This window comes from Schistocerca piceifrons, chromosome X, assembly GCF_021461385.2.
Source record: "Schistocerca piceifrons isolate TAMUIC-IGC-003096 chromosome X, iqSchPice1.1, whole genome shotgun sequence".
NCBI lineage: Eukaryota > Metazoa > Arthropoda > Insecta > Orthoptera > Acrididae > Schistocerca > Schistocerca piceifrons.
The window spans coordinates 57929232-59082664 of NC_060149.1; the positions used below are offsets into that span (position 1 = coordinate 57929232).

Here is a 1153433-nt window from a genome sequence, read left to right on the forward strand (position 1 = left end):
TCTGGCCAGCTTTGTTAATTGTTTCCTTACGAGGGCCACCGCCACTACTGGCCACCGCAGCCCAGTTCACCGAGCCTCCTGCATTCCCAAATTAATTATGTGCAGCTGAGAACGCTCAGTAATTACTCGATTGGAAACCTACACGTCGAATAAAAACCAAACAGCAAGTAGCATGATCCAGTCTTCCCACGGACTGAAAGTAGCATGTTAAGGTGAGTTCGGCAGTTAGCTGAATATATCGAAGCAGGTTACGATTGTCGTCTTATTCTTTACCTGTGTAATGGATTACCAGAGATGAAAGCCAAACTAATGTCTTATTCAAAAGCCGTAGCACATATTTGGAAATACCAAAGTGTTGTGTTCTGCCTACTCGTCAAATATGGGGTGCCCAGGAAACCTGCTTTATCGGATCGCTAGACAGCAATTTAAGCAAATTCTATTAATGAAGTTTATTACAAAAGGCAATGATTACAATACTGAACATTCTGTTATACAGATGTGTTGCAAGCAAAAGGCGACAGAGAAAATATGAAGTCTCTTCAGTATAGGCAATGCTACACAGTAGAAGCTAAGTGATGCATGGTGAATCTTTCCCGTCCCTTAAAACCTTACTCGGAACATACTTGTCTAGGGCGTTTGGAGCGATGCTTTTGAATTTTTTCCGTTTGTTCTCCAGATCTTCGTCCTCATCATCGAATATTTGATACTGACTACTGAGATATTATGAAATTTGTATCCTGTCAGCCATGCTGAGCAAATATATCTTCCCACTTTTCTTAACATTCCTGGTAGGACCCGTCGTCATAGATGCTGTCACAGCCTTATGATCACTAATAACTTCCTCTACGTTAACTGATTCGATAAGTTCAGGTCTGTTTGTTGCCAGGAGATCTAAGACGTTAACCTCTCGAGTTGGTTCTCTGACTATCTGCTCAACGTAATTTTCGGACAAGACATCGAGAACAATGCCACACATTTCCCTGTCTTTAGCACCAATTTTGATGGCATAACACTTCATATCTATACCTGGCAAGTTGAAGTCGCCCCCTATTACAACGTCATGACCAGGAAAATTACTAATGATATTCTACAGGTTCTGGCTCCCAGTCCTCTCTGCTCTAACGTTCCCTCCTGGCGTGCCGGCTCTTGTTTTTACGCCGGAACACTGAGTACTTGCCTACCCTTCTTTCGCTAGTGTTCTCCAAGTCAAAAGTTTTATTAGATGTGTGGCTGATTTACCGCATTAGAGACGGTCCTGAGTCACCGTGGATGGGGCAGCTAGACGTCCCCTTGTATCACATGTTCCGACGACCATAGCAATGTAACTACAGATGCAATAAATTCGTGTGATGTGTCATTTAAAGCGACGTAATCTGCTTTAACTGTTCGTAAAAGGTGGACTACGGGATAGTTAAAGTACCAGATATAGACCTACAAACACTTTTATTGAACCATGTTCTTGGTTCTTACACGTATTTTTCCTGAAAGTAGTATGTTTTGAAACAATCAGACACACAAGGAGGTACATAACAATTTGGACACCCACAAGAAGTTTTTTTCGCCATGTTTTCCATTTCTGACTCTTACCGACAGGAACGCAGTATGAACGCAACAGATGGTGGCAACATACATGGTGCTTTATTCAAGTACAGATAGGCGACAATTCGAACCCTACGTGGTAGCACAATACTTCCTTGTGTTGTCCACGTGGTTATCGATAGAGGGACGCAATGGCAGCTACTCAGTTTTACGCACTGCGCGAGCGAGACTCGCTTAATTAACTGCCGTAAGTGGTTGTACTAAACTTCAGCCGCGAGGAGCGGCCGCGCGGTTTGAGGCGCCATGTCACGGACTGTCTGACCGCTCCCGCCGAAGGTTCGACTCCTCCCACGGGTATGTGTGTGTGTGTGTGTGTGTGTGTGTGTGTGTGTGTGTGTGTGTGTGTTGTTCTTAGTTTAAATTAGTTTAAGTGCTGTGTAAGTCTAGGCACCGATGACCTCAACAGTTTGGTCACATAGGAATTCACATTCATTTGAACATTTGAACTAAACTTCAGTTACATATTCCCGACATATTACGTGTGGAACAGCGACCAATACAGTACTGAAAAAGTATATGTTTGAGTCTACAGTCGCAACTTTTTTATTTCGCGTACTAGCTACTGGTTCTCAGTCCATCCCTCGGGCATGGGGTCGTCACGCTTGCTTCCCAAGCAGGTGTGTCAAATACTCATTTCAATTGGTCGGTGTCGGTTGGACCGTAAGCGAAAGAGATCGCCTTCCATTACTGCTGCGGGTAAGGAGAGTACACTGTTGGTTTTCGAATTGTATTTACGAGCTTCAGACAGGAGCGATTTATTTTCAGTTATGTGTAAATACTAGTTGATTTTCTTAATTTGTTGCATGTTTGAGTGCTTACTAAGCACAGTCTTCCATTTTAATAGCACTATAGTGAAAAGTACACACCCCCGTTTCGATGCTCCTACCGAGCCTCTATCATAAAGGCTTTCGTTTGTTTCTTTTGGTTGGATCGGGTCAGTGTCGGGTGGCTCGTAAGCGAGAGTATCCGCCGACCATTGCTGCTGCAGATAAGGCAAGTACATCGTTTGTTACCGAATTTTATTTACGAATTTCAAATAGGGGTTTCTTACTTTCCGTTACCTGTATGGATACTAGTTCGCTTTCCTCATTTCTTGCGTGTTTGTGCGCTAAACCGGCACAGTATTGCTGTCTGCTAAATGTGTAGTGTACAGTTTTGCCGTCTTTGGTATGAACAGCGACTGTGACTGCTATGATCAGATGAGAGCTGAGTTGGTGTCCCTTCGTGCACAGTTGTGAGTGCTGTTGGCTTCGGTCACACAGCTTGAGGCTGTTGCCCATTGGAGTCACTGTAAGCGGCCAAACGTGGGGATGTGGAGGAGTGATGATGTTTGGTTTGTCGGGCGCTCAGCTGCGCGGTTATCAGCGCCTGGACAAATTCCCAACATTAGCTCGGCCCAATCTTGCCGCAGTCGTGAATGAATATGAAATGATGAGGACAACAGAAACACCCAGTCATCTCGAGGCAGGTGAAAATCCCTGACCCCGCCGGGAATCGAACCCAGGACCCCGTGATCCAGAAGCGAGAACGCGACCGCGAGACCATGAGCTGTGGATTTGGGGGACGTACAGCACGACGATTCATCCACTACTGTGGCCAACCCGGGTGCTGTCTCCACTGAAGTTGACCCCTCAACCACGTCTAATGAGAGTTATCTCCAAGGAGAATCAGGCAGGAAAAGTCTTTCTGGCGGCCAATTGGAGGGTCACCCTGGTTTGCCTGACGCTAGCTGTGACTGACGAAGTCCCTGAGCCAGGTGAAATCGCTTGTCCTGTTCCAAAGGAAGCCTCTCGGCCTGCGAGGTCTGTACACTCACAGGGGCGGGGTTTACATGCAGTTGAGCTCCTACGATAGGCGCGTAATGGGGCCCCTCAGGGACATGGCTATCAATGGGGGGAGGGAATACAGTTTGCACTCTGTGTGCACACCACAAGGAGTCATTCCACGTGTTGAAAGGGTGCTTCTGGATGCCATGAAGACGACAGGCCGCAGCCAAGTGCTGGTGGTGGCTCATGTCGGAACTGACGATGTGTGTTGCTTTTGATTGGAAATGATTCACTATGGTGTTGGGCAGCTAGCTGAAGTAGTACACGTACCCAGTCTTGCTTGCAAGATGAAGGCAGAGCTCACAATTTGTAGCATCGTCGACCGAACCGACTGTGGTCGTTTCGTATAGAGCTGAATGGAGGGTCTGAATCAGAGGCTCAGACGGTTCTGCGACCGTGTGGGCTGCAGATTCCTCGATTTGTACCGTAGGCTGGTGGGTCCCTGGGTTCCACTTAATAGGTGATGGGTTCACGATACCCATGAAGAAGCTATACTGGTATTGGGGGCTGCGTAGAGGGGACTGAGCGGTTTTTTCGGTTAGAGAACCTCGGGAAACTACAGAAAGCGAACAGTATAAAAGTGTGCAGGAAAAATGCAGGAAAGCAGACCTAGAAACAATAGGTACTGTAGCTGTAAACTGCCATAGCTGTGTTGAAGAAAAGAACCAGAACGCTAATCGATCGTAGGAAGTTCTGAAGCTGAAATTGTTATAGGTTTAGAAAGCTGATTAAAGACGAAAGAAAGTTCAGCCGAAATTTTGCGAAGGACTTAACCATGTTCAGAAAGGAATGATTAAATGCAGGTGGTGGTAGAGTGTTTATTGCAGTCAGAAGTAGTTTACCTTGTAGTGAAATCGAAGTAAAAACCCTATGCGATCAAAAGTACCCGGACACCGCCAGAAGCATACGTTATTTTTATTATGTGCATTGTGCTGCCACGTACTGACAGGTCCCCGTATCAGCGACCTCACTAGTCGTTGGACATCGTGCGAGAGCAGAATGGGGCGCTCCGCGGAACTCACGGACTTCGAACGTGGTCAGGTGATTGGGTGTCACTTGTGTCATACGTCTGTGTGCGAAATTTTCACGCTCCTAAACATCCTTAGGTCCACTGTTTCCTATGTGATAGTGAAATGAAAACGTGAAGGGACTCGTACAGCACAAAAGCCACAAGCCGACCTCGTATGTTGACAGACAGAGACCGCCAACAGTTGAAAAGGGTCGCAATGTGTAATAGGCAGAAATCTGTCTAGATTATCACACAGTAATTCCAAACTCCATCAGGATCCACTGCAAGTGCAATGAGAGTCAGGAGAGAGGTGAGAAAACTTGGATTTTATGGTCGAGCGACTGCTCATAAGCCACACACCAAGCCGGTAAATGAGAAACGACGCCTCTCTTGATGTAAGGAGCGTAAACATTGGACGATTGAACAGTGGAAAACCGTTAGGTGGAGTGACGAATCACGGTACACAATGTGGCGATCCGAAGGCGGGGTGTGGATATGGCGAATTCCCGGTGAACGTCATGAGCCAGAGTGTAGTGGCTCTGGCTCTGAGCACTATGGGACTTAACATCTATGGTCATCAGTCCCCTAGAACTTAGAACTACTTAAATCTAACTAACCTAAGGACAACACACAACACCCAGCCATCACGAGGCAGAGAAAATCCCTGACCCGCCGGGAATCGAACCCGGGAACCCGGGCGCGGGAAGCGAGAACGCTACCGCACGACCACGAGATGCGGGCAGAGTGTAGTGCCAATAATAAAATTCGAAGGCGCTGGTGTTATGGTGTGGTCGTGTTTTTTATGGAGGGGGCTTGCATCCCTTGTTGTTTTGCGTGGCACTATCACAGCACAGGCCTACATTCAGATTTTAAGCACCTTCTTGGTTCCCACTGTTGAAGAGCAATTCGAGGATGGCGACTGCATCTTTCAACACGATCGAACACCTGTTCATAATGCACTGTCAATGGCGGAGTGGTTACACGACAATAACATCTCTGTAATAGACTGTCCTGCACAGAGTTCTGACCTGAATGCTATAGAACACCTTTGGGATGTTTTGGATCGCCGACTTCGTTCCAGGCCTCACCGATCGACATCGATACCTCTCCTCATTGCAGCACTCCGTGAAGAATGGGCCGCCATTCCCCAAGAAACCTCCCAGCACCTGACTGAACGTATGCCTGCGAGAGTGGAAGCTGTCAACAAGGCTAAGGGTGGGCAAACTCCATATTGAACTCCAGAAATATCGATGGATGGCGCCACGAACTTGTAAATGATTTTCATACAAGTGCCCGGATACTTTTGATCACATAGTGTACTTCCTGTGAGTTAGTACAGGTAGAGGTTATACTTGACAACCGGAGTAAAATTAGTGATTGATTCTTTTTAGCCACCCCCGCCTTAGATGATTCAGTTGCTGAATATTTCAAAGAATACTTGAGTCTTACTTCAAACAGGTACGGCACTCATATAGTTATAGCTGGTGGTAACCTCAACCTACCCTCGATTTGTCGGCGAAAATTCACGTTTTAAAGCATAGGTAGCCATAAGACATTGTGCGAAATCGTTATGAATGTGTGCTCAGAAAATTAACTCGAACAATTAATTCAGGATCCCACCTGAAATGTAAATGATTGCGAAAACATACTTGGCCTTTTGGTAACAAATACTCCTGAGCAAATAGGGAGTATCATGACGGATACAGGGATTAGTGACCACAAGGTTGTTGTAGCAAGACTAAGTACCATAACGTGCAAACACACAAGAGGAAAACGCAAAATACATCTCTTGACAAAAGCAGATAAAAATTCGCTAGAGTTCTTTATAAGTGACAATCTCCACTACATCTAATCTCAATATGTAAGCGTAGACCAGCCGTGGTTTAAATTCAAATAAACAGTGTCAACGACTGTTGAAAGACATATACCAAATAAAAGCATAAGAGATGGTACTGATCCCCACGGCACACAAAACAGATCAGAATATTGTTGCAGAAGCAAAGAATAGAAAATACCAAATTTAAAAATTCAAAACCCTCGAGATTGGCGGAGTTTTACAGAAGCTCGAAATGTAGCGTGAACTTCAGCGCGAGATGCTTTTAATGCTTTCCACAACGAAACTATGTCTAGAAATCTGACAGAAATTCCAAAGTGGTTCTGGTCGTATGTAGAGTGCACCCGCGAAAAGACTCAGTCAATACCTTCCCTGCGCGATAACAATGATGATGATACTGATGACAGTGCCACTAAAGTAGAGTTACCAAATACGGTTTTCGGAATTCCTTCACCGAAGGGGACGAAGTAAATATTCCAGAATTAGAACCAAGAACAGCTGCCAACATGAATAACTTACAAGTAGACATCCTTGGTGTAGCAAAGCAGCTTAAGGCACTTAATAAAGGCAAGACTTCCGGTCCCGATTGTATTCCAGTCAGTTTCGTCTTATAGTATGCTGATACAACAGCTCCATATTTAGCAATTACATACAATCGCTAGTTGGAAGATTCATACCTAAATACTGGAAAGCTGCACAAACCACACCAATACCCAAGAAAGGAAATAAGAGTGATCCGTTCAGTTACAGACCGTTATATCTAACGTCGATTTGCAGAACGATTTTGGAACATGTACTGTGTTCGAACATTATGAGTTGTTGACAAACAATCAAACACGGAATCCCAAAATTTCATTATAATGAAACATAACTAGCTCTTTATTTTCAAGAAGTGATAAGTGGTATGGACAGGGGATGTCAAATTGATTCCATAGTTTTAGTTTTCCAGAAGGGTTTTGACACCTTACTTAAAAAACGGATTCTGATCAAATTCCCTGCTTATGTACTATCGTCTCAGTGGCGCGACTGGATGCGTGATTTCCTGTCAGAGAGATCACAGTTCGTAGTAATCGACGGAAGGTCATCGAATAAAACAAAAGTTATATCTAGCGTTCCGAGGGAGCGTTATAGCCCTCTGCTGTTCCTGATTTACGTGAGTGATTTATGGGACAATCTGAATAGCACTCTTAGATTATTTGCAGATGATGCTGTGATTTAAAGTCTTATAAAATGAGCAGATGATAAAAATATTGCAAAACGATTTGGACAAGGTATCGGTATAGTGCGAAAAGTGGCAATTGACCCTAAATAATGAAAAGTGTGAAATCATCCACGTGAGTACAAAAAGAAATCCGCTAAACTTCGATCGGTTTTGTCCTCGACAAGTGTTCATCAGAGACAAGGTTATCGTCAGAAGCGCCCGAGAGAAATGTGATTAGGTATTGTTGTTCTCTATATGGCCGCGCGGGATTAGACGAGCGGTCTGAGGCGCTGCAGTCGTGGACTGTGCGGCTGGTCCCGGCGGAGGTTCGAGTCCTCCCTCGGGCATGGGAGTGTGTGTTTGACCTTAGGATAATTTAAGTTAAGTAGTGTGTAAGCTTAGGGACTGATGACCTTAGCAGTTAAGTCCCATAAATTTTACACACATTTGAACATTTTTTCTCTATATGCATAATCGATTTTGCGGTCAGTATTGGCAGCAGTATGCGGTTATTTGTTGATTACGCTGTGTTTTCGAAGTTGAATGACTATTGGAGAATACAAGATGACTTAGGTAAAATTTGTAGTTGGTGTGATGAATGGTAGCTACTTTTAAATGTAGAACGATATAAGTAAATGCAAATGCGTAGGAAAAACAAACCCATAAATTCGATACAGCATTAAAAGTGTCGCTTAATTATTTGGGCGTAACGGTGAAAAGCGATATGAAATGGAACAAGAATGTGAGAACTGTGGTAGTTTTATTGGGAGAATTTTAGGAAAGTGTGGAGGCTAGTGCGATCTATTCTTGGGTACTGCTCTAGTGTTTGGGATTGGTAGCAGGTCGGATTAAAGGTAGGCATTGAAGCAATTCAGAGACGAGCTGCTAGATTTGTTATCTGTAGGTTTGAGCAAAACGTAAGTGTTACAGAGATGCTATGGAAACTGAAATGGGAAACCCTGGACGGAAGATGACGTTCTTTCAGAGGAACATTATTCAGAAATCTGGCGTGCTCTGACGAGAACTAAACCGATCAATCAGCAGGGAGAGGGCAGCCATTCGAGATCTGAGAAAGAGGCCTGAGATTGTTGTCTTACCCGCTGACAAAGGCAATGCTACCGTTGTTCTTTCCCATAAGGAAGACACTGAGAAGATGTAGAGCCTGCTAAATGACGAACTTACAGGAAGATCAACGCTGACCCCACAATGAAGGTGGAGAACAAGAGTCGGGCTCTTCTCAAGGACGCGGATTTACCAGAGGGTGTTGCCAAGAAATTAACACCTCAAGGACCTGTACCACCAAGACTTTATGGACTCCCTAATGTCCTCAATGAAGGGGTGTCGTTACGCCTAATTGTCAGCAACATTTTGGGCACCTACATATTTGCTGGCAAAATACCTGGCAGAGTTACTGTGCCCTTATGTGGATAAATGCCTTCATCACGTTTGTAATTCTGTGGATTTGGAAAACGTCTCAACAACTTCAAGCTGAAAGACTCAGATATCCTGGTGAGTTTTGACGTTGTTTCATTATTCACCAAGGTGCTTCTTCGAGAGTCAGTTGAGCTTATTGCACAGAAATTCGACGAGAAGACGACCGATCTTTTCAGGCACGTTGTGACCTCCACGCATTTTCTCTTTAATGGAGAATACTATGAACAAACAGAAGGAGTCGCAATGGGGAGACCACTCTCGCCTGTGATCGTGAATTACTATATGGAATACTTCGAGAAGGAAGCTTTGGCGTCATCCAAATGGAAACCTACTTGTTTTCTCCGTTATGTGGATAAAACGTTAGTGATTTGGCCCGATGGAAGGGGCAAGCTCCTAGACTTCCTTACACACTTGAACTCCATAGATCCGAACGTCAATTTCACTATGGAGACCGAAGCAGAAGGAAGATTACCATTTCTGGACGTCATGGTCAAAAGAAGAGCGGATAGCACCCTGGGTCACGGGGTATACACGAAGAAAACGCACACCGACCTGTATTTGAAAATGAGTTCAAATGATTGTGAATTCCTATGGGACCAAACTGCTGACGTCATCACACTACTTAAACTAACTTATGCTAATAACACACATACACACACACAGACACACACACACACACACACACACACACACACACACATACCCATGCCTGAGGGAGGACTCGAACCTCCAGCCTGAGGGGCCGCGCAATCCGTGACATGGCGCCTCAAACCACGCGGCCACTCCGCGCGACGACCTGTATTTGCTTGCGGATAGCTGCCATCACCCTTCGCAGAGGAATGGGGTGCTAAAAACACTGGTGCACAGGGCGTGCACCATTTCTGACGCAGAGAGTCTGCCTCATGTGCTGGAACACCTCAAACCTGTATTCCGGAAAAACTGGTACTCAGAATGGCAGATTGGACGCGCTCTCTGCCCCACCTCTACCGTACAGCAAGTGGGGACTGAAGAAGTCACGGAGGAAGAGACAGCCACTGCCTATCTACCGTATACTGGCGCACTGTCGGGGAATATTGGACGAATATTGAGGAAACACCGAGTAGGAACTGTCTTTTGCCCACCCAATAACACACGATCATTATTGGGAAGTGTCAAAGACGATCTTGGTTTGAAGAAGGCCGGCATATACCAGATTCCGTGTCAGTGTGGGAAGACTTATGTTGTCACGTAGAAGAAGGTGTAATTAGATGAATGACCAACTCTAACTTCAGTGAACGAAGGTTTATTCAGCACTTGCACATACATGAGCGCCAAGCGAACTGCCTGCAGCCAGAACTCATACTGTATATATACAGTTAAGGAACGTTCCAGTACAATGATTCTTGACATCTGTGGAGAGTCGGTAATAACGAAATAAAGATGAGGACAACGCAACACGGGTAGAGAAAATCTTCAACCCGGGTAGGAATCGAACCCGGGCCCGCTGCATGGTTCACAAGTACGTTATCACTTAGCTAAGTATGCGGACTACGTCTATAGAGAATGCGTACAACACTTGCCTGACTCAGGCCACTTATTCGAACGATCGTGCGGGAGCTAACGTGCGGATCAACTGCAACAGCAGCAAGAGCATTAATTTCCACCTCTTCTGTTGTCACTTGTTTCCTTCTGTTACGTTGCCTAGGTGTTACATTACCACTTTCACGTAACTGGTTGAAGAGGTTAATAAAATACAACTTCTAAAACGGCTGACTTCTGTTGGAATATCTTGCCACATATAGAGTCCAAGGGCGAACCGCATCCTTCCTACACTCTCCATACAACATGAGCATGTCGGCTTTATCTTCATCGGTAAATCCGATCTCCCGCTCACGACCAACTGCATGGTCTGTCACACGCTAACTGACTAACAAGTCGCAGTGCACTTAAAGAACACACAAGCACAATGCAAGCAAACATACCACTATCGTACATTGCGGCAACGGAGATTGAATGGCACAAAAAAGTGTCGGTGAGGAAAGGTTTCAAAATGCGGTGTCACGTAAGCTCTTCACACTAGAATCCTGCAACAATCATCACTGACATTCTAATTTACCCCACTTTTAGTTTTTTACTGTCTATAGACATTGTTCTATTTAAAAATGTGTAACTTTGTACAAAAACTGCACTTTGTAAGTATAATAACGATGTGTTCATTTGTTAATAACAAAAGGCCCTGAATACAAATTCGTTATGTGAAAACTGTACATCAATAGCACTTTCCATTTCCGCAATAGTTACGGAGCAAGTTGTAGGTGATTAACGCTTTATATACGTGTTTGTTGCTGTGCTTTTCAGTCCGAAGACTGGTTTGAAGTAGCTCTCCATACTACTCTATCCTGTGCAAGCCTCATCACCACCTGATAGCTACTGCAACCTAAATCCTTCTGAATCTGCTTACTGTGTTCATCTCTTGGTCTCCCTCGGCCTCCCACTAAGTTTTTTACTCCCATTCGTCCCTCCAGTACTAAACTGGTGATCCCTTGATGTCTGAGAGTGTGTCCTGTCAACTGATCACTTCTTCTAGTGAGGTTGTGCCTCAAATTTCTTTTCTCCTGAATTCTATTCATGCCTCCACATTAGTGACGTGATCTATCCATTTCGTCCTTATCATTCTGTAGCACCACATTTCAAAACCTCTACTCTCTTCTTGTCTAAACTGGTTATCCTCCATGTTTCACTTCCATACACGACTGCACTCCCTATCATTACTTTAAGAAAAGATGTTCTGACACTTAAATCAATATTCAATGTTAACAAACTTCTTTTCTGCATACACGCTAAGGAATGCAAGCCTTCTCACCAAAGGAAAGCTCCGTAGATAGGCTACATCCGTTCCAACTTGATTAGAATGCGTGTATGAAACTGAATTTTGTAACAACGTATCTCATATTACACAACAGTATACAGCATTCCACAGTATCAGTGAGATCCTCTTGCTTCAGATTATTACCTTCAGAACTTTCGACTTCATGTCATTTTAGCCATGTATGTATTTTTACGGTTTGGAATGAAGGAAGAAGGAAGGAAGAACGAGTAGGTTTTAACGTCTCATCGACATCGATGTCATTAGAGACGGAGCACACGCTCCGAATGATTTGAAGACAGGAAAGGAAATCGTCCTTGCCCTTTCAAAGGGGCAATCCTGGCATCTGGCTGGATGGAATTAGAGAAATCGTAGTAAACCTAAATCTGGATTGTAGAACGCGAATGTGATAACTACTGCTAAACATAGCTCGGCAGTTTTGGAAAGACCTAAATTTTTAAAGTGAAGCTTGATATGAAATTGCTATGTTCCACGTGGTGATATATGAATGGATTAAAGAATACGCATGTAGCCTGTAGCTACTTGCGAGTGCGGTCAAGCGACCTGTGAGGGCGGAAAGAACTGTTAAGCTCAAGCAGAATTTCAGAAGCTTTCTACACTTACTTAGAAATATGTGATGAAATCTGAAAAGAAAATTTTTCTTATCTTTATTACTATGGTACGTCGAAGTAGAATCACAGTATTTTCATAAACCTATTGCATGTGCAGGTATGATGGAGAGAACGCCATAGCTTATGAAGATGGAAGCACTACAGGAACATGGAGTAATTTTATAGTTAGTGAGACTATAGAGGGACACATTTCAGCATATGATGGTATTGCATCTGTCGTTACACATGTATGTAGAAAGTCTCGTGTACATGCTGGTTCCAATTTTTCTGCCGTAACACGAAGTGTTAACTTCCTTCAATTGCACACTAACGTATTTTTTTATTGACGGTACGCGTGTTCAAAGATTTGTCTTGCTGTGGAAAGATATTAATATTATTTAATTATGTAGTAATAACTAAGCGATATTCGTAATTGTCGAAAGACTCTTATCTAAGGAAAAGACTTGTGTATCAACAGCCGGTGGCAAAAAATACAGTGAATTTATTAGCAACTTTTACTGTCAAATGTTTTACACCGTTGTGTGGTTTAGATGCGAGTAACCGTTCACGGAAAAGTACTTAACAATTTTGTTATGATATACTAACCACTACGCAGTATTCAGAGTTATTTACGATTTATTGTTCATTCACTGGAACTAAATGTACACATTAACTGATCACTGCAAAAAAACCGCTTGGTGGTTAAATAATTTTAATGTCATGACCTAGGGCCATCTTCAGTCTGATTTTTTACAGGATCTCTTATGTCAACAGTATATATTACATACCAAAGGAACCACTTTTACATTAGAGTAGATTTGGCACGTAGAAGACAGTAACGAGTAGAGAGACAGTAGGCACGCGAGAACAAGGGGCCCATTTCCATCTTATGTATACAAAGTGGCCGCTTGCACCAGCTCCTCTTATATAAAAAACAGCTCGCTAGTGCTCTTAGTTTTGGTTGCTTAGGATTAAATTAATATCCCATAAATGTCATTTTAAGTACCATTGCCGGCCGAAGTGGCCGTGCGGTTAAAGGCGCTGCAGTCTGGAACCGCAAGACCGCTACGGTCGCAGGTTCGAATCCTGCCTCGGGCATGGATGTTTGTGATGTCCTTAGGTTAGTTAGGTTTAACTGGTTCTAAGTTCTAGGGGACTAATGACGTCAGAAGTTGAGTCCCATAGTGCTCAAAGCCATTTGAACCAATTACCATTAGTTATGTCCCAAGACACCTGCGCTCATGTTTACTCAGGTGTTCTAATGCTTTTAGCTTATTCTTAATTACCAAAATTTATGATTCAAATTGTCGATTTCTCCTCCCCCACATTCATATGGCTCCCTCACTGCCAGCCCGCTCCCCACCATCACTGTTTGGGTACCCAGCATTATGAGGTGAGACTTAGCATTGGAGATTACCGCACCCAGTGGTATTTTCTGCAATCTATGATGACTACCATTGCACATGCTCTGAAACCATACCAACATATGAAACTATTTGCGGTTTTGGAGCAGTCCGTTTCTATTTTCTTCTTTTTTCTCTCGAATTTCGAGATGAAACAAGAAAATAAGAGACCTTAAATAATTTATAATTATCATCACGGTGCATACTATGCAATCAAATCAACATATGACGCTGCGTGGTATTAGCTGAGCGGTCTAGGGCGCTGCAGTCATGGACTGTGCGGCTGGTCCCGGCGGAGGTTCGAGTCCTCCCTCGGGCACGGGTGTGTACGTTTGTCCTTAGGATAATTTAGGTTAAGTACTGTGTAAGCTTAGGGACTGATGACCTTAGCAGTTAAGTCCCATAAGATTTCACACACATTTGAACACAACATATGACATTATTTTAAGTTTCTGGGAAGTTCGTTGCAATTTTGCCAATTTTATACCACTTTTCAAGAAGCCAGATGTAAATATAGCACTTTGAAATATGAAACTATTTCCACGATGAATTATTTGTACAAACACACTGATATCCCAATAGTTTAACATCTAAAAATTAGCACAAGGGATCAGGTACACTGTTGCTACATTTTTCCGCTATCAGGAATTTAACCTTGCATTTTTGTCCGTGTGACGGCAGTAGCAGATGGCCTCGGAGGTGTCTAAAACTATAGAATTACTGTGGAATTATAACAGGGGAATATTTCTACAGAAAGTATATACATCGCTAAATGACGCTAATATCCCAGGCACAGGGATAGCTGGGGGAGAAGACAATCGCACCTTTACTTAAAAACATGTAAAATGTCGGATGTCTGCCACAACTTCTCGCGTGGTGCCTAGCACAGCGCTCCACCAGGCCCGCCACGTCTCTGCACTGCACAGCACTGCAGTCTTCGCCGGATAGTGCAAGCTGCCGCCCACAACTCCTGTAGTTGAAATCAACAACCACCGCCTCTCAGATGATTTTTAATAGTGCAATGACAGTGATCCGCAGGGCAACGGGCGCTTCATGTTTACTCACATCCACTAGTAGCAACCCGCGGGCAGCATCACCCCAAGGCAATGCTAGAGAGCTGAGCGCGAATTTGCGACGTGCAACCCATATTATACAAAATCTATCTGATGTAAAATAGGTGGATACCTGATTGAAGTAAAAGTAACACTACCCTATCATCGGAGATGCAGGCTCTCCCTCGTAAGAGCAATACCAGTGTCTGCAAGATCATATGCAGCTAATTGAGGTCTGTAGCGTTCAGTACGGAGCACTGTTCAAATGTGCGCAGGCACAGTATCTCACTTCCTCCCGTCCCCAGACTCCAAAACAGATATTCAGCCTCCCGCCTTACACCACAACACTGAAACAGCCGAGATATCACACAAGCTGGTTACGATATTCGCACTATACACAGCTAGATGCCACCAATCTTACGTTGCAATTTCATAAAATGACCACTTAACTCCCAGGACACTTAACTCCCAGGAATGGTATATTATTCACATTCTAGCATCCGGGCATACTATTCTGGTACGTATAGAGCTACACATACATACCATTGGCATAAACATTAGGAGTTCGAAACCCCTGTAGAGTAACAACGTAAGTAATACAACACTTACTGCGAACGTGATGGCCGCGCGGAGTGGCCGTGTGGTTTGAGGCGTCATGTCACGGACTGCGCGGCCCCTCCCGCCGAAGGTTCGAGTCCTCCCTCGGGCATAGGTGCGTGTGTGTGATATTCTTAGCATACGTTAGTTTAAGTAGTGTGTAAGTCTAGGGAACGATGACCTCAGCAGTTTGGTCCCTTAGGAATTCACACACATTTGAACAGCCAACGTCATGGCTTTGCGATAAAGGTGTTTGCTGGGCTTCCCTTTGCTGACTGAAAATATGTTTTACTACTCCATCTCCCCCCTCCCTATGCCGATTGAAATGATATCTAGTTGTGGAAGTAAACCTTCGTAGCAGCTCCAGTTTCCAGCTGCAGTCACTTCGCGAGTCGGATGTGATTGGAAGTAAAATATTGATCACAACACTTATAAAGAGAAAGTGTTAAGCGTGGCAAACTTCTTCCACATCTACGAAACTGGCAGATTCCTATAGCAACGACAGCAAAGAACTCCTGCAAAGAATTTAATTTCCGCCCCCACCCTACATAACGCCACACACGTCTGAAATCTCTTATAGGGCGCTAGGTTTCCTCTTGTTTCAATTCCAAAACGCTAACACCAATGTATTACGACTGGCAGTCTACACATATTCAATATGAACTGCTCATCATGCCTTTCGTTCGACGCCCAGCGTCAATGCAAAGCGTCTTTTTGTTTTCCTTGAGAATCAAAATTTTTTTAACGTAGACTTTTATGGGCCCATTCGACAGAGTGGTCCAAAATTAGTTTTTAAATATTCGTTTTACCGATATGTGTTAACAGGGACAGAAAAACTTGACGAATAGCCAGTCCTCCAACAGCGAGAGCACGCGCAGACTACTACTACCACGCAGAAGCTTTAGGCTCAGTCGTAGTTAGAGTACTGGTTATTCTTCGTGTTTTATTGTATTTGTTAATACATATCGATAAAACTAATAACGCACTTAGTTAATCTTAGAGCGCTTTGACGAATAGTCACGCAAACTTCTGATTTAAAAATAATTTTGTTTGTAATGGGAAACGAAGTGACGAGGTGATTGTAGAGCTCTTTTCGAAGGTCATTCAGTCCAGAATCGGTATGGCAGTCAGCCAAAATCGCCTTGAGCACTGAGGAAATTATCCTACTCACTCACTTGGGTGCAGAAAGCCATTTGATAAAAACAGTGTCCTGCGGCGTGAAGAAGTCCGTAATTGCCTGCTGAAGATTTTTGTTCGACAGGCCTTTTTAAGGGACCGAAAGGTTTAAAATCTCATGAAGAAAGATAAGGATCGTAGGAAGGGTGCTCGAGTATCTTCTGTTCGAGTTGGCGTAACTTCTGCGCTACGGCATTTGCGATTAGGGGACGTGAATTATCGTGAAGCACCAGCACCCCCTGTGGCAGTCAGTTTTCTGCAGACATGCTGTCCGAGCATGTTGGTCCTGTTTGAACGCGTTTGGTTCTAACGTCGTCATAGTTCACGTTTTCGCATATGCCGCACACATTTCGGAGAGACACGAATGTCACACTAATCCATACCGCTGGCCATTCATATCTCTTCTCCCCTCCGCCGCCCCCCCCCCCCCCCCCACTCACACACATGTACTGATAGAGTAAAAATGGTTGTCTGTATAACTGTGGACGTGCCCTAAATCTCCTTTATCATATAGCTTTTTAATCACGAGAATATAAAGGAATAGTTCTTCAGAGAAATGACCAAAGAAGCCTTGCTGCGCTACACCATTAATAAACGAGGACGGCACTAAGAAATCATGCCCTTAACACATGCAGTGCGCTGCTTTCAAATGACTATATAATTATTTCTCTGTACGAATATTAATCTCTTTTATCGTATTCCTATGCCAGATACGCCACGCCAAGTATAGGATTGGGTGGCATAATGGTATCAGAGTCTTAGCTGAATTCGGTTTACTTTGAATTTACCCAATAACGTTTCGCGAGAAACAAATTTTTTTTATCCAAATGGGATATACCTAGATAATACGATACTGATAGGGTCACAGAACTTCAGGCACAATCCAGTGGAGCATTTACAGTGGTGTTGCTGCTCTGCAGATCAAGCACAACCACTCACACAAAATTCAGAGGTACTGAAAGAGTGCCGGCCAGAGTGGTCGAGCGGTTCTAGGCGCTACAGTCTTGAGCCGCGCGACCGCTGCGGTCGCAGGTTCGAATCCTGCCACGGGCATGGATGTGTGTGATGTCCTTACGTTAGTTAGGTTTAAGTAGTTCTACGTTTTAGGGGACTTACGACCTCAGATGTTAAGTCCCATAGTGCTCAGGGCCATTTGAACCATTTTTTTACTGAAAGAGTACGAAATGATTTAGGGTTCAATCACAGCATTGTTTGTTTTTCCCATGTGCTATTCGAGAGTGGGCTGACCATGATACCGTATTTTAGCCAGAGAAACGTATATATCTTCTCCCACGTGGGCAGTGGTCGTTATTTTTAGGAAGAATCCCAACACTCACACTTCGGTCAGAATTTTAGGGGCAGAGCCCGTATGTGAGGTGGACGCGATTTGCGACTACATGCTTGCTGACCATAGGCCGACCAATCAGTATTTAGTGGGTGGGTTACATTTCCTTGTGGTTCATGGAAATGATTCTGGGCTCGACATATTCTTCAGCTTAATGCATTGTACTTTAGCTCGGTCTAGATGTTTACTCCTACGTATTTTACGATAGTTAAAGTTACCAGCGATAGTGTAGAGGATTTCCAGTCCTATTTACGTGTCATAGCTAGAGTTATTTACGTTCAGGTCAGCTACCACTTCCTGCACCACCAATCATCGATTCTCCATAGATCTTCGTGCAGTTGGCTGCTGTCTTCTTATAGTCAAATGCATCATCTACGCACATCCTACATCCAAAGAACACGCTGCAACCCGAGTTACAGAGCTTGGTGAAGTGTACATCGTACCAGGATTATCGACTTCCCTCCCATCCCACTCTCATGCAGCGACTGAGTCGTACCGCGTTCAGTACATACCAAATTCCACTCTTATGTTTTGGGAAGAATACGTCGCCTTCCACCGAGTGTTTGTTCTGTAACGTCTTCGAATGCCGACCATGACGATGCTCGCATCAATATGATGTGGAGGTTCGTAAATGAGCCACAACCATTTACCGAATGCGATTTTGTCAGTAGTTGTAGTATTTTGTGAACCCTCTTCTCCATCGATGAATTACTTTTCTCCCCCGTGTGGCATCTTCGTCTGTCTTTATATACTTGCTCTATGACATGCTACAAGATCTACACTCCTGGAAATTGAAATAAGAACACCGTGAATTCATTGTCCCAGGAAGGGGAAACTTTATTGACACATTCCTGGGGTCAGATACATCACATGATCACACTGACTGAACCACAGGCACATAGACACAGGCAACAGAGCATGCACAATGTCGGCACTAGTACAGTGTATATCCACCTTTCGCAGCAATGCAGGCTGCTATTCTCCCATGGAGACGATCGTAGAGATGCTGGATGTAGTCCTGTGGAACGGCTTGCCATGCCATTTCCACCTGGCGCCTCAGTTGGACCAGCGTTCGTGCTGGACGTGCAGACCGCGTGAGACGACGCTTCATCCAGTCCCAAACATGCTCAATGGGGGACAGATCCGGAGATCTTGCTGGCCAGGGTAGTTGACTTACACCTTCTAGAGCACGTTGGGTGGCACGGGATACATGCGGACGTGCATTGTCCTGTTGGAACAGCAAGTTCCCTTGTCGGTCTAGGATTGGTAGAACGATGGGTTCGATGACGGTTTGGATGTACCGTGCACTATTCAGTGTCCCCTCGACGATCACCAGTGGTGTACGGCCAGTGTAGGAGATCGCTCCCCACACCATGATGCCGGGTGTTGGCCCTGTGTGCCTCGGTCGTATGCAGTCCTGATTGTGGCGCTCACCTGCACGGCGCCAAACACGCATACGACCATCATTGGCACCAAGGCAGAAGCGACTCTCATCGCTGAAGACGACACGTCTCCATTCGTCCCTCCATTCACGCCTGTCGCGACACCACTGGAGGCGGGCTGCACGATGTTGGGGCGTGAGCGGAAGACGGCCTAACGGTGTGCGGGACTGTAGCCCAGCTTCATGGAGACGGTTGCGAATGGTCCTCGCCGATACCCCAGGAGCAACAGTGTCCCTAATTTGCTGGGAAGTGGCGGTGCGGTCCCCTACGGCACTGCGTAGGATCCTACGGTCTTGGCGTGCATCCGTGCGTCGCTGCGGTCCGGTCCCAGGTCGACGGGCACGTGCACCTTCCGCCGACCACTGGCGACAACATCGATGTACTGTGGAGACCTCACGCCCCACGTGTTGAGCAATTCGGAGGTACGTCCACCCGGCCTCCCGCATGCCCACTATACGCCCTCGCTCAAAGTCCGTCAACTGCACATACGGTTCACGTCCACGCTGTCGCGGCATGCTACCAGTGTTAAAGACTGCGATGGAGCTCCGTATGCCACGGAAAACTGGCTGACACTGACGGCGGCGGTGCACAAATGCTGTGCAGCTAGCGCCATTCGACGGCCAACACCGCGGTTCCTGGTGTGTCCGCTGTGCCGTGCGTGTGATCATTGCTTGTACAGCCCTCTCGCAGTGTCCGGAGCAAGTATGGTGGGTCTGACACACCAGTGTCAATGTGTTCTTTTTTCCATTTCCAGGAGTGTATATCCAGGAAATTCATAATGATACCACTCCCACAACCACTTAAACCTACTTGACATCACTGGACCGACTCGTTTCTACTTGATAACCCCTCCCCCTCCCCCCATCACTCCAGACAGATCTAGACTGTCATGACTGGTAGACAGGAGCTGGTGGAGGGTATATAAAACCCCACAGCCCACACATGTAGTTAACCACCGCGAGGTGTTAACTAGCCGACCAGCCGGCAACGCAGAGAAGCCGTATTGCACACTAAACGCAAACAAATCCAACCAAAACCCTCACACAGTGATCTGCTTATGACTTATCGACCACTTGTATAACAATGTCGGCATATTACAGGTACAGTCGCTGCAGCTGGCCCAGAAAACTTTGCAGATGCCCAACCCAGCAGTACCACTCCTCGAAAGGACTGACACGCTTTATGACGACCTACGCTATGACAACGGTACCGAGCACTGCACGGTACCTAAAACTAACAACCACCCTACGCTTGCATAATCTGTAGCCAGAAACCGCTACTGCTATTACTACCCGACCAGACTATCGCAGACATTTTTTTCCATTGGCGCCTGCGTCGGCACTTTTTTTCCTCCGCCCTTGAAACAGCTACCCTTCGTTCGCTTTTCGTCCACTGTGTCTCCTAGATGTGACCGTCTTAGTGGTTAATCCTACTCAGACGATCGGATAACATCACGGTCCCACATCTCGTGAAGTCCTAGATCAGTAACTAACAAACACGGAGGTGACAGTAGATCTTTTGAAAGGACCAGCACGTAAGTGTGGGCGTGGAGGGGCTCCATCCTTTATAAATAAATTTTGGTTAGCTGTCGAAGCGATGTTACTGCTTGCCAATACGTATCATTTGATAATAATTGTAACGTCGATATGGGATTCGACATTGAGTTCGAACTTACAGTTGAAGCAAAAATATACATAGAGATACGAAAGTGAGGCTCATTCAAATAGACTGGGAGCAGCTGTACAACAATGTGACATATACCGAGTGTCAGTTGACAACCACTTATAATCCACTTCATCTCAACACCCATGCCTTCGGCGGCAGCAGCAACAGTAGCAGTGTCACTGCATAAATAATCCATGTGTTTGGTAGTGGTAAGTTAAAATTAACATCTGAAAAGTCATGGCTAAGAATTTTTTTCAGTCGTTAGAAAGGAGGTTAGGATACGTAAAGACGCATAATCATTTTTATTCGATCAATATGCGCGAGCGGGCGCACGTGTGTGTAATAGGAACAGAAATCAATATTCTGTTATGACGTAGCCCTCACCATGCACTGTACATCTACATATGGAGCAACACGTCACGAGCAAATCGACGGTTTGTGGCGGGGGATACTTCTGGTAACATTAGTTGATCCCCATTTCCTGCTCCACACGTGAATGACTGTTATTTCTCGAATCTTCTCATCGTGGTCATTTCGCGAGATGTATATTGTGGACAATAAGGAAAGTACCCTCTTGAAGTTGCAACAGTAAACCTCTCCGTAATGCACAACCCGTCTCTTGTAGGGCCCGCCATGGCACTTCGCTGAGGATCTCTGTAACGCTCTCGCTACGACTAAACGATCCCGTTAACAAACGCTGCGCTCTCCGTTTCATCTTCTCTATCTTATTACAGTCCTACCTGGTAAGCGTGACAAACTGGTGAACAACATTCAAGAATCGGTCAAACAAGCGCCTTGTAAGCCACTTCCTTCGTAGATGAGTTACAGTACACTGTACAGTGGCTTGGGGAATTTGTTTTTTCAAATGGCTCTGAGCACTATGGGACTTAACTTCTCAGGTCATCAGTCCCCTAGAACTTAGAACTACTTAAACCTAACTGACCTAAGGACATCACACACATCCATGCCCGAGGCAGGATTCGAACCTGCGACCGTAGTGGTCGCCCGGTTCCAGACTGAAGCGCCTAGAACCGCTCGGCCACTCCGGCCGGCGGGGAATTTGTGTGCAGACGTTTATCTATAGGAGGACTGAAGCATCAGTGGCTTGTAGCGACTTGCAGCGGATTGATGATCAGCGGGAAGTGGAGTAGAATGTAAATAAATGTAACTACTGCATCTAAATACGTGGAGAGATGCGCAACCGTCCAGTTATGCTACTGACTAAAATCACTAGAAACAGTGGCAATCATAAAATGTCTCAAAGTAATGCTTCGGAACTATCTGAAGTGCAATGACTGCACATAAGTAGGCAGATGCCATGCTGAGGTTCGTTGGATGAAACCTAAGAACATAAATAAATAAAATAAAAAACAGTGGTTCGACCGATTATATTTTGGTATTAATCCTCAGTCTGGGACCACTGACAGGTCAGATTAATAAAAGATCCAACGAGGAGTGACATTAATGCAGTCGCTTGGTCAGTAAAACTTGTGTAGTATATACTGCAAGAGATGCATTAAGCACCGTGGAGGTTCTTTACTGTAAAAAACACGGGAGAGTATTTTGGGAAATGTCTCGGAAAGCTCCTGCGTGAATCTTATTTAAGTTCCTTCAAAATATATGTAGAATGATTGTCGTATTACAGTAGTGTTAGCGTTTTGGAACTGAAACAAGGGTTACGCTAGCACCGTATCGGAAGTCTCTGATCTTGGTGGTGGTATTGTGTAGGTGGGAATGAATTTTTATATAACAGTTCTTTGCTTTCATTGTCATAGGAACCTGTCAGACTGGAGGGATATTACAACTCTTGTCACTTCTTCTACGTTTAGTGGGCAAAACATATTAATCACATAACTATCGTGAAATAACCTGAACTAGAAGCGGAAGCTACTACGAAGGTTTACTTCCACAGCGAAATAACTTTTGTTTCGACAGTGGTGGATCGTAAAATATATTTTTAATCAGCAGAGATCTTGGTGGTGAGCATTCAAATCCATGTTCCGATACTGTAAAGGAATTTCATATTCTTAAAGCCTGCGACAAAAGTGGGTTTGTATAGCTTTGCGCTGGTCGGAATAGTATGTCGGGATGCCGGAATTTTAACATTAAACCGTTCCTGGCAGTAAAAGGGTCACTTTGTGGAATTTCAATGTAAGACTGGTGGCACCTACCAATGTACAGGGAGAGTTTTGTAGCCAGCCATCTTGCAGGGATGTGTCTCCACTGCTCCAGAATGTGGTGTAGGGCAGGAGTATGCATACCTGTTATGAAGTACGAGGAGGGAGGCTAATCTCTCTGTTCATATGCGTACTCTTGTCGCGCCATGTGCACTACCGATCACAGAGGGCTGTATATGATCACTGAGTCACTAATATTGCTACGGAGGAAAGTGTGTTTATAACATGGCAAATCCTCGCTTTTCTCGAATTAATTCCGTAATTAAACATGGTTTCATTATATCACTCTCTCGGAAAATTCTAGTTAGTTTCAGATTCATGGTTTAGTGTGTTCCTGTGCTTCTTTTTGAAGACCATCGTCTGATCTGGTCACTGCTCACCAGCGTGGAGAGGACAGAGGTTCTTCGTTCTGGGCAGGCACTGCCAGCGAACGTAAACATAAAGCACTTGGCCCTCACCTACCCTCACTGCACTATTAAAAATCATCTCAGAGGGCGGTGGTTGCTGTCTGCTTCTACCACAGTCACGGTGAGCACGGCACAGTGAAAGCTGTCACTCTTCAGTGGAGCCTGCAGTAATGGGCAATGCAGAGGCAGGATGGGCCGGAAGAAGTATACATCCAAGGGTTATACGTATTTTGTCTGTGCATTAAATGCAAGATCATTCCGAAAAAGGCAAGAAAATACGTACAACCTTTGGATGTGTGTTTCTTCCGGGTATAAAATACGTGCAACAAGGATAACAGGACCTTCTGCAGTGACTTTGGGGCTAAATGACGAAACAGAATTTTCATAAAAAATGCATTTTGTTATTCATAACCAGTTGTCCGCTCCAGAGTGTGTGGCTATGCTTCAATATTCCTGGGAAGAGGGTAGGTACAATACCTGCGCAAAAGTCACCGAATTCAAGAATATATTTCAAGTGGCATTTGATTTTGCAGCTCAAGAACGTGTTCTGAGGACTGTCCAGATATTTCTTTCGCCAAATATGCCTATTATGAGTCTGTTCATTGTTTGACTAATTTTCTTAAGGAATCTCATGTTCATTCTTCAAGTCCGATAGAGGGTAAACTAAGAGTAACACAATCAAATGCTTTCACGAACCTGATTACAGTGGTAGGTAAAGCTTCTAAATACAGTTCAAACACTGAGTGGCTACTCGAGCCGTGAGACTATCCTCGTAAGTCTGGAAGCAACATCATACGTTTTTCGAACATTAAACGTCTTTCGTTTTGTTTTTAGTTGCTCATGAGGCAGCCTGTGGGATCAAAACTGCTGCATTTAGTTTTTCCTGAATCATGCCACAGGTATTCTACAGACGTTGTGTCATTATGAGTCTTTGGAGCCATCTCGCCACTTAATTCTACCACGCTCGCTAAAGTAGTGGCTTGTTTTAGGTATAGGCTCGTCTTCTACGCCTTAGTCTGAATGAATCACTTACTATTGTTGTGTCCTTGTGACCACGCTAAGAATCACTAAGTAGTATATATTTCTGGTTATTTACGACACTGTTCTAATAATGTTCAGGAAAAAGGGTCGTAAATGGTCTTCTGACGGTTTCCCACTTGTGCTAACTTCCAAATTTATGTTTGGTAGAAGATTGTCTTGAATAGCCTTCTTAACTTTCGGGGCGAAAGATCTTTGCTGAAGACAAATATACAGTTTCTTTTGTTAGGTTTCCACTCATTGAAAGTCCAATATCTGTTTTATAGCTATGAGTTTTGAGACTATACCAATGCAAGTGTTGGTTTTTCCCCTTTATTAGATAGTGTCACACCTGAAGTTAGTTCATAACTAAATCAACTTGGATCAGTGGTCCAAATGCAGTGTGGTTGTATCTGGAAATTTGTAGTTTTCTGGTTTACTTCTTCCACAAAACGGGCCCCAGACTGGCGAATATAATGGCTGGCTCTGAGCATTATGGGACTTAACATGTATGGTCATCAGTCCCCTAGAACTTAGAACTACTTAAACCTAACTAACCTAAGGACATCACACAACACCCAGCCATCACGAGGCAGAGAAAATCCCTGACCCCGCCGGGAATCGAACCCGGGAACCCGGGCGTGGGAAGCGAGAACGCTACCGCACGACCACGAGATGCGGGCAGACTGGCGAATATCTAGGTGCTTCTGTACACACTAGCTGTCATGAAAGCAGTGATGTGTCTACGGCACATTCTCTGTTCTTTATTGAGACGCGCTATGGAAGCTGCGCAAAATTTAAACTTTGAATGCACGATTCCTCTTGCTTTTTGCATTGCCAGAAATTTCAGGTGCTAGTAATGTACACATTATCATTCATTCTTTGCTGTGTCAGACTGGAATAGAATGAGCTGCTTTGTCTGCAGTTCTTTTAGTTCCTTGTTTCCTCGAAATAGATGTTCATTGCGTCTTTTTTTCTCCAGATAATCAAATATTACTTTGATGTTCACGGTGCTCTTCAGTAACGAGCTGTAAGCCGCAGCTTTACGTAGATGTGTATGATAACCACCATAAATACGTTCAATACATTTCTACGAATTGTTTTTAAATACTAAGAGTAATTGACCTCTTTTCTGGTGATGTTCATAGTCACCAGAACTGTTAGCTTTTCATTGAGGAGTACCATTTCCGCGATTGCCACTAGCACTACAAGCTTGAACACTATTAATCGCGTTACCGTCTGTAAAGCCGTTTTCTTCATCCAATATCCTGTCCAATGTATCTTCAGTTGTGCAATCAAATTATTATTCATGTTTCTGAATAATCGGACCCACGAAAAACATTGCGAAAGTGTCATCATCTGGTCCTACATCGTCTTCAATTGGGCAGCGCCTTCTTAGCTTGGATGCCACAATATTTAAAACGTTTCAAGCATTAGTGGTTTCATTCATTTTTGCTGTATATGTATGACAATACTGACGCACGTATGTCAACTACCTGCTGAAGTAAATGACTGACTGGCATGTTAATCCTCCCCCTCCAGCAATGCAAGCTCTGTTGTGTAAAACCCAAGAGCAACACACCGTCGCAGATATTGTTAGAAATGTGAGAAGGGTCTGTCTAATAATGATTAAACAGATATTCCTGTTCGAGCTGAAAGTCGTCTCATTCTAGTGCATATAGTGTCTACAACAGATAAATTATTTCGAAAAATGAATCTGTTCATAGCGCAGTAATTACACGAGAGCGCCGGCTGGGCTGACCGTGCGGTACTAGGCGCTACAGTCTGGAACCGAGCGACCGCTACTGTCGCAGGTTCGAGTCCTGCCTTGGGCATGGATGTGTGTGACGTCCTTAGGTTAGTTAGGTTTAATTAGTTCTAAGTTCTAGGCGACTGATGACCTCAGAAGTTAAGTCGCATAGTGCTCAGAGCCATTTGAACCATTTTTACACGAGAGCATTACAGTACTAATAAATGGAGAGAAAATATGGATTTATATAAAATACGTGTTAAACGACAGGAAGATAGAAAAGAATACAGAGAGAGATCAATAGTTTAACACCATTAAATACCGTTTTTAGAAGCAGCGATGGAGTATCCTTAAGTCCTCACATTTATATAGAATTTCAACTAACAGTTATTGATTAGTGTATTAGTGTATTACATTAGGATCGTTGTACTCAAATTTTGGACATCGTTAATTTTATGTGAAGCCGTAGAATACGACTAACCAAACAAATTTCTTTTTGGGATGTTGAACGATACCGTCATAAACAGAATGGCAAACGCTGGGAGCTGGCCACCTACTAGCTATATCGGCACACAAGACAGCACTCAATGTTTACCGTCGCTTGCTGTTTTTACTAACTCACGCTCCCTCATGAATATGCAGCTGCCGGTAGCAAATGGAAATGACCGTAGTCGTGGAAAATACAACACCCTCGTTTCTGTGAGAGTCGTCCTGTCAAGTCTTGGTAACTGACGTGTTTCCTGCATCAAAAATATTACTTATCGCTTACTGACTATTCATACTGTAGCCCGCATCTCGTGGTCGTGCGGTAGCGTTCTCGCTTCCCACGCCCGGGTTCCCGGGCTCGATTCCCGGCGGGGTCAGGGATTTTCTCTGCCTCGTGATGGCTGGGTGTTGTGTGCTGTCCTTAGGTTAGTTAGGTTTAAGTAGTTCTAAGTTCTAGGGGACTGATGACCATAGATGTTAAGTCCCATAGTGCTCAGAGCCATTTGAACCATTTTATTCATACTGTACATGTAACATAGGGGCGATGCGACATAATCAGCAAATTGAACGTGTCACCTCTCCTTTCTGTGTCTTACACGTTCGTCACGAACGTGGAGAATAGTACTTATTTTTTAGGCGGAACATATATTATTAGACCGAGGTTATAAGAATACCGCGTGTTTTTTTTTCTTTTGTGTTACCTGCAGAATACGTTGTCTAAACTCCTTGTCGACAACAAGACTGAGATGTTTCCAGAATCTGCCAGGAAGTTTCAGGACTGAGATGATTTTGACAGCAGTGGGAGACAATAGAGTTTGCACTTGAGGGAACCATTCTGGAAACACTTACGCAGATGTATGGACAACGGGCAGGAACCACCCATTGCGTGCCCGAGCAGCAATTTAATCAGAAGACTTCTGTTTTTGTCGCTTTGTACCGAGGAAGTAAAGGATGATCAGTTGAGTGGAACTCTGCAGATCCCATAAGGGGCGATTAAAAAGTTTCCGTCCGAAGGCCATACATTTAAGAATCGGTATGCTTATCAGGCCGCCGTGGGCATTGAGGCAATGATCCCACCGCCGCACCAGGCTGAAGATATCTGTTCGATGAAATACCATACCGTGCTGCGTGATGAAGACCATAAATGTCTGCTGCACGTCCTCCTCGTACAGGAATCGTTGACCCTTCAAGGTCTTTTCTAAGGGACTGAAGACGTGACAAGAGATCAGGACCACAGGAAGAGTGTTCGAGTGTCTGCCGTAACTTCTGCGGTACGACATTTGCGATATGTGGACTTGTTATCATGAAGCAACGCCGCCCCTTGTCGTGGTTGGTTTTCGAGAGACATGCTTCCCCATACACGTTCTTCAATCTCCGACGGATATCTGTCAGTGTTTGCCCTTCTGCACCCAAGAGAAGAATAGCAGCATGCTCCTCCTGTTTGGACACATTTGGTAAGAACGTGGCCATAGTTCTCGTTTCCGTATTTACATCACGCACGTCAGAAAGACACGAATGCCACACTAATCCCTTTCCTACAAGTCGGTGCTTACAAACCTGCATCGGAGTCATGCCATGTTCCATATAAGCTGCATCAATGCTCGGGAACGGTAACTTTTTGATCGCTCTTTTATAATTTTGAGACCATACTCTTCGATGATCAAAGTGCTATGCGTGAACATCAGCGAGATTTTAAGTCACAACAAGTACTTCTAACTCCCGAATTATTTTTGTCAGTAGTCCTCTGACTGATTTATTTCAACTCGCCAAATTTTACGTATCTGTACCACCCGCGTCATCTCAGTCTGTCTGCCTCTTTAGCTGAGTGGTCAGCGTGTCTTAATGTCATGCAACGGGGTCGGGTTTGATTCTTGGTCGGGTCGTTGATTTTCTCCGGTCTGGGACTGGGTGTTGTGTTATCTTCATCATCATTTCATCAGCATCGACAAGCATGTCGTTCAGTGTGACGTCAAGAGAAAAGGCTAGCAACTTGGCGGCCGAACTTCCCAGCCGGGAACTCCCAGGTATCAATGCCATACGATCATTTCATTTCATCTCAGGATGGTACTTACACCCAATATCCTGAAGTATTTGTTGCCTACATTCCACAGTTCGTCTTCTCTTACAGTTTTTGACATTTAGTGTTGAACTACCTGAAACTTATTTCCTGATATCTTAAAACACTCCGTATCATCTTTTCATCGTATTCCTTCGTATTTTTCACTTATTCCTTTACTCGCTGGTACGGCAGAGAATCTCCTCATTGCTTGTTTTAACAGTCCACTTAATTTTCAACGTTCCTCTATAGACCAAATCTGAAATTCTTCGGTTCTCTTCCTTTCCGGTTTTCCCACAGCCCATGGTTCACTTACGTACAATGCAGCGCTCAAGATGTACATTATAAGAAATGTCGTCCTAAACTTAGTGATGACATCTTTGCCTATGCTAAATTGCATCTTGTATCCTCCTAGCTTCATCCGTCACACGTCATTTTTGTTTCTCTGTAGCATAACTCATTCACTACGCCTAGCTCGTAGAACCCAATTTCTATGTAAGTGTTCTCTCTAATATCGTTTCTGCTACTCTCCATTACTATCTCTTTTCTGTGGTTCACACTAAATCCATATTCTGTGTGCATTAGACTGTTGATTCTGTTCGAAAGGTCCTTTTTTGTTCCTCAATTTCCATGAAAACAGCAACCTCATCAACAAATTTTATAACAGACTGCCTTACCGTCTCAATTTTCATCCCTTACCTGAACCTCTCCTTCATTTTCACTATTGCTGTTTCGATTTATAGACGGGGCAGTAGGCGAGTAAATTTACACTCTCTGGTAAAATGTTCACTGTCGACTGTATTTCTTTCACGTAACTTCTATGTTTTCTTGTGCTATTGACAAGGGATTTCAGATCGGTTCCGTATTTCTGGATTTCCGGAAGGCTTTCGATACTGTACCACACAAGCGGCTAGTAGTGAAATTGCGTGCTTATGGAATATCGTCTCAGTTATGTGACTGGATCTGTGATTTCCTGTCAGAGAGGTCATAGTTCGCAGTAATTGACGGAAAGTCATCGAGTAAAACAGAAGAGATTTCTGGCGTTCCCCAAGGTAGTGTTATAGGCCCCTTGCTGTCCATATCTATATAAACGATTTGGGAGACAATCTGAGCAGCGGTCTTCAGTTGTTTGCTGATGACGCTGTCGTTTATCGACTAATAAAGTCATCATAAGATCAAAACAAACTGCAAAACGATTTAAAAGAAATATCGGAATGGTGCGACAAGTGGCAGTTGACCCTAAATAACGAAAAGTGTGAGGTCATCCACATGAGTGCTAAAAGGAACTCGTTAAACTTCGGTTGCACGATAAATCAGTCCAATATAAAAGCCGTAAATTCAACTAAATACCTAGGTATTACAATTGCGAACAACTTAAATTGGAAGGAACACATTGAAAACGTTGTGGAGAAGGCTAACCAAAGACTGGGGTTTATTGGCAGGACACATTGAAAATGTAACAGACCTACTAAGGAGACTGGTTACACTACGCTTGTCCGTCCTGTTTTAGAATACTGCTGCGCGGTGTGGGATCCTTACCGTATAGGACTGACGGAGTACATCGAAAAAGTTCAAAGAAAGGCAGTATGTTTTGTATTATCGCGAAATGTGGGAGAGAGTGTCACAGAAATGATACAGGATTTGGGATGGACATCATTAAAAGGAAGGCGTTTTTCGTTGCGGAATTCCAATCACAAACTTTCTCTTCCGAATGCGAAAATAGTTTGTTGACACCGACTTACATAGGAAGGAACGATCACCAAGATAAAATAAGGGAAATCGTAGCTCGTACAGAAAGATATAGGTGTTCATTCTTTCCGTGCACTATACGAGATTGGAATAATAGAGAATTGTGAAGGTGGTGCGATGAACCCTCTGCCAGTAGCTTAAATGTGATTTGGAGAGTATCCATGTAGATGCTGATGTAGATGTGCAGTTGTAATACTTGTGTTTCAGTTTTGTTAAACTCATCATACATGTACATGGTTGCTGCTACTATATGTAAAGTTATTTAACAAGAAGTAATTCGTAAATATAATTTTCGAATCTTCGAACCTTTATAATGATGATATGTTAAAGTGTTGGGTGTAAAACTGGTTCATGCATAGGTTACGTTGATACAGATGTAAGGCCTGGAGGAAACCCCCCCCCCCCCCACCCGCCCCGCCCACCACCCTGCAACGAAACTCTGTGGGAGCAAAAGGTAAGAGCTGGTTATTTAATCATAACATTTATTGGTTTGTTCTGAATCAATAGTAAATATTTGAGAGACATATATGAACTAGTTAATATAACTGATTGCTTAGTGCAAAGACATACACGCTCTATAAGTAAAGTAATAGTAATCATGCTAGTGAACATAACAGTTTGATGAACATTTCTACACTACTGCCTTTCAAGTGTAAAGTGTTGTAAGTACAGTCACGTACAACAACTAGTATCCCTGATTAGCGTTGTATTTACTGAATATCACATTGCCTCATTACGCTGGCGACAGTCTTTCATTTACTTCAATATAGTGTTACCGTACGACCATAAATACAGTGGTTTGATTCCTGTTAAAATAACTACTATCCCATGATAAAACATAATCATTCTTCAGACGAAAATTAGTCCAATTACTTTACATTAGAACTCATTCACCGTCAAACTTAAATTTCTGTAGTAGGAGTAACACTTTTGTGGATTTGCCGATAATGTTATACCGCGTCTAACATCCTTTTCAGTCCTAGAACGGCTTTCTTGCTTTAACAAAAATTTAGTTCATATAGCTACAAATTATTTATTTCTAATTGAGGTAACCGGTTTCGGTCTATAGGATCATCTTCAAGCCAGAGCCTCTGAAATGGGCCCCGTATTACAGAACTTATTCCCCTTAAAATCTAAACACAGACTGATGTGTTGACTAGATGACGTGAGAAGACGAATCACGAAGCAACTGCTGTGAAGCTGACAAAGTGTGGACGCTATAAAGGGGAAGTTCCACCCACTGTTCCGCGGCTCATTCATCACAAAAACGACAGAAAAATTCACGAACAGCGTGTGTATAAATACAAAAATCATTGCTTAGAACCCACACATACGTGGATTCTAAGTAAACGTTTTTAAATGTGTTTGTCGATTTTAAGCGATTTTGTATTAGATTTTCATGTACTTTGCAATGTTTTTCTGTAAACACACACGCTACAAGGGAATTTTTTCGTATGGATCACAATGGCGATCACAGCTTACTAGTCAGCGATTGGTTGGAAGTACCCTTTAGGACTCAGAGAAGCTCCGTGAACCGAGTACTAGCGTTATTTAGATAACACATCATTTTATTATACAGCTATGTTTCCTTTATGCTTTGAAATAGCGATACGTATTATACTACTCTGAATGTCTTCTCCGAAAATTTCTTCGTGGAGGTGGAGATCTCGTGTAGGTAACGTCGTTAGACGAACTAGCAACAAACAGACCTCAACTTTTCGAAACAGTTAACGTGCTATAATAGCATCTATGACTACGGGTATTGCAAGGAATATTAAGGAAGGTAGAAAAATATTTTTTCTTGGCAAGAGTGACGGTATACAAATTGCTGAGCATCTGAGTAGTCAGCATCACATATTCAGTGCTGAGGACGGAGATTCAGAGCACAATTCTGTTCCGAGAATATCAGATTTGAGACATTACCTCTCACCAAGGACAGAGCAGTTGCCCACGGCCTTCACCTAACGACAGAGAGTTGCTGCGTTTGCTTAGAGTTGTCAGTGATAACAGACGATCATCAGTGCATGAAATAACCGTAGAATGTCGGTCATACGACGAACACATCTGTCAGGACAGTGTAACGAAGTCTGGCGTTAATGGGCTGTGGCAGCAGACGACCGACGTGAGTGGCTTTGTTAGCAGCACGACATCACCTCTCCTGGTCTCGTGACCTTACCGGTTAAACCCTAGACTGGAAAGCCGTGGCTTGATCAGATGAGCTCCGATTTCAGTTGGAAACAGCTGAAAGTAGGGTTCGAGGGTGGCGCAGACCCCACGAAGCCACGGACCCAAGTTGCCAACATGGACGTGTACAACTTGATGGTGGCTCCATAACGGTGTGGGCTGTGTTCACACGGAATGGACTGGGTCCTCCTGTCCAACTGAACCGATCATTGACGGGAAATGGTTTGGTTCGATTACTTGGAGACTATTTTCTGCCATTCATGGACTTCATGTTCCCAAACGACGATGGAATTCTTGAGGATGACAATGCGCCATATCACGGGGCAACAGTTGTTCGCGACCGGTTTGAAGAACATTCTGGATAGTTCGAGCAAATTGCTTGGCCACCCAGATCACCCGACATCATTCCCATCGGACATGGATGAGGCCCAACAGAGAGGTCAGATCGTGCGCAAAATCCTGCACCGACAAAATTGTCGCATATATGGACGGCCATAGAAGCAGCGTTTCTCAGTATTTCTGCAGGGGACATCCAACGTTGAGTCCTTGCCACGTCAAATTGCTGCACTACACCGGGCAAACGGAGTTTCGACACGATATTAGGAGATATCTCATGTCTTTTGTCAACACAGTGTATATCGCAAGAATAGATAAAAGACATTTTGATGACGTTTTTCATGTAATAAAGAAGTCTATAATCCCCTGTGAGTTTACTAAGCTTTTAGGAACATAATCTGTGTGAATTTAATCATCAGATTTAGTCAAATGTCGGGTGGTTTGACAGACCACATACGTCAAAAATTATAATGGCAGAGTGCTTCAAAGAGAACATGAAGAATATGGCAAGCTTCCAGATCACGCTATTCTAAAAGAGGAGGCTAGAGAACGTCAGCTATCGAATGTGAGAGTTACGTGATCAAAACTGGTGCAGCGACCAGGGATGGGTGTTACCTTATATTGACTGCCTTTTTGCGAAAATTTCTAGGTCTTAAGATAAAGTACTGCTAGTAGGGGAGCAAGTTCTTTCCCATATTCTCTGTGGAATCTGACAGGCATATCTCCTGATCCTGATGCCTTTCCGCTACGATTCTAGTTTCTTTTCTATTCCGTGATCACTTATCTCAGTACATGCCATTGCGATGTTCGTACGGTGATTGAAAGGAGGAACTGTATTACGATCTTCCGTGGTGTAACAGTTTTGGAAAACCGAGATCAGTATTTTAACCTTCTCTCTGTTAGCTTTCGTTTCGCTGCCAGTATAGTGCTTGAGTGACTGAATGGATGATTACGGTCTGTTTACTTATACTGCGTAGCAGCAAAACCAAGTAAGATCTTTAGTTATATCGGTTGGCAAAATTTTACTGTCAGAGTCATTAAACACTTCTCTCATTGCTTTCCTAAACCTTATTTTAGCTTCGTTCAGTTTTTGTTTGTCAGACACGTTTTGACTTATCTTGTCTCTGTGATGAAGCTCTCTTTGCTTATGTAACAGTTAAAAAAAAAAAAGTTCAAATGTGTGTGAAATCTTATGGGACTTAACTGCTAAGGTCATCAGCCCCTAAGCTTACACACTATTTAACCTACATTATCCTAAGGACAAACACACACACCCATGCCCGAGGGAGGACTCGAACCTCCGCCGGGACCAGCTGCTCAGTGCAGGACTGCAGCGCCACAGAGCGCTCGGCTAATCCCGCGCGGCAACAGTTTTCAAACAAGTTTATTAAACCACTGTGGGTCTTTCGCATTGCTAAAGACCTTCCTCTTAACGTACATGACTAAGGCAGAATTAACACTGTTATGTAGTCATCACCATGTAACCGAACATTCTCTGACAAGGGGAGGGTCTGACATATGGGTCACGATTTTGAAAAAGTTTTGAAAGGACGTTCTATATCGAAAATAGACACGTGGTTCTGCTAGCTACTAGACTCTCCCTAGTTTTTGAAAAAATCTCGGTCAAAACTGATGACAGAAAATCATATTTTCAATAACACATTGTCTAAAAATAAACAATGTTTGTTAATATAGTGTAATACGAAGGCAACAAACACTGTTCTGGCTGTAGAAAGTTTATTAAAACCGCGGCCGGTTTCACGGCAGTTGTAGACGCATCCTCAGGTGATCAAAGCGGTGATTAGAAAGTATATATTTTACAGTTGTTCTTTTTACACAGCATAAGTAATGTTGTAGAAACAATTATGTAAGCACACTATGTGACCAAAAGTATCCGGACATCCCCAAAAACATACGTTTTTCATACTAGGTGGATTGTACTGCCACCTACTGCCAGGTACTGCATATCACGGACCTCAGTAGTCATTGGACATCGTGAAAGAGCAGAATGGGGCGCTCCGCGGAACTCACGGACTTCTTACGTTGTCAGGTGATTGGGTGTCACTTGTGTCATACATCTGTACGCGAGATTTTCACAACCCTAAACATCCCTTAGGTCCACTGTTTCCGATGTGATAGTGAAGTGGAAACGTGAAGGGACACGTACAGCACAAAATCGTACAGGTTGACCTCGTCTCTTGACGGACAGAGACCACCGACATTTGAAGACGGTTGTAATGTGTAATAGGCAGATATATATCCAGACCATCGCACAGGAATTCCAAACTGCATCGGGATCCACAGAAAGTACTATGCCAGTTAGTCAGGAGGTGGGAAAACTTGGATTTCATTGACGAGCGGCTACTCATAAGCCACACATCACGCCGGTAAATGCCAAACGACGCCTCGCTTGGTGTAAGAGCGTAAACATTGGAGGACTGAACAGTGGAAGTACGTTGTGTGGAGTGACGAATCATGGTACACAATGTGGCGATCCAATGGCAGGGTGTGGGTATGGCGAATGCTCGGTGAACGTCATGTGTCAGAGTGTAGTGCCAACAGCAAAATTCGGAACCGGTGGTGTTATGTTGTGGTCGTGTTTTTCATGGCGGGGTCCTTGCACCCTTTGTTGTTTTGCGTGGCGCTATCACAGCACAGGCCTACATTGATGTTTTAAGCACCTTCTTGCTTCCCACTGTTGAAAAGCAACTCTGGGATGCCGATTACATCTTTCAACACGATCGAGCACCTGTTCATAATCCATGGCCTATGGCGGAGTGGTTACATGACAGTAACATCCCTGTAATGGACTGGCCTTCACAGAGTCCTGACCTGAATGCTATAGAACACCTTTGGAATGTTTTGGATCGCCGACTTCGTGCCAGGCCTCGCCTATCGACATCGATACCTCTCCACAGTACAGCACTCCGTGAAGAATGGGCCGCCATTCCCCAAGAAACCTCGCAGCACCTGACTGAACGTATGCCTGAGAGAGTGGAAGCTGTCATCAAGGCTAAGTGTGGGCCAACACCATACCGAATTCCAGCATTAGCCGGCCGCGGTGCCCGTGCGGTTCTGGCGCTGCAGCCGGGAACCACGGGACTGCTACGGTCGCAGGTTCGAATCCTGCCTCGGGCATGGGTGTGTGTGTGAAGTCCTTAGGTTAGTTAAGTTTAAGTAGTTCTAAGTTCTAGGGGACTTATGACCTAAGATGTTGAGTCCCATAGTGCTCAGAGCCATTTGAACCATTTTTTTTTCCAGCATTACCGATGAAGGGCGCTACGAACTTGTAAGTCATTTTCAGCCAGTTGTTCGGATACTTTTGATAACATAGTGTACCTAATGTGCACAACTAGTCTACTCCATGTAACAGTATTTACTAAGCGTGCGTAAAGAGAAAATTTCTAAAACACTTTCTTTCTAATCCATGTTAATATCACCTGATGATGTAGCTGAAACTGGTGTGAGGCCAGTCATGGTTTAAATAAACATTATACAGCCAGAGCAGGGTCTGTTACCTTCAATAAAAATGTGGATACTTGGCTGTGGTTGTCTGCGATTCGAGATAAAAGATTATGTACAAAGATAAAATTGTTCGAGTTATTAACGTCTTTATGTTTTCATGCTGTAACTTGGGTGCCTGTCGTTAATTGAGTCAAACACAGCGAGGTAAGGTATCGAGCGGTCAAGGTATTAGACCACCAAACTACTGGTTTGTGTACAAATCTTGGTCGTATATTTTCTTCATTCGATACTTTCCTGATACGATTTTGAAGTCATACACCGAAAGTCCTAACCTGTCGCAAAAAGTAGACGTCACACGGTTCACAAGGAGACGTACATTGCAGGGGTATCATTTTGGCAGTGCAGGTCGGTTAACCATCATCATCATCATCATCATCATCACATACCAAAACCCTGTTCAGTGCATCATGTATCACTATAAAGAAGCTGTCAATACGTTATATATTCGTATTTGATTATTAATCACACTGTCCGGTGATTTAATTCTATAAAAGGAAAGAAATAATCAGAATATTATCAGATACACCAAAAAAATATCGAATAAACTAAAAAACTCCAGGAAGATCAGAACGCGAAGCAGCAACTTGGTAGCCTAATGGCCTGCTCACTCGACCGCCGACACTCGCTGTTTAACACACTTGATTGACGGGGACCCAAGATACAGAATGAAAACACACTCGAACACTACTAACGTTGGACCTCATATTATATTAATAAAATTTGCTTGTTTTTAGACGATTTTTCGACATAGACTATTGGAAATACGATTTTCTGTCATCGGCTTTGATTTAGATTTTTCAAAAACTGCGGAAATTCTAGCAAAAGGCCGAAACATTGTCACTTTATTTTCAATACAGAACGTCGTTGATCAAAATCGGTGACCAAAATGTCAGACCCTCCCCTTGTGAGAATAACACCGGTGAGTTTTTCTTTGTTTTCGACGGGAAACTCATCATTGATCCCAAGGGTGGCGAGGAGGGTTTCCTGCAGTTAAAAAAATCATTTGCATGCCACACTTACTCGGCTACCACACTAGCTGCTTCCTCCCTGTAGTATAGGTCTTGACTATTGAGGGGGACCTGCCAATTCTTCACCCAATAGCGGAGATCGAAAAATTCGCATGTGGTTGACTGGGCTCACCTTGTCTCTGCGTTGCTCACCACTGTACACTCCACTGAGGAGGAGTGCCAACTGCAGCTAGATGTACTAAGGGGCTACCGTCAGTGTCAGCTCAACGACCATTGAGAAAACGTTTCTGCTCATGGACCTCTGCAACATGTGACTGGTTCATGTAGCCATGCTGACTGCTTCTCATCGGCGACGAGGGCTGGAAGTTGCACGTCAGTACCACAACTGGGCGGTCACTTAGTGACGACAATTGATCTTTTCAAATGATTTATGTTTTTGCTCCATCTGACTGACAGCCGTTGCATCGTCGGAGGGGTCCAGGCCGTAGGAAAGAGCCTTAGAGACACCCCCTGGGTGATGTCGTCTTTCTGGAGGGCACAATGGATCGACACAAGTATGCATCCATCCTTGGGGACGTGCATGCGTTAGTTTGTTTCTTCTCGACAAGATGGCATCTAGCAGCAGCACAATGCAACGTGCCACACACCTCGTAGTGTACGTGCGTGATTTGAAGAGCACCAGGATGAGTTTACTATACTCACCTGGCCACCGAACTCCACGAATTTAAATCAAATCGAAAGTCTGTGGGACCACTTCGACTAGGCTGTTCGTGCTATAGATCGTCAACTGGGAAACATAGCGCAGCTGGCACTATTGCACTGGAGTGATCATGGCTCCACATCTATATTTATTTCATTAATAGTACAGAGTAACCCACCGCCTTGAAATGTGAGGTTGGTCGGATGCTTCTGAATCAAACAGCAAAGACTTCTCATTGTTACAGTCTTATTGGTAAACGGTTGTTAATGCCTTTTTTAAAATAATATAAAGAACATAATATATAAAGATTTCTCTGAGGTGCCGGCCGAAGTGGCCGTGCGGTTAAAGGCGCTGCAGTCTGGAACCGCAAGACCGCTACGGTCGCAGGTTCGAATCCTGCCTCGGGCATGGATGTTTGTGATGTCCTTAGGTTAGATAGGTTTAACTAGTTCTAAACCGAGCGAGGTGGCGCAGTGGTTAGACACTGGACTCGCATTCGGGAGGACGACGGTTCAATCCCGCGTCCGGCCATCTTGATTTAGGTTTTCCGTGATTTTCCTAAATCACTCCAGGCAAATGCCGGGATGGTTCCTCTGAAAGGGCACGGCCGACTTCCTTCCCTAAACCGATGAGACCGATGACCACGCTGTCTGGTCTCCTTCCCCAAACAACCAAGCAGCCAACCAACCAACCAACTAGTTCTAAGTTCTAGGGGACTAATGACCTCAGCAGTTGAGTCCCACAGTGCTCAGAGCCATTTGACCCATTTGATTTCTCTGAGGTTACAGCGAATTCAGTGCTTAGCAATTGATAAAATGGTTCCAATACTTTGTTACTACCTAGTTGATGAGAATATAATTTATAGAATGCAAATGTCAAAGAAAAACGAAAAAATGTAACACAATAAGCGCGCTTAAGAGTAATTTGTAATATATAGAGGGAAGTGATATGCTATATTTGCATGAGTAATACAGTCTAAGTAACATGTTGGTTGGTAATGGCCTATTTCTATCTATTTCAGATGAAAAGGTCTCGGTACAACCTCGAGCTATTGTCATCTGAAATGGTTTGCGCTAATGGATGTTTCCACAGATTATACCGATTAAATGCTGATAGAGCACTTCATACATGGAACCGATATGAATGTGGAATTCATGTATTCCACATTTATATCGGTTCCTTCGGGAATCTCATTGACTCTCTTCCTGCACGTCTCGCAACGGACCGTGCTGCACAATGTGGTTATTCAGGCTTCTGCCAGGTGGTCACAGTAATGTGGCCGTAAACTCTAATAACCCAGTCACTTGTAGATGGACTCTAAACAAGGTGTTCTGAAAGAAGGAAGGATAAAGTAAGGAATAAGTTGGTGACTAAATTCGAATTTGGAACCTTACTTAAAATATATGCCGGCCACGGTGGCCGTGCGGTTCTGGCGCTGCAGTCCGGAACCGCGGGATTGCTACGGTCGCAGGTTCGAATCCAGCCTCGGGCATGGGTGTGTGTGATGTCCTTAGGTTAGTTAGGTTTAAGTAGTTCTACGTTCTAGGGGACTTATGACCTAAGATGTTGAGTCTCATAGTGCTCAGAGCCATTTGAACCATTTTTTTAAAATATATGTGTAGATTTTTTAACGTGGAGAGTGTACTTGACTAGAACGTCCGAACGAATTAGTGAACCTCGGAAAGACTTCATTAGGCTTAAGCTGACATGAATTAGACTTAGATATATTTTGTGTTGTTAAAAATATAAAACACTATTTTGGCGGTTTTACTACTGTTAATAGCATGAAAGACCATTTATTCTTTCAATATTAACACCGGATTGTGATGATTGGTATCTTGCTTTATTTTACGGTCTGCAACTCTCTCAGTTTTCAGAGGGTCCTGCTTTCGTCCAGTGTGGGAACGTTTGGTGTGTAGTGTGTAGTGAATATGAAACACGAAAGAAGATGGATGGATGGATGGATATGGTGTTATGGGCGCTCAACAGTGTAGTCTTTAGCGCCCGCAACGAAAGAACAGAACAGAGATGGGCTAATATATATCAGGTGACGGATAGTTGACTGTTACCTGTGTACCTCAGGAATGGACGTTCCTTGCAATAGATATGTTTGTATAGTTCGCTTCCAAATTCGGCTGTCTCTGTCTGGTAGTTTCTAAAGAATTATAAAAGTGATGATTCGGTTAACTGACTTCCTCGAGTATCCCACTGACAGTGGATCTGGGCGCATCGAACTGCTGTCACATCTGTCTAAAAAAATGAAATCAAACTCTTCGTTGACTCATTTTGACAGAAAAGGTGATTCGACGCTGGCGCTTTGCGGCAGCTCTTACATACAAATGCACAGACGGTTCGGTAGTGTCTAGAGACTTAGGACCATGAAGTGAGCTCTACCGGCACCTGCCTTGGAAGCAGATGTTACTGTACAACCTGAAGGCGCATGGTTAGAATCCTAGTTTTTAAAGAAGTTTACAAAAATATAATCAGTCATTTCACACGATTATTTAATAATAATAATAATAATGTAAGTACAGTTAGGAACTGAAAGAATGATCGAAGTTCAGAGCCAGCTTTTTAAACCACTGTTGAACAGTTAATGAGCTCCCCTTTAACTTTAATCACACCACCAAGCCCCACACTTTGCTCAGTAATGCATCGCCGCAACGTAATTATTGGCGGCCTTCAACCGACCTTTCGTTCGATGGCTAGTTGTGGCTTCATATTATGGTGTCATTTATGATATATGACATTTATATATACTGTTGAAATAGAAATAATAAATAATATATTTAAGAGGCCACTGACCATTCCGTAAAGAGTTGTTACTAATACTGGTTGGAGCATTCTTTCGAAGACTGGTTACAGAATATGTGTCGCAGGGGATGAAACGTTCTAGCGTTGGATCGTGGTATCTTGCGTGTAGCTATCGAAAAATCCACGGTTCACAATGAACTGTAGAGTTACAGGACAAGTAAGAGTAAAAGATACTGACTAAAGTAACATTAGGAAGTATACCTATGAAGCCTTTATTTGGGTACGGAGGTTCAGTATTGCAGAATATTACCCGATGTCACTCACAACACTCGCCTCGCCTCAACTATGTTTTGCGGAACGGTAGCACATGGTATGAAAAATGCTAGACTCCACTATTAAATGAAACAATATAATAATTTTAGAAACTAGACTGAAAACTGAGTTTAGTATGCGAGCAGCTGGCTGTGCTCCGCCGGCGGGTGAGGGGCGCGCATGTGATAAGCGGTGTGTGAATGTAGCCTCGAGGGCGGCCGATCCAGCGATTAAGCACGCCGCCTGTGCTCGCTGCCGCCGCACCGGGCGCGCATTCACCCAACTTCATGTGCCTGCCTGCTTTCATTCCTCTGTCCATTTAGACGGGGTGTTTCCGTGATGAAGATGTAAACTCTCACGGATGACAGACATGAGCAAATGTATTTATCTGAGATAAGGAACACTGATCTTTAAACGAATAAATCAGTACTTATAAGTTAAAATAATAAATTTTCATCTTTGTGTTTAGTGCACTAACGATAATCAAAATCTAGAGAAATATATTTTCTTCTAATCTTATTGATCAGCTCAAGGTGCAACATCACAACACCTCTTTAGTGTGGCTTCCACCAGCTTCTACATTGGTGTGAAGCAGAGTTCTGACGAATTCCTCCGAGGTGCCTCGATGTTGTGACAGGCAGCGAGAGTCCTATCGAGGCGCGACAGTCTTTCCACATGGTCCCACAAGACATTTAATGGTATATCGTAGGGCTGACCACGAAACATTCCATCTCTCAAGATACGTCAGACGCACATGTTGTCGAAAAAGATGCGCCGAGTGAGCTAGAACGGCACAAGATCGGGTTGCCTATGACACAGTTTTAATTACTACGTACACATTAATTTATTCATCACGTAGTCCTAACAATGATTCCCAGGTTCTACAATTGTTTCGTGTTATCAGCTGTAATTACGGTTTTGGCCGTTGTGATGAAGTGTTCTTCGAGCGTTATACTGGACCAAGGATCAAAGCGTGGATAAGCAAAAGGTCGATGACAACCTAGTTTGTGGTTTCGTGAATATAACCATGAATCTGATGTGGGTATCTAAAGGTACTGTGTCTAGTGGCATGGGTGCATTCGAAAATAGCAAATATAGTTGTGGGAGAAAAGCTAAACATAGGGGTGGGGACGGACGACCTGTAATATCTAATACGACCACTGCCATGACAACTGCTGGGCTTCATGTGTGTCTAAAACCGAAAGCGTCAAAGGCAGTAGCGTCACCGGAAACAGAATTCATAGTAGAGCTACCATTACAAATCGTACTGCAAACCAAAACAACACGAAAATGGGGCTTACGTGACGCAAGGAGAACAAATCAACAACTCGCGCTAAGTACACTGGTATGCAAAATTTGGGAAGAAAGTAACTTTCACATGATGTGTCACTGCCAAGTAACATAGCGCGATGAAACTTGTACCATGCATAGAAAGGACTGCTACAGTGACGTGCCGAATTTAACTGGAAGAAAAACCTAATCACACGAACAGACATGACACTTTCATTCAAAGCCAATAATTACACTGAAGTCATAGCAGTTTATGGTGGCTCCCTGGAAATTACTGAAAGTGGAACCTGGTTGTTAATGGAGTATGTGATCACGACATGCTCTGCGACGAGCTCCCATGCTGGCTACAAGCGTGGTGAGGAGATCTTTGGTACGGCGTTCCATTCCTGCATCAGCGCTGTTGACAACTGTTGGACGGTGGTTGGTACATTTGTAAGTGTTGCAGTACTTACTCGATGGCATTTAAGCCGGGGGAACGGCCAGGTCAGCCTGTTCCGTTCCGAGAGCTCCTCCATCTCCACAATTCGAGGAGGTCACGCACAGTCATACATCCAGGGTCGAATGCACCCTCAAAAAGATGTGCATGGGGAAAGAGTATAGTGTTACAATAACTTTGACCAGTACGTGTACCGTGTTCAAAAAGTTGTAGGTCAGTGCGCCCATTCAACATTGTGCTTCCCCACACCATAACACGTGGACCATCCAAACAATCATATTCGACAGTGATCCTGGATACATCACGTGTTCCCACCTCTCGGCACGTGACGGTACGCCCAGAATCACTTCTCAGACTGAATCTGCTCTCATCGTAGGAGAGCACGCAGTCCTGTTGCTCGTTGTTCCAGTCCCTGTGATCTTGGCTCCACCGCAAACAACCTAGCGTTTGTGCGGGTGTCAACAGAACACAACGGAGTGGTTGTCCTGCAAAGAGAGCCCCATGGAGTCGCCGTGCCATTATGGAGCGTGAGACTGCGCGCTTTGCAGTCCTTCTAAATGTCGTTGCAAATGCATCCGCTATCTGGCGTGGGTCCCTTCTTGCCTGTTGTACAATGCAGCGATCATCTGCGGGTGTGGACGATCACCTCCTCTCCTCCTGGCAGCAGTGCCTGTGGTTTTGAACGTTTCCCAACCGCGTGAAACGATGCTGTGAGCAATACCAAACTCCTGGAAGGGCATCCGGCCTCCGTACTCATTTAAAATTGCCAAATCCAGTAACTAACATGCCGGCCTCATAAAGGAAAAAGGAGGCCAGGAATAAAGTCGCCTACTCTATATTCTGAGGTGGAGATTGGAGACCAGCACAGCGTTTGCCTAAACGGGCGATAGAAAACGCTTAAAAATTACAGTCAAGCTGGCCGGTGACCAACGATCGTTAATGCGTCGAGCGGATTCTATTCGGATATGGCTCAACTGTACGAGCAGGTCTGCAACGAAGCTCATATATATATATATATATATATATATATATATATATATATATATATATATATTAAAACTGCAAGATGTTAATCATAAAATATAAAATATCTCGGTTACAATTGAATATCTTGTCGACGAAGAGATTATTTTTGCCCGAGTACAACTTCAGGGTGGAGAAGAGGACACTAGCAGTTCCCGTTTCATAGAAACCGTCGCGGTATTTTCTGCAACTGATTTTGGAAAATCACAGAAAATATAACGTGGTTTAAAGTCCTGCTATAGATGGCACTTTGATAATAAGTGTGAAACCTTACAGAACTCTGTTACGAAGAGACGTCTGCATAAACCCAAATAATCAGTTTGCTCTATACAACATAAGACACTACGCTGCTGACCAATGGAGCTACTCTAGCGCATCTTCATTCAGAGTTTACTATGAGAGCAGGTGGCTGCGTTCCTCCGGAGGCGGAATGAAGTGGACGGCAGATTTTAGCGAACCTGGAATTACGATCAAATTTTACAAAACTATCTGGAACACTTATTCGTACGGTCTGTTTGCCAACTGAGTCTCAGTGAGACCATCTGGAGGTAAAGAGCTCATCTGTATCGTACTCCATGAAATGACTGGTAACGATCCAGTGTCCTCTCGTGGGGAAATATCTAAGTACTTTGCCAAAGTATAGTGTACGAACATTGTCCAACATAGGTCAAACAACACTGAGTATTCCGTAAACGCCTGTCTCTTCTAGCACCATCTTCTTGATCGGAGTGCAGAACATTACGTTTGACTTTTTTTACACTGCGCCCAATTTCGAAAACTGTTCCTGAAATGAATGAAGATGTCAGTGAATCAAATCTTTCCCTCTTTTTTTCAGTTGGAGCAATGACTGCGGGAGCTACCATCGTATCGCAAGTCGTTTTAACCCTTCCGTCGCATGGTCAGAATGACTGGGCTATTTGCAGTACAGCTCTTATAAGTACTCTGCCTCACTCTACACCTGTTATCGCATGGCAGTGTCGTCATAAAGTGGAAAGTGGAGGCTGTAGTGTACCGAGGCGCTTGCCGCATGGTAATTTTAGATTTGATTTCATTGGCCTGTACGAATGGCTTTGATGCCCTTTCTGGTATGAAAATAGTGCGAGCTCTGTTGGTTCGGAGGCCGGCAGTTGCTGGCAGCCCTGGCATCGGAAGCCTACCTCCCACAATCAACACGGCTCATGATTCCCAATCGCCTAGCTATTTCGGTCACCACATACGTCCTCCTCTTGGTGGTAAGTGGTTGATCAACATGTACAGGGCTTCATGGAAGTAGTAACACAGCCACACCCATTTTGAGTCTCTGCAAGTTGTGATATTTCGTAGTATGTAAATCGTATATGATGCTCGTGTTCCATTCAGCATATGGTAACAGACTGCTCAGTCTCACTGATGTTAACTAATCTGCGTTTTGACTGACCTCGTAAACTCCAGACTTGTGCATCATACCGAGAGTGTTCATGGAGGAGAAAAGAAGATTTTTAAATTTCTGGCCATTCCTCTCCTCGTTAACATGTGTCGTTTGGTTAAATCTCATCTCTGATGGTGAGACCTGCCTTTTTCAATTTCAGCGTCAGGTCTCGTGTGTTATTGAACTGCGCCAACCTGGTTAACTTGTGCAGGACATTGTATTTCGTATTTGATAATGTGGGATGTTGTTGTGTAGGTGTTTATAAGAACAGATTGTTTTCCACTTTTCTGAACGGCCAACAACGTCATTATATCACTTCAAAAAAGTTTTGCATCACCTCGGTTCCGAGAGTTCTGGAACCTGTACAGAAAACTGGAATAGAGATTAACATAAACACAATTTCCGCCCTTTTTATTGCTCATGAAAACCATACATTGCATGTTGTACCACCATAGAGCGAGACCTTCAGAGGTGGTGGTCCAGATTACTGTACATACCGGTACATTTAATACCACTGTAGCACGTCCTCTTGCATTGATGCATGCCTGTATTAGTCGTGACATACTATCCACAAGTTCATCAAGGCACTGTTGGTCCAGATTGTCCAAATCCTCAACGGCGATTGGGTGTAGATCCCTCAGAGTGGTGGGTGGGTCACGTCGACCACAAACAGCCCTTTTCAATCTATCGCAGGCATGTTCGATAGGATTCATGTCTGGAGAACATGTTGGCCACTCTACTCGAACGGTGTCGTTATTTATTCACAAGACGTGCACGATGGGGACACGAATTGTCGTCCATGAAGACGAATGCCTCGCCAATATGCTGCCGATATGTTTGCACTATCGGTCGTAGGATGGCATTCACGAATCGTACAGCCGTTACGGCGCCTTCCATGACCACCAGCAGCGTACGTCGAACCCACATAATGCCACCCCAAAACAGCGGGGAACCTCCACCTAGCTGCACTCGCTGGACTGTTTGTCTTAAGTGCTCAGCCTGACCGGACATCTCCTACGATTGTCTAGTTGAAGGCATATGCAACACTCATCGATGAAGAGAACGTGATGCCAATTCTAAGAGGTCATTCGGCTTGTTGTTTGGCCCATCTGCATGGTGTCGTGGTTGCAAAGATGGACATCGCCATGGACGTCGGTAGTGACGTTGCGCATCATGCAGACTACCGCTCACAGTCTGAGTCGTAACACGACGTCCTGTGGCTACACGTAAAGCATTATTCAACATGGTGGCGCTGCTGTCAGGGTTCCTCCGAGCCATAATCCGTAGGTAGCGGTCATCCACTGCAGTAGTAGTCCTTGGTCGGCCTGAGCAAAGCATGTCATCGACAGTTTCTGTATCTCCTCCATGTACGAACAACATCGCTTTGGTACACTCCGAGACGCCTGGACACTTTCCTAGTTGAGAGCCCTTCCTAACACAAAGTAACAATGGGGACGGGATCGAACCGCGGTATTGACCGTCTAGGCACAGCCGAACTACAGACAACACGACGTGTGTACCTCCTTCCTGGAATGACTGGAACTGATGGGCTGTCGGACCCCCTCCGTCTAATAGGCGCTCCACATGCATGGTTGATTACATTTTCGGGCGGGTTTAGTGACATCTCTGAACAGTCAAAGAGACTGTGTCTGTGATACAATATATACAGTCAACGTCTATCTTCAGGAGTTCTGAGAATCGGGATGGTGCAAAACTTTTTTTGGTGTGTGTATAAAGGCAGCAAGCTGTTCCTCCCCAGGACCACAGTATATTGAATGCTTACGTGCAGCTAACTAAGGCGGGGATCAATGCTGATATACATCTCTTCTTCGTGCTGCCTTATGATGAAAATATCGCCAACTTGCACTTTGTAGTACCGTCTCTTAAAGTGCTGTCACAAAGCATTTTGCACGATTTTGCAAATGTGGTGTCTCACTAAAAATCGTTAGTGTAGCGCGTAGATGTGACATCCAAGTAATTCTCGATAGATCTGAGCCTACTAATTTCTGCCTGATATATGTTCCTATTTAACATTATAAACAAGAAAATCTACGTGGATATTACAAGTATTTCCAGATTCTTGGGATCGCTGTATGATACCATTAGTACAGAAAGGAAGGTGGTAAGGGAGGCGAATTATTCTTCGAAGCATTCACGACAGAAAAATGGGTAACGAACGGAAACATGGAAGATGCTAGTAAAAGAATTAAATAACTGCGACGAGTATTACGAACGTGCCAGAAGTACGAATGTCTATCGTGACATGTGTTTATCAGAGGAGAGCTACTAGAACGAGCCAGCCTATCATTTCACCTTTGACGACGAAGTGGTTTTTAAGTTAAAAGCTCTACCATGTGTAAACAGTCGGATAATAATGATAAAATGCCTTAATATTACGGGGGTAAATGCCCAAATTACTACGCGCTAGCGTGTGAGTGGTAAGGATACAAGGATTCTGACAAAACTCTAACAATCCCTGTCCCTAAACCTCTTCACACTGTTTCGGCTAGTGTGTAATTTGTGTTGTGGATAACAAGAAACGTGTATCTTTTGCTACCCGACTGTAAAATTATGGAAAACAAAGTGTTATTTACTATACCGAATAAATCTGAGGTAACTGAGCGCTGGAAGAATTCAAGCTCATTCACTGTATTATGACAACATTCCAATCCTAGATGCATGCACATCGTTTTGGGACTTGATGAATATGAAAAGATTTGATATACTGCTTTCAGACAATGTAATCAACCGATAAAAAAGCTTCCAGCTACTTAAGTTCCAGGTTAAATTTTATATAATCTTAGCTTTTATCGCCCCCCATGAACCATGTCCCTTGCTGTTGGTGGGGAGGCTTGCGTGCCTCAGCGATACAGATAGCCGTACCGTAGGCGCAGCCACAACAACGAAGGGGTATCTGTTGAGAGGCCAGACAAAAGGAGTTCTGCTATTTGGGGAGCAAAGTAACTGATGATGGTCGAATAGAGAGGATATAAAATGTGGACTGGCAATGGTAAGGAAAGCGTTTCTGAAGAAGAGAAATTTGTTAACATCGAGTATAGATTTAAGTGTCAGGAAGTCGTCTCTGAAAGCATTTGTATGGAGTGTAGCCATGTATGGAAGTGAAACATGGACGATAAATACGAGGGCTGTCCAGAAAGTAAGTTACGATTGATCGCGAAATGGAAACCACAGTGAAAATCAGAAATGTTTTATTTGTAACTGTTAGCTACACCTTCCAGCTACTTCTCTACTTAGTCGCCGTTCTGACTTAGACATCTGTCGTAGCGTTGTACCAACTTTCCATTACCCTCGTTTTAGAAGGCAGCCGCCAGTGCTTTCCGCCAATTCTCTACGCTGCCCTACAACTCGTTGTCTGTGCCAAAATGTTGTCTTCATAGCCAGCGATTCATGTGAGCAGATATGCAACTCAGAGGGAGACAATTACGCGCTGTATTGTGGATAATCAAACATTTCCAATTGAAAACTATGCAGGAGAATCATCATTGCCCCTGCAGAATGCGGCTGAGAATTGTCTTGAAGATGAAACCGCACGACAGTTATGTAATGTTGGCTGCATAGCTTCAGGCGAAATTTCTCGCCAGGCCCTCGTACTTGGCGGGAGACACTGTTTTCTAGACATCTTTACGCATTCGCTGTGAGGTCAGAAATAAGAAGAGCAACGTGATGCTATCTAGGGTCATACTAGAGACACTGGCCAACACACCTGTGCAAAGTTTTATCGGATTTTCATAGTCGTTTCCATTTCACGACCGATCGTAACTTACTTTCTGGACAGCCCTCGTAGTTTGGACAGGAAGAGAATAGAAGCTTTCGAAGTGTGGTGGTATAGATGAATGCTGAAGATTAGATGGGTAGATCACATAACTAATGAGGAGGTATTGAATAGAATTGGGGAGAAGAGAAATTTGTGGCACAACTGGACTAGAAGAAGGGATCGGTTGGTAGGACATGTTCTGAGGCATCAAGGGATCACCAATTCAGAAGTGGAGGGCAGTGTGGATGGTAAAAATCGTAGAGGGAGACCGAGAGATGAATACACTAAGAAGATTCAGAAGGATGCAGGTTGCAGTAGGTACTGGGAGATGAAGCAGCTTGCACAGGATAGAGTAGCATGGAGAGCAGCATCAAACCAGTCTCAGGACTGAAGACCACAACAACAACAACAACAGCTTTTATCGGAGCTCTTGTTCACGGACTTGCATTCCGACACATGGGTAAATTCTGAACAGTGATCTACCTGACTCAAAAACGCTACAGACTTACAGCCACTGTTGAGTGCCTCTGTGCTCCTTCCTGTGTGGTACTTGCTCCAATTCGTCGTTGTTTTAATCTCTGTCAAACCATGAGAAGTTACATGTGCCAAATATGCTCTCTACTTTACAGTATGTCATCTTTGAATGACCTGTGTTAAAATTTGGAGGAATAAATAGCTCTAGTAAATCAGTCACCAACTTGCTGTGACGTTCTCTGCTAAGTGTTTATGCCAGGGACGGTCAAGAACTCTGCTCGCGTCCATTGCTCGCGCATGTGTGCGAATTTCCCTCATCCTCTGCCACGAAACGCAGTCTGAGGGAAAGGGTGGAGAGAGGGAATGTGAAATTGGTGGATGTGGCTCGAGACTTTGGTTCATATTTCATCTCTCTCAACAACTCAGATCACAAACAAAACAATTCTAGTGTTATTTAATTACTTCTGGCGCGCTGAAGACACAATAAAATTTATATCTTGCAATTTATGTCTGGCGTACAGAGAGAAGAACTCAGTTTTGTAGATTTTCGTTACTCAGGTTGCCACATAATCGTGACTTGTTTAGCTTCATATTCGAAAAAAGTCTTTCATGCACATATGTTGATCAAAACATTGATATCAAGTCTCCAGCCTCATAACGTTGATTTGGAACTTTCCTTAGGAAAAAATATAGAACATTAAAGAATTTATTTTTTAAACAGGAATCACACCGTATATCAACGGTTTCGTCTGCAGATGCACACTGACGCTTTCAAGTGAAATTGCAAACGGTCTCAAAAACAGCTCAGAAACATACATGTGGTGTCACCGCCAGACACCACACTTGCTAGGTGGTAGCCTTTAAATCGGCCGCGGTCCGTTAGTATACGTCGGACCCGTGTGACGCCACTATCAGTGATTGCAGACCGAGCGCCGCCATACGGCAGGTCTAGAGAGACTTCCTAGCACACGCCCCAGTTGTACAACCGACTTTGCTAGCGATGATTCACTGACAAAATACGCTCTCATTTGCCGAGACGATAGTTAGCATAGCCTTCAGCTACGTCATTTGCTACGACCTAGCAAGGTGCCATTACCAGTTACTATTGATACTGAGTCATGTACAGTCAAGAGCGACGCTCATCATTAATGGATTAAAGTTAAGTATTCCACCAGCTACGTCCGTTTTTCTAAAGTCTAAATTCCTTGTCCTGTTCCAGACCTCACGCCAGCCTGCGTGAGCTAAAACGCGTGCCTTTCGGCTTCCTCTAGTACCCGGTGTTGGCTCTCCTGTTAACCCACAACAATACACATTATTGGCAGCTTCATGATACATCTAGAAAGCTATTCCTATAACTCTTTCAGCACCACAATGGATTGTTCGAAATTCGGAGTCTATTCAAAGGCATTCACATTAGGAAAATGGATGGAGTTACTTTTTGGAATCTGTCTCTTCTACGATTCGATTTTCTTATCAAATGCACTCACAGCCAGTCAGTTCTGTTTAAAATGCGACGTCTGCATTTCATTTCGGAACATCCAATTTTCGTTCTTGCTTTAATTTTTCCTTCATAATTTCAGCAATAAGGAGTCTTAAACTGAATACTCGTTAACTTGACGTAACAATCGTACTGTTTCGTAATAAGTGACATCTTGCACAGAACAATGAATCCTGTACAGTCAGTCGACTCATAATTTTAGCACTTTAATCGTCATCTGAATCACTAAATTCTTTCTGCATGGTATTTAAATGCCAATTCATAGAAAATTTGCGGTACCTTTCGATTATGTGACTACATAATAGATATTGAGACTTCTGATCTTTCTTCTCCGCGATTACAATTAATCCTTGAAGTATTGCGATGGTAGATCGCCAGACTGCCTCTTGTAGCGTAAACAGCCTCTGAACTTCCTTTATATCACGAACAAATAGCGAAGAGTAAACAGCGCTTACACCACGATTCTGAAGAACTAAAGAAAGTCGTGCCGACCAAAATGAGCCACATCAAATGCTGGAGGGAAGTGTCACATAGCACTGATAAATGAAAGATGCACTATACGGAGAAGGACCGAGCAGATCCGAGGCGTAGCGAGCAGTGGTGGGACGGGCCGAGCCTCAGCCCGCATGCGTGCAGCACGTTGTGCACGCGCGAAGTGTTTCACGCCGTGGCCAATCCTGATATAAGTATGGCGATAAAAGTCAATTATGATCCAGCTGCATATCTGAACTAAGGATGGAGGTTCATTGTTTAACATCCCGACGACACCGAGGAAAGTGGAGGTGGTGCATGTCCGAAAACTATTTTATCAAAATACAATAATTAACGGGTGGTTAACTGAATGGTGCATTCGTGTTTCGTTTCAAGTAACTTACCGTAAGAGAGATATAATAGATCCTGTTGTTTAAAGGCCGTAATTTATCAGGAAATCAACATATTTTACAAAATGCTATTTCAAACTGTGTTCTAGTCAGACACTGATACCCTCTTTGGTACCATTACAGGAAGCAGCACTATCTTGTTGTGAGTGAGCATTTGGAGAAACTGGTGGTTGTTCAAAAGTAAGAGAGTTTCCGCAAGATTATGAGTAGTTCCTACGTACTGGTTTGTTGGGATACGTGAACGATTGACTTTGATGTTTCAATAGGATCTACAAGTGTCTGCAAACATTGGGTATTTTCGTTATGATGCGACTGACATAAATATTTATAAAACCGAAAGAGGTCATCTACTTTTGATATTCCCCAATTTCCATAAATCGATGAATGCGTATTCCTCGAAGGATCATTTGAAGACGACTCAGTCGATTTGCATTAGTACCCTTGTCCTATCTGGTATTGTGGTGCTTTTGTAACGACTTCGTCGTCGACGGAACGTTGATTCGAAATATTCTTTCTCTTTGGCTTTCGAAAATGCTTTTTTGAAAGACCTTTGACCGAAACAAGATTACAAGCCAAATTATAAGTATAAAGATCTATACTCTAATAGCCGGTCGGTGTGGCCGTGCGGTTCCAGGCGCTTCAGTTTGGATCCGCGTGACCGCTACTTTCGCGGTTTTCAATCCTGCCTCGGGCATGGATGTGTGTGATGTCCTTAGGTTAGTTAGGTTTAAGTAGTTCTAAGTTCTAGGGGACTGATGACCACAGATGTTATGTCCTGTAGTGCTCAGAGCTATTTGAACCATACACTCTAATAAACAACGGCGCTAGTGAAGTGCTACGTGAATAATTCACTTACACGAAGCCATATCAAATATAAAAATATTGAGAAGTTGATTCTACTAAGTGTACGAGTTAGGTTGTTGCTCATGGTGAAGAATGCCAACGAGGATATGAGAAAGAATTAATTTTTTCGCAGATAAGATCTCTCAGGAAAACCCTGCTGCGACCGTTCGTGAATACATGGTGGTCTGCGGAAAATAAAAATAGCTAAATCCATTGGTTAGGAGTGGGTTTCTTTATTAAATAACTATTCTGTTATCAGTCAACATTTTCTTATTATTTATATTTTTCACGACACGTTTCGAGAACTAATTCCTATTTTCAATACCCTGCCATTTACTTGTGTTGTTATAGATGTGTGAACTCATGAGTGTTCTGTTGTCTTTAGGTTTTCTTGTGGTCCTCACGCGCAGAAACTCACACATATTAAAAATCGCACACAATTTTCTATTTACAGAAAGCAAATAGCAAACGTACGTTTGCTATGTTCACCAACACTGATGGACATCATGTCGTTTTAATTAATGTATTTAGTTGTACAGGGAAGGCATGTCGACAAACACGATATTAATACTGTCAGAATCCAGAAATCTATTCACAGCTGCGGGTTCTGGAAAAAAAATTTCTTTCTCGCACGTGCCTGTTCTTCCTCCTCTTCTTTCTTTTCTTTCTCCATGTTGTAAAAGTAGTGTCAGCTTACATATGGGGATCCACATTGTGAGAAGATGAAACGGTGAGGATCCCCAGAATATTCAGTGAGGACGAAGGAATATAGAACGTGCTTTTTTGTATACAAATTAAGGAGAGATCTGCCAGCGCCACGTATAGAGGACATGTTCTGTTTTTGGATGTTCACCTACCATTAGAGAAACGAGTAGCTGTAATCTTACTTAATAGGCAGTAGCAGTATCCATTTCTGCTCCGTTAAGTACGTCATGAAAATGTTACTGGCCTCGGATGTCGGCCTCTACATTACCGCACCTGCAAAATAACGCGCCCAGCTCGGCGAGCTTCCTCCACCCGCCTTAACGGCTTGTCCGTTGCCCACGCAAAATTAAAATCTGTACAAATAAGAGATTTAAAAGGTAGACCTAATGAAATTCGTGGTAGCTTAAGGGAGCTTCTACATGTGAAAGTGCCAGCTATTTCGCACGATTAAAAGTTGGCCTCTGGGCACAAAATACACAGAATTCCCGGACTGAAACTGACTGGCGTTTCCGTTCGAATGAGGATATAGGCGCTCGTCGAACTCTATTTGCGTGATGACCTCACAGAGCTAAGCGTAACCACAAATAACTGGCATGAACAGCTCTACCTCGGCTAATTACTCTGAATTACGGTGATAGTTTTGAAATAGGAATCAAATTTGAATGCCTAGCATCGTTAAAGGCCTATTACGCAGATTTACGTGTCGCCTGCAAGGACTACATGTGACAAGTTCACGTTAGGCTACTATTTTATGTGTGGCTGTATGCTTAAGAGGAACGGTGCGTAAACCTCAGGAAAACCGTGTAGATAACGCTTGTAACAGGTCATATCCTTCTATGGAATCGGTATCTAAGTTCCTTCTTAAAGATGACAGTGGAGACCAACAACGATAATCCATTCAGAATTAACACAGCGTAGACCCAGAAAAATTTTAACTCTCAGTTCATCGAGTTGGAAATCATATGAAACATTTATATAATGCACCTCTCTCAGTAGCAACTATAAACACATAAATAATACCTGCAAGTTAGGTATGACTTATCTAGGTACTGAAAGCACACTGGCCATCCAGATTTAGGGTTTTAGTAGTTCCTCTGAATAACTTAGTGAATACCAGGATGGATCGTTCGAGATCGTGAAGATCGACGTTTCTCTTTTTCGTAACCCTGATCGATCCGAGTTTCTACTGCATCCTTAATGACCTTGTCTTCAGCGGAACGCTGAATACTAATATTACTTCATTATTTTCGACAATATGTAAACAGTATTGAGCATTATTTAGCTAAAAAATTTCCGTATCACGTTAGAAAAAAATCTAGTTTAAGATTTTTTCTACTTAGGGAGATATAAAAAAGAGATCTACATAAAGAAGATATGTAGTTTTTCTTGCAACTGCTATGTAACAGGAACGTAGAAAAAGGAAATTAGACATCATGAACAATATTAATAACGTTGTCTATAATTACGTTGATACCGATTCGCCTTTACATTTCAAACTAGGTGGTACATATATCGACTTTGAATAACACTGGAGCAATAACTGAAAAGTTTGCTTTCGGAGAGATAGACGCTGTCTCACAGGTGTTATTTACCTTAACAGCATCAGTCAATCTAACCTGATAAGGGTTCAGTGACAAGAACGTATGATTAAAAATTTGTCTGACGGATGTTCGAAAGGGACCTCTTTCATGCATGAACTATTCACAGGATTATTTCAATATATATGACGCTTGCATTTGCCTCTACCATGTCTTGTATTGTATTGAACTGGGGACCTAAAAACGATGGAGAGGCTTTGTCCCCGCCGTAGCAGCAGTAGTGTACAACCCCACAACAGGCTACAGCAGTCCACTCACCCCACCGCCGCCCCAAATCGAACTCAGGGTTATTGTGAGGTTCGGCCCCCAGTGGACGCCCTCGGGAACGTCTCACACCAGACGAGTGTAACTCCAATGTTTGCGTCGTAGAGTAATTATGGTGTACGCGTACGTGGTGAAAGTGTTTGCGCAGCGATCGCCGACATAGTGTAATTGAGGCGGAATAAGGGGAAACAGCCAATATTCGCCGAGGCAGATGGAAAACCGCCTTAAAAACCGTCCACAGACTGGCCGGCACACCGGACTTCGGCACAAAACCTCCGGGCGGATTCGTGCCTGGGACCGGCACGTCTTCCCGCCCGGAAAGCAGTGCGTTAGACCGCATGGCTAACTGGGCCGGCTTTACCATCTCTTATTTACGTTTATGTTCCGCACTTCGAGGCCGAGATTGATTCCAGCAATTGAAAGCTAATCACTACAGAAACGATGTCTAATGTTATCACCTATTTACGGGTATTAACTTACATTTCTCTATGTTTACTACCAAATGTCAGTCCTTACACGGAGCACCTGCCGCTTGGAACTGTACCCTGCATTTGTGAATAAGTTTCTGACGATATAATCTCAACACAAACAACGGCGTTCTCTGAGTAAAGTTTCTTAAGGCTGCAGATGTCACCAGCTTCGTCGTTTACATAGAGGGTGTTACACAACTGCTGTAATGGGTTACTAAGTGCTGTAAAGGGGAAGTGGCACATACAAGTTTGATGAGAAACCCGTGTCCGGAAATGTACTGTTTGCAGGTGACAAAAGTAATGGGAGACTTCAAAATATCCTGTCGGACTTCCTTTGGCCCAGCGTAGTGTAGTAACTCGATGTGGTGTGGACTTAACAAGTCACTAGAAGTCTTCTACAGAAATATTGAGCCATGCCATCTCTGTAGCTTTACATAATTTCGAAAGTGTTGACGATGAGGATTTTGTGCACGAACTGAACTCTCGATTATATCCCAGCAAAATTAGATGGGGTGTATGTCGGGAAATCTGGGTGGCCAAATAGTTCACTCGAATTTTCCAGAATGTTCTTCAAACCAGTCGCGTACAGTTGTGGCCCGGTGACATGGTGCATCGTTATCTGGGAATATGAAGTCCACGAATGGCTGCAGATGGTCTCCAAGTAGTCGAACATAACAATTCCACGTCAGTGACCGGTTCAATTTCACCAGAGGAGCCAGTTCATTCCACGTAAACACAGCCCACAACATTATGGAGCCACCATCAACTTTCTGAGTGCCTTGTCCACAACTTTAGTCCATGGCTTCGTGGGGTCAGCGCCACACTCTAATACTACCATCAGCGGAGCAGGCGATGTCGTGCTGTGATCAAAGGCACTCGCGTCGTTCAACTGCTGCCATCGCCCATTAACGACAACTTTCGCAGCACTGTCTTAATGGATACGTTCGTCATACGTCTCACATTCATTTCAGGCAGTGTTCCTTGTCTGTTAGTCCTGACAACTCTACGCAAACGCCTCTGCTCACCGTAGTTAAATGAAGTCCATCGGCGATTGCGTTGTCCGTTATGAGAGATAATGATAGTCAGGCAGCAACAGCCGGCCGAGATGGAAGCAGAAACAGGGAAGTAACCGATTTTGTGACACTTTACGAGTTTCTAACCAGGAGCGAACTGTACTGTTTCATCTGTGTGCTATGGCAGTTTAGTTTATTGAGCTTCCGAGTGTTAATTTAATACGTAATGGACACAATTCTTGCGTTTTTGTTTGTGTCGGAATGTAAACTGATTTTATGACTTCTTACAATTTCCTAATCAGAAGTTCCTAATCAGGAACGAATTATTTAGTCTCACCTGAGTGCTTTGGTATTTAAGTTTTTGAATCTCTGCGTATTAATCTAATTTATTAGACATAGTTATTACGTTACCTCCGTGTCTACAGTACAATTCCAAAGCGCGTGTCGATTGTCCATTGTCAGTGTGTGTAGTGTAGTTTTCCACGGTCTTTAGTAAGGATAGGGACTGTGATTGCTGTGTGCGGACGCGAACCGAGTTGGTGACACTTCGCTCTCAGCTCCAGACCGTGATGGCTTCGGGAACACAGCTCGAAGCTGCAGTGGATAGGCATCACTGTTGTGGGTCGACCGTGGGGATTTAACGTCCAGCACGTCCGAGTCCGGCAATCGGTCCGCACGAGTGCCCAGCCCAGTTACTTCTCGCACTGAGGCTGATCCTTCACCCGTGGTAGAGTGGGAGGTCGCCTCGGAGCGTGCCAGGCGGCGAAGACTTCCCAAGGGAGATTATTGTTAGGTGGGAGCCCCAATGTTAGGCACGTTATGAGACCCCTTAGGGACACGGCTGCCAATGAGGGGAAGAAAGAAAATATGCACTCCGTATGCATACCGGCTGCAGTCATTACATAGGTGGAACGGGCCCTTCCGGACACCATGAAGAGAACAGGGTGCTGCCAACTGCACTTGGTGACTGACATCGGTACCAGTGATGTGCGTCGCTTTGGATCGGAAGAGATTCTCTCTGGTTTCGAGCGGCTAACAAAAGTGGTAAAGATCGCCAGTCTTGCTTGCGAGATGAAAGCAGATCTCACAATTTACAGCATAGTCGACAGGACCGATTACAAACCTCTGGTACAGAGCCGAGAGGAAAGTCTGATTAAGAGGCTCAGATGGTTCTGCGAACTTATAGGCTGCAGATACCTCGACTTACGCCATAAGGTGGCTGGGTTTCGGATTCCGCTGAATAGGTCACGAGTCCACTACACGGAGGAGGCGGTTACAGGGTAGCAGGGGCTATGTGGCGAGGACTGGGAAGGTTTTGAAGTTAGAGTGTCTCGGGGAAACAGAAAAAAGGGCTTTAGTCTCAACGGGTGTAGGTCGAACACAGCAGGAATGTAGATCCAGGAACCATCGGTATAACAGTTGTACATTATCGTACCTCCGTTCGGAAAGTACCAGAGCTCCCAGCGCTAATAGCAAGCACAGATGCTCAAACTGTTATAGGCACTAAAAGCTAACTTAAGCCGGAGATAAGTTTCACCGAAATTTTTGCGAAGGACGTAACGGTGTTCAGAAAGGATAGGCTAAACACAGTTGGCGGAGACGTGTTTGTTGCTATTAGAAGTAGTTTATCTTGTAGCGAAATTGAAATAGATAGTTCCTGTGAATTAGTATGAGCAGACTTCACTCTTGGCAACCGAAATAAAATAACAATCGGATCCTTTTATCTGCATCCCAACTCAGATGACACAACTGCTGGAAACTTCGAAGAAAACTTGAGTTTAATTTAGAACACGTACCCGACTCATACAATTATAGTTGGTGGTGACTTCGATTTACCCTCGGTATGTTGGCGAAAGTAAATGTTTAAATCCGGAGGTGAGCATAAAACATCATCCGAAATTGTGCTAAACGCATTCTCTGAAAATTATTTCGAGCAGTTAGTTCATGAACCCACGCGAATGCTTGTGAGAACACACCTGACCTCTTAGCAACAAACAATCCTGAGCTAATAACGAACTTCAAAATAGATACAGAGATTAGTGAACACATGGTTGTCGTAGTGAGACTGCATATTGTAACCCTCAAATCCTCCAAAATAAACGAAAAATTTACCTATCCAAAAAATTTGATAAGAATTCACTTGACACCTTCCTGCGAGACAATCTCCACTTCTTCCAAGTTAACGATGTAAGTGTAGAGCAGATGTGGCTTCAGTTCAAAGAAATAATGTCGACAGCACTTGAGAGATTTATACCAGATGAATTAACACACGACGGAGCTGATCCCTCTTGGTACACAAAACGGGTCAGAACACAGTTGCAGAAACAACGAAAAAGGCATGCCGAATTTAGGCGAACGTAGAATCTCCGAGACTGGTGACCTTTGCAGAAGCTCGAAATTTAGTGTTCAGTTCAGTGCTTCCACAACGAAACTTTGTCTCAAATCCCCGCAGAATATCCAAAGAGATTCTGGTCGTATGTAAGGTATGCTACCTGCAACATACCATCAATGCCTTCTATGCGCGATAGCAATGGAGATACTATAGACGTTAGTGCTGCAAAGGCAGAGCTACTTAACACAGCAGTCCGAAATTCCTTCACTAAAGAACACGAAGTATATGTTTCAGAATTTGAATCAAGAACAGATTCCAACATGAGTAACTTACAAGTAGACATCCTCGGAGTAGTGAGACAACTTGAATCATTTAATAAAAGCAAGTCTTCCGGTCCAGATTGTGTACCAGTTCGGATCCTTTCAGAGTATGCTGAAACAATAGCTGCATACTAAAAAATCACATACAACCGCTCGATAGACGAAAGATCCCTACCCCAAGACTGGAAAGTAACACAGGTCACACCAACATTCAAGAAAGGTAGTAGGTGTAAGCCACTGAATTACATGATCGTATCATTAACGTCGATATGCAGCAGGATTTTGGAACATATATTGTGCTCGAACATTATGAGTTACTTCGAATAGAGTGGTCTATTGACACAGTCAACACGGATTTAGAATACATAGTTCTTGTGAAGCACAACTAGCTCTTTTACTCACACGAAGTGCTGAGTACTATTGACAAGGAATTTAAAATTGATTACGTGTTTCTAGATTTTTGACACTGTACCAAACAAGGAGCTAGTTAGTGAAATTGCGTCCTTATGGAATATCGTCTCAGTAATGTGACTGGATTCCTTATTTCCTGTCAGAGAGTTTACAGTATGCATTAATTAACGGAAAGTCACCAAGGGAGTGATATCAGGCGTTCCAAAAGGTAGTGTTGTAGGTCCTCAGCTGTTCCCTATCCATATAAACGACTTAGGAGACAATCTGAGCAGCCGTCTTAGGTTGTTCCCAGATGATGCTGTCGTTTATAGACTAGTTAAATCATCAGAAGGTCAAAACTAATTGCAAAACGATTTAAAGAAGTATCAGTATGGTGGTAAAATTGCAATTTACCCCAAGTTCATAAAGTGTTAGGTCATCCATAGGAGTACTAAAAGGTATTCATTAAACTTCGGTTACACGATAAATAACTCAAATCCAAAGGCTGTAAGTTCAGCTAAATACCTAGGAATTACAATTATGAACAGTTAAAATTGGAAAGGAAACATAGGGGATGTTGCGGAGAAGGCAAGCCAAATACTGTGTTTTTTTGGCACAACAGTAATAAGGTATCTATAATTTCGAACCTTACAAGCACTCATCTGCATACTTTGCCGTGATTTACAACCAGAATTAGGTATCATTTGAGACATCGTATATATGAATATTTAAAGAAGGCATAAATTGTCACGTAAACCTTGTAATAATTGTTAAAACTTATTGCATGAAAGGTGACGGAGGGTCTTTATTATCAATGATTATGAATGATTACCTATACTACTAGAGGTAGGAACGCCAGTGGAAATGACACGGCAGTCATAACTCAAGCCCTGGGTGGAGAAGCCCGCACAGGTGTGTTGGTCAGGCTTAAGACAGGAAGTAGCCAAGACGAACGGTCGGGGCACCTAAGCGCTGAAGCACAATACAGCGGCGGCCGGCTGGTGTTGTAGCGAGCGGGGCCATAAAGATAACCGAATAATTCTTCAGAAACTCTGTAAATCTTGGATGCAGCAGAGAGGAACGAGGAAGCGTTACCTCAGAAATCATGCAGGCTGGGTTATTTCAGAGGATTTTTACTCTCAGGAGCGTACCATTGTATGTATTCCTAATTAACAGGGATAGGTATTTCCTATGAAACTTTCCGCACTGGACAACAAAAGACTAAAATATGATTGGTCGACGTTAGGAAGAATCTGTAGAGAGGGAGAATATTCCGTGGTTTCGAGGATATGATTCGCTTTCTGCAGTTACGAGGGAGGGAGCCGAGTTTTGCTGGGAAGCCAGTAGTGCAGAGAAAGAAGTCTCCCGTTTTGAGCGCCCGTGTTTGACTGTCGCTCAGTATCAGATTTGTTGGTACAGACGGACTTGCTGTCTTTGCTCTCAGGAGATTTTACAGTTAGAACGCCTAGGTACTGTAGTGTTGCGAACTTATATGATTCTGGACTTCGCCTCCAGGTAGGGAGTCGTCGTTCAGAATGCAACGTTCAGTTATTGATAACACGTCTTCTGCCTATACTCGCGTTTGGACTTTATCTGAACTCCATCCTTGTGGCTGGGAGTTTGCGTTTCTCATTTGTAGAACACAGAGGGGAGAAGACAGTGTTAGATTATTGTGGTGTCACCGCCAGACACCACACTTGATAGGTGGTAGCCTTTTAAATCGGCCGCGGTCCATTAGTATACAACGGACCCGCGTGTCGCCACTGTCAGTAATTGCAGACCGAGCGCCGCCACACGGCAGGTCTAGAGAGACTTACTAGCACTCGCCCCAGTTGTACAGCCGACTTTGCTAGGAAAGGTTCACTGAGAATTACGCTCTCATTTGCCAAGACGATAGTTAGAATAGCCTTCAGCTAAGTCAACTGCTACGACCTAGCAAGGCGCCAGTTATCCTTTGCTATGTATCTAATGAAGCATGTACAGTAACAAGACCAATGTTCACCAATTGTGGATTAAAGTTAAGTATTCCAGCAGCTACGTACTTTTCTTTATAGCATTCATTACGTATCCTGTTTCAGACCTCACGCCAGCCTGCGTGAGTATAAACGCGTGCCTTTCGGTTACCCGTCACTGTGGACTGGCTGTCTTGTCAGTCCACAACAATTATACTAGTCAGAGAACCGTCTTCTGGTGTCCTAGTTTTTTTATATATATTTTGTGGCTGGAGTTCTTCCGTCGTCGCAGACGTACACGAGAACCATCACTCGAATGGACCAGACTCAGTACATATGGTGATAATGCTAACTGCTTCGGCTTATTAGGGCTATAAAGCTAAACAGCTGTGATTACGTAAATTTTATTTCCACTGAGGTTGCACACCACTGTAGATCATCTTTGAAAGTAGTGTCTTCTAGTGCTTGATACGTAGATGATGACAGTCATCTCGCGTTGCTTATTTTAGATTGGGTAGCCATAAAAAGGGGCAGATTTGGGCAACTGATCAGTCACATTAGTTAGGAAATTCATTCTTATCTCTTTATTTCAATTGGACATTGATATATAAACATTTGTTATAAAGGGGTTTTAATATATGATAAATGTATAAGCAGAAACAGCAATTATGATTTTGTAGTCACTAGTTCCCTTAATCATTCATTTATGTGTGTGTTGTAATTTATATGTTAAAGAGCAAGAAGGATGAGATAATATCACTATTAACAGATCCGAATATCTGCTTTACGTGGTAGTCAAACAGGGCCAAATCTTCAGTTTCGCGTTCAGTATTTTCCGTTGTGCACGTTCATTTGATACCCGCCTGGAGTAGCATCTTGAACACTTAGAAAATGTAACAGAGTTACTGAAGAGATTGTCTGCACTACGCTTATGTGTCCCCTTTTGTAGTACTGCTGCGCCGTCTCAGATCCTTACCAGAGAGGATTAACGGAGTATATTGAGTAAGTTTAAAGAAGAGCAGCACATTTAGTATTATCGCGAAAAAGGGAGAGAGTGTGCTGGACATAATTAAAACATAGGTGTTTTTCGTTGCGGCGGAAACTTCTTACGAAATTTCAATCACCAGTTTCCCTCTCTGAATGCGAAAATATTTTGTTGAGCCGACCTACATAGGGAGAAACAATCATCATAATAAAATAAGGGAAATCAGAGCTCTCTCGAAAAGATATAGGGTTCCTTCTTCCAGTGCGCTGTTCGAGGTTGTAGTTATAGAGAATTGTTGTGAAGATGGTTCGATTACCCCCCGGCCAGGCACTTAACTGTGATTTGCAGAGTATCCATGTAGATGTATATATTGGCACCCTCTTGCCACACCCTCGTCGGGCCATCCCGATTTTGGTTTTCCGTGATTTCCCTAAATCGCTTCAGGCAAAGGCCGATATGGTATCTTTGAAAGAGCACGGGCGACTTCCTTCGCCATGCTTCCCTAATCCGATGGGACCGATGACTTCGCTGTTTGTTCCCCATCCACAAATCAACCTACCAACCAACTCTTGCCACTATGGCTCACGGAATATTTCAATTCCCTAACGATTTCCGAAATGGAGTATCCCATGCACCAAGTTGGAACAACTATTCCGCCATCAGAGTCTGATAATCCCCGTGGAGCGGCCATAATCACGTCTCATCTGATCCATCTTACTAGAAATGCCAGTGCACTGCTCCTTTATACGTAGTGTTCGAGATGCTAGAGCCATCTGTATATACGGATATCTCCATCCCACGACTTTTGTCACCTTCCTTTATAATACTTTGAAATTCGGATAACGTTCAAGTCTCCCGGTTCACTGTACGCACTCAGATTGTGAAGAAAGCACCATCGTGCGTCCTTGTTGTATTTGTGACATCACATACCATTTTCGTTCGACTGCAACAACGGCTGGGATAATCTGGTATCTTCATAACTAAGAGGGTTGAGTGCGATACTCTGACTTTGAAGAGGACTCCTTCTTGTGGAGGAGAACTCGACGACAAGTACTGGAAGTCTTGGCCACGCCATTGGGTCCTGCAGAACACACTCGTCAGAGCTCATTGTCTCCACTGTGTGGGTACCGTGAAATGGGAGATTTGAAAGTGATCCGATCAATGTCACATCCAACAGTCACTTTATGTGGGGTTGCATGAAATCAGACGAAATCTTCCGCAGGGACCCATACTTGGCGGGACACACTATTTTCTAGACATCTTTATGCACTCACTGTGCAGCCGGCCCCTGTGCCCGAGCGGTTCTAGTCGCTTCAGCCTGGAACCGTGCGACCGCTACACTCGCAGGTTCGAATCCTGCCTCGGGCCTGGATGTGTGTGATGTCCTTAGGTTAGTTAGGTTTAAGTAGTTCTAAGTTCTAGGGGACTGATGACCTCAAAAGGTAAGTCCCATAGTGCTCAGAGCCATTTGAACCATTTTTTTTTTTTCGCTGACTGTGCGCTCAGAACTGAGAAGAGTGACGTAGATCTACGGGCATACTATGGACATTGCCCAACACAACCGTCCCAAGTTTCATCGGATTTTCACTGTGGTTTCCATTTCGCTACCGATAGTTCCTTGCATCCCGAATAGCCCTCGTATGTTCTTAATCTATGCAAGGAGATCACGTCAGTGAAACAGATATGCAGTTTTGCGCCTCGGGCTTGAGACCCATCCCACAGACTGGAAGATTGTTCACCTTTTCCTATCATATCGCACGCTCCATTCTCCCAGTGACTTAACACGTTAACTGATGTTGGAAGAGCGGCAATATCCTTTTCATACGCAACACAGAATGTAAACTAAGCCACTTCCTCTTCTGTGCCATTTCCTCTGTTGAGTGATTTGAACTATTTTCCAATGCAGTTTGGATGAAGTTGTTTCCGAAGACGAAATTTATCGCTCCCGTGTGATACAACTCTCGATTATCTGTCTCACTTCTCACTTGGATACCATATGACACACATTCTTGGATCGGTTCACTTTAATATAGCCCAACCGCTGAAATTGTTAAATGTTGGTTAAAATAAATACAAATGAACAGTCTGTGTGGGAATAGCCCCTTATTTAAGGAAGTTAACATTTCTGACTTCATTTTATTATCGTCCATTTAGGTGTCATCATGGTGAACGAGCATTTGAACAGACGACTTAGCGCCATCGACTGATTTTGCACAGTACTAAGACATTTTGATAACTTAGCAGGAAAAATTTTGCTTTCGAACTGAACGGACCCTTGTCTCTGTGCAGTCCTTGGCCTCGTTTGGCTTCGCTCAGATTTTGTAAGCCGGTCTCCTACGAAGCTCTCTCTGCTTTCGTAGTAGTTTTCTAATATTACTAGTAAGCCATTCCAGCTTTGCAAGGGTAACATAAAGTATCTACCGCAGAAGAATTTGTCAGGCATAGTGGTAATTTTGTTTATGCACCACTACATAGAGCTGTGAGCAAAATTCAGAGACCAATATTAGGTAACTGGATATCATAATTGTGTGTCTGTTTAATTAAATAAATTGTATTTGTCTTTTCAAATAATAATAATATTAGTAATAATGCATCGCGGTAAAATTTAAAACATTAAGACCATAGGACGGTGATTGGTGCTTGGTGGCTGATGGATAACAATACTGGGTGGGCCTGAGACAGAGCTATGAAGAGACCTCACCACTACATCTGAAGCAGACCTAACCTTCCACACCGTAGCGATGAGAGCTGTCGGCAACAATCGACCTGTGCCTCCCTAGAATGCACTCTCTTTTCACTGTTCAAGCACATGTGGTGCCACACCCTCTTTTATATGTAGTCGCTATGTTAAGGACCTGGGGTCCTATCTACCTCACATTCCCATTACTATATCAGTATAATGCTTTATTATTTCTAGCCGGCCGCTATATCCGAGCGGTTCTAGGCGCTTCAGTCCGGAACCGCGCTGCTGCTACGGTCGCAGGTTCGAATCCTGCCTCGGGCATGGATGTGTGTAACATCCTTAGGTTAGTTAGGTTTAATTAGTTCTAAATCTACGGGCCTGATGGCCTCAGATGTTTAGTCCCATAGTGCTTAGAGCCATTTGAACATTTTTTTGTGCTCTGATTCTAATAGTTCTCCTTCTTGGAGCAAACTTCTAGCTCCCTAGGGAAATATCCAAGATATATACAGACACGTTGATCTAGCTCTTACGCCACAGACTTGCTACTACTTCCTATGTATAAATGACCAAATCGCATCCGGAGTTTACCAAATTTTTGACTTTTTTACTGTTTGCCATATTTTTCTACAATTTTTCCTGTTTTTCCGGTGTTTTCAATATTTTTTTTTCATATTTTCCTGTTTTTCCATATTCTATGTGTAAGTGTATAGGTGTACACATGCTCTTATCACTTACATTGCCAGGCATGGGTTGCTACTTTTGCAATCAAACTGTAGTACAGAGCCCCAAACCAGCCAGAGTCTGCACAAACTACACTCCTGGAAATGGAAAAAAGAACACATTGACACCGGTGTGTCAGACCCACCATACTTGCTCCGGACACTGCGAGAGGGCTGTACAAGCAATGATCACACGCACGGCACAGCGGACACACCAGGAACCGCGGTGTTGGCCGTCGAATGGCGCTAGCTGCGCGGCATTTGTGCACCGCCGCCGTCAGTGTCAGCCAGTTTGCCGTGGCATACGGAGCTCCATCGCAGTCTTTAACAGTGGTAGCATGCCGCGACAGCGTGGACGTGAACCGTATGTGCAGTTGACGGACTTTGAGCGAGGGCGTATAGTGGGCATGCGGGAGGCCGGGTGGACGTACCGCCGAATTGCTCAACACGTGGGGCGTGAGGTCTCCACAGTACATCGATGTTGTCGCCAGTGATCGGCGGAAGGTGCACGTGCCCGTCGACCTGGGACCGGACCGCAGCGACGCACGGATGCACGCCAAGACCGTAGGATCCTACGCAGTGCCGTAGGGGACCGCACCGCCACTTTCCAGCAAATTAGGGACACTGTTGCTCCTGGGGTATCGGCGAGGACCATTCGCAACCGTCTCCATGAAGCTGGGCTACGGTCCTGCACACCGTTAGGCCGTCTTCCGCTCACGCCCCAACATCGTGCAGCCCGCCTCCAGTGGTGTCGCGACAGGCGTGAATGGAGGGACGAATGGAGACGTGTCGTCTTCAGCGATGAGAGTCGCTTCTGCCTTGGTGCCAATGATGGTCGTATGCGTGTTTGGCGCCGTGCAGGTGAGCGCCACAATCAGGACTGCATACGACCGAGGCACACAGGGCCAACACCCGGCATCATGGTGTGGGGAGCGATCTCCTACACTGGCCGTACACCACTGGTGATCGTCGAGGGGACACTGAATAGTGCACGGTACATCCAAACCGTCATCGAACCCATCGTTCTACCATTCCTAGACCGGTAAGGGAACTTGCTGTTCCAACAGGACAATGCACGTCCGCATGTATCCCGTGCCACCCAACGTGCTCTAGAAGGTGTAAGTCAACTACCCTGGCCAGCAAGATCTCCGGATCTGTCCCCCATTGAGCATGTTTGGGACTGGATAAAGCGTCGTCTCACGCGGTCTGCACGTCCAGCACGAACGCTGGTCCAACTGAGGCGCCAGGTGGAAATGGCATGGCAAGCCGTTCCACAGGACTACATCCAGCATCTCTACGATCGTCTCCATGGGAGAATAGCAGCCTGCATTGCTGCGAAAGGTGGATATACACTGTACTAGTGCCGACATTGTGCATGCTCTGTTGCCTGTGTCTATGTGCCTGTGGTTCTGTCAGTGTGATCATGTGATGTATCTGACCCCAGGAATGTGTCAATAAAGTTTCCCCTTCCTGGGACAATGAATTCACGGTGTTCTTATTTCAATTTCCAGGAGTATATACTTCTTTCAAATGACATCCCACTAACTGCCAAGAACAACTCTAAGAACCATGCGTATACACTGACTGCTTTGGAAGAAGAGTGCTGACGTTATTAAGTTTTAAAGTCACACATAGCACAGTTACGCTACTTTGTGTGACAGTTTGCGACGAGGGAGTTCACATTTCAAAATAAATATGGGATACAATACCCTCCCAGACCTTTTTTTCTAGTGTTAAGAATATGGAAAATTGTAGTGACAGTAAATATGAGAACTCAAAGAACAGCTATATGTATCTAGAGGCCTTAGCGTCTTTCTGGCAAATGTATAGATACCTAAAGAAGTCTTTGTGTCGAGCAGACTTAGACCATTAACTATCTAAGATTACGAATATGTAGAATTTTAACAACAGTTCATTTGTGGTGTTAGTCTCTGAAATATGTAATTAAAGTTAATACAGACTGTATTCCGGTGGGTTGCCGTTTATCAAGGCAGGTACGTATTCTCCGTAATGGTTTGTTTGTCTCGCCGTCAGTGTTTGTGTCTTGTTCGCTGCTATGTCGACCATATGTGGTCGAATAGATTATATCATTCTTGCTAGCTCTCTTGTCAGTGCAGCGTAGCTGGAGACAATGACACATGTATACTTCCACATCACAGTTCTTTTTAATATAATGCATTTCCTATACTATACACTTTTTGATGAAACTGTTCGCACTGCGCCTCTTACAAATGTGTTAAGACGTTCCTCCAGTAACAAAAGCTCTCCTTCCAAAAGGGAATGGTCAATTCCTGCTGCCTTAAGATGTAAGATAATTTTATTGTAGTGGAGTTGAAGCTCAAGCAACGTGAAGACGAGCAAGGCTACATATCCTTCTGATACAAACACCACCATGTACTTCGAACTGGAAGTCATGTGTCACCAGATATTTACCCATCTGGCTCAACCTGATCTATGATAAACTAAATCTATAATAAAACTAAAAACTAAACTCCATCCGAACAGGCCCAGGAAAGCCTTGTGGTACCGATCGGCCACCGTGTCATCCTCAGGCCATAGGAGTCAATGGATGCGGATATGAAGGGGCATGTGGTCAGCTCACCGCTCTCAGGGCCGTATGTCAGTTTACGAGACCGGAGCCGCTCCTTCTCAGTCAAGTAGCCTTACTTCCCTCACAAAGGCTGAGTGCATACCACTGGCCAACAGCGCTCGGCAGACCGGATGCTCACTACAGATTAAAAAAAAAAAGTTTAATGTGATCGGTTGGTTCTGTGACCTTTCTGATTTGCGTGTTAGGTGTTGCTCAAATGCTACTACAGATAACATAGTATTTGGAAGTGTGTCACGGTCCTACAACGCTATGCTAATATCAATATAAGGTCGTAAAAAATACCCATGGATACCCGTCATTTTTATCATTTACATACCGTATTATGTATAATATTTTGACACTATTTTCGAAGTGTGTTACATAAAAATACGTCAGGTGATTTTCTCGTTGGCCTGAGACTCTTACCGGGTTGGGTTAATAGATTTGCTATATAATTTTCTTGTACGTATGCCCTCCTCAAAAAAAAAAAAAAAATCCAGCAGATGGCAATCTGTAAGAGGGGAAATCATCACACGCAAGAATTACGAAAGTATTCCAAATGAAGTGTCATATTTACCATCTTGGAGGAGAATGATAAAAGTCCAATCTACAGCCTCACTTTCTCGACAGCGTCAGAGCCTGGACTTGCGTTTTATAGTAGTTGATTTTTATTATTTAATGTTGGTCCCGCTCTAGTTCTCTGTATAATTAGAAGCTAGTCGTGTGACCATGATGCTGCTGCTGCTTAAACTGTTAGAACACGAATTTTAGGTAAAATGTACGTAGTCAGTTGTAAAATTTGAGTTCACATAGTACTCGCGAGTTCATCAAACCATCCTGTAAGAGGTCTATCACTACGTTATTAGTTTTTGGAAAGACTTCTACCAAGTAAATAAAGAGTGTGTTGCATCATTTCCACGCGCAACAAAAGATTTACTGCTATGAAATGTGGTCTGCAGCTTTATAAACCACACGAGTTGCTCATAATTTTTTTATTATTATTTTTACGTTTTTTTTTTCCTTTATAGGAAGTAGTGTGTGGGCCTTTCTTACGATACATCGATCCTAGTTTATCACTGCGTTGATGAACAAAAAGCATATTTAACCACCCCACCATGGTGGTCACGTTACTAACATGACATGACACCGCATAATGAATAACTGTCATCGCCAATGTTTCAGAATGTTTTCTTTCTTTTTGTAGTATAATCGACTTAAAAAAATCTTGATGTACGGGAAAACTCTCCCATCGTTATTAGTCTGCCGTTACTGGACATATTATTGATATTTATAATGTCACGTAATAAAACAGATTTTAGAGTGTCTGAGTACTGAGCACACAGCTCCGATCACAACCGCTTCATGCCACAGCGCTGCAGGTAGCTGCATTCACAAAGAGGGCTATCATCTGAGGCGTGGGTGTTACTGGTAGGCGGAGCCTTTAAGAAGTTGGGGATGCACGTGCGCCTCCCGATGCAGTGTGACGAATCCGACTGGGACTGCGAGTGACACGCAGGGCATGGAATCAGTGACGCATAGCAAGATTTCACGCAGTTACTTGGGACCATGATGGTACTTCCCTGGCTAAACGGCTCATATACGCTCAAAGTACAGATGCATTGCGTTTCTCAGAGTGATGGGGCAACCGAAATGCGGGCCATCACTTCCTCCACACACTGATGTGCTACTGTGGGGTGGTGGCGCCGGCGGGTGAGCACCAGCACTTGGTATACTAATTAGTCACAGTGTGTTTCGAATGTTTATGCCATTGTTTCTTAAATCTATGACGACGCCTATTTATAATGCAGAGATAATATAGCCTCAGTATTTGGAAAGTGGTCGTTTGCTGTTAATTACTGAATTTCAGAAATCGTTTGGCCACATTTCCTTAAAATAATGAGCTACAGGTAATTGTTTATACTGTTGAGTAGAGATGCTCCTACTTGTATTTTCCCAATAGTTACTTAGGAGTCTCATAGTATCCTCACAATCCATTAATATTGCATTGCTTGTTTGTATAAATATCGTGTTGTAGTAAATTAGTAGTAGTGCATTGGCTTTCCACTATTAAAGCATGCATACAGTGTATATACCATATCAATCATTATTAACGCATGGATGAGTTTTTCTTGGCAGTATTTAATTTAAGACTATGCATTGGTCGAAATTACGCTACTGTCAATGGACATATCAAGATTTTTTCTGTTATTAATATATGAGTCTTATAGTAACGTTACATATAATATACTATTTCTAGGTATATCTGTTTGGGTATCATAATTGTAATTACATATCTTCGTTCCACCTTGGCGAGCTGTCGGGCTGAAAATGGGTTCTCCACTCATAATCGCTAATTCTGAAACCAGGATGGCTGGAGGAGCTTGATTCTGATTGGTCCAGAGAGGTAGGGGGGAGAGGATGACGCTTGTCTGCATGACTATTCACACATTTCCGTTGGCATGTTAAGACAGTTTTGGTGTTACTAACGTCAGTGGGATGCTGCTCACTGAATGCTTTTATAATAGTGGATTTCTTTCCCAGCAGACACGTCGGTCACATGGATGACAATTGGAAACGTACATAGTACAATTTTCTCTAACATTGCTGGCGAGTGGACTGACACAATGTTCGTGGTCATGGCCATATTCCACGCATTGGGATTAGGTGTATGCTCTTCCCCACCTAAGACGAAAAGGCGTCATGATCGGTTGCGGGAAAGGCAACTTTAGATACTTAAGAGAAAAACACAAGAAAATGTTCTCAGAATTAGTGTGAGTGCTAAGACAGTTGCGGCTTTTTAAACATTATCACACAGTGTAGACTCTGCATTTGATTATACATGTCAAGAAATTATTGTCTTTCCTAATTCCTTCTGTAGCTTTTTATTTCACTTTCGAAGTAAAGAGTACGTAATGATAAGCTCTACGACTGATGATCATCAGCGCAATATGCAAGCGAACGATGAAAATACATGGTAGCCTAGTTATAGAAATGAAAGTGAACTTACACTGAAGAAATCATCTCAAAGAGCGACACTCCAGGTGGGTCAGGTGATTGACATAATGCAGTAAGGGAGCTTCTTAAAACAAACGTCACGAACGAGACAAAAACCATCAAACACTTGCAACGAGAATAAATGTTGTGCTCGGGGAAGGCGAGTGCTTTAATCTGCGTGCGCGGAGCCGCAGATGCTGGAGAGGCTGTGGCGCTCCGCCCCACAATTTATTGAAAAGCTTATCCCGATCCGTATACAAAGCGCTAACGCGATACTCTACACAGATAATATCGATCGAAGCTTTAGAAAAAGAAAAGTGGCGGGCCTGGACTACAGCCAAGCGAGGCCCGAACAGCGCATAAATACTTCTCCACCGATTGTGGTACCGGGCTCGATCCCGGGCGACGATCGCTTGAATTATTGAGCGCGTCTTTCTCCCTCATTACACACTGCGGCCCGAAAGTACTTATTTTCGTAAGTGCTCGGATATTTACGTCCTACTAAGCATTAGCCTCTAGGACGGAAACAGTTTGCCGACCAACGTCGGAAATTTCCGAAGCGTGTTCCTCTTTCTGCTCCCTCTGTTTTAACGAAGCCATGAACACTAAAAGCTCACCATTACGTTTTACTGGCTACTTCGTTCGGGCTTTAAAACGATATTACAGTCTGGGAATTTTCATTCACACCTCAGAACGGTGACATTAAGGAAAAGGGGTTGCATTCCGCATTCAATTACAAAACTTCTGGGCAGTGACGATTAAGAATTACAAAGTTTTGAGATGGCATATTTTATCTGCAATACGCGATGCTCGCATCTAAAATTAGCCAGAGTCTTCCGAAACAACTTTTTTTGCGTCAGATCATTAGGAACCACTAGATCGATATGCGAGAGAATGATCGGAGTATTACTTCTTTAATAACAAGATTCGCAACTAACTACGTGGAATAGAGCAGTTCCGTATGGTTCAGGACAGTCTGCTTTTTTTCTTTTTATTTTCTCCTATTTTTTGTTTCTAGTAATTGGCTTTGTAGATAAGCGTGTGCTGTTATTAATAGTGGTTTTTGTTGCACAACCGATATTGGGAAAATGTTTACAGGCATAAAACCAAACAGTTTGAGTTATTTAATTGATCTTCTGTTTCAGCCAATGTGGGCATGAATGGAAAAAGTTTTATAATTAGACAGGGAACTTCATTGTGCACTACGAGAGGCCTTTATTAGGGTCGTAATAAAATTGCCACAGAGTACATGATCAAGATCATTCCTGTATGATAAGTCGCATTTTCAATACAGTGCACGTGAGAAGGTACGAATCTCACAGTGCTCTGCGAGTACTAACTGATGTGTCACCCGTAGAGCATTTCTGGAATCCGATGCGTGACTTACACCTTCATACCATCTTGCAGCCAGTAGTCTTGATACACTGACACCGCATTAGTTTGAGGAATTGCAAGAAGTTTCTCAAGGTGGCATTCAGACGCTATGTTATTCCATCCACAATGAATACAAGAGTGCATTAGCACCCATGACGACCACATCTCATATTGACGTTGATGATGGGAATCATCAGTTGAAAATGCAATGAAAGTTTAATAAATTAATATCTTTTATGTTAAGAACATCTCCACAAAGTTTGATAAATGTCGGACAGTTACTTCATACTGTAAGACCTTCCATTTCCGCCAGTGTATCTCAGCGTCTACCATTTCAGCAAACCTTCATGTCAGGAAGGAGAATCTGCATTATCATCTTCCGAAGAAAACCAGTTTCTAAAGATCTAATTTGCATTTCACCTTTATCCGTTTCATGCTGAATTTCGATTCTCGTGCTGTTAATCACTATTAAGGTGATTCCATCCGTCTACTGACTGTATATAAGACCAAAATTTTGCTTTCAGATTCATTCAATATTTTAATGTCTGTCAAAAATATCCCCGAATTCAGTAGAAATTATGACGCGGTATGGCACTGACATCTCTGTGTACTCCCTGATAGCACTTTTTAACCACTTAAAATACACGCTGATTGCGGCGATCCACTGCAGGTCGCAGAAATTCGACTACCACAGTTTATAAGGCTTGTAAAATGAAATAGCTGCACAAAAACATTTATAGGATGAAAACTGACCTGCACTCGCTTATGTGCAGCTTCACCATTGAATTCATATCAGAGAGTTTCGCTGCTGGTGCACACAAATGAACATTAGAATCAGATGTGATTGCTTTAGTCATCAGAATTGTTGCGGCCGTCTGAGGGTGATCGCGTTTCTACGCTTTCACTTTGAAACAGTCACCCGAAGAGGTTGAGCGCTGTACCTTTCACTGTACCGCAGTTCCTTGATTCGAATCACTGTTGGAGTACTACTCAGGACTTTGTTGACAATAACATACAATAATAATAATAATAATAATAATAATAATAATATAAGCAACCGTAGACTATTTGTAGCATCCTTGTCTAGATCTCAAAAAGTCCTACGTTCCTCATTCGATCACAAACTCAACTTACACTCTTAATAAAACTCATCGGTAATGGTGGCTGAAGACTTCCAGTACAAGGAGGCAAACACATTCTACTAACGACCCTGTATAAGAGGACGGATAAGCAAATCAACCTGACTGCCATTGGGATGTGAAACCGCCCTTAAAGATGAAAGAATCAGCAACTATCAGTGGCCTGAGAATGCAGAAGGCAGTGGAAACTATAGTAATAAATACCCACAGGAAAGATAGGAAGGAAGACTGTTGTATAAAGTCCCTTCGACAATGAGTTCGTTAGAGACGGATCACAGACATGGGTTGAGGATGGATGGGGAATGATATCAGGTGCTTCTTTTCAGAGAAACACTCCCGGCATTCGCCTTAATCTATTAAGGGAAATCATGGGCAACTTACATCTGGATGACCAGACCGGGAAAGTATCCACAGCAAATTCTGCTTATAGTTAAAAAGGTAAATGAAAAAGATTAATGATACTTTTACTAGTGTCGGAAGATTCCGTATTTATACCCCATTCGGATATGCGGGAGAAGAAAGCCAAGGGGAAAATGACTGTAAGAAAGCACGTGTTGGAGAGTGAAGCGCGAGAAGCCTAAACGTATTAGGGAAGATACAAAACCTGATAATGGAAATACAAAGGCTCAGTTTAGATTTAGCGAGACTTTGTGACGTGAAGTACAGAGAAAAATTTCTGGGCAGATAAATATAGGGTAATATCAGATATTTTACCTAAATCCCAAATGGTTCAAATGGCTCTGAGCACTATGGGACTCAACATCTTAGGTCATAAGTCCCCTAGAACTTAGAACTACTTAAACCTAACTAACCTAAGGACATCACACACACCCATGCCCGAAGCAGGATTCGAACCTGCGACCGTAGCAGTCCCGCGGTTCCGGACTGCAGCGCCAGAACCGCACGGCCACCACGGCCGGCACCTAAATCCCACACCCCATCACTCCCACGATGAAAGATTGACCTTGCCCAGGTAAGATGGCTTTCGTGTCTCAACGATAGAGTCGGATCCACATCGGTGGGGTATCTGTGTAAGAGGAGAGACAATGATATTGTTCCTGAAGAGTGGCAAAAGCGTTTTCAGTAGTAGCAGAGGCAACAGTCGAGATGATTCTCTGACCTGGGCTTTTAAGATCAGTCAGTATAATCACTGGTACTGCGAATGGCTGAAAGCAAGAGGAAATTACAGCATTCTCTAATGCGTGCAGCTCTCCTGTAGGGTTAAGTGATGATGGCATTCTCTTGCGTAAACTCTCAAGGAGTTAAAATAGTTCCTCATTAGTATCTCCGGGCGGGGATTACTTAGGAGGATGTCGTCATCAGGAGTGACAAAACTTGTATTCTATGAGTCGGATATGGAGTGTTAGATCTGTTAATAGTGTAGGTAGGTTAGAGATTTTTCACAGGAGTAATGGATGAGTTGAAATTAAAGATAGTGGGAATTTATGAAGTGCGGTAACAGGAAGCACATGACTTCTTGTCAGGTGAGTGCAGGTTTGTAAACACTAAACCAAACAGAGGTGACGCAAGGGTAGGTATAATTATGAACAACAAAACAAGGATGTGGGGAGGCTAACGTAACAAACATAGTGAACGCGTTATCAAAGCCAAGACAGACCCGAAGCTAACGCCCATCGCAGTGGTCTACAAGTTTACACGCTGCAGTACTCCACAAATGATGATGAAATTGCAAGAATGTACGATAAGATAAAAGAAATTCTTCAGATAAATAAGGGAGATGAAAATTTAATTACGATGGGGCCTGGAACTCGATAGTGAGAGAAGAAAGAGAAAGAAAGATAGTAAGAGGTAAGAAGGCTGTACACATGGGTAAGACCTGGAGACAGTGGAAGGTTTCAGATTATTGAATGATTTGAAGACGTAGATTCTGGAAACAGATTTTGAAGTGTAAGGCATCTCCACGAGCAGATGTGGATTCTGACCATTATTTATAGGTTATGAACGGTAGATTGAAACCGAATAAATTGCAAAAAGGTAAGTAATTAAGAAAATGTGGCGTAGTTAAACTGAAAGAACCAGAGGTTGTTGAGTGTTTCAGAGGGAGAGTTATGTCACGATTGACCGAAAGAGGGGAAAGGAATACAATTGAAGAAGAATGGGTAGTTCTGAGAGATGAAGTAGTGAAGACAGAAGAGGAAAAAATTTAAAAAATGGATAAAAACCCAAGGCCTAGTAGAAATTCTTGTATAATACAGGAGATACTGAATTTAAATGACAAAAGGAGAAAGTATAACAAGTCAACCAGTGATGTAGACGAAATGGAATACAGATGTATAAAAATGATATTAACAGAAAGCGTGAAATGGTTAAGCAGCAAGTGTTAGATGACAAATAGAAGGCTGTAGAAGGATGTATAATTAGGTGAAAGATAGATGATGCTTGTAGGAAAATTGTATAGACCTATTGAGAAGATAGAGGCAGCTGCATCAAGAACTCAGATGACAAGCCAGTATAAGCAAAGAAGAGAAAACTGAAAGGTGGAAAGAAAATATAGAGGGTCTATACAAGGGGAATGACCTTGAAGCCAATATTATAGAAGGTAAGAGAAAATATATGAAGATGAGATGTGAGATAAGATATTGCGAGGAGAATTTGACAGCGTACTGAAAGACATAATGCGAAATAATACCCCTGGAGCAGATGGAGCTCCCTCTGAATTACTGAGATGCCTTGAACAGACAGCTATACTGGAACTATTCTACCTTTCATATAAGATATATGAGAAAGACAAAATATCCCCAGTTTGCAATAAGAATGTAGTAATTCATAGTTTCACAATACTGTCAATAATATATACAGAAGAATGGAAAAACTACCACAAGCCAATCTTGGGGAAGATCAGTTTAAAGCTCGGAGTAATCACCACCCCCAATCCATGAATTTCCCACCATGGTTTACATTTGGCAAATGGTGAGACGCAGTCCAGGCGTGTTCTGTAAAATGATACCTACTGGTTTACGTAAGTAATTAGGATATCAAACACAATGCTCAAAAGCTTTGACGCCATCGTTCTCAAACTTCGTCGTCCTACAGAGCCTAATCTACCCGTTTGAATATCCGGATTGAAGTTCCCCTTGAAAAATGATCAGCTTGCAACATGCCTATTTGGTTCTGCTAAGGTGTACAAGGAAACAATTCCTCCAAGACCCATAGTTAGTCATACTGGCGCACCTACATAGCAGCTAGCAAAATACCTGAAAACAATTTCAGCGAAAGTGCGGGGATGCGCGAACACCACTTTCGCAAAAAATGGCTCGAAGCACTATGGGACTTAACATCTGAGGTTATCAGTCCCCTAGACTTAGAACTACTTAAACCTAACTTAACCAAAGACACCACACACATCCATGCCCGAGGCAGGATTGGAACCTGCGACCGTAGCAGCAGCGCGGATCCGGACTGAGGCGACTAGAACCGCTCGGTCACAGCGGCCGGCCACATTTGCAACTCCGCTGACTTTTTACACCACCGCAGTCAACTGCAGCTCTGGGGTACGGATATTACGGCCAGTATCGATGTGATTTCTCTGTTTACGAGAGTTCCACTATCTGATTCCTTGCAACTTTTCGCGGAGAAGTTCGTCGATCGCCTCAAAGAACGTTTATGCGCGCTCTGACGTCATCTTAGATTCTGTTTGATGAAACATATTTTGAACAAACCGATAGCTGTGGCGATGAGTAGTCACTACACGTAAAATAATTTCAAACAAGCGCACTAAATCAACCAAGCTGAAACCGACGAATTTCTATCAAATGGTTCAAATGGCTCTGAGCACTATGGGACTTAACTTCTGAGGTCATCAGTCCCCTAGAACTTAGAACTACTTAAACCTAACTAACCTAAGGACATCACACACATCCATGTCCGAGGCAGGATGCGAACCTGCGACTGTAGCGGTCGCGCGGTTACAGACTGTAGTGCCTAGAACCGCTCGGCCACTCCGGCCGGCGAATTTCTATCGGTGCGTGGACAAATTTACGGAGTGGCCACAGGGAACGGAAAAACATGAAGAGATATTGGAGCACTTAAACTCAATGCATCTTAATATAAACTTTTACGATGGAACTGTAAAGAGAAAACGAGCTTCCTTTCCTCGAAGTGTTACTTAAAAGAATAACGGATGGAATCCTGGCTTACAATGTATATATGAAACCCTCGCACACCGATCTTTGTCTCCACGCTTCTGGCTACCAGTCCGTCGCAAAGAAATGCGGCGCCAAGGATTCGGGTCCACAGAGCTCGAAACCTTTACGATAAGGATAGCAGCTTATTAGAATTATAACACCTACGAATCACGCCCCGAAGGAATGGTTACTCATATCATCACACTGAAGGGGCGTTGCTATCAAAATCAAGGACACTTGGGAAAGAGGTTCAGAATGAGACCGAAGAAGAGAAGCCGAAAATTTCTGACGTACCTTTAGATGGCACAATACCCGCAAAGATGGTTCCCTTCATCTAGGATAAAAAGTCCTCTTTGCAGTGTTAAAAACGATGTAGGTTTGTCCACAAAAGTCAGATGTGTATCGCACTCCATGGTAATGTGGCGTTCCTTACTTGGGACAGTCTGTCATAACGGTCGAGCTGAGCTGGAAGGAACATCAGCCACACTCCCGTCTAAAACAGCCAAGAAAATCAGCTGTCATCGATTAGTGCCTCGAAAACAATCACGAAATGATACACAGTAAGACCAGTATCACGGTGCAAACGACAAGTTTCTCGGACAGTGCGATTACGGAATCTGTAGTACTAAAGATGTCGGAAAACATGGTAAACAGGGACGAAGGTTTCAATTTAAAACCGTTTTGAGCCCAGCACTCAATTTATTAACATCTAGCAGGCCACCATAGCCATTATCGCTGCAAAACGCTAAGGGACTGGTGTTCCACGCGATATCACTGCGATCTTTGAAGAACAAACGACCATCGAATGGTGTAGAGGGAGTCGGGTGTCGAATTCAGCTGTGAGTAGCAGAACGAGACCACCAATAGCTCACAGTCTGGTTGACCTCAGGCAGCGAGAACAGCAAAACTCGTAGCATCAGAAGAAGTCAGCTGTGCCGGTAGTCGATACATTTAGCATAAAAAGGAAAGAACAAACCTGCAGAATACCTTGATGCCAACTATTAAATGACTCTTTGTGGTACACCGTCAGCTGAGACTGCCATCCGTGTACGCATTTTTTAGGTCTTTCGGAGATTCTGCACAATCAATCAGGTTTGTGAAGGAGTTTTTGCAACATTAATTTGTAAACCCAACGAAGACGCTGCATTCTGCTCACAGCCATAGTTTAAACGTAGATGACATATTCAGCGTCTAAATAATGAAAGCATAATTGAATCACGCTCATATTCGAAGCAGAAAGTGCTGTTTTCTTATACAAATTGTCAATTCTGGTTTATACGAAAATTTTTACAGTCGTTTATAATTATTCATCATTCGTCTTTCCATTTTTTCTTTTCACGATTAAGCTCAAATTTGGATGGTAATTTCAGTACATAATGAAAATACTGACTGCTCTGTCATGATTCTTTGAGCATGTCAGACATTACCCACTGATTTTAACGAAATTCGTATCCTGCATATTCTTCCAGAACAATAGTTGTGGACAAATGAGTTATGTCGCTGTCTTCTGGGACCCTGTAGCCTGTGTGAGAGAGGAATGTGCAGCACCGACAATAGGTATATTGACAAACGCATTTTCATAAGAAAGGCAAATTATTCAGAGGAAAATATTTATAGTTGTTATGTCACTTAATTACAACTCTGACTGTGCTGATACCAAAGAACGAGGAAGGTCGTGTTCTATTACTGGAAGTATCACCGATAGTTTTACAGAAATTACTGTAGTTTGACAAAAGTGATGTTACAGATTAGGGGACTTGTGGAACTGGAATCATTGTACATAGCCGTTAGTACTTGGTTGCATAACTTTTCACCTCAATTACAGCCACACAGCGTGATGGCATGGAGACAACGAGGGCAGCCAAACGACGCACAAGATTTTCTGCCTTTCTTTAGCCAAAGACTGCAATAACTATTCGCGGCTGGGGAATTTTCGTCGCCTTAGCCTTCTATCGAATTCCTCCAGAGGTGTTCTGTCAGTCTGAGATCTGGGCTTTGGCTAGGCCAGTTAAGCATCCTTACTCGCATCCTTCTAGAAAAGTCTGTGGCCGGCCGAAGTGGCCGAGCGGTTCTAGGCGCTACAATCTTGAGCCGCGGTACTGCTACGGTTGCAGATTCTAATCCTGCCTCGGGCATGGATGTGTGTGATGTCCTTAGGTTAGTTAAGTTTAAGCAGTTCTAAGTTCTAGGGGACTGATGACCATAGCAGTTAAGTCCCATAGTGCTCAGAGCCATTTGAACCAAAAGTCTGTGACGGGAGCAGAGGTATGCTTAGGATCATCGTCGTGCTGGAATTTTTATCTTTGGCATGGGACATCATGCGCATTTTCGAGATTTCATAATACTTGAAACGATACACAATGCCTTCACGAGGCACCAGAGGGCCGACACCTGAACGGAAGAAACATCCTCACAGCACGACGTTCCCACCACCGTGCTTAACAGTTGGTGCTTGCTACCGGACATCGTTTCTTGCATTGTCCGGTCTTCGAACATCTCGAATCCCATCGTAAGAATACAAATTAAACTAACTTTCATTGCTCCAGAGCAAACGCGACCATTGTTGAAGTGTCCAGTTATTATGCGTTCTGGCAGACTCAAGTCGGGCTTTCCTACAATTTGCCAATATGAATGGCTTTTACTTGGGAGCCGGCCATGAAAATCAAACTCTAAGGATCCGTTTTACGCTACTGTTAGATATTTCCACCTTGTGGAACTCACGCAGCTTTTTGTTTATGTCAACAGCCGCCTTCCTAGGGTCGCCCTTCGACATCCTGCTTATGAGATTCTTCGCTGGGAGTGTGACTGCTGTTCTTTGTTCATTACCTATTACTCCTGTTAACCGTTTCTTATTATACCAAACACTCACAATTTGTCTGGATCAGACCAAAATCCGGAGCCACATCTGTCTGAAACTTGCCTCGCTGTAGGTCATCGATTACCGCATTTATGAGGTTTACTTAATACTCTTTGATATTCGATATGTTGCAGAGTGCGTAAAAACAAATCAAAGGCTAACGTAAACCAAAGGTATTCGATGTAATATCTGTGTTTGGATTTATTTTCCGACAATAAACCACAGTGTCCAAATACTTTGGCACCGACCACAACAACATTGTCAGTGGTCTACTCACCGCCACTGCGCTGAATCCTGATGCATGTGTTTACATGGACGCGTGCTGTAGCACACTGAGCCAAGACGGGCTGGCAAGGGAGGGAAGCGCACGATGCACGCCCCAGCAGCGAAAATGTGTTTTTAAAATTGCTTATTGTAGCTATTGTAGATCATGTTAAGCCATCTGGAATTGTCCTCTGTCCTGAGGCGATATTTAACCTACATGTTAACAGTTTATCTCCTGACATGCCAACCGAAAAAATAAACATTGCTCACGAACCAAGTATGTCTGATATCACATAAAACGCTGTTTCTCGGAAGAAATTCGATGTCATCTATCGAATTCTAAATTAGGGTGCGAGACAGGAACCTTTACTTCATATGATGTATGTGTAATCAATACGTCTAGCACGCACTTAAATAATGAAGTTATGATGCATCCACGAGTACTGTCGAGTGAAATTGAAATGTTTGGATCGAATCGAAGCTCTATTAGCAGAAAGAGCACTGAAAAGGCAATTACTTACACGGTGGACGCCTGCTTCTGATTGGCCTAAAGCGTGCCACATAAATTTACAAAAATCAAAACCAGCAGAAATATGACAAATGCTATACAGTAATCAACTGACGTTTCTTCTTAGTTAAATCCAAACCTTTACATTTAACACTAATTATAACATTATAAGACGAGCCTGAACAAATGGAGAAGCATACAACTAGCTTTGTTCTTTCTATGGGAATATGTCAACTAACGGTACAGAGATGAAGCGACAAATGAAGAAAGAATCAATAAGATGAATTTAAAACTAATTCAGGATCAAAAATCTCATAGTGGTCATTCTCGTAGCTATTAATGGTAAATAGTTACAAAATGACCATAATAAGTTCTACTGTAGTGTGGTACTGTTACTCGCCAAGAACATAGCACTATTATCGTTAACCATAGCCAAATAAATCAGTAAGTCAGAGAGGCTGCGGAATTGCAGTCCGAAAAGTGTAGGAATTCATACTCTCAACCAGCTGTCGTGATTTGGATCTATCAAGATTTACCTTAAATCACTTCGGTAAATCATCGTAATTCTGCATTAAACAGGCCACGAATGATTCTTTCTTAAGAAAGTTCTATCTAATGGTACAAAATGGAGCTGTGATGATGTCTTTTAATGCAATTCACTTTTTAACAGTTTCCAACATACACGAATGTTACATCTTGCTGTGCCGCACACACAGGACGATTCCTGCTCAAGTGCTTTCCTCCAGAGCTTTGTAAACGCTGCCCTTATACACACAACAAAAAAAGTTTTGCATCACCCCGGTTCCTAGAACTCCTGAAGATACACGTTGACTGTGGATATTTTATCACAGACACAGTTCCTTTGAGATGTCACTACACCCGCCCATAGATGTAAACAACCATGCATGAGCAGCGCATTTTAGACAGAGGGGGTCCGACAGCCGTTCAGTTCCAGTCATTCCACCAGGAAGGAGGTACATGGATTTTGTTGCCTGTAGTTCAACCATGCCTAGACGATCAACGCGGTTCGATCGCTTGTGCATTGTTACTTTGAGCCAAGAAGGGCTCTCAACAAGGGAAGTGTCCAGATGTCTCGGAGTGAACTAAAGCGATGTTGTTCGGACTTGAAGGAGATACATACGAGACAGGTACTGTCGATGACATGCCTCGCTCAGGCCACCCAAGGGCTACTACTGCAGTGGATGACCGCTACCTACGGATTATGGCTCGGAGGAACAATGACAGCAACGCCACCATGTTGAATAATGCTTTTCGGGCAGCCACAGGACGTAGTGTTACGACTCAAACTGTGCGCAATACGGTGCATGATGCGCAACTTCACTCTCGTCCTCCATGGCGAGGTCCATCTTTGCAACCACGATACCATGCAGATGGGCCCAACAACGTTCTCTTTACCGATGAGTGTTGCATAAGCCTTCAACCAGACAATCGTAGGAGACGTCCGGTCAATGTGGACGCCTTAGATAAACTGTCCAGCGAGTGCAGCAAGGTGGAAGTTCCCCGCTGTTTTGGGGTGGCATTATGTGGGGCCGACGTACGCTGCTGGTGGTCATGGAAGGCGCCGTAACGGCTGTGCAATATGTGAATGCCATCCTCCAACCGATAGTGCAACCATATTGGCAGCATGTTTTCGGGACATTCGTCTTAATGGACGACAATTCTCGCCCCCATCGTGTACATTTTGTGAATGACTTCGCTCGACTAGAGTAGCCAGCATGTTATCCAGAATTTAACGCTATCGAACATTTCTGGGATGGATTGTAAAGAGCTGTTTATGGACGACGTGACCCACCAACCACTCTGAGAGATCTACACCGAATCGCCGTTGAGGAGTGAGACAATCTGGACCAACAGTGCCTTGATGAACTTGTGGATAGTATGCCATGACGAATACAAGCATGCATCAATGCAAGAGAACGTGCTACTCCGAATTAGAGGTACCGGTGTGAACAGCAATTTGGACCACCACCTCTGAAGGTCTCGCTGTATAGTGGCACAACAGGCAATGTCTGGTTTTCATGAGCAATAAAAAGGGTGCAAATGGTGTTTATCTTGATCTCTACTCCAATTTTCTGTACAGGTTCCGTAGCTCTCGGAACTGAGGTGATGCAAATTTTTTTTTGACGTGTGTATTATAGCTACAGTAGTGACTATGGGCACTGTATACAACACAGCAAACAGACTGGCTGCTCTTGGTATCGTTCAGACTGTTCTATTTGTCATATGCGCGTGTTCCATAATAGAGAATGAGATCAAACTCGGTGTGTCTATTATTTGTTTTAACAGATCCGAAAATGTTCAGGTAAGAGTTAAACTGCTGATAAATGTAAAATTAAATGTGAAACAGACTACATTCACAAGTGGAGCCAATGATTCATCTCAGACAGCCTTGGTGTTGACAGGACCTTAATATCTATTCTTCCTTCCCTTTCACAAGGCATATATCTTTCTGTTTGCTATTGCTTTTTAACACATCTTTTTAGTATGCCGCTTTTTTTCTCTCTCTCTCTCTGTTAGGTACAAATTTTGCAATTGCTTTTAAACTAACTTTCTGATGAGCTGCAGACTTGAAAATTTAAACATAGTAACTGGTTGATCGTTCAATATTAATTCGCCCTCTTCTTGGTCTGTTCCACTGGAGTAGCGTGGTGAGTGAAAATGGTAGGTAGCACCTAATATCTCACGCGTAGTGCGGGTAGTATTGGAACGTGTTCCCAGTGGTATGTGAACGTACGGGCAAAACTGAACAGAGGCAACAGAGAAGAGGCGACAGACAGAGAGGTGGGAGGAGGAAGTGTACGCATTACAGCACATATGAATACAGGTACGTGGGTTAAGCCGTGGGCAAAAAGCTAGCATGTGTATAGTTAGCACATATATTTTTAAAATACATTGAGAAAATTCTCACACACAATACTAAAAAGCAGGAAATTATTATTTCAACAAAAATAAATTTTTACTGTAGCACGTATTTACATTGGACTAAAAAATATAAAATAATTTCTCCTAGCACCATACAGATCCCTGAGTCCATGGAAATAGCCTTGAAAATGTTCTTTTGAATTTTTAAAATCTACTGAATGGCGGCAGTCAATCCACCTTTCATATAATTTTTGTAGGTTTAGCATATTCTGCAGAGTGCGCTTTTCTGTCTGGGTTTTCTTATAATTTTACCATGCCAGGGAGGAAGATTATTCTGGGATCCGAATTGAGTGTGTTTTATTTTCCAATTTATTGCGTTTGATATGCAGTTCACTATGTACCATAAATCACCTTCTGTAAACAACGATGACCGCTAGATTTTATGAATACGGGCGTAATTGGAAACGCAAGCCACTTGGGGAATTCAGCGGACTTCCTTGGCTCAGCTTGATAGGAAAGGCCTCAGAAAGAGCACTGCGTTTTCCTTTGGAAGCTGGCTTGAGGCACCACCCTGGCGGGACATTAGTGTATGGATGAGAGACGGGCTGTACTTTTGTACAGAGGTAGTCAGTAGCAGAAGAGTCCTGTATGATGAGTATGATGTGCACTTAGAGGGTGATTTTCGTTGGGAACTAATTCGGATTTTTCGAGTTATCGTAATTTGAAAGTCATTAGTTGGAACGTTTATAGAACTCTCGTGAGTGATAATTTTGCTATCATTTAACTAAATCTTTATCTGGCCATGATTCACTTCGTGCAACGTGATTCCTTTAAGTTCCACGTTTCTTCCTGCTGCGAGTTGCAAGCCAGTTTCGACGATTTAAGTTCTGCTGGAAAATCGTTAATATTACCTTCGGTTATCCTGTGAATCGTTGAGTCCTTGTATGTGAGCACATGAGCGTTCAAGTTGCATCCTTGTGTCAACCTAATCCTCGCTGAATAATAATGACTGATGCAGTTTATACTTACGGATCCATAATGTTGAGATATTTTATCTTTTAGTTGCTCAGTGTAGTTCAGGAGTACGTTCCATTTTGAGCATAAATGTTCCTTAAAGATCAAGTTAGTTCTTTACACTTTTCTTCAATGAGCATACCTTCACGCACCCCCTCCTCCTGTGGTCTCTAACCTCATGTACAACGTAAGATAAAGATACTAAGAAGTACTAAGTAAAGTTCAATCCTTGATCGGTCGATCTGAAGTCTGGTAGCTGTTCGTTGTGATGGAACATAGGTTTATTATTTATTTATTTATTTATTTATTTATTTATTGTTCCGTGGGACCAAATTAAGGAGAAGTCTCCATGGTCATGGAACGAGTCAATACATGAAATTATAGCACGATATTAGAAACAGATCAAATGAAATATAAAAAAACATATTCAGGTGACAAGTCGTAAGTTTAAATAAAGGAAATCAACAATGTAACACTGGAATTTGCTTAATTTTTTAGCCCTTCCAGGAGCTCCTCGACAGAATAGAAGGAGTGAGCCATGGGGAAACTCTTCAATTTAGACTTAAAAGAGTTTGGGCTACTGCTAAGATTTTTGAGTTCTTGTGGTAGCTTATTGAAAATGGATGCAGCAGAATACTGCACTCCTTTCTGCACAAGAGTCAAGGAAGTGCATTCCACATGCAGATTGCATTTCTGCCTAGTATTAACTGAGTGAAAGCTAACTCTTGGGAATAGGCTAATATTGCTAACAACAAACGATATTAAAGAAAATATATACTGTGAGGGCACTGTCAGAATTCCCAGACAATTGAATAGGGGTCGACAAGAGGTTCTCGAACTTACACCACATATAGCTCGAACAGCCCGTTTTTGAGCCAAAAATACCCTTTTTCAATCAGGAGAGTTACCCCAAAAAATAATACCATACGACATAAGCGTATGAAAATATGCGAGGTACACTACTTTTCGTGTTGAAGTGTCACTTATTTCAGAGACTGTTCTAATGGTTAATAAAGCAGCATTTAGTTTCTGAACAAGAACCTGGACATGGGCTTTCCACAACAGCTTACTATCTATCCGAACGCCTAGGAACTTGAACTGTTCCGTTTCGCTTATAATATGCCCATTCTGTCTGATTAAAATATCGGTTCTTGTTGAATTGTGATTTAGAAACCGTAAAAACTGAGTCTTACTGTGATTTAGCATCAAACTGTTTTCCACAAGCCACGAACTTATTTCACGAACTACATTATTTGATACTGTTTCAATATAACACACAAAATCCATCACTACCAAGCTGGAGTCATCAGCAAACAGAAATATTTTTGAATCACCTGTAATACTAGAAGGCATATCATTTATATAAATAAGAAACAGCAGTGGCCCCAGCACCGACCCTTGGGGAACGCCCCACTTAACAATGCCCCATTCGGACTGAACATCACTAGCACTCTCAATATTGCGGAGAATTACCTTCTGCTTTCTGTTCTTAAAGTAAGAGGCGAACCAATTGTAAGCTGCTCCCCTTACTCCATAATGGTCCAACTTCTGCAGTAATATTTTGTGGTCAACACCGTCAAAAGCCTTCGTTAAATCAAAGAAAATACCTAGCGTTCGCAACCTTTTATTTAATCCGTCCAAAACCTCACAGAGAAAAGAGAATATAGCATTTTCAGTTGTTAAACCATTTCTAAAACCAAACTGAACATTTGACAGCAAATCATGTGAATTTAAGTGCTCCAGTAACCTTGTATATACAACCTTCTCGATAACTTTAGCAAACACCTATGGCATAGAAATAGGTCTATAATTGTCAATATTATCCCTGTCTCCCCTTTTATAAAGTGGCTTCACTACCGAGTACTTTAATCGGTCAGGAAACCAACCACTCCTAAAGGAAAAGTTACAGATATGGCTAAGTACTGGGCTAACATACATGGAACAATACTTCATTATTCTGCTAGATACCCCGTCATATCCATGAGAGTTCTTGGTCCTTAGTGATTTAATTATTAACTCAATCTCCCTCTCGTCAGTATCATGGAGGAGCATTTCAGGTAACAGTCTCGGAACACTATTTTCTAAGAGCGCTATATGATTCCCTGTTGGGACTAGGTTTCTATTTAGTTCACCTGATATATTCAGAAAGTGATTATTAAATACTGTACATATATGCGACTTATCAGTAACACGGACATTCCCACTACGCACTGATTCTATATCTTCGACCTGTCTCTGCAGACCAGCCACTTGCTTTACGACTGACCATATGGTTTTAATTTTATCCTGAGACTTAGCTACTCTATCTGCATACCACATAATTTTTGCCTTCCTAATAACTTTTTTAAGCACCTTACAATACTGTTTGTAATGGGATGCTGCATTTAGATTCTGACTGTTTCTAACGTTTTGATATAACTGCCACTTTTTTCTACAGGATATTCTTATCCCTCTAGTCAGCCACCCACACTGCTTGTTTGTGCTAGTACCCTGTTTTGAACGTTCTAACGGAAAGCAACTTTCAAAGAGCACGGAAAAGTCTTGCGAAAAGCATTATATTTAACGTCTTCTGTATCAGCGCTATAAACATCTTGCCACTCTTGTTCCTTGATAAGGTTTACAAAGGTCTCTACAGCAACTGGATCAGCTTTCCTAAACAGCTGGTGACTATATTTAACACGTGTTGCAGCACAAAAATCTTTTAGAGTTAAAATTTGTGCATCATGATCTGAAAGGCCATTCACCTTTTGCTAACAGAATGCCCTTCTAGTAATGAGGAATGAACAAAAATGTTGTCTATGGTTGTTCTACTGTTCCGTTGCACTCTCGTTGGAAAGAATACGGTTTGCATCAGATTATATGAATTAAGGAGGTCTACCAGCATCCTCTTCCTTGCACAATCACTTATACAATTAATATTTAAGTCACCACATATAACTAACTTTTTGTATTTCCTATAAAGTGAACCAACAACTTCCTCTAGCTTTAGCAAAAATGTTGTGAAATCGGAGTCAGGGGATCTATAAATAACAACAGTTAGAAGTTCAGCTCCATTAAATTTAACCACAACTGCACAGCATTCAAACACCTTTTCAGTGCAGTACTTTGAAACATCAGTTGACTCAAATGGGATGCCGTTTTTCACATACATGGCTACTCCCCCACACCGCAAAGAGCTCCTCGAAAAGCTGCCAGCCAACCTGTATCCTGGTAAAGGAAGCCTCTGAATTATCTCCTTATTTAAGAAGTGTTCAGATATATCAATAATTTCAGAGTCAACATCTATAAGCAATTCACTAACTTTATCTCTAATACCTTGTATATTTTGATGAAATATACTAATTCCCTCATTACTCGGATACCTAAGCTTCGTCAAAAGTGGTTCCTTTGTTAGAGAGACTTCCCTTAAGCAGGAATACCTATCAGCTGACTTCAATCTAAAAAAGGTGCAGCTCTAACACCCACTACTGCAGAAATTCTCCCATGAGTGATCCCACCAACCCCACCTATGCTGTCACCTATAAGCTTTGCTACCCTCCCCTTCCCATACCTGTTGAGGTGCAGGCCATGTCTAGTGAAACCCGTCCTGCTGATAGACTCCACCGACACCACTGAAATGTGACCCATGGTTTATGTCATCAGCGCACCCCCAAGTCTCATGTTATTACGCCTGACGGCTGTATAAAGATGAGGCCGATCGTGACGCTGAAACAGTTCCACGAAATGCACATTCGTGTTGCCAGTCTGAGTGGCTATCTTTTCCAGGTCACCATCTACGTCATACTCCTCATCCCTATCAATACTATTACCAGCCCCACCCACTAACACTACCTGTTCCTCTTTAGTAAAATCCCTACATAACCCCCCTATGTTAACAGTTACCTGAGCCAATCCTGCATTAGGCTTCACATTGCTGGTAACCTGGTACTCACTCCCCAGCACTTCCTGCAACTGCTGGCCTACACCTCTGCCGTGAGAACTACCTAACAGCAGAACCTTCTTCTTCGTCTTCGACTTTGCAACTGTTCTAACTACCTTAACTACTGAGGTCTGCTTCATACTTCCTACATCTACAGCTAATAGAGATTTCTCTCCACTAGACTCTGACAGTTGGTGATATCTATTGTAAACACCAATAGTAAAATAATCTGAAAATCTTCTTCTCCTAGCAGATCTCTTGCCAACAGCCAGCTCCCATTCCCCAACCCCCTTCTCCCTCCTCATCCTATCTAGCTCCTCCTGTGCGTTTTTCAACTGCACCTGAAGGGCACAGATCTTACGCTCCTGCTCCTCTATTAACTTACTCTTGCTACATAACCTGCAGTTCCAGGAGAGGATCTCACCAGAATGCCCACTGGCTTCCCCACTTCATTCCCCCCAGTGAAAATACTTCGAACAAGTCTCGCACCGCAATCCACTACTCACGAACCTACGGCAAAGCCCACACTTCTCACTCATGGTAAAATTTTACTTTTTCTAAGTTCCGCTACCACAATAAGAAGATGTTAAAAAACTGACTACAATAATCACAAACTTACTCTACAAGGGAAGTAACTACTATTATTAACAGTATTGATAAACAACAAATGTGAATATAACAAAAGACTAATACAGAAAGAGAATCAAACGTCTAATTACACAGTAAGAAAGCTGAAAAGAGTTCCCAAAAGGTTCTTCTGAAATTATTTCACAGAAAACACAAAAAACACCGGTTGAAGACTACTGAAGTTCCTAAATAAACCACTATACACAAACAATTAATTAGTACTTAGCTTTCGATGCGCCGCTACAGCTGCAACTGGTCAGCGCGGAATGTAAACACAGGTAAGAGGTTACGTTGCTCGATACGAAACACTCACAAATATCAGGTCATCACACAAGAAAGGTAGAGGTGAATGAAGAAACCACTAATAAGTCACTTATATAGTAAATATTATTACAAAAACCGTTAAAATATGTATCTGAAACCTAAAAATATATAAAAACTTAGAGAGCGATCTCACACGCAGTCACTCGCTTATGACGTCACACCAAAGATCTCAAAACTCTAAACTCAATTCACATTTCTGGAGCTTCAAACCACTTAGCATTCAGGGGAAGATAGAGAATGTTAAGGACTGTTTTGTTCAATAGAAAGCTCGCGGCTACCAAAAGTCCTTGTTATACTGGCAAAAGAGGGCCCACAGAACAAGCAATTACTAATATTTAGTCTACTCGTTTTGAGCCACAATGGGTGATCCGTGAGAATAGAGAAGATAAATTTCTTTACAAAGCTTATAATAAGCTTTATTCTCGATTATCGGTTTCGGTAATTAATGTTACCATCTTCAGATCTATCAGACGTGTTAATGCATATTCCTGAAAATAGTAGTAAGAGTATTCTTCCTCAAGACTTGGCAGGTACGTGAGAGACAAGAAGACTGTCAGAATTAAAACAACTATATACACGGTTATTCGCCACATACATCTGTCTTAAGCCACTCACAACAGAGACTGTCAGTCTAGCGGCATCTTGACTGCAATTATGTGCTCTGTTGTGAGTGGCGTAAGACAGATGTATGTGGTGAAAGCAGTGTATATAATTGTTTTCATTTTGACATGGCGATTCATCAGTTTTCTTGTCTGTTACTTACAAGCCAAGGCATGAGAATGAGTCCTATTAAAGCTACTTTGTGAAATATGCAATAATCTGTGTGTCGAGATCTGAAGATGGTAACTCGTTATCGAGAACAAAGGTTTTTTTAGCATCTTGGCAAAGACGTTTACCATCTCTAACATGTTTAGTCGTTTCGGACAGTCGATAATCAGTGGGCATCTTGTACTGAGGACAAAACTTGTACGATTTATGACGAAAACCGTGGTGTACTTGCAATACATAGTTGATGCATAAATAGTTCACCCCCTAACTGTCATCTATTGCATGCGCAATCCGTTTCTCGTTATAAATATTAAAAGTATTGTCACATCGATTAAAAATTAACAAGCAAAAATTTTCAGGAGTATTTGTATGGCGTTACGAATCTGTATTGGGCTAGGAGAAATTAATTTATAATTTTTAGCCCCCATATAAAATGCGTTATATTAAAAACTTATTTTTATTTAAATAATTATTTGGTTTCCAAGTCAAGTATCGTGTACATTGCATTAAATTAACGCGAGACTTACTGGGAACATCTTGAACGTCTAATGATGCAAAATGAAAATCAAGGGAACTGCATATCTCGTACCACCGAAAAATTCATTTTAATTATATGAAAAGTGTATATTTGAGACAACTAAAAATTCCCATGTAAGATAACTTATGTGACTAGTTATCCTAAGTAGTTCAGGGCATCTCGATGTTGTAGTTTTGGGAGAGGTCACGGGAGAGGGTACTAAATGTAAGTTTCAGGGAACACGTGTACCTGCGTGCGTCTGTGTATGTGTGTGTGTGTGTGTGTGTGTGTGTGTGTGTGTGTGTGTGTTTGAAGAGATGAACAGGGGACTGCAGGCAACAATACGGCACCTAAATTTCCTAAACATGTCCTGAAAAGAAGGTAAGAAGAGCGATAATGGACCATCGAACGGACTAGCAATCCATATTCATCTTGGGCGTTACATATTCTGATTAATTAACTGAAAACATGATTGTTCCGTATCCCACAGAGGCAACCACACACCCGAAAACGATTATGCAGGCGGCGATAGTGTTGGTAAAACTGCTGAAGCTGGAAATTACCCCCATCGCTACAACAAACAGTACACTTTGCGTCGTCCTGGAGTCGATTCGCAGTGGAAAACTGGCTGATAATAAGATCACACAGCTGCTCTCGTCGTTTATTTCCGTAACCGGTGAATCCAAAGCGAGGTGCTGCTCTCGTAGCGGTTGCCAGTTACCAGTATCATCAAGGGCAGCGAGATACTCTGAAGGTCCGTAGCGTCTTGTGTGTACTCTCATCTCAGGCACGTAAACAGTGCCTTATATGTAGTTAAAAGTGGCTGCGGCCAGCAACCACGAGACACATACCAGGGCTTTGGTCAAAGTAAATTTGTGGCACGTAAGTATGCAACACCAGGAAGGAGAGCACGAAAATCTGTTTACTGTGCTTGACGGTAGTACGAAAAATACGTGATTAAATTTGTAGGTCGTTTGGGCTGATACAGGGTGCTACAACCTCTGGCTGGGTATCGAAGTGAGATGAACGAGGGTGACAGACATTGGTACGCCAGCCCATGCGGCTTCAACTCTTCGCCAGAGTTCATAAATCGGAGGTGAGTGCCAGTCTCTCGACAACGGCAGATGTTCTCAGTGGCTGAGAGACAGGAACAACGTGCTGGCCAGGGCAACAACCAAACACCCAACTTTGAACAGCGTTGGCAACATGAGGTCGTGTTTCCTACATCTACACCATACTCTGCAAACCACCTCATGGTGTATGGCGGATGGTGCGTCTGGTACTACTAACTGATACCCCTTACCCTGTTCCATTCCCGAATCGGGCATGGGAAGAATGATTGTAGGTAGCCTCTTTATTGGCTCTAATTTCTCGAATTTTCTCGTCGTGGTCATTACGTGAGATGTATGCGGGAGGAAGTAATATGTTTTCCGACTCTTCTCGAAAAGTGCTCTCTAGAAATATTAATAGTAAACCTGTCCGTGAAGCACAACGCACCTCTTGTAACGTTTGCCAGTTGAATTTGTTGAGCGTGTCTGTCGCCTCGACTAAACGATCCTTTAACGAAACAAGCAGTTCTTCGTTGGATCCTCTCTATCTCTTCTGTTAGTTCTACCTGGTAAGGATCCCACGTTGACGGACAATACTCAAGAATCGGTCGAAAAGCTCCTTACTATCAACTTCCCTCGTGGATGAGTTTCATTTCTTTCGCATTCTGCCTATGAATCTCAGTCTGACATCTGCTTTTCGTACTACTTGTTTTACGTGGTCATTCTACTTGGAGTCGCTATGGATTGTAGCTCCTAGATATTTTACGGTAGATACTATTTCCGGCAGTTTCTCACCAATATTGTAGTAACTTTATTTTCCTATGTATGCACAATATGTTACAATCATCTACGTTGAAGATCAACTACCAGAGTCTGCACCGTTAATCAGTCCTCTGCAGGTCATTCTGCAAGCCGATGCCGTACTCTGGCATTGCTGCTTTCTTACAGACAACCGCATCACTTGCAAACAATCTTAAAGATCATCCGACGGTTTCTGCTAAGTTATTTATATAAAATGTAAAAAATTACGGTCCTATCACACTTCCTTGGGGTATTCCGCAAATTAATTTTACTCCATTGAGGGCGACGTTTTGAGTTCTATCTCGGAGGAAGTCTTGAATCAAGTCGCATACCTGGTTAGATTCTCGATAAGCTCGTATTTTCTTCACTAAGCCGCAGTGCGGTTTGGTGAAGATGATGATGGTGTTTGGTTTGTGGGGTGCTCAACTGCGCGGTCATCAGCGCCCGCACAATGTCCCAATCTGTACACAGTCCAGTGTTAGCCAATGTTCACGAATGACGATGATGATGATAATGATGATGCAGTGATGGAGACAACACAAATACCCAGTCTCCGGCCTGAGCGGTTCGGTGTCAAATGCTCCCTGAAGTCAAGGAACACGTCATCAGTCTTAGCGCCATCCCTACAGCGCTATAGCTCTCATGGAGGAACAGAGCGAGTAGTTTCGTAAGATCTCTGTTTGTGGAGTCCGTGTTGATTTTTATAGAGGAGATTTTCGTTCTCTGTAGTTGTTATAATATGTGAGCATAAAACACTTTACATAAATTTACAGCAGGCTGACGTCAACGATATAGGTCTATAACTGTATGCATCTTTCCCAAAACCAGTTCTGAAAACGGGAATAGCCTGTGCTTTATGTGCTTGAAAGATGTCACGGAGACCTCGAAGATGGTACCCAGCTACCGACATTAGTACATTAAAAATGTGACAAGTGTTATGCAAACTATCTGATATGTGTACCAGAGGTGGAGGTGTTGTGTGCCCAGTAGCAATACACACACCGAGCGCAGGCGCTGCGCCCATACGACGGTGGCAATTGTAATCTATCAATGGAAGTTCTGCACGGAGATTCCACACACGTACGCGCTGTGATGATGAACGCGCAATCAGGACTCGTTTGTATGGACGACTTTGTGTGACTCCCGTGTTCCTCCTTGTCGTCGTGAGCATAGCCACTGTCTACAGCCGCAGCAGTAGGATCCGTGCTGAAAGTAGGTGCTACTTCGCTGTCGCACTTCCCGAGTGCTGCAAACGAGCCCATTTCCTGATTAAAGGCGCGTCACGTGGCTACAAAATCTTGCAATGCTGACAAGGGGACCGCACCTACTTGTCATCACCAATTGCGTCTAAATTTATGGTATATGCAGAGATTGACTAGAAGTGAAACTGACAGAAGTGGAAGCTCCAGACGGCTGTGCGTTTAGGAAAACAGCATTTTTGAAGCGGGGCGGGCGAGGCATCAGCCATTTCTTTTAGCTCAGATTTCAGGCAGTGCCTGTAGCAGCAGGAACAGTAGAGATCGATAATCCGAGGGTCGCAGGTTTGAGCCCTCTGGAAAAGCCAATTTTTCTTCTTTTATTTTCTTGTTTTAAGATACGTATATTCCAAATAAACCGAAATAATGCCTAGTATACTGTATTAACACATATTTTCATAAAAGCATGATAAGGGAAGGCAGAGGAAAATATGGCATTGCGGTTAAATTTCTAGGAAGGGATTTTGCAGCGTTCACGAGACCTTCCTGTATAAAATTACTTTTATTATTTTACAATTGATAATTTACTCGTGCTAGTGTGATATTTGCTGTACAAATAGGGCTAGAATTAATTTCATTGGCATCTCGCACACGTTATTTTTTAATTACCAGTTTGTTTTAAAGTTTCTATAGATAAACGAACTTCGAATATATTCATAAAAGTTTCACCCCCATCGCGGAATTTGTCAGAAAGCCATGCAAATATTGGCGAGGGTACCTGATAGCTGTTGATGTACAGTGGAATGAATTTTGATGCTGTTTCCCGGATTATGACGTCCATTTCTCGAGAAAACAAATGCAGTGTTGAACCTTTTTCACCAAATTCTTTACATGACGATAAAAACTGGCATCACAGGGTTCCATTAGCGAAATACATTTGGGAGGAATCAATTCGGTACTGCATGATGGTAATGTTTCTTCATCTCGAGAAATCTCGCCGTATAATAGTCGATTTGTTTGTCTTTTGCATGAGTCAGTTAACAGAAGAACTTTGATCTTCTGCACGTAGAGCTTTGTCATACCAGTCAAAAATGCTATGCAGAAAGATGTACATTTCCCAGTTTTTGATGGAGTAATGACGAAATTCCTATATTTAGCAGAATATTCATCCACGTCTTTTGAATCCTCGGTACGAAAGTGTCTCTGCTCTCTTACAGTCAGTCTACGTAGGGTGTTGGAAATAAGTTGTTTGAAAGGTTTATAGCATACTGCGCTGTATACTAATGGTTGACTTAGTTCATACACTGTCGTTTCAAGATAACTACTTTTGCCTCTCGATGGTCCACCTTGGGTTTTAAGTCGATTGGTACTGGGAACCCGGGACAAGAACGCATGAAAGTAAATATTTTATTATACTTTTCGTGAACAAGAATACTCCGACTGACGTCGACGAATGACAGAAAGAAACAACATCAAAATGCGATTTTTCAACGAACAATCCCATGAATAGTCCTTCCTTATATACGCAACATATATGGTGTCAGTCTACTTACATTGTTCGGGTGCGCTGAAACACTATATACGAAGGTTAGAACTTTGATAATGGCAACTATTTATTTACAGCTCGTACAAAATAGATATGTGTTACAAAGTTTTACTGACCTTCAGAGTAGTTACCAGCATGTCTGTCTCTAAGCTGGTTGTGGGCTGTGTTCCAAAAATGAACAGCATAGAGATAGAAATTATGACACTGACCTGGCCATTATTTTGCGGAACAATGCTCAAGTACGTACAGTGCAAGCTGTTACTGATTTGTTTGACTCATCGGGCTGCTAAGTGATATTCCACCTACTGCACTCCCCTGACTTAAGCCCTCGTAAGTTCAAATCGATTTCTAAACTGATGGAAACATTTCACGGCATTCGCTTCAGAACTGCTTGAAATTCGTCTGTCAATAGACAGTGCCGCTCGTACTGTCAACACAACTGGAACTGCTAAGAGTATCTTACGACTTCTACATCGCTGGCAACGGGTTATACACAATGCTGGTGACTACTCTGAATGTCAGTAAAACTTTGAAACACGTATCAATTTTATACGAGCTGTAAATAAATAGTTGCCACTGTTAAAGTTCGAACCCTCGTATTTGCGTATCTAGGCGTGTTTATTACAAATTAAGTGGCAAGAAGTTGCATCTTCATCGTCGGCTGGGCACGCGTCATCCATCGTTAACCGTTTCTCTTATTAAATGAGAAATACGTTTTATCATTGGAAATTATACTGTTCATATATATCATATCCATTTTGTCATTCTATGATTGTAAGTGGGGAAGTGTTACACCGAAATAGTCAACGCGAAATCTACATCTACACTTTACCAACAATCTTAACCTGTCTTGAGGAGTATACTTTTGGTACCACTGTTATACCAATTTATGAGCAGTACGGTACAGTTATTTTATCAAATGCCATTCCTTGCACCAGTCATCAACCCTCTGCAGATCTTTCTGTATTTCGCTACATTCTCCTTTCTTCGCAGCCTTCCTATAGACAACAGCACTCTCTTTAAACAGCATCATGCACCTTGCGATGTTATCCAGTAGATGATTTATATCTGCTGGAAATATAATGGCCATATAACACTCCCTTGGGCTACTTCCGAAATTACCTTTACAGGCACCCATTTCATCCAGTTAAAAACAACGTGTTGAGTTCTATCTGCTATGCAGTATTGAATCCAGTTATAAACTGCTCCGATACTCGATAAGCTCGAGTTTCGTTCACTAAAAAGCAGTGCCGAACGCTATCGAATTCCTTGCATTAGTCAAGGAACACGTCATCAACTTGGGTGCCAGTGTCAACGCCTCATGGAAAAAAAAGTACGATTTGAGCTTTGTGCGATCTCTGTTAACGTAATCCGTCAGGATTTTCATAGGTGATAATTATTTGAATAAAAATAAATTTTTAATTCATCACGTTTTTAAGTCGGGCAAAAAGTATCAAATGATTTCTCCAACGTCCGTACAGACACTGCTGAAAACTTGTGATCGTGAATTTTTAACAACTGTAAAAATACTTGTAAGATTTAAAACGAAAGATGTGGGTCGCATGCAGAACTTAACTGATTCATGAATAGTTCACATTCTTACTATTGTCTTTCGCGTGCACTCCACGTTTCCCGTATTTTATGTGTACAGGTCATCTGGGTAGAACAGCTCGCACACGTTGTTTTAGGTTTTGGTGCTCCGAGATGTACGGAGGAACTGTGACAGTGCAAACAAATTAGTAGCACACTAATATACACTTCATTGCGCTGCGATAGCTTAAGTTGTACAGAAACTCGTTGGATGTGCTTGCGGACAGATAAAACTAAACAGTGGCCTGTCAAGGTGTGCGTTACTGAGTACAGTGTCAACAAGACTATGTCCATCCTGGGCGCCGTACTGTCAGTCACTGTGGTAAACACATGTCCCTACGCAAAAGCTATAGGTACCTCCTCTTGTACACTCCCGCAGGTTGATCTCCACTATGAACTGTAGCTACGAACAGCAATCCTGGAACTCCATACTAGAACTTTCGTACACCAACGCCGAACATGAACCGTCCACTGCTGCCTGTGGCCGTCGCTTATCACGACGGTGAAGTTCATCGCATGGGCCGCGGTGCGGATGCTGCTGATTGCGCTACGCTTGTGGCTGGCGATGAACTTCAAAGCGCTGCCTATGGCGCCAGTTGGAATCTGTCTCAGAGCGCCAGCTCTGCTTCTGGACGCAGCAGTTTTCAGTCTTACAACTACTTTCATAGCTGTTAAAAATTCATAGTCATAAATATTCAGAACTATCTTAAAAGGGTTAGGAAATTGTATGCACCTAGGAGAAATTATGCCCTTTAGTCTGATATAAAAACTTGCTATATTGAAAATTAATTTTTATTTGTGAATTTACTTTCTGCTTTTAGTCTTGTGTGTCTGTGAATTTTTCAATCGATTTCAAATATTCTGATGAGATTGCAATAGATATGTGCGGTAGGTATCAGGTTTGTTTGAGTTTCTCTTCACCTGCCTCAACCAAAACATTCCTTCTTCATGTGTATACCTCGACTGAGACGATAAAGATTAAAGGTCTCCAAGACTACACGGAGGATTACCAGCACTCACTCTTCCAACAAACTGTTTGTCACTGGATCAAAAAATTGAGAAATGTGGTACACAAATTACCCTCCATCTTATACCAGACAAGAAAGCGAGTTAATATCGCACTGACATCAAGTTCTAGCTACGTTGAAAGGTTCAAATCTCTAGCTAATCAAGAAATGACAGTGGGAAACAAAGTACTCTCCGCCACACACCAGACAAGAAAGTGAGTTAACTTTGGATTGCCTTCCAGTTCTGAGATACGTTTAAAATTTCAAGCCCCTAGCTCATCGGGATGTTAGTTTGAAAACAACTGGAAAAATTTTACTGAGCAGACAGACAAGAAAGCGATATACGCTTCCTTCTCGCCTCTCTCCCTCTGCCCAGCTGTGCCCCTCTACTCGCATGTCTCCTGGGACACATTGTGATACTACCTGCACAATGCACTGGTCTTGCAGGGCAGCTGAGATGTCTGGTGTTACTAAGCTGTTCCACTCCCAGCCCCGTCCCTACCCCCCCCCCCTCCCCCACCCAGGACCGACAAGGAAAAGAGTTAATATTGCATTGTTATTCAGTTGTGAGCTGTGTTAAAAATTTCGAATGAGTAAACGATGTACATTGTTGTATCACTGCCGTCTTCAGTATGGAGATAGTTTATAACAGGTAATATACTGCAGATGCAAAGTTTCATTTTACAAGCTACGCACTACACTTGTTGTTAATTGATTACGGGATATCTGGATCAACATAGGGTAACATTGGTGGAATAGCGTAAAAAATGGAGGAAGAGCGTTGTAGATGCGTTTGGTCTTACACGTCTGATAGCGAAATAATTATGACGACTACTCTGGTCACTATTATCATCATCATAATAATTATCATCATCTCCATCTTTATTATTAATAACAGTGTACTGCTATGAAGTTCAAAACGGTACATCATTCATATACTTTACAGCAACGTATAAATCAATAATAAAATCTTGGTGTTTCTGTTGACAGGTAATAATGCTGTGGAGAGATTTTCGTGGGATATTGGGCAACTTTCTGCTTGTGTCTATCATTTCCGTAGCACCGTTTCCTGGGGCCATTAGTGTTGCCATTCTTTATACACAATACAAGAGAGGTGGTGTACATTACGAAGAGGTTGAGATATTGAGTTGAAATCACAATTTACAAGTCCGCTGTGTGAGACTGGTGAAGCGCAAAAAGCCGATCTCAAGGCACGTTGTTTTAAACCACTGTAGTTCTAGTAGGCTTTCGGATACTGAGGATGGCAGTCACTAAAAGTAACGTTATGTGTCAGTAATGTGAGTATGGTCGCTCTATCTCTTTCATTCCACATGATTGCTTCCCCTCACCCCAAAACAGGGACTTTGAGTTAGTTTTGGCTCAGTGATAGGGGGAATGATAGGGCCCATCACCACTAGAGTACGTCATGGAGATATTCTATCAACTGTAGTTGCATATACTACAAGAGAGGCGTTGTACACTGTGGAGAGGTTGAATTTTGGATTAAAATCACAAGAGTGCAAGTACTAAATATTCGTAAATGTGTTCATGAAAACCTGTTATAGAATTTTCTAAAAAATGTCTCAAGGATTGGTCAGATAAATGTTCCGCAAGTGATATCTTTCCTGGACAGTCTGAAGCCCGCTTTATCATACGAAGAAATGTGTGCTTGCCATTTCCTTCACCATCTGGAAACCCTACGTACTAGTCACATGCTTTTCTATTACACAGTTGGCTTTAATTTTAACAAATCCCTTAGTCACAGACTACAACATTTTTACGTTTTGTGTAACAGTACATTTTAGGAAAGCCAAATACTGAAGTAACATTATCTCCCAAATCATTAACGCACAACGTGAATAATAATGTACTCATCGACTGTTATGCGGATACCAGAAATTATTTTTGTTTTGTGGATGAGGCCCCATCTAAGAGACTGGATGTGTTCTGCCTGGCAAGAAATTCTGAGTCAGTCACTTATTTGGACAAATATATTTCCTACAATAGGTGACTGCACTGTAGCGAATGCTCTTCGTACGAACAGAAACACCAAATGTAAAGGAGGAATTGTAGCTGCTCGGAAAAGAGAAGGTCCGGTAGGTGAAGCTAGATACCGGGTCGTGACATAGACACACAGGGGTTACCAAGTCTCCAGATTCGACACTGCCCTGCAATGAATGGGCTGCTTTCCATGAGAGAGGGTTCAGCAGTTTTGGGGCTTGCGGAATGGCAAGTTGGCAGAAACTGGTTTATCAAATGATTTTTCCTCTACTTTGGGTGACCACGAAACGAATGTCGCATATGTTTCAAAATTCTATTTTGCAACCGACTTCATTTCTATAGATTTTACTGTGTATGCAGAATGGGTGACTTGCTCATCCATTAAGTAAGTGATCAGTCAACCGCAATTTCCTGACAAGCTGTCTCAGAATTTTTTCGTCAGTTAGTATTACTATTTTGGCAATACATTTTAGTATTAAGATTGTATCAGCATTTTCCAATTTTGTATGCTTGACGTTTGTTTTGTGTTTGAATGGTGATGAGTAAGTGGGTTTTAACTGATGTGTATTACGGCAGTTTGTATGAACTCTAATATATAATTTACATTCATATCCTACAGTATTTATACTGGCGCTACGAAGTGCATTTTTTGCGGCCTATCAAAACTAGCAACGAAAATAAATTTAGTGTAAAGCATTTTCATTGATCTTTCCAGTGTCATAAGACAGAACAACGCTGGGAATATCTGTTCGTAATCTCTCAGCGATCTTCATCACGTACACATCCTACGAGACTGACTTCTTACGACAATTCATTCTAGGCGAAGCAATATTCACGAATTTTAGTATCCTTTTTTTACATATGCTTAGTAGATTCGGTTTACATTTCTCCATATATATGCACAACTCATACAGATAACGGATGCAGAATTTTGTGAAATGAATCAAGTCATACGGTTATAGTTATAATAATAATAATAAAAATAATAATATAATAATAATGATAATAATGATAATCATCATCATACACTTAAATATTTGTCCTTTATATCTGTCGTGAACATTAGGTTCCATGTTATTTTGGCCTTTCATTCTTGAATACGCCAATAGGCTGTCAATTGTGCACTAATAATGAGAAAAATGCATCAGTCCATCGTCCAACGTGAGATGCCGATTCAGGTGGTGTTCCGTGATTTCACAATTCAGCCTCTAGATGCTGAATCTTCGTTTCACTTTATAACCTCGGTACACCTATAACTGATCGATGGAACCCCGTTTCCGATCCCTGGAGTTTATTTTATCTTGCTAGTTAGCAATAGTGCCATAGTCTTCTGAATTTTCAGCGATTTTTTCTTCCGTGCCTTACCTTTTTACGATTCTACCTGTTGAGCATGTATTTTCGTAAGTATCGGAATTTTGTGAATATCAACTTCCCCGCAGATTTAAAGTATTCAAACAATGACAGTAAACTTGTCAACCTATTTTATGGGTTTGTAATTAATATTCACCTTACAGCTGACTTACCAATAGTAAGTAAAGGCACTGAGTTCTGTTCTTCACAGTTTATCGAGAGAACATTATGATCAGTCTTGCACATCGCAGTGTCACGTGGCAGAGGGCGTCCGCTACCCTACACTATTTGCCGAATTCACACCACTTCGCTTCTACAAAATTGCTTGAGCAAGTGTGCAGTAGGCTGCAATACAAACAAAGAGAGGATCCAGCTGAGCGCCTCTCTGCTATCCTTTGCGGACGCGCCACTTCCCTCTACTTTCCGCACATCGCCTCATATTTATTTGACAGAACTTCCTCTTTCAGCGCTTCGGTTATCCAGATAAACGCGACAGACCAGGCCAGCGAAAAGGAACATCGAAAGAAACGTATTGTGTCACCCGCGCGAGGTAAGCGCTGCGGAAAAAAAAGGAAAAACCTTTTCATTGTGCACAAAAGCATTGTAGCGGATTGTGCGAGAACGCTGCCCGCGCACCAGTGTCCGGAGACACAAAAGCGCGTTTCTTATCAGCTTTGCGCTACCGACGTTTCATTCCTGTGTTTGTGTGAATGTGTACACGGTAGCCAGGTAATTCCTTATTATGGTCTGGTAGCGTTGCAATAAACACCTTTCTACGCTGGGGATCATAATTGCTGGCTACGGCGATGAGATATTTCATTAGTTGCGAAACATTTCAATGACAATATATTTTGTGATACAGCGCATTAAGTCATAGCTGAAATTAGCGATCGCAGGCGAAGAGGTTTACTTTTTATCATGTAGACATTCAATTCGTAACATAAATGAGCTGAAAATCAGGGAATAATAGTGTCGTAATAACAATTACGGAGTAACAGCATTCTCAGACAGGCACTTCGAGAAGACTAATTTGAAGAATTATAATAGCACTACTGAAAATTTTTGCATTCGAAGAACTGTGAACTCATTAATGTCAGTGGAACTGGAAAGGGATTTCTTACTTCTTGTCACACTGACCAGCTTTTACGGAATCAATGCTATTGTTTTTAATTAAGAAATCATTTCGATTTTATCTTCCATTAAGTAACTGTTTGTAATTTCATTACAAAGTGGCCCCATGCAATCTGCTATTACCTGAAAAATTCATCTTCAGTCTTTACACAGATTTTGTAGTATTACAGCGCTTGAATATTCCCTTTGTCAGTTCTACTTATCATTTATGATACTAAATGTCTATGCCGTGGGTATTCATAATTAGTTCTGTATGATGTACAGTCCTCATGTCGCCTACAAATTAAAAAGTCGTCAAATCGCTTGATTTTGTATAACTGTGTGAACCTGTACAACCCTATAATCTGTTGTGTTGCTTCCAAAATACGAACGACTTTAAATTTGTTTCATTACTGCAACATTTAATTGATAGTTTTCTTGTAATCTCACTATGCTGCTTTTTCACATTATTTATTTATTTTGAGATGGTCTCTCTGATTTATTCCGGCTGGACAATTTGTTTCTCCAAGAGAGAATATGTCTTCGGGGCAGGAAGAAATTCCGAATATATCTAACGATTGGGACTGTGGATCTGTTCGTTCCACAAATGGGCTGCTTTTAATTCACGATTAGAGCATGAAATATCCATTTCTTGCTACAGTCTACTTCATAAAAGTGTGTTTAAGTAAATTCATTACGCAATATAAAATAAAACAATAAAATAAAAAAATACGCAAAAATATGGCACTGGGTTTGTTTCAGGAAAAATCAATAACTGTTTTACAGAACATCATCCGAAACGTCAAATTAAAACATGAAAGTTGCGATGATTTGTCAAAGAGAAACATTAAAGGCCAATAAAGAATATCTTAAGGCCAATCAATATTGTATTAATTCTCCCCTTACGTCTCGAATACAGCTTTCGTACTTTTTTACTTTCTTTTTTATTGTTCTTCATAACCCTAATATAGTGTGAAATTTCTTTTCAGGCTTTGGACGATCTGTCTTGAGATGCTTCATTGACCACCAGAATTTGCTGTTTGCAAATAAATTTACAGTTCACCTCACAATGCAGCCATTGGCCGTCCCAAAATTTATCGAGCGCGCTCCATTTATTTATTATAACTCATTTTGTAAATTCGAGTTCGATTGGTCATATGCTTACAGAATCCTGGAACTAATTCCTCCAAATCAATAACCAACAACAGAAATTACAAACGCGTCTCGTAAGAAGTATATAATGCCTCAGTTATTTCCTGGCCGTGCTTAGCAGTACTGACACACAGCTTTCCTTCTGGTGTCACCGACTGTTGCAGTAGCACAGTCAGCTGCTGTACGAAGTAATAGTGTTTAAAAAACTCCTCCCAATCTTTCAAAAATGGGAAGTTTGCAACTTTTAATGCAACATATACAAATGCCCACAGCTGAATAAGGAATCCCTATCCGTAAGGCACTTACGCTTCGGAAGCATAGAAGTGTTTCTCATCACCTCAGAAAATGAAGAATGATACACCGTTTTCCCTCATCATTCTGCGGAACCAAATCTTACTCTTATGATACCGAAGGTATTGATGGACGATTGGCATCAAGAAATTCGTCCAAGTTTGCTCACCGCACACTAGTAGAGAGATACAGAAAATTTTGATGTAGCGACCCTCAGGCTGTACCCACCTATAGCTGTTCAAGTATTGACCCACTCTGAGAGGACAGACGTTGTTATACTATTCCTCTGCACCTTGTGGCCTACAAGTCTTAATCGATTTTGCTACTACCCATACGTAGATCACATGCCTCCGACACCCGTCGAAGCCACAGTCTGAATGTTAGCTACAACACTTGCAACAAAAAGGCTACCGACGTCGAGAGATACGCACAAAGTTTATCGAGTTTCGCTTCTTACAATAGTGCATTCCTGCCCACAGGTAAACAGCGGTGCGGAACATCTTGTGGAGTTGTAGAAAAAGCAGGTGTCCATGGTCTTTGCCAGCAACACGACAATGGTTGCTTGAGCTAACTTTCAGGAAGATGCAAGGCGTGGCTAGCAAACCTTTGCAGCATCAGCACGGCGGAAGTGCTATAAGGCTGACACACGCGGATGCTGCATTACCTTAAGCAGCAGACACAAAAGCTAGCGACCGAATACCCTCCAGGCCATGTCGAGCTAAGAGTGATCTTTTGAAGGAGTGTTATTGGACCGTCAGTTAATGACATGAAACTCACCAAAAGTACGTCACCAGAGCGCCTCCGCCATTTAACGAACACGTCCTGTCGCTCCTGAACTCCTCATCAGCTGCCGCAGCCTCGGGTCACACCTTCGACAGGCATCACCGCTTCCGACGCTGCAGCCACTATAGTCACCAACATGGCGAAGACGATGTCCCATCCTGAGGTGATCGACTCCTCAGCTGCCGCACGCCCATCTCCCATGCCAAGTTCTCGCTGCGCAGTGACTTTGAAATCTGAAGGTTCCGGCGTCCACAGGCGAGGATAAATCTCGTGTGAGCAGGAAGCAGCACGTGTACCGCGCAGCGTTACCACCGTGGCTGTGGCAGACCATCAAACAGCCCTTACTGCGTATTGTCGCCATTGTGCTTTCCTTGCGTGTGTTCCAGGAACCGCGCTACGACGACGTCTTTGAGTCTGAACCCTGACTCCTACAATGTGGCCTCTGTAAAGGCTTTCAGATTATTTCGTGCTCATGTCGGCCCCTGTGCTTTGAATTATTATCGACTTTGACGAACTTTTCGTTAGCTGTAACTTCTCACTCGAGTATATACATGTTCAAACTACTTTGCGTTCATGTTACCTATTTCGTTAATCTTTTATGAACGAATTACGTCCGTACTAAGTTTAAAAACGTATAAATAACTTACCACATATTCCAGTTACTGTTTGGTTCACTTAGTGAGAAATGAAGCGACACGTATCGTTTTCACATACAATTACTTACTAAGGGAAAAAGGAGGGGATATGGTCCTTTCAAGTTCAAATGGTTCAAATGGCTCTGAGCACTATGGGACTTAACATCTATGGTCATCAGTCCCCTAGAACTTAGAACTACTTAAACCTAACTAACCTAAGGACATCACACACATCCACGCCCGAGGCAGGATTCGAACCTGCGACCGTAGCAGTCGCGCGGCTCCGGACTGAGCGCCTAGAACCGCTAGACCACCGCGGCCGGCTCCTTTCAAGTCTCGTCCGCTCAATTGTCAAACGCTAAAGCCACCTCACAGTCGACGTCACTACATTTATACTAATGCCGCGTCACAGGTGCGGTCACTACTTTAAGCCTGACCTCGACAATACATGAAACACGCATCGGCTTGAGACCTGAGTTTCTGCAAGGGTTTACAACGTTCAAAGAATTTGAATTGAAGTGGTCTCTTTTCACTAAGTCTAAGAATCCCCGAAATGAAGAGATTATGCTTTTGTATCTCATGTGACACTAATAGTTTGTGTAAACGTTAGCAGGGATGTGTAATTAATCGCATACTGCTCTTTGTTCTGTGTGGGCTATATCAGGAATAGAAATTAATTACACTTAGTGATCCATTTCGCGTGAGCCTAATAATATGGGAAGGACGATGGATTAGGCTTTTATATCCCAAGAACAACGAGGTCGTAAGCGAACACGTGCGATCTCTGATATGGTAAACGTTGTGAAAGAAATCGATCGTGTCCAGTACGCGGAGGAATAGACCTATATGCAATTTAGGAAAACGATGGGAAACTTAAATGGTGACCAGCAGAGGGGTATTTGAATCCCACTCCCGCCGACTGTGTGTCCAGTGCACCACACCCACTCACCCACCCATCCACCCACCCACCCACCCAGCTGTATTCTCCCAACTGATACTACAGATAGATAATAATCTGTTTCATTCCCTAGCTGTGTGAGGAAATTACTGGTGCTTTGTCTAGCACTGACGAACGTTTTCTCAGACCTGTTTGACGCATATGTAGGCTACGCTTGATCACCTGAGTCTCTAATTAATTGTTTCAATTGTGCTATGCTGCTGATCTTCGTCTGGCACACTTAGGCTTTGATTACGCCTAATGCTAGCAAATCTAAAGAGTCTGATCAGGAGAGCGAGTGGCCCACGAGTTCCATCACATCCATCTGTCTGAACGAGCTGCATCCAGGTAATTACAGTCACGTAAGTTTAAATGCGTTCAAGTTGCATACAGCTAGAAAACAACTGAGTTCTTAATATCACCGTTTACCTCCAGCATAATGAGGTATGTGTCTTCGGAAATTTTCACCTCTGCCAACATAAAGGGTCGATATTTGGAAGTCCTTGTCATTCCTAAGCACTGATTCACATTTCCACTCTTGCAGTACGTGTTGTTGCTCGTTTTCCTTAAGTCCGAAAAGTGTCTGTTCACATGGCCACAGGCGTGGAATGTTGCTTCATCAGTGAACAACACATGGGCCGTGGAGGTTTTCAGTTCCCATGGCGTGTAACACATATTTAGTAGGGTTGCACAATTCTCGGCTTCAGGCTGTTGCAAAAAGTGGACGTAGGTTTTACGTTTCTTCGGTGAGTGTGGCAGGGTTTTCCAAATTACCAACAGCAGAATACGTACCTCTCTACTCAGTCTCCTGATAGATGCAGAGCGGCTTTCGTGCGATCGCATCCTCTATACATCACATGCTACATCAATTACTGACGGCCTCACAGAAGGCTCTTCGTCCCTACATTTTCCGTGCATTGAATTTGTTGACAAAAATTCTTTATTGCCGACTTTGCGGGAGCTGGGTTTCTAGATCTAGGGGTGAAATATTCCCACATCTACTCGTGTGTCATTCCAGGCAAATAGGCACGAACAACAGCGGTTCGTTCTTCTGTTGTGAGTATTAAGTCATATTACTTGCAACAAAAATTCATTTAGCTATAATATCACAGAAACGTCTAGAGATTTAGCTTTTGCCCTGTACAGTATGGGATTTTGAAAGATGAGTGACATTTGCTGTGGTTAACGAAACTAAATTAGATGCAAATTTTGTGTCCGATGAAACTTTTCTATATTTGAAGAAAGGAAAAAAAAAAAGATTGTGCAGTATCGTTCTCTGAGAGGTTCATTTTGACAGAACACTGTTCGTTCACTGTGTCGCAAAGGAAAAGTGTAAGGACAAGAAATTCTGCAGGAAAAGGCATAAGCAAACACTGCGATAAAACTATTTATTTCTCACGTATACAAGAACATGATCTCTTGTGCAAGACGTAAAAGCGAATCGATGTTGCTTCTTCGGTTCTCTCTATTTGAATTTACATAACCACAAAAATTTTTAGAAGCTGAAAGTTCGGAAATTGAACAATATTTTCTAATTGTTAGGGATACGTTAAGATTTATACACTGCCAAAACCATTGAATTGATCATTGAATATCTATGGATACACTCACAGTAAAATCTGCAGAGCGCTAGGAAAGGGATCCTCTTAACGTAGAACCCTTCTCTGCTAAGCTTACTACTGATTGGAGGTTCGTAAAAATGTTGCTTCTGAGCACATTGTTGCTGTAGCCATGTGCACAGCACCCACACAATGCCAGCCTCCTGGGACATGCTGCCTGCTCACTCCGCTACGCACCCGCATGTGTATGGAAGCTCTCAAGTAAAATTTACCTGTAACGTTCTGTATCAAAGTCCTAACACCTAGGAAAGTTACGCGGAGAGGTACTAGCAAAACAAACATATTTTTATTTTGATTTGCTTTTGGGTGTGACAGTAATACATTAGTTGTGACAGAATAAATTTATTAAGGTAACTGCAGACAATCCAGCCAAAATTACAACCTTTTGCCGAAATATAACAACTGCATTGTAGTCTACACTACTTTGCAAAACTTAAGGACGAACTAGATAAAGTCACGTAACATGTTACCTACTTGGTGGAGATGAATGAAAGTACGTGGTCATTTTGTCAGAAGTCTTTCAGATGTGAAAAAAAAACTTGGGCGTCACATGGTGTGAAGTCCGCGAGACCACAGCGCCAAATTTTGCTGTCTCCACAACATGAGGCAGTTGAGGGAACGGGATAACACTCTCTCTCTCTCTCTCTCTCTCTCTATCTCTCTCTCTCTCTCTCTCTCTCTCTCTCTCTCTCTCTGTGTGTGTGTGTGTGTGTGTGTGTGTGTGTGTGTGTGTGTGTGTGTGTGTGTGTGTGTGTCTGTGTGTGTGTGTGTCTGTGTGTGTGTGTGTGTGTGTGTGTGTGTTCAAATGGTTCAAATGGCTGTGAGCACAATGGGACTTAACTGCCTTGGTCATCAGTCCCCTAGAACTTAGAACTACTTAACCCTAACTAACCTAAGGACATCACAAACACCCATGCTCGAGGCAGGATTCGAACCTACGACCGCATCGGTCGCGCGGTTCGAGAGTGTAGCGTCTAGAACCGCTCGGCCACTCCGGCCGGCTGTTTATGTGTGTCCATAAGCGTGCGGTTATAGTGCACTGCGTTGGTGTTATTCGCTGCACCATGGCCCGAAGACAATATCTAAATGGCTTCGACAGAAATAAATCATCGGGAAACTGGAAAAAAGATGAAGTGTTCCAGGTGTAGCCCAGGAATTTGGTATTGCCCACAGCATTGCTTCACGTGCGTGTGGAGCTTTGGGAACCACATGCACTGCTGCCCGAAGGAGAAGTAGTCGACCATTGTGAACTATAGCAGCAGATGATGGCTACATTGTGCAACAGCCAAAAGAGAGCGACGTCAAACAACAGCTACCATTGCAACCACAGTCATCTATACCGTCAGGCACGCAGTCGTCCCAATGGCACGGCGACTGGATGGGGATGGTCTGTCTGCCCGAAGACCACTATGTTGTGTACAGTTGACACCCGCATAAGGAGGAGGAGGAGCGGCGGTCGCCTGCTCTTCTCGGATGAGGACAGATTCAGTCTGGCGAGTAATTCTTTCCGAACCCTCATGGGGCGACAGGCAGGAACACGTAATGCACCCAAGAGCACTATCGATTTCATCGTTCTTTTTGTCTAAGTCTTCCTGTGCGGGGAGGCATAATGTTGCATAAGCGTAGTGATGTCCAGGTCTTTGAACACGGTACACACGCAAGTCAAGGTTACTGTGACACTATACTCCTTCCCCAAGTGCTACTTTTGTCGGGTGCATACGGCCGTGACTTCATTTCTATGGATGACAACCCACGACCGCATCGAACAGCGCAGGTGGGGGAGGCCTTGGAATGCGAGGATATTCGCCGAACGGACTGAACCTCCTGTTCCGCCGACTTAAATACCATCGAGCACGAGTGCGATGAGTTGGGGAGACGTATTGCGTCACGTCGACATGCACCAGCGAACATTCAGCAGCTATCAGCCGCGCCTGTGACGCCCTACCACAACAACTCCTTCCCAACCTTGTGGTCAGCGTGGGAGCGCGTTGCAATCCCATTAAGAACCGTGTGCCTACTTTGGTAACGTTCACTGGATCATCATACATCGCGGTGACTTGTCTTTAGACAAAAGTGTCATTTCTATTCGTCTCGTTGCGTATTTCCATCAGTCACCTTCTGTACTATCCTGTAGCAGCTCTTTTTATGTATGGTCCGAGGTTCATCGAGGTACGTGGCAGTGACACATCCTGCCAAAGTTACCTCCGTCCTTACGTTTACAGCCACATTGTATTTACATTCCTGTTTCTGGGGCACACTAAACTACAATTTTTATCATGAAAGTACAGTTTTTATAACCAACATTAACTAGTTTCAAAACGTGGGAATTAAATACATTGACATGGCAGCAAAAGTGCGGTCACTTAAAACATAGTGGTTGTTTCTGCGGAGGAAGCAGTGCCGATACAGGATATGCAACCAGTGTCATAGATGTACGGTGCGGTCACATAGTGTAACCACCGCCTATGTTCGACGTCAGCTTGCAATAACCACCCACAGACGGCAGATGGCAGCACTAGCAGTATTACGGTATTAAAAGTGTTGGGCGGGCGAGGGGGGATGCTACGGACAGTGCAACCGTCGTCGTAACGCGGAAACAGAGCGATTTATCTGATGTCCAAAAGGGCATAATCATTGGCTTTGGGGCCAAGGGTGGAAACATTTCCGTAACGGCTAAGTTTGTTAACTGTTAGCGTGCGTCCGTGGATAAGTTTACCGTTTATGGAAAAATAGTGCTATCCAAAACCGGCGGTGAGACAACTGCGCCGTACTACGGGCTGTAGATAATAGGGGTAAACGACAGCTGCGGACACCTGTAGGGCCGAACAGACGTGCAGCTGTTGAGCAACTGACCGCCCAGATGAACGAAGGGGCTACCAACACTGTCTCCTCAACGACCGTTCACGAACGTCGGTACGTATCGACTTCCGAGGTGGGCGCCTGTTTTATACCCCCGTGATGTCTACTGTTTATCGGCGACGGAAACTAAAACTTGAATTCCACTACCGCAACTGGACGTCGACTGTCTGGTGACAGGTGGCCTTTTCAGAGGATTCACGTTTTATGCTCCATCGGAGAGATGGTAGTTGGCAAGTACGGCGCGAAAAGTCTGAAAGCAAGCACTCTGCCTGCGTTATGGTCTGGGGAATGTCTTTGTGGAATTACCGGGGTGATTTCGTCATTCGAGTGGGCACATTGGATCAACACAAGCATGTCTCTCTCCTTGGAGACCATTCCAGCACCCACATGCAGTTTTTTTTTCCTCGGCTTCGTGGCATCTACAAGCAGGACAACGCAACGTGTCACAGAGCTCGCACTATACGTGTTTGGTTCTATTAGCACCAGGATGGGTTTACTGGACACCCGTGGCCACAAGACACTCCGCATTTGAATCCAATCGAGAATGTGGGGACCACCTCGGTAGGACTGTTCGCACTATGGATCCTCAACTCAGCGCAGCTGCCACGGCACTGGAGTCACATCCCTGCCGGTACCTTCCAGAAACTCAGAGAATCTCTTCCTGCACGTCTCGCAGTGGCCCACGCTACACAAGGTGTTTACTCAGGCTGTTCACTGATGGGTACATTAATTTAATGGACAGTGTATTTAGTACCTAGCTGAAATAGGTCTGTGCGACGAATACTGTAAATTACTCCTCGTGAAACAAGTGGGACGACTGCCAGTGCCAACCTCTGTTTCAGGGAAGATAGCAAACGTCTTCACGAACAAAATACGGGAAAGCGTGTATCAGGAAATAGTGCCAGGAAAATACAATCAGACAGAAGAGGCATGACATAGAGACTTTGAGCCAAATCCTGAGGACTGCTTCCGTAATTAATCTCCTACTGTCCAGCGGTTAGCGAGTTGCCCTCCACAGTTTCTGGACACGTAAGAGGAGTCTTGACAGAAAATTGTAAATATACAGATATTAAATTACCGATGTTTCAGTCTAACATGTAGAGTAGGTTCTCGACAGAAACTTTTCAGACACACTTGAACTATTTCTAACTGATAATTAAGGATATCACTTCCATCAACACATTTTTAGAATGTACGGGGTGTTTACACACCCGTGACACGATAAATTCGGGATATAAGCCATTTGAAACTGTTCTGTAAATATGACATCACTGGAAAATGGAGGCACAGAAGGAGGAAGAGCGGAGTGAGTGCATTCTGAAAGGTAGGGGCGTTGCTCGTTATTCGCGAGCAGCGAGCAGCGAGCAGGCGTAATAAGGCGCAGGGCGGCGCGCTCCCACTGGCAGCCTTCCAGCGGCCAATAAATCCGGTGTCGTGTCTCCTTGGCCGCGACATATTGCGGTCACCACTCATAAACAGAGAGGCCCGGGCCGGCACCGCTCCAGTTAATTAAACGCGTTCCGAATTATACTGGCCGTCCGTGCCCGCGATCGGAGCGCTAACCGAATTTGCGGGGCGCACTCCCAAACATTCGCTGGGGTCGGAGTTTGCGTCTGCCGGGAAAGCGAGTGGGCCCTGCTCCACGGCCACCGCCTCTGCCTGCTACCACTGGCAATTCCACCTCCAAGTAATATCACGCCGAATGCCGAACAGCAAAACGCCGACATCAGCACTCGTACATGCAACATACAAGTGTCAAATACAAATTTAAAGAGAGATACGTGGTACCTCGTAACTACTGAAACCCTTAATTTACTTACCAGATAATTAATCTAAAACACGGACGATAATATTTGTATCTACCTATATACACTATGAATCACCATGTAGCCTGGAGTGGACACGAACTTATATGTCTCTATGACAGCCCTGATTATCGGCATTTTATACGAACACTTCTGCGGGAGGGGTCAATATGGGCCTGAGGAATATTCCAAGTTCCTGCCTTGATACCTCCTCTTTTGCAGTTTTCGAAGCAGCTCCTCGTGTGACTTCTGGCGTCTTTCTGCGAGCAACTACCAGTTAAGACTTCCATCATTTCTGTTACAAGCCTTCACCAGTCACTCAACTAAATGTTCGCTTACTCAACCCCAGTTTGTTGACGCTCCAAGTTACTCCTAACTGATACGGCTCCACTACGCATTATCAGTAATCACGTATGTGCAGACTGATTTCCTGTATCTTACGAATAAATCGAAGCCTGATATCAGTTTGACTGCAACACCTCTGAAAAACGGTGATTTCAACTAATACAGTCTGTTAAATAAATAATGTAAATATGAATAACTATCATATTACACTGCCTGCGGTACACCAGATCTTCCACAGTAATTATTGAAGGCTCCACAAATTTTTCTTCTGACAGATGCGCGATTAAATAAATATTTTCTTATATGGGAATGTATGTTTATGTTACTGGCCTCCTGACCAATAGGCGCTGTTTCTTAGGAAGATATTGTTTGTACTATTAGATCAAATGGTACAAATGGCTCTGAGCACTATGGGACTCAACTGCTGTGGTCATAAGTCCCCTAGAACTTAGAACTACTTAAACCTAACTAACCTAAGGACATCACACACATCCATGGCAGAGGCAGGATTCGAACCTGCGACCGTAGCGGTCGTGCGGTTCCAGACTGTAGCGCCTTTAACCGCTCGGCCACTTCGGCCGGCTCGTACTATTAGAGAAAATAGAGATTTATTTGGTTTATTTATCTTGGCATCTAGGCTTGGCTGTCCAATTTTGCTACCACTGTATCGTTATCACTGGTACCAAAATGCGAATTTACTCGAATAAATCGAGTCTGTTTGTCTACTATAGTCCCATCATGGATAGGATTCCGAAGCATATGTTATTATTTATTCTTACAGAAAGTACTTATAACTGCATGCAACACCCACCAATCGCAGTTAAAGCATAAATACACATATATACCAGATCTATACGCAGATGGTATGACTAAGAGTAACAACATTTAATAAACCAGACGGTAAAACTACTGTCTATCGTTATGTGTGTTCACATTCACCGCACACATTCTGAATTCGCTGAAATAACCAAGGGTGAGAGTTTTCCCTCGGAATTATACACATCTACGAGTTACAAGAAAAGGTTAGTTTTCATTAAACAATGTATCAGGAAGTGTTTCTATTCACTTCATGAATTATGCAGTGGAAGAGAGAGAAGGTGGAGATGGTTGCTTGGATTTATGGAAACTGCATCGTAATTAGACCGTTTAATATTTAATATTACGGAAGTTTCTGCAGCAGAACAAATACGAGGGTTGCACAGAAAGTAATTCACCGCCTGTTTTTCTTCAACAATTCACTATTGAACATAATGAGAATTACACACACGAAAGAATGGTGTTTTATCTAAACTTCCTGTTTTTTCCACATAATCTCCATCCTATTATATGGCCTTCCTCCAGTGCGAAACAAGGGCGTCATTGCCCTGTCGGTACCAATCCATGTCCTGGTGACGAGCCAGTGCATCACTGTGTGAATCACCTCCTCATCGGCCTCAAAATGTCTTCCACAAATGGCATCCTTCAATGGCCCAAACATGTGCAAGTCGCTGCAACATGTCAGGTGTGACAGCCGTGGCTGGTCTCCCCGACCCTGCAGATCGGGGAGCTCCGCCGAACCGCCCACTAATGACAGCACTAACAGCGATTAACTGTACTTCTGTCGATAGCAGATGCTCCATAGACATTGCACAAGGGTTTGTGAATATCCCGCACACTTTCTTTCTCTGCAGTGAGAAAGTCAATGACGGCACGTCGCTTGTAACGCACATCACCTACAAACGCTATTTTGAAACTGTCCTGCAGCTACGCCACCTGTCGGAAATGACCGAAACTTGGCCCGTTCACTCATGAGACTCAAATAACACATTCGTAACGTTTCGCATTCGTAGCATTGTTTTCGGCTGAGGAAAAAAATTTGGCACAATTCTTTCTGGGCAACCCTCGTATTTACGCACTACCAGAAATGAGCACAGGCCACTCCTGTTTGTAAAAAGGACAAGAGAACCGATGCTCAGAATTACAGAAAAATGCTGTTAACGTCTGTCTGTTACAGCATCTCTTATCCCCAACATGATTAGGTTCATGGTGAACATTGTACCACATTGTAGATTGGTAAAAAAATGCGATCTTATTGGTCACACTGGCGAATACACGATTGTCTCCAGTGGAATATACCGGAAGACGAATGTTTTACAGACACACGTAGTACAGAGGTTTTTCGCAAGGAAGCATAATTCCTCCTAATAAACTATTCAATAGACAGAGTCAGAATTATTCTTTAAGTTCTTGCCGATATCCACTCGTCTAAACCGAAGTATCGTTAGTAGATGATTACAACGAAATGCAGAAAGTTTCAGACAGTATTTGCACCTACTTAACTATATTTCGGCTTTCATTCAATATGGCTAAATGCAAAATTTTGCCCAAAACAAAGAAGAATTTGACAGAGTTTGATTAAAAAATTAACGGTTCATACACTGACGGAAACAGGAGTGGCAACATCAAGAAAGAGTTATGTAAAATAAACGAAAGTTGGTAGGCGTGTTTCGACATCTGAAAGACGATGTCTCTTCAAACTTCACGCCAGTCGCATAAGAGTTGCGATAGTAGTGCCACTATGTGGATGCAGATCAGGTTTGCCTTAAACACACACTGCAGTTGTGCGTTACTTACCTTTGAAATTGGACGTGGTAATTTGGTGCTGATCAAGAATGCCTTTAAGGCGACAAAGACGCCATTATCAACACCTCACTTAAATTGAACGAGGTCGTGTTGTAGCTCTACTACAAGCTGGATGTTTCATCTGCGACACTGCAGAAAAACTTGGTAGATATGTAGTCACTGTACAGGAATGCTGGCAGCGGTGGTCACGGGAATGTATGGTTGCAAGAATACCGGTCTTCGAACAGCCACGTGACACTACCGAGAGGCAAGACCATAGTGTTCGCCCTAGGGCTCTGGTGTATCGTACTGAATCTGCAGCAGCAATCTGAGCAGCAGTTGGCACCAAAGTGACACAACGAACTGTTAAAAATCGGCTATATCAATGACAGCTCCATGTGAGACGCGTTGTACCGTGCATTCCACTGTCCCGAAACCACCTCCGTCTGCGAGGTCAGTGGTGTCGAGCGAGAGCTCAGTGAAGGAATGAGGTCTGTTATGTTTTCTGATGAAAGCTGGTTCTGTCTCTGTGCCATTGATGGTCGCCTCTTACATACATTGATTCCGGCGGAGGGCCTGCAAGCAACCTGTCTGCGTGTTAGACACACTGGGCCTACAACTATAGTTACGGTCTGCGATGCGATTTCGTATGACAGTAAGAGGACTCTCGTGGTTATCCCTTGTACCAAGACAGGAAGTTTGTGCGTCGGTCTGGTGATTCGACCTGTTGTGCAGCCACTCGTGAACAACATACGTGGAACTATATTTCACAAACTGACATCTGGCACCTGCATGTAAGCCCGCATCTCGTGGTCGTGCGGTAGCGTTCTCGCTTCCCACGCCCGGGTTCCCGGGTTCGATTCCCGGCGGGGTCAGGGATTTTCTCTGCCTCGTGATGGCTGGGTGTTGTGTGTTGTCCTTAGGTTAGTTAGGTTTAAGTAGTTCTAAGTTCTAGGGGACTTATGACCACAGCAGTTGAGTCCCATAGTGCTCAGAGCCATAGTGCTCAGAGCCACCTGCATGTAAGTTCGCATGGTTGCTTTTAACATTCTAGCTGTTACACCAGTTATTAATGTACAAGCGCTTCACATTTTCAATGGCATTCCTCGCGCTTACATTAAAATGTGATCTCGCATTGTTAAGCAGTTATATATGCTATCTAGACTAATGTATTCATGAAACTTGATTACTCTACATAAATTTTTTGGTGCTGTGATTTTGCTTCCACTCTTTCTACACTTTAAAATCCTCCTACATGTCAGAGGCTTTTAAAGTCGGACGTGCTGAAGCAAAATATTTTGCAGTACCACATGAAAATGGCCCTAACGCCAAAATTTCAGTGGTGGAATAAATAATTTCTACAGGTAATGCCAGATGTGATAGCCTTCAAAAAGCTTTACATGACTGTGAAACCTGACCCTAAGAAGTTAATTAGTGATGAGCATTTTCGAGCGCCGATACTATAGAAATTCGGTGGCCTCCATCTCATGCTGTGTGTACAGTTGAGAACAAGATGTATTTCGAGCACATAGCAGGGCATATATTTCTCTCGATCCAAGTAATATGACAGTAAATCGTTAATATTGGTACGGAGAAGTCCGCCACAGTGCTGTTCGGTTACGTACACGGACGGAAATGGAAAAAACTATTCCTTGACAGTGACCTATCAAATTGCTAATGCAGCATTTCCATGTTTGTGACATGTGTTTATCAAAACTGCATACTTATGTTAAGCGTTTCTAACGAAGGTGTATCTTTGCACAGAGAGATCACATCACATGTACAGCATATCACCATGTTTCGGACTCTCAGAAAGATCGAATCATTAGCGCGAGGGACGTGAGCGTATCACGGCGATATACCACACAACAGTTGTCTGTAGTGCAATGAATGCTGCACAGCAGGTGCAGAGATGGACTGACGACAACAGTGGAGCCATTGGTACTTCCAGAGGGATTACTTCCTCTACTGTGGCTCTACAGCTCATAGTGAACCTTTATCTCTTCAAAAATTCTCTGTCAGTTATCACGATTCAACGCTGGAGTTTTCGACGAACTCCAGCATCTGCAGGTTCTTCATCATTCTGTCTACCCATCCGGTTCTCTGTCAGCCCTGTTTTCTCTGATCGCCTGGATTTCCGTCTAATATTGTTTTAAATACTTTTTTATCACTCATACGTGCCACGTGTCCCGTCCATCCCATTCGAACTCATTTCATTATTCTTCTAAGAGGTGGATTTTTATCTATAATACTTACATCTCATGACTGTACCTCCTCCTCTATTTTCCTCTATCACAATTTGGAACAATGATTCTTCTTAGTTCCTTTCTCTCAAAGACATACAGCATTCAAACGTCTTTTGGTGTGAAAGATCAAGTTTCCGGGATACACATAAGCAATGGTCTTGCAAAAATTTCATCAATCGTTAATTAGCCGATCCAACTTGAAAGGTGCAAAGAAAATAGTTTTTTAATGTAAAAAAGTCTCTGTTGGCTGTTGGCAATCTGTTTTTAGTTTCATAAGAAGTATCATGAGGTGTGATTGCCCAATAATATTGAGGGTGGAATGTTTTCCTTGGGTGCTTTCCCAGCAGGAACATATGTTTCTTTTATTGGTCGAGTTCCATATTCTTACAGTCCCTCTCAAGTGCAATGAGTGTCTCTTTCACTGTCTTCCGAATTCGTGCAATTACATCTATGTCATCGACGTAAGTGAATGTGCACTAATTTATAAAAGATCGTGCCGCCGCTCAGCGGTTTTCCGTCCCTCCTGACCTTCTCCAAGGCAACCTTAAAAACGAGACACGGCAGCTCATCTCCTTGCTTTACACGATTTCACCCGTTCTTACAATACTCTATACCTATCTACCTCATTACTGGTCATTCTCAAAAGCCTTAATAATTTTCCAGGATTTACTAGCTCTGTCAAGACACGGTACTTTTGCTCTCTTTCAGTGCAGTTATATACTGATTTGTAGACACTCCAAAGGTGAAGCGTGCCAGTCACGGATTCAAATGTGTTTTCTAAAATTTGCATTAGGTGAAGATCTGATCTGTTCTTGATTTCCGTGGGAGAAATCCACATTGGTATGAGGCAATCTTTCTCTGACCAACTGGGAGGAGAGGGTCAAACAATACGTTGGATAATACTTTTAAAAGACAGGTAATTCTTAGTCAGGATTTTCTGCCCTCAGTCTTTCGGGAGCCAAGCCAACATTTTACAAGGCAGCAGCATCTTCACCGCAGCCCCGTCAGCGGCCACTTTAATGGGCTACTGTTGGATTTTCACAGACATCTAAGGATCCCGGAGCGCACGCAGTCCTCTGTGTAAATCACTCCATACAGCAGCCCACTACTTTGTGCGTTTGTCCTCATCCCACGACGTGGACAAGGGGTTGGATTTATGGGAACCTAGAAGGAGTCCAGGATGAGGAAGTCGTAGGATAGTTTGACTCTAGACGATAATAACAGTGGAAACCTGTGCAGCGTTTGCAGGCAGTGTATCTTCACGAACCATCGGGAACAGAGTACTGGAATCCATGTTAGGATCTCAAGTGGCTATGTGTCATTCAACGCTGACACAACATAAATTTGAGAACGGTAAGCCCCGTTGTCATTTCCTTCTTGACTAGCATACCAATTTGCGTTTGCTAGCAGTATAATCCGTTCAGAGTAATCAGAAATAGAAAATTCGAAGCTTTCGGAAGTCAACAGAAACGCGACGGTCCGTTAGTTCGCTAGTGTGGCAGCTATAGATCCACTCATTCTGACAGCCACCATAAAATCAAAGTTTGAGACCACACAAGCAAAGCTAATCATCATCAAATACGAGGACATAAAAGAGGCAAAAGAAATACAGACACGTCTGAAAGAGCTAACTGACACGTAGAGAGGAAATACAAGAATATATAAAATCAAGATAGCAAACAACTTAGTCATAACTGAAACAGAATCAGAAGAGGAAATCAGAAAGCTGAAAAAAAATTCGGAGCTAAATAAAGGAATGACATGCGAACCACCTAGAAAGCGCAGGCCAAAAGTGATAGAGTATGACGTCCCAGTTGCTATGCCAGAAAATGAATTAATTGAGTCACTGTACGAATACAGCTAGGAGAGAACGACAGATAGGAAATAATTCTTAGAAGAAATAAAAGTTAAGTTCAAAACAGACCCATGGGCGAAGCTTACAGTAAATTATGTACTGGAGGTAAATCCAAAAGTCAGAACAAAATGGGTGAAGCACAAAAGAATCTGCACTGGATTTCGATGAATGACTGAAGGACTAAACTGCACCAAATGCTATAACTGCCGCGACTAGTGCACACTGAAAAGTACTGTAAGGAAACCAAACCGACATGCTCCCACTGAGGAGAATGTGACCATCTAAAAAAGAACTCTAAAAATACCGAGCGAGCTCCAGTGTGCATCCCATGTGCGAAAAGAAAGAAATTATGAAACCAACCGGTAAAGACTGTGCGACGTGCCAAATGTTCTTGGAGCAGGAAATTCAAAGAACCGAATATGAAGTATGAACCGTTGTCTAATCTGCTGGCAGGCATCACGGGAAACCACAGCGTAAATACAAACGCAGCAAATATCACGTCGACAGACGAAGAAAATGAAACACTGTCCACGAAGAAAACAATTAAACCCGACTCCACTGATCAAACGGATTATAAAGTTACTTGTCATCTTTCTAAGAAACGGAAACCTCCATCGAAAATAACGCGAGATGTAGGAAGAGCCAAAATATTATGAACCAATGTGAAGGGCAGAGCAAGAAGAGACATTGCAACACAAAATGAGACCGACAATATAGACAAGGGCGATAACGAGATGGACAATAAAAAGGCCAACAGTAAGAATAAGGGATAGAAGGAGTGGAGTTTCTAGAAGTGTCTAAGCAGGAAAGAAAACAAAGTACGAACAGCACGCCTAGCTCTAGACAAGGAAGACTTAAAAGAAGGACATACTACCAAATTCAGAAAAAGTTGGAAGTGCAATAAATACAAGGTGCGACAGCACGCATCACGTTGCAGTAGCAGAGTGTGATAGCGAGCAACAGGTAATAGAGGAAGGTTATGAAATTAAGAAGATCATAGAACCCACAGATGGCAAAATGAATTACGAAAAGGATAAAAGCAATGATCGACATGACATGAGAAATGGGAGAAGTTTATGTCCGGACCCGCGCCATGTTTACGAAATGTGTGAAAATGCAATGAAACTGTCTAAATGAGAGGATATGCATGTGTTAACCATGAATTTAAGACACCTGGTTAGGCACAGCATCCAAAAGTCTGTACCATAAATATTTCTGTCATGCAGGAAGTTGATTATCTCAGTGTCAACAACTTGCCTACCAATACGAAGGAACTGCGAACTCTACTTGACGTTGTTTTTAAGAGGAGACAGAAGACACTTGATACTGAGCATGTGTACAGGCAATTAGTGACGACACATGGCCGAATTTTATATGATTACATCTTACACTGCACCATAGCTGTATACGCACCCCAGGATCCATATTCCGGAAAGGGGGCATTACCCACATGCCAGTTACAGCACAGATCGAAACATCAGGTCAACGTCCAACTCTGCGCCGAACACGCGGTGACTATAGAAATAATGACTGCCTTAGGAAAATTTTGCATAACCAATCAATATTTTCAATGCAGTCAGAAGATCCGACGGTACTATTACGACAGACTGGGAAACATCAGTTCAGTACCCACTCAGAAGTTCGTTGCTGGACGATTCGACGATGGAAGACACAGAGTTCCATCAGTATCTTCACTCTGAATTACTGGAACCGCATGTGAATAAAAGTGTTGTGATTCCATTTGCCCAGGAGGAAGTGATACTAGCAATAATAAAGAACAAGAAAGCAACAGGACCTGATAGAATACTGGCAGATGTGTTGCATCAGCGAGTGGACCAAATCGTGCCATATATAACAGAGTTATTAAACGAGTGTCTTTTGCAGGGTCGAGTGCCCAGAACCCTGAAAATCTTGAATACCGTCGTACTAAAAATACCGAAGAGACCCGAAATCTTACAGGCCGATTTGCTTGGTAAATACTCTAGTCAAAGTACAGGAAAAGCTTCGTGCCGCTGCCACAAGGTCCACAGACTGTTAGTGGCCACGATCCCCCTGCAGTACGGACTCAGGGAAGAGAAATCCACTGAGGATGCAATAAATCACGCAAGGAATTTTGTGACGACAAGTTTGTGATGAGTGTAGTGATTCATATTGCTGGGGCGTCTGATAATTTGTGGTGGCCGGCCCTTAAGACTGAAGCAGACGGACTGTCCAAAGGGATTCTGTAACAGTCTACGAGATTACAGCCAGGTGCAGTTAGAAAGTCCTGGAAAGAAATTGTGAGAGACATCGCCAAAGGCCGCCCACCGAGCTCTGTTTGTGGCCCAGAGTTCAGAGATTTTCGCGTAGAGCCATTACTGAACCAGCTTCAGAGTGCAATAAATAATAGACGCTGCATTGCCTACGCAGACGATCAGCTAATTACAGTATCTGCTAACACAAGGGCTAATTAGAGGGAAACAGTAGGGTAGTTCTTGAAAGCTGAGCAACTGGTATGAAGAAAACAGACTAACGACAGCAGAACACAAAACAAAGTTATTAAAAGAAACATTATCAAGAACGAGAAATCCCACAGTCACAGCAAATGACCAACCTATGGAAATAAAAGAAGTATATAAGTACCCTGGAATTAACATCGATGAAGAGCAAAACTTTCATTCGCATGTAGAAATCGTCTGCCAGGGAGGCATTAAAATCCTTAATAAAGTGTCAATAATTGGCGAAAGAAGTTTTCAGATGCGACTAAGTGCAATAAGAACGTACCAAAACGCAATCTTACTTGTTACTTTGGGCTACGGATCGAGCGTTTGGGCTCATAGAGCCAGAAAGTGAAGGATAGCACATGCTCTACGGCGAGCTCAGAGTGGTATACTCCCCCGCTCCCCCGTCTGACAGACTCGCATAGAACAACACCGACTGATGCGCTGCTGGTAATATTAAGCTTGCTACCCTTAGACCTAGCAGTAAAAAGAGGAGCGCTCAATATTGGCTCAAAAAGCAGGAATGTGATAAGCTAAAGGTGATACTGGGCACAAGAACCGTATCGAATCAGAGAATAAAAGCATACGTTTATAGAGAATGGCAACAGATCTGGGACACAGCAGAAACAGGGAGCAGAACCTACCAGTTCCTTCCTGGCATAAAAGAAAGAACAACAATCGCATACTTCCTTCCGGCCAAGGGAGCTATACACTACTTGCCGGGATACTTGCACCACAGACACCCGTAAATGCGGAGCGATCGCTACCTCGCATCACATCGTCTGTGAGTGTGCCGTTAGACAAGACGTTACAGACTAGGCCAGGACACATTTGTAAATCAAGAAGTCCATAATATAACAAGGAACGAGGAACTGCGGCAAAAGCTGAACTCACTTGCAGCTAAGATACCAATTTACGAACTGCAAGCGTACATGGCTGAGAAACAACGAAGAAGAGGCCTTACATCATAATAAGGAGATGCGCCACGGCAGAAGACCCATATACAACAACCATCCGAAAGCAATGAGGAGACGAACCTTACGGAGGACCAGGAAGGACTTCTTTAGACGCTGACAGCCGTCTCCTAACCTCTACACCTTGGGTGGCACAGCAGCACAGCCCCTGTGAATCCTAAGTTGCACCTCAGCGTGCCGGGGTCTAACCACCCAGACAAATGAGAGACCCAGCTTGGTTCTAATACCGAGTACAGTAGTGTAATGTAGTGCTGCGTAGTACAGAGCTATGCAGCATATGTGGTAGTAGGGTAGTTCAGAACTGTGAATTACAAAATTTGTGTTCTACCAGTGCCGCATAGTGTAATAGACCTGTTGTGTGTGCCTTGTGATTCCGGATGAACAGAAATCTGTGCAACAGATGGCCGAATGGTAATAGGTAGACGCTTTTTGGTTATTAGTATTATTGGTTTTGTTTTATTGTAGTTATTCTATGTTGATTTTCCTCCCTCAAATACAATACTGGCCATTTAAATTGCTACACCATGAAGATGACGTACTACAGAGGTGAAATTTAACCGACAGGAAGAAGATGCTGTGATATTCAAATGATTAGCTTTTCAGAGCATTCACACACGGTTGACGCCGGTGGTGACACCTACAACGTGCTGGGAGGAAGGTTTCCAACACAAACATCAATTGACCGGCGTTGCCAGGTGAAACGTTGTTGTGATGCCTCGTGCAAGGAGGAGAAATGCGTACCATCACGTTTCCGCCTTTGATAAAGGTCGGATTGTAGCCTATCGCGATTACGGTTTATCGTATCGCGACATTGGTGCTCGCGTTGGTCGAGATCCAATGGCTGTTGGCAGAATATGGAATCGGTGGGTTCAGGAGGATAATACGGAACGCCGTGCTGGATCCCAACGGCCTCGTATCACTAGCAGTCGAGATGACAGGCATCTTATCTGTATGCCTGTAACGGATCGTGCACCCACGTCTCGATCCCTGAGTCAACAGATGGGGACGTTTGCAAGACAACAACCATCTTCACGAACAGTTCAAAAAAATAGTTCATATGGCTCTGAGCACTATGGGACTTAACGTCTGACGTCATCAGTCCCCTAGAACTTAGAAATACTTAAACCTAACTAACCTAAGGACATCACACACATCCATGCCCGAGGCAGTATTCGAACCTGCGACCGTATCGGTCGCGCGGTTCGAGACTGTAGCGCCTAGAACCGCTCGGCCTTCCCGGCTGGCAAGAACAGTTTGACGATGTTTGCAGTAGCATGGACTATCAGCTCGGAGACCATGGCTGCGGTTACTCTTGACGCTGCATCACAGACAGGAGCGCCTGCGATGGCGTACTTAAGGACGAACCTGGGTGCACAATGACAAAAGGTTCCAGCGTGCGCCACCGAAGGTCAGTTTAGGCAAGACATTCAGACTGAAAGTTTATGCTCAGGTTTGTCTTGTATCCCTCATCTACAGTGCACCTGTCGCGCACATGAGACTATGGCTGCCTTGTAAGCAGCTCGCAGCGCGCGTCAGCAGCCTGCTCCTCAAGGCTGTGACCTGGTCCCCGGCACTACTGCGTCATTCCCAACCTCAGGCATATACACGTACTGTACGTGGAGCAACAGCTTCACCTTATTTCGGAGCTGACACTTCTAAGTTAGACCCCTTGATGTTAACAACGCTAGTGCTATGAGCATCGAGTGCACCCACGGGGTCGTTACTTGGTTCAAATGGCTCTAAGCACTATGGGACTTAACATCTGAGGTCATCAGCCCATAGACTTAGAATTACTTTAACCTAATTAATCTAAGGACATCACACACAACCATGCCCGAGGCAGGATTCGATACTGCGACCATAGCAGCAGTGCAGTTCCGGACTGAAGCGCCTAGAACCACTCAGCCACTGCGGCCAGCCTTACGTCGTTATTCTCTTCACAAATTATCTTAGTTTTACCTCTCATGAGACTGGCTCAGCAGTCTTCAAATTTTTGCTTACTCGTCACGGAGTCGACAGGTTTAACACCAACAGCAGTTGGACGTACTGTGGGAGGTGATAGACTAGACATGAGCACGTCCATTTCAACAGTTTTTAATCCTTTCTCATTTCCCTCTCTATCTCCCTCTCTCTCTCCTTCTATCTATCTGTCAACTCTCTCTCCCTTCTTTCCAACCACTCCAAAATGTTCCTGTTCCTCATATCCTGAGCTCCGTTTTCAATCCTCTAGTCGTCAGATCCTCTCTAACTCTCCTTCACAGACTCAGGAGTAGCACACAGTGCTCTTCCTCTCCTACTCCGTCTGATCAATTTTTAATCTCTTAGGTAACTTTGTTTCAACCAGTCGTATTTTATCGACACTGTCTTGTACAATTTTCAATAGATTCTCCACGGTAGCAAGCCGGCCGCGGTGGCCGTGCGGTTCTAGGCGCTCCAGTCCGGAGCCGCGCTGTTGCTACGGTCGCAGGTTCGAATCCTGCCTCGGGCATGGGTGTATGTGATGTCCTTAGGTTAGTTAGGTTTAAGTAGTTCTAAGTTATAGGGGACTGATGACCACAGCAGTTGAGTCCCATAGTGCTCAGAGCCATTTGAACCATTTGAATCCACGGTAGCCCCCTGCGATTTAGAAAATCTCGTTCCATGTCGAACTGACCACGACATGATTACCCCTTGCCAGTTATACAAAAACTCATACGTGATTCTATCACAACACTCGTCACTATTTTACATGCGTGCATACTAAGCTGTACTCCTTGCTCAACGCCACAGCCCGTTTGAAACGGTGGAAACTAACACACATTTCAGTCCGCAACTCGTGGTCGTGCGGTAGCGTTCTCGCTTCCCACGCCCGGGTTCCCGGGTTCGATTCCCGGCAGGGGCAGGGATTTTCTCTACCTCTTGATGACTGGGTGTTGTGTGATGTGATTAGGTTAGTTAGGTTTAAGTAGTTCTAAGTTCTAGGGGACTGATGACCATAGATGATAAGTCCCATAGTGCTCAGAGTCATTTGAACCATTTTTTTAACACACATTTCCTATAATTCTCAGAGCCTGGCGTCGTGAAAACTCTAGTCGACAAGTACAAAAATATAGCAATACCTATGAAATTATGAGGAGGACACCTAGCCGTAACAGTATCATAATACTCCTCGTCAGAACTCAGCTTCAGCTCTCGAATCGCCACACATGTTTAATACCTTATGTAATAGTGAATAATGACCCACACCAACTGCTCGTGATAATACATAGTACAGAAACCAACATTCTTATTTATACGCTGGCAGTACATTGTCTGCGACTACCTGCACATAATGAACTTACCAGTAGAATTGCATATTTGCTAAAAGACCCAATGACTCTTCATGATAACTGTAATCGAACAAAAACATAAACAAAACTCTGAACTCTCACAATCGAATTTAGACGGAACTTCTACCCTGCTGCAGTCGAGTCATCTTCCCCATATTCGGATGGCGGGTGTAGGCGTTGTAGATCCCTCCTCTGGCATCTACTGAAGAGGCCCAGGGTAAAGAGCTATTTCTGCGATGGGCTGTGTTGCGGTGGTGGGTCATGGTGAAAGTGCACGTCATGGGCAGTTCAGAAAACTACATCACAAAGCGAAACCTTTTATCGAATCACGTGCTACTACACTTGTAGCGTCCATACGCCCTTTATGAACGCGACGTGGCTGGCTGGGCGGAGTGCTGCGGCCCAGGAAGCCAGCCGTGTCTAATTCGCCCGGGAGTGCTGACATCGTAAGCACGCTCAGTAATGCGTGATCCAGGTGGGCGAGACGTGGCTGGTCGTGGAAGGCATCTGCGTCGCCAAAGACCGGCAGAAGTCTTGCAGGTGACGGCAGCCTGCGGGTATGGAACTCACCCCTGCGAGCAATGGCACGCGGCGAGAGGACGCCCGCGTCGGCATAGAAGGGCCAGCTGTGTTGCCCCATCTCGCTCTGCTACCCTCCAAGGTAGGAGTCTGGCTGCTGCTGGAGAGAGCCTGGACGGAGCCCAGCAATAGAAAGGTGCCCGGTTCTGGAAGGCGGATTAAGAGCTAGACGTTGGTCCAGTGGTACTGGAGGCCCACCCTAATGGCAGCTGTTTGCTGAAACCTCTCCGACGCCTCTTGTAGTGTACTCGTCATCATAGGCACTACTGGATCGCGAATACTTATGCTAAAATTAGCGGTATTTTATACAGGTTGCTAGCTCAACTATTATGCCGGAGCACTGCTTCCACCTCGAACGGAATAACATATCCGTGGCCCAACGGTGTAGAAACCACCTGCCCTGTCCTGGAAGAACCTCATTTTTCCGCTGTGTTAACAGGACTGCGGTGCTCAGGCTGTATCACCTCACAATGCGTATACACCCCTGCTGCTGCAACCAGCATTCCGACGACGAGGTACCCGCAGGCTACTTATAGCTTCTTCTATTTCTGTGGCTGTGGTGTTATTTTCCACAATAAAGCTCAAAAAATTAGTGACAGCGCTGCAGTTCATAAAGGTGTAACTGCTTCAATTATATTCACAGGTTCGAATGTCCTTTACCTTTTTGAGCAGTACTGTACACGCAGTTATTTTACTGGCTTCTGTGTTGCATGGCAGATAGCCCCATATTTCTAATTCCATCGTTTTTGTTATGTCAAGTGGAAAAAATATATCTGGTTGCTGAACACGACCCAGTCATGATAACTTGTCACTGCCGGTAGTAAATATATAAATCTCACTATCGACGCAATAATTTTACATCAACTCCTTACAACTGCAGTCTTGTCGGTGTATTACCAAGCTCTCTACATCAGGATTCCTTTGAACTAATTTGAGACTGTCAGAACTCATTCTCGTGTTCGATAAATATTATCTTAATTTGTATAAATCGAGAGCCACCTACCTTCATTCATAACAAATACCTTTCGTATGTGCAAAACTATTGGTAATTTGTTTTCGCCTTGAAATAGTTACAAGGGAGTCACAACATATGGTGCAAAGAAATTTTATTTCTATATTACCTGCTGGAACAAAACAACAAATTAATTAGATTTTTTTAAATGTAACTGTGCTATTTCTTGCATTCCGAGCATCAGTTTACGATCACAGAAATTAACATTTTCTGTAGCGATTACGATACGCTGGATAACGCAATATCCGGAAATTTTTTTTACTTTCTGCAGCAAACGTGAATTACTATACAAGTGATTTTTCGTTATAGTCTTTTCCTTTTGAGTATCTGAATGAAGTCAATGGAGCCATTGTATCCGTAGATAAAGTTCGATGGTAAGCATTGCCAGTCAAAGTCGTCATTACATCTTAATTGTATGACTTTCGATCTGCGTTATGAACAAAAGAAAGAAAGCACTATTTTATGTTGCTGTTCAGGTCTGCAGTCTGAAGACCTGCTTAATGCAGCCCATCACGCCAGTCTATCATGTACAACCTCTTTCATCTCTGCATAACTGATCTAACCTACATAATTTGAGTCTGCTTACTGTATTACAGTCTTGGTCTCTCTCTACAATTTCTACCTTCACCACTTCTCCCTATTACCGAACTGACATGTCTTCGATGACTCAGGATATGTTCTGTCAGCCGATCTCTTTCACCTAGTGAAGCTGTGACGCTCATTCCTCCTAGACTGCATTCAGTACCTCTTCTTAAATTATCCGATCTACCCATCTAGTCTGCAACACTCTTACATAGTTGAACATTTCAAAAGCAACTACTCTATTCTACTTTCAGGCAAGGCTACACTCCAAGCAAGTACCTTCAAGGGCAGACTTCCATATACTTACATAGAGATTCAATGTTCATTAATGTTTAATAACATTCAAAGTAGGTACATAGGGTAAACATCAATAAAAACACCCTCGACACACCCTAATTTAATTGTAGGACATTCCGTTACCCTTATTTCGCTTTTGTTGATGTTCGCTTTATATGCTCTTTCCAAGTCACTATCCGTTCCTTGGAACTGCTCTTCTAAGTCCTATGCCGATACCCTTATTTTACTTTTGTTGATGTTCGCCTTATAAGCTCTTTCCAAGCCACTGTCCGTTCGGTGCAACTGCTCTTCCAAGTCCTATGCTGTCTCTAAGAAAACTGCTATGTCATAGGTAAACCTCGGAAGTCATCAGTCCTCTAAAACTTAGAATTACTTAAACCTAACTAACCTAAGGACATCACACACGTCCATGCCCGAGGCAGGATTCTAATCTGCGACCGTAGCGGTCGCTCGGTTCTAGGCCGAAGCGCCTAGAACCGCCTGGCCACACCGGCCGGCTGTCTATGTTTCCCTTACCATTTGTTCATTGTACAGGCCGAATAATACTGGTGATATGCTCACTTCCTTCTCAACAATCGCTCCCAGTTTTCGTCTATTTCGACTGTTTTATATCCCTTTTCTTTTCGAAACTGCTGTTCCAGGACTACGAAGGAGTTGAGAATTACTATTACGGCGCCGAATTACAGAACAGCTTTATTTGAAAAGTATAGGTCATACATTTTCATTGCTGGGTTAATTAGGTAACAGTAACATGTTGACCCTTGTTTTATAAGAGTTTTCACAACCTGCTGAGAGAGAAACGTATCAACAACAAATTTGACGCGTTAAAAGATACACTGACTAAGAAAAAAAAGTAAAGCACCCAGAAGACATAGTGGAATTTCAATGTAACTTCATAGTCTTACTCATCATCTGGCGGTATATAAATAATTAGAGTTGTAAGAATCTGTGACAGGTAGAACGGTCACCAGAGTACACTAACGTTGCTTGGTTCTAGCATTGTCACCAGGGCTGGTGGGGTACGTAAGGGACGTGAACAGCGTCAGATACTGAGTGATGGTTGTGAGGGACACAGAGATGCAGCGTACTGGTGCGAGCCAGCACCTAACGGAATTTGAGAGAGGCCTCATTACGGCTCTCATTAGGTCGACTGGCCGAATCGTGCAATACCTAGATGTGTAGGGCGTTTGAATATGATTGTAGAACTACGTTGGGCTGCATGGGAACGTGAGAGATACTGGTCTTCAAGGACAGATCGACGACGTCTTACTACTGCAAGGTAGGATCGCCAAATGTGCAGCAAGCACGTTTTAGTTCCTTCAAACCAGCGCCTGACATCCGAGAATACGTAATGGAATGCCTGCAACGTTCCGTGCCATCCTGCACAATTTTTTGTTTATTTATTTGGTATTTAGCTATCGCTATATAGCCATCTACCTTCCGTACAATTTGTCGGAGATTAGCAGCAGCCGGACTCACTAATTACCGACCCATCAGTAGGCTGTTGTTAATAACACAAAACGAACGGCTGCCGTGACTGCTGATGAATGGCGTTGCATTACTTTCAGCGAGGAATCGTGGTTGTGCACTACCCCTGTTGACCATTTTCGAGGATTACAATGGCGACCTGGGGAAAGGTCCCATTTCTCCACTGTTTTGGAGAGGCACAGCGTTGTTACTTCCGGCATCACCGTTGGGGAGCCATCGGGTGTGTCTTCAAGTCACATCTGATAGTGATTGACGGGACTCTGACGGCGTAACGGTATGTCACGGTCATCCTGCGACCTCATGTTGTACCTCTCGTGTGACAGTATCCCAATGTCGCTTTGCAACAGGACGATACTCGCCCATACGTTGGACGTGTGTGGCTATGGCCTGTCTGGGGTACGCCCATGGGCAGAAATATCCCCAGATCTGTGCCAGTATGCAACAGCTGTGGGTCAGCTTGCCTCAAGAGTGGAGAGAAACGCTTTATGACATCCTTCTCATCTGAATTAGGCCAAAAGTGGTGCAACTCATGCTGTTAAGTGGGTGCTAAGTTCTTCGTAAATTTTACTCGATTTTACAAGCACTGATATAATATCACATACCCATCAAACAAAGAAGTTTCATTTTATTTTCCTCTACCCCTTCCATGCGCTTCACTCCTCCGTCTCTCCCTCCTCCCCCCCCCCCCCCACCCTCTCTCTCCCCTTCCTTTTCTGCAGGTTTTGTACTTGAGGTGGAAGTTTTGAGTGCCACAAGCTGTGTAACAAACGGTACTACTTTCTAAGCAAATCCTCGCAACAATAATAAAGCTCTGGTTTGCAAGAAACCTTGGAGGAAAAATACAATTTCCTCTCTGTAGAACTACGTTCTTGTCTGTAGAGCTACGTTCCTGTCTGCTGAAGCCAAATGAGGCACTGCAATCACCGCTGCAAGATGGCGGGTAATGATAGATTTTTGTGAAGAGCCGGCTAATTGGGCGGGCATTAAAGCTGTGCTAAGCTCCTTAGGCTTGTAACGGATCAGCCGCTGGTGAAATATGAAAGCCGCGGCTCTTTTGTGCAGCCGGGCGGAACGCAAGCGCCTCTGTTTGCTCCCCTCACATGCCGTACCTCCCTTGGCGCCACACGAGTCTTCTCTCTCGCATGTCGAATTCTACAAGTCGCTGACTTAACCACACTATGTCTTCCGACTTCCTCTCCTGCTTTCTAGATCTATATATTATGAAAAGAGAAATAATTTTTATACATGACAATTGGGTATAGCTATCGGACTAAACTGGAAGAAATTCAAGCGGTGTCGTCACGTGTGAAATGAGAAACGTGGGGAATCCATCGCCGAGAGTGGGTGGTGTCTTTAGTTTATAACTGTATGGTGATTCTTGATGGTATTTTTGTTCTGTCGCTGCAATTACGAAAACGCGTGCTTTTTCATCACCAGACGTGATTCGCTTATTGAGATAAAGCATCATCAGTGGTCTGTAATTAAGTTATTTCCATTTTCATTTGGTGTTGTACTAACTTTTCACCCGTGTAAACTCAGTTTACAAAGCAGACTCTTTTTACCTATCCAAATATAGTTTTATGTACGTAGCCCTGAATTCTAATATACATAGTTACTGAGTTAATGCGTCATTTTAGAACGCTATGACACACACATATGTGGAAACGACTAAAACAAAAGAATATCGAAGATCAGGTAGTGGCGCCCTTTAAATCGATACTAACGAACACAGAGGAAAGATGAGTTTATTAAGATGACAGTTACTGTATTACTAATGTAACTTATCAGAGGAGAACCTGTCACGCTCTCTTACCCCACAAGAACTAGTTGGAAGAAAATCTGTAACTCTACAACACACTCAAATATTTTACTGAAACTATTTTCGTTAATAAGTTCGTACTGCTTATAATAGTGCCCTCGGCAACAAACTCATGTCAAAGCTCTGACGTCTAATGCTAATGAAATAAATACACTTAACGCACCTACGCCGATGTACTATTCAGTACCAGTAAATCTTCTTGTGACAGCGATATTTAGCTTCGCGGGAAACCTACCTGTAACCATCCCATTCTCTCATTTGGGAGAGATATTCTCATCCTATCATTCCGTGACTCATGATCAGTAGGTTCTTCTGTATGCGATCACTGTTGAGTGTTCCACTATTTTGTCACTTTTGTGACACATATCCATTTGCTCTTGAGTAATTAATTCGTAGACAGCTTCAAAGGCAACCCTAGTGGGAACTGTATAAATGATTGATTGTGTTGGCATAATTTTAATGTTCAAACAACATTTATTTTTCTAAAAACAGACATACGTTATGTCAAACAAGTTATTAATTGGTTCCCGGGTTCGATTCCCGGCGGGGTCAGGGATTTTCTCTACCTCGTGATGACTGGGTGTTGTGTGCTGTCCTTAGGTTAGTTAGGTTTAAGTAGTTCTAAGTTCTAGGGGACTGATGACCATAGATGTTAAGTCCCATAGTGCTCAGAGCCATTTGAACCAAGTTATTAATTGAATACCGTAAACAACTAACAGGCGACTTAAGACTATACTGGAGAAGGGTCCTGGGTGGCAGAGAGAGTTTAACTAGTGGAGTGTGTAAGTACTCCGGCCCTGAATTGATCTGGCGCTGAGCAGACTTTGATTGATCAAATCTACTGTAGTTTCTCTACACAGGTGCAGCTGAGAGCAAGTGGCGATTGACACCTGTATGCCCTGACAATGCAGGAGCGGCAGTACGTTACCCTGTTTGCTTCATTCAGCGATGTAGCTTGCAGCTGGCGAGATGTGTGCGGCGGAGGTGAGACTTGGTGGCGGCACCTGTGAATCAATCGCGGCCACGAAGGAAATGCAAAAATCTCACGGTCAAGCGATCAGGCAGACAGATCGCAATTTACTCTCTACCAGAGCCCTGAAATCACAGTAGATTTCAGTGTGTGACACAACCGTTCACTGATCGTGCGAAGGACCAATTTGGCCCACTTATACGACAGAGTGCACAAGGATACCAAATGTCGAGACTGGTGAAACAAAAACGAATAAGTGTGCCCTCGTCAATCGAGTAGTCCAAGACATTTGAAGTCACACTGTCGGTACAGTAAGAACTTCCCACAGGCTCTTCAGTCAAAACTACTCACAAGTGAAGTCAGTCTCAGTACAGGTCCACCAAGTACCAACCAAACATGCCAGAGCTTAAAGTAGAAGTGCTTCCAGACCAGTTCCCCACCCGAGAGCTTCACACCTCTCCAGAAAAAAATTCCGTTTTCCCACAAAGTGCACAAACGACACCGCCTTCACCCTGTCTTCAGCCAATCAAAGGGCTCTAGAGGCGTTAAATCTCCCCTCCCACACGACAGCACCAACTAATGTCGAACCAGGACAAGAGTTACGAAACTTGTGTCTCTGAGAAAAAAAAAAAAAACTGCCAGTTACTGGCTTTTTTAAGTTTTCACAGAGAGGAAGATATTTTATTCCAAAGTCGTATTACTTCCCACAGCAACAAGCAAACGGATAGAATCTTAAAGATCTTTATCTAAATCGCCTGTGCCTTGGAGCTTGTTAGTTCTAGCTATGAGGTGTAATAAGGATTCTATCTCCAAACGTTTCTCAAACGCCGGAGTTTTCTTATACAGCCGAGGCGGCTGATGGAAATGGCTTACAGACCTATTTGCAGTATCAGCGAACACAAAAACAGTTGAATTTTTTATTACGCATGTCTCTGCGCACAATGCCCAGTTAATAACTCCATGGTGTAGATGTATTCTTTTAGACTGTCGCCCCCAGCTGAGGCTTTGGCTGGCGTCACGGCAGGTATCACGGCATTGTTCTGCTGGAGACCTGTCTCAACAAGGGGTTGCCCTGTCTGCCCTGTACGGATGTGGGACTGTCTGGTAATATGTACTATGGAATGGGCTCACCGCCAATTGCTTTCAACTCCCAACATGCCGTTTCTACGAGCTAAGAACCATAAAAATATCTAAAGATTTTAGCGCTGTACCAGGTTCCATCAACATCTGCTTAGGCCATTAACTTTCTAGAGTCGCGCTGAAGGTGTGCAAGGTTGTATCAAAATCTTTAATAATTTTCCGTATACGAAAAATAGGTGAGAGAGTAACTTGTCCTCTCTCAAGCTGCTCTGCTTCACTGAAGGGAGAGCCCTTGTCATCACAGGGTTTGGATACTTCACCATATCATGAGACTGGGAGGTCTTCACACTCTATATGGACGTCCCTGCGATTGTCATCCGAAGGAAAATAAGTGATTAACATTCCAGCTCCAAGAACAAAAATGCTGATAGTTTTCATTGACTTTGAAGGATTAGTTCATCATGAATTCGTACCTCAGGAACAAACTGTTAATCGATGGTACTATAGGGACGTGTCGCGACGCCTGCGAGAACATTTGAGGAGGAAAGGGCCTGGAATGTGGCGAGATAAGTCACGGCACTTGCTTCACGATAACGCAGCCGCCACTCATCACTGTTGGTGTGTGACTATTGTTCAAAAAATGAAATCAGTCTGCTGCTTCATCCTACATAATCACTATACCTAGCCCCTGCGGACATTTTTTGTTTCCAACGTTAATAACCCCATAAAACGACGAATATTTTCAACGATAGACGAGATAAAGGAAAATTCGCATACGGTGCTTCGCGAGATCCAGCAGGTGGTGTACCAATTCTGCTTCCAAAAGTGGAAACGGCATAGGAGCGGTGTATAAATTATGGAGGAGAGTATCTTAAAGGAGACAATGCACAATAAGTAAAAGGTAAACACAGAAAAATTTTGTGGAGAAAGTTCCGGAATTTTTTGAATAGACCACATACATTGAAAAGACCCTAGAATTAATTTCACAAAATAATGTTACAAAATTACAATCACACCCAACAAATATATTCCAAACAAAGTGAAATACACGCTGAAAAGTATTGATATTATGCTGCGTAACACAGATAAAAAAAAGCTGACGCAGATTAATCTCACAGCACCTGTCCTCCAAAGCCAACGAAAGCTCTACAAACCAAACCTTCTTGCGAGGCCAATACTGGATTTCAGAAAATCCCCCACTTACAAGCTTGCAGGATACATGTTAAAATTACTGTCTGAGAATTTCAAAATACAAGAAAACAGATCTATTAAGAACACAACGCAGGCTAATACAACAAATAAAAGATATAAAAAGCCCAGACACAACAACAGTCCTCTCATTTGATATAGAAAGAATGTATTCCAACGTACCAGGACTAGAAACATCAGAAATCATAGATAAGGGGGTAAAAACACACAGTCAACTCCCTGATGAACAGATTAATGAAATTCTCACATTAACGAAGTTGATAACGGAACAAAATTACTTCCGATTCCATAATGAATTTTATTCACAAGATGGATTACCAGTGGGTTCCCAGTGCCAGGAGCTTTAGCAAATTTTTATAAACCACATGGAGCATATCATTTTCACAAAAAAGTAACAAAAGAATATAACATACTATGTTGGTTCAGGTATATGGATGACATCCTTTACTTAACAGACTAACTACAAACAAAAATCGAAAATTTGCAGACTGGCATTAACAAGGTACATAAAAATATGAAGTGCACGATGGGAAGAGAACAGAATAACCAAATTAACTTTCAGCATATAACCATCAAGAAACGAAACAATGACATATGTCTGAAATTTACGTGAATCCAAAGCAACTCACATTATCATTCCCCTATCTTCGAACCATTCATATTCACAAAACCTAGCAGCACTTCCATACAACTCCATAGACTCAACACAGTGCCTCTCAACGAAGAAAACTACCAATAAGAACATGATATAATAATGCAGACAGCTCAAAACAGTGGCTACAACAGTAACATAGTCACAAAGCTAAACAAGAAAATTTAAAGTAAAGTAAAGGCAGAAAGCACAAAACCATAGACAGCATAACAAGAGAATCAAACACAATCACAAATACTCAGTACCATAGCAACTACACAGAATAATCGGGAAAATATAAGAGAAAACACAAGATGATACACAATAACATATAAACACATAATACAGGGTCCGACAGAAAAAGTATGCACTCTTTGTCAGGCTCTATCGAGATATCGATACTATCGTTCGATTTGAGTTATGAAAGTGTTGTAGTATGGTTCAAATGGTTCTGAGCGCAATGGGACTTAACTTACGAGGTCGTTAGTCCCCTAGCACTTAGAACGACTTAAACCTAACTAACCTAAGGATATCACACACATCCATGCCCGAGGCAGGATTCGAACCTGCGACAGTAGCGGTCGATCGGTTCTAGGCTGTAGCGCCTAGAATCGCTCGTCCATCCCGGCCGGCTGTAGTATGGTCTTTGGCTCAACAGGTGTTAGTACTTTCGTCTCGGTATTGAGAAAGCAAGATGGCTGGAGCACGCTTGACATTAGAGCAACGAAAATGTATCGTGAAGTGATTTTTCAAGTTTGATAATGCCGTTGACGTGCAATGTCAGTGGAGGCGGGAGTTTGAAACAGACCCGCCAACTCGCCTAACAATTAAACCAATCATTGGCAAGTTTGAATTGCATGGAACGGTTTGTGATACTCACAAAGGAAGATGAGGAGGGCAGCGTACAGTTACAAGTGCTGCGTCGTCGGGTCTCGTGTTGAAAACGTTTGTTAAGTCTCCACAGAAGTCTGCCACGCGATGTGCACGTCAAGTGGGGGTTAGCAGTACAAGTGTACGAACAATTCTGAAAGCTGCAAAGTGAAAGGTTTACATTCCACGATTACTGCACGTGATTCATGATGACGATCCTGATCGCCAAATGCGATTTTGCGAATGGTATCAGCAAATAGTAACTCATTACGAACAATTTGTGACGAAGGTAGGGAGGAGTGACGAGGCACAATTTAAACTTAATGGAACCGTGAGTCGGCATAACAATGTGTACTGGGCACCGGAAAATCGGCACGTTTATGTGGTCAGTTTACCAGAGGTTCGTGTGTGGTATGGACTATCACCTAGGGGCTTAGTAGAACCCCTTTTCTTTAATGCTACTGTCACTGGAGAAGTGTACCTGGAAATGTTACGCACATCAATTTTGTCAGATATACGTGCCTTCTACTAACAGGATGGGGCGCCACCACCTTACCACCTAGCCGTACAAGCCTTCCTGGATGACTATATCCGGGCCATTGGACTAGACAAGACGGCTCATTGACTTCCGTCCACGGTTGCCATATCTAATACCTATGGACTTTTATTTGTGAGAAACTGAAAGAACGTCTACTGACGGAAGCCACGCACGCTGGAGGAACTTCGCCAGGAGATTACAGCGACATGTGCAGCGACCTCAACTGTAACACTGATGTATTTGCGGCGACCGCTCTTCGTTCTGCTATGTGTATAGCCGCCAAGGGTGAACATTTTGAACATTTGAAGTACCCATGCGCTAAACTGAAGGTTGTACAACATGTGTGACCAATTATTAAATGTAAAATAAACACATAGATAATACTTTTCGTTCTGTAAAATGTGTATACATTTACCTGGCGGACTCTGTATAACCAAAATTTCCAAAAGATAGGGAATAAGCACAGCGCACACAAGAATTCTATCTAAAAATACACCCCAAAACTGACAAGAAATGGAGATCTATACCAGAAAGCAAATATAAATCAATTACAGTGTAACATTTGTGCTGGAAGATACTAGAACTGACAGGCTGAACATTTTATGTCAGATACAAAGAACACATGAGAGCCTGGAAGAAAGGGAAAGACCACCTCACATTTACAGAACACCTACGAGAACACAGTCACAAACCAACCACTAGAGAAGAAGACATGAAAACAGAGTCAACCATGAAGAAGGCCTTCTAATCATGCAAGAAAAGTAAAAGGTGTGGAAAACAAAAGCAGAAAAGAAATCCTTGTTGAAGGATTAAATGCACATGCCAAATAATTCACTGTTTACACTAATAGACAAAATAATAGAGTATCACCACAACAGAGGACTATAATAATAATAATAATAATAATAATAATAATAATTACGATAGCAATAATAATAACACAACCCAACCCTTTTCTATTCGCTTGTCCATAAACAACTCCACAAAACACTGAAATCAAAACTCAAATCTACTGTATACAAAACCATAATCTGGGGGCCACAAAAAAAGAAACCTATAAATCCATTCATAGATTCTCTCTCTCTCTCTCTCTCTCGCTCACAGACACACACACACACACACACACACACACACACACACACACACACACAAACACACACATTACACAGTTACAAACTTAACGGAAAAGAATGGACGTTATTTTTCAACATATAATTTCTTAGGTTCTATGTAAACAAACCAAACACGGTGAGACACATAGTGAACTCACAGTAGTAACATCTTGAAATCACAGTTATCGATCAAATATCTATAATTAGTGGCAGAAGACTGATATTGTATCACAACAGTAAGGGAAAATAAGACGAAAAGTGGGAAGATAAACGTTCCGAACATAAAACATGACTATGTTACGTAAACAGAGCTGCAATGCGACCTCCAGCATGTGAATATATGAGAGGAAACTCAGATGCCAACCAAAAACGGTAAGAACTGTAAGTAATCACTTATTTACATAAAAAACGATACGTCAACTGTTTTAAATTCGGAAATAATACATATAAAAACAATACTGTATCACCGCGTCTGAGAGAAATAAAATGCAGTGCAGCAAGAAATGGCGGTTTTTAGTTACAAAACAAATATTTCTGAGCTTCCTGCGGAGGATAGCCACGCAAACAAACTCGTTTTCTTGGAAGCATTTAATCTATTTTTGTATTCTAGCTGTTGTATCTTTAGATACTTCTGTTACGTTGTTGGTTTCCCGGATGTCAAATGTTTTCTTCTGTGTATGTTGCTCCGTTCATTAAAACCGTTGTACTGCCATTGTCAGCTCTTAAAGTTATTGCCATATTCGTATTTGATTTAATCTTAATGGTACGTGTGAAGGCTTCTTCCCTTTTGTGTTTGCTGGGAATGGTTCTGCAATCTCCTTCCCAACAATTTCGTTGATATTGTGGTAGGCTGCTGGCCTCTCATTTTGCATATTACAAGCCATGGTTAAAAGCTATGTGTCGCTAGTAATGAGATTTCTTTACAAAATGTGACTTTTTACATGTGTGTGTGTGTTACGACAGGGAAAGAAGCCTGCGGCCACTGGAGGTGTTCTGTTTTACTAGTTTTATTTTCATCTTTAGATACACGTTTAGTTTTGGGTCAAAACCTCCATCAAAACCATGTTCTGAAATGGTGTTTTTGTTTCTCCACTAGACAGTGCCACAGGTTACCCAAAAATCGTAACACAACACACTAATATGTAATACTAACCGATGTAAATCCACCTGACGATGGAAGTTTGAACCTTCGAAACGTGTTGTGAATATAAGTAAACAGTGACTGGTCACGGTAAACTTGTCCTTTCATTCAATATCAACGAGAGTTATTTAAAGTTAAAAGTACTTCAGAAAAACTTGCAACGATGAAACAGCACATTCACTTCAATGGAAATTGTCTCGAAACTAAGGTCATTACTAATTATGTCAAGACTAATGTCAGGACAAGCACAACACCTGCAAACAAAACACTGGAAAACGCGCGAAAATTACTGATGACAAACGAACTGAAAGCAATTTATAGCACAACGTGTTCATCAGATAGTTTTATAGTGCAGAGTTACAATTACATAGACTACAAGATTAGTCCAGAAAATACATCGGATTCATTGTACAAAAAACGAAATTCGCATGAAAAAAACAGCTAAGCGTATTCAAAGAGCCGAAAGAAACTCTCCTCAACAACGCCGATATAATATTCACTGCAGAAGAAGAGGCAGTAGTCGGCAAAGGATTCAAACACAACGTTCAAGCTCCACTGGACCAAAAGAACCAAGAGAAGCTCAACAATAGAGTCACAGAGGTTATAACAATAGCCTTTTAAGAGCAAAATTACAGTTTAGCAGCATGACACATAATCAACGAAATTAATGAGAAGAAGATTGCGAAACGATTCCCAGCAAGCCAGAAAGGAGAGGAAACTCTCACATGACCGTTAAGACTACATTAAATACGAATAATGCAATAACTTTAAGAGTAGACAAGGGCAATACAACTGTTGTTATGAGCAGAGAAACATACATAGAAAACGCTTTCGGTATGTTTCTTCCAAGCCAAGAACATTGTAGAAATACCTAAAGGTCTCAGAACCACGGTACAAAAATGAGATTAAACACATCTCAGATGTGATAAACTTAACACTTACTACCCAAGAAACAAGAAATATTGTAGCAATAAGACCTCAAGACCTTACCTTAGACCACAACCAAAGATATACAAAAATTAAACAGTCATTAGGGTAATAGTGAACTGTAGGAGCAGCTCAACATACCAACTCAACAAAAAGATCTTCAGAACTCTGAAACAAACATACACATTCAATAATAACAGAACACTTGAAAACACAGCAGAATTTACACAACGTGTCATAAACGTAAAGATCCTGATCGTGCCACACTTGCCTCAGTTGTCACACAAAACCTTTATTCCTCTATGCCAATAGATCACTGCCTACAAAAGCACAAAAAATACCTTCCACTCACATTAATCAACAAATGGACCTCCTGGAATTCACACTCTCACACAATTATTTCAAATTCAAGAATAAACTCTAACAAACAGATCGCCTAGCAATGGGCTCAAAGCTTTCCAAATAGTTAGTTGAAATATTTATAAACAGTTTAGAAAACGAAGTCCCACATTCAAATCACCATCTCCTCAAAATCGTCATCTACTACTACAGATATGAATATGAGACCATAATTTTAATCAGTGACAAAAACAGTAGTATCAGTGAGCTGAACCAATTATTCAACAGCTCCTACTAAAGTATAAGATTCACAGCTGAACACCAAGCAAGTGACAGTATAAATTTCTCCGACCTGACCATTAGAATAAAGAATAAGAGGCACACGTTTGAAATTTGTCGGAAGCCTACCACAACACATACTACCATCCACAGCTCGTCCTGCACCCCCCCCCCCCCCAAGTCCTCAAAATGGCAGCATTCTGTAAACTGATCAACACAGCAATCCAGCTACACCTCTCTGAAGATAAATATAAACATCTCAAATTGCTATAACAGCTCCACAGTGTACATTCTAAAACACGCAATAGTGGCAAACCAAAACACCACAAAAACCAAAAGAAAATAACACCTTCCATATAATCTCTTTTCTAAGTAATATGTCGTATCAGACTGCCAATGGCTTGAAATTGTTATGCCATAAAGTCAACACCGGCACGCCAGTCAGGAAGAGGACGCTGTGGGAAGAGATCGGCCAATCGCACGCTGACCAACCTTCCTCCAGGACGACAACGCGACAGCAGCGGCGCCTAGGTGAAGACGACATAAGCGCCTCGCCCGACTGGTGGCAGTCCATTTCGATAGCAGCTTCAACGCTAGCCACTTCGGTAGCCGACGCATCGTAGCCTCTTCATTAGCAGTCTCAACGTAGAACAGTTAGAGATCAGCAGTCAATGCAGTTGAGTTGACAGTTTTTTGTTAGAAGCGGTCGCTAGGACCAGAAGTGCAACCTGTGTTTGTCTAGTCTGAAGAAGACATTATTTTGTATGTCGCCCCTTTGCTTGAGACACATTTGTGTAATTGCACTTGTGAATGATCATGTATAAAGGACTACAAGAATTCTCAGATCAAAGTAAGTATTTGTACTTGTCTTGTTGTAATAAAACTCATTAATACAAGTTGTTTGATTGTTTGTCCAGCGAACCGAATATTCAGGATTCCTAGACACAACAGAAACGAAAAGGCGTAAACATATCCTTTACTACTGACAACAAGATTTGGCAGACGTTATCTCGTAACACCAACACAGGGAATCCACTTCATCATATGTGCGTATACAAAATTGAATGTTTGGTCTGTGACTGTTTCTGCATTGGACAGACTGGTAGATCATTTAAGGTTAGATTCAAAGAACACATGGCAGCACTATGGAAAACAAAAAAAAAAAAAAATATTACTTGTCAGAAATAGCCTCCCACCTGCACGAAACAAAACATATTTTCAACAACGAAAGTATCAGCATCCTACACATCCAACCTAAGATCAAAAACTAAACATCCCCGAAACACTCTAAATATATGGAACCCAAGGAAAACAAAGGAAAACAACCAGAATCCATCTTAAATGACAAATCTGACATTTACAATAGTACCATCAGTGTCTTCAGCAACGGTCTACATTATTAATGGGCACACGCACACACACACACACACACACACACACACACACACACACACATACACACACACAGACACCTTCATGTTACCACGAATCCCTCAAGAAAACAATGGAAAGGCCTCATTTACAAATATACCATCACACCAACAGCTTGTACCCCCTGTTAGCTGATGCACATCAACTAACAACATAATTGTATATCTATTGTATTAACCAATGTATTACTCCAATCTTTTCTTAATTACTACATGTAACAGATAGAATCTTAAGAACCCCCTTCTCTGAAGAGTTTGCTCTCCTCCAATAACTCCTTTCACCCTCTCTCTCTCTCTCTCTCTCTCTCTCTCTCTCTCTGTCTTTCTGCACTCATCCTTTCTTCCCTGTCTCTGATCCCAGCCAAAAGTGTACAATTTTACCACTTCTGGCATATAATAATTGTACTTAGAGTAAGCAGAATATCACCTGTATAAGTAAGCGAGTATCAAATTAATGCTTGAGAGAATCGAATTTGAATACTGTTTTAAATATTTATTCCAACGCTTGAATTCAGCAACTCAAACAAAAAATCTCCACATTCCTTTAAAACTTATCCCGAAATAATAAAGTTGTTACGGTATATATTCTTTGTATTTCGAGAAAAATTTCTGTTTTGCTATATGTTCTTTGCACCTACAAGTTTTCAGACACCATATTTGTTACAAAACATGACAGTTTACATGTGATGTGTTGTGACAAACAAGGGGCCTGTGATTACTGGATGTATTCTGTTTTAGTTTAGTCTTTAGATATACATTTAGTATTTAATCAACCTCCCCCCCCCCCAAAAAAAAGCATATAATGAAACACTGTGTTTGTTATTCCACTGGACGGTGCCACTAGTTTCCCAGAAATCGTAGCACAACACACACGTATGTCATAGTAACACATGTAAGTCTACCTAATGAGGGAGGTTTAAAGCTACGAAACGCATTGTGGATATAATTGAACAGTGCCTGGTAACGGCGAACTTGTTGTGTCATTCGATATCAATAAGAGTCAGGGTAAACCGTGATATACAATGTTCGTATTTAAAGCACGTTTTGTATTGTCGCGATATGAGAGAGATATTATGGGGGGTATGATACGCGAGTTGGGTGACATCTTTTAAAATGAAGGCATCAATTGTTACGGCTATATCTTAACACGAAATACAAATTACTAATTTTCTCCTTCTAATGTGAGAATATTTTGTTGAATCCCATCTACAACGGACAAATGACCATCGTAATAAAATAAATCAGAGCTACCACGGAAACACTTTGGTGTTCAGTTTTTCCCCACTGTGCGAAGAAAGTATTTTAAGCATGAGGAGGGATGACGAAATAAAGTGCTTCGTTTTATCCATTTACTTATTTGATTTAGCATTTGGTGCGCTTTGATGGAAAAGTTCTCCGTAATAATAGTGACTGAGCAGGATTATATAAATTAAACCTTTTTCTGTAGTAAACTGCTGTGATTCTGCAACATGGATTACATCAGGTGATAATCTACGAAAAAGAAGCTGATGTATTTTCTCGGTCGTAGAGGAAACCGAAACAATAGCGCTAAGCATTAGACACTGTGTACCTATTAATTCTGGGACATTGTTATAACAGTTAAGCTTTCTATCTGAAGCGGTTAGAGCATTGAAGAGTAATTTATTGGGCTCGGTGCGCTGTCACATGCCGTAAGAGACCCTTTTATTGTGCTCGCCACAGAGCGACTTAACACGCTGAAACAACCTGTTGCCCATTACGACCACAATGACTATTAGGGAGCTGACGAATCCTTCGGCAGCTGACGTCTTATGAAGAATGAAAGATCTCCGTAACAGGCTCGAATTGCTGGTATTCCTGGTGTAAACTGTATTCGTATATTCAATGTTTCGCCATGTAATACATTATAAACTTAAAGTGGTGTGAAACGCAATATTGTCAAACTGCGTCCCGGCATTTTATAACTCAGTTTTCTTTCTATGATAATTCAATTTATTTTACCCTAATTGTTAATTTGGAAACATAAAGGCTTACCAAATTTTATTATTTTGAGAGTATATAAAGTAGTATTAATGTGGTGTCACCGCCAGACACCACACTTGCTAGGTGGTAGCCTTTAAATCGGACGCGGTCCATTAGTATACGTCGGACCCGCGTGTCGCCACTGTCAGTGATTGCAGACCGAGCGCCGCCACACGGCAGGTCTAGAGAGACTTCCTAGCACTCTCCCCAGTTGTACAGCCGACTTTGCTAGCGATGCTACACTGACAAATACGCTCTCATTTGCCGAGACGATAGTTAGCATAGCCTTCAGCTACGTCATTTGCTACGACCTAGCAAGGCGCCATTATCAATAGATATTTAACTTGTGATGCCTGTGCCGTCAGACCGATGTTCATCAATTATGAATTAAAGTTAAGTATTCTACCAGTTACCTCCTGTTTTGCTAGTCTTATTTCTCTGACCTGTTCCAGACCTCACGCAAGCCTGCGTGAGTTTAAACGCGTGCCTTTCGGCTACCGGTCATAGTGGATTGGCTGTCTGGCCAGTCCACTACATTAAGGTTTTTATGAAATCTCTCCATTAAAAGGAATTGTTCTTAACTTACGACTTAACAAGCAGGCCACAATCTTCGTGCGTATTTTATAACGATAACTCCATATAAAAGTAAAATTAATCCATAAAATTATGTGCCACAATTTGTACAGTTTGATTAATTTAATTTGTTATAAATAATAAAGTGAATTTCTGATGAATTTAATACATCATCAATATTCATGCATCCCGCCAAAACTGTTACTGTTTAATGTGCTAGCACCTTGGTTGGAGGAACTGAGTGATCCTTAGCGAGTCGTATTATATCCTACAATGGAAGCTGTCTTCATCTGCACATTTTTGTATTGGATAAGTTGCCAGAATGTTATGATTCAGGTTTTCTTTTATAATGCTGGGACGGTGTGAACCTTAAAAAGAGAACAATGCTTGTCAAGGTGTTGTTTTAGAGAAACTAATGGAAATGTATCAGAAAATATGTGAAATCTATTGTCGAGCGTAGTAGCTGCAAAAATCGCATATCTATTAATCTTATTTATTTTGGATATAAATCTCACATTAACCACAGTTGCACTGTGTTTGAACAAACCTAAAAGTTAAATTGCTCTTCGCAATTAACAGATATGAAAGCAGTTGTTATTTATATGTAAAAAAAAACTGAATGCTACCTTTCCGTTTACCAGTCCATGACGACGACATGGTAGAGGTGCCCCGCGTTTGAAACGTTACCTCTTCAAAACAAGACTCATTTTGACATTTCTTCCTATATGCATTTTACAACGAGTAACATCTTATCGAAGCTCAAGAAGAGAATTCTTAATGAGATGCCAAGAATTAAAAGAAAGCATAACAAAGAATTATATGAATACACTAAAAGTGATATCAACCTGGATTGGATTGGATTGTTTGGGGGAAGAGACCAAACAGCGAGGTCATCGGTCTCATCGGATTAGGGAAGGACGGTGAAGGAAGTCGGCAGTGTCCTTTCAAAGGAACCATCCCGGCATTTGCCTGGAGCGATTTAGGGAAATCACGGAAAACCTAAATCAGGATGGCCGGACGCGGGATTGAACCATCGTCCTCCGAATGCGAGTCCAGTGTGATATCAACCTGACTTGATATCGGGTCTCTCACGCACACTCAGATATGCTCTTATTATACAGCTCTGTTGAGCAATTGCCACTTCGCAAAGAACATAACCCGCTTAAGTATAGTAGGACCTACCACAGTCGTCTTGTGATGGCAGTGTCGTAGAAAACACGATTCATATATTTTTGGATGCACAAACCAGTGCGACCTCGTATTATAATATTTTTGTAATGTTGCGGGAGATATCAAATCATTTAATTCTACTATGTCCCTTCCTTCAGATATGCATGAATGTCTGAAGGAACAGGCTTAGGTGACGATCTACACCTGTGGGTATATTACCAAATTTTGTCGCAACTGCGACTATTTTTGTCATGTGCTCTATTAGGTACGGAAGTAATACCTACTGGAGAGACATGGGAATTTGTGGCGGACCGGGACTCGAACCCGAATTTCCCGCTTATCGCGAGCGGTTGCCTTGTTTATCTCGGTCGTCCGTGCACGCTTCCAGAACCGATCCTTACATCCATGTGGCTCAATGTTTACGCCCCTATTGCCTGCAGCGTGTATCGATTCACGCAGTAGGGTCAATAAGACAAATGAGTTCAACTTTAGTAATATCGTCGTTTGCTGTACAGTCTATATGTTAATCTCCTACGCTCAATGCGACTGCGTTACTTGCTACTCAAATGCATGTTTCACTCAAATGCTTCCTTGAGCAAGGGTATGGCCACAACCTGTGCTATCCTTACAAATATTATACGAGTGTGAGATCAGCCCTGGATGAATGAATGAATGACTGATTAAATAAATAAATAAACTAAGTAAAAGAGAAGCTTGATTCGTAATCTTGGGTTAATCAGCATCTTGGTGTTCCCTTATTAATTCTGAGCGTTTCGTTTTATATACACACAGCACTACAATGATGAAATGACCATCGTCTTTAAAATGAAGTCAAAACAGTAGCACTGAAGACAGCTATGCCTTTGTAAACTCTGATCGACCCACAAATGTTATTATCGGTGTATCACTGAAACCTCCGGACGTTCAATGAGCCACTCGCCCTCAATTTTCGCTCGATCTACTGATCAGAATGCGACCCTAGCACTCTAACGCTGCTACATGGGTACCCGAGATTGGCTGGCTCGCAACAATACATTCAAATAATTCTTAATCACGTTAGTACTCAAAAATGGTTTGAATGGCTCTCAGAACTATGGGACTTTACATCTGAGGTCATCAGTCCCCTAGAACTTGGAACTACTTAAACCTAACTAACCTAAGGACATCACACACATCCATGCCCGAGGCAGGATTCGAACCTGTGACCGTAGCGGTAGCGCGGTTCCAGACTGAAGCGCCTAGAACCGCTCGGCCACAGCGGCCGGCTACGTTAGTACTATTTTATTATTAGCTGCCTTATTGGAATTATTGTTATATTTTAGGTGACAATGATGTAAGAAAGTCTGAAATACATAAAGAGATAAGTATATAATTCTTTTATGTAATTATTTGTTTTACTCTCACAGTATGTAAATAAGTTCTTTTCTTCCCGTAGTGCACGTTGTCGATGGTAAAACTGGTTTTGTCAGCTTATTTAGCCCTTTAAATTATGTGGTCATTACACCCTTCCTCGTCTGGCAAACTAGCCACTTTGGGTATTTCAGGATTAGTGATAGTATGGGAATGGATAACGTGGTCATTTGGTCTACATTTGCGACGTCATGTGACCTAGGTCATTGACGTAAGGATTTCATCATTTTGATCAGTGACGTCATCTGTGATTTCATCACTCCGATGAATGAGATCAGAATAGTTATCAGTGGGAAGCCATGAAATTTTCCCACTCTCCTTCTCTCCATATTGCCAGTCAGACATAACAAAGTAGTAAAATATCCAATACTGCGGAATTACCCCAAACTGTGTTAGTGGAAATTATAAAAGCCTCTCGCCTCCCTTCTATCTCCAACCAATGACAGTGAAATACTCCTGACCTCCACTGTGGTATTTTAAAAATCTAAGATGGCAAATATAGCCCAACTGTGCCAAAGGGAAATGAAAAGTCCCTACCCTATATATTCAGCCAGTCGAAGTTCAGTATTAAAAATCCTAGTTGATGGAAATAGACCAACTATGTGTTCTATACCCCCATGCACCATAGACTTTTCAACCTATCAAAGTATAGTATTTAAATGATGTGTAAAAATTCTGCAAAAATTACGTTATTTCTGACGTAAACTTTCCCATCTACAAGGAAACACAGCAGAGTATTAACAATAGTACTAAATATTCATTCAACTGAAGTCAACGATAGACATTATTTACAAAAGACATTTAGGACTGCTGTAGAAATGGTGTGGAATTATATTATTTACGTGCACATACAGTATATTCCTCTGACGAAATATTTATATGAGAACTAATTGAAAGATAAGCATAGTGCACATAAAATGACGCACACACATTGCATAGTGTTCCACCTACGTCACCTCTCCTGCAATGAGTATACAATTACAGTTAAAAGGTAGCCGCCCCGGGGCTGTTCACAAACGTATCCGAAATATTTATCGAGATATATGTCGAAGTTCTTCGGAATTGCCTACAAAATTATGGCCCATGTTTTCATTACTGACTTCCGAAAGTCGTTTATGTACGGCTCACGACTCACACTCGTAACTTTCTTTCGAAGCTATACATAATTAGCTATGGATTACTAGAACGAGTGTATAACACACCCTCTGCAAATAATTTAAAATCAAGATTGCTTGTAAAATATATGTAACAAGTTATAGAGGTTATATTGTTCCATAAACCCCGAAAATTCGCAATACAGTCAATCGCTCTTTTAAATCGCAGATGCTTACTGTCACCAAAAGATAGCTCCTTTTTCAAGAAACGTCAGATATTCGATCTCTGTCCCACGAGTAGCTCCCACTGTCACCAACATGTGGCCCTTCTGGTAAAAACGTTTAAAATTTTATCTATCGACCCGACTTGGTTTCAGACAGAACAGAACGTTCATTACTTATTTTTCACATCTATGATGTCACAATATCTTAAAATGTATTATACGTCACAAGTTCAAAAAGTGTGATGTTTACATCTATTATCACTGTGGTTTACATGAAATTATTTTCCACACATATCAATATATGAAACATGATTGTGAATTCACAAGTATGTGGTCGGGGATGGGAGGACGAAGACATTGTATCACTAATAAAATACACTCGATAACAATTATTACAAATGATAGAGACCTATTTGTGGTTGAGTAAGAAAGGGCTCTAACGCTCAAATTAATTATTTTACCTCACCCATAATGCTTGTCACAAATGCCACAATATTTTGAAATGCAACAGGAACTGCAATGTTTACGTTGGAGCAGTATCTAATGTGTAAACTGTATTCAGTGTGATATTATGTACTTGATTACGTAAAGTTTTTCTCATCATTATTGTATGACGAGAGCGAAAGTAATATAACAGGAGAAGCAAAATACAATCGACGACAAGTATTACACAAACTGTTGCTGCATTCGGAACTATGGCTCGACTAAAGCTTGTAATCGACATTATCCACACCTAATAAAAGTACCAGCAAGCCGACAACGCGATTTTTAGGGAAGAGAGGAAGGTGTCCTATTGTAGGAAGGATGAATATGTTTAATTATGATACATCAAATAAAGTGCAGAACGATCTAGAATACTTACACTCAAACACTCGTGAGATGCAACCGAAGACGGTGAAGATAAGACTTGTGACCTCCCCAAAGACAATGTCACGGTCAACAACTCGAATATAAATAAAATTATTTATCATTTATTATAGGATTTCATACACTGAGCAAACAAAATAAATATTTCCATAACTCTACATTGTGTGTGTTATTTATTATTATGGACGCAGCTTACATATTAGCACTACTGACCATAACTCTTAGGTAAAGCAGCACTCATTCATGTACCTTTAAACGAACAATTTTTTCCGTTTCCAAAAGTGTCTGTGTAACTTACTAAAGCTCACGCAGCTTGCATTCAGTTTAAGACCCAATAAAACCTAATGCCTAACACCTACTACCTAAAGCATTACACCTCTAGGAAACAACTTTAAAACACGTTACAGAGGGATACAGTTTTCCCCCAACAGCAGCTGACATTGACAAGATTTCGAGACTAGTATGCGACATTGTAACTGCTCATCAACATTCAGCTGAAGACTGCGAACGATGCTTACAATAGTTCCAGTCTAAAGAGTAACTGGCAGTGGTAGGCGTTAGGTACAGGCGTTAGGTATTAGCTGTTAGGCGACATGTGTTAGGCATTCAGCATACCCTCAGTCATGGGGAGAAGCGGGGTATAGATCGAGACATTCTGGCTTCATGTTTCGGTGAGAGTGCATTCCTTGCTATGATGCCACGATTGACCTTGTAGCCTGATGATATCATGTGAAGTCAATGACTTTCATTGTGTAGCTTCATCAAAAATGGTGGATAATTTATTTAAAAAATTTAAGATGGTTGTCGGGGAAATTGTGCTTCAACAAAAGGAAATGTGTCAACGTGGCCCACACATGAGAGGAACACACACGACAGAAACTGTATTATAAACATTTGGTGACATATCACAGAACATATGGCCTATATTTTGGAGCAATAAATTGCATTCCCCACTGTCTTACATGATAGATCACGAAACGTAAGAGAGATAAACACAATTTAGAGCTGAAGAAATATTTAATTAGCCTGCAAAGTGTTTGAAAACCTGTAATATATGATAAATAATTTTATTTATTTTCGGGATGTCCACTCTGACAATGTCTTCGTAGATATCACATCCCTCACTGTTACTGTCTTTTGCCGACCCTAGTGAGTGTGTATAAACATTCTGTGTCAGTCTGCACTGTAAGTGATATAGCGTAACAATCTACTTATTCCTTACCAAAATCGATCATCTTCCTCCCTTCCCTAAAAATAGTGTTTTGGGTGTGCTGTTGATATAGTTGGCTACAGGCTTTTAGCGAGCCATAAACCGAATGCAGGATCAGTTTGTGTAATACTTGTTATCGATTGTATTTCTTCCGGTGTGGTACGTTATCTTTATCCTCTCCTAAACTGGTGATTAAAAAAGGATGTTAGGTGATGAGAGTACACATTGTCAAACTGAATATATATTTAAAAATTGCTGTAAGGTAAACATTAGATTTTCTGACAGATTTTAGAATATTGTGGCTTTTAACACGCATCATAGAGGAGGTACAGAAATTAATTTGAGCCTTACAACTTTTTTTCGTTAACCTCAACGAGGCTCCAATCATTCTCAATAATTGCTATTGATTACATTTTCCTAGTGATACACTATCTTCACTCTCCCCTCCCCTGCCACACTAGCCTACACTTGTTGAATATTTAGAGAAAAAGCATATTTGAACCACCAGCTATACAAATGAGTGTTTATTCTGCACCAGTTTCCGTTATGACAACTATCTTCACTGTACAAACAACCATCTTCACTGTACAAAAACAGTAAAAATCAATGGGTTACACATCCATTTTCGTCAAATATGACCCCACTAATTTTGTCAAGGCACAGCACGTTTATTTGAACTGTGCTCAAACTGACTATTATGACAGTGACGTGTGTTCTGAATTTGGTTGGGTCATATCTGACGAAAATATATTTTTGTTCCATTGATGTACTCTGTTTTTATCCTATGATGAAGGCTGCAATAACCGAAACCAGTAGAGACAAACAAATAATTTTATGATGCCACAAATATACTTTTTCAAAACGTACTTTAGAGTTCACAATCGCGTTTCATAGACACATATGTGGGGAAAATAACATAATGAAAACCACAGTGACAACTATGTGAAGATCATACTTCTTGCATTTCCCACGTTTTTGCAGGTATTTTAGAATATTGTGACATTATAGATGCGGAAAATAAGTAATTTAAGACTTGGTTGCGTCTTAAACCAAGTATGGCCCACAGATGGAATTTTGAATGTGTTTACCCGTACAGGCACCTGTTGTTGACAGCGTGTATAACTCGTGGTATGGAGATCGAACAGGTGACGCTTTGTAACAGTGGCGTCATGCGTTCACGAGAGTAAGCAAGTGGGATATAAACGAGCAGTAGATTTTATGACGAATTTTCAGTTTTTACAGAACAGAATTTAAGGTATAACTCATGTTTGACAATTACGTATTCTTAATTTTTTATTTAAATTTTACAAGCAAACGTTTCTTTTTAATTTTTATAGACAGTATGCTATATACTTGTTCCAATATTCCATAGAGAATTATGTATAGTTTTGAATGAAATTTACAGATGCGACTGGTAAGCCAGTCTAGACACGATTATTTGGGAGTCATTGATGGATACATAATTTGTTATTTTTTAGGTAGTTCAGATACTTTGACATAATTCTTGATAAATATTTCGGTCACTTTTGAGAACAGTCCCGATGAGGCTACATTCTTATAGTAATAGTAGGCTGGTGTTTGGAGAAGAGGAGAGCGTGATGTGTGAGATATCTTTTATAAAGTTCAGGTCGTTTGCATGCTTTCGAGCGCAGTCCAGGTGTGGCTACATTGTAATTGGCTATTCCATTTCACTGCTAGCTGCTGATTGGAGGAGGAGAGAGAAAGAGGTCTTTGATGTATTTTTTCTAAAACACTTATGTCGTTCGGACACTCTTGTGCACAGCCCAGATGGAGCTAAATTGTAATTGGCTCTTGCATTTTAATTCTAGACTCTGACTGGGGGAGAGGAGAGGCAGCTGGAACGCTGTGGAATGTTTGTCTGCCATTTTACGTATAGAATGCATATCTTTGAGCTTGCAATCGTTGTACTATTATATCAAAGGTATATATGTGTGCATAAATAATGCAACTGTACACTATTTTTGCGCTAGTGATAGACGCCTCCCGGAAATAATGAATATTGTTGACTTCAGTACGAGAGTTACGTAATTTTTTACAGCGTATTCAGCACTATTTATAATATTACCCTCTGTTTACTTGGAGATATGGAAGTATATGTCAGGAGCAATGTAATCGGACACAATTTTTGGGTATCATTTAAATACTACTCTCAGTGGTTGGAAAGAGCAGGAGTCATCGTGTACGAAGCACAGAGTTTATTTCCATCGACTTGAACAAAACGGTACGCTCTGAGTGGTTGGAAAGAGCAGGGGGCATGCTTTATAAAGCATACACTTCTGTTTCCATCAACTTGGATTTTTAATACTGCATTATGATGCTGTAGATGTAGGGAACTATTTGACCCATTTCAAAAATCTTGAATTTTTCAAACATTGTACTGGAGATAAGGATCAGGCTCGCTTCACTATAATAGGTTCGAGACAGAAGGGAGGGGAGGTGTTTTTCAATTTTCAGTCACTGCAGACTGTTTCCCGCATCTTGGGTTTTCTAAAACTGTGTTATGGTCGGCTGGAGATAAGGAGGGGAGTGGAGGGACAAAGGGGTGTGGGTTGTCTCTGGTACAGACGATGATTTAATGATCAAAGTGATGACGCACTGATAAGGATGATGTCCTATGTCAGTGACGACGTTAACAAATTTGAACAATGTGTCCCAGGTTGCAAATACCCATACTACTACTGTGTGGTTTTCCTTTGCTCAACGACAGTGAAAATGATCAAGTTAGTAGGAGAATGCTGTGACTGAATACCCTATGATTTTGGAGTTTGTAGACTGAGTGCAATGGAATGCCACGACGTTGGGATCACAGCTTTACTTCAGACTTTGTGCACTTTTAGTAGTCCATTAGAACAACATAATTTCCAAGTAGTAAGGCGTCCTTCTTAGGTGATTTTGGGAAAATCGCAAGAGAAGCTTTACTCGTCAGATGTAGCGGTTCTGGCAACCATGACTGCGAGCTGGTGGTGGACATGTGACTAACGTTCAGATCGCTGTCATGGAGAAGTACAAGTTCGTTTGCATTTTTGTGGTGACGAACACATGGTACGAGTCACAGCTGCGTGCGGCCAGCCGGCACACGGGAAATCGTACAGATTTTGCAGGACCCTGTTGCGCTGATTACAGACGCTTCGCCCAACGACTCAACGTGCTTTTCTTCACTGCCAGAGACCGTAGACGTTCTGCAAGCTCTGTGTTTCCGTTAAAAGAAGCTGAATGGCACCTTTCTTCTTGGAACGCACCTCCAGTACAGACGCCATTTTGAAGGCTACATATAGCGCCACTACCTACCGAAACTTCATGAGAATATAGAGGATGAAACGGGAATATTTCACAACAAATTCATCATTTTTGCAACTGAAATTGGCCTAGAAAAAGTGTGTTGCATTACTTATCGAAAGCCCGTCGTACAATTTCGACAGTACGTCCTTCCTCTGTTTCCATCATAGTGTGAAAGTATTTGAACCTCTCCTTATTCAGATGCGTATATATGCATGAAAAAATGGGTAAATTATACACTTCATTATATGTCCGTTAATCTCTGTTCTTCAAACACATACTATGAAACTTCCCTTATGAAATATCATAGTGTTAAATCTTTCTCCCAGATAATTCAATCTGTAAAATTTGATGAGTAACAGCAAAATAGCATTTTCTACTCTGAAAGAAAGAAAAATATATCAGAAAACTGTCAATATAGCCTCTACGTAGTCACAGACAGACCGGTAGAGGAAACAGCCACAGGCTCAAACGTACATCGTTGAGAAGAGAAGGAAACTTTTGCAGAAGATGAATGTCGTTAGAGCTGTGGGGAAAGTTCAAACACATTAGTAATATCCTTATTATACAAAACAAAGAGGAACGGAACCGAAATTTATCGTGTTACGACATTTACCAAGACAACATCAAAAGTACGTCTGGAATCTTTCGTTGTGCGTCTTACACGTAAAAGTGTATTCCGTATTGTGACAGCTTTTCTTTCTGCGTCGTCTGGACAAACAGCTCGAGAAGCCGTTTAATCTCCGTTTTGGCATTCCTCTTATTGCGCCGAGACCTACTCTTTAAAAATGGTGGAGACGTCCAAGAAAATTACATCATTTGTCCGAAGCTTAATTAAGTTTGTCTCGGGAAAATAATCAGAAGCGGCGTTAATTTTAGCTACAGCTGAAAAAATGACGCTTATGTAAAGAGCGTTAGCGCCGGAGAACAAAATGAAGGCAACAGAAAATGGCGAGGGGCTGGCAAACATATTTATCTTCAAGTTGAGCTCACCTCTGTACGCTCTGTTTCTTTACAGTGGGCGAGGAGCTACTTAAGTGCCGCGTACGTCTTCAGAAACAACAAGGCGCTCTGTGCAACCACTTACCTGAAAACAAACAAATACATTAGACAATGACACTAAAATTACGCCAACATAATAATAATAATAATGCGAATAACGCGAGACTTACGTTAATCTTTGAAATGATAAATGTAAAATGATGACATCATCACGGGCAGCAATGAGTTTAATTGCAAAGACGTATCCCTCTTCTCGTAACGGTGTACACTGGAGGACATGCAACTGCATGCTCCATATGAAGCAACGGCTTTTTTGTACAGCTCAGTTTGTAAGTGCACTGCACAGGGAAAAGAGGCATATAGTTTAAAATCCCTGCCCGGTGTCCTTTGCAGTTTATCACAAAGATTCTTCTCTCACTCTCTAGGGATAAGTGAAGCTACTAATATAGTTGAAAGTCGGGAACTTACGTGCAGTTGTAATTCATTCACATTAATACTACGGCAGAGTATTATTATCCTAGCAGTAATTTGAAGTAGACCAGCGCAAAGTATGCACATACACTGCTGGCCACCGTAAATGCAACACCAAGAAAGACTAGAGGTAGCACAACAAAATTTATTTTGTAGATAACATGTTGACCAAGTATCAAATTATTACGTTTACAGACGTCTGTGACATGTGGTTGCTGCCAGAATCAGTAGCCAGAGTAGCCGCCATTGTTGGAGATCACCGCTGCCACACGTCTCGGCATTGAGTCAAAGAGACGTTGGATGTGTTCCAGGGGTACAGCAGCCCAAGCAGCTTCCACACGTTGCCAAAGATCATCTGGTGTCGCAGCTGGGGATGTAATCTGGGTCATTCGTTGAGCAACCATGGACCACATGTTTTCTATCGGTGAAAGATCCGGAGAGCGAGCCGGCCAGGGAAGCACTTCAATCTCGTTATTGACGAAGAACCTTTGGACAATGCGTGCCACGTGTGGTCGCGCATTATCCTGTTGAAATATGGCTGTGGACGAGCCCTGAAGGTAAGGAAGGACAACTGGCTCCAGCACCTCGGATATGTAGCGCCGGCTATTTAAAGTACCGGCAATGCGTACTAGAGGCGTGCGAGAGTAATATCCAATACCGTCCCATACCATAATACCCGGTGCAAGACCAGTGTGGCGGTGCATAATGCAGCTGTCCAGCTCCGACCATCGTGGTGCTGCAGACAGAAGCGTGCCTCGTCAGTAAAGACAACGTCATTCCTTTCTGCCGTCCACATCCGTCTGTCATCACACCATTGGCGACGGAGACGTCTGTGGTTCTGCGTCAATGGTAGACGAAGTAATGGACGTCTTGCGGACAGACCACTCTGCTGTAAACGGCGTCGAATGGTACGCGCAGACACTGGATGATGCGTTACAGACGCAATGTGCTGTGCTATGGTTTGGGATGTCACTGAGCGATCCGTCACTGCCATGCGCACAATTTGCCTATCAGCACGTGCAGTGGTGCACCGTGGTGAATGCGATCGACCACGTCGGTCCGTCGTACCCTCCTGCATCCAACGGTCACATATCCGCATTGCAGTTGTTTGGTTTCGTCCAACACGACTAGCGATTTCTCTGTATGATAACCCACAATCTCGGTAAGCCACTATCCTTCCTCTGTCGAATTCGGATACTTGATCAAACGATGTTCGCTGTTGTCTACGAGGCATAACTGATCGTCTTGTGAAACAACCACAAGGTAAACACACGTGCCGAACGTACACTCGTCGAAATCGCCAAGCCTTAAATGGCGCTATGAGGTGGCGCCACAGGCGTGCGTGATGTGCGTCTGCGCTGAAATTCTAATCAGTTGCATATCTCATCGCTGCAAACCCATGGTGTAAATTTCACTTGATTCGTATGCTTCCTTCAGGGTGTTGCATTTACGGTGGCCAGCAGTGTACGTTGGGTCCGAGACAGGAAGATTGTTCCGCGGCAGGTACTTAACAGTTCCTTCTCAAGCGCATCGGTCATACTTAGCTTGTATGAATGTTGTTTTACACATCTAGTGTGTCAAATGGTCCACTTTCGAAAAGCAGACACAGACAAAAACTGCCATTGGATTTGACTGTGTATTTGGACCGTAGCAGAACTGATGCAGTTAATACTCGTATCACGTGAGGAAATCGAAGAACTAATATTGCAAAATCCGATACATTTCATGAAATCTTAAACCTTTGTTGTCTTCCCTGTTATCCTATTTCTATTGTGAAGTTGATTTTTGGATGTACTGTGTTGATGTTACTGTGTAGCTCTTCTGTCCTGCTATGTGTTTCTTCCACAAAACAGATTATGTCATCCACATATTGCCAGTTTCACACACATGCTCCACAGGATACACAGAACACCACTTAAACCAGAAAACTACACACATGAACTAAATATAATCAAACAAACCGCTGTTGAAAACGACTACAAAACATACGTCATAAACAAACTCAACAACAAGTTAAAAATGAAACGTAAAAATAGCGGCCAGCCACTCAAGAGCTCAACCAAAGGATCTGATAACCCAGAGGCAGTACACACAGACAACACAGCAGACCACACCACACCACGAAAAGGAGACATATGGTACACACTAACATACAATAACAAAATATCACATAGAACTGGAAACATCTTGAAAAAACAGGGGATCGCAATAACATTCAGAACAAACAATACAGTTCAGAAAAGGCTAAGACCAGTCATAAAAACCTCAGACTAATTCAGCAACGCTGGAATATGTCAACTCACATGCAACTCCTGTCAGGCCCAATACATAGGAAAAACAAGGAGAAACTTCCGAACGAGATACACAGAACACATGAGAGTTCGCCCACACTCAACTTTTGCAGAACATCTAATGAACAAAAACCACAACCGCACTAACATTGAAAACGATCTACACATTCTGAAAAACAGCAACAGTCTATACCGACAACTAACAATAGAAGAAAATTACTACATACAAAAGGCTATAGTGGAAGAGAAAAATGTAATAAACGGAAACACAACAATTTGCAATAACACACTCTTTTCCGCTCTGAGAGAACTAACTAAGGACACACAATTGAAAGCACACACACACACCCAAAGGAACCACTTCCCAATCACACACAGAGACATAAATAAGTAACAGAAGTAGTCGTAATTCCCGCTACTGTAGCCGGCCGGTGTGACCGTGCGGTTCTAGGCGCTTCAGCCTAGAACCGCGTGACCACTACGGTCGCAGGTTCGAATCGTGCCTCGGGCATCGATGTGTGTGATTTCCTTAGGTAAGTTAGTTTTAAGTAGTTCTAAGTTCTAGGGGACTAATGACCACAGATATTAAGTCCCATAGTGCTCAGAGCCATTGAACCAAACACTACTTTCATAGCCTTCTCGCAAAATGCGATACACCTCTCGCGACACACGCGGACAGCAACATGGCGTAATGTTCTGGATCATAAACAAAGTGCGGAAATTTTGTTTTCTGTTTATAGAATTAGTTACATTTCGTCCAACGAACGTGAGTACACGAATAACTAAGTAACTGCCCAGCACACACCAAAAGCTGGATTCCACAGTACTACCACAACCCCAAGTGTATTTTGCTGGCATTATGAGTTCATCTTTTAGTATTTTGTTTACTAACAGTCGCTCACACAGTCGCAGATGACATGATGTTCGCTGAGAAGAAACGGCAACAGAAAAAAGCACAGAATATATGTCGCAGTCAGCGACAATAATTCTCAAAAACATGCCACAACATAGAATAAATAAGGTAGTATGAAAGTATCCACACAAAATTACCTTTAAAAAACGAACAATAAAAATGTAATACTTTGCAACTATGCTATTTTCTAGATTAAAGAAAGAACACACTGATTAAGGTGATACTTGCCGCCGTAGTTAGTTTAGGAATCAAACAAGTAAACAAATAAACAAATGACAAGGTGTTTTGCATCAAGGCTGACTCAATTTCTGATATTGTTGTTTATGTGATTCATTTTGAGGTACTGCCGTGGCCAGATCCGGCCGCGACTTAACACGTGCGGGAACTACACGGCCGACAACTTCGTCCCAGTGGCAGTGTTCAGGGCATCAGTTGTGAGCCAGCAAGCCTCACGAGAGGCTACCACGGCTTTGTGACACCATTCCCAAGTGAATCAGTGCATGCATCCAAGCTGAAACTTCGTACTGGTAAGTGGGTTGGTAATGCCAACTTTTTTTGTAAATTTGATTCGAATTTGTATGCACTAGAATAACATCGCATACCCATTCAACCCGTGAAATTTCATTTCGTTTCCTCCTGCAGTTCTGGGTGCTATTATCTTCTCCGACAGTGTAGTTACGGAAATCTGAGAGGTATTCTATAAAAGTATTGCAAGAAACCTTTAACTAGTAATAATAATCCCGGCCTGGCGCTGGTCTTTCACCACGAAGGCAACATGCGAGTCTCTCAACTGCCCCGTAAACATTCTGGGAAAGGGGCTCAACGTTTAACGTGGAATCATAGCCACGTGTCGTTCCTGGTGAACCTTCACTTTGCTGAGAGGTTAAAGCTACGGGATTCGGTGTCGCTCCCGTTTCAGTTACTAGGCTCGCACTTCGTCACTAGACCACCAGCTCCTGGCTTCGTTTTAGATAGACTGGAAGCTAACATAGCGAGCATAATTCGTTCCAGAATCTTACTCGTAGTGCGAAACACTCGTTAAGCGAAACAATTTATCCCACATAAATTAATGTAAAACACGATAATGCATCCGATGCAGAAAAAGTACTAAGTATTTTATTTTATTCATGCCATTTATTAAAAGGAAATTATACATACAGTATTATGTATTTTATTATTCACGATACATAACTAATTCTTTTTTATCAGGAAGCTGTCTACGGTCATTTCTTTCTGCCGACGTTTCAACACTTGGCGAAAATGCGACACAGCGTTATCGTCAAATAAATTTGGAACGCGCTTAGACACTGCTTTATTGGAGTGATGATTTTTCAATGTACGATGCAACCGATTACCATGCTTTCAGCATTTCTCTTATTGCGTCAGAAAGTTGCTGCTTTGCTGTTTCCGCCTCCTCCTTCTCCTGCTCTGAAGAACTCCTCCCTACAATTTCCTGTCGTGAAACACACTGCAACTCCATTATCTGTTCGGTGCTCATTTCTTGGCGGTGATATTCCACAAGCTCATCGATATCGTTGTTACCCACTTCTAGTCTCATACTCTTGGCCAAAGACACAACTCCTTGACTACATGCTCCACAGGTACTGACTCAAATGCCTCATAGTCACATTTGACAACGCACTGACGCAGGCAACGATGTTGAAGTGATATTTCCAATACTCTATGAGAGTGACATTGGTAGCTTCAGACAACTCAAAACAATGCTCGAAGAGTACTTTATTGTAGAACTTCTTAAGGTTAGAAATAATCTGATGGTCCACAGGCTGGAGTAATGGAGTGGTGTTGGTAGGCAGAAATTGGACGTTCATGAATTAAAATCTTGTGGGCCTGGGGAATGGACAGTAAGGTTGCCCATGACATGGAGTGGCAGATTCATCTCAAGCAAAAATTTTTTCCCCGAAGGACCGAACACTTCATTGATAAAATCACAAAAAAGGTCACATGTCACCCAACCCTTGTTATTGGACCTCCACATCACATTTAACCTACTCTTCTGGACTTCACACTTCTTGAAGGCTCGTGGAGATTCTGAATGGTAAACAAGCAGCAGTTTAATTTTCCAATCGCCACTTGCATTGGTTCGGAATATCAGTGTGAGACGGTCTTTCATTGGCTTGTGACTTAGAATGCATTCTCCTCTGCTGTTATAAAGGTACGTCTTGCATCGTTTTGCAGAACAGATAACCGTCAGAATCGGCGAGCATTTTGAAGTTGTTGATGAAGTTCATTGCAGCCTTTGTGTCGGAGCTGGCTGTTCAAAAAAAAAAAAAAAAAAAAGTTAAAATGTGTGTAAAATCTTATGGGACTTGACTGCTAAGGCCACCAGTCTCTAAGCTTACACACTACTTAACCTAAATTATCCTAAGGGCAAACACACACACCCATGCCCGAGGGAGGACTCGAACCTCCGCCGGGACCAGCCGCACAGTCCATGACTGCAGCGTGGTGGCTGTTCCGCAGTGTCTGACAACGCTGTGGGCGCCGGTTCTTCTCGTAAACTTTTAGAACCACCCGTGGCTTACCTTAAACTCTTCTTCGGCAGCCGATGAACCTGGCGTTTCCTTAATCATGTCGGCGAAAATCATTTTCGCCTTTTCACAAATGATGTTCTCGTTAATAGCGCCGCCTTCCTGTTGCTTTTCATTTATCCATATAAGGAGCAAACTTTCGACATCGTCAAGAATACGAAACCGTTGTTTACATACACTTGTCACTCCCTGGCCCGCATCTCGTGGTCGTGCGGTAGCGTTCTCGCTTCCCACGCCCGGGTTCCCGGGTTCGATTCCCGGGGGGGTCAGGGATTTTCTCTGCCTCGTGATGGCTGGGTGTTGTGTGCTGCCCTTAGGTTAGTTAGGTTTAAGTAGTTCTAAGTTCTAGGGGACTGATGACCATAGATGTTAAGTCCCATAGTGCTCAGAGCCATTTGAACCATTTTTTTTTCACTCCCTGTGAAGCATATATCTCCTTAATCTCGTACTTATTCTTGAGGATAGTGCAAATAGTTGATGTAGACCGATTGTATGTGTTTGCTAAATCAGCAACGCTCATCTGACGTTCGAATTTTTCAGCAATTTTACGTTTCATTTCTAACGTCATTTTTTTTCGCTTGTGGTCGTCTTCTTGCTTCTTTATCACTGGGGACACTTCTACGAATGTTATTAAAATTTACACACGAAGGAACAGTGTTTGAACACAAGTTTGGAAAAATATGTGATCACAAGTTGCACTTAGATGGTAGCAGAAAGAGCGCTAAGCCCACACTGCAGTACGTACTAAAGACATTGTTCATACGCACAGCTAACAGCGAAAGGTGTCCATATCTTTGAACGTTTTCTCCGGCACGCGCGAACGGCTGCTGACGTCACACTAAATCGTCGTCATTCGCTGTGCTGAACATAGCTTGATAAGCGAGTCAAATTATTAAAATTTATTTGCTCGTTAAACAAACTACGCGTTATGGGAGGTGCTAGTTAAGCGAGGTTCCATTGTCATTGATGGTACCAGCCGTACAGAAAAAAAATTGTCTCGTTAAAAAAATTGAACTTTGTTGCAAAAGGTGAGTTTAAGTATGGGATGGTCGTAATTAAAGTTTCGCTACTTGAGCCAGTGTAGACGATAAAATATTTATATAAATAAATAGCTGACGGTGTACAGCAAACAGCCACAAAGTTGTTTGGGGTTATTTTGTTGAAAAAGTACAGTTACTGGCTTCGAATTTTTCGCGATTCATCATTGCACGGTTTTTTCCATGCTTACGTTATACATTGGTTTGGAGGGAAGAGATTAGTGTTTGAGCGAGATCGCTAGAGACGGAGCACAAGCTCGGATTAGGGAAGGATGGAGCAGGAAAGCGGCCGTGCCCTTTCGAAGGAACCGTGTACGAATTTGCCTTAAGCGATTTAAGGAAGTCACGGAAAACGTAATTCAGGATGGCCTTACGTGGGTTTGAACCGTCGTCCTTCCGAATGCGAGTCCAGTGCGCTAAGCACTGCGCTACCCCGCTCGGTACATGCATCGGTTTCCTGTGAGTTACTGTAAAATGCCCGTCTGGCGCATTTAGTTTTGTAATTTCTTAAAGTGAAATACGTTCTCAAGGATGTTTGTATTTTCACGAAAATGTTTTTTATCGGAAAACGTTTTACTGTCTGGGCACCCAGCTTAATACTAGTGATGTTCTGACCGTGCGCTGTGGGATTTGCGTTGTTAGTAATGTTAGTTTTATGACCTGACATTAGGCGCCGATACTAGTACGACGACCTAGGGTTGAAACACAAGCAACAGTGTGTAATACAGTTGCAGACAGTCACCATGGATCTGGAAAAGGTGTGCAGTGCTTTACTCGTAATTCTGTTCTGTCAAAACAGCAGGAACAATGTAACTGCTCTTCGCGAATATCGACGTGTTAAAGGAATATGTAGAGGTCGTCTTTCCGCACCTGGATTGAATAAAATGATTCTGAAGTTCGAAATAACTGGCGGTATGGGTATTGCTCCTGAGGGAAATCGACGGCCAATTGCGCCACAAATTGTAGAAGAAGTTACTGTTGCCATAGATGAGAAAACTAGAATGCTGGTCATTGCGCTCTTGAAGCACTGCACAAGTTGTGTCACGACAGGTGAACGTTGCATGGTCCACCACTCGAAAAGTGTTGCGGACAATTGTGAAACGGTTCCAAGCTATCGCGGATGCAGATGGTCGTCATACTGAGCAACGTTTGTTACCTGCAACGCAAACGTGATGCGTAATTAACAAATGCTACACTCTCGTGTGGAAATTAAAAGGTATTTCTTCAAGTGGTTTATTCGTTATTTCTCTTCCACATGTCATTACACACTCTTGCTCAAAATTTCATCGTCCTACGATCATTTGTTTTGCATGGGGGCCCTGTCAAGTGGGTAAAGTTTAATTATAACCACACTGCATTTGCACTCCAAGAAAAATGGTTTCACACAATAGCACATTTACAGTATCTGTCAATTTCGTGTTCATACTATATAACCAGTAAAAATAAAAGAAAGGTTAAAATGTCAATAAATAGAAAATTATCTTTTAAATTTGTGAAAAACGTTCGAATGGACCGTCACGGCATACCTTCGACTGAGAATTGATTTGAGGCACTACAAAAAGCAAATCGCAACTACGAGAGGTTTTATACCGCCAAATAAAGGTGAATAATTTAATTCTAGGAAAGGAAACCGATGTGAGGGGGTAGAGACGAGAGGCTATATGCGTGTAAGCCCGCGGTCGTAGGAAAGCGCAGGTGTGCCAGACAAGGATTACAAATGCGGCGCCGCTGATGGATACGGGCAGGCGGCGGCAGCCGCGCATGCGCTGCACGGCCCGAGGCAAACACTCCGGCGGAGGGGCAACGCTCACTTGTTGGGAGATTCTGGCGCTGCCTCTCGCTAAGTGACCTTGCGAGGCTCTAAGCTTCTCTGGATCACTTTTCGTTGCGTCTTCCTGCCTAGACGTAACGTATACCATTAATATTGCTTCCAGCTGTGTTTAATCCAAAAGGATGGAAGATTGCGCTTCAACGTCACGTTGACGACGACGTCATTGCAGACGGAGTAGTGGTTAAAGCTGTAATTTCTTCGGCGTCCCAAAGTTCCAAGTCAAATACGAGGTACGTCCACAAAGTAAGTTCCGTTTGGTTATATAAAACAAAAGTGTACAGATACAGGAGTACAAAAAACTACAACTGTTTAACTACTTTTCTACGTTGCTTCCGTAATTTTGTTGGTACTTGTCATAGCGTGGCACAATTTTTTGTATGCCTTCTTCATAGAAGGTTGCCGTCTGTGTATTCAACCGTGTGGTAACATGTTCTTTCAGCTCGTCATCATCGTTGAGTAACAATTTCACGAATCAGTGAGCGTGAGATTGGCGGAACTTTCGTAGTAAGGGCACTAAGTGTAACGGTTGTGCTTTATCTTCTCTTCAATTGTGTGAACCAGTTCGACAGTAACCACAGACGGACGTCTATTTCGTTCTTCATCGTGCAGTAGATCACGTCCTCCATTGAACAGTCAGACCCATCTTCTATCCATTGAAGCACTCATAGCATTTTGTCCGTAATCCTCGCAGATTTCCCGATGAATTTCCTTTGGTTTAATTTTCTTTGCATTTAGAAAACGAATCACAGATCTGATTTCACTCGCGGTGGCATTTTCAATTACAGCTGACATCATAAAGAAGCACTCCCAAGCACACGTCGGCAGCAGCGATCTGAAAATGGCGTACATGTCTTCTCCTTGAGTCAGTGGTCGGAATTGCGATCGTAGCGCTGCCGCGGATAGAAATAGAAACGGAACTTACTTTGTGGACGGCCCTCGTATATACACAAATATATTTGTTATATTCCAACGTATTAACAGATTCAGTGTCACGCAAGATACTCCGTCAAGAAAATCAAAGCGGTTGATCGTTACAATGTGGTATAAATTTACTATGAATTTTCCCAGTCTTTGTCATTATGTTTAATGCATTTTTGGGCATATAGGAGAAAGTGGTGCGTCGTTTCTTTGAGTCCAAAGTTTTCAAAGTTGCTAGGATCATTGATGACAAACCTGATGACGTTTCTCCCCTAGAGGAGAGAGAGGGGACAAAGACAGTGCCATATTAGCATATCTACAAAACGATTGAAGGAATTTCTACCGAACTTGGCACAAGCGTCACTTCCTGTCTGGAAAAAATTACTGTGACAGTAAGACACCCTTAAGGGCGAGGGTTGGGGTAGAAAACGCTGGTATAAATGCATAATTCAGAAACGCCTGGAGCAAAAAATGGTTCAACTGGCTCTGAGCACTATGGGACTTAACATCTATGGTCATCAGTCCCCTAGAACTTAGAACTACTTAAACCTAACTTACCTAAGGACATCACACACATCCATGCCCGAGGTAGGATTCGAACCTGCGACCGTAGCAGTCCCCCGGTTCCGGACTGAGCGCCTAGAACCGCTAGACCACCGCGGCCGGCGCCTGGAGCAATTTCAACGAAATTTGTTGTGTGCCTGAATCACTATTTCTATAAACATACTTTGGGAGTACGATAGTTTTACTATCGCTAGCGATGGGGGAAAAGATCAGTGGCGTTGATATGTAGAAAATACAGGAAATAGCCTGTCGGTATTTCTTTCCTGTATTTAGCTCACTGGGAATACTTTAAAAGTATGAAGCGGCATCTCTTTCTTAGATGTGTTGTTCACTGCGTGAACCAGGCCGCAAGAATGAGCAGTGCAGCAAGCTGTTACCTTTGTCGGCGAGTATAGGTCCAATGATCATACCATACGGCTGAATACCTCAGGTGCATTTAATGTCGTCTCTGGAGTAGCATGGAGTAAAACAGCGAAGAATTTTTAGACAGTTGCCAGAGTGAAATACGTACACTGTACAACACACAAAAAACATAAGAAACGGTGCACCCCGAATGAATTCTCCGAATGGCTCGGAAATCGGTAAATGTGATGTACACGTACAGACAAACAAATGATTGTAATTTCAGAATAAAGGTTGATTTATTCAAGAGAAAAAGCTTCACAAATCAGTAACGCGTTGGTCAGGCTCTGGCCCTTATGCAAGCAGTAATTCGGCCTGGAATCTCACTGACTGCAGTAAAACTATCGCCAGTGATGAGTCCCCCTTCGGGCAGCTAAGACGTGACTGGAGACATCCCGAACAGCGGTGGGATACTACACTACCAGCCATTAAAATTGCCACACCAAGAAGAAATGCAGATGATAAACGGGTATTCATCGGACAAACATATTATACTAGAACTGAAATGTGATTACATTTTCAAGGAATTTGGGTGCATAGATCCTGAGAAATCAGTACCCAGAACAACCACCTCTGGCCGTAATAACGGCCTTGATACGCCTGGGCACTGAGTCAAACAGAGCTTGGATGGCGTGTACAGGTACAGCTGCCCATGCTGCTTCAACACGATACCACAGTTCATCAAGAGTAGTGACGGGCGTATTGTGACGAGCCAGTTGCTCGGCCACCATTGACCAGACGTTTTCAATTGGTGAGAGATCTCGAGAATGTGTTGGGCAGGGCAGCAGTCGAATATTTTCTGTATCCAGTAAGGCCCGTACAGGACCTGCAACATGCGGTCGTGCATTATACTGCTGAAATGTAGGGTTTCGCAGGGGTCGAATGAAGGGTAGAGCCACGGGTTGTAACACATCTGAAATGTAACGTCCACTGTTCAAAGTGCCGTCAATGCGAACAAGAGCTGACCGAGACGTGTAACCAATGGCACTCCATACCATCAGGCCGGGTGATACGCCAGTATGACGATGACGAATACACGCATCCAATGTGCGTTCACCGCGATGGCGCCAAACACGGATGCGACCATCATGATGCTGTAAACAGAACCTGGATTCATCCGAAAAAATGACGTTTTGCCATTCGTGCACCCAGGGTCGTCGCTGAGTACACCATCGCAGGCGCTCCTGTCTGTGATGCAGCGTCAAGGGTTACCGCAGCCATCGTCTCCAAAATGATAGTCCATGCTGTCGCAAACGTCGTGGAACTGTTCGTGCTGATGGTTGTTGCCTTGCAAACGTCCCCATCTGTTGATTCAGGGATCGAGACGTGGCTGCACGATCCGTTACAGCCATGCGGATAAGATGCCTCTCGACTGCTAGTGATACGAGGCCGTTGGGATCCAACATGGCGTTCCGTATTTTCCTCCTGAACCCACCGATTCCATATTCGGCTAACAGTCATTGGATCCCGACCAACGCGAGCACCAATGTCGCGATACGATAAACCGCCATCGCGATAGGCTACAATCCGACCTTTATCAAAGTCGGAAACGTGATGGTACGCATTTCTCCTCCTTACACGAGGCATCACAACAACGTTTCACCAGGCAACGCTGGTCAACTGTTGTTTGTGTATGAGAAATCGGTTGGAAACTTACCTCATGTAAGCACGTTGTAGGTGTCGCCACCGGCGCCCACCTTGTGTGAATGCTCTGAAAAGCTAATCATTTGCATATCACAGCATCTTCTTCCTGTCGGTTAAATTTCGCGTCGGTAGCACGTCATCTTCGTGGTGTAACAATTTCATTATCGCTCGCCATGCTGCCCGACAAGCAGCAGTGATGACGTGGGGTGCCATTTAGTTTGATAGCAGGAGCCTCTTCGTTGTCATCCGCGGCACTCATCAGCACAGCAGTACGTCGACTGTATTGTACGTCATGTTTTGTTACCCTTCATAGCAAGCCATCGCGGGCTTGCATTTCGGCAATTATGGTGAGAGTTTCTGCTACTTGTCTTCGTGCTTGACAAACACTACCTTGGCCAGGAAGGTCACCGGATATCTCCGCAGTTGAGAAAGGTTGGGGCATTATGGGCAGAGACCTCCAACTATCTCGAGAGTTTGACGATCTAACGCGGGATTTCGACAATTTATGGCACAATATCCCCCAAGAGAACACTCAACAACTGTATCAATCGATGCCAAACCGAATAATTGCTTGCATTAGGGTCAGGGGTAGACCATCACTTTTTTGACTCGGGTAATTTGTGAAGCTTTTCTCTCGAATAAATAATCTAATTTTTCTACAATTATAATTATTTGTTTGTCTGTAGATGTACTTCAGATCTACAATTTCCGTCACATTCGTATAATTCCTTCGACGTGTGATTTTTCTTTTTCTTCTTTTTTGGTGTTTGTGTCACATTGTCACATGCGTATGCGGCAGTAGCCGCGAGCAAGATGCTGGTTCTTGTGATATGGAGTGCTTAACTGACACTCTTTCATTTATTTTATGCCCAGTAACATGTGCTAGTCCCTATTTTTTTTTAAAAAAAACGTTACAAACAGCAAGAATGCCAAGAGCCTTCCTTAATGACGAATTTTTTGGACACATCATGCAAAGGCAATCTTGGATTCCTCGTAAGTCAGACGCAAATAGCAAAAAATAGTCTACCATCGAATCGAGAAATTGTGTACTAAGTTTGCCATGTAGGCTCTGAAATACTTCATCTTTTTTTTCTTCTTTCCTGTACTCCCGTTTAGGAGACGTGAATAAATATGTATGGCTAGATTTAAAAATCACAGGCTCAAGAAGATTTGTATCCCATAGGAAGCAATCTATGAGTATAAATAACGCTAGATCTAATGACGTCACTCGACATAATTCACACGATCGATGCGAAAATTTCAACTTCTCCCTTTATCCTGCTTACCATCTGCGTATAAGATGAAAACACTCATGGCCGTGTGATGCTTCGTTCCTGGCTGGAGCAACCTTCACATGTACACACAACATTATATCTTAGAGATGCACGCCTCCATACTCTGGTGGTGAATATCGATGGCTATTGCCCCGGATGTCTGGATTGGGTTCCCTGTGACAATCGCAGATGTTCTTCTGAGCGGCAGGAACCAAAGCAGCAGGTGCGTTTATAAACAAGCAACAGTACTGATACAAAAGCCGCCAAAGTGACTTCAGAACGAGAGTACCTTTGTAGCCACATACACACTCGTCGAATTTGGAGGGAGTTCTTTAATTATAAAACAGATGCTCTGCTTAATTTCATATGTAACTGTTATACTTATGTATGTCTGATGAGGTTACAATTGGAGGGCAGTACAGTGGTAGTTTTGAGCGTTTAAGAGAGGGCAGGTGGCATGTTTTCGGGCGAGTGGTGGAATCACCAACTTGAACGAACAACTGTTACCACGAACGGTGGGAAAAGCATGTACTAAGATGCGCAGTTTTGGCAGCTGATAAAACCGCATGGTTACCGGACAAGTATTCTTCGTTATTTTGACAACTAATGAAAGTCTGCTATTAAATAAGTAAGGCAGCATAGTATTGCTGGGTGATGCATACACAACGAGAGCACACGGGCACGGAGATAGCAATAAGCTCTGTAAGATTTGAATTCATAGTTTTATGTCTTGTTCAGTAAAATCACAGTGAGTAAAAGACTATCTAATAATCGCAATCTGTATTAGTCAGATGGTGATCGTAACGATTACCATAATTGTCATGTAACGGCGAGAATTTGACCAGAGAGAGGTCTTTGCATCAGCAAATGTCAGCCAAGCAGCATTTATTTATTCGTCTTTCTTTGATTCTTTATATGAAACAAAATGAACTCAGATCCAAGAGAGAGACTTTGAAAAAATAAATGCAGGATTTTACAACTACATCTATGTGATCACTCTGTTATTCACAAGTAAGTGTTTGACAGAAGGGTCATCGAACCGCGATTAAGCTATTTCTCTACCATTCTACTCTCGAACAGCGCGCGGGATAAACGAACACTTAAACCTTTCCGCGCGAGCTCTGATTTCTCTTATTTTATTATGATCATCATTTGTCCTTATATCCGTGGCACACTCTCCCCTATTTCGCGACAGCATAAAACGAGCTGCCTTGTTTGAACTTTCTCGATGTCCCCCGTCAGTCCTATCTGACGCAGACCCCTGGACATGCGTAGTGCAGGCAGTCTCCCTTGAAGACAAGCTGAATTTTCTAAGGGCTCTGCCCATAAATGTCAGTCTTTGATTCGCTTTTCCCATCGACGTTATCTTTGCGTTCGTTCCAGTTTAAGTTTTTCGTACTTATGATCCCTAAGTATTTAGCTGAATACATAGCCTATCCGTTTTTGTGATTTATCGTGTAACGGAAATTTAGAGGGGTTCTTTTGGTACTCATGTTGATGACTTCAGTCATTTCATTATTTGGAGTCAACTGCCACTTTTTGTACCAAACACATATCTTGTAAATGATTTTGCAATTGGTTTTGATGATCTAATGACAGCATCACCTGCTAACGATCTAAGAGGACTGCTGAAACTGTCTCCTAAATAGTTTACATAGATCAGAAACAGCACAGGACTGCAACACTTCCTTCGGGAACGTGAGATATTACTACAGTTTTACTCGATGACATTCCGTCAGTTACTCAGAGCTGTGACCTTCCTGACAAGTCACGAATTCTGTCGTATTTTATTAGAAATCACTTGTGAGGAACTGTGTCAAAAGCCTTCTGGAATCAGTTTGTCATCCCCTGTCGAAAGCACTCATGACTTTGTGAGATAAAAGAGGTAGTTGTGTTTAACAATAAAGATGTTCTCTCAATCCCTGTTGACATATGTCAATAAATTGTTTTCCTCGAGGTAAATCGTAACGAACATCGTAACACTATGTATGTTTCATAATTCTACTGCAAATCAGTGTTGGTGACATGGGTATGTAATTCAGCGGATTACTCTTATTTCCTTTCTTGAGTTTTGGCGTGACCTCTGCAACTTCCCAGTCTTTATATGGATCCTTCAACAAGCGGTTAAATATGATTGCTAACTATGGAGCTATTGCATCAGCACACTCTGGAAGGAACCTAACTGGCGTACAATCTGGACTGGAAGCCATGCCTTTGTTAAGTGATTTAAGCTGCTTCGCTTCACCGAGGGTATCTACGTTTAAGTTACTCATATTGACCGCAGTTCTTGTTTCGTCTTCTTTGGTGAAGGAATTTCGATAACCCCTGTTTAGTAACTCCGCTTCAGTGGCAATGTCATCAGTAACATTACTATTCCTGTTACGCCGTAAAGGTATTGATTGCGTCTTTCCGCTGGTGTACTTTGCATGCGACCAAAATCTCTTTGGGTTTTCGACCGGATTTGGGGACAGGTTATTTGCGGAAATTATTAAAAGCATCTCACGTTGAAGATTTTACTAAATTTCTAGCTTCTGTAAGACTTCACCAATCTTGGAGATCTTGCGTTTTTTTTTTAAATTTCTCATTTTGCTTCTACAACAACGTTCTGTTGTATTCTGTGTACCATGGGGGATCATTACCTATTAATTTACTTTGTATATACCTCTTAGTGGTCATGGGTACTATTTATTTGAATTTACGCCACACATGGTCCGCCACGCGGTTAGAGGAGCCATGTCACGGATTGCGCGGCCCCTCCTACCGTAGGGTCGAGTCCTCCCTCGTGTATTGTTCTTAGCGCAAGTTAGTTTAAGTAGTGTGTAAGTCTAGGGACCGATGACCCCAGCAGTTTGGTCCCTTAGGAATTCACACACATTTTTTTAACACACCTTGTCCACTTACATAGTCACACTGGAAACAGTGGACACTGTCTCTTAGGATACCGTGAAGCGAATTTTGATCTGCCTTTAAAAAAATAGATTTTGCGCTTATTTCTGGTGGATTTGGATGTTATGGTATTCAGTTTTGCCACAACGACTTTGTAATCACTAATCCCTGTGTTCGTCATGATGCTCCCTATTTGTTCAGGATGATTTGTTACTGAGAGGTCAAGTATGCTTTCGCAACCATTTACACTTCTATATGCCTCCTGAACTAATTGTCCTTTTAACAACGAGGTAATTAGAGACGGATCATATGCCCTGATTGAGAACGTATGTCGACCATGTCGTTTTCAAAGGAACTATCAGCGCGTTTTCATTAAGGGATTTAGAAAAACAATGGAAGAACTAAATCTGGATTGAATCACCGGGCGGGACTTTGAGAGGTGATCACCTGTAGCAATCCTTTTATCTTGATATGTTCCTCGGACCGCGATAGATTCTTTATAATGTTCTAAGATATTTATGTCCCTTCACAGAAGTGGTTCACAATCTAGAAGGCCATAAGCCCACAATTTTGTAGAGTGACACATCGTGGACTCCCCCACAGTTTTAGCATCGACGGACATGTTATGCGATCAAATTTTCGAACAGTTACTGCAAGGGTACTGCTGTTAACTAATCGATTGGTGTCTTTCTTCTTGTAATTTATTACTCCTCGTATATCAAGGAATAAGGCTGATTTGAATAAATAATTATTAAAAAACTCGATAATGCTACATTGCACACTACTGGTTTCTTCAAAGGACTTAGCCGGCCGCGGTGGCTGTGCGGTTCTAGGCGCTCCAGTCCGGAGCCGCGCTGCTGCTACGGTCGCAGGTTCGAATCCTGCCTCGGGCATGGGTGTGTGTGATGTTCTTAGATTACTTAGGTTTAATTAGTTCTAAGTTCTAGGGGACTGATGACCACAGCAGTTGAGTCCCATAGTACTCAGAGCCATTTCAAAGACTTAGCAAAGATACTTCTATACTGGTCAGCACAGTTTGACATAGCCTGTGTTATGGTAATCAGGGAAACAATGATAAAGGTTACCGTCCCCAGTTAACCGGATTTTGAGAACGTCAAGACCTTATTTACATATCCGTGGTGTAACAGATAGCGCCCAATGAGTGAACGAGAAAGCGTCCTATGTTCAAACGGAAGAAGAATTTTTATTCGTACATTATAGGAAGAGTCATACTATGGAACAATGTCTTCAGGTAAGCATCAGCAGAGAACGTTTATTTCGATCTCAAATTTTCATTCATATACATAGGATTCTCAGAGTGCCGAAGCAAAGGGACTTTAAAAGGAGACAGACGGTCATAAAACAAAGAACTGACGGCAGTACGTGCGCACGAACACTCGATCCATTTTTCTTTATTAGAGGCTACGCCCGACCCTCAGACTTTAATGAGACCAAAAATACAGTTGTGCAAAGTCATTAATTTTGAACAAGCTCAGCACCGTGACAGAGCTTTTAGTTTCCATTAGACCATCAACTTGGAGGGAAGGCGTGCGGCAGGGAGCCTTGCGCTCGCAACCGCCAAGTTGCCGCTCTTTCACTTATTCCTAGCAGCAGCAGCAGAGCCCCATTAAACACTTCCCTCCGGCCGCAAGTTAGCCACAACTATTTTCTCCTCAGCGCCTACTTTTGAGGAATGTCATTACCTCCAGCAAGAACTTACATAGAAATGAGCAGCCCATTAAAAATTTATTCCTTGCGATAAACGAAAATGACATCCAGAATTATTATTTGTGAGACAATTTAAAACATAAAAAACGTTGCAGTTTCCTTACCTGTATGGATCATCATTATTACGTATGTATCCCAGTCTCTTTATACGGAATAAAGCATTATTTTGAAATAAAATAGCCATATTTCAGTTTGCGTTCTTTCTCTATGTAGCAAATTCAGCCATGAAATCTACACACATCATCTTACTAATGTACATATATTTTTGCACGTATAATATTATTTTTACAACCTCATTTCATTATTAAGACATCAGTTTTAAGTAAAAAGCATGTACAAATAGCTATATGCTAACGAAAAGTTTGGGACAAAACAATTCCCAAGTTACTTAGGATATGTGTAAAACTTTTTCGAGTTTTCGTATATGGAACAACATTCTGCAGATAGGTGTGAACACGTAGCAGACGATATTTCTCTGTAAGTCTCACTAAACTCTCTTCCTGTCCCACTCATCAATAAAAACTGGCAATAATAACTGTTTATTTGCTCTGTGTAAGCTGCTGTAAGATTAAATTTCCACAATCACTGCAGTAGCTTTGTGTATGGGGACGTAGAGTATCTGTTGCATCCCTACTTGAAGTAAATTGCTGGAATTTTTTAGGTAGGTTTACGCGAAATGTTGCTTCGACGATCCCGAAGCTTAGATTTTGTATCATTTCTGTTATGCACTTCCACAGGCCAAACAGGCTTGCGATCAGGTTTCGCTGACTTCATTTAAAGCTTTCGGTGGCGACCCGACACGCTTAAGTGATACACCACACAGGCAGACAGGAAGTTCTTATAAGCAGTCTCTCTCATATATAAACTATCTCCCGGCAGTGTAGCCGTGCGGCCCGGGGCGCCTTGTCACGGTTCGCGCGGCTCCCCCGTCGGAGGTTCGAGTCCTCCCTCGGCCATGGGTGTGTGTGTTGTCCTTAGCGTAAGTTACTTTAAGTTAGATTAAGTAGTACGTAAGCCTAGGGACCGATACCTCAGCAGATTGGTCCCATAGTCCTTACCACAAATTTTCCATAAACCATGTTATCAGTCGTACTGACAATAAGTCGAGGCTTTTAGTTTACATTATTCAAAAATTGTTATTATTCTATATTTGTATGAAATGAATCCATTGTGCTCATGAACAGTGCAATCAAAAGCTACTGCATTTTAATGTTTTGTGCAACTGCGTGTTGTACCTTTCTGTAGACTATTGTACTAGCTGTTGTACTGAGTAGGTATTTTGTCAAGATATGAGTGGATATTACAAAAATTATCGGGTAACACTTTCCCACGTCATTTACCTAGAATCTGAGATAGCCACCGATACGTGGTTATTTGCAGACGAGGTCGATGCAGTTGCAGACCTCGCCAGATATTTCGCACCAAGCCTTTCGTTTAGTAGGCACCGGCCAGGTATCAAATTTGAAGCTTCTCGACAAACACCGAATCCATTTGGTTATCTATATCATCGTAGGGCTCTCACGACATCATATTTGAGGAGTACGAGCAGGATTTCACTTGATTGAAGGTACGTGTTTCCGTCATTCTCTTCCGTAATATGTCGAATGCATATTTCACCGTAGGAACCACAGCTACTATAGTGCACTTTTGTTTCATTAGCATAGCAGCTGCACTACGCGAAGCACGAGATGATACGGGGCTGTGCAGCAGATACGGCGCGCGTTCTCTCGTGTGGTGGCCAACCTCATCGCACTCGAAACGCAGTGAATTTTTAACTTTTTTCAGGTTTTGGTATCAGATTTACAATATGCAAATTATTAAACTCATTCAGTTCAAATGGTTCAAATGGCTCTGAGCACTATGGGACTTAACACCTGAGGTCATCAGTCTCTAGACTTAGACCTAATTAAACGTAACTAACCTAAGGACATCACACACATCCATGCCCGGGGTAGGATTAGAACATGCAACCGTAGCAGCCTAATGGTATATTTAGAAAACCGCTCACTGTCTGATGAACAACACTAGACGCGGAAAGCTTATGTACACATATTGCGTCCTGGAGGATAACGAAGGGGACACAGGATGGGTATCAGGCCACCCTAAATTAAGTATGGCAAATCCGTCATGACCATGACGACCTTGCGCTGATACGGGAGAAAGGCACAATAGAAAGTAGATTATAGGCATTTACTATTTCAGCCCACGGTTCAAGTTCGTAATGTTTCAAGTATGATGAGGAACCATCCCAGTATTCGCGCGGAACGATTTAGGTAAATCATGAAAAACCCTAATCAGGACGATCAGACAAGGTTTGAACCGTCTTCCTCCCGAATGCGAGTCCATTGTGGTAACTACTCCACCAACTCGTTCAGTTCTTCACTGTAGAGGCTTGGAATAATTTTCAATTATAATTTTCAGATATTGTGAAGAACTAGTGAAATGCTTTTTAATAAAACTGTGCTATGATTAAGAATTTCATCAGAACTTCTCTCAACAGTAATTTCGTCTCCCATGCCCCATTTATGTGACTGACAGATTAACTTCGTGTTACGAAAATTAATGAATCCAGGAAACGTAACACATCCAAGTCTCTAGAGTAGCTTTGTTTATGTGTAAAATAATATTAATCGTCCTGGCGCTATCACCAACAGTTTCTTATTATCCCGTCCACCGCTTTTTTCGCATTTGATGACGTAATTCGGATGGAAAATTGTAGATTCAGTGGAGTAGTTACACACGACAGCATAGGAAGCTAAAAATATGACATAACACTTGCGACGTGTTGCCTTCTACTAGAAAGGATTCAAAAGAGAAAGGCTATGTATGAAGAGTGTGACTAAGCGGTAAAAATTAAATGTTAAACTGCCTCGCGAGAAAACTACAAAATTCGGTTATATTCGTTTAATTATGCGAGTAAGATAGGTAATACCAGGCGTCACCCAGACATCTGCATTGGGTACTACGCTCTTTTCACTGTATGTCAATGATGTGCCATTACTTTTGTCTAACTGCAAATACCACGCGTACGCTTATGACTGTCAGTTGTATCTAAGTGCAAAACCAATAAACCTGAAGAAAGCTATCTGTAATCTCAATACAGACCGGTTTCCACTATCAATATGGTTGCAGGATATAGGATTAAAGCTCAACGCATTCAAAACCTAAGCCGGCCGAAGTGGCCGTGCGGTTAAAGGCGCTGCAGTCTGGAACCGCAAGACCGCTACGGTCGCAGGTTCGAATCCTGCCTCGGGCATGGATGTTTGTGATGTCCTTAGGTTAGTTAGGTTTAACTAGTTCTAAGTTCTAGGGGACTAATGACCTCAGCAGTTGAATCCCATAGTGCTCAGAGCCATTTGAACCATTTTTTTCCAAAACCTAAGCGGCACTAATTCGTCAGTCTAGGCTCACTAGCCCGAAATGTCAAAAATCCCTACCATCTCTAACACTAAAGGGGCCAAATATCAACTTCTCTCCCTCAGCAAAGAGTCTAGTAGTAATAGTAGTAATAGCCCGCCCGGTTGGCCGTGCGGTCTAACGCACGGCTTTCCGAGCGGGTAGGAGCACCTGGTCCCCGGCACTAATCCGCCCGGCGGACTTGTGTCGAGGTCCGGTGAACCGGCCAGTCTGTGGATGGGTTTTAGGCGGTTTTCCATCTGCCTCGGCGAATGTGGGCTGGTTCCCCTTATTCCGCCTCAGCTACACTATGTCGGCGATTGCTGTGCAAACAAGTTCTCCACGTACGCGTACACCACCGTTACTCTACCACGCAAACATAGGGGTTACACTCGTCTGGTGTGAGACGTTCCCTGGGGGGTCCACCGGGGGCCGCACCGCACAATAACCCTGGGTTCGGTGTAGGGCGGCGGAGGGGTGAAGTGGAATGCGGTAGTCAAAAATGGTTCAAATGGCTCTGAGAACACTATGGGACTTAACTGCTGAGGTCATCAGTCCCCTAGAACTTAGAACTACTTAAACCTAACTAACCTAACGACATCACACACATCCATGCCCGAGGCAGGATTCGAACCTGCGACCGTAGCGGTCGCGCGGTTCCAGATTGTAGCGCCTAGAACCGCTCGTCCACCTCGGCCGGCCTGCGGTAGTCGTTGTGGGGTTGTGAACCACTGCGGCTGCGGCGGGGACGGAGCCTCTCCGTCGTTTCTAGGTCCGGTTAACATACAATACAATACAATAGTAGTAATAACAGATGAAGGCTATATTGTACTGAGCATGTAACTGCAATGTGCAAGACGGCGTCAGCATATCTCCATGTCCCAGAAAAATATAATAAGAAGGTAGAGCCTCTGGAATGGAGAAAGAAATTTGTAGAAACACTTATATTGGTTCAAATGGCTCTGAGCACTATGGGACTCAACTGCTGAGGTCATTAGTCCCCTAGAACTTAGAACTAGTTAAACCTAACTAACCTAAGGACATCACAAATATCCATGCCCGAGGCAGGATTCGAACCTGCGACCGTAGCGGTCTCGCGGTTCCAGACTGCAGCGCCTTTCACCGCACGGCCACTTCGGCCGGCAAACACTTATATTCCAAAGTACTTGTTATGGTGATGTTATCCTGAAAAGTCTTTCTCAGGAAAGGTCACGGAGCTTGATACTGGTTAAGAAATCATCTGTTCATTATATCTGTGATGTCTGACTCTTTGTTCATACTTCAGCATCAGATGTACAGCTATCCTGCCTACGTGCAGACAAGCGCAGAGATTACGATATACTCTGTCTTGTCTACTGTCATATCAACGCACACTGTCCTTCAGATCTCTTCGCTACCTTACCGCTCTTGTCTGAACAACATGGAGAAAACACCCGTTCCCATCACAGCAAAATTCTTTCTGTTCCACTCAATCATTCATCCACTAAGACCTTCTCGGTAGCAGTAAACCAACTCTGGAATAACCTCCCGCATTATATTAGAGAGCTGAATTAACTCTCAAGGTTCAGAAGACAGTTAATTACATCTCTACTATGGCAACAATAATGATTACCATTGTCCCAATATGCACTCGTCACACCTGTACAGCCTTCTTTCCAACCAGATCTTCCTTTCCCAGTATTCTGAGTTCCAGCAGTCTACTTAAATTTTCTTTCGCCAGAACTCGCTATATCAGAAAATATGTATTTTGTACAGGTATAAATTCTTTTTACACCTTCCACCATCATTATTGTTGTTATTTTCATTATTATTATTATTTTATTATTATTAGTGGCAGCCGAAACAGTAGCAGAAGTACTGCCAGTATTTACTTTACTGCCGCGTGGAGTAGCCGCGCGGTCTAGGGCGCCTTGTCACTGTCCGCGCGGCTCCCCCCGTCGGAGGCGGAGGTTCGAGTCCTCCCTCGGGCATGGGTGCGTGTGTCGTCCTTAGCGATGACCTCAGCAGTTAGGTCCCACAAGACCTTATCACAAATTTCCAGTTAGGTCACAGTCAGTATTAATTACTCACATTGTGACTATAGACACTCAAATCATTTTAATACCATTTGTCATGTTAAAACTGTTATTTCTTAAGTAACTATGATGTAAAAATGGTACTGTATGTGTGAAACCCTGGTCATATGTAAGAGATGGCCTGATGACCCTAATCATATCAGATTAAATAAGTAAATAACTTTCTTGTTTCTGTCAATTTATAGTTTGTGATCACTTTTATCTAGCGATTTTCTGACTTTTATAAAAAATGGCGGAGAAGTAGAGTATGAAAGGGATTTGGAGTGTGAAGCAGAGGATTCAGCAAGCAAGCTCATACTTTTGTTTTCTATCGACTTCCGTTAACTCACTGGGTCGAGCTCGGAGTTTACTTCCATGGAATTTCGAATCATCAGTCATACGGTGTAGCACTTAGATCCACCATTCACCATGATGATGAGGAGGTCCGTAGGACTCTTTACTTTAAACCTAGGTACAGATGAACGACAGCACTGAAGAGTAGTCTGAGGGTTGAGCAGTTATATTTATTATGTCAGCTTTACCATTCCAACCACACGACTTAACATGCCACACGGAATGCTGGCGCTACCTCTTCCGCAAAGTGAGAGAACGTGTCATGTCTCCCTAGTATTCTTTCAGGTCTATATCTTTCCCATTCTTCTCCTTAATTCTGTCTTAAAATAAAAAAGTTTCCTATAACATCCCTTATCATCATGACAGCAGTATAAAAGTTTCGACAGTCAACTGACGGTAATATCACCTACCCCTTATCATATCGTTTCAGGTGTACTTAATCACTATGTTAAATATAGCAGTGCGTTAACTTGTTTTTACTTTTGAAGAAATGTTAATATTTACTGGTTTGATTTATATTTTTGTTGACTGACAGCTACATTATATTGAAGACATGCCGATTTTTAAATCTCCTGTAAGTAAAATTTTACTCTTTCCGGAGAGATGTGGGGCCAGATTTTATGATTTTTAAAAGCGCATACTTTTTGATCACAGTGATTGATGTATGATCCTTGTAACACTAAAGCTCATCCCGTTCTCTTTTCCCAGGCTTAGCCGGCCGCAGTGGCCGTGCGGTTAAAGGCGCTGCAGTCTGGAACCGCAAGACCGCTACGGTCGCAGGTTCGAATCCTGCCTCGGGCATGGATGTTTGCGATGTCCTTAGGTTAGTTAGGTTTAACTAGTTCTAAGTACTAGGGGACTAATGACCTCAGCAGTTGAGTCCCATAGTGCTCAGAGCCATTTCTTTTTCCCCAGTCTTCCAAAAGTTTCTTCAGTGGAGATACAGCAATGGAGACTAAAACTTGTGTGGAGAAATGTCCAATTTATTTCTACTATTATTAAAGTATGATAATTAATTACCGTACTAGTTCCAAGTGCTACGTTTACCTAGCACTAAACAAATGTACGTAGTGTTATGGAACATATCGAAGAAGGAATGAAGGCATTGTCAACTAGTGACTATCACACGATCATACGAAGAGTCTTCAGATGTACATGTGCTTTGATTAATTTCTGACTACCGTAATCCAGTATGCCTTGCCAGACGACGGATGCTAAGTAGAAACCACAGTGACACCTCACGTGGTCCAAGGATGCTTAATAGAACCCCATTCGTCTCAACGCACGTAAACGATTTATCAGTTTCGATCAGAAACACCATAAAAGCGTTTGCTGACAAGGTTGCTGTAGTTGTTTCGCCTACGCCTCAGAAGTTTCGCTGGGAAGCCATTACACATTTGCATACAGTGCCGATCTCTCCCCATGCAAGTTTTGGAACAGTGAAGAAGGATATTTGTGACCGTCGATTTGCTTCAGACGAAGAGGTCCACACGTGGGTACAATCATGGTTCCGTAGGTAAGCGCAAACAGTTTTGCATAGACTCAAAGACAATCATGTCTAATAGGGGTAAATGTACTGACAGTTATGACCATTACTTTTGAAATAATAAACCGTTCAGTGCCTTTTTCTCCATCTGTCTCGTTTTCATTTGATTGCCCCTTACAGGTATCTGGAGGGCTCTTTAGCGTAGGCTCCGCAATAAACTTTCCCACATTTTGTCGACTTCATATTCTCTTAAACATTGCCTCGCAAAGCACAATTTTCCTTGGTGACATATGCGTCCTATGTCACTAATTTTTGGTATTGCAAGGGGCCGTTTGAAAGTGCGAACGGGTCTTAATATTGTGCAAGAACAAAATAAAAATATGATCGCTCGACCTTTATTCATGTACGTAACTATAAAGGGTATTTATTTTAATTATAGGCCCTGTCTACAAGAACAGCAGGTCCTTCCCCATGCCTATCACCGAGCTAGGTGCGCAGGAGAGAAACTAAGTTACCTTGAGCTTTGAGAAACGCGGGATTGTCAGTACGAGCGGGCAGGAAGCACGCTGCCTAACAGGTGCTGATGGTCGCTTTATAGAGCCATTAAAGATATGTAAGCGGGAGCAGCATGACTGGCGTCCAGGTTCGCCACCCGACATGCGTTTTATGTATATCCTATGTCCCAGCTTCGCAAAGATTGGAAGTGTAAATTTATTTCCAAAATGGCTGACGTGGTCATTATTCGACACATTATGAAACATTCCAATCCTGCAAAGGACTCATAGAGAATTTAGGGTTGTTCAACGCTGGTTTGTCGGAAATTTAAACACTAGCCTTTGGTATTTGGTTCTAAGGTATTCTACAGCAACGAGACTCAGTACAAAGAATATTCAAGCCAATCCGACACCTGACCTGAATAAAATATACAGTAAGCTGCAAAACAGAGACAATCAAAGCGCGCGCAACTCCAAACTCAGACAAGTTCGCTCAGTTTTCAAAACTGATAGTTATGATGACGACGACGACGACGACGACGATGATGACGACGACGGCGACGATGAATACGACGACGGCGATGATGACGACGACGACGACGAGGACGACGACGATGACAACGACGACGATGATGTCAACGACGACGACGATGACGATGATGACGACGACGACGACGACGACGACGACGACGACGACTACGACGATGACGACGACGACTACGACGATGACGACGACGACTACGACGATGATGACGACGACGACGACGGCGACGACGATGATGACGACGACGATGACGATGATGACGACGACGATGACGATGATGACGACGACGATGACGATGATGACGACAACGACGACGACGACGACGACGGCGACGACGTTGATGACGACGACGGCGACGATGATAACGACGACGACTACGACGATGACGACGACGACTACGACGATGACGACGACGACTACGACGATGACGACGATGACTACGACGATGACGACGACGACTACGACGATGACGACGACTACGACGATGATGACAACTACGACGATGATGACGACGACAATGACGATGACGACGACGACGACGACGATACTTTAAGCGTACTCAACATAAATATCGCCGCCGTTTTCCATACTAAGCTTACAATGGGACTAAGAGAAAAGTTTAAGATCAAAAATTATATTGACAGCAGATGGACTATGAAACTTCCGAGACGTAAGAAAGGACTCAAGTGGCGACCTAAGGAAAGGACTGTGAGTGACTTTAGAGAACGTGGAGGATCGTGACGCTGAAAACAGTAGTCCAAGTGTAATAGTGTTGATGGTCTTTATCCAGCAGTGAGTGTCTAGTGGCTTATGACGGTGATGATGATGATGATGATGATGATGAGCTAGTACTTATTTACTAATCCCAAACCTGCACCCAGTATTAAAGAATTTTTGAAATTGTTCCGGATGGAATAACTGTATTGTTTAGAGTAAATTTACTTCAAGGAGCTAATCAAAGTGACCTACACACAGTCAGTACAGAATGACTCTTATCAAATTGATAGCTATATGTGGAGCGTAATGGCCTTGCTAACAGTTTCTTTTTTTCTCTTGAAAGTTAAAGTATTCAGTAACCAGTAGCCATACATGCCCTGTACAGATGTTTTTATTTTGCTTTTGTATTTTTGTAATTTAGTTTTGCTATAAAATCAATAGTTATTTCCCTAATATCTTATACTTTAGATCATAAAGTCATGACAAATTTTAGTATGGCGTATTTGTTGCCTGATATTTGAAAAACGTCAAAACTGGGGATGAACAGAGGGAGCTAAACAGAGTGAGAGATAGGAAGGCCATTTGAAGAAAGCGAGTTTACATTCCATTACTGGCGATTATAGAGAGAAGTGGGGCGGCATCCTGCCTTTGTGTCCGCTAATGACCCGAATGGCAATCAGGCTGGTGATTAGAAGCGGCCGCGAAGCCGGCCGCTCGCCGCAATCTGTCAATACCTCCCACTGCCTCGCTCTTCGCTAAGCGCGCCCATTAGCTCTGTAATATCAAGCGGCTCCACGCTGCAGTCGTCTCACGTCCCCACGCTCGGGCAGAGCCTTGGTCAGTTTCGTGAAACTACCGAGAAACATCATCTGGAACACGAAATGAGTTTGCTTTGATGGAAACGTGGAGGATGATAATTCGATTTTGTTTACAGTCGTTATAACGCAGAAAGAAAAATTTAATGAGCTAATGGTATATGGGCTTACCCTTCAGTTAATTATCTGAATTGGAACGTCATCAGAACTGACGAATTTGTACGGAACCTACATATAGTCTTGTGCAATAATATTAAAAAAATTACATCCACGTTTATTTCAAATCCACAACGCCAGAGAATTTTTATCGTCCATGCATACTGTGCTGTGTGTCATGGATGATTATGTTTAACTACCGAATGTCGTATTTTCACTGTAATTCACAATAGCAAAATATTTGCGTTAGACCGTAATTCTATGCATATGGTCGAAAGGAAATAGTCATGAATATAATTACAAGATATCGGGAACGAAACTGCTACACTATGTGATCAAAAGTATCGGGACATCCCCAAAAACATACGTTTTTCATATTAGGTACATTGTGCTGCCACCTACTGCCAGGTATTCCATATTACCGCCCTCAGTAGGCATTAGACGTGGTGAGAGAGCAGAATAGGGTGCTCCGCTGAACTCACGGACTCCGAACGTGGTCAGGTGATTGGGTGTCACTTGTGTCATACGTCTGTACGCGAGATTTCCACACTCCTAAACATTCCTAGGTCCACTGTTTCCGATGTAATAGTGAAGTGGAAACGTGAAGGGACACGTACAGCATAAAGGAGTACAGGCAACCTAGTCTGTTGACTGATAGAAATCGCCGACAGTTGAAGAGGCTCAGACATGTAGCCAGACCATCACACAGGAATCCCAGACTGCATCAGGATCTACTGCAAGTACTATGACAGTTAGACGGGAGGTGAAAAACCTTGGGTTTCATGGTCGAACCGCTGCTCACAATTCACACATCACGCCGATAAATGGCAAACGACGCCTCGCTTGGTGTAAGGAGCGTAAACATTGAACGATTGAACAGTGGAAAAACGTTGTATGGAATGACGAATCACGGTACACCATTTGGCGTTCCGATTGCATGGTGATAGTATGGCGAATGCCCGGTGAACGTCATCTGCCAGTGTATGTAGCGCCAACAGTAAAATTCGGAGGCGGTGGTGTTATGGTGTGGTCGTGTTTTTCATGGAGGGGCTTGCACCCCTTTTTGTTTTGCGTGGCACTATCACAGCACAGGCCTACACTGATGTTTTAAGCACCTTCTTGCTTCCCACGGTTGAAGAGCAGTTCGGAGATGGCAACTGCATCATTCAACACGATCGAGCTCCTGTTCATAACACACGGTCTGTGGTGGAGCTGTTATACGACAGTAACATCCCTGTAGTGGACTGGTCTGCACGGAGTCCTGACCTGAATGTTTTGGAACGCTGGCTTCGCACCAGGCCTCACTGACTGACCCTCCTCAGTGCAGCACTCCGTGATGAATGGGCTGCCATTCCCCACGAAACCTTGCATCACCTGCTTGAACGTATGCCTGCCAGAGTTGAAGCTGTCATCAAGGCTAAGGGTGGGCCAACATCATATTGAATTCCAGAGCCGGCCGCGGTGGCGGAGCGGTTCTAGGCGCTACAGTCCGGAACCGCGCGACTGCTACGGTCCCAGGTTCGAATCCTGCCTCGGGCATTGGTGTGTGTGATGTCCTTAGGTTAGTTAGGTTTAAGTAGTTCTAAGTTGTAGGGGACTGATGATCTCAGATGGTAAGTCCCATAGTGCTCAGAGCTATTTGAACCATTTTGATTTCCAAAATTACCGATGGAGGGCGACACGAACTTGTAAGTCATTTTTAGCGAGGTGTCCGGATACTTTTGCCCACATAGTGTAGTACGTGCCCACTGTCGAATCCGATCCCTAGTTATGTTGTAATAGCAATTACCGGGAACTGTTCAGAGCAAGGTAGCTAGTGTGAGGATAACACCCGTCAATAATGACGCTGTTTGCACTTAAATCAGTTTCACTGTAGCCAGTCCTGGCAGGTTCACAGCTGTTTATGAACTTTTTCTATCAATGTGAACATAATGTACTTAGTACAGTTTCCATTCAGTTAACGAGATCATTAGTATTATCTTTTATCGTACGTGAATGTTTGTCACTGTTCCAACTAATTCACTGTCACATTCCCTTTGCGAGTCGTTAACGCATACACGCACGCGCGAACGCAGGCGCAACGCTGCTGCTGTGTCATTCGTTAAAAAAATATGTACGAAATTACAACACTGTTGCTCTGACAGGTTACAGTGTCCTAAGAGGAGTATGTGAACATTTCACAAAGTTTTCCCTGACTTCGGATACAAAACATTCTTCGTTTACAGAATGCTACAGTTTCCTGTTAGCCGCGGTGGGAAGTGGCAATGTCTAACGTCGACATCACGAAAATCAGGTTCCCTTTTTATCAATGTCTACAGATCTTCAGGAGGAATTAAAGTAATCAAACACCAAATTTCAGGTTACACTGTAAACAAACGCTATACAAGATGACATTAAATTGGAATAATTGGACTGTAATAGCAAGTGCAAGTTTCTCAAGTATTTTCTACACCGTTGTAAATGCTGCATTAACCTGACATACTCATTTACGAACATCACCTATCCCTCACCACTCTTAAGGTGGAGCTACAGTGCTGAGAATATTGTTCCTTCTCATAATCTCCTGTCTTGGTATTGTAGCACAGAAGTTATTTGTTATTACATTATTCAATGAATATTATGATCCACTGCTGTGAGTCTTTATTTCTGCGATGGAGATTTACATTGGAATTGATATTTACATATATTACATAAAAATTAACTACTCGGCGTTTATCTATATCACTTACACACATTTTTTAATAATAATAGGAGTATTCAAACAAAGTAGCTTTACTATGTGTCACTAATTTTGCTAATACAAAAAGGAACTGAAATTACAGGCAAAGCTGATCACCTTGGATAGAGAAAATTATGATAAAAAAAGGCAGAAAAGAACTGAATATACTGCTACGTTAGATGTACCCGACAAATCTCCAATTTTTAAATCTTTTGAGTCAGACGTAGAAGGCGAACGCGAATGTGGGGCTGTTAAGGCAGCAGAGGAGCAGGCCTCACATACAGAATGTGGCTTCACGTAATTCCCATAAACCGATTAAGATGAGTGCCAGGATGGTTCCCTTCGAAGCGGCCGATTACCTTCTTCACCCTTGATCTCAAAAATCTTCAAATGTGTGTCAATTCCTAAGGGACCAAACTGCTGAGGTCATCGGTCCTCAGATTTACACACGACTTAAACTAACTTATGCTAAAGACAACACACACACACACACAAACACATACACACACACACACACACACACACAAAACACCATGGAGGACTCGAACCTCCGACGGTATGGGCCGCGCAATTCGTGACATTGCGCCTCCTACCGCGCGGCCACTCCGCGCAGCACCCCTGATCTATTCGATCTCTAATGCCCCAGGCACCGACGGGATGTGACACGATAATCTTCTTTCCTTCTGCTGCATTAGAAGTCGGTACATTATACAGTTCTATGTTTTCCGCTGTCGTCACTCGAAACCCTTGAAAACGTGTGGAAGATGCAAGACCGGGGACTTCCAAAGTGTACCTTTCATTCTCAAATATTGAATATCAGAGGATATTTGATTCATTACCTTATCTTCTTCCTTTTCTTTGCCATTTTCGCAACAACAGGATTCCTAAATTTAAATCCGAACTTAATTATTTGCTCATCGTTACAATATGTCTACAGAGCATCCCGCAGATCTTGTATATAATGAAAAAGCTCTTTTGGCTCTGAGCGCTATGGGACTCAACTGCTGAGGTCATTAGTCCCCTAGAACTTAGAACTAGTTAAACCCAACTAACCTAAGGACATCACAAACATCCATGCCCGAGGCAGGATTACAACCTGCGACCGTAGCGGTCTTGCGGTTCCAGACTGCAGCGCCTTTAACCGCACGGCCACTTCGGCCGGCAAAAAGCTCTTGTGCAGATACAGACAGATGCAGAAGTTCCGGAAACGTTAGAACAAAATAACAGTGTACATGACTTCACAACTCATGTTTTCATTTCTATTCTAATGTCGGGAGCATTTATTGGGACATCAGAATGTTAAGGATGTAATGTATGTGTCTTACCATGTTACATTCAAGAACGTGAGGTTGGCTCAGAAGATAATCATTACAAAATATTTCACCTTAAAGTAATGTGAGAAGAATTCAGTGTATTATTTAAGTGACGTGCTGTTAACCAACTGAATGGAGAAAATAATCTCTTGGAACCAAGTAATGTGTGTCTGAATATTTGCCTAACGTACGAAATAAGTGTTTAAAGCCGGACGGTGTGGCCGAGCGGTTCTAGGCGTTTCAGTCTGGAACCGCGCAACCGCTACGGGAGCAGGTTCGAATCCTGCCTCGGGCATGGATGTGTGTGATGTCCTTCGTTAGGTTTAAGTAGTTCTAAGTTCTAGGGGACTGATGACCTCAGATGTTAAGTCCCATAGTGCCCAGAGCCATTTGAACCATTTTTTAAGTATTTACACCTGAAACAAAAGTAATCTGAGATAGTATTCTGTCTTCAAACGATCTCATCGTAGCTCGTGGGGAGGAGACAACCGTTGATTAAAGCAGCCGACTTAAGTTTGGCCTACGTTGACATGATGAATGAGCTATTTTTCCTGTGTGCTGCTGTGAACTAGCTGATGGAAGTCCTGCCATCCAGACGGCCAGATTTTCCGACCCCGGACTTCAAAACGAACAATGCTGTTTATAAACAAGTATTGCAAATAGTTAGAATATGTTTTGAATAGAAATTTTTTACCTCTTATACTTTAAAGTTTATCCTTTTATTCCAACTTCCACACAATCTCATATCAACTCCCTGACCGAAGCCGAGTACTAATTATTATTTAAGTCTTAATTCTTAATTAATTCATACCAGGGAAGTTTATTTGTACGGAACGCAATGAATATATATGTAGACAATTAGTTTCAGCAAGTTGAACTGTCATCTTCAGATCGCTTGAAGATGATGGGTACGAAACCCTTCGAAACGTTGCGAGAAGACGACGCCTTTACTCGGCTGATCACCCGAGAAGATTTCACGAAGCTTCAGATCATCTACACATATGGACCATTTTCCCATTCTATATGGTGCACGGTCATGTAGTCATGCTCATATTTCCGAAACTGGTTGAAGAAGATGCTCCAGTGTAAAATTATACGTTATACAATAAAACCATGACTGTGCCAAAAAGGCACAAAAATTGCTGATCAAATACATTTGCCTCATAGGATATTGCCTAATGTGTCCGAGTTGACGTCTAACGGTATACTACGCCGTCAGGTGTCAATGAGGACACAGCAGGCAATATTCCACGAATTAAATGTATTCGTAATTGCAAATACAATTAGACTTTAGTATCACAGTGGATTAGTGTCAATGAAAATTTTTTGTCGACCAGGGACTCGAACCCGGATATCGCGTTCATCGCGAACGGTCGCCTTATACACATAGCCTACCAGAGGACGCCTCCAGGACCGACCCAAACTTCCGTATGTGTCTGTGAGTCTACATCTTGCAATCGCAAATTTCTGTGGTTCCCACATAGGGAGACTGGCTCTGAGCACTATGCGACTGAACTTCTGAGGTCAACAGTCGCCTAGAACTTAGAACTAATTAAACCTAACTAACGTAAGGGCATCACACACATCCATGCCAGAGGCAGGATTCGAACCTGCGACCGTAGCGGTCGCTCGGTTCCAGACTGTAGCGCCTAGAACCACACGGCCACTCCGGCCGGCCCACATAGGGAGAGACTTACTTTATTATTGTCACTGCCTGTCTAGACAAGCATGCATGTCTGAAGGACATAGACAGAGCAAGTACTATTTCGTGCCTAGATAAGGCCGCGACAGTAGCAATTAGTGCCTCTCCCTGTACGGAAACCAAAGCAACTGTACGAATGCACGACGTAGACACACAATGACATATAGAAGACAGGCTCGGTCCTAAGGGCGTGCTGGGGTTGCTTAAGTGGCCCAGTTCCATTTTGTGCGCCGAGCGAACAGGTAGTTGTTTACTCATCCGCTCCGCCGCAGCTCCGTAAGTTTAGAACTTGAGTTGTTTCTATGCCTTTGTGTGTGTGTGACATCATCCTTCTTTGGCTATGTGTCCGACAGTGGCCTAGTCCGGTCCAATTGTTTCTACGTAAAGGTAGAGTGAGTTTTCTGTTTGATAAGTCGACGCTAACGTGCAGCTCGGATCATTAGAAACCCATGACTTGTTAGCTGATACTTTCCATGTAACCTCAGACCAAGTGTAAACCGTCTATTTTGACACTGAGATTTATGTGCTCTTTGTGATATTCGTGGATCCCCCGCAAGTAGACAGGTTCCTATTACAGCAAGGTAATTAGGTCCCCTTTCCGGCGTAGAGATGGTTCGATCAGTATGGTGCTCCTAGCGAAAGCTGACACTGAATATACCAGTGTTCGAATATTCAGTCATTCCCTGGAGGTTCCCCGTTCCACCTTCCCGTGAGCCGTGTTTGACTATTACTCCTACAAGTAGTGTGGTACGACACAGCCCTGGCGAGGTGGAGGGCAGTCTGTGGTATTCCTGCAGCTGCAGAGGTGGCTCTTACGGAGCTGCGCCGAGGCGGGTGTGTGTCGCAGTGGCTCCCCTTCGCAGCCTCCACCGAATGTACAATCGGTAACAGAGCAATGCTCTGCTGTTCCTGTGTCTGCTCTCGATGACTGGGATCGTGATTTGCAGCTTATTCAGACTCCCGTTGCGGAAATTGTTATCCAGTGTTGGCTACTGCTGTCTCTGACTGCACATGCCTCGCTGAGTGACGCTCTTTGGGGCGGGCCTCTGACCCAACGATGCCTCAGATAACTGTGGGAGTGGTACGAGAGCCACCTACGCCGACGACTGACGTGGCTGTTATGCCTCGCAGCCGGCTTAAACAGTGTGTATATTCTCACAGCGCAGCGGCGTGGAAAAGAATAAAGGGTAAAGATTCATCTGGGTCCAGTAGTAGCCATCGGCTCTCGGATTTATCGTTGGAATCGGCGATGGACTGTGACTGGCGATTGGTGAAATAGTCATGCTGCTCTGTTACTATTTCTGTGTTTTTCTTTTCATGGCTCAAGCATATACATTTATCACACTGTATGTTAACCGAATGTAATCAAATCGACGCCTAGTTTCGCTGCGTCGGTTTATATATGACACACATGCGGATATTATGTTCCTGAAAGAAGTTCTATTTACCAGTTCCCTTCCCCCTATATTCCGAACTGTTTTTAATGTGGCACCCAAATTTTCGATGGGAACTGCCTTATTCTTCCGGAAAGGCATTCCCACTGCTGAGGTAGAGGTGTTTGAGTCTGGCAGAGGAACAGGCTGTAGAAGTCTTTACCTCACCTTGGTTGTTTTATATGATCCGTCTGGTTCTGGTCGCACAATGAAACATTCACGTTTTCATAAAGACGAGATTATTTATCTTTTACGTAGGAATCCTCAGGGTCTACTGTTGGGTTGTGATCTTAACTGTGTACTACGTCCTATTGAGCAGTCTCCCTATTTTAATTATTGTAGGGAATTATAGGAGTTCACAAGCTCGGTGACCTTGAAAGGTGTTTGGGAGTGTAAGTATCTGACGTCGGTCAAATTTACGCATTTTACTGAGGCTTCTAGTAGCAGGTCTGGCCGATTCTGCTTATCGGATTGGATGCGCGATTGAATTCTTGCAGCTTTCCTGACCACTTCGCCTTGGCAGCTACTCTCCAACCTTATAGGCAATCGGTGAAACTATTCCGTCCCCAGTGGATACACTCACTTGACAGATCATTCTCTCCATGATGCGACACACGATGTGTAGTCTCCGATTCTCTGGAAGGTACTCTGACAATCTGGAGTGGTGGACTGCCCTAGCTAAACTGAAGCCACGTCAATCTTCGATCATTTATTGTGCTGCTATGACAAGGTATTGTCGGAGAATCCACGAAGTTTATAATTCTCTCTTGTGCGACTCGTATGACGGTGCGAATTCACTCCCTCATTCGGATTGCTGATTCACGATTTATTAAAGCAAAGTTGTTACAGTTGAAGCAGCGGAAGAAAGAAGCACTGCGAAACCACGATCAGTAGTGGCGGAGGAATTGACTTCGCCTAGCATCTGCTTTGCATCAAGCTCGGCGTCGCCACTCTTGCCATACTTCTGTTACTGCTGCTGACGGCCGTCAGCTGACGTAACGACTTTCCCTTCGGCCCGGCTGTTGGAACCCTATGCAGGCCGCTCAAGCCCCAGGGAATTGGAAATTTGTGGTAAGGTCTTATGGGACCAAACTGTTGAGGTCATCGGTCCGTAAGTCTACACATTAGTTAATCTGACTTAAACTAACTTACGCTGTGTACAACACACACAGCAATGCCCGAGGGAGGACTCGAAACTCCGAAGCGCGGAGGCGCACGGACCGTGACAAGGCGCCCAAGACCGCGCGGCTACCCCGCGTGGCTGAAGCCCCAGTATAACACCAAATTCTTCTCCGCCTTTCAGCTAGATGAGTTATATGATTTTATTTTTACTTCTCCTTCTGATAAATCAACAGATATGGATGAGCTCTCCGAGGAATTTTATTTGTGTTTTTGGCCCCTCTTGAGCGTCACATTTACGTTTCAGTTGAACGAGGAAATAACGGGGGCGGGGTAAGAGGAAGGCGCCCGTCTTCTGTGTTCGACGCACCATGCTATCACTCAGGAATTATATTTTTACGTCTCGGCTATTGACCTTAGTGCGTCCAGCGAGCTCGTTGACGTTGGTCATCTGAATTTCAAACAGAGACACATTCAAGAGTTCTACCTAGCTATGAGTTGTCTAGGGGACAGCGACCTGCGTTCACGACCAAATTTTTATTGGCCCACTGGGAAGAGATTCCCTGCTGCAAACCTGTTGAACTATAATCACCGCGGTCATCCTGCAAATTGTTAGGACTAACATCAGCGCTCCAGTTCTATCAATAGCAGCGGCCTCTTCCTGGTAGATGTTGGTCAACAATTTGATTTCCAACAACGAGCATCTGTATCGTATCGGGATTAGTGAAACAGATAAATGCCATAGGTGTGAGTCCTTAGTACAGTGAGCACCGGTTTAATTGCCTTCCTGGCAAACTGGTCGTGGATCAGAATGCAACTGGCTTTTCTCAACGGGTCTGTTGAATCTGCATATTCCACTGATGTAATTCTGCGGTCGATACCCAAAACTACTACTATCATATCTTTCATCATTAGTTACTTTGTACATTATATCGTTGCTGTTGAGGGTGATGGCCATTTGGCATTTCGCCAGTCTATGTCTACGGCTTACTGGACCAGCTCCCAACTGCCCCGATTTCGACAACTCTTTGCCAACATGTTGAATCTTACCTTTCAAAGATAGGACCTTGGACAGCTCCGGTAACAGCTACTGCGTTCACTGTGCTTTTGTTTTCTTGTCTCCGGTTTTGTTCTGTATTCGTCCCTTTTCCACTGCTGGAAGTGTTTTTGTGAAAAAAATGTGGACGGGGGGGGGGGGGGGGGCAGTGCAGTGGCCGATGGAAACGGGGTGAGGGTTGGTTGGTAGGGCGGACGGCATCGTGACAAGAAAAAAAAATTTACTAGGGCGATCGCTCACGATAACGCGAAGTCCAGGATCGAGTACCGGACCGGCAGAAATTTTCATCGGCAGGAATCCACTTTGCAGCTGAAGTCTAATCGTATTCTTAATTGCAAATACACTTAATTCATTTCATACGGCTGTCGCTCGCCGAAGTGTCTGTTCTTTCAGACACGCATGCATGAAGGAAACTGCATAGTACATCGTATAACACAGGCACTTTAAATACAATATCCTAAGAACCAAATGTATTTGATGAGAAAGCTTTCATTGTATAACGAATAACGTACCACTGTACCTTCTTCTTCACCGAGTTGCCCTAATATGTCCGTGATTAAATGACAGTGCAATACATGGAAAAGTGCAGTGCTCCATGTATGTAGATGATCTGAAGATGGCACTTGAACGTGCCGAAACTAATTGTCTGCATATATAGTTATTTACTGCGATCCGAACAAATAAACTTCTCTTGTAAGAAGATTACGCTATGTAAATTTAAGTGTTAGGAAGTCTTTTCTGAAGGTATTTGTCTGGAGTGTAGCTTTACACCGAAGTTAAAGGTGGACTATAAGCAATTCAGACAAGAAGAGAATATAAGCTCTTGAAATGTGATGTTATAGAGGAATTGGTAGATTGGGTAGACTGGATGGGTAGATTCCGTAACAAATGAGGAGGTGTTATAGTGAATAGGGGAGAAAAGAGATTTGTGGCATTAATTGACTAAAAGAAAGGACTTCTTCATAGGACACATTTTGAGACATCAACAGATCGTCAGTTTAGTATTAGAGGGAATTTATGGAGTAAAAGATCAAGAAAAGAGTACAGTAAGTGCGTTCAAATGGATGTACGTTGCAGCAGTTACTGTCAGGGGAAGAGGCTTGGGCAGTACGGACTATCGCGAACAGCCACATCAAACCAGTCTTCCGATTGAAGAACACAACAGTAACGAAGAAGACATCTACAGAATGTCCCAGTCTGCAAAGTTTACCAAGTGTTAATCGTAAATCATTTTATGTTTTATTGCGAATGAACATTATGAGCTGAAAATTAAGTACCAAACCATCATTCACGATTATGAGGAAACGCGTAAATACAAATCACAGGCTGAAAAGTCATATGGTACAAAGAGTGGTTCTAAATTCTTTTTACGAACATATTAAATTGTAGGGAGTATTAGGGAAATATAATTTCAAATAATAACCCTTTCTGGTAATGTAATTTAAGTGAAATTAGAAAGAATTTGTGTTCCACCACCCATTATAAAACTACGTTAGTAATTTATGGAAGTTTTTCTTTCCCGTGCGTAAATATACAGGGTGAATCACCTAACATTACCGCTGGATATATTTCGTAAACCACATCAAATACTGACGAATCGATTCCACAGACCGAACGTGAGGAGAGGGGCTAGTGTAATTGGTTAATACAAACCATAAAAAATTGCACGGAAGTATGTTTTTTAACACAAACCTACGTTTTTTTAAATGGAACCCCGTTAGTTTTGTTAGCACATCCGAACATATAAACAAATACGTAAACAGTGCCGTTTGTTGCATTGTAAAATGTTAATTACATCCGGAGATATTGTAACCTAAAGTTGACGCTTGAGTACCACTCCTCCGCTGTTCGATCGTGTGTATCGGAGAGCACCGAATTACGTAGGGATCCAAAGGGAACGGTGATGGACCTTAGGTACAGAAGAGACTTGTACAGCACTTTACGTCCACATGCTAACACCTTTTTATTGGTCTTTTTCACTGACGCACATGTACATTACCATGAGGGGTGAGGTACACGTACACACGTGGTTTCCGTTTTCAATTACGGAGTGGAATAGAGTGTGTCCCGACATGTCAGGCCAATAGATGTTCAATGTGGTGGCCATCAATCTCTGGCGTAATGAATGTCGTACACGCCGCAGTACATCTGGTGTAACGTCGCCGCAGGCTGCCACAATACGTTGTTTCATATCCTCTGGGGTTGTAGGCACATTACGGTACACATTCTCCTTTAAAGTACCCCACAGAAAGAAGTCCAGAGGTGTAAGATCAGGAGAACGGGCTGGCCAATTTATGCGTCCTCCACGTCCTATGAAACGCCTGTCGAACATCCTGTCAAGGGTCAGCCTAGTGTTAATTGCGGAATGTGCAGATGCACCATCATGCTGCAGATCATTCTGTAGAAACACGATGTATGTTGCAGCTGTTTGGGCCCCTGCAATGAAGTGAGGACCAATGAGGTGCTCGCCAATGATTCCGCACCATCCATTTACAGTCCACGGTCGCTGTCACTCTACCTGTCTGAGCCAGCGAGGATTGTCCACGGACCAGTAATGCATGTTCCGTAGATTCACTGCCCGGGGTTTGTGAAACCCGCTTCATCGGTAAACAGGTAGAACTGCAACGCATTCGCTGTTAATGCCCATTGACATAATTGCACTCGATGATTAAAGTCATCACCATGTAATTGCTGATGTAGCGACACATCTACATCTACATCTACATGACTACTCTGCAATTCACATTTTAAGTGCTTAGCAGAGAGTTCGTCGAACCACAATCATACTACCATTCCACTCCCGAACAGCGCGCGGGAAAAACGAACACCTAAACCTTTCTGTTCGAGCTCTGATTTATCTTATTTTGTTTTGATGATCATTCCTACCTGTGTAGGTTGGGCTCAACAAAATATTTTCGCTTTCGGAAGAGAAAGTTGGTGACTGAAATTTCGTAAATAGATCTCGCCGTGACGAAAAACGTCTTTGCTGTAATGACTTCCATCCCAATTCGCGTATCATATCTGCCACGCTCTCTCCCCTACTGCGTGATAATACAAAACAAGCTGCCCTTTTTTGCACCCTTTCGATGTCCTCCGTCAATCCCACCTGGTAAGGATCCCACACCGCGCAGCAATATTCTAACAGAGGGCGAACGAGTGTAGTGTAAGCTGTCTCTCTAGTGGACTTGTTGCATCTTCTAAGAAACGGGTGAAGGCGGTGACGATGCAGTATGCGCATGACACTACTTTGACTCAGTCCACTGGCTCTCGCAATGTCCCGTGTACACATGTGTGGGTTCATGGCAACAGCAGCTAACTCACCAACTGCACCCGCTTCACCTGTGACGGGCCTGTTACGGACCCGTTTGCGTGCTACGACCATAGACCATACCTGTTGCATACAGTTGGCGGTAGATGTTTTGCAATGTGCGGCACGTTGGATGCTCTCTGTCCGGGTACCGTTCTGCATACACCCTGCAGGCTTCAGCTGCATTTCGTCAACACTCGCCATAGATGAGTATCATCTCCGCCTTTTCAGAGTTCGAATACACCATGGTCACGGACACTGCGACAGCTAGACCAAACCACAACAGTGCACTACAGCCACACTCGTAAACACGGTTGTTATCGTAAACATGTCCCTGCAGATGCTGCTCGCCGACCGTGGCCCGTGTTTGTTACAACACGCAACTGAACGTCGGAGGTTTCAAGCGTCGACTTTAGGTTACAATATCTCCGGATGTAATTAACATTTTACAATGAAACAAACGGCACTGATTACATATTTGTTTATATGTTCAGATGTGCTAACAAAAGTAACGTGGTTCCATTTAAAAAAAAGTAGGTTTGTGTTAAAAAACATACTTCCGTGCATTTTTGTATGGTTTGTATTCAACAGTTACACTAGCCCCTCTCCTCACGTTCGGTCTGTGGAATCGGTTCGTCAGTATTTGACGTGGTTTACGAAATATATCCAGCGGTAACGTTAGGTGACTCACCCTGTATAAATTCTTCCTCCACAGGCGTTGTCCATATGCTGCAAAATATTCGTAACGGACGTGATAACATTTGGGAGCAGTGATTTAGCAAAATCCAGGTTATATAGAGTACCGTGACTGTAATGGAATGAAATTATCGTGCGGTATTGTTGGCCGGGAGGGCCCGTCCGGGGAAGTTTGGCCGCCGGGTGCAAGCCTTATTTCAGGTGACGCTACATCGGGCGACTTGCACATCGGTGATGATTAGATGATGATAAGGACAACAGAATACCCAGTCCACGTGCGCAGAAGGTCTCCTACCCGGCCAGGAATCGAGCCCATGCCAGCAGCATGGTAGGGGCGATCAGAAAGTTTCCGTTCGAAAGCGAACTACAGCGTATATGCAACGTATCGCGACTCCGATGTATGTATATAAGCACCGACGTGTTGGCAAGTGATTAGTGTGGCTTTCGTGTCTTTCCGACGTGCGTGCGGTAAATGCAGAAGCGTGAACTACGGCGACATTATTACCAGAGTGTAGGGAAGCAGCGTACTCACGCCATATAAAATTCATATGCTCTCCATTGTGTGTCAGTCTAGTAAGCTGTAACTAGCTATGACGTCACGAATGTTGCGCAATACCTTAAAAATAGAGTAAATAATCTGAAACGTTGATAGCATGTCAGGAATGATGCTAAAACGGTAATGTGTTACGTTTCAGTTTGGTAACTTCAACAGTTTTCTAAATTTGGACGTTTTACGTAAAAATCATCGGCGCAACAGGAACGAGCTAGGAACTTCAAATTAATATTCGGATTCCTATTCCATTGTAATTTAATGGAAACAGCATCTCACAAAGTAATATTTTGGTTGAAATTCATGATTTTCGGTTTTTGTGTCCTAAAAGTTCGGAAGAAAGATAGATTAAGTAAGTGATTAGATAAAGCTAGGATATTTAAATGGCGCCGGCCGCTGGTGGCCGAGCGGTTCTAAGCGCTTCAGTCTGGAACCGCGCGACCGCCACGGTCGCAGGTTCGAATCCTGCCTCGGGCATGGATGTGTGCGATGTCCTTAGGTTAGTTAGGTTTAAGTATTTGTAAGTTCTAGGGGACTGATGACCTGAGATGTTAAGTCCCATAGTGCTCAGAGCCATTTGAACCATTTTTAAATGGCTCCGAGCACTACGCGACTTAACTTTAGAGGTCACCAGTCGCCCAGAACTTAGAACTAATTTAACCTAACTAACCTAAGGACATCACACACATCCATGCCCGAGGCAGGAATCGAACCTGCGACCGTAGCGGTCGCGTGGTTCCAGATTGTAGCGCCTAGAACCTCTCGACCACCCCGGCCGGTGACATTGAGTTCGCATTGGGGTAAAGCGTTAACAGCCGAATGACTCCAGTGATTTATTCTCAGTTTACGTATGTCGTATTTTCACGTGTCGCCGCAGGACAGACTTTCTACCATTACTAGCGTGGCGTTTGATGAGTAGTAATATCAAATTTAACGAGAATTCACTTGGAACATTTACATCGATAACGATTATTGAACAGTTTCGTTATCTACGGATAGTAGGATCTGTGCATAGACTCTGAACAGCTCTGCTAGTACAATAGCTGATATCGGTAATCATTTGTCTGGAATTTTACGCCTTATCGTTTTCAGAATATGGTGAAAATTGTTATAGTAAAGTGCATTTTCTTTGAATCCCAGACATCATCCTAAATCCTCAGAATAATGAACTTCAATAATCAGTAACTTTATTCTCCATCAGAGTGGGCACAGTGAACTTAAATTGCAGGCATCACGATCAAACAAATAATAGAAATAATTCTTTATTTTCCACCCGCCGCCCACAAGATGCGTCCAAACAGGATTAATGTGCTGTTATTCTTTTGTTGGCTGCAGAAGGACAACCACAGGTAGACGTCCATCGAAGAATGAAGAACGTGTATGGGGCAGCATGCCTGTCGAAAACCATCGTTGCGGAATGGTGAGCGACGCTTTGTGCTGGTAGCCATGCGACACAAGACGCCGATCGATATGAAGGCTAGCCTCTTCCATTCGAACCAACTCAAGTGGGAGACATTCGAGCAGCCACCCTATAGTCTCGATCTCTCTCCATGTGACTGTCACACCTTCGGTCCCTTAAAAAGGCCTCGAAGGGTCGAAGATTCCTGTCGACCGAGGATGTGCAGCAGGCAGCTATGGACAATTTCACACAGCAGGAGAAGTTGTTTTATCAAACGGGTATTACCAACCTGGTGCGTAGGCGGTACGATTGCCTCAATGCTTACGGCGCTTTTGCCTCATTGGTATACTCATTCTGGACTCTATGGCCTTCCAACGGAAATTTTTAGGTCGCCGCTTGTATTAGTCTAATTTTATAAACTCTACTCGCTTAACAGTGTCTCAAATTACTAATATTTATATACGATGAAAATTTGTAAAGGAATTAGGAATGTTGTTAATATGTTGTCTCCAATATTTTCTACGAATTTCACAAAAAATCAAGAAAGTAATTGCCTTTGTTTTCTGTCACTGGAAGCCTTACGTTGTTAGATACCCGTTGGATGGCATTGCTGCTACTGCCAAGTTCATCTTAGCTAAAAATACGATGCGACTGCCCACAGCGCTCCGCTGACAGACGGCGGTTTTCTGAATACGCGGAAGAAGCCACCCTTATGGTTTTTGACGCAGCCAATTCGGACGGCTAATTTCGCAGGCTGACCTCGGGGCAGGCAAAAACGGAAACAAAAGAGGATCTACAACTGGCGGGCGATGCGTTAATGTTGAAGCAAGTGGCGCTTGCCGCCTTCATTACGTATCGATTCCGCGGAAGTTTTTTGCTCTCCAGTAAGCCGCCGCGGCTTTAATGCGTGCCGCTGCAGGCCGTGCCAGTAATTACCGGTTCAATTTCACAGCCAGCACACATATCGAATTTATTTTCTACCGCTCATCCCGTTAAACTCGGTTAAATTCTTAACGGCATAATTTATCATTAAATCTTGTTTGTAATTACGGCACCGGGCCGCGTGTGCGAATAAAACTTCAATTTACACTCGAATTTCGAAATCGTTAGTCTCAAGCGGAAGGTAAACTGGGGTGGAAAATACGTGTACAGCGGCACAGGAGTTTAGACTTATGAGAAAGAAAACAGATGTAATGTTTTAGGTATTGCGCACTGGAATGTGACAAGACACGGACGTCGATTTCAATTTATTTGAACCGTATCGAATAATACAACAAGCATATTCCGGAACTATGATATCGATGAAGAAAGATGTAAGGATAGTCTGAAAAATACCCAAATAACTATAGCAAAGTTTACTACAGAGCAACAGTCCACCTGGCCGAATTTGGTTTCAGGCGGAACAGAGAAGCACGTGACCACGGCCGACCACCTGTTCCAGAATCACGACACGGAGAGCAGTGATACATTAAAGCCTACTGCCCTTCGTATCCCAGCTGAGCACTCTACATATAACATTCTTGCTACGGGAATATCTACAAGCGTCGATAAGCGAAACCGATACTAGACAGCAGAACTAAGTCGGACAAGGGCCACATAATCTGTACTTTCCACAACGACTAGTGAATTGACACGAAATAATCCATAAATTCGCAGTAACACAGTGTGTCAACCACTTGAATCTGACACGTCGATCTAACCCAGCCGCAACTCTGTTTTCATTTTACGGATCAGAAGATGATTACGTATTTCTTCTCCTCACACAGGTAATATTTTCCTAGTAGGCGTTAACTGAGAAGTCTAAGAATATATGAGGGCTACCCAGAAAGTATGTTCCGATTGTCCGCGAAATGGGCACTACTGTAAAAATCAAGAATGTTTTATATGCAACAGCTAGCCACAGCTCCCAGCTAATTATCTAAATAATTGCTGCTCCGACTTAGACATCTGTCGTGGCGTTGTACCAATTTTCAATACCCTTGTCACAGAAGACAGCGGCCAGTGCTTTCCGCTAATTCTCTACGCAGGTTCACTTCTCGTTGTCTGTGCCAAAATGTGTTCTTCGTAGTCAGCAGCTCGTGCGAGCAGAGATAAAACTCAGGGGGTCAATCGCGGTCTGTGTTGTGGGTGATGAAACACTTCCCTCTGAAAACGCTGTAGGAGGATCTTCATGGCCCCTGCAGAGTGCAGCTGAGAATTGTCACGAAGAAGGAACGGAGTGACACTTGTGTTACGTGGGCTGCATAGCTTCAAGCGAAATTTCTCGCTAGGCCCTCGTACTTGGCGAGAGACACTATTTTCTAGGTACATTTACGTGCTCACTGTGCGCTCAGAACAGAAAAGAGTGATTTGACGCGGTCGACGGGCTTTCTACAGACACTGCGCAACACATCTGTGCAAAGCTTCATCGGATTTTTACAGTGGTTTCCATTTCGCTACCGATCGGAACTTACTTTCTGGATAGCCCTCGTATGTGCCCGTTAAATGTACTGGGTAGTTATAATAAGAGAATCTACTCACGGGTTTCCAATTTGGACTGTAATTTTCGTTGAGCAGCGAAACTTGGTAGATATGCTAATGCGTTAATGCGGAACCGATTTATGTTGGAAAAAAATTCATTTCTGTTTTGGAGAAGAAGAGCAAATCTGGCACTGTACAGCATCACGTCGACGTCTCCGGTATTCGTACTGAACAAACTGTGCACGGGACAGTTAGTAATAAAATCATCAAAACTATGTCTATCTCATTTTTCTCACTTTTCCTTCCCACGTTCCATTCCTAAACCAACACGTATGGAAACATTTATATTCGTCTTTGTTATATTCACAGAGACAGGTTTCCACCTTGTGGCCAAAATTGGAATTAATTCTTTTCCAGCGTAGGTCTGTTCTGTACTAATGTATTAGAATGTTTACAAAGTTTTACTGTCAAACGATAATCACAACCCACACCGGACCTCTGTGAGAAGCACCCAGTACATCGTTCAAGGAATACGACAGAATATGTTCAGAGTATAACGAACACTTTCTGCAGGCTCAGTTTTCAACTTGAATAGGAAAAAGAAAAAGTTATTTTCTCCGGCGTACACTGTAAAGTTGCTGGTCGGGCGGGAGTGGTACAGTTGTTGAGGAGATAAGTTAACAATACCTGGGGAATCACTGCGATGTAAATGAAAGGGGTGCCGAGAAAATAAGCTAACGCTACCTCAGAAATGAATGGCGTCCACCAGTGGCTCAACGGGGATTACCCGAGTACAGATACAGAGGCGGAATCTTTTTCCGAAATTCCGCGTCTATAGCTAGAAAAACAGCGGCTAATCTGAAGGCAGGCTGCACGGCAGTAACTTTACGGAAGACAAAACATTGATCCGCGAGGGAGGCTCGCAGCTGCGTGTATTATTAAGGAACACTTGTTAAGGACAAAGGGCGCGCTTTCCTTTGTAATGAGTGGAGCGCCCAGCGCCACACACGTAGCCCTCCCCCCCGCTCCGAGCCGGCGCGCTGCAAAAATTGCGAAATCCTTTTTGGTCTGAGCATATTCCGGAGTAACAAAAATGACGCCAACTTTTTTGAAGCCTTAACGCAGCCGAGTTATTCGTAATTATCTTCTTATTTTTACGGAGAAAACACAGGAGAATTAAATAAAGCTCTATGGCCGACAATTGGAGAGATTCCCAGGTTTTGCGTGCCTGTGTATGAAACCGTGCTAATCCCTACCGGAACCCGTTGTACGATTATTGTATGTAAAAAACGCGCGAAGCATCTTGTGAAAAAAAAAGCAAAATGAACACGACGACGTTGCAGGCTAAAGTAAATAGCCGTAATACTTTTAATTTTTAATGAAAAGTATTTTAGTGAAAAGATTTGTGCCAGTGGAAGTAATAATTGCTTCTGCAGCGAAGTCCTGGAATGCAGGCGAAGAAGAGTCTTTATCGGAAATACCAGTCGTAGTCAGCACATATCTAAATTGTAGTTATACATTCTCTATCTTTAAATGTACATATAACACTCTTTTAATGAGTTAAATGATAAATTATACAAATTACGTGTTATGTAAGTTCATCAGTATCTTCATCCACATAAGAAATACTTAAAGTTGCCACCAGACTCTTACCTTCTGAACGCTGAATTAATATGTTTGTTGATAGCAGTTTAGTAATGAAAAAATACTCGGAAAACCCTCACATTTACAGTAAGTGCCCCTGGTGGAGCTTAATTAGTCCTCTGATTTAGAAAAAACTAACTGAATGTCATACCTGTCAAATAGTCTATCGTTTACTTAACTTTGTTTGTTAGATTAGGAAATAAGTCGTAGGGAAGCCTGCTTTAAGCCTCCTCCAGGAGAGTTAGATTATGGATGGTCGATGGATATCTTCTGAACCCACACTGACAGGGAATAAGGAGACCTCTGAATTCTAAAATCTGGACAAGACCTTGGCTCATCATCCACTACTCGGTCTTCGCACGCAGCTACGACGCTTCTTCCGATTTTTCAAGGGGACGAAAAAGATACCTTCTCTCCGTGAGCCGCGAAATTAACCAGATCAAAGCGGCAAGGAAGATTTCTTCCCTGCTACCTGTGAGATGTCATAACATGTATCGTGTCCAGGTTGTGTGAAACGAGCCGCAGAGAACCCCGAATCCAGGTCCCACAGGAGACGAAGTTTCGTTCGGCATTTATGGAACTGAAGTGCAAAGTGTCATTTCTATGGCCCTGGAAAGCCGCGGGTGGCAATTATGATGTTGAAACATTCTGCCATTGTCTGGACTATGTTCCTCGAGCTGGTTTGGAGACTTCCAATTCGCTTAGCTGGCGTAACACAGCTCCTCTCGCCTCTCCTTGAATTCCTCTTAACATTCTCCAATACAACAGTAAGTTTGTTGGAACGGTTTATACTCTTCAGAAAATGTTGGCATGATCTTCGTCTGGCTGGACGTTCAAGCCAGCTACTGGGACAGTGTCATTAAGGAAGCTGTTGAAATGAAACTATCAAGCAACCTTATAAACAGAGATGGTGGATCTTGTCTAAATGCTGCTTGGAATCCGGCTCTGTCTCTCATCAAAAAACAGAGGGACATAATTAGGGCTACCTCACCTGTTGATTAATAGTCACTATCGATATTTCTGATGTTGGTTATCTTTGGTTGTGTGTTGACTTTGCGGTTACTTGTTATGTGTGTGGTATCTTCCTTTTTTCTCCTCTGTGAAGCGAGGTATTAAACTCCCTTGCACATTGCTTCCTCCTAGCAGCTATGCCTTGAGAATGGCAGGGTGTGCTCCTGCCGAAATATCGGCGGTGGTCGACGACGTCACCCGCCAGAAAACCCGTAAATTATTTGAACATTCAGTTCGCCGAGAAAAGTTAAGGTCTCACATCGTCTACTCTTCTTCACTATTCGGCTGCATATGTCACTCGATATCGGACATACTATGAGGTTACTTGCTGCTGGTCGACATCTGAACCTAGGCACGAACGCCCGCCTGTACCTGGCATCAGGTCAGCACTGAGCACCTCACCAGACAACTCGCTGCCTCCGAAGCTGGCCTCAACACTGTCATATGGATGCTTCAGCAGTGTGATGGATTGTCTTTGAGACATGATCCCCCATTACCGGACGCTGTCATGGAGTTCAAATAGTGAGTCTGTTGTACAGCATACCGCTCGCCCTACTGACGAGGGACATCATTGATCTCGATCGAAACCTTGCGTACGATAACACCCGATAGTAAAAGAGAGTGGTCTGTGTCATTTCCATGCAAAACGTTACATTCTACCACAAACAAAGTAACAAGATATCAATACCACAGGAACGAATTTATACGTAGTTAGATAACGTCTGTGTATCATTACATTTTCAATCAACAGTGCCGAAAACCCTCTGCTTAAAGTAATTATATTAGGGCAAAACAAACATATCCTAAACGCCTGACACCGTTTATGATAATTCTTGTAGTGCAGATGCTGGATTCCGACGAAGTGGTTGAAACAAGGTGGAAGAGAAGAATGTGCACACCTCACTAAAGCCACGTTTTTACATTCAAAATCACTTTCGCATTCAACCAGCTCAATGTCAAGAGCCATACTAATTACATTTTCAAATGACGATATGGGTATGTTAGTGTCATAACCTACCTTTCGCCAAGCATATTGCAACATAGGCGCATACTTTGGTACAGAAAATCGATTTTAAATCACAGAGTGACTTGGGGTGATGAAATAACGATCATTTACCTTCACTTGTGGCTTGGCACATTGTTTTGTAATCTTACAAAATCAGCAATCCTTCTGATATAGAGCTGATACTGCCGGAAGAAGTACACATCAAGGGGTTGGAAATATTTTTTTTTGTTTTCGGTGGCAATATGTTCAGTATAAAATCTTTGTATGAAGAACATGCATCCATAAAGTTACGATCTGTATGACCTGATCAGGAATCACTTAGCAGTAGGCTCTTTTCACTTGTAACATGTTCGCCAAACACTGAAGTTAGAAAACGTTTCATGCGTTCTTTAGTAATTTTTCCGTTTTAGCTTGCTTCCACATGAATCTTTCGTGGAAAGGCTGTTTCAAGTTTCTCTTGAAAACACTTGTTTGGAATTTTACCTGTCATTGATAAAGTCACATCAGTTGCGTAGCTGTGGGTAGAGCTACGTGCAAACTGCAACACACTAGCTAATGTTTTCTCTCCTCCGTGAGACAGTTTTGATAATGGAGACATTTCATGCTAAAATATATTTTGGTCGCTGTACCTAACATTTCCTTTCTCCACACCCTGCTCTGTCATAAACATGTTCATTTCCTCCACAAACTCTTGTGCCCTCTGGTGTATATTATTACCGTCTTCTATATCCTTTGCAGATGTATTATAATGCCAGGATGAAATGCCATATTCGGCCTTCACGTTGTCAATAAAAGAAATCGAAACTTTGAAATTGTCCAAGACAACCATTTTAGACGCTTCCAGTGCCCACATTTGAAGATTCCAATAGTGAACTGTGATCCATTCCACCTTTTCTATCAAACTGCGTATTACATGCTCTTTTATATTTTGTAATTGCGATAGTCTGTTTCCTTTGAAACGAGCTCCTGCTCCCCTGTTGGTAGGGACATAATTTAGACTTAATCTGCAATTTATTTACATTTAATGCACTTATAGTGCCTCATTAGTTTGGTATAGGAATTGAGGCCACGATCGTAATATTTTCATGAACGTTATGTAGTAAGCCGTCATCAGTATCTTCTAATACAGTGGCCTCGACTGTTTTGGTGGAAATAGTCCGTACTCACTCTGACAGGACTGTTTCTGAACGTAGTGTACTGCTTGAGAGCCACCTGCAGCTTCAGGCTCTTCCTGTCCTTCAGAAGTAGTATACCTATCCAGCGTAACGTCATGTACTTTTGTGTCATCCTCATTACATTTCTGAATTATTTTGTTATATAATATATCCAGAAACCCATTTCAATATACAGCACGTCGCAACGTTGTCCCTAATATTTGTACCACATTCGTAGGATAAATTCTCTTCATAATATCGCTGCACACAGTTCACACATGCGAAGACTCCAAGACACACACTCGTACTGCAGCTACACCATTCACGCAACTAGAGCACTTGTTAGTGCAACTACGGCATACCACCGTCTAATGGCACTAGCAGACAAGTGCGGAGGTTTGTGTCAAAGTGGCAAAGAACACTGTTGTTTTTAAGAGCGAGTGTTGGTCTATCGAGGGAAACTCCCCACCGCACCCCCGAACAGATTTTGTGGTTAGATGGCACAATGGATAGCCCGTCAAAAACGGGACACAGATAGGGAATGGAAACAGGAAGGTGTACTGAACTGTGAAAAAAAAGCAAAATAGTAACTGATAACGGTCCAAGCTCAAGATGTGCAAGATCGGGCGAGGTTGAATACCCACACAAAAGAAAGCGGTCTGAGTCATTTCTATGCAAAACTTTCCATTCTACCACTAGTGACATTGTAATTGAGAGAAGCAAAGTAACAACATATCAATACCACAGGAAAGGATTTATACGTAACTCAATAATGTCGATGTATCATTACATTTTTAATCTACAGTGCCAAAAACCCTCTGCTTAAAGTAATTATAATAGCGCAATACATAAATATCCTACACACCTGACAGTAGTGCCTACGTTAATTCTCTTAGTGCAGATGCAGGATTTCAATGAAGTGGTTAAAACAAAGTGGCAGACAACAATGTACACACATCATTAAAGCCACGTTTTTACATTCAAAAAGAAAAAAAATGGCTCTGAGTAGTATGGGACGTAACATCTGAGGTCATCAGTCCCCTAGAACTTAGAACTACTTAAACCTAACTAACCTAAGGACATCACACACATCCATGCCCGAGGCAGGATTCGAACCTGCGACCGTAGCGGTCGCGCGGTTCGAGACGGAATTTACATTCAAAATCACTTTCGCATTCAACCAGCCCAACACTATAAACCATACTAACTACATTTTCAAATGACGATATGGCTACATCAGTGTCATAATCTACCTTTCGCCAAGCATATTGCAACATAGGCGCCTACCTTGGTGAAGAAATACGACACACACACACACACACACACACACACACACACACACACACACACACATATGAACTGTTCATCCCCTAATTGAAATATCTGCTCGCTGTATTCAAATTTGTATCGTGGTGATGTAACCTCTGTTTGCAACAGTGAGGTGTAAGGGAGGGACCCCCAGATGTACGTACATCCTATTTGTCTATTTGTTCTACATAAGTACCGTATATTATGACCCTTGCGTTCCGTTTTGGAAGTTTTGACTCTTTAATTCCTTTGTCGTAACAGTGTTTACACTAGTTTATTTGTTGTTTTCATTTATGTGAGAGGTCTATGCGGCATCACACCCGCTTTCACTATTCATCACATTTACTTGCGACGGTAATATGTTTTTATCACACGACTCGTATTCTAAAGCCAATGTATAGTCTGACAATTACCAGGACTACAGAAGGAGAACAGACACGTCAACAACCGGACGGAGAGTTAATAATTTTGTGAAACAAAGGGCACGACAGAGATTTGAACACGGATCTCCTGCTTTGCAGTCAAACACCGTGATCACACAACCATGACGCGGTCGTTCTTGCAAATCACCCGATGTTCCACATATTGAACTTGCACTGTTCACTGTTTATATTTTGCCTCTTTTTTCACAGTTTAGTACACTTTCTTCCAGTTTTCATTCTGATCTGTATTCAGTCTTAGACGAACTATCCACAGCGCCATTTTAAAACTAAATCTGAAGGGGTGCGATGGGGAGTTTCTCTTGTAAGCTTGGTTTTGTGCGGTTCCCAGCGTTAGAGGTCAAAGATGTCCCTTTGAGAGTCAGTTTTTGGTACTGCTCTCTCTCAAGTTGCATCCAGACAGGGAAGTAATCACTGCAATGCATGTCGTTCAGCACTTCTTAATGTGTACTATGTACAACGGCTGGAAAACTTATCGAAAGACCGATGCCAGAGAATCACCCCGTTGCTTTGTATGCTGTGCCCATGTTCGGAAGTCAAAGGTCTTCTGTTAAAACACGTTATCCAAGCCACCGTTTCTGCTGCAGTATAAGATAAATAAAAAGTTGCTATGTGTTCCTTCTACCCGCACCTTCGTCAGTCAGTCCATCAGGAGACTCTCACTAAGCTCATCATATAGATCCCGCTGCCATTCCTAATGCGATATGTGGGAATTTTAATTCACGCAGTGCCACCTGCGGCCGGGGTAGTATACAGGTGGTGGTTCAAATGGCTCTGAGCACTATGGGACTTAACATCTATGGTCATCAGTCCCCTAGAACTTAGAACTACTTAAACCTAACTAACCTAAGGACATCACACAACACCCAGTCATCACGAGGCAGAGAAAATCCCTGACCTCGCCGGGAATCGAACCCGGGAACCCGGGCGTGGGAAGCGAGAACGCTACCGCACGACCACGAGATGCGGGCTATACAGGTGGTAAGGGGGAGAGTGGAGGAGTGATATTTATCATCCAAACCTTTAGCTCCCGCCAATTTAGCTACACCGTTCTGCACTTACAGCGATTTATTCCAAATTTATTGGGTGTGCTGGGCCTGGCCAGAAATGATAGTGGCAAAAGAAAGAGTTCCAGGTGGCCATGGATTTGGAAAAGATAGCATTTTGGCGAGGGTCGGTTGAGGCATGAGCCATTTGGATTAGCATATTTCCCATACTGTGGCTGGCGCAACGGAAAGGGTACAGAACGCTAAGCTGAGGGTCGTAGGGTCGAATCTCTATGCGGAATATTTCTTTCTTTTCAAGTTTTACACTGAAATAATTGTCAGTATATTGTATTTATTAATATTTTCATAAAACTCATTAAAAGGAAAGCCAAGAATAATTGGGGACTGCCAATAAATTTCCATGATGGGATTTCGAGGCGTACAGGAAAAATTCGTATATAAAATTACATACTATTATTGTTTTACAGTTTATGACTTTCATGTTCTGGGATCATATTCATGTAAAAACGAGAAAACCATTAACTTTCTCGGAATCTTCCACGTATTATAAACGTCGCATTTTTATATTTACGCTATAATTACAATTCCTTCTCGGATAGTTATTTACAGAGTCCTCATGGACGCCGTAAATACAATCCTTTTTTGGAAACATAATCGGAGATTCTCCTTTGCGTTTCTTTTTCAAGTCTTTCATGTAAGTATTAATAAACACAATTTATTCAGCATTATTTCGGTTTCTTTGCACTGTAAAAAACGTAAAAACTGAAAATGAAATAAAGGATTTCACGTAAGGACTCGACCTCATGAATCTCGCATTACCGTTATACACTCTATGTGCTACGCGTACCGATACCTGGAAACTACGTTAACATAAATGGATCATGTCTCTCCCGACCTGCACCGAAAATGCTATCTTTTCTAAATGCTTGGCCATCTGGGAAGGTTTACACTCTCCCTCCCCCCACCCCCCTCCGCCTTCCACAACCCTCCTACGCCCCCCCCCCCCAATATCTCTTGGATGGTGTGGGGACACTGCGACAGTTGCAAGTCTATTTTAGAGGCCAAATTATAGCCTTAGGCGGATTTCATACGCCTTAGTCTCCAAAGCGAAACCTTTAAACCACCAGACTGAACTATATATTTGCATAGTCTGGTGGTTTCAAACCTGCGTTTTTCAGTTTTGGCACTTAGTCTAGGCTTTTCTATAGAACACTTCGGAGACAATTTCCTGGCGATGTCCGTGCTTCTCTATTTACCTGAACGTCTGCCTGTGTGCTGCGAACCATTCGATTTGGACGACGGTTCAATCCCGTCTCCGGCCATCCTGATTTAGGTTTTCCGTGATTTCCCTAAATCGCTTCAGGCAAATGCCGGGATGGTTCCTTTGAAAGGGCGCGGCCGATTTCCTTCCCCATCCTTCCCTAACACGAGCTTGCGCTCCGTCTCTAATGACCTCGTTGTCGACGGGACGTTAAACACTAATATCCTCCTCCTCCATACGATTTTGGCAACACTAGTCCTTTCTTATAGTTTAGACGGAGCTAGCAGTTTCGAGGTTATAGTTCCCTTGTAATTGCACGTACAATGCACGTCTTTGGCAAATGAGCTTTCTAGTGAGTTCCAAATGCATGTGCGAGTTCAATTTTCATGTGAACCTCCAGTTGTATTAGTCACATGCTGCCGCTGCTGTGAAATAGATAATGCTAGAGAAAACAATAAACCGTGTAACAGAATGCAGAATGACGTTTTAAGTATTTAGGAGATTGTAAGGGATAAAATTTTGAACGTTTTAATATAAGAAACCTACAGGCAGAAATGTGAAATAAAGTTTCTACGCCACCAGTGTGCTGTTGAAAATCAACGAACTAACTGTGGAAGATTTACCAGGTGAGATTCTCCGTGAATATTTCCGCTGGAATTCTTGGAGGTCAACTTACTGGACCACACATATCGCTAGATCGTTAGAGTTGTTGTTATACTTGAACTTTCGTGACAATGCCGTGTCTGAACTCCTGAGGAAGTTCTGTTGAAGCTGCACACTAGTTTGCGGTTTCAGAACGGTGGTGCTCCAGACCACTTTGACTGTCGGACTAGGACACACTTCACAGACAACTTCAGACGGAGAGTAATTGGAAGCGGAAGCTCAGTCCCTCGGCCTGCGCGCGATCCTGACCTCAGTCATCTTCACATTTTTCTCTCGGATTTTGTAAAGTCTGTTGTGTACTAGAAACCAGCAGGAGTAGTAGCGTATCTTTACAGCAGTTGATAACATTGGAGTGGAGCATGGAATGTTAAAGAGAATCATACAAAACATGGTTCGTCGTAGCACATTATCTAAAGAAGCCTCTGGACATCATATTGAACATTTATTCTACAGCAGTGCAGCCCCTGATTCGATTTACAGTGTGTGATTATACTCTACTGTTTTGTCAGTAAACATTTTTCAAACTACAGTGTTCCGGTTTTCACTTAGCCTACCGAGTGCACGGAAAGTGAATAGGGCTGTGCTGACTATTTCACATTTCCAGCTATCGGTTCCTCATCTCAAAACGTTTCGAGTTTCATCCTCTACAACCTCCCAAATTTTAAAACGTCATTCTGTTGCAGATTGTATAACTATAAAAAAAATCCGACAAGTGCGCGTAGTACTCGCATCCTGAGGGTTCGGTATAAACTTAGTTATGTACATAGATGATAATAATAATTTCGTGTGGCTCATTGGTCTGGTGCAAGTTCTTCTATTGGACGCCACTTCGGCTGCTGCGTGTTCATAGCCTACCCCATTTATACAACTGGGGAAATGTGGTCTACAGTTTGACGTGGAATCCGAAACACGTGTTGTTCCTGGGGACTCCTGACATCGTTGAGAGGTGAAGACTAAATTCGAATGTGGCTGAAAACTCTATGGTCTGATCGAGATTTGATCCCATGACATATAAATTTCTTGGCACGCGCTTTACCGCGAGGTCACCAGCACCAAAACGTATGTAGATACATCATCTATAGGTTTTTATGAGTGAGTTTGCGAGTACCAAAATACGTGATTATGACCGTATGTTTGGGATTCATTGATTTAGAAGCTTAAATTATTTACACCACCAAGAGACCGTAGACCTTAGTATTCCATATATATTTCAATTTCAAACCTGTACCCATTCCTGAGGAAAAGGCGTCTTAACAATCAGACAGACAGGCGGACAGTTAACAAATCGGGGAAAAATGTTTTTATATGATTTATTACAAATTAACAAACTTTATTTGTATTGTGAGACCTTCCTTCTTCAGAGTGAAATTTTCACTCTGCAGCGGAGTGTGCGCTGATATGAAACTTCCTGGCAGATTAAAACTGTGTGCCGGATCGAGATCGAACTCGCGACCTTTGCCTTCCACGGGCAAGTGTTCTACCAACTGAGCTACCCACTCACGACTCACGGCCCGTCATCACAATTTTACTCCCGCCAGTACCTCATGTCCTGCTTCCCAAACTTCACAGAAGTTCTCTTGAGGACTAGCACTACTGGAAGAAAGGATACTGCGGGGACATGGCTTAGCCACAGCCTGCTTCTTGTCAGATTTCATGATTCTACGAGAGGCATTCAATAACTAAAGTAACACATTTTTTTCTTAGCCAGTTCCTGTTGGAAAGTGCGGAATGTTTAGTGGGACATCGCGGAATATTAACGCTTTAGCCTCTATAGTTTAATGAAATTCCGATAGGTGGCGGCGCTATACGTAGATTTCGAAATGGCCTCTGTAACGGAGTTGCATTCCACGCAGAGAAATTTTATTGCGTTTACTTTTGACGGAAAATAAGAGCATCGCAGTTATTCATAGGTGCTGCAGAATGTGTACGGAGATCTGACAGCGAACTAAAGCACGGTCAGTCACTGGGCGGGGCGTCTGTCATCATCGGAGCAAGGTCGTGCAAACCTGTCTGATCTAGGCATGCCGGCTGGCCGCACACAGCTGTGACTCCTGCAGTGTTGGAAGGTGCGGACACTCCCATTCGAGGGGATCGACGAATCACAATCAAACACCCTGCTGCATCATCTGCACGTCTCTGTTGGTAGTGTGGACACACTCGTCCACCAATTGAAGTACTCAAAACTGTGTGCCCCGTGGTTTCCTCGCCGACTAAGAAAGGACCAGAAAGAGGAACGAAGGACTATCTGTGCGGAACTGCTTACGTAGTTACGAGGCTGATCGTGCCATTTTTCTGTCGAACATCGTCACAGTTGATTAAGCATGGGTTCATTACTTACAAGCGGAAACGAAACGGCAATCCATGGAGTGGCACCACACCATCTCTCCTCTGAAGAAACAGTTCAAAACCACACCCTCCCCGGAAAGTCTTGGCGACGGTCTCCTGGGACTCTGTATCATTTCCTGCCTCTCGGTGGAAAGAACAACTTGGAAGCGTACTGTGCTGCCTCAAGGAATTGAAAACATGGCTTCAGCGAGGTTTGTCTCCACAAAAGTGCTAACAAACGTCTCCTTCTACATGACAACGCAAGGCCTCACACAAGTCTGGGAGCCCACAAGACTTCATTGGATTCCTCGTCCTAACTGACCCCTCAACCCGGCTCTCCCAGCTTCCGACGTCCATCTGTTGGCCGAGGATGCACTCCGATGGAAGCAGAACGTGGATGATGGGGAGGTTATTGAGGCTGCAACACGTGGGCTCCGACGCCGACTAGTACAGTGATACCTTGCGGTCATAGAGGACCTCTCCGTAAGGTAGCGTCAGGCCGTCGCATTGAACGGATTGTGTGTTAAAAAACAGGCTTTAGTAACCAAAAGAGCCGGGGAATAATGTGGTGGATCGGAATTCTGAATGAAACCTATCTGCTTTTCGAGAAAAATGTTGTGTTGCTTATTGAAGGCATGTCATAGGTCAATGGGACTTCCCTATAGGTATTGTTGAGTCAGTTGGCGAGTATCATAATATGTGGCATAAATGGCCGTATCTTTTGATTTCCTTGACTTAGAAGCTCAAATTAGTCACACAGGCAAGGGGCTATACTCCTCGTTATGTGATATAAATTTCACCTTGATATTTATATCCATTCCTGAGAAAAATGGGTCTTAACAATAGGACAGACGGACACAAAGACAACCGACAACAAAATGATAGTATAATAGTTTCATTTTTCCCGAGCGAGGTACGGAATCCCAAAAGTGATATTTTCTTAACGCTTCCGTTCTACCAAGAATGCCACTCTGCAACTTAAGATGTAATTCACACGTCAAGATTTAAATTGTTACTCATGGAAGCGAATAAATGCTGAAACCAGTTAGAGTGACTTAAGAGAGGAAATAATGTTTTATAATAGGCGAATTTATATAAAATAATAATTCTATAGTAAGTTAAAAGTGTTGTAATACACTCACTATATTTCGCGTTAATGCTTCGAAACTGTAATTTAGAATTCGATTCTACACGCAACATGTGAACATGAATTAACCGTCCTCCTGAAAGAAACGCAGGGCCAGTTGAAGAGGGCTAATAGACGACTCGGACTATAACACGTTACTACCTCCGAAATTTAGGGTACGTATAAAGATAGTAACCAAACTTGATCTGAACTATAGTCTGGCCACTTCATTAGATCTGGAATAATAGTTCTCTGAGTTTTTTTTATTTTTTTATTTTGTGAAGGATAGATATTCACTGCTCACAGGATCATTAGTAATGTAACTTTGTATTAGTACGTCATACGTAAGGGATTGTCTTTTAAACGGCTACAAAGGCTTAAAAAACTGCCGAAAAGCACAATCAATATTGACAAACGGAAATTTAAATCCAGCTTCTACAGAATACGAGTTATACACATCTGCGTGGTGTCGCACAGCCGAATGCTGGATGTTCCAGTCGCCGTCTGGCCGTCACGATTTTGGTTTTCGTTTGTTTCAACAGAAGAGTTACATAAAATACTGGAGGGTTACTTTGAAAAGAATGCGCCCGATTTGCCTGTCCATCGTTCCCAAATCGGTCTCCAACGATCTCGTCGCCGGCGGGAGGTCTAGTCTTACTCTTCCTTTCCATCTCCCTTACTAGGTGGCTTACGTCACAATCTCAACTATTGATAGACGTTATATGCAGGCCATCGTTACGCTTTCCTCTAGCGTATATACGACATTGAGGTTCAGTTGCGGAAATCAGCAAACCACTGTTTCGCTGTTATTGGTATATTCTTGTACTTCAAACTGTGTCCGTATGTGCAAGAGACGCATGCCCCTAAAAAAGCAAGTGTCTCAGAATATTAACTGTTGCCCCTACTACTGCTCTCAGAAGTTGATGGTATGTCTGGAAATGAGAGGCGGTAATCAGAAAACGTAACGCGGATAAAGGAAAGCTACATTATCAAGTCATAGTGCGATGATAATTTTCAAATGGCTTAATTTAGTTTCAGACATTTTTATAGATTCTCCTTCTTTCTGATTTAAGATTGTGTTACTAAAATCAATTTAATTGATGGAGAAACTTAAATATCATTCATTTGTATAAAATTTGAATACCAATTTTCGTGAGGTGCCAAAACAGTTTTATTTAACGGTACTTTCATTCGTGGATTTATGATTCTTATTTTTACCCGATAGCTAGTTTTCCTTTTACCACTTATGAATTTTATGCTTTGTGAATGTAAGAACTTGAAATCGTAGAAACGAGACGGTTGAACCTCAACTTGTAGGTTCTGCAGTAGCTGTTTGGGTGAACCCTTTCGTTTGTATGAGCCTAGTAATACACTAGAGTGTTCAAACCATCTTTCACAGTAATCGCTAACTGATTTATTTTCTGGCAGCTGATGTTCGGCATATGTCAGTTAATACTTTGATACTGGCACCATATACGGAAAGGGTCGCGATCAAATCCCAATCCGGATGTTTCAAGTTATTTTTATATCATTGTCACCAACTACTACTGAAAATAATTCCTGAATGAGCCCTCGTCGATTTCTTGCTCGTTACCATAAACACTGAGCCTCTAACGGCTTCAAGACGGCATGCTGTGACAGATAAATACTTAATGTGTCCTTCAGTATGTGTCCTTCAGCTGCAAATTAAATCATGGAAAACAGGTCCTTTTTCGTAGCTTCAAACGGGAAAGTTATGAAAGACCCAATGCTAAGCTGTTGAAAAACTACTTTCCGTGAGCAGAATTAGTAATAACTGCTCGATTCAATGTTACAGGGGCCTAGCAGGAGCCTTTTTTTTTTTTTTTTAGCAATTCCAAGACCTTGTAGGTGAATGGCATGATAGTTTCTAAAATTAACAGTTGGATGTGAGTTAGAGTAAGGGGAGAGGGTGAAGACAGTCTGAATCTCTCATTCTCTCTCTCTCTCTCTCTCTCTCTCTCTCTCTCTCTCACTCTCTCTCTCTCTCTCTCTCTCTGTGTGTGTCTCCCTCTCTGAAACTGAATCAGTGCATAAACTTCGAGCACAAAAATATTTCGTTAAAGTTGCAAGCTGCCGCATCGGGCAGTTATGGTGCATTTTAGTCGTTTAGCAAGCGATATGAAAACTATAGCTTTATTTGAAATAATTTTACAAATGCGACATCTTACACAAGAGAATATCAAACATAAGTTTCTAATTGCTTCTCTGTCGTACCCTCCGCAACCGAGACAGACAGATGAATGATAGCAACCACCGTAGCCAAGCCCAGTGTCATCAGATAACCAGCGCTGTAGAAGACAAGAATTCCGAAGAGCGTGTGTATTTTCTTCAGAGGTAAGAGCAGATTTCAGACGCGACACTAAGTAAAAATCTTTGAATCTAGAAAACAGGGAATAACGGTGGCGTGTTTGTGGTCTGCTAATTACCATTTTTGGAAAAGCTTTTATTATTAGTAATACGCTAATTGGAATGGGAGTTCGATACAGGAGCTCGTCTAGACTGAGGCGCTTTGAGGTTTCTCCTTTGTAGGCGGACTGAAAGGCGCCGCAATATTTGGTATGCAGCCAAAGGCAGTCAAAGCCGCTCACACTAGCCGCTGCTTTGCATCTGCTTTGCACTCCATACAGACTCTCCACCTGGCGCGCCACCAGCAGCCCGGCTTCATTAGCAGAATACAGGATACTCTCAAATTAAGTGCGAGAAACGACCTTCCTTGGCACAGCATTATCGATATTGCAAACTGCAGCCTCCAGTTGATTAACGTCTCCTCATTAGTAATTGGTTGGAGATTACATAATGTTCCGTATTCGATTGAGTGTACGTTGTATAAGTATCTGTTTAGGGTAGCAACAGTATTGTTAGTTACGTTGACGGTTACTGGAACTGATTTACATTACGGCAAAGTCTAACGTGTTGGGTCCTGCAGAAAACTATTTCAGCTAATGTATAAGCCGAAAAAAGGTGGACTTACATGGAAAGCAGGACGATACAATTTTCTAGTTCACGATGAAGGACAAAAACGAAAAATAATTTAAGATATCGCTGAAACTTGTCGTAGGAAATGGATGGAAATACAAGCACTTCTGATTTAATGGTTCAAATGGCTCCGAGCACTATGGGACTTAACATCTATGGTCATCAGTCCCCTAGAATTTAGAACTCCTTAAACCTAACTAACCTAAGGACATCACACAACACCCAGTCATCACGAGGCAGAGAAAATCCCTGACCCCGCCGGGAATCGAACCCGGGAACCCGGACTTCTGATTTAGCCCTAATAATTAATTGACACGAAGACATTTCTTGTTTTCTTTTTGCTGTAAGGCTCTCTGAATGTTGAACCATTTTTTAAAGTCTTACATATCCTAAGCTTGTTTGGCCCGATTTTATCTTATGTAGACGTTACAGAAACATACAGGTTGCTCTAAAGATATTGGGTCAAAATTCTGCACAAGGTCGGTGGTCTTAAACCGATTATTTTGATACGAGAAAGCTATGGACGGTGATGAATATTTCAGATGGGACAAGGTCTTGAATGAACAGTGCAACTGCTTTTAGCTTCATGGAAATCACCCCCTTCTAATTGTTTGTGAGATAATTACGGTGGACTTTACTACTGTTTAAGATCATGACAGTTTGGCGAGAATACGGCACGAGGAACTTCCAGGCACACATTTAATACACAGTACTACAGAGTATAATGACCGGAATACGAACAAATGAATAGAGAAAAGTGTCACTACTGACATCATCCCACATGAAAAAAAAAATCAACATCGACAGAAGCTTTCTAGAAACAGGGCGGTTCAAGGCACAAAATGTTGGCCAAGGTTCCCCGAAAGGTATTGTTTCTACAAAATACACAGAGTAGATTCTGTTGGCCCCAGTGGGTGAACATTCATCAGTACACGGCCGTCATCTTGCCCGAGAAATGTACACTTCCCTGGAAAATAGTGGTTGGGCAGCTAATGTGGTGTCACCGCCAGACACCACACTTGTCGCCACTGTCAGTGATTGCAGACCGAGCGCCGCCACACGGCAGGTCTAGAGAGACTTCCTAGCACTCGCCCCAGTTGTACAGCCGACTTTGCTAGCGATGGTTCACTGACAAATTACGCTCTCATTTGCCGAGACGATAGTTAGCATAGCCTTCAGCTACGTCATTTGCTACGACCTAGCAAGGCGCCATTATCAATTGCTATTTATGTACCGTCAGACCAATGTTCACCAATTATGGATTAAAGTTAAGTATTCCAACAGCTACGTACTTTATTTGCTAGACTCAAATCCTTTAACTGTTCCAGACCTCACGCCAGCCTGCGTGAGCTTAAACGCGTGCCTGTCGGCTTCACCTCCTAGTGGCTTGACTGTCTTGCCAAGTTACAACAGCTAAATCTTTGAAAATCTTTTGCAACCAGTAGGTCAGCTGACGGCCCTGTAATCCATTGTCGTCATTCTGAACACTTCTGCGTTGTTACACACGCGGGCGGGCAGTTAGGCCCCTATATCATAGCACTCACATTAGGACCATAAAACTATTTTCTGTTAGCATTTGTTGTACATAACACGTAACCTGCACATCTTTAGAAGTACGTCTTATGATTGCAACCATTTTAAATTAGTATGTGGTGGACTGGTAAAGAAACATAACACATCGTGTTAACGGGCATCAAATATAATTCTTCAGATTACTGTAGAAACTCTAATGATTAGTGAAACCCTTAGTGCAGACTTATAAAAAAAAAAAAGGTTCAAATGCCTCTGAGCACTATGGGACTTAACATCTGAGGTCATTAGTCCCCGAGAACTTAGAACTACTTAAACGTAACTAACCTAAGGACATCACACACATCCATGCCCGAGGCAGGATTCGAACCTGCGACCGTAGCGGTCACGCGGTAGTGTGGTATTACTTTGTCTTGTATGCTAGGATGTACATTAGGTCACATCTGATTTTGAAATCACCACTTGCATAGTTTGAGTGCCTCACTGAATATACAAGATTTTCCTTTAGTGCTAACAGCAGGTTTAGCATACGTTCTGATGCAATCCCTGTCGTCAGTACAGTGTAATATTATGGCCGTAAATGGCTTTCCTACGTTATAACATATTTATTTCCATCCATTTACCTTACGTTGATTAATACCGTGTTTGTCGGACCTTAAACGGATAAATCCTCCGTTTCCTTGTAGCAAATGAGCAGCAGTACTGTAGACGAACTGCACTCTGGGACTTCACTGATTACCCATGGAGGTAATACTCCATAGGAGGTAAAAGCAAACAAATCATTTGTACTGGAACGCTCATCAAATGATGAAAACATGCTTTCAACAAAAATATATTTCCTATTTACCATTCATGAACTTATTTTTTTTAATAGATACTATTATGAATCACCTAAGGTATACAACTGTTGCTTTTTGAAGGCCTCGTTTTCCGACTCATTTTCTCGTGACCGCTCTTTCAATCGTGCTGACATGAAAGTCTTGAAGTTACAGAAGAAGTAATCGACTAAGGCCGCGTGTGTGTACGCACTAAATGAAAATGATTCGGGTTGATAAAACAATCATGCACATCACTGGGTATGGATATTTCTTGTTGCATTTATTTTTGTTAGGCTAATTATGACTTTTAATAATTAAAAGAAAAGGAAACGCATACTACCGTGGTAAAACGTTTGTTAGTTCTTTAGTGTCTTGCTGCTAAGCAGAAAACTGCGCTTCTTTCTAAAATTTTGGTCTTGTTTAACACTAAGGGTTAAATTTTAGGGAAAATTATTTTGAAGACGATGCAATTTATAGATTTTAAATATTTAAAAATATCGTAACTATGCACAATTCCTGCAGGGTACATTATTAATATTAGCAGTTTCAGTAAAGCAGTAGACCATCCTCGAGTATAAAAAAGCGACGTTAATACCAGGATATGCGTGTAACTGTGATCTTTTTTTTCTATATGAACATTACGCATTAACCGCCCCATAATTATAGAATGCATGAAAGTACTAGATTTTTTCACTAGACAGTACATTATCAGGGCGAAACCCAAGGCTAGTCTCTTGTGAATGTCAGTTAATGGCGCCTGGTTTGGATCATTCACTACAGAAAACAGTGGAGGAAATGCAGTTCCGGCCATACTAGAGGCACAATCTGAATCGCTCTGGGAGTTGATGTTACCGCATAGTATCAGTACCTGTAACGTCTTTCGCTAGTCGGTGTTGTGTGAGACTTCTACATCTACATCTACATTTATACTCCGCAAGCCACCCAACGGTGTGTGGCGGAGGGCACTTTACGTGCCACTGTCATTACGTCCCTTTCCTGTTCCAGTCGCGTATGGTTCGCGGGAAGAACGACTGTCTGAAAGCCTCCGTTCGCGCTCTAATCTCTCTAATTTTACATTCGTGATCTCCTCGGGAGGTATAAGTAGGGGGAAGCAATATATTCGATACCTCATCCAGAAACGCACCCTCTCGAAACCTGGCGAGCAAGCTACACCGCGATGCAGAGCCCCTCTCTTGCAGAGTCTGCCACTTGAGTTTGTTTAAACATCTCCGTAACACTATCACGGTTACCAAATAACCCTGTGACGAAACGCGCCGCTCTTCCTTGGATCTTCTCTATCTCCTCCGTCAACCCGATCTGGTACGGATCCCACACTGATGAGCCATACTCAAGTACAGTGTGCAGTACTCAAGTATAGTGCGCTCCCTGCCGCCGTTGGATAAGCAGCTGCAGCAGCAAGTCGTATACTCCTAGCTCACTCATTTCTTACATAGTTTAATTCTTAATTTCTTCACACTTCACACGACCTGGCGTATCACAGAACTTCCAAATTTTGCAGGAAATTGTGCGCTCGTCTTCGGATTTCGAATATCTTATGGAGGCTGGACCATATAGTGCGCCACTTCGCCTTGTTTGTGCTGTTTATGGTGAACGAATTTGTTTCACGTTTAGATGATGCTTAACTAACTGAGATTTTTATTACCAGTATTTATGCTCTTCAAATGAAGTTTCCCAGGCATCACAAATCAGTGGTTTTGAGGTGTTTCACGTGAGTGCATAACTTACTTACTCCATTTTTGAGACGTGGCTACATCATTTGCAGTTCTTTGTACCCATACTTACCTGACAAGGATTATATTGATTTAACAGCTTAACGCTAAAAGTTTAACACTTTAAATGACGAACTGTTTTGGTTGAATGATCTAAGAAAATAAAGGAAACATGAGTTACAAACGAAATACCTTTACTAGTCTTCAAATTAGTCACCATTAGCTACAACACACTTCTGACATGGGTTGTGAAGCTGTTGGCAACTGTAAGCAAACGCTTCTCGTGTAATCGCTCGACGCACCGTGGTCACGCGTTGTTCGATATCTGAATCATTACAGGACGTGAGACCTGGTGCTACCAATACCACCCGGTGACCAAGCGACAGTCAATGGTATTGTGTTCACCGTCTTCCCCACCTCCCAAAAAAAATAAGTCGGTCGACTAAATCCAAAAATAAGACGATGCTTATCGCCTATAACGAAAGAAGGGCTTGGCCCTTCACGAATTTCCTTCCAATTGATGTCAACCTCACAATGGAGGAAAGCAAAAAGCGAACACTTTTCATCTTCGAACGTCATAGTTCTGGCGCATAGTTCACTGAAACTTCCAGATGTCGACAGTATAGCAAAAACCGTGGCCAGTCTATTAACCACGGATGGAGAAACGTTGAACCACGTAGGAACCTGAAACTCAGGTTGACGTGCCGCCAATGTATCAGTGCGTTTCCACAATGGTTCATCCAGTAAATTTGCGTTGTGAGGTGTTCAACTCAGCTAATTCCTCTTCCGTCATCTCTTACTCTCACAGCACTGAATACTCTCAAATATCCTGTTTTCTGCAACATACAGATGGAGCAAAATTTTGATAGAGCCGCTTGTTAGCTTGTTGAGGGGTTGCAAAATGCTAGCCTGGGGACAAAATTTTAGGCTTTAAATTTTCTTCCGATTTAATTTTATGTTCGTTATTCTTTTTCATAACTTACGAAAACCTGTTGGGCCTATGTCGCAGCTGTATTGTAAACTTGGTGCGTCATGTAACGCAAGATGTTGAGAGCCCCGCTATTCGTCGGTTGCAACTAATCCAGAAGATAGGGGAGAAGTGAGCGCCTGGGTTTGTGTCTGCGGTTCGGCGTCGCGCTGTTGTGCCGCGCGCGGCGCCAAGTTTGGACGGAATCGGACCGCCGAGCCAAGTTGCTAACTTACTGCGCCGGCCACATGCTGTTCTCGGCTTACACGATAAGCCTCCTGTATACTTCACTTCCGTGACTCAGAGTAACGAAGCAGTTTAGGAGTAAGTTTGCTTCACATTGCGGTACCGATCACGATACATGTTTATTTAAATAGTGTTCCGTAAACTTTCGCCACGTAATGTTGTCATTATTACTATTTCATTAGTTTTGTCTAATCGTGTTGTTATAATACTAAGTAGAGTCACTTCATAATTGAGAAATCTGTAATTCGTACACCTTTATCACAAAAGTAGCCTTTTTTAGGGCCGTTTCATATTAGTATTCTTGATAAAGCCATTGCAACCTTACGTTTGCGTTGATGTCATCTAATTTTATGCTCACAAAATCATTTAGAAGGTAATGCAATATTGCGATGGCGACACCTTGGGGCGTTGTTTCTGTTCAAATGGTTCAAATGGCTCTGAGCACTATGGGACTTAACATCTGTGGTCATCAGTCCCCTAGAACTTAGAACTACTTAAACCTAACTAACCTAAGGACATCACACACGTCCATGCCCGAGGCAGGATTCGAACCTGCGACCGTAGCGGTCACGCGGTTCCAGACTGAAGCGCCTAGAACCGCACGGCCACACCGGCCGGTGTTGTTTCTGTGTTCGCCGTTGAGGCAGGCGTGCGGTACTGCATGTTATTATGTTTCACATCTTTGTTAGACTCGACTATACATCACTATTGCTCTAATATGTTGTTCTTGTTGGGCAGTCAAAACTCGTGACTCATTTCTCATACAGTTTTGATTGGACATCAACCGTGTTAGGAGGTAACCAAATTTCCGGTTGTATTAACTGAAAGCTTTTTGACTGTTAAGTATATCTTGTTCTATGCTTGCCTTTTATTTTTAATTTTAATAATGATATTGACTTTTTACTATGACAACCATGAGAAGATCGCGTCGCAACGAAAGACGCCTTTGTTTCAATGACTGCCACTCCACGGATCATGTCTGTGACACTATCTCCCCTATTTCACGATAAAACAAAACGAGCTGCCCTTCTTTGAACTTTTTCGATGTCATTCGTCAGTCCCACCGGATAGAGATCCCGCACCGTACGGCAGTACTCAAGGATAGCGCGGACAAGCGAAGTTTAAGCAGTCTCTTTAGTAGACCTGTCGCACCTTCATTGTGTTCTGCCAATGAATCGCAGTCTTTGGTTTCCTCTACCCACAACATTATCTATGTGATAGTTCCAATTTAGGTTATTTGTGATTGTAATCCCTAAGTATTTAGCAGAATTTACAGCCTTCAGATTTGTCTGACTTACCGCGTAATCGAAATTTAGCAGATTTCTTATAGTACTCATGTGAATAACTTCACACTTTTCTTTATTCAGGGTCAATTGCCACTTTTCGCACCATTCAGGTATCTTATCTAAATCATTTTGCTATTCGTTTGTGTCGTCTGATGACTTTACAAGCCGGTAAACAACAGCATCATCTGAAAACAATTCAAGAGGACTACTCAGATTGTCTCCTATATAGATCAGGAACAATAGAGGGCCTATAAGACTTCCTTTGGGAACGCCGGATATTACGTCTATTTTACTTGATGAATTTCCGTTTATAACTACGAACTGTGACATTTCTGACAGGAAATCACGAATCCAGTCGCACAACTAAAGCGATATTACATAGGCACGCAGTTTGGTTTGAAGTTGCTTGTGAGTAACGGGGCCGAAAGCCTTCTGGAAATCTAAAATTATGGAATCAATTTGACATACCCTGTAGTTGGTACTCATTAATCATGAGTATAAAGAGCTAGCTGTGTTTCACAAGAACGATATTCTTTGAATCCGTGTATGTGTCAGTAAATCGTTTTCTTCGAGGTACTTCACAATGTTCGAACACAGTATATGTTCCAAAACACTACTGCAAATTGATGTTAGTGATATGGGTCAGTAGTTCAGCGGATTACTCCTATTTCCCTTTGTGGGTGTTGGTGTAACTTGAGCAGTTTTCCAGTCTTTAGATACGGATATTTCTATGAGCGAGCGGTTGTATATAATTGCTAAATATGGAGCTATGGTATCAGCATACTGTGAAAGGAACCTGACTGGTATACAATCTCGACCGGAGGCCTTGCCTTTATTAAGTGATTTAAGCTGCTTTGCTACACCGAGGATATCTACTTTTATGTTTCTTATCTTGGCAGATGTTCTTGATTGGAATTCTTTCGTGAAGGAGTTTTGGAAAACAGTGTTTAATAAATCCGCTTTAGTGGCACTGTCATCAGTGACTTAACCCTGTTATTGCGCAGTGAAGGTATTGAGTGCGTGTTGCCACTAGTGTGCTTTGTTTACGACCAGAATTTTTTTGGGTTTTGCGCCAGGTTCCGAGACAGAGTTTCATCATTAAAAGCATCTCGTACTGAAGCACGTGCTACATTTCGAACGTCTGCAAAACTTCACCAATATTGGCGATTTTCCGATTTTTTTTAAATTTGGCATGCTTTTTTCATTGCTTCTGCAACAGCTATCTGACGCGTTTTGTGTACCACGGGGGGTCAGTATCATCCCTTATTAATTTGTGTGCTATATATCTCTCAACTGCCGTCGATACTATCTGTTTGAAATCATTCCACATCTTCTATACGCTTAGATGATCAGATCGGAGGGAGTAGGGATTGTCTCTTAAAAAGGCGCTAAGATCATTTATATTAGCTTTTTTAAGCAGATATACTTTGCGATTCTTTTTTATGGTTGTGGGTGTTACGGTATTCAGCCTAGTAATCACTGCCTTGTGGTCGCTAATCCCTGTATCCGTCATAATACTCTCTATGTGTCCAAAATAATTTGTTGCTAAGAACCATTTACGCTTCGAGTGGGCTCATGAACAAACTGTTCAAAGTAATTTTCTGAGAAAGCATTCAGAACAATTTCGGATGACTTTATATGCCTGCCGCTGGCCTTAAACGTACAATTTTTCCAGGATATTTAAAGTAGATTGAAGTCACCGCGGACTATAATTGTATGACTTGGGTACCTATTTGAAATGGGACGAAAGTTTCCTTTGAGCTGTTCGGCAACTATATCTTGAGAGTCAGGGGTCGGTAAAACGATCCAGTTAATAGTTTAGTCCGAGTGTCAAGTATAACCTCTACCCACACTATTTCGCAGGAACTATCTACCTCACTTTCACTACAAGGTAAACTACTTCTGACAGCAAAAAATACTCCACCACCAACTGTATTTCATCTATTCTTTCTGAAACTGTTAGGTCGTTTGAAAAAATTTCGGCTGAACATACTCCCGACTTTAGCCAGCTTCCCGTATCTATAGCTATTTGAGCTTCAGTGCTTTCTGTTGTGGCTTGGAGCTCTCGTTCTTTCCCAGCACAGCTACGATAATTTACAAATACAACACTAGTTGATGCTACAACTACCTTACTGTGTTTTACCTGCCCCATTTTGGACGGACGTCCCTTCTGTGGTTTCCTGAGACCCTCTAACCTAAAAAAAACGGCCAGTCCCTTCCACTCAGCCTTCGCTACCCGTGTAGCCGCTTCCTGTGTGTAGTGGACTCCTGACCTATTAAGCGCAACCCAGGAAGCCACCACCCGATGGCGCAAGTCAAGGAATCTGCAGCCTACATGGTCACAGAACCATCTGAGCCTCTAATTGAGACCCTCCACTCGGCTCTGCACCACTGTCAGTTCTATCGACGATGATCCGCCTTAATCTCGCATGCAAGACTGGCGGTCTTTACCATTTCCGCTAGCCGCCCGATGCCAGAGAGAATATCCTCCGATCCAAAGCGGCACACATCACTGGTACCGACATGAGCGACCACCTGCAGCTGACTGCACCCTGTACTCTTCATGATATCCGAAAGCACCCTTTTCACATCCCGAATGACTCCTCCTGGTATGAACACGGAGTGCACACTGGCTTCATTCCCCTCCTAGCAGCCGTTTTCCTTAGGGGCCTCGTTATGGGCCTATCGTTGGAGCTCTAAATTACCAGCAAACCAGAAAACTCACACTCTGTGAATGACCAGACCTAGTGGGCCGAGGAGCTTCCTCTGGAACAGGGTGGACGACTGCATCCAGCTTAGAGACTTCGTCAGCCACAGATAATACCGAAATCTTGTTCGTCCTATGAACTGGGTAGGCACTACTATAGAACCCTCAGAAAGTCTTTGGCTGCCTGCCAGATTTTGGAATGATCTCCGCCTCGACCACGGGTGAGGGGTCAGTCTCGGTGCAGGCAGTACCTGGGACGGCCACAGCAGTGGACCGATCGGGGAACGTGCTCGACGTTCCTCGCATCCCAGCGTCCGACCCCCCACAATGATGCCCCTTGACAACAGGCTCAAGCTGTGTAACAGAACCCAACGCAGCCTGGAGCTGTGAGCGAAGAGTTACCAACTCAGCTTGCATCTGTTCACAGGAATCACAGTTCCTATCCATTACTGAAGTCGCTCCTGTTTGAAGGTCGTAAAAATATGTAACAAACGAACGGTGTACTCGGCTTATTAGCTTCAGGAAATCGAGGTACTCTGTCATTGACGGTCTAACCGACTCTGATCTACACTAACCAAAACAAACCAAAGCCTGTACGTTATGAGGGTCGATACAGGCGTCGATAACAAGGGCGGTACTGTACGCCAAACTGTTATTAAAATAAAAGGTTGTATCTAGTAAGCACTCAAACACGCAAGAAATTACAAAAATGAACTGGTAACTACACAGTTAAGTGAAAAAAAGTCGCTCCAGTTTGAAGCTTTTGTTATAAGCGAACGGTGTACTCGCCTTATTAGCAGTAGAAACTCGAGGTGCTCTCTCACTGATGGTCTAACTTAAAAGATTTGAACAGGTAATTATGATATGAGTGGAGAGCAAGGCACTGGACTACAAATTTTAATGGACTAAAAAATGTATTCTAACTGTTGAAACTAGACAGAGAACAGCATTCAATTGGAATTTAGCTTTCCTACGTGCAGTGTCCTTCGTTAGCAACGGTACACAGCTATACTTACAGAGGGCGCCACAAGTGAGGCAATCTCCAAGGGTGCCGCCACACGGCTGCATAGATAGCGTACATAACAGGAACCTATCTATGTTTTCACTGCAAGGCTTACAAGTAGTCCACTACATCCGCCAATAGCTATGACTGACTCAACTACATTCTGAATCCGTCAACTAGACCGCTGAAGACGTTTCTTCCACCACGGATAAATGCAGACTCACACCTTCATTCGACCAATTGTCCCAGACCAGCAGTTGGCCAACACTTATCTACAATCGCCGCAGCTATAGGCCAACACCTTTGGGCGAGTAATAATAAGACAAAGAATTCTGACAAGGGGCTCACGCGGCAATCAGATTTTTGTAATCTTTTATGTTTATGGTATGTAAAGTTTAGAATTCAAGTACATCCGTCCCAGAGTAGTTCAATGTAACTCTAAAAATTTTTCGACAAAATCGGCTTGGAAGTTTGCCACCTATGTTTAATATGCTAAAATAAGGTGCATAAACCTCGTCGGGTAGTGTGACTCTGCGGCATACTGAACACCAGCTGTGTGGGGAGCATGGATTCGATTCAAAGTGCAACAAAATTTTTAAACAAAGGTGCATGTTCTGCGAACATTTCCGTCAAGCTCACGAGAGCAGTAATCACTAGTGTCGTTTCGGTCGCTTTTTAAGTGTTTCTTTCCTTTCAGTTCGAATACCTACACTGTTTAAACACAACACAGGATTCGAAACCATGCCCCACACATCAAGCGACCCCTCTACCGCATAGCGACATTCCTTCTGGAAAGAACACAACCTCCGTTTTGCATATTAAAAATTGTTGGAAAACTTCGGAGTCGATTTTCTCAAGCATTTTTGAGAGTTCCATCGAAGACTTCAGAAGTTCACGTATAATAAATATAAGAAATAGCAAAAATCCGATTGCCGGGTGTTCCCCTTGTGAGCGTCCGTGTTCGTCATTATCCGAGCCTGAACTGTAAACTGACTGGCAACAGTCGGGACTGAACGACTGCTAAAGATGAGTATTTGTGTATGCAATTTTAATAAATGATTTTTACCTGTTACTTATAGTGTTGCCCACATTTTCAATGTCTCAGCTTACTGTCGCCCTGTGACGAGTCTAGCTGCAAGCGTGCAAGTATACTACCTAAATACAGAAAATGAATTAAACATGGTAGGCGTAACAGTCAACAACCATTCAAGGAATATAGTGCGAATTCAAAAATACTGATAATTTTATAAGACTGTTGCTCTCATATGAAAACGCTACGGAAATGAGTCATCGATTTTAACTACAAAACATGGTAGACCGAGGAAAAACACACAGAAGAAATGTTTAAAATCTGGTAAAGGTTGTAATAATATAGAATCAGATATCTCCAGAAAATAAATAATAAATTAAAAATAAAAAATAAAAGTTGGCCGTGCCTAGTTAGCTTGCATTGGGGTTTACCTTCAAGCTGAGTAAGAGCTGGACATAACCCTGCGTGAGACACTGGGATGGGGGTCCTCAGCCCCGACAAGGCGCGTCCAAATGGCTGATAGGGGAATCTCCTGTAGATATACAGGAGAGGGGTGAATAAGGTCTAGCCAAATAAGCACCCGCGGATCAATTGAGGTGAATAGAAAATGGTCGACGGCTTCAATGGCAGAAGAGGACATACGTGTCAGTGGCAGAGATGGCGGAAGAACCGAGTTGCAAATCCACTTTGCGTCGGACTGAGTGGCCGAGTGGTCAGCGTCTGTTTACCTAGTAGGTACGGCTGCACACCTTACGTTCCAGGAACTGGCAATCCCTGGTCCTCAACTCCCAGTGGGAACACTGAACAAATCTTCGATTACAAGTAATTATGATTCGTGAGAGTAACAACAGAATTACCCCAGGCGGTAACCAATCCAGGCGTCTACGGACGGCAACTGACTCTTAGAATTCTGGGTGACATGGGCTACCACGACCACAGAGAAAGTCGGAGTTCTCTGGCAAACTACCATGAAAGAGACCCACTTACATAGCGACCTTCAACATCAACACCTTACGACAACCAGGTAAAAAATGGTTCAAATGTCTCCGAGCACTATGGGACTTAACATCTTAGGTCAACAGTCCCCTAGAACTTAGAACTACTTAAACCTAACTGACCTAAGGCCATCACACACATCCATGCCCGCGGCAGGATTCGAACCTGCGACCGTAGCAGCACCGCGGTTCCGGACTGCAGCGCCTAGAACCGCACGGCCACCGCGGCCGGCTGACAACCAGGTAAACTACACATCTTAGCATCAGAATTAGATCGACAAAAGGTATAGATATTGGCTCTTCAGGAAACACGCTTTACAGATGCAAAAACCTCTAAAATATGGCACTGACCGTATCTTCGAAAGTAAAACAGACAAATGAATAGGAAGAGGTGGCAGCCCACTCCTGGGTATGACATTTGTCGTTCACAAGAGCATAGTACATTCGATTAAAGAAGTCACCCCCATAAGTGATAGATTAATGACAAGGCGCATACAGTGTGCAAACAAAAAATACGCACTTAATTAATGTACATGCACCCACTAAGACTGAAAGTAAGAGAGATCTGCAGAAGGTAGAGCATTGCTGATGTAAACACGAGAAGATTATGGCATTAGTCCCCAAAGAAGACACAAAGATATTACTAGGCAACTTCAGTGCACAGATTGACAGAGAAAAGGAATACCAAAAGACCGTAGGCAAATTCCCAGCCCATAAATTCACCAACAAGAATAGCATGAGACTCACTGAACTGTGCCAACAGAACAGTCTGAAAATAATGTCCTCCTCCCTGAGGAAACATCCTCGAAAACAGAAGACTTGGAGATCTCCCACACAGTTTCTCGGAGAATATCAGGTCGACCATGTAGCCATCACACATCCCTCACAGAAGGAAATTCATGAGATGCAAGTCCGAAGAGAAGCCAACATTAACTCTGACCACTATCTAGTGCAGATCAAAGTGGAATTTACTCCGAAAAGAATCAAACACAAGAAAACTCATCTTCAAAAATTCGACACCAAAGAGAACAAAGAAAGCAACATAAAAGAAGAATGGGAAAAGGAAAAGGCAGGCACCTGGCATCAATTTGGCAACAAGATAACCAAGAGAGCCAAAGACACAGTACCAATGAAGAAGAACACGAAACACCCGTGGTGGGTCTCCGCATGTAAAGAAGTCTGGAGGAACGAAAGAGTGCTTCCCAGAAATATAACTCCAAGAAGTCACAGGAGACTCAAAATTATCTTCAGAACAGAAAGGAAGCCTCAAAAATTATCACACAAACAAAGAAGAGGCACATGAAGGACCAGTTGTACTCGATAGAAAAAAGACTTCCGAGATCATAACACTCGAGACTTTTAGAGGACGTTCGCAGTGAGGATTCGAGGATACACCATTCAGAACTTATGATTCCGAAAACCAGATGGCAAACTGGAGCTGACCAACCGAGATAACTGTAAAGAATTGGCTCGATATTTTTCAGAGCTACTCAACTACGAGGAGCCCACATAAAGATGGCTCAAAGAGACTCCCGCACAAGTTAACCCAGAATCTCGACCACCTACCAAAGAAGAAATCCGTAGATACATCTTCAGACCCAAGGATAACAGGGCATCTGGAGAAGATTGTATAGCTGCAGAACTATTCAAGAACATAGGCATAAATACACTTGAGGAGCTCACACAAATCGACATAGACATCTGGAAAACGTAAAAGGAACCGAAAGAATGGAAATGTGTACTCATCCTTCCGTTACACAAGAAAGGTGGCAACAGATGTCAATAACTACAGAGGGATTTCTCTCCTTTAAGTCACCTACAAAATGCTATCTGTGTACCTTCTAAAAACACACAAGAACAACTTGAAAACAAAATTGGTGACTGCCAAGCCGGTTTACGACCGGGGCGTACTTGTGTTGAACAAATTTCAGTTTGAAGATACTACTGAAATATAGAGCAATCGGTAGCTCTCCGATCATCTGTTTGTTGGTCGACTTCAAGAAGGTATATGATTCGGTCGATCGGCAGTCCCTCTTTAACATCTCAGAAGAACAAGAACTCGATCTGAAGACGTTAAGACTCATCAAGGAATCACTCACGGGCACGAAGTCAAAAGTGAAATTCATAGGCGAATTGTCATAGCCCTTTGAGATAGAGACCGGTGTGCGACAAGGTGATGGATTGTCACCACTGCTCTTCAACCTTGTTCTGGATGAAGTCATCCGAGAATGGGAGAAAGAACTGAAAACCCAGGACCACTGGAAACCCATTCAACTTGGATGAAGGAATGTTGACGTCAAGGTCAGTTGTTTAGCTTTCGCAGATGACCTAGCGATGCTAGCAGCGTGCGAAAGTACAACGATCAAACAGATTGAAGTCCTCAAAGAATGCGCTGAGAAAACTGGAATACAAATTTCATTCGATAATACCAAGTTCATTTGCACTGAATTCGATATTCAGGAATTGAAAACAAAATACGGACAGATCAAACGAGTTCCACACTTCAGATATGTCGGTAAAATCATAGAACCAGCAGGGTTGGAAAAGGAAGCACAGAAAATTCAGTTACAAAAGCTCAAATGGGCATATGGGAGAAAGCGTGAAACCTGCAACAGGAAATGTATGCCCATTTATACAATGATCAAACATTGTAATACAGTGAATAAACTTGAAGTGCTGCACACTAGAGAAACCTTGGTACTTAACAGAAAAGGCGATCTGCAGAAAATCTTGAAGGAGGAAAGAAAGATCATGAGGAAAATGCTGGGACCAGATAAAAGAGAAGAGGGGTATAGACACAAATCGCGCAAAACAACACAAGAAATGTCCAACCTTGCCGGAGATATCAGGAAACGAAGGGTGAAATTCTATGGACACGTTCATAGACTCCCATCTTCAAGGCTAACTCACAATATTTTGACACGCTGCAAAACTGAAGAACATTCTATGGATAGACGAGGTCAAATATGACTTGGAAAAGTCACGGATATGAATATCGGACATACTAGCCAGGAGACTTTACCGTCAGAAGATAAAGAGATCGGTAGTAAAGCCAGATAATGAAGTACCTAAAACAGCAGGGAGCAAGTGGTCAGAAGAAAGGAAGAAAGCACATAGCGAAAGAATGGAAGCTATATGGGCTATTAGAAAGGCGAATCATAAATGTAATGCGTGATCCAACAGGGTCCATATGCACATAATAATAATAATAATAATAAAAAAAGTGGAAGTAGACAAGAGGAAATGGATCCAAAAAATGGCTCTGAGCACTATGGGACTTAACATCTCAGGTCATGAGTCCCCTAGAACTTAGAACTACCTAAACCTAACTAACCTATGGACATCACACACATCCATGCCCGAGGCAGGATTCGAACCTGCGACCGTAGCGGTCGTGCGGTTCCAGACTGAAGCGCCTAGAACCGTTCGGCCACCTACGGGCGGGGATATAGATCCAAATCGACTACTACCGTCTTTAATGACCTGGATGTCGACAGGCACGTGAAACCCAATCTTCCTTCCTTCCAAAGAGACTGCTAGTGGAACTACTATGATTTTACTAAAACAGAAAATGGATCATCCACTATGTTTTTAACTAAACAGAAATTGGATCATGGCATGTTTTAGGTTGTTAAGTGTAGCATGGATTGGTTTATATTGGCTTCAGATGACACGCAACTTGGTGCAGAGGGAGTGGATGATTGTTTGTTGTTGTTTTATGTATTTAAAATTGTTCAGATTTCTTATTTGAGCTGTGACACTATGATAGGTGTTTGACTAGTGTTAGATACTGAACGAAATGCAAGCTGAGTCAGTGGTGAATGTTGTTCCAATCTATTTGGGAAACGAGGCGTTGTCAGAATGACAGAAGAATGGATACATTGTTACTTAGTCATATGGGAGTTTTCTCTACTCGCACCCTTTGAGACCCAGAAGAAACAGGAAAATCTAACAAGCAATGATTGTTACAGGAATATACGTAGAATGACACTAGTTTCACAGAATTCTCGCTGTGGATAGGTGTTCACAACTTGTTCTGGGTGCGTCGTCTCCATGATAGTCAGTCGATGAACTCGAATGTCTTCGAGCTGCTAGCACGTTTTGCTCAGTCTACTTACCTTAGTGATCAAACAGCACTGTAATGCAAAAGTAAATATTGATGAAAGCCGTTTCGTTTCGGTTAGACATTCTCAGATCGAACTGTTTGGCCTGAAAAGACAAACAATATCTCTGAGCACTATGGGACTTAACTGCTGCGGCCAACAGTCCCCTAGAACTTAGAACTACTTAAACCTAACTAACACACATCCATGCCCGAGGCAGGATTCGAACCTGCGACCGTAGCGGTCGCGCTGTTCCAGACTGTAGCGCCTAGAACGGCTCGGCCACCCCGGCCGGCCCTGAAAAGACAAATGAAGCTGTTTTTCTTCCATCTACGTCCACATGATTACTGTGGAGTTCACAATTTAGTTCCTGGCAGATATGCATGCATGTTCGAAGGAACATTACAATGTGCATATTAATAACACAGGCACTGCTGTTTCTTGTTCCCCTAAGTAATTAGTTACACTGACAGCCTTTAGATTTCTATGACTTATCTTGTAACTGAAATTGTCTACATAATTTTTCAGCTGAGTCTTCACAAGACGGTAAATGACAGCATTACTGCAAACAATCTAATAGGGATGGTCAGATTCTTTGCTAAATTGTTTATGTAGATCAGGAACAGCAGACAGCCTATAAAACTCCTTTGGTGAACGTCAAGTATTACTTCTGTTTTACATGACGTGCTTACCGTTCATAAAGGGGTTGGTACAGCAACCAGCATATATGATATGAAGAAACAATCAATCTTGGTTGCAGTGTAGTTTTTTTTATCTCCCAACGACGTGTTTCTCCGTTGTTCAGGCATCTTCAGACTGACTGAAATTTAGTTCAAAAAATGGTTCAAATGGCTCTGAGCACTATGGGACTTAACATCTGTGGTCATCAGTCCCCTAGAACTTAGAACTACTTAAACATAACTAACCTAAGGACATCACAAACATCCATGCCCGAGGCAGGATTCGAACCTGCGACCGTAGCAGTCGTGCGGTTCCGGACTGAGCGCCTAGAACCGCTAGACCACCGCGGCCGGCGACTGATATTTAGTAGCGATGAGTACACGGGATACTGAGCACAAAATATCCAGATATACTAGTACGTCCCTTGTCAAAGCTTCAGAAACACTGTGCGGTTTCCCACTACGGCGTTAGGCGTAGTCCCATGCACACCAAAGGGCATCAGGCCTGCAGTAAAGCCTAACATGATAAACATGCCGGAGGTATAGTGCATGTTCTGTTGCACACATCACAAGCTATAACAAGGACACCGTGCAGTGTTTTAAAGCTCTGAGAAGTCGCCTTTACCTGCTGGGATATTTTATGCGTGGTACCCCGTGTACCTATAGGCATCAAATATCAGCCAATCCGACGATGCCTAAGTGAAGCTGAAACGCGTCGTTGGGAAATAATAAAAAAAATTTAACACTGCGAACCAAGACTGTTTGCTTTTCCATATTCCGTCATTTACTATGAACTGTGGCATTTCTGACAGGAAGTCACGAATCCAGTCGCACAGTTGAATCGATACACCATAGTAACGCAATATGATTATAAGTCGCTTGTGAAGGACGATATCAAAAACCTTTCTGGAAATCGAAAAATATGGTATCAATTTGACACCCCCTGTCGATGGCACTCAGAACTTCGTGAAAATAAAGAGCTAGTTGTGTTTCACAAGAACGATATTTTTTCAATTCGTGTTGGCTGTTTGTCAATAAAACGCTTTCTTCGAGGTAATTCATAAAGTTCGAACACAGTATATGTTCCAAAGCCCTACTGCAAATCTACATTAGTAATATGGGTTGCTAGTTCAGCGGATCACTCCTATTTCCTTTCTTGACTTTTTGCAACTTTCCATTCTTTTGGTGCGGATTTTTGACGAGGGAACGGTTGTGCATGATTGTTAAGTATGGGGCACTCTGAAAGGAACCTGACTGGTACACAATCTGGACTAGAGGCCTCGCCTTCATTAAGTGATTTAAGCTGTTTCACTACCCAGAGTATCTCTAACTCTAAGCTGTTGTTAGATGCCAGCCTTCTACAAGGAGTAAGCAGTTCAAATTTTTTAAGTCCCAGAGCGAAGCTAACTCGCTTACATAACAGCGGCGTCGACGCGAAGAATATTTCTCCACAGAGACTGGTCAGGGAAAATCACAGCACCAGCGCACCGTCGTCGCAAGATGAAAGAAATGCTACTGCTAATGCAAAGACGCTTCCGAGAGCTTTTAGGAACCAGATCCATACTGTAACAAACAGATTACTTGACCACAGCAGAATGAGAACCGCGGACACCTTCGTAATAGCGAGACCTAGGCAGTCATGACAAGTGACGTCAGGTACACATTAGCCACTACTACATCGCCCCCTAAATACCCCAGCATTTTAGCTCGCAAGGCAGTCGGTCAGACTGATCGATGGCGTACATAACGTCCGTAATCGATTCCCTGATTACAGAAAGTGACATTGGTGCAAGTCTGTTGTAGATTTCCTGCACGCTACTGAGCAACTACTACCGCTGCGGGGACAATGGCCACCTCGCCAGAGAGTTAAACAGCTCAGTCGGCTGTTGGCGCACATCAGTGGATCCGAGGGCCTTCCTTATCATACTGGTTTAGGACACAAGCGTTCCTGTTACTTCAGCGGTCGGGCCAGGGCCCACGTAATCTGCAAACCAGGATTACTACACTGCTACTCGATAGCTGTCAAGGTGGTTCAACAGATGAAAAGCGTGAGTAGTGGTGGTGGGGTGGGGGAGGGGGGGTTTTGGGGGAGCAGAGGGGGATAGAGCACCTACCTACTCGGGATGTGTAGTTCCAATAACCGCGCCGCCTTCACTCACTGCCGCGGCACCGCGGTACGGCGAGCGCCGAAGCCATCGTGCGCGGCAACCGCCTTAGCTGCAGCCGGCGAAAAAACGGAGTGCACAGTCATCTACCTTCAGCGGACTGAAGGCCGCTGACGACGCAATTCCTCGACTTACGTCGACAGCCGATAGCAACAGCGAGTGAAAAGATTGCTTGTAGCTAATGGAAATGAATGAATAATTCAAAATCTTCTTTCAATTGTCCTACCGGCGACAATAAATCACCACCATCCTCCTGAGGAAAACTGCCAAAGAGCGAACTGGGAGAGTGCCTCCTGACACAGAACCATCTCTACTCCCGACCTCCCAACAATCGCCTCTCGCATTACTAATGCTGGCAGCTGTTCTTGATTCGAACTCTGGAATATTTATTTCGTCGTCTCGTCTTTGGTGAAGTAATTCCAGAAAACCATGTTTACTAACTCTGCATTAGTGGGATTGTCATCAGTAACATCACTACTGTTATCGTGCAGTGAGGTATTCATTGTGTCTTCCCGCTGGAGTACTTTACACCGACCAGGAGTTATTTAGTTTTCTACCAGATTTCGAAACAGTGCTTCGTTGTGGAAACTATTAGAAGCATCTCGCACTGAAGTTCATGCTAAATTTCAAACTTGTGTAAAACTTCGCCATTTTAGGGGTTTTCCGTTCTTTAAATTTTGCTTCTGCGACAGTGTTGGTTCAAATGGCTCTGAGCACTATGGGACTTAACATCTTAGGTCATCAGTCCCCTAGAACGTAGAACTACTTAAACCTAACTAACCTAAGGACATCACACACATCCATGCCCGAGGAAGGATTCGAACCTGCGACGGTAGCAGCCCCGCGGTTCCGGACTGCAGCGCCTAGAACCGCACGGCCACCGCGGCCGGCTGCAACAGTGTTCTGACATGTTTTGTGTACCTTGGGGATCAGCACTATCTCTTATTAATTTATTTGGTGTACACCTCTCAATTATCGGCGATACTATTTCTTTGAATTTAAGTCACCACCAACTGTATTTGTGTGAATGGGGAAACTATCTGAAGTCAGACTCAAGTTCTCTTTTCACATTTCAGCAACTGTATCATCTGAGTCGGGACGTCGATAAAAAGAACCAATCACAAATTTATTCCGATACTAACCCACAGGAACTATCTGATTCATTTTCACTGCAAGGTAAATTACTTCTGACAATAGTAAACACTCCACCACCAACTGTATTTAATGTATCCTTTCTGAACATGGATAAGTCCTTTTTAAAAAGTTTGGGTTGAACTTATTAACGGCTTCAGCCAGCTTTCTGTACCTGTAACGATTTGAGCTTCAGTGCATTCTATTAGCGCGTGGACTTTGGATATTTTCCAAACATCTACGACAATTCAAAATTACAAACCTGATTATTCCCTAGGCGTGTCTCCCTGAATTTGGCATGCACCCTCTTATACTGAAGCGCTTTCTGTATATACCCGAGGCCCTCTAACCTAACGAACATCCAGTCCCCATCACACAGACCCCACTACCCGTGCAGCAGCTTCCTGTGTACAGTGGACTCCTGACCTGTTAAGTGAAACCCAGAAACCCACCACCCTATGTCGAAAGTCGAGGAATCTGCAGCTTACACGGCCGCAGAGCCGGCTGAGACTCTAATTAAGACTTCCCAATCGGCAGCGTATCAGAGGGCCACAGTCGGTTCTGTCGACAGTACTACAGATGGTGAGTTTGAGACTGGCAGTCCTTACCATTTCAGATTGCCGCTCGAAACTAGGATCTTCCGATCCAATGTGACACACATCGTAAGTGCCGATGTGGTACACCACCTGCAGTTTCCTGCACCCTGTGCTCTTCATGGCATCCGGGAGCAGCCTTTACACGTCTGGAATGATTCCTCCTGGTACACACTGTATTCCTGCCCCTTGTTAGCAGCTATATCTCTGAGGGCGTCCATCATGCACCAAACGTTGGAGCTCCCAAGTAACGTCGCCCTCTGTAAATGCCCACAAAGTGTGGGCAGAGACACCTCCTCTGGAACAGGGCGAGTGACCAAATTCATCTCAGGGGTTTTGTCTGCCACAGACGGCACCCGAAACCTGTCTGTCAGTCTAACTGGGGAGGCTCTCCTATCGGACCGCTAGAAAGTTTTTCGCTGCCTGCACCACCTTGGAACGACTTCACACTCGACTACAGGTGAAGGGTTGATCCCAGTGCGGCAATACCTGGGGCGGCCACTTTAGTGGACCGATCGGGGGTATCGTGAGACGTGATGGACGTCTCTCTGATCCGCACATCTGGCTCCAACAGTGACGCCCATTGGCAATGGCCTTAAGCTATGTGACCCAAGCCAACACCACCTGGAGCTGTGAGCAAAATGTCACGAACTCAGCTCGCATCTGAGTACAGCAATCACAATTCCCATCCATACCAAAGGCGGCGAAAATAAAATACACATTAGCCACTATTCACACAGACAACTAAAGCTCGTAAAAATAATTCACAAACGAACGGTGTATTCGCTTTATCTACTGCAGGAACGGAAAGAGCTACAGCACTGGCGGTCTTACCGACAGTGGCAGTCTTAGTATAGGGCGGACCGTCGTTGCATCCCCACAAAACAGGCGCGTGAATAGAGGCGTAGTCTGGGTAGTATATTGCTGGACTGTAGACAGTGCACGTCACTAATATACAAGGAGCAGTTCAGAGGCAAATGACTCCATTTTGGTTCACTAGATGTAGAAGTGACGCTACAGGAACATACATTAACTTTACTATATGCTGAGAGTGACGGCACGTAGCTTTCATTTGTTTGAAAACGGGTACCTCTCGCTCTCGCTGTCCTGGAACGGACACAGTTTGCAGAAGCTCTGCCGTGATTGCACAGCCCGCGCGATGAATTCTGCATCAACGAAACGTTGTTTCGCTTTTTTCCGTTTTTGTTGTTGTCGAAAGCGCAGAAACAAAGGGAAGGGAAGGGAAGGCCGCGGGCGGCGCGCCGCTCACGTCGATCCGCAGCCGCCGCTGCTAAATAATTCCCCAGCCGCAGTGTCAGCGCAGTCAAGCCCCTAACTAATGCCTCTCCTGCGCCTTTCTTCAGAAGCTGTCCGCATTAAAAAGCACATAGGCGTACGCGTAACAGTGGCTGCCAGCTCATAATAGAACACGAATGTGGAAACTATTAACCGCTTTTAAAAATTGTTTACTAGTATTTTGGTAGCTGAGTGGTCAGAGCGACGGAATGTTATTCCTAACGGCCCGGGTTAGATTCCCGGCTGGGTCGGTGATTTTCTCCTCTCAGGTACTGGGTGTTGTGTTGTCCTTATCATCATCATTTCATCCCCATCGACACGCAAGTCGCCGAAGTGGCGTCAACTCGAAAGACTTGCACCAGGCGAACGGTCTACCCGACGGGAGGCCCTAGCCACACGGAATTTACATTTATTTACTAGTATTTTATCGCACCATTACATGCAGTTCATCCGAATACCGAACAAAGGAAGTACAGAACACACAGACACAGATACTGGAAACAAAGAAAAGTAAGAATGGCTCATGCGCCTAACTGGAAACTTTTCTTCGCACACACCTCTCCTTAGCGAACTGTGGGACATCTGGTGCCAGATAGTAACCTACTCCCCTCAAACAGCGCCAAGGTGGCCGGCGGGCTTACATCCCCATCTACGGACGGATCACCACCATCAGTGTTAAGCGCCCTCGCTCCATGACTCCATGGAAACGTTTGGAATTTAAACCACTAGTTAAAGAGGAAATCTGGTGACGAGGAACTTGTCGCCAGCATATCTCCTCGCCTTGCCGGCCATATGTTGGTCACTATCACTATTCGAATCAGCAACCCCGAGTCGAGTGTCACCGTTCAGGAGTGTGTTACTGAAACAAACCATGGCTACAGAGAAGAAATGTTCTAGAACATGATATCTTAGAAGGCAGTGTGTTTATAAGAGAGAGCCGTCTTGTAATGGTAGCTGCTTTTAGCTAAGTCACGGACGACCAAGAATCTGTATGCATGCGATACTCTCTTGCCTGACTACATACTTCCCCCTCTACATCACCATACTCTCTGAGAGGGAAGACCGGAAAACTGCGAAGGCGCCCCATTAGACGGCAATGCACTCACGCAAGGAACATAAAACGGCTTGCGTGCAGGTTGATTTCATATTTCATATTTCTCGACAACATAGATCACAAGTAAAACAGATTTTCAGTATTATTTTATTATTTTTGGCTCGCTAAATACATAACAAAATTTTATCTGGCACTAAGTGTCAGCATAAGACAGACGCAGACAAATAAATGGCTCTGAGCGTTATGGGACTTAATATCTATAGTCATCAGTGCCCTAGCACTTAGAACTACTTAAACCTAACTAACCTAAGGACATCACACACATCCATGCCCGAGGCAGGATTCGAACCTGAGACCGTAGCGGTCACGCGGTTCCAGACTGAAGCGCCTAGAACCGCACGGCCACACCGGCCGGCAGACGCAGACAGTTTCGCAGATTTTCATCACTCAGTTTCCTACGAATCCGTGACTTACTTAGTTTCGTAGTCGATAAAAACTGTTCACACAGATATGCTTATCGAAATATTGACAGCAAAATCATTACAGACACGTGGATACTCTTCCCGAAGAAACTTTCGTGGAAATCATTGACAGTTTTTGTATAAACGAATTTGTCTTTTAAACAGAAATTACACTGCAAATGAATCAGTTCCATCAGCACATTCACAAGGCGGTCTCAACTGAAATGAAAAACTGTCTCGAAAACAGGAAAGAAACAAATCTGAGATAGGTAGTGTCCTGAAAACGTGTAGAAAACTGTTTCTGTAGTTGGTTCATTACCGTAATGACTTCTGGAAAACTCGCATTTTTTTAATTCCAGTCAGCTAAGAGAAAGGGGCCATATTCTTGTCAGAAGTTGTCCCTTACACAGTGCATCCACTTTCTCCTTCATATCAGAAAGAAGTTGCTACTCACTTTGCGACGCCTTACTGAGGGCAGTGTGCTGTTAATTCCACTTAAACTCTAACATCTGCAATCAACTGAGGGTTTTGTAATTTTGGTTCCGTACATTTTTCCTTCATCAATTCTACAATAACTGGTCTGAAATTAAAAACTGCTTCAGCCATTCCGTTTGACTTGAGCAGCGTATGTCGCAATAATGTATAATGTCTCCATATTCTTCGTTCAGTTTCGTCAAAAACTGTTGAAACTGACAGCGTAAAACTAATGAAAACTTCATAAATTTGGCAAGAATTTCATCATGTGCTCCATACCTGCTAATTTAGTAAGTAGTGCTTCTTCATGTATAGAACAGCGAATCCCGTACAAATCGACTGCCGATCGATGTAACTTTTTGCTATTTCATGGATAGTCAAATCTTTAAAGTTTATGTAATGTCATTACGTAGCAAATGTGCGGTACCCGTCCTTTATACGATAGAATAATAGTTATTGATGATTCTCACCCCTTTCTTAGAAAATGAACTTCGATTCACATTCATTTTTAAAGGTTTCTGAACACAGATCACTTCACTGATTCGCTTGTGCGAACGCACACATGACGAGAGACTTTTCTTTATACCAAGAGCAAATAGCGAGAGATAAACAACGCTGACACCACGATTCTGTGGAACTGAAGAAAGTCGTGCTGACCGAAAGATGGCGCACTAACTGCCGGAAGAAAGAATGTCGCCTGGCACTGCGACAGTCCCACTCCTGAATGAGCCGTCGCGCTGTGCCGAGTAGCTCAGGAGGTACGAGCCAAGCCGAGCCGAGACAGCACAAACCCAGACCACACGCTTGTAGCACATTGTGCACGTGCCCAGGTTTGTACTTCATGGCCGTCCGTGCTCATTGTCAACTCATAGTAAAGAGGCATGAGTTTTATAGAGGCACTCATTTCGTTCCTACATTATTCGAGGCCTATCGACAGCATAGATAGAAGATAACTACCTGAAATAATGAAAATAAATCGTATCTCACTTCATTTTTTAATATATTTGAGCATAGATACAGAGATCGCCAACATGCTTGCAGAAAATATACGAGTCTTCGTCACCGGGAAAAACAACTAATATTGTACCACAATGAAAATTCAGTTTATAACTCTTATTTAATTCACATATTGACAGTGGTACTCATGAAGAGTAAATGGAAGAAAAACTTTCTCTTTTAACATAGCAGATGTCACAATTGCTTTTATTGTGGCTTCTATATTTGCAGACGTCCGAGTCATCACATTAGACCAGGAAACGATTGTAAAATACGGACATAATGAATTAAATAAACATTATAGAAACATGACTCAGTATATATGTATGTACGGTACCAGAAAGCCAAGTATCTCTGTTTTAACACATCCAAATATCTGAGTTGCTGGATACCATACATCCAAGAAATATACACTGAATGTAAACTGGAAAATGTCAGCTGTATACGTTGAGCCCTGTGAGGTAAGGGGAAATGTTATATGTTCGGAGTTGGGGCGGTCGCACGGGTCGCTCGGCCAGCGGGGATCCGGCAGCGAACACGTGGTGACGAACGTTAGCCGGACGAGAGGGGTAGCCCCAGTGCATGGTCCAGCCGCGTGGCTGGGAATTCCGCTGTGACGAGGACGGTGCTTTATGTCGATGAAAGAGACGTCAAGATGTCGGACTTTGTGAAACCATCATGGCAGACATTTCACAGTTCGTACAGAAATTAATAGTAGCCAGATGAAGCATGATACCTCAAAAAGAAACACGTCCATTACTGTTATTTGCACGACGATTCTAATGATGTAATCAGATTTTCAATATCTATATTACCATAAAATTTAATATCTGACTAAATTAGACAAGTAAAAGCCAGCAACGAATTTCCAAAATTTAAACGCTTCATCCGATTTCGTCGATCGACGTGTCCAAGGAAAGCTATTAGTGTAAACCTAAATTGGTATAAATTATAAGCATGTAACTTGAATATTGGAGGTCAAAGTGATCGATTACTATCGATCGCGTCAGGCCAGAAGTACTCCACAGTTACTCGAAAAACCGGTAGCAGCATGCTTATAAGTATATTTATTCAAAAAAAAAAAAAAAAGGTTCAAATGGCTCTGAGCACTATGGGACTTAACTTCTGTGGTCATCAGTCCCCTATAACTTAGAACTACTTAAACCTAACTAACCTAAGGACATCACACACATCCATGCCCGAGGCAGGATTCGAACCTGCGACCGTAGCAGTCGCGCGGTTCCGGACTGAGCGCCTTAACCAAGAGACCACCGCGGCCGGCTATATTTATTCATCTGTGCCTTTGTTTATATCCGATATATGCTGTTATTGAAGAAATTGGTTAAATATTTACTGTGTTATAGAAAGCACAGATACATTATGCTACTGTCCTACGTTTTGTTGCTATTCCTGTGATACATGTTTATTTAATTTGTTTATGTATTTAATAATGTGTGATAGAGCGTGTTTATGGTCCAGCCGTAGGAATATTTATTTAATTTGAAGTTATTTAAATGTAAATCCAGTATTTGGTATGTGTTTCAATATGTTTGTGAGTGCACGTTGGCTTAGAGACATGGACGAATAGCTCTAGCCAATCACAGCGCTCGTTACTAAGAGAGACGTATGGAGGCTGGGGAAAAGCATCATCTCCGGAGAGGACACGAGCTTGTTCTGGCAGTGCGGCAGTGCTGGACAGTTCGGGACAGGACAGCACAGGATGGGGAGTGCTGGACGTGATGGCACGACGGACGCTCGGTTGCGGCAGAGACTTGGAGAGCGTGGAGCGGTTTGCGCGTTGTCGCGGCAGATAGAAATACTTTGAAGTGCCGACTTGTGCACTTGTGAGATTTCCGGGGATTCTACACTGAAGACGTAGTGTGCGTTTACAAGTGAATATCTTGCGAGCTGTGTTGTTGTTCATAACTAATTGCGTGCTGTAGGAATCTATTGTTTCCCTGTTATTCAACTTATACTTTGTTTAACTGCTGGACCATCGACACCAATAAGATTGTGCACAAATATACCGCGTTCTCAAAAGTAATTCTACTATCGTACTAATCATTTAAATTCGCTAAAATAGTACCTGCAGATTTTATTTAGTTGCAGTCTTTCATTAATAAACTTCTATATTAATTCGCCATGCCAAGTGACGGGAAACTTCGACCATTCCATTCATGTGTGTATTTATATTGTATACTGTAAGCTCAGCAAGACCGCTACGGTCGCAGGTTCGAATCCTGCCTCGGGCATGGATGTGTGTGATGTCCTTAGGTTAGTTAGGTTTAAGTAGTTCTAAGTTCTAGGGGACTGATAACCACAGCAGTTAAGTCCCATAGTGCTCAGAGCCATTTGAACCTGTAAGCTCAGCAGTATTTGGCTTGTATTGCGGCAACTACATATCCCAGCCCCTAGACAAAGAAACCAGCCAAAACTTTTAATATTTCAACTCTGAGTCGAAGGGTACGTAATTGAGGGTCACCACTGATTCATTTTATTTATTAGAATGCCCGCAATACTTTGATCGAAGTTTGGCAAAATGTCTCAAACATTTTACAAAGTATTCGGATTCTATACGGAAATGAACGATAGCATTACAACAGATGGCCAAAAACACAATACAGGCTCCAGCTGGTGTGGCCGAGCGGTTCTAGGCGCTGCAGTCTGGAACCGCGCGACTGCTATGGTCGCAGGTTCGAATCCTACCTCGGGCATGGATGTGTGTGATATCCTTAGATTACTAAGGTGTAAGTAGTTCTAAGTTCTACGGTACTGATGACCTCAGATGTTAAGTCCCATAGTGCTCAGAGCCATTTGAACGACAATACAGGCAGCATAAGGGAGCCTTTTTCGTGATCATTTTTAGGTGTCATAAGAAGAGAGAGCATAGGAGGCGTGGGGAGTCGGTATCGGTTGAACACCAACAGTTTCGAATAAAACGTTGTAGATTGTATAAAAGAATGGTTGGACTAAATCTAGAATACCCACCGAAAGTTTAGAGGAATGAAGCTCAACTACTTCTTAGTTGAACATAATTTTCAAAGGTCCTTCAGCAGTTCTTTTAACGCCTTGTCTAAAAGCAAGCCCCTTCCTTCATTATCATTCCAAGTGCGGAGGAACAGTAGTTAAGGCGCTGAAATCGCGTTGGAAAGGATTTCCTGCTTCGCAGTTGTCTTTTCTGATGTTGTTCTCCATCTCTGTTGATCTCGATGTTGACAAAACGTTAGACCCAGATCTTGCTTTCTTTCCAGAAACCTGTGTGAGTCACCAAATATTCGTTTTCATAACAGATTTATGTTGGTACATTCTGTATAATTTCGAACACTCTTCACGTGAAATGGTGTGATTCATAAACAGTACGTAGTTAGTACTAGCTCTTGAGAAATATCCCATAAATATTGCCTCCCATCTGAAGTTTCCATTCCATATAGTATAATTAAATTTAATTTGACATTGCAGTATAGTGAGATCTAATAAACTTTCAAGATAGGAAATGAGGCGACGATTGGCTGCTACACTTGAATTTCGTAGATGAAAAAGCAGCTCATAAATAGCGAAAAAATATTGTCACAACATCAACTTTCCCCAAGATAAATATAGGTGAATAAAATAAACATCACATATATTTATACAGTTCACACGTACTACTACAAGAGACATTTTAACACTCAACAGAAATAAATTGCTTTGTAGCGCGATTTTCGTTATAGCGTGTTTTGACTGAAATTATGATTTCGTCTGCTGTTGCTTTATAATGTTACCGACATTTAAAAAAAAGACGATTATTTCGATCAAAATAGAAAATGTGCGGTAAAATCATATTATAGTTCTTCTCCACACGCAGTAAATCCGAGATGTTTTCCTGTAAAATACATTACCTACTGTGAAGTTAATCAACACAGGTGAAAAAAGAATAAAATTACGTTGCAAGATTAGCAATATTTGGTCAGCGATATCCAAAGGATATACGGCACACCGGTATGCGTGAAGCTATCAGAATCGTCACTGTATGAAAGAGCGTCAGTCGTAAGACAATTACCGTAGAGCACAAATAGCGAGACTGAAACAGTATTCACACGCAAATAATAAGACGCAGGAGAGAGTACGTTAGAACAGTTTGTCAAAAACTATTCTCTAACATGAATCGTTAGATTATCCGTGTCACATGTCGACACGTTACTGTTTAAATTAAGTCAAACGGGTTTCGGCTACAAAATAGTTCATGAGACGACACAGGAAGAAAATATTCCGTTTCAGGCCAAACTTCACGTAAGAGGGCCGTGAGATGAAGCACAGTGTTGAAGGCACTGGACCTTCACATCTTTCTTTCACATTGTATTAAAACGAAGGAATGGAGGGAGTCCTAACAGAATCGACAGACGGAAACTCCAGAAGTTCCAAATTTACTGGCTATTCTGGCTATAGTATCAAAGGGATCTGCCAGTCTCCCTGCTTTGTAAATGATCTATTTTAAACATGAACAAAAAAATGGTCCAAATGGCTCTGAGCACTATGGGACTTAACTGCTGAGATCATCAGTCCCCTAGAACTTAGAACTACTTAAACCTAACTAACCTAAGGACATCACACACATCCATGCCCGAGGCAGGATTCGAGGCTCGGCTCTGAGCACTATGGGACTTAACATCTGTGGTCATCAGTCCCCTAGAACTTACAACTAATTAAACATAACTAACCTAAGGACATCACACACATCCATGCCCGAGGCAGGATTCGAACCTGCGACCGTAGCGATCGCGCGGTTCCAAACTGTAGCCCCTAGAACCGCTCAGCCACCCAAGCCGGCTTAAACATGAACACTATTGTACTGTGATTAGGTATTCAAATCACTGCAGCAACGTCGCCATAACACGGGATCGATCACAGACTGATTGAAACCTCATATTGAGTAGTAAATGCAACAATGACTACTGTATGCCCCGCCGTCATAGTACAAATACGAAATTCACTTTTTCCATACGGGCTTGGACGTTTCCCGAATTCTGCCAAACTGCAGTTGAGATAGGCATATTTAATTACGAATTTGAAGACAGAACCACATGTTACGCTCTTCCTGACCATCAGTCTGAACAACTGCTCACTTTTTTTCTATTTGGGCAAATTTTTACTACAGCTGGATGCGTTAGCTTTCAGCGTAATCAGCTCAACAGAAAGGCAACGCTCTCCTGAAATCTGCCTCCATGCCATAAATAATGACCGAGTCAAAGAGATGGTACAATTTTGCTGCTTCGGCGCTGCCCTATACGCGAGTGAATCCGTAAACGGTTCGTTAGCGGCATTAAGTCTCCAGGGCGGAGTCACTCCAGTTGAGTTTGTAATTCGCAGCATTCTAATATTCATCCGCACAGTTTTCGATTGCCGCACTGGCAGTGTTCCGAATACACAATTTGTGGGGCGCTGGAAGTCGCGCGCAGCGGGCGTTAGTAATACAAGTCTAACGAGCCACTCCAGTATACGAGACTTTTCTTACCAGCAGCCTTGTTCCCAAGGTGATACATACAGAGAACTCGAGGCACTCGTCCGTTAAATTAATCTTGTACTTGGAATTCCTTTTGCACAACAATGTCGTTTCGATTTCCCTCTTATTATATTCTCTCTTTTATTATGAAGCTGATATTTTCGTGTGCTACGTAGCTGTTCTCAGTCGAAAAAACGAAAGAAGATAAAATCGTGGAACCTAAGAAACAAGTTAAATCACGTCCAATTATCCATAAACTGTCGTAAACGCTGTTTTAAGAATAATTTATTGCCTGTACCATGGCTGGATTACTGAATTAATGGAATTTAGACAATACAGAACCATAAAAATCATAAAACACTCGATCCTTGCCACATGTTACCTCTACATCTGCATCTACAGTTACACAGCTACTCCACAAGCGACCACACGATGCGTGACAGATGATACCCTATACCACTGCAATTCTTTTCCATTGCTATTCCACTAGCAAATAGATCGAGGGAAAAACGACTGCCTATATGCCTCCGTATGAGCTCTAATTTCTCTTACCTTATCTTCATGGTCCTTACGCGCAATGTATGTTGACGACAGTAGAATCATTCGTAGTCAGCTTAACATGCCGGTTCTCTAAATTTAGAAAGGGAGGAGCTGTCAACTTTTAGATGGTTGTCATAAATGGACTACGTCACTGGCGAGACAAATGGCGACAGAAAGTAGCAAGAAAAAATATAGTGGTCAAAACTACTTGAACCAACTTATGTTTCAACGTGTAATTATGCCCATTAATTATGAAACAGTTATTACCAGAGAAAGGACAAGGCGCAGACAGAGAGAATGTAGGTATGTGATACAGACACCAAATTTTAGTTCGAACGTGACTGATAACAGATATGGAGCTAAATTCCACGAGAAACCACTAAGTCGAGTTAGTGTGTCACGGGTGTTCTGTGTGTACAATAATCGCATCGTGTCAGTCAAGTAGTTAATGTCTGGTAGAACACGTACATGTTTCTGCATTATAATGCGAGAAGGGATCATGTCGGAGGAGAGTAACTCATTATGGTTGCATTGCTGACATAATGAAACAATACAGCAATAAATATCACCGCAAATAAAGAACCATACTCTGACGTTTTCTCTTAATTGAAAAATCGAATGTAAGGGACGTAGAAAAATAGTCCAATGTAACTACTTCGAAGATTGAGATAGGAGCTCGAGAAGAAAATTCACCGTGAAATATTCCATGAGGATTCAATCACTACGCGGTTAGTGCAAGTCTTTCTTATGCAAATCGAAGTAACTACGTATAGGGATCGTGGACGTGCGTACAGAATTAATCGTGATTTCTACGAGGCTGGGGCCCTGGTCAGAATACAGACACCTTTTTGAATTACTATTATCGTTCTGCAGACTTTGGACAATTGTTGAAAGTGGCGTGCGACTTGCAGTTTGTTGCAACCACAACATCGTCACATAAAGTTTAGCATTCCGTTGAATTCGAGCTTAAAAGCGCATCTTTCTCCAAAGGTAAGGCCTGATGGCATTCCTTGGCTGTGAGTTTACGGTCCGCGACATAATGTCTGCCAATGGGTGACTATTCCACACACATTGCACATCTTCGATTGCCCGTCATCAGTGATCAACGTGCGTAATCCCTGACTGTATGATTCTATATATTGCCTCAGGTCTATTTTTATTGTACGAAAGCCATTGGCCATATTGAAGTGTGAAGTGTGAGGCGACAGTTGATGAAATACGGTGTGCACAGTTCTGAATCTTGCCGAAGCTCGACAGTTTCAAACGGCAACTTGTGAACCCTTATCGATCTCAAAATTACATTCATGGGAAACCGTACCTTAAGTACTCGTGCCGTATGGGACACGTATTGCACCTCTTGGTGTGACGAAATCATTATTTGGTGGCATATAAGTATGTTCATTATAACGTTCACCTCATTAACAACTTATCGCAAGGCCAAGTATTAACGTCCACAGTTCAAGACCGGTCAAGTACATACGTAGAGCCAAAGCTAATGATGAGTCTTCTGATGTTCTTCATCATGTTGTAACAGCAGAAGAACCTCTTCGCTTTGAAGCGAGTGTGGAGACGACTCACATAAGCTACAGCTGCGGTAAACGGAAGCAGGTGACCTGTTCTACATAGGCTATGACTTTCTGACAATACGCCAACAATTTCCAGAGCGTTTAGTTTTATTACAACGCACTTCCACTTGGATTCTCTAACGTTTCTTACCCGTAGATGCTACGTAATTTCATAATCCCACACAAGAGACGTAGCTCCAATTGAAACAGTGGAGACAATAGCTAAAAGTGCACAAATGGAAGCAGAAACGGTTTCATCATTAGCAAAATTAGTGGCCATAATTGTTTCATGACGTGGTGCCCACGGACCACACAAAGCATATTTTCAGAACTGAAGGAAACATTTCCTGATATGAACTTATGAAATACGACGCAAAGGCTCAACGTTTATCTATACATCGTTAAGTAAAGTCAAAATGACGTTGGTAGACCTGTATTAAATAGGGACGACGTTCTAGCCTTAGCAAAACAGAATTCATAAAGTAATTGGTTCAAGAAATTTGCCGAAAAAAATGAAAAAGGTTCAAATGGTTCAAATGGCTCTAAGCACTATGGGACTTAACATCTGAGGTCATCAGTCACCTAGACTTAGAACTACTTAAACCTAACTAACCTAAGGACATCACACACATCCATGCCCGAGGCAGGATTCGAACCTGTGATCGTAGCAGCAGCGCGGTTCCGGACTGAAGTGCCTAGAGCCGCTCGGTCACAACTGCCGGCAAAGTAAAAGGAAGAGAACGTAACAATGCTAGGAAACTGGGAAGAAGTTGGGTTACCAGAGAAGAAATAGGTTTTTCACTACGTGCTAACTGGGTTTACACACCAAATCAAAATCTATTCCTTCGAGAACTTGTTTTTCTTCGATTACACGTTTGTTGATAAATTACTTGAAATTCACTGGTGTTCAAAATTAGAGCAACAAACGAAACTTTTGCAAGGTTGCGTTTATTTTGCCACAAAACAGTATAAACAGGTGATAGTAAGGAAGAAGCAATCTAAAGAATACAGAACGTAAGCAACTGTAACGTGCATAAGGGTAGACAAAAATTTCTTCGTTTCTTTCAACTTAACGGATTTGCACTCATATTTCGACAACTGGGTAATGTGCTCAGTATGAGACGTAGCCACCTCTGACATGAAAACAGGCCTGGAAACGACGGCGCATGCAGCGGCATGTAGCGGCAGTACGCCCATTCTATCCGCAGAGCTGCTCGCGAGGCTTTGAGAGTGGTTGGTGGATGCGGACGTGATGCAACCCCTCTTCCTACCGCATCCCAGGCATGCTCTATGAGAATCAAATTGAGAGAGCAAGCAGGCCAAGCTACACCATGCGTGCGGTATCTTCCGTTACCAACATATAATCAACCTCCCGTGCTCTTGAGGCAGAGCATTATCGTCCATGAATACAAAGTCTGGGTCCACGGCACCTTGCAACAGCGTCACATGAGTCCCAAGATCTCGTCATGATAACTGATGTCAATTCAGCCGTACAATTTCATGAAGAGGTTTTCGAGTGCTCAGCATAATCTCTACTTATACCATTAGGGTTCCTCCTCGATATTGGTCCCTTCCCACAATGTCTGGGTCCCGGAACGGTGTTCCAGGTTCTCTCCAGATGCGAACCCGTCGTGAATCACTCTCCAGGCCAAATCGGGACACACCTGTGAAAAGAACATTGATCCACTCGTTGACAATCCAGGTGGCGTGTTGACGACTCCACTATAGATGTTCCGTTCTGTGAAGACGCACCAGAGGTACTCATACAGCAGGTGTCCGACAATAAAGGCCAGTCTGCCGAAGATACAACACATCCAGGTGGCCGAGCGGTTCTAGGCGCTACAGTCTGGAACCGCGAGACCGTTACGGTCGCAGGTTCGAATCCTGCCTCGGGCATGGATGTGTGTGAAGTCCTTAGGTTAGTTAGGTTTAAGTAGTTCTAAGTTCTAGGGGACTGATGGCCTCAGAAGGTGAGGCCCATAGTGCTCAGAGCCATTTGAACCAAGCAAACACATCCAGTGGATGGCGGGAGATCAGATTCAGTTGCCGTGTGGTACTAAGGCCGTACCGTCGTGCCCTTGCAGCCAAATAAAGGTCCTCTCTTTCTGATGTCACACGCAGCCGACCCTGCCCTGGTCTTCGGGATAAAGTTTCGGTGTCTATAGACTGGTGCCACATCCGAGAAACAATGGAACGATTCACAGTAAGCCATCGGGCCACATCAGTTTGTAAATGTCCTGCTTCCAAACGTCCTATGGCCCTCCACCGCAGAGAGTCTGGTAGGCGTCTTCTCTGTACCGTACTGCACCTTCTGTGACTGTATACGGCGATTATGGATGTGGAACTGCGCAGCAAACACTATTCTATTCGATAGGTGCGCCGACGTCATCGTTGACTCGGTTCTCCGTTGACTGGAAAGCCATTTTCTGTGCACAAGACGATTGTACCGACATCTGTTGACAGTTTGTAAGATTATATCGTGAATCATACATAGGACGGGAAAACAGCGGTTTGTTGCTTTAATTCTGGATACCAGTGTAGTAACATCCATAAAATATTTAACAATATCAGTCCGGAGTGGCCTATAGCGGAACGACAACTTAAATCCAGCATATTATGTATGCATCACACTTGGGTTAGTACAAGTAAAGCTAGGCTGCGATGCATCTGAAGAACTGAAAAAATATATATACTGCTCCGCAAAACTTAAGGACGTGACAGGTAAAAAACATAACATTTCAACTATTCGGTGGGAATGGATGAAAGTGTGGAAGCATGTTTCCAGAGATCTCCCAGTCGTGCTCAGAAAACTGGATGTGACACGACGTACAGTTAGCCTGAATATACCATCAGATGAGACTCGCCACGCAGCACGAGGCAGTGGAAGGAACGGGGAAAAAAACTGTGTGTGTGTGTGTGTGTGTGTGTGTGTGTGTGTGTGTGTGTGTGTGTGTGAGTCCGTGAACAATTACGATGCCCTGTAGTGATGTTCTTCATTACAACATGGCTCGGTGACAATATTTGGATAACTTCGCACGGGGAAGAATGATCGGAAAACCGGAAGGAGTGTAACGAATGTAGTTGAAGAGTTTGATATTGGTTACAAGAATGTTTCAGGTGGATGGAAAGCGTTCCGAGCCACAAGCACTGCCGCCTGAAGGAGAGGAGTTGGTCGACCTCGGTCAACTACGTCATCTGATGACTGCTACATCGTACCACATTCAAGAAGGGACCGACGTCAAATTGGGGATTCCATTGTAACCACATTCAACATGACTGTAAAGCACTTAATCTCTTGTTTCACAGTGGCACGGAGAAGGCATGGGGGTGGTAACCATTTGTTACGTTGATACCCGCAATTCGATGGCAACGTTTGAGATGGTGTCAAGAGCATAGGAACTGTACCTAAGTGGAGTGGGTTCGCATGCTCTTCTCGGTCGAGAACAGATTCTGTCTGGGTAGTGATTCAGGACGTACCCTTATATGGCGGGAGGTGGGAACACGTGATGCACCCAGAAACGTCATCGGACATGATCGAGTGGGAAGCGTTGGGGAGATGCATTACAGCACGCAGACGGCCGTCCAGCTGTTGTCAGGAATGGAGCGTCCCAACACAGCAACTCCTTAGCAACCTTGTGGCATGCATGGGAGCACGTTGCAGAGCATGCATCGCTGTCTGTGATGATTATACATCCTACTATGATCCATGTCCAGCCTTTTTAAATGGCCAGGTGCCCAGAGAGCATCGTGAATAGCACTCACGTTCGTGTGACTATTATCTTTGAGTAAGTGTCATTTCTGTTCGTCGAACTGCGTATTTATTTCAATTACCTTCTGTACAACACTGTAGCAATTCTTTCTATGTGTGGTCGAAGTTTAATCGAGCTGTGTTACTTGGCACTGACACATCAGTGCCAGGTGGGCGTACGGTTCTAGGCGCTACAGTCTGGAACCGCGTGACCGCTACGGTCGCAGGTTCGAATCCTGCCTCGGGCATGGATGTATGTGATGTCCTTAGGTTAGTTAGGTTTAAGTTGTTCTAATTTCAAGGGGACTGATGACCTTAGAAGTTAAGTCCCATAGTGCTCAGAGCCATTTCAATCATTGTTAAGTTTTACACACCATTATAGTTACTTAACTTTGATATAACCGAATTACAGTATTTCTCAGCTGTGTACGATTGTTAGCAGGAAATATTAATAGAGTAGACAGACGAGATCATATGAAGTGTGGCCCGCTTCCTCACGGGTTCGTTCAATAATCGCGAGAGCAACACAGAGAAGTTTGTCAGGTCCCAGTAGCAAATGCAACAAGAGAGGCGTTAGAATCGCGATGACGTCCACTTCTCAAATTCGGAGAGTAGAGATATTATTTTCTCCCACATGCATCTTACGAAATGACCGTGAGGGGAAGAGTTAGAGAAATACGGAGGCATACTGACAGCCATTAATCGCGCACACCGCTCCGTATTGAACAGGATCTACCACAAGAGCCCTTTGCCACACACCATAAAGTGGTTTGTGAAGTGTAAAAGTAGATGTAGATATATTGAAACACGAGCGCTTCATATTCTAGTTACGTATTTCCCGGCCATTGTGCCGTGAAACGTGACGAAATATTTCACTGTCCGATTGATATAGAATACAATTCTGCAATCTATTCGGACTACAGCAGGTGAACCCTAAATTGGTTCAAAAATGGTTAAAATGGCTCTGAGCACTATGGGACTTAACTTCTGAGGTCATCAGTCCCCTAGAACTTAGAACTACTTAAACCTAACTAACCTAAGGACATAACACACATCCATGCCCGAGGCAGGATTCGAAACTGCGACCGTGGCGGTCTCGCGGTTCCAGACTGTAGCGCCTAGAACCAGTCGGCCACCTCGGCCGGCGAACCCTAAATTGGAAATTTGTGGTAAGTACCTATGGGACCAAACTGCAAACGTCATCGGTCCCTAGGCTTACACACTACTTAATCTAACCTAAACTAACCTATGTTAAGGACAACACACACATCCTTGCCCGAGGGAGGACTCGAACCTCCGACGGGGTTAGCCGCGCGAACCGTAGCAAGGCGGCCTTGATCGCACGGCTACCCCGCGCGGCGTGAACCCTAAAGCCTGCGGCTTACGGCCCAGTAATTTTCTACCCGTACATGATTGCAGGCTTCGGGTGTACCACTCCGGTCGCCATCATAAGCTACTGAGTATTTGCAGCGCTGTGTTTATGAGGAGCAGTCAAATGAAACCCGAACACTCGCCACAACACAACCACGGAAAGGCTCCATTCAAAATTAATCGCCACACGCGTTACGACATTTATCCCACTGGGAGACGAGACGATCAGTTCCTGTGTCGTAGAACGCGGTCGGGCGCAATCGGATCCACAACCGCACTAACTCTTGCGCTTCTCGCCCAGACGCGCGGGGTAGCCGAGCGGTCTCAGGCGCCTTGTCACAGTCCGCGCGGCTCCCCCCGTCAGAGGTTCGAATTCTCCCTCGGGAAAGGGTATGTGTGTTGTCCTTAACACAGGTTAATTTAAGTTAGATTAAGTAGTGTATAAGCTTAAGGACGATGACCTCAGCAGTTTGGCCCCATAAGGCCTTACCACAAATTTCCAATTTACTTTTCGCCCGTGTGAAACCGACAGCCACACACGTCTTCGTTTATGTCTCGAAAAATGTGAAAATCCCACGGTGAAAGATCTGGGCTGCACAGCGTATGTTGTAGTGTTTCACAACCAAAGCACTGAAGCATAGTCAGTGTCCAATTGATGTTCCGCACCTGAGTAACGTGTTTCCACGTGATCGCCGGAGGCCGCGTAACGAACGCGTGAGGAATACGATGACGTCTGCACACAGCTGTCTGAAGGGTAGTCGAATCGTAGACGTTAGACTTACCATACTATTGACAGCCGGACGACCACACTAGACCAGTCGGTCAACAACCAAAGTCGTAACCCAACAACTGCGCACCTATGATGTGGCGTTATGCCGTTCCCTTACCACAGTGGTAACAGCAATGAAACGTAACAACGATGGGGCCGCCTGTAGCGCGGACTGTGAGTTATAGCAGGTATTTCATTTGATTGCACCTTACACTTCTGTGAATGCTCAGTACCTCAATACATGCATAACATATTTCAAAAATGTTCAAGATTGTGTGAATTCCAAAGGGACCAAACTACTGAGGTCATCGGTCTCGAAACATACACACTACTTAAACCAACTTACGCTAAGAACAACACACACACCTATCCATGCCCGAACCTCCGGTGGGAGCGGCCGCGCAGTCCGTGACATGGCGCCTCAAACTGCGCGGCCGCTCCTCGAGGCTATAACATGTTTAATATACACATTAGTGTTTCGCAATATGAAAAGGATTAAAGGGAGAATACCCGGAGGTTCGCACACCATAATACTGCGAATAGCTTTTCATACTGAGATGTGAATTCAGATACTAACTAGGCAGCACGCACGTATTTCACGTTATTAAGCTCTTCCTTTGTCATATATACTCTCATTAACCTTGGAGAATTAGCAGGAATTTTGGGGGAAAAACATTGTTACGTGGTTGAAATGATACGTACATACAACCCCCCTCACATATATACAGAGGTTGAGTCAAGTAAGACGTAACAACCCTTTTATTTCGTGAGCGGTTACACATATCGAAACGCGGTTTTCGGCAAATGTTAGAGCATCAAAAGGCACACATTTGTTTCTTTGGTTAATGATTTTGGCGCTGGTATCAACGGAGATGTTGAAGCGAGTAATTTTTTAGAATGGAACCGTATACTTTTTATAACAGATTTCCACAGTAATAATGCATTTGTTAATGTAGAAGTCGAAACCTCTCGTTAAAAAAATCTAGAAATTTCCCAGAATGTGAGAGCATGGTGGCCGGAATCGGCATTAGCAGCGCAAACACCGCCAGGCTGAGCTATCATGCTCCGCTATTTCAGAATGCCTACAAATTTGTCTGTTTACTTGTCTGCGCTGCAGGCCGCTAATTTCTGTTTCAACATTCGTCACGTGCACACGAGTACACCAATGAGGAGAAGTTAAATATACTACTTTCATATGGTGGCTACAAAAGAATTGCCGTAAAAACAGTACGGTGGTATAGGGCTGTCTACCCGGATCGCCAATGTTGGACGCGCCAGGGAAATGTACAAATTATCAAGGCGCTAGTGCGGACAAACTGCTTGAACGTCAAGAAAGAACACTACAACTGTCAAAGAACACGAAGAAGCTGTTCTGGCTACGACGCTAATAATCCGCACAGTCATATTGCCAAGGAATTTGGAATCAGCAGACGAGTGTCATTCACATCCTGCACCGACAGAATTTGCATCCCTACCATCTGCCACTGCATCAGGCACTCGATGACCCTGATATCGAACTTCGTACAAAATTCTGTCGATTTGCACTTCAGCAGCTGAGAGACGACCCTACGTTTCTCCAACGTGTGCTCTTTACCGATGAAGTAACGTTTACTAACCACTCTAACGAAAATTTGCGTAATATGCACTACTGGGCAGCCGAAAGTCCAAACTGGCTTCGTCAGGTGCAGCGTCAACGGCCGTGGAGCGTAAACGTACGGTGCAGCCTCATAGGAAATTACGTTGTGGGGTATTATTTCATCTCAGGGGTTCTAAATGGACATTCGTAGATACGCTTTCTGACGACCATTCTGCCGGTTCTTCTAGAAGAGGTACCACTGATATCGATAGTGTATGCGGCTGCCACACGATGGTTGCCCAGCTCTTTCACCCCGTCTTGCAACGCAGGTACTAAATGAGAATTTTCCTGCCCGTTGGATAGGACGAAATTCTGCTGCCCAATGGCTTGCAAGGTCCTTCGGTTTGACTTCTTGATTCCTACCTTTGGGGATCACTCAGAGATGCAGTCTCATGACGAAGCCCCAACTACGCCAGACGATATGTGTGGTCGAATCGCCAGTGCATGCATTGCCATGTCATCCACTGTAATTGAATCTATTCATCGTTCTATCGAATGGCGATTGCAAAAGTGCCTGTCAGCCAATGGTCAACAGTTTGAACACACGTTTAAATAAAGCATAAATTTATTATTTTGGAATACAAAATTTATTTTATTTGGTTTGGGTCGTTGCCAAATCATTGTTAGTGAATTGTTTATTTCATTTACGTGAGTACGAAATCCTACAGCAATGTTGAATAAGTCGACAGCGTATATTGCTTTTTTAAGCATTAAAGACGCTCTCATTTTAGAAGAATAATCCGTTGGTTTCTTTGTTTCATCTCACGTAATCTGGGAGGATGCACAAATGTCAAATAGTGTTACTAAGCCTTTTGTCATACGCTATATTCTAACCTATGTCGTATTTCCATATTTAACATTCGTATGTGAACCTGCATTTAGGTCGGAAGTTAGTTCGAGAGGAGCTAAAGCTTTGTTCTGGTAGCGAAAGCCTACCTTACGGTATAAAACTTCGCAGAGATTCGGATTGCCGGCCGCGGTGGTCTAGCGGTTCTAGGCGCTCAGTCCGGAACCGCGGGACTGCTACGGTCGCAGGTTCGAATCCTGCCTCGGGCATGGTTGTGTGTGATGTCCTTAGGTTAGTTAGGTTTAAGTAGTTCTAAGTTCTAGGGGACTGATGACCACAGATGTTAAGTCCCATAGTGCTCAGAGCCATTTGCACCATTTTTTAGATTCGGATTCATTTATTTTACGATGATTCCTGGTCCTCAGAACGAACGGCATTGACGGCAGGTAATATGATTTACCCATGTCTCTACTGTAGGCTTCTGCGATGTGGAATGTCCGACAAGCGATGACGTCCCGGCTGTTAAAACTTTCTAGCCCTGGAACTTTGTCATCTTTTGGTCCACGGACGAGGGCCACGGTTACCCATCCGTTACCTTGTTGCAGGGTATCATTGTTGGTAATGGTAAAGTTAAGAACTCCACCACAGAACACTGATGGACCATGCAGGACGACTTGCGCACCTAGTTAGAGGTATTAATAGCAATATTGTCTATTGCTTTATAAACTGTAAGGCGAGTACGCGTTCTTCTCCTATAAGATTGTGAGATCTTCTGCGTGAGCGGTCAATTGCTGTTGCTCGAGCGGCTGCACGAAGACTGACGCCTACTTACGAGATTGATATACTTATATAGACAAAACTGCTGCATCCTTGAGCCCCTGGTTCTCGATCTACAAGATGGCGGGCAGTAACTAGTTACTGCCCGTCACCCATGTGGAGCACGTGTTGGTCTCACCGCGGACTTCTAGACTGAACCACACACAAATGATTTCATCAAAGTGTACGGGCCTGAAGATAGCGTTGATGCTACGCCAAATCTGGTAGTAAAGTAAATATAAAATCTTAAGTACAGTTGAAGGAATTTCATTTTTAATATAAATAAGTTATGCATCAACCCGGTTCCCAGACCTCCTGAAGATATACGTTGACTATGGATATTGTATCACAGACACAGTCCCTTTGACTGTTCAGAGATGTCACTAAACCCTCCCAAAGATGTAACAACCATGCATGAGCAGCGCCTATTAGACGGAGGGGGTCCGACAACCGATCAATTCCAGCCATTCAACCAGGAAGGATCGTGTTTCTGTAGTTCAACAGTGACTAGACGGTCAATACCGTGGTTCCATTGCGTCCGCATTGTTACTTTGCACCAGGAAAGGCTCTCAACAAGGGAAGTGTCCAGGCGTCTCGGAATGAACCAAAGAAATGTTGTTCGAACATGGAGGAGATTCAGAGAGACAGAAACTGTCGATGAAATGCCCCGCTCAGGCCGCCCAAGAGCTACTACTGCAGTGGATGACCGCTACCTACATATTATGGCTCGAGGGAACACTGACAGCAACGCCACCATCTTGAATAATACATTTCGTGCAGCCACAGGACGTCGTGTTACGACTCAAACTGTGCGCAATAGGCAGCATGATGCGCAACTTCACTCCCGACGTCCATAGCGAGGTCCATTTTTGCAACCACGACACCATGCAGCGCGGTACAGATCGGCCCAACAACGTGCCGAATGGACCGCTCAGGATTGCATCACGTTCTCTGTAACGATGAGTGTCGCATATGCCTTCAAACAGACAATCGTCGGGGACGTGTTTGGAGTCAACAAGGTCGGACTGAACGCCTTAGACACGCTGTCCAGCGAGTGCAGCATGGTGGAGGTTCCCTGCTGTTTTCGGGTGGCATTATATGGGGCCGACGTACGCCGCTGGTGGTCATGGAAGGCGCCGTAGCGGCTGTACGATACGTGAAAGCCATCCTCCGACCGATAGTTCAACCATATCGGCAGCATATTTGCGGGGCATTCGTCTTCATGGACGACATTTCGCGACCCCATTGTGTACATCTTGTGAATGACTTCCTTCAGGATAACGACATCGTTCCATTGGAGTGGCCAGGGTGTTCTCCAGACATGAACACTATAGAAAATCCATGGAACTGGTTGAACAGGGCTGTTCATGGACGACGTGATCTACCCATCACTCTGAGGGATCTGCGCCGAATCGCCGTTGAGGAGTGGGACAATATGGACCAACAGGGCCTTGATAAACTTGTGGAAGTATGCCACGACGAATACGTGCATGGATTAGTGCAAGAGGACGTGCTACTGGGTATTAGAGTTTCCGGTGTGTACAGCAATCTGGACCACCACCTCTGAAGTCTTCGCTGTATGGTGGTAAAACATGCAATGTGTGATTTTCGTGAGCAATAAGAAGGGTAAAAAAAGGTCTATGTTGATACCTGTTCTAATTTTCTGTACGGGTTCCGGAACTCTCTGAACCGAGGTGCTGCAAAACTTTTTTTGATATATACACATCTGGCCATTAAAATTGCTACACCACGAAGATGACGTGCTACAGACGCGAAATTTAACCGACAGGAAGAAGATGCTGTGATATGCAAACGATTAGCTTTCCAGAGCTTTCAGACAAGGTTGGCACCGGTGGCGACACCAAAAACGTGCTGACATGAGGAGAGTTTCCAACCGATCTCCCATACACAAACAGCAGATGACCGGCGTTGCTTGGTGAAACGTTGTAATGCCTGGTGTAAGGAGGAGAAATGCATACCATCACGTTTCCGATGTTGATAAAGGTCTGATTGTAGCCTATCGCGATTGCGGTTTACCGTATCGCGACATTGCTGTTCGCGATGGTCGAGATACAATGACTGTTAGCAGAATATGGAATCGGTGGGTTTAGGAGGGCAATACGGAACGCCGTGCTGGATCCTAACGGCCTCGTATCACTAGCAGTCAAGATGACAGGCATCTTTTCCGCATGGCTGTAACGGAACGTGCATCACGTCTCGATCCCTGAGTCAACAGATGGGGACGTTTGCAAGACAACAACCATCTGCACGAACACTTCGACGACGTTTGCAGCAGCATGGCTGCGGTTACCCTTGACGCTGCATCACAGACAGGATCGCCTGTGATGGTGTACTTAATGACGAACCTGGGTGCACGAATGGCAAAACGTCATTTTTTCCGATGAATCCAGATTCTCTTTATAGCATCATGATGGTCGCATCCGTGTTTGTCGACATCGCGGTGGACACACATTGGAAGCGTGTATTCGTCATCGCCATACTGGCGTATCACCCGGCGTGATGGTATGGGGTGCCTTTGGTTACATTTGTCGGTCACCTGTTGTTCGCACTGACGGCACTTTGAACTGTGGACCTTACATTTCAGATGTGTTACGACTCGTGGCCCTACCCTTCATTCGATGCCTGCGAAACCCTACATTTCAGCAGGATAATGCACGACCGCATGTTGCAGGTCCTGTACGGACCTTTCTGGATACAGAAAATGTTCGAATGCTGCCCTGGCCAGCACATTCTCCTATCTCTCACCAACTGGAAACGTCTGGTCAATGGTGGCCGAACAACTGGCTCGTCACAGTACGCCAGTCTCTACTCTTGATGAACTGTGGTATTGTGTTGAAGCTGCATGGGCAGGTGTACCTGTACACACCATCCAAGCTCTGTTTGACTCAATGCCCAGGCTTATCAAGGCCGTTACTACGGCCAGAGGTGGTTGTCCTGGGTACTCAGGATCTATGCACCCAAATTGCGTGAAAATATAATCACGTGTCACTTCTAGTATAATATATTTGTCCAATGAATACCCGTTTATCATCTGCATTTGTTCTTGGTGTAGCAATTTTAATGGCCGATAGTGTATATATATATATATATATATATATATATATATATATACGGAGAGAGAGAGAGAGAGAGAAGGACTTCCGACACGTGCCTGCAGAGCAGAGAGCGCCGCTATGACACAGTCGGCGGCACATAGCCAGCTGGCTGAGACGTAAGTGATAGCTGGGGATATCCATTACAAGCAGAATGCAGCGCGAGACGCAATTAGCGGAGCAGCGGGGTGCAGGCTCATTAGCCGCGCTGCGCTTTGTGCCGCTGCCCGCTGCCCGCTGCCCGCTGCCCGCTGTCCGAGTCGCAGCCGCGGGCCGCCCGACACACTTAGCGCTGCCTGCTGCCTGCTGCTGCTGCCTACTGCCTCCTGCTCTTTGTTACACATATGCGGGTGCACCCTCCCCTCTATTTGAACGGCACTAACTCAGCTGATGATGAGGAAGGCAGCAGGCCGCTTTCAGGGCGTTTGTGTAATTCTTAGGTGACAGTCAAGGTCGCGGGTTCTATTTTCGAACGGAATATATATACATCAAATCACGAATAGAATGAGAGGTATGAAGAGGACCGAGGACTACCTCCTCGATTTAAGCTTTCTTATTTGGAATCACAATATCGACGGGACGCACATCAGTCGGAAATATGCAACATGCTCTTCTTAATTCTGGAAGAGCACCTTTTTCACTGAGAGATGTCCAACCGAAAAAAAAAACCTTTCCAAGTGAGCGTATGTTATGGTAGTTTTCCCCGTACCCAGTAAGGACAGATACCAGAAACGGGTTGGGTTGCGAGAGCCGGAGTGGAAAATTTAGTATTTTAGGTATGTTGCATGTATTATTTGACTCGTAAAAAGTCAAAGTTTTGGACCGTATCCACCTTCCGCGTTATCCGAGGTCTTGAAATAACAGCTAAGAAATGACGCAATTTTTAGTTTTCCCTCAGTAACTCGCTCCTAGTGCATTCTAAGCAAAAATATGACTGTATTAGTTTTACATAGCGTTAAATTTCCTACAAATTCCGTAAATAGCACGTTTGGGAAGTGCGGAAATCTACTGACATACTGGGCTGTAGAAATCTGCAAAAAATATGAAGAAATCGCAAGAAGATATGTCAGTGCTTCCGAATTAATAACTATTTTTAGTTCAGTTTTATGCACAATGTATAACAACCGGTGTTGTAGAGAATTTTTTACGTGTAATAGAGGGCTGTAGTTGTAAAAAGAAAAAAAAAAAATACAAATTCATCACTTAGCGCTAGACAACCCAACTCCCTCAAAAAAACGTAAGAATTTGAAAATTACAAAACAAAAAAACATCAAACATCGCTTCTGTACTTCGTCGAGCTTATTCAACACTTGTTTCTGTTTACGCTAAACGACTTTCGCACATACCAGTATTAATATGATATTCTTGCCTTTGATTCTGATGAAGAACATTCTGTTGAGTACAAAATGGCCACAATAATTATATAGATTTTCTTTGTGTTTTTGCATGTAAACTGTACTTGCATTAAAAGTAATTGTTTTGGTTACATAAAAGCGCAGAACTTACACGAGCAGGTAATCTGTTTACTTATAAAACGTAATTTACATTTTTAAGGATATAAAATCCACAGTGGACTAACACCGAACGATGTACGTTTCTAATTGAGTACTAAGGAAACAAACAAAACTTACAGAAGTCGTCGGCTCCCAGTTCCTCTATCACACATTCATTTATGTTTCTTTCCTTACCAATTCTACCAAGACTATCGGTAATCCTACCATCTACAACGTCATTTATGTAGTACACCAAAACCAGAGAGCCATTGTTCTGGCAGTGTGCAGCTCTAGCTGTAAAACAAGGGCAGTCGTTTTTCCCTACGTACGAGGGTAATCCCAAAAGGAAAGTCTCCTATTTTTTTAGAAGTTCAGAACTCTGTTGGTGTGGCTGTTGGTCAAATGGTTCAAATGGCTCTGAGCACTATTGGACTTAACACCTATGGTCATCAGTCCCCTAGAACATAGAACTACTTAAACGTAACTAACCTAAGGACACCACACAACACCTAGTCATCACGAGGCAGAGAAAACCCCTGACCCCGCCAGGAATCGAACCCGGGAACCCGGGCGTGGGAAGCGAGAACGCTACCACGCGACTATGCGCTACGGACGGGTGTTGATCGCACTGTTATGAAGAGTGCTTCACGCGCTGTGTGTAAACATGCGCACGCCGCGCTGGGGCGCTCAGTCTTGGTTTGGCAGCCGTTGAGAAGGGAGCTCCGGTTGGGCGTTACCGCCGAGTGCGAATTGCGCACAGTTATTCGGTTTTTGAACGCAAAGGGCACTGCGCCGATTGAATTCCATCTCCGATTGACGAAAGTGTATGGTGAGTATTGCATGGATGTCAAAAATGTTCGTAAGTGGTGTAGAGAGTTTGCAGCTGGTAGGACCAAAATTCACGACGAACGAAGGATCGGGAGACCGTCAATTTCTGAGGAGACAGTGTTGAAGGTTGAGCAAAGCATGCGTGAAGGTCGGTGGATCACCCTGGATTATCTCTGCACGTTGGTTCCTGAGGTTTCCCGAAGCTCCGCTCACAGAACTTTAACGGAAACATTGAACTACCGGAAGCTGTGCGCAAGATGGGTGCCACCCATGCTGACTGAGGATCACATACGGCAACGATCTGATGCTTACCGCGCATTTCTCCACCGCCTTGCAGCCGAACAGGACAACTTTCTGGACTCAGTTGTCACGGGCGACGAAACCTGGACATACCACTTTACACCTGAGACCAAGCAACAATCACGCCAGTTCATAACATTCTAAACAGCATGGCGGCGAGCTGATAAGACATGGGCATACAAAATCTGCCACAGCGTCTACAAAAAGGCATCGATGGAAATGATGATTATGTCGAAAAATAGCTAAATGTTCAAGATGTAAACTGATGTAAACCATTGTAGAAATAAACAGGTCTATGTACTTATAAAAAAAATAGAAGACCTTACTTTTGGGATTACTCTCGTATCTGAAGAAAAAGATACGCTGTAGTGTGTATAACATGCGTGTATGGCACTCAAGAAGGGAAAACAGTGTTATTTTCAATCCAAAGACAGATTTCACTGTGAAAAATCTATAATTTAATACGCAAAGTTAAAAGGACACACCAAACCGTAATTAATTTATTCCAATATAAACAAGGTAGATAACCGCAAAAATGTTGACTTTCTAGACTTGTGGAAGGTATAGCTGTCGTAAGCTATAAAGCTGTTTTGAACACTGCAGTGCTTTACTTGTCTCCATCTCACAGGAGATGGTCTGCCCCGTTTCCCTACCACCTTACAACTGACTATCTCAGCCAGTTGTAAATGGACAGACGGCCGCGGTGGCCGTGCGCTTCTAGGCGCTCAGTCCGGAACCGCGTGGCCGCTGCGGTCGCAGGTTCGAATCCTGCCTCGGGCATGGCTGTGTGTGATGTCCTTAGGTTAGTTAGGTTTAAGTAGTTCTAAGTTCTAGGGGACTGATTACCACAGATGTTAAGTCCCATAGTGCTCAGAGCCATTTGAACCATTTTTTTGTAAACGGACATTCAATTTGTTTTCTCAGAATCACGGTGAAATATTGCATCGTCCACATTAACGGAGATTGCCACAAGGGAAACAAGTGATAAGTTGCATAAAAATGTTGGTACTGACGGGGGTCGCACCCCAGATGTTTCAATCCTTCTCTGGTACTTAAACATTTTGGTTTCGAATGTTCCTTTAAACACTGGCGTCCATCCTCCTGTTATAATCGTTGTTACCTTTTCCACTTTTTACTTCTTCAGCTGTGCGTTATACACCATTTCTTTCCGACCGATTTTCTAAAAAAAATGTTCAAATGTGTGTGAAATCTTATGGGACTTAACTGCTAAGGTCATCAGTCTCTAAGCTTACACACTACTTAACCTAAATTATCCTAAGGACAAACACACACATCCATGCCCGAGGGAGGACTCGAACCTCCTCCCGGATCAGCCGCACAGAGATTTTCTCATCATTTTACACTCCCTGCGAAAAAAGTGGAGCACCCAAACTTCATAACGTACATAGCATCGGCGGTATGTAAATGATAGGAGTTGGAATACTCTGTGACAGGTACGACGGCCATCGCACTGCATTCAGAGTCGTTCAAATGTCTCTAAGCACTATGGGACTTAACATCTGAGGCCATCAGTCCCCTAGACTTAGAAATACTTAAACCTGACTAACCTAAGGACATCACACATATCCATTCCCGAGGCAGGATTCGAACCTGCGACCGTAGAAGCAGTGCGGTTCTGGACTGAAGCGCCTAGAACCGCATGTCCACAGCGGCCGGCCGGGAGGGCATTATCGTTTTTGGTGTTCAGTATTGTTACCAGGCCTGGTAGGGTACATAAGGGGCGTAAAAAGGGAAGTGGTCACTGCGAAAAACGCGGAGATACCACGTACACGTGAGAGACAATATTATCAGCACCTGACAAAGCTTGTAGGTTTCGTTATTGTTTATCTCCATTTGGCCGGCTGGTGCAATATTTGTGAGGCATTCGGTGCTCTCAGTAGCCTGATGTTGGACTGCATGGGAACCTGAGGACAGGCATCATTATCGTCAAACTCCAGCTCGGCCATGTTTGACAACCACAAGGAACCAACGGCATATTGCGGACCAGAAGCGTTTTGATCCTTTTATATCTCTGCGTACCATCCAAGAACAGGTAATGATAGCCCTGAAACATTTTGAGTCATCCCAAACAACTGGTTGTAGATTAGCAGCAGCCGGGCTAGGAAATTACCGTCTCATGCGTAGGTTGCCTCAAATACAACACAAACGACAGCGTCTAGAGTAGTTGCCGTGGCCAAGATACTGAAGACTGGTGTTGCATCTTTTCATCAATGATTAGTGGTTCTGCACTATCCCAGATGACCACCGCTGGCGAGTATGTCGGTGCACTTGGGAGGAGTCCCATTCTTTCAAGGTTTAGGAGAGGGACAGCGGCGTTATTCCTGATGTCATGGTGTGAGGAACCATCGGGTATGGCTTCCGGTCGCAGCTGGTAGTGAAAGCATCCATGTGATGTATCTCACTTAATAGTATATTGGTGCCATTTTCAGCTGCACAAAACTCTTCTGCAGATTGCACGTGTCTCTGTGGACTATCTGCATAGTGCTGAAATACTTCCAGAAAGATTCTCAGATCTATCCCCAACAGAACATATTTGGTGTCAGCTCCATCCCAGTACAAATATCTAGAACACCAAGGACAGTCACAACAGTTGTGGGCCAGGTTACCTCAGAAGACGATACAACAGCTTAATGACACTCTTCTTAACCGAATCAGTGCATGCAGTCAGGACAGACCTCAACCAATTAAGTTTTATTTCGTTCCTCCTCCCGTTTCTGGGTACCTCACCTTTTTTGTCAGATACTTATTCTTCTTCCTGCTCTTCTATAAAAAGTTTTGGTTCTGTCAATGGCATGCTGGGGCCAATGAGAGGCCTGACTGGTGCTTCGCATCACCCGAACTGCTGCTGCAGCAAGCTGAGCAAATAAATAAGTTAATACATAAACTGATCAAACAAGTAATTGAATATATTATTTTTCTCCTTCTTTGGTAGCAGAAACCTTTATTTTCTTATTCAGGATATATGATTAAATGAAATTAAGGTTAGTCCAGCCTTTTTAAATGTTGAACTCAAGCCAGCTACAGGCATCCTCTGCTAGATCTATGATTTAAGACAGAAGGTAGGGTTCACTGGAAAAGACTTTCAGCTCAAGTTTCTGTTCCTTTGCTTTAGGCGTTAGGCTTTTGTTTATGAGCCTAGTTCTCTAAATTGTATCGGTTTTTCTCCATTAGTCCCCACTACTCCACTACCCCACTACTCCACTTTTGTCGCGCCATACATCTTATTCAGTGCTATAGCTTTCGGCGGACAAGCATTGAAAGTAGCTCCTAACGTGGGAACCTTGTCTGACTTGTTTGTTGGATAGTTCCACTCTGCTCCAAATATACTTTCCTCGCTATATTACGAGCAGTTTTTTCATTAAAATCCGCCATTAAAATCGCTACGCCAGCGGTGCTTTCGTTGAACAGTGTACGTTATGGGTAGATAATAAGCAGTCTTAACAGTTTGTTTCCTGGATTTATAGGAAATTACGCGTTTTCACACCCCACATTTGACGATGAAAATGAATTTTTCAATTACCTATCGCTGTCGATCACGTAAATTATGAGTGATGAACTTAAGGGGTGGTTTTCTGAAAAACGGGGGAGAGGGGGGCGGGGTGGGGAGGGAAGCGGGAATCTTGAGCCAAAATGCAAAATATCTTAGAATATTCCAGTTTAGAATGTACACAAGTGACCTATCAAATCTGAGATGAACACACTAGCTGTGTATGAGGCCTTCCCCTTGTCAATACAGTGGAATGTAGTCATGGGACTCATCATCCAAAATGACGTATCAGCATCCTCTCCACGGGAGCGGAGTCCGCGTCAGTACGGTTGTTTCGAAACCTGGTAGTTGAAGAAACTTTCGCTGCCAAGATTTGGATGGCGCGATAAAGAAAGCGTCTTATCCTTGACCTAGTCATTAGAGATTGAGCTCAAGTATAAGACGTGAGAGCAGAAGGATGGCGATGGAAAAGGATAGTGTCCGTTTGAAGCATGTTTTATACGAGCGATTCTCTTGTCTAAAACGACAGTTTGTGGTGAATAGGCGTCACAGTCCAGAATGTTTTCTTTTATCTTCTTACGTAACTGAAAATTTCTTCCATCTCTCCTTGTCAAACTTACGTTGTGCTCCGTCAGTTCGTTGTACCTGGTGACACGTGATTCAGATTTTCCACAGTTAATAAATGGATCTGAAGCCGGGATCTTGCTTCTTGATGATTTCAGCGGGAAGCCGCCGCCTGGCGGCAGGACGCCGGAGACTGCGATTTGTATTCCGAAACGAGTGCGCCGCCGCCACCTCATCGCATTATTCACGCCGCTTCTGTTTCCACAGAAACAGTCGTCCAGGACAGTCCCGCCAGTCGGGAGAGCTGTCCCACCCAACACGGCCCCGTTCTCGCTTCCCCGTAGTCTAATTCAATAATTTTGTTCTAAAGGTGCTTAAGCGAGTGTAGACCTATAAACGTCTGTGGGGCGAAGTGTTCCACGTAACAGGATTGAGGAATTGGTTTTTTCGAAAACATAACTGATAATAAAATCAGATTGTACATCCGGTGCCTTACTTTACGGAACCAGTACCATAAAATCATAGCCCCAGTATCGGAAATTCTGAGCCCCAAGAAACATGTTTGAGTCTCTTAATGCTTACAGTAGTGAGAATTAGTTACTGCTACATTCCTGTTCGCAGACAAAAATTATGTAAAACTACTGACGATAATGCAGTCGCTAATTACGTCGAACTATTTTGGCATCGCGTGTTTTCTTCACCAGTATACATAACCTACAAGACACCACAGGAGATCCCCGTGAAACTATGTAACTAGAATCTCACAGGCACGAAGACCACTGGCATTTTTCGTTGGCGGTTGACAACTTTAAATTTATTTTACTCACTAATTTCTTACGAATGCAGATCTAACCTACAGGAAGGAGATGGTCCTGGAAGTAGAGGAGCGAAATTTCAGTCCTGTATCTCCTTTCTGTTATAGTTTTCACTTCTATGTAGCTCATTTTGAATGTGGGTCAGCAACTAGTGTTAACTACAGAGTCCTCTTTTTGAAATTTTGAATAAAAGTGCATATACCTCTGTCGAGTTACAATTCAGCACAGTTATTTTATGACTTAATGTTCCTACCGAACTTCTTAGTTGTAATAAATACATCACCTGATCACACGTATCCGGACATTAATACGGATTACATCTACCATTCACTTTATGACGGCCTGAGGTCTGCTGGGACAATTTCAGTTATGTGTGTAAATGTCTGTGTTGGGATAGCAGCCTATTTTTCCATAAAATCTGAAGCCAGAGAAGGTGGTGATATTAGACCATGGAGCCTGGAGCGAAGTTGGCATTCTAACTTGTCTACCGCTCGGTTCACAGACTCTGGGCAGGCCAGCTTATTTAAGGAATGTTATAGTATGCTGCCTAAGCGGGTAGGAGTCCAGTGACTTATGACATATCTTCCATGTCTCTCAGTTATCAGTAACTTATATCTCCACCCTATATCTACCCTCCTCCACCTCACAGGCCAGATGCCTCATGGCTGTTATCCTATTGATTGGAGAATAGATAATGGGGATTTTTAGAAACCCTGTCCTTATTACCGATATTTATTACCCAGTTTGTATAATTTATGACCTTTATCCTTATCGCTGGCTTAATTAGTACATTTTATGACCCTTACCCTTATCGCTGATATTTATTACGCAGTTACTATAATTTATAACACTTGCCAGTATCATTGGCTTAATTGGGATAATTTAAACCGTCATATTTATTTCTGTCTCAATTACGATAATTTATGACCCAGTATGGTGGTCCGAGATGATTGCCACAGTGGCGTAAAAATCCAAGATTGTCCACACATGCTAGATATAGAATGCCAAGAAATTCAAAAAAGGAAGAAAGTTCGCTTGTTTGAATAGATTCTGTCGCACTATACTGCATTATTTAGAACTATAACTTCGATCATTGTTATATATGAAGTAGACAATTTTCTGATTACATCAAAACACGGTCGACAGCCACTAAACGAGCCCACCAGTCCCTTGTGGTTGCATCATATGTGTAGGTGTGGGTAACATTTTCAGAACTTGGAGAGGCGTAGTGATGCTTTATCAAACGTTAAACAGTAAACTGCACTTTAGTACTGAGTTGCACATTCTCAATTTTCATTACTGCTTCGCAGTCACTATCTGCTGCTATGCCCACATTTACACGTTTCCATCATCTGCAGGTCAATTCATAAGAAGTGGTGAACCGCAGCATACTGAAATTCGTTAATTGTAGCTCTTCGAGTGATGTAGATTTAGGAGGTAGTGGAAATTCCACGTCTGGACATAACTGTTTGTACTGCTCGTATACAGGGTAGTCAGACACTGCCTGAAATGCTTGTAAGAGTGTTGTAGTGCTGAGAAATAACTATTAAAAATGTTCAACATGTTGTGTCGCTTCTGAGCTATTTAGCACTTAAGTTAGCCAATCAGATCGCTGCGCACGCAAATTCAAGCACCTGTGTGCGCTAAAATGCAGTAACACACACACGTCGGTGGGTCTTTGGGTTATCACTCGTTCAGATGCTTATTTCAGGTTAAAATATGCCTTTTTTGGAAGTAATAAATTTAAGCTAGGTGAGGAAAATCTATGTTTGTTGGGTTTGAGAAAACCAAACGAAGAACGAGTTTGGCGACACTGTCTCTGTCAGGCTGCTTGAACTTGTGCGTGCGACGACTTTACTGACTAACTTTAATGCTAAGTAACTCGGAAACAGCGCAAAGTATCGAATTCTTTGCACTCACAATTATTTCGCAGCACAACCACCCCTACAACGCACTTATAAGCTTTTCAGTCTGTTTCTGACCACCCTGCATGTCTGGTAGTAGGTCTGGTGATTTCTGCTCCAATGCATCAGGAAACCATTGTGATGAGGGAGAAATAATAACAAATGAAAACATATACACAGTTATAATAATGAACAATGAGAGAGGGGAAAGGGTTAATACCAAAGTCAGCTGTGCAGCTCGGATTTTTAAATGTGGAAGTAGCAGAACTCTGGTGAGACTTTCATGATCAGACTCTCCGTATGGTGTAGAAGGCGTGAGCGATGAGTCCATCTAATGACTAAAAGCTCGGATTCTTGGGATGGGTGGTGGAGGGAGGTGACTGGAATGCTGTGGAAATTGGAACACTTGTTCTAGGTGGGGTATTGGGGGAAAAACTCCTTGAATGAGAACTTATACGTCACTTTCCATTTCCACTATCTTGGTAACCCTTTGACTTAATGTTATCTTGGACTGCTGTGATGAACTGTGATGTCATAGTGGCAAACGCCTTAGACCATCATATTGGATCATGAATAATCCTAATTAAGCCAGCGATAAGAATAAGAGCTATAAATTAAAGAATTTGGTAATAAATATGTGCTAGGGGATAAGGTTCACAAATTACACTAATACACACACACACACACACACACACACACTCCATTGATCATAACCGGGCCAAATATCTCATGAAATAAGCGTCAAACGAGAAAACTACAGAGAACGAAACATGTCTAGCTTGAAGGGGGAAGCCAGATGGCACTATGGTTGGCCCGCTAGGTGGCGCTGCCGTAGGTCAAACGGATATCAACTGTGTTTTTTTAAATATGAACCTCCATTTTTATTACATATTTGTGTAGTACGTAAAGAAATTTGAATGTTTTAGTTGGAGCACATTTTTCGCTTTGTGATAGATGGTGCTGTAATAGTTACAAACATATGGCTCACAATTTTAGACGAACTGTTGGTAACAGGTAGGTTTTTTAAATTAAAATACAGAACGTAGGTACGTTTGAACGTTTTATTTCGGTTGTTTCAATGTGATACATGTACCTTTGTGAACTTATCATTTCTGAGAACGCATGCTGTTACAGCGTAATGATGTCCGTCAACCTCTATGCATTTGCAATACGTGTAAGGACATTCCTCTCAACAGCGAGTAGTTCGCCTTCCGTAATGTTCGCACATGCATTGACAATGCGCTGACGCATGTTGTCAGGCGTTGTCGGTGGATCACGATAGCAAATATCCTTCAACTTTCCCTACAGAAAGGAATCGGGGACGTCAGATCTGGTGAACGTGCGGACCATGGTATGGTGCTTCGACGACCAATCCACCTGTAAGGAAATATACTGTTCAGTACATCTTCAACCGCACGCGAGCTATGTGCCGGACATCCATCCTGTTGGAAGTATATCGCCATTATGTCATGCAGTGAAACATCTTGTAGAAACATCGGTACAACATTACGTAGGAAATCAGCATACATTGCACCATCTAGAGTGCCATCGATAAAATGGAGGCCAATTATCCTTCCTCCCATAATGCCGCACCATACATTAACTCGCCAAAGTCGCTGATGTTCCACTTGTCGCAGCCATCGTGGATTTTCCAATAGTGCATATTATGCCGGTTTACGTTACCGCTGTTGGTGAATGACGCTTCGTCGCTAAATAGAACGCGTGCAAAAAATCTGTCATCGACTCGTAATTTATTTTGTGCCCAGTGGCAGAACTGTACACGACATTGAAAGTTGTCGCCCTGCAATCCCTGGTGCGTAGAAATATGGTACGGGCGGAATCGATGTTGATGTAGCATTATGAACACCAAGGTTTTTGAGATTCCCGATTCTCGGGCAATTTGTCTGCTACTGATGTGCGGATTAGCCGTGACAGCAGCTAGAACACCTACGTGGGTATCATCGTTTGTTGCAGGTCGTGGTTGACGTTTCACATGTGGCTGAACACTTCCTGTTTCCTTAAATAACGTAACTGTATGGCGAACGGTCCGGACACTTCGATGATGTCATCCAGGATAGCGAGCAGTATACATAGCACACGCCCGTTGTGCATTTTGATCACAATAGCCATTCATCAACACGATATCGACCTTTTCCGCAATGGGTAAACGGTCCATTTTAACACGAGTAATGTATCACGAAGCAAATACCGTCCGCACTGGCGGAATGTTACGTGATACCACGCACTTATATGTTTGTGACTATTACAGCGCCATCTATCACAAAGCGAAAAATGTGGTCCTATTAAAACATTCATATTTCTTTACGTACTACACGAATATGTAATAAAAAATGGGGGTTCCTATTTAAAAAAAACGCAGTTCATATTCGTTTGTCCTATGGCAGCGCGATCTAGCGGGCCAACCATAGCGCCATCCGGTTTCCCCCTTCAAGCTAGACGAGTTTCGTTCTTTGTAGTTTTTTCGCTTGACGCTTATTTCGTGACATATTTGACCCAGTCACTGTCAATGGACCACCCTGTATATACAGCAATAAGGATGCATGTCTTAATTAAAACCCCTTTATCTATCCCCCAGCCAGTGGGATATAGCTCACAATTTATATATGTGGCAGTTGGCCTAGAGGGGAGAGGGAGAAGGTTTGGGGGGGGGGGAGGGGGAGGGGTTGAGGGAAGTTGGAGTCGTAAATGGTTGTTAAGGGGTATGTACGGACGACAGCTCATAAATCACTGGGATTGTACTCGCTTAGTTCCTCTACCATTGTCCATAATGAAGTGCCTCACAGATGCTGCTTCATGAAAGGGTCATCCTGACACAATTAGTCATCGCCTCTGAAGTGTTCCTCCACTGTACGAAGTACATTTTGCTGTAAACCGTCTTTATATCTTTGCACTTTTATCATTTCCTGTGGTGCGATAAGGGGACATTTCTCTAATTACCAAAAGCAGCCCACCGAGCGAGGTGGCGCAGTGGTTAGCACACTGGACTCGCATTCGGGAGGACGACGGTTCCATCCCGCGTCCGGCCTTCCTGATTTAGGTTTTCCGTGATTTCCCTAAATCGCTCCAGGCAAATGCCGGGATGGTTCCTTAGAAAGGGCACGGCCGAATTCCTTCCCCGTCCTTCCCTAATCCGATGAGACCGATGACCTCGCTGTTTGGTCACTTCCCCCAAAACAATCCAATCCAAAAAAGCAGCCGCGTACCGTAACACCGCCCCCTCTGTACTTTACAGTTGATATTACACGTGATTGCAGGTAACGTGCACGAGGCTGTCACCATAGCCAAACCCTTCCACCAGGTTTCCACAGGGAATAGCGTGATTCATCACTCGAAATCATTTGTTTCCAGTCAGCCATTGTCCAGTGGCGTCGTTCCTCAAATCATTTCAAGTGTCACTTAGGACTGACTGCACAAAGGTGTGGCTTATGCGGAGATCCTCACTCACGAGGATTCCTTCCGCTGATTTCAAGCGAGTTTTTACAACCACCCTCCACGTTGTTCGACGGTCCCTGTCCATCAGTACGTGAGGTCTGCCTGATTTTGATTTCGCTGCTGTTGTTCCTTCAAGTTTACTTTACACATAACAGTCGACTTAGGTATCTGAGCTCTCCTGAATAACCCATTCAGCTTTTTCTGTTTCTGTGTTGACAACTCTCCGTTTATAGTGCCGTGTCTGCCTCTTATGAGTGGCCGCGGTGGCCGAGCGGTTCGAGGCACTTCAGTCCAGAACCGCACGACTGCTACGGTCGCAGGTTCGAATCCTGCCTCGGGCATGGATGTGTGTGATGTCCTTAGGTTAGTTAGGTTTAAGTAGTTCTAAGTTCTAGGTGACTGATGACCTCAGATGTTGAGTCCCATAGTGCTCAGAACCCTTCTGCCTCTTATGACATTTGATATTACTAGTACCAATTGCGTATTACCTATCGGTGTCTGGATACTTATGGCCAGCTAATGCAGTATTTTAAAATTTTACTCCATAACGAAATAATATGACAGTAGTGTTAACTCAAATCGTTGAGGCCTATGAACTATAAGTAACCCCTCCACTCCTCTTCCTCCCCTACATGTAGTTTCTTTTCCTATGAAATCAAAGAACGTTAGTAAATTTTCCTTTGACTCTCATGCACTAGGAGACAGCTAAGGAACCAACGACAACGTCGAATGACCAGAGTGTATTTTTCTTGTGTTTTGATCTATTTACTGTCAACTCCACGAAGTGTATGAGTTACTTGCGCTATTGCAGGAGACTCATAGTTTTGAGTTACGTTTTTAATAACGCCATGCTTACGTGAATGGTACACTGTAGTAAGTTTTTTAATAAGTCTTCAGGGAAAAAAGTGGGTTACAAAATTAAAAATATAAGGTGCTGTTTAAAAAGATGTACTGCTGTTGTTGTGACTAACGAAGTTACAAGAAAGAGTCACGCTAGTAAGAAGGCCAGTAACTCTGGATAAATGCCCCTGGTAGCTAAACAACATGTATCTGATATATTTTTTGTATTGGTTCTGGACACAAAGATATCTACGGTGGTCAAAGTAAATGGGAGACCAGGTGCCTGTTGAAACTCCATGTCCTATCATGTGACTCTCGTAGAGCCCTGCGTGCTGTTTGTTTATCTTATTAAACTGAGGTTTGCTGGAACAGACAAGTTTTATTGATGGTACAATGTCATTATTTTTTTTGTACCTGGTCCGTTCCAGAGAAAGACTTCCGTCCATAAAGATGACGCATAGGTATCTAAAATTTCTGTAGAAAGAGTACCGTAACACAATAAATAGGAACTCTGGAGACAGAAAATACTGATTAAGGTACGGAGATGAAATTATACAGCTGATCCATCTACATCTACATCTATACTCTGCAAATCACATTTATATACCTGTCAGAGGGTCCATCGAACCACCTTTACAATTTTGCATTATTCGAATATCGTATAGCGCGCTGAAAGAACGAATAGCTATATCTTTCTGTAAGAGCTCTGATTTCCCTTATTTTATCGTGGTGGTCGTTCCTTCCTATGTAGGTAGGTGTCAAAAAATATTTTCGCATTCGGAGGAGAAAGTTGGTGATTGGAGTTTCGTGAGAAGATTCCGTCGCAACGAAAAACGCCTTTCTTTTAATAATATCCAGCCAAATACTACCTCATTTCAGTGACACTCTCTCTTATAATACGCACTAATACAAAACTTGCTGCCCTTCTCTGAACTTTTCCGATGTACTCCGTCAGTCCTACCCGGTGAGGATCCCACACCGCGCAGCAGTATTCTAAAAGAGGACGGACAATCGTGCTGTAGGCAGTCTCCTTAGTAGGTCTGTTACATTTTCTAAGTGTCTTGCCAATAAAACGTAGTCTCTGGTTAGCCTTCCCCACAACATTTTCTATGTGTTCCTTCCACTTTAATTTGTTCGTAATTGTAAATACTAGGTATTTAGTTGAATTTACGGCCTTTAGATCTGACTGATTGGTCGGGTAACCGAAGTTTAACGAATTCCTTTTATCACTCATGTGGATGACTTCACACTTTTTGTTATTTGGGGTCAACTGCCAATTTTAGCACCATTCAGATATCTTTTATAAATCGTTTTGCAATTTGTTTTGATCTTCTGATGATTTTATTCATCGATAAACGACAGTGCCATCTGTAAGCAACCTAAGACGGCTGCTCAAATTGTCTCCCAAATCGTTTATATAGATAGGGAACGGCAAAGGGTCTACAACACTGCCTTGGGGAACGTCAGAAATCACTTCTGTTTCACTCGATGGCTTTCCGTCAATTACTACGAACCGTGACCTCTCTGATAGGAAATCAGAAACACTATTGCATAACTGAGACGGTATTCCATAAGCACGCAATTTCACTACAAGCTGCTTGTGTGATACAGTGTCAAAATCCTTCCGAAAATCCAGAAATACGGAATCAATCTGAAATCCCTTGTCAGTAGCACTCAACGCTTTATGCGAATAAAGAGCTAGTTGTGTTTCACAAGAATGATGTTTTCTAAACCCATGTTGACTGTGTGTCAATAGACCATTTTCTTCAACGTAATTCATAATGTTAGAACACAACTTTTTGAAACGAAGTGGTTTTCACATAAACAGGTCTTAATAGATACATTCGAAATAGCAGGATGTCACACTACAGCAAACAAAAATGTAGTCAGCATTGTGCTGACGTGGTTAATACTTTATAGTGGCTCCTTTAACATGGATTTCACCGGTGACGTATAAAGTAGATACTACGATCATGAATATTGGCTGGCCGCGTGTAGTCGATCTGAGTCGAAGTTCGCAGTAGTTGCCTTAGTTTGAGGCACGAGACCGGGTGAGGCTCTGTTCACGGGAGCGTTCTTTGGCATGGCGACAAGAGCAACTGAGTTGCTACTTCCTTTAACACTTAATGCAAACGTTTGTTGTACTTCTAGGACTTTGCAACTACCCACCGACCAAGTGAAAGTATAGAAGAAAAACCTGTGCCTAAATGTATAATTAACAAGTGGTTGCGTCCTCCTTGGTACACAAAGTCAAGATCATGATACTGCTTAAGAAGCAGCCCCTACAGTGTAATAGGTAAAAAGCAAAGCATCAGTCCGCATATAAGCTGATGTCGCGCGGTTAGCCCAAGGAAATACGTGGTGCCTTCAATAACTACTGTAGAAAAAATATTTTCGCAATACATATCCAGAAAACGCAATTTGGTGGAATATTATAGTTGTCAGTGACACAAAGATCATTGTTTACATACTTTTAGACTACGTCGAGAGAGAACTAAAAGAATTAATGCTAAATTTTTTATTCAATTTTTTAAAATATTGTATTGTATCTGTATAATCCCTTTAACTTCTTTATTCTGTACTGCAACACTCGGTAGTTGTTTAGTGCCACATGAGGTTGCTGTTTTGAAAGTTTAAAGGCCCACATAAACTGGTAGAATCCAGTCTACCCTCTATTCAGTTTCTTCAGATACAAACCCTTAAATAGTGCAATGGACCTTATATTTTATGATTGAAATAATTTAATATTTCCCAGTCGTTAACTTTACATTTATTTGAATCAAATTGAGTCTTCCTTACAATATTTAGTTTTCATTTATTTTCCATCATTGTCCGTCACAGTTGCGATAGTAGTAATTTCTTTGTGGTGACTACTTTACGACCATCTGGTCCATTTTCAAACAATGGCCTCAGACATAAGTGTAATCATATATACTAAGACCGTGTTTTGAAAATGGTAGTAACAGTTGTAAACGAGTTACCACAAACAAATGAAAATTATAGCAACTGTGACAGATACTGAGGGAAAATAAAGATTTGATAGCCCAAGTTGCTGATGTTTCTTTCCATCAGTATGTCGGAGGTTCATAATTTTAGTTTTCTTATAATCCGCTGGACATAGACCCACATTCGTGAATTAGTATATGAATTGGGTATTTTTTGTCATGGTGGGCTTCTAACACCACACTATCACGAAAGATGCAGTCAGAATGTGGTGCAGCTGCCTTCTTGAAATCTCGAGGAGACATACCTTTCGCGATCTGAAAGTAGCTTTAATAACGCAAAAATTGGAATATATCTGAAAATTCGTAATGATAAGAAACGATTCTGACTGTAACATTGATTGAATTAGAGACAAAACAAAATAATTCAATCGTCCAAGACCTTACAGTTGCTAAGATGTGTTACCTCACGGAACATATTCTTCATTTAATTATATTTGTGAAAGATGTGAATCTGAAATAACAGTACACGAGTTGCGCTAAATTAGAAATCGTAATTTTGCCTCAAGAATACACAAGTTTTACAGATACCAAATCGACTGATATTACAAAGAACATGTAGCGCCCTTAGCACACCCATACAAAAACTACTTCTTCAACGCATATTTGAAAACCATATAGGACACAGAAACTACTCGGTGAATGAAATACCGACTTGCTAAACCCGATCGAAAAATAACAGAATGGAAACTGTCCTACTGAACCACATCCATGAGAGTTACGCTGCCACAACATTCAATACTTGAGCTGAACAGATTTCGACAAGCCAACATGGCTAGCCCCGCATTTAGTAATGGAAAATTTTTACCATTTATCCCGAATCGTCAAATGAGTGGAGCTTTATTTTGATAAAATTTCTCTCACACATATTTCACATTTATCAAACTCTCTCTTTTTCTTCCTCGGCATGTATAAATGCGGTTCAATAGAACACCATTTCACAGTGTATGAAAGTACTCGCTTTCCCTATCACACCCACGCACAGAATAGGAAGAAGATACAGCTTTTGTTGTTCTTCGATACTTACAAAGCAAGCCCAACGTTTCTTTGCCCTGATATGCTACCGTACGAGAGCCCGTAGCGAAAGACGATCAGCTGGCACAGAGATACGAGAGAGAGTTGCTCGCGGGTAATCGACACGCAAGAAACAAACTATGGAGTTTGAAAAATATACAAGTATAACAGAAAACTTTCAAGCTCAGTTCGTTAATCAAGATACCATTCAATCGCTAATCAGCAGCGAAGATGAGTGTCATATTAACCAGTACTGATTATACGGGAAAGCAGTCCTGTAAAATTCAATAAGGTCACTAGGGCCGACGCAGGTCCTGATATAATTTATATAGAATTAGCGAGTAGATTAGCTCCAATTTTACGATAATTTACGGCTGATCAAATGAGAAGATATATTTTTCTCGCCTACTTGGAGTAAAGCGGAGGTCACGCCCACCGTAAGAAGGAAGTAGAACTGATCCAAAAACTCTACTAAGAACAACAACAACAACACACACACACACACACACACACACACACACACACACACACACACACATGCCCGAGGGCGGACTCGAACCTCCGGCGGGAGGGGCCGCGCAATCCGTGACATGGCGCCTCAAACAGCGCCGACGCTTCGCGCGGCACTGGCCCACATAACTACTATTCTGTACAGTCTCACCTGATTGTAACACAGTCATAAACCGTATTTTGAGTTGAAAAATAATCACTCAGCTGAAACAAGAAAATCCGCTTGGATCATGGTAACATGGGACGTCTGCAGCTCAACCCGCGCTCCTCATGCTTGACACCGTCCGTGCCATGGCTACACATAACGAGATATCTAAAGTTTCAAAGAGCTTTTGATTCATCACCACACGGACGCGTTCTGAATAAAGTACGCTCTTATGGGATGTCAAAGCAATTTTGATGCTGTATCGACAGTTTATTGACAATTATGGTGCAGCACGTTATCATAAATAGTGTGTCATCTAAAGACATTGAACTAATATCTGGCGTGCAGTAGGAAAGTGTAATAGCGTCATTATCAACTTCTGGTGCTTGACATCCACGGAAAAAACAATTATTTTTAAGGAAATCATTTTACCGTCGTTTTATGTACCCATACACATAGGGCACTCTCAAGTCCCGAAGTCGGAATCGTATATTTAAAAACAAAACGTTACAGTCAATAGGGCAAATATGACGCACTTCAAATAACAGATCTTTATAATTTATGTCAAACATTAATAAATTATCGGGTAGCATTATTTGAAATTTCAAATTATCTTCTGTCGCGTCCCAACACAGTTTTGTAGTGCAATAGGAACGTTGACGGCTGTCTGAGGGTTGTTGGGGTGTCCACCTCTGTTGTCGGAGATAAAAGGGAGAAAGCTCTCTGAGGTACAACTGTGGTTATTGGTTGCAGTGGTAATCTGTTAGGGTTAATAGCAGGATGGGTATGGTGAAGAGATCAGTATTTATTTAAGTAATTCATTTATAATCTCTTTGATAAATTATAAAAGAGGTTCCAGTTCCTAACCCCTTCTTTAATTAATGTCATACTCAACTTTTTCTTATCAACCCATCACTCGCCTAAGCTTACAAGAGACAATTACTATTCCGTAAATTGTTCTTGTTGATTACGAAACTACAAATGCTATCTATTCCTTCAGATAAAGACGGATCGTCTATGTTCAAAGCTATTCCCCAGAATAGATAATGATTACTTATCTTGAGTTGATGTGTGTGTCACCAGATCTGATCACCGACTTCTCGCTGAGAATCCTTCTGCATCCTTCTGCTGCTGCTACTACTGCCTGGAGCAGCTACACGGTGACTCCTCAAAGCGGTCACTCGCTAGTCGATCATACTACGGCCCTCCCTGCATCCTCTCTCAGAATCTCTTGCTTATATATAATTCTAAGTCGCGGCTGACCTTTTATAAGATCCGTTCGGGATATTTCCATTAGCTGGCTCCTTCGACACGAAAAGTCCGTGTCTACAGGAAATTTTTTCTTGTTTCGATCCATACTACCACTTCTCTACGTATGGAATACATTTCCTTAACACCATGTGTATCGTCATGTCACCGTGCCCCATTTACGTTACCTTCTATCTTTGACATGAAACTGTTACAATCCTCTGTAATTAACTGGTAACTGAAGAAACTTTACGTTGGACATTTTGATTCCTTGTATGTATGTTCTGTTCTTGAATTTCGTTGGAACCACATGGAAAATTAATTTCTTCATCTGGTTTTTGCTTGAAAGAAGTATTTATCAACCATAACCAATTCGAAGACCGAAGTAAATCAATTCGAAGACCGAAGTAAACCTTGCACACTTGTTTACAGCTTTGATTAAGGTTCACTTAACCTTATGGTTCGTGAAATACTACATGAAACGCCTCCTTGTAATTGCTTGTGTGGTTTAAAACTAACTTGTGAGGTACAATATGCGGAACAGGATTCTTGCCGTATATGATGTTTTATTTTACTTTCTTTTGTTATTTGTGCCAACGGCCCTGCCGCTGTGGTAACATCGGTTCCTGTCAGATAACCAATGTTAAGCGCTGTCGGGCTGGGCTAGCGCTTGGATGGATGATCATCGCTGGCCGGGGTGGCTGAGCGGTTCTAGGAGCTACAGTCTGGAACCGCGCTGCTGCTACGATCGCAAGTTCGAATCCTTCCTCGGGCATGGATGTGTGTGATGTCCTTAGGTTAGTTAGGTTTAAGTAGTTCTAAGTTCTATGGGACTGATGACTTTAGAAGTTAAGTCTCATAGTGCTCAGAGCCATTTGAACCATTTTTGGGTAACCATCCGGTCTGCCGAGCGCTGTTGGCAAACTGGGTACACTCAGCGCTTGTGAGGCAAACTGAGAGGCTACTTGATCTAAAATTAGTGGCTCCGGTCTCCTAAACTGACATATGGCCAGGAGAGAGGTGTGCTGATCACTTGCCCCTCCATATCGGCATCCAGCGACGCCTGTGGGCTGAGGATGACACGGCGGCCGGTCAGTGCCGTTGGGCCTTCATGACCTGTTCGGCCGGAGTTTACAGCGGTAGTTAATAAAGGCTGAAAACGGAGGCTCGTCTGTGTGGGCGCGAGTAACCGTGTAAGTATAGTGGCTCCAACTTATTCCGTGTCAGAGGAATTTTTAGCTATTTCTTTTTTTGCGTACCTAAATCAAATTAAACCTACAGAAACTACGTATTCACAACTAAAGTATAATCGTTAATGTCTGACAACAAATCCAATTATGTTATTTTTTTCTTTAAACAATGTAAGTTTGAGGTATAGAATAATTTACTACAAGAAAATCGGTGTGTTAGTGTATCTCTGATACAGAAAACTTGCGGCCAAAGCAGTGGTAGTGTTTAACTTGCGCGTAAGCCATTTAAGCAGTTTACAAACAAAATCTTCGACCTCATATTACTAATACGTGGCGCTTCAATAAAGGTCGAAAATACTGATGAAGCAATTTTGCTGTGAGGCTTATCATTTCTTCTTCAAAGGAATTTATAACGTATTGCTTTACTTTAAGAAATACAGTAATTACCTATTCTGTACCTATATTTATTTATACCAATACGCGTTTCGGACTTTCGCCCACCTTCAATTGGTGTAATACATATTTAAAGCTTCATTTTGCACATTGCTGAAAAGATTGACGACAGTTTGGATGCTACGGTTTACTTGTGCAAAATAACAATTCTTTTAACTACCACACTTCGCTTCAGTACTACAGGGTGTTTCAAGATGAATTTACGGGTTTTAAGGCTTTGTAGCATCAATTACATTCAACTCACAATTATAAATAATACATCAAATGAACGAACAGCTCATACATGCTCTCTTACAAGTGTTCAGTGTGAGCAGCAAACGTGGCAAATGGATTCGATAGGCCAGTTCTTCGCAAACCTTTATCAGTGTCCGAAGTAACTGTTGCAACAGAGCTGTTTCCGAAGTCGTGTAGATCAGCTGGTAGTGGAGACACACATACACGATCTTTTATGAACCCCCGAAGGTAAAAATCGCATAGCGTCAGCTCACGTGCGAACGTGGAGGTGATGCAAAACAAGATCTGTCATCCGATTCTCTGCGGCCAATCCATCGGTCGGATGCAACGTCTTCTAACCAATCACGTGGTGAGTTATGGCAGTTAGGTGGTGCACTAACTTGCCGCCAAGTAAAGTTCTGTGGTTCAGCTTCTTCCAACTGACGAAAGGGCCATATATCTAGACCACAGAGGTAAGAAAAACGTGTTACATTTGCTTCACCGAGAAAGAAAAGCCCATAAATTTGCCGCCGGGATATGGCACAGATAACATTCAATTTAGTGGAGTCCCGTTGCAATTATATCATCGGGCGCGGATTTGCACACCCCCAGATGTGTACAGTATGTGTGTTCACATTTCTGCTTGGATCAAATGTCGATTCATCACTGAAGACAACTCAATCCGGAAAAATCTTCATCTTCATGCAACAACATTTTGTTTGCATAGATGGCACATAAGCCATAGTGTATAGGTTTTAGGGATTGGAACAACTGTGAAAGTGAAGGAGAATAACAGGATGTGTTGAATGGAATGAACATTCTTATGAATAGAGAATATGGACTGACAGTAAATCGAAGAAAGACGGAAGTAATGAGAAGTAGCAGAAACGATAACAGCGAGAACGTTAACATCAGAATTAATGATCACGAAGCAGATGAAGTTAAGAAATTCCACTACCTAGGCAGGAAAAAACCTATGATGGACGGAGCAAGGAGGACATAAAAGGCAGACTAGCGCTGTCAAGAAGGCCATTCGTGGCGAAGAGACGTCTACTAGTATCAAACCGAGGCCTTAATTTGAGGAAGAAATTTCTGACAATGTACGTTTGAATCACAGCATTGTGTGGTAGTGAAACGTTGACTGTGGGAAAACCGGAACATAAGTGAATCGAAGCATTTGAGATGTGGTACAGAGTAATGTTGAAAATTAGGTAGACCGATAAGGTAACGAATGAGGAGGCTTTCCACAGAATCGACGAGGAAAGGAATATACGGAAAACACGAGAAGAAATGACAAGACGAAAGGACGTCAGTTAAGAGATTAGAGAATTACTTCCATGTTATTACGGGGAGTTGACGAGTGTAAAAACTGTAGAGGAAGACAAAGACTGGAGGGAATGCATCCAGCAAATAGATGAGGATATAGGATGCAAGTGCTACTCTGAGATGAAAAGGCTGGCTCAGAAGAGGAACTTGTGGCGGGCCGCATAAAAAAAAAGATGCGTAAGGACGTAGCTATAAGCGTCTCCTTAAAAGTCTCCACACAGACGTCACTGGAATTACTAATTTCTTCCGAAATCATTTCTTAAGGCTATGCATGACACACTTTCACTAGTTGAACACGTTCTTAGTCACTCATGGTCGTTCTGTACCTCTCCCACTGCGCGCAGGTATACAAACAAAATTGTTTGAGTTGCTCTTTCATTTGCTGTATTATTTATAATTCTAAGTTGAATCTAGTAAACGGTACAAAGGCTTAATACCTGCATATTCATCTTGTAACAGCCTATACACTGTAAATATACAACTAGCGAACTATTGTACTGAAATGGTTCAAATGGTTCAAATGGCTCTGAGCACCATGGGACTTAACATCTGTGGTCATCAGTCCCCTAGAACTCAGAACGACTTAAACCTAACTAACCTAAGGACATCACACACATCCATGCCCGAGGCAGGATTCGAACCAGCGACCGTAGCAGTGGCGCGGGTCCGGACTGAGCGCCTTAACCTGTACAGAAATAAAATTATTAATTTCCACAGGGCAGCTGCAGCGTCAAAATTTCATTCCTTGTTTTTAACGACGTGTTAACTGAATATTTAAATATATATTATATAAGTGGAGATGGGTGAAGGTCCGAAACACGCGTTGGTGTAAATAAAAAATTGTTGGTTGCAGTATTTCTTGAAGGATTATATTCCACAGCCACGGAGCTCAACAACCAGTAAAATTAATACATTAAACTTTTAGATCATACTACTGTATCCTGACATACTATATGTGCGTCTGATCATCCTGAACCATATTTTGAATGCTTTCCTGAAAGTAACTGTAATAAATGTCGTGATAGGTCCTCTCTAAACGCCACGGAAGATTCCCTCAATCACAGTTTTCCAGTCACAGCTGATACGAAAATCAAACTTTTTTCCTCGCGACCAGGCATTGAGGGCCACACAATGCCTAACGGCCGCCAAGCCATCCTCTGCCATTTGGATCTATTTTGGAGGGAGTAGGGTCAGCACACCACTCTCCCGGGCTTCGGCAGCTGTCCGAACTTTAGTGCCAACACTTCTCATTCAGGTTATTCTGCAGCTGGTCTCACAGAGCTGAGTGCACTCTGATTCAGTCCTCTACCAAGGAAAAAATGTCCACAGTACTAAGAACTAAAATGGGGTTCTCCGAATGGCAGCCAAATACGCTGAGGGTTAAGCTAAGGAGACGAACTGTTCGATATACACCGCAAACACGCAGTTGAGTCATAACTCTTAAATAATACACGCTGCGTAGAAAACGATGATACAAATAATGTAAAGTTCTCTTCAACACAAACGCTGAAGCGCCAAAGAATCTGGTATAGGCATGCGTATTCAAATACAGACATATGTAAGCTGGCAGAATACGGCGCAGCGGTCAGAAACCCCTATATATGACAACTAAGTCTGGTGCAGTTGTTAGAACGGTTACTGCTGCTACAATGGCAGGTCATCAAGATTTAGGTGAGTTTGAACGAATTTTTATAGTCGGTGCACAGAGGATGGGACACAGCATCGCGAGGTACCGATGAAGTGAGGATTTTCCCGTACAACCGTTTCACGAGTGTACCGTGAGTATCAGGAATCCGGGAAAATATCAAGTCTACGACATCACCGCGGCCGGAAAAAGACCCTGCAGGAAAAGAGCCTACGAGAACTGAAGAGAATCGTTCACTGTGACAGAAGTGCAACCCTGCCGCAAATTGCTGCTGATTTCAGTACTGGGCCATCAACAAGTGTCAGCGTGCGAACCATTCAATGAAACAACATCGATATGGGCTTACGGAGCCGAAGGCTCACTCGTGTACCCTTAATGACTGCATGACAGAAAGCTTTACGCCTCACCTGGGCCCTTCAACATCGACAGTGGACTGTTGATGACGGGAAACATGTTGCTTGGTCTGACGAGTATCGTTTTAAATTGTATCGAGCGGATGGACGTGTACGGGTATGGAGACAAGCTCATGAATCCATGGACCCTGCATGTCAGCAGGGGACTGCTCAAGCTGGTGGAGACTCTGTAACGGTGTGGGATGTGTGCAGTTGGAGTTATACGGGACCCTGATGCGTCTAGATAAGACTCTGACAAGTGACACGTACGTAACCATCCTGTCTGATCAGCTGCATCCATTCATGTCCACTGTGCATTCCGACGGAATTGGGCAATTCCAGCAGGACAATGCGACACCCCACACGTCCAGAATTGCCACAGAGTGGCTCCAGGAACATTCTTTTGGGTTTAAACACTGCCGTAGGCAGCCAAACTCCCCAGACATAAACATTATTGAGCCTATCTGAGATGCCTTGCTACGTACTGTTCAGAAGAGATCTCCACCCTCTCGTACTCTTACGGATTTATGGACAGCCCTGCAGGATTCACGGTGTCAATTCCTTCCAGCGCTACTTCAGACATTTGTCGAGTCTATGCCACGTCGTATTGGAGCACTTCTGGGTGCTCGCGGGGGCCCTACACGATATTAGGCAGGTGTAAGTGTTTCTTTGGCTCCTCAGTTTATATTGAGAATACTAGATTATTTTCGTGTTCCTGAGATCAGCTACTTCTTCACTATAGAAGGATGCTGACTTTAAGGAATGAGAAAGCATGTTACTGAAGTAAGAGAAAGCTGTATCGCCATTTTTCTGATGCAAGTTGAGAGAGAGAGTGTGTGTGTGTGTGTGTGTGTGTGTGTGTGTGTAGTAGAAGTGGAATGTAGAGTGCTTGTAGTGTCTACAATGACCCGTGATGAGACAAGATTAGTTTTGTCACTATCAGCTAATGTATGCTCGTAAAACCATTGTACACACTGTAAAATCGTTATAAAATTAGACCTGTAAATAATTATATGCCTGAAAGTATGACCTTGTAAAATTATATTTTATTTTTAACTTCTAATAATTTATTATTTATTGCTGTGTTAACACATGCCTATTTACGCAGTAAAATGATCTGTGGATGACTACACTACTAACAAACTCACAAAGACAACCTGTGCTCACATTGCAATGACCTCGTCGTGAATCCCTTTGTGGCTCTTTAACCAGTCACCAAAAAGCAGCGAAACAGCGTATGAATAATTGTTGTAAACGGCTTCCATATTTAAAGTTGTGCATTTGAGCGCTTATGAGCAAGATTGACCTGTTAATTGTCTGACCGACAGCAATGATTGGTTAAATCTGTCTTATGCCTGATCGTTGAGCAAATTTCTGCTTTGGATTACCGAAGGCAGGAATTTCTGCGGAGCGAATAACTGCCGTCTATTGAGCTATGAAGGAGATGCGTGCATTTGCACCACACACGAGCCCACCCCAGGGAAGCAGCGCTGGCGGCGAGCCAGACAACGGCACGCGCTCTTAAGGTAACTCTCTCAGCACTCCATTCCGCCTGTCTGTCATCGATCCGAATGAATGGAAGACCAATGCCTCCATCTGCGTTCTGTATGGCAGGTGCCGCAACACATTTTTGCAGTCAGCATAAGAACGCCATCAGAATCAACACTGTCGCGACACACTTCACTGCAGGTTCATATACTTCTATTCATTTTTCCTGCGTTTTCTGGCAGGTTTTATCAATTGAGCAAAGAGATACACGTCCTCGTCCACCGACTGAGGTGCCGATGTGGATAGAAAAGAGACCAATTCATCGTCCGGCTGTTCTGATAAGGATTTCCCGTAAATTATCCCAGGCAAACGTTAATAATATAATGACATATTATATAATAGTACATTACATAATAATAATAATAATAATACAATGAACTAACCGATCACTAGGATATATTTCCTTATCTCAGCTGTTGCTCTGTCTACAGTCATCTGAACGTCTACAGGACACTGAATTGTAATTAAATAGTGACAAATACTACGTTCAGCCTCTGCAACTGGCATAGTTCCGACATTCTTTTTATCACTGATGAACCTCGGTTATTTTGGAAAGGTCGAATGGTGACGACAGTTGAAGCCTAAGTTCATTTCTAACCTGTAACGTCCCTCTAACGTTTGTCCCAGACTTGTCGTTATCGGTCGTCGACACAAAGTAATGAAAGGATCAGGTGTGGTTTCATATTACTGTGATTACTTTATAATAGCTCGTATCAAAATGGTTCAAATGGCTCTGAGCACTATGGGACGTAACATCTATGGTCATCAGTCCGCAATTGCTCCTATCCATTACTTATTTATAATATTCTTGAACAGAATTAATTCATTTTTTTCTATCATAAGTGATGTTAATGAAAGTCTTGAGGTGATTAGCATTTAATGAAATGTTGCTGCACCATTAAGAAATTAAAAGGCCAGTGAACAGACCAAGTAATATTACATATTGGTTTGTTCCCAATAACACCCTGATGTCCGTCAATTTTGGATACAGATGCTTGGATAAAATTACTGGATAGCTGCTCTAAATTGCGGAAGAACCCGCATGCGTATGTACATCCAATAAGCTTTCAAAATGGAAGTAAATTACAGACGCAATGGTTATATCTCTATTAACAGATTTTACAGGAAGCAAGATGGGGCAGTACTTAAGAAACTGGACTCGTATTCGGCCAATCGTATCTCTCATTGAACGTCCAGATTTGGGGATAGGTTGCAAACTGTTTTTATTCCATTTTGAACATCCGCTGAGTTTCCTTGTTACTTTGGCTGCGTTACAAGGCACAGCACAAAAATGCCTGTCTTTGCAGTTTAATTTTTAAAATTTGCTCACGGCGTATATGCTTGTGAAAACAGTCCACTGTTACTTAACTACCACTACTCAGAAAGAAATGGGAAGCATGCATGTGAAAAAGAATTTTAAACTATCATTTAAAATGAAAATGCGGAATCCTTCATATTTGTACAGAAACGCCTATTTTTATGGTCGCAAAGCCATTTCTCCGCACGGAATGATGGTGTTCGGTATGCAAGCCATTGTTGTCTCGTAATTTCCTCTATGTAACTTAAGACTGTTTTTCAAATGCTTGTAAGAGGAATTTACGGTGTTTATTCCTTAAAAATAAAAATAAATCATTTTTTCATTAAGAAGAGAACTGACAATACGAATGCTATTTTGCATGGGAGCAATGTGAAGCAGTCATTAAAAGCAGATAACTAGGATATCGGCATACAGCAATATAAGTGCATGATTAGTAGATAACAACCAGTTCAAGAACGGCACTGATATTTCAAATACTCAAACATAAAATCATGATTTTCAAAAAATGGTGCAAATGGCTCTGAGCACTATGGGACTCAACTGCTGTGGTCATCAGTCCCCTAGAACTTAGAACTACTTAAACCTAACTAACCTAAGGACATCACACACATCCATGCCCGAGGCAGAATTCGAACCTGCGACCGTAGCAGTCGCACGGTTCCTGACTGCGCGCCTAGAACCGCGAGACCACCGCGGCCGGCATGATTTTCAGTTTTAAGCAAACTAATGAGCCGTAAACTGCATTGTTGTATCCCTGTAACTGTTTGGAGGAGAATTTTCGTCATTTAGGACCTCACTACAGACAGTCTTAAGGCTGGACGTCCCACCGAATGTTAAAAAGGCCACATATAGGTCAACTGATCAATAGCTATGTCATTCTTGAAGATTGAGATTATCAGGACCCATAAGCACCAAAAATTGGCAAAATCTTTCTAATATGATGGCGCTGCCTTCCGTGGCTAGAATCAGTTGACATAAAAGTTTTCTGAACATGGTCCGCGTCATAGCGTAAAATCTCAACTGTTTACATCATGACGTGGCACCGTAAACAGAAAACGTGTATGTCAAAATATTTCTTGTTTGTCAATATCTTTCGAAGCGAGAAGCGGGAAAGAGTTTCAATTTCGCGTCATCTCTGACAGTAGTTCGCCACTGACGGCATTGCTACTGTGTTTTGAACAGATGAATACAGAGCTATATACCATAATCTTCACCAACTTTCTGTTACGAGAAAGTATCCACCAAAAAGCAGACTATGAAAAAAGAACAAGAAGAAAATGGTGGCTACGAAGAATGAATAATTCAAATGATCATATAACACAAGATATTTGCGAGCAGCAAGCTACAATTCAAATATATAGGCACGCAGTGAGACTGTGGCGTAGTATCGAATTCATTTTATTAATGACTACGTTTGACATTTTGATAATTTGAAACTTACAGTGAAGTGTACACAAAAGAAGAAATTCAAGTTTCTTCTGGCCAAAAACGAATACGTAACGTAATTGAGCGCCGCATGTTTAAATCAAACAGTCTAAATTCTTCAACTGACCTCAGAACTCTAGGAATAGTTACGAAAGATATTAGCAAATCCCACTACACGACGATGAACTAGGAATCCTGTGTGAAAGAAGGACAAAAACTAAAAAACGTTTCTCCAGTGGAAGCTTCGAATATAATAACGAAATCTTCGGGAGCCATACATTATAAAAGAGAAATTTCTGGACCTACGTAAAATCGCCAATCGGGTCGAAGGCTTCCATCACGTCGACGAGTCTAGTGTGGTAATATAACACAGGTAAACGAAAGCTGAAGTGTTGATCTTCGAGTATGAAAACTCGATCACGCAGACAGATTGTACACATACTATCGTGTCACAGTCACACAGACTCCCGTGTGGAAAAGACAGAAATAGATATCTCTGGCGTTGAGAAACAACTGAAAGAGCTGCAAAAAAATATGTGACTAAGTCCGCACGAAATCCCAATTTGGTTTTAAAGAGTGTACTCTACGACATTGCCTCCATAGTTATCTCTCATTTATCGGGAATCGCTCGCCAAGTGCTAAGTCCGAAGTGACTAGGATAAATTTTAGGCTGCTCCTGTACACAAGACGGATTGATGAACGGACCCGCAAAATTAAAGAACCATATCCTCAACTTCGGAATGCTACATGTACTGAGTTCGAATATAGTAAATTTTCTTGCGAAAAAAATCATTCTTTCCCCAGATTAGCACGATTTAGAAAGTACCACTCGTGCGAAACTCAGCTCGAAGATTTCTCACACGGTGTCGTGTGAACCATGGACACGCATACTCCATATTCCTAGATTTCCGGAAAGCATCTTACACCGTGCCCCACTTGAGACAGTAACAAAGATTTTGGCATACTTAATAGTTTCCCAGATATGTGAGTGGCTCGCGGGCTTCTTATGTAACAGGACACATTTCGTTGCCCTCGACGGCAAGTGTTCATCAGGACAAGTGTATCGTCAGGAGTTCCCTAGAGAAGAGTAATATGATCGCTCTTGTTCTCTATACGCGTAAATGATCTGTCGAAAACGGCGAGCAGCAATCTACGACTGTTCGCCGATGACGCTGTGGTATACGGAAAAGTGTCGTGGTTGAGTTGGTGTAAAAGGATACAGGACGCCCCCGCGCTTATTACAGGTTGACAATTAGTGAACTACATGAAATAAAATCGTCGTAACTTCTGAACGATTTACGTTAGTTCGTCCAAACTGCACGGTTGGCCGACGAGCATGATGGGAATTAGTATGATCCGGTTTAGAGACGAAGTCCACTTTCATTACAATGGGTTCGTCAATAAACAGTATTGGTGCATTGGGGATGGGACTGAGAATCCGAATTGCGCGATCGAGAAGTCTCTTCACTCTCAACAGGTGACTGTGTGGTATGCAACGTCCAGTCACGGAATAATCGGTGCGATATTTCTGTTGTCTCATAACATCCGTTATGTTAAATGGTTCAAATGGTTTTCTGAGCACTGTGGGACTTAACATCTGAGGTCATCAGTGCCCTAAAACTTAGAACTACTTAAACCTAACTAACCTAAGGACATCACACTCAACCGTGCCCGAGGCAGGATTCGAACCTGCGACCGTAGCGGTCGCGCAGTTCCAGACTGCAGCACCTAGAACCGCTAGGCCTTAACGACCGGCTCCGTTATGTTTGTTTGTTTTTAAAATACTTGCAGGGCGTTTCACAGTGCTTTGACGATTTGGAATCCAAATAACGTGCGCTTCAAACAAAATACAGTGACTGTAGCGCCATATACTAGTAGCGCGGAATGTCAAGTTTGATCGATTTACACGTCAGTAAACGTGTCGTACTGGTCGAAGGAACATCGTGCTTTCGCGGTGGAGTGCTATTTTCGCTACGCCGAATCCGTTGTGCGCCTGTAACGAGCCTTTCTTAAGCATTTCAAGATTCGGCCGCGATATCCAATTCCTACTCGTTGAACAATATTGAAATGGGTAACAACCTGTGATGTAATTGCTAGTTCATCGAATCGAAAGTCAACCGGCCTCGGAAAACCGTCAGAAATCCCGGAACACCTAACGTGTGCGAAGGAGTTTAGAGGCAAGCCCTCGTCGATTGTTACGAAAACATTTCAATAAAACTGTGCATGCCACACGTCCGACAAGATCTTGCAAGTTCCCTGTGAAGCATTTGTTAATTACGCACATTCAAATGCGCTTGTGTCGAACGGCCGCCTCTCCTGCCTGATGTAACCGTTCCAGACTTTAACCTGTAGAGTTACTTGAAGGCGAGAGTGTACTCCGACAGGCTGAGAATTTTGCGACAGTAATGAGATAGAATTCACGATTAAAATTCCTGAATTACTCCACCAGTTACGAAAGATGTGCTCAAAAACTGCGAGAAACGTCTCAAGTATTGTGTAGCCCTGAATGGTTGTCAATTGTCCGATGTGTTATTCCGTAAGTAAACTCGAATAAGTGTTTCGCCTTGTGTAAAATGTTGAACTATGTTTCGCGATTAGTTTGCATATTATTCAAATCTGAAATTATCAAAATATTGCAAAATACCCTGTATGTATAGTTGATATGCATAGCTGCTACTCATTTTAATATTCTTTTTATTTTCTCTCGTGTGTTCCTAGGCCCTTTGTTGATTTAGCTTCAGCTAACTGAACTTAGTTCGTGGACACCACTTTTTTTCTGTTTGTAACAGATCAGAGGATGGCAATATCCGATACAGAAAAAATGGGTCAAATGGCTCTGAGCACTATGGGACTTAACTTCTAAGGTCATCAGTCCCCTAGAACTTAGAACTACTTCGACCTAACTAACCTAAGGACAACACACACATCCATGCCCGAGGCAGGAGTCGAACCTGCGACCGTAGCGGTCGCGCGGTTCCAGACTGAAGCCGGCCGTTGGTGGCCGAGCGGTTCTAGGCGCTTCAGTTTGGAACCGCGCGACTGCTACGGCCGCAGGTTTGAATCCTGCCTCGGGCATGGATGTGTGTGATGTCCTTAGGTTACTTAGGTTTAAGTAGTTCTAGGGCACTGATGACCTGAGATATTAAGTCCCATAGTGCTCAGAGCCATTTGAACCATTTTGAACCAGACTGAAGCGCCTAGAACTGCTCGGTCACTCCAGGCGGCCGATACAGAAATCTGCAAATTGTACAACCTATGTGTTCAAGACTGACCTTTACAAACAAAATTTCTTACTAGTTTTGCTCTTTTTCAGTAGTGAGAGAGTTTAAGTCTCTGCTGTTAAATATTCGCCGAAGCATCTGATATTTGATGTTTCTCTGTTGTTTGCGTTTCTCTTTCCTTTCCGGACACCGTCTTAGATGGCAGAGAGAACAGTGGTAGTCGGGGCCAGAGTCCACCCCCGCAGTTTGTATTAATTGTTCCGCCGCTTGCCGCTTACTCGAAGCTGTGGGCGGCACCTGCACAAACGCTAGCGGCGGCCTTTCCAAACAATGCAGGCGTGCTTGTGCTGCGTACTGCGGCGCAACTATTGTCCCGCTTAACGAGCGCTGTGCTCTTATCCCTCCGCGGATATAAATAAAATCAAACAAAATTGAAGAGGCATTCTCTTTCTTTTCGACTCTTCCCGGCTGAGCAGCTTTTCATGTACGCGCACACGCCACTGTCAGGCGAAGTAATTAACGTGTCCACTACGGATGGTGGCCTCTTTTATCTGGTTGAGTGACCGCCATGACAACGGCCACCCAGTGATCGGCCTACAATCCGTAACCCCTCGATTCCGTGTAGTCCTTTTATGTGCAGTTCATCGTAGGGGTTGTAAGATTTTTAGCTTGTTTTTGGTATTCAATGAATGTGATGTGAACTCTGTATTTTCATTCGATGTGTCATACTTCATATCTCTACAATGCATGTTTTTCAAAAACGTTCAAGTGTGTGTGAATTCTTAAGGGACCAAACTACTGAGGTCATCGGTTCCTAGAGCTACACACTACTTGAACTAACTTAAACGTAATTATGCTAAGTACAACACACACACCCATGCCCATGGGAGGACTCGAACCCCCGGCGGTAGAGGCCGCGCAATCTGTGACATGACGTGTTTTTCAAACAGAAGTTTTCAGTTGTCGATAAGCTGCGCCACAGAGGTTCTGATTAGAAAGTTCTTAGGTGGACAGTAGCATTGTCATTGCCAGTAACACACTATGGGAAGTTGGTGAGTCGCGTGTTGGTCACGCTACTAAGCGAAATACGATTTGGTAAAGATTTATTTAAGAAGTGTGAAGATTTTCAAGTAATTTTGCTGAATTGATTCCTTGTATGTAATTTATTATGAGTTTGGGAAAGGGAAAATCTTCAGTGGAATTTTTTTCTACTGGTTCGGATCAGTTAGCTTGATTATCGAGACGCAATTAAACAAAAATCATCTGTTCACACAGCTTACACTCAGAGCTAGAAGTTCACCACTCCTTTACCACCCCAGTATGGCAGAATAATGTATTTTTATAGAAGTGGTTCTTGTAGAGATGATGATATTTTCTTAAGGTATCGGAGTTTCAGCATAGTTTCTGAATGCTGGTGTCTTTTACATCATTCAGGAAATGCCATATCCTCCACCGTCTCCTCACCAAAGTTTCATTTTCTAACAATAGTGTCGCCACACTGCACTGAGCGGAAGGAAAACATCTGTAGAAAATTAAAAACTGGAGTTTAATGTGCTCAGAATAGTTGCATGTCCTTTCATCGCACTGCCCAAAAGGCTTTCTTTCCTTTACCTCATTTTCTGCTGCGCTGTATTTTAATGTTCATCACTTTTGAGCAGTACCGAGTTTCCGTAGCCCCAGGTAAGCCTTGAAACTTCGTTAGCGCCAGTTCAACCTTACGGCCAAGACAATAAGACTTCTCATAGTTAGGATTGCATTTCAGAATTAATATCAAGCTCAGTTTAGGTAACGTTGGGTTCAGATTTCATTTCTTATACAGACAATATTCTTGTTACAGTGCTGTGTTACATTTGCGTATGCATCCCTTAATGTTTGAAATTTTATTTAGTCAGTTTGCGTACGTAAAATGACAGGGCATTTTCACGGAAACACTTTGGTTATTTATTCTTTGAAAATTCGACTTATAATTTTATTCAATATTTTTATTCTGTTAGTTTTGTGTACTGGAACTGCATGTTACGTATTGTGACGTCACGCATTGTAGCACTGTTCCTTGGACTGGGCAATGCAGAATTCCACATGACTGTTTGCTTTTTTCTACAGTTTTAGGTTTTCTGATTATATTGGTAAAAGCTTATTCAGATACAATTATTCAATTTCAGATAGTTTTGGTGACTCATTTCAAATGGTTCAAATGGCTCTGAGCACTACGGGACTTAACTTCTGAGGTCATCAGTCCCCTAGAACTTAGTACTACATAAACCTAACTAACCTAAGGATATCACACACATCCATGCCCGAGGCAGGATTCCAACCTATGACCGTAGCGATCGCGCGGATCCAGACTGTAACGCTTAGAACCACTCGGCCACCCCACCCGGCTGGCTCATTTCATGAGATAGCGTTTTCATTAGATAGCGTTTTTGTAGTTACACTACTTGGCGTTGTTCAAGATCACAATGCACACACACACGAAGCTATAAAGAATAGAAAGACAGTTCTTGTTCACATCATCAAAACAAACATTCTTTTTAAACGCGTTAAACTGATCAAACACTTTTGCGCTTCTCGCTAGCTTCCAGAGACAAGAGCACTTTACAAGCAGATTCTCTGATGAAATGATGTTCATGCAGGCCTCATTTCATTCGTACCGTAATTTTTTGTCTGTTGTATAGCCACAAATTAGCTTGAGTTTACTATATAACATTATTTAAACTATACGTTGGGCATGTGACGATAGTGCTTGTAAGTTTGAGTATCAGAAAACCTTACTAGAAAGTATCCGAAGCAACCTACATCTTCCCATGGCAAAGATCAAGGGATCTACAGAAAAATGATTACTCGAGGATTCTGATCCCTATTATATTAGTTGCCTGTCCCTAAATTATTCCGTACAAACGAACATCGGGATGCTTTCAGAATAGGCTAATCTGAGTGCTGAGTCTTCGCCTGCGGTAGCATCAGAGGGCGTCACGTAACAGCCAGTCTCAGCGTGACAACACCAATATTATGTTCAGTCACCTCCCAGATGGCACTCATACTAGGGCATTGAATTAGTACTGCAACACAATTTCTTTCGGCCAATTTCAGTTGAAAAAATGCGGAGTTTGCTGTGAGACATCGTGGAAGATTCCCGTTTCAGCCCCCATAGTTTCATTAAGTTCCGATAGGTGGCAGCTCAATTCGTAGCCTTCAAAATGGCGTCTGTATCGGAGGTGCTTTCCATGCAGAGAGCTGCCATTGAGTTTGTTTTGGCGGAAAACCATAAATTCAGGAAACTGAAGAAACTACTCCACCGGGTTCGTCGCCAGAAAAATGCAAACGATCTTTTCCTTCTCCATGATAACTCAAGGCCTCACTCACGTCTGCGATCGGAGAGGAGCTCACAGAACTTCACTGGACTGTTCTTCCTAATCCATTTTACAGCCTGGATCTCGCCCGTTCCGACTTCCTTCTTTGTGGTCAACGAAGGATTCTCTCCGCGGTAAGCAGTATGTGGACGAAGGGGTATTTATTGATGCAAGAAGACGTTGGCTCCGACGTCGACCAGTAGAGTGGTACCATGCGGGAACACAAGTCCTCCTAGTAAGCCGGCGTAAGGCCGTCGCATTGAACAGAGATTATGTTCAAAAATCGAATTTTATAACTTCAAGCGTTTAGAACAATATGGTGTATTGGAATCCGGAATAAAACCAACATGCTTACAAAAGTAATAAAAAAAGCATTGCATTGCTTATTGAACGCCCCTCGTACCAGGGGCTATATTATGCTTCCGCTCAAGACATTCAAATAACCCATTCCTCTGACAATAGTTACGTCTGCCACCAGAGAGAACGCTGAAATCAGGACCTGTGTGACTCATCCGCCAAATATTTCACAGGATGACATACATACGCCGAGAAGATGATTCAAGCAGCCGCACACCGACACTCGGCAGTGACTGGCAGTTCCAGCAGTCAGCGTCCAGTTCTACATTTGCCTACAAGTTATTTACAGTCTGAAAAGCCTTGTCGTTGGACAATTTACGCCTATTGTCGAACATAAGAAGAAGTGACAGTCAAAGAGTTTGTGAACTGAGAGACTGAACTTAAGTTTTCCAAAAAGAAGTCCTTACTGATCTTCAGTTAGATTAGTTCGTTACCATCTACTATGTTGCATTAGCTTAAGTGAAGAATTTGCCTAACCTTATCTGCTTGCCAAAACTGAGTACAGATTTATGTAGCTATCTTATTACAATAGACGATGTTTATTGTTTCTCATGTTTTGCCTGGAGATTTTGTTTTACAAATTTTGTCCTTCGAAAAGTTCGTAGCTAGAGTGCAAGCAGGCCGATTCCATTTAGCTACAGATGTCGTACAGAAGGTTCGCTTCCTGTTACATTGGACACCTACTTGTGGTGAATACAACACTGTGCTAATGGCTAGATTATTGACGTACACAAAATAGTGGATTCCCGTTATTAACAATTAGTAGGGGATTTAAAAACTGCTAAATAGAATAAATTTTCTGGGTGCTAATTACGTTTGTAGAAATTTTTCACTGAGATTCAGTGCCATCTGCTCACTCTACGAATGCTGCCGGATGCTGGGGCTGCCCCCTCAGGGGCAAGATGTCTTTTCGGCAGAGGATATAACAGTATTGAAATACCAACATGTAAGGTCCATACTGGTTTCGGCGACGTCGAAAATGCCTGAACACTGCTCACTGAAAACATGTATCAAACCAAACAGCAATACGTAAATCAATGCATAACGATTGACATTATCATATTTGAACAAAGTAATAAGTGTAATACCGAGAAAAATAGACTTAGAGGCACATTTTAAACATATGGATATACTGGGAGGATTCTTGGTGAAGAAGGAAGTAATGAGAGTTGGCGGAAATCAGATCCTAACAGTAAAAGAAACAGCGTGCTGTGGCAGAGTAGGGTGAGTAAGGATCTCCTACAAAGGAACATTCTCAAGTGTCAGTAAACGATCGTGATGAAACTTGGCGGGTGTGTAGGGAGGGCAAAATTATCCAAAATGTATTTCTTTGTTTGCGCCCCGATTTCCCTTAAAGCCGTAAAAAACACCCCGGGAGGTAATTTGGCATTTTAGGTTTAGAGGGAATATCTTCGAAACGACGATATATAAAAAAGTTTTTCATATAAAAGTTGATATATAATTAATGTTGTTGAAAACTGTATAACCAGCATTTGTAATAATTTGGAATTTAGCAAATACCCCACCACCATTAACTATTTTTGGAAAATGAAAACTTTTGTGAGAACATAAATTAAAGAAGCTTCCAAGACACATACGTCCCAGTGTAATAGAGCTGGTTTCCGATATACCATTTTTGGAAGCTGTACAAATTGTACTGTCGGAGTGTTTTCAACATACCTCATTAAATTATTCACACATTCCTAATTATTCTAATTATTTATTTTACCTATATTTGTTTCATCTTTTAGTTTATTATTTTACGTTTTACATTCATGTATTTTTTTGTTTTTGAGTTTATACTTCCATATACGTGTATTTTGTTAGCTGAAAATAATTACTAACACATTGTTACGATAGAAAATAATTACAATAACTATAATCAGTAAAAAAATTCTTAAAACGTAACGTTTTATGTACCATGCATATAAAATAACGAAATTTCTTCACGTAATATAAACGGCAGACAATATTAAAAAAAAGTCACCAGGATTTCAAGTTGTCACGAGTGATATTTTAAATTCCTGATTTGTATCGGGCATATTTCATTTCAGTGATAAACCTTGGTGGAAAGAACTGATTAGGCACTAATGATTGATTATATTGTTTCTCAAGTGCAGACTGACATCATAATCATTTAACAGAAACAGATCTGAAAGTTCTTCCAACATCGAAAGCCGTATAGGTCCCACGGCTGTATCTGTGCCGTCGAGACATTGTGCATAGCTTATTTTCCAAAAATAGTATTTTGGAAACCAGATTTATTACACAGGGATGCAGGTGGCGTGAGAGGTTCTTTAATTTATGTTGTAAAAAAACTTTTCATTTTATTTTTAATTAATAGTGGAGAGGTATTGCTAAATTTCAAATTATTGCAAAAGCTGATTATACAGTTTTCAAGGGATTACATACCAACGTTTAAATGGAAAACATTTTTTAAATATCATCGATTAGAAGATATTCCCTTCTAAACGTAAAATGCTAAATCACCTATCAGGGTGAATTTTGCCCCTTAAAAGTGAAATTCAGCACAAAAAAGTATACGTATTGTACTATTTTGACCCTGTACACACTCGCCGAGTTTCATGAAGATCTTTTGTTGACACTTGGGAATATCCCCTTATTAGTAGAGGAAAATCTGAGGAGTAACAGTTTATCATTGCCGTATTCGAAAATAGTGTTCTGTTTCGATAAATGATGAATCTGCTTCCTACTGTTGTGTAATGCGATGGGAAAGTGTTCCCAGGAGAGTCTAACTTGAAAGTATAGACATAAAATACCATATTGAAGATTTGCTCAACCTTCTGAATACTTGGAATCAAACATTAAAACCCGTAACTATTTAGTGAGCAGAGTAGAGCATTTTGATGTTAAATATTCAGAAATAATTCACCTTTGAGTGTCAAGAAAACTAAGGAACTCTCAAAAAAACCAGACCATATGAGAGCGAATCTTCGTACAATATGTGGCGTGTAGTACATCTAGCTACTGCAATGCTTAAATTGGTTGATTTTATAGCTGATATATTTGCGTGGGGAACGAATAAAACATTGAAAGACGGATCTTTAATTTAGGTTATATCGTTGAAATATCATCTTCCATCGTATGGTCCAAGCGCAAGTTGCTTTTTAATTGTTTTTGTGTTTCCAGACAAAAGTGAAATTAGCTCCAAAGTTGCTAAATGAGGTTCTTCAGGGAAAATAAACTCGTCTCAATAGTTATTACTTGCAGGAAAGATTTATTTCGGCAGTAAGAGATATAACGGCAGAGAATCCCGCAGCGAAATGGAAAGAAAACAATAGTTCCGTTCCGTTCAGAAGTACAAATTATATGCAAACATGCAGCTGAAATGCCGCACATGCGCTCTAACTTACGTATCACCGCATCTTAAATATATTTCTTCGAGGAAGCACACAGTACCCGACCTTTCCCGATGGCAAAGAGCAACAACTCCATATATCAGACAGTAATCTGTCCGCAAGTCATACGTAAGCATCTGAAGTTTTGTTTTCAAAGGAGCTGCGTTTAAGACTGAATCAATTGTGTGTGCAGCTATATAATTTTTATCATTGTAATTTATTACTCTAAAATATAGAGATTATAATATTTATTGTTTGACAGTTTTCCCCGTGGGCCATCAAACAACGTCAGATTTGTGACAGGTTAGCCCCGCAATGCATGTTGGTAAATACAACTTAAGAAATGCGGAAACCCTTACAAAACAACTAATCTAACTATGGTAATTTATGATGCGGAACCAGAGTGAATTAAGAATTTTTTTCCTGTGACCAAGTGCTGATTAAAATCCACGGCTACGCTATTATTTCTGAAGGAATCATTGAAAAAGTTATTTTTTTTACTGTCTGAACTTTCCATTTTATTACCATAAAGGTTGATAGCCAGGCTCTGGCGAAAAGAGCAGGAGACTATATAGCCAATACAGGATTTATAAATATTCCTCGTGCTCCTCTCTCTCCACTAAAACCGAAGTTTTGGGTCAAAAACGATAAGGAATTAATTTCACCAATATAATACAATCTTTAACAGAGTTGGCGTCAAGCACTGTATGAAAATATGTCCCTTCCGCGAACTATTATTATATAACTACCAGATAGCTGTCGTTGTATGAAATAGTAATGCAGTGCCTACATTCAACATTTTGTTATATTATGAACAAGAGTGGGTGTTTGGAACGATGGACAAAACTTATTCCATTGTGCTGGCTAAGATATCTTTACGATGTTGGTCGCCCTAATGCGGACCATAAAATTCAATAAGAATCAATTATCTAGGCAAAGATGTAGAATGTTATATTTGAGCTTACTTGAAGTTATTCGATCGTTTCGACTGCTCAAAGCCGCGCGGGATTAGCCAAGCGGCATAATGCGCTGCAGTCATGGACTGTGCGGCTGGTTCCGGCGGAGGTTCGAGTCCTCCCTCGGGCATGAGTGTGTGTGTTTGTCCTTAGGAGAATTTAGGTTAAGTAGTGTGTAAGCTAAGGGACTGATGACCTTAGCAGTTAAGTCCCATAAGATTTCACACACATTTGAACATTTGATTGTTCAAAGCCTATTTGTTAACGTAGGTTATTGCTGTCAAATTTTAGTATAACTGATGATACACTCAAATTACGAACAAGGTAATGAAATTCGGAATTTGCGATACTTGAAGAAACTCAGGAAAGGAAGGAGCGAAATGTGTACGTGTGCACTGTGTTAAGAAATGATGTAGCAGAAACAGTAACAGTTAAGTGAAATTTACAAACAAATATATAAGCAACAAGTTGACTTCAAATTGCATTCTGTTAAAATGGATTAAAATAAAAAAAATTAGACATGCCTTAGCACATGTTTAGTCTAACTATACAAACAATTAGGAGAATCTGCTCTCGTGTTTGCTTTTCTAGCATCTGAAATTTTCAGAAATATATACAAAGGGCCTTCAAAAAGTTTTGCACAATCGTCTCTAATTTTTTATTTTTCGCGGGAGGAGAATGAAATTTTTTGTGAACATACTTGGAACATTTAGCTATACCTTAAACCTACTGAATGTAGCCACCATCACCTGTGATGCATCTGGCCCAACATTCTTTCCATGATGTAAATGCAATTTGGTTAAATTCTGGGGATTGACTTTTACTCCATCGCTTGACACTGGAAGTAAGGTCTTTCTCACTATCAAATGTTTTACTGCGTAGGTGGGCCTTCAGACGACAAAAGAGGTAAAAATCAGACGGAGCCAAGTCCGGACTGAAGAGAGGATGAGGAACAATTTTCCAACCCATTTTCCTGATTTTCTCTTGCGTTATAAGGACTGTATGGGGTTTGGCATTGTCATGGTGTAGTCTGATGAGATGACCCTGGAGCTGTGGTCTGTGAGGCCTGATAGCACGTCGCAGCTTGTCCAGTGACAAACAGTAACTGTCCCTGTTAATTGTGAACCCAGGTTCCAAAAGACAATGAAATTGACACCACACTGATCCCAGAAGAAAGAGGCCATCACCTTTCGGCCTGCTGTTCGTGAAAGTCTTGGTTTCTTCTTCCCAGAGGAACCCGGATGACGCCACTCCATGAATTGGGTTTTTCTCCCATGTTCGAACAAAAACAACCATGTTTCATCCTGGATAAAGACGTCGTCAAAACACTGTTTCCACTCTTCAGTAAAGGTCTTCATGAGACCTCTCTTGCCAATAATCTAGGCACCCAACGTGCACAGATTTTTCTGTACCCTAGTAACTGTACCAGTGATGCCACACTATTCAATGACAAATGAGTCATTTCAGCTAGCTGTCGTGTCGTCACACATCTGCCATTTTGGATGATTTGCTCAGTGGCCTTCTTATTCACATCATCCACTGCCGCCGATGGTCTACCGCATCGTGGATTGTCCAGTAGCGAGAAATCACCATGTTTAAACCTCTGCAACCACCGCTGGATACTGCTGCGATCCACTGTGTCCTCCCGATAAACAGGGAGCAACTTCCTGTGAATCGATGTGGCAGAGTCATCGCCGGTCTTGAAGAGAAACTCTATCACCGACCGTTGTCGCAACCTGAATGTTCAAATGTGTGTGAATTCCTAAGGGACCAAACTACTGAGGTCATCGGTCCTTAGTATTACACACTACTTAAACTGACTTATGCTAAGAACAACACACACACCCCTGCCCGAGGGAGGACTTGAACCTCCGGCAGGAGCGGCCACCCAATCCCTGACACACGGCGCCTAGACCACGCAGCCACTCCGTATAGCTCGCAACCTGACATCTACTTCACGGTCCATTATGTCTCACCTGTAAATAAAAGAAAATGCCTTTATACACCAACTTATAGCTAAATGTCCCAAGAATGTTGACAAAAAATTTCATTCTCTTGCAACAAATAAAAAAAAGGTAGAGATAACTGTGCCAAACATTTTGAACGCCCTTTGTACATTGTAGTAAGAAAGAGAAATTTGTTGAATCACACTTACCAGTAGTTATTATCACAGGCAAGGCACGGACTCGACAAGACAATGAAACCACAAACGCTCAGTCTCGGAGAATTGTTGAAGAAGTTGCGTGCAAGCCACGAAATCTCGTTCGATATGATTTAGATGAGGTGATCTGGCCCAGGTTTATGTCCGTCGTGATTTTGTCGAATGATTCCGCCCAGTCCGAAAGTGTGGGAGGTTACGTTATCTTGCTGACGTCATAGAGGTGATATAGGCCCACAAACGGCTGTATGTGATCGAAACGGAAGTTCCTATTCCATTCGGTAGTGCGAGGTGATAGCAAGAGCAGCATTTCATACCAACAACCAACATGTAGATTTTCGGCCATCAAGAGAAGAATCGTCAGTAATGCTCCTGCGTTTCTGTGAGGAAATATCAGACGAAATAAGTAGGTTTCTGAGGCGACAAGGCATTCACTCTGTTTTCCGATCAGTCATAAAGTAAAGGATATTCTCCTTCCAATTTATCCTCAGGGAAGACAAACAGTTTTTGTGAGTCCTTGAGTAGATAGGTCCAGTCTCAGAACACAGCCGTCATATTCAGCATCGAGATTTGGAAATATCAGCACTTCCCACTATCAAGCTTAAAACAATGATTAGTGAGACATACACACATCAAAAAAGTTCTGCATCACCTCGGTTCCGAGAGTTCCGGAACCAGTGTAGAAGACTGGAATAGAGATCAACATAAACATTATTTCCGCCCTTTTTATTCCTCATGAAAACAACACATTGCATATTGTACCACCATACAGCGAGACCTTCAGAGGCGGTGGTCCAGATTGCTGTACACACCGGTACCTCTAATACCCAATAGCACGTCCTCTTGCGTTGATGCATGCCTGTATTCGTCGTGAAATACTATCCACATGTTCATCAAGGCACTGTTGGTCGTTATTGTCCCACTCCTCAACGGCGATTCGGCGTAGATCCCTGAGAGTGGTTGGTGGATCACGTCGTCCATAAACAGTCCTTCTTAATCTATCCCAGGCATGTTCGATAGGGTTCGTGTATGGAGAACATGCTGGCCATTCTAGTCGAGCGATGTCGTTATCCTGAAGGAAGTCATTCGCCACTCATCGGTGAAAAGAACTTGATGCCAATCCTGAGTGGTCCATTCGTCATGTTGTTGGGCCCATCTGTACCGCGCTGCATGGTGTCGTGGTTGCAAAGATGGACCTCGCCATGAAGGTCGGGAGAGAAGCTGCGCATCATGCAGCCTACTGCGCACAGTTTAAGTCGTAACACGACGTCCTGTGGCTGCACGAAAAGCATTATTCAACGTGGTGGCGTTGCCGTCAGGGTTCCTGCGAGCCATAATCCGTAGGTAGCGGTCATCCACTGCAGTAGTAGCCCTTGGGCGGCCTGAGCGAGGCATGTAACCGACAGTTCCTGTCTTTCTGTATCTGCCCCATGTCCGAGCAACATCCATTTGGTTCACTCCGAGACGCCTGGACTCTTACCTTGTTGAGAGCCCTTCCTGGAACAATGCGGAACCGCGGTACTGACCGTCTAGGCATGGCTGAACTACAGACACCACAAGCTGTGTACCTCCTTCCTGGTGGAATGGCTGTCGGACCCTTCCGTCTAATAGACGCTGCTCATCCATGGTTGTTTACATTTTTGGGCTGGTTTAGTGACATCTCTGAACAGTCAAAGGGACTTTGTTTGTGATACAATATCCACAGTCAACGTCTATCTTCAGTTCTGAGAAACGAGTTGATGCAAAACTTTTATTGATCTGTGTATGTTGTTGAATGGCTGCATCTAGTGGTAAATCTGACACTAAAGAAACAGGTGAGTTGGTATTATGGAAGAGTGGCTACACCTTGTTGGTGTATTGAAACAATTGTCTCTTATGTTGCTGACAGCGATATAATCTCTGGTGGCATATGTAACTTTTTCCCCGTCGCATGACGCCATCACAACCTAATTCGTTCACCTATTACACATCAAATACCGGTACAGCCAGTTCCTGACGACGACTGCGGGAGAAACAGTCAAAAGCTTGGGATATCATTTAAATCTAAGACGGTCAGAAAACCTAAAGTATTTTAATTAGTAACTAGTTTATTTCTCAGAATTCACCTCACAGGCTCGAGCAACCCAGCTGTTGTGACTTTCGATGTTTGAGCATCATATTCACGATAAACTTAGAAATTGTCTCCCTTTGACTGCAGGAAGCAGTAAACTTGTTCATTGTTTGCCTTGAGCCCGTCTCTATGATGTTAATGTTTCCGTAAACAGATCCTCTTGCTGCATAACGCTACTATAGTTAACAGCATCGATAGTATCACATGCATTGCTAGAAATATTTCATTATTAACTGCGTCGATTTGCCTTTAACAAGAGGCACGGCCCATTTCCTTTCCAACGCCCTGTGTCTAAGGATCTCGGTACATTAAACTCTTAATTTTTCTTCCTTCCTTCCTGCATTTCCAGATCTCTTTTATAGGCACAAAATGTTTTCAGATTTGACATTAAGCAATCAGAAATAACAAATAAAGCTGGTTACGAATGTTTGTGCACGCTAGGCATACCTTTTAAAAATTATACGCGACAGAAAGAAAGAAAACCGAAATACCTATCGCGCAGTGTAAAATAACCACATCCGAAAAGAGTAAGGACTGAGGTAGCTATAAACTCGGATGCAGAAGGATCGTTGTTGGATTCCTGATTAAAGTTTTCGGCCGCTTCCGAACTCGGTCTCGGAAAGCCTGTTATGGTTCGTTAGGCAAGGCCATAGTCGATTCCTTTCTCTGTGGCTGCAAGAGCCGTGCTTCTAACGACTTCCATGCCAGCACGGTAGAAAGCGCTACCATGGAAAAATGAAACGAAAAGCGAGGCTTCCAAGAGCCAGAGGTAGTTTATCTTAGATGCTTAATAAATGTACCTATTAAAAATAGAGCAAAAATGAAGAATAGCAAATTGGGAAATTGTTTGAGGTCGAACGTTGTTTTCAGTATTTTCTCTGCGTTGCAATACAAATGATCATGTTACTTTTTCCTTCTATGAGTACACCAAACTTAATTTATCGGAATTATTTAAAAATAACTAGTTGAAGACACACAGCTGCAGTTCTTGGTTTTTCAGTGGTGTTCCAGAGTAAACTGAAAGATCATTCGTAGTATTGCTTCTCGTTTCATATAAGAAAACGAAGGATTTGTTCCTTTAATTTGCTGCAGACACTATATCAATAAAGTGAAGTAAACACAAAGAGATATATTATATTGTAGGAACGCCATCACAGCCATAATATTTTACAGCATTGATGACGACGTCTGGGAAATCTGCTGTCATCACTATATGAATGTGTGTATAACCAACGAGGTTTACGAACGACGCAAGTAGTACAGAGCTTAGCTTTGCAAAGTCGGTTGTGGACCTAATGAGCATCCGATTAATCCCCAGCAGACGGTTAGTTGTGTGGTGGCAGACTGATTTGTAACTTTAACAGATGATTCCAGTAATTGCCATCAACTGTATGTCGTCGAAACCGATTTACTTGAACAAAGGTTGACTGAGTGACCGTCTGAGAGTGTGTAAGCGGCGAAGAGCTTCCCCAGTAGTAGACGCAGCATCAACAAGGCGGGAAATAAACTTTGCTTAAGCTTCCAGCAGTTCAAGTAGGGTTTGTCCTAAAAGTTTAGAGAGTAAAATTCTCCAACGATCCAAAAGGGCTAGATCTATGCGGTTTCCATCGGGGACGGTGGTAAGGGATTGTGGCTAACGAATGCGAGTTGGTTCAGTCATTTTCGGATAGTGACAGAACTACACTATGTGATCAAAAGTATCCGAACACCTGGCTCAAAACGGCTTACAAGTTTGTGGCGCCCTCCATCGGTAATGCCGGAGTTGGCCCACCCTTAGCCTTCATGACAGCTTCAGCTATCGCAGGCATACTTTCAATCAAGTCCTGGAAGGTCAGATCAGGACTCTGTGCAGGACAGTCCATTACAATGGAATTACTGTGGTGTAACCACTCCGCCACAGGCTGTGCATTATGAACAGGTGCTCGATCGTGGTGAAAGATGCAGTCGCCACCCTCAGTTTCTCTTCAACAGTGGGAGGAAAGAAGGCACTTAAAACATCACTGTAGGCCTGTGCTGTGATAGTGCCACGCAAAACAACAACGGGTGCAAGCCCCCTCCATGAAAAACACGACCACACCATAACATTAACGCCTCCAAATTTTACTGTTGGAATTACACTCGCTGGCAGATGAAGTTCACCGGGAATTCGCCATACCCACATCCTGCGATCGGATCGCCACATTGTGTACTGTGATTTGTCACTCCACACAGCGTACTTCCGCTGTTCAATCCTCCAATGTTTACTCTCTTTACACCAAGCGAGATGTCGTTTGGCATTTACCGGCATGATGTGTGGCTTATGAGCATCCGCTTGACCATGAAAACCACGTTTTCTCACCTCCTGCGTAACTGTCATAGTACTTGCAGTGGATCCTAATGCAGTTTTTAATTCCTGTGTGATGAATTAAATAGATGTCTGCCTATTACACATTACGACCCTCTTCACCTGTCAGCGGTCTCTGTCAGTCGACAGACGAGGTGCCGGCCGCGGTGGTCTAGCGGTTCTAGGCGAACAGTCCGGAACCGCGCGACTGCTACGGTCGCAGGTTCGAATCCTGCCTCGGGCATGGATGTGTGTGATGTCCTTAGGTTAGTTAGGTTTAAGTAGTTCTAAGTTCTAGGGGACTGATGACCACAGATGTTAAGTCCCATAGTGCTCAGAGCCATTTGAACAGACGAGGTCGGCCTGTACGCTTTTGTGCTGTACGTGTCCCTTCTCGTTTACACTTCACTATCACATCGGAAAAAGTGGACCTAGGGATGTTTAAGAGTGTGGAAATCTAGCGTACAGACGTATGACACAGTGACACCCAAGCACCTGACCATGTTCAAAGTCCGTGAGTTTAACGTAGCGCCAAATTCTGCTCTCTACTGAGATAGCTGATATGAAGTACCTGCTAGTAGGTGACAGTACAAAGCACCTAGTATGGAAAACGTATGTTTTGTCCGGATACTTTTGATCACAAAGAGGAGCATCGCGTCTCTCGCATAGTTGTTTCCGTGATTCATCGAAGTTCGAGACGCAATGGTTAAATGAACAGCCATATGCTATCAAATTTTGCGTTAAATTGAAACTCTTGAATGCAGAGGCGGTGGGCCTGATACAAAAGGCTTTTGAGGAGGAAGCCAAGTCCTAGTCAAGAATTTATGAGTGGTACCCAGTTGTTCTAGGAGGCCCGAGGATACTTTGACGACAACGATTGCTTCGAGCATTAGTGAGCAGCCCTATCCACGCAAATATGGAGATAGTACGGAGACCTTTGAACATGGATCGACGCTTAAATGTATGAATCACAACAGAGAATTGCAGTATGCCGAACTTGGGTGTTTATCGCAATTTAAGGATTAGAATGTTATGTGGGAACAGAAAGAAATCGGTATGTTGAAATGTCACGAGTTGTTGGAACGCAGCGATGGTGACCCTAATTTGCCGACCGTTGTGGCCGAGCGGTTCTAGGCACTACAGTCTGGAACCGCACGATCGCTACGGTCGCAGGTTCGAATCTTGCCTCGGGCATGGATGTGTGTGATGTCCTTAGGTTTACGTAGTTCGAGGTTCTAGGGGACTGATGACCTCAGATGTTAAGTCTCATAGTGCTCAGAGCCAGTTGAGCCATTTTTGACCCTAATTTAGTGTTGTGAGCTGCGATAGACGACGATACATGCGTTCTAGAGTACTTTGTCGAATCAAAAACGCGAAGCGCGAAGTTGTGCACGAAACATCCATCCCTCGTGAGGAACACCCGCGTACACAAATCATAGGTTAAGATAATATTCGCTACGTTTTCCTTTATATTCCAACGGTGTGATTCACAGAGGATTTGCGCCTCATGGACAAACAGTTAATGACCAAATTTACACTCAACTCCTTGATCTGTGGCGGGGCAGTGCGAAACAGGACTCAGAAGACGACATGAACAACTTGATTTTGCATCAAGACAACGCGCCAAGCCAAGCCGCCGACGTTGTGCCAGAATTTCTCTCCAGGACTTGTGTGGCAGCTCTGCCTCTTTCGCCATACAGTCTTAACTTGGAACCATCGTATTTATTTTAATTCCTGAGGATGAAGAGAAGGTTGGAGGGACACCATCAAAGGTCGCTCGATAGGGTAAAAGAGGTTTTGTAGTGCTTCCCAATGGATGCTCCCTACGACGCCATCGAGGAAAGCAATTTGGAATGAGCGAAAAGGCCGCAGTAGTGCGTCGACGCGGAACGAATCAACTTTGAAATTTTTAAGCTTCCGTACGTGAAAAAACAACACATTCCTTTAAAAAATTATTATTGAAACTTCTCCTACAGACGTCTTTTGCTGAAATATGACATACCAAGTCAATACGTTAATTGTATTGAAATTATTCCCTTTGAACAATAGAGCTTGTCGAGTTGGGGTGGCCCGAGAGCCTCAGTGATACAGATATACATACCGTACAAGGGAAGTGTATATGTGTAGAGGCCACACGGACTTGTGCTTTCTGAAGAGGAGCGGAAGTTTTTTCAGTAGAGGCAAAGCCAACGGTCCGGATCATCGTCTCATGTGGCCTTGTAACATTAGCCAACTTACTCTTGCTATGCTGGTACTGTGAATGGCTGAAAGCAAGGGGAATATATGGGATGACAATTATTAAACTATAAGAAAAAAAAACGTAAATTAGTTACAAAGTACGGCGTGCACTCGTTTTATTCAACATAGGAACATCACTACCGATATTCGGATTTAGGTTATGACAACTTCGATATACCTGCCATCATCGATGATGACGTGGCGATTACGAAATTCCGCATGACCCGCTGAAGTGTCGGAACGTCGATGCTGTCGATAACCTCCTCATCTGCTGTTTTCAGCACAGCAATAGTTTTGGGGTTATTGCTGTACACCTTGTCTTTAATATAGCCCCACAAAAAGAAGTCGCATGTGCTCAGATCCGGAGAATATAGCGGCCGATCGAGGCCCATGCCAGTGGCCTCTGGGTAGCCCAGAGCCAGAATGCGGTCCCCAAAGTGCTCCTCCAGGACATCAAACACTCTCCGGCTTCTATGAAGTCGAGCTCCGTATTGCTTGAACCGTATCTAAATGGCTCTGAGTACTATGGGACTCAACTGCTGAGGTCATTAGTCCCCTAGAACTTAGAACTAGTTAAACCTAACTAACCTAAGGACATCACAAACATCCATGCCCGAGGCAGGATTCGAACCTGCGACCGTAGCGGTCTTGCGGTTCCAGACTGCAGCGCCTTTAACCGCACGGCCATTTCGGCCGGCTTGAACCGTATCTTGTCGAAATCAGGTTCACTCTGGATAATGGGGATGAAATCCTCTCCAAACCTTTCACGTACCGTCCGGTAGTCACGGTGCCATCAAGGAATATCCCACCGATTATTCCATGACAGGACATAGCACAGTCACCCGTCGAGAGTGAAGAGAATTCCCTATCGTAAAACGCGGATTCTCAGTCTCCCAAATGCGCCAATTTTGTTTACTGACGAACCAATCCATCGTTAAACCAAGCCATACATGCGCACACTAATTCCCATGAAGTCCCGCGCCCAACTGTGCTGTTTGAACCACAACACTGTGGAGCAACCGCTCATACGCGCAAGATAACATTGTTGGTTTCAAGAGCGTCAGTCATAGATAAAAATTTCTGCATCTATGAGTAAAACCAAGCAAGGACAGAGTTAGAGAATGGATAGTGCCTACGAAGTATCTGGTTGATTATTATTGACACCATATGTTGGAATGCCAGGCAATGAAGACATAGAGCAATATACTCTTAGGTTCAGCTAGTTTTATCTTGGACTGACGCTCTTGATACCAACAGTGTTAACTCTGACTCATGCGCGTTTGCTCCACTGTATTTCGCAAAGTGATTTAAAAATCTTGCAAGAGACTGACCTGAAAGGTTGTCAGACGAAATATAGGAACAAGAATTCGTAATACCCCGGATGCTCTCCCGGAAATTGATGGAATATGACTGTTATATTTCCCGAGAGCATGCAGCTCGACTGTAGTGTTACATCGTCAGCAGGACAAGTAAAACTGTCATTCTTAGCGTCTGATAGTGGTATGTTAGATTCCTTAATCGGGTAAGTAGGCTATAAAATTTATAAAGGGAAATGGATAGGCTGAAGCTACGTAGATACAGTAGCAATTAGTGAAGTATCGTCGCAGGCAGAACAGGGCTTCCTGGTCAGGTCAGTACAAGTTTATCAACACAAAATCTAATAGGGGTAATGCAGGAATAGGTCTAATACTGACTAAGAAAAGAGAGATGCAGGTAAACTTCCATGAACAGCATAGTGAACGCACACTCGTAGCCGACATAGTCACAAAACCAACGCCCACCACAGTATTAGAAGTTCATATGCCACATAGCTCCACAGATGACGAAATGGAAAGAATGTATGATGAGATAAACGAAATTATCCAGACCGTTGAGGGAGACGAAAATTTAATGATGCAGGGGCACTGGAATTCGATGGTAGGAAAAGGAAGAGAAGAAGAAATATCGGAATAACGTGGACTGGAGGAAAGGAATGAAATAGGAAGTCGCGTGGTAGAATTTTGCAGAGAGCGTAATTTGATCAATATTAATACTTGGTTTTGAAACCAGAAAGAAGGTTGCGTACGTGGGAGAGACGTAGGGACACTGAGTGGTTTCAGACTGATTGCATAATGACAAGACAGAGATTTCGAAACCAGGTTTCAAACAGTGAACCATTTCAAGGGGCAGATGTAGAATGTAACAAAACCGGTAATTTACTGGTTATGAACGACACACTGAAACTGAAGAAGTAGCAGAAATGTGAGCAAATAAGCATACTGTACGCTGGATAACTTGAAAGAAGCAGACTTTGTTGTTTGTTCAAAAAGCGATCATTACGCAAGTACAAAATGAAACACGGGAGAGAAATAAAACAGGCGAATGGATAGCCTTGCGACATGAAATAGTAAGGCGTCAGAGGATCGAATAGGCACAACGAAGAAGTCCAGGAGAAATCCGTGACTGTAAGAGGAGAGATTGTGTTTAACTGATGAAAGGAGAAAATATAAAAATGTGACACTTGTGGTAAGCAAAAGAGAATACAGATGTGCTGTTTCAGACATTCCCGACATAATAAATGCTTTAGTGGTTCACGGATGTCGCGTAGAATACTGTCGTGAAAGCTGCTCGTTATTTTTACGGGACAGCTGCTCGTGATCCACAGGTGCTTTCAGTGGCTCGCCAATATACTCATTGGCTCCCAAGAAAAGAGCAGACACCAAGGGCTGAGGCTATAACGTCATCGTAGACTATCATAGAGGAATGTGAAGTCCTGTGCCCCTCCCGGAAAACCGGACCACGGTCTCCGCATGCGCGACGTGGGGAAAGGGCGGCCGCAAATCGTGGCCCAGAGCGCGCGTGGTCAGTGTGTAGTCGCTCATTTTAAGTGACCGGATTCCCATTCACCGTCTGTGTTCTCTCGGATTCTTTCGTCTGCGGCGGACAATGCCTTAGTACCGCCAACTCTGGTTGCCATGCCTTGATAAGAAGAAATCCCGTGTTTCTATTAATAAGATCGTTACTTACATGTATTTCGACTGCTTCTTTACTGACAAAGTCCTAGTACAATGAGGTGGACGAAAGGATTCTTGTCTCTCCGTGGTTCATGCCATGTCTCGTGTCAAGACAGTGTTCAGCAACAGGAGACTTTTCTGGCTGACCGGATCTGGTGTGACGTCTCTCTCGAGCACATCTGTCTTTAACATAGCGGCACGTCTGATTTCCCACAATGGCATGGGATTTTATGTATTCCTGGTCTCCTAGGACTCGGGAGGTCACGGATATATAAAATCCCGTGACTCTGTGGGAAATCATACACTGGTCGCAATGTTAAAGATAGGTGCGTTAAACATAGACACACCACATTTGGCCAGCCAGAAATATCTGCTGATGCTAAACACTGTCTTGACACGGGAATGCACTGCGGAGAGACAAAGTTCCTTTTGTCCGCCTTCACAGGCTCGGACTCAATCAGTAGAGAAGAAATGGAAAAATGTGTAAGTAACGACCTCATTATTAGAGACACGGAATTTCAGTTTAGCAAAACATGGGTACCAGCATTGGCGGTACTCAGGCATCGTCAGCCGCAGACGAATGAATGCGAGTGAACACAGACGGGGAATGGGATCCAGACACTTTCACTGGGCGTAAACATGCTGCCCGCGCGCGAGCTGTACCACGATTCGCGGCTGCGCTTTTACCACGTCGCGCGTGCCAAGACCGTGGCCCGTTTCTCCGCCAAAGGGCATTGGACGTCGTCGTCGCCCTCTTCTGTGATACGTCTACGATTACGTTAGAGCCCCAACCCCAGACGCCTGCTCGTTTCTAGCCAGGCAGCGCATTTATTGGCAGCCGGCCGGGGTGGCCGAGCGAATCTAGGCGCTGCAGTCTGGAACCGCGCGACCGCTACGGCCGCAGGTGCGAATCCTGCTTCGGGCATGGATGTGTGTGCTGTCCTTAGGTTAGTTAGGTTTAAGTAGTTCTAAGTTCTAGGGGACTGATGACCTCAGTAGTTAAGTCCCATAGTGCTCAGAGCCATATATTGGCGATCCACTGCAGCAACACGTCAGTAAGCACCTGAAGATGACGAGCAGCTCTCTCATCGAAATACTGTGCAGCTTTGAGAAGATTATATGACGCGATGCCACTGAAACACTGAAGCGGGGATACAGATGTGTAAAAGATGTGGTTTGCAGTTAGTACAAAATGACAAGACATGAATGGCTAGACGAGAAATGCAAGGATGTAGAAGCATGGGTAACTAGGTGGACGATTCATGCCGTCTATAAGAAAATTACAGATACTTTTATAGAAAAGCGAAGCATGTGTATGACTATCAAGAGTTCAGGTGACAAACAATACTAAGTAAACAAGGGAAAGCTGACAGGTGAAAAAAATATAAATTATCGAATCGAAAGTACTCGCTCACCTATTAATGAATATTAATATGGGTTGTATCTACCATACCTATCTTGAATTCTGCTGGGAGAGTTTCAATAAGGTACCTGAATGTCTGCGGCCGAATGAGAAATGGAAGCCCGGTCTTCCTCAACAGGCGAAACCAGAGAAGATAGTGATCATGGACGGTGGCGTCTGGAACGTTGTCTACGTTCTACTCGATACAGAGGTGTTCCGTTGAGTTCACAACGGGTCTCTGGGCAGGTCAGTCCATTTAACGGATGTTCTTGTACATGAACCCTTGCTTCAAAGATACTGCTTTAGGACAGCGTGCATTGTCATGAGATACAGGCATCGTTTCGCAGCTGTTACACTACTGTACGTGCGGTAGCGTTCTCGCTTCCCACGCCCGGGTTCCTGGGTTCGATTCCCGGCGGGGTCAGGGATTTTCTCTGCCTCGTGATGACTGGGTGTTGTGTGATGTCCTTAGGATAGTTAGGTTTAAGTAGTTCTAAGTTCTAGGGGACTGATGGCCATAAATGTTAAGTCCCATAGTGCTCAGAGCCATTTGAACCACTTTTGAACACTACTGTACGCATTACATAAAGCTGTTTTAAGTACAAGAAGGGGACCACTACCCAACCATAAAAATCAACCTCATATCGTAACACCACATCCTCCGCACTTCATTGTTCGCACTGCACACAACGGCAGGTAACTTTCTCCAGGAATTCACAAAATCAAACCTTCCGTCGAACTGCCACAGAGTGTAGTGTGAATCATCACTCCAAATTACTCTTGACCAGTCGACAACCGTCCAGCGGCGTCGTTCTTCAGCCCAACTCAAACGCCGCTTAGCATTCACTATGAAAATGTATGGCTTATAAGGAGCTGCTCCACCAATGTATCCGATACTTTTCAACTAAGGGGCACAGACGTCATGCTGACTGGACTGCTGGTAGCACCTTCAGCCGCTGATTTCTTGCGATATTGTACGACCTATCCTCAACAGTATTCGGCTACCACTGCCCATCGGCACGTGAGGTCTGGCTGGCCTTGGTGTGGCCGTGTTCTTCCTCCTCGTTTCCACTTCATAATCACATCTTCAACAGTCGACTTCGGCAGCTATAGAAACGTTGAAATAACTCTGATGGATTCGTTAATGAGGTGAGATCGCCTGCCGGAGTGGCCGTGCGGTTCTAGGAGCTACATTCTGGAACCGAGCGACCGCTACGGTCGCAGGTTCGAATCCTGCCTCGGGCATGGATGTGTGTGATGTCCTTGTGTTAGTTAAGTTTAAGTAGTTCTAAGTTCTAGGGGACTGATGACCTCAGCAGTTAAGTCGCATAGCGCTCGGAGCCATTTGAACCATTTGAGGTGAGATCCAGTGGCTACACACATTGCTCTGGTGACCGAACCATTATGCTGTTTCCAGAATGAGATTTTCACTCTGCAGCGGAGTGTGCGCTGATATGAAACTTCCTGGTAGATTAAAACTGTGTGCCAGACCGAGACTCGAACTCGGGACCTTTGCCTTTCGCGGGCAAGTGCTCTACCAACAGAGCTACCCGAGCACGATTCACGCCCCGTCCTCACAGCTTTACTTCTCCCAGTACCTCTGCCAGTGCCCGCGAAAGGGAAAGGTCCCGAGTTCGAGTCTCGGTCCGGCACACAGTTTTAATCTGCCAGGAAGTTTCATTGTGCTGTTACTGCTCCTCTACTGACAACACAATATCGCCTCGCCTTTTTTTATGCAGGCGGGTCCGCCTCACGTGCCATATAGTGGTCAACTGCGCGTTACATAGAGGTATCCAGATACTTTTGATCAGATAGGGTGCATGAGGGCTATACAAGCAAAACTAAATTGAAGACAATAGCATAGAAAAAAAAAGAAGATTACCGGGTGATCAAAAAGTCTGTAAATTTGAAAACTGAATAAATCACGGAATAATGTAGATAGAGAGGTACAAATTGACACACATGCTTGGAATGACATGTGGTTTTATTAGAATCAAAAAAATACAAAAGTTCAAAAAATGTCGGACAGGGCCGGCCGTGGTGGCCGAGCGGTTCTAGGCGCTACAGTCTGGAACCGCGCGACCGCTACGGTCGCAGGTTCGAATCCCGCATCGGCCGTGGATGTGTGTGATGTCGTTAGATTAGTTAGGTTTAAGTAGTCCTAAGTTCTAGGGGACTGATGACTTCAGAAGTTAAGTCCCATAGTGCTCAGAGCCTTTTTTTTTTTTTTAACGCACTCTGGACATCTAAGAAGCCTGCTTTCCAGAATATGCGTTCCGAAAAGGATTCTTGTTTAGTATGAGTTAAAATGAGTATTCGATGCAAAATCTAACGCAGATTCTATTATGACCTCGTATCTTGAATAGTGTTATTAGTCTCGGAATCTTCCGCAATACGAGCGGTACTTGCTTTAGTGATAATCTCTTGGGTTTATGCAATAAAACACCGGCAAGATAGTAATTTCATTATGCATTAACGCATTTTTAATTGCGAAACTTAATATTTCAACTCTCTATTTTCTAGTTTCAACAGCAGACTATTCTGCGAGATATTTAATGCAAAATTTGTACCCTTCTACTGACTTTACGGAGGACCAAATCTCTCTACGCATTTAATGCACCATTCATAAGGTTTTGAATATGGAAACTTAAGTAGCCTTCGTGAATGAAATTTCTTTTAAATACACGAATGCCATTACGTTTACTCGTATTGTTTAATAGTGGGAATGTAGCGATCTCCGAGTTCGCAAAATTATACAATAGCGCAATTAAGCCAAGCTTAGCATTCCTTACAGATCTATAGCTGTAATATCAACTCTTTCACTGCTGTCGAATTTGAGTTAAAACTTCGCTATTCATCTTTGCAACAAGGTGTTAATGGTTTATATGTCAGTTCTGTCAAATACAAATACTCTCTGAGTTATCTTTATGAACGTTTTGCCTTTGACATTTATCGCCTCCAAAACAGCATCTTGGCACCTATTCCCTGTCCCTTTGACATCACCCTAGACAAAATTGGGTACGTTTTTAGCAAAGATGCCTCAGATGCATCTTCAAAGTAGCTGTTTAATAACACATTGAATACTAATTCGCACGACTATTTGTCCTTACCGCTGATAGTAATGCACTGTCTGCCATCTCGATTTTCAGTAAATTAAAATCGCCTTCTACCACTACAGCATGATCCAATTATTTCCATGCTGTCGCATGTGGGCTGTCTTTGAACTCCTATACAACCAGTCTAATGGCTGGTACAAACATTAGATTGTCTATACAATTCCATCCATAGGTAACACTTGCGTTAAGCAATTCAGTCAGGAGGGTGTCTAACAAACCTTTCCTACATTCATTGCATTTGTTGTCGAAAGGTTCTCTACTTTCCACTTCATATTTCAGCCAACTCACAGTTGCTAAATTTTCTTTAATTTTATTGCTTTCTTGGAGTGAGGTAACTTGTGGGGCATAGCTGTGAACGCTGTGACACTTAACATCTGGTGTTCTGATGTTCTCACTCTCCATATTTAATATCCATTCCCTCTTAACAGTTTTTTTTCCGAACGACTGGTTTCCGTCTGGGGGTATCTAAGTCTCAAACAGCCACGAGATATAGGAGCGATACTTCAGACCGAAAGCTATGCTAAAGTCTCAGTAGTAAGGCTAGCTGTCTTCGTTGTTGTTCATCAGCCTAATTCTTCTTGACTGAATTATAGTTAGTTTTACTGATAACATCTCAAGGGTTTTGTATCTGCAGGGATACTAGACCCGAGAATATACTTAAATCATATTTTGTTATTATTATTGAGATTCAGTTCGCGAACAAAGTTCTATGTCTGAAGTGTTTATCCCACGTGCATAAGCTTAAAAAATTACTTCGTAAGTGACACGTTCTTTATAAGGGTTGTTTTGCACTGTGACGTGCATGAAACGTTATACATTACTAAAGGTTTTGTTCAGAAACATTTTGGAACTCAGTATATTGTACATTTGGTACTGTTTACTTGTTCCTCAGTTATAAATAGTATGTGACAAGAATCAAAGTTGCAACTGCCTAAGAAAAGTGTCATTGATCACTCATTTTAGTCTTGCGACGAACCTATTCGTTTAAAAGATAAATTTAAAAAAAAGTCTCAGGATTACTTTATAAATGCGCAAATGACTAGATTTTTCTGTCATTGCATGATCGGCGTAGATGATATGAATACATAAATTTGTAAGAACGTTTGGGAGTAGGGGTGCGGAGACGGCGGCTTTCTGGGAGTGCGCACTCGCGCGCAAGGGAATAAGGGCTGAGAAGGTGGAGAGAGGGAGGAGGAATGAGGAGGCACGGATTTCTGGCAAATGTGGGAAGAAATGCCAAGTTTTGTGGTTTCTTCCCGCATCCAAAGATCGACCCTTTTCGCTGCGCGACTAGTGTGAGGCGAGGTAGGACTACGGCTGGCGACCACTTAGGCGAGAAGAAATTAATGACTTCCGAGTCCCGGATGAAGTGCACCCATTAAGGTGTCCCTTTGAGCGCTCGTGCCCTGCGTTGGATTGATGACGATCGATATTAGAGCGACTCCGTCGTGTTCCACATAAACGATGGGGATGGTACTAATGGAAATGTGTGCTTCGTTACACGTCCGCCAATTTAAATTTTTCATCCTATCGAAGTGAATAGCTAGTCGTGTAAGGCATATGTGCCACTTTAAGACTTTATCAACAGCTTGTACCACGCAACGTATAAGTGGGAGAACGTATACACAGGAAGAACTGTGCGAGACGAGTAAAATGTACAATGTGCAAGAACAGGATGCTGAGATATAAAGCTAAGCTTTGAATATAAATACAGAAAACTGCAACCAGATATTTTTGAAATATCTGTTTATTCCCATAAATTAGTTTTCGAGCCTCTTCAGGCTCATCTTCAGGTGCGGCATCCTGAAGTTAAACCTGTATTACCGTAGCATCAAGCAGGATATTGGCTCTGTGACAAAAAGATAGATCGTAAAACAAATATCGCCGTGACTGGTGGTTATATGAAAATTAAAACTGACGTTGCCTGGTGGATACTAACTACAATGCTGTGCATACTGTCCTGGCAAGTAAAAGAGTTTTCGACACAACTTGACACTTATCTATCTCTCATGCTGATGCTATGAAGTTTTTTAACCCCCGATGCTAACATATGGGTGTTATAAGTTCAACGTGTGTATCTGAGTATCTATCTGTGGCATCGTAACTCCGCAACGAAAGGTCCGATATTAATACAGTTTTTTTAAATTTGAAAACTGGTTTAATCGTGATGGTTCTTAGCTATTTTCCACGAAAGTCTATTCAGAATTTTAAATTTCATCAGTTACATTAAATAAAAATATCTTCCGCCAACACGCTCTCTTGATTTACGCTACGTAATACGTAAGAGCTTCATCAAGTTTCATAGTACCTGACCGTAGAGCTCAAAAAGATCTAAATAAAAGTCCGGGAGAGATATGTTTATCTCTACGCTTAATCAAGAATAATAATTTTGTCTTTTGAAGTCGCCCTATTCAATACCCACAAATCAGAAAAATGGTGATTGTGACTCAATTGTAAAAGATAAACATATGATTTAGCAAACCATTTTGTAGTTTTTTGACATCTACAGTTCAGTACTGAAGCAAGTGACTTTGCCGTAATAGTTTAGGCAGCCGGTTGCAAGAGAGCGCAATGACAGCTTACTTTCTTCTGACTCGATTTAGAACCATCACCACTGCTTTCTGCTTATGTTACCTAAATGTGTGTGCATTAAAAAAAGAAACACTTAAACAACGTAAATGGAAAAGATCTTGCGTCGCAATTTCGTGTTTCGTTCCTGGAAGTATTTGTGTGAATGTGGGAATAGAATGTCGATCGTGCCATGTCTATTACTAAAGTATAGAGTTTAAAAAACATGAAATAACATTTAATTTTACAATTTAAAAAGCCCCGACACAAAGAAACCTCTAAAAAGTAAAAAAAAAATTGCCCGTTTAAGTTTAATGTAAGTAGTAATATTTTAGCCAAGTGTCGTCGCGTCGGAGGACAGCTAATTAAATAAAATAGAAATAGCATATATCTAAAAACGATGAAACATGAAATTTAAATACAAGTAAGCTACCTAGGCAATGTTGGTGGTTATCAAAACAACAATATCAAATCGTCGAAACTAAGTCTTAATTAGTTTACTCCGAACAATTCGCAATATAGACAAGACGCCTGGCCTCCGGGGTTCGCCGCACTTGATCACACACACCGTACCACGCGACTTGCGCTGGCTGTTTTAATGTATAGCGAGTTAGTTTCAAACCCCTGCAGGACATGGACCTCGTAAGATCGATTACTGCATGAAACTAAATTCGTAAGTGATTGTTGGAAAATATGATGTGAAACAAATAGGTAACTCTATTTGTTAACGATGTTAGGCTAATTAAAGACGGCCGGCCGGGGTGGCCGAGCGTTTCTAGGCGCTACAGTCTGGAACCGCAAGACCGCTACGGTCGCAGGTTCGAATCCTGCCTCCGGCATGGATGTGTGTGATGTCCTTAGGTTAGCTGGCAGCTTTCCCTAAACGTAGATAAATGTAATATAATGCGCATACATAGGGGCAGAAATCCATTCCAGTACGATTATGCCATAGGTGGTAAATCATTGGAAGCGGTAACGACCGTAAAATACTTAGGAGTTACTATCCGGAGCGATCTGAAGTGGAATGATCACATAAAACAAATAGTGGGAAAAGCAGGCGCCAGGTTGAGATTTATAGGAAGAATTCTAAGAAAATGTGACTCATCGACGAAAGAAGTAGCTTACAAAACGCTTGTTCGTCCGATTCTTGAGTATTGCTCATCAGTATGGGACCCTTACCAGGTTGGATTAATAGAAGAGATAGACATGATCCAGCGAAAAGCAGTGCGATTCGTCATGGGGACATTTAGTCAGCGCGAGAGCGTTACGGAGATGCTGAACAAGCTCCAGTGGCGGACACTTCAAGAAAGGCGTTACGCAATACGGAGAGGTTTATTATCGAAATTACGAGAGAGCACATTCCGGGAAGAGATGGGCAACATATTACTACCGCCCACATATATCTCGCGTAATGATCACAACGAAAAGATCCGAGAAATTAGAGCAAATACGGAGACTTACAAGCAGTCGTTCTTCCCACGCACAATTCGTGAATGGAACAGGGAAGGGGGGATCAGATAGTGGTACAATAAGTACCCTCCGCCACACACCGTAAGGTGGCTCGCGGAGTATAGATGTAGATGTAGATGTAGAAGTAGTTCTAAGTTCTAGGGGACTGATGACCTCAGAAGTAAAGTCCCATAGTGCTCAGAGCCATTTGAAGCATTTAATTAAAGACGGATTGATTTCCAATTTTATACAACAAGTAATTATAACTTCACTAGCCATTTTGAGGTGTGGATGCAAGATTCGCAGGACTGCAAAGATGATGTTAAACGGAAAAGGTTTGTACCCAGCAATAATGAAAGTATACTATTCTAGACAGGATGGCTGAAGTTAACTTCAATTTTTTATTTACTTAACGATCTCCCGACCCTTCGACGCTTGGATCAAAATAATACTACTTATATTAAACTTAAAGGGGAAATACATATTAGTGTCTCTAGAGGTTTTTGCGTCTTGTGTAAAAATTTTTTATTTAAGTTTATATTATCTAACTTCTTACCAACTAGCATCATGGTATAGAAATGAAAGATGTAATTTGAATATGAAATTGAAAAGACTCGGCAACTAGTTTATGGGAATCAACTCATATTTCAAAAAGTAACTGGCTGCAGTTTTCTGTATTTATATGAATTACAAAGTCACAGGTTCTACAACATTCGTAACGAATAAGCTTAATGTTAAGCTTTCGGAATTTCGGATGTCATTAGATGGCACTTATCTATAGACAGAACTAATTTATGGTGGGGCCTAGGTAAGTAAAACAGGGCCTCACGTAAAGGGTTATTCAAAGAATTTGCGTCAAACGTATAGGCGTGATAGATCACGTCATGGGACAACTTTTATTCGAGGCAAAATGATGTATGACATTTACCCTCCCACATTAGGCTTCCTTTTATACCGGTTATGCCCCCCGCGCACGTCAGGGATACACTCTGCTGCGGGCGGCAGTCTTGTGTGTCGTCTGTGATCCAGTCATCTGCTTCATATTAAAGTGGACAGGCCCAGCATAATCAAAGTTTCTGTTTCGCTTCTAAAATACCTTTCCCCGCTTAGAGACACGCATTGTTCGGGTTTTCTTGTTGAAAATCTTTCTATCGATTTCCTTGGGTAGGTAGTATGCGGCACACCTGATTAATAGACACCCTGCTAATTGCGTGGAATCTTGTCCTCCCGGAGCCGGCGAATACTAAAGGACGCGTAGCGTCGCGGGGAAGCTTCGGCTAACATTTTGTCTCTATTAAAAGTTGTTCCCCCTGACGTGATCTATCACTCATAGACGTTTGATGCAAAGACTTTGGAACATCCTGCACACTTATGACATAGCCAATGGCATTGGTTGCATTCGGATATGAAGCATTGTAAGATCGGAACAAAATGTGAACGGAGACAGTCATTAGAAGGAATATCTATTCCACTGAATCTATTTCCAGTAACAACTACTACCACCAACACTACTACTACTATAATTATGATTATAATTGGCTCTGAGCACTATGGGACTTAACATCTTAGGTCATCAGTCCCCTAGAACTTAGAACTACTTAAACCTAACTAACCTAAGGACATCACACACATCCATGCCCGAGGCAGGATTCGAACCTGCGACCGTAGCAGTCCCGCGGTTCCGGACTGCAGCGCCTAGAATAGCACATAATTATAATTATAATTATTATTACTGTTAGTAGCACTGATAATGTAAAAGAATACGATGTACAAGCACTTATCTGAATTTGTGGCATTGTCTCGAGAGTTCATTATGCAGTCGTAACCGATCTACAGTTTTCGGCCATATCTCACTGCTTGTGTTATCGTCCACCGTAAGACAGTTGAGCTAATGTGTACAAATAGCATACACAAAACTTCCATCACTCACATATTTCGGCAAAAATGCTGCTGAATTATTCATGTTACGACATGAATCTCATCTTTTTCATGAATATGCCATGAATGATAACTTACACAAGGCAATAATTTCTGCTTACACAAAATACGAGAAGTATTGCGGGTGGCTGTCTCCTAGAATACGAGAATATAGTTTACCTTAGCGCAGATTTGTAAGTACAACGTTCTAACATCAGTATAGTATGAGTAACGCACAACGCAGTTGTAGGGCTGCCACGACATGGTTTCTGAGGAAACAGCGAGTGGTCAACGGCAAAAACCGTACGCAAATCAAAGGCAAAAACCGTACACAAATCCGAAGGAAAAACCGAGAATAATACAAAACGGGAAAGCCAAGCAGCGTTAACAGGGTACACACAAACCCACAATAGCAAACTGGGAGAAGATTCGAGAGCAAGTGAGCAACTGTGTGCGAAAGTAACGTCAACAGTCGGACAGCTTAGGAAATGTCAACACAAGTGGACGAGGAAACCGCACACTTTTCACCTAGCTTACGCCTCCATAGTGTCTTATCAGCTGACGCGATGCCCACACCACGTGCGGTGTGGACGCGAAATCAAGCAACTGTGGATGGCAAATGCTGATGCGTCCATTTCGATCTCCATGTTTGAATCCGCTCAATTGGCTTTGCCACTGGAGGGCAACTATGATTTCCTTGGCTGATAAAACCGCTGATATATGTATTGAAACTGTATCATTTTTACAGAGAACATGCACACTTACAATATCCTTGTACGGGCTTAGAGAGCCAAGACCCCTGCTTTGGAAGAGAAGAGAGGTTTGTTTCTCTTCACAAAATGAACACTATAGTTTTTCAACTAGTAAAAGGTACAACAAACAGTTGCAAACAACGTTTATTGCATATGCAGATTTCGGTCTTTGTCCAGTTGGGACTATGTGCAAATATATCTCGTTTTAATGTTTTTACTTACATTTATTGCACTGGAGATGGCCACACGATGCCCGAAATGTGGATATGGACAAACGTTTTCTGCTACTGATTGCTGTACCCTTTGCTACTTGTAATAGATACAGTCGCTGGGCACAACTGGATTCCCAGTGGAATCAAACCTGGCTACAGTTTTTGATTGTTTCTAATGGAGAATAAGTTTGCTACTAACTATTATTGCAACTGCTTTGCAGCTAAAGACAAGGAAGTCTCGAAACGTCTATCGATTCTATTACAATCACGGTGTGTATACTGACTACAGCCATACTCGTTCGTCTGTTTCATCTTCAAGGATTACATTCAACGTAATCGGAAAGGTGATCGGCGATTTGATGATGAACGACCCCCGTAGACTACATGTTAGAAAGACCACACCTAACCAGCTTCCATAGTTCCGATCTAGAACGCTATATGTTCAGCTTGCGTCGTTGTTAGGCATGGCTTCACTTGGACGGGACTACTCGTATGTTGGGCTATAGGCCAATTTTCCCTACAAGTCTGCACAATCACAGAGGATGGGTTTGTTGGTTATTGGGAGCTCTGAGTGTTGGGTGGGTGATGGAGACCCTCAGGGAAACGGCAGATAAGTCGCAAAGAAGGCCAGTGTGCAGTCGGTATGTTTGCCTGGCGGTCTCTCCGAAATTTGGGGGGGGGGGGGGGGGAATGGGGGGGCTATGCCAGCGGCTACTGAACAGACTGCTGCTTGGGTTCTGACGCCATCATCGGTTCCTTTGAGCTGTTCGCTGAGTTGGTGAAGGCAGTTAGCATCGCTCGCGGGGTGCAAGCTCAGTCCACTATTTGTAGCATCGAAGTCAGAATTGATCGTGCTCCTCTGGTCTGCAGCAGAGTGGAAGGTGTAAACCAGGGGATCAGACGATTCTGCGACGATTTACGATGCAGATTTCGCGACCTTCGCTATTGAGTGGCGAATTGTAGGCTCCTCTGGTTAGGTGTGCACTACACGCAGGATGTAACCACTATGGAATCGTAGTACATGTGGCGTGCACATGAGGGGTTTTTTTTTTTATAGAGGACAATCTCCTTGGGATTGGTGATGAATTGCAGGCCCAGATCTAGGTGGTCTAAGCCACGTGATTCACAGATAACGTTCATCATCGCAGATATGAAGTAGAAATGGTTACTTTGCAGGAGTTCACATGGTAAAGTTCCAGAATTATTATCATTTGTTAAAGGTAATAATGCGTAAATAGCATTAGGAACAGAAATTTCCTTTAAACTGGAAGTGAATACCAACGAAATCCAATATACATCACGAGAGTTGGTTAAACACCAATGAGGGGGCGGTGTATTTACTGTGTTAAAGAATTTAATAATATCTGGAGAGTTTATTACAGATTCAGAATCTGAAATAATCTGGGTAAAGAGGTAAATGTAAGCATAAAAAATTGCTCAAACATGGTAATCAGATGCTTTTATAGACCAGAAATGTCAGGAGTTTCAGTGGCAGAGCGCTTAAGACTTGTGCCTAAGAGAGGGATTCGTGTGAGACGGTTCTGTACGTCTTGTCTGAAAATTACTTGGAACACACAGAAATTCCACACGTGACAGCAATACGTTCGGCCTACAAGTAACTAGAGAACCGAAACTTTCGAATCACTTAAAGTCGAGGACGCAATCGTTGATCAGTAGGCTCTGACAGCATCAATGACTAAGGGCATTACAGGGAAAGTTAAAAAACTTGGAAAAGATTTTCGATTAACAAGACAAGACAAGACAAACTGTAGTGTCTACTTAGTCATCATCAAATACTCGGCTCCAGGACGAAGATGTGGAGCCCAAATGTGTAAAACATAGATGCACTGTAGAATATGCCTTAGGCAATTATGTGCTGACCAAGGTTGTGAAAGACGGAAAAGATCGTCCCCGGCTCAGTAGCTGAGTTAGAAAGTTGCAGCGAAAGCAAAGGCAGCTGCGTCTCCGATTTAAGCCTGGTAGACAAAGAGAAGCCGAATGAACCCAAATTGAGCGTGAGGAGAGACATGTGAGAAGTGTTCAGTGAATGCAGGGTACGCTCCGCCATGCACCATATTCATGTAACTGTACCTGTTGTAACAGAGAACGCAAAGTGGTTTGTGTTGCACTGTTATCGTCTTCTAGTCTCGACGCTCATAGGGCGATGAAGGAGCCAAAGAGTGAGCTGAACCACGTCCGTATCTTCCCTAACGGTAGCCGCGTCATACGGATATTCACAACCGGAGCCAAAGTAAACCTTTTGTTTCGATGCATAAGCTAAAATCTATCCCAAGTTTTTCGCTTTACTAATGCGTGAGATATAGTCTTGTGAAGTCTAATGAGCACTTTTGAACGCCCGGTATTGTGTCACATACACTACTGGCCATTAAAATTGCTACACCACGAAGATGACGTGCTACAGACGCGAAATTTAGCCAACAGGAAGAAGATGCTGTGATATGCAAATGATTAACTTTTCAGAGCATTCACACAAGGCTGGCACCGGTGGTGACACCTACAACGTGCTGACATGAGGATAGTTTCCAACCGATTTCTCATACACAAACAGCAGTTGACGGGCTTTGCCTGGTGAAACGTTGTTGTGATGCCTCGTGTAAGGAGAAGAAATGCGTACCATCACGTTTCCGACTTTGATAAAGGCCGGATTGTAGCCTATTGCGATTGCGGTTTATCGTATCACGACATTGCTGCTCGCGTTCGTCGAGATCCAATGACTGTTAGCACAATATGGAATTGGTGGTTTCAGGAGGGTAATACGGAACGCTGTGCTGGATCCCAACGGCCTCGTATCACTAGCAGTCGAGATGACAGGCATCTTATCAGCATGGCTGTAACGGATCGTGCAGTCACGTCTCGATCCCTGAGTCAACTGATGGGGACGTTTGCAAGACAACAACCATCTGCACGAACAGTTCGACGACATTGGCAGCAGCATGGACTATCAGCTCGGAGACCATGGCTGCGGTTACCAAAAATGTTCAAATGTATGTGAAATCTTATGGGACTTAACTGCTAAGGTCATCAGTCCCTAAGCTTACACACTTCTTAACCTAAATTATCCTAATGACAAACACACACACCCATGCCCGAGGGAGGACAGTAACCTCCGCCGGGACCAGCCGCACAGTCCATGACTGCAGCGCCCTAGACCGCTCGGGTAAACCCGCGCGTTTCTGCGGTTACCCTTGACGCTGCATCACAGACAGAAGCGCCTGCGATGGTGTACTCAAGGACGAACCTGGGTGCACGAATGGCAAAACGTCTTTTTTCGGATGAATCCTGGTTCTGTTTACAGCATCATGATGGTCGCATCCGTGTTTGGCGACATCGCGGTGAACGCACGTTGGAAGCGCGTATTCGTCATCGCCATACTGGCATATCACCCGACGCGATGGTATGTTCGCACTGACGGCACTTTGAACAGTGGACGTTATGTTTCAGATGTGTTATGACCCGTGACTCTACCCTTCATTCGATCCCTGCGAAACCCTACATTTGAGCAGGATAATGCACGACCGCATGTTGCAGGTCCTGTACGGGCCTTTCTGGATACAGAAAATGTTCGACTGCTGCCCTGGCCAACACATTCCTTAGATCTCTCACCAACTGAAAACGTCTGGTCAATGGTGGTCGAGCAACTGGCTCGTCACAATACGCCAGTCACTACTCTTGATGAACTGTGGTGTCGTGTTGAAGCTGCATGGGCAGCTGTACCTGTACACGCCATCCAAGCTCTGTTTGGCTCAATGCCCAGGCGTATCAAGGCCGTTAGTACGGCCAGAGGTGGTTGTTCTGGGTACTGATTTCTCAGGATCTATGCACCCAAATTGCGTGAAAATGTAATCACATGTCAGTTCTAGTATAATATATTTGTCCAATGAATGCCCGTTTATCATCTGCATTTCTTCTTGATGTAGCAATTTTAATGGCCAGTAGGGTATTTTGCTCAGACTGAGGAGAAAATTATGGTGATGTGAAAGACAAGAAATCGATCAAATTTGATGTAATAGTTTGTGTTTCTACGGTACGAATATAATTACTGATATATTGTCAGGGCGGAATCTGTGTATCTTGTTCAGTCTCCGGCGGATTAGTGTCGAGGTCCGGTGTGCCGGCCAGTCTGTGGATGGTTTTGAAGGTGGATTTCCATTTGCCTCGGCGAATGCGGGCTGGTTCCCCTTATTCCGTCTTATTTGCAAATGTCGGCGATTGCTGCGCAAACACTGTCTCCACGTACGCGTACACCATAATTACTCTACCACGCAAACATTGGGGCTACACTCGTCTGGTATGAGACATTCCCGGGGGAGTCGACTGGGGACCAAACCGCACAATAACCCTGGGTTCGGTGTGAGGCGGCGTTGAGGTGGGTGGACTGCTGTGGTCTGTTGTAGGGCTGTGAACCACTGAGGGCTACGGCGGGACGAAGCCTCTCCATCGTTTATAGGTCCCCAGTCCAATACACAATACACATAGTGCAGCAAATGTTTGGAATGTTTTTATTTTCTACTGACATGAACATGTTAAATACATGGACGACGATAAAAGTTTCGTTAGAGTTTTAATATACCATCAACATTAATCACTTGTGGAAAATGCTAACTCGAAATATGAGACTTACACTCTTAATTTGTCATTCAGTTATATTTTCGAGACAATGGATTTAGGTTATTCATAGTGGATTTACGTTATTTATAATATATAATATATATTTATAATATTTATTTTCTTAAACTATAAATCTTACACATTTCTGATTTCTTCGAGGACTAAACGTGCTTTATGTTTCTCAAAAAATAATACATTGAGATAAAGACATAGCTTAGAAACACATGATTGTCGAAGAAACTAAAACAAAAGAAGAGAATCAGTCATTGAACTAAATTTTACTTATTAGTGAAATATAAATAGCCAAGTCAGCAAATATATGTGAGAAAACAGTAAGTTTTCATAATCATTTAAATATGTCACTCTCTAAATTGAACATTTTAACTTTATTTCTTTGTACAATCTTTGACGTTCTTCTCTCCACAAAATTTACGAATGTACATTTAAGGTGATGTCTCACGGCCTTTCTGCAATACAAATGCAAAGTTCTGAGCATGAGTATGAATTACTACAGAACTGGGGAAGAAGATTCCTTGGTCTGTAAGCACAGCAAATTGCAGCAGTATCGAAGTCACGAACTATAGTTCGACTGGGTTAATCACAATTCCTACATTGTAGGACACCCGTTATTCGTGTTTGGCGGTGATATTGCTGACCTCAGCCACGTAAGGCTGATGATATCGTTATAGCGATCTGCAAAACGTTTTAGAACAATGGAACAACCCGAGGGATGTCATAATTAAATTCCTAACTGATTTCCTAATGATCACTGAGGACAGGCTGGCTTCTTTTTTCGAAAGTTCCCTCAGTCGATCTACGGTTGGAACGCGGCTCCATACCTAATAATTAAATTCCATCTCTCCAGAATGGCGCATATTATTAGGAGCTATTCCGCTCAAAGGATTCTATTATTAATCTCCGCGTATCGCGGAGGATATAAATATTAGCAGTCACGTACTCTGCTTAGTAATCAGTTTTCATTGCCTACTGAAATCGGAAGTAACTGCATCATATTTCCTTGCATTTATGTTCCTGCTGTGATGTATTTGGAAAGTGTAACTTTTTAAAAATCCCGTAACTGTCTCCCTTTGTGACGCAGAAGTTTGAAATTTGGCGCACAAACTTCGCCTGTAATGGTCCAAAAGCATGGCGCCCTGCGTCGTTACACTCGGCCTCGGCGACGCTTAGAACAGCAACGTGTCGACACATGCGAAAAGAAGGTCAGAGCTCACAAGTTCATCCTATGTGTACAACACACGCCACTTCGGGCGTGCCACACGATGGTAGCGTCGCCACGCCCCCTCTTCCCAGATTTCACCCATTATTTTACCGCCTCTGCGATAGTGGTCAGAACCGCAATTCCCAGCGTTGAAATCACGCGGATTTCTAACGGTTTGGCAAGGAAAACAGGCAAGGAAAACATTTCAGACACATCTTTTCTCAGTATCGTGTCGAAAAGGCCTCAAGGGGAGGCGTAAAGGGTGTCAGAGTAACCACCCATTACCTCGTGGTGCTGATTCCCACACATTTTGCGGTCTAAAACAACTGTTCGTAGTCACACTCTTGGCAACCCCCTGGACGATTCAATCCTTCTGAAAGGACTTGGTGAACCTGCAAACATACTGAACGTAATCGTACCCGTTTCCTGTGAAATGTAGCTCGACCGTAACTTTTCCTTTGGTGTACACGGTGGAACTACCATTCAAAACCATCTGACAAAATTTAAACATAATCCGAAGAGGCTAAATATGTTTATGCTTCTTCATCCCTCGTGTTTCACGCCATCCTGTGACGTGATAAAGGGTGGGTGCAACATTGGATGCGTTAATAAAATACCTCCCTCCGCCCCCCTTCCCAGTTCTCCAACAAAGTGAGTGCCACCCACACATCTTGGTTGAGCACTTTTAAAAATGTACGTGTATAGAGACAGCCAGTCATTGATTACTAGCAGCAGGCATGACAGGTAACGATTTCGACGCTTCTGGGATGACTGGCCCTATGAGGCTGACCTAGCTCCTGTTGGCTGGATGCAAAATATAAGGCGCGTCAAAAGGGATGCCCGTCACCCCATAAACTACTAGTCAGTGACTGGCTGTCTCTGTATAGGTACATTTTTAAATGCTCAACAAAGATGAGCGGGGGACACCGAGGGTATTGCCGAACTAGGGGGACGGGCTAGTACCTTAGAGGGAGCCTTTGCCGTTTAGTTGACTCATGTGTCAATATCGCACACACCAGTGGTCTCTCTACAAGATGGCTGAAAATATTTAAATTCACCCTTTGCTGCATCGGATCAAGTTCAAACTTCGCCGAATGGTTTTGAATGCCCCCGAGTGGTTCCACCCCGCATACCAGAGCACAAACTGCGGTCGCACCACACTAGAAAGGGGTACGAGCAAGTTTAATATTGTTACAGGTCCTCGATGGCCTTAGAGAAGATTTGAATCGTCCTGGGAGTGTCGGCAGCCTCAAAAGTTGTCAAGAACGTCGTCCTGTTGCTCACTGCACTACGAACTGTCGTTTTCGATAGCGAAATGTATGGTGATTAACGCCCTAAGTAATGAACGCTTCCTTTGACGCCATTTGTGCCACTCCCTAAGGCCTTTTCATGTCGATACTGAGTTGCGGTGTGTCTGAAATGTTTTCCTCGGCCGGCCATAAGAAAATGAGATGTTTAAAATCTGGACATTGTGGTTCTCACCTCCATCACAGAGATTTCGAAAGAAGGGTGAAATATGTGTAAGAGCTTGTATGTGTCACAGACACCGTGGTGTTAAGCAGCATTGTGTTGAAAATCGGTGCCAATGTGACACAATTAACCCACTTTTCACTCAACACGGTTTTCTGAGCTCTGACCTTTTACGCATGTGTCGACACCATGCTATTTGCAGCATCCTTGAGCCCGAGGGTGACGTCGCCGGGCTTCAAGGCCCTGGGTGACGTCAAATGTTTGGATGCGTGTGAATTCCTAAGGGGCCAAACTGCTGTGGTCATCGGTCCCTAGACTTACACACTACTTAAACTAACTTATGCTGAGAACAACACACACACCCATGGCCGAGGGAGGACTCGAACTTCCAGCGGTAGGTGCCGCGCAATCCATGACATGGTACCGCTAACCGCGCGGCCACTCTGCGCGGCTGGGTGACTTCTCAGGGTGACAGGATAACAGTTGGATGATTTGTACTATACTTCCATGCTCTTACATGTCCTTTTTATCTGGTGTCAAATGTCCTCCTGGTTTGGCCTATTTGTCACCAGATACAAAGAACATGTAGGGGCATGGAAGTATGTGACAAGTCATTCAAGTTTTGCAGGACGTTTACACTAACACCAACGTAAAACTGAAGCGAGAGACACAGAAATAGAACTCATAAGGGTAAACAATAACAAAATCACCTCCTCACCTTACAGGGAAACGCCAACATCGATAAAATCGTAACAGAAAAGAAACAACTTATAAATGATCAGACCAACTTGGCAAACCACACACTCCTTAAACCATTTGACCACTTAGCATAACATTAAATGTACGCATATAACCACAGGCTTCATTTACCATTACCATCTCCTCCCTGATTCTACCCAATAACCACCGTCCAGGCCCACCCTGCTCCCCCATACCCTTAAAAAATTGTCAGCCCACCCCATCCTCTCACATCTCTACCTATATCCAAATACACAAGACAGTTTCACAAAATTTCACTAACTCACACACACACATAAAGTAGTTTCGCAGATTGGCAACACTCACAACGGGAACGAAAACAAACGAACAGACATCAACACTGTTCCAGTGCGGAATGGGAAGCTGTTAAGAAACTGAAGTGTAAGTAATTTAGCGCAAGAAATACTGCAGAATGGTAAAAACTGCCAAGTGTAAATGTGAAACGAAATCATTCGACACCAACCGCTGCTAGCAAGAAGTGAGGAAGCAGAATATATAAAGAAACACCGTAAGTATCCTGCACACCAGCTTTATAAACATAACGATGTTTTTAACTTAGAACAATCAAAATGTGCCAACGTATTATCCAATTTGCAAAATAACCACGGAATATTCTTTATAAATAAAATCGAAACGCGTCTGGTGTAATTCTTTGTAATTAAACTGCCGTCAGCTCAAGACGGATAACATATAGTAACATATCAATGTAGGTAAATTTTATTACTGAGATGCGTTTTCGCTGAAGGCCACAGTGTTCTTATTATTTACGAAAAACGCGTTTGAAGGTATTTTTTGTACGTTTTTCTTGAATAGTTCGTAAACTGTGGCCTCTAGCGAAAACATATCCCACAACAAAAGTTAACTACATTAAATTTCCTACGAAAAGGTCCTGTTCATTTTTCCTGTAGGACTAATAGCTTGCGCGTAGCGAGCCGGAGTATAAAAATCTTCAAATGGTTCAAATGGCTCTAAGCACTACGGGACTTAACATCTGAGGTCATCAGTCCCCTAGACTTAGAACTACTTAAACCTAACTAACCTAAGTGCATCACACACATCCATGCCCGAGGCAGGATTCGAACCTGCGACCGTAGCAGCAGCGCGGTTCCAGACTGAAGCACCTAGAACTGCTCGGGCACAGCGGCCGGCTAAAAATCTTCCACGCGGTATTTGGAGGTGTTATGGGTTGAATAAAACCCATGGATAGGGACAGCTGGATCACATTTTATACATTGTATGCTGAAGCAAAACATTATGACCACTGCCCTACTGACTGGTGCCTGGTGGCTTTACAAGCACGTGATGGGGTCGAAACTATAAAAGCAAAGCAAACACCAGTAAGTTATCATTCCAGTGATGATAATTGTCGCAAGTAGAGATATCCATTGATTTAAGCAAATCTGAAAACAGCATATTCTTATGACGCGGGGACGGGAAATGTGCATCTCGAAATCGGCGATGATGGTCTGCTGTTCGCGAGATATTGTCGTGAGCATTTTCGGAAAGTGCCTGAAGGACAGCAAAGTTACGAGTACTCGACGAGGTGTTGCACGCACACGGCTCATCACAGAATGTGGAGGTCGACTTCTTCCCCTCTCAGTAAGGCATGACAGGCAATACAATTTGATGCACCACAAGTATTTCGGAACACAGTTCTGCGCACTTTGTTGAACATAGAGCTTCCCAGCAGATGATCCCAACCTTTTCCCTTGCTGACCTAGCGTCATCGTTAGTTACGTTCGCAGTGGTAAAATGATCATCGAGATCGGACCATGGATCTATGAAAACGTATGTCTTAGTCGGCGAATTCCGTTTCTTATTGCACCCGGTCGACAGTCATAGCGAATAACCTGTCTTCCAGGTTAATGACTGCTCGAAATATGTACCTAGCCACGGACCCATAATGGTGGGGTGGTATTGTAATGTGGAATGGCATACACCTGGGCTTCCGTGGGACCTGTGATATTAATCTACGGCACCGTGACAGCTGCGGACCACGTGAACATTATGGCACCTGCACCCTTTCGTTTTATTTGTTCCCCGACGCCGGTCGTATCCTCAAGCAGGATAGCTTGTAATGTCTCGGGGATTACAGCACATTAAGTACTGTAAATGCACGACCGCGCCACCTGTGCAGTACCCTATGCAACACGCAGACGAGCACGAGTAATAGTAACAGATGTGCTAATGACAGGAGGTTTATCCTCACCCCACCTGGTAGCCGAAGAGTACGACTGCGAATTTAATTACTGCTATCCACCACTAGGAGGTCGTTTATATTAAGAATCACGACAAGATATAATATTCTTTTTGAAAGATGTGTAAATAATACGGATTTGCATTAATTGTATTTATCGTGTCTTATCATTATGTAAGTCTGTCTGAAAAAACATCATTATTTCTGTAAAAATGTGTACAACCCATTTGTAATAAGAGAGAGAGTGAATCTGAAGTAGAAATCTAATTATATAAATATGTTAGTAGTTTGTTTGTTTGCAGTTGTCATGACAGCGAAGGACAATTAGACTAAAATATAAGCTGAAGTTGGTTTGGCGCTTAAGAAGTAGTTCCGGAACTCAAGAGACAATTGGCAGTAAGAACTGTCCTGGGAATTACGAGACAATATGGCGAGATAGCTTACAGGACTGTCTGGGCTGCCACAGTTTACAAAAATATGTTGGCTGACTACGGTTGAGATTAAGAAAGGATTTTATTTCATTTTTTGTTGTCCACAGCATTTTTTTTGTCTGTTACACCAGAATTTCTGTTTCATGAATTATTAACCTGTCATTGATTCCTTTTTCTTGCTAGATAATCGTCACAAATTATTCTGAACTGATAATTCCCCCAACTGTTGTCCTTGATCCTTTATGTTCCTTTTTTTACTTTGGCCCCCGCTCTGCATCGGAATCATGATTTTTGTCTTCTGCGTGTCACTGTTACTTGTTTATGTCACAAATGTAGTCTGTAGCTGCGTTACACTGTGAAAAAGCTGGAAGATAACCTTGTACTAATTTCTAGCAGTATATAGGATGTTCGGAAATTCCCGTTATAAACTTCTAGGAGTTGTTGACGGGAGTGAGTTCACAATAATTTAAATAGGAACCCATGTACGGCAACGTACCGTTTCCGTCCTACGACGGTTTCAATTCAGATGCGCAACCCGTCCACCTGATGTAACTTATCGTCTCCCTTGCTGCGAGACCCCTGCAGAGGCAGAAGAATATCTCCTGGTAGCAGTTCTGGCCACCACACTACAAACTGAAGAGGCGCGTACAGTATACTGTGTTCTCTTTTGTTTAAGAATAATGTAAACACGTAATGTTTAAGTGTTAATACAAAGAAATGTGCTTATGTGATAAACTGATGTTTGATTATGTTTCCTATCTAATTGTTTCCTAATAACAGTACTGCGTCACGCCTAATTCAATTCCTTAAGCAGAGACAGATGATTAAAACAATACGGTACGTTTCCGTACATGGGTTCCTGTTCAGAATGTTATGTACTCACTCCCATCTACAAATCCTGGAAGTCTGTATCAGCAATTTCCGTAGACCCTGTCTTCGTGTATTTTTAAATGAATGCGTTCTGTTCGAACCAAGGTTTCGCCTGAGGGAATAGTTCTTTCGACCCCGCAGCTTGTCTCTTTTGTTCAATATGTATTTCATTAAAGGCCTCTATCCCTCTCCCCCCCCCCTCCCCATCGCTCAAGCACCCATCATATATATATATATAGGGAGAGGGAGAAAGAGACCGAACTGTGCTGTGATGTGTGGGGAAGATGATTAAGACTCGTGTATTTTTCAGCATGACTGATCGGGGAGAAAGAGGACGATAGCACGGCTACAAGAGAGTTGCCTCCGGCTCGCGAGAACAATGCGCCGCTGGCGGCGTAATTGCGACTCGTTTCGACAGAATGGCGTTGGCTCCGTGCCATCAAACACTCAAGAAATCGATCTGGACCAAGTGGAGGCGCGAGCTTCCGTAACATTTAGCGGAAGGATGTTCGCGACCCTCCATAACGATGCCAAAGGCCTCTAGCACGAAATATCTTCCCGTCCAGTGCTTTGTTGTGCCTAGGCGGCGTGCCGTATTAAATGAGCTATAGTATGTTGCCAGAAGAAGCGGCGGCGGCACGCCAACAGCAGGCAGTAATTTTGGTGCGAGACGCAGCAGCAGTGGTAGGCGTGCGGCTGCAATGCGGATGACAGCGTGGCCAAGTCGGTCAGCGCTCGCTGGCCGAAGGGCGCAGCGAAGGCGGGGCAGCTGCGCACCGCCACGTGCCCGCAGCCAAAGCAGTAAGCTATTCTGAGCTTCGCCACAGTTAATTGTCAACTAAAACTCAAATTCGATAAACGAACCTGATTGGAATGACATTGCAATACCAGGGATCTGTTGTTCATCCTCTTCTTTCAGTTCGGTAGCAAATCTATTCTTCGCTCAGTTTAAATGTCATATTTTCCGTACCTTCATTTCTACTCAATAAATAACAAAATTGTTTATAATGGTAGTAAACCGTAAATAGTTTCCCTTCAAACCTTTGAAGACAAAACGACGGTAGTGCCAAAATGCGTAAGATGTGAAACGACTATTATCACATATCGATAAAAATCGGTAGTTTTAGTTGACATCCTTTGTCGAGAGTCGAGATGGAGTAACAGTGAAAAACTGTGTCCGCGGTAGAAAGAGATAGCTTCGTCGGTTTCTATGCGGGATTCCCAAAATGTATACTGAAGATTCGCTTACAAAATGAATTTCCAGTTTATGAACCAGAAAGCACTGCAGCAAATGCATTTATGCCAAAAAGGATTTTAATTTTTTGCAGTTCCTGAAGTGCTCCCCAACCTACCCAGCACATATACCCTGCAGTTAAGAAACTTCGAGTAGCCATTTATTGTTTGTTCGCTTTTAGAGCCAGGGGAGTCGTTAGCATTTACTTAGTATCAGGTCAGGGGCTACGACAGACTGGGGAGTAGCCTTCCCACTAAATGTGTTCACTTCGCTCGCGCTTAAGCACCGTGGATGAGTGTGGCGATTCAGTCCGGAAGCGCCTGACTGCTACTGTCGCAGGTTCGAATCCTACCTCGGGCATGGATGTGTGTGATGTCCTTAGGTTAGTTAGGTTTACGTAGTCTAAGTTCTAGGGGACTGATGACCTCCGATGTTAAGTCCCACAGTGCTCAGAGCCATTTGAACCATTTGAGTGTGGCGAAAAATGGCTGTGGCTGAATGGCCCTAGGCTGCGGACGCTGATGCCGAGATGTCGCTTCCACTCAGCATTGGACTCGTCTCTCAGAAGACGATAGGTCACTCTGCACTGATGCACGGAGTCCTTGTGTGGCGGGATAACCTGCCACCGTGCTGTGCAGCTTCCTCTAACGAGCGACGTCATCAAAAAAGGTACTCCCTTTCTGCGGGCGGCGGTCCGACACCTCGCTCGGTTGTGCAGATTTATCGTTTTTGTCGTTTCCTTAAAATACATAAGCTAATGCCGGGATATTTCCGTTCAAAAAGATACTCCTGATTTCCTTCCCTAATCTGAGCTTCAGCTTTGTCCCTCACGACCTTGTCGTCAATCTGCTGTTATACCGTCAACTTCCTTTCTTGACTTCTTTGTACTCCACATTTTTACTGACAGTGTTTTATATTAAGACCAAAGGGTAACATGGTAATATTGGTTTTGCCGAGTCGTCTGCCATCTATCTTATCAGGGGATTATACTAATGTGACGCGTGTTTTATGTTTTCTTAAATCTCATAATTAGCATGATAAGAAGGAGACCTTAGCGCGTTATTAGGGCGATTTCGCAACCGTTTATTTTCTTAGTGATCATCCAGCTACATATTCCCGACCAGTGTTTTCTTCTTCATTTAGCTGAGTATTTGTATTGTAACATCAGGTGTAAATTATGTAAATGCGTGGTGTCTGTACTTTCGGACATGTCAGGAAGTACAGACACCACACATTCATAGAACTGATTCCCTTCAGTGGGCAATGAATCCAAGATCTTTAGTGCGGATTCACAATTACGTCCGACCTCATGGTGCGCCGCGAATAAGCACAGGCGTAGATTTGGCGAATTCTTGTAAATCTCGCGCATCTACGGCTGGAAGGCAGTAGTTAATGGAACGATTAGTACATCGGATGGCAAGAGCGGGCCGTGTTGATACCTTGCAGATGATACTGCGAGGCATGTTTACAACATCGCTCACAGGCTAGAAGGCTCGGCCCGGCGGGCACTGTATACAAATGCGAAGTAATCAAGGCAGCACAGGGCACCTCGCGCTGTGAAGAACCCATACGTTGTAGTTACAACAGCGCCTAGTCAACTGTGTGTAGGGGCCTAAACGGGTGAGGGAAGTGTGGTGTGCCGGCCGGTGTGGCCGTGCGGTTAAAGGCGCTTCAGTCTGGAACCGCGTGACCGCTACGGTCGCAGGTTCGAATCCTGCCTCGGGCATGGATGTGTGTGATGTCCTTACGTTATTTAGGTTTAATTAGTTCTAAGTTCTAGGCGACTGATGACCTCAGAAGTTAAGTCGCATAGTGCTCAGAGCCATTTGAACCATTTGAAGTGTGGTGTGCGTACTGTAAGACCTTCAGTACACACACTCTCAGATTATTTGACTTGTCGCTCTAACGAAGTGGGCGAGTGTCAGCAATATGTCTCGCGGTCTTATCGTGGCGTGTTTATCTTCAGCCGTTAGGTCAGACGATAGAAATGCCACTTGCACGCTTAGAGTAGCAGATTGACGGTGACCAACTTTAAACAGAACTTGATTAATTTTCACACACATTTATTAAAATAACAACAGGCATGAAATTACTTAACTCGATTCTGGATGATATTTACAATTGACAATCTGAAGTTCCCTTGGTCTTGGTACGTTAATCTTATTCTCACATATCTCTGATACTTGACAAAGTGTATTTTCATTTATCTTCATGGCTATGTACAGGAATATGGTAATTTTATTAGGCGCAGACTGAAACTTGACTATAGACTGGTACAGACTAATGCAGACTGTTACAGACTGGTGCAGATAAATGCAGACTCGTGCAGACTAATGCAGACTAAGACAGACTAATCGGAGGTCTGTACACTCGTTACAATACCTCGAGCGTTCAGGTATCACTGCGCGAGTGTGATCAGCGAGGAGAAAAGGTTCTACGTTAGCAGCAATCTGATTGGCTGCGTTACATATTAATACGCGGATCGGCGGAAGCAGAATTTGGTCCGTCTCTAAGACAGCGCCATCTCGTAGTGCGGAGACGGACGAGCGCTGCGCGTGCGCTGTTGTGCTTAGCGGGGCGCACTCTAGTGGGAAAGTTGTCTACTCGCTGACTACGCGGAACGATGTACACAACAGGAAGCTAACGTTGTAATTATGGAACAGCACTCCACATGTCCCCTCTAGAGGAACTTCGTCAGAGCCGTAGGGAAAAGACGTATAAATAAGCGAGGCCGGAGGCTCAAAGCGGGCAGTCGTATCACCATTCCGTCTGCGTGTAGAACCGGAGAGAATTACGATTGCTTAAGTTGCAGGCCCACCACAACGACCCTTCGGTGACGGATATCGGCTGCACTGACGCGTCACTGCAGTGGCGGGGCGCGTCGCACGTTGACGATACACCGGCATGAGGAGCGAGAGGGCTGCAAGCCCCCGATCTCTGGGTGGCATTGTCCGGCGGACTGCAAGCTGCTGTCCGCAGGAGCCGGTGCGAAAACTCGCAGCCTCCCGGATGTGGAGCTGTCAGCGGGCACTGAACGAGCTGCTCCGGGCGGACGGCCAGGGCTGCTTAAGGCTCGCTACGACGACGGCCCGGTCACGGCCACAGTTAACGCACGCGGCGGCCACATAGCCGTAGTGCGAGTGGATCGCTAGGTCCGTAAGGCCGGCCAACCGACGCTGCAGATTCCGACGTTCGCGGTGGCGCTGACCAACACACGCCGCGCGGAGCCGTTACCGAGTTCAGCGGGAAGCCCGCTGTATACATCGATGTAATAAAGTCAATGACACACTTGTCTACGTTTCTCTGCGCACTTAGCATGAGCCATACCTCTCTCTCCCAAACCGTACCTCTCGATCGTTCTGACATATCACAACCCCTGAGCTCGGTGGGTTGTAACACTCCTGTTGGAATCTCAAAGTAGCGAGCATGGAGGACATGGTTCGAAATCACGACCAGTTTCGGGAAATTGTGAGCCCGTACAAGACTGTAAAAGGGAAATTTAAGAAGCTATAATATTGGATTGTATGATGATGATGATGATGTTTGGTTTGTGGGGCCCTGAACTGCGCGGTCATCAGCGCCCCTACAAAGTCCCAGTTTTTACACAGTCCAATCTTGCCGCTGTCACGAATAATGATGAAATGATGAGAACAACACAAACGGTCTGCAGTCATGGACTATGCGGCTGGTCCCTCGGGCATGGGTGTGTGTGTTTGTCCTTAGGATAATTTAGGTTAAGTAGTGTGTAAGCTTAGGGACAGATGACCTTATCAGTTAAGTCACATGAGATTTCACACACAGAACAACACAAAGACCCAGTCTCCAGGCGGAGAAAATCTCCAGCCCGGCTGGGAATCTAACCCGGGACCCCGTGATCCAGAGGCAGCAACGCTAGCCACTTTTTTTTGGGGGGGGGGGGGTGATCTTATTTTGTTCTATATTGTTCGTTGAATTTGTTCGGGGCGGATGTCCGCTGACACCCGTTTAGGTTCTTCGTTGACCCATTCACTGAGTTTTTTGTTACAGAGGGTAGCTAACCCTCTGACCGAACACGCTGACCTACTGTGCCGGCTTCACTGGACCACGAGCTGCGGACCCGCGACTATATCAGACTTAAGACTAGTTGTTATCATAATAGTGGGGGAATGACTATCCATCTCTAAATAAGAGGTTGATAGGGTCGCGTTAGTCAGAATGAAAACGCGAGTGTCGCACCAGGTAGCCACAAAGTAACCGATGGAAAGTGAGCGGTCGGAAGCAGTTAAAGGAAGAGAAATACTAAGAATCCATCACACAACAACGTAAGATGACTTACACCAGATGGGCGCGTGGCCACCTCATACAGTGAACACAAGGCTGCGGATAGTTGATCGCCGAGACACCGAATGACGTGGTGCTAGGAGGCAGCAGCGCTCGAAAACTGGCGACCATCGTACTACAAAGGAATGTGCAGCCACCTGGTGGCTATAGTAGTCTTGCACACCTGCTTATGGGTTATAGCTGCCAGAAACCGGTCGTGGTTTAGATCCAGTTTACTATTTACAGCTGAAGCGGTTGATTGTTTCTCTTTCTCTTTCTCTCTCTCTCGCTCTATCACACACACACACACACACACACACACAACAACTTCATTGTTTTTAAAGACGTGCCCGCTCGCAGTGGTTAAATCGCTTCGCTCTTAACAGTTATAGGCAGGAGTGCCTTACTGTAGTAGTGCAAGGTAATTCAGGAATCTATAAGAAATATTAATACCGACTGCCTCTGATTTTATTCTTTCGTCCTATCCCTCACTGCTTATCAGTCGCCCCCTTCTTCAGTATCTTTGCGCACAACTTAACAGCTGATTTGTTCAACTTCATACGGAGACCTATGGAAGTCACGAGTATTTTGTACAAAGGTATTTCTATAAGTAATGTCGATCTGTCCTCTTGAATAAACTCTCTCACTATATTCTCTTTCCCGTCAATCGTCAAAACTACAGCTGGGAAGTACAGCTGACATGCGACGTGGACATGGCTATGAAAACCGTCTAAGACATCGCATGCCTGCTGCTCAACTTTAAAGGTAAGTCCAATCGATCCTCTGCTCCCCGTGTAATACTAGCTCTAATAATCTGCATTTCTGCTTTGCAGCCATATCGACCAGCTTGCTGACCAAGGAGAACGCCTTAATTAGCACATATCCGTTATCATATTAAGCTAGGCTTCATCGTAATAACATCTTTAACGAAGCTACGCAGCAAAGCCACATTGGTTTTCACGAACGCAGAGGGAGGTGGAGAGATAATTATCGACTACAGAACACGAGACCGCTACCGCCCCAGGCTGCGGCAGACGAATACACGCTAAACAACCTTGCCTGGTTTCAATGGCTGTTGTACGTCTGCGGCGAAGCGTAAGCAATGCTACTGTCTTCTCAGGATATCAGTTTGGGTAATGTTCGCATCTCCTGTCTAAACGAGCCCTTACCGTGAGTTTTCCGCTATTAATATCCACTCGGGAAGTCAATATCTGATTACAAGTAGCGCAGAATGGCACCGCCAACGGTCCAGCCGGTATGAGTACGCTTTCGCAGTTTGCGATAACGTCAACCCTCAGCCGGGAATTATACACGCTCCCATCATCTGCTGTTTATTCAGACTGCAAATACGAAGGGAGTCGACGGCAGAGAAATGGCATAATAATGGAACCTAACACTTTTTACTCATTTGACAGTGAGAAACATTAAGATTTCGGACACGCAGCATTTGTAGTAGTAGCATCAAAGCTTCATTTTTGAGTCACTCGGTATTTTCCATATTGACTCCACGTAATCGCCACTTTTAGTCAGTATCTTGGAAGTGGTTTTATGTGGTCGACTCCAAATTTAGTGATTTTCATTGAAAATAAAAATTCATGTTCTTCTGAAATTGATTTTAACAACTTTCGGATGAGCAGGCATGTCGATAAATAAAACTATCAAAACGTTATTTGTGATGAAAGTAGTCATTTAGTTTCGCTCCTGCAGGAACATCTTCCCATCGTCACTAAAGGTATTGAAGATGCGTGTTGAGAGGGGAAGGCACGTGTGACTCAGTGGTCGAACTTGATGGCAGTTGAAAGCTGGATTCCATCCCGGACCTTGAGCCCGGAACCTTAGCTTTTACCGAGCGAGGCGGCGCAGTGGTTAGCACACTGGACTCGCATTCGGGAGGACGACGATTCAATCCCGTCTCCAGCCATCCTGATTTAGGTTTTCCGTGATTTCCCTAAATCGTTTCAGGCAAATGTTGGGATGGTTCCTTTCAAAGGGCACGGCCGATTTCCTTCCCCATCCTTCCCTAACCCGAGCTAGCGCTCCGTCTCTAATGACCTCGTTGTCGACGGGACGTTAAACAACACTAACCTAACCTAACTCTTAGCTTTTGCAGGCGATGCGTGCTTGTTAGAAAGCTTCGTATGCAGCTGTTCCGGAGCAGTATGTATATAGTCCCGGTGTGTTGACTGTATTACTCGATGACGATTTCCATCCGACAGAGATGTCGTAAATTTGAAGCTTCTCTTGTCTTCCCAGGTTCTTTCGAGACGAAGTCGCCAACGGTCTGTATTCTATGAATTTTATACAAGTGAAATAACACTATTGCTTCCCTCCATTTTCATTTTAAATTCCGAAATTTGTTCACTGACCGCGAATTCCTTGACATCAGTTGTATTAGGTATAGACCTACCAGCCATTAGAGGCATATGACAGTTTGTGCCCGACCGGGACTAGTATCCGCATTTCCCGCTTATCGCCAGCGGTTGCCTTCACAACATGTCTATTGCGGGAATCCAAGCAATTTTGCGAGACTTAGGTGAGGAATTTAGTAGACTACGATATAAGGATGTAGGCAGTATAATATACGGAAGTGTAGGTCGATAGAGGGAGCGTGGACGGATAGCCTAAGCGTTTAAGGCGACTGCTCGCCATCAACAGGAAATCCGTGTTCTAGCTCCAGTCCGGTATACATTTTCATAAATCACTGTTTGGTAGTAGATCTATACCTAATACAGCTGATGTCAAGGAATTCGGACTCACAGTGAGCGAATAAATTTCGAAGTGTTTCGCAGAGCGGTGGATCGTCAAAAGTTTCTGTTCTTTCAGACATACGTGTAAAAGTTAATTGAAAATCATTAACAATTTGAAAGCTTTCCTCTGTATCTACGATTATTTTGCTATTTCGTGCAGTCCAGCAGGGAGTCTTTTCACAGTACCCCACCTAAATACGAATATCAAACATTTAATTGTTTGGCCCTAGAGTATACACGTGGAAGTAAAAAACTTGGATAAAAATATATTACATAATCAGAGGACACGGAATACAAAATACGTTATTAAAAATAATGAACGTATATTTACTAGTTTATGTTATAGCTCCTCATCGTACGCGAGAGGTTAATACATAACTGAGAAAGTGAGAATAAACTACGTAACGCACAGAGCTGTCTCACTATATTGCCGAAAATGTACTGTATATGCAGTTTTAATTATTGCATTGCAACAGCTGAGGCAATCTCACCCAGGAAACTATCGAGCTGAAGTCAGGTGGTTTATTGGCATCAAGAAATGATTAGTGATCGAAAAGAAGAAGCTGGTATCATATTGTTTACCAAAGAGTCGTGACTTGCCCGCATTGGTTCAGACAAAATCATCAGATCGGAATAAGTAAATTTTTAAGCAGAGCGCCACAAGTTACTAGTGGATTTTGATTTCTCTCTTCACGTTATGTGATATTGACTCTTTCTCAGTTACACATACAGTTTACGCCTCGTTGTCAGTTTAAAATCGTTTTAGCAAAAACGCGACTGAATAGAGCTCAGACTGTTGCATAATGAACATAGTAAAGTGGCTCTCAACTCCCTATGGCACGGCGACTACGCTTTGCAGACCATGTCCCCCAACCAGCCGAAAGCTATCCAGGGCGAACAGTGTATCTGGTTTACCCACTGAACTGCAGTTTTGAACACGTCACCAGAGATTATGGAACCATACTGCGACTCACATCTCATAAAAACTCGTAAGCCGAATGGTCAACAAAATATGTGTCGCATAGCTAAGTGATGTGGATGATCGTGGAGCCTCAATACAGTTATTCTCGAAACATGTGGGAGATGATGAAAGAAGTGACAATCTGAATTCAGTCCTCTCAAACTTTTCGAGAGGCAAATTAGTTCCTCCAATACAAGTAGAGGATTTTGCCGTAGTTGTAACTGATATGATTCCACATCTACATCAAGCCACCTTACTGTAGGTAGCGATAAGTATTTTGTGTATCACTGACACTGCCCTCCTATTCCAGTCGCGTACAGTTCGCATTAAGAACGATTGCTAGTAATCCCCGGTGTGGGCTGTAAACTCTTTGATTTTATCGTTATGGTCTTTTCTCGAGATACCCGTAGCTTGAACCATCTCCGTTTGCTGCACGCAATAACGTCTCTGAGACTTTGCGCGCATGGTAGGTGTATATATTTAGTATGAAATAATACTGAAAAACTAGGCGAATAGCTAGGATCTTGCCCTCACGTTTTGACTAGAACAATGCTTTTTAAATATTTTCTTCAAATTGTGATATATAATAGTAACTGTTGATAATTTTCAACAATGATGCACCAAAACATTATGACCACCGCCCACGTCTCGACTCCGTGATGCGAGTTGGCGTTGCGGGCAGGAGAAAAAAAAAATGGTTCAAATGGCTCTGAGCACTATGGGACTTAACATCTGAGGTCATCAGTCCCCTAGACCTTAGAACTACTTAAACCTAACTAACCTAAGGACATCACACACATCCATGTCCGAGGCACGATGCTAACCTGCGACCGCAGCGGTCGCGTGGATCCAGACTGAAGCGCCTAGAAACGCTCGGCCTCTGCGGCCGGCTGCGGACAGGAGATGTGCTAAACAAAGTACATATAAGCGAACCATAGACCAATATGGATCGGTCTGGTAGCGAAATGGATCGTAAATGGGAAAATTCAGTAGTCTAAGCGACTTTACAAATGGCAGATTGTTACGGTCAAATCAACAGTGCCACTTCTAGTGGCGGCAGCGACCGGATGAATTTTTACTTACGAGAAGACGCAACGCGAGTATTCACGTCTAGCGAAAGAGTAAGAAGTATTTTATGCGAGAATAGTTTGCATATTTTAGTACACTTATGCGATCATAGCAACACACAGTTATTTGCACAAATTGTCGAGCCCCTGGCGGTGGTCAAGTCATACAATCGGCATCGGAAATTTGGCATCAAAATGCACCACCAGCGTGCAATGGAGTCTACGTCGGAGACCGAGATCCACCAGGGTCAACTGACGCCTCAGATCCAGCAGGTGCTGCTACTACAGGGGCTACCAAAACAACGGGAACCGCGGGTGCTGTACTAATACCACCAACTAATACAGTTCTTGCAGCAACAACTGTTCCAGCAGCAATAGCTCCAGTCTCTGTAGCTACAGCAACGGCAGCAGCAACAACAGCAGCGGCAAGCCACCTCAGAAAGCAACATGGCACTGATAACGCAGCTCTCCATGACTAACAGCCGCCGTAGCCGAGGTTGCTAGCGCTAGCCTAGTAAGTAAGCCAATTCGAATCCTCGTGGTAAGCCGGTTGAAATCCAGGTGATGGATGAAGTTCGGCGACTCCTTTGGCTCTATTCGAGAGGAGTGGGTTCTGTGGTGGTGCCGGGTTTCTCACTCTCCCTGCTTCTTTTATCACTGTACAACACTATACACCCAGCTATTACGCCCACCTACTCTCTACAAATACAACACAACACTCACACTGCAGCAAGAAAAAGAGCCAATGTGGGCCGAGGAACAATCCAGCCCGTAGCATACACCAGACAACAATGCCGTACAACATTTACGTTTGCCGTACAACATTTACCGATAACATCCAACAGAAATGCGGTCCCCTCAATAAACGGCAGTGTATAGGCTCTAATACGGTTTCAAACTGTGAATGAACGAGATACGGGGTCCAGACATTCCTGCAAATAGCAGCTTAGTGCCAGAAACAGCTTATCATTCTCGGGCCCAACAAGCGATCCCATCAAACAATGTGTTTGTGCGACCTAGTGCAAATAACAGGTACAGTTGGTATCATGCGGTACCACTCACTGACTTCGTGGAGAGCCTGGACGAGAACATTAACAAACTACACCCTTTGTTAGTATGCAAGACACTGTATCCTTATATTTCTCATTTGTGGCACGATATTCTAAACATCAGCCTATCAGACAGTAATTTAATAGATACATCCTATCGAAAGATCACAGCTTAGACATGTCTGTCCCCACGTTCCTGCTTCATATACAAGGAATTATCCGAGATACCAATATTAGCCAGAAAGTATAAAAATATAATTGACGCATTGGTGAGTCTGTACGCTATTCTTAGTGCCTTAGTGTCAATTCCAGTCTGCGTGGTGGGTTTTCGCTCACAAAATTGGCCCTACCATGTTAATATCTTGGGGACACTCTGCTCTCTCGAGCGGTAAGGCTCCCAGAAGTTCAATGCAGTAATTGTTGGCGTTTCCGTCATCGGGCGAACCAGTGCAGAAGTCATACCCGTTGCAGCAAATGCGGCGATCAGCAATCAGAGGATTCGTGTACGACAATAGTTCCAACTTGCTTACGTTATCCTGATCGGCACACAGTCACAGACAGGATACGACCAGTATTTATATGGCAAGAAGAGCTATGGCTCTGAGCACTATGGGACTTAACATCTGTGGTCATCAGTCCCCTAGAACTTAGAACTACTTAAACCTAACTAACCTAAGGACATCACACACATCCATGCCCGAGGCAGGATTTGAACCTGCGACCGTAGCAGTCGCGCGGTTCCGGACTGAGCGCCTAGAACCGCTAGACCACCGCGGCCGGCGCAAGAAGAGCTAAAACGTGTAAGGGCCTACACTACATCTGGAGGATAATCGTAAGTTTTCAGCATACATACTCAACTGTATTAAGACAAGTTACCCATCACGAAAGTTATGTGGAATTTTTGAAGTTTCTCAGACAGCAGGTGACAAAATTGAAGCATGGGGCGTTGTGACAAGATGTGCCCTCTAGGACGGCAGACAGCTTGCACGAGGGAGCGGCAGTGGCGGGGTCAACACGTGCGACCAGCGCCGGGCAGACCTAGGCCGGCCCAAGCAGCCGCGGCCGCCACAGCGCCAGCCACACCAATCTCTGTTCCCGACTTCTTGGGTTGGGTTGTTTTGGGGAAGGAGACCAGACAGCGAGGTCATCGGTCTCATCGGATTAGGGAAGGAAGTCGGCCGTGCCCTTTCAAAGGAACCATCCCGGCATTTGCCTGGAGCGAATTAGGGAAATCACGGAAAACCTAAATCAGGATGGCCGGGCGCGGGATTGAACCGTCGTCTTCCCGAATGCTAGTCCAGTGTCTAACCACTGCGCCACCTCGCTCGGTTTTTCCGACTTCGGTTCCAGCACCAACGTTCGGCGAGCCCTAAGCGATGGGCTGCTTGTAATGCTTGTCAGAAGAAAGGCCACATCGTCTCGTGTGTCGTTCACCGAAGGTTGCTCAGGATACTGACATGGACGTAAACAGTGTGACTCGAATGCTTTCGACTTCTCTCACGTTGTTTATCGAGTTAAGTGTTTCTCGCCAAGTGCTCCAGCAACAGATCGACATAGTTGTTGCAGTGACGTTACTAAATTCTCAAATTTATGTGAGTTTATGATCGCCACCGTTAACATCGATCACGTGGAAGCCGGCCTGTTACAACAAACAGAACATTGCGCTGTTGGGACAACTTACGGCATGAACCTCTTACAAGCCAGTGGTTCTTCCCATTACATTTTTGGTGTTTGTTGATACTGTTGCTGAGAACTTATTTGGGATGGAGGCATTTCATGCATTTGGATTATCTATAATCGACGCAGTTCACCTTGTGTCCAACCAGGTAGCGTATTCTCAGTTGAAAACACTTTGTGGGGACTTTTCGGTCTTCTTTTCGGAAGTATAGGGCCTACTACGAATTTTTATGCTCGTATTTCTTTGAAATCCAGGGCTCGGCTCGTTTTTGTCATGCGCGCCCTATTCCTGTCGCCTGAAAGATCAAGTGAAAGCAGAATTTGATAGACTTCAGCCTCTGGGGGTAGTGCAACCTGTTATGGCTAGTGAATGGTCGTCGCTGGTGGTTGTAGTTCGGAAGCTGTCGTCGAAACTTCCACTCTGCGGCGACTTCTGTGCTACTGTCAACGCGCAGTCGATCGTGGGTAAGCATTCTCTCCCACGCCAGAAGGAACTTTGGCGAAAATACGTGGTGGACAGTACCTTTCAGAAAATTGATTTTTCTCAAGCGTAACTGTGGGTTCCTGTGGACGAAGAGCCTCGGGGAGTTCTGGTTTTGAATACTGCTTTTGCTGTCTAACAGTATTTACGGATTCCTTCTGGTGTGGCTAGTGCTATTTTTCAACAATTTTTACAGCAGTTGACTATGCCTGTTCATGGTTGCATTAATTATCAGGATGATATTGTTAAAACGGGCTCCACCACGACTGATCAAATGAAAAATTTGTCTGCTGTGTTTCCTGTCTTAGTCCGCAGTCTTACGGTGTAACCTTGTGAAATCTCAGTCAACCTTCTATTGATTATATGGGGTTAGAGGACACGTGGGAAGGGATTGTCCCTCTACCAGACCACATCTCTGTTACGTCTGTGCATCGCCCCTCGTCCATAAAGGAGCTTCAGGCTTTCATGCGGAAAATAGCCCACTACCACAAATTCCTCCTGGGGGCAGCCGCATTGTCACACCCGTTGCATGCCTTGTTACACAAGAATGTACATTTTTGCTGGAGCTCTGACTGCGAACTTGCTCTTCAGCTGATGAAACCCCAACTATTATCGGCACCTTCTTTATTTACTATGTTTCCGGATAGGCCCATAGTTTTGGCGATTGACGCCTCACAGCATGGCCTCGGAGCGGCCGGCGGCTGTGATCGAGAGGTTCTAGGCACTTCAGTCCGGAACCGAGCTGCTGCTGCCGTCTCAGGTTCGAATCCTGCCTCGGGCATGGCTGTGTGTGATGAACTTAGGTTAGTTAGGTTTGTTGTTGTTGTTGTTGTGGTCTTCAGTCCTGAGACTGGTTTGATGCAGCTCTCCATGCTACTCTATCCTGTGCAACCTTCTTCATCTCCCAGTACCTACTGCAACCTACATCCTTCGGAATCTGCTTAGTGTATTCATCTCTTGGTCTCCCTCTACGACTCTTACCCTCCACGCTGCCCTCCAATGCTAAATTTGTGATCCCTTGATGCCTCAAAACATATCCTACCAACCGATCCCTTCTTCTAGTCAAGTTGTGCCACAAACTTCTCTTCTCCCCAATCCTATTCAATACCTCCTCATTAGTTATGTGATCTACCCACCTTATCTTCAGCATTCTTCTGTAGCACCACATTTCGAAAGCTTCTATTCTCTTCTTGTCCAAAATGGTTTTCGTCCATGTTTCACTTCCATACATGGCTACACTCCATACAAATACTTTCAGAAACGACTTCATGGCACTTAAATCTATACTCGATGTTAACAAACTTCTCTTCTTCAGAAACGATTTCCTTGCCATTGCCAGTCTACATTTTATATCCTCTCTACTTCTACCATCATCAGTTATTTTACTCCCTAAATAGCAAAACTCCTTTACTACTTTAAGTGACTCATTTCCTAATCTAATCCCCTCAGCATCACCCGATTTAATTTGACTACATTCCATTATCCTCGTTTTGCTTTTGTTGATGTTCATCTTATATCCTCCTTTCAAGACACTGTCCATTCCGTTCAACTGCTCTTCCAAGCCCTTTGCTGTCTCTGACAGAATTACAATGTCATCGGCGAACCTCAAAGTTTTTATTTCTTCTCCATGGATTTTAATACCTACTCCGAATTTTTCTTTTGTTTCCTTTACTGCTTGCTCAATATACAGATTGAATAACATCGGGGAGAGGCTACAACCCTGTCTCACTCCTTTCCCAACCACTGCTTCCCTTTCCTGCCCTTCGACTCTTATAACTGCCATCTGGTGTCTGTACAAATTGTAAATAGCCTTTCGCTCCCTGTATTTTACCCCTGCCACCTTCAGAATTTGAAAGAGAGTATTGCAGTTAACGTTGTCAAAAGCTTTCTCTAAGTCTACAAATGCGAGAAACGTAGGTTTGCCTTTTCTTAATCTTTCTTCTTAGATAAGTCGTAAGGTTAGTATTGCCTCACGTGTTCCAACATTTCTACGGAATCCAAACTGATCTTCCCCGAGGTCCGCTTCTACCAGTTTTTCCATTCGTCTGTAAAGAATTCGCGTTAGTATTTTGCAGCTGTGACTTATTAAACTGATAGTTCGGTAATTTTCACATCTGTCAGCACCTGCTTTCTTTGGGATTGGAATTATTATATTCTTCTTGAAGTATGAGGGTATTTCGCCTGTCCCATACATCTTGCTCACCAGATGGTAGAGTTTTGTCATGACTGGCTCTCCCAAGGCCATCAGTAGTTCTAATGGAATGTTGTCTACTCCCGGGGCCTTGTTTCGACTCAGGTCTTTCAGTGCTCTGTCAAACTCTTCACGCAGTATCTTATCTCCCATTTCATCTTCATCTACATTCTCTTCCATTTCCATAATATTGTCCTCAAGTACATCGCCCTTGTATAAACCCTCTATATACTCCTTCCACCTTTCTGCCATCCCTTCTTTGCTTAGAACTGGGTTGCCATCTGAGCTCTTGATATTCATAGAAGTGGTTCTCATCTCTCCAAAGGTCTCTTTAATTTTCCTGTAGGCAGTATCTATCTTACCCCTAGTGAGACAAGCCTCTACATCCTTACATTTGTCCTCTAGCCATCCCTGCTTAGCCATTTTGCACTTCCTGTCGATCTCATTTTTGAGACGTTTGTATTCCTTTTTGCCTGCTTCATTTACTGCATTTTTATATTTTCTCCTTTCATCAATTAAATTCAATATTTCTTCTCTTACTCAAGGATTTATATTAGCCCTCGTCGTTTTACCTACTTGATCCTCTGCTGTCTTCACTACTTCATCCCTCAGAGCTACCCATTTTTCTTCTACTGTATTTATTTCCCCCATTCTTGTGAATTGTTCCCGAATGCTCTCCCTGAAACTCTGTACAACCTCTGGTTCTTTCAGTTTATCCGGGTCCCATCTCCTTAAATTCCCGCCCTTTTGCAGTTTCTTCAGTTTCAATCTGCAGTTCGTAACCAATAAATTGTGGTCAGAATCCACATCTGCCCCTGGAAATGTCTTACAATTTAAAACCTGGTTCCTAAATCTCTGTCTTACCATTATGTAATCTATCTGATACCTTTTAGTATCTCCAGGATTCTTCCAGGTATACAACCTTCTTTCATGATTCTTGAACCAAGTGTTAGCTATGATTAAGTTATGCTCTGTGCAAAATTCTACAAGGCGGCTTCCTCTTTCATTTCTTCTCCCCAATCCATATTCACCTACTATGTTTCCTTCTCTCCCTTTTCCTACTGACGAATTCCAGTCACCCATGACTATTAAATTTTCGTCTCCCTTCACTACCTGAATAATTTCTTTTATCTCGTCATACATTTCTTCAATTTCTTCATCATGCTCAGAGCTAGTTGGCATATAAACTTGTACTACTGTAGTAGGCATGGGCTTTGTGTCTATCTTGGCCACAATAATGCGTTCACTATGCTGTTTGTAGTAGCTTACCCGCATTCCTATTTTCCTATTCATTATTAAACCTACTCCTGCATTACCCCTATTTGATTTTGTATTTATAACCCTGTAATCACCTGACCAAAAGTCTTCTTCCTCCTGCCACCGAACTTCACTAATTCCCACTATATCTAACTTTAACCTATCCATTTCCCTTTTTAAATTTTCTAACCTACCTGCCCGATTAAGGGATCTGACATTTCACGCTCCGATCCGTAGAATGCCAGTTTTCTTACTCCTGATAACGACGTCCTCTTGAGTAGTCCCCGCCCGGAGATCCGAATGGGGGACTATTTTACCTCCGGAATATTTTACACAAGAGGACGCCATCATCATTTAGTCATACAGTAAAGCTGCATGTCCTCGGGAAAAATTACGGCTGTAGTTTCCCCTTGCTTTCAGCCGTTCGCAGTACCAGCACAGCATGGCCGTTTTGGTTAATGTTACAAGGCGAGATCAGTCAATCATCCAGACTGTTGCCCCTGCAACTACTGAAAAGGCTGCTGCCCCTCTTCAGGAACCACATGTTTGTCTGGCCTCTCAACAGATACCCCTCCGTTGTGGTTGCACCTACGGTATGGCCATCTGTATCGCTGATTCTCGCAAGCCTACCCACCAACGGCAAGGTCGATGGTTCATGGGTGGGGGGGGGGGGGGGGGGTAGTTCGGTTTAAGTAGTTCTAATTCTAGGAGAGTGATGATCTCAGATGATACGTCCCATAGTGTTTAGAGCCATTTGAACCATTTTGAGCCTCGGAGCGGTCCTAGCGATATCCCGACGGCTCTGAACGACCTGTTGCTTTCACCTCTAAATCTCTCAATCCGGTCCAGCAGCGTTACTCTCAAATGTTCAAATGTGTGTGAAATCTTATGGGACTTAACTGCTAAGGTCATCAGTCCCTAAGCTTACACACTACTTAACCTACATTAGCCTAAGGACAAACACACACACACCCATACCCGAGGGAGGACTCGATCCTCCGCCGGGACCAGTCGCACAGTCCATGACTGCGGCGCCCCGGACCGCTCGGCTAATCCCGCGTGGCGTTACTCTCTGTTGAAAAAAGAGGCTCTTGCTATAGTCTATGCCCTCCAGAAATTTCTGTTTTTTTTTTTTTTTTTTTTTTTTTTTTTTTTTTTTTTTTTTTTTGTATCGCTCCAAGTTTCACTTTATTACTGACTACAGATCACTGGTATTTTGTTGTTTAACCCTCATACTTCATTGCCTGACAAGGCAGCACACAACTTACACCGCTGGCCGCTGTTCTTGTCTCGCTACGATTATGAAATCCATATTCCACCTACGTCTAAACATGCCATGCCAACACGTTGTCCCGCCTTCCTGTGGGTTCTGATTCCGTCGTGTTCGTCAGGTCGCTTCGCGCAAGGATCGCCGCTGTGGGCGACAGGTGGTGGACGGCCCAACTGCATAACGGCCGCCGGCTGACGTGGCCCAGCGGTTCTAGTCGCTTCAGTCTGGAAACGCGCGTACACTACGGTCGCAGGTTCGAATCCTGCCTCGGGCAATGATGTGTATGCTGTCCTTAGGCTAGTTAGGTTTAAGTAGTTCTAAGTTCTAGGCGTCTGATGACCTCAGAAGTTAAGTCCCATAGTGCTCAGAGCCATTTGAACCATTTTTTGCATAACGGCCACTGTTGTCCGCCATCATCGTGATGCCCGTATGGCCGACGGGCTGGTGGCTCGCCACTTCGATCCTGCTGTGGATGTGCCCCCGTCTCATCGGCTGCCTCTTACCGTGCGGCGTTCTGGGGTTGCGGCTCCCCGTCGCCAGGCGCCGGTCCGTCTCTAGCCTCAGATCCGTTGCCGCAGCCTGCTGTTCCGGTCGGGGCGCTTTCACGGCGACACTCGCCGCCATCGCCTCAGCCATCGTCGCCGGGGGTCCAGCCCCGTCTCTTGCACACTGGTGCCTGCCTGCTTAAGACGACGCAAAGATGGCGACGACACCCTCCAGCCCAGTGCTGTGGTCGGGCGGGGCCCTCGGACGTGCCCGCGTCTCCGTCGGCACCGCCTGTGGCCGCTGCCAATCCGCTGGATGTCTCCCCCGTTGCCTGGGCGCCCACTTCGCACGACGGAGAGGTGTGCTGTAACCTGCTACTAACGCGCGTGAGTGTGGTGTCGCCGCGCTTGTGTACTTACACCAACCGTCACCTGGATCAACGCGGCCCGGCCGCTAGAGGCGTGCACGCGGCACTGTCTCCGCCGCGCCGTCTACCGGCAACTCGCGCCTTTCTACTCGCGGAGCAGTGCTCTCGATATCTTCTTTTAGTTTGTACCGCTCACTTTAGTAGTTCTGTGCATCGATTATGCTGCACATTCTGTATGATTCTTTTGTCTTAAGTGTAGAGTCAGGAGAGGCTTACTTTCGTTATTGTTTAGAGGTTTGTGAATAGAGCTTTATTTGTATTACTATTAGCACTTTCGTGTGTTACTTGGTTACTACAAAGCATTTTGTATGAGATACACAACATAAAGCTTAGACTTACGTGTAATGTTATATCTTTAGAATATTCCACCACCCAAAATATCCAGATTATTCCATTGGTTTACACTGCCTCAAAGTTTTATGTTAAATCTGTACAGTTATTACTATGTCCTGCTGTGTGTTCAATGTTGCCTAAGGCCAAAATAAGAAAAAAACAGAAGTTATGTTCGGGCGCCTGGGAACGACGATCTCTGAAATGATGAATCTCGTCTATTGTTCGCATGCTACTGTCGTCAGCACCTATGGAAAGTGCACGAAAAACTATGAAACGACGAGAATGCGACACCGTGTAGCACGTCCCCGTCTCGTCACAGAACGTGGATGTTGGATGCCAACAAAGCAGCGTAGGTGGCGGTCTTTGGCATGTATGACGACACAGTTCAGTGGTAGTCCGGGCACAAGTGTTTCAGACCACATCGTTCAGTGCAGTGTCGAACATGGGGTCCGCAGCATACCACTCCCACGCCTTCCCACGTTCATCCAATGGCATCGTCAATTACGATTTCTGTGACCACGTGATCATCAGGATTCCATCGTGGATCAGTAGAAAATTGTTGCCTAGTCAGACAAATTAAGTTTCTTGCTACACCAGCTCAACGGTTGTTTTCAGATACGCCGTCATCAAGACGAACGTCTTCTCGAAACAAGCACTACGCCTCGCCCGCAGACCGATAAAGGGAGCATAGTGCTGTGAGCTTCCATGGGACCTACGGTAGTAATCTAAAACTCCATGACAGCTGTGGACTATGTGAAAATTATTGCGAACGACTTACATACCTTCATCCTTGATGTGTTCCCCGGCAGCGTTTGCATCTTCCAGCAGGATAAATACACGTACCACAAGGGTAGAATCGTGCTACAGTGATTTGTGGAACACGGCAGTGAGCTCCATCGGGTTCGCATCGGGTAAATTTGGTGGCTACACCTGAGATGCTCCGTGCCCACAGACTGTGACCCGTAATTGCGGGACCTGGTGCCACATTATCAAGGACTTGTCCAGTCCATGGCACTCCCAGTCGCTGCTGTATTGCGTTCCCAAGGTGCATCAACACACTATTAAGCAGGTGGTCATAATGTGCTGGCTCATCAGTGTCAACTGACAGGGACGATGAAATGACGAAGAGGTGAATCACATCCCGCTCAAGTAATACTTACGAAGAGTGCAATTCAGAGACTGAAGCAACGGTGGTATGCGAGGCTTGCCCTGTACTGGGAACGTCTGAGTCGGTAAAAGTAAGCGAAACATACGCAGAACCATGCCGGACGAAACAGAACTTAAAACAACACGGTGAAATCTATACGAAAATAAAGACTCTTAATTCTTAAAAGTTGGCCAAAGGGATGGAAGAAGAGTTTGACGTACAACAATCCGTCGGAAGAGAGCACAAGTTCTGACTGCACAAGATCTGGAATGCAAAGCGTAGTGTCGTTTTCAATCGAACCATCCGACTACTGGCCTAAACCGACTTAGGGAAAAACCGAAAAATTTTATCTGGCCGGGGTTCTCTATTATCATCTTTCCAAATGAGAGTCCAATTCGAGGGGTAGGGAAGTAGTGAACCCTGTCACTATTTTCCTAACTCTGAAAAGGAATAACAAATAAGCCTTTTGAGTGTTATATAGGTATGAAAGATGGTAAAATTTTTATTTAACCTCATGTAACCCCCAAAGACGTTCTACAATACTGAAAATCAAGCTCAAGATATCAAAAAGTATTTAGATCTCAGAATCAGAGTGGAGTTTTCGGAGTTCTGTGGGTAGACTATATCGTAAGTACTTGCGCGCTTTTCGAGATTGGAATAAAAGAGAAATATTGTGAAGCTGGCCCATCACATAGAAAAATAGAGGCCTCATGGATGAAGTATACGCTCAAGGTTGGAGAAAAATAAGTCATGTGTGAAGACATATAATCAGTTCGTTATCTTTTAGAACCTAAGAGCGGGTGAACTGAATACCCATCTCGAGAAAGAAATGTGGTGCAAACAAGTGTTCGCAAAAATATCTAACGTGAGCTAGAGAATAAAACAGCATTCGCGCGAAAGAAAATAGCTTTACAAAAGAAATTTTATGTTCCCACAGTTTGACGTCTATTGAATACCGCTGCTTCATCGAGTCAGAATTCATTTAAAATGTGGAGTATTAGAGTGTCACAAGCCTAGTTGTTCTGGTTAGAAAGACGCTTGCGCTGTCACTTGCAAGCCATAGCTAGAGGGTACCCGCAACAATACGATGACTTCCAGAGACAAGATCTCAAACGTGTAGGCAGCGTACCCTATAGAAGGTGTTAGACAACATTCGCAGTCATAATCGATAAATCGTGCCGCCCTTAAGCTCGGCAGACAACGCAAGTCCAGAATGAAACATCGTACACAGAGGCTGGCCGCTGGCCTGTGTTTCTGGGAATCCAGGTCAACTCCTCCCACGAGCAGCGTGTAACGTGGCTGTATCCGCCAGGTAAGCAATGGCGAGATCAGCTGACAACAGATAACATCGTAAGCGCCGCCGTGGCTCTGTCTAGGGATTCAGGGCCGCCTGCAAGTTCTCAACTGTTCGCGCTAATTTCTCTAATTTGTGCTCACCTACCGATTGTTTCCTAGACTGAGATGCATTGCGCAAGTTTTCGCATTCATCCGAAGTGCCTGGCTAGTGTAATGTTGATACCTGAGCAATGAAATTATTCATCTGCGCAAGGCGAGTCACGAAAATGTCTCGGGCCTATACATCACACAAGAAAACAGTGAACTCCAAGTTACCATAAATGATGTGCTAACAGTATACCTCCGTCCACTTTCTACTAGATGGTCATGTAGACAACGCAGAAGGCTACTCTACTTTCCAAAGTACGAAACACTATTTTTAACTACGTGCTCACGTTGTACGAGCGAGAAATTAATAACTCTGTACTGAACTACATTTTTCATTTTTTCTGTCTCACTTCTAAATAAATTATTGTTTAGAAAATCTGGAATAAATGCCTAGAAAAAAATTACTTCAGTAAACATACATAATTATTACCCCTGTAGTCTATACCTTTCTTGATCCTGCTTGTACATGAAATGTAAAGGGTTTTCCTCTAAATCTCTATGCAGTTGTCTGAATCGTTCAATGAAAGTTTCACTGGTTTTTTGAATTTTTAACGCACTTTTTCTTTTAAGAAATCCCAGACAATGAAATCTGGAGATAAATGATCAGGTAATTATGAAGACCAGTTTATTTTATTATCCAATCGGAGACAGTTACTTCTGTAATTGCGAGTTGATGCCACCCGTACATTTACGTGAGTCATGTGCTGAGAAACTATAATCCCGTAATTACATAATTCGACTGTTTGGAGAATAATTTATTGATGAAATTATGGTAATTAGTCTTTGGGAGGTTTGCATGTGTTTTTCCATACAAGAGGCATTTCCAAACAACAACGACCGATAGATTTGCCACCTATTTTTTCACACGAGTTGACCAAGGGTACTGATGAACTTCACGCAAACGATACACGGTGAAATAAATCTTCCGGGTGTTATGTTGTCATTATCTTCGTATCGTCGTTACGGTACGCAAATTTCCCTCTATTGCCTCGCGTGAAAAAATATCTGAAGCATATGTAGCTTCGTACCAGGGTACGCACTAAACTGATGTATCTTCTGAATTCTCAACTCACAAAACTGTCGTATCGTGTTTCCGCTATTCAGATGGTTGTATGGACAAGTACCAAAAGCCGATAAATTAAAAAGTAACCCTCTAATTTCTATAAGTCTACTAACATAGCATTTACGTATCATAGGAGTGAAATATGTGATGGCTTAATATTCAGAGGACACAAGTCTGAGATATTACAGGCATATGAGTAACGAACTTACGTGAGGCTTCACAGCAACAGCAGTGTCCCCTTGATTTGAGCCGCTTGCAGTACCAACATCAGATGGCTATATTGGCTGATATTAGAAGGCAGATCAGTCAGAGTTAATCATCGACTGTTCCCCGTGCAATTACTAAATGTCATGCTGCCCCCCTTTAGAAACTATATGTTAGTCTGGCACTTCCAAAGCGACCCATTGTGTTTGCACCTAGGGTACGACTCCCCATGTCTTGCGGTATATACGCCACCCCACCGTGCCATAGTCGATGGTTCGAGGAGTAGGAAGAGGAGCTGCTGAACACGAATATGCAGTCAAAAAGGGATTCCCACTAAAAAATTGAAGTTGACCACTATTTCACAGTGCACAGCAGCATCTTATAAAAATTAGATGGCTCTATCTTTGGATCCGATCCTCCACGCGCACCGTAGGATCCATATTTACGGAGATACACTACGTGCTCAAAAGAATCCGGAAACCTAGCTGAAAATGACTCACAAGTTCGTGGCGCCCTCAATCGGTAATGCTGGAATTCAGTATGGTGTTGGCCCACTCTTAGCCTTGATGACAACTTCACTCTCGCAGGTGCACGTTCAATCAGGTGCTAGAAGTTTTCTTGGGGAATGACAGCCCATTCTTCACGGAGTGCTGCACTGAGAAGAGGCATCGATGTCGGTCGGTGAGGCCTGGCACGAAGTCGGAGTTCCAAAACCTCCCATGGTGTTCTATAGGACTCAGACCAGGACTCTGTGCAGGCCAGTCCACCAGTCCATTAGAGGGAAGTTATTGTCGTGTAAGCACTTCGTCACATACCGTACATTAATTAGAGGTGCACGCTTGTGTTAAAAGATGCAATCTCCATTCCGAAATTGCTCTTCAACAGTGGGAAGCAAGAAGGTGCTTAAAACAACAATGTACGCCTGTGCTGTGATAGTCCAACGCAAAACAACAGGGGGTGCAAGTCCCCTCCATGAAAAACACGACCACATCATTACACCACCGCCTCCGAATTTTACTGTTGGCTCTACACACGTTGGCAAATGACGTTCACCGGACATTCGCCATATCTACACCATGCCATCTGATCGCCATATAGTGTACCGTGATTCGTCACTCCATACAACGTTTTTCCACTGTTCAATCGCCCATTGTTTACACTCCTTACACGAGGCGAGGCGTCGGTTGGCATTTACAGGCGTGATGTGTAACTTATGAGCTACGAGTTTTCTCACCTGCATTCTAACTGTCATAGTACTTGCAGTCGATCCTGATGCAGCTTGGAATTCCTGTGTGTTGGTTTGGATAGATGTCTGCCTATTACACATTACGACCCTCTTCAACTGTCGGCAGTCTCTGTCAGTCAACAGACGAGATCGGCCTGTACGCTTTTGTTTAGTACGTGTCCCTTCACGTTTCCACTTCACTATCACATCGGAAGCAGGGGACCTAGGGATGTTTAGGAGTGTGGAAATCTCGCATACAGACGTTGACACAAGTGACACCCAATCACCTGACCACGTTCGAAGTCCGTGAGTTCTGCGGAGCGTCCCATTCTGCTGTCTCACGATATCTAATGACTACTGAGGTCGCTGATATGGAGTACGTGGCAGTAGATGGGAGCACAATGCACCTAATATGAAAAAGTTATGTTTTTGGGCGTGTCCGTATACTTTTGGTCACATAGTGTACTTTGATGTCTCAACTTAAATGATCCAAGCTGGATGCACAAGGAAGGAAAATTAGGGTTAAACATCTAATGTTACAAGGTTTTCAGAGTTGGAGCACTAATTCAGATAGGACATGTGTGGGAAATCTTATTGTGGTTATAAACTCCTTTGACAGTCGGTATACAATATTTTGATCAGTTTTGGTAGTGATTTATAGCTATGAGAAATGCCAGGCTGCACCATGATTCGAAGTCCACTTTAAAATGCAGACCTCCCTCTAGCTGGGTGGAGGTAAGGGTGTACCAGCTTTAAAAGAACTAACATCCACACAGTAAACTACTAAGGTATTCAAACCAACCATCTATATCACGACAGCTTCAACGAAACTTCCTCAACAGTGCATATCTTCTTTCTGCCAAATGGTCCCATCGAAGTTCGCTAATTGCTTTCGCAAGACTCTTATGCTACATGAAGCAGCGAATTACAAACTGAACATCATGTTTAAGAATTTTATATTTTACATCTTTAATCCGACCTGCTGAATGTCCTGGACTTTCTAAAAGCACTCAAAAGTAGGTCGTGCAGTTGTCTTATATGACGTCTCCGTTGCAGCTGCGATACACGTGCCCCGATTAGTTCCACTAAATTAAACTAGTAAATTGGTCCCTTACCTAACACAATTGATTCTAGGTGCTCCCTCACTTTCTATCGGTTCATGGCATTAGGCCTGGATTTATTATCAAAGGTACTGAATAAGCGTCCAGGGAATACCGAAAAGGTGAACCTAAAAAGATACTAATGATTTGCTACTTCTTCCACACAGTCAGCTGAATCCACCCAGGTTTCAGACAATCTCTCATTTATTACACTGAACTCGCACTCCGGAGGTTGACGGTTCGAACCCGCGTCCGGCAATCCTGATTTACGTTTTCCGTGATTTTCCTATAGCTCTTCAGGCAAATGCCGGAACAGTTTCTTTGACGAAGAACACCTTCAGTTTCTTTCCCCATCCTTCTCAAGTCCGAGTTTGTGGTCCGTGCCGGCCGGAGTGGCCGAGCGGTTAAAGGCGCTACGGTCTGGAACCGCACGACCGCTACGGTCGCAGGTTCGAATCCTGCCTCGGGCATGGATGTGTGTGATGTCCTTAGGTTAGATAGGTTTAAGTAGTTCTAAGTTCAAGGGGACTTATGAACAGAGCAGTTGAGTCCCATAGTGCTCAGAGCCATTTTTTTTGTGGTCCGTCTCTAGCGTTAAACATTTACTGCTCCTCTTCCTTCTGCTCCTACTCAGTAAATCAAATACTTACATGTAATTCCAACACTGCGTTGGTATAAGGATCAGCAAGTCAATTTATTTATAATTTATTATGGTTTCCGTCACAGTTGTATATAAATGATTCTATTGGAGACCACTTTCTAACGCTAGCTTTCATTTCTGAACCATTACCTATATTAGAAGGTGAAGTACTAGTAATAAACATAAAATAGAAAATGTCAAATTACATAACAGTTTTCAACATTTTGTGTGCGTAGCTTACGACAGTACTATACATCGGTGATGACATACCTGCTTCTCTAATGTTATGCTTTACATAATTTAAATGAAACTTTCAGGAGGTTTGTTCATAATTAGATCTATATAATAAATGTGAATGAACAGGGTGAACCATATTTTTCTGCTATTTTAAAAAAATGAAATCTGATTCATTATAGCAGTCAGCTGATGGCTACATATACAACTACACTCCTGGAAATTGAAATAAGAACACCGTGAATTCATTGTCCCAGGAAGGGGAAACTTTATTGACACATTCCTGGGGTCAGATACATCACATGATCACACTGACAGAACCACAGGCACATAGACACAGGCAACAGAGCATGCACAATGTCGGCACTAGTACAGTGTATATCCACCTTTCGCAGCAATGCAGGCTGCTATTCTCCCATGGAGACGATCGTAGAGATGCTGGATGTAGTCCTGTGGAACGGCTTGCCATGCCATTTCCACCTGGCGCCTCAGTTGGACCAGCGTTCGTGCTGGACGTGCAGACCGCGTGAGACGACGCTTCATCCAGTCCCAAACATGCTCAATGGGGGACAGATCCGGAGATCTTGCTGGCCAGGGTAGTTGACTTACACCTTCTAGAGCACGTTGGGTGGCACGGGATACATGCAGACGTGCATTGTCCTGTTGGAACAGCAAGTTCCCTTGCCGGTCTAGGAATGGTAGAACGATGGGTTCGATGACGGTTTGGATGTACCGTGCACTATTCAGTGTCCTCTCGACGATCACCAGTGGTGTACGGCCAGTGTAGGAGATCGCTCCCCACACCATGATGCCGGATGTTGGCCCTGTGTGCCTCGGTCGTAAGCAGTCCTGATTGTGGCGCTCACCTGCACGGCGCCAACCACGAATACGACCATCATTGGCACCAAGGCAGAAGCGACTCTCATCGCTGAAGACGACACGTCTCCATTCGTCCCTCCATTCACGCCTGTCGCGACACCACTGGAGGCGGGCTGCACGATGTTGGGGCGTGAGCGGAAGACGGCCTAACGGTGTGCGGGACCGTAGCCCAGCTTCATGGAGACGGTTGCGAATGGTTCTCGCCGATACCCCAGGAGCAACAGTGTCCCTCATTTGCTGGGAAGTGGCGGTGCGGTCCCCTACGGCACTGCGTAGGATCCTACGGTCTTGGCGTGCATCCGTGCGTCGCTGCGGTCCGGTCCCAGGTCGACGGGCACGTGCACCATCCGCCGACCACTGGCGACAACATCGATGTACTGTGGAGACCTCACGCCCCACGTGTTGAGCAATTCGGCGGTACGTCCACCCGGCCTCCCGCATGCCCACTATACGCCCTCGCTCAAAGCCCGTCAACTGCACATACGGTTCACGTCCACGCTGTCGCGGCATGCTACCAGTGATAAAGACTGCGATGGAGCTCCGTATGCCACGGCAAACTGGCTGACACTGACGGCGGCGGTGCACAAATGCTGCGCAGCTAGCGCCATTACCGCGGTTCCTGGTGTGTCCGCTGTGCCGTGCATGTGATCATTGCTTGTACAGCCCTCTCGCAGTGTCCGGAGCAAGTATGGTGGGTCTGACACACCGGTGTCAATGTGTTCTTTTTTCCATTTCCAGGAGTGTATTTTATAACGTTATCAATACAATATCTATGTATTTCGTTTTAACTCTATAATCTTCGAAGTTACAACGCACATGAATATATAATACACACTGAGGACGCTTACGTGTCTAGTTTTTAACGAAGGAACAACTAAGGACGCCTGCCGAGTTTTAAATGGGCCACTGAAATTTTATTACTACCAATCACATTTGTTATATTGATTTAATGTATGAACGAATCTTTTGAATGCTTCATTGAAATTACCTATAGCCAAACATTAGAGAAGCAGGTATTTCATGTGTATTGAACTACTGTAATATTTGGATTAAAATCTTGAAGACTACGCTGCAGGAAACAAAGGATTATTTTTTTCTAAAAGCCATAATTATCTGCCATTGTGACGTAGAAGTTTGAAATTTGGGTCAAAAGTGCCTACAATCTTCCTCTATAATGGTGCAAAGGTTTGGTGCCCTGTTATGTCGCCGACCCCTGTGGCCAAGCGGTTCTAGGCGCTTCAGCCTGGAACCTCGAGACCGCTATGGTCGCAGGTTTGAATGCTGCCTCGGGCATGGATGTGTGTGATGTACTTAGGTTAGTTAGGTTTCAGTAAAAAGTAGTTCAAATGGCTCTGAGCACTATGGGACTTAACATCTGAGGTCATCAGTCCCCTACATCTTAGAACTACTTAAACCTAACTAACCTAAGGACATCACACACATCAATGCCCGAGGCAGGATTCGAACCTGCGACCGTAGTGGTCGCGCGGTTCCGGACTGAAGCGCCTAGAACCGCTTGGCGACCGCAGCCGTCAGATGTTAAGACCCATAGTGCTCAGAGCCGTTTGAACCATTTGAACCTGCTACGTCATCCTCGAGTTCGGCGACACTTCAGACAACAAGCTGTCGACACATGCGAAAAAAAGACCAGAGCTCAGAAGTTCATGTTAGGTACAAGGTGGGTTAACGATATCACATTGTCACCAAATTTTACCAAAATTCTATACAACGCCACAGTGGACGTGTCATACTATGGGAAGGTCATTACACCCCCTCTCACACATATTTTCGTTGACGCTTCTGCGATGGAGGTCAGAAACGCGAGTCCTAATGTTGAAATCACGCCGTATTCTTATGGGTAGCCGAGTAAAACATTTCAGGAGCACCGCCGCTTTGAACTGAACGACAAGGTGTTAGGGGCGGCATAATGTGTGTCAAAGTATCGCTTCCACTGGAGCGTTGATTCCCACTCATTTCGCGGTCGAAAACGGCAGTTTGTGATGTGATGGGCAACAGGACGACGTTGTTAGCAGCTTTTGACACTGCTGACCCCACCCGGACGATTTAGCACTTCTCTAACGACATCGTACGCTAGAAAACCCCTATGAAGTTAGCGCGACCGCGGTTTTTGCTCTGCTCTGGTGTTCAGTGTGGAGCCACTAGTGTCCATTCAAAACAACTCTACGAAATCTGAATGCGATCTGAAGCAGCAAAGGGTGCCTTTGTTTTTTCAGCAGTACCGTTTCGGGCCCTCACTTGACGTGATCACGGAGGAATGCGACATTGGCACACGCGTGAATAAAGCAGGAAGAGTCCCTGTGTCACACGCAGTTCGGTAACACCTTCAGTGCCACCCGCCCGCCGTTGTCGAGCAATTTAAAACAGAGACAAGCTTCGAGGAGAATCCTAGGCGCCGGCAGGCAAGCTACGCTAATGCTATTCTTGTGTCTGCTAGCAGACTTGCTGAATCAGAGGGAGGCAAAAGGTTGTCTGTCTGAAAGCGTCTAGGACTCCGTGACAACAAATTTTTGTTAATACTGTACCCTTTAATGTAGCCAATAGTCTGAAAATGAACGCAGGCTTTCGAAAGCAGTCGCCGATGCAAACAGGTATACGCAAGTGTAACGGAAACCTAAATAAATTGTAAATAAGTACTTGGTTTCTACTCATCCGAATTATTCTACAGTTGCTCCACGGGGATAATTCCCTTTGTACAACTACGTACTCAGTAAACTATAAAAGTTTGCCTCTCATAATGTATGACATGTGTTCTTAAAATCTTGGGTGCATGGTGTAACGATAAAGAGAACGTGTAAGATTCCAAGAAAGTACCTTCACAGCCATGGCAGTCGACTATGGTCACGCTGCACTTCTTGACAATGTTTATGAAGCTATCGACTTTATATTTCGTTGGCTATCTGATGATGTGTAATGTCAGTGTTTCTATGAATAACAATTTCAGTATCGTATATGTTCCCAAAGGTGTATTGTAGTTAATGGTGATTACGTCAAAGTAAAACAAGTATTTTATTTGCATGTTCTCTTGTTTCATTAGACGGAATTTATGTTTCAGGTACCGCTTGTAGTTTGGTAGTTTAAGTTTAAGCCCTACATGAAACCGTTGTCGCTACAGAAATGCTCGAAGGGAGGACTAGGAAGGCAGAAGGCACGGCCAGTGGCGTGCAGAGCCGCCGTTGCTGGGTTCTCGGCTGTTTCCTGCCGGAGGTTACGTCTGAGAGCCCGCCAGCCCGCACCGCACGTCTCCCGTTTCCGCCTTTCAGCCTATCACACGGCTGACATGCGACCGCCGCTTTTGTCTTCTTCCTTATTTTCACCGTTGTTAGGATACTCTCCAAGTCGACATCGGGTCACGCACTCGTCTGTTACCTTCATACACGAGAACCGATGCAGGCAGATGGAAATATTTAACTCTTACCTTGACGATGGTCTTAGTGGAATGCCTACTGTTGTTCACAACCTACTTAACCGAAGACAGAGACACAAATGCCTTCTGTCACTCACTTTAATGAGTTCTTGTTCCCTCAGAAGTTGCTTGTATGTTGATACGGAACAAGGTAATAGAGCTACCACGAAACCACGTATAATGTGTCTGAAATGTCACCGAGTACGAACGAGTCGAAGAAGGGGATGGAACGGTACAGCTGTGAGTCGTACTTGGACAGCTGCCAGTTTCGCCTCGGCAGTCGTAGCGGTCTGTCAGGCGGTTGTCTACTCGTGTGTGCTGCAGTGTGTTTAAGGTTACGTGTTATTCGTGCTGCCTCTTGTAGCGTGTATTACACAGCGGCGTTACGTGGAAAGTGAACGACTTTACGTTTTCTTAAGTGTGTGAAAAAGTGTAAACAACAATGGAAACGTACCTCCGGAGGCATAGTGTCAAACTGGAATTCACCAAGGACAACGAGCGGCTAACTACTCTCGAAATTCAGAACCTAGGTAACTACCTACATGAAAGTAACAAAAGATCAAGTAGATAGTGTGTAACTTAATACAAGTGAATCGATAGTTTATTTCAAACTATGCTCTAGTGTACGGGCAAGTAATCCGTGAGATTGTGCCTGTTCTTAATATTCCTTTGTAAGTTCCAAACGAAGAATTGAAACACAATTTACAGTTTTATGGACACGACCATGCTATTTGAAATGAGGTCTGGTAAGATTTTTTTATTCGTCCCCTGTCTGAAATGAAATAAGATTTATGAAGATGGAGCTTAAAAAAGCGACGCCCTCCTCAGTGTGTACGGGGGCTGTGAAGCATACAATACACACTCTGGGCAACTATTGTCATGAATCATATATAATAAAACGGCCCATACAAAACAAGACTGACCCAGATAAAAATTTCGTCTCCAATGTAACTGAACTAAAATTAAACATTATTTTCTAACCCCATAGCCGGAATAAGTACAGAACCAATAGAGAACACTCCTACGCCAAGTAGTTCAACTGCTGTTAATGACCCCGAGACTCTGCACAGTACGCTTGGAAACATAAGCGACGTTATAAAGGCTATAAGCGAACATGCATTTCTATGTTTGGGCATATGTGGAGACAATGATGACAATGGAGGAACGGGGATCCATTACATAAAGGTGTAGCGTAGCCCAGGCTAGAAGTACAGATCAAGATAATACTTGTAGAACAAATGATATTAGCAATGTCGAGGCAAGAAACTGTAAACAACAAGATCGGTAAACTAACATCACAGCTGCTGTCAGACAGCTTAAAACAAATAACCAAGAAATGTTCGCGATGGTGATCATTCAGGATGTCCCCATTGATGCTGTTTCGAAGACATGCCAAGAAACACAATCGATGGTACAGAAGAAGAAGCATCTGTGAATTCACCATCTGCAACAACAGAGCAACCACACGTGCTGCACAGGAAAGCTGAATCAAGTTTTCATTAAAAGTCAAATAGGAAACTCTCTGCGAGTAGTAATTAAGATGGGGAAAAACGATGTTGAAAAACAGAAAGCTAGACTCACGATACAGATATATCTGAAATGGAAGTAATATCGTATGTCGAACAACAGTTGTTTGCGGTCAGTCATAAGAGAAGAAAGAAAATAGCAATTTGGGGAATGTAGGTTCAAGTAGAGCCAAAGAAAAGGAGACGAGAACCAATTGACAGGATATAGAAACACTATCAGGACTCTTCGTATACTTATCGCTACATAAATTTCATTTTCAGAACAAAAGAGAGACAATGGATTTATGCAGAAATAGAAATTACTGTAAATTTTACGACGAAAGGAAAATGTAATAACTAAAGAGGACTTTATTATTTTATTAATTGGCTTTGGTTGCATGATATGAAAAATCTTCCACATATTTTAATTTTCTATTAAGACGAACTGAATTTAAACAAATAACAATAATAACAGCTATAGGACAAAAAAGTTGCTGTGCTGAAAAATAAAACTTAATTCATTTAATTTCTTTCATGTTTCATGAGAATTATTATGTATAAACAAGCAACAGAAGAGAAAGAAACCTTGGCACTCTACAAGAAGTACATACAATGAGGTGAAAAAATCATAGGATACCAAAATGCACATATACAGATGCCGGTAGTATCGCATACACAAGATACGTACGGGCGGTGCATTGGCAGTTCTCACATTTGTACATGTGAAAAGGTTTCCGATGTGATTATGGTCCCACGATGGTAATTAACAAACTTTGGTCGCGGAATGGTAGTTGGAACTAAACGTATGGGAAATCCATTTCGAAAATCGTTAGAGAATTAAGTATTCAGAAATCCACTGTGTCAAGAATGTGCTGAGAATACCAAATTTCAGGCATTATCTCTCACCACGGACAACGCAGCGGCCGACGGCCTTGACCGAGAGCAGCGGCTTTTGCATGGAACTGTCTAGGCTAACAGACGAGCAATACTGCTTGAAATAAGCTCAGAAATAAATGTGGAACGTACGACGAGCGTATTCGTTAGGACAGTGCGGCGAAAACTGGTGTTAATGGGATATGGCAGCAGAGGACCGACGCGACGCGACTGCCTTTGCCAACAGCAGCGCCGCTCCCGGGCTCATGGCTATATCGGTAGAGCCCTAGATGACTGGAAAACCGTGGTCTGGTCAGACAAGTCCTCATTTCAGCTGGTAGGAGCTGATGGTAGGGTTCGAGTGTGGCGCAGACCCCACGAAGCCATGGACTCAAGTTGTCAGCAAGGCACTGTGCAAATTGATGGTGGCCCGATAATGGTGTGAGCTGTGTTTACGTGGAATGGATTGAGTCCTCTCGTCCAAATTAAATACAATAACAACTCATTCTGGAAAGATTAATATACAACAAAATACTGTACTGGAAATGATTATTTTCTGCTACTTGGAGACCGTTTTCAGCCATTCATGGACTTCATCTTCCCAAACAAAGACGGAATTCTTATTGATGACAGTGCACCATGTCAGTGGGTCACAGTTGTCGGAGATTGATTTGAAGAACATTCTGGACAATTCGAGCGAATGATTTGGCTATCCAGATCGCCCAACAGCAATTCCATCGGATATTTACGGTACATAATCGAGAGGTCAGTCCGTGCATAAAATCCTGCAGCTGCAACGCTTTCGAAATTATGGTATAGCTATAGAGGCAGCATGGCACAATATTTCTGCAGGCGACTTGCAACGACTTGAGTCCACACCACGGTGCGTTGCTGCACTACGCCGGGCAAAATGAGGTCGAAGCGATATTAAGAAGTATCCCATGCCTTTTATGATCTCAGTGCGCAGTTAAAAAGCGCAGAAGACTGGCCGAGAAGGCAACTACATGTGCGTGAATGGAAGGGCTATGAAACGAGGTAAGATGACCCATAAAAGAGCTCAGTCAGTCGAGTACTTGCTCGTGAAAGGCAAAGGCAGTTCGAGGTTCAGTCTGGGATAAACCGTTAATCAGCCAGGAAGTTTCAGACCTGGGCTCGCTCTGCTATAGAATAAAAACTCATTCTGGAAAAATTAATATACGACAAAATACTGTACGAAGTATTTTTCAAAGATGCAGCATTAATTCCGATGAACAGACAGTCTGATTCTCATGACGTCCTATTGAAGATCTTGTAAGTTATATTTACAACAGATATGCACATTTCAAACCACCCAAATTTGTGCTAGAACTATTAGGACTTGCTGAAAAATTATGCTTCAGAATTGTTTATGTGAGAACTGTTTAAGATTTTTAAATACAATAAACCATAATTTTTGCTCTCGAGCACATGTTGGAAGCACTAGACACCGTTCGAAATCATTCGAAGAAATTTGAACGTGATCCTCAGCAACAAAGGGTGCTTATGCTTTCGCAGACCCCTTTATTCATGGTCTCCTGTAGCGTGATGACGGAGGAGTACGTCACTGACACATGCCTAAGGACAACGCACCAGGAAAGTTTAAAAATTAACAACTACAGAGAGTACTTGTAAAGTAGTCGAAGTCACCTGCAGGTAGGCAAACCTTTGAAACCCCTGCTGTTCGTGTTGCCTACCTGCAAGCTCCTCAGGCTACTTTACAGGTTATAAATAAAATGTATTCGCAGTTGCGATTATGGACGACCATTAGCTGTATAACGGAAATTTGGACGATGGAAATTTGTACCTGATCGAGACTCGAACTCCAGTTTTCTGCTTATCGCTAGCGGTCGCCTTACCGTTAAGCCATCCAAGCACGAGTCACTGTCAGACCCAAACTTCAGTATTCCGTCACCCACGTGTCTACAACCAGTACTCGTACGTCCATTACGCATATTCCCCCGCAGGGGAGACGTTTTACTTGAAAGCAGGTTCTCCGGTGTCGGCGGATAAATACGATATAGCAGTTCAAATCGCTCTAAGCACTATGGGACTTAACATCTGAGGCCATCAGTCCTCAACACTTAGAACTACGTAAACCTAACCAACCTAAGGACATCACACACATCCATGCCCGAGGCAGGATTCGAACCTGCGACCGTAGCAGCAGAGAGGTTCCGGACTGAAGCAACTAGAACCGCTCGGCCACAGCGGCCGGCACGATATAGCAGTACGTATCTTATTACAAATTACGATGCAATGTTTCTGTACACGTTAATTTCAAAATTCTCGGTAAAGGTGTGAAGATGTCACCGAAGGATTTTGCCGAACTGGGACGCTTAGACGGACCCTTCGCAGTTTTTTGACGCATGTATCAATACCATAATCCTCAGCGATCACGCCACAGCAGGGCGGAAAGCAGAAGATCTGGAAAAGCGCAAGTACCGTTTGCTGCTTCCAATCACGTTCAATGGTTTTGAACGGTCCCTAGTGGTTCCAGCATGTACACGAGAGCAAAATATATCGTCACGATGCACTCCAAAGTGATGCGACCTCATTTAATGGTATACAGCTCCACAATGTCCTCCAAGAAGGATTGAAACGTGCGACGGTGTGAGCAGTGCCAAAGGTTGTCAACAACGTCTTCCTGTTGCTCACCGCACTGCGAACTGTTCAAAAAATGGTTCAAATGGCTCTGAGCACTATGGGACTCAACTGCTGAGGTCATTAGTCCCCTAGAACTTAGAACTAGTTAAACCTAACTAACCTAAGGACATCACAAACATCCATGCCCGAGGCAGGATTCGAACCTGCGACCGTAGCGGTCTTGCGGTTCCAGACTGCAGCGCCTTTAGCCGCACGGCCACTTCGGCCGGCTGCGAACTGTCTTTTTCGATCGAGAAATGTGTGGGAATCTACGCCACAGAGAAAGAGTTGGTTTAGTTGACGCCCTTTAGGGCACCCCTTGAGATCTTTTCGTGCTGACTGTGAGCGGAGCTGATTCTGAAACGTTTTCCTGGGAAACTCGTAAGAAAACCGCCTGATTTCAACGATCGGCGTCGCGGTTCTGACCTTCACTGCAGAGGCGACTGAAGAAGGAATGAAACTGAGTGAGAGGGTCACGTCCACGGTGGCGTTGAGCAGAATTGTGGAGAAATTTAGTGCTGCTGTGACGTCATTAAGACATCGTTAACCCACCATCCACGTCGCGTGAACTACTGAGCTGTGGCCTTTTTTTCGCATATGTTGACACCTTGCTGTTTGAAGCGTCTTTGAACCCGACAGCCCGCATCTCGTGGTCGTGCGGTAGCGTTCTCGCTTCCCACGCCCGGGTTCCCGGGTTCGATTCCCGGCGGGGTCAGGGATTTTCTCTGCCTCGTGATGGCTGGGTGTTATGTGCTGTCCTTAGGTTAGTTAGGTTTAAGTAGTTCTAAGTTCTAGGGGACTGATGACCACAGATGTTAAGTCCCGTAGTGCTCAGAGCCATTTGAACCATTGAACCCGACACCGATTTCGGAGGGTACCAGGCTCTGTCCATTACATAGGAATATTGTACGCACCTTTGAAAGAAATTTCAAAGTTATGTGTCTTAATGGGAGGCAAATACGCGGTTTAGAATAGTGATCCTTCAATTCTGTTGCGCATTATACTAGCGTAAGTCTATCCATAAGCCATGTTAACTGTCACCTATTTCTCTAGGTTCTTTTCCTAGCAGGGTGTGGCTGAATCACAATTTTATAGGACTTACAATTTCTTTCACAGTGTTGACATGGGGCGATCTTCTTAGGAAGATGCGGGGAAAAACAATTCCCTACGAGCTTGATTTTTCTCGCCATTTTCTCGTTAATTAGCTATATGTAGACGAGAGAAAGTAATATTTAGTTTGCCACTGAGAGGAACGAGTGTCCACGGAATCGCAACAGCACTCCTCACCGTGACGCACAACGTCCCCTTTGTCGCGGCTGTCACTGTAGATTTTTGAGCTCAAATGGCTCAAATGGCTCTGAGCACTATGGGACTTAACATCTGAGGTCATCAGTCCCCTAGAAGTTAGAACTACTTAAACCTAACTAATCTAAGGACGTCACACACATCCGTGCCGGAAGCAGGATTCGAACCTGCGACCGTAGCGGTCGCGCGATTCCAGATTGAAGCGCCTACAACCGCTCGGCCACAGCGGCCGGCGGTTTTTGAGCGTCGCCGTCTCGCTATCGTGTTTTCGTAGCGAAATCGTGAAGAAATACGCTGCTCTACTACCAGTTCCATCTGTTAAGGCTTTCTGTCACAAGAAACACTCTTAAGTTGCCAAGAAGAAACTAGAAAAATTCCAATCACATTATATAACTGTAGTTTAGAATAATGCTACCTTCTATTCGTCTTAATTTTTTAAGTACCTACCCGTATAGTTTCCTCTAATAGAACCTGCTATAGAGTTATGGAATACATTTTGTGTTAGTGTATTGCTATCATTTAGTTCTCACAATGTTCCCTATCAATGTGAACATCTGTTCTGGAAACAGCGAATGGCAACTCAGCCCGCTCTGTTCGCCTATGAGACCTAGAAGGCGGCGCGGCTCTGGTTGATGCCTTGCTGCATAATTTCCAGAAGACACTTTCCGCCATAACGCACTGTCATCTAGTGAGCAAAATTCGTGTCTACGATATATCTGACGAGGTTAGTTGTTGGATGGAAAACTTACGGAACTGCAGAATTCAACTCATTTTTCATTTTTATTAATGGCGAGAAACCATCTGTGGGAAGGTAGCCTAGTAAATACTACAAGAGACTATTGCATGACCGTTTCTATTCACGAGATATTAGTAAATGACTGGATAACATCAGGAGCGACAAATATTGGTCGCGGACGATGCTGTTATATGTAGGGAAGTTGCAACGGCAGAAAAGTGTAGTTGTGGGAGGGTAGAAATTTGATCAGCGTTTGGTAAAGGGACATACAGATTGCCTGTCAAGTAAATGGTTGTAATTTACTACCTACAGAAAATTGTAGTCACAGATAGTACCCCTTCTGCGTGGAGCAAACCAAAGACTGCGATTCATTGGCAGAAGTGTTAGAAAGTGCAACAGGTTTACTAAAGAGACTGTTTACACCACGATTGTCCGCTCTATTCTGGAGTATTGCTGTGCGGTGTGGGATCCGTATCAGATGGGACTGACGGATGACATCGAAAAAGTTCAAAGAAGGGCGGCTCGTTTTGTAATATCGCGAAATAGGGGAGATTGTGACACAGATATGATACGTGAAATGGAGTGGCAATGATTAAAAATAAAGGCGTTTTTCGTTGCGACGGGATCTTCTCATGAAATTTCAGTGACCAGTTTTCTCTTCCGATTGCGAAAACATTCTGTTGGCACCCACCTACATAGGGAGAAATGATCATCTCGATAAAATAAAAGTAGTTAGGGGTCGCACAGAAAAATGGAAGTGCTCGTTTTTCCCGCACGCCGTTTGAGAGTGGAACGGTGGAGAAACTGGTTGAAGGTGGTTCATTGAACCCTCTGCTAGGCACTTTATTGTGAATAATGGAGTAACAACGTAGATGTAGATACAGATGTAACCGATATGTGATCTTGACACGTGTTTGTGAAAGCGAGGCTGTATTAACTCTGCGATTTTTCACATATGTTATACTGAAATACGACAAATCTACGTTACAGCATTTGTCTATTTCGAGAAAGCTTTCGATAGTGTTGACTGCAATACATTCTTTGAAATTCAGTAGGTAGCAGGGATAAAATACAGGGAACGAGAGATTACGTGCAACTGGTGAAGAAACCAAACTGCAGTTGTGTGTGTTGAAGACCGTGAGAGAGAAGCGAGCGACACAGCATTGTAGTTGAACTCCGATCATATTCCATCTGCCCACTGAGCATTCAGCCAAGGAAACCGAAAAGAAGTATCGAAAGGAAGTTGAACATAAAGGAGAAAAATATAAAAAATTTAAGGACTGCGGATAACACTGTCTGTCAGAGAGGGTAAAAGATTTGGAAGATCGTTTGAACGCGATAAGGCTATAATATGAATAAAAAAAGTAAAATAATGGTAATCGAGTGAAGCCGAATTAATACAAGTGATGCTGAAGGAATCTGCAAAGGCAGTGACGAAGAAGAAAATAGAGGGCATATAAAATGCAGACTGGCGATATAAAGGTAAGCATTTCTGAAAAAAAGTTAAATCTGTTAACATCGAATATTATTTTTAATATTTTTATGAAATTTATGAAAGTATTTGTGTTGTGTTTAGCTATACGTGAAAGTGAAATTTGATCGATGAATAGTACAAGAAAGAAGAGAGTAGAAGCTTCTAAGATGTGGTGTTACAGAACAAAGCCCGCGCTTATACGAATAGAAATACACTTAGAGAATAAGCAACCATCCTCGGAATGTAAGATTCAGCCCACATTCCGGGACTTCACTCTCCAGCGGATGCGATGGAGCGCAAAATACACAACTACTCCTGTATTCTATTACCTCATCAACTTTTGCTTCAATCCGAACTGCTTCGTATGTCTAACGCATATGTCTAACGCACATACAGTTTTTCGTAACACACACACAGATCAGATTAAACCGTGACAGTTTTCAAAATTTATAAGCAGTGTAGCACTAGTAACACCACATTTTTTTTTTTATTAAGGAGTGGTTCAGTTAACCATAATTAATTGACGATGGGAAATACAATTCTCGCAACATGCAGCAATAAATAAAGCATTAACATAGCATAAAGCTAAATGAGAGTAAATACAAGCGGTAAGAAAAACGACTCCCGCATGCAAAGGCTGCATGGTAGACGCATCAGTCTGCGGTCCGGTGGCCGGCGCCACTAATACGAGTTGAACGGGGGATCCATGCCGCAGGCTGGTTGACCTTTCCCTGACATTTCTGCACCCGCAGGAGCTGCACTTTTACTTTTCGATGCTGATTCCCAATACTGGGGGCTTCTCTGTTGTGCACTGCATGCGTGCTTTGCCATTTTTCCGACCATTTCTCAGCTATTATTCCTACTTCCTCTGGAGGCGACTAGTAGTTTCGCGGTAGGTAAACGCCTCTCTAAGCAAACAATGTAAAAATATATAGGTAATGGAAAGTAACGTCCACCAAAGCGCTCAAATAAGAAAACAGAGGTGACTGCAGTTTGCAATATTGTTCTAATGTGAAACATTTCGTGAATGTGGTTAATTTCACGACAAAATCATTACGTATAATATAATCTGAAATAGCCGGCCCGTTAAAAAATCCTAACTTGTAACAAGAATTCAGAAACTACCGTATACTCAGCTCAGAGTAAAAAGTGTTAATCTCGACAGCTGCAAAAGATTACAGATTATGCAGGGTGTACTCTAACTCGAGGTTACTATTTCACTGCCTGAGTCAAGTGTTTTATAGTTTGGACTATGTGATATATTTTGCAGTTAGAAATCTCTCCACAATTCGTCGTTGGAATCCACATCACTGATGAGTGGTGTATTATTGTGTACATTGGCTGGAGAAAGTTTATCTGTAGCAGTTCGGTTAGGCCATATTAGCTGTTCATTCTGTGCTCGCTCACAAACCTTACGTCAAAAATATCTGCTACACCTCCAGTCTCTCTTATCCGCGTTGCCCAGAAGGCATCTCCGGCAGTCGGGTGAGCGGGCGAGAGTAAATTTGCACTCCAGCCACGGCAGCTACTTTCTCGCTCTCATTTTCTTTCTGACGGCGTTTGGGCATTTATGGACAAGCTATAATCCTTACCTATAGGCTTCTGCTTGAAGCATTCAAATTTGTTCAACGGGTATAGCGCTACCTCTACTTCGAAAATGAATCTCCACTCTGGAACGGAGTCTGTGCTGATTTGAAACTTCCTGGAAGATCAAAACTGTGAGTCAGATAGGGAGTTGAACCTATACTTTTTTTTTAGGGATAATGCTCTACCGACTGATTTATCCAGGTACGACTCACCTCTGCTTGCTTTAGATAGATCTTTTAAATTGGATTAGAGTGCTTTGTTGGCAGTAGAAAAGAAAACAGCAAAATGGGTTCGTCCGGAGGACTCTGTGACTAGAACATGGACTAGTCATTGCATTTCACCAGAAAAACAAATCCATTAGGGATAGTTCAGCCGTTCAATAGCAACCAACATTGACTGTTGGTGATGTGATAGTGAAATGGAAGCCCGAAGGAACAGCCAGAGCTGACACGTAAACCATAACCAATCGGACATCATGTGCTGACGAAAGGGGACCGGCGAGCGTAGCAGAGGGTGTTTCCAACAAATCACATCGAATCAGAGGAATCACTTGTTACTTCCAAAGTGCTATCAGTAATGAAAGCAGCACAATGACTGTGCGTCGTGGTGTTAAGCAGGATGTGGTACAATGCTCCAGTTGTTTCTTATAAGCCACACGTATCTGTACTCAGGGCTAAGCGACGCTTGAGGTGGTGGGAAGAGCTACGCCGATGGCCAGTGGTTGACTGGAAACGAGTCATTTAGGGTAATGAATCACGCTGTTTGACGATAACTGGAGAACTTTAGCTGTCATCATATGTAGTGGCAGCAATAAGGCACGGTCGAGGTGATGTTACAGTATGGGCAGTATTTGCTGGTTGGGCCGTGATCCTCTTAACAAAACGCTAAATGTGGAAGGTTATGAACAAATTTTGCATCACTGTGTACTGCATACAGTAGAGGAACATTTCGGAGACAATGACTGATTGTATCGTTATGACAATTACCACGTCATAATTCAGCAACTGCCAGACAGTGGTATGTGGGTAATAACATTCCTGAAATTTACTGACCTGGAATTTTCATTCTATACAAGGTAGAAAACGGTTTACACCGTCTGCTTGCTGCTAAACATGTGCAAAGCAAACATTTCTGCCACTATATGTTTCTTTGATGTTTACAAACAATAACTACGCTTCCTAAGATTCATCTTGCTTGTACAAGTTTTGTCGAATGTAGTTGCAGTTAGTGGGACATAGTAACCACTTTGTAACGCCATACTGTTACTGTATTAGAGTACCCCTATTTCACAAAATTCTGAGCATTTTCTGGAACTTTTGTGCTAATAAAAGTACGGTAAGTGTTTCACAACTAACTGTAATTTTCATTACAGACGCTGACATACAGTGAAATCCTGAATTTCTAATTTACACTGCCATATTACCCATTAGAGCGGGTTGTTGAGGTTGATGATACTCATGATATTGATGACAATCATGATTGTTGTATGCAATAAGATATCATTTTGCTTCGTGAATATATCAACGCGACGTACCCCTACAAAAATGAAGACAGACAGTTTTATAGAACGAATTGTCAACAACGATGTACACTACTGGCCATTAAAACTGCTACACCACGAATACGACGTGCTACAGAGGCGAAATTTAACCGACAGCAAGAAGATCGTATGATATGCAAATGATTAGCTTTTCAGAGCATTCACACAAGGTTGGCGCCGGTGGCGACACCTACAACGTGCTGACATGAGGAAAGATTCCAACCGATTTCTCATACACAAACAGCAGTTGACCGGCGTTGCCTGGCGAAACGTTTTTGTGATGCCTCGTGTAAGGAGGAGAAATGCGTACCATCACGTTTCCGACTCGATTAAGGTCGGATTGTAGCCTATCGCGATTGCGGTTTATCGTATCGCAACATTGCTGCTCGCGTTGGTCGAGATCCAATGACTGTTAGCAGAATATGGAATCGGTGGGTTCAGGAGGGGAATACGGAACGCCGTGCTGGATCCCAACGGCCTCGTATCACTAGCAGTCGAGATGACAGTCATCTTATCCGCATGGCTGTAACGGATCGTGCAGCCACGTCTCGATCCCTGAGTAAACAAATGGGGTCGTTTGCAAGACAACAACGATCTCCACGAACAGTTAGACGACGTTTGCAGCAGCACTATCAGCTTGGCCATGGCTGCGGATACCCTTGACGCTGCATCACAGAAAGCAGCGCCTGAATGGTGTAGTCAACGATGAACCTGGGTGCACGAATGGCAAAACGTCATTTTTTCGGATGAATTCCGTTTACAGCATCATGATGGTCGCATCCGTGTTTGGCGACATCGCGGTGAACTCACATTGGAAGCGTGTGTTCGTCATCGCCATACTGGCGTATCACCAGGCGTGATGGTATGGGGTGCCATTGGTTACACGTCTCGGTCACCTCTTGTTCGCATTGACGGCAGTTTGAACAGTGGACGTTACATTTCAGATGTGTTACGACCCGTGGCTCCACCCTTCATTGGATCCCTGCATAAGCCTACATTTCAGCAGGATAATGCAAGACCGCATGTTGCAGGTCCTGTACGGGCCTTTCTGGATACAGAAAATGTTCGAATGCTGCCCCGGCCAGCACATTCTCCAGATCTCTCACCAATTGGAAATGTCTGGTCAATGGTGGCCGAGCAACTGGCTCGTCACAATACGCCAGTCGCTACTCTTGATGAACTGTGGTATCGTGTTGAAGCTGCATGGGCAGTTGTACCTGTATACGACATCCAAGCTCTGTTTGAGTCAATGCTCAGGCGTATCAAGGCCGTTATTACGGCCAGAGGTGGTTGTTCTCGGTACTGATTTCTCAGGATCTATGCACCCAAATTGCGTGAAAATGTAATCACATGTCGGTTCTAATATATATTTGTCTAATGAATACCCGTTTATCATCTGCATTTCTTCTTGGTGTGGCAATTTTAATGGCAAGTAGTGTATCTGCTGTTCCTGTGACAGAGGAAAACGACCTTGAGAATGAAAGTGAAGCACACGAATAAAATGATGAAATGGGTGATTCTACAGATTTTGACTGGGGTAATGATGACTCAGATTATTAATAATGTTTATTGTAACAGACTAAGCCACAAACTGGCGCAGACCCTAACTAGTTTCAATTACTTAATGGTCATCTTCAAATCTACGAATAAAATTAAAACTTTAAGAATTATGTGTTTAAGAACGTAATACAAATTAAAATATTTAAAAGGAAGCAGCCGGCTGCTGTGGTCGAGCGGTTGTGGGCGCTTCAGTCTGGAACCACGCGGTTGCTTCGGTTGCAGGTTCGAATCCTGCCTCGGGCGTGGATGTGCGTGATGTCCGCCCAAGATTCTGGCAACAATCATTCATTATGCTTCGTTAAGAGTAGAAAGAGTTTGGCCAACCACATATTCTAATTTTAAGAAAGGGTTTGAATTGGACTAAAGGCTGTAATAAGAAGGAAAAGAGGCCATACGCTATTAATAACTGTACTGAAAATTGTATTCCCTTAACGTATTTTTCTTTTTACGCTTGCGGGCCACGGAACACTGAAACTAAAAGAGTTAGTAATTACAAAGCGTATAGGTTGCATGCATCGGTTTCCTTTCTTTTGTGCTAAGAGGATCGCTAGCAGTCGTTTTTTCAGATAATAATTGCAGTCAGACTTCCTGTTGACCGACTTGCTCCGACCGTCATTAAATTTTAGGATGTCTACTTCACTGGCTCAGATAATGTAACATGTCAAGAGAAGTACAATAGCGTAGCGTTTACATAGAAAATACGTATTTCAGCACTCAGACAAAAGATGAATTGGTGTAGAGCTGACAATGAGCGACAGAATAGCTACACACAAAGCGGTCCTTTGTCACGGACATCGCAGGAGGTACAGGTAAATGAATAATCCAGAAACGCAGAAAAAATAATTTTGGGATTCTGTGGTGTATCCGACGCAAACTAGAATAACAACGCATTCGCTGTTCGGCGATGGTAACGAATGGCGTATGGTAACGAACTTATTATCATTTCTATGTGATCCGTGGTGATGGTACAACGGCGTAAGCCTTGGTATTTGTATTTATGCATACACATGAGATTTATGTATCGCACTCTTTGTCAACAAACTACAAAGAGGTTGGAAAATGTGACGCCGCTATCCCGTTGCGAACGGAAGGCTCGTTAGGCGGGAGAATCTCCGACCTTCGGCTAATTAGTCTCCGAAGCTCCGCGAAAAGTTTTCAGTAACGCAACCGAACACCGTTTGCCTCTATTCCTATATCGTCTGTATACGAACTGTGTTCATTTCATTCTCTGTGGTAAGCCTTATAGACACACAAATATTCCAGTTTGTGGTTTAAGAGACAGCATTCATTTACAAAAACAGTTAAACTCCAAATTATTACTTTGTTCAATGGAATCGTTCCTCAAATATGGGACATTTAAATAATGCAGAAGATTTCCCATTTCGCAGATGAAAAAAATGGTTCAAATGGCTCTGAGCACTATGGGACTTAACATCTGTGGTCATCAGTCCCCTAGAAATTAGAACTGCTTAAACCTTACTAACCTAAGGACATCACACACATCCATGCCCGAGGCAGGATTCGAACCTGCAACCGTAGCAGTCGCGCGGTTCCGGACTGCGCGCCTAGAATCGCTAGACCACCACGGCCGGCCGCAGATGAAAGTTTTGAATAACAGCGCAATAAATGTGGTGTCACCGCCAGACACCACACTTGCTAGATGGTAGCCTTTAAATCGGCCGCGGTCCGTTAGTATACGTCGGACCCGCGTGTCGCCACTATCAGTGATTGCAGACCGAGCGCCGCCACACGGCAGGTCTAGAGAGACTTCCTAGCAGTCGCCCAGTTGTACAACCGACTTTGCTAGCGATGGTTCACTGACAAATTACGCTCTCATTTGCCGAGACGATAGTTAGCATAGCCTTCAGCTACGTCATTTGCTACGACCTAGCAAGGCGCCATTACCAGTTACTATTGATGCTGTAAAACATGTACCGTCAAGAGCAATGTTCACCAATTATGGATTAAAGTTAAGTATTCCAGCAGCTACGTGCGTTTTTTGTTAGTCTCATTTCCTTGACCTGTTCCAGACCTCACGCCAGCTTGCGTGAGCTATAACGCGTGCCTTTCGGCTTCCTCTCATAGTGGGTTGGCTGTCTTGCCAATCCACAACAATAAATGTATCCTTTATAGTCAAAATTATTTTTTTAATTGTAAAAAGATTTATAAATAAATAGGTCTATACTCAGCAAAGTCCACGACTTACAGTGAACATAGTCGTAGAACGAGTTGATGAATTGGGCACTTCAGTTAGTTGAACCCAGCAACTGGGTTGCCGGTTTAGTAAAAATGGAATTGGTTTATTTTGTTAACTACAATAATATAAAAATAATTTACAGTGGGCGGATATAACTAGTTTTAAACTATGCCAATGAGACATGGACTATAATGTCGATATAATTCGAAACTTGAGGGCTGTTCACTGGCAGATGGAGAGGTGCGTGGTCTAAATTACTAGAAACATATGAAAACAAATAAAAGCATCAAACAGAATAGAGCACAAGAACTTAAATTGAGGTGGAAAAGACATGCCGTCAGGCATACGGAGTATGGATGTGAAGTTCTCCGTCGGATTCCAACAAACAGTAAAAGACTGAAATGTTGCCCTTATGGAAGATACGTGCGCATGCTGAAACGTAATGCTTCCGAATTTTGTGAAAACTCTGAAAGCTCTTTAAATAAAACAAACATTATTAAAATTCTACACCTTTATTCTTCGTATCTACATATTTATTTCTCGCCATTGTCACCCTGGCGACGAACACATTTGTCCTTACGGGCGACCAGTTTGCTGATAACATCACTGTGGAGTGCTTGACATTGTAGACGGAGTTACAGTCTCACGTCTGCTTGCACCACTCCATCACCATCACAGTGAAGTCCTCTAAGTTCTTCATTAAGTTTTGGAAACTGATGAAAACCAGGCGGGACTGTATGGAGATGATCTATGACAGTGAACTTAAGGTGTGGAATTTTTCGGATGTCGCAGCCCTCGTGTGTGATCAGTCATTATCATGCTGAAGGAGAGGGTGGTCCATGTATAGACGAAGTCTACGGCATGTTTTCTGAGGTTAGAAACTAGATTACAGCGTGCTTTTTCTCACACGTCGACATAGTTAGGTTACAACATACCGCCATGTTACACCCTACAATTAGTAGCCCTCTCGCGGCAGAGGGCTGAAAATCTGTAGACCTGAAGAATAAACACGTAGGTTGTTAATATCATTTTGTTTTATTTAAGAAGCCTTAACAGTTTTCCCATAAAAAAATCGGAGGTATTACATTTCAGCACTCCCTACTGGGTGGATTATACTTGCAGGAGCAAACCGGATTTTTACGGCTTCATTCTTCAATTCAGGCTAATCTCTAGAAGAAGTCACTACCTTGATGATGACTGTGATTAATTCCTTGACTTTCATACGTGTCGTTTAGCCATATTATTCTAGACGCTATACGAAAAACGAACCTTATGGTGGTTGTTCAAATTTAATAACGTTTCAGGAAATTAAGCTTCTCTTCGTAAGACTTTTAAGAGGTTACCCTTGTCTCCACGAGATATTTTGTTATACATTTCGACGTCCATATTTCAGAACGAGTAGCAGTAAATTGCAGATAAATTTATTCAATTTGGCTGTTTCATCTCTACGTCTTTCTGAAATGGTTAGTACAGACGTGTAACAAATAAATCTACTGAAAGTCACGAGAAAATTAGCATAACTCAAATAATTTAATGTTATTCTTCGTCCTGTTCAGCTAGGGGAAGTTCCTGTAGCAATCCTGTCTGACCAGCTCTGCAGATACTTCATTCGAGATTGTACTTCAAAAGTATGGCGATAAATTTGCGAGCGAGTAATTGTTTACCTTATGCCTGGCACTGGAGAAAGAACGGTTATGAGATTAAGGGAACGAAGTTATATTTCACCTGTTCTTCCGAGAATTGTCGACGAAGTAGGAGAGGCTGCGAAGATAGGAGCTCCAGGCGTGGCGAGCGCTGGAAATGGAAAATTCAGTGTCCATACGCAGGCGTATATTGAGACTGGAATGCAATCCGTCTGAGATCGAAGGGCGCGCGATGGCCCGACACGCAGCGCCGGCCGGCCGTAAAAGACGCGCCTTCTCGCCCCTGCCGCGCCCACGCAAATTGAACCGCGTGCTCCGCCCGTGCTACCAAACCAGAGGCGGCGTAGCGAGTCTCTGACGGAACACAGAACGACTTTTCTCTCGACTGAGTGTGGTTTGTGTACTGAATGGAAAAATTGTCACTTCAGTTGTTATATTAACCTTAATTACCTTGACATTGTGCATAATATTTAAAAAATCGGTGGCAGTAATATAGACTCACAATCAGTATTTTTAATTAATATCTTATTGTTGCCTTCACCATCATATGAGTAAATTTTGATTTTCTTAAGTAAATCCGTTAGAGATACCCACTTTGGTATCTAATGAAGTGAATGAAGCCTGGTACCTAGGAAAGGGTGGAAATGATGTTTATGTTGATCTCTATTCCAATTTTCAGTACAGGTACCAGAACTCTCGGAACCGAGGCGATGCAAGAAATGGTTCAAATGGCTCTGAGCACTATCATCAGTCCCCTAGAGCTTAGAACTACTTGAACCTAACTAACCTAAGGACATCACACACATCCATGCCCGAGGCAGGATTCGAACCTGCGACCGTAGCGGTCGCTCGGTTCGAGAATGTAGCGCCTAGAACCGCACGGCCACTCCGGCCGGCATGGAAAATATTACGAGGCAGACCTCTGCACTTGATGGGTTGTATGATTTATTGCATGCAAAAACTATTATCCGTCCTACGCTGGAACTATGTTGAGGACAAAACGGCGGTTTGTTTAAACACCTACTGTACGGGACTGATTCAATCAAATAGTGATTTCATTTTGATTTGTTCGTTTTCGTTTCCTTTTTTTATTATTTATTATTTGCTTACTTAATGAGTTTGCGTGGAGGTTTTTTATTTGCAAAACAAATATTTCTATATTCATTTGCTCTGAGGATTTGTTGTCTATTTTACTTCGGCTAGAATTTAGGATTCCTTTTTTATGTTACGAGGAATTTTAATGGATCACTTGTCCACAACTAAGAATATATAAGCCGCGCGGGATTAGCCGAGCGGTCTAGGGCGCAGTAGTCATGGACTGTGAGGCCGGTCCCAGCGCGAGGTTCGAGTCCCGCTTCCGGCATGGGTGTGCATGTGTGTGTGTGTGTGTTTGAGCTTAGGATTATTTATGTTAACTAGTGTGTAAGCTTAGGGACTGATGACCTTAGCAGTTAAGTCCCACAAGATTTCATACACATTTGAACACAAGAATCAGTAATAAAGTAGCAAAATAAGCTCATGTTGATTATGTAATCCAAATGAGTTACAGAAAGTTGTTTTGATATTTACTAAGTAATTTATTGATTGTGTCTGTGTGTTTAGCTGAAGTTGTGGAAAATTTTGGGCACCCACGTACCGTTTCATATGGACGAGTACGTCTGACTCCTCCATGTTAGTGGCACTGGCAAACGAGTGAAAAAACTGATACGGAGATTTTGAGAGGGAGCTGCTTCTGCGTCTGCCTGGCTAGTGGTTGGTGAGGAGGCAACGACACTGTGTTCTGAGACTACGAGGAACGCCTGAGTTTCATTGTAGATCACGAATCGGGTTTCTGTAAGTTTGTCCTTCACTTAGGTATCGGGTTTCTGATAGTGAGCACTCTTGTTGTGGCTTTCAAGTAGTTAATACTTGGCTTGATCACTTACGTTATGAGGTATTTTAATGGATCCTCGGTTGTCAGAAGTCGCGAAATTAAAGTCATTGTTAGCCGTTTTCACTGGAAAGAACTGCCGACTTCCTTCGGCAGCACAGATGGCATTTGGAGGTGGACAACACTAGCAAGCGACTTCCATAATCTGCTGCTTGCCCACCAGCCACGGACGGAGCTTGCAGTTGCGGTACACCGTCTGCTGCCGCAGCCGCCGATTCCATTATATAGAGACCACTGTGCAAAGTGAAGCATCAAGAGTAGGTATCGGAGAGATAGCTTAATTTAAGGATAGATAACGTGAGATTGAGTCATCAGTGACATGTCTATAGTGCAAATCAGGACTCGAGCTTGTAGTGGTAAGCTTTCATCGGTCTTTTCTTAAACTGTTTTAATTTGAATAATTACTCATTGTTCAGTTAAAATTAATGTTATTTTCGTAATAGTGTTAGGAAAGAAGTATCGGCACTTTTACTCCAGTTGCTTGAATTCCATCACAGTCTTGTCTCCCCATTTTCAATTAGAGGTCGTATTTTGTAATTCTTTTCTCAGTGTTAACATGGTGTTCGTGGACCTTCATTTTGTCTTGTAGTAGAAGTCGCCCGACACCGAATCCTTTTCTAGTGTGTAAGCATTCAGAGGTCCAACGGTCATCCCCTAAACTACGATGAATTCATTATCATTAGACTAGAAATCAGTATAATCGGAGGCGTGAGAGCTATGTTCACTGAATGGCATCTGGAAAAAGCACAAGGAAACTAGTACCAGTAAGATCTCTAATCTATTTTCCATCCCTGCCTATTTCATTAGTTACTTTAATATCGTATTCTGCATGTTGCGCCGGCCGGAGTGGCCGTGCGGTTCTAGGCGCTACAGTCTGGAGCTGAGCGACCGCTATGGTCGCAAGTTCGAATCCTGCCTCGGGCATGGATGTGTGTGATGTCCTTAGGTTAGTTTGGTTTAATTAGTTCTAAGTTCTAGGCGACTGATGACCCCAGAAGTTAAGTCGCATAGTGCTCAGAGCCATTTGAACCATATTTTGCATTTTGCAGCCGGCCATTGTGACCGAGCGGTTCTAGGCGCTACAGTCTGGAACCGCGCTACCGCTCCGGTCGCAGGTTCGAATCCTGCCTCGGGCATGGATGTGTGTGATGTCCTTAGGTTCGTTAGGTTTAAGTTGTTCTACGTTCTAGGGGACTGATGACTTCAGAAGTTAAGTCCCATAGTGCCAGAGCCATTAGAACCATTTTTTTTTGCATGGCCAATATTTAGATGTCAATATGTGCTAATGCGCATATTCAAATGTAGACGCTATTGAGAATCGGTATATAGCGTCGAAAACGTAAGGTTGGAACAAATTTATGATATATTATATAGAAAGCAAACTTAGTGAACGACAAGTGCCTATCATAGAACAACAGCGAAACTCCAAAACACTGCTTCATTTTACAAATGACAAAAAAAAGTGATGCAAATGAACTCATTGTTAAGTCAAGTGTACCAAAAAGAAGCCGTGGTCAAAACATGTGGATGCCACTGAAACATTTGATTTAGCACGTCTGCGTCGCTCGACAAGAATCATCGAGGCACTGAATAGTATGCAGTATTTATTAGTGTTATGGGACTCGTGTGTCCACCACGACGCAAAGAACAGTCATCTCCAGCAGCCGCGTTTCTGCTACTAGGAACATCACAGGAACACACATATCGCTAATGGGCTCAGTGACAGTGGCCAACACTCAAACATGAGGGACTTCCAAAGCAACAGAAACCCTATTAGCAGATCTCATGGCCCGACTAGCAATGGCCCAAACAAACTTTTACAGTGGACTAGTTAAAAAATGGCTCTGAGCTCTATGGGACTTAACATCTAAGGTCATCAGTTCCCTAGAACTTAGAACTACTTTAACCCAACTACCCTAAGGACATTACACACATCCATGCCCGAGGCAGGATTCGAACCTGCGACCGTAGCAGTCGCTCGGTTCCGGACTGAAGCGCCTAAAACCGCTCGGCCACCGCGGACGGCTGGACTAGTTAGTTACGCTTTTATGCCTAATGAATATTTAGAATTTGTTATGAAACAAATCGACGCCATTTACGAAGAATGCTGTATAAGGACACACATTACCGTGTTACAGTTCGGTGATACGTAAAGGAAAGTGCTGCACCGGTACTTGGCCAGTAAGTACAATCATACATCTACAAAGAGGTAACACATTAATAGATTGATTTACAATACATACGCGTGATATTTGAGGTATACATAAGTTTATATTGCTGTAGGTCCTTCAATAGTGCTGAGTTATATACGATGAGAGTAATGTTCACGGTGGAAACAAATAGTCTTAAATGCTGATACATTCTGATAAGACAATGACACGTAGTGATGCTTAGTAGTGTCGTGCTACGTCATTGTAATTGTCCTCACAGCAGTCTTCCGTAAATGTTGATAAGGCTGTAAGTTCGCTGAAGTTTCTGGGGGCGAAGCTCCGAGTTTTGCTGCTTATATGGTCGCCAAGCCTAATAAGAGTCAGTGAGTGAGGTCATGTGAACTTAGCGCCCTCTGGTGACGACGAGAAGTGGAAGAAAGAGCTCGTCCGCCGGCGAGCTGGCGGGAGGATGAACTGTGCCGTTTCCCGCGTACCTGAGAGCGGCGTGAGGTGCAAGTGCTGTCGTCCAAGATGTCGTCGGTACAGCATCGCGCCCTCCCCTCGCCCCTTCCGCCCCCTCCCCGCCCCCAAAAAGGAAAAGGAAAAACGCATCGCCGTTACATAGCATGGGCGTGGGCGACGACGTGGGGGAGGCCTGTACCGTAGTGTTGTCGATGGTGTCGGCTGTCGAGCGGTGGCAGATGACACCAACCTAGCCATCTCCCGACAGTGAGTTGTGAACCACCGGGATCATCTCCCAAAATACCGTAGGCAAGACGTCCATCCAACATCGTAGGTGGCTACAGCATTGCGCTGCTGAGGACGCAGAAGCCGTCAAAAAACACATGCGCCCGGATGTCAGGAGCCGGAAAGGGCACTCATTGTCAGCAGGTTGAGTTGCAAGCATCGAGTCTCAAAGATGAAAATCTACGGAAGGTTCACTTTAATCACAGAAACCAAATTTTTGGTAGCGTCGGAGGGTGTCCGATGCGCCGTGAATAGTATAACGGGCACGGTCAGACGTCTAAGTGACAATATCAAATTCTCATTTGTGAGAATGAGATTTTCACTCTGCAGTGGAGTGTGCGCTGATATGAAACTTCCTGGCAGATTAAAACTGTGTGCCCGACCGAGACTCGAACTCGGGACCTTTGCCTTTCGCGGGCAAGTGCTCTACCAACTGAGCTACCGAAGCACGACTCACGCCCGGTACTCACAGCTTTACTTCTGCCAGTACCTCGTCTCCTACTGGCAGAAGTAAAGCTGTGAGTACCGGGCGTGAGTCGTGCTTCGGTAGCTCAGTTGGTAGAGCACTTGCCCGCGAAAGGCAAAGGTCCCGAGTTCGAGTCTCGGTCGGGCACACAGTTTTAATCTGCCAGGAAGTTTCATATCAGCGCACACTCCGCTGCAGAGTGAAAATCTCATTCTGGAAACATCCCCCAGGCTGTGGCTAAGCCATGTCTCCGCAATATCCTTTCTTTCAGGAGTGCTAGTTCTGCAAGGTTCGCAGGAGAGCTTCTGTAAAGTTTGGAAGGTAGGAGACGAGGTACTGGCAGAAGTAAAGCTGTGAGTACCGGGCGTGAGTCGTGCTTCGGTAGCTCAGTTGGTAGAGCACTTGCCCGCGAAAGGCAAAGGTCCCGAGTTCGAGTCTCGGTCGGGCACACAGTTTTATTCTGCCAGGAAGTTTCATATCCCATTTGTGAGGTTTATTATAGGCACAATTGGAAACGTTCTTCTTGTGGAACTTCGTTGCGAAGTCAGCACTGGAAACAGAGTGGTGAGAATGAAAGAGATGCAGCAGAGTGCGGTAGTGACGATTATGTAAGAGTTCTGCTGGCAAAGGGAAGTGAATTGGCGTAGTGCCTTAGGTGCTAAAAAAATAAAATAAAATAAAATAAAAAATAGCAAAAAGTATTGTCCGTCGAGTACGAAACACGAAATATGGACATCTGACCCTCTAAAGTGTGAAAGAAACGTTCGACCTCGCCGTTCGAGTGAAGAGATAATGATGCCGTTTGGATATGTTGAATTACATTCTGTTGGCAACATCGTTGAGATTCAGACGAAGAAAATTGCTGACCATTATTGCGGACCATTATTGCCAAACCTCCTGTCTAGCGGTTCTAGGCGCGCAGTCCGGAACCGCGCGACTGCTACGGTCGCAGGTTCGAATCCTGCCTCGGGCATGGATATGTGTGATGTCCTTAGGTTAGTTAGGTTTAAGTAGTTCTAAGTTCTAGGGGACTGATGACCACAGATTTTAAGTCCCATAGTGCTCAGAGCCATTTGAACCAAACCTCCTAATCAAAAGACAACGCGAGTACTTTGAAAGTTCTTGCGCTGGTAGTAGAATGCAGTGGAATGACGCAAGGGTATCTGGTGTATGCTCCGACGATAATGAGCCATCTTGTTTTCCAGTAAGGACTAGAAAGATCAGTACTAATACGCTGGCAAGGGTCGTCACGTCAGTCAACGTCAACTGAAAACGTCTTGGGGCGGCGATGCCTGATTATCCGTGCATGCGTGACAATAAGCAGTCACATCTTCGGTTAATCAAGCCGGAGCCACGTACAATCCTGGACCGTTAGTAGCTTGATTTTCACGTTTTGCCAGTGTCCTCTATGTAATAGTTTCAACACTTGTAGTTGCAAAGATTTGGGAATCAAGACTCGCGTTTGTTAATTAGGAGAATGCAGTAAAATTTCGTCATTCTGAGGAATCGTAGTAATTGAACATGTTCAGAAGCCTGTGTGACCTGCCGAGAATCAATAGGGAAAGCTCACACAGCTTTCGAATCAAAATGCTCAATTTAAAGACAAGAAACTTCTAATACGTCAAAGTCTGGATACTTTCTACAGGTAAGGTAGACAGAGTGCCTGGGTTTGCCGTAGAGTGATAAAGAATTTGTTATTGATACCTGGAAAGAAATAGCAAACAACTCTGCAGCTTGTGTGTTGTACGATGAGGTACATCTTTCGCCAGATAAAGCAGTCAGCGGCTTATGATCAGTGACAAAAAAATGATATGAAGCAGATATTAATTACATTTTGGGACACCATAAATTATGGCTAAAACTAACTTCTCTCGCTATTTGCAACTGATTTCTGCCTAGTCCAACGTCTTAGACGTGAATGCTGCGGGGCTTTCCACGTTGCTGAACTTGTGAGGTAAAACTGCCCTATTCCACCTGATGGTGAGTCAACTGGAAGCACTACTCATTTTTCTGGATCGAAATGCGTAAGACATGGGCTACTAACAAATGCTTGTTCTGTTTCTGAAATTAATGTTCGCACTCTCCAAATCACCTAAAAGGAACATTTTTACGCCTTAGACTATGCAACAGAGGGGCTATTTGTGCTGCGTTCGGATGAATACAGTGTTGTATGCCAGTTTGCCAAGAACGGCTTGGAGTTCTTGTACATTTGTAGAAAAATTCATATCTGTGTGGCCTCTAAATATTCAGTCGACGGACGAGAGCCGTGGGCTTCCGTAACATGCCTCAAATATTCGGCTTCAGTATTAAAAAATGAATGTTTCAGTAAATTACACATGAGTCCTGTGTCAGTTAAAATTTCGAATCGAAACTCTAATTTTTAGATGATGTTGCGGAGTCTGCCCAGACACAATGATGTCATGTAAATAATTTGAATAGAATAGAACTTCCGACGTCACTTGTTCAAGAAACTTTGAAACAAAGCAGGAGCAGAAGCGCTTCGCAAGGGAGGGCACTGTTACTCCAGCAAGCTGACGTGCGTGTAAACAAATATAAAGTTTTTGTTTTCTCATCCAGGGAAGGCTGAAAGTAAGCATCCACGAGCTAGGCGATCCATAATCTTGTCTATACTTGTAAGCGGTGTGGAGACGATCACTTCTTGAGTATTAACTGTATCTTTAAAGTCGCCACAAAGTCCAATCTTACGATTCGATTTTCTTGTGACCACAGTGGCAGGTGCCCATTGACTTGCAGAAAGGGTCTCTAAACTCCGATTTCTTCAAGAGCAGCTTCATCGCGAATGGCGTGAGGTACCGAGCGCATGCGGTAAAACTTAGGTTTTGCGCTGTCCTGGGGACTAATGTGCGCCTGGTAATATTCGTATGTTCCAGTGTGCCGTCGATCATATGTCCATATTTTTCACTGAGCTGATGAATTCTGGCGTGGGAAAGTTGAATATCAATAGCAAGAACATCGTCTTGAATATCTGAACCAAATAAACCAAACGCATCATTTCCGAAACTGTTTGGACAAGAACATGGTTAAAGTACCATAAGAGGCCACATATCCAGGCGTATATCTATATTTTGCTTGCAAAGCGCTCATTGCAAAAACAAAGATACTTTCACCGATGTAGGCCATGAGCTGCAGGCGTCATTTTTGTATTTGAGTATGTCCCAATTGCTCGTAAGTATTTCGATTACCAGTGTCACTGAAGCATCAGTATCTGACTGAAATTATACAGGTTCAATGCAAACCTGCTGAGAGACGAACAGTGTGCGGGATAAAACGATCACTCACTTCACTAACCGTTCGAATAGTAAAAATGACAGCATTAAGACTTTGAACAAGATCCTCAACATGGGCTTTCCACGACAGTTTACTATTTATCTGATCACCTAGGAATGTTAACTGTTCTGTTTCACTAATCATATGCCCATTCTGTGAAATTAAAACGTCAGGTTTTGTTGAATTTTGTGTTAGAAACTGTAAAAACTGAGTCTTACTGTGATTTAGCGTTAGTTTATTTTCTACAAGCCAAGAACTTAGTGTCATGAACTGTACTATTTTAAACTAGGCCAATGCTGCAAACAACATCCTTCACTACCAAGCTAGTGTCGTCAGCAAACAGAAATATTTTAGAGTTACCAATAATACCAGCGTGCATCTCATTTATATAAATAAGGAACAGGAGTGGCCCTACATTGATCCCTGGGGCAACCCCCACCTGACTGTACCCCACTCAGAACACACATCACAGCCATCCTCAACATAGTAATTTGCTGTCTGTTGCTAAAGTAAGAGGTGAACCAATTGTGAGCTATTCCCCGTATTCTGTAATGGTCCAACTTCTGGAGCAATATTTTGTGATCAACACCATCAAACGCCTTAGTTAAATCAAAAAATATGCCCAGTGTTCGAAACCTTTTGTTTAACCTATCCAGTACCGCACAGAGAAAAGAGAATATAGCATTTTCACGAACTCTAAAGATGAACTGTACATTTGATAACAAATCGTGTGATATAAAATGATCAATTATCCTTACACACAACCTTTTCAATAGCAAACTCTGATGGCGTAGAAATAGGTCTAAAATTGTCTATATTACCCGTTTCTTCCTTTTTATAAAGCGACTTTACTACTGAGTACTTTAATCGTCCAGGAAACTGACCATTCCTAAAGCAAAAATTACAAATATGGCTAAATACAGGGCTAAATGCGCAGCACAGTACTTTAATATTCTGCCAGGCACTCCATCATATCCATAAGAGTCCTTAGTCTCCAGTGATTTAATTATTGACTCAATCTCCTCCTTGTCTGAATCGCAGGGGAGTATTTCAGACATCAATTTCGGAAAGGCATTTGTCAAGAATTTTATATGACTTCTCGTAGAAACTAAATTTTTATTTGATTCACCAGCAATGCCCAGAAAGTGATTGTTAAATTCTGTACATATAACTGATTTATCAGTAATAGAAATATTTTTACTGCAAACTGACTTTATATCGTCGACCTTGTTCTCGTGACTAGACTCTTCCTTCACAACTGACCATACGTTTTTAATTTCATCCTGTGAATTAGCTATTCTATTTTCATACCACGTACTCTATACCTTCCTAATAACATTTTTAAGCACCTTGCAATACTGTTTATAATAGGTTACTGTAGCTTGATTGTGACTACTTCCAACATTTTGATATTATTCCCGGCTTGATCTACATGATATCCATATCCCATTTGCCAGCCACCCAAGCTGTCTATTACTGCTAGTACCTCGTTTAGAACGTTCTAATGGAAAGCAAGTCTCAAAGAGCATGAGAAATGTGTTAAGGAAAGCATTATATTTATCATCTATGTTATCGGCACTACGAACATCATGCCACTCTTGTTCCTTGACAAGGTTTAAAAAACTCTCTATTGCTGTTGGATTAACTTTCCTACATAGTTTGTAATTATATGTGACATTGGTTTGAGTACAAACGCCTTTTAGTGTTACAATTTTGTGCATGATGGTCTGAAAGGTCCTTCACCCTTTTACTAACTAAATGCCCAGCTAGTAATGAAGAACGAATAAAAATATTGTCTATTGCTGTGCTACTGTTCTCCTGCACCCTAGCTGGAAAAAACAAAGTCTGCATCAGATCATATGAATTTAGGAGATCTACCAACATCTTTTTTTTTTTTTTTGCACCATCATATACAAAATTTACATTTACGTCAGCCCATATAACTAATTTCTGGTACTTCCTAAAAAGTGAATCAAGAACCCTCTCTAGCTTGAGCAGAAATGCTTTGATGTCAGAGTTATGGGACCTATAAACAACAACAATTAGAAGTTTAGTATCATTAAATTCAACTGCCCCTGCACATCATTTAAATGTCTGTTCAGTGCAGTGCCATGATACGTCTATGGACTCAAATGGAATACTGATTTTTACGTACATACCCACTCCCCCACCCGGCAAGGAACTCGTTGAAAAACAGCCAGCTAATCTGTATGCTGGTAAAGGAAGCCTCTGAATTGTCAAATTATTCAAGTGGTGCTCCGATATACCAATAATTATTTGCGTCAACATCTATAAGCAGTTCACTAGTTTTATCTCTAATACCTCTTATATTTTGATAAAATATGCTAATTCCTTCTCTACTTGGAAACAAGACGTCCTCTGAAAGTGAGCCCTTAGTTAGAGGGATTTCCTTTAAGCAGGTATGCCTATCAGCTGACTTAAAACTAAACGTCCAATGTTAGCTGCACTATCAGTTGGAATCTAGAACTGCAATGCAATAAAAAAAGACAAATGACATTATGGGCCGCTGCTGACCTTCTTTCTCTCCTAAAGTATTTTTGGTCTTATAGGCCAACTGTCGTATCAAAGGATATGAGTACATACCGAAGATACATAATATGGCTGACATTTTGCACAGTGAGAAATCATTAACACACAGTATTTATAACCATTACATCCCCGTAACCTGCATTCGTTACTTATGTTCATTAACTGACATTAACATACATCAAAACATTGGCAGAGATCGTAACAAAGTGGCACCACTGTGTGACCCATATGATCTTTGCTTTACATAGACATTACCAGAAAAGAGAAGATAAATACTTATTTAGCTAAAGGCTTAGCATGTTCTTGTAATACACGTTCATATCAGCTTCTTACAGGTGTACATTGTAATACTCCAAACTCAGAGTATAAATTTAATCATTTTAGATGCACCATAAAATTTTGATCTCACAACGATCGCGTGGCCGCATTGTTATAAAATCATATTCACAGGTTCATGGAGACTAACATAAAAGACGTCACATCTGTACGGTGTCTTGCCGGCCTGCGTCGCCGAGCGGTTCTAGACGCTACAGTCTGGAACCACTTGACCGCTACGGTCGCAGGTTCGAATCCTGCCTCGGGCATGGGTATGTGTGATGTCCTTAGGTTAGTTAGGTTTAAGTAGTTCTAAGTTCTAGGGGACTGTTGACCTCAGACGTTTTGTCCCATAGTGCTCAGAGCCATTTGAACCATTTTGTACAGTGTCCTGCACGATCTAAGTAAAATGAAACTGAAAGATCCTGACGCAGACTTACTCACTGACATTCTCTAAACATTCATAAAATACGAAAGTTCCGCACTAGAACATGACTGTTAAGTAGTAGGAGAAAGAAAAGTGTTGGGGAGGGGGTTGAGTCAGTGGCAAGGCGACGGATTTTCCGACGATGTCACAGACCGGCCAGACATTTTTAAAATGTAAGTAATGTTTTCAAATTCGAAACAAATGCTTGTTCCTATGCCCTGCACTGTACGATACGTAAGCTTCATTAATTTTCAATTCAACACGAACTTGAGGATGACTTTAAAGCCAAATCACGTTATATAAAATAAATGTACAACTAAAATAGGGGAGAATTCTTTCATAAAATGTACACACACACACACACACACACACACACTCAAGTCGAGATTTGTGTGTAACAGAATTTATTTTGCGTTTCTTTTACATGTAAACTTGCTGTGTGTGCCCTGACGAATGATAGTGCCGGCATTGTGCATGGCGGAGAAAGCAATTTTTGCGGTCATACGTTCCATACCATTTCACACAAAACTACGCCAGGTTTGAACCAGCTGAAGAAGCGGCTCGGCGAGGCGCCCTTTGTTTACGCTGTCATCTGTGGCGGAGGCTGGTCACAACAACAGGCACATTACAGTCAAGTTCAGAGAATGTTGAACTTTCTGACCTTCGATTACTCTAAGCAAGTCACTGAGACCAGGGTTGCGATGCTTTAGATACGCAGCCCGCATTCTGTTAGCAGCAATATTGTGAATAATGGTACTGCGAAACATTTCGTCTTGAAATGATGTACCACAAGAGCAGTTAAATTTACAATTCCTGGTTACTTCGTTGAGTTCGGTGATCCATTTCTTGTTACAATGATTGTTACGAAGATGCGTACGAAAAAATCTCATACGAACAGCAGCTACATGAATCTGAGCTTCGAAGAAGTCGTTCAATTTGTTAATGTAATCTTCATACTGTAGGCTTTGGGGTTCTAACTGTGGGAGCAACATGCGACACAGTAGGCAAATATGGACTCCTATCCTCGAAGAAAGAAACAGCGTCGTGACTCGCATTGTATGTTATATGCAGCGAAATGCTGGTCGAACTGCAGGCGGTGCTCTGTCCATTCATCTTGTTTTGCATCAAAAGAGGGGAAGGGTGGAGGTGGCACTTGGCCACTAGCATTCTGTGCTTCATTCGTTGTGGTTTGCTGGGTTTCCTGTGCATCCATCAAGCTACCTATAGCAGTGAACAATGAGCTGTTTTGTGGCTCAGAAACTGAGTAAGTGCAGTGACTGATTGCTCCCCAGAAGTCGTGCATTATAAACAGGTGCTTGATCGTGTTGAAAGATGCAGTCACCATCCCAGAATTACTCTTCAACAGTGGGAAGCAAGAAGGTGTTTAAAACATCAATGTAGGTCTGTGCTGTGATAGTGCCACGCAAAACAACACGGGCTGCAAGCTCCCTCCATGAAATACACGACAGCACCATAAGACCACCGCCTCCGAATTTAACTGTTGGCACTACACACGCTGGCAGATGACGTTCACCGGGCATACGACCCTGCCATTGGATCGCCACATTGTGTACCGTGATTCGTCACTTCACACAACGGTTTTCCACTGTTCAATCACCCAATGTTTACACTACTTACACAGAGCGAGGCGTCGTTTGGCATTTACCGGCGTGATGTATGGCTTATGAGCAGCCGCTCGACCATGAAATCCAAGTTTTCTCACCTCCCGTCTAACAGTTATAGTACTCGCAGTGGATCCTGATGGAGTTAGGAATTCCTGCTTGATGGTCTGGATAGATGTCTGCCTATTTCACATTACGACACTCTTCAACTGTCGGCGGCCTCTGTCAGTCAACACACGAGGTCGACCTGTACGCTTTAGTGTTGTTTATGTCCCTTCGCGTTTCCACTTCACTATCACATCGTAAACAGTGGACCTAGGGATGTTTAGGAGTGTGGAAATCTCGCGTAAGACGTATTACGCAAGTGACACCTAATGACCTGACCACGTTCGAAGTCTGTGAGTTCCACGGAGCACCCCATTCTGTTATCTCAAGATGTCAAATGATTACTGAGGTCACTGATATGGAGTACCTGGTAGTAGGTGGCAGCACAGTGCACCTAATAAGAAAACCTATATTTTTTGTGTTGTCCGGATACATTTTACTACAGTGTGCGTGTTTCTTACCCCACACAACAGTATTTCGAGCCAATAGGTGATACGTGTACAAAATTTGGCTGATATTGGTCCAGTTGTTTAAAAGGAGAATTGGAAGATACATAACTACCTACATATGTATTTATATATATACATCAATCCGTTTTTATAGATTGTGTGGATATGTACACGTAGTAATTGAGATACACATAAATTTGCATTGCAGTTGAGCCTTTTGTGGGTTAGAGTTACATACAGTGAGAGTAATGATAGAAACAAATATTCTTCACTGCTGATGCACGCACCGAGCGAGGTGGCGCAGTGGTTAGCACACTGGACTCGCATTCGGGAGGACGACGGTTCAATCCCGTCTCCGGCCATCCTGATTTAGGTTTTCCGTGGTTTCCCTAAATCGTTCCAGGCGAATGCCGAGATGGTTCCTTTGAAAGGGCACGGCCGATTTCCTTCCCAATTCTTCCCTAACCCGAGCTTGCGCTCCGTCTCTAATGACCTCGTTGTCGACGGGACGTTAAACACTAACCACCACCACCACCACCGCTGATGCACGCTGATAAGACAGTGACACATAGAAATGTTAGTAGCGTCGCCCTACTGCGATGTAATTGCCCTCACTGCAGTCTTCCATACTCTAAGTTAACTGTAAACTGTGGGGCGAAACTCTGAGTGCGGCCGATAGAAAGGTCAGGCAGTGAGGGCACGTCAACCCAGCGCGCTCTGACATCGTGTATACGTGGCGAACCCGCCCGTCCCCCTCCCCTCCCTGTGGGGACAGCGAAGGCTGGAAGAGTGAGCACGCCAGGCGGCGTGCTGGCGGGAGGTTCAAATGTGCCGTCTCCCAAGTAGCGTGTGGTCGACGACAATGCTGTTGTTGCCGCAGAAAGAAAGAAACTGGCGCACCCACAAACAAGAAATACTGGACAAACTAAGAAAGAGACAAAGCCAAATTAGGCTAATCCAAAGAAGATTTGAAGGTTTCGGCACCCAAACAGGAGTGCCCACTTAGAAAACTTTTATAAGGTCGCTGTTCGAATATAGTGCCCCTACCCCAGGGGGAATGTCTGAAACGGTGGCCAGGAAAATGTGTACAGCCGAAAGAAGATTACTACGCAGCTTTCTAAGAATGCACACTAAACACCAAGCAACGAAGTGTATCGAATGGCTAGAGTAATCCCGCTGTAAACGAGGCTATTCAACCTGGGAAGCGAATCCTTCAGAACTGGCCTGACTTAGAACACATACTATCAACGAATCCCAAATTTAAGTACACACACACGAACAGGTCAGTAGGTTAGATGAGGAAAAAGCTCTTCTCGGACCTGGCACTCACCATGCTTCCTCTCACAGAACATAAACAAACAGCAGCACACCTGGATAAAAGGCAGCAAGACCCGGGATAATAACGAAACACGACGATAGAACAAGGAACAAACAACAACAAAAACACAGTAGCAAGCAGTCACTGCACGCAGTGCGGACGTTCATAAACATTTACTATCGTAAAGACCAGGTGAAATAATGGCGAGGGGAGGGGGGGAGGGCGAAGCACGTGCAGTGCTCTGCCACAGATGACTTTGTTCGTTGTTCGTTGTCTGTCTGGTGTTTATAATCAGTGTGTGCCTCTTGTGTCGTCCAGATAGCCTGTAAGACATACACTTCCCGAACTGGCAAGGGATAAGATATATTCCCGGTTTCCGAAGTCCTAGGTCATCCCTCACTGACTCCAGCAAGACTGTCGTCTTGACTCGTATGGGGAACATGCCGTAGCCGCGCGGGATTAGCCGAGCGGTCTGTGCGTCATGGACTGTGCGTCTGATCCCGGCGGAGGTTCGAGTCCTCCCTCGGGCATGGGTGTGTGTGTTTGTCCTTAGGGTAATTTAGGTTAAGTAGTGTATAAGCTTAGGGACTGATGACCTCAGCAGTTAAGCCCCATAAGATTTCACACACATTTGAACATTTTGAACATGCTCTAGACATTGTATTTCCGGAGTATGCTTCCGATGTTTGATGGTGTGTTCCACCCGTGTAGGATATTCGCCATCGCAACAGGTTTCTGTTCATCCTCAGCGGGCTGTGACCTCGGTTTCTATGGTTTTATGGCACAGTATATCTAGTGGCTGTTGTACCCGTCCATACGGAACGCGTCCTGTAGGTGCTGCCATTCGGCTGCTAAACTGTCTTCAGTGTGAGATTTTGTATACTCTGTGCAACGGTGTGCTAAGTATCCCTTCTCTTTGTGAAAGGGCATGGCAGTTGGAGACATGCAAGTACAAATCTGTACACGTCGGATTACGGTAGACGCTTTGTCCTAATGTACTATCTGACCTTCGCTTGACGGAAACATCCAGAAATGAAAGTTGATTATTTTCTTCTACTTCCGTAGTGAATTTGACGTTTTTGTACAGCATCTAAATCTCGAAAAAAAGCACCAGGACTTGTACATGTACGACTCCAGAGCTGCTTCTTCAAATACCTCCGTAGGCATATTGGCCACTTCTGGCGTCTTGTTTTATTTCTGTGTGACAAGAAACATCTAAAACTAACTTTCTCTTTCACTAAAGATGATTTTTCATTCACTAACACGTTGAAAACCCAATTCTAGTTAAAAACCGCTTTTCATCAAGTTTAATAACAATTTACGCCCATTGTAAACTTCTCCTTTTTCCGGGTGCTGTAGCATGTGAACAACCTTTCCCTCTAACATATTTAGTCTCTCTTGTGAAATGAAAATAAGCGTTTGGTGTCACTGGCCGGGAGACCCCTTACGGGGCAGGTCCGGCCGCCTTCGTGCAGGTCTTGTTACATTCGACGCCACATTGGGTGACCTGCGCGCCGGGACTTTACGTTGGGCAAGAGATTCGCGATAAATGCAAGATAAATAAGGAGCCAATGCAGTAGAGTACTCTCTGTAAAACTGAATTGGAATCCCATCAGGACCTGGTGATTTATTTATTTTCAACCCATTCAGCTGCTTCACAATCCCAGGGATGTCTATCACTATGTCCTCCATATGGGAATCTGTATAGTTCTTGGGTAACCTAACATTGTAAGCGTAGATACAGTCCACTTGCATGGAGTGTTGTGCATCAAACTTGTTTCTATTCGTTGAAATTAAAATTTACACAATGGACAATGTTAAACACAATAGATAATGAAACTACACAATATTACAGGTTAAGTAGTTATAAAGCTAAGTTTTGTGAGTTCTTGACATTGGCTAAGAAACTATTAAAGTGAACACTCTTCAAGTGAACACTCTTCATTTATTTTGTGCAACAACAATGGTTTTTAACATCACAAACTAAACTTTTCGGCAATGGACAGTATTATATATAATAATTAAGATACACAGTTTGACAGTATTACGGGTTATACGTCTACGATGCCATAATTTTACAGGTTGTGACGTTAGTAGAGAACTTTCTACCTGAGAACTAGTAACTTACGTTGTGCAACGAACATGTTTTACATTTTAAGTTAAATTTTCATGCAGTGAGAAATATTAAACACAACACAAGATTAAAAAACACAGTATTAAAGTATTACAAGTCATAATTTTGAAGTTTGTGGAGCAAGCACAACAGGAATAGGAATGGGAAATTCTATTGTGTCTTAATTTTGTGGATCAGTATGTGCCATTGTAGCTGTTTGTGGGTATGTGGCTGGTTGACTGCACCATGTGAAGCTTAGAAGTGGGGATGCGCTCAGCTGAAACTGATCATTTAGCACCAGCTGGCGATTTTGAGCTAAATGTATGTTAACCTCAAGTGCTTCTAACGCGCTTAGTCCTCTTCCTTTGTTGGCTATATGTAGCGTTTATGAGTGGATTTGGTATCTATGTTCTTCCTTCAGTGCGTGTTTGGTAAAGGTGGAGTCTGATTTACGTAATTTTCAGCTGCGTTCAATCAGCCTAGTTGTTACGGCACAGCCTGTCTGATCAGTATATATTTTTGGAAGTCGTTGCAAGCTATTCTAAGAACGCCACTGTTACTTAACAAATCTGTTTTGTCCTTTTGCTGTTGAATAGGGTGTGCGCTGTAGTGCCCCTTACATAAAAAGAAGTTCCGTAATTGCGGGCTTTGAGATTTTTGGCTAATTTGATGGAGAGCTTTCCTAAATATGGGACAGTACACCAGTGGGTTGGCGATATGACTGTTACTGCAGAAGGGGTATGCACTTAGGGTAACATTTTCTTCTTTGTTTTTTGAGAAAAATGTTGTCACTTGAGTGGTATAGTTATTGTGTGATGCAGAACGTTTAATGGTGTATATACCTATGTTGACGTCTAAGAGTCTTCAGCGTATTCCGAATATTAGAACTCTATGTTCTGCGCCATCAGTTATTCAGTGATGTGACTGATGCCTTAGCGACACGGATGGCGGGTGGTTTACACTCGTTCATGTGACACGTCTCCACCACGAGTAGTCAATTTTGATCAGAATGTCAGTCGTGTAAAACAGGTTAACCCGCCACCTCGCGTCTCGTGGAATACAAAGGCTTCTTATAGCGCACCAACTGTTGCTTTTCCTTACAATAAGTTTGGATCCGTGGTGCTTCAAGGGCTAAGCTGTCGACAAGCACTACATTATATAAACTGTATGACTTCACTATCAGTGAAAGTGCCATTTTGAAGCAGACTCTGAGCACTGTGGCATCGTCTGGTATCGCACCGTCTCGGCAATGCAGGGCCACTAAGCTACCCGTAGAGGAAAGGAACCTTGCTTTCCTCCTTGGCAGCTGTCACCCAAAATACCATTTAGCATAGTCAGTCAGGAACTTCTGTAACCAAACTGCTTGAGAGTTTAGTGCGCACATTCAATTTGGATCGAGCATGAGAGGAAAATATTTTCCAGTGTGAGTCAAGCCCCGTGATATCTCGATCGATGATCCTGATTCAGAACTCGTATATCAGCTCAACTAGATAATAAATTTCCTTGCAGTAGAAGTATTAAAATAGAATGAAAACGTCTGAACAAGTCAAAAGACAGCGTTCTATATTACAAGAGCTTCATCCGAACTCTGAATCTCCATCACGAAGCAGCGGAGCATGTAGCACGAACTGCCTCTGGAACGCTGCACGTGGCGTTGTATTGATTGACTCAGCGGTAAGAAACTACACTGGGTTAATTAATACGCCGTCGCATACTGCAAGCTTTGATGGTCGCTAATTAATCAGCAAGTAGATGCAATTTCCGGACTGTATGACAACGACCCGCAAACAATCAGAATCGCTGTGTACGACGCGACTACACGTTCTGACAGGATGGTGTCGAGACGTGTGATAATCTCGAATCAGCTCCTTTAATCGAAAAGACAATAACATGTTCCTGAACCGCAAATGTAATCTGAAGGAAAAGCTTTTAACTCGAAGAGAAATGAAAGGTCGCAAAATTAAGATGACTCTGCGTGACAACTTATGGAATCACCGTCACTATCTGCAGAAACGGTCTCTCCTGGCATGCTGCAGAAATGCGCTTCTAAATATAAAATGGGACTCAACGGCCTTATGCAGAAGCTTCATAATATGACGGTGACATTAGTTGTGCTACTTCTAAGGTACAGATAAAAAAACACTTCACAGGGTGGGTGTATGAGTGTGCTTCTAAACTAGAATGGAGCTGACTTTTGTAGTAATAATAATAATAATAATAATAATAATAATAATGATAATTACAATGATAGATGGGCAATGGGAAATGTAGTGATCGTTTACATTCCTTCCACCTTTCATATAATTAATTATTTCTATTTCGAGTACGAAAACCTTTTCATACAGAACGTAAAGCAAGAAGTAACGGATAGACAAGTAATATCACAATATATGTACATTTCCAGATATACGCTATGAATCAAAAGTATCCGAACATACCCCAAAACATACGTTTTCCGTATTAGGTGCATTATGCTGCCACCTACTGCCAGGTACTCCGTATCAGTGACCTCAGTAGTCAGTTGACATCGTGAGAGAACAGAATGGGGTGCTCCGTGGAACTCACAGACTTCGAACGTGGTCAGGTCATTGGGTGTCACTTGCGTAATAGGTCCGTACGCGAGATTTCCACACTCCTAAACATCCCTAGGTCCACTGTTTACGATGTGATAGTGAAGTGGAAACGTGAAGGGACACGTGCAGCACAAAATCGTAGAGGGCGACCTCGTCTGTTGACTGACAGAGACCGCCGACTGTTGAAGAGTGTCGTAATGTGCAATAGGCAGACATCTATCCAGACCATCAAACAGGAATTCCAAACTACATTAGGATCCACTGCGAGTACTATGACAGTTAGGCGGGAGGTGAGGGAACTCTGATTTCATGGTCGAGCGGCTACTCATAAGCCACACATCACGCCGGTAAATGCCATACGACGCCTCGCTTGGTGTAAGGAGTGTAAACAATGGACGATTGAACAGTGAAAAAACATTGTGTAGAGTGGCGAATCACGGTACACAATGTGGCGATCAGATGGCAGGGTACTGTATGGGAAATGCCCGGTGATCGTCATCTGCCAGCGTGTGTAGTGCCAACAGTAAAATTCGGAGGCGGACGTGTTATGGTGTGGTCGTGCTTTTCATGGAGGGGGCTTGCACTCCTCGTTGTTATGCGTGTAACTACCGCAGCACAGGCCTAGATTCATGTTTTAAGCACCTTCTTGCTTCCCACTGTTGAATAGCAATTCGGGGATGGTGATTGCATCTTTCAACAGGATCTAACACCTGTTCATAACGCACGGCCTGTGGCGGAATGGTTACACGACAGTAACATCCCTGTAATGGACTGGTCTGCACGGAGTCCTTACCTGAACCCTTTAGAACATCTTTGGGATGTTTTGGAACGCAGACTTCGTACGAGGCGTAACCTACCGACATCGATATCTCACCTCAGTGCAGCACTCCATGAAGAATGATCATCCATTCCCCAAGAAACCTTCCAGCACCTGACTGAACCTCTTCCTGCATATTGAATTCGAGCATTACTGATAGAGATCGCCACGAAGTTGTAAGTCATTTTCAGCCAGGTGTCCGGATACTTTATATCACATAGCGTAAATAGTGAGGAGTAAAATGTAGATTGCATATACGTAGTATTGTATTAATATATAAGCGTGCTGAGTAAGCAATGCAATTACACATTTCTGCAAGTTTTTTAAAGAATTTCAATTTCTGAAGTACACCGTTCACAAAAAACGGGGAGTTATTACCCATACTGTGGTCATGGGATTAAGTACAGAAAATTACTGGTAGGAATATATCAAGAAACACCAGCGTATCGGACCTGAAAATTTTACTGAAAATTTCGTACGTAGATGTACACTCCAATGTGTCTAGCAAGAGATTCTTTCTTTTTTTTTTCATTGCAGTATTCGATCTATTCACGCAAACGTTCATGCAATTTTTGAAAGACCTAGGCGACCCAGTTCCAAGAACAGCTAAAGAGATAGACAAATTTTACCCGTAGGTAATCTTTCACGTTAGGTTTAGGCGGAGAACGTAAGTGGGCTCGAGTTTTCGAATCGTCACTACTACCTACTTGAGACTGATCACCTACCCGACGATCACCAGTAGACCAAGCGCAACAACAACAACAAACGAAATGCATATACCGCTGTATGCATCATTTCCACTGAAACGGGTACTAGAATATTCCTTGCTTATTTTGATAGTATATTGCAATGCCACCGTTGTACAACAACAGGTAATAATCAAACAAATGAATAAATATTGCAGAGGCAGAGGTGGCTCAAGCTGCCTGAACTATGACACAGACTGTTATCGTTTAGCTCTTGTGTAGTTAAGCTAACCCACACCGCATTCAGTCACAGTAACTCGTAGTATGTGGTGGACGTCTGTTTGTCTGAGAAATTTATTCCATTTAAAATGACTTCATTTATTAGATAGTAATGCTTCGAAAAATGATTTTTGTGATGCTGGAGGTATTGCTATTGCCTACTGCAGAATATTTCAGGGGTTAAGCGCGCTGACGTCTCGACTCGCATTGGGATAATGGCAGTTAAGATACCCATCCTCCCACCTACATTTGGGTTTTCCATGGTATCCCTACATCGCTTCAGCCAAATGCCAGAACGCCTCCTTTGAAAAGGACACGTCCGATTTCTTCTCCCACCTTTCTCCAGTCCGAGTCTGTATTTAATATCTAACGACATCGTCGTCGATGGGACGTTAAAGCCCGAATTTCCCCTTATTTGCAGGTGACACACTCCAGTTTTTTCGCCCGAGATGATACTAACGTAAAACACACTGCACAAAAGAATTAAAGTGTCACGTTTTGAAACCTCATCATTTTACTCATAGCGGCGCAGAAATGTGAAACCATCCTCTGCAATGGTGGAAAAGTATCGCCCAGAAACACCACTCTGGGATTCGGTGACGATTCAGACAGCAAGGAATCGACACGTGCGGTGCGCTCAGAAGTTCGTGTGAGCTGAGTTAATGAGCTTACGTTGGCCCCAAATTTCACCAAAAATCTGCTCAATGCCATTGCAGACGTGTCAGAAGATGCGAAGGCCGTCGCTCCCCCCTTAACCACATCCTACGCCTTCTCCTGACGCGTCTGCGATGGACGTTAGAACCGCCACGAACAGCGTCGAAATCACGCAATTTTCTTGTGGGTCACGGCGAAAACATTTCACACTCACTGCTGCACAGAATCAGTTCGAAAAGGCCTAAGGAAGCAGCATATAGGGCGTCAATGAAACCATTCGTTCCCCTAGGCCGTTCCTTTACACACATTTCGCTGACTACTCAGATACGGAGGCGGACTCCAATGCAAGTCGAAGAGACATCAACACCTTGAGTAGATCTATATCCCTGAAAGGATCCCTCTCAATATAAAAAAACTGTAAGCTGTTATGAGACTATCTCTGAGCATTTTTGTTGACTCATTATCTTCTGCTTGTAGCAGTCAATTAGGGTACATCACTAAAACGTTAATCTTAATAAATGAACCGAAGAATAGCAAAGTATTATCTGATGAGTATTCAAAAAGATATTAAAAACGTACAAATAATGTTAAAGTGATTTACTCATTCTAAACGCAACATTTACTTAAAAATGTTCTCACATCTCTTTTTTGTGACTGTTTTCAAGTAGTATTCGGTATTTTGTAAGGTTAACTGTAATAAATTCTGCTACGCGTTACTGAGAAGTATTTGCAACCGAGTTAACTCTTTAACACAATTTGTATGTGAGCAACACCTATATAGTTCTTCAGGTCGGTCTTACGTTAAGATGGTATTGAGATGCAGTAGGTGCGGCGTGGGCCGTACGTTGCACTGGTGTGGACAGTTACCGGGCCTCAGGCACCTGCAATCAATGCGGAACACTCTGGGGACGCTCGCCATGCACGCCCCACCAGCTTTGCCTCCACAGCGACCCTTCTCTCCTTCTGCTGCTCTTGTGCTTACACGCCACCCTGCTCTTAAATACTACCTATCATAGCGACTCCTTCCAACATGACCGTGATAATTTACTGGTAACTGAATACTTCCAAACGCTATAATGAACGACTGTCGTCGAGTGGCATGCTGTTTCGTGTAGGCCTACGTCTTATATTATTAAATAACACAATAAAATACCTCTCCACTAAAGTTCGACTGGTAGCTACCATGGAAACCTCACCTACCAATTATCTTCGGGAAACCCACACTAAACTAAAATTACTAGCCGGACGACCAGGATGAAACAAGTCCACTACTCTTCACTCCTACGAGACCTTCGTTGGATCTATCCTTAGGTATGCCTTGCTTTCTGCATCCGTTTACCGTCTCTACATGGACTGTTTATCACCTCATCAAATTACCACCCGCCGTCAGCCACAGTGAACACCACCGTTCATGCTACACTACCAGCAACTCGACTGAACAACCACCACATTTTCCCTATAATTTCCGAACCCATGTATGCTACCGCGTCTACACCTACTCATCACACCAACCTAACTACTACTTACACTCCATACACTCTTCCAGCAAAACATCCATCGACTCCCTTTCCCAGACAATGATGTCTGTTAATATGCTTTTGAGCCATCTCAGTTATAGAGCTCTTGTCCTTATCTTATCACACCTTTCCGTAAAGCTCCATTCTTCTTCATAATATGTACCAGACCACACCAACCTCCATTTGCCACCTACAGTAAAGCCCAACATCTACCCTAATCTCCACAACTACAACTCGGCTAACATCTCTGCATATATACCCACACCACGGTACCGTATGTAATTTCTAATCTTCCCCCTGTTGACTTTATTCCATTCCAGTGAAGGTCTATGCAATATCAATGAATCTGCTACTTTTTCCCGGCAGTCCATCTTTCGGTGTTGTCTGTTCTGTAGTTTGAAACCAAGAAAGTCAACTACATTATTTTCAATACCAACAATCACAATCATGTTTCCGATTTCTCCTTTTCCATAATATTGCACTGATTTTGTATATTTTAGAAATATCCAGGATCAAGTGAACTGCTTGTACCACTGATAGACCCTTCATACATCTCTGTATGGGTCGGGGGAGGAGAGCTGAAACACCAAAAATGCGAACACAATCTACAGTGTACATGGCTCGATGAATAAAGGTTGATAAACTGTGTGATGAATTTATTTCCTGGAAACGTTTTCAGTTTTTACTGCGGTCACGTTTCCGACCCATTGGCATAAATTGGCTTGGCAGAGGGTCCAGAACCAGTACATGCGTTAAAGAATGCTGCCCTGAGTATATGATGTCCAACACAAATTTTACAGAGAGGAGGAGGTCTGGAATGAGTAACGTATATGAGGCACGTGATTCTGAACTGGGGGGAGGAGGTATATATACCCTTAGGGGGACGCATAGGCAATTAATTCTTCCCGTGTAGAACCATGAATGCTCAGGTGTTAGGAGCGCAACATCCGTAAGATACAGCGGCGATAAAAAATGAGAAGAACACAAAACCAGTATTACGGAAAGTGAATGGGAGACTTAGATTGTTTAAAACACTTCTGAAGTAGTTTAGAAGATCTGTAATAAAAGATCGCATAAAAGACGCAAGAGCTCTGTTTCAGCGTTCGGGGTACTTACGGAGCAGACTTGACAGTAGACATCGAAAGATTTCAGGAAGCTCTGCTATGCTCATAATAAGTTGGTTTAGCCCATATGAAAAGCTATTGTAAATTAAACCAGATTTCTTGGGAGTGACACGAAGTATTTCTTGTGAAACAGTGCTGGATGAATTTGTTGTCTTTATTGTTCAAAAAATGGTTCAAACGGCTCTGAGCACTATGGGATTTAACATCTATGGTCATCAGTCCCCTAGAACTTAGAACTACTTAAACCTAACTAACCTAAGGACAGCACACAACACCCAGTCATCACGAGGCAGAGAAAATCCCTGACCCCGCCGGGAATCGAACCCGGGAACCCGGGCGCAGGAAGCGAGAACGCTACCGCACGACCACGAGCTGCGGACCTTTGTTGTCGTTGTTGTCGCTGTTGTGGGCTTTAATCCGAAGTTTGGTTTCAAACAGCTCTCGAAATTACTCTGTCCTGTGCAAGCCTGTTTACCTCCGAATAACTACAGTAGTCTACAGCTATTTGAACCTGCACCCTCTATCCTTCACTTATTTAAATTTCAGCATTGTTCTGCAGCATAACATTTCAGAAGCTTAAATTGTCTCCTAGTTTGAACTGCGTATCGTCCACATTTCGCTTCCCTACAAGGCTACACACTAGAGAAATTCCTTCAGAAAATATTTACTAAAAATTAAATTTATATTTGATAATAACAAATTTCTCTCTTTCAGAAATCCTTTTCTTGCCGTTGCCCCTCTAAATTTGATATCGTCTCTGCTTCGCCCTTTAACAGTCACTTTTCTGTTCCAATGGCAAAACTCATCTACTACTCTGAGTGTTTCATTTCCTGATCAAATTCTCTCAGCATAGCGTGATTAATTCGACTAAATTCCTTTCCGCTTGTTTTGATTTTGTTGATGTTCGTCTTATATGTTCCTTTCAAGAGACTGTTCATTCCGTTTACGTGCTCTTCCAATTCCTTTGCTGTCTCTGACAAACTTACGTCATCGATAATCCTCTAAGTTTGTATTTCTTCTCGCTCAACTTTAATTCTCTTTTCCAAATTGTCCTTTGTTTCCTGTACTGCTTACTCAAAGTGAAGACTGAGTAACATCAGGGACAGCCTAAAGCTCTGTCTCCCTCCTTTCTCAACTACTGCTTCCCTTTAATGCTCTTCCACTCTTATAACTGCCGTATGGTTTCCATAGAAGTTGTATACAACTTTTCGTTCCTAGGATTTTATCTCTGCTTCGTTCATAATTTCAAAGAGTGTATTACAGTCAACATTGTCAAAAGGTTTCTCTTAGTTTGCAAAAGTTATAAACTAAGATTTGCCTTTCTTTAATATATTTTCTAAGATAAGTCGTAGAAACCAGTAATACTTAGCGTCTTCCAACATTTCTCTGGAACCGAAACCGATCTATCCTGAGCTCTGCGACCGCTACGGTCGCAGGTTCGATTCCTGCCTCGGGCATGGATGTGTGTGATGTCCTTAGATTAGATAGGTTTAATTAGTTCTAAGTTCTAGGCGACTCATGACCTCAGAAGTTAAGTCGCATAGTTCTCAGAGCCATTTGAACCATTTTTTGAGGTCGGCATTTACGAGTTCTTTCATGTATCTGTTAAATAATTCGTGTCAGTGCTTCGCAATAATTAGTTATTAATCTGATGGTTCGGTAGTACACTTAACCAGTAACTGTTTCTTTGGAATGGGAATTATGACATTCTTCTTGATGTCTGTGGGTATTTCCCCTGTCGCATGTATCTTGCACATCAGGTGGAATAGTTTTGTCATGGCTGGCTTTGTCAAGGATATCAGTAGTGATGAGGGAACGTCATCTTCACCTGATGTCTTGCAAATGCCCTTTTAAATTCTTCTCGCAGTATCATATCTCCCATTTCATCTCCATCTTCTTCCTCTTACATTTCTGTAATATTTCCATCAAATTCATTTCTCTCGTATAGTGACTCTGTACTCATTCAAGTGTACATACCTACATAGGAATCAGAACAAGAAGAGGTAGACAGGATATATGAACAGACAGAAGAGGTAGTTGATGACATTTGTTGGAGATTATGGACTAGAGCAATGGAATGAAAGAGGAAATAACCTGAAAGGGTGTTATGAGAGTCTTGACTTTTGGATCGTCTCACCTGGTTCAGAAATCAAACAAACACTATACACGTAGAAAAGCCGTGGGGATAACATTACATTTTAACAAATGAAAGGTTTAAAAAACAGCAACGGGATGTCTGAAACTTTCCCTGGATTAAATGCCAATACAGATTAAAACTTACTACTAGCAGAGATATATTATGAAACATATTAAACAATAAACAACTAGTAAAGAAAGAAGTGTAATCTGGCAAAACTGAAAAATAAAGATGCCGAGTGCTTTAAAAATACTGTTTTTTTTTTTTTTTAGTGTCTATGTTTCACGATGTACTACACAATATCTTTCATATAGGCATCTCGTCTAGACAGGCCATGACAAATAAGTCTCACCAACTGCGGGAATCACAGCAACTGTGACACAGTGTGACATATAGGGGTTTTGGTCGGTCCGGGAGTTGTTCTCGAATAGCCGAAGTTGTTAAGTACAGCGGTTTCGAGTCCCAGAACTGTGCATCTGAAGTCTAATCGTAATCAGAGTTACGAATGCTTTTCTTCTTTCCTTTGCGAACAGCACTTGGGAAGGGTGAAACCGAGTTTGTATATATCAGTAGAATGGATTACCATCGGGGTAATCACAGAAACAATTTGTAAATGCGGCAAAAAGGAGGAAAAAAAATTGCGGATCACGCAGAATGTATTAAATAAAACGGATGATCAAAAGGTTTCCGTTTGAAGGTCGCACAGTCCAAAATTGGTATTCCAATCAGGCGAAATCACCGTGAGCATTGTGGCACCCATCTCACCGACCCACCAGGTTGCAGATAAGAGTTGGTAAAACACAATGTCTTGTTGCGTGAAGATGATAGTAACTGACGGCTGCACATCCTCGCCCGACAGAAATCGTCGATCCTTCAAGGCCTTTTTTAAGGGACCGAAGAGGTGACAATACCATGGGGAGACATGACGTCTGTAGGGCGGGTGTTCGAATGTCTTCCACATGAATTGGCGTAAGTTAAAAATACTGAAAGATACTGGTAAGGAATGTAGGGATAGAAAGTTGATGAAGCCACGCTATATGGGACAGAAAGTGATAGTTAGAACAACAAAAGATGGAACTGAAGAGGTCAGTACTGCAAGTGTTGTGAGACAGGCATTCTGTATGTCACCAGCACTACTCAGTATATATCCTGAAAACCTATTCAATAAGGCATTGGAAAAATCAAAATGACTTGCATTCAAGGGGAAAGCAAAAATACCATCAGGTACACTGATGTTATGACTGTTAGCAGAAACGGAGGAAGAGCTCCAGGTAAATATGGAGATTATTTTACATGTGAGTAAAGTATTTGGAATGAAACTGAACACTGGCAAGATCAAAGTGATGAGAACCGGAAAGAAGACGACACGGTGAATATATTATTACTACATGGAATGGTATTGGAACGTGCTTAGTCATTCCAGTATTCGGGAAACTTGATAACATCCAGCGGAAATTGTACAGAGGAAATGAGATGCCGATTTTCCATGGGAAAGAGAGCTTTCGGGTAATGCTGACATCCAGAAACACCCTCAATATACTTGGGAAGAGATTCGCCAAATATTTAGCTGCGGAGTTTGGTGTCTTATGATTCTGAAAACTGGACATACGGGCATATAGAATGTTGTATCCTAGCCAGTAATGCCAACCGAGCCCGCTGCCAAAAGGTTGGCAGCATCAAAGTACGGACGCCGTCCGCATAAGCAGCGCCAGCGAGACAGGAAATCGCCGCAAGTCTGCGCGCGCCACCGCTGGCTTCTGACTTCTTAAGCGCTGGAGTCGCGAGCGCTAGGACAGTTCTGTATCCGCCGCTCAGTTGTATACTCGCCACCGAATTGTGTACTTGGTAGTCAGTTGTGTGTTCATCGCAGCAGAGTTGTTGATTGTCGTCAGCCGACGCTGACCTAGCCGCTCCGACTCGAACTAGACAGATTTCTGTAGCCACCAAGTTCACTACTGTGTTTCTGTATCTTCATGAATAAAGATAAGTACCGACTTATTTAATCAGAGTGTTTGGGGTTTCATCTTTCTGTTTACTGTTCCAGCGGACCGGTCGGCCCGCTATTAAAAGTGTGGCGGTGACTTCGTAAGCCATTTCTACAGCCAAGTGTTTGTCGCTACGAACACCGCCACAAAATAGAATAAAAATATTTAGCAAGGTTTGAATTGTGGTTTTGGATAAGAATGGAGAAAGTGAAACGAATTGACAAAATGAGAAATTAAGAGGTGCTGAGCAGCGTAGGAGATAGAGGAACCTCATGAGGATTATACAGAAGGGAAAACATATTCAGTTCAAAATGGCTAAAATGGCTCTGAGCACTATGGGACTCAACTGCTGAGGTCATTAGTCCCCTAGAACTTAGAACTAGTTAAACCTAACTAACCTAAGGACATCACAAACATCCATTCCCGAGGCAGGATTCGAACCTGCGACCGTAGCGGTCTTGCGGTTCCAGACTGCAGCGCCTTTAACCGCACGGCCACTTCGGCCGGCACATATTCAGTGGGACACGTATTACCTAGGAGTTGTCTACTACAGAGAATCATGGAGGAAAAAGTAAAAGGAAAAAGGAAACGAAGAAGATTTGGAATACTAACAGATCTGAAGAGAGGAAATAGTTACAAGAAAATAAATGGAGGACGTCTTGGAGACAGGCCTGTGGACCGATTTACTGCAAGAAGGAGAAAGACTTTTTAATATTCCAGTTGGTGGTATCTGTCTGTGCTCTAGTTACATGTTCTTCTACACACGTAACATTTCTCCTCCAGCCGGTCATGCTTAGACAATGCACACACTCATTTTTCAAAAGTTTGTGCTCTATTTCGTCTGCTCCATTTGCTGCATTTTTATACACTGCTGGCCACCGTAAATGCAACACCAAGAAAGACAAGAGGTAGCACAACAAAATTTATTTTGTAGATAACATGTTGACCAAGTATCAAATGATTACGTTTACAGACGTCTGTGACATGTGGTTGCTGCCAGAATCAGTAGCCAGAGTAGCCGCCATTGTTGGAGATCACCGCTGCCACACGTCTCGGCATTGAGTCAAAGAGACGTTGGATGTGTTCCTGGGGTACAGCAGCCCAAGCAGCTTCCACACGTTGCCAAAGATCATCTGGTGTGGCAGCTGGGGATGTAATCTGGGTCACTCGTTGAGCAACCATGGACCACATGTTTTCTATCTGCGAAAGATCCGGAGAGCGAGCCGGCCAGGGAAGCAATTCAATCTGGTTATTGACGAAGAACCTTTGGACAATGCGTGCCACGTGTGGTCGCGCATTATCCTGTTGAAATATGGCTGTGGCCGAGCCCTGAAGGTAAGGAAGGACAACTGGCTCCAGCACCTCGGATATGTAGCGCCGGCTATTTAAAGTACCGGCAATGCGTACTAGAGGCGTGCGAGAGTAATATCCAATACTGCCCCATACCATAATACCCGGTGCAAGACCAGTGTGGCGGTGCATAATGCAGCTGTCCAGCATTCTCTCTCCACGGTGTCTCCACACTCGAATCCGACCATCGTGGTGCTGCAGACAGAAGCGTGCCTCGTCAGTAAAGACAACGTCATTCCATTCTGCCGTCCACATCCGTCTGTCATCACACCATTGGCGACGGAGACGTCTGTGGTTCTGCGTCAATGGTAGACGAAGCAATGGACGTCTTGCGGACAGACCACTCTGCTGTAAACGGCGTCGAATGGTACGCGCAGACACTGGATGATGCGTTACAGACGAAATGTGCTGTGCTATGGTTCGGGATGTCACTGAGCGATCCGTCACTGTCATGCGCACAATTTGCCTATCAGCACGTGCAGTGGTGCACCGAGGTGAATGCGATCGACCACGTCGGTCCGTCGTACCCTCCTGCATACAACGGTCACATATCCGCATTACAGTTGTTTGGTTTCGTCCAACACGACTAGCGATTTCTCTGTATGATAATCCACAATCTCGGTAAGCTACTATCCTTCCTCTGACGAACTCGGATACTTGATCAAAAGATGTTCGCTGTTGTCTACGAGGCATAACTGATCGTCTTGTGAAACAACCACAAGGTAAACACACGTGCCGAACATACACTCGTCGAATTCGCCAAGCCTTAAATGGCACTATGAGGTGGCGCCACAGGCGCGCGTGATGTGCGTCTGCGCTGAAATTCTAATCAGTTGCATATCTCATCGCTGCAAACTCATGGTGTAAATTTCACTCGATTCGGATGCTTCCTTCAGGGTGTTGCATTTACGGTGGCCAGCAGTGTATTTACTCCTTTAATTAATTAAATTTAGTATGTCCTACGGTGTCCAAGGGGTTCTACCACGATTTGCCTTTTTACCTATCTGATCCTCTGTTGCCTGCACCGTTTCATCTCTCAAAGCTAGCCACTCGTCTTCCGCTGTACTCCTTTCCCCAGTTTCATTCAATCGTTGCCTAATCATAATGTTGTGTACATAGTTCCGCGTTGTCAGCGTGTACACAACTTTCTCACTAGAGCGCGCCCCGCTAAGCACAACAGCACAGGCACAGCGCTCGTCAATCTCTGCACTACGAGATGGCGCTGCCTTAGAGACGGACCAAATTCTGCTTCCGCCGATCCGCGTATTAATATGGAACGCAGCCAATGAGATTGCTGCTAACATAGAACCTTTTCTCCTCGCGGATCACACACGCGCAGTGATACATGAACACGCGAGGTATTATAACGAGTGTACAGACCTCCGATTAGTCAGTCTGCATTTGTCTGCAACAGTCTGTACCAGTCTGCGTTTGTCTGTACCAGTCTATGGTCATCTTTCAGCCTGCGCCTAATCAGATTATCATATTCCTGTACATAGCCATGAAGATAAATGAATAGACACTTTGTCAAGTATCAGAGATATTTGAGAACAAGATTAATGTACCAAGACCAAAGGAACTTCAGATTGTCAATTGTAAACAGCATCCAGAATCAAGTTATGTAATGTCTATGCTTTTTATTATTTTAATAAATGTGTGTGAAAATTAATCAAGTTCTGTTTAAAGTTGGTCACCGTCAATCTGCTACTCTAAGCGTCCAAGTGGCATTTCTATCGTCTGACCTAACGGCAGAAGATAAACACGCCACGATAAGACCATGAGACATATTGCTGACACTCGCCAACTTCGTTAGAGCGACAAGTCAAATAATCTGATGGTGTGTGTACCGAAGGTCTTACAGTACGCACACCACACATAATTTTCATAAATTTGGGAAACATAAACTTCAAATTGAAAATTCTATTAATTTATAAACGGGAGTTACATAGATAGAATCTGATCAAGAGAACTTTCTAAAAGCTTCCAGAACAGTCGGCTGGGTATATACTATTCTTGCTTGGCGCCAATCGAGAAAGGGAGACTCATTCTGCATCTGAGAGACTGAACATCATGAGAATGTCTTTTATTTGTGAAGTTATAAAGACAATGGCTCTCTTCTTAACTTCTATGTGCATCCCGAATTTGTATTTTACTTGTGATTTTCGAGTGATTGTGACAGTGATTTGATTAATGTTAAATACTAAACTAAGCTAAACTCCGTCCGAACAGGCCTCGGAAGGCCCAACGGTACCGACCGGCCGCCGTGTTATGCTCAGCCCGCAGGCATCACTGGATGCGAATATGGAGGGGCATGTGGTCAGCACACAGCTCTCCCGGCCGTATGTGAGTTTACGAAACCGGAGCCGCTGCTTCTCAATCAAGTAGCTCCTCAGTTTGCCTCGCGAGGGCTGAGTGCACCCCGCTTGCCAATAGCGCTCGGCAGACGGGATGGTGACCTATCCAAGTGCTAGCCCAGCCCGACAGCGCTCAACTTCGGCGATCTGACGGGAACCGTTGTTACCACTGCGACAATACCGTTGGCGATTAACGTTACATGGTAATAAAAAATTGGATTATAGCTTCAAAGTTGTCATTTACGAATCCCATCTATACTACGCAGTTACGGAGACCCCTGGACACTGACTTCATTTTCAAGTTAAGTGAATAATTAAAAATATGTTTACGGATTTATCTCTCGAACCTTATTAACATTGCTACCAAAGTGATTATCACTCATGTACAGTGATACCAACTATTAAAAATTTGAATGTAATTAACAAATGAAGCATCTCTAGAACAGTCAGTGTATGTACGTGCTGCATATTTCATACGACGTCAAAATCAAATGTAATACTTCCAATCTCGAAATCAGATGTATCAAATAAAAACTACATTTCATGCCACGATATACTGTCGTAAAAATTGAACCCTAACATCCAAGATAAAATATTATGAATGATTTAAATTGGAGAACTTATTGTCCGAAAGGAACTACCGCGCACCGTACTTCATTATTGATAATAAATGTAATGAGTGTGTCAAATATATATTACGTTGTTGTATTTGAAAGTTAATGATTTGCTCATTTGCAAATAGAAATTAATAATGTTCATCGTCTACGTAAGTATAATCTTTTTACCAACGCTATGCCTATGGGTTACGGTGTCACAAATTTTTGCTGTTATTGGTAATATCAGTTCTCACTTGCCGAGAAACTTGCCCTTCCTTTGAGAAAATGTTATGTTCTCTTTGTAGTTTAAACTCGGCAAACTAACGTACTCTGTCTAGCAGAGCAAATTTTGGTACCAATAGTACGTTCCGCTTTCCTATACCTTTAGCAACAATTGAGTTCCAATGTCTCTAGTTCTACTGTCATTGTCGTCTCGTAAAGTTTATATGCAAGAAGTAATATGTTTCTCTGGCATTAGTTGGAAAATCCGCTTTCGAAATTTCAAAAGTAAACGTCCAGATGAGGCGCAACTCTTTCCTTGCGGCGTCTGACACTCAATCTAAATGAGCATTTTCGTGAACCACTCACACTTACCAAACGAATCCATGACGCTCTCACACTGGTGAAATGTCTGATAACAGCTTTCATATATCTAAGTTTGTGATATCGGTCTATTTAAAATCTTTCGAATCATATATACCTGGATATTTTACGGTTGTTGCTGTTTCTAGTGATTGATTCTCTAATGTATAACCGAACAATAAGGACTCATTCCGCAGATTAGTTCGCTATAATTTGTATTTTATATGTTTAGGAACAACGTCCACTCGCTAAAGCAAACGTCCATCTTCTGCGGGCCTTACTGCATTTCTCTAACAGTTACTATAAAATTGTTCACTGACGATGCTGTTCTGTAGAGGCAAGTACCGTCGTCGAGAGATCGTAAGGAACTGCACAAAGATTTGGACAGAATTTGCAGTTGATGAAATAAATGGCAGCTCTCATTAAATGTGGACAAAAGTAAGAAAATGCTTATTTTCTAATAATTTTAATTACAAGGTTGGTGGTGAACATCTTGAGAGCGTTAAGCATTTAAGGGTGATACTAAGATGCTAAACGAATGTAAGACTTAGATTTGTTTCAGGTATCCTAGGAAAATACAGGTCGTCGTTAAAAAAAATAAATAAATAAATAAATAAAAATCTCGTGCAAGATACCCATGCGACTACTTCTAAATTATTGCTCTAGTGTATCGAGTCCTTACCACGTAGGCACAGCAAAAGACTAACGAATACGGAGACGTGCTGATAGGATCGTGGAAGGTCGCTTTAGACCGTACAAAAGGGTAAAAGAAATGCTGGGGAAAATAAAACAAGAGTCTTTGGAAGAAAGACAAGGAAGTTCTTGCGAAACACGGTAGGATACGTTTCGACAACCAGTATTCGAAGAAGGTTGTGCGAACATTATTCTGTCATCATCGTATATCACCTTTAGCGATCATGAGAGTGATATAAAAGAAATAATCCGAGTACCCGGCGTTGCCTGAATACATACTTATTTCAGTTCTATTAGTCTATCTCTTCCGTCCCCCTCTCGCTGCCCATGTAATCCTTCTCCCTTTCTTTGTCCATCCGCTCCTCCCCCCCATCTGTCTGCCTCCTCCTCCCCCTCTCGCCGTCCATCTCCTACTCTCCTCTCTGCATCTCTCCATTTCCTCTTCTCTTTCTCTGTCCATTCCCTCTTCCTGTCTCTACATCTAGATCTACATCCATAATCCGCAAGCCACCTGACGGTGTGTGGCGAAGGGAACCTTGAGTACCTCTATCGGTTCTCCCTTCTATACCAGTCTCGTATTGTTCGTGGAAAGAAAGACTGTCGGTGTGCCTCTCTCTGTCATCTCCATCTCTTAAGTCCGTTTCACCCTCCCTCTCTCACTGTCCATTCTTCCAGTGTCATAACTGTATCCATCTGCTCCTTTCCCCTGTCTGTCTATCCATCTCTTCCTCCCACGTACCCTCTCCACATCATCTCCCCTCCTGCAATAGGAGGTTGCTGCTTTTTACCCTGACAGCATTTCTTTCCAGGTATTATGTAATACGTGTACCATGTTTGGTCAACATCGATTCAGAGGTTTAGCATGGGCTTTTTCGCCCGCCTTTGCATAATGCAATAGCTTTTCCACGCATCTCAGTATTTATGAAATTATATGTTCTGAACTGTGTGTCGTACAGTGGATATATTTTCTCAGGCGCATTCTGTGCTATATGTGAATACAGTCTGGAAAAGGTATTGCCAATAGAGTTGTTAGTAAAGAAACAATCAATTAAACGCTCATGCCTGTTGAGGCAGTTTCACTGCATGAACAGCGAAAATTAAGTAAGCAAGAAACTATTTCTTTCCCTCATTTTTTGGAGATGTAAGTGAGGAAAAGTCTCGTAATTGTTTGAAATTATGCGTTAAGTTTGTTGCAAGTCAGTAAGTTCTCCCTTTCTCAATTACTGGATGAATATCATGTGGCTATTTGCGCGTCGTTAGCTCCGCTTCTTTTTCACCCTCAATCCCTGATAGGTAGGTGGTTCTCACACCTACGGTGGTTCTTTCAAAAATGGTTCAAATGGCTCTGACCACGATGGGACTTAACTGCGGTGGCCATCAGTCCCCCAGAACCTAGAACTCCTTAAACCTAATTAACATAAGGACATCACACACATCTATGCCCGAGGCAGGATTCGAACCTGCGACCGCAGCGGTCGCTCTGTTCAAGACTGAAGCGTCTAGCTCGGTCACATTGGCCGGCGGTAGTTCTTTCCAGACAGTATGTGATATGTGTACCAAGTTCGGCTAACATCGATGCAGTGATTCAGGAGGCGATTTGTAACATGCAGACACTCATGTTCAGAGAAAACGGGACACCTTGAACAACTATGGATAGGACCTTCACATTCATATGAGATGTACATTAGTATGTTCTGCAGAAATGATTAGCATTTGAACAACGTCGGCCAGCGAGTTCAAGGTCAAACATTGATATCGCGTCGCAACACCATCTATTGGTAAAATGTGCCTGGAGCTCTCGTTGTCGCTATAAACCGAAGACAATTCTTCAGTGTTACTTCTGAAGACGTACAGGATGCCTCGCAGACGTATGCGTTAACAGTACCGTCAAATCAATTATTGACATGAGAGAATGTGATACGTCAATTTGCGAAATTGCTGCTCGTGTAGGACGAAGTGTCTCGGCAGTGCGACGGGTGTGTTCATGGACGACCGTAGAACACAACGAGATGGGTCAGTTCGCACCAGCCAGACCACCTTCTGAGAAGATCGACACCCTATCCGGGTGGCTTTGCGTAATAGATATGCGTCCTCCTCAGCTCTAGTGCAACAGTGGAACAACGTAACACATCGTACACTATCAGAGTTGACAGTCCATCGTCGTTTATTAGTGCATGGGTTACATGCACGTTGTCTACTTCTCCGCCTACGTACGACGAATGTGGAGAAAGATGCCAGAAAGCAATGGTGTATGGAACGACGTCATTGTGAACAGGAGTGGCATCAGATATTGTTTTCGGAGGAATCCAGGAATGTCATCACATAGTATTTTCGGACTAATACAGGTTCAGTTTCTTTGAAAATTGTGGCCGCATTTTGGTTCGAATCAAACGGGGAAAGCGGCATCACAGTGACTGCATTCGCATAAGACATTCAGCGCCAACTCAATGCCTTATGGTGTGGGGTGCTATTGGGTACAGCCACAAATCACTGTTGATGCGTGTCCAGGGCACTGTGATCATTGTGACCTACGTGAATGACATCCTACTACCCGTTGCCATACCCTTTCTGCACAACACCATAGACGCCATTTTTCAGCAAGACAGCACACGACCACATGCAGCACACGACCACATGTTTCTGCACAGACACGTGCTTTCTTGGTGTCACAGGATGTAAGCCTTTTGCCCTGGCCCGCCAGATCACCAGAATTGTCCCCAATTGAAAATATATGGGATATGGTGCAGTGCTGTGTCCCAGTGCCAAACATCACAGATTAACTTTGGAACCAGGTGAATGCAGCATTGATGGCTATACGACAGGACACCATTCGCGCCTTATAGGCGTCGATGCCATCACGCGTGGAACAAGTTATCAGGGCCAATGGCGGACTCTCTGCATACTAGGCAACAGGACACACGCCGAACCGAGATGACTGAAATGCTAATCACTTCTGCAGAACATAATAACGTACATGTCCTGTGAAGATGGGCGTCCTATCTCTATTCTTTCAAGGTGTTCGCTTTTTCTGAACATGAGTGTACTTACATACTAGGGCGTGCTGAAAAGTAATGCATCCGAATTTTTATGTGAAAACTCTTGATGCTTATTAACTAAAAAAATGTTATTATGTTTGTATATTTATTTCTCAACATAGTCAACATGAGGACGAACACATTTCTTCCAACAAGAGACCGGTTTGTTGGTATCGTTACTGTCGAATGTTTGGCTTTGTTGGTGAGCCACAACCTCACCTCCGCTTGCACCGCTTCACCACTATCGAAGTAAGATCTTTAAGTTCTGGAAACAGATGAAAATCCTGTGAGGCGAATTCTCAATTGTATGTAGGATGATCGATGATCATGAACCCGAGGCGTTGCTGCTGTCGCAGCGCTCGTGAGTTGTCCGGAATTTTCAGGCTGAAGGATTCCAAGTGTGGACGAACTATTGAGATTCGAAACTCGATTAGGGCTCTACACCTCTCACGCACCGACATAGTTACGTAGCACATTGCCATGATACACGCTACAATTCCAAGACCTATGGCAGATGAGGGCTGAAAATATGTAGACACGAAGAATGGAGACGTTTTATTTTAAAAGTCTTAGCAGTTTTCACGTAAAAAATACGGAGTCATTACTTGGCAGCTCGCTCTTGTACATACATCCACCTTTATAGTATGTATGGATTAAGGGACATACATAGGCATACAGACATTTGACTTCGCTCAGTACGGTTTGGACTGGGTAAGAAAATATATATACTGTTACGATGTACCATCCACTAGTGGCTTCCAGATTGTATGTGTAGATACACGTTATTACAGATTTTCCGGATGGAAATACACGAGAGAGCTTCGTTCACAGCGCCACCTTAACAACGACCCATCCCATTCGTACTTTAGTCTCTTTCACATAAGATGAAAAGATAGATCAGTTGATGATTATCTTTATGCACTTAAGGCATTGTTACGAGACACCAATAAAATTACGTTTTTCGGCATCAACAACTATTTGTCCCGCTCTTTTGCCAGTCCGCGTGACCCTCGGTCCGCTGCTGGGTGCTTTACTCGTCTATAGAACACACTAACAACTGTTCTGATTGGTTCGACGTTATGTAGATTTGCTGTTTCAATAACTGAGATGATGGAACGCGCGGGAAATCATCACGGTACGTTACATCGCAGCTAATGAGGAAATTTAATGCTCCGACGTTTCATCCCGTGGCAGAAATGACGTGTCGGTCCGTGTAAATGACAGCTTATATGGTGCTGATCAAAAACGAGGCGCCGATAGGGTTAGCTGGAACACAGCCTTGGGCGTGCGGCGCCAGCAATCTCGTCGTGATGGCGCTGCTAATGGGGTACAAAGTGTGCCCGGCGCACACGGCTGACAGCAAGAGAAAGGTACCACTGTCTCACTTCAGTCCGTGCGTGTCGCCTTCCTTCGCCTTGTACCGGATTCCATCAACAGTACACTAAATGGCAGCCTGTAAACGTAACTCTTATAAAGCATCGTAAGTTTCGGAACGACTAACATTTTGAAAGAAACTTTTGGTGAGACATTTTTTGTTCCAAATTGTAACATTATGTGTGTTTATTAACGCTCACGATTCTCAAGCCATTCCGGTTATCTGACTTAAACGAAACAAAATAGAGAACGACTGAGAAAGGGAAATTTATACACTAGTGTCTGTTGGTTGTCCACAAATGACGCATACAGTGGACGTAGACATTATCAGAAACGAGATTCATATCGCAGTCCGAATCAGTTGTGGAAGGATATATCGGTGATAGTGTGTGTGACGAACATTCACATGATTACTACAATATTACAGTCAAATCAAAGAAAATATTTATTACCGTATTCGCGCTGAGACTCAAATCACGAAATTTAAATCCTTAATACATACGTCGTAGAAGATGAAAGTATTGGGAGACTTACGTGACAGACATACCAAAAACAGTAGTATTGATGAGGAATGGAAGGAAGCCAAACGACTTAGCAGAAAAACACGTCAAGAAACGTGGAAAATTTTTGGAATTGACATCACAAATGATATACTGGTACATGGGAGACAAAAATCTCCTACGAGGTCGCGCGATTCCAGACTGAAGCGCCAAGAGCCGCTCGGCCACAACGGCCGGCAAAATAGGAAATAAACTCAGTTTTAATTAAATCAAAATTACTGGGAGCTGTGAACATTAAATAATACCACAGCATACATATTTTTATTAATGAGCTTTTGTGACTAGTTTTCAAGAGTAATTGCGAGAATTTGATTGGCCCCCAAACAGTACCGTAGCCAAACCGCAAACAGCGAAAATTCGTTCTGAAACCCAGGAACAGTGTTGTTTGAATATTTCAATTTTTAATTCGTGGACTCACACGCGGGACTCAAGAGCAAACCAACAAATTATTGGCAGCATAATTGATTTATTTTATACCAGTCATGTCGCAGCACATCGATTGCAGTAAACGTGATAATGTCTTATACGGTGTAGGGAATGGATCACAATAGCGTCAGGAAATAAATATGACCATCCCTTGCCGCAACTTTCCGCAAAGTAGCGAATCCAATCGAGGGTGAGATTTAGTTGCCATGTAAGTTATGGTAGATGCCCATGAAAAATAGATTATCGGACTTACGTAGCAATTATGAAGGTGAACAGAGTACACTGCCAGAAAACGACTTCACAGATAGCTAGGATGTCAGTAACCACGGAGTGACTGGAATATTCATCCTCGAAAGAAGTCTTGAAGGTTAAGGATGCCTCGCTAAATGCTAGTGCGCAACGCAGCCACACAAAGATACAGAAAATTCAGTCTGTTAGTGATATTGTTCCTCTCAGTGCCTTTGCTTATGAGATACTCCATGTAAAAATGAAGATAGTGAAATATCGTTTAGCTGTCGTCAAACGATAATATTATGGTTTTGTTTAAGACCATTCTTTTTGTAGTTTCCCGTTCATTTGTCCGTTAGGACATTTGGTGACAGGAAAACGACTTTTCCTTTCTGTCGCGGGTTCGTTAACACCTCCCCTCTTCCCATCCCATCCAGTCAGTCACTAGGATGGTTCCTGCTGTCCGTTAAAGCGTACCAGTCATTCCTTATCTCGAAAGTGACACACGACGAAGTAGCATTCGTATCTGCAATGCCACCTGCCACCGAATCCGTATAATGACTCCGGCTTTTGTGGTATTCAGGACACACTTCGCCATTTCCCTCACTTCCAGGGATGCATTTACATTCAGCACATGCGACACATGAATTATACGCTGTGCACATTTCGTCATAAAAAAAAAACGTTAACATCATTAGTCTCACGTCATGTCCGGTCCTTGAAAGCTTTTATGTGTTAAACTCACAGCTTTTGTTCTTCTCATAGGAGCTTGATCCTGAGGAATTGAATATCCAACAAACCACACAAAACAAGCATCATCGCTGGTCTACAACTGATCCTGTGATGAATCTCTCGTTCTGCGTAGAGGATACTGTAATGCAAAATGTGCGTTTTATAGTTTCAGGAAATATGTGTAGATTGAATTTTGGGTATGATTATGTTGATTCAGAGCGTTAAGACAAGGGTTTAGGCACAATAGTAACGCAATGAATCAAATGAAGACATTGTGCAAAACTAAATGAATTTCTCCAGGTTTAGCTGAAATAAGTGAAAAGCAATTAGATTCTTCACCCTATACTTAAAAAACCTTAGAATACTTCCAGCGCTTTACGGCAGTTTATTCAACACAAAAACTGAACACTTATTTAATCAATCAAATTAAAACGACATTTAAGATGGATCTTGTTCTGAATAATAATTCATCCATTAGTGGTGCACAGAGTGCATCTTTTGAAGAATTTTTCATAGAGAACAGAAATTAATTTCGTTTTTAATTTCGTTTTATGTTCGTCCAAATCCAAGGCAAAAAGAAAGAGAGAAGGATTTCCTACGTGTACAGTTGTATAACACAACTAGCTATACCCGCTCACGCTTCGCGGCGGCCCAGTCTGGTGTGAAACGAATGGGAAAACTAATAAAAGTACTCTAGTGAACATAGATTCTGCGAGAAAACTTATTCAATTCAGTAGCCTTCCTTGCGTAGCTCTGGCCATGTGGAATGAAAGGAAAGGAAGGAAAAAGGTATGCTTTCACAGAACGTCATTTTTTTATTTGTGAATCTGGTGAATTAACCACATTTTTTTTGTTTTTTTTTTTCCTTTTTCAGCATAAACATAAAGGTAAGACGGTTTATCGATTGAGGAGCACACGACGTGTAATTGGCCATGGAACATGCTATCGTTTTCTAGTATCAAACTGCACGCCTGCAAAAATTGGCTTTGCGCTTTATTGATAGTCATGGCGAACGCAAAGCGTATTAGAAATTGTAGTCGTTTGAATTTGAACTCCATGTCGATCGGAATGAGAGGTAATTGTGGAAATAATGTGTTGTCACCTTTATGAAATCCATTCAGAATTGTTGCTTCAATTACATTGTTTGTGAATTATTTAACGTACTAATCGTGTGCCATTGCATAACAGTGACTGGTTGATGTTTTGGAATAATATAATTGTCACTTCAAATTTTTGATTGTGTTGAGGTTCTGATGAATGTGGACAGTGTGTCCTCACTCTCGGTCCAGGTCATGAAGATTTCTTCAATGAATCTGAACCAGGTGAGGTTTTTTGAATTCTGAGTGTTTAGGAAGGGTTCCTGTAAATGGCCCATGAATAGATTGACATAGGATGGTGCCATGCTGGTGCCCATAGCCATTCCCCGGATTTGTTTGTAGGTAATTCCTTCAAATGCCTTTGAATCCCTTCAGATGCCTTTGAATGCCTTCAAATGCCTATGAACGCATTACTTACAAACAAATCCGGTGTACGGCAAAGGGCACTCACGTGGCATGATCTTACGCCAACCTATTCATGGGTCATCTAGAGGAATCTTTCCAAAACACCAAGAATCTGAAACCCCTCACCTGGTTCAGATTCACTGATGACATGTTCGTGATCTGGATCCACATTCCACCAGAATCTCAACACCTTCTCCCCCAATCACTTCACCTGGTCCAACTCAACCCAGCAAGCCACGTTGCTTGTTGTTGACCTCCCTCTCAAAGATGGCTACCTCCACCCGCATCAAACCTACCAATCACCAGCAACACCTCGACTTCGACAGCTGTCACTCATTCGCCGTTGTGGCCGAGTGGTTCTAGGAGCTTCAGTCCGGAACCGCGCTGCTGCTACGGTCGCAGGTTCGAATCCTGCCTCGGGCATGGATGTATGTGATGTCTAGGGGAGTGATGACCTCAGACGTTAAGTTCCATAGTGCTCAGAGCCACTCATTCCATACTAAGAAGACCCTCCCATACAGCCTAACTACCTCTAGCTGTCGGATCTGTATTGACGAGCGGTCTCGCTCGAATTATACCAAGGGTCTCATTGAAGCCTCCACAGACTGTAATTACCCTCCCAACATTGTACAAAAACAGACCTCCCATGCCTTATGTCTCCAGTCACTCATCACATCACAACAGATGAATTGCCGAAACTGACAGAGCGCATGCACTGCAGCTTTAATACCAAACCTTTATGGGACATTTTCAATGGGGTAAAAAATTTTTCAGCAGTGCTGAAATATTGCCACTAAACATATAATGATATTACTGAAAGTGGAATAAATGGTCTCTGACAAAACTGCTAGAGCTACGCGTCAAGTTAGAGACTTCAGCGAAGACAATTTTGGGCCGACGTATGTACACTCGACAGCATAAAAAGTGGGTCACCCCTGAATTCCAACGTGTAGGCTGCACCTGATGTATGCAACCAACACAGCATATCTGTGTTGCACATAGTCGCAACCTTCCACAGTACAGTCGTTGTAAGATACACAATGGGTACTGCTAGGGACTACTAGAGAACACCAGTCTTTATGACAGTCCATCCAGATGTAAAGTAACACCACGATGGTACAGAAGAGATCAGACAGACATTAACGTTTGTAAACTAAACTTAATTACAATAAGTGACATTTCAAATGTTATGGGACAACTAGTTTTGTCACATAAATCGTTCAGTAATCCTTAGGCACAATTAAATATTAGAGACAGTATATGGATTTATAAAGTTGTATGATAATTGGAAACAAGTTCTTTGCTGTCTAAAAGGTTTACCCTCACATGCTGAACGTCGTTCAACGTTCAACGGGGAGTGGATTCGCATCAACTTTATGTAATACTAAGCAGTTAAAAGAAAACGTGATTAACGGCGGCAACCACTCTACGGAAATCCCAACATTAACAGCGAATCACAAGTAATATCATTGTTCACGTTACTCATCAACAGTCACTTGTACACGAAGTTGTACTTTAAAAGACATGATCAACGTCTTCGTTCTGGATCCGGATGTAAACACAGAAATTAAAGCTATTGTTAACCAAGCAAAGCTTTGTTCCTTATCGAGACTCGATCACTAGGCAGAAAGAGACGTCATTTGTACGAAAGCAGGAACCCTAACATGACAATTACCTTCTTGGTAATTAACATTGAAAGACGTTGTATAGTGTTGCATTGTCAAGGAATAAAGGACGCACATGTTTAAAATTGAAATGCCATCATGTAATGCTGGGAACAGGGATGCGAACCCAGCACCTAATCGGATTATTGAATAAGTACGTAAAATCAGAATGTAGATATCACAATTTGTCACCAGTAGTGGGGTTGGAACCTTAAATGACGACTGAAATTGTATTGCCTGACCGGGATTCGAACCCGCGCCTCCCGCCGTCGTTGTCTAACCAGGAACAGACGAGAAATGTCCAATGTTGGTCCATCATCAGCGAGATGTGCACACGTTTAACTAGAAATAAGGTGACGAAAACGTCTATGCTGACTGAGAGTCGAACGCCGCACACATGGTTATGAAGACACGTTAATAATCAACTTCATATTCAGTAGTAGCTCCTAGAGTAGCACGTTTAGTTGCAAACCTTAAGGCCTTACTCATCCCTAGTAACGTGTTGCCTAATATCTGCGATATCATGATGTTAATTTACAAGTGGATTGACTGCCGTAAAGAGCAATGGTCTCTAGTAGTCGTGTATCATTGGGATGTAAATGAAGTGCCTCAGCAGAAAGTAATTTCCGTCGTGCAGCACGTATTGTTTCAGAGACACTGAGTACATGTTATAAGTGCACAAAACTTGTATTATATACTAAGTATATACTATTATTTGGAGAAGCTGCCACCAAAACCTGTTTACTTTTAAATTCCGCTTAGTTGTCGTGGTTGAATACAGGTTTTCTTAAGGCTACATCTAATGCACAGCGCTTACAAGAAAGTATAGTTTCCTGCGTCATGCTGTTGCTAGCTAGGTGAAATATTTTGTGGTAGCTATGTTTAAAATGAATGTATTTTTGAAAGTATTGTTCGCCAAATATTTGAATAAATCGTCAACTGTAGGTGTGCCTGCACATGTTATAGCATAATAGCTGTAGCTCCGATAGTTTGTACTACAGACTTGGGTAGGGTAGGTGTAACTTTTGATCCTTCAAGGGGTGATCGTGGCCATGCGGCCCGGGTCTGTGCTAGGCGCGGCTCGCGAGCTACGGGCCAGCCAGGCTGGCCGAGGCGAGACGCAAGTGAGCGAGCTGGCGGTGGTGTTGGTGGGCCAACAGCCCGGGACGAGCCAGCACGGCTGCGCCGCATGCCTCTGCCTCTGCCGCTCCGTTTGACGTAAATATGTTTACTTCCTCTCCTGGAATTAGTATAAGAGCGGCAAGCAGAAATACACATCAGGCTGTCTTGCCGTAATGGCTTACTGGGAGAGGTCTACTTTAGGTAGAGTCAAAAAATGGTTCAAATGGCTCTGAGCACTATGGGACTTAACATCTGAGGTCATCAGTCCCCTAGAACTAACCTAAGGACTTCACACACATCCATGCCCGAAGCAGGACTCGAACCTGCGACCGTAGCGGTCGCACGGTTCCAGACTGAAGCGCCTAGAACCGCTCGGCCACTCCGGCCGGCCGAGGTAGAGTCGTCGCTCTCATTCAGGAAGGAGAATGTTCCACCAGAGAAGCTGGCAGACGGTATGGCGTACCACATACCACAGCAACGAGATGGTGGAGGATCTGCCTTGAAAGAGGCACCACCAACAGGGCTCCTGGCTCAGGCAGGAAGAGAGTGATCTCACAGCAGAAAGACAGGGACCTAGTTTCTAGGAGCAAAGAAAATCCCTTTCTGAACGCGAAGCAGTTGCGGCGGGAGACCACCTTCCCCGGCTCCAATGACACGATTCACCGAAGGCTGAGGGACGCTGGACTGCATGCACGACGATCCGCCGTGAAAAAAGAGCTCAGCGAAGACAACGTTTTATACTGGCTAGCATTTGCGGAGCTCCATCTGAGGGCGTCGTGGGACAACGTCATTTTCACTGATGAGAGGGTGTTTTCCATCAATAACGACGGTCCACGAATTGTTTACAGGCCGCAAGTGGCCGGCTATCTGTTACCTGCTGGGGTTGGAATTCTGCGAGAGGGGCGGGAATTCTTCACAGGATAGAAGGAACTCTGGACAGCGCGCAGTATGCCCACATATTGGAAAATGTGATGCTTCCGTCAGTGCGAATGCTGTACGCAGAAGGGGACGTCACATTGGAAGAGGACCATTCTCCCATTCACAAGCCTGCATTTGTTCAGCAGCGGCTCTCCACGATTGGCGTCAACGTCATGGACTGGCCGCCACGGGCGGCTGATATGAACCCCAAGGAAAACATGTGGGCTGAGGTCGCCAGAACATTAACAGATAACTGGCCACGAAACGATTCAATGCCAAGACGCGTGATAGAAGTACAAAATTATGAAGGATTCTCGATAAAATATTAGAGTTCTTAAAATGTTTTGTTATGTCTCCTGTTTTGACATTTTTCCTCATTGGGAGCTAGTGGAAGATCGCGTGGCAACAGAAAAGATAGAACATGGGTTAGCTTTCCTTTGAGTTGCCTTTTTAATTCAAGTGGGAATCTTTTGAATATACAGTGTGTTAAGTATTCTATTTTGATTTCATTTATACCCTGTCTACATACTTACAAACTAATCAGCGTAGATGGACTCTGTCACAGTAGTTTTTGTTATTTCAAATATGTCTCTCTCTTCCCCTCCATCCATGAATACACCCTACACAATACGCCAACGATATCATATTATGTTCATTCGCCGCGCGGGATTAGCCGAGCGGTCTCAGGCTCTGCAGTCACGGACTGTGCGGCTGGTCCCGGCGGAGGTTCGAGTCCTCCCTCGGGCATGGGTGTGTATGTTTGTCCTTAGGATAATTTAGGTTACGTAGTGTGTAAGATTAGGGACTGATGATCTTAGCAGTTAAGTCCCATAAGATTCCACACACATTTGAACATTTATGTTTACGCGTTGTTAATATCTCTTCTATTCTATCTCACACTCTCTCTCTCTTTGACACTATCGCCGCAAGTGCCCTTCTATTACACTCCCCAAAAACTTTGTAAACAAATCTAGCGGTTTCCAATGACGCTACGTTTTCTCTTTTAATTGCTGCTGTCTTTACTCTCTATCATTCCTCTCACCACCTATGAAACCGTATTCTTTGATCTCCCCTTCCCTATAACCAATTCTTCGTTCTGAGAACAGTCCTTCCTTATCTCTCGGTCCTAAGATAAAACTAACTGTGGCACACATCTAAGTAAGCAATACTCTGCAAGCATTTCACGCTTATATTTTGCACTTCTGCACTTCTATCCATTCCCAGATCCCGCCCTCCTTCATGTTAACGCGTCTCTTGACATCTGCATCTACATCTAAATGAATACTCTGCAATTCATAATTATGTGCTTGGCAGGGGGTTCTGTGGTCTGGTGGATTAATCTTGTATTGATGTGTAAAACGTGTAGGTTCACATCTCACGTCAGGCGTCGATTTTTAACACACACAAGTAGCTCTCCTTCACCCGTAGTAACGCCACGTGCAGAACGCCAGTAAGCTCCGTAGTTCAATATCCGCAGTAAAGATAACATCCCTTCTCTGCCGATTGGGCATTCGTTTGAGCTGTGACAGATGGAGAAGCCCCATAAGGCAGAGACTCTGTCACCAGCAAGCCGTCGTAAACTAGAAAACGTATTTCATTTAATGAACCAATGGCCATGTAAGTTCACAAGGCTCTTACTTTATTTGAAACTGAGACGTTGAAAATTGTGGTGCTGGACTGGGATTAGAATTCGATTTCACTGTGTTCCCGAAGATTGCAAACTCTTCTAGGCGTCCTCGAAAGGCAACTATCTGATTTCGAATCCTGATCAGCACAAAATATTCATTATTTCATTTCAAGCCCTAGCACGAGCACTCCGAACTACTGGTGAAAAATAGTTGCATTTTCAACGTCTCTTCGTGCGTTGTCAGCTGTAACGTGTTCTTTTCAACTCACAGCCACATGATGAGCTTTTTATCACAACAATTACAAGATCAAACGTTTCCTTACATCTTTTCAAGTTCAAACATTCCTCTCCATCCTACTGGTGAAAACGGATTTAGGTTTGACGTTGTGTTCGTTGTGATCACCAACGACGACAAGTTGTGGATTCAACTTCTGGCCAGCAGAGTAATTTCCATCACATCATTGAAAGTACAAGCATGCCATTCCTAGCTATTATTGGAAAAGAATCTGATAGTTAAAGTTTCTTCATGACCACGTGTGCGGGGTTAGAATTCCGTTCAGCACAGAACTTTTCGTCGCCTGATATCTAGCTAAACATGCGCCCATCTCGCTACTGGTGAACCAACAATAGCTATTTATCGTCTGTTCCTGGCTAGAAAACGACGGTGCTAGATGCTGGGTTCGAATCCCAGTCAGGCAAAAACAATTCTATCGTCAATTAAAGTTCCAGCATTTCGCTATTGGTGAAAACATTTGATATTTAACTTCTGATGATATGTACAGTCGTGCTCAAAAGTATCCGAACGACCTGAATTGCATTTCACTTAATTCACCTGCGACCTATATAACGCAGCTGTCTAGCAGGTCCTCTAATCGCTCCTTGGTACAGTCGTCTGACTATTGAAAATGGTTCCAACAAGTCACCACTAGAAAATACTGCTCTTTATCGCAATAACTCAAGATGTAAAGTAATAACACGATACTACAAATATCAGGGAACACCTCATCACAGATAAGACTGTCCTTAAAGCTTGTAAGTTCACATTTATTACAATAAATCACATACCTGAAATGTTAGCACTCTCATTATTACGTCAGATAGGTAATGCACGTAGTAAGTTCGTCGTATTCACGATTTCCTCTTCAAAGTAACATACCATACATATTATTTAACACGAAATGTCATAAAAAATTTACATTATTCACGAGCAGCTAGTTGAGAATATGTATGAACTTCAAATCACACGACGAACCGCCTCGTTCTCCATATGGATTCAAACCCAGGTCATGCAGGCTAGGCCGCGGTGGCCGTGCGGTTCTAGACACATCAGTCCGTAATCGCGTGACTGCTACGGTCGCAGGTTCGAATCCTGCCTCGGGCATGGATGTGTGTGATGTCCTTAGGTTAGTCAGGTTTAAGTAGTTATAGGTTCTAGGGGACTGATGACCTCAGATGTTGAGTCCCATAGTGCTCAGAGCCATTTGAACCAATCATGCAAGCTAAGATTTCGTGGCTGACGGAAATTAACAGTCGTTTCTGACTAGGCATAAAGAGAGTGATATACCTCATTTTCGGACATTATCAGTTAGCAAATATCAACTTTAAATTACATAACGTAACATTTTTAACGGACGCGAATCCCTACCCAGCATCTATTGTCCCTGTTAACGAATTACGAGAGATGTTAAATATTGCCACTTCACAAGTAACTTACTTGAAATGCAGTGCGGCAAAGCTTTGTGTTGGACAGGGATTCGAACCCAGAACCTAATCGGATTGTTATCGAAGCACAATCAACTTTGACGTATCGGATTTTCTCGGTAGTAGCTAGATGTATTAACTGAAATGACGAGACGAAATATTAATTTTTCCTTCCCAGGACTCCAACCCGGCATATATCGCTGTTATATTCTAGAGTAATGGAACGTTAAGTATGGGTTTGTTACACCAGCAGCGACATGTGAGCATGTTTGAACTTGAAATAATATGACAAAGAGTTCAGTGCTGACTAGGAATCGAACCCCACACATATCGTTGTTGAGTACACACAAAGAGACGTCAGCTAACGAATTGTTCTCCACCAGCAGCTCGGAATAACATCCTTGAACTTACAGTGATCTCGCAAATAGTTCTGTGTCTCACTGGGAGTCAAAAATGTCAGATGTCGTTAGTGTTGACAACGAATGGAAATGCATTAAAAATAAAAATTATTATCCACCAGCAGATAGGTGTTCTCATGCTGAAGCTTGATAATACATAGTGAAAAGTTTAGTGCTGTGCCAGGATTCCAACCCATTCATGCGAAATATATGGAGATGTTGAGGAATCTGCAGTTTTGAACAAACAACAAGTTGTAGTCGAGCTGTATTGTCACGAAGGGATAAAATTCCGCGTTAAGGGCAGTCTTAGTTGCATTCCCAGTTCAGAACCAATTTTGTCGACATACAGAAGCTCAAATAAAATACGGAATATGTGTCCTGTGACCATCCACAGGGTTTGTTTCGTCACTAGAAATAAATAACTAGTATAAGAAAGGTTACTGGTGATAGAGTTTCTACATGTCGCCACTCCTTACTTTATTGTGGTTCCACCCAACGGCTACTTGGTAGAGAAGTAATATCATGTTTAATGTGATTTTCAGACCACAATGCCGTTATACCTTCTTCACTTGGCGTAGCCAGAAGAAAATAGAATCTGTCTGTCCAAAAAAAAAAAAAAAAAAAAAATGGTTCAAATGGCTCTGAGCACTATGGGACTTAACTGCTGTGGTCATCAGTCCCCTAGAACTTAGAACTACTTAAACCTAACTAACCTAAGGACATCAAACACACCCATGCCCGTGGCAGGATTCGAACCTGCTACCGTAGCGGTCACGCGGTTCCAGACTGTCGCGCCTAGAACCGCACGGCCACTCGGGCCGCCCAATCTGCCTGTCCCTATCAAAAAACCTCAGCAGAAGTTGGAATCGAACCGAGACCAACACCATATGAAACTATCATCAGGCCAACTGACCACCAAACCCCCTTCTCTACGACTCATTTCTCTATCATAACACCGTTGCGGCACACAAGATGAGAATTCAGTCACACAGGCTCCCTGTAGTGGTTTGCAGGATGTTCAGTACATTTATTTACTTGGTTGACCGAATCGCCATGAACTAGCTGCCTTGGCTACCCACTGCATACATTCGACTCTATTTTGTAATCACCGAAATAAAATAACGTAACTGCCACATACACAGAACTGCCAACAATGTAGGGTGCAGAAATTTAAATAGGAAGTGTTCCTTTCTATTATGCTATCTGTTTGTTGAAACCATCGTGCAGTGCAAAACAAATGCTGTGACTGTCTGTCTCTCAGAAGTCTATATCCGGCCATATGCATTATCTCACAGCACTGTGGAATGCCGAAGTTCTGGAGGAACTGTTGCTCACTTCCAGAGGTGCTATAGCTACGTCACAGGTGGTAGCGTAACGGTAAGCGTCGCGCACTGTTGACAAGACGTCGTGTGTTCTATTACATTCACTACTACATTTTTTTAAAGCGCAATTCTGCTGTCTGCTGAAGTTAACAATTTAATGGAACTTTGAACATAATTCTCTTCACTTCTCAACCCAAAATAGTCGCATGTGGAAAAAAGGCTAACTTCTGCGTCATTTTGTTCTTTTCAGGTGTAATAGACGGCCAGGCAGCAGATGCTCACGAAGCTTTTGTATTATGTATGAGGAGAGCGCATCGTGCCAAAATTGTCAGAAAAGTATTTTCTACATTATCTGTCGTCTGGTAGTGGCATTTTATTCTTCTTCAAACCTTGTTTGACAGCTTTAACTCAGAACAAGTTTTCTACATGCATGTAATCAATAAACTGCATGTGCATTGTCAGACTGTTACAGATAACATCAGAGAATTCGCACATATCGTTGATGATTAATTTCTCTCTCAAGTTTAGTATTGTTTTAACAACACTAAAAGAAACCTTACGAAAACTGTGCACTGTAGTGTAAGAAATTAAATAAAACTACCCACGATAACCTTACGACGAAAGTCTGTTTAAACAAAACTGAGTATCTGTACACAAGCGTGCCTCTATCTGCACGAATTAGTAAAACATTATTCATTTGGACTTCTATTGGGTCTGTGTTTAAATGGTATGCTGTGTCATACTCAACAGGTATGCAAAGGTGGCATTTCATAAATAAAGTTACGTATTCCTAGAAACCCAAAATTAGCTTGTCAGCAGCGGAAAAAGGCGTTACCTGTTGTGCAGCATTGTAAGTTTTCACCATTGCACTTTGAGCTGAAAGTATTTTCTTGCGATTTGCTAATCAATTTATTTCCTTCATACTTATCACCCTGGCATGGGAGTTAAGTGAAGAACATTATTGAATTTCGTATCGTTGACGGTCGATTCGAATTTCTTCAGAGACCCTTGTATTGTATAGCAGCTTGGCAGTCAGAAAACCGAAATCTACGACCATTAACACAATTTACTGAGTCGAGCTGCCAAGAGGATTTGATGTGTAAAGGTTTTCTTCCGATTTAGTTACAGAATTTTTTCTGGGAATTCGCAGCTCCATGGAATAATACACACAAAAAAAAGCTCGCACGCGCTGCTCCTACCACGGTTAGAACTGACGATTTTCTTGACCGTTCAAAGACGAGACACGGCCGGTACCACGGGACTACGGACACACTGCTGCCAGCACGTCACTCTTGTCACGGTATTGGTCGCTCAGCCTCATAACGCATCGTGAAAGATATTAAAAGTTGTCACTTATGTGAAGAATAACATTTCTTTAGCCAAAAAATTGAAATTTCTGTCTCAGTGTCTTAGTTGGCGTGAGGATTATATACCACGAGTCATTCAAATGGAAAGGGAATATCAAGTGAATTTAGCGAGTCAGTTCAGTTCCATACGCGGAAGTGATTGCAGTGTGACAGTGTTGCCAAATGTTCGTGACGATGTTGTCAATTCTCAGTTGTGCTAGGAACAGCTCTGTAGCGTTATAGGAGGAGAATCCTGTGCTCGTGTCATACGAGGAAACGGTGAGGAGGTGCGGGGTTTGGTTAATATGCAGCGTTTTCTCCTACCAGCTGTGTCAAACATTCAGGTGTGTAATCTTCCATCACGATTACAGTTTCCCACAAAATATATACGAATGAAACACTTATCTTGTTACTTTGTTACAAAAGATTATTTCAGTACAATAAAAAGTCTTTGGAAATCAACTTTGCCAATCTGTCACGAAAAGTAAGATAACAAACACTTTGCACCGCGAAATCGACTGCATCAATGTGCAGTCTTGTGGTCATACAAGTAGAATTTCATGAATTGCACGAGAATGTAGAAAAATGTTGGTGCGAATGGAAGCTGTAAGAAACACAGTTACCTAATTATTCTGTACCACGTAATAATCAATTCATTTGATAATTCAGAAGAGAAGAAACTAAAAATTATGCCCATTAAGACAGAAACTAAAGTGCAAAACCGGGCATTGTGCAAATCTGCGCTTTATCATCTTCAGATCTATACAAATAATGAATACTAACCAGCGTATTCATTGCTTTCGTAATGTTTCCCTCTTGTTTAGTCTTCTTATGAAGATCTGGATCCACACCCATGAGTCTGATTTTTTCGTTGTATCCTTCCATCTACTATCTTTGTATGTTATTGTTCGGTGTTCAAAAAGCAAAATATTATGCCTGCTCCCACGAGGTATTAAAATGAGGTCACAAAATGGCTAACGAATTATAATCAAAATACAGTGACACGCCAATTTGCCTGTCGTCATGGTGTTAAGTGGACAGAAATATTTGGGTGTTATCGTCGTCTTTTCTTATTGAGATTTTCATATTACCCTGACACAAGACGTCGAGATGAATGTGTATATTCTTCGTGACGAAACATCCCACATTCCATTCATCCCGATACATTCGCTACGTGCATCGGCAGCAATGAGTGATAGGAAAGCTGTTGTGGGGTGACGAATAACAATAACAATGGTAGTAATTACAAATCAATAATCAAGGTTGTTTATTGCATTACAGACGACTAGCAAAATAACCAAGAATGGCTGAGTGTTTGATTGGCGCACTGAGTAGCTGTTCTTACCACTTTGTTCCTAAATTCTGTTCTAGTTGTTTGCAGAGAGAAAACAAAGAACCCTGTAGCCATACATATTGCTAGTACAACGAGATATTACCTATCAACTATCCTTACTTTACATCACGAGACGAACATGGCGTCACTGAGCTGATATTTGAAATACATTTCTGTTTTCTCTCTCTCCGTCTCTCTCTTTTTTTATTTTTTTATTTTTTGAGGAAGGCATCGAGAAGCGCGATAATAAGCAAGTAGGTATGTAACCTGTTTACAGTTATTTTCATCGGGATACATAATGCAAAAATACACCTTTTAAGTGTGTTATTGCGTAGTTCCAGTGATTGACAGGCTATTCGTGAGCTTGCTCGCATTCAGTGGGGTGAAAACTATCACAGAAGCAAGCAAAACACAAATATTTCTGGCACCATGCGCAACACATAAACGAAATCTCGCTGCACTGATGTGTTGTCCGATATGTTGCACGGAAAACATATCTGATTCATGTTGCTAAATGCAGTTCTATCAGATATCAATTTGGAAAAGTACCAAGTGTATAAAAGTATATCTTGAAATACGCAGAAAGGCCTATAGAGGTATTCGACTGAAACATAGCCATGACCAAAATTGTAACTGGGGTCGACAGCATCGTCGTCTACCACCTTAACAACTCGAACGGTGACATTGCTCGGCCGGTTACTTACGTTTACTGGTATCAAAGCTACAGCATAAAAACATAAAAAATGTTAATAACCCGAAGATCATTAGTTTTGGAACCCATGTAAAGTAAAGCAGTCATCAGTCGCAAGAGTGGTTTGAACACCACAGTGCTTTAATAGGCACGGACTTGTTGGAGGTGGTATGCTGTTGCTTTCATCCGACCTTTGAGTTGACTTACCGAACCAGTTAATGGGGGAACCTACAGTTTTACGTGGCTTTCGGACCACAGTGCAACTCAGCATTTTTCACATCAACAAACACTGCCCCAGGGAAATATGTGTAAAACGGCACATAAAAATCGTGGGACTTGGGAGGGATCGAACCTGAGACCTTTGTATCCATAGTCTTGCTCTACATCTACATCTACATCTACATCTATACTCCGCGAGCCACCTTACGGTGTGTGGCGGAGGGTACTTATTGTACCACTATCTGATCCCCCCTTCCCTGTTCCATTCACGAATTGTGCGTGGGAAGAACGACTGCTTGTAAGTCTCCGTATTTGCTCTAATTTCTCGGATCTTTTCGTTGTGATCATTACGCGAGATATATGTGGGCGGTAGTAATATGTTGCCCATCTCTTCCCGGAATGTGCTCTCTCGTAATTTCGATAATAAACCTCTCCGTATTGCGTAACGCCTTTCTTGAAGTGTCCGCCACTGGAGCTTGTTCAGCATCTCCGTAACGCTCTCGCGCTGACTAAATGTCCCCATGACGAATCGCGCTGCTTTTCGCTGGATCATGTCTATCTCTTCTATTAATCCAACCTGGTAAGGGTCCCATACTGATGAGCAATACTCAAGAATCGGACGAACAAGCGTTTTGTACGCTACTTCTTTCGTCGATGAGTCACATTTTCTTAGAATTCTTCCTATAAATCTCAACCTGGCGCCTGCTTTTCCCACTATTTGTTTTATGTGATCATTCCACTTCAGATCGCTCCGGATAGTAACTCCTAAGTATTTTACGGTCGTTACCGCTTCCAATGATTTACCACCTATGGCATAATCGTACTGGAATGGATTTCTGCCCCTATGTATGCGCATTATATTACATTTATCTACGTTTAGGGAAAGCTGCCAGCTGTCGCACCATGCATTAATCCTCTGCAGGTCTTCCTGGAGTACGTACGAGTCTTCTGATGTTGCTACTTTCTTGTAGACAACCGTGTCATCTGCAAATAGCCTCACGGAGCTACCGATATTGTCAACTAAGTCATTTATGTATATTGTAAACAATAAAGGTCCTATCACGCTTCCTTGCGGTACTCCCGAAATTACCTCTACATCTGCAGATTTTGAACCGTTAAGAATGACATGTTGTGTTCTTTCTTCTAGGAAATCCTGAATCCAATCACAAACCTGGTCTGATATTCCGTAAGCTCGTATTTTTTTCGCTAAACGTAAGTGCGGAACCGTATCAAATGCCTTCCTGAAGTCCAGGAATACGGCATCAATCTGCTCGCCAGTGTCTACGGCACTGTGAATTTCTTGGGCAAATAGGGCGAGCTGAGTTTCACATGATCTCTGTTTGCGGAATCCATGTTGGTTATGATGAAGGAGATTTGTGTTATCTAAGAACGTCATAATACGAGAACACAAAACATGTTCCATTATTCTACAACAGATTGACGTAAGCGAAATAGGCCTATAATTATTCGCATCTGATTTATGACCCTTCTTGAAAATGGGAACGACCTGCGCTTTCTTCCAGTCGCTAGGTACTTTACGTTCTTCCAGCGATCTACGATAAATTGCTGATAGAAAGGGGGCAAGTTCTTTAGCATAATCACTGTAGAATCTTAAGGGTATCTCGTCTGGTCCGGATGCTTTTCCGCTACTAAGTGATAGCAGTTGTTTTTCAATTCCGATATCGTTTATTTCAATATTTTCCATTTTGGCGTCCGTGCGACGGCTGAAGTCAGGGACCGTGTTACGATTTTCCGCAGTGAAACAGTTTCGGAACACTGAATTCAGTATTTCTGCCTTTCTTCGGTCGTCCTCTGTTTCGGTGCCATCGTAGTCAACGAGTGACTGAATAGGGGATTTAGATCCGCTTACCGATTTTACATATGACCAAAACTTTTTAGGGTTCTTGTTTAGATTGTTTGCCAATGTTTTATGTTCGAATTCGTTGAATGCTTCTCTCATTGCTCTCTTTACGCTCTTTTTCGCTTCGTTCAGCTTTTCCTTATCAGGTATGATTCGACTACTCTTAAACCTATGATGAAGCTTTCTTTGTTTCCGTAGTACCTTTCGTACATGATTGTTATACCACGGTGGATCTTTCCCCTCGCTTTGGACCTTAGTCGGTACGAACTTATCTAAGGCGTACTGGACGATGTTTCTGAATTTTTTCCATTTTTGTCCCACATCCTCTTCCTCAGAAATGAACGTTTGATGGTGGTCACTCAGATATTCTGCGATTTGTGCCCTATCACTCTTGTTAAGCAAATATATTTTCCTTCCTTTCTTGGCATTTCTTATTACACTTGTAGTCATTGATGCAACCACTGACTTATGATCACTGATACCCCTCTTCTACATTCACGGAGTCGAAAAGTTCCGGTCTATTTGTTGCTATGAGGTCTAAAACGTTAGCTTCACGAGTTGGTTCTCTAACTATCTGCTCGAAGTAATTCTCGGACAAGGCAGTCAGGATAATGTCACAAGAGTCTCTGTCCCTGGCTCCAGTTCTGATTGTGTGACTATCCCATTCTATACCTGGTAGATTGAAGTCTCCCCCTATTACAATAGTATGATCACGAAACTTCTTCACGACGTTCTGCAGGTTCTCTCTGAGGCGCTCAACTACTACGGTTGCTGATGCAGGTGGTCTATAGAAGCATCCGACTATCATATCTGACCCACCTTTGATACTTAACTTAACCCAGATTATTTCACATTCGCATTCGCTAATAACTTCACTGGATATTATTGAATTCTTTACTGCTATAAATACTCCTCCACCATTGGCGTTTATCCTATCCTTGCGGTATATGTTCCATTCTGTGTCTAGGATTTCGTTACTGTTCACTTCCGGTTTTAACCAACTTTCCGTTCCTAATACTATATGCGCACTATTTCCTTCAATAAGAGATACTAATTCAGGAACCTTGCCCTGGATACTCCTGCAGTTTACCAATATTACGTTAACTTTTCCTGATTCTCTTTATCGCCTTGCCACCATGCAGCCAACACTGTAGTTTTTGCTTGCCATTAAAATTAAGGATCTCTCGTTTGTGCCTGCTTTGGCACTTGCGTGTCCCTTAGGAGACCTTACCTTTGGGCTTACCCTCGTATACGTGTGTGTAAACGCCTTCCAATGCCAACTCAAGGAAGACAAGGATACCTAGACTAGCTTCAATATTACAAATACGCCTCTGTTTGTGGATGAACGCAGACTTAGATTGATAATCATTTTGAATATTTATCAGTACTGTACCCATTGGTGTGAAACTCGTTTTCTACCAATGATTCCCCACAGCTACAGGAACACTAAGTACTTACGCATTGCTATCAGACGAAAAGATCAACCTGATACAAACTGTGGGAAGTTTGTTTTACAACCTTCGTACATGGATAAAGAGCTTTTCCTTTTTGAGATATCTGTGATCGTTGCTGCATAAGACAATTTAAGAAGAAACTAAATTCCTTCAGCTACGCCAATGTTCAAAGAAATCGTGTTAACGGCACTAAATCGTAGTTTGTAAATCGTTTACCAGCCGTACTCTGCCGCATTTCGCTGGTTCGAAGGCAAAAAGCTTACTGACAAATTTCACAGAAGGAAAAATGGGACGAAATGTCTCCCACTCGAAGGTCATGTTGTTTTACTTAAATGATTACAAAATCGGGTAAAACGAACAATGAGGTTGTCAGCATAAGCACATTACTGTTGTCAATATGATGTTGCACCGCCCAGGGCCTGTAATGATAAAGGGCCCGTTTAGGTCAGGCATATTGTACACAGAAGTGGAAGAGAGAGCACCACTAAATTCTACAATCCGTATGCATTGCATACACACAGAACTTACTGTTACTGTGTACTTATCGAGCCCAATGAGTGAACTGCATATTTTCCGGGGAGAAAGAGCACTGGCAAACAGTCTTCGCTACATTAGGTTACTTAAACTGGCGTCACTTTGAGCTAGAATTTATGGCCAGCGACTAAGTGTAAGGACAGTGAGTCGGATGCGGGTTTTGCAACTGTGAAATACTTTCCTTACATTATGGAAGCGAATATTAAATTTGAACTAATTTTGCAAAAATTTTGTACTTGGATAGGTTAGAGTGAAAATCTTTCTGTTGATTGCAAAGGAAAACAATTGATTTTCTAAAACAACAACTTGAAACAGGTCACGTCGACCAAATGATATGGAAGAACCGACAGCGACGTACATTGAAAGGCAGTATGATCCCTTGGCTTTTGGTTTGGCAGTATTCGACAGCCATTTCTAGGCGAAAGTAAATGAAGAAAGGCAGCGCGTTTTCGTTATCAAGTAACGTCTTCATCAATTACTTTAGTTTTAATGTGATCCACGAGTAATTTCTGATGTTTGATATTAACATGAAAAGGATTCCGTAGACAGGGAAAGAACTTGTTCTTGGGCAACTACTTCTATAATGACCAAAAGGACTTAAATGATCTTCAAGCACATGTGTTCCAGCAGCGGTATGAAGAAAATGATATTAATAATGACGGTGATAATCGAATTATCCGGTAACTTCACAATTCACAGTGGATTTTCTGGAACTAAGAAATTTCCGGAATTAGTGAAAATTTCAAAATGGCTTCAAATCGAGGCTATGACGCCTAGAAGAGTCTTTACATCCTGCTGACATGAGAATAGCATAATCTCCACGTCAGAAGCTTGCTTCTACTTAACCATTTAATAGACTCGCTTTTTTTCCACCGTGACTAGTTTAGTAAGCTAAGCACATCATCCATTACAGCACACTCCTGGGGCTGGGAAATATGGCCACAATGGTCTGGTGGAACGAACTATCACAAGTGCAATGCGTGGGTTCTGGCATTTACTTTTAAGAGGCACAAACAGATTTACTTTACCTCCGGTAACCTCAAGAGAAAGCTGTTATAATCCAGAATCCGCATTAAACATCACGTTCCTTCATTCCAAACTGGGCAGAGCCGGTTTACGTTGGAAAATGACATAGGTGGAGGCCAGGGTAAACAGAAATACTGTCACCAGTAAACTTACTTACATTAGAAAATTTTATTTTATTTGATGAATTGATAGCCGTCTAAAGGAACAGGGCTCTTATTTTACTTGTACTTGATGAAACTAGAGACGTTGAAAAATTTGGTGCTGGACTGTGATTCGAATTCTTATATCCTCTTTCGAGGATCTGAAGCTCTCGGAACAGTATAGTTCAATCATTTCACTCCTTTTCCCAAGACTGCAGTCATCTCTAGGTCTCCTCGAAAGGTAAATATGTGGGTCCGAATCCTGATCCAGTACAAAAATATTCATAATTTCATTTCAAGCACTATCACGTGCACACCGGCCTGCTAGTGAAAATTAACGTGCATTTTTAATGTCTGTTCATGTTGCCAACAATTGCTGGACAAACACGCACACATCTTACTGTTGGTGAGTAAGCAACTGATACTAAAGCAATATTCGTGGACAATAAAGAAGAACGATAGGAGTGCGGTTCGATAGTCACTCAGGCACAAAAATTTGTGTCCTTATTTTAAATTAAACACCTAGCAGCTGGCAAGAAAAACCGATACGTAACATTTGATTTTACTTAGTTAACAATCCGATTACGTCTTGGGTTCGTATCTCCGTCGCAGAACTTCACATCATGCGCTGCATCTTTAAATTCATACACACTTCGTTACTTCTGAATTGAGGTATATCAGACATTTTTCATGGTTAGTTAACAGGGATGAAAGGGTCTTGATAGGAGTCCCGGTTTATTACAAAAACTGTCGTCTTTTATTTTCACGTTTAGATTTGGTTACTGATATAGGCGAAAATTTCGGTACTTCATGACTCTTCATGGATAGTCAGCAATATGATATGGTTAGATTAGATTAGATTAATGCTTCTTCCATAGATCATGAATACGACGTTTCGTAATGATGTGGAACGAGTTACTTCCTGGTGTGCACGGAATTAAGCCTCAAAGTTCACTTGATTTCTCGTGACATTTCCTTTGAATAACCTGAGTTGTTATCGCTTGAAGTGAAACAGAAGATTGTAAATTTACGGTTTTCAGCCCAGCAAAGTCATTGAGCGTGGCAATCGAAACTAATCTCGTCCTGTAAATAGCGGTTTACGAGTTCTAGCCACTATTGGCCTCGTAAGAGGAAGGTGCAAACCATATCTATCTGCTAGCTCTGTGTTGACGTGCTGACCTGTGGAATCGCGACTGTTGCGGTTCGCGGTTCCAGCCTCGCTGAATCTAACGTTTTTATCCGTTCTGTAAAAGAGCTGCAAGCAGTCGGATCAAACATCGATAAGCAAATAGTAAGAAAATACTTTCAGCTCATAGAGCAATGGTAAAAAACTTACAATGCTGCACAACAGGTAACGCCTCTTTCCGCTGCTGACAAGCTAATTTTGGGTTTCTAGGAATACGTAACTTTATTTATGAAATGCCACCTTTGCATACCTGTTGAGTATGACACAGCATACCATTTAAACACAGACCCAATCGAAATCTAAATGAATGGTGTTTTACTAATTCGTGCAGATAGAGGCACGCTTGTGTACAGATACTCAGTTTTGTTTAAACAGACTTTCGTCGTAAGGTTATCGTGGGTAGTTTTATTTCATTTCTTACACTACAGTGCACAGTTTTCGTAAGGTTTCTTTTAGTGTTTTTACAACAATACTAAACTTGAGAGAGAAATTAATCATCAACGATATGTGCGAATTCTCTGATGATGTTATCTGTAACAGTCTGACAATGCACATGCAGTTCATTGATTACATGCATGTAGAAAACTTGTTCTGAGTTAAAGCTGTCAAACAAGGTTTGAAGAAGAATAAAATGCCACTACCAGACGACAGATAATGTAGAAAATACTTTTCTGACAATTTTGGCACGATGCGCTCTCCTCATACATAATACAAAAGCTTCGAGCGAATCTGTTGCCTGGCCGTCTATTAAACCTGAAAAGAACAAAATGACGCAGAAGTTAGCCTTTTTTCCACATGCGACTATTTTGGGTTGAGAAGTGAAGAGAATTATGTTCAAAGTTCCATTAAATTGTTAACTTCAGCAGACAGCAGAATTGCGCTTTAAAAAAATGTAGTAGTGAATGTAATGGAACACACGACGTCTTGTCAACAGTGCGCGACGCTTACCGTTACGCTACCACCTGTGACGTAGCTACAGCACCTCTGGAAGTGAGCAACAGTTCCTCCAGAACTTCGGCATTCCACAGTGCTGTGATATAATGCATATGGCCGGATATAGACTTCTGAGAGACAGACAGTTACAGCATTTGTTTTGCACTGCACGATGGTTTCAACAAACAGATAGCATAATAGAAAGGAACACTTCCTATTTAAATTTCTGCACCCTACATTGTTGGCAGTTCTGTGTATGTGGCAGTTACGTTATTTTATTTCGGTGATTACAAAATAGAGTCGAATGTATGCAGTGGGTAGCCAAGGCAGCTAGTTCATGGCGATTCGGTCAACCAAGTAAATGAATGTACTGAACATCCTGCAAACCACTACAGGGAGCCTGTGTGACTGAATTCTCATCTTGTGTGCCGCAACGGTGTTATGATAGAGAAATGAGTCGTAGAGAAGAGGGTTTGCTGGTCAGTTGGCCTGATGATAGTTTCATATGGTGTTGGTCTCGGTTCGATTCCAACTTCTGCCGAGGTTTTTTGATAGGGACAGGCAGATTCTATTCTCTTCTGGCTACGCCAAGTGAAGAAGGTATAATGGCATTGTGGTCTGAAAATCAATTAAACATGATATTACTTGTCTACCAAGTAGACGTTAGGTGGAACCACAACAAAGTAAAGAGTGGCGACATGTAGAAACTCTATCACCAGTAACCTTTCTTATACTAGTTATTTAATTCTAGTGACGAAACAAACCCTGTGTATGGTCACAGGACACTTATTCCGTCTTTTATTTGAGCTTCTGTATGTCGATAAAATTGGTTCTGAACTGGGAATGCAACTAAGACCGCACTTAACGCGGAATTTTATCCCTTCGTGACAATACAGCTCGACTACAACTTGTTTGTTCAAAACTACAGAATCCTCAACATCTCCACATATTTCGCATGAATGGGTTGGAATCCTGGCCCAGCACTAAACTTTTCCCTATGTATTATCAAGCTCTAGCATGAGAACACCTATCTGCTGGCGGATAATAATTTTTATTTTTAATGCATTTTCATTCGTTGTCAACACTAACGACATCTGACATTTTTGACTCCCAGTGAGACACAGAACTATTTGCGAGATCACTGTAAGTTCAAGGATGTTATTCCGAGCTGCTGGTGGAGAAAAATTCGTTAGCTGACGTCTCTTTGTGTGTACTCAACAACGATATGTGTGGGGTTCGATTCCTAGTCAGCACTGAACTCTTTGTCATATCATTTCAAGTTCAAACATGCTCACATGTCGCTGCTGGTGTAACAAACTCATACTTAACGTTACATTACTCTAGAATATAACAGCGATATATGCCGGGTTGGAGGCCTGGGATGGAAGAAATTAATATTTCGTCTCGTCATTTCAGTTAATACATCTAGCTACTGCCGAGAAAATCCGATACGTCAAAGTTGATTGTGCTTCGATAACAATCCGATTCGGTTCTGGGTTCGAATCCCTGTCCAGCACAAAGCTTTACCTCACTGCATTTCAAGTAAGTTACTTGTGAAGAAGCAGTACTTAACATCTCTCGTATTTCGTTAACAGGGACAATAGATGCTGGGTAGGAATTCGCGACCGTTAAAAATGATTACGTTATGTCATTTAATGTTGATATTTGTTAACTGACACTGTCTAAAATCGAGGTATATCACTCTCTTTATGCTTAGTCAGGAATGACTGTTAATTTCCGTCAGTCACGAAATCTTAGTTTGCATGACCTGGGTTTGAATCCATATGCAGAACGAAGCGGTTCGTCGTGTCTATCTGCTCGTGAATAACGTAAATTTTAATGACATTTTGTGTTGAATAATAAGTATGATATGTTACTTTGAAGAGGAAATCATGAATACGACGAACTTACTGCGGGCATTACCTATCTTACGTAATAATGAGAGTGCTAACATTTCAGGTATGTCAGTTATTGCAATAAATGCTAGCTTACAAGCCTTAAGGACAGTCTTATCTGTGATGAGGTGTTCCCTGATATTTTTAGGATCGTGGTATTACTTTACATTCTGAGTTATTGCTATACAGAACAGTGTTTTCTAGTGGTGACTTGTTGGAACCATTTTGAATAGTCAGACGACTGTATCAAGGAGCGATTAAGGGACCTGCTAGACAGCTGCGTTATTTGGGTTGCATGGGAATCAGGCGAAATGCAATCCAGGTCATTCGGATACTTTTGAGCATGAACGTACTTCGTTAACAATCCGATTAGGTTCTGGGTTCATATCCCTGTCACAAGTTTTATATGATGGTACTTCAATCTTAAACATGAGCATACCTTGTTCCTTGTGAATGACACCATATTAAACGTTGTTGGGGGTAGTTCCCAGGACGGTAACTGTTATGACAGTATTCCCAATTCAGTACAAACATTTTCGTCATTTATTTTCAGGATCTGAATTGATAACTGATACTGGTGCAAACGTCTATACTTCACGTCTCTTTATGCCTAGTGACCCGGTCTCAATAAGCCACAAAGAAAGCTTAGATTAGTTAGCAATGGCTATAGGTGCTAGGTTTGAATCCAGGCCCAGAACGACGACGTTGGTCATGTCATTTAAAGTTCAAATTTTTGTACACGTAGCTGTTGATGTTGAGAACAATGGTATTACTGGTGATTCGCTGTTAAAGTTGAGATTTCCTTAGAGTGCTTGTTGCCGTTAATCGCGTTTTTCTACTGGTTCGTCCAATATCCAGTTTCCAGAGCCACACGCCGTTGAGCGACCTTCAGCACGTGGATGGAAAACCTTTTAGAGAGCGAAAAACTTTTTTCCAATTGCTCTACAGCTTTGTAACTCCATATATTGTCTCCAGTATTTAATTTTGACTAAGGATTACTGTACGATATATGTAAAATAATCCGTTTTCTCAAAACTTTTGGAATGTCACTTGTTGTAATTAAGGTCAGTTTATCAGTGTTATGTGCTTTCTCATCGCTAAGAACGTGTTTTCTAATATGTTTCGTATGACGATATTAGTTGACACTTAGACTGACTGCCATAAAGACCTTTGGTCTCTTAATAGTCTCTTGCGTACCCAGTGTGTGTAGTCAAACGAAAGTACCGCACGGGGTTTTGGTGTTTAGAGGACCTGCAACACAGCTGCGTTATGTTGGTTGTATTCGCCAGTGACCCACTTTTTTTCCTGTCAAGTGTACGTTTTGTCGAATGAAGAAATATTTCAGACTGGCAGCAAAAGTACGGGCAGTATTATAGGAAAACAACTCCAACACAGTTATGAAATTTGTGCCCAAGTGGGATACTGTCCATGGAAAAAGTGACATGTAATGTGACTAACAGTGACAAACCTAGTTTTCAAGCCTTTTCAGTTTTCTAGTTTTTGTATCACAAAGTCCCTTCCTGAATATTTGGCGTTTTGTGACGGACAAAGCAAAATGAAACAAAAGGCATGTGGATGACGAGAACAGAAAATCTCTCTTTTAGTTGCGGAATTTTTCCCGTCAATATCTTCGTATAAATCCTTATCGGTATTCAAGCCACTTGAGTTTTCTAAGATAATCATCATCATCTTCTTCCGACGATTGAAGAGTCATCCTCCAAGAGGGTGTAGAGTAGTATAACAGATAAAGAACGAACTAAGTTTCGTTCCTTTTTATGTGTTCCCGCTTTTTTCAAAATTGCGGACAACTGCAATTCACCTTAATGGCTGAAATACAACGACAAAGCGGTACTTTCGCTACAATTCTGCCTACGTAAAAAATTTACAATCAATGTACAGGGTGGTTATAATTAAACTATCGCTACTTGAGCCAGTTTAGACGGAAAACTATTTACCGTATGGGTGCCCAGCTTTGCAGGAATGATGTTCTGCAGAATTTGCTTTGCTAGTTGTATTACAACCATGACTTGTTAGGTTCCGGTACTGGTACGGCGATGTAGAAGCACAGCGCCTTTGTGCAGTACATTTGCGAACAGTCATCTTGGGTGTGGGCAATGTGAGCAGGACATTACTGGTAAAGCTGTTTTTTTTTTTTTTTTTTCAAATGACAAGAACAGTTCTGCTACCCTTCACGAGTTTCGACTCATCAGAGGAATACGGAGAGGTCCCCTTTCCGCAATGGGCTTGCAAAATGTGATTCGTAAGTTCGAATTAACTGGTGATTTGGGAATTGCTCCTGGGATAGGCTGGCGGCCGATTGCGCCACATGTTGTTGAAGAAGTTACTGTTGCCAAGGCTGAGAATTCTGGACGCAATGTGCGATCTTCAGGCAGTGCATGAGCTTTGCGGCGACAGATGAAATCCCTGTGGTCCACCGCTCGAAAAGTGCTGCGAACAATCTCTAGCGCGGTTCCCGGCTGTCGTGGATGCAGATGGTCGTCACAATGAGCAACGTTTGTAACCTGGAACTTAAACACGGTACGCAACTAACAAATGTTGCCCTCCCATGTGGAAATTAGAATGCGGTTCCTTTTTCTATTGCGTATTCATTATTTCCGCTCCACGTATCCTTACAAATGTCTCTACAAAGTTTTGTTGTCCTACGATCACTCGTTTTTATGCAGGCCCTCTCAAGTAGCGGAAATTTAATAACAACCGCCTTGTAATTCTCTCACCGCAGCGTATTCACTCCATACAAAGAAGGAGTCCTTTTGGCAGATACTTTTGGCGTTTACGAATACGTACAGCGTCTGAATAATTGCAAGAAATTTCGCAAACATTTACATCAGACAAGGTGTAAAAACTACAGACTGCATGACAAAAGCGACGAATAGAAGCAAAGCCAAAAGTTTTTAGATTAAGTAACACCACACGTCCCACACAGTGTGTTCTCCTGGTATTTCATAAACTGATGAAGATATTTTAACAAGGTTTTGGAGGAGCCGCAGTAGGCATTAATCAAGTACCTTTCTATGTTTGTGGTATTCGTAAGTCATTTATTTAGAAACTTTAAACTGAAAAAGGAATTTTCAAGACTAAGCTGGGAGTAATTTTTCGACCTATATGCTGGTATCAAAGTAGTGACGTCAGTTACTTTTTCATGAGTGAAAAGTTTCATTCCAAACTTTAAAAAGCCTTGCACCACTGTACAGCTGTTTTCAAGAACGTCCTAAATGTCGTTAAGAATGTACAGAGTTGGTTTCAGTACCTGGGGAGATAACTGTACAGGGCTATTTGGGCTCCCTGACTACAGACAGTGCTTTGTGATGCCCATTTGCCCGGGCAAAACCACGCGCAGTAACCGTTAAGTTTACTTGCTGTCCTCCTGATAACCGCGGTTTGCGTCGAGGTCGGTTCAGGCAATATCAAAGGCTCGGGTGTTGTCTGATCTAATAGGACCTCTCCAATGCGATTGGTTTCAATCCGGACCTCGGGAGGAATTCACAAAGTTAGCCCGCCGGCCGGAGTGACCGAGCGGCTCTAGGCGCTACAGTCGGGAACCGCGCGACCGCTACGGTCGCAGGTTCGAATCCTGCCTCGGGCATGGATGTGTGTGATGTCCTTAGGTTAGTTAGGTTTAAGTAGTTCTAAGTTCTAGGGGACTGATGACCTCAGCAGTTACGCCCCATAGTGCTCAGAGCCATTTGAACCATTTTTGAACAAAGTTAGTGGTATTGTTTGTCGACTGGGATTGTCTATTTCAGCAGTATTTTGTTTTCCTATTCTTACCCTATTAACATTAGTAAATAATTCTTTTCCGTTATGGATATATTAGGACACTGCAACTGTTGAAATTCAACGTAAATCATAATTAAACTGTTGCTTTTATAGGCATTTGTTCCTCCGTGATCACGTTTGAAGATATCTGACATCCCATCTTCAGGCTTTTACGTTATTTACGTGTCGTAAACATTGTTTCTTTGCTAACGGTGTGCGACATTGTGCAATGGAATTTTTTGAGATAGCCGTTATAAAAAACGTAAGTAAATAAACAAAGTTCACGACGCTTAAATAACATCTGAAGATGGCGTGAACATAAAATTAAGGTAATGTCATGAACATATGTTTTGAGCCATAATTTGTTTGCGTTCCGTGCTCCACCCCATAAACGCTGAAGTCACGGATGCTATAATTTGACTTCATGCGCTCGGAGCTCTGCTGTCCCGTCACGTAACGAGGCGGCCTGCGGGCTGAAGTACGAGTAAGTACAGGGGGTCTCAAAACGCACGATGCCATTTTAAAGTACTATAGCACTCGAACTGATTAAGATATTTGCAACATGTTTGTTTTATATGACAGACAAACTCGCAAAGTTTCGTTGGTGGCTCTTGCAGGTTGTCGTGAGTGAATCGTAATTACAAGGGTGCAACAAAAGGCTTAGTGTGTGGAATGGTTTATTCATGCTGAATCGGAAACGCAGGTACAAAGGAACTTCCAAACACGGATTAGGAATCACCAATAATTGACTTCAGTAAGCTGGTAGTGTAGGAATTTTATGCAGAAGCAGTCTTTATCTGAAGCATCGTACTGGACGACCTGGAACAACTGAAGCTGACACAGAACGTATACTCTGGGATTTTCAACGTAGATTATTTCTAGGCAGCGCATGAGTAAATCTAGTTTTAGTAAAGCTAAATCACAGACAGGATTCACGTGGCGAGGAAGCACGTTTAATAACCCAGTCATGTAGGCGGAAATGTACATTAGCTAGAGGCTAAGGAAGTTGCAGGTGTATCTTTCACTTTAAAAATAATAACAACATGAAAACACCAAACGGATCATAATGAAAATGTTAGTTCTTGAAGGGCGCTATTGAAAGTCAGTTTCAGATTATTTATTAAATCATTGTAATTTCAATAATAAGCCATAAAGCTGATAGCTCTAAAACTCGTTTAAAAATAAAATAATTTGACAAGCAGTAACTATAGCAACAGTATGGGAGGGTAAAAGAGACGTATTATTCTTCTTAAGTATAGACAGTTAGTTGAGAATAACTCTAATTTTGACTGAATAGTCCTAATGAAATGTAAATAAATCACAAACTATCGCCTATAAAAAAAACTTTAGTGTCACCCCATTCGCGTTAACGGAATTACTGTTTTGTCTGATGAGTAAGAGCTGTGGAACTAATAAGACGGGGTTACTTCAGTTATTACTAGTTGAAAAGCCTCTGTGTGACCCACGAGAAACATAGACATGTAAGATTTACGACGGCGTGCTGAAAATTAAACATTCCAAATTTTTAGGTGAAAACTGTTAAAGCTTTTTAAATAAAACAAACGTTGTTGACGTTCATCATCTTTCTCCTTCATGTCTACAACTATCTCAACATAGTTACCCTGGCGATGAACACATTTCTCCCAACAGAGGCCACTATGTTGACACTGTCACTGTAGAATGTCTGACTTTGTCGACTACTTTATCACTACCAAAGTGAAGTCCTCGAAGGTGTTCTTTAAGTTTTGGAAAAAGAAGAAAATTTGCTAGAGCCAAGTCGGGACCGTATGGAGGATAATCGATGACAGTAAACCCGAGGCGTCGGATCGTGTAATCTGTGTAATCTGTCATCGGCATGCTGAAGGAGCGGGTGCTGTGAGGACGAACTCCTCGAATTCGAGACTGTATTACTGTGCGCTGTTTCTTACGCACCGTCATACACAGTCCAATTCGTTAATGTGATCATCGCCTATATTCGACGGCAACGAGAAATAACCACTCACAGGAGGCAGGTGGTAGCACTAGCAGCGGAGGGAATATAAAAGATGACGGGATCACGGGGAACTGTGTAGTCGTTTTCGTAATGTGGAAACGGACTAATACCTCTGACGTCCAAAAGGGCATCATCCTTGGCTTTCAGGCCGAGGCTGGAAGCATGGGTAAACATTCGCGTGCCACCGTGCTTAAAGTATACCGTGTATGGAAAAATGGCGCTGGCCAAAACCAGTGCAGAGGCAACTGTGATGCATCTCCGGCCGTAGAATACAGGGATGAACGACGGCTGTGGAGATGTGCACTGTCAGCATACGTGCAACCGTTGAGTAACTGACCACCCAGACGAACCAAGGAGCTGCCAACAACGTCTCCTCAACGACCGTTCAGCGAACTTGTCTGCGTATGGACCGCCGCAACAAACGCCCGGTTCATGCACCCACGTTGACTCCTGCTTATCGGCGAAGAAGGCAGCAATTTGCACCCCTCGAATTTAAACAAAATCGAGAATCTGTGGGACCACCTCGATCGGGCTGTTCGCATCACGGATCCTCAAGCGAGGAACGTAGGGCTGTTGACGGAGTTGAGGTGGCTACAGACCGTGTCGGTTCCTTCCAGAACATCACTGACGCTTTTCCTGCACGTCTCGCAGTGGACCACGCTGCAAATGGTAGGTACTGAGTGTTTCAACAGGTGGTCGCATTAATGCGATTGGACCGTGTACTTAGGTCATCCACCGTCTTATTACACGTTGCAATTGGGAGCCCCCCAGTGGCAGAGGGCCGACAATATGTGAGCACGAAGAATAAATATGCACAATGTCAGTAACGTATGTTTCATTTAAATTGCCTAAAGAGTTTTCATATAAAAATTCGGAGGCATTAGTTCTCGGGACGCCTTCGTATCTATAAAAAAAATTGCAACTGGTACATTAAACTTGCGAATAATCGCGAGCTATATTGTATGTTTGCATGTATAGTTTCAGTAGTAATATCAGTAGTAACACGCAAAATAAATACATTTTGTGAGTTCTTGAACAGAATATTAAAGGCTATTTAAGGATAGTGGTCATACTGGCCACTATCAGTTGGTTGTATGAATTCGTAAAGGCAAGATCTGTGCAGATATGCCTCGCGTCAGTCACTACGAAATCTTTCTGAAATTTTTCGCTTGATAGGTCTATGGAACTTGTAAAATTCGTTCATGAAGTAGTGGATGTTAGCTCAGTACATACTACTGGCTTCAACTCTGAACAGCAGAGTGGTGTTCAAGACTCTCTAAGCACTTGAACGAGCTTGCGGATCAATCCACCGTTGCGCACAGGATTTAGCCACGAATGAAATTAAAATTATATTTGCTGTGTAGTTCATACACTGCGTTGCGGATGGTTTTATTTCGCCGGAAGTTTAGTTAATTATCGGGACGCTAGCAGGATAGTACTCGGACAACGCGATGGTTGTGTGGCTGACCCCTAGACGCCCACTTCCGGCCGGTCACACACTTCATTAAACAGTTTTAACATCCAACACGATTGGTAAAAGCAGTGGTAAGGACGTACACCCCTTTGCCTAATAATGTTTGTCTAAACACGTGTTATGGTATCTTTAACCATTTATTAAATGATCAAGGTGCCCGTATCACGTGGAAGACAACGTTTTTATCTCTCTGAGCCTTTTCAAAAATGTTTTCTTTTCTGCGTCTATTTCGAAAGAAGAAGGCGATCCTCAATAACATAGCTCATCATATAAAGTATTAGACCTATATATAAAACACGTTTTACGGAATAGACGATGAAGAGGCCGTGATAAAGAGATTGGAGAAAAAGGGTGAACGAGTGTGTACTAGTTTTAATGAAAATCTCTTTACCAGACTCGTAAATTTATCAGTGTTGAGTATGCACGTTTTAAACTCCTGTCGTGCTTTAAAAAATGCATTTCTTGAGCTTCATAAATAACAGTCGTATTATGAGATATGCGTTGGTGATTTGAACATTTTCTCTTCAGTGAGAACCGCATGTTTCTCACAGGATGCTGATGTATGGATTAATCCACTATATATCATTTCTACATCCACATATTTTACGTAGCTTTTATGTTCCATTTATCAAGTAATTTGTGTAAGAATTCGCTGTTAAGCGCTTAACACTGTCGTGGCGCAACACACCATGCCTTAATGAGAATTTGCGGTCGAATAAGAAAAATAACTCCTCGTGCTTGAACGGCGGCATCGTGGGGCCCGTGGCAGCCAGGTTAATAGCGAATGTAGGGACGTAAATGTTTCCTCAGAAACGCATTGTACAGAATATCCACTCCGGGGTATTTTGCATTCATATTATAAATGGGTCGTCAGACCGTAGAATGCAGCATAACTAAAAGAGAAAAACATGACCATTGTGATGCACTTTTGCCATTCATGTACTCTGAACTTTTACTAAACCAGAAGCCAACACGACGAAGATTGGAGACCTTTACAAGTAAAAACGTAATTCTGGGTCCGTCACATAATGAACGACGCAAAGAAAATACCAGGAATACAGCATTTACATTCTCCGCTGGCAGAAAATCGTTATGTGGGAATAAGTACAGTTCGATTAATTTAAAAGAGAACTCAGTCCTTTTATAACGTTAAAAGGCGAACACGGCTGAGGCATGAAATACAGAATAAACAGACAGGAGTCAATGTTCCATTGTTGTTGTGGTCTTCAGTCCAGAAACTGGTTTGATGCAGCTATCCATGCTACTCTATCCTGTGCAAGCGTCTTCATCTCCAGTACCTACTGCAACCTACATCCTTCTGAATTTGCTTTGTGTATTCATCTCTTGGTCTCCCTCAACGATTTTCACCCTCCACGCTGCCCTCCAATACTAAATTGGCGATTCCTTGATGCCTCAGAATAGGCCCTACCAACCGATCCCTTCTTCTCGTCAAGTTGTGCCACAAATTTCTCTTCTCCTCAATTCTATTCAATACCTCCTCGATAGTTATGTGATCTATCCACCTAATCTTCAGCATTCTTCTGTAGGACCACATTTCTAAAGCTTCTATTCTCCTCTTGTCTAAACTATCTATCGTCCACGTTTCACTTCCATAGATGGCTACACTCCATACAAATACTTTCAGAAACGACTTTCTGACACTTCAATCCTTACTCGATGTTAACAAATTTCTCTTCTTCAGAAACGCTTACCTTGCCATTTCCAGACTACATTTTATATCCTCTCTACTTCGACCTTCACAGTTATTTTGCTTCTCAAATAGCAAAACTCATTTACTACTATAAGTGTCTCATTTCCTAATCTAATTCCCGCAGTGATTTCATTCTACTACATTCCACTATCCTCGTTTTGCTTTTGTTGATGTTCATCTTGTATCCTCCTTTCAATTCCTACTCCAAACTTTTCTTTTATTTCCTTTACTGCTTGCTCAATATACAGACTGAATAACATAGAAGTGAGGATACAACCCTGTCTCACTCCCTTGCCAACCACTGCTTCCCTTTCATGTCCCTCAACTGTTATAACTGCCATCTGGTTTCTGTACAAATTGTAAATAGCCTTTCACTCCCTGTATTTTACCCCTGCCACCTTCAGTCCACAAATGCTAGAAAACGTAGGTTTGCCTTTCCTTAATCTAGTTTTTAAGATAAGTCGTAGGGTCAGTATTGACTCAAGTGTTCCAACATTTCTACGGAATCCAAACTGATCTTCCCCGAGGTCGGCTTCTACCAGTGTTTCCATTCGTCTGTAAGGAATTCGTGTTAGTATTTTGCAGCCGTGGCTTCTTAAACTGATAGTTCGGTAATTTTCACATCTGTCATCACCTGCTTTCTTTGGGATTGGAATTATTATATTCTTCTTGAAGTCTGAGGGTATTTCGCCTGTCTCATACTTCTTGCTCACCAGATGGTAGAGTTTTGTTAAGCGTAGCTCTCCAAAGGCTGTCACTAGTTCTAATCGAATGTTGTCTACTCCCGGGGTCTTGTTTCGACTTAAGTCTTTCAGTGCCCTGTCAAACTCTTCACGCACTATTATATCTCCTACTTCATATTCATCAACATTCTCTTCCATTTCTATAATATTGTCCGCAAGAACATCGCCCTTATATAGACCCTCTATATACTCCTTCCACCTTTCTGCTTTCCCTTCTTTGCTTAGAACTGGGTTTCCATCGGAGCTCTGGATGAAAGTGGTTCTCTTTTCTACAAAGGTCTCTTTAATTTTCCTGTAGGCAGTATCTATCTTACCCCTAGTGATATGCGCCTCTACATCCTTACATTTGTCCTCTATCCATCCCTGCTTAGCCATTTTGCACTTCCTGCCGATCTCATTTTTGAGACGTTTATATTCCTTTTTGCCTGCTTCATTTACTGCATTTTTATATTTTCTCCTTTCATCAATTAAATTCAATATGTCTTCTGTTACCCAAGGATTTCTATTAGCCCGGGTCTTTTTACATACTTGATCCTCTGCTACCTTCACTATTTCAACCCTCAAAACTACACATTCTTCTTCTACTGTATTTCTTTGCCCCATTCCTGTCAGTCGTTCCCTAATGTTCTCCCTGAAACTCTCTGCAACCTCTGGTTCTGTCAGTTTATCCAGATCCCATCTCCTTAAATTCCCACCTCTTTGCAGTTTCTTCAGTTTTAATCTACGGTTCATAACCAATAGATTTTGGTCAAAGTCCACATCTGCCCCTGGAAATGTCTTACAGTTTAAAACTTGGTTCCTGAATATCTGTCTTACCATTATATGATCTATCTGAGACCTTCCAGTATCTCCAGGCTTCTTCCATGTAGACAGCCTTCTTTTATGATTCTTGAACCAAGTGTTACCTATGATTATGTTATGCAGAATTCTACCAGGCGGCTTCCTCTTTCATTCCTTACCTCCATTCCATATTCACCTACTACGATCCTTTTGCTACTGTCGAGTTCCAGTCACCCTTGACTATTACATTTTCGTCTCCCTTCACTATCTGAATAATTTCTTTTATCTCATCATACATTTCATCAATCTCTTCGTCATCTGCGGAGCTAGTTGGCACATAAACTTGTATTACTGTGGTAGGCGTGGGTTTGGTATCCATCTTGGCCACAATAATGCGTTCACTATACTGTTTGTCGTAGCTTACCCGCATTCCTATCTTCCTGTTCATTATTAAACCTACTCCTCAATTACCCCCCTTTGATTTTGTATTTATAGCCCTGTATCCACTTGACCAGAAGTCTTCTGCCTCCTGCCACCGAACTTCACTAATTCCCACTATTTCTATCTTTAACCTATCCATTTCCCTTTTTAAATTTTCCAACCTAACTGCCCGATTAAGGGATCTGGCATTCCACGCTCCGATCCGTAAAACGCCAGTTTTCTTTCTCCTGATAACAACGTCCTCCGGAGTAGTACCCGCCCGGAGATCCGAATGGGGGACTATTTTACCTCCGGAACATTTTACCCAAGAGGACACCCTCATCATTTAACCGTACAGTAAAGCTCCATGCCCTCGGGAAAAATTACGGCTGTAGTTTCCCCTTGCTTTCAGTCGTTCGCAGTACCAGCACAGAAAGGAGGCCGTTTTGGTTAGTGTTACAAGGCGAGATCAGTCAATCATCCAGACTGTTGCCCCTGCAACTACTGAAAAGGCTGCTGCCCCTCTTCAGGAACCACACGTTTGTCTGGCCTCTCAACAGACATCCCTCCGTTGTGGTTGCACCTACGGTACGGCTATCTGTATCGCTGAGGCGCGCAAGCCTCCCCACCAAAGGCAAGGTCCATGGTTCATGGGAGGGGGGGGGGAGAGAAATGTTCCATAAAAGGAAAATTTAGAACGGTAGTTAGTTGCAAGAACCAGGAGAAACTAATTGCTAACATGTCACCACACATTATGTTTCGAGAAAGGGAAAGTAAGTGAACAGGAAAGTTTTCAAAAATTTTTAAAGAGGCAACAAATTAATTAATAAGGAAGGAAGCAGAGGCACTACAAAATTCAGTAACAATGGAAAATAAATGGCTAAATGTAGGCTAAATATAAAGCGTCAGCCATTGACCATGTTGAAAAAGTGTGTAAATATTCGATCAATGAAAAAGTAATGTGTAACAAACGCAGGAAAAATCTTACAATTGTCTAAATTACTCACAGTTAACAACAATATAGAATAATTACGACTCTTGTGACAAAAATCATCATCTGGAATGAATAATAAAGTTTGTCTCGTGTAGAGTTTGGGAGTGGTTGTCCTTTACGGTGGGTGCTGGAACTGGTGGTTTTTGCGTGGTCGTGAAGCAATATTAATATGGCTGCTTTTCCGTTTTGGTATCTCAGAATACCACGCGCCAATATTACGCTCATTCATAACAACGTGGTCGATGACGTGTTGAAGGATGGAGTCGTTGGCTTTCTGCTAAGGACGGAAAAGCCTGCTGAGCGTAGCTTTTGCTAGATTCTTGTCAGCGTTACACGTTGTCACCGATCTCTCGCAGACAGCGTGATGCATTGCTCGTCGTTAACACAGCTTATTCTCAGTGCAACACTTGTGTTCTGCGCCGGCGACGAGGGTATATGTTACTTCTTTTACAGCATCCAGCGCCTGTAATTGTTTGTGTTTCCTTGCTTCAAAAGAATACGTCTTCTGAAGCTATTCGTCCTCAGGGCTTCACACACCTGGTCATTAGCCCATGTCTTCCACGAACTGCTACCTCGTTATCTGCTCCTGGAAGAAATGCGGAAGCGACATCGAGTGCTATTTTCCTTTGTCTCGTTATAGGAATCCACATACGTTTTCTAGAAACGACGCTACACTTATTACGATGTAGTACGTGCTGAGAGAGCATTGAATAACGCTTGCTGGACCTGGAAAATGTCAATTCCGCCCGCAGAAATGACGCAGTAATGTATATATGTAATGAGTATATCTGGCTCTTAGTTGTGCTGTGCTGAATATTTCTTATACTCACAATCTTCATGAACTTCTACAGGAAATGTGGAACTTGACGGACTAGTCCTAGATTTATCCAAACAAGCGCAATAAATCAGTTACAGGCCGGCCTGAGTGGACGAGGAGTTCTAGGCGCTTCAGTCTGGAACCGCGCGACCGCAACGGTCGTAGGTTCGAATCTTGCCTCGGGCATGGATGTGTGTGATGTCCTTACGTTAATTAGGCTTAAGTAGTTCTAAGTTCTAGGGGACTGATGACTCAGCTGTTAAGTCCCATAGTGCTCAGAGCCATTTTCGGACAAAGTGTGACCTGTACACTGTGCAGTATGATGAGTACGTATGAGGGCGTCATTTGTAGAAAGTGTTGGCTGAAACTGCCGGACGCGTTGTTTGGCAGTGCGATGTTTGCAAAAGGTGAGCATCGTGTGTGTTCCATGTATGAGCAGTTCGCTTGAAAACGAGCTGTTTACCTCCGCCACTTTCTCCACGTATTATTGTTCTAAGGATTCACCTTGAATACCAGTTCAAATTTTATTATGGTTTTTATTATCGATGTCTAATGGCCGTTTGCTCTTTGGTTAACTTCTAAATTGTTGAAAACTAATGCTACCACAAACTGAAAGTTGTGGAACTCAAATTGCTTGTTTATCTTATTGTGAACTGAGTTTTCTGTAAAGTTTTGCTTGAAGTAGAGGTTCTAGGCGCTTCAGTCTGGAACCGCGCGACCGCTACGGTCGCAGGTTCGAATCCTGCCTCGGACATGGATGTGTATGATGCCCTTAGGTTAGTTAGGTTTAAGTAGTTGTAAGTTCTAGGGGAGTGATGACCTAAGATGTTAGTTAAGTCCCATAGTGCTCAGAGCCATTTGAGCCATTTTTAAAATTTTACTTGTTGATTGGTGTTTTTAAGGTTCCGTGTTTTAAAGCATTTTTGTATTATTTATAGCTAAACTTACAGGTTGCGTTATTTAAAGTCTTGTTCTTCAGTTGTTAAAAAGAATCCATAAAATTTTACTACTGAAGTTATTTTTGGCTGCCTCTGGATGCCTTAAGATTTTATGTTTTGCATCTTTTACAATGTACCTTCTTTGTTTTACTTATGCCTCAACGATCCAAGGAACCAGTCTGCGAATCCCTTTGAGTTGGAACTGCATTAATGTAAGATTAAATTTAAAGTCGCAGGTTAGAATCCTGCCTTGGACATGGATGTGTGTGATGGCCTTAGTTTAGTTAGGTTTAAGTAGTTCTAAGTTCTAGGGAACTGATGACCCCATAGTGCTCAGAACCAATTGAACCATGTAAAATTCGGTTATATGAAAAACCAGTTAAATCTCAGGCCGTAAACTCAACTAAATACATAGGAATTACAATACGTACAACTTAAATTGGAAAGAAAACATAGAAAATGTCGTGGGGAAGACAAACCAAAGACTGCGTTTTACTGACAGAACACTTAGAAGATGCAACAGATCTACTAAAGAGACTGCCTACACTACGTTTGTTCTTCTCTTTTGAAGTTCTGTTGCTCGGTACGGCATCCTTACAGGATATGATCAACGGAGTACATCGGGAAAGTTCAAAGAAGGACTACGTTTTGTATTATCGAGAAACAGGGCTGAGAGCGTCACTGATGTGACACAGGTTTTGAGGTGGACATCACTGAAACAAAGACGTTACTCGTTGTGGTGGGATCTTCTCACGAAATTTCAATCACAAACTTTCTTCTCCGAATGCGAAAATATGTTGGTGACGCCGACCTACATATGGAGAAACGATCATAATAAAGTAAGGGAAATTAGAGCTGGTGTAGAAACATACAGATGTTAATTTCTTTCCGCGGTCTGTACGAGAGCGAAATAATAGAGAATTAGTGTGAAGGTGGTTCGACGAACCCTCTGCCAGGCACTTGTTTAATTTGCAGAGTATTCACGTAGATGTAGGTGTATATTCTGATGCCTGACACCAGTCCGTGAAGTTGACGAATGCTTTCTCCGTTGTTGCACCTCTGCTCTGGACGTAAAAGGATTACAACTGCCCACACTGTTACACACAGAAAAGGCTTTATAGGCACTTATTCCTTACTACTCGTTTCGTATTCTGATGAAAGTTCTCCATTAGTAAATACTTTAGCCTGTAGCCTCATTACTTTCAGCAGTTCTCACACAGAGGCGAGGCCGTTTCTCCTTTTATTTTGTTCGGAGAATTCTTCCATCAGAGCGCAAAAGTTGGCGGAGGATAAATCGATTGATGTAAATGGACGGGAAGCCCTGGGGAGGCATAAGGCAAGCGCTTAATCAGCATACCGTTGCCCTCTGCTCGCACCCACCTTTGTTTCAGAAGGTGAAACGCAGAACACATATCTACTTTTACCTTTTCGTTTCTCCTACACGTGCTTCATAAAAACTACATGAGTACGTTAAACTACCTCAATCGTCGTCTGAATTTATTTATTCCGAAGCTAAATTTTTTATATATTATTTGCATTGCGTTTCTGCAAAGCAATAGTGATCTACTTTATTGCAAAGTAGATCATTGTCACCCTATTTCCACGTATAGCACACAAAAGAGAAAATCGTAAGTAAACACTTTTGGTTTTTCACATCCCATAGCTACTTAGATACCACTCACAGATAGCAATAGAGTACTTTAGAAAAGTAGTGTTAACGAAGAGGCCATATCAAATTATTCATTCTAACTCATGAGAAAAGTTATTTTAAATGAAGTTGAGGGATAAAAATGTGTACTCTAAAAAGAAGATTAAGATTTAACGTGTCCACAGTGATATGGTCATTAGAGACGGAGCACACACTCGAATTGTGGAAGGATGGTCAAGGATACTGACCTTCTTTTTCTTCTCGAAAGATATCAATGAGTCATTTGCCTTCACAGATTTAGAAAGTCACGAAAAATCTCTCTCGGTGTGTACGGAGCAACTGAGAGCCACGCTCCTGCTGAATAAGATCTGCTAACGCGTGTTCCATGCTTGTTTCATGGGCAGTCTCACAATAGAGAATCGTATAAATCGAATACTACAGCACGCTTCAAAAATATCTTATCTGTATGAAACATGGATTTACACGGCACAGTCACATTAATGTAACCATCGCCTAAATTTCACGTCAACGTGCAATAGCCAATCGCAGACGGCAGATACCAGCACTAACAGTGGGAGCTATATGGATGGTGTCGGGGGAGCGTGGCGAACAGTGCAATCGTTATCGCAATGCGGAAACAGAGAGATTTGTTTGACGTCCAAAAGAGCGTGATTACTGCCTAGCGTGGAACCATTTCCGTAAAGTGTAATTCTATAAACTGTTCGCCTTCCGCTGTCGTTAAGGTATTCCGTGCTTGGCAAAATGGCGCAATCCTCAACCGGCGCCGAGACAACTATGGTTTCCCACGAGCCGTAGATGCCAGGGGTGGATGACGGATGCGGAGATGTGTACGGGCGAATAGACCTGCAGCTATTGAACAACTGACCATCCTGGTGAGCCAAGGGTCTACTAACGGTGTGTCCTCGACAGTTGACCGAACGTTGCTGCGTTCGAACGTCTGCAGCGGCGCAGCGGGTGCCTGGTTTATGCACCCATGCTCACTGCTGATCGTCGGCGACGAATGCTGAAATTTTCACGCCAATACTGCAACTGGACGTCCAGTGAGGGGCGACAGATGGCTTTTTCCAGACGACAAATTGCCTTTGGCGTGTATGGTGTGACACGCTGCATCTTTCGTCTGAAAGGTTCAGGCTTGAGGATGAAGCGTTATGGTCTGGTGAATGTTTTCGTGGTATTCTCTGGATGATATCGTCATTCTGCGAGGCACACTGGATTTACACAAGTATGTATCCATCTTTGGGGACCACATTCACCCCTACATGCAGTCTGTGATTCCTCAGAACGAGGTCATCTACCAGCAGCACAAGTGTCCCACATCTCGTAAGGTACGTGTAAGGTTCGAAGAGCATCAGGATGAGTTTAATGTAGTTCGTTGGCCACCGGACCCCCTGGATTTAAACGCCATGGATCGTCAACCGAGAAACCTAGCGCAACTGCCCACGGCACGGGGTTATCTTCGAGAATCTCTTCCTGCACATCTCATAGCTGTCCACACTGCAAAAGGTGGATATTCTGGCTTTCGACAGGTGGACACATTGATATCATTAGACAGTGCATCTTGCTAATAAGACGTCGTTCCATTCAGTATTTTTCAGAACTTGCTGGGTGATACTTCTATTTTTAGTTATAAGACGAAGTTATTAGAGTACTCAGTTTCGTAATTCCAACATATTGGATGTCACAAACTCCAATGCGGTTTTACACACAGATATAAACTAAGACCTGAAGCTTTGACCCAGGAGCAGGACGCGGAACTTCCTTGTATATCATGAAGAGCCGACTTAAACACGACGGACTTAAATTATCAGCATCGCTCAACTTTGTCCTCGTAATCTTCGAACGAATGCAGTGGCACAGTGTTAACACACTGTCTTGCATCCGGAAAGACGGCTCTTCAAAAACACGTTTGCTATCCGCGGTTTCTCTAAATTGGCGAAGGCAAGCACAGCGAACGTCCTCTTGAAACGGATACGGGCGAATTTCGTAATGATCACTACTTCTCACTGAGAGTTCGTGTTGCGTTTGATGTCGTCATCGAAAATAGTTAAAACCATAATCCTTCGCACCTGTTTCTTATTTTACCGTACCCTTGTAAGTATAATTTCTGTCATCACCGGACGGCTGAAATGAAAGTTCGTGTAAAGGCTGTCCGCTAGCTCTGGGTCAGCGATCTCGTGACCACGAAATATGAAACATGTGTCTGTAATTTATCATCCTCAGTGACACAACAGTCAGGGCTTACAAATCTCATTCTGTAAGCAATCTACCTGTCATGACAAGCAGAATATTCTGTCAATCTTACACTAATGAAAAGATATTTTATTTTATGCATACCTAGGAAGCAAATCTAGACAAAATAGTTAGTAATATTTCAGATTTAACTTTTGTTGATGTTTAGTACCTCCTCGATACCTTCGGGGATGGATTCTGGACGATCCTGAGCGATGTTCATAGAACGCATTAGTCTACTTCGTAGTAAGACTCATCAGTTCAGATTAAACCACAGAGTCAGGTAAAATGCGCTCGTGTAGGACCTAAGTACCTTACACGTACGCCACACAACGCTCATGGACAAAATGTAGTTTGCAACTATTCTGGCCAGCAGTTCCTTTCTACAGGGTGGGCAAAAAGAAAGCAAAGCCCCCAGAAGGGCATGAGGAATTAAAACGAAACTTCGCCATTTGAGAAAGTATGCGACGTTATTTCAGTAATTACAAAGTCGAGTCAAATTTGCAAAGAGCTTGGTAGTACCAGCTCACTTACCTGTATGACACTGCATTCCCTGTGGCCTGGATACATGCTCTAACTCTGTTAACCACTGTGTCCTCTCTTGTGGCAAGCAGGTTAGAAATTGTTGTAATTGGTCATTGACATGCTGGATAGTGATCCCACACATGTTCTATCGAATACAGATCTGCTAATCCTGTTGGTCACGTGAGTACCTCAACATCACTCAGACAGTTCATAAAGGTACGCGCTGTCCTGCTGAAAAATGGCAACATGATACGTTCGCATGAGAGTTAACACATGATAACGCTAAATGATCGTGACGTGCCATTGCGCCACCAGATTTCCCTGAATCACCACCGGGCGTGACCTGAAATCAAGCCCGATATCTTACCACACCTGACGCCAGGAGTAAGACCTCGCTGTTTGCAAGGAAAAAAAAAATCCTGTTGTTACCTAATCGTTTTGAATAAATCATATTCCAATTACCATATGACACATAATAAACTGTGCTTCGAAGATTCCGCTCTATTGTTTGTTTCGAGGTCTCCAGCTGTGTCTGCTCTAAGGAAGAATCTCAGTTATTACATGTTATTACGACGTGGCGTGGGTACATTAAAGCGAATTAGCACCCCATATAGATAGGCATCGAACATTGAGGCAAGGTTTTTCTCTGCATGCACGCGAGCACTTGAACACCGTGTAATCGATAGTCATCTCAGAGCCGCCATTAACATCTAACTGCCTGATGCTGTCAGTATGATTGGTTTTATCCTCCAGTACACTGCCAGTTAACATCTACCTACATAACCACAAATATAAGATCTACGAGGTAGGTGTAGTTTCCTCTCCTGTAGACCGAAAATATGAAAATAAGTTAAAGATATTTTTTAAGATTTGGGTTTAATATTATATTTTCCTCAGCATGATTGGCTTTATCCTTCAGTACACTGCCAGTTAACATCTACCTACATAACCACAAATACATATAAGATCTACGAGGTAGGTGTAGTTTCCTCTCCTGTAGACCGAAAATATGAAAATAAGTTAAAGATATTTTTTAAGATTTCAGTTTAATATTATATTTTCCTTGAAATGTATCAAAATTTTTGCTGTGTGCACATCTAAAACTTTGTGTACTGAGAAAATGCAATTTATTTGTAAGCAAAAGATTCGGCTGTACATCTGATCCGTTAGACAAGACGGGTAATTGAAAACATTGTGCAGAATACGGACTAATCAGGACCGGACAGTTATGAAGCTCTAATTTATGCATTAATGGTGAATCAGGCAGCTTCACTTATTGTTTCATTGTGTCCCACAAAAATAGTCACCAAATAAATGGCTTGTCGTGACTGGAGTGATAGCTTTTCACTAGACTGGTACATCCTCCTTTTTTCAAAAAGAATTCGTCCAGGCTGAAATCTCTTCACATCTTTCTTTACTGCGCTTACTAAACAAAACTATATATGTAGGAATCACTGCCTCGTCATGAAGATAGTTACTGTAGCACCCAGACACATCACAGTGCCACATAGCAAGCACGGTTGGACGAATGACGTTTGCAATTTATGCAAATAATATCTCTGACTTTGCCTTCGATGATGATGATGATGATGATGATGATGACGGCGATAATTATGATATACGACTGATACCATCATGCAAACCAAAAACAGAAAATATTTAAGGAATTAATGATTTATTCAGCGACCCGAAAGTATCTTTCATTACGGGTAAGGTAATTGAAGTGTGTGTGTGTAAGCTAAAGTGAGGGTCCAATACTACTTATTAGATCTTTGAAAAATCACCGGTGCCATGCACATACACCAAATAATTATGCTCACTGGAAAGGCTCTTACTGCTCTAAGCAAGTGTTTCTTACTTACGAAATATACAGGGTCATTAAACTGCCACTACCGATGTCGTTTTATGCTACCCGTAATGTTATATGCGGCCTTCATAAACCACACACGAGATGGTCTTATTCTCTCTCTTGCTACGCGCAAACTGTTGGTCCCACAGTAAAAATTAACATACATTTTTTTAGGAGACATAGTGTTATTAAAGTTTTGTACTGAGATACGCTTTAGCTAGAGCCGGTAGTTTTCGAGTTATTTAAGAAAAACGTCCAAAATTTATCTTGAAACGAGCCCCCACTCCCACACTTATCCCCTATCAATCAACATTTCTAATATGTTGTTCACGGCACGCCCTCCTACCACTGTACAGAAACTTGCGACTACAGGAGTTATTTACCACATTCGATTGTATTTGGTCCTCCCTGAGTGGCTTTACTACGGCACCGACATATCCGAGCACTTACAAATTGTAATACTGACGTCCGTGTAAATTTATCTAACAATTTTGTGAATTTTAACAACATAAAGGAAGAAGTTACATCGTTCTATTAGCCAGGCCTTCTGACTACGAAACTATTTTGCTTCTAAGACTTACGTTTGGCTCGAATTGTCAAAGTAATTAGTTTTAGCGTAATGTTTACAGGAGTCGTTTTTCTTTAATTGCCCCGACGGTCATACTTAAATCAGTAATGTTAACGTGAGACCCGGCTATGCTGGTGCCGTAATAGCCCAATCAATAGAGACCAACAAAGGTCGAATATCAGGACAAACATCGCATTAGAAATCCTGACAGTTGAGGCATGAGTGTGGGGATGGGGGGTGGGGCGATGGTGATGCGTGTAGTCACTTTTGTAGGTATTTCTTGAGCCACTCGAGAACTGTGACTTCCAGTGAAATCGTATCCCACTACAAATCTTCACTAAATTAAATTAATACAAAAAGGTCCTGTTCATTTTGTCTGTGGGACTAACAGTTTGCACGTAACGAGCGAGAGATAATGAAAACCTTGCGGGTGGTCTATGAAGATCAGATGTAACTTAGCGCGCTTCATAAAACATCTACATGTTTCATAACATTTATGTTTAGCTAATTATTATATTGATTAAGTTACGTTAAATGAAAATATGTCGCGGCCCAGAATGTGAAAACCCTACTTATGGAGAGCAGCTAACTTCACCAATAGGCTATCGAAGCGGTTCATGGCTCGCGTCAAATTTTCAGTCTTGAATGTTTCCTCCTATTAATTTAGAAACGTGACACGCAGAAGATGTGTATGGGTGTGTGTAGAACTAGTACGGTGGGGGAAACGCATACCAGTGGGAAGATCTCTGGATGCTCGTTCGGAAGTAATACGTTGTATAACTTTGAGTTTAACCTGAGCGGCGTGTTCAGACACCTGCGACGGCTCGCGATGAGCAGATCTATCCTGGATCTAGTTTTCTTTTGTCAGGTCCTTCATTCAGGTTCAGAATTTCTGTAAGGATTCACATATATCACATCACGTTATGCGTTTCACTGATTTCATTCACATTGATTCCAGCCGTATCACTTCAGTAGATTCAGTTGGTAGATTTCGTGACTTCTAGTTACTCCTTAACCTATACTTAGTTGTGTAAGTATTACAATTTGAGTTTCAGTTCGCAATAGGCAGGAAACTGAAGACATATTGTAGTGGAAACTGTTGGACATCTTCGAAGACCTCTGGTCGTTAGTTAATCTTCGACAGTAGTTGCTGTGCCATACAGCGCGTGAATCAAAATTTCATTTATTTTCGTCCAGTAAATTCGGGGTCTCATATTTCCATATGAGTAGTGTCTACTGCATATTTTCCAAGCATGCCTCACACTTCTATGGACTGGGATGCATATGCAGTAACCGGTGGTAGCAAAATGTCGATTCATAAGGAAGTAATTTTTAAGAGAGCATACAACGATGTATCTAAATCTTATAACTCTGTTCACAATGTTCGAACACTATTTCTGAAACAAGCAATAAATTTTTAAACCAGTATTTCATGCAATGACCGTTCTCGTGGCAGTCTTTATTTTTTTTATCGTTAGTCTTCAACGGTTAACAAGTTTTGACAAGGTTTCTACTCGACTCTTTATTACTTCTTCCTGTTACTGCAGTTTTCACAACTACTATATACAACTATACGTTCAGAACAGGAATAATGGAATTTTGATATAGAAATGTGTCATTCACAAACCACATTATAACTTGGTTTCTAATTACACCTTATTCAGTAACAGAGCTAGGAAAATGAGATTAACAATACCTCATTACACGTTGTTATTCATATGGGATACGTTCTAAATTACGTTTAACAAGGTCATACATAGCTTTATTGATTTGCCTGTTATTGCTCTACGATGTTCTCAGTTCAGTGAAAGAAAATTTCTTTTCTAAAATTTGGTGGATCCGTTTACGTGAATTCCGTTCGCTTTTCAAATGCACAGACAATATCAGCAAATAAATTTCATATCATTTTTGATGCCTTTTGATATCAATAATAATAAAAAAATGTGTTACCAGACACATTTTACGAAATTTCATTGCAAACCTTTCACTTTATTTCATTCCGGCAATTAAATTTTTGGAAATAAGTTGTTTCTAACAAAACGTAGTTGTGAAAGGAAGATTACAACCTTACTTACTGCATCTTCCCTGTAATTTATTTTCTTTCTTATCCGATTTCTACTTTCCAAGAACGCTAGTCTGCTCTGGCAGGATGCAACAGCAGAACAGCGCTGTTCGATTTTCAAAATTTGACTCGCAATTGCTAAATAATTGCCCAAACAATCAACTATCTCAGATAATTGTTCCAAATCACCGGGTAGCAGAGTCAATTATTTGTCCTCACGTTACAACGAGCCGATTTGCATGGGGGCGCCAACCTTACAACTGACTACGGGGCACACAGAATTTGCAAGCCTGTTCTCCATGTATAGGTAATGCTACCTATCTACTTCGAATGCCGAATACAGCCCGTATGCACTACGGAAAGTGCATTTCTTCCAGATAAGCATACTTTCTGCATTGAGTGAGCTGAAAAAGTGAGAAGTTTTTAACAAGAACGAGACGGGAAGCAAAGGACAGTGTTCCATCCGAAAAAAGCCACTTCACCTTATGGTAGCCGCGTATTACCAGAATCACAGAGAATTCAAATTACGGTCGTCTGAATTAATTTAGAACTTTTTCATGAAACTAGTCAGTTACTTGCAAAGCAAAACTGTGTTAAATATATTATTACCGTTTGTTATTCGCGTTACGTTAACTGTAAAGCATAGCCCCTACAATTAAACAGTGGTTTTAACGTAGAAAAAAAGCTTGTAAATGTTTGTATACACCTACATCTACATACGTACTCCACAGGCCACCGTATGATGCATGGCGGATGGTACTCTGTACCGCTAATAGTCATTTCCCTTCATGTTCCACTCGCAAATAGAGCGAGGGAAGAATTACTTTCTATATGCCCTCGTACGAGCCCTAATATCTCTAATGCAATGGTCCTTACGTTAAATGTACGTTGGTGGCAGTAGGATCGTTCTGCAGTCACCCTCAACTTTCGGTTCCCTACATTTTCTCAACAGTGCTCTCCGAAAAGTGCGTCGATTTCCTCCAAGCGGTTTCCACTTGAGTTTCTGAAGTATCTCCGTAATACTTAAGTGTTGAAACAAACCTAGCAGCCCACCTCTAAAGTGCATCGATGTCTCCCTTTGATCCAAGCTGGTAGTGTATTCGAAACACTCTAACGTACTCAATACTGGACGCACTAGTGTGCAATATGCGATCCCCTTTACAGATGAACCATACTTTCCTAAAATTCTCCGAAGTCGACCATTCGCCTTTCCATGCTCATTCCATTTCATATTGTTTTGCGGCGTTACGCCTAGATATTTAATCGACGACACTGTGTCAAGCGGCACTCTAGTATTGCTGTACTCGAATATTATGGGTCTGTTTTTCCTGCTCAACTGGGCGAGCTTAGATTTTTCTACATTTATAGCTATCTGCCAGTCATCACACCCCTAGAAATTTTTTCTAATCCGTGTTGTACCCTCCAACAGTCACTCAACGACGACATCTTCCGATACACCACATTATCGCCAGTAAACAGCCTCAAACTGCTGCCGTCGGGATCAGTGTTTTTCTGACGTCACGATGAACAAGCAATAGTGACGAAGTAGTTGTTTAAGGTGAGCTTCAAATGGTTCAAATGGCTCTGAGCACTATGGGACTCAACTGCTGAGGTCATTAGTCCCCTAGAACTTAGAACTACTTAAACCTAACTAACCTAAGGACATCACAAACATCCATGCCCGAGGCAGGATTCGAACCTGCGACCGTAGCGGTCTTGCGGTTCCAGACTGCAGCGCCTTTAACCGCACGGCCACTTCGGCCGGCTAAGGTGAGCTTCCAGTAGCACGTATGTTCCTTTTAGAAAATGAGGCACGAGTTCATGCATTAAAGAGTTTTCAAAGTTAAGCAGATAAAAATTTAACTTAGTTGCTTGTCTGATCCATATAAAACTAAGTAAGGCGTCAAGTTCATAGAGAGAAAACTGATAGGAGATAAGGTGAAAATATATCACGGTCAAAGTGCGGCTGCTGACGAGCTAATTAGAGATGCTGCCCATCCTTTGTTCAGACAAGGCTGTGAAAGCAAATCTGCGGAAGAACCACCTCGGCATTCACCATAAGTGATTTAGAGAAATCCCGAAAAACCTGAATCTAGAAGGACGTGAAGGCCGCCCCTCTGTAATGCTAGCGCGGGTCTTTCCTGCAACCACTACGTCGTCTCGCGCAGTCGCAATGGTCTACCTTCATGATCCTTCTTTTCTGACGTAACCTTATGGAGACACACACATGCTAGTCTGTTAGTGGCAAACAGAGATCTCCGTGGTTACAAAACAAGTTCTTGGAGTTTCATGTTATATTTAGAACGAGCAAAGTAGGAGCGACGCAAGGTTTTTAACAATTTCCAGTTCGATATTGGGGATGACAGAGTTGTCTTCCTGAAAAAATCGAAATGGATTCCGACTTGAGAGAGCCTTCGCCATTCTGCTTCGACAGCTGCAGGACGCGTAAGTATAGACTCTGTTCCAGAAGCTTACGGAACTTTGATATATGCATATAGACTGGTTCGCTGTGCTTGTGTAAGCTGGAATTCTTGTTAAATATTTTCAGTCCTCTCACTTTAACGCCACATGTCATCAAACACCACACATTATATCTTTCACCGGCGATTTGAAGATCTAATGGTACACTTAATGTTAAGTGTGGTAACTACATGTCATTAAACCGTTGGTATGTGGTTGTCGTTCTGATTACAAGACCAGACGGTATCACTGGAATAATTTTTTTAAACTTCATCTAAAAAACAATAGATGGTGGGACCATATAAACTTCTAACAGATAAGGTAAAGACGCCGCCAGTACTGTCAAATCTTAGGCGCTCAGACAACACTCCTAAAAGGGGCTAGAGATGTTCATCACAGTACATGCTGAACAAGCTTCTTCCTGATGACGATAAGGCGAATGACCAGAGACAGCGTTAGCAACAAAACAGTTAAACAATAAGAAGACTCCCGGTCTAGGTGTCATACAGTCAGAAACACTAAAAAATACTGTTGCATAGGTCACCCCCCCCCCCCTTTCTAACGCAGTTACTGACTGTGGAAAACAGCAAACGTACTAATCATCAAAAAATCTGATGATCGGGTCTCAACAAACCCAAAGACTTACAGGACCATCTGCAAATGTTCAAATGTCTGTGAATTCCTAAGGGACCAACTGCTTAGATCATCGGTCCCTAGACTTACAAACTACTTAAACTAACTTATGCTAAGAACAACGCACACACCCATGCCCGAGGGAGGACTCGAACCTCAGGCGGGAGCGATACATGAGACTTACAAGCAGCAACGACCATATACAAGATCACTACCCGAAACACACCCAGTACCACAACATGATGCATGGGACAACAGAGATTCGAACACTGGTATGAAAACAGATGAACATATAGACACAGATGATGACATGAGCACTACAATATCACCAAATACACATACGTCATAGTAGCAGATCACATGCCTGCAACAATACTACAAGTAATACAAACATGGGATATAGAAATAAGTTAGTCGCAGAAATAAAACAACGAATTTTCCTGTTTGTACAAGTAAAACGAGTACTTATGTAGCTCTTTTTATAATTGTTTTCAAACGTGTAAATGTGCAGTTTGTGAAATGTATAAGATGTAAACTGTAAAAAGAGTGCACTATATAAAAATTGTGCATAAACGTACGTACGCTGTATAATAAGACGTAAATACACAAACACGAGCGCACAACACAGACAAGAAGCGCTCTTCGGGGAGACGAGGCTCGAGGTCACCTCCCGAGGCTCCTCTCCCGCTTACGGCTCGGTTAAGTGGAGGTTAGAGACAAATAGTATTGCCATAAATTATACACAAATCACGTAAAGTTAATATCACGAGATATATACGTGCAGTAGTAGCTATAATAGAATAGAACAAGATAATTCAGGTGAGACAGGCTGGAACTGTTTACCGAAGCTCCCCCACTTGAAAAAGCTAGGTTCAAATGGCTCTGAGCACTATGGGACTTAACTGCTGTGGTCATCAGTACCCTAGAACTTAGAACTACTTAAACCTAACTAACCAAAGGACATCACACACATCCAAAGATCGCGGTGAGTTCAGCGTAAATATTGTTTGAATGAAAATATTGTTTCTGTTCGTCTCATTGCGTATATCTTTCAGTTACCTTCTTTACTGTACTTAGCAGCTGTCTCAGTGTGTGGTTCAAGTTTCATTGAGCTATGTTACTTGGCAGTGACCCATCATGCGAAAGTTGCTATCGTCCTGAAGTTTTACAAACCAATGTATTTGGCGTCAAGTAGTCGATTATTTTGTTCCTAATTATCGCTGGTGAAATGATGCATTGCTGTAAAAAATTACTTGTGAACCGCTGGTTACTGGTTGGATGAACAGAATTAAAAATGTGTGTGAAATCGTATGGGACATAAAAGGGCAAACACACACACCCATGCCAGAGGGAGGACTCGAACCTCCGCCGGGACCAGCCGCACAGTCCATGACTGCAGCGCCCCAGACCGCTCGGCTAATCCCGCGCAGCAATGAACAGAATTGTTAGTAAGTGTGACTCATGTTAGGTATGTTCGGCACGTGGTGTACAGATACGGAGCAATGGCGGGCAATGTTGATAGTTGCTCCCTATAAAGAATCTTGGGCTATTGAGAAAAGCTAGGCGTGACATACATCAAGATGGCTTAGTGGGAATCGGAACACGTTTTCTTGCGAATACGAATTCAGAGGCCTACGAGTGTAAAACAGTGGTCAACGGGCAGCATGAGTGATAGGTGTGCCTTAAGATTCTTTTCCACGAGGGTGGAACGATGGCTGTCGTCCAATATATCGTAACTCCCTAGAAGAAATTTCTTTAGTAAAACGGTTGGAGATTATTTTTTGTGTTGAGCTTCATGATGTAGCAGAATTAGGGCGAAGATTCCTCTAAAAATGAGCCCTTGTTCAGTCACTCGAACTCACTTCGCCCAAATTCCAAATTTAGAAATGAGTGTCAGAGAAACTATTAAACTATGTAAATGATAGTGACGTCGGCAGACTCTCAGTATTATTGTGGAAGAAACTGAAGAGACTCAAGAGGCTATCGTGTTCAGTAAGTGTTAATATCACGTAGTTTCTACATAGCCTGGTTAAATAAAAATCCCATTGAAGGGGGCAAGGATACGAAATGAAACATTGCCGTTTGTGAGTGTATGTGCTGTGCTGTTCAAATGGTTCAAATGGCTCTGAGCACTATGGGACTTAACATCTGTGGTCATCAGTCCTCTAGAACTTAGAACTACCTAAACGTAACTAACCTAAGGACATCACACACATCCATGCCCGAGGCAGGATTGGAACCTGCGACCGTAGCGGTCACGCAGTTCCAGACTGAAGCGCCGAGAACCGCTTGGCCACACCGGCCGGCCTGTGCTGTGCTGTTATTTCAGTTATAACAAACTCGAGTCAGGTTAACAAAGAACTTGTCAGTATGCGACCACTTACCGGATCGAAGTTACGTGCTCTATGGCCTACATACATATACATTGTATCGGTTAGGGAGGATGCCATAAATCCGTTGTATCCTTTTCTGAGGGAGACTGACCCATAACTGTCATAACTGGTCCTTGATATCCTTGATGATTGAACTACGACGGAGGGGACGACCGAGCTGGTCCCATACACCATCTGCCGAGGACATGTCTGAGGATCTTACGGCCACTGGAGTAACTCAACGTCGCGCAAACATAAATCCATGAGTGGTGGCGCATTCTCCTGTTTAAAAATGGTACCCTAACACAGGCTCAAGTTGTCCGTGGCGTGTTGTTGGCAGTCAGAGCTTCCCCAGTCAGTACCAAATGGCCTCAAATGGCTCTGAGCACTACGGGACTCAACATCTGAGGTCATCAGTTCCCTAGAACTTAGAACTACTTAAACCTAACTAACCTAAGGACATCACACACATCCATATCCGAGGCAGGATTCGAACCTGTGACCGTAGCGGGCACACGGTTCCAGACTGAAGCGCCTAGAACCGCTCGGCCACAGCGGCCGGCCCAGCCGCTACCAGCCATGACCTGAAGTCATACAGGGAGGCTTCCCATAATATGACGCCAGGAGTACCGCCGCTGCGCCCCTCCAAAGCGTTAGAAGGTTGTGACATTTCCCCTGCTCTCCGCTACACTTGCCGGCTGTGGTCATCCGTGGTAGTGCAGTAACGCAATTCGTCGCTGAACACAATGCGGCGCCATTTATGAGCATTCACGGTGCCAGTCATAACGCAGCCGTTTGTGTTATGTTGTTAACGGCAGCCAACGCATGGGACGATAATTCTCTAGCCCGCCTTCTGCTAGTCTCCGCCCAAAGGTGCGGGATGCAAGAATGTTGAGGCAGTCTATTACTTATTCTAGCGTGGCAGGTGCATGTGTGAAGGGCTTACTATGTGCTTCGCGCACAGTACGGTGACCTCGTGTGTTGTGGTCAGTTGAAGCTTAACGCAAGATGATGATGATGATGATGATGATGATGATGATGATGATGTGAAGATGATGATGATGATGATGATAATGATTAGTCGCTCACGACCCTTGGTTCACTTTCCCATGCTGTCCAGTATCGGGTTACAGTCACATCCGAATGCCCTACAAATGTGGATAGTACACGATTCGACCAAATGGCCAAACGGAGACCCACAATGAGGCCTCTTTCAATTTCTGCCAGGTGCTGATAATGCTGGTTCTCACGAGTACGCGGTATCTCCCGCTTCTTTACGATCATCGCTAAACATTTGACACCCCTTACACACTATATTAGGGCCGATAACATTAAACGTCGCCGGCCGAAGTGGCCGAGCGGCTCTAGGTACTTCAGTCTGGAACCGAGCGACCGCTACGGTCGCAGGTTCGAATCCTGCCTCGGGCATGGATGTGTGTGATGTCCTTAGGTTAATTAGGTTTAAGTAGTTCTAAGTTCTAGGGGACTGATGACCTCAGATGTTAAGTCCCAGCCGGCCGAAATGGCCGTGCGGTTAAAGGCGCTGCAGTCTGGAACCGCAAGACCGCTACGGTCGCAGGTTCGAATCCTGCCTCGGGCATGGATGTTTGTGATGTCCTTAGGTTAGTTAGGTTTAACTAGTCCTAAGTTCTAGGGGACTAATGACCTCAGCAGTTGAGTCCCATAGTGCTCAGAGCCATTTGAACCATTTTTTTGTTAAGTCCCATAGTGCTCAGAGCCATTTGAACCATTAAACATCGCCGCACGGGGTAGCCGCGCGGTCTAGGGAGTCCTGTCACGGTCCGCGCGGCTCCTCCCGTCGTAGGTTCGTGTCCTACCGCGGACATGGGTGTATGTTTTGTCCTTAGCGTAAGTTAAAGTTATATTAGGGAGTGCGTAAGCTTTGGGACCGATGACATCAGCAGTTTGGTCCCATAAGACCTTACCTCAAATTTCCAAATTTCCATTAAACATCAGTAACACGAATGCACCCTGGTGGCCGTTCTACCCGTTACGGAGGATTGTAAGTCTAATCGCGTTCATACCAGTCAATAGCGTGTACGTGTACGAAGCTGCGTTGAAATTCAACGATGTCTTAAAGGTACTTCACTTTTTTGACAGGCATGGTATTTTAGTGAAGTAATGGGAAATATTTTTTTTAAATTTTGAACCAAGCAAAATACTGTTTTTCTGGGAAGCACGTATATGAGTATCTGGGCAAAAATAGTTAAGCGACAATGCTCCACAGAATCAAGCTTCCAAACACAGCACCATGTTACCGAGAGGGGTAGCGCCGTTGGAAGACATTGGACCCTTATTCAGCACGACAGTTGTCCTTAAATCGCTTAAGGTAAAGGGCTGCGCTGAATCTACTACTTATCCATGCTTTCCCTATCCGAGGTGGCGATCCGTGTGTGATCACTTCATTGTCCTTTTATGTTATTATTCCATTATAGAAAGAAAAATACCTGAAGAAGAAGAGTTTTTGTAGGTAAGAAGAGCCTTTCCGTACGTTGCTGACACTGAAAATGCCGCAATGTAGAAAGAAAAGAAGGATTTTGTTCTGTAGTTATGTTTTAATTTTATCACACTTTTGCTAGAAGAAAATTACTTTAATACCGAGAAGACATTCTCTAAACAGCGAAAATATAGACAAGCTTACTGTCGTAACTGATTTAGACGGTTCAATATCTTTATAAGCGAAATTTATTGGTTTTATATACGAAATTAATTTATAAAATATTCTGTATGAGTTACTTCAGTATTATTATCGCCAGATGGCTACGAATTGAAAAGTGACCGACGCCTCTTTGCTATTGTCTACGTACTAAAATTTATTGGACCGAGCAGTATTGCTCAAAAATGCGGTGTTCCATCGGGGAAGTATTAGCATCTTGCAGCCGAGCCATGATATCGGACTTCTCCATTCCGTAATCGCGGGACGACGTCCTTTCTGAAGTTTGCAGTCGATTCAGACTTCCGAGAGCTTTTCGCGCAGCTGGGAGCATCGCTGGCGCTTTTGCTCCCCCATATATCCCATACCCGCCTTCATCTCACATTAAAGGGAAACTGGGTAATTCCCATTACTCAGGTGGCACCAGTTCTGCATTGGCAGTCATATGTGTATCTTGAGGTTCTATGCGTGAACGTTATCTGATAAACTGCCACGCTTATAAGGCATAGAATTTTACGAATGAATATTTCTGTAGGCGTTATCAACTAGGTAGTAAATTAAACCATCGTGTTCTGGGATCTTTTCATAGTTTTCCCTCAATGAACGCTTACATAATTTAACAAATGAGGTTGCCCAATTTCGTTGTTGGTAACCGTGGTTTCTTATTAACATAATGTCCCCGAATATATTGAACACAGCTTGAACTTAATTCATGTAAGATAAGGAAATCATTTATTTAAAAATTGATAACAATGGCAATCAATTACAGGTAGTAAATATTCCTCATGGATCGTAGGAATATTTCTTAACAACCGATTTAGGCCAACTTTTTTTTATCGTTGAGCACAAATCAGCAATTTGCATCAAAGTGCCATGACAGTAAAGTAATCCTCTTTCCAGAGAGCAAGGTACTTCAACTACTGCTAACCAACTTGCAAATGAATACTTCCATCGCAAATATATATTTTCTGTGTCTTATAGTTAGGTCCTTGTACGACTGAACATGAAGCAATAATAACACGTTGTTGTTTCTAGTTAAACGAACGAACTTACTAGCTACACATGACTTTAGATATTTAACTTGATTAATAGTTAACATTCTTGCAACTTTCAGAAGGTGTGAAACATAAATTATTTCCTTTTTTTGTTTTTAAACCACTGACATAGGTTAAAAATCCAACGCCGATAACTTTTGAGACAGAAAAGATGGACACACCTGAAGAATACCACGAGTCGGGTCAGCGAGGACTGTTGTGGGTCGTTGAACAATCTGGCTGAGCTTTCAGGCCGCTCATGCTCATTCACATAAACTCCATACAGGACACGTGTTTCAACCCAAAGCGAAACCGAACCATACAGACTCTGTACGACTTATAAATGGCACCCATAAATTTTCTCCAGCATTCACTTCATTCGACACCATGCCTAAAGAATGGGCATCTGACTAGGTGGAATGGACCGTGAAAACGAAACAATAAACTAAAATCATATGTGTAAATCAGCGTTCACTGACTTGTTGAATGGAAAACAGACTATGTTGCTTTGTATCAATTGATATTTTTTGCGATTTTCCTGATTTATTCGCAAAGTGTCTCGCCTCAAATTTGTTTTTCTATATTAAAATTATTGATGACTTGTTTTCGTATAGACGAGTAGTAATAAGGGATTAATAAGTTAATGAGGAACGTGTTTCCCCACGCTCTCTAAATTCAGGCATGAAAACTTCAGCTATGCTTTTTTTTAGCTAAGCCATACTTATGCAGAATATCAATTACACAGGAGAGAAAGTCAATAATACAATCATTTAGACGGCATCATAAGGAAATATTGAATACAAATTTAGCCAACGTTGGTATCATTTCCACAGGGTTCTGTGGCACTATACTTGACTCTCACAGGAAATATGCATCACCGAGGTAAGTTAATTTTGTGATGGCTTTGGAAATGCTTGAATGAAGCACAGTGAAAACACCATAAAGCAGATCACATTTGTAGTGAGTTACTCCGATATCAAGATGTAGTATATTCTCATCTTGACAGCTGCCTCACCGAAGATCCACTGGCAGTACGACAACCGGTGTTAAACGCAATTCCGTATGATTCTTGAAGTAACAAAGTACAGACAGTGTGATATTTGTGCCTGTGAGGAATGCGAAGATTACTTTTGTGACTAATGCTTATCGCTCTTTACCTTATTACGGAAGTTATATGAACTGATTCTAAGTTGGTAACATTTCTTCTTTGGATATGTTTACTCTGGCCAGATTTTGTAGTCTCGTGAAGTGTTTTGAGAGTAGTGATGTTAGCAAGACGCCGCGTGGTCTGAGGCGTTTGTCGCGGTCCTTGCCCCTCCCCCCGTCGGAGATTCGAGTCCTCCCTCGGGCATGTGTGTGTGTGTGTGTGTGTGTGTGTGTGTGTGTGTGTGTGTGTGTGTGTGTTGTCCACAGCGTAAGTTTAAGTTAGATTCAGTAGTGTGCAAGCTTAGGAACCGATGACCTAAGCAGTTTGGTTCCACATGATCTTACCATAAATTTAAATTTTTCAGTAGCATCTAGACAGAAAATGTTCTGCAATCTGTTCTACGGCTGTTCTAAATAAATCATTACCACGTGAGTCACTCCTCATTTGTATAAGCATTATTGCATACATCTAAAATAGTTACGAATTACCATCTATTCGACGATGTAAAGCTTTTGCGAGGAATACCAGTATTATGAATGAACTTAGTGTGCGTTGGCACTGTTTACATTGTTCTTAAATTAAATCCTTCTGGATGTAACCTCAGAATTGAACAAGTGTCTCTTACTTGTGCAAAACATATTTCTGTTATAAGAGCTAGAAACTTCTGATCATGCGCCATCGAATTCGCCACGAAACAACAGAAAATCCGTCGGTCACTGTCTTGTTACTTCCATGTAACGTTTCACCCAGATGTAAACATATCATCAACGACTTTAAAATATGAAAAATGTCTGAGATGGAAGAGAAATCTGTGTATCATACTAGGAAAATGTTCATACCTGACTAGATAGCCTAGCGTTTCACCTGAAAGTCAAATAATGGATGATACTTGTGACAGAACACGGTTGCTAGTTATATGGTTTAACGGTTTGATTAACCTGTCTGGCCACTGTCAAAGCCCAACGATAGTATCGATAATTTGCATTATGTGGCACATGGATCAGCAAGTATCTGATTATTTCAAAGATAAAGGACTTAAGTAATAACAAAGTAAGTCTTCTTAGATGATACTCAGTCAGGGCAAAGAGTCGGATAAATCGCCCGAATGAGGTAAGAACGCCAATAGTGCTACGAGTAGGTGGTAGTTACATCTCGGCTGTACTGGCCACAGAATCACCTCCGATGACTCGAATATTCTGCTGTTTAATAAGGCTTTCGTTCCTCGTGCCTGATATACAGGTCAAATGCGCCACTGCTATATTTGTTTGGTGTTTATGAAACATACTTGAAAAATAGTGATTGGTTGAAGCATTTCGTCATATATTTTAACAAATGCAGAAAACCTGTTCTTTCGTTTCTCGAAGGATGAGCTGATTATTCGTCCTTTTTATCCAGGGAAAGCGTAAGAAAACGTAAACGATGGTTTTCACACGGATATACTGACTACGATCTTGCCGAATGTGTATGTCAAGCTCATTATTGTTGCGCCCTCTGGTGAATACACACAAACTCGGTCATCTTCAAATGACAAGGCCCTCAAATTTCAGTCAAAGAGTCTACCCTCCTGTTACACCACTAACTTATCTCCAGCGCAGCCACCAAATCCGACGGCGACTAGGAGACTAATAACAAAAAGAGCAGTGCGTTCACCTGTTAGCAGGGGCCGGTGTACGAGCTCGTTAGCTTCGATTTCCGTTGCTTCTCTATTTGGCAGTAATAGCGCGAGATCGGCACTGGCGAACAAGTACCCATTATGACGCACAATCGAAGCAAAAGGAATCGAGGACGTGGTTGCGGGGGCATGCGAGCCTGCGAGGCAGGGCCGGCGTCCATTGATTCAGCGGACCTGCAACGCCACGCGAATTCAACACACAAGGGCCTCACGTGCTGAATGCCAATGGAGTGCCGCAGCGCCACACGCTCGCCAGCTCTCTCCACCAGATCCCAGTTCTCAAGCTTCCCTCTTCTCCCTAAAAACTGAATACATCGATGAAACACTGCTTTAATTTACTACCCTTGTAAACTAGCGCTTGTTGCTAGCAGTCGAGTACGGTTTAGCGGTACGGTTGAGTCCATTTTGTACGTTTAGGATCTACACCAGAAAGAGCTCCGTGCAAAAAGCTTAGAATAACACAGTTAAAACCACGCGGGTTGCAAAGTGTTTCTGTTTCCAATGATAGAGTATCCTGTACTCGACGTGCTGTACCTCATACATTATTTATCAAGACAACACCCTTCTTGAATGAGATTTTCACTCTGCAGCGGAGTGTGCGCTGATATGAAACTTCCTGGCAGATTAAAACTGTGTGCCCGGCCGAGACTCGAACTCGGGACCTTTGCCTTTCGCGGGCAAGTACTCTACCAACTGAGATACCGAAGCACGACTCACGCCCGAGTCTCAGTCGGGCACACAGTTTTAATCTGCCAGGAAGTTTCATATTAGCGCACACTCCGCTGCAGAGTGAAAATCTCATTCTGGAAACGTCCCCCAGGCTGTGGCTAAGTCATGTCTCCGCAATATCCTTTCTTTCAGGAGTGCTAGTTCTGCAAGGTTCGCAGGAGAGCTTCTGTAAAGTTTGGAAGGTAGAAGACGAGGTACTGGTAGAAGAAAAGCTGTGAGTACCGGGCGTGAGTCGTGCTTCAGTAGCTCAGTTGGTAGAGGACTTGCCCGCGAAAGGAAAAGTCCCGAGTTCGAGTCTCGGTCGGGCACACAGTTTTAATCACCCAGGAAGTTTCAACACCCTTCTTTCTCAACACATACTAATCGTACAGGGATGAATGAGGTATCACTAGGAAGGTTTTTCAAACCTGATTTTGATACTGTATATATATTTTCAGCTGAAACTTACTACTCGCGCAGAAATTTAACATGAAAGAGCCATTTAACGTAGACAAAAAGACATTATAGACGCCTAGCTTCATACCTATATTTTACAGTGAGAACTTATTAACCATCAATAAGAGACCCCGTTTCATATTATCTTATTACAAATACCATTTTCTTTGTTTTAAAATACTTATTAACTGGGTAATTTTTATACAGTATTGTTATAGATAGTAATAGCGACCGCTTCTGTAGTTCATTATCTCTGCCCGTCGTACACGTTGATTTTTTTTTTGTACGAATATACTTTCAGAAACCCAAAAATATTTGTCATTGTCACTAGCTGCTCTTATCCCAACGTCTACACATATTCCAAATATTGTCATTGTTTACAGTTATAAAAGCACGGAAGTTCCGCACGGGTCCCCTGTTTACAAGTAGTGCTGAGCTGACTGACACCGGGAAAACAGTTGTAATATCACGGATAAACTTAACACCATCTGATCCAAACACGCCTTTCCGACTGAAAATTAGGTACACGGCTATTAAAATTGCATCTGCGATCACTATAAATAAGTCACTGGGACGTACGATTCAAAGAGCACAATTGTATTTACCAAATCTCGTCTATACTCACGAACAATTCTGCCGCAGCTGTTTTCGTAAATTACACTGTAAGAAATTCTGCAACCATCGACAAGTTTTCTTGAAATGATTTTATTACGCCATTAATAGTTTCTGGCCTGAGCCCATTGTCAGGTAGTAACGTTCACTTCTTGTAAGTTTCACATTTCTGTCCTAAAATGTAACAGAATATTTTAAACTTAAAAAAGATTTTTCATGTTACATTTGCGTCTCACAATTTAACAAAGCTTTTATTATTTATTTTGTAAAATTTTTAGGACGTAACTGTAAAATGAAATGTCTTTTGTAGACTATGCATCAGAAATTTTTTTTATATATGAATGTAAAACTTGCATGAAGTAAACGCTACCAGGCCCGAAACTAGTAATGGTATAATACAATCATTTCTAGAAAACGTGTAGCTGGTTGAAGTATTTTCTAGAGTGTAATAAGGTATGTAGCCTTCTAAAGGGTAACGAAAACATCCAACATTTTGGTATTCCTCAAAGAAAATGAAAAAAAAGTACACGAAGATTACATTCTTGCGTGAAATATCTTTTGCACCGAGGTATATTGTAATGTTCTGTAGATATTTTGCTCAAAATTATGTGCGTGAAAATGTATATGCAAGAATATATAGTAAATTAATTATTATTATTTCAGGGTGTTGGGTTCAATTTTAAAGATGTTTTAATTCTTCATTCTAAAAGCTATTCTTACCTTATCGACTCGCTTATTCCAAATGAGTTTCTGACGGGTCGCCTGATTACATTAACCGGTCCGTAAGACGACTATCACTCGGACGAATATCAGGTAGGGAATCCGATAGCTAGTCTTTAGTGAAACTTCTAGGCACCTACCCGCGGCTTAGAAACCTTCCTCAAGGCTCACAGTAAAATAGAGGGTCTTACAAAACAAAACAAAACAAAATATAAATCTTTTCGCCATACTGTAAACGCGATGGGGTAATAAGAAACACAGGTAACGCCGCCATTACCTATTGGCAATCAAAAACTAGGTAATCAAATAAAGAATGGTGCATAGGCAGATTCTACCGTTCTTCTCTCGTGGGTGACTTTTAGCTTTAACTGGTCTTTCTGGAGACTCTAATGATCAAATATATGTTCAAAGAGGAGTTAGAAATACCCACCACTGAAATATCTACGTTGGCATTTGCAGTTGCATACAGATTGTACGAAACACTAGGACAAAGTTACAAACTCGGTAGATGGTACTGATTAGAGTATTTATAGACCAGAAATCAATGGCAGAAGCGAGATACATCAGTTCATTCGAGGATTTGCATGTAAGGAACTTGTACGTAAATTACTGAAGTTTCTGCATCGCCGTCTACGTGCTACCGGGATGACGCAGCTCCTCTCAAAGGATTAGCATGGACTCAGAGTTAATGAGTCCAATGTAACCCATACGAAAGTCTAAGAGAAATTCTCGGGGAACTAAAAGGAAAATTCTTGGACGAACGAGATGAACATCTCGCGAAACCTTCTCAGATAAATTTACAAATTCTTTGTTTAAAGAAATCTGTAGACCGTTACAGTGCCACTATCGTATATCTTTGCTAGGAATCATGAGAATAAGATTAGCGAATCAAACGAATAAACAGAGAAGAAGAAGACGAATCTAACCTGAAAACTTAGAGTGGTTCAGCGCAAATAATTGTTACAAAACTCATAGGACACGAGTAAAGATCGTTAGAGTTCACCATAGGAGATATAATATGCTCTCATTACTTTGGGCGCTACAGTCTGGAAACGTGCGACCGCTACGGTAGCAGGTTCGAATCCAGCCTCGGGCATGGATGTTTGTGATGTCCTTAGGTTAGTTAGGTTTAAGTAGTTCTAAGTTCTAGGGGACTGATGACCTCAGAAATTAAGTCCCATACTGCTCAGAGCCATCTGAACCATTTTTTTCATTACTTTGGAAAAATTAACATCAAGTTGTGTTCCACAGGAATGACGTTTCCTAAATCCGTTACAGCTGAGTGTCAATGGATCGTCTACTACCGTGTAATTCATTATGTTCGTATACAATATATGTTCCAAAATCCTACTGCACATCGACGTCAGTTGTATGGGTTTCTAATTCAGCAGATTACTCCAATTTCCTTTCTTCACTGTTGATGAAATATGTGCAACTTTCCAGTCTTTAGGTAAGGGTTTTTTGTCGTGCAAGTGGATGTAAATCATTGCTAACCATGGAGCTATTAAATCAGCATGCAGTGGAAGGAACCTGATTGGTATACAATCTGGAACGGAAGACTTGATTTCTTTAAGTGAGTTAAGTTGCTTCGCAAAACCCAGGATATCTATATAAAAGGAACTCACATTTGCAGTTGTTTTTGATCTGAATTCGGGAATATTTACTACGGCTTCTTTGGTGCATGAATTACGAAAAGCTTGTTTTGCAACTCCACTTCAGTGGCAATGCCATCCGTAACATTACCATTACTGTCGCGCAGTGAAGGTATTGATTGTGTAATGCCGTTGATGTACTTTACATATTACCTGAATGTCTTTGGAGTTTCTGCCAGATTTTTAGACAGAACTTCGTTGCGAAAACAATGAAAAAATCTCGTATTGAAGTCGACACCAAGTTACGAGCATCTGTAAGACGTCACCAATCTTACAGAGATTTTGGGTTATTTCCATTCTCACAAGGGGTTTTCGCTGCTTCTGCAAAAGTGCTCTGACCTGTTTTGTGAACCATGGGAAATCAGCTCAATTGCTTATTAACTTACTTGGTATGAAACTCTCAATTTCTGTCAAAAAAGATACTTTTGGATTTATTTTTGGTGGATCCAGATGTTATGGTATTCATGGCCTTGTGGTCACCAATCCCTGCATGGACTATGATGCATTCCATCATTCGTAACAGGGTTCCTGAATTTACTCTCCTCCAGCAAAGCATTCGCGTTCAGATTACACTCGGAAACGAGAGCTGGATGAAACAGAAAACTGCCTTGAACAGTAGTTCGACAAAAACTGCCTTGAGCAGCTACTTCGACAATCTCCACCAAACATAAGTGTTTTAGACTTTGTTGCTAAAAAGAGGTTTGACCTTATCGACAATGTCACATATAGACACGGATGTCATCATAGCGGCGATGGTTCCTGCAGCTAATAAACACATCAAAAAGGCTAAGAGCGTTTTTATGATGGAGAGAGCAGCGAAGTAATTGTTAGCATCCTATCTAGATAATGAACGGACATCATTTAGTTCCAATACCAGTAGCACCTGATCCTTTAAAGAATCGAACTCTCATGTACGAAGGCTATTCGGAAAGTAAGGTCCGATCGGTCGCGAAATGGAAACCACTGTGATATTTTTTTTTTTTTTGCAACAGTTAGCTTTACCTTCCAGCCACTTCTCTATAGTCGCCGCTCCGATTTACTCATCTATCATATTGTTCTAGAAACATTCCAATATTCTCGTCATAGAAGGCATGTGCCTGTGTTTTCCGTCAATTCTCTACTCTGGCCTACATCTCGTTGTCTGTGCCAAAATGTTGTCTTCATAGCCAGTGTTTTATATAAGCAGATATGAAACACGGGGGGAGCCAGTAACGGATTGTATTGTGGGTGAGTAAACACTTCCCAACGAAAAAGCTGCAGGATGATCTTCATTTTCCTTGCAGAGTGAGACCGAGAATCGTCCCGAAGAATGAAACTCATGACAGTTGTGTTATGTGACTTGGCTGCCGTCAGACGAAATCCCACACTAAGTCCTCATTCTTGGTGAGAGGCACTATATTCTAAGCGTTATTACGTGCTCTCTGTGTTCTCAGAACTGAAAAGAGCGATGCGACGCGATCGACGGGTATACTAGAGACATTGCCCAACACATATCCGCAACCTTCATCGGATTTTCTCTGTGAGGTCTATTTCGTGTCAGATTGGAATTTACTTTCCGAATAAACCCCGCACAAACAGCTTCAAACGTCTGATTACTTTTCAAAGAAGTTAATGTGATACATATTTGTGTTTAAGAATGTAAGCGAGAAAAATATTAGAAAAGTTTTGAAATTATGCTTTGTTGGAAGTCACTAAGTGGTCTAAATATCGAATAGTGGATGAGTATAGTAAGGATAATAAGTGCTTCGTTTTAAGCAAAAGCTAGATTCTCACACTTCTCAGTGTTTATGAAGTCATGCATGTCTCCTGAACTATGTGTCGTAAAGTGGTATATTTTGCTGGTGCACTCTGTGGTATATGTGGATACTGTCTGCAAACTCTTGCGAACAGCGTTAGAAGTAGAGAAAATAAAACGTCATGACTGATGCAGATGTCTGACTGCATGGACACCGAAAATTTAGTAAGCGATTAACTTTTTCCGTTCGATATTTTGTTTGGGGTTATGTGAAGTTTGTTGGGAGTGGCTGGTATTAATGAAATCTGTGTAACGCAGGCCTTGAGTTCACTGCCTCAAGACGAATACGCAGTTGCTAACTATAGTACTTGCTTGATGCGTTAAAATTGTAAAGTAAGATTGTATCTCTTAATGAGTAGATGTATATAGCTTTCCAAATTTTTAAATTCGATCAATAATTACCCAAAATACTGAAAGTAGGATTTTTGTTGCCCCTAAGCTGCAGCTGGTATCTGGTCACGGGCTCCGGAATAGCGTTTTAGTATTATAGATGATGGACGTAAAGGAAATATGATCAAATTTTAAACTAATTGTAAATCACGTTGTGGAGAGGGATGTACTGGGTAAGGGCAGTTTAGTAACAAAATTTGGAAAACGCTTAGGAAACCGAGATTGTTTTACCCTAGGTTCAAAAAAGATAGCAGAAATATCTACAGGCAAAAGTTAGATGAAGTTCTTCAGTCTATAAAAATGAGTATGGGCGAAAGACGTATACAACAACTTCCACCTTCATACATTGACGAACATCTAGCCGTCAGCGGAGAGTCTCCTGGTCCCACGTAAAACCACTAAGGCTTCTGTCGAGTCAGTCGTCGACCAGTGTGCTGTGGCAGTAGATGGAAACTGAAGTCTCGAAATTTCATATTAGAAAATCATTCACGCAGGAGGATCGTGCAGGCATGACGTAGTTCGACCGTCCCACAGACTCCTGTATGGAGGACATAGAAATAGGCGTCCTGGAGAAGCAACCAGAAAGAGCTGAAAGCAAGTAAATAGCCAGGTACGGATAGCATCCCAGTTCGGTTTTTCCTATAGTACTCTAGGACACTGGCCCCTTACTTAGCTTGCATTTGTTGCGAATCTCTCGACCAGCGCGAAGTCTCAAGCGACTGGAAAAGTACGCACGTGACTCCTGTATATAAGAATGGTAAAAGTACTACCCGTAAAATTATAGATCAATATCTGCTTCAGAATTCTTGTGACTATTGTAAGTTCGAATATAATAAGTTTCCTTGAGGCACAAATGCTTCCGTCCATAAATTTGCACAGATTTAGAAAGTAACACTCGTGCGAGTAGGATGTCCACAGCAGGCCCAACACAGTGATATCCATTGGCAACAGCTTCTCCTCAAGCTGCGAGACTGTAGCAGTCACCGCACGGAGCCGTGAGCTAAGGCTCACCAGCTCAGCTCTCATCCGAACAAAGCATCCAATATCCCTGTATCCACGGTTTCTTCATGTTTAGACAGGTCAAAGGACCAGAACTTGAACTATGTGAACGTAGATCGAGGAAGAATGTGTTTATGACATTCACCTGCGATGCAAAACTCTTCTTTCAGTGATGCAAAAGATTTCTCTGTTGTTGTCATCGTATGATACTCCTATAATACAGGGTGTTTCAAATATGACCGGTATATTTGAAACGGTAATAAAAACTAAACGAGCAGCGATAGAAATACACCGTTTGTTGCAATATGCTTGGGACAACAGTACATTTTCAGGCAGACAAACTTTCGAAATTACAGTAGTTACAATTGTCAACAACAGATGGCGCTGCGGTCTGGGAAACTCTATAGTACGATATTTTCCACATATCCACTATGCGTAGCAATAATATGGCGTAGTCTCTGAATGAAATTACCCGAAACCTTTGACAACGTGTCTGGCGGAATGGCTTCACATGCAGATGAGATGTACTGCTTCAGCTGTTCAATTGTTTCTGGATTCTGGCGGTACACCTGGTCTTTCAAGTGTCCCCACAGAAGGAAGTCACAGGGGTTCATGTCTGGCGAATAGGGATGCCAATCCACGCCGCCTCCTGTATGTTTCGGATAGCCCAAAGCAATCACACGATCATCGAAATATTCATTCAGGAAATTAAAGACGTCGGCCATGTGATGTGGCCGGGCACCATCTTGCATAAACCACGAGGTGTTCGCAGTGTCGTCTAAGGCAGTTTGTACCGCCACAAATTCACGAAGAATGTCCAGATAGCGTGATGCAATAATCGTTTCGGATCTGAAAAATGGGCCAATGATTCCTTTGGAAGAAATGGCGGCCCAGACCAGTACTTTCTGAGGATGCAGGGACGATGGGACTGCAACATTGGGCTTTTCGGTTCCCCATATGCGCCAGTTCTGTTTATTGACGAAGCCGTCCAGGTAAAAATAAGCTTCGTCAGTAAACCAAATGCTGCCCACATGCATATCGCCGTCATCAATCCTGTGCACTATATCGTTAGCGAATGTCTCTCGTGCAGCAATGGTAGCGGCGTTGAGGGGTTGCCGCGTTTGAATTTTGTATGGATAGAGGTGTAAACTCTGGCGCATGAGACGATACGTGGACGTTGGCGTCATTTGGACCGCAGCTGCAATACGGCGAACGGAAACCCGAGGCCGCTGTTGGATCACCTGCTGCACTACCTGCGCGTTGCCCTCTGTGGTTGCCGTACGCGGTCGCCCTACTTTTCCAGCACATTAATCCGTCACGTTCCCAGTCCGTTGAAATTTTTCAAACAGATCCTTTATTGTATCGCTTTTCGGTACTTTGGTTACATTAAACCTCCGTTGAAAACTTCGTCTTGTTGCTACAACACTGTGTTCTAGGCGGTGGAATTCCAACACCAGAAAAATCCTCTGTTCTAAGGAATAAACCATGTAGTTCACAGCACACCTGCACGTTGTGAACAGCACACGCTTACAGCAGAAAGACGACGTACAGAATGGCGCACCCACAGACTGCGTTGTCTTCTACATCTTTCACATCACTTGCAGCGCCATCTGTTGTTGAAAATTGTAACTACTGTAATTTCGAAAGTTTGTCCGCCTGAAAATGTACTGTTGTCCCAAGCATATTGCAACAAACGGCGTATTTCTATCGCTGCTCGTTTAGTTTTTATTGCCGTTTCAAATATACCGGTCATTTTTGAAACACCCTGTATGTAAGTACGTAAGTGAAGCAAAAGTTGAGATGGGAGAATGACAGGTTGATAAGTTTTTTATCACATCGATAAAAGTTTTGCATCGCCTGTGTATGATATTTTGATGTTATTTAATCTGTGCAATAAGCAAGCAGTAACGGAAACAAAAGAGAAATCTGGATACTTAATTAAAGTTCAGGGAGAAGAAAAAAAAAACATCGATCCCTCCAGATGATACTAAAATTCTGTCAGAGACGGCAAAGAACTTGGATGCGCAGTTTAACAGCATGTATAATGTCTTTAAAATAAATAATAAGATAAACATTTATGACAATAAAACTGGAGTAACAGAACGTAGTCGAATTAAGTCAGATGATACTGAGGAAATAAGATTAGCAATTGAGACGCTAAACGTTGTAGATAAGTTTTGCTATTTGAGCATGAAAATTAGTGATGATGGCCGAAAGAGAAAGGTTGTAAAAAGCCGACTGGCAATAACAAGAATAGCTCTTTCGAAAAAAAATATTACGAACTTCAAAGGCAAATTTAGATGTTAAGGAGACTTCTATGAAAGTATTTGTGTGGAATGTAGCCTTGCACTGAAGTGAAACGTGGATAATAATCAGTTCAAACAAGAGAAGACGAGAATTCAGAAGTGTAGCACTACGCATCAGTACTGAAGATTAGACGGTGAGATCGAATAACTAATGAGGAGGTACTAAGCAGTCATGAGCCGAAAGAAAATTGATGGCACAGACTGACTAAAACATAGGACACGTCTCGAGGTATTAAGCAATCGCTGGTTTGACAATGGAGGGAAGCGTGATGACTAGAATTTTTAAAGGAGACCAAAGACCCAATTGCAATAAATCTCATATATAAAATCAAAGCTGCTATTATGCCACAGAAAGTTCGCCTGAAGGTACTGTTCATATACATGGCGAAACGGATAAGGGATTTAGAAGAAAAGGCGTTTCAGTTGATGAAAGGAATAAGTATAATTAACTTCATTGTAGCAGCTTATATCAAACATGGATAGTCTTTTAGTATTCGTATCAGGAATTTCATCTCACATGACGTATGAATGCAATAAAGAAAATTAATGAGATTACTTCTAGTGCAAGATTTATAGTAATTCAGTGATAGTATGTGAGTGTTAAGCGTATTGGCAATATTCATTCTTGCTGAGCTGTAGTTGCCCCATTTAGGTTTCATAAGCGATGAGCAAGATCAAGTTGCTTCATTGGTGTGGCATGTACACAGAAATAGAACGATCCTGCCGATCCCCGAAATTCGCCAGTGGCACTACATTCTTTCTGAGAATTCTGAGACTGAAACATGAGAAACCACTTCTTATTAAATGAAATGAAAGAAAAGGAGGCCGAAGGGCAATTACCAGCAGTCGAATTTTTTACTTAATAATAATAATAATAATAATAATAATAATAATAATAGTTATTATTATTGTTGTTATTAGCATGCATTCTATCAAGACAGAGTCAGAATATGACAATGACGTCTATCATCAGCCATTCGCTTTGTAAGCTTTATTTATATCATTATAAATAATGACACACAGTGAGACTAATTCTAGCAACCGATTCTTCAACACATTTGTATCGGTTAAGCATATATGAAAATCTTTAATCATCTTTATAGATGACAGCTCTACGTTGCAACTGTTCCTGGCTCGATTTTAGTAGATTATTATTGCTGTATATAATAAAATAACGTTCAGGGAAGTGTCAAACCTCACTAAAAATGTCCCGAACAAATTCAGGTTCAGAGAATTTGTTACTGACGTTGCATTTAGGCCCATTTGGGTGCACCAACGCCACAATGAAACCATAAAGAAAAGTCAAACGAAGTGTAAACGCGGAAGCAGGTGTCAGTGAACATTGCGAGTCGTATATCACTAGAAGTGTGCAATCTTTGATGTCACTGCTCCATGGTCAGACACAGAACGGTGTTCCGCAGTGACAGCATCTCCCGCTATCTTTCATTCCCAGAAGCTGCTCATGGAGAATGACAGTTGGTATTGTCTCCATTTCGTGATGGTCATCACGCCTAAAATTTTTAAGCTGCATGTCTGGAATAGAGAGCACGGTCCTCCAGCTGCCGCAAGTATCAACATTCATACCCTGTCGAGGAACACTCAGGTGACCTCCTTGTTCCCATCTATAACGTTTAAGGCTACAATTACAGCACGTGTAGTCTTAACGCCATACTGATTTCTGAAAGCTGAGATAATTTGCAGCTCCGTAATCCTAGTCATTTGTTTGCCGTCAAGCGCCTTTCCTGTGAGATAAAATACCTTCTTCGACATTGCAAATTTTAGTGGCAACAATTTACATTTGCAACTGTTGCAGGACTACGCTCTTTCATTGACTACAAGTAAGTACGAAATTTTACCGTTTGCCGATGGGAAAGTTGGTTATACGTAGCGACTACTGACTCCAGCGACATGCAAATAATTCTCAACAGTCTAAAAAGTGTCTTTACAGACATCATACATACGGATCGGTTATTTGCTTTGCTGTTAATCAAAGTCTGTAATGGAACGATAAGTGGATGACCAGAGAAGAGACTATGTGTTTTTGCATGTACCAGTACGTGTGAATTGTCATTAACCGTGAGCCACTAAGCTCGTAGCATCGCCAGTAGAGGAGTGTACGGAATAAACTGGCAATATTCCTCTCGCTGATTGCGCTGGCCCGCCTCCGTTATTTCAAAGTAAATATCACAGCAGGCTATTGCATTTTGAGGGTGAACCTTATTTGTCTGACATTATCGCCAACAAGTAGTATTCATCTAGTGCACTTTGTGGTGCTGATGTAACTAGACTAATGGACTGTAACTATCAAAACACTAATGAGACATTGCAATTACGCGTTCATTTCCCTGTGCGCTGCAGCAACCGAGGACCATTGCAGTGTAGTGTAAAGTGGATCAAAGAGCTTATACGAGGTCATCGCTAATCACCGAACTGCATCCGCCGTTAGGCTTCTTCCATTCTGACGCAAAATCTAAATCATATGAACGACGTTTCCAATTAGGCGTATTCCGGTTCATACAACAACAGAATTACATAAATGCGATCACTTGAGGGATCAATTCTAACAGATTCATTGATTAAATATAATTTCCATTGTTCGCCTCTGTCGTGAAAGAGCTCCTTTCTGCTACAAATATTATGTGTGCCTATATATATATATATATATATATATATATATATATATATATATATATATATATATATTGGTATAATGATCATTTCTCTTGAAATATGATACATTCAGCTGACAATTGGTCTTCAGCGTCTAGGCAATCTCACAAGATTGACTAAGGATGGCTAGAATCTGGTAACTGATTCTTTTTTCTATAGTTTAGTCGTTTTACTTCAATTAAGAGACTCGAACGAGTATAAAAGCTCAATGAATACTTACGGTTATTCGCTATGAATCAACAGATTTATGATTGCCTCTATCCAGAGGTCTCAACAGCAGACAAGGTAAATGGAAATATTGTGTCATTGGTGCTTTGAAAGTCTCCTATGAAGAATTTGATCTATATTCGTACCTACTGGCCACCTCTGTTCCCACTGCGATATTTCGTATATGGCGCGTACAGGTTTATAGGAAGGGACTGTGCTAAATGTGTGTAGAGTGTGTCTAGTGTCGTTGTTGATGACGTTGCGCGGAACTCAATGATCGAGCTTCCGAGAGAGTTGGCGCAATTGTTAGCACACTGGACTCGCACCCTGGTGGACAACTGTTCAAATTCGCTACCAGCCATCCAGATTTATTTTTTTCATGATTTCCCCAAATCGCTTACGGTAAATACCGAGATCGTTCCTTTGGAACGGCACAGCCGATTTCGTTCCTGTCCTTGTGCCGCTCCTCTGATGGCGTCGTTGTCGACGGGCATTAAACCCTAGTCCTCCTCCTCTCATAGCAGAGCTTAACGTTCCCACACGATGGATTGCGTCATACACATTTACTTCATGCTATGCAGCGATCCCAGGGCACAGATCTCAGATGGTTCAAATGGCCATGTTCTAAGTCAGTAATCCCTCCTGACCGACCCTTTCTACTCTTTCAGCTTCTCTACTGGCACAACAGTACTCGTTTTATACCGTCGGGTCAGCTTCTGGTGACATATAGTGATCAATTCCGCATTACTAGTGCTGTTCGGGTGCTTTTGATCAGATAGCGTTCGTCATTAAAAGGAAATTCTTTTAAAAAGATTACAGCCATGCTTAGCAAAGCATTCGAATGTTCAGTGTTTGTAAATAAAAGGAGTAATTAGTGAATATCTCACAATAACTAGTTTTTCAGTACCCTGATGGCATGTACCCAAAGGTTGTCCTAAGGAACCAGTTGGACAGCATTAGTAAACATCTCGTTCTGAAGTTTCAAATGGTTCTGAGCACTATGGAACTTAACATCTAAGGTCAACAGTCCCCTAGAACTTAGAACTACTTAAACCTAACTAACCTAAGGACATCACACACATTCATGCCCGAGGCAGGATTCGAACCTGTGACCGTAGAGGTCGCGCGGTTCCAGACTGTAGCGCCTAGAACCGCTCGGCCACTCCGGCCGGCGCATAGATCTCACAGTGTTGTATTCAGAAATAGAAAATCACTTCTCCACTCTTTGGTCGCAGTTTACCGCTAAAAAGAATTTCTTCCATTTTGAGAATTTGAAATAGTGCCCTCCGCTTCCTTAACGTGCTCTCTTGTGTTACAGAATTTGGACATGAGATTATGTGAAAGAGCAGGGGGACGGGGAGGAGGTGAATAAAATAAAAGGAAAATATCGTCGCCGCGGTATTTTGTGAGTATTTTTGGCGGAAATATGTCATTTCCTGTTTTCCGCACTAAACGAGATAGATGAAGAGACGGGTAAAAAATTTCGCTGTAAATCTGAAGGAGTCTGAATCAAGTCCCGTATACCTAATTCAGGTTTTCCATGATTTATGGAGATCTCCTGGAAAGACAATCTGGACGGTTCCTACAATAAGGCCACACTCTACGTCTACCCTCATTCTCTTCATAGCCATTGTTGAGATTTTTCTCTGATGACATTAACGTCGACGGGTCGTTATATAGCAACTTTCCTTCCTCTCTCTCTCTCTCTCTTCGGTATGATACGATGTTGCTCCCATGACACTGATGTCATACACGCTTTTGTATATTTGTGGATCTTAGTGTAAATAAAAACGAGAAGCCGCTCACCTGTAAGTCGTCGCTTTAATTCAAAATCGTTAGCACTGTTTTTAAAGAATTAAGACTTCCATTTTTCCAAGAATAGTTCTGATTACTTAGAATGAAAATTAGTTACATCTAGAATTTACATACCTTTGTTCGAAGTTTTCATTGTAGTACATAGTATCAGGAACCATTTTTCCTTCCTTTACAGAAAAAGTGTCAAACCGAAGAGAAAGGAGGATCTACATTATTATTACCGAGTCGAAAATTCATAACTGTAATCGCGGAGGTTTTGACCCTACAGTACAGTACACGATTTCTTCGTCTCTACTTCCTTCTTTAGTTGCACAAGAAACTTCAGAACAGCCGGCCGATGTGGCCGAGCGGTTGTAGGCGCTTTAGCCTGGAATCGCGCGACCGCGCCAGTCGCAGGTTCGAATCCTGCCTCGGGCATGGACGTGTGTGATGTCCTTAGGTTACTGAGCTTTAAGCAGTTCTAGGGGACTGATGAACTCAGATGTTAAATTCCATAGTGCTCAGAGCCATTTGAAACTTCAGAACGAGATGTTTACTAATGCTGTCCAACTGGTTCCTTAGGACAACTTTTGGGTACATGCCATCAGGGTACTGAAAAATCAGTTATTGTAAGATATTCACTAATTACTCCTTTTATTTGCAAACACTGAACATTCGAATGCTTTGCTAAGCAGGGCTGTAATCTTTTTAAAAGAATTTCCTTTTAATGACGAACGCTATCTGATCAAAAGCACCCGAACGGCACTAGTAATGCGGAATTGATCACTATATGTCACCAGAAGCTGGCCCGACGGTATAAAACGAGTACTGTTGTGCCAGTAGAGAAGCTGAATGAGTAGAAAGGGTCGGTCAGGAGGGATTACTGACTTAGAACATGGACTGGAGATTCGACGTCAAACGCTCAGATCGGTACCAAACGTTGAATGTTGACAGAGTATCAACGAAAACACCGATTTAGTTCCTGCTGTGTGATGTCGTCCAGCAGAACATGCGTAAAAGGTAATTAAAAGCAACGACAGAACTAAGGAGCACAGGAAAAGCGTATCTGTGAATAAGTGTGTTGAATATTTCGTGCGGGTGAGCTGGTTGAGAGTAAAGTCGTCGCACCAAAGATATCGCGATAAACGCCACTGATGACAATTTCCTTTTTAACTCTTTATGTGTGAAACTGTTATATGAGAAAACATTTAATTGCCGTGTAAATGGACTTTTCGGAGTTTGTAGGAATGTTCTTTTGCCAGTCTGCTATCGTTTCGTTACCTGAAAGCAGCAAACCTATATAGTTCCTTTGTATAGATACCTGTGGTGTTCTACCACACATGTTCTTTTACATGTCAGGAAAATGTTCTTCCATACAACCGTTCACGGGTAAAGAGCTAAAACAAAATTTTCGAATTGTCGCCAGTGTGCTTTGAACGCGGGACCTTCGGAAACTAGGGTGGTTGTTTGCCACCGCTTCAGACTCCGCCCACGAACAAAAATTAAATACGCCTCTGATCGTTTTGTTAAAAAAAGAAAACGGTAAAGTAAAGGGTAGAATACTTTTATTGTATATTAAGTGTTTCATTTTCCGTTGTTATGTTTTTGTTATTTTTTTAAACTTCTTCTGGGGGTTTCCACAGCAGCCAGACGGTGAGATGTCCACGTTGTCTTCTCGTTCAGCGAGGGTGAAACATCCTATAATTATCATCGACGTCTCTCATCAGTCCATCATGTGCTATATCGTCAATCCCTTCTCAAACCCGCTACACCACAATGTTCTGGATGTCTTGCGCCGTAAAACCGTGTAGTTGTTCGTTGAATACTGCCAAAAAATCTAACGAACATGCAACGCCCTCACTAAAAATGTGTGACAGTGCCATACCCTTAGCCCACACCGTGGCGTTATTACGAGTAGCAGGGTAGTAAGTGACGTCGGTACGAATTAGTTCGGCGGGCTCTACGGACTGAGGCGTTCGTCGCTGCAACAGTGCCATCACGCGCAGTATTTGGAGTCAGCAGTCGGCACCCGTATCACAAACTAAACGGTGCATGTCGCTGTCGACAGCGGCGCATCTGGGGCAGAGACGGTTCTCGGACAGATGCGTAGTGTACAAACGTTGTCGGGTGGGGAATATTTCTGTTGTTATCACATACCACAGCGCCCTCATCGCGGTGGGAAAGAAACGCCCGCTACCAGCCAACCGACGAATGTCTGCGTTCAATCACAATTTCCGTTGAAAGAAACAGTAGAAGCCCTTGGTTCTAGGAGCCCGCGTGGCCGTAGGACATCCGACAGATAACTCATGTCGACCAGATAGGTGCGAAAGTGGCACAATGTTGGCGCAATATGTCCAACAGGAATCGGCAGCCGGAGAAACTAAGGCGCCACCTACTCAATCAGTGTGCCAGTGAAGGTGTCCTTGTCCAAAGTACATAGGTAGTACATCTGCCGCAGAAAGAGAGCGAGCGCCCTATTGTGCACGTTTCTCATTGCAGTGCCGCCTGAATGTGTGGGCAACGTTAGTGTCTCGTGACGAGTCTTGAACACCCTACCATCGCTGACGAAATGACCTAAGATTGCCTGGAACTTGACAGCTACCGTAACGGTGTACTGATTAAGTTCCGGGGCGAGGCAGACGTTGATAAAAAGTACGCAAATGATCAAGTCAAGTGTTCGAAAGGTATGGAGACCAACGTGCGTGCGGGTCACATTAATTAGTCTGCGACACGCAGCTGCTGCTATACACTGCGAGCTCCCACAGAAGGTCACTCCAAAAACATTTAATCACCGGGACCTTGGCAATGGCCACTGGCATACTCATATTCAATCCTCTTCCAGTATCTATGCAGTGCGACTTCCGCAGGTTGATACGGCTCCCGGCCATTTCGCCGTATCGCTGAAGCCACACAATCACCGTACATATATCTTCTGCCTTCAAGAATGTGGCGTCGCCTTGCACCCCCTCCGAAGGTGGCAGGTCGTGCAGGACTTCCTCAACGTCACTGTCAGGCCGTTGACCTGCCAGATGGAGAGTGCGGTAATGACCTGTGAGGACACGGGGGATGGTGTTGTGTGTCTCCGCACGTTGCTCGTCCACCGAAATAACTGCCGTGATGAGTCGCCTCTTACGATGTGTCCGTCACTGGCGATACGGTAAAAATAAGCGCGTTCCTCTGGGATGGAATCGTGCGGTTTCGCTCGATCCCGCGTGTCGTCCAATGTGTCAGCCGTGATCTACAGAACCCGTGCATGTGTCCGGTAGACGGTCGTGTGGCGTTCTGGCGAAGGTTGTTGCGATGCTAGTTCTATCAAGACCGTGTAGCAAACCTCAGAGGTCGATGGTAGCCAAAGCGAACTGTTTCGTCCATACGCCACGAACGTGCGGCGAATAACTGGCTTGGCGCAGTATGACGTCGTCACTAACATTTGTGCCAGGACTCAGTGACGGCTACACGCAAGCCTCTTCCCGAAGAATGTTGACGATAGGAGCTAGTGAAAAAAAAAAAAAAAAAGTCCGACGTCCTCTACTACGGCTCGTCTGAGAGTCATGGCGCAGATGAAGGCCAGATGGTCGGTAAATGCAGTGGGCCACAGCTCCGCACCGACAGTAGCAGCCCGAAGACCTCGTGAAACGTTAATCCTGTCCAACTTGATGGCCGAGTGGCTGGTGAAGTGTGTGTATCCGCGTCGGTGACTGTGGATTTGTATCCATGTATCATGCTAAGCAAGGTCCCTAACCATACCGTGAAGGGCCGGACATGGGACATGGTGTGGGACCTGATCCTCAGGGCGTAAGATGATGTTAAAGTCCCCGCCCACCACGATGTGCTCTGTATTGCCTTGAAACAATGGAGTTACCTCAGTAACGTTATAGAGCGTTCCCTCTCGACACTTTGCAGTACCAGACGGGGCATACAGATTCTCAAGGCAGACTGCGCCGGTGGTGAGTGCAACGCCTCGCGCTGATGGCAAAAACTGAATATCCGTCGGTTTTATGCCATTGCGTAGTAGTGCGGCCATACCACCACCACATTGGTAGTTGAGTTGACGTAAGACATGTATCCATACGCTTCCAGGTGCAGATCAGGCCTTACCTCTTGAAGAAACACGATACCAATGCCCACTGTCCGAATCGTGTCCCTTAATAGCTGGGTTTTGATCGTGGAACAACTCTGACTGTACCACTCGGATAATACCGGGGTCATTGTTTAGTACGATGACGTAACCTGCAGCCGTTTAAGCCAGTAAGCGCCACGTTGCCCGTCTCTGTCACCCGCACCGTACATATTACTGATTGACAGAGACAAGTGTCCATCCGACGATCCGCCGCCCACGGCCATCAGGTTGTCGCTCGAGTCGGACATCATTCTTTCCATCACCATCTCTGACGCCCAATCACGAAGCTGGAGCTGTAATACGTTAGGTGCCGGATGACGTTCACCTGGTGCGTTAGCCGCAAAATCGCCAGGAAGCTCGTGGTAGGTTGAGCATTATCAACTTATGTTTGTCCTTTGGCGGACGTTGCCAGCTGCGAGCCAGGACGCGATGGAGTGAGGTCCAGGGCCCGCGCCGCAGAGGTAATGTCCTCTTCCTCCTGCAACGTTCCACCAACTCGCGAAGTATTTACTGCGGACAGCCTCCTCTCCTCCTCTTTCGTCGTTTGGGCGGCTTCTGCCAGCGGGAACGCGTGTCTGCGTTCGGTGCATAAAGACGAACACTAGACACCTCCCGCATCTCCGTGTCCGAGCTCTAATCGATCTTTTGGTGCTCTCCTTCCTCACACGACTGGGGTGCAGACGTGGTCGCTGCTGTCAAGCACGTCGACGGTTCCGATGCAGGCAGCGGCGTGGTGGACTCTGGGTGTCGGAAACTGGAGCAGAACAACGTCCGCATCCCTCACATTCCTCGCTGCCACAACGTATGTAATACGTTGCGATGTAGGGGTCACGTGGTATCTGTACGAGTGGCCTCTGCAGGCATTAAAAGCAACATGCCCTTCCTTCCCGCGCCCCGAACAATTCTACGGTTGACCGTCGTAAATGAGGACCGCTCGACAGCCACCAACGGTCACGTGCGATGGGATGTGTTTGTGCAGTTCGATTCGAACCTGACGCACTCCGTTCAGAACAGGATACATCTCCAACGTGTGCCACTTTTCTTCCACGTGAGTTAGTATTTCCCAGTAAGGCCGCAGCGCGTCCACGCCAAGCGTGGCCGGAACTTCAAACGGCAGCTCGAAGATTCGTGTGTTCCGGACGCAGAGGCCTGAATGGTCTACAGGCACTACACCCACAATGCGGTCCGAGTGGTGGAAACTATATTTGTGAGTGGAACCATATATAAGCCGTTCGCACGCTTCTTCGTCGACAAATTTCAAGTAAACAGTGCTGGAGACGATGGAAAGACGTAAACCGAGAAGTTCCTGCGGATCGACGTGCTTACTTCACACAGGAAACGCTCAGCTTCGTAAGCCTTAAGCCGTCGGCACACGGACCGTGCTGTCGAACGTTAACGTTGAGAGTGCCGAGTTCAACGTGCTGCTGAACGCTCAGGGATGATGCGACTTGTGCATACGGTACGTGGGACACAACGTGGCATACACGATCGCAACGCACTCCAGCGGCAGTTGAGAGATGTTTCTCGTTCGTAAATCACACTGTTTACTTGAAGGGCGCGAGTAATATTCCCACATTAGCTCTATTAAAACGCACATTTTCTCCATCATCCACGAAAAGGAAAGTATCATCTCGAATCAATAAGGACACAGGCTTATAAAAGTTCCATTACGAACAGTGCGGTACAAATTTGGAATACTCCTCCGCATAAGATAAACATTATTTCATCATTCCCACATTTTAGTACAACCCCAAGGTCAGTCTTACTTGATCACTGTTCCTACCCAGTAGCAGAATCTTTGCAACATGTGAATTACGAAGCGTAAAAGAAAAATGAGCAAAATATCTTTATACGAGTAGCACGAGGTGTCCTGTAGATTAAGCCAATCGAACAAAGTCACCTCGCAAAAAAAGGTGGACTTATATTTACATAACACCAAATATTATAGTATATACTTAGATTAAACTAATAATAAAGTATCAGAACCGAATAAAAACGCGAATGTTAGGGGAAAAAAAATAGAAATGTTGCTACGCGAACCACCGCCCCAACACTTAACTCACTACAGAACAGTGACGCTCCCCATTACGCTAAACCAACAATTCCACCTATATATGATATGTTACCCCTTGCTGAAAACCTTAATGGTAGATATGTTACTAATTGAAATTTAATTATAACAGATTGTACCAAGAACAATGCGTTTTGTGTGGATCTTCGGTGTGTCGCTGCATTCAAATACACTCCTGGAAATTGAAATAAGAACACCGTGAATTCATTGTACCAGGAAGGGGAAACTTTATTGACACATTCCTGGGGTCAGATACATCACATGATCACACTGACAGAACCACAGGCACATAGACACAGGCAACAGAGCATGCACAATGTCGGCACTAGTACAGTGTATATCAACCTTTCGCAGCAATGCAGGATGCTATTCTCCCATGGAGACGATCGTAGAGATGCTGGATGTAGTCCTGTGGAACGGCTTGCCATGCCATTTCCACCTGGCGCCTCAGTTGGACCAGCGTTCGTGCTGGACGTGCAGACCGCGTGAGACGACGCTTCATCCAGTCCCAAACATGCTCAATGGGGGACAGATCCGGAGATCTTGCTGGCCAGGGTAGTTGACTTACACCTTCTAGAGCACGTTGGGTGGCACGGGATACATGCGGACGTGCATTGTCCTGTTGGGACAGCAAGTTCCCTTGCCGGTCTAGGAATGGTAGAACGATGGGTTCGATGACGGTTTGGATGTACTGTGCACTATTCAGTGTCCCCTCGACGATCACCAGTGGTGTGCGGCCAGTGTAGGAGATCGCTCCCCACACCATGATGCCGGGTGTTGGCCCTGTGTGCCTCGGTCGTATGCAGTCCTGATTGTGGCGCTCACCTGCACGGCGCCAAACACGCATACGACCATCATTGGCACCAAGGCAGGAGCGACTCTCATCGCTGAAGACGACACGTCTCCATTCGTCCCTCCATTCACGCCTGTCGCGCCACCACTGGAGGCGGGCTGCACGATGTTGGGGCGTGAGCGGAAGACGGCCTAACGGTGTGCGGGACCGTAGCCCAGCTTCATGGAGACGGTTGCGAATGGTCCTCGCCGATACCCCAGGAGCAATAGTGTCTCTAATTTGCTGGGAAGTGGCGGTGCGGTCCCCTACGGCACTGCGTAGGATCCTACGGTCTTGGCGTGCATCCGTGCGTCGCTGCGGTCCGGTCCCAGGTCGACGGGCACGTGCACCTTCCGCCGACCACTGGCGAGAACATCGATGTACTGTGGAGACCTCACGCCCCACGTGTTGAGCAATTCGGCGGTACGTCCACCCGGCCTCCCGCATGCCCACTATACGCCCTCGCTCAAAGTCCGTCAACTGCACATACGGTTCACGTCCACGCTGTCGCGGCATGCTACCAGTGTTAAAGACTGCGATGGAGCTCCGTATGCCACGGCAAACTGGCTGACACTGACGGCGGCGGTGCACAAATGCTGCGCAGCTAGCGCCATTCGACGGCCAACACCGCGGTTCCTGGTGTGTCCGCTGTGCCGTGCGTGTGATCATTGCTTGTACAGGCCCCTCGCAGTGTCCGGAGCAAGTATGGTGGGTCTGACACACCGGTGTCAATGTGTTCTTTTTTCCATTTCCAGGAGTGTAGTCTACTCTCATAATACGTAAGTTACAATAATTCTTTTGCCACGAATATGATGTTTCTCATTATTGTATTTGAACGAATCCACAGTTAGCAACGGGTTTTCCAGTGATCTCAATTTTCTGGTGCGGCATATATACATATAAACTTGAAATGAATGCCAATAAGGCGCCTCACAACTCTGTACTGGGAGACGGCGTGCGTGTGACGCAGACGGCGTTGTGCCATCTCATTGGTCAACGCTCAGACGCACGCTCAGAATATCTGACATGCTAGGTATTGCTCTGGACGTTCGGAAAGACTCCCGAACGTGCTATTCCACGCTATGACGTCAGAAACTCGGCACGCTCAACGCTCAACGTTCGGATGCACGGTCCGTGTGCCGATGGCTTTAGGTCGTGCGTACCGGGCATGGAACGTTAATTTTATCGTGTCCTTTCTGTACGAAAGCGCCTTCGTCATTAGAGGTGATCTGTTTACACTGCAATATCACTACCCGCGCGAGTAAACGATGGCCCGCTCGCGGAACGCCGCCCACAGACCGTGCGCACGTCCGCTTCGCAACACGGCTGAGAGCCGACTGCCAACTAGATCTTCAACACCGCTATTCACAGACACGGCTCTCCTGTATTCCGTTGTTCTGGTGTTACTTTTAATTAACGTACACCCATGTTCTATTGGACGAGAGCACACAGCACGAACAGAACTCTATCGACATACGACGTATGGTACCGATCTTAGTGTCTGACATTTGGAGCTTTCGGTGTGAGTAAAAAATTCAGCAGGTAAATTTAATCCCTTCTAAATCTGACCATCATGACTGACGGTGATGTCATTGAAAAGTGGAAACGCGAAACATCTGCCACAGCTTAACCAATACCAAGCAGATTCCATGTACTGACGGACAGGGATCGCCGAGCATTGCAGAGGCTGGTTGTAAAAAACGCACGAAATAAACGAAAGGAATCACTCTCGAGTTCTTAAGTACAACCAGGAGTGCAGCTGTTACAATAACTGTGCGTAAGGAGTTAGAACGAATTTGGATGATTTAGAATGTCGACTTCGTTCCAAACCCCAGATTACAACATCACTACATTATTTAATTTCAGGCCTCGAGGAAGAATGGCTCCACGGACATTCAGGCATCTTATTAACAGTGACCCCAGCAGAATTAAAGCCGTCGTAAAGACAAAGGACGGAAGCATCCCATATTAATGTCGATTGATAGCTGTCCGGATACTTTTGATCTGACAGTGTGTAATTAAATCTCACAGGCAATCCCATCTAGTGGTTGAATGTCAGTTCTCCGTGCTTTTACAAGTATATCACAAAGCAGGAGATTCGCATTGTGGTTTGCAAGGCGCAGCTATTTGCAATGTACTAGTGTCGAAAGAAGAGCTATAAGGTCTTGAGGAAGAAACAACACACTGTAACAGCAAAGAGGTGGTTAATTTAATTAAAACAGAATGAAAGCAATTTTCCACGCAGTCGGAAATGAATTAAAGACTTTTTCTCGAGAAAAAGGTAAAAAATTTCTTGTGAAGTTAGTTAACAGATTCAAGGACACAGACAATCTGTATTGAGACGTAATCTCGAGAACACTGATATTTATTTCAGATTAATTAAAATGTAGTAACGGAAGCGAGCACTACATACACTTAGATAATTAAGGAATCCACAGATGTTTTATAAAAAGTACTGAAACTCGTAACCAGAGTGTAACTAATAGGAGAATAAAACTAAATAAGAGAAATCAAAGACGTGGGTAAAGGTTGTCTCCAATCAACCACACTAGAGCATAAGCTTTTCTAATGGCAGGCTACACTGTGCTGCTGTTAATTTCAACTTTTTACTACACCGTCTGCGGTGTACTGACAAACGCCTCTCCATATCGTATCCGAATGACGCCATTGCCAGCCGGTCGGTGCTGGATGGGCCGATAGGACCAGGAGACGGAGCATTACCTTTTAACTATTCGCTGTAGTAAAACATTTGTTAACCCCACATTCTGAAGCTGTTTCATGTAGGATCCCTTAGTTAAGGCTACTTCAGGATAGCTATTTATGAGGTGATGGATTTATTATACTGTCCAGCTCGTATAGATAATTTGCATCAATTGTGTTTGTTGATTACAAATAATGAACCTAAGTCTGGCATTCGCGGTCAACATAAAATAAGAATATTACGTATGACATCTTCAGGGACGTAATAAAAGAATATCTAGATTCTCTTTATCTGTACATAAATTATCCATTTTTCACCAAGGCTAAATTGTAAACTGTTACCTTGCAAAATTATTTACTCTGATGTGTTTAAACCTTTCCAATTCGACCTGTTGTTGTTGTGGTCTTCAGTCCTGAGATTGGTTTGATGCAGCTCTCCATGCTACTCTATCCTGTGCAAGCTTCCTCATCCCCCAGTACCTACTGCAACCTACATCCTTCTGAATCTGCTTAGTGTATTCATCTCTTGGTCTCCCTCTACGATTTTTACCCTCCACGCTGCCCTCAAATGCTAAATTTGTGATCCCTCGATGCCTCAGAACATGTCCCACCAACCGGTCCCTTCTTCTTGTCAAGTTGTGCCACAAACTCCTCTTCTCCCCAGTTCTATTCAATAGCTCCTTATCAGTTATGTGATCTACCCATCTAATCTTCAGCATTCTTCTGTAGCACCACATTTCGAAACCTTCTATTCTCTTCTTGTCCAAACTATTTATCGTCCATGTCTCACTTCCATACATGGCTACACTCCATACAAATACTTCCAGAAACGACTTCCTGACACTTAAATCTATACTCGATGTTGACAAATTTCTCTTCTCCAGAAATGCTTTCCTTGCCATTGCCAATCTACATTTTATATCCAGTCTACTTCGACCATCATCAGTTATTTTGCTCCCTAAATAGCAATACTCCTTTACTGTTTTAAGTGTCTCATTTCCTAATCTAATTCCCTCAGCTTCACCCGAATTAATTCGACTACATTCCACTATCCTCGTTTTGCTTTTGTTGATGTTCATCTTTTATCCTCCTTTCAAGACACTGTCCATTCCGTTCAACTGCTCTTCGACCTAAGTAAAGGATACATACACCCACTGTATTAATGAGACACCCGATGCTTCTTGTTTTGAAAAGGACAATCCACGCTGTACCCCTTAGTGCAGCTCTAGTTTGCTGGCAGCGACATAGACTGTAGCGTGGCGCGTGTGTTACCTTAGAGACGAATCTGACACCAGACAAGACTGGGCTTGAGACCAAATTTCTCGTGTGTGGCAGCGAAATATACCCAGCGGAAGTAGGTTGGAATTTCATGTCTCCCTGGATTTCTAGAAATTCTCCTCTGACTGTGTCTTACTTTCGGCTTTTTTTGTCTCGGCAGTAAAAGTATGTGTTAGCAGCTGCCGTTTCCCCTGAGTAAAAAACCCCTCTTTCCCACGCTAAAAAGCCGTAGTTGCAATAAAATTTCTTTTTGACAGCATTCGAGAGCATTGTTCAATTTGTCCATCTATCTCAAAGAATCGGAAAAATTTGTATCTCGTAGGATCGTAAGTTTTCTCTTCATTCAACAGAGCTCAGGCTGGTCGTGTCACTGATCCTGTAGCCTCTGGTTCCTCCCGTAACTGCAACAGAGGCCGAGACGTCATCGTCTTTCAACCTGTGTCTTTCGGGCGCCACACTTGGTGACTTACATCTTCCCCTGTAATTTGATGCGTCTCTCACTGATTAGGACCATCGATTTTCCCGCGAGCGCGCGCGGCACGGGGAGAGAAAATAAAGTGATGGTGGTCGGCCGCGCGGCGCCCACACCTCTGACCTGCGAGGCGCGAGCGGCTGCCGTGTTGACGCGGCCGCTTAAAACCGATAGCCGGCGCCAAATCTGCCGGCCGTCTCCCCGCCCTCACTCGGAACGTCGATAAACGAGTAATTACAGCTGTTACACTCTCTAACGGCCGCTAATGACGAATTGGCGCCAGTTTTTCGGAATCATTGCGCCACTCGGAAGCGCCGAATGGGAGAGCGAGGACGTTCTCCGCCGTGTTTCATCCGTGGCGCCACTGCAGTTGCCCTGTTTCACAGTCCTGTAGCTGCAGCCGTGGATGCTAGTAACTGAAAAATGACTTGTAAGAACGGTAAACTGTGGGGCAGTATCTCGAGCGGTATAGACGTCTGTGTTACGACAATCACGAGAGATGGCGTCCTGAACTCGTAATGGATGTTACCTCAATTCTAGTTCAGCATCTGACGTTTTGACGGAAGTTTTCTTTGTTTCACTATAGCGGTCGACTGTCCCAATTACGGTCAAACCTGAGGGAATGATATCTCTGCGATAATGTCACCATCTCGAAACGTAAAGTCCGCGCAGTGTAATACCGCTGTGGAATGCGCAATACTGACGAGCGAACATAAGCCAGAACTAACCAAATTTTGTAGAGATTCATATATTTTACATATAACAACTATTCTAACGGAAGAAAAGGTTAACAACTGTGAAAGGCGTCTACTGAGGTGGAGCTGTGTGGATATCCCGGCAGCATGAGATAGTGATCCCAGTATTATCAAATATGGGCGTGTGTGGGGTGGGGGGGGGGGGGCGGGGGGGGGGCGGGGGGGGGGGGGCAGGGGGATACTAGGTGTCCTATTGCTGTAACATATTACTAATGAGTCAATGCAAGGCTCACCGGATACCTGAATATCAACGATTAATACGAAATAATGGAATACATCATATAGCTTGTAAGCTGGTCGGAAGCTACCTGTTATGTGATCAAAAAGGCAGTATGAACTTGAAAACTGAATAAATCAAGGAATAATGTAGATAGAGAGGCACAAATTGACATACATGCTTGGAATGACATGAGGTTTTATTAGAACCAAAAAATACAAACGTTCAAAAAATGTCCGACAGATGGCGCTTCATCTGATCAGAATAGCAATAATTAGCATAACAAAGTAAGCCAAAGCAAAGATGATTTTCTTTATAGGAAATGCTCAATATGTCCACCATCATTCCTCAACAATAGCTGTAGTCGAGGAATAATGTTGTGAACGGCACTGTAAAGCATGTCCGAAGTTATGGCGAGGTATTTGTGTCGGATGTTGTCTTTCAGCATCCCTAGAGATGTCGGTCGATCACGATACACTTGCGACTTCAGGTAACCCCAAAGCCAATAATCGCACGGACTGAGGTCTGGGGACCTGGGAGGCCAAGCATGACAAAAGTGGCGGCTGAGCACACGATCATCACCAAACGACGCGCGCAAGATATCTAGCAATATGGGGTGGAGCGCCATCCTGCACAAACATCGTACGTTCCAGCAGGTGTTTATCAACCAGGCTGGAGATGATGCGATTCTGTAACATATCGGCGTACCTCTCACCCGTCACGGTAGCAGTTTTGCTGTCCAGCGCCATCTGTCGGACATTTTGTGAACTTTGTTTTTTTTTCTAATAAAACCCATGTCATTCCAAGCATGTGTGCCAATTTTTACCTCTCTACCTACATTATTCCATGGTTTATTCAGTTTTCAGATTTATACGGACTTTTTGATCACCCTGTATATTAAAATGACATGGTCTCAAGTAACTACCTTAAGGATACGAATAAGAATACGATAACCACACATTAGTTTTACAGAGATCTACACACATGCGAAAAGCTAATCAAGGTGAACACCTTCGTTCAAAATATCTAGAAACACATGAAGTATTAAACTGTCTCAGTTACAAGTAATGTGAGTGTGGTGAGTCCGCAAGGTACTAGGAAACATGGTCTAAAAGAGGCGTTACATCCACAGAACGTGACAGAATAGATTTTAAATGAAGTGGCAAAAATAAATGCGTTTCGCGTGGTACTAAGCAAAGTTCAAACGTGCACCAGGAGAGTTAATGAACAAGTCAATGGTAAGTGAAGACTCATTTTAGCAAATGTTGCATCCCAAAACGAGAAACAGTTGAAACGAAAAAGCTAAAATTCATGACTCTGGCAGTGAAACGACTCTAAATTGGTCGCAAGGTTCCTAAACTGCACATATACCGATATCAGTTACATCCTAGTAATGCAGTGAGAATGCTCACCATTTGGGCTGCCATCTCGGAGCTCGAACGAAGGCCAACTGCTCTCCATCGATGTCAGCGTTGTCTTCTCTCTACCGCTCTCCGGGACAGAATGTTCTCTGCACCGCTCTCGAAAACCGAATGTTTCGTGTACTTTTTCGTTTCTCTAACTCTGTCGTCTCAACAAAAATAATTCTGCCACAAACTGGTGTGAGCCAACCAGGGCTCATGCTTATTTGCTTGGCCTATCGGAAAAGAGTAAATTTTTCACGCGAGTTCCCTCGTCTCGTCTTAAGAGCTTAAGAAAGATCTTTGCCACATATTAGCCACGACACATTAGTAGCCAATGAGAGCTCTAGTCTTGGCGTTAACCTATGTAACATGAGCAAATGCTCTTCTTCCCCTGTCATTGTATTTTCTGAAAGCCTCTTAACTGTTCCCAGTGTTTTGGTTATCCCCTTTGGTGGCCGTACATCTGCTGTAGGCGTAATTTCCTATTTACCCAGCAGGTTGTCAACGTAATACCGGCACAGTATGTCACCTGGGGACTTACACGGTAATTTCTTTTCGGGGCTGGAGCCATCGCGTCTGCAAAAGGCAAAAGGAGTGTCTCTACCGTTAATCAGTGAAATGCTCCCGGTGAATTTCGCCGAGAACGGACCGTGATGAATCTCTAGTGGGCATGTAAAGCGACAGCCCTTCTCAGCGCGTCCTCTGACTGTGTTACGTGAAGTTTCGGCATTGTCTGAGGGATATAAGGAGGGCCACCTTGCCGGAAAGGGCGTGTGACTCGGTAGTGAAACTCGGACATACTAACATTACCTCATACCAAAGAAATGCTATCATTTCAGTGGGATCCGACTTTCTTGTTTCTTGACCTTTTAAAAGCAGTAGCAAATTGTCTATCTACATTCTATTACTAGGAGCTAGTTATGAGGGTGACTGCAATTGTTTCTGCTCATTTCACACTGAAAGTATTGCTGGAAACCAATCTTAACCGACTTCTAACCACAGCAAGCCAATATATCGTTCAAAATGCAAGTAGTGAGACCCCCACATTCATTTGGCCATGTTCCTTTTATTCACCTGTCTCTTTATCCTTTGTTAGACAGGATTTTCCTATTATCTGGATTAATAATGAAAGCATGGCCCAGGCAGGCGGTATTACGTTTTCGTTATAACTGTAATACTTTCAAAAATGGTGACACTGGTTTATACATCAAACGTCTACAAGCTCTTACATATGAGAATACTTTATAACCCAAGTTACTTACATACCTTAAGCTTCCAGCTTCATTTTGTATTACAATACATCGCTGGTACATGTCTACAGGAATACATCTTCCTTCCGTGCGTATGTGGCATGAAAACAATACACTATTGTAAATGTTTGTTTTCAATGTTTGGACGGTCGGAGGAGGAAGGGCGTTTCTTTAAGTTTGTGACTGTCGGGTAATGACCAGACTTCTCCTTGTTGATAAGATGTGTACAGATGGGGACGTAAGTCAGCGGTCCCCTTAATGTTGATCAGGGAAGCTTTCTATGTGTCTGCGTGGGCTTTAATCCTCTCTCTCCCTTCAGTTACGTCCCAATTATAACGACACAAATTCGGTAGGATGCTGGACAGACCTCGTCTCAGCTACCCACGACCCATGGATACACGTTTGGTATTTCAAAACAGGTCAGAGGGGGACAACGGGTTGCAAACTTTAGTAAGAAGCAGCCCAGGATAATAACGTCAGGTCTCGTACGGTCTCTGCGGCTCAAGAATTCACATATTTACTCTCTGTCACACAACGCTTTTAAAATGGGGTGGGGAGAAGACCCTAGGTATTTAGCGGCTACAGAATTCAGACTCGTTATATACTCTATGTATAAAGTAAATTATAAGCATATGTATAAAGTAAATTATAAGTCGTGAAGAATACATTCTGGAGGTCTGTGAAGTAGTAACAAATGCAGTCGGTGAAGTAGTAACAACGAGAGTGCTTATGTCTACACACGTTACATGAGTTGACAATCACGATAAGAGCTCTTTAGCAGCTACATTAGAGTGAAACATTTGGCGTCCATTGCGTTGTGAGGTAGGGAAAGAAGTGGCTATCGACACAACGATTCTCAGGGTTCCCACATTTTTGTGGAACTTTTAGGTTGTGAAAAGGTTGCTTTAAACGCAACAGCTTAAGTCGAACCGTGATTACTAACAAAGCTGCAGCAGTTACCAAAGTACGAACCACGTCCAACGAATGGCGTACAGACGCTGTGATCCACCTTGTCTCTTCTGGAGCGGTCTCACAAATCTATGTCGTCAGACTGCGCACACGTAGAACACATTTGAGTAAGCTAATACGACAGGCAGGAGAAATTTATCTCTGAGACAATGATGTTCGCTACACATAACATATTCAGCAGGGCATTACATAACCTCAGAGAATCAAGTGGTTAATGCTCCTGTAGCCAGCATATCTGGAAAGGTATTTGTTGACGCCAGACTGATCTTTCTTTCTCCACTAATGCTGTATTATATTGAAGGAAGGTCGATTTGACAGTCAAACTCCCGCAGTCTGTGGATCGGTTGTCAAGGGACTACCACACTCACTACTACATCTTGAGTACTGTTTTCTTGTTTTATTTTCTAGCGCACTTCTCCGGCAGGGAAGTTCATAATGCATTACATTCCTGTGGAAGACGCCCCCCCCCCCCCTACTCCCACCCCAACTTGTTCTCATCGGTTTAATACAGCGGCACAAGTTGATTAAAAAAATCTTGATCTACATGACAGCCTCAATTTCATCTCCAGATGGTGTAGCTTCGGGAGCTAGGAATACGAATGCTATGAATGAGCTGCCCACATGAGTGCGTACTGTACACAATCGCAAATTCACGGTAGATAGAAACACTGAATGCAAGAAGATATGAGCAGGTTTATAGAAACAGACGCCATTTTGTGCTATAGGAAATTAATATTAACTACACTGAAAATATCGCCCAATTCATAAATGTTACCTAGCTTTATAAACATTTAGAAGAGATAAAATTTCAGAGCGGATTGAATCTGTGTCCCGAACCACGAGTCGAATCAGGTACCTTCAATTACTAGAGCAAAGCTCTTAAAGTCTGAGTTATCGAAACGCGACTGACGACCAGTCCTCACAGCTTCACTTCCACTTGCACCTTGCCCTACTTTCCAAACTGCACAGAAGTCATCCTCCATACCTCGTGGGCCCACCACACTTGTAAGACAGGATCTCCCTGTACTTCGTCTTTTTCCTGGCCTTTTCTAGTGTCTTCATGGTGTCGGCATGTTAATTTGGTTAGGCACTGTCAGTGCTAGAAAGTGGCTGGATGCGCTTCTGTCCCCACCAGTTCGCCCTCCACCCTCTCTATGTCGGAATTTTGTTATCTTCGTGGTCCTTACGCGTGACGTATGTTGGTTGGAGCAGAATCGTTCAGCAGTCAGCTTCAAATGCCGGTTCCCTAAATTTTCTCTATAATGTTTTCCGGAAAGAAGGCCGCCTGCCTTCCAGAGATTCTCATCTGAGTTTCCGAAGCATCTCCGTAACACTTAAGTTTTGTTCGAACCTACCAGCAACAAATCTAACACACCTTCTCTGAACTGCTTCAATGTTTTCCAGGAAATTTCATCAGCTGCCGAGTGAAAGATTTCTTTCGGATGACCAAGAGATGTTTATAAGGCTTGAACCCTGTAAGTGAAATACTTCTACCACTCTTTAACCACACAAGCTTTGGATTCAGCCGCGCAGAGTGGCTGGGCGTTTGAGGCCCCATGTCACGGATTGCGCGGCCCCTCCAGCAGCAGGTTCGAGTCCTCCCTCGAGCATGGGTGTGTGTGTGTTGTTGTATAATTTGTTTATGTTAGCTTAAATAGTGTGTAATTCTAGGGACGGATGACTTCAATAGTTTGGAGCCTTAGGAATTAACACACATTTGAACGTTTAGATTCGGCTCAAAAAAAGAGGTTAAAGGTAACTCAGCATGGTCAAACTAGATTTCAGTAGTGCAATTCACAAATAGCAGTTCATTACATTGCAAATTGATCGTGCTACTATGTGTCAAATTCCTGCGTGAACAAGGAGAAATCGGCTATGATAACACTTGTATCCGTCAAGGTGGCGCCGTGAGTATGATACAGGACGCATATAAAGTAACAATCTCTCCTGCGCATGCAGATATACATTTTTCTAAATCACTTGCGGTGAACACCGGTTTTTTTCATTTTCCATTCCGAGTTTGTGCTGCATCTTCCGTAATCTTGAGGTTAACCTCTTATTTGCCTTTAATTCTTTTCATTAAATCCAGACTAAAACTAGTAGCGCTCTATTTTCATGTCTCATATTTTTCAATGACCTGATTCACTTTACCACGATGTAAAGAGGGAAGAAAGCTCGAAGCGCACAGTAATCGCGGAGAGCTAGTTGTTAACAACGTACCAGCGGAGGAAGCTGGCAGCGCAGCACGTGCACGCTGACGGAAAATCGATTCCTTGGCAGTTTTCCTGGCGAAAAGCCTCAATCCCTAAAGTACATTTGCCCTCGCCGGTCGCTAGTACAAACTCGCATAATGCGCTCCATCCATTAACCAGCAGTCTGCGCAGGCGCCAGCGCCGGCGCCACTGCCTTAGCTCTGCTCTGAGCGATACTTGCCTTCGCACACTTGCATTTGCCTTCCGTTCCATTAGCAGGCCGAGACCGACTGCGCCGGAAAAGAAATGTACTCGTATGCTCCTGAACAGACTTCAGGCATGCAGATAGGATCGCCGACGCTGCTTTTGTACTTCTAGCAGTACGTTTCGTGAAGCAAATATGCTGCTACAGTAGGTTAGCAAAGAACAGTCATAATTTTTTATTTCCTGTATGGATTTATCATAAGATAATGACTTAGACAGATTGGTGTTAGGAGGTATCACATTTATATACATAATTCGAGGTCAGTAAAAATCAGTTTATAAGGTGCGATTAAAATGTTTCAATTTGAGGGCGTTGCTACAGCTTATGTGCAAAGTAGTGCGACTGAGATGTGGGTATATAAGCACCGACATGTAGATAAGGGATTAATATAGCATTCGTTTCTTTCCCGAGTGCGGTAAATGTGGAAGCGTGAACTATGGAGGCGTTATTATCAAGTACGTCCGAACCGGACCAACATGTTTGTATTCTTTTCTTTGCTGCCGAAGGACAAACACCGGTAGAATATGTCGGAGAATGAAGAATGTGTATGGGACAGCATGTCTGTCGGAAAGCACAATTGTGGAATGGTGTGACAAGGAGTACTGCTACTTCACGGTAACGCACGTCCCCTTTTCGGAAATGTCGTAATGTGGAAGTTGCGCCAAGTCAACTGGTAGACACGCGGTCAGCCGCTCTGCAGTCGTGATCTCTCCCCAAGAGATTATCACGCCTTCGGTGCCTTAGGAAAGGCCTTGAACGGTCAACGATTCCTATCGGACCAGGATGTGCAGCAGGCAGTTAAGGACTTCTTCACGCAGCAAAAATGGCTCTGAGCACTATGCGATTTAACTTCTAAGGTCATCAGTCGCCTATAACTTAGAACTAATTAAACCTAACTAACCTAAGGACATCACACACATCCATGCCCGAGGCAGGATTCGAACCTGCGACCGTAGCGGTCGCTCGGTTGCTGACTGTTGCGCCTAGAACCGCACGGCCATTCACGCAGCAAGACACGGTATTTCACCATACGGATATCTTCAACCTGTTGCCCTAATGGTCACGGCGATTTTGCCTGACTATTACGGCCTTCAAACGGAAACATTTTGATTACCCCTTACGCATTTCAAAAATTAGAAATTGGGTGTTTATGATGCCGACATACTACTGCACTGAAAACAAACGCGATTTCTATCACTACTTCAGTCTTCAAGCTCGAACTGTTGTTCACATATTACAGTTTTATATAATGTTTTTATACAATTTAAATCATTTGCATGCAAAGACGTGCATATACGTATATAGAAGATAAATTTGTGGATTGTTCAGACAGACGATGTAAAATACATGATATTCCATATCCTGAGTGGAAAAGAAATTGATTAATTCGCAGTAATGTTTAGTAGTAACACCTATTCTGGTTCTGAAGTCTGGTTTTCGCAAACAGCCGAGACATTTGCGATACGCATTTTTCTCAGTAAAATGGCTGTATTGTTGTTGCAGCCAAAAGAGAGTTTTTTCAGTGGCACTTCAGAAATTCTGCGTCTAAATCTATATTCTGCAAAGAAGTGTAAAGTGCGTGGCAGAGGATACTTCTTACAGTATCTTCCCCTTCTATAGCGTACGGAGTGATATAAGGGTGGCTGTTTAAATGTCAGCAGGCGCTTTAATTAGTTTAGCTTTCTCTACGTGGCCCCTTCTGGGGACTGTAATTTACTTCTACATTCCTCATTGCCAGTTCTTTAAACCTCAGAGCTCCAATATGTGTGTTTAGAGATAAATAAATTATCATTTATCTTGTAGATTACGTAAAAATATTTAAAGCAGATGTCAGTGAAAGGAACAAATCTGCAACGTTTTCCCTGTTCGAATTATCAGTTTATTTTCCCATCTCAGAAAAAAACATGAAATTAACAGGTAAAGACTTGTTATTGCAAAGTAGCTTCTCCAATAGTTTCGTTTGCGCCATCGACATTGATGCACCGTCACTGCGTCTTTCATTTGTCCTGTGGTGTCCTCAGGTCAGACTGTTGTCAGTTCTAAGCCCGACTTCCTTTATTGAGCACGCCCACTGAAGCGAAGCAAATTACTCACGGTCCCTCAAGCAAACACCAGCACCGGCCTAAAAGTGCAGTACGATCAATGATTTGCGCTTGGGACAACGCAGACAGCAGGCATAGCTTGTGGCTCCTACACTGCCTTATAAACAACGAGAGGGAAGCGGTCCAAGGAGACTTAGGTGCAAACAACATCACTACGTTCACTTATCTCTAGGAAAAGATGTTTACTTCAGTTTCAGAAAGTGAGTGAGGAAAAAAGTTTTACTGAAGGAATTAATAGGATTTAATTGATAGTTTTGAAAAACAGAAAGTAAGTAAAAACAAGCAGGCTGGAGAAATACAGCATAGCAATATTCTACGCCGATGGCTTCCTTATTCGAACATTCACCTCAGATGAAAACTGGTGAGAGGTTCACGTCACATTGCTTCTTTATCGAAGGGAGATTACTGGACGTAGCAGTAAAATATATGTCCCTTTCTCTTCTATAATAAGCATCCTGCAGGATACGAAAATAGAGAAATATCTAAGGACGGGCGAGATTATTTGAAACTATGATATGGCATCAAAACGATTAGACTTTGAGAGAGGTATCCTGCACACAACCAGAGCAACGCCTTCTGCCAGATATTGCTAGAAAAATATACAGGATGCATCGTAAGTAAAAGCGGGCTAAAGTATGTGATAACAGCCGGCCGCTGTGGCCGAGCAGTTCTGGGCGCTTTAGTCTGGAACCGCGCGACCGCTACGGTCGCAGGTTCGAATCCTGCCTCGGGTCCCGGGTTCGATTCCCGGCGGGGTCAGGGATTTTCTCTGCCTCGTGATGACTGGGTGTTGTGTGCTGTCCTTAGGTTAGTTAGGTTTAAGTAGTTCTAAGTTCTGGGGGACTTATGACCATAGATGTTAAGTCCCATAGTGCTCAGAGCCACTTGAACCTGCCTCGGGCATGGATGTGTATGATGTCTTTAGATTAGTTAGGTTTAAGTAGTTCTAAGTTCTAGAGGACTGATGACCTCAGATGTTAAGTCCTATGGTGCTCAGAGCCATTTTTATGTGATAACAGCAGGAAACCTAGACATGCCAAGATCTGCGAATCTGTTACTACAAGCCGCCACTGATATCGCTACGAAACATGGTCCTGGGTAGTACAAGGGGATTCCAAATACAGTGTGTGACGCGTATTACACTGAAGACAGCCAAAGAAAGTAGTACACCTGCGTAATATCGTGCAGGGTCACTGCGAGCACGAAGAACTGGCGCAACACGATGTGGCATGGACTCGACTGATGTCTGAAGTACTGCTGGAGGGAAATGACACAAGGAATCCTACAGGGCTGTATATAAATCCGTAAGAGTACTTGGGGGCGGAGACCTCTTCTGAACAGCACATTCAGGCATCGCAAACATGCTCAATAATGTTCATGTCCGGGGAGTTTGGTGGCTAGCGGAAGTGTTTAAACTCAGCAGAGTGTTGCTGGAGCCACTCTCTAGCAATTCTGGACGTCTGGGGTGTCTCATTGTCCTGTTGGAATTGCCCATCTCTGTCGGAATGCACAATGGACATGAATGAATGCAGGTGATCGGACACGATGCTTACGTACGTGTCACCAGTCAGAGTCGTATCTAGACGTATCAGGGGCCCATATCACTCCTAATGCACAAGCCCCACACCATTACGGAGCCTCCACCAGCTTGAACAGTCCCCTGCTGACATGCAGTGTCCATAGACTCATGACGTTGTCTAACACCCGTACACGTCCATCCGCTCGATACAATTTGAAACGAGACTCGACCGACCAGGTAACATGCTTCTAGTCAGCAACAGTCCAATTTCGTTGTTGACGGGCCCATGCAAGGCGCAAAGCTTTGTGTCGCGCAATCATCAAGTGTACGCAAGTGGGTCTTCGGCTCCGAAAGTCCATATCGATGATGTTTCGTTGGATGGGTCGCACGTTGATACTTGTTGATGCCCCATCATTGAAATCTGCAACTATTTCCGGAAGGCTTGCACTTCTGTCACGTTGAAAGATTCTCTTCAGTTGTTGTTGTTCCCATTCTTGCAGGATCTTTTCCCGGCCGCAGCGATGTCGGAGATTTGATGTTTTACTGGATTCCTGATATTAACGGTACACTCGTGAATGGTCATACAGGAAAATCCTCACTTCATAGCTGCTTTGGAGATGCTGTGTCCCACCTCTCGTGAGCCGACTATAACACCACGTTCAAACTCACTTAAATCTTGATAACCTACCATTGTAGCAGCAGTAACCGATCTAACAACTGTGCCAGAGACTTGTTTTCTTATGCAGGCGTTACCGACCTTAGTGCCGTATTCTGCCTGTTTACATATCTCTGTATTTCAATACGCATTCCTGTATCAGTTTCTTTGGCGTATCACTGTAGTTAAGATATTTCCACAGGTTACTGAGGCTGATATCTGAACAACATCACATCAGTATTTACGTAATTTGCGGACTAATGGTTCAAATGGCTCTGAGCACTATGTGACTTAACTTCTGAGGTCATCAGTCGCCTAGAACTTAGAACTAATTAAACCCAACTAACCTAAGGACATCACACACATCCATGCCCGAGGCAGGATTCGAACCTGCGACCGTAGCGGTCGCTCGGCTCCAGACTGTAGCGCCCAGAACCGCACGGCCACTCCGGCCGGCTTGCGGACTAATAATTATAACTATTACAAGTCTTATGTTCTTAGGTTGGGTAGGAACTCCAAGTACATGTGGCAAGAGGTAGCCATTAATACTCGTTTTTACTTGGGCAGCCAATCAGGTGTTAAAGTGGGACGCGTGGACGCATAACATGTAGTCTATACTGCGGGGCGTCGTTCACTTCGCAAGGCCCAGGTACGACTAGAAAACATCAGATCGTCAAATCTGTGACGTATTTTTGGGAAGACTATCCGACGAAAAGCAGAAACAACCAACATAACGATGTGAGTGCGTTTTAAGGTACCACATATAAAAATATGTGCACTTACACCTGTTTCATTGGTATAAAATATCTGATTAAGTTGCCATCTAATTGCAATGGCACTTCAGCATGTTACATGTTGTAATTTTCTGTACACTCTTCCCTGTTAATGGAGGGGTTCGACGTGTCGTCCTCGCATTTGAATGTGGTACTGCAGTCGTCTCTGCTTTGTGTTGGGCATTCTTTCTCACACCCCCGAATCATCTCACAAATCTTAAGAAGTATGTACAACTCACTGCTCCAGTTCTTCAACTTTGTCAACAAGAGTGCTGTTTCTTTTTTGAGATATGCACAGACAGAAAAATTCAGAACTCTGAGATTTGGTGAACTTCGATGTCGAGGTACAGGCCCTGCTCGGGCTCTCCATGTTGACTCATATTGCTTCGTTGCAAAATGGGCTGCTGCCTTATCATCTATCTACCACATTCGCCAGCTATGTGCTGTGTACTGAATGGGACAGTGCCTCATACTGGTATCGGTGGTGACTTGTAACCATGGATTCGAAATCATCTCGCAAATGGATCATTCGAGGACCCACTTTTACTTTCTCCCGTGGCACTTCTGCGAGGGGCATTCAAAAAGCAATGCAAAACAAATTTTTTTCCGAAAGCACGTTAGTTTTATTCGAGATTCGAATACACCATATTACTTCCCCCTCTTTGAGGTACGAACCAATATTTTTCAACATAATCTCTGTTCGATACGACGGCATTACACGACTTAGTGGGAGGGCCTGAGTGCCCTCAACTGATCGACGTCGGAGCGAACCTCCTGCTGCATCAGTAGCCTCCACATCATTTCATTGGGCCAAAAGGATCGAAGTCAGATGGCACGAGATCCGGGTTGCTCGGTGGATGAGGCAGAAGAGTCCTATGAAGTTTTGGGAGCTCCTCTTGGGTGCGCAGACTTGTATGAGGCCTTGCGTTGTCATGGTGAAGGAGAAGTTTTTTTGTACTTCTGTGGCTGAAGTCCAACGTTGCAGGAGCCGCAGCTCTGTGCGGCCGGCTGACACGTGGCTGATCGGACAGGTTTGCGCGACCTTGTTGCGATAATAACAGACGCCTCACCCAGCGACTCACCGTCCTTTTGTTCACTGTCACATCTCTGTAAACATTATGAAAGCGCCTGTGAATATCTGGAATGCTCTGGTTTTTCACCTAAAGAAACTCACTGACAGTTCTCTGCTTGGAACGCATCTCCGTTACAGACGTAATTTTGAAGGCCACGTTTAGCTCCACCACCTGTCGGAACTTCATGAAACTGTAGGGGCTGTAGCGGGAGTATTCTTCGATGTCTCACAATAAATTCCGCATTTTTTCAACGGAAATTGGCCGAGAAAGAAAAATATGTGTTGCATTACTTATTGGTTAATTATGATACACTGTTGACGGCATAAGGCGCTACGTGCGCGTAATGGATTCTATAGGAAATCAACATGTATCCCCAAACAGCAAAGGACGCCATTCCTTTAGGTTATGTACGTGGAATAGGGCCGAATGTTCAGTGAATGTCGTTTCGTGAAGTCGTACCCTGGAGAGGCCCATTGCACCTAAGGAGACGACGCGTATGGAAGAGAACTAGGCGACGCTTAAACGCGGAAGCGGAGCATGCAATGACAGTTCAAAATTGGAGAAATGAGGCGTTATGTATACGACAACAATGGGGGTGTAGAGCTCCATCACAATGTCAGAACGACGGTGGAGCACTGTTACACGTTTGCCACTGACTTTACGCTTGAGGCAACATGGTGGCGAGCGTACTGGTACTAGACAGACCTGACGTCAAAATTTCCGTTAGAATTATAGCGTCGTGTATACATACGGCACGCAATGTAAATTAGTAATTTCTTTTTGTCTCAACATAATCACCTACAAATATATTTCCATTATCAGTATGATATATACCGCGTGCCAGAAAAAGTGAAGCAGCCAGAAGAAAATGTTGGATGTAAATGTAACATCGCACCCATATACTTCATTGGTGGGTACATAAATTTCTGTTACAGGTGGAACGACCATCAGAGAACATTAGTGTTGTCAGTGTTTAGTGTTGTTGCCAGGCCTGGTAGGGTATATAAGGGGCGTAAACAGCGTCAGATATTGATGTGACCACTGCGAAGGACAGGGATAAGCCATATACTCATGCGAAACAGATTTATCAGCACCTGGCAGTGTTTGAAAGGAGTGGTTCTCCATTTGGCTGGCTGGTAGAATCGTGCCATATCCAGAGTTGTGCGGCATTCGGATGTGAAAGTTGAACTGCATGGGAACGTGAGGGTAGGAATATTCGTCGTCAAGATTCCGGTCTTTCGCGCCTGGCTACCACAATGCAGAGTGCCCGTATTGTGCACACAGTAGTCCCTTCATCCCTGTGCTTCCTGTCCGAGAAAAAGTAATGGACAGCCTGCAACGTTTTGTGTCATCCTGCACTCTGGCTGGAGACCAGCAGCAGGCCGATTGGGCAGCTAACCGTCTCATGCGTAGGCAGCAGGGACACAAACGGATTCTGGAGTGGTGCTGTCACTGGGAAGCGCGAACTGCTGATAAATCTCATCGTATTGTGTTCAGCGATGAATAGTGGTTCTGCACAACCTTCGATGACCATCTTCGGCTAGTATGTCGGCGACCTGAAGCGCACCCTTTTCTTCCTCAGTTTTCGGGAGGCACAGTGGTGTTACTCGTGTCACTGTATGGGATATGACTTCAGGTCATGTTGGTAGCGACTGAGGGAACACTGGCGCCACAGTGGTACAGTATGTGTCCTCATGTGCTTCCCCTCGTGCGACGATAGTATTGTGAAAATTCGCGGCAGAGAAATACACGTCCACAAATGGCACGTGTCTCTACGAGCTGTCTGTGTGAAGCTGAGTGCCTCCTGAGTCCAGCAAGATACTCAGATCTGGTCCCGATAGAACACGTGTGGGACCATCTAGGACGCCCACAATATGCTAGTGCCAGTATCCAGAATGTCAAGGTCCTGCTGAAACAGCTATGGGGCAGCTCGCCTCATCAGAGGATACAACAGCGTCACGAGATCCTTCCATACAAATTAGGGGCATGTGACCAGGCCAGATGGGTACACATCATATTGACAATCGGGCTCATACTACCATTTCCATTCGATATTTTAATCACTGAAATAACATTGCATGCTCTCTCAGTTGAAGATTCAAATGCATTTCTCTTCCCCTTCAGGGTGCTTGACATTTTTTGTCATATTTTTGCCATTCATAGTTCCGTTGATAGGTTTCAAGTAATTCTGAAATCCTCGCAAATTGCAAAAGTGGATGTACGTATGTACCATATGTGATCAAAAGTATCCGGACACCCCCAAAAACATACGTTTTTTATATAAGGTGCTCTATGATGCCACCTACTGCCAGGTACTCTATATCAGCGACGTCAGTAGTCGTTAGACATCGTTAGAGAGCAGAATGGGGCGCTCCGTGGAACTCACGGATTTCGAACATGGGCAGGTGATTGGGTGTCACTTGTGTCATACGTCTGTATGCCAGATTTCTACACTCATAAACATCCCTAGGTCCACTGTTTCCGATGCGACAGTTAAGTGGAAACGTGATGCGACACGTACAGCACAAAAGCGTACAGGCCGATCTCGTCTGTTGACTGACAGAGACCGTCGACAGTTGAAGAGGGTCGTAATGTGTAATAGGCAGACCATCACACAGGAATTCGAAGCTGCCTCAGGATCCACTGCAAGTACTGTGACAATTAGGTGGGAGGTGAGAAAACTTGTATATCATAGTCAAGCGGCTGCTCGTAAGCCACATATCACGCCGGTAAATGCCAAACGACGCCTTGCTTGGTGTAAGGAGCGTAAACATTCAACGACTTAATAGTGGAAAAACGCTGTGTGGAGTGATGAATCACGGTATACAATGTGGCCATCCGATGGCAGGGTATGGGTATGGCGAATGCACGGTGAACGTAATCTGCCAGCGTGTGTAATGCCAAAAGTAAAATTCAGAGGTGGTGGTGTTATGTTGTGGTCGTGTTTTTCATGAAGGGGGATGCACTCATTGCTGTTTTGCGTGGCACTATCACAGCACAGGCCAACATTCGTGTTTTAAACACCTTCTTGCTTCCCACTGTTGAAGAGCAATTCGGGGATGGCTATTGCATCTTTCAACGCGATGCAGCACCTGTTCACAATGCACGGCCTCTGGCGGAGTGGTTACAGGACAAAGACATCCCTGTAATGGACTGGCTTGCACAGAGTCCTGACCTGAACCCCATAGAACACCTTTGGGATGTTTTGGAACGCCGACTTCGTGTCAGGCCTCACCGACCGACATCGATACCTCTGCTCAGTGCAGCACTCCGTGAAGAATGGGCTGCCATTCCCGAAGAATCCTTCCAGCCCCTGACTGAACGTATGCCTGCGAGAGTGGAAGCTTTCGTCAAGGCTAAGGGTGGACCAATAACATACTGCATTCCAGCATTGCTGATGGACGACGCCACGAATTTGTAAGTCATTTTCAGCCAGGTGTCCGGATACTTTTGATCACAGAGTGTGTATAACTGTACGTATGTTTCACATCTCCTTCTAAACCACTGGACCAATTTCAGCAAAGCTTGGTACGCACATCAATCACCATCTGGAATGAATCACTGTTGGGGTAACAGCCACCCACCTATTAGAGGAATGGGGGCTGGGGTGAAGAAACAGTGAATCTTACGAAGCGAGAATACCTACACTCGAGTCACGCAGTATTTGAAAATGAGAGCACTTATAGAGACTTGAAACAAACTTTACACATAGTTTCATACCGTTACGAAATTTTTTGTCGCTGACGATCCCCACAAAATCATGTAAGGGATAGAGTTTATCGCTTACTAAATTTTCGCTGTCCATGCAGTAAAAGTGCCACATCAGGCAGAGCGTTGTAATTTATTACTTCGTTATTACTAACATTATTGGTGACAAAATTTGCACATAGTAGTCAAATATGCCATTGAATTTAAGAGAATAATTATATCACTGTGCGACCCATAGTTCAAGAGATATGAAGTGAAATACTGAGGTTCGTGAAAAACTGCCACATCATGCATGATATACCAATTTAATGCTTCTTTATTACTAACTCTATCCACAACACATTTCCTAGACTGTAGGGTCATATAGGACTGGATGTACCTGCCTAACTGTTCGTCGTACAGCACATAGTCCACGAGATACAACGCCGGTCGCGGTGGCCGTGCGGTTCTAGGCGCTCCAGTCCGGAGCCGCGCTGCTGCTACGGTCGCAGGTTCGAATCCTGCCTCGGGCATGGGTGTGTGTGATGTCCTTAGGTTAGTTAAGTTTAAGTAGTTCTAAGTTCTAGGGGACTGATGACCAAAGCAGTTGAGTCCCATAGTGCTCAGAGCCACGAGAAACGACGTCCTAAACATTGAGCTGGATGAAAATGAAACTGCAGGTCGAAATTCGTTAGAAATACTGGTGAATTGTGTGTACAAATACACGCGAAATATGTTAAATACGTATGAAATATGCAGGGTATAATGGGTATAAGTGCAGATATTTCTATTGGAGACTGAAGGCGGTGTTCTGAACAATATTACATTAGTATTTACCTAATTTGCAGACAAGTAGTTATAGGCATTACTAGTCATACGTTTTTAGGTAGGTTAGTACCTCCGAGTATATGTGGCGCTACCATTAATGCTGATTTTTCGCAGGACAACAGTTCACGAGTTGAAGTGTTGAGGCATTGGCACAAAACAGTCTATACCGACAGACAGAGGCAAATTACGACCGTGCAGAAAACATCAGGCCATAATGTTTGTGGAAAGACTGTTTGACTCAGAGAAAAAGCAACCAATACACTGATGCATGTACATATTAAGGTACCACATATAAAAATATCTGCACTTATGCTCATTACACCTTGTTTCCTACAAGTGCGTATGCACACAAAGCCACTGGTAATAAGCTCATCCTATACCTCTGGAACGATGTAAGTAAAATTTGGTACATATATTAGTTACACCTGGTAAGAAATACTGTAAGGATAAGAACCACCAGCCCCCTAATGTGGTAAGCATAAAACGTAGAGAGAGAAGGGAGGACAAGGAAACTGACGAGATAGTGAGGGGGAAGCAAACGACAAGCTCAGATAGGAGGAGGAGGAGATGGACAGAAATAGGGGAAGAGGAAATGGACAGAGACAGGGGACAGAAAAGGAAAGAAATAAAAGAGATAGGCAGGGAGATAGGGGAGGAGGAAATGGACAGGTACTGAGGGGAGGGGGTTGGAGTTGATGGAAAGAGAAAGCGAAGAGGAGGAGATGGGCAGAGAGAGGGAAGAGAACGAGATGGACACAGAAAGGAAAGGGGAGGAGGTGAAGAGAGAGAGTTGGAAGGGGGAGATGGTCAGAGAGTGGGGCATATATATATACAGGGCTATTACAAATGATTGAAGCGATTTCATAAATTCTCTGTAGCTCCATTCATTGACATATGGTCACGACACCCTACAGATACGTAGAAAAACTCATAAAGTTTTGTTCGGCTGAAGCCGCACTTCAGGTTTCTGCCGCCAGAGCGCTCGAGAGCGCAGTGAGACAAAATGGCGACAGGAACCGAGAAAGCGTATGTCGTGCTTGAAATGCACTCACATCAGTCACTCATAACAGTGCAACGACACTTCAGGACGAAGTTCAACAAACATCCACCAACTGCTAACTCCATTCGGCGATGGCATGCGCAGTTCAAAGCTTCTGGATGCCTCTGTATGGGGAAAACCGATGGATCGGTCGTGGTGGAGATCATGATCAGCAATTCATGTCATGGCCTCCACGCTCTTCCGACTTAACCCCATGCGATTTCTTTCTGTGGGGTTATGTGAAAGATTCAGTGTTTAAACCTCCTCTACCAAGAAACGTGCCAGAACTGCGAGCTCGCTTCAACGATGCTTTCGAATTCATTGATGGGGACATGCTGCGCCGAGTGTGGGAGGAACTTGATTATCGGCTTGATGTCTGCCGAAACACTAAAGGGGCACATATCGAACATTTGTGAATGCCTAAAAAAACTTTTTGAGTTTTTGTATGTGTGTGCAAAGCATTGTGAAAATATCTCAAATAATAAAGTTATTGTAGAGCTGTGAAATCGCTTCAATCATTTGTAATAACCCTATATATATATATATATATATATATATATATATATATATATATATATATATATATATATATAAGGTGACATCCCTGCAGTGCAGATACACACCAGGCTCGAACTCTTACAGAATGTGGTAAAACGCCGCGAGTAATGAGTAATGAGGATAATGTGCAAGGGACATTACATTAGTAGTGTGTGGATGAGTGGAGAATTTGGGTCTGAGTAGAGGCGTGTTGGGGCAGTCCGTGCAGCAGCGATGACCACTGTGTCCGGGTACCACAGTGGTCAGTGCGAAGTCTCTGGATCAAAATCTCGGTGCCAGTGGTTATTTCTTCATTACTACGTATCTAAAAAGATAAAAAGTACCGTAAGTAGGAGACTCAGGTTCAAGCCGGCCGTTGTGGCCGAGCGGTTCTAGACGCTTCAGTCCAGAACCGCGCGCCTGCTACGGTCGCAGGTTCGAATCCTGCCTCGGGCATGGATGTGTGTGATGTCTTTAGGTTAGTTAGGTTTAAATAGTTTCTAAGCTAGGGGACTAATGACCTTCGATGTCAAGTCCCATATTGCTTAGAGCCATTTAAACCAACCCAGGTTCGAATCCCGACCCGGCACAAACGTTCAACTTTACCCATTCATTTAAATCAATGCCCGTTCGCAGCCTGTGTCTGTAATTCCTTTGTGTCTTAATTCATAGTTGCTGCTGGATTAAAATGGTGTCTGTTCTTCTGGACATGTCCGGAGGAACAGACACCTCATATACGGTATACATGAATAAGTATCTCTTTACACGTAGATCAGATAACCAATATATTTGTCCCTTGAGATGCAGTGGGTAATAAAATATTGGATGTTGGACCCTGATTGCAACTGATGCGTCAAGACGAAATGAAAATGAAATGAGCGTATGGCACTGATGGCCGGGAGTCCTCATCAGGGGAAGTTCGGCCGCAGAGTTGCAAGTCTCTTTAGTTGACGCAACACAGAGCGACTTGCGTGTCCATGTTGATGAGGACAGCACAACATCCACTCAACGAAAGAGGTGGACGGCAAGACGAAAATTAAGTGAGTGTATTTATATTGGAAAAATATTTAATAATTAATATTAAGAAGAATTTAATAATCCCAATTCCAAAGAACGTAGCAGGTGCGGATTGCTGTGAATTCTAACGAACCTTCAGTTTGATAAATCATGGGTACAAAATACGAATTACTTTCAGACGTATGGTAAAGCTGGTAAAAACCGACTTCGATGAAGATCAGTTTTCGTCCAGAAAAATAAAGGAATTGAACGGGTAATACTGGCCCTCCCAATCATGTTAAATTAGAAGCGAAAGAAACCAAATCCATGTTTGCAGCATTAGTACGTTTAGAGAAAGCTGTCTGCAGAGTTGGCTGGAACACGCATTTTGAAATTCTGAAGGTAGCAGATGTATAATGCAAGGAGTGAAAGGTTATCCACAACCTTTACGGAAAGAAAACTTACATAGTGTTACTCAGTCTGTACTCTGAGCAAGCAGTAAAGGAAACCAACGACAAATTTTAAAAAACTTCGTGGCTTCGCAATGAAACAGTAATTCTGTCATAAAGCGCAAGCATTTGGATGTGTAGTTGAATGGAAAGGACAGTGTCTTGAAAGGAGGATATAGAGTTAACATTAACAAAATCAAAACAACGGCGATGTTACGCAGTAGAATTAAATCAGGAACTGCTGAGGGAATTGTATTAGGAAATGAGACACTAAATGTAATAGACAAGTTTCACTGCTTGGCCAGCAAAATAACTGACAATGGACGAAGTAGAGGGAACAGAAAATCCAAACTAGCAATAAGAAGGAATTTATTTCCGGGAAAACGAAATTTTTTAACAACGAATATACGTAGATAGAAACGTTGGGAAGTGTTTTCTGAAGGTAACATTTATGATTGTAGCCTTGTAAGGGACTCAAGTGTGGATGACAAAGAACTCAAACAAGAAGAAAGTAAAAGCTTTTGAATCGTATTGCTGCAGAAGAATGCAGGAGATTAAATGGGTAGATGGAATTATTGACGAGGATGTACTGAATGGAAATGGGGAAAGAAAGAAATTTATGGTACGATATGACTAAAAGAAGGTTGAAATTCAAATGGCTCTAAGCACTATGGGGCTTAGCATCTGAGGTCATCAGTCCCCTGGACTTAGAACTAATTAAACTTAACTAACATAAGGACACCACACACATCCATGCCTGAGGCAGGATTCAACCTACGACCGTAGCAGCAGCGAGGTTCCGGACTGAAGCGCTTAGAACCGCTCGGCCACATCGGCCGACCTAAAAGAAGGAATCGGTTAACAGAAAATACCGCGAGGTATCAAACCGTTTTCAACTTAGTAATGGAGAGAGGATGGTTGCGGGGAGGGGAGAAAGGTAAAAATTTTGAGTGATATTTCAGCTTGAATGTAGTAAGCAGGAGCAAATGGATATAGTTTACAACAACACCTGGGTAGTTAACTAGCCCAGTGACAATACTACTTTCAGTAACGTTGATGCCGGCCGGAGTGGCCGTGCGGTTATAGGCGCTTCAGTCTGGAACCGCGGGACCGCTACGGTCGCAGGTTCGAATCCTGCCTCGGGCATGGATGTGTGTGATGTCCTTAGGTTAGTTAGGTTTAAGTAGTTCTAAGTTCTAGGGGACTTATGACCTCAGCAGTTGAGTCCCATAGTGCTCAGAGCCATTTGAACCATTTTTTAGTAACGTTGATAAGACACTGAAGGCGTCAGGCAAGCGAAATATAAACCTGAACAAATTCTCGATCAGCACGAATACTGGAAAACTGATACTGTGGCTACAAGGAAATGGAAAAATAAAAAATGTTAGGTCACTAAATAGCTAATACACCGTTGCAGGAAATACTGCAGCCCGCCTACCGGCCACTAGCTGCGCGTCGCTCTGGTAAAAGCCAAGTGCGGACGCTGGTGCACGCCGCATTAACCCGGGGAAGGGCGAGCCGATAGCGCACTGAGGCGGCCTGTCCGGAGTCCCAAACACTTAAATATTCCACTTAGGCGGGCAGCCAAGTTACTAAGCCGGAAGGAGCTGCGGTCAGCGGCCAAGTCGGCCGGTACTTGCTCCGGGCCCGGGCCGCGCCTCGCCCGAGTTGTCGGCAACTCCCGCAAGGGCCGGAGGCCATCACAGACAAAACCGCACGCAAAACTCTTACAAGTGCCAACACTTGCCACCTGCTGCCCTCTGACACTCTGAGTGGTTTTTCAAATCTTATCGACAGTTGTAGCTCAAGGATTGTGATTATGCCACAGTTTTGACGGGCTTGCCAGGCGCCATTTAAGTTCTTAGACTGCTGTAAGCATCCTAGCCTTTCAGCCTCCACATCTTCGTACAAGATTTGCTTCAATAAACGACTTCATTCATTTACTTCTGTGGGCATACTATCAGTACTGCTTTCTGAAGAGACAAAATTGTAGCCTGTGAGTTGGAATAAGGCAAGAAAAGAAGCAGAAAAGCAAAATTATTATTTAAACCAGCGTCATTTTTATAGAGAATGGAAAATAAAACTTAGATATTATTCCTACAATACATCCACAAAAGATAGAGGACGACGCTCCCGTAGCAAATTTACCGACTATTAATGTTGAATAATGCATACTCTCAGGAGACTGCAGTTCCTCTGTATGAGTCAGCTAAAATAACAATATCGGCATAAAAGATAAATTTAAGGCATCGTTGCTAATACTGTTGCACAACCGAAATTTTTTGTGGCTGAGAAGTTCAGCTTTTAGTTTTAATAACGAAACGTGCACGAGATAGTAAACCCAGAAGAATATCTGCAGAAGTCGTCTTTTATACCATATAGATAGAATACTGAGGTAATGAAACAAGTTTTATAATTTTTAAGGGGATTTTGTGTAACAATAAAATTATAAAGTGTCGAATCCTCGCCGGCCGGAGTAGCCGAGCGGTTCTAGGCGCTACAGTCTGGAACCGCGCGACCGCTACGCTCGCAGGTTCGAATGCTGCCTCGGGCATGGATGTGTGTGATGTCCTTAGGTTGGTTAGGTTTAAGTAGTTCTAAGTTGTAGGGGACTGATGACCTCAGACGTTAAGTCCCATAGTGCTCAGAGCCATTTGAACCACTTTTTTTTGTCGAATCCTCCAACGCTGATAGAGAATATTTAGGACAGAGTACAGGCAAGTGCCAGGAAACTCTGTAAATCTTTGTACCGTAATTTTATAGTTTATCATCGTGTTTTCTTTTCAAACGTGTGTGAAATCTTATGGGACTTAACTACCAAGGTCATCAGTCCCTAAGCTTATACACTACTTAACCTAAATTATCCTAAGGACAAACACTCACACCCATGCCCGAGGGAGGACTCGAACCTCCGCCTGGACCAGCCGCACAGTCCATGACTGCAGCGCCTAAGACCGCACGGCTAATCCCGCGCGGCACCAGTTTATCATGGTACTTAGTGCGTGATATGTATGCGCTCATGCATAGTCACAGCGCTACGATCATCTTCTAGCCTCTGAAATAATCACTGTTTATACACACGCATCCTGGCGAATTAAAAGCTAATGAGTTCGTTGCTGATCCGACTGTAGTACTCCCAGCAGCAGCTGACGGCATCGTGGTGAATTAATATGAACTCTACAGTCAAGTTGAACCATCACGGTTAAGAGATTGGGTATGGGTTGTCATTGGTAGTTTACAGGTGTGCACTTCCACATGATGTGTACTGCCGAGTAACACTGACTGATGAAACTTGGACCGTACATAGAAAGAACTGCTACAGCATAGTGCAGAAGATAACTGAAAGAAATACGCAATAAGACCAACAAAAATGACTCTTTTATTCAAAGACTATACTTACCCAGAAGTCATCGCGATTCAGGACGGTCCACTGGACATTAAAAAAGGCAGGACGTCGTTGGTAATAGGCTGTGTGGTCACCACGGGCGGCACTGCATGCTCTGAAACGTGCTCCCATGCTGGCCACAAGAGGTACCTTGGTGGGGTGCTCAATTCCTCCACCAGCACAGCTTACAACTGCTCGATGTGCATATGGACGTGCTACTATGCGTCCCCCCTACGGATCACACACGTTATTGATGGGATTTGTCGGAGAAATGGGCGCGCCAGTCCATTCGTCAAATTTCCTCTTGTTCCAAGAGCTCCTCGACCTGCGTTGTTCGATGCTTTCACTCATTGTTATCCACAGAAATGAAGTCAGGGCCAAATCCACTGCACCGAAAAGCGCAGGTGGACGAGCTCTTGGGACATGCATTGGCCTGCCCGTCCCTTAACCTTACTTCCATGGAGAACGTGTGTGATGCGTTGTGGAGCCGTATATCAGCGTCCACAGGCACCAGTGACCATCCAACAGTAGTCAGCCGCGCTGGTGGAGGAAGTTAACGACCTGCCAAAGTATTTCCTACCAACGTGGTAGGACGCTGCAGAGAATGCATTGCCGTCCTAGATGACCACACATCCTATTAACAGCCACGCTCCGTCTTCCGTAATGTCCAGAGGCAATCACTAAACGCGGTAACTTCAGGCTAATTATTGTCATTGAATAAAATAGTCATTTCTGTTAGTCTCATTGTGTATTTCTTTCAGTTATCTTATGCACTGTATTGTAGCAGTTCTTTATATCTATGGTCCAAGTTTCGTCGGTTTCTGTTATTTATCAGTGATACAGGCTGCAAATGTTACTTTTTCCCTCACGTTTTGTACACCAGCGTCCACTGAAGTTTTCTCCTTTTTCTCGTAGTTCATTTTCTAAATGAGATTTTAATATTTCTAGTGTTGCGTCAGAGATCAATCGATCGTGGCACTCGCAAACTGTGCCAGTACTCATACATTAAGATAAATTTGTCATTGCAGTTGTTTGAGATTGTTGCTGAAAGTTTGTGACTCGTCGTAGTACAGTTGTGATAATTAAATAGTTCCAGCATCTACTATTAGTGAGGTTTTGGTACGTCTTCCAGCTAAAACAAGATGGTAAGATACCTTTTTTCTAAAGCAGCACAAGTATTTCGAATCCAAGATCACTTGATCACTTCTGTACATGGCTACATTCTAATAAATACATTCAGGAAATATTTCCTGACATTTAAATTTGTACTTGACTTTAACAAATTTCTGTTTTTAGGAAATGTTTTTCTTGCTATTGATACCCTGTGTTGTATATTCTTTCCGTTACTTTGCTGTCCAAATAGCAAAGCTTATTGATTACTTTTACTCTCTCATTTTCAAATATAATTCAGTCAGTATCACCTGATTTGATTCGATTAAATTCCATTGTGTTTATTTATTTCATAATTTATTTTCAAGGCACTATCGATTTCGTTCAATAGCTCTTCCTAGTTCTTCGGGTTCCTAAGAGAAATACAATGTTATCGCAAACGTCGAACTCTTTATTTCTTCTTCCAGGACTTCAAATACCCTTCCTGATTTCTCCTTACGCTCTTTTATTGCTTGCTCGAAGTACAGTTTGAATAACATCGAGGAGAGGCTAAAACACTGTTTCATTCACTTCTCAAATAATCCTTCAAGCAACTAAGTCATTTTTAAATATTCTAATACAGCAACTAAGGACGTATAAGTTACATTATTTTCCGTGATATAACTTAATGAAGAATCTGAACAGAAAAAAGTAGAAAAACTGGACATTTACCCTGAGATTTGAAATGCCATATGAGTCTTCAAAACCTTGAAGATCAAATGCCTGAACCCTACATCTTCCTGGTTGATCTACCAAATAGTACGTAGGAATAACCACATCATGCAATTTAAATTAATTCCGTAACGTGCTGATGAAAAAACTTTTATGCGAAAGAGTAATGCAACCACTGACGTTTCTGGAAAGAGGAGTGTTGAAATTGGGAAGCAGTCTCTTCTGCGAGTCACAACGGCCCTTTTTAATGTCTGCTACGGCAGCGCTGCTGAAAATATTTCAGATGTTCCCACTGTGACTCAACAAAATCGTGAGAATCGCTTAAGTCTTTATCATTTCCCTGGTAAACCCGTTTGGTAACTGTTCCAGACTGAGGAAGAACAGTCAGGAACCAGTCGGTAGATGTATTTCCAATTAGATGTCGCCGTAGACATCATTACGTGTCTAAATATATTCCAATAAATCTAATTCCCTAGCAACTAGATTTATGTGGTTGTTGTGTGACAACTCAATGCCACTTGTAAGGCTTAAACATTTGACTGATACTGGTGCTTAATGACATGGAATGTTTCACTGGAAAATAATGTAGAACCATTTCCCTGCTAACAAGCATTTCATTACGTCAGGCTACTGTCAATTTTTGAATCCAAATGCGACCCGTCATTCGCAAACAAAACAAACTATTCGAAGGTTCTGTACCTGTCTGTGAATACTTCTTATTATAGACAGTAAGCTGCTACACTGGTGTCGATCTTTGATACCTAACTGTGACAGATATCAGGTTTTGAATGTGGAAAGTAGACTCAGCGCATCTATCTACAGGAACGGTACAAACGCCTACTTCCTTTCGCTTATTCGGTGGTAACTACACGCTTGCGGTCGTGAAAACAATAACAAGTAATTTCTCAGTTTCTCAATTCGTATCGTGTCCTTCTAAACTTTAAATGAAGTTTGAGGTCCAGATTCCAATCAAAAGCGCATTAGCATACAAATTAATTTGTTTTCCTTTTCCATGGAACCAGTTACGAGAATCAACAGATCCTGCAATTAATTCTCTTTGAAAAAATTCTTCCAACCCGACGAGGTCGATTGTGAATTTCTGAGAAAAATGGTAGACTCATTTCTGAGCGAAATATAAACGTGTGATCTTTTGATTTTTAAACAGAACATTTAAATTTACCTGAATTCAGTTTGTAATGTATCTATCACTTCATTTCAAATGCCTCTGTCTCGACTACATAATCTGCTTAAGCGTTTCGTTTTAATTAAATACGGCCTGTACAGTCCAACATAATCAAACAGTAAGGAATTTTAAGTGAAGCGCTACTTAAACTTTTGCCATTTGTATTCGGACACGAACTGTGTTAATCAGCTGTAGCAAAGTAACTTAAAAACTTCGTAGTTATTTCATAATCATATTTGGTGTATTACGCAAACCGTACTTTTTGTCAGTGACAGTTCAGTGAAATTATTTTATTCATTGATAATTTTGCGAAAGGAGCATCCCTTGTGGCCTAATTGCTAGCATTACGTTACTGAACGCTTATCTGATCAGTGATTGTTGTCGCTAGTTAGTGGCACCAAAGTCCTGGGGTCGATTCCCGATGGATCAGACTGTGTGGGAAGGTCTGTCTCATGATGTAATACGATAAAGTTCTCGCACCAACCATCAACTACTTTGACTCAAGTGGTATAATAGAGCATCAACAACTGGGAGTTACACCTTTTATTTTATGTAAATTCGCTATGTATATATATTCGAGCTGTTATATTCCAGTGCTATATACATGCCCTTGGGGGAGAGATCAATAGTCCCAGAAGAGACAGAAACAAACAAATGAAGCACTAATGTACACATGAACACGTATTGTATCTCGGAATACACAAGGAATAGCACTTGCTTAGAATGCATTGTTTATTTACTACAGTGAAGGGCAGTTTGTTTCTTCTCTACTTCTTTCTTTGATCCAACCTTTAATGATGTGAACATCGGTGCCGTTTAATTGCCATTTGACAGTTGTATCTTGTGAGTGTCTGAGTCGAAGCGGCTGCGAATGTACCAGAGATGTATAAGGTAACTGTTGCGTTACACAAAAGCTCCCCAAATTTTGTCACTAAATCACGTATGGTGAAAGTTTAGTGCTTTTGAGTTGGCAATGTTCTTGCTGAGGTTACAAAATACGACATGCAGACTTCCGGTACGGACTATCGTATTTTTTCTGCCATATATATATATATATGTTAACGTCGCTCTGCGTAGTTGTAAATTAAACTCCGTGACAGAGCCAATGACTTCACACTATGAAAACGAAACTATGTGACTGGTATTGTGAATTCTTTTTGTCTTAAAACCTATCAGTGATGAAGGAAGTAGCAGAACACTTATATATGTTGTACCCGATAATTTTGTTTTCTTTACGTGGTACCCAGCTTCAACTTGTCTCATCCCTCACAAAATGAAGGGCGTCCTAAAAATTAAATCAGGTATTTATACACTAATAAATGTTGCAACGAAGCTGTATTAATAAATTTTCGTTAAACGCTTATAACGTATTTGGCATTGAAAAATATTTACAGTCTGTCAGTTGCTCTAGCAGTTCCTTACTTTCTACTGACACCGTTATGCGTACAGAGACGCTCAATGTCGAGGTTATTAGCGTTTCGTACAGTGTTGTAAAAGTGTGAGCAGTATGACACGATACTAGACATAGTTTGTACACAGTCTGAAGTTTATCTGTCATTAATAGATTGTACCTTTATGTCTACAGGAACAGAATATTAAATCAAATTATAAAATATGAAGGCATGCTGGAAAGTAATGCCTCCGAATTTTTAATGCGAGCACTCTTGAAGCTTTTTAAATGAAACCAAATGTTATTAACATTTTACATTCTTATTCTTCATGTCTACATATTTATGTCTCAACATAGTCATCTGTAGTCATCTAGCGACGGACAGAGAGCTGTCATTTGTACCCAAGTGATTCATGTGAAAAGATGTCCGTCATGGGTATGGCCGCACCAGGGGAATTAACGGACTTTGAAAGCGGTATGGTTGTTGGAGCTAGACGCATGGGACATTCCATTTTGGAAATATTTAGGGAATTCGATATTCTGAGATCTACAGCGTCAAGAGTGTGCCGAGATACCAAATTTCAGATACTACGTCCCACCACAGACAAAACTATGGTCGACTGCTTTCACTTAAAGAGTTAGAGCTGAAGTGGTTCAAATGGCTCTGAGCACTATGGGACTTAACATCTAAGGTCATCAGTCCCCTAGAACTTAGAACTACGTAAACCTAACTAACCTAAGGACATCACACACATCCATGCCCGAGGCAGGATTCGAACCTGCGACCGTTGCTGTCCCGCGGTTCCAGACTGAAGCGCCTAGAACCGCTCGGCCACACCGGCCGGCAAAAGAGTTAGAGCAACGGCGTTTGCGTAGACTTGTCAGTTCTAACAGACAAGTAACAGTGTGCGAAATATCCGCAGAAATCAATGTGGCACATACGACTAGCGTATCCGTTACGACAGTGCGGCGAAATTTGGCGTTGATGAACTATGGCAGCAGAGTGTCTTTGCTAACAGCACGACGTCGTCCGCAGCGCAGCTCACGGGCTCATGAGCTATCTGTTGGGCCCTAGACGACTGGAAAACAGTGGCCTGGTCAGATGGGTCCCCATTTCAGTTGTTAAGAGCTGATAGGAGGGTTCAAGTGTGAAGCAGACCCCGCGAAGCTATCGACACAAGTTGTCAAGAAGGCACTGTGCAGTCTAGTGGTGGCTCCATAGTGGTCTGGGTTGTGGTTACATGGAATGGACTGAGTGCTCAGGGCCAAACGAGCCGATCATTAACTGGAAGCGCTTATGTTCGGCTACTTGGAGACCATTTGCAACGATTCATGGACAGCAATGGAATTTGTGTGGATGACAACACTCCATGTCACCAGGCCACAATTGTTCGCGATTGGTTTGAAGAACATTGTGAACAATTTGAGGGAATGATTTGGTCACCCACATCGCCCAGCATGTGACATAATCGAGAGGTCTGTTCGGGCACAAAATCCTGCACCGGCAACGCTATAGCAATTACGAACAGTTATAGAGGCAGCGTGGCCCATTATTTCTACAGAGGACTTGTGAAGTCTATGCCAAGTCGAGTTGCGGCACTACGCTACGAAATAGGCGGTCCGACACGATGTTGAGAGGTGTCCCATGACTTGTGTCACCTCAATGTATACCGTCACCGTAGAATGTTTTACTTCATTGACGGAACCACAGTGCCACCTGTGCTTGCACCGCTTCATATAACCATCAAAGTGAAGTCATCGAAGGTGTTCTTTAAGTTTTGGGAACAGATGAAAATCGGATATTGCCACGCTAGGATTGTGTGGAGGAAAACGCTGACAGGGAACCCAATTCGACGGGTTGTTCCAGATGTCACAGTACTCGTTTATGGTCTGGCACTTTCATGCTCAAGGAGAGGATGCTACATGCGTGTACGACCTCTTGGATTCCAAAACGCAATTAGAGCACGCTCTTTAGCATTAACCGGCGTAGTTACGTTGCACACTGCCATGTCACACACTACAATTTGGAGCCCTAGAGCGGCAGAGGGCTATATGTAAGTACACATGGAGAATAGAGATGTATAATGTTAATGCAGTTTATTTTCTTTAAAAATATTTTAAATATGTCACATAAAACATCGGAGGAACTGCTTTTCAGTACACCCATGTACATTAGAATGTTTAACCTTGAGGAAAAACAATGGCTTGTGTTTCACTATTTCTCATATTCTTCCTTGTTGTTAGACTGTACACAGACAGTCTCTCTTTAGTTTACCTTAAGAGGTAAGTAGTACTAAACAAACAAATACCTGCTGCCATCAATTCGAAGAAAATATTGAACGTAACAGCACTCTCATAATACTTTTCAGTTTTCTATACCTTTTAGAAACGACAGTCGTAGTCCTATAAGAGCAATTACTCGTATTTGAGCTCTTTTTGCTGTGTGGATTATACACTTGAAGCACCAAAGAAACTGGTATAGACATGCACATTCAAACACAGTGGTATGTAAACAAGCAGCATACGCCGGCCGGCCGTAGGGGCCGAGCGGTTCTAGGTGCTACAGTCTGGAACCGCGCGACCGCTACGGTCGCAGGTTCAAATCCTGCCTCGGGCATGGATGTGTGTGATGTCCTGAGGTTAGTTAGGTTTAAGCAGTTCTAAGTTTTAGGGGACTGATGACCTCAGAAGTTAAGTCACATAGTGCTCAGAGCCATTTGAACCATTTTTAGCATACGCCACTGCGCTCGGCACGCCTATATAAGACAATAAGTGTCTGGCGCAGTTGTTAGATCGGTTCCTGCTGCTAAAATGGCAGGTTATCAATATTTATGTGACTTTGAACGAGGTGGTATAGTCGGCTCACGAGCGATGGAACACAGCATGTCCGAGGTAACGATGAAGTGGGGATTTTCCCGTACGACCATTTCACGACCTACCGTGAAGTCTTGTTTAAAACTGTATTGAACAGATGGACGTTTGTGGGTACGGAGACAATCTCATCATTCCGTGCACCCTGCTTGGCAGCATGGGACTGTTGAAGCTGGTGGAGCTTCTGTAACGATGTGGCGCGTGTGCAGTTGGAATGATGTGAGACCTCTGATACGTCTATATGCGACTCTGACAGGTGACACGAACGTAAGCATCCTGTCTGGTCACCTGCATTCTCTCTTGTCCATTGTACATTCCGACGGACCTGGTCAATTCCAGCAACACAATGAGACACCCCAGACGTCCTGAGTTGCTACGGAGTGGCTCCAGGAGCACTCTGCTGAGTTTAAGCACTTCTGCTGGCCACCAAACTCCCCAGACATGAACATTATTGAGCATATCTGGGATGCTTTTCAACGTGCTGTTCAGAAGAGATCTCCACCTCCTCGTTCTCTTGTGGATTTAAGTACAGCCCTGCCGGATTCATGTTGTCATTTCCCGCTAGCACTACTTCAGACATCAGATTAGTCCATTCCACGTTGCGTTGTGGCACTTCTGCGTGCATGATATTAGGCAAGTGCACCAATTTCTTTGGATCTTCAGTGTAGTTACTCACTTTTTAGTCCTGCCAGAATGCTATTTTAATTATCTTTACTTGTTTCAGTCATCGATAATCGAAGATTTTTCTAGGGTATTAGAAGTGCTATTGGTTGAGAATTAACAGTTGTGTTATACCTCTACGTACACACTCCGCAAATCACTGTGAAGAGCACCGTATTACGTGTTAGGGCTTATTTCCGTTCCTATTGCGTATGTAACCTATGATGAATGATACCTTAAATTTCTACATGCATGCTGTAGTTACACTAATTTTTCTCTTCACAGTTCCTGTGGGGGAGACACGTAGGGACATGAGTATCTTCACTTAATGTTGATTCATGAAACTTTGTAAATAGGCTTTCTCAGATAACTCGCTTCCATCTTCCGTGTCACTTTCCCTCCGGTCGAACAAACGAGATAATGATATTGGTTTGTGGAGCGCTCAACATCGTGGTCATCAGCGGCCGTAAAACTTCCAAATCTTTCCACTTTCAGTCTCGACACTTCCCGAATGATGGTAAGGACAACAGAAACACCCAGTCCCCGGGAGGAGAAAATCCCCGACGCGGCAGGAAATCGAACCCGGGACCCAGTGATAGAGAGGCAGCAACGCTTGCCACGAAACCACTAGCTGCGGACACCGAAAAAACGTGTAAGTATTCCTGCCGTCCTTCTTTGTGCACGTTCAGTCTACACTGTTAGGCTTATTTGCTATGGCCCCCACACACGGGGGCAATTTTCTAATATGGGATGCACAAGTATTCTGATTCCTTTGTAAAGTAACTCAATTTTCATAATAGCCTGCCAATGAAAAGACCTTGCTACCTCATTACCTAAGACTGATTCATGTTATTGTTCTGCTTCATATTCCCACAACATTTTCCACTCAGTTATTTGTAAGCGTTGACTGATTCCATCCGTGTCACATCAGTGTTGTAGTCGTAGGGTACTACATATTGTAGCCTTGTCAAGTGTATAATTGTACATTTCAGGCTATTTAAAGAATTAGACATATGAAATTCGTATTAATTCAATATCAGGAATTCTTTCCTAAAAGCATTGAATATGACAATTTGAAACAGGTTGTGAAAATAATAACTAGAAACGGAAACCATCCCTCTGACACGTTCTGTTGACGCGTTATTACTATTATTATTGTAATGGACTCGAACAATTGTCGTTGTCTGTGTTATAATGTCTGGCGTATTTCTTTATGGAATAAAAGATTGTATATCGTGTTTGTTCGTTGTAGTGAGCTTCCAGTCACCTTATTCAGATTCAGAAAAAATTTTTAACAACTTCTAACTGACGAAGCATACTGATCGACAGGAATGAAATCTCTTTCTCAATCAGTAAGTTTGGAATTTCACGACTATGTGGTAAGCGCGATAGCTTAAAGCGCACATACTCGTGCGTAGTAATTCCTCGGCTCGTACATTTAGTGTACGTGGATAAGCGGCCAGGACGTCCACGTGTTGCGGTCCTGGAGACAAAATATCGGTGCAGCTGCCTCGCTCGAGAAGCGGCCCCAGGCTATAACTGAATTTCAAATTTCATTTCTGGAATATCTGCACTAGTTCGCGTGGTAACTTACTTTCACAGGGAAAGCCTGTGGCCCGATACGAAGCAGTTATTGAATTCGCTGCAAGGATCCAATGCCGTTCTGCAGCAACTGAGCTGCGAAAAACGTCGCGCTCCCGAGACATCGGGAAGGCGGAAACTACGACACAATCCCAGTCTCAGCCTTAACGGGTCAAACGTAAATCTTTCTTACCGGTAATTCTTTTTCATTAAAAGTCTGGTGCCTCTCTTTTTGTATATGGTCCTTAAATGAAGTCCCGCGTTCCTAGTAGAAGCAAACCGTCTTAAGGGAATGCAGCCATGCTGCGTAGACACTCATTAGGTTTACTGTGGCAGCTAGGCATTCATAGTTAAAAATATTTGCTTTTTGGTCGTTGTACGGAAGCGAATGCAGCACGTGATTTGGCTCTGAGCACTATGGGACTTATCTTCTGAGGTCATCAGTCCCCTAGAACTTAGAACTACTTAAACCGAACTAACCTAAGGACATCACACACATCCATGCCCGAGGCAGGATTCGAACCTGCGACCGTAGCGGTCACGCGGTTCCAGACTGCAGCGTCTAGAACCGCTCGGCCATTCCAGCCGGCAATGCAGCACGACTTTCGAGCACCACCATCTGGCACGTATTCATCCAGAGCCGTAGATGTTTTGGTTTCCGAGCAGTTATCGTCTGCGAAAGATTTAGCCTGAGAAATTAAATTTTTGTCACCATACATACTCATCCCGTGCAAGATCCGAACACGTCTTATATCGATAAAAGCATAAATTTTATACCTTCTCGAATTCAGAAATTTCCTTGTATGACCAAAATAAAAATGCAAAGGGTAACACATAAAGCAGGTTTAAAGTGTTGTGGAGGATGCTACTTGAATTATTAAATAGAATTTTTGAACGCTTAAAAATTTTTCTCTTTCTCAGTTACCTGAAACTATTGAAGTGAAAATTTATTTATTTCGCGATTTACTTCAACACTATCAGACGCTTTCGGCACTTGGCCCATTATCAGGTGATTGCTACGATAACAAAGATGCTGAGGAAGAATACTGGTGTATTACTGACAAAGCAAATTATCTCAGAAAGTTTCTTATTGTAAGCTACTTAACAGATTTCAGAGCTTCATCTTGACTTTATAATCGTTACAAAAGCACGGCAGTGTAAATAAAATTCCCTCAGGAACATTGTGCAACATCATGTGCATACGTCGAACTAACAGAACGATTGTGAGAACGTAGTATTGTAACGTTGAACAAACTGACAGATCCATTCACTTGATTACCTATCATTTCACAAGTAATATAAATATTAAATGAGTAACGCAATATCTTCGCACATTTCCTAAGATATACAACGCACACAATAGTTTCAGCACGTGGAGGATATCGCCTCTCCGGAGATAAACTGAATATAAACTTGCGGAAGATAGCTACTACAGCCGTCTGGTCATGATGATTGCACATCGAGTTATCTGACCTAAGCTTAAACTTAAGCACAGAGCTTACATTATTTAGTTAGCTTCTTGCCCCATGTTGCGGGAACTTTTGCAAGGTTACCTTTAACAGTTCCCGTCCGTATACTTTCGTTATTACAGTGTGTTGAGCGGTCTACTAATTCTGCTTATCAGTTACAAACGTGCCATATAAAATACTCGGCAAGCATTGTGATTCTCAAATGTAAAGTGACATTCTTTAACCCAATAACGAACTAAACAGCGCACAGCCACTTGTGAATAATACAGAGATCGTTGAAATATTGATGCCGTAAGAACATTTTGTAGCCTCGGATAACATTCACAAGTCACTCATAGTGTCTATTGCACTACAGGTACTATGCTGGGGATTCTACTGCTTATCGATTACTATGGAGTCTGTTTCTAGAATTTATGTTTTTAAAGTGTGTTTCTTGACGTAAATTATTTGCTGTTTCAGAATATATAAGTCACTTATAATTATAGATATAGTGACGTATTTCGAAGTGTCTCAAGTTTTACATCTGTTGGATCTGTCTGAACTTATTAATTTTAGTTGTTATAACTAATGTAAGAAGACGAAACTGAATGACCACATTTGTCTTGAAACTAGGCGTTTGAATTTCATGTCATCCGTCTATAATATCTGTAATCGACTTAATGTAAATGAGATCTAACTTATTCCAAAACAGTATGTAATTTTTATTTTCCTAGGACAGCTATTTAGATAATAGGCTCTTTTCAAGCGAAAATGTGGCAAATGAAGTCAAAGGTGCCAAAACGAAGACCAAAGATATTGGTGTACTATAAAGAATATGTGAGTGGAAATAGGGTGCGGTTTCTTAAAACTGCAAATAAGTCGAGACATGCTATTTAAATATTTCACTGTATTAATCCGTACATTTCCTGAATTTTCCTTTAATTGTGTTCCCCACAGATTTTAGCTTCCCACGCTGCACATTAAGGACGCTGCAAGGTGTTTACACAAATCCTATCACTGCTGAACGTGGACACTTACGTTTCAGTTGCGTGTCAGAAATTAATACTTTCAAGCAATAACGATTCATTTGCTAACTGCCTCTTTCACTCAATGATCGTAATTATCAATGAGTTTGTAGCTAGCACATGAAGGAAGGAATTTCATGATAACTAGGCTGACGTTGACTGAGGAGCCGTCCACTCGTTCGCTGAATTTCTTACCTGACATTTTAAATAAGTCTGATGACAACCAACTTTTTCGTACAATAAACTGAACGGCTAGCAGATATAAAAAATGTGGACCAATCTCAGCAGCGCCATTCTCAGTCTCAAATTATCGTACTGCGGGTCACGTCGTATTGACCTCCAGAGAAAAGCACACTACAAAAGCAACTTGTGTTAACGAAACAACATTTTGTACTAACTTCACGGAGAGGATTACCGTTTACATTCTAAGAAGACTGAAGCAAGATATTACTTCTTCCAACATACATCATTAGAAAATAAAATGGAGATAATATCAGTCAAATTAGATTTAATACTGAGGCTTATCTGCGATCGCTCTACTCATGCGCTGTTCAGGAATCGAATTCGAATACTGAGAAATGGTAGTGCCCTCCACAACACACCATGTGCTTTGAGGAGTGAACATATATGTACACATACGAATTATATATAAATTTTACTGTATAAACGTAATTAATGTTTTCCAGGACGTTACCTTAGTAAGTGCAACAGGTGTAATTATAATTTTTCAGTTCTTTGACAGCTAGAGCACGCTAATTCTCTAACATAATGACTATGGGAAACTTAAATATGTACTGTAAAGAAGGTTAAATACATCTAGAGCTACTGACCGTATCAATGGCAAGTTTCTAAACTCAGCCAGTCATAAGGAAGATTGTTCTGACAAGGGAACCTCCCCATCGCACCCCCCTCACATTTAGTTATAAGTTGGCACAGTGGATAGGCCTCGAGAAACTGAACACAGATCAATCGAGAAAACAGGAAGAAGTTGTGTGGAACTATGAAAAAAATAAGCAAAATATACAAACTCAGTAGTCCATGTGAAGATAGGCAAAATCAAGGATAATCTGAACTGAGGAGCGCCGTGGTTAGCGTGAGCTGCTGGGGAACAAGAGATCCTTGGTTCAAGTCTTCCCTGGAGTGAAAATTTTTATTTTCAGACAGTTATCAAAGTTCAGGCACTCACACAAAATCAACTTCGCACTCCAAAATTCCAGTAGATGTTCAGATTTGCTTGGACTTATGCAGGATTTGGCGGTCTACACACGGAAAAATTTGAATACGTTAAAAACGTGTTTTGACAGAATACAGGAAAACTGTGTGACTGTGAAACTGTTTCATTCATTTGTTGCAGTTTATGTGACAAGCTCTTATGTTTTCATCACTTTTTTGGGAGTAATTATCACATCCACAAGAAAACCTAAATCGGGCAAGGTAGAAGAATCTTTTTACCCATTCGCCAAGTGTACAAGTTAGGTGGGTCAACAACATATTCCTGTCATGTGACGCACATGCCGTCAGCCGTGTCGTATAGAATATATCAGACGTGCTTTCCTGTGGAGGAATCGGTTGACCTATGACGTTGCGATCAAATGTTTTCGGTTCCCATTGGAGAGGCACGTCCTTTCGTCTACTAATCGCGCGGTTTTGCGATGCGGTCGCAAAACACAGACACTAAACTTATTACAGTGAACAGAGACGTCAATGAACGAACGGACAGATCATTATTTTGCGAAAATAAAGAAAGTAAAATTTTCACTCCAGGAAAGACTTGAACCAAGGACCTCTCGTTCAGCAGCTGGTAACGCTAACCACAGGAGCACTGCGTTGCTGAGCGCACACTGTCCTTGATGTTGCTCATCTTGCAGATGAACTATTCTGATTGTATATTTCGCTTATTTTTTTCATAGTTCCACACAACTTCTTCCTGTTTTCTCGATTGATCTGTGTTCAGTTTTTCAAGACCTATCCACTGTGCCAACTTATAACTAAATCTGAGAGGGTTGCGATGGGGAGATTCCCTTGTGAACAGAATTTATGAGTCGAAGTAAGGTACATTCTAAGTAAACGAAGTGTTAGAATTTTTTATCTTCTGTTGCAGAGTTTGTTCGCCATTGCAAAGACCGCTAGTGAAGACTAATCGCCCATACAATATTTGGAAATTAATTTTACTTTAATGCTGGGCCAGATGTCTTTTGTACAGCAACAGTAGTGATATGCCGAAATGCAGAATAAATTCCTAAGAGCATCAGAACAGTTTGGGTTAGAATTTTAGCTATTATGTATCGAGGATCCGATGCATTTGCATAAAAATATGAGGAAAACCACTTTAGCACTGTACGAGACCAACGGCGGATACATCGGTCAACGGATTTAATCAATGTGGCACACCTACCTCTACCAGAAAGTAGCACGTTAGCACTAGGATACGTCCTCCAACATGTGTCACACACAACTTTTATACCTTAGCCCAAAGCTGTTATGCTTTTCACAAATTAAGGAAAATGCGATTTGCACGATAATGCTTTGCGGGCACAAATTCTGGTACATTAGATGTTTACCATAGTGACAATTTTATAATAATCAGAGGAACGAAATACGCAAAACCTATAACCGGAAAAACGCAGCCGCCTTGATTACGTGTTCCTTTCTTAGATTTGTCAAGCTGATGATATCTAAGTAACAAATCCTGTCACTCGCACCCTCTCGACCCTCCACCGCACCAGCACACGCACTCAACGCTGTTCTCGCTCAAAAACCACTCTACATTCTGCAGGTGTTTCAATATTCATAAAGGCTCGAGAATTAATTATGCATTCACGACTGCGACGATTTCTACATAAAAATAGACTACCATAAGAGTTTCTGTGACAAGATATCTCATCCATGCCAGCCTAGGTAGCACTTACAGTTACCACATGTGGTAAATTGTTCCTAAGATTCCGAATGGTTATAACAATACTTGACAGATAATCTCAGCAATTCATTAAAGAGCCCTTTATGACAATTGCCATTCCCCGAGCCACACCGTGAAGGACTAATCGTGAAGTTTTAATTATCATCTCAAAAAATGAAGTAATAATTATGTAGTTAGTTTGTAGGTAAAATAGACAAAACAAAATTAATCGCATGTATTGATGACCTCGTGTAACTTCTGTTGTGTAGTGTACAGCTGGTACCACTAAGAACACAACGCACGCTGGCAACGGGGTCAGCGCTACGTGTAGCACACTTTTAACATTGTATTTGCTCCTTTCTTGTTATAGTAATTTTCCTTATAGATATTCCCGATTTTCTGTGACTGCATACAATTACCGCAAGTTCTTTCATCAATATACACATCGTAACGCTTACTTTTATCTCTCTGGAACCCCAAAGTGTTTCTGCGCAGAGCATACAAACAAGGGCAGCCGCTTGTAATTACGTGGTAGCCGCGTGTCAGTGATTGGGTGTATGGATTTCACAGACGTAATTAAGGCTTTCGTACCTATGACACCATTTTTTACATTGTGTTTTCTGTTGATGCGTTGCAAGTGTAACACGAATATAACCGAGGTATGCCGAACATGCGCCAGAGAGGGGTATACGACTAACCGTCATTTACTTCCACGGTGTCTCAGCACACTCAGGCCACGAAAGATAGGTTCAAATGGCTCTGAGCACTATGCGACTTAACTTACGAGGTCATAAGTCCCCTACAACTCCGAACTACATCACACACAGCCATGCCCGAGGCAGGATTCGAACCTGCGTTCGTAGCGGTCGCAGGTTCCAGACTGTAGCGCCTAGAACCGTTCAGCCACCCCGGCCGGCCGAAAGATGGGGTCCTGGCCCTCGTGCAGTGTGATGTTTCCATTGCGCTGTCACAATGAAGTGATCCAGTTCCAGCAGGACAACTCATCGGTCCACACGAGCCAAATCGTTCAGCATTGGTTTTCGGAACAGGTTGACGTGACCTGTCAACTGGCCTGTTCGAGCGTTTCCAGAGGCTGGCCGCCTCCATGCCTCGTCGGATGTGGTGAACAGTTGATGCCAGTGGTGGATGTACCTCATACTAGACTCATTCCTGATGTGAACCTTTACTCGTCTTACATTACTCCATGTTATATGACAATATATGATACAACTGTATGTTTGTTAATTTTAACGTGAATTCATTGTACATTACATTTTATTTATTGAATTCGTGATACTTAACAACCATGTTCATTTAAAAAGGCTCAAACAAATCAATCTGGATTCAATTAGAAATGGTGTCCTAATACGGTACTGTGGAAGAAAACACTTAATGTCGACGAATATAAGAACAGGAAAATCCTAAAATAATAATATTCTCTTCCTTGCTTCCTGTTCAACATTCTATGTGTTCATTGTGCTAACTAAATGCAGTCAGGGCATAAAAAATCTCTTTTTAAAGTTAACTTTTTTCGAGCGCCGTTGCTCTGTGCCCATTTCTCTATGATAATCTTCAGAGAAGCGACCACTGCAGAATACTCAGTCAGTGTCTTCTTCTTCACATTGTACCTCTGAGTATTGTCTTCAATCAAATTTGTATCAGCCTATCAATGACTGGAAGATTTTTGCTTGTGTTCTCTCTTTTTCTTTTCCAGGAAATAAAATTCGCGTCTGTCTTTCCTGTTTCCGCTGTACCTTTCATCATTTTGAATTCTTTCGATCGTTTCCTGTATGGAGACCATGTTTGCTACTTAGCAGATTCAGAACGTGCTGATTTTCCTAGATCATGTGGTTCTTGATGCACTTTACTGATTTTGGGAACTGGCCGGATACCAACTGGATTCACAAATACTCCTTTATTTGCATCTTCTATGTCCAACTGCTGGTGTACTGCAAGCTCATTGTCTCTATGTATATGCCTATTAAATGTGAAGCTCTCAGTTTTCCAGAGGCCGTTCACAGCATTATCTATTGTTACTGCTCCCAAGCAGACCGCTTCGAATAACCTCCTAATCAAAAATTAGGTTGCTACATTACCTGGGTTATATGCCAACCAAGTTTCGGTTTATTGGAAACAATTCGTATTAAGCGGCCGCCTGAATTCCACACAAGAGACTGTATTTTATGCGTGGAATGAGGTGATAAACGGACGATATGGACAATGTTTTTTCCTGGTTTGTGTATCACACAAGTGTAATATGACGCCAGTCAAATATTACCACAAGAAGATCATCAACAGATGGTATAAAAAGTTCACATATTTGTCAATCCGCTGATTAAGAATATGTTTCTGAATCCAGCTACTAGAATGGCAAGACGAAGTTAGCATAACATGAGATATGGTGCTTTTTCACATCTGGGAACGCTTTCGTAATAACCATCTTTCCCCCATATTCAAAACAATTTTCAGTAATGATTGTATCTTTTAGGCAAATTACAAAAATATCAGATCAGTACATACACAGTCAATTTCTCAAATTAAATTCCAATTGCAGTGAGAAAAAGAATGGCGCATTCCCTCATCTGGCGACTATAGTTTCATACACACAGACCACCGACATAACTGAATTCTATTTTCATTAAAAGCTACGGGGAAACGAACCAGTTTCTTCCGTTGGAGAATCATACGCTAAGCTTCTCCTGTAAATTGGAAGACCGAGCTATTTCGTGCCCGTTTATCTCTTTCGGATCGTTGTCAACGTCCAACCGCATTTCAGTAAATATTGTTTGACGAAATTTAAACGTCCTTTGCAGACCCATTGTGTTGAACAGTTTAACTTATTTTTCCCAGTATATATGTAATTTTAGTTGGAGACCTAAATTTGTGAGCTCATCGTTAAATATTTCTTCTAACTTAGTCAATTTCATTTTCATGATTTTTTCTGTTCCATCTGCTTTTTCGTTCTGTCTAATATCTCTGTCAATAGTTTTATTCCCACAGATAAAACTTTCTCCTTGGCAACTGAATTTTGACGTGATTGTTTTCAAAACTGAGAGTGATAATGAATTTTAGTTTTCCGAATAAAAGGGCAAAAGGATTGCTGTTGATCTTGGTTCTTAATTTTAATTGCATAATTTGATATAAAGTATGTCATTACCAGTATCATTCGTGTCACAGAATTGAATATATACTGGACTAGCGATATAGCTGTGCTTCACAATTGCTAACTCTGGGAACTGGATATAGGTTGTGCATCCTCTCTCTGTCCACCTCTTCGTCAACCCTGTCTTTGTCTCTCTCTTCCCCCTCTCCCCTGCATCTGTCCATAACCTGCTCCATCTCTCTCAATTTTCTCCTCCCCTTCTTTCTGTCCATCTCGTCCTCCCCTCTCTATGACCAGTTCCTCCCCCACCCTGCTGTCCATCTCATCATCCACCTTCTCCGTGACCTTACTTTTGCAAACGAAACTTTTATTGGGGGCTGAATTCGCTTCAGACGAATGGGGAATTTTTTTGCATCACTAGAATGTGGGATACGAGGAAGATCTCTCCAGCTGATCTATCTATCAGGATGGTAGCTTTAATGAATGTATTTTGTATAGTTTTAATCTTTGGACGGGTCTGAGCACAGCGTTTCTATGATTCAGGTTCCATAGTAGTATTCTAATCGTAAGTCATAAAGCCTTAGAAACCACTTTTCTATTTGCTGTTAAAACCAAAAGCGAGTACGAAAACAAAACTGCATGTTATTGTGTATATGATGTTTTCTTAAAATTATATACCAGGTCACACAATATATTTGAGGGAAATAGTCTAACAGTTTAAATTCCTTGATGTCAGAGTTAAAACTGACTGCGAAAATGTTAACGAAGCTGCACGTTTTCACAGCACAGAATTATCTTTCTCGCAGTTAGGTTTAACAGAAAACTTGTCAATTGTTGTTTAAAAAGTATATATTCTACGTCAGTATGAATATTTGTTAGAGAATTGTGTAAAAATTGGGAGTAAATTGGTTAAGCACTTTTCGCGATTTTTGCTAACAACGTTTCTACTCTATGTATCACATAAATATTTATATATCATATCTTTGGAAAATATAGAACCAGGGTCGGTCCAAATTTGTATTAGACTATCACTTAAAGATCTGAAGTAAATCGGTGAAGAACTTTTCGAGATTTTTGGTAACAACTTTAAACTAAGCTTGTCTTTATTGTATAGTAACATATATTATTTACTCTCGCTCTCTCGTTTGTAATAGGAGCTTCATAAAACGTAAGATTTTACTAGAAGTCTGATTGATCTAAAATCACTTACTCCTCACAATAATAATATCCTCTCACTCCCATAAAAGGATTTTCCTCAAAATAATTTGAATTAATTTTCTTTAAAATTTTGGGAGTTTTTGATACAGTTTCTTACCACTTACTACAATAATTCTCTTAAACAGTACAAATAGTATTCAGAACGATGTAGCCATAAAGACGAGAGAAGCTACCACATACATGTTATTGGCAACTACAACGGCGGGGACATAAAACGCAGTACTGGCCAGCTGGCGGAGCCAAACTCTGGCCGGCCGGTATGGCCGTGCGGTTCTAAGCGCTTCAGTTTGGAACCGCGTGACCGCTACGGTTGCAGGTTCGAATCCTGCCTCGGGCATGGATGTGTGTGATGTCCTTAGGTTAGTTAGGTTTAAGTAGTTCTAGGGGACTGATGACCTCAGAAGTTAAGTCCCATAGTGCTCAGAGCCATTTCGAACCAAACTCTGGGTCAACGGCTGACTACCGGGCATAGTGATCGTGAGCTACTTGTACAGGGACCTAAACACCTCCTTTTCACCGCGTCTATCGCTGTCGGTCAAATCACTATCGGTATCGTGATACCTGTCAATCTCCTGTATTTCTGTGTGTTAATATGCAGTGTTGTGTGTAGTACTCTCACTGGTACGATAGTATGTTGCCGCTGAAACACAACATTGGCGTTAATGGGGCGAAAGTGTTGTCACGAATTGTGACGTGGCTGCATAAACCGAGAACGCCGAATGTGGGACTTGGCCGACTTCCGTGAGAATACTTTTGTTTTGTCGACTGTATATGTCTGTAGCCATGGTACACACTGAAAAGCCTGCGCCACAGTTCTCAGTACAATAGCACGCCGCTATAAGTGGAAAACAATACGGCGCAGCTCAGTGGCATGTGCGGAAGTGCTGCCGCATTTTGTTGCGCCTTAATAAGTGACGTGCTATTTAGTGTAGGGCGGGGATTTCATCACGTACCTGAGCTACAGGCATGTACCTGAAAACAAAGTTAATTGCCTACACTATGTGATCAAAAGTATCCCGACAACACCAAAAAGATAAGGTTTTCATATTAGGTGCATTTTGCTGCCACCTACTGACAGCTACTCCATATCAGCGACCTCAGTAGTCATTACGCATCGTGAAAGAGCAGAATGGGGCACTGCGAGGAACTCACGAACTTCGAACGTGGGCAGGGGATTGGGTGTCACTTTTTTCATACGTCTGTACGAGATTTCCACGCTCCTAAACGTCCCTAGGTCCACTGTTTCCGATCTGATAGTGAAGCGGAAACGTGAAGGGACACGTACAGCACAAAAGCGTACAGGCGAACCTCGTGTGTTTACTGACAGAGACCGCCGACAGTTGAAGAGGGTTGTAATGTTTAATAGGCAGACGTCGGTCCATACGATCACACACGAATTCCGAACTGCATCAGGATCCTCTGCAAGTACTATGACAGTTAGACAGGAGGTGAAAAAACTGGGATTTCCTTATCGAGTGGCTTCTCATAAGCCACACATCACGCCGGTAAATGGCAAACGACGCCTCGCTTGGTGTAAGGAGCGTAAACATTGGACAATTGAACAGTGGAAAAATGTTGTGTGGAGTGACGAATCACGGTACACAATGTGGCTATCCGATGACAGGTTGTGGGTATGGTGAATGCCCGGTGGACGTCATCTGCCAGCATGTGTAGTGCCAACAGTAAAATACGGAGGGTTGGGTTAGGTTAGTGTTGTTTAACGTCCCGTCGACAACGAGTTCATTAGAGATGGAGCGCTAGCTCGGGTTAGGGAAGGATGGGGAAGGAAATCGGCCGTGCCCTTTGAAAGGAACCATCCCAGCATTTGTCTGAAACGATTTAGGGAAATCACGGAAAACCTAAATCAGGATGGCTGGAGACGGGATTGAACCGTCGTCCTCCCGAATGCGAGTCCAGTGTGCTAACCACTGCGCCACCTCGCTCGGTAAATACGGAGGCGGTGGTGTTACGGTGTGGTACTGTTTTTCATGGAGGAGGCTTGCACCCCTTGTTGATTTGCGTGGCACTATCACAGCACGTGCCTACACTGATGTTTTAAGTACCTTCCTGCTTCCCACTGTTGAAGAGCAATTCGTGGATGGCGATTGCATATTTGACACGATCGAGGACCTGTTCATAATGCACAGCCTATGGCGGAGTGGTTACATCACAATAACATCCCTGTAATGGACTGGCCTACACAGAGCGCTGACCTGAATCCTATAGATCATCTTTGGGATGTTTTGGAACACCGACTTCGTGTCAGGCCACACCGACCGACATCGATACCTCTCCTCAGTGCTGCACTCCGTGAAGAATGGGCTGCCATGATCGAGAAACCTTCCAGCACCTGATTGAACGTACGCCTGCGAGATTTGAAGCTGTCATCAAGGCTAATGGTGGGCCAACACCATATTTAATTCCAGTATTACCTTTGGAGGGCGCCACGAACTTGTAAGTCATTTTCAGCCAGGTGTCAGGATACTTTTGATCACTTTGTGTATCTTTGTTTTTCGACTTCATTAAATCTTTATGATTACTCCTCATAATATAAATGCCAAGACACACACACACACACACACACACACACACACACACACACACACACACACACACACACACACGCGCGCGCGCGCGCGCGCGCACGCGCGCGCGCGCGAGCGCGCCAAAAGGAAATGCGTAATAGAATGTGTTCGAAGTCGGTGATGAGTCGCTGGCCTCACATACAACAGTCAAGTACCTTGTAATGTCTGTACAGAGTATTTTAAAGAGAAACGATCAAGTAAATCAAGCAGATGCCACACTCAGATTAATTGGAAGAAGAGTAAGTACGAAACTGTTGTAAGCATTGTCTGGTGGTGTGCGACCGTGCGAAGTTGGATGAACTGAAATTCGATTATGGTTGCATAGAAGAACAGGAGCTCATTTATTCAGGACAAGAGTGTTACAGAAAGTACCAGCATGCTGCTGCGGGGGACAACAATAATCGTGCTGTCCATCGCTGGTATCGCTAGGTACAAAACTTCAATAGCCGACGTTCCAAAATTGCTCAGGAAACGTATCACCTCCACCAACATGGATATTGCATTTTACAGTAAGACTAGAGAAACTCTGGCTGCCGCAATCTCCATCCTGCTTACAATTCGCGAGTGGAGGAAACAATGCGGCACAATACGTACACACTGCTATCTGGCTTTCTGACTACACATATGGGTGGGATTAGCAGCTAGTGGCGTCAATAACAGGACGGCCTCGGAGACTTGTCCGGGACAATTAAATATCGACGGCAACAAATGGAAGAAGTATTGGCTAGTTAAAAAGTTACTCAATATCATTTCTCATATCGCACTGCCGTGTAATTTTTTTCCTCAATCGAACAAATTTCCAACAAATAGTCTTGTATGAAAGCAACTAATAAGCAAACAGTACTAGAAAAATAAAGCGAAAGAAATAAAGAAGAGTCGGTGGCCGACAAAATGTGATAGAAGAGGGAGTTTTGTTTTGTGAGCAAAACGAACGTAGCGGGATTGCGCGCCGTGAACGCAAGCCGACCAATCGTGATTACGTCCCGTCGCCTGTGGGAGCGGTTTAACATCTCATCTCGCGCGTCAACACACGCCGGACACGGCTTTTTCCACACTGCCATGTAAGGACGATATACCAGTCCCACAAAAGTGTACAGGTATATGCCCGTGATCTGAAAAGTCTCTGCCATTTTACGATGTAGCTGTTGGTTAACTAACGATAACTAAAGTAAATGAGTATTTCTATTACAACGTAAACGACTATTTCTAATAGTTATGCATTTCAGCGTCTGATATAGACGATACCATTATCACTGCACTCAAAACTCATAAGGCACTCCGTCTTCAGATCCACAAGTGGCCCACCGGGACCATCCGACAGCCGTGTCATCCTCAGCTGAGGATGCGAACTTCGGTGATGTGACGGGAACCGGTGTATCCACTGCGGTAAGGCCATTGCCTTAAAATTCATAATGACATGAATAAAATATCACTACAGATATTTTATTGGATTTCAATAAATGCAAACTGTAGCTTTAGTTCACTACTTCCTAATTCCTCAGTTAGTAGTTCAGCTCTAGTTGGCAATCATCATTTCAGATTGCCATTGCTTCCATAAATATAGCTTCAAGTGAACCCCTGGACATGGACGGGCATATTTAATTCCTTCGTCGTATGTTTGTCTTGTAGAGCATTTAATTTTTAAAAGCAGAAAGACTTCGTAAAATGTTCCGTTAATATAAAAATGTCACATTCGTAGAATACGTTAAGCTCTGAAGAAGCTACAGTGCTCTATAATTCAGGCTGCTACAGTACACGCCAAAAGGAAAATACTGCATCTCTCGAAAGAGGCTTTATGAGTAGGATAGCGAATCTCTTCAGAGCTGATCGGAAGGTGAGAAATGTCTTTCCGCTTAAATTTTCATTTTGTATTAGTATATTTGGAAAATAGTTCTGCATTATACTGTCGACTACTTCGTTCAACGCAAGAAGTACAGGGTGATTCAAAAAGAATACCACAACTTTAAAAATGTGTCTTTAATGAAAGAAACATAATACAACCTTCTGTTATACATCATTACAAAGAGTATTTAAAAAGGTTTTTTTCACTCAAAAAAAAGTTCAGAGATGTTCAATATGGCCCCCTCCAGACATACGAGCAATATCAACCCGATACTCCAACTCGTTCCACACTCTCTGTAGCATATCAGGCGTAACAGTTTGGATAGCTGCTGTTATTTCTCGTTTCAAATCATCAATGGTGGCTGGGAGAGGTGGCCGAAACACCATATCCTTAACATACCCCCATAAGAAAAAATCGCAGGGGGTAAGATCAGGACTTCTTGGAGGCCAGTGATGAAGTGCTCTGTCACGGGCTGCCTGGCGGCCGATCCATCGCCTCGGGTAGTTGACGATCAGGTTTCATAACTAACCTTTTTCGTAGGACTCTCCATACAGTTGATTGTGGAATTTGCAGCTCTCTGCTAGCTCTGCGAGTCGATTTTCCTGGGCTGCAAACAAATGCTTGCTGGATGCTTGCTACCTTTTCATCACTCGTTCTCGGCCGTCCAGAACTTTTCCCTTTGCACAAATACCCATTCTCTGTAAACTGTTTATACCAACGTTTAATACACCACCTATCAGGAGGTTTAGCACCATACTTCGTTCGAAATGCTCGCTGAACAACTGTCGTCGATTCACTTCTGCCGTACTCAATAACACAAAAAGCTTTCTGTTGAGCGGTCGCCATCTTAGCATAAACTGACGCTGACGCCTAGTCAACAGCGCCTCAAGCGAACAAATGTACAACTAAATGAAACTTTATAGCTCCCTTAATTCGCCGACAGATAGTGCTTAGCTCTGCCTTTTGTCGTTGCAGGGTTTTAAATTCCTAAAGTTGTGGTATTCTTTTCGAATCACCCTGTACCACGAAAGTATCTTTTTCATACCTGCCAAATGGCCATGGCCTTGGAAACAATGTAATGGGAAAATGTTATCGACATGTACCGGACGTCACCAGCTTCTGTACTTCATAGCTATGCCGTAAGGGAAAGCTACGTAATCGCGGGATGTCTGAGTTGTATAGAACATTATTCGGTGCTCTAGATTCCTACGACTTTGACATCGATGAGAGGATAAATTGCAGCATTCCTTTCTAAGCCTCGACTATTCTCACCTGTGTTGACTACCCCAAAGCTAGATCGTAGTTAAATACGAGCTGCAAGTAAATTTGCTCATTGCTGGTCCTTCCTGATATGATGTTTACTTGCAAAATTTACAAGTGAAGTCACTGTCTGATTTTTGCGTTGACCAAGATCTTGATTTAGTTACGACGTCCACTATTTCGTGGAGTCCCATTACAAACTCACGAATGAATACAAGTTTGCTGTCGGTCTTTAATCTGAAAGCATTCCTGCATTAAACAATTTCATAGCTTTGACAGTGTATTGCGAAATTTTAAGTAACATACTTTCACTTAACTTCTCATAGTTTCGTCGTCCATGGAAAGAAGAAAACCACTTTAAATGAGCAGTTGAATGAATCAAAACCGAAAGTGGTTACGTCTTCTCTTCTTGGCAGGAAACTACTGCGTTTAAATCGTCAAATTAAGTAATAGAAGACTGAAGTATTATAAGACGATCATTATACGACTAACTGATTTCTAAATATTTATTTCATATCAAATTAAGACAAGATTGTTAGGAACTGCACTAATTTTCATCTAACTGTAGGTACTTACACGAAAGTCCCGAAATATTCAAATCCGTTCGTCATTCACGAATCTCTCGCGCTGGTTACAGATGACGAAACATTTTCTGTTTACCCTATATCGCCACAATCGGCAGTAGTTTAGTCGTCCACCACGGTATTCAGGTCATGAAGCTCTCACGGCAGTGTCAAACAAGAATCAGTGTACTTATGAAGAAAGGTGAAGAAACTTTCACAATTCGTCTTTAAAAAATTTTAAAACGTCAGTATTCAATACGTCCCGAAGTTACTACGATGTTGTAGCAGGTAAAGATGTGACATTCTCACGGGGCGCGACCGAAGAGGCGGACAGGAGGGTCCTCACCGGCTAGCCGGCGGACTTGAGCTAAATAAAATAGATCTTACGAACCAAAAATACACCGAAATTGCGGAAATTACAGTTCCAGTTTCAATAATGAAATGAGAAATTAATTTCCCCCTTTTGAAGTTCAGGTAACTTCTGAATACATGATGGAAACGTCTCAGGGAACAACTACTCGATCACGTGTACTTAAAAGGATATTCTAAGTCGCAAATGGCGACGCAATTGGGCCTGTGGATTCTGGAGAGCCCAAACTTGCATGTAGGAATGGGTCGGAGCATTCTGAAAGTTACCTGTAAATATTTGGACTCAAAAAGAACTACTTTCTTAGGAAAATGAACGTACATTACTTTTTAGAAGCTAAAAAAACTAAACAGTTCTCATAGGCATTACGTGAACAATGAATTTATATTTTGGCATTACAAGAAACGCGTTTCACAGATCACAGTATTATGGCACATGAGAACTATCGCATTTTTAGTGGGAAAGTAGGAAATAGCCACAAATGAGGCATTTCGCATCCAGGAACGGCATTCCTCATCAACTGCCAAAGTGACAGACTCCGTGACAAAGGTTTATTCTCTGTTAGAAATACCGTACCTACTAACATTGCACTGTGGAAACAAAAATAACAAGGTGATTAACTGTCATGCTCCTATAAATGAAGACAATAAGAAGAACCCAGATACGGTAGAATACATTTCGGAAATCTTAGGAAATGAAGTTTCAAATCCCCAAACGAAAACGTAAAAACATTTTTACGCTCAAATTGGAAAAGAGAAAGCTTTCCGAAAGGATGTCAACGCCTACCAAGCACACAAAAGAACCGACTTGAAACTGATGTCTACATATTTCAGAAAACTCCCCACAGCACAAAATATTGGAGATCGCCAAATACAAATTTTAGAGAATTTCAAACTTATCATGTTTTGATTTCAGTTGGAAACATTACGGAAATAATGAATCTCAGGATGAAGAAATGGGCAAATATTGAAACACATTATGACTTGACAGAAAATGAAGTAAAATTTATTCCTCAACGTAAGACTAGAAGGCAGAGGAATAAAATATTTGAGACTGACGTAGAGAAATTACATAGCAACAGGTTAGAAACTAATGACTGGAAAAGCGTCAATACCAAAATAATAGAAGCTGCCAAGCAAAGAGTCCCATTGACAAAGAACAAGAAACATGGATGATGTTATCAAGATTGCGAAGATGCTTTGCAGGAAAGTTTGACAACATGAAAAATATGGTATTCGACAAAGAAAGCAGTAGATAATTAGGAATCCATAAACCAAAAAAAGCAAACGGCAAAAACTTTGATTTCCACTAAGAGAAATTTTGAGATGTTTCTCCATCTTGATATTGAAGAACCCTTCCAGAAAAACAACACATGAAATTTTTACAAAAAGTTTCAGAACTAAATTAACGAAGTATGATTCGCAAGGTCTAAGTTTTGAAAGGAAAATGATGAATTATCCACTAGTAATACAGGAAACTGTGAATTATTGTCAGAGTACTTTAAGAAGCTCCTCAGCTGCTAGAAACCAGCTCTACCCCTTGACAAATACAGAACCCGAAAATGTTTTCCCAAATTCAAAACAGCCAGATAAAACAGAAGTTCCGAATGTAATTGAAGAACTCAAAAATAACAGTGCTACTGAAGATTCAGCTGTAACAGAAATGCGAAAAACGCGATTACATAACAGAAAAATTTCAAAAAGTTTTAGTGGAAATTTGGGAAACACAGAAAATTACAGATGAATGGAAATACGCTCTCATACAAACTTTACACAAGAAAGGAAATAAGGCAGATGTGAAGAACTATAGAGGAATCTACTTAGTGACTGCAACGTAAAAAATCTCATCGACGACCCATCAATATTGTTTGAAAGAGCAGTTAGATAATCAGCTCGGTGAATACCAAGGGAGATTTAGAAACGGCCTGTCCTTCCTAGAACCGATTATGAATTTGAAACTGATCGTAAAGAACTATTGTCTATGAAGCAAAAATATTGTCATAACATTTGTAAAGTTCAAGAAAGCCTACTAGTCCGTAGATAAACACTCTTCAATTCACTTGAAGAATTACGTAGACAAAGAATAACTTTGACAGTAAACATAAGGCAAAATAAAATTCCGTGAAGAAATAAAAATTGGTGCAAAACAGGGTGATGGCCTCTCGTTATTGCCCTTCAACTGAGTTTTGGCATTGGTGATAAGGAATAGAATCTCAGACTTTAAAAAGAAGAAATCCAAGAAGTGAAACAAGAATACAAAAATTCGTCCTTCAGACTCAGCTGTTTAGTTTTTGCAGATGATTTAACAGTATTCTCCGAAGACATCGATACAGCAATTGAGCAAATTGACCCATTGAGAAATTTGGTCGAAAAGCGGAATTCCATTTTTATTTATTTATTTATTTATTTGAGAAGTCATGTCCATTGTTTATTCCGACGGACTTGGGCAATTCCAGTAGGACAATGAGAGACTCCTCACGTCCAGAATTGCTAGAGAGTGGCTCCAGGAAGACTCTTCTGAGTTTAAACATTTCCGCTGGCCACCAAACTCCCCAGACATGAACATTGTTGAACATATGTACGATGCCTTGCAACGTGCTATTCATAAGAGGTCTCTACCCCCTCGTTCTATTATGGATTTATGGACAGCCCTGCAGGAGTCATGGAGTCAGTTCCCTCCGGCACTACTTCAGACATTAGTCGAGTCCATTCCACGTCGTGTTGCATCTCTTCCGCGTGCTGTCGGGGACCGACACGATATTAGGCAGGTGTATTCGTTTCTTTGGCTCTTCAGTGTAGATCTAAAATAGCAACGAAACCGGTACTCGAATGCTTAGATGATGGTTGTGAAAGCGTTAATCACGTGAAAAGACTATAATTTTGCAATAATAAGTAGATACATATCCATATGCATCCACAATATGCAAACCACTGTAAAGCGTATGGCAGAATGTACTTCGCACTTAACCAGTTATTAGGACCGAGCGAGGTGGCGCAGTGGTTAGCACACTAAACTTGCACTGGGGAAGACGACTATTCAAACTCGCGTCCGGCCATCATGATTTAGTTTTGCCGTGATTTCCCTAAATCGCTTCAGGCAAATACCGGGATGGTTCCTTTAACGGGGCACGGCCGATTTCGTTCCCCACCCTTCTCTAAGCCGATGGGACTGATGACCTCGCTTTTCGGTCCCTTCCCCAAATCAACCAAGCAACCAGTTATTAGGGCTTACTCCTGTTGCATTCACATACGGAGCGGAGGAAGAGTGATTCCTTAAAACTCGCTGTAATTTATCTAAGCTGGCCAACCTCGATACCTAAAGGAAAAGTGTACAAGGTTTTTTAGTATATTCACAGATTCAAGCATGCATGCATGTCCAAAGGAACGGGCAGTGCGACGACTACCGGTGTTATGAAATACATGAAATGTATTCGCAGCTGCGAACATGGACAACCATTAGCAGTATAATCCTACGACCACAATGAAAACTTATACCAGATGGGGAGTCGAACCCGGGAGTCCATCTTATAGCGAGCGGTCGCCTTACCATTAGGGTTCGAGTCTGAGTTCGAGTCCCGGTCCGGATCAACTTTTCATTGTCTTCTTTTCATTATACAGCTCATGGTCGTAACTGCGAATACATTTGATGTATTTCGAGAAGACTTTCTTGTTTGTTGCTTGTTAAATTAGACCAGTAGGTTACACATTTCATTCACCATAACGAAATACAAGAGCGTGCCTCACTCTATGTCCTATCCACTAACCACCAAAGGAGGTACCTTTCTGTGTCACTACATCTGGATCTCACCGTCCATGCACCTCCATGCCATGTCCACTCTGCCCCGCTGGAACTTGATCCAACTCCTATTCGTCAACGATTAAATCCCCTCCCAGCCAGCAACGCTCCATTTCAGTCTATCATTTTGTTTTCCTTCCTTCTCCATCCTCCCGCACAATGGCTGTAAAAAGGAAGGAAGGGAGATTAGGGTTTGACATCCTGTCGACAATGAGGTAATTAGCGACGTAGCATAAGAAAGGGCTGTTTCGAGAATGGGAATCCACGGAAAACCTAATTCTGGATGACCGGACGCGGTTTTGAGCCGTCGTCGTCCCGAAAGCGAGCCCAGTGTACTCATCACTGCGCCACTTCGCTCTGTTAGTTGCTTCCTACGGTCCCTCCAGAACTCACTGTCGTACTCATTCCACATCCATCATGATCATCACCGTTTTCATGCACCACTGGCATCACCATTGCACCACTGCAGCTTAATCGTCATCATCATAATCATCATCATTGATTGTATTTAAAGTGCTGTGTTAAACCATCTCAAATATTTTAAATGTATTGAAATTGGATCTGAATTTAAGCAGAGAATGTCTTCTCATCCGCTAGGCAAAAAACAAAAAATACTAGCGACCCGACCCGGCTTCCCTAAGTGCAACAGAACGACTTGTCTGGCGTAGTGGTAATAAGTCATATACGCAAACCTTCCCCATATATTAATCCGTGCATTAGTGGAAACGGTATCAAAAACCCAACAGTAGTTCCTTAGATTAGCCTTTACATACAGGCAGAAGGACACCTCCTCCCCCTTTTGTGGGAAATTGCTGCAAAGAAAAAAATGCTGTTGCCTATACCTACGTTCACAAAGGAACAGGAACCTTACGTTATCGCTAATGCTACGTGCATTTAGGTAACACTTTATTTTTGAAACTGTATTCATAGTTAGGTACTTGGCAGATTTTGTAGATTTTATAACTAATATTATTGTGCCCTCTTTTTTATCTGTACACACACTCACGACAACCACTGGTTGGTTTTAACCGACAACTGCTCTTCGAATTTTATTTTGTGATTGTTATCACAAGAAAATGAAGGAAGAGAGTTTGTTGATGCTGTGTCGACAGCTGCGTCAGGTTAATTGTTTGGGGACCAGAAATCTTCCGATCAGAGGTTCACTGCTGTCCAGTGTATGATAACAGTAACAATACTGGTGAATCATAGAAACCTGGCAAATAAAAAGGCGTGATCATTTAGAATAGAGTGGACTGAAAGCCTGTGTTAGACTTCTAGTCCACATATCATGCAGTTCTTCAGAGCATGTTCCTAATGCACTTGAGGTTTGTTATTCAGCCAACCAACTCCACCTGTAGATCGAATGTCCTATAGCCACACAGGTGAACTTAACGAGTTTCGATATACTTAGATTTATGAAGCCCACTAACGTTAAAAAATTAATAGTTTTGCCTGAAAAATGTATATTTCTTACTCTGAAGCTTTTGGGAGCATCGTTGATTGTGAATCATCAGCGTAGCTCCCACGTTGCTTCTTCGGTGATCTGGCACTCAACTTCGTAAAGGTAATGCAGGAGTTGGTGGAATAAAGGAACAACGCAAATCTAATTGATGTAAATCTGTAGCAGGTGACTCAATAATAGAGCTGTTCGCATTTCATCCCTGAAGGAGATGAACACCGCACTGTCGCAGTCACCGTACAAGGCCGCTAGTGTTAGCCAGAGCTACTAAATTTGGCCAAGTTGATTAAAAAAAACTGCCAAAATTGTAACGGAGGAAGCTCAGAGGTGATCGTCCCGTAATCGTGGTAGACTCAGTGGACTCGGATTCAAGAATGGTCCGGTTCAAATGCCCAGCATGCCTTCCTCATTTAGATATTTCATGGTTTCCCTAAGCGCCGGGGTAATTCCTTCGGAAATGACAGGGCTGATTTCCATCTCCACCATTTTCTGATCCCGGAGTGAGAACCCTATTAAAGGACCTCACTGTCCAATTCCAGTTGAAGCCCTAAGATTCCTTCCTACCTTCATAGAGGACGGAGAACTTCCTCCGTTGTACAACTATAAGAAGAGATATTGGCTGTGGCCTTACTAAATAACTTATTGCGGCATTTATAGGAAATGGCTAAGGAAATCCACAGAAAACTTTAATGAGGATGGCTGGGCGTACATTTCAATTTGTTTCTCCCGAGTATGGTACCTTAATCATAGGACCACCATGCCCAGTAGAGATGTACAGAAGAAACGCAACATTAATACACCTGAATAGCTTTAGGACTTGAAGAATTAGTATAATATCAGATAATCGGGGACAACGGGGCAGACAACGGTACTCTGTAGTATTCTTCTTTATGGAGATAATCGCGGATATAACTGATCATCTGAGTCAACGCGTTTCGAAGAGTGACTGCTCCAGCCAGCCAGATTCCTACAATATCCTAATATTCACTCTAACAAAAAAATAAAAATAAAAATAAAATAAAACGACTCACCTCGGAGAACCGCATGGGACGGAAATCGGTAGCTGCGATATACATGTACAGCCGAACAAGTGGAGTACAACTTGAGAGACATTAGATAACACGATGGTTCGTTTATCTCTGGCCCTTGTGCAGGCAGTTATTCACCTTGGCATTGATTGATATCGTTGTTGAATATCTTGCTGAAGGATATCGCTTAAATTCTGTCCAATTGGCGAGTTATAACGTCAGAGTCCCGAACTGGCTGAAGGGACCCTCCCATAAAGCCCCAAACGTTTTCACTTGCGGAGAGTTCCGGTGATGTCAATAAATCATCTAATTTTTCTGAAATTGTTATCGTTTGTTTGTCTGTACATGTACATCACATTTACCGATTTCCGTTCCATTCAAATAATGGATAATCCATTCGTGGTGAGTTTCTTTTTTCTATTTTTTTTTGTCTTAGAGTGTAGATACGTGAGTGTACGTCTACATTTTGTTGCTCTGAATTTAGTTAGTCATTATTGCTATCACTCCGATGGGGTGTCTAGATCAAACACATAATCAGCTAAGGAACTGTCACAGGATAGGTGAGTCGGGTTTCCTTGCAATGATTATTTTCCAAAACTTTCCGTAATCTCTGTCATGTTCAGTGTAGAGTAATATTAACCACTATGATTCTTGAACTGTAATGAGGAATCTGTAAGATTAGTTTCACTACTTAAAATCTCATTGTCGATAACAGAAGTTCCCTATCAGGAAAATTCAGACAAGCGCGTTTATATTTTTTCTTTCGCTTGAGTCTTGTATAGAGGTAAGAAAAACAGTGAGCGCACCCATACAGCAACAGCGACATCAAGACTCGGTAAGCCTTCCTTTGCCAAATGGCGTAAGTATTTGATTATTAATTGTACTGATCTAACTATGAATAGAGTTAACCTCGACCCTCTACCTGGAGATGCCGCTTTAGTCTGTATACTTTAAATTGCAATATGATGCAAAAAAAGAAAGTAATCTAATGTTTGTATAAAAGTACTCTCGCCACAAACTGATCTTGGCGAATGAGATGAACGTTTCCATTACAACGTTTCGCGGCTAAGATTTAGCAGCCTCTAACTAGAGACTGTGATATACTGCGGATATTTGCAGGTCTGTTCCGCTGGGTAAAGTAGCCGCCTCAGTTGCTCGTTCAAATTTTCGAGCGCTGGCGAAGGAAATGTATCGCGCTCACACACGGGGCGGCCAGATAAAAGCTGCGCTCTATTTCCCAGGGGCTCGACCCTCGCCTCTCGCTGTTCATTAAAGCAGACTGGATGGACGGAAAAGTCGCTGCCCGCTCCGGGACCCGATCCCGGTTGTGCAATTAGTAGCTCGCCGCAGCTGCAGTGCTGCCCGCGCACCGCTCAATGCAGACTTTGATTTCTGAATGAGATTCTTCGCGGTTGGCTTCGTGCTGACAGACACGCTGCGTTTCGCTGCCCATTGATACCGCTACACTCGCCCGCACAACCTGGACGGTTCGTATACTCGTCAACCTTGTGTGCTAAGCACTGTAGTTTGGCCGCTGCTTCATCGAGAGTACATAAAAAAAATAGCATTGCACGGACCACTGTGTAGCTGATAAGGCCACAGTGAATTCCGTGAATTTTAGTACACGTGTTTTCTGAACTACGGGATAGTCTTCCTTCTGCAACATACGTGATGACTGAAAACAAACTAATATTACTATTTATATCTGATCACTTTTGTTTTACACACCGGTAAACACTAATATTACATAAATCATAAATAATGTTAACTTGCTATCTGCCACCGTAGTAGAGGACAAAAGTGCAACTGTGCGACTGCTACGGTCGCAGGTTCGAATCCTGCCTCGGGCATGGATGTGTGTGATGTCCTTAGGTTAGTTAGGTTTAAGTAGTTCTAAGTTCTAGGGGACTAATGACCACAGCAGTTGAGTCCCATAGTGCTCAGAGCCATTTGAACCATTTTTGAACAAAAGTGCAAACAAAATTCTCAGGCGGTCTATTCGACACCTAGTGATGGAGAAGATCACTGGTTCCATTAAAACAAAACACTCACTCTCAAAAAGGTAAGTGTGAACGCGCTAAAAGCAAGAATAATTTCCCTTGCGCTGGCTGAACATCACCTGTACCGATTCCAGACCAATAATGTCACACACTACACTTATTCTTTGTGTGTGTGATCTGTTTTAGAACGATGAATGTTTCATGCAGATTTGTTAGAAGCTACTAACATACCAAGAAACCAACTGCACCTGCTACTCGATATATTTAAATGCGTAGTTTTTGAGTGAAAAATTTTTTCGTGCCACGGAAACGAATACATTTCGCAGTCAATGAAGAAAATGCCAACGTCAGATAATCGATACAAATTTACTGTTATGTGGATGGTGTTACAAAAAAATGCATGATTCATTTCAGTCAGCGTGACTTTTAAAATTTCGATAATTTGCCGAAATGTGTATTTTTGAGACAAATAGCTTGTAAATCTCTTCTCCAATAACTAGACTTTCTATAAGGTATGGCAGCCATGCCAGAGTAACAACAAAATCCTGAGCTTTTACGTAAGAGCCGGCCGGAACGGCCGAGCGGTTCTAGGCACTACAAACTGAAACCGCGTGACCGCTACGGTCGCAGGTTCGAATCATGCCTTGGGCATGGATGTGTGTGATGTCCTTAGGTTAGTTAGGTTTAATTAGTTCTAAGTTCTAGGCGACTGATGGCCTCAGAAGTTAAGTCGCATAGTGCTCAGAGCCATTTGAACCATTTTTTTTTCTTTTAATGTAAGAAATTGTGTTGTTTCATTGTTACTCGAACAACATCTATAGTAAAATGTGAAATGATGCGTTGTCCTGATGCAATGAGTGCTGTACGATTCTGATAGGATATTACAAAACCAAGGACTCATAGGTGTCGATAGTCGCCTAAGGCAGTGTGAGAAGCACCAAATATGTCACTCTGTAGGTCTAAATGAGATTCCACTTCGTCAAGATTTGCTGGGATTGCGTTTAGATATCGTTAAGATTATCTGGCTTTCTGAAAGCCTCCTAGTGATTAATGGATTGAGGATTATTGGTACTGGAACATGAAGTGCACAGAAATTTCGTATGTTGAAGACAAAATGCATTTACATATCATCTAATGGCAAACACCTGTGTCGATAACAAAGTAATTATGGTTAATAGCTGGTTAGAGAGAAGGCTGAGCTGACAGGTTTGCGTATTACTCTACCATCAGGTTAAGAAGTCATTGTTGCAAAATAATGACACACATTACTTAGAGAAGGATAGAAAAACTGGTAAAAGCCGACTTCGTGAAAGATTCATTTGGTTTCCAGAGAAATCGATTAACTCGTGAAGCAATACTAATCCAACGCCTTATGTAAGAATATAAATAAAACAAAAGTAAATCTATGTTTATAGCAATTGTAGATTTAGAGAAAGGTTATAACAATGTTGACTCGAATATACTCGTTGAAAATTCGCAGGTAGCTTGGATAAAATATGCGGAACGAAAGGTTATACACAAGCTGTATAGAAACTAAATTGTTGTTTATAAAACTTGAAGGGTATGAGAGGGGTGCTGTAGTAGAGAAGTGAGTGAGACAGGGTTGTAAGCTGCCCCATTGTTATTTCATCTGTCCACTGACCATGCAGTAAAGAACATTAATTTTCTGTGCAATAGTCCTTGCACTGGGAAATTTAAGAGGATGCTTTCTTCCTCAAATATGACGCTACTTCAGCTGGTACCTACTCATCACACGACTACCAGTCACACTTTCATAGATATATTCGCAACGAAATCTCCGAACAGCATAATCCGCACCTCTCAAATATCTGCGCCTGGCATGTCTGCCCATGACATCATTTCCATGACGTACTCACTAGGATGCCCTAGAAAGAAACAAAAACTGTCTACATACCGAGACCTCAAACGCATAAATTTGCCTGACCTCAAAACAGAGGCACAAGATATAGTTTGGGGGATGACCTCTACGCCCCTCATGGACATAAACGACAAACTCCAGGATTTCACTAACAAAATTACTCAACTATATGACAAATCCGCTCCACTAAAGACCAGAAAAGTAAAAGGGCAACCTGCACCTTGGCTGACTGGTGAACTAAAACAGCTCATGAATCTCAGAGATGCTGCACATCGAGCATACAAGATACACCCTTCACCTGAGAATCATGCTGTATACAAGCAGAAACGAAACAAAGTCAGTCAAGCGGTGAGGAACGCTACGCTCAGACATGCCCGTAGATTAGCTGAAAATAGATGTAGACCAGCTATCCTGTGGAAATACCTCCGTAGTCTCGGTTTAGGCAAAATAAAAGTTGCAGAAAATCCCATGGTTCCAGCTGAAGAACTAAACCGATTCTTCACATTACCTACAACCAAAATTGAACCGCAAAAAAAAAAAAAGAGAATCATTGATTACTTCATGGGGATGAACGACTGTAGCAAAGAAAAATTATATCTTCAGCACGTCACTTGCAGTACTGTCAAGAAAGCCATAATGCGGATTAGATCAGCATCTACTGGACATGATGGTATCACTATCCAGATGGTGAAACTTATTATTGACCATCTACTGCCCTCTATAACAGACATTTTCAACGATTCATTAATCACAAGTGTTTTCCCTGAGGCCTGGAAACTGGGACAAATTAAGCCACTGCCTAAAAAGGACATCGCCACAACACCCTCTGACTACCACCCCATCTGCCTTCTTCCTGCACTATCAAAGGCCTTAGAATATATAGTTCATGACCAGCTCACCAACTACCTAACTACTAACAATCTACTAGACTAATACCAATCAGGTTTCCGTAAACATCGAAGCACAACATCCGCTCTGATAAAGGTGGCAGATGACCTGAAACTTGCCATGGACAGACAAGAAGCGACTATCATTTGCTTCTAAGATTTCAGCAAAGCATTTGATACTGTCGACTTCGACATCTTACTAGCCAAACTTAGCGGTCTAAATTTCTCACCAAGTGCAGTGCAATGGTTTCGCTCATACATGACGTCTCGTCAGCAACGCGTCCGGTCTGGGAATATAAAATCACAATGGCGGCAGGTAGTGTCAGGCGTTCCCGAAGGCTCAGTATTAGGTCCTATACTCTTCTCTCTGTATGTCAATGATGTGTCATCGGTTCTGAACTATTGCAAATATCATATGTATGCTGATGACCTTCAGTTGTATCTAAGTGCGAAACCAAGCAATCTCAAGAAAGCTATTGAAAATTTCAATACTGACCTCGATGCACTGTCAAAATGGTCACAGGACATAGGTCTAAAACTAAACCCATCTAAAACTCAAGCGGTACTTGTTGGTCACTCTAAGCTCATTAGCCCAAAACATCGGGAATCCGTACCACCTCTTATCCAGAATGGAACAAATATTAACTTCTCTCCCTCAGCAAAGAGTTTGGGAGTAATAATAGATGAAAATCTAAATTGGACAGAGCACGTAACTGCAGTGTGCAAAAAAAGCATCAGTATCCCTTCATGTCCTACAAAATTATAAATAATTCTTCCCTTTCGATCTGAAAAAGAAATTAATACAAACGCTTATACTCCCAGTCATTGACTACAGCGATATTGTCCTACAAGGCCTCTATCAGGAAAATTCCCGACGTCTAGAACTGGTCATGAATGCCTGCGTCCGATATATCTGTGACGTTCGACTTTTTGATCACATTTCACCAGCATATGCAAAATTGTCCTGGCTGCGTGCAGACAAACGCAGAGATTTCCATACACTCTGTCTCATCTGCTCCCTTATAAATGTACACTGTCCCTCATATCTCTCCTCGTCCCTAACGCTCACGTCGGAACAACATGACAGAAACACACGTTCCCATTATAATAAAATCCTATCCGTTCCACTGCATCGCTCAGTCGCCTTCTCCAAGTCCTTTACAGTAGCGGGAACCCGACTCTGGAATAACCTCCCTCGTTATGTTAGAGAACATAAAAACATGTCCGGCTTCAAAAAACAGTTAATGTCGTATCTACTTAAGCAACAGTAATACCGTCCTCTGTACATGAATGCACTTCACCTCATTACTTCCCTCTTTCCCCCTCCTTTAATCTCCCTTCCCCAAAACTCGGCCGGCCGAAGTGGCCGTGCGGTTAAAGGCGCTGCAGTCTGGAACCGCAAGACCGCTACGGTCGCAGGTTCGAATCCTGCCTCGGGCATGGATGTTTGTGATGTCCTTAGGTTAGTTAGGTTTAACTAGTTCTAAGTTCTAGGGGACTAATGACCTCAGCAGTTGAGTCCCATAGTGCTCAGAGCCATTTTTTGAACCCAAAACTCGCTATACTAGTAAACATCTACTTTACACACCAAGATATTAATGTACATCTGCACAAACCTTCATTACTATTGCCAATCTTTCTCATGTTTGTCATTATTATTTGATTTTTTTTACTGTTAGTATTATTGCTTTTATCATAATCTGTATGTATAGCACCAGTTGTAAAAATACTGCCAGCATTTACTTTATTAGGTCTTAGTCATGTTTATCATTATTATTTGATTTTTTTACTGTTATTATTATTATTATTATTATTATTATTATCGTTTGGGCCCTACTGGACCACGCGAAGTACAATCACGGGGCATTCAGTTATTTTCTTTTAGACTTTCTCTCTGCCCAAATTGTTTTCATTCTCTCGGAATGAGCTCTTTTCCTTTCATCAGACCATGTGGTTCCAGTTTTCCTTGGTTTTTCAGCTTGACCAACTACCCAGTCATGAATTTTTTGCCTAAATAATTTTCTGTCTTGAATTTCATCTTGTTTTATATCTGCCTCTTTCACGTCCTCTTTTATAGCAGCAATCCATTTTATTGTCTCAAATTTAGCTTTACTTCGATTTTCGTAGAATTCCACTACTTGTTTAGTTAGTCTGGTAGCATCCATTCTTTTAATATGCCCATAAAATTTTAATCTGCGTTTTTTCATATCCGAATATATGCTGGTGTATTGTTGAATTTCACTATTTGCTCTTAGCCTGTATGTTCCTTCTTCAGTTATTATTATTGCTTTTATCATAATCTGTATGTATAGCACCTATTGTAAAAACACTGCCGCATTTACTTTATTAGGTCTTAGTCACTACTCTTTATTCATATTGTCACTAGAGTAAGCTAATTTTCTCATTTAAACTATAGTCATGATGTAACTCTGATGTGTGAAATGCTGCGTGTGTGGAACACCGGTCAGATGTAAGAGAGGGCCTGATGGCCCTAATCTGATCAGGTTAAATAAATAAATAAATAAATAAATAAAGGAAATCATAGATAAATCTGGGTTGTCAATTAAACTTCAGGGAGAAGATATAAAGTCTTTGAGGTTTGCCTATTCTCTTAGAGACGGCAAAGAACTTGAAAGAGCATCTGGATGGAATGAACTGTGTCTTCAAAAGAAATAATAAGAAGATCATCAAAAAAAGTATAATAAGGTTAAATGAACGTAGTCGAGTTGAGCCACACCGAATTAGACTGGGAAATGAGACACTAAACGTAGTAAAGGAGTTTTGCTATTTGGGCAGTAAAGTACGTGTTGATGCCGAAGCAGGGAAGATACAAAATGCAAACTGGCTGTAGGACGATGTGCATTTATGAAAAAGAAGAATTTGTTAACATGTATTATAAATTCCATTGTTGAGAAGTCTTTTGTGAAGTAATTTATCTGGAGTGTCGTCTTGTGCTACAATGAAACATGGGCAACAGGCAGTTGCGATAAGAAGAGAATAGAAGAATGCTGAAGATTAAATGGGTAAATTGACTAATGAAGAGTTAATGAATCTAAATGGGTAAAATAAGGAAATTTATTGGATAATTTGGTAAAAGAAGGGATAGGTTGATAGAGCACATCTTAAATCGTACAGAAATCGTCAGTTTGGTAATGCTGTTATTCGGAGATGAAGATGTTTGCTCAGGATAGACTAGCGTAGAGAGCTTCACCAAATCAGTCTGCGGACTGAAGACCACAACAGCAGCGATATGAGTCGCCGCGACGTCGGAGGCCGTAACATAAATAAGTGTGGTGAAAGAACGTGGAATCCATATACTCGGCTGTAGCCCACATCTTACTCGTTCCACTTTGGGTGATGTTACTGAATGGCTTAAACTGCAGAGCATTGTTCTAAAGCCATAAATAACAAATTATTGTGTTCTTCCATCTTTCCGTTGATTTACGTACGTGGGGTATGCCGGTGGCACACCAGGCAGTTTCAGGTTCTACACAGAAACGTTTCACTGTCTACATTTATGCCCATTACCAAGTAAAGGCAGAAACGTTATTCAGTTGAGCAAGAGTAGTCATTTCTCAACAGGGAGATGAAACTCAATCGTGTCTGCAGAGCTGATATCTACCGTATGTCCAGCAGTGTCCTGACAAAATGTGCATCAGAGACTCTGATATATTGACTTACAGTGTAGATTGTGTATGATATTTCTGTATTTTCTGAGCCTATATTGTAATAATGTGGGTATGTTACCTGTTGCCACCCCTCGTCTCAGTATCGTCACTAAATTCTCCTATTTGTTGCCCACTCACGACGAAAGTAAAGTGGTTACAAGTAAGCGAGGGAAACGAACTAAAGGCGCGGAATAACTGCCACTATTGTACTCATGTTTGAACTAACATTCGTGCTGTAAGTCTACTGTTGGTCACATTTCATGTCGTGTGTTCATGCGCTAGTCAATAGGCACTTGTCCTCCTGAAAGAATCTGCAGTCATCTAGTTTTCTATGGGGTAGTACATAGCTGGGTGGAAACTATCAATTATTTCACAGCAAGTTACCAGAGCTCTGACACGAGTCTGCTCAGCGGTAGAACCAGCTCGCGAAGCCGCGTCGTCGCCTGTCAAAGGCTCGACTGGGCACACTTCCTGCGCTTGCCGTGGTAGGTACGCGCTCGTGTCTTTAATGCAGATTCTGTCTTGTCGTAAGGAAATGGGCACAATGGAGCGACTTTATTCTAGTTAATCGTGAGATGTTTGCTGGCTCCCTCGCTTGCGCTGCATTTACATAAATGTCTGCTCATGGATCTTAGAATCCACACACACACACACACACACACACACACACACACAAGGGTATTACGCAGCCCGGGAGCTGCCGCATGACGTAAGTACACGCAGGTACTCAGGCGTAGCGACGTGCGCTACCTCCTAGCCACAGACATAGCATGCGAACCTGGCGAGTCCATCACGCACGTAAGCCCGTCACGAGAGTGTCTACAAGGACATGCTCATTTGTGTTTCTGCTAGAGACATCCTTTGTATAGTGTCAAAATAACGGGCTGGCAAGAGAGCACAAAACGAAAGTAACTTTGAAGTAGAACGCTAAAGTTCCAATCCGCTTTTGTCAGATTCAGTGTAAGCATTAGCGAACTGCTCGTACAGATTAGCTCCAAGAGCAGTAAAGTTGGACACAGGGGGTGAAGTATTGATGTAATAGTCAGGCTGAATGTCCTATTTACAAAGTTTCCAACACAAATTCTGAGCTAATCGTTCTCCTTTTCTTCGTAAACAAAAGACGCGAACGGTTAAAACACAAAAACACGCACAACAGTACTTAGCAGACATAGGAATTCCGTATGTAATCTTCCCCCCTATCTCAGTTTAACGCGACGATTTAACGACAGGAATGATATCAGAGCATGGAAATATAATAATTCTAAAACCTCGGCAGGAAAGGGCCGTGGACGTTTGAAACCGTAGGCCGAGGGAACTCCACGGAAACGAAAAGTGTTGACTCCTGTTAACGAGAAGCCAACTATTCCGCAGAGCTGTTAGTTGCGAAGTCTGGTAAACTAACTTTCTATGTACAATGTACACACTTGCGCAAACAGCCAGTCGAAACCTGTTTGCTGGTGTGAATTCAGTACGTGGATATGAATATCATCCGCCGAAGATGACCTGAATCTGCGGTATTTCGATCGTTTGTCATACCTCAGGCGCTAACTGCACCGATCTATCAATATGTTGAACGATTGAAATGAAAATTTATTTCCGTTCCGTATATCGATATCTTTCTAAGTACAAAATAAACCTATCTTCTGACACAACATTTAATAGAATACACATATTCCAGTTTGTATTTTACACGGATCTACTGAAGAACTCGAAGCAAAATAACGAAACAATCACAATGGATATACTTTCAAGAAAAAGCAAATCCCTGCAGGAACAAGATAGGAACTAGCTGGAACACCGTAAACAGTCACACAGGGAAGACGACTTAGGCAAATGATGAAATTTCTAAAAAGTAGATAACGAACTGATTAAATATAGCCTGAACTTTGCAAAAAATTTTAATGACTTTCTTTTCATTCAGAATCAGGTACTATACGTAGACACTTTTTCTTAATAGATAGCCCCCATTTTGAATGGAAAGTCTCCATAACAAGTTTTATAAAATTCAGCTATTACTTAAATCTCCATAAGAAATTATAGTGTTATCAACGATCATAAAAATTAATGTTCAAGAAGCTACGATGAAATCAGCAATAAAATATTCAAATATTGTCCCGCTAAACTTAGTGATATTTTGAGTTGCTTATGTCATTCAGCTTTTCACAGCGACAGTTTCCTGGGGAGACTTAAATATACTATTCGCAAACAACTTCATGAAAAGGAGACAAAATATTAGAGAAGGATTACTAACCCAACTTATTAATGTCAATTTTGTCCGCCCCCGTAGCTGAAAAATTAGCGCGACGGCATGTCAATCCTAAAGGCCCGGGTTCGATTCCCGGCTTGGTCGGAGATTTTCTCTGCTCAGGGACTGGGTGTTATGTTTTCCTCATCATCATCATCATTTCATCCCCATCAATGCGTAAGTCACCGATGTGGTGTCAAATCAAAAGACTTGCACCCGGCGAACGGTCTACCCGACGGGAGGCCCTAGTCACACGACATTTACTGTCAATGTTATCAAAAATGATGTACAATAAGTTTTATAAACAATCAGTATAGTAAGACACCCATCAGCTGGAAGATTGAATTTTCAGGAGGACTGCCAAGTGAATAGGCTTTATTTACCTTGGTGTACCATATGCTATACTCAGTGAACCAGAAGTAATAGACAGTGTTAATATTTTGTAACGTGAATTTTGATAGTGTGAACAATGATATGTTCACGCAAATGTTAAGGTGTTATAGAATAATAGACGCAGGGACTTCATGGTTTTTATGTTATCTGAATAACAGAAAGCGAAATGTATCAGTTCAGCTACGAAGTTTTATTTTGGATCCTCTGTTGTTTCCGATATACATAAATGACCTTTCACATGCTGTTTCAGAAGACGGAATTTTTGCCTTTTTTGCTGATGGCACTGGTAGAAGAATAAAGAAACATAATTCACGTCAATAGGATTCTCAATTGCGAATACATTTCGTACGTTTTTTGAGTGTCGCTCACGAATGTTGGACTCATATCAGGTTATGTTAATAGAAGAAACAAAGAAAATCCGGTGTATCGTCACTGTACCGTTTAGTAAGTGCGGTAGCATGACAGGGATAAATAACAACTACAGTTGCAAACACCACAGTTAAGGCGTTGTGCATTACGGGAAGACTTTCTGTTGAAATTCCGAGAGCGAACTTTTCAAGAGGAACCATGCTACATATTGAGCGCTCTCAAATACGTTTAGCGAGATGACTGCACTGAGCAAAACAGAAAAATAAGAGCTGTTTTGGAGACTTGCAGGCGGTCGTTGTTCTCATCCCCCCATTCGCGAATGTAACAGGAAGGGGGGAAATGACTTTTGTAACAGAAGTACCCTCTGTCCCATACCAACAGGTAGCTATCCGAGTATACATTTTCCACATCTCACTATGAGCCGCAGCGTCACGCCACACTGCAAGCATATTTCGAAATGTATGTATTGAAATTTGATGTGATCGGTTCATCTGGTCACTGATTTTACTCAAAATGTTCGTTTATGCACGATGTAAGATCACAACAGTGTCTGATACTTAGACATGCAATAGCTTTGAATCCTGTCATTTCTTACAGAAGTATTAGCGTTCATTTTCGGAAGAGTCATTGGATGAGTAGCTACAATTCAACGCTCTGTGCAACTCACTGGAGCGTAGGTCCAGATTTTCTTCCCTGCTGCAGGATGAAACGTTAATAATACAAGTTCAGTAAACATGTAATTCATTATGCTCATACTTGAAGATTTCGTTTCGTACTAAACGCATGATTATAATTTCAACAAGTTTTCAGGCGAAACGTTTGATTCGTTTAATATCAGTGAAATCGTCTTGTGATTATCATTTCAGCTGATTTCAATACCTTAATGCTGTAAATGCCTGTGTTTAAAAGGAAAAAATCGAAAATATATGATTTTTGAAAACGCTAACGACACAATAGGCAGAAAAGCATTTCTTAAAAAAATATCGATGTTATAAATAACGAATTGTCTCAAGAAAACACAAACTGAACCAATATTTAATTTAAGTAAGGTATTCCTCCGAACATGAAGTTAATTAACTTTAATTTGTAATCGTGATTACATTTTATTTCGTAATATGAAAGAGAAGATATTTTGGGATTTGAGTGCTGCAGAGATTCCTAGTACTGACATTCCATGATACATAGATACCAGAGCACACCCAGGCCTCTAGTAGTGCAGAAGTTCATACCAAAGCTATGCAAAGAGACATCATCCACTCGTTCAGAGGAATGGGTTAATACCATTGCGCTTGGCAGCAACAAGAAATCCACTCCACCGTTTTCGGCGCACTAACTGCAACGGAAGGTTCTGGCACTGGCCGTATGAGAGACATATAGTCGCAGCAAAATGTTAGTTAAAACTGTTCTTGTGTCGATATTAGCACCGTGCATATATAAATATGTCTAAAATAAATGCATTTTAGTAATAGAATCGTAGAATAATAGCTGCCGACTTGGATTGTATTGTATATACGACCAAGTGTATCACAAACACAAATGTTTATGTATCGGCAGCAAGAAAGCTATAGTGACAACACTTGAGGTCTCTAAAAATGTTTTAATTTCGTAATGTCACTATAGAATGCGAGTACCTGGAGAGAACGTGCGCAAACTAAACCGAGTATTTATTTTTTAACTATATGTTTAGAATATTTCTTCTGTTTCCCTGAAGTAAGTGTATGAATTGCACAGAGCTGCAATTCAGGAGTGACTGCTGAATGTAAGGACTATAAAATCCAAACTGTCGTCAGCAATTGCTAACATCTCGCTTATACATATCACATTACGTTCAACGTAATTAATCTAATGATCCTCAGTAGTAATCGAACCTGTGCCGAACATAAGTTACGAGCACATCAATGGCAATTCCTGCTGTTGCGGAGGTACCGAATGCTGCACTACGATAATTACAAACCTTTTAATATTCCAGGATTATCAATTGTAGCCTTGTGTCAAGACACTTCAACTAAAAGTGATGTTATCCAAGAAAGCCTGGCTAAAATTCACGCGAAAGAAATGCATCTTCCAACGAACTCAAACACAGTTACGGCAATTACAAGCAAAGTGTTTGAAAGACACTGGTGCATACCAAACTTTTTGCTATAAGTATTGACATAATGAACCAAATTATCTTAGAAAATACCACCGAGCTTAAAGTAAACACTCAGGCGTAAGAGTTGCTAAAAAGAGAAAGAAGCAGGAACGGGTAACCCCAACAGATGATGAAATAAATGCATGTTATGCGTGAAAAACTTCTTGAGTGGCGAACATATAGTTTACAATAACACTAAGCCTACTGAATCCATACGATGGGCAGGGCTTCAATTAATTTTTACTATAAACCAGCACCTTATCAGCTTACATGAAGTTAGAATCATCATCTCTCAAGAAAAGGAACGTTTACTAGCGAAAGGGCCTCTGTTTACTTCTTAACATTCTAACGGTCATAATCGTAGAACTTTCTTAAGATACTGAATACATTGTTCAAGTTCCCTTTTATAAGGCTCATTTACTACTACCAGGATCCTTTGGGACAACTGTTAGTAGTTCCTGTTATGCACGTATGAACTTCATGGTTCATGATTCTGTTTTCAGATCACTGGTCAGTGGATATGGAAAACGTATATATCAAGCTAAAAGGCGTAGGTCAATGAGCAGGCAGAGAACGTAGCAGTTGGTGCGTTGTTTCTGCAATTGGCGGCACCTCGACCAAGAAATTAGAAAACTTACTTCAATTAACAGAACCGCAGAGCGCGACTTGCAATTTATCGGTATAAGGATTGTAATTACCCCAGGGTAACATATTCTATGCGGCCCATTAACACTTGTTAGACAATAAATATCTTGCTAGAGACTGCATCTCTGAGCACATCGGGCGAGCTGTACGTTACCTGCAACCTGGCTGGCCGTCTAACTCATATTATCCCATTTATTCCTTCTTTCAGTAATTTAGCACGTAAACGATGCAAAAATGCTCAGTGGATTAGTTCTGAATATCTCATGTAAGCAGTTTTTTTTTTCATTGCAGAGAGTATTTCTGCTGGAAATGGCTATTACTCGTATGTACTACTCATTTATTTACATTTAAACAATCATATGAAAAGTGTCTTCAGTTCCTGCTATTCACAGTTAATGTATTTCCTCTGAAATTGAAGGTGATTCCTCACGCAACGGAAACGAAATTGCTTTGTGCCAGATTGAATTTTAAATTGTTTCTCCGCCAGTGTTATGTGATGGATTGCGTTGCTACGATCAGCCTGCAGTTTTTTCTAGAAGAAACCTAGAGAATAGAGGAAAAACTCACCGGTTATACATTTTTTATCACGTGGAAATCAGCCACCATACTCATGCTGGTTCTCGCTAAAACTATTGAAGAATCAGGTAATTTGGTACTCTGTTTGTAATTCAGGTATCACGGTGAAGTAGGTTGATGAGGTACGCATAAAAACTACAAGAGTTCTTTCGGTACTGGGCCGTTGCGGCTTTGCATCGTTTTCTTGATTCTGTAACCTAAAGCCATGCTCCGTCTTGGCTGTCATTAAATCAGTTACTTGTAAGATACTTATAACAAACAGTAAGACAGCTCACTTTTCACGCCTCGTCGTTATTGATGAGATATATCGTGCTAGATTATAAACTTACACTAATGGGAAACAGCTCTTATGCTTGATAAATGACACAGAACATTGCACAGAGACATTTATAGGAAAAATTCTAAACAACGTTTCTGCTTTTTCTGTTGTTGTCAGGTCTTATATGGAGTTGGAAGGGGCGTACGCACGATGATAATTACTGTTAGAATGTGGGATACTTCTTTTCAATCTGTATTTTATAAATCTGTGTTCTCATATTACGCGGTCCACTTGCTAAAGATGATAACAGTCTCGACAAATTCATAGTGTGAAGCGAATACGTGAACTAAAAATCTCTCCAACCTTACACTTGTGTATCAATAGAAAATATACATCTTCTTCTTCTTATTGATTGTCATGCATTGTTGAGTAGTAGTTAGTTAATATAAAATGCTACAGATAAGAGTTTTTTCTTACCTTAACTTCTAGTCTAGAATGAAAAGTATGGAAGCAAGCGTGTCTGGAAGAGCAGAAGAATGTAATTTGTACTTTATAACAATTATTGTACAAGACTGTAGCGAAAAGTAACGCCTCAGAATTTTTTATATGGGACCCTCCAAGCTTTTTAATGAAACGAATTTTATAAATATTCTACGTCTTTATTCCCAGTGTCTACATATTTATTTCTCAACATAGTCACCCTGGGGACGAACACATTTCTCCAAACGAGAGACCAGGTTGTTGATGCCGTCACTGTAGACTGTTTGACTTTGTTGACGGAGCCAAAACGTCCGCTTCGTCACTATCTAAGTGAATTCCTCGAACGTGTTCTTTAAGTTCCGGGGACGGATGAAAATCGGATGGGGCCAAATCGGGACTGTATGGAAGATAATCGATGACATGAACACAAGGTGTCGGATTGCTGCAGATGTCACAGCGCTCGTGTGTGGTCTGGCATTGTCGTGTTGAAGGAAAGGGTGCTGCATATGTGGACGAACTCTTCGAACTCGCACCTTCAGTCTTCTGAAGGATTAAAGCAGGCTCTTTCTCACTCACCGACATACGTGGGTGACGCACTGCCACGCTGCACGCTGCAATTCGGAGCCCACTAGCAGTAGAGGGTTGCTACTTGTGTCAGCGAAGTGGGAATGCCAAAGAAGAAAGGAAGATTAAGTTTTAGTGTTCTATCGACAGCGAGGTCATTAGACACCGACACACGCTCGAATTACGACAGAATGAGGAAGAATATCAGGTATTCACTTTTCGAAGGAACTATCCCGGCATTTGCCTGAACAGATTTAGGGAAATCACGGAAAACCTAAATGTGGATGGCTGGACGCGGATTTGAACAGTCGTACTCCCGAATGCGGGTCCATTGTTCTAACAGTGGGAAAGTTGTCCGGTTAATATGAATGACATGTAATATTCTAATTGATGTTGAGAACAGAATAAAAAAATTAGGAGGTATAACTGCTCAGGACGCCCTCGTAGCAAGAGAAAGTTTACACTTGCTGAAGCATCCGTAAGAATTTTGCAAGAATTTCCTCAAGAAATTAATCTGATTTTTCCGTTTGTTACTGTTACTACGAGTATGCTCTAAAGTATGGGAGGTTTTACTGAAGTCGTCGGTAGATGTCAAATACAGCGTTTCAACAAGCTTTCTTCAGGAGACTATAAGAAGTTTCCACCTCGAACGTAAAAATGTAGCGCAAAGCATAGTGATAAGAGAGGCTGCTCGTATCCGAAGGTGGGATTCAAACTCCTGTATAGCTCATCCCCTACGTGTATTCCAGTCTATGAAACTTCCTGGCAGATTGAAACTGTGTGCCGGTCCAAGACTCGAACTCGGGACCTTTGTCCTTCGTGGGCAAGTGCTCTATCGACTTTTTTTTGCATTTTGTTCGTTGTTGATAGTTGTTTTTGGTCATTGCGGACATCACATGACATCCGATGAAGTTCGTTTGTTGATCCTTCCACTCAGCTTTTTTATTACAGAGGCCAATCAGCACTCTGACCGATCACGCGGACCTACCCTGCCGGCTACCAACTGAGCTACCCAAGCACGCATCACGACCCGTCCTCACAGCTTCAATTCCGCCAGTACCTCGTCTCCTACCTTCCAAAAGTTTCATATCGGCACACACTCCGCTGCAGAGTGAACATCTCATTCTGGATTCCAGTCTCTGTAAATAATGTAAGTGAACTAAAGAGGTGGACTCTTCATGGCCATTGCCGATAAACATCTCCATATTATATCAGGCAGAACTCTAATGAGCTAAACGACAGGCGGACTTCAACTTTCAGCTTCTTTGCTTTTCCACTTGAGACCAGTCTAAAATGGTTCAAATGGCTCTGAGCACTATGGGACTCAACATCTTAGGTCATAAGTCCCCTAGAACTTAGAACTACTTAAACCTAACTAACGTAAGGACATCACACACACCCATGCCCGAGGCAGGATTCGAACCTGCGACCGTATGAGAGCAGTCTGCTACATTATATGACCTGTAAACATCTTAAGGCATAGAAAAGGAGTAACAGTAATTATTACACTCTATTTTGGCTTATTGCGTTGTACACTGTCTGTTTGACTGAGCAGCAGAGTAGAACGAGTGGTTTGACTAATTGTCGGAAAAGGGGAACAAAGTGAGCAGTAAGTAACGTAAAATGAAAACGTTTTGTGGAAGATGACATTCTATTTCAGTTCATCTTTTATATCATAACTGATTTATTTTCTTAGGAAGATTTGACTTTCATTGCCTGCATATCAGACGTCGTTCTGTCTTAAGTGCAGCTACAGATATTTCAACGTGAGAAACACGATACATATAAACTATACATCGTTATCAAATCATCTCACTTACAATGACTTTTATTGTAGCCAAACTTAGAGAAACAAACGAGAATAAGGAAATGAGAGAAAAGTAAGAGCTAAGGAGTTAAAACTACCTGGCACTTTGTATTTCAACAGGGAGCCTGTAAATCTTGATGCATATTGACTCAGAGTGAGAGAACGTTAACGGTATAGGTGTTCAGAGAGATGGAAAATTAGTGTAGTTTCTCAGTTGCGGAAATCTATAGCTTGGTATCACGCGGTAGGTAACGTCAAAGTTTTCTGTTTGTAACACAAAAGCACCTGCACAAACATTTGTGGTATAATTAGGACTGAAAGTAATTTAGTAAGCATAGGTCAGCTGATCCTCGATTGTTGTAGAAATGGGAATGCCATATTTGAAGAGGAATATATGGGACTGTAATTATGAACGAATCGATAATGGCTTTTAGGCTCCATGTGACTATAACATTTTCCAGTGGTGAGGGTGATGTGAACATAAAGTAGCTTGGAGGTAATGAATTTAGCGTGAGAAGACAGCCATAAGTTGATGCACAGTAAAAATTTCTAGTGCAAAAAAACAACAATAAAAAATGCCAGAAACTGGCCTCAGGAACATTATCGTTTCAGTGTTTCTAGTAAAAATATTTTTTGTGTTATTGTGAAATATTAAGCTTCACAAATGCCTTTAGAAAAAAATATTATTTTCAATTCAGTTTAAATGCTAATTCGTTGTGAACCAAGATTTCTAACTGAGAACATAAAGGAATGTCTACATTGTTTACATGGACCTATGGAATTGATTCTCACTGATGTGATCATATGAGTCATTACCGTACTGTGGTAATTTATTACGGTTCTGCTAGGCTTTTAGTTTCGTGACCCATTCAAAAACAGCTTAGAGATGTCCGTTGATGGAGTCTATAGCCGTCTTCAGACTTTCTTGTCTAGCGCTCAGATATATTGTAAATCATCCGAAAAAGACGGTAGTTTCAATATAAAAAAGTAAATCAGATTTTAACGTTTCATGCACGATGGGGCCATTATAGTCGGATCACTATCGGTTGCTGGTAAAGGATGAGGAAGGAACTCCACCGTGCCTTTTAAAAAATTGCATTGCACGATTTAGGGAAACAACAGAATACGTAAATCTATGGCACCGGCTGAGGAGTCGAACGTTCGTCTTCCAGAAGACAAGTCCAATATTTAGTACTGCGTCATCAGATACTGTGCGCTTCCGCAGTGACAGGGTATGGGCGATATGTCATCAACATGTAGGAAAAATGTCATTAGTCTGATCAGTCACACTGTAACGACCTCGGATGTTTCGTCTCTGTGATGCTTAATGTATGTTTCCATCATTCCACCCGTCTGGGTCGTGACGGAGAATCAAAAGCTATACGTTTTTATTTTCTGGAATAGTAGAATGTTATCATTGGCAACAACCCATGAGCATGGAATTTCTTACCAAAAGTAAATTTATTTTTTATGCACTTCCTAGTGCAAAGTGCGTAAATAAAGTAGATAAAACGTTCACTGTCATCTGCTTTTACTGCTACAAAAGTGATTCAATAGCAGTTCCAGTTCCATTAAAACATATGTACTGACACAACCAGTTTCGGTCAGCGGACTGTTTTGAAATGAGCAATTAGTTGGAAAGGCTGCCGCTTCCTTGCGAAAGCCTTTTCTCATATCATAGGTCTCCAGCACAAACTGTGTTAGTCACTTGCTGATAGTAGAAAGTGGATCCGCCAGTCGACTTGTCCGGTTATGTGATATATCTTTGTCAAATCACTTTCCGACTGGAGTCGGCCACTGGGAATGCGAGTGGTTTCAGAACGCTGTTTGAACCACGCAGCATTCAGCACTTATAGTGTCGTCTTTCACCTCATCAGCGCTCAGGTAACAGGTAGTAATCCATACATTTGCCTTGTGCACAAAGTGGCGGCTTCTGACCATCACACCTCCATCTAAATGAGGATACGCATAGAGACGCACACAATGCAGTTGCTTTCATATGAATGAGATTCGTAATAATAGTAGGTTCAGAAAGTGTGGTCATTACAGTGGCTCATGTGAATTTTTGTATACCATCATGTGGTGACATTGAATGAAGTCACAGACTGATCACATGACTTCATGATGCGCTACACCCGTCTCCACCTCTCTTCCTATCCCTTCACCCACCAACCCTTCTACTTCGCTTCCCTCCTCTGCCCCTCCCCACATCTCTGAAAAAGAAACCACAGTGTAGTGTTTTAGCGGAAATTAAAGTGAAATAACCAAACACGATGTCAAAAAGGATCTGAAATTTTTCTGTGTGATGTTCAAACATTTGTGACAACACACGATTTCCACCTCTGCATTATTTAACAAAAATGTTTATGTCGAATGCCCTACTTACCTCTCACATGCGCGCATGCAGCATGTAAGCTTTACATGAAATGCGTAAAAGAGCGTCCTGTTCGAAACCAAAGATCTTGCCAATACTAAAGTACTGGTAAAGACTACGTAAGTTTCTCCACCTGTGTTGTGTAAACTGGCGCTCTTGCCCACACACACATACATACACACACACATGATTGCGCCACGAACTTCTTACAGGTTAAGCAGCACTAAGGAAAGTTTGTATTTCGGTTTACGAACTGTACTTGGTCCGTGGCATAATGGAACCTCTTATTAAATATTTCCAGACCATAATTGTTTTGTAAAATACCAGAAACCTGTCAAGAGTCACATTATTAATTGAACGTCTAAAGTGTCAGCAAAAATACTTAAATTTCTGAATCAACACTCTTATTTAAATATTTAAAATATCGAACAACTGTGATGCTTAAAACATGACTGTGGACTCTCAAATTAATTTCCACGATGGTCACTCCACATCTAAATTGTTCTATAACTGTAATTTTCTCGGGGAAAGAGACAATAACACGAGTGTGGCAGTGGAATTTTCAGGTTTAAAATGTCCGTTAAAAGATATGAAGAGTGTTTCTCGGTCTAAAATGTGTGTAAAAAAATTGCAGGAGTTTTTCAGTTACAGCGTGACATCACCAAAGATCATTTTAAGGGTTAAGAAGGTAATGATTTTTATTATATTTAGTGTAGCCACTGAGGCTATGCACAGAAAAAAATTTACAAGAAAGACTGGGACATTTACCGATCAGAATTAGTTGACAGGGCTCTCCAAAACGTATATTATTTCCATGATAAACATTAAATAATAGCATAATTTAACAATTATTCTCCAAAATGCAAGATGTAAGAACACACAACATAGTCAAAGACAAATGAACAGACCAAGCACTACTTTAGGAGGGGCCGAAGGCATTTTGAGGAGATTTTTATTGTCTTGTGACACTTAAACTGTATATTTACGTAATATGCTAGGAGACTTTCCAAATGCACAGAATACGAACGTAGACGTGGCGAAAGTCGATGGTGGAACAAGGTTACAGACAAAGAGGCGAAACTTCAATAACTATTATTTCTAAAAGTATTTTATATTTCGAGTACAAAACATACGAGGGACTACTGTAAGAACTTACGTAACATTAAAAATGCGGTACTGGTGAAGTTTACTTATTAGGGCGATGATAAAATTCCAATTATTCATATCGCAATGGAAGGCACAGATAAAATATCCCACCATCTAAACTGTCTCTATAACTTATCAGAATTCGTGTGGGACACTTATTAAGACTACAGAAATAGCTTGCACGTTAGTCAACGAGCTTAATTCGATCTTTGTACAATGCATTAAGTAAACCAAAATGCATATAAATAGGCTGTATAGCTATACAGACACACAATGTGTTACTAGTGCTGAACTAACGTGCAGCTTAAAGTGTGCTTATTGAATTGAATAGCTTGTTTTTTGTACCAGTGTAAACAATGTTATTCACTTGGTATTGCATCTTATGCTTGGAAGAAGCAGCTTCTGCTAGTCCACCACTGATATGTACGCCTACCCATGATTCAGATACATTTGGGATACTAATATGACCAGAATGCCTACCGCAAGAAAGTATTTTTTGTTGATACCTTGGGTGGACAAAACTGTGGCAGCACCACGAGAAATGAATGCTTCAACGGAATTGCACATACTGGCCAAGCCTGCAAGTTGTGCTGTTCTATTTGACAACGAGTGACAGTTCTGCAGAATCCTCAGTAAGTTGCAGGTGTCCAACGTGGTCAGAACAGTGTTCTGTGTAGCTGTGAGTGCACTGAGCTAAGTGAATGAGAAAGCGCTCAAATTATTGGTGTCCGCTGGTGGGTGCTTCTGTAAACAATGTGGCAGAAATGTTTGGTGTTTCAAGAGGAAAACAAGTCGCAACGTGGAGGAAACTGTGTTTAGAGTGACGGTGATTTGCGGTCATTGACAGGATTGAGACGACAAATAATAGAACAAAAGCTGTAAAAGTCACTGCAGAACTGAATGTTACACTTGCAAACCATGTCAGCACCACAACAACATGAAGACGCTCCAGAAGCATGGAAACGCAGGGCGAGCCGAAATTCCGGAACTAATCATCAGTGATGCATATGTCCGTAACAGGAAAATGTGGTGCCGAAGACATAAAAACTGGACTGTGGAGCAATTAAAGAATATAACTTGGTCAAATGAGTCTTCTTTCACACGTTTTCCAACTCTGGGCTGAGTTCACGTCACAAGAGTGAAAAATGGTGGGGATTTGAGAATAATTTGGACATCCATATCATGTTATTCTATCGGCCCCATTGTTACTCCGTAAAGACGCATTACTGCCACGGGTTATGTGATCATTTTAATTGATCAGGTTCATCCCAAGCCACAGTGCGTGTTCCCGAATTGTGAAGCTCTGTTCCAAGATGACAAGGCATCTGAACACTCAGCTGGCATCCAAGGACTGATTTTATGAGCACAAGGATGAATTTTCGCATCCCCCATCGTCACCACAGTAACCAGTTCTCAACATTATACAGCTTCTGTTGTTTGCTTTCGAGAGAACTCTATTACTGTTGCCTGAACCTGCCACTACTCTGCAGGAAAACCGTACATGACCTGTATTTATCAAACGCACAACGATTGGAAGCTGTTTTGAATACTAACAACTGTCCTACACCATATTAGGTACAGTGATACGTCGTGCTTGTGGTGTTTCGATACTTTTGTCACCCTCTGTACGTCAAATCGTGATTGTCTACGCAGGTAACAAAAACTTCTACGATGGAGGAGCCGTTGATAGTCATGGTTGCTAGTGCATCACACTGTAAACCGACCAAAGTTTCTCCCAGGCCTTAAACCAGGGCCGACCAAACGCTGCACAGTGTGCAGACGTGCGGAAGTGCTGCACATGTGCGCACGTGTGCGACAGCGACATCTTTTATTAGACATGTGTCCTAAATGAACGGCGGCGGCTCCACTTCCCTGTGGTACAGGCAAGAGCGCAACATATCCAGTCTCGTTTACCCCTGGTGACCGTAACCTTAACAGAGAAGTACTGAGAAATGGTAAGTACTGTGAAAAAGCAAAGGACGGGAGATCTATTTTCTCAGTCGTTTAAAAATGACTGGGAACTGCAATTCTTTTTTGTAGCCGTTGGTGAAAACTCACAGTGTTTGCTGTGCCGCCGAATAATAGGCGTCCAGCATAAGTTTTCAATTGAAAGACAACACATATCACAAAGACGAGTGTAGTGTACTCAACAGTGAAGAAGGGCAAGCAATATTAAATATCCTTCAGAAAATGGATGAGACACATCAGCTCAATTTTACTGTACGTCAGAGTAACTGACACTTCTTGAACTCTTAGTTTCTTGTGTTACATTTATGTCTGTTTTACTGTACGCTGTACAATGTACTATTTTCAATTTTCCAGAATGACAACCACTCTAAATCTTCACTGCGAGCAAGATTTAAAATCGCATTAAGAATTGCACAATCTGGGAAACCCTTTTCCGAAGGGGAGTTTGTGAAAGGGTGTCTGATTGATGCTGCAGAACTTGTGTGTCCGACGAACGTTATCAGGTTACAAGAAATCAGTGTATCCAAACAAACAGTGACAAGACGTATCAGTGCTATGGCCTGCGATCTGCACAGGCAGCTAATAAATAAGGCTAAATACTTTGTTGCTTTCTCTGTTGCGCTCGATGAAGCAACAGAACTTATAGTTACAGCCCAGGTTGTGATATACATACGAAGTGTTGATAACGCAATTTGTGTAACAGAGGAGCGACATCTGTGCGTAGAAAACTGCACTACATGAACGCTGACGGCTGCGGCGTGCACGCTGTGACCCGGAAGTTGCACATGTGCAAGAGCACCGCACGCGTGCACAATTTCTGGCCTGACCTGCTTTAAACTGACGTCACTGTGCTAACCTGAAAACTGACCACCATTGCTCCATTCTCAAATGTTCATCACTGCCCCAATTTTATTCTGGCTAGTTGCTGTCACCATACATCACCTGACCATCAATGCCCCAACTGCATTTAATGTAATGGTAGTCACCTCCCTCTTGTGTATGTTGTGGGAGGCCGTATAACCGTGGTTGAACCGGAGCTCTGGGGTAAAGCCTTTTTATCAGGTCCTGGTTCAGACCTGAGTTGTTGAGAAGACCGATGGTCTTTCTAGTCACAGCTGTTGTAGGGTCCTTCTCCACTTGTTTGTAGGCCTGGTCCTGCAGCAGCGAATTAATCTTGTCCCAGTAGTCAGCCGCTCTTAGCAGCACCGTCACGTTCCCTTTGCCTGCTGTTAGAATGACAGTATCCTCATCTTCTCTGAGGCTGCGTATCGCCCTGCGCACAGCAGCCGAGATGTTGGATTTCGGCATTCTCGCTTTGTCTAGGATTCTGCAGATCTCCTTTCTCAGCTCTTCAGTGGCTTCAGATCGCAGCCCACGTATGGCCTGTTCCACGCTGCTGCTGATATCTAGATTTGGTAATGTGCTCGGAACCGGTGCAAGTGGAGAAGGAATTACATGTTTGCACCTGTTACTGTCCTTCAAAGTAGTCACCAGCGCTGTGTAGAAACCGTTGACAGCGATATGGAAGGCGTAGTATACCGTTAGTAGAGCCTGTTGGGTTGGTGGTGCGAAAGGAGCGGTCAACTGCCTGTCGAATCTTTGGAATAGTTCTGAAGCGAATGCCACGAAGTAGTTCCTTCATCTTCGGAATCAAAGCAAAGTCACAAGGACTTAAGTCCGGGAAGTATGGTGGAAGGTACAGTACTTCCCATTCCCATCGACTGAACAGAGCAGCCACAGCTTGCGCTGTAGCCGGCCGCGGTGGCCGTGCGGTTCTGGCGCTGCAGTCCGGAACCGCGGGACTGCTACGGTCGCAGGTTCGAATCCTGCCTCGGGCATGGGTGTGTGTGATGTCCTTAGGTTAGTTAGGTTTAAGTAGTTCTAAGTTCTAGGGGACTTATGACCTAAGATGTTGAGTCCCATAGTGCTCAGAGCCATTTGAACCATTTTTGAACCTTGCGCTGTATGCGCCTGCGCATTGTCGTGCAAAATAATGGGTGGGTTGCGCAGGAAGTGCCGCCGCTTCTTTCAAAGCTGGTCGCAGGTGATGCTCCAGAAACGAACACTAATGCTGAGCATTGACGGTCTGCCGTGGAGGAACGTAAGTCGTTGGGGTAACACCATCATAGTCGTACACGAGAATCACCATAACTTCCATCATACTAGGGTTCTGACGCACTTTCGACTGTCGCGGCGACCCAAAATGACGCCATTCGTTGGTATGGCGTTTCACTTTCGGCTTCGTGGCATTCGCTTCAGAACTGTTCCAGAGATTCGACAGGCAGTAGACCGCTCCATTCGCACCATCAACATAACAGGCTCTGCTAACGGTATACTACGCCTTCCACATCCCTGGCAGCGGGTTCTACACAAAGCTTGTGACTACTTTGAAGGGGAAGTACATTAACAGGTGCCAACATGTAACTTATTTGTATCGGTTGTGAATAAATAGTTGCCACTATTTAAGTTCCAACCCCCGTATATGTGATATGCATCCTAATATGTCAGTTGATTGTAAAATATTTATTTGCTGGTGGCAACAGCTAGATAGTGTTGGTAGTGAAGGATGTTTAGTGCAACATAGGCAATGCATCAAATAGTGCAGTTCAGGACGTAAGTTGATGGCTTTTAGAAAATAAATGGATGACAAATCACAGTAAGATTGAGATTTTACAGTTTCTAACACACTACAACTAAAGTTAACTCCGTCTGAACAGGTCTATGGAGACCCGACGGTACCGACCGACCGCCGTGTTATCCTCAGCCTACAAGCGCCACTGGATGCGGATACTGAGGGGCGTGTGGCGAGCACACCACGCTACCGGCCGTTGTCAGTTTTCGTGACCGGTCCGCTACATCTTATCAAGAAGCTCCTCAGTTTGCCCAACAAAGGCTGAATGCACCCTCTTGCCAACAGCACTCGGCAGGTCTGACGGTCCCTCATCCGAGTGCTAGCCCAGCCCGACAGCGCTTAGCGTCGGTGACATGACGGGAACCGGTGTTACCACTGCGGCAAGGCCATTGGCCGTTCCTAACACGCAATTGGGCTAAAACAGACATTTTAATTACTCAGAGTTGGCATATGATTTATGAAGCTGAACAATCCAATTTCCAGTGTGTTCCAATAGATGGCAAGCTGTTAGTGGAAAGCCCATATTCAGGATCTTGTTCAAACACTTAATGCTGCTATATTTACCATTAGTACACTGTCTGCAATAAGTGACGGTCTAACATGGAAATAAGTCTATTGGTTATTTTCATTCGCTTATGACACACGGCGTTAGTAGCTGGGGTAACTCTTCCTATTCAAGGAAGAAATTTTTTGCTCAGAAAAGGGCAGTTCGGGTAATATGTGGTGTAAGTTTGCGAACTTCATGTCTACCCCTGTCCGGGGGTCTATTAATTCTGGCACTGGCCTCTCAAACTTTATTTTATTTAATTTCGTTTCTTTTTAACACTATAAACTTATTCCCAAGAATGAGCAGATTTCACTGAGTTAATACAAGCCAGAATTCTGTCTGCATTTGGATCGCACCTCCACGACTCTTTTGCAGGAAAGCACGCAGGATTCTGCTGATTCCATTTTCAATAGGCTATTACAAGGATTTTTTAAAAAAATAGCAGTAACCCTCGCACATTCAAATCCAAACTGAAAAATTTCCTCATGAATAACTCTTCTGTTCTATCGGGAAGCTTATGTTAATTTCGTGCACTGACTAGTCTCGTGACTATGGAGATTTGCTCCTCAGTTAGGTCGGAACTAGACGTGTAAAATGAAAAAATATTAAACCACAATAACTAGGCGACCCTCGTCCAATTTTTTAAATTAAAGTTTAGGATGAGTAGTAAACTTGCACTGTATCACAGTACAAATGCTTCTTACCCCGAATAGCGATTTACCTCGTTATACATGTCTACTCCACAACATAACATTCATGTCTTATTTTACTATGAAAATAGTTCGTTAATTTCTATACGAAGACGGACTACAGACATTATTAGCGATAGATGAACATGGACAGCATAATATCGCCTCTGGGTGGAATTTTACCATTTTATGTGTTACAGTAAACGTGTTACGATATTTTTAACAACCTGTAACACTACAATCGATATTGTAAATAATTTGTACTGATTAATTCTGAGTAATGTAAAATGTATATTCACTATTATGAAATGTCTTTGATCTACTCTAAAGCAGTAGAGTTGTGTGAAATGTTTACTCTTTGCGAGTTAAGTTCCTTGTATTAGTTGACTTCTTAATGTGTTTAAATGATGAGATTTTTTGAAGTATGTTTGTTTGTAACTATGTAATAGTTGGTTCATACCTAGAGACTTTGCATTAGATAAAGTAAAAACAAGAGTAATTCCCGTCTGCAATGGAAGTGGTTCGGCGCGAGCAAAAAGGTGGTATTGACGCTCAGCCTGGGCGGCAAACGAGAGAGCAAAGTAGTCAGGCGGCAGCCTGCAACCGACGAACGAACAGCGCAGGTGCCGAGAGAGGCGCACAGTACTGCAATTGAGATGGAATGGTCTCGGATGTAATTTGTGGCTGAAAATAGTGCTCTCGCTTTGGGAAAGGCTCTAAAAATGATATCAACGACGCCAAGAAGAAGAAAATAGAGCTTATTGATGCCAACGTATAGACCACGTAACCGCGACAAGCTCGCCACCACGTTTGCGCAACCACTTCACCACACATACGAGAGGTTAGAACTGTATAACTGTATGAACCAGTACTTTTGTGTTTGGTTTGGCGAAATTACAATTCTAATATTGAAAAACTGTGTTTGAACAGTTACGTCCTGTGCACTTATCCAAGTAGCAGCCTCTCCTTGTAAGTGATGATATCCGAGTATACTCGTTATAAATAACTGGTTAATTTTCTAATTTACTTACCTCTGCTAATTATTTAGTGAGAAAATATTAATATGTTGTTGATTAAATTAACTCTTGCATAGACAAAGAAAGGCACTTAATTATTAACTTATTTGAAAGTTTTAACAGCTACACATTGCTTTCAAATTGTGTGTGACAAAAATTTTTGTGCTAATACACTTAATATGCTTGGTAAAAGTTACTTGTTTCACATGCAGATAAAGAGAGAGTCTTTATGTGTGATCATTTTGAATCTTAACCATAAATAGAACTTTAATATAAAATCAGGGAAGAGTATTACCTGGGGAGAAGTGTTTTAAAGTTCATTTACATTAAGAAGTGTCAGTAAAATTCACTTGCTTCACAAGTGATGTAAAAAGAAAGTTGATTTAGGTGTTGATGAAAGCTAAACTTTCACTTGAAGTCATGTTTATAGTAGTAGATAGTGTTGTCAATGCTAGTAGTGTTGAAACATTGCAAGATTAAAGATCTCAAATGGGGGAGTAATCTGACTTTTACCATAATACCACCTAATTCTGAAAGTGTGTATAATTTTGCTTTTATAATGAGGGGATAGTTTGTGGGACCACATTTCATTGTTTTATATCAGAAAAATTAACCAGAATAACTGTTTTCTAGCCAAAGGAACTTAAAGTGATTCTAGAAAAAGTGAATCTAGAACGTTGTATGTAGTGACTTTATTGTTGTATACTGTAAATGAGTGTTATTTGAAATTGACTATTATCATGTGCTGTATTGTCTGATGTGGGTTGTGAAAATCCAGTTTGGAAAATTAGTTAAAGGCAGAAGTGATGATTAAGATGAATAAGGGAAAGGTCTCATTTGCAAACCTGTAACTGCTCACCTATAAAATTGATAACTGCTGCTACCTACTGTGGTTGGTCCAGTTGTATGTATTCATAGCACTTCGCTAATCAGTAATTAATGAAAATTCCTCTTGCAATAGTAGGAATAGAATCTTTATAAATAATGTTTTCACGTTATTATGCCTAATTAGGCTGGCGACCTTACTGTTATTTCATTCACCAGTAATCTGTTACTGAAATTTCTTGCTAAATTTAGTCTTTCTGCAATCTGACAATTACTATAATTACGAAGTTAAAGTTCGAAGCCCTATTTCTGTTAAGAAAAGCACGGTAAAAACCAAAACTTCTCTCAGAGGGTAACATTTACGGTGCGTAGTAAGCCATATTTGGATATTAATAGCACAATGGACGCCAGTAGTGTTATAAACCCATCCAGAAAACGACAAGCTACAGGTGAATTGCACACTCGAAATCCTGATATTACTAATGATTTTCACATATCTATTGAATTAAGAGAAATGACCATCTGGTAGTACCCGAGGCAACAGAAACCAACAGTTATTTTGCATCTTTTATTGTTCGGAGAGTGGTCTGAAATGCTGTGGTTTTACTGAATGACTCCATGTGTATGTAATGCAAGGAAATAGAACACCATGTTAACTAATTTCCATATATAGGTGCAGAAAATAAGCTCCTTTTTTATCAGATACACATTCTAAACTTGGTCAGCGAACATGTAATCATTTGGAAGCTGGTAATCGACGGACGATGAAAGAAGGGTGTCGGCGGCGCCTTAGCGCGAGGGCTCGGCCACTTACAGGGGGTGGAAGGCTCGCGTGAGTCCGGTCTCGCTGGCCTGTCATTGGAATGATTAGGGAGATTTCCGCCCGGGTAACTGGGTGACAAGCGGCGTATAGCGGCACGCGGCACGCAACCACACTCTTAACAGCTCCCCTCCTTCGTGCTCATTTCATTTTCTTCTCATCCGCTTCATTGTTTAGCAAGTCGCACGAGTCGCATAAATAAGAAACTCTAATTATTTCGTCTCCCTCCTACATGGGAAAACGTTCCTACTTCTTAGCAGTACGCCAAGATATATTAAACAGCTAGAGTTATCGTGGCTAATCGCTGCATGATAGCAGTGAGGAATGAGGCTTCTAAATTTGATGCTCTCGCCGTTTCTTCTTACTTTTGGCCCCTAGTATAATTTGTCTCATGGTGGAGCCAGGTCCATTGTTTAGTTGAGTGTTTCATGTTGTAACACGAAACGTTATCCTGGAAGAATTATCTATGTAAAATAAATAACCTGAAATGGATTTAATGCCTGACTATGCGGAGATAGTACATTTAGATCTGCTATAACACTTAACAGAAGAACTGAAACCGGAAGTAATATATTCGTATCGAATTATCCTTAAATTATCTTATATTTAAATCTTATTTTATTTGTCCTGGATCTTACAGAATTTTATGGCTGTTATTGAGCTATAGACTGTTAATGGAGAAGGCAACCAGCCCAAATACATGTAAAAATTCTTTATTTCACTGCTGTTACCGGTTTCGTCCATCACGACCACCTTCACGTGGCTGCACTTTTTGTAGTACAGTATCATATTCGTCAGCAGTATGTCCACTTCCACACAACATAAGACTGTTTTCGTAGTAGGTTAGTACTTCCTATAGCTTGAAAACTTGCTAAGGTTACATGCATTAGTCATCCTCACACAAACCTGTGTCGTTCGTTATTTCTAATTACCTCTCTGCTATTTAGCTACACACGGAGTTGAACTCGTAAACTTCACATTCCATGTAGTGAGCTGTGTAGGAAGTTTGATGTTATCGAATTTTTTCAAGCAGATGTTACGTAGCACTTAAAAAATATTTCAGAAACTATCAACAGACAGTGTCGGTTACTCAAAGAGACGTCTACAGTCGTGGTCACCTCCCTTACACAAGACGAAATACACTAGAGTTTCTGAATATTGCAGTGCTGTGAACGAAATACGAATGTGGTATGCACTCACTGGTGGACCAAATCTCTGAGAGAGAAAGAGAGAGAGAGAGAGAGAGAGAGAGAGAGAGAGAGAGAGAGAGAGAGAAGAAAGACTATTGGCTTTACGGAACGCTGCCGCAATCCTTGGCATCTTCGTCGTCGACATATAAATACTACACACGAAAGTAGTATACCGGATGTGAAGATGAAACCTAGACATATCCCCTACTTAGCGAACATAATATTTATCAATAAAGTCCTGGCAAGATACTAGATTGCAGCCATTTGGCAACGAGAAAGGGCAACAGCAAGAATGATCAAAGCCGTCGTTTTTTCCTAGCATCAGGAATTCGGAACTTGTCAGTCCTAGTGAGGACGTAATAATTGCCTTATAGTTCACACAGCTTAACCCCTTGAGTATGTAACGACGGCTGTAAAGCGCATGTGACTACGATTACGTTAGCATGACAAATTTTTCTGTGTTCAGCAGTCCTCAGGCAAGACTGTTTAGGATATCTATGAACAGAAACTATCTAGAGACTGAACGCATATGCATAAAATAGCTAATTCCGTATGCAATACAAAGCAGAAAGCCTCGATGCACGTAATGGTGTACGAAACAAAGTATTCTGGGACAGTCTGCAATTCAGCAGCACTGAACGCATCTAAGGACAGCCGCCCTCATCGCAGCCAATCGTGAACGTCAGTGCTGCCACTGACGACAAACGATAAAGTAAGTATCAGTGATACTTTAAGTTTATTCATACTTACAGTACTCCTGGCATGTCACTGACGTAATGTTGTCACGTACTTCGTTCGTAAATTTAATTTTGTATAGACGTATAAGTCTGTGACATTTCGACATGTTGTACCAGGTTTGTTAAAATACTCTACGTATTTAAGATCTCATAACTGCATTATAATTGTTCACTATGTTTGTTACTTATGTCTACACTCCGCGAACCACTTTACGTCGTACAGCACCATAACACTCCCATGCCTTTTGCCGTTGTATTTTCTAACTGTGCTCTATAAAACGACTGTCGATCAACTTACCTATGAGCTCGTATTCCCTGATTTTACCATCTCCATAAATTGGCATGGCGTCTTGGGAGGAGGTAACATGTTACCAGGCCATTTTCGGAAAGTACGATCTTAGAATTTTAACAATAAATCTCTCCTAGGCACACAACGCGCTGAATTTCTTAAGATTTGGTGTGTTTATTCCACCTAGTTATTCACAAGTACCTGGGGGATTTCAGAAGACGGCTGCGCGAAAAATTAAAGGCATACAGGAAAATGCCACATATGGGTGGATAGATCATCTCTCCCAATTTCGCCGGCCGGAGTGGCCGTGCGGTTCTAGGCGCTACAGTGAGGAACCGCGCGACCGCTACGGTTGCAGGTTCGAATCCTGCCTCGGGCATGGATGTGTGTGATGTCCTTAGGTTAGTTAGGTAATTTAGTTCTAAGTTCTAGGCGACTGATGACCTCAGAAGATAAGTCGCATGGTGCTCAGAGCCATTTGAACCATCTCCCAATTTCATTCATAATACCTGCAGTGACGGAGTTCCAGAATGTCACTGCACGCAGACCAATCATCCACTCCGTATTAATTCTCATCTGTAAAAAGGCAAGCCAATCAACAGTTTTCCAGAGTGGATAGATTAGCGCCTTCCCACAGAAGAGCCTTCAAACACTTGTACGCCCATATTGCCGAGTGCCGCATCACAACCGGCGACTGTGATGAGGACCTGTAATCTACGTTACAAACTAATGGAAAGACTCTATCCACTGACATATATATGTATACTTTTTGTATGTCTCGTAGTTTTGCCACAGTCATCTTCTCACATCCCAGTGTCACTTATGAATAACCTGCATTAATCTTACGTAGTACATTGAGGCGAAAGAAGTCATGGGATAGCGACATGCACAACATACAGATGGCGGCAGTATCCCGCACACAAGGTATAAAAGGGCAGTGCATTGGCGTAGCTGTCTCTGCTTCGCCCTCCGTATACGCCTCCCGTCCCCCACGCGGATCCTCTATGATCTCATTCCTTTCCCCCATCTGCTCCTATTCCTCGAACATATCCGCATCGTCTACACCTCCCGCCGTCTTGAACCCCCTCACCCCCTGGTTGCTCCTCTCCTCTCCAATCCCCACCCCCTGCCACGTCGTCACCGTTGTGTCCGCCCTACCCTCCATCTCTACACCCTACATCTCCTTTCCCAAGGTGCCTTCCATCAACTCCCCCTCCCGGATGATGCCCTCTCTCCCTCCATTTATCCCTCCTATCAACTCTGATCCTCACTCCCCCTCCTTTCCTCTGTCCTTTCCCTGGGCTCCCTCTTCCCCCCTTCTGTCCTGTTTTCTCCCCACTAAACCTCTCCCTACCTCCCTTCTCCCCCCCCCTGAGTCCTTTTGTATTCCCCTCCTCTGCCTACCCCACTCCCTGTCTCGTCTGCCCAGCGCCCCCCACCCCTCTTATGGGTCCTCATCCTCCATCAGCTCCTTTCCCGGCTCCCCCCCTTTTTTATTTTCCCATCATTTGTCCCGTCCCCCCCCCCCCCACCTGCTCTCGGCTGTGGTATGTCACATTTGCCAACTTTTTAGTGCAGTGTTCCTGTGATTGTCGCTGGGTGTGAATTTTATGTCTTTTGCGAACAGAAACCAGACTATCGCTGTGTTTTTTTAAATTGTGTGTCTATTGTTTTACCTGTCTGCTTTGTATGTACTTTCTTAGCGTCATCATCCCCCTGTTCTTTGTTTTACGTTCCACGATTTCTTTTCGCCGTGTTACTCTTTAAGTCTCCGATTTTATTGCCTGTTTTTATTATTTATTCTCTTCATCTTTCTAACAAAGTCTGTAGGCTGAAGAGCGGCATACTAAGCTGCTGCCAGCCCGCCCCCTTCGGGGGGAATTGAAATTCAATAAAGGAAAAAAAAAAACGTCGCTGTCATTTATATTCAGGTGATTCATGTGAAATGGTTCCCGTCATTACTGTGGTCGCAAGGCGGAAAATAACAGACTTTGAACGCATGCAAAAATTGGAGCTCTATGCATGGGTTCAAAAATGGTTCAAATGGTTCTGAGCACTACGGGACTTAACATCTTAGGTCATCAGTCCCCTAGAACTTAGAACTACTTAAACCTAATTAACATGAGGACATGACACACATCCATGCCCGAGGCAGGATTCGAACCTGCGACCATAGCAGTCGCTCGGCTCCGGACTGAGCGCCTAGAACCGCGAGACCACCGCGGCCGGCTATGGATGGGACATTCTGTTTCGGAAATCGTTAGGGAATTCAATATTCCGAGATCCATAGCGTCAAGAGTGCGCCGAGAATATGCAATTTCAGGCATTCCCTCACGCCACAGACATCGCAGTGGCCGACGGCCTTCACAAACGACCGAGAGCAGTGGAGTTCATGTAGAGTTGTCAGTGCTAACAGACAAACAACACTGCAGAAAACAATGTGGGACGTACGACGAACACATCCGTTACGACAGTGCGGCGAAATTTGGAGTTAATGGGCTACAGGAATAGACGACCGACACGATCGCCTTTGCTAACAGCACGACATCGCCTGCAACGGCTCTCATGGACTCGTGACCATATCGATTTCCCCAAGACGAAAAACGCGTGGACTGATCAGATGAGTCCCGACTTCAATTGGTAAGAGTTGACGTTAGGGTTCGAGTGTGGGTCAGACCCCACGACGCCATGGATCCAAGTTGTCGGCAGGGCATTGAACAACCTGGTGGTGGCTCCGTAAAGGTGTGAGCTGTGATTACATGGAATGGACTGGGTCCTCACGTCCAATTCAACCGATCATTGACTGCAAATGGTTATGTTCTACCTGGAGACCATTTGCAGCCATTCAAGGACTTCATCCTCACAAACAACGATGGAATTTTTTCTATGACAATGCCCATATCACCCGGCCGCAGCTATTCAAGTTTAGTTTGAAGAAGATTCAGGAAAATTAGAGCGAATGATTTGGCCATGCATAACGCCCGACATGTATCCCATTGAACATTTATGAGACATAATTGAGAGGTCAGTTCGTACACAAAATCCTGCACAAGCAACACTTCTGCAATTACTGGCGGCTATAGAGGAAGCTTATTTCAATATTTATTTAGGGGACTTCCATCGCCTTGTTGAGCCCGTGCCACATACAGCTCCTGCATTACGCCTAGCAAAAGGAGGTCGAATCCTGCCTCGGGCATGGGTGTGTGTGATGTCCTTAGGTTAGTTAGATTTAAGTAGTTCTAAGTCTAGAGGACTGATGACCTCAGATGTTAAGTCCCATAGTACTCAGAGCCATTTGAACCACTTTTTTTTTCTTTTTTTTTTAAAAAAAGGAGGTCCGACACAATATTATGAGGTATCCAATCACTTTTGTCGCCTCACTGTAAGGGCCGTACATTTGCAAGCAGTATCTGAGAGTTGGTTAAACGAGGGTTCATAACATAGCTCCCTGGTAGGTAGAACAAATTTTTTTCACATCCTTCTAGTGAATTTGTAAGAAACAGTAACTCTATTGAGTTGCGTATTTCTGTAACTTATAGCGGAGAATGTCGCGATTATTCTGACACATGTAAGTAAATTTTAACACTTATGGCTACTGAATTATGATCTCGATTTTCTAAAAGGAGGTCTGTGGTCTGAGTAGATGCACTGAATCTGATACAAACCAAGTAATGTATGGAAAGAGTAGCAGGATATCAGTGCCGCAAGCCAACGTCCACCAGTAAGGAGACTTGAGCAAACGCCCAACTCAAACAGGTTTCTGAGATTGAGCCTGCGTTATAAAAAGCTCACAACTCATTCAGCAATGATACTTGCCATAAATCAATTCAGGGCAGATAATAGTGTCCGTTTAATAGAGTCTGGACGTAAAACAGCGCAGGCTCATCTGATATGGCATTTCGTGTCTTCGTAAGTCTCATGTGTTTCCTTGTAGACCTGCTCGTTCAATAATTGTTAATTGTCACCACAGATTCAAGTCCAGAGGGGTTAGGCCTGTTAACAGTGCAGGTAACTTTGTGTATCCAGTACGACCGATCCAACAATCTCCAAATGTTTTGTTAAAAATGTCTGTCATCAACACAGACTGGGAGGGACATTCATCATGTTTGTACCACATACACAATGTGATAAAAATATATGTACACGCCCAAAAACATACGTTTTTCATATTAGGAGCATTTTGCTGCTACCTACTGCCAGGACCTCCATACCAGCGACCTTAGCACTCATTAGACATCGTGAGAGAGGAGAATGGGGCGCTTCGCGGATCTCACGGACTTCGAACGTGGTGAGGCGACCGAGTGTCACTTGCGGCATACGTCTGTAGGCGAGATTTCCACAACCCTAAACATCCCTAGCTCCACTGTTTCCGATGTGATAGTGAAACGGAAACGTGAAGGGACACGTATAGCACAAAAGTGTACAGGCCGACCTCGTCTGTTGGCTGACAGAGCCAGCCGACAGTTGAAGAGGGTCGTAATGTGTAATAGGCAGACATTTATCCAGACCAACACAGGAATTCCAAGCTGCATCAGGATCCACTGCAAGTACTATGACAGTTAGATGGTAGGTGAGAAAACTAGAATTTCATGGTCGATCGGCTGCTCTTAAGGCACACATCACGCTTGTAAATGCGAAACGACACCTCGCTTGGTGTAAGAAACGTAAACATTGGACCATTAAACAGTGGAAAAATGTTGTTTGGAGAGACGAATCACGGTACTCAATGTGGTGATCCGATGGCAGGGTGTGAGTAGGTCGAATGAAAGTTATCTGCCAGCGTGCGTGCTGCCAACAATAAAATACGAAGGCGGTGGTGTTATGGTGTGGTCGCGTTTTTCATGAAGGGCGCTTGCACCCCATGTTGTTTTGCGTGATATGTTAGGTGTTGCGAAACAACTCAAATCACTTGAGAAAGGCAAGTCTTCCGGTCCAGATGGTATACCAATCAGATTCCTCTCAGAGTATGCAGACACAATAGCGCCTTTCTCAGGAATCATATACAACCGCTCACTTGACGAAAGGTCTGTTCCTAAAGACTGGAAAGTACCACAGATCACACCCATAATCAAGAAAGGAAATACGAGTAACCCATTGAATTACAGACCCATATCATTGACCTCAATTTGCAGTAGATTCAAATGGCTCTGAACACTATGGGACTTAACATCTGAGGTCATCAGTCCACTAAAACTTAGAACTACTTAAACCGGACTAACCTAAGGACATCACACACATCCATACCCGAGGCAGAATTCGAACCTACGACCGTAGCGGTCGCACGGTTCCAGACTGAAGCGCCTAGAACCACTCCGCCACTTAGGCCGGCTTTGCAGTAGGATTTTGGAGCATATACTGTACTCGAACATTATGAATCACCTTGAAGAGAATGACTTATTGATACATCACCAACACGGATTCTGAAAATATCGTTCTTGTGCAACACTGCTAGCTCTTTATTCCCATGAAGTAATGAGTGCTGTCGACAAGGAATCTCAGATCGATTCCATATTCCTAGATTTCCAAAAGGCTTTTGATACCATTCCTCACAAGCGACTGTTAATCAAATTGCGTGCATATGGAGTATCGTCTCAGTTGTGTGACTGGATTCGTGATTTCCTCTAAGAGAGGTCACAGTACGTAGTGATAGTCGGTCAATCATCGAGTAGAACAAAAGTGATATCTGGCGTTCCGCAAGGTAGTGTCAGAGGCCCTCTGCTGTTCCTGATTTATATAAATAGTGTAGGTTATAATCCGAGCAGCCCCCTTAGATTGTTTGCAGATGACACTGTAATTTACCGTCTAGTAAAATCATCAGACGATCAATTCCAATTACAAAATTATCTAGAGAGAATTTCTGTATGGTGCGAAAAGTGTCAATTAGCACTAAACAAAGAAAAGTGCGACGTCACCCACATGGGTACTAAAAGAAATACGATAAATTTTGGGTATACGATAAATCACACAAATATATGGGCTCTCAATTCGATTAAATACCTAGGAATTACAATTACGAGCAACTTAAATTGGAAAGACCACATAGATAATATTGTGGGGAAGGCGAAAGGAAGACTGCGCTTTGTTGGCATAACACTTCGAAGATGCGACAAACCCACTAAAGAGACAGCCTACTTTACAGTTGTCCGTCCTCTGCTGGAATATTGCTGCGCGATATGGGATCGTTACCAGGTCAGATTGACGGAGGAAATCGAGTGGGTGCAAAGAAGGGAAGGTCGTTTCGTGTTATCGCTATGTAGTGGTAAGAGTGTCACTGATATGATACGCGAGTTGGGGTGGCAGTCTCTGAAACAACGGCGGTTTTCTTTGCGGCGAGATATATTTACGAAATTTCAATCATCAACTTTCTCTTCCGAATGCTTAAATATTTTGTTGACACCTACCTACGTAAAGAGAAATATCATCATAATAAAATAACAGAAATCAGAGCTCGAACGGTTTAGGTGTTCCTTTATCCCGCGCGCCATTCGAGAGTGGAACGGTAGAGAAGTAGTATGAAATTGGTTCGATTAACCCTCTGGCAGGCACTTAAGTGTGAATTGCAGAGTAACCATGTAGATGTAAATGTAGATGTAGATCACAGCACAGGCCAACATCGATGTTTTAAGCACCTTTTTGCTTCCCACTGTTGAAGAGCAATTTGGGGATGGCGATTGCATCTTTCAATACGATCGAGCGCCTGTTCATAATGCACGGCGTTTGGCGGAGTGATTACAGGACAAGAACGTCCCTATAATGGACTGGCCTGCACAGCGTCCTGACCTGAATCCTATAGAATACCTTTGGGATGTTTTGGAACGCCGACTTCGTGTCAGGTCTCACCGACCGACATCGATACCTCTCCTCAGTGCAGCGCTCCGTGAAGAATGGGCTGAAATTCCCGATGAAACCTTCCAGCACCTGATTGAAAGTATGCCTGCGAGAGTGGAAGCTGTCATCAAGGCTAAGGGTGGGCCAACACCATACTGAATTCCAGCATTGAGCCACGCTCTAGCCCGAACTGTACATTTCTGCATTGCTTGGGAATTTGTAATATTAATGTGGCACATCTGGCTCTCTTGAAATGTAGGGGATATTACAAATTTCAAATGGTTCAAATGGTTCTGAGCACTATGGGACTTAACATCTGTGGTCATCAGTCCCCTAGAACTTAGAACTACTTAAACCTAACGACATCACACACATGCATGCCCGACGCAGGATTCGAACCTGCGACCGTAGCAGTCGCGCGGTTCCGGACTGAGCGCCTGAACCGCTAGACCACCGCGGCCGGCCATTACAAATTTGATTGGTCTTGTACAGAGATCAGTATTACGATTATAGGGTGACTTACAATCTATTCTTTGCGAAATGTAACAGTACTGTGTTAACGGTGTGTAGCAAGTGTACGTCACTGTGATGCGGGCGTGCAGTATTCTAGTGCCGCGTCAAATTAATAAAGGAAACTGACCCGAAAGCCGCTGATGGGGAAGTGTCACTAAGCACCTTTTCTCCTCATGTCGTCCAAAAACTGAAGTTGGAAGTTTCGATCACGACAAGGATTCGAAGCGGCTACCTCCGAATAGAGCGCCACTGCACTGGCTTGGGTTAGAGATTCGCCATGGAGGTGAGTTGGTAAGTGTGAAATGAAACATAAATAGTCTTACTCGCATTTTGGAAAGACGTAAATGATTATGTTTCAGGGGAAATTACTAATGAAATTACTGAAAACAACCGTTAGAAAACAGAATAACTCACGTTTGCTCCGAGACACTTATATAGTGTCTTTCAGAACGTAACAAATATTCATTGTACGCCATGTAGAAGAGGCAACTTTTGTCATGCCTAGACGTTCAATACGGCGGTTCCATCGCGTCCGCATTGTTACTTTGTGCCAGGAAGGGCTCTCATCAAGTGATGTGTCCAGGTGTCTCGGAGTGAACCAAAGCGAAGTTGTTCGGGCATGGAGGATACACAGAGAGACAGGAACTGTCGATGACATGCCTCGCTCAGCCAGCCCAAGGGCAGTGGATGACCGCTACCTACGGCTTATGGCTCGGAGGAACACTGACAGCAACGACACCATGTTGAATAATGCTTTTCGTGCAGCCATAGGACGTCGTGTTACGACTCAAACTGTGCGCAACTTCGCTCCCGACATCCACGGCAAGGTCCATCTTTGCAACCACGACACCATGCAGCGCGGTACAGATGGGCCCAACAACATGCCGAATGGACCGCTCAGGATTGGCATCACATTCTCTTCACCGATGAGTGTCGCATATGCCTTCAACCAGTCATTGGAAACGTGTTTAGAGGCAATCCGGTCAGGCTGAACGCCTTAGACACACCGATCAGCGAGTGCAGCAAGGTGGAGGTTACCTGATGTTTTGGAGTGGCATTATGTTGGGCCGACGTACGCCGCTGGTGGTCACGGAAGGCGCCGTAATGGCTGTACGATACGTGAATGCCATCCTCCGACCGATAGCGCAACCATGTCGGCAGCATGTTGGCGAGGCACTCGTCTTCATGGTCGACAATTCGGGCCTCCATCGAGCACACCTTTCGAATGACTTCCTTCAGGATAACGACATCGCTCCACTAGAGTGGCCAGCATGTTCTCCAGACATGAACCCTATCGAACATGCCTGGGCTAGCCTGAAAAGGCTGTTTATGTACGACGTGACCCACCAACCACTCTGAGAGACTTACGCCGTATCGCCGTTGAGGAGTGGGACAATCTGAACCAACAGTGCCTTCATGAACTTGTGGATAGTTTACCACGACGAATGCAGGCATGTATCAGTGCAAGAGGACGTGCTACTGGGTATTTGAGATACCGGTGTGTACAGCAGTGTATGGTGGCACAACATGCAATGTGTGGTTTTCATGAGCAATAAAAATGGCGGAAATGATGTTGATGTTGATCTCTATTCCAATTTCCTGTACAGGTTCCGGAACTCTCGGAACCGAGGTAATCCAAAACTTTTTTTGGTGTTTGTAGATTACCTGGAGACATAAATAAAAACAAAAAATAAATAGAATCGAGGGAAGCATAGGAAATCAGTATCTCATTTGCGAAACCAAATCAGCCACTTCTTCATTTTTGGGGTAACTAGATCCACCGTACATAGGACGAACTCCGAGACAAACAAGTAAATATCTGTGGCCCAACGTAATGGATCCTTCTCCAAGGACTACACGTACATGTAACGTGTGTCACTGATGTGACAATTTCACTGCGAAAGAACTGTTTGCGTATTATTGTTTCGAAAGACAGTCCAGAGTACGCGCAGGATCTTGCCCCTCTTCTTGCAGCGGTGTACCGTAGGTCTCTAGATGAGCGTAGCGTTCCAAAGGATTGGAAAAGGGCACAGGTCATCCCCGTTTTCAAGAAGGGACGTCGAACAGATGTGCAGAACTATAGACCTATATCTCTAACGTGGATCAGTTGTAGAATTTTGGAACACGTATTATGTTCCAGTATAATGACTTTTCTGGAGACTAGAAATCTACTCTGTAGGAATCAGCATGGGTTTCGAAAAAGACGGTCGTGTGAAACCCAGCTCGCGCTATTCGTCCACGAGACTCAGAGAGCCATAGTCACGGGTTCACAGGTAGACGCCGTGTTTCTTGACTTGCGCAAGGCGTTCGATACAGTTCCCCACAGTCGTTTAATGAACAAAGTAAGAGCATATGGACTATCAGACCAATTGTGTGATTGGATTGAAGAGTTCCTAGATAACAGAACGCAGCATGTCCTTCTCAATGGAGAGAAGTAAGAGTGATTCAGGTGTGCCGCAGGGAAGTGTCATAGGACCGTTGCTTTCACAATATACAGAAATGGCCTTGTGGATGAGATCGGAAGTTCACTGAGGCTTTTTGCAGATGATGCTGTGGTGTATCGAGAGGTTGTAACAATGGAAAATTGTACTGAAATGCCGGAGGATCTGCAGCGAATTGACGCATGGTGCAGGGAATAGCAATTGAATCTCAATGCAGACAAGTGTAATGTGCTGCAAATACATAGAAAGATAGTTCCCTTATCATTTAGCTACAAAATAGCAGTTCAGCAACTGGAAGCAGTTAAGTCCATAAATTATCTGGGGGTACGCATTAGGAGCGATTTAAAATGGAATGATCATACAAAGTAGATCGTCGGTAAAGCAGATGCCAGACTGAGATTCATTGGAAGAATCCTAAGGAAATGGAATCCGAAAACAAAGGAAGTAGGTTACGGTACGCTTGTTCGCCCACTGCTTGAAAACTGCGCAACAGTGTGGGATCCGTACCAGATAGGGTTGATAGAAGAGACAGAGAAGATCCAACGGAGAGCAGCGCGCTTCGTTACAGGATCATTTAGTAATCGCGAAAGCGTTACGGAGATGACAGATAAACTCCAGTGGAAGACTCTACAGGAGAGACGCTCAGTAGCCCGGTACGGGCTTTTGTTAAAGTTTCGAGAACATACCTTCACCGAAGAGTCAAGCAGTATATTGCCCCCTCCTACGTAAATCTCGCGAAGAGACCATGAGTATAAAATCAGAGAGATTAGAGCCCACACAGAAACATACCGACAATCCTTCTTTCCACGAACAATACGAGTCTGGAATAGAAGGGAGAACCGATAGAGGTACTCAGGGTACCCTCCGCCACACACCGTCAGGTGGCTTGTGGAGTATAGATGTAGATGTAGATGTAGATTTTCACAATGAAATTATTGGTATGAGTGTTACGTGCAACCTACTTATCCGTTATCTAAGCAACTTAAATGACATCAACAACACTTAAACGTCGTTAATAATTTAAATTTTCGAGATTTTTCTTAACCTGTAGCGCTTTGTTAGCAGCAAAGTTGTTCACATGTTGAACCGACCGCTTGCCACACAATTTATCCCTCTTCCCCAGCCCGATTATTTCCAGATAGTCGGCCACGTGTTGTGATCACATTTACGAGCCAGCCGTGTCATTAATGGACTTGCGGGCGCTGCTAGCGGCGTCGGGCCATTGAAACCTGCTGCCCGCTACACCGCTGCCCACAATGCCCCTGATGAATTTATGAGCCACACGCGCCTGCTTTTGTTGGCAATTTCATAGCAATTTTCAGTTCCTGCGACGTCATCAACATTTTTCTGTGTTGCATTTGCTGCCACAACGTACCTTATATGAACCGTATTTTATAGAATTTCTTTTCCCTTCCATAAAGTCAACGAAGCAAGATATGGTGAACAAGAAGTAAGTGACACAATATTTAAGAAAATGAAGGATAAACGGACGGAAACGCTTCCACAAAATATTGTTCATTTGCAATTACGCGTTTATATTCATTTAAAATACGAAGGAACAATTTCAGCGACTGGTGTATCGTTTTAGAACTACTGTTCCCCGTAATTTTTTTTTCTTTCCATAAATATTTACTTATTGATTTACACTGGTAAGATTAGTTGAATCGGGTCGTCTGTTACTAGGTGGAGCAGACGTAATAAACCCAACTGGTGTTCCGCAGGGGAGGGGGCGCTCAACGCCACGTTCGTCCATACAGATTTAGGTTTTGCATGATTTCCATGAATGCGAATATCGTAATGGTATATTGATACTGCATGGCAGATTTCCTAACCTATCCTTCCCTTATTCAAGTTTTTTTCTGCATCTCTAATGACCTAATCGGTGACGGAACGTTAAATCTTGGAGTTCCTTACTTTAGTACTATTGTATTTAACCAGGCCTCAAACATATTTTACGTTACATACAGTACAACACACGTGTCTGCGTAGAGAAAAACGCTACAAGCTTGCTGTCCAAACGTCAGTCGAAGCTATTCTTACCACATAATATTAAAATTATGAACATTCAATGTGGTTACCGTACACTGTAGGGAGCGTCTGATACGCTATGGGAATCCTGCATAGCTGTCCACTGTCAGATACTTGTGAAGACGGATTATCATCGCTTCTACAAACCTGTTACGAAATGTCAAAAGTAAATAGGTGTCGTGTGATTTTGACGAGTGATTGTATACTGAGATGAAGTGAGGATTATATGGAATTAGGGAAACTGCGAGGATAAAATATTTTGCCTTTTCCTCACTAATATAACCAAGGAGACAGTCCGCTAATACTGTAATATGTAATCATCCGATGGGTAATTCATAATCCCTATGCTTTCGCATCATGGGTCTATGAAGAGACGTTTGGAATTTAACCAAGAGTTCTGACAAGTTGTCATATCTCCTTTTCTTTCATGGGAAATTTCAGCGATATAAATTTCTTCCAGGACAAGAAACGAACAAAAAATCTCCAACAAGAGCTCGATTACAGAAGAGAGTAAATCATTGACTTATAAAACAAAACTGGCTGTTATACAAAGACTAGCTGCTGAATTTCTATTCAAATATGCATATTAACTATTATTGTGTCCGCAAGTAAACTTAACTATCTGGAAAACGATCGATAACGGATACTTCTTATTACTAACAGGTCTGCAGCGTTTTTGTATTACACATTGTAGTGAGGATTGTTATCCTCGTATATTACATCGGGGATGTACACCAGACCATGCAGTAAGAAAATGCCTCTCGCATATAGAAATGATATTGTGACAGAACTTAGATTATACAGACCCACCACGCAAAAGTTTAGTACTTTTGCCCAGGATGTAGTCCGATTAGTTATGTGTACAAGCAGAACAGAATTTTGTAAAATTGAATACACATCACAAGAAATTCGTTTTCTGAATGACTGGGACATGATGGCAATAGCCACTCATTTGCAGATCTACGAGGCTTACTTGGGCTAGGGAATGAGTAAATCAATAATTGGCATGTGAATCAAAATTCTGGAATGTCCAAGTTGAAAAGCCAAGGGGTAGTTCGTAAAAGCTACGAGAATCTGGCGCAAAGTTGTGGTGTGGTGAGACGGCACACGTCGCTCACATGCGCCTCTGTGCCAGTGGAAAGACTGCCGCCAACTGTTTACCGTGTACGTGCTATGGAGCGCTCCCACAACTCTGCGCGGCGAACCTAAATCTAATTCTAGTACCTGTTGAAGCACTTAATCGGTATTTCGCAACATAGTTAACTTCATTTGGCCAACACTAAAAGCCGTAAACAATCGGGGCCACAACAATGTGGTAATCCGCAGAGTTAGCAACGTTTCTCCTTAACTGTCTTTGCAGAATTCAATCACACGGATTAGTTTTGTAGGCTCATACTACAATCAAATCTAGACATAATTGTCTCAATGGGAATTCCGCCATCGTTCATTAATAAAATATGGCGTTTCAGTCTTCGATCGCTATACTTTATTTTCAATTACCGGTTTCGGGCTAGCTGCCCATCTTCAGATCTGTTAGACAAAGTTAAAAATGTAATTAATAAAAGAGATACTGTTAGTGATAGAAACATCTTAGTTGACAAAAAGAAATTTTGGAACGTATTAAATGCCAACATACCATATATTGTCGTTACAGAGTAACTTGTCCGTACAGAACACTCGGTTCGCTATCATAAGTAAAGTAAATTTCAATCTGTTAAAACCTTGTATCGCAGTTTTTAAGAGTAATCTTATTGGTAACAGTAAAAAATGCCCTCTACCTATAACAATTGTGTATCTGTTATTATTTGAACGTATATATTAATGGCGAATATTCTTTTTAATAAAACAATTAATGAGCAAAGGGATTTTATGGACAGGAATTATTATGAGATTTTTAAAGACCTGTTTTAGGCTTACTCTTGAAAGCAACAGCACGCCCCACTAAGAAACAGCTGCAGTTGAACGACCCTCAGCGTACTGGCGGCGAGGTGAATTGGGCCCGGCTGAAGAGGACTCGGCGTGGTGTTGTATACGTTCTGACGTAGGGAAATCCACTCCACCACCAATCAAAACAAAGAAGAGGATACGCACATTTTCGAAACAATATCTACATTTTAATTATATTTTATGTTTCTTTAAAAAGAAATTTTAAATTAGTGTAAATTTTTCGTTTCATGGTCCACTCAAAAAAGATTATTCATATGTTATTGCCTTAAAAAATTGTTTTATTAAAAAGAATATTCGCCATTAATACATACGTTGAAATAATAACAGATGCTTAATTGTTATAGGTAGAGGGCACGCTGTAACTACAATATATGGTATGTTGGCATTTAATACGTTCTAAAATTTCTTTTTGTAAACAAAGATGTTTCTATCACTAACTGTATCTCTTTTACTAATTACATTTTTAACTTTGTCTAACAGATCTGAAGATGGGCAGCTAGCCCGAAACCGGTAATTGAAAATAAAGTATGGCGATCGAAGACTGAAATGCCATATTTTATCATACTACAATAACCTTATTAAATAGTTTACTGAACGTCTGCTGCCTACAGTTATCATCTTTAACTAGTATCTTACTGACACCGTTCTGTGAGTACGCCTGACAACAGAAACCTATAAATCATTACCCAAGAAGGATTCTACCACAGAACCTTCAAGATGCACCCCCGTTTATCTTCTACCAGTACCATGCAACATTATAGAATACTCTTACACAATTAAGGACCAGTTTGGTGGCAAATCAATAACAATTAAAATTTTAGATGAATGATAGACAATCTAACTATACCACCACTTGCAGAGTAGGTTAGAAATCAGATTAATAATGTTGCTCACGCAGCATATGTTCGCTTTATCGGACAATAACAAAGTTATTGACTGTGGATGGTATTGTCAGAATGGAAATAATGAAGACACTGTAAAAAAGTCATTAATTTCGGCACTTATCTTGAATGGATTCCCACGTACATTTCGTCGAAGTTGTTATGGCTCATCTTGTTGATTCTAGGCTGATTCCACTTTGATTGCTACGAGGTCCAGATCTGTATTTTAGCAATATTTGAAGACATAACAATTGCGTTTTTCAGGAAATTCTTAATGATCAAACAATCCCAGATCAGAAAAATGGTATAGTAGAAATAATTTTTGACTTGGTGTTCACGATCTACATTTTTATTAAACTTCTTGTAAATTCACATATACTTCTTCTTCATTGTCACATCATCAAGAAAAAAGTTTTGTATGAACCTTCATATATTTTTCCACTTTAACCAAACACAAGACTTGACTGTTCGTTTACAAAGCGAAATAACAACTTAATTTCTGCAAAGTGAAACAAAGACTGCTCTGTGCGCATTCGTGCCAAAACGGTGACAAGTCAAAGATTATAACAGTCTCACAGAAATGAATACACACAAGAACCATATCACTGTAATATATCGACACATCGGAGTACCTATACATTAATAAAACCAAATGTGAATATTGTCACAAAAATATGTCTGTTACTTCGCAGAAAAGTAGTACGATATTACTGGTATCGAGAACTGGGGTTGGAGTGCCGTAATGGTCACGTAAATAAAGAACCATTGCAACAAGCACCCATAAACATTTCAGCACAAACACTGCTCTGTACTCTGATAAAAGATACGGTCAATCATATTAATGTGACTATGCATATTAATGTGCCTATTTCCGACGCCAAGTGCAATAACCACTCACAGACGACAGGTGGAAGCAATAGCAGTGAAGGGTATATGAAGCGTGTCGGAGGGAGGAGGAGGGGGGGGGGGCGGGAAACAGTGCGGTAGCTGTAATGTGAAAACGGAGCGATTTATCTGACGTTCAAAAGGACATGATCATTGGCTTTCTGGGCAAGGCTGGAAGCATTTCCAAAACTGCTACGATTTTAAACAGTTCTCGTGCCGCCGTAGTTAGTGTATATCCTGCATGGCAAAATGGCGCTATCTTAACGGGTTCCGAAGCAACTGTGGTGCACCACGGGCCGTAGAAGACACAGGAGAACAACGGCTGTGGGATGTGTGCGGGAAAACAGACGTGCAACTGTTGAGTAGGTGACCGTCCAGATGGACCGAGAGATAACCGACAGTATCTCCTCGAGGAGTGGTCAGCAAGCGCTGCTGTGTATGCGACTCCGCAGCAGGCGCGTGGTTTATGCGCCCAAGCTGTCTGCTGCATATCGGAGACGAAGGCTGGATATTGCACACCAATACCGCAACTGGACATTCACTGAGTGGTGACAGGTATCCTTGTCAGTTTTAGGCTCCATCGGGCAGATGGCCGCTATGTCGGCAGAGTCCAGGCCGGAGGAGGAAGCGTTATGATCTGGCATTTCCTGGGTGATGTCGGCATTCCAGAAGGCACAGTTAATCAACGCGTGTATGCATCTGTCTTTGTGGCTCATGTCCATCTCTACTTACAGTTTATTTTTCCTCGGCACAATGGTGTCTACAAGCAGTTCCATGCAACGTGTCACACATCTCGCGGTATACTTGCGTGGTTGGAAGAGCACCAGGATGAGTTTGCCGTGCTCTCGAGGCCACCAAACTCCACATTTAAACCCAATCTACAACCTGTGGGACCATCTCTTTTTTCGGGCAGTTCACCCCAACCGCAGCTGGCCACGACACTGGAGTCGACATGGGTCCACATCCCTGTCGATACCTTCCTGAATTTCACTGTCCATATTCCTGCACGTCTAGCAGCAGTCCACACAGCAAACAATCGTTATTGAGGCTTTTGGCAGCGATCATACTAACGTGACTCCACATTGTAGATATAAAGAGAAAAGCCGGTGTTTTCCTGACATCATGAAAGTTCCTGAGACTGGCCGGATTGAAAGACTACTTACGACACTCACAACCTTATTTTTTATCAAATTTTTGTATAATGGTTCTGCTTCTATCTTACATCGCGCCAAAAGTGTTATGCCTTCGAAATTTGTCAGCCAGATTCTTCTCCAATTGTATCTTGTAGTTGTGAGAAGGTATCATGTGTGTCAAGGAAGTCTTTTTTCTACAGAACGAGCGTTAGCTCTATTGAGTAATTCTTTTTTTACTTTGTCGGCTTAAAATCTGTAGTAATAGTGATTTAGGGATCACTGCAAGTCTATCTTCTGGATGTTTCAGTGCTACCCTGAAACAATGATAACTACTTCTTGTATAATTATATTTGATCACTAGAATTTATACTTTAGAATATTGCACACAGTCAGCACTAGTGGTACAGTGGACACTGTTTCTTAGCAAACTTTCATTCTTTGTCGTTGTGTGTTATAATATTTTGGAGATACTCATTTAAGATGTGCTGAATATTTTTACCCAGCTCATGTATACCTCTGCTGAACGAGTCGTGTATCCTTGCATCATCTGAGACACTCTCTGACCTTCGTGGTCTGTTTGTGTACAGATCTTACGCCGTGGGTGGTGCAATATACGACAAGTTCTGCTATTCACTCTGTGAATGTGCAGCAGAAAGCCCGTATATAGCACAAATATGGCGTGAAGGTTTTGTACAAATTGACCAAGAAGATTAGAACCAGTTTCAGGCTGATGCGTTAACAAAGGACAAAGGGGCCAATTCTTAGTGTCGGGCGTATACCACATATCGCGTACATGTGAAAAAGTCTACTTTTGAGTTATGGGACGCCCCATCACTACTACGATCGTCGAACATAACGGCAGCAGATAGAGGAATCGACTGAAGTGGAGCATGGATTTTGAGAGTTTGAGCACGCAATAAAATTCGCTGACATGCAAGTGTTCGCTGTGGAGAAGAACTATCACCACGCAAATTAATAAGCACATCAGCAGTTTCAACAATAACGAAGATAACGAGAGCTTGAATTCCCACGCTGTAGCGGACAACCGTTGCTGGTAACAAGGGGAGAACTAGAGCGGTGATGACCCTTAGACGTTGGCGTGGCGAGTACTTGTGTAACCTCCGACCGCGGGCGCGACTCCCTTCCGCCTCCAGGAATGGTGGCTGAAAGTCTGACAACCGCTGGCCACTCGTGCTGGCGAAATGTAAGAAAAAACACTAAACGCTCGTCGACCGATGATCCCGAGACGACCGCTAACAGCGCTACGTATCACTCCTGTATGGGCCGTTAAGCCAGTTACAGCGAGTACAGAGGCATTTAAGAAGCAATTCCTCCCTCGGTCCATACGCTAATGGAACTGGAAGAAACATTCATCAGTGAGTATGAGTATATCTAATGAACATTCTTGTTTTCAACAGTAATATATTAAAAGAATGACAGCACCCATTAACTGGACTGAAGCCAAAGGAATACCTTCATTGAGAGCGCACATGTTCGGTATTATTCAACGAATTACGAAACTTTCTGCGAAACATACGTTCACTGAACTTCCTTGAGTATGTTAGCTACAAGCGCCGGGGTTTTCTCCTGGATAACTATTTATTCCATGCAAGGAATATTTTAGATGCACTTCATTCTGTTGTGGGAATGTAAGTCACAAAAATCAGTGGAACGGTGACAGTAGGTTTGACAAATTGGTACGTGAAATTTATTTGACTGTGTTATCATAATCGTGCATCATTCAGATGCACAGAGAAGTTGAAAAACTGTTCATGCGAATAGTATTCAGGGTCCTTTTGCGTAATCCGGGTATTTGGTGGTGGAGGAGGTGATTATGTTTTAACATCCCGTCGAGAGCGAGGTTATTAGAGACGGAGCGCAAGCTCGTATTAGGAAGGATGGATAAGTAAATCGGCCGTCCTCTTTCAAAGAAACTATCCAGACCTTTGTTTGAAGCGATTTGGGGGCATCACAGAAAACCTAAATCATGATAGTCGGATGCGAGGTTGTACCGTCATCCTCCCGAATGCGAGTCCAGCGTGCGAACCACTGCGCCACCTAGTTCGGTCCGTGTATTTGGATTTGGCTTCTCCGTCGTAGTTCTAAATCACTTTACGAGGAAGCAGGAATGATTCACAGCAATAGGTACGCCGTCCCGTTTTTCAGCTACTTATCATTAAGACCTATAAATTCTTAAACTACATGTGTATTCTCCTTATTACTATTATTTGTATCATTTTTATTTCTAATGACCTTTTCATTCTGTAATTCATAATTTCATGTACTGTTAAAACGTTTTGACTGGTTCTTTTAATGGAGTTGAGTTTCTGTCATGCGTAATTTTCTGATATTTACACAAATTTCCAACTAAATAAAAATGAAAAACACAAATAAGTATGTAAATCTGGTCTCAAACGAGGATTTGATGTGACGGGGCAAAACATTTCTCTTTTTTTTAAATGACGTGGAACTAGTCTGACCTACTGCAAGTTCGCTGATGAGCCGTAAAGTGAAGATACTTATCCAGTATGTGAACACTGACTTAGCAGCCTTATCACAGACGATTTGGTCTGAAACTACGAGGGTAATTTTTTTCTCAAGGTTCGATTGTTCGCGAAATGTAAACCACAGTGAAAATCAAAAACATTTCATTTGCAACATTTATCTACAGCTTCCAGCTACTTCTCTATATGGTCGCCGCTCCGTCTTAGACATTTTTATAGCCTTATAACAACATTCCATTAGCCTAATCATGGAATATAGCCGCCTGTGCTTTCCGCCAAATCTCCACATTGGTCTTAGCTTATCTGTGACAAAATGCTGTCCTTACAGCCAGCGATTCTTGTAAGCAAACAGGAAGCCAAGTCTGGGTTTTATGATGGATGATCAATGACTATCCATCGAAAACACTGAAGGAGTGTCTTCGTTACACCAGCAGTGTGGAGCTGTGCTTTGTCATAAAGGAGGACGTCACCTAGTGACAACATTAATTTTCGCTTGTTCTGAGTTGCCTTATATAGACGATGTTCTCGAATCGCCTGATGCACTCGCTGAACAAGACACTCAGTTGGCACTCACTTCCTTCTCAGACGTCTTGATCGTCTGTAGGCGCTCTTTCAACGTTCCAGCGCGATTGCTGCGCTTTGATGTCATGCATGACCGTTACTTCATGTGGGATGCAGGAAATTGGGCGAACCCCGTCAGCTAAAAGACATCGAATGAGCGCACTCACTTCATACTTATTCTTCTAGGCATCTTTACACGCTGAATGTCGCTCAGAATTTAAAATTGCAACGTTACGTGATTGATTGACATACTAGAAACACTGTGCAACACATCTGTGCGAAGCTTCATCATATTTTCACTATGGTTTTAATTTCGAGACTGACTGGATACTGATAAAAAGGATCCCTCGTAAAAACATGTAACATTACACCAATTTTAGTCTCACCGATCCTCGGTCTTAACAGTTATAGAAGCATAGAAACTTGCTGAGTATTGAGCAAACAGCCGAACTACACTGCAGTTTGTATGAAAACGTAGTTTTCTCTCCAGGCCCTACGGAAATCATCTGGAACCGTGAGAGAAGTTCGTAGAATTACTAATACTTTCAACATTCGACTATGGTGATATACACACGTGAACCCAGACTGGTTGAAGCAGATGTTGAATCAGCGTAACGCATGAGTGATGTTTATATTTCAACCTAAATCATTTCAGTCTCCTTTCTGTTCAGTAGGATACAAATGGACTGGACGATTTTTCTGAATCATCACTGAAATCACGTACGTTCCCAGTTTCAGAGGAAGGGTAACGGTTTTTCTTTCATAACGATAGTATCCTCCCTCTTAAATTTGTTTGCAGCCCGATGTAATCTATCTTCAGTACCCTCCAACACACGTGCTGAGCCATTTATAGATACAATCTGCCTTCATTTCTCCAGCATTATCTACCACTGAAACTTATGATGGTACTGTTTAGATAACACTGTAGTCATTTCCATGATACTACAGATTTAACCATTACTTACATTCATAAAGGCTATTAAGATTCTTCTGTTATTACTATTGTAATTATTGTTGTTGTGGTCGTCAGTCCGAAGATTGGTTTTATGCAGCTCTCCCCGCTACTCTATCGAGTGCAAGGCTCTTCATCTCGAATAACTACTGCAACCTGCATTCTTCTCAAAGTGCTTGCTGTGTGTATCTCGTGGTCTCCCTATGCGATTTTTACTCCCCGACCCGACTTCTCACCGATACTAAATTGGTGATCACTTGGTGTCTCAGAATGTGTCCTATCAACATATCCCTTCTTTTAGTCACGTTGTGCCACAAATTTCTTTGATCCCCATTTCTCGTCAGTGTCTCCTCATTAGTTATGTGATCTACCCATCTAATATTCAGTAGTCTTCCCTAACACCACATTTCAAAAGCTTCTATACTCTTCTTATCTAAACTGTTTCTGTTTAACGTCCATGTTTCACTTCCATAAATGACTACACTTTAGAAAAATACCTTCAGAAAAGACTGCAAGAAGCTGAAGTCTATATTCAGAGCTAAAACATTTATCTCCTTCGGAAACCCTTTTCATGCCATTACCAGTCTATATTTTATGTCTTCTGTGATTCTACATCTACATCTACATCCATACTCCGCAAGTCACCTGACGGTGTGTGGTGGAGGGTACTTTGAGTACCTCTATCGGTTCTCCCTTCTATTCCAGTCTCGTGTTGTTCGTGTAAAGAAAGATTGTCGGTATGCCGCTGTGTGGGCTCTAATCTCTCTGATATTATCCTCATGGTCTCTTCGCGAGATATACGTAGGAGGGAGCAATATACTGCTTGACTTCTGGATGAAGGTATGTTCTCGAAACTTCAACAAAATCCCGCACTGAGCTACTGAGCGTCTCTCCTGTAGAGTATTCCACTGAAGTTTATCTATCACTTCCGTAACGCTTTCGCAATTACTAAACGATCCTGTAACGAAGCGCGATGCTCTCCGTTGGATCTTCTCTGTCTCTTCTATCAACCCTATCTGGTACGGATCCCACACTGGTGAGCAGTATTCAAGCAGTGGGCGAACAAGCGTACTGTAACCTACTTCCTTTGTTTTCGGATTGCATTTCCTTAGGAGTCGTCCAATGAATCTCAGTCTGGCATCTGCTTTACGACGATCAACTTTATATGATCATTCCCTTTTAAATCACTCCTAATGCGTACTCCCAGATAATTTATGGAGTTAACTGCTTCCAGTTGCGGACCTGCTATTTTGTAGCTAAATGATAAGGGATCTATCTTTTAATGTATTCGCAGCACATTACACTTGTCTACATTGAGATTCAATTGCCATTCCCTGCACCATGCGTCAATTCGCTACAGATCCTCCTGCATTTCAGTACAATTTTCCATTGTTACAACCTCTCGATATACTACAGCATCATCCGCAAAAAGCCTCACTGAACTTCGCTCATTATAGTTTATTTTGCTACCCAAATAACAAAACTCCTCTACTACTTTAAGTGTCTTATTTCCTAATCCAATTCACCCAGCAACACCTGATTTAATTCGACAACATTACATTATCTTGTTTTGATTTTGTTGATGTCCATTTTATATGCTCCTTTCAAGACACGGTCCATACCGTTCAGCTGCTCACCCACGCCCTGAAAGGATTACAGTGTCGTCGGTAAACCTCAATGTTTTTATATCTTTCTGTGAACTTTAATTCCTACGGCAAATTTTTCTTTGGTTTCCTTTGCTGCTTGTCCAGTGTACTATTGAATAACTTTGGGGGTGGGCTACAACGAAGTCTCACTCTTCGCTCAACCACCGCTTCCCTTTCATGCCCCTCAACTCAAACTGCTGTCTGGTTTCTGTACAAGTTGTAAATAGCGTTTCGCTGCCTGTATTTTACCCCTGCTACCTTCATAATTCCAAAGAGTTAGTTCTACTCAACATTGTCAAAAACTGTCTCTAAGTCTGCAAGAAATGCAGGTTTCCCGTTCCTTAACGCATCCTCTAAGACAAGTTGTAGGGTCAGTATTGCCTCTCGTGTTCCTACATTTCCCCAGAATCGAAACTGATCTTGCCTGAGGTTAGCTACTACCAGTTTTCCATTCTTATTTTAGTCAAAAAAATGGTTCAAATGGCTCTGAGCACTATGGGACTTAACTTCTGAGGTCATCAGTCCCCTAGAACTTAGAACGACTTTAACCTAACTAACCTAACGACACCACACACACCCATGCCCGAGGCAGGATTCGAACCTGCGACCGTAGCGGTCGCGCGGTTCCAGACTGTAGCGCCTAGAACCGCTTATTTTAATCGTTTCGATGTTCCTACATTACCCGTTCATTCAAGAGTTGCATATTTTATAATTCTTGAAGTTTCTATCATGATTGTGATAACATATTCTTTGATGTCGATGTCTGATAAACTAAGTTTTGTAAAACACGGAACTCAGAGTTTGATGTCGTTACACTATCCTCACTTACTCTACGAAATAGTAGTCATGTTGATCAAACAGTCTACGGATGAACCGACGGTTCAAAGTGCTATGGTGCCCAGGGACATCGTCCGCAAAACTACGCTGCACAGGGAGGAACGGCGCTGCTCGTGCACGCGGCCGCGAAATTGCTGGACGGATAAGTTACAAGTCTCCATGAGGCGTACCGGGAGCGAGCAGTAGCCAGAGGCCGCTGCAGTACCGCCTAGCCTGGCTCCTGCCAGTCACGTTGCGCTGCATCACTTCCAGAAGAGCGGATATTCAAGCAGACGCAGCTACAACAGCGGATAATTCAACGCAGGCAAGAGGCAGGCTTTGATATTCACTCGGAATCTGGCCGGTGCAGATCATGGGTGGTCCCATTCCATGGTCACGTACTGGTCGGTACCTCGGCGTTACATTGGACATGAGCCTGACGTGGAAGGCGTATATCCGGGAGGTGCGGGCGAAGTCGCCGGCCAAGATGCGAATTCTGTACCCGCTACTCAACCAGAGACGACGCCGCTACCCCCAGACTGCGGCAGGATAATGTACCTAACACTCATCTGGCCCTGTGTTGGAATACGTCGCCATATTTTGGGGAAACGTGGCCGGCCATCAGTGACGTTGCTCCAAACCGTGCAGAACAAAGCCCTCAGGCTTGCACTGCATTTACCACGTGATTTACTCACAATGGAACTTCACCAACTTGTCGGAATACCGCCGCTTAAACAGCGCATCCGGCAAGTAGCTACGAGATTCTATGCAGCGACGAGAGAATCCGAAAATCAACGCGTCAGTGGCCTGCGAAACAGAAGTCCACTGGCAGGAAGACCACACGCTGGTCGGGCTTGCTGTGCAAGTAGCGACTACGTATCGCCAGCAAAGGAAGAAACGCAGTCCAAAAACTGGTGACACTGAGAAGAAAAACCGAAAAGAGAAGTAACAAACACCATCGGCAGCTCTAGGAAGAGCGGTATAGGCTGCTTAACCTATGTCACACCGAGGCAAGAAGCCTTATGAAGTCACAACGGCGCACAGCGGATAGGCTAGAGCAGGCCACCTCGTACGCCGGCTCCACTGCAGTCCGTCAATAGCTGTCGTCGGCGTGCCAGCGAAGTAGACGATGATCCGAAGTGAAGCTTCGTTTATGGCGTTATCTGTGTAGAATGTATATTTTCTGTCCTACTCTTGAGCATGATCTAGGGTTCACATTGGTGGGCTATGTGTCTTCTCGCATGAGGAACGGAATATAGTTTCTGTTTAATTTTTGTTCTTGGTTGACCCTTCTGAAAGGAATAAAGAACCATTGTGAAACACCAGGGCAAGCACCAATCTAGCAGCGTTATAGATAGTGTGCTCCTGGTCTAGGGGTAACGTCTTTGATTCATAATCAAAACGTCTCCGGTCCCGGGTTCGATCCCCGCCACTGCATAAATTTTGATAAATCAGCATTGGCGGCCGAAGACTTCCGGCCAAAGAAGTCAGCCTCATTCTGCCAACGGCCTTGTCAAAGAGGGCTGAGGAGCGGATAGAGGTTCAGGGCACTCTCTTGTCCTAGGGGTGGGAAATTGCCCCTAAAGGCGGAAGAATCAACAATGATCAACGACATAAGGATGCAGAAGGCAATGGAAACCACTGCATTAAAGGCACGTAACGTGTATCCACAGGACATGTGGCCTGCAATTGAAGAAGTGTCATGATGATCTCTCCATTGGCAAAAGATTCCGGAATAGTCCCCCATTCAGATCTCCGGGAGGGGACTGCCAAGGGGGTGGTTACCATGAGAAAAAGATTGAATAATCAACGAAAGGATAACGTTCTACGAGTCGGGGCGTGGAATGTCAGAAGCTTGAACATGGTAGGGAAACTAGAAAATCTGAAAAGGGAAATGCAAAGGCTCAATCTAGATATAGTAGGGGTCAGTGAAGTGAAGTGGAAGGAAGACAAGGATTTCTGGTCAGATGAGTATCGGGTAATATCAACAGCAGCAGAAGATGGTATAACAGGTGTAGGATTCGTTATGAATAGGAAGGTAGGGCAGAGGGTGTGTTCCTGTGAACAGTTCAGTGACCCGGTTGTTCTAATCAGAATCGACAGCAGACCAACACCGACAACGATAGTTCAGGTATACATGCCGACGTCGCAAGCTGAAGATGAACAGATAGAGAAAGTGTATGAGGATATTGAAAGGGTAATGCAGTATGTAAAGGGGGACGAAAATCTAATAGTCATGGGCGACTGGAATGCAGTTGTAGAGGAAGGAGTAGAAGAAAAGGTTACAGGAGAATATGGGCTTGGGACTAGGAATGAAAGAGGAGAAAGACTAATTGAGTTCTGTAACAAGTTTCAGATAGTAATAGCGAATACCCTGTTCAAGAATCACAAGAGGAGGAGGTATACTTGGAAAAGGCCGGGAGATACGGGAAGATTTCAATTAGATTACATCATGGTCAGACAGAGATTCCGAAATCAGATACTGGATTGTAAGGCGTACCCAGGAGCAGATATAGACTCAGATCACAATACAGTAGTGATGAAGAGTAGGCTGAAGTTCAAGACATTAGTCAGGAAGAATCAATACGCAAAGAAGTGGGGTACGGAAGTACTAAGGAATGACGAGATACGTTTGAAGTTCTCTAACGCTATAGATACAGCAATTAGGAATAGCGCAGTAGGCAGTACAGTTGAAGAGGAATGGACATCTCTAAAAAGGGCCATCACAGAAGTTGGGAAGGAAAACATAGGTACAAAGAAGGTAGCTGCGAAGAAACCATGGGTAACAGAAGAAATACTTCAGTTGATTGATGAAAGGAGGAAGTACAAACATGTTCCGGGAAAATCAGGAATACAGAAATACAGGTCGCTGAGGAATGAAATAAATAGGAAGTGCAGGGAAGCTAAGACGAAATGGCTGCAGGAAAAATGTGAAGACATCGAAAAAGATATGATTGTCGGAAGGACAGACTCAGCATACAGGAAAGTCAAAACAACCTTTGGTGACATTAAAAGCAACGGTGGTAACATTTAGAGTGCAACGGGAATTCCACTGTTGAATGCAGAGGAGAGAGCAGATAGGTGGAAAGAATACATTGAAAGCCTCTATGAGGGTGGAGATTTGTCTGATGTGATAGAAGAAGAAACAGGAGTCGATTTAGAAGAGATAAGGGATCCAGTATTAGAATCGGAATTTAAAAGAGCTTTGGAGGACTTACGGTCAAATAAGGCAGAAGGGATAGATGACATTCCATCAGAATTTCTAAAATCATTGGGGGAAGTGGCAACAAAACGACTATTCACGTTGGTGTGTAGAATATATGAGTCTGGCGATATACTATCTGACTTTTTGAAAAGCATCATCCACACAATTCCGAAGACGGCAAGAGCTGACAAGTGCGAGAATAATCGCACAATCAGCTTCACAGCTCACGCACCGAAGCTGCTTACAAGAATAATATACAGAAGAATGGAAAAGAAAATTGAGAATGCGCTAGGTGACGATCAGTTTGGCTTTAGGAAAAGTAAAGGGACGAGAGAGGCAATTCTGACGTTACTGTTAATAATGGAAGCAAGGCTAAAGAAAAATCAAGACACTTTCATAGGATTTGTCGACCTGGAAAAAGCGTTCGACAATATAAAATGGTGCAAGCTGTTCGAGATTCTGAAAAAAGTAGGGGTAATTTATAGGGAGAGACGAGTCATATACAATATGCACAACAACCAAGAGGGAATAATAAGAGTGGACGATCAAGAACGAAGTGCTCGTATTAAGAAGGGTGTAAGACAAGGCTGTAGCCTTTCGCCCCTACTCTTCAATCTGTACATCGAGGAAGCAATGATGGAAATAAAAGAAAGGTTCAGGAGTGGAATTGAAATACAAGGTGAAAGGATATCAATGATACGATTCGATGATGACATTGCTATCCTGAGTGGAAGTGAAGGAGAATTAAATGACCTGCTGAATGGAATGAACAGTCTAATGAGTACACAGTATGGTTTTAGAGTAAATCGGAGAAAGACGAAGGTAATGAGAAGTAGTAGAAATGTGAACAGCGAGAAACTTAGCATCAGGATTGATGGTCACGAAGTCAATGAAGTTAAGGAATTCTGCTACCTAGGCAGTAAAATAACCAATAACGGACGGAGCAAAGAGGACATCAAAAGCAGACTCGCTATGGCTAAAAAGGCATATCTGGCCAAGAGAAGTCTACTAATATCAAATACCGGCCTTAATTTGAGGAAGAAATTTCTGAGGATGTACGTCTGGAGTACAGCATTGTATGGCAGTGAAACATGGGCTGTGGGAAAACCGGAACAGAAGAGAATCGAAGCATTTGAGATGTGGTGCTATAGACGAATGTTGAAAATTAGGTAGACTGATAAGGTAAGGAATGAGGAGGTTCTACGCAGAATCGGAGAGGAAAGGAATATGTGGATAACACTGATAAGGAGAAGGGACAGGATGATAGGACATCTGCTAAGACATGAGGGAATGACTTCCATGGTACTAGAGGGAGCTGTAGAGGGCAAAAACTGTAGAGGAAGACAGAGATTGGAATACGTGAAGCAAATAATTGAGGACGTAGGTTGCAAGTACTACTCTGAGAAGAAGAGGTTAGCACAGGAAAGGAATTCGTGGCGGCACGCATCAAACCACTCAGTAGACTGATGACCAAAAAAAAAAAAAAAAATAGTGTCCAGCGGTTACTTATTTCGGCGATTAGACGTGCCATTGTCAGGTACGCTCGAGAACTGACCACCTGGGGCCGCACGGGCAACTTACACTCGTGTTCAAGACTTAAGGATTAAAGTAACTTTCGCATGATGTGTCACTGCCAAGTGAGACACCGAGCTAGGTGTTGCAGTGGTATGCAAACTGGACGTGCCTCCGGGAGGTTGACTGTTCAAATCTGTATCCGGCCATCCAGATTTAGATATTCCGTGATTTCCCTAAATCGCTCCAGGCAAATATCAGAGTGGTTCCTTTAAAAGGTCACAGCCGATTTCCTTTCCCATCCTTGACACAATACGAACTTGTGCTCTGCCTATAATGACCTCGATGTCGACGGGACGTTAAACCCAATATTCCTTCCTTTCTTGCCAAGTAACATAAGTTGGTGAAACTGGAATCATACATAGATAAAACTGCTACAGTATAGTACACAAGCTAACTGAAAGAAATGCGAAGTGGGACGAATACAAATGACATTTTTATTGAACGACACTAGTTACAGTGAAGCCACCGGGATATGTGATGATCCGTTGGTTATTACAAAAAGTGGGACATGGTTATCAATTGGGTGTGTGGTCACCACGGATGCCAAAATACGCTCTACAACGTGCTCCAACGCTGGCCAAAAGGTCAGTAAGGAGTCCTTGTGGTGGGTGTTCCATTCCTCAAACATGGTGGTTGACAATTGCTGTTAGTTGTTGGTTCGTGTGGATGTGCTGTTCATTTAAGTGGCAGGAAAATTCAGTTTTCAGAGTGTGTAACCCACAGTTAAACTAAAACTGATGTTTTGATTACACAAATTGGCCTTGTGATTAGTGGCTCTGGAAAATTCTTATTTCCATGTATTAAAATAGATAGTAAGTTTCATGGCAAGCTCATGTTAGAATCTTGATCAAAAACCTAATGTTCTTATATTTATCATTAAGAACAGTATTAGAAATAATTAATGGTCCCATAAGAAAACTAGTTTACTTTGCTTATTTTCATTCACATACAACATATGGTATTGTATTCTGAGGTAACTCTAACAATACAAAAGGAGTCATTTCGGCTCAGAAACGGGCAGTTCGCGCGATGTGTAGTATAAGTTCGCGAACCTCCTATCGATCGCTGTTCAAGAGTCTTGGAATTCTGAGTTCGGGCTCTCAATATTTATTTTCTTTAATGTCGTTTCTGGTTAACAATATGAGCTTATTCACAAGAACTGGACGCTTTCACTCACTTAATACAAGGCGGAAACTAATATGTATTTAGCTCGCACCTCCTTGTTTCTTGTGCATAAAGACTTACAGTAACCTGCTGCACCCACTTTCAATAAAGTATCACAAGAATTAAAAAATATTAGCAGCAATCGTCGCACATTCAAATCCAATCTGACAAATTTCCTTATGGCTCGCTCCTTCTGCACTGTCGGGTGTTTATGGAATAAATTAGATTACCATAATCGTTGATTATGGTAAAACACAGGGTGAAAAGTATTTAAACCGACAAACTCTGAGAGGTTGTAGGTGACATCAAAACAAATATTTTTCCCTAATGTCATTTTTTTATGAGGATTATTTCAACCGGTGGAGGTCATATTACGCTCTTCAGTTGTTAGAGGCCATATTACGATCTTCAGTGTTAGAGGGGCAGCTGCTGTCCACCAGTGTAGTACTGCAATGTCTGTTTTTACTAATGGAGCGATACACGTAGAATGAGTACACTGACATGGTTGGTGCATACTACGTAGCGCACCACAACGGACGAGCTGCACAGCGGGTTTATCAACAACAATATCCTGAGATCGGGTCATTTAGCAGGTTACCTGGACAGGGACGCCGTCGCACGGTAAGAACGTTGCAATTTGAGGAAGCTGTCTTGCAGCATGTGGAGCGGGATCCTTCAACCAGCACTCGTGCAATTGCACGTAACATGGGGACTAATCAGACGAATGTAATAACAGTTCTTCGAGAGCAATTTTTACGTCCATTTCACTTACAGCGTGTTCACAACCTGGAACCAGTTAATTATCCACCCAGAGCACAGTTTTCGGGTGGTACCTGGAACAGTGCGAAAGTATCCTACAGTTCCATCCTCTACCGGTTTAAATATTCCTAATAGAAAAAAAAATGACATTAGGGAAAAATATTTGTCTTGATGTCCCCTACAACCTCCCAGAGTTTGTCGGTTTAAATACTTTTCACCCTGTATACTCGCAGCTCCTCATCTGCACAGGATTCGTCTACATTTCATTTTATCTTCGTTAATTTCAAACAGTCCCTCATTCCATGACCGTGCAGATTTGTTCCTGGGTTTTGTCCTATGGAACCACACGTGTAAATTAAAAAACTGACGCATCCTGCACGTGCTTTAAGTCGGCGGAACGGGCAAGCAAGAGCATTCGCAGAATAGCCTCTCCTTCCTGGAGCTCCGCTGATCGACGCGGCCGCGCATTGTCATCCATAATAATGAAGGGGAGCTGAATGCTCCCCTGAAAAGAGGCACGTGGGAAAGGAGTTGAGCGTCACGATAATCTTGAGCGATGAGTGTACCGTGTTCCAAGATCGGAAGCTAGGACGCCGATCAAAATTATGCCTCACCACACCATACCGCCTACACCACCAAAACGAAATATTCGGCATTGTTACTGGGTACTTTACGTACACTATTTTGGTCAGGTGGTAACATGCCGTTCATCCAGGAACACTGTCGCACATGATGTTCGGTAGTCTGGGGGTTATGGTACTGAGATAATTTTGCGTGGGCTTATTCACTTAGAGATCTTTCAACACTATTGTGACACTGTACTCCTTCCCCATGTGCGTCTTTTTAGAGTGGCTTCGGCCCTCACTTCATATCCTCGGATGACAGTGCGCGACCGCATCGAACGACCCAGGTGGGGGGAGGTCTTGGAACGAGAGGATATTCAGCTACTGAACTGGCCTTCCCGTTCCACTGACTTAAATCACATCGAACGCGTGTAGGATTCGTTGAGGAGACGTACTGTAGCATGCCCTACCACAAGAACCTCTTACGAACCTTGCGGCCAGAGTTGGAGCACTTTACAGAGCGTGCTTTGTCATTCGTTGTGAAGACACTCCCTATTGCGAACCACGTCCCACCTTTTGTAACATCCATGGGACCGACATAAATCACGGTGGCTTCAGAGTAATTATTGTCTTTGAATAATTGTATCATTTCTGTTTGTTCGATTGCGTATTTCTTTCAATTAGCTGTTCTTCCAGTATGAGAATTTCATTCTCCAGCGGAGTGTGCGCTGATATGAAACTTTCCTGGTAGATTAAAACTGTGTGCTGAACCGAGACTCGAACTCGGGAGCTTTGCCTTTCGAGGGCAAGTGCTCTACCATCTGAGCTACCCAAGCACGACTCATGCCCCGTCCTCACAGCTTCACTTCCGCCAGTACCTCGTCTCCTACTTTCCAGACCTTACAGAAGCTTTCCTGCGAACCATGCAGAACTAGCACTCCTGAAAGAAAGGATGCTGCGGAGACATAGCGAAAGGCAAAGGTCCCGGGTTCGAGTTTCGGTCCAGCACACAGTTTTAATCTGCCAGGAAAGTTTCAGTTCTTCCAGTGCATGTCCCAAGTTTCACAAAGTTATTTTACTTGGCAGTGCCACAGCATGCGAAAGTTACATTCGAAGTTAAGTCTTCCCAATCACTGTACTTGTATGTGCGACTTCCCCGCGATCCGCAACTGAAGGAGCCCGCTGGCGGCCACAGAGGCGACTGCGTCGGCGTCTGTGAACGGTGACATCCGTGGGGGACACTTCTGCTGCAATAGCATAGCTGTAGGCACCCCGTCTGTCGATTCCACAAATAGGAAAACCATTGTACGTCGAACATACAAATTTGTGTCCTTCGATTAAAAAACCATCGCTAGGGGCCCGCTGCAAGACTCTTATCAGTCTGAATGACACGAGATGAATGGCGATTCGGTTTCAGTTCTGTAGAGGGGATTTAAGATTGTCGCCCACCCCACTCCCCCCTCCGTAAGTTTTCACCGGTCGTGGATATTGTCAGCGGAGTTTAACCTGTCGCATCGCGACAACCGCCTGAAAAAACTGAAGAAGTACATCCTCAAATTTGAACCTAAGAACTCAAATAGGACCAGCAGCGAGACGGCAGCCACTAGGGACCTAAGACGATGTTCTGGCATTGCTGTCGTACCTGCTGACAAAGTCAGCCTGCTGTTTTCTTCACCCAGAAGGAGTACACTGAGAAGGCAGACGACCTACTAGATAACTACCCTTACAGAAAGAACAAGGCTGCCTCCAATAAGAAGACGGAGAACAAGAAGACCAACGCAGTTTACAGTTTTTGACAACCTCTTTTTAAATCAAATAATTGGGACCACAAAGGCCTGTACTGCAAAGACTTCATGGACTACCTAAGGTCCACAAAAGAGTGTCATTACGCACCAGTGTCAGCAACATCAGTGGTCTTATATTTCTGTCAGAACAATACTTGGAAGACAAACTAAACCGTTATGTAAATAACGCCATCACATCTGCAATTTTGTGGATTTTGTGAAACGCCTCGACACCTTCAGGCTGAACGAGGCAGGCACCGTGGTGAGATATAATATTACAGGGCTATTCTAAATGATGGATCCATTTCCAAAATGTTGTATTTATTCAAGTACAAATACAAATTGAACAAGTTTTATAACAGTGTAAAGAGGAAGTTTCAAAGAGTCTTTTTCATAACGTTTGATATAAATTTAATAAATTTAATAATTTGTAATTAGTTTTTAATAATTATTTAATGATTAGAAATGTGCTAAATGTTGTAAATGTTCAATGTGTCCACCGTTGGCTGCACAACAATCATAGATGCAGTAGCCAAACTCGTCCCGCTTACGCGAAAGCGTATCTGTTGATATTGAGTGTGTGGGAGTGATCTGCTTCCGTAGATCGTTCAGAGTGGTTGGTAGAGGCGGGACGTAAACATCTTCCTACACATAACCCCCTAAGAAATAGTTCCAGGGTGTGAGATCAGCAGATCTCGGTGGCCAGAAGTGCAGAGCCAGGTCCTCAAGTCCCCTGTGTCCGATCCAGCGCGGAGGAAGGCAGTCATTCAAACAGTCGAGTACATCACTGTGCCAATGGGGCGGAGCTCCACCCTGTTGGAAAATGAGGTCCTGGGAATCTTCCGTAACTTGAGAGAACATGTCCAGGTATGTAATTCCCGTTCCAGTTCTTTTCGCAAAGAAAAATGGTCCATAAACTTTTTTACGGGATATAGAACAGAACCCGTTGATCTTCGGTGAGTCTCTTTCATGTTGCAATGGTGAATGTGGATTTTCCAAACCCCATACGCGAACACTGTGTCTGTGGACTTTTCCACTAATGTGGAACGTCCCTTCAACGTTAAAAATTACACGCTGTATAAATGCGTCATCCTCAATCTTTGCTAGCACATAACCATAAAATGCGAGACGCTTCTCTTTGTCATTGTGGTTGAGAGCCTGCACAGGTTGTGATCGGTACGGCCTGTACAGCAAACGCCGTCTCAGAACTTTCCATACAGTTGCTTGGGGTATTCCCAAGTTCTCGACTGACTTTATTGGCAGACTTACTGGGACTGCACACAAAATTTTCTAGAAACCGTCGGACATCATTCTCTGACACACGCGGTCGGCCTGTGTTCTTCTCTTTGCTTCAACCAACGACTAATGGTTTTGCGAGTTTGTGGTTGAATACATTTGGTACGAAATCCCCGCTGCTTACAATTTGCGACGCACTTTTCGCGAACTCAAGAACGCAGAAAACCTTGTGCTCCACAGTTGCCATCTCACTCACACCTGACAGTGAAACGGAATGAAGGCCCTACTGCCACGTAAACTCTACCGGCTGCTTCTGAAACTATCACCGCTCGCCCGCCGGTGTCCGCCAAAAACTTGTTCTGCTTTTGTTGATGTTCATCTTTTAGCCTCCTTCCAAGACGCTCTCCATTTTGATCAACTCCACTTCGATGTTCTTTGCTTTCCCTGACAAAACTATAATGTCATCGGGAAACTTCGCAGTTTTTACTCTTTTCTCTCAACTTTAATTCCTACTTCAAATTCTTCCTATACTGCTTGCTGATTGTACACATTGAGTGACATAGGCGATGGGCTACAACACTGTATCACCCCCTTCTCAACCGCTACTTCCATTTCATGCCCCTCGACTCTTAGTACTGTCGTCTGGTTTCTGTACAAGTTGTAAATAGCCTTTCGCTCCCTGTATTTTACCCCTGCTACCATCAAAATTTCAAAGCGAGTATTCCAGTCAACATTGTCAAAAGCAATCTCTAGTTCTACAAAAGTTATAAAAGCAGGTTTGTCTTTCCTTAACCTGTCTTCTATGAGAGGTTGTAGCGTCAGTATTGCCTCTCGTGTTCCTACATTTATCCGTAATCCAAAATGATCTTCCCCGAAGTCGGCTTCCACCAGTTTTTCCATTCTTCTGTAAGGAATTCTATTAGTATTTTCGCAACCATGACTTATTAAAGTGGTAGTTCCGCAGTATTCACACATGTCAGCACCTACTTTCATTGAAATTGGAATTATTATATTCCTCATAAAATCTTAGGGTATTTCGCCTGCCTCATACATCTTGTTCACCGGAAGAGTTTTGTCATGGCTGGATCTAACAAGGCTATCAGTAGCTCTAACGGATTGTAGTCTACTCGCAGGGACATGTTTGGACTTACTTCCTTTTGTCAAATTCTTCACGCAGTATCATATCACCCATCTCATCTTCATCTACGTCCTCTTCTATGTCTATAATATTGCCCTCAAGAACATCTCCCTTGTTTAGACATTCTATATACGCCTACCACAGTTCAGATTTCCCTCCTTTTTCTTAGGCCTGGTTTTCCAGCTGAGCTCCTGATAATCAAACAGGTGGTTCTCTTTTCTCCAAGGTCTCTTTAATTTTCCTGTAGGCGGTATCTATCTTTTCTCTAGTGATATACGCTTCTAAATCCTTACATTTGGCCTCTAGTGAATCCCGGTTAACGATTTTGCTCTTCTTGTCAGTCTTATTTTTAGGCGGTCGTATTCCCTTTTGCCTACTTCATTTACTGGTTGTCTTGATCGCAACGTATTTTTCTGTGTAGTGGAGAACACTGAACTGATGGAGGGTGTCGCACTTGACAGCCCACTCTCGTCTACAGTTGCCAATCTCAGTATGGAGTACTTCGTTCTGAAGTCAAACAAATGGAAACCCTCTTCCTTCATCGATTAAAGTAGACTACAACATTCGACCTCTATCCTCATTGAAGTGACAAGCTCCATGTCTTCATCCCGGTAACCAGTGATCTGGCCTCGTTGAAGTCACCCGTTATTGATAGATCACCACACTTAAACGAAGTCGGGTGTGGGCTGTACTTGGATGGGTAACTACCTGGATACATCACGTGCTGCTAGCTGGTTCCTCTTTCCCTTCGTAGCAGAGGGGGAAGGAATGGTGGCATAAAGTTCATGATCACCAAACTTTGCGCCTCTATCCTAGACTACAGTTCATACCTTTCTGCAGTTTCTCATGAAGTGAGGCATGTGACACTGTTGATGATAATCCGTCCATTGGACGGCGACGGTAAGTTCAGTGGAACCCTTTGTGTTATTCGACAAGAGTAGGCTGTATGCTGGCACCATGTTTCACTCTCACCCCCTTCTCATCATCATCCAACACAAAAATGCAACCACAATACACACACCTATTACAGTCACCTACAGTTATTAAATACCATAAAACACACAACACTTACACAGCGCAAAAGGAAAGGCACCATTGAGTTCGAAGGATATAAAAAACCTTTCCAATCAGGCGGTTGAAACTTACTCGATTTCCGTACCGACAATGCCATGCAACGTTACTTTTCTTCATTTCCTTTCACATCTGAAATATCTAAACACCATGCATCCGAATGTCAGATTCACTGTGGAGACCGAGGCAGGGGGAGGATTGCCATTTCTGAACTCATGGCCAAGAGAAGAGAAGAGAAGACCAGAAGAAACATCACACTGATCTGTACATTCACACAGAGAAACACCACCACCCCACACCATCAACTCAGATAGTGAGTGTCTCCACCGGTAAATGAACATCTCAGAACAGTGTTCCGGGAAAAAATCTACTCGAAATGGCAGAGTAGGGGCCTTTGCGCGTTAGCATTACAGTACAGCCTGTGAAGACGGACGATATTGAGAAGAAAGCGACAGCCACCGTACACCAGCATCCTATCCGGAAAAATCGGGCGCATACTGACAAAGCACCGAGCAAGAACTATTATTTACCCGTCCAACAACACCCGAGCAATATTGGGGATCTTCAAAGATGGCGCCGGTGTACGCGAGGTCGGTGTATACCAGATCCACGTGGTAAGACACATATTGAACAGACAGTGAGAAATATCGAAGATCGTTGCCGAGTATATTAGCGGCACACTTGGCTAACCTATATTAACAAGTCAGTGGTTTCAGAGCACTTTTTATCCGAGACTCGTGCTCTGGATTATGAACGCACCAGGATTTTAGCACAGACGTTTGAGTAATGAGAGAGCTTCGTTAGAGCGGTTATCGAAATACGCACCAAGAACAGTCTCATCAACTGAGACTGAGATTCTAGTCTCAGTAAGGCTTGGCAACCGGCAATGGTTCTCATTAAGAAGACGCTCTTCCAACATATTGAGCTCGCGGCCAGGGCAGACGAGGTGCCTCAGTCAAGGCGGTCATCGAGCGACGCCGGCAACAGACGCCGACAAAATCACCTCTTCGGCCCACACGTAGTTACGGCGAGGCCCAACGAGGATAGCGGTGTAAGTCGGCCGTGTGCCGCTGGAGGTCTGTTTGGGAGCCCACCTGACGATGGCGACATGCCAGATACCCGAAATATCGTGCTCGTTCAACACTATGAACCGGCAGTACACCTTTGGACTGTTCGGTCAACTAATACGCAGAGGGAACCGAAGGATCGCTGTAATCCCGTAATCAGACTGGGACTACAGTACGTCAGTCTTTCACAACAACATCCAACAATAATACTAGCCTCATTTAGCAATTGGCAAAAACATTTAGAAACCTAAAATTTTAATTAATATACCAATGGATCTTTGGTGTGACGTCATATGCGCGTGACTACGTGTGAGATCGCTCTCTAAGTTTTCATCTATTTTTAGGTTTCAGATATATATTTTAACGGTTTTGTGATACTATTTACTATATAAGTGACTTATTAGTGGTTTCTTTATTCACCTCTGCCGTTGTTGTGTTGTGACCTGATATTTGTGAGTGTTTCGTATCGAGGAACTTAACCTGTTACCCGTGTTTACATTCCGCGCTGACCAGTTGCAGCTGTAGCGGCGCATCGAAAGCTAAGTACTAATTAATTGTTTGTGTATAGTAGTTTATTTATTAACTTTAGTAGTCTTCAACCGGTGTTCTTGGTGTTTTCCGGTGAAATAACTTCAGAAGAAATTTTTGCGAACTGCTTTCAGTTTCGTTACTGTGTCATTAGACGTTTGATTTTCTTTCTGTGTTAGTATTTTGTTATATTCTCATTTGTTGTTGATTAATACTGTCAATAATAGTAGTTACTTCCCTTGTAGAGCAAGTTTGTGATTACTGTAGTCAGTTTTTAACACCTTCTTATTGTAGTAGCGGAACTTCGATAAAGTTGTTTTCTTGTTTCAATAACTGTAAAATTTTAGCATGAGTGAGAAGTGTGGGCTTTGCCGTAGATTCGTGAGTAGTGGATTGCGGTGTGAGACTTGTTCGAAGTATTTTCACTGGGGTGAATGCAGTGGGGAAGCCAGTGGGCATTCTGGTGAGATCCTCTCCTGGAACTGCAGGTTATTTAGCAAGAGTAAGTTGATAGAGGAGCAGGAGCGTAAGATCCGTGCCCTTCAGGTGCAGTTGAAAAACGCACAGGAGGAGCTAGATAGGATGAGGAGGGAGAAAGGGGTTGGGGAATGGGAGCTGGCTGTTGGCAAGAGATCTGCTAGGAGAAGGAGATTTTCAGATAGTTTTACTATTGGCGTTTGTAATAGATATGACCAACTGTCAGAGTCTAGTGGAGAGGAATCTCTAGTAGCTGTAGATGTAGGAAGTATGCAGCAGACCTCAGCAGTTACGGTGGCTAGGACAGTTGCAAAGTCTAAGAGAAAGAAGAAGGTTCTGCTGTTAGGTAGTTCTCATGGAAGGGGTGTAGGCCAGCAGTTGCAGGAAGTTTTGGGGAGTGAGTAACAGGTCACCAGCATTGTGAAGCCTAATGCAGGATTGGTTCAGGTGACTGTTAGCCGGCCGAAGTGGCCTTGCGGTGAAAGGCGCTGCAGTCTGGAACCGCAAGACCGCTACGGTCGCAGTTTCGAATCCTGCCTCGGGCATGGATGTTTGTGATGTCCTTAGGTTAGTTAGGTATAACTAGTTCTAAGTTCTAGGGGACTAATGACCTCAGCAGTTGAGTCCAATAGTGCTCAGAGCCATTTGAACCATTTTTTTGACTGTTAACATAGGGGGGCTATGTAGGGATTTTACTAAAGAGGATCAGGTAGTGATTGTGGGTGGGGCTGGTAATAGTATTGATAGGGATGGGGAGTATGACATAGATGGTGACCTGGAAAAGATAGCCACTCAGACTGGCAACACGAATGTGCATTTCGTGGAACTGTTTCAGCGTCACGATCGACCTCATATTAATACAGCCGTCAGGCGTAATAACATTAGACTTGGGGGTGCGCTGATGACAGAAGGCATGAGTCTCATTTCAGTGGTGTCGGTGGAGTCTATCAGCAGGACGGGTTTCATTAGACATGGCCTGCACCTCAACAGGTATGGAAAGGGGTGGTTGGCAAAGCATATAGGTGACAGCATAGGTGGGGGTGGTGGGATCACTCATGGGAAAATTCCGGTAGTTGTGGGTGTCAGAGCTGTACCTTTTTTAGATTGAAGTCAGCTGATACGTATTCCTGCTTAACGGAAGTCTCTCTAACAAAGGAACCACTTTCGACAAAGCTTAGATTACCGATTAGTGAGGGAATTAGTATATTTCATCAAAATATACAAGGTATTAGAGATAAAGTTAGTGAACTGCTTATAGATGTTGACTCTGAAATTATTGGTATATCTGAACACTTCTTAAATAAGGAGATAATTCAGAGGCTTCCTTTATCAGGATACAGGTTGACTGGCAGGTTTTCTAGGAGCTCTTTGCGGTGTGGGGGAGTAGCCATGTATGTGAAAAACGGTATCCCATTTGAGTCAATTGATGTTTCAAAGTACTGCACTGAAAAGGTCTTTGAATGTTGTGCAGGTGTGGTTAAATTTAGTGGAGGTAAACGTCTTACTGTTGTTATTTATAGATTCCCAGACTCCGATTTCACAACATTTTTGCTAAAGCTAGAGGAGGTTCTTGGTTCATTTTATAGGAAATACAAAAAGTTAGTTATATGTGGTGACTTCAATATTAATTGTATAAGTGATTGTGCAAGGAAGAGAATGCTGGTAGACCTCCTTAATTCATATAATCTTATGCAAACCGTATTCTTTCCAACGAGAGTGCAAGGGAAAAGTAGAACAACCATAGACAATATTTTTGTTCATTCCTTATTACCAGAAGGGCATTCTGTTAGCAAAAAGGTGAATGGCCTTTCAGAGCATGATGCACAAATTTTAAGTCTAAAAGTTTTTAGTGCTGCAACACATGTTAAATATAGTTACCAACTTTTTAGGAAAGCTGATCCAGTTGCTGTAGAGACTTTTGTAAACCTTATCAAGGCACAAGAGTGGCAAGATGTTTATAGTGCTGATACAGTAGACGATAAATATAATGCTTTCCTCAAGACTTTTCTCGTGCTCTTTGAAAGTTGCTTTCCGTTAGAACGTTCAAAACAGGGTACTAGCACAAACAGGCAGCCTGGGTGGCTGACTAAAGGGATAAGAATATCTTGTAGAAAAAAGTTGCAATTATATGAAAACGTTAGAAACAGTCACAAACTAAATGCAGCAGCCCATTACAAACAGTATTGTAAGGTGCTTAAAACAGTTATTAGGAAGGCAAAAAGTATGTGGTATGCAGATAGATTAGCTAAGTCTCAGGATAAAATTAAAACCATATGGTCAGTCGTAAAGGAAGTGGCTGGTCTGCAGAGACAGGTCGAGGATATAGAATCAGTGCGTAGTGGGAATGTCCGTGTTACTGATAAGTCGCATATATGTACAGTATTTAATAATCACTTTCTGAATATAGCAGGTGAACTAAATAGAAACCTAGTCCCAACAGGGAATCATATAGCGCTCGTAGAAAAAAGTGTTGCGAGACTGTTACCTGAAATGCTCCTCCATGATACTGACAAGAGGGAGATTGAGTTAATAATTAAATCACTAAAGCCCAAGAACTCTCTTGGATATGACGGGGTATCTAGCAGAATACTGAAGTATTGTTCCATGTATGTTAGCCCAGTACTTAGCCATATCTGTAACTTTTCATTTAGGAGTGGTCGGTTTCCTGACCGACTAAAGTACTCGGTAGTGAAGCCACTTTATAAAAAGGGAGACAGGGATAATGTTGACAATTATAGACCTATTTCTATGCCATCGGTGTTTGCTAAAGTTATCGAGAGGGTTGTATATACAAGGTTACTGGAGCATTTATATTCACATAATTTGCTGTCAAATGTACAGTTTGGTTTTAGAAATGGCTTAACAACTGAAAATGCTATAGTCTCTTTTCTCTGTGAGGTTTTGGACGGATTAAATAAAAGGTTGCAAACGTTAGGTGTTTTCTTTGATTTAACGAAGGCTTTTGACTGTGTTGACGACAAAATATTACTGCAGAAGTTGGACCATTATGGAGTAAGGGGAGTAGCTTACAATTGGTTCGCCTCTTACTTTAAGAACAGAAAGCAGAAGGTAATTCTCCGCTATATTGAGAGTGGTAGTGTTGTTCAGTCCCAATGGGGCACTGTTAAATCGGGCGTTCCCCAAGGGTCGGTGCTGGGGCCACTGCTGTTTCTTATTTACATAAATGATATGCCTTCAAGTATTACAGGTGATTCTAAAATATTTCTGTTTGCTGATGACACCAGCTTGGTAGTGAAGGATCTTGTGTGTAATATTGAAACATTATCAAATAATGTAGTTCATGAAATAAGTTCGTGGCTTGTGGAAAATAATATGATGCTAAATCACAGTAGGACTCTGTTTTTACAGTTTCTAACTCACAATTCAACAAGAACTGATATTTTAATCAGACAGAATGGGCATATTATAAGCGAGACGGAACAATTCAAGTTCCTAGGCGTTGGCATAGATAGTAAGCTGTTGTGGAAAGCCCATGTTCAGGATCTTGTTCTGAAACTAAATGCTGCTTTATTTATCATTAGAACAGTATCTGAAACAAATGACATTTCAACACGAAAAGTAGTCTACTTCGCATATTTTCATACGCTTATGTCATACGGTATTATTTTTTGGGGTAATTCTTCTGATTCAAAAAGAGTATTTTTGGCTCAAAAACGGGCTGTTCGAGCTATTTGTGGTGTAAATTCGAAAACCTCTTGTCGACCCCTATTCAATAGTCTGGGAATTTTGACATTGCCCTCACAGTATATATTTTCTTTAATGTCGTTTGTTGTTAGCAATATTAGCTTATTCCCAAGAGTTAGCAGCTTTCACTCAGTTAATACTAGGCAGAAATCAAATCTGCATGTGGAATGCACTTCCTTGACTCTTGTGCAGAAAGGAGTGCAGTATTCTGCTGCATCCATTTTCAATACGCTACCATAAGAACTCAAAAGTCTTAGCAGTAGCCCAAACACTTTTAAGTCTCAACTGAAGAGTTTCCTCATGGCTCACTCCTTCTATTTTGTCGAGGAGCTCCTGGAAGAGCTAAAAAATTAAGCAAATTCCAGTGTTACATTCTTGATAGTCTTTATTTAAACTAACGACTTGTCGCCTGAATATGTTTCTTATATTTCATTTTATCTGTTTCTACAATCTACAACTGAATATGTTTCTTATATTTCATTTTATTTATTTCCACAATCGTGTCATAATTTCATGTATTGACTCGTCCCATGACCATGGAGACTTCTCCTTAATGTGGTCCCACGGAACAATAAATAAATAAATAAATAAACGAATTACGCAAGAAAGTTTTGGTTCAAAAAGAAGTGAAACATAAGTTTCTGGTTCAAAACCAAAATTGGTAAAATAAAATTACTGTGACCGATTAGAAACTACCAACACAGGACCAGCAATACCATGAATTTTGCCCAAAGTACATGAATAGCTATTGGTTAAAAGATGCAAGAGGGGGCCTGAGAGGCATCGTATGGTCAGCTACAATTCACAAATAACTGTCTCAGCAACAGAGACAGTCTCATAGATTAGTCAGAGGTACGTACCGGCATGTACAGTAAACATCATTACAAAGCCTATTAATTTATTTTATTTATTAATTGTCAAATAGACCGATCACTATATCGCGTGTGTTAAAGAAGAAATTACTTCTCACAAAATGCATGTTTCTGTAGCGTAAATAATTAAATATCGTTGCACGATACTCTATGTGATCAAGAGGCACTATACTTCCCTAGAGAAATCACTTGACCATTTATTAGAGATTAAAATCCATAAGTGTCACATATACTGAATTCGTATATTGTCGACGTCACACAATAAGTCGCATTAACAAAATACGAACGTCGTGATTGCCCCCACCCCCTCCCGTCTCCTAATTTCTTGTAGTGACGACAGGATAATGTATAATGCTGGCAGAAAGAAGCCTTTCGGATTCGGAACGGAAGTCCGTGCAACATCAGCGACTTAGAATATCCTTTAGAGTCTCTTATTTTCACGTTCTCTCTTTAGACCTGTGTCAGCTAAAGGGTGCAAAAGAAATTCTAAAAGCAGACGGTGAAACACAAAAGCCGGCAGAAGGTAATCAGTGAGCCGCGGCTTTGGCGCGTCGACAATAAACTGTCAAGTGTCGACACGGCGGTCGATAGCTAAGCCGGCGCGCGAGAAGCGATTTCCCGCCTCGGCCTATACACGCCTCTCCAGAGTTTAGCCCGGCACACACATATGCGGCTGCCGACATGCTCTCTATCGCCAACGTTCCAGAGCGGGACCTCAGTGCTGCTGTTGCTGCTGCAGCCAAATTGAGAATTACTCCCAACTTGGCGGTTTGTCACTCCTCCTGTGAACTGACAGTGCGCAAAACGAAGAATGTTTCATTGTAAAAATTACGTATATGTCAGTACACATTCGTATCGAAATGAGATTCAACTCAGTCCGTATGGATTATTAGATAGCGACAAAATGAAGTGCCAGCAATCACAATGACAGGAATGGTATTGTTTACACGGTGGTTCACCTGTTTCCGATAGCAGTTCTCATAATCACAAAACGTATTTTTTACTCTTAAGTATACACCAACGCCAGCCATTTGGCATCCGCTGTTAATAAAGGTTCCTCCGCACCTTTCCAAACATCACGACCTGCAGCTACAATGATTCATACTAATACACGTGTTTTCTAGTTTCATCTACTGATCTACCATTACGTCGTTTACGTACCTTCCGAATTTAGGGAACAGCTACCTTGCTCCATCTTTTATCCAACTGCCTAGCTACATTTCAGTTCCTTCGTAGTCATCAATATATGTTCCGCTCCAGTATGTCGCCTAATACACTCCTGGAAATGGAAAAAAGAACACATTGACACCAGTGTGTCAGACCCACCATACTTGCTCCGGACACTGCGAGAGGGCTGTACAAGCAATGATCACACGCACGGCACAGCGGACACACCAGGAACCGCGGTGTTGGCCGTCGAATGGCGCTAGCTGCGCAGCATTTGTGCACCGCCGCCGTCAGTGTCAGCCAGTTTGCCGTGGCATACGGAGCTCCATCGCAGTCTTTAACACTGGTAGCATGCCGCGACAGCGTGGACGTGAACCGTATGTGCAGTTGACGGACTTTGAGCGAGGGCGTATAGTGGGCATGCGGGAGGCCGGGTGGACGTACCGCCGAATTGCTCAACAAGTGGGGCGTGAGGTCTCCACAGTACATCGAGGTTGTCGCCAGTGGTCGGCGGAAGGTGCACGTGCCCGTCGACCTGGGACCGGACCGCAGCGACGCACGGATGCACGCCAAGACCGTAGGATCCTACGCAGTTGGATCCTACGCAGTGCCGTAGGGGACCGCACCGCCACTTCCCAGCAAATTAGGGACACTGTTGCTCCTGGGGTATCGGCGAGGACCATTCGCAACCGTCTCCATGAAGCTGGGCTACGGTCCCGCACACCGTTAGGCCGTCTTCCGCTCACGCCCCAACATCGTGCAGCCCGCCTCCAGTGGTGTCGCGACAGGCGTGAATGGAGGGACGAATGGAGACGTGTCGTCTTCAGCGATGAGAGTCGCTTCTGCCTTGGTGCCAATGATGGTCGTATGCTTGTTTGGCGCCGTGCAGGTGAGCGCCACAATCAGGACTGCATACGACCGAGGCACACAGGGCCAACACGCGGCATCATGGTGTGGGGAGCGATCTCCTACACTGGCCGTACACCACTGGTGATCGTCGAGGGGACACTGAATAGTGCACGGTACATCCAAACCGTCATCGAACCCATCGTTCTACCATTCCTAGACCGGCAAGGGAACTTGCTGTTCCAACAGGACAATGCACGTCCGCATGTATCCCGTGCCACCCAACGTGCTCTAGAAGGTGTAAGTCAACTACCCTGGCCAGCAAGATCTCCGGATCTGTCCCCCATTGAGCATGTTTGGGACTGGATGAAGCGTCGTCTCACGCGGTCTGCACGTCCAGCACGAATGCTGGTCCAACTGAGGCGCCAGGTGGAAATGGCATGGCAAGCCGTTCCACAGGACTACATCCAGCATCTCTACGATCGTCTCTATGGGAGAATAGCAGCCTGCATTGCTGCGAAAGGTGGATATACACTGTACTAGTGCCGACATTGTGCATGCTCTGTTGCCTGTGTCTATGTGCCTGTGGTTCTGTCAGTGTGATCATGTGATGTATCTGACCCCAGGAATGTGTCAATAAAGTTTCCCCTTCCTGGGACAATGAATTCACGGTGTTCTTATTTCAATTTCCAGGAGTGTAGTTTTATTTCTTTTCTTGTACCCTTTCGATTTTTTAACATGCACCTCTTCATCGCTCATTGAACAAGCCTCCTTTTTTAAATGTTTTTCTCATTGAAACCCCACGTGTCACAGCCGTGGATCAAAACTGCTTATTGAATGTAATTTTTGAGTTTCAGGCACTTTCGAATTCTCCCTTCGGGTAATTTCTTTAGTTTATCACAAGCTCTGTAGGACATTTCTACTCATTGTTTATGAATGCCCGTTCTTTTGTGTCTAACTGCATAAAGAAGAAATTAACCTCCTACCAAACGTTACACTATAACTGACCCGAAAGCCGCAGTTGACTATTTCTGTCACAGTTATGGCTTTACCACCTTTTCTGCATCCCTCCAAGGGCAATACGTCTGTCCTTCTAAGATTGGAAAACTCTCAAATCGTTTAATATTTCAACGATTATACTTTCACTAACTTTCCATTGCCCTACATATCCCATTAATATCAACTTTTCAGTTTCTAAACCAACATAAATATTTTTGCCTGATAGCTATCCTTTCGCCTCGAAAAGGAAACATGTTACATTATTTTCTTGTGTGGTGCATATAACAGGTAGCATATGAAATTATAAAGAATATAGCAACATTTTGCTACACTTTTTATAATTTTATATTCCAAGGTCGCTGCACAGAAAGGGAACCTTACGGAGCCCAACATTCAAAAGGTTAGCCGGCCGCGGTGGTCTAGCGGTTCTAGGCGCACAGTCCGGAACCGCGCGACTGCTACGGTCGCAGGTTCGAATCCTGCCTCGGGCATGGATGTGTGTGATGTCCTTAGGTTAGTTAGGTTTAAGTAGTTCTAAGTTCTGGGGGACTGATGACCACAGATGTTAAGTCCCATAGTGCTCAGAGCCATTCAAAAGGTTACACATGGTCTAAAAGGAAATCGGATACCAGACTGTGCTGAAGACTTGTGACAAATTAAGTGCATCTGGCACATTGAGAGGAACTAGTGACTAGTGAAGCTTACCGTCAGTCAATCAGTCAATGTTTAGAATTCACAGCAGTCGGCTGAAGGAAGGTAGCGCCACAGCTGGTGCAGAGTTTGAACTTGTCACAAATGTTCCAGACATGAGATGTTTACATGACAACCATAACAGCAGGATTTATGCTCTTACTAGTTTTTACAGTTTTTAGTTTTAACCTATGATGTAATCAAATTCGTGCGACGATAGGATTACCACAATTTCGACTTTCAGATCGCATGTATTACAAAACCTCTTTATTCTTTTTTTTGTATTTACTGATAATTAGTGTCATAGGTTCATGTTGACATTTGCCTTTTAATATGAAGCATAGAAACTGCAGCTGATTGCAAAAACATATCTCACACATTGTAGGAGCAGATAACATATGGCTACTTTTCATGATGGTCATTTTCTCTGGAACCTGTGACCAACGACGTACAGACATAGCTATAGGAAACAGTGATCACATCACGTGATGACATGAATTTCTCTTTGCAGACGTATATAGACACAAACTAAACAGTTTCTCTCAGTCCGTATCTGCAATTTTCCTTCTCGACGTCCGCCGCTAGTGTTGACTCCTGCACAGCGCCGCGACTGGTTCCTCTTACATCTCTTGTATTTATTTCGGTATCATAATTCCATGAATACTACAAATATTTTACTTACCTTTTTGCAAAAGTCTGATACCTGTGTACTTAATTCTTTCTCTGGTACACGCTGACGTTATTAAACCTGTATTTCTACAAAATATTGTGTTGATCTTTGCAAGCTATATGAAGAATTGTTTTCCAAATCATATCTCTGTAAGCTTACAGGAACCTATTGCAAACGAATTTCTATCGCTGTACATAGACATTATCCAGTGAAAAGCTTTTTCTGCGTGGTAATCATATGTAGTGATTAAAATATGTCAGCAATTAAGGAGGAAATGTAAGGGCATAACATTTTATCGACAGCGCGTTCATTAGCGATAGAAATAAGGTGAATACGAAAATTATGAGGAATGAAATCTGTCGTGTCTACAACCACTCTGTTACTAGCCTTGAACGACCCAACTAATCCGCAGACAATCTCAGCTGAGGTAACATGAAGGGGTTGAACCTCTGCTCTCGAAAGCAAATCTTGTCTTACCCTCTGTGACATGTTTCTGGATCTATATTTTTTCCCCCTGGGGCAACTCCTCAGCCAAGTTGTCGTCACTTCGTCCTCAGGAATTACTTGCATAAAAAAAAGAAATCTAATTCGACCGAATCCCCCATTAAGATTTACTTGGTTCTCTTATTTGTTACAGTCAGATATCTATGTTGAGATCCGGTCTTAGATATCATAATGTAACACTACACTCAAATAAGCACTTTGTTTTAGTAGGCTGAAAGGTACTTTGGGTCTTAATGTTGGATCGACAACAAGTTCATTATGACAGGCAATACTTAGACTGGTAAAGGATGGTCTTTTCATTATGACAGGCAATACTTAGACTGGTAAAGGATGGTCTTAGGTCATCACCCGACTCGAGGTACATGCCGTACTCAACTTAACGAAACGAAGGAAAATAAATCAGGAAGGCTGAACGAGAATCTGGACCCCGTTCCTCGACTGGAGTGTGCCAGCCACTGTGCCATTTTGCTGAATGTCACATTCTGGGAGCTGTGCAGCGAGAAGTATGGACCTAATCGTAGTGGCCAAGTCCATTTAAAATAAGAAAATCAATAAGTACGTGCAATACTTTTCTCATACGCAGTAAGGTTCTGACTTTCTGAATAAACTTCGCGATTGAAATCATTTGATTACGTTTTTACGCGTCTAAGTATGAGACACATGACAGAGGTGTCCTAGCGGGCAGAGAACTAGACTCCGGCCCTTGAGGTCCCGGGTTGAGTCCCAGATAAGGACGAGGATTTTTACTCGTTCCGATTCCTCCAGCACAGCCACAGGTCCACTTAGCCTGCTATAAAATAAGACTCTTTAATATTTTCCGGGGAAAAAAGCGGCCAGGTAGATGGGTCCACCACTCTCTCCTTCTTAACGCCGCGTCGAAGAAGGAACCAACCTACCTACAAACAGGCCAATAACACAATCACAGGCTTGTGCCACAGACAAGAGGGAAGTATCAGACATCCTCAGCAATTGTTAGGAACGTGGATACACAGGGTGATCTATGGGAGCCAAGCGCTTTGTTTCGCTGGAAGGCACGCATCAATCGTCGCGTTGTTGCTGCCCGTTCTTTTGACTTTGGCAGGTGGCGTATGGGCTTTAGCCATTCTGGGTGATTAGGGGGTCTCCTTCGAAGTAATTCAATGAAGATCGTTGTGTTGCGACTTTTAGCACTACAGACTGGTGTGGCAGTAGCATCTGCTTTTTTCTGAAGAAGAGTGGCGGCATTTATTGTCGTAAGACAACATGCAGAACAATTCAAGTTGGATTTCTGAAAATCCTCATCACTCACATCAGCAGTCTGTGTATGATGTGAAAACGTAAGTGCTCTGCACAGTAACTGCAGCACTAATTTTGGATGGATCTTGTTTCACCAAACATAACTTCCGATGGGTATGTCAACAATATGGTGTGACGCATCTTCAGTGAAACGACAACTAAGGGAAACACATACTGTTACGTCATGCAGAAAAATAGAAGACCACACACACATTCAACGTGTTTATGCCAGTATTAAGACATGCTTTTTATTATAAAAATATCCTATCATGACGTTGAGCGCCGACCGCGGTGGTCTAGCGGTTCTGGCGCTGCAGTCCGGAACCGCGGGACTGCTACGGTCGCAGGTTCGAATCCTGCCTCGGGCATGGGTGTGTGTGATGTCCTTAGGTTAGTTCGGTTTAAGTAGTTCTAAGTTCTAGGTGACTTGTGACCTAAGATGTTGAGTCCCATAGTGCTCAGAGCCATTTGAACCATTTTTGACGTTGAGCACACGTCTCAGCACTGGTAGCTTGAAGCACTATCATTACCTTATAAGGTTTCAGTTTGAGTTTGTACACAGCAGTACACATGTGTACTGTTGACACACCTCTTCATATTGCTAAATGTGCTAATAGGTAGTACGTGTTGTGGCGTGCGTTCACACAGCACGTAAGACGCAGCCACCGCCCTCTCGAGCACCGTGTGCCTACGCTCCTGTGGCAGCAGCGCAGGGGGTCGTCACAAGAGATGCAGCAGTCATACCGTTGCAGTCGACAGAGCCAATCAGGATGTGGCCTCACGTGATTAAGAAGCGGTGTCGTGGCCCGGAAGAGGGAGTCGACTTTGGCTACAGACCTGGACACGAGTGATTACGCTGAGTTACGTTTCACGTTGTTTCCGGAATAAATCTTATAAGGTGTCATTGATTCGGACTTTTCATTTGGTAGTTTGTAGCTGGGACACAACACTAAAGACACACCCCCTCTTATTGCTAAATGGTGCACCAATCTTCAATGTAGAATCTAACTCGTCTTGATCCTCTAAATCGACGAACCAGTTACCAGAGTCTGACGACTAGGGCCTGCCTTACTCGTATCGGTCCCCATCCAATGCCAACCACGTACCTAAAACAGCTTGTGCAAAACTGTTATTTACCAAAGCTTAGGCACTGACAAATAAGTGGCAACGGACAACATGTTTATAAGACACACAAAGTTTCTAGAACAGCATAGAGGTAAAGCTGTTACGGGTGCAGTCGCTCCCTCTTTGACAAGCGGCTCTTTAGTGTGGACAGCGTATACTGTCCGATATAATACATCGTGTGCAATCTCAAATTGAAATAATGCTATAAACTTTTCTGATAAATAAAACTGATGTTAAATTAGCACGAGAGAGTAATGGTAGCCCAGGAAGAAAGCCGTTCCATGCTCGCAACACGACATCCATAATATATTTAAAGAAAGTCAAAATTACCACTTTTTACGAACCTCTCACACCTGGACTGATTCTTACCGAGATTCGCTTTCCTAAGACGTTGTCTATTGCTGCTGTTGTCCTGCCTAAACCGAGATTTTGCTACTTTCATTGAGGTCGGACCTAACGTTATTATCGACGTTATTTGAAGCGGATCAGTAGTGTAGCTAAAGAAATATAAGGAGAAGAAGTCTGTCTCCTTCGTGTTGAAGAAACTAATAAGACATTCACCTTTAGTGGCCTCAGGGAATCGTGGAAAAACTCTATACTGTGTGGAAAAACTATATATATGTGGACAGAGGTTTGTACCCCACTACTTCTGCATACAGTGGAGTGTTTTTAAGAAGTGCACAACCGCGCGGGATTAGCCGAGCTGTCTAGGGCGCTGCAGTCATGGACTGTGTGGCTGGTTCCGTTGGAGGTTCGACTCCTCCCTCGGGCATGGGTGTGTGTGTTTGTCCTTGAGATAATTTAGGTTAAGTAGTGTGCAAGCTTAGGGACTGATGACCTTAGCAATTAAGTCCCATAAGATTTCACACACATTTGAACATTTTTAAGAAGTGCACCTGTCTCATTGGTCGTTAACTTCAGCAACTGAATTGATTCAGTGACCAACGCCTGAGCAGCATAAAGTAGTGAAAACGTGAAACAAGGATATAATAATACTAAATTTGTACACAATGTCATACCACTGTAATGTCACTCGTACAGACCGTTATGCTACCGCGCTAGGTGGCACAGATTTAAGAAACAATTTTTCATTCTGGAGGAGAGATGTTCAGCTGTTCTGTTTTAGGCTGTCCCTGGTTTCAAAAAATTACTTTAGAAAACCAAAATGGTTCCTTCAGTGTGGTACTGTTCCATATCCATTGCACCTTGCGTCAGCTAATACTCCGTCTGTACTCACCTCGACTCAAAGCATCCCTTTCTACTGTGACGTGCAAAGTGTAACGAATATTGCGTCAAATGGCCCCGACGTATTGAGATAACTTTTTGCACAGTTGACATTTCTAATTATTGTGTACACTTCGAGAGATGTTTGACTGTTTAGGCATCAGTTAGAGATAAGTTACATGTTTGTTTCTAGGGGTGATTAATTCTGTACTGTGCAGTGGATAATGTGAGCTACCACATATCACTGTGAGAAGTCACTAAAAAGTTAACAACAATGCACGGTCCACCCATATAAATGTGACCACCGTTTATGTTCCACATCCACTTGTAATAACCACTCACACACGGCACTAGCAATGGAGGGTATATAAAGTGCGTCGGTGGTGGACACTGAAAACCTGCCGTAGTCGTCGCATGTAGACACGGAGCAACCTATCTGATGTCCAAAAGGGCAAGATCATTGCCTTTCGGGATAAGCGAGGAAGCATTTCCGAAACAGCTAAGTTTTAAACTGTTCGTATGTCGCCGTGGTTAAAGTATGCCGTGTTTGGCAAAATGGCGCTACCCAAAACTGGCGCCGAGGCTCCTGCGGTCCAGCACGGGCCATAGACAACAGGAGTGAAGACGGTTGCGGAGATGTTTACAGATCAATGGACATGCAACTGTAGAGCAGCTGATGTCCCAGATGATCCAAAGGGCTCAAACAGTGTCTCCTGGACGACAGTTCAGCGAGTGTTGCTGTGTATGGGCCTCCTCAGCCGGTCCTCGGTTCGTGCACCCATGCTCACTGCTCTTCATCGGTGACGAAGGCTGGAATTTGCACGCCATTATGGCAACTGGACCGCCACTGAGTGGCGAAAGGTTACCTTCTCAGATGAATGACGTTTTATGCTCCACAAGACAGATTGCTGTTGGCGTGTATGGCGTGACACGTCTTAAAGCAAACACCCTGCAACAATGGTCGGAAGCGTCCGGGACAGAGAGCTTTCCCTGGCTGATTTCGTCATTCTGGAAGACACTATGGATCAGCACAAGTATTCATACATCCTTGGGGACCATGACCACGACTACATCCAGGTTGTTTTTCCTCGGCACGGTGGCATCTACCAGGTGGACCACGCAACATGTCACACAGCTCACAGTGCGAGTGTGTTGTTCGAAGTGCAACAGGATACGTTTACCACACTCTCCTCGTCATCAAACTCACCGGATTTAAACGTGATCGTGAATGTGTAGTACCACCGCGATCTGGCTCTTCGGGTCATGGATCCCGAAGCGACAAACTTAGTACAGCTGATCACGGCTCTGCAGTCAGGTTGGCTCCACATCCCTGTCAGAATATCACTGCCTCTCCCTGCACGGCTAAGAACGCTCCTCGCTGCAAAAGGTGGCTGATCCGGCTTCTGGAAGGTGGCAGGACAGAGTAACCACAACAGCAACAACAATAATAATAAATACACTCAACAGCGTTTCAAATAAATCTTCTCTCACATATTTCTGAGGAAACAGGTCTAGAAATATACTTATCCGAAACGAAGTACGGGACTAACATTTTCGATGCTATCACATAGCTATAAGCAGGTTTTGAAAGGTTCATCCATGATCAAAAATTCAAATGAGTTGGAGAAATTACTTAAATTAATCCATTAAAAAAGGGAGCGTATCACGTTTGAGCCTCAAATATTAAGAATCCTTACCAACTATCCAAGGACATCTAACATAAAGATCAGTCTTCCTAAACACAAAACTCAAGTCTTACGTTATTCTGATAAAACTTCAAATAATCAACGCAGCTGTATGATTGCTTTATTTAAAACAGGAGAAATTAAACATACATTAAATACTTTGAAATTTCTGGGACCAAAACCAGTTTCAAATTCGATATATATCCTAATACGCAATAAAGAACTTCATAGGAATCTTCACAAACTTTCAGAAACAGTTCAGAAAGAAAAACCTACCAGTTTCAAAAAATAGCTCAAATGGTTCAAGCGGCTCTGAGCACTATGGGACTTAACATCTGAGGTCATCAGTCCCCTAGAACTTAGAACCACTTAAACCTAACTAACCTAAGGACATTACACACATCCATGCCGGAGGCAGGATTCGAACCTGCGACCGTAGCGGTCGCGCGGTTCCAGACAGAAGCGCCTAGAACCGCTCGGCCACACCGACGGGGCTACCACTTTGTTTGGTATTATTAGAAGAATGGGGGCAAGCAATGTTACTAAAAAACAATCCCGACAAAGGATTGGATTGTTTTGGGGAAGGAGACCAGACAGCGAGGTCATCGGTGTCATCGGATTGGGGAAGGACGGGGAAGGAAGTCGGCCGTGCCCTTTGAAAGGAACCATCCCGGCATTTGCCTGGAGCGATTTAGGGAAATCACGGAAAACCTAAATCAGGACGGCCGGACGCGGGATTGAACCGTCGTCCTCCCGAATGCGAGTCCAGTGTTTAACCACTGCGCCACCTCGCTCGGTCCCGACAATGGAACAACAAAAAGAACATAAATAAGTGAATTAATGAAACTGTACGAAACGTAGAGGAAATGAATGTTTCTGAAGATTTCCAAAACAGAGTTGCACCTTAGCTCTGCCTCTCCCAGAAGAGGAACGCCACGACCACCTTAACACGAGACGCCATAGCAGACTGACACAAAAATCACAGGACAAATTCGTGATAAGTTTTCCGTATAAGACGATGTACGTGCATTATACTGACGCCACAAAAACCACTCCTGAAAGGCGAAATTGCTGCACCGACACGGCAGCTCGGCTCTGTTATCACTTATGAGAGACCGTTTCGGAAACAATGACAGACGGAGTTCGTATAAATATTAACCATTTTAGAGAGGCAGTATCAGCCACTACCTGAAGGTCGGTTCGAGGGGAGTGTTACGCCAGTCTACGACTGGAACAGAGTCACCAAGCTACTACCGCCAGACGCCGTCTGCACTATCTCGTGGTCTGTTGTTCGTGCTATGTCCGAATACTGCTGAATTGCTGCCTTCCAACCGGTGGGCCACCTGTTGGCTAACTCCCATCCAGTGCTGGTCGACTACACTGCGGATCCACGGTTCGTGCCTGAGCCACCTAGCTACCCAGCCTTCATCGCCTGTGTGGGCAAACCCTGTTTCAGTCCGTTATCGTCTTTGAGAGCACACGTCACCGCTGTGAGCCTACTCTCTGTCCATGCTGGAGTCCACAATTTGATCCTGCACGCTCCGGTGCGTCCCATACTGTGCTGAGTCGTACCAGGCGGTGTGGCTGCCTGCCCCGTTTCGGAGTCTGAGTAAGCGCCGCGCCGCTAGAGCGCTGACCACGCCGCTTTTGCCCGGCCGTCGCCTGTTACCCAGGGCGATGCAGCCCGCTGGACACGAAAGCCGCTACAGTACCATCCGACTCCGGCCTGCGCCGTGAGAGTCTCGACCACCGCCCAGTATCACAACGACTGATGTATTATGGTATGGAATAAAAGATTATATGTAAATGTTGTTGTTCTTACTGGTAGTCAGCGAACGACCTGATATCTACCCTCCACACTGCTGCAGTCATACCAAGGATGGTGCAATGCAAATAAATAAATAAATAAAATAAAAAATAGTTCAAATGGCTCTGAGCACTACGGGGCTTAACATCTGAGGTCACCAGTCCCATAGAACTTAGAACTACTTAAACCTAACTAACCTAAGAACATCACACACATCCAAGCCGAGGCAGGATTCGAACCTGCGACCGTAGCGGTAGCGCGGTTCCAGACTGAAGCTCCTAAAGCCGCTCGGCCACTCCGGCCGGCCGGCGGTGCTATGCACGCCTTCAAGACCACAAGTACTGCAGTTTCGCCAACCCCTGACGTCTACATCAGAGAAGGAAGCGAAAAAAAAAAAAACACAGCATTGGAAATAAGAAATTGTAATTCACTGTTGTAAAGGGTCCATTGTGATTTGATTCCACCAACCGACTGCCTCGTCATCCTCAAGCCCGTAGGCATCACTGGATGTGGATATGGAGAGAGGGGGGGCGGGAGGGGGCGTGTGGTCGGCACACCACTCACCCTCCCACTGTCAGTTTTTGTGACCGGGTCCGCCACTTCTTAGTCAAGTAGCTCTTCAATGGGCCTGACGACAGCTGAGTACACCCTGCTGGCCAGCAGCGCTCGACGGCACCCGGTCACCCATCCAAGTGCTAGCTAAGCCCGACAGCACTTAACTTCGGTGATCAGAAAGGAACCGGTGTTACCACTGGTGCAGGGCCATTGGTCAGGAAAGAATAACAGTAATAATAATAAGAAACACATCCACATGCCTACAATAATGTTATTTCTGTTGCGATAACGCGCTGTATTTCAAATTTCGATGTTTAACTTCAATGAGCCTTCGAGAAAGAATTACAGATAAAAAGTAAGTCATTACATTGCACTCCAATGTTATTCTTTACGCACATAAAAGCTCGTTCCGAGTTTACCAATATTTATAGAAGATAAGAACAAAATACACTTGTGTTGTAGCAGTTAGGTTTCAAATTAACATAACAATTATGAATGTTAATTCATGTAAAATATTACACCAAAATATCACCCTTAAGAAAAGCTACGTGTCTCTGACTACCTAAATTGATTTATTCACGCTGCAACGATACGTAAGACACATTCAGTAGCTGTGCAGCCCGATGTACCCTGATATCAGTAAAACAATGAGCAGATAACTTTACCGTTACACAGCATTTTCGATGCTCGAATATTGGAATTTCGGCTTCGGTAATGAGTATGAGGTCAAATGCCGAGAACTTTCGCAGCACGTGCAAGAACATTTAAAATTTGTGGAGGTTAGTAGACGGTGTCGGCAAGCAAGAATACACCTGGAGGAAATGGTGTTGACTCTGACTGCGAGAGATATGTTTGCTGAAGGGGAGACGGGAGGGCCAGCCGCGGCGGATGGAAGTTAATTATCAAGTTTAGTGCTGGTTAGCACGCCATACTTGTTTCTATGCAGAACGATCGACAAAACGCCTTGGCGCGGTCTCCGCGGCCCGCGGCCGGCCGAGCCTCCTGCAGTATCGCTGCGTCTCTCTCTTGTACTCGCTGTTCATTAACCCTGGCGCCCAACAACTCTCAGCCAACCTCTCACATCTTACTGTCGTTCCCAGTCACAAACTGCAGCTGAACTCTTTCAGCGCGATATTCTGCACGCCGTGTGCGTGTCATTAGACGGGAACCGATATTTAGGAGAGAGGCTCCGATTGCAGCATACACAGCGGCCGGTTCCTCGGACATGGGGAGAGTCTCACCGGTTTTAGACGAGCTAGAGCGGCCTTGGGAAGACGTCAGAGGGCCGGCTTCCGCGGTACCCATTGCCGGGAGCAGCTCCTGCGTCTTACAACATGTGTGTCAGCAGTTAGTTTAATGGTGGTACATAACCTTTAGGAGGTTCGAGTAGTCCTCCCTAGGGTATGGGTGTGTGTGTGTTGTCCTTAGCATAAGTTAGTTTAAGTTAGATTAAGTAGTGTATCAGCTTAGGGACCGATGATGACCTTACCACGAATTAAAAAAAAAATTTACTGAAATGTTTACAATCTAACTGGAAATTGTCAGTGAATATATTTTATTACACGTCTACGGATGTCTTTTACAGTAGGAAAATGTGCACTTTATAGGATTCTTTTGAGACACTGGTCTAAGAAATCTACAGGCGTCAGATCCAGTCAGAGAACTCACTGTATGAGGCGCACACGAGCGTCGGACAGTGTACGAAGAAGACTGTTGTGACTTGGCAAGACAGCCAAGTCACAATGACAGGAAGCCGAAATGCACGCGTTTAATTACACGCTGACTGGCGTGACGTCTGGAACAGTTAAGGGAATTAATAGTAGCAAATAAAGTACGTAGTTGATATAAAACTTATTTTTAATCCACAATTGTAGAACCTCTCTCGTTACTGTACATGCTTCACAATATTAATTATCAAATGCTATGGCGCCTTGCTAGGTCGTAGCAAATGACGTAGCTGAAGGCTATGCTAACTATTGTCTCGGCAAATGAGAGCGTATTTGTCAGTGAACCATTTTTATGAACGTCGGCTGTACAACTGGGGCGAGTGCTAGTAAGTCTCTCTAGACCTGCCGTGTGGCGGCGCTCGGTCTGCAATCACTGACAGTGGCGACACGCGGGTCCGACGTATACTACCGGACCGCGGCCGATTTAAAGGCTACCACCTAGCAAGTGTGGTGTCTGGCGGTGACACCACAAAGACGTTTTGCAGATTTCCTGAGTTTCTGATTTAACTAACATAATTTTCTCTGTGCACTATTGGAAGAGTACCCTGGAAAAGCTTTGTGCATTTTTGAATACTGGAATAATTTTCTCGTCAGTTTTGTGCCGTAACCTGACACTGACATAGGCAGATCACTGTCGTGGACTATGCAGCGTGTGGAACCCGGCTCTTAGGCTCCTAAGAGCAACCGATATCTGTTGGCTGCTTGTACGGTATTGCCAATAGTGTTAGCTTACGCGGAAAGGTTCAGAGCTTTAATTCGAACACCAGGGCAGAACCTACCTCTCGCAGCTGCCAGCTAACTGGTTTCTGACTGGCTACCTTCCATGACGTTATAAGAAAGGCAGAAAGTCGGTAACAGCACCGCCTGGTGACTTCCCCTGTAAGGTCTTCTACTGACTTACTACCTACACAGCAAAGCTTTTAAATGCAGATCTACCCACAGCACAGTCGTCATATTGGACGGCGAAGTCAGTACACATTGCGAACTGAAGTTTCGGTTAGTTAAATGAAATGTCGAAAGCTCGTCGGAATGCGACAGACCTCGGTTGATGTGACGAACTGCTCCGTAGGATAGTCAGAGTAGATTGGTAGGTGATTGTCACTACGAATTACTAGTGAAATAACAGTGATTTATAGCAAAACACAAGGTCTAGATGATTAGCACAGTCAAAAAAAAACTGATGGGTGTATCCTTCATTTCCTCGGAACTCGGGGTCATTTACGGATATTTCATGTTGTGGAAATGCGGAGTTTTGATGACGATATGCTTCTTTCACACAAATAATTTAAATACTATAGCTGCAGGCCATACAACAACAAAAATTAGCTTGATGATATTATGATTTTATGACACAATATCTCGATGTTTTTTCAACATATAAAACTTCAGAGGTTTGCAGTACTTAACTGCGAATTTGCTTTTTCATCTGAAGCATCAGTAGCAAATGAGGGAAAACGGACTAAATATGTGTCAAGTTTACCTCTTGCATTTTTTGTAGTTTATTACGATATATGTAGAAAATATTGAACAAAATACTCGTCAGAGTCTTTAAAGCTGAGAAGGACGTCGTCGAATGTTGCGTGTCAGTCGGGTGAACGTGTCCGTGTTATTATATCCGTCGTAATGTAACCAAACACGATCCATCGGAAGCCTAGATCTACTCTGGGATGTCTGAAAAGGTACGCATACTGGAGAAGGGCTTTGGAAATGTGAGCAGAAATCAGACGCGGCTTTAGCTGGTGTGGGCCGCTCGCTCTGTCATTCCCATCTCGGCGTGCCTCCCGGGGGTGCTGGGCGCGGGAAAGCCTCCTAAGATATTGGAAGCGACGGCGGACGCGGACGTGGACCTCGCCTTGCCAGCATGGCGCGGCGCTCTCCCCTGCGGCCGGACACCCGTCCAGATCCACCGATAAGATGAGAAAGGACACTCTTTCAATAACACGACATTCCCCGATTTTCTTATTCTCCGCTTTAGTCACGTACAGGAAAACTAAATGCTACTGTTTTCGTACTGTTTGATATCAGATTAAAATTAATTGTTAAGGTAGGCAGAAATGATTTTTTTACGAACAAATATTGTTCATCGACCAGATAAATTTAGGTATTTGCTAATATGACTAGTTTGGTAGTCACTTTAATAAATCATGTCTGCAAAATACTAACACGAATGGAAACTCTGGTAGAAGCCAGCCTCGGTAAAGGCCAATTTGTATTCTGGAGAAATGTAGGACCACGAGAGACAATACGGCCCCTACGACTTATCTTAGAACATAGGTTAAGGAAAGGCTAACCTTTGTTTATAGCAAAGGGCAGAAAGTTTTTGACAGTGATGACTGTAATACTCTCTTCGAAATTCTGAACGTAACTGGGATAAAATTCAGGGAGTGAATGACTATTTACAACATGTACAGATACCAGACGTGGGGAATGAGAGTCGACATGCATGAAAGTGAAGCACTCGTTAAGGGGGAGACAGACAGGGTTGTAGCCTATCGCATATGTTATTCAATCTAAACAATGAACAAACAATAAAGGAAGCCAAAGAAAAATTTGGAGTAAGAATTAAAGTTGAGAGAAAAGATATAAAATCTTTGAGATTTGCCAATGACATTGTAGTTTTGTCAAAGACAGCAAAGGACTTCGGAGAGCAGTTGATAAGAATGGACACTGTCAGGAAAAGAGGCTATAAGATGAACGTCTACAAAAGCAGAGCAAGGATAACGGAATGTAGTCGAATTAAATCAGGTGATGCTGAGGAAATTAGATTAGGGAATGAGGCACTTAAAGTAGTAGATGAGTTTTGTTAGTTCGCCAGAAAAAATAACTGTAGTTGTTCGAAGGAGAGGGGATATAAAATGTAGACTGTCAATGACAAGAATAGCGTTTCTTAAGAACAGAAATTTGTTAACATCGACTGTAGATTCAAGAGTCAGGAAATCTTTTCTGAAAGTATTTGTATGGAGTGTGTCCATGTATGGACGTGAAACATGGACGTTAAACAGTTTAGACAAGAAGAGAATAGAGCTTTTGAAATGTGCTGCTACAAAAGAATGAGGAAGATTAGTTGGTTAGATCACGTAGCTAATGAGGAGCTGCTGAACAGAATTGGGGAGAAACGAAATTTGTGAGCCAACCTGACCAGAAGGAGGGGTCAGTGGTCAGGACACATTCTGAGACGTCAGGTGATCACCAGTTTAGTATTGCAGGGAAATGTGGAGGTAAAATTGTAGAGCGAGACCAAGAGGTGAATACAGTAAGCGGATTCAGAAGGATGTGGGTTGGAGTAGTTACTTGGAGATGAAGGGGCTTGTACAGGATAGAGTAGGATGGAGAGTGGCATCAAACCAGTCTTCGGACTGAAGACCACAACTACAGTTTTTACAGCATCTTAATATTTTGCTGTATCTCCTCCCCAATTCGGGAAGTGCTAGTGTCAGAAGCGAAAGAAGGATCCGCTGATGTTCGTATGTTGCAGGAACCTGTAGCATGTTGCAAGCTCAAAGATTATGGCTTTCCTGAATGAAATCAACTTTCTATCAGACACTCGGCGAACATTCAGAAAAGAAACCACTTGCGTGAAACATAGCTTGTTTTTTTTGTTTTTTTTTTTTTCATACTTAACATCTGGCAACAACAGATGTATTGAGGACAAATACATTACATCTTCTTATATTTCCGAGTGACGAAACAAAAATTCTTACTACTGTACTTGCACTTCTCCGTAAAAACAAGTATGAAACACATGTTTGCCTGTTTCGCTTAAAAGAGTAGTTCAGTGGCGTCCTAGATAAGTGAACGTCGATTTTGAGGCAGCTGCGGTATCGCCCATTCGTCCAATTTTCGCCTCAAGTGAAATAAATTAATGCTATTTCCATATCAAGAAGAGTTTATGGAGCAGACTTCAAGATCTCGAGGATTACCGGCGAAACAAGATTTTAAGATTTCACATCAGCATTCTTGTAGCTCTGGCATTTATAAAACCGGAGGACGTTGGTAAAGGGTAGTTTGAGATTCATGCACAAGCTCCTGGTAACGAAAGGCTCTCTCAGTATTTTGACAGCTTGGTGGACCACTGGCTACTGAATGAGGCTATGCCGATAGCAATGTGAAATTTCTACGAAAAAGTCACCGAAAGACGAATGCTGCTGAAGTGTGGCACAACAAAATAAATAATATTATTGTAAATACTCAACCTAGAATCACTTATTTGTTGAAGTGTTTGAAAAAGGAGGCGGAGCTCACAAACTGTACATACATGACGCTGGATATGAATCCTGGACGGAAGAAGAGGAAGAAGAAGTAATGGAAGCTGGACGACAAGATAAAGAGAAGTGTAATAAACCGTGAAGAGACTGGCAACATTAGGTCCTGCTTGAATGACATCGCCCATAATCAAAAATTAGACAATGTTAAAAAGAAGTGTATTAAAAAGTTATGATGACCACTAAGCCCTCGTAGTTTATCTAGTTAAAATTGTTAAGTATACTGAAGCAGCATTATCGGCGATACCCGGCCGCGGTGACCGGGCGGTTCTAGGCGCTTCAGTCCGGAACCGCGCGACTGCTACAGTCGCAGGTTCGAATCCTGCCTCGGGCATGGATGTGTGTGATGTCCTTAGGTTAGTTAGGTTTAAGTAGTTCTAAGTTCTCGGGGACTTATGACCTCAGATGTTAAGTCCCATAGTGCTCAGAGACATTTGAGCCATTATGGGCCATAATGTAAAGTTATTGTTGTAAATAAAGTGTTCGGTAGTTCTGGCATAAAAATGATGAAGCTGTTTAGGCTGACTTTAAAGACAAGAAAATGGTAAATGATAATTTATCATGTTGAGTTTCTGAAGCCTGTACTAAATGTAATGGGAGTCAGTGTTTATTAATTATAAAAATTAAAAATTTAAAAAAAAACTGTAAGAAAATTCAGGCTTCACTATTGTATCTGTAGCTTAATGACGAAATTAGAAAGTCGCAGCTCAGTTCACTAGTGTTTAATCAGTTACCAGTGGGATTTGGTTTAACGGAGCCAACACTAAGCATAACTCAAATTACCCTCTTGTCACCGGATATTACAGCTACATTTAACTTTCTTCAACTGTAATTTCTTAGTCAGTGACCGTACTTACTTTCTCTGATTTGAACTTTGTCCCGCGACACATAATAAATGAACTCTTGGCCGCCAGAGATAGCGGATTTTTGTGAGTAAATTTACATGCAGTATGTTGTTCTTCGTCTCAACCCTTCAAATATCAACTTCCCCTTTGTTATTTTTGGTCTGTCAGTCGTAGTAATTAAAACAGCCACGAACGGAGCGTTCAAAATGATTTGCGAACATTCGCATTCTTTTACATCGTTCCTTTCCTGTTCCTCTCATGGCTATGGGCTGTTTCTATCCGATTCAGTAAGTGTGGAAAGAAGCTACAGAACTGTCGGAGGGAGGACTGGGCTATATTTATGCTTGAAAGGACTAATAACATATTGGCATAGTCGATGGAATTGCTTTCGTTTCTCAAAATGTTAAATATTTCGATTTCTGGGTATTGACAAGAAGCTGCATATTTCGGTACAGTGGAGCGGTAGCTGGAATTATGTTGATACTAGATGCAACTGTAGTATATAAAAACCATTTATGTAGTGGGACAAATAATGATATCAATATTTTCATTTGGCGACGTCATTTCAAGAAGCCATGATGTCGAAGGAGGGGGCCACTTCCGTGCTAGCTGCGTCTGGTAACATGCAGAGACGCCGGTTTGAATGTGAACACGACTGGTACAAGGAATAGCCTCCCTTTCCTGGGAGATCGCTGCTCAAACTACCTGGCGAAAGTGGTGACCACAGATGTCCGGCTAACACTACTGACCGGAATGTTCACGATCGCAATGTTCGACACTGACTGTCCCCAGTACCCAGAATTTTAGTTAACATAAAGAGGAGCACTAGAAAAGTAGTACAGTAGTCAAATGTATAGTTGGTTTTGGTGTTTCAAAATGACGCATCCAAGCACACAAAACACTGTTATTGCAACTGACAGCATCCATAAAAGCTAACGTACTGATATCATATGCAGCCTTCACCATCACCGATCCTAACGCTTTCTTTGCTATAGGGTCCTTGGAAACAAATGTATCTAAGTTAATACATCTGCATCCTATACTGACGAAGAAAGCAGACAATCGGAGCTGCGAGTTCCGGTAGCAAGGAGAAATCTGTGCTGAAACCGTTGTTGTCTGTGTTTGCGTTAAAAGCAAGCATTCGCTGAGATTAACATGGCTATATCCTCTTCACCCTTGAGATTAAAAAAAAGCAGGAAATTTTCCTTTGCATATTTTCCACCAAACTAATAGACAGGCATGATACAAATGCAAATGAAATATTTTTTAGAATGAGATTTTCACTCTGCAGCGGAGTGTGCGCTGATATGAAACTTCCTGGCTGATTAAAACTGTGTGCCCGACCGAGACTCGAACTCGGGACCTTTGCAAAGGTCCCGAGTTCGAGTCTCGGTCGGGCACACAGTTTTAATCTGCCAGGAAGTGAAATATTTTTTGATGATTGACTATGGCATTAATAGAGGTCTACATATATTGACCTCAATTTTTGTTTTGTACTTTCTTTCCCTTTTCTTAAGTAAAAGCATTATAAATGGTTCAAATGGCTCTGAGCACTATGGGACTCAACTGTTGAGGTCATTAGTCCCCTAGAACTTGGAACTACTTAAACCTAACTAACCTAAGGACATCACACATATCCACGCCCGAGGCAGGATTCGAACCTGCGATCGTAGCGGTCACGCTTTTCCAGACTGGAGCGCCTAGAACCTCACGGCCACACCGGCCGGCTAAAAACATTATATTCAGCATTAAATACATTTTATTTGATATGGTGAACTATATACGCTAGTGCACACAGAAGGTGTAATTCCTAATGCTAATATTTTTGAAAATCATTATGTCTAATACAAGTTTCTGTTGATGCGATAAAACAACTTCATAAATTCAAGAAAATATTAATCACAGAATAATTTAGGGCAAGTAGTAATTTTCTACTGCCCATAAACATATCTTCACAGAATGTTTTATGATAAGCTGCAAAACAATTGTTTTTGACGCCACCTAAATACATTCCACATTTGACGCATATGTCTCTAATCTTGAAATTGCAGCCGGGTTTCCGGCATTCCTTGGCACAACAAATCCTGGAAGGTGGCTGGATTTTAAAACCTAACTTCTGAAACTGGTTGCAACACAGCTCATCTTGGCTTTTTATTCATATTTTCTATATCATCTACATCTTCACTGCCAGAGGAATTCGCTATACAAAGACGTCTTCTTCTCTCAGCTACTGATATGTCATCTGAACGTTCTCATTGTTTACCAGTCAGTTTCATCAAGCTCAGGAGGACAATCACGAGGCAAAATCTAGAATTCGCAGTTTTCCCAATTAGATAACCCCGCATTGCTGTCATTAAAAAGAGCTTCTAACTGCTCATCAGTTAAAATTCACGAACTGCTATGAAATGTAGAAGTAACAGTCAAATGGGTGGCGGTGGGATGGGTGGACTGCTGTGGCCTGTTGTGGGTTGTGAATCACTGAGGGCTACGGCGGGGCGAAGCCTTTCCGTCGTTTCTAAGTCCCTGGTTTAATACATACACAATACAGTCATATCAGTATTACATTATCGAAGACCAAATTGAAATTAGCAAATATGCCCTTCAGAAAATGCGTTATTTCGTAGTAATGAACAAAATTGATTCAAATTTGAACTAATTCTGAACACTAGAATAGCTAGCGGACGTTTGGGAAAAAAGAGACCCAGAGAATCTTAGTCTAATATTTAGGCACAATAGTAATTTCCATATCTTTTCGATTTGTAGAAGTAACCGTTGTCTGCACACGACCAGCTGTAAACTAAATTACGAGTCGTACCTAGGAAGGTATTGCACCCTGGCTGTAAAAATATATATGTGGTGTCTGTTCTTTCTGATATTTCCGAAAGAACGAAAACCATTTTGATCCTGCAGCTACCACGAATCAAGACACAAAGGAATTAATAACATTACCTGTCAGTTTGCTTTTGTTCTACAATATTATTTTTATTGCTAACCGGTTTTCGGCTTACCAGGCCATCTTCAGGCATTTACTGAGTATTGTAGAACAAAAGCAAACTGGTGCTTTTCATTTATTATTATAATGTTGTTCTACCAAGAACCGACGGAAGATTCTGTTAACATTACCTGTCAGTTGCACTGATTTAAATCAATGGGGAAATTTGAAAATGTGTGGTAGACCGGCATTCGAAACCACATTCCCTACTTACTGGACAGATGTACAGATACCTGCAGCATCCGGACACAGTGGTCACGGTAACTTCTCGGACAACCCTAGCACACCTCCCGGCAGACCCAAATTCTCAACGTATCCACACACCACTAATGTAGCGCCCCTTGCCGATTATCCTCATTACTCGCAGCATTTCACCGATTCCCGTAAGACTTCGAGCGTGGTGTGCATAATCGGCAAAGGGAACTACATCAGTAGTGTGTGTACCAGTTGACAATTTGGGTCTGGTGGGAGGCATGCCAGGGCAGTCCGTGCTATGACCACTGTGGCCCGATGGGGCAATTGTCAGCGCATCTGCCAAGAAAACAGAAGACTAGGGCTAGAATCCAAGTCTGGCATAAATTTTCAGCTTACGTCATTTATTTAAATCGATTCCCACGGGCAACTGACGTCATTAATTCCTTTGTGTCTTAAAACTACGAACCAGAAGGTTCACACTCAGCGGCCATCAGTCTATAAGCGGAAAAATGCGTTTGTTTACGGAAAAAATAATGATCGACTGTCCACATGTGTGGACCGAAGGAACGAAGAGGCTAAAGTAGCTAAAAGACGTCTCGGATGGATTCCGGGTAAAGAAGTGGGCTAACCACTGGTAACAGACGGCACGGTATTTATGCGGAAACGTTTAGAAGCAGACAGCCGAGCCGGTGATAACGTAGCTAGCCGCGCCATTATTGTAGCGCCACAAACTGACGTGCCACCATAACGCATGAACACAATTCCACATTTTTTGTGCCCGTTTTATGAGAGACTTATTCTTGAGCCTTACCACCAGTACCAAAACATAGCTGTATACAGTGTTTATGGTCGTTGGAAAGTAGTCATTTTCTTCGGCTACAGGTATTGTAGAAGATTTAAATGCGACACAGAGCCGTTAAACAGTTGTTGTCTACCACATTTTCAACACTAGTGAATACTGGTAAGTCTCTCTTGTCGCTGAGCGACAAATAAACAACGTAAATGACCGTTCAGTGCTAGCGAGTCTCTCACACAAATAAAAAGGACACGGCGAGAGTGGAAAAGTCATACTGGAAAAGGTATTAAAATGTTCTGGATTTTAAAAGCTATTCCTTTCTAACGGTCGGACATTAATGTTTTAATGTCCCACTGTGGGCGTGTAGTCAACAAGGTTCCATCTCCAATTATCATCTCGTCGACTGGACGTTACACACTCATCATTCTTCCTTTCCTGATGAAGCCTCGACAACCGTTTGGCAGCAAGCGAAATTGTTCCATTTTCTTCCAATTCATTGCATTTAACCACATATAAATGTCGTAAATCTTGAAACAGTTTTAAATAGAGGAACGTAACAAGAGTAGACATACTATATGGATCTCAGGATCACTACTTTAAGTAGAAGGAAAGTTCAATTGAAACACTTCAACTTCTTGAACATAGTTTCCGATTTCGTTTGTCTTTTAACTACATGTACGTACAACACAGCTGTTACTTCCAACAAGAACGAAAGATGCGTTAAGATATCTTAGAAAAAGAAAGATCCGGTCGGTATTTTTGGCTGGCATACCTAGAGGTTTAGTTCACCCTCGCAGTTAGTAGTGGCAATTCGACTTAGCGAAGTGTAACTGTTTACATTAATTTATAGCCGAATTTAGTGCTATGAATATATTGTCGAGAAATCTAAGTAGACACACAGCTTATTTCTCCGGAAAAACAACAAAGTTGCCACCGTGCTTAACATTCTAATCCACCTAACGGCTCAACGCGTCATGAGACAATGCTGAATGGTTCTGTGTTTGAACTGAGGCCCTGTCTCTCACTATATAATTTACATTCTTTTCTACATCTACGTTCATACTGCGCAAAGCACCGTACGACGCGTACCGGAGGGTATCTTGTATCACTAACAGTCATTTCCTTTCCTGTTCTACTCACAAACAATGCTAATGAAAAATGACAATCTATAAGCCTCCGCTATGAGCCCTAATTTCTCGTATCCTATCTTCGTGGTGCTTACGCGAAATGTATGTCAACGGCAGTAGAATCGTTCTGCAATCTACCTCAAATTCCGATTTTCCAAATTTCCTCATCACTCTTTCTCGAAAAGAATGTCACCTTCCGTCCATGGATTGCCAGATGAGTTCCCGAAACATCTCCGTCACTTGCTTTTTGCTCGAGTCTACTGATAACAAACTTAGCTGCCTGCCTCTGAATTGCTTCGATGTCTTCCTTTAGTCCGACCTGGCACATAACCGAAAAACTTGAGCAGTACTCTAGACAAGGTATCACTAGCGTCCTACATGCTGTCTCGTTTACAGATAAACCACACTTCCATAAAATTATTCCAATAAATCGAAGTCCACCATTCGGCTTACCTACTACAATTTTTACGTACTCACTCCGTTTCATATTGCTTTGTAACGTTACGTCCGGATATTTAAACAACGTGACCGTGTCAAGCAGGAAACTACTAACGCTGTATCCGAACTTCATCGTTTCGTGTTTGCTACTCATCCGCATCTACTTACATTTTTCTACATTCAAAGTTAGCAGAAAATCATCACACGAACTAGGAATTTTTTCTAAGTCGTCTTGTATCCTACTATACCACTACACTACACATTCCCGAACACCACAATATCATCACCAAACAACAGCTGATTGCTGCTCACCCTTTCCGCCAGATCATTCATGTACATAGAAAATAACAGAGATCCTATCACACTTCCCTGGAGCACTGCTGATGATGCTCTTGTCTCTGATAAACACTCGCCGTCGAGGAAAACATACTGATTTATATTACTTAAAAAGTCTTCAAGCCACTCACATATCTGGGAGTCGATTCCATATCCTTCGTCAACAGTCTGGAGTGGGGTGTCGCGTCAAATGCTTTCCGGAAATCTAATAATGTGGAATCTGCCTCTTGCCATTCATTCATATTTCACACTATATCATGTGAGAAAAATGCAAGCTGAGTTTCGCACCAGCAATGCCTTCTAGACCAGTGGTGATTCGTGGACATAGCTTCTCAGTCCCAAGAAAATTTATTACATTCGAACTGAAAATGCGTTCAAGGATGCTGCAAAAAACCGATGTTAAGGATATGGGTTTGTAATTTTGCTGGTCCGTTCCTTTACCCTTCTTATACAGAATGAATTGCCTAAAACTTGCACCGCAAATGTTGCGGAAACGGAATGTTCTATTGATGTGTAGTTTTTAAAAATGGTTCTAATGGCTCTGAGCACTATGGGACTTAACATCTATGTTCATCAGTCCCCTAGAACATAGAACTACTTAAACCTAACTAACCTAAGGACAGCACACAACACCCAGTCATCACGAGGCAGAGAAAATCCCTGACCCCGCCGGGAATCGAACCCGGGAACCCGGGCGTGGGAGGCGAGACCGCTACCGCACGACCACGAGCTGCGTACTGTAGTTTTCACAAATGGATTGGTATTCATGAACTTGTATTGTTAGACAATAAACAGATTATAATAATAATTAGAAAGTATATTTTTGTGTAGACCTGCATGGTTTTGAATTTAGCAATGCTCACTGAGATTAATAAATTAAATATAGGATAAATCAGAATGTCACTGATGTTTGTGACAGGATTCTAGTGCGAATCATTTACGAGATATCGTGTTTCGAACAGTTCCCATGCCGACACTTGTACAACACCTGTGGTAGCACACATCAGAGAACAACACAAGTGCATACACTAGAAGTGTAGATGCTGACGAGCTACGAAACAATTGACCATCGCGGGTTGTGTTCAAAATGACCTCCGGCAGCGGCAATACACGCTTCCAGTCTGGTATGGAACGACTGCTGCACACGTGCTAGCATTTCAGTTGATATGTCCGAGCAGGCTGTGGTAATACGTCGTCGCATAGCATGGGGTGTAGGTCGTATTTCCTCACAGAAAGCGTCTTTCAGCTTTCTCCACAGAAAAAAATCTACAAACGTCAAATCCGTGCAACTGGCACGCCAAGGCACAGGTCCTCTGTGTCCGGTTCAACGATTTGGAAACAGCTAGTGAAGACATGCTGCAGTACTTCGTGCACTATGGGCTGCACAGCGATCGTGTTCGTGCCATAGGTTCCCCCTAGTCTGCAGAGCAACGCCTTCTAGCATCTGTGGAAGATGGTCTGTTTGGAGGCAGCGAAAATTGTGCGCTCCTACTGTTCCACGTTTACACTGCTCTGACTCTGACTCCCCACATGACTAAGCCAACGGGAATCGTCAACAGATCAACAGAGCATGTTTCGGCGCTTTATCTGGCCGTGATTACTAAATGTGGCTTCATCACTAATTAAGATACGTGACACCTCCGGAGTGTCTTGTCTTAATGCCCATGTACAGAAGTTAACACGATTCTCGTAATAGTTTCCATGCAGATCTTGATGGACAGAGATATGATAGCGATGGAACCTATGTCGGTGGAGAGCGCGCAGAATACTTGGCTGACTCATGCCACTTCCTCGTAATTGGTTGGATGCTAACGGGCGGATCAACTGCAACAGCAGCAAGAACGTTAATTGCCCTTCTTCTGTTTTCACTTGTTTCCTTCTGTCACTTTGTCTAGGTGTTACTCTACCACCTTCACGTAACTGGTTGAAGAGGCTGATAAATGACTGCCGAGGTGGTTGACGTATATTGGGATATCTTGCCGCTTACACCGTACAAGAACGAACTACATGGTTCCTAGACTCTCCTTACACCATGAACGTATGGGCTTTTTTTGCATTGATGAATTCCATTGACCACTCACGACCTACTGCTTGGATTGTCACTAACTGACTAGCAAGTCAGAGTGCACTCAAGGAACACCCAATCACATTGAAAGCAAACGTAACAACATGGTACCTAGCAATTACGCAGGTTGAATTATACAAACAAGTGTCGATGTGGGAACTTTCGAAAATATGTTATCTCGTAAACGACTCGCAGTAGAATCCTGCAACAAACACCACTGACATTCTAATTCATTCTACTTTGAGAGTATTTATCTCAACAGGAAATTTTACTTTTAAAACAGTGTATTTTTGCACAAAAACACATTTTTTTAAGTTGTGTTACAATCTGTTTATCGTCTGAAAATACTAGTTCCACTCTGTGAAAACCGAAGTAACACTTTCAATTTCCGAAATATTTGCAGTCCAAATTTTCGGTTATTCTCCCGTATACAAGAGTCAACAGCGCTTTTTTCCAGTCGCTTGGACTTTGTGCTGGGAGAGAGATTTGCTTTAAATCCCAGGTAAGTGAGGGGCCAGCCCCGCAGAGCACTCTTAGTAAAACCGAACTGGGATTCCATCCGGACGTAGCGACTTATTTGTTTTACCTCACGATCTAGTGTAACTGGATTACGACGTGTCTGAACATAGAACCCTTGTCAGTTTTCATTAGCTCTTAACCAGACCACATTCGTCCTAACAGGTCATTGCACCATACACTAGGAGGACTTCGGAGGAAATATTTTTAACTTTATTATTCCAGTCTCGCGCGACTTTCAAGGAGTACCTATAAATTTTCTCTAGAAACTGTGGGTTATTGTGGTTCATACGAGCAACTTGAGACGCTTTGGGAACTCAAATGGGAATCCCTGGAGGAAAGGATACGTCCTTTTCGAGAAACGCTGTTCAGAAAATTTAGAAAACGGCATATTGACTTTCGCTTATCCCTCGCTCTACTTGCGAGTGGAACAGTAAAGGAATTGACTAGCAGTGGTAAAAAGTACCCGCCACTACACAACATACGGTGACTTTCGGAATTTGTATGTAGATGTAAAACTTACGTTACCGAGATATTTTTACACTGCTACCTGTAACATACATGAAGGTACGAGCAATTGTGCTCTAAGCCCAAATAACTAACATTAATGGAACTTTAGACTATCAATCGTCATATTGCTTGATACCAATCTGCATTAGTAATGATTTGAGTTCCGAAATATAAACCAGCGAGTGCTATCCACCCGGCAACACAATAAACAGCTTTGCGTGTTATGTATCATTCCATTTATAATTTGGCTTCGGCACACAATGGAAACAGCGTCAAATTGAAACAATATCTTAGTGTATTGCTAATTAATTTTGTTCAATAAGGGTCGTCTAATCATTGGATAGGTCGTAGTATGTAGGTTTCATTAATGGAAGCCGGTATTACAATACTAGTGACTTATTCAAATTCAAAACCAAAATTCAATTTTGCTGCAGCGTAACTTCTTAAAAGCAAAAACACCGAAGGCTAACTGAAATAATGAAGTTAATTATGTGGGATGTCGTCTGATGTCGTTAGGAAGACAGAAAGACGAAAAAAATCATTGTTTCATCCCTGCAACTTGCATTTTCAAATAAACAGGAGAACATGATCCAATAAACTTCACATCCAATACGCACAAAGAACCATCAAACTACAAGCTGCTCAGATAGCAGATTCTGAAATATGAAGCCAACACCTCATGCTGTAGTAAAAAGAGACTCTTACATTTTCAGACTGCACAGTCAGTATGGGACGACAACCAGGAAGTAAAACATAGCCTGCATGGGACGACTTTTAGGAAACGAAATTATAAATGGGTACCGACTTTGAACGGTCTTGCACTACTGGAGGGCTTGGCACAGACTGTGTAAAAACAAGGAGGCAATACACAGCGTTGTCCAAACAGAACAACTGTTGAGATGGAGCTAATGTCCTCGCGTTTCATTGGAACGGAAAGGTAGGGCTATTGTTGGCATCTGTATTAAATACATACTTGCTACAACTGAAATATGGAAGTAAATAGGAATATAAAAGAAGGGAGGAAGGTTTATCTATTTAGCAAGAGTAATAGAAGGCAGATTGCAGAATACCTAACAGATCAAAATGAAAATTTCTGTTCCGACACTGACAATGTTGAGTGTTTATGGAAAAAGTTCAAGGCAATCGTAAAATGCGTTTTGGACAGGTACGTGCCGAGTAAAACTGTGAGGGACGGGAAAAACCCAACATGGTTCAACAACAAAGTTAGGAAACTACTGCGAAAGCAAAGAGATCTTCACTCCAAGTTTAAACGTAGCCAAAACCTCTCAGACAAACAGAAGCTAAACGATGTCATAGTTAGCGTAAGGAGGGCTATGCGTGAAGCGTTCAGTGAATTCGAAAGTAAAATTCTATGTACCGACTTGACAGAAAATCCTAGGAAGTTCTGGTCTTACGTTAAATCAGTAAGTGGCTCGAAACAGCATATCCAGATACTCCTGGATGATGATGGCATTGAAACAGAGGATGACACGCCAAAAGCTGAAATACTAAACACCTTTTTCCAAAGCTGTTTCACAGAGGAAGCCCGCACTGCAGTTCCTTCTCTAAATCCTCGCACAAACGAAAAAATGGCTGACATCGAAATAAGTGTCCAAGGAATAGAAAAGCAACTGGAATCACTCAACAGAAGAAAGTCCACTGGACCTGACGGGATACCAATTCGATTCTACACAGAGAACCTGAAAGAACTTGCCCCCCTTCTAACAGCCGTTTACCGCAAGTCTCTAGAGGAACGGAAGGTTCCAAATGATTGGAAAAGAGCACAGGTAGTCCCAGTCTTCAAGAAGGGTCGTCGAGCTGATGCGCAAAACTATAGTCCTATATCTCTGAGTCAATCTGTTGTAGAATTTTAGAACATGTTTCTTGCTCGCGTATCATGTCGTTTCTGGAAACCCAGAATCTACTCTGTAGGAATCAACATGAATTCCGGAAACAGCGATCGTGTGAGACCCAACTCGCTTTATTTGTTCATGAGACCCAGAAAATATTAGATACAGGCTCCCAGGTAGATGCTATTTTCCTTGACTTCCGGAAGGCGTTCGATACAGTTTCCCTCCGTCGCCTGATAAACAAAGTAAGAGCCTACGGAATATCAGACCAGGTGTGTGGCTGGATAGAAGAGTTCTTAGCAAACAGAACAAAGCATGTTGTTCTCAATGGTGAGACGTCTACAGACGTTAAAGTAACCTCTGGCGTGCCACAGGAGAGTGCTATGGGACCATTGCTTTTCACAATATATATAAATGACCTAGTAGATAGTGTCGGAAGTTCCATGCGGCTTTTCGCGGATGATGCTGTAGTATACAGAGAAGTTGCAGCATTAGAAAGTTGTAGGGAAATGCAAAAAGATCTGCAGCGGTTAGGCACTTGGTGCAGGGAGTGGCAACTGACCCTTAACATAGACAAATGTAATGTATTGCGAATACATAGAAAGAAGGATCTTTTATTGTATGATTATATGATAGCGGAACAAACATTGGTAGCAATTACTTCTGTAAAATATCTGGGAGTATGCGTGCGGAACGATTTGAAGTGGAATGATCATATAAAATTAATTGTTGGTAAGGCGGGTACCGGGTTGAGATTCATTGGGAGAGTCCTTAGAAAAGGTAGTCCATCAACAAAGGAGGTGGCTTACAAAACAATTGTTCGACCTATACTTGAGTATTGCTCATCAATGTGGGATCCGTACCAGATCGGGTTGACGGAGGAGTTAGAGAAGATCCAAAGAAGAGCGGCGCGTTTAGTCACAGGTTTATTTGGTAACCGTTATTCCGTTACGGAGATGTTTAGCAAACTCAAGTGGCAGACTCTGCAAGAGAGGCGCTCTGCATCGCGGTGTAGCTTGCTGTCAAGGTTTCGAGAGTGTGCGTTTCTGGATGAGGTATCGAGTATATTTCTTCCACCTACTTATACCTCCCGAGCAGATCACGAACGTAAGATTAGAGAGATTCGAGCACGCACGGAGGCTTTCCGGCAGTCGTTCTTCCCGCGAAGCATACGCGACTGGAACAGAAAAGGGAGGTAATGACAGTGGCACGTAGAGTGCCCTCCGCCACACACCGTTGGGTGGCTTGCGGAGTATAAATGTAGATGTAGTTGTAGAAATGAGTACTTGGAGGCTAAGACACAGCTGCGCCAGCACGCCAAGGATTAACTTCCACAAACCGCAACTGCACCGAATAGGTCTAGGAAACCACCAAGTATGCTACCCAACTTTCGAATAATAACTCCACAGTACAAGCAGGATCTCACAGAATCCGTCTGCTTATGTGAGAACCTTTCAGCTAACACACAACAGCTTTCACTGCCCATTTTACTAATGAAGTAATTGTAACTGAACTGACACAGGACACTAGAAGATATATCGACAAGTCATCTTGCAGATGTTAATGTGGATGGTACATGACACTAATTTCCTGACGAACCATGCTGCAGAAAAGAGGAGTAACGCCATACTTATGTTCTAATGGCGTAATATTTTGTTACATAGTTAATGCAGTAGAATCAGCAGGAGCGGGACCAGTAGGAATAAGCGATTGAAATCGTGTACCAATATTTCGAGCTTGGAACCCACAAATATCTACACAGGTGAAAAATGTTCACTTCATCACTATAACCTACCTTTCTCTCACGTATTGTTTTTGTAATTGATTCAGTATTTGACAACTCACATTTGCGAAGAAGGAGGCATTTGGTGTAGTTTTTACAGTGATGTTAGCCTAAGGAGACATTTCTGTGATATTTTGAGACGGTTTTTCGTACCATGATTCGGGCACACTCACGAAAGTTACTGCGAAATTTGGACAGGATATTTATTGGAACATCATCGGTGCCCATCTGTTGCCCTTTCTTCCACAGCTTCGTGGTGAGTGTATTGTGAACACTTCCGTCTTCCAAGATGTTCACGTGGCAAGAAGGGTAAGAGTCTGGTTTCACCACTACTCAGGCACTCTGACGCACCTCGATTGGCACATTAAGTCAACCGATTTTGAACCCATGGGACTACTTGGAATAACAAGTGTAACCTAGCACTCAAATCTACGAAAAGTGGTAGCCGTACCTGATGTAACCAGCAATGAGTGGCTTCGAGTAGATATAGCGTATCTGTATCAACTTGTAGACCTTCTTGCTCGACAAAAATTTGCCTAATACATGAGGGGGTGACTAATTTTTTGTCCGGTGTTCTTATAATATTCTGCATCGAATGCGTACTAGTCGTTATTTCTTTCCTGGAACTCATTGCAAGGAATGCTCGTAACCAAAAATGGAACAAAAATTTACTAAATCTTTGTGAAATAGCAGTCGGATATGGCACTGCACCAGAACTTTAAAAGTCGCTACGATGAATGTGATGTAGGGTACTTAGCAGTAGAGTGAGGGTGTTAGGTGGTCGAGCGGTTCTAGGCGCTACAGTCTGGAACCGCGCGACCGCTACGGTCGCAGGTTCGAATCCTGCCTCGGGCATGGATGTTTGTGATGTCCTTAGGTTAGTTAGGTTTAAGTAGTTCTAAGTTCTGGGGGACTCATAACCTCAGAAGTTAAGTCCCATAGTGCTCAGAGCCATTTGAACCATTTTTTTGAGGGTGTTGGACGTGCTTGGTTGGACTCAAGGGACACTCCGCTCCATGGACACAGTACTTTCTAGGACGTGGCGTCGACGGTTTGTCACTTCACTCAAGGGGCGACAGGTTTCAGTTTCCATGACTGGCAGAGAGCGTTGTATGAGAAATACCACAGCTGCAGGAGTGCAACAGCTAAACTGGTGGTTTGGTACGTTGCCTGGAAAATCAAATCAGAGAAACAGTTTCTGAGTTGTTATTAGATTCGTGCGTAAGTCAGTTTTTGTTATCCGTGTCATTCGGTCATTTGGAGACGGTGAGTGAAGTTGCGAACGTTAAAAAATGGAGTATCAAGTGGAGACATCGGAACACTTCCGACATTTTCTCCTTTTCGAGTTCAGTAGAGTGTGACAGCAGCAGAGGCATCCTGAAACATTTTCGCTGTGTATTGGGATAATGCAACTGGACGGAGCACGGCAAGAAAATTGTTTTCTAGTTTTAAGGAGGATCGTTTTGACATTTGTGACTCTCCACGTTCAGGAAGACTTTCTGGATTTGTTGTAGATTGTCCAAAAGCATTAATCCACATTGATCTACGTTAGTGTATTCGTGTACCTGCAAATGTGATGAACTACGATCATTCTATCGTCGTGCGACATTTGCATGCAATGGGGAAGGTTCAAAATTCAGATGTATGGGTACCGCATGCTCTAAGCTAAAATCACAAAAATCAGTTTGTGGCCATAAGTTCATCGCTGATTGCTCGTCATCAGTTGGCTCGCAAGAATCACCGACCAATCTTATCGTGTACCGGTACTGGTGACCATAAATGGCGTCTTTGTACTAACATAAGGAAAAGAAATTAATTGTGGATCCTAAATAAAGCAGAAACTCACTGAGCAAAGACCCCCTGGCGTTCGAAAAAGATTTTATGCATCTGGTGGAACAGTGATGGTGTGATGTACTATGAATTGCATCCCCAAGATGTGACCATCAATGCAGACATTGTTGACAACAACTGAGACGTCTTGCAGACACAGTCCAAGAGTAACGACCAGGAAGACTGCGTGAAATCATGCTAGTCCATGATAACGCCCGCCCGCATTCTGCAAGACTGACAAATATTGTCAACAACTGTGGCGTCTTGCAGACGCAATTTAAGAACAACGACCAGAAGTGATGCATTCTGCTAGACTGACAAAAATACTATACAGTTGTTGGGACGGGAAGTCATTCAGCACTCGCTTTAGTTAGTTACTTGGTTTAGCGCCCTCAGATTTTCACCTTTCCTGCTCTCCAACGAACAACCTTCAAGGAACTTCTTTTCCGGATGAAAATGCGCTCCAAACATGGCTCGACGAGTTCTTCGCCCCAAAATCACTTGATTTCTACAGTCGTGGAATCAATAGATTACTCCAGCGTTGGAAGACTGCTGTAAATAGTTAACGGAAATATGTCAGTGGTGATTACAGTCTGTGTTCATTAATCTTATGGAGAAACCCAACGAAATTATGCACCAACCTAACAGTTATCGAAGCTTTGTAAATAACATGAACTATATTTCCAAAGCTTTAGTCGATTTCGTGAACCTATATGTCAACGAATAGAGCTCCAGAAGCTGCATCAGAATCTTCTTATAGAAGTTGTGTACATATTATATAGTTTGAACTATATTTTAGAGTATGTGTCCCAAGGCACAAAAACGTCGTTTTCACACAAAATAAAAATGAAATTGGCAAAAGTAGCGACAGAATAGTAAAAAGGGATTTATGTGTAAATGTATTTATTTTTACACGTTTTAATTTTTTAAACAGAAAGTATTCTAGATTAGCTGTTGCTTCGATAAAACCGTAGTTTTTGAGAAAACTGTAAGACTCGGTCAAACACTAAGGATTTTATCGGAAATCTGAGAAATTTTTTGTCTATTTCGTTATGTTTTATGTATGTTCAATAAGAGATAAATGTTTCTTGAGACATATGGAAAGTAATGTATTAGAATTTTCGACGACAGACTGAGGGCATAAACAGTCGGTGGAAATATTGACCGCAGGCAGCTGGGCCGAAGACCTGGAACAGACTACATAAGACTCACGAGTGCTTCGAAATTTGTTTGAGTATGAGTTCGGAGAGTTGTAAAAAATCTCATGCATCAGTGGTGAAAACTTAGAAGATTCCTGGCGAAAGTTTCGTGTTGAAATGTAGAATGTCTGCAAGTTAGAGAGTGATTGGGCTTGCAGTAATACACGCAGATTGTACAGAGTTGAACGTATAATAATGTCGTGAATTTTTGTGAAGGTAATTTCACAGAAGTTTCCTAGTGTAGAACATGCAAAATTTCTGCTAGTTAACGAGTGTTAGGACTTAATAATTTCTCACCAGTTGGAAAATTTCAAATTAGAACACTTCAGTGACTTGGCGTGAGTTGGAGTTGTAGTAATTTCAAACAGGTTAGCCAGTGCGGAGTTCAATCTCTGAACACAAACGACTGGACTTGCAGTAGGTTTGGGACTTCACCGGAACTACTTAACAGTAATAACATGGTGCGCCGCTCTGATCAATAAATTCAGGAAGCATTAGTTCTGTCACTGTGTTAACTCAACTGCGAAAACGGAATTAATAAGCGTTATTCACTTTCAATCGAAAGTTGAGAATTTTATTTGAACATTAATCCAGCCTTCTTTTTTACATGAACTATTACACAAGTCGTACGAGGATTAATAGTTTGTTGCGACAGATGCATTGGCTGTCCCAAAGACAATAAACTAAATCAACCAACTCAAAAGCAACAAGGGCTTGGAAACCCCCATAGCTGCGCAAATTTATTTTCAGTACCGTTGCATCTTTCACAGGAAGACACGCATATTAATATGCAGAGTAAATTAGTCTTATTTGTTACAATAAATATTGCTGGCAGTAGATGAATTTGTGGAATTGTAGGCAACGCACCGTACACATTGTTATATTACAAAAGTAATGCAAATAAAACATAGATTACGTGTCCAAGACAATGGTTAATTGACTACAGATCAGTAAACTATACCTATTGCGTGCGTTACGAATAAGAGACAAACCGAGTCACTATAATCTTGATTGATTAGTGCGAATAAAATATTTTAACATAGCTCATAACTCGAAGAAATCATATCAGGAAGTGAGATCTGTTATTATCATCATTTGGACTGGTTGACGTCAAAAAATAACAACCGATTACCGAAAGCTAAGAAATACACAATGTACATGTGCGAAAGTCCGAAGGTAATTCAGTGGCTGTGACGCTGTCTGAAAAAACGTGAAAGGATCCTAAACGGTGACATTTGGATATACATAAGTTTCAAGTGAAGTACTATCCCAGGGTAAATCCGCTGAAGTCAAGAATTTAAACTATATATCCACGCACGTATTACATAGGTTACTTGCAGCTTACACGCAATCACACCATCTCCTATAAGGGATTGTCTTTACGTTTCAAGTAGCTCATCGAGCATTTTTAAAGCTTTTAAAAATTGGAACTTCCATAAAACTAAGTAATTGACTAGTGTCGTTCATTAAAATCCACCGTGAGAAGAAAGTAGTCATTTCCAAGAATGTTTATGAAAGTAAAATGTCGTTAGAATTACATCCATGAGAATTCAGTACAAGGCAATGTAGTCAACACTTCCTACTGCATCCTTCATACATACACAAAGCGATATCTTTCTCTGGAGTCAACTGAAAGATCTCCGCAATGGTGGATTCTACACAGAAAAACTTTGGTTCTGTATATACCTCACTCTTTCAGATACTGAGCTACATTTGATGTTCAATGTCAACCCTTCTGATTTAATATTGCGCAGCAGGTAATGCTCTTCCCGTGTATTTACTGCAGAAAAGAAATGGCACATAATCATAATTATAACATTTATTAAATCAAATAACTCTAATATAAGTATCGTTCTTAGAGAAATAAATTATTTAAAAATGAGAGGATGTAAACTTGCGTCTGAGGATTATCTCTAGCTTTATTTGAAAGTGAAGAACTTGAACCATCGTGACAGATTACAAGTGTGTGCTGAACCGAGAGTCGATCCTGGAACCCTGTGCATCTTAGGCAATGCCCTTCCTGACTGAGCTTCCGATGCACGGATCACGACTGTCGATACTGAGGCTGCCAGGTGGAGTCAAGAGTTCTCTCTGGGCAACTCAGTCCGAAAAACATGTTTCTGATTCGAGTCCCACTCGGCACACAGTTTGCGTCTTTTACAAGTTCCGAAACAAAATAATGTTTACTTTCTCTTATTATGTCTTTAGATAAAATTTTCGATACGAACCTACGTTGAAAAAAAAAATGCGCCTGATTATGTGATACAGATCCACGCAATATTTTACTTAATCGATGCGAGTCTTTACTCAAGTCATGCTCCGAATCACCCGAAATTATTGGAACGTTGGCAGTAAACGCAGTCTTTTCTTCCATTTCACGTGATTTTTAGGGCATGTTTTATTGCAGGCTCCCGTTTGTGTCGACACTGCCCCTGCAGCCTCGGGTCGCACTGGTCTGGGCAGTGGAGCTCGGACTTCCTTTGATGTGAAGCGCTGCCGCACGCTTGTCCGGTTGCATTACGGCCTGCAGGTGACACGTGTTTTTCTTTTATTTTACCGATACAATCGCGTTAAACCAGACGGCTGCTGGACGAGAAAAAAATTATCAGGTTGCACGACAGACAGGAATATTCCAATAATTTTGGTTTATTACATTTTATAGGACCGTTCCCATCTCTTATTCCCCGTTCTTCCTCGTCTAAATTCATTTTTACACGTGCTGTGCTGGAGAAATTTTTATCGGAGATCTTACCTGTCATTCAGTTAACATTAATGAAGCAACGGTCCTACATTAATACATTCTTCGTTGAGGAATGAAATTTTGAAAGTAAATGGAGCAGATAGTGATAGTAAGTTAGTATTTCACGGAAAAGTATTTTGTTTTACTCATACCTCACAAATAGAGTTACTGTAGACTGATTATTACATCAGGACTATCTAAAAAAGTATGATGGACAGGTGCGAGTAGACTCGCTCTATGGCAGTTCCGTACTAACTTAATTCTGTATACAGATAGTTCATCTAAAGGTTCTGATGAACATATTTTGCGAATATCAAAACATGTAACATATATGTCCGTGTCTTTTGATTGCACTGACTTGGAAACTTAAATTTTGTACACTACCAGCGGACCATCGATCTAAGTATTTAATATAACTTTCAAATTGATGCCTGTACACGTTCTTGAGAAAAAGGGGCCTTAACAGACGGAAAGACAGACAGAAAGACAACAAAATGATCCTAGAATTCGGGTGACCTTACGCTTATCACCACTAGATGAATTTTAACTCAGTCAATTAGCACGAAATTCTTGTAAATTATATATACAAACCTTCCTCGTGAATCACTCCACCTATCACTGAATACCAGATTAAAATCCCTACAGTAGTTCCAGAGATGTTTTACGGATTACGAATGCAATGTAAGTCTGTAACTACAAAAAACTATTTTTATGTGATATAATTACAAATTAACAATTTTCGGAGATTTTAGGTCAACGGAAAGTACCCTATAGTTTTTATGAGTGGGTTTGTGAATTTGAAAAAAGTTTCTGTAACTTTGGATTGCTTTAACTTAACGCTTAAATCCTTTATAACGCCAAGAGACCGTAGACCTTAGTAATTCACCCGTTATTATGAGAAAGGGGTCTTAACAGTCGGAGAGACAGATGAGCAATAAAGTGATCCTATAAGAGTTCCGTTTTTAATGATCAAGTAAAGACCCTTAAAAATAGCGTTAAGTGGTTATTATTTTAGTCTTAGGTAAACACGTACAAAACAATTTAACTCACAATAAATGATAACTTAGAGGAGAACAAGTAGTGGAGCTAAACGAATATGGATGGCGAAAATCTAAGAAAGAAAAGAGGGAATGAGAGGCCATGTAGCAGCTGTTCCATTATTCTGCTAAACGTTTATATGTACACGTGTTCCCTCACGTGGCCACTCGCAGTTGGAGGTCAGGAACGTTCTCCACTGGCACGGCCACAACCACGTCAACATCCCGTCCCTCGAGATGTATGAAGCTGGGACTATGATTCTCGACACACACTACATAGATTGCCTTCGTAATTACCTGAGTGTGTGGTATTGTAAAGCATAGCGTCTACTTCTCCTTTAATCCAGTTTCGTAGTGCATCGAGACTGACCAAAATTGGTCAAGTGGAGTACATACTGAGGAACTTGATTCAGTACTCCTAAAACGGAATAGAGCCATATAATAAAATAACATCGAAAGAACAGCTGTATGTGTTCCATTTTATTAAATAAGAATATAGACTTGTTTCCTATCAAATAATAGTCATTTAACATCCTGGGTATATTTGAAAGTGAAGTTTAACAGCTATGCCTATATCGAAATCAGAATTCACTCAAGTAAACACGAAAACACTTTTTTTTTCTTCTAAACACAGATACAGCTGAGCGAGGTCACACATTGGATTGTCATTCCGTAGGACGACGAGTGATACCTGTACCCAGTCACTCTGATCTGGGTTTCCCATAGCTTTCCTAAATGACTTGCTGGAACAGCAGAAAATCACTGCCGAAGCTATAATCCTTTTTTTTCGAAATAAGCTACTGTCACGTCTCTAATGACCTGTGTCTCGACTGTAAGTTAACATCGACTTACATTCCAGCCTACCTTCTTTCCTTCCTTCAGTATGGTTATCGCACTTTAGCCTTTTCGTTAATACTGTACACGACAGAATATTTAGTACGAATTAATACGTCAACAGATGGGTGTTAGTCAATAGTCAGGCAGACCGTTACTGTCGTTAGTAGACGATTTCTTGCGTGGCATACGTGCTGATGCTACTGATGATGTGTTTCAGGGTTACGCACCGCTCCGTAACCTTTACTGTTTTTAGTGGCTTTTGTGCACTGCTTTGTCTACCTAGTAGTATTTTCTGGGAGTCGTTGTGCCACGACGCATTGTGTTAAGTATTAAATTGTAGCTGTTGCACCTGTTTTACATTTCTCACTGGAGGGAAGATCCAGCTCCTTGATTCTCAGGTTTTCTCTCTGTATTTCATCGACGAGGTACGTAAATAGAAATAAATGGGGAAAATTTAAGAGCATGGATGACGCAACTCAAGTGTAAAAGTGAATATACTTACTAGTACATGCTTGCGTTCATGAATATATGTCAGAAGCGAGCTTTTTGAATCTAAACAGTTAATCATTCTTTGTGTCGGTGTCCCGTTCAGTGCAGAGGCGGCATCTGATGCATCTATGATCGCAAACGATAAGACATTTGTCTCTGTCTGAACGTTGCTCATAAAGCCCCATCGCCATATGTACGTAAAGAATAAAAAAGCAATTATCTCACTTTTGTTTCTAATTCCAACAGAGTTTTGTCACTACTTTATCTCTCTTGTTTTTAGTGCAATATATTACCTCAATGGCAACACACTGTCAGCTTCGTTAGAGGCAGTTAATTTCATAGAAATAGGTATGTTCCGTTCATAGGTACGGACGAAATGACGACGTTATTCAGAATATTACACGACGACGAAGCCAACTAGATAATAAATACAACTAAATTCTACAAAGAAATATAAATAAATAAAAAAATAAACGAAGAAAATAAAAATAAAGTAAATAAAAGTAAAATAAAGATTCGTACGCCCCAGTAAGGGAAGTACTGTGCTACACAAGTGACTGGGGATCATATCTCTGAACCAAAGAAGTGCTAACACCTCCCACGTTTTTGTCTGGCTGTTGCATTACTCAGTTTCCATTCTGTACCTCTAGTTTGGAAACATATTTCCAGCTTCGTAGCAGGGTACGAGAATAGCGCGGCTGCGGCAGTCCGTTAGCAAGACGAGGAGCGGTGGCGCAATAAAGCACAAAAGAGCAAGAGGCGATAGTAAATTTTTCACTGTCGGAGGGGCGATGGAATTCCGGGCGCGCGTCACGCGAAACCTACCTCGCCGGACTGCGGGCTGGTCACGTGATGGGGCGAGCAACTGAGTAGTGCCTTCCTTCTGCGGGTACGTGTCGTGGACTGCAGGCAGAGCATGTTTACATCATTCAAGAGGCACTCTACCTCGCTAGTCCCTCAAATTAATACGTTGTAATCGTTGCTGTTGTTGACGTCTTCAGTCGAAAGACAGCTTCGATGGGGCTCTCCACGATAGTCATTCCTGAGCAGGCCTCTTCATCTCTGCGAAATTATTGCAACCTACTTCTAATTTAACTTGCTTTGTTTTATTTGAAGCTTTGTGTCCTATATTTTACCTCCCACGTAACGCTCAGTTACCAAATTAACTTTTATTTAGTGCTTCAGCGTATATCCTTGTGTCATGAATTTTTCCCCCATGACTAGATTCGGAATGATAATTAGTTATCCGACCTACCCATATCACTTTTAGCTTTCTTACGTACGACCACATTTCAAAAGCATCTCTTCTAGTCCATAGCATTATCGTCCACAATTAACCTCCGTACAAGACTATAGTCTACATTAATACTCTCAGGAAATTAATTGTATTGCATAAATATTAGTTTCACGTACACAGCTTACTTTTTTCAGAAACTTTTTTCTCATATTGTCAGTCTGCACTTTGTATCTTCTCTACTCTGTTGACCTTCAGTATTTTTCTGCCAAAACAGATCTCTTCTTTTACATTTAGGCTTTTATTTCCTTAGCATTGTCTGCTATAAATCGACTACATTCGGTTACCCTTGTTTTAATTTTGTTAACGACTATCTTATAACCTCTTTCCAGCACAACACCTATTCCGTCCAACTGATCTTCAAAGTCATTAACTGTCTCTGACAGAATTAGAATGGCTTCGGAAAACATTAAAATCCGCCAATTGTATTTGCAGTCCACAGATAATGGAGAACGAACGACCCTGGCGTAAAACCACATTGAAATTAATCTAGAAGTACATGCATACTCATAATTAGCATTTTCAAATAAATCACAATTATAAGTGCCAAGGGCCTTAGTATTCCTTTACTGAAGAATTTACAAATCTGTGTATGCTTTATAAGGGACAATGAACTTCCAATTATGTTAGACTGGATTTTTGCTGGACTCTGTTCAGTGGCTGAGTGACAATTGAAGCACTTACCAAATCTCATGCAGCTGTAATCTTCTCTAGTAGCAATCTTACACGCTGCGTTAGGTAGAATGCGTAGCTTGGTAGACAGATGTCTAATTGAAAGTGCATTTGTCCTTGACGTATTTCCAGAGCCCATACTACGGTCGCAGGCTCGAATTCTGCCTCGAGCATGGACGTGTGTGATGTCCTCAGGTTAGTCAGGTTTAAGTAGTTCTACGTTCTACGGGACTGATGATCTCAGAATTTAAGTCCCATAGTGCTCAGAGCCAGCCAGAGCCCATATACATTGCAGTGTTGTCTCAAACACGACCACAAAATGATCAACAGGTTATCACCAACACATCAGCAGTGGTACACAAACACAATTTTGTGAAATTGTCGCTTTACATCCTATATCAGTTGCCATGCTGTCTGAAGTCATTGTATAACAAGGGAGTCGCTTCCTCATACGCTACTCCATTTAATGGCAGCCTCTACGGCGACAGGACTGAAAATCGGTTCAAAACCGGAGATGGCGATATGTTTGTTTCAGAATGAGTGCAAGAAGATTGTGAAAAACAGAGTTATCTTCCTGTGATGTGCCGGACAAACACTGAGATGCACTGCACGGATTCGGAACGTAACTGATTCGATATTCCTACAGACTGTCTTCATGGCTTCATTTAGCTGCAGAACGATTCGGCTAATATGAACACTTCCATCTGATAGATGTTACATTCATTTGTAGTGAAGAGTTGTCGACACAAGTTAATGTAAAATAATGGGAAATTTGTTTAGAGATGGTCAGTTGTAAAACTGGGAAGAGGAACTACCAATGTCTTATCAGAACAGCATGCCAGCAGCGACAAATCACGATCTGAGAGCGAGGACTGTGGGAAAACTTAACGAGCTGGATGTGAGGGCAGGGTCAGAGCCTTGTTAGGGAGCTCGGAGACCAGTCTCATTACGAACCGGCCGAAAAAGAGCCATTTGCAGGCACTCTTGTGTTCCGCCATATAAAGTACTTGGCCGACCAATTTACAGAAACGGACGACGAAGCCTACGTAAAGCGGGCTCGTTTTCTCCAGGGCACAAGTTATTCTGCATGCTAATTGCTTTACTGTGCGCGTGCGCTTTATTTATGAATCCGCGTTGCGAGCTCTGTTCTGTTCATAATTCAGTCCTCTTCTTAAATTGGGCACGAGTCGGCCCGGCTGGCAGCGCTGCTCGGCCGGGGAATCAATTGAGCAAACACCGCAGGCCGCAGTGTTCTCATGGATACCTAGCAAATCACTGACAGGTCCCTACCACACTTTAAATTCTCTCTGTCTTTTATTAAAGTATCTTCTCGTGTCATACATCAGGGAAAAGAAACAGTTTATATGCTTTCTGCGATGTTAGTGTACTTAATTTCTCGCCGTCTATGGGGGAGCAACACGAAAGGTCTTGAAGAACATTCGTTAATTCCGCTGAGAAATCAGTTATTATCGAATTTTTATGTGGGTTTTCAGTATGTCGTTAAGGCCTGTCCCACATCCCAAAGAATCTAGTTTCACCGATCCGGCACGATTTTGTAACATCTTAACAAATTTCACAAGAGCGTATACTCCTATGCAGTACAGAAATGTTATTCTAAAATTATGTGATCATTTGTGCTACTCTTCTTTCCAGTCACTCATGCTCCTCGTTAATTCAAGATATGGGTCCCAAACTGCAGAATACTAATTCAGTTCCGGCCGAAGAACTATTTTTTAACCATTAATTTCCTAGAAAGCCGTAGATTACCACTACCTTATCAATGATACGAAGCTTTAGGTTTTATTTGCCTAGAATTACGTATGTGTTGTTCCAGCTCTTGTATCGTAACGAAGTGTCACTGTCACTTACCTGTACAACCTAGCTGACCCTTGTTCAATTCATTGATAGTGAAGGACATAGTCTGTATACTGGATGTTCCGTCACTTACAAGGAAGTCTAATACATATCTCATTAGAGAAATCCATATCGTTTTCAAAAATAATGAAAAACCAACTACCGGTTCTTACTTTTATCACTGTGTTTGATACTGCCCAAAGGCAGATACTAGCGTGCTACTACTTCGTTAAACACGTGAGATTCACATTCTTGTTAACAAGTTTAATTTCTGAAGGTTGCAACGCGGTACACGTTGTGCGTACGCGAAAATGAGGCGTTCCCGGAAAATGACAGACTGTATTTATCTCTGTCACAATCTTCTTGAGTGAGGGAAGTGATTTATCTGAGTTTCGAATGAGGATAATCTTCGGCTTTTGGTCTGGGGAAGGGATATGGGGTGGGTGAAGAAGATGTTGTTAGTATTTATGAGAGGGTGAAGGTTGGGAAACGTTCGGGTTCCTCTGCAGTGGAGTGTCTTTATGCGTGTGGACTCTGAAGTCACATTGTCAATTACCTTCGTGCAATCTGCGGGAATTCGCGTCCAAGTGATATCCAACGCGAACATGTACTACGACTGTGCAGGTCAGCTGACATGCTACACTGGAATAGCACGTCAGACCTTCGGCGAGCTCACCTGTGTATGGCTTCTGAAGCAGACTGGCGTTGCCTGCATGTAAGCTAATATCAATGTATCAGTGGACTTGTGATGACTGGCTACTGGAGATTCCAATGAGTCTATTTTTCATGGACGGACTTCGATCTCACCAAGAGTCAATATTAGAGAACAGCTCTTCTGCAGTAAGCCCTGAAGGAGTACAACTCGCGTTGAGGCAACGTATGGTATAAGAGATACTTTTGGGTATTCTCTAAGAGTAAAAATTCTCGTCAAAAACGCTCTCGGTCGATTTCGTGAAGCACCAATCATCGAAGATTAAAGTTATCTACATTTCCAGGCGACGACCTGATCTATCCCTATCATCATAAGTCTTACCACAAGGTTAAAAAGAGTCCTAAATGTATGACAGAATTCAACAAAATGTACTCTTTGGCGCAGTGGTTAGCACACTGGACTCGCATTCGGGAGGACGACGGTTCAATCCCGCGTCAGACCATCCTGATTTAGGTTTTCCGTGATTTCCCTAAATCGCTCCAGGCAAATGCCGGGAAGGTTCCTTTGAAAGGGCACGGCCGACTTCCTTCCCTAATCCGATGAGACCGATGACCTCGCTGTTTGGTCTCTTCCCCCAAACAATCCAATCCTTATTCCCTTTCACCGAAAGTAGCGATACTAGCAACCTAATAAGCGTACACATCTGTGGTACCAATACGATTGCTGCATTCGCTGCGTGACTCCGTCAAACCTTTCCACCGCCTAGGGGAACACGGGTGACACAATCGCTGTAGATACTTGTGGCCACCTTCGGGCATTCGTCTGTTCGCAGCTCCTCCTCTGGGCACCAGTAGGTGCTTAGCGTGACTCGACAGCGTTGGTGGCGTTATCACTCTCAATATAACTGTAGAAATAATCTAATAATAACAGTAGTGACGGGAATGGCTTTACGTATGATGACTAATGGGTTTTTACGTGTGTAGTGATAGAATGAAAAATAACAGGCGTATTTTAAAAACACACTGAAATCGTCGTCGCACTAGTAACATATCAGAGGTAGGCAGACTGGCTGCCTAGTCGACCTCATAATAACATCATTCGCTGTAGACACGATAAACTGCTGTGGCAACTTGGAATATCCGTATATAATTTGAGTAGCCGAAGGAATAATCTGTAGAGCGATGAGTTGTTGCGGGAAAGATGTTCGTGAATATACAAATTAGGGTGTCGTATCTAATCTTGGTACACATCCAGTGTTTGCTGCTCGAATTTTCTTACAGAATAATGATCGCTACGACGACATATTGTGCCCCATGGACTCTATATTTGTCATGAGTTTGTACATGCGTTCAGCAGCTAATCACTGTCTAGCCGGGCTGGAAATAAATAACTACTAGTTAAAGGGCGGTAGTTATACTTCTGTCCTGTCATTATGATTTAAGCTTGATACGGTTTGAATAAATCACTTCTGGTCAGTATAGTGATAACTCCATGCCATGAAGATGCGGACAATTCTTTTTCCAATCCTGCCTATGTACGAGCTCCCCCCCCCCCCCCCCCGGCTGTTTCCCCGGCCTAATACACCTTGCTGCGGGAGTTGGAACAGGGTCCTCCGCCTGAAAGTCATTTACGCTGACCACTCAGCTACAGAGACGGAGAGCAATCCTTCCTAAAGCTCATTCATAACAGTTGGAAATCGACGACGAGTTAACTTAACACTAGTTTCGTTTACCTACGACGCGAAGTGGCCTTCTCGTAGAAGAAAACTGCTATCATTTTGCCAACACATGTGTAATCATGGGCGTTTTCTGGTTTTAAGCGTAGGAACTGTGTAGCTACATTGACATTCCGAAATTAGATTACACATCTGGAATAAACCATCGCACGTGTAAGTGGTAGCCAAGTTGCTGCTGTGTGTTCTCCACCTTTCTTGTTGGAGATGATGGGGACAGAGTATTTTCAATTAGTTACAATGCAATAATAGTGAAAATTTCTGTGTGTCTTTAAGGTTTTACACCACCCGAAATGTGTAAAGAAACCGCTTTGTGCAGACTTTACTATTTCCTATAGTCCATACATTTCTTATTTCATTTATTGCGTATTTAAGTCCTGCTGCCTGACATTTTAAAAAGCAAGACGCACATTATACAATTTTACATGTAATAGTACATTGTTCCACATTACTATCAAAATTTGGTTCGAGCAATGAAACAAAGATAATAACAATGAGATACAAAGAAAAATTAAATTAGTTGTAGGAAATGAATGTTACAATAATAGATATTAGTAATTTAGAAGAAAATAATAGGAAGCTAGGAAAAGGATGATCTATATAGTCTAACACAATATTATATAGAAATTATGGTTTGTGTTGTTGATATACTAAGTAAGAAGGTCTTGGCAGAAACATAGAGCCTGTCTCACCTGAAGTAGCGTACAAAATTACGTCGTCTTAAGTTACAAAATGAAATACGTCATGTGTGACTCCGTGTGTATTAGTTTCTACTGTATAAGACTTAGTACTACTTATTACGTCTTTGAAGTGCTTATGTAGTCACTGTAGTAATTGTGTTACTGTATACAGACGTAGGCCTACATTTTGTATGTGTGCTGTTATGGCGTTGACCAGTTCCATAGTTGGGAGGGAAGCCTCGAAACTTTAACTTCGAGCCTCGCCACTCGCCCCCTCCCCCCCCATCCCCCCACCCCCTAACCCCCTCGCCGGCCGGTGTGGCCGTGCTATTCTAAGCGCTTCAGTTTGGAACCGCGTGACCGCTACGGTCGCAGGTTCGAATCCTGCCTCGGGCATGGATGTGTGTGATGTCCTTAGGTTAGTTAGGTTTAAGTAGTTCTAGGTTCTAGGGGACTGATGACCTCAGTAGTTAAGTCCCATAGTGCTCAGAGCCATTGAACCTAACCCCCTCCTCTGCATGATGTATTCCTTAAATATAATTGTCTCATTGCGTGTATTAGTCATTTTCCTCTACATTGATTTTGTTATCATATTTAACGCGCAGTTTATATTCATGAATGCAAGTGCTACGTCCGCTTTTCATGTAATTATCTTACTTATCTATTTTAGGTCTTATACTGCTATGTGTTATGAGTTCGGTCTAATCGTTGTCGTTGTGTTTGTGTAATTTTCTGTGTCTGCGTCTACATTAGCGTCTGTGGCTGTGTCTGAGCTTGTGCCCTCAAAAATGGTTCAAATGGCTCTGAGCACTATGGGACTCAACTGCAGTGGTCATCAGTTCCCTAGAACGTAGAACTACTTAAACCTAACTATCCTAAGGATATCACATACACCCATGCCCGAGGCAGGATTCGAACCTGCGACCGTAGCAACAGCGCGGCTCCGGGCTGGGGCGCCTAGAACCGCACGGCCACCGCGGTCGGCGAGCTTGTGCCCTCCCAAGGCTCCTGTTGTCGTGTTCGCTGTGTGTGTTCCAGATCTACTGCACAGATTTTCTTGTATATAGGCGTCATGCAGTGTTCTAGAAAGCTCATCAGCCACGTTACCAAGAGCACATCATCTCTCTGGGTCGCGTAACATTTCCTTGATGTCATTGTACTCTGTTACAGGTCTTCCGTGGGTGTGGGTAGTGCAATGTAATGCCACGTGTTCAGGAAACCCATATGCCCAACACGTGCACGTAGCACTCTGACTAAGGTCCAAGCGATTCAAACATGCTGTGCATGGGCCGTGGCCGGTCAAAACGTGAACCATGTCGCGGATAGGTTCCGCATACTTCAGCTTTAGCCGTTCCCGTACTTTGGGGAAAAATGAGAAAACGCGACAGCCTTTGTCGGTCGTCTCCCACTCCCGTTGCATGTGTCATGGCTCCAGCTGTGTAATTGACGTGTGCCTTCGATGTTGTCCTATTTTATTTCTCGAACTTTGTCGTATCTGCCCCTCTTAAGCTAATATACCGCTGCTCTGTGGCGGATAGTGATTCCACTGGGGCAAGTCTCCAGAACTACACGCAGGGCTTCTACTGATGTGATGCCAAGAGCAAAAAAAATGCTTCAAATGGCTCTGAGCACTATGCGACTTAACTTCTGAGGTCATCAGTCGCCTAGAACTTAGAACTAATTAAACCTAACTAACCTAAGGACATCACACACATCCATGCCCGAGGCAGGATTCGAACCTGCGTGCCAAGAGCACCCGACACTCTGAGCACTATGCTTCTCTGTCTCTATAGGTCACCACACACAGACGGTTTGGAACTATTTTGAGTTTGTTTTGGCTATACCAGTTACTTACACTTATGAGAAGTAGTGTAGTTTTAAAAATGGTTCAAATGGCTCTGAGCACTATGGGACTTAACATCTATGGTCATCAGTGCCCTAGAACTTAGAACTACTTAAACCTAACTAACCTAAGGACATCACACAACACCCATTCATCACGAGGCAGAGAAGTGTAGTTTTATTTTCTATGTGTATTCGTGAATTTTGTGATACAGCAACTAATAAGTCATATGCATTAATTACTACGCCGTTTACACTGTCATCCGCATCCAAATTGTTTAGGTGTGGATCGATAGCAATGTTCAAAATATTGATCCACATATTGAGCCTTGCGGGCATCCTTTCGCTATTTTCTTAGATACTTTCTGGTGACCTACGACCCAGCCTGCTGTCCTGTTTCTGCAATAACTTAGTAATCTGTTGTACAGGGCAGATGGTAATTGTATGTAAATCAACCGAGAAAAACAACGCAGGCCACCAAAGTTTATCAAAAGCACCTGCGATATCTGTTGAAACTGCAACTGCATATTTATCGTTTGCTGTGTGTGTTACTTCTAATGCGTCTTTGATTCCATCATCTATTGACACGTTTGCCATAAAAACACATTGGTGTGGACTTAGGGCAAAGAGTTGCCTGTGTGATTGCAGTCGATCACAAAGGACCCGCTCCCGCACCTCAGCCTATGTGTTTAGGGGGCATACTGATCTGAGGACAACGCTGACTGTTTTCCAAAGAGTAGGAACACTTTCTTGTTTTAATGAGTTTATTAGCATGTCCTTTAGAAAGGAGGTGATCTGTGTGAAAGTATTTTTAAGAGTTTCCGAAAGTATTCCACCTGGGCCGGGCGTCTTTCTGTTTTTAATTCTAACTAGCGGTAGCGTTACCTCTCCACGGACGAAAGGGACGGCAAGACCGCCATTTTCGTAAATATTGATCATCTGGTGACTTAAGCCCGTATGGTGTTGTTGGTCGTGTTTTACTTCGTCACCAGGGAGGAACTTGCTCAGTAGAAGCGCTGCCGAGTATCTCCAGTCCTGTGTTGTCGTATCGTCTGCTCGTAGTAATGTTGACAGAATTCTTGGGATGTTACTTTGTTCTGTCTGAACGGTTTTCCCCATATGTTGTTCTGTAGTTGCGTTTTAACGCTGTTGTCCTAAAGGTTTTGTCTTGTTTTGTTTAGTTCTTCTTTGTATTTTTGTTTCGCTTCACGGTATAGTTCAAGCCTAATTTGTCGTTCTTGAGCTGTCTTTGGTAGTATCTTCTTTTGCCACGTGAGACTTTCTCTAGTCTTGTCAACGTTGTAGAGCAGTGTAGTTCATGTTTCCGACCGGATTTCGCTCGTGGAATGGCTACTGACTACTGGCTACTGACTACGACCTTTGGAGTAAGTCTGGTAAAACATACGTTTTGTAGTCTGTGCTGTCATGGACAGCGTATAGTGGAAAATCTTCTACAATGTCTCTAATTTTCTGTCAATTTGCCCAATTTAGAAGTAATCGCTGATGTTTTGAGGTCGTTCTGTGTGTGTTCATATATGCGTCTGTGTGAATGATTATCGCATTGTTGTCACTGTGTGTTACTTTGTCCAGTACTTCCCATTTTCTCATGTGTGCTGGTGAGTTTTTGTTCCCTAGTTATATGTCTATATTACTTATTCCTCCAGTGCTACCACAATATGCTGTTGCTTGTCCTCCCTTGTATAACAGCAAGAGAAGGCCCCTACAGTTAAAATGGCATTGGTGCAGCTGCCACGACCTTTCTCATAACGAGAATTGTTTGCGTTTCTATGGTAACGTATCAGTGCTGGGTAGGTACGACTTTACGTTAGTGTTCGGCAGCCGTTAACGCTTCGTGGTTGAAAACGCTGCTAGCTATAAGGGCTCCCCATTGTGTATGGAATACTGTCGGTTCCATGAACTGTCTCTAGTGCTGGATTACACGGTAGTCATACATGCTGTGTGTATACAGCTGACTCCATGATGTGGAAAACATGCCATGGAGAAACTTCGCTGTTGCATCGCCTATTATGGAATGTACTGCACTGAAGGGAATGAATTATTACCCGCGAGTAGCTGGATTCTAATCAGACATCATGACTTACATTTTTCCAGTTTGTCTAAAATAATTTTGATGAATGGCGAGATGGTAAGGGTGCGGGAAATTTGCACCGACATCATTCATCATTCTACATCTACATCTATACTCCGCGAGCCACCTTGCTCTGAATAAATCAGACGCTGACAAAATATCAAATGCCGTATAATCCATGTCCAGGTCTTCTTTCCACAATATGAGCATGGCACAGGGTTGTAAGATGGTAAGTTTCTGCCGCACTCACATGTTCGTCCTCCACAAGTTTTAATCAGACCTGGTGGATTCATGTGGAGGGTTTCATATTACACGAAGTTCAAGTCTACGAACGGCGCAGTCGATGTGTCGAAGGAACCTAGAAAGATACACCTACGGTATACGTATTTGCATAATGTTGTCTGTAAGATGCTCCAGTTCCTCCTAGAGATTGTTTACAGATCTTCGAATTCCGGGGCTTTCATTTTGCGTCCGTTTATCTTACACCTGAAGTCACAAGTGTCACAGAACATTTGGTATAGTGCTACGGTTATAAGAGTTGCCAGCAAGACATAACCGAATATGGCGTTTTAGTTAATGCCAATAAACATTGCACGGAATGTGCTGAACTTAATGTGACACTATTCACAGTGACTCATATTCGACAGCAAATTGTATCACATTTCGAGAAAGAGCTACTGCGCCCATGTCAAACATACGGGAGAATAGTTAGAATTTAAAATGACGACGCCGTTGACTTAATGAGGACGTAGCATTAACGTAAAAGAAAAGAAGCTTGTATGGTTGAGAACAATCTCTCAGTATGCTTATTTTGTGATTGAAGGGAACCACTGTAAGCGTACAAATGGAGGACCATTCAGTGAGTGGAGTATCTGATCTTATGTTTATATCTTAAACCAGTGCTCCACTTCTGTCGGCCACGAGTCTTGCATAGAAACCGCTTCTTTGTGAAGCATGTCAGCCAGCAGCCTACGACGCTGTCAAAAATTAATAGTTTTATGTGGGAGATGTAACGTTTGCGTGCGTCATTCTGTCGTATTTCGTAAGCTGCACAGCACGTTTTTCAGGAAGCAAGCCGTACGTGCGTATGAACGGAGCATCCCCGACCTCCTTATGAAATAACTTACAAATATAGCGTAAAGTTTGTGTAAATAGGAGAATCATATAGATAATAGTGTTCATTAACATGACAAGCAATGAAAGAAACAGTGCTTAAAAATCCAAGAAAAAAGCGCTCGGAATAACAATGGATCAGCACTGTTATGAATCCGGATAAGCTGCAGTTTTGTCAACCTGCTAAATGCAAATACATAGTTGATGGAGGTGTGGCATCGCTATTAGATGGTGGCTCCCAGGTTATCTGCAAGCCAACACAGCATCATATCAGCATTCATATGAGACTAAAGTAGTTATCTCCTGTCAAAGCCGGAGAATAATGCCATTACCATGGCGAATACACACCCCTGTATTGCAAAACGATATTCGACCTCAGAATGCGCTCTGTTTCCATCCTTTAGTATCAGATTAACATCCGTACACAAATTACTAAGTTGGCTTATCACAGTCTGTTAGTTCCTATGCATGCTACACCTGTTATCTCTACGCAGATTATCACACGTAATGAAACCGTGAAAATCTAGGGAAGTGTTGTGATAGGGAAATGACAAGGATATCACTGCAAAAATCAATAATAATTTTAAGTCAACCACATTACATTTCTTTTATCGTAATAAATTAAATAGAAGTTATGGTGAGAGAATTATTGTCATCTTTTGGCTAACTGATTTCGTATTCAGTATCCAAACAAATACCAAATATTCTCAAGAAAGGAGGCTTTCATACACCTTATCATTACAAATTTTCTTTTTGCCATAGCAACCTCAGTACCCACTGTGTAAAGCACTAAATCATATACCACTGGCCATGGATACGACTCTATAAAACATAAATTACATATTTCACTGGGAAGTGGCAAATTTTTATTCATTTTCCACAAGACCCTTGACAGTGTTGGCATTACCTATAATTGTAATGTAAATGACGGAAATGCAATACAAAAAAAATTATCTGTTGGAATTCGTAATAATATCACAAATTCTTCGGGACGGTGGAGATGGGCAATTATGGCAATTTGAGATAGGGAAACATAATCTAAAAACGACAGATTCAAAAGTTAGGAAGCCAGAAAAATTGTGGGAAACCTCTGTCAGAATGATGCAAGAACCTACGAGTAGTTGTTAGTACGAAGTAATAAACAGATTCGTTATGTACAGAACTGCTGACACTGTAGGATAGGAAAATCCGACTAGTATGTACGCTTCTTTTATGAGGGGGTGGGGACGAAAGACTGTAGAAAGTGTTGTGATGCATACACTGTCAGGGTCGGTCGTGAGATAACGGTGTGTACGACAGCAGCCTTATATCGCTATATTTTATCCTAGCTACCTTCATAATTTGAAGGAATGCACTATAGGGAACACATTATAGGGAACAGTGTCAAACTCTTTTTTCTAAATCTACAAAGACTATAAATTTTGGTTTCCCTTTTTCAGCTTATCTTCGAAAACATGTCATAGGGTCAAAACTGGCTCTCGTGTTCCTACTTTTTTCCAGTAAGCAAATCTTCCCCGAGAACGGCTTCTAGCAGTCATTCATTCGTAAACAAATCGTGACAGTGTTTTACTACTTTGGCTTATTAAACTCATTCCGTTATGTTTACATCTAAGTTTGGTAAAGATAATCGTAGACCTAGCATGGTCCCAGGTGTTCTTGACATCTTGACATTAATGGCGAATTTAGAGACGGTTAATGACTAGGGAGGGCTGTTGCCGATTGAGCAAGGAGACACAACTAGTGGACTTGCACTGGTCTACGTACAGTAGACCTGAGTAGGAAATAATCTCCACTATATATATATATATATATATATATATATATATATATATATATATATATATATATTTGAAACGGATTTTATACGTGAAGTGTGACTGACTATTCCCGAAGGAAAGTGGGAAACGTACAGTATAAGTACTAAGAATATTGGCGAAATAGTTCACGGGTTAGCGTCGACCACATAGCCATCATTATGCGCCTGATGATGTCCACGTGATCACTTGTGCCCGTTGGACACTGACATTCAGCCGTTCACCAGTGAACTGTTTGGTCACGAAGTACGCTGCGAGAAGCTAAAGAATCTTACTGCGTATGTTTATATCCAGGGAAATATATTACCGTTTTTATGTACCTTCTCTTTCACGCCTTATGTTCTTACTAGGCTTTATAACTCCGCAGATAATGCACAGTCTATAGGAAGCCCACCAGCAGTGGTAAGTGTCTGCCCGTTATGCCCCACTACCATTCACAGCGCAAGAATTCGTCATATATTAAGAAGACTCACCAAATACGCTATCGGATGGAATGTGCACAAACTGCGTAACATCTTAAAATGTGAAAGTATAAATCAGTCAAGCCATCAGTAGAACCATGTTCAGAAAGAACGAGAGTTAATAAAGACTGGAAGGTGGAACAAAGAGCATACATGAAGGGAAGGACGAAACCTCCGCCAAATGAGCATGAAACCGATCTATCGGAGCCACTGCAAAATTATATCTGTTGCGGTCAACCAGAGATTACGTCGATACACTGCTCATGGCGGAAATTTTGAGGTGCCGAGTAGTTTATTCTGAAAGTCAGGACGACCTTTCAGGACATGTCTTAAAGCGTCTGTGCGTTACTTACGGTTAGAACGTCACGAATCCGCGATGGTTGGAAACAAAAATGAATTTAGCAAACACACAGATTTTGAGGAAGCTCGTGTGCTAGCTAGACAGCAACTTATCTCCAAAAATGAGAACAGGGAGGCGATCGAGATAATCTAGCGCCCACCAAAAATGGATCCGGCTTCCATCGCCTCGGCTGACAGCTGTAGCCAGAAGGCAAGGCGGCGCATGTACTGGCCTAGGTGCTGCAGAAGCGAGTCCACGTCACAACAAGCAGCTCCTTCCTTATTCTTCCATGTAATTTCATCTTAAATTACCATCTATTAACAACATAAAGTCCCTCCTCCTCTACTACCAATACCGCGTCGCATGAAAACTTTTATTTACGCTCTTTTTTAACAGCTCGAGGAGCAATAGTGGAAACAGTATGCCAGGAGAGCCATTTTTCTCAAGTATTACGCCACGTGATGATGAATCCAATTTGCGACAGTGATCAAAATTATTCTTACCTTTTACAACATAGGACGGTTTACAATCCGGAGGAATTTTATAGAAATACCATATTCGCAGCAAAAACCCATTCATTATCCTCTCTAAGATAGTAGCAAATCGTCCACGGCTGTTCGTTCCTCTCCATACCTCGTACGTCTTATATTAGGGAACCAGTCCTTACATTGAAAAACCGGTGAAACAATAGCTGCCAATCTACTAAACTTTCTTAGTGTCGCCTACTATTACATTTTCAAAGACCTACAGATCGAAAAAAGGGAGAGATCCAGTTACAATGAAATATATCCCGTGAGGTGCCAACAATCATGGAGTAGCGATATGCATATATACAGGTGGCGGTAGTACCGCGTGCATTAGGTATAAACGGCAGTACATTAGCGGAGCTGTCATTTGTAATCGGGTGGTTCCTGTGAAAAGGTTTCCGACATCATTATGGCCGCACGAAGGGAATTAACAGACTTTGAATGCAGAATGGTAGTTGGAGTTAGGTACATTCCATTTCGGAACTCAACAGGAAATTCTGTATTCCGAGATCCACAGCATTAGGAGTGTGGCGAGAATATCAATTTTCTGCGATTCATTGGCAGAACAATTAAAAGGAGCTACAGGTCTACTAAAGAGATTACTTAAACTACGCTTCTGCTCCCTATTCTGGAGTACTGCTTTGCGGTGTGGGATCGGCATCAGGTGGAACTGACAGATGACATCGAAAAAGTTCAAGGAAGTGCAGCTCGTTTTGTACTATCGCGAAATACGAGAGGTAGTGCCACAGACATGATACGTGAATTGGAGTGGCAATAATTAAAACAAAGGCGTTTTTCGTTGCGACGGGATCTTTTCACGAAATTTCAATCACCAGTTTTCTACTCCGATTGCGAAAACATTCTGTTAGCACCCACCTACATAGGGAGAACTGATCATCACGATAAAATAAGATAAATCAGGACTCGCACAGAAAAATTTAAGTGTTCGTTTTTCCTGCGCGCTTTTAGAGAGTGGAACGGTGGAGAGACAGCTTGAAGGTAGTTTATTGAACCCTCTGCGAGGCACTTTATTACGAATAGCAGAGTAATCACGTAGACGTAGATGTAGGAATTGCCTCTCTCACGGACAACGCAGTGGCCTGTGGCCTTCACTTAACTGCGTGAAATAACTGCAGAAAACAATGTGGGCCGTACGACGAACGTATCCGTTACGACAGTGCGGCGAAATTGGGCGTTTATGAGTTACAGGAGCAGACGACCGACACGAGTCCCTTTGCTAACAGCACGATATCGCCTGCAGCGGTTCTCCTGAACCCGTGAGCATATGTTTTGGATCCTAGACGACAGAAAATCGCTGCCTGTTAAACTGAGTCCCGATTACAGTTGGTAGGAGCTGGTTGTAGGATTCGAGTGTGGTGCAGACCCCGTGAAGCCATGGACCCCAAGATGTTGACAAGGCCCTGGAAAAACTGGTTATGGCTCCATAATTATATGGGCTGTGTTTACATGGAACTGACTGGGGCCTCTGATCCAACTGTAGCGATCACTGACTGGAAACGGTTATGTTCGGCAAGCTGGAGACAATTTTCAGCCATTCATGGACTTCATGTTCCCAAACAACAATGGAATTTTTATGGATGACAATGCGCCATGTCACCGGGCCACAATCGTTCGTGATTGGTTTGAAGAAGACTGAACGATTCGAGAGAATGACATGGCCGCCCAGTTTACCCGACATGAATGAAATCTAACATTTATGGGACATAACTGAGAGGCCAGTTCATCCTGCACCGGCAACACTTTTGCGCATGGGACTTCCAACATTTTGAGTCCATGCCAAGTGAAGCTGCTAAAGGAGGCCTGACACGATATTAGTGGGAATCCCATGACGTTTGTTACCTCATTGTAAAAACAATTAAAGGAAACAAAACGATAAACGCATTACAGGGAAGGAAGCAAATGAATAGAAATGTAACTAACAAACAACATTTATTTACTTGTACACCATAGCTCCGTCTTAGCGTAGTAAAATAAAATTTTTGCATCGCTGATGGATGTCGGTTTAGCTCAGATAACTGATTTAACATGTAGAGCTTCCCTCTCCAGTCTGTAATCGAAAAGTCCTCTATTTATGCCGTATTACTACGTCCAAACCTGCTAGAGAACGCAGGCATCAGAAAGGAAGGTAGGGAGATTACGGTTACATGTCCCAACAACGATGAAATCATTAAAGACGGAAGAGAGTCTGCGATGGGTCGATTGGGGGAGGTAATCGACCGTGCTCTGTCAAAGGAACTATAAAATGAAAACCGCTGAAAAGATCGTAATTCCGTCGACAATGGAAGAATATGCTGTCCTCATAAGAGCGCTGAGGTTCCGAACTCGCCGCTTGACGGACAGTGGGCACACCCACGTCACGTCAGAGTGAGCACTTACCAGCGTCTAGCATCTACTGCACTCATTCTTGCTGGAAAGAGTGATATGGAGGCTTCAAAAGAAGAGTAAAATAGTGGACTGCGTTTTGTGACAACGGAAAGAGTGCAGAGAACGGAAACTCGTTGAAGGATGACACAAGTGTACGTAGATCATTGCATGCCCATAGCAATTCCGACGCTCAGTCCAACCTCTGTAGCAGTGGGCGCTACCGTAACACGCCGGTCTCGAACAATGACGGCATCTACCTGCTGCACAATGGCATCGGCATCGGAAGTGTAGTGTTCCAGAACGTACATAATCGGGCAGCGACATCAGTTCTTCTCTGAATCACTTGTGCCACGCCTTGATCCTTGCAACGAACAAGCAGTTCTCTCCCTACAGCTGTGCCATTCTTCGATGAACATCCGTTGCCCGCAGCCAGGAAATGCACTACACCCCTTTTCTCGTCTCTTGAAGACTTCATTTCATCGTTTTCTACACGACTGGCAATGAGTCATGTTGACGCCTGCACGTGTTGGAGTTGTCGTCACGTGCGTGTGCGCTCCTTTCCCTCTAATGGCCGGCTGGTGTGGCCGAGCAGTTCTAGGCGCTTCAGTCTGGAACCGCGCGACCGCTATGGTCGCAAATTCGAATCCTGCCTCGGGCATGGATGCGTGTTATGTCCTTAGGTTGTTAGGTTTAAGTAGTTCTAAGTTCTAGGGGACTAATGAAGTCAGATGTTAAATCCCAGAGCCATTTGAACCATTTGAACCCTCTAATGGTAAGTCTGGGACATCAACGCTCTTATAGGGACTGCAGCTTTTCCAGAAGACGTGTCATTCCGACCCCTTGAGCGGTTTTCATTTTACAGCCTCCGACTCGTTCCTTTTTTAATACACCTTATTCATTTCAGGGTTTTTCCACGCCTTAGTGGCTACTCTCTGTTTACGATGTATGCAAAATGATTGATGTTGTGACAAACTAAACTACAACGGTAGGAAGTATTCTTCCCGTGTCTTAACTAACGGGCCACATAGATAGGAACTAATACACCAGAGTATGTTGTGATATATTTCCCACACATGTAATAGTCATGTACTTAAGACAGATAATGCACGAACAGTATTCATTCAAAGGAAATCTAAGAAAAATTACTGAAAAATGTTCTAACTTCGCATATTATCCTTCTGTCTGGATTGCGAAGCCACTGGTTTAGTTTACAGTTTGAAATTTATTGAAACGGGACAGAATGAATCTTTCACTCTGTAGCAGACTGTGCTCTGCTGTGAATCTTCGTAGCAGATTAAAACTATTTGCTGTGCTGGCCCTTGTATTTCGCGGACAAATCTCTTACCGTCTAAGTTATCCATTTACGCTCATGACGCACACCCAGAGCTTCAATTCCGGCAGTAACTCCTAATTTCTATTTTTATACAAAATTAAATTATAGTGTAATATTTAATAACAAAAAGCTACACGCAAACTGCAAAACTCTTCAAAAGTAGCCTAAGTGTCGTAAAACCTAATTACGTCCCACAATACTGACTCACGGAAAGTTTCAAAGTAGATGAAATACGGAAGAGTGTGTACGCCCATCGGGAGAGGAACTGGTCGACATAGCAGACGCAGCTGTGCTAAATGTAGTCTGTTGTCCCGACTGCAGTGGATGCGACGAGCCTGGCTTGGAGTACGTCGGCCTGAGACGGCGATGCGGAAGCTGTTTATTGGCGGCGGTAGCAGCGGCAGGCGCGACCCGAGAAATTACCCGTCCCACTTTTCCCCCACACCAGCGCCGGTCATTTATTAAAATTTGTGACAGAGCGTAAAAAGGACGGAAATCTCTAAGGGATACCATTTTCGGCACGCTGCTTCAGTGTCAAGATGAAATATGAGAAGTGTTATTATCATAATGAATGGGGGAGTCACTCTTTCCTCTTCTTCGTGTTCTTCTTCTTGTCTTTCGTGTGGACATCAAGAGCGTTCAACTGCTTTGATTGTACTTGAAACATTATTTACTTTTTAAAAAAGGGTTTCCCTCGTAACTGGCAGTATCGAAACTACCGTAATTGATGTCACTGAAGGTGAGGTAAAACTCGTGTCTTCCTCATTGATTTTATTGCGGCTTTTACTAACGACATTCTTGCGTTTCTTTCTGAATAGCTTGTCTGTTGCGCCAGGAGAACTGAGAACGTACAGCTGCGGCTGTATGTTATTAGAATAAAGGTTTATAGAAAAGTGAAGTGATGTACTTTGCGTAATATTTTAAGAGATGCTACTGGAATAAAATATTTACTCTACAGCTGCTACAGCTGTACAAAAATCATAAAAATGGTAATTAGAACACTGACAGGTCGCAGAAATATTTGCAAACGTATTACATACGGAGATCAATCATTGCAACTACCGTCCAAGCTGTACGCCATATGCTACAGAGTTAATATCGACTAAAATGACATAACAGTTAATGAGAAGTGCCACTAAATAATTCATGTCGCACATGATGGTGATTTTCCATGTAAATATGAGGCATGACAACAGGATTCACGCCATCACATGAACGAAATTCTGAAGAAAACTAAGTAAAATTCACGGATTGCAAACATGATTACTATGAAGACAAATGTGTGTCTCAAGAGAGAAGAGTTCAAACAGTTATCACTTTAACAGGCATGTTCAGGTGCTACGTTCACGAAGGCAAAGTCAAAGACGACGTACAAGTGGGAAATCCCAGACAAAACAGTTGTTTGACTAATCGGTGTTAACATCTGAAAGTATTTCGTTGCTACCAGAGAAAGGCTACCGAAGAGCTCCTGGACGCTAAGGATGTATGCACGTTAATAACTGGGAACTTTCGACAAATAATTTTGGTAGGAGAATACGAAGATACCGTGAATAAAATGAGTGGCCAAAAGCTCCCAAAAGCGGAAACAGATATTCTGTTTCTGGGAACTGTAAAATTGTCTGCCATACGCCGTTCAGAGTTGCTTACTTTCATCATTGATTGAAGGACAAAGTAAAAGAAAACAGTCTCTAAAGGAGAACGTTGTTGACGTGTAATATAATTGACAATCTAGGCCGAGGCTGAAACTGCGACGGCATCAACCTCTGGACTGCGGAGGCGAAGGATGTTGATTGCAAGGAGGAGAATAGGGGAAACCTCATTTGTAAGATCGCTTTACTATCTAACCGCGATATCATTACACTCGATTACGTTGCAACAAACAAAAACTATATCCATTTTTTAGCTGTCGTATATATTTCGGAAGTCCGAATAACTTCACGATTTAGTTTTCTGGTTGTTCGAACAGCCGAACACATTCTGATGGGCTTCAAACCCATCGGCAAATATACGAGTCGAGCGAAGCGCCGTCGCTCCTATGTGCAATAATATTGTGATCGACTGATACTTGAGGATGAAATGAAAATATTTATGATGAAAAAATTACGTAAAAATGTCGATAAAATTAGAGATGACCTTGTAGGGTAAGTAGCGTTTACGTAAAGTGGAGGGAAGGGTTGACTGACAAGGGATCGCTTTCATTTATATGCCAGACAATTTTCCTCTGTCGTTCATTAATCAATAAGTGCTACTGGAATCTGAGAATAAAATAAACGGTATTCAGTGGAGATTATTAAGACGTACTGTTGTGAGTAGCAAGCCGTGGGTCCAGTGCCAGACTGGAAGATTAAGAAGAATGGTTCACATGTGGCATGCTGTAATTTATCTTATTTTCGTGAAGCCAACATGAATTAAACTATTCATGCAACAGAACTGTGCCACGCGTCTTCCTCAAATAGTGGTTTACTACATTTCGGAAACAATTTTGCGAGAGAAAAATGTTGCCTTTCTTTCAGTTAAGTTTGCAGGGTGTCTGTGTTATACTTTCGTGTGAGTTGCACTAGGCTGTTACGATCCTAGCAGCGCGTTTTCTTTGATGCTGATCTGATTAGCAGTCCAGTAATCCAGGACGACTAGCCATCTGGGACGAGGCTCAGTCTATGCAGTTACCGTCGGCCAGAACCATTGAAGTGTATGCCGATGCGCTGTCGTGTTGTTGCGTTTGCTAACGTAGGTTTACGCCTGAAAGATACGACAGTGGAGCCTACTGTCGGGATAATGTCGTTAAAGATCGATGGTGACATTCAACACAAGTGATTTAGGGACAGTAAACCTATGCACTACTCGATCTCGCTAGACAACCTCAGTTGACCCAGGGATGATTTTTGACCACTCCTGTAGCTTCACACTGTTTGAAAGAAACACTAAGAAACATAAAAACTACAAATCTTGATACGATAAGAACATTTAAGGTTTGCAGTATGAAATATCTAAGCACCTGCTAATAAGAGTACATAGTACGTAGAGATAGAGCGTAATGAAATTACTTTTCTGTCATCAGGCGCGACGGTCGAAGCAAACTTTAATCCCAAAGTAACAAAACGGCCGTACAGGTAGAACGAGTCCATGAACTTCTGGGCCTCTACCACAGAACCCGTTGGCATTTTCATTTCACATTTTTATCCCTTCAGAACCTTTTAATTAGACAGATTCGCCTGTGCCATTAGAGAAAGGTGGCCTTTGACTTCTATGGAAGTGAGTTATCGAATTAATGCGTTAATTTATGTCTGAACGAGGTGTGCGGCTGCGGGGCTGACACTGCGCTAACAAGCTGTGGAGAGCGCCCGCCCCGGCCATAATTACGGCGACGATCGACGTCGGCCGTGGCCGCTCAAAGGAAAACCACGGACTCCACAATTGTGGTCTCGCCCCAAGAAAGTCGCTTGCCACCGCTTGGTCGTAGCACGCCTCACATCTTCGACGACTAAGTTTTATTTCATCTAGAAACGTTGTGAGCTTGGTGACGCGGGGGAACAAACATTCGCATTGATTTATCAGTTTTCGTCGAACGCGACTTAGAGCAGACGGACTGTTTTCTTAGTTGGCAGTTCGTTTGTGTTACAAAGAATGCACCTTGCCTGTAAACCGCCTACGAGACTTGTTCAGATTTTTAGGCGTATTGTGTTAGCAACTTTTCTAATATGCTTTACATTCGGATATTCTTCGTAGGTACTTGTAAAGCCATATTGATAAAATAAGATATATAATTTTGAAATATTATACACATTTTGACCAGTATTTAATATACCCTTAGTGAAGAAAAAACAGCTTAAGATTTCATAAAAGATATATTGCAACAAAAGTAGGTTTCGAACAACTGATCGTATATCAAGGGGATACATATGTGTGTGCGTGTAATTCACATTCGTAGATTTTTTACGTATAAGATATTCTATAAACAGTTTTAATAGCCTGATGTATACATTTGCAATATGAGGCCTCTTTAAGTATCATGTACAGTGACATAATTAAGGGTGTGCTTTCGGGTTTTAAGCCGAGCTGCTGATTTCATTTTTATGCTCGATATTTCGACAACCGACCCACCTGAAAGAGCACCATTAATCAGTCACACCAAGAAAATCTGTGAGAAAAGGTACAAAATGTTTGTTGAGGGTTCACAGGGACCTATACGCTTCCTGGATGGTATTGTGACAGTGGACAGCCTGAATGCCAGTGGTGTAGTATAGATCCTCCCAGGTACACACCGTGAATCAAACTTTTTTTGTGAAAATGACAGTGAAACTGATTGTGTCCATAATATAAAGCCACATTTTCTTGCTACTTTTGCAAAAATTGTTATTGCAAACATTTTCAAGTGATAGTATTATATAGTATATTTCTTTTTAAGAATTCTTAACTTTTGTTGCCTATATTCATCATTCCTTTTGCTGCAATGTCATAGTGGATAAGAAGGAAGTAGTGTGAATACAAGAAGAATCGTGACTATCAGGCAACAGGCAACCGCTAGTTTACACAAAGCAGCAGTGTTTTCCTGCAGGCATCGTTGCTTCACTATAGTTTCAAATTGCTGCTAGGCAAGTACAAGCAATAGTCTCCCGTTCAGCCACCTCAGCACAGGCATGGTAACTTTTCGAACAGTGACATCTGTTAGTGCTTAACAATAGGGAAAGGTACACTACTGGCCATTAAAATTGCTACACCAGGAGGAAATGCAGATGATAAACGGGGAATTCATTGGACAAATATACTATACTAGAACTGACATGTGATTACATTTTCACGCAATTTGGGTGCAGAGATCCTGGGAAATCAGTACCAAGAACAACCACCTCTGGCCGTAATAACGGCCTTGAAACGCCTGGGCATTGAGTCAAACAGAGCTTGGATGGCGTGTACAGGTACAGCTGCCCATGCAGCTCCAACACGATACCACAGTTCATCAGGAGTAGTGACTGGCGTATTGTGACCAGCCAGTTGCTCGGCCACCAATGACCAGACGTTTTCAATTGGTGAGAGACCTGGAGAATGTGCTGGCCAGGGCAGCAGTCGAACATTTTCTGTAACCAGAAAGGTCCGTACAGGACCTGCAACATGCGGTCGTGCATTATCCTGCTGAAATGTAGGGTTTCGCAGAGATCGAATGAAGGGTAGAGCTACGGGTCGTAATACCTCTGAAATGTAAGGTCCACTGTTCAAAGTGCAGCCAATGCGAACAAGAGGTGACCGAGACGTGTAACCAATGGCAACCCATACCATCACGCCGGGGAATACGCCAGTATGGCGATGACGAATACACGCTTCCAATGTGCGTTCAACGCGACGTCGCCAAACACGGATGCGACCATCATGATGCTGTAAACAGAACCTGGATTCATCCCAAAAAGTGACGTATTGCCATTCGTGCATTCAGGTTCGTCGTTGAAAACACTATCGCATGCGCTCCTGCCTCTGATGTAGCGTCAAGGGTAACCGCAGCCATGGTCTCCGAGCTGATAGTCCATGCTGCTGCAAACGTCGTCGAACTGTTCGTGCAGATGGTTGTTGTCTTGCAAACGTACCCATCTGTTGACTCAGGGATCGAGACGTGACTGCACGATCCGTTACAGCCATGCGGATAAGATGCCTATCATCTCGACTGCTAGTGATACGAGGCCGTTGGGATCCAGCACGGCGTTCCGTATTACCCTCCTGAACCCACCGATTCCATATTCTGCTAACAGTCATTGGATCTCGACCAACGTGAGCAGGTATGTCGCGATACGATAAACCGCAATCGTGATAGGCTACAATCCGACCTTTATCAAATTCGGAAACGTGATGGTACGCATTTCTCCTCCTTACACGAGGCATCACAACAACGTTGAATCAAGCAACGCCGGTCATCTGCTGTTTGTGTATGAGAAATCGGTTGGAAACTTTACTCATGGCAGCACGTTGTAGGTGTCGCCACCGGCGCCAACCTTGTGTGATTGCTCTGAAAACTAATCATTTGTATATCACAGCATCTCTTTCCTGTCGGTTAAATTTCGCGTCTGTAGCACATCGTCTTCGTGGTGTAGCAATTTTAATGGCCAGTAGTGTAGTAATGCATAAGAAAAACCGCCTTCAGAACTAAGAAGTTTTGTTGCCCGGAAGAGGACTTGTAGCAGCCGTTCGCAACGTCGTTTTCATTTTATACGGTCTTTCTAACTTTGCACACTGACGCTGACTAATGCGACTTATGATTTTATTGAAGTTGACGCTCACTGTGGAAGCCTACCGCAACAATAATACAAAATCTGTCACGTTCAAAACTGTTGGTTACGCTATTTCGTTTCACAACGGTGTTTTATGTAAACAGACACTTGGTTTCAGGAAACAGTGACCTACATCAACTCAAAATGAATTCGTTGTGATCTTAGGTAACAACGATGCTGAAGTTTCCAACCCTTACTCACGCTAATTAGTAATCTGAATTTACAGTCTAAGACTGCACCGAAAGCTCGATCAACAGTCAAACCCTCATTCTTAAAATGAAAACCGTCTATGAGCAATAAAACTTTGCACTGTCGACGATATCAGATCAATTCTATTATACTTAACTGAACAAATAAATGAGTTTAATAATTGATACTTGAAGTTCGCATATATAATTTCGCTGCTCAGAAACACAGGAAATAAGGAAATACCTCCTTCAGTGATGACATATTCGATGGAGTATAGCGGGTGTCACACGAGAAGTGCGTAGCTTGTCATACTAGTACATGTGTAAACCTACCTACTTCCTAAATATAGAAAAACTTGGAACAAAATATCTCTAGTTTTAGTATGTCGATAGTAACGACTACGTTGATTATGATTCACAAAAGTAACGAATGAATACATTGTTCATATGCGATAATGGTCAGAAACGTGTCAACGACTCAGGACGAAAGGGTGCTAGGAAGGTTCAACTACTCGTGAGTGTGGTATACTTAATGCTACAGTTATTGAGGCATATACTACTAAGAAATGTGGCAGCAGCTCAAAAAATAGGTGCTCAATAATCATCAATGGAATTTATATTTCAGTGCAGAGGCAACCTTATAATGATATGCAGATAACAATCTGGAGTCCTTCTGCGCGGTTAAGAGCTTGTAATGTGTCAATAAAATTTAACAGTGGTTCTGTCCGTGCTTAGACTGACAATAGCAAAATATTTCACGCTATCTTGTGGAGGTGTAATGTAATAGTCTGATGCTAAACAGGAAGCTAATAGATGAACTGTTTCATTTTGCGTAATTTCGAAGCCCGGACTCACTGATTCCAAGAAGCTACCTAAACAGGAGAAAGGTAACTGCCCTCAGTTGTTGTACAATAGTGGTGATGTAATATTCGATGACGTCACGGCGGCGTTGTGGAGAGGCCGGGATTTGCATGAACAGACGCGGGACAGGACGCGGGAAGCGACTGACAACCGCTCGTAGCAGCCTACTGAAGCGGCCGCTGTCGTATCATTCTCAGATATCAACGTTTCTCTCTTTCTCTTGGAGACATGAACGTCTAGCGCACATTTCCAACTTGTAACAATCTCACAAACTTCTCGATAACGCGAAGAAACAAAATACTGGTATACAAGAACCAAAAACACCCCTATCTGCAACGTCCGCAGCTCGTGGTACAGACAATTAGCTGCCATCTGTAATAAAAAAACTGAGTTATTGGATCAATTATTAACTTGAGATGTCCGCCTTGAACACAAAGAACGATCAATAACGAACAAAATGAGAACAACCCAAAAAGAAGAAAGCAAGTGGTTAGCTTTGCTATCTCTGTATCACGGGGTCCCGGGTTCGATTTGCGGCCGGATTTGAGATATTCCTGCCCGGGGACTGGGTGTTTGTGTTGTCCTCATCGTTTCATCATCATCCTCATCAGTCGTGACAGTGGCTAGAACGTACTGTCAAAAAAAATTTGGATTTTTTACGGGCGCTGATGACCGCTTGGTTGAGCGCCCCACAAACCAAATATCACCATACACACATCAACAAAAGTTTTGCTTCACCCCGGATCCCAGAACTCCTGAAGATAGACGTTGACTCTGGATACTGGATCACAGACACAGACTGTTCAGAGATGTCACTCAACCAGTTCAAAGACGTAAACAACCATCCACGAGCAGCGCCCCTATTAGACGTAGGGGGTCCGACAGCCGATAAGTTAAAGTCATTCCACCAGAAAGGAGGTACAAGGTTCGTGTTGTCTTTAGTTTAATCATGCCTAGACGGTCAATACCGCAGTTCCATCGCGACCGTATTGTTACTTTGTGCCAGGAAGGTCTCTCAACAAGGGAAGTGTCCAGGCGTCTCTAATTGAACCAAAGCGAAGTTGTTCGGACATGGAGGAGATACAGAGAGACAGGAACTGTTGATGACATGCCTCGCTCAGGCCGCCCAAGGACTACTACTACTGCAGTGGATGACCGCTAACTACGGATTATGGCTCGGAGGAACACTGACATGTTGAATAATGCTTTTAGTGCAGCCACAGGACGTTGTGTTACGACTAAAACTGTACGCAATAGGCCGCATAATGCGCAACTTCACTCCCGACGTCCATGGCGAGGTCCATCTTTGCAGCCACACCATGCAGCGCGGTACAGATGGGCCCAACAACATGCCGAATGGACCGCTCAGGATTAGCATCACGTTCTCTTCACTGATGAGTGTCACAAATGCCTTCAACCGGACAATCGTCGGAGACGTGTTTGGAGGCATTCCGGTCAGGCTGAACGCCTTAGACACAGTGTCCAGCGAGTGCAGCAAGGTAGAGGTTCCCTGCTGTTTTGGGGTCGCATTATGTGGGGCCGACGTACGTCGCTGGTGGTCATGGAAGGCGCCGTAATGGCTGATCGATACGTGAATGCCATCCTCCGACCGATAGTGCAACCATATTGGCAGCGTATTTGGAAGGCATTCGTCTTAATGGACGACAATTCGCGCCCCCATCATGCACATCTTGTGAATGAGTTCCTTCAGGATAACGACATCGCTAGACTAGAGTGTCCAGTATGTTCTCCAGACATGAACCCTATCGAACATGCCTTGGATAGATCGAAAAGTGCTGTTTATGGACGACGTGACCCATCGAACACTCTGAGGGATCTACGCCGAATCGCCGTTGAGGAGTGGGACAATCTGGACCAACAGTGCCTTGATGAACTTGTGGATAGTAAGCCACGACGAATACAGGCATGCATCAATACAAGACGACGTGCTACTGGGTATTAGAGGTACCGGTGTGTACATTAATCTGGACCACCACCTCTGATGGTCTCGCTGTATGGTGGTTCAACATGCAGTGTGTGGTTTTCATGAGCAATAAAAAGGGCGGAAATGATGTTCATGTTGATTTATATTCCAGTTTTCTATACAGGTTCAGGAACTGTCGGAATCGAGGGGATGCAAAAAAAAATTTTATGTGTGTATATTGGCAACGTCATAACTTACTGCTAAACTTCCCTCTGCTTAAAATATGTAAGTTACCTGAAGAATCAACCTTTTCTGTTGACATGATAGTGTTGCACAGCTATTCAGTCTTCAAAGTGCAGGTATGGGATTTCAATGAAGTGATCAAAGCAAAGTCGAACAGAACAATACGCACATTTGACTATAGCCCCTTTTTTACATTCAACGCGATTTCTGTATTGAGCAAGGCTATGACACTGACATACGAACACAATCGTTTGAAAATGTAATTAGTGTGACGTTTGACAAGCGGCAGCCTGAATGTCGAAGTGATGCGAAATTTGAGAAATTGGCTTTAGTCATATGTTCATATGTTCTTTCCCCGTTTACCCTGAGCACTTCATTGAAATCCTACACCTGCGCATTGAACACTGAATAGGTGTGCAACACTATCATGTCAGAAGAAACGTTTAGTTGTTCAGATAGCATAACTACTTTTGGCAGAGGTAAACATTGCAATTAGTCACAAAACTGAAATACGTTTTTTTTATTCTATTATATCTATATTTTGATTCTCCACACTACCGAAGTTCCTCTCATAGACCTTCAACAGGTTCATTTAAGCGTATCACGTGGTAATATGTGTAGTTTTGTATATGAATCGCCCATTTCACTGTTTTTGGGATAGACGAATTATGTTCTAAGAACGATTTCGGGTGATTCCAACCGTTCGAGGTCAGGCACTTCCCATGTTGGTGGTAGACAGTATATTACGTTGGCTATTATTTTATGAATCCGTTCACTGCTGATTTTAGGGAGGGAATAGGGTAACACATGATGATTAGCAGCAGTAACGCGCTTTCCCCATGAAGCAATAAAACTATGTTGATGACTTTTCAAATCACTTTATTTTTGTCCAGAAAATTGAGTTTAATGTCCCTTTATCACCCGAAAAGCATAAAACATTTGTGTGCAAGGAAATAGAAATCTCATTTCCGTCGTTCAGATGCAACCACAGACCATAGAGGCTGATTAATACCGATCAGGTGATTCATAGCTGAACATAGAACTGCAAAATTTTACTACTGAAAGAAAAGGCTGGTAAATCAAGTGTAGCATATAACTAGATTTTCCGGTAAAACAGTATAAGTCAGTTAGCATCGACAGACGTTTTGAACTGCAGATAAAAACAATTATATATGAGATTTTCTCTCTTTGGTTCAGAAATTCCCTTCATACATAACTACAGCATTTTAATTTAACTCTTCGTTTCATACCTTATATGATACATCTTTATGTTAACTCCAAATCCTAATTTGTATTTGATGGGATGTAGGTAGTTACTTTTCACAGCAGGTAAACATAATATTTTTCTAGACTGATGAGAGCACCGAGTGCTTTTTGTGAGACAATTTTCTCCAGTGTTCCTTCCAGCCTTCTGTCAGAGGAATATTAAAAAGAAAATTGCTTACTCATATGTCTTAACTTTCAGGTACTAGACCTAACGATTTTAATCTGTCACTTATTTCAGCTTCCGCCGTTTCTTGATGTGGAAAATGCCGACTTGCAGCCTGCTTCCCACGTTAAACAGTAGGTCCCCTGTAAGTGACTGGCTAAGTCGATTCACAAGCAACGTCATACAGGACCACGCCTAGTAAAGCACTGTGGTACTTAAAATAATCTTAGGATTTATGACTGCTTTACTTTCTCTTTAAGTTCTTTATTCGATAAAGAGCACATTTCGCACCATTTTGCCACTAATTTTTGCTTTTACTGGAGGTTTTGGCAAACCACGTCTAGTCTTAAACTCTTGTTAAAGAAGTCTCACTAAACTTTTCAACGAACTGTTGTTCGTGAAACACTCGACACTGAACACTAGCCTGTTTTGTCGCGAATACCAGTTTGTGTTGGATTCAACTGGCAGCTGCTCCTTTCACTCTTTGAAACGCAATGATATAGAATAGTACTGGGAACAGAACATGGGGAAGATGCATACGTGCAGACATGTGACAACAGCTCATTGATACATCTAAGTCACGATTTTAGCGTTTTCCATATGGGAATTTCTCCTTTTCATTAAAAAGTGACAATTCCTTACCAGTCTTATAAATATTTTCCTGGTTAGTTTTAGTTTACTTATCCTGTATATCCTGGTACTTCCAAATGAACTCTATTAGTACTGTGCAATATCTAAGGGTGTTTAGGTATGACAAATTGTGGGCAGAAGGTTAACTTGGACCATTTTGGTACAGCAGCCCTAAATAGACTGACAGCCCTTGAAGGAAGGGACCTGTCTGCTACTCCATACAGGTGTTCAGGGGAAGTTTGCATAGTAGAAAAGAGGCTACAAGAAGATTAAAACTGCGTAAGTGGAACATTGTCGGTTTCTCAGTAGCTCAGTTCAGAACAGTCTTTCCCGCGACAGCTGACGTTATGGATTGCACACAGTATCAGACAGGAAGATTCTAAACAGCTTCCAGTCCACTGCAGAGTGAAATATTTATTCACCTTTTTTTGTATGCCACAAAAATATATAAATACCATATTCTATATTTTATAGGATGTATGTCTACGTATCGTTTAGGTTAAGGTCTTTCATATTACGATATGAACAGTTGGACGTGTTTGGACAATAAAAAGTTTTCCCATAATTCTAGCCCACATTTTTTTCATTATCCTTGCTTATCATACCGTGAGTGAAGAGTTACAGTGCAATATATTTCTTATAGCAGAGGTACCACCTCCTCGAAATTTCTTTTGTTTCGATCGAGAGCAGCACATTCGTGTGAGGTCAGTGTCAACCTACAACGATTCCGTACTTTCTACATCGTTCCAAAGATTCACTGAAAATGGAACTCCTTGCTTTTGGAAAACTAGATAAGTAAATGAGGTTTCCAAATCAGTAAGGAACATGAGATCGCCAGTAATAATTCGTCAATCATCATTGTCATCGAGTTCGAAGAAAGTATTGAATCTTGGATTTTTTTAAAACTAAATAATAGCATTTTTCTTTGATTGAAAGAAAAATATGATTAAATACTACAGAAACGTACTTGAAGTCATACTTCTTAGTTTACATTAAATTTTACGTATACTGAAGTACACCAAAGTAACAAAATGAAAGTTATTTGTCCACTAATACATATTTTGTGAGACAAAACTAATATGTACAACTTAAAAGCATATTATTCACCTAAAGAACCGATTCCACAGACATCTTGTTGTCCAATATTGCCAGTCTTTGTACTAGTGGTCCTGAGGAGTTCCTAATTTGATTAGATTCAAAAATATAACTGTGGGCTCTGGCGAACTAGCAGTAGCTGGAAATCAGCGGACTGGATTAAAACATATGTGGTACCATAGCATTAGGGAGAAGTGAAGCAATGTGAGTGTTTCTCTTTTACAGTGCAGCAGCAGGCGCCGTACTCACCTCAGTGGTCTGGTTTTGTTATGGACATAGCCGGCCGGAGTGGCCAAGCGGTTCTAGACGCTTCAGTGTGGAACTGCGCTACCGCTACGATCGCAGGTTCGAATCCTGCTTCGGGCATGGATGTGTGTGATGTCCTTAGGGTAGTTAGGTTTAAGTAGTTCTAAGTCTAGGGGACTGATGACCTCAGATGTTAAGTCCCATAGTGCTCAGAGCCACTTGAACCATTTTGTTATGGACATAACTACAATCAAAACAATGGAGGCGTTCGCCAACGCACGAGCCTGAATCTATTATTACGTCAACATCAGGCAAGTCATTGGAATACAAGGGTGCTACAACGGCTGATATAACAGATCACTGAGTGGCGAAACACAGATGGACTTTCATTTGATTTAATGACGTGCACCTGCTGTTGTTAACATTTGCCAACAACCCTCTCCGTATTTCAGATCTGAGGATTGCATACTTCGGCCGAAACGGGTCATTATAATAAAAATGTGTGATACAGACACTGCTGCCTTCATAGAGTTATAAAAAGTTACTGTTTTCTCCTGGCGGCATATAGCCGCATTTTGTATGAATCTTTAAATTATAGAAATAATATGAAACCACCTATAACTTGATTTAGTAACTGATCATCATAGTTATAGGAATAGCTTTGAGCTCTGCCGACGTAGAAACATTTTCAACTTCTTTATGCTTGTGTGTCGTAATATACTGTGTTTTGAAAAGTAATAAGTATTCTTCGACGCTCTTAACACACATTTTAAGTCCCATGCTTTTGTTCCGATGCGATTGTCATGAAAATCTAAAACTAATGAAAGTAAATGTTATTCAATAATATAAAACTACATTCTGTTACGACCTACTTTAGACATTGCAAGTGAGCTGGTTTACTGTCATTCAACTATGATTGTAAATAAAATAGTCGTTCACTTCATTACACACATTATTGTACGGAGTTAAGCACGGTGTAAGTCGTTGTTATATTATGCTGAGAATCTGTGTTACAGCTTATGTATATAAAGTATATTTCAGTAGTTATTTGATGTAAAGGTGAAGAGCTGCTTCATGCAGTTGTGCTAATTCTCCGCTGATTGGCATATACGTAGTAGACAAATGATTTTTGTATGGGTGGGCGGAGATCGTATTCACGAAGGCACACTCTATTACAAAGAGATGTACGTAGATCCAATGTGGGATCTAACTGTCGTTTGTTTGGATTTAATTTTCGCGAAGTGGGCGCTTGACTTGACAGCTGCGTTTTCTGTTTATATGGCATTGCATCCACCACGTTTTGTTGTGATGCTAAGCAGGCGTTACACCAGTACGACGCTACGTATTATACTATTCGCCAGAGCGAACACACGTGACATCCGTGACTTTTCGTTTGGTGCACTCCGAAGCCACATGAAGGGAGTTGCGATACACAAAGGGTGCATCATTTTTACTTGTAAATGGAAACTGGGAACAACAAATTCGTCGCTACATCTATATGACATCTCTTCAATTCACACGTAAGTGCCTGACAGAGGGTTCATCGAACCAGTTTCACGCTATTTCAGTACAATAACTATTCCACTCCCGAACAGTGTGCGAGAAAGACAAACACTTAAATTTTGCTGTGTGAGCTCTGCTTTTTTCGATGATCAATTCTCTCTATGTGGGGAGAAAGTTGTGGACTGAAATTTCGTAAAAATATCTTTTCGCAACGAAGAAGACCTCTGCTTTAGTGACTGCTGCCCCAACTCGCGTAACACATCTGTGACACTCTCCCCAGTATTTCACGATAACAAAAAACGAGCTGCCCTTCTTTGAACTTTTCCGATGTTCTCTGTCAATCCTTTCCCATATCGCAAGACAGCACTCTAGCACAGGACGGAAAAGAATCAAAGAATAGGCAGTCTCTGTAGTGGATTTGTTGCATCTTCTAAGTCTTCCGTCGGTAAAACGTAGTGTGGTTCACCTTGCCCACAAAATTATCTACGTGCTCGTTCCAATTTAAGCTGTTCCCCAGGTATTGAATTGAATTACACCCCGTAGATTTATGTGATTAGTGTAACAGAAACTTAACCGATTCTGTTCAGCGCTCAGGTGGATGACATCGCATATTTTCGTTATTTGGGGTCAATTCCCACTTTTTTCATCATAAAGATATTCTGTCTAAATTGTTTTGCTATTGGATTCGAGCTTGTAATGACTGTACTAGACAGTGGATGACAGCATCAGCTGCAAAGATGTTACGATGGCTGTTCATATTATCTCCTGAATCATTAATGCTGATTAGGAACAGCAGAGTGCCTATAAGAGTTCCTCGGTGAACGCGAGATATCACTCATATTTTTCTCGATGCCTCTCCGTCAATTACTACGAAGTGTCACCTTCTCGCAGGAAATAACGAATCCAGTAGCGCAACTGAGGCGGTACTCCATGGACACGAAATTTTATTAGAAATCGGTTCTGACGAACGGCATCAAAAGCATCCAAGAAATCTAGAATCTATTTGGAATCCCACGTTAATAGCGCTCATTAATTTGTCAGAATTAATAAAATGGTCAACTATGTGAAAATTCCTAAGGGACCAAACTGCAACTGCTGAGGTCACCAGTCCCTAGACTTATACACTACTTAAACATATATATATATATATATATATATATATATATATATATATATATATATATATATATATAGCCATGTCCGAGGGTGGACTCGGACCTCCGGCGGGAGGGCCCGCGCAGGCTGTGACAGTGACATAGTGCCTCTAACAGAGCGGCCACTCCGCGCGGCGAGAATTAAGAGCACAAGAACAATATTTTCTGAATCCGTAACGACTATGTATCAATACATCGTTTTATTCGAGGTTAATCACAATTTTCGAACATAGTACATGTTTCAGAATCCTATTCCAAACCTTCGTCAGTAATATGGGTCTAAAATTCATCGGATTACTCCCTTTTCCTTTCTTGAATATTGGAGCGACCTTGTGCACCATTGCAGTCTTTAGGTACGGATCGTTCATCGAGCGATTGTGTATGACTGCTGAATTTAGAGCTATGACATCAGCATCCTCTGAAACGAACCTAATATCTGTGCTGTCTGAATCGGAAGACTTGCCTTGTAAAATGATATGAGTTGCTTCACTACTTTTAAGTTAGTCATGAATGCTTCAGTTCTCGATTCGAATTCTGGAATATTTACTTTGTCCTTTGTGGTAAAGGAATTTCGGGGAACCGTGTTTAGTGATTCTGCTGTAGTGGTGCTTTCAGCGGTAAAATTATCGTGGCTATCTTGCCGTTGTGTACTTTACGTGCGTTCAGAATCTCTGTGCATTTTCTGTCATTCAAATTGAGTAACGTTTCTTTTGATATATTATTACGCCACTTGTTGGAAATGCTACACTGAGTCAAAGTTATGGAGACTGGAAGTATACCGAAGACATAAAATCAGGCAAAAGTGCAGAATAGTAGGTACAGTTTTATTCAAATCGTTCAAATGGCTCTAAGCAGTATGGGACTTAACATCTGAGGTCATCAGTCCCCTAGACTTAGAACTAATTAAACCTAACTAACGTAAGGACATCACACACATCCATGCGCGGAGCAAGATTCGAACCTGCCACCACTGCAGCAGCGCGGTTCCTGACTCAAGCGCCTACAACCGCTCGGCCACAGCGGCCGGCACAGTTTTATTCATATACTTTATTCACAGAGATCTGAGTTCCTTGTCGCCAGTAGCCAGAAACGTCACAGTTACTATTGAAATGGTTGCATAGGGAGAGTTACAGATTTTTAATTGCAGCTGAATCGAAGACTGACGATCTCGGACTGTAAAGTCCTAATCTACGAAATCAAGTAAATTATCTTCAGCATGGCATTTGAGATTTTTGTAACACATGAGAAAGGAAAGTACGGTACACAGAACACGATAACAGTTCAAAATGTCACTGGCAAGTGTAAATATTAAACAATTACACGGAATGAAAAAAATAATAAACCAATACAGTACGTTATACAGAAGAGGATAACTCATCGAAAAGTAAGACGTTCACAAAGGCGACCGCTCATAATGCTCAGTCTATTGCTCATTCGGCCGAGCACGCAGCTGAGTCGAATCTTTAAAGAGTACCTTAATGGTACGGAAGCAGTATTTGCATTGTTTCGGAAATTACTCAAGTAGAATAACACGCAGAGTTTATAATATATGTGAAAGCATTTTAAAAGCAGAGGGAGATCTATGCGAATTAAATTAACATTTTTTGGAATGATGACACCCGTGAAATATGAAAAATGACAATAAGAACAATGCAGTAGAAACATACTTCTCCTAGCGAAATATGAAGATTTATTGCTTCTAAACTCTTGATATCTAACATCATGAAGGTGTCGTAAACTTGCAGATTATTATAGGCGTTATGCAAGAGTTTATAACCTCACAAAGAGGAATGCAAATCGTGACGCCGCAGACTTGTTCATATTACCGATTTACATTCAAAACACACTGCTGGGAATGGCTAGCAAAGAACACTCACAGGCAGCCATAAACACAAGAAACGTCCACTTCAACCACTGTAGAAAATATATAAGCAATTTTCAACAGGAGTTCCTGTGTACCATACATTTCAAACGCGGAAGGTCTTTCACAAAATACTCTTACACTACTATTTTTTAAGTTTGAACGTACGAATACTGTAGAGAAATTTTATCACACTTTTTACAGTATTCTTATTAGCACAGCGTGACTATGTTTGCGATGCTAAATAGTGATGTTTTTATATGTTCATATTATAATAAGGGATCGTGTTACAAATAACATTCCTTTAGTTTTTTTCTAGTGCTTGTGCTCGTAATTCTAAGCCCTGGCCGTGAGTATACGAATATTATATGTACACTGCTGACCAATAAAACTGTAACAACATGAAAGAGGGATGCAACAAACGTCGAACTGGCACTGAGTGTACTACAGGCTTCGTACGCAAATAACAGGTGTAACGCCACCTAATTTTGTGCGTGCGGAAAGATTACGCGGACTTTTTTTTTCGTGTGAGAAGATCGTGCTGTCTCTCATATAAAAAGGAGAAACTTCTACCAGTAGCGTCGACAGCGACAAGATCGTGGCATATCGAGACTGCCGTTTATCGTTCCACGACATTAATATTCACATTGGTCCGAATCCCGCGAATGTCATGCGCATATAGGATCAACGGGCTTAGCAGGGTCATACTGAAGGCCATGAAATACCTCAACAGCCTAACAGCGCTAGTGTCTACAAGGAAAAATATTGTTCGCTCAGTTGTGCAGCATTGTTTCGTCACGTCAGGTACCTAGAGTCAGCAAATGCAATTGTTTGCAGCAAGTCAGGTGCCTACACGGGCAGTGTGATGACGTGTGGAGCAACACGGACTGTCAGCGCAGAGCAAATTGTTGCAACTTACGTTGACGAGACAGCAGAGATAGCGCCCCCTTCCCGAGGTTTCTTTACGACAGCGGAAAGAGTTGTCTGTATGCACTGTAAATGTTCACTGCCCATTATTGACATATTCGGAAATGCCATTTTCGGATATTTTATATAAATTTTGAAACCATATGTTCTGTACCTTCAGCATATGATTAAAAATTTGGTAATAACTGTATTATACGTGAGTGTAAATTTGGTTTTCTGTTCTGTAGGATTATTTCAAAATGGGTCTCGGCCCGAAACTAGTTATCAAATGAATGAAAAAGTAAAAATTTGCACTTTTGGACTGTTTTTTCGTTCTACTGACCAAAAACTAGTTATCGAATGAATGAAACAGTAAAAATTTGCAACTTTTGGACTGCTTTTTCGTTCTGCTGACCAAAGAGATAAGTTGGGAAACTGAAATGTATGCTAGTGTAAGATTTTTCTTATATGTGTTTGTTTTAAAAGATAGTTCAGTACCGGAGTTGTGACAATGGCCGCCTGTATTTGCAGAGCAAGCAACCAGAGACGGCGCGAATTCTGATCACCGCCAGCAGTAGCAGCATGCGGCAAAGATTACATCCAACACGAGCTAGCCGGAAAAGCAGTAGCCGGTAGCTGCTGAATACAATGAACTAAATGTTAAAAATAGCTATAGCGTTGTACTTTTCTTTACGAAATGGCTCCTAGATTGTTTTGACGTGTATCTACAGGCCAGTGAAGTACCGGATCCTGAAAAAGACAGTTGAATACCGGGCAGTGGAGTTACAGCAGTGGAGTTACAGCATAGAAAGCTAACTGGTGGGCTGTCGTATCGGTGGTCACAGTTTAATAGCTCGGTTGTGTCAATTTGGAGGAATAGTTTCTGAATATGTTTAAGAAGGTATTTAGAGGATTTTGGTATGTTGAAGGTTAATGTTGACTACCAGTGTTTTTTCTATGGTTCATTGAATTGTGATCGTCGTTGTTACGTTGCGATCAACGGAAAATATCTGTAGACGTTTGTAGGATTCACGAGCTTTAAGAAATGACATAGTTTACTACGTTCCGTAGTAAGTGCTGTACCTACACCCGGACATTAATATTTGGCACTCACGTTTCTGTACAATAAGTCGTCGAACCAACTGGTCCTGAGGATATTAACTACTGGTCCTCTTTGTCCACGCCAAGGAATTTGGTTGTTCGTAATACATGTATTTGCGTGTAGCTCGATGGTCCGCATACTCCCAGGTCGAGTGACTGCGTTTTTAGTAGCTACATTGGTACACACTGAGGTAATAGGGGGATTTCCGTGATATGGGGATTTACGGTTCTTATTATCCAGAGGACTTAAATTCATTGAATTAATCTACGAACAGGCACTAGTATTTTTGATAGCGGTATTCTGATATTATGGTCGTACAGCGGAAGTTGCCCATTAATTGTTGAGATTTTCACTGTAATATACTCGTATAAACAGTTCTCAGCTGGAACCATTCGAGTTAATGAGTGACAAAGCTACAATTATTTCATACTTAAAGTGACGACTTAGCTCACGATAGTGGGTCCCTGTAGAACCAGAATCTGAAGAGGCTAAAATTTGTTTGCATTATTTAAGTTAAGGATCAGACTGGAGGTCGCATGTAGGCTCTTTGTTTCTTTTTTTTAATATTATTACCGTTTCATATGGGTTTCATTGTCGATAGTTCTCGTTTGTTCGTATCGTCACGGAACTGCTGGAATAAAGAACTAAATAAAGCCTAGGTTCTCAAAATAAATTTTGAGCCCACGCATTTTCATTGGAAATAAATGTACTTTCCACTTAAAATTAACTGAGGTCTCCAAGAGAAAATAAGAAATAGCTTATAATTTGAAACAAACAGAAATAAAGAAAAAGGAAGAATAACAGAAACTGAATAATAATGAAACCGAAATAAATAATGTTTCATTAAAGAAAGGGTACTAGTGGTTACGGAAGGTTAAATTTTGGTAAAAAATATCACAGACAGCCTTTGCTTCAAAAACGTCATTTATGATGAGACAATTTTACTAAATATTTTGAATCTGCAAATAATAAATAGAAGTTATTGTATTATCAGTACAGGTACAGCGACTCATAGCAGAAATTTAATGACACTTTTGTCTTATAAAAGAAACAGAATAAAATTTTACACAAACTAATTAGGAACAAATGCAGAAATAAAGTTAGAAGCCTCTGACTTTATTTCTATTTTTGTTTCTAATTGGTTTACGTAAATTCTTATTCTCTTTCTTTTATAAGACAAAACTGTTATAAAGACTACTGCTATCAGTCGCTGTAACTGTGCTGATAATACAATACAGATATATCTGTGGCTTAGCTCTAAATTATGTCGCTGAACAGTACAACGATCGGCAGTACCGGAACTGAAGAGCTTTTACATGTACCGTATCGTGGGTGGTAGTAAATAAATAGTCGTTAGAATGTTATTTACAGATTAGCGGCTTGTGTACGATTTAGAAACAATAATCCCAAAATAGGGAATTAGTAGGCTGTTAACAGAATCATTTTGCCTAGTCAAATATGTGTGCATAGTCTTCGCTGGCGTCGGAACGCTTCAGCAAAGAAGCACGCCACTTAATTACCCAAGAAGCTTGATTTAGTGGTGAATCCTTTAAAATTCTGTTAACAAGCTCAATTAATCGAGACTACGGGAAAGCTAACAGTCTGTAGTTTATAGGATAGAAGTTAAGAGAGAGATCGACGTATTAATTACTGGTTTACTTTACTGGGTGGTTTAGTATATTTTAATAGAATATCAGTCAGTTATAGATAATTCAACTGTAAGTTAAACACTCCTTACATATTATTGCCCCCACGTACTAGCAACTTAATAGGTCATCTAAGAATCTTTTGATGGTTAGGTGTGTTTGCACGTATAGTTGTTAGTACGTCATTTGAACAGCAGAAAGTGTACTGGCACTTCATAATATCGTGTTGTATGCACATGGTATACGCACTCGCTGTACAAGCAAAATAATTTTGCCAAAGGTGTGTGTCGTGACTGTCTCCGAATTTTGGGCTCGGTAGTAGAGCAACAACATTCTTATATTATTCCGAGTTAGTACAGATTCTCGAGAGACTAGTATGTCACCACTCGGCAGCCTTATCGATTGATGCTGTAGGGCAGGTTGTTGAAGTCGCATGGGACGATATAACCGTACCTGTCATCCAAGCTCATTTCTACTCGACCGCCACGCGGGATTAGCCGAGCGGCCTGGGTGTTGCAGTCATGGACTGTGCAGCTGGTCCAGGCGGAGGTTCGAGTCCTCACTCTGGCATGGGTGTGTGTTTGTCCTTAGGATAATTTAGGTTAAGTAGTTTGTAAGCTTAGGGACTGATGACCTTAGCAGTTAAGTCCCATAAGATTTCACACACATTTGAACATTTTGTTCTACTCGGCCCTTCCTCGAGCCAAAGCCGATCTCGCTATCACACGTGTCAGAACTGCGTATAAAATTTTGCACCCTGTAAACATCCAAATAATATACAAATTCGATCGTCTTTTCTTCTTACCACACACGCCTTACTATGCACGTCCAATAAGTAAAATTTCATTTCTTTCTATCCCTCCAGTTGTGGCAATTATAGCCGAGCAGTGTATACACAGAACAGCCGAAATATTGTGACCACTCCCCACCACGCGGTTGGATGCCGCTGCGGGAACGTAGCGCGGAAGGGAAAATATGTAGGCAGAGCAGAGACGGCTGGGAAATCATTCTAGCGACGATACTGGCCGCAAATGGGGAAAGCCACTGAGATAGGCGACTTTGACAAAGGGCAGATTGTTATTACCCAGAGCCTGTGAACGAATATCTCCAAAACGGTAAAGCAGGTCGAATGTTCACGTGCTACAGCCGTGAGCATCCACGGATAGTGGTAAAAGGGCAGTGAAACTACCACTCGGCCGCTGAATGGGTGGCCGTCCACGACTCTTCACAGAAAGTGAGGTTTGGAGCTTGTCTGCTCTGTAAAGTATGATAGGTGGCCATATGTGGCATTTTTGCCGGAAGATCGCAATGCTGGTGGACGCAAAAGTGTTACGGAGCCAATAGTTAAGCACACAATGTTGAACATGGGACTTCGCAGCAGGCGACGCTTACGTGTTCCATTCTGACCAAACGACATCGTCAGTTAGGGTCGCAAAGGATATAGGACAATCAAGGTTAGACCGTGAATCAGTCGAAAGGTGTCGGCTGGTTAGATGAATCACGTATTTGCTACACCAGGTTGATGGTCGTCTCCACAAACGCCGTCATCCAGATGAAGAGCGGATCGAAACGTGCACAGGTCCGCGCACGCGGATTGGTGAGAAACGTATTACGCTATGTTGAACACTCTCCTACGCTTGCATGGACCTGTGGTAGTAATCGAAGACGCCATGTCAGCTTAGGATCACCTGCATCCCTTCTTGCTTGATGTCTTCCCCGACGGCGATGTCATCTTTCAGCAGTATAACTGCCCGTGTCACGAGGCGACAATGATGCTACAGCGGTTTGTAGCGCATTATAGTGAAATCACAGTGACGTCTTGGCCACCAAAATCACCTAATGTGAATCCGATGGCATTCACCTGGGTCGCTATATGGCTCCATCGCCGCATACACAAATCAGAAGCGCGTTATTTACGGGAATTACATGACTTGTGCGTAGACCTATGGTGACGCTTACCTCCACAAATCTACCAACAAACTGTAGAATCGGTGATGTATTGTGATCAAAGGTGGCCCACCAAATTGTGAAGCAGGTGATATGGTGTATTTAAACCGGAGACCTAGAAACAACGGAGAGGCTTCGTCCCGCCGTAGCCCTCAGTGGTTCGAAACCCCACAACAGGCCATAGCAGTCCACCCACACCACCGCCGCCCGACACCGAACCCAGGGTTATTGTGGGGTTCGGCCCCCAGTGAACCCCCCCCCCCCCCCCCTCGGGAACGTCTTATACCAGATTATTGTAAGCCCAAATGTTGGCATGGTAGAGCAATTATGGTGTACACGTACCTGGAGACAGTGTTTGCGCAGCAGTCGCCAACATAGTGTAACTGAGTCGGAATAAGGGGAACCAGCCGCATTCGCCGAGGTGGATGGAAAACCGCCTTAAAAATAATCTACAGGCTGGCTGGCATACCAGACTTCACACTAATCCACCTGGCGGATTCGTCCCGGGGACCGGCACGCCTTCCCGCTCTGGATGCATCGCGTTAGATCGCGCCGCTAACCGAGCGGCCTAGCAAGTAGTCATAATGTTCTGCCTCGTCAGTGTATAATGTTCACTAATGAAGAGTTGGCGCTAATTTACAGAAATTGGAAAGATTTGAGGCACCAGCAGTATTGGCTACAAACTTTAATTTTTATTATATGAGTTTTTAATACTGCCGGAAACTGTGGCAAAAAAAAATGACAGACCATTATGAATACCTCAAAAAAGCATGCTTACGGCTTAATGACAAATTGTCTGTTCGAAACGATGAATGACAACAAGTACTAAAAGATTAAAACTTTTGGTAACTGAGTGGCCTGCAGCTGTTTCATAATAACCATATTACGAGATTACATCAACATGTTATCCACAAATAGTATAATTTTAGCTTTCATTTTCTGAAAATTCTGGCATACGCAGCCACTTCAGTCCGCTCTTTCAGACTTTCTTTCAATAGAGGGAAAAGGAAAATAAGAGAAAAACGCAAAAAACAAAATAGGAACTAATTGTTTGCGCTGTTAGTAAACTGAGACGGTATCTTTAAGCCGCTAATGTGCCTAGCCAGGCTGTGAAGCAAAGCCTGTCCACATGTACTATTCCGTCCCTCACCGCCAACGGATGGCCAAACCGCGCGTAATCGATTCCAGCACCTGAGCGCACTTAAAAAAACGCCCTTAATTCACAGGGCGGCTTCCCAAGGGAAAGCCCGCCGGCCACCGCCCCTTCGTACTCGGCGAAACCATTTCCCCCAGTTCTTCTCTTTTCCCTCCTCGCTAAAGCGCTAAAGTAGCGGACGCTTCGCTGGCTGCGCTAGTGCAGCTCACTTCAGCATTTAGTTCTTCCCACACTTCAACAAAACATTTTTACGACAACACGAGCACTATAACGCATTCTCGGTGTACGATTTTCTCTGTAAGTTATTCAAATGAACAGGTGTTGGCTAAAATAAAGAGCTGGGGCAATTAGTTTCAAGGTGATCCGCAATGTCCTTCATGTTGGGTCGACTTTCTTATTGTATCACCTTATTTTCCTGTCTGATAACTGGAAAAAAAAGAAAATTATGGGTCAACGGCAGTTCGACGACGAGCTGATGAAAGATAAAGCACAGGCTCGGGTTATGGAAGGAAATTCGCCGTAGCCTTTTCAATGAGGCTATCCTGGCAGTTACCTTCTTTGATTTAGAGAAACCACGGAAAACTTAAATTCAGATGGCCTGATGGGTATCTGAAACGTCGTCCTCCAGAAGGCATTTCTAGTGTACTAGTATCACCACTGCCGCACCTCGCGGTACTCGAAGATGACATGAAGTTCAAAGCATGGCTTGATTTCTGCGTATCCGATATTCAGCTAATATTTCTGTAATGATGATTTCAGCGTTTGGTTCTCCTTCGGTTGGAGGGATGTGTAGTATCGAGCAATGTTGATGTGATGAACACGTAGTGCTCCTTACCATGAATAAATCGCTTAGCTACTAGAAATAAAAAGATATAAGGAAAAACTATAAGAAGGAAACTGGAAAAGAGAAAAATGTTAACTTCTTTTTCAAAACAGATGTACAAACAGCTTATGCCTTTTGTTGGGTCATGGAGCAGTCACGACTCACACAGATTCGTAGTCAGCTGAGGACATCATATCCATCACGTCGGAAGCCTACTTCACAAACACCTGACGCTGATTAGATGCGAGCAGATCAGTTACCGCACACTATGGATTATAATCACTTTCAACAAGAGATCGGGCTGTTAGACAAATACATACTAATAGTCCTATGGCATTATGTTTCTGCCTAAAGAATGCTCACACATGAATCCACGTGGGTGGATCATCATCTGGTAGGCTTCGCTAGCGGGTTGGATTAATAAAGCCTTCAAGCTTCGAAAAGGGTGAATTCGTAGAAAAAGTGCTACGAATTGATGGCTTTCATCATATTCTGGCGAAGACTCCCGATATAGTGATTTCTCCGGTAGACTTTTCTCATATGATTTTACATCGTAGGTAGGTTTCCTCAACCCCTATGACCTGATATAGCAGCTACGGGTAGTCCAATAATAATAAAAAAAAATAAAGAAACGGACAACTGCGAGTAGGACTCGCGCTCTGAAGGTTCTGTACAGTCTTCATTATGTATATAGATAATAATAATGATAATAATAATACTAATAATAATGTCGTCTGGCTCAATGGCCTGGTGCAAGTCTTTTTATTGGACGCTACTTCGACGCCTTTCATTTCCATAACCCAACCCAGTTAATGAAGGGGAAAAGGGACATACAGTTTAACGTGGAATCTGAACTTGGTGTTGCTTCCGGTGACTTCTCGCATCGTTGAGACAGGAAGGATAGGTACAAACGAAGACTAAAAAGTCTGTCTTCCGACCGGTATTCGATACCGCGGCATCTCGACTTCTAGGCACGCGCTTTGCCGCTAGACCAGTCTTTCCCTTTTTCACATTTGTTGTTTCATCTGTTGATCTGTCGTTTGTTGATGATCTGTAGTGTGCGGAGGATGTCGTATGACAAGTTTCAATTTCTGTCGGTGAAAACCTCACTCACTTTTTTCTATTATAGAGGGTTTCCAGTTATCTGACCATACACGCTGAGCTTCCGTACTGGCGACACGGTCGCAGGTTTGAATCCTGCCTCGGGCATGGATGTGTGTGATGCTCTTAGGTTAGTTAGGTTTAAGTAGTTCTGAGTTCTAGGGTACTGATGACCTCAGATGTTAAGTCTCATAGTGGTCAGAGCCATTTGAACCATTTGACACGCACGCTTGACATGCATGTAGGTATGTACCAAAGAAAATTCGCCACACGGCCGTACATTTTCAGAAGTTGTTTCATTTAGGCAATTTCGGCATCTCATTAATGCCATCTTCAGGCAACCTATGCTCTCCATGTCTACAGAATAAGATACATCGGTACATGCATAACTGAAACCATGGATACCGAGATGCTGCGAATTTTTTGCGGAATTTGAGAACTACTGTGCACACCTACAATACGAGAAAGTTCAGTGTTTCGCACTTAGTGGACTCTGAAAGACTCCCATCTCACGGATAGAGCGCTGGGTAATGTGGTTGGGGTCGTGAGGAAGTGTTCCCTCAGCTCTCCTGTGCGTTCCTTTTCTCTGTTGAGCTGGTGGACACGTTTAGCGAAACCGAGGCTTCGTCAGCCCTTAATATCATACAATGCTGTTCGAGCAAAAGACATCAGGAAAATTTAAGAACTTTGTTACACTCTTCTGCGTGGTCTATATGAACGAACGAGTGACGGATCCAAGACGCTCGCCGAATTAAAGCAGAGCTGCTGGAGCTCTAGAAGCATCAGATGGAGGGTTTGAAGGTCAAATCTGAACCTCGGTCACTTGCTGAAGGGCAACTGACATCCTTGTACGACCTACTTGGCCATCAGGCGCTACGTCGTCGCTCCTTCGTTAGCTCTCTCACAGTTGCTGAAGGCAGCCAACGAAATGCTCAAGGTGATATTGTTCGCGTCCTCCACCAATATTACGCAGAACTATATGCGGTGGATGACAATGTGAGATCTCTTCCCGATTATGTTCATGGAGCGTAAGTGTGTTGACCACACCTGCTCAGAACGTTGGATTTCTGGCCCCCTTGCAGGCAAATGAGGTGTCTGCTCTTATTGTAGCCTCTCCCTCTCGTAATTCACCTTGTCTGCATGGTCTCCCTAAGGAGTTTTATGTCCGTTCTTGGCCCCTCTTGAGGGGGCCGTTTACAGAGCATGTTATACCAGGTTATGCAGGGGAAAAATGTGCCCGCAGCCTTTAAGAACGGTATAATAGAATAAATACTGGAATACTCTGGCCGTGTTAATGTGGATTCTTTTCTATCTCTCATTTTGCTTAATATTGATTACAGAACTGCTTCGAGGGCAATCAATAGCAAATTTTCCTCTCTGTTGGCGAAAGTAAATGGGACCACACTGGAACACGAACGGTGCAAAGCTACAGTTCTCCAAAACGTTTCGGACACTTATGTGTTGTGTAAGGCATTTCCCATTGCCCAGTTGTTATCGCTCCCTGGAATGTGGGAAAAAAATTCCACCATTCGTCTCGGTGGTTCTTATTTACATATTTAGGTTGCGCTATTCGATCACGACCCCAGCACATATCTGGGCCCTTCTGATATCAAGACTAATGCTTCTACTTTATACATTCGGTTCAGGGTTCTGATTGTTACCCAGGAGTCACATACACTGACGTCTCCACCTTGTGTGTCCATCGGGTCTTGCCCCACCTGTTGATGTCGGACGCCGTAATTATAAATTACACCACGTCAGAGAATTTTACATTCTAACTTTCCTCAGTCCGAACAGGCCTCATAAGGCCGAACGGTACCAACTGACAGCCGTGTCAGTCACCGGATGCTGGTATGGAGGGGCATGTAGTCAGCACACCGGTCTCCCGGCCGTTGTCAGATTCCGTGACCAGAGCCGCTAGTTCTCAATCAAGTAGCTCCGCAACTGGCGTCACAAGGGCTGAGTGTACCCTGCTTGCCAATAGCGCTTGGCAGACCCGGACAGTGACCCACCCAAGTACTAGTCAAGCCAAACATTCCTTAACTTCGGTGATTTGACAGGAACCGGTGTTACCACTGCGGCAAGGCCGTCGGAAATTTTACATTGCTATGAGCCACTTGGGTGCCGATGTACTGCAGCGGCCGGTACTTACGACCAGGTATTCTCTCGCTCTCTTCGAGTGGGTGATCCATTCCACGGCAATGGCCTCTTATTATACAAAGTCTTAAATAATTTGATCCCGTTTTCATCGGATTGGAGTGAGTAACACGCACAGACGTAGTAAGTGTCGTCTCATAGATACCACCCATCATCGATTTACCTGCTGTGGGTATTTAGCGAACTAGTATTGGCTCCGGATGAAGCTGGCTTTGATTGCCAGGTTTGTTGACACTGCCTACAACACTGACATTTTTCTGCGGTCTGTGACGTAGTGTTTTTCCGACAACGAAAAATAATTCAATAATGTGGCTCCTGGGTCATTCTGTGTACTTTGTGGTTGCTAAAGATGCTGAAGACGATCGCTTAGCGTTTAGCCAACATATGGATTCTGCATAATGGCGCAGCCGGCAATTCCCCAGATTTCAGGACATCTTTGCGTCATGTTCTCCCTTACGTTTTACAGGCAGGACATTGGCTGAGGTCGGATGTGGGTGCCGGAAACTTGTATTGGCGTGTTCTGTGTATGTGTCACAGGTCCATAACAACACTCACGTGAGAGAGGACTATACTAGCACCAAAGGCTGGTGGGTAGTCAAAACGTAGCGGTACAAATGCAATTTATAAAATTTAAAAAATCTGTGTAGCATAGTTAGTTAATGCGCTACGTTACGGCACCGAGGTTACTTTGGAATGGATTTGCGTCTCGCTATATTCAAAGCTTTTCTTACGCACCTTCGTGTTTCCTATGTGCTTGTGGGGAAAAAAATAAATAAAAATGTTGAATTGTCAGTGCGGAAAAAATTCCACGTGAGGAGCCCGGGTCCGATTCCCGACCGGTCCGGAGATTTTCTCCTCTCTGGAACTGGCTGTGATGTTTTCTTCATCGTCACTTCATCATCGTCGACACACATGTCGCCGAAATAGTGTTAAGCGTGAAGATTTTCACCAGGTGACCGGTCACCCGACGGTAGGCCATAGCCACACGCACATTTTATTTCAATGCAGTATAGGACGTACATAAGTAACCGCACTCTCAAATAATTCCTGCAGTTTACTTACGTTTCCTTAGGAGACGTGTTGGCTGCATAAACAATCTCTTCACATTTGATGTATTCGCCACCTGAGACTCTATATTATAGTACTTTAAGTAACCGTGCTAAGAGGCTAGAGTAGTAGCGAATTCCTTTCCGAAACTTGATAACAAATTTTTGTTTTGGCCTGCCACATACCAACCCCATAAACACATGCGAGGTGTTACCAAGTGCCTGATCAGATACTACAAATCATTATTTCTTAGCACGTCAGAATTGTTTGTCCCACATAAATTTATATAGCACTGTATACCTTCGATCACATTCTAATATCTCGTAGAATCCGTGTAGCAACAAATTCGCATGCATTTACCTGGGTAAGATGCTGTTTTCGGTTTGTTATAGGCAGTAAGAACACTGTATGCTTTACTTCATAAGCGAATATGCAATACAATGTTCAAAAAAGATTATTGAGAAGTGTCTCCCTACAGCGGTGTGTTAATATCGCCTGATAATTGCTGTATGGACTGTACGACCAGCCCCAGAAAACAACCTAAACTCAAATCAAATGATAAAAAAATATCTTAATAAATAAACGAAATTTGTTTATTAATAAAGTAGAGTATTTTAGCCAAAAATGGAAAGGGATGTACATGCCTTACCAGGAAAATATGTGATCAATAATGAAAATCGCACAACAGAGCACAAAAGATATATCTATTATTACCGATGCATTAAAGTATCAAAAGATGATGGAATCAAAGCTGAGTTGATGATACGATGCGCAGTGGAAGTAAAAAACTATTTTATTTAAACGTGTAAACATCAAAGGTAAAGCATGTTGAAACATTCTGTAAACTAATATGTATCTCAAATTACGTTCAAAGTAAAAAAAAAGTCATTAAACGTTTCGCGCAAATTGAATTGTCGAAGAGAATGACACCAATCTGTTGTATAAACTTCTACCGACACAAAAATAAAGCTGCTTTCAATCTATAAATTTCCAGTTATTAGAATGAAAGCTTCATTTACCAAACACGATGCTCACTCAATATACTCCATACCGTACAACAAAACTATAATGTCTTAAGTGTTTTCTTAACGACACTATTTCTCGTGGCCGTACGGTTTTGACGTTTCTGTGCCTCTGTCACAAGGATCAATATGTATGCATGAAGTTGCGTCACTTTATTTCAAGCTTTTGAAGCATTGGCCTTGTAACAATTCTGTAAACAGAGTAAAACAGCGGCGGACTTTTAGTAAGAATGCAACGCCATTCTACGCAGAGCATTTTCTTCAGTCTGTCCGTTGTAGCTTATCGTCAACAGCCAGTTTGCTACAACATAGGTCAATATTCTGTGTCAGTTGTTGTATTACAGTTATACCTTGTTAACTTGTTATATCAGTTTTCCATACGTCGTGTTTATGACATACTATTTAATTTTTTGTTCTTTGGATTTGCACCACCTGTGCGGTTACCGTTTGGCAGTTGTTCGGTCACAATACGGAAAACTTTTAGTTAGTTCTGATACTGAATGCCTTCGGTTTGAACATCAGCTATGCAAACAGAGCAATCTCCTGTGTTCCATCCAACAACCGACTGTGTAAAGCTTCTGTGAGTGATTGAGTATCACGCCTTTGTTTATTGCAGCCGTTGCTATTACTATGTGTGCAAGATCGCAAGATCATAGCTGCTAAAATGTCTTCCTCCTTGCATGTCTGGAAGCTGTGTAACAAGGAATACTCTATTTTATGTTAATCGCATTATATTCGCTTGAAATGGTTCAAATGGCTCTGAGCACTATGAGACTCAACTTCTGAGGTCATTAGTGCCCTAGAACTTAGAACTACTTAAACCTAACTAACCTAAGGACGTCACACACATCCATGCCCGAGGTAGGATTCGAACCTGCGACCGTAGCGGTCTTGCGATTCCAGACTGTAGCGCCTAGAACCATACGGCCACTCCGGCCGGCATATCCGCTTGACTACAATGGTATTTTTCGAAGGTAATATGTACATTGCATCTGTAAATAGTGAATCCTGTTGACAGCACGTTATTACATGTCAAGCAGCTGCATTACGAACACTGGTACATGCCATGGAGCTAAGACAACTTTAAATCTCTGACGACAGATAAAATATTGAAAGAGTGGGTAATGAGTTACGTTTCTAATTTTGTTTTGAATTGGTAGGGAATCCCAATTTCTTGCTTTGTTCGGAAGTGTGTGAGCGTTCCAAGATCCTTAAAAAAGCTTCTACAAGAAGTGCAGTCAGATACTTCACATAATTCATTACTTGCTTCCACTCAACAAACACTATTTACTTTGTGTGCACTGCCCCAGAAGATAATTCCACACAACAGGAAAATTAGCATATAGATGCAAACAAAGCCAACATTTGTCTTTAGGTCAGCACAACGAGAGAGATTTCTAAGGACATAACAGAGTGAACTCCCAATTAGTTTATCCATGTGTTGATTCCGTTTTAACTCTTTATTCACCTGGACAGCAGCGAATTTTATGCTTAATGCTTCATTCAGAGTATGAAAATGTCCCCTGCTGGTACCAATAGATCATCCCGTTTCGAATAAGCGTCGTAGAACAGATGCATATAATTATAGGCCTATATCGTTGACGTCAATCTGTTGTAGGTTTATGGAATATGTTTTATGCTCGTGTATTATGACTTCTGCGGAGAAGGAAAATCTTCTCTGTAAAAATAAACGCGGATTCCGCAGGCAGAGATTTCGCGAAACTCAACTCGCTCTGTTTCTTCAAGAAATCCACAGAGCTGTAGGCATCGGCACTCGGGCTGATACCGTGTTCCACGACTTCAACATTTCACACTGTTATATGAATGTTGGGATCTTTTCCTTCGGACATTCATACAACTGATTCGCCTCGATGGGCAATGAATCGACAACCTTTAGTGCGGATGCACGATACTGTTCGACCTCGAGCGGAAATCTAAATTAGGCGAGCATGGAGGACATGGACGAGGACGACGGATAGCTGGCGCTTGGCGGGACTGTGGGTCGGCCGGGAGCATCCGATATCGTGCGCGCATTTGCAGTGGACACTGTGTTTGGGTAGCGCTGTGGTTAATGCAGTTGCCAATTAACCCGGAGATCCCGGGTTCGAGTCCCGGTCTGCCATACATTTTCACTCATTGCCGCCAATTCCGCACGAAGCCCCGTAGCAGCTGATATCATCATCCCCTTCCCTTCATCTATCCGTCCTTGACCTTCAATTTACGAAGTCTGACACTGTGTCGAGTGAAAAAATTCGAGCGTACCAGGTCTGCAACTGGATTCAAGACTTCGTTGCATACTGGACTCAACATGTCACTGTTAACGGAACAAAATCGACAGACGTAAAGGTAATTTCGGGTGAAACCCAAGAAAGTGTGATAGGTCCGTAACTGTTTACAGTGTGTATAAATGATCCAACAGAATGAGTCGGAAGCTCTTTAAGGCTATTCGAAGATGATGCACTTGTCTACAGAAAGTAGCAACGCAGGAAGACAGCAACAGTTTTCAGAAGGACCTACAGATGATTGATGAATGGTGCTGGCACTGGAATTTGACCCTTGACGTAAATAAATGCAACATATTTCGCATACATAATAACAGAAATCTACTACTGTACAGCTACACTATTGATGAGAACAGTAAGCTCCGTAAAATATCTAGGAATATCTACCTGGAGGGACCACAAGTGGAATGAGCACATAAAATAATTAGTATGAAAAGTAGATACGAGGCTGAGATTCACAGGAAGAATAATAAGGAAATGTAGTTCATCCACGATGAAAGTGGCTCACAAGGCACTTGTTCGTCCGATTCTTGAGTACTATTCATCAATCTGGGATCCTTACCAAGTACAACTGGAAAGACAGATAGAGAAGGTCCAAAGAAGAGTAGCGCGTTTCGTCACGGGATAGTCTAGTCGGCGCAAGAGAATTACAGGGATTTTCAAATAACTCCTGACACGGACACTACAGCGGAGGCGCTGCGCATCACTGGGAGGTTTACTATTTCCGGGAAGAGCGGAAAAACATGATACTTCCTCCCACATACGTCTCGCAAAATGACCACAACGAGAAAATTCGTGAAATTAGAGGTAAAACAGAAGCTTAATGAGTGGAATAGGGAAAGGGGTGTCAGTGGTACCAGAAGTCCCTTGTAACGCCTTAATGGATATTACCTACTGTAGAACGGTCTTATCTAACTTCTTTGTATGTTTTTACTTGACGTGACTCATGTATCACCATGCTCTCTCATGTAACACTGTAAATGTTTTATTCATTATTTACGATAATTTATGTAATTGTAATTAATTTATTCATGTAATTTCTCGTAAAAGTTAAAGCTTTAATTATAATACTGGTTCAAGAATAGGGAAAGTAAGTTTGTAATTATGTAAACATGGAGGGAAGTCCTCCGCAACATAATTGACTAAGATGAAATAGAGAAGATGGATCTGGCGGTCGAACTGCAAAGCTACTGTGTGGCATGAGTGAGTGGGTGGCTAGCAGGCAAATTGTGCGCATCTTGTGAATCAAATGGCTCTGAGCACTATGGGACTTAACATCTGAGGTCATCAGTCCCCTAGAGCTTAGAACTACTTAAACCTAACTAACCTAAGGACATTACACACATCCAAGCCCGAGGCAGTCGCGCGGTTCCGGACTGAGCGCCTAGAACCGCTCGGCCACCGAGGCCGGCATCTTGTGAATCGAAAGACACGATAAGAACTGTAAGATTATATAATACAGCCTCGGGTGCGGAAGTAATTCGGCTTATTATTCATGGCATACTTTGGTTAGCTCTGTACTATGAAAATCCGACGCTAAGAAGAGAATATTCAGAGCCTGTCACACAGGAAGAGCAATGGATACTTTTGTTGCCTTTTTTTTGTGAATAGTACAGGAGATCTACACTGCCACCACCTTGATCTCAAACTATCAGTTGAGTACTGTATAACTGCATGGACCAGTTATGTGGTTTCGTTTTCAATAATAATTTTGTGTTCTGTAAACTTCGTTTTGAGACACCGTGTTTCATCCTTAGTCACTTACCTAGACAGGTCACATCCCAAATGCTACGAGAACTCCTGGTATCTTGTTTTACTTAACTGAAAAGCAATTATCTTCCTGAAGAAAAGCTAACAATATTTGTGGAGCTGTAAAGTACATTATGCAATGAGCATTAAAATTTGTGGAAATTTGTGGTTAGGTCTTACGGGACCAAACTGCTGATGTCAGCAGTCCCTAAGCCTACGTACTACTTAATCCAACTTTAACTAACTTACGCTATCGGTAACACACACACCCATGCCTGAGGGAGGACTCGAACCTCCGACCGGGGGCGCCGCACAGACAGTGACAAGGCGCCCAACACCGTGCGGCTACCCCGCGCGGCCAGTGAGCATTAATTTTGAAATATCCCACGTAGTTTCCGCAAATCGACAGTTTAAGCTTCATCAAAGTAAAAGTACTAAGAGAATATTCAAATCATTTAGTTGAAAGATCCTTCTTATTGCAGCAGTAGTGTTTCCAGTTTCATGTGTTGTGTAGTTAACAGTGTTTTCCATATTGTGTTGTGACTAAAGTGTCAAGCCTCGATCTGAGTCTACCGACAGACTAGTTTGTGGGTCCCCATGCTAATACTTGAGTCAGCTCTAAATGTTATATTACAAAATCTGCGACCAAGAATAAGCAGCAGGCTAAAAATATTCACACCGTACTAGGATATATACGAAAGATACAATTGTTTCATAACTTTTTCAATAGTTGTAATTTCCTATTATTAAACTGACGAACGATCCTCTAGTCCAGTTCAGTAGTGCTGCACCATTGGTAATCATTTACCTAAAATTATTATTGTAATCCTACTCTAATGTACTCCCCCCATGAACCATGGACCTTGCCACTGGTGGGGACGCTTGCGTGCCTCAACGATACAGATAGCCGTACCGTAGGTGCAACCACAACGGAGGGGTATCTGTTGAGAGGCCAGACAAACGTGTGGTTCCTGAAGAGGGGCAGCAGCCTTTTCAGTAGTTGCAGGGGCAACAGTCTGGATGTTTGACTGATCTGGCCTTGTAACACTAACCAAAATGGCCTTGCTGTTCTGGTACTGCGAATGGCTGAAAGCAAGGGGAAACTACAGCCGTAATTTTTCCCGAGGGCATGCAGCTTTACTGTATGGTTAAATGACGATGGCGTCCTCTTGGGTAAAATATTCCGGAGGTAAAATAGTCCCCCATTCGGATCTCCGGGCGGGGACTACTCAAGAGGACGTTGTTATCAGGAGACAGAAAACTGGTGTTCTACGGATCGGAGCGTGCAATGTCAGATCCCTTAATCAGGCAGGTAGGTTAGAAAATTTAAAAAGGGAAATGGATAGGTTAAAGTTAGATATGGTGGGAATTAGTGAAGTTCGGTGGCAGGAGGAACAAGACTTCTGGACAGGTGAATACAGGGTTATAAATACAAAATCAGATAGGGGTAATGCAGGAGTAGGTTTAATTATGAATAAAAAAATAGGTGTACGGGTAAGCTACTACAAACAGCATAATGAACGCATTATTGTGGCCAAGACAGACACGAAGCACACGCCTACTACAGTAGTACAAGTTTATATGCCAACTAGCTCTGCACATGATGAAGAAATTTATGAAATGTATGATGAGATAAAAGAAATTATTCAGGTAGTAAAAGGGAGACGAAAATTTAATAGTCATGGGTGACTGGAATTCGTCAGTAGGAAAAGGGAGAGAAGGAAACATAGTAGATGAATATGGATTGGGGCTAAGAAATGAAAGAGGAAGCAGCCTGGTAGAATTTTGCGCAGAGCATAACTTAATCATAGCTAATACTTGGTTTAAGAATCGTCAAAGAAGGTTGTGTATATGGAAGATCCCTGGAGATACTAAAAGGTATCAGGTAGATTATATAATGGTAAGACAGAGATTTAAGAACCAAGTTTTAAATTGTAAGACATTTCCAGGGGCAGATGTGGACTCTGACCACAATATATTGGTTATGAACTGTAGATTAAAACTGAAGAAACTGCAAAAAGGTGGGAATTTAAGGTGATGGGACCTGGATAAACTGACTAAACCAGAGGTTGTACAGAGTTTCAGGGAGAGCATAAGGGAACAACTGACAGGACTGGGGGAAAGAAATACAGTAGAAGAATAATGGGTAGCTTTGAGGGATGATATAGTGAAGGCAACAGAGGATCAAATAGGTAAAAAGACGAGGGCTAGTAGAAACCCTTGGGTAACAAAAGAAATATTGAATTTAATTGATGAAAGGATAAAATATAAAAATGCAGTAAATGAAGCAGGCAAAAAGGAATACAAACGTCTCAAAAATGATATCGACAGGAAGTGCAAAATGGCTAAGCAGGGATGGCTAGATGACAAATGTAAGGATGTAGAGGCTTATCTCACTAGGTTCTAAGATAGATACAGCCTACAGGAAAATGAAAGAGACCTTTGGAGAAAAGAGAGCCACTTGTATGAATATCAAGAGCTTAGATGGAAACCCAGTTCTAAGCAAAGAAGGGAAAGCAGGAAGGTGGAAGGTGTATATAGAGGGTCTATACAAGGGCGATATACTTGAGGACAATATTATGGAAATGGAAGAGATGTAGATGAAGATGAAATGGGAGATATGATATTGCGTGAAGAGTTTGACAGAGCACTGAAAGACCTGAGTCGAAACAAGGCCCCTGGAGTAGACAACATTCCATTAGAATTACTGACAACCTTGGGAGAGCCAGTCCTGACAAAACTCCACCATCTGGTGAGCAAGATGTATGAGACAGTCGAAATACCCTCAGACTTCAAGAAGAATATAATAATCCCAATCCTAAAGAAAGCAGGTGTTGACAGATGTGAAAATTACGGAACTATCAGTTTAATAAGTCACAGTTGCAAAATACTAACGCGAATTCTTTACAGACGAATGGAAAAACTGATAAAAGCCGACCTCGGGGAAGATCAGTTTGGGTTCCGTAGAAATATTGGAACACGTGCGGCAATACTGACCCTACTACTTATCTTAGAAGAAAGATTAAGGAAAGGCAAAACTACGTTTCTAGCATTTGTAGACTTGGAGAAAGCTTTTGACAATGGTGATTGGAATACTCTCTTTCAAACTATGAAGGTGACAGGGATAAAATACAGAGAGTGAAAGGCTATTTACAATTTGTACAGAAAGCGGATGGCAGTTATAAGAGTCGAGGGGTATGAAAGGGAAGCAGTGGTTGGGAAGGGAGTGAGACAGGGTTCTAGCCTATCCCCGGTGTTATTCAATCTGTATATTGAGCAAGCAGTAAAGGAAACAAAAGAACACTTCGGAGTAGGTATTAAAATCCATGGAGAAGAAATAAAAACTTTGAGGTTCGCCGATGACATTGTATTTCTGTCAGAGACAGCAAAGGACTTGGAAGAGCAGTTGCACGGAATGGACAGTGTCTTGAAAGGAGGGTATAAGATGAACATCAACAAAAGTAAAACGAGGATAATGGAATGTAGTCGAATTAAGTCGGGTGATGCTGAGGGAATTAGATTAGGAAATGAGACACTTAAAGTAGTAAGGGAGTTTCGCTATTTTGGGAGCAAAATAACTGATGATGGTTGAAGTAGAGAGGATATAAAATGTAGACTGGCAATGGCAAGGAAAGCGTTTCTTAAGAAGAAAAATTTGTTAACATCGAGTATAGATTTAAGTGTCAGAAAATCGTTTCTGAAAGTATTTGTATGGAGTGTAGCCATGTATGGAATTGAAACGTGGACGATAAATAGCTTAGACAAGAAGAGAATGGAAGCTTTCGAAATGTGGCGCTACAGAAGAATGCTGAAGATTAAATGGGTTGATCACATAACTAATGAGGAGGTATGGAATAGAATTGGGGAGAAGGGAAGTTTGTGGCACAACTTGACTAGAAGAAGGGATCGGTTGGTAGGACATGTTCTGAGACATCGAGGGATCACCAATTTAGAATTGGAGGGCAGCGTGAAAACACTAAGCAGATGCAGAAGGATGTAGGTACAGTAGGTACTGGGAGATGAAGAAGCTTGCACAGGATAGAGTAGAATGGAGAGCTGCATCAAACCAGTCTCAGGACTGAAGACCACAACAGGAACAACTCTAATGTACAGATAATAAGTGTTATTAAAAGCCAGTTTTTGGCTGAAAGCATTAATACTCCTGTGTAGTTCCTGCCAAATCACTGGTGCATTACTTGCTAACTGTGTGCCTGTCTTTTGTCTTATAAGCAAAACGGAAATTCACTTCAAGTAATGTAAATCCTAACAGTTAACTTTGTTTCTGAACCGTGCTTGTACTGGATATAACATTGCCTAATTAGGCTGGCTACCTTCTCATTTTACGTAATTAAGGTTTACTTGATTAATAATAGAATCTTGATTCGATTTACGTTTGTTTCGCTGTTGCTTCATCTCAACAGCAATATTTCCAGAGCCGAAAAAGAGTTCGGCTCCTTTCTATTGCACACAGTCACCATCATATAGTAAAAATCCTTTCACAGAAGTAACAATATCAGCATATTACTTATTTAATAGTAGCCGGTAGTGTTGTTCTTGGCTTCTTCAGTGACAGGACTGTAAGTGCCGGCCGGTGTGGCCGAGCGGTTCTAGGCGCTTCAGTTTGAAACCTCGCGACCGCTACGGTCGCAGGCTTGATTCCTGCCTTGGGAATGGATGTTTGAGATGTTTGTTAGTTAGGTTTTAGTAGTTCTAAGTTATAGGGGACTGATGACCTTAGATGTTAAGTCCCATAGTGCTCAGAGCCATTTGAACAATTTTGATTGTAAGTGGTTCTGTTAGGGGAAGAGTGTTGTACGCGCAGGCTGACATAGGTAGCTTGCGGTGTATTAATGTAGATGCAGAATGTGTGTAACATTTCTGAGTGGGAGCCAGCCTAGCATTTGCCTATTTAGGTGCCTGAATGCGTCTAAGATAAATCTCTATGCCGGCCGCTGTAACATTCCATCTGTCGTTAACCCGCGCGAGGATTCTATCCAACTATAAAAAATTTACCTCCGTTGCACGTATATCTGTATCCACATGGTGGTTTCCTCGGTTAGCTATACTATCAAGTTGGTGGGGTAATTAGAATGAAATTTCACTCTGCAGCGGAGTGTGCGCTGATATGAAACTTCCAGGCAGATTAAAACTGTGTGCCAGACTGAGACTCGAAATCGCGACCTTTGCTTTTCGCGGGCAAGTGCTGTACCATCTGAGACGAGGTACTGGCAGAATTGAAGCTGTGAGGGCGGCTTCTGAGCCGTACTTGGATAGCTCAGATAGTAGAGCACTTGCCCCCGAAAGGCAAAGTTCGCGAATTCGAGTCTCGAGCTGGCACACAATTTTAATCTGCCAGGGAATTTCGGTAGGGTGATATTTGTGATTTCTAAGTTCATGATTTCACTCATTCTTTTAATGGTTTAATACTCGTAATTACACCTCAAAAAATATTTTTATATCAGTGTCAGTACGTTCCTTCTTCGGTTTGAGTGCCTCATAATATTACTTCATTGCGTGTGGAGTAAAGTGTAAGGAGGAAGTGGAGTTCAATACCTAACTTCTCGAAAATGATTTAGCACATTCTTCAAACGTGATTGAAGTCCTATAGCACATCGTTTGTTCTTAAGCTTATTCTGTTGTAGAGGTATTTAAGGAAGTCAAAGATTTTCTCCATCTTATTTTTCCATAGTACCCTGCAATAGAAAATAAATTTGAGAAGGAGGCTGTCAGTATTCTCTGTAGATGAATGGCCACTATCCAGAGCTGCTGATAAAGAACTGGGCGTACCATCCACTCTCATTTTTGAGCACTTACTCACCTTCAGTAACTTTATGCATGAGACCATACAGAAGGATTTGCTGTGTGAAGCACGACGCAAAGCAGATTTTGAAGTGGGATTGCGAAAGAATATATGCCGTGCAGGTGGGTACTAAATGTTAGGTGGTGAGTGGACAAAGAGACTGCCATAGTACGCCATGCGAGTGATAACCAAGCTGCTTTCCACTGTACTCGACTACTTGGGTCGGGATTTCACCGGCGCGGCTTCCGATTGCTGACAGAGCTGGCACCACGAAAAGCCCGCAAAATTCCAGTCAGGCATCACATTAAGTACCTATGAGCTGGTGTGGAAAATATTCTCGGTACATCGACATCCATTGATAGGAGTGGTGTAAGTGTTCAGTACGACTTCGTACACAATGGTAATGAGACGTGGACTACAGAGTGGTGCGTCAACTGTCCGCTGCAGAAATCATTAGTGAACAAGAATACATAGAAAACAAGATTCAATTAACCTGTGTCTCTCCAATAGTATGAAGACTCGTTACAAATAATGCAACAACAAATAGTGCGACTACAAATAGAGTACAGCTCCCAATGTCAACAAGGAAGAAACCTTCTATACTGAACCACAAACGATGATGCAGGTGCTGTGACTAAGCGGCGTGTGCGTAGCCTGCCGTAACGAAATGGCTCCAAGCGTGAAAGGGCTGAGCCTCTGCCGCCGACGGCGACAGAGGGCGCTCGAAGTCCCTAGAGGGATCTGCCATATTATGCGAGACAGCTACAGGTTTCGCACGGAGACTTGCTATTCCGTTACCAACTTCACTACGTCCGTGGACTCATATCGCTGCGTGTACCACAGTGCGTTGGCTTACCGCTAACAGGGGAAGGCGTCAGACACGGCCAACCGATTCAACTCACATGTGGCTGGTCGCTTGTGAACAACCTAAAACGAAAGACGCTGAGATATCTTAGCTCAATACCCCCCACCTCCATTTCTGAGGAAACTGCCCCAAAATACATGGCGTGCAACCGATTAAAAATTGATGGGATCGACAGATGAATGAAATCTGAGCATTTTTCACCATCATATAAGAGTTCCGCAGACACATGTTTTCCTATAAATTGAGAAAAGAAACTTTATTGATTGTCGCCTATATACCCATAAGGAATACGTTATGCAACGTAAGCGCCGCCGGCGTAGCAACTATGGTATCTGGCTGGGGAGCAGAGAACCTTTGTTCAATTCCTAAGAGTATTCATATTTCTTTCATCTGTACTTTCTCTCTTTTCATTTCCAAACTGGTAATGATAGGAGGTTTAATAAGGTACGTAAATCAATAAATAATCGTAACAAGGAAAGCAAATAAATTTCTCAATTGAATTTCATTAATAAAGAATTTAAAATGTTGTCCTGCTCGATTACAATGGGTTCTTGCACTCACTCTGTTAGATGTTCTCGTATCCTGTACTCCTTTAGAACTGTTATATGGATGGTACATTCAAAGCAAATATACCCGCGGCCCCAGAAATATCTAATTAACTCAATCTTCTCGCAATTACATCGTTCCTTTCGAAGTTTCGGAGAAAAACAAACTTGGCTTACATTTAAAAATCTTTCTTGATCGGGAAATAATTTTGTTTCACACCGAGCATACTACAGTATTCCCTGAAAAATTGGTGCTGAATGTTGATCGTGGAGTACACTGTGAATCGTTATTGCATCCGCACGGTTGTGCAATTCGCGCTGTGTTTTCAGAAGCAGATTGCAATTCTGAAGCCCCGAAATAAAGTTTTTATCTTGGCGATGAAGGTAAACATCACGTGGCTGGCACAGAGGGTGGTACTTTGATGGTATTATTTCTACCGTGCAAGTTGACTGACCTTCGCCGCCTATAAACGTGGTATCATACATGGCGGTATTATTTTTTCCACGCCTGAAACCCAACATCGTACAAAACTTATTATCAGCGACTTACAGTTTTCAGTTATCATCAAGATATGTACTGTAAATTTAATTTGCCAGTTTACCATATATGGAGAAAGTGACGTAAACATTTCTTAAAGAGTCGGTTAAACGGTTGACCTCCTCAATACAGCAATGATCAAATTAGTCATAAGTTTCTTATAGGTGAAATTCTCCAGGCACTGATGGAACACAGCGCCGTGTACGAGTGTGTTGTGTTATATATACCTCCAACTGCGACAGGAGATCGTTTCGCTCCCCTATGCAATAACGGGGGCCGAATGCTCGTCTCCATTCTACTCTACCCTAAATTGTTTTCAACGAGGATCAAAATTTTTATTATTTATTAATCCAAGTCGTTTGAGGAATTTCTTTGCCTATCTTGTTACTATTCATTATTTATTTCCTTACTTATTAACCACCCTATTCCTATGAGTTATGAAAGTAAAATAATACAAATAAAAAAAGGGGATTCGGGAACTGAACATACGTTTCCCGCTCCCAAGCCAGAGGCCTTGATCGCCACGCAAGGGGCGGTTTCGTTGCACAAAGTTTACCTTATTGGTGCATTAGCGGATGTCAAAAAAGTTTCTCTCCTTAATTCGTAAGAAAGTATGCGTTTACGCTGATGAAGAATCCTCAGTTTTCAAGTACCTATCGGTCCGGTCAATTGTGAGTCAATGTCCGTTATAAATATAAATATTCATAAGCTTCCAGGCAACTTTTGCACAGTATCGTGGAATTTACTTTTTTTTTTCATCGTTAGTTGGACGCGGTCGTTGTGGCCCATTAACGTGGCTATTCTCGAGAATGTTGAGACAATGAGATACGATCCTTTCCTCATTGTACTGTATGTAGTGTTTTCCTGTGTAATATGGAAGTTTATGAAGGTTGTTTGTGCAGTTTAGGAAGGAAGGAAGTTTAAAGCTTAACGTACACTCGATGGAAAGCTCAGTAGAGACGGGGCACAAGCTGGGAACGGTGAAGGATGGAGAAGGAAATCGGTCAGAAATTTTAAGCGGTCTATAAATACCACATGGAACCAGATTCTGCGTGACCCTAACGATAGTCAAGAAGATTAGGTTTAATCTTTGCTAAGGGAGTTACTTTTCCGTAAGACGAACGGATCAACATTACCACTGTGTGATGCGGCTACTTTATTAAACACTGAACGGAGACTTAGGACCTAGAACAGTGACCTAACCGATCAGATGTCTTCTCCTTTCCGACTTAGTACCTGTGTGGACATTTGCTTCCACTAAAGTACTGAAAGTGGCAACCGCCGTGTGAGCTCCGCGACAACAACGTGCATCTGTGTGCTCGGCTACAGAGCTGTCTGCTTATGTGTTTGATTCGACCCTTTAATTCCACGAGTCTCTCGTTCAAAACATGGCTCTGAGCACTATGGGACTTAACATCTAGGGTCATCAGTCCCCTAGAACTTAGAACTACTTAAACCTAACTAACCTAAGGACATCACATACATCCACGCCTGAGGCAGGATTTGAACCTGCGACCGTAGCGGTCGCGCGGTTCCAGACTGTAGTGCCTAGAACCGCTCGGTCACCCCGGCAGGCAGTCTCTTGTTCAGGTCATCTTCTTTCTTCCTATTAACTCTTCATTATCTTGCTCCTGCAGTCTCCCCTCATTCGAAGACCTTAATTTTGATCCTAGTATCAGTCCATCTATGAAGTTCCATCGTTTTCCCATAGCTGTAGTTACCCTCCACTGGTGCGTATGAACTATTTCCTTGAAATCCATTTGCTTTGCAGTCCTCACTTTCCTGTCAGTTCTTCCCTGTGAGGCACGTTGCGCAGCATATCTTCTGGGTGAAAATGTTGTCGTCCATCCGCATGAGGTGCCCACAGGTCTTTGTCATCTCCTCAGTATCCATCCTGGTACTGGGAGTATCACAGAGCTACTGTCTTCGTACATGCACGCAGGCTTCATCTTATTTTTCGTGCCCTAGATGTCTCTAAAAACCATCCGTTCCACCTCCTCCAGCTGTATCGGTGTCTCTTCCCGAGGTGGTTGTCTTCGCTGCATGTAACGTCATTATACAGGTTCCAAAATAGGTCATTCTTACCATAGGTTTCTTTGCAACATCTACAGTAATTGAGACCTGTGTATTGTGGGTGATAAGGTTTACGTTTCTTTCAATTTTACATTCTTATTGCTCTCTTCTTTCCAAATAAGATCTATACTATGTGTAACAGCAATAAAGCACTTCGTTGACAAAACGGTTGCTACAAAACATTGCACTGCACGACAGGAATGGAAAAACTTTTCGTGTCGCAGCAAAATGTTACCATCAGAACCTTTGCTAATATAACTTTCCTCCGTCAAACAACATTACCACTGAAGGGATATCGTGCAATTTTCCTATTTGAAAACTTACTTCATGATATTTCCCACAGTTTTCCAGCGCCAACATTGACGCGGCGTGACACAATATATGCCTTGTACTGTTCCCTATCCTTCACATTTACGAAGGAAGGAAAATGGGGCTTAACACCTCATTTAGCTTGCAAAAACATTTTTGTATCTCTTGAGGATTGTACATTTTATCTACAGTCTTAATTTCGTAGCCTTCCAAGGCCAGTGTCTCTCTGAAAATTGGGGGCGCCTAACTGCTCGAGCCCGCATCTCGTGGTCGTGCGGTAGCGTTCTCGCTTCCCACGCCCGGGTTCCCGGGTTCGATTCCCGGCGGGGTCAGGGATTTTCTCTGCCTCGTGATGGCTGGGTGTTGTGTGCTGTCCTTAGGTTAGTTAGGTTTAAGTAGTTCTAAGTTCTTGGGGATTGATGACCATAGATGTTAAATCCCGTAGTGCTCAGAGCCATTTGCACCATTTTTTTTTAACTGCTCGATTCTGGGGATGGTCTGTGCTGTATGCTGTCTTATTTCGGTTTTCAGGTGACTACAGCCGTCACATTATGGTATACCATGGGACAGTTCAGTACAGACATCATCCATAGAAATCGTTACTTCGAAGAGGACCGCTGCAGAAATGTTCGCAACGTCCATGGTTAATTGTTTTAGTGATTTATAAAGACGCGATCTTATATCCAAAAAGCTTTAAATGTTACTCAGATTTTATGTATAAATTTGGAACTGCAAGGTTTTGGAGAGGGTGCTCCTAAGCTGAATCGCCTCAGTTTAAGAACTAGAACATTATAAGAATGAAGATGTCCGCCATGGCGTGCCACCGTCACTAGCTATTAATGTTCTTTTTTATTTTACATTTTAGTTTGTTCGTTTAATATCGGTGTTTAAAACGTATCTAGATTGTGACTTGGACATTTTACATTTGGTAGGATAATAGGAAGAGAAGATTTAGACTGAAACTGTTTGTAACCACAAGTAAACACTGCGAGTGTAAGTCCAGGAATAATTCTGTGACAAGTTCATCGTCACTAAATTCTGTTACCTCCGGTTCTTATTTAACAATGCACATTTCCATGATTAGAGAGACGGACAACAAAATAACACGTCCGTTGTTTGTCACTCACCACACAGACCGCAAATGGAACAACTAGAGTCATTTGATTCAGGTAAGTGATATATCATCTACATTTCAGTCGATATCAGAATAGCGGTCAAGTATAAAACACCACTCACGATGCACGACGCCTCTTTCTGAAAACAGGGAAGAGGACAACTCATTTCAAAGCCTTCTTTAACCTACTTTCTTCTCCATTTTTAATAATCTGAGAGGCGCTAGGCATCTGTAGTAGTGGAACTATTACTTTTCGCAAAGTGTTACAGTTGGTGCAGCAAACGTCGTCGTAGCATGCCAAGAGTCTAAAACCATACAACTACAAATTTACTCTGCTATTTTTCTTAACTGAAGTTGCTTTTAACCGAAGCTATATTAAGCAATATTTCTTGATGACGAATTGTTCAGTTGCCAGAAGTTATACTACCACTGGTTAACATCCTTACAATTATACTGATTACGACCACTTACAGAAAGCACTTATCCTCCCAATAAACACGATAAGCATCTGCTCAAATCTTTCATCAGTTCCCTAGACAGAGAAATCTGTCAGTGGTGTACGGTCAATAACTGCATGTAAATCTGCCCTCTCTTGAGCTGGGTTAAGTGAAACTGGAGTGGCGCCTTAAGTAGGAAGGCTGTGTGGGAGCGCTGTCGTGACTACTTCGCAAAGGTCGCTCCTGATCAATCTGTTCAATATTCAGCATATGACTCTCGGCTACAGCCAGTTCCGAGAAGGGACCTCTTCTCATTCAATTTGGGGTTAACTCGCTTTCGTGATGAGCCGTAACTTGGCGTTACGCCGTTTAATTTTATGTAACGGCCTCTCTTCTGGCTAAATCAAAAAACTTGGATCAGCCCGCCTTTAAAGAAACTTCTCCGACTGCCGCCGGCGAAGATATGAACATACGATAGCAGTGCCCACGTTTAACTGCTACTATTACTTGAACGTAGGATTTCTACCTGCGGTATTGTGACAGTGCCGTGAAATTCTTCACGTTTACAAATACGTCACCCCTAAACAGAAACTAGGAGATCAGTGCACTATCTAAAATAAAATCGGAAAAACAGTGGCCAGTTGCGCAATGATAGTCATTTTAAATATTTGTAACATCGACCTAAATATAAAATTGAATCATATAGTAAGAACTATGATCAGATTGCAGTGGAGTGTTTTTCCATAAATCATCTGGAACCAGATAAAAATAGCAGGTGCAAGATTAATAATACGCTTGGAGCATCTAAATGCCGTGGTCTTTCTCCGTGAAGCTGAATAAATGAATTATGTCCACTGTTCCCGCCCATTGCTGGCCTACAGCCACAGCCAACTGTTTAAATGTAGTCAGTTTTCCCTAATGGGTGCACTTTTATTGAAAAATGCGCTACTGGCCAATTTCGACAGCTGAGGCAGCCAATTGTCACGTATATGTTCCCTTTACGTCTTGTGGGTTAGAGTAGCCATTGGAGCACAAATCTCATGTTTTTCACAGGCTACAAGTTCTTATTGTCTTGTAACTTTGTGTTAATGATTCTACCGCAATAAAGCCAGTTCAATGTTAAATTATTTCGTCTACAGAACGACTTTGAGTGACTCGTAAGCGTCACATTTTTTTCAGAGACAGTAATCACAGCAACCTAGCGTAATGTAAATGTATCCGATATTGCGCGCATGACCTCTAAACGATTAGTTCCAAACTCATAAGTAAAAATAAAAGTTGTGTCCGGCAAAGCTAAACATTTTCGTAAAATACGGTAAAGATTCCTTTCTGCACGCTTTCAAATGTCACTCATAACCCACTGTGAGAAGATACGACGTGTGGCAAAGCCTTAGCGACCAAATAATGCAGACAGTAAATGACTCGAAGCCGAATATTTTCAGATACAGAACCCTTGATTGAAAATGAATACTTTACGTGATAAAATGTCATGAATTAGTGGGATTCTAGCTTACAAGTGTTGCTGAATGTTGCGTATTTCCGCTTCTGGGGAAGCCAGAGGGCCCTGTTTGCCTGCTGAAGCACACCCACGCATCGAGTTCCGCCTCCACTTCCGAGATGTTGACCTTGCTTGTTTGTGGCAAGCAGTGGCGGAAAAAGTTGTGTGTTTTGGAAATCTGGAGCGCTTAAGTTTGTCCGAACAGCGATGAAGCGGTGGAGGCAACGAATGTCGTTGTCCCCCAGTGACGGTCGCCTAGGTTGGCATACGAGCAAGGTTCAGCAGAGGGCTGAAGTCATTGTTACTGAATATAGCTAGTTCTTGAACTCGTCATCATATATGATACCGAGGGCAGGAACAGTTTGTGGATGGTATTGTCCCCACAGTGAGCACAAATAGCAGTAGGAGAGGCTCAGGGCTCATCAGAATTTGACGCGTCTCACCTGGGACCGCCACTGTTTCCTGATGTGTCCGTAACGAAGGCAATTGCGTCATTGCCTGACAGTTGGCATATAAGGATCTACGGAAATCTAGTTCCATGAATAGCCACAGCTTCCAGTGGGAGCTTGAGAGTCAACGAGGCCTGCAGTTTTGACGATTTTTTATTTGCCATACCTCTTCGTAAATCTGCGGGCACCTCTAACGGGGAAGACAGATTGCACGACTTCCAAAATCACTTCTTGCTCAAATTCTGTGTCTAATTTTCTTATTACTCCCAGTATGTGAACAACAAAAGAAGGAATCTAAGCTTCTAAATTTTTTAGCGTTTAATCCGTTATTGGTGCCAAAGAATCTATCCGAGTCTGGAGTTTCAGTTCGACCTTCACGTTTTTTTATTTTATTTTATTTTATTTTATTTATTAATTTTTTGTAGCAGATGAGGTATTACTTATACCATTCTTGAGTTCTGGTAAGGGAAGATGCAAGCGTTTCCCTAAAGCCATAGGGGCACACGTCCTATGTTTTTTTCAAAACGTTCGCTGTAAATAAAGTAGGCCCATTGTCTGGGCGTTTGTAGAAATTAGGAGACCATTGAGTAGTTACATTTACCACTGGCGGAGTATTGGTAGCATTTTGTTGGTCGGCAGCGGAACCATAAGCTACTGGTGCAGGGTGATCAGCACCGTTGAAACATTAGTAGCAGATGAGACATGGTTAACTTCTTCAATGAAGGTTTTTTATTCCTTCAATTTGAACTAACCTCACATTGTCGCTTATGCCTCGAGCTAGAGAAGCCACCGAGATCGTGTTCTGACAACTTCAGAGTCTGTTCTGTAACGCGTATTCCACATTCACCCTGCACAACTACTAACGCCTGGCTGATAACACCCATCCTGGTTTCCAAAGTAGTACCTGGAGGCACTAGAAAGGGAACTGCATCTGGATGTGGCCGCTGGGCAGGCGATTTTAGTTGATGTTGTTCTGAGGGGACATCGAAATCACCAACCCCAACATACAAGACGGGGTTTGTCGCCATCGAGGGTCAGGTGTTAAAGTTTGTCGCAGATAACAGGACCAAAAGTAAAACCAGTATTCACACACTAAAACCAAAGTCCTTCACTTGTTAGCTAGACGTAAACAACTCGAGCTATAGTGTCGCGGAAGTAGCAACAAGCCGAACGCTGTCGCGTCTCAAGCGGAACTGGTTGACTGTGTTATCTTGGAAAACAACCATTTGTGCCGTGTCTAATAAGAAGTTTACCACTACTGACAATTCACGACTGGTTGTCGAAGCTGAGGCCTTACTCCTACCGGGAACATGACTACAACCGTATGAAGTACGAAGCAGCAATATGTGGTGCACCAGAAAGCGAAAATATGTACAGAAGAAAGTCTCACAATAAGCGACATCATAATTACAGGAAATGTATCGTCGTCGATAGAAATTTACAAGAAACCACGTCGTTTGTGCTACAGAGACCTGTCTCGACAGCAGTTCTGCACACAGTAGTATCTGTAGGGATAGTACTCGATCGAGAGGGGAGGATTAAGACTTAACTACCCGTCAACTTTCCTCTGAAATGCACAATTCCAAGGCTACATTGTGCAGAGTACCGATGGAGCAGCAGTTACACGTGTATCATTAACAACGTGAGCAAGTAATATGGCCACAAGATTTTTGTTTTGTTCCAGAATCCAGCTCTATTAATAGATTATGTTGGATTTCTTGTTCTGATTTTGATGAACTGCTGTAAGCTGCATACTGGATATTTAGGTTTTTTGGCTCATACGTCTCTGTCTATAGGATCTTTTACCATCTGTATAACTTCGACTATAAAGGATGGGGCACTCCTTATAGCCAGTTTTGTCCTTAAATATTATCGTTTTGACAAACAAATAAGGGTTGAGTTTGAGTTGAATTATTTGTGTGAAACAGAAGTGTAAACCGTAAGTTTCATTTTCTTTGAAAATGATTCACAGCTCCCCTTGGACTTATTAGACACGTCGTAGTGAACCTCAACTGAAACGGCGCTGTTTTGGGAACATTTACTTTTCCGACAGTTGGTTACTGAAATTTTCCCTGCATGTTTCACATTAAAATTTTTATATCTAATTATACTAGCGAAATACCTGTGTTTGCTCTTGAATGCATTTATTCCGATCTTCTATTAGTTTCCTTCTCCTACCGTATCTGTCCATCTGCCCCTCCCCTTCTCTTTGTCCATATCGTCCTTCACCTCTCTCTGTCCACCTTCTCCTCCCTTGTTTCTGTTTACCTGCTCCTGCCTAGATGGTTCCGTCCATCATCGTCTACCTCTGAGTGTCCATCTCGTCGCCCCCTCTAGCTGTCTACCTGTCCACCTCCTCCACAACTGTCTGTCCATCTCCTCCTCCGCCACTCTCTTCACCTTCTCCCCCCCCCCCTCTCTCTCTGTTCACCTCCGCCAACCTTGTCTCCATCCACTTTCGCCTCCTCACTCTTTGTCCATCTCCTCGGGGATTCTCTCAGCCTCGTCATGACTGGGTGTTGTGTGATGTCCTTAGGTTAGTAAGGTTTAAGTAGTTCTAAGTTCTAGAGGACTGATGACCATAGATGTTAAGTCCCATAGTGCTCAGAGCCATTTTCCATCTCCTCATCCCCCCTCTCTCTATCCACCTTCTCCCCCCCCCCCCGTGTCACTGTCAATCCCCTCCTTTCCATTGTCTCTGTCCATCTCTTCGCCCCTCGCTCTGTGTCCATCTCCTCCTGCACCTCTCTGTTCACTTTCTCCTCCCTCCCCCCCCTCCCTCTCTCTCTCTCTGTCTACTTCCACTTCCCCTTGTCTCCATCCACCTTCTCCTCCCCCCTTTTTGTCCATCTCATCCTCCCCTCTCTCTGTCTACATCTACATCTACATTTGTACTCCGCCAGCCACCCAACGGTGTATGGGGGAGATCACTTGAACGTGCCACTGTCATTACCTCCCTTTCCTGTTCCAGTCGCGTGTGATTCGCGGGAAGAACGACTGCCGGAAAGCCTCCGTGCGCGCTCGAATCTCTCTAATTTTACATTCGTGATCTCCTCGGGAGGTATAAGTAGGGGGAAGCAATATATTCGATACCTCATCCAGAAACGCACCCTCTCGTAACCTGGACAGCAAGCTACACCGCGACGCAGAGCGCCTTTCTTGCAGAGTCTGCCACTTGAGTTTGCTAAACATCTCCGTAACGCTATGACGCTTACCAAATAACCCGGTGACGAAACGCGCCGCTCTTCTTTGGATCTTCTCTATCTCCTCCATCAACCCGACCTGGTACACACTGATGAGCAATACTCAAGTATAGGTCGAACAAGTGTTTTGTAAGCCACCTCCTTTGTTGATGGACTACATTTTCTAAGGACTCTCCCAATGAATCTCAACTTGGTACCCGCCTTACCAACAATTAATCTTATATGATCATTCCACTTCAAATTGTTCCGTGCGCCTACTCCCAGATATTTTGCAGAAGTAAATGCTTCCAGTGTTTGTTCCGCTATTATACAATCATACAATAATGGATCCTTCTTTCTATGTATTCGCAATACATTACATTTGTCTATGTTAAGGGTCAGTTGCCACTCCCTGCAACAAGTGCCTATCCGCTGCAGATCATCCTGCATTTCGCTGCAATTTTCTAATGTTGCAACTTCTCTGTATACTACAGCATCATCCGCGAAAAGCCGCATGGAACTTCCGACACTATCTACTAGGTCATTTATATATATTGTGAAAAGCAATGGTCCCATAACACTCCCCTGTGGCACGCCAGAGGTTACCTTAACTTGTGTAGACGTCTCTCCATTGAGAACAACATGCTTTGTTCTGTTTGCTAAAAACTCTTCAATCCAGCCACACAGCTGGTCTGGTATTCCGTAGGCTGTTAATTTGTTTATCAGGCGACAGTGCGGAACTGTATCGAACGCCTTCCGGAAGTCAAGGAAAATAGTATCTACCTGGGAGCCCGTATCTAATATTTTCTGGGTCTCATGAACAAATAAAGCGAGTTAGGTCTCACACGATCGCTGTTTCCGGAATCCATGTTGATTCCTACAGAGTAGATTCTGGGTTTCCAGAAACGACATGATACGCGAGCAAAAACCATGTTCTAAAATTCTACAACAGATCGACGTCAGAGATATAGGTTATAGTTTTGCGCTTCTGCTCGACGACCCTTCTTGAAGACAGGGACTACCTGTGCTCTTTTCCAATCATTTGGAACCTTCCGTTCCTCTAGAGACTTGTGGTACACGGCTGTAAGAAGGGGGGCAAGCTCTTCCGCGTACTCTGTGTAGAATCGAATGGGTATCCCGTCAGGTCCAGTGAACTTTTCTCCATCATAACGCTGTCACCCCCAACTCAACAGGAGGTTTGTGATTCTTCCCTCCACAGTATTATCTCTAGACACTTTGCAATATGTGAACCAAGGGTGGTTGAAATCGATCCAGGGATTTAAAGGGAGCTTTTTACAAGATGCTTCGCATGTGTTACGCATATGTTATATATTTTTCGCATATATTTAACCTATTTCACCCTATTCCTCACATGTTTGTGCACATATTTCACCTGTATCCCTAGCGAAATACACCCTGCAGTTTTCTTTTCACACAACTCTGTGTTTGTGAGGTCATATCTCCTGAACAACGTGCCCTTCAATTATACAATTTTGCGGGTATATTTCATGGTATTTTTCGATACTGTATGCAAAACGTGTTGCGAATGGAGTTAGTAGTAAAAATGTCGTAAGTTAAAACGGCATGGATGATGCGGCTGTTTTACTGAACAGAAAAAACTAAACAAATTCTCTTTCAACATTTTGTGGGAGGTGTCAGCATGAAAAAGTCCCGTGAAGCTGAGAAATTATGTTTAAAATTTGTTCCAACCCCCTAAGTGCTCTCATTCTCAAATACTAGAAGAATAAAGTGGGAGTATTTGCACGTCGAGGGCTACGCTTCGTTCCATACCCACCTTTTTGAGAGGTAAGTGCTTCATACTTCCACAGCACTTGTTTGCAGACAGTTTAATTAAAATGGATCTGATGGTTTAGGAGGAGATGTTGAACATACATACATACATACATACATACTTTTTTATACGATGTATTGATTTCATTAGTACTATGCTCGTCCATGCGGCTTTCATTTACTTTAGGCTATGTAAGAATACATGGAATGTATAGTTTATCATTAGGAAATGTAAGAGTTCCCTGTCAGAGTCCGGTATCACGACGGAAATGCTGCGACTATTGACTGGCTGGCATGTAGTATCACACGGGCTACTTGTCGCGATGATGCAGCTGGAATAATTCGTGCGGTGTTGCTCCGCGCACCGGCTAATGGAAATGATTCATCACCGCAGCCATCGTCTAACCAGGTAGCAATGCCTAGCAAATGATTCCAGTTACTTTTCGTTCCAAACTAAAACACAATATCCCCTGTTCTGTCTTAACAAAACGAATCTTTGCCTATATTCTTGACAATCTGAATTGAAGCTATATTTCTTCCAGGCTCAGTTATGGCAGCTTGTAACTGGCTCATTCTAATCAGCACTTCGTGCTTCTACTGGATGGTGAGACTGTCGATGCTACGATGTTATGTTTCAGACCTCATCAGGTAAACAGACTGTTAACTAAGTCTGTAGGAGGTAGTATAATCTTCAATCTCCTGACAGATAAAGGAAAACACGGCCAATCGTGTTTTTACTCGACCGTCACAGCTTAGGTTTGGGGCTATGCATCTGTCAGTGGAAGCGAATTATGAATGCAAAATGAAGGAAAGTAGTTTGGAACGTAGCCTTCAGAAGTGTTTACAGGCAGAGAACTAAATGTTTTGGACAATGCACACGGGGATTTTCATGAGAGTTACAGCATGAGAGGAAACATGAGTAAAATAAGCGTCTGAATGTGAAGCAGAAGCGTTCCTCGTTACTGAACTCTCGGTACGCGCTGTCACATTCAATAACAGAGAGACTCGGAAACGTCTGAAGTTGAAGACGATCGCTGCAATAGTGTCACCGTAGCTCTCGAGCAGTTGTTACACTTATACAATAACGGTTCCAAGCCGCACGATACTGAAGCATCGTACAGGCGCTAGTCAACCAGAAGACACGGTCGGATGTCAGTCCAACTTTGTACACGTACATAACAGCTGAGGGTATGTTAATCATTCGAACTGAAATTATTTGTGACAGATAGATGGCCACCAGAGTCCATTAGTGTTGTTCGTGTTTCCTGTTGTTATCGGGCATGGCAAGGCATATATGTGGCATGGTCAGCATCAGATTTTGAGTGATCCGAACACGGAGATACTGCATACTACTGTCATACAGCGTTACCACCAACGTAAAGGAGTTTGAAAGTGGAATCATGGTGGGCCTCCATTTGGCCGGCTGGTCGAATCGTGCAATACTCAAATTTGTGTGGCATTCGGTTGTGACAGTGGCCGATGTAGGAATTCTTGGGAACGTGGGGGCAACAATACTCGTGGTCAAGGTTCCGACTGATCATGCTTAACTACTACAAGGGCTGTATTGCGCAACAGGAGCATCGTAACCCACTCACATTTGCACCTCGCTGCCGAGTACAAGTAATGGACTCCCTGCAATATTCTGTGACATCGTGCATCATTGATCGTAGTCTAGCAGGTACCGTCGTCGGCTGATACTCGTATCCGAGTTTTCATTTCTCTCCTGAGATTTCCTTTGTCATGGTTCAGGTGTGGAAGTGACGTTGATGGCTTAGCAATCCAATCCTAGCGTGAAACAGGCGGCCACAGACATTACAGCTGATGGAAGGTGGAGGACGTGGCTGAGCCTGGAGGAGTTCACGTCTCTGGCGTTTGTCATTCTCCATTCTTTGACGTTCCAGCTCAAAGTTTTGAAGAGCATTTGAGGTAACTGAGCGCCAGCGACTTCGGTCTCCTGCTATTGTGGACCAGTTACTCGGATCGATGTTCAAGTTTTTCAGATTTTTCTTTTACCGATCCTTATAACGTTTGAGAGGGGCACCTCGTGGCCTTTTACCTGTGCTCACTTTGCTGTACAGCATTTGGCGTGGAAGTCTGTCATTTTTCATCCGCTGGACATGTCCGACCCATCTGAGTTGATGCCCAATGATAAGAGCTTCCATGCTATGCATTTTTGCTTTCTCAAGAACATCCGTGTTGGATATGAAGTCATCCCAATTCAGGTTCATGATAGATCTTAGCTTCTGTTGGGTGAAGCGTTCTAGTTTCTTCAGATCGCAGCGATATAACGTCCAGGTTTCGCAACCATATAGCAGGGTGGAAATGACTACAGCTTTGTACACCATCAGTTTGGTGTACAGTGTTAGGTCTTTATTCAGGAAGACACGCTTTGTAAGACGTCCAAATGCTACATGGGCAGCACGTAATCTATTCTCCACATCTTTTCCAGATGAGCAGTTAGATGACAGTGTGCTTCCCAGGTAGAGGAAATGGTCCACTTGTTCCAAGGGTGTATCATAAATGGATATGCTGAAGTCAGGAACGGAGGAGGCAGGACTTGGTTGCGCCATCACCTTTGTCTTTGGAATATTGATGGAGAGACCAAATCGTTCGTATGCCCTGCTGAAGGAATCAACTGACAGCTGCAACTCTGCAGGTGAATGAGCTGGAGAAGCATTGTCATCAGCATACTGCAGCTCTGTCACACGAGTGGTACTGGTGAACCTTTTTGGATGGAGTCTTGACTGGTTGACTAATCCTCCATCAAACCTGTACTTTAGTTCTATTCCTGCATTGTTTACGGTTGTCTCGTAAAGCATACTGCCAGATACAATGCAAATAATGTTGGTGCAAGAACGCATCCTTGTTTAAGCCCACTTGTTATTGGGAATTCACCAGTCGTCTCATTCTGGCAGAAGACCTGTCCAGTCATATCATCGTGGAGAGCTTCAATCAGGTCAACAAAATGTTCAGGGCAGCCGAAGCGTTTTAAGACCATCCACATGGCTTCTCTAGGAACTATATCAAAGGCCTTTTGTAGATCGTAGAAAACAAGTAGTAAAGGCTTTTGCTGTTCTCTGCATTTCTCCTGTAGTTGTCGCGCACAGAAAATCATGTCAATTGTCCCTCTTGAAGGTCGAAACCCGTATTGAGACTCAGGTAGTATAGTCTCTAAAAGTGTCTGGAGGCGATTTAAAAGGATTCTTGCAAAAATTTTGCCAGTGACAGAGAGTAGAGATATTCCCCGGTAGTTACCACAGACGCTTCTGTCGCCCTTCTTGAAGATGGTGACAATTGTGGAGTTCTTCAAGTCAGCTGGTACCTTGCGGGTTTCCCACATTAATAGAATGAGTGAGAAGAGTCTAGTTTTTAGAGGCAAGCCGCCACCCTCAATAAGCTCCATCGGGATGCTGTCAGGTCCAGGAGCCATCCCAGGTTTCACACTCTTGAGTGCTTTGCAAAATTCTTGAAAAGTTGGAGGATCAGCCATCCAGGGTTTTGGAGGGTGCTGTGGGACATTTTTGAGAAAATCTCCAGCGGCAGTAGAAGGGCGGTTTAAAAGTGAGCTGAAGTGCTATTTCCAACGATTTAAGATGTCCTGACTTTCAGTAAGAATGGTGGAGTTGTCAGCCGCTTTCAGTGTTCCTGATGAGGAGCGGATAGGTCCATACAGCTCTTTAATACCAGCATAGAAGCCACGCAGGTTCCTTGCATCGGAAAGATTTTGGAGTTCTGTGGCTTTCTGTTGCCACCATTTGTTCTTGATTACTCGTATTTCACTTTGACATTTCTGCTTGAGTTCTTGAAAGTGTGCTTTCTTTTCTTCGCAGGACGGATCTTGAGCAAGGGATAGGTAAGCATCCCGCTTTGCATTGATGATGGCTTGGATTTCTCCATGGTTGTCATCAAACCAGTCCCTTCTTTTCCGTGCACTAAAACCAACAACATTCTCAGCAGTTTCTTTCATGATGTTCTTTAATGTGGTCCATTCTTATTCGACGTCATCTGTGGTTGCTGGAGCTTTGTTAAGTTGTTCAGACAGTATGTCTTGGAAGTGTGAGCAAACGTTTTTGTTGTTCAGGCTGCTTATGTTGAATTTCCTGCGTGGTGGGTTTGAAAAGTGGTACTCTCAAACGGCTGACTAAAAGTCTATGGTCAGTCCAGCACTCATCGATGTTTAGTGCTGCTTTTGTGATGAGAATGTCTTTCTTGTCACGCTGTCGCGTAATAACGTAGTCTATAAGATGCCAATGTTTGGAGCGTGGGTGCATCCATGTGGTCTGATAGCGGTTACGCAAACGGAATTGGGTATTGGAGATGAAAAGCTCGTGCTCAGCACATAGACCAAGAAGTAACAACCCATTTGCATTGCAGTGCCCCACCCCTTGTTTACCCATGACGTCTCTCCAAAAACGGTTGTCCCTTCCCACTCTGGCATTGAAATCACCAAGTAAAATTAATTTATCTTGAATGGGTATTTTAGAGAGAGTACTGTTCAGTTGGTGGTAGAACTGATTCTTTGTGTCTTCATCACTGTCTAAAGTAGGAGCATATGCAGAGACGAGGGTGATGAATCTGTCTGAACCAATGGGTACTCTAAGAGTCGTCAGTCTTTCATTAATTGAGACAGGTGTAAGTCGAAGATCTTTCACTATTTTCGTTTTTACGGCAAATCCTGCACCATGGATGCGTGGTTCTCCTGCATCCTTTCCCTCCCAGAAGATGGTATACCCTGAACGTACCTCACTAATGTGACCCTCACCTGAGAGTCTTGTCTCACTCAAGGCAGCTATGTCTATATCTAGCCGGGCTAGTTCTTGGGTGATAAGAGTGGTTCTTCTCTCTGGCCTGTAATTGTTCACGTCCAGGAGGGTCCTGACATTCCATGTCCCTATTGTCATAATCATTTCATTCTTCTTTTGTTTACGTCCGCAGTATAAGGAGTGACCTACTGGGTGCGGATTCCTAGCCCGGTTCAAGTGTGACTTCCGATGTTTAGCCCACATTTTCTAGGGCCTTCCCCATTCAGGGTGGGCAGCGGTCATCCTAAATAGGCCTGCCCAGTCGCAGATGCAGGACCGGATTCCCGAGTAGTCACACGGGTTCTCAGGAAGGCGACCATCACACACCTGCCGCCAATGTGCAAGTCCAGCCTAGTAGCTTCCAGCCTCACTCGGAGCCTGCTACCATCGTCCTTATGCCATCGCGATTGGTCTTTAGAGAAAATGACAGGAGAAATTGCCATTTGCGTGAATTTGTTTCAGGTGGATTACAGCTTGCGAGGAAGTGACTCACACACTATGATTCTGTAACAATTCATCACGGCACAAATGTATGTGACATGTGACTTCAGGCAGTAGAACTGCAACGAACTGCCGCGAGCTCAATGATGGGTGAGCGGCGCCTTTACAGCCAGTTCGTCTGGCATGACCTCTTCCGCCTCCACGATCGTTGAGAACCTGGGATATAAGATTCTTCTTCCGCTTGCTTCGGCGTTGGGTCGAAGGGTAGATAACAGATACTAGAGAGGAAAGTGAAAGACACCCTTGGGCCTCGGAAACCTAATACCGTTGGGGTCGAAGAAACCAAGAGTTGGCCGAGGGGGGCCGGATAGCAAAGGAAACAGGAGAAGCCTGACACAAGTAAGTGGAAGTAGTGCCAGGCTTAGCTAAGGGCCCGTGTGGTTGCCACCCACATACTCCCAAGACGGGAGCCCCCTGCGGCCTACCATATTAAAGAATTATGGTCCAATGCGCAAGCTGCAGTTAACAGCACGACGCAAATGGTTGCGTTGGAGTGGTTCCGTGACTACGAATCACGAGCTGCGGACTAATGGTGCCACATTGTTTTCAGCTATCAATCGATGTTCAAAATGGTTCAAATGGCTCTGAGCACTATGGGACTTAACATCTATGGTCATCAGTCCCCTAGAACTTAGAAATACTTAAACCTAACAAACCTAAGGACAGCACACAACACCCAGTTATCACGAAGCAGAGAAAATCCCTAACCCCGCAGGGAATCGAACCCGGGAACCCGGGCGTGGGTAGCGAGAACGCTACCGCACGACCACGAGCTGCGGCCTTAATCGGTGTTCTGCTCGATTCCAAATGAATATTTGCGGTCTCCGATGGCACTACTGTCCGTCAATGACATGCTGCGTCTTCGTGTATTACTTACATCTTGAGCGACAGTATGGCAGCGCCATTTTTTATCTGGACAATGCTGGTCGACACATGGCACGCGTGTTTATAAACTACCTGCCTGAAATGCACTTATGTGGCTAGCAAGATCCCCACATCTGCTCTTGGCAGAACATCTGTGGGGCCAGCTTCAGCGTCAGTTCTTCCCATTACCACTATCAAGCGCGTTATGGACCAGATACAACAATATATGAAGATAGTATCTGTTCTTTAGGACATGTGATCTCGCAGCTCTCTAAGAATGTAGTTAAAATGAAATACAGACCATTAGCTGCTTACAGGGGTTGATAAATATCAACGGGGACAGTTGAAAATGCGTGCCCCGGCAGGACCCGAACCCGGTATCTCCTGCTTACATGGCAGACGCTCTATTGGACTGAGCCATCTAGGACACAGAGGATTGTGCGACTGCAGGGACTTATCTCTGGAACGCTCTCCGTGACTGACTGCCCACACACTACATTTGCAGTGCCCCTGCCCGCTATACTCATTTCTTGCGGCGGTCAATCTACCGATTCCCGTAAGAGTTTGAGCAATGTAAGTGCATCTGCGCTGAAGAAGATCATTGGCCGGTAACCCTTATCCATACGAAGATGGTATTGGTTCTTTCAGACACGTCCGAGAGAACTGATACCATCTGTTCTCTCGGACATGTAGGAAATAACATATATCTATCATCTTTATATACTATTGAATCTGGTCGTTGATACCCTTGATGGTGGTAATGGGAAGAACTGACGCTGAACCTGGTCCCACAAATGTTCTGCCGAGAGCGGATCTGGGGATCAGAAGTGGATTATCGGGCAGGCAGTTTATAAACACGCGTGCCGTGCTTGGACGAGCATTGTCAAGACAAAAAAAATGGCGAACCCGGATTCGAGACCCGATCGGGGCCCATATTTTCAACTGTCCCCGTTGATATTTATCGATGCCTGTAGGCAGCTAATGGTCATTGTAATTTCATTGTGATTTCATTCTTCGAGAGCTGCAAAATCACCAATGGTATCCGTTCTTTCGGACATGTCCGAAAGAACAGATATCATCTTCATACAGATAAGTCTTAGCGGCCAATGATCTTCTTCAGTGCGGATGCACCCACATTGCTGAAACTCTTACGAGAATCGGTAGATTGACTGCCGCGAGTAACGAGTATAGCGGGCAGGGGCACTACAAATGTAGTGTGTGGACAATAAGTTGGAAATGTGGGACTCACTGAGAGCGTACCAGAGATAAGTCTCTACAGTCGCACTATTCTCTGTGTCCTTGATGGCAGTGCTGGCCTAGCCGCCGCCGTATGCGGAGTTCGCCCCGAGTGGGGCACGTCGTCGGCCGTATGTCGCTGTAGCTTGTGAGTACAACATAGACATTCAGCTATGGAAGCTCAGATTGTCAAGTCTTCGTTGAAATTTTCCTTCCCGTTTGGATATGAGAGGCCGAAAGTTTATGAAATCGACGATTGGTTGTCCGAAAATATAGGTTTACAATATGATGAAGTTCACGCTTTGTCATATGATTTTCTCGGTAATGCAGTGTTTGTTAAAGTGCGAGATGTTGAAACATGTGCCCGGATTATGACAAAAACAGACGGTTTCGTGAATTTTCTTCATTCCAGTGGTGAATCTAGATCAACTGCTATCAGATACGCTGATTCAGGGTTGCGATCTGTGCGCTTATTCAATCTCCCATTTGAACTGAAGTTCGATCTCATCAAACAAGCGTTAACGCCTTACGGAACGGTTTTGCAGGTTACTGGTGAGAAAAAGATTGGCAATAAACATTTCAATATTGACAATGGTGTGCGAAATGTTATAACTGATCTTCATCAGGAAATCCCGTTATATATTATGGTTCAACACTTCAGAGCTTTAGTTGTTTATGTTGGCCAACCATGGACCGGCGTATTATGCGGATCCACGGATCATCTTAAGGAAACCTGTCCCGTGTCAAATTCTTACGGAGGGAAAACCAGGCACTCACCTCCGCGGGCGATGTCGACATCAACAGAAACTGTCGTATGCGGAGACCTTGTCAGCCCCATTACAGGAAGCCGAGAATGGGCAGATCCCGGACGTATCACCTCAGGGAGAAAATTAAGGAAATCAGGATTCAATTTCACGTAAAGTACTGCCAACTGAACAGAGTTCAACGGTTACCCTGCTAAACTGTTCGAATCAGGCTTCTCCAGGAGAGACTAATTCCCAGACCTTAGACGGTAGCAAGACACATGGAAAAGAAATTACTATGCCTGTTACACATCCCGATGTACCACTAAGTTGCAATCTCGATGATATTCGAGTGTCATCAGTAGGTAATGGCATGTACGCATGTAAGATGTAATAGGGAATGAGCTCACAGATATGTACAGTGAGTTATTAACTAACCAGGCGTTCCCTCCTATATTTACGGAGGGAACGATTGCACTCATTCCTAAAAAACCAGACAGCATGAAGCTCCACGTTTTACGACCACTCATCTTACTCAACGCTGATTTTAAAATTCTCACTTGTCTCCTGAACAGATGGATGAAGTCCCTCCTGTAGACTATCATAGGTCCATACCAAACGAGTGCAGTAAACGGAATATCAATGCTAGACACCTAATATGAGTATATATATGTTCATATGTGTGTGGAATCTTATGGGACTTAACTGCTAAGGTCATCAGTCCGTAAGCTTACACACTACTTAACCTAAATTATCCTAAGGACAAACACACACACCCATGCCCGAGGGAGGACCCCAAACTCCGCTGGGACCAGCCGCACAGGCCATGACTGCAGCGCCTTAGACCGACGGCAAATCCTATGTGAGTATAGGGACGTCGTAAACCTCACTTGGTTAAGTGTCAATAGTAATTATCTATTTTAGATTTTGATAAAGCCTTTGATAGGATCAATCATGGCTTCTTATTCAGCACCATGAAGAAAATGGGTTTCAATGATCGCTTTATAACTGTCATTCCTAAATGTATCAGTGGTGCGTTTCCACAGATTAAAATCAATGGTCAACTGCCTGAAACATTTCAAGTGCAACAGTCAATACGTCAAGGATGTCCATTGTCCATGACATTATACGCGATCGCGGTAGAACTTTTGCTTTCGACAATGCACCAGCACTTGAGAGGACTACAGATCTTCGATATTAAGACAGTTAGTCACGGTTATGCTGATGACATAATTGTTATTGTAAATTCGTATAGTGAGGTCGATGAAGTGCGATACTTGGTATACCAGTACTCACGATCCTCTGCCGCAAAACTTGATCTTCAAAACTACAAAATAATGTATCTCTGCTCTTACAATAGTGCAATAGGTGCGCACTGGTTAGATGTAACTGAAGAGAGACTCTAACTCGGATTGTGGTTAAGGGCGAATCCCAAGCTCATGGCTACGAACACTTGGGAGCGAAAACTTAATGTCATCAGAGCCTGGTTGAAGAACCATGACATGCGACCTTTAGACCGACTGCAAAAAGATCACTTTATAAATACATACATACTTAGCAAAATATATCAGTCGCAGCAGTCTTACCGATACCGCAGGCCACCGCACATAAAATATTAGCTGCAGTGTGTTGGTATTTGTGGAAACAAAATATCTTCGAAGTATCGCTCCACACGGCGACTTTGTAGAGGCAAAACGGAGGACTTTGAATTTTAAATCTAGATGTGAAGCACTGTTTCTAATTCTTGCTTTTAAACTAATACATGCCACTAACACAGGCATCACGAAAATTCTGTTCCTCTCGTTAGATCCTGAGGATAGCCGGCCAGAGCGGCCGAGTGGTTCTAGGCGCTTCAGTCAGGAAACGCGCGACCGCTACGGTTGCAGGTTCGAATCCTGCCTCGGGAATGGATGTGTGTGATGTCCTTAGGTTAGTTAGGTTTAAGAAGTTCTAAGTTCTAGGGGAATGATGACCTCAGGTGTTAAGTCACATAGTGCTCAGAGCCATTTGAACCATTTATATCCTGTGGATAGGAACGCTCCTGTTAATGTAGCACTATGTGGATTGGAGCTATATCAGACTTCCACCAGCACAAACTAACACTAGAACCGTCTATGATCATATTACCAGGCATCGTCTTCACAACCCAATTCAGGTCAGATATCTGACTAAAAACTGGATGAACGTCTGGAAAAATATCAACAATAAAATTCGACCAACTAGTAGAGTCAGTGCCGCATGGTACGACGTTGTAAACAAAACCATACTATCAGTGGAACGATTACGGAAAATCAAATTGGGACCATCTCCATATTGCGGCTTGTAGAAACTGTAGCACACATGTTCTTATGTAGAAACAGAATCAGAATCTGGAACTGGACTAGGAAGAAATTAGCACTTACGAGCAGAACCGCAGAAAGTCATATACTGATAAGTGAAGCTGCACACCCTGACTGGAAATGTTACCCGTCCGAAAAGAATAACAGTTATTCGTGGCTTCTGGGACAGTTTGTGTTTTACGTGTTAACAAACAAAACTTCGAACTTACAAGAGTACATGTTTTATATTGCAGATGAACATTTTAAGTTGAAGAATAACAAATATAAGGAATTGTCTCAAAATGTTTTGTCTATTACTTGATCTAGACTTCAAAGAGGTGGAAGGTTTTATTGATTAGAAGCAGAATACTATTCTTTCTCTTACTTTATTCCTGGATTCTTTTTTATGTCGGATCTAAAATAAGAACTGTTCGGCTCCGAGATTTTTTTCATTTCATGAAAATATACGGCTTCCGTACAGACCTCTTATGCACCCAGTGTATAATAACTTAAACTGTGAATATGTTTCTGAACGAATGTTTGGTATGTATTTTTATGTCACACTTTTCCCTGTTATTAATTATGTTCTATAAGGAACGCACGCGGTTGGAAGCGGCAATCTCTAATTTATTTTACCTTAAATACCACTTCAGTTTAGTTGTACAATTTAAGGCATATATGGGAACAAATATGGATAGATGGGAATAATGGAGATACTCAGTGACAGGTATGGGGGAGGCATTGCGGCCAGGCCTCGGATCTTCGACCCCTACCCTCTTTTCCTCCGCCTGCCTGTTACTGAAAGTCTTCTCAAAGCCAATAAAATAAAAAAAAGGTATACTTCAATAAATGTGAGCAGGCGACAGGTATGGGGGCGGCATCGTGGGAAGGCCTCAGAATTCTTGACCCCTTCCCTCTTTGCCACCACCTGCCTGGCACTCACACGAAAAAGAAAAGGAAAAAAAAGTAATTGTGCAGTGATCAGAGCATAAACAAAAATGGTTGTCGGATAGAGAGTTTGCCATGTAAGCAGATAAAAAAAGGCTCTGTTGGATAGAACATCTACCATTTAGCAGGAGATCCCGGGTTCGAGTCCCGGTCGGGGCACACATTTTCAACTGTTCCCCTTCGTATTTACGAACGCCTGTAAGCAGCTAATGGTCTGGATTTCATTGTAATGTCATTCAGATACATTAGGTTTGGACCAGATTGCGTCAGGAGAGGGTACAAAGGCTTTATCATATATTTTTCAAGCGAATCAGTGCATGCATCTGAGCCACGGGAAGTGGAACGTCATACTGTTAAGTGTGTTCATACTGCCAAGTTAGTTGTGATTTTCACTCGATTTTCTAATCACTGAGCCGCGCGGGATTAGCCGAGCGGTCTGAGGCGCTGCAGTCAGAGACTGTGCTGCTGGTCCCGGCGGAAGTTCGAGTCCTCCCTCGGGCATGGGTGTGTGTGTTTGTCCTTAGGATAATTTAGGTTAAGTAGTGTGTAAGCTTAGGGACTGATGACCTTAGCAGTTAAGTCCCATAAGATTTCACACAAATTTGAACTTTCTTTTTCTAATCACTGAAATAACATCATATACTGTGTCGATCAGTAAAGTTACATTTAGATTCGCTCTCTCCCTTTGGGTGCTTCACATTTTAGTCAGCTAGTGTATTTTAGTCATGGGTATTCTCCAGCTGTCATTTCGGAACTAAACCAATACAACTCTCACGTAACGCTGATGGTTTCCAGAGGACGAAATGTGGATAGGAAGTCAAGCCTGCAAATTTTATCCGTTGAATCTGAAGAGTGGGGAAAGTACAGCTACCAACACATACTGTAGTCCACCCTGAAAAAAAAGTAGATTTTTGTGTAGGAACATTCGTAGTGTCAAACGATGACTTAGTTTGAAGTTTCCTTGTAACATCCTAAGGTCTTGGCACTGTTCACGAAATGTGAAGGAAGTTTGACTGTTGATGGGATGTAAGTGTCTGGCATGATACAAACGTGGATACAGAAACATAGAATACTACTGGTAAAAGTCTAGTGAGAAAGAAACATGAAGTAGCCAGGTGTGTGTACAGTGTCCTACAAGTTCTTGCGTGTTCGATGTCGTTTTTATCCGTATTAGTGAAGCAAGCAACAAAGATCCCAGCCGGTATGCAACGACTTAAGCTGAATAAAGAGGAAAAAGATGAAGATAACTGAATAAGAAGCGTATACATTTCACTGAAAGGGCGACCTCAGTGGGGGATGATCAGAATGGCGAATAGCCATAGCTGTAATACATGCATATATCTCGTTTGTCCCTCTCCCAAACGACTTACAAGCAAATTTTGCATCACTGTTTGTACATCATACTATATCGGTATGGTACACACATATAGCGGTGCGCAAAACTTAAGGGTGAAAGTAACGCACGCCTAATTTATCACTGCCAAGGAACATGGTTCTTAACATTGTGTGTGATCACTGCGGACAGAATCTTATGCTCTGTAGCGAGGTCTCGTGACGATCAGAAGGCTGGTAAGGAGTTGTTTTGGTAGGGCGTCCCATTCCTTCACCAACGTGGTTGACAGCTGATTAGCGCTCACTAGTGTATGTGGTAGCGCTCCAGTGTGTCTTCCCATTGAATCCCACACATATTGGCTGGTACTTCAGACGAGGGAACGGGCACGCAAGTCCGTTAGCCGAATAACATCTCGTAACAGGAGCCCCGCCATCTGCACAGCTCGATGAGGTCGCGCTTTGTCAACCACAAAACTGAAGTCAGGGGCGAATGCACCAGTAAAAACACGTAAACTGGGTAGGAGAACAGTGTTACAATAATGCTGGGTGGTAAGTGTACCATGTCCAATCATCTGGTCACTATGTTAAAAAAAAGTGATTCAAATGGCTCTGAGCACTATGCGACTTAACTTCTGAGGTCATCAGTCGCCTAGAACTTAGAACTACTTAAACCTAACTAACCTAAGGACATCACACACATCCATGCCCGAGGCAGGATTCGAACCTGCGGTCTCGCGGTTCCAGACTGTAGCGCCTAGAACCACTCGGTCACGAAACAATGCTGTGAGCAGTACCAAATACATGGGCGATACTTGTCACACTTCACGTTTTTTTCAGTTTCCCAATAATTCTTCCCAGTGCGAAGCCATCCACCTGCCTCCGAAAATGTTGTAATGTAGAATATCATCACAGCATACCGTAACCGCTCGCTGATTGACACACACTGACTTATCCGTTCCTTCAACTGCCTCGTGTTGCAGGGCCATACCCATTTGCCGCTATAGCCACGCTGACCTCACGCCATTTCTGCATCTTCATCTACATGACTACTTTGAAATTCACAGTTAAGTGGATCGGAGAGGGTTAATCGAACCACCTTCAAGTTATTTCTCTACCTTTCCACTGTGCCGCTACGCACTGATAAAACTGACAAATCTTTCCATGCGAGCTCTGAATTCTCTTATTTTATTACAAAGATAATTTCTCCCTATATAGGTGGGTGCCAGTAAAATATTTTCGCATTCATGGGACAAAGTATGTGATTGAAAGTTCGTAAGAAAAGCTCGCCGCAACGAAGAACTCCTTTGTTCTAGTAATCGACACAGCAATGCGCGTATCATATTTGTGACGCTCTCTCCCACATTTCGCAATAACACAAAACGAGCTGTCCTTTTCGATGTCCTGCGTCAATCCATCCTGATGCGAATCGCACACCGTGGGCAATACTCCAGAAGACGACAGGCAAGCTTGGGGTAGCAGCCTCTTAGTGGACCTGTGCACGGCTGGGAGACCTATGGAATCATCTTTGCGCAAGTTCACTCATTTCCAACGAGTAGTTAGTTTCCTATGTCACTTTATCTAGCTCGTCCTTAAGTTCTGCAGAGCAGTATATATCTCACCTGAGGAAGCTGCTGGTAAAGACTGTCTATCATACATCTTAATGTTTCGTTTCCCTGAAGGGAGCTGTCGGTCGTGGCAGTTGCACTATCGTGCGGATCGAAAACCTGATTTCTTTCACGGCGGACGTCTTTTTAGTCATTGAGACTCGTTCTCACCAGTGTTTGGCGCATGGGATATTTTCATCATCGGAAGGGGACACCAGCTGGTGGTGTTTTAAGTGTAGAGCTTTCACGATGCCCTGGAACATAGGATCCCCATTGGGGACCATACGTTGTAACATGAGATGGATCTGGATCTGATTAGCCAAAATGGCCACATGATCCGTGGAAGTGAGGTGACCTTGCAGAGCAACCATGGGACCCATGAGGTACCACGATATGTCTACCAAAATCATCAACGAATCCCCACTAAGTTTCACTCTTAAGTAGTGAACTCGATCAGAAATTGGAAACAGTGTGAAACAAGACTCCCATTGCCCATAGTCCAGGTTTTATGGTTTCGACAGCTAGTTTTCGCTTTACGGGTATTTGCTTCACAGAGTAGTGATTTTTGAATTCCAGCTCGCCATGCAATTACCTTTTTATGGGGATCCCGTCGTGGTTTTCTGGTGGTGACGGAGTTCGCGAGTTTTGACATGCAGCTGCCTTCTCCCCTTTTTTTGTCACAAAAAATGGTTCAAATGGCTCTGAGCACTATGGGACTTAACTACTGAGGTCATCAGTCCCGTAGAACTTAGAACTATTAAAACCTAACTAACCTAAGGACATGACACACAACCATGCCCGAGGCAGGATTCGAACCTGCGACCGTAGCGGTCGCGCGGTTCCAGACTGTAGCGCCTACAACCGCTCGGCCACTCTGGCCGGCTTTTTTGTCACTGTCCTCTTCGATGTCCTTCTACAACTCACATACTCTTTCGTCTGCGTTATTACTTAGCGGATGATGTTTTTCCACTTTTCCTGTGTGCAGTATAGTTCTTCGATTCGTTGCCTCTTGAAACACCAAACACCTCGGCTACCTTGATTCGGAGGCACCCACCATACCAGCTCCAGCAATTTGTACACGTTCGAATTCGATTACCTTGAAAACTGTGCACTCACAACTACATACAACACTTTTGTGACAACGACTGACACTTGAAACGTGTTATGGACATCGCACCGTGCCCATCTACGGTCAAATGCAATAGCGTAACCTGCAAACGTGACTGTCTTCTGCGTTTATGTTCAGGCATCCATTTCTCGCGTTGTTCCCACATTTTTGTTCGACCCTTGTGTATGCCACAGTATTTCAGTAAATATCACAAAATGCTAAAGCACTCATCTACTATCGTTAAATATTTGACAGACTGTGTAAACCAGCAACAGAATGTACCAATGAGCACTGAATCAGAGTGATTCAGCAATAAGACAGTTTCTAGGATATATTCCAATGCAGCGCGAGGAAGTTATAGATTCTACGACGAACCTCAAAGGATGATATGGCTGAGAGGACAGATTTCGAGCGAACGACCGTATTATGTTGGCAGACATGCAAAATACAGGAGTAGTACGTTCTACCGTAAGCTGCGAGTGATTTAGGGAGACTGCGAGAAATGTGAATGAGTAGGGCCCGCCACATAATTTGCGGTATAGCCTTTCAGTAAGGCGCGCTGGACGTGCGGGCGGCCTAGCCGGTATTTCGGGCAAGCCCGCGCCGTTATTAACGACGTGTTAACTACAGCCCTTATAGGATGCAAAGCTATTTACGAACATAGTTCCCTTATGCATATTCAGATCGCTAGTCCAGACTATCTCACAAGTTGGTCCGGCCGCGGCTCCCTATGCCCCTCGGATTGCAATTAGTACCATCAAAAACCTTATTCTCGTCAGTATGTAATCAGAGAGCTCACTTGGCGCACATTCTCGTAGCTGAGGAACTCGCGAGTGAATATTTGTGTTCGTATTAGATTACTTAGCGCCATATTAACTTGCTGGTTGCACGCATTGTATGGCAGAACTACGTCAAACGACCAAAATTAGTGGGCAGTACCATTCGCCAGGACCGATTACTATCTTAATGTTACCTGCGTGGTTTAATGCAGTCCAGTTGAGAATAACCAAATAAAATGTCAGATATCATAAGCATAATCGTTCTCATAAACAAAATTACGTTGACATTTCCTAAATTTTATCCGTAACTTGTACATTACCACGTAGCAGTGGTATAGATTTCTAACTCTATGGAATGCATTTCGGAACAGTTATCTAATGATGTATACACTGCGTTCTGAAGTGGCTAATGGCGGTTATTTTGAATTACGTTTCTGCAACTAATGGGAATATCGCCTTCGTAACGTGGGCTGTAATTACCTCATTAAAAAACAAAGCTAATATTTAAATGTGTTTTCCAATCTTTTTAAATTACCAAATTCCATCTTAACTGCCAGGAATGTTGTGCCATTCATTTGTATTCACAGTAAGAATATGGCGCTATTTCTCCACATCATGTGACCTCGCAACTATTTTCTTCCGGTTGTCCCACCTCTCACGCGATATTTATAGTTGCCTTGTTACACTATGCGATCAAAAGTATCCTATCATCCCCCCCCCCCCCCGCCTCGAAAAAATATACATTTTTTATATTAGGCGCATTGTGCTGCCACCTACTGCCAGGTACTCCATATAAGGGACCTCAGTAGTCATTTGACATCGTGAGAGAGCAGAATCGGGCGCTCCGTGGAACTCACGGACTCCAAACGTGGTTAGGTGATGGGGTGTCACTTGTGCCATACGTCTGTACGCGAGATTTCCACATTACTAAACATCCCTAGGTCCACTTCTTCCGATGCGATAGTTAAGTGAAAACGTGAAGGGACACGTATAGCACAAACGCGTACGGTCGAACTCGTCTGCGACAGTTCAAATGGTTCTGGTGGCTCTAAGCACTATGGGACTTAACATCTGAGGTCATCATTCCCCTAGACTTAGAACTACTTAAACCTAACTAACCTAAGAACATCAAACACAGCCATGCCCCAGGCAGGATACGAACCTGCGACTGTAGCAGCAGCGCGGTTCCGGACTGAATCGCCTAAAAGCGCTCGGCGACAGGGGCCGGCTGCCGACAGTGGAAGAAGGTCGTAATGTGTAATAGGCAGACATCAATCCAGACCACCACGCAGGAATTCCAAACTGCGTCAGGATACACTGCAAGTACTATGACAGCTAGGCGGGAGGTGAGGAAACTTGGATTTCATGGTCGAGTAGCTACTTATAAGCCACACATCACGCCGGGAAATGCCTAACGACGCCTCGCTTGGTGTAAGGAGCGTAAATATTGGACGATTGAACAGTGCAAAAACGTCGTGTGGAGTGATGAATCACGGTACACAATGTGACTATCAGATGGCAGGGTGCGGATATGGCGAATGCCCGATGAACGTCATCTGCCAGCGAGTGTAATGCCAACAGTAATATTTTGAGACGGTCGTGTTATGGTATGGTCGTGTTTTTCATGGAGGGGGTTGCACCGCTTGTTGTTTTGCTGGCACCATCACAGTACATGCCTACACTGATGTTTTAAGCACCTTCTTGCTTTCTCACTGTTGAAGAGCAATTCGGGGATGGCGACTGCATCTTTCAACACGCTCGATCACGTGTTCATAATGCACGGCCTGTGACGGAGTGGTTACACGACAATAACATCCCTGTAATGGACTGGCGTGCACAGAGTACTGACCTGAATCCTATAGAACACCTTTGGGATGTTTTTGATCACCGACTTAATCCAGACGTCACCGACTGACATCGATACCTCTCCTCAGTGCAGCACTCCATGAAGAATGGACTGCCATTCCCCAAGAAACCTTCCACCACCTGGCTGAACGTATGCCTGCGAGAGGTCGCACCAGTGTTTAAGAAGGGTAGCAGGAGTAATCCATCGAACTACAGACCTATATTATTGACGTCGGTTTGCAGTAGGGTTTTGTATCACATACTGTATTCAAACATTATGAATCACCTCGAAGGGAACGATCTATTGATACGTAATCAGCATGGTTTCAGAAAACATCGTTCTTGTGCAACGCACGAAGTAATGGCCGCTATTGACAGGGGATCTCAAGTTGATTCCGTATTTCTAGATTTCCGGAAAGCTTTTGACACCGTTCCTCACAAGCGACTTCTAATCTAGCTGCGGGCCTATGTGGTATCGTCTCAGTTGTGCGACTGGATTCGTGATTTCCTGTCAGGAAGGTCACAGTTCGTAGTAATAGACGGCAAATCATCGAGTAAAACTGAAGTGATATCAGGTTTTCCCCAGGGAAGCATCCTGGGACCTCTGCTGTTCCTGATCTATATAAATGACCTGGGTGACAATCTGAGCAGTTCTCTTATGTTGTTCGCAGATGACGCAGTAATTTACAGTCTAGTAAGGTCATCCGAAGACCAGTATCAGTTGCAAAGCGATTTAGAAAAGATTGCTGTATGGTGCGGCAGGTGGCAGTTGACGCTAAATAACGAGAAGTGTGAGGTGATCCACATGAGTTCCAAAAGAAATCCGTTGGAATTCGATTACTGGATAAATAGTACAAATCTCAAGGCTGTCAATTCAACTAAGTACCTGGGTATAAAAATTACGGACAATTTCAGTTGGAAAGACCACATAGATAATATTGTGGGGAAGGCGAGCCAAAGGTTGCGTTTCATTGGCAGGACACTTAGAAGATGCAACAAGTCCACTAAAGAGACAGCTTTCACTACACTCGTTCGTGATCTGTTAGAATATTGCTGCGCGGTGTGGGATCCTTACCAGGTGGGATTGACGGAGGACATCGAAAGGGTGCAAAAAAGGGTAGTTCGTTTTGTATTATCACGTAATAGGGGAGAGAGTGTGGCAGATATGATACGCGAGTTGGCAGGAAGTCATTAAAGCAAAGACGTTTCTCGTCGCGGCGAGATCTATTTACGAAATGTCAGTCACCAACTTTCTCTTCCGAATGCGAAAATATTTTGTTGAACCCAACCTACATAGGTAGGAATGATCATGAAAATAAAATAAGAGAAGTCAGAGCTCGAACAGAAAGGTTTAGGTGTTCGTATTTCCTGCGCGCTGTTCAGGAGTGGAATGGTAGGGAGATAGTATGATTGTGGTTCGATGAACCCTCTGCCAAGCACTTAAATGTGAATTGCAGAGTAATCATGTAGATGTAGATGTAGGCGAGTGGAACCTGTCATCAAGACAAAATGTTAGCCAATACCATAGTGGACTCCATCATTACCGATGGAGGGCGCCACGAACTTGTAAGTCATTTTGAGCCAGATGTCCGGATACATTTGATCACATAGTGTGTCTCATAGTTCTTGTAAACATCGCATATGCTAAACAAGGTAGGTTTCACCTTTATTACAAAATGGTTCAAATGGCTCTGAGAACTATGGGACTTAACATCTATGGTCATCAGTCCCCTAGAACTTAGAACTACTTAAACCTAACTAACCTAAGGACATCGCACAACACCCAGTCATCACGAGGCAGAGAAAATACCTGACCCTTCCGGGAATCGAACCCGGGAACCCCGGCGCGGGCAGCGAGAACGCTACCGCACGACCACGAGCTGCGGACACCTTTATTACACAATGATGACTTTTTATTCTGCTGATTATTCTTAACAGAGTATGCCGGCAACTGTACTTGACAGGAGATTGATTCTGTGCTGGGGTAAGCTGCCGCCACCACACCAGTCGCTAAAGAAGTTACAACAAGATCGATAATAGGCGTTGAATCAAGCGCACCTATCAGGAGAGAGGCCAAAGACAAACTCGCAAGCAACGAGCAGCCAACGCCCTCTCGATCACAAGTAACTAGATCGCCGCTGCAGACCGGAGGTCCCACATTTACAATCAGCCAGTCGGAGACAGTCAGTCGCAGTCGTAGTCAGCTCACTTGCTAGCTGACTCACTATTCTAGTTGGTGTCTGACAGTTCACGAAACTGGCTAAGAGTATGTAGTGTTTATAGCAGGACTTGAACTTCTCCAGCAGCGAGGCTAACGTGGACTATTACGGAAGAGATTGTACCACAACACATGGACTACCTGTAAGACAAATAGCTTTCTGTTGTGGTAAATAAAAAACCACGATAATACATGTGTGCAGTTGTGTTGTAGACAGCCAATACCGGCCACCACATAACATCCTCTCCCTTGCTTCCCTTGGTAGAAACTCTACAATGTCAACGACGACATAAAAGATTGTTTCATAGTCTGCGAGTACGAAATAAAGGTATGTATACAGTCTATAACGTCTCAATAACTGGTTAACATTCACTGATTTCTCACATTCTCATTACAGATTACTTTGACTTCAACAACATGGTATTTTGTTGCATCGTCCTTAACGGTATAAAACCGGAACGGCAATCAGATTCTGGCAGACGAGAGATAAGCGGTCAGAACAGACGCGACTACTCCGAATTTCTAACACAGCACTACCAATTTCGTCGTCTTCTCGCAGACGCCTGAGGTTGATGCAGACGTTACTGGTCACCTTAACCAAACATCATACTTTCGATCCATATGCCTTGCAAGACTATTTGATGATAGCGACATCTCGCATATTTAGGATACATGCAGTAACGTGAAACCACGTATACAGATGTCAAAGGTATTCTGATATCTCTATTAGCTCATAGCAACCGGTCATATTAGTGAGTCGGTGTAACGGAGGTCTTATGCATGCAGCTCTGCTCCAGAGTTGTCTCTGCAAAGCAGTTCATCTCTCACAACAAAAGTGATTTCAGTGAAGAGTAATGACACACGACGGATTGTCTTAATCGTCTTTCTACAACCAGTTCATATTGGACCAACAGACTTCCACAGCGAAATCCACCATTTATTTCACTAAGAAACTTTCAGGGAGCTATAAGGTAATTGCCTCTACGTTCCAGTCCAATGGATCGACATAGCACCCTATGGTACGAGACGGACCTTACGCTGTATCAACGCTATGGATACGTTGAACTCTGTCCGTCAATCCCCAGGTCGCTTTCTACAGCGCCATCTCGGTACACATCATTTCTAGTTTCTGAAGTCACTCATAGGCTCGACAGTCTAGAAGACAGAATCGGCGTGGTTATTCGTGTATTGCTATGACTGAAATGCAGCTCTTACTGAGCGAGTGAATCTATTACGTAATAAAAGTAGGATAGGAAGCGCGAGACCTTTAACGCGCAGAACCACACAAAAATGTGCTCAGAAAGTACATCGCTCATCCCAGAAATAGAGTTAAGAGCGGTTTAAATGCAAAACTACGAATCTTACCATGAGGGACATTTGAATGATCATATGTTCAAGGCCTAAGAATGGATCTTTGGTAGACCGAATGGTGTGGCCGAGCGGTTTTAGGCGCTTCAGTCTGGAACCACGCGACCGCTACGGTCGCAGGTTCGAATCCTGCCTCGGGCATGGATGTGTGTGATGTCCTTAAGTTAGTTAGGTTTAGGTGGTTCTAAGTTCTAGGGGACTGATGACCTCAGATGTTAAGTCCCATAGTGCTCAGAGCCATTTGAACCATTTTTAAACTTTGGATACACGTGTAAACAAAATATAGATATAATAGGACCAAAAACCCGCTTGTTTCAATGTTATGATTCGATGCAATATTTCGCTCTGCTTAAAATAATTTCCCTCTCTGATCAAGAAATATTTTCTGCTGACATGATAGTGTAATGCTGAAAATTAAAAAAATTAGTAAATGATATTGGTGCACAGCTACTGAGTTTTCAAAGTTCAGGTGTGGCATTTCCATAAGGTTCTCAAAGCAAAATGGAACAGAACAATATGCACATCTGATTACAGCCACTCTCACATTCAGCATCACTTCCGCGTTCAAGCAGGTTATGGCACTGACATACCAACACAACGTAACTAGGGTGACGTTTGTCATTGGAGTGCCTGAATGCGGAAGTGAATCTGAACGTAAAAAAGTGGCTTTCGTCATATGTTCATGTCGCCCTGTTCCACTTTGCTTTGAAGAATGAATAGGTATACAACAATATAATGTCAAGAGAAAAAGTTTCTTGTTCAGATAGCTTAAATACTTTAAGCAGGAGGAAATATAGCAATAAGTCACGACGCTGAAATACCTGTGTTTTTGTTCGTATTATATCCGCAATTTGATACTTCGCTTTACCAAAGTTCCTCTCTTAGACCTTGAATAGGTGATAATTTAAATGTCTCTCGTGGTAAGATGCGCGGTTTTGCATGCGAATGGCTCATTTCCTTGTTTTTGGGGTAAGCGATTTATATTCTAAGCACGATTTCGTGCGATTCTGAGCGTTTGTGGTCACGCACTTCCGTTGTAAGTGACCGAGCGGCTGAAACTAAGATAATGTGAACCACGAGTTTATCTCATAGAGGAGGTTCCACGAACAGTGCTATTCAAAACAACGAGCACTGCGATCGCTACAAGAGGAAAATAGCTGCCCAATAACCAGGTACACTAACACATATGCTACGTTGTTGCACAGTTTATTCTGATAACTGCATTCCAAACTACGAAGTACAGCTGCAAAGTCACCTCTGTCGGATCCTGTGACACCATGAGTCCAATAAACATAAGTCAGATCACTTTGTTATTGGCTGTATCTTTCACAACTACCAGTTATCTGCCTGAGTATGTCCCCCACATAATCCGAAGTGCGTGTCGTTTCCCCTAGCCTTGCGTAACCCTGTTTCTCTGCTGATACCTGTCCGTGACTTTCAAAGAGCCCAGTCCATGTTCACGTTTCCTTCTCGACCTACATTTCTATTGGTCTCTCGTTTGCTTCATCGTAAAGTTTTGTAAGCTGAATTTTGTCGGTCACTTCTTGGGTTGTGCTTCATGGTTTGCCCATGCCTAAGATTAAACATACGGTTGCTGATACTGTAAACAGGCAGTACGCAGTTGTGACATTTATTTAGTTTCTCTTTGCATCGCATAAAACAACTTCGGCGAGGCGTAAGAGATATATGGCACTGATATACAAGGGGAAATCGAACATGAACGGGAACTATTTTTTGTAAACTTTATTAAGTCAATTAAAACAAGAATAGGCCCACATCATTTTTTCGAAATACTCCTGACCTCGCTGCATGTTTTCTGCATCGAACTGGCAACTATTTTATGCCATCCTCAAAGAAAGAAGGAAGATATGTCCGCAGCAACTCGCTCACGAACTCCATTACAGCTGCGTTGTTATCAAACCCGTGTTCAATGGCTCTGAGCACTATGGGACTCAACTGCTGTGGTCATCAGTCCCCTAGAACTTAGAACTACTTAAACCTAACTAACCTAAGGACATCACACACATCCATGCCCGAGGCAGGATTCGAACCTGCGACCGTAGCAGTAGCACGGTTCCGGACTGCGCGCCTAGAACCGCGAGACCACCGCGGCCGGCAAACCTGTGTCCTCCAACTTCTTCTTTCAACGGCTGAAACATATCGTAGTCGCAGGGTGATAAATCTGGGCTGTAAGGAGAATATCCGATAGTTGCTCAATGAAACACCTCCAGTATTTTCTCGTTAAAGTAGCGGAGTGCGGCCATGCATTTTCGTGCAAGAGATTCACGATTCGGCTTGGTGATCGGCGTCGTTTGCTGCGGTTTGCGGCTTTTGCCTGAACCAGAAGTCAGCATCTAGTGCAATAAGATCCTGTGCAGCACGAATGTACTCTCATGTGATGCTTATTAGGGGTCATATTTGGTGTAGTACGTTCTTCACAGCTCCCATCGTACCACGAAATTTTTAGCCATTCATACATTTGGGTCTTTGAAAGGGTTTTTTCTCCAAGCTGTGCACGGATATTTCTCATGAGTTCCGTAGATTTTGTGCCTTCGTTCGAGAGAAACTTGAAAACAGACTTGTGTACTTCTTGCTCGTACGTGCTTGCCTGTTTCGGGTGCTCGCGTACCAGTAACTGCGGTATCATAATGCTATTCCAAATATCCCCACCAACATGGTCGCACCCACTTCTGTCCACTGTCAAAGCGACCAGATTTAAATATTTCATACACCGTCCCTATATTACTCTGTAATGTGTTTCTGTTTCGAAAATGTCAGACATTTCACGTCAGTGGTCCGTCCAAGACTAATGTTAGACTCTACGTTCACTTTGTGACTCTACGAACACGATAGTCTGCAACCGATCGTTCAAATGGTTCAAATGGCTCTGAGCACTATGGGACTCAACTGCTGTGGTCATCAGTCCCCTAGAACTTAGAACTACTTAAACCTAACTAACCTAATGACATCACACACATCCATGCCCGAGGCAGGGTTCGAACCTGCGACCGTAGCAGTCGCACGGCTTCGGACTGCGCGCCTAGAACCGCGAGACCACCGCGGCCGGCACAACCGATCGTAAAACATATGTATTCAGTGGTGCCAGCTCTACGAGGGAAATATATTACTCACGTCAGACTGAATCTGCCTGCTTACAATACGTTCTCAATCTTCCATCATGAAGTCCGCTTCCGCAGCTGACTGTCATGTTGTGACCCTGGGTTAGATTTCTTGTACTGCGAGGGATTTTTCATTGGTGGGAAGACTGGCACGGCGTGCACTCAGCCTTGTGAGGCCAGCTAGGAGCTACTCGACCGATTATTAGTGATTCCAACGTCAAGAAATCCGGCAACGATCAGGAGAGTGGTGTGCTGACCACATGCTAGTCCATACCGCATCCGATGACACCCTTGGGATAGCAACACACTGCGGTCGGTCAGGACTAATTGTCCCGTCTAAGACCGGAACGTGAAACGTCAACTTTTATCTTCAAATATCAAACAAACCCAGAAAACGTTTCTTACTTGAATGTTGACGATAAAGTTCGCTGCCAGTTAGGAGACCGTTCTCCTAGACAGCTGGCGGTGGGGTTGAGAACATGCTCTGTCCTTCGGGAGGAGACAAGATTCCAGAATCTAAGCAATACTGATTCACGTTTCCCTACATCAGGTGAGGTGAGTACTAAGTTGATTCCTTCCACAAGGCCATGGCCGAATACTCCTCCCGTCCTTCTCAAACTCACCTTTTGTTCCGTCCCTAACGATCCCGCTGTCAATGAGCGCAGAAATAATTATTTAATTCCTTCGGTGCGTTGTTATTGCCGACATACTCTTACTGCTATATGGTGTCAGTTCAGAAGGATACTTTTGGTGAGCCTAAATTATAGATGCCACAATAGTGTGAAATTTTTGCAGCCTACCTGCCTATGGCTAGGTTGGAAACGTACCTTATGGAGGGTTAGGTCTTCGGCGAAATACTAAATACTACTTTAGCAATGCAACTGTACAGCAGTAAATCAGCCCGTTTTGGTGTATTGTTTACCAGTGGTACTGAATCACCAAATGAAAGATTAAATATCGCCTCCTTCTCCGCTCAAACCATCTCTCTCTCTCTCTCTCTCTCTCCCGTAGGGAAGTGGAAATTGTCGTACGGGGAGTGGGTATTGCCCGAAGACAACGTGCAGTACGTTGTGCAAAACCCTTTCATTGCCGAGAGGGAAACAAATGGACAATATTTTTTAAACAAGTACGCAGTGTAGAGCACAGCTGCACAGGTAAATGCGAAGCAGTAGTGAAATTTTTGATGCCATGGTACACCGTTAGCGAAGCGTATTTAGACTGAGAAGCGATAACGGAGGAAGGCAAGCTCAGGCTGGCCGTGGCTGGCTCACTTGGAACAAATAACTAATTCAAACAAGCTACCATCTCGCGTTTTGTCCTCGGTTTGTAGAGATGCGGTCGAGGTACTAAATTTCCTGAGTGCCGCCTCAGGACGGCTAAAATACGTAAAGTAAGGATGGAATGTGTCCGTGTCATAAACATGGCCTAATAGTAAGCATACATAGGACTCGTGAACACACGTTGACAGAAAGATACTTTTTATATAAAGCTGGACTTAAACATGCGAATCGATAGACGAAAGAAACAAGGAGTGTCACGGTGACAAGGTGGGAACGGAGTGTGAAAGCCGGTGGCTCAGTCGAATTGTTGTTGTTGTTGTTGTTGTTGTGGTCTTCAGTCCTGAGACTGGTTAGATGCAGCTCTCCATGCTACTCTATCCTGTGCAAGCTTCTTCATCTCCCAGTACCTACTGCAGCCTACATCCTTCTGCATCTGCTTAGTGTATTCATCTCTTGGTCTCCCTCTACGATTTTTACCCTCCACGCTGCCCTCCAATACTAAATTGGTGATCCCTCGATGTCTCAGAACATGTCCTAGCAACCGATCCCTTCTTCTAGTCAAGTTGTGCCACAAGCTCCTCTTGTCCCCAATTCTATTCAGCACCTCCTCATTAGTTATGTGGTCTACCCACCTAATCTTCAGCATTCTTCTGTAGCACCACATTTCGAAAGCATCAACTCTCTTCTTGTTTAAACTATTTAACGTCCACGTTTCACTTCCATACATGACTACACTCCATACAAATACTTTCAGAAACGACTTCCTGACACTTAAATCTACACTCGATGTTAACAAATATTTCTTCTTCAGAAACCATTTTCCTTGCCATTGCCAGTCTACTTTTTACATCCTCTCTACTTCGACCATCATCAGTTATTTTCCTCGCCAAATAGCAAAACTCCTTTACTACACTAAGTGTCTCATTTCCTAATCTAATTCCCTCAGCATCACCCAACTTAATTCGACTACATTCCGTTATCCTAGTTTTGCTTTTGTTGATCTTCATCCTATATCCTGCTTTCAAGACACTGTCCATTCCGTTCAACTGCTCTTCCAAGTCCTTTGCTGTCTCTGACAGAAATACAATGTCATCGGCGAACCTCAAAGTTTTTATTTCTTCTGCATGGATTTTAATTCCTACTCCGAACTTTTCTTTTGTTTCCTTTATTGCTTGCTCAATATACAGACTGAATAACATCGAGGATGGGCTACAACCCTGTCTCACTCCCTTCCCAACCACTGCTTCCATTTCATTCCCCTCGACGCTTATAACTGCCATCTGCTTTCTGTACAAATTGTAAATAGCCTTTCGCTCCCTGTATTTTACCAATGCCATCTTCAGAATTTGAAAGAGAGTATTCCAATCAACATTGTCAAAAGCTTTCTCCAAGTCTACAAATGCTAGAAACGTAGTTTTGCCTTTCCTTAATCTTTCTTCTGAGATAAGTCGTAGGGTCAGTATTGCCTCACGTGTTCCAACATTTCTACGGAATCCTAACTACTCTTCCCCGAGGTCGGCTTCTATCAGTTTTTCCATTCGTCTGTAAAGAATTCGCGTTAGTATTTTGCAGCTGTGACTTATTAAGCTGATAGTTCGGTAATTTTCACATCTGTCAACACCTGCTTTCTTTGGGATTGGAATTATTGTATTCTTCTTGAAGTCTGAGGGTATTTCGCCTGTCTCATACATCTTGCTCACCAGATGGTAGAGTTTTGTCAGGACTGGCTCTCGCAAGACTGTCAGTAGTTATAATGGAATGTTGTCTACTCCCGGGGCCTTGTTTCGTCTCAGGTCTTTCAGTGCTCTGTCAAACTCTTCACGCAGTATCATATCTCCCATTTCATCTTCATCTACATCCTCTTCCATTTCCATAATTTTCTCGTCAAGTACATCGCCCTTGTATAGACCTTCTATATACTCCTTCCACCTTTCTGCTTTCCCTTCTATGCTTAGAACTAGGTTTCCATCAAAGCTCTTGATATTCATGAAACAGGTTCTCCTTTCTCCAAAGGTCTCTTTAATTTTCCTATACGCAGTATCTATCTTACCCCCAGTGAGATAAGCCTCTACATCCTTACATTTGTCCTGTAGCCATCCCTGCTTAGCCATTTTGCACATCCTGTCGATCTCATTTTTGAGATGTTTGTATTCCTTTTTGCCTGCTTCATTTACTGCATTTTTGTTATTTTCTCCTTTCATCAATTAATTTCAATATTTCTTCTGTTGCCCAAGGGTTTCTACTAGCCCTCGTCTTTTTACCTATTTGATCCTCTGCTGCCTTCACTATTTCAACCCTCAAAGTTACCCATTCTTCTTCTTCTGTATTTCTTTCCCCCATTCCTGTCAGTTGTTCCCTTATGCTCTCTCTGAAACTCTGTACAACCTCTGTTTCATTCAGTTTATCCAGGTCCCATCTCCTTAAACTCCCATCTTTTTGTAGTTTCTTCAGTTTTAATCTACAGTTCATAACCAATAGATTGTGGTCAGAGTCCACATCTGCCCCTTGAAATGTCTTACAATTTAATACCTGGTTCCTAAATCTCTGTCTTACCATTATATAATCTATCTGATACCTTTTAGTATCTCCAGGCTTCTTCCATGTATACAACCTTCTTTCATGAATCTTGAACCAAGTGTTATCCCTGTGCAAAATTCTACCAGATGGCTTCCTCTTTCATTTCTTAGCCCCAATCCATATTCACCTACTATGTTTCCTTCTCTCCCTTTTCCTACGCTTGAATTCCAGTCACCCATGACTATTAAATTTTCGTCTCCCTTCACTATTTGAATAATTTCTTTTGTCTCCTCATACATTTCATCAATTTCTTCGTCATCTGCAGAGCTAATTGGCATATAAACTTGTACTACTGTAGTAGGTGTCGGCTTCGTGTCTATCTTGGCCACAATAATGCGTTCACTATGCTGTTTGTAGTAGCTTACCCGTACTCCTATTTTTTTATTCGTTATTAAACCTACTCCTGCATTACCCCTATTTGATTTTGTATTTATATCCCTGTATTCACCTGACCAAAAGTCTTGTTCCTCCTGCCACCGAACTTCACTAATTCCCACTTTATCTAACTTTAACCTATCCATTTCCCTTTTTAAATATTCTAACCTACCTGCCCGATTAAGGGGTCTGACATTCCACGCTCCGATCCGTAGAACACCAGTTTTCTTTCTCCTGATAACAACGTCCTCCTGAGTAGTCCCCGCCCGGAGATCTGAATGGGGGACTATTTTACCTCCGGAATATTTTACCCAAGAGGACGCCATCATCATTTAACCATACAGTAAAGCTGCATGCCCTCGGGGAAAATTACGGCTGTAGTTTTCCCTTGCTTTCAGTCGTTCGCAGTACCAGAACAGTAAGGCTATTTTGGTTAGTGTTACAAGGCCAGATCAGTCAATCATCAAGAGTGTTGCCCCTGTAACTACTGAAAAGGCTGCTGCCCCTCTTCAGGAACCACATGTTTGTCTGGCCTCTCAACAGACACCCCTCCGTTGTGGTTGCACCTACGGTATCGCTATCCGTATCGTTGAGGCACGCAAGCCTCCCCACCAACGCCAACGTCGGCGGTTCATTGGGGGGGGGGGGGGTCGAATACACACGGTAAACAACTTTGGACGGACAGTTCTCGGTTAATTCCTCAGTGTTTTGATACAAGTCAACTTCTACTTTGACGTCTATTAACGAATGATATCATAATTACGTGTAAATCCAGAATGTGTACTACCGTTTCAACAGTATCAACAACAGTGCTCTTGTCACATTATGAACCTTTCTTACAGTAATAGCCGGCCGGTGTGGCCGTGTGGTCTAGGCGCTTCAGTCTGGAACCGCGTGACCGCTACGGTCGCAGGTTCGAATCCCGCCTCGGGCATGTATGTGTGTGATGTCCTTAGGTTAGTTAGGTTTAATTAGTTCTAAGTTCTAGGTGACTGATGACCTCAGAAGTTAAGTCGCATAGTGCTCAGAGTCATTTGTGTTCGGTGAAAAATTTTACCCTGTTAAGAGCTGTTCTTTCTGTGAAAAATTTGGGGCTACAAAGGGTTTCATTTAATATGAAAAGAATTATATTACACCTATATTCTGGAGTTCATTGCTTTCTTGTTGACAGCCTGGAATCCAGTAATAGAATTTACGTAACTTCGGATAGTTTTTAATTGATAAACGATATTGGAAAATTAAAAAGTTGAAGAATAGTGATTCAGTATTGATTAATAAGGGATGTCCTATGTTAGGGGTTAATATGATTGGACAAGGTTTAGCTTCACGATTAGATTCTGAGCAGGCTACTGTTACAGGTGCTCTGTTAACGTATATTAGGAAAGGAAGACGTGGTGGTTTCCAGTTGGAGGACTGCTTTACAGTGTTTTCAGATCCTGGCGGAGCAATACCTCCTCTCATCTCACAACACACGGCTGCTTAAATACGGTGAACCATACAGCGGGCATCTTAGTCTTCCTCCTCTCCGACATCGGACAGGCTAGAACTAGTTTAACATTGTGCTTCAACTGATTGATCAGCTGGCCTGGGTGGACGAGCGGTTCTAGGCGCTACAGTCTGGAACCACGCGACCGCTACGGTCGCAGGTTCGAATCCTGCTTCCGGCATGGATGTGTGTGATGTCCTTAGGTTAGTTAGGTTTAAGTAGTTCTAAGTTCTAGGGGACTGATGACCACAAATGGTAAGTCCCATAGTGCTCAGAGCCATTTGAACCATTTTACAGCAAGAATTTTGCTTTGGAGTTCATTTAAATTTGATAAGTGATATAAATATAACAGCTTGTGAATATATTTGCTAAATGACACATTATTATAACTAAAAGTCGTGATGATGTTACGAACGGAACATTCCTGAAGTTTATCCATTTTATTCTGCCACTGAAACTCCTGTAGGTATTTGTCTCGTCACTGCGGAAACTCACCGTACGTGACAGAGACATACGCTGTTAGGTGAATTTTAGTAGTTCTATCTTCTCAGTCATTCTAAATATACGAAATGCTAGTACAGTTGTATTCGTGTTCGAAAGTATGTTGACTCCCGAAAGGCGTAATATCCCGTTTTGGTTGTTGAACCATCGTTTTCCGTCGTAAACTGCAGTACAGTGAAAGAACATATATCTTATAGGCAATTTATGTTAAAAGAAATGAATATGCTTGTGCACTGAAGGGTATACGAAGAAATTCTACACAGCGATAAGCTGAAACAGGTTTATCTGGCTGGCTGATTCGGGGGACAGAACCAAACAGCGAGATCATAGGTCCCATCCGATTAAGGAAGGATGGGGAAGGAAGTCGGTCGTGGCCTTTCACAGGAACCACCCCTGCATTTGGCTGACGCGACATCATATTTGTGTAAACTGTCTCAAACAATGAGGAAGAAGTGTTTGATACTTGGGCTTCACGTGTTACGTAATATGAAGCATAAAATGTTTTTACGATTAATTTAAATATTTCCTCAACCGAAAGATGAGAAATATCAGTGTTCTGCTACGTTGGATGAACTCGAGTAAATATGGAAAAATTAGTCGAAATACGATAGATATGTGCAAAAAAATTGCGATTACGCTAGGACTGGTAACGGAGAAATTGGGGTTCAGCCACGTTACCGTTAAAACCATCATTCACAAAGATTCAGGTGCGTGGAACACAGTCTGAAGCACAGCATTGTATGGAAGAAAAACTGGATGGGAGAGGACAAGGAAGATTTCACATATGGTTCTACAGATGGGAAACGCTGACTATAACAGAGATAAGACAACAGCACTTGTGTCAAGAGCCGGCAGATGTGGCCGAGCGGTTCTAGGCGCTTCAGTCTGGAATCGCGCAACTGCTCCGGTCGCAAGTTCGAATCCTGCCTCGGGCATGGATGTGTGTGATGTTCTTAGGTTAGCTAGGTTTAAGTAGTTATAAGTTCTAGGGGACTGATGACCTCAGATGTTAAGTCCCATAGTGCTCAGAGCCATTTGAACCACTTTTGTGTGTCGAGACATCAGTAAATCGTCCGTTGTACTAGAGGGGGCTGCAGGGGGGGACGCGAAATTAAAGGTGAGAACTGAATTGGATCATTCAAGTAATCACGAGCTTTGTGATGAAGAGGTTACACACGAGAGGAAGCCCTGACGGGTAGCATCAAACCATTATTGAGACTGATGACATGAAACTGAAAGGACAACTATTCAAAACGTGTGCTGTGCAAATGGACTGAGGGGGCAGAAGGCAACACGTCCGGAAACTGCTGGAGGTTTATTATGACAGGTTATCGAAATCTATCTTTACTGAAAGTCTTCACAGCAAGGAACTATATACGCTGCTACCCAACGGATAAACTGTAGGATTTTCAGCCGACACGTCCTCAGTGGACAGCAATCTGCATCGTGGTCTATAAACGTGTGAAGACGAGGGAGAGCAAGTTCTAGATAATTTCAAAGAAATTAAGCAATTTTGTACACTTTACAAAAAGAGTATTGTGTCAATTGGAGTTCTCTTAAGGCAACAAAAGAATATGCTGTTTACGCACCTTGTATGTAATTATACTGACACAGGTTTGTCAAGGTGTAGTGCACTAATACAATGGCGAAAACCTGAATTAGGGACAGGTATAGGGACTGGAATATTTGTGGGTGCACGTAACAGAAGCGTTATACTGACAGACTCGAGATTGGCACGAGGATAGGAGAAGCCAATGTATTTCATCCCTATCAATTCATTCCATGTCTAACGAAGTGCTAGAGCTGACTTATTCTGTCCCCGTTATATCCAAGTTCTGCAGCAAGTAGTTAGAAAACCTCTATTTCGACAGGGTTAGGTACTGGGGTCTCCGACACGTGTCCGACAAGCGCCGCAGTAGGTTACCCCAGAATGTAATAACGGTTACAATGGCCAACACGCTACAGGTCACTCGTCATTTCGGTGCTGGACAGAAACATATGGCCATCTGTGCCATTCAAAAACAGTTGCTCGTTATAACGATGCGGAAACCACCGACCTCACCACTACATATTCCGACCGCACTTACGGTCAATTGACGTTGTAATAGACGACGGATCACTCGCACCAAAGGGGTATGGTTTCAGTCGACGGTAGCGTAATCGTATCGAATAAATTTACATGCAGTAAAATCACAACATCTGTACTGCTGGCATTCGCTCTACACTGATCAACCACAAGTGCAGGTCTGTTAGCTGTTCGTCTAGAGAAAGACTGCACATAAAGATTGCGGTATAGGTGTAATATCCCGTCATTCCTGAAATACCGCAGCCGTTTATTAAAATTGAACAGATATGTTGATAATTGAATAGCCCTAGAAGTCACCTGGTCTCAATTCTAAGGAGTTCGATGGATGTTGCAAGTGACATCGTGAAACGCGTAAACACGGTTTCTGAGTAGTGAGTGCATCTGTATGTCGGAAAAGTCATGCCATGTGGAGGGGCTGTCATGCTAGTAGGCAGTTGCGCCAAATTCGACTGTTATTCTGAGTAAACGTAACAGTGAGTTTAGGCAGATGATGATGATATTCACCAGTTGCAATTGTGAGAACCCGTCAGGAAGTGGGAGTACCTCCGTTAGTCTAGCATCTTCATTCTCACAGTGTTTTAGGTATGACAAGCACATATGCTGCTCTGTGTTTTGTGGTAATCTGTTGCCAGACAGGGCTGCCAGAGCCAGATAATCTCCGTAAACCGTCATGTTACTACCAGCGTGCGCCAGTACATTTAAGCTAATGGAGAAACTTTTCGAAAATTCGTTGCCATCTATTCCGCATTTGCTTCCACATAACCTCTGAAATAAAAATATAATCAGAAAATGAATAAATATCTATGTTCTGTACTTTAAGACAGAAACCTATTATGTATTGTACTTACGACCCCCCAGAGTTCATACTGGAAGAACTAAGACCGGAAGACTAGTTTGTATAACACGTAGCGAAGTATACAAAACTTCCTTATGGAACAGTCTGTCTGTCAGGGAAAACCGTATCGAAGTCCTACAGTAGCTACTGGTATTAGCCGTAGCATACAGACAGAAGACCGCGGCAGGAGACTTTATCACTGAAAACAACAATACTCCCATAAGAACGGCCTCTACCAACATGAGCCTTTCAGTTAGTATTATAAGAGTTACACGCTCCATAAAAGGATAGAATAGACCTACATGAGCGGGACGTTGTAACAGTACAGCGATATGCAGACATACTTAAAGAATGACGGTGATTTCATTTGTATATCGGATAGTGCTACCTTCGGCAGTCACGATTCGAAGGGAGGCGGCAAACACGTCGCATGAAGGTGTTACTGGAAATAAATACCCGATCCCTCCGGCGCGACGATCAAATCTCTGCCTTTCTCTTGGCTCTAGTTTCGATTATGTAGACCACATACCACAAACATATCTTAGTACACCAATGAAAGCACAAGACATACGCAAATACTTCTCAATAAACGAAACACTTCTCGTTATCACGGCTTTGTTGCCCACCGGCACATAAAGAATGATCTGACACCTTCCCAGCTATCCTTGTGAACTTTTACAGGAGATGACCTCGTGTCGTGTACAACTTTCTACATCCTGCTTTTCTTCACATTCAACAAAAGAGAGAATGAAAACTTATGTTACAAACCTGTCAGCTTCATTTCGGTTTTCTGCAAGTTTTGCAAAATCTTCCTCCCCAGTGGTCACATAAACATCTAATCCTCTATGTACCAACCAGTGTGGCTTCATTGCTACTCTCTCCACTAGCGCATCCTTTGAAGCTGACAGAGCGTATGACAGTTGGTGTTAATCAGGTCTCCATAAGTACGCACTTTCAACAAATTATGTCCGCCTTACTGCATTCTTTCTCTTCAGTATCTCATCCTATACAGTATGTCCAGCACTAATTACTAATTTCCGTATCATCCATACTACCGCAGGTGTGCCTTAGGGCTCAATCCTTCCTTCACTCATGCATATCCTCTGCACTGTTGATGTTTCTTAACCCCCTCCTCCGGGTTCGATTCCAGGCGGGGTCAGGGATTTTCTCTGCCTCGTGATGACTGGGTGTTGTGTGATGTCCTTAGGTTAGTTAGGTTTAAGTAGTTCTAAGTTATAGGGCACTGATGCCCATAGATGTTAAGTTCCGTAGTGCTCAGAGCCATTTGAACCATTTGAATCCCTCCTCCGGTACACCTGACGGCACCGTCTTACTATCCCTATACTCCATTCATCACAAACAACAAGGTTCCTCTTAACTTCATATCAAACTGACTACCTCCTTGTGGAACGAGTGGATTCTCAGTAACGGAACTTCCAGGAGCCGGGTAGTAATTGTAGGATGAGCCAACCGTAATTCTTTTCTGCATGAACCTCAATATTTTCAGCCATCTTATCCTTTTAACGAAAATACCATCGACAATAAACTACTATAGAAATTCCATCTACTAACTATCCGACAAAAAGCCCATAATCGTTAAAAGCACTAACCGGTCGAATATAGGCACTGTATCCCTCCACCATACTCTACATCTGCAAGGTTATATGCGAACAATCCTCCCTTATGCCACTGTAATCTTTTTTTCTTTTTCCTCTGCCCGCAGGCGCGTGTTCTTCCGCGTTCGTGCTTAGTAGCCGCTCGCTTGGCCGATGGCGAAATCTCCGCCGGGTTTACACATTGTTTTCTCTCTTCTCTTAAGGCAGCTTCTGTACGTGCGTATCTCGATTGCTTTTCGGAACGAACGAGGGAAATAAGAGAAGAGCACTGCGTGGAATGGGTTGAGGATTCCGGGACTGCACAAGATACTGGCGGCAATAACATAACGGGGCGAGGGAGAGGGCAGCGATACACGACAACAAGCGCGGGCGGATTAGAGGGATCTGGCCGCCTGCTGCCTCTGCCTTCTGCCTGTCCGCAGCGCCACGACGGAGGAACAGCTTTCAATCGTCTGTGTCGTGTTTCGATACACGGCGATAAATACAGCCAGGCACCAGAGGGGCAGTACATCGTATGTAAACACGAACTATACTTGCTTGAGTGATACTGTCACAAAAAATCTTTCTCTCCTGATCAAATGCTTCCAATAATTCAAATCACTCTGCTACGTTCTGTTCAACGTAAACAATGGAAGGAATCTGACTAACTTTGAGTCTTACGAAAGACTCACTGATGATTAATATTTAGTTGTGGAAGACACACTCTTTCATATTTTCAGGATCTGCAGGTTGATAGCAGGTTCTGAAAATTCTGTCGGAATCAAAGCGATGAGACATTCCAGGTGCCTTCATCTCTGAAATGATCTTTCATCGGTTCTGCACCTTTGTCCCTCAATTTTTACGTTTACGGTGATATACATTTGCTCACATTTTGCGGAATATAGACTATTAAGAAGACATTTTGCGGAATATAGACTATTAAGAATACTTCCGACTTAAATACACTCCTGGAAATTGAAATAAGAACACCGTGAATTCATTGTCCCAGGAAGGAGAAACTTTATTGACACATTCCTGGGGTCAGATACATCACATGATCACACTGACAGAACCACAGGCACATAGACACAGGCAACAGAGCATGCACAATGTCGGCACTAGTACAGTGTATATCCACCTTTCGCAGCAATGCAGGCTGCTATTCTCCCATGGAGACGATCGTAGAGATGCTGGATGTAGTCCTGTGGAACGGCTTGCCATGCCATTTCCACCTGGCGCCTCAGTTGGACCAGCGTTCGTGCTGGACGTGCAGACCGCGTGAGACGACGCTTCATCCAGTCCCAAACCTGCTCAATGGGGGACAGATCCGGAGATCTTGCTGGCCAGGGTAGTTGACGTACACCTTCTAGAGCACGTTGGGTGGCACGGGATACATGCGGACGTGCATTGTCCTGTTGGAACTGCAAGTTCCCTTGCCGGTCTAGGAATGGTAGAACGATGGGTTCGATGACGGTTTGGATGTACCGTGCACTATTCAGTGTCCCCTCGACGATCACCAGTGGTGTACGGCCAGTGTAGGAGATCGCTCCCCACACCATGATGCCGGGTGTTGGCCCTGTGTGCCTCGGTCGTATGCAGTCCTGATTGTGGCGCTCACCTGCACGGCGCCAAACACGCATACGACCATCATTGGCACCAAGGCAGAAGCGACTCTCATCGCTGAAGACGACACGTCTCCATTCGTCCCTCCATTCACGCCTGTCGCGACACCACTGGAGGCGGGCTGCACGATGTTGGGGCGTGAGCGGAAGACGGCCTAACGGTGTGCGGGACCGTAGCCCAGCTTCATGGAGACGGTTGCGAATGGTCCTCGCCGATGCCCCAGGAGCAACAGTGTCCCTAATTTGCTGGGAAGTGGCGGTGCGGTCCCCTACGGCACTGCGTAGGATCCTACGGTCTTGGCGTGCATCCGTGCGTCGCTGCGGTCCGGTCCCAGGTCGACGGGCACGTGCACCTTCCGCCGACCACTGGCGACAACATCGATGTACTGTGGAGACCTCACGCCCCACGTGTTGAGCAATTCGGCGGTATGTCCACCCGGCCTCCCGCATGCCCACTATACGCCCTCGCTCAAAGTCCGTCAACTGCACATACGGTTCACGTCCACGCTGTCGCGGCATGCTACCAGTGTTAAAGACTGCGATGGAGCTCCGTATTCCACGGCAAACTGGCTGACACTGACGGCGGCGGTGCACAAATGCTGCGCAGCTAGCGCCATTCGACGGCCAACACCGCGGTTCCTGGTGTGTCCGCTGTGCCGTGCGTGTGATCATTGCTTGTACAGGCCTCTCGCAGTGTCCGGAGCAAGTATGGTGGGTCTGACACACCGGTGTCAATGTGTTCTTTTTTCCATTTCCAGGAGTGTATTTCGGGAACTTAGATTTTGATTATATAATGTGGGCCTTTTCAAAAAGCATAATGTTCACTGATATAGCTAACGACGAGAGACTGAAATGGGAACTGATTACGATATTGTGATACACGTTTCGGATAATTTTGATATTTCAGTCTTTGCCACTATTTTTCGCCTATATTACTGAAACTTTCAGTCACCCATGGCTACCACACAGAAAGATCTGCCTAGCAAAGCATGTCGAGACATACGATCGTAATGTGTCTGTTACGACATCAGTCATCTGCAAACGTGGATATGTTGAGAGTAACTCTCATAATAACTACCAGACACGCTGCGGCAAGTCTGGATAGTTAGCCAGAAGTTTTGCACAATCTTGTGATGACTGCATCCACATATAGCTCATAATCACTCAGTAATAGAGATTTGTGGATTAGACTTCAACGTTCCACGAAACAGTATTCGCAGGTGATCGTGAAAATTGAAACACAAATAAGACTGCCCGAATCATAGCTATAGGTGCAAGACGGGTTGGGGAGGGGAGGGGGGGGGGGGCAGACGTAAAACAATGTGCTGTCAGTAAGTGATTGAATCTATAGAAAGATGGGTTATAAGGAGTCTCAGTCGTATTTTCTCTTGCGTGACCGAAAGGTCAGTGATACGGCACGTTGAGTGACTTTAAAGCCATCGGACCACCTGTAAATCTGAAGGCAATATCGGTACGTCTCACTGACGTCAAAGTGGCTCATTATCAGCATTTGAGTGAATTACAACACAACAGCGTATGCCCTACGACCACATTTTGCCCCAGTCTGCAGAGGACTCTTGAACGCTATCGCAGTCGTAGGAGTGACAAAATTTAGTATTTTTTGACATTTCCCACTTCATCCTGCCTTGTTAGACTTTCACGTCGACTACAGTATAGCACCAGCTGTATTGGTTTAAGTAACTCTTTGATAAAACACGCCAACCCGGCTCCTACTTATTGACGGGGATATGAATAGCAACCTCTACCTCACAGAAATTTTTCATTGCGGTATACTGTCCATCCGTTAGCTGATTTCAGAGGTCATTTAATTTTTTTGCGGGACTATGCGCGGACACATGATGTGAGGAAAGCACAAACTTCCTCGGCAAAACGAGGGGTGCAACTGTTCCAAATGCTCGTCCACTGAACATGCTGAGATTTGGTAGACAGTTACTCTCCATCAGCTGATAGCGTTCTTGCTTTCTCAGTTCAAATTCAAACCGAGTAGTGCAATCACACGCGGGCCCTCGCAATTCCATGCCACGATATTTAGTGTCTCATAGTACTGACCGATACATAGTTCCTTGATCCTTCTTTTTCGAGTAATACCACTTAGCTAATTACTAATATGAACTTCATTTCACTTATACTTATTTTTCTTTAAGTTGCCATTTCCACTAGACTTATTATATTCAGGGCGAGGCAGTTAAGAAAGCTAATCCTAAATATATCCAGAACGAGTAAATTAATCGAGGTGCTGTTTACGCTAAGTTACAGCGAACGATGTGCCTAATTTCCTGATGAATGCAAGAATGTTTACAGGAGAGACGCCTGCCCTACCTCATGCAGGGTTTCATGTTCTCCTTTGTGCTGCAAGTCCAGCAGTCTGTACTCTACTACTGAAGTAACCAGATGACTTACTCGTGGAGCTAATAAGACATTCACAAACGTGGACAAGTCTGTTTTTATAGCAAATATTGCCAAACCTTTAAATCAGCGTCGCGGTTGTGTGGTGAGACGCTACAGTCTGCAACCACGCGACCGCTACGGTCGCAGCTTCGAATCCTGCCTCGGACATGGATGTGTGTGATGTCCTTAGGTTAGTTAGGTTTAAGTAGTTCTAAGTTCTAGGGGACTGATGACCTCAGAAGTTAAGTCCCATAGTGCTCAGAGCCAGCCAAATTTTGTGCACAGCCTTATCTGCTCACTTGCCAGATATTTATGACGAAATTGTCGTCCGTCACCGGATTTGGAACCGGCTGCTTTCTGTAGTAGTTTAACCTACGGCAGCGGCCATACATTATTAAAATAATGCATGTTTGGTAGAATTAAAAAACACAGAAATTACCTACTGACACAGTTTACGATTAAATCATACTTTTTTTGACAACACGGAATTATACACAAGATGAAAACTATTAGGGAAAGTTATGAGGTAACCTGAAAACAGTGGCAGTTTTCCTTAGTTGTGGCCTCATTTAAGGTAAAATTCGGCTCAAGAGGCAAGTATACTACAAGATGAACACATGTGGAATTTTTTCAGGTAATATTTATTTACGTGACCAGTAAAGACTGCTGATAGTAATTTCCGTTCATTATAGAAGAAAAATGTATAGATTTGAACAAATTTTTTCATAGCAAAGAACACCAGTTAAGTCAGCATTTTGAAACGTTTTTCTAAGTGCGCTGTTTTTGAAACATGCTTCCTTCAATGCAGCTGCAATGTGTTAGACGCGAAAGAGCTTTACTGCAAGAGCAGTGCATTGCGTGTTACTTCATGCACCAATAAGTAGAATAACGAAATTATTTTAAAAAAGGTCTCACTTTAAATATAAATTTCACAGTAAAAATGTCCATCGTTACATTTGTTTCCTCAATGGAGAAAAGCGTCTGTAATAGTACGCTTGGATGGAAAACATGAGGATTATTGATTCGGCTGCTGTCGTCATTGGTTTATTGTCATTTTTAGATTTTTGACGGGAAATCTGTCTATATTCGTTTCTGTTTCCCGATGTCATAGTTTCTGCAGTTGCTCTAAGTGGTGAGTAGTACAAATATGAGTCAAGCACACTAAATGACGAATCGAAGGCCAACCAGAAAACTCTGTTTGAACATGATGCGAAAAATGACCAACTTAAACTACAAATGACACTGTTGTGATTGGGTGTCTCATGGTAAAGGTATTTAATAAATAAGAAAACAATCCAAAGCAGTTTTATAATTTTAATTTGTTCCAGTAATTTACATGAAATATGAATACGAAAATTTTGTTTACCTTTTAATTTAGCTCACAACTAAATATGAGAATTTGAAAGTGAGCAAAGGAATCTTTGTAACTATCTCATGCGACAGGTAATTGAGTACAGAATGACAGAGATGTAAGCGTCACACGTGCTGCTAACTGGACACAGCGCATTCGACAAGGCGAAATAACGATCGAACGTCTCGATCCGGAATTAGCCCGACAACACGCTCCGCAGTGAGTTCCTAAGCTATTTATGTGACTCACTACGTGCGTCGGAGCTCTGACAAATAAACCGACCGCTTTCCATTTAAAGAAAGGTTAGGGTTCAAGCGCTAAGTCTGTGTCATTGTGACCATTCCGTCTTAAAATAGAAGTGGCGCCTCCGTGTGACGTTCGTGACTTCTGTCCGTGCGGGCCCCTCTCGTTGGCCAAACTGATACAAAACAGGCCGCGTAATCAGCACACTACGCGGAATTGTTGCAGGAATACGAGCTGTGTGCCAGTGCGGGAGCCGTTCTGGCGAGTGGGGCTTTATTCCGGCAGGTGCTCTGAGAAGTCGTTTACGCAGCCGCACTGTTTTACTGCGAGGCACTGTTCTGCCGCCTTACTAGCAGTTACTGCGTTTTACGGGTCGTCAGAGACTGACCGATAGCCCGAGATACGGCGCTACAGACCTCATCTCTTCTACTGTGCGAAACACACCACCGTCTCAAGTCACGTTCTTTGTCTGTCGCTTTGCAATTTTCTGCGTAATGGACAATCTAGAGACAGGTTTTCTTAATTTCAGTCTCTTCTATTCTCAACCGTATTCTTCTTTCAGCATCAGATCTCTCCTTAAGTTTTCTTCTATCCAGATAGGGAGCCTCTTTTAGTACCAAATAGCTTTCCTCTTGCGAATCACACTCAGTATCCAGCTATTCTGACACCCAGAGTAAACAGGCGCAATTTACCGCCCTGTTCGAGTTTTACTAGAGGCACCATATGAAAAGTTTACTTTGTCAACTACCCACATATCAACACTTTTGAAAAAAAAATGTGTTTGTAGAAAAACTTGTCCAAATATGACTAAACATTTTTAGATTATACGGTTATTAGTATTCCAATTATTTACACATCATCGGATCCAGGAGATTGAGTGGAATTCTCTATCACAAGAACTCACCATCGAACTTGGGAAGCATTTGAAATATAGTTGGTTTATTCATAGTGAGGAAGTAATTTCGAATTTATCATAAAAATAGGGACATACAATATATGAAAATTTGAAACATAGCAATATTTCTTGCGCCATTTTTATTTATCGATTATGCTACACCCTGCTATCCCACAATTTCTTGTGAGTAATAACAGAGATTTGCGTGTTATACAGGATATACAGGAGAAAAGGTTGAAGACATGGATGCTGAAAGAGGATGAACGGAGGACCCAGTACCAGACACTGATCAGGAAGAAGCTGCCAAAGGAAGATCAGAGAACAGTGGAAGAAGAATGGGGAGATTTTAAGAGGGCTCTAGTTGATGCAGCTGAGACTGTGTGCGGAAGAACTAGCACAAAGAGGAGAAGTAAGGAAACTCCATGGTGGAACAACACATGTAAAGAGGCAGTACTTCGAAAGAACAAAGCCTTCAGAGAATGGTTCCAGACCCGAACAGAGGAAGCTAGGGTAAAATATAAGGAAAGCAAGGGCGGAGAAGAAGAAGTGGATGGAAAAATGGACAAGAATGTTAGAAGAGGACAGTGAAGGGAACAAAAAAGTACTTTACACCATGGTAAGAAATAAGAGGAATGACAGAAGCGAGTGCCTGAGGATCATGGATAATAATGGAAGAGTTGTGGAGGAAATGCATGAGCTCAAAAAGATTTGGAAGGAGTACTTTGAAGATCTGTTGAATGCCGCCAAGCGGGTAACTAACAGTGATGGAGAGCCTAAGGCAGCAGACGATTATAATAGTGGGGAAATTGATGATCTAACTTGGAATGAAGTGGAAGAAGCCATAAAGAGGATGAAAGGGGGAAGGCACCAGGTTGGGACGAAGTAACAGTGGATATGATACGAGCAGCAGGAGAAGTAGGAACCCAGTGGCTATACAGAGTGCTGAGGGTGGTGTGGAAGGAGAAGAGAATTCCTGAGGATTGGAAGAAAGGAATTATAGTCCCGATCTTCAAGAAAGGGGATAAAAGGAGATGTGAGAACTACAGAGGAATCACCCTGCTATGCCACTGTGGAAAAATCTATGAAAAGATCTTGGAGAAGAGAATAAGAAGCAGTATTGAAAGTAGACTGCAAGAGGAGCAGTATGGTTTCAGACCGGGAAGATCAACAACGGACCTCATATTTGCGGTAAGGCAACGGCAGGAAAGGCACTATGAGTACGGGAAGGACTTAATCATGGCCTTTTTAGATATTGAGAAGGCGTATGACAGTATCTATAGGGACAAGCTCTGGGATGTGCTGAACGCAAAAGGGATAGATGAAGAGATAACACGAAAAGTCAGAAAACTGTATGAGGGAAGTGAGAGTTGTGTGAAAGTGGGGAGGGAACGTACTGCATGGTTCAAGCTGGAAAATGGGCTGCGACAGGGAAGTGCACTTTCGCCTTTATTGTTTATTATTGTTATGGATGAAATCCTACAGCAAGTATCAGATGCAATTGGAGATCATAAAATGAAAGCAGTGCTTTTTGCCGATGACCTGATGTTATGGGGAAATTGCGAGAAGGAGGTGCAAGAGCAGTTAGATGTATGGGAGGCAACGGCAGCACAATATGGAATGCATTTCTCTGCAAAGAAAAGTGAAATAATTGTCACAACAAGGAAGAAGAATAGGCCAAATGTGGATATAATTTGTGGAGGGGAAAAACTACAAGTGGTCGAGAGCTTCAAGTACCTGGGAAGCATGATTGAAAGTAAGGGGGGAAATGCGATGGAAATAAATGAAAGGTGCAGAAAAGCAGGGCAGTTCTACAAATGCATTAGGGGGCTTATTTGGAGCAAGGAGGTGCCACAGAAATCCAAGGGAATTATATACCGAACCTACTTTGTCCCCATATTGGAATACGGAAGTGAGACATGGGTAATGCACAAAAGCGACAAAAGTAGAATACAGGCTAGTGAAATGAAGTTCCAGAGGAGCAGGTTGAGTGTAACAAGACGAGACAGATTGCGAAATGTGTATGTGAGGGAAAGACTAAAGGAGGAACCAGTACAGGACAGGATAGAAAAATCAAGACTGCAGTGGTATGGACACATGAAGAGAATGGATGAGGGAAGAATTCCAAAGAGGATGTTTGATCTGCAACTGGAGGGGAAGAGGCCCAGAGGAAGACCAAGAGATAGATGGGTGAAGGGAGTGAAGGAATGTGTGATGAGAAGAGGAGAGAACTGGACGAAGGTGGAAGAGGGGGAATGGTGGAAAGACAGAACACGATGGAGAGGCTTGTGTTCCCGACAGACCCAGCCAGTGGCTGGAAACTGTCCAAGATGATGATGATGATGCGTGTTATGTAATGGCTGTGACTAAGTGGACGGTCAATTTGATGTGTGTACATAGTAATGGTAAAGAGGCTGATAAGATTTCAAAATAATAACTGAAAGATTTAGTTTTTGATTTTTCCTCTAAGAATCATCCTTTGTTTCTATCACGTGCAGCTGGTCCAACAACACCCAGAATAAACAAGAAAAATTCATAGCCGGTATCAGCCTCGAAGCCCATAACCACTAGGAGATATTATCTGTGATTTTTATTGCTTCTAATTGTTCTATAGCGTCACATCGAAACAATCTGAACGCGTTTTCTTTCCTTTTCCCTCAGGGCCAAAGTCTGTGAGCAAATCAGGGCTCTGCTGCAACAGTGGCACCTGCTTTCATAAAGGTACTGCCAGCCTTCTGATAAGCGATAACCTTTTCCAAGATGAATGCAGTGTTTCCAGTGGCAATGTCCAATTAAATGCCCTTGATTTACCAGGACCCTAATCAGACACTCTAAATTCAATATGCGGTCAACATTTTCTTGACGGTGATTTTCTACCAAGTTCAGCACTGCACTCATAGATCCTCCACTTCTGTTTATTCTCCGCCTCTTTCATTGCCCCGTTTAATGTGCTTTTCAAGTTTTTCCCATGCAGCTACCGACACAAGGTCGCCTGCAAACCTAATTATCTCGACAATTGTCCTTCGTACTGTAAAATATTCTGTTCATGCATTCCTTCATTTTGTACTGTGGCTCATACAGTTTACTCGTAAACAGAATCAGTGGCAGACAGTAACACTGATGTATACCTCCTTTTTCCCCACAGTCAAGAAATTCTCTACTTTAAAAGCATCTTACTACTACATTTCATGTCTTTTTTGGTTGCTGTTAATGTACTGGTGACGCGCACGGCTGTAATTTATTAAAATACGTTGTTATTTTTGTCATAGAATGATACTACATCTACATCTATGTGATAACTCTGCTATTCACAATAAAGTGCCTAGTAGAGGCACCTTCAAGCTGTCTCTCCACCGTTCCACTCTCGAACGGCACGTGGGAAAAACGAGCATTTAAATTTTTCTGTGCGGTCCCTGATTTCTCTTATTTTATCGTGATGACCATTTCTCCCTACGTGCCAACAGAATGTTTTCGCAATCGGAGGAGAAAACTGCCCACGTTAAGAAACATTCCCAACATTTCTATTATTGAATTTCCAAGTCGAGCTTTCAATGAAATACACGAAATGTTTTCTATTTAGTAAGATTACGATTTTCATTTTCTTTTCCAGATATTTGTAAGAGGACACAAAAAGTTCAAAATGGCTCTGAGCACTATGGAACTTAACATCTAAGGTCATCAGTCCCCTAGAACTTAGAACTACTTAGACCTAACTAACCTAAGGACATCACACACAACCATGCCCGAGGCAGGATTCGAACCTGCGACCGTAGCGGTCGCGCGGTTCCAGACTGAAGCGCCTAAAGCCGCTCGGCCACCACGGCCGGCGACACAAAAAGTACTTATGCAGAAATACATAATTAGTTTGCCTGTTTCCTTGTCCCAGAAAGTATTATATAATTTCTGTATTATAAGTTAGTTTTACAAACTAGTTGTAAGTGGAAAAAAGAAACTAAGTTTTTTGATTAATAGCGCTTTACTGATATTATGTACCTGAAAGACATACCAGTACCTGACTACTCTTGACTGGGGGAAGGAGAGAGTGTTGATGACAACACCAACATTGAAAACACGACTATGATCGAGTCGCCAGATCTGTACGCAAGCGAAGGCGACTAAGGATACACGCAACGTTCAGATCTGCCGAAAGTGCCGCTTAGCTATATGGAGACGTACAATTGCTGTCTGACGCTACGGTCCCGCAAAACAGGACAAAAGTTGAGAGGTGAACACAATATCAGGCCCATACCAGCGGTCATCCTTTATTTCTGTTTTTGTTCTCCCAGTTACTTTTCAACACGCGGGGTTCCATGCCAAGGCAATAACGAGGGCCCATTTGCTTTCAGTTAGGCTATTTTACTCCCCCTGGCAAATAACCATTGCAAGCTGGGAGCACATAAATCGTATCACAAATGTGTCGCAGAAAAAACTGGGCAGGAAACAGGTGAATAAAAGCTAGCCGCTGCGAAATAAAGTAAATCGGGGAACAGTGTTCAAAGTAATGCCGTAATATTTGGAATCAATACGTACGTCAGTCCTGTTTTGTTTCAGCACAATGGACAAACAGCATCATTCATTACGTTTCGTTACGTCTGTCGAATCTCTGGATGCACGCTGCTCTATCTCTACGACTTTTTGATGAAAATTCTGGGAATGTCGCTATAGACGGAGTAAATGCTGACAGTAATTTATACGAGGACCAGATATTTGTTGTTTAATTAAAGGAAGTTAATAGAAACGCCGAAGTAATTTGAGGGAGCTTTCTGTGTGATTGCGTGAAATTAAATTTAAAATCACTCCATACGTACTAAGAGTGTAAAACTATGACTCAATACAAATAATCTAAAATTTGTGTTTAGCTCCTCTTCCAATATTTCTGTAATACAGGTAAAGTTCATGCAACATACCAAAAAGTGTATTATCGTATGAATCTTCCTCCACTTTTTGATGCTCTCTTTCGATATCCTGATTTCGGGTTGTATTTTGCTTTCGTTACAACTGTGTAAAAATCGTACGGAGAGAATATATTTAATGTTCGGGTGTTACCGTCTTAACTGTTAACATTTTTTCGGCAATGAGACCACGTACGACATAATGCCATTACGCAAATCACTGCAATTACGTGATATGCTAGAAATAAGAATGGCTGTGAGAAAATGTAGGACAGGTACCCGAATGGATCCTTATGGTATAGCAGCAAAATGCATAAATGCTTTGTGAGATGTTGCGGCCATTTCTAATGCACTCGAAAACTGATATTATTCTTGACCATTGTACTTATTAATTTTATAGTGCATTATGCGTTTCCGCCTTACTCCATTCTCAAAGGCTCTACAAGTGAGATACATGAAAAGCTATCCATGAGAAAACATTAGTACAATTACGTAAAGCGTTCATCGCCAAAACTAAGAGAAAGTACATTGATATAATACATTATATACCAATCGCACAGAATATAGAGAGGTAGAACTCAATAACATATCTATAACACATTTCTGAGTAAAGCGAATCACATCTGTCTCTATGCTGTTCACATTTGGAACACAACCTACGACCAGCTTAAAGACAGAAGTGATGACACTTTCTGCGGGACCTGACCATCATTTTGCAGGACAATGCTCAAGTACGTACAGTGCAAGATGTTACTGATTTGTTTGACTGATGGGGCTGCTAAGTGCTATACCACCTACTGCATTCCCCTGACTTAAGCCCTCGTAAGTTCAACTCGATTTCCAAACTGAAGGAAACACTTCACGGAATTCGATTCAGAACTGCTACAAATTCGTAGGGCAATAGACCGCGCCGCTCAAACTGTCAACACAACTGGCACTGCTAAGACGACTTCCACATCGCTGGCAACGGGTTATGCACAATGCTGGTGACTACTTTGAAGGTCAGTAAAACTTTGAAACACGTATCTATTTTGTACGAGCTGTAAATAAGCATTTGCCACTATTAAAGTACCAACCCTCGTATATTCTATGAGGTTTGTTATCCATTTTCTAACTAGACATGGACCTTACCACGCCTACCTTAACAGAAGAGGATGAAATAAGGAAAGAATGTTGGGGTTTACTGTTCCTTTGACATCGAGGTCATTAGAGATTAAGCACAAATTCGGAACGATTCAAGGATAGAGAATAAAATCGGAAGTGCCCTATTAAAGGAACTATCGAAGTATTTGCCTGGATAGATTTAGGGAAATCTCGGAAATCTAAAATTGGGTCTTCAGATGTGGTTCAAATGGTTCAAATGGCTCTGAGCACTATGGGACTTAACTTCCGAGGTCATCAGTTCCCTAGAACTTAAAAATACTTAAACCCAACTAACCTAAGGACATAACACACATCTATGCCCGAGGCAGGATTCGAACCTGCGACCGTAGCGGTCTCGCGGTTGCAGACTGTAGCGCCTAGACCCACTCGGCCATTCCGCTCGGCTTCAGATGTGGGTTTGAGGCGAACAGAGTAGGATGCCAACTTAATGGTGACTATGGCTGTCGATAAACTGGAATGCCAGACCAAGGTGATCGTCTCTTTCGGTGACGACGCCTTTGTGATGCAGTTGAAGTAGGGGATGAAACAGTACACAACATTATGCATGATGAAGCAAAGTGGAATGAGATAAACAGAATAGCCGAGAACGTGTCCAGTGAAGAGATAGAGATTTATCTACAAAGACAAGAGATAAATAACACTGACTTACCAAATGAAGTAAATACAAGTAACTTCGCGACGTGGACATGAGTTGACCTGCGTGGGTGAGGTGATAAACGTTGAGGAGCACCAGGAGATACTTCCGTGAACCCAGGACGACCGTCCGCCACACACTACTGCTCAGCGATCACAAGAGTGGACACATTATTGTTGCACTATATGTCCCTACTGGAGTTATGGAGGCAGCTTCACAGTCGGAGGACGTATCTATCTGATAGCAGCACAAAGTGGTACATGTATCAGTGGAAGCTTTCCTGGGTTTGATCTGGTCATAACCTTCGGGGATTCCAAAAAGGTTAGGCTAGAGCGTGTGACCATAGATCAAACGCTATCTCTTATGAAATAAATGCAGATATCTTCATTAGTAGTAGATAGAAATTCAGTGTGTTTATAACTTTAATTAGTTAGTAATGTTATCGTAGTAATTAATGAATTAGTTGAAAACTTTTCTCTTTCAGATAGTTCCCAAATGATATCACAGAATCATACTACACACAACAAAATTTTACAGTCTGCTTTACTTTCTAGGTAGCAAACTTAAATGGAAGTCAACTATAAACAAATAAATTATTCACAAACGTAATCCCCTACACAATATTGGTGATGACGGTGATAACGCGCTAGTATGAAAGCACAATAGCAAGTGAAAAAAAATTACTTATGAATTTTGCTTTCCGCATTTGCCTTTATTACAGAGTTCTGAAAAATCAGACAGTTTAGGAAATCGCAAGACCTAAGACACAAATTAGTTCTAAATACTGACATGCTGACGTTGCAGACGCATATATCCAGTGTAATTTTAGTTGTGCTTGTTTTATAAAAATTAATCGCTACTTCCCGTCTCCTCTGTAAGAATGTACGGTTTTCGACACTAGGCTCAAATAGAAAAAGTAGTGGAGGGAATTGTTATCAGCCTGAATGGATGTTCCACTACTTGCAAACATTCAATTTCAGACATACTGATCACAACTATGGGCAGCTGTGAGAAGCGCAGTCTAGCCTACCTTTTTTGTTGTTAGGTAACTTAACGTCCAATATACAACGACACAATGAAGGATGATGTATTTAATTCCTACGTCAGAACACATTAGCGCAAGAGCACAAGAGCAGAGTCCACCATTTGAGAGGTAGTTAACATCAACACGAGGATGAAGATTGCGCTGAAGCGATCGCAGTGAATCTTCGGAAAGCTGCTGGTGTGACATGAATTACAGCCTAATTATCCCCGGAAGAGGTAGGTGTGTTGTGAGACACGACGGCCAATACCAACAGATTTTCCTGGACAAATCATCGTGAGTGATAAAGCGGCATTTCGTTTGCCCGATAAGTTCAACAGGGATGTTGTTGTTGTTGTTGTAGTCTTCAGTCCTGAGACTGGTTAGATGCAGCTCTCCATGCTACTCTATCCTGTGCAAGCTTCTTCATCTCCCAGTACCTACTGCAGCCTACATCTTTCTGAATCTGCTTAGTGTATTCATCTCTTGGTCTCCCTCTACGATTTTTACCCTCCACGCTGCCCTCCAGTACTGAATTGGTGATCCCTTGATGCCTCAGAACATGTCCTACCAACCGATCCCTTCTTCTGATCAAGTTGTGCCACAAACTCCTCTTCTCCCCAATTCTATTCAATACCTCCTCATTAGTTATGTGATCTACCCACCTAATCTTCAGCATTCTTCTGTAGCACCACGTTTCGAAAGCTTCTATTCTCTTCTTGTCTAAACTTTTTATCGTCCATGTTTCACTTTCACACATGGCTACACTCCATTGAAATACTTTCAGAAACTACTTCCTGACACTTAAATCTATACTCTATGTTAACAAGTTTCTCTTCTTCAGAAACGCTTTCCTTGCCATTACCAGTCTACATTTTATATCCTCTTTACTTCGTCCATCATCAGTTATTTTGCTCCCCAAATAACAAAGCTCCTTTACTACTTTAAGTATCTCATTTCCTAATCTAATTCCCTCAGCATCACCCGACTTAATTCGACTACATTCCGTTATCCTAGTTTTGCTTTTGTTGATGTTCATCTTATACCCTCCTTTCAAGACACTGTCCATTCCATTCAACTGCTCTTCCAAGTCCTTTGCTGTCTCTGACAGAATTACAATGTCATCGGCGAACCTCAAAGTTTTTATTTCTTCTCCATGGATTTTAATACCTACTCCTAACTTTTCTTTTGTTTCCTTTACTGCTATCTCAGTATACAGATAGAATAGCATCGGGGTGAGACAACCCTGTCTCACTCCCTTCCCAACCACTGCTTTCCTTTCATGTCCCTCGACTCTTATAACTGCCATCTGCTTTCTCTACAAATTGTAATTAGCCTTTCGCTCCCTGTATTTTACCCCTGCCACCTTCAGAATTTGAAAGAGTGTATTCCAGTCAACACTGTCAAAAGCTTTCTCTAAGTCTACAAATGCTAGAAACGTAGGTTTGCCTTTCCTTAATCTTTCTTCTAAGATACGTCGTAGGGTCAGTATTGCCTCACGTGATCCAACATTTCTACGGAATCCAAACTGATCTTCCCCGAGGTCAGCTTCTACCAGTTTTCCATTCGTCTGTAAATAATTCGCGTTAGTATTTTGCAACTGTGACTTATTAAACTGATAGTTCGGAAATTTTCAAAACTGTCAACACCGGCTTTCTTTGGGATTGGAATAATTATATTCTTCTTGAAGTCTGAGGGAATTTCGCCTGTCTCATACATCTTGCTCACCAGATGGTAGAGTTTTATCAGGACTGGCTCTCCCAAGGCTGTCAGTAGTTCTAATGGAATGTTGACTACTCCCGGGGCCTTGATTCGACTTAGGTCTTTCAGTGCTCTGTCAAACTCTTCACGCAGTATCGTATCTCCCATTTCATCTTCATCTACCTCCACTTGCATTTCCATAATATTGTCCTCAAGAACATCGCCCCTGTATAGGCCTTTCTTTGCTTGGAACTGGTTTTCCATCTGAGTTCTTGATATTCATGCAAGTGGTTCTCCTTTCTCCAAAGGTCTCTTTAATTTTCCTATACGCAGTATCTATCTTACCCCCAGTGAGATAAGCCTCTACATCCTTACATTTGTCCTGTAGCCATCCCTGCTTAGCCATTTTGCACATCCTGTCGATCTCATTTTTGAGACGTTTGTATTCCTTTTTGCCTGCTTCATTTACTGCATTTTTGTTATTTTCTCCTTTCATCAATTAAATCCAGTATCTCCTCTGTTACTCAAGGATTTCTACTAGCCCTCGTCTTTTTACCTACTTGATCCTCTGCCGCCTTCACTATTTCATTGCTCAAAGCTAACCATTCTTCTTCTACTGTATTTCTTTCCCCAATTCCTGTCAAATGTACCCTTATGCTCTCCCTGAAACTCTGTACAACCTCTGGTTCTTTCAGTTCATCCAGGTCCCATCGCCTTAAATTCCCACCTTTTTGTAGTTTCTTCAGTTTTAATCTACAGTTCGCAACCAATAGATTGTGGTCAGAGTCCACATCTGCCCCTAGAAATGTCTTACAATTTAAAACCTGGTTCCTAAATCTCTGTCTTACCATTATATAATCTATCTGAAACCTTCTAGTATCTCCAGGGTTCTTCCATGTATACAACCTTCTTTCATGATTCCTGAACCGAGTGTTAGCTATGATTAAGTTATGGTCTGTGCAAAATTCTACCAGCCGGCTTCCTCTTGCATTTCTTAGCCCCAATCCATATTCGCCTACTACGTGTCCTTCTCTTCATTTTCCTACTGTCGAATTCCAGTCACCCATGACTATTAAATTTTCGTCTCCCTTCACTACCTGAATAATTTCTTTTATCTCATCACACATTTCATCAATTTCTTCATCATCTGCAGAGCTAGTTGGCATGACAACAGGGATAAGCACCCAATATGACTATCAGCGAAACCTCAAGAATTAAATGGAACTGAACGTGGAAGTCCAGTTGCACATATCTTTCAAGCCATATCTAAATGACATACGGTTGGCTCAAATTTCATTATCGGTAAATGTGCATCGATACACGTGGGAAGGTGAACAGAAGGAGAGGGGAGTGGGATATGTGTGAGTGGCATACGGACACTGGGGAGTATCGAGCTCAAGTCTGCCAGATGAATGTACGGGTCGTGTATCGGGTAGAAATATCGGCTGCTCATTTCCGCACTGCTAATTGTGTCGAATTGATCATTATCGGTAAATGTGCATCGATACACGTGGGAAGGTGAACAGAAGGAGAGGGGAGTGGGATATGTGTGAGTGGCTTACGGGCTCTGGGGAGTATCGAACTCAAGTCTGCCAGATGAATGTACGGGTCGTGTATCGGGTAGAAATATCGGCTGCTCATTTCCGTACTGTTAATTGTGTCCATCTCTTTGTTCAAACAAAATCTCCAGATAGCTAATCGCTCCAGACTCTCATATGAGGCCTCTGCCTGCCGAGAGTATACACAGTCGATGAAAGCACAGCGGTCGTCCCCATACACTAGGAAATCTGGCGCACGGAAACAGACTTTCAAGTTACTCTTATTCTCTCTACTGAATAAAAAGAAAAAAAAAAGATTAATACTGTCATTGTTGCCTTCAGTCTGAAAACTGGTTTGATGCGGCTCACCACATTAGTCTATCCCGTGCAAGTCCCTTTACCTACGTAAAACTTAAACTGTTTACTATATTGGAGACCTGGCCTCCCTCTACTGTATATACCCCTGCTACTCACGGCCCCGCCCCTTCCCTTCCATTGCACTTCGCTCCATCATCAAACCGACGATTTATTGATGCCGTAGGATGCTTCCTATGAGTTGATCCCTTCTTTTGGACAAGATGTGGCACAATTTTCTGTTATCTCTAACGCGAATTTAGCTCTCTAGCACCCGTTGCTGCCCTTGGATCACGGGGTCCCGGGTTCGATTCCCGGCCTGGACGGTGATTTTCTCTGCTCGGGGACTGGGTGTTTGTGTTGTCCTGTTCATTTCATCATCATCATTATCATTCGTGACAGTCGCTCGTTGGATTGTGTAAAAATTGGACTGTGTCAAAACTGGGACTTTGTACGGGCGCTGATGACGACGCAGTTGAGCGCCCCACAACCCAGACATCATTATCATCATCATCACCATCATCATCATCTGTAGCACTACTGTTCAAGAGCTTCTATTCTCTTCTTGTCTGAGTTGTTTATCACCACGTTACACTTCAAAAATCGATCAAATGGCTCTGAGCACTATGGGACTTAACAGCTATGGTCATCAGTCCCCTAGAACTTAGAACTAATTAAACCTAACTAACCTAAGGACATCACACAACACCCAGTCATCACGAGGCAGAGAAAATCCCTGACCCCGCCGGGAATCTAACCCGGGAACCCGGGCGTGGGAAGCGAGAACGCTTCCGCATGACCACGAGCTGCGGACGTTACACTTCAGACCAGGCTACACTCTAGACATATGCCTGAAGAAAATACTTCCTAACATACAAATTCATATTTGATAATAACAAATTGAACTTTTTCTGAAATTCTTGTCTTACTTTCACCAGTGTGCATTTTATATTCTCTCTATTTTAGTCATCGTCAACTATTTTGCTACCTTTGCAAACATTCTTCACTATTCCGAATTTTTTATTTTGTTATCATTGTCGGTTGAGGTATTACTCGTCGTGCATATTACTCGGTCGACTTTACAGCTGCCCGCATCTCGTGGTCGTGCGGTAGCGTTCTCGCTTCCCACGCCCGGGTTCCCGGGTTCGATTCCCGGCGGTGTCAGGGATTTTCTCTGCCTCGTGATGGCTGGGTGTTGTGTGCTGTCCTTAGGTTAGTTAGGTTTAAGTAGTTCTAAGTTCTAGGGGACTGATGACCATAGCTGTTAAGTCCCATAGTGCTCAGAGCCAGCCATTTGAGCTTTCCAGCTTCTATAACGCAAGTTGTAAGCCTCTGCCGCTAGAGGACTCCGAACTGTAGCGTGTAACATGGTGGTGTGTAACGTAAGTGCGTTGGTGCATGAGAAACGGAGTGCTGCTATCGAGCTTATAACCGCAGAAACTGAAAGCACAAATAGACCATACAGGAGCGCTGCGACACCTGTAACAGTATGACGCCTTAGATGCGATCATCTTCCATATATTCCCGATGTTCATTTGTTTCCAGAACTTTAAAGAACATCATCGGGAACTTCTGTTTCACAGTGGTGAAGCGGTGCAAGCAGACGTGAGCTTGTGGCTCCGTCAAGAAAATCCAACCATCTACAATGACGGTACCAACAAAGGGGTCTCTAGTTTGGAGACATGTGTTCGTGTCCAGGGTGATTACGCTGAGAAATGAATATGTAGACACGAAGCTTCACATAAAAGAATCAGAAGCAATACATTTCAGCACGCCCTCATACATTTGGTATCTAATTTCCTAACCTAATCCTCTAAGCATCGCCTTATTTAATTCGACCACATTTTAATGTCTTTATTTTACTTTTATTTGTATTTATCTTATACCCTTATCCGAAGACACTATCTCTTCTATTCAACTGCTCTTGCAAGTCGTTAGTCGTCACTGACAGACTTACACTGTCAGCGGGCAGCCTGAAAGTTTTTATTCCTTCGCTCTGAACTTAACTACCTTTTCAAAATTTCTTCTATGTTTTTTCCACAGATTACTCAGTATACAGACTGAATAACGTCGGGGCTAGACTACGATCTTGTTCCGCTCCCTTCTCAGCCGTTGCATCCCTTTCATGGCCCTTCTACTATAGGAACTGCAGTCTAGTTTTTGTAGAATTTGTAAATAACCTTCACTCAATGTGTTTTATGCCTGTCAAGTTCATATTATCAAAGAGTGCAGTCCAGTAACATTGTCAAAAGCTTTCATCAAATCTACAAATGCTTACATAGTTTTGCCTTTCATTATCCAACTTCTAGTGTAGGTCAGAGTCAGTGCTGTCTTGCTTCTTTCTACATTTCTCTGGAACCCAAACTGATATACCCAAGGTCGGCTACTAAGAGTTTTAGCACCTCTGATTACGAAGGATCACTAACTACCGATTCCAAACATTTTAACCACTTTTACAGGCCAGCTCTGCTCCAAATGGCCTGCAATGTCTAAGAATATATCTGATGGCCCCTTGGTTCGGCGAGCTACCAACGACTCACAAAATTTTTTAAACATTCCTTCCTCGTAGCCAGTAAGCTTCTGGTGCAGAATCCAAGCACTCGCAATGGTCAGTCCCTCCTCCCAGTGATAGAACTCCCCTGGAACCTGCCATGTCTTGTTACCTGCCGCGTCCTGTGAAGATTTTTTCGAAGCTAAATTCGTGTAGGTGCTGGAAACCGTCAGCCCTCACGGGAAGTCACTAGCCGGTCAAGTGGGTTCCCACTTTATGTAGATTAAAGGAGAATTAACGCATGAGCGCCGGCCGAAGTGGCCGTGCGGTTAAAGGCGCTGCAGTCTGGAACCGCAAGACCGCTACGGTCGCAGGTTCGAATCCTGCCTCGGGCATGAATGTTTGTGATGTCCTTAGGTTAGTTAGGTTTAACTAGTTCTAAGTTCTAGGGGACTAATGACCTCAGCAGTTGAGTCCCATAGTGCTCAGAGCCATTTGAACGCATGAGCTGCAGACTGGACGAAGTTCATTTCCAGCAGGTGGAGGTTCTTGCGTCCCTAACAGATAAGAGCACGACCCTAAGGCGCAGACGGAAACACTACTGCACAACTGTGAGAATTCCGATATGGTTCCACTGAAAAGGATGCAGCACATTTGCTTCCGCATCCTTCCTCAATCCGAGCTGATGCCCCGTTCCTAGTGATGTTAAGCCTGTAGCTTGTTCATTTCATTTGTGCTGCAATACATTGCTGAATTCTTTGGTCTCATAATCACAACAGACACCACCTGAAGACCAGGCCAAGTCAGTTAATCTTTGGATCAGAAACAGAAAAACGGAAGTGCGAAGAGAGATGCGAAATTACCGCGTTTCATATTTCCTTTTATTTTGGCCTCAGAACGCGCACAGAGGCCGAAGGTCAATTTGAGTGGTGGGACATAGCAGTAAATCAGAGTAAATGGGGTGGTGGTGTTTCGGCGCGGAGCAGCTGGCGTCGGGTCAGCCGCGCTGGCTGAGAGCAGAGCGCACGGCCGGAGCGCCAGCACTAACTCGTGGCCTCGCACTGAAAGCGTGGCGCAGAATGCCGGCCCCGGCCAATGGCGCCATCACCATCCTCCCAAAAATTACACTCCCTTGCGGCTCTTACACCCTCTCCTACGTATAACCTGCCTGCATTTGTAGATGAGGGGCTACACAGGAGACCAGTTTAGCACAACGCACAGATAGCACAATAATGCGACACGTACAGTAAGCAGTTCGAGTTACGGAACCAAGACGTTAGACAACTAATATTTAGTGAAGTTTTAATGTCTTGCACCTTTATTAGATCTCGTTGTAGTCTTCAATAAGGACATTGGTTTCTTTTAACTCTTCACGCAAGTCTATCTTGGCAAATCTTTTCGTGCCGCATAGCCACTTAACTCTAAAGCCAGCTCTACCTACTTACTGCATTCGAGCCCTAGTGTCTTTCTACAGTCGGCCACGCCCCTCTCTCCCATCACACAGTCCCCCAACCAATTATGAATTTCCTTTATGCTGGAGAATTTGTACTCTTAACCGATCCCTTCTTAGGCCACAAATGACTTCTCTCCCAGCTTCGTTGTAGTACATCGTCATTTCTTTTTTGATCTACCTTTCTAATCCTCTGCATTTCCATGTAGCACAACATTTCCAAAGCTTGTATTTCCTTCTTGTCTATGCTGTCTAACGCCTACTAGTTGCATCCATAGAAGGCTCCACTACACACGTATACCTTCAGCTACAACTTAGTAACACTTAATTTTACAGTCTAAAGTAATTAATGTCTTTTTTAGAATAATTCTCTTGCTTTTTCTAGTCTGCATTTAATATCATATCTATTTCGGCAACGGTCAGTTATTTCGTTGCCCAAATACTAAAATTCAGCCACTGTTGTCAGACTCTCATTTCCTAATACGATTCCCTTAGCATCGCCTGATTTAACTGACTGTCCTTCATTACCTTCATTTTCTGCTGTAGATGTTCATCTTGTAACATCTTTTGATGATACTATCGATTCTGCTTAACTGGTCTTCCATGTCCTTTGCTCTCTGACAGAATTACACTTTCATCGACATAGCTAATTTTTCTTTATTTCTTCTCCCATAATTTTAATGCCCTCCTAAATTCTTCTTGCGTTTCTTTTATTGATTGCTCAATGTGCTGGTGCACAGCAACATCGTTTCCTGATGCCCTAATAAATTTTCTAAGCTATTGTTCGACACAGACAGCGAAAGAACTAAGTCCGATTCAGATAGTGCGTCACAGTCGTAATCTAGAGCACGCGTATAGTGAAAATATTGCAAAAGCACACCACTGATCCCGACGGATTTACAGTCTCGCTAATTATAGGTTAACTCTTCTGGCGAACCATTATGTGTACTTGCTGTCTGTTTGTAGACTTCAACTTCGAGGCTGCAGCTTGCCAACTGTGGCTAGACGTCGCTGCTCCACGCTGCTGCTACAGACGTGTTACAGCCGTGGATGATAGACTATTTGGACCTAATAGTCCTTACTATGATGAAGGGCCGAGCCGACCGGCTGCAAGCTACTATCTTCAGGTTGCTGGGTCGAAAACTGAGTGCTGCCTCTCAGGCTGTACGTGTACTGCCTTCCTGTCTGCACGTTGTGTCTGCTGAGGGATCCCTGGGCTCCTGCCTTCACGACAACCGCCATACTGTAGTTCCAGGTCTAAGAATGTATCCAACTACGAGAGCAGTGAGGCCCATCGTATCCAGAGAGCACGTGCATGGGTCGACTCGCTGTCTCCCTTTACCCCACCGCACGCCACCTTTCTGCCCGGCAGTGTGTCTGACCTGCCGCAAGCTATGTGAGCTGCTGGAGTACTTTCTAGCAATCCTCATCGATGTCTGAGCAAGCAGCCTGGCCAATTTCCTGCACACCAGAGAAGTTAATCAGTGTACAAATCACGGTAATAAAGTTTTATTAAGGACACCTCTGTTTCGCTGACGCCGTCGAGCTTAAGACTGGAACACTCTCCAGTCCTCGGAGCTCGGTCTCCAGCATTTGTAACGCCATCGCCTCACCGGTCCAATCTCGATGCCCACTACCCTCCTGAGGCTCTGATCTAGAACTTAGAACTAATTAAACCTAACTAACCTAAGGACATCACACACATCCATGCCCGAGGCAGGGTTCGAACCTGCGACCGTAGCGGTCGCTCGGCTCCAGACTATAGAGCCCAGAACCGCACGGCCACTCCGGCCGGCTCCTCCTGAGGCGAGAGGTAACCATTACTGTGCGGATTCCATAACATGGAGGATATTTACCAACCCCACCCTTCTTCCTTCTCAGTACTGACTCCCTTTCATGTCATGTCCTTCCAGTCTTTTAATTGCAGTTGAGGATAACTGTACCTCTGCATTTATCCATGATTCCTGTGGGTAGCCAACAACTTTGTCGAAAGCTAGTACAGCGAAAATGGTTTTTATATTGTAAGAAGTCCCTTTCATAACAGCAATCGAGAGCCTTTGAAAACTTCAGCACACAGATATAATTGACGAAGTATTTTGCAGAGAAACGCCACAAAAATACTGAAAGTGTATTGAATTAATCTTGGAAATATGGTAGCACATGACACTTACACCTCCATTGCCACACAGACATCGTGTAATAACAGGGGTCAGGCCGCTGTTCCAGCTAAGAAAACTGAAATTACTTGACTATGTTGACGGATAAATGGAGAGTAGTGAGGCAAGTTTAGACACTGGAATCGCAATCGGGAGGGAAGGAGATTATATGTCTTGACACGCAGAATTACTTTTTCAGAAGTTTTCGTGCACCTCTCGAGGCGAATCTTGGATAGTTACTTTAACAAGGTCACAGCAGATTTAGGCCCCTATCTCCAATTTTAGTTTATATGATCTTCTCATATCTTCTTTCCTTCAAGCTATGACGTTTTTAACAATTTTATTACCAAGCGAGATATTTTTACCTGTTCACCGCTGACAAATTTCAAGCATTACTCACCATGTTCAGGTCCATTAAGTAGCACTTCATGAAATCTTGTGTTTACGCAATGATTGACTGTGACAGTGCGTGGTCTGTGCATAAGTAAGACATTACATCTGCTTCTTATTGTGCGTGAGCAGATGAACTACCAATCACTGACCTCTTCTTTGACGATACATCAAGTCTTCTAGATACAAACGTTGCAATTACTCACCACACATCACAAAATGCTCGCCTCTTTGTGCTGTATGGTTTGTATAAAACCATTGTTCGATGTCTCTAACAGTTTACGAATTGTTGTAGGTACGTATGTCACGTGCGTCCTCTGTGTACGCCAGCCTTAAAGGTTCGTAGAGGGTAATACACGCAGGGATTCTGCACTGTGAACTCACGTGTTCAGATTAACTGATTGATAATATGACAAATATCACAGATGAGAAGCACATTTTATGAAAGTCACATTACGCAGTAACTGAGTTTGGCACATATACACGTTGATATAGAAAGGTTATATGGGAAATTTAGAAAATTCTCAGGTACTAAATACTCGTAACTGCTGTCAGTGACCTTGCCATATTCTCCCCGAAAACGTAGCTTCCTCGTGGAGGTATCATAAGATTTGTCCAGGGATGCCGTACGTGGTTCGTATCCACGCAATGATGTCCTGGGATGAACAGTCGTGACTAGCTCACCCACATCAGGCATCTAAGTAACGCCTAGGATTAGTAGCTCTTAACGGCTTGACTTCAACAATATAAAAAATTGTCACAAAATTGGTCTTTATCTTCATACTCGTAGTAAGCCGCGGTGTCCGAGCGGTTCTAGGCGCTTCAGTCCGGAACCGCGCGACTGCTACGGTCGCAGGTTCGAATCCTGCCTCGGTCATGGATGTGTGTGATGTACTTAGGTTAGTTAGGTTTAAGTAGTTATAAGTTCTAGGGGACTGATGACCTCAGATGTGAAGTCTCATAGTGCTCAGAGCCATTTGAACAATTTGAACAAATTGGCAAAAAGTAGACAGTCATTTGTTTTAAAGTTGTGGGACGTTGTGTGGAAACAACTGCGACATATGATTTTCAACCACCTATCATGTCGTGAGATATATTTGAAAGCAATTTCGCAGTTTTCCTAGACACAATCGCACTTCTCGAAAGCTCCATGACCTCGAATTGGCTAAAACAAACTCTGGTTGTAAATAACAACAAGATTTGTCTGAATTTAATTAATGTATATGGAAAGTACATACTGTTCCAGTGGTGTCCTTTCGAAACCACTCATATCAGCAGTACTACAAACTCAAATTTCCTTAGTACGGCAAATATTTAAAAACATAGTGTCACATTTCGCTACAATGAAGTAGCACTGTTGCTTTGAACGATGTGAATGACTGCTACACTGCACTACATTCGTAGAAGTACCTCAGTGTACCACTAGATTTCTCTATCTTGCAATAGCGTTGGTGGTTTTATACGAAATGCACTGGAACTTTAAAACAATTGATGATTAATAAAATGGTGGTTTCAGGCAGAAACCATTGGTACTCAAAAGGCTAAATTAGGAGACAGCCGGTCTGTGATAAATGTCCAGGATGACATTTAAAAACACTACTTACTGACTAGCACTCTCATTGATTACCTAGCAACTATCAGGTGACTTGGTCTAGCAGTCTCGCACGCCCTAGTCCCTACAGCCGACTACAAGTAGTCCGAATATTGTCGATAAACTTTCAGATGATAGCACAGCTTCATTCTTAGAAGAGCGGTAGCCTTTAAACGGTAGCACTGCGCATGTGAAAAGTTAAGTGTATTTCGCTGCTATTACAAGTTCTCAATTTTCATGATGAGCATAGAGGCAGTTCGAAAGCGTTGGAAGTATTATATGGATGAAATGCGGTTTTTACGAAAAGAATAGGCCTGGCTATAATTTTGGCGATGCAAGTCCACTCAAATGGCATAGAGATTGGAGAAGAAAGTATTTTCCGTCTCTCCATGTGTACAGTATCCACGTCCGTAGCCGAGTAGTCAACTTGGCAGATACCGGTTTGACTCCCGCTATGGCCAGCGATTTTTTCTTTGGTGCGGCACTAAAAAGGGGTGCACCCAGCTTTGTGACGCCAGTTGAAGAGCTATCTGATTGACAGCTCCAAGGTCGAAACTTCGACAACGGTCGAGAGTGAGGTGTTGACCTCATGCCCCTGCATACCACGTCCGATGATGAATGAATCTACATCTACATCTACATACATACTCCGCAATCCACTATACGGTGCGTGCCGAAGGGTACCTCGTACCACAACTAGCATCTTCTCTCCCTGTTCCACTCCCAAAAAAAACGAGGGAAAAATGACTGCCTATATGCCTCTCTTATCTTGTCTTTGTGGTCTTTCCGCGAAATATAAGTTGGCGGCAGTAAAATTGTACTGCAGTCAGCATCAAATGCTGGTTCTCTAAATTTTCTCAGTAGCCATTCACGAAAAGAACACCTCCTTTCCTCCAGAGACTCCCACCCGAGTTCCTGAAGCATTTCCGCAACACTCGCGTGATGATCAAACCTACCAGTAACAAATCTAGCAGCCCGCCTCTGAATTGCTTCTATGTCCTCCCTCAATCCGACCTGACAGGGATCCCAAACGCTCGAGCAGTACTCAGGAATAGGCCGTATTAGTGTTTTATAAGCGGTCTCCTTTACAGATGAACCACATCTACCCAATATTCTACCAATGAACCGAAGTCGACTATCCGCCTTCCCCACAACTGCCATTACATGCTTGTCCCACTTCATATCGCACTGCAATATTACGCCCAAATATTTAATCGACGTGACTGTGTCAAGCGCTACACTACTAATAGAGTATCAAACATTACGGGATTCTTTTTCCTATTCATCTGCATTACTTTACATTTATCTATATTTAGAGTTAGCTGCCATTCTTTACGTCAATCACAAATCCTGTCCAAGTCATCTTGTATCCTTCTACAGTCACTCAACGACGACACCTTCCCGTACGCCACAGCATCATCAGCAAACAGCCGCACATTGCTATCCACCCTATTCAAAAGATCATTTATGTAGATAGAAAACAACAGCGGACCTACCACACTTCCCTGGGGCACTCCAGATAGTACCCTCACCTCCGATGAACACTCACCATCTAGGACAACGTACTGGGTTCTATTACTTAAGAAGTCTTCGAGCCACTCACATATTTGGGAACCAATCCCATATGCTCGTACCTTAGTTAGGAGTCTGCAGTGGGGCACCGAGTCAAACGCTTTCCGGAAGTCAAGGAATATGGCATCCGTCTGATACCTTTCATCCATGGTTCGCAAGATATCATGTGAAAAAAAGGCGAGTTGCGTCTCATAGGAGCGAAGCTTTCTAAAGCCATGCTGATGCATGGACAGCAACTTATCTGTCTCAAGGAAATTCATTATATTCGAACTGAGAATATGTTCGAGAATCCTGCAAGAAACCAATGTTAAAGATATTGGTCTGTAATTTTGAGGATCCGTCCTTCTACCCTTCTTATATACAGGCGTCGCCTGCGTTTCTTTCCAGTCGCTCTGGACTTTACGTTTGGCAAGAGATTCGCGACAAATGCAAGCTAAGTAAGGAGCCAATGCAGTAGAGTACTCTCTGTAAAATCGAATTGGAATCTCATCAGGACCTGGCGATTTATTTATTTTCAACCCATTCAGCTGCTTCACAACCCCAGGGATGTCTATCACTATGTCCTCCATACAGGAATCTGTACGAGACTCAAACGGCGGTATGTTTGTACGATCTTCCTGCGTGAAAGATTTCTCAAACGCTAAATTTAAAATTCCAGCATTCGTTTTGCTGTCTTCCACTGCCAGGCCAGACAGATCAGTGAGGGAGTGGATGGAAGACTTCGACCCGCTTACCGATTATACGTAAGACCATAATTTCCTTGGGTTTTCAGCAAGATCTTTGGCTAAGGTATGACGGTGGTAGTGGTTGTATGCTTCGCGCATCGCTCTTTTTACAGCAGCACGAATCTCTACTAATTTTTGCCTGTCCTCATTCTCCCGATCTTTCTTGTACCGCGAGTGCAATTGTCTTTGCTTCCTGAGCATTCTCCGAATTGCGCTGTTAAACCACGGTGGGTCTTTTCTGTCCGTAACCCACTTTTTCGGCACATACTTCTCCAGTGCGTGATTTACAATGTGTTTAAAATTTGCCCATAATTCTTCCACGTCCATCGTACCGGAAGTAAATGAAGTCGATTCATTTACTAAGTGGGATGTTAACAACTGCTTATCTGCTCTTTCTAGTAAGAATACTCTCCTAGCCTTTTTGACCGACTTTTTAACTTTCGTAACCTTAGTCGTAATGACAACATCATGATCACTAATCCCTGTCTCAACACTGACACCGTCGATGAGGTCTGGTCTGTTCGTGGCTACCAGATCTAATATATTTCCATTACGCGTTGTCTGTAGATTTAGCTGCTCAAGAAAGTTTTCGGATAATTTGTTCAAAAGTAATTCACACGACGGCTTGTCTGTACCAGTCTATACTAGGTAGGTTGAAGTCGCCTCCGACTAATATAGCATGATCCGGGTACTTCTGCGATACAGAGTATAGAATCCCTTTGAATGATTCTAGAACTGCACGGTGGAACCTGGTGGCCGGTAATAACACCCAACAAATAACTTTATTTCTCCTAGCCCTGTTAAATGTGTCCAGATAACTTCACAATCACACTCTACTTCGACCTCAGTAGACACAATATTTTTGTCAACTGCAAATGAAGACACCACCTCCTACAGTGCCTAATCTGTCTTTCCGATACACGTTACAACACTCACTAAATATTTCGGAACTTCCTGTCTCAGCGTTCAGCCAGGTCTCAGTCCAGAGAATAATTTGCGCGCCATACGCTTCCTGGAGGGCAGTAAATTCAGGAACTTTATTCCGAACACACTGAAAATTTACTGCTAATATCTTGATAGCTGAAGTGTCTTTACACTGACCGCGTCGTGATTTCCCTGCCTGGACGTCGACTGGTGAGTGTTCATCAGGACACCTCGCACTACTGCCTAGCCTAAAAAAACTCATGAGTACTCTGATACCCGAATAGACGCTTCCTTTATGTAGTACACCACTGACCTATCTAAGGGCGTCCTACAATTCCCCACCCAATAGCGCAAGTCTAGAAATCTGCAGCCAAGACCGTCACAGCGTCGACGAAGCCTCTGGTTGAGACCCTCCACTCGCCTCCAAACCAAAGGACACGGTTCACTCTGGGAACGATGCCGCAAATAGAGAGCTTTGCTTGCACCCCGCGTGCGAAGTAAGCAGTCTTCACCAAATCCGCCAGCTGCCTGTATGAACTGAGGATCGCCTCAGAACCCAAGCGACAGGCATCATTTGTGCCGACGTGAGCAACTACTTGCAGACGGCTGCAACCCGTACGCTCGATAGCCGCAGGCAAGGTAGCCTCCACATATTGGATGACAAACCGAGTGCACGTTGGATTTCTTTCCAGGCCTGTACGCTATTTCCCTAAGGAGCTCCATCACCCGCCTAACGTTGGAGCTCCCAATAACCAGCAAGCCTTTGCCCCCGTGTGCCTGCTCGGGCCCTGCTGAAGGAGCGGCCACCCGCCCACTGACAGGATGAACGGGCGAGGCCAGCCGGCCAGCCTCCACGTTGGCCCTCCGCCTCGAGCGACGCGAACGCGTTGCAGTCCGCCACTCACCCTGAGGTGAGGGCGGCCACAACTCTGCTGGTACACTAGAAGGTGCCTCGGCGGCTGAGTCAGCGGACGGAGCAAGCGACGCGCCAGACACTTCGCCGTCGCTGCACCTCGAGGCAGCAGCCTCAAGGCGATTGGCCGTGGCCAACAGCACGCTCAGCTGCTCGCGAACCGCGGCCAGTTCCTCCTGCGCCCGCACACAGCACGCACACATCCTATCCCTCCTACTGCTAATATCTGGACGACACAGCGGTCGGGCAACTATCGTGTGGTCTTCAGGGCCTGATCGCGAATTTTCCTTTCTTTTTCCCCAATATGTATTTTCTGAGTGTAAATGTGGACTGCACTTGCATATTCTCACTGTGAGATTTATCAGAGTTTGGAGAAAATTTGACAACCCGTTTAAGAACAAAGAAAGAAAGTATCAGTGACGGCGTCGATTCTGAAATGCTCACTTTTAGATGGATTAATCTAGTGAGAAGGCTGATGGCAAAACTGTGAAGAAAACATTGTGGCCAGTGCGGAGTTCTGAATATCGTTGACGTCATAGGCGATGATAGATCAGATCTGGCCTGGTCAAACAGCGGTCCGGCCTCGCTCCTGCGTAGCGTCCTGAGAGCAGTGGCGGAGGGGTTGAGGGTGAGAGGGAATCGGAAAGGAGGGCTGCAGCCGGACACGGCTGGACCGAGGCAGTCGTCAATCAGTTTGCTAGAAGTATCAGTTGCCTTCAATTATATTTACATTCGCTGTTAGCAATACTAACGCGTTTGTATATTTGCCCAAACAAAGATTAGGAAAGGAAATGGAAAGAAGGCACATCGTGTGATGCCGAACTTGAATTGCTTTGCTGTTCCGTATCGTCTGAAGGCCATGAAAAATTCTTAATCGAACAGTTTTGGCCTTTTTTAAAAAAAAAAAAAAAAAAAAGAAAACCATTGGGACGTAATTTCATCACCAGAAAGAAAGTAGGGTGCACTTTTCATCCGAGGATCGAGAGAGAATACTTGCAGAACTTAACGCGGTCCTTAGGACAAAAACTGAGATAAGGGTAAGTAAGGAAGTGACAATTATCTTATAAATTACATCTTACGAATGGTTGAAGAAAGACCTGTGAGGGACGATCAAAACGCTTCCGTAGGTAGCTGTAGAGTCCAGAATCGGTATGCCGATCAGGCAAAATCACCCACCGGCGCACCGCGTTGAAGATAGCCTCTAGGTCCTGCTGTGTGAAGACGCCCGTATTTGCCTGCTGCACATCTTCGTCCGACATAAACCACTGATCTTTCTTGGCATTCTTCAGGGGACCGATAGGGTGATAATCGTATAGGGCGGGTCTCGAGTGTCTCCTACTTGAGCTGTTTCGTGATGGATGACGCTGGTCTCAGCCGGCCGGAGTGGCCGAGCGGTTCTAGGCGCTACAGTCTGGAACTGCACGACCGCTACCGTCGCAGGTTCCAATCCTGCATCGGGCATGGATGTGTGTGATGTCCTTAGGTTAGTTACGTTTAAGTAGTTCTAAGTTCTAGGGGACTGATGATCTCAGAAGTTAAGTCCCATAATGCTCAGAACCATTTGAAGCATTTGAACGCTGGTCTCCCATATCGACCGGCGTCTTGTGTCGATCCGCGACCACCACCGAACTTGGCCCACCATTCCACAACAGTCATTTTCGGTAGACATGTTCCCCCATATACATGTTTCACTCACCGATTGTTGTCTCCCTGTGTTTGTCCTTTCTTCAGCCAAGAAAAGAATAACAGCTTGTTGGTCCTGTTTGGACACATTTGGTAATAGCGTCGCCATAGTTCACGTTTCCACATTTACCGCACGCACGTCGCAAATATACGAATGCCACACTAATCCCTAGCCTGCATATCAGTGTTTATATACCCGCTTCGGAGAAGCCTTACATCGCACATACTCCACTGCAATGCCTTAAAACAGAAACTTTTCCAAAGCCCCTTATACTTAAATATGTGACTAAATACAGGCAGTATCGGAAGAACGCCACAAAGATAAACTGGAAATAGTCACCGTTTTGTGTAGAGTTTGCATTTATAATCGACCAAAAATGTAAACTTCCTAATGGAGAAATATGACATCAAGCGGCCGCAGCTACAAGTGAGCTTCAAAACAGCTTTCAGAATCGCAGGACATTGAAGGTCATTTTCGATGCGGTGTATGTTAAGGGATGTATGGTAAGGGCAAAGAATGATGTGTGACCAGGAAACGTTCCAAAACGTCAGACTTTCTAGTCATACTGAGGAACAACGCATTGCTAGTATGACTGTAGATGTACGGCGCCAGCTGGCTGAAAACGGCATCCAAGATTATAGCAATTTCAATCGTAATTGAAAATTCCACTGACGTCTCAGACACAACGCAGATAACGATTTTCGTGTGGAGAGAAACCCTCAGTTAGAGGTGACGAGGGAGCTTGTGAGTTTCACCTCACTTGAAGATAATATTAGTGGCAAGGAAAATTTTGATGTTATGGACAATGTACTTCCCGATTCCTCCAAAATGCAAAGGAAGTTGGGCTGGAAGTGAACGAGGAGAAAACTAAATATCTTAGAGTATCCCTCCCTCCATTGTTGTAGACGGGCATACCTTCGAACGAGTTAAAGGGTTGACGTACCTGAGCTCAATATTAACCAACAAAAGTGAAGTGACTAAAGAAGTACATCAGCGCATAACAAGTGCTAATCGCGTGTTCTTTAGTCTGAACAAACTTTTTAAATCTCGTCTTATATCTCAGAAGAACGAAGTCGATCCGTACACGACACTGGTGAGGCCAGTACTTTTATACGGTTGTGAAACTTGGGCGACATCAGCAACGACAGAAGATCAATATGTGCGTTTAAAGGAAAGGTACTTCGGAAGATCTATGGACCCGTCTACAATAACACAGAAGGTATAATGGTAAAGAAGAGAGAAATACGACCTGTACCAGAGGTTTGGAAAGCAGTGGCCGTGGAGGATGATGCTAGAGACCTAAAGAGATGGAGTGCCATCTGCAGCAAATACCTCCTCTCTTGTGACTGACAGACATTCCTTTTATTGTTTTTGTGCTTTTAATGTTTTTTTTCCTATTGTTCTTCTGCTGTAGGCCTCAAAGGCCCGTTAACGCAATAAATGATAGTGATGATGATGATGATGATGGAGAAGGTAACTGATGCCTCTGAAATGGAGTGGAAACTGGCGATCATTATAGAAACAGACTGTGTACCGCCAATGTGGGAAGAGTAACGTGGTCTTACTTGCATCATAAGCAAGAAATAGCAATGTGTTGGCGTCTAGTTGACAGTTGCAGTTCATAGGACTGAGACATCATGCATTTAAGGAATCCTTGGCTGACGTCGAAGACAAATTCGTCGACGTTCCATACCACTCCCGAGTTATATCATTAAGTCCCCAAGAAGTCCTGAAGCGGTTCCTTAACTTACGAGAAAAAATCGCAACATTGATGGAGATGAGTGGAAAAGAAGACAGGCGTATCCGTGCTCCTAATTCGGTTCATGACCTAGCTTCTATGGTAAACATCGTCAATTATTTGAATTTATTAATTTTCTCAGTGCTATAGAAGAATCATTTGATAAGAGATATGTCGAATGAGATGGATGTTTTGAAACAAAATTTAAACTTTGGGAAAAATTAGCTTCGATTTCATGACGTGCAGCATTCCTCGAAACTCAAAGCAGTCAGTTGTGGATCGGACACAAATGACTGCGTGTAAATAACTGGGACGCTTCTTCCTGAGTTCCATGCCTTTGCGCTATTATATACTGGATTCGATGTATTTGTAAGACCATTATCGCTTTTGGCTGCTGATGTACCTCATTACTTCCAATTTGAGCTATTGTAGCATTCGGCTCAAGGATGTTTTTGTCCAAGTCAGGAATTTAGACGATATTATAACGAAGTTAAAAGAAGAGGAGTATCTTCGACTGCAAGAAAAGTTGATAAAGTTACATCAACATTTTTTTCAACGTATGTCTCTTTTTCTGTTATGAAATTTACGAATTCTCGTCAAATTTCTGGTTTAACATATTCTAGTGTGCGTAAATCAGTGCGTTGGACTACATCCCGAACTATAATGCCAGATATATTACATGTTGAAAAATCTGAACGTGTATAATTTTTTTAAAACTTCAAAACATTACATTCAAGGACTGTGTGTGAAGTGTTTTGTTGAGTAAGAAGGATCTGCAATTCTGCTCATCGTATTGAAACCATCTGATGTGCTGATTTACTGAACCAGCATAATTTTTTTGGGAATGGCATAAAAATTCGAAAATAAGAACTAGATTTAAAATGCTGCTGCTAAAAGTATGCTGTAATACTCGCCTCTTAGAAAATATCTTTCTGTGTGTTCTTCAGGAGTTCTGGGAACCGGGTTGATGTAAAACTTTTTTTTATGTGTGTACAATGCTTTTCGGAAGTCAAGGTACACGGTACATACCTGGGCGGCTGTATCTACTGCTTTCTACGCCTCGTAGAGGAACGGAGCAAGATGGGTTTCTAACGATCGTAGTTCCTAGATCGCATGTTAGTTCCTACAGAGGAGAATTTCCATTTCCAGGAATGTCTGAATACGAGAGCGTAAAACACGTTCCACAATTCGACAACCGAGCGACATCATACATATAGGTCTATGTGTCGGTTCTACAACCCTTCTTCAATAAGGGAATGACCCGTGCTTTTTTCCTATCATTAAGAACGTTTCGCTCCTCAAGAGACCTGCTGTGTACACTGCTGCTAGAGACAGGTATTTCTATTGCATACTGTGTGTAGAGTCGGACCGGTATCCCGTCAGGTCCAGTGGTCTTTCCTCTCTTGAGCGATTGCAGTTGCTTTTTCTGTCCCTTGGTCGCTTATTTCGATATCTGTCACTTTGTTGTTCGTGCAACGATTTAAGGGAGCAACTACAGTATGAACCTCCGCTGTGAAACACTTTTGTAATAGAACAATCAAATGGCTCTGAGCACTATGCGACTTAACTTCTGAGGTCATGAGTCGCCTAGAACTTAGAACTAATTAAACCTAACTAACCTAAGGACATGACACACATCCATGCCCTAGGCAGGATTAGAACCTGCGACCGTTGCGGTCGCTCGGCTCCAGACTGTAGCGCCTAGAACCGCACGGGCACTCCGACCGGCTGCAGAGCCATCACTGGATGATTTTAATCCCACAAAATATCCAGGAGAGTGCGTTCGGAGTGATCTGAAGTGGAACGAACACATAAAATAGTGACGAGTAAGGCAAATGCCAGTCTAAGATTTATTGGAAGAATAATCAGGAAGCCTAGTCCATCAACAAAGGATTTAGCTTACAAAACACTCATCCGTCCATTCTTGACTATTCCCTCTCAGTATGGGATCCGCACCAGATAGGAATGCTAGAAGAAATACAAAAGATCCAAAGAAGAGCAGCATGTTTCTTTACATGTCCTTTCAGTAAAACGAAGATCCTCAGCCAGCTGTAATAGAGGCGTTTTAAGTAACGTTATGGGCTGCTTTTAAATTTCCGAGTGCGTAAATTCCTAGGAGAGTCAGTCAGTATATTGATTCCTCCTACGTTTATCTCTTGAAAAGGTAGTGAAGATAAAATTACAGAGAATTGAGCTCAATCGGAGGTTTATCAGCAGTAGTTCCTTCCGCGAACGTTACGCGACTGGAAAAGGGAAAGTGACACAGCTACACAGTCCCTCCACGAACCACCGTAGTGAAGCTTTTGAAGTATAGATGTAGATGTATGATCCCGGCTTGAGGGACCATCTCACACAGCTGCTCGGTATGGCGCAGTGAATTGGAAACTCGGAGCGCAGATCTCGGTAGGTTAAAGCGACACGCGAGGGCAACTCACCTGTGTGACACCGCTACCTGGACACGAAAGAAAATTGCTTGGGCTCCTCAGATTACTAGAGAACTATCTGTATAGACGTATTACGCCGGAACTGTCATTTTCTGCGGGCTTGAACTGTATTGTTATTCTGTGGGAAGTTTCATCAGAGTGGTTCAATTCGTTGACAGTAGTGGTATACTTGTTCCTGCGTTCCAGCGGAGAAAGTACTGTGCCAAGACCGATAAAAAAATAATTAAGCAACAAATTTGTTCTTTTACTAATGGCAACCATCAGTAACTGAACATATTCGTAAATATGCTATTACTTTCTATTAATATTTGTCAGTCATCTTATACAACAGTTTGCGGCAAAACGCAAGAGCACGTCTATTGCCAGTTGGTCGATCGTTTCAGCTGGAAATAGTCCCAGTTTAACAGCGTAGTTCAGGGGCAGAAACTGTCACGCCACGACAAATACTTCTTTATTTATGCTAGTTCCTTACGCGTCATCGTAGTACTTTTCCTACCAGAGAACATTTCTGTCATTATAGAATGGATCTGTTAGCTCTTCTTTCGATGGCTTCTCCGAAGATTCAGCTGCCTCGAAAGGTACAACCTTTTACAATCACAGAAATATGTAAGTTCAACAGAAGCATTTACTGGAAAATGACTGAAATAGAAACAAGCTTCCCTTACCTCGCTCCGCCCTTCTATGTTGTTGACTGAAATAATATCAAACAACGCAGTGTGATTTGCCACAGACATTATAAATATTGTTATGTATCAGGCGTATTCATATAATTTCTCTGCCTAATGCTACACTGCTAAAAATAAAATTATTTATTGTGTATAGTATCTAACGGTGTAAACGAGATAACAGCTTGTTCCAACTTAACTTGCACAGACTTAACATCCAACTCAAACGCACTGTTATTTTGTAGATTTAGAATTTTTTTAAAAACTCATTTATCATTTTATAGGAGTCGTACCTTACAAAATAGGCCGAAAACGCTCCATCTTTTATTTCAGTGGGACCCCACGAACATTGTCGAATGCACTCAAATGTGAAGGAAACGTTCAAATGAATCACAGTTTTTTACGTTTAATTTCATTTATTTCTGTAATTGTTCCTATTTCCGTAATTTTATTTGTCTCAAGTGGCATAAAGAAAGCACAGAACTTGTTTAACTTTATTTTTCACACATTTTTGGCACCGTAATTAATTTTGATTATCTCTAAAATAAAAAAAAGTGAATATGCTTAGTCATATGTGAGGTAGGAAGTAAATGAACTACTTGTTATAAACGATGTGAGTTTCGAAACAAAACGATCACCAGTTTACATGGTATTAAAATTTTAGCTACAGTTTTAAAACGTAAAACTTTTTAGGACACTCAGTTGTTTAAAGTTAACGAGAGGACGAAACTGTTACGCTTAGCTGCCCACGACTGATTTGTTTGTTGAAGTCAGGAAAGGCTGTAGATAATACCTTTAGGTGTGGTGCCGGCTGAGAGAACTGATATCGGGCAGAAGCCTAGTTTTATAATCATTGAGGCCATGTTGAAGAGTTTATTGAGATAAATGAACAAGTGAAGTTAACCAATTTATAACCTTTTTACCTTTTTTAATTCACTTAATAAGCTTGCGATTAGTCACTGGAGGAAATTTTAAGTTACTTACAATGGAGACCCCTGCATGTGAGGTTTTCTCGTTAGGAATAAATGACTTCTCGAACATACGTTTAGAAAGACAAGGTAAGAACCAGTAAACAGTATTAACCAGTGGAATAGCTGACCGTTCAAATAAATCTGGGACAATCAGAATGAGTAGTTTCCACTACATTTCGTTATAAACGGTATGTCGACGAAACGACTTACGTGTACCCTACCCGGTCGAGTGACAGCAGCAGACAGTAGGTAAGCCCTGTTCTCTGTTTCATAGGATGGATGGATGGACATCCGCAAGTCCGAGTTGTAACCTGCAGTTACTCTTCACGTTGAACTGTTTGCTTTCTTTTATTCCAGTCGATGATCATAAACAAACTGTCGTGAGATTATCGGTATTGGACAGTGTAGGCCATCTTCAGATTTGAATAAAACAGAAGAGACCTTAATTTATCTTAATATGGTTAAGGCAAAGTGGTATCACCATAAGATATAAAACAAAGTTACCCTGGTATTTTTGAACGGATATAATAATGCAGTGCACACCAGGCCACAGTGCTGGGACAATCATCATATGAACGCCGTTGCTTTTCACGTAAAACGCTGTTATTTATGTTTGAACATGGCCCCTAGGGGTGGAAATCGATAGTCTGACGAGAATTCGTTTGGGAATCATGAGAGAATTAGAGGAAGAAATTCTGTTCTTCATGGCGCTGTCTTTATTCGGAACCACGTTGCAGGTTGTAACAGTCTGTATACTGCACTGCGCAACAAAATTAAGGGATAAAATTTTCGAAACCCGTAATTGTGTATCACCCCAACATCTAAGTATTAAATTTGGCTCGAGGGTAGCTTCTACCTGCCTCTGTAGTGGTACAAACGCTTAGCGCTCTGGTAGGTCACCACTCTTCAAACAGCAAGGTATCGATACATGCGAAAAAAAGGCCACAACTCAGAAGTTCATGTGAGCTTTAAGGAGAGCTAATGATATCACATTAGTACCAAATTTTATCACAAATCTACCAAACGCCATCGGGGACGTGTTACAGGTTGGGTAGGTCGTCACACCCCTCTTGCTCACATTTCACCCGTTCTTTTGCCGCCCCTGCGATGGAGGTCACAACCGCGAAACCGAGCGTTGAAATCACTGCGAAGGAAACATTACAGACACGCCGATGCTCAAAATCAACAAGGAAAGGTCTCACGGGGTGGCATAAGGGACGTCAATGAAACCACCCCTTGCCTTAGGGCTTGATTGCCACAAATTTCGCTGTCGACAACGACAGTTTTCATTGCGATCAGCAACAGAGCGCCGTACTTGTCAACGTTAGACACTGTTGCAAACCCCTTTGTGGTTTAACCCCGCTCCAACGGCAGTGTTTGGTTGCAGCCCCACTGAAGGTGATCTGACACCTTTTGGAATGTAGTGCGACCGTAGTTTTTCCTCCGGTATACAGGTTGGAACCAATAGGGGCCGTTAGAAACCATTCCACGATATTTGAACGTGATCCAGAGTAGCAAAAGGGCTTTGTGGAGAGAAAAAAAAAACAGCAAAGGACCTCTCGGAAACCCGTAGTTCGACAACACCTTCGATATCACCCACATACCTTTGGTGGGCACGTCAGAAATGTATCTGTCGGAAACTTCGACACTGACTCAGCCTCGAGGCTTCTCTAACGCCTAAAGGCTAGGCAGAACTTTCCACATATCTTAAGTGGGGTTTGCCTACGTCCAGGCACTAGAACAGCCAGGAGACTAAATTGGTGTCGAAGTTACCGACATGTACAGTTTTGAAGTACTCAAAAAAGGTGCGTGGGTGGCATCGAGGGTGTTGCCGAACTGGAGGTCCTATAGAGACGCTTTGCGGTTCTATTCTAGCACATGTTAATGTTTTTTCGCATGTATGGACACCTTGCTGTTTGAAGAATCACTGAGCCCGAGGGTGACGTCGCAGAGTGCCACGCTTCTCTGTCGTCACAGAGGGAAGATGTAGACACCTTTGCGCCAAAATTCGAACTTATGTGTTGGAATGGGAGACAAATACGGGGTTTCCAAAAAATTATCCTTTAAGTCTGTTGCGCAGTGTAGTAAGCAGCTGTCTTGATGTGTCGCGGCAGTGGGTGCCTCCGAAAGAAAAGGAAAATTTGAGTAAATGATCGAATGAAACTTACATTGGCGCCAATTGTGATGTCGTCATCGTGTCAACATTTTGACATGAGACTAGGTGTTTGGACGGTGTTAGATAACAGCAGACAGTTGAGAGAGTGCGCACAGTTTCGTTTCACTGATGGCAGGCCGCCTAGCTTTCTCTTAGAAGGCATTGCGCGCCCGGGAAACCGCCGGACAGCGTAAGCGCGGCGTTGCTTTGACAAGCCGTGAGATTGGCGCCACGCCGTGGGCTGCCGTAATGAAGTGACTGTGGGGCAGGCGGTACACGTAATACGGCAGCCTGCGTCCGCTGCGGATGAAATACTCGCACGTTTCCCCTTTAATTTCCCTCGTCAGCCTCCGGGGTGCCTGGCTATGCGACGGCTGCTCTCTCCGAGCCGGGCGCCTGGAATTTCTATTAATCCTCTGCATCCGTTCTTGCGTGTGCCTGTGCTCCTAACAAACAGCCGCTCCTCTCAATGTTTCCTGCTCCGCGGGTCTCATAGCGATGCGTCTTGCCATTGGTTATAATTCCGTAAGTCAAAATGAAGCACGTGTAGGAACAACTCTAGACCGTTAGAACTAACCTTGTGCATGTTACAGCTGCAACATTCGCCTGATCGACCATGACAATTCTTCAAACGCTCAGTTAGGATGTTTGTGGCCTGACAAATTACGTGAATGTCATATGCAATGTCTATTGCATCTGCTCTTCAGCGTGCATCCATTAAAGTGCCTCGTACCAGAAATCAGGTACACTTCATTTCATCGGAATCACAAATCGAAGTCCCACTTATCTAGCATAATAGCAGCTCGGTTGCATAAAAGAAAATCGTTCACCAGCTGCTTCTCTGTTTCTTTTGTTCACTCCTGGATCGAGCTACCTTGCACTATACGTAGATTTCAGTGCCCTTACGTATTCGAGGAAAAGTTGAAGCATATACTTTTTCCAGTCTCATATGTTTAACGATAAATATTAAAAGTAAAGCAAGCCCTTTTTTCTTCCCTCACTTACGTTTCCTTCTCTTATTGCTTTCCATTTTGTCACGTCATCTTTCCCTCCCTCCTCATTACTTGACTTACATCACGTTCCTCTTGTACTCACGCTCTATTCTAGCTGCTGCAGTTTCCACTGTCCGTGTTACTGCTAATTTAGGTGTTGGATATCATATTAACCCCAACAATACCAGCACGTTTTCCATAAGGTGTAATCATGTAATACCAAGGGGGGGGGTACTTTATCCCCACCATAAAAAATTAGAAAAAAACTCATATTTCGTTAGTTGTTGTTAAATTTTATTAACAGTATACTGTCTAAATAGTTACTGATGTATAAGTAGCGTGGTGAACCAGAAAATATTTTCTAGCTCCACCATAGCTATAGCAAAGCATTTTCCGTACTGTGTACCGCGAGGAGGGTTTACTTTAGGATCACAACAAAAAATTAAAAAAAAATTTAGTTAACTGTCACTGACTTCTATTCAAAACATTTATTTAAAGATATATAGACGTGTAAGAAGTGTCCTAACCCTGAAAGTATTAGGAATACTTGAAAGCAATAACTATTTTTCCAAAATTTTAAAATATAATGTACATGCCTGGGTAACAAAAAGTTGGCATAAAGCGCCAGCCCCACCTCTTGGTATTGTGGGGCTAAATGTAAGATATTTTGTAGGCGGTCTTTCTAATGCATACAATGTACTGTACACTGCCTGACAAGAAGGTTAGGTTCCCAGAAGGCGAGGAGAATACGAAATGAAACATCACAGATTAAGAATGCATCCAATGTTATTCCAGTGATTACAAAATCGAATGAAATTTACCACCAACTTGCCAGCATGACACCATTTGTCTTCGTAACATTGCACCCTCTCTGGCCTGGACGCATACACTGACTAGGTTGGAAAGAGTGTTATCAAGCCGTTGTAGCTCTTCCAGAGGCAAGCAGCCCTACAACTATTTTAAGCAGTCCTGCACATCCTGGTTACTGGCACTGGAAAGGTGTTCATATTGGAGCTTGTCCCACATATGTTCTAGGGAGGACAGATATGAGGATTATGCTGGCCCCAGTATACCCCAACATTACGTGGACAGTTTGTAGAGACACGTGCGATGTGTGCACGAGCATTGTCCTGTTGAAAAACGGCAGCGCAAACTGTCGCATGAGAGATAACACAGGACGACGCAGGATGACCGCGAAGGACTGTCGTGGCATTAGAGAGCTCTCAATCAGTACCGGCCGTGCCCTGTAATCATACATGACACCAGGAGTAACACCGCCGTGCCTTCCCAATACTTTAAAAGAATGTTACCTTTCACCAGGTCGCTACCATACTTGCCGCCGATGGTCATCTAGGGTAGATAAGAACAATGATTCATCACTAGACATAATGCGATACTATGTAATAGCAATCAACGCGTCCCGGTCAGGGCACTACACCAAACGCAACTGTTTGTGTAGTGGTGTTAATGTCAGCCTACACAGGGAATGGTAGTTCCCTGGTCTGCTGCCGATAATCTCTCACCAATGGTGTGAGACTACAGCCACCACGGTCGCCACTACCACGAACGTTAGCAGGTGACCACCGCGTGTGTTGTGCGAGACGCAAGACTAACTCTAAATTGACACAGCTGTCAAGAGGGCGACAAAGGGCCTTAAGGACGATATACGAGGCACGTTCGATAAGTAAGGCATCAATTATTTTTCAGAAAGCAGGTTGAAAACCATATTGTTTCCTAATGTCTTGGCTACAATACCCAATCTTTCAAAATAATCTCCGTTCAATGTGACGGCCCTACGCCACCATACTGAAAGAGCCTGTATGCCCGCATGGTACCACTCTGCCAGACGACGTCTGAGCCAGTGTCTTGCTGCATCAACAATCATCCACGTACAGCTTCCAGTGGGTGCATCATTGAATGGTTCTAGCAGGTGGAAGTCTGTAGGTGCGAGGTCCGCTCTGTAGGGTGGTAGAGAACCAACAGTCCAATGAAGTTCTGTAAGAACTTCTCGGGTGCGTGGACTTATGTGAGGCCTTAAAGAGAAGTAGGTTTTTAGTTTTGTGCTGACGAACGCGCTGAAGTCTTCTCTTCAATTTGCTGAGGGTAGGACAACGCACTTCACAGCTGATCGTCTCACCGTGTGGGAGGGCGTCAAACATAATAACCCATTCAGTGTCCCAGATGATTGTCGTCATGACTTTATAGGTTGAGGGTGCAGCTCTGAACTTTTTTTTTTCGGTGCAGAGGTGGAGTGGTGCCGTTTTGTTCCCGATTGGAAGTGATGTACCCATGTTTCATCGTCTGTGACGATGTTCGACACTATATTGTAACGACCATTCTCGTAACGTGCAATCATTCGTTGCTCTGTATTGTTTTTTGTTAGTCAGCGAGTAACCGAGAGGATGCACAAGTTTGAGTACTACCAACACAGACCACCAGTTGAGCAGCGAGGTGTCTGATTGTGATGCGCCTGTGACCTTGAATGAAAGTGTTCTCACATTCCACCACTGCTGTGTTCATCCGGCCGGCATGCGGGAGATCGGAGAGATCTGCGTGGCCTTGTTGAGAGGATGACAGATGCCTCGTCCAACGACTCACCGTGGTTTTGTTCGTTGCCAGGTCTCCGTACACATACTGAAAGCGCCTATGAATATCTGCGATGCTCTGGTTTTCCCGCAAAAGAAACTCAATTACAGGTCTCTACTTGGAGAGCACCTCCGTCACAGGCGCCATTTTAAAGGCGGTGTACAGTGCCGCCACTGATCGGCGCTTAACTAAAGTATAGGGGCTGAAGCGGGAATATTCCACGATCCGTATTTTTCACCCGAAATTGGCCGAGGAAGAAAAAACATATGCCATTACTTATTAAACGCCCTGTGTACAAAGACGAAAACATTCGACACCATGGAGGGCTACGGGGAAGACAATAACTTTCTGGTGCGCAACATGATGTGGCACGAGACGAATCAAGTTCCAGAGAACCGCAACCTGAAAGTCATCGTCAGAGGGCTACCAGAAACGGTGCCTGTCCAGGAGGTACGCCAAGCCTTGACCGAAAAGGGTAATCAAATTAAGGATACGTATTAGTACAGACAACGAGATAAGAAGACGAAGAAACTGGTACTCATCCTGGTTTTCGTTGTGTCCTTCCTCAGGCGAAAGAAAATCGAGGTAATATGTAATGATCGATACCATCTCTACACGAGGAGCCACGTGATGGATCACCCCCAATGCAAAATTACCAACGCTTTCGACACACGGTGAATTACTGTAATCTCCCACCCCAGCGCGTCTTGTGCGCTGCTTGTCGAGCGTCAGCCGATAATCACCAGCGACTGCCCCTTGTTCCACCGCCATCAGGCAATGTACAACACTTTCGTCCACTGAGACAGCAATGACCCCTACGCCAGCACCGCTGCGTGAAGACAACACCCAGACATAGCAGACATCAACAACACCCCAATAGGAGTCGCCCTGAAGCAAATCACTTTGCTTCTTACTTCAAAGACGACATTATCGGCAAAATTAAGCAAACGGCTACAGAAATCAGGACCACTCCTGCTTATCTCCCTTGGACTATATGACGTGTCAACATGATGTAACACAGTGTAAAAGTACTTAAGGTCAACGGAACTCGTCTCTGTGGGAATAAGCCTTTCAGCTTGCTGAACATGATATCCTACCGAACAGACCGTCAACTCAGATGGAGGGGATGCCTGTCAGTCTTCCTCTGGTGGTCTCTCATCACGAAAAAGAAGATATCGCGCCATAGTCACATACAAATCACGGCGGTAACGATGCGTATGAACTCCAGCAACGTAAACTTTGTGGCGACATACCTAAGCCTACGTGCTGACTCGTTACAACACGACTTGGAGGCGTTTACCATGCTCACGGATGCCGTAGACATGGACCAAGGCTTAACTTTTGACTTGATGAAGCCTTCGCAGAGGCCTACGAGTGGCAGAACACTCTGCCACGCTACGAATTTAATGAAGATGGGCGATGTGAACGGCCCAGATGACAGTCTCCATTGACGAATTCAGATGGCGTCCGGCGACCACCCAGTACTTCCTCCTGAGCCCAACAGAGATCAGATAGCTCATGAGCCAATGGAAAAGGGCCTCCAGCCCACAGTGGAACACATCACAAACTCTCTTCTGTAACAGATGCTGCCGAAGCCTCTCGCCCTGATGACGAGGATTTTCAACAGATGTTTACAGCTACACTAGTTTTCGCAAAATTAGGAAACGGCAAGGATTATCACCATACCGAATTTGGATAATCTTAACAAGGGGATAGTGCTCAAACGTATTCAACAGCCCTTGACCGCAGGTGCTGCAATCCATCCCGATTTTTTCGGGTTTCGGCGAAAGCTGTCTGCGGAAATGCTGGTATTATTGCCCATGGAACACTTTAACGCCTTCAACGCTACGGCAGTGACATTTCTGGACTGGTATACAAATACGACAGGATGTGGCCATAAGTTTTAATAAAAAAAAATAAAAAAAACATGGTTCACATGGCTATGGGCACTATGGGACTTAACTTCTGAGGTCATTAGTCCCCTAGAACTTAGAACTACTTAAACGTAACTAACCTAAGGACATCACACACATCCATGCCCAAGGCACGATTCGAACCTGCGACGTAGCGGTCGCGTGGTTACAGACTGTAGCGCCTAGAACAGATCGGCCACTCCGGCCGGCACACTTAATGTGATATCTTTATAGTTACTTGAAGTGGTGGTTAACAGCCGATTTGTTGATCGTTTCGGTCATGTGATCTAAACAGATTCGCATAGATATTCTGCAATCATTACGCGTCAGGACTTGAGTGAATTATAATTTGAAGCAGTATCATTCCATAAGGCGACGCAAACTCTCACACATCGCTCATCTTTCGTAACGTGGAATCTGATATATCGGATAGATATATATCTATCTAATCCTCTGCTTTATACTTTCAATCTCATCGCCTTCTCCTACATTGCAAAGGGTTTATTGCCCTTCTAGAAGACATATATCGAGAACGATACGATAGCGCAGTGCCTGTGTTATTCCGAATTACGATGCAGTGTTACCTTGGACATGTAGGCGTGTCCGAAGGAACAGGAACCAATTTTCATTTTCGTCACTCCCTTACGCAGCTGATGGTTTTCCACATTCGCAACTGCGAATACATTTCATGTAGTCACCGCAGAGCCTATTCCTTCGGACACGCATCCATGTCCGAAGGAACATTACATCGTGATTCGGAATAACGCAGGCAGTGCAATATTTTATTTATCCGTCGACAGCGGGCAATCGACTACCAAAATGTGGCACCCCTGTACTGGAATATACATAATGGGTGTACGAGTACAGGTAATAGACGCATGGTTGACGACATATGGAAGTTTGCGTCCGGCCGTGAGTCGTGCTCGGATAACCAAATGGTAAGGCGACCGCTCGCGGTATGCGGGAAATTTTGGTTCGAGTCCCGGACCGCAACAAATTTTCATTGTCTTCACTCGATTACACATGTGATGGTTGTGCATATTCACAAATGCAAATACATTTCATGTATATATATCGAGACCACGTAATTTCTTACCTTTTGCTAGAATTTCAGTTCTGAGAATCCATGTGGTCCTAGTGACTTGTCTGCACAGTTCTAAGAACAGTACAACAACTCGGTGTGATATTTCTGTTAATTACATCGCTCGGCCCCATCATTCCTTTATTACATTTGTCATGTACTGGTAAACCACCATCGTGTACACACCTGTCGTCACTCTCTTTTTCAGTGTTCAGTCAGTTTGTGAATAGTCAAATAATTCAGTCTGACGCTGCTATTTCAGTCCATTAATAATAAAAATGACGTTCTTTGGCATAAGTAATTTACAGGTGCTGAACGGAAGATCATAGGACGCTGCTCTAGAATGCTGTTCTCTATGCAAGACTTTGTGAAAGAGTGATATAAGTCGTGAAACAGATGACAGTGAGTCATTCCCTATTTGTAATAGCATTTGCATATTTTGCTTCTGGGTTAAGTCGTGATCTCATTCGCTCAATGAAACATCCTCGGTAATCATTCTTTTCGAGTCTAATTTCAGTGATCACAGATACGAGAAAGCAACTTCATTGCACCGCTTTCGGCTATAAGCTGTAAGTGCAAAAGTCTGTGTATAGGATCTGAAGTGTGATTACCTAATACTGAGTGGTAGAGTTCGTAGCTATGCAAATTCATTACCATTGCACATACTTCAAGTGAGTGTGTGTGTGTGTGTGTGTGTGTGTGTGTGTGTGTGTGTGTGTGTGTGTGTGTTTGTGTTCTGTGACTATTTCTTCAATCATTTGTGATCAGACTGTATTTGCAAGTGTATGAAGGTGCATAAACATTGGTATCAAAGTGTGCAGCTTAATACATCAGTGCTTTAGCTAACTACCGAGACAGCAGCTTCTTTTCTTAACACAGCACACGGCTTTCAACCTGTGTTCATTGTTTTCTTCCAGAATAAATTGTAGTCTGTCTTTCTTCCACATCCGTTACTAAAGTTTGTTTCAGTGGTGCGGACAATAGTAACATAGGGCATCAGTGCCCTACACTTCATTCAACCTGACGACCGCTTATACTAATACTGTTATGGGTGTTGTTTAAGATAATGTTCAGAAAATAATTGCTGAACGTTTCTGGCTTTAATTACCACCTCCAAGTAGCTACGTGTTATTACAAGATATCGATAAAAAAAAAGGTATAGCTGTAGTTCACGAGAAGGCTTGGTTGAAAATCACAGTGTTTTAATAGACTCATTCCAGTGGAGGTGGTTAGCTTACCATTGTCCGAACTGTCTTACCCAACCTGTCATAGATGGATCTTCAGGGTAACGTGGACGGCGAACTACTATGCAACTTTCTGTTTTTCTCATATATAAATCATATACAGTGCTCAAATTAAATATCGTAGAGGCGTGTAGACTAGGAATTTAACCGCTGTATCTTCCGCTGAATAACATATGCGAAAAATCATAATAAAGACATTTCAGCTGAATCAAAATATAATCACAAACTCCCCACGAGAAGACTGTGCTGATCAGTTAATAGGGTTTTAGTACGTAACCTTCATCTGTGATGGAGTACAAATACCCGATTGGACACTGCAAGATTCATCCCACGAAAGTACAAAGTCCACCACAGACTCCGTGTGCAAGGAACAAGATGACAACTAGTCACACCCGACAGTGATTGCCGTTCTTTACAAACATAGTTGCTATAAAAATCTGTCAAGAAATTATTTTGTATTTTCCAGAAGAAATATAGCATCCTGAAAATAATAAAACGCCAACCAAAGTTCTGCTGCCATTGGACGAATTGTTTACTAGAGAAAAAATTGAACCTCATGTTCTTTTAAGGGCTCAAAATATTTCAACAACGACAGTGACTAACTCCGTATTGTCTAAATAGGAAACAGTTTTCAAGTAAAAAAGTTTTTGGCGTCAGTCACTTCTTTCTTTTGCCATTATGCGTTCGGATGGTTTACAACACCATCTTCAGGTGGATAAATGTTTATTTTCCACAGTAGCAGTAAAGGACAGTGGAGATTAAGAAACACGAATTTCTGACAGTGAATTGCACTTACAAGGGCGATAGAGTCGTAAAACGTCTATATACTGCTACCTGTTGTGTGTCCTTCACACTGTACAATATGTTTGCATTGTTACTTCAGAGATTTAGTACATTTTACAGATACGCTTGCTTGCGCTGGAAACAAGGATAAATATTAAATATTTTCTACATACATACTTTTTTCATCTTTAAGAAATATGTATGGGCTGCACCAGAATATAGATACAATTAAATTGTTGTATTAATTTGTTACAAACAGAAAGATTACAACAGATCACACATATATACTGCAGATGCAACTTATTGAGAAATAAATGGGGTGGTTGCAACAAATGTTGTGCATTGAAGCTGTAAATTATTAAAATGCTTTATGTTCTTTCTCAAAGCTTTTGAAAAAGTAGGTTGAGCTGGTTTGACTATTGTCATTGAGTAGATGTACCACAAGTTTCTTTCTGTGGATATAGATTGTTAGTTCGTCATATAGAGACATTCTGCGTCGTTTGTTTAATTTATGTAGTATCTTAAGATCGCTTTCTCCATTGTCATAGGCATATCCTCTATCTTTTATGTGGGAACATATTACAGATTTACGTGCCGTATTGTGTACCAGAAGATCATGTGTTCTTAGAACCTGTTGTGTAAGTTACGGCCTCTTTAACCTATGTAGTGAGCTGGGCAGCAAATTTACAAACACCATCGAAATTGAATTCAGTTATGAAGAACTTGACCTACTCGATACGTGCCTGAAATACAACACAGAACAACCACTAAACATTAGAAGTATTAAACAGATAACAGAAGGCACTAAAAACACATAATCCGCAACGTTAGATGACAACACTAAAGTTGCTGTAGCACAACAAGTTAAAAATCTGATTGAGAAAGAAACCACAAGGGAAACAGTTAGAAACACCTCAAACAATAACGAAAATACAGCACTCCACGCATTAAATAGTAACCTTAAGGACTATCGCGCATTTGTCACAAAGGGAAACAAAGGAAACTCACTTTTTATTGCATATGAAAATCAATACATCCACAAAAATCTTGAGGTTTTTTTAAAGAGAATAATATCATACAGTTAGGCGAATACCGTTCCAATAAATTCCAAACTGAGCTTAAGACCCTCTTGAAAAATACTAACTTCCTGCTTACTGAAAGAGAAAAGCACCAATGTTTGAGCATGAATCCAACAACACCACGCCTAAGATCTCAATCGAAATCTCACACAAAATATGGCTCCATAAGACCGATTTCTCAGTAAATTACCCTGGGTGTAAAATTTTGCAGGAACTCAATAAGATTCTACAGGATAAGCTTGTATTTGAAAGTAAATACTCAATAAAATATAGCCTCTCATTTGCCAATGATAGGAAAGAGATACACAGTACTAACAAATACCAAATGGTCTCTCTAGATGTAACAAATATGTATACTAACATACCTGTTCACGATATTTCATCTAATATTAAACAGAACTTTACGAAATGCAAGAAACTCTCGCCAGCAGAAATCACAGAACTCATTAACCTTGTGGGAATTGTCTTGAAATATAATATTAATGGAAAAATCTACAAAGATAAAAGTGCTCTAGCTATAGGTGCCAGCATATCAAGAACTATAGCTGAAATAATCCTCTGCCACCTAAGCCACAAACTTTTCACAAAAAGCCAACATGCATTCTGAAAGTTCATTTCATTCAGAAGCTATGTAGACGATATAGTTCTCGTCATTTATGACGAAGATGATGTCAAAGACATCCTCCAAACATTCAACATAATGCACAAGAATATTTAATTTACCTGTGAGTAAGAAATAAATGTGGTTCATGGTGTGGGTTCCTGTAGTCATGTCCTAGTTCATGAACCACGGGCAACGTATGAGTGGCCAAGTAAGTGGTCCCGACAGTCGGGATACCAGTTACTTTGGAATAAGGCTGGGCATCTCGGACATATTCTGAGTCTTGGTCACCTTTGTGCTCATACGGCAAAGACTACCAAATCCACCGGTTAGTCCCTCAGCCGTTAGGGGTAAAACCCAATGGGACTCGGGGCAAGTAAGGCTAGCAACCTGCTTCCCTGGTACTGTAAATATGATGCTGGCAACAATCAGAGCAAAATGCCTCGGACCTTTGGAGGTGACGGAGTCCCACCTCTAACTGACAAATCAGGGACTCCTAAGATACGACTTGGCAAACAAATGGTAATGAGATGGGGAGCTATTAATATCAATGGGGGCTACTCGTGGAAGAAGGTAGAGCTGGCAGAGGCTGCTAGTAAGATGGGGCTGGACGTTTTAGCTGTTAGTGACATTCGGGTAAGGGGTGAGAAAGAAGAAGAAGTGGGAGAATACGAGGTCTACTTGTCAAGAGTCAAAGCAGGAATAGCACAATGGGGTGTAGGGCTTTACATCAGGAAAGAAATGGAACCCAGCGTAGTTGCAATAAGGTATGTAAACGAACGACTGATGTGGATAGATTTGACAGTGTCTAGCAAGAAAATTAGGATTGTGTCAGTATATTCGCATTGTGAAGGGACTGATCAAGATAAGATGGATAGTTTTTATGAGGCACTCAGTGATGTAGTTGTTAGAGTAAAGGACAAGGACAGTGTTCTGCTCATGGATGATTTTAACGCCAGGATTGGAAATCGAACAGAAGGGTATGAAAAGGTTATGGGTAAATTTGGAGAGGATATGGAGGCCTACAGGAACGGGCAGCAACTCTTGGATTTCTGTGCCAGTATGGGCTTAGAAATCACAAACTCCCTTTTTAAACATAAGAACATTCACCGGTATACTTGGGAAAGCAGGGGAACCAGATCTGTCATTGACTATATAATAACAGATCAGGAATTCAGGAAGGCTGTGAGGGACACACGTGTATTCAGGGGATTCTTTGATGACACTGATCATTATTTAATCTGCAGTGAAATTGGGATTGCGAGGCCGAAAGTGCAGGAGGTCAGGTCCATATGTAGGAGGATAAGAGTGGAGAAACTTCAGGATAAGGAAATCAGGCACAAGTACATAACAGCGATCTCAGAAAGGTACCAGTTAGTTGAATGTAGTCAATTACAGTCATTGGAAAAGGAATGGACAAGGTACAGGGACACAGTACTAGAAGTGGCTAAAGAATGTCTTGGAACAGTAGTGCGTAAAAGTAGGAGGAAGCAAACAGCTTGGTGGAATGACACAGTCAAGGCAGCCTGTAAAAGGAAAAAGAAGGCGTATAAAAAATGGCTACTTACCTGAACTCAGGTAGACAGAGAAAGTTATGTTGAAGAAAGAAACAAAGCCAAACAGATAATTGCAGCATCCAAGAAGAAATCTTGGGAAGACTTTGGAAACAGGTTGGAGACAATGGGTCAAGCTGCAGGAAAACCATTCTGGAGTGTATTTAGCAATCTTCGTAAGGGAGGGAAGAAGGAAATGACAAGCATTTTGGACAGGTCATGAAAACTGCTGGTGAATCCTGTGGATGCCTTGGGCAGATGGAGGGAATATTTTGAAGAGTTGCTCAATGTAGGTGAAAATACGATCAGTAATGTATCAGATTTTGAGGTAGAATGGGATAGGAATGATGATGGAAATAGGATCACGTTTGAGGAAGTGGAGAAAATGGTCAATAGATTGCAGTGCAATAAAGCAGCTGGGGTGGATGAAATTAAGTCGGAACTCATCAAGTATAGTGGAATGTCAGGTCTTAAATGGCTACACAGGATAATTGAAATGGCCTGGGAGTCGGGACAGGTACCATCAGACTGGACAAAAGCAGTAATCACACCAATCTTTAAACATGGAAACAGAAAAGATTGTAACAACTACAGAGGTATCTCTTTAATCAGCGTTGTGGGTAAAATCTTCTCAGGTATTGTTGAAAGGAAAGTGCGAGTATTAGTTGAGGAGCAATTGGATGAAAATCAGTGTGGGTTTAGGCCTCTTAGAGGTTGTCAGGACCAGATCTTTAGCTTACGACAAATAATGGAGAAGTGTTATGAGTGGAACAGGGAATTGTATCTATGCTTTATAGATCTAGAAAAGGCATATGACTGGGTTCCTAGGAGGAAGTTAGTGTCTGTTCTACGAGATTATGGAATAGGAGGCAAACTTTTGCAAGCAATTAAAGGTATTTACATGGATAGTCAGGCAGCAGTTAGAGTTGACGGTAAATTGAGTTCATGGTTCAGAGTAGTTTCAGGGGTAAGACAAGGCTGCAAGCTGTCTCCACTGTTGTTCATATTATTTATGGATCATATGTTGAAAACAATAGACTGGCTGGGTGAGATTAAGATATGTGAACACAAAATAAGCAGTCTTGCATATGCGGATGACTTAGTTGTGATGGCAGATTCGATTGAAAGTTTGCAAAGTAATATTTCAGAGCTAGATCAGAAATGTAAGGACTATGGTATGAAGATTAGCATCTCCAAAACGAAAGTAATGTCAGTGGGAAAGAAATATAAACGGATTGAGTGCCAAATAGGAGGAACAAAGTTAGAACAGGTGGACGGTTTCAAGTACTTAGAATGCATATTCTCACAGGATGGCAACATAGTGAAAGAACTGGAAGCGAGGTGTAGTAAGGCTAATGCAGTGAGCGCTCAGCTACGATCTACTCTCTTCTGCAAGAAGGAAGTCAGTACCAAGACTAAGTTATCTGTGCACCGTTCAATCTTTCGACCAACTTTGTTGTATGGGAGCGAAAGCTGGATGGATTCAGGTTACCTTATCAACAAGGTTGAGGTTACGGATATGAAAGTAGCTAGGATGATTGCAGGTACTAGTAGATGGGAACAATGGCAGGAGGGTGTCCACAATGAGGAAATCAAAGAAAGACTGGGAATGAACTCTATAGACGTAGCAGTCAGGGCGAACAGGCTTAGATGGTGGGGTCATGTTACACGCATGGGAGAAGCAAGGTTACCCAAGAGACTCATGGGTTCAGCAGTAGAGGGTAGGAGGAGTCGGGGCAGACCAAGGAGAAGGTACCTGGATTCGGTTAAGAATGATTTTGAAGTAATAGGTTTAACATCAGAAGAGGCACCAATGTTAGCACTGAATAGGGGATCATGGAGGAATTTTATAAGGGGTGCTATGCTCCAGACTGAACGCTGAAAGGCATAATCAGTCTTAAATGATGATGATGATGGTGATGATGATGTAAGAAATAAATAAACCATTCGTTTTCTTGATTTAACCATCTGCAAATAACATAAATATGTATTTCAAATATACAGGAAACCAACCACCACGGACATAACCATACATGCTTCCTCGTGCCATCCGAACTTGCACTCTTTAACGGTTCATAGAGCTCCGAACATCCCATCGAGTGTTGTGAACCTCCAGAATGAAAAAGAAATATCTGCAGCGAACGGGTGTAAACCCACACTAATAGACAATTTACTTAAAGAAATAGAGATATAAAATGAACAATATAATCAACTAGAACCAGGAAAATACACTAACAACTTGTATCCCCTTCCTCAGTAATATCTCTTAAAAATGGCTAATATCTTCAAGCAACATTAAGTAAGAACTGCATTCCAAACAGACAATAAAATTCGCCAAAGACTACATCATAAACTAAAAAGCAGCCAAGATGAATAATCAGCCTGTGGCATATATAACGTCATACGAACTAAATGCCCAGCCAACGACGAAACTTTACCTACACTGTCCTTGGTCTGCTACTGTGAAAAGACGTCTGTGCTCTTTATCTACAGTATCTATGTAAATATACATTTATCTACCTGAAGATTATGGTGTGAACCATCGGAATGCGTAATGGCAAAATAAAGAAGTTACTGACGCAAAAAATTTATTTGTATTTATTAATAATCGCAGGTCTCATAATGCCGTCCTTTAGAGATGAAATATTCACTCGAGACAAATTAGTAAAATATCACAAACTGCTGAAGTAACTCAAAGAGATCCCTCCTGTGTGTGTTTCTAACTCGTCAACATATGGGATCAAACTGTTGAGCGTAAGAATGAGCTACTATTTTAAATCTATACTGGCAACTCAGTGTTAAGAAGAGGTCATTTCTGGGAAGTAAGTAGGGTAAGGTGCCGAATAAAAGTGAAAAGGATATCGAAAGATGGGTCCAAGGCAGGGGCTAACTGTCAGCGATAGCGTAAGATTTACAGTAACAGTAAGGATTCCTGAATTCCGATATAACGTTGGAAGGATAAAAAGAGGTGCATGAGCTGAGTGAGAAATTCTGATGATATTTGGACACAATGAAACGTCTACAAGTAAGTTTAGGTAAGGATGCTGAAAGTAACTCAGCAGAAAAACCTCATCATAAGAATAAACAAGAATTTATAAAAGTGAATAAACAGTCCGACGAAAGGGAAATCAGAGGAGCATAAATAAAGTCTCATTTTGCTGGAAAGTCTGGGAAATAGTAACGGAATGAACTGAAGCTTCTCGCGAACCCTACTCCCACTCCGTGGGACGCTTTCACTCAAATCACTGGCATATTGCTGTCTCTGACCATGCGACTGAAACAGAAATACATGACAGAATCTTCTGAAGTGGGGATTCTCGGCAGTTAAACTAAAAAAAAGTCTGACGCGCTATTCTACGACGTTTTGAAACGAAGTAGTGGAAAATAAGTCACGTGGGACGTCGGTGTGACAGCCTACCGTACATCAAATTGAGCAACGATAACTAAACTACACCTGTGATATGGTGTCCAGATGGATTCAATAGATCGAAAAATGGAAAAGAGTGCCTTTATTATTATTACGATATCTACATAGATTATTCTCGACGGTATTTCTTGACATCATCATCATACGGTCTTTAGTCTACAAGTAAGGCAAAAATCTTTGAAATTTCTCAAGGAAGTATCGCAGAAGCCCAACTGGGAGAACTACTTCCGTCTCGATTATAAATGGAACGCTATCGCAATATGAGAAGATACGATGACATCGGCAGCTTAATTAACAGGATGGCCTGCTTGATCAGCGAGAAGGAACTTGTACTTCTTACAGTTAATTAACTAAGGTTAATGAAGCCATGGGCAAGTACGCTACCCACACGAACTTTGGCGCGCGTTAAGACAGCTCCCTCGTGTGCGAGGAACCTAGTAGCAGCTTCCGTGCTTCGGTAAGTTCCCCTCCAAGTAAGCTAGCACACTTAAACGTAGACTAAATTGAAATCTAACGCTATCAATATTCTAGCTGACTCGAATATAAATACAGAGAAATTCGGCATAATTTATGTAGACACATTGTGGTGAGAGTGTTTGAACTGATCTTATTCTATGTAGCCCTGTGTCATGTGGTGACAGTATTTTTCACTACAGAACACGTTCATTGTTACTGCAGCCCTCTTTCTCCAAATTCGTTGATGGTTGATGCGAAAACATTACTGCTAATACAGTGCGTTATTGTTATTGAAACATCTAGTGCCCAGTCCATAATTGTCTCGTCTTCTATGGAATGCCAAACTGCCTCGATGAAAGAAAGAGCTTATTTTATTGTATTTCTTGGGCTCCGTTTACTCAAATAGAATCATTATTTGTTTCGACTTCCTAGCAATTCAGCAAAGAAGATCAAAGAAATCAATGAAAGAGGCCTGAGAAGGAAACAAGTAGCAAACTAAATTATAAAACAAATTAACTTTCATTACACAACTATACACACTTCAACACGTTATAGTAACCTTTCAACTGAACATTCGATTGTTGGAGCGAAGTCTACACAGTGTTTAATCGTATGAGGTTCCTAACGTTCAAATTGATAGTATAAGATTAAAATACTCACAATATGTATCTGATAGTCTGAGAAAGCTCTCTAACAGTTAAAAACAGTGAAAAATCACGTAACATCTTGTGTAGGTAAGCTTGACGTATAATCTGACCATGTTATATGAAACCCGCCTCCAGGCGCGATGCACAAGTAAATAATTGTAGAAGTGTATAACAAATTGCTAGAATGAAAGAAAAAGTAAATGAAGCTAATATTAGACAATTACACAATTCAGCCACATTAATGTGAACCCTGCGTCTGTTCGACGTCAGCGTGTAATAACCACTCACAAACGCCAGGTGGCAGCACTAGCAGCGAAGGTGACTGTATATAAAACGTGTGGGGGAGACGCCGAAAATAGTGCACTCGTTGTCGTTATGAGGAGAAGGAGCGATATATCTGACGTCCAAAAGGGCATAATTACTGGCTTTCGGGCCAAGGGTGGAAGAGCTTACGAACAGGCTAAGTTTGTAAACTATTCACTTGCCGCCATGCATGGCAAAATGGCGCTATCCAAAACCGGCACCGAGGCAACTGCGGTGTAGCACGGGCCGTAGATCAAAGGGGTGAACGAGGGCTGTGGAGATTTGCACGAGTGAACAGAAGTGCAACTTTTAAGCAGTTGACCATCTTGATGATCCAAACGGCTACCAACCTTGTCTCCCCAACGACCGTTCCGCGAAAGTCCTTGCGTCTAGTCCTCCTCAGCAGGCACCTGGTTGATGCACCTTGTTGACTGCAGTACGTGGTTCGAAGAGCATCAGGACGAGTTTACCGTACTCCACTCGCCAGCAAACTCCCCATATTGAAACCCAGCGCAGAATGTGTGGGACGACCTCTATTGGGCTGTTCGAGCCGTGGATCCTCTGCCGGGAAGTTTAGCGCAGTGGCCACGGCACGGGAATCGGCGTGGCTCCATATACCTGTCGGTACCTGCGAGAACCTCATCGATTCTCTTCCGGCATGTCATGCAGCCGTCCACGGCGCAAAACGCGCTTTTGACAGGTGGTCATATTAATGTGACTGGACAGACAACACAAGAGGTAACGACAGCAAAGGAATGAAACAGATCAGCGAGAAGAGACTTAATAACAGATTGAAGAATATTTTGACAAAGGCTTTGATGTGGAAATAGCTATGTAGATATAGAAAATTCCCGTGAGTATCTTTACTCCAATTAGCTCTAGTTTTCACTTAAAAGAGGCTTCCTCTTACAATCAGATTTATATCGTGAATATTTTTAGTTAGGTATTTGCGATTTAGCAGTTAGCAACTCCATTCCATGATGTAGTTAACTGTACAGCTCAGTTATGACCTGAGCACTTCCCTTGAACTGCTGACTTGACGAGTTACCACGTAACAAACTGAAGTACATGTACGAGGAAGTGCTGGAAAGTAATGCCTTCGACGTTTTATGCGAAAACTCTTAAAGCTTTTTAAATAAAATACTTACTTTTCATTACATACATTCGTATACAGTTTAGTTTCAGTTGCAATTTAGTTGATTCATATTTTACTACTCCTGGTATCTTCCCTTTTAAACAGATCGTCTGATGGCGAATTACGGAGAGGTCTACACCGGAGACGATTCTGCCTGTGTGACATAGTACGAAATATACAATTAACGAAATCCGTTACAAGAAGGGCACGATCTTCCGCTTCGTCAGTGTAAAAGTAGGTGATACTGCACCTTGCTCAAAGAAGGAAGGCATTCTTTTGAGATGAACTGAAAGGAAACTGTAGGTGGTTAGGTGTGTCTCCAGTTACAACATCAGAAATATTTGAGCAGAAAAATAGAGCTGTTGGGTCACTTACAAAACGAGAGACATTTTTTGTCGTACCTTCTGTCGATGAGCCTGTTATTTAATATAAATCTTTGGCTCACAGTGTGTCGGTGAGAGTGTCATCTGAATGCCGCTGGAGGAACGACGATAAATCATGAACCTAATGAGCAGTTCTTTCTTCACCTTACATGCACACACGATTCTGTGAATACTGATGCAACAAATAGTGACACTGGGATGAAGAACTTCTTCAATACGTCTTAGTATGCTATGGGGCCTCCTTTTACCTGGCAGAGACTCAGCAAGTCGTTGGAAGTCCCCTGGAGATACATTGAGCCATGCTGCCCCTATAGCCGTCCATATTTGCGAACTGTTGCCAATGCAGGATTTTGTGCACGATCTAGCCTCAAGTCTGTGTCCCATTAATGCTCGATGGGATTCATGTCAGGCAATCTGGGAGGCCCAATCACTCATTCGGAGTATCCAGAATGTTCTTCGAACCAATCGCGAACAACTGTGACCCGATGATATGGTTCACTTTCAGCCATAAAATTCCATCGTTGGCTAGGAATATGAAGTCCATGAAAGTCTGCAATTGGTCTGCCAGCAGTCGAACATAATCATTTCCATTCAACGATCATTTAAGTCGGACCAGAAGTCCAAGACCATTCCATGTAAACACAGCCCACACCATTACGGAGCCACCACGAGCTTGCACAATGCCTTGTTGACAACTTGAGTCTATGGCTTCGTGGGGTCTGCGCCTCGCTCGAACTACCCCATCATCAGCTCTTAAAAACTGAAATCTGACCAGGCCATGGCTTCCCAGTCGTCTGGGGTCCAACCAATGATCACGAGCCCAGGAGAGGTGCTGTGGGTGACGTCGTGCTGCTAGCAAAGGCACTCGCTCGGTCGTCTGCTGCCATAGCTAATTAACGACAGATTCACCTCACTGTCCTAACGGTTAAGTTCATCGTACGATCCACATTTATTTCTGAATTTATTTCACGCAGTGTTGCTTGTCTGTTAGCACTGAAAACTCTTGGCCAACGTTGCTGTTCTCTGTCGTTATGTGAATGTCGTCGGCCACTGCGTTGTCCGTGGTGAGAGGTAACGACTAAAATGTAGTATTCTCGGCACACTCTTGCCGCTGTGGATCTCGGAATATTGAATTTTCTACCGATTTCCGAAACGGAATGTCCATGCATCTAGCTCCAGTTACTGTTCCGCGTTCAGAGCTCCGCTGATGCACTACTCTTTCATGTCTTGCGTACGCCATCTGTATAAGTGCATATCGCTTTCCTATGACTGTCACCCTAGCGCATGTGCACAACGTAAGAGTATCTCAGAAATAGAGATAATTATAGAGGATGACTTTAGTTAAAGACCGAAAAACTTGTTTTCACTTAGCCCGAAGAACAATGCTCAATATTCTGTTCGTAATACAAATATCTAAGGTAGCTGAATGCAATTGTAGAGTAAGATTTTATCCGAGTGAGAAACAGCTTTGTAAAAGCCGTAAGACTAGGTAACATCTACTCAGCAGGTGTAGCCCATGTCGAAAACAGCGTGTATCCTGGCATACTTCACTACATCGCCCACTGAAGAGGTGAACTTGCAGAGACACTGGGTTCGAATCCTGATGCATACATTCAAATACAGGCTTCCCGTGGCCGTCTTGGCTAACACACAAAAAAATGGCTCTGAACACTATGGGACTTAACTTCTAAGGTCATCAGTCCCCTAGAACTTAGAACTACTTAAACCTAACTAACCTAAGGACATCACACCACACCCAGCCATCACGAGGCAGAGAAAATCCCTGACCCCGCCGGGAATCGAACCCGGGAGTGGGAACCGAGAACGCTACCGCACGACCACGAGATGCGGGCGGCTAACACACACAACGAGCTTCAGTACGAGCGTGGGACGATCCGTATCTACGATTTCGTATTATTATAATAAATAAATTGAATTTATGCCAGTTTACGCAAAGTTGAATGGTTCAACATGTGCCCTTCATGGTTTGATATGATAAGAATCTATTTCATCAGTATATACAATAAATCGCATTTGAATAACGTAAATGTCGTAAGTGCCCCGTCACACAAATAAATGAAAATAATGAATGGGCCACTGCGAAACAATGTTTTTATTCAAAAATTATATAGAGCCCCTGTACAAAATGCTATGAAGAAACTATTTCCTACGTAAATTGTATTTTTAAAAAAATGAACATCTCAACAATGACAACCACAGTAGTCTTTCCGAAAAGGGTTACGTGGTTGCTCATACAGTGCATCGTGTTTTGCTGGATCGCCATTAAAACCACGTCCAGTCGTCCTTCTTTAGGTATTCCCTGGTTTATATGAATTACTTCTGGCGGGATCCGGAACAGTCTCTTTAAAATAGCGTCAATCTTGCCTAACCAAGGCAATGCACCGTCTCGAATGACATCTACAGCGACGGTGCGTTAAGGTGTAGAATTGGTATTTTATGGACAACTTTATTACTTGTATTGTATTGTATGTTAACCGGGGGCCTATAACGACGGAGAGGCTCCGACCTCGCCGCAGCTGCAGTGGTCCACAACCCCACGACGACTACCGCAGTCCACTTCACCCCTCCGCCGCCCCATACCGAACTACTCTTTTTGGGTTATTGTGCGCTTCGGACCCGGCGGACCGAGAGCACTGGTTTTTGCGTAGAGTTGTCTGTGCTGACAGATAAGCAGCACTGCGTGAAATTAACGCAGAAATCAGGACGTTTGACGATCGTATCCGTTAGGACAGTGCGGAGAAACCTGGCGTTAATGGGCTGTGGCAGCAAACGACCATCGCGAGTGCCTTTGTTAACAGCGCGACATCATCTGCAACGCTGCTGCTGGGCGTAACAGTTGGACTCTAAACGACTGCGAAGCCGTGCTCTAGTCAGATGAGTCACGACTTCAGCCACAGACCCCACAAAGCCATGGACCCAACTTGTCGGCAAGGCATTGTGCAAGCTGGTGGTAGCTCCATAATGGTTTGAAATGTATTTACAAGCAATGATCTGGATCTCCAGGTGAAACTGAACCGATAATTGACTGAAAATGATTATCTTCGGCTACTTGGAGACCAATTTCAGCCATTCCTGGACTTCAGATTCCCAAAAAAGACCGATGAAATTATTAAGATTGCAATGCACCGTACAATCCGGCAACAGTTGTCCGCGATTGGTTTGAAAGGATTCTGGACAATTCGAGCGAATGATTTGACCACCCAGATCGTCCACAGCTATTCCTTCGAACATTTATGGTACAAAATCGAAAGGTCAGTCCGTGCACAAAATGGTACATCGGCAACGCTTTCGCAATTATGGACCTTTACAGAGGCAGTGTGGCTCAGTATTTCCCCAGAAGACTTCCGAAGACCTGTGGAGCCCGTGCTACGTTGAGGTGCTGCAATACACCGATCAAAACGAAGTCTGACATGATATTAGAAGTTATCGCATGACTTCCCACGACTCCGGAATAACAACTGCGACTAGCTCCTCCAACAGAAACAGCATGCGCCGAGCATCGCTAGTACAGCGCGTGTTTTTGAAACAAAACTCCTGACAGGCAATAACACGCCCGGTGACAGGCTAACCTCTAGCAGGCGCCACGAGAGGCGCCAGCGTGCGCCACGGCGACCGCGGAGCTGCCATCACAGACTGTGTTGCATCTGAAAGTCACGTGTTCAGCGAGGGATGTGTATATATCTTTCCTACCTCATCTACGGCCCAATCGCTAGCAAGCTGTATACACTGAAGCTACGGGGTTAAGGCCGGCCGCGCTGAAGTGCCCTTCAATCACAGCCTAAATTGCGTACGGTTGTCAAGACGTACCTCATGACGTGCTCACGACAGATGGTTGGCTTTTCCACCCTCACACTAGGAGGATCCATTTTAGTCGTATCAACTAGAAGCCACATTATGTTCCTGCTGTGTTATTAAAGTGTTGTTTACATACTGATTACGAACTTCAAAAATGGTTCAAATGGCTCTAAGCACTATGGGACTTAACAGCTGCGGTCATCAGTCCTCTAAACTTAGAACTACTAAAACCTAACTAACCTAACGACATCACACACATCCATGTCCGAGGCAGTATTCGAGCCTGGGACCTTAGCAGCCGCGTGGTTCCGTACTGAAGTGCCTATAACCGTTCGGACACCGCGGCTGGTCACGCTTACGAACTCATCATTATTTGCGTGTAGCCTACCAGTCATGACACATCAGTATAGTAGAAAGGTAAACCAGTCTTGCCATATGCTGTGACTTGGCAAGACAGCCAAGCCACTATGAGAGGAAGCCGAAGGCACGCGTTTAAGCTCACGCAGGCTGGCGTGAGGTCTGGAACAGTTAAAGGAATAGAGACTAGCAAAAAAGGTGCGTAGCTTCTGGAATACTCAACTTTAATCCATAATTGGTGAACATCGGTCTGACGGTACATGCATCACAAGATAAATAGCAAATGATAATGGCGCCTTGCTAGGTCGTAGCAAATGACGTAGCTGAAGGCTATGCTAACTATCGTCTCGGCAAATGAGAGCGTAATTTGTCAGTGAACCATCGCTAGCAAAGTCGGCTGTACAACTGGACCGAGTGCTAGGACGTCTCTCTAGACCTGCCGTGTTGCGGCGCTCGGTCTGCAATCATTGATAGTGGCGACACGCGGGTCCGATGTATACTACCGGACCGCGGCCGATTTAAAGGCTACCACCTAGCAAGTGTGGTGTCTGGCGGTGACACAACACCACGCATTTTACAGTGATTTGTATAAAATGTATGATTATCTAACGTTCTGTACAAGAAATTCTCTTTATTTTGAACCGTACATTGCTTTTCTGTTTCAATGGAGCAATCGTTTCCATTCAATTGAAAGCTGTAGTTTATCATAATCGTCGTTTGTGTTACAGGTACACACAAGGAATCCTGTGAGTGTGAGGTCAGAAGTTCAATCTTTAGCGAGTATCATTTGCAAGTGTTATGTTAAGAGTTACGACAGGAAAAATATTAGCTGCTAATAACTCAACAAGTGCAGAAGGAGGGCGTTTAAAAGTGAATGTCCTGGAGGTGCAGAGACCAACCTTCTATGGGACATATGTACTACACTTCACAAAAGGGACATCGCCGACATTCGATAAATGTTCAAAACAAGCTATTAACTTGCACCATAAACACCGAATGAAAAATGGCGGTCGCACGGGATTAGCCGAGCTGTCTAGGCGCTGCAGTCCTGGACTGTGAGGCTGGTCCCGGCGGAGGTTCGAGTCCTCCCTCGGGCATGGGTGTGGGTGTTTGTCCTTAGGATAATTTAGGTTAAGTAGTGTGTAAGTTTAGGTACTGATGACCTTAGTTGGTAAGTCCCATAAGATTTCACACACATTTGAACGTTTGAATTGAGAAATGGCACGTCACAGTGGTCAGAAAGATCCGCACCATCAAAATCGACGTTGAACTTCTTGAGAGTTACAAACCATACGTGACATTCAGCTACGTATCCATTCCTGAAGAGGCATATAAAATAATATTTGTGTATAAGGTTGATGAGAAATGATGGAATGTGATGGCATGCAACCGAATGCGAAACAGCCTGTCGTGGAGCTTATCGTGAAACTGGCTGTTATTTAAGGCGTAGCTGCTGATAGTGCGATGATATGTTTTACAAGCACAGTTATAAAAGCATCCAGAGGCTAAATTTATCCACTGGGTTGAGGTGGTATGAACTGCAATATCACACACTTTTCTGGAGGAACAGTTTACTCTAAAGTTGGATGATTTTTATATGCAGTCCAGAAATCAAGCAAAATCGAATTATTTCGATCAGCTATTGGCCAAAATCAGTGCTCATACCATTGTTATATTTCTTTTACGCCCATTTCCCCACTCTTCCTTGCTGCGGCATAAATATTCCCCACTGCCTCTGCAAGATCACACAAATGAGGGAGAATCGCATGGGGCACATCATCTCCCACTTCTCGCAGTACAAAAAGCAGCTTTCCAGCCAACTGACCACCCAGATTAACTGTCGGAATAATTGTATACGAATGCGTTAAGGCATTGATGATAGTTAATCTTGATACAACTCCCTTGGTACCTCTAATTTCCAGGGTTGCTTTCATATACATTTCCCCTTCAGAACCCGATTACTCGCGGAAAATAATTTCCTTACTGGACGATGAGATAAGTTTGTTTATTTCATCTATAAATTTTCTGGACTATTCCATAATTTTCTGTGCATTGTCCAGTTGACACGTTGTTTGAAATTTCGTTATCTTACGTCTTCCAATTCTGTAACACTGTTTGAAGTTAGGCAACCATCCACTTCTTCCCTTAAAATCTCTGTAACCTATGTCATTCGCAACTTGATGTGCATAATATAGTATGTCACAATCATGCAAATCGAGTAATTTTTTTTTTGCTGTGGACAATCTTACATATGCGTAAACACGTTTAGTGTTCGTTCCTTATACAACGACTGTCCTCTAGTGCATTTCACTGGAGACGGGATTTGTGGCTTCATGTCCGATAAAGATGATGAAATACATGGTTAGACACCTGTTTCACTATCACTTTCACTTGTTAGGCACGTATCGTCATCATTGTACCCCTCATGTACATCGTCCGCATAGTCGAGCGTATACGACGCCACACATTCCACTGAGTCTTCTTGCAGAAAGGCTAATACTTTACCAGCCACATCTTTCTCACTCTCCAAAATTCCTTGGTTTTCTTTCTGACGAAAAGTCAACTTCGCTAGTTCCTGCTGTAGGTATAATCCAATGTTTGCTTTGTTTGTTGTTGCCATTCCTCTGCTTTCTATGAATACCACTAGCACTATAACACTGTTGTGAGCTACTCGTCGATTAAGCGGTTCAATTACGCTCCGTAGCCTCATGCTCAACTCACCATTGGATATCCTCACTCACGTCCCCTGTTGCCATTAGCAGCCAATATTGTGGTTGTATGGTAGGCCACATGTGGGGCGTCGAATGCCGTAAACACAACTGTTCGTTTGTGACCTCGCATTCAAGGGATTCCTTGTTCGTACACAAGTCATCGTTCGCTACAAACTTACATGTAACTCGCAACAGTGAAAGTCAGTTTCCAGAAGATTAAACACCCGTAAGTTCATAAAACCTTGAGTCATTCTTCAGAAATATCTGAATCACTGGCAATGAATGGATTCTATTACTTTAGATTGATTAATCATATTAATATCCATTAGCGTAGAAAGTTAAAAGAAAGGATATTTATTACGTGTCTTCCTTGAACAAGCATACGGCGCAAAAACAAAGTCAGACGTCTCTACTTTTGCCTGCAGGTATTTTCGTCAAGTCGGGAGGGCAGCAAGTCCATCGGACAGATGCGCCTGCTGAGATATCGCAAGATCTCACGCAAACACTGCGAGGCGACAGCAACAGCGCAAAGGCGCCGAGATATGTCAACCTGACAGCAGCTTCTGCTAACACGTTTCTGTTCCGCTTGCTGTTTGTATCAGTCCGCTGTAAGCAGCTCGCCTAGACAGGACAGCTGGATAGCACGTAAATAGGCAATACGCGCCTGACAAATCGTACAAATTACTTTGTGTCACATAACACAATAATAAACCGTTTCGATAACGAACTACTTTCTTAGTGAGAGTTAATATTCAAGAAATAAGTGTAAATGGAATATATCGAAGCACTACCGTCTTTCTGAGCAGATAGTTCACTTTTTCGCAAATCCACACGAACTTACACAACGAATGGGAGAACTAAAAAGAGCAAGTTTGCAAGTATGCCTGAAACTGAGTTACAATAATCCTAAACTGACGTAGAATTAACACAAGGAGAAAAAACGGAACAAACTGGCGATGAACTAATGGAACACATCTGAGTGTTTCTGTATCCACCAGACCGACTAGACGTACAGGGAAACAAATAATCAGAAGAGTAAAAGTGGTCCGAAGTTCTTTTGGGAAGCCAAACGGATATTTAAAAAATAAGCTCCCAACGAGTATAAGAACGAAAAACTGCAAATAGTGTACATTTGGAGTTCTTACATAGTGCCGTGAGTCGTGCTATTGCTGAAAAAACCATTCGTGAATTGACGGTTGCTCAGTGAGAAACTGGGAGATATATGTTAGTAACTACTAGATGCGACAGATAGACGGATCAACTGGATCGTGGGACGCACGAGTGGAACATGCAGCTGTGGGTCTAATGAAAATCAAATACGTATGGAGTTGGGCTAATGAAATAAAGAAGGGTCAAGGAAGTTGTAGGTGACTTGCCTACAACAACTAATTGCATAGCCGTCTGGTATAATGTGTTAACGAAAAAATATTTATTCGCAAAAACTCACAATGAGAAGAAACTAAAAAAACGATAGAGAAGTAACAAAAACTAGGAGACTCTATAGTCTTACGCCAAAGATTAAAAAAAAAACACATGACCAGGAAAAAACTCTCGCGCACTTTTGATATCACTTTGCACCAGACATGAAAAATATCACTGCCACACAGCCCCCCACCCCCACCCCCACCCCCCACCCCCCTTAAAGTGCGGAGTTCCAGGGACATCTTGATACTTGAATTTTATTCGACGTCCAGCTCTGGTGTGCGTCGGGTGTCTAGGGGGCGGTGACGTTGTTGTTAGTGGTGGTGATTCACCTGTCTCGGACGATGTACTTCGGTATGCTCTGCGTCCATCATGTGTTGATGCACAGGCGTGGTGTCAGAGGTCGGAGAAGGTAAAACCCATTCTGGCTTCACACGTTCAATCGATACCTTTGTCGGAACACCATTGTACATTATGTCCACGGTATGCTTATTTCTACTCAGCACCTGAAATGGGCCCGTATATGGTGGTTGTAAAGGCGATTTGTGTGAGTCTGTTCGCAACATTACGTGAGAGCAATCGTATAAGTCTTTGTGTACAAACACCTTATGGTTGACATGGCGAGGAGGTGGCGGGCAACGTATATTTGTGCAGTGACGTTTTAGCTGCTGCACTCAGTGTGTGAGGCCCTCTGATCCAGGTAGGGAGGTTGGTACTAAATAATCTGCAGGAATCCGTAGCGGCTCGCCGTAAACCATCTCGGCAACTGAGGCACCAATATCGGGTTTGTGAGCTGTCCGCAGGCCTAACAACACTGATGGTAATGCTTCCGTTCATCTCTCTTGATGACACATCAATGCTGCTTTGAGTGTTCTGTGCCATCGTTCGACCATACCATTACTGGCAGTGTGATAGGGAGTCGTGTGGTGGCGTTGGAAACCGCACATTTTGGATAGCTCGAGGAACAACGTAGAATCGAACTGACATCCTTGGTCAGTTGTGATATGAACGGGGCACCCAAAACGGGAAACCCACGTACACAGAAACGTCTTCGCAGTAGTTTCGGCTGAAATATCGACTATTGGAGTTCCTTCTGCCCATCTTGTGCACCTATCTATGGCCGTAAACAAATATCTGTAATCCTCTGACTGTGGGAGAGGTCCAACCAGGTCCACGTGAACGTGTGCGAATCTAGCAGAGGTACCTTGAAAATTTCCAATATAAGCACGCACACGTCGTCCTACTTTACTTTGTTGACAAGGAATACAGGAACGTACTCAAAGGCGCGCGTCTCTTTTCATAGAAGGCCACACATAGCGGTCTGTCAGCATCTTGTTTGTAGCGTTGGCTCCTGGGTGCGATAGTGTGTGGACACTCTCGAATGCCGTCTTGCGTAATATTTCTGAAATGAATGGTCTTGGTCTGCCTTGAGAAAAGTCGCACCACAGCTTCAGCTTGGAGCTAGGCACCAGAATTTGCTCGAACTTCAGACCTGTAGACGGGTCGTTTTACAGCTGTCGTAGCTCTGCATTCTTGGTCTGTTCCACGGCAAGTTTATCATAGTCTATAATTTCTGAAATCCCGCAAATACGTGAAAAATAGTCAGCCACTAAATTTTGTGCGCCTCTTAAATGGCGTATATCTGTCGCGAACTGACTTATGAACTCAAAATAACGGAACTGTCTTGGTGAGCACTTATCACTGGTGTTTTCAAAAGCCGATGTTATGGGTTGTGGTCTGTAAACACAGTCACTGGTCTAGCCTCTATTTGTGGGCGGAAGTATCGAATTGCTTCATAGATCGCGAATGATTCTGTGTCATACGCGCTCCACTTCTGTTGTGCAGTCTGTAACTTTTTAGAGAAAAACCGTAGTGGTTGCCATTGCCCTTCTACACGCTAGTGCAGAGCCACCCCCCCCCCCCCCCCCCACCCCCCCTATTGCTGACTGGCTCGCGTCTACAACAATAGCTAGCTGTGCGTAGTGAACTGGGTGAGCGAGCAACACTGCTTTGCTGAGGCTTGCTTGAAGATCATTAAATGCTTTGTCCATTTCTTGTGTCCACTTAATTATTCGTCGACCTTTGGCGTCGCGTCCCTTGAGTGCACCAGTGAGTGGTGCTTGCACCGTAGCCATTGCTGGCAGATGACTTCTATAAAAATTTATTACTCCCATATATCGTCGTAGCTCTTGGTAGTTTGTCGGTTTCGGAAGGGCCGGTATCGCCGCGATCTTCTCTGGCAGAGGCAGTATGCCTTCTGATGACACAGTATGGCCGAGGAAAATGACTTGGTTCTTGTGGATGACGCATTTATTTTCGTTTAAAACGACTCCGTAGTCAGATAGACGCTTGCGAAGATGATACAGATGCTGTTCATGTGTTTGACTATCCGGAGAGAAAACCAAGATGTCATCAAGATAAGCAAGGCAAAGTGTTAATCCCTTTATCACTTCATCGATAAAACGCTGTCATGTCTGTGCTGCGTTCTTAAGGCCAAAAGGCATAAATAAAAACTCGAATAATCCAAATGGTGTAATCACTGCTGTCTTCTGAACATCTCTTGGAGCCACCGGTATCTGGTTGTATGCTTTCTTGCAATCGAGGACGCTAAAAATTTTCGCGCCGGCCAAAGCACGTGTGACGTCCTGTATATAAGGTACTGAATATCAATCTGGAATGGTTCTTGAGTTTAATGCTCGGTAATCCCCACACGGTCTCCATGATCCATCTTTCTTACGTACCAAGTGTAGGGGTGAGGACCACGGACTGTCTGACCGGCGAATTATACCCGACTGTAACATTTCCTTGAATATCGCCTTTGTTCTGTCAATCTCTCTGGTGCGATTCTACGTGATCGTCGTGAAACTGGTTGTCCTGGCGTGGTACTAATATAGTGAACCGTACTATGTTTAACTTCTTTTGTCTGTCTGTGAGAACATATCCGATTCTTCTCTTCGCCATGTAGCTCTTCGGCTACAGAGTTGCCAATCACCTGTAGCTTCTCACAAGTTGTATGCCCTTTAGTGCTTGATATTGCACTGTTGTCTGCCAGATTTAACAAACGTTTTCCTTGTAAGTTGACCACCAACTCGAAATGTGCCAGAAAATCGGGGCCCAAAATAGGTTCTGATATACCAGCTATCACAAAAGACCAGGTAAACTGTTTGGAAAAACCCACATCAATCTTGCACACTTTACATCCGTACGTGTTAATCACTGAGTTATTCACTGCCTTCAAACGTGGCTGTATGTCTTTTTCGTTGTGTGGCGCATGGCTGACAGGAAGCGAACTAATGTCTGACCCGGTATCCACCAAAACATTGTACCCGTAAGTACGTCTGATACATACAATCTTTTCGAAGCAGGAGGCATATGTATTGACGACTGCTGTCGCTGACATGAAAACACTGCACTGTTTCTGTACATACCTTGGTTGTCTGAGTAGGCGCACGGTGATGTACATCTTGTAGCATCTCTCCCAAAACGTTTATGGTACCAACACACCTTGCGCTCGTCCTCTTGTTGACTTCGTGTTTCACGCCCAGCCCGGTCTCTCTTGCGCTTAAAGATAACTTGTGGTCGCTGTAGCGTGCGTAGCTGCGTTCGCAAATCCTCTATCGCAGTTTTTAAATCTCTAATTTCGTTTGAACTTTTTGTTGTTTGTCGCGTTGCGACTGCGGCACAGTTTACTGTTATATCGTCAGTTTGGTCTTGCTGGTAATAGTAGTTATCGTACGTGGCATCTGTCGACGTCATTGCGACTGTTGCAGTAGGATCGTACGTTTCGTAGATTCTGTCTGCAGCGAGCAGCAGTTTGTCAACTGATCTTTCATCGTATATAGCTAGTGAAGTTCTTACTTGCGTTGGTAGCTGTTGTTGCCATACGTGGAGTAACAGTCTATCAGAGACTGTCGAACTATCTACCAGGCTGCGTAAATGACGCAGTATTCTGACGGGGTCTTATCTCCCCGTTTCTCCTTGTTTGACTCTGATGTCGACTGACTTCACACACCGAGAAATTAATTCTTCTTTCAGTCTACAGTATGCTCCTTCTGTAGGCGGGTTCACTATAATGTCAGATATCAAAGCCGAGGTCTGATGGTCCAAATTACTTATCACCAAGGTGAACTTCTCGTGACCACTGACTATTCTTTGTTGTAGAAATATATTTTCCATTACCGCGAACCATGTGTGTGGGTGAGAAGGCATGATTGGGGGCGCTCGTAATTGCAACCGTTGAGTTGGTGAAGCGTTGAAACCAGCGGGTAGTTCCATTGCTGTTACTTGCTGTGGTTGTGCTGCAGTAGTCCCAGATTCCGATGATGTTGCCTTGCTGGTGTGTGCCATGGTTGTTGAACCAACGTCATTCCTTTGGTCCGGCATATGCTTGAAGTTCATATCTTTCGAAATATGCAACTGTAAAGTTTCTATCTCTTTCTGAAGCCTGTGAATTTCTTCCGTTATAGAACCGTATCGTTTGCCATCCTCGGTCATTGCTTTTGCAGTTAATGTTCGACGTAGCTAACAAAAGGTTTAAAGTTCCTTAATCGGAGGACACCAGTTATGTAGGCGACTTGTCTACAACAACTAATTGCATAGCCGTCCGGTATAATGTGGTAACGAAAAAATTTATCCGCAAAAACTCACAATGAGAAGAAACTAAAAAAACAACAGAGAAGTAACAAAAACTAGGAGACTCTATAGTCTTACGGCAAAAACGACTAGAAAAAAACTCTCACTCACTTTTGATATCACTTTGCACCAGACATGAAAAATATCACTGCCACAAAGTGATTTGCTGGATGCCAAGAGATAACAAATAGCAAGTCGTCGATCTAATGGGAAGTAAGCACAACATATACGGGACTGAGTATAACTGAAGATCTGAATGCACGGAAAAATCTAAAGTATGCCTTACTATACCAGTTTACGTCAGATAATGTCAGCAAATTATAATCTTCAACATTCGAGATTGCCGTAACACACTATGCGTAATTTAGTCTTTTATACTACATATTCAGTCACAGAGACATTAATTACAAACGCCTTAGATCTAAAATGTTTGGTGAAATATGTTATATGGAAAACGTTCTACAACCTTCGGAATGTAAGTTGTGGTTTCATTAGATATCCAGGATTGTAGAACGAAACAGTGTGTCTGCAGCCCGTGTTAAGTGACAAACGTAGAGAAGAAATACACCACAATGCCTACACGATGAAGCAGTAAATAGAAGACAGGTAAATGACAATTTAAGATATTCCTATGCGAGTTATGGTGTTTTTTTCACTTTTGTTCATTTAAATACAATTGTGCCTTTGAAACAGTATTTTACGTTCCTTTGAAATTGCAACGAAGTACTCCGAACCTTTTCCTATGAAAAGTGCTTCGAAATTTTCATTGGGAGCTAATAGAAAAGAAACCACTACTCCGCTCGGAGAGAACTGCCGTAATGTATCCCTCGACTATTGAAAATTATAGCTGTTTAAAAATTAACACTCAGTGTGGGTGATCTGAGTTATACAACGTACTTGATTTGCGGCCAACCGCCACACGTCGCCACTTGTGCAAGGACACGCCGTAGCCACAGCGCCAGCAAATCGTCGAGTCGCGAGCCCCGGCCGACAAGGCAGAATTCGTCTCCCTGTTCCAAAACGATAACATTGTGCTGCTGGACGACCGCAATTTATTGTCGGAATGCTTGAGCATATCGATCGCGATTGGCGCGCACGCCAGCCAGCGCTGCAGCTTTCTGTTCGCTGGGAAACCCGGCTTCGCAACAATTCTGTTCTCTCTAAACAGTTTCTCACGAACCCGGAATCAGCAACTTAACCAAATAAGACAGCCTCGGTTAACCAACAGAAATGAGTAATTCTTCTATACACGTTCTTCTATTAATATCACAGCAGGAACACTGGCGAGACAACAATCTCAAAACATCATTAACTCGCTGTTTGAGGACAGAAACGCTGTCGATGACCTGCAATATCGCCAAATTTTTACAGCAGTTGAAGATGTTTTTAACTTAGTTAATAAATTCATAACACTGTAAAACTACACTTTGCAACGTTCTTAGTATACATTACATGAGAATATAAAGTGAGTTTAGTAATGAAAATGTTCTTGTTTTAAAAACTCCGTATTTGATAGTATTATTTACACCTATTAAGGGCAGGCAAATATACATATGCTGTAGATTCATTTCTTTTGGCATGACAATGTGCACCAAACTTCGGCGAATTATTAGAAATGCTATGTCGAAAATCGTATAGTGAGAATTAGAAGTGTATGGCAGATAAAAATTATTTTCACAAAACTCTCACGAAAAAATTGTCATCTGATTTATTCTAATCTAAAAAAGGAATGCGGTAATAGGAACAGAAACTTTTGATTCAACGTGCCCACGGATTGTTCCAATTTACTTATTCCATGATTATGAGTAGTTAATAGGTTTCTGTTTTTGCTCTAAACATGGGTTTTCATTGACATTTTTGATTTCGGTCAATTAATTGTGACTTTTTCACAGGAGTCTATTATTATTGGATGTAATTTCTCGATTTAAAGAAGTATCGAAGCTTTCAAAAATTATTCCGTAAATAACAACTATAAATTCCCTTTTGAGAAACCCATACGTTTCATATTTATATTGATTTCTCGTGAGGGAAATTCCACTCTGGCGGCAGGAAACTACCAGCTACATATTTTACTCAATCTAATCGCGTTTCTGTCGTACCCGGGACGATACGTGCATGATTTAGGACGCGGACATCTCCGATGATTTACGGAAAACGCAGGACACATTACCCAGCATGAATTGCGGAATCGTTCCCTAATGAATGTTGGAAGCGACAGCTTTACAAGTTCTTGCTAAATCAGAATGCAACAACGTTCGTAACTGATCTCGCTACAGCTGTGAGGTGGAGATTCCCGTCTTTTGTTCTAATTCAGATGACAATTTTATCTTAAAGTTTAACACAGACTTGGTCAGTAATAACGGGAAAAATGAGTACAATTGTACTACGGTCCATTCTTTACCTGATGCAAGGCTTTCTACTGCATGTCACTTAGGCCGATTACAATCCTACCGCCCGCATCTCGTGGTCGTGCGGTAGCGTTTTCGCTTCCCACGCCCGGGTTCCCGGGTTCGATTCCCGGCGGGGTCAGGGATTTTCTCTGCCTCGTGATGGCTGGGTGTTGTGTGCTGTCCTTAGGTTAGTTAGGTTTAAGTAGTTCTAAGTTCTAGGGGACTGATGACCATAGATGTTAAGTCCCATAGTGCTCAGAGCCATTTGAACAATCCTACCTCTGAGATATGTACCTATAAAGTCCGTGGCAGTGATTAGACCTTGTGGATGAATAGAACGAGTTTACTTAAACAAAATGGCTCTTCGTCGTATCCGTGTTAATATCTACAGAGATTTTCCGTTTTGTGAAGCATCATAATAAGCAAACATGAAACATTATTCATAATTATACAGCTGATTGCTGTTTCCAATTTTAATTACAAGAATGGAAGTTGTATCAACAATTTTGTTATTATCCAACATAAGATACATACTGAAATGGGAATCTACGCCGAGCTGATTTTTAAATTGTATATCGCACGACCCTCGTAACTTTTGTTTCAGACATGTGGTTGAAGTGAGCCCTTCAGTTATTTACAAATATCAGACAACGATGTGAAGGTTGATACATATGTGATGTAGGGTTGAGGGAGTAGATTTTTCGTATTTGAGAATAATTACATGCCAGTCAATTCATTTGTGTCCATATTGTTTTTATTCTGCAGGAAATTTTAATGCATTTGTTTATTTGAGTCAGAAGCAAATAAAATTCATGGAAATAAATGAATGGATTAGAATTACGAAGCTACACTACTGTTGCCCGAAATCTTGTCACATCGGTTACGCTCGAATTTGCGAGCAGAAGATCTGTGCAAGAAGTTGCGGGACATAGTTGGGAGATGTTCCATGATGTATTGTTCTCCGCAGCAGTAGGTGGGATTCACAGGTAAGTGTAATCTCTGAAGGGTACTGCTGGATCTTCCAACTTCAGATCGGAGATGGTTGACTGACCTCCAGTCGATCTATTCTGCTCATGCCCAGGTGGGACGGTTTCCGAAAGGACTGTCCAGGTCGAGTTATACTCGTCGTGAAATCCAGTGTTGTTTCCTTCCTGTATCTGCTGTTTTTGCAACACTGAAGTGGTCTTGATGAAACTTCTTCTGGACCTTCTTCTGAACCTTAACCTTATGACTGCTGGAATGTACCCATATAGTGGGTGATTTTTCTAATACATAAGTGTATTTGTTCTCTCCTCATTGACAGTTACGTCACAGCCGTATTCTAAATATCACTGACACTGATCATTATGCATGAATGACAGTTTTCCTCCATTTCAGTAATACGTAACCAGAATAATAATGTAAACTTGGTATATGTAATTGTCTCATTCTGATGCGATCTGTGTAATTTAATAAGCGCACAAACCCAATGCGCTACCAGCAGCTTTGATTATTGATTCGAGTTTGCAGCGAAATATGCTTCATTTCTGCGGCCATTTGTAGATGCTAACACTTTGTTGTTTTGTTATCATCTGAATTATTTTCAGAATAATGCACTGCAAAGAAGAATAAGGAAAAATATAGATGTAACACTACATAATGTGGACGCTGAGAGGAACGAATAATACAGCTTTATCTGCAGTTTACCTCAGAACACCCGACTCTTACAGTTAGCAACATGCTCTCTCTGGAAAACAAATTCAGTCGTATATTTTCATTCCAAAGGATTACGGGAAGCTCCATTAGAAATATGCTGCATCGGAGGGGACTTGACATTGTTGCTATTTAAGTACTGAATTCCCTGATGCACAGCAAGTGCGTGTCCCACAGACAGGGTGGAAGCTGGGTGAATCGGACAAAAAAATGGAGCAGACGTAGCCTTTAATCTGCTACACGGCAGCACCAATTAGCAACAGACCGACTCCAGCCAACGAGTAATTACGCTAATAGGGTGAGCGACACGCGTTGTGTGTCAGTCTGTCTTATGTCCGCGGCCATTCCATTCGAAAAGTTGGCCCTATGTCTACGACAGGGCTTATAACTCGAAGTACGGCGAGTATAAAACTTTCATTCCGAAAGTTCTTAATACATGACAGCTCGTCTGTCATATTCTATTGACGTAACGGTGTCTCGGAAACACGATGTGCAACGTTCAGAACTGTGCCTTCCTGTATATTAAATTGCTTGTATTTTACCTACAGTCTTTTCTGGGCGTCTGAACCCTTTCAGAAGATGCAGGAACATGGTAAACGTGAGACTTTATCAGAAAGTAGTAAGCGGAAAACTCTTGCAGATAAGCAGCATAAACTTCAGCACCTGTATTCTCGAAATGCTGTACGTAAGGTGGCACAAAAAACAAGTGTGCCTGCAATGCGCACCTAACAGAGCGAGCGGATTAACATACTTGTAGGAACAGTGACACCGGGAGCTCCAGTAGTGTGAAAAGCTATGCAGCTGAGGCAAAGAAACAGCAGTTATAGCTCATGGACACTGCGCTAGCTATGTAGACGAGGCAATGAAAGTGCAGGGATAGCTCGCAGTACACTGCGCTTGCTGTGCAGACGAGGCAATGAAACAGCAATGACAGCTCACAGTAAACTGTGCGAGCTGTGACGAGGTAAAGAAACTGCATTGATACCTTGCATTACACTGTGCTAGCTGTGCAGATGATAGAACAGAACTCCACTGATAGCCCAAGGAACATTGCACTAGCTGTCCAGACAAAGAAATGAAATTGCATTTATAGCTCAACGTACATCTGCGGACGAGGCAATGAAACCAGTGACAGCTCGATGTACACTGCGCCAGCTGTTCCATATTGCTACACTGTGCTAGCTGTCCTAGTAAAGCAATGAAACTGCAGTGATACCTCATGACACAGTGCACAAACTGTCCAGATAAAGCAATAAAACTGCGCTGATAGTTCGTGGTACACCGTGCTAGTTGTGCACATGAGCAACGAAACTGCAGTCTTAGCTTGTGGTAATACGCGTTAGCTGAGCAGATGAAGCGATGAAACCGCCGTGACAGCCCGTAGTACTGTGCACTAGCTGTGCAGACGAGACAGCGAAATTGCTGGGAAAGCCCACGGTGCACTGTGCTGACTGTGCAGCCGAGGCGAGGTAACTGCCGTGATAGTTTGTGGTATAGTGGTTTAGCAGTGCAGATCAGGCCACGAAACTACACTCCTGGAAATGGAAAAAAGAACACATTGACACCGGTGTGTCAGACCCACCATACTTGCTCCGGACACTGCGAGAGGGCTGTACAAGCAATGATCACACGCACGGCACAGCGGACACACCAGGAACCGCGGTGTTGGCCGTCGAATGGCGCTAGCTGCGCAGCATTTGTGCACCGCCGCCGTCAGTGTCAGCCAGTTTGCCGTGGCATACGGAGCTCCATCGCAGTCTTTAACACTGGTAGCATGCCGCGACAGCGTGGACGTGAACCGTATGTGCAGTTGACGGACTTTGAGCGAGGGTGTATAGTGGGCATGCGGGAGGCCGGGTGGACGTACCCCCGAAATGCTCAACACGTGGGGCGTGAGGTCTCCACAGTACATCGATGTTGTCGCCAGTGGTCGGCGGAAGGTGCACGTGCCCGTCGACCTGGGACCGGACCGCAGCGACGCACGGATGCACGCCAAGACCGTAGGATCCTACGCAGTGCCGTAGGGGACCGCACCGCCACTTCCCAGCAAATTAGGGACACTGTTGCTCCTGGGGTATCGGCGAGGACCATTCGCAACCGTCTCCATGAAGCTGGGCTACGGTCCCGCACACCGTTAGGCCGTCTTCCGCTCACGCCCCAACATCGTGCAGCCCGCCTCCAGTGGTGTCGCGACAGGCGTGAATGGAGGGACGAATGGAGACGTGTCGTCTTCAGCGATGAGAGTCGCTTCTGCCTTGGTGCCAATGATGGTCGTATGCGTGTTTGGCGCCGTGCAGGTGAGCGCCACAATCAGGACTGCATACGACCGAGGCACACAGGGCCAACACTCGGCATCATGGTGTGGGGAGCGATCTCCTACACTGGCCGTACACCACTGGTGATCGTCGAGGGGACACTGAATAGTGCACGGTACATCCAAACCGTCATCGAACCCATCGTTCTACCATTCCTAGACCGGCAAGGGAACTTGCTGTTCCAACAGGACAATGCACGTCCGCATGTATCCCGTGCCACCCAACGTGCTCTAGAAGGTGTAAGTCAACTACCCTGGCCAGCAAGATCTCCGGATCTGTCCCCCATTGAGCATGTTTGGGACTGGATGAAGCGTCGTCTCACGCGGTCTGCACGTCCAGCACGAACGCTGGTCCAACTGAGGCGCCAGGTGGAAATGGCATGGCAAGCCGTTCCACAGGACTACATCCAGCATCTCTACGATCGTCTCCATGGGAGAATAGCAGCCTGCATTGCTGCGAAAGGTGGATATACACTGTACTAGTGCCGACATTGTGAATGCTCTGTTGCCTGTGTCTATGTGCCTGTGGTTCTGTCAGTGTGATCATGTGATGTATCTGACCCCAGGAATGTGTCAATAAAGTTTCCCCTACCTGGGACAATGAATTCACGGTGTTCTTATTTCCAGGAGTGTACAATGATAGCTCACGGTACACAGTGTTAAATGTGCAGTCAAGGCTATGAAATCGATACGAAAACACATGGTGCCCAGCACTAGCTGTGTAGGTGAGGCATTGAAACTGCTATGACAGATCACAATACGCTGTGCTAGCTGTACAGACGAGACAACGACACCTCAATCATAGCTTCCAACTCACTGTGCTAGCTGTGCAGACGAGGGAACGAAACTGCCGTGATAGCTTGCGGTAAATGGCATTATTTGCCCATACAAGGGAATGAAATTGCTTTGATAGGTCACGATACACTGTGCTAGCAGTGCAGATGAGGCAGTGAAAGTGCTGTGATAACTCATCGTACATTGCACTAACTGTGCAGATGAATGATGAAACTGTTATGTTGGCTCATGGTAAACTATGCTAGCTGTGCACACAGGACAATGAAAGTGTAGTGATAGTTCATCATACACAGCACTAGCTGCGCATACGAGGCAATGAAACTGCACTGATAGTTCGCGTTACAGTGTGCTAGCTATGCAGATCATGCAATGAAGCGTTTGTCGTGTCGTAGAGGTCGTAGCATCCGCAAAGTCTCTCTGGCTGCCGCGGACAGAATCCTGGAACTCTTTGCGATGACAGGCATACCAGGCAGTTTATGTAACATATTGTTCTGAATATTTACTATCAAATATTACTATACTTGGATTAATTGTCTGCACTGCCGCTCTATTAAAACCAGCCCAAATAAAAGTCGCTAGCCTCGTTTGACCCGATAGAGAAACTTATGTAAAATAAATGGTTACTGCTTTGTAGCTATACACCTACATTTGGGAAGATTTAGAGATCCTACAAGTAGACGGCTAATCGTTTACCGCTAAACTCAATACGCTGCCTCCGATTGGTTTCTAACAATTTGTTCCAAAAGTATTCACAAGCAGAACATAAGATAACAATTGAAAATCTTTAGGTGAAGAGTCATACAGAGACACGGAGCAACAATTTTTCACGAAAGAAAGTTAATTTGTTGTATTCAATTAAGAATTTATTTACTACCTTCAGCTAAGTAATTACTTCGTGCCCTCAGATGAGGCCAGTTCGTATGGAACACACACATGCTCACCACATCGTAACGCTCGCGTGGAAAACCGAATAATTACTGAGCAGAGTTTCACCCTCTTACGCTGGGACACATGTCGAATTCTGGTAGACGTTTGGGATTGGATAAGTAGCACTGCTCACTACGAAGTGTCAATGACCCCCAATTTCAAAAATGTTAAACACTTTAAAACATCACTATCGCCCCCGCAAGCACACCAGTTGCTTTCCCTACCTGTGGAGTCCGTCGGCCGACTCCTCGATTTCACGAGCGGTAGGAATTTCCACGAGATTCAAACGTCACATCCAGGACATTATTAACTCTTGTACCAATATTTCGGCTGACAACCTTCCACCCAGTCTCAAAGTGAGTCATTTGCAAGATTTTTAAATCGCATTACGAAGACTGTGCAGTCGTGGTGTTATATATAAATAAACGAAAGTTGTACATTTCACTAAGAGTAATGCTACTAATAACATTACCCTCAAATCAAACTTGGCACTGGATCCAGAGGGAATCAGATATACTCGTAAGAGTTTGGATTTGATCTTGGAACAATTGTATCACCTACATCTCAATATAGCATCTTGTATTCCTCCTATTACCTGGGAATGGGCTGATGGCGTAACTTGTGCCAAATTTGATTGCACACATCAAAACTCCACCACAAGGCCAGATGCAAAGTTTGATTCACGTGGCTCCTGTCTCTCAGCAAGAAGGGCCTTTTAAGTGTCCAGTTTTTAATCTAACGAGTAAGAACCTGGACATCTCAACGATACCTGTTTTATGAAAGGGCTTGAATTTTGCTCCTACGCCGAAACCGCTGCACTAACATCTTGTATCTGTGGAACTGAAGAAGCAATTAGAAAACTACCTGGCGAAGCTGCTTCAGAAATAAGGCGTGAAGTATTGCGAGAACTAACAATATCCCGTCCACAGAAAAGCAATACATCCTTGCCTGAGGGAGCTACATTACGTGAATATTTGTTTCATAGAGCATGAATACGACATTACGTAATAATGTGGAACGTTTTAACATTAGTTTTCTTTAGACGACATAGTTCATTTTTTACAATTAGTACTTTATATCGAAAAATTTATCTATTGCGTTTGAGGATTTTTCATAACAATTTCTTTTAATTTGTTTTTAAACGCTGGTTGGCTATTTAACAGACTTTTAATACTATTTGTTAAACGACCAAAGACATTTGTCGCAGTATAATTCACCCCCGTCTGTGTGAAAGCCAGATTTAACTCAGAATGGTGAAGATAATCGTTTCTTCTAGTATTGTAGCTAAGCACTTCGCTATTATTTTCACAAGTCAATATATGTGTTGTGAAGGTACTGTGAACATCCCTAATTCCTTAAATATCTGTCTGCAAGGTGATCTTGGGTGGGGTCAAGCTATTGTCCTGGTTACAAGCTTCTCTGCAATGAATACTTTTTCTCTTAGTAGAAAATATAACGCCATATGAATGCAGCGAACTGAAATAGTCATAGCATGCAGATTCACTGATACGTTTATCACCAAATTTTGCGAAAACCCAAATTCCTTAAGTAGCTAAACTCAAAAGTTTCAGCACATGTGTTTCTTCCAATTCAGTTTGTCATCAGTGCACACATTCAGTAATTTTGAATATTCTGCCTTAGCAACAGACTTCTGTTCAAAGTCTATTTTTGTCAAAGGTGTTACGCCACATACTGTACAGAAATGTATATATTGCTTTTTTCTCAAAATTTAGTCAGAGTGCGCTTCGTAAATTCTGGAACGAGCGGTTCTAGGCGCTTCAGTCTACCCTACGGTCGCAAGTTCGAATCCTGCCTCGGGCATGGATGTGTGTGATGTCCTTAGGTTAGTTAGGTTTAAGTAGTTCTAAGTTCTAGGGGACTGATGACCTCAGATGTTAAGTCTCATAGTGCTCAGAGCCATTTGAACCATTTTTTACAACTTACTTGAGGACTCAACATATAGAAATGTTACACAGCAGAAGAGTAATTAAATGAAGAAATAACATTTTGTGACGACAAGCTGGTCGAAATGGAACACGCACATCAGGTATGCAGCGGTGGCGTAACCAATGTCAAGACAAAGGAAACTGAGGTACAAACAGAAAGGGAACTTATTTCCTCATGCGAGTGGGCGAGGGAGAATGTCAAAAACACCCGATTCAAAGTTTAGTCAAGAGGGCAGAGTATACACAACACCCTTCTGTAACGAGACTACATGTAGTAACTCCACCTAGGGATGACACAAGAACGCCTTTCAGGCTCCAAACTTTGCAGAAGAGAGGCTGTGAAGCCCTGAAGTTAAACGTTAGGCAAGAGAAGAGCGCTGACAGGTTAATAAAATGGGAGCACATTTGTTTATCCCTACTAGGGGAATATAGCCATCGACTGCTATAAAACTGTCGCCTTCCTTATACTCACGCTCAGAGTTAGGCCCTCCATCTGCAGCACGGATGTAGTGGAATGTCAGGTCTACTGCCTGCAGGATGCGCTGCTGAATACAACGAGGGTCTACAGCCGCCGCCACCGTTGAGTCCAATGCTACAGGTCAGAAGCGGTCTGGCTGTGGAAGGGACTTCGATTCTGCGAGCTGCACTCTGCTAGTGACAATGATGACCGACTAGATTAGGGCTGGGCCGATCTTCCGTGAATGAAGAACCGATCTGCCCGTCTACGAGCTTTACAACTGGGGAGCAGAGCGCCTGTGCCACCATTTCAGGGCAGTACAAGTACCGCTGTATGATGCGACCGCTAGGGTCTTCCGCTCACACCCATCTAGAAACCGACATCAGGGTATCCAGATTCCTTGTGACGAGCCAAAGTGCAGCATCACTCAACGAGAGTGCCGACGCTCCGACAGCTGCAGTGGGCTGCAGCGACGCGCCGCCTGCCGGGCTCTCCTACGGCCGGGCGGCTGCAGTCACCCCGACAACGCCAGATCCTGCGCCAGCAAATTCCTCACTGGGTGCTGACGTGCTATTCTGCGTCTTCGTGCAAGCTGTCTCAGCCAGGCTGTTGCTAGGCAGGGTCGCAGGAAGACTGGGTGAATGGAAAACTATTGCTAATAAATGACTCTTACTTGAAGATGCCACAATAGCGCCACGACGCTCGACAGTACTCTGTCACCGCATCTCCGCTCGTCTATCCTACACTCAAGTAAGAGGCCGCGCTTGGTGGGCTCCTACAGTTGACTGATGAGGACCCAGCTGCACGTGTTCGAATGGTTCGAATGGCTCTAAGCACTATGGGACTCACCATCTGGGGTCATCAGTCCCCTAGAACTTAGAAGTACTTAAACCTAACCAAACTAAGGACATCACACACATCCATGCCCGAGGCAAGATTCGAACCTGCGACTATAGCAGTCGCGGTGAAAAGGCGCTGCAGTCTGGAACCGCAAGACCGCTACGGTCGCAGGTTCGAATCCTGCCTCGGGCATGGATGTTTGTGATGTCCTTAGGTTAGCTAGGTTTAACTAGTTCTAAGTTGTAGGGGACTAATGACCTCAGCAGTTGAGTCCCATAGTGCTCAGAGCCATTTTTTGACTATAGCAGTCGCGCGGTTCCAGACTGAAGCACCTAGAACCGCTCGGCCACCCCGGCCGGCTGCACGTGTTCAAAGAAAAACTGATTCACTTCAGAACTACAGCTCTCTACGCAAGGAAGATATCAACCGATTGACCATCTGTGTCTGGCCTACGTGATTGCCATATTTCCTAGAAAATCGATTGCCCGTGAACTGTCAAGACTTTGGGTCTCTCGGTCGCCTGGTGTGACCCCTGTGTACTGCAGCTTTTCAGTTGTTGAAGACTGTTGATTTTCACTTCATACACCTCGGACCTGATAAATTCTCCAACGAAAGCGTCCGCTGTGGTCACATCAGACAAGCGGGGAGGCGGAGGTCTTGGCGATGCACGGCCAGTTCATCTCCTAGCAAAAGTCACATTCAAGGCAGTGCCTAACGCAGTCGATCAACAGAAGAAGCTGTTCTTTATTCTCTTTTGAATGTTCATTTATATTACCTGCAAAAAAGTCAAAATTTTTAGCTCTATGGCAGCAATGGTAAGGGACTTTATGAACACCCTGTATTTTCCTTTCTATGCTTAGACTCGTTCTCACATCGACCAACCTGTCAGATATTATACGTATATCGGTAACTGAAATCGGACCTACTTTCATTCCTTAAGAATGTTACATTTGTTGTAATAAGTGTGAGTTACTGTCAACCACGTAGTTTTGGTAGTAATGCGTGAACAGTAGTGTGTTCATCGATAGTTTGGGCTTATTTAGATATGCGTCAAATGTAGCGTTGAGTGTCCAGGTATAGGTGCCATGTTGTCAACAACCCAGCCGACACACATTTGTCGAACACATAATAGGTAGCTGTACAAGAGAAAGTTAACTATCGAAATAGGAGACATTTACCATTTAAGTTGCGGCTAGCATAAAAAAATGGCCGCAGTCGTGCATGGGTTGCGACAAAAATGGAGTGCTTGGGTACGCTGCACCATCTGACAACAGACAGACTCCCACCTTTACTTAATCTCATTACAAATCTTTGGTATAAGGGTTGACATACGAGTATGTTGGTATTTCTTAACTTTTACGTCTCAAGAGACCAATATACGAGGGTGGTTGAAACTTATATAGTGGCGACACTATGTAATGGAATCTACTATTGTCGCTCATAGCACACGTCGTTGACATACCTACCTTACCTCCGAGCAAATGGACTCGCCCGTCCCACGTCACCGGCGTGCGCACAATGGATGGAAACACAGTCACTTGCGAGCGAGCGGTCCAACGTAACACAATGTATTACTGTTCGTTTTTGAAGCATCATTTGCGACCAGTTTTTCGAAAGAAACGGCGACACTTTCTGCGCAACCCACCCATCATTTTGCACGGCAATGCGCGGTCGCATACAGCGCAAGCTGTGGCTGTTCTGTTCGGTCGATGGGACTGGGAAGTACTGTATCATCCACCATACTCCCCGAACTTAAGTCCTTATGACTTTGATTTGATTCCGGAAATGAAGGAACCACTCCGTGGTACTCGGTTCAGAACTGTTCCAGAGATTCGACAGGCAGTAGACCCCTCCATTCGCACCATCAACAGAACAGGCTCTGCTAACGGTATACTACGCCTTCCTCATCGCTGGCAACTGGTTCTACAAAACGCTGGTGACTACTTTGAAGGACAGTAACAGGTGCAAACATGTAACTCCTTTGTATCGGTCGTGAATAAATATTTCCAACTATGTAGGTTCCAACCCTTGTAGTTTTCATTACAGACGGTAAAGGTTACAGCTAAGCAAGTATACTATGTATGTAAGGATTTAGAAAACATGAAAGACACTAAAATTACAATATCTTTATCAGAATTAAGACCCTTCTTGTAAGACGTGTCTATTGTATTAAGCCATGCGCTACCACGATCAGCATTACATTCGGTATTCACGCATGACGGGAATTATTAGCAAACAGGGAGAGGGCTTCAAGGAGATCCGTCCTATTTAAAAAGACTACATCTTCTACATGTAATAAGACAGAAGCTTAGGCTGTATTTTATCTTACGCATCGTAACTAAACAATTACTTTAGCACCAGTCGAGGAGTATTGCCTCTAATTAATTCTCACATCACTAAAAACATGTGTGAAATAGATGTTAATGTCAGTGGCATTGGGAAGCAGCTGAAATTGTTAAAAGTGAACAAAGCTCAAGAGCCCAATGAAGTTCCTGCCTGATTCTGTACTGAATTTGCGGCTGAGTTAACTCATCTTTTAACTATTATCTGCCGTAGATCCCTCAATCAGAAAACTATGTTCTGTGGTTGGGAGAATGCGTAGGTCACACCCATCTAAAAGAAGCATAGCAGAAGTGATCAACAAGATCGCCGTGTAATACTCCTGGACATCCGTGGGCTGCACAATCTAACAGCATATTATAGTTCAAACGTAATGAGGTATCTCTAATAGAATGGCCTCTTTTATACTAACGAGCATGGATACCGAAAACACAGATCATGCGAAACCCAACTCGCACTTTTCTCACTTGACATACTGAAATTATGGATCAAGGTAGTCAAGTAGATGCAGTAGTCCCCGATTTCCGAAAGGTATTTGATTCAGTATGACTTCTACGTCTATTCCCGATAGTACTCTCGTATCGGATACCAAATGAAACTAGTGACTAGGTTGAGGATTTCTGGGTAGGGAGGACGTAGCAAATCGTGGTGGATGAAGAGTCATCGACGGTTGTAGATGTAGCTTTGGGTGTTATCCAGGGAAGTGCTGGTAAAAAATGGTTCAAATGGCTCTGAGCACTATGGGACTTAACTTCTAAGGTCATCAGTCCCCTAGAACTTAGAACTACTTAAACCTAACTAACCTAAGGACGTCACACACATCCATGCCCGAGGCAGGATTCGAACTTGCGACCGTAGCGGTCGCGCGGCTCCAGACTGTAGCGCCTAGAACCGCTCGGCCACTCCGGCCGGCAAGTGTTGGTATCTTTGCCGTTTATACAGAATATTAAAGACCTAATGGACAATACTGAAAGGAGCCACAGATACAGATCTATTTAGTGAAGTACGTCCTGAAAGAAGCTGTTCAAGTATTCAGTCAGATCTTAATAACATTTTAAGGTTGTGCAAAGACGGGCAATTTCCTTTAAAAGCAAAACTGTGCACTTCACAAAATGAAACGTAGTAACCTATGACTTTAATATCAATGAGTCACAATTAGCACTAGTCACCTCCTTCAAGTATCAGGGCGTAATAATTTGCAGTGATATGAAATGGAACGATCAGATAGTCCCAGTCGTAGGTAACGCAGGTGGCAGACTGTGGTTCATTGGTAGAAAATCAGGGAAATTCCATGAGTCAGTCTACAAAAGAGATGACATACAAATCTCGTGCCATTAATTCTAGAATATTGTTGAAGCATGTGGGTCCCGTATCAAAAAGGACGAACAAGGGATACTGAACGGACACAAAGAAGGCCAGGACGAATGGTCACAGGTTTGTTCGACCCATGGGTGACTGTCAAGAAGATGCTGTAAGAACTGAACTGGCAGACTCTTGAAGATAGACGCAAACTGTTCCGTAAAGACCTACTTACAAGGATCCGAGAGTCTACTTTGAATGATGAACCTAGGAATGTGTTAAAATTCCCAACGCACTGCCACCATAACGATAGCGAAGACAAGATTAGAGTAGTTACTGCACGCATAGAGAGATTGAAGCAAACACTCTTCTCGTGCTCTGTACTTGAATGGAACAAGAGAAAGCCCAAGAACTGGTACAATGGGACGTACCCTCTGATATGCAATTCACAGTAGTTTGCATAATATACTGGTAAATGTGGACATGGATGTAAAGCTTATTTCCACAGTTGCGAGAACATGCCGAAAATTTAAATTTTCAAGGGAACGGAGCATTTGAATGTAACAGCGTTTGCTTAAAAATGAGCTGCATCAATGACGGATCGGTCTCAAGAGGCCTGCAGATATCTCATTGCAACCTCAAAGGATTGCCTAATCTCACGGAATGTGGCTTTTATTTTATACGGATTTGTGAAAGACTCCGTCGATGTGCCTCACCTTCCAGCCATTTTTCAGAACTGTGGGACGACATAGCAACGACAGAGAATGCTGTAACTCTAGACTACTCGTAGAAGTACGGGGCCAATGACGAAATTCCGAATGATTGTCGTACGTGCGGTGGAGAACACAATGAACATTTGTGAGAGGTGAATTACAACTTTGATCGTAACGTAAATGTAAATGTACCCGAACTGAGTATGTACATGCGATAATTCAATCGGACAGTTCTTTTCGGTATAAAAACTTTGTAGCACTATGCATATGTCACAATTTAGTCCAAGAGTCTATCTCCATCGTTATAGAAGCCATTGTGTTGTGGAATCAGATGAAACTTGTGTGAAGTACGCTGTTTAACTTAAAGGAAGATAGAACAAAGTATTTTGTAAATTCAGCAACCCCACCACAGTAGTAACAATTATTGCCGTGTGGCTAAGGCCTCCCGTCGGGTAGACCTTTCGCCTGGTGCAAGTCTTTCGAGTTGACACCACTTCGGCAACTTGCATGGTGATGGCGATGGAATGGCGACGATAAGGACAACACAACACCCAGGTCCAGAGCGGAGAAAATCTCCGACCCACCCGGGCCGTTAAGTATGACATTCCGTCGTGCTGACCACTCTTCTTTTTCTTCTTTTCTTTTTTTTCATTTTGTTTGTTGTAGATCGTTGTGTTTGGTCCTTGCGGACGTCGTAATATATCCTACTCAATTTCGGTGGTTGATCCTTCCACTCAGTTTTTTATTACAGAGGCCAACCGGCTCTCTGACCGAACAAGCTGAGCTACCGTGTCGACAGCCACTCAGCTACCAGGGGCAGACACCACAGTAGTAGGAGAGAAACTATTTAGAAAACAGAGCTATCGCTGTCTTTAAAGTTCAGGACTCAAGTACTAAATTAGCGTAGAGACGTCTTATGACGACATAACACGTTTGGCATACGTTCGGTGGTGTGTACCCTCATTATTGACTCAATAATTCGGGCACGGATTACGTTCTCCCGAATTATTCTTCGGAATGCGCCCCTTGAAAGCTATCGAACTATGAACATAGCATTTTGGAGTGGAATATTTGAGCTTCACTCCAGCCCGTGTGGCCTTTATGAATCTGAGCACCACCTGATTGCAGTTTGGCCTCAGTTAATCTTGCTGCTCATGTGGAATACACTGTACTGCTATTTCGCTTTGAAATTTTTCCGTCGATGGCCAAAAATGTACGCTCAAAATATAGAGAGAGAGTGGCATGGAAGCTTCCCAGGAATTTCCAAGGGTGATATTCTGATAGTGAACCTGCAGATAACATACACTACTGGAAAAAAGTAGTCTTATTCGTTTCTGCCGCGGTCCGCTGCTTGCGGCGTTCCACACGTTTCGAAGACTATACGATAATACATAGCCAATATTTTCATATAAATATTCCTGGGTATCCGTTCATGGCATGTAGATTATAATAAATTAAAACGTCGTCAAGTAACAATTTGATTTCCTCTTCAGTTAAATCTGTCTTTCGGTTCTTCTGTGGTGACTTCGTTTGTAATAGGCTTTTAGATGTTTGGTTTGTTTCTATCAGATAAAAGTGATCATAAGTGCACCGAACAAAAAATATGTCAACTACAAGAGACATCACATGTAACACCGTCTCTAACTATGATAATGACCTTACTCAGACGAGGAAGAGAGTCATCAAGTTTCTTCAGGTTTAGCGGGTCATTCGAAGTGCGACAGCTGTGTAAGTGTCAAACCAGGAACTTATGCGTAAAGTCCTGTGAACGGGAACATTCTTTTGGATGGCGGGAGGGTTCACGGGATACTAGCAACGAAAATTTAAGAAGAGAGAGACAGGAAAAAATTGAAATAAACGTGCTACATCATTTTCGTAGTACCGTGAATAAGTGGCCTCAAGTCATAGTACAAAACACGCACCTAGAAGGTCACGGAACCCTCAGTGAGAATCAGACGCCTGACTGGGTGTTTGGCGCAGTGGACGCCTTCCCTCATTTTAAAAGGGGCCAAATGGCGATTAAATGAACCACACTAAACTAACCCAGTCAGTTATTGGTCAATATTGTGTTGTTTGGTCAACTGAAGGCGTAGAACTTTATGCGACGCTGCGAGCAGTGCCCAAGAATTTACATGCCTTTGTTTCTTGGCTGCGGGGATGAATCAATGGTAGATCCTCAATGGCAGCGCTGCCGATGAGACACTAAACTCACATTCCTTGCCGTGCGGGATTAACCAAGCGGTGTAAGGCGCTGCAGTCATGGACTGTGCGGCTGGTCCCGGCGGAGGTTCGAGTCCTCCCTCGGGCATGGGTGTGTGTGTTTGTCCTTAGGATAATTTAGGTAAGTAGTGTGTAAGCTTAGAGACTGATGCCCTTAGCAGTTAAGTCCCATAAGATTTCACACACATTTGAACATTCCTTCCTTTTAAGGAGCAAACATCGTTGTAGAACGATAACTGAAAAATAGACTTTACTTTATATGATGTGCCTGTTATCTGACAGCAGGAATATCACGATGCAGAAACACTGATGCGGAGGTGATCGGTCTATTTCCTATCAGATGGTGAACACCGAGCACGTTGCAGGGGACACGTTGGTCCAGTGTGAATCATAGCGCCAGCGTGGCTCGCCACATAATTGTTACAGTTTCCTCAATATTACCTCGGAATGAGGTTACTGTATTTCGGTCGTAAATTAAGGAAGCTTCGTTTCAGAGTTTATACTCGGTTCCACAGTAGTGCTCGCTGCACCGTCCCGTTTCCTGTAAACATACTCACGACTGTATGTAGAACCACTGGACCAGTGTTTGCTACTAGTATACGCAAAATACTAGTGTAACGAGGCTTTTCTCAATTTATTCGTGGTAATCCTTACCTTGTCTACACTACTAAACAATAAGTGAATTACTCGTGAAATAAACTTAAAACGACAAACTCGCGGGCAGCACGTATTTCAGGCAAACACGTTTATCAGAGAGAATCTATAAACACGTTGCATAAATTCTGGCCGCGCGGGATTAGCCGAGTGGTCTGGGACGCTGCAGTCTTGGACTTTGCGGCTGATCCCGGCGGAGGTTCGAGTCCTCCCTTGGGCATGGGTGTGTGTGTTTGTCCTTGAGATAATTTAGGTTAAGTAGTGTGTAAGCTTAGGGACTGATGACCTTAGCAGATAAGTCCCATAAGATTTCACACACGTTTGAACATAAATTCTGTTTTTGAGGAAACGAGATTTTATGTTATATATAAAAGTGTATGCAACATGGTTCTTCTGTTGTCCACTTATAGATTTATAGACAGGAAAACACAGCTCACTTATAAAGCCCTCCAGAGAAACTACAAGTAACTGTATTTTGTTACCGCAGTCGGAACATCATTTATGCTAATATGGACTGGAGGGACGCTGCTTTCGGTAAAAAGTCTTGCTGTGCCTCCACTTCTCTGAGACTGTCCAATCGCCGTAGGCAGAGGCCGCTAACTGAAGAAAAGTGTAGATGAGCTCAACCCGCAGGTATCCTGTTCGAACCCTGACCGTGGAAGACATTTTCGCACCCAGTATTTCGCCGACAGGGGAAGATGAATTTGTGACTATATACACTCCTGGAAATGGAAAAAAGAACACATTGACATCGGTGTGTCAGACCCACCATACTTGCTCCGGACACTGCGAGAGGGCTGTACAAGCAATGATCACACGCACGGCACAGCGGACACACCAGGAACCGCGGTGTTGGCCGTCGAATGGCGCTAGCTGCGCAGCATTTGTGCACCGCCGCCGTCAGTGTCAGCCAGTTTGCCGTGGCATACGGAGCTCCATCGCAGTCTTTAACACTGGTAGCATGCCGCGACAGCGTGGACGTGAACCGTATGTGCAGTTGACGGACTTTGAGCGAGGGTGTATAGTGGGCATGCGGGAGGCCGGGTGGACGTACCGCCCAATTGCTCAACACGTGGGGCGTGAGGTCTCCACAGTACATCGATGTTGTCGCCAGTGGTCGGCGGAAGGTGCACGTGCCCGTCGACCTGGGACCGGACCGCAGCGACGCACGGATGCACGCCAAGACCGTAGGATCCTATGCAGTGCCGTAGGGGACCGCACCCCCACTTCCCAGCAAATTAGGGACACTGTTGCTTCTGGGGTATCGGCGAGGACCATTCGCAACCGTCTCCATGAAGCTGGGCTACGGTCCCGCACACCGTTAGGCCGTCTTCCGCTCACGCCCCAGCATCGTGCAGCCCGCCTCCAGTGGTGTCGCGACAGGCGTGAATGGAGGGACGAATGGAGACGTGTCGTCTTCAGCGATGAGAGTCGCTACTGCCTTGGTGCCAATGATAGTCGTATGCGTGTTTGGCGCCGTGCAGGTGAGCGCCACAATCAGGACTGCATACGACCGAGGCACACAGGGCCAACACCCGGCATCATGGTGTGGGGAGCGATCTCCTACACTGGCCGTACACCACTGGTGATCGTCGAGGGGACACTGAATAGTGCACGGTACATCCAAACCGTCATCGAACCCATCGTTCTACCATTCCTAGACCGGCAAGGGAACTTGCTGTTCCAACAGGACAATGCACGTCCGCATGTATCCCGTGCCACCCAACGTGCTCTAGAAGGTGTAAGTCAACTACCCTGGCCAGCAAGATCTCCGGATCTGTCCCCCATTGAGCATGTGTGGGACTGGATGAAGCGTCGTCTCACGCGGTCTGCACGTCCAGCACGAATGCTGGTCCAACTGAGGCACCGGGTGGAAATGGCATGGCAAGCCGTTCCACAGGACTACATCCAGCATCTCTACGATCGTCTCCATGGGAGAATAGCAGCCTGCATTGCTGCGAAAGGTGGATATACACTGTACTAGTGCCGACATTGTGAATGCTCTGTTGCCTGTGTCTATGTGCCTGTGGTTCTGTCAGTGTGATCATGTGATGTATCTGACCCCAGGAATGTGTCAATAAAGTTTCCCCTTCCTGGGACAATGAATTCACGGTGTTCTTATTTCAATTTCCAGGAGTGTAGTATAATAGTGTTGTGCTGTGCGCCACTGATCTGTATTGATTGCCAAAGATGTTCGCCGTGTCTCAGAGAGTGGAGAAATGTAACACTTTCGATTATCTTTGCGTGGGACGGGTACTTCAGGCTCACCGGTTCCCATAATGATGAGTAAGTATATACTGGTACCGGCTTCACTTTCTCCTTTTTGTCCCATCTTATACAATAACACGCTAATAAAATTACATTACACTCACTCGTGACAGTGAACTAGACGAAGCATATGCATTTAAAACAATATTATACAATGAGTACGAATAACAAAGTGACTCAGTTTAGGTTTTTCCAGCCAACAGTGCCGCACAAATTTAGTATTAGATATTTATGAAATGAACTGATGTCGAGTTATATGAAGTTTCCATATCTCTCGATATGTCGACGGGACGTTAAACCGTGTCTTCCTTTAGCTCTACTTTTCGCTATTATCCCATACCGATGCCTTCAGCTTTGTTAAGGCTCACAGCAATTCCTGTAGCAATATTTTTCACAAGCCTCACATATTTTGGACAAGGGCTCTTCATCGGTCTCCGTGTGTGTCTGGTAGACAACACGTTTTATTTGGTGTCAAAGTAAAAATAAATCAAATGCAGTCGGACGAACAGAACGTACTAGCGAAGGAACTGTATTAGGTCTGATAGAGACTCAGACAGCTCTCCATAAAGTATGGACGCTAATTCTGTACACATAGCACCAGTTACTCGGTCGCGCCCACGCCAACAGATCTTCTGTGCAAGTCCGGAGACAGTGCCCCATCCTCTCCATCTTCCACTCTTTGCGAATTATGGCTGGTTTCTTCATAAGTTACTGAATTACTGGAGTAGTTTCTTGTATGGTCTGCAGTTACGATAACTTCCTACACGCTGACTGGATGTGTACTTCACCTGACCTTGATGTCCACAACGTTTTGAAACTATCAGGAGAAAGGGAAGACCAGGGTGTAAGTTCCTATCGATGATGAGGTCATTAGTAGCCAAATCCGCTGATACATGACACTCTACTCCATTAATCGTGTGTCATTGTATTGTGTGAGCTACAGTGCACTTCGGTAAAATCGCTTCTAGCCCTAACACAATAGATGAAACTACTGCTTCATGTATTGACATACTGGGCCATAAAATACATGAGAAACATTGTATCTCTGAGAGTAACAAGCCACATATTCAGATTTCTGAGCCTCCCTTTCTTAGTAGCCGCGCGGTCTGGGGCGTCTTGTCACGGTCCGCGCGGCTCTCCCCGTCGGAGGTTCGAATCCTCCCTCGGGCATGGGTGCGTGTGACGTCCTTAGCGTAAGTTTGTGGAGGTTAGATTAAGTAGTGTGTAAGCTTAGGGACCGATGACCTCAGCAGTTTGGTCCCATAAGACCTTACCACAAATTTCCAATTTCTTTGTAACGCAACTTTACAATTTCCATACGTGACGTATCAGTAGTAGTTCTTTGTTTTATGGCAATCAGATTCATTAGATATTCCACATCACATATCTTCCACACGTTTCCTAACAATGTAGACATCGATCATTTCGGCCCATTCCGAGATAACTTAGCTCGAAACTGAAACTGAGTATTTATCAGTCATGTCTTTTACATTTCTCGCGGATTTGTCAAACATCAGCTGTTCAAAACCAACCAGTAAGGGGCACTTCACTTCGCACCCAACAACAAGCATCGTTTTAAAGCTTCTGTCCACACTGATCCTATAATACTGCAATGTGAAACTCTTTTCACCGTTAGATGTTACAATTGATGCAATTCCCATGTCCTGCAAGCTGTCACAGTGTTCCTCTCAGCTTCGCAAATTCTGGCCGTATTTACAGTGTGACAAATATTCCACATATGAAGATTCGGATACAGTGGTGGACTGAAACACAGCTATAAAATTGTTAAAAATTTGGCTACATTTGTTTTGAAACGCAAACTATTTCCTGATCATTCACATCTCACTGAAATTTCTGATATCAAGTGAATTTCAGAACAAGTTAATGAAAGTAACTAACATGAAGGAATATTAGAAATAGTATCGTGAACCAACGTTTAGATCATGACAGCAGTCTGATAAATTCTAAAGCACTTACTTTGTCAGTTTAGAGTACATCGTCTCTCTGCCGAAATACTGCATGCTTGTTTTCGACGTTACACAAGAAGAACGGCATACAAATTAGTAAACTAAACAGGGCAACCTACAGCGTATGGTGAGATATCTCGTGTTAGGTACAGTTCGACTCCATTGACAAAGGATTCCAGTAATATTACACGACACAATTCAATGAAAAAGAAAATTTCCTGCAGAAAGGAAGGGCGAATTATGTTTGTGGTTCCGCTGGAAACTAAAACAGATAGCAAAAAAATAGGCTACAGTTTTGTAGACCGAGTAACGTACTTCATTTTGGATTATTGACTATAGTCTTCATGTACAGGGTTAGTCACCTAACATTACCGCTGAATATATTTCGTAAACCACATCAAATACTGACGATTCGATTCCACAGACCGAACGTGAGGAGAGGGGCTAGTGCAATTGCTTAATACAAACTATACAAAAATGCACGGAAGTGTGTTTTTTAACACAAACCTACGTGTTTTTAAATGGAGCACCGTTAGTTTTGTTAGCACATCTGAACATATAAACAAATACGTAATCAGTGCCGTTTGTAGCATTGTAAAAAGTTAATTACATCCGGAGATATTGTAACCTAAAGTTCACGCTTGAGTACCACTCCTCGTGTGTATCGGAGAGCACCGAATTACGTAGGGATCCAAAGGGAACGGTGATGGACCTTAGGTACAGAAGAGACTGGAACAGCACATTACGTTCACATGCTAACACCTTTTTATTGGTCTTTTTCACTGACGCACATGTACATTACCATGAGGAGTGAGGTACACGTACACACGTGGTTTCCGTTTTCAATTACGGAGTGGAATAGAGTCTGTCCCGACATGACAGGCCAATAGATGTTCAATGTGGTCGCCATCATTTGCTGCACACAATTGCAATCTCTGGCGTAATGAATGTTGTACACTCCGCAGTACATCTGGTGTAATGTCGCCGCAGGCTGCCACAATACGTTGTTTCATATCCTCTGGGGTTGTAGGCACATCACGGTACACATTCTCCTTTAACGTACCCCACAGAAAGAAGTCCAGAGGTGTAAGATCAGGAGAACGAGCTGGCCAATTTATGCGTCCTTCACGTCCTATGAAACGTCCGTCGGACATCCTGTCAAGGGTCAGCCTAGTGTTAATTGCGGAATGTGCAGGTGCACCATCATGCTGATACCACATACGTCGATGCGTTTCCAGAGGGACATTTTCGAGCAACGTTGGCAGATCATTCTGCAGAAACGCGATGTATGTTGCAGCTGTTTGGGCCCCTGCAATGAATTGAGGACCAATGAGGTGGTCGCCAATGATTCCGCGCCATACATTTACAGTCCACGGTCGCTGTCGCTCTACCTGTCTGAGCCAGCGAGGATTGTCCACGGACCAGTAATGCATGTTCCGTAGATTCACTGCCCCGTGGTTTGTGAAACCCGCTTTATCGGTAAACAGGTAGAACTGCAACACATTCTCTGTTAATGCCCATTGACAGAATTGCACTTGATGATTAAAGTCATCACCATGTATTTGCTGATGTAGCGACACATGAAACGGGTGAAAGCGGTGACGATGCAGTATGCGCATGACACTATTTTGACGCAGTCCACCGGCTCTCGCAATGTCCCGTGTACTCACGTGCGGGTTCATGGCAACAGCAGCTAACACACCAACTGCGCCCGCTTCTCCTGTGACGGGCATGTTACGGACCTGTTTGCGTGCTACGACCATACCTGTTGCATACAGTTGGCGGTAGATGTTTTGCAATGTGCGGCACGTTAGATGCTCTCTGTCCGGGTACCGCTCTGCATACACCCTGCAGGCTTCAGCTGCATTTCGTCGACACTCGCCATAGATGAGTATCATCTCCGCCTTTTCAGAGTTCGAATACACCATGGTCACAGTTCCTACAACACTACACTATCACAGACGTCTGGTAACACTGTGTACTACAGTTGGTCTGCGTGCGGAGACGAATGCAGAATAACAATAGCAGCAAGCGCTACATGCGGACACTGCGACAGCTAGACCAAACCACAACAGTGCACTACGGCCACACTCGTAAACACTGTCGTCATCGTAAACATGTCCCTGCAGATGCTGCTCGCCGACCGTGGCCCGTGTTTGTTACAACACGCAACTGAACGTCGGAGGTTTCAAGTGTCAACCTTAGGTTACAATATCTCCGGATGTAATTAACATTTTACAATGCAACAAACGGCACTGAGTACGTAATTGTTTATATGTTCAGATGTGCTAACAAAACTAACGTGGTTCCATTTAAAAAAACGTAGGTTTGTGTTAAAAACATACTTCCGTTCATTTTTGTATGGTTTGTATTAAACAATTACACTAGCCCCTCTCCTCACGTTCGGTCTGTGGAATCAGTTCGTCAGTATTTGATGTGGTTTACGAAATATATCCAGCGGTAACGTTAGGTGACTCACCCTGTATATGTGCAGCCTCTCTCTTAGCGCTCCGAACCTTAAATGAATGTTTTTAAAGTAATCAAAAGCATTGTTTCTATGCATTTAGCTTTTTAAAGTACCGATAGGAGTTTAGTCACTCGAGAGTCGTCTTATGTACGTCTTAACTGACGTGTGACTTATTTCATCCAACGGCCAGCCTTGTTAGCACACTGCCGAGAAGACAGAAATTACTGCAGCCACGCCACCGCTTGATATTATTAAGCACAAGCATATACTTCAAAGCGGTAAAAGCGAATCTAATCTCTTTGGGAGACTCGCGTCTTTTCATCTTGGTAGACAGGTCTCTATTAATCTTCCCCCAGTTCCAATATTCGTTCTGTGGGCACGCTACTGAAACCTGTCGTTTCGTTCGGCGTTAATCTCCCTTTTACATGCCGATAACACAGAATTACGCTGAAAAAGCCATTTGTACGAATAATCTCCACAGACCCTTTTCGGTGCTGAAGCAAATATCAATTGAAGGAGTCGGCGGAAGGCACTGCTTACCCAGAAGAATGTATTTTGAGCTCTTTTACGTTGTAAGTTTTATAAACTCAAATACAGAAACATAAAGACTACAAGATAGACTTATATAGAAGGACATACATTCTAGAGGTATACAGATGCGTTCTTGTTACCAACATGTGGCACATTCGAAAACAAAACTCATTTTGTGATAAGACTAATCCTTACAAAACGGAGGGTTACTAGTTTCTTCCAACGATCCCATCAATTTTGCAATCTGAAAAAGAAGTCCACTTAAGTACTAACGTTAATGAAGCTTTTATGGGAAATTACTTCCCCCTTAATTAGAAGCAGAAGACCTCAAATATTCTATCTGTTTCTACAATACAATAAAAGAGTTCGAGGGATCAGTCATGACTGGCATGAGGAGACGCTTCGTTTCCTTTCTGAACATTATCGTCTGAAATATTTAACCTTTCTGAAGGCATGAAGCATGATATAGTTCATATTAATTTCAGTTCCCCCTTACAGTTAGTTGCACGATATTTTCACAGGGCACTCGTGCACTTGTTACAACTTGCACTGATAATCGAACATTTTGACCATTTGGTTAATAGCATTTTGTTCCAGCACTGAAATGCACATTGTACTGGGAGGCTACAATTAAAGTTTAGCTGCTCACGGGCGTCCAGATTGGGCGGTAGTTATCGTATGGCACTGAAACATGGTAGATATGCTAATGCGTTAATGTGGAACCGATTTCCGCTGAGAAAATTAGTTCGAATTTTGGCTGTCAGGTGCAAATGTGGAGCAGTATACTACTTGTATGACGGTATGACCCCAGCGATTAATAATAACAACGAAGTAATACTTTTCTCACTTGTTTTCCCTTTCCAGCTCACGTTCTGTTCGGAATCCATTACATATCGATATATTGCTGCACGTCCTTCTTGCATTCGCAGCGCCAGGTTTGCACCTGGCTGCGGAAACTGGAAGTAACTTTTTTCTGGGGTAAATCGGTTCTGCATTAACGCTTTAATTCTGATCCACCAAGTTTCGCTGTCATACGGTAATTGCAGTCGGCATTAGACCTCTATGAGTAGTTACACCAGCAATTATGCGTGGCGGATGTACGAGTATGTGGACCAGATGTCTACGCATAGGTCACGCAAGTCCCGTAAATTAGAGCCCGGTTCTTTTTGCGTGCGGATCTGGCCCCTCGATAGTGGAGCAGTTGTATCCCAAGTTCTGACCAGGCAAATTTGGTGGCCAAGACACAACGTGATATCAGTATCATGCCCACACAACACATTAGCACAATTCTGACATTGTGAACTGAACAGTTGTACGCTGACGATGTAGCACGATAGCAGCCGACCAGCTTCACGGATGCCGAGATGCTCGTTCCCAGACGCCGAGCCATAACAATACGCCCTTTGTCAAAGTCGCTTACATCAGTGGATTGCACCATTTGGGACCCGTATGATTCCCCATTGTTTCTGCTCCGCTTATTTTCGTTGCCGTTTCACATTTTGGCTACACCCTCAGCTGACGTTCAGTCTCGTCGTGGGGGACTGGATGTTTGTGTTGTCCTCATCATTTCATCATCAACCTCCTCATTCGTGGCAGTGGCTAGATTGGACTGAGTAAAAAACAGGACTGCGTAAAAACTGGGACGTTGTACGGGCGCTGATGACCGCGCAGTTGAGCGCCCTACAAACCAAACATCATCATCATCATCGTGGGCAGTGGTTATCATCTTTTCCCTCACCGGTGCATGATTGTGGTACCAGAACTACTCTCAGCTCTTCTCTACAGTTGACTTGCAGAGCATAGATTGTTTTATGTATATGAAACGCTGAGAACCATAAGAGCTCGAAGCACAGAAACAAAGTTTTTGAGACAAATATACGTTTGTGAAAATCATATTTGTAGGCAAAGCATCAGTCTGATAGGTTGGATTTGTTTTTTAACCAAGTCTCAACATCCTCTATTTCCTATAAAAAAATAATATAAACACTTTATGTTATGTATTTTAATTAATATTTGAGATTACTATTAATAATGTTAATTCACAAAATTTTCATGTATAGAATAATGCCAATAATGTTTTCTAGGCTGTTGTAAGGCGTGTAGTTAATGCGAAACCAGGCTCAGAAGATAAAGAACAGGTAATAAATGTACCACACATGCAGTTATAACCTATCCCAACATTTCGTGATCTTCGCTGTCCTCACATTCATTAAGCACATTCTCTGGGTCAAGGTTCAGATAAAACTGTCTGCTCCCTTCAGGCATGAAACCTAGTAGTTGTGTTAGGTCTGTGAGTTTCAAATTTGAGCTAGTAGTTTTTTAAAGTGTGTGTTTCCAGGTTTATATCTGCCTTTCACCTACGCATTTGAACACTAGATTTTACAAGGCATCTACAAAGTATGGGGAAATGATAAACTGTGAAAATTTCCGAAATGTACATCGTTACCATGAACATCAACTTTTGGTTTGATGGTGAGGTTGGTAGCACTCTTGAAAGTTTTGAAATCCTCAGCGTCCATTTTACAGTTTAAGTGCTGAAACCATGGAACGAGATTGCTGTAGCCATTCCTGCAAGAACTTCCAGCATTAATGAAGAATCAGGCGTCAGTTTAGCGAGTGAGCATTCCTACAGCAATTAAAATCAGTGCTTTCGGCCCATATGGAAGTGAATATCACAGAAATCGGGAAGACAGCTTTTTGAAAATGTTCATATATGCCTGTATAGTGGTATAGCACAGATAAAGCTGGTTCACCGTAAGATCAACAGATGTCAGAAGCATGGATACATGCTACGATCTCAAAATCGATGATTCTCAAGGCCTCATACATTAAAGATGCGCGCACTCTTAGAGTTCAGTTTTTGTAATTTGTATTTCAGTATATAAAGTTGTATCAAATCCCCTCGATTTCAGAGCTGTTGTTCAGATGCATGATTCACTTTAACGACCTGACGACGACATGGTCATTAAGATGGAGCACTAGCTTGTCATGGAGAAGCATGTTGTGGAAAATTGTGGAGATTTTTCGAAGGAAGCATCCAAGCAATTATCTGAAGTGACACGAGTACACAAGCGTAGACCTAAATGAAAAGCCTATTGCAGAATCGAATCCTGTTCCCCTCAAATGTGACTTCGTGTTAACCAATGTCGAACCTTGCTCGGCAGCCAATATTTTAAAACTTAACATCCCTGATGAGAAGCGGTTGTGTAAATGACGTAGAATTTTTCCCACGAGGTAATACAGATGGATACTCTTTTTAATCAGAAGTAATGAGAGAGCGAGAGAGAGAGAGAGAGTGGGAGGGGGGGGGAGGAGATAGAGCACGTGAGATGCGGAAATATATATGGGCCCTGGGGAATCTGACGGTAGCTCTCTTGCTGCACGCACTGTGTCATGACTAAAGTTGCCAGGGTGTCCGGCGTTTTATAAGCGTGCCTGCCCAAATATATAGAAGCCCATCCTATCATGCTTTTGTTAGGGTTTTTACTGATGTGGTAGAGAATGTACAACTAAGGCCCGTTCCAAGCTAATGACGTAAGCGAGAGGAAAAAGTGGGTAAGGAGATATACGATAAGGATATATAAGATGCACTGTTCTTATGTCTGTGTCCTATCTGATTCATTGTAGGTTGAACGAACGTAACAAACAGGGTCTCAAGCACTCTGAACGAGCACCATCACAGAAGATTCTTCCTCTACCTAGACTACATTTTAACCTTGAGAAGGGGGGAACTGAAGCTTACTTACTAGAGTTACAGGCCCTATTCCACGAGACTGCTGAAACCAACACCGTGTTATTAATGAGAAAAACTTTTTACAGAAATTAATTTCATTTTCCCCGGACATCATGAATTGTAGCTTTGGCGGCAGAGACAAAGGTGGAGCCAACAAAGTTTATAGTCTACTGATATCCGTTCCTCATACCTCTAATATGATTGGAGTTTGATGTGTTGCTCACATGTTCAACAGTTCTGTACACGCTACTGAATATTTACCATTTCCGTAGGAATCATTGTGAGGCAAATGCACAATTACTTTGCCAGCTTTACAGCACGAACATAAGCCTTGAAAAAAATGTATGCGCCAAGTTAGAAGTGTATTTTAAACAGTTTTCCTAGCATTCAAAGACTAGATAACTGACTTCGTAATCTGTTAAGAGATACTTTTACAAATGTGCGAAGCATTCAAAGCATACTTACTTTTATTAATTAACCCACCTATAAAACAAATATTTTCAAGGACGACGTCTCTGAGTGTTATTTATGGCTTTTATGGCTCTCACACTCTTTTAAAGCTAAATATCAAAGCCGAAACAAATGCCCTGAAACTTCAGACATTTCTGTTAATGAAATGATTGCTCAATGTTCACAAATCGTGGATAACAGAACTGAAAGACTGGAGCAAAACTTCTGTATAATCGAAGCTCTTGGAATTTTAAAGTGATTATCAGAGACATATCAAAATCAGGCGGAAGAATTTAGAGTAGACATGAATGAATTGCACAGAATTACCAACAACTACTTAAAATCCTAGGAATTTGAATTTAGATCCCAATTTAAGCACGTTAAATGGATGACGCTAGCTGATGTTCCAACCTGGGAACAAGCAGCAGAAATTATGGATATTTTGTCTAGGAAAAACGTAAAACTGGACTGCAACAAATTTTTTGATCATTGGCAAATATTCACTAAATTCATGTAAGAAAACCTGACTCTGCCTTCATTAAACTTTTGGCTCACGAGAAGTTGACAGCTTATTTTAATTCGCAGCATAATGGAGAATTTTATTCCGAATTATTGATTATTGCTTTGCAATGCCAACCCCAAAAGAGTGACCTATTTCACAAACGCCAAACTCCCAAAGAAACGCAATAAATTGAAAACAAACACAGATGCGATGACGTATCGTTTAAAATTATCCTGTCAAGAGCTCCTCGAAACGATTTGCAAGAGAAATAACGATCTTGATAGTATGGCTGCTGATAAGGATTATTAATATTTAACTACATATTATTATTATATCTTTTACCTCTGATTTTAATGTCTAGTTTTATTGAGTATCTTTTCGTTTTCAGTCGCATAAGAGTAGATATTTATTTTGTTTGATGAAGAAGTTGCCGTTTATTTGGACATAGGGTTATCTTAGGAAAAAGACTGAACTATTAAAAAGACTAGGTACTTCGTTCCTACCGAGATTACCAAATTGTGACGCTGCCAACTGTTTTTCTTTAGTTTAAACACTTTTCAGGTTAATATAGCAAGAAACTTACTCAGGTGTATTAATAAACTATTGAAAATGCCCAGTTCACTACTTCAGTTTATAGTGGCTAGTACTGCTCTTAGGGGTAAAGGTTCGGACAATCATAACGCGTTGTTCGGCTTTCGGCTTTTCTATTTTTGCTCCTAGTAACCGCAGTCACGACCCCAGAGAAAGTTTTCGCAGGCCTAGAGTGGCACATGTTCGCACGCGAATCAGCCAGCTCTTCAAGTCGTGCCCATGCACTGAACAACAGTCGAATATTAGTCACTGCTGCGAATTATTCAAAACATGAACAATAACGGGATTGATGTGCTATTTACTATAAAATTTTGTTAGGGTTACAGTTACAATAGTATGAATTTCAGACTTTTACTTTTAGTAACTTTTGGTACAAAAAATAGCACTTAAAACACAGAATTTTTTATTTTCCTTAAGAAGCAACTTCCTTACACGTTAATATTTTTTATGTGGAAGTCAGAGAGGAATGTTAACTAAACATCTCATATTTAAATAACAGAGTGTACATAATTTTCACGAAAACACTGAAAAGTTACGTTATAGTATCAATTTATTATTTTATTTACTGGTCGATATTATTTTCATCTGTTATGTTGTCTGAGTAAATAAGGGCCTGAATGTGTCATGTATGTGAAGTATGAACAACTGAAATTGTGAATAAGGAAATGTGAGTGTGGGAATTACGTTATGCAACCTTCATGTATGCCACAATCATGGGAAAAATGATAAAACAGGCAGTTTTCTTGTTTTTGAGATTTCAGATTTACTCGAGTTCTTCAGACGCTTAAAGGTGCGGTTAATTTGTTTTAATTTGCTTTTTGGGAATTTGTTACTTTGCAATTTCATGTATACTGAATTCCGAACGGGGCTTGGTTCAAAGAGGGACAGTACCGTGTTAAGTGAATTATAATACGAAGTTCATATCCTGCTGTGTTACTGGGCCAGTCAGAGAAGAGGTCTTTCATGCATGTTGGTGCTGGTAGAGGAGAGCGGCGCTTGAGTCGGAAAGAGTCCGTCGTCAGTTTTTTGACGAGAGGCCACGTAGCACAGAGCTCCAGACAATTTCGTTAAAGCTCGGCTGTAGTGGTCATTTGGGGAATAAGATTTGTCGTTAAGAGTTTATGGTCATTCGGGGATGACGTCTACGAATATTTCAGAGTTTTTAGTGAGGGCTGAGACCTGCCTTCGGAGGGTGTAAATTGTGCATAGCGTGCTGTGCAATCATAAGTGCGAACGCGTCCAAAAGTAATTATTTTTATTACTTCACTTCTGGAACCGTATTTCAGGACAGGCGTGATAGCAAGTGTGTGTCTACTAAGTGACAGTAAATGTTTGTACACAGTGTGCTCGAGATGAAACAAATTTTTTGTTTTGTTAATATAATAGATATGTATCAAATTAGCTTGTGAATTTACAGAAGCGAATATGAAGTAAAACTCTGTATCGTTTAACAAAAAAAAAAAAAAAAAAAAAAAAAAAAAGGTTCAAATGGCTCTGAGCACTATGGGACTTTACATCTGAGGTCATCAGTCCCTTAGACTTAGAACTACTTAAACCTGACCAAGCTAAGGACATCACACACATCCATGCCCGGGGCAGGATTCGAACCTGCGACCGCAGCAGCAGTGCGGTTCCGGACTGAAGCGCCTAGAACCGCTTGGCCACAACGGCCGGCTATCGTTTGCACATTTTTAGTGCTTGTGTACACCGTTACTATGGTTCCTAAGGTCCTTACGTTTCCACTATTTTCAAAATTAGAAAATTTGTCTTTATGCAGAATATAAGAAAGACACCAAAGAAAACTGGATTAGAAGGTAGGAATGTTAGCGTTTAATGTACCGTCGATGTGATTATTATAAATGGTGGATTTAAGCAGCCGTGTGTTGTGAGACGAGGTGAGGTATTGCTTCGCCAGGATCTGAAAACCCCGTAAAGCAGTCCCCCAACTGGAAACCACCACGTCTTCCTTTTCTAATATACTTTAACAGAGCGCCTGTAACAGTAGCCTGAATCTAATCGTGAAGGTAAACCTTGTCCAATCATATGAACCGCTAACATAGGACATCCCTTATTAATCAATACTGAATCACTATTATTCAATATTTTAATTTTCCGTTATCATTTTTCAGTTAAAAACTATCCAAAATTACGTAATTTCTGTTACTGGGCTCCAGGCTCTCAATAAGAAAGCAATGAACTCCAGAATATTGGTGTAATATAATTCCTTTCATATTAAATGAAACTCTTTGTAGCCCCAAATTTTTCCCAGAAAGAACAGCTCTTAACACGGCAAAATTTTTCGCCGAACACAAATGACTCTGAGCAGTATGCGACTTAACTTCTGAGGTCATCAGTCACCTAGAACTTAGAACTAATTAAACCTAACTAACCTAAGGACATCACACACATCCATGCCCGAGGCAGGATTCGAACCTGCGACCGTAGCGGTCGCTCGGCTCCAGACTGCAGCGCCTAGAACCGCACGGCCATTCCGGCCGGCTCGCCGAACACACAGTAATAATTTTCGTACATCAAACGTATGAGTAAGCATTGTGCACTGGCTGAGGCTATGTTGGTATCGTGGAAGTTTGATCACACGTACTAGAACTTAACTATCAGCAACGTTGCAGTTATCGATAGTGGCAAACCATCTTTCTATCATTTCGAGTGATCAATTCAGAATTATCTAATATGGTATCGAAGTGAGCCTCACCTAGTAAGTTACCTTCTAATAGTTCTGTAGACTCGCCAAATACCTCAGGTCAGAATCGTGGAAGTAACTTTTCCATTCATCAATTCTACTTCCTGTGGTAGCACAGAATAGCGGTCGCGCATAGCCCAAGTTGGAGCACATTATGAAGCACGTGCGCGCCGCTAATTTGTGGGCCAAGTTGGGCCGGCGGACTGGCCTGCGACTGCGTCCCTCCTGTGTCCGTGCAGACAGCGCTACTGCGACCAGCACGCCGACGAACGTGTAATGCAGTGCAGTGGACGTGGCAGGAGCTCAACAGTAATTTCAATAAAACGGAATACACTCTTGTGTCACATTATTGCGACTCACAGCTTTTCCACAGAGTGTGCAATACAAGGTGTAGAAAAGTGTGCGGCACTACTGTTGATAGATTTTCAAGGGTACTTTCATACTGCCGTAGAGGTTTCCTTGAATCCATTGTGTCTCTAATGATCTCCCTGACTGGACGTTAAACCATAATCTTCTTTCCTTTTTCGAAATCATTTGCTAAGCCGCAACGCTATCTACACCGCCTTGTGTTCTTATAATAACGGCTGCAGAGTGTTTCTTCTCCAGTGTTTCCCTGCGGACACTCCGACGTTCTTATATCGTATATAGTAGAAACTTGAATCATCAATGGAAGCTAAAATCCAGCTTTAACTCTGTCGACTCATTTGGAATATTCATTCGCTGATGCATCATGATGAACGCAGATGCAGTCTGCTTCGGAACCCTACACCCTTCAGACAATTCTGAATTTTGTCAGTGGCACATGACATTGTCCTAGCTTTATTGTTATTTTTGTGGAAGGGGAGTTAGAGAATAAGGGCTGTCGTACGGTTTACCTTCACGCACGATTTCAATCAAACTTAATCTTGAACATCAGAGGTAAACGTATCTCCATAGTTTATTCAAAGCTGCGCCATTAGTCCTCTCGCTCGTCTTTCAGGCAGACTCTCGGTTCGCTGAACATGAAATCACCGGAGTGTTGCAGAATGATGACTCCATACTTACTGAACATGTACATGGGAACAGGCACACGTTTTCCGCCAACACCGGACGTTGCATGACGTGACGAGCAATTTTTATTTGGGCTGACTCTCGCTACACATTGCGAAAACTAAATCGCAACTATTTATCGAAACACCAGACAAAATGATACTGACGACTCTTAGGAGGGACACCCTGTACATATGGCATTGATTTTATTAGTTTTCCATCCCGTTTATTTAGGTGTAAAATCTGATATTTGGGTCTAAATTCAAGTGTGTTAGCTAAAATTTAATTTTACAAAGGTGATGTGTTGTTCTATATGGCCTGATCGCATGCAGTGTACACACCTGTGCCGTGTGTATCAGTTGTAATGTAATAATCACCTAGCGCCGGTGACGTTTTCCACTTCTAGTTTGTCATTGTAATAATAAACGGAGAATGACCTGTACACGCTATATGACTTGTGTTTGTACCCAGATCCTAAATCTCTTGACAATGGAGGCAATTAATCCAATGTTGATAGTTCTATTCCCCTATGTGGCTTTAAATACATGTTTCTGTGCCCTTCCAGTAATCTTTTGTCGTAGCATTCTATCTCGTCGTCGAGGAGCTAGTCTGTTTGACGTCTTGAGTACGTTGCATTTAACACCTCTGAGTTAGATGAATGCCATTCTTCTCGATTTATTTAAATTTATCTCAGAAAAATGATACAAACGTCAGATGAATTCATCTCGACTAAGTAGTGGCCAGTGACTAATTTACACTCAAGGTGTAACACTAATCAGTACATTAAGCTCTATTAAATAAGATTTACACCTATTTTAAATTTCCTGGAGTAGACGGCAGTGAAGAAATAACAGGACAGGCAGAGATTAATAAAAATCGGAGAACCTGACATCCTACTGTTTTAGCAATTCCGAGTGATTTAGAAATGTGTAAGTAGCCGTTCTGAACACATTATCAACCTATTCTATCATATTTTCAGGTATGAGCACCTTCCGCAAACTTAATAGACTTCCGTAGACTGAAAAATTACAAGGAATCAGCCCACATCTTAGTTCTGCTGGGGACGAGCGCTCATTACGCTGGATCATTGGAGGACATAAACCTGAGGTGCCGCAGAAAAACTATAGAACTGGGCTAGAGATGTGGCTATGGTCGTGAAGAACACAGTGCATTTCACATATTTTTTTCCGGGGCAGGACAGAACTAGAGGGAGAGAAAGACCTACAACAATCTGAAACAACAATGTGCCGGACGATTTAATAAAGGTGATAAGGACAAAGCACAGATGTATGATGAAAGACGTTCGTTCCTTGATGAAGCATGTGCTCTATCAGTCCAGTCACGCCTCAATTAAAGCGAAGGAAAGTCTGTACATTGTATTAAATATACATTTTTTTAATTTAAAATATTGATATTTAAGCATCGACGTAAATGAATGTGGTAGTCGAACCCACGCGTCTCCAGGCACTCGACCAGACCGGAAAACTGACGACGATGGTGTGCGAGCGTTCTTAAGCTCTGAGAAACGAAGGGTGGAAAGTCCTGTCGTTGCGTTGTATTGGAGGCGGCAGCGCGGTGGCCCGTGGGAGCGGCGCCGTCTGGAACTGCGATTTAGCCGCCAGCTTACCTTCCACCCAGGCGCCCGGCAGCCAGCCACTACAAGCGAACACTTGCCAACTTACAGCAACGCCGCAACTTCGTACAGATTTCCGCTCCGACACAGGCAGTTCCCTCTTTCACACTGACTCCGCAGACATGCTAATTTTGTTACACAGTGCGGCAGCACTGAACAGTCGCTGAAGCTATTCTGGATTCAGTGGTCATTGTGGCCAAGAATGCTCTAATTTTCTGTGGTTACTAGCTAAAGCAGTTAAACATATTTTCTAATTTTCTTCGAGGGAGAGATTCAGCACGCTTGGAGATTATCGAACAGGGTACAAACGTACTCCGCGTAAAAAGTTTAAAATATCTGTTACTGTTCCACTACAATAATACGGCAAATCACTGGAAACACTAACTACCGTAAATACGAGTGGCATTCAATAAGGAATGCAACACATGTTTTTCTCGGTCAGTTTCGGTTGAAACAATGCGGAATTTATTGTGGGGCATTGTAGAATATTCACGCTTCAGCCCCTCTAGTTTTATGAAGTTCTGATTGGGGACGCCGTTATACGTAACCTTAAAGTGTTGTCTGCAACGGAGATGCGTTCCAAGCGGAGAGTTGTCACTGAGTTTCTTTTGACTCAAAACCAGAGAATCGCAGGTAGTGTCATGCGGTGTGTCTACCGAGAGCGGGCAATGAGCAAAGGCACTGTGAGTAGTCGGCGAGGCGTCTTTTAACATCGCTGTAAGGTCGCGCAAACCTGCCTCATCCACCCATGCCGGATGGCTGCACACAGCTGTGCCTCCGTCAATGTTGCGTGCGCACACTCCCATTGTAGATGATCGACGAGTTACAATCAAACACCGTGCTGCACAACACGTCTCTGTCGGTAGTGCTGGCACACTCGTCCACCGGTTGTGGTACTCAAGGCTGAGTACCCGCCGGGTTCCTCTCCGCCTAACAAAAGTCAATATAGACCAACGAAGGACTATCCGTGCGGAACCGCTTGCGCGTTACGAGGCTGATCGCGACAAGTTTTTGTCGAACATCATCGCTGACGATGAAACGTGTGTTCATCACTTCCAAACGGAGACGAAACGGCAATCCATGGAACTGCAACACACTACCTGTCCTCCGAAAAAGAGAGTTCAGAGCCGCACCCTCGACCTGTAAAGCCATGGTGACAGTCTTCTGGGACACTGAAGGGATTATTTTGTTTGACGTCCTCCCTCATGGTGCGGCGATAAATTGTGAAATGTGTTGTCCTACCCTGAGCAAACTGAAGAAACGACTGCAGCTTGCCCGTCGCCACAAAACTAAAATCCAACTTCTCCTTATCCATGATAATGCGAGGCATCAAGTAAGTCCGCGCACCAGAGAAGATATCACAAAACTTTATTGGACTGTCGTTTCTCATCCATCCTTCAGCCCGAATCTCGCATCTTCCAATTTCCTTCTGTTTGGCCCAATGAAGAATGCACTTCGCGTGAAGCAATACGTTGGTGATGAGGTGGTTACTGATGCAGTAAGACTTGACTCCGACGTCGACCAGTAGAGTGCCACCATGCGGACATACAAACCCTCCCAGTAATGTGGGGTAGGCCAGTCGCGTTCAACAGAGATTATATTGAAACATAGGATTTTGTAGCCAAAAGGTTGAGAAATAATATGGTGTATAGGAATCCTACATAAAACCAAACTGCTGTCAGAAAAAAATGTGTTGCATGAATTTTTGAACTGTCCTCGTAGCTAGAAATAAACGACTGGGGCGACATAAAGTAGATCTGTGCGTTCCACCACGAGGTGTGTTACTAAGTGTGAGAGCGTTACGGAGACTCTTAGCAAACTCCAGTGGCAGGTGCTAAGAGAAAATCGTTGTGCATCACGCAGAGTTACATTGTTGAAATTTAGAGAACATACGTTCCAAGAAGAATGGATTAAAATACCAATATGTAGTTCTAAGTTCTAGGGGACTGTTGACCTCAGATGTTAAGTCCCATAGTGCTGAGAACCATTTGGACCATTTTTTGTGGGGCGCTCAACTGCGCGGTCATCAGCACCCGTACACATTCCAAATCTGTACACAGTCGAACCTAGCCACTTTCACGAATGAAGATGGAATGACGAGGACAACACAAACACCCAGTCCTCGGACAGAGAAAATCCCCGACCCAGCCAGGAATCGAACCTGGGACCCCGTGATCCAGAGGTACCTTCTCATTGTTGGTCTCCATTTTGCCGACTGGTCGAATCGTGCTATATCCAGATCTGTGGGGCATTCGGATGTGGGACCGATGACCTCGCAGTTTGGTCTATTCCCCCCCCCCCTCTTTTAAACCAACATACCAACCATTCGAATGTGACGGTGGCCCAATGTTGGAAGGCAGGGGAATGTCATAGCTGGCGTACGCGCCGTCAAGGTTTCGTTCGACCACATCTGACCGCCACACGGTAGACTAGCCGCATTGTGCACCAAGCACGTCGTAATACTTTCACACATGCGCCGGCAACATTCTGTGTCATTCCACCTCATTGGTTGGACACTATCAGCAGACAGCCGAGGGGATTATCGTCCCATGCGGAAGCTACCTTTGAGAGCACATAACAAACGGCTGCGTATGGAGTGTACAACAGTATCGTGGTGACATTTATCAACAGAAAAGCGCTTGTCCACTCATAGTACATGTCTCTATCATCATGGAGAATATCTTGCTTTCGTACTCGATGGAAACTTTTCGAATAGGTGTTAGGTGTCGGCTTCGTTAAGTGCTAGGCTTTAGCTTCATTTTAATTCTGAACAAATCTTTTTTTATTCTAATACCTCCTTATCACTGCTGTTCAATAAGGTAATTATTTTCATATATAAAAATGTAGCACTGCAGATACGTATCTACTTTTCAATTAGTGCCCTCACACTGGATGCCAGGGAACTCCATACTAATACTGCATAATGCCATCATGAAGGCCTCATTTCGGTGAGCATGACAATCCGAAATGTTTTTCAGGCGTGCGATATCCACACAAAGCCACCCATCCATGATTATATCCAGTAGAGTCACCAAATTGTTAAGAACGGTCAAAGACATTTTCTATGCGGCTAACATAGTGTGTCCTAGCGAGACAGTGGAAGTGTAATAGGGCTGGGGGATTTGGGGGGGGGGGGGGGGGCGAGAAGGTACTATGGTGCTTACAGCTTCACCCCTGAGGCACCCTGGTGTTAAGATGCAGCAATAGTTCACTTGAGATTTGACATGGGAAACAGAGAACATGTTTGATTGTCCTGTGTCTTAAATATTAGCCAGAGTGGGAAAACAAGTGTCACTTTTCAAACAATAGAAAGAGCGAGTTCCCTCGCTCTTTTCGGGAGGCTCCCTCTCTTCCAGCGTCGCGGTCTCATAGAAAATTGTTACTGATATGGTTGAAGTAGAAAATCAAACGATTGGTCAAAATAAGAACAAGCTCTGTGGAAGAGAGAGGGAAATGTTAGCTATATTGCCCTCATTGGCAGTAATCCTAACAATCTTTCTCGTTTGCTCTAAAGTAATTTTAGCGATCTCTCCGCAAGAAAACTCGAAGGGTTGCCGTTTAAGGCACTCTTCGTCTCAACGGGTACTTTTGGGGTTGAGAGACTTTCTTACACTTCTTCCCTGGAGGTCATCGCTCAAGTACTTTGACTTTTATGCCTCCTGCTGATTGCTAGTTCCAGATTCCTACTTCACCATGAGTCCTTAGATAATAATTGCCGTACGAACTTCCTCTGCAGTTGCTGAAGTAGCAGCCCATCACTCGCTACTCAATGTTGATAAATTCTGGCAGTCGATGGAGTAACCATGACTCACTATTTTGCGTTTCTGCATATACTGTCCTAACCCTACTGCAATGACACAATCGTTATGCTCGATTCGAAAACATGTACTTAGTTTGTTTAAATAATATCGTAAGTAACTATACCATTTTCTTCGTTTCCTCACGGACTTCGCTGCTTAGTGCTCGTCACTTGAATTAACAATATAGATTGTATGTTCCGTTTTTCACTGATCTCCATTATGTGAGAGAATTGATGGTCACCTTTGCTTCACGAGTGTTTCTTCTCCTGTGGAATCATTTACAATAAATAATGGTCGAAGTAATCGATCTTTCATTCCAGCATATAAGGATAAACCCCTTCTATTCTCTCTATCACTATTGATCTTGACAAGAACCACGATCACGACTCACATGTCGAAGCCAGTACCTTTTATTCCATTTCTACTGATCACAGTTTACCACAGTACATCTGTGTTAAGGGGAGCGACCTGTATATTAAGAGGGTTGACTCGTATCGGATCATAAGCACTGTTAAGTTTAGCCGTTGCCCAGTCGTGCCTTGAAAAACTTCTCCACCCTTTTATAATCACAAGTCAGTTCTATCTTGTAGTCTTCGTGTATGTTTTTCCCAAAGTTAATTAAGCCATTAGTCCTCACCAAAATCAATCTAATCACTGCTAATCCGCCACAGACTGCTGTCCAGCCGTATCTGCCACCGCCTGTCTCTCTCGCCTCCCATGTCGAGTCTCTATCTCCTTCAGCTCGTGTCTGCTCTATCTGCCTTGCTTCGCGTCCCACTTGGATGTACCTATGTATATCCTTAATGTCACGTTGCTGGTAGCGTCATGGTGCTATCCACATCGCTTGTCACGTTTTACACAATATTTGTTCATCTGACCCGACAATACAGTCAGTGCTTTTGCCAGCAGTTGTCCTTTTGCGTTGGTTCATTATTACACCTCAACATCAATCCAGTCTTCGGTTTGAGTTGACGTTTAATTTATACCATACTTTGCATATGCGAAGTTCAATCATTTTTAATGAATAAAAACGTAACGAGAAATGGGAGTTTAACGGAGATACCGTAATGTTAGAGTAATACTCAGATATAATATTAAAAAGTGACATTAAATGGGAAGATGAAGTAAAATAAACATTAGGAAATATTAGACTGAATCGAGGGGAGATGGTATTCGGAGTATGATGCTCAGTTGCTTCCCTGTGTCCAGAGACAGCAGCACTCAGTGGTCCACTGCTTCCTTGCGTCCAAGTCTCGAACGGTAAGCGGTGACTGCACTTGCAACGGACATTTTTCGTTTCTAGGAGCCATAAAACTATGGAAAATGTTAAAATTTGCGCTGTAAAACAATCGCAGATGTATTTAAAATGATGATAGTGATATTTATACATTTTTGCGAGTTTTTACCGTATGTTTATCATGTACCCTACATCTTGAAGTACACGTGCATCCAGTTATTTTCCGTTTGCTTCCATATTCGAAGACGTATTTAAACTTGTTTTAACTTGCATCGCAATCCCCCCCTCCCCCTCATCGCCCCATACCTGGGAAAGAGGAAATATGTTCTTTGGAGTAAGATGGACGCTCGTAGTAACCTTTTTTTTACATTTACTCATTAGAAAATGTTGCCTACAAATTACATAAGAAACAGAAACAGCGCGCGATTATCCACGCGGTCTGAGACGTCTTATCACGGCCCGCGCGGCTGCCCCCGTCGGAGGTTCGAGTCCTCCCTCGGGCATGGGTGTGTGTGTTGTCCTTAGCGTAGGTTAGCTTAAGTTAGATTAAGTAGTGCGTAAGCATAGAGACCGATGACCTCAGTGGTTTGGTCCCATAAGATCTTACAACAAATTTCCAAATTTTCCATAAACAAAGGCCAGTGAAATGAAGAAAACTTCCAGTAGGTAATGAAGCACGGAAAACTGGTGGCACGAACTGTTTTCGAGTTTCCCAGAAGTAAAGGATTTCATAACGGACATGTGTAACGACTGTGATGTAAAACAGTAAAGATCAACTACCGAATGGTAGTACTTGATAGTCAAATACACTCCTGGAAATTGAAATAAGAACACCGTGAATTCATTGTCCCAGGAAGGGGAAACTTTATTGACACATTCCTGGGGTCAGATACATCACATGATCACACTGACAGAATTACAGGCACATAGACACAGGCAACAGAGCATGCACAATGTCGGCACTAGTACAGTGTATATCCACCTTTCGCAGCAATGCAGGCTGCTATTCTCCCATGGAGACGATCGTAGAGATGCTGGATGTAGTCCTGTGGAACGGCTTGCCATGCCATTTCCACCTGGCGCCTCAGTTGGACCAGCGTTCGTGCTGGACGTGCAGACCGCGTGAGACGACGCTTCATCCAGTCCCAAACATGCTCAATGGGGGACAGATCTGGAGATCTTGCTGGCCAGGGTAGTTGACTTACACCTTCTAGAGCACGTTGGGTGGCACGGGATACATGCGGACGTGCATTGTCCTGTTGGAACAGCAAGTTCCCTTGCCGGTCTAGGAATGGTAGAACGATGGGTTCGATGACGGTTTGGATGTACCGTGCACTATTCAGTGTCCCCTCGACGATCACCAGTGGTGTACGGCCAGTGTAGGAGATCGCTCCCCACACCATGATGCCGGGTGTTGGCCCTGTGTGCCTCGGTCGTATGCAGTCCTGATTGTGGCGCTCACCTGCACGGCGCCAAACACGCATACGACCATCATTGGCACCAAGGCAGAAGCGACTCTCATCGCTGAAGACGACACGTCTCCATTCGTCCCTCCATTCACGCCTGTCGCGACACCACTGGAGGCGGGCTGCACGATGTTGGGGCGTGAGCGGAAGACGGCCTAACGGTGTGCGGGACCGTAGCCCAGCTTCATGGAGACGGTTGCGAATGGTCCTCGCCGATACCCCAGGAGCAACAGTGTCCCTAATTTGCTGGGAAGTGGCGGTGCGGTCCCCTACGGCACTGCGTAGGATCCTACGGTCTTGGCGTGCATCCGTGCGTCGCTGCGGTCCGGTCCCAGGTCGACGGGCACGTGCACCTTCCGCCGACCACTGGCGACAACATCGATGTACTGTGGGGACCTCACACCCCACGTGTTGAGCAATTCGGCGGTACGTCCACCCGGCCTCCCGCATGCCCACTATACGCCCTCGCTCAAAGTCCGTCAACTGCACATACGGTTCACGTCCACGCTGTCGCGGCATGCTACCAGTGTTAAAGACTGCGATGGAGCTCCGTATGCCACGGCAAACTGGCTGACACTGACGGCGGCGGTGCACAAATGCTGCGCAGCTAGCGCCATTCGACGGCCAACACCGCGGTTCCTGGTGTGTCCGCTGTGCCGTGCGTGTGATCATTGCTTGTACAGCCCTCTCGCAGTGTCCGGAGCAAGTATGGTGGGTCTGACACACCGGTGTCAATGTGTTCTTTTTTCCATTTCCAGGAGTGTATATAATAAAACTGGTCGTGGTACCAAATTTTTTTATTTTGTTTTTACCCCGATCTTCGGGGTGAGGTGCCTAGTAGTCTGTATTGTAGAAAAACAATTACTACCGGCTCAAATGTTACGATTTTCTCATATTCATCGGTTTTCAGTTTGAAGGAACCTTGCTAACAAGTATGAGCAATCTCATTTTGAAAATATGTACATTTCCCTTCATAATTTCGTATAGAAGCAACAGCTATGGCATCTTCCCCGACGCACTATAATGGAAGGCAAAGCTTTGTTAAAGCTATTCTAAGAAAATGAAAGCATTTGTAAAGGACATCGCATACAAGACGCCAGTGTAACCTATTCTAGCGTACTGTTCCAATGTGTGGAGTCCTTATCAAATAGCCGTGACAACAGAGTCCTAATGAATTCAGAAACGCGCTGTCAGGCTCTTATGAGATCGGTATAGCTCATACGAAAGTGTAATAGAAATGCTTGGGGAATTTAAGTGACAATCCTTGGAAGAGAGACGACGTATTTCCCTCGAAACCCTGTTGGATAAACTTGGAGAATCTGCATTCGAAGAGACGAGTGCAGCGATTCTGCTAACAGCAGCATGTATCTCGCATAGGAGTCATGAGGATGCGATAAAAAAGACTATGACATGCACAAAGGCAAAAAGAAAGTCACTTTTCCCTCGTTCAATGCGTAGATAACATAGAAAGGCATATTTGTTGTAGAGTATTTGAGTAGATAGTTGGTAAAATCTCCTTCACAGAGCACGAAATACACGTATTTTAGAAAATGACGAGACGATTATGTCAAATAGATTCTTAGATTGCAAAAGTGAGGCGTGCTTGTTGCACATATACCATCCATAGGCCGACCACCTCTACTTCCGGCACAAGGCCCCCGACCAGTGGGTACTCTGCTCCAACACCGCAGCCATTCCTCCACCGGAAACAGTCACGTGCCGATCACTGCTGGTACCACAGACTAGATCAGTCAAATTGTCGGAAAAGGCCTATAACTTGTTGTAGAAAAGCCTATTACGTGCAAAAGGTAGGGCAGAAGATTTAATTTTTTCAACTCGTTCATATGTTTGGAAATACTGGAAAAATACGTATGGCCAACCAAATTTGTATTGGCTAACTTTATGTAGAAAAACTTCGAAAATATAGCACTTTCGTCAGTGTTTTTTTTTCAAAAATGTCAATTTCATGTGGTGCTAACGCTTTGGCATCTGTTCCCTTTTAAAAAGGAAATTTTAATACTAAAACTTTTTCTGCACCCAATACCAGGGGTGCTACAGCTCGTCAAAAAACTTTCAGCAAAATGGGAAAATACCAAGTTTTTGATTGCTTTTATTCCAGTTTCTGCTTATATAGCAGAAATATAAGTTATGTTATACATTGCAACTGAACATCTTAATTTCTGGCGTGGCTTGGACAGCATATACAGCACCGCTGACATTATATTCAGTACTACTATCGCAGTTTTGTGAAATTGTTTTTTGACTAACTCCGTACAGGTGCCGTACACGGTTTATAGCTGAATAAACTTAATGGTCTGTTACCAGAAAAAGTATGTACCAACGGTTATTTAACAGTGAACATTGCGTTTATTCCTTGGTCATGCTTTAAAAGGATTTTTTTATGAAACAAAGTGAAAAAGAATTAAAAGCTTTTCTGGGATATGAACTTGCTCCTCATCTATTGTCTCTATTCTCTGAAGAATGCATGCGAAAAGGGGCAAAATCTTCATTCTACTACGCCTTTGTTCAGTGAAGGATGTGAACTCAGTTACACCGAATAATTTTTTTTTTCCTTGATGGAGGATACCTAATACAAAATAACATGGCTTCTCAATGTTTCCTTCAAATCAATATTTTTCTTACTTAAAACGTCATTTTGGATCTCAGTTTTGCTATTGTATTTGATGGCTACCCATGCGAAGGAGGAGGAATGTAATACAATGAGTGCTGAGAGAATCAGTAGGTCCAGAAAACATACTTCGGTTGTAGCTGAAGCAGAGATGATAAACTAAATCCCTCAGGAAAAAAAGAATCGCTTGATCTCACTTCTTAAAAAGGAATTTCGCGAGTGTGGCACTGAGGTGGACCAAGCACAAGAAGATACTGACTTAATGATTGTATCGTCGGCGATTTCAAGCATTAACGAGTTTGAAAGTGTAGTAATGGTGGGGGAATTTGTTGCTCTCTCTGTGCTCATGACTTATTTCTTTCTAAATCCAGGAAGAGAAAGGGTTGAAGACATGTGGCTTTGCACTTCATCGTACAAGTTCGACAGTGAACGTATTCTGCTCACTCACGCCATTAGTTTGTTTTTCAGTCAAGGAGAAATGAAGTATTGCAACATTATTAAAAAACATGAACACTTAAACTCAACACTTGGCACATTCAATACACCAATCACTACCCGTGAAAAACAATAGTATCCGGAGAACAGTGTGGTGTCAGCAGTTCCAGAGGCTATAATAATTGCGGTACGAGCTATTTGCAACGTCTGACACAAAAAACAAACTCAATCGTGTAAGGCTGCCTCCCAATAGAGATAGCGCTCAACATCATTCGTTACGGCGTTACCAGCAAGTTCAAATGGTTCAAATGGCTCTAAGCGCTATGGGACTTAACATCTGAGGTCATCAGTCCCCAAGACTTAGAACTACTTAAACCTAACTAACCTAAGGACATCACACACATCCAAGCCCGAGGCAGGATTCGAACCTGCGATCGCAGCAGCAGCGCAGTTCCAGACTGACGCGCCTAGAACCGCTCCTCCACAGCGGCCGGCTACCAGCAAGTCCCAAGTTGAATGTGAAATGGGAACTTCATGAGAAATGGGGCTGAACTCATAGTAATCACGTTTCGTGGCCTATTGTAATTGTCCATGGTCCATCACCTGTGTCAGTTCTTCACTTTGTTTCGTGTTCATGCAAGCTGAGCCGTGGTGGAGCATGCTCCTGCAAAAAAAAAGCAGGTTTGAAATGTTCTTCCATTTGCAAGAACTACGGTAGAGTCAACTGTGAAAACGTGCCAGAATTTTTGTGTGACCGAGTGAGGTGGCGCAGTGGTTAGCACATTGGACTCGCATTCGGGAGGACGATGCTTCAAACCCGCGTCCGGTCATTCTGATTTAGGTGTCCTGTAATTTCAAAAAATCGCTTCAAGCAAATTCCAAATTCCGGGATGGCTCCTTTGAAAGAGCACGGCTGACTTCCTTCCCCATCCTTCCCTTCCCCAACCGGAGCGATGACCTCGTGGCTTGGTCCCCCTCCCCTCCCCCCCCCCCCTAATTTTTGTATGAAGAAAGTGAACAAGTAGATTTTATGGACGTTATTGAGGAAACAGACGTCGAAATCAACGAACTGGAAGAGACTGATTCACTGTTGGAAGAACAGTTCGGTCTGAGACCCACTCGATGAAGTTATTCTACTACTCAATGTATTTCTGATGTTATCAAGAGACTGGGCCAATCAAAAAGTAGGAAGTGACTCATGTATTCTCACCAAGTGCGCCAGTGATTGAGGTACACTGTCAGAAGTATTACGCAAGCAGAATTGACAATAACTAATGTTAGTATATGTTAATTCCTTTTTAATTATAGTAAAGCTACCTATGTTTCATTTGTATTGCATGATATCTTTATGTAACAGTAATTAGCTATGTCTATCGGTTTTCCTATTACAACTAATAATAGTTCAGTTTTCTGTCACTGGTTATTTATTATATGTAACACAAAGAGTATATGATGTACTTTTATAAACATGCATGAGTCAAGGCTGAAATGCCCTGGAGCTTAACTTCAAGTAGTGATGTATGAATCCCAACAGACGGATGCCCAGGAATCACCCGAATGCACATTGAATAATTGAATACCGGGAAGGGAAATGTTTAATTCCAATATATAAGATATAATATATTCGTTCTACATAAACATAAATGAAATAAAAATGTCCAAAAACTAGGTAAATGGCCATTAAGACAAAATTTGAGAAACTAATATTTTTTGACGAACTTTAGCGGACGAGGTAAGGCTTCAAAGTGATGAGTGGTGGATAGGCTGGTGTGAGTTCCTAATGACGGACCGTGAGGACGGAGTCAAGGCCTGAGCGTTAGCTCAAGCGTAGTCTGGTGTACTACTACCTGCTTGCTGTGGATGCAGAAAGAAGTTGTAGTAATCAAATTTATAGAGACATCTGTGCTCTTCTGAGAAGGAAATAGATGCAGAAGCGTCAGGAGTACAACAAACTGCGGTTGTTTCTGAGAACACTGAAAAAGTACTGTGAGCCAACCATTACCATGATCAAAAGTGTCATTAATGTCAATACTAAAATTAAGTCTACAACCACAGACAACACAAGGTCCGTCGACAAGTGCAGTAGCAGCAACACTCTTCAGTGGAATGCGATTCTTCTTGTCTCCAGGTGTTGTGGCGAATTCGATGTTCTGGATGGTTTTACAAACTGTCTGTTTAGAACGGCGACGAATTCTCCTGTAAGGCGTATTTATAAAAATACAAAGTACAGTCACCAACAAACTTTACATATTCACATACTCCTTTACCTTTAACCCAAATGAATACAGACTCATTTACAGATAATTTCCTCTTATTACGTGTATACAAAGACAATGCAGAGGGCGACATATAAGCAGATTTACCAAAGTCTTTATTTGCAAGTTCTGCCATATGGTAGGTACGATAGGCGATAATGTCTCTATGAACAAAACTTACAAGTCCAGGTACGTTAGGAACTCCCGTACCTCCACGTACAATGGCTACAGTGAGCCAAATATTACCATGATCAAAAGTCTCATTAATGTCACCACGCCGCCACGATGCCTTACAGGAGAATTCGTCGTCGTTCTAAACAGACAGTTTATAAAACCATCGAGAACATCGAGTTCGCCACCTCAGCTGGAGACAAGAAGAACCGCATACCAGTTAAGAGTGTTGCTGCTACTGCACTTGTCGACGGACCTTGTGTTTTCTGTGGTTGTGGACTTAATTTTAGTATTGACATTAATGATACATTCGATCATGGTAATGGTTGGCTCACTGTAGCCATTGTACGTGGAGGTACGGGAGTTCCTAACGTACCTGGACTTGAAAGTTCGTACCTACCATATGGCAGAACTTGCAAATAGAGACTTTGGTAAATCTGCTTATATGTCCCCTTCCGCATTGTCTTTGTATACTCGTAATAAGAGAAAAATATCTTTAAATGAGTCTGTATTCATTTGGGTTAAAGGTAAAGGAGTATGTGAATATGTAAGGTTTGTCGGTGACTGTACTTTGTATTTTCACAAATAAATTCATCTCTATGTAAAGTGATCTGTAGCGTCAGCCATTAAAGTTAAGAACACTGAAAAAGTACTGAATTTTCCACGTTTTTCGACTATAGAAAGCTTGCCGAACATAAATTTGATAGCACAACTTAGTTTTCCAGTTTTTTCAACCAAATAAATGAATTAAGGAAAACCTATTGCAAGGTTATCTACTGTCTGATAGGATCAGCGTTTTGGAAGCGTTATACAGACAAACCATAACACACCTCTAGACGGGCGGACCTCTAGTAGGTCGCAGCAGGGGAGCCAGGCTCGCTCTCAAGCAACGCGCGCATCGGCGGCAGCGGCAGCGGCAGCGACTTTGTTGCATCACCGTCACGTGCTCGCACAGCGGCGCGTGCTGTTCTTCGACCTGCCGCCTACAAAGATGTCGCTCCACGGCAAGCAGGTAGCAGTACACCAGCTTACGCTTGTGCTAACGCTCAGGCCTTGACTCCGTCCTCACGGTCCGTCATTCGGAACTCACACCAGCCTATGCGTCAGTCATCACTTTGAAGCCTTCCCTCGTCTGACGCGTGCCTTCCCTGTACTCGGTACCTCAGTGGCCATTGCATTTACCATTAAGAGTTAAGAAAAACCTGTTGCAAGCTTATCTACTATTTGACAGAATTAGTTTCGAATGCACGGTGCAGGTCACGACAAACTCTTGGCTACGCTACGTTAACTCGTTCCTTCAGTGCTAAAAACTTGGGTGAATCAAGCGGCATTCAGTACATGCTTCCCCATATTACACTACTGGCCATCAAAATTGCTACACCACGAAGATGACGTGCTACAGACGCTAAATTTAACCGACAGGAAGAAGATGCTGTGATATGCAAATGATTATCTTTTCAGGACATTCACAAAAGGTTGGCGCCGTTGGAGACACCTACAACGTGCTGACATGAGGAAAGTTTCCAACCGATTTCTCATACACAGACAGCAGTTGACCGGCGTTGCCTGGCGAAACGTTGTTGTGATTCCTCGTGTAAGGAGGAGAAATGCGAATCATTACGTTTCCGACTTTGATAAAGGTCGTGTTGTGGCCTATCGCGATTGTGGTTTATCGTATGGCGACATTGCTGCTCGCGTCGGTCGAGATCCAATGACTGTTAGCAGAATATGGAATCGGTGGGTTCTGGAGGGTAATACAGAACGCCCTGCTGGATCCCTACGGCCTCGTATCACTAGCAGTCGAGATGACAGGCATCTTATCCGCATGGCTGTAACGGACCGTGCAGCCACGTCTCGATCCCGGAATCAACAGATGGGGACGTTTGCAAGACAACAACCATCTGCACGAACAGTTCGACGACGTTTTCAGCAGCATGGACTATCAGCTCGGACACCATGGCTGCGGTTACCCTTGACGCTGCATCACAGACAGGAGCGAATGCGATGGTGTACTCGACGACGAACCTGGGTGCACGAATGGCAAAACGTCATTTTTTCGGATGAATCAAGGTTCTGTTTACAGCATCACGGTGGTCGCATCCGTCTTTGGCGACATCGCGGTGAACGCACATTGGAAGCGTGTATTCGTCATCGCCCATACTGGCGTATCACCGGGCGTGATGGTATGGGGTGCCATTGGTTACACGTCTCGGTCACCTCTTGTTCGCATTGACGGCACTTTGGACAGTGGACGTTACATTTCAGATGTGTTACGACCCGTGGCTCTACCCTTCATTCGATTCCTGTGAAACCCTACATTTCAGCAGGATAATGCACGACAGCGTTTTGCAGATCCTGTACGAGCCTTTCTGGATACCGAAAATGTTCGACTGCAGCCCTGGCCAGCACATTCTCCAGATCTCTCACCAATTGAAAACGTCTGGTCAATGGTAGCCGAGCAACTGGCTCGTCACAATACGCTAGTCACTACTTTTGATAAAATGTGGTATTGTGTTGAAGCTGAATGCGCAGCTGTACCTGTACACGCCATCCAAGCTCTGTTTGACTCAATGCCCATGCGTATCAAGGCCGTTATTACGGCCAGAGGTGGTTGTTCTGGGTACTGATTTCTCAGGATCTATGCACCCAAACTGCGTGATAATGTAATCACATGTCAGTTCTAGTATAATATATTTGTCCAATGAATACCTGTTTGTCATCTGAATTTCTTCTTGGTGTAGCAATTTTAATGGCCAGTAGTGTAGCAGGTTAAGATAACTTCATACTTGCTTTAACTATACGTATTTTCCAAGCAAGCGATGAGTCTCTTAGGTACTTAATTAGCCAGAATATCGAACGGTCTTGTGTCCTCTACAAGGAACCAAGCAACACGTTAATTATAGTTATAATAATGATTCAATGAAAAGGAAGAAAGGTATATTAGTTAGTAGAAACTTCAGGGTTTCAAACTGTGTTAAGTGGTTAACAGCCTACGAGCTTCCGGCAGAGATCTCCTTTGCCTCTGTCAAGTGGTGGACTGTCGTGGGGCTGCCGCTGCCATACAGCCGCGCCGTCGGCAGTGACGTCACTGGTGCTCAGTTCCGTTACATATACGGTAATGTTTTGGTGGAGCGACCGTTTCAACTCCCCAACCACAGGGATCACAGGCCACACTCAGCTGCAATCCATCTTCTTTATTGAGGCTGTTCTCCGATATTTTGTCCTCTTTTGCTTCGTTTATTACGCTTTCCCAGGAGCCGCTGGTCTGTTAAATAATAGAAGATTCGTCGAATGGAACTCGGGGTCCGTTTTCCTGTGCATGTGCCGCTACATCTGTTGTTTCGTGATAGCTTAAGCGGAAACACCTTTCATGTTCTATGGACAGATGTTCAATAATGCGGAAAGTCTGGCCGAAATATAACTGCCCACACACGCACGGCATTTTGAATATTCCTGATGTTCTGAGGCGTACATCGTCTTTCACAGGCTTCGTTCGTTTCCGGGTCTTTGATGAGGGCCTGAAGACTGTGTCGAATTTATGTTTCTTCAGCATACGGCTAATCTTTCCTGTTATTGAGCCACAAAACGGTAAAAATCCAATCTCTCTCGTGTCTTCTTCGGAGGTCTTCTCCTTTCGTGGATTAGATGAAACTGCTTGTGAAACACTTCTCCGTTTTTCTTGAAAATTTGACGTATGTGGCTCAATTCTCCGAGACAGAATCAGCTCGGTGTACCAAGGTCCTCAGGTCAGACCATTTCTGTGCTGGGTAGTGGTAGTTGGCGGTGTGCAAATACCCATCCGTGTGTGTGGCATGCCGTAAACGCTGTGACCGAGAAACCCATTGAGTTTAAGGCGAACAATGACGTCCAGGAACGGTAAGGAAGCGTCCTTCTTTACCTCCATCGTGAAATTTATGTGGTCGTGGATGCTTTTCATGTGTTTTATAAACTCTTCCAGCTTCTCATATCCATGAGGCCATATGACGAAGGTATCGTCGACGTAAAGATAAAAACAGTCTTTGCAGGAGCCGTGTCCAAGACGGTGTCCTCGAAATCCTCCGTAAAGAGGTTGGCTACAGCTTAAGCTAATACGTTCCCCATCGCAACGCCTTCCGTCTGGCTGAAATACTCTCCACCACGCAAAAAATATGATGAAGTCAGGGTATGTTCAAAGAAATCCACAACGGTATCGCCAAAGAGCCGGGAGAGTAAGTCTGTGTGATGGGCACACACGTGAATGTAAGTGTTTAGAGTAATATCGACAGTAATTTCATTAGAAATGAAGTACAAGCTCGGGTTAAGGGAGGACGGGGGAGGAGATCGGTCATGCACTTTCAGAGGAACCATCCCGGAATTTGACTTAGACGATTTGGCGTAATCACAGAAAACCAAAATCGCGACGGCCAGAAAGGGATTGGAAGCGTCGTCTTCCTGAATGTTAGTCCACTATGGTAAGCACTGCGCTACAACGCATGCTCCTCTCGGTCATGGCATTTTTGTCGGTTTACCGAGGAAAGCAGTTCATCATTACCTATCACGTGCAGTCGGTTACTATAGTCACCTGTGCAGTTGTTTAAAGGAACTGTTAAAAAAAGAGGAATACGAAGATACTGTTTGGTCGCAGCAGGCGGCTGCCTCCGCAGTCGTCTATATCCTAATGCGTATCAAGGGAGGAGGAGGAGGAGATTAGTGTTTAACGTCCCGTCGACAACGAGGTCATTAGAGACGGAGCGCAAGCTCGGGTGAGTGAAGGATGCGGAAGGAAATCGGCCGTGCCCTTTCAAAGGAACCATCCTGGCATTTGCCTGAAGCGATTTAGGGATATCACGGAAAATCTAAATCAGGATGGCCAGAGACGGGATTGAACCGTCGTCCTCCCGAATGCGAGTCCAGTGTGCTAACCACTGCGCCATCTCGCTCGGTAATGCGTATCAAGACATACAAGTTGTAGAATGTTTTACAGAGAGCACCAGCTGTCTTACTAGTGTTTATATCGGACGATAGAGAATACAGGTCAACAGATAAGAACGAATTGGCAATGTTACTCTTTTTATCCTATGTAGTTTGACGTGTCCATGTGCGATACCTACGAATTTTGTTGGCTAGGATATTGCTGGAAAGAACTAAAGATTCATAATAGTCTTTGCTTTAATCGTAACACTTACTTTTTGAGATACGTTTTCAGTTATTTTGTAATGTGTGCAATGAATAGTTACCTAATTGAAGGGAAAAGCATTTCTGAACTCTAGAGTAATGAAATGGGTACTTCAATTATGGCATGGAGTTCTGACCAAGAAAATAACGCATTTATGTCACAGACCATGCAAAAACGTCTCACAGACTTAATCTAATCATCGATGTGCTACTGTCTTAACAACATTTTCTAAAATCTGTATAATTTGCTCTGAAATCACGAAATAGGCATATCTACACTGTGTAAGATATGTTAATGAAGAGATAATTTCCTTAAAAAGGAATAAACATATCAATTATGTGGTGTCACCGCCAGACACCACACTTGCTAGGTGGTAGCCTTTAAATCGGCCGCGGTCCGTTAGTATACGTCGGACCCGCGTGTCGCCACTATCAGTGATTGCAGACCGAGCGCCGCCACACGGCAGGTCTAGAGAGACTTCCTAGCACTCGTCCCAGTTGTACAGCCGACTTTGCTAGCGATGGTTCACTGACAAATTACGCTCTCATTTGCCGAGACGATAGTTAGCATAGCCTTCAGCTACGTCATTTGCTACGACCTAGCAAGGCGCCATTATCATTTGCTATTTATCTTGTGATGCATGTACCGTCAGACCGATGTTCACCAATTATGGATTAAAGTTGAGTATTCCAGAAGCTACGCACCTTTTTTGCTAGTCTCTATTCCTTTAACTGTTCCAGACCTCACGCCAGCCTGCGTGAGCTTAAACGCGTGCCTTTCGGCTACCTCCTAGTGGCTTGGCTGTCTTGCCAAGTCACAACAAATTATATATTCCTTCCTGAATAAGAGTAAATAGTTCTAGCAGATTTACATTATTCGACCTTGACAGGGCAGCTCAGTTTCATTCTGATGACGGAAATACTATGTTTTCTCTGTTCTGTGTAAACGCATTTGCTGATGAAGATTGTTAATGATGAGTGATTCGAAAGTGTGAACTGCAGAACTCAGAAGCAGGTAAAGTCTTTAATAGCTCTAGATGTGGGTAGAAGGATGCAGAAAGGTGACGCTGAGACTTCTCGGCGATCGTTACGTGTGCTCATAGAGGTTCCTAGAGAATGTCTGCCCACCTCCGTCAACTCTTCCTTTTTCTATGTTAGGCAATGAATAAGAAAGCAAGGGAATCTCTTTTAACAGTGTTTCCATCTTGAATTTATAGCACGAATAACATTACGCAGCAAATAAATGCGTTAATAGAAATAGTTGCAATCAACGTCGGACGATATTCTGCAAAAAAACAGTAACTCTACATAACCGGTATGGATATAATTAAGGAATCTGTACGACCAATAAAGTTAGTGAATAAAGGAAATGAGAAAAAATATTTGTAGAAAATTTTTGTCGTTTAACGTAGGGGGTCGTGTTAATAGAGCAGCAGAGCACTCTTTTGCTTATAAACGAGTTACTTTCAAAACACATAACTATTGTAATTTCCTTAAAGAACAGAAGATTCAGGTTCCGCCCTGATATATCATTTCATATCTAATACCATGTAACGTTTAATTCTAAGTAATCCACGACAAAGTAAAGATAGTCCCTCAGCGAATATCCAGATAACAGTAAATCGGAGATGTGGATGGAGAAATGGTAATCACTAGCGATTATTTAATTTTTGTTTAAAACATTCGCCCACGAAAATCTCTGTATATGACAGAGGCGTCATCATCTTTTTGGATAGGAAAATATTTTACACCGACTAAACGCGTACGTGAGCAACTAGGTGATAGTTATAATAGGTAAATAATCCTATCTGGAAATATACTACCTCGCACGCAGCTCTCTCAGCAACTCGGAACACGTCTAGTATCTCTTTGCAAGCTAAGGAGAAAAGAGATATGTTTTTCTTAGATGTACTTGTTAGGGTATCTACTGCCTATTCCCCACTGATGTGGAGAGTGCTGAGCGCTGAGTGGTCGCCGTAATGCATGTAATCTGCAGAAAACGCTTCTGTGTACAATACCGGGTATGGTGATTCCTGTGGGCACAGAAAGAACAGGCAGTATTTTAGGAACTGTTCCGAACTCGTTCCTTCGAATATGTAACAGCACTGGAAACTGTCAGAGAGATTGATGATCCTTAATAGAAATTTCTGAATTTCGAACATATGGCAACTATTGTGTACAAATAATAGAAAACTTATTTATCCAGTCTGAAGATCTCTGTCATAATGGTTTTCCTCTTGGCCGTTACTTTCACATTTAGAAACCTTAGCCTCTGCTAGTCGCCGTAGTTAGGATACTGGGAGACGCGGACCTCAAATCCGCCATACATTTTTTGTGCTTTCCTCCAATCACTTAAGTGAAAGACGGGCTTTTTCCTTTGAATTGGATTTCCTATCTGAGTGTTGTTTCGTCTCTAACGGCCTTGTCGTCTACGGATCGTTAGCGCCTTATCGTTCTAGCTTTTAATCTGCCACTTTCCCTCAGTCCCTGTTCGTTCTGTAAATCATGCCTCGACGCTCTCTGACCAAGACGGAAATTCTAGCTATCTTCTATTATTCCCAGCGTGGCCGCTGCTCTCGTGATACCAGACACACCATAATATTCTGCAGGCTGACGATGAAAAGATAAGCACATCTACATAGATACTCCGCAGCACTTTGAGGATGTCATTTGGCCACCGTATAAACCGATGCCTGATGTCCTCAATTCACGAATACGGCGTGACAGTGCATGTAATCGTCCGTAATCACCCTAATATCTCTTATTTTTTACGCTGCAGACAGAGTAATTATGAACGGGGCACCTCGGATGTTGCTTCTCCACAGTGTTTTGCAGGTAGCATGTCACTTTGCTTCCACAGAGCTACTGCAGTGGTAGCAACACACTGTAATTTTGACTAACCTTATTTATACACCATAACGTTCTGATAGTTTTGGCGGCTAAGATCCACGTTTTTAAACTGAATCATCCCTGTCACTATGTAGACATAGACTGCCAATTTGGACTGTTTTATAATTCCTGAATCAGTTTATAATTTCAAGACAGTCTTGCTTCCACAATATTCTGAACATACTTGAAGTCAGACTATTAATGAATGTGGTTATGGCAAGAAAATTTGTTTAACTCTGATTATCGGTTACTTTCTTGGAATGTGTCAGCATATTATTCGTCTTCAAAGGCATAGGAATTGTTTTATAAATTTACTACCATCGCTTTCAGAAGTCAAATGGATGGTATAACGCAGTTGTAGACGCGGATCCTCGTTCATTCTTTGTAAAGAGTTTTCATACATAGTGACTATTAGTTAACTGCGTTCATAGCTGAGTCTAGACAGTAATATAAGATACGACCTGCACAGTAAGTAGCTATAGAAGTGTGTGTGTGTGTGTGTGTGTGTGTGTGTGTGTGTGCATTATGTTTGTAACGAAGGGACCATTAGAGAGAGAGAGAGAGAGAGAGAGAGAGAGAGGGGAGTATTTTCTTCTAGTCCACCCACGACATTTTCGTGATGTACAAACTACTTTTGTTTGCTGACGTTTGCGTGTTCCATTCAACGCTAAGATCGCGCCAGGTAACCTACAAAACGCCACCATTCTTCTATCACAACAGAGGCCGAGGCAGCTAATCCACTATCTGACACCTCATATACGGGGTGGACAAAGTAAAACTGGCCCGGAAAATACTGTCAATAATAGTGACGCGGAACTGATCCTTGTTAATGAAGATCACAGAGGGTGGACGAAATGCCTACCGCTGAGACCGGTGCAGATCTGTGGTGATTTATCAAACTTTGGGACACGCGTAACGGCTCTGCCTGGGAGAGAGCAGCAACAGCGTTCTGAGTATTCTGCTGGAACTCTTTCAGTGTGGAGATTATTTGACCACACCTGAAGCTTCAATCTTCCCCACAGGTGAAAAATACAAGGAGACAGATAAGACGATCGACGTGGCCAGGAGTTTGCGCTGTGTCTGTTGACTGTCCTCTCCTCACAAAACATCTCACGCCCTCTTGACAAGGTTGTCGAAGCGTTGTGTGCTGTTGCCCCGCCTTACGGAAAATATTCGGTCAATTTTTCATCTTCTGTCAGCTGATACTTGTATGGATTGAACAGTTTCTGGAGATAGGGTTAACGTAACAGTTTGGTGAAGGAATCGTGCAGACACCAGACACTGCGCAGCAAACACCGGTCCTGGGATTATGCAAAGTTTCTTCAAAGTACTGGTGAGTATTTTCTGGTGCACAATGGCCCATGTTCTGTCAGTTCACAAACCCTGACAAGCTCAAACAGACCTCATCTGAAGTAATGAACAACCGATGGTCCAAAAGTACTGATTCGGCGTGACTCAAAAACGACCGGCAGAAATGAACACATAGAAGTTCGTCTGAATGCTTTAACCTAACCTTAACAGTAAATTTGCAAGGATACATAATATGCAAGTGCCTTTTGATAACGTTTCGAAGCGAAGAACTTTTACTTCTCACTCTCACAAATAAACGACGATGCTATTTCGTCGGATTTCGTCGAAAGCTTTTCTTCACTCGAGCAATTTTTTCTGGTATTCGAACTCTTTCGGTTATTTAACGTTTCTAATTTCCTATTGAGCACGTTGCTCGTCATTTTAGCACGAAATTTTGTGTTTTAAGCTTTACTCGAGGTTTTGTGAAACACTTCCAGTCGTAAACACTAGGGCAAACAATTCCGCACACTTTTACCACGAACTGAGCTCCGCGTAACATCCGACAATGAACGTGTGCTGTCCCATCGTGAACTCTTCCGCCATATACCTCATCTCCTCCGCAAGTTTCTCAGGAGAGCTTGTGTGAAGTTTGGAAGGTAGGAGATGAGATACTGGCGGAAGTAAAGCTGTGACGACGGGTGGTGAGCCGTGCTTGGGTAGCTCAGTATCTGCATACCAGAATCCTCTGGTCTCCAAAATACAAATAAACGGCCTTTTCCCAAGATAATTTTCAGTTCAGAGCTCAGTCAGGCAGCGATGCCCGTTATCGATGATTTTATTTATAACACCCTTGGAACCAGACATCCGCTCAATCACCAACTAAAACTATCTAATAAATGTTGTTGCACAAAGGTCCGCCGTTAACGCTTATTCCGACGATATAACAATTATAATCACGCAACATAAAGACGCTGGTAGGATATTACAAATAAAGGATTCTTATAAGACAGCAGCAGGAGCAACAATAAACAACAACAAAACCCAAAACCCAACTCCTATAGTTCAATGGAACGATGCTTCTCACGTCACATATGTCCACAGAATGAACGAATTGATTCAGGGTAATTACAAATCAGTGGTGGAAAAAGTAAGGTGCTCCTTAATAGCGAACAATCTTAGGAATATAAACAATATTCAAGGAATTCAATATGTCAGAATGTTGGCTGTTTCAAAATTATAGTATACAGCCCAAAAAAACCCACAGAGAGACATTATATTGCTCAAATAAAGAAGTATATAGTATGGCTCATCTGCAATGGAATGCTACTCCTTGTATCTAGAGACCAGTTAGAGAAACCGTCATATGAAAGTGGGTTAGCGACAATAGATTATAAGACAAATGCACAGCCCTCATAGTTAAAAATCTTATAAGCTCCTTGAATCATCAAACAAGTCAGACGGATTTATTGAATGCCACACGGGGAATCACTACAAGAAGTGGAACTCAACGACGGTCACCCACGTGTATTACTCACACTCTTAAAATCACAACGGGAATTCTTGAAAAACTCCCAAACAAAAAGAAATTCACTCCGAAAAATATTATGGGAGAACTACAGGAAAAAACAGTTCACACGCCAGTTAACCAAATAAAACACAAATATTTTAAGTAAAAAGTAGTGTTGTCTAACTTTTCGGATGTGACTAAATGTTCAGCAAAGCCCTAGGCAGCTTACATGTTTTTAAACGATCTGTCTCCGACAACATTAAGGCGACATCACCTGACACTCATGGCGAACCTTTACTGTGAACATTGTGGCTTGACTGACACAGCGCTGCACCGAACAGTAGGCTGTTCAAGAATCCTAGACTTACGGGTGTGGCTAAAAATTTAAAAGTGCTATGCTATTAACGAGCGCAACGGTTGAAAGGAACACAAATAAGCAAATGTACACAGATTTAAAACGTTCCCAGCTTCAAAGACGAGAACACACACATCGCTTATACGAGGGTTGGAACTTTAATAGTGGCAACTATTTATTCACAGCTCGTACAAAATAGATACGTGTTTCAAAGTTTTACTGACCGTCAAAGTAGTCACCAGTATTGTGCATAACCAGTTGCCAGCGATGTGGAAGTCGTAGGATACCTTTAGCAGTGCCAGTTGCGGTGACACCTCGAGTGGCGCGGTTTATTGCCCGACGAATTTGTAGCAATTCTGAAGCGAATGCTTTAGAAATCGAGCTGAACTTACGAAGGCTTAAGTCAAGGGAGTGCATCAGGTGGTACAGCACTTAGCAGCCCCATCAGTCAAACAAATCAGTATTAGCTTGCACTGTACGTGCTTGAGTACTGTCCTGCAAAATGATGGTCAGTCCTGAAGAAAGTGTCATCAGTTCTGTCTCTATGCTATTCAAAAAGATTTCGGGCCTGCAGCCTGTCGTCGTTAGCTTCCATCCACGATATTTCGACTGGACAACTGCCAGCCATCCTCAGGTCTCTATGCTGTTAATTTTTGGAACACAACCTACGACCAGCTTAGAATGTGTTTTCGAACAATACGTATTTATGCCATATAAAATTTTCCTGATTTGGCGATCACCATCTCATAAATCAACCTTAAAGGGTGCTACATCGATTTCGTCATCCTCCTTGTTGTCTCTGATGGGACAGTCTTCATGTTCATTCACGTCTTTGTTTGAGTCACTATAACATGTGTTTTCAGCCTCTTGACGGTCAAATTCTCTTATTTCCTCTGGAGATCTCTATATTTTGGCAGAAGACATTTTCTATGTCTACCAAAGAATCTACCACCTATTCTGTAACAAAAAAAAAAAGAAATGTAACATAAATAACAAGGAGGGGTGATTTTTTAATTACATCACATACATTTCACATTTAACTCTTTACAGGGTGATGGAGAATAAATAGTTGTTCACGTTGAGGAAGCTATAATCTCTCGGGATTTATTCTCCATCACCCAATTAACAGAGTGTTTAGAATTATTAATAAATATCAGAAATATTTGCTGAAAGCTCCTTTTTCTTCCGTTCGCTTATCCTAAATGTGGCAAAAATTAACAGATTCATTACAAAACAACTGTTGCCTTGTGTATAACAATATGTTACAATATATTCACACAGGCAAAAGAAACATAAAAAAATTAACTGGAATACAAATTAAAATTAAAACAGATAATAAAGAAAAGGAGAAGAATTTGTTAAATACTTTTTTTTCTGTTTTCAGTTTGACTGCCTATTAATTGTTTTGAAATTTTCAAGGGGAAAGTTTCTGTAAAACAAGCATGCTTTATAAAATCTAGAGAAAGATATTTTTCTACATAAAATGGTTTATTTTTTAAAATACCGAAAGATATAAGCACCAAAAAATTAGAATTAATAAAAAGAAGTAATAATGCTCCATTGTCCAAGTATTCTGGCTTTCTATGTCACATGGTTAAGTTATCTAATTCTAGTTCCATTTTTAGTAGATTCTACATATGCCATATAGGTAGGTGTAACTTTATTGATAGGTTATGTAGGTTGTGGGATGTAATTACTCCTTTTCTCACCCTGACAGGTATAATAGTATTTGTTTTTATTAATCGTAGTTTTTCAGTAGTTACCCCTTTCGATATTGTAGAAAATAAACCACATGATGTAGAAAAATGTTTCCCCCGATTTTATGAAGCATGTTTGTTTTACAGAAATTGTCTATTCGAAAAGTTCTCTACAACTAATAGGCACATAGTTAAAACTAAAAGCAGAAGAAACATACTTAACTACTATTCCTCTTTCTTTTTTATTATCTATTTCAATTTTTATTTGTATTTCAGGCAATTTTTCTGTGTTTCTGTTGCCCAAATAAACATATTCAACTTTCTTAAGTAATGAATCTGTATATTTTTGCCTCGTATTTGGTTATGAAACAGAATTAAAAGGAGCTATCCCAAAATACGTGCAGTTTCATTATTGTCAATTTTAAAAAATCTGTTAATCGATCGAATTTCTGTTCTTGGCAATCTGGGTTAAAATAACTATAAATCGATGCTTCGAATTTTGTAATTCTGTTTTCTTTATCAAATTTAAAAACAAATGATTCCTTTTATCACCTGTCAGTTAAATTTGAAAAATATGTTGTGGTTACCAAGTTGTCATTAATTCCTGTACCTGGTAATAGAAAAACGAATTTTCTGTAAATCATTACTCTAGAATTAGAATTCATCAAAGATAAGCACCGTCTTCCCACTGTACCATTGTGGTTAATTATTACATTACATTCTTTTTTATATTCACCTTGTATTCGAATATTAAAATTTTTAATGATTATTCACACACTTTTTCTATGTTAAAAATTCCTACAAAATACTGTGTTGTATCTAAATGCAACAAATAATCATGGCCTTTTGTAAGTTTTTCAGATATCTAGTTATTCTTTTCATAATGTATCTAATTTAACATCTAATAGTAACATAAATAGGATTTTTATATTGTTGGTTAATAATTTTTATAATTTTATCAATAATTTCTTCAGTACCATAAAATGTTTGTACATTACAATCTCATAAACAAGGAACTTTTGCTTTAACTCCATGTCTAGCCAAATTAAATTTGGATAGTTTAGACCTTAAAATGCTATTACAATTTCCAGATGCTGACTTTATGCCAGAATTTTGTTATTTTCAGTTTCTACTTCGCTATCTATGTATTCCAGTATTTTAAAAACCATAGCATTATTGCAAAAGAGCTTCTGCAATTGATTTAAATTCTTTTAACATTTCTCTCCTTTTGTGTCATTAACTACAATATTTATAATAAGATTACTATTATTATTATTGATATTTTCTCTAAGTAATCATAATCGAAACCTTTGATTGGTTGTCGTTTTGAATCTCCAAGTAATTCTGTTACTGAATATATTTTTTTGTTTGTATCACACATTATTTGCAGCTTCCATATGTCGAAAAAATTTTATTCGGTTTGTGTAAAAGTAGCTAGAATTAGAGGTGCAATATTATTATTAAAACACATAAAATTTATTTGTTTACAGAAGTAGTTGACACTGAGGTAGCTGCAAGTAAATTGAAGTGATTTTCATACTTTTCTGAACTATGTAGAATGTGTAAACAAATAGTAAAAACTAAAACTCGGTAATTGTACTCAGCAGAATATTGTAAACTTAAGACATTCGAACAGTTACCTGAAGCTATCGAACCACTGAATCGAAGGAATGCGTTTATGGTAGGCAACTTAAGACAATAATATTAAAAGCTAAATCAGATGATGTTAACACAAAAGTAATATATATTATTCTATGTAGTCTTTAGCCAACTGTGCAATATTATGATTATTATCTTGACTGACACAACAGAAAAATACGTGGACAGAGATATTATGCCAAAATGGAGTATATTTATAAAATTTAAAGTGTTGGAACCAAGAGCGTCATATCATCTTGTATTTCAAGTATGAAGAAATTTTGATAATAAAGAAAAACTGTTGTTTCCTTTGTGTTTCAAATATGGAGAGGACTTACTAAGTAAATGCGATCACAATTATGACAAATAACCTTTATCAGAACTTGGATAACTTATGAACCAAATAAAGCTATTGAAAGAGGATATGAGGCTTAGATATGCACAAAGTACTTAAGAGTTACGTGTTATTTACCATTTATATAAAATATTCTATGAAAATTAAGTTAGAAACTAGCCTACAAGATTTTTAAACAGATCAGATGTATGTCAAAGCAGTTAGAATTATATTTGATATTGACTTTGATCCTGAGAGAATATAAGAAAACCTTGGAAAATATGCATCTGATAAAAATGTCTGAAGTCAAACATGGACTACAACAAAATATAGGTAAAACGTAGCATGTGACCGATTTACAACTATTTTATGAGATATTGTTAGATGATCAATAAGATAATATTGGCTTACGTTTTATTAATGAGGATTTGCTATAAATGAAGTACAATTTCAAGGATTATTATGTAGAAAATAATACAATTACACATATTTGTATAGCAGCATTCAACATATCAAATGCAAGACGTAGGCTGGATGACATTTTACAGAAAGTAGTAAAAGCTGTTATATATTTTGGTGTTGATAGTATAGAAGACATTGATTTATTGTACTCCAGAAAAGTGGTGTATGCTTGGTGGATGGACACATGAGTTAGGAATAACTGAATTGTCGATTGGGCTTCTGGACCTTGAAGTTTAGGAGAAAAACGATAAAAGCACACTTTAAACCATAAACATATTCAAAAGCTGAATGTTGAATTTATGATAAGATTGACTCAGGGTGAAGTGAAAGAAAAGATACAATAGGAGTGCAATCAAAGAACAAGATATGTAGCAACTTAAAAATTTAATAAACAAACAAGTTAAGAAGGAATTCTCATTTCAGTACGATAAGGAATAGTTCTACAAAATTATAATAGTGCCTTATGGATATTAATTTATTATTTAATACATTTTAACAAAATAAAATTAGTGTAAGTTTTCTGTGACTGCTAATGTATAAATAATATCTATATTAGCTATTTCATTATAACCATGGAATAAATTTATCACTTGCTTTTTATTGTATTCTCTGATTTATAAATGTTTTGATTTAGATTTTTTGGTTATTAAGTAAGAAGTTTTTCAAAATAATATATTAGCTTTAATGGACTTTATTTTTTTTGTTAAACTATTTATTGGTGAATGAAGCTCATGAAGTGAATAATTCACTATTTGTTTATAGTTACAAATATTCAGAATTTGATTTTTCTCTTTTTTTCTCATATTTCTGTATCAGTTCCTCAAATATCTCTTCATTTCCATAAGTGTTATGTCTCATACTTCTCAAATGTTCTATAATTGAAGATAGCTTATAATACCTTTTGCAAGTATCACATACATCTTATTCCTCTCCCGCTTTACAATTTCTCTCAATAACAATATTTTTGTCAATTTTAAATTTATTCCATACATTACTCATATTCATCCTTATTTAACTGATTAGTTATTTTGAAGCATAATAAATTTCTAACGTAAATAAATGCAGTCTCTACTCAAGAAGCTCAGTAATGCAAACAGTTGTAATTGGTTTAAAAATAGTAGTGTATTAGAAGTAAATAATTTATATTACATTACTGGCTGTGAATATACAGGAGAAAAAAATGGTATATTGCTTGATAGAAAATGTTGAGTTACTTTTACAAAAAGGTACTTGTGATTAATTAGTGTTTGGGTTTTCAATTTTTTTGAAGAAGGAAATATTAAACCGAGATATTAGGGAATGAAGAAACTTAATAATAATCATAATTAATTTTATGATCTAAAATCTTTTTGTTGAATTTAAATTTCCACCACCACCTGTGGATGACAGTGAACAGTCACATTGGACAGTGCAGATGTACCTGATCTTGAAACGAAAGAATATTCGGCGAACGGACTGGCCTGACCTTATCGCAACTTAAAAGCCCATTGTGCACTTGTGGGATATGCTTGTGCGATGTATTTTAGCACACCCTGAACCAGCAACGACCATATTGTAGTTGTCAATCGCGCTGGTGATGGAATGCATCACAAGAACTCCTTGCCAAACATGTGGCCAGAAATAGATCACATTACAGACCATTCATTCCTGTCTCTGGCCGTCACACAGCCTATTAAGAACGATGTATCACCTTTAGTAATGTCCATGGAACCATCATGTATAGCAGTGGTGTCAGTGAATTTATTGTCTTTGAATAAAATTTTCATTTGAGTTCGTTTCTTTTAGTTACCTTCTGTAACAAGATGACGAAGATGACTGGTTTGTGGGACTGTGCTGTCATCGGAGCCCGTACGAAGTCCCAATTTTTACACAGTCTCATCTTTTTTTGACAGTCCAATCTAGACACTGTCACGAATGACGATGATGATGGTGAAATGATGATGACAACACAAACACCCAGTCCCTGGGCTTTCTATATTATACTGTGGCAGATATTTCTATGTATGATCCAAGTTTCTATGAGTTGTCTTACTTGGCTGTGACATATCATACGGAGGTTAATTTCGTCGTTAAGTTTAGCAGACAAATACAGTAAAACAATAACAGGTGTGTATTAATACCCAACTTCATGGAGACCATAGGTGACTGAGACGGTGTCAGTAATTCGATGTGGTATATTTAAGGAGAGGGCACCTTCAGTTAGATGTGGTTCCAGAGGACACCATTATCGATTGTAAGTACATAGTTTATACAATGTTATTATGTGTATGTAGCTATGAAGTGATTGTTCTGTACTAGTTAAGATCTTTGAATGGAACTTTATAAAATATGTATGCTCGTAAAAGAGATATTGTATTCTGAATACTGATCCATACTTAGGGAAGTTGTATTATATAAAGGAAAAGGTGTATTAAACCCCCTCCACTACGGAAGGGGCTTGGTACGCGATAAAAGGTGGTTTTAACGGTCAACCAGGGTGGGAAGATAGAGAGCACATTATGCAGTCAGTGGCCAGCAGTTATACAGTCAACATTGTAGGTGCCAAATGAAGGATTTGGAAGCCGACTTGTGTTGAAATTGCCTCGGATGTGGTTTCGGCTGTAATATGGTGATCTTTTATTATGGAATGGCTCTGAAATGATGACTACGTCGCCAAGAAGAGATTTGAAAAGAGCCTTAAACTGCAAGAGGTGAGACCAGATAGCTGCCTCGTACTTGCCACCACTATTGTGCCACTGCTCTGCTAACTTCCGGAAATCAGATATGTATTTTAGTATGGACCAGTACATTTGTGTGTGGTTTTTCAATAATAATTTCAGTGAAAAAATATGTGTTTGAACTTTGAAATTTCCCTGATCATGAAACCTATGCAGGGTCCTATCCTAAACGTGCTAAAGACCGAGTATCCTCTTTCTGAATAATCAGTGATTTGTTTCTACTTTGAATGTGCCAAAGTTTCAGTGGTAAAGTGTTAAATCACCTGCTTCACAAGTAATGAAAGAGGCACATAATTGGAACTTTCATGAAACTGAACTTCGTTGTGACTATTAGTAGGAACTAATTTCTGACATTTTATTTAAAAATATCAATTGAGTAAATTGCTATATAATAATGAAATATAAACAAATTCAAGTGGGGTTAGAAATCCACATTAGTGTAGTGCAATTGTCTCTGAAATAGTTACAGAATTTACCTATAGAGTAAATGACAGTTTATGGGCCCCCACTATATTCTTATCCACAATGAGAAAGTCCAATTAAAGATTTTTTAGTTGCTATTAAAAGAAATCTGTGACATTGCTAATAATGAAGCCATAATAAGTATGGATGTAGGATTATTTCATTTCATTTGTGGTATGTATGTGTTAGCTGAAATCAGAACTCTTCCTATGCCCAATTTCAGTACAGTGTGTCTTTACTAACATTTTAATGTTGAATTAGTACTGAATTAATTAATGATTGAATTGGAACTTTTTTGTATGAGTGAAGTATTAAGTTCTCAATGTTTGCTGGTTTGTGTAAAAATCTATCTACTGCTAACACCTCGTAGTTCGTTCGTTAGTTGTTTAAAAGGAGCGTTAATGGAAGTCTCTTCAGCAATCCACGTTAATTTTTCTTTAAACTTAGTGTTTCAAAGTATTATGCCTAATTAGGCTGGCGACTGTTTAGTATTTCATTTACGTGAACTTTGCTATGTTCATTACTTACAAAATTAAAGGCTTTCAGATTTCTATTAACTGCCATAGTCACAAAATCCATGTTCGATACCCTCTGGTCATGACATAACGTACGTTCAGGTGTTATAACAAGATATTGATGGCGTCCTGTGGCTTATGTTTCATGGATGTTATATAACGTGGAAAGGAATAATTCTACAATAGAAAAGGATATGCTTAGTGTAATGTATGGGATTACGTATTTTCGATGCTATTTATATGACAGACTTTTCAGGGTGATAACTGATCATGGAGCATTGAAGTGGTTGTTGGGGATGAAGGACCTTCCAAGCAGATGCCCAAGGTTGGCAAGGAGACTAAATGAGTTTGACTGTGAAGATGTTCATGAGCCAGGCAAGAAGCATGGCAACATGGACTATCAAAGCAGGAAAGTTACAGTAGTACAGGCACTGAGTCATAGCCCTTTGGAGTGCCAGACATCGCAAACTGCTGACCCTGAATGCAAACCGTACACAACACAGCCACATTTCATTGCCTGTTCTGTAGGTCAACTACGATACAACCATGCATGGTAGTATCTGCTAAGCTGAGGGGTACTGAAGGGAGCACCCGAGCACATGCTGTTTGGGTATGGGGGTTAGAGGGCACCGAAATGCTGCAGAGCATTAATGGTGGGAAACAAGGAGACACGACCTAGACCAGTATATAAAAATTGTGTAACATGTAAACAATAAGCGGATACAGTCCATCAGCAAGTACTACTACAAAAGTTACAAGAGGACACTAAAACTTTTTAAATGTTGGAAATGGAAATTCTAGGCTCTTTCAGATGGACTCCAGTGGGGAAACCGATATGTTTTAACGATTACTGGCTATTTCATGTGGTTCATGAAAATGATCAGCATTCCTGATCAACAAGCAACTACATTGATACAAGCCAAGTTGAACAAGTGGTTGCTGATATTCCGTGTCCCTGAAATAGTACTCATAGACCTAGATACTAATTTCAAGTTGGACTTCATGAAACAAATTAGTCACTTTCAATGGGTCTGGAAACTAAGAACCAGCTCCCTGAAACTGCAAACCAATGGCAGAACAGAACAAATGCATTAAATGATTAGTGGATTGTTGAGTTACTTGGTAAACTCGCACTATAACAGTTGACATATTTATCTATCACTTGTCGCAGCAGCATACAGTTCCCAAGTTCGCTCTAACTCTACTTCTTATGAGATAGTTTACGGAAGGAAGATGCCTTCACCGCTTTACATTATCAGCCCAAAGATCAGAAAGTCTAAGGATCCTATTTGGGATTTACCAAGCCACTAAAAGAAAATGGAAATGTATACAGAGGGACAAACACCAACGCCTTGCCCGCATCTCGTGGTCGTGCGGTAGCGTTCTCGCTTCCCACGCCCGGGTTCCCGGGTTCGATTCCCGGTGGGGTCAGGGATTTTCTCTGCCTCGTGATGGCTGGGTGTTGTGTGCTGTCCTTAGGTTAGTTAGGTTTAAGTAGTTCTAGGTTCTAGGGGACTTAAAAATGACCACAGCAGTTGAGTCCCATAGTGCTCAGAGCCATTTGAACCATTTTTGAACCAACGTCTTGAAACGTCAGGACGATACAGGGAAACGTACAGACAAGTTCCCACATTATACGGTAGGATCAAGTGATTTGTTACTGAGCATGTATACTCCAAAGAGTAAAATAGAAAAAAAGTTACAAGGTAACGGGGGCCACACCAAGTGATAGAAACAATGTCACTAGTTAATGTCCAGTTTTAGTTGCCAACTGACGACAATAGTTCACTCCGAATACCTACAGACATTTGAGAGCAACCCAGATGCATAGCAACAAGTATGAGCATCAACCACTAAGAAAAGGGTGGAAGGAAATAATAAGGAAGGTGAGCTCAAGAATCTTGCACCACCTGCCTATGAGATACAGTAACAGTTGAGGCTAAGGAAATGTGAAGAAAAATAATATGTATCGTCATATTATGGTTCATGAAGGTAGAATGTTATTTTAGAGTATAATTTTAGTTAAGGTGTTATGATGGTATAGCTGGCGTGTGACTGCCGCATAGTAAGGTTTCATAGCTATACGGGCTGTAGGGAATAAACTTTTTGTCATAGTTGTTACTGTTTTACATCAGAGGTTTATTATCTAAGTATTCAAGTAACTATGCTGGGTGACATTGGATTTTTTGAAGGGGAGAGGGATAGTAATTACTGTTTCCTGTTCCCAGGCTGCTGCTCACCAGGGAAGGAGAACATGGAACCTTAATCATGGCAGTACTTCAACTCTTCACCAAGTGTGTAGTGGGAGCGCTGTGGGATCAGCAGTCAGAAAGTGTAGCTCTATGAACCAGACAAGAGGCTCTTATTGTCACCAGTCAACCATGGACGCTGAGACTGTCGTTTAATGCATGGGGGATGAGTGATGAGGTGAAGTGGTTGGAGGGAACGTTTTCGATGCTAGGCCAAGAAGCAGTTAATACATGTGTGTCCAGAGAAGTGTGGGGGAATGTAGTAAATAAAATATGCCCTATCAACAGTTACAGGGGCAAATGCAGTAAGCAGTACATTTAGTACCGCATACTCTTCAGCGGCCCGAGTGGGGTTGTGACTAGATGTGGGGAGGGGGGTGGAGATATTAAAAACGGTGTTTGAGACTGCAGACGACAATAATAGCCGAAAGGAACCATGGCCATGGAGAGGATAACTCTCAGGCAGTGATGCTGTGGACTTACTGCTCTTACTAGTTTTCATGTTTTAATCTTTGCTTTTTGCTTGGTTGAGCCTGTATTGCAGCTTTAAGTGACAATTTTTTTACGTTTTAAAGTCATGAATGGCGTATACTTACCTAGTTAAAAAGCATGTACGCCATGTGAAGTTGTCACGTAGACATTTTTCCGCCGTGAATATTGTCCCCGATCGAAACCGGTAGTGAATAAATATACTGTAATAAACTACAGCGTGTGTCATGCATTTTCCAAGTATATCGATGGTGCTGACAAAGTTTTTTGGTCTATGCTTTGTTTTATACTTATTATGCAGTAGTCTCTGTTTCCTTAAAAGTTTTTTCGAGCGACTGTATACCATAAGGGGTACCTTCAACCATGAACTGTTCTTCTAGGCACATATGTATCAGTTGCATAGTCAAATAGTCCTCTAAAACTTAACCACAGATTTTTTGGGTGCTCATCTCCAGAGGTTAATATTTCCAGTTCCTTACTGAGATATGACATTACTTTTCGCATAAGCTGGTTGCTGTAAATACCAGAACATTCGTAACCACATTTGTATATCACATCAGTTTAATGTAATACAGCATTATTGTGAACATTCATGCCTAAAACAAAATTTTCATTTCCCTCATCTGTGTGTATCATACTGAGTCCTCGTGAATGGCATCTGAGGAAAAATAAATAAAAAGTTCTCACTGTATGTGAGGGAGAGTTACATTATGCCACAGCTAGAGCTTCCCTTAAATTCATAATCACTTCTAAGTCATCTTCGGAATAGACTTGCTAATTTATCTCGCGATTTACTTGTAACCAGTTAACGAGTAACTGCCTCCTCTCGACCCCCATGGCGTCTAAGGATCCAACAAAAATTCAAATAGCCATCAGAGTGGCGGAAGCGCCGTGACGCAAGTTGGCCAAACGAGTTGCCGAACTTGGTCTGTACTGGTACTTACCACGCAGAAAATTTACATCTCAAAGCATATGCAGCTCTCTTTATGCGGTGCAGCCCTTCCTAATAAATATTAATGCAAATTCAATTTGTTTGCAAAACGCAAAAGAAAATAATTCCTCAGATCGTGAAAAACGAGGTCCTGATTGTTCCTGATGAATACAATATCAATAAGAGCTTGATTCAATATGCTGGCTTGACCTGATTTTCACCTAAATATCGGCAGGCGTAGCCATACAATTGATGTTTCGTTTGCTACGATTAAAGTAAGAAACTAGATCTGTAAAGCACATCTACTTATCACTTTTAGGTGTGTAGTGCTGTAAGGGCAGTGTTTTACAATAACTAACTGTTGAGTACGATGCCAAGATATTATGTCTGCTAACGTTTATCAAATGAGTGAGGAGGTAATATCAGAGGCTTATATGAACAATTCCATCGCTATGTCCATTTGTTAATCTCTTATTTTGTTCTATTGGCGGAATTTGTTTGGTCTGAAAAAACAGTATATAACGAAAATCCATTTTCGGAGTCCTCTCAGATTACTTAATTTAGGATTTATTTTCTGAGCATCATTTTCATTGCAACATATAAGGAAGCACGTATCCTATTTCAGGTTTTCTCTGGGTATTTTATTGACCATTTTGGAGTCTCCAGCTGAGTTGATACTTCCACTTTCGCGCGCTGTATTTCGAAGACGTAATTACTTGTCTTCTTCAGGCGCTGCGAAAAATGGTTGACTGTGGCTACGTTGCCTGGACATCGACAAGACTCTGCGGTAATGTTGGTGTCGTATTGCTACTTCTAGACTGGTTCTACATTTCGTACCCTACAAATAAGTTTCTAATTACAACATTTCTGTCTAACTTTTGGTGATGGCTTGATGTGCGCAGATAGTGTGCGTTTTCTATATAAACTGTGGAACTACAGGAGTATAGCTTCACACTACTGGGCGGGACGACGTGATGGTAGAGTATGGATGAAAGCGTCGAAGTAATTGGTTGCAGATCATGAAACCTATGGACGGGCTGGATGTTAGCAATGCTATTTTTCCCCAAGCAGTATATTCGGCTTCCTCATTTATGAGGGCTACGGAAGGAAGGTAAGGGTTAACGTCCAGTCGACTTCGAGGCATAGAAGTATGGCGCCATGTGCTCTTCAAGGATACCATTCAGCATTAGCAGTAATCGGTTTAGGGAAACAACGAGAAAACTAAATCTGGATTGTTGGATGATGATTTGAATAGCCGTCCTTCTGAATGCGGGTACAGGATCTGACCACTGCGCTACCACGCACTGTTTTATGGGGCCGATGCAGAGAGCATGGCTCCCCTGACTATCTGCCAACATTGTCGGATGAGCTGGTTGGTTGGTTTGTGGGGGTTGAAGGGACCGGACTACAAATCCATCGGTCCCTGGGATGAGCTGGTAGGTACATGAGACCACTGGTATCTAAGACTGATTACCGCCTCCATACCCCTCCCCATGTCTATTTCCACTTCTACGCCTGTGTCTAGTGGTTTTTTCAGGATTGGTAAGATGGAGAGATAAGTATGAATGATCGATCTATCAAGGCCACATTTTCTAAACTTATCAGGCTAACATTCTGGGACAACCAGGTCTTGACAGTGGGCAAGCCTAGTCAAATGGCAATCTATCATCAATCCACGCTCACTCTATAGTTGATTCTGGTTGGACCCCCACCTCGTGGTTCTCAAATGCTGTTTGTTATTGCTTGTTGGTGGCTTAAGATGATTCTCTTTTTGCGTGCATTCTCTACGGGAGATTAATATTTTTGCGCTAGATTCCGAGGCAGTGAGTGGAGTTTGTAGTGGGTACTGTCTGCACTTGAGTAGCGAAAGCCTGTTTGTAAGGTGCATTTTTTTACACAAGTTGCTTATTCACAAGGTAAATCTGGTAAGAAACAAGTCCCGCTCAAAATAAAAAGGAATTACTCCTCTACTATTTTCTTAATGACATGTATAACGGAGATACTTGTAACTTTTTTATGTCTCATTGTAAGTTTTATATTATGGTGGATAGAATTAGGTGTTCTAAGAAGTAATGAAGTTTCTACATTCCTTGTGTTCACGCCACAAAAGTTCTTTTGATGCCTACAAAGAAAAAAACTTGACCTAAACTCAGGAGATTCTAGTGTCATTGGTTTAAAAATTTACATGTATTAGTCCACAAAGACATTTTTAATATTTTTGTCGTGTGTTTACGAACAGAAAGTTTTTGACAGCAAACGTAAAAGTGCAGTGAAACAACGAAACATTTTACACCAACAAGTTCCAACTATTTAGACAGTGAGATTCTCGTGAGGATGGATACGACATGGACACTGAGCATAGTACCCATTTTCTAAACCGTGGTTGAGTGGAACGATCACATAGCTAACGATGTGTGGAAGGCAAATCAAAGACTACGTTTTATTGGTAGAACGCTTAGAAGATGCAACAGGTCTAGTAAAGAGACAGCTTACACTTCGCTTGTTCGTCCACTGCTAGAGTGCTGTTATGTTGTGTGGAATCCTTACCAGATAGTATCGACGGAGGACAACGAAAAAGTTCAGATAATAACAGCTAATTTTGTATTATCGAAAAATAGAGGGAGAGTTTCAGGGAAATAATAAGCGAATTGTGGATGGAGATCATTAAAACCAAGGCGTCTTTCGTTGCTGCGAGATATTTTAGCTAAATTTCAGTCTCTGACTTTCTCCTCTGAATGTAAAAATATTGTGTTGTTGCCAACATGCATAGGTAGAAATGATCATCATAATGAAATTTACGAGAAACAGAGCCCATACAGAAATATTTTAGTGGTCACTTTTCCCACGCACTGCTAGAGAGTGAAATGGTATAGATGAAGTCTGAAATTGGTTCGAAGAACCCTCTGCCAGGAACTTAAGTGTGAAATGCAGGGTAGTCATGTAGATGTAGATGCTGCTGTGATATTGACACTTTTAAATATGTTCACTGACAATACGGTTAAGATATTTTGCCAACTGTCATAGGAGTGTCCCAGTATTGGTATCTAAGATGTTAGAGGAATATCACGTGTATCTTATAAAGGCCGCGCAGTTGTGCTGCCACTACTGCGTTTGTTTTAAGAATCTTTCAAGCGAATCTAGATGCACACAGGGTGCCTCATGTTGTTCTTTTATGAATGACATATACATGCGTGTATACAATCGAAAATCATCTCTTAGTCCAACCTGACGTTAGGATATTAGCTTTACACTTTCTGCAGGAAGAACTACAGTTTATTTTCTCTACCAAAAGTATGTACGTGCTACTACTTCTTTCTTTGAGTTATTCGTTTTGAGGGTTGACGCTTTCTAAGTCCTCCACCGGTTTCACAGAAAGCCTCTTTCGTCGCTTTCAGTGGGAGGGAAGGTGCAAAGTGCTACACAGAGCTGATTTAATCTTCTGTTGGCAGCACCTTAGGCGTGGGCGCGAAATTTAGTCCTTTGCTCAGGACTCTTACTTTCTCCTCGTCCAGCCACTTTTCAGTTAGTTAACCCGGCTTCTTGTTTCGGTTTCCTCTTAATTTTGTCTTCCTTCGTGCACATGTTTTCAACTGCACTGAGTCAGCTTGCGGACATGTTGTATTGCCAACCAGCCCGAAGGAATCTGCAATGACTAGCTGACGTGCATATATGGATATAATGTGTACCGTTCGTAGCGTGTGATGGATCCTCTTTCGTCATAGTGCCATGCTTTCATGAGTGATTGTCCTATTGGCCGTTGTTGTGTTAGTTCAAAAAAAAAAAAAAAAAAAAAAAAAAAAAAAAAAAAAAAAAAAAAAAAAGGTTCAAATGGCTCTGAGCACTATGGGACTTAACATCTGAGGTCATCAGTGCCCTAGAACTTAGAAGTACTAACCTAAGGACATCACACACATCCATGCCCAAGGAAGGATTCGAACCTGCGACCATAGCGGTCGGGTCTTTCCAGACGGAAGCGCCTAGAAGCGCTCGGTCACAACGGCCAGCTGTTGTGTTAGTATTACGCTTAATTTTGAACAACGTAGCAACGACATATCTATCCCGGCATCTTGTTAGGAATTTCAAGGGTCTGAGAAGTCAACGTACATCATATGTGATTTATCGATGGCGAGTTCCTTGGCCACTTATATTCTACGGTTGTAAAATTTCCTTTTCCATTGTCAAAGGCAAATCAAATAAAACGCTCAATATAATTCAACAACATTTCTAATGTTTTATGAAACATTGGTTTCATCATGTAGTTCCGAGGATTGATGTAACGAATTGACTGTGTAATTGATCTCAGTTTAGAAACTATTTATTAGCTTAAGATTAACAGTAACAACCAAAAAGTTTGTGAAATACTGCTACTATGATGTACAATATGTATTATTACGTGTATAAGTGTTATGTTATCCAGACACCTATCATAAGAATTGTAGTTTTTGTTTATCCAAAACGATGAAAGAATTCCTAAAGTTCCATCACCACGCAGATCTTAAGGTTGTAATGCATTATTTCCATGTTATAATAAAGTATTTTGTGTAGGTTGCAAGTGAAACAGTTCAATAGTTTTTCTGCATCACCCTACTAATACGGAAGAATTAGAAATTAATTTATGTCTATTACTATCATGTTTCGTTATTGCCAATAAAGCTCTTGCAATAGTTAAGGCAAATTTTTTTTTTGCCTCCAAAACATCATGTTTTATATAGTTACTCCAGGCTAATTCGATGACAGCCTTAATACACAGAACGATATGCAACCCTCACTCTCTCTTTATCATGTGTGCACAGACAAGAAAGCGCATACGCACCGGTCTGTATGTGTGTGTGTGTGTGTGTGTGTGTGTGTGTGTGACGGGGGATGCGTGCGCGCCCGCGCACAGTAGAGCCCATCTCCATCAGAGCACTGTGAAACCGACCCATTAACACCAGCAATTTGTTTCGATTAAAGAGGTCGCCGTTATTCTTGTGTCTGCTGCTTCTTGCCACCTCTGATCCTCTGCTTTGGAACGCTAATTAAAATAAAATTGAGAAAAATAACAGTAAATATAAGGACGAGAAGAAGGAAAATTTCACCCACAGCACACATTTTGTTCTTAACTAATGACCTGTGTCGGCATAAATCGAGTTTTCTTCTTTTGCTCTCGCTGTAAGATTTGTTAACACTGCAATGCAGATCAGAAAGATCATTTATAGGAAAACATGTCATATATCGTAATCCGAGATTCACACACGCTTTTCGTATATGAACACTGTCAGCACGTATTGTCATCTGTCACATATTGCAGAATCAGCCACTGATTCAGGCTTGGAAAACGATCTCTAGAAATCTCTGAGTTGTTTACCCATGACCTCATGATGTTATGGAGTTCAAAGAAAGAAAAATCAATTTAAAATTAATTAAGACTTCTTGAATTTTCTGTTAGCACCGGTTTACTCTTTAGAGCAAGATATCGTGACTGAACTTCGCTGCGTTAGGACTCATCAAGTGCGGCGGCGCAGCTGTTAAGAAATTGGTCTTGCATTCAGAAGGATGTTCAGACTTGGGCTCAGCCGGCTAGGTTGAGTTCTTCAACGAGGGGTAGTCAAAGTCTATTTAGCAACTCTAAAATGAAAGTTACGTAATGAATAGTTGTAGGTGCCTGTGTGCTGTGCTGGCACATATTGGAATCCCCATGCCACACCGTCAGTAGACAAGCTGAAACAGAAGCCGCTGTCCATTTCTTCATCAGTGAGCAGGGACATTTTTTGTCTCAACCGCCCTGGCAGCGTGATACAGTACGGTGACGCAGTTACGCCATATCACGTGACGGAGAATCCACTATGGTACTACTTGTCTCTCCAACTGTCCCTTAATGACGCCATGGGATATAGATGAAACAAGTGAAGTGGTCGGCAGCATCACAAGGTCTCCCACAGCTTCTCACGGATAAGTGTTTACGTCTAGATTATATTAATAATGGCGCCCATTCGTTCTGTATTTATATAAAGCGATAGGTTACAGTACATATGCCCACACATGGGGAGATCTGTTAGGAATGGAAACTGTATGAGAGCATTTTCATTAGCTCTTACTGAAAGAAGACGTACAAAGTGTTGAAAGCCGGCCGGAGTGGCAGAGCGGTTCTAGGCGCTACAGTCTGGAACCGCACGATCGCTACTTTCGCAGGTTCGAATCCTACCTCAGGCATGGATGTGTGTGATGTCCTTCAGTTAGTTAGGTTTAAGTAGTTCTAAGTTCTAGGGGACTGATGACCTCAGCAGTTAAGCCCCATAGTGTTCAGAGCCATTTGAACCATTTTTTGAAAGTGTTGAAACTTAGATATTGAACCTAATAATGCTTTGATTTTTAAAACTTATAAATGCACTACATGATTCGACTACGTTGGCATAAAAAAAGCGAAACAGATCAGAGTGCAAGTTGCTTTAAAGCGGAAGTCACGAGAGACGTGATAGATCTCTTTAGAAATCGCAAACTCTCTATTTTGTTTGTTAGTTCGTAAAACTAGTATAAACCTTACTATGGTTTGGGTTCAATAGGAATTCTGAAATACATGAAAGAACTCTGAGAATGCATCTGTAGTGGAGCATCCGTCTTATGGAAAGAAGATGAAGTAACACCCCATTCTGTAAGAATTTATCCGTTTTTGCCATCCCTCTCGTAAAGTGAATATCTCATCCGCGTATGTCAAACAGCAACAGACCCTGGACCACATCCTGATATCCGGGAACGTGTGTTCCTGATCTTCCGCGAAGTCGAGGGCTATACAGGCAATAGAGTAATTACTGAGACAGTTACAAAAGACGGACTGGATTCGGTAATGGAGCACGAGCAGCAGTTTTACGGTAGTTACTGAGAAGATTTAGAATAGAACTATACATACGACTGTTATGCTGTATTGGTGAATCCATTAAGCTTCTTCTTCCATAGAATATTTTTGTACAGTCCATTGCCAGCCACATACAGCAATCGGAGTAACATCAAAAATTAAGTTGCACTTTTTTTGGCACGTTAAGTAAGTTTATGTCATGTAGGACTACACCTCAATGTGACGCAGATGCATGGTACCTTTGTTTTCATAATAGTCACCAAGTCTCTGTAACCATCGGTCGGAACCTTCTACCGATCGTTGAATTACTCGACAGTAGAAATCCGCTACTTGGTCACGGAACCATTCGAGATCCGCTGTGTGAAAGTCTTAATGGCTAAAAAAATCACTTTTGCCCAATAAGTCCTTCCTTGATAGCCTGGGCATTGTCCTGAATGATCGATGTCGATGGCCTTCTCTCTCGATCAGCATCATCCACCTCTGTGTAGCCTTTGTCAAACTGTTTGTACCATTTCACTTCAGCTGTAAGCGAGATTGAATTTGGTTCTTTTTGTGGGCAATTTAGACATTCAGCCTTAAGGAATTGTACTGTCCCACATGCCTCAAATATGGATTACGTTTTCAGTTGCTGCACCGTTTCGCTCCCACACTGTGATGCACTTGTTCCATACTACCACAGCAAAAGTGTGTCTCCAGGAAACACTGAACATGTATTCTCCTTTGACAATGCACAATGTTCTCATTGTGGGACGACATGTGTGACTTGCTTTGTGATGTCCCTACGTATAGTACAGTTCTCGTTCAACCTGACTACAGAACTATCCTTTGGAATGTATGGTTACATAAAGAGTCCCTGCAACTTATACTGCGTTCTGTTTAACACTGTAATCACCAAAAATGGAATGATGGACGACGGACTCGACATAATAGCCATACTGGTGGTGTAATACCTGTTCTGATACCCCTGAGTAATGTGAGTAGCCGACTCATCAGCACTTCTCACAGCCTCGCCATCCACCGAATCTAATTTGTTTGCCTTTGTATCCGGCAGTGATTTGGATTCGCAGCCAAGGTGCAGCATCGATATAGAGTGTGAACAGCTGCAGACGGCGCAACCCGAGAGCACAATGGCCGTGCCCTTTGGCGGGCTTCTGCGTCGTCACGTACAGCCACTTGCCTGTTATCGCTTCAGGCCTTCAGACCGCGCCATTTCACACAGTGATAGACTATTGCTTGTTTTACGGTTTTCTCTCTTTCGGTATTTATTCTGGACCGACATTATACACATATGTCGACCCTGCTGTGTTTTTCGATTCTGGGTCGGTAGGGAAAATGTTACGCACCGGTTGTCGAACGTGTGATATTTTCTTCGCAACATGTTTCGGGACTATGCTACCCCATTATCAAGTGCTATAAAACAACTAAACAAATCATTATGTCGCAATACTACACATTCTAATAACCATCAAATATTTATGTCGTCCTGTAGTATGACATACCTTTAAACTTCTATACCATTAGGCACCGCTAGAAATAAAACATAAAAAAAATCAAACACGCATTGTCAGACATGAAACTGTTCCTATTATATCTCGTATTGGCGTCTTATATTCTTAAGCCTCAGTCGTACACTAACGGCAGCCGTTTCCCCTGCAACGCATATGTTACAGCCCCCAACAATGCTGCTATCTATCATAAAGTCTATGAACATTATATGTCTAGTCCTACCAAATTGGAAAATCAATGCTATACCTATGTTGCAATGTGTGCGTCCATAAAGAATAACCAGGAGAAGAGAATAAACCTAACGCTGCTAATCTGAATAAGTTGATTGCTGCTTCACGAACAGAACATTGCTAAAGTGGGCCCAGAAATGCCCATTGGACGCTTCTGTCTTCCCATTTAACACGCTGACGCATTCTTTTCTTAAGGCGTAAAACATCTCCACTTCCTCTAAATCTGACAACAGCCACCCTTTATCATCGAAATGCAAATCCCTCGTGGTGTCTGTGATGTTACCCAACAAATGCTGCTAATTCTTGAGGTGCTTCGCCACCGACGATGAGCGTATTTCTTTATTATTTATTACTAATAGCACTTGATAACGGGACAACGTAGCAGTGGAACACGTTTTGGTAAATCACACGTTTGACAAATTGTGCGTAATGTTCTCTGAACCGATTAATGGGACAGTTGTACGATGGCTTTACAACAGATAGCCTTTCCGAGTCTGTTTCTAGCCACCCATTCACTGCGTCAGCTTAGTCGTTACCGACCGCGCCGAACGGTCGTTTATCCAGCGGTCACTGCGTCACTACGAGGACATGCCGAGTGATACGCAGCTTTTCCTACCTGCAGCGAGTAGGAGAGAAAAGTTTGCTGGTACAGTACACTTACTTTATTTCTCATCAGGATTTTCATCCAACGAACTTTGCAAGGAAAGAAAGGAAGATCAGTATTCAAATCACGTCAACGACTTCATCATTACGGGTGGAGCGGAAGCGGGGGTTAGGGAAGATTAGGGAAGGAGACCATGTCCTTTTCAAAGCAACCATCCCGGCATTTGCCTTACATGACATACGGAAACAACAAAATACCTGAGTCTTGAAGTCCGGACGGGAATCTGTACTGGCGTCCTCCCGAGTAAATGCGAGAGCCTTAGCTCCGCGCTCCGGCTTATTCAGGGTACTCGAATGACGCTAGTATTCGTCAGATTTGAATGTTTCGGTTCACAAAATTGCAATAGCTTACTTTGCCACGCTTATCATTTGTTTCAGAATTTTAACAGAGTTGCGCAGTCTGTAAAGAAGAATGGAGCGAGCAGCAGTGCCTCATACCTCGAACTGGCATCAAGCGAATTGTTCATGCGCAGCGATGGGAAAAAAAACTGTAATTATTTGTCTGTGTAACAGGGCACAGTTTTCCATCATGTATATGTGTTAACTCAGAGCAAACCGTGGCAACTAAATGGTTTTATTTTCATTGGGCTGAGCATATTGTTACAATTTGCAAGAAGATATCACCTCCACACCCTACAAAAAGTAAAAGTTTCTTCCTTTTATAAAATTATTGACAATTCTGCGGCCACTTCTTGATGTCATACGCGTAGCCTGTCAGCACTCGTCTCGAAATCTTCGATCTTAGGTCATATTGTTGCAATTTTGAGGACGGACATCGAAGATTCGATCTCCACTGCTGGCGGTCGGGATACCTGCAGATGCTGATGAGTGCGTGCGTACGATAAGTATGCGAGATGCGCCTTCTTGAGCAATTTTGACCAACATACGAACATGCTGAGGATTAGCTGGGTGGATCAGCGAATGAATCAAGAGGTAGTAGTTCGAAATGTGAAGAAAATAACTTTTGGCAAAGTAGACTAAGAGAAGGATCGGTTTATAGTACACATCATGAATCATCAATGAATCTTTAGTTTGGTAAGAGGGAAATTTGGGGGGTGAAAACTGTTAGACACCAAGACTTGAGAACTGTACGCACATTCAAACGGATGTCGGTTGCAGAAGCTACACAGAGCTGAAGAAGTTTGTACAAGATAGACTCCCCTGGAAAGCTGCATCCAGACAGTCCTCGGATTGAAGATCACAAGAGCAACAACAGCAGCAGCAACAGCAACACTCTCAACTATCCAGGAAACTAATAAAGAAAGGCAGAGCTTCTCCATGCACTCACGGTCCCTCACCACCTCAACGTATATAGTCTTTTAAATCTCCCCTCGACTTTATGGCTCCTGTCTGAGAAGATAGCAGAAACCATATTCCTCGTATGAGTATAATCTTTCGTGTCATATTCCATCACTTAGCTACTTCAGTATTTATTTTCAGTAGCAGGAAATTAATTGTCTACTGATCTCCCCTACTGTATCAAGTAACTAGATAACATCTCCACCTGTAACAGATAGCAAACAAAACATGAACTCACACAACAACATCATCTGCTCTGTTCTTCTCGGACCCCAGGTTCCGTATCTCACATTGTTCAGTGGAACATCCTCCTGGTACATCATTTACTGTCTGTAAAGAATCACTGTGATGGTAAGAACTACCCACCTATCAAGGGGGTCAGTGTGGGGGTGAAAAAGCAATGTAGCCCACGACACGGGAATACACATTATTCAGTCATGCAGTACCTGACGACCATCACAAAATGATGATAAGAAAAAGAGTTGTCACTTACTACATTTTCGCTCACCATGCGGTAAAACTGCCATATTAAGCATGACGTTTTAATTAATTACTCCTTTACTGGTAACTGTAGTACTGACACATTCCCCAGACAGTATTCACAGATATCACTGAACGTAACAGAAAAATTACATTATTGGACGACACTCAGTTCATGACATATGACGTCATAAATACAGAAAGCGAGAAAAACTACCGAATCATGGAAAACATTTAAATTTGTGACAAAAATGTTCAAATGTGAGCGAAATCTAGGGGGTCATCAGTACCTAAGCTTACACACTACTTAACCTAAATTGTCCTAAGGACAAACACACACACCCATGCCCGAAGGAGGACTCGAACCTCCGCCGGGACCAGAAATTGTGACATCATGGGCACTTACTCTATTCGCAACACTTTTCACAGACAGAATCCACATTTGGTGTTGGATCTACATACAGAAACATTTCATTGTACAACACACAGTTAATTAGATATGAAGTGAAATACTGAGATGCGAGAATAAACTGTTGCAGTATGTATGACGGTTTTTGCTACTACTTTCATTCACAACACATTAGATGGTTGAGATGCCTGCTAAACCAGCAGGACGGGACAGGTAGTTTAAGTTGTGGAAAGGGGCCAAAATAAGCAGCTGTCAGTTACACTCGAACATACAACCTTTTATTTGATCAAACATTACAAAATCTAATAATTTTTTTTTTAAAACACAGCTTTAGTTTTGGAACTTAATTAGCGGCTCAATACGCCGTACAATCCCATGCCTTAAGGTCAAGACCACTTTAATTTAAAACCGGCTGAAAGCCAATAACTTAAAGCTCAACCAAACTCAGAAATTTAAAAGGCAAAGCCTTATCTTAAAGCAGTTCCTTAATTAGGTTGAAGGCCCAAAGAAATTGACACTTAAAGAGCAAAACAACTTAAATTCAAAATCGGCTGAAGGCCCAACACTTAAGACTAATGTTAATTAATTTTAAAAATGCCAAAGGCTTTACGTAAAACAGTTCTTAAATTAGGCTGAAAGCCCAAACCATCTGACGCCTTAAGTGCAAAACAACCTTAATCTAAAAATTGGCTAGAAGCACACTGACGCTGGCTTAGGTGAGACAGGCAGTATTCCCAACCATTGTTAATCCGACGACTATCCAACGGACAGAAAGTCAACGGACCCACCGACAAGATAAACTCCGCTTCAACCGACCAGCAGACAACAGGTAGTTCAATGGAACAACGTAGAAGGCATTGGCGCCCAAAACCATTTACACATTGAGCTGTCAAACTACACAGCATGCTGGACAGCGACAACACGATGAGAAAAATACACTGTCTGAATTTACGTCAACGGTCGTGTGGGTGTTATCGTTCAAAGACATACTTTAAAGGAAGACGTGGAAATCCTAATAAATAAGAGGTGGGAAGATGAGGTGAGGAAAACGGAAAGGCCGAGTAGGGTTTTCAGCTTCTGCTTTTCCGCCAATAGCTATTTACTTAACGATTTTGTCTAGGCAGAGTATCCCTCCATTATGTGGCTACCCTTTCTTGATTTTTCATTCGGGCTCTAAATTTGGTCTCAATAGTTTTCCTTTATTTTCTCCTTACCAGATCACTATGGTACCATTTGTTTTGGGCCCATCCACTTTTGGCGGTGTTTTGTTTTGACGGACAATGAATGTTGGGAAACAATATTCCGAGCTTTTCCGCTCTAATGTTTTAATCATGTGAATAATAATATTTTGATATTCTCCTGTAAAATTTTTAATATTTAGAAAAATTTAGTGTCTCGGGTATGTTATCCCTTCCGGATTTATTGTTATGCATGTGTTGACCTGAAGATGTGGCTTTTAGTACCACGAAACCTGTTGTGATCCAGTAATACAGGGCTACATACAGCTGAAGCGGTTATTAATACCCAAGATGAACCATATAATTATTTCAGCAACCTACCGTGTATTAAACATGCATTTCCATTACACTTGATAGTACAAGGAGGGGCAGATCAAAGCGTCCCGGGCGAGTGGCTACGACTGGATTCGAATGAATGCAACTAACCACACCCCGTGACGCGCGCACCTCGTGCCACGTTATCCATAACGGTTCAGGGCGTAGTGTGGACTGTGAAAGAGTGAATGGAGCAGCGCAGACAGGACGATGGTACTTACAGTGGCGCAGTGGGTGTTCGTTGTTGGAAGTTACGTGACAACAAAGTCGTGAAAATGCTGTGGTCAGCTGTTTGCTGAGAAGTTTAATGGTGTCAAAGTGCCAGGAAAGAGAGCCACGCTACGCTAAGACCAGAAATGGATCTGTTTTGAACACGTCAAAAAACATTCAGAAATGTGCCCGCACACCAGAAAATGTTGCTGCAGTTCATCAGAAAATGCTTCAGAGGCCTACCAGATCAACCCGACGTCTGTCTCAAGCCACCTGCAAATCACGTCGTTCAAGCGTACCTGAACCTCCTCATGCACCTCTACCGAGTGTCTCTTGTTCATGGATTAAAACCAGCAGATGCTCCTCAGCACCCGCAGTTTTGTGTGTGGCTGTTCACTAAGATAACAATCTATGGCCACGAAGTCGAATGCAAGCCAGTAGTACCTGCTTGTCGCAAATTATTCAGAAATCCGCTGTATAAAAACCGTGTTCTGTTTCTGAGCGTAATTCAGATCCACTATGATGTCGTATCTCACAGCAAATAATTGCTCTGTAGACGTTTCGCCACAGATGGACAGTGTAACACTAAAACATCACAATTTGTTATGAGGTTCACTCTTTATTACGGATGACTTAATCGGAACATACCTTTTGACAGCATTTGTGCTAACTGTGGACAGCTTGTATCACAATGCTTCAAAAGTAACATGAAGAGTGGTGGCTGATCAGGGAACTAGCGTTTTATAATCGAATCCCCTTTCGGTGATAACGTAGTACCCTACAAGTAGAGCGAGGCACATCGTCTACGGCAATCGTTCAGTATGAACGTAACTCTGAAGATATTTACGTTAAAAGGTATCATCATCAAACGATAGATAGCAATCAGACAATGAAAGACTCTAAATAAGCAGGCATCCGTTAAACGTGGGAAATTGGAAGAAAAGATGCACGTGCGGAAGGAAAACTAGCGCAACCATTCCGTGCATTAATAGTAAGGAAGGAAAATTGAGGCTGAACGTGCAGTTGGCGAACGAGTTAATTCGAAATTCGTTTTAGGAACACCATGGGAAACCCAAATCTGGATTTGAAGCGCCGTCGTCCCTAAGCCAAGTAGCGTGTGCTTCGCTGCATCAGAAGTGTCACGGTGCAAGACTCACCTTGACCATGTCCGCCCTGGTAGCTGAGTGGTCAGCGTGACAGACTGTCAATCCTAAGGGCCCGGGTTCGATTCCCGGCTGGGTCGGAAATTTTCTCCGCTCAGGGACTGGGTGTTGTGTTGTCCTAATCATCATCATTTCATCCCCATCGACGCGCAGGTCGCCGAAGTGGCGTCAAATCGTAAGACCTGCACCAGGCGAACGGTCTACCCGACGGGAGGCCCTAGCCACACGACATTTCCATTTACCTTGACCATATACCCATGACGAAAGTTTCAAAGCTCTACGATATAAGACGAAAGCGAAAAATTATCTGTAGGAGTAACAGGTAGAAGAAGACTTGGACTTATTTGGAGAATTATGGGAAAGTGTGGCACACCTGCAAAGCAGGCCACGTAGGGGGCTTTTAAGCTGAATAGTTTCTTATAATGACTGAGTGATACTTAACCAAACAATTTGCTTCAATTTAACATGGTGAAATACTCGAAAGGACATTACAGAAGAATTTTCACAAAAGAGACTAAGACATTTTCGTGGACATCTGACGCACAATATTAATTGTGAGGTTTTGTGAAGAATTCGTTTAGATGAACGTATAGCAGCACAGAGGGGAAGAAGCTCATGTGAAAAAACTTGCTGTTACGGCGGGATCACGTGCTCAAACAAGAGTAGGACGAGGGAGAAATCTGACGCACTTTCCGGAGGGAAAACTCCTGCAGAACCATCCAACCAAGTGTGTTACCACTGCGCCACATCGCTCGTTGTGTCAACAGCTTTTCAGATGTCAGTACATAGCGCTTAGTGTACATCATCCAAGTTAAATTTGCCAATTCGTCAAATATGTTTTCAAGGTGTTTCTTTCCCGCATCTGTTTGCTCGTTGGAAGACGGAGCTAATTATTGTATGTAGTGAGTCGGTAATTTAACGTAAGTCAGACAACACGAAATTCTTTAAGTGGGGTGCAAGTACGTTGAACGAGATGCTACGTGACGTGCCCCTCCAGGGATAGCGGATTAAGTGGGATATCTGATTTAGACTGAGTTCTCCAAATTAGTGGAGGGAAACGGTGCAGATAGGGCACGACAACACGGTATCTGGCTGTCGGCAAATCCGCGCCGCTGGCGAGATCTGCAGTTAAGCGCTGCCGGCCTGTTTGGCCTTTACGAGTCCCCCTCTAGCGCCGCGCCGCTTTCTTTTCAGCGCTGCTGTCAGAGTGAGCAACCTAAGCCACCGCCGCCAGATCCCGTTTCCTTTGGCTGCGTCTCCTTGCCTCCCGCACAATGCGCTCGTAGCGACATTAAAGGGAACTACCCGCATGCCTCTGACGACTTTAATTGCCACGACAAAGTGGCGTTCACAGCTTAACTAACTTTACTACACTTATTTACCAACACTTCACATAATCTTCCATATCATTTTAGCTTTATTAATAATATCCCGACAATGAAGTTGTCTTTTAATGAATATCGAATTATTTCCTTCCACTTACATTGAACTCACTTAAAAACTGAGATATTTTTATGCAATTATGAATTCACTGAGTGCCAGATCCCTCAACTTACTGAAATAATTTTCAGTTTAGTGTCGCTGTCATACTCTATTAAACAGAGAACGTAGAGTATCAGTTCCTATCTCAGACCTTTCGTACATAACGTATTTACGGGGACGTGCTGTAAAGTAATGCCGGCCGGGGTGGCCGAGCGGCTCTAGGCGCTACAGTCTGGAGCCGCGCGACCGCTACGGTCGCAGGTTCGAATCCTGCCTCGGGCGTGGATGTGTGTGATGTCCTTAGGTTAGTTAGATTTAAGTAGTTCTAAGTTCTAGGGGACTGATGACCACAGCAGTTAAGTCCCATAGTGCTCAGAGACATTTGAACCATTTTGTAAAGTAATGCCTCCGAACTTTTTATGTGAAAGCTCTTAGACCTCTTTAAATAAAACAAACTTTATTAACATTCTACCGCTTTATTCTTGATGTCTGTACATTTATTTCTCAACATAGTCACCCTTGGACGAACACATTTCTCCCAGCGAGAGACAAGTCAGGTAAGACCGTCATGGTAGAATGTTTGACTTCGTTGACGGAGCCACAACCTCACCTCTACTTGCAACGCTTCATCCCTATCGAAGTGTCCTCGTAGGTGTTCCTTAAGTTTCGGAAACAGATGAAAATCGGATGGGGCCGAGTCAGGGGTGTATGGAGTATGGTCAATGACAGTGAATCCAGTTTGTCGGGTGCATGCAGATGTCGCAGCGCTCATGTGCGTTCTGGCATTGTCATACTGAAAGAGAACGTGGTCCATGTGTGGACGAACTCTTCGAATTCGAAATACCGATTAAGCACTGTGTGTATAAGGCACCGACATAGTTACGTTATACATAGCTATGTTACACGCTAGAAGAATATCGAAGGTATTGCCTTTCATCACACCCTCGTAGATGTAGAGCAGTGCTCGCCGATATCAAAAAAATGGTTCAAATGGCTCTGAGCAGTATGGGACTTAACTTCTAAGGTCATCAGTCCCCTAGAACTTAGAACTACTTAAACCTAACTAACCTAAGGACATCACACACATCCATGCCCGGGGCAGGATTCGAACCTGCAACCGTAGCGGTCGCGTCGTTCCAGACTGTAGTGTCTAGAACCGCTCGGCCACCCCGGCCGGCCGCTGACCTCAGTTTTCGAGTCGTTATGTAATATCAGATACAATTTATCAGACCCGAGAGCACAATTCTTCAGGATGATAAACCAACTGAGGATAACTCAACTACCACTGCACATTTAAGACGGAGCTTCGCTGCCGACTTTCACTAGACATGCACCGTGAAATTCTTAGCGAATAATTCTAAGGAAGTCAAATCCATATTCCATACTATTTTTCATACTTTCGGTGAACGACATATCGACCTTCAGTTGCTCAGTACTGCCGAATAAAGTTCCACATAAATGTATTTCCTCTGTTGTCAATGATCAATAGCAATAGTTCTGACATGCAGTATGTTACATATGTTCAGAAAATATTATTTCTTTCATTAGACCATCTGGCAATGATATCTGTAAACGGGAACGTCCAAGAATTTTACAGCAAACAACTTTTGTATTTAATTAATTGGCTGCCCGTAAAACTAGAGCTATGTTATAATGTAATGAATGGAAATTTCGCTGGTAGAATTTGGCGGAGCACTAAACGTTTAAGAGATGCATTCTTCAAACATTGTGATACCAAATTCCTACAAACATTTTGCACCATGCAAAGTTACTTATGTACCTAGCGAAATCTATTTACACTCCTGGAAATTGAAATAAGAACACCGTGAATTCATTGTCCCAGGAAGGGGAAACTTTATTGACACATTCCTGGGGTCAGATACATCACATGATCACACTGACAGAACCACAGGCACATAGACACAGGCAACAGAGCATGCACAATGTCGGCACTAGTACAGTGTATATCCACCTTTCGCAGCAATGCAGGCTGCTATTCTCCCATGGAGACGATCGTAGAGATGCTGGATGTAGTCCTGTGGAACGGCTTGCCATGCCATTTCCACCTGGCGCCTCAGTTGGACCAGCGTTCGTGCTGGACACGCAGACCGCGTGAGACGACGCTTCATCCAGTCCCAAACATGCTCAATGGGGGACAGATCCGGAGATCTCGCTGGCCAGGGTAGTTGACTTACACCTTCTAGAGCACGTTGGGTGGCACGGGATACATGCGGACGCGCATTGTCCTGTTGGAACAGCAAGTTCCCTTGCCGGTCTAGGAATGGTAGAACGATGGGTTCGATGACGGTTTGGATGTACCGTGCACTATTCAGTGTCCCCTCGACGATCACCAGTGGTGTACGGCCAGTGTAGGAGATCGCTCCCCACACCATGATGCCGGGTGTTGGCCCTGTGTGCCTCGGTCGTAAGCAGTCCTGATTGTGGCGTTCACCTGCACGGCGCCAAACACGCATACGACCATCATTGGCACCAAGGCAGAAGCGACTCTCATCGCTGAAGACGACACGTCTCCATTCGTCCCTCCATTCACGCCTGTCGCGACACCACTGGAGGCGGGCTGCACGATGTTGGGGCGTGAGCGGAAGACGGCCTAACGGTGTGCAGGACCGTAGCCCAGCTTCATGGAGACGGTTGCGAATGGTCCTCGCCGATACCCCAGGAGCAACAGTGTCCCTAATTTGCTGGGAAGTGGCGGTGCGGTCCCCTACGGCACTGCGTAGGATCCTACGGTCTTGGCGTGCATCCGTGCGTCGCTGCGGTCCGGTCCCAGGTCGACGGGCACGTGCACCTTCCGCCGACCACTGGCGACAACATCGATGTACTGTGGAGACCTCACGCCCCACATGTTGAGCAATTGGGCGGTACGTCCACCCGGCCTCCCGCATGCCCACTATACGCCCTCGCTCAAAGTCCGTCAACTGCACATACGGTTCACGTCCACGCTGTCGCGGCATGCTACCAGTGTTAAAGACTGCGATGGAGCTCCGTATGCCACGGCAAACTGGCTGACACTGACGGCGGCGGTGCACAAATGCTGTGCAGCTAGCGCCATTCGACGGCCAACACCGCGGTTCCTGGTGTGTCCGCTGTGCCGTGCGTGTGATCATTGCTTGCACAGCCCTCTCGCAGTGTCCGGAGCAAGTATGGTGGGTCTGACACACCGGTGTCAATGTGTTCTTTTTTCCATTTCCAGGAGTGTATTTAAGAAAAAAAGTTATGCTTCTTTTCTATAATCCGACAGATTAGAAACGATTTTAAGATATTGGTCACTATTGTTTTTCAGGCTGTCGCACCATGTATGAAGTTGTTACTGAGCAAGCATCCCACTTCTAGGATTCATAAGTGGTATCTCTATTGGGATACAATTTCTGCTATCGTAACGTTTACTGGGAAATTTCTAGGAACTCCTACCATCATTTCACTGTTATCAGTGTTATATGTCCGAGATACACAATGTGATCAAAAGTATCAGGACACCTGGCTGAAAATGAGTTACAAGTTCGTGGCGCCCTCCATCGGTAATTCTAGAATTCAGCATGGTGTTAGCCAACCCTTCACCTAGATTACTGCTTCTTCCACTCTCGCAGACATACGTTCAATCAGGTGCTGGATGGTTTCTTGGGGAATGGCAGCCCATTCTTCACGGAGTGCTGAACTGAGGGGAGGTATCGATGTCGGTCGGTGGCGTCTGGCATGAAGTCGGCGTCCCAAAACCTCCCAAAGGTGTTCTATAAGATTCAGGTCAGGACTCTGTGGAGGTCAGTCCATTACATGGATGTTACTGTCGTGTAACCACTCCGCCACAGGCTATGCCTTATGAACATGTACTCGATCGTGTTGAAAGATGCAAACGCCATCCCCGAATTGCTTTTCAACAGTGGAAAGCAAGAAGGTGCTTAAACGATCAATGTAAGCCTGTGCTTTGATAGTGCCATGCAAAACAACAATGGGGGCAAGCCCCCTCCATAAAAAATACGACCACATCATAACACCACCGCCTCCTAATTTTACTGTTGGCACTACACACGCCGGCAGATGACGTTCACCGGGCATTCGCCATACTCACATTCTTCCATCGGATGGCCACATTGTGTACCGTGATTCGTCACTCGAGGCGTCATTTGGCATTTACCGGCGTGATATGTGGATTATGAGCAGCCGCTAGACGATGAAATCCAAGTTTTCTCACCTCCTGCCTAACTGTCATAGTACTTGGAGCTGATCCTTATGCAGTGTGGAATTCCTGTGTGATGGTCTGGAATGATGTCTGCCTATTACTCATTACGACCCTCTTCAACTGTCGACGGTCTCTGTCAGGCAACAGACGAGGTAGGCCTGTCCGCTTTTGTGCTGTACGTGTCCTTTCACATTTACACTTCACTATCACATCAGAAACAGTGGACCTAGGGATGTTTCGAAGTGTGGAAGTCTCGCGTACAGACGTATGACACAAGTGACAGCTAATCGCTTGACCATGATCGAAGTCTGTGAGTACCGCCGAGCGCCCCATTCTGCTCTATCATGATGTCTAATGACTGCTGAGGTCTCTGATATGAAGTACCTGGCAGTAGGTGGCAGCAAAATGCACCTAGTACGAAAAACGTAAGTTTTTGGTGGTGTTCGTATACATTTGATCACATAGTGTACAAATGCATATGCATTATGTGGAAGACCTGCTAGAAACCACCGATGCTAACAGAACAGCCTCATCATTGGTAGCTCTCAGGCGCACGTATTTGAGATAAGTCCATTTTCGTTTGGTGTACATGAAAAATGGAGGCTGAAATATTGAAAAGTGTTCATAGCAGAACGAATAAGTGCTGTTAAATTTAAGAAGCAGACTATAGAAGAAGCTGCTTCTGTCGATAATCATCGATGGCAAACAGCGTTTTATGTATATGCCTCTTAAGAATGGTTTCAGGAACCTTCCGCTGCCTCCCAAGAAAGTAATTGGGCCCTACTAGTTTATGACACAAAGACGAGACCATAAAGGCCAACAGGTAAGCACTATTAGATAAAAATACTACAGAGACGAGAGATTAACATCCATATCAACACTCATTCATTTATCAATGTTTCTTGAAGAATTATGCACTATCTCCCATTTGAAATATCCTCTAAAATATCCCATGTCTACTGCAGATGAACGTAGACAGAATTCTGATTTTTTGCCACTACACTTTATTGTCTATAGCTCCACAGACTACAGCTGATATTGCTTAACAGAAGGTGTCCGTCGTTCCGTTTATCGTTCTGAGTTGAAAACGGAGCACCCAGTGCGACGTCATCCGCTAATTTCACCGACAGTCGTTCACTACGCGACTCATGACCATATATCATCCCCGTCCCATCATACAGTTGACAAGTCCTGAGCCTATCACGGTTTTTGCCTTGTTAAATTTCCTTATGTCTTCATATTTGTCCATTTGGTGCACACAGAATCGACGTTTAATATCTGCGTGGTGTAGCCGAGTGCTCTGAGAATTGTTGCCACGGTTCGTGCGGCCCCCCTCTTCGGAGTTTCGAGTCCTCTCTCGGGCATGGTTGTGTGTGTGATTGTGGTTCTTAGCGTAAGTTAGATTAAGTTAGATTACGTAGTGCGTAAGCCTAGGGACCGATTATTTTAGCAGTTTAGTCCCATAAGATCTTACAACAAATTTCCAATGCCACCACAGAATCGACAGAGAGGTTTCTCATTTCCATCACTTTCCGCACAGCGTAACTTACGATGCATCGTCTGTCCAACGAAGACCACGTCGTTCAATGGTGAAGTGCTGATAGTGCTGCTCTGACTCGATCTGTTCTGTATACATTTACGTAAGACACTGTCGCTTGTCATGAAAACTAGCTGGTGACACTTCTTTCAGTTCATCGTCAGCATGGATCGATCATCGTGAAACTTGTCATTCATCATCACATCAACCCCTTCTGCGAACTTATTAATTACTTTTGATGTTTCCCATGTTTAAATGCGTTTTACAGTGCATATTCACTGACCCATAACTGAATGATCTCACCGCGTTACGCACCACTGGTTTAATGACTATCCCTCCCACGCAGATCTCGCAAATTCTAAACTAATTTGTGAGGACAGCCTTCATCCCCACCCAAGACATTTCATGCTGACTTTTCGTCAGGGCGCTGATGACCAAGATGTCGAGCGCCCCTCAACCCAAATCATCATCATCATCAACATCTAAACTAAATATCTGCTACTGCAACGGAACTGTATTCTGCATCGCTTCGCTTATACCCATCACAACCAACCAAAAATTATCTTCCGACCAACATCGGAACCTTTCTGCAGAGCGAGAACTGAAGGGAGCAGCATAACATTGTTGGCCGGATTCATCACTTCCCAGATGAGATACCGTATTTTTAAGGCTTCTGGAAACACAAAATATACAGTGTGCAGTTCCCTCTGCGAAGCCTCCGTCCTGTACTTATTGCTAAATACAAATACATATTTCTCCACAGACATTCACATACCTCATTGAAAGCGTCCGCAGCAATGTTCAAGCCGTCACACTAACGTTAATGTCCACTAATATGCGTCCGGATACTGCTGACCAGATGGTATAATGCCAACAAAATTTACTTTCAATTACAGAAACTATTCCTCATTGTATAGATGTGTAAATGGATCTGTTAGAAAAAATTATTCGTAACAGTATTGGAGTCGTTTTTCCCGATGTTTTTGGATTTTATTGAGACAATGGTCAAAATTATAAGTCGTCATCATTTCACAGGGGAACTACGCAAGCGCTTAGCTTTGCCAATTGAATAAACAAAATCCAAAAAGATGAGCGCTAGACCACCCACAGCTAATTACGGTATATGCAGAAGTGCCCTGTTCCCATGGTCGATACTGAAACACATTTTATTCAATTACAGTTTGATGCCAAACATTCAACAGGACGCCCAGCTTATGATTTACAAGACGCTTTCACTGATTTATAAATCGGGAAAAATAATCGAATAAACGACTCAAATATTGTTACGAATAGTTTTTTCTAACACAGTGATTTGCACATCTACACATTGAGGAATAGTTACTGTAGCTGACAGCAAATATTGTTAGAACTGTAATGTCTCATCGAAAGTATTCATACAGATATTAGTGGACATTAATATTATGTATCACGTCTTTAGATGTGCTGCGGCACTTTCAAACTGGTGTGCGAATGTCTGTGAGGAATGGCAGACCATTCTTCCTCAAGATCCGAAACCAGAGAAGATAGTGTTGTAGGACGCGGGCACCCTGAGCGAAGTAGACGTCGTAACTCATCCAAAAAGAGTCCGAATCGGTTCATGTCGGAACTCTGTGCAGCCCAGTGCATTATAGAGCTTTTACTGTCCACAAACTACTGCCTCACAGACGCTGCTTTATGACAGGGTGCATTGTCAAGCTGACGCAATCATCGTCCCTCAATTGTTCCTGTGTGCGCAGCGCACGATAGAGTAAAATGTGTTCATATGCTTCCGCATTTAGCATTTTATTAAGGGCAGTGATAGGACCACACCGTTACTAGGAAAACGTCTGCATATCGTAACGCTATCCCCTCCGTCCTTCACTATTGGTACTAAACGTGATGGAAGTTGAGGCATTCACCAAACTCATGCTCTTCCATCGGACTCCATAGGGTATAGCGCGATTCGTCACTTCCAGTCACTTGTTTCCATCCATACTGTGGCCAGTGGCGTTGCTCTTTAGCACTATATGCAGACATGCGTAGCTTATATGGAGTTGCTCGACCATTGCATCCCCCTTCTTACACACAGTCATTGAGCCAGCTGGACTACTGGGAGCCCGTTGGAAATCCAGAGTGATTCCTTCCGCTGATTTGATACGACTTTTTGGAGCCAGCCTCCTCAATATTCGACTGCACATTTGATCCGCCTGCTCCTGGTTTAGCTGTGCTTGTTTCTTTGCCTGTAGACTTCACAGTCACGTCACCAACAGCAGACTTAGGGAGCTTTCGAAGGTTTGAACTGTCCCTCATAGATCTGCTGCTCATGTGAAATCCAGTGACTAGTCCACGTTCGAAGTTAATAAGCTTTCTTGACCGACCCATTAGGATGTTACTGCTTCTCCACTCGCAACAAAATACTCCTTACCTCCTTTTACACAGCGGGAACGCCTCTCGTGACATCTAGTGGTCACTTCCGCATTACGTAGACGTGTACGCATACATTTTATAAGGTAGTGTTCGTAACATGTTAGGCTGTTCAGTTCCACTGTACTGTGGAAAAAAAAGAAGGAAATGAACGTTTCATCGACGTTAGAAATGGAATATTTGTTTACATGGAGAAAACTTGAGGAATGAAATGGTAGCACTTTGACGACCATGTGTTCGTGAAACATAGTATGAGTGGGCGTAAAATACTGATTTCAGTGCAAAGATTATATTACTCTATTTTCTTCGCGTATCATTTTCACTCGTTTCGTCACGTATCATTTTCACATCTCTGGCTTATAGCTGAAGCACAGAGGTAGGAGGTTGGTTAAGAACTCTGCGTCATTTTACGTCTGCCTGCGGCAACTGCGCCGGATTTGCTTCTGTTAACATGAGACTGCTGTGGACAGGTACCAAAATTAGTGTCTTGCTTCTGAGTTCACGAAGTGAACCCCGAAGATCCTGTTTAATATGTTTCAAGAGCTTGACGAATTAGATAAGGGGTCAAAATAGTAATTCATGGTTATGACTGTATGTCGATGTAACTACAGAACTTCTACTCTATGAAATAATGTCTACCTTCGAGTACGTTCGTGATGATAAATCGGTAATCTAATTATGAGCAGACACTAAGTGCAATTGTAACCAACAATGATTTCCACTGATATCTCGTAACTACAGAGCATATGTATCAAATGAAAAATATGTCAAATCATTGATGTACGTACTTGCTCGGAAAGTTTTCTGCAACGCAGAACACAAAAAAAAGTTTCAAATGCTCGGTATACCTTCAGCTCACGCACGTAAGAGATCACGTCGAAGCAGATAACGTGCATAAATGACTTGTTGTTGCCAAGGGCACTGCCGATTGCATACATGTTGACAGAGTAATATGGAATTAAGTCAAACGGTGAAATCACACGATTGTAAGGCGTTCGTCTTGTTTGTCTCCTCTCGTTACTCATTAGTTTTGTTTTCGTGTAATGAGAGGTCGTGTACAACCGTACCCGTCTCATTGGAAATGGAAATTTGTCGTAAGGTCTTTTGGGACCAAACTGCTGAGGTCATCGGTCCCTAAGCTTACGCACTGCTTAATCTAATTTAAACTAACTTACACTAAAGACAACAAACACACACCCATGCCCGAGGGAGGGCTCGAACCTCCGACGGGGGAAGCCGCGGTCTCAGTGTTGCGTTTATGTTTATCTTAGCTGTTCTTGACTGACAGTGAGATGTATGCCGCTATGCGGCTTCGGGAGCAGAAATATCTCCACCCTGCAAACGAACTTGAATGGGAGACCACAGAGATTCATTTTTGGTCCAGATCCGTACGTCAGCCGCTGCGTCCTCTCTGTCTCTCTCTGGCAACAGTAAGGTTGTACATCACGTCACGACTAACTGGATTTCCGGCGACATAAATTTCTACTCCGTCTTTAATGAACCTGTTTGCATGCCTCTGAATTCTCGGAGTACTGGAGCTGAAGTTCTTCCGCTAGTCCCGGGGGCAACGCAGACATCTGGAGCGATCTCTCTCTCTCTTTCTCTCTCTCTCTCTCTCTCTCTCTCTCTCTCTCACACACACACACACACACACACACACACACACACACGCACACACACATAGGTGCGCGCGCGCGTAAACACCAACAAACATTCTACAGGGGCTTTCGAAAGTGTACGTGTTTCTGTTTTGGAGTTTATTAGGGACAACTACTTTGTAAAAACAAATATCTTCGGAGGCAAACGCTGAGTACCCACATCCGACCGTATCGGAATTCGCGAGGGCTAATGATAAGCGTAATATACACTACAGAATAGAAAGTAAAGCAAAAGAAAGCTAATGTACATCTCAGCATTTTATACCGTGAACTTATTGTTAATTTGTATTTTGAAACTGAAAAACATATGAGAACTAACCTTGGATATATGAGCTGTAAACCACGTAAATTATTAACACGATCAGAAGAACCTTGCAGCTTCAGGGACATAAATAAAGAAAATGAAAGCATTCATATGATGTCGAAAATCAGATAATTCTGTAATCTGTTTCATGCCTCAGAGGGAAGTATATCAAATTGTAAGCTGCAGATTCAGGGGCGTGGAATACACTTTATAAACGAGCAAATTTTCTGTCAACAGTGATATGTCATTAAGTTTCCTATAGCCCCCAAAGTTAAATGTGGCGAGACAGAGCGTATTCTGGTAAATGTGAAGGCAGGAATCCGTGCCTACTACGAAAATGACACAACGATGTTAGAAGATAAGATAAATGGCGTCAGTCCACAGCAATAGTTCTGTCTCAGTTTCTTTGGAATATCTCTGCGGAAGCGTCAGCAAAAACTATATACTAGAGCAACGATGTAGTGAGGCCTAAGTTCAGATGCGATAAAACTGTGAAAAAGAATTCAACACAGTAAGTGAACTACAGCCTCATCTGTTAAACATAAATTGTTTGATATAATTTCTCAAGACGTGTGCGTTGAAAACGTGTTCACATACTTTCAAACTTTTTGGTTCCACCGTAGAAAAAAATCAATCTCTCTCCATAATAAGTTTCGTTGAAAAATTGTTTGATCAGTTATTTCTAAAAATTTTAGCTCTGTAAACTGTTACGTCGGATTAATAACGACAATCAGCTGAACCAAAGTGATGTAGATTGTTCCTCTGTCTTCAGTAAGGCCTGATATCCGACTAGCTTTCGATGTTATTACTTTAAGTATATCGCAGCAAAATAAAGGAAGAAGTAAATAATTATCTTGACATGGTTCTTTGTTGACCTATAACATTATTTTTTTAAAATGAGATTTCTTGTCGGCTGCTTCGCTGAATTTTGCTGGAAATGACACAGTCTACTCCCAGAGGCGTATTAACTATGTGGATATATAATTGTGTTGTTTCCTCCAGTGCATTACGCAAGAGCTGCGACAGACTTCAAAGTTTTTGCTGCTAAATATTTTTATATTAATGCATAATCACGACCCTGCTTGGAATATGATAACCATGGTTATGTATCTCCTACAACTTCTCAGCAACAGCTTTTTTTTTTTTTTTTGTGGGAAGCAAACCAAGTTTCAGGTTGAAACGGTTCGAAAACAGCAACTCGTAACAAGGCAGAGTCGCGAAGAATACATTAGTAGAAAAACAAAGACTAAAATTTATCCCTTTATAATATCGTGTAAGCTTCATAATGATGACGTAAAAAGGGTGGAAAAAATAGGACAAACTTGTTGCTACGTCATAGTAGCTAAGATACGTAACCCCTTGGTCTCCTTCATCTCATAGATCCCGCGATCATTGACTCAGGAAATACTGATGTTAATGGCAGTGTATTGACAAATGGCTTGCCTTCTGGAAGATACTTCAACGTTTTGAATATTCGAAAGTAAACAGCAATATCTGATTGTTTAATTTTTCCGTTGACAAACAATGTTAAAATCAAAACTGTCCATCTTGAGGTCAGATATTGTTGTTGTTGTTGTTATGGTCTTCAGTCCGGAGACTGGTTTGATGCAGCTCTCCGTGCTACTCTATCCTGCGCAAGGTTCTTCATCTCTGAGTAACTACTGCAACCTACATCCTTCTGAATCTGCTTAGTGTGTTCATTCCTTGGTTTCCGTCTGCGATTTTTTCCCTCCACCCTTCCCTCCAATACTAAATTGGTGATCCCTTGATGCCTCAGAATGTGTCCTACCAACCGATCCCTTCTTCTAGTCAAGTTGTGCCACAAATTCCTCTTCTCCCCAGTTCTGTTCAGTACCTCCTCATTAGTTACGTGATCAACACATCTAATCTTCAGCATTCTTCAGTAGCACCACATTTCGGCAGCTTCTGTTTCTACTTGTCTAAACTATTTATCATCCATGTTTCATTCCCATACATGGCTACACTCCATAGAAATAGGACTTCCTGACACTTAAATCAATACTCGATGATAACAGATTTCTCTTCTTCAGATATTCTTTCCTTGCCATTGCCAGTCTACATTTTATATCCTCTCTACTTCCACCATCATAAGTTATTTTGCTTCCCAAATAGCAAAACTCATCTACTACTCAAAGTGTCTCATTTCTTAATCTAATTCCCTCAGCATCACCTGATTTAATGCGACTACATTCCATTATCCTCGGTTTTTGTTCCTGTTCTTCTAATATCCTCCTTTCAAGACACTGTCGATTCCATTCAACTTCTCTTGCAGGTCCTGTGCTGTATCTGACAGAATTACAATGTCATCAGCAAACCTCAAAGGTTTTATTTCTTCTCCATGGATTCTAATTCCTATTCCGAACTTTCCTTTTGTTTCCTTCACTGCTGGCTGAATATACGGTTTGAATAAAATCGGGGATAGGTTGCAACCCTGTCTCACTCCTTTCCCAACCACTGCTAACCTTTCATGCCCCTCGACTCTTATAGCTGCCATCCGGTTTCTGTACAAATTGTAAGTAGCCTTTCGCCCCCTATATTTGACCCCTGCCACCTTCAGAATTTGGAAGAGAGTATTCCATTCAACATTGTCAAAAGCTTTCTCTACGTCTACAAATGCTACAAAAGTAGGTTTGCCTTTCCTTAATCTATCTTTTAAGATACGACGTAGGGTCAGTATTGCCTTCGTGTTTCAGCATTTCCATGGAATCGCCGATCTTTCCCGAGGTCGACTTCTACCGGTCTTTCAATTCGTTTGTACAGAATTCGCGTCAGTATTTGGCAGCCGTGATTTATTACACTGATAATTAGGTAATTTTCACAGCTGTCAACACCTGCTTTCTTTGTGATTGGATATTAACTAGTAGATTTCAGAAGGTGACGTTGGTAACCAGATTAAAACTTGAATGAACATTATTCGCATTATACAGCAGTAGGTAGAGTTTAAGGCAGTCGTCTGAAAGTGTGACAAATCTAGCGTTAACCATATACCTTTTTATCCAATAGTGCATTTATTTATGCAAATCTGAAACAAAATCTCTCCATAGAAGGTGAAGTTTATCATAATAGGGCTCATTATAGCTACAAAATTAATCTGTATTCTTTTGGTGACATAGTGGGGTCTCATTTGCATTCATATCTACATAGGAACCATGGAAATAGGATTGTCTCTTTCAAGAGAGACAGACAGGGTGTGCACAGAAACTTTGCTACCGGAATCGTCCTTAGACTGCGTCTTTCACTAAAATAAGAAAACATCCTTTCTGCGGAACTTAGTTTTCCCAATCGGAAATATAGCAATGTTGCTACACTGAAATATTTCACATGAAAACTCACCATGTAACAGTGGGATGTCAAGTTTGTTTTCCTCGTCTGATTACCTAGAAAGCATAGTATCTGATAGAACTCACTTCATTACGAACCAACGATTACAACTGTAAAACAATAAGAAGAGCTAGAAAGTTCAGTAGGTAGCCAGACACAGGAAATGAAATAAAAGAACAGTTCCTGGTGATGCGCTTACTCTGCATCAATGGCGTCATTGAACGAGTATGCGAGATAGTCAGCCGACAAGGCATTAAAATAGCTTTTCAGACTGACCGCAAGCTCCAGGTTTTTTTTTGTATCTATTAATGACACAGTAAAGGCCTCAACACCATAATGTATGTACTACTTGATAAGCAATATCTGGACACCACTACGCTGTACGGAACGGACCACTAGACGTCACAAGAGGCGGACCGACATTCTAAGAGAAGAAGGGGATTATTGTGTTGTCAATAGAGAAGCAATAACAACAGAATTGGGCGGTCTGGGAAGCCCAATGACTTCAATCGGGGACCAATCATTGGATGTAACAAACCCGTAAGTGGTGGATCAACCCTAATAAAGCTATAAAAGCATATCAAAGCACTCTTGGTGGTGATGTGATCACTCACGGGCTCCAAAATGTTACTAGCAGTCCAACTAGCACTAAATCTATGCGTAGGGAGGTAAAAGGAATTACAGTGGTCGAAAGCTCCTCATAAGCCACAAATTTCTGTAGTAAATGTTAACCGACGCATGAGACGGTGTAAGAAACGACGCCACTGGACAGTGGATCACAGGAAATGGGTGATTTTGAGTCTAGAATCACGATATCCCTGTGGCAGTCCGATGGAAGGGTTTGAGTAAGGCGAATGTCTGAAGAACGTTACCTGCCATCATGTGTGTTGACGATAGTGAAGTAAGGAGGAGATAATGTCAGGGTATAGGGCTGCATTTCGAGGTTAGGGTGTGGTAACCTTATTGACCTTAAAAAACGGTAAATGAGAAATTACAGGGTGTTTCAAATATGACCGGTATATTTGAAACGGCAATAAAAACTAAACGAGCAGCGATAGAAATACATCGTTTGTTGCAATATGCTTGGGACAACAGTACATATTCAGGCAGACAAACTTTCGAAATTACAGTAGTTACAATTGTCAACAACAGATGGCGCTGCGATCTGGGAAACTCTATAGTACGATATTTTCCACATATCCACCATGCGTAGCAATAATATGGCGTAGTCTCTGAATGAAATTACCCGAAACCTTTGACAACGTGTCTGGCGGAATGGCTTCACATGCAGATGAGATGTACTGCTTCAGCTGTTCAATTGTTTCTGGATTCTGGCGGTACACCTGGTCTTTCAAGTGTCCCCACAGAAAGAAGTCACAGGGGTTCATGTCTGGCGAATAGGGAGGCCAATCCACGCCGCCTCCTGTATGTTTCGGATAGCCCAAAGCAATCACACGATCATCGAAATATTCATTCAGGAAATTAAAGACGTCGGCCGTGCGATGTGGCCGGGCACCATCTTGCATAAACCACGAGGTGTTCGCAGTGTCGTCTAAGGCAGTTTGTACCGCCACAAATTCACGAAGAATGTCCAGATAGCGTGATGCAGTAATCGTTTCGGATCTGAAAAATGGGCCAATGATTCCTTTGGAAGAAATGGCGGCCCAGACCAGTACTTTTTGAGGATGCAGGGACGATGGGACTGCAACATGGGGCTTTTCGGTTCCCCATATGCGCCAGTTCTGTTTATTGACGAAGCCGTCCAGGTAAAAATAAGCTTCGTCAGTAAACCAAATGCTGCCCACATGCATATCGCCGTCATCAATCCTGTGCACTATATCGTTAGCGAATGTCTCTCGTGCAGCAATGGTAGCGGCGCTGAGGGGTTGCCGCGTTTGAATTTTGTATGGATAGAGGTGTAAACTCTGGCGCATGAGACGATACGTGGACGTTGGCGTCATTTGGACCGCAGCTGCAACACGGCGAACGGAAACCCGAGGCCGCTGTTGGATCACCTGCTGCACTAGCTGCGCGTTGCCCTCTGTGGCTGCCGTACGCGGTCGCCCTACCTTTCCAGCACGTTCATCCGTCACGTTCCCAGTCCGTTGCAATTTTTCAAACAGATCCTTTATTGTATCGCTTTTCGGTCCTTTGGTTACATTAAACCTCCGTTGAAAACTTCGTCTTGTTGCAACAACACTGTGTTCTAGGCGGTGGAATTCCAACACCAGAAAAATCCTCTGTTCTAAGGAATAAACCATGTTGTCTACAGCACACTTGCACGTTGTGAACAGCACACGCTTACAGCAGAAAGACGACGTACAGAATGGCGCAACCACAGATTGCGTTGTCTTCTATATCTTTCACATCACTTGCAGCGCCATCTGTTGTTGGAAATTGTAACTACTGTAATTTCGAAAGTTTGTCCGCCTGAAAATGTACTGTTGTCCCAAGCATATTGCAACAAACGGTGTATTTCTGTCGCTGCTCGTTTAGTTTTTATTGCCGTTTCAAATATACCGGTCATTTTTGAAACACCCTGTATATGAACACATTTTACACCATTGTATGCTGCGAGCAGTAGAGGAACAGTTTCGCAACGATGACTATATCAGCGTGACATTTCACGCTGTCATAAAATAGCATCAGTGACGCAGTGGTTTGTGGGCAGTAGTCTTCCTGTAATGGACTGGTCTCCTCAAAGTCCCGACGTGAACCTAACAGAACATCTTTGGGATGAGTTAGAACGTTTAATTCACTCCAGAACTTAGCGTCTAACATCATATCTTCTCTGGTTTCAGCTCTTGAGGAAGAAAGGTTTCCGATTCCTTCATGGACGTTCAGACGCTTCTCTAGTAGTGTCCCCAGCAGAGTTTAAGCCGTCACAAGTCCAAGGGTTGACACACCCCACAATAATATCCACCAGTATGCTTCCGGATACCTTTCATCGGTTAGTATACTGTATAAAGTGTAAGTGTGGTGCCGCACACATCAGGGAAACTGCATAGCATAGCATGAGGGATATGTCTGGTTGGGGCTACATAACAGATTGGCGCTAGCGGAGGACCATCGCGATTGTGGGCGAGCTATCAAGTTTCAAGAAGCACGAATACTTGCAAGACAGCTTTGGAATCGCACACGCGAAGAAAGCTGTGCAATCTAAATCCCGAGGAAGCAGGACATCATAAATAGGGAAGACGGTTATTGGCTTCCGTCGTCCTGGCTGCCAGCAAACCCATTAGGATGGGTGGAGTACGATCGCAGGGCAGCAGCCTCACGGGACACTGCCGTGATCGGCTAAGTAAACGGCGGCTGTACAGCTGCGCCGTTTCTCCGCTACCAACAGCAGGAAACACCTCCATCAGTGGCTAGTTGCTGATTCGTAGAAGCTACCAATTGCCTGCAAGCCGTCCAACCCAAAAATTACCTGCCACATTTTCCCTCTCTTTCTCTTAACATCCGCCAGTGTTATTTGAGGGCTAATAAAATCTAATAAACATGTCGTCAGTGGTCTAACGACACCATTACACCCATATATTAGTGATGATTAATTTACTCTCTATCAGGTGACTTCCTATACCATTACCTTTCCCCATTCCATATTCACCAAATATTTTTCCTTCTCTTACCTTCCATACTACCAAAATTCAGTCCCAATATCAACTAAATTTTCGTCTCCCTTAACAATGTGAATATTTTCATTTTATTTCATCACTCATTTCTTCAAACACTGATCATACATTTCTTCAAACTCTTCATCATCTCCGAAGCCAGTTGGCATCCAAACTTGAATTGCCGTGGAGGATGCTCCTTTCACGTCTATCACGGCTACGACAACACGTTCACTATGCTGTTCATAGCAGCTTACTCGCATTCCCATTTAATACTCGTTATTAGACCTGCTCCTGTATTACCACTATCTGATTTTGTATTTATAACCCTGTGCTCACCTGATACGAGGTCCTGTTCCTCCTGCTACCGAACTTCGGTGATACGTACCATATCTAACTTCAACCTATCCATATCCGTTTTTAAATTTTCTGATCTACTTGCCTGGTTAAGGGATCTAACTCTCCAGGCTCCGACCGTGGAATGCCGGTTTTGTTTCTCCTGATGACGGCAACCTCTTGAGTAGTATCCCTCCGAGATCCGAATGGGGAACTATTTAACCTTCAGAATATTTTATTCAAGCGGATGCCATGATCATTTCACCATAAGCCTCCACTGTGGTTGCACCCACAGAACAGCTATCTGCATCGCTGAGGCACGCAAACCACCCTACCACTGGTCCATGAATCATGGTATCAAGGGAGAGGGAGTGGGTTATTAAGATTTTAACCATTTAGTTGTCACGTCGATGATAGCCTCAGCTGAATAACTGCTCTACTACACACAGATTTCAAACTGTCACAGTCAGTATAAATCTGAAATCTGAATTCCGTGCCGGCCGCGGTGGGCCGGCCGCGGTGGTCTAGCGGTTCTAGGCGCGCAGTCCGGAACCGCGCGACTGCTACGGTCGCAGGTTCGAATCCTGCCCCGGGCATGAATGTGTGTGATGTCCTTAGGATAGTTAGGTTTAAGTAGTTCTAAGTTCTAGGGGACTGATGACCACAGTGCCATAGTGCTCAGAGCCATTTGAACCATTTGAGCCAATCTGAATTCCGTCATACAACAAATAGGTGTCGCAACAATGGGTTCATTATCTTATGGTTAGCACAAAGTATGAGTAATACACTAGTCTGGTAATACCGACGAAATGCAAATGACCATTCTCACGATTACGTATCGAGGATTTCTAGTGGCAGTGACAGCTTTCTGGAAATATCGTGATCTTCACGTACTATGACGCAAATGACACCCATGTCAATTTAGATGGTGCATATGTAGATTCGATAAAAGTTAATATCGGATTCAAACTAGCAACGAAACACGTAACTACGCGTGAACGAGTATATTTGTTAAACAAACTATATAGTGAAAACCTCTGACACCCAACACCAACGCTTAATCAATATTTTCGCAACCGTGCAACAATGGCAGCATCAATAATTCCTCGAGATCTAAGATGCAGACTGCATCTTATAAGCGACCGGACGTAGTAAAATGCAGCCACAAATTTTAAAAAAATGCGTAAAACCAATGATATAATGACAGTGATGAAGGACTAATATTCAGCAACGAAAGCAACGAGTAACATGGACAACAGAAAATATCAATTGCTCGAAAACTGTTTTGCACCACATGCATATATACGGGTGTGTGTGGCCTCAGATTGAAGAGGAGTAAGATTCGTGAAGTTCAAAGAAATTAATAGAAAAGAGAAATCAAAATAAACGCATTCTGTTCGCAAGTGTATATCTCTGCAGACTTGCAAAATAAAACTCTGCCGCTGGGTAGCTCCGAATATTGCGATACTCGAAGTCGTGCATCCTAGCATACTTGGCTCCTCCTTGAAATGCTGTCCACAGGGTGATCTACGACGACGTCCCTCCGCCGATTACACATGTCTGAGGGGGGTGCCTACCTTTACGCACAGCCAGATTCAACTGGTTCGAAGCATGTTCAATCGGGCTTATGTCAGCCGATTTGTGAGGTCATTCCTGCTTCCTAAATGAAGATTTTTACAAGGTGGACGCGAGGAGCTAGTCTATTATCGTCTCGAAAGCGAGCCCATCGCCGAAACGTTAACTGTAGGTATGGGCAATACGTTGGCGCATCCTGATCCGATATTGCACATCCCTCAAATCCTGATATGATAATGGCCCTTGGGACTGCATATGTGGGACGGATATCAACACCCTCCCACTTCCACACTCTTTCACTTATCAAGCATCCGACGAATACTGCACCCACCGGAACACCATTGATCACGTTCTCTTCCAGGTGTTCCTTGGCTTCCCTGTTTGGTGCACAACGTCGCTGGTGAGTTTGTACTGTTACTCGCAACGGACACGTAGATGCCAAGTTGATCATACGGAGAAGTTGGCGTATTGTATCTGTCAACGCAGTGCTCCACGAAGGAAGCGTGCAGCTGTATCCTCCTTGGGTTATCTAATAGCCATAATTTGTACGTAGCGGATATGAGCTCGTGTTGTTAATAGCGGACCACTACTATAGAGCAAATCTTCAAGGGTTTGTGTCTCACTACAGCGGTTGACGTTGCGGCAGTGCCCTCCAGTTTTTCAGGCATCTTCCCGGGCTGGCAACTGTTCCTGCTGTAAAATGACAATTCGTGGACCATTTAAGCTGGAAATGACCCTTAGAGGTATGTTAACGAACTGATAAGTTGATAGAAACAGCATTATCCCTTTCACTCCTGGAGACAACGCATTCTCCTGAATTGCACTGACAATGCATGTCCAGTTTTACATCCTTTATACAAGTGGATGTACGTAGAATTTGCACGTATGAAACGCAATTACAGAGAACATAAACGATACAAGCAAAATACGTGTGGAGTTTTCTTTTCGAGCTAGAGGGATTCATACGAATTTTTGGGTATATTCATTTAATACGTCGTGATGAGTCAGTCATGTTATTATCTTCTATAAGATAACTGAACTAAACGATTTTTGTTCACTTTCTTCCTATTTACAGTTGTAGAAACGAGTCTGAGACTCCAAATACATTACTGTTCATTCCTTGTCTGTAGGAATCTATGAAACGGAACTGATTCAGTATTCATATAATCGAGGACGAGCACACACGTTTTTCACATGAAATTCCAAAACAAAAATAGCATTCACGTCCTGGAAAGGATTACGTACGTGCAACGCGGATAAACACTTAAAACCGTACAGACCTCTTAAAATAAGTCAAGATACTTTTCCGAAACACAGACATTGAAACGTGGAAAAATATTTCGTGAATGATCCACTGCTTGTTCTCCAGAATAATATGGGATTCAGTGCTATCGTGTGCATCCAAGATCTAAGAGGAGTAAATCCCAACTTGGTCGGCGAAAATACAAACAGACTCGTGTATTCGCAGGAGTGTCTGGGCGCGGCAGGTCCCACAGCACTGCACAAATCCCCAGACTCCAGACCCAAGGAATAAAACATTAATCGAAGTTACAGAGCTGACGTCAATTATATAATGCCAAAGAGCCCCCCCCCCCCTACCCCCAAATGAAGAAAGTAGCTTCAGTACTCACGAGAAGCTTCCTCATATTACACGTAGTAGCCGTCGGGATAAGTAGCTACCGCCTGATAGAGAGAAAGTAACACAAGCAGTCGAAATAACTGTCGACTAATTTCCTGAGACTAAGTCTGTAACACGCTGACAAAAGTTTTTATCGAGATAGTACGTCGCAGTAAATAAAAGAAAATGCGTTTGGAAACTGACACAGACTGCCCAGATCCTTAGGTTTATGTTTTCTGAAACTACTGAGTAGGAAAGCTGATGGTGAATCTTATACATATGACTATAGATCTGTGTTTGTGTGATAACTGCATTAGTGAGTTTTGTCACGTTTTTCATTGTCAGAATAAAATTGCAAATAACCTCCAAGTTCAATTTGCGAATTTAACGTATGTTTATTATCTGTGTTTCAAAATATCCATAATATCTCCACCAGAAGTGATTTCCTACAAATGGCCTAATAGTGCGTATCGAAGGAAAGCAAAAAGGAAACAAGGAAAGAAAGAAAATTGCATCTTGTCATCCGTGAAGTTACGACGGAAATCAAGGATGAGGAAGGTAACCAGCTGTGTCCGTTACAGAAGAACAGGCTCATCTAAACCATCATCGATTCAGGGAAATCACATAAAATCTAAATCTGTGCGTCTGGACCACTCTTAGCCGGTCTGCGAGTCAAGACCTTCGAATACAACAACGTTTCGCTTGATAGGTCGAAAGTTAGTTGTTAGAGCGTTATTTAACGCCTTTACAATTCCGATCATGGGCTATGCTCGAGTAAAACTACTCCCTGTCACTTACACATCAACCCTTCTCACTTTGGTCAATCTATTACACATGGCACGGTTTCATAAACAGTGGTGACTTATTAATTCCTCGTAATTAAGTTATGAGGTCTCTGTTGCACTCTCCCACTGGAATTCGTAGTGTTCCTTCCTCTCTCTCGTGCCAGCCAAGTTAACGTCATAAACCTCGCAAGCTTATTCAGCCATTCGAATATCATACCTTTAGGTTCGCGTTTTTTACGTGAACAGCAGATGAATTAACTGAACGTAACTACTTTAATATGCCTATAATCTGAAACTGAGAACATTCATTGTCTTAATTGTGCTATACTCCAGATACATTTCTCTACAAACAGCTGCAAATCGTCGTCTCTAAGGGGGTGCGTGGTACAGATCACCAAAGCTTCCCACTGAACATCAGTACAATTCATTAAAAGCACAGATAAGGAACCCAATATGTTATTGGAAATCACAATGAGCAGATATGCAAAATGTTCAAATGTGTGTGAAATCTTATGGGACTTAACTGCTAAGGTCATCAGTCCCTAAGCTTACTCACTACTTAACCTAAATTATCCAAAGGACAAACACATACACCCATGCCCGAGGGAGGACTCGAACCTCCGCCGAGACCAGCCGCACAGTCCATGACTGCAGCACCAGACCGCTCGGCTAATCCCGCGCGACACGAGATATGCATCAAGGAAAATTCTCTACTTATAAGATACAAAATATGTGTATTTCGTGACTACAATTTGTAATTGTTGGTTTTACTGAGTAAGGCAGTATCTTTTTTAACTCCTGTGTCTAGAGAAATTCAGCTGATTTGTAATGAAGTTCTTGTAGACACAGTTCTCAGAGCGTGGAAAATAACCAGCACTGTCTGCATCACCTCTACTCCTACATCTATATGCACCATACTGTCATCGTCACTGTCCCAGCCAAGAAAAATGTCCAAACAGGTTTTCTACTAAGACAACCCTCCTGCCATGGAAAACTTCATTGTTTTGCAATGGCACAGGCTTATTTTCCACTGTTCTCAGTTAGGTACCACCAGTTTCCTATATAGCTCCTGATATCAAATGTTTCCTATAGACTAATTTCTCATGTCTTCCCTTCTTTTGTCGTTAAATATCTCTGTGAGCCCGTTTCTATACTTCAGTACTGTTCCCTCCTGAAAACACATTCCCATTACATCATTAAGCACTTAATGTTTTGCTCATTTCAAACAAAACTGTCAAAGAATACGTTACCTCTCTACTTTATCGTTGGGTTAGCATAGCACTATTACGTACTTCTCAATCATATTAACAGAAAGCCCAGACTACTTGCAGATGACTTTGTCTATAATGAATAAGAGGCTGAAAAATGTGCAGATCTAGATAATATTTGAAATGGCACTAAGATTGGTAACTTGTTTTACATATTCAGAATGTAAAATGTTGCGGTTCAGAACAGGCAAAAACGTACTGTGGCATGAAAACAATATCAAAGAGTCAGAATTGAAAACAGTCATCCCATACAGATACCTGGACTTAACAAATTGTAGTGGATATGAAAATTAGTTACCACTTAAGCTCATTTGTAGTTAAAACAAGTGATATATAGGATACCAGGATACTGCAGTGAGGTTACGAAGGAAATTGCTTACAAAACACCCGTAAATCATAGAACATTACACAAGTTTGTGGCACTTAACAAGACAGGATTAACAGGGGTTATTGAAAGTATAGAGAGAGGAGCAGCACGAAAAGACACAGGTGTATTCGACCCACGTGAGAGCGGTAGTGGGTTGCTGAAAAAGCGGAACTGGCAGACCCTTCAACATTGACTCTAGCTGTTGCAGTTCATCCCACGCAACAGCATTATGTGAGCAATACACTATATACTCCGAAGTACCGCTCCCGCAGTAATACCTAGGGCCAAATTAAGAAAATCGCGTAGTCATTTTTGTAATAATTCTTCCCGGGCACCATATGCGAATGGAACGAGATGTCCTCTAAATACGTGGTAATTTGTGAAGTATCCTCTACCAAGCACAGTGGTTGCAGAGTATAAATGTAGAGGTTGAATAAATCCTGACTATTGTGTACTTCCGCATCTCATCTCATACCGTCTTTTCTTTCATTCAGCTTCTCCAACTTCTTAACATTAACTTCCATGGCTCGCGTTCTTTGACAACAAGTTTCATTTTCGACTTTCTACAACCCGAATTTTATTCATCAGCTTGTCATCTACTGATAACCTGCAGTTACTGAACTATTTCACCTTCTACTGGCTGTTAGTCAGAGAGTTTCATTTAAGACTGTATGTGATACGGCATCGAAGCAATTTCAAATTAACCTCACTAAATTACCACTATATCTTGAATGTTATAGTGATACTCGTTTGCATCTTCATAGAAGGAATATCAAGCACGGAAATTCCCTAACACGGCTAAATATTATAATGTATCAATAATATGAAAATGTAATTGAAAAAAGTTCGAAAGTTAGCAAGTAAACAGGTGGCTGTTAAAATGTGGCGAGGGTTAGCAGCAGGTAGACTGTGGGAGGGCGACCTCGCCACGAGAGCACGACGGAAGGTTTGGGCAGGGCCTCACTCTAGTCGATATGCAGATTGCTGTCAATCGGCTATCTCTACGCCCTCCGTATCGACCACTTCATGCGGGACTCGTGAGCTTTTCCACAGACGCAGGCTTGCGGCGGCATTGAGACTTCCTGCTATCTAACCCATCTCCCTCTACTGTTTTACTTCGTGTACGAAACCCCGGCGTCTAATAAACTTTTGTTTTTAAGTTGGGACCTCAGAAGCTTCAAAATTTGACACACTTTCATTACAGAAAGATATGCATTATCTTTAATTTTACTGTGAAACTCATAATGACGGAACGCAGATCCCATAATGGTGCCGCAGGTCAGAACGTCGCACAGCTCGAATATCACGATCCAGTCTTGATGGCGGGTCCTCACAAACTGGCGGGAACGTATTAAAAAATTTACAACTATACTTGTGTTTTTGGTCTCCCACAGTGAACAATTTTACAATGTCATTAAAATGAAACGAAATTTTCAATCGATGACCTTAACAATGAAAACATGCCACTGGCTTTGGAAGACAGTATTACATTAAATTACGCCACGATATCAACAGTTTTGGCAGACCGAGAACGCAGATAATTAATTAGAGTGTTAGTAAATTTCAGCTCGAGAGCCATCTATAATTGAGGTCGCAAGTGTACGAACATAAATGTACTGTACTTTATACGAAATTCAGATGGTAGAGCGCTCCATATATAGCACAAAAGCGTGTAGGCCGACCTCGTCTGTAGACTGAGAGACCGCCGACAGTTGAAGAGGGTCTAATGTGCAATAGGCAGACATCTATCCAGACCATTTCACAGTAATTCCAAACTGCATCAGAATCCACTGCAATTACTGTGACAGTTAGGTTGGAGGTGAGAAAACTAGGATTTCATTGTCGAGCGGCTGCTCATAAGCCCCTCATGACGCCTCGCTTGGTGTAAAGAGAGTAAAAATTGAACGACTGAACAGTGGAAAAACGTTGTGTGGAGTGAAAAATCACGGTACAGAATGTGGCAATCCGATGGCAGGGTATGGGTATGACGAGTGCCCGGTGAACGTTATCTGCCAGCGTGTACTGTCAAAAGTAAAATTCTGAGTCGGTGGTGTTATGTTGCGGTCGTGTTTTCATGAAGGGGGATTGCACCCATTGTTGTTTTGCGTGGCACTATCACAGCACAGGCCTACATTGGTGTTTTAAGCACCTTCTTGCTTCCCATTGTTGAAGAGCAGTTCGGGGATGGCGATTGCATCTTTCAACAAGATCGAGGACTTGTTCACAATGTACGGCCTGAGGTGGAGTGTGGTTACACGAAAATTATATCCCTGTAATGGAGTGGCCTGCACAGAGTCCTGACCTGAATCCTGTAGAACAGATTTGGGATGTTTTGGAACGCTGACTTGGTGCCAGGCCTCACCGACCGACATCGATACCTCTCCTCAGTACAGCACTCCGTGAAGAATGGGCTGTCATTCCCCAAGAAACCTTACAGCATCTGATTGAACGTATGCCTTCGAGAGTGGAAGCTGGCTACGAACTTGTAAGTCGTCCGTATACTTTTGATCTCATAGTGTACAAAATTCTTGGACTTACGTGGAGCAAGGTAATCGAAACAGCGCTACGATAGGTTGTGATCAATGCCCAGCATCTTCTGGAGTTGGAAGTGAAGCTCATCTTAACATTGCACCATTTCGTCATCACCCGTCTGAAAACCCAAGATATTCTGCATTATTTCGACTCTGCATGAAGTGCTTATCCGTCTGACAAAAAATGCGCACATACTACCTGCTCTGCCTGCGTCAGACGCGTTACAGAGCGGTATCTAGGGAGGGCGCCGCACTCACAGTATGGGCAGTGGCCCTCAGATGGCCTTCATATTAACAACTGCTTTGTGCTTCCACTACAAGACTTTTAAATAAGCCACTCATCTACCAGTACTTACGTCTGCCACGACAGAAAGCGCTGACACCCGGAGTTATTTGAAGCATCCCTCAAATAGTCCGCTGGACGACATTCATACGCCGGGCACATGACTTAAGTGACTGCACGACTCGGATCCCCACCCCCCCTCCCAGTTTTTTATTGGGTTTCTGGGAGCTGAGGTACTAACACCTTGTGAATGGACTTCCTGGTTGATAGATAATGGGGCAATTTACTCTTTAGCTAAGCGTAAGAAGGGCTTGGAGTGATCCTTGAGGCCTTCTGGCTGGGGGTTTAAAGCATTGTGAAGTGTGGACTGATTTCGTGACTGCTAACCTGCACCCGACCGTTTCCAGTTCTCGTTAGTTCTTGTTCCAGTTCCAGTTAGCACTAAGTTACTGGCCAGTAGCTGCCAGTAGTCAGTGCCTCTGTTCCCTATAGCTGCCTACAAATTATGTGCAGTGGCTCATAGTCGAGTGCTCGGGCAGTTTCTGCCGAGTGTCAGGGATTCTTTAAGTGACAGACCAAGTGCTACATGCTGAGAGACTGAACTTTACGAGCTTCCATTAGGCTACCTAGAAAATCTCTAATGCATTGGGTTAGGTAAGGTTCATCGGCGCCACTACTTCTCACTAAGCAAAAGATGGGTCAGTTCAAATGGCTCCAAGCACTATGGGACTTAACATCTGAGGTCATCAGTCCCCTAGACATAGAACTACTTAAACCTAACTAACCTAAGGACATCACACACATCCATGCCCGGGGCAGGATTCGAACCTGCGACCGTAGCGGTCGCGCGGTTTGAGACTCAACCGCCTAGAACCGCTCGGCCACACCGGCCGGCTCAGTCCACATCGAAGAGGAGCAATTGGCTGATAAAATGATAAGCTGGACTAGCTATTATGTTGACACTGAATGTAGGGTCCACAGAGGTAGAACTTTAACATTCGCATTTACTGTTTTCTCATTAAACACATTCAGATTAAAAGAAACACCTCACTTAACGGTTATAGCTCTAAAAGAGTTGGCCTAAAACTATTCCTGTACATTTCATTCAGTTAGCGTATTACTCACTAAAGTTAACGCGCTGTTTCGTGATAATTCACCTTTGACAACTCATAAAACTGTTTCACCGCGTCAGCACTAAATCACTATTCTTACAATGTCTAACTTGTATCCCGAGAGAAAATGAACAAATATTACAAGTCGCTGTACCGTCTATCGTCTGCTCCGTAACAGGCCATTCGTGAGAAAACAGCCCTCCAACGCAGAAACGAAAAACAGAACCTTGTCCAAGAATAACACTAGCTTTTTTTCCGAGTAGCGTCGGCAATATCATGTCATTGAATATTTTAACCTGACACATAATATTCAGCCAGATGCACACTGTTAATTGATAGAAGTGTAATGTACTTTCTCGGGTTGTGTCCACGAAGAAATGCTCTTTCTTACGAAGTAACGATGCACTCATATGGTTAAAAAAAACAGTTATTATGCATTGTAACAAAACTTTCTGAATTCATGTTTGTTATATGTCGATCGATCGTTTTCTTCGAGACATTTCATAAATCTGGTACATATTATGTTCCAGAATCGTTATCCAAATCGATGTCAATGTCAATGGTATGGGTCTAATAATTAGGGGATTACTTCTATTTCATTTCTTGTGTACTGGTGTGAACTGTGCAACTTTCCAGTCTTTAGATCCGTATTTTCTTTGAACGTGCGTTGTACATGAGAGCTAGTTATGTAACCATTTCATCACATAATCTGAAAGGAACCTTATTGGTACAGAATCTGGATAGAAGACTTTCCGTCATTAAATGGCTTGATCCGTTACATCGGAGTTCTGTACTTCTAAGCTGCTCATGTTGACTAGTGTTCTCGATTCGAATTCAACAATATTTACGGCATCTTCTATATGAAAGAATATTCGGAACATCGTGTTTAGTAATCCCCAGCAGAGGCGCTGTCGTCGGCCTCAGTATCATTGCCATTACGCAGTGACGGTGCTGACTGTGTCTTTTTGTTGCTATAATTTACATATTACCAGAATATCTTTGGGTTTTAGCGAGATTTCGAGAGAGTGTTTCTTTGTGGAGGCTATTAAACGCTTCTGGGACTGAAGTCTGCGCTAAGTTGCGAGAATCTGAAAATCGTTGCCGCTCTTGCAGACATCGCGTTCCTTTGTTAATTCGGTAACAGTGTCCTGACTTGTTTTGTGCACCATAGGGAACACGCTCCACCCTTTATTAATTTACTTCGTATAAAATTCGTAAGTGCCGTCAATACTACTTTTTTGAGTCATATTTGGTGATTCATATATTTACAAAGAAAGGAAAGGGACTGTCTCTTAGGCAAGCGTCAAGTGAATTTTAAACCGATTTTAGAAGCAGTGCAATATGGACTTGGCAGCCATGTCCCTTAAGAGCTCCATAACAATCCTGAGGTTAGCACTACCAATAATCCCACCCTCTGTAGACGTCCTGACGAAACATGCTCAAAGGCATCCTCTGAAACAGAACAAACGACTGCAGCTGCCTCTGTGTCACTTCCAACCACACAATGCGCACGAACATGTTTATCTGACGAATCGGGGAGGCATTTAGGTCTCACAGAAAGTCTTTCGCTGTCTGCCACATGAATGCAGGATACGAAACATTGGGACAGTGATTAGAGCTCAATCATTCTGCGTGAATTTGCTGTCTACATTTTACAACCGACTATATCCCTCTTATACAAAATTTTTTTATTTAGCGTACAGAACCGATTAGCGTTTCCTAGAAAATCTATTGACATGCTATGACGGCTGTATGGAGATGTGATACTACTTGAGTGCGTTTGGATTTCGAAGAATTCTGCGCAGCTGTGTTTTTCGCCCCACATAAACGTGGAAGCTAACGAATTGCTCCTGACTGCGGCTCTTTGAGACACTGCTTAATCGAAACGAAGAACAGAATACTGTCACGCTGGTCCCCATAAGTGAAGATACCTGACGGTACAGTCTCCCATAACACACAATTTCTAAGTAAGACGTAAGTTCTAAATATTACTCCAAAACTAAAAACTTACTAAAACTCAGATTTTATAAGCGACGATCAAAAAGTCTCGGTTTGAACCCCGTAATGTCCAGAATCAGCATGCCACTCTTTTAAATCGCCTGTTAGAAATATTTTGTGGACTGCTGTAGGATAATTAATGTAAGAGAGATTATGAGTTAAAATACAGGCTAAATGTTAGATTAATTAACTATTTTGCTTATACTTTTATGTTTAAGCTAGCCGAATACCCGGCGTTATCCTGGTATGTGTTTATTCCAATCTTCCATTTGCCCATCTCGTCCTTCTCTCTCTCTCTCTCTCTGTCCATCTCCTCCTTCGCACCTTCTCTGCCCATATCTTTCATCCCCTCTCTCTGTCCATCTCCTACAGACCCACTCTCTTACGTCTCAAGACACCAAGACACGTCTTCACTAGTCATCTGGGCTCATTTGGAAGCGGGACTCATCACTGAAGAGAGCTCTACTCCAGTCAATGAGACTCCAGGCGGAAGACGTGCCTAGAGACGCCCTGGGCAGCGGTGGGGTACCAACCTGACTGTCGCCCGCCATACGGTCTGACATGGTCTGGAATATTATTCCTGTTTATAGTAAAACCCCTTTTGTTGTCATCCGCGACGCCCTTACAGCACAGCGGTGCGTTTACGATATTCTACGTCTCGTTTTGTTGCCCTTCGTGGCAAACCATCCTGGGATTACATTCCAGCAAGGTAATGCCCACCCGCACACCGCGAGAGTTTCTACTGCATGTCTTCGTGCTTGATAGACCCTACCTTGGCCAGCAAGATCACCGTGCCTCTCCCCACTTGAGAGTGGTAGGAGTATTACGGGCACAGCTCTCCGGACAAGTCAGGATTTTGAAGGTCTAACGCGCCAGTTGGGCATAATATGGAGTGATATCCCTCAGAAGGACAACCAACAACTCTGCCAGTCACTTTCAAGAAGAGTAACAGCTTTCACCAGGGCCAGAGGTTGACCAACGCGTTACTGACTTGTTCAGTCTATGAAGCTCCAACTGTAGAATGGATCATCCAGTCTTTCTGAAACGGAAATCATTTGTTTTCTGTATACGTACATAGAACTACCGATTTCCGTCCCATTCGGGTAATGTCGTGTGTCTTTTGTTTTATCTTAGAGTTTGCATATGTATATACACTGGTGTCCAAAATTGAAGCTATAAACCGCTATTTCCCCGTCCTCTGTATAACTCGCGATATAATAACATAAACTGCCAACAGATGTCCGTCCGATCGTGTTCTGCACAGAAGATGGCATTTCTGTCAATAGAAAACCTCTCCCACGATAACGCCAGGGCACCTGTCGAGCGGAGTAATATTTGCCGGGTAGTCCCACATTCACAATCGCTGTCCGAACAGTCACAGACGGTGCAGTATGGCACAGAGGAGACGCCTGCCATGCCCTCTGCGGTGGTGCCATAGGAAGAATGGGAGCAGGAGAGTCGCAAACTCATATGGGCTGATGTCTTAACGTGAATCATTCTGTTGTTTCTCGGATGTGGTGACAGCTTATAGAGACCGAAACTGTACCCGAAGACCAGGACAGGGCGGATCACGCCTGACATCAGAAAGAGAAGACCGTTATCTGGCCGTAAGGGCACGACGATACCGCCTTAGTACTGCGCAGCGACAGGTATCTGACCTCGCAGCATCCACTGGACATGTTGTATCGAGGGAAACGGTGTATAGAAGGCTTGGACAGAGTGGCCTTTATTGTCGGAGACTTGCTGTATGTGTGCCTCTGACGCATCTTCACAGAAGGGAACGTCTAGAGTGGAGTCGTCAACATGCCACCTGGGCAGTCGAAGAGAAGGTCAATGTTCTTTTCACAGGTGAGTCCCGATTTGGTCTGGAGAGTGATTCTCTACGGATTCGCATCTGAAGGGAATGTGGAACACAATTTCGAGCCCCGAAGATCGCGGAAAGAGACCGATACGAGGAGGACTGCTAATGGTGTGGGCAGCAGGGATTATGTTGACAACTCGAACACCTCTTCATGAAATTTTACGGGTTAATCGGAAAGATTTAATTGTTGTGAGATATCGTGAAGACATATTGGGTCCTCATGTACGGTTGTTGCGAGGATCTGTACCCCAGTCTTCGTATTATTGGACAATAACGCTCGACTTCACAGAGCACGAGTAGTTGATGTTTTCTGGAAACGGAAGGTGCTCCAAACATGGTGTGGCCTGTTCGCCGCCCCTATTTGAATCAGATAGAGCTTGTCTGGGATTAACTAGGGAGACGGGTCAATATCCACCAACCAATCTCGAAGACTTGTGAGCAGCTCCTTAGGAAGACTGGGGGCTATTGCCTAAACATGACATCGACGACGCTATTCTCAGCTTGCTGTCGTTGTCAGGCCTGTGTTACTACCAGAGGTGGTCACACACAACAGTTAGCACATTAGGCAGTTGTCGAGGTGTGTGTGCAAATCCGTTAAGTTGCAAAAAACGAAGAACATGTTCGACTACTGTTATGCATGTTGCAGCTGTTCACAATCTGCATTCTTTACGTTGTTTCTACGTTTGTTATCACCTGTTTATACTGTTTTGTGGCAAAATAAACGCAACCTTGCGAAATCTCAGTTTGTTGCTTTTATTTTGGACACCGATGTAGATACGTGCATTTATTTTTAAATATGTATGTAACAGGCAAAGGCCATTTAGCCGAAGTGCTGTTTTCTCTATAACCATAGACTTGTAAACTGGTTGCACACACGTATATACATTTTTTACTGCTGTGTTTCCTATGGGCACAGCAGTGACGACATATTTAAAATCCACATACACACCTGAGGCAGGATTCGAACCCACTTTCCTGGGTTCTTTTGCTGACGATTCATTACACCTACTAATCCGTGAGATTTGTCATTAACATAATGCACCTGTTTAAAGGATGCAATTGAGTACCCTTAATGGGCTTGAAGACTGAGACATGGAGGGTAGGAGGCTCATTAGCTCCTCATCGTTCAGAAAAGAGTTCTTTACTTTAACACGAACTGGAATTGGACAGGTTTTGGCTGAAGTCTTATTGAAACTGTTTCTTCACGATACTAATGATTACTTAAGTAATTATAATTTAGTAAAAATTTTTACAGCGTAACTCGAAGTTGTTACCCAACTCATCTATAGTGTTTTGTGTTTGTCGTTGGCATTCCCAATTCATGTGACCTTCTTAACAATATGCCACGGACATCATCATTCACAAGCACATACGTTATCACTGGCTAAAATTTAAACTCTTATAGTTTCGCATTATTATTATTATTATTAGTGTTTCAATAGTATCCATTTAATCCAAAAATGCGTTCTATGACCCTTCACTACTTTTATGTACGGAAAAAACTTACATAAACATTATCTAAATAAAGATCGATGAAGATACAAGTCATTTAGATCGATGTGTATTTATAGCAGGTTTTCAGCAGTTGTTTGTAAGTTATTCTGAGCTGTAATTGTGAAGCACCTCAACGAATGTTTAGTTTTTTTGGCGATGTAAGTGGAAAAACTGATGTGACAGTTTGTTCAACGCTTTCTTTTCTATCGGACAACTACTAGTCTTGCGGATATAGAGTGATCTCCACATGCTTTGTGTTTCTCTCTGTAAGTAAGTGGATATATTGACAACCGAAATACAGTATACGAACACTGTACTGACAGTTGAGGCCCATTGCTGATCTGGTTCAATCCTGCAGTATTATAGCTCCCGGTCCTTTGACGCTACAACTGTTTCAGCTACCTTCTGTGACTCCGTTGTTTACCAAATAGATCGCCGAAAAAACACGTGTACAACTGTTAGATTCAACTTTGTCGATGACCAGTCACCTATGAGATCGTATGAAAGCTGCGATGTCTGTCTACCAGGTTCAGGATCGACTCTTCTGCTGTCTGAAACTTCAATGAGCACATATTTTTTCAAGTTAAGATTTCTTAGTCGTTTTGAATGTAAAATTAGGCTAGGATGATGTTATAACAATAAGGTCTCTCGGGCGGAAGATTGATCGAGTAAAAACTTTTAAAAAAATTAAAAAGAGACGGAGAAGACGACACATTTGAATAACAATGGAATCTTATGACCAGCAGTAAAATCAATGTTGCTGTAATTGTCTATTCCTGTTGTTTTCATTACCAGTATATGATGAAGTTTTGACCCAGTGAAATGATACAGAAATAAGTGGAAATACCTGCAACGTTTTGCGACATTTGCAAATGCAGCACGTTTTTGCGAATTCTTCGGAAGCTTAGGAGCGAGAAAGGCAGTGCAACCTTGACCACTGTCTTCTGCGTCTCATCTTCGTGGGAAATGTATTGCTCCGAAAAGTATCAGGAAGGGCAGTCATCGACAGGGCTGTTTCGTGAGGACCGTTACGTTCTGCATTATCATTTATTTTGCGTAGCTGCAGTTCTCCGATGCAAATTACGTTTGTAGGCAGACCTGTTTGTTTTTAATTAACAATGATTTAGTCGTGTTTGTTCGCATATAGGAACACGTTCCGGCGCGGGAAGCAGGCGAGCTAGGTACAGTGTGTTCCGAGACCGCTGTCGGCGTGTCCGCCGAATAATGAACAAGCCACACGCTGCAATGCACGAAGAGCTATACGCCCTCCCGTCCCTCCTACAAATGAACGTTAATCGTTCATTTAGGTAACTGACTGCACACAAAATTGACTATGATTAATTAATAATCGAGCCATTAATTTACTCCAAATTATTACCGTATTATCGGAGGTGAGTGACACGCGCAGTACCGCTTCCAGCTGACTGCATGCGGCTGAATCGCAAAAATAAGGTTATTTCCCGGACTACCGTGAGAGAAAATAATCTCATTCCCAGGAAGATTAATTTTTAGCATGCTGCCGTAAAAGACCAGTCTGCCCTTTCCTGTAAAGAGAATTACGCCGGCTTTTTACGCCTAGCTGCTCCTGCCGAGGTGGTGCTCAAGCCGTGGAAGTAATTAATGGAAGGAGGCCAAGTAATCTGAGCAAAGCCGTTTAGCACGTGGCACTCTACGGATCTGACAGTGCGGCAACTAGCATCACAACAACGTGGAGGCTGTGGAGGTGGGAACCCGCTCCACAGCACTGGTTTTGGCTTCAGTCTCCACCTCATCAACAGGAATCGTTAGCCTGAGCTGTCTCGCCGCAAACACGGATTTGATGAAAGCAGAAAGTCAGTGACCTGTGAACTACGTCGTTAATGTTCCTTTCCTTCTTTTCTTGCAAAAACGTAAGAACATCCGTTGCCCTCTCCCACGTGCTCAATTAAATGTACAACGCAAGCCATTTCGTTGCAAGACATCATCAAAGCGCAGGCGGTAAATAAGGAAGTTCCCGAATCTGCCTCTTGCACAGTCTAGCTTGCAGAATAGTTTTGATAAGCCCCCCGCTGTCTCTATAAATTGCGAGGCCGGTGTGATTAATCAGCAATGATTTAGATCCTCTTGCTGCCTAGCAGCAGCCCTGTAACCTGCCACAAGACTGGACGTTATACAATATCAGTCTCCGCTTAAGCTCGGATGGTTCCCTGCATGATCCTTGTATCCTTGTATCCGTTATCCGTTATCATAATAAAAGTACAAAGACATTGCGATCATTCAAACTAAATCAAACACAGTAGTTCCCAAGCGAATGATACAGTTTATTTTAACTAACATCAAGCACGAGAATTCCAGTGGAAGGAAGATGAAATTTTCACATTCCGTTCACAACGAGGTCGTTTGAGATGGGACAATCACAGACAATCGATAGTGTCCCTTTTCTAAATCAATATTACCGGCATTTACCTTAAGCGATATAGGGAATTACAGAAAGCCTAGATATGGATTTTCTCTCGAGATATTGACGCATCTTCTTCCATAAAGCAAACGCAGTGTCTTTACAACTGCTCCACCACTGGTGTTCCTTCCTCAGCCAACAGTTCTTACAGACAGCTATCCGCTTCACCAGCTACCACCACGCTGCCATCGGAATAGCGCGTACGAGTTTTACATATAGACATTTGACAGTGCTTTGTTCATAAATTTATACGCATTTCGATTGTGGAATGCGTAATAAATCTCCAACGTTGTTTCATAATACAATCAAAGACATGGCGTTCCACAGACTAAAATCTGTTCAATTCGAAAGTTGGGGACACTTAGTCAATTTCAAAACAGAAACAAATTCCTATACATACGCTGATCCAAACACTGAATTTACTTTAGCGGGTTTAGAGGCTTATTTGTGCAGTATAAGTCTCGAAAATTTCTGTATTGGATAAATAGGTCGTTGGGGCAGGTACTCACTACCAGCTCATGTTGGAAATAATGACGTACAACAGTAGCCAAAAGCGAAACAAGTCTCACAAATAAATCGAAATCAGTCTTCAATCGTGGAAAGTCTTGGAACGTATTTGCGATCTCGTGATGAAATGTTTCAGTTACTGAAACGTGGTCAGTCATTTCTGGCCCAAAAATGACTGCATTGAGTTCCAGGAAATGTTCTATGTCATGAAACTGAAGCTGATCTTTCCGTAGTATTAAATTTTGTTTGATGGCACCAATCTTGTCCGCCGTAAATGTTATAAAATTATTCTTTCTTTCCATTAACCCTTTGAGTTTACTCGTCATGCTGCGTGCCGCTCCCTGGGTGCTAATGACGACTACAGTCGCGGCCGCCGGTTTTCCCCTGAGCGCTCTTGACGAGTACAGGCGCGCCGCTACCTGAGTGCTGATGACGAGATAACTCGGACAGCGGACTTCCCGTCCCATGCCTCAGTAGCCTTTCGCAGTTCTGGCCGCTATCTTGTCTGTTGTGTGCCTAGGCTTCATACTACAGTTCACTGTTCATCAGAATTTACATCTGTGTTCTTCGCGTCCTGTATTTTACAAGGAAAATGGCGAGACGTCGTGGTTGCACTGAGGAAGAAATCATGGAGATTCTTAGGAGGAGCGACAATGAGGGTGGACAACTTGATTTTTCGAAAGTGATAGCTCTTCCACAGAGTCAGAAAGCTACATTCATAAACCGTCCACGTCAGCGGGGTTGTCAAAGCAGTCTCATGTTTCAACAAGAGATGTTCGTTGTTCTCAATCTGAAGAACCAGAAAGTGAAAGCGAAACGCCTACGAAGAAAGCACGTAATAGTGATATATTTGACTGGAAAGAAAATGACTTTCAGCCAGTTAACCAGGTACGCTGTCGGGACATGTGTGTCAAATTGGGAATGAGTCAAGTATTCTGTCAGTTTTAATGTTATTCTTTACACAAGAACTGATGAAATACATAGCTGACGAAACGAATCGGTTTTATTTATTCACCAAGGAAAATACTCCCGAATCAATGCATTCTTGAATCTCAAAGTGGAAAGATACTGGATATGAAGAAATGTATTGTTTCATAGCTGTTCGTCTTCTGATGCCTTGCGTGAAAAAACTGAAAATTAGCGAATACTGGACCAGAGATGGTCTTCTAAATACGCCAATTTTTAGTGAACTCATGTCAAGAGACCGCTTATGAGAATGTTACATTTCAGTGACAACTCTGCCAGTACTGGAGGAGACAGATTATTCAAAATTAGGGACATTGTCAATAAAGTTCGTACAGCTTTCCGTTGTGCATTTAATCCACATCAGAAACTCTGCATTGATGAAAGTTTGTTATTATTCAAAGGACGCTTTTCTTTCAGACAATTCATTCCACCGAAACGGAGTAGATTCGGTGTAAAAATATTTGTGTTATGTGATTGTAAGACTGGCCATGTCTTGGATTCCATTGTTTATACAGGGGCATCAACAGAAACTGAGTTCCACAATTTGGGGAAAAGTGGTGACATACTGGCTACACTTATGAAGCCCTATTTAGAACGTGGACATACCCTCTACGTCGATAACTGGTACTCAAGCCCAGACTTGTTGGCCTGGCTTCACAGTCATGGGACGAACGTATGTGGTACTATCCGTAAGAACAGACGCATTATGCCGAAACTTCAGAAGAAACTGGAACGTGGAGATATTCAATTTATGTGTACTGATACAATGCTTGCTATAAAGTGGTGTGACAAAAGGGAAGTGTGGATATTGACCACATGTAACACCACAGAAATGGTTGACACAGGAAAGATTGACAGGAGTACTGGAGAAAAAATTAAGAAACCACAAAGCATTGTAGATTATAACTTGAATATGGAAGCAGTTGACAGTTTTGATATGCTGCTTATCTCTGTCGGATGTATACGGAAAACAATGAAGTGCTGTAAAAAATTCTTTTTCCACGTTTTAGATCTGTGTGTTTTAAATGCTCATGTTCTGCACAGATCACTAACAGGTCGTAAAATGACGATATCAGAGTTTCATCTGTCACTGGTAAGGGAACTTACAGAAACGTATACGTTAGAGAGCAGAAAAGCTGGCAGAGGAAGGTGTTCTGATGATAGTCCTCTAAGATTTGTGGGAAGGCATTTTCCAGACATTATAACAAGTGAGCAATCCAAGAAAAGTGCGCTAACGCGCAGATGCATTGTTTGCTGGAAACAAAAGGTGCATCGAGAAAGCAGGTACAAATGTAAAACTTGCAAGCTGCCATTGTGTGTCTTACCATGTTTTGAAAAATACCACACAAAACAGAATTACTAATTGCAACATAGAACGAATACAATAACGCTATTAGAATAAACTTTTAAAACGAAAAAGAATTATAAAAAGGGAAAAACAAAATAAAAATGTTTTTAACTTCGCCAGTGCCGGTCCAAAGCCCGGATCAAAAAGAAGGGTGGAAAACATATTCACAAAGTGTAAAAGTAACGCCTAAATTTACAGTTCATGACTTTGAATTTTCTCTATAAGTGAATTTAATGTGCTAACAAAAAGACAGAGATTTCACTGCTTTCAAATGTTGGAAAATTTGTTGAATACTTATGTGCAACAATCACAAGTATTGTACAAATTTCGTCAAAGAAACAAAATTACGCATAATCGGGTAATTACAAAGTGCAACAAATATTCGGGCAATTCAGCGATACAAACAGTAGGCCATGTGAATACGAATTTAACGACGTGAAGTAAAATTGTTCTTACCGTTACTCACAGTAAATTCCGATGTTGTAGTGCGATATGAAAGATGATCTGTATGTCGCTTTCTCCTATAAACGAAGTAATACGATGTTCTGAACAACAAAAATGACATACAGTATTTTATTCGTTCTTGAGTTAGTACGGTGAGGAACGCATAGATAAATGCAGACATTATAAACGGGTATCCAAGAAAGAACAATAAACTATTGATGTAAAGCTAACGATCACGTCGCTTTCAGCATAATCTACAAAAATAGTGCAAGAAAACTACAAGCAAGATATCATTCTTGGTGACGGAAAATAGTTTTATCAGACCGTTTGATTCTGTAGTAATTCACTTGCAGGGGAACTACGTAGTGAGAGCATTTCCGAGTATTCTGTATCAGCCGTGAGAGGACACAATATTTCGCACTCACTGAAGAAATATTCAGCACAGGGCGGGTGCAGCAGCGAGGGGTGCTCCGCCCCAGGCGGTAGCTCGAGGGTCAGACACATTAGCGCAGGTATACGGATGACAGTGGAGGCCGCAGCGCCTCAGCGTGCCAAGCGGATCGTGCGCCTCCAGCAGTCACAGGGTTAACAGATGAAATGAATTCAAGTAATTGGTGATGTCGACGGTAAAATATTTTGAAACCACTCTACTTACCCTTAACTCTTTTTTCAAAATGACCGCCTCCAGTTCAACCAGCATTCACTGTCGTCCGTCATAGGACATGTGTATCATATTGTCTTTGAGACTAAGTTGTAATGAGGTCTCAGCGAGTGTTTTTCCATCTCATACTAGTACCACGGCATATTAAGCAGATTAAATAGTATTCAAACGGTACGAAAAGTAAAGCCTTTTCAATTCGGCACTGGATGATGCGGCTTCTCTACATTTTCTTTTTTTGGATGAGTGCATAGGCGCTATACTCTTACTAATTTAAGACAAGTACAATTGCTATTAAACTGCGTGATAACTGGCTAGCTATAGGCGTCCGGCTACAGTCAACCTTTCCCTTCTCACCCCACTCTCTGCTGTTTTCGAGACGCTGGACAGGAGAGCAGGTGGAGCGCTCGCGCTCACTGAGTCCTATTTGACCAGGCCCGCTCTACTTGTTGTCTAGCTGGTAGCCGATCTAGATGATATGCTCGTCACAGATACAGCTCCGAAGTGTTCACAAGACTGAAACAAATCCGACGATGCCTCTTACGTTCTCAATGATCAGAAATTAGACCAAGGCTGCTTCTTTCACACATGCCAAAAATGAAATAAGCAAAAGCACTCGATGAATTACAACACGGGTTGGATGATTTACTAGCATCAGAGCCGGATCTCAAAAACGGTCGGAAATGCTGTTTCAAATGACTTGCCTGTCGCTTATGCGCTGGCTTGGTTCATTAATTGCAAAACGATGACATAATTTTATCAGCTCAACTATATTCAATAAAATGAAATAAATGAAAATGAAATCAATGAGGTGAAACGCTAATAGCGATGACCATTAGCAGGACAGCAATACGTAGCACAGGTTTGAGGTCAATGAAGCGATCACTTCCTGTGTACAGTTAAACGGTCCTTCAGGATATGAGATGCAAACGACCTTGAACTTTATGACGTTACTTTCAGTGTCATCCAGTTAGTCATATCACATTCAAGTTCACCCAGGGAAACACCTGTCCCTCCCATACATCTGTTAAGAATTTCTATGTCAGGTTACATTTTACCTTGAAAAATGAGATATAAATGACCTTGGCATACGAGATGTAAATGGGCTTGAATCAATGTATCACACAGCGTGCCCATGCACCCAGCCCCCTCCCCGTCCCATCCCCATTTCCAGGCCTGCCCATGCACCTCAGCCGCTGCCGGTTCTGGATTACCTTCATGTAGATTATCAGGTTACACATCCTGCCCATACATCCTTCCTTCACATTCTGCCCCTCCCCTCCCCCCCCCCCCCAATCCTTGGCCAATAGAATTAAGGCTTCCCCCGTCCTCATCAGCAGAAATGTGTGGGATGCATCACTCGAGTTCTCTGGAGCATAGGGAGAGGACTATTACGCTTATTTGTTATAAATAGCAAGAAACTAAATTTATTGTAATTACTTAAGTTTCGTCATTTGAGGCCAAGTCAGAGGATCCGGGTGCAGGTGTCTGTTAATAACAAATTAAATATCGCTATAAATACGCGAATTCTCCATACAAGGTGCCAGCAGGGACCAGCCACCAGGTCCAGCAGATACGTAACCACTCACATTTTCCATATTTTTCCACTTTTTTCGTATTTCTCCTATTTTTTCCTACTTTTCACAATTTGACCATTTTTCACACGTTCCCACGTTTTTAAAATTTTTGTTTTGGTCCATATTTCCACAATTTAATTATTTCTTACGTATTTTCCATATTTTTCCGTATTTTCCATAGCATACAGGGTGTTACAAAAAGGTACGGCCAAACGTTCAGGAAACATTCCTCACACACAAATAAAGAAAAGATGTTATGTTGACATGTGTCCGGAAACGCTTAATTTCCATGTTAGAGCTCATTTTAGTTTCGTCAGTATGTACTGTACTTCCTCGATTCACCGCCAGTTGACCCAATTGAAGGAAGGTAATGTTGACTTCGGTGCTTGTATTGACATGCGACTCATTGCTCTACAGTACTAGCATCAAGCACATCAATATGTAGCATCAACAGGTTAGTGTTCATCACGAACGTAGTTTTACAGTCAGTGCAATGTTTACAAATGCGGAGTTGGCAGGTGCCCATTTGATGTATGGATTAGCAAGGGGAAATAGCCGTGGTGCGGTACGTTTGTATCTAGAGAGATTTCCAGAACGAAGGTGTCCCGACAGGAAGACGTTCAAAGGAATTGATCGGCGTCTTAAGGAACACGGAACATTCCATGACTCGCGACTGGGGAAGACCTAGAACGACGAGGAGACCTGCAATGGACGCGGCAATTCTTCGTGCAGTTGACGATATCCCTAATGTCAGCGTCAGAGACGTTGCTGCTATACAAGGTAACGTTGACCACGTCACTGTATGGAGAGTGCTACGGGAGAACCAGTTGTTTCCGTGCCATGTACAGCGTGTGCAGGCACTATCAGCAGCTGATTGGCCTCCATGGGTACACTTCTGCGAATAGTTCATCCAACAATGTGTCAATCCTCATTTCAGTGCAAATGTCCTCGTTACGGATGAGGCTTCATTCCAACGTGATCAAATTGTAAATTTTCACAATCAACATGTGTGGGCTGACGAGAATCCGCACGCAATTGTGCAATCCCGTCATCAACACAGATTTTCTGTGAACGTTTGGGCAGGCATTGTTGGTGATGTCTTGATTGGGCCCCATGTTCTTCCACCTACGCTCAATGGAGCATGTTATCATGATTTCATGCGGGATACCCTACCTGTGCTGCTAGAACATGTGCCTTTACAAGTACGACACAACATGTGGTTCATACACGACGGAGCTCCTGCACATTTCAGTCGAAGTGTTCGTACGCTTCTGAACAACAGATTCGGTGACCGATGGATTGGTAGAGGCGGACCAATTCCATGGCCTCCACGCTCTCCTGACCTCAACCCTCTTGACTTTCATTTATGCGGGCATTTGAAAGCTCTTGTCCACGCAACCCCGGTACCAAATGTAGAGACTCTTCGTGCTCGTATTGTGGACGGCTGTGACACAATACGCCATTCTACATGGCTGCATCACCGCATCAGGGATTCCATGCGACGGAGGGTGGATGCATGTATCGTCGCTAACGAAAGACATATTGAACATTTCCTGCAACAAAGTGTTTAAAGTCACGCTTGTACGTTCTGTTGCTGTGTGTTTCCATTTGATTTGAAGAGAAGTAATAAAATGAGCTTTAACATAGAAAGTAAGCGTTTCCGGACACATCTCCACATAACATATTTTCTTTCTTTGTGTGTGAGGAATGTTTCCTGAAAGTTTAGCCATACCTTTTTGTAACATCCTGTATACGTAAATGTGCCGGTATCTATATGCTGAATTTATGATATCATTGTAAAAATTTAGAGCTGACCGATTTCGAAGACGTGCATAAATATCCAATGTGCAAAATACTACACTGCTAAAAAAACACACCTAGATTACGATGAACTCGCCCCTGCATTTTCCCGATGAACGCGGGTCAAATAGGACGCCTGTAGCTTAGGCAACACCTTTGACAACTGCCTTACCACTGACGCGGAAAACCAAACTCGAGTAGGCAGTGGGAAAGCGCTACATTTCATTCAAACAAAAAGTGTATGTTTAATCCTCTTCATAACAGTCGCGGCTGTTTTGGGCTCTGTCAGAGAAAACAGTGGTACGAAAGACCCCAGTCAGAAAATATCGACTAACAGGTGCTGGCACTTTTGATATTACGAAGCGTATTCGGGAAGTAAGGTCCGATTAGGTGCGAAATGGAGACCAGTGTGAAAATCCTATGGAAGTTTATATAGATGTGTTGGGCAGTGTTCTAGTGTGCCTGTCGATTGCTTCACATCGCTCTTTTCAGTTCAGAGCGCAAAGGGACCACGTAGAAATGCCTAAAACAACAGTGTCTCCCGCCAGTTATGTCCATCTGGTGACAGATTTAGTCTGAAGCTATGGAGCCCACACAACATAAATGTCATGCGTATCTTTCTTCAAGACAGTTTTCAGCCGCATTCTGCAGGGGCAATGAAGACGCTCCTGCAGCGCTTTCGATAGGAAGCGTTAGGTCACCCACAATACAGCCTTTAATTAGCTGCCTCCGTTGTTGATCTCTCCTCACATGAACCACTGTCTACGAAGACAACATTTTGTCACAAACAACGAAAGTCAGACCAGGTTACAGAATTGGTGGAAAGCACAAGCGGCTTCTTTCTGTGACGAGGGTACTGGAAAGTTTCTACGACGCCACGACAAATATCTAAGTCGGAGCGGCGACTATTTAGAGAGGTAGCTGGAAGGTGTGGCTAACTGTAGCGAATAAAAATTTTTAATTGTCACTGTGGTTTCCATTTCGCGACCGATCGCACCTTACTTTCCGAACAGCCCTCCTAGATAAATTGCACGGACAACACCACTTTTTGCCAGCTAACGCTCTTAGGCGGAATGAGAAATATTAACATGACAATTTACATACGACATCAAAATATTTTAAACCAATAAACTCAGCCTTACTAGTTTGTAACGTTACTATAGGATTCTTGTATAACCACGTGAACATTCGAAGTACATACGCGTCCCCACCACTCAAATGAGACTGAGAAATGGCGACAGTGCAGCAAAAATAAGCTGTTTCTACTGTATTTACAAGTCATCGATTTGCCGAGATCATGGAAACATTTGACGCTGTACAATAAACACAGTCGCAGAGCTGCAGCATTCGCGAACCCTCTTTCAATAACTCGATCTAACAACAATTTCGTCTTTCTCGCTCAACCACATCCCGAAGATGCACATGTAAGAAATTGAGAACCGAACAATTACTCACAAGGAGCTGCACGTCCGCTCAAGTTTTACAGCCGGCTGCCGACGCCATCCCGCCTAACTCTGACGCCGACTGCAGCCGTCGTCGTAGCCGCTGCCTCGCGCCGCTGCCGCCACAGCCATCCAGCTCAGGGAATAAAACCGAAGCTGCAACTGGTCGAACACATCTTTTATAGAAATGCACTACCCCGGGGAACTACCGTTATACCCGTGTACGTAACCAACGGTATTCAGATTGCGAACACATCACACTCATTGGCTACCAGTAAGACTGGGCAGAGAGAAAACAGTAACTGACAGAAGTCTTCCCCTTCTCGTTGTGTCTACTCTCTGGGCATATCAGACGGCTGGAGATGCCATTAACGTCCACGACAATATACCGGGTGATCAAAAAGTCAATATAAATTTCAAAACTGAATAAATCACGGAATAATGTAGATAGAGAGGTACAAATTGACACTCATGCTTGGAATCACATGGGGTTTTATTAGAACCAAAAACAAACAAAGTTCACAAAATGTCCGACAGATGGAAATGCGTGATTTTGGTTTTGTAACTGCTACCGTGACGGATGAGATGTACGCCGATATGTTACAGAATTGCATCATCCCCAGCCTGGCTGATAAACACCCGCAGGAACATACGATGTTTATGCAGGATGGCGCTCCACCCCATATTGCTAGACTGGCATAGTGCCGTGTTTTATGTGATTTATAAACTGTTGAGTTAAAGTCTCAATCGGTGTTTAGTAAGAGACAGGAACCAGAATCTGCACCGTTTACACTGAGAGAGGACAGATATTGTTGCCCGTAAGTTAGTGACCCTACACAGTGAGCGGTAGTTTGTACGCTAGCGGAACTAACTGACGAAAAACGACGATATTTGATTGACTGATAGGGTGAGCAGTTACCTTTAAATTGGGGACGGTTAGTGGGAACACGAAAGCCAGTCTCTGAAGAGGCTGAGCACTGCTTGTAACTGTAAATTTAGGTCAAAAATCACAGTGGTAGGTAGACTTTTTGTTTAAACATTTTTCTCTTTCCACATTTGCTATTAGTGTGGGGTTCAGCTTTTGTGTCACTGGTTCGCATTGAGATTTAAAAGTTGTAACGAAATTCGTTAACTGAATTAAATAAAGAAACAGTCAAACTTAAATCTGTTTTACGTGTTCTAGTTTAGTGGAAATGATAGAACTCCAACTGAAACAAATCAACGGAAGGAGCGTAAACAAGGAAAAGCTATTATTTTGAGTTTCAAAGCATTCAGTAGCAACTATTTCAAAGATTAGCAATTTCTGTAATGTCAAAGATAAAGAAAGATAGACAGCGGTCTGTCGTACTTATAATTCAATTACGATTAAAGTTCAGTAAATATGTGGTAAGGTATTGATTAGAATTTCGTTTCAGATATATAAAAGGAAATAATAACGTTCATTATTAAAAAGTAATTTTAAGGTTTTAAAGCGATAAAGACAATAAATGGTATAATAAGGAAGAGAGTTCAGAGATCATTGAAATTAATATTATCGCAGAGGTAGCTTCCGCTATATAGTAGCTTTAAGGTAAAATTATAACTTTGATTGCTACGATCGGAATCCTCGTAAAAAGAGAGCCGTTGGCGTTTAATGTTTGAGAGATTTTATTAAATTGCTATTTATAGTAAGTGAGATTAGTAGTAGCTGCGGTAAATATTTAATACGTGTGTTGAAGTGCATTGCGTTTTTGTAGTAATTTGACGCGTTCGGCTGAAGGGCACCTTACCGATCGATAGCATTGTTTCGAGATAAATAATCAGAAATACGTCAAACACTTGGAAATAGAAAATATCGTAATTGATAACATCGCTGTAGGCGTGACATTACGTGTACGTAATTTCCGTAAGAGTTATTGGATTATTGATTTCCAAAGCAACTACCGTACAACAGAAATAGAGATCGTGTTTGGATATCATTTTAAAGTGCCGTGAACACAAAGTTTAGTCATTTCACATTTTCTCTCAGGGATAATACAAGCGCTGACGAGTAATAACTTTTCACCACTTCCCACGTCTAGTAAAATCATTGACAAGCACAGTAAATTAGATGTAGAGTAGGTGACATTATGCACGTACTAGTTGCATGCGCCTGAATTCTTGTGAAATACAGAGCTGATGTGGTATTTGCGTGCAGCCTCTAGAACCAATACGTAATTAACAATCCTGGATTGAAATTGACCTTTTTTTAATACTGGGAACGAGGTGTGGCTCATCGCAAAGGCAAAGCTGTATCATTTGGACATGTTAGCGTAACAACTCGCCGCGCCACTCTATACATAGAAAGAAGTGGTATGGTACAAGCCGTTATATATTTGTCGTGTTAATCCCTGTGGCTGTGCCTGTCTTCGAGATCGGAGTAACCTTATCATCCAATAAAATGACGCAAGGTTGCATGTTGCCAGCTGTATACTACTACGGTATGTTGATGATTTTCACTTATGGACCGTCTGACAGCAACTGAATAAAACACAATTTTAGTGCCATACGCGTTTCGCCTTTATTTTCTGCAAGGCATCATCAGTGGCAGGTTGCGTAGACAGTTTCTTACATATTACGCTCCTGTTGCATTTTTGGTCTTGTTCTTCTTCCTATGAGCGCCAATTTGCTGTTTTTTCTGCATTCCACAGCACTATGCACTGAACGCTTTTTTTAATGCAATAGATTGCATTAAAAAAAGCGTTCAGTGCATAGTGCTGTGGAATGCAGAAAAAACAGCAAATTGGCGCTCATAGGAAGAAGAACAAGACCAAAAATGCAACAGGAGCGTAATATGTAAGAAACTGTCTACGCAACCTGCCACTGATGATGCCTTGCAGAAAATAAAGGCGAAACGCGTATGGCACTAAAATTGTGTTTTATTCAGTTGCTGTCAGACGGTCCATAAGTGAAAATCATCAACATACCGTAGTATTACGCGCAACTGAGGAGGACAGGACCCAAAAATTGAAGCTGTATACTAACCTACCTCGATGCAAAGGGCACTCTAAAGTTGCCTGTGCAGCACGTTCACCAGAACTCTACCGTTTCAAAACAATTGGTCATAGGTTGCCAAGACTCTGACACGCTATTCACCAGGCACTACGATTGACGAACTGTCTCTCTGAGTTAAAGGAGCATGGAGTGACGTAGTTGCATCTCACCTTCAAGCTCAGTTCCACACGATACCCAGCCGGGTTACAGCCATTGTTGCTATACTGAAAATCGTATGCTGTCTGGCTCCAAACCTTTTAAATTAAAATACGTTTTCTTTCTACAGTTTGCCTGTAATTACAGTAAAGGTACTCACGGACGTTCAGTGTACGCTATAATTGTCGTATGGCAGCAGAACTAGGTAGATATTTTAATGCGTTTATCGAGTTATGCCGGAAAAATTTAATTCCAGTTTTGGCGACCAGGTGCAAATCTGGCGCTGTTAATGCAAGAAAGACGTATAGAAACGTTCCCAAATATAATGGATTCGGAATGTGGCGTGGGTAGAAAATGTGAAAGAAGTGAGAGTGGCATAATATTGGTTTTATTGTTAATCATTTTGCATGAAAATAGTGGTTGCTGCACACTTGCGCTCTTTCAAAACAGGAATCACATGCTGTGTGCAGACATCACGGTACACCTGACAGACCACCTGAGTGTATACTCTTCAAAGAATAATGGACCGAGAAAAAAGATGCTAGTGAATTTATACCACAAAGTCACACAAGGCGAGTGCAGTGGCTCTTCTGAACTCAGACTTGTCAGTTATGTGTATCCACTGCATACTGTAGTGTAAAATGTATCTCGTCACTCCATGGTATAACGTCTGGCCACATGTCATCAACTGCAATCCCTGCCAGAAACCGAAGAACAAATTCAGAACGTTGCTGCGTATCATGAGGTTTCAGTTGATGCAGTGCCTGAATTTTGTACAGTTACAAGTGAAATACAGATCGCAAAACTTTCCGTACTTTTCATCTTGGGATGGAGAATTCTCGTGACACTGCACGAGCAGTAGTACTACCCGGGGCACGTGCTGCATGGTCAGTTACAGCAACAGTCTGGTACTGCGCGCCGCTGAATTTGAATCCCCGCCAGACGTCATGGACGTCGAAGACCCATAGAGGTCTCTGCACCATCGCGCCATAAGCTGTGGCGGCGCGCGCCTCCTGGCCCGCATTTAGAGTGAGGGCGCCACAATAGAACACGTAGTTGCAGCCGCCAATAGCGGCGTCCCCGATAGAGTACTTAAGCGCCTGCCTGTCATTCAGCCTCTATCTCCGCCCCCCCCCCCCCCTACCTTTTACAAGTCCCTTCAGATCCTTGAACGCCATGCTCTCCACCTTGCCTATCGCATCTGTCCCCCCCCCCCCCCCCACCCATGCGGATCCTGTACCACCTCATTCCATTCCTCCACCTCCTCCTTTTCCTTGAAAGGATACAGATCCTCTACACCTCCCGTAAACTCGATCCTCCTCACCCGCTTGTCTCACCCATCCTCTCCCACCCCCGCCCCCTGCCGCGCCTGTATTCCCATGTCCCACCTGCTCTCCATCTCTCCACCCTCCTTACCCTCTCCCAAGGTGGTTTCCACCAGCTCCCCCTCCCTGATGATGCCCTCCTCCCCTCCATCTATCCCTCCTACCATCTTTGATCCTCCCTCCCTCTTCCTGTGTCTGCTCCTTTGGGCACCCTCCCTCCCATCTCACCCCCTTCCCTCCCTCCTTCATTTCTCCCCACTCCTCCCCCGGGCGTCCCCACCCCTGTCCCTCTACTCCTCCTTCCTTCTCCTCAGCCATTGGCATCTTTGTTCTCCCCTTCCCCCCCCCCCCATCACCCTTCTTCCCCTCTTGGCAGGTCCCTGGACTCGCACACGCTACGTGGACATTCGCGCGCCGGAGATCATCGCCATCAGTGTTTCGTGTGTGCCGTCGTGTTTAGTGTTCAGTGTTCACCGTCGCACTCCATCTTTCACCTGTGCCATCGACATCTTCAGTGTTTGTGCGTCATGTCAACAGTTTGTAGTGTGGATTATCGTCGAGTGTGAACGGCTCCGTGTTTGTCTTTATGTGTCTACTGTTTTATTACCCACTGTTCTGTACCTTATGTGTCTTTTTTCTGTTGTTTCTTTGTCTATTCTATGGCTGAAGAGCAGCGTAACATACTGCTGACGGCCTGCCTGTTGTACGGGTTTCAAAATAACAATAAAGAAAAAAAAATCAGCATGCCAGTCTAACCTTGCGTACGTCTCAGGACATACCGTCTCGCATTAGACAGCGTATTTACTTTCGTGTTTTCTTTACGAGTGGACGTGGTTGTCTTGTTTGGTTTTCTTGACTCTGTTGTTCCGTTCTTGTTGTTGTCGTAAGGTCCTTCGTAGGTCGTGTCCGTCCTCTCCCGTTGTGTTGTTGTTTGCGGGCCGCTCCGCGGGTTCCGCCGCCTTTCCGTCACATCAACCCCGTGACTGTTCCGGTCGCCGTTACAACAAACAGCAACCTCGTCAGTGACTTTCACCGGGATAGAACGTCCTCTTCTTCGAGGCGCCACACAAAGCTCATCCGTGTTTTCGTATTTCATTGTCATCTTCTTTAAACCATTTAATGACATTGGGCCTCTCCAAAGTCCTTTCAAAAGGCGATACTTTCTCAATGCAGCACTGCAATTGCTGATGTTTACATAAAAGTTTCTCTAACAGCAGAGGGCCTCTCTTCTCGATATACATACTGTTTCCTCACGTTGTGGCTTATCAGATAACAGTGTATATATCGTACCAACATAAAAACAGTACACAACCCCAGAATCACATCTGGTGGCCAAAATTGGAAATAATTTTTTTCCGGCGTAAATCGGTTCCGCATTAACGCATTAGCATATCTACCAAGTTTTGCTGCCATGCGATAATTATTCCGTGAGTAGCTGTACTTTAATAATAACTACACTGTATTGTACACTGGTAGTAGAACGAATAATACGTTGTTACTTGATAATATTCCTCGTATTTCAGTTTTAAAACCCCGAAACGTACTTTCTACTGTCGTGAATTTAGTGTGCATGATATTCTACATGTTTCACAAAATATAGTAGAATTACTTCTGTTTTTAAGTAATATATTTCTGATTCACGTCTTCAACATCTAACTTTTTCCATACCATGTAGATGAAGAATTATAGTGCTATTTAAAAATTGGAGCCACAAATCAAGAAAAAAAAAACTGTACCGGAGGCAACACGTATAACAGACTGCGTAAAGACCTTGACAACCGACATCTCATTTCCTTTCGTCAGACTGTCGAACGTCTGTAGTCGGAGACATTGACCACATCAGATAGTCTACAGGAACTTCAGTAAAGCTGCATCAATGGATATAAAGATGATACTATGCCTACACACATTCAATTATTTAAGCACAGGCAACGGGAAGAAAAACCATCGAACAGTTAGAGAAACCAAGGATACAAACAGTAATACAAACAATAGTTACACGAGGAGAAAGCGAGTAAACCATCAGGGATGATGAACTGTGCTAGAGGCCCGCAAAAAATTGTAAGCAACGCAGTTAATGTTCCGCGTCCTGGAAACCATTCACTACGTGCAATAATTTAACGTCAACACACATCCACGGTTCCCATCTCTACGCTCATTGTTCGTCTCGAAGCGGCCCCACTTCCTGGACTTGTTATTCGTTACCCCATTTCTGCCGTTGTTGTTTTCGCTTAAATCCCCACTGAGGTTAATTAAGTTGTTTTTAGTGGATTAACCATATTCACAATTATCATAATATCTATGAGAAACCAGTTTTCATTGGTTGCTTCTTTTTCACTGAGCCGGCTGGGTGGCCGAGCGGTTCTGGGCGCTACAGTCTGGAACTGCGCGACCGCTACGGTCGCAGGTTCGAACCCTGCCTCGGGCATGGATATGTGTGATGTCCTTAGGTTACTTAGGTTTAAGTAGTTCTAAGTTCTCGGGGACTGATGACCTCAGAAGTTAAGTCCCATAGTGCTCAGAGCCATTTGAACCATTTTTTTTCACTGAATGTATGCACTGTTGCTTTTCTGCCCGCCACCGATTGTTTACAGCACTTACTGAGTTCGAATAATGTGTGCGTATACGTGAAGAGCTCGTAATTATCACAGAAGGTAAATACGATCGTTCGTTACTTTCCGAATAACCCTCGTACTGTTCGCTGGAGAGCGTTACTCAAACTTCTGAGGGAAATGTTCTACATAAATGAGTTACGAAGGTCTCGGAAACATTATAGAAATGCGAAATTATTCGAGCTCGTCGTTGAATATGTGTATTCAAGGTACCATGAATGGATTTCCACCGCCTGTTCATATGGTGGCATCTCCACAGCCAAGATGCGTTGAAGCTGGATTTGAATTATCATTTCTGTTTCCAAATTTATTGACATTGTTCCTTCAAAATTAATTTTCTTCTCAGGATAATATGCGCTAAGCTCTGCCACAGTAAGATGTCTAATACCATGTTTAGTGAATTTAAAGTTATTTCAATGCGTCCTCCAGTAAAATTGATTATCCACTTCTGCCATCATTACTTAAAGAAAAAAGGCTTTACACTGTTTATGTTACACAGCACGTGTAGTTGCACAACATAAATGCTATCACCACTTTTCGGAGTTACATGAAACCACGATTCCAGCTTGTGAATGAATCCATTTGATGTCCAAGGCTCTTGCGGAAGATTTTCACTGAATAATGTCGGAGGAGCTGGAGCACTTGATGCACGAAGATTCCTTCACAAATTGAGCATGCACTTCCTTAAATTTAATAAGAGACAAATGACAGAATCCATCATGCCCGTGCGCAAAGTATAGCCCTGAAACAAATCAAGGTGTCTCGTTGCTTTAAACAACTGATTCCTAGTGTAAGTTCGTTGGCTTTCGTGGCCGTTGTGTTTCACAAAATTCCTGTATTATTTATACCGATATTTCAACAGCAGCCAAGACATCGGTACATTTCTTTTACAATGACAGGCAGTCCACAGCCCAGAAGAGATTTGTGGAAAATTAATTCCTATTCGGAATATTTGTGGTTCTCCTCCAGAACATCTTTATTATTAATTACTGATTACAATCCAAAAGAATTTTGTTCAGACTGTTTCCTCTTTGGAATGCCTGCGAGTCCCCTTCCGACCATCTTGAATACTTTTCTGCAATTTTTCTGAATCACTCGACGAGTATTCTGGCGTAGTTTTTAAAAACGGCCTGCTGGTTCTCGTCCAATATACTTCCCTAACTGATCCACTGCTCCATTCGAAGTATCTCTAAATCGATGAGTGGTTAAAATCGAACATTCATAATAGTTCTGTAAGAATTTGGGGACGTTACAGACGAAAGCAATTTTAATTTGAGGATTGCATCTTCTGACAGCATTTAGTATCCTCCTACACCACTAAGTTACTGCAAGTGTAGAGAAGTGAAGCAGAAAACCCTCTGCTATGGAAATATTCGTACTGAAATTTTTGTTGATAACACTCAATCAGTTCAAGTTAACGATAACGCGGAGTGGACCTCGGAGTCAAATACAGGTACATGGAATATTCCTGCTGTATTGTGGTAATTCATTTCAGACCATTTCACAAACTTCCATTCCGTGTCTACTGAACAACGTCTTGGATATAAAATTATTGCAGTCGCTCTGAAAGGTAAAGTGTTAGCAACCCCAAAGGCGGTTTTAACACCACAGCGCTTTGCAAAAAAGGCTTCTATTAGAGGTGGTGTGTCTTGGCTTCATCCACCCTCTGAAATGACTTACCTAGCCATTTACTGGGGAACCTACAGTTTAACGTGGACTCCAAACCAAGGAGCAGCTTGGCATTTTTCTCTTCAGAAAATAGTTTCCGCAGCGAAGGAAGTGACTGGTAAAAATACCGGGGATTGGCCAGGCATCGAACTCGACAACTGTGGACGTGTAGTCTAGTAATTTACCACTGAGTCATTCACATTGTTTTACCTTTATTTTCTGACATTTGTCTTTGAAATATCTGTATAGAAATCATCTCCAGATAGCTGTACAGCCAGCGACATCGTTATAATTATTCCGTTTGAATCTGGAGCCGGCAAACGCCGATATTAGCTATTTGGCACGAAGCCCAGAGCTGGTAGGATTGTGATGGAGAGTGACACTCGGCGAGGCGGACAACGCGAAGCAGCAGGCCTGTCCACGCCAATTAACAGTGAGGATATGCAAAACAGAGCAACAACGTAGCCAGGCGAGCGTGCGGCCAGCCACCAGGGCCGAGTGCACCAGCGACCCGTGAAACTCAGGCCGCGCTGCCATCCGCACTCCGCACCGCTCACAACTACGTAATCCCACGCTTCTCTAGCCGCAAACAACAGTCCTTACAAAAGAAACACGCTAATTTCGATAAGTTACGGAAAAGAAGTAGGAAATAATTATAGATCGGTAGAAAGTGCTGCCTTTGAAATGTTGCCATTACATTATGAATGTGTTGCAGTCAGTTTGTATTTTCTGTGGATAAAAGGTAACAACCGCCGGAGCAGGAACGTATATGCTGCTGTTGCGTAACAGAAGGGAGAACAGAAATGCTGTAGGGTCAACTTCCTAGCCGGCCGGTGTGGCCGTACGGTTCTAAGCGCGTCAGTTTGGAACCGCGTGACCGCTACGGTCGCAGGTTCGAATCCTGCCTCGGGCATGGATGTGTGTGCTGTCCTTAGGTTAGTTAGGTTTTAGTAGTTCTAAGTTCTAGGGGGCTGATGACCTCAGTAGTTAAGTCCCATAGTGCTCAGGGCCATTTGAGCCATCAACTTCCTAGGAGGCATCACTTACAGGACCATCTGCGAAGGACGAAAATGAGAGCAACGGAGATTTGAGTACAACGTCCCGTCGCTTTTGGCGTCATCAGACTCAGAACAGAAACCCATATTTTTACAGGAACAAGGCAGAAAGTTGCATGTGCTCTTTTCGAAAAAAACTATCCCAACTTTTACCTTAAAGGGCTCAGGAAAACCACAGAAAACCTAAGCATGGGTGGCCAAATGGGCCAACCGGATACGAGTCCAGTTATTTACCACTGCGACTCCTCGCTCGTTGGGCAGCTGAGAAAAAGCGCCACAAACAGAGACAGAAGTAACAATTTGGTTACTCTTCGGGCCTCTGACGAACCACATGTCTGAGGTCCAATCGGTTAATAAAGCTTTTTGGTGGAGCAAACTCGAATTAATATGATAGTTAACTTATTTTCGCAACAAGCTACCTGTCAAGAAGCGACCGGAATAATGTTATCATCCGGAGGGTTGTGATTTGACGTCCTACGACTTTATACTGCTCATCACCCTTCATAGGAATGGCTGTTTGCAATAAGCTTCGCAAATGTGCGTTGGACTACACCTGAATGGAAAACAGTTCAGTTCTCAGATGAGCCATGGTATAGTTCCCATCGTAAGAGCATACGTGTTTCGATTCGCGAAGAGCAGGAACCCGTCATCGTTCTTTAACACCTGGACGAGACAGCGGCAATGTGTGCGGTGTTATATGCCGAGGAGGACATAAGGCCCATAGTATTCCACAGGGAACTGTAACTGCGGTTCTTTACAGAAATAATATTCATGCCTATGCATGCGTTTACGTGGAACGAATTGTGACGGTTTCGAGCTATGGAATGAAAACAGTGGAACCACGCAGAGGTCACGTTGATAACGAATAGCTTCAACAGCAAACTAACATGGGACTGTGGAGGAAATGAAAGGCTGGATGCATCACTACACATGGATATTCAAGTATTCCCACCAAGAAAAATTCTTCCCACAGTTTGGTTATGAGTGGGGCGGCGGGGGGGGGGGGGGGGGTGGAGGGGTTAACGTGGCTACCCAGTGCGTCAGGGAGAAATGCAGCAAAGTGTGTAGTCAACGAAGTAAACGATGAAGTCTACACGATACTTCTGTATTGCTTTTGGCTTTGATATTTCACTTTTCACAAAACAAATGAGGTAACACTTACGGAAGGCTATATCACGTGATGGATACGACGACGCCGCATCCGAGTGCAGGGAATAGCGTCGTCCGTTGCAGTCGCGCGGTCTGGGGAGTCTGTTGTGTTATTTTCTGGGCTATACGTCTGCTTAACAAGTACCAGTGAAAGTAGTTTTAAACCATTTCTCTACTGCGCAGCGTTGGACTTGCAATGTTCCAGTGTCTGATATACAACACATTAAGATATTGACAAATACGGCTAACGTGTATCGAATCTTAGTGATAATATATCTCATTCGACCTAACACACCACTTAAGATAGTTGGCGAAATGTTTCATATTGTGTTTCGTAGCTGTCACAAAGACTTAATGACGAGAATACTGTAGCTTTGTTGCTGTGCCGAAACATACAGAATTTAACTATCGTGCCAAATAGTGTTCATTAATTGTTTTAATTAACTTTTAAACTGATTATTTGAAATGCACAATGAAAAGAGATTTCCAATAAAATGAAACGAGCAAAATTAAACTTCACAATGTGAAGTATGAATCGGGATGATTTGCATCCATCATATCACTTGCTACAGAAGGTCGATAACTTCCCGAACGATCCGAAATAATAGTAAAGAAATGATTGATAAGCCACATAGTAATAAAATCTGGTCTCAGTATAATATTTTAAATTACAGAAAATTATTTTACGAGACTTATCTCCAAGTGTGCAGTCAGCCTAGGAACCAGAGAAATCGATCCACAAACACGCACATAGCACAGAGTTAATGACGACTGTAATTTTAGATGTAATTACTAAGGTGGGACTAATTTTACTACTTACGTAAACAGTGACACTTGACTCACCTAAATTCAAATTTTCACGTCGTATGAAGCTCAGTTTGAAATTCTTTTAAATTTTCTTACGTTTCATTGCCATGTAATTTCCTTATGGAATGGTGCAGAATCACCTACTGAGTGCTACAAATCCTCCTGTTCACTACAGAGCTTTGCGGAATCAGTTAACTCTCCTAACACAACGCTACCTCCCAGTATTCTCATTTCTGTATGACAGAATCACAACGTAATTTTCATTTGTCAGGAACTTGTACATATCCTTTGAGACGCCCTGCTAAACCCGCAGGACAGCACAGGTAGGTTAAATTGCGGAAAGGGGCCAAAATAAGCGGCTTTCTGTTACACTCGAACATACAACTTTATTTATTTGACCAAACACTACAAGACCCAAGAAAATTTAAGAAGAAAAGACAGCATTAATTTTTGGAACTTAATAACCGGCTGAATGCGCCATACAATCTCATGGCTTAAGGGCAAGACCACTTTAATTTAAAATCGGCTGAAAGCCAGTAACTTAAAACTCAAATCAAAATAAAAAATTTAAAATGCAGAAGGCCTGATCTTAAATCAGTTCTTTCAATTAGGCTGAAGGCCCAACCAATCTCACATCTTAAGAGCAAAACAACTTAATTACAAAAAAAAAAAAAAAAAAAAAAAAATAGGCTGAAGGCCCTTCTGTTAAAACTCAAACCAAAATTAAAATTTTTAAAAGGCAAAGGCCTTATCTTGAAACAGTTCTTTAACTAGGCTAAAGGCCTGAACAATCTTACGCCTTAAGGGCAAAACAACCTTAATTTAAAAAATCAGCTAGAAGCCATACAAATAAAAACAACAAGAACAAATAAGAAAAGGCAGTACACCAACGGCGCTCAGAAGTTTCCAAGGGTCGGTCTGGAATTCAAACACTAACGCTCGCTTAGGTGAGACAGGCAGTCGACCCAACCATTCTCGATCCGACTACAACCCAACCCACAGACAGTTAACGGACCCACCGATAAGATAACTTCCGCTCCACCCGACCTGCACACAACAGGGAGTTCAATGGAACAACGTAGAAGGTATTGGCGCCCACAACCAATTATACATCGATCTGTCAAACTACACACCATGCTGGACAGCGACAACACGATGGGGAAAATACACTGCCTGAATTTACGTCAACGGCCAGGGCAGGTAACCGGAACGTTAACGGCCACAAGCCAGAAGATTCCGCTGGTGCACTTCAATTCAAAGTAACCAAGCACAGCTAAACTCCACCGGAGGGTGGCTAAAATTTGCCAACTTATAAACACACGTTGTCGCTCGCGGGAATGTCCCAACAGCCGACAACTAAATCCAAACGACACAAAGTGAACAGTCGTGACTTGCTGGTAGATTAAATCGAACTCAACTTTCGTGTCCAGGATCGGTGAGCCACGGACCTCGTAGAGGAGGGGACAGCACCACACTCTCCGACCGCGCGTGGACGCCGCCAGCGGCCTCGACCAAACTACACGCCGCGGAGATTTCCTCGGTGCTCCACGCCAACCGACCAACTCCCCAGGCCCGGAAAAGGTGAAAAACAAAATATACGTCGGCCGATGAGACGACCAACCGAACAACCAACCAACGGTCGTCCCGATCCAAACTCCCTCAGTTGGACAGTTCATGTGTGTCGCCAGCGGTCGGCGAGCACTGGCTGTCGGTGCCTCACCAGCGCTCCTTCCCCGACTTCACTGCTGCTGCGCCCCGACTGCACCGCTGGTCCGTCCCGAACTGCTGCCAGACACATCGCTACCCGGAAACACTATCGGTCGCTCCAGAGATGGTACGGCAGTGCACTTATCGATACGCGCTGCTGCTGCCGCTCACGGGCAGGTAAAATAGGAAGTTAGTGACGCCAGTAAATGGAATAAGAAAACGAGGCGGCAGTACCGTAATAGAAGGTGACAAACAATAAATGGAACAAACACGAGCCATGCACGGCCCATCCTTCGATTTATTTGTCCCGTGGTGATACCCGAAGGAAAACATAAATGTGCGAGCATCCGAGTAGAATGAATGATCCTATACGCATGCCACTCCTTTACACTTTTTTCAAAATTTTCGTGCAAAAGCAGTAAAGCAAAACGAAACTATAGCTGCAGCAGCAAATAAAGAATCGAAGTAAACTCCAAGAGCGGATTTCCAATGCTTAACGTTATCCTTCGAATTTCCCCTGTTGTGCACGAGAAGACGTAAAACTAAGAAATATCAAAACATTCCGCAGATATTTTAAAATTTATAAAACTGCCATGGGGCGTCAGTTTTAACTTTAAATGCCAAAGACTCGGCACAGATGCCTAAATTTTCCTCCTGAGTTAGGAATTTTAAGAAAAGGGATGTGCAGAATACGTCTAGGAGGACGATCCTGCAACGCTGTTTAAATATTGGTTTCAAGGTTGGAAAAATGGCGCAATACGTAATACACTGAACAACAAAAACGTAATGACCACTACGACCGCGATACTGAATGTCGCCAGGTGACGATGCGGGCAATTGGCTCGGCAAGGACAATATACCGCATAAGCGGAGCAGAGACGAATGGGGAACCGATGCAGCTGTGATATCTACATACACATCTACGTACATACTCCGCAAACCACCCTACGGTGTGTGACGGAAGGTACCCTGAACAATTCCTAATTGTTTCTTAATCTGTTCCACTCCCACATGGAACGGGGGAAAAACGACTATATACGAGCCTCCATATGAGCTCTGATATCCCGTATCTTATCTTCGTTGTCCTTAACGCGAAATGAATGCTAGCAGCAGTAGAGTCGTTCTGCAGTCAGCTTCAAATGCCAGTTCTCTAAATTTTCTCAATAGAATTCCTCGAAAAGAACGATATCTTCCCTCCTGGGTTTCCCATTTGACTCCCTGAAGCATTTCTGTTACACAGGTGTATTGCTCGAACCCACTGATAACGTATCTAGCAGTCCACCTCTGGATTGCTTTGATGTCTTCCTTTAATCCGAACTAGTAGTGATCTTTAACACTTGAGCAGCACTCAAAAATACATTGCACTGCATGCCTACTCCTTTACAGATGAAGCACACCCTCTCAAAATTATTCCAATGAACCGAAGTCGACCATTCACATTCCCTGCCGCAGTCCTCTTATACTCATTCCATTTAATATCGCTTTGCAGCGGGTTCGAATCCTGCCTCGGGCATAGGTGTGTGTGATGTCCTTAGGTTAGTTAGGTTTAAGTAGTTCTAAGTTCTAGGGGACTGATGACCACAGCAGTTGAGTCCCATAGTGCTCAGAGCCATTTGAACCACTTTTTTGCTTTGCAGCGTTACGCCCAGATATTTAAACGACGTGACTGTGTCAAGTAGGACACTACTAACGCTGTCTCTGAACATTAAGGGTTTGTTTTCCCTACTCATCCGCATTAACTTAAATTCTTCCACATTTAGTGCTAGCAGCCACTCATCACAAAAACTAGATATTTTGTCTGTCACTTTGTATGCTCCTACAGTTACTCAACTGCGACAACGCAGCATCCTCAGCAAACATCTGTAGAGTGCCGCCCATCTTGGCCGACAGATGATTTATATAGACAGAAAATAATAACGATCCCATCACACTTCCCTATGACATTTCTGACGACACCCTTGACTCTGATGAACAGTCGCTGTCGAAGACCGTATACTGGGGTCTATCACTTTTGAAGTCTTTGAACCACTAACGCATGAGACAACCTAACAATATGCTCGTACCTTCGTTAACAGTCTGCACTGTGGCACCAAGTCAAATGTTTCCCGTAAACCTAGAAATATGGAATCTGTCTGTTGTCCTTCATCCAGTGTTCGCTGTGCACGATGTGAGGAAAGGCATGCTGAGTTTCACATGAGCGATGCTATCTAAGACCGAGCTGACACAAGGACACAAGCTTCTCTGATTCAAGAAAATTTATTATATTCGAACTGAGAACATGCTCAAAGAATCTGCGGTTAACCGATGTTACGAATGTTGATCTGTAATTTTGCGAGTCAGTTTTCTGTTACCCTTCTTATATACAGGAATCATCTCAGCTTTTTTCCAGTCGCTTTGGAATATGAACTGGGCGAGAGATTCGTGATAAATGCAGACTACGTAAGGGGATAATGCCGTAGAACACTCTTTGTAAAATCGAATTGGGATTCCATCTGGACCTGGCAACTTATTTGTTTTCAACTACTTCAGTTGTTTCTCTAGGCCAGGAATGCTTATTACGTCCATATGGGAGTCTGTTCGATGGTCAAACAACGATATGTTTGTACGATTCTCCTGTGTGAACAATTTCTCAAACGTGATATTTAAAACTACCTTTAGTGTTGCCATCTTCAACTGACATACCAGATTGGTCAAAGGGTGACTCGATGGAAGTGTTGGACCCACTTACCAATTTTACGGGGAATCAGAATTTTTTCGTGTTCTTGGCCAGATCTTTCGCTAAGATATGACTGCGGTAGTTGTTGTACGTTTTAAGCCTAGATCTTGTAAGACGTGTATATTTCTATGGTTTATTGTCAAATCACAATTTATGAAAGATGTTTATATTTTATTAATAGGATTAAGTAGGAATAATTAATATTTGTCATGTTGGAAATAATTGTGGTAGCAGGGAATGTCTGCACCAAAGTATTGTTGACAAGAGAGACCGCACTTTAGCGTTCGTAGGATGTCAGTATTAAGCGAGAAGTGAAGCGAGTCGGTAGCAGGTCTGAAGCGAGAGGTTGAGAGGAGCGGTGTGCCTGCCAGCCACTAGCTATGGTTTACAAGAGATTATAAACGGATGTACAGAGACATCAGCTAACTATTATAATAAGAGGAACTAATATTATTGAATTAATTTTTTGAGAATCTCAAGACTACTCAAGGTATGTTTGCGCATTGCTAGTTGTAAGATTATAGTAAAAAGTAAGTCCCATTTGAACGTTTGTAAAATCATTTCATTCAGAATATAATTAACTTTTACCAGCAATATTGCATTTCTAATTATAATCCATCCCAAAAACCATCAACGTAAAACTCTGTAAAATTTTATTGTTGTCAAGAAAAAGTTTACCTATGAATTACGTAATTTCAGTCAAATTAATTATAGAATAACGTCAGCTTTGCTATTAAAGAATAACGTCAGCTTTGGTAATAAATACAGCCACTCTCCTCTATACCTCTTTTGTTATTGATAAGCTTCCCTTTTACAACAAACTATGTAACATTTTCTTAGGATTTCTATCTCTTGCATAATAATAACAAATGAAATCTTCCCTTTGAAATTTATTCTCTTTCTCTATCTTCGCATACAAATTTAATTGCTGCTTATTAAAAGTGATTTTCTGATTATTTCGACGAACAAATGAAATCTTCCCTTTGAAATTTATTCTCTTTCTCTATCTTCGCATACAAATTTAATTGCTGCTTATTAAAAGTGAATTTCTGATTATTTCGACGAAACATAGAATGTATCGTCTTCGTGCCCCTCAGTCGTTATCTGCAATAACCCAAAACTGTTCCTTACCTTTTTTACTGTTACTGGATCGCCATCTGACTGCTACATCGAACTGCGACATGAATATACTTACTCTGTTTTACTATACTCTATAAGCTGCTGGTGTGCTTTCATAATAAGTAGCTGTATTTATTACCAAAGCTGACGTTATTCTTTAATAGCAAAGCTGACGTTATTCTATAATTAATTTGACTGAAATTACGTAATTCATAGGTAAACTTTTTCTTGACAACAATAAAATTTTGCAAAGTTTTACGTTGATGGTTTTTGGGATGGATTATAATTAGAAATGCAATATTGCTGGCTAAAGTTAATTATATTCTGAATGAAATGATTTTACAAACGTTCAAATGGGACTTACTTTTTACTATAATCTTACAACTAGCAATGCGCAAACATACCTTCAGTAGTCTTGAGATTCTCAAAAAATTAATTCAATAATATTAGTTCCTCTTATTATAATAGTTAGCTGATGACTCTGTACATCCGTTTATAATCTCTTGTAAACCATAGCTAGTGGCTGGCAGGCACACCGCTCCTCTCAACCTCTCGCTTCAGACCTGCTACCGACTCGCTTCACTTCTCGCTTAATACTGACATCCTACGAACGTTAAAGTGCGGTCTCTCCTGCCAACAATGCTTTCTGGTGCAGACAATCCCTGCTACCATTACAAAATGTATCAATGCACGGTCTTTCCCGCTCTTTTCTTAAAATATATCCGTACGCGGTTTCTCCCGCCCTTTTTAAAATTACACTCCTGGAAATGGAAAAATGAACACATTGACACCGGTGTGTCAGACCCACCATACTTGCTCCGGACACTGCGAGAGGGCTGTACAAGCAATGATCACACGCACGGCACAGCGGACACACCAGGAACCGCGGTGTTGGCCGTCGAACGGCGCTAGCTGCGCAGCATTTGTGCACCGCCGCCGTCGGTGTCAGCCAGTTTGCCGTGGCATACGGAGCTCCATCGCAGTCTTTAACACTGGTAGCATGCCGCGACAGCGTGGACGTGAACCGTATGTGCAGCTGACGGACTTTGAGCGAGGACGTATAGTGGGCATGCGGGAGGCCGGGTGGACGTACCGCCGAATTGCTCACCACGTGGGGCGTGAGGTCTCCACAGTACATCGATGTCGTCGCCAGTGGTCGGCGGAAGGTGCACGTGCCCGTCGACCTGGGACCAGACCGCAGCGACGCACGGATGCACGCCAAGACCGTAGGATCCTACGCACTGCCGTAGGGGACCGCACCGCCACTTCCCAGCAAATTAGGGACACTGTTGCTCCTGGGGTATCGGCGAGGACCATTCGCAACCGTCTCCATGAAGCTGGGCTACGGTCCCGCACACCGTTAGGCCGTCTTCCGCTCACGCCCCAACATCGTGCAGCCCACCTCCAGTGGTGTCGCGACAGGCGTGAATGGAGGGACGAATGGAGACGTGTCGTCTTCAGCGATGAGAATCGCTTCTGCCTTGGTGCCAATGATGGTCGTATGCGTGTTTGGCGCCATGCAGGTGAGCGCCACAATCAGGACTGCATACGACCGAGACACACAGGGCCAACACCCGGTATCATGGTGTGGGGAGCGATCTCCTACACTGGCCGTACACCACTGGTGATCGTCGAGGGGACACTGAATAGTGCACGGTACATCCAAACCGTCATCGAATCCATCGTTCTACCATTCCTAGACCGGCATGTATCCCGTGCCACCCAACGTGATCTAGAAGGTGTAAGTCAACTGCCCTGGCCAGCAAGATCTCCGGATCTGTCCCCCATTGAGCATGTTTGGGATTGGATTAAGCGTCGTCTCACGCGGTCTGCACGTCCAGCACGAACGCTGGTCCAACTGAGGCGCCAGGTGGAAATGGCATGGCAAGCCGTTCCACAGGACTACATCCAGCATCTCTACGATCGTCTCCATGGGAGAATAGCAGCCTGCATTGCTGCGAAAGGAGGATATACACTGTACTAGTGCCGACATTGTGCATGCTCTGTTGCCTGTGTCTATGTGCCTATGGTTCTGTCAGTGTGATCATGTGATGTCTCTGACCCCAGGAATGTGTCAATAAAGTTTCCCCTTCCTGGGACAATGAATTCACGGTGTTCTTATTTCAATTTCCAGGAGTGTATATGAATTTGCCGTTTCTCTTGTCAACAATACTTTGGTGCAGACATTCCCTGCTACCACAATTATTTCCAACATGACAAATATAAAATATAAAATATAAACATCTTTCATAATAAACCATAGAAATATACACGTCTTACAATCTTTTCACAAAACCCACTAATCTCTACTAGTCTTTGCCTATCGTTATTTGCGCGCTATGTTTTGAATCGAGAGTGCTACAGCCTCTACGTCCTCAAAATTTTCCGAATTACATTGTTAAACCATGTTTGGTTTTTACTGTCCTTAAACCACTTACTAGGCACATGCATCTCCAGACCACGATTCACAATTATTTAAACTTTGGCCATGACTCCTTTACGTCCATCTTACTGGAACTAACTGATGTCACTTCACTGTCTAATTGAGATGCTAACAACTGCTTATCTGTTCTTTCAAGCAGAAACGCTCTCCTAATATTCTTCACTAATTTGTTAATTCTGGTAACCATAGTTGCTATTATGAGGCCATGATCACTAAACCCTGTCTCTATACTGACGCTCTCGATAAGGTCCGGCCGGTCTGTAGCTGCAAGATCTAAAATACTTACAATGCTTGTGGGCTACCGAACTAGCTGCGCAAGACAGTTTTCAGAAAAGTGATCAAAAGTTTTTCGCAAGCTGCGACATCGTCGCGAAATAACACAGTGACCCGTATGTGTAATAAGTTTCCTTTAATTTACGTCTATTGTGACCATAAACGTAAATTAAAGGAAACTTAAAATTATTTCGAATTACTGTGTATCTGTAACCCTCGCAGTGAAACTGTGGTATCCACGACTATTAAATCTCTACACCGAGCAGCGGCTGCTCCATTACGTGCAGCCGAAAAATGCATCGTTGGCAGCACTTCTCGGTGCGCGGCCCGCTGCTAACATCGCAGACCGCTTTCGCGCACGCCTGCGCGTGATTGGCCACCCGTAACACTCAGCGATTGGCCGCCCAAATACGCAGATACCCCAACCGCCAGCTCCATTAGCTGTGGAGCCTTATTTACCGCCGCTACTGACGTCTACAGGCCATCCCCCTTCCCCCCCCCCTTTCACTTTTCCTCACCTTCCCCCCTTTTTTTAATTTTCCCATCATCTGACCAGTTTCACCCCACCTGCTCTCGGCTGTGGTATGTCATATTTTAGTGCAGTATTCCAGTGACTGCTCAGCGTTGTATCGTCTTTTCCCGTGTTGCGAACAGAAACCATGTTGTCACTGGGTGTGAATTTTATGTCTTTTGCGAACAGAAACCAGACTGTCACCGTGTTTTTTCATTGTCTGTCTATTATTTTACCTGTGTGCTTCATATGTATTTTATTAGCACCATCATCCCTTTGTTCTTTGCTTTAAGTTCCACGATTCTTTTTTCGCCATGTTACCCTTTGTCTCCAATTTTTTCGCCTCCTTTTATTATATATTATCTTCTCCTTATTTAAAGCAAATTCTGTAGGCTGAAGAGCGGCATACTAAGCTGTTGCCAGCCCACCCCCTTCGGGGGGAATCGAAATTCAATAAAGAAAATAAAAGTCTACAAGCCATTTCTCGTCGTGCTATGTTTCTACTCCACAATTCGGAAATGCTACGCTGTGGTGGACTTGCTGTTCGATGTTGATTCGGCTGCGCTCTGGTCTACTGGGACTTCGACTTAAACGTTCACTTGGCTTAGTATGTCAACGGACTTGTGATTTCCGCCGCGATTATGCATTTGACCTCCGCTTCCTGGGCAATTGTATAACCACCATCAGTTTATATAATTTTCCATAAAGTGTTCATCTGCAAATGATTCAAATGGCTCTGAGCACTATGGGACTTAACTTCTGAGGTCATCAGTCCCCTAGAACGTAGAACTACTTAAACCTAACTAACCTAAGGACATCACACACAACCATGCCCGAGGCAGGATTCGAACCTGCGACCGTAGCGGTCGCGCGGTTCCAGACTGAAGCGCCTAGAACCGCTCGGCCACTCCGGCCGATTGTTCATCTACAGCTTGGTGCTTGGTAACGGATTTATTTGACTCAGTGTTGTGTCAATAAATAGTAGAATGGTGCCATATTTATTGCGTTATTCCTAGTTATAATAGAATACGCACCCATCCTAATCTATCCTCGGTAGGTTAAAGTCGCCCTCAACTAGTACTGATCTGTGTGTTTACGTGCTGCTGACCGTAGGCATCCATTGAAAGACGCTAGAAGTATCCTAACGGAATCGTTTGGCCGGTAAACGGATCCAACAGTTACCTTGGTTTCACCTAGACCTGTTATACGCCAATATGTACGCTCACTGTCCCTTACTGTTTCGACCTCAATGCAGACGGAGCAACTACGGAAAGTGCTGGGAAACGGCGAAACCACGAGTAGGGGACAAGGTGTGGCACGTGCACGACCCATCACAGAACGTGGAGGTCGGATGCTTGCTTGATCTGTAAAGCAGTCATCGAGACTGTAAAGTGGATTAACAGAAACAATTCGCATGGTCGGATGAATCATGTTGACGCAGACCGTTAGAAACGATATACGAGGTGCATTCAAGTTCTAAGGCCTTCAATTTTTTTTCTAATTAACTACTCACACGAAATCGATGAAACTGGCGTTACTTCTCGACGTAATTGCCCTGCAGACGTACACATTTTTCACAAGGCTGACGCCATGATTCCATGGCAGCGGCGAAGGCTTCTTTAGGAGTCTGTTTTGACCACTGGAAAATCGCTGAGGCAATAGCAGCACGGCTGGTGAATGTGCGGCCACGGAGAGTGTCTTTCATTGTTGAAAAAAAGCCAAAAGTCACAAGGAGCCAGGTCAGGTGAGTAAGGAGCATGAGGAATCACTTCAGATTTGTTATCACGAAGAAACTGTTGCGTAACGTTAGCTCGATGTGCGGGTGCGTTGTCTTGGTGAAACAGCACTCGCGCGTTTTTGTTGCAGTGCAGGAAGGAATTTGTTCTTCAAAACATTTTCGTAGGATGCACCTGTTACCGTAGTGCCCTTTGGAACGCAATGGATAAGGATTACGCCCTCGCTGTCCCAGAACATGGACCCCTTCATTTTTTCAGCACTGGCGGTTACCCAAAATTTTTTTGGTGGCGGTGAATCTGTGTGCATCCATTGAGCTGACTGGCGCTTTGTTTCTGGATTGAAAAATGGCATCCACGTCTCATCCATTGTCACAACCGACGAAAAGAAAGTCCCATTCATGCTGTCGTTGCGCGTCAACATTGCTTGGCAACATGCCACACGCGCAGCCATGTGGTCGTCCGTCAGCATTCGTGGCACACACCTGGATGACACTTTTCGCATTTTCAGGTCGTCATGCAGGATTGTGTGCACAGAACCCACAGAAAAGCCAACTCTGGAGGCGATCTGTTCAACAGTCATTCGGCGATCCCCCAAAACAATTCCCTCCACCTTCTCGATCATGTCGTCAGACCGGCTTGTGTGAGCCTGAGGTTGTTTCGGTTTGTTGTCACACGATGTTCTGCCTTCATTACACTGTCGCACCCACGAACGCACTTTCGACACATCCATAACTCCATCACCACATGTCTCCTTCAACTGTCGATGAATTTCAATTGGTTTCACACCACGCAAATTCAGAAAACAAATGATTCCACGCTGTTCAAGTAAGGAAAACGTCGCCATTTTAAGTATTTAAAACAGTTCTCATTCTCGCCGCTGGCGGCAAAATTCCATCTGCCGTACGGTGCTGCCATCTCTGGGACGTATTGACAATGAACGCGGCCTCATTTTAAAACAATGCACATGTTTCTATCTCTTTCCAGTGCGGAGAAAAAAAATCGGAGGCCTTCGAACTTGAATGCACCTCGTAATGTGTCCACTACGTTCACCTGAACGTACTCTGGTAGTAATCGAAGGCACGTGACTGCTGTGGGACTCCGTGAAAATTATTTCGGACAACCTGCATCCCTTCTTGCTTGACGTCTTCCACAATGGCAGTGGCATCTTTCAGCAGGATAATTGTACGTGTCACAAGGTGATACTCGCTCTATAATGCCTTCAGTGGCTTGATAGTGAACTCACTTAGATGTCTTCGCTACCAGGTTCAACTGATTTGAACCCTACAGAACACATCTGGTACGCTATCGAGCGTCAGCCTCCCACGCACGAACCACCTGCCAGAAATTTACGAGAACTGCGTGACATCTGCATAGATTTCTGGAGCCACATACCTTCAGGAACTTACCAACAACTTCTCGAATATATGCTACGCAGAATCGCTATTGTATTGCGTTCCATAGGTGGATTAATACACTATTAAGTAGGTGGTAATAATGTTTTGGCTCGTGAGAGTTAGTTTTAGCTGCCATGACGACAGACATGAGACTAGATATAGTTATGGTCTTTCTCAAGCAATAGTTAAGCAGCTTCTGTTTTATTTGTAATGGTACTGTGTTTGTTAAATTCAAACAAATAAATGAAGAGTGATAAAATGTACTTGGATTGCAAGTAAAGTCACCTGAGAAAATTTTAATCACCTTGTGTTTCGAAGCATATAGCAACTACTGGAGCTGCTACATAGCGTGCATCTACACAGTAAGGGAAACTGTGGTTTGAGAATGTTGAACAATGTTAGGATACCCACGGAGGCAATAGAAAAGTGCTGCTGTTGTCCACCGCCTGAAGCATACTGACTGAAAAAAGATGTAATGGATGATATCCAGTAGTAAAGAAGTTATTTCACAGCTTTTATAGTAGCACACTGTCTTACGGGTATACCGACCGTGAGTCACATTTATATCAAAAGTAGCAACCCGGTCTTGCTTCGCGCGGGTAGCATTAAGAATCTACGACCAGGTTACTCATCAAGCGTAGCGATTTTTTTTTCTTTTTATGTCTTACGGCCGACTGCGTGGAATCATGAATAGAATTCAGAGAACAACGTTGAGTAAATAAATATCATCACCTTCATATAACTTACGAAATGTAAACAGCGCACGCTATGAATGTTGCCTTGAGACATGGGTGTTATGCGTTCCATATTGAATTGGCTTCGGAGTGACACCCATGGCAACGGTGGTAGCACATCGCCATGTAAGTACTCGTAGCATCTTTCAACCAACGTAAATACTGTATGTGAATAATGGGTGTATGTGTGTGTGAGTTATTAAATATGTGTAGGAGACTGGCTCAGATGAAACAAATAAAAGAAAAAAGTTAGAAAAACTTTCATAATGTATGTGTTAAGCTCGTGTTACAGAACTCCTCTTGTGGAACTTAGTACGCACTGTGATACATAGTTGAGACTCATTGCCACAGTTCTTTGTCGTGTAATCATTACCGTGACACGTAAAGAATCGAGTCCACATCTATTTGCGATTCCATGAAAGGGGGAAGATGAAAGCTGAGTCATCTGCTGTGCTGCTGAAAGAACATGCTGTATGTAAACGAGGTGAAGTTGCTTGAGTGGTTATTAAGAAAAAGTTTTACTTGTAGCAAAAGAAGTGAACGACCACATATTTTGGACTCGCGTGATTTTTCGCTATAAAATTGTTCTAAAACTATTGCAATCAACTGGATGTCACGTAGGCGACTGGGATAACTGGGGCTCGTTATTTGCACTGTCTCATTAATGTATTGCCTCCCTTGCTGCAGGCTGTGCCATTGCAGCAACGAATACAAATTTGGTTCATGATTGATGGCGCACCAGCACACTTTCGTAACAATGACGCAAACATTTTACCCTGGATTGGTCTGGGGCCCCACAACTTGGCCTGCTCGTTCCCCAGACCTCAATCCCCTATACTTTTGGTTATGGGAAATACACTCCTGGAAATGGAAAAAAGAACACATTGACACCGGTGTGTCAGACCCACCATACTTGCTCCGGACACTGCGAGAGGGCTGTACAAGCAATGATCACACGCACGGCACAGCGGACACACCAGGAACCGCGGTGTTGGCCGTCGAATGGCGCAAGCTGCGCAGCATTTGTGCACCGCCGCCGTCAGTGTCAGCCAGTTTGCCGTGGCATACGGAGCTCCATCGCAGTCTTTAACACTGGTAGCATGCCGCGACAGCGTGGACGTGAACCGTATGTGCAGTTGACAGACTTTGAGCGAGGGCGTATAGTGGGCATGCGGGAGGCCGGGTGGACGTACCGCCGAATTGCTCAACACGTGGGGCGTGAGGTCTCCACAGTACATCGATGTTGTCGCCAGTGGTCGGCGGAAGGTGCACGTGCCCGTCGACCAGGGACCAGACCGCAGCGACGCACGGATGCACGCCAAGACCGTAGGATCCTACGCAGTGCCGTAGGGGACCGCACCGCCACTTCCCAGCAAATTAGGGACACTGTTGCTCCTGGGGTATCGGCGAGGACCATTCGCAACCGTCTTCATGAAGCTGGGCTACGGTCCCGCACACCGTTAGGCCGTCTTCCGCTCACGCCCCAACATCGTGCAGCCCGCCTCCAGTGGTGTCGCGACAGGCGTGAATGGAGGGACGAATGGAGACGTGTCGTCTTCAGCGATGAGAGTCGCTTCTGCCTTGGTGCCAATGATGGTCGTATGCGTGTTTGGCGCCGTGCAGGTGAGCGCCACAATCAGGACTGCATACGACCGAGGCACACAGGGCCAACACCCGGCATCATGGTGTGGGGAGCGATCTCCTACACTGGCCGTACACCATTGGTGATCGTCGAGGGGACACTGAATAGTGCACGGTACATCCAAACCGTCATCGAACCCATCGTTCTACCATTCCTAGACCGGCAAGGGAAATTGCTGTTCCAACAGGACAATGCACGTCCGCATGTATCCCGTGCCACCCAACGTGCTCTAGAAGGTGTAAGTCAACTACCCTGGCCAGCAAGATCTCCGGATCTGTCCCCCATTGAGCATGTTAGGGACTGGATGAAGCGTCGTCTCACGCGGTCTGCACGTCCAGCACGAACGCTGGTCCAACTGAGGCGCCAGGTGGAAATGGCATGGCAAGCCGTTCCACAGGACTACATCCAGCATCTTTACGATCGTCTCCATGGGAGAATAGCAGCCTGCATTGCTGCGAAAGGTGGATATACACTGTACTAGTGCCGACATTGTGCATGCTCTGTTGCCTGTGTCTATGTGCCTGTGGTTCTGTCAGTGTGATCATGTGATGTATCTGACCCCAGGAACGTGTCAATAAAGTTTCCCCTTCCTGGGACAATGAATTCACGGTGTTCTTATTTCAATTTCCAGGAGTGTACTAAATGTCTTTTTCCAAGCTGTTTCACAGAGGAAGACTGCACTGTAGTTCCTTCTCTAGATTGTCGCACAGATGACAATATGGTAGATATCGAAATAGACGACAGAGGAATAGAGAAACAATTAAAATCGCTCAAAAGAGGAAAGGCCGCTGGACCTGATGGGATACCAGTTCGATTTTACACAGAGTACGCGAAGGAACTTGCCCTCCTTCTTGCAGCGGTGTACCTTAGGGCTCTAGAAGAGCGTAGCGTTCCAAAGGATTGGAAAAGGGCACAGGTCATCCCCGTTTTCAAGAAGGGACGTCGAACAGATGTGCAGAACTATAGACCTATATCTCTAACGTCGATCAGTTGTAGAATTTTGGAACACGTATTATTTTCGAGTATAATGACTTTTCTGGAAACTAGAAATCTACTCTGTAGGAATCAGTATGGGTTTCGAAAAAGACGATCGTGTGAAAACCAGCTCGCGCTATTCGTCCACGAGACTCAGAGGGTCATAGACACGGGTTCCCAGGTAGATTCCGTGTTTCTTGACTTCCGCAAGGCGTTCGATACAGTTCCCCACAGTCGTTTAATGAACAAAGTATGAGCATATGGACCATCAGACCAATTGTGTGATTGGATTGAAGGGTTCCTAGATAACAGAACGCAGCATGTCATTCTCAATGGAGAGAAGTCTTCCGAAGTAAGAGTGATTTCAGGTGTGCCGCAGGGGACTGTCGTAGGACCGTTGCTATTCACAATATACATAAATGACCTGGTGGATGACGGCGGAAGTTCACTGAGGCATTTTGCGGAACACGCTGTGGTATATCGAGAGGTTATAACAATGGAAAATTGTACTGAAATGCAGGAGGATCTGCAGCGAATTGACGCATGGTGCAGGGAATGGCAATTGAATCTCAATGTAGACAAGTGTAATGTGCTGCGAATACATAGAAAGAAAGATCTCATATCATTTAGCTACAATATAGCAGGTCAGCAACTGGAAGCAGTTAATTCCATAAATTATCTGGGAGTACGCATTAGCAGTGATTTAAAATGGAATGATCATATATAATTGATCGTCGGTAAAGCAGATGCCAGACTGAGATTCATTGGAAAAATCCTAAGGAAATGCAATCCGAAATCAAAGGAAGTAGGTTACAGTACGCTTGTTTGCCCACTGCTTGAGTACTGCACAGCAGTGTGGGATCCGTACCAGATAGGGTTGATAGAAGAGATAGAGAAGATCCAACGGAGAGCAGCGCGCTTCGTTACAGGATCATTTAGTAATCGCGAAAGCGTTACGGAGATGATAGATAAACTACAGTGGAAGACTCTGCATGAGAGACGGTCAGTAGCTCGGCACGGGCTCTTGTTGAAGTTTCGAGAACATACCTTCACCGAGGAGTCAAGCAGTATATTGCTCCCTCCTACGTATATCTCGCGAAGAGACCATGAGGATAAAATCAGAGAGATTAGAGCGCACACAGAGGCATACCGACAAGCCTTCTTTCCACGAACAGTACGAGACTGGAATAGAAGGGAGAACCGATAGAGGTACTCAAGGTACCCTCCGCCACACACCGTCAGGCGGCTTGCGGAGTATGGATTTAGATGTAGATGTAGATGTACTTGAAGGAATTGGTCTGCGCCACGCCCATCAACGATAAGCGGGCATGACAGGGTTGCGTCTTCAATGCGTGCCAGCAGGTACGACAACAATCGGGTATACTACAAAGGGTGCGTCATTCCTTACGCCGGACAGAGGGGTGCATTGTAATGAATGGACTCCACGCTGACACCTCCTGCAAATACTTGATCATAGCAGAAAGTATGCATTTCGGGCACAATGTTTATTGGCTTTATTTTTCTTGTTTCGATGAGTACAGCCACCTCTCAAAGTATTCTAGACTTATTTTTGAACACCCTGTATATGACCTGATATAAATCGGCAAGCGAGTTGGCGTAATTTGTTTGCCAACATTCTGGGAGCGGGAAAGGTCTGAGCGATAGAATATGCCTTCCCAAAAATAAAGGTATCCAACATTCGTACTTTCTGCAGAATAGTAAGCAAGTGTCGGTCATGATGCAGCACGAACATTCAATTTTATCAGTAACAAATTTACATTTCAAAGCCGGCATTTTCGCGATCAACGAAAACCCCAAAAGGTGTGTACTATCCACAAAAGGTGCCGAAAAAGAACAGCGTCCTCTAAGCCGTGTATGTTGAGGAATCCGCATTTGTCTTCATTCAAGCGCGTGAAGTACTAGAAAAACAATCAATTATCACTTTTTACAGGTGGACTTCCTCACTTCGACGAAGTAGGACCAATACGTCATCGGTATACGACATAACTGTGAGGTTCCCTCCTGAGAGTTTTACATCTGGCAGCAGATCAGCAGCTTGCCGCAACTACAGCTCAAGAGATTGGACATACAAACACATAGAGAGAGGACTGCACTCGGGCACTTTCGGATGGAGAGCAACCGGAAGCGTCGGCTGTCCACTGACCATCACTGACGCTGCAATGTTCTTGTACTACACTCCTGGAAATTGAAATAAGAACACCGTGAATACATTGTCCCAGGAAGGGGAAACTTTATTGACACATTCCTGGGGTCGGATACATCACATGATCACACTGACAGAACCACAGGCACATAGACACAGGCAACAGAGCATGCACAATGTCGGCAGTAGTACAGTGTATATTCACCTTTCGCAGCAATGCAGGCTGCGATCGTAGAGATGCTGGATGTAGTCCTGTGGAACGGCTTGCCATGCCATTTCCACCTGGCGCCTCAGTTGGACCAGCGTTCGTGCTGGACGTGCAGACCGCGTGAGACGACGCTTCATCCAGTCCCAAACATGCTCAATGGGGGACAGATCCGGAGATCTTGCTGGCCAGGGTAGTTGACTTACACCTTCTAGAGCACGTTGGGTGGCACGGGATACATGCGGATGTGCATTGTCCTGTTGGAACAGCAAGTTCCCTTGCCGGTCCAGGAATGGTATAACGATGGGTTCGATGACGGTTTGGATGTACCGTGCACTATTCAGTGTCCCCTCGACGATCACCAGTGGTGTACGGCCAGTGTAGGAGATCGCTCCCCACACCATGATGCCGGGTGTTGGCCCTGTGTGCCTCGGTCGTATGCAGTCCTGATTGTGGCGCTCACATACACGGCGCCAAACACGCATACGACCATCATTGGCACCAAGGCAGAAGCGACTCTCATCGCTGAAGACGACACGTCTCCATTCGTCCCTCCATTCACGCCTGTCGCGACACCACTGGAGGCGGGCTGCACGATGTTGGGGCGTGAGCGGAAGACGGCCTAACGGTGTGCAGGACCGTAGCCCAGCTTCATGGAGACGGTTGCGAATGGTCCTCGCCGATACCCCAGGAGCAACAGTGTCCCTAATTTGCTGGGAAGTGGCGGTGCGGTCCCCTACGGCACTGCGTAGGATCCTACGGTCTTGGCGTGCATCCGTGCGTCGCTGCGGTCCGGTCCCAGGTCGACGGGCACGTGCACCTTCCGCCGACCACTGGCGACAACATCGATGTACTGTGGAGACCTCACGCCCCACGTGTTGAGCAATTCGGCGGTACGTCCACCCGGCCTCCCGCATGCCCACTATACGCCCTCGCTCAAAGTCCGTCAACTGCACATACGGTTCACGTCCACGCTGTCGCGGCATGCTACCAGTGTTAAAGACTGCAATGGAGCTCCGTATGCCACGGCAAACTGGCTGACACTGACGGCGGCGGTGCACAAATGCTGCGCAGCTAGCGCCATTCGACGGCCAACACCGCGGTTCCTGGTGTGTCCGCTGTGCCGTGCGTGTGATCATTGCTTGTACAGCCCTCTCGCAGTGTCCGGAGCAAGTATGGTGGGTCTGACACACCGGTGTCAATGTGTTCTTTTTTCCATTTCCAGGAGTGTAGTTAGAAGAAACGACACGTGGAGGAGACAAAAACTAATAATCATCAACAAGTAATCGAGATATGTGAGGCCAACATTGTCAAATGAAAACAAACACCGTCCGAACAGACACTGAAGGTCCAACGGTACCGACCGGCCGCTATGTCATCCTCAGTCCTTAGGTGTCACTGGATGCGGATAGCCGGCCGCGGTGGCCTCGCGGTTAAGGCGCTCAGTCCGGAACCGCGCGACTGCTACGGTCGCAGGTTCGAATCCGGCCTCGGGCATGGATGTGTGTGATGTCCTTGCGTTAGTTAGGTTTAAGTAGTTCTAAGTTCTAGGGGTCTACAGTGTCCAACGGGCACAATATTTCGGCGATCATACATGTCACCATCATCAGGTGAACTGACGGACTGAGCTCCTGTGAACGTGCCGGCACGGAGATCCATGCGCTATGGCTGCTCAGAGGGAACTGCGTTCGGTCGCGGCGGCGGCCGATTTAAATACCCTCCGCCCGCGTCGCGCTCCAACCGCTGTCCGCGCCCCGCGCCACGGTCGCGCGGTGGAACGGATTGCGACGGCGTCTGATATGACGTCGGAGTGATGGCTCTGTCCGCCGTGGTTGTCACAACTCTTGATTAACCCAATCGCTGGCCCACAGCTCGTGGTCGTGCGGTAGCGTTCTCGCTTCCCACGCCCGGGTTCCCGGGTCCGATTCCCGTCGGGGTCAGGGATTTTCTCTGCCTCGTGATGGCTGGGCGTTGTGTGATGTCCTTAGGTTCCTTAGGTTTAAGTAGTTCTAAGTTCTAGGGGACTGATGACCATGTTAAGTCCCATAGTGCTCAGAGCCATTTGAACCATTTTGAACCCAATCGCTGGTTCCCAAGCCTTGCTAAGATTATAGCCACAGTCACGGTTTATGAGGTCGTCATTGGTGCGAATTTCGATGGCCTCTCTAACAACGCTGTCCCAGTATCTCGAAGTCTGTACCAGAATCCTCGTGCGTTCATACTCCATAGCGTGATTTTCCGACAAACAATGTTCAGCGACCGCCGACTTGCTCGGATACATCAGTCGAGTGTGCCTCTGGTGTTCACGGCATCGATCCTCGACGGTACGCATCGTCTGACCAATATACGACTTGCCACATTGACACGGAATCTGATACACGCCGGCCTTCCTCAAACCGAGGTCATCTTTGGCGCTCCCCAACAGTGCACGAGTTTTATTCGGAGGACAAAACACAGTTCCGACCCGGTGTTTCTTCAAAATGTGGGCGATTTTCCCCGAGAGTGCGCCTGTATAAGGAATAAACGCAGTGCCTACCTCCTCCCTCGTGATTTCATCCATCTCCACAGGTTGTGCTGTAGTGGTTGGGCGGAGAGCACGTTGAATCTGCCACTCTGAGTACCCATTTTTTCGACATACAGTTCTCAGATGTTCCAATTCCTGGGGTACACTCTCTGCGTCAGAGATAGTGCGCACCCCATGTACTAGAGTTTTAAGTACCCCATTCCTCTGTGAAGGGTGGTGGCAGCTGTCTGCGTGCAAATACAGATCAGTGTGCGTTGTCTTCCGATACACCGCATGACCTAGGGTGCCGTCAGCCCTTCTCTTGACCAAGACGTCAAGGAAACGTAATTTACCCTTCGTTTCAGTCTCCATAGTGAATTTGATGTTGGGGTGTATGGAGTTTAGATGTGTAAGGAAGTCAAGGAGTTTATCCATACCATGTGGCCAGATGACGTACGTGTCGTGCATGTAACGGAAAAAGCAAGTAGGTTCCCATTCGGATGACGACAGGGCTTCCTCCTCGAAGTTCTCCATGTACAAATTCGCTACCACCGGTGAGAGTGGGCTACCCATGGCGACTCCCTCCGTTTGTTCGTAGTAATTTCCATTAAAAAAATACGCGGAAGTCAAGACATGCCTAAAAAGTTCAGTGGTCTTCTCGTCAGACTTCTGACTAATCAATTCTAGTGACTCTCGTAGGGGTACCCTCGTAAACAAGGAAACGACGTAAAAACTCACCATGATATCTGGCTCATCGAACCTGAAGCTATCAAGGCGTTTAACAAAATCCACCCGTGGATATTTTGATTATCAAATACGCCGGGAGAAACTCAAGAATCACAAAGACAGTATAGTTTCGTATGAGCTGTGTCTGCGGAATCGATGCTGATTTTTATTCAGAAGAACTTCATTGTAAAAGAAAATTCACAGTTGTTACTGTGGTCTTCAGGGCAAAGATTGGTTTGATGAAGCTTTCCCGGCTAGTCTGTCCTGTTCAAGCTCTCCATCTCTCCTTAACCATTAATCCTATATCCATTCGAAAATGCTTATTGTAGCCACACCTTCGTGTCCCTGAACAATTTTTATCCTCTACACTACCCTCTATTACTAAACTGACAATACTTGGTACCTAACAAAGTATCTCGCGAAATAATTCTCTACTTTTAGAATCCCATTTCCTAATCTGATTCCCTCAGCATCGCCAAATTTTATTCGATCACATTCGATTATCCTTGTATTATTTTTCCGATGATGTTCGTATTATAACCCCGGTTCACGACACTATCCACTGCCTTCCACTGTACTTTACAAGCAACCATCCCTGAGAGAATTACAATGTCATCGTTCTTGTGTCTGAACTTTAATACTTTTTCCAAATTTCTTGTTGGTTTTCTTCATTGCTTGCTCAGGTTGCAAATTCACTAACATCTGGCAACACTTATCATTTTTGGATTTGGAATTGTTACAGCCTTCTTGAAATCTGAGGGTATTTCTCCTGTCTCACATTTCTTGCACACTACGTGGAACAGTTTTGTCATGGCTATCTCCCCTAAGGATCTCAGTAATTCTATGGTCACGTCGTCTACGCCAAGAGATTTGTGTAGTTTTAGGTATTTAAGTGCTCTGTCAGATTTTTCACGCAGTATCATAATCTCACTTTCCTTTATCTTCCTCTTCTGTCTCTATAATATTCTCTTCAGTTTCATTTCCATTGTTTAGACATTATATGTATCCCTTCCATTCTTCAACACTCCTTTCTTTGCTTATTAGGGCCTTGCCGTCTGTGCTCGTGGCATTCATACAGCTGCATTTCTGTCTTCGAAATGTCTCATTAATTTTCCCGTGGGGCGCATATATTCACCTCATAGTCATGCATGCTTCTGCTGACTTAAATTTGTCGTCCAGCCATTGTCGCGAATAGCAGAAAGAACAAACTAAATTCAGTAGTATAGTAGAACATAAATTCTTTGCCAGAGTAGCAGAGCCGGCCGGTGTGACCAACCGGTTCTAGGCGCTACAGTCTGGAACCGCGAGACCGCTACGGTCGCAGGTTCGAATCCTGCCTCGGGCACGGATGTGTGTGACGTCCCTCGGTTAGTTAGATTTAAGTAGTTCTAAGTTCTAGGGGACTGATGACCTTAGAAGTTATGTCCCATAGTGCTCAGAGCCATTTGAACCAGGGTAGCAGAGGTTCGTACGTGACCGGACGCAGCCACTATTTACTATTTGTTCTGCCAACAAGGGCGGACTCTGCAGCATCACGAGGTTCGGAGTAAGCGAGGGAAAGTGACCTTTGAACACAGTTATTGTGGAAATATCATGCGTTATCAGTCCCACCCGTATACGTAAGGGTAGAAACTTCCAGACGGAGGGGGCCGTGCCCAAAGACGCCTATAAAATGGCTACCCATCATACTAGAAAGGCCTTTTTTTGCGTGGTTGTAGGGAGGGGGGTTGCGAGTGTCAGTGTGTGGCAGGTGCTGGACAGAAGAACCTGATGTAGTCGACACTTAGGCCGGCACGCTCACCTCTGCACCACGAGGCTTAGAATCAGGGAAGAATAGGAAGACTTATAGCCAAATGTAGATACTTTGTAGATAGATTTGTACATAGGGAATGTGCCAGAGGGTGCTTCCAATAATAGTAATCGTATCTCCCGCTTTATGATATCCTCCTCGGATCCCCGATACTCCTGCCACTCAGTAGCCTACTGTTCAGCCAAGCAAGTGAAGCGCAGGCGGCCCACTATCAGATGTTGTTCTCGGCATGCCTTGTCGGTAAGTTCCATGACGTGCAATTCGTGCAGTCCTTCCTACTTCCTCTCAGGACTCGTTAGTGGGACGTGACACCATTTCTACTTTGTCATTTTTACTTTATTTTATAATTATAAGCAAGAAAGAAAGTGAAGCAGCCCGTGGCGAGGGAACGAAATGGAACTGCACGGGTTAATATAGTATGTGATGTTATTTCAGTGACTAGAGTATCGAGACATATTTACAAAGAGCTTGGTAGTATGACTTGCAGTGTGACATTGCAGCCATTCCTGTCAGGGTGCATGCACTGATTCGTGTACCTGTCTGTCGACTTTTTGTAAAATGGGATATGATCTGTACTTTAATCCTTCAAACGTGTAACGACAACTGTTCTAGTCGCTGTTACATCTGTGAAGAGCACAATTACTCATTATGTCTTCTACACAAACTAGACGCAAATGTTAGTTTGTTGTTACATACATGTACGACTGGATGCTTTTTGCTGTTCATGCTACAGGGCCTGAAGGTGACTGTATTGAGAAGTCGAAACTGGTAGCCTAATCAAAATACTATTAAAATAACGGCTGTTGGAATATTATCTTACAACGAATATATCTGCCTTCTACGCTAACTGATTAAAGGAAATCGAACATCTATTATTTGACATTAACACCGGTTGTATCCAAGCTTTGCCTTTATGGTGGCTTGAACTCTGTTGGGGAGACATTCAATCATGCGACTGATTTCCTGTGGAAGAATGGCAGAACATTGTTCCTCAATAGTCGAAATCAGAAAAGGTAATGATGTTCGATGCTGGGGTCTAAAGCGAGGTCGACATTCTGACTCATCCCACAGGTGTTCCGCTGAGTCCAGGTCGGGCCTCTGGGCAGGCCAGTCCTTTCAGGAATGTTGTTGTCCGTAAACCATTACCTCACGGTCGCATTGTGACGAGTGCATTCTCATGCTGTGCAATCATCGTCTTCAGGCTGATCTTCTACACTACTGGCCATTCAAATTGCTACACCAAAAAGAAATACAGATGATAAACGGGTATTCATTGGACAAATATATTATACTAGAACTGATATGTGATTATATTTTCACGCAATTTGGGTGCATAGATCCTGAGAAATCAGTACCGAGAACAACCACCTCTGGCGTAATAACGGCCGTGATACGCCTGGGCATTGAGGCAAACAGAGCTTGGATGGCGTGTGCAGGTACAGCTGCCCATGCAGCTTCAATACGATACCACAGTTCATCAAGAGTAGTGACTGGCGTATTGTGACGAGCCAGTTGCTCGGCCAACATTGACCAGACGTTTTCAATTGGTGAGAGATCTGGAGAATGTGCTGGCCAGGGCAGCAGTCCAACATTTTCTGTATCCAGAAAGGCCCGTACAGGACCTGCAACATGCGGTCGTGCATTATCCTGCTGAAATGTAGGGTTTCACAGGAATCGAATGAAGGGTAGAGCCACGGGTCGTAACAAATCTGAAATGTAACGTCCACTGTCCAAAGTGCCGTCAATGCGAACAAGAGGTGACCGAGACGTGTAACAAATGGCACCCCATACCATCATTCCGGGTGATACGCCAGTATAGCAATGACGAATACACACTTCCAATGTGCGTTCACCGCGATGTCGCCAAACACGGATGCAACCATCATGATGCTGTAAACAGAACCTGGATTCATCCGAAAAACTGAAGTTTTGCCATTCGTGAACCCAGGTTCGTCTTTGAGAACACCATCGCAGGCCCCACTGTCTGTGATGCAGCGTCAAGGGTAACCGCAGCCATGGTCTCCGAGGTGATAGTCCACGCTACTGCAAACGTCGTCGAACTGTTCGTGCAGATGGTTGTTGTCTTGCAAACGTACCCATCTGTTGACTCAGGGATCGATACGTGGCTGCACGATCCGTTACAGCCATGCGGATAAGATGCCTATCATCTCGAATGCTATTGATACGAGGCCGTTGGGATCCAGCACGGCGTTCCGTATTACCCTCCTGTACCCACCTATCCCATATTCTGCTAACAGTCATTGGATCTCGACCAACGCGACCAGCAGAGTCGCGATACGATAAACCGCAATCACGATAGGCTGGAATTCGACTTTTATCAAAGTCGGAAACGTGATGGTACGCTTTTCTCCTCCTTACACGAGGCATCACAACAACGTTTCACCAGGCAACGCCGGTCAACTTCTGTTTGTGTATGAGAAATCGGTTGAAAACTTTCCTCATGTCAGGACGTTGTAGATGTCGCCACCGGCGCCAACCTTGTGTGAATGCTCTGAAACGTTAATCATTTGCATATCACAGCCTCTTCTTCCTGTCGATTAAATTTCGCGTCTGTAGCACGTCATCTTCGTGGTGTATCAATTTTAATTTACAGTAGTGTACATTACGCAATATACAATAGCATAAAACATGTTCATATCATTCCGCATTTAGTGTTTCGTAAGTGCAGTGGGGGGACCATACTTGAACCGTAAAGAACAACACCTTATCGTCACATCATCTTCTCCGTGCCTCATTGTTCTTCATAAATATGATGGGAGATATAGTTCTCCATGCATTCGTCTAACGTAAACTATTCAGATTGATTGGCACAGGGTATAGAGTGATTCATCAATTAAAATCACTCGTTTCCAGTCGTTTACTTTCTAGTCGTTTCGCTCTTTACACCATCTCAAGCGTTACTTAGCGCTGATTATAGAAAAGTGTAGCGTATGAGGAGCTGTTCGACCATAATACCTCAATCTTTTTAGCTCTCTACGCACAGTCTTAGTGCTAGCTGGACGACTGGTAGCAGTTTGGAAGTCACGAGTGATTCCTCCTGCTGATTTCATGCTACTTTTTAAATTCGCCCTCCTAATTCTCGACGGTCCGTGTCCTTCAGTACATGAGGTCTGCCTGTCTTGGCTTAGCTGTGATTGTTCCTTCGTGTTTCCACTTCACAGTCTCATCACCAGCTGCCAACTCGGCCAGCTTCAGAAGGGTTCAAATATCTCTGACAGAGTTGTTACTCAGATGACACTCAAAGAGTTATCCACGTTCGAAGCTTCTGAGGCCTGCTGACCGACCCTGTGTACGGTTATTGCTTCTCTACTGGCAATACTAACTTCCTCGCTTACTTTTATACTGGCAGGTCCGTCCTTTGCTACATCTAGTGGTCAGTCCCACATTCTATATGTATTTACCGATACTTTTGATGAGATAGTCTATCTGTGTCCCACTGACAAGCTCTCTGATTTTCTGTGTTGCAGTGTACTGACTTACTTCTCGTTTCGGAAAGCTATTTAGTAAGATTTCCATGTCGGTAAGGAATACGTCTGTAGTGAGATTTATAAATGTTAGAAAATAGTAGAATTAGTAAAATAATAGGTGAATTAGGTTTATGAATCATTCCACATTTCACCTGGTGTCACTGAAGAAAACCACGAAAAGCCCGTATACATTGCATATCTCGTTATCTCCAACTTAAGGGATCCATTGTTTTCCCGTCCAAGATCCCTCAGACTAGAACAAAAATATCATCTGCACTTCACTTCGTGTGTAGAATAACAGAGATGTCAACCTCGTGTTTCTTGTAAGGAAACTGTAGTGGAGATAAGACGGCCAGGCGGCACCCTCAGTATCAAGCAAAGGAGACTCTTGGTTGATTAAAATACTGACGGCGGCGGCTCTAAAGGCGCACAACACCCGAGTTAACGCTCAGCATCACCTGGGATCATCCACGCTACCTTTACAGTTATGTTTCTGATGCTTCATTACGTACTGCTACTTTCATTACGTCGATGCTAATGTATGCTACGTCCAATGTAGCGAGGATCCCTGTAGTAGAAAGATACATAACATTGTGCTAGTCCCGTTGACAACTAACCCGTGATTTTAGTCAGAGGTTCACTTACCGAACTCATATCTGCAGGGCAATAGTAAAAGTATTAACTTCTTATCAATATATGATTTATTCGCTGTGCTTGTTTTCAGTTACATTAAAAGCCATTTCGTCTTAAAATATAACCGATTTACTGTAGTGCTAACTATTTACCATTTCCTGCCCGCGATATCCATAATTAACTGCAGTCAGTCAACACCATCCAGAGTTTATGATTCTTAAGAATTGAACTTACTTTCTCAGAAAATTTGCAGTGGATGGTCGTAATCGACTTCTGAGGTATTTTTTATCACGTCAGTCCAATGGCAAGCAGAGGAGCAATTTTTCTTCTGCGAACTCCGTCAATGCTCTGCCTTGTCGTGCGGCAACCTGCCAAAATTTTATTCGCAGTTGCCGCATACACATGAAATAAGAATATGTTGACACTATCCAGCGTGGAAAGTGACAATTTCTTCGTCTGTAAACAACGCAGCGGAGACGAAGACCGATATATCCATTTGTTGATACATATGCCACCTGAAAGTACGCGCCTTCGCGCACAAGCTCTTGACGAAATTTTGGATGGGTTTTGGTGGCCATCATAAAGGATTCTCGACACAACGCTCGCAGCAATACAGCGAATTCTTTTCTATAGTTAGAATGTTTAGTAGAAGAGTTTTGTGAAACTTCTGCATCACTTTGTGATCCTTATTTTCTGCTGTAACACCCGTGAAGAAACGAGTATAAGTCTATTCAAAGCAGAAGTTTTTCTGATTTGTGACGTTACCAAAAAGTGACCGAGCAATAAATCAGTTCAAAAGATAGCAAATGTCACGCTGAAGATGCGTGAAGCTGTGTGTCTGACAACGGGAATTATTAAAACGCTGATACCGATCTGTAAGTTACATAAAAAAACAGGACTACCAATACCATATTACTTTGTAAAACCCACGGACTTCGAAAGACTGTTTTTATAAAGTTTACGAGAATAAATTTGAAAATAGAATTCTGTAGGCGAGGTGATTGGTGGCGGTGGCGGATATGATGGTGTCGTGATAGTGATAATTCCACAATACCCTGAAATCAAATCTTGAGATTACTGTTCAAATGAAGTGCACGTTTTCTAGCAAATAAAACGTATAAATAGGAAACCTGATACGAGCCGAAGGTGAAGTACGCTAATATAGAGTTTGCGAGTGGTTTTTACCCACGAGGCATGTTCACGGGTCATTCTCACATTCACGAAACGATGTCGAATTGAAACAGTCAGTATAACACTACCAGTTTTAGCCTTTTAAACATTCTGTAGCACCCATATATCCGTGGAGAGGGTAACGCGGATCTACTGCAGCAATTTTCTTCGGAAGGCTTTCGTTATCGTTTTCAGGAAGCACATTATTAGGGGAAACAACAGTTGTTAACTACTGTTTACCGTTTTAAGCGTTTTAAGCACAGAAATTGATCTGAATTTGGACGTTATCTGTTATTTTTTTGATTATGTTAGTCGAATACTCAACATATGTTAACCTTCATTTACTACCAAACGCAGAAAACAGAGGTGCCAGTAATAATCTTGTACTTGACAACGAAAAATACACACTATCGCCTTTATATCTGACGGTTCATTTAATTTACTAGTTATGAACTGCGAAAATGTAGTGGGTACAGAGCGAAGTGGTGCTTTCGGAAGAAGTGGTCCTTTGTGTCCGTAAACTGCCACACTTGAAAGCACAAGGGACCCACTCAAAATGCAGAGACCGACTAGCAAACTCATCTTTTTCCACTCCAGGCTCGAGTTCCATCTCCAGTGAACGACAGGGCGTTATATGCTGATATTTCTTCCCTGTGTAACTAGCCGTAAGACTGTGATCTGTAGTGATTACTAGCTATCTCAAAGTTAAACTCCAAGCCTCTCATTGTCGAATGAGAACGTTTAAGAATCTTACCTTTAAGTGATATCGTTCTGTATCATGTAACCTCACACTGCTCTGAATTAAAAGTGGCAACTAAGTATATTTACACCTTCGTAATCCTTATATTATTCTCATACGGAGCGAGATGGGGCAGTACTAAGACAATGGCCTTGTCTTTGGGAGGATGGTGTTTTAAATTCATGTCAGACGTCCAGATACAGGTTTTCCGGCGACATTGTCGGCGACCGGACGCCAAACCCTATCGTACCTCGCCTTATCCTCGTCTAACTGCGAAGTGTTCTTTCTTGAACAGTCTTCCTGTCCAAAACCTTCTGGCTACCAAAACCTTTTTCTAATCTCGTCAGAGTCTCATTATTTCTAACAACAATAAAAGTTAAGAAATTCTACTTCAGGTATATTTCAGTTACAGGTTGTTTGTTTCAGTTCGAGGTAGAACGTGCCAGTGTGATCCACATTAATCGTATTACTCTGTTGTAATCTGATTTGTGGCTAACGTTTTAACTTTCATTCACATCGGACTAAAGAGAAGCAGTTACTGAAACAAAATTAGTGCGAGGAAATAATATCGCTGCAGGAGCAGAAAATAAAACACGACCGATTGAACTTTTTATCTGCCTTGCAGTTAAACAGATATTTTTCATCGGGGTTTCTTTTTTTTACATTAAAGCACAAATCGCGCAGCTGCACTGGAAATCGAATGAAGAATCGAGTTGATTGAAATGCTTCTTATCGCGTTTCAATCAGCGAAATTCGGAGTTGCACTGAAGCAAATTTACTAACTATTCACGATGAAGAAACGGGAATTTTAATATCTGGAATTTGTGATGAGGCGGTCAGACTCTTAAAGCTAACGTTTCAGCATAAAACTATTAACAACCCTAGATGTGTCAAAATAAAGATTATGAGTCAAACATTTATGAAGTGTGTATCCCACTTAATTCTGAGACATTTCTTGAACGGAATGGACAAAGAAAAAGTATCACGTCAGCAACCGGCCAGGGTAACGATAATCATTTTACGTACTCTGCAAGCTTCTGAATACTGTACGTGTGTACCTAAGGGTGTGAAAACCTCCCACCTTCCCCTTGGATGTCATTCGGGGATGGTGCGTGATATTGTCAGCACCGGTGCGCATACGTACGAATTTCTCTAATTTGAGCCCCATGGTTCTTGCGGAACACGAAAGTTGGAGGTAGTAATAAGTTTCTTAACTTGTTTTGGAGACCGGAGTCACAGAACACCGAGTATAAGGCTGTCCGTTACCCAGAACACCTTCCTTGTGACGTTCCATAACGCAGTTTGCTGAGAATTTCTCTAACACTCTCGTGCAGACTAAACAAGCTAGCGACGAAGTTTGAAACTTTTCTTACAATCTTATCCCCTTCCTTCATGAATGCGATGAAGTCGCAATATCTGCAAATTAACGAAAAACACTCCAGTCGCTCCTTCAGGACAAACTGTGGTTGGACTTAAAAATTATCTATCGACAAAACTACAGTAATCACGTCTCATAATCAGCAGGTGATGGAAATGATACAAAATATATTTAGTTCATATTTTCCGTACTTACGTATGTGGAACGTTGATTTATACTGAAAGTTTTTGTGTGCTTGTAGTAAGACCATTAGTAACTAAATGAAGAATGATTCCAGTGCGTCCTCATTAGATTTGGTTAAAAGTTCGGAGGATATGTTGTACAACCGACTGTAGCAATCTAAAAAAGTTTGTTGAAAAAATCCAAAACTAGTCTTTAATAACACGGTTAATAAGCCATATACGACATTCGTAACTTGCGCGAGGGCATTTCCATTACAAAACCCATTAACAGTGCCCAAATCGAAATAGTAAGCAATTCTTATTAAGTCTCGAGTCATTGTTTTATATAACTGTGTTGTCACAATCAACTAGTTTCGAACAAATGTCGTTGTTCCGTTTTTCCAAACGGAAGATTCGTGACACTTCCGTATTTGGACGAAGATCGTCTTCGAGTAGCGTATAGAGGTTTCCTCTAGTGGACAGATAACAATTGAAAAGAAAGGAGTGGCTGCGAGGTGTGCAGATAGAGACGGCAGCTGCCCCTTATCCGCCCGATTTAGGTTTCCCAGCGCTCGCATAAATCACTGCAGACGGATACCGCGACGCCTTCCTAACACGGCCCAGGAAAAAACTCTGGCGCCTACCAGATGAGGATGAATAAAAGCCGCCTTGCAAGGGCTAAGCCGTAAAACACTGCCTTTTAGGTAAACGACGCAAATCCCGCGCGGGGATTTCGGCAGCAGGAAGCCGCAGCGGCATCCGCAAGCTGCAGTTTGGAGCGCTCCCTTTAATCTTCTCCCATTGTTCAATAAGCCTTAGCGAGGCGGGCTCTGCACCTGCTAAATATATAAAACACACTAGGGCCGCTTCGTCGTCGCAGTACGGTCACGACAAGCCCACAAGCTCCATGACACCTGTGTTCGTCGTGCTCCTGCAAGCTCTTACGTACGTATTAGGCTTCCAGTTTACGTAGAAAACCTTCGTGTTAAATAATTTGAGAGCTTCCTGTCATCTGAAATCCCTTAAATAATTTTTTTCTTGTATAATATGTGTAGCACAGTGGAGTACAGCGTTTAGATAGGATTTGAAGAAAGAGATACGTATCTGTTAACGTTTGCTGTCATGATAACGCAAGGCGAAGGACCACGAACTGAAAATTCCAGACAGATTAAATCTCGGTGCTGTACCAGGATTCGAACCCAGAGCTGTGCCTTTGGAAGACAACACTTCTGTCAAGAGAGCCATCCAAACACGACCCACATCTATCAGCACCTTTTTCTTATTTTCCAATCTCGACAGAGGCTTTCCTACACTCGTAACTGAGCTAGACCCTTAGAAAAAAAGGATATGGAGGAAAATAGCATAGTCATACACTACGTGTAGTTTACACAGCGTGTCTTTCATCTCGTAGTGGAGTTTATGCTGTTATAAAACGACGTCTCGAGACCGGAGTCTTGGCTTAATCTTTCGATGCTCTTGCCTACATAGTTATTCAAAGATGACCAACGACCTGAGTGACTTTTTCAATCTGTCAGAAGGTTTTCGTTACTGTTTATACGCCAATGGTAACGCCAAGGATTAAAACCGTGCTCCGTGCTCGAGCCATAGAATACTGATCGCATTTAATTTGTCAGTAAGTTACACAACAGCCTACAGCCAGCACGGGAGTGAAAAATCCATTCAAATATCGAGCGTTCTACCGTTCGTACAATGGCGATGACTGTTTAGAATTTTATAGCAACTCTACAGATATACCTTATGCTCAAAATGTTCCAAAGCAAAGCAGCACCGACCGATGTTCTCATGGAACATTCCTGTAACTGTTATGCGTATATCAAACTGTTATCAAAAGATCTGAATACAGTCATTCTGTTCATAACCAACAACCCTACGTGAGGCATAATTCATTATATAGGGTACGTGAACTACCGCTTTAATGATGAAATGTCTTGCAGATAATGTTCCAAAATGTAAAGCGTACAAATAGTTTTTCGTGGTTTCCTATGGATACTCTTAGCAGAATAAAAAGTTAGGTGTCTATTAATGTGTGTGTGTCTCTCTTTCTTAAACAGTCACTGCACCCTTTCTATAGTAGCGAGAAGGTCTTGGGCCCCTGTTTAGGGTGGCGCGGTTGTTCGGCACCTGTACTCTGGCCTAACCCTTTAGGTTGACCTCGGTTTCTTTAAAATAGATGAGGCAAATACCACAATGTTTCCTTAGGAAAGTACATACAACCAAACTGCTACTCGATCTTGCGCTTCGCCCCTAGTGACATCGTCGTCTATGTATCGTTAAATACCAAACTACCTTCTTCCTTTTTATCCGAGGGTTTTCAGCCACTCAGCTGTTGCTACCTGATATCGGAAGCTGCTTAAAAGTACCTTATCCATCTTCACACTAGTTAAGTGGTAATTACCGCAATAGCTTAAGATGAATACCAGGATGGATCCTTTGAAAGCGCATGGCTGCTTTTCTTCCTCAATACGAACTTGAATTCCGTCACTAATGATCTCGTCTTCAACCCCATTCTACTTACTTCCTTTCTTCTTCTTAAGATTAAAAAATATACGAAAAATCTCATGGCCATAAGAAGTATTCTCAGACGGCTAGATGCTCTCGACAGCGAACTCGGCAGCGACAGGAGGTATTCGTTGTTTTGCTGTTTCATAAACAGTAGTCCTCTATCGGAGCTGCATTAGCATGATCATTCGCCGATCACAGATCTCACACTGCCTTAAATAATGCCTCCTCCACTGACAACCTAGTACGTTCACCTTACAGTCTGCTAAGACAGTTAGACAAGTTATACTAGTTAACGTAGTCGCTCGTCCGCCAACGAGTGTAGTTTCCTGGGGTTTTCCACCGTGACATGACTGGGAATAATTTCTTCGAACAACGTTGTATGATGATGATCCTACTACGCCGCGCAACCAAATTAAAGAGTCACTTTTCTAAACCCCGTATCTGTGTCACACTGCAAAACAGAAGTGGGAAATTTTGCTCGAAGGTGCCTACAATCTTCCTTTGTAATGGCGCAAAAACGTGGCGACCTGCAAATCACTCATCGGGTTCGCCGGAGCTTCAGACAGCGAGGTGGGGACACATTCGGAAAAAAGGCCAGAGCTCTGATGTTCATGCGAGGTGTAAGATACGTTAATCCTGTCACATTGCCATGAAATTTCACCACAATAGTGCCCAATGCCACCGTGAAAGTGTCACACGAGGGGACGTATGTCACATCCCGTCATTCCCACGTTTCAGCCCTTCCCTTAACGCCTCTGCTATGAAGGTCAGAACCGCGACTCTCAGTGTTGGAATCACGCAGTTTTTTATCAATGCCCGATAAAAACATTCACGATACTCCACAGCTCGTAACTGACACGAAAATGCCTCAGGGGGAGGCATGAATGGAATCACTGAAACCACCCCTTTCTTTTGGGGTTCCAAACGTTTCGCAGGTGAAGACGGCAATTCGGAGTGCGTTGAGCAACAGGACGACGTTATTGAAAAGCTTTGAGGGTGCTGAGACTCCCAGGATGGTTCAACATTTCTCTGAGGACATAGTGGGCCTCGTCACCAGTAAATGTACCCCTTAGGAAAGTCACGCGGCTGTAATTGTTGATCTGTTGTAGAGGGTGGAACCACTAGGGGCCGTTAAGGACCATTGGACGAAATTTGAACGTCATTCGAAGCAGCAAAGAGTTTACGGTTTTTCAGCCTTACTGCTTCGCACCCTCCTGTGGTGTGATCACACTGAGGGCAGTATTGACACTTGGGTAAGTAAAACGGTAAAGGTTCCCTCCAGCACCCCGAACTCGGCTACATCCTCACTGCCACCCACACATCTGGGTTGACCATTTTAAAAATTTTCCTACACAGTAAAAGTGATTCACTGATCTCTCGTGGTCGGTGTGACAGGACTGCAGGTGAGTGGTGCCATGCCGCTGAACAAGCGTATGCTGGCCGCATGCGAACACTGCGCACTGCGGGGTGTCGAAAGGGATGCCTGTCACGAATCACTGAACGGCTGTCTCTTTACAGGAGCGTTTTCAAAGTGCCCAGCAAAGGTGTGCTGGTGGCACCGAGGGTGTTGCAGTGATAGGCGGTCTCAGCATTATCCTTTGCAGTTTTATTCACCCTTGTGTTTATGTCGCCTTCCCCTTGCGATCACGTCAAAGGAGGGGGGAGAGGGGAACAGGAGGGCTGAAAAGCATAAACAGCCTTTGCTGCCCCGATTAACTATCAAATTTTGTCAATTAGTTTTTCACCGATCCTAGTGGGTTCACCCGGCATACTGCAGCAAAAGTAGCGGTCTCGCTACATACCAAAGGGGTGCGATCGCATTCAGTGGGGTTGCAGTCTGACAGTGTACTTAGAGAAGGGTTAACTCGTCCGGCGGGGCGTCAGCAGCGTCAAAAGTTGTCACGAGCGTCGTCATGTTGCCCATACAATGCGACCGCGAAATGTGGGGGAGCCCCAAACAAAGAGGTGGTTTAATTAACGTCATTTGTAGCACCCCCTGAGACATTTTAGTGTCGATTCTGATAGGTAATGTGTCTGAAATGTGTTCTTCGGCTACCCATAAGAAAACCGCGTGATCTTAACCCTGTGTGTCGCGGTTCTTGCCTCCAAGGCAGAGGCGTCAAGAGAAGATGTGAAATGTGTGTAAGAGAGGATTTGAGGATCTTCCCATCCTGTGACACGTCCAAGGCGGCGCTGGGAAGAAATTTGGTGCCAGTGCGACAACATTAATCCTTCTCCCCACCCCTCCCCGCTACCGCCTTACAGCTTATATGGACTTCTGAGCTCTGGCCTTGTTTTTGGAATGTGTCGACAACCTTACTGTTTGAAGCGTCGTCAGGCACGAGGGCAGGGCGCCGTGTTTTTGCACCATTAAAGAGGAAATCTAACTAAACTTCCAATTTGTGTGCTGAATTGGGAGAGATTTGCAGGGTTTTGAAAAGTAACCCTTCAATTATGTTGTACAGCGTTGATCAGCTTACCTTCGACTATGTTTGTCATTGGAAATCCAGGTATCATATCATAATATAGCTCTTTGTTTGTTATCTCTCCCACTATTTCATTATTTTAAATTTAAATGAGTGAAGGCTTATCTTCGTAATGCTTCGGTCAGAGATTTCAAGCTTCATTTCACCAGTTCTAGTTGTTCTTGTTTTATGGCGCCTTAAATTTGCCACTAAACAATCCTTCCGTCCAGCTGATAAAATAAACTTAAGGAGCTAGGCAATTATGTGCGTTGGGTTCTTCTGCTGGAAAAGTGTGGTGCCAGCAGCGTATAGAGCTACCACAGGTGAAAGACGCTACAGATCCTTGTAGCTGACCACACAGATAGCCGGCCGGGGTGGCCGAACGGTTCTAGGCGCTACAGTCTGAAACCGCGTGACCGCTACGGTCGCAGGTTCGAATCCTGCCTTGGGCATGGATGTGTGTGATGTCCTTAGGTTAGTTACGTTTAAGTAGTTCTAAGTTCTAGGGGACTGATGACCTCAGAAGTTAAGTCCCATAGTGCTCAGAGCCATTTTTGAACTAAAGATGGCAGAATTGTCTGTTGTCTTGATAACTGTTATTGATGTTTAAACTCTCTTCTGGCTGCATAACATTCGAGGAATTTATGTTTCTGTGGTGTTGTGGTATTTTTTGTAGTTAGAATTACTGTGTGTAATGAGTCAACATATGTAGGATGTTAGATGTGCTGACGCTTGAAATGCCTTGATAATGTTTCTGTACAAGACTTAGGTGTGTGGGTATATTGAAATGTAATGTATGTAATCGCTGGTTTTGTTGGAGTAATATCACTCATGGCGACCCGAAGCGTAATAAGAATATTAATGTAACTGTAACATTTTCATCCAAATTCCTCTCATTGTGCATCGGCCAATGAGCATAGAGGCCAATATAAATACAAGCAGATGTACTAAGACTTGTCTCACTCAAGTAACGTTCGTATATAAAGTACGGTTATTTAAATGAAAGTGTTGTAAAACACAGCGTATTTTTCAGATTTTCTCTTCTAATTGTTTCTTCTCCTTCAAATCGATATGCAGTTTGTTGTGTTAGCCGACTCATCCTTCAGGTTCTTAGTATTCCTGTAGTAACTGCACACTTCATCCTCCTGCAGATCAAAGGGCGTCGTCTTCGTCTTCCTAAGGTATTGAAACTGTTTTAGAAATGCATTCTCATTCACAAAAAATACATAAATTGTTCACTAACATAATTATTGTCTGTAACTTGGACAAAGCCAGTGAATATTGTATGCTAAACAGAATTAAATCAATACACTGTAATGAATCAAATTTAACTACCATCTTCCTAACTTCACACGCGTTATTTCTGTGATGGCTGCTGGAGTAAGGAGGTAATGTAATGTAAACCCATTATGCGAAAGCGGGTATATATGGGACGTGACTGCCTATGTATGTATTAATGAAATATGGTAATCGCCCATCAGCATTACCCCGACGGTGATTGGCATCCGTATTATAAATACCAGAACTATGCAGAGAATGCTGTTGTGTCGAATTCCGTATGAACAAAGCGATATTAAAACGTTAATTGGAGTGATGAATGTACGCGCTTAATTTAATTAATGCATATCAGCTATAAATACAACAGGCTCTGCCTGTGTATTGCACATTAAATAATATGCTGGAAAATGCTTGCTGACTCACGATCAAAGTACACCTCCGTAACTGACATTAGGATGGGGTATATTCCAGTTCAGCCCTCTGTCGTACATTCTGTAGTTGCCGCTTAAAGACTATAAGAGAATAAATAAATAATTATCATTGCTGCGGTAGAGGCCATCAGCTGATCCACAGAGTACTTAGTAAAACAGTACAATTTTCACATTAATTCTAATTTTTACACTAATTCTACGCCCAGAATAAGTTCTCACACAGTGAAAAACTCGCAATGGACCACAAAAGGTGACCCAGTACAGGGGGGCTTGTTTGACGAATCATGCAAGTTTCGTTTGTAGAGTTTCAAAACATTATCGGTCCATTTCTAAAGTACTGGTTATTGTTTTGCTATGATAAGCGGCTTTGGAAGTACACAGATCATCCTCGGAACAGTAAAGTCTGCTTTGGTGATACGTGAAGTCGATGCGCGGAGCCGCTGTAAATGCAAGAAGCACCTGTAGTCAAAAAATGGCTCAAATGGCTCTAAGCACTATGGGACTTAAGATCTGAGGTCATCAGTCCCCTAGACTTAGACCTATCTAACCTAAGGACATCACACACATCCATGCCCGAGGTAGGATTCGAACCTGAGACCGTAGCAACATCGCAGATCCAGACTGAAGCGCCTAGAACCGCTCGGCCACAGCGGCTGGCACCTGTAGTCAACTGCAGCTTTTGTAGGATAACGTAATGTCTCGACTACGGCATAACATTCCTTGAAATTGACTGTTTCTGTTGTATGAAAAATTCTACATAAATCTACTGAAACTGAAGTCAATATATTATTCAAATCTTCACTTTTTGTTCAATTCTGAGACATTATGCTTAAAATTACTTACGTTTATTGACTGTCACAGTTACAGGTTTTGTGAGGAACGAGTTTCATAACCTACACCCACATAATCTGATACAAAAGCACTACACCACTTAACTTTGGACACGTTTTAGAAACAGTTTTATGTAATGATTCAGTTACCTTAATCGAAACTGAGGTTCAAAGTATGCACAGTATGATATTTTAATTAGTGTGGTTTAATTAAAAGATAATGAGAAAATACCTGGTGCTTCTTATAGAAGTTACTGTGGCGAAATATGAATCCAGTATCACATCCATCAGAGTAAATGCTCTCATTTTATGTACAACAAGATGGCATTCATTTTAATTTTTGTATTGGTAGTAGAACAACATAATAATTTTGTATTTTTGCTCCAGTGCCGTCTTCTCGCGGAGAATGTTCTGGTAGTACCTTATAACCATGATTTATATGAATAAAAATGACTCTGTGAAGGATGCTTTTTCATGTTATTAATCACTGCATTGTAGCTAACATATATAAAATACTGACTGAGTGTCGAGTTACGAGTCATGTCCCCATCATTACGGTTTATAGTTTCGAAGTCCGCCTTCTTCGCTGAGTGATGCCGGCACGGTAGCTCAGCGTGTTAGGTCAGAGGGTTAGCCGCCCTCTGTAATAAAAAAAGTGAGTTAATGCAACGGTGGTGAACTTGAACAAGCGTCATGGGACGTCCACCACGAACAAATAGAACGAACTACCACGAACACAATGGGATCAACAAAAAAAAGTGGTTACTTGCTTGCCTCCCATGCAGCGGGCCAGGGTTCGATACATGCCCGGGTTGTAGACTTTCTCCGCCCGTGCACTGCGTGTTGTGTTGTCCTCATCATTTCATCCTCATTATCGGCACGCAAGTCACTCAATGTGGCGTCGACTGTAATAAGACTCTCACTCGGCGGCCGAACTTCCCCGGATGGGGCCTCCCAGACGACAATGCCATACAATCATTTCATTTGATAGCTTCGAAGAATGATGACAGGAGCCACAACTTGAAAAATACCCCGATCAGTTGAGGCAAGGGCAACAGTTGACGGCTGAGATATGTTGTGTCCAACGCGTATTACTCGTATAGCATCGCTCACATCTCTTTTGTTTTTGAGGTAAAAACTAAAAACATAGAGTATCCTAAGTAATCACTTATTTTTCTCGGTGAGCAGACGAATAAAATAACATCAAAACCTGAAGAGAACATCCACGAGGGCGTGCTGAAACCTAATGCCTTCGAATATTTTATCTGAAAACTCTTAAAGCTTTTTACATGAAGCAAATGTTAATAACATTTGACATCTTTATTCTTCATGTCTACTTATTTATTTCTAAATATAGACACTCTGGTAACGAACATATTTCTCCGAAGCACAAACCAGTTTGTTGATACTGTCACTGTAGTATGTTTGACTTTGTGATGGAGCCACCAGCTCACCTCTGCTTGCAACGTTATGCCACTATCAAAGTCAAATCCTCGAAGGTGCTCTTTAATTTATGGAAACAAATGAAAATCTAATGGGGCCAAGTCAGGACTGTATGGTGGATGGGCGATGGCAGTGAACCCTTTGCACATGACGCAGCGCTCGTGTGTGGTCTGGCATTTTCATGTTTAAGGAGAAGGTGCTCCATGTGTGAATGACCTCTTCGAATTCGAAACTCGATTACAAGATGTTGTTTCTCACGCACCGACATAATTCCGTTTCACACAGCCATGTTCGATACAGCTCAGAGCCCACTAGCGGCTGAGGGCTGCAAACATGAGGACATGAAGTCTAAAAATGTACAGTGTTAACATCGTTTATTTTATTTAAAAAGCTTCAGTAGTTTTCAGATAATGAATTTGGTGGCATTACTTTTCAGCGAACCCTCGAAGTTCAGGATTAGAGACTAGAACTTCAGGAGAAAAGCACCGTCTACATGAAAAATGGTTGCAACACTATTGACGGCTTTTCGTAACCGATAAATATTGAGAAATCAGTCTTCAGTTGAGATAAATATGTCACTACCTAAATCAGTATATGGCTCGTCTGCGAAGCAGGGATCCGGTTGTGCGCTTTTAGTTTAAGCCCTTATAAAAGCATCGATTATTCGTATAACGTGACTAGTGGAGAATCTGTGAATAGTTAACAAAGAAACATAACCAGATGAACAGATTACTAAATAAAGGTCATAAGAAAGGAATTATCACAAAAGATAATAATGAAGCCTAACCACAGGATTAAACTTCATTACCATTATATACAGATCACACAAAGTTATTTCGAATGATGGCCTCACACAGAATAACATACAAAGACAGTGAAGCAGTTATAAATGAAATAAATGACCTATCATAGCGTTCGCAGGCAATATATATATATATATATATATATATATATATATATATATATATATATATATATATATATATATATAATATGTATGTTTAGACAACTTCCAGACGGATTTGGCTTCATTACTTGTTAAACAGTGTAGAGTATTGAATTGTGATGAATACTTTACATATCGCAAACCAGAATGACTAGCTTTATTCAGCTTGTCGCTAGTGTACTACGCTACTCAAGCATAAACCTTAGAAATATTGGCTTATAAAATTACTATTAATAAATATGAAGAATGTGGAAGAACAGGATAAATCATTCATGTTGATGCTAATCTATCGTGTATACGTGGAGGCACTCTATTAGAAGTTGTTGTTGTTGATGGTGTTGTGATCTTCAGTCGAAAGACTCGTTTCCTTCAGCTCTCCATACTACTCTGTCCTATGGAAGCCTCTTCATCTCCGAATAACTACTGCAACCTATATTCTTCTGAATCAGCTCTCTCTATTCATCTCTTGGTCTCTCTCTACGGTTTTCACCCCCCACACTTCCCTTCAGTACTGAACTGGTGACTCCTTGACACCTCAGAATGTGTCCTGTCAATCTACCCCTTCTTTTAGTCAAGTTGTGCCTCAAATTTCTTTTGTCCGCAATTCTGTTTAGTACTTCCTCATTAATTATGTGATATACCCATCTATTCTTCAGCATTCTGTCGTAGCACCACATTTGAAAAGTTTCCGTTTTCTTTTTGTCTAAACTGTTTATCGCTCATGTTTTGTTTTTATACGTGGCTAAACTCCAGACAAAAACTTTTTGCTTTTCTCAGAAACATCTGTCTTTTCACCCAACATTTACGCGTTTTAAACGATCAATGTACTTGAATAAATCAAAATTTTCTGTTTTTCACTGGTATTTATCATTTTAGCTTCCCTTCCCCACCCCTTCCCGCTCCCTTAATTGTTTATTCTAGTAAGAAAACAAGTCTGATGACTCCATAGTCATCGGACAGAAGATTGGCAGGTGAGAATACTTTTATCTACTAATAGGCAAACAGTGACAGTCATTATACCTGATTTCTCTCATTAATTAAAAATCTACCATCCTGAAAAATCAACAATAAGACAATGAAAACAAAATCAAATGGTCAGAAGCTTTTTTAAAAAACGGAAGCTTAGTGAGCTAAACCCATTCAGTGAAATAACTTTCAAGTATACCTAGTATACCAAAGCTTATCGAAATCCATCCTTCGCAAGGTCTAGTCTCTCCTTGTTAGTAGCAGTCCACAATAATATAATTTAAAATATGCTTTAGCAATGCTTAATCGTCTGTAAGAAATAATGAAGAACTCGAAAGAAAAGAAACTTAAGTTTTTCGCGCTGTGTATTAACATGTTCCAGCCATTTTCGCTTCTGGTAATGATTAATGTTGGTGTTACATGCTATGATGCATTGTGCCATAGAGTCCATGTCCGAATACAGATCCCCCTGTAATTAGCTGGTTAAGTTGTTTGACAAGTCAGAAGGAGGTAAGGCTATCCCAACACCAATAGGACTATGACTAATACAGCAGTACAGCAATGTTGTATTCAAATTAACCAAGCACTGTTTTTATTCCAGTCCCGACCGACTATAGAACTCTGTAATATTCGTCCAAAGATAAAGTCCACATCACTGAAATCAGCACTTAATTTGAGAAAGTCGGAAACTAAAGAGAATACTAGTATCAGTTGAAATTGTGCGGCCCCATAACATACTTCATTCTTGCGACGGACACACTATACACACTATGGCTCCTATACAGAATGACCCTATGACTGACAGTCTCATGTTGACCGACCGAGCAAGACTGACAATGAGTGCTCATTTTCCGCGGCTTATACACTTCCTGACAAAAACAGTGAAGCATCCAGAAGACATGGTCGGATGTCAATGTAACTTCGTACACGTAAGTAATGTAAACTGGCGGGTATGTAGATCATTAGAGCCGAAATTGTCTGTGACAGGTAGAGAAGAGACCGGAGTACATTGGTGTTGTTCGTGTTAGTTATGTTATCAGGCCTGGTAGGAATTATAAGCGGCGGAAGCAGCGTCAGATGTTCAGTGGTCACAGTTGACGACATAGAGATGCAACATACTTGTGTCAGACAGCATTATCTGTGCCTAACAGGGTTTGAAAGCTGCCGTGTTGTAGCCCTCCATTTGGCCGACTGGTCGTACCGTGCAATATCCAGATTTTTGGAGCATTGGGATGCGACAGGCGCCCGATGTTGGACTGAATCAGAGTGTGAGGGCAGACATATCCGTCTCAGGATTCCAGCCGACCACGCCTGACCGCCACAAAGGAGATTCACCGTATTGTGCCCCAAGCTCATCGTAACTTCTTCACATGTGTGTCCGCCACTCGCCAACAAATAATGCAGTCCCTGCACATTCTATGCAATCCTACGAGATTTGTCGGAGGCTGACAGCAACCGGACTAGAGAATTACCGTACTGTGCGTTGGCTGTTGTTAATACCACAAGGAAGACGCTACGTCTGCAGGAGTGTCGCGTGGACTGCTGATGCATGGCGTCGCGTGCTGTTCAATGACTGTGGTTCTGTATGGCCATCGTCAGCGAGTATGGCGACGAGACTGGGGAGGTCTCATTCTTCGTATATATTAGTGGGGGAGCCATTAGGTTTGACTTCGGGTAATGACTGGTTGAGATTAAGGGAATCCTGACAGCACAACGGTACGTCACAGACATCACGCTTCCTCACGTGGTATCCCTCACGTGACAGCATCGTAGTGCCATTTTTCAAGAGGACACTGCTCGCCCACACATAGTACAATTCCCTATCATCTGTTTTCGTGATGTTGTGGTACTCAGGTTGGCAGAAAGATGCTGAGATCTGATCCCGTTATAACACTTGTGGGACCAGCTCGGGCGTCACCTTCATCCCATTGCTAGTATGAAGAATATCAGCGACCAGTGACAACATTTGTGGTCCAGCTTTCTTCACGAGGGGCTACGACTGGTTTATCACGCCATTGATAACAATTTCATTGCATACTTCCGGTCGAGAGAGGATGCAACGTCATACTGATAAGTAGGGTGATATTGCCAAGTTCTTTGTATATTTCACTCGATCTTGTAATCTCTTAAATAATATCAAAATCCCTCTGGCTCTGTGAAGTTTCGTTTCGATTCTTCCTCCTCTTATCTCTGCTTCACTTCTTTTTCTCAAGCAATGTATAAACACACAACCACATAATCCTCACGATAGTTTCACAGATATATAATTCTGAGACACAATTTAAATGTAACATGCAGAATATACCTCGAAAGACGCGTCTTTTGACGCTGGTTACTCTACGACCTTTCGAATGTACGTATAATACACGATATTTATATGAGCCTAAAAATGCCAATATGACGACATGATCAAAGATACAACAATACAAATAACCAAGCAGATAAAATTATTACGTTACAAAAATTGTTCAAATGGCTCTGAGCACTATTGGACTTAACTGCTGAGGTCATCAGTCCCCTAGAACTTAGAACTACTTAAACCTAACTAACCTAAGGACATCACACACATCCATGCTCGAGGCAGGACTCGAACCTGCGACCGTAGCGCTCGCGCGGTTCCAGACTGTAGCGCCTAGAACCACTCGGTCACTCCGGCCGGCTATTACGTTACACATAGCCTTCTCGAACTGTACGGCTCTCTGAGTCTCATCCGCTCAGATCATCAAATTTATTCTAAGCGGCACCAAATTTGAATAAAATTTTAATTAACTATTGATGATTTCATAAATCGTTCATTTTATTAATAATAGAAACTGAGATACTGTCTGGATAAGTGTGGGTGAAAGTTAGGCATTGGTAGTTACTGATCTACTTTATAATACATCTTGATCGATGTGTATATGTGGTTTGGCTTGGTTAATTGATTCCGTGTTCATTAAAATGCCTTTCATGAGGTGGTGTGGCGTGCGTGCCTTAACCATAGAGATAACCGCACCTTAGATGTAACCGCATTAGATGTATTTGTGGACAGCTCGGATAAATTTACGCTTTATTAACAGGGGCAGCGGCCTTTGCAGGCCAACAGTCTGAATGATTGAAATGGCTTTGTAACATTTAATCAATAGTGCCTATCTATGTTGGTACTGCGAACGGCTGAACACAAGGAAAAAATACAGCCGATACTTCTTCCTAATGCATCGAGCTCTGCTGTTTGGCTTTATGATAATGGCATAGTTTTGTGCAAAATATTCTGGAGGTAAAATTTTAACTCATACGAATCTCCAGATTGGAGGTATTTAGAAGCTTATCATCTGGAGAATCAAAATTCACGATCTACGTGTAGATGCGTTAGGCCACTTGTGAACGGAAATTGATGGGTTGAAATTAGATATAGTGAGAATCACGGAAGTGGGGTAAAAGGAATAACTGGACCTCGCCTCAGCCGAGGCCAGGATTATAAACCAAAAATTAAATAGGGTTAAAGCAAGACTATGATTTATAATGAATAAAAAAGATAGGACTACGGGGAACTTACGATGAACAACATAGTGAAGACATTATCTCTCGAACGTAGACACGAAGCCAGCATCCACCACACTAGTACAAGTTTAAATGCCAAACATCTCCGATGATGATGAGTTTAGAACAATGTACGATGTGATGAAACAAATTATACAAGTAGTTAAGGGAGTCAAAATTTTATTTGCGATGGGAGACTGGAATTTAACAGTAAGAAGTATAAGAGAAGAAAAAATTGTTGTATATCATGCTCTGGGGGTATGGAACTGGAAGGGGAAACTGCGTCGTAGAATTTTGCATAGGGTACAATGTCGTTTTATTATCTTCTAAGAACCCCGAAAAAAGGCGAAATGTAATGAAGGGCATTGGAAGTTTTCCGACTGATTATAGACTGAAAAGACAGAGGCATCGAAACCACATTTTAAACTGCAAAACATTTTCAGCGACTATGTAGACTCTGAATATAACTAATTGGTTACAAAATGAAGATTAAAACAGAAGATATTACCGAAATGCAGCAATTTATGGAGATGGCACATGTATCAATGGAAACAACCGGGGCTTTTGAGGGTTAGATTAACGGAAGAAGAGGTAAAAATTCAACATGAGACTAATGGATGGCCTACAGAGGTGAAATACTGATGGCAGCAGAGAATCAAATAGGAAAAACAGACAAGGCCTAGTAGAAAACTTGTGTAACACAACAGTTATTGCATTAATAGACGAAAGAAGAAATCATAAAAATGCAGTAAATGAAGCAGGAAAAAGGGAATGCAGATGAGCTAAGAAAAGCTTGACAAAAAGGGTCAAACGTCAACGCACTACTAGGTATAGGACAAATGCAATTTCAGCAGAACATGCGTAACTAGCGGAAAGATGCAGCCGCCTATACGAAATTAAAGAGACCTTTGGAAAAAAGAGAAGCAACTGTGCCAGTATCGAGAACTCAGAGGGCAAGCCAGTGTTAAGCAATGAAGGGAAAGCTGGAAGGTGGAAGTTAAATAAAGAAGGACTGTACTAGGTAAGTGAACTTTAGGACAGTATTATAGGAATGGAAGACGAAGTTAATAGATATAAGACGGGAAATACGATACTGCGCGGAGAATTGGAGAATATGACTGAGCTCGGAAATAGCTATCTTGTAACAAGGCCCCTGGAATGGATGACATTCCCAAAGAATTAATGATCCCTGATAGAGCGCACCACGACAAAAGTTTTCCATCCGGTGTGCGAGAGATATGAGAGACAAAATACCCTCAGATTTCACGAAGAATGTAATAATTCCAAATAGAAAAACGACTGGTGCTGACAAGGGGTGACCTCTACTGAACTATCAGTTTATTAAGTTTCGTCTGCCAAATATTGACGCCAATTACTGCCAAAATAATTCAAAAACTAGTAGATGACGAACTGGGGCCTGATCAGTTTCGGTAGGAACAATCGAGGCAATACAGACCCTACGACTTAGATAATAGTTTAAAGAAAGCCAAACCCACGTTTATAGCATTTGTAGGCATGGGGAAAGCCTTCGATAATGTTGGCTGAGGTATACCACTGACAGTTCTGAAAATAAAAGGGATATAACACAGGGAGCGAAAGGTTATTCACAACTTGTACAAAAATACGACTAGTTACTAATGTCGAAAGGACATGAAAGGGAAGCAGTGTTTCAGAAAGGAATACGATGGGTTTGTAGTCTTAACCTTATATTAATGAATTTTCATAATGAGTAAGCAGTAAAGGAAGCGTAGAAGAAAAGGAATTCAACATCACCGGAAAAATAAATAAAAAGTTTGACGTTTCACGAAGATATTGAAGTTATGCCAGAAACTGCAATGGACTTGATAGTGCAGGTGAAAATAATGGATAGTGTCTTGAAGGAGGTTCTAATACGACCATTAAAAAAGTTCAGCAAGGGTAATGGAATGTATCTGAATTAAATCAAGCGATGTTGAGGGAATTACATAAGGAAATGAGACATTATGTGTGTGTGAAACTTATGGGACTTAACTGCTAAGGTCATCAGTCCCTGAGCTTACACACTACTTAACCTAAATTACCCTAAAGACAAACACAAACACCCGTGCCCGAGGGAGGACTCGAACCTCCGCCGGGACCAGCCGCACAGTCCATGACTGAAATGAGACATTAAAAGTAGTAGATGAGTTTTGCTGTTTGGATAGTGAACTAACTAAATATAGTTCAGGTACAGAGGATATAAATGCAGACACGAAGATAAGAGCGTTTCTGAAAAAGTAGAATTTGTTAATATCGAATATAAATTTACTTGTTTGGAAGCCTTCTTAGAATGTGGTATTGTACGAAAGTGAAACATTGCCAAAAACAGTTCAGACATGACTTCAGTAGAAGATTTTGATATCTGGGGCTACAGAGGAATCCTGAACATTAAATGGGTAGATCGTATTACTGTTAAGGAGGTACTGAACAGAACTGGGAATGTAGAAATTTATGGCAGAATCTAAGCACAGGATGGTGATGGAGGGCGCCGTGGGAGGTAAAATTTGCAAAGCAGACCCAGGGTTGAATTCAGTGAGCGGGTTAAAACGGGTATAGGTTGCAGTAGTTACGCAGAGGTGAAGAGGTTAGCTCTCGATAGATTACCGTGTGGAGCAGCATCAAACCAGTCTCCGTAATGAAGGCTACGACAGTTATAGCCGCACATTTCTAAAACTATAAACGTATCTGGATATCGATAAGTGCCTCTTTTGATTTATAGGATTGTGTAACCTCTGCTCGGAGATCGATTGTCTTGTACCACCAGTCATGCTCCGATAGCTTGTAGAATTCATTCTAGATCTGGATTCGGCGTGCCGAAGGTGGACTAACACGCTATAATTATTCTGTTTAATAATTATATACCATTCGCACACATATTTGACACCACACCACCAAAATAATAAAAACGTATAGCTGAACCCTGAATCGGCGGTCTAGGGGTCAGTTGTGTCCGAATGACACAGTTCCTCTTCGAGCGGCGAGCGGGAAGGTTCTTGTTTATTTCACTTGCCGCAGCGTCGCTTGTGTGGAGTTTTCTTCGTTAGCGTTGTTCTGTCTGTCGAGTGACTCGTAGTGCCTCCGCTCCGCATTTACTGTCTGTGTTCGTCTACTTGCAGCGGCGTCGGCCGCTCCGCTATGGCTACCATGGTTTCTATGTGTGTTCCACGAAAAGGCACTGTGAGCCTCAATTTCGATAAAGCAATGCGACACGTGCAGCCCGGGTCTCTAGAAATCCACGATTGGCTTGTCGATACAATTCAAGTGAATTCTGATCGGGTCCACACTGCTTATTTTGATGTAGACGAGTACGTGTTTTACGTGAAATTTGTGGATCCGCTTCACGTTGAAAGATTACTGTCGCAACATGGTTTTCAAGTCCCGTTCAAGCATCGCGATAATTCCATTAGTATGGTGACCCTCGCAGATGCTGAAATCGAATATACCAATGTTCGAGCGTTCAACCTCCCGCCGGAAGTTGATGACAACTTTCTGAAGGACATATTGACTCCATATGGTAAGGTGAAAAACGTCCGCCGTGAACGCTGGTCTACGCAACACAGATTACAGTGTTAGAGTGGAATTTCTTCCGTGGAAATGCATGTCGAACGCAATCTTCCATCGTATTTACAAGTGTGTGATTACCGCATTCGTGTCATGTATACTGGTCAAGACGGAACCTGCTTCCTATGTAATTAAAGTGGACACGTTCGGTCTTTGTATTAAAGCCGTCGTTAGTGCAGAGTCATAAATTGGCGGTTGCTGATCTTGTTCCCTCTACTGCCGCCGTAGGGCCTACTTCTGCCTCGGATTATAATGAACAAACAATCAGTTCTGATAATCGTGTCAATGAATTTCCGCCTTTACCTCCGCGACAGGTTCACAATCCTATTGGCCCCAGGATAGAAGTCATAACGGTGACAAACAAGCGACGTCGCACTCAGGATGGTAATGGTGAGGATTTGGCTGTGCCTTCTGCGCCAACCTCCTCCGCATAGATTGTGTCCTCTGCTCCCCTCGATGCTACGATACCTTCCGTGCGTGGTTCAGTGAGTGGCGAAGAAGTTATCTCCAGCATCTCTCCTGCTCACGAGGTGGCTCCTTCTGAGCTGCCTGTGTGTGGAGAGGGAGCAGAGTCCCCCCCCTCCCCCTCCCCCTCCCCCTTCCCCTCCCCCTTCGTCTTTGTGTCCTCCGTTATAGTCTGAGACAATACGATGTCCTCCTGCTCCTTCGTCTTCAGCCGCCGACGGTCTCCTGCAATTGCCGACTAGAGCAACTCCCAAGGAGAATAAAATTAGCAGCCAAGTATCACCTGTTGCATTGGCAGTTCCACAGCATTCTTCCGCCTTAGTGGCTAGAACTGCGTTACATGACCCTAGTTCTGAGTGGCAGGAAGCTGTGCCTATAACCCCCTCCCACACCTCCGCCTGCAGAGGCCGCCATCCCACGTAGCCGACAGAAATAGCGTATACAACACGACCGTGCATTGGCACGTAAGAAATCTAAGAAAAAAGGTTGCGATGGCGGGGGTTATGGTTCCCCGATGCCTGATTCCTCTGCGGATTCCGTAATGGACCATGACTCTCAGCTGTCTACCTAAATCTACTCGACAGTTCCGTACATCCCTGTTCAGCTGTGATCAGTGACCCAAATCTACACGCTCCTTTCCTTAAACGTTAATCGTGTGGAATCAGAATTACGATTGGCTTCCCTGCGTCAGTTCATTTATGATTCATGTGCCGACATGGTCTTCCTATAGGAGGTGTTATTTAGTAATTTCTCTTGACTGGTTTTCAAAAGATCTTTAATGTAGCACCAGAATATTCTGCGAGGACCGCCTTATTCTTTCGCGAAGGCATTCCTATTGCTGAGGTGGAAGTGTTGGATTCTGGCAGGGGCATAGATTGTCAACCATTTAATCTTGACTTCTGGCACTGGTCGCACGGTGGATCGTTCGCGTTTTTATAAAGAGGATATTGTTTATCTGTTGCGTAAGTGTCCTCCGGGTATTCTGTTGGGTGGTAATTTTAACTGTGTATTACGAACTGCAGATCAATCTCCTAATTTTAATTTATCTCGTGAATTACACGAATTGGTCCGCTCCTTACGCCTAAAAGACGTCTGGATATGTAAATCCTGCCACTTTACTACGACCTAGTAGCAGGTTAGATAGGTTTTACTTGTCAGACTGCCTCAGCGATAGTATTCTTAATGTTGAAGTCATCCCAGCTTGCTTTACGGATCACTGCGCTGTGGCCACAACTCTGTCTTGAACGGCAACCAGTCAAATTGTTTTGCCCTCCGTGGATGCTAAACGTCGCTTACCTAGCTGACCCGTCTCTCGATGACGTGATGCGAGTCGCGTGGGAGCGTATTCTGCGATTCACTGGGAAATTCTCTTCCACCCTTGAATGGTGGACACAGCTAGAAAAACCGAGGCTCACGCAAAAAAAAAAAAAATGGCTCTGAGCACTATGGGACTTAACTGCTGAGGTCATCAGTCCCCTAGAACTTAGAACTACTTAAACCTAACAAACCCAAGGGCATCACACACATCCATGCCCGAGGCAGGATTCGAACCTGCGACCGTAGCGGTTGCGCGATTCCAGACTAGCGCCTAGAACCGCTCTGCCACACCGGCTGGCTCAGGCAAACTTTGATACTTTTTTGTACTGCCAAAGTGCGAGACTTTCGGAGTACTTATGAATATTACTATTCCATCCTGCATGAACTTTATGCTGCTTCGGATCAAGTCCCTATGCGAACTGCTCACGTTAGGCATGTATCAGCAAAATTGTGGACCTTGAATGGATGGTTTGAAAATCCGATCGAAGCCGCGTTCATTGGTGACGGAAGAACTGACTTCTTTATAACATTTGCTTCGGCATCAGACCCGTCGCCGACGCGCTTGTATTCATTCTCTCACGAGAAATGATGGACGTACCGTAATGGCGCATGCTGATATAGTGCGTATCTTATACCAGTACTATGTAGACATCTATGACATCGATGAGTCCAATGAAACCTTTTACGTCTCACTTCTCAGCATCTTGGATACGACAATTACAACTGAACATAATGCACCGCTCTTAGCTGCCTTTCAGCCTGAGGAAATTTACAAACTTATTGTGGGATCACCTTCTCAAAAGTCCCCGGGTCTAGATGGACTTCCCAAGGAATTTTACGTTTGCTTTGGGCCGTTGTTGGGTGCTACCTTTACCTTCCCTTTTGAATGAAGCTTTACAGGGTAGAGCCGTGCCGACCTCGTTCAAAGTGGGAAAAATTGTTTTAATCCCGAAACGCGCTAGACCGGCTGCCCATGATAGCTTTCAAATGGTTCAAATGGCTCTGAGCACTATGGGACGTAACTTCTGTGGTCATCAGTCCCCTAGAACTTAGAACTACTTAAACCTAACTAACCTAAGGACATCACACACATCCATGCCCGAGGCAGGATTCGAACCTGCGACCGTAGCGATCACGCGGTTCCAGACTGAAGCGCCTTTAACCGCACGGCCACACCGGCCGGCTGATAGCTTTCACCCACTCACTCTGTTTAACTTTGATTATGAGACTAGCGAGGGCAGTTAGTAGTAGGATGTCGGCTCCGATGGAGAAGATTGTTGCAAAACGTCAAAGCTGCGTACCTGGTCGTACCATTCTTACCCCTATAGTCGGGTGTCGTGACGTGGTTTTGGTTGCTGCTGTAACGTCCGTTCCTTGCAGCCTTGCTTTTCTACCCTTCTATAAGGCATTTGATCTTGTTAATCACGATTTTCTGCTTCGGATTCTGGAGGCAGTTGGTTTCACTGTTGACAGACGGCAAATGCTCTCAAATCTGTTTAGGGGTATTTCGGCTTCGGTGGTTGTTAATGGCCAACTGATGCCCCCAATAAATATCGGTAGGGGAGTGCCTCAGGGCATCCCGCTTTCAACGAATTTGTTTGTGTTGTCTCTGCAGCCCCTCCTTCAGGCGTTAGCATCCCAGCTGACAGGTTGCACGCTTTCCGGTGGAACTACAGCAGTTCGTGCATACGCAGATGATGTGATGGTTCTACTTCGCAATCCTGCTGGGATACCACGGCTTAAGGCTGTAGTCGACGATTTTTGTCGGAGTTCAGGGGCAAAACGTAATGAAGGTAAGTGCAAGCTTCTTCCCTTGCGTAGTTCCGATGACGCGGTTGTACCATGGGCTACTGCGGTGCATCGGCATACGTCTCTCGGTATCATCATTGATCGTTGTCCCCTCAAAATGGCGACGTTCAACTGTAAGTCCGTTATGGACAAAATTCAGGCAGCGATACTAGAGCACGAAAGGATTTCTCTTACTCTGTTCTAGAAAGTCCGAATACTGGATACATGTGTCTTATGCTAGGCTTATAACATAGCCCAAGTTTATCCGCTCTCCTCCGTGATGGCGAAGAAAGAACAACTGTCTGGTCGTTTCTTAAGGAAGAGACATATTTCGCTTACGGTGTGAGGTGATCACGAAGCCTCATTCCTTTGGGAGTTACGCCTGACTGATATACGGGTGAAGACTCGGATACTATACCTGCGGCGTACTGTTTTGAGGGTGACACAAGAAACTCACACATTCACGCCTCATTTATTTCTCTGTGTCCGTCCTGGTAGTCTTGAGCCCCCTATTGGTGTTGGTCCAATAAATTATATGTTAAAACACATTCGTTACTCCTATCATGCGGTGAGCTATTTAGGGGCTGACATATTGTGGAGACCTGTCCTCACCATGAAATTCCTAAAGACTCGATAGGAAACAGTCCCTTGTCCGAACCTCGTTGAAAGAGAATCGCCGCGCGGGATTAGCCGAGCGGTCTGGGGCGCTGCAGTCATGGACTGTGCGGCTGATCCCGGTGGATGTTCGAGTCCTCCCTTGGGCATGGGTGTGTGTGTTTCTCCTTAGGATAATTTAGGTTAAGTAGTGCGTAAGCTTAGGGACTGATGACCTTAGCAGTTAAGTCCAATAAGATTTCACACACATTTGAACATTTTTTTTGAAAGAGAATCGCCGCATACAACCTGGACGACAGTTTGGTTCAATATCAGTCTTCCGATATTGCCGATGCGCGTAGCTTGCTCGTGGTACAAGGTAGTAAATAACTTGATTCTAACGAACGAGCGACTTTTCCGTATTGGGCTTAGTGACACGGACTTGTGTAGTGGTAGTAAGTCTCCAGATACGATACGACATCGCTTTACATGTGGAGGTCATATGGCAAACTGGTCTTGGATCAGGACATAATTGGCCTTCCTTACTCGATCTTCTGAGGCTGTATACACTACCAACAATCATATTGCGCCCATATTCTTCTTTCTTTCCACGGTCGAAAACCCATACCGTTACGTGGTTGCTGGGACACTTCACTCATTATGTTGTAGAAGACGACGACGAAGATCACATTAACTTCACGCAGTACATGATCACTGACTATTGGACATGCTTGCGAATGCCTCGATATCGAAACCTCTTCGCCAACATGTTGAATCTTGTTTTCCGTCGGCAGCGTGTTGGTTAATTTACTTTCTCTGGTAAGTGTTTTTCTTGTTATGTATGTTCCCATCTGATTTGCTTACGCTTGTCCTCTCCAGGTTCCGCTGTTCATTTTGTTTTGCGTATTGACTCAGCATCGCTCCAATTCCACTGCAAAATGTGTATAGCCTAGATGAAGTATAAATACACATGAGCGTCGACAATCCTTGCAGTCAGATTTGGATTATTCTTAGTTTGCTATTTCGAATGTAATCTGGTTTCGTTTTCCTTCTACTTGTAGATTTTATTACAAACTATAAAAATAAATAATAAACACAAAATAAAAAAATAAAAATTACTAAAAAACCATATAAAGATAATAGTTCATACATATCTTGTGAGCTTGGATGTGGTTTGTCGACTATGTTCTTTTTTATTCTTTCTTTTATTCTTTTCTTTTTTCTTATTCTATTATCATCATTAATTTTTTCTCCCATTTGCAGCTTATAGTACATGATAATTTGACTATGGTCTACTGATGTGTCATGATAGCACCAAGTTATTCTGATAATAATAATTGCTTAAATTTTGATTAATAATAAGACTTCCAGCATAAGAAATCACCCTCGTTCTGCCAATGGCCTTGTCAAAAACGGCGGAGGAGCGGAGAGAGGTTCAGGGCACTCTCTTCTCCTAAGGGTGAGAAACTGCCGCTAAAGGCCGAAGAATCAGCAGTGATCAACGACATGAGGATGCATAAGGCAACGGAAAGCACTGCATTAAAGACACGTAACGTGTATCCACAGGGGACGTGGTCTGTAATTGAAAAGTGTCAGGATGATCTCTCCATTGGCAAAGGATTGCGGAATAGCAGCCCATTCTGATCTCCAGGAGGGGACTGCCAAGGGGGAGGTAACCATGAGAGAAAGACTGAATAATCAACGAAAGGATACATTCTACGAATCGGGGCATGGAATGTCAAAAGCTTGAACGTAGTAGGGAAACTATAAAACCTGAAAGGGAAATGCAAATGCTCACTCTAGATGAAGTAGTGATCAGTGAAGTGAAATGGAAAGAAGACAAGGATTTCTGGTCAGATGAGTATAGGGTAATAATAACAGCAGCAGAAAATGGTATAACGGGAGTAGGATTCGTTATGAATAGTAAGGTAGGGCAGAGAGTGTGTTACTGTGAACATTTCAGTGATAGGGTGGTTCTTATGAGAATCGACAGCAAACCATCACCGACAATGATAGTTCAGGTATATATGACGACGTCGCAAGCTGGAGATGAAGAGATAGAGAAAGTATATGAGGATATTAAAATGGTAATACAGTACGTAGAGGGAGACGAAAATCTAGTAGTCATGGAAGACGGGAATGCAGTGATAGGGGAAGGAGTAGAAGAAAAGCTTACAGGAATTATGGGCTTGGGACAAGGAATGAGAGAGGAGAAAGACTAATTGAGTACTGTAACAAGTTTAAGCTGGTAATAGCCAATACTCTATTCAAGAATCACCAGGGGAGGAGGCATACCTGGAAAAGGTCGGGTGATACGGGAAGGTTTCAGTTAGATTACACCATGGTCAGACAGAGATTCCGAAATCAAATATTGGATCGTAAGGCGTACCCAGTAGCAGACATAGAATCAGATCACAATGTAGTGGTGATGAAGAGTGGACTGAAGTTTAAGACATTAGTCAGAAAGAATCAATACGAAAAAAAGTGGAATACAGAAGTACTAAGGAATGGAGAGATACGCTTGAATTTCTCTAAGGCTATCGATACAGCAATAAGGAATAGCCCAGTAGGCAGTACAGTTGAAGAGGAATGGACATCTCTAAAAAGGGCCATCACAGAAGTTGGAAAGAAGAAATATGTACAAAGAAGATAACTGCGAAGAAACCAAGGGTAACAGAAGAAATACTTCAATTGATCGATGAAATGAGGAAGTACAAGAATGTATCGGGAAAATCAAGAATAAAAGAAATACAAGTCGCTGAGGAATGAAATAAATAGGAAATGCAGGGGAGCTAAGATGATATGGCCGCATGAAAAATGTGAAGAAATCGAAAAAGAAATAATTGTCGGAAGGATAGACTCACCATACAGTAAAGTCAAGACAACCTTCGGTGACATTAAAAGCAAGTGTGGTAACATTAAGAGTACGACGGGAATTCCACTGCTAAATGCAGAGGAGAGAGCGGATAGGTGGAAAGAATACATTGAAAGCCCCTATGAGGGGAAGATTTTTATGATGTGTTAGAAGAAGAAACAGGAGTCGATTTAGAAGAGACAGGGGACCCAGCATTAGCATCAGAATTTAAAAGAGCTTTGGAGGACTTAGGATCAAATAAGGCACAAGGGATAGATAACATTCCATCAGTATTTCTAAAATCATTGGGGCAAGTGGCAACAAAACGACTACTCACGTTGGTGTGTAGAATGTACGAGTCTGGCGACATACCATCTGACTTCCGGAAAAATATCATACACACAAAATCCGAAGACTGCAAGAGCTGACAAGTGCGAGAATTATCGTGCAATCAGCTTAACAGCTCATACATCCAAGTTGCTGACAAGAATAATATACAGAAGAATGTAAAAGAAATTTGAGGATGTGCTAGATGATGATCAGTTTGGGTTTAGAAAAGATAAAGGCACCAGAGAGGCAATTCTGACGTTGCCGTTTATAAGGGAAGCAGGACTAAAGAAAAATCAAGACATGACCTGGAAAAAGACATCGACAATGTAAAATGGTGCAAGATGTTCGAAGTTCTGAGAAAAATAGGGGTAAGCTATAAGAGAGACGTGTAATATAAAATAGGTACAAGAGCTAAGAGGAAATAATAAGAGTGGACTACCAAGAACGAAGTGCTAGGATTAAAAAAGGCGTAAGACAGGGATGTAGTCTTTCTCCCTTTACTGTTCAATCTGTACATCGAAGAAGCAATGATGGAAATAAATGAAAGGTTCAGGAATGGAATTGAAATTAAAGGTGAAAGGATATTAATGATGCGATTCACCGATGACATTGCTTTCCTGAGTGAAAGTGAAGAAGAATTACATGATCTGCTGTACGGAATGAACAATCTAATGAGTACAGAATATGGTCTGAGAGTAAATCGAAGAAAGTCGAAAGTAATGAGATGCAGCAGAAATGAGAAAAGAGAGAAACTTGACATCAGGATTGATGGTCACGAAGTAGATGAAGTTGAGGAATTCTGCTGCTTCGGCAGCAAAATAACCAACGACAGACGGAGCAAGGAGGACATCAAAAGCAGACTAGGAATGGTAAAAAGGACACTCCTGGCCAAGAGAAGTTTACTAGTATCAAACATAGGCCTTAATTTGACTAAGAAATTTCTAAGAACGTACGTCTGGAGTACAGCTCTGTATGGTAGTGAAACATGGACTGTGGGAAAACTGGAACAGAAAAGAATCGAAGCATTGGACATGTGGTGCTATAGACTAATGTTGAAAATTAGGTGGACTGATAAGGTAAGGACGCAGAATCTGAGAGGAAAGGAATGCGTGGAAAACACTGATAAGGAGGAGGAAAAGGATGATAGGACATCGGTTAAGACATGAGGGAATGACTTACATGGTACTAGAGGGAACTGTAGGGCGCAAAAACTGTAGAGGAAGACAGAGATTAGAATACATCCACCAAATAATTGAGGTCGTGGGGTGCAAGTGCTACTCGGAGATGAAGAGGTTGGCACAGAAGAAGAATTCTTGGCGGGCCGCATCAATCTAGTCAGAAGACTGATGACTCAAAAACATTGCTGAACGCTGGGAAATGAACGGGGTGCATTGTATAAGATACTGGATTCCTTACTTGAGGAGCGATTTTTTAATTTCAGTTTGGTCATCATGATTCTAGTTTACTTCAGTTTTCCTAAATCACTAGACGGAGTTTCCGTGTAAACTGTGTTATGTGAGACTTAATAGAGACGAGGTGGAGTTTAAGGTTTTTCGATGTGGTTGTTATTGTTTTTCTTATTGATGATGTCGATAATGACGATAAAGGAGATGGTGGAATCCGGTGTCAGCATACAGCCTACTCGTCACCAGTACTACAAAAGCGGCCGGCAACCTCAGTATCTACAAAGACAGAGTCATTACTTGTGGTTCATTCACTTAGTCAGTGAAAAATTGTGGATTCAAACTGGCTATCTTCAAATTTAATGCTTCAGCAGAAGGGTGCTTTCAGGATCTCTGCTACGAGGTAGGCGTACTGCAGCTATTATTACATATATTCGCAGAATTAGGATAAATTATAGGGATGAATTGTTTGAAGAAATTGTATACTAAGTTAAATTTTAACTACAAGCTTGGTAGACTGCTTGGTCTCGATTTTGTTGCATCCAGAAGTGAATCGTGGAAGGGAGAACCTGAATTGGGGAGCGTCATTATACTGGCACGCGGAAAGAAATACGTCTCATTAAAGCCGTTTACTGAAACTTCATTGGCTTCACAGGTATACGCAGTAATTAAAAATAAAGAAAATCAATACTGCTGTAAAAAATGTTGAGCAATAACAATGTCGCCTCCTAAACAGTCATGAGCGACAGGCCTATTTTCCTTTGCACGTAATTCCAGCATTTGGTATAAGCAGATATCCACCGTGGGGTATGACTTCCGAATTGTGACGTTAGTTACGGCGAGTATGCAGTGACCTGGATAATGATTGTGTCCAGCGTTTCGCTAATTAAAACCGAATTAATTACTCTGCCATTCCGTATTTCAGAGTTTTTTTAAAATTAAAACTCAGGCCCAAATAAGTTTGTTAGGCGGGTAAAAGCGTCGCCACAGAGGCTAACTGTGTATTCTCTTACAAAAAAGTGCCGTAATATGCTTTCATTAACAGACCGCGTAGTTTAAAATTTCTTAACCAGTCTACCATTGAGCATGTTAATACGAAGATCAAAGTGTGAACTATTTCCGGCTCCCTTGAAGTGTTACAGCGGATATCTGGGATGGTTCCACTGATTCGGTGCAGATAAGTGCTCAATTTTTGCGCCTCTAAGTCTCCCGTCATCAAATGGACTTTAAGGAATTAAATAATAAAACGCCGCAACAGTTACGCGGTGCATTTCGTGGATTGAGTCCCATTTTTAGGTGAGATTATTTTCAGTGGTATTTTACATGATGTCTGCATGTACGTTTCTCTGCTTCACTTGCCCTGTAGTCGTCTTTTGTATGATTTGACATTGTGCCTCCTTCGTTCTGAAGAAATTTACAAAAACGTCAATCAACACTCACAATTACAGAAAGAATTATTCACTCTGCTGCGGAGCGTGCGCAGATGTGCAACTAGGAAGGTTTGGAAGATAGGAGATAAGCCGCTGGTCGAAGTAAAGCTGTGAGGAGAGGTTGTAAATTGCGTTTAGGCAGCTCAGTTAGTAGAACACTTGCCCGAGGAAGGTGAAGGGCTAGAGTCTCGGTCCGGCACACAATTTTAATTTTCAGGAGGTTCAAATGGCTCTGAGCACTATGGGACTTAACATCTGAGATCATCAGTACCCTAGAACTCAGAACTACTTACACCTAACTAACCTAAGGACATCACACACATCCATGCCCGAGGCAGGATTCGAACCTGCGACCGTAGCGGTCTCGCGGTTCCAGACTGAAGCGCCTAGAGCTGCCCGACCACACCGGCTGGCTAATTTTCAGGAGGCTTAACACTCACATTGTTTCGAAACATATAGTGTGAATGATGGTTTCCGTGTGTGAGAATTTTTCCAATTGTTGCACTGAAAATGCAGGACGTACACGCAGTTTAAGAAATATATCAGGTATGTTTACATTGACTTACCCAGAAATCAATTTATGTTTACTGTCGTTTGAGGGCTTAACAGCTTTTGAGCAACAGCTATCTTTGCAGTGTACAGAAAAATACTAAAAATTACGGGTACGTCGAAGAACTAATGACGATCTGAAGAGCAGAACTTGAATAATAGAAAGTATCGTTTGACAGAACACGTTCTAGGGCATTTGTCAACAGTTAATGTGGTAACTGAACTATGTGTTGGGCATTAAAATCGTAGAAAGAAACCACAGCTTCACCACAGTAAGCAGGTTGAAATAGATGTAAGGTGCAGTAGCTAAGCTGAGATGAAAATTCTTCATCGAGGTAGAGCAGCGTGTAAATCTGCATTAAGCCAGTCTTCGGACTGAAGAGCACTACACAAACAACAACAAAGACGAATTTTATACACTTACTTCACTATGTTCAGAAAGCACTACATACTCGAAGAAAATGTTTCAATAACATTTTCCTACAAATTCAGCTTATGTGAATTCGGTGGCCGGGACATCGACGTGAGTTCACTGTCCTGCTCTTCAAACCACTGCAGGGCTACTTCAGCCTTGTGACAAGGACAGCTGTTGTTGGGGAAAATGCCACTGCCGTCGGGCAAGACATCAAACATGAAGTCATGCAGGGGCTCTGCTGTAATGTTCACCTAGTCAACAGCAGTCATGATGCCCCTCCCCCTCCATCATGCTTTCAGAATGGGTGATATCCAAATTCCATGACGAGTCGTGGACGCCCAGCATCTCGTCGCCTACTCGTTTCACCGTCCTACAGCTGCTTTTCGTAAATGCTGACGGCAGTGGCACGTGATCAGCCCAGTTTCGTGTTTCCGAGTGACTCGTTTCCAAGCACCGTGTCATAACAATCTGCTTTTAGCAAAGTCACTTTCGGCATTCAGTAGTCATAATGATTTGGCTCAACAGTGTATTGTGATAGCTCTCTGAAATGTCCCATGGAGTGTAGGCACGTTGCACTGTTAATTACGGTCCAGTGGCTAGGTTTACTACGTTTAATGTCGGATGCTTCTTGGTGCTGTTTGAGAGGACATGCCATGGGCTTCATGGAAAATTAAGCCATTGTTACCACTTGCCACACTCCTTAATAAGACAGAACATTAGAATGACCTTCTGACGTTATGAAAAGCAAGTCTAGGATAATTAGAGATGACACGAGCAGAATAGGGAAACGTTCAGTTTTAGTTTAATCACTCACTCCATTCCAAGAAAATATTTGTGAAGATGAAACGAATGAATTTGCAGAAAAAGGGAGATGCTAAATAGTATCATTTTCCACCAAAAACAATTTTTCCTGAGTGCCGGAAAGAGCTGTTCTGCAGTTCGTTGTTAATTTGCAGTGTGGAGTGTGTACTGGCTGTCAAAATCTTCTTTCGTTTCTTGAACTAAATTTCACTCAACTAACGTTTCATATGCCTTGTATTTATTTCAATTACAGCTGTTTTATAAATATTTCAGTTTCCTCTCGTGTTGCAAGAGCACACACTACACGTACAATATTCAGTCACAATTTAGTATCGGACATCATAGGGCCGGACGTAAAAGCCACAGTAATGACTATGAGTTGAAGGGACTTGCATCGTTCAAAATGCTGCACGGTAAGTACTGCATTTCCTCTTTCCCAAAATATTTGTACACATTGTTGTATTTTATTTACAGCTACGCAAACTTTATTTTTTCATCTCATTCGTAAGGAAGGAAAGTTAAATTTTAACGGCCCATCGACAACGAAGTCATTATAGAGCAGCACAAGCTACGATCGAAAATGAATGAGCGAGGAAGTAGTCCGTGATCTTTTCGTAAGAAACATCCGAATAAAATCTTCACACGATAGGTACGAGCCACAGAACTTGGAAGCTGGCTAGCGGGACGCGGGTTTGAATCGCCACTGCAACACCTCTATCGGAACATCATCTGTAAGTTTCCCACGCCTAAATAGTTGGTTAAGTATTACCCACAAACAATGAAATATCCTTTGTGACATACCTACCAAAGAGAAATTAGGCGACTTACTTTTAAGTGATATTATGAACTTGAAAGAGGCCGTGTGCAAAAATTAATAATTTTTGGTGACTCAATTGATTATCTGTGATCCTTGGTATTCGGTGTCGTCCGAGGACGAAAGTCTCAGTGGTTTCTAGTTTGTATACCATTGAGAAACATGTAGCTCCGTAAGTAAACGGAAAACCGCTCCTGTACGACTTTGATGTAGAAGCCAGGCCCAACCATCACTCCACAAATTATGACCACTTAAGTCACACGGCATGTCTTTAAACTGAGCTGTGGAACTTCATGCAGTCAATACGCCTTTGAACGGTTAAACATGTCTGTCACCTAGTATCTGCAGAGGACATGTATCCCTAATTGGCTCTTCTAATGACCGATCTGAAATTTGCTATTCAGAATGTTTGAGTGGCTGGGCGATTACGGTGTGACACGCAGGAGCCAGTGGTAATCTGGCGCTGCGGCGGCGTGCGTGGGAAGCGGGTATGACAGCAACATGACATCGATTCGCCGCTCCTCATCTGCATACAAAGGCCTCCCCGCTGCTCTCTCTCTAATCACTTGAGACACCCCTATTATAAGTTAAAATGTTTCCAGTTACCGAAATTTAAGTCCCACTTCCTTTTTCCCTTGTTCGACAAAGAATCCTTTTATGAAGTTCTATGAGGTGACGACGAGGACCGCATCCGTGAATGGGTTTTGTTTGTGAAGCAGTCACTTCTAAGTCACTTTAAACTCTAGCAAATTCTCACGAGGTAATATTTCTCCGCAACGTGAATTCTTATAGTTTCTTGTACGGTGCTTAGGGTTCACAAGCTAGTGGCAGAGTAGAGAGTCGTGAATCAGATTGATGTTACATCTAATCGGTTAACTCTTAAGAATGAAAGTAGAAGAAATTTCGAAGATATCCGGTATTCCTTTTATTTACATTTACTGTTCATCAGCGGAGATGTAATACAAATTGTCCCTCTTTCTATCGTGAAAGTTAGGCGAAAAATGTCTAGATATTCGGTTAACGTAATTTCAGAATTCCTCTTAAAATCCAAAGCCAGAACGATTATTCATATTATGAAAAATTTCTTAACTCTGGGCACATTATATCTACTGTGATTCTCTCATGAGGTTGACTTTATCGCAATATTCCCACATTCTTCCTAGATGACCATCCCTCATTCAATCGGTCAACATTTTGCCTTTACTCGTTTTTCATTATTCCTGGATATCCAGTTGCCTATCACTTTTCTTATTCAGAGTGTCCGATTCCATTATACCATCTGAAAGTACACCATGATTCTCCTTAGGGAAATTTCTGGTCACAGGTGACAGTAGTAAGAATCCTCATTTTGCTAATTTTGTTTGCAATTTTCTCCACAGGTGAGTATAAGACATGGTTGAGTGACCTTCCGTTATATACATTTTCCATTATTATTTTTTAATAGACACAAGATCTTTCTTACGACGTGGTTTTTTTGCGTCTAGTTATTGTTTGAATCCTATTTTATTTGTTATGAGACATTCTATTACATACACACATCAAAAAAAGTCTTGTATCACCCCGGTTCCCAGTATTCCTGAAGATGGAGGTTACTGTGGACACTGTATCTCAGGCACAGTCCCTTTAACTGTTCACAGATGTCACTAAACCCGTCCAAAGATGTAAACAACTACGCATGAGCAGCGCCTATTAGACGGAGGAGGTCCGACAGCCGATCAGTTCCAGTCATTCCACCAAGAAGAAAGTACACGGGTCGTGTTGTCTGTAGTTCAGCCATGCCTAGACGGGCAACACCACGGTTCCATGGCGTCCGCATTGTTAGTTTGTGCCAGGAAGGGCTCTCAACAAGGGAAGTGTCCAGGAGTCTCGGATGAACCAAACCGAATTTGTGAGAAAGTCCTCACGAAATGACGCATAATCCTTTTTCGTATCTATATTAAATACAGAGATATCGCTATCCTGCATTCTAAATGATGTAATTTCCCCGAAATTACGGATAGGATTTTGGAGGAGGATTATAAGAAGTTATTGCTATAGTTCTAGTCAAAAACGAGCAGTTGGTATCGATATCTATGAAGATTATATAGCTATGAAATAGACTATAGGTCCTTTAGTGAGGTCTCTCTCTCAATTCGCCTGGGTGAAAATAGGATTACAATAACCAAAACGGTGCAGTGAACAACTAAGGAGAGCAGGTTAGCTGATTCACCCTGCAAATATCTTGGGAGATTGTAGTATAGAGTAATTGGAATAAAGCATTCCATATAACTTGTGTCAGTTTTTTATTGTCTATAGATATAAGTTTTTTCGCGTATTGGTACTCAATTTGCTGTGGGTTTCTCTATGGATGGTCCCTTTTATTTAGAAATTCAAGTTGTGAATTTATGCTTGAGTTTATGTGTAATTGACACTTCAACTGTGTTTATTATCCTTTCGTCAGTTCTACAGTATCGTTTAAACATGCCCCATGTATTTGCAAATGTTGAGTACGCCGATATGGTATCTGTGTATGTGTTTTGTATTGAAAACATTGCTGCTACTCCTATAGTAGAAATGGGCAATTGTTCTGGCTCAGGAGCCACTTTATGGACGCAGAGGTTAGCGGAGGGCAAACGTTTTAAATGATTGCATTCATTACTTAACTTTACATTTATGAAAAGGTATAAATTATATCATAAAAATCAACAAATATAAATTAACTAAAATTGTAGCACCTTTAATTAATTTAATTATTGTGCTAATTTCATACCATCTATAGCTGCAAGCACATTTAATTTCAATATCAGTTCAGTGAAACAAGTGTATCGCATCACCTATAGTTCTTTTTGTTCCTTTTTAATCGGGCGTGGGACAGCTTGTTTAGATTCTCATCAAACCGTGCAAGTTAAGAGCATCTATATTCCCGAGCGGTCTAGGGCGCTGCAGTCATGGGCTGTGCGGCTGGTCCCGGCGGAGGTTCGAGTCCTCCCTCGGGCATGGGTGTGTGTGTTTGTCCTTAGGGTAATTTAGGTTAAGTTGTGTGTAAGCTTAGGGACTGATTACCTTAGCAGTTAAGTCCCATAAGATTTCACACACATTTGAACATCTATATTCACACCAATTGATTGTCAAGTAAAAAAATACGTTACTAGCAAATGTATGTGGACCCATATATAGAGAACATTCTGCCAACAAGTTTTTTCATACGTGTAAGTTTTTCTGCAGACAAAGATTTGGAAAAGACAATTAATGTCCAAGCATTAAACACGTCTTTTACAGTGTGACCTGAAAGCGTGTCAAGACGTTCAAGCTCCAGGTCCTCAGGTGCTGTGTCAATACCATTAATGACGGGATGAGAGAGCAAGCTGAACTGAGGCAAGTTTTCTTGAAGTTCTGATTTTCACTAGTGATCTCGTCCTCTAAACACTGTGCATGATCCTTAATCTTAACAGAAACACTTTCAGGCACCTTCTGTTTTCCTAATAAACGGAAATGAGAGTAATTTCCTCTACCTGTTAACCTTGCAAATAGATCTAGTTCTGCTATGTGTGATTTTACACGGTTCCACAAATTATGTGCAAATGTGTCCTTTCCCTGCAATGTCACATTTAGTTCATTATGCATCGCAGATGTGTTAGCTGCAAACATTTGATATCTCCACTTTTCACATACAATTTGTATAACAAAAAGGTTATCTCCTTCGGTCCAAAGATTAACGGATTTCGTTCTACAGTGCCTAAACGTTTTTTAAAACTTTGCCCAAGCTCAACCACGTTTCACTGCTGGGATAAATTACGTCTTCACATGCTGCTTCCACAATAAAAGATTTGAACTGTATACGGTGGAGCACCTTCGCATTTCTTGTGTTCACCAAAGCAACAATAGGATCATTCACATGCTTTAAGACCAGTGCACCTTTACAAAGGCTCCTTTGTTGCAAAAGTATTCGCTGTCTCTTTTTCATGCTTGTAATTTCTTTTTTAAAAGGTTAACCGTGCCTACATTTATCTCACTGACAGCTCGGGTCCCATCTGTTATAATGCTTCCAATTTTGTTCCAGGATTATCCACTTTTCTACACACCATTCACAGCACTCTCAAGGAAGTCCTGACCATCGCTTCTACCTTTCACATATTTTAGACCAAGCATTTCCACTGTGATGACAAAATTTTCATTAATTTCACGGATATAGACCAGATTTTGCAGTGATTTGTGGCCTGTTTTCTCATCTGTTTCCAGAGAAAACCAAAGGAAAACTTTCTCATCGTCTTCAGCTGTTGTGTGAGTTCGTCACTTCCTCACTGAGTCAATGCGCAGCGTTATAGTCCATCACAGCAATGAAACGCTTTCACATTTACTTTTAAGGTCAGGAAACAATATGCTTTCACTCTCTGGCATACAATGCTTAATAAATTCACCATCCGACAAAGACATGATGTGTTTAGAGATGTTATAGGCTACCATGAAACTTGCATCTGTAGCGCTGTTTGGAACTATTGATTGATTTGTAAATAATGTTTGTTGCTTCTTCAGAACGTTCTTCATACACTCCGCGGATTTCATTTTGCGTTCTTTCTTGGAAAGTTTACAGCCGAATTCGATGTGTTTTTTTTTTATATCGTCTCTTCGGATTTTACTTCTTAAATACAGCTTCCGTTTTATGACACTGCTTTATTCACTGTATTAATAAGGAAATAATTGTTTCTCTGTTGTTCATTACACACACGACATTCATCGCTGGTTTTACACTTTTCTGGTGGGTTCATGGGTTCACTAAAGTTGGAAATCTATATATTTAGTGTTCCAGAGGCAAAATGGAAGTAAACCAAATCAATCAGTAAAGCACTGCACATCTTACGATTCTTGCAAACCAAGTTGACATTCGGCGCTGTGGTTGATGTGAGCAACCGTCAAAGGGAAATGTCTCTAGGGCCGCTTCCGTGAGCCACCGCGCCGAGTGTCAACTTGATTTCCGAGGATAGAATTTACACCGCGCCTGTTTCTCGAAGCGGCCGTCCTAGTGGAAATCTTAGACATGCACGGGGAGGAAATCTGTTTAAAATGGATTTTCTAACTGTCCTGTCAGGCAGCACAAAAATGTTTAGCGGACATCTATTTGCCCACTCCAGTTCTAAAGGATACGGTACTTGATTTCCTAACTGTAGAATATTCGACTCGCAAGTGTTTACTCGTGTTTTCATGAACTGCGTGATACTGGACCATTCCCCAGCAACTGTTTTTTGGAGACGTATTATAGCAGCTTCGTATTGTGGATGGCCCGTGTCATTCCTGTTCTTCTTCCGGAGCACCGACTACCAATTTGTGTTTACTTCTGACAAGAAGCGATCATTATCGGCAACCTCATGTGCTCACAGAGGTTCTTTTATTTAACATTGTATATTGAAGCTTTCTGCCAGGTTCAAGGGAGTTGTTGGAGACTGGTACAGGGTACCAGAAGAGAGTCATTTTGCATTGGCACTCTCATAACGGCATTCACCCATTTCTGTAGCCATTATACTTTCATTTTGCAAAAAATGTTTATTATTATAAGTACATAAAAGTAGAGCGCGCTAACAACAGATCTTTTGAACTATTCTTACCGCCAGAGAGTGAGGTGGCCTAGTCCAAAATCACCATCACTGGACTCGTACTCTGGAAGACTGCAGTTCAAATATCCGTCTGGCCATCCTGATTCAGACTTCCGTCAATTCTCTAAATCGCTTAAGGCAAAGGACCGGATGGTTCCTTTCAAATGATAATGATGATTTCTTTCTCACTACTCCCCTGATTCCAGTTTGTCAAGGTTTCTAGTAATCTCATCGTTGACGGGACGCTAAATCCTAATCTTCCCGCCGACCGAAGTGGCCGTGCGGTTCTAGGCGCTGCAGTCTGGAACTACGAGACCGTTACGGTCGCAGGTTCGAATCTTGCCTCGGGCATGGATGTGTGTGATGTCCTTACGTTAGTTAGGTTTAACTAGTTCTAAGTTCTAGGGGACTAATGACCTCAGAAGTTGAGTCCCATAGTGCTCAGAGCCATTTGAACCATTTTCCTAATCTTCCTTCCATCCCTCATTCTTGATACGTTCTGTGAGAGAAGAAAACGTCTGCTGATCAGTTATGAGTTTTTAGTTACAAATTCTGTAGCGCCAGTCCTTCTTTTTTAAAATAATTAGTAACTTAATTTGCTTTTTTACGGTATGAATCCGTCATATTTTCGCGTTTACTTCCATGTTTCGATGTTGTGCGATAAACAATGTGGTGGCGTTTCCTCATAAGTGCTACCAGTATGTATGTCGCTGTTTACTTGCAATGCAGTTTTCTACGCTATGTAATGTGAAGCATTGTAAGTAGGCTTTCACACACAGTTGGGGTCTATCTTGAAGCCCCGACCAGTTTAGGATTTTAAACATTTCCGACATGCGTTCTTCATACATATCTGTGACGCTACAATGTATATGGGTCCCACACGCCTGAGCAACACTTTAATATGAATCACAGGAGAGTTATCTCAGCAGTCTCCTTAGCAGACTGATTGCATTTTTCACTTGTGGTATCGATGAAACAATGTCTGCCACCTGCTTTACCAACCACTGCTCAAATTGTTATTCCCAGGTATTTGTTTAAGTCGACTGATCTCATTTATAGCTCATTGATATTGTGGCCATAGAATACTACGTTTGTGCTTTTCATAAAGTGCACAATTTTACATTTCTACAACGTTTAAAGCATATTGCCAATCTTTACACAACTTTCAGATCTTATCAACATGTCATTTAGTTTTTGTACAGGTTTTTTAGATCATACTTCATTGCAGATAGTTCTATTATGTGCAAGAGACTGAGGTTACTAGTAACATTATCTGAAGGGTACTTCATATACAACATGAAAGAATAGTTCCGAAAAGCTTCCCTTACTAACCATCCAAATTAACATGTTCTCCCCACCAGACAATTTCCGATCCAATCACAAATTTCGTTACATTCCATACAGTCGTATTGTAGTTAATACGCATTCTGAGTTAAATGCTTTTCCATAGTCAAGAAATACTGCATCTGTCTAATTTAGGCTGTTAGCCAGATGGGTATTTGAATTGTTCGAAATGGTTCAAATAGCTCTGAGCACTATGGGACTTAACGTCTGAGGTCATCAGTCCCCTAGAACTTAGAACTACTTAAACCTAACTAACCTAAGGACATCATACACATCCATGCCCGAGGCAGGATTCGAACCTGTGACCGTAGCAGTCGCGCGGTTCCAGACTGTAGCGCCTAGAACCGCTCGGCCAATCCGGCCGGCTTTGAATTGTGATTCTCGAACCCCGCCTCAATCCCGACCCTCCCCAGTCCACCTTCCCCCGTCCCAATATGCTACTCCATGGGTTCTGCGTCAACTCACTCTGTACAAGATGTTTTAATTTCGAAAAGCGCTATGCGTGCTTCAAAAATTTCTTGTACCAACAGCACATTAATGTACCTACGTTAATGGTGGGGGCACTCCATGGTAATGGATCCAATTATTTGATGAAATACGACATCTAACCACTTTTTACAATGCTTTATTTACGGCGCGCTTTCACACATACCTCGGATGGCATTTGAAAATTGGTGGTAAGTTTCTATGGGACCAAACTGCTGAGTTCATCGGTCCCTAGATTTACACAGTACTTAACCCTAGAAACACCAAGCACGGGAAAAATTGCCCGTACATTTTTATTTTTTAAAATTGTCATGGCAAATATCCTTCTATGTTTTTGGGTCTTTTTCTATTTGTCTGTTACCTTATAATACACTATGCTGTACGTTTCTGTGGTTAAATTATTATAATTGCAAGTACAAAATAGGAATTTTACGCCCAAGTGCACATTTTGCCCGGGGTTGGTACTCCACGCGACCATAATTCTTATTATCTTCCCTACAACCACCAAGCATGGGCAAAATTTGCCCGTACGTTTTTCTTTCTTTTATTCAGTTGGCAACCTCAAACATGAGTTTTAGAGTGGTTTGTTGAGCGTCTAATTGTTGAGTTTCACTTTCATTGTTGATTTTAGACTTGCCATTGTTACTATTAGCAGTTTGTCACAGTCGAGCGACGCCTTTATTGTAAAGTAGATCTTGTAAGATGAGCTATAGAGGCTTGAATGACGCAGAAGTTCTTGTGGAACTGTTACTCAACGACGAATTATCAGATTTAAGTATTTTAAGTCAGATCATACAGAAGTAGAAAAGGATTCCAGTGGAGAAGCGGAGGACAGTGAAGAAGAAACAACCCATGCAGGTAACGCTCCAAATAAATATGTTACAAGTTCTGGCTGAGAGTATCTTGCAGAAGCTCCGAGACATAGTAAAAGGGATTTTGGTAACATAGTCCGTGAACGTCGAGGAATAACCAGTGCTGGGAAAGAAACAAGCATATGTGAACCATTTTTAAAAATTTTCACTCCTGAATTAGTACAGAAAATACTTGTCCCTACAAATGAAGAAACTGAAAGACAACACATATCTCCCGTTAGCGATTCCGAAATATATGCATTGATGTGAATTTTAATTCTAATGGGAGTTTACCAGGACACCAATATTTCTTTATCTGATTTATGGTCAAATTTATTGGGAAGAGGGATTTATAGAGGTGCTATGGGTAAGACAAGAGCATATCAGCTATTGAAAATTCTTTGCTTTGATGATAAAGGCACCAGGTCAGAAAGACGTGTACGTGACAAATTTGTGCCGTTGCTTGAAGTATTGGATGGAATATTCCAACGGTACTTCAGAAGTGGACCTGACAATACAATTGATGAAATGTTGTGTCTTTTCAGAGGTCGTTGACCTTTCAAAGGCTTCCTCGAACACAAACCTGGAAAATATGGAATATTAGTCAGAATGCTTTGTGGTGCAACTGAAGGGTACATAATAAAAATGGAAGTGTATGCTGGAAAAGACAGTACACCTGCCAGTGAAAAAGGTCCTCTTGAGATTGTGAAGAGACTGGTGGAGCCAATAAAGAATACAGGCTACGATGTCACAACTGACCACTTCTACACTTCTGTGGAGTTGGCGGACATTCTATACCAAGACTACAAACTTACATTGGTTGAGACGCTCAAATCAAACAGAAAAAATGTACCGCAGGAACCTAAGACGACAGCAGGCAGAGAGCTGTATTCCTCCAAATTCGCATTCACAGACCCATCTTCTAAGAAGCCTCCAGTAACAATTATCTCTTACATCATAAATGATAAACCAAAGAGAAACCTGTTGATGTTGTCTACACAACATCGCAATGCAGTAGTAGAAGTTGATAAACCAAAAAAGAAAACACACATCAACCTGTACTATAATTCCACTAAGAGAGGAGTGGATGCCATAGATCAAATGGTTAGGACATACTCTACAAAAAGGGGTACGAGAAGATGGCCGCTGACAATGTTCTACAGCCTACTTGATATAGCTGCAGTTAACTCATACACACTGTTCGAGATGAATGCGCCTAAATGGAATGAAGGGAAACCAAACGGCAGAAAACTGTATCTCCATGAATTAGGCCACGAAGTTTTGAAACCATACGTAGAAGAACGAGCCATGGGATTGGAGGACTCCAGTTGCCTATTATTTGTGCGATGGTAGAGATCCTAGAAAAGAAACTAGAGGTAAACAAAATTGCTGCAAATGAACCACCTAGGAAAGCAAAGTGCTACTTATGCTTGAAGAATGCAAGTAACTAGAGAGCAAGGGACAACATCACAAAAACCAAGTTAACATGTGGAAGCTGTGGGCGCCATCTGTGTAAGACTCATTCAGAATCAACCATTTTGTGTCCAGGAGGTAAATGTCATCTCTAAGTGAAAATATTCTCTCCACGTGAAAAGTGTTTTCCAAGAGTTTTCAATGTACAATAACATGGATTTTAGCAAGTGTTTTCATTTCTGTTTTTGAAACTTTCTCTCAATGACAAAGCTGTATTATTCAGTTAATAGATCAAAGAGCGCATAGAAACTTTAGACAGCTTTTGTATTCAATTACAAACCTTCTTATCTTGTTTACATAAACTTTCATTGACCAAGATTTGACCATTCTTGGTTGTTATATTCACCTTACGAGTGTTAAAAAATTAAGCTTTCAATTGTGTTGTCACTATTTCCTGTAAAACTAATATCTCAATGGAAGCAGAATTACATAAAATAAGTACATATTACAACAAATTACAAGATTTACAACTTATTGTAGCACGGGCAAAATTTGCCCTTGGTTGGTGCTCCGTGTAACTTACAATACCTTGGTGTTTCTAGGGTTCATGTAACTTAAACTAACTTACGGTAAGAATAACACACACACCCATGCTCGAGGGAGGATTCGAATCTCCGAGATGGGGAGCGTCGTGGACCGTGGCAAGGTGCCCGAGACAGCGAGGCTACCCCGTACTGACCAGATGGCATAATAGATTTACAAGGCTGTTTAATAAGTAACGCAACACTTTTTTCTCGGCCAGTTTATGTTGTAAGAACGCGGAACATTTTTTGTTGGACAGCGTGGAATATTACCGCTCTAGTCCCTACATTTTTATGAAGTTCCGATAGGCAGCGGCGCTGTATTTACTCTTGAAAATGGCGTCTGTAGCGGAGGTGTTTTCCAAGGAGAGAGCTGTCATTGAGTTCCTTTTGACGGAAAACCAGAGCATCGCAGATGTTCATGGGTGCTTGCAAAATGTCTACAGAGACCTGACAGTGAACAGAAGCACGGTGAGTCATTGAGTCAGTCGTCTTTCATCACCGTAACAAGGTCGCAAAAACCTGTCGGATCTCCCGCGTGCCGATTGGCCGCACGCAGCGGTGACTCCTGCACTGTTAGAATGTGCCGCCTCTGTCATTCCAGGTGACCGACGGATCACAATCAGACGTCTCGCTGCAAAAGTGGACGTCTCTGTTGGTAGCACTGACTCACTCGTTCATCAGTAACGATTCTCAAAGGTGTGTGACCGCTGTGTTCCTCGCCGCGTAGCAGAAGACCACGAAGAGCAACGGAGTACCAACTGTACGGAGTTACTTGCCCGTTACGAGGCTGATCGCGACATTTTTTTGTCGAACATCGTCACAGGTGATGAAACATGAGTTTATCTCTGCTAACCGGAAACAAAACGGCCGTCCGGGGAGTGGTTTACATCACCTCTCCTTCGAAGAAAAAAAATGGTTCAAATGGCTCTGAGCACTATGGGACTTAACATCTGAGGTCATCAGTCCCCTAGAACTTAGAACTACTTAAACCTAACTAACCTAAGGACATCACACACATCCATGGCCGAGGCAGGATTCGAACCTGCGACCGTAGCGGTCGCACGGTTCCAGACTGTAGCGCCTAGAACAGCTCGGCCACTTTGGCTGGCTCGAAGAAAAAGTTCATAGCCACACTGCCAATATGTAAAGTTATGGTGACGGTCTTCTGGGACTCTGAAGGTGTTATTCTGTTTGATTTTCTCCCTCAGGGTGCAACGGCCAAATCTTAAGTGTATTGTGCTACGCTAAGGAAATTGAAGAAACGAATTCGGCGCATTCCTCGCCACAAAAATGTAAACGAATTTCTCCTTCTCCATGACAACGCGAGCCCTTACACAAGTCTGCACATCCTAGAGGAGATCACGAATCTTAACCGGGTGGTTCTTCCTCATCCATCCTACAGCCCGGATCTCGCACCTTTCGACTTTCTTCTGTTTGGGCCAATGAAGGACAGTGGGAGGTTATTTATGCAGCGATACGTTGGCTCCGACATCGACCAGTACACAAGTACCATGCGGTCATACAGGGTCTCCCAGGAAAGTGGTGTAAGGCCATCACATTGCACGGAGATTATGTTGAAAAATAGCATTTTGTAGCCAAAAGAGTGGGTAACAATATGGTGCATTGGAATTCTGAATAAAGCTGCTGGCCGGTGTGGCCGTGCGGTTAAAGGCGCTTCAGTCTGGAACCGCGTGGCCGCTACGGTCGCAGGTTCGAATCCTGCCTCGGGCATGGATGTGTGTGATGTCCTTAGGTTAGTTAGGTTTAATTAGTTCTAAGTTCTAGGCGACTGATGACCTCAGAAGTTAAGTCGCATAGTGCTCAGAGCCATTTTGAATAAAGCTAACCTGCTTTCAGAAAAAAAGTATTGCATTAATTATTGAATGCTCCTCGTACATCGTAACTATTACAGAGCTCAGAATGCAGTCGATAAAAATGTTATACGAGGGCGTGCTGAGAAGTAGCGCATGCGAACTTTTGGTTTGACAACTGTTACAGCTTTTTAAATAAAACCAATTCATTAACATTATGTATCTTTATTCTTCATGTCTACATATTTATTTCTCAATATAGTGACCCTGCCGACCAACACATTTCTCCCAAGGGGAGACCAGTTTATTGATATCATCACTGGAGAATGTCTCACTTTATCGACGGATAGACAACCTCGACTCCGACTGCACCGCTTCAGCTCTGTCAATGTGAAGTCCTAGATGTTCTGTAAGTCTTAGAAACAGAAGAACATCGAATGGGGCCAAGTCGGTTGTATGTAGGATGATCGATTATCGTAAAAGCAAGGGGTCGGGTTGTTGCAGCTGTTGCGGCGCATTGTCGTGCTAGGGTAGATGATGCTCCACGTCTGGGCGAACTCGTGGAATTCGTGGTTCAGTTTTCTGAGGGGTTACAGCACACTGTTTATCACTCAACGACGTGGTTAGGTTACACACCGCCATGTTATGTGCTACAACTCGGAACCCGCTAGCTGCAAGGATTGCAACTCGCGTCAGCGAATCGGGAAAGTCCACCGAGTAATATGCGTGACATGTAATACCTCAACTGATATTGAGAACAGAATAAAGTACTTGCAGGCGTTAGTTATCAACACGCCCTTGTACTTACGAAGATGTAAGTCTTATTATGCCAGATGAAGATGGACGTGCCCGAAACGCCCCTTGTCATAACTAAACCTGTGTGAGAAAGTGGTTGTATGTCTTCACGTAAATAACCGTACGTTGTGAGTACTCGTACCATGGGGCCCCTCTCTACCACGCTTCTCGACAGTGAAACGATAGCGGCTACAATCTGCCCCTGAACTTGCCATCACTGCAGGACAAGACGTAGGAATCGCAGCCGCGGTGTGGAGCTGTTTTTGATTGCATTGTGGGTGGCTGGAAGACGCACAGACTAATGACTGTGCTGTGCGCCGCAGCCGCCAGAATCTCCGGCCAATTATCAGCCAATCTGGCGAGCGAGAAGCGCGTGGCGGGCCATTAACGTGTAATATCCTCTGCATTAGCCGGCGGCATGCAGCGCAGGAGCCTTCTCACCGCCCGCCGCCACCGCAGCATCCGACCAGCCCTGTTGACCGCCACCCACCTCCATATTTCTGTTATTCACTTAGCATGCCAGGTAGTATCTATCAAAGGGACATGTCTGAAGCTTCACTTTTACTAAAAACATACAGCGACAAGCATGCGTCTATTTTCAGTCGTAGAGCAAACATTTCACTTCAGCAGGGTATTTCATTGAGACATGCATGATCAATTTCTCAAGAAAGTTAATATCGAAACTTCAAGAACGAGAAAGGAAATACGTGCCACATCTTACACAACGAATAATTGGCCCTACTACGAAACAGGAACACTGGACAGTCAACTAGAGTTATTTCCCAGTATTTCAAACTTGAAATAGTACGAACTCTAGTGCATATCATTATAATTTTGCCGACATAACATTTTATTTATTTTTTGATTATACTATTCCCTCTTTTATGTTGTGTGGGAGCGGGGTGGGCTAGGATGTTAGAAATGCTTGACACGCTGAAATCATAGGAGGATTTATTAATTACGTTTGCGGAAATTGCTTCGTGCCAATAATCTTCGAGTACTTGCAGTTTTACGGGTGCCACTGACATTTTTTTCTGGTGATATCAGTCTTTCTATACAGACTTGTTGGACACACGGCTGTATTTACTAATAACGTATGTCTGGAATATTCCACACAGCTATCTATATTTATGATGTTCATATATACATTAGGTCATCGATTTTGGAGTTAAAAATCTACATTTTCAGTGGGTCGCCCTGGTGAGATGTAGATGTTCTTGCACCATCCACTGCACCTAACAGGACAGACGTAGTATGCCACTCGGTTAAGTATGAGATGTTGGCCATTGCGGGTGCATACTGATGCAATGGAGGAGTTCTGCAGAGCGCTGTGGATCTCCATCGCGCAATGCGCAGCGGAAGACACCGCTATTTCCATGTCCCAGACAGAACTACAGTGTGCAGGTGTACAAATCAATGGCGTGAGATACTTCATACTGGTTACAGCCAGTGTGAAGGATCAGGTGCCTGAAATGACAGTTAATATTTCGGAAAGTATCCGACAAGTTAGTGCAGCTCTGCAACGAAACCCACAGCGATTTGTCAGTCGCCATTACAGAACTTTAGAAACTCCTCACTCGCCCTCGTAGAGGATTTTAAAACTCGACTTAATGTTGAATACCGCAATCTAGGAGAAATTACCGTCCATTACTAAAAAAGGAACTTCCGCGGTCTTCAGCAGTGCATCGCCATCACCGAAGCAATTTTTGTGATGTAATTTTTAAGAAATAAACTTATTTTCAACTTTCCAGTTCTGTAAATATACGCTCTACTTCATAATAACCAATGAATATATATATATATATATATATATATATATATATATATATATATATATATATATATATGTGTGTGTGTGTGTGTGTGTTTGTGTGGTTCAAATGGTTCAAATGACTTTGAGCACTATGGGACTTAACTGCTGAGGTCATCAGTCACCTAGAACTTAGAACTACTTAAACCTAACTAACATAAGGACATCACACACATCCATGCCCGAGGCAGGATTCGAACACCTGCGACCGTAGCAGTCGCGCGGTTCCAGACTGTGTCTGTTGTGTGTGTGTATGTGTGTATGTGTGTGTGTGTGTGTGTGTGTGTGTGTGTGCTGCGATCAAAAGTATCTGGAAACCTGGCTGAAAATGACTTACAAGTTCATGGCGCCCTCCATCGGTAATGCTGGAATTCAGTATGGTGTTGGCCCACCCCTAGCCTTGTTGACAGCTTCCACTCTCGCAGAATTACAGTCAGTCAGGTGCTGGAAAGTTTCTTGGGAACGGCAGCCCATTCTTCACTTAGTGCTGCACTGAGGAGAGATATCGATGTCGGTCGGTGAGGCCTGGCACGAACTCGGTGTTCCAAAACATCCTAAAGGTGTTCTGTAGGATTCAGGTCAGGACTCTGTGCAGGCTAGTCCATTACGGGGATGTTATTGTCGTGTTACCACTCCGCCACAGGCCGTGCATTATGAACAGGTGCTAGATCGTGTTCAAACATTCAGTCGCCATCGCCGAATTACTCTTCAACAGTGGGAAGCAAGAAGCTGCTTAAAACGTCACTGTAGGCCTGTGCTGTGATAGTGCCACGCAAAACAACAAGGGGTGCAAGCCCCCTCCATGATAAACACGACCATACCATAACACTACTGCTCCGAATTTTACTCTTGGCACAACACACGCTGGCAGATCACATTCACAGGGCATTCACCATACCCACACCCTGCCATCGGTTCGCCACGTTGTGTACCTTGATCCGTCTCTCCACACAACGTTTTTCCACTGTTCAGTAGTCCAAGTTTTCTCACCTCCCGCTTTACTGTCATAGTACTTGCAGTGTATCCTGGAGCAGTTTGGAATTCCTGTGTGATGGCCTGGATAGGTGTTTGCCTATTACGCATTACGACCCTCTTCAATTGTCGGCGGTCACTGTCAGTCAACAGACGATGCCTGTAATGCTTTTGGTCTGTCCGTGTCCATCCACGTTTCCACTGCACTATCACATCGGGAGCAGTGGACCTAGGGATGTATAAGAGTGTGGAAATCTCGCGTACAGACGTATGACACAAGTAACAACCAATTACCTGACGACTTTCGAAGTCCGTGAGTATCGCGGAGCGCCAAATTCTGCTGTCTCACGGTTTCTAATGATTACTGAGGTCGCTGATACGTAGTACCTGGCAGTAGGTGGCAGCACAATGCACCTAACATGAAAAAGTATGTTTTGGGGGTGTTCGGATACTTTTCACCACATAGTGTACTACTTCACTGGGCCACCCTGTATAAATAACGACATCAGAAATGAAGACAGTTGAGTGGAATATTTAGTAGATAAATTATTGAATGGTACTGATGAGCAGCTGTGCAACATCTGTTGGCGGCTTTGCTTACATTTGCAGATGGTAGAGAGTGGATGAAATGAGATAATGCGACAACGTCTGAGTATCGAAAAATGGGAGAAAAGACTCAATGTCTACTCACATTGCGATCATTTGAGAGGGGGTCTAAGCTGTGGTTGAAGAAGGGTAGTGTATGAAATCGTCTGTGGTCTCTTCAGAGAAAGTACCATTGGCGTTAAGTGATTTGCGTAAACTTCGAAAACGTAAGTCTGTCTGCACGGTCTGGAACTAGTGCCGCATCATCCACCGTCTGAAACGCTGAGCCACCTTGGTGGATAGAGCAATGGCAGAAAGGAGCTGGTGCTCCCGCTAGTTTGAAGTGTTTCTGTGCATTCGTGTTGATAAAATGCGTGTGCTGTGAAAGTTTTATCGATAAGTAAACGAACAGCTCTGGAGCTACTGTGAAGACAGTTAAGGTTGACTTGATAGTAGCTTTTATGAAAAGAGGAATGTGGTCCTAGCTTTAACAAAAGATTTGCCGTAGACCTATGCCATGCGTATTAATGGTCACTGTATGACGCCACCTATTGTAACTATAGCGTCTGTTATAATGGAGACCATATTACTTCAACTCCTCAGAAGAGACAAGTTTATACTGTTACTTTTTCATGCATATTTAGTTTCCTGTTACAAACAGTATTCAGGCAACAGTTTTCACACAAACGAAATAAACTCTGTTCAAATGGTAGCTTACGCTCTGAAAGTGCTTTCTGCTTAAAATCGCCTCGATTAACACAATGTCTTTATTTTTTAGCCGAATACTGTTTACCAGCAACTATGTCTTTAATAGGTACCCAGTTTCGTCATTCTGTGCTGTGGAGGGAGAAGCCTTGTCACGAATGCAGTCATGATTAAACACAGTAGCATATTCTCTAATAATTACATAAATTGCATTGGGAAGAACTTGCTGCCCAGAAATGTCTACGAATTAACGTATTTATGAACATAAAAACGTCGAAATAATTGACGTTTTTTGTTGGTAAATACTAGTAGTGACTTGCCATCAGTCAAGTGGGCGGGCCCATATTGCTACGCTCTAGCTCTTTTTTTCAAGAGTTTCATAGCAACAGTTACGTCGCATCGACCTGCGTGTTTTCAGAAAAAAAAGCATTAAAGGCTTGTGTTTATTTTGCTCACTGCGGACCTCGTAAAACTACCGCTGTTTTTCGACACCACGAAGCTTAATCAGATGGTCCCAGCTCAACTGTGACGTGAGGCGGCCTATGAGGTTTTTATTTATTTACTTATTTATTGTCTTTAAAGGAAACACCTTATACTCCGCATTTACTCACTTGAGTAATAGAGGAGCCTATTTAGTAGGTTTTCCTGTGCCACTATATAATTTATTTCGGTTGATCTGACTTCTGATTCAAAGGCTTGTACATATTGGAAGTATATATATATATATAATTCTGTTTCATCGGTATCATTTTGTGAGCTACGTTATGGCTACACCCCTCTAGCAATGAATGACTTCTCGGTAACTTCTATTAACATACCTTCAATTCAGTCGGTTTGGTCGCATAGAAGTGAGGTCCAGACTTGTATTACTGTCTTAATTCTGAATATGATTAGGTAGTCCACGTGTTCTACTGCAACAAGAGAAAGAGCTTTGGCACAAACGATGCTATTCAACATTAGAAAGGATTTTCCTTCAGGAAGTAGAAGCATGCTGCAACGGAACGCCAGTATCTCAGTGTTCCTAGTAACTATCAACAAATTAAAGCAAAATAAAAGGAAAATCAGAGTGAATAGTAGAACTGAATGCCTTATCATCTCTCGTATTAACGTCGTATGGACGTCGTATAAACCAGAAGCTTAGCGATAAGACTGTGAGAAGATTTTACAATACTTTTTTAGAAGTATTAAATAAATAATCGCAGTGACGGATTACAAATACCTTAAAATTGGTAACTTTTGATGACCAAATAAAGATTAAATTACAATTCAATGGTTCAAATGGCTCTGAGCACTATGGGACTCAACTACTGTGGTCATCAGTCCCCTAGAACTTAGAACTACTTGAACCTAACTAACCTAAGGACATCACACACAGCCATGCCCGAGGCAGGATTCGAACCTGCGACCGTAGCAGTCGCGCGGTTCCGGGCTGCGCGCCTAGAACCGCTAGACCACCGCGGCCGGCTAAATTACAATTCATCTCTCTTGTAATCCACAAAAATAACACAGCTTTGTAATAGACCACAGTACTAAAGTCTGCTTGAGAGACTCCACACAACTCGGGTGTTGGGTAAATAAATCAGCTGAAGGGGTAGAATGCGGGGAAAAAAGGCCGATGCGAAAATGTTTTCACCAAATGGAATGAGGTACAGCATAATACCGAAAAACCCAGAAAATAACTGCAGTGAGTAAAAGCAAATTGCTAGTTAGGAGTTAGAGTACGGATCATGGCAGTAAAAATAATTACTGCTGGAATGGGAACGGTATAACGAGTAAGTACCCGTACGGCGGTGATAGCCTCGAGCGCTAGCACCGAGCTTAGAGACAGCGGACTTGTGAAAAGTTGATACTAGCTGGCTGCACATCATTTCTCGTGATGGACTCGCGCTTCTAGCCGTAGCCATTAATGAAGCTCTGTTGCTGTGCAGCTGGTCAATCTCTTGTACACACGATATCTCGCATTCCATTGAGATGCTAGATTGTTATCTGAGTATTAAATTTTCTGCCGATGCGCGATCTCCTCCGTCATTCTCCCTTTCTAGGACATCCAAAGGAAGCGTACCAAAACAATATGGGGATAATAAAGGTCCCGTCTTGGGCTGATTTCAGTACAGCTGGTTTATTTATTTCGATATTTTCGTAACTTCATGCAAATCGAAATTTTTTCGCCTCTTCACAGTATTTTTGCATTCAGATCATCAAAATGAACAGCAGAATTACCATCATCGACAACAACAAAAGTAAAATCAAGAACCATAATAACAAAATGATCCGTTTGCCTTCAGTTGTAGGATAAGTCCTTTTAACTTCTACATCCACTGCAGTCTTCAGCGATATGCAGTTATGTCGCTCCTGCCCATCATACCATCGGCGGTCGTCTCCTCTTTGTTTTTCTCTCTTCGACTGCAACAACATTCAGCTTGGAACGCGTATCGTTCACATTTGTCTCATTTTCATTACAGGCTTACATCTTTCTGCCCAGTCGGTTTCATGACCACTTTTTTTCTTTTCTTGGATTTTCTAATAATTCCTAACGCATGTTTCTCCACTTTCTGTTGAGCAGTCTTCAGTCTGTTAACGTTAGGAGATTTGACTATTCAAGCTAACTGAAACCTCCCCGATTCGGATTTTTCTATCTTGGCTCTGAAAACTGTTCAAATGGTTCAAATGGCTCTTAGCGCTATGTGACTTAACATCTATGGTCATCAGTCCCCTAGAACTTAGAACTACTTAAACCTAACTAACCCAAGGACATCACACAACACCCAGTCTTCACGAGGCAGAGAAAATCTCTGACCCCGCCGGGAATCGAACCCGGGAACCCGGGAGCGGGAAGCGAGAACGCTGAAAACTGTAATGTACCAAAATACCGCTCTCACTTATCTATTTAGTTATTTTGCTGCTCATCTAGTCTTCGTCTTTAACTCCTCTCGAAATTTCTCATTATACTTATATTGCCTATTGATGAGTGGATATTGTACACAGTTGCGTTAAGGTGACCTAGATACGAAACAATATCGCAGAAATATCATCTATATTTTTGAAATAAAAAGAGTAACTATTAGAAAGAAACTGTAAATTTTAATGAGCATAAGTTGTTTTTAAATGACACTGTATTTAAGTTAGAAATGTATACTAGGAAAAATAAATACAGTTTATTATGTTCTGGACTGAAATTGTTAAACATGATACGGCTCATTCCAAATTTGATGCACATTTGATATTGTTATTTAGGTTATATATAGAAGGTTGAGGTCTTCAGAATGAGATAGAGACCACACAGAACGATTCATATGTATAACTGGAATTTTTCTGTGAGAAAGTTTCTACTAAATTTAGGGCGTGAAACGTATAACAGAGAGAAATTGAGAAATTTCGTTCCTTGTTATCTCTACTTTACTAAAGTCTCTCACCAATGGGTAGAAACTGTTTACACTTATAGTTAACATATTTACATTTATACAAAGGAAAGAGATACTCAAGAAATAATAAGTATCACATATTTTTTCATTAACATCAACAGGACTGTACAAAGCAGATTCCTCGTTTGCTATTTCCCACACCAGTAGCAACACGAGTAAATTGTAGTTTCTCTATCACATCGCTATTATTAATAAGCGAAATGTCTTTTTCATTTAAATGAAGAAGTATTTTGTGTGGTGTCACCGCCAGACACCACACTTGCTAGGTGGTAGCCTTTAAATCGGCCGCGGTCCGTTAGTATACGTCGGACCCGCGTGTCGCCACTAACAGAGATTGCAGACCGAGCGCCGCCACACGGCAGGTCTAGAGAGACCTCCTAGCACTCGCCCCAGTTGTACAACCGACTTTGCTAGCGATGGTTCACTGACAAAATACGTTCTCATTTGCCGAGACGATAGTTGGCATAGCCTTCAGCTACGTCATTTGCTACGACCTAGCAAGGCGCCATTATCAGTTGCTATTGATATTGTAAAGAATGTACAGACAAGAGCTACGTTCAACATTAATGGATTAAAGTTAAGTATTCCACCAGTTACATCCTTTTTTTCTAGTCTAACTACCTTGTCCTGTTCCAGACCTCACGCCAGCCTGCGTGAGCTGAAACGCGTGCCTTTCGGCTTCCTCCAAACCCCGTGGGTTGGCTCCTGCCAATCCACAACATTTTGTCTATGTTCACAGACTTTACAAACAATTTCTATGTCATTTTCCAGTATTTATTGAGTGGTCCAGACATATCTATATCTATATGAGTTCCTCTTTCCTCCTCGAAATTTAGCCAAGATGCAATCTCTGCCACCAACATATGCTGGATCTGTCATCACAAAGGATTTAGTGTGGGTTCGCCAAAGAGATCGCCATTATCCATGCTATTGTGGGAATCAGAATCCGTCTCCTCACCTCCTTTCTTTTTCGTGCATTTGCCATAGTTTTGGTCACAGGCATAGCCTCCGGACTATCCTGTGTTTGGTCTCTACTTTTGTGATTGGAAGCTTTCTTTTTCAGCAATGAGTTTGATGCTGGAGGTTTGATCTCGGGCAGTTGGGGTGCTGGAGTATGGGAAGAATGGCAACGCGCAATTCGCCTCTGTGTGGCCGTTCGATGGAACTTAGGCAATAGTGTGTATCACTTTTGGATGTCAAATGCATCACATTTTGTAATGGGGCGTATCATATTTAAGAACTGTACTGAGTGCTTAGTAATCATCCCCTTATAATAAAAATAGAATTATTGAATAATTCAAATGATAGAGCAGAATATATGTGTGTGTAATAAATTTGTTGGCTAAAAGGTCAATACGTGCCTAAGTGTGGCCAATATTCTAGAGTGTGCGCACTTTTAGTCGAAAAGTGCTGTTAGTGAAAATTATTTTTTACTCCGAAAGTGAAGTTCCTAGTGGAAAAAGAAATTATGACTAAATGTCTCTAACAGTAGCAGAATAGATAACAGTAGGAACATTTGTGATAAGTGTGGTTTTCTTTGAATAGATAGGATGTATCAGTTTTAGGATACCTCATCCTACAGAGAAACACTCATTGGAAGTAAATCAAATATTACTAGCACACAATAACATAGAAATACAAAATTTCACATGCGTGATAGTAAATATACTGAAGAAATGAAGCTTAAACATAGCTTACAGAATAAGAAACACGCTTCAGCCACTGTTACACAAGTCAAACGAAAAATTAGAAAAATTTCGAACAGACAGTGTATACAGAAAAATGTCAACGCTGCAGGATGGTGTATCTGTAGGTAACAGGCAGAAGGCAGAACTGCACCAAAAAAAAGAAAAAAAAACTTTACAAACAACGCGTAAGTACTGCGAAGTGCAAAAACAGCCACTCAGGCTTTTCCAAACATCAAAAATAGCACGGCTATTAACCCTCTAACATGGAACAAAATATAAAAATTAGTACTATGAACAATAGCAAACGAAAACTGCTAGTGTATCAGGAGAAATTCCGTTTACAGAAATCAGTTACAATGAACAAGGAAGTAATTAAAGACTAAATAACATTAATATTAATAAATCTGAGGTATGTGATAGAAGATATCTGCACACAGGTCGCACGGTTCCCGTTAATTCCGTGCCCGTGATCTGCGGACGCTGAGAGGAGACCCGATGGCGTCACAAATGTGTCCCATCTGGTTACTCTCAGAGTGAATCTTGTGTCAAGACATCACTCTGAGTTCACTAGCGTCATGGTGAAACTACTATAGCACGATTTTGGCGTTGTGGCACTGGCAGTCACCCTGTTGAAAGATTGCATCGCCGTCGGGAAACGTCAAGCATAAAGGGATGCAGGTGGTTCACAATAATGTTCACGTACTAAACATACAGGGCTATTACAAATGATTGAAGCGATTTCATAAATTCACTGTAGCTCCATTCATTGACATATGGTCACGACACACTACAGATACGTAGAAAATTTCATAAAGTTTTGTTCGGCTGAAGCCGCACTTCAGGTTTCTGCCGCCAGAGCGCTCGAGAGCGCAGTGAGACAAAATGGCGACAGGAACCGAGAAAGCGTATGTCGTGCTTGAAATGCACTGACATCAGTCAGTCATAACAGTGCAACGACACTTCAGGACGAAGTTCAGCAAAGATCCACCAACTGCAAAACTCCATTTGGCGATGGTATGCGCAGTTTAAAGCTCCTGGATGCCTCTGTAAAGGGAAATCAACGGGTCGGCCTGCAGTGAGCGAAGAAACGGTTGAACGCGTGCGGGCAAGTTTCTCGCGTAGCCCGCGGAAGTCGACGAATAAAGTAAGCAGGGAGCTAAACGAACCACAGCCGACGGTTTGGAAAATCTTACGGAAAAGGCTAAAGCAGAAGCCTTGCCGTTTACAATTGCTACAAGCCCTGACACCCGATGACAAAGTCAAACGCTTTGAATTTTCGGCGCGGTTGCAACAGCTCATGGAAGAGGATGCGTTCAGTGCGAAACTTGTTTTCAGTGATGAAGCAACATTTTTTCTTAATGGTGAAGTGAACAGACACAATGTGCCAGAACTGCGAGCTCGCATCAACGATGCTTTCGAACTCATTGATGGGGACATGCTGCGCCGAGTGTGGGAGGAACTTGATTATCAGCTTGATGTCTGCCGAATCACTAAAGGGGCACATATCGAACATTTGTGAATGCCTAAAAGAACTTTTTGAGTTTTTGTATGTGTGTGCAAAGCATTGTGAAAATATCTCAAGTAATAAAGTTATTGTAGAGCTGTGAAATCGCTTCAATCATTTGTAATAACTCTGTATGTCATGATGCCTTCGATTAGGACCGCAGGTGCTATGAACGTCAAGGAGAATGTCCCCCATAGCGTAATACTGCTAATACAGTCTTCATCCTTGGCGCTGAACATGGTTTTAGCAGCCGTTCGCCTCGATAACGACTTATGTGGACGCCGCTGCCAACCTGGTGTTACAAGAAACGTAATTCTTCCAACGAGTCGACACGTTTCCATTTATACAAGGTCCAGTCTCAGTGATTTCGTGCTCACTTCAATCGTAATTTACCACGGCGTTTGTTCGGTCATGGTGGGAACACGGAGAGGTCATCTGGCACGGAGCTCCATGTCCGATGTTGAACATAGTGTGCTGGACGGTGTGCTCTGAAGCGCTTGCACTTGGGCCAGCAGTGTACCTTGTCATCAGAACGACCGCCTATCGCTCATTATAGAGCGGGCAAACCTCCGACCCTCACACTCTACTGTGATGCGTCGACGTCTAACAGCTTGTCGCCTACTCGTGGTTGCACTGTCTTCTCACGACAGTAGCACACGAACATCTCATTCTCCCCCCCCTCCCCTCTCCCACCCGTTCCCGTTTCCGAGATTGACGTTTCTAGGCGCCGTTCCGTAGCACTCTGCCCTTTGTCTAAGTCGATTATGTCAGTGGACATCCCCCATTTGCGGTCCGTACCATCGCTATAATTTTGCTCCATTCGCTTCTTCTCTTTTCGTACACATTGCGTATAGCGACAAGTGCCCGTATCATCACCACGGCATCGGCGGACAGTCATGATGCTTTGGCTCGTCAGTGTTTATGAAATCGTAAGCGGTTACAAGCACTGTTAAGAAAAGTTGTTTTAAAATACATATAGACAAGACAATTTAACTTTATTTATATTGTGTCTAATATATATTTAAATTTGTACCACAGACCAGTAGAGATACTAAAAATGCGGGGACTGATGACCTTAGCAGTTTAGTCCCCCTTAAACATCCCAACCACCACTAAAAATGCGAGAAGCGGAATGCAGCTGGCAACCACGGCTGGTTGGTTGGTTCATTTGGGGCAGGAAACCAAACAGAGAGGTCATGGGTCCCATCGGATTAGGGAAGGATGGGGAAGGAAATCGGTCGTGCCCTTTCAAAGGAACCATCCCGGAATTTGCCTGAAGCGATTTAAAGAAATCACGGGAAACCTTAGTCAGGGTGGCCGAAAGCGGATTCGAACCGTCGATCTCCCGAATGCGAGTCCAATGTGCTAACGACTGCACAGCCTCGCTCGGTAACTGGCAACCAAACAAACAGCCGTTCGTTCTGTCATTAACACGGAGTTTATACCATAAGAAGATATTAAAAAACCTGCGTTGACTGAGCCGATGTCCCGTTCAAAAAATGTTCAAATATGTGTGAAATCTTACGGGACTTAACTGCTAGGGTCATCAGTCCCTAAGCTTATACACTACTTAACCTAAATTATCCTAAGGACAAACAAACACACCCATGCCCGAGGGAGGACTCGAACCTCCGCCGGGTCCAGCCGCACAGTCCATGACTGCAGCGCCTTAGACCGCTCGGAGCCGATGTCCTGTTTTCACAGGCTCTTATTAGTGATTAACATGAAACTTAATATCCAGTTCCCCCAAATGGTAGAGCGTGAGGTAATTCACATGTTCCACAGTTTCGTTAACGACTTGCATGCGGTGGTCATATATTACAAAAATATAATCACGTCTTAAAAATGGTTGTCAAAAATTACAGAAATATTGAGAATGTATTATCGCCTCCATATTCGTACTACATGTTCGAGAGATGTCTGAAAGTGGTTGCTAACAGAAATTGGAACTAATTACCTCGACAAGTACTTTTAGTTAAAACAGCACAGGTGATGTAACATTTTGTGCAACAATTCAATGTCCCTCTCGAAGACTGAAATACAAGAAATTTTTCTTTCATCTAGACCTGACGTTCTGTTAGTTGAGATATTGGATGTAAACTTCGCATCTTCCACGACGAAAGAATATAATTTTTAATTCTTCTGTTTGTAACATCCGGATGGAGCAATGAGATAAAATGCATTCTGAATCCTATGTTATTTATCGAGACTAGCAATCCCTGCTATCTCTTTTAGCGTCATCCTGGTTACGCCCACGATTATAGAGGGTAGGTTTCTTGTTTGTCATGCTGTGTGCGCTGCGCATGACGATAGCGCTTTTTTTATCTATATCTACATCTTCATCTACATGACTACTAAGCGGTTCATAATTAATTACCTGCAGGAAGGTTCATCGAACCTCCTTCAAGCCATATCTTTACTATTCCACTCTCGCACAGCGCTCAAGGAGACCGAACACTTAAATGTATCCGTGCGAGCTCTTAATTTATTATGATGAAACTTCTCCGTACATAGGTGGGCAAAAATAATATATTTTCTAATTCGGGGGAAAAAGTCTGTGATTGAAATTTCGGGACAGATATCTCGGCAACGAGATTACAGTAGTTTCAAGGATAATGTAGAACAAGCTGTCGTTCTCTGAACTTTTTCTATGCCCTTCGTCAATTCCAGCTGATAAGGATCCCTCACCTCGCAGCAACACTCCAGAGGAGGACCGACAAGCGTAATGTAAGCAGTCTCTTTAGTGAACTCATTACATCTTCTAGGAGGTCTACCAACAAAATACAATCTTCGGTTCAACTTTCCCACAACGTTATATATGTGATCTTTCGACCTTCATTTGTTTATATCTATAAGCACTAGGTATTTATGTGAATTTACAGCCTTTACATGTGTGTAATTTAACAGAAATTTAGCGCCTATGGGTGGGATTACTTGTCATTGGGAGCTCCAATGTTTGGCCGGTGGTGGAGCCTCTTAGGTATATGGCAGCTAAGGACGGGAAGAAAATCAATGTGCACTCCGTGTGCGTACCGGGGAGAGTCATCCAAGATGGGGAAAGTATCTTTCCGGATGCCACGAAGGGTACAGGGTCTAATCAACGGCAGGTGGTGGCTCATGTCGGCACTAATGATGTGTGTCGCTATGGATCGGACGAGATTCTCTCTGATTTCCGGCGGCTATCTGAGTTGGTGAAGACTGCCAGTCTTGCTAGCGAGATGAAGGCAGAGCTCACCATCTGCAGCATCGTCGACAGGATCGATTGCGGACCTTTGGTACAGAGCCGAGTGGAGGGTCTGAATCAGAGGCTCAGCCGGTTCTGCGACAGTTTAGGCTGCAAATTCATCGACTTGCGCCATAGGGTGGTGGGGATTTGGGTTCCACTGAATAGGTCAGATGTACACTACACATAGGAGGCAGCTACACGGGTAGCAGGGGCTCTGTGGCGTGGACTGGGTGGTTTTCTGGGTTAGACAGTCTTGGGAAAGATCAAAAAGGGCTCCAGTCTCAAAGGGTACAGGGCAAAGAAACGACGAGAATCGACCAAGCAACGGTCGGTATTGTACTTGTAAATTGTTGTAGCTGTGTTAGAGAAGTACCAGAGCTTCAAGCGCTGATAGAAAGCACTGAAGCTGAAATCGTTATAGGAACAGAAAGCTGGCTAAAGCCGGAGACAAATTCTGGCGAAATTTTTCCAGAGGTACAAACCGTGTTCAGAAAGGATATGTTAAATAAAGTAGGTGGTGGTGTGTTTGTGCCTCTTGGTAGAAGTTTATCTCGTAGTGAAGTTGAAATAGATAGTTCTTGCGAATTACTATGTGTAGAGGTCATACTTAACTTCCGTACCAAAATAATAATTGGGTCCTTCTACCGACCCCCGACTCAGGTGATATAATAGCTGAACGCTTCGAAGAAAACTTAAATCTCATTACAAATAAGTACCCCACTCATACAGTTATAACTGATGGAGACTTCTATCTACCCTCGATCTTTTGGCGATAATACATGTTCAATGCCTTCTCTGAGAATTACTTTCAACCATTATTTCATGAGCCCACACGAATTATAAATGGTTGCAAAAACACATTAGACCCCTTTGCCACAAATAATCATAATCTAATAGAGAGCGTTATGACGGATACAGGGATTAGTGAACACAAGGTCGTTGTAGCGAGGCTCAAAATCATATCAACCAAAACCACTAAAGTGTGCATATCTGAAAACTACCTTGAGCAGTTAAACAGAGAACCGACTCGTGGCGATAATGTATTAGACCTTCTGGTGATAAACAGACCCGAATTATTTGAAACAGTTAATGTAGTACAGGGAATCGGTGACCATAAAGCAGTTACAGCATCGGTGATTTCAGCCGTAAATAGAAATATTAAAAAAGGTAAGAAGATTTTTCTGTTTAGCAAAAGTGACAAAAAGCAGATTTCAGAGTACCTGACGGTTCAACGCAAAAGTTTCATCTCAATTACAGATAGTGTTGAGGATCAGTTCACAAAGTTCAAACCCATCGTACAATATGCATTAGATGAGTATGTGCCAAGCAAGATCGTAAGAGATGGAAAAGAGCCACCGTGGTACAACAACCGAGTTGGAAAACTGCTACGGAAGCAAAGGGAACTTCAAAGTAAACATAAACATAGCCAAAGCCTTGCAGACAAATATTGCACGAAGCGAAATGCAGCGTGAGGAGGGCTATGCGAGAGGCGTCCAACGAATTCGAAAGTAAAGTTCTGCGTACTGACTAGGCAGAAAATCCTAAGAAATTTTGTTCTGATGTCAAAGCGGTAGGTGGATCAAAACAAAATGTCCAGACACTCTGTGAGCAAAATGGATTACAGACTAAAGGCCGAAATACTAAATGTCTTTTTCTAAAGCTGTTTCACAGAGGAAGACTGCACTGTAGTTCCTTCTGTATATTGTCGCACAGATGACAAAATGGTATACATCGAAACAGATGACAGAGGGATAGAAAAAGAATTAAAATCGCTCAAAAGAGGAAAGGCCGCTGGACCTGACAGGATACCAGTTCGATTTTACACAGAGTACGCGAAGGAACTTGCCCCCCTTCTTGCAGCGGTGTACCGTAGATCTGTAGTAGAGCGTAGCATTCCAAAAGATTGGAAAAGGGCACAGGTTATCCCCGTTTTCAAAAAGGGACGTCGAACAGGTGTGCAGAACTATAGACCTATATCTCTAACGTCGATCGGTTATAGAATTTTGGAACAGATATTATGTTCGAGTATAATAACTTTTCTGGAGACTAGAAATAGACTCTGTAGGCATCAGCATGGGTTTCGAAAAAGACGATCGTGTGAAACCCAGCTCGCGCTATTCGTCCACGAGACTCTGACGGCCATAGACACGGCTTCCCAGGTTGATTCAGTGTTCCTTGATTTCCGCAAGGCGTTTGATACAGCCCCCACAGTCGTTAAATGAACAAAGTAAGAGCATATGAACTATCAGACCAATTGTGTGATTGGATTGAAGAGTTCCTAGGTAACAGAACGCAGCATGTCATAGTCAATGGAGAGAAGTCTTCCGAAGCAAGTGTAATTTCAGGTGTGCCGCAGGGGAGTGTCGTAGGACTGTTGCTATTCACAATATATATAAATGACCTAGCGGATAACATCGGAAGTTCACTGAGGCTTTTTGCGGATGATGCTGTAGTATATCGAGAGGTTGTATCAATGAAAATTGTACTGAACTGCAGGAGGATCTGCAGCGAATTGACGCATGGTGGAGGGAATGGCAATTGAATCTCAATATAGACAAGTGTAATGTGCTGCTAATACACAGAAAGAAAGATCATTTATCATTCAGCTACAATAGAGCAAGTCAGCAACTGGAAGCAGTTAATTTCATAAATAATGTAGGAGTAGACATTAGGAGTGATTCGAAATGGAATGGCCATACAAAATTAATCGTCGGTAAAGCAGATGCCAGACTGAGATTCATTGTAGAAATCCTAAGGAAATGCAGTCCGAAAACAAAGGAAGTAGGTTACAGTACACTTGTTCGCCCACTGCTTGAATACTGCTCACTGGTATGGGATCTGTACCAGATAGGATTGATAATAGAGATAGAGAAGATCCAACGTAGAGCAGCGCGCTTCGTTACAGGATCATTTAGTAATCGCGAAAGCGTTACGGAGATGATAGATAAACTCCAGTGGAAGACTCTGCAAGAGAGACGCTCAGTCGCTCGGTACGGGCTTTTGTTGAAGTTTCGAGAACATACCTTCACGCAGTCAAACAGTATATTGCTCCCTTCTACGTATATCTTGCGAAGAGACCATGAGGATAAAATCAGAGAGATTAGAGCCCACATTGAGGCATACCGACAATCTTTCTTTCCATGAACAATACGAGCCTGGAATAGAAGGGACTACCGATAAAGGTACTCAAGGTACCCTCCGCCACACACCGTAAGGTGGCTTGCGGAGTATGGATGTAGATGTAGGTGAAGAGAAAATAAACGCAAAATATTTTTAAAACAGCAGATAAATATTCGCTTAATGCCTTCCCAAGAGTGAGTATCCATTCCTTCCAAGCTAAGTATGTAAGTGTAGACCAGATATGGCTAAAAATTCAGAGATATAGTATCGACAGCAATAGGCAGATTCATACCGCATAAGTTAATATCAGACTGGTCTGATCCACCATGGTACACAAAACGTGTCAGAGCACTATTGCAGAAGCCACGAAAAAAGCATGCCAAATTCAGAAGAACGCAAAATCCCCAAGACTTGCTAAGTTTCACAGAAGCCCGAAATTTAGTGCGGACGTCAGTGCGAGATGCTTTTAATAGTTTCCACAATGAAATATTGTCTCAAAATGTGGTAGAAAACCCAAAGAGATTCTGGTCGTATGTAAAGTACACCAGTGGCAAAAAACAGTCAATACCGTCACTGCGCGATAGCGATGGAAATGTTACCGATGATGATGCCACTAAAGTGAAGTTACTGAAAACAGTTTTCCGTAATTCCTTCACGAAAGAATACGAAGTAAATATTCCGGAATTCGAAACCAGAACAGCTGTTATCATGAGTGACATAAAAGTAGATATCTTAGGTGTTTCGAAACAACTCAAATCACTTAAGAAAGGCAAGTCTTCCGGTCCGGATGGTATACCAATCAGGTTCCTCTCAGAGTATGCAGACACAATAGCACCTTTCTTAACAATCATATACAACCGCTCACTTGACGAAAGGTTTGTTCCTAAAGAGTGGAAGGTAGCACAGGTCACACCAATAATCAAGACAAGAAATAGGAGGAACCCATTGAATTACACTCCCATATCACTGACCTCAATTTGCAGTAGGGTTTTAGAGCATATGCTGTACTCGAACATTATAAATCACCTTGAAGAAAATGACTTATTGATGCATAACCAACACGGATTCAGAAAACATCGTTCTTGTGCAACGCAGCTAGCTCCTTACCCCCATGAAGTAATGGGTGCTGTCGACAAGGGATCTCAGATCGATTCCATATTCCTAGATTTCCAGAAGGCTTTTGACACCGTTCCTCACAAGCGACTATTGATCAAATTGCGTACATTTGGAGCATCGTCTCAGTTGTGTGACTGGATTCGTGATTTCCTCTAAGAGATGTCACAGTACGTAGTGATAGTCGGTCAATCATCGAGTAGAACAGAAGTGATATCTGGCGTTCCTCAAGGTAATGTCATAGGCCCTCTGCCGTTCCTGATTTATATAAATGATCTAGGTGATAATCTGAGGAGCCCCTTCAGATTGTTTGCAGATGAGGCTGTAATTTACCGCCTAGTAAAATCATCAGACGATCGATTCCAATTACAAAATGATCAAGAGAGAATTTCTATATGGTGCGAAAAGTGGCAATTAGCAATAAACAGAGAAAAGTGCGAGGTCATCCACATGGGTACTAAAAGAAATCCGATAAATTTTTGGTATACGATAAATCGCACAAATCTAAAGGCTGTCAATTCGACTAAATACCTAGGAATTACAATTACGTGCAACTTAAATTGGAAAGACCACATAGATAATATTGTGGGGAAGGCGAAACAAAGACTGCACTTTGTTGGCAGAACACTTAGAAGATGCGATAAACCCACTAAAGATACAGCCTACATTACACTTGTCCGTTCTCTGCTGGAATACTGCTGAGCGGTATAGGATCCTTACCAGGTAGGATTGACGGAGGACATCGAAAAAGTGCAAAGAAGGGCAGCACGTTTCGTGTTATCGCGCAATAGGGGTGAGAGTGTCACAGATATGATAAGCGAATTGGGGTGGCAGTCACTGAAACAAAGGCCGTTTTCTTTGCGGCGAGATCTATTTACGAATTTTCAATGACCAACTTTCTCTTCCGAATGCGTAAATATTTTGTTGACACGTACCTACGTAGGGAGAAATGATCATCATAATAAAATAATAGAAATTAGAGCTCTAATGGAAAGATTTAGGTGTTCCTTTTTCCCACGCGTCATTCGAGAGTGGAATGGTAGAGAAGTAGTATGAAAATGGTTCGATGAACCCTCTGCCAGGCACTTAAGTGTGAATTGCAGAGTAACCATGTAGATGTAGATGTAGATGTAACGGATTCTTTTTAGTACTAATGTGGATGACCTAATATTTTCGTTATTAGATTCAACTGACACTTTTCACACGAAACGAGTATCTTGTCAAAATCATTTCGATCCTCTAGGTCTATGAAGACGTACTACCGTTTTCATCAAATAAAAATATGTTAAGTGCATACTTAATGGAAAAACATTGTAGGTGTCCTACAGCATTTTACTCTTGTCCAAAGCTAAGAAGGTAACTGACAATTCATTCGGGCAGGCTACTAAGAATCTTTATAAATGTATACCTGTATGAAAGATTTTTCTCTCTCTAGCGAGGTGGCGCAGTGGTTAAACTCTCAATTCGCATGCGTTAGTGTAATGGTTCAGATTCTCATCAAAGCATCAAGCTATAGTTTTCCCGTGCTTTCTCTACATCGCTTAAAAAAAAATTCCGGGATGATTCCGTTGAACACGCGGACTTAATTTCTCGGGCTTATACTCTGACTCCAATGACTTTATCGACGATGGGACGTTAAACTCTATTCTTCCTTCCTTATTCCCCTGCTTTCCTTTCCCGATTATGTTTAATATCCACCTCTGCTGTGATTACAAAGATCCCACATATATTCAGAAGAATGGGGGTACCCTTGCGGACCGGACGGAGTTTCTTAATAATGAAACAAAATGACGCGTCGCTAGAATAAGTTTATAAATTATATACCAACTACAAACTGGAGGACGGCAACTGGCAACATTAGGCACTCATCCCTTTGAGCTGACTTGATAATTATCCCTTCTCCAATTCCTCATTTCTTTACGGGATCCTTTTGTTTCTTTGAAAGTTGTGAGCGCTCATTTACCTGTTGCAGAAGCAGACGCTAAGTGAAAACAGAGTGTAGCACAATTTTGGTATCAAGTTTTTGTGTGCACCCTATGCAGGAAAGCTGGTTTCTTGTCCTTTCATAAAGATGGATAGACGGGTGTAAAATGATAGCTCCTCCAACTTAGGAATACAGGCTTTTGGAACCCCTTAAAGGATAGACCGGAAATCTTTTGGGTGCCTTTCATTCGTATTATGTATCATAAGAAAGTAACAGCTACGGGGGGAGAAGAGTCTGGTCCCTACCTGGCACGTTCGCTTCTAAATTAGAACACGGCCGCAGTTTCGATAAGCAGTAAAAGTTTGACATACTACACAGACACCATGGTCCCGGAGGTATTATAAAACCAAGTAGCACAGTTGTCAGGCTGGGTGAGAGGAACTCGAATAAGCAGTGGCAGATAATGTCCAAATAATTAATGAGCCATGTTATCGACCACCGTTGAATGCAGAGCCGCATTAGGTGCACGGGAATCTGCTTCTGTCAATGCCATGCTGTAACCTAGCCTCAGAGGGTTTCGCTGATGTCTCTGTTTTAAGTAACTTGTACTGCGAGTAAGTAAAGCACTGCGTCTCAACAACTTGCCTGTTCGGGAATTACTAATTTATGTAGATAGCTTTTATCCGTTGTCATATGCTATTTAAATTGAAGACACAGGGGTGGGGGGAGAGCGAACGAAGAAATAAGGAAGAAGGGCACGACACGTGAGAGAGGGGTGGGGATAGGTCCAAGTTTTGAATCCTCTTGCAAATAATGATCGTTTTGCACTACAGATACAGCACTACCATCAAACCCTTCTCAGAATAATCATAATTTGTCTGCTAACACAATCCATCCCCCCCATTAGGAATTTATATGATATTCTTTATGTGTTTCCTAGCCGTATTTCTATACACCTACTTTGAACTATCAATTTGAATGTTTTATTGACGGAACGAAATGAAAAATCAGTGAGTTCTTACTGATATTAAAAAGACGTGCTGAAGATCTTGCATTTTATCTCGGGTTTCCGTTCCTCCCATCCATAATTCTTTAAAAATCCAACTTCCTCTCAAATCTTTGTTTGAATGAATTAATGGTCCGATTTTAGTGAATCTGACATCGCTGGGCAATCTGGTTTTGCATCACTTGCGCATCAGTAACACCTAACACCAAAGTGCAATTTTCCAAACGCCCCATCTCCAGAATAAATTCGTGATTTATTGTAGAAACATTACTGTTCTTACGTTTGGTATTGGGTCTAAAAATGTAATATTAAATAGTAGTAGAAGGGGAAGAGAAGAACTGAGGCGAACGAGACAGGTAAATAAAAAATGTTTACGTAATTGTATATGTGTTCCCTCGTTCTTTGTTGCTCGAGAAGACTATTATTTCGCTCATTTTTCATTCACTCGCTCTTTGCGACTAATTCATCATGGAAACAGTTCATAACACACAGACGATGAAAACTGTTTCAACCACCGCGAATATTATCCGCTAACCTCAGAAAGAACTAACAGTACCTCATCGCAGTCAAGCGATACAACCGCTAAGCTAAACAGCGCTGCGCCAGAATGTCAGAGTTCAATATGAGCGAAGTAAATGTAAAAGGATAAAATTTTATTAAAATAGCCCCCAAATGGAGTCCTGCGTATCTTCCCAACTATTTTAGTCAATTTTTAGTCATCGGTACATTTTTATCTTCGCGTGCTGTAAGGCATTTATCTCAATACATGGCAACGGTGTAAAAACACTGAACTCCTATAGGCATGCGTATTCAAATATGAAAACAGGCAGAATACCCCACTGTGGTCGACAATGAGTATATAAGACAAAAAGTGTCTGGAGCAGTTGTTAGATCGGTTACTATTGCTACAATGGCAGGTTATCAAGATTTAAGTGAGTTTGAACGTGGTGTTATAGTCGGCGCACGAGCGATGGGACACAGCATCTCCGAGGTAGCGGTGAAGCGGACATTTTCCCGTACGACCATTTCACGAATGTATCGTGAATATCAGTAATCAGGCAAAACATCAAATCCCCGACATCGCTACTGCCGGAAAAAGGTCCTGCAAAAACAGGACCAACGACGACTGAAGAGAATCGTTCAACGTGATAGAAGTCCACCCGTCCCGCAAACTGCTGCAGATTTCATTGTCGGGCCATCAACAAGTGTCAGCGTGTGAACCATTGAACGACACGTCATCGATATGAGTTTTCGGAGCTGAAGGCCCACTCCTGCATCCTTGACGACTGCACGACACAAAGCTTTACGCCTCTCCTGGGTCCGACAACACCGACATTGGACTGTTGATGACTGGAAACGTGTTGCCTGGTCGGACGAGTGTCGTGTCAAATTGTATCGAGCGGATTGACATGCATATGTATGGAGACAGCCTCATGAATCCATGAACCCTCCTTGTCAACAGGGGCTTGTTCAAGCTGGTGGAGGCTCTGTAACTGTGTTGTGCGTGTGCAGTTGGAGTGATATGGGACCCCTGATACGTCTAGATACGATACTGGCAGGTGACACGTACTTATGCATCCAGTCTGATCACTTGCATCCATTCATGTCCACTGTGCATTCCAGCGGACTTGGGCAATTCCAGCAGAACAATGCGACACCCCACAAATCCAGAATTGCTACACTCTTCTGAGTTTTAGCACTTCCGCTGGCCACCAAACTCCCCAGACATGATCATTATTGAGTAAATCTGGGATGCTTTGCAACGTGCTGTTCGGAAGAGATCGCGTACTCTTACGGATTTATGGACAGCCCTGCAGGATTCATGGTGTCAGTTTCCTCTAGCACTGCTTCAGACAATAGTCGAGTCCACGCCACGTCTTATTGCGGCACTTCTGCGTTCTGGCGGGGGCCCTACATGATATTAGGCAGGTGTACCACTCCCTTTGGCTCTTCAGTGTATATGAAAATTCCTATAGGTAAATTACGTGTAAATTCATCTGATATTATCTTAATGAACCAAGGTTCTTGATAAAATTTTCCCATCATGATCTCGTATAGTTCTTGTACTTCTCCTGGTGCAAAACTATTCATTAGTAATGCATCACTACCTAAGAATTCAAGAAGGGATAGTGTGAGATTTTCTGTAGAAATATGTGCTCTCAATTTTTTTCTTATAGCTGATCAGAGAGACCAAAATGTAAGTCGGCATAATAACAGGAAGGCCACCATTCTGCAGTTTCCACAACTATTGTGTTTTCTGGCTTGATAGCCAATACCGAAGTTACATCTTTCAGTGTTTAGATAGTTTGACGTGAGATTTCTGTGAACTGCTAATGTTGCTGAAACGACATAGCATATTCAGTTTCACTTATAAATTCCAGGAAACCACACAGTATGGCCCAATGCAATTAAACTGAGGTAAAAAACAAAAACTGCTGTATTTTGCAGAACCCCTGCTGCTTTAAAGAAAATACTAGTGCATACATTCCAATGGTAAACTAAATTAGGCAGAGATCATCTCTCACTTTATACACTACTGGCCATTAAAATTGCTACACCACGAAGATGACGTGCTACAGACGCGAATTTTAACCGACAGGAAGAAGATGCTGTGACATGCAAATGATTAGGTTTTCAGAGCATTCACACAAGGTGGGCGTCAGTGGCGACACCTACAACGTGCTGACATGAGGAAAGTTTCCAACCGATTTCTCATACACAAACAGCAGTTGTCCGGCGTTGCCTGATGAAACTCTGTTGTGATGCATAGTGTAAGGAGGAGAAATGCGTACCATCACGCTTCCGACTTTGATAAAGGTCGGATTGTAGCCTATCGAGATTGCGGTTTATCGTATCGCGACATTGCTGCTCGCGTTGGTCGAGATCCAATGACTGTTAGCAGAATATGGAATCGGTGGGTTCAGGAGGATAATATGCAACGCCGTGCTGGATCCCAACGCCCTCGTATCACTAGTAGTCCAGATGACAGGCATCTTATCCGCATGGCTGTAACGGATCGTGCAGCCACGTCTCGAGCCCTGAATCAACAGATGGGGAAGTTTGCAAGACAAAAACCATCTGCACGGACAGTTCGACGACGTTTGCAGAAGCATGGACTATCAGCTCGGAGACCATGGCATCACAGACAGGAGCGCCTGCGATGGTGTACTCAACGACGAACGTGGGTGCACGAATGGCAAAACGCCATTTTTTCGGATGAATCCAGGTTCTGTGTAAAGCATCGCGGTGCACGCTCATTGGAAGCGTGTATTCGTCATCACCATACTGGCGTATCACCCGGCGTGATGGTATGGGGTCCCACTGGTTACACGTCTCGGTCACCTCTTGTTCGCATTAACGGCACTTTGAGCAGTGGATGTTACATTTCAGATGTGTTACGCCCTGTGGCTCGACCCTTAATTCGGTCCCTGCGAAACCCTACATTTCAGCAGGATAATGCACGACCGCATGTTGCAGGTCCTGTACGGGCCTTTCTGGATACAGAAAATGTTCGACTCCTACCCTGGCCAGCACATTCTCCAGATCTCTCACCAAATGAAAACGTCTGGTCAATGGTGGCTGAGCAACTGGCTCGTCACAATACGCCAGTCACTACTCTTGATGAATTGTGGTATCGTGTTGAAGCTCCATGGGCAGCTGTACCTGTACACGCCATCCAAGCTCTGTTTGACCCAATGCCCAGGAGTATCAAGGCCGTTATCACGGCCAGAGGTGGTTGTTCTTGTTACTGATTTCTCAGGATCTATGCAACCAAATTGCGTGAAAATGTAATTACATGTCTGTTCTAGTATAATATATTTGTCCAATGAATACCCGTTTATCATCTGCATTTCTTCTTGGTATAGCAATTGTAATGGCCAATAGTGTAGCTGATGGGATTTCTGTCGAACTTTATGGAAAGACATTCTTTCGTTCATTTTGTCTAAAGTGAGTGGGGTTTACTTGTAAAAAAGATTCCAGGTTTATTTCATTTATTCGTTCATTTCTTTAAATTCGCGACGTAGTTGCCTTCGGGCCTTCTATTATGTATGACTAAGCAACTTACACCTTGCAGTGTGAACATTACTTTTTTCAAAATGGCAGATAGGACGTCCTTTTGTAGTTGAACGGCGATAATCATTCACAAACAATTTTTTTTCTGTCCTGCCCACACTTTATTTCTGTTTCTCACTAAGGAACAAGGATTTGTCAAAATTATGTTGAAAACTTCGTGATACTACCCGCTGCATACGGACTAACCTTTAATTTGTGAGAGCGACACTTACAGGTAGAAGTATGTACAGTTCAGACCACCATGAGAGACCTAAGCAAGCACGTCTAACATAGTACACAGGAGTAACTTGAATATTAGGTCAGATGATAGAGGATAAAGCAATAAAATGCTCATAAATGAAGCCTCGTGTTGATTCAAATTCTTGGGGATCTTAATCTGTATGTAGATACCATGGCAGTATACTAAACACCGACTTTGGGCTTCATTTCCTATTTAAGTTCACGTCGTACCGAGATAGCCATGACTTCATGGGGTGGAATTTTGGTTTTTCCATCGTATATTGTGCTTGTGGCACGCAAGCGAGATCTGTATTTAAAACCCAGAGCTGTAAAAAGGTTAAGAGTAGTCTTTGTTCCGTTGCGAATGGAAGTTTTCTATTTTTGTTTGAACTGCACAACTGATACATCATTCCTTAGAGTGGAGTGCAAGTTGCACATTCGACGAATGCTTAAGAACAAGAGACACTGCCACCTTCAGCATGTATCGTCCGATACTTTTCTTTTCATCCGTAATATCACTGTAAAATGAAACAAAATCAGATTTCTTAGTCAATGAAAAGTTGAGGTGCGAATGAGTACTGTTAATATACACCTAAGAGCCAAAACGTTATGGCCACCGTCGACCGCGAGTCTCTATGTCGCCTTGTGACGCTCCTGGTACGTGATGTGCTACGGGAAGTATATAAGCGGAACGGAAACTGATGGGGACGAAACTGACCAAGAGTAGGGGAAATACACTAAATACACTGACATAAATGAGTTTGACCGAGGACAGACTATTGTGACTGGTGCCTGAGAACGAGCATCTCGGAAACTGCGAATCTGGTCTGCTGATGACATGCTACTGTCGTCAGCATCTACGGAAGGATGGTGTGACACCAGGAATGTGCGACAGCGTGTAAGACGCCCACGCCTGATCACAGAACGTGGAGTTCGGAGGCTTGCCCGCTGTGCAAACCGGGACAGGTGGCGATCAGTGGCAGATCTGACGACAGTGTACACTACCGGGGCAGGCACAAGTGACTCAGAGCTCACCGTTCGGTGTGTATTGTTTAATATAAGGATACTCAAAATACGACCCCCTCTGTGGATTCCCATGTGGACCCAGTGAAATCGACAACCACGATTGTAGTTGTCCCATGATCATCGAAATAGGCCGTGGGACGTGGAAACGTGCCGCCTTGTGGAAAGAATCACGTTCCTTGTTACTCCAGATCGATTGTCATTTTCAGATGCTACGTCATACAGTGGAACGGCAGCTCTAAATATGCACAGCTCCATGGGCAGAGGCCAGTGACAGCGGCATTATGCTATGGAAGATCCCTACTTGCGCTCCCATATGACATGTGGTATTACTCGAAGGATCGTGACAGCTGTGTGAATTGTGAACATTACCAAGGTCACATGCGTATCTATGTTACATGGCAATTTTTACCCAAACTGTCAGACAACCTATTTTATAGCTATAATATGCTCATCCCAATAGTCAGTATAGTCGATTCTTTAACGCTGCATCAAAGCTACAGACAACATTCACTCCTTCCAAATGATTTCAGTGCTAATTACTTCCTATTCTCCTTTCCTCTTCCTACGGTGATAGAGACCTACGATTTTCTGCAGACTTGAGGCGTTTTTTAGCTGAATTACAACGGGGAAGTTAACTTAGAACCACCAGAGTGTCATAAACTTGTCTCGTGCTGAATGCCATCTTCGAGCAGGTGCAGATCAGGGAAGTCGAAATGTTCTGCGTCTCCACAGCAGGCGCATAGGAGGCCGGCATGTGTTCCATAAAACTTGCACTGTGCGAGACGAAACAAGGAATTCTTTTTGGTGGAATAAGATCTGAAAACCAGGTAAAAATTGAGAGCTTGTGACCATGGGGTCGGCCATTGGTCACACCCACGACACAGGAATGATCGTTTAAATGCGAGTGAGAAGGTTTGAGATAGGTTCACGGTAGTTATTTCTGCGGAAGGCTCGTTTTCCCATGCATATCTACATGCAAGGCATTTGGTTGGCCGTGGTTGAAATTCTATCACAAGCTCTCAATTTTTACCTGGTTTTCAGATCTTATTCCACCATAAAGAATTCCTTGTTTCGTCTCGCACAGTGCAAGTTTTATGGAACACAGGCCGGCCTCCTATGCGCCTGCTGCGGAGACGCAGAACATTTCGACTTCCCTGTTCTGCACCTGCTCGAAGATGGCATTCAGCACGAGACAAGTTTATGACACTCTGGTGGTTCTAAGTTAACTTCCCCGTTGTAATTCAGCTAAAAAACGCCTCAAGTCTGCAGAAAATTATAGGTCTGTATCACCGTAAGAAGAGGAAAGGAGAATAGGAGCTTTCCTTCCAATGCTGCATCATTATTGGTTAACCACGACGAAATCTGCAAGAGTACAATGTCTTAAACTTGTTTATTAAATTATTATTAGTCAGACGTCTCAAGATCTGCTGCAATTAGGTTGGCGAGATTCCTACACTGGCAGAAACTGCTAAGTTCTGGAGAGGAAGTCAACACACTTGCAGTAGCGAGGTCGAATAAGACATTCTCGTCATGGGCACCGTCGAGTATGCACTTCACTTTGGCAGCTACAGGAAGAGATGTTTCCGACTCAGAGCAGAGTAAAAGGGTCTAGCTGGAATCACATTTCCAGCCACTACTGCTGCCATGTTTCACACTCGCTCTGTTTAGGAGTGGTAAGCATGAGCCATTGATGTCATCACCGAGACTTGGTGTACGCGAAACTAGTAAAACTGCATCAGAGTTTAATGGTGTAGTTTTAACATTTTAAGCCAAATAGTTGCACCCAACATACAACTTGACCAATCTGTTGGAGTTCATTCGTGCTTTTCCAGGAATCTTTCTTTAAATCACTAATCTCTTATGCAGCCATGGGCCTTATGTGGTGTAGTCTCATATAATGCTTTCATGTGTCCACCTACCTTTGCCATAGTTAGAACCTTTTGTCCATTTATTACATGTTAATATATTTGTTTCAGTGGGTAAATCATTTTATCTGATGTCTTATGGCAATAAATCAAATTGTTAAAGTGACTGCTAGTTTTTTAGTAATTGGATCAGCCTAATAATACATCTATGTGAGATGTGGTACCCATACTTTCATGTTTAATTCGGCCATCCTTAGCAAATCTCATTTAGTAAGAAATTAGACACTATCCATTGCGCTAGATAGTTTCTCTTAACTGGCATGATCTTATGGAAGCTTCCTTTTTCTTTGGGTCGCAGGGGACTGGACTTGTAGCATCTTAGTAGAGCTACGCTACACAGCTCAACCGACACCTCACATCTTCATGCTTGACGTCTTCCGCGATGGTGATGGCATCTTCCAGCAGGATATTTGCCCCCGTCACAATGCCATAAACATGCAACAGTGGTTTTGAGAAGAACGATCAAACTCATGTTGATGTCTCGGTACCAAAATTACTTAATCTGAAATGGATGAAACACATCTGAGTCGATATCGAACGCCGGCTCTACGTCCATAGACCAACGCCCCATTATTTACGGGAATTACGTCTCTTGTACGTACACATCTGGTTGTACATACCTCCATAAAACTTACAAGAACTTATCGAATCAATGTCACGCAGAATTCCTGCTGTATTGAATTTCAAAGTGTGCCAACAGGATATTAAGGTGGTTCATCAATGTATGTTTATCATTCATCTAAATGTCTCCTAAGACGTCAGTATCTGTTATTTCATAAATTATTGTTTTTCTTCTCGGTGTTTGTCATGCGCTTTGTATCGTTAGAAGTTAAACTGTCTTAAATGATGTAGCGGTTGCTGTTGGGTGTCATTGTATGCTAGGGACAATTAATTGTTGCTCCATGAATAAATTGTATTTATTTCTTCCCATTACAGAACTGTAGTCCCTTCTTCTTTTGTCTGTTTGTAAGACGTCCGGTATAATGATGGAGAATTCATAGATGACTAAATCTGTACTAACAGAACAGATTAGAGGAACCACCAAATAAACGCCTGGGATCAATACATGGAAACCAAAACAAGCACAAGATAATTCCCTGGGACACTCCCAGCACCTGTTCCGACTCTCCACAAAGAAATACTCGATGTAAGCAGTTGCTCGAGCATGTTAGGGGCGTACTCGGTCCCTGTGTGTAGATAAGGCAGCGTCACGTGCTGCTATTGTCAGCCGCGACTGGGGCTAATCCCACTGGTCGCCTCCCTCGGGACCCAGGCCGCGTCCCTACCGCTGGGACACGCCCATCTGCTAGATTTGCTCAATTTGTTCACCTCTGTGTGTCGATGCATTGTGTCCTATAATATCAAGTCGTTGGTGGCCTTTCAGATAAGTACAGCCACAACTTGCGTAACTCACCGAATAATACTCGAGCAATAAAGGCCTCTCTGCAGATAGTAAGTTAATTACCAGATAAGGTCTTTCTCGCCAATGTGCAGTCCTTTTAATATCCTAGTTATCCCCTGTCCTTCATTCTTTCATACACCACTGTTCATAATCATTTTGCCACTGGGGGGAAGCATTCTACTCTTTAATAAGCAGTCAGAGCAGTTCATGTGCTGGTCGTTGTGACCGAGCGGTTCTAGGCGCTTCAGTCCGGAACCGCGCTGCTGCCACGGTCGCAGGTTCGAATCTTGCCTCGGGCATGAATGTGTGTGATGTCCTTAGGTTACTTAGGTTTAAGCAGTTCAAAGTCTAGGGGACTGATGACTTCAAATGTTAAGTCCCATAAAGCTTAGAGCCATTTGAACCATTTTTGATCAATTCATGCTTTCCCCTTCTCCTGTTTCTCGGCAAGTCTGCTTTGACCCTACAGGGTGAAAACATTCGACTCCGCTTACATATTTCTGCTCTGAAGTGGAGTATATGATATGATGAACAATTTATGACAGCTAAAACTGTGTGTTTCAGCAGAATGCACGTCCGAAGATTAGCCCAATATAGACTTATATCTTGTCAGGAGTTATTTGTCCGCCTGGACATATACAAACTGTCTAGGGAGCATCAAACAATTTTCAGAGTTGTGGTCTTTCCAAGCCGTGTTAATTTTGCTGATTTGTCTGGTGGCACCCGACATCCAGGTACATGGGATAACATTGGTAACTTTAGTGAGTAGCCATATGAACATAATAGAAGTGGCTGCTCGGCTGGCAGCAGCAGTGGTTTTGCAGACGCGCTCCACTTCAATATTAGTTTTGCGATTGTTTTTGAAGTTTCCCTCTGAAGGCCTCAACATTCCTGCTGGCTATGTTCCGTGATCACATATCTCAAGGAAAGCTACTCGAAGCCGCCTTATCAGGAGTTATTGCTACAGATTAATGCCAAAAGAGTGTGGATCACAAGTGAGAAATAGTATTCTTCCATGTCTACCTAACACACATGTGACTCTGAAGGTAATACGGGGTGTCCCAGAAAACAACGACACAGTTTAGGGTCTGGTTCCTTAGACCAAAAGAAGAGAAAAAATGTCTAGTAAGTAAGGGCTCTAGATAACTTAAGAGATCTGAGCATTTCTTCATTTTCAATACTATGATACTCTTCCACTGCGAGCTCTATGTTTTTCATCTTTTGGAGGGGCTAGTATAGACCAGAACAGTAAAAACTGTCTAGTAAACATTGGATCTAAAGTGCATAGGTTAAGAGCTATGAGCACTTCTTCAGTAGCTGGTTCCACACTAGCGAAGATGAACAAATTCTTATAGCGCTTCAAGTGTGCATTTTAGACTCCATGTTTACTGTACAAGTTTTCTTGTTTCGTTCAATACTTTCTGCTCCCAAAATATGGAAAGCGCAGACCTTGCAATAGAAGAAATCTGTTTGATACTATCGAAGATGAATAAGTGCTCATACCTCTTAAAGTAAGCATTTTAGAAGCCATGTTTAGTAGACATTTTTCACTTACTACTGAATAACGAACCTGTCCCTAAACTTTGTCAGTGTTTTTTAGGGCACCATGTGTATAACTATTTCAGACTTATTGACTTTTCAGAGCCCAATACTTGCTTGAAAAACTTACTTGTGAAATTAACATTCATTTCGGTGTGGCTTGACGTCTGTAACTCGGGTAAGTATTACTGGCAACCACGGTAATCATCGTTAACCTCTTCGTCTCCATAATGTGACGCCCATTGTTGGATAAAAGTTTCCTCCAGAATCTACTGCAGCTAAACACTTGTGCGTTCCTTCCACGTGTCTTCTCATATCGTCTATCCGCCTTTCATTGCGACGTCGTCTATGACTTCTGTTACCTTTAACGCAGCAGAGAAGTTCCTTGATCCACGTGTCATTCATTAACCAGTGGTATATGTGCTCCTCACCCCCATTTGATGCTATTCCGCTGTACATTTCTCACTCTCACCTGACGAACGGACGACCGTTAAATTATCTCGTGTCCTCTCGCCTTAAGATCGTGTGGAGGAGCTAGCAATTTATTCCTAGCGCTGATGCGTACTTCGCTCATCAGAAAGTTATCAGTGCTACCTCGTTTCCCTTGTTTGCAATATTCCATTTGTAAAAAGAAGAAAAAAATGGCTCTGAGCACTATGGGACTTAACATCTATGGTCATCAGTCCCCTAGAACTTAGAACTACTTAAACCTAACTAACCTAAGGACATCATACAACACCCAATCATCACGAGGCAGAGAAAATCCCTGACCCCGCCGGGAATCGAACCCGGGAACCCGGGCGCGGGAAGCGAGAACGCTACCGCACGACCATGAGCTGCGGATGTAAAAAAAAGAAGAAACATTGAAAACGTAACAGAAAGTATTAAAACCTATCGCGATGAATCGGCGATTCCTTCACACGTCTACTTCATAAATACACTGCAAGCAAAGTCTTTATCCAAGATCTGCAAACTGTAGTAGATGCGAAGGATGACAGTTCATTAGAAACTGCGTTATAAATGTTGCTGCAATGTTCTTGTTTGACGGAAACGCTCTCTATAGATGGAGTCGTTAATGCAAGCCAGTACAGTAACGCTTGATCATAGGTGACCGATTAGAATTATGGTAATGTATGATATAATCTCACAAGCTATTTGGCTAGAATAAAGCGGCGAGATCGTGGCGTAAGACTCGTCACCGGACTACGCGCATATACCACTGGTGCAACCTTCCCCCTTTCAGCGTTGCCATAAGCCCAAACTATACAGTCTGAAACCATCGACTGCACACCGACCAGCGCAGTGTGGCGAAACGGCATCAAGAAGGCGCTGACCAGCGCGCGAATGGAAAGAGCGGACAGCGCCACACTTTCAGGAAGACAAGAGTTCAGTGCCCCCTGTCAACGCCGAGTTGACCAGCCGACCCTAGCTGGTCGAGCCCAGCTCGGTCGCAGACTTCGAGAGAAACAGCAGTGAGCAATAGGAAGACGATATTTAGCCTGCGTTCTGCGAGTAATGATAGTGGGTAAGGAAACTGCATGCAGCAGGCGCAGGAAGCACCTCAAGCCACCTCATAACGAGAAGTTAAGTTACCTTTCTCTCCTTTTTAGGAATTAAGTGTTCCATTAAACTGCAGCTGTTTTGTACAGATCGTTTTGAGGTCCTGTCACCGCCCATCGCAGCTCCTCTCCTTACTTGTTGTGGCGGTGCTTACTCCCGCAGTAGCTGACACAACACAAACACTATGCGACTTTGCCTTGTCATTGTGGTGTCACCGCCAGACACCACACTAGCTAGGTGGTAGCCTTTAAATCGGCCGCGGTCCGTTAGTATACGTGGGACCCGCGTGTCGCCACTATCAGTGATTGCTGACCGAGCGTCGCCACACGGCAGGTTTAGAGAGACTCCCTAGCACTTGCTCCAGTTGTACAGCCGACTTTGCTAGAGATGGTTCACTGTCTACATACGCTCTCATTTGCAGAGACGACAGTTTATCATAGCCTTCAGCTACATCATTTGCTACGACCTAGCAAGGCGCCCTGTTCAAGAATGTATTATGAACAGATAATATTGTGAGTCCTGTACCGTCAAGAGCGACGCTCATCATTAATGGATTAAAGTTAAGTATCAAACTAATTACGTCCGCTTTCTGAATTCAAATTCCTTGTCATGTTCCAGACCTCACGTCAGCATAGTCCCTCCCTCCTCACGCCAGCCTGCGTGAGCTAAAACGCGTGCATTTAGGCATCCACTAGTAACACGCTGTTGGCTCTTCTGCCAACCCAACAGTCATCATAATGATCTACATGACAGGATTAAACTTCATAAATTGGTCCTGTATGATGACAAGAGAAAACCACAATTGTAGAACTAAGAGAACAGCAAAAGGTAGTTACTACAGCCAAGGTGTTTAACGTAGCACAGTCAGTTTGTGGCCTTGAGGCACTATAAAGTGCTTGCTTTCACCGTCTGTTGTATTAGACTCCATCTGGCCACTTATATACAGCTGTTGAGGCTTCGGACTTCATAATATCCTAAGTTTGAAACTTGTCGCGTGGCATTAAAAACACCGTTCAAACACTAGACATCTCTTGATTCAAGCCGGCCGAAGTGGCCGTGCGGTTAAAGGCGCTGCAGTCTGGAACCGCAAGACCGCTACGGTCGCAGGTTCAAATCCTGCCTCGGGCATGGATGTTTGTGATGTCCTTAGGTTAGTTAGGTTTAACTGGTTCTAAGTTCTAGGGGACTAATGATCTCAGCAGTTGAGTCCCATAGTGCTCAGAGCCATTTTTGAATCTTGATTCAATCTTTGCTACATTTAAGGCTCATCACTCATAGTGGGAACGTGTCCAGTGATCTGGCAGAAACAAAACCTATTACGATTTAGGCGACTCGAATCCTAGGTGACATCTCACCAAACAGCCGGCCGCGGTCGCCGAGCGGTTCTAGGCGCTTCAGTCCGGAGCCGCGCAACTGATACGGTCGCAGGTTCGAATCCTGCCTCGTGCATGGATTTGTGTGATGTCCTTAGGTTAGTTAGCTTTAAGTAGTTATAGGTTCTAGCGGACTAATGACCTCCGATGCTAAGTTCCATAGTGGTCAGAGCCATTTGAACCATCTCACCAAACGGAGCATGCCAATTAAGCTTCAGAAGGTATTCCCTAGTTTACGATGAATTTTTTCTTGATTAAAGAAAACAATTATTAAGAATTTGTCGATGCCAACTTTTACACCTCCCCTCCCCCTCTCGTTACGTCCTCCGAATTTAAACATTTAACTTTCACAAATTATATATATTTATATTTATACTCAACCAACGTTTTGTATGTTTTGTACAGTATCAGGAGTAACGTATGAAGAAAGCGAGGGGTCTGCACTTGGAATAAGATCATAATGAAGACTAATAAAATGTTTTCTTGCACTGATTTCGTTCAATAGCAACTTCCGCATAATAGAGACTAGAAAACATCTTAGACTATTTTTAGGTAATAAAATTCACAGTTTGTCATTGATTTTTAGCTACTGCCCAAATATTATACATCCCTATGCGAAAGCTGCCTTTATCTGCTATTCTTTAGGTATGAATGTCAGGAAACACGGCGTACAAGATGCGCTCCATCCAGCTTTACCTACAGTTCCTCCCTCGCCACATAGCAGTCATGGCAGCGGAATATTTGAATATTCATGTAGAAATATAAAATACAACTCTCGAAATCCTTCAGTTTCGCTATCAATATCTCATTTAAAGCATTTTGAAATCTATTACGAATTTAATATCGTAACAACAAAAAACACAAGATACTAATTACAAGCGGGAAAATATTTTCATACACGCAAACGAGAGGGGATTGTGACGTGTAAACAAGCAGCGGAGGTCCTATTTCAGAATTCACTGACAGCTTCAAAAAAGATATGCATTTCGATGTGTAATGTATCCAAACGTAATATAACGGAATACTAGTTAATGCATTAGCTAAGGTAGATATGAAGCGTGGTGGGACAAAATACACGTTGCTAAATATACGTTCGCTGTTATCAGCATACGCCAGCCGTTGAGAAGCTCAATGCCAATTCTGCGTAAAATTCTGCTGCTGCCGGGACACAGAAGGGAAAAGCGCTAAAATGAACAAACAACACAAATAATGAAGAAAAATTTTATGTATGTGAATCATGTGTTATTAATTTTAAATAAAAAATATTTTAGTATACGCATAAGGGTTATAATGGTTCCTCAGTAGCTTTAGTCCATACTAAAATGCGAAGCAGTACTTAGCACGACACATTATTTACAAGAAGTCAATTCATGAAATTGTGCTGACGACTGGAAGCAGAGTTTTTCAATCTCTGGGCAATACAGAGTGCAGCAGCCAAGACATAAAACCCAAAACACATTCAGAACAACGAAATGTATGTGTAGGTGCGGTTTTCACTAAGCTATAGTAGGCAGTGTAGCTAATTTTCTGATGTACGCAAGTACTTTTTAACGTTTATAGCTGCCGAATTAAGTATACGACCTGCTTTTTTTTTTTAACTGAAATAGTACTCTATACTTTTCTTTGTTGTGCTGGAAAGAGCGTATGAAGAGTTCTTTGGTGTCGTACTACTTGTGGCATTTGATAAAGTAGTAATACGTTTACAGCGCCACAAATTACTATCCCGCTTCTGTCAATCCTTATTCAGGCTTCCCGTAATTTCCCTAAATCGCTCCATGCAAATTCCAGGATGGTTGCTTTGAAAGGGCACGACAGATTTAATTCACCATCTTTGAAACTATCCGTGCTTGTGCTCTAATGACCTCTATGTCGAAAGGACGTTAAACCTTAATCTCCCTTCCTTCACATTTCCTCGTCAGGAAATGTCCCACAATCGTCTGCCTTGCTGTACCAAATGTAAACGAACACGTCACTCAGATACGGTTCGTGGGTTTATTTCTTTTTGTTTCGTTGCCACATAAAGTGCTTAACATGTTGGCCTAGATTAAGAGTTCCCAGACGGTGGGACGCATACCATTGGTGGTACGCAGGGTCATTTCAAGAGGAGCACATCAACTAAACAAAACTCCTCCCGCACAGACCATGAACGCCCAATGGTACCGACCGGCCGCCGTGTCATCCTCAGCCCATAGGCGTCACTGGATGCGGGTATGGAGGGGCATGTGGTCAGCACACCGCTCTCCCGGCCGTAGGTCAGTTTCCGAGACCGGAGCCGCTACTTCTCAATGAAGTAGCTCCTCAGTTTGCATCACAAGGGCTGAGTGTACTCCTCTTGCCAAGAGCACTCGGCAGACCGTATGGTCCCCTATCCAAGTGCTAGCTAGCCCAGGTCGACAGCGCTTAACTTCGGTGATCTGACGGGAACCGGTGTTACCACTGCGGCAAGGCCGTTGGCTAACTTGTACTTATATAAGTAAAATTATTTTGCATCACTTTAGTTTTTAAGTAAAATGGTTGTGATGAAACTAATATAAGTGGCATCTGTATAAAGTTAATGAAAATGGGTGTACCGTAGGATGTTTCTTTCCCACTGTACGCAGGACGCAGGAAGATCGGATTCTACCCTCCCCACGTCGTCGCTGCCGTGGATGGGAATGATTTGTCTTGTTTTTCTGTTGGCGATTTTTGGTCGGATCATATTGGCGGTTACTCGAAAGTTATTTTGCTGCTTTGCAACAACTTACACTGTTCAAATGGTTCAAATGGTTCAAATGGCTCTGAGCACTATGGGACTTAACTTCTGTGGTCATCAGTCCCCTAGAACTTAGAACTACTTAAACCTAACTAACCTAAGGATATCACACACATCCATGCCCGAGGCAGGATTCGAACCTGCGACCGTAGCAGACGCGCGGTTCCGGACTGAGCGCCTTAACCGCGGGTCAAATGGTTCAAATGGCTCTGAGCACTATTGGACTTATCTTCTGAGGTCATCAGTCCCCTGGAACTTAGAACTACTTAAACCTAACAAACCTAAGGACATCACACCCATCCATGCCCGAGGCAGCATTCTGACTTGCGACCGTAGCGGTCGCGCGGTTCTAGACTGAAGCGCCTAGAACCGCTCGGCCACTCCGGCCGGCACTTACACTGCGTACCAGCGTGTTGTGCTGCGCTAGTCATTACTCAGTGAGTGGTTTATTGACGTTATTATCAGTTTGTTGCGTGTATAGACGCGTCCACACCGGCTGCGCTCTGCCGTGCCACGCCAAACCGAGAAAAGATGTTCGGCATATCGCGGCGCGGCCGCTGTTTGCGTCAAACCGCGCCGCGCTGCGCAACAACGAACAAGTTTTGCGCTGTGTCAGTACATCTAAGGAAACGGTCCGTTCGTGTGCGGCTTTGTCTGGACGGTGTTTCTCGTTTCACATTGTTATTCCAGTGAACAGTGCTGCGCACCTACGCACATTCTGCTCCATTATTTGCAGTCCCGCGTTTCTCGGAGCCCTTCCGAGCTATAAATCCGCGGGGCGACGTTGCTCAATGCGGCGCGTCCGGTGTGATGCGAACAACGCTTTCAAAAAATTCATGCAATACGCATTAACAAGAGGTCTGGGAACCCCTGGCCTAGAGAAGTGATGCAGCTTACAATGTGATTCCGGACCGATAGTGTGCCACGTTAAATTTCATCTCGATTTATCGCTGCAACATTCCGTGTTATACGACATTTAATGTCTTTTGGAGTTATCGATATTTCCATGTAGATCTCTTGATTAAATTTTCGCCAGAGATGAAAGTCCTGAGGTTTTGTGTCTGGTGAGGGTGAAAGCAAATTTGTGTTTCCCAAGCGCCTGATCCAACGAGCTCCAAGTGCTCTGTTTAGAAGACGGAGAATGGACGGGTTATGGGCCGGGTATCCACCGTGTTGGTACAATATGAACTGTCTTACGTCCAGTTGGATATCTTCTAGATACTATGACAGCATAATTATCTGTGAGGAGCTTTAGGTACTTAACGACTATACAGGGTGAACCACCAAAAACTAGCACCTCAAATATTCTGGAAATGCAAGGTGCTAATGATGTGTGGTTTATACAGAATGGAATGATAGTCAAGGGCTAGTACTGTTAGCAAATTAACAGGTTGTAATAATACTTAAAAAGCTAATTTTGTGTGTAAACATACACTTTTTAAATGGGACAATGCCTATTAAGATTAACATACTATAAGTACGGTACATTAGAATGTCAGTGGTGTTTCCTTCTGTCTATAATTTCGCTGAGTATCAGTGAAAGTTTTAGACACAAAACCAATTTGGCTGTCCTCTGCGACGATCATGTGAGACGGGACTGCCCCCTCCCTGTAGTCTGACGCCTGCTGGAAGATCATGAGCAGAGTGTCCAAATAGTTGGCCAGCTCCTGAGCATGTTTCCCTTGGATGAGAATGTCACCTAAGTAATTTGCTATCCCCAGTACGTTGTGAGTGAAATGTTTCAGATATTATTGAAGTATCACTGGGGCAGTGGTTATGCCAAAGGGGAGTCTTTTGTGGTGGAACGAATTGAAGGGAGCGTTGATGCTTAGGTTAAGTTCGGATTCTTTGTCCAAAGGTATCTGGAAGTGTGCATCCCTTAGGTCTACTTTTGCAAACACTTTCCTGCCCACTAGTCAGGCTGTGATGTCATATACCTTACGTATTACCTACACATCGATAACTGATTGGACGTTAATGACCGTCTTCATATCTCCACAAAGAAACCATTTGGTTTTTCAGCTAGGGCAATGAGTATTACCTACTGGGCGTTTGGAACTTAAGTAAGGATGGTTGGTCATATGTTGTAGGTGCTGTAATCCTCCTGAAGCTTATCCTTAAGCGCAAAATGAATATTTATGTTTCAAAAAGTTTGACATTACCGATGGAAGGCAGGTCACATGGGCTGCATTGTCCTCAACACCTGTAAAAAGTTATGAAAACATGGATCTGAATTTTAAAAATAAAAGAAAAATGAATTCTTTGATGTACTGGTTTGCACCCATGGATTTGACCTTCGGGGTGAAGTCATGAATTTCCAACCCAAGTGCATTAAAAAGGTCCATGCCATGAGAGGCTGAGCTGTCCATGACGTCGTGTGACCGATACTGTACATGGACTATGAATTTTCCATTTATTTTTATAAGGTCAATATTATAACTTTGCGTTAGGGTATCGAAGAGTTGGCGGGAGGGGACCCAGCACTATATGATTCCCATTCGATAATGGTCAAGGCGCATCCCATTTCAGCCTCCAAGGAGTGGATTCATAAATGATTTTAACAGTTAATGAGAGACTTTTGTGAAGTGTGGAATCACTGAATATATGATATATCTGAGTACAGTTCATTTGCGTTGTGTGAGCTCACATTTGGGGGGTCCATGCAGGTGCAGCCCACTGACATCTTCAAAGCTGGCTGACACATTTTAGCCCAATGTCCAGATCTCCCACAAGAGGTGAACATTGTCCTTCAATAATGGCATTTGTGTGGCTGATAATAGCTCAAAGTCTGACTGCAGGAATGAAGCTGTTGTAGATGGCACCTGGGGCCGTGTCTTTGCGTGAACTATGTAGGCCCGAATGGGTAAGTGTCCATAACTGAATGTGAGGATGATGTATTGACCAAGTTGCAAAGACTAGTGCGGAGTCCTGTATGGTAAGTGAGAGCTATTCAAATGCCCTACTGGTGAGAAGGAAACTTTCTAGTCATAGGTCCTTGAGTTTCAAGAGATGAGTTTTAGGACCGTCAGTGGGAGTGTGTACTAAAGTCTCATTTGTAAGCAAGGATGTGGTATATCATTGCTTGCATTCGGGGTTACTTCACTGAAAACGGCAGTCACGAGGTAAATACCGTAGGTAGGCAATCCATTCTCCACACGAGTGTCCTGGGAGTTTATTACCACTAAAAATCTTGTTTGGGGTTGCTGCCATGTTTACCTGAGAGTCAAAGTATTCAAGTAAACCAGTCGTCAACTTGTCATATGGAAAAGCATTAGGCTCTCCTTCTGGATTTAAATGTGTAGATGAATGTCCAGGCCAACATATGTCAAAAAGAAAACGCGCCACTTCTCGTCATCTGGGATGCTGTAAGCCACGAAACGTTGTTCCATGCATCAACATAGTTTGCCCATGGTTCGGCCTTGTCGAATGGCTGGAACGTTGGTGGCGCTAATTGGAAACCCTAGATCATGTAGACTACCTCATAGAGGCGGGAGGAGATTTCTGGAGGCAACTTGGAGATGGCTGGCAGATATTTGATCAGGAGTTCGTGGGTGCACTACATTTGCAGGAGTAGCATCAACTCCTGGGTAGAGCATGCTGTATGCAGCACTATAATGATTGTTCTGTCAACTGGCAAGCAGTAAAAGTCTACAAACACGCAGTGTCCATAGCTGGTAGCTTACAGGTTCGCGAAGTCAGACTTGAATGGCAGCGACATCGTGGAGGTGTGTCTCGAGGGAGTATCATGATTGATGGAATCCTGAAGCAATCGGCGCCTAGGCCACGAAACGCACCTACAGTGAACTGGTATTGTCTGGCCGGGGCACTGCCATAAATATCACTCAGTGCTAGGCTACAGCTGGACATATTTTCGATCACATGTCTTGCAGAAGAGATTAGGTCCGTGTGGCCGTGACCTCTAGCGGTGCTCGTGTTGCCCCCTGGTGGATGGTAGGCGCTTGGTCAGGTGTCTGCTGGAAAAATTGTCCTCTCTGTTTTAGGCATCTTCGAAGATCTGATGTGTTGGTTTCTGGCAAGGCAGACGTTAAGCCTCAGTACAGCAGAACTCGCTAAAAGTCCCGGAATCCATTTCTAACTATGAGTTAAAAAACTCATGCAGCCGCCTTAAGATGTGGTAGTAAACTGCTGTCTAACTGCCAATATCACCTAATGCTAAAGTTACGTAATCGAGTCACTAGAGTGATAGAAGAAGTGTGACATATACTTAAAATATTCTGTTTTTAATTTAATATTCACTGATGTGAACTGCATCCTAATCCGACCCTTATACCAGTTAATATTTGAAGCTTAATTGAGCATGTGAATTAGAATTCTTTGAAGAGGGCAAAGGCCTCGTCCAGCCATTGTATTACTGAGGGCCGGCGGGACCCCCGTAAAAATGGAATTCACCCATGGTGGGGCTGAAGTGAAGCATTAGGAGGCTCCTGGTGTCTTGGTGCAGGAAAACTACTAGAAAAAACTACAAGTAAGACTCAGTTTGCATGGACTGACATCACTTAGGAACAAGTGGCCTCAAGCCCTTATGGATGGAGAAGCTAAAGTAGTCGATCCAGGAAAAGCAGTGCGACTAGAGGTCTGTTGAAGCCGGTGTGTAGCATAATCAAATCAAAACCGTTTATATTAGGGGAAGTGGGTGTCCGACGTGACAAGTAAGTAACAAGTGATAAACAGGGACTACAAACCCAGAACGTGACAGGTGTCGATTGAGAACGGACCTTTGGCTGATGCCGGTTTCATCTCAGTGGCACAGTAAGATTTTTTATCGTTCATGTTCCTTGGCAGTCAAAATACGGCCGTCGCATAGGAATTGATTTTTATTGCTGTTCTGAAGTTATATTTTTGACTATGATAATACCTGCTACCTTAAACTTAGACTTCCTAGATGAACGAAGTTTATGTTATGACGTTACATCACCTCTCATCTTGCTGTTGGAAAGTTAGACAATATCTACTATCCTGAACTGAACCTTCTCGTCGCTGTGTTAAACAGTCACTAGAGACTTTTTGGTTGTGGGAAGGGATGTCAATTTTTATAGCCTTGCAGAATATTGTGGGTGCGTAGTTGCCAATCGGATTCAGAACTATGCTGGTGATTCGCTTTCGAAGTCCCGTGTGACAGCAGTCTTATGGTGACCTAAGATGGGAGTCACTGGCAAATTAAATTTAAAACTGTTTGCTGTCAATCGGAGTTAGTGGAAGCAATACAGGCTCAGGGAATTCTGGTGCGTGTCAACTATATCTTTTTGTCTGCCTTCTTGCTATGTATACCAGACTAATCGGAGGACATAGGACATCCACAAAAGTAATGCCTCCGAATTTTTACGTGAAAACACTTATTGATTTTTAAATAAACATACGTCATTAGATGGCATGTTTGGCCGAGCGGCTCTAGGCGCTTCAGTCTGGAACAGCGCGGCCTCTACGGTCGCAGGTTCGAATCCTGCCTCGGGCATGGATGTGTGTGATGTCCTTAGGTTAATTAGGTTTAAGTAGTTCTAAGTCTAGGGGACTGATGACCTCAGATGTTAAGTCCCATAGTGCTCAGAGCCATTTGAACCATACGTCTTTAACATTCAACATATTTACTACACATGTCTACGAATTTGCCACTAGAGGGCTCCGTATTGTAGTGTGTAACATGATGACGTGTACCGGAACTATGTCGGTGCGTGGCAAACATCGTGTTGTATTCGAGTTTCAAAATCTAAGGTTCGCCCACACATGGAGCACCCTGTGTTTCAGCATGACAATGTGGGATCACACACGAGCGCTGCGACGCCCTGAGTTCACCGTCATCGATCATCTTCCATACATTCCCGACTTGGCCTCATCCGGTTTTCATCTCTTTCCAGAACTTAAAGGACACTTTCGATGACTTGACTTTGATAGTGATGAAGCGGTGCACGCAGAGGTTAGGTTGTGGCTCCATCAGTAATGTCAAACATTATACAGTGACAGTATCTACAAATTGATCTCACGTTGGGAAATACGTGTTCGTCGCTGGGGTGACTATGTTGAGAAATAAATATGTAGACGTAAATAATAAATTTGTAGAATGTTAATAACGCAATTTTATTTATAAGCATTAAGAGTTTTAACACAAAAAATTCGCAGGCATTACGTTTGAGCACACCCTCGAAATTATTCATTGCTATACAGCCTGAAACGTTTGAAAATAGTGTATTTCTAAATCTATAAATTAAGAAATAACGTGTGAGGAAGTTTGTGTTACAGCCTGTAAAAGACATACTCTTCATCTAGAAGGCCATTTGAACTTAGTTACAACGAATAATCAATATTTATCTTCCAACTGGAAGGAGAATATTGATCTTCATTATTTAGTCGAAACAAGCAGTCACCGAATATTAAATAGGGAGTTACAGATTATCCACGTATGTATTTGACACTAAAAGAGAGTCAGCGTTAGTGGTCGTCGTACTGTAGGTGGTAAATGGTAGTGATCTTTCATACTCAGCAACATATAAGGGAAACTCGCGAAAATTTTAATTTGTAGCTGATACCGACCAAAATATAACAGAAAACTGGCCTATAAATAGGAAGCCACACCGGACTGCGACTCTTTCCGGGCGGTAGGTATGGAGCTGAGCAGCGATTGAATGAGAGAAGCTGGCAGGGCGGCCATCCGTGCTTTCGTGACTGCCGCCATAAACGCGCTCTCGCGTGATACGACCTACACCATCCGTCTGTCTCGAAACAGAACCTACAGCGTTCGCACTTTAATGGTCGAAGAACTGTTCTACGTCGAACTGGGCAAAGACCCGACTTACTCCCGCCAGCTCGTAGATGGCCTGCTCGGACCAGGAAAGGTCTTAAGAACACAGCTGTTGGTTATGCCAAAGGTATCGTTAACTTGGCTCGTGTATTTATTTGCAATACACTTCCATGCCAGTACCTTGCTGCCATCTTCCGCCATCGGTTTCATTCTATAATGAAATAAATCAGTAATTTTCGAACGATATGCAAGAACACTTTATCTTTTTTGCTAATGAAAGCAGAGGACTTAATTTTGCGCCGTTAGCGTACACATCGACTGTTACTAAACGTTGGACGCGTAAAAAAGAACTGGCGGAGCCCTTCATGCACGGTTCTAGGCGCTTCAGTCAGGAATCTCGCGACCGCTATGGTCGCAGTTTCCAGCATGGATGTGTATGATGTCCTTAAGTTAGTTAGGTTTAAGTAGTTCTAAGTCTAGGGGACTGATAACCTCAGATGTTAAGTCCCATAGTGCTCAGAGCCAGCTGAACCATTCTGAACAAGCCCACTACATCCTCTCCCTGATACTTCGATCCTAGAACACGTTGCTTGTGCATGGCAGTGAAATGGCGAGGCCTCGGGTGTCGACAACTGCCCTACCCGTTGTCCTGCTCCTGCAGCTGTTTCTTTTTTTTAAAAAAAAAGAAGTAATCGTCGGGCATTCTAAACATACAATCGCGTGCTCTCGTCCGACTGTACCTCCGTTTTTTTGCCACCTTTCGGCCCTCTTCTATAGCTATGAGACTGATTGAACATAAAAGATAATTCGCTTCACGATCTACCCAGCAGTAATAACAAATACTTCCAGAATCAATTCCGCAGGACAGCTCGGGGCTGCGTCACGTTCAGCAGAGCTTACGCTCGAGCGTTTCCTCGCGCTGCAGTGGGTACCGGCCTCAACTAGTCGCCAACAGCCGCCTGAAATCGGGTGCCGCCCATGTGGACGCGGCGCGACGCCGCCGGTGTGTATATCGATTATCACTTTTGAATTGGAAGTTCTAGTTATCATCTTGCAGTTAAGCTTTGGATTTTGCATACTTGAAAATCATGATCTATGGTTAAGCGTTGTAAAATTGGTTCGCAGGTGTAAAAAGGTGTAACTTCTGCAACACAATATTTACTTTTGGTATAATATGGGGTGAATGCAGAGGAGGCAGCTCAAAATATTTGAACTACGTGAGTCGAACGAGTGATTCTGGAAAAAATACGCCAGAAAAAGATATCCTTGTTTCAAGAAAGATCGTTCTGACATGAATGATTTTCCACATTAAGGAGGTCTCGAATACTGATATAAGTGACGGATTACTTTTTAACCATCATGCGACATTTGCATTCAACAGGCAAGTTTCAGAAGTCTGGTTTAGGAGTACTGCATACTCTAATTCGAAACAAGAAAATTAACTGAGTGGTTATTATTGCAGTTTTTCTTGAACATCATCAGATCGCTCATTGAGCATTCCTATGCAATGCTGTTACTGGCGACGAGTTATGATGCCTTTATCTTAACTTCCTATGAAGAAATGCTGCCAAAAGACGTAAACTCGAGCAAAGAGTAGTGTGAACGTAATATTTTCCACCTGTTAGTTCCAAAAGTATGTTTTGCACTAGGGATTCTTCCCCAAGGGTGTGTCCGTAACAGCTGGAATTTGCAAACAACTGATACACCTCTCGGTCGCAGTGTAAGAAAATCGGCCAATAAAACTACATCACGTGTACTACTGCATGATAACGCACTCTGCTGATTTAAGAAACAAAACTATCCAGAGGACTGATAGGGAATCCTCTGATCGTATACTCGCAAAATTTTACCTTTCCCGCTCTTGATCGATCAACCGTCAAGTTAATTCATTTCTAAACGAAAATGCTGTTCATATTACTCTGGTTTAATGACATCTTTAGAACCAGTAGGAATTTGTAAACTACTTTAGCATTGTCAGATTGTTTTACATATTGTGAAAGAATAAACTGTTGCTGATTAATTTCGCTTTGATTATTACGTGTTCAATAATCTAATGGAAAATGAAATTAAAGTGTCCACTGTACTAATACAAATTAAATTCAACTTAACACAGAAATATCACGAGGGCAGTCTATCTTAATAAGCCATTAAGTGTCTAAGACTATTGTGCCTATTTTGACACGAATTATTAGAATATTACTGATTTTTTACTTTAAAAAAGTCTGTATTTACTTCATGTAAATAATACTCAAGTATTATGGGAATGTGACAGTTCATAGATAAAATTATGTGTTCACAACAACAAACAATATATGAAACTTCCTGGCAGATTAAAACTGTGTGCACCGACCTTTCGCGGGCAAGTGCTCTACCATCTGAGCTACCGAAGCACGACTCACGCCCGGTCTCACAGCTTCACTTCTGCCAGTATCTCGTCTCCTACCTTCCAAACTTTACAGAAGCTCTCCTGCGAACCTTGCAGAACTAGCACTCCTGAAAGAAAGGATATGGCGGAGACATGGCTTAGCCACAGCCTGGGGGATGTTTCCAGAATGAATGTAATCCGAAAGATCAAATGGGCTCTTGGGTTTACTTTTTCTTTGTAGACTTCGCCTGTCAACCATCCCCACAGGTAAAAATCCAAGGGGATAAATTCCAGGCACCTCGGTGGCCAAGAAAAGCGTCCAAATCTACTGATCCATAATTCGGGAAATGTTAGGTTTGGATGATGTGTTACCTGATGACTAGAATGTGCAGGAGCCCCGTCATACTGAAGGAACATATGCATTCTTGTAGCCAAATAATGCTGGAAGCTCATTCTCATGAAAGTGTAGACAATAGGTGGTCCTGTAAGGACCGACAAACGAAACGAAACGAAACTGCATTGAACCCGGCTGTATATACTCAATAAAAAAATGGACATACGCTATATGACATATTTTCTGCAGTTTGTCTATACTACCACCTTCGACAGTATTTGCTATTCCTCCTGAAACATCCTGTATAATTATTCAGGTCTCGATGGGTCATCGAATGTTTTAAGTGCTAGACGCACGTCATCGTCCAAACCCTCGCGGGAATACAGTGGGGCTGCGAGCAAGGGGTATAACGGCCGGGTCGGAAGGGGGGGGGGGGGTAGTACCGCGTGTGTGGTATGTGGCAAACATGGGAATTTTCGATTGATGAGGAGCGTGTGTAGATGGGTCCTGCGTGGAGGTTGGTTGTTGTGTGCCGATAGTGTAATGGTCAGCGCGTCTGCCTGGTAAGTGGAAGATAGAGCTTCGAACCCTGGTCAGGCACAAATTTTCATTTGGCGCTGTTGCTGCATTTCAACGCCCTGTGGCAGTGTGGACGTCTGTCCTTCGATATTTAAGATTCAATTGTTTTTTTAGGCAATGCATGTTATTTGCGTCCATTTGTCTTGCCATTACTGTAACGGGACTTCAACGGCATGCATTCCTTAGTCACTGCTTTGTGATGGCGCTAACCAATGTCATATACATGTGAATCAGATTGTAGCGCATAATTTGTGAAACAACGAAAATGGTCAGTACACAATTATTTACGAACAGTAGAAACAGGATTACAGCGAACAGATTACTTTCACAAGTGCAACATAGAGTACATGTGTAGTGAGTCATTTCAGCTGTATAGCTGATGGTAATATCTGTCAAGCAATTCACTGCTGAATTAGTGTAATACCCTCAGGATGATCTCTGTAGTCATACTGTATCAATAGCTGCTCGTGAATAGGGTAATAAGTTCGTTAAATCAGATTACGCAAGCTGATGCCAAATAAAGAGAAGTGACGACGTCACCACACATCTTTGCTTAGTTAATCAGCGCTGGATTATGTGGGCCACCATAACGTTAATGTAAGCAGTTCGACAGCATAACACCAACACATCCACTGAAAACCTGTACCATTATCATCACACAGTTGTTACTCGCAGTGATTACAGGTTGTTGATAGCGCCTCATGAATGTGAAGTTTCATTTGCATGACGCCTAGGAGAGAGAGAATCCCAAATAACAGTAAGAGATTACCCAGCGACGGAAAGAGTCCACGTATCGTCTCGAGTTCTTCCAGTTTGATATTAATGTAGCTCCCGATGGTTACACACTAACGTGTTCTTTTGGCTATTGGAATACTCATATGAGAATTATCAAAGTGTAATTGCTAGAATACTCAGCTACCTTAATAACATCTCATTTTGGATTGAATATGACGTTTCCGTCCGTCTCCTGACGACTTACTGAATAAAGTCTGAAGTGCACTCACAATTGTGTTGCCCACCCCATGAATTCTGTAGTGTTTTGGCAGCTGGCAGTCATTGCTGAACATAGACATGTGCAAATATCTTCACTGCTCCAGTGGAACTCGTCTTCGTTGCATTTCTTCAATACCGTAACTAGCACAATAACATAAAGTTCATTCTCCTGAAGAATTTGATGCCCCCAAGTCCTTAAATAAGAATCGGCGAGCAGTAGTAATGCATGAAAGGAAACAGACTGTTGGACAAAAGAATGGAGAGCTTCCTGATTTTTGCGTTTCCGATAGGCCTATTATAAGAATCTTGTATCATATTATGCTTCAGAGCCCTAAACTGTTTATTTTTTCACTTCATACTTAAACAAAATCTATGAGATGAGAAGAGGAAATGATTTATATGCTTCTCAGAATCTTTAGTTTTTGTGTTTATTTTCTCGCTTAATACTAAAACAAGGGCGTTGATATGAGAGGAGGAAATGAAGTATACCTTTCCAGAACATAATATTTCCTTGTGTGCTACTACTGCTCGGATAAAGTCTCTGCAGTTAATTTTTGTGTGTTGGATAAATTTTGATATCACCTCACATTACTTTGTGAGAAGGTTCCTACTTTCTTGGGATTCAAATAGAGAGTACATTTCATCACTGGTTAATAAGCTGATGGCTGATGTCATGATACCCGTTCCAATTGCTCCATGGCACCTGTGAGTAGTCTCATGTTGGTTACTATAGGTCGAACGGTTCTAGGTGCTACAGTCTGGACCCGCGTGACCGCTACGGTCGCAGATTCGAATCCTGCCTCGGGCATGGGTGTGTGTGATGTCCTTAGGTTAGTTAGGTTTAAGTAGTTCTAAGTTCTAGGGGTCTGATGACCTCAGAAGTTAAGTCCCATTGTGCTCAGAGCCATTCTTTTTTGGTTACTATAAGAACATGCAGGCAATGATTTCCGCTCACTGTATTCGGAGCCATGGTGATTTCTTTATGTTAAGCGCGAAGCGTCTGCTGAAATGTCCACGTTCAGCCAACATAAACAAATCGCGGCGGCATTGTGCACTGCTAATCGCTGCACCTATCGCGCGCCGCGACAACAAGAGCGCACTGTCTCTGCTAACGATATTATGGAATTCATACATCTTGAAGAAACTTTAATACATCTTACTTGGCGTACTATGCAGGACATGGGTTGGGTAAAAATTCAGTTTGTAGTAACTAGCCATTGCATTAAAATACTTCACAGTTATATTTGATGCAATATTTATTGTTGCTTCTCTCTCTAATGTAAATAGTATTGATTCAGATTGTGCATGAACGTAAAAATACACTCACACACCGAGCGAGGTGGCGCAGTGGTTAGCACACTGGACTCGCATTCGGGAGGACGACGGTTTAATCCCGTCTCTAGCCATCCTGATTTAGGTTTTCCGTGATTTCCCTAAATCGTTTCAGGCAAATGCCGGGATCGTTCCTTTGAAAGGGCACGGCCGATTTCCTTCCCCATCCTTCCCTAACCCGAGCTTGCGCTCCGTCTCTAATGACCTCGTTGTCGACTGGACGTTAAACACCACTAACCTAACTAACACTCACACACACACACACACACACACACACGCACACACACAGAGTCATTGAGTCCAGTGAGAGACACGAGTGCTGTCTGTTGAACAACACATGCGCCAATCATTTCTTCAGTTGGCGTCGAGTGGATGAGAATTTTAAGTTACCTTGCATTGTAGGAATTGTGAGGAGAAGACTTATAGTAAATGGACTTGTATGCTAAAGAGCTGCGACAAAGCAAAGCTTCATTGATTATCAGATCATCGTCCACATGGGTTTTGAGAACGAGTACACTTTTAGTAACCAGCCCACCCACCATCATTACGTAAGATTTCTCGAAGGCGTCGGGGAACTGATTCCACTAAGGTCCTCGGTAGTGTAGCGTGATGGTTTGCTTCCAATCATACATTTTCTATATTCGTCCAAAGGTCGCTTGCATTTGTAGGCCCACATGGCAATGACCTCGTTACCTCTGCCCATATATTCCTATCGGGTTGAAGTTCGGTGATCGTGGAACAAACGGAAATATCTTCATCCTCTCTTGGCACTGAACCAATTTTGCAGTGCTCTGCTCTGATAGATGGGGCTATAGTAGTGCAAATCAATTATCTCGTTACTTCATGTATTTACATTTAAATAAGGTATTTGTAATTAGTACGTTGTATTGGTATTTTCCTTAGTGTTTAAGAAATCACATCCTGTCACAGATAAGTGACACTCTGATTAGGAATGTGGTTTACCGAGTCTATTATATGATGAGAGTCATAGTCGGGAATCTACATTAAGACTGACTGGCTGAATCCGGTTAGAGCGATGTGGTATCGAAATGAAATTACAGAAATCGGATAATTTGAACGTCTGTGTTGCCACATGTGGCAACTGTCTAAGAATTAGTGAAGAATACATCTTCTGGCAGCAATGAAACGTAATTATAACCTATATTTATGTGATGCAAACAATACACATCTGTTTCAGTGGTGGGAAGAAACATCATTCGGATTTGCTGATACAATAATAATAATAATAATAATAATACTAAAAATTCAGTGTGAGGTTGTTGGATCCTCCATCTGGCGCCTCCCCAGGTGGTCGATAGTTTAAAGCCTCCCAGATATGGGTGGTACCGAGGAAATCAAATACTTGGTGTAGACCAAATACTAACACAATCCTCAATGGCTATTCAACCCGTTGAACCCAAAATCCAGACACGTCTGAGTGAAAATCACTGGTACTCCGGTCAGCGTCTGTTAGCTCAAAGAGCTCGGCTGAAAATACGAGTATTTGGTTCCAAAGGCTTCAACAACCCCTGGTCCTATCCGGTACTGGTATCATTCAGGCCAAACCAACGAAACACAAACATGAACATTGCAAGTAAATTCAACTTCACCCCAGGTGGTACACAACCCGACAGACGGCAAATGGACTGCATAGCAGAGAATATCGGAGATATCTGGCAAACTTCCCTACAAGCAGAAAACATTCATTGGGCCACAAAATATCAACTCATTGATCCAAACAGGAAAACTACATAAGCTCACATAAGAAATCGACAGACAAAAAATTCTCATCCTTGCTCTTCAAGAAACATGACCAACTGACAATGAAATCTTGCATTGTGGAAACTATCGCATCTTCTAGAGCAAAACATAACAGAAGGTCACGAAAGGCGTACCAGTCTTCTGCATGGCATTTCTCGTACACAGATCCATCATCAACTCCGTCAAAGAAATCACACCCATCAACAATCGACTTATGACTACACGAATTCAGAGCGCTAATAAAAAATATACGCTTATCAATGCACATGCCCCCACCATCATCGAAAATAAGAAAAACCCTGAAAATGTCGAAAAATTCTGTAAAACACTCGAAAAAACCATGAGCAAAATTCACCAAGATGAGGTGAAAATCCTAATGCGAGGCTTCAACACTCAATTTAGGGCAGAAGAAAACCTATAGAGAAATCATCGGTAAAAATTCAGCACACCAAAACAGTAACACCAAGAGCACACTTCTGATTGACATTTGCCAACAATTCAACCTCAAAATGATGTCTACCCACTTTAGGAAAAAAACCAGAAGAACAGAAAACATGGCGATACCCGATCCAGAATCTTGGTGAATACCACGATATTCAAGTCCGACGAGGCGCGAACATTGACTCGGACCACTACCTCACACGAGTTAAAGTGAAATTCTCTCTGAAGAGAGTTCACCTCAAAAATCTCTGCATCCAAAAATTCGACATATCCAAAATTCAAGAAACCAATATCACAGAAGGATGAGAAAAAGAACCGACGAACAACTTGGCTGACTTCTGAAGGAAAATTATTATAAAAGCCAAAGAAATAATCCCACTATAAAAAAAAGGTAAAACACCTATGGTGGATCTCCAACTGTAATCAAGCCATCATCAATCGCCGACTCACCATCCAAAAACACAACAGCAACAGATCGACAGGAACCCTACAACGCTTCCTCGACATACGGAAACAGACTAACAGAACCATCAGGAAAACCAAACGCAACGACATCACCGAACAGCTCAAATCAGTTCAGGACAATTTCAGAAACTAAGACAGTAGAAATTTCTAGAGAACTTCCGCAGACAAAATTAAAGGTTCCCCACCACAAAATTTGACCTGCAACTAACAAAGTGAGAAACTCGCTCTCACCAACCAAGAAGACTCTGAAGAATTGGCATACTACTTTTCCGATCTCCTTAACTACCCCGAACCACCCGGACGATTCCCACACGTATTCCAAAATATGCAAAACCCGATGCCGATCCAGCGACACAAGAAGAAATCCAGCATCACATCAAAAAACTCAAGAACGGAATGTCGTTAGGAGAAGACGGAATCATCTCAGAAAAACTGAAAAATCGTGGACCACGATCACTACGGGAAATCTCATAGATCATTCAGGAAATCTGGCGACGTGAAAGACTCCCAGACGACTGCAAACGTGCACTGATCCATCCACTCCATAAAAAAGGAGACAAATCTGATGTGATTAACTATAGAGGAATTTCCCTTCTTTCAGTCCCTTATAAAATCATCTCCGCGTGCCTCTTACAACGTGCACAAGAACAAGTCGAACCCCTAACTAGTGAATACCAAGCGGGATACAGACCACACAGATTGGCCATCGAACAAATTTTTAACCTGAAATCCACACTGAAAATACGAGCCATAGCAAATCTTCCAACCATCTGCACATTCGTCGACTTCAGGAAACCCTAAGACTCCATCGACCGACAATCCCTTTTTCATATACTCGAAGAAAGTAATCTCGACCCTAAAACACGACGACGCATCCAACAAACCCTAACAGAAACCACTTCCAAAGTCTGATTCAACAACCCTTCTCCATCAGGACTGGCGTCCGGCAGGGCGATATTCTCTCCCCATTACTCTTCAACATCGTCCTAGATAAAGTCATCAAAGAATGGGAAAAAGAAATGAGAAACACAAACATCTGCAGACTCATGAGGCTAAGAAGACAGCAGCATAACATCAACGTCTCAGGCCTAGCCTTTGCTAGCAATTTTATGATCCTTTCCGGAGATGAACAAACAGCAATTCATCAGATCGAAGTCCTCAAGGAATGTGCCGAGAAAGTTGGACTACAAATTTCTTTCTCAAAAACCGAATTCATGGCCACAAAACGCAAAATTTTAATCACAAAATACGGCACAACAAACAAGACCGACGATTTTAAATATTTAGGTGAAATCATTGAACCCACAGGTACAGAAACATTATCACAAAGGACACGGGAACTGAAAATGCGGGTAGCACATGGAAAAATTGCGGGCATCTGCAACAAGAAATGCTTGAACATCAAAACTAAAATTCGAGACTACACGACTGTTATCAAACCTGAAACACTCTACGCCAGTGAAATCCTGAACCTCATTTAAGAGGATATCAAGAAATCTGGAAGAAAAATTATCCAAAAAATTCTTGGGACAAAACTCACAGATCAAGGATATCGTCTAAAATCACACTCAGTAATAGAGGAATGCTCCAACATCGAAACCGATTTCCGCAAACGACGATTGTAATTCTACAGTCACATCACGACCTACTAACGAAAAAATGTTGATGTATCTACAGAAACTAGAATCTACAAGCCTTGATCAAAGAAATCCAAATTGATCTCAAAGATGCCAACATAACACCCACAGACATCGACGAACGAAAAGCCTTCAGACATAAAAACCATCTCTGGGAAGCAGTACCAGAAGATAAACTCAACATATCTAGGAGAGAATGGACAGAAGGATGTCGCGCTAAACACAGCGACATGATGAAAGAATTCTGGAAGAACAAGAAACATAACAGCAACAGATCATAATTTGCGTCTATGTGATCCTCTATGGGTCTAAACAATGTAAATAATAGTAATAATAATAATAATAGTACCAACAGCAGTAGCAGTAGCAGAAAATTCAGAAAATAAACATGACCATTGAGGTGCCATCCAATGCATTATGAAAGAGAAGATTCAAAGTAACATCTAATTAAGCAGACCACAGAATGACAACGAAGAAAAATACTATTGAGATCAACGCAGATGGAAAAGCATTGGGTACTAAAAGTTAATCACGTCGAGCTCTTCAACTATGTCGAAGGTGGTGTTTAGTACACATGCTTAGTACAAGTGAATAGAAGAATCGTAATAACAAAGGAAAAATTAATAGCCAAGATATTTCAACAATTAAACACATCAAAGAGATAATACATAAATGCAATGAAAAATCGACTGTACAGGATTGACATCCCTACAACTCTGGAGAATCAAGTAGTGAACTTTCTAGAAGCAAAAGTAGTTTACATGCAAGGGACAGCGATAGGACAATATGAATGGAAACAACGAAAAATCTGAAAAGCACTACGAGACGCAAAGGAAGGAAAATGGAGAAAACAAACAGAAGGAAGATGCAAATCATTTGATACGTCTTTATATACATCATCATCCTCATCAATGTATTTACAGACAACGTGTGAGGCTAGGGGCTACGAGGGCGAAGAGGAATCTCTGCTTTCAGGACATCATGACCAGAACAAAATACAACAACGATATTGGGAACATTAAGAGACCACCATATCTGCAGGAAATACAGAGATACAGAAGCTGAGAGCTTGGCTTCATTATATGCTCTAAAATTTTAACAAACGCCTTTCCGTTGAGGTTCCCCTCAATATGCCATAGGTGCCCTGCTCCCCGAGCCGAGATGTAGCGCCAAATGCCAACAGAAATGCGACCACTTCTCTCTCTTTCCACGATATATTCCGGACTGAAATGCTCGCTCCGTGGCCGGTACACCTACAGTATCAAAAGTGTTTATCTGTTAATAAAACCACCGACGAATTCAACACATCCACGTATGTAACAAAGGCGATACCAAACCATTTAACGACAAAACCAGAAAAGTAACAACTATTCTGCATTATAATATCGTAAAGTCACTTCTATTGAAAACAGTTTCGTTTACGATACTATATACAATAAATCTACAGATATCTCGCCTGAACCAGAACGTTGGTAACGGGAGAAAATCCTTTCTCGTCAGAAAATATGAATCTGCTCCAGTTAAACTTGAAATATCTTCCGTAAAAGCCATAAGGTCGATCTCCTAATAATCCGTCAAGCGTTGCTTTATAGCAGCTCTTCAGCATAAAAGTCCATGACCTTTCAGTCTCCTTCTCACAGTTCTTGCACTACCAGGAAACTGAGAAACATCTCCCACCTGACGGCAACTGAGGAATGGATTGGGGTGTATATTGTCGAACATACATCGGTCGTCCCTCTCACTCGATACACGGGGTCATCCACTCCCCCTTTTCCGCCGGATACGGCCTGTTTCGGTATAGTTTTTCGTCCAACGCCTAGCCATCCTCTTCGGTATTTCGCACCTCTCACCAGCTAAAGACAGGCAGTAATTTCCGCCCTCAGTCAGTGCGATAACACTAACTCTAGATTCTTGATTCCACTGAGCGTGCATTATGACTGGTGCTTTTGAAAATCAATTCTGAACGTTCTCACTTGCCATTGCTTTGAGTCTGTTACGGTTACACACTAACAGCTGCATCTCTGTACTCAATATAAAGTGAACAAATTTATACGGAATTTTTTTGCTATTCGTCTATAGTACCACCTGCTAAAGTATCTACTGTTCCTCCTGAAACAATCTGTACATGCATATATGTGTGGTGTCCGTTCTTTCGAACATGTCCAAAAGGAAAGACACCACGAATGCGGGTTCTTACCTGGCCAGGCACAAATTTTCATGTGCCACTGTAGCTGTATTTTAACGCCCTGTGACAACCTGTACATCTGTTGTTCGACATTTAATTGATTAACAAGCCTGTCTGTTTCGATTCATAGTGTCTGTTCTTTCAAACATGTCAGGAAGAACACACACAACACACACACACAAACACACACACAAACACACACACACACACACACACACACACACACACACACACATATTTCTAATCTTAAGCGCTAATCAGAAAATGTGATAGTGACGGACTGGAACTGCATTAACCTAGTCATTTCACTAGATTCAGTAGGAATTTTCTGAACAATTGATGTTTAATAAGTGACAGCGATTTGGAAAATTTACGTTTGCGAGATGGTTACTTTATGCATTTATTACTGTGTCTCTCATCGTTTACTTTGTGGGACACCTGCTTTTTTCTGCCCTAGTGAGTACTACAGCAATGAGTGAATTCTCGCATTCCTCATACCTCACTGGATGTGCTACTGCAACTGTAGCCAAAAATACAAATCCCGCAGCAAAAGTATATTTCAAGTCAGATAGTTTAGCTCCTCGTCTACTGTCATTGGAAACGATCACAACGAAATTAAGTATAGAAATCCTACGAAACCTTTGAGTTCACACTGCAGACCTGTGCAGATGGAAAAATGTGGTTTTTCACGGATAATAGATGACAGATGGAGTTTGTCAGATCCCACTAATTACGATAGGATTATTAATTGTCGTTTCACATGCGCTCTTCTGCCGCGTATTGTAACTATCTGACAATGCTACAGTAGTTTACAATTCTATGCCTGTGGGAACCTACTGGTTCTAGCGATGTTATTAAACCAGTATAGTTTGAAGAGCATTTTAGTGTAGAAATGAATTGCCTTAACGGTTCATCTATCACGAGCGGGCAAGGTAAAGGTAAAATTTTGCGAGTATACGATCAGAGGGACAAGTGCCTGTGAGATGATTTCCCTATCAATACAAATGCCTGAGAGATGACTTCCTATCAATCTTCGTGATAGTTTTCTTTCTCGTATCAACAGAGTGCCTTATCATGCAGTAGCACACGTGATGTAGTTTTCTCAGTCGATTTTCTTACACTGCCACCGAAAGGTGTATCAATTGTTGGTAACAAACGCTAGAGCGTAAGCTGTTCTGATCGTGACGCAGCCACGAGCTATCCTGCGGAATTGATTTTGAAAGTATGTGTTATTACAGGTGTGTAGAACGTGAAGCGAATTATCTTATATGTTCAATCAGACTCATAACTTCAGAAGAGGGCCGGAACGTGGTAAAAAAATAAAGGAGATATAGTCGCACGCAAATACGCAACTGTAAGTTTAGAAAACGCAACGATTACAACTTTTTTGTCTCATTTTGTTCTATATCGTTCGTTGAATTTGTTCGAGGCGGACGTCCGGTGACACCCATCTAGGTTCTCCGCTGATCTGCTTACTCAGATTTTTGTTACAGAGGGTAGGTAACCCTCTGACCGAACACGCTGAGGCCGCGCGGGATTAGCCGAGCGGTCTCAGGCGCTGGAGTCATGGGCTGTGCGGATGTTCCCGGCGGAGGTTCGAGTTCTCCCTCGGGCATGGTTGTGTGTGTTTGTCATTAGGATAATTTAGGATAAGTAGAGGTGTAATCTTAGGGACTGATGACCTTAGCAGTTAAGTCCCATAAGCTTTCACACACATTTTTCGAACACACTGAGCCACCTTAATTGAACGACTCGGACTTAGTCTCAGTGGCGGCCGGCCGGTGGTCAGTTTGTATATCTAAGACTGTACGTTTGAAGTTGTTAGAAGCTGTAGATACTGTGATAATGAATACTACCGTTGGTAGCCGGCCGTTGTGGCCGAGCGGTTCTAGGCACTTCAGTCAGGAACCGCGCTGCTGCTAATCGCAGGTTCGAATCCTGCCTCGGGCATGGCTGTGTGTGATGTCCTTAGGTTAATTAGGTTTAAGTAGTTTTAAGTCTAGGGGACTCATGACCTCAGATGTCAAGTTCCATAGTGCTCAGAGTCATTTGAACCATACAGTTGGTAAATGAATCGAAGATACGTACGAATCACTAAAACGTGGAGGTATTAGAGATTTGCCAGAGAAATATAGATACGAGGCAGGTAAATGAGAAGAAAACCATGATAGCAGGACATATACTTCCACAGATTGCGTGTAAAATGTAAACTCGCAAATTTGAAGGAAAAGAAAGAAATACAACAATATAAATCAAATAGGGAGGAAATGAATAAGAAGTACAGGATGAGTGGTGCGAAATAGCTGCAGAAAAAAATGAAGAAATTGAAGATGACGATGATGATGATGTTTGGTTTGTGGGGCGCTCAACTGCGTGGTTATCAGCGCCCGGACAATTATCCAATCTTTGCTCAGTCCAATTTCGCCACTTTCCTGGATGATGATGAAATGATGAGGACAACACAAACACCCAGTCATCTCGAAGAAATTGAAGAGGCAATGTTCGTCCGAAGGACAGATTCAGCATCAGGAAAAGTCGAAATAACTTTCAGTGAAATAAAAATTAAGGGTTTCAAGAAAAAGAATTCCACTTTTAATCGCAGAGGAGAGAGTGGATAGCTGGAAGGTTGATATCGAGGGTCTCTACTACAGAATGGAACTGTTTGCTATCGTGATAGAGGAAGACATGGATGACAGTTTAGAAGATAAAGAGACTCCAGTACTACAGTCAGAACTTGACAGGGGCTTTAAAGACTTTCGGACAAAAAGGTAGAAGGGCTATCCAATATTCCTTCGGAATTTGTAAAATCATTGTGGCAGTGGCAAGCCAATGATTATTTCCGTTAGTGTGTAAAATATATGAGACTTGAGGCCTACCATCAAACTTTTGGAAGAGTATAATCCACACAATCCCGAAGACATCAAAGGGGGATAATGGAACAACTATCGTACAATCAGTTTAACAGCTTATTCATCGAAGCTGCTGACATGAATAATTTACTAAAGAATAAAAGATAAAGTTGCATCAATTTTTCTTCTTGTAAGGTACAGGCATCAGAGACGCAGTTCTGACGTTGCGTTCGATAGTGTGGGCAAGGGTTAAGAAAAATCTGTATACCTTCCTAAGATTTGTCGACCTAGAATAAGCGTTCTACAACGAAAGGTTATGAAAGATGTTTGAAAAACACAGAAAAACTGTTAAAAAGTGAATGTAAAGAGGAGTGACAGTACGTACAACGGGAAACAGTAAGAATGGAATAAAAAGTAAGAAATGATGTGATTAAAGGAGCACGAAAGGCAAGGGCTCACATTTTCTCCTCTATTGCTCAGTCTGTACAAAAAAGTACTAATTACGGAACTCTACTAGAGGTTCAGTAGAATTAAAATTCTGGGTGGTTGGATATCAATGACGAGATTCCATATTGACATTTCAATGATCTGGGAAAGCGAGGAAGATTCACAGGACATGTTCTATGGAATCAACAGCCTAAAGAGCACAGAATATTGACTGAGAGTAAACCAAACAAACCGAAGAGTAGCAGAAACGAGATAAGCGATAAGCTTCACATTAGAATGTGGGCCACGTAGCAGAAGAAGTGAATGAATTCTGCCATCTCGGGAGTGAAGTAACCCATGGCAGATGAAGTAAGGACGATTAAAGAAGACGAATAGCGCAGGGAAATTGGATATATCTAGCTAAGACAAATCTACTGCTATCAATTGTAGGTCCAGAACACAGAAAAAGTTGCTGAGAACGAAAATCTAAGCACAACAACGTGTGGTACTGTGGGGAACCAGTAAAGAAGAGAAGTGTTTAAGATGTGATGTTCCGGAAGGAATCTCAGAATTAATTAAATGAGGTGTTCTAAATCAAAGGGGAGGAAAAAAATACTTGGAGAACACTTACTGGACGAAAGGACGCGATGATAGGTCACGTATTAAGACATACATACATAGTACTGAAGGTAGCCGTGGAGGGAAAAAACTACAAGGGAAGACAAAAAGTGGAACGTATCCGACAAATAATCGAGGCCTCAGGGCGTAAGTGCTACACTGAGATGGGGAGGCTGGCACAGGAGAAGTCGTGGCACTGTGTATGAAACAAGGCTGAAGACTGCTGACGGAAAAAAAAGGTTGTGTTAATCCCAGCCCATTTCATACTGATAGTAGTAGCTACAAATACGGAAAAAAATCGAATTCTTTGGTATGGGAGTGCAACAGCTGCAATACCTTGAAAAGGCTTCATAAAGGAGTAACAACTTACTCAGTGTTCTTATTCCCCACCTTTGCAGAACATACTGTGTGTATCCGCCCAGACGTAGAAGGCTTCGGATAAGAAAGAAAAAGAAAAAAAAAAAAAACATGGAAGATACTCTGCGGTCCGAAACTGAGCTTGTTGATCAGTTCATCAACATGAAAAATCAATTTAAGGTCGTTATCAGTCTGGACTACAAGAAATTTTTTCCCCAAGTACCATAATGTCATTTCTTGTGTGATATAAATTTAATTCGTTGCACAGTAGAATTTGGGAGCCACATGTTTTTTACTCGTCCACCTCCAAAAGTGAGCCGGCCGAAGTGGGCGCGCGGTTCTGGCGCTGCAGTCTGGAACCGCGAGACCGCTACGGTCGCAGGTTCGAATCCTGCCTCGGGCATGGATGTGTGTGATGTCCTTGGGTTAGTTAGGTTTAACTAGTTCTACGTTCTAGGGGACTAATGACCTCAGCAGTTGAGTCCCATAGTGCTCAGAGCCATTTGAACCATTTCCAAAAGTGAGTGATCAGAGAGGCCGACTGCCTTGCGGAGGACACGCTTTCTATTCCCGGTATTGTCAGGGATTCTTCCTAGTTGGGAGGACTGGTATGGGGTGCGCTCAGCCTCGTCAGTCGACCGATTAGTAGCAGTTCCAACGTCAAGAAACGCGACAACGACCGGAAGGGCGGTGAGCTGATCACATGCCCCTCCATATCGCATCCAATGGCGCCGTTGGCAGGGGTACACGTCGGTCGTTCGGTTCCCATTGGCCTATCTAGAACCAGAATGCGAAACTTAATATTTCTCACTCGGTGCTTACAGTCGTTATTATAGTAGTGGCCACGCAGGGGCAGAAATCTCCGTAGTTTAGTGTTCGGGAAGCAAGGTTTTGGTGTTTATAGGTTCTTCTAGGACTGAAACTTCACGTGTTTTATTGCACTGTGTTATGTATGTACCATAATATTTTCATCCACAACGCTTCCATCCTCGTTATTGAGTTGAGATTTGTGTTTGATGTCGCTGCTGACGGAACGTTCGGTGACTTGCCGATTTCAGTTACGATCCTTTCCGCTCGATGCCGGTGCCATAGAGTCATTAGGCTCTGCGTGCCAGTGGGACACACGAGGTTGTTTACTGCCACGTCGAAGTTTCAGCCTAGAATAGTTTTCTCACAAGCAGGAGGTTCATGAACTACTTGTAGCTGTGGCTGGTGAACAAGCTTCGTACATATCTTGCGGGCGTTGTGTACAAAACTTCAGGAAGTTTGCAAGAGAAAATACTGGCTGGAAAATTATTTCTGTCTGTTAACAGTCCGGGTTACATTTGTAGTGCTGTCTTTCGATAATCTGATCGCTAAAGATTAGTCTTCTACATTAAACACATTATTTTAATCGTGAAGCAACTTGTCTTTCGACTCCACATTATTTCCTACATTAATAAGCACAATCAGAGTAAATATCAACACGTATTGTGTACTTCACTAGCATCCTGTATACTAAACTGAGGAAATAAAAGTCTTAATCAAGCATTAAAAAAAAGCTATTCCTTGATACTGCACTCGTAGCAAAATACTTACTACATATAGTTACCTAGTTCGTTGAAAACCACCAGGTTTTGTAACTGGTAGGTTAATAATTGACTCAACATGTCTCTACGTTAATATTAAGCGAATCCTTTGAATTTCTTGTAAACAGCTAATTACAGAATTTCGTTTCACAGAATAAATGAAAATATGAAGTTGTGCATGGTAATAAAAAGAAATAAACGAATAAGGAAACACTTCGTACTTTGCTGTATTTATCAGCATATGCAGATACTGCAGATTCTTCAAAATGTGTTTCAAGAAAACGGATAGTTGAAATCGTCGTTGAGTTTGTAGCTTAGCAATTTTTCCTAAACCAGGAGAGGTACAGTGACAGAAAACAACCGTGAAACGTGTCACACTCAATTTTAAGTGTTTATCTGCTTCCTTCGCATACAAGTTGCGGCTGAGGAGAAACGCTTGACAGGTTACATTTGAAAGACATATTTGGAATATTCATCCACGAGTTTTTGTATTTATCTACGTCGAAATACTTCCTTTAACGCTATTGTAGTCAATGTAATAAGCTTAAAAGCGCAATATTTGCTTGAGGGAATAGCATGTGTATTTTGTGCCGGCGCAGCCGCAAAGACGAGCGTCAGAAAGCCGCGGCGCTTGCGCGTCCATTAAATATCCAACGCGGGTGCTCCCAGGTAAGCCACTTGAAGCAAAATACGGCGCTTCCACAAAGAAGCCATGTCAGCTGATAACACACCCTTCCACCCAGCTGACCACCATATACAGGCTCAACACCTACACTACTGAACGCGAAACTTGACTGCACTTTAGTTTCCTGGTGCAGCTTTCAGCTCTTTATTTAACGGGAGACTCGTTGTTGATAAGTATTACAGTAGTAAAATTGTTTTCACGGTATTTTCTTCTAATTTTGCTACTTCGTATTACTTTTTAAATGTAAATTCGCTAACATTTCAAGCGTATTTCCGAATGTAGTTTTTAAAGAATATTCACTCAAAATTCGCGACTATAAAATTGTTAAATGCAGATTTAGGCTAAGTGATACGTAGATATCTTGTTCATTTCATTTCTGTTTTGCTTTAGATTCTGCGAAAATCAAGCACTACCCCCACGTATTGAAGCGTAAAGATTTGCTAGCATCAGTATAACTATATTCAGAAAGTAACTGCCCTTTTACGCTTACAGTGAACAGTTCTTAGACCAACTTGAAATAACGTTGGAGAATCTGAATTGGTATGGGTAGCAGAGGTTTCCTAGCTAAAAACAAATTTGGTACGTGACAGTATTTTTCACCTCAACAACCAAGACGTGGGCTTAGTATGACACTCGGCATCATCTTGAGTACGAAATTCTATAAAAATGGTTACTCGTTCAACATAGTCAGCCGAAGATTTCAGCGAATGACTGACAGATTTTAACCTGAAACTCTCGCAAATAATTTCGTTACCGTAATAACAGTACTTCCAAAATAAGCAGAACAGAATAACTGATAAATGTTATCAAACACTGTTTGTATTTTACTTATATGCGCAAAATTAACTTCGGGTGTCTGAGAGCAAAGCTTGTGAAACTTTTAGATGGAGCAGGAAAGACCATTAAAAATGCCGTATTCTTATGTAAGTACATCTGCTGATTTGAATGAGAGAGAGAGAGAGAGAGAGAGAGAGAGAGAGAGAGAAAGAGAAAGGGAGGGGAATAAAGAGAGAGACTAGAATGATATAAATTCTTGCGGGGCAGATGTGCAGCAGATGTATGAACAAGAGAGAGCTGTTGGCAGACTTGGAAACTCCAGGGACGCGAACTGCAGACGCGTGTCGGTGGAGTGCCGACCCGCCGATGTACGGACTTGGCACAAGATATGGGGGCAGAGAGCCCAGCAGGATTTTCCCAGCCAGAGAAATATGAAAGTGGGACAGCGGCTGTGACCCCCAAGGGGCAGCTCTGGAACCAATAGTTGCCCATCGCTTTCCAGTCGTCTACCTTCTGCACTACTCTTTTTTGGTGTTACTTTAGTTTAAGGAGTATATCCGAATACATCCACTCGTTTTTAAGATCACAGAAAACTTAGAGTATCTTTATTCGGAATCATGACCAAAAGTTTAATACGTGAATGTTGAAATAATGTTAGGGCAATTAGGCAATGTTTAAGAAAAGAGGACGCAAAGAAATATGGTTGAAGCGACTGATGAAACTATAATAACCCTGAGAAAATGTTATCTGTGAAATCCTGAAAGTATGAACAGCACTAACATGTGATCTTAAGTACAATTTATGTAGTAGAAACGATTGTTTCAGGGACACGCAAGGAAAGCAATCAGGAAAGTTTAAAGAAGGTAGAAGACTTTCTTTGCAATGTATCTCAGCTGCATCATTGAATTACTCGTCATACTGGAATCAATGTGTCATTCTAAAATGGGTTGTCACGATAGCATTCTTCACTATTCCAAAATGAAAGGCAGGGTTATTCTTTTTTCAAATTTAAACGGCTTAAAATCTTTGCTATCTCATTCGAATCATTGTTTAAGCGCATATAATGAAACACACTAAATTATCATCTTTTTCAGTCGATTTCTAACGTTACGATAAGTCGGGTTCTTATATTATAGGAAGTCAAAGAATGAGCAACTTTCACAGTTTAAATCGGTGTTTACTTTCTTTAAAATATCAGTGGCAAATTCACCTCCTTCGCCACTCTACAATATATTCGAACCTGCTTCTTTCTGTCCCATTATAACGGAAAATCTACTGTGGAGGATTGCTGTGCGTCCATAATGGTCTTGTTCGCATACAGTACATGTCAGAGCAGGACCTCCTTATGTTGGATCTTGGTGTTCTTACTCTTACAGAGTCCACCATTGTTCTCTACTGGCCCGCTCTTTCAATAAGCACGAAGTGATCCTAGTATTTAGAGTAGGCGTTGCTTTACACCACCAAGGTATAGGAGAGACCATAGGCACCACATATCAGCATACATGTGCTTTATTCACAGGATTATGAAGCATTAACCAATGTTGGATAAATTTTCTTACTGTTACAGGAAGGTCAAAATGAAACTGCCCTGAAAGGTTTTTTATGTATTTCGTGACAAGCTAATGATAAATCGCGCACGGCACTGCTTCTACGTCAACGGCGGTTATTTTTAGCGTCTTCTGTAAAGAGCAGTTCTCCTGTAACTTGTTTTTTGTAAGTCAGGCAAACATTTAAAGTGTTAGTTTTAACTCTACTCCCTCTGTACGTTTCACGTTAACCGAGCATATTTGCCAAAATTAACATCATCATCATCTTCTGTAAAAAAATCTCTCGTGACTCACTTTTTCAAATGAATGCATGAGAGCATTAAGAGTCAATGAAGGAAATACTTTATCTCAACAAAGCATTCTCGTAATGTTATTTTGTGTTCACGCCAAAAGTCTTGTTTTCTCCAATGACCAGAAGGCTAGCACTTGATGCCTCGTCGGAGGCATTCATTCGCATAATACTTAACTTCGTATAAAGAATTAAAAAACCGTTATAAAGAAGGGATTTTCATCCACGCATGTAGTTTGACAGTACTGCCTGAAGTTATTTCACTACGTTACGCGTAGTGCCTTTTCTCTTTATTTCTTTCTACCAACTTGTCTACAGTGACTGCGTAGTACAGTGCGCGGGATGTTCTAATTAGATAAACTGATTTGCGGAAGCTTGGCTAAACATAGTGGATCCTCGCCATTCTGAAATGTAGGTGGTTCAGCCAGTTTCCAATGACTTGATTGCATCACGTATTAATAGAGCTTGCATTTATCGTATTATTTGACAAAGAAAGTGTTACAGTCAATAAAAAAAAAATCGGTATAAATGTAAAATCAATTTGGGAGTAGTGCACTTTCAGATATGAGAGTAAGGCAGCTACTTACAATAGAGTATTAATTGGAAATGCTGCTAGTAACAACAGGAGACGTCTCATCAAAAAGAATACGGAACATTTTTCTAGACCTGAGGCGATGTAGCACTGCCCGCCGATGTTTTAGATGTTGATGACGGCTAGGCACTACAACAGAACTATCATACCTTCTTATCCATCGACTGCCCACCATTAGTCGTCGTCTTTTTAGTTTGTCTTACACATCGCTTTGGTTACTTTGGGGTTTTGTTCGATAAATGAAGATATTATTGCCTGTTTCGATACTTCCTGTTAATTCCATAAAGTTGCAGTACCCCGGAACCGTATTTTATGCGACTTACACAAACATATACTTAACCAATAAAACCGTGCAAGCCAGTCTTTATTAGTACTAGGTATCCGCTTCCGCTTATATACCGTCCTCAGACCAAAATGTCCACGATGAGGTGGCAGGGTTCGGAGATTTCTACTAGGTATCCTTCGATATGTAACGTTAACATAGTTCTTTATGTAGAGGTGTCGCAAGTTGTTTCCTTTAGAGAGTTGATTGGTACGGGTTAGAAGGTATTACATCAGCGATGATGCTAACGTTGCCACGTTTTGGTCTCTGGCCGGTTGTAGAACTCGCAGACGGTCTCCAAAGTCTAGCGAAAAGCAACAAGTAATTTTTAATCAACGTTACAGGATACACTGTAGTTCACTGGACCATCCCATACAATTTATGCGCATCTGAATGCGCTCTCCTGAGACTTCGCATATGAACGGGAAAGGGCAGGGAAGAATAAGAAAAAGCTGTAGACTGTACCATACGTAATCTGTAAGGTGTCTAGCACGAGCCGAATATTCTGTGCAGTTGTATTATTTGCTATACAGCAGGCCGGCCGGTGTGGCAGAGCGGTTCTAGGCGCTTCAGTCTGGAACCGCGCGACCGCTATGGTCCCAGGTTCGAATCCTGCCTCGGGCATGGATGTGTGTGATGTCCTTAGTTTAGTTAGGTTTAAGTAGTTCTAAGTTCGAGGGACCGATGACCTCAGATGTTAAGTTCCATAATGCTCAGAGCCATTTGAACCATTTTTTATGTTATTTGCTATACAGACAATAAATCTGTACAGTTTCAAGTCCACGATCTAGAGAGATGCTCTTAACATTACAAGATATGTTACTAGCAAACATATTTATACCGAAAAAGCTTTCTGTACGTTGATGTAACTGATTTTAACACTTGAGCACGAAGTTTACGACACGACGTGCAAGTCAGTTAATTTGTCGTTGTTGTTTCAAATAACTGTAACGAAATATCCCAGAATGACGCTAGTTTCCATAACATATATAATTCATCTACGTCCTCTTATGATACGTTTCACGTATTAGTTTTTTGAATGTTTTTCAAGCTTATTTTCATTTAATGGTTCCCTTGTACACTCACGTAGTTTTTATTTAGTTAAAGAAAGTGGAAAGCTTATCTTATCATTTTTGCGAGAAGACGGACAAACATTAGTGACGATCCGTGCCGTCTCTACAAACTGCGCAGCATTTACAGACCACGGTGTTCCTGGACTACGTAGCTCATACGGCCATACCAATCATAAAGGGCAGCGGCGCGGCGTATGGTGGCAGCGACCTTTTGCACGCCGGAGTCGTGCGAAAACTTGTATCGAAGTGGCGCTCGAGGTGCGGCCCGATGAACTTGCTTCGTTTACTTAAGCTGCTCCAACTGCGCACCTCTGCCACCAACTTACACGCAAGTTTACGCCTCTGATACTTGCACTTACATGAAAGAATCGGAGTTTAGAAAATGCAATAAAATATCTGTGTGTTCTCTAGCACCCAGAATGTACATGGCATCAACTTTTATTGAATGAATCATAGTGTAATCTATAGTACAAGTTTAACGAATCAGTATGATATCAATGTAACCTTCCAATTTCTATAATGGTGCCTGCCCGACAACATAATTTCTACGCCTCGTTTAGAATTATTCTCGCCCTTGATCGATGGCAGGTAGAAAAAATAAATAAATAACATTCGGAGAAGAAAATAGGACAAATTGAAGTGTCAATGACCGCTAGTGCTACTTTCTCATTCCGATCGATTATTACAAATGACCTCGTGTAGAATCACTTGTCAGTTCGGAATAACGCCTCGATTTCCAGCAGGAGAAAAAAAAAACACGGATCAAGTTGTGTAACAGTCGAAGTTAATGCCTTATTTACTTCCTCTCAGTTTCAACTATTCAAAATATGTAAATTTAATTAAATAGTAAAATGAAATGTGTACTGGGGCAGAGAGCTGTACTCCGGAAAGTGATTTGATAAAAACAAATCCGTCAAATTCATTTTTATGGTTATCAGTACCGAGGTGTGATACTTTTTAGAACCAACTGGTTACTAGAGTGAATAGTTTTACGTAACTTAGTATACGCTGTAGGAGACACAGTCCCGAATACCTGAGGAATCAGCGAAAATCATCTATTGTTTGAAAATATAATATGGTGTACAACACATTTGGTTTTGTACTAAACAATGTAGGAATGTAGTGCAGATGCTCCGTAATGACTCCACAGAAGTTTCTGACGCCAGTGTCTTATCTCACTGGTACATTTATTATGCGTCAGTCATTATTTACATTGATGTACGAATTTAGTATGTAGATTAAAACAGTTTCTTAAACAAAGCTCTGGAATTGTATTGTTAAATAAAGCGACACTGGAGCATGAAGAAACAAACTAAAATTTCAAACATATTCGTACGAAAAATCATTCCGTAAAGTAACCAGATTGTGGGAAATAGTAGCAAACTTGTCAAATTACAAACCACTTATGTTATTTTTATGAAAGAATAAATTTATTGATTCACTCTTAAAATGCTATTGACTGAAACTTTCGCTTGTGATGAAGGCTTATTGATCTCGGTGATGCTGATTGTGAGTACTTGTTAACAAATATGTATCCCGAAAACATAATAGGACATAACATAAAACCCTGAACATGATAGTAATGTTTCAGGTAACTACGTACCTAAATTCAACGCTCAAATGAAGGTTTGCTAACACTCTTTTCACTCACACTTTGAGAAGGAAATACAGTTAATCCATTTTGAAGAATTTTACTCCTGTAATAATTTCCATGGAATTTTTGTAAGCTGTCGTTACAAGGGTCTTGGACTTTGGCCACAGCGTTCCATCAGCTCCCAACTGTAACGTCCCTGTCGTAAAATAAAATCAACTTACATTCTTTAGTGTAAGTACAGAAATTGCAGTGTTTTGATTCCTCTTAACCTGTTGCAATATGATACACCATTACGACGATAGTACTATATTTACCGAAATTTATCACGCGCTCCGCTGTAATACACGAGAATTACAGAAACATCCAAAACAGTTACTAGAGACAAATACCGTGAACCACACCGAATACAGTTCACTCTTTACTGTGATTATGCCTCAAAATCGTAAACAGATAACCCAGTCGAGGAGATTTCAAAGTGGTTGTTGCTTGTGCCATCTCGAACTTGATGAGTGACGTTTGATTATTACAGAATTAAAAAGAAATATGGCATAAAACGTAGAATTATAATAACTATTGAAACTGTTTGCAATGTGTATACAACTACGTGAACATTATAATATTGAGGATGACTAACGAATCAGCTTTACGAAGGATAGAAAAATACTTCATGGTTTGTCAGACGTTGTTATGGACGAGGGCCAGCTATTTCAAGATGTTACAATAATCTGCTTTGGAAATGTCTAAGAATCTGATTTCTTATAACTACGGTTGACGAACGATTTTAACTTCTGTATATGGTACGAAATCTGTCCTCCCCCCCCCCCCCCCCCCCCCCGTCTACCTCGTGATGAGTATGTTGGCTGTTTACATAAGGACGACACAAATTTCCAGGGCTGACGGCGAAGGACAATGAGAAAATTTTCGAAACACTCTTGGGTTTTGGACGTTAAAAAAATCCTAGTAGACACATTTTTGTAATAATTAGATTTTCCTGCCCTAAGTGCTACATTCAGATCACTTGTTCCAAGTGGCAGCACATAGGTTGTATATAGGCGTGACATCGTTTCAAGAAGTTACAGGGTATCCGATCGAACAATATCATTTATACGAGCGGATGCACAGAAGATATCCTCGCTTTTAGATGATAACTTGTAACTTGTACAAGTGACTGTACAAGAAGATTTAAAATGGGTTAAGAAAGGAGAATCAGTTAGTCACGAAAGAAGACCTTTATCATGTACGCATACATGTTGATGGGTTTTGCCTATCATGCAATATTAGTATGATAATATAACTGATTCACTAGCCATTCTCCATCCTTCCTAATACAGAAGTTCCGGTAAACGAAAAGCCGGAGCTGGTAAGTTGACAAATACACTGATCACGTTATAATCACCTACCTAATAGACGGTATGTCCACCTTTGGTACGGATAACAGCGGCGACGTGTCGTGGCACGGACGCAGTCAGACCTTGGTAAGTTGCTGGAGGGCGTTGGCACTACATATTCATATAAAAGCCACCTAATTCCCGTAAATTCCGCGGAGGCGGGCGATGAGCTCTGACGCTACGTTCATCACATCCCAGAAGTGTTCGACTGGGTTCAGATCTGTGGAGTTGGGGGACCAGCACCCAAACGGGAACCCTCCAATGTGTTCCTCGGATCTCCTGGGCTCGGGACAGGGCGCATTGTCTTGTTTAAAAATGCTAGTACGCTAGGGAGATATGATCGTCATGAAGGGTTGCACGTGGTATGCAACCAGTCGCGCACTTCTATCAGCATGATGAAGAAGGTATCGGGATTCATCAGATCATGCAACGCTCTGCCACTGCACTAACGTCTACTGTCAATTGATCACGTGCCCATTGCAGTCGTAGATGCCGATGTCGTGATGTTACCATTCGCACATGCATGGGTCGTCGGCTGCAGAGGGCCATAGTCAGGAGTGATCGGTGCACTGTGTGCCCAGACACACTTGTACTCCGCCTTGCATTAAACTCTGACGTTATTTCTGCCACAGTTCTCCGCCTGTCCTGTTTTACTAGTCTGTCCAGCCTACGACGTCCGACATCTGTAATGAGGGGTGAACCGCTCTAACCCACGATGTCAGGACGTGGTTTCTCCTTCGTTTCGCCACGTGTTGAAGGCACTCACCACAGCACACCTTGAACACCCGACAAGTCGTGCAGTTTCAGAAATGCTCGTGGCGAGGCTCTGAGCCATCACAATCTGCCCTCGGTCAAACACAGATAGATCGAGCGCCTTCCCCATTCTAGACACGGACAGCTCGCTCATAGATACTACATGCACCGTGCGTGTGTCTGACTAGCTGCCATTCCTCGCCATGTCATCGGTAGTGGGTCGGTGATCGGCGTGTAATTGCTTGTACGTCTCCATCTGTGTCTGCACGATTATTCTGCAATTCTCAATTAAGTGCTTGTCAGAGCGATCATCGAACCACCTTGAAGCTATTTCTCTACCATTCCATCTTCGAACAGCACGCGGGAAGAAGGAACACCGCCAATCTTGTAGATTTTGCTCTCTTTTAAATGTGGCATGCTTTTCTCGTTGCTTCTGAAACGGTTATTGACCTAATTTGTGTCTCGTGGGACATCAGTACCATCTTTTACTTTAATTGGTATGTATCTCTGAATTGCCGTCGTTACTATTGCTTTGAATTAAAACCACATCTTGTCTACGCTTAGGCCGGCAGAGGTAGCCGAACAGTTCTAGGCGCTACAGTCTGGAACCGCGCCACCGCTACGGTCGCAGGTTCGACTCCTGCCTCGGGCATGGATGTGTGTGATGTCCTTAGGTTAGTTAGGTTTAAGTAGTTCTAAGTTCTAGGGGATGATGACCTTAGAAGTTAAGTCACGTAGTGCTCAGAGCCATTTGAACCATTTTTTTTTTTTTTTTTCTGGCTACGCTTACACAGTCACACTGCTAGGAGTGGAGACTGTCTTTTAGAAAGCCGTAAAACATATTTTTATCAGCTTTTTTAATTAGATTTGTTCTACGTGTTGTTGTTGTTGTGTTGTTGTGGTCTTCAGTCCTGAGACTGGTTTGATGCAGCTCTCCACGCTACACTATCCTGTGCAAGTTTTTCATCTCCCAGTACCTACTGCAACTTACATCCTTCTGAATCTGCTTAGTGTATTCATCTCTTGGTCTCCCTCTACGATTTTTACCCTCCAAGCTGCCCTCCAATACTAAATTGGTGATCCCTTGATGCCTCAGAACATGTCCTACTAACCGATCCCTTCTTCTGGTCAAGTTGTGCCACAAACTTCTCTTCTCCCCAATCCTATTCAATACTTCCTCATTAGTTATGTGATCTACCCATCTAATCTTCAGCATTCTTCTGTAGCACCACATTTCGAAAGCTTCTATTCTCTTCTTGTCCAAACTATTTATCGTCCATGTTTCACTTCCATACATGGCTACACTCCATACGAATACTTTCAGAAATGACTTCCTGACACTTAAATCAATACTGGATGTTAACAAATTTCTCTTCTTCAGAAACGCTTTCCTTGCCATTGCCAGCCTACATTTTATATCCTCTCTACTTCGACCATCATCAGTTATTTTGCTCCCCAAATAGCAAAACTACTTTACTACTTTAAGTGCCTCATTTCCTAATCTAATTCCCTCAGCATCACCCGACTTAATTAGACTACATTCCATTATCCTTGTTTTGCTTTTGTTGATGTTCATCTTATATCCTCCTTTCAAGACACTGTCCATTCCATTCAACTGCTCTTCCAAGTCCTTTGCTGTCTCTGACAGAATTACAATGTCATCGGCGAACCTCAAAGTTTTTATTTCTTCTCCATGAATTTTAATACCTACTCCGAATTTTTCTTTTGTTTCCTTTACTGCTTGCTCAATATACAGATTGAACAACATCGGGGAGAGGCTACAACCCTGTCTTACTCCTTTCCCAACCACTGCTTCCCTTTCATGTCCCTCGACTCTTATAACTGCCATCAGGTTTCTGTACAAATTGTAAATAGCCTTTCGCTCCCTGTATTTTACCCCTGCCACCTTTAGAATTTGAAAGAGAGTATTCCAGTCAACATTGTCAAAAGCTTTCTCTAAGTCTACAAATGCTAGAAACGTAGGTTTGCCTTTCCTTAATCTTTCTTCTAAGATAAGTCGTAAGGTCAGTATTGCCTCACGTGTTCCAGTGTTTCTACGGAATCCAAACTGATCTTCCCCGAGGTTGGCTTCTACTAGTTTTTCCATTCGTCTGTAAAGAATTCGTGTTAGTATTTTGCAGCTGTGACTTATTAAGCTGATAGTTCGGTAATTTTCACATCTGTCAACACCTGCTTTCTTTGGGATTGGAATTATTATATTCTTCTTGAAGTCTGAGGGTATTTCGCCTGTTTCATACATCTTGCTCACCAGATGGTAGAGTTTTGTCAGGACTGGCTCTCCCACGGCCGTCAGTAGTTCCAATGGAATATTGTCTACTCCGGGGGCCTTGTTTCGACTCAGGTCTTTCAGTGCTCTGTCAAACTCTTCACGCAGTATCATATCTCCCATTTCATCTTCATCTACATCCTCTTCCATTTCCATAATATTGTCCTCAAGTACATCGCCCTTGTATAGACCCTCTATATACTCCTTCCACCTTTCTGCTTTCCCTTCTTTGCTTAGAACTGGGTTTCCATCTGAGCTCTTGATATTCATACAAGTCGTTCTCTTATCTCCAAAGGTCTCTTTAATTTTCCTGTAGGCGGTATCTATCTTACCCCTAGTGAGATAGGCCTCTACATCCTTACATTTGTCCTCTAGCCATCCCTGCTTAGCCATTTTGCACTTCCTGTCGATCTCATTTTTGAGACGTTTGTATTCCTTTTTGCCTGTTTCACTTACTGCATTTTTATATTTTCTCCTTTCATCAATTAAATTCAGTATTTCTTCTGTTAACCAAGGATTTCTACTAGCCCTCGACTTTTTACCTACTTGATCCTCTGCTGCCTTCACTACTTCATCCCTCAAAGCTACCCATTCTTCTTCTACTGTATTTATTTCCCCCATTCCTGTCAATTGCTCCCTTATGCTCTCCCTGAATCTCTGTACAACCTCTGGTTCTTTTAGTTTATCCAGGTCCCATCTCCTTAAATTCCCACCTTTTTGCAGTTTCTTCAGTTTTAATCTACAGGTCATAACCAATAGATTGTGGTCAGAGTCCACATCTGCCCCTGGAAATGTCTTACAATTTAAAACCTGGTTCCTAAATCTCTGTCTTACCATTATATAATCTATCTGACACCTTTTAGTATCTCCAGGGTTCTTCCATGTATACAACCTTCTTTCATGATTCTTAAACCAAGTGTTAGTTATGATTATGTTGTGCTCTGTGCAAAATTCTAGAAGGCGGCTTCCTCTTTCATTTCTGTCCCTCAATCCATATTCACCTACTATGTTTCCTTCTCTCCCTTTTCCTACACTCGAATTCCAGTCACCCATGACTATTAAATTTTCGTCTCCCTTCACTATCTGAATAATTTCTTTTATTTCATCATACATTTCTTCAATTTCTTCGTCATCTGAAGAGCTAGTTGGCATATAAACTTGTACTACTGTAGTAGGTGTGGGCTTCGTATCTATCTTGGCCACAATAATGCGTTCACTATGCTGTTTGTAGTAGCTTACCCGCATTCCTATTTTCCTATTCATTATTAAACCTACTCCTGCATTACCCCTATTTGATTTTGTGTTTATAACCCTGTAGTCACCTGACCAGAAGTCTTGTTCCTCCTGCCACCGAACTTCACTAATCCCCACTATATCTAACTTCAACCTATCCATTTCCCTTTTTAAATTTTCTAACCTACCTGCCCGATTAAGGGATCTGACATTCCACGCTCCGATCCGTAGAACGCCAGTTTTCTTTCTCCTGATAACGACATCCTCTTGAGTAGTCCCCGCCCGGAGATCCGAATGGGGACTATTTTACCTCCGGAATATTTTACCCAAGAGGACGCCATCATCATGTAATCATACAGTAAAGCTGCATGCCCTCGGGAAAAATTACGGCTGTAGTTTCCCCTTGCTTTCAGCCGTTCGCAGTACCAGCACAGCAAGGCCGTTTTGGTTATTGTTACAAGGCCAGATCAGTCAATCATCCAGACTGTTGCCCTTGCAACTACTGAAAAGGCTGCTGCCCCTCTTCAGGAACCACACGTTTGCCTGGCCTCTCAACAGATACCCCTCCGTTGTGGTTGCACCTACGGTACGGCTATCTGTATCGCTGAGGCACGCAAGCCTCCCCACCAACGGCAAGGTCCATGGTTCATGGGGGGGATTCTACGTGTATTTTAGTGAATTAGAATGTAACAATACTCTTGCTGCGCTAGTTTTGCTGCAATGACCTTGTGACCACTAATCCTTGCATGCATGATACCACCTATTTGCTCATGGTATTTGTTGCAAGTAACCATTTATACTTCGAGTGAGTTCCTGAACTAACTGTTCAAAACAATTTTCTGCAGCGAGCAGTGAGCTGCAAGTATGCCGAGTGTCAGGTCCGAAATGTCCAAACCTGGCAGATGGCCCCCTAATAAAGGAAGCTGTATTTCTCAGCAGCCTCGGGACTCTCACTGAGAAGTGAATCGTGCACTCGTGAAGGGCATGCACGTTTCTCATCTCGCTGTGTGCCACACTTAGCAGTCTGACGTTACGTCCGAGCTAAAGAAAATTCTTTGTGCTACTCGTACGTGAAGTGAGTCTCAGAGCCTATTTTCCAAACGGGTGTGAAGAGAAATTCAACGTCTTTAAAACACGTTGATACTGAAAAGGAATCTTCATAATAACAAAATCCATTCACACGTCTTTCCCCGACTTAAGTACGAGGGAGGTTCAATAGGTAATGCCACACATTTTTTTAAAAGCAGTTTGGTTGAATCGAGATTCCTATACTCCATATTATAACCCATCCTTTTCAGCACAAAATCCTATTTTTCAACACAATCTCCATTCAGTGCGACGACCTTACGACACCCTACTCGCATAGTACGACTGTACTGGTCGACGTCGGAGCCAACGTCTTGCTGCATCAATAACCTGTCCATCAACCATGTACTGCTTTCTGCGGAGTATATCCTGCATTGGGGAAAACAGATGGAAGTCGGATGGTGCGATGACGAAGAACAGTCCATTAAAGTTTTGTGAGCTCCTCGCGGGTGCGCAGATTTACGTGAGGCCTTTGCTGTCACGGAAGAGGAGAGATTTGTTTGCATTTTTGTGGCGACGAAAACGCCTGAGCCGTTTCTTCAGTTTGTCTGCGGCTGGCTGGCACGCGGGAGGTCGGACAGGCTTGCGCAACTTTGCGACTGTGACGGACGCCTCTCCCAACCAATCACCGTTCTTTTGTTCATTCCCAGGTCTCCGGAGACAATCTGCAAGCACCTATGAATATCTGAGATGCTCTGGTTTCCGCCAAAACAAACACAATGACAGTTCTCTGCTTGGGACGCACCTCCGCTACAGGAGCCATTTTCGAGGCTACCTTAGCGCCGCCACATATCGGAACAACGTGAAACCAGGGCTGAAGCAGGAATATCTCACGACGTCACACAATTTAAAATGCCTGAGAAGAAAAAAATGCTTTGTATTAATTACTTAAAACCCCTCGTTGAATGATTAATGAATACTACGTGTTATATTTTAAGTTAGCGGAGTGAAAAACTAAGTTTCGTTCCTACAAGCACAAAAGAAATGTAAATATTTCTCGATCCAATAAGGCTACAGACTCTTACTTTTTTTCTAAGTGACAGAAAAAAAGACTAGAGATAAATGTACCGTCACGTCGATGGTGAAGCATGACCTCTTGTCGCAGTGATGTCAGAAGGAAGTTGCTGCAGCCTGTTTCGGAAACCACTCCAACAATGGTTTTTAGAGATCACAGAACATTTAAATCTGTATCATTTGTCCCTGCAACTGTAAGCGGCTCAACCGTGCTCTGAAGTGAGATATTTATCGCTGCAACTTTCTTGTGCTCTTTCCTGTATCAAATTTTTTCTGCAAACTATGATATATATTCCAGTTGTATAGTGGTTGCGTTCATTGTTCCATTCAGAATAGTAGCTGGTGATGAACTCCTTACCACAAGCGGTTAGCTTATGTGTTTAATTAAAGGCATAGCAGCAACGAGCGTTCGAAATATTGGCTGGCAGCAGTCGGTGCTCTGTGCCAGATGTA

The 1153433-nt window shown here is 42.9% G+C and overlaps 1 non-coding gene across 1 annotated transcript; it reads right to left on the minus strand.

Annotated features, from left to right (window-relative positions):
- Positions 1-913999: 913999 nt before the first annotated feature.
- Trnaa-cgc lies at positions 914000-914072 on the minus strand. Its single transcript has one exon. It is a non-coding gene; the product is annotated as a tRNA-Ala (tRNA).
- Positions 914073-1153433: the final 239361 nt, after the last annotated feature.